At 42.6% G+C, this 1,153,433-nt stretch overlaps 1 protein-coding gene, 1 long non-coding RNA gene and 1 other non-coding gene across 3 annotated transcripts; 2 read left to right on the top strand and 1 right to left on the bottom strand.

Annotated features, from left to right (window-relative positions):
• The first annotated feature begins 203,279 nt into the window (after positions 1–203,279).
• LOC126278938 (lachesin-like) lies at positions 203,280–796,364 on the top strand. Its single transcript, XM_049979215.1, has 9 exons — positions 203,280–203,390; positions 559,031–559,164; positions 576,036–576,243; positions 662,576–662,746; positions 673,997–674,125; positions 724,359–724,497; positions 778,904–779,052; positions 785,553–785,615; positions 796,219–796,364. Exons 1-9 carry the CDS (start codon positions 203,318–203,320, stop codon positions 796,362–796,364), a joined length of 1,212 nt encoding a protein of 403 aa, XP_049835172.1. The 5' UTR covers positions 203,280–203,317.
• A 5,738-nt stretch (positions 796,365–802,102) lies between these two features.
• On the top strand, positions 802,103–803,747 carry LOC126278679 (uncharacterized). The gene is made up of 2 exons (XR_007550769.1): positions 802,103–803,055; positions 803,174–803,747. It is a non-coding gene; the product is annotated as an uncharacterized LOC126278679 (long non-coding RNA).
• A 308,640-nt stretch (positions 803,748–1,112,387) lies between these two features.
• On the bottom strand, positions 1,112,388–1,112,460 carry Trnaa-cgc (transfer RNA alanine (anticodon CGC)). The gene has a single exon. It is a non-coding gene; the product is annotated as a tRNA-Ala (tRNA).
• Positions 1,112,461–1,153,433: the final 40,973 nt, after the last annotated feature.

Raw genomic sequence — 1,153,433 nt, 5'->3', positions numbered from 1 at the left:
ATCGGATGGAAGGGTCTAGGTTTGGCGAATGTCAACTGTAAGTAGGCTGTTCAGATTTTTTATTTGTAACACCACCTCTGTACGAAAAATCACTGGCTGTGCTGTGTGCAGTCTGTGGCTCGTTGGCATTGTTGTAATACTCGCCATTGTAGCGTTGGGCAGTTGGCTGTTAGTTAAATCTTTCATTTGCTAACTATGCCTATCAGTAGTTAGTGCCTTCTGTAGTTTGAATCTTTTACTTAGCTGGCAGTAGTGGCGCTCGCTGAATTGCAGTAGTTGCAGTAAAGAAGATTTTTGTGAGGTAAGTGATTTGTGAAACGTATATGTTAATGTTAGTCAGGGCCATTCTCTTGTAGGGATTACTGAAAGTCAGATTGCGTTGCGCTAAAAAAATATTGTGTGTCAGCTTAAGCACAGTTATGTACAATTTTTCTAAGGGGACGTTTCATATGTCGACCCTCAGCCGAGGATACCTCACTGGAATCTTCTGATTTTTTTCTTGTAATTTGTGTAATTAGTGTAGATTTGTTTATTGCTAGCGCATAATTGTAGTGAGAATCTCCTTTCTAGTTGTAGTCTTTCATTGTTGTACAGTAAAACAGTTGTGGCATGCTTGTAGATTTGCACCAAGTATTTCACAGCTGCGCTTGCAGTTAACTAGATATTATTTTCAGTGCTATGTTAATGGGTTCTCTTATTTTTGCTCTACAAATTGTGTTTTTCTGTGGTGTCGTGTGAAATATTGTGACAATAATGGTCTGTGAATAGCGTAATACTAGGCTCCAAAGTAAACTGAGAAATGACAGTGAAGACGAAAGCAGTGTGTTAGCGCCACCATGTAATGAATTAACTAATGTTCAAAGTAGTAATGTGGTAATAGTGCATAGAGAAATGGAGCGGGTTGGAAATAATGGTGTAGGCTGTGAAACAATTAGTGAACAGGGAAGCATTATCGATCGATCAGTCGGCAACAGGTCGCGTCAGGAATCCGAAATGACAGGGGACAATCTAGGAAATACTGTACATTCACGTTTTGCGTCCTCACCGTTTTCTCAAATAAGTCAAGACACATTTTCTGCTTGTCAAAATGTGAATGTTGCCGGTGCAAATGCACTGCCGAAAAGCATAGAGGAACAGATTCCAGACGGTAATACATTATTATTGCAATTAATGATGATTTTGACTATAAGCTGTTCATTACTACACGTAAATTCAAAACATTTAAGAATTCTGGCAACGACATTCATCCACAAGCGTGGCTCCATCAATTCTCTCATTGTTTTCCTCCTAACTGGTCATTAGAGCACAGATTATAATTTATGTGTGGCTTCTTAGAGAATGAACCAGCTGTACGATTGCGATCGGTCATTCACGATTGTCACAGTGAAGGAGAATTTTATCATGTCCTCCTCTCAGTATATTGGTCTCAAGCTACACAAGATCGAGTAAAACATAGCATCATTATGATGAAATATTTCGAATAATCTGAATTTTCCAGTCTTTTGAAATATTTTGAAGACATGTTACATAAGAATCAGTATCTTTCAAACCCATACAGCCTCTCAGAACGCATCCGCATTTGCTTAATCAAATTGCGTGAACATTTACGGCATATTATTTTGGCAGGACGTTGCAAAGATGACATTGAAGCTTTTCAGGGACTCTTACGAGAATTAGAAATTGACGCTGACAATCGCGGGACGCGAAAACAGGAAGACAACAATTACAGGTCACATCCGACGCAATTCCGCGATGAAAGAAATCATAATTGGACACGACAATGCTATTCTCACAACACAAATCGTGACCAAAACAGACACCACCCGTATGACAACCGTTGGAATAGTAACAGTAACAGAGAAAGATTGTTTTTCCAAAGTAATGAATGTAAGAGAGACAACCATAGAAACAGACAATATGGAAACCAATATAATTATTATCAAGGGAGACAGAACAACTTAAGACGCAACGGTCCAGCGCGCAGTTACGATTCAGGGAGAAATTCTCCACCACGTAACCGACAAGAAAGAAACTACAGGAACTACCGACATGACGACAGACGATATAATCATAACGAAAGACCTGAATTTAATCAGAACTGGCGGGTTTCAAACAGGGCAGAGCCCTCTCGGCAAGGTGAATTTGTAGAAGCTAGTTCTCCTAATCCCAATAACGACGCGCGCCAACAAGGAAACAAACAGACTCGCACCGCAGGCAGCCATCTGCGCCAGCTGGGCTTGAGAAAAATAACATAGACGCTAACATTGAGAAAAATTCCAGTATTCCTTACCGACGTATACAACATGATAATTGCTTTGAAGTTTAAACTCTGTCCACTAGGAAGAGTAAAGGATTGCACCACATTTCACATGTAAAACCGGTTATTGAAAGATAATCTGCTTTTTAACTTTGTCTTTGGCATATAACTTCTCACTTTGCATTACTAGTATGCTTTGTCAGACTTAGAATCTGTTAACATGCAAAAATGTTTGAAGTTAAATATCCAGTCTAGAACCTAGGGAACATTTTTAAGCAGAAATTACGAATGCATTGTTATAGTGAACAGACGACACAGTGTTATATTTGTACATTCTTGCTTGTTAGTTGCACGATCACGTAACGACTATCAGGCTTACATACTTAGGACATATACTGGTACTGCTAATGAGATTTTAATGCAACATTTTGGTTTACTTGAAAATACATTCTGCATTTAAAATACTTTCTGTGAGATACCAGATGATACAGTGGTTAGTTTATGTGACAACTACACGATTTTATCACGACGCTACTAATGAGTGACAATTTACAATGTTGCTTTTGCGGTGTATCTGTTTTATATCTCCACAGTTTTTCTGAATTATTCTGTAAAGTAGAACATGTTTTAGTAGCAACTTTTGTGGTATAGCTACAACGAGACAGACTTTTCCGTAGCACAACAATACGTTACAGCACAGCACTTCCTTCATCACGGCAATAAGCGTAATAACTGAGATATCTACACGCAAAGCAATTCACTTCCTTTATTACAAGGGAAGTACATTGACTTCAGCAGAACTTTGCTTACAGAGGACGATAACTACGACACTTCCACAGAGATTATCTTACAACAAGACGCACAGTTTAGCGCTACAGTACACGTTTTTGAGTGATTAATTTTGTACTTAAAACATTTACTTTTAAAGATATTTGAAGTACAATGTTACAAAGGTTCTCCGTGATACATTTCATTCCATTGCTGTAATCTGTAACACCTGAGGGTATAATTACATTAATCGTCAGAGGGGTACAAGCTTACTTTGTGTACCATGTGTTTGGCAAGCACATGGAGCCCTATCTAATATGATATTTGCTTATACAACTTTACACATCGGTACCATACTTCTCTAACACAGAATTACACAGCTATCTGATCATTTAACAGAGAGAGAGAAATATTTATTTTACTACACCAGTGACTGATGTTTACGTATTTACACCGTTGGATAACTTAACACTTATGAAATTTTATTTTGTCTGAACTTTGTGAACAGTTCATATTTTTTCGGAACCATTGTTATACTATGAGAGCTTTGTATGATGTATTTGGTATGGGATCATGATTTTAAAGTACGTTTGAGGTAGCACAGTTATGTACAATTTTTCTAAGGGGACGATTCACAACAAACATTTTTAGTGCAGAGGGGATGGTGTTACAGTATGGGGTGGTTCAGTTATTCCGTTTATGATAATGCTAATTTCGGGAGGAGAGTTGGCAAACAGTCAGAGTTTTCATCAGCATGACAATTAACTCTGTCCCAAAGTAACATTTTTGTGGCAACGGTTTGGGGACAATAACATTTTTGATACGGACTCCACTTCCTTATATTCCCGACCTGAACACAACGTAACACCTGCGGGATGAGTTAAAACGTTCACTTTGTTCCAGAACACCGAGTCCCACACACCTACATTCCTTGGTTTCGGCTCTCGACTAGGAACGGTTTGCCATTCCCCGAGAGATGTTCAGACTGCTCATTGAAAGTGTCTCCAAGCAGAATTCAGCTGTCGTAAAGGATAACAGTGAGCACACCAATAGGTGGTCGGATACTTTTGACCTTCTTGTTGTGGTCTTCAGCCCAGAGATTGGTTTGATGCAGCTCTCTATGCTTCGCTATTGTGTGCAAGTTTCTTCATCTTCTGAATCTGCTTAGTGTATTCATCTCTTGGTCTTCATCTACGACTTTTACCCTCCACGCTCCCCTCCAATAATAAATTGGTGATCCCTTGATGCCTCAGAACATGTCCTACCAACCGATCCCTTCTTCTAGTCAAGTTGTGCCACAAATTTCCCTTCTCCCCAATTCTATCCAATACCTTTTCATTAGTTATGTGATCTACCCTTCTAATCTTCAGCATTCTTCTGTAGCAACACATTTCGAAAGTTTCTATTCTCTTCTTGTCCAAACTATTTATCCTCCATCTTTCACTACCATACCAGGCTACAATTCATAGAAAAACTTTCAGAAATGACTTCCTGGCACTTAATTCTATACTCTACATTAACAAATTTCTCTTCTTCAGAAGCGATTTCCTTGCCATTGCTTGTCTACATTTTATATCCTCTCTACTTCGACCATCATCAGTTAGTTTGCTCCCCAAAACTCCTTTACTAACCTAAGTGTCTCATTTCCTTATCTAATTCCCTCAGCATCGCCCTACTTAATTCGACTACATTCCATTATCCTCGTTTTGCTTTTGTTGATGTTCATCTTATATCCTCTTTTCAAGACACTGTCCATTCCGTTCAACTGCTCTCCCAAGTCCTTTTCTGTCTCTGACAGAATTACAATGTCATCAGCGAACCTCAAAGTTTTTGTTTCTTCTCCATGGATTTTAATACCTACTCCGAATTTTTCTCGTTTCCTTTACTGCTTGTTCAATATACAAATTGAATAACATCGAGGATAAGCTAAAACCCTATTTCACTCCCTTCCCAACCACTGCTACCCTTTCATGTGCCTCGACTTTCTGTCATCTGGTTTCTGCGCAAATTGTAAATAGCCTTTTGCTCCCTGTATTTTACCCCTGCCACCTACAGAATTTGAAAGAGAGTATTCCAGTCAACATTGTCAAAAGCTTTATCTAAGTCTACAAAGGCTAGAAACGTAGGTTTGCCTTTTCTTAATCTTTCTTCTAAGATAAGTCGTAAGGTCAGTATTGCCCCACGCGTTCCAATATTTCTACGGAATCGAAACTGATCTTCCACGAGGGCGCCTTCTACATATGTCTGTAAATAATTCGCGTTAGTATTTTACAGCCGTGACTTATTAAAAACCGGCCGGAGTGGCCGAGCGGTTCTACGCGCTACAGTCTGGAACCGCGCGAGCGGTACGGTCGCGGGTTCGAATCCTTCCTCGGGCGTGGTTGTATGTGATTTCCTTAGGTTAGTTAGGTTTCAGTAGTTCTAAGTTCTAAGGGACTGATGACTTCAGAAGATAAGTCCAACATTGCTCAGAGCCATTTGAACCACTTTTGAACTTATTAAACTGATAGTTCGGTAATTTTCACATCTGTCAACACCTGCTTGCTTTGGGATTGGAATTTTTATATTCTTGAGGTCTGAGGGTATTTCCCCTGTCTTAAACATCTTGCTCACCAGATGGTAGAGTTATGTCAGGACTGGCTCTCCCAAGGCTGTCAGTAGTTCTAATGGAATGTTGTCTACTCCGGAGGCCTTGTTTCGACTTAGGTCTTTCAGTGCTCTTAAAAGCAATATGGAGTATAAGTATCAAAACCATTTATGAATTTAGAACAATCATTAAATGAAAACGGTTCAGGAAACGTGCCGTGTACATGTCATGAAGTGGTCATCGCTTGCTGCAGTACACGAAGCATCTGCGGTCCATTAACAGCAAAGTGAATGGTGGGGGCCGTGGGCGACACACACACATAAACACACACAACACACACACACACACACACACACACACACTCACACATACACACACACACACATACATGCACGCGCACACTCACTAGAGTTTCCTGGGCAAACCACGGTCCTCACTGCTTCACCAGCAATTGAGGCCGTAATGGTCGCATCTATAATTCACGAGCCACGGCGCTTTGAGCGAGTCTGCATGTCTCTCTGTGCGTGTGTGTACTAGCTGCCACCGGGTGGGCTGAATAAGGTGGTGGTGGTGGGGGTGCGGTGTGGTGGCGGTGGCGGGGGCCGCGGGAAGCGGTGGCGTTGTGGTAGCCAGGCAGAGAAGAAGCAATTTTATTCAGGAAATTTCTCGGAGGACTTGTATTGTGCCGAGCCGAGCAGCGCCGTGGCGGCGGGCAGGGGCCGGGAAGGTTTTCTCGCGAAAAGCAGGGGCGGGACCGACAATAAAGTCGAGGTGGGGGTGCGAGCGTGGGGTGGGCCTGGAGGCCGGGGTGAGCCACACCTCCACCCCCGCTGCCGCCGCCGGCGCCACCGGAAAGCCCTGCCCGCCGCAACGCTGACTTCCGTTGCCGAGCGCCGCCGCCGCCGCTCTGCAGACTGGAGCAAACGGAAGCACCATAAAACCCGGGAGCATCCTCGCGCCGGCGGTCCGCCGGGCCGTCACTCGTGACAAGACGGCGAGACGGAATTACCAGCGAGCGAGCGCGGCAGCTGCTGAGACCGTCTGGAGAGGGCACGGCGGCGCGTCCCGTGTAAAGCAAACGGGCCTCTTGAATGGAGTAGACTCCCGACTTCATACGTTGGTACTAAGATCATGCAGTTCGCTTATGTCAAGTAGATCGCTAAATATGGAATGTCTATGAGTGTCGTCCTAATTAAGAAGGTAAAGGTGGAAGGAGTATATAGAGGGTCTATAAAAGGGCGGATGTACTTGAGGACAATGTTATAAAAATGGAAGAGGATGTAGATCAAGATGAAATGTGAGACACGATACTGCGTGAAGAGTTTGACAGAGCACTGAAAGACCTGAGTCGAAACAAGGCCCCAAGAGTAGACAACATTCCATTAGAAGTACTGACGGCCTTGGAAGAGCCAGTCCTAATAAAACTCTACCATCTGGTGAGCAAGATGCATGAAACAGACGAAATACCCCCAGACCTCAAGAAGAATATAATAATTCCAATCCCAAAGAAAGCAATTGTTGACAGATATGAAAATTGTCATCTATTAGTTTAATAAGTCACGGCTTCAAAATACTAACGCAAATTATTTACAGACGAATGGTAAAACTGATAGAAGCATGCCTCGGGGAAGATCAGTTTGGATTCCGTAGAAACATTGGAACACGTGAGGCAATACTGACCCTACGGCTTATCTTAGAAGCTAGATTAAGGAAAGGTAAATCTACGTTTGTAGCATTTGTAGACTTACAGAAAGCTTTTGAATATGTTGACTGGAATATTAGCTTTCAAACTCTGAAGATGGCAGGGGTAAAATATAGGGAGCGAAAGGCTAGTTAAAATTTTTATAGAAACCAAATGGCAGTTATAAGAGTCCAGGAGCATGAAAGGGAGGCAGTGGTTGGGAAGGGAGTGAGACAGGGTTGTAGCCTCTCCCCGATGTTATTCAATCTGTATATTGAGCAAGCAGTGAAGGAAACAAGGGAAAAAATGCGGAGTAGGTATTAAAATCCATGGAGAAGAAATAAAAACTATGAGGTTCGCCGATGACTTTGTAATTCTATCAGAGACAGCAAAGGAATTGGAAGAGCAGTTGAACGTAATGGGCAATGTCGTGAAAGGAGGGTATAAGATGAACATCATCCAATCCAAAGCGAGGATAATGGAATTTAGTCGATTTAAGTCGGGTGATGCTGAGGGAATTAGATTAGAAAATGAGACACCTAACGTAGTAACGGAGTTTTGCTATTTGGGGAGCAAAATAACCGATGATGGTCGAAGTAGAGAGGATATAAAATGTAGACTGGCAACGGCAAGGAAAGCGTTTCTGAAGAAGAGAAATTTGTTAACATCGAGTATAGATTTTAGTGTAAGGAAGTGGTTCCTGAAAGTATTTGTATGGAGTATAGCCGTGTATGGAAGTGAAACATGGATGATAAATAGCTTAGAGAAGAAGAGAACAGAAGCTTTCGAAATGTGGTGCTACAGAAGAATACTGAAGATTAGATGGGTAGATCACATAACTAATGAGGAGGTGTTGCATAGGATTGGGTAGAAGAGAAGCCTGTGGCACAACTTGACTAGAAGAAGGGATATGTTGGTAGGACATGTTCTGAGGCATCAAGGGATCACCAGTTTAGTATAGGAGGGCAGCGTGTAGGGTAAAAATCGTAGAGGGAGACCAAGAGATGAATACACCAAGCAGATTCAGAAGAATGTAGGTTGCAGTAGGTACTAGGAGATGATGAAGCTTGCACAGGATAGAGTAGCATGGAGAGCTGAGTCAAACCAGTCTCAGGACTGAAGACCACAACAACAACAACAACAACAATGTCAAGTAGATCGATAGTAATGGAATGACTATCAGCCTTGTTGTCACAAAAAGCTTATACCATTTAATGTAAGATGCAACTGTGTAGCAGGAGTAACATTTTAAACGTGTTAGTTGGAGTTTACGTGGGATCAAATAGTCGAGAAGCAAATTCTGCATCGCAACTCTCACATACATACACTACTTGCCATTACAATTGCTACACAAAGAAGAATTGCAGATAATGAACGGGTATTCATTGGACAAATATACTATACTAGAACTGAGATATGATTACCTTTTCACGCAATTCGGGTACATATATCCTGAGAAATCAGTACCCAGAACAACCACATCTGGCATTACTAACGGCCTTGGAAGGAGTGTACAGGTACAGCTTCAAAACGATACCACAGTTCATCAAGAGTTGTGACTGACGTATTGTGACGGGCCAGTTGCTCGGCCACCATTGACCAGACGTTTTCGATTGGTGTGAGATCTGGAGAATGCGCTGGCCAGAGTAGCAGTCGAACATTTTCTGTATCCACAAAGGACCGTACAATACCTGCAACATGCGGTAGTGTATTATCCTACTTGAATGTAGCGTTTCGCAGGGACCGAATGAGGGGTAAAGCCACGGGTCGTAACACATCTGAAATGTAACGTCCACTGTTCAACGCAAACCAGAAGTGACCGAGTCGTGTAACCAATGGCACGCCATCCTATTACGCCGGGTGATACGCCAGCGATGACGAATACACGGTTCCAATGTGCGTTCAGCACGATGTCACCAAACACGGAGGGGACCATCATGATGCTATAAACAGAACCTGGAATCATAAAAAAATGACGTATTGCCATTCGTGCACCCGGGATTGTCGTCGACTAAACCATCGCAGGCGCTCCTGTCAATGACACAGCGACAAGGGTAACCGCAGCCATGGTCTGCCAGCTGATAATCCATGTTGCTGCAAACGTCGCCGAACTGTTCGTGCAGATGGTTGCTGCCTTGCAAAAAGTCCTCATGTGTTGACTCAGGGATCGAGACGTGGCTGCACGATCCGTTACAACCATGCGGATAAGATGCCTGACGTCTCGACTGCTAGTGATACGAGGCCGTTGGAATCCATCACGGCGTTCCGTATTATCCTCCTGATCCTACCGATTCCACATTCTGCTAACAGCCATTGGATCTCGACCAACGCGAGCAGCAATGTCGGGATACGATAAACCACAATCGCGATAGGCTACAATCCGACCTTTATCATAGTCGGAAACGTGATGTTACGCATTTCTCCTCCTTACACGAGTCATCACAACAATGTTTCACCAGGTAACGCCAGTCAACTGCTGTTTGTGTATGAGAAATCGGTTGGAAATTTTTCTCGTGTCATCACGTTGTAGGTGTTGCCATCGGCGCCAGCCTCGTGTCAATGCTCTGAAAATCTAACCATTAGCATATCACATCATCTTCTTCCTGTCGGTTAAATTTCGCGTCTGTAGCACTTCATCTTCGTGTTGTATCAATTTCAATGGCCAATAGTGTGTGTCTTTCTCTTCTTCTTTTTAAATCATCAGTATTCTGACTGGTTTTATGCTGCCTACCAGTAATCTCCCACCACCCTTGCCAACCTACTCATTCTCGATCTCAGAGTACCAATTTTAACCTACATCCTCAATTATTTGTTGGGTGTATTCCAATCTCTGTTCTCATCCATAGTTTTAAGGCTCTGCAGCTCCCTCTAGTACCATGGAAGTCACTCCATTCCGACTTAACAGATGTTCTACTATACTGACCCTCCTTCTTGTCAGTGTTTTCCATATATTTCTTTCCTCGCCAATTCTCCGGAGAATCTCTTCATTCCTTACATTCACAGTCCATCTCAAGTCCATCGATTCCCCTCTGTTCCGGTTTTCCTGCAGTCCCTTTTTCACTACCGCACAATGTTCTACCGCAAACGTACATTCTCAGAATTTTCTTCCTCAAATTGAGGGCTACTTTTTTACTAGCAGACTTCTCTTAGCCAGGAATGCCCCTTTTGACAGTCCTAATCTGATTCTGATCGCTTCCTTGCTCAAACGGTCATGGTTTATTTTGCTGCTTAGGTCGCAGAATTCGTTAACTCCACCTACTCCGTTATCACCAAACCTGAGTTAAGCTTCTCTCTTTTCTGATTTCTGCTACTTCTCATTACTTTCGTCTTTCTTCGATTACTCTCAATCAGTATTCTGTACTCATTAGACTACTCGCATCATTCAGATGGTCCTATAATTCTCTTTCACTGAGGTAGCCGCGTCACAACTGACATATTCATTGATATTCTTTTACCTCGAATTTTAAATCCTCTCTTGACCATTTCATTTACATCACCTACTGCTTCTTCGATATACAGATAGAACAGTACTGTCAAGTAACTACGTCCACGTATTACACCCTTTTTAATCCGAGTACTTCGTTCTCGGTCTTCCACTCTTACTGTGCCCTCTCAGCTCTTGTACATATTTTATATTACGTGCCTTTCCCTATAGGTTACCCCTATTTCCCTCAGAAATTTGGACACCTTTCACCACTTTAAACTGTCGAACCCTTTTTCCATGTCGACAAATGCAATGTACGTGTCTCGATTTTTCTTCAGTCTTGCTTCCGTTATCATCCATAACATCAGAACTGCGTCTCTGGTGCCCTTACCTTCCCTGAAGCCAAACCGGCCGTCAGGTAACAGATCCTCAGTTATCTTTTCTTGTACTATAATTCTCGCACTTGTTGGCTTTTGCCACCTTCGTGATTGTATCGATGAAGTTTTTCCGAAGACTGACGGTATGTCACCAGTCTTATACATTCGACACACCAACCTGAATAGCCGTTTTGTTGGTCCTCTCCCAACGATTCTGGAAGTTCTGATGGAATGTTATCTATCCCTTCTGTTTTATTTGATCTTAAGTCTTCCAAAGGTCTTTACATTCTGGTTCTAACACTGGGCCTAATAACTCTTCCCTGTCGACTCTGGTTTCTTCTTCTACCAAGTCATCATACAAGAGGCATTCAATGTTCTCTTTCCCCTACCGCTCTCTCCTATGCGTTTAACACTGGAATTCCCCCTGAATTTCTAATGCTACCAACTTTCCTTTAGTTTCACCTCAAGATTTTTCGACTTCTCTATTTGCTGAGACAGTCCTTCCGACAGCCATTTCATTTCTGATTTCTTCGCTATTTTCATGCAGCCATTTCCCCTTAGCTGCCCTGGACATCTTGTTTATTTCATTCTTAAGTGACTTGTATCTTAGTATACCTTAATTTCACTGAACAATATAGTGCAGGAATGTGTAACATGGATATGGAAAATTTTTGGATATTTGTAGTCCTCTGGGACCAAACTGCTAAGGTCATCGGTCCCTAGGCTTACTCACTACTTAATTTAACTTTAACTTACGATAAGAACAACACACACACCCATGCCCGAGAGAGTACTCGAACATTCGTCTGGGGTAGCCGCAGGAACCGTGGCAAAACGTTCCAGACCGCGCGGCTACCACGCACGGCGTGGATATGTGAGGGAGAGCAGTAAAAAAGCGATAAACGAATGTGCGTAGTAAAATCGATGATGTTCGTGAGACCTACAGATAGTTTTAAAATACTTTTCACACTAATGATGAACTAAATGTCCCCTACAGGAGATGGGACTTCAAACACACGTAGAAAAGAAACTACATTGCAGATTTTTCCTGGAAACAGCAGTTCCTCATCTAATATTAATTTCCTTTATATACTTCTATTTCGTTCTTTGCTGATTTTTACTGGGTCGCGATCACATCCTCAAGTGCTCCTATTGAAACGTCCCCTTAGAAAAATTATACATTACTGTGCTTAAACTGACACACAATATTTTTTAGCGCAACGCAATCTGACTTTCAATAATCCCTACAAAAGAATGGCCCTGATTAACATTAACCTATACCTTTCACAAATCACTTACCTCACAAACATCTTCGTTACTCGAAGTACTGCAATAGAGCGAGAGCCACTACTGCCAGCTAAATAAAAGATTCTAACTGGTTGGTTGGTGGTTAGTGTTTAACGTCCCGTCGACAACGAGGTCATTAGAGACGGAACGCAAGCTCGGCTTAGGGAAGGATTGGGAAGGAAATCGGCCGTGCCGTTTCAAAAGAACCATCCCAGCATTTGCCTGAAACGATTTAGGGAAATCACGGAAAACCTACATCAGGATGGCTGGAGACGGGATTGAACCGTCGTCCTCCCGCATGCGAGTCCAGTGTGCTAACCACTGCGCCACCTCGCTCGGTCAAAATTTCTAACTACTGAAGGCACTAACTACTGAGTGGCATAGCTAGCAAATGAAAGATTTTGATAGAGAACAAACAATGTAGTTAGCTTAACAGTGTTCAAAGGTCATAATTTATATAGCAGTTCATGACATCCATTCTTACAAATGTACTGTTTCTGATGGACACACGTCCAGATCATCCGCTCTCAAAATTCCGCCGTTTCTCTCCCCACATCCACCACTGCTGGCGGCTGACCTCCAACTGTCCAACGCTACGCGCTGTTCACATCAAGCTGCCCAAGACTATAATAGCCAACAACAATGCAAACCAGCCACAGACTGCAGACAGCACAACCAGTGATTTTCGTACAGAGCGTTACGTGGCGTTACAGAAAAAAAACCTAAACAGCCGACTTACAAGATGAAGCAATGTTCGACATTTATGCACATGCGAACCTTTAGGACTGTGAAAACCACCACAACACACGCAAACACAACGTCGATAGCCGGGAGCTTAGTGTATGGTGTGGTCTAATGCACGGTAAGGTTACAGGCTTTTTTATCTTCCCAGAGGAAAAGATAACAGGACATGTTTACCTGGTCGTGCTCGAACATTTCCTACTACCACAGATCTAAGAGGTGCAGTCGTCCATCGTCTTCCAGTATGATGCATCCCAGGTTCCCCCCCCCCCCCCCCAACCTATACCCTCAAACTCGAGTTTTAACTTGCGGGATACGCTGAATGAAAACTTCCCCGAGAGGTGGATGAGCCATGATGATCCCAATTTATCGAATAAGAACTCTTGAAATATCATGCATTAAACATCTTTCTATGGACTGACGTTTATTATCATGTTTACTCCTTACTAATGACACTACTACCTTTTGTGCACGAATCAATGAAGCAATCAGAACTATTGATACAGTAATACTGATACGTACATGGGCAGAACTTCTTGATTTTATATGAGCGATGAGTGTTTAACACAGTGAAATTTTGATACTACAGAATATAAAATGCTCGTGCGCTGTGGAACGTCTTACAACAAACAAACGATGCCCTTTTTAATAGTTCCCATGTTTGATATTTTGAAATGATGGCAGTACTTAAAAATACCCCATATTTACTAGATCAGTAGCTTATACGATATCACTATTATCTGTTTTTGTAAGTGCCTCCTTCTCTTTAATATTTGTCTAATTCCGTATCATATAAACATTTCATTTGCTTATATAGTCCCTAGTGATCCTTCTCGCCTCTTTAGGTTTACTCTTCACTTTACTATACAAACTTTCAGTGTAGCAAAAGGAACAGAGACAAACAGAATGTTGTTTTCGAGTTAGTTAAGTGCACATTTCAGTAAGGACGATGCCGTCAAAATGCGCTCCTTGAGTGCATTTTCTCCTACCGTACACTGCTACTTCCCGCAAAGGAGTCCGAAAGAAGGCGGGATGCGAACCGAGACACTCAGTCTTCATTTCGCCTTACCCACAAGACAAGCGCCTCCCCATCCGATCACACTTCATCCTGTTCGGGTCCGTGATGGAGAGCGCCATAAAACCAAAGATTAGGTACCGCAGCCCTTGATATCCCGATGCGTTTCTCAGTGGCTCGCGTAATCTATTTCTGAGCCGATGCCTGAAAGCTCGCTAAGGAAGGATCGCAGCGCGAATGGGAGGGATCCGGCGAAATGGAGAGGGTGGTTTACGCGGACAGCACGTTATCCTAGTCCATCAACGGTAGAGGTCTCTGATACACGAATATTCTCTGTAGGGTGTTTGAAGGTTTTATACGATAATTTGCAATGTTAGGCCAGTGTACATACTTACAGTCCTTCTCAAACTTTTACACTACAGACATTAAAATTGCTACACCACGAAGATGACGTGCTACAGACGCGAAATTTAACCGACAGGAGGAAGGTGCTGTGATATGCAAATTAGTAGCTTTTCAGAGCATTCACACAAGGTTTGCGAAGGTGGCGACAAGTACAAGGTGCTAACACAATGAAAGTTTCCAACCGATTTCTCATACACAAACAGCAGCCGACCGGCGGTGCCTGGTGAAACGTTGTTGTGACGCCTCGTGAAGCAGGATAAAAGCGTACCATCACGTTTCGGACTTTGATAAAGGTCGGATTGTAGCCTATCGCGATTGTGGTTTATCGTATCGCGACATTGCTGCTTCCGTTGGTCGAGATCCAATGACTGTTAGCAGAATATGGAATCGGTGTGTTCAGCAGGGCAATACGGAATGCCGTGCTGGATACCAACGGTCTCGTATCACTAGCAGTCGAGATGAAAGGCATATTATCCGCATGGCTGTAACGGATCGTGCAGCTACGTCTCGATCCCTGAATTCACAGATAGCGACGTTTGCAAGACAAAAACCATCTGCACGAACAGTTCGACTACGTTTGCAGCAGCACGGACTGCCAGCTCAGAGACCGTGGCTGCGGTTACCCATGACGCCGACAGGAGCGCCTGCGATGGTTTACTCAACGACGAACCTGGGTGCACGAATGGCAAAACGTCATTTTTGTCGGATGAATCCAGGTTATGTTTACAGCATCATGATGGTCGAATCCGCGTTTGGCAACATCAGGGTGAACGCACATTGGCAGCGTGTATTCGTCATATCCATATTGGTGTATCGCCCGGCGTGATGGTATGGGGTGCCATTGGTTACACGTCTCGGTCACCTCTCGTTCGCATTGACGGAACTTTGAACAGTGGACATTACATTTCAGATGTGTTATGACCCGTGGCTCTACACATCATTCGATCCCTGCAAAACACTACATTTCAGCATGATAATGCACAACCGCATGTTGAAGGTACTGTACAGGCCTTTCTGGGTACAGAACATGTTCGACTGCTGCCCTGGTCAGATCTTTGACCAATTGAAAACGTCTGGTCAATGGTGGCCGAGCAACTGGCTCGTCACAATACGCCAGTCAGTACTCTTGTTGAACTGTGGTATCGTGTTGAAGCTGCATGGGCAGCTGTACCTGTACACGCCATCCAAGCTCTGTTTGACCCAACGCCCAGGCGTATCAAGGCCGGTATTACGGCCAGTGGTGGCTGTTGTGGGTACTGATTTCTCAGGATCTATGCACTCACATTGCGTGAAAATATGGTCACATGTCAGTTCTAGTATATTACGTTTGTCCAATGAATACCCATTTATCATCTGCATTTCTTCTTGGTGTAGCAATTTTAATGGCCAGTAGTGTAGTACCGCGCACATCAGTAAGAAAGCTGTTGGCCCAATTGGTTGGCTGATGAAAAAAGTCTCCTCTGATAATGACAGTGTCATATGGGAACTTACGTTCTAGCGAACTGTTCTTTTCTCCAAGTTTTATAGTTTTGTGTCCACCCCTGATAATAAAGAGTTCCGCAAACAATGTAGTTTACTGCTTAAATTTCTATCTCTGTCGATCGGAGTTTGTTGTCTATGGTGATCGAAATTTCTCATTAGCCTAGCCTTTTCAAGATCGCTTAAATATCCCCAAATATTTCACTGCTGTCAGCTTTAGGTTTTAACCAGCTTACTGTACTTAATGTTGTGTGAGGTTCACCACTTTTTCAGAGGGCTTCAAATCCTGGCACTTTGCTCGGCAGTTAACCGCTAGGATTTTAATACTCTCCTCTGTGTGACGCATTTCTTCTCTACCTCCAACTCGTGCAATTAGGGAGAACCTCCAGATTTTAGCTCTGTGGGCCAGGTCCTGGACGTCACAGGCTACGTTCTCAAAGTCTCTGGGTGAAGCTTTCCGCTTGCATCACAACGAGAGAGCCACAATTTGTTCTGCAGACTATGCTGCACGTTGTAAGACTCGTTGAGAGTCAATGAGCAAAGTTGGTATTATCTAACTTTCTTTCCACTCGTTAGAATGTTCAAGTCTTCAGTCCCGGGTTCGATCCCCGCCACTGCCTAAATTTTGATAAATAAACAGCATTGGCGGCCGAAGACTTCCGGCATAAGAAATCAGCCTCATTCTGCCAACGGCCTTGTCAAAGAGAGCGGAGGAGCGAATAGAGGTTCAGAGCACTCTCTTGTCCTAGGGGTGGGAAATTGCCCTTAAAGGCGGAAGAATCAGCAATGATCAACGACATGAGGATGCAGAAGGCAATGGAAACCACTGCATTAAAGACACGTAACGTGTATCCACAGGACATGTGGCCTGTAGTTGAAGAATTGTCATGATGATCTCACCAGTGGCAAAAGATTCCGGAACAGTCCCCCATTGGGATCTCCGGGAGGGGACTGCCAAGGGGAGGTTACCAAGAGAAAAATATTGAATAATCAACGAAAGGATAACGTTCTACGAGTCGGGGCGTGGAATGTCAGAAGCCTGAACGTGGTAGGGACACTAGAAAATCTGAAAATGGAAATGCAAAGGCTCAATTTAGATATAGTAGAGGTCAGTGAAGTGAAGTGGAAGGAAGACAAGGATTTCTGGTCAGATGAGTATCGGGTAATATCAACAGCAGCAGAAAATGGTATAACAGGTGTAGGATTCGTTATGAATAGGAAGGTAGGGCAGAGGGTGTGTTACTGTGAACAGTTCAGTGACCGGGTTGTTCTAATCAGAACCGACAGCAGACCAACACCGACAACGATAGTTCACGTATACATGCCGACGTCGCAAGCTGAAGATGAACAGATAGAGAAAGTGTATGAGGATATTGAAAGGGTAATGCAGTAGGTAAAGGGGGACGAAAATCTAATGCTCATGGGAAGGAGTAGAAGAAAAGTTTGCAGGAGAATATGGGCTTGGTACACAGAATGAAAGAGGAGAAAGACTAATTGAGTTCTGTAACAAGTTTCAGCTAGTAATAGCGAATACCCTGTTCAAGAATCACAAGAGGTGGAGGTATACTTGGAAAAGGCCGGCAGATACGGGAAGATTTCAATTAGATTACATCATGGTCAGACAGAGATTCCGAAATCAGATACAGGATTGTAAGGCGTACCCGGAAGCAGATATAGACTCAGATCACAATATGGTAGTGATGAAAAATAGGCTGAAGTTCAAGACATTAGTCAGGAAGGATCAATACGCTAAGAAGTGGGATACGGAAGTTCTAAAGAATGACGAGATACGTTTGAAGTTCTCTAACGCTATAGATACAGCAACAAGGAATAGCGCAGTAGGCAGCACAGTTGAAGAGGAATGGACATCTCTAAAAAGGGCCATCACAGAAGTTGGGAAGGAAAACATAGGTACAAAGAAGGTAGCTGCGAAGAAACCATGGGTAACAGAAGAAATACTTCAGTTGATTAAAGAAAGGAGGAAGTACAAACATGCTCCGGGAAAATCAGGAATACAGAAATACAAGTCGCTGAGGAATGAAATAAATAGGAAGTGCAGGGAAGCTAAGAGGAAATGGCTGTAGCAAAAATGTGAAGACGTCGAAAAAGATATGATTGTCGGAAGGATTCAGCATACAGGAAAGTCAAAACAACCTTTGGTGACATTAAAAGCAACGGTGGTAACATTAAGAGTGCAACGGGAATTCCACTGTTAAATCCAGAGGAGAGAGCAGATAGGTGGAAAGAATACATTGAAAGCCTCTATGAGGGTGAAGATTTGTCTGATGTGATAGAAGAAGAAACAGAAGTCGATTTAGAAGAGATATGGGATCCAGTATTAGAATCGGAATTTAAAAGAACTTTGGAGGACTTACGGTCAAATAAGGCAGAAGGGATAGGTAACATTCCATCAGAATTTCTAAAATCATTAAGGGAAATGGCAACAAAACGACTATTCACGTTGGTCTGTAGAATATATGAGTCTGGCGACTTACCATCTGACTTTCGGAAAAGCATCATCCACACAATTTCGAAGACGGCAAGAGCGTTGAAGTGCGAGAATTATCGCACAATCAGCTTAACTGCTCATGCATCGAAGCTGCTTACAAGAATAATATACAGAAGAATGAAAAAGAAAATTGAGAATGCGCTAGGTGACGATCAGTTTGGCTTTAGGAAAAGTAAAGGCACGAGAGAGGCAATTCTGACGTTACGGCTAATAATGGAAGCAAGGCTAAAGAAAAATCAAGACACGTTCATAGGATTTGTCGAACTGGAAAAAGCGCTCGACAATATAAAATGGTGCAAGCTGTTCGAGATTCTGAAAAAAGTTGGGGTAAGGTATAGAGAGAGACGGGTCATATACAATATGTACACACCCAAGAGGGAATGATAAGAGTGGACAATCAAGAACGAAGTGCTCGTATAAAGTAGGGTGTAAGACAAGGCTGTAGCCTTTCGCCCCTACTCTTCAATCTGTACATCGAGGAAGCAATGATGGAAATAAAAGAAAGGTTCAGGAGTGGAATTAAAATACAAGGTGAAAGGATATCAGTGATACGATTCGCTGATGACATTGCTATCCTGAGTGAAAGTGAAGAGGAAGTAAATGATCTACTGAAAGGAATGAACAGTCTAATGAGTACACAGTATGGTTTGAGAGTAAATCGGAGAAAGACGAAGGTACTGAGAAGTAGTAGAAATGAGAACAGCGAGAAACTTAACATCAGGATCGATGGTCACGAAGTCAATGAAGTTAAGGAATTCTGCTACCTGGGCAGTAAAATAACCAATGACGGACGGAGCAAGGAAGACATCAAAAGCAGACTCGCTATGGCAAAAAAGGCATTACTGACCAAGAGAAGTCTACTAATATCAAATATCGGCCTTAATTTGAGGAAGAAATTTCTGAGGATGTACGTCTGAAGTAGAGCATTGTTTGGTAGTGAAACATGGACTGTGGGAAAACTGGAACAGAAGAGAATCGAAGCCTTTGAGATGTGGTGCTATAGACGAATGTTGAAAATTAGGTGGACTGATGAGGTAAGGAATGAGGAGGTTCCACGCAGAATCGGAGAGGAAAGGAATATGTGGAAAACACTGATAAGGAGAAGGGACAGGATGATAGGACATCTGCTATGACATGAGGGAACGACTTCCATGGTACTAGAGGGAGGTGTAGAGGGCAAAAGCTGTAGAGGAAGACAGAGATTGGAATACGTCAAGCAAATAATTGAGGACGTAGGTTGCAAGTGCTACTCTGAGATGAAGAGGTTAGCACAGGAAAGGAATTCATGGCGGGCCGCATCAAACCAGTCAGTAGACTGATGACAAAAAAAAGACTGTTCAAAGTATGACGTCAGAGCCCATATGACAAGAATGCAAAATTGGCAGTCGGTTACAGTCCCCTCAGTGGCTGCTGAACCCTCGCTGTCGTTCACCAAGTGCACCATTCTTCAGTGTATACTTGTACTGCCGACGATTAAAGGACCCACACCCATTTCAGTACGCCTTCACTTCACAGAGGAGGCATGAGATTCCGCAAGAGGGTGTAACAACAACGACTCAGTAATATTGTACATATAAGTAATTCTTCCCATATTATTCTTCGATAAACATGTGTAATTGATGTTCTGATTTCATTTTTTTTTCTTTCATGCTATTGTGTTATGAAAACTGTAAACAATTTAAATGTGATTATTAATGTTTATGTCAAATGTCAAGTGATATTGTGATATAACTGAAATGTAACAAATATTGAAACTGTTGTAAGACGTTTAAAATGGTAACTGTACGTCTGGTCCATACGTAGGCAATGTGTTGGGATATGTGGAATGCAAAACATCGGGTGAATACCCGGTCTGTCAGGGAGCGGTAAAAGGTGGATGGCAGGGGTAAGGGGTGGATGGCAGGCGAGCGCTGGAAAACGCACGCGGGCACTGCACGGCACAACGGGACAGCAGTAGTTGGAGTCTGGCACTGGTTTGAATAACACCTTCTGCAGTGAGGAGGCTCTCCTGGAAGACATAGCTTCACTGAACATCGGGTGCGCTGTTCCAACTCGCACGCAGCATGGCAAAATTCCAAAGGCACTAAATGGAAAAGTATTGCGACCCTAAGAAGTATTAAAGTGCCGATACGTCAAGAGCCATAGCTGTGGTTGTATGTGCGCTCTGTGCCTCGCCATCTCGAGGCCCGCCAACCGCCGCATCGATACTAGCAGGTTGAAAGTTCTAGTACTGTATTCGTGTGGATCAGAGAGTGAACTGTGTTTGTTTGGTGCAATAATAATTTAAATTTTCCCAGAACTTTTCCATCATTTAATTATCCTCACAACTAACCTAGACAGGGTCCTTTCCTAACGTTGTGCAATCCGAGTGTCCCGAGATGAAAATTATAAATTGTGCTCATAATAATTATTTGCAGACCTAGCTATATTAGAATGGTGTTTAAAGAAATGTTTTGTTAATGAACCAGTAAACCAATAGCGGAATTCTAACCAAGTCGAAAGATAACTTTAGTAATGATATGGTAGTGAAGTTTATTACTTCGAGACAAATTTAAAGGCATTTAAATTAGCAGTAAATGAGATGCAAAGAGTAGTAACTTATATACTGGATATCTTGAATGAATAATAAATTCAGTAATAATTTTTTTTAATGCAGCGATCATAGCAGTTTTAGGCCCCCCCCCCCCCCCCCTCATTCATTTTAATTCTGAAGTGTTCTAAATTGGTTTGACTAGCAAAAGTTAAAGAAGTCAAAATTTATCAGTGTTTTATCATTATCAAAATTGACATTTGTGTGGCACGAAAGTACAGTTTCTAGGGTAACCTATTCCCGATTTTAATTAGATTAATAGACAAAAGTTTTGTAGTATACATTATAGTGTAGTGTTATGTATTCATGATTTTCCATACCAGTGCAGCATGTGAAACTACCAGTTCAATAGATTTTCTGGCTCTAAAATTCTACTATATTATGCAGTGTTACAACTTGTTGCTTTGCATGAATATATACCAACTTGTACAGGGAAGAAACTCAGTTAATGCCTAATTAGGCTGGCGATCGTATTATTATCACTTTAGTAGCATCTTCTGGGTTGCTTTTGATCCATCCTAACGTGTAATTGCATTTCGAACTTACTAGACGGGTCATTGTTATTAAAGAGTGGAGGTAAGTCTGATTTGCCACCATTCAGGTACACGCGGTCGATAACTACACGAAAATCATTTCTCATAAGGTGAATCCCGCTCACTTACCATAGCACAGGCTTTAACGAGTACTGTGTCAGGGATTACAAGGGGAAGTGAGTCGCACTAGCTTAGTTTCGGTTTCAGTGAAAGAGGCACACCAACTACTATGTTCAGGGGATGGATGTAGCACACAGGTCTCTCTGTACAGAACCCTTAGGCATACCACTGACAGACAATTCAATGTCAAGTGGACGGAGAGCAACAGATGCTTGTGTCCTCTGAAAGAGCTAGTGTCGTCAGTAGTATAGCCCTTACTACACACCGAGCTGCCGTAGCTTTCAATCTATTAACCTCAGTCACGCTGATTTCCAGCTGCTTATGAACATAAACTCAACCCGTGCCTTACAACAGCATACAGAGTGAGATCACACGTAAATTCATCAAAAAATTGCAGAATTTAAATAGTTAAGGTACTACACTTGTAACTTCCCAAGTGATAAAATAATTATATAAATTCATATTTAGCATAACTTCCCAACAGTTTTATTATACCGTAACCTTACAATAATAAGGTGACTAACCTCTCAATAAAATTGAGGCTCTCCTATAGCCTTTCAGTAACTGACCGTGAATTTTAACAGGTAAATTTTCGACGCCAGCAGTGCTGCGTCATGGCCCTGAAATATCATTCTGAATAAATTGAAAATTCCTACCTCAATGAAGTCGTCGGAAAACTCATATACATCTGCTCCTATAAGCTCAGTGCAATGCTGGCCGATAGATTTTTCATGTACAAAAACAAACAACAGATTTTTCTTTACAATAATCTGGATGACCATGGATTGGAGAACTTAGTAAATTCTTTAAATTGAGATGAATGATTGTCAAAAACTTAATTTTCATAAGAAAGATTATAATTAAGAATTTTTTTAAAAGCATTTACATGGGACTTGATATAACAATACTACATATAAATTCTTACTTCAATAAAGTTGCCGGATAACGCATATATATCTGCTCCTATAAGAGATTTTTTGGGCACAGCCCAGTGGAATGCTGGCCGATAGATTTTTCATATATAAAAGGAAACAACTGATTTTTCTTTAGAATAATCGGGATGACCATTGATTAGAGTAATTAGTAAATTCTTTAAATTGAGGTGAATGATTGTAAAAAAATTAATTTTTATAAGAAAGGTTATTATTAAGATTTAAAAAAAACATTTACATGGGACTTGATATAACAATACTACATATGCACGATGCTGCTTTTACACTACATTGCTCAGGCACCGCCATGGTTGCCCGCGACCGGCCGAGCCAACTCGATACACACGACTGTTGCTACAACTTACTCCTACTGCTACACAGTTCCTACTGCTGACAACACTGTCTCTGGTCTGAGATTCTCTTATACCTTACATATCGCAGGCAGCGCGTGACCAATCCATCGAAATTACATCTGCTCGAGTGCGGCAGCAACAAATTAATTAATCATGGACCTCTTACACACTCTAAGAGCAGACAAGTTAACGTGCGACGAAGGTTTTATCCGAATGCGGCGGAAATAGATAGATTTGATGTGCATGTACAGATAAACAAATGATTACACTTTAAGAAAAAATGCATGATTTGTACTTCACAAATTGAGAAACTCAGTAGTACTTTGGTCCACATCTGGCTCGTATGCAACCAGTTGTTTCGCTTGCCACAGAGCTGTAGGATGACCTCCTGAGAGATACCGTGCCAAAATCTATCCAGCTGGCACGCTAGATCGTCAAAATCCGGAGCTTGTTGGAGGTCTCTGTCTATAATGCTGCAAACGTTCTCGATTGAGGAGAGATCCGGCGACGTTGCTGACTAAAGGAGGGCTTGCCGATACGGAGACAAGCAGTAGAAACTCTCGCTCTGTGTGGGCGGGCATTATCTTTCTGAAATGTAAGCCCAGGATTGATGTTCACGAAGGGCAGCAAAACGGGAAGTCGAAAGTTGTCGATGTACCGCTGTGATGTAAGGATGCCACGGAAGGCAACCAAAGGGGTCCTGCTATGAAGAGGTATGGCTCATGGTTGTCGGGCCGCGTGGCTGGCCACTCAGGTTGAAATCCTAGCACTGTCCGAGGCGTCTCCATACTTTTTCTTCGGCCTGGAACCTGTTAAAGGGAGTTGAATTACCTTCAGTGACGAGTTCTTCTTCGAAATGAGCCCCACTGACCAACTAAAATGTCTCTGGGGACGCCGCAGACAGTGGTAGCCAATTCTTTGTCACTAATCTTTGAAAAAACACGCTACATGCAGTTCAGAACTTGTAAGGGGTGTCCCACGCGTACATGTCTAACATACGATGACAAGAAAGTTGAAGAAGTGGACAGTGTTAAATTCTTGGGATTACAGATTGATAATAAATTCAACTGGGAGGAACACACAACTGAACTGCTGAAGCGTCTGAACAAATCTCTGTTTGCAATGCGAATTTTGTCAGACATGGGGGATATAAAAATGAAAAAGCTGGCACACTATGCTTACTTTCATTCCATAATGTCGTATGGGATTATTTTTTGGGGTAATTCATCAAGCCAAGCTAAAGTTTTGCGGTCACAAAAACGTGCAGTAAGAGTTATATGTGGTGTGAACTCAAGAACATCCTGCAGAAGCCTGTTTAGGGAAGTAGGGATACTAACTACTGCTTCCCAATATATTTATTCCTTAATGAAATTTGTCATTAAAAATATATCGCTTTTTCTAACCAACAGCTCAATTCATGGAATCAATACTAGAAATAAGAATAATCTTCACAAGGATTTAAGTCACTTAGTCTTGTACAAAGAGGTGTGCAATATTCATGAACACACATTTTCAGTACCTTGCCAGCAGTCATATAAAGCTTAACAACCAATGAAATTCGGTTTAAGAGAAGCCTACAGTATTTATTGGTGGCCAACTCCTTCTGCACCATTGATGAATTCCTCAGTAAAACCAACTAATTTTTATGTAAGTTCAATCTATCTTCTGCACCATTTCAGTGCAGTAATGTGTTCATTGTAAATAAGTATTGTAGTAGTTGTATTACATGTTTATTACCTTATAAATAAATAAAAAACCTTTTTATTTTAAATTCAGTGCATTAGTATTTGTTAAATGACTCCTTTATATAGCGTTCATTAAAAAATGACGGTCATTCCACTTGGGACCTGTGGAATGGTACATTACCTTATTTGTTTTAGTTGTAAATATTTGTCATGTATTGTTGTTTTTCTGACATGTTCCACATACAGGAGGACCTCCTCACTATGGATCAATAGGAATGAAAGTAAATCTAATCTAAAAATCTAAACCTGAGAGTCGCCTCCATATGGCCCTGCAGCCAGGAGTAATGATCTGGGATGTTATTTCTTCTCATTGTTGGACCCCTTTGGTTATCATCCGCGGTGCACTTACGGCACAGCGGTACGTCGACTTTATTTTACGCCCCTTCATAGCTAACCAACCTGTGCTTAAATTTCGGCAAGATAATGCCTGCCCGCATTAAGTGAGAGTCTCTACTGTTTGCCTTCGTGCTTACCAAAACCTACCTTGGACTGTAAAGTCACCGTATCTATCCCCAACTGAGAACATTCGGAGAATTTAGGGCAGGGCTCTCCAAGCAACTCACTATTTTGGCTATCCAAATGCACCAATTGGACAGCATATGACACGATGTCTCTGAGGAAGGCTTCCAATAACTCTATCAGTCAATCCCAAATCGAATAATTGCTTGCACTAGGGCCAAAGTTGGAGCAGACCTGCTCAGTCTATGGAACTCATTATCTTGAATAAATCGTCAAATTTATCTGAAGTTATGATTATTTTTTTGTCTGTACATATACATAACGTGTAGTGATTTGCTTCGAGGCGCGTCGTTTTCCTTGTTTTAGAATGTCTTTCAGATTTGTTGAAACTTTCATATAAGTTTTATCGTATTACCTTTTACAGAAAGACTGGGTCTATACCATCATACATATTGCAAACCGCACAGAACAGAAAATATGATTTAAAATCATTTGAAATGTAGCGTAGAACGTATCTAAATGCAGCTAATGCAGGTTGTAAATAAGGGTCCAGTCGTGTGCTGACATTACAAATCGTCTGCTGCTGCGTTTACTAGAACTGTGCTTCAATATCTCAAGTACAATGTTCATATTCCTGCGGAAAAAGAGAAAATACCTTAATGTGGAAGGTTTTCTAATTCCTCATAGAGATCTTCAACTACAACTAGAGTAGGTGTAACTTTCAGTTATTAAAACCACAAAGGCCCTATGGAAAAGGCAACCCACAAGACCATAATTGTGGAATCAAAAGGTAACTGAACTGTTATTGGAAAAGATAAGTATGATAATTTGCGGGGTTTCCATAATCTTCTGTTAAGGGGATGAAGTCGAACTGATTCTGCTCACCTGCACGTCTTCAGAAACCTAGCTTGTATTCAACTATCGTTTCTTCTATTTTTCTTCACGTTTTCTGCTCATAATTCTACTCAGACATAAAACGCATCAGTGGTCAAGGTAATTGTCTGATACTTTCGAAACTGGAACTCTAGAAATGATCGTTTTGTCTTAAACAACGTCGGGCTCCTCAAGCTGCTGTACTCCGACCTCCATTACAGTTTCTATTTAAATAAAGCAATAAGAAAGGTAGATAAATGCGGTGTGATGAATGTAGTTTTTTTTCAAATAAGACAAGAAATTACTTTTGTTTAATTTTTAGCATTAAAATTTTTTTAATTGGCTCTCTAAACCGGAAATGTTATTGAACTGAATTTTTTTTTGGCACCATTGACTCTTCTCGCTTGTGCATGGTACGCTACACAAAAAACACATTATTACAGAAACAAAACTTGTAGTGCTCTAACATAGTGATTAGAGGTAAAAAATTTCTCTGATGTTAATTTCTGCTTAGCAGGGAAGGTTAGAAATAACAAGGAACGGCTTATGGAACTTATAGATACGTGGAAATTCAGCACCCTGAAGTAAAATAAAGGATTCCAAATGCAGAGTACTGGAGCTGAAATTCGGAGTAGAATAGGTAATATATAAAAGCTAGAGCTCCATGAGGGAGTAATAAAGATGAGAAGACAAAGAGGATGGACTCGTGTTATAATAGCTTTACGGGAGGGTTTTAATTTATTACCACTGCTAATTAACTTCTATGTAGATCCAGCAAAGAAAAATCCTGCGATGAGAATGAGACAGCAATGAGAAGTAATGTCTGCGTTCAGGTAACAAGGTGGCAGGGTCATGTACGAAAAATACGATCGTCTTGAAGAATCATTAAAAAAAGTCAACAGGCTCCAAGTCAGAGTAAAATAGGAGAAAGATCCGACAAAGATTGCCAGAGATGTGAATAGTTTGACTGAAAGAAATGAAGAATGTGAAGAATGGGTAAGTCTCTCAAAACGTAGTATTCATTGTTCTCCGTGACCAATCAAAATCACAGGCTAACACAGTAGTCCAAACCCGTAAAATTCCTGAAATCATCTAACAATATGGGCATAAAAGCACTTACACGAAGGCATGAAACTCTGTGCCAAGGGCTCAGTATAGCTGTGGGGAATACGCCATTCAACAAATTCAACATGCAAATTACAAAGACTAATATTGAAGTTTCAGACATAAACATAAAATACTTCATCTTGAACTACTACAATAAATTAATCAAATATCGCATAAGGGCTAAGCAAATCATGAATATATTCCGTCCTTGCCAAGCTCAGACACAGGGTATCTCACGTATGCTATGCACTGTTTGGATCTCAACTGTTCTCGAACACCTCACGTTGTTTCGTTGGTCAAAGTGGACTAACAGTACTTACAGAATATAGTATAATTTTGGTGTCTTATTTTCCGGATCGCTTAGATTTAAAGATGGAAATGTCGTTTTAAAGTGGCCTGAACGTTGTTACGTACGGGGGAGCGGTGAAAAATTATGACTCCGAAATTCTTATGCGAAACTCTTAGGGCATTTTAAACAGCTCAAACTTGGTTAACATTTTAAATCGTTGTTCTTCAAGTTTACTTCTCAGCTAAGTCACCCAGGCGACGAACACATTTCTCCTAACTAGGGACCACTTTGTTGATACGGTCTCTGTGCAATGTTTAAATTTGTTGACGAAGCTGCCATCTCTTCTACGCATTCACCGCTTCATCACTATAAAATCTTCGAAGGTGTTCTGTAAGTTTTGGAAACCGATGAAGATTTCATGGCGCCCAGCTGGGACTGTACTCAGGATGATCGATGACAGTGAACCTAAGGCGTCGGACTGATGCAGACGCTGCTGGGCTCGTGTGGGGCCCAACATTTTCATGTTGAAGGAAAGGGTGCTCCATGCGTAGACGAAGTTTCTTGCATTTATTTTTTTTAGCTATCAGTCTTCTGACTGGTTTGATTGAAGCCGCCTCGAATTCCTCTTCTGTGCCAAAATTTCCCATTTCAGAGTAGCACTTGCAACGTATCACCGCAATTATTTGCTGGTTATAATCCAATCTCTATATTCCTCTGCAGTTTATTCCATCTTAGAGTTCTCTCAACTCCCATATAAGTTATTCCCTGATATCTTGACACATGTCCTGTCATTCCGTTCCTTATTCTTGTTAGTGTTTTGCATTTATCCGTTTTCCCGCAGATTCTGCGGAGGGCTCCCTCATTCCCTACCTTATCAGTCCACCGAATTTTTAACGTTATACTGTAAACCATACTTCAAATTCTTTTCTGTTATGGTTTTCCCCTCGTCCGTCCTGCGGGTGCCCTGTTTAGAAGTGCCTGTTTCTCTTCAGCTGAACTGCCTGCTGAGTTATTCATTATCGCAGTACCTATTGCCACAGAGAACATTTCATTCCTTAGTACTTCCGTAATCCACTTCTTTGCTCGTTGAATCTCCCAGACTGGTCTCTTAAATTTCGGCTAATGAGTCTATACCTGCACCTGACTACGCCTTAGAGTGAAATATCTGATTTCGGAATCTCTGCCTGATCATCCGGTTAGAAATTAGATTACAGCACTCTGTTTCTCAAGAACTTTTATAGTTACGTTACACAACAACATGTTATAGGTTATAGGCTAGAATTAAAAGCAATCCACCGGCGGACGGTTTCATCTTGTGGTAGGGAAGCCACATAGTCAAACAAGCAATGTGCATGACATGTAACACATCAACCGACATCGAGTACAGAATAAAACATACGGGGCATTACTTTTCAACACGCTCTGGTAATACTAACTACAAGAGTGGTACATGTACGTCTACGAAATCGAACTTATGTTTTCTGGTAACTTTATTGAAGACGCAGTACGGCCGCTCTGAACTTGCACCAATTCACCATTCAATAATTGTGTCTCATTTAGTGTGTTCTGAAATGCGAGTCCACGTATGCAGGTTCATGGCTACAGCGAAGCCTGACGACCAAAGATAAGTTTTGACCTGAAGTGGAATGACCATCGCAAAGCAGATGCCAGGCTGATATTTGTTGGTAACATAGTAGTGAAGTGCAATTTAGCCCCGAAAGATGTAGGATGAAAAATTATCTGCTTGACCGATTACTGGCTGTCACTCGTCATGCTATGTATACCTTGTAAGGTTAAGGGAGGGAATACAGAAGGTGCAAGTATGAACAATATGCACATACAGGAGCCGGCCGCTGTAGCCGAGCGGTTCTAGGTACTTCAATCAAGAACCGCGTGACAGCTACGGTCGCAGGTTCGAATCGTACCTCGGGCATGGATGTGTGTGATGTCCGGGCATGGATGTGTGTGATGTCCGTATGTTAGATAGGTTTAAGTAGTTGTAGGTTCTAGGGGACTGATGACCTCAGATGTTAAGTCCCATAGTGCTCAAAACCATTTGAACCATTTGTCAAGTAGAGGAATCGTTTGGTATGCAGGAGAGCCTAACGGATGTGTTTATTAGTCTTCAGGGCCAAAGATGTAAGGGAGACGTTGACCACCACAAAGAGAATCACATTTAAAAGTGAGAATTTTCGTTCAAGGAATGAAGGCTACACATTACTTCCTTGCACATAAGGCTCTTGTAATGAAGAGGTGAAGTGGGCGGACTGGTAGCGGTACTACGAATCTATAGGGTATAGGAACTCTCGCTGTGTACTAGCGGGCATCAACTTGTCGCAATGTAAGACCAGGACAACAAAACGGGGTGTAGAAAATCATCGATGTACCACAGCTCATTCTATGAAAAGAGATGTTACCGAGAGCATTACTTCTGGTTTGGGATGCCTTTGACTACAGTAGAATTATCGTACCACTTCGAAATGAGAGCGGATGACTATCTAAGTCGGTCTTGAGAGGGGGATACCAACCTGGCAGTCGGCCCCTATATAGCCTGACAACCGGTATTGAAGGTTTGAGGTGTCACTTCTTTTCATCGCTTGTCATCCGCGGTATCCTTACAGTACAAAGATAGGCCGACATATTCTACGCCCCGTTTTGTTGCCCTTCATGGCAAGCCACCCTGTGCTTCTATTTCAGCTAGGTAATGCCACCCTCCCCCACCGCCAGTCAAGGAGAGTTCTTAATGCTTGCCTTTATGCGTTCCAAACCCCACTATGGCTAGCAAGTTTTCCGAATCTCTCCCCAATTGAGAACGTTTGGAACGTTACGGGCAGTGCCCTGCAACCAGCTCAGGATTTTGACAATATAAGGACCAATTCAGCAGAATTCGGCACGATATGCCTCAGGATGACATCCATCAGCGACGCCAAGTGGAATAATTGCTTGCAGATGGCCCAGAAATGAACCAACGCGTTATTGACTTGCTCAGTTCGAAGCGAAGGTTTCGTCTCTAAGAAAACGTGTTGCCCATGACATTACCAGTCTCCTCCAGACATTTGGTGCAAATACATTGCAGCCGTCTATACAGTGGGCTATATGCACTACATATCGTATGGTGGCTTACGGAGTATATATTTTGGTGCAGATTTAAATGTAAACTATACTGCAAACCGAAAAAAATCAGTCGGAATGCGTGTATAAACTACGAAACATTAACGCATTTTCATTGGCTATACTGTGTTTTCGAACTATTACTGTGATAGTCTTTTGACTAGTTAACTTAGTACAGACAAAAGCTTCGAAAACTTAGGTTCTGCAAATACAACAATAAAATAGCGGCATTAATTTTAAGCTCTGTAGTGGACTTGGACACTGATGAAGCAGCAATTACTCATGTGCTTGAGGAACGCTTCCTTTCAAATGAATACATCATTTCAGTAGAATACAAGGGGTATAGGAGGCGAGTGGATGGGATAGCACTGCCAGAGCACTGTTGAGTCACTTATGGATGACGACATGGTTGTGCCGCGCGGGATTAGCCGAGCGGTCTAAGGCGCTGCAGTCGAGGACTAGGCAGTTGCTCCCGGCGGAGGTTCGAGTCCTCAATCGGGCATGGGTGTGTGTGTTTGTCTTTAGGATAATTTAAGTAGTGTGTAAGCTTAGGGACTTATGTCCTTAGCAGTTAAGTCCCATAAGACTTCACACACGTTTGAACATTTTGAACGAAATGGTTGTCGGTCTGGAGACTGATGAGATGCGTCACCCTTTCACAAATGTCTCTCAAAGTGTAACAAAAATTATTGCTGTAAGTAACAACACTTTGCAGTCGTGACCCTAGCCGTTTGCTAGGCGACGGAAGCACCCAACAACTACTTGGAATGTGAAAACCAAGTGAGATTCAGTTATCATACGAAATATTAAAGATCCAAGCCCAGTTCCCAACCACAATGAACAACCACTTAACTTCCTCAATCAGCTGCTTGGACTAGTTGCAACAGGCCCAGTGTACATACACAGGCGGTCTGGAATGGCTACACACAACTAAGGGTGTCACTCGACATCCAGGTGTCTCCAGGGAATCGCAGATGTGTGGACTGGCTAGCACGATCTATTCAGCCAACCAAGTGTGGAGGAACAAGGCAGCCCCACGCAAGCAACTACATTAACAACTAAGATGGAGATACACCTGGGACACAAAAACTTACTAGTGAAAAGGCAAGAGAGAAAACTCGAGTTAATTGCACAAAGGGGTAGGCAAAATTTGAACTACAGTACCTTAAACCTTCTGTAGCAATATCTTGCGTCAAGCTACTACGCCTGGATTTGACCCAAGTTTAAGCAATTCTCCGAATAACCTAGGCTTTACTACCTTGACACCCCAAAAACAGGAACGAGCTTAAACACACGATAAAATGCAATTAATCTGCTAACTAGGAAGCACAAGAAATTTACCGTAATCTTATACACATAATTTAAAATAAAATTTTTGGTAGGTAAAAAATGTACATCAACAAAAGCTAGAATGCTATGTAACATGCTACAAATAAATTTCCAGATATTAAAACATTGCAAATTAAGCTCCAATATCTTAGAGTTAACTAATGTTACAGCGGTGGGTCTGCGAGGAAATAATAGGTCATATACACCCAGCGGAAAAACGGTTCAGTGACGCAAACCAATATTTCCATAAATTTTCAGTGTAAATGAAGGCATTCATTTAAAACAACTCACCCACATTCAAACTTAAAACAATCTCACATTACACATGGCCGAAGCCAAAGCAAGTGAAGGCATACATTTAAAATAGTCTCAATACCGGTCTCAACCATGCTGTAAATACAAAGGCAGAAAGAAGCAATTGCAATGCTTAGATCCAGAGTTCGGAACACTAATATCTTCGCTTCCAGACAATCTCCTTCGCTCTCCGCTGATTTGGCTTTAATGGGCAAACGGAAAGCGCCAAAGGCGAGCCCTGCCCGCCGGTCAACGCACAACCAAAATACGGCATGACCACCAGGATAGTGACAGTGCTAAATAGTGACAGCTGTCACAGCCAGCGGACTACCGCCGAGGTCGATGCACTCGCCTAACTGTGTCTGCGCCTACTCCGCTTAGCTTACTTCCTGGCCACGACGCGCTACCTACTGTAGCTACACCTAGCGGCAGCGAACAAAAGACATACAGGCAGCGATGGATCTACTGGAAACGAGCCGCTACAGCTCACAAACACAACTTACAATCTCTTTTCCTGTCCCTATGCTACGTATCAAAACGAATGAATCTGTCTCTCTTCATTTCTATACCTTTTTACACGAATATTCACAAAACATCTGGAATTTAAAATAATAGCAACAGTATATTGTAACCATTAGTTTGTGGAAGTAAAGCTGGACTTCTCTCAGATGATGAAATAGATAACGTATTGTTTAACTAAGTGTGGGTCACCTCCGTGAAGCTCCCGCCCCCTTCCTCTCCACCCTGGCCAGGCTGTACAATGTGGTCTTGTCCACCGGCTTCTACCCCGACCTGTGGAAAACCTCCCGGATCCTGATGTTCCTCAAACCCGATAAACCACCTTCCGCTGTCTCCTCCTACCGTCCTATAAGCCTTACCTCTGTCTTCAGCAAGGTCCTGGAATCCATTCTAACCCGCCGCATCCACCAGCATCTCCACCGGCACCGCTTCCTTCCCTCCACCCAATGTGGCTTTCGACCATCCTTCTCTGCCGATGAGCTTCTCCTTCACCTCACTCACCTCCTCTCCGAACAACTCAACTCCCGTCGCTCCGCCATATTCCTCTCCCTTGACCTTGAACGCGCCTATGACCGTGTGTGGCATTCTGGTCTCCTCTTCAAGCTCCAAACCTTTGCTCTTCCTATTAACTACGTCCGTCTGATCGCCTCCTTCATTTCCCACCGCCCTTCCTATGTCACTATCCACAACACTGATTCCTACACCTTCTACACCTCTGCCGGTGTGCCCCAAGGTTCCGTCCTTTCCCCTCTTCTTTACCTTCTTTATACGGCGGACATGCCTCCACCTGCACCCCCCCTTCACCTTCTCCAGTACGCCGATGACACCGCCTTCCTTGCCCTTGCCCCCACCCTGCAACGCTCCCAACACTTTTTCCAATCCCATCTGGACCGGTTCACCTCTTGGTGTAACCAGTGGTTGCTCAAGGTCAATCCTTCCAAGACCCAGGCAATCATCGTAGGCAAAACCACCCCTTCCTTCCGTCTCCTTGATTTCTATCTTACCATTTATGGCCGTCCTATTAACCTCACACCCACCCTCAAGTACCTTGGCGTCACCCTTGACCGTCGCCTCTCCTGGACCCCTCATCTCCGGACAATCCAAGCCAAGGCACGCTCCCGACTCCACCTCCTGAAGCTCCTTTCTGGCCGCCCATGGGGTCTGGACCCCTCCACCGTCCTCCACACCTATAAATCTCTCATCTGCCCTATCCTCTGTTATGCCCATCCCGCCTGGATCTCTGCCCCGCCTACCTTTTACAAATCCCTTCAAATCCTTGAACGGCATGCACTCCGCCTCGCCTATCGCATCCGCCTCCCTTCCCCCACGCGGCTCCTCTATGACCTCATCCCCTTCCCACACCTCCTCCTCTTCCTCCAACGGATATGGATCCTCTACACCTCCCGCAAGCTTGATCCTCCCCACCCGCTTGTCTCTTCCATCCTCTCCCACCCCAACCCACTGCCGCGCCTGTACTCCTGTATCCCACCTGCTCTCCATCTTCACACTCTCCACACCCTCTCCCAAGGTGGCTTCCGCCGACTCCCCCTCCCGGATGATGCCCTCCTCCCCTCCATCTACCCCTCCTACCAACTTTGAGCCTTGCCTTCCCCTCTCCTCTCATTTTCCTGTGGGCACCCTCTCTCCCTTCTCTCCCTCCCTCTCTCCCTCCTTCCATCCTTACCTCCCCTCCCCCTCTCCCTGGGCTTCCACCCCCCTCTTTTCGTTTTCTCCCCTCCTCCTCCCTGGCATCCTATCTCCCCCTCCCTCCTTCCCTCCCCCTGTTTTTTCCCTTGGCAGGCCCCCAGCTTTTCGGTGTGGACAGTGCCCCTGCAAGCGCCGAAGCCCATCTCCGCAGTGTCCGTGTCTTTCGTCCCGTCTGTGCCTCGAGTGTTTCTTCGTTTTCTGCTCCACCGTTCACCTGTGCTAGTGTTCTCTGTTCCGTGCTGTGCTGCCCGTTTTTTTAAAACTGAAACAGTGCTGCGTCGGTGAACGACTTCAATTCTTTTTATTCTCTGTTTGTCTTCTGATTTTTTTGTCCTCCATGTCTGTGTTTTGAGATTATGTCTTCCTGTTTTTTTATCTCTTGTATGTTTCTTGTGGCCGAAGAGTGGCATATTAGGCCGCTGCCGGCCTACCTTTGTAGGTATAAAATGACAATAAAGGAAAAAAAAAAAACTAAGTGTGGCTCCGTTTGGGGCTGCAAGTTCTTGCCAGCCAGTGAGCTTTGAATGTACCTACTAATCTGGTTATTAGGAAACACAGAGTGTACATGGCCTTTGAATTTATTTTATAAAACTAACAAGTCAATGGTTGGGGTGAGAGAACAGAAAGATCCCAGGACTCGGAGGTATACCTGTGGCCTCTGGATTTGTAACACTGTCATATAAATCAAGACAGCAGGTGCAGTTACGTTAATCAATTTACCAGTATTTATACAAGATATGCAGCCTCCCAGACATTTATAGCTGTAAGCAGCTTAAAGATTATTCATAACACGCAGAGAGCAGTAATCAGCCATTACGGTGAAGAATCCATTTATACATAGCGGATGAACAATATATTTGGGATGACAAATTTCACCTCATTCACCTCCCGTGAGGATATTTTGAAATACCCCCGTTTAAATTCCTTCATTGGGTTTTATGTAATTTACCAAAGCCATCAAATAGTTAATTATTATGGTTATATGGGCATGTGCTTAATGGATGAAAGGCTATCGATTTTTCTGCTGTGGCTTCGGGGGTATTTCAACCGAGTGCGGCTATTTTGCAACTGAATAGTGGAATGATTGAAAGTCTGTATATTATTAAGGACCACTAAGGTCGCGATGTACAAACTGATATGTCTTTCCTACTAACACACAAATGCTGAGGCAGTTGCTACCTAAGCCTTACACATCTAATTACGGTTATCTCTTTTTATTGAATGCTGATTTTCAGTGCTTCGTCACACGCAACGCTGATGGGTAACATTCACAACAATCCTCACTGCAATCCATGGTTGTTGCTGGCTGACGCGGTTGATGCAAAACATGTAATTCGGCACTTGTCACTTTTGGTTTCATATCACTCGCAAATCGGTATCGATGAGCGTCCACCCCACGAAGATCAGGGGGAGGCGCTCACTCGTCATACTCCGGTGAATTTATTCAACCACCATACTTTCCCGTATCTCCAACACAACTTCTCACTCGACACTGTCTCGTACTACTCTTCACTCGACACTCGTCTCACTGCCTCCTGCAGCGCTGAACAATCGACCCCTGTCTACTATCGACCTGGGCGTCGGATACTAGCATCTATGTTCGTGGGATCATGGATCCCTTACATCCCTGCCCTACAAACCATCTTTGTAGCCACAGGAGAAAAAGAATAATAGGAAAAAAATATCACCTAGCATATAAATGAAAATGAAGAACATAAGTTCTGGTTCACATACTGCAAAGTTCCATAATATCACAAATAATACCCTACTGGCCCCAGTAGCAAACTGCCGTACAGAAACATATAACATCACCCTATCTTAATTAACATAGCATGGTAGATATTTTTATAAAACTTTATCTTACATTCAATTACCAAAAATCTTCACTTTCAAAGGTTTGTACGAGCCATTAACTATATATTTTTTATAGCTTGCTACAGCAAAGACAAAAAGAAAAAACAAATTTGTTGAATGCCAGCTACCGCTTTGGTATGCCGTCCTTTCAGCAGGGTTACTGCCACCCATACCACTATCACACTAACTATAGCTCACTTGCCCAACACACATCAAACATACGGAAGAAATTCACAACTTATATATTTGAGTCTTTAACAGAAGCAAATATGAATATCAAAACAAAATATAGCATTTACACCTTGACTTATGCAATTATTTACAATACCTCATACCTCTACAGATTCAATAGTATTAAATGCTCCATTATACCACTAAATATGTCTTACATAACTATTTGCATCGCCATAACTAATGTGGTTACCGAATGAAAATTTTAAATTACTGATCATTTCATTTTGTCAAACATTAACTGCCATTCCTAATGCTCAAATGAGAAATATATTATTTTCTATTTTACTGACATTAATCCAGATCTGCTATATGGATATTTATTGTTCATCACACAGTGCCAGAATTCTGCTTCTGAAGCTTGATGTATGTATAACCATACCTGACTGTGATAGCTAATTGAATACATGAATTACTCATTACTCATTAGTTACAACTTTCTGTTTTATTCAGATAAACATGTATACCTATAAATTACTTCCAAACAGATGTTGCTCATTGTGCTAAATGGCATACTTCAATATTTCAAACATCTCATACTCCATACATTTCATTACACATAACTCCCTCAACTTAACAGCAAATTCAACTGCAAATAAATATATATTTTCAACCTACATCAATCCTCCGTATACTTCAATATTTCAAACATCTCATACTTAATACACTTCATTACACATAACTCCCTCAACTTAATAGCAACTTCAACTGCAAATAAATACACTCCTGGAAATTGAAATAAGAACACCGTGAATTCATTGTCCCAGGAAGGGGAAACTTTATTGACACATTCCTGGGGTCAGATACATCACATGATCACATTGACAGAACCACAGGCACATAGATACAGGCAACAGAGCATGCACAATGTCGGCACTAGTACAGTGTATATCCACCTTTCGCAGCAATGCAGGCTGCTATTCTCCCATGGAGACGATCGTAGAGATGCTGGATGTAGTCCTGTGGAATGGCTTGCCTCAGTTGGACCAGCGTTCGTGCTGGACGTGCAGACCGCTTGAAACGACACTTCATCCAGTCCCAAACATGCTCAATGGGGGACAGATCAGGAGATCTTGCTGGCCAGGGTAGTTGACTTACACCTTCTAGAGCATGTTGGGTGGCACGGGATACATGCGGACGTGCATTGTCCTGTTGGAACAGCAAGTTCCCTTGCCGGTCTAGGAATGGTAGAACGATGGGTTCGATGACGGTTTGGATGTACCGTGCACTATTCAGTGTCCCCTCGACGATCACCAGAGGTGTACGGCCAGTGTAGAAGATCGCTCCCCACACCATGATGCCGGGTGTTGGCCCTGTGTGCCTCGGTCGCATGCAGTCCTGAATGTGGTGCTCACCTGCAAGGCGCCAAACAAGCATACTACCATCATTGGCACCAAGGCAGAAGTGACTCTCATCGCTGAAGATGACACGTCTCCATTCGTCCCTCCATTCACACCTGTCGTGACACCACTGGAGGCGGGCTGCACGATGTTGGGGCGTGAGAGGAAGACGGCCTAACGGTGTGCGGGACTGTAGCCCAGCTTCATTCAGACGGTTGTGAATGTTCCTCGCAGATACCCCAGGAGCAACAGTGTCCCTAATTTGCTGGGAAGTGGCGATGCGGTCCCCTACGGCACTGCGTAGGATCCTACGGTCTTGGCGTGCATCCGTGCGTCGCTGCGGTCCAGTCCCAGGTCGACGGGCACGTGCACTTTCCGCCAACCACTGGCAACAACATCGATGTACTGTGGAGACCTCACGCCCCACGTGTTGAGCAATTGCTCAAAGTCCGTCAACTGCGCATACGGTTCACGTCCACGCTGTCGCGGCATGCTACCAGTGTTAAAGACTGCGATGGAGCTCCGTATGCCACGGCAAACTGGCTGACACTGACGGCGGCGGTGCACAAATGCTGCGCAGCTAGCGCCATTCGACGGCCAACACCGAGGTTCCTGGTGTGTCAGCTCTGCCGTGCGTGTGATCATTACTTGTACAGCCCTCTCGCAGTGTCTGGAGCAAGTATGGTGGGTCTCACACACCGGTGTCAATGTGTTCTTTTTTCCATTTCCAGGAGTGTATATGTCTTCAAACTACATCAACCCTCCATAACTGCAATAACTACATACAAATACTACTCCAGACTCCTTAGCCTCTCCGTTCATCATATTTCACATCATTTATTCGAACAAGTACCTCCTCATGCATTTGTTTCTTTATATGTTCACCTACTTACAGGCTGATACAATACCTCAATTTTCTTACAATAGTTGACCTTTCCATGCCGCATAAAACAACTCTATAAGATTACACAAATTCTTTTTTGTCCAATTAGCTTCCCACCACATTTTATATACATTAGCTTTCTGATTTGGTTATCATTTTATTACTTCTGGCACTATTAATTTTGTAATGTACTGACACTAAACTGATTTTTAACTTATTGATTCTTTGACATCTCACACCCACATCAACAGTAACTACTTATCCTTATTTTAAGTCAACTATAAATCTGCTAGATGGTTCCTGACTGAATTACTTGGATGTCCACTACCAATCCTAAGTACTACACTAAATTTCTTAACCTATGGTTGGAGAAAGATGGTAGAGGAGTGAAACTTGAAATGAGAAATAAAGTCTCACCCAGCTGAGAGTGTACCAGTCGCCACTTGGTATACCAGCAAATGAGTTGTTGGCTCCCTACACCTAACTTTCTTCAATTTGTACCTCCTGATCCCTTTGTCTATCATATCTTCTCCCATAATTCCTGTCATCATCATCTTTCCTATGACTGTGGTAAAACTGTCGACCATTACCATAGTTGCTATATCCATTACCCCCACATCTACCTCGGTAATTCGATGGGCCATTAAGTTGACTATGACGGTAATTATTTCCACCCTGGTTTTCACCATGCATCAGATTGTTTTCCTGTGTGTGAACCTTTTCTAATTGATCCAATAATTCCATTAAAGTATCTCTATCTTTAATCAGGCTTCCAGATAAGTTTTCTTGCATCCTACGACTTAACCTCCTTTTAATTGCTGATATCATTATCTCGTCATTCAGTGGCTGCTCCAATGTTTCATTCAACTTCCATAGATGCTCAGCAAATTCTCTCAAGGTACCTCTCCAGATATTAAGGGACTTGCGATGCAGTAAATCTTCAAGTGTTGCACATTGGTGACTTTTGGACCAGTATTTCTTCAAAGATTCTTCCTCAGATTGACTGTAGCTGGTGACTTCTTCTTTCTTCCTAACTCCCCAGGTGAAAGCTTCACCTTCCATTCTGTCTATTGCAAACTGAATTTTATCTGCATCTCGTAAGTGTGCTTGGAAAACTCCTTGTAACCACTTAGTAAATATCATTGGATGTAACGCCCCTTTGGTTTCATATTTTTGTCCGATGTGGGTCTGGGTATACCTATTTTCAGCATTTACTACTGTAATGAACTTGCCCTCCCCTACTGTTAAAGTGGCACTATTTATCTTCCTATCAGTCTCTTCGGTTTTTGATTTCTAGCTGCTGGACTCCCCTCCTGCAACTGTTTGATCTCATTTGTGACTATATGTTCCACAGCCTCCTCCAATTTCACTTGCCTATTTCCCTTTACCAATACTAACCTGGCACCGCTTTTGCATTTGTACCACCTCCTTCATTTGTTGGTTCTGGTGTGCTTCAATTTCTTGCTTCCAGTTCAGTTTTGACACCCTCAACATCTCCGTCATCTTTTCCAATTATCTCTGCCTTCATATCGTTCATCTCTTCTCGGAGTTGATCTACCTTTACCTGAAGCTTATCATCTCTCTCCTCAAGAGTTATTCTTATCTGTTCCTGGAATTCCTGCAGTCCTTTCCTTAAGCTTTCTTGGTTTTCTTGGGACATCTCTGCTATACTTTTTTGATTTCTGGTTTTCTTTCTTGATTCCTTCATTTCCTTTGGAGATTTCTTCTAACTGCTTGTTGATTCCTTGGAGCATCTTAATTGTTACTGACTGCAATTTCCATCCTATAGACTCAGTTCCTTTCTAATTGGTTTTACTGGTGTCTCAGGGTAAACGGTTGAATAACGCAATGAGCTGTCCATTGACATTCCACTACTACCAATTCCTGACTCATCTTGTCTTCCTGCCCTACCCCCATTTTTCTAACTACCTCCTCCACAACCTTTTCTTTCAATTCAGGATCCATTCTCAATTATTCACTATGAACTGACTAGAAAAATAAAGTAATCTCCTAGTAACCCAAGCATTCACCAATTAGCTAATAACGAAATAATCCTTCATTGTATTCAGTTAACACTGACTGGCAAAATACACCTCTCCGTTGAACACCATAGATTACAGAAGCCTATCCACACCAAACATCAATGACTGCATTTATACACAAAATCTTGAAGTAACATCCACACAACTTAGAAGACATATAAACATGTAGTTTACAATAAATAATGCAAATGAGACACTATTCTGTGCTGTACAGCATGAAAACGCATGCATACTAGCATACCATGCTTCAGAGCAAACTTGCAAAGAAATGTTAAAAAATATTGTTATTATAATTTCTGCAATTGTCAAATTTAATTTGAAGTTCATTCTGAGCTCTGAAGATAGTGCAATATCAATTAGTCTCGCGCCAGCAAATCGCCATCACTCACTTGCGATGTTTTGACGTTTGAAGTCGCGCTACTACCCGTGTTGGCGCTGGCTCCTTCTGCGCGGCAGCTGTCAGGCGAAGCGTCGTTGTAGCTGGTGTGGTGCCGTGTTCACTGTTTACGTCCGCGACGAATTGCGCTGACGCAGACTCGTAGTTCGGTGGTTGGCGACGGGATGGAGCTGCTGTCACGTATTTCGTTGATCGGCGGGTAGGTGGCCCAGACGTCGTATACTTTGGGGGTTCGTCACTAGATGTCGAACTCCGCGTCGTCGTTGTTTCTACATCAACCACTTGGCTCCGCTGTAGTCACCGGACGGTGTGGTACATCTCCACTATCCAAATCCTTGCTGTCGCTTCGTGTGGAACTACTTCTTTGCTTCAAATGCAAAGTCTGGATGACATCATCCAAGAATTACGCCAGTCAACTATACACTCGCAAATGCGGAACAGTTTATGAGTTCCCATAAAATTGAGGGGTTTACTCCGTTCAGAAGACAATTTCGGATACAAAGTCACTTTAAAACATGTTCCTTATACCTTCGTAACGGAATTTTGGCTGCTTCACTCGCGATTTTCACAAACGCGCCTTTTCTTATAACGTGAATTCTACAGCAATTCACTCAGGTTCTCGTGTCCATACTTCAATATATTGTTTATTAATACTGATGTTGTTACTTGAACTTATAAAAACAAATTGTTCACTGTTTCTCAGTCACTTTTGCACTTAATTGTCGAAATAATGTGGTTCTTTCCCGCGATTTCTAATTTCACCATACATGTTATATTACACTGTTTCTAGTTGGAATACTGTAATTTTAGTCACGGTAACGACAATGTCGGATTATTCTTGCACTAAAATTTTCCGATAATTGCAAAAGTCATTTCACCGAAACCGAAAATGGTGCTTAATAAATCACTGTTCGCACCTGAAATTTGCAGCTGTCCATTTCACGGGAGCCAAGATGAAACACCCCCGTTTCAATTCCTTCATTGGGTTTTATGTAATTTACCGAAGCCGCCAAACAGTTAATTATATGATTATATGACCGTGTGCTTAATGGATGAAAGGCTATCGGTCTTTCTGCTATGGCTTCGGGGGTATTTCAACCGAGTGCGGCTATTTTGCTACTGAATACTGGAATGATTGAAAGTTTGTCTATTATGAAGGACCACGAAGGTTACGATGTACAAACTGCTATATATTTCCTACTAACACACAAATGCTGAGGCAGTTGCTACCTTCGCCTTACATTTCTAATTACGGTTATCTCTTTTCATTGATTGCTGATTTTCAGTGCTTCGTCACACGCAATGATGGTTACCATTCGCAACAATCCTCACTGCAATCCATGGTCGTTGCTCGCTGACGCGGTTGCCTCGAAACACGTAATTCGGCACTTGTCACTTTTGGTTTCATATCACTCGCAAATCGGTATCGATGAGGGCCCACCCCACGACGATCAGGGGGACGCGCTCACTCGTCATACTCCGGTGAATTTACTCAACCACCATACTTTCCCGTATCTCCAACACTACTTCTCACTCGACACTGTCTCGTACTACTCGTCACTCGACACTCGTCTCACTGCCACCTGCAGCGCTGGACAATCGATTCCCGTCTGCTATCGACCTGGGCGTCGGATACTAGCATCTATGCTCGTGGGACAACAGATCCCTTACAATTTACAAGTTTCATTGTCGTGCGAGAAGATCCCCTACAGTGTTCGATCTCATCCCGTACGAGAGTCAGTTCTATGTGTTTTTGAAGACGAAGCCCAGTTTATATATGAGAGTCCTTTTTGTAATGTTCAGTGCGCCATATCACCTCCTGGTGTGAAGTTCTTATTGTCCCTCAGACGCCATCTCACCTCCTGTTGTCAAGTTCGTATTGTCCCTCAGACTGATGCTAACAACCAGTCACACAGTATCGGATATTATTTTAAACTTTTGCGTAGAAATCGTTAACTTTCTTACTTACTTTGCACTGTTATTGCTGTAAATTTATTATTTGCATATTTTTATATACAATTTTGCGTTTGAGGATTTACGAGTAGCAACACTCGATGACAGCAGAAATGCTACCATACGACACACCGAAAGTGGAAAAAGAAATAACAAGAGTACATCCTTTCCAATTATGGTAGAATTCTTGCAATGAAATGCGACTTACTTGGACTGCGATTTATTTTACTAAAGTTATGCTTCACACAATGTACAGAATCGCAATAAATAATAAAGTGGACCAGTGTTGCCTCACTGTCATTAAGTCTGAAAGAAGTCAGTTCCAAGTCGTTGTACATCTCTAGTTTGGGGATACAGCATACAAGTATCGTTAAAGCTCAGGCTTATTTTAGTCTCATTTTAAGGAAGAGTCGTAGTGCAGAGGCCAGTTCATTACTCAGATACACATCGTTAGTATCAATCATGGAAACAGCTACATGATTATGACCTCCTTTTCTGACGTCACGGGTATGCCTGTTACTTAACTGTGGACACATTTCCGAGCAAGCCAAGCGAGTTGGTTTCAATGTTTTCTGAAATGTCTTACGAAGCATTCTACGCCATCGTACACAACAACAACATCGTTTCATGTTGTAGTCTGCCGCTTAAAAGAAACAAAAAATACCGTTATACATGGCTTGTCGCTTTTTCAAAAACGCGTAATATAATTGCGCATCTTTTGATTTGGCAACGTATTTCGTATTTAAGTTACAGCACACTCATACAGATATGCCACTTACCGCAGGGAGGGAAAGTAATACAGCGCTTACTCTTTAATTTAAGAAGAACATGCAGACAGTGCTGTTGTTAAATCTCGCACGCTCTGAACCTCGTACCACACATACTTTCGTAGATTGTCTGACGTTACTGTGCTTTCTACTTATTTTTCAACATGCATTCATACTGTTTAAATTGCTTCCGTAATTACAACTGTATGTTTTACTGCTGCCATAAAATGAAGCCACCTACACAATGATAAAGGAAAGTAAAAAAAAAACCTAATCTGGAATCTCATCCACCGTGTCGGTGCCAACGAACTTGCCGCTGCCACCCGACTGCGTGGTGAAGAGATGCCGGGGCTGGACTTCTTCTAAGTAGTTGTAATTCGACATGGTACCACGGTACTATAGGTTTTAATTTTAATGTTGACTGTGCCTTACTCTGGCATGTTATAGTAATTTTATGCTTCTGAAGAAGGCTAGATTAATTTGGCCGAAACCTTGTAAAGACCAGAAAATTTGTGCAACTGGGGCTGATGCTTCAAAATAAAGGATATAGGTGTTCGTTTTTCCTGGTTCTATCCGAGGTAAAGCCAATTGCTCATATGCTTAAAGTAAATTCATTTCAGTGTTTCAATAATAAAAGTAAATTGCTTACCTTTTTCTAAATTTTGCGTTATGTTACACTGAGGCTACTGAAAAAGCCTTTTCTTACGTAACAAAGAAAAAAAAGGTTCAAATGGCTCTGAGCACTATGAGACCTAACTGCTGAGGTCATCAGTCTCCTTTAACAGTTTAGAATAGATTTTTCCTTCACAAGAGTCTGTTGTACACTTTCGTTCAAGTAACCGGCGTTATTCTCCTTCGGTAACAATAGCCTTACTCACTGTAAAATTGCATTTGGCATATGCGACCACGGTCGGTTACATCTCAATCCAATAGGCCTTTTAGGAAAGGAGATTACAACCGCATGCTCTAAGACAAACTCACAAAAATCTGCGGCTATCATTCTGCTTGCTCTTCATCAACTGGCTCGTGAAAAGTATAGACCATTCCTAACCTGTATCATTACTGGTGGCTAGAAATGTTGTCTTTATGATAACAAGAGGAGAAGAAAGTAATGGGAGTGCCCAAGCAAAACAGCAAACACAGAGACCTTCGTACAAAACATAATGTTATGCATCTTGTGGAACAGCGACAGTATGATATACTACGAACTGTTTCTCCGAAATGTAACCGTCCCTGACGACATTTGTTATCAACAACTGAGACATTTTGCGAATGCAGGCAAGAACAACCACCAGAAAAACTGCGTGAAGTGGTGCCACTTCACAATAACGGCCGCGTTCATTCTGTTAGACTCACACAAAACACTATACAAGATATGGGTTGGGAAGTCATTTAGACTGAATACACACTCCGAACATGTCTCGACTAACTCGCCTCAGACCCACGTGTTTTCCACAGTCGCGGAATCGGAAGATTACAACTGCGTTGACTGACTGTATTGTTGCTGACTAAAGTCTCTGTTATTTGTATTTGTTGTGTTTATTAAACTTAAGCAAAAACACTGCCATCTTATGAACCAACACATAGTGTCTTGGATGGCAGCCGCTCATACAAAGACATCTCGGCAGCACTTCTTGCGCACTTCTACATAATTTTAAATGCAGTTGAGTAAAGGATGCACAGGATATGTTACAGAATAAATTAATAAACACATTCGGAAAGTAAGCATTAAAGGTCGACTACATCCCTTGTACACCTGACTCACATGAGGATACCCTCGTAGCGTGCTGGAATCACTGCCTGTGTGAAAACCACAATTACACGGTGTTCTGGTGTAGTGAAAAGCGTTTTACTACGTTATTTGTGGAAAGTACTTGTTATAGCTACGTATGTATCACAACACCTCAGCATGATGCAGAGAATGGAGGTGCTTGCCACACGAAAACATGACAAGCTACCTGTAATAATTAAAACAAAACTGGTCCTGAAAATTCATGCTCACCAAATGTACAGAATAAATAAAAACTAAAACCCACTGATGATGGCACAGTGGTAACGAAACATGTTTGGGTACTGACAAAAACGGTGTTTTGCGTAACTGGCGGACCTCAAATCCCAAAAATGTTAGCTGCAAACGCGGCCAATACAAGGAGCTGCATCAAAAGGTGGATAAATGCTTGTGGCAAAGTGCACTGATCAAATACGAAACTACTTGAAAACCAATATCATTTAAATCTTGCAGCACAGTTAGTCACTGCCAGATTATTAACTTTTATTTATTCCCTGATATATCAATGTCTCGGCTATAGTGTTTTTCTCGTGTTTATGACATACCATGTACACACATCTCGCGTAATTTGTTGTGATTCATTTCTGATTGCTTACACTTTTACGACTCGCTTTGTAAATCCGTCCTTTACAGCGTACCTATCAGTAATACCAGTCTTCGACGTTTAAGTGCGACAATTTTTCACAGAGATCTGATAAACGATGCAGCTATTATTGGCGGCTAAGTAAGGTCCTGCGATACACACTTGCCGTGATTAATGGCGGTACTGCGCTACCACAGCCCCGCTTTTCACACTCAGTAACAGGCACGCTGCTTCGCAGGTATGGGCGCATGTTGATGACAGGGAAGAATGGCGCGTGTATATCAGTCCGGTGTTTATATATCACGAGCAAATGACGTCTGATGCGAGGCTAAGCTGACATCTGAATGGCAGGATGCAGTATTACGTGCCTGCAGTCCCCATAAGGAAGAAAACACTAAAAATCTTCTGGTTAAAATGATCTGCAAATGCCTTTCTGTGCGGTGCAACTGTCTTTTATTTCTTCTCCATTCACTTTTCTGGACGTAATCTCCAACTTTTGCTATCTAAATAATTTTCGGACGTCTGCTACCTGATAAAATATTGGATTGTTTAACATTTAATCTCAGTGGTTTTATAGTTCCCTCATGCGAAAGTCTATCACTTAGCAGGGTTACTGTACTTCCGCATTGTATGGAAAAGCGTCATTTACCTAAGTCGATTAGATCTTGTTCCACAAATGATTTGTACAATTACTTGGAACTATGCAGAACGAATCATTTTACATCCATATTACACATTCCTTTGTAAGTATTCTAAATGCTATTTCCTAGATCTCTCTCTCTGTCTCTCTCCGTCTCCGTCTCTCACTCTTTTTCTCCTACCCACCACCTTTTACAGATTACAAAAGCAGAATTTCTTCTACAGAGTAAATGGCATTGTCGAGAGGAAACCGTTTCAGTAGGTTTCCAAAATTAACTTAGCAGTGTGTCAGACATTTTCTGTTAGTGGGTAAGTAATCAAAACTTTTCGTTTCAGCCATGTGCTCTTATCTTTGTGCTAAAGAGAATCTGAACATGGAGTGATGAATGTAATTTTTTAATATAGTATTGAAATTATGTACAACATTGTTCTTTTTTATCTGCATTGGATTATTTATAACAAACTTCGCGAGGGAGTACATATAGTGTGAAGCAGCAGTCAAAATTACTAACACCTTAAACTAAGTGTTCAGTGATGAATAGTTTCTTCTGAAAGGTAGCTTACCGCAGCACATTATTTCATACGATTCTAATGAGTAAAAATATGCCAATAAAACCATCATACTGGCAAGCTTCTCCTGAAGCTTTCCAATTATTTGAAGTGCAAATCTGGTTGATCTACTTTGTTTTAACAGGCTCAGAATGTTTATCCAGTTTAAATTCTCAACAACACGATCACTTTAAGTCCTTGAAGTTTGCAACCTAGTTACTATTTCGTTACCAAGTGTTACACTTATCACTGGTGTAGTACCTCTGTATGTGCAGAAATGTATTGAGAGTAATACGATCCACAGAAAGCCACTCAGTAATTTCGTCTGTAACTGTAGGCTCGCTCTGACTAATTACAAAATTAGTGTCATCCGGAAAAAGAACTAATGTTGCTTGTTGGGTATTAGGCGAAAGGTCGTTTACATATCTGAGAAACAATAGTGGTCCTAAGACAGAGCCTTGTAGAAACCCCTAACTTATTTCTCCCCAGTCCGAAGAATCTGCTTTACCCACGGTGATTGAATTATTACGTACAGCAGTCTGCATTGTTTTGGTTAGACATGACACTATCCATCGGTTAGCTATACCATCAGATCCATAAAATTGCTGGTTGTGTACCAGTATTTCGTGAGTCACACAAATATCTTAGATAGGTTGCAGAAAATACTGACCGGTGTTATTTTGAAATTTAATGCTTGTAAAATTTGGCGTATGAAGCTGTAAATGGCATTCTTAAACGGAAATTCTTCTGAACCCTATTATATTATATGGGAACAAGTCTTACGTGTTCTTTTGGAAACACAATCAAATGTAGATAAGCTTTTATTTTTGAGATCATATATTATTTGAAAAATATAATATTACAGCCTTGAAGTGCTGCTAAAATACACTACAGGTATTTACACAACAGTTCCAGTCGTCTGAGCATTGTTGTTATTGGTGAGGACTTCCTTCCTTCCTCTGCTAGATTCTTCATTTTCGAATAACTAATAGAACACGAATTTCCGTATTGTATTCATCTCTTGCTCTCCCTCTACGACTTTTACCTCCCATGTTTCCCTCCCAAACCAATTGGAGATCCCTTGATGTCTCAGAATGCGTCGTATCAACAGATCCCTTCTTCTAGCCAGGTTGTGCCACATATTTTTTATCTCCACAGTTCTGTTCAGTGCTTTTTCATTAGTTACGTGATCGACCCAATTAATCTTTCGCACTCTTCAGCAGAACCACATTTCAGAATATTTTATTATTTTTTATCTGGCTTGTTTATCGACCATGTGTCACTTCCATACGTGACTACACTCCAGACGTTCAGAGAAGATTTTTTAATACTTAAATCTATATTCGATGTTAACAAATAGCTATTGTTGCCATTGCCACTTTACGTTTTACACTGAAGCGCCAAAGAAGCAGGCATAGGCTTGCTTATTAAAGTACAGAGGTATGTGAACAGACAGAAGAAGGCACTGCGATCGGCAATGCCTACATAAGACAGAAAGTGTCTGGCGCAGTTGTCGGATCGGTTACTGCTGCTAAAATGGCAGGTTTTCAAGATATGAGTTTGAGCGTTCTGCTATAATCGGTGCAGGAGCGATGGGAAACAGCATCTCTGAGGTAGCGATGAAGTGAGAATTTTCCCCTACGACCATTTCACGAGTGTACCGTGAAAATCAGGAATCCGGTAAAATATCGAATCTCCGACATCGCTGGGGCTCGAAAAAGATTCTACAAGAACGGGACGAACGACGACTGAATAGAATCGCTCAACGTGACGGAAGTGCAACCCTTCCGCAAATTGCTGCAGATTTCGATGCTGGCCCATCACCAAATGTCAGCTTGCGGACCATTGAATGAAACATCAACGACTGGCCTTCCGAAGCTGATGGCTCACTGGTGTACCCGTGATGACTTCGCAGCACAAACCTTTACGCCTCATCGGGGCCCATCAACACCAGCATTGGACTAATGATGACACAAAGCATGTGGCCTGGTTGGGCGAGCCTCGTTTCAAATTGTATCGAGCGGATGGACGTGTACGGGTATGGAAGCAACCTCATGAATTCATGGATCCTACAATTCAGCAGGGTCTGGTGGAGGTACTGTAATGGTGTGAACCGTGTCAATTTTGAGTGACATGGGATCCCTGATACGTCTAGATACGACTCTGACAGGTGACACTTACGTAAACATCCTGTCTGATCACCTGCATCCATTCGCGCCCATTGTGATTTCCGACGGACTTCGGAAATTCCAGCAGGAGAATGCGATACCCCACACGTCCAGAAGTGCTACAGAGTGGCTTCATGAACATTCTTTTGAGTTTAAACATCTCTTCTGGCCAGCAAAAGCCGGCCGGGGTGGCCGAGCGGTTCTAGACGCTACAGTCTGGAACCGCGCGACCGCTACGGTTGCAGATTCGAAACCTGCCTCGGGCATGGATGTGTGTGATGTCCTTAGGTTAGTTAGGTTTAAGTAGATCTAAGTTCTAGGGGACTGATGGCCTCAGGAGTTAAGTCCCATAGTGCTCAGAGCCATTTGAACCATTTTTGGCCAGCAAAATCCACAGGAGTGAACATTTTTGAGCATATCTGGGTGCATTACAACGTGTTCAGAAGAGATCCCCACCCGTCGTTCTTTTACACATTTATGGACAGCCCTGGAGGATTCATGCTGTCAGTTCCGTTCAGCACTACTTCTGACGTTAGTCGAGTCCGTTCCACGTCGTGTTGCGGCACTTCTGCGTGCTCGCTTGGGCCCTACACTATATTAGGCAGGTTCCTTTGGCTCTTCAGTATATATCGTATCTACTTTGGCCATTATCAGCTACCATGCTGCACAAATAACAAAAGTCATCTAGACTTTAAGTGCCACGTTTCCTAATATGAGTCCCTGAGAAACACCTGGTGTAATTTGACTACATTCCACTAAGCTAGTTTTGTTTGTTTGTTGATGAGATATCCTGCTTTGAAGACACTATTCCGTTCAACTACTCTTCGTAATCCTTTGCTGTCTCTGATAGCATTACAAGGTCATCGGCAAGCACTGAACTTTTTATTACTTCTCCCTGAACTTTAACCCTTGTTCCAATTTTTTTGGTTCCATTTCTGCTTGTTCAATGTACATACTGAATAAAATCGGTGGTAGGCTACAAACCTATCTCACTTGCTTTTCAACCACTGCCTCCTTTTGATGGACCTCGACTCTTGTAACTGCCGTCTGGTTTCTGTATCTTTCAGAGCCTTGTCAAATTCACTTGCAATATTATAACTCCCATCTCATTTCTATCTACATCCCTTTCTGCAATATTGCTCTCATATTCATTTTCCGTGTAGAGAAACTCTCTATACTTCTTTCACCTTCCAGCTCTACCTCTTTCGCGAACGACTGCTTCACCACCTCAGCCCTTGATAGTCTTTCGGCTGCTTCTCTTTGCCCAAAGAACTTTTTAATTTTCCTGTAGGCCTTACTTATCTCTTGACTTACTTGACTTAGTTCCCGTCGCTCCCTCTGGCACATCGGGCCTATAGCCATTTTTCGTTAGCAATTATGCTCTTCCTGCCATCTACATGTACATCTGCATCTACACGGATACACTGCAAATCACATTTAAGTGCCTGGAAGAGGTTTCATCGAACCACCTTCACAGTTCTCTATTATTCCAATCTCGTATAGTGCGCGGAAAGAATGAACACCTAAATCTTTCCGTACGAGCTTTGATTTTATCGAGGTGATCGTTCCTCCCTACGCAGATTGCTGTCAATAAAATATTTTCGCATTCGGAGGAGAAAGTTGGTTATTGGAATTTCGTGAAAAGATTCCGTCGCAACGAAAAACGCCTTCCTTTTAACGATTTTCAACCCAAATCCTGTATCATTTCTGTGCCACTCTCTCCCATATTTAGCGATAATACAAATTTGTCAAACTTATTTTTTAAATGATTGTGTTCCGTTTCGCCTGCTTCATTTGCTGCGTTTTTCTATGTTCCCTTTCCATCAGCTAAATTCAATGTTTCTTGTGTTATCCAAGGACTTCAATTAGACCTTTGCTTTTTACGTATTTGATCGTCTTCTGCCTTCATTGTTTCATCTCTTAAAGCCACCTGTTCGTCTTCTACTATATCCCTTTCCCCCGTTTTAGTTAATCCCGTTACCTAATTCTCCCTCTCAAACTCTCAACAACCTCTGGTTCTTTCAACTTATCCAGGTCCCACCTCCTTAATTTCCTTCCTTTTTCCAATATTTTCCAATTTTAACCTAGAGTTCGTAACCAATATATCGTGGTCACAGTCCACCTCTACCCAAGGTAATGTCTTACACTTTAAAGTCTGATTTCTAAATCTCTGTGTAACCATTATACAATGTATCTGAAACCTTCCGGTGCCTCCACCTCTCTTCCACGTAAACGTCCTTCTTTTATGTCTTCAGTCAAATGTTGCAATGATTAAAATATGCACTCGGCAAAAGTCTACAAAGCGGCTTCCTCTATCATTACTTCCCCAACTCCATGTTTACTAATATTTTTCATTCTCTTTCTTTTTCTACTATCTAATTGAGGTCCCTCATCACAATAAAATTTTCTCCCACTTTAACTACCTGAATAATTTATTTTATCTCATCATACATTTCATCAATCTCTTCATCGTCTAAGGAGGTAGTTGGCATCTAAACTTGTGCTGCTGTTGTAGGCGTCGGCTTTGTGTCTATCTTGGCTACCTTAACGCGTTCACTGTGCTGTTAATAGTAGTTTCTCCGCATTGCTATTTTCGTATTCATTATTAAACCCACTCCTGCATTACTCCTATCTGACTATGTACTTATAATCCCCATATTCAACTGACCACAAATTCTGTTCCTCCAGCCACCGAACATCACTAATTCTCACTATATCTAAATTGAACCTAACCATTTCCATTTTTAAATTTTCTAACCTATCTGGTCGATTAAAGGATCTAACATTCCACGCTCCGATCCGTAGAATGCTAGTTTTGTTTATCCTGATGACTACATGCTCCTGTGTAGTCCACGCCCGGAAGTCCGAATGGGAGACTATTTCACCTAAGAAATATTTTACCCAAGACGATGCCATCATCATTTAACCATACAGTAGAGCTACATGTCTTAGGAAAAAAATACGACTATAGTTTCCCTTTGCTCTCATCCGTTCGCAGCACGGGCACAGCAAAGCCGTTTTGGTTGATGTTCCTAGACCAGATCAGTCAAACTTTGAGACTGTTGCCCCTGCAGCTACTGAAAATGCTGCTGCCTCTCTTCATGAACCACACATTTGTCCAACCTCTCAACAGATATCCTTCCGTTGCGGTTGCACCTACGGTACTGTTATCTGTATCACAGAAGCACGCTAGCCACCCCACTGACGACAAGATCCATATTTCATGAGGGGGTGGGGTACCTGTAATAAAATAAATAAATACGTTAGTAATATTACAGGCTTAACCCGTCACGAATCTGTTGACTGACGTAAATGTTAACAACACACACGTAATGGAATGTCACGCAGTCTCATAAATGAATTCACAACATCAACTTATGCGAAATACAAAATCGTTATCGAGAAATGATAAAACCATGAATAATGAACTGAAAATGAAAGTCTACCACGTAATAGTGATGTGATTCATTACAAAAACCACGTATAATGAAGACGTAAATGGTTCACATTTATACAGGGTAGCCTGTTATCATATCTTAATATAAATTGTCTCGCCAATCTATAAGACCTGTGCTAGGGAGTGCACTTATTCACGAGAAAACTGTAATCGACGTTGGCACTTTGAAGAGAATCATACAACACAGAAGCGACTGACCAGATGATCACGTTCTCCTGGTATACCCAACCATGATCATAGAGGTCTAAATACACCAACAGTGACACGAATCTTACCATTATTAAGTTGGGAGTGTCTTGTATGGTAACTACATGAGACAATTATAACATTTGTTCTATATAAGGCATCTAACACCATTTTTCGCGTTCGACAGTCCCATTAGCGGTGGCAGACTTCGTTAATTTCAAGGGATGCCGGTCATACAGTCATATAACTGAATTTCATGTGAATTGCTTATTCTAGATAACTCTTTGATTTTTCTCTTCAGTTGTTAGCAACTACATTTTCTATTACGTTTAAGAAATTATTGTTGAACATATCTTTTCTCTGTGAATTATCATTTATAAGCCCTCTATTTAAATCAACAGTTATGTTGTCCTGTCCTATGGCCCGCGGTCCAGTCTTTCGTTTTACTTTATCCCTTACAGACTTAAGACTGTTGTGGGGATTCGTGATCTCAGATATAATGTGCATGTTCCTTGTTTTTTCAGTAACCGTCACTGCCTCTGTTAAACATTAACGGAAAGGTTTTTCAGCAGTCCACCACATGTTCCTGTAATATGCTCCGCTACCCTCACAATAGCAGTTACTTCAAATGTCCTCATTTACTTTTTGAATAAATGCCAACACCTATCTTCTCGTTTACGTTTTAGTGGCTGACTTTCTCTGTGGCAACAGGCTATTTAATCTCTGTGGTTTTAAGATATGTCCTATCATCTTGTCGCTTCTTCTGTTTAGTGTTTCCCCGTATTAATTTCGTCGGAGATTCTGCGGAGAGCATCAACATTTCTTATCTTGTCAGTCTATTTAATATTCAGAGTCCTTCTAATCGTTCTATAACATGCCATCTCAAATGCTTAGATTATTTCTGTTCGTTTCTTCCACATCCATACAATTATTCTGTGCTTCAGGCGTAATTTATTACTAAAATTAAGGCCTATGATTGATACTATTACCCCTTCTTTTGGAGAGGAATGCTCTGTTTTTCTGTGTCGTGCTTGATCCATCCGCCATGGGTTCCTTTGATCCCAAGACAGTTACATTCCTCATTATTGCAATTCGTTCAGGAGCTTAAACGAAGCCTAAACTCTTCGACAGCATTCTGTACCTTTCAGTGACAAATAATCTTCAGCCAACAGCCTACAAATACGTATACAGGAATTAGCGACAACAATGTAAGACTCGCGAGACAGAATAATGTAACATCCTAATACATCAAAAATAAACTAAAAAAAGTATTTATTTATACGAGACAGTATCTATTTCCTCCATATCAACTATGTTAGCGTCAGCTATATTTGGCTGAAATTTAAGTCAATAGTTTTGAAAGAAATTACTAGCTATCGTACCAGTTAATATGAGAAGAAAGAGATATCATGGTACATCAAGTAAGTCAGGGCACGACTCCAGAAGTTACTACAGAAGCATTTCATGTTTAAAAGAAAGTAAAGTCTCGAATATTGGTGGCGGTTTACATACGCTCGAAACATAGCGCGGACATGAATTCGAGATGCCATTAATAATTTTCACAACAAAACTGACCGATAGAAAATTGAAATGAGTTTCTGTAGGTACTGAAATTACGAACAACTTAAATTGGAAGGAACACATAGAAAAAGTTGTGGGGAAGGACAACCAAAGACTACGTTTTATTGGCAGGACATTTAGAAAATGTAACAGATCTTCTAAGGAGACTGCCTACACTAAGCTTGTCCTTCTTCTTTTGGAATACTGCTGCCCGGTGTTTGATCCTTACCAGAAAGGACTGACGGAGTACATCGAAGAAGTTCAAAGAAAAGCAGCATGTTTTGCATTACCGCGAAATATGGGTGTGTGTCACAGATATGATACAGGATTTGCGTTGCAAATCGTTAAAAGAAAGTCGGTTTTCCGAAATTCCAATCACCAACTTTCTCCTTTGAATGCGAAAATATTTTGTTGACACCGACCTACATAGGGAGAAATGATCACCACGATAAAATAAGGGAAATCAGAGCTGGTACGGAAAGATACAGTGTTCTTCTTCCGGCACGCTATACGAGATTGGAATAATAGAGAATTGTGAAGGTGGTTGATGAAACCTGTGCCAGGCACATAAATATTTTTTGCAGAGTATCCATGTAGATGTCGATGTAGATGTAGAGTATGCGTTCCAACAATACGAAACACTTATATGAAATCGATCTAAAGACATATAACTAGCACGTATCAGAAAATATCTTTGCTTCATTTATCATCCGCCGACACTAATGAGTTTTATCGAATTGGAATTCAAGCTGATTCCATGTTTGGCCGCGTGGAGAGGCCGCGTGATTGGAGGCGCCATGTCACGAATCGGGCGGCCACTACCGCCGGAGGTTCGAGTCCTCCCTCGGGCGTGTGTGTGTGTGTGTGTGTGTGTTGTCCTTAGCGTATGTTAGTTTATGTAGTGTGTAAGCATAGGAACCGATGACTTCCGCACTTTGGTCCCATAGGAATTCACACACTTTTGACCATTTTTTGATTTCATGTCTCTAGATTTTCAGAACTCTCTTGACACCGTTCCTAACAAGCGGCTTGTATTGATACGAGGGGGTATTTGCAAAGTAATTTCTCCTAATATTTCATGTAAAAACTCTTAAATTATTTTAACTAAAACAAAAGTTATTAACATTCTACGTATTTAGTCTCCACGTCTACATATCTGCAGCCCATGTGTCGCTAGAAGGCTCCGAATTGTACATAGTGGATTGTAACGTAACTATGTTGGTGGGTGAGAAACAGCATGCTGTAATTGAATTTCGAATTCGAAGAGTTCGTCCACACAATGTTCACCAGTGCCGGCCAGAAATTGTGCACGCGTGCGGTGCTCCTGCACGTGTGCAACTTCCGGGTCACAGTGTGCACGCCTCAGCCGTCAGCGTTCATGTAGTGCATGTTATCTACGCAGAGATGTCGCTTTATCCACTTGCTGGGACACTCTGTAACGGTGCATTCTAGTGCTCTTTCGACAGCTTGCAAGCCAACCATGGAAAGGTATTTCGAGTGCTAAGCATTTAAAATACTGTCACAGTCTACTCATTGAGACGTCTACTTTTATGTAAATAGTTTCACCCAGTAAGACAAGTAATACAGTTAACAACCGTGAGTTTTTATTAAGGCAGATTGACTGATTGCACGTAAATAAGCGTAATGTTTTTGATTTCGTATTTAAGAAAGAGAGCACTTAGCGAATTCCCACGAACTGTATTCATGATTTCGAATAACATTAAACTAATGCAAGGTTTCCTATAACTAATTCTCGGTGCACTCAGCTACACCCACATAATTACTGTCTCACTGACCTCTGACAGAATGATAACCGCAGACCTCTAGATGATCACCTGTTATTTCAGTACCATTATTGCTGTACTTTTCATCAGTTCCGTCGGAAATCTGCATAATAACCGACAATTAGATGAATGTCATGTTTTATCGACTTCAGCTGAGCGTAGCCCTTCAAACATTAAAGAAAAGAAAACCCTAAATGTAAGTATACATTGCAGCAATCGGTTTAATGAGCAATTTTCCTGATAATAGTGCAACACGGAGCAGAACGAGGCAATAATGCACAGTTAGCAAACAATAATTTTAATTATGAAAGGAATATATCCAAACACGTTTATCACTGATCATGAGAAATGACATAGTTTATATCGGGCACGAAAGCACAGCTCATTGATAAACTCAAGCAGTTGCGAAGATTTTCATCACTTATGCTTGATCGAAACCTTGATTTATTCATTTTCATCACCGAGAAAAATCTTTCACAAACGTTTATCGACCCGAACATGGACATAACTCTCGCTGCTTCTCAGTGCAGGGGTGGAAATTCCTTTTGTGAAACTTTTTCGTAGAATTCTTTTGTACTTCGCTCTGCAAAGAAATTGTCCTTCAGTCTTGTATTGCACTCTAGGTCGACCAGTTCCGTCTGTAGATCACCCGCAGCATCTTTAAATAACGACGAGAACGGTCGCGCAAAGAGGCGAATGACAGGAGACAAACTCGTAACATCTGCAAATCGTGTCCGAAATTGTTCCTTAATTTTTACAATTATTTACACGTATTCTTTAAATCTAACACTTTCATGGACCAGTCCTAGAGTCGGGAAATGTGCAGTGTTTTCTGTCAATTGCTGGCTCTCCCAAAGCGCAAGTTTCCTTTCAAAGGCATTTACTTTTTCCAACATGTCAGAAATTAAAATTATTTTCACCTTGCAAACCGACATTCAGGCTATTCATGTGAGACGTAATGTCCACGAGAAATGCAATGTCTGATATCCAACAAGGGTCTTCCAACATAGGTTCACTTTTTCCCTTCTCATGTAAGAATGTTACTATGACCAAACGTAAATCTCAACATATTTTCAGCATTTTACCTCGACTGAGCCAGCGTACTTCGGTATAGTAAGGTATGTCGCCGTACTCCGCTCCTAATTCCTCCAAGAGCCGCCGAAACTGGCGATGCGTAAGCCCACGTGTCTTCAGATATGTTACAGTACGCCCAACAATTTGCATGACGTTTGCTGGTCTTACTGATTTTGCACAAAGCGGCTCTCGATGCAGAATGCAGTGAATTCCATACAACGTTTCGTCTGTGCGCCATAGCTTTTTGCGCATCCGTGCTATGAGTCCTCTCCGATGGCCTTGCATTGATGATGCTCCATCTGTAGTCACTGACAGTAACCGATTTTAGTCCATAGCGACACCATCAATCGTTTGCTCGACAGCTTGACGTAAGTCCACACCTTCAGTAGTCCCTTTCAAAGGTACTAAGTTCAAAACGTCCTCTGTCACACAAAGTGGGTTATCGACACATCGTATGTACACTCCTGGAAATGGAAAAAAGAACACATTGACACCGGTGTGTCAGACCCACCATACTTGCTCCGGACACTGCGAGAGGGCTGTACAAGCAATGATCACATGCACGGCACAGCGGACACACCAGGAACCGCGGTGTTGGCCGTCGAATGGCGCTAGCTGCGCTGCATTTGTGCACCGCCGCCGTCAGTGTCAGCCAGTTTGCCGTGGCATACGGAGCTCCATCGCAGTCTTTAACACTGGTAGCATGCCGCGACAGCGTGGACGTGAACCGTATGTGCAGTTGACGGACTTTGAGCGAGGGCGTATAGTGGGCATGCAGGAGGCCGGGTGGACGTACCGCCGAATTGGGACGTGGGGTCTCCACAGTACATCCATGTTGTCGCCAGTGGTCGGCGGAAGGTGCACGTGCCCGTCGACCTGGGACCGGACCGCAGCGACGCACGGATGCACGCCAAGACCGTAGGATCCTACGCAGTGCCGTAGGGGACCGCACCGCCACTTTCCAGCAAATTAGGGACACTGTTGCTCTTGGTGTATCGGCGAGGACCATTCGCAACCGTCTCCATGAAGCTGGGCTATGGTCCCGCACACCGTTAGGCCGTCTTCCGCTCACGCCCCAACATCGTGCAGCCCGCCTCCAGTGGTATCGCGACAGGCGTCAATGGAGGGACGAATGGAGACGTGTCGTCTTCAGCGATGAGAGTCGCTTCTGCCTTGGTGCCAATGATGGTCGTTCGCGTGTTTGGCGCCGTGCAGGTGAGCGCCACGATCAGGACTGCATACGACTGAGGCACACAGGGCCAACACCCGGCATCATGGTGTGGGGAGCGATCTGCTACACTGGCCGTACACCTCTGGTGATCGTCGAGGGGACACTGAATAGTGCACGGTACATCCAAACCGTCATCGAACCCATCGTTCTACCATTCCTAGACCGGCAAGGGAACCTGCTGCTCCAACAGGACAATGCCCGTCCGCATGTATCCCGTGCCACCCAATGTGCTCTAGAAGGTGTAAGTCAACTACCCTGGCCAGCAAGATCTCCGGATCTGTCCCCCATTGAGAATGTTTGGGACTGGATGAAGCGTCGTCTCACGCGGTCTGCACGTCCAGCACGAACGCTGGTCCTACTGAGGCGCCAGGTGGAAATGGCATGGCAAGCCGTTCCACAGGACTACATCCAGCTTCTCTACGATGGTCTCCACGGGAAAATAGCAGCCTGCATTGCTGCGAAAGGTGGATGTACACTGTACTAGTGCCGACATTGTGCATGATCTGTTGCCTGTGTCTATGTGCCTGTGGTTCTGTGGTTCTCTCAGTGTGATCATGTGATGTATCTGACCTCAGGAATGTGTCAATAAAGTTTCCCCTTCCTGGGACAATGAATTCAAGGTGTTCTTATTTCAATTTATAGGAGTGTACATCACAACCTGGGCTGTATCTGTAAGATCCGTTGCTTCGTCGTGCGCAACAGAGAAAGCAACAAAGTCTTTAGTCTTATTTACTAGCTGCCTGTGCACGTCGCCGGCCACAGCACTGATACGTCTTGTCACTGTTTGTTTGGATAGACTGATTTCTTGAAACCTGCTAACGTTCGTGGGACATACAAGTTCTGCAGCATCAATCAGATAATCAGATACCCTTTCACAAACTCCCCTTCGGAAAAGGGTTTCCCAGATTGTGCAATTCTTAACGCGATTTTAAAACTTGCTCGCAGTGAAGATTTAGTGTGGTTGTCATTCTGGAAAATTGAAAACAGTACATTATACAGCGTACAGTAAAATAGACATCAATGTAACACAAGAAAATAAGATTTCAAGAAGTATCAGTTACTTTGATGTACAGTAAAATGGAGTTGATGCGTCTCATTCATTTTCTTAGGGACATTTAATTTTGCTTGCCGTTCTTCACCGTTGAGTACACTACACTCGTCTTTGGGATATGTATTGTAGCGTCTTTCAATTGAAAACCTACACTGGCCACCAATTATTCGGCGGCACAGCAAACACTGTGAGTTTTCACCAACGGGTATAAAAAAGAATTGCAGTTCCCAGTCATTTTTAAACGACCGAGAACATAGATTTCCCGTCCTTTGCTTTTTCATGGTACTTGCCATTCCTCAGTACTTCTCTGTTAAGGTAAACGAGACTGGGTATATTGCGCTCTTGGTTGTACCACTTAAACAGGAAAGTGGAGCCGCCGCCGTTCATTTAGGACACATGTCGAATAACAGATGTCGCTGTCGTTCGCTGTCGCGCAAGTGCACACATGCGCAGCACTTCCGCACATCTGCACATTGTGCAGCCTTTGGTCGGCCCTGGTGTACACCCTCATCTTCAGCATGACAATGCCAAACGATTGACGATCGCTCCGACACATGCAACAATCCGACACATTGGGTTAACTATCCATCACTCTCCATATAGTCCCGATCTGGCAACATCCAATTTTCATGTGTTTCGAAAACTTAAAGATCTCTTTCGAGCACTTCACTTCTATCGTGATGAAGCGGTGCTACCAGAGGCGTGGTTGTGGCTCCGTCAACAAAATGAAACATACTACAGTGACGGTATCAGCAATTTGGTTTCTCGTTAGGAGAAATGTGTTTGTCGCATTGGTGACTATGTTGAGAAATGAATACATAGACACGAAGAATGTAGATTTAGAATCTCAATGATATTTGTTTTATAGAATGAGAATTAAGAATTTTTACATATAAGGTTCGGAGTCTTTTTCTTCTCCCCGTCCTCGTACATCGTTCCACTGGTTCTGATGAAATGGGTTTGTGATTTCCTATTGGAAAGAAGACAGTTCTAGTAACGGACGTGAAGTCATGTACTCATACCAAAGATACCGGGTGATCAAAGAGTCAGCATACATTTGGAAACTTATGAACCATGGAATAAAATAGATAGAGAGGTAAATATTGACACACATGCTTGGAATGACATGGGGTTTTATTAGAACCAAATTAAAAAAAAAGGGAAAGAAAGTATTGCTAGACGTGTGAAAGATCTCTTGCTCACGTCGTTTGGTGGTAATCGTGTGCTCAGCCGCCACTTTCGTCATGCTTGGCCTCCCAGGTTCCCAGACCTCAGTCCAGGCGTTTATTGGCTGTGGGGTTACCTGAAGTCGCAAGTGTATCGTGATCGACCGACATCTCTAGGGATGCTGAAAGACAACATCCGACGTCAATGTCTCACCATAACTCCGGACATGCTTTACAGTACTGTTCACAACATTATTCCTCGACTACAGCTATTGTTGAGGAATGATGATGGATATATTGAGTATTTCCTGTAAAGAACATAATCTTTGCTTTCTCTTACTTTGTATTGCTAATTATTTCTATTCTGATCAGATGAAGCGCCACCTGTAAAATATTTTTTTAACTTTTATATTTTTTTGGTTCTAATGAAACCCCATGTCATTCCAAGCACGTGTGTAAATTTGTACCTCTCTATCTACATTATTCTGATTTATTTCGTTTTCAAATGTATACTGACTTTTTTAAATCCCGGTATATCCGAGATTTCCCAGGGAACTTCTATTGTGCCTTTGAAATTGTTCAACTATGTAGGTACATTAGAAGACATTAGCTGATCAAAACTAATTAAAAACAGTTCAGTCTAGTTGTCTATATGGAACAGAAAGGAGAGATTGACGCTTAACGACAAAGGTGTGAGGACTTACCTGTGAATAGTGAAGAAACTCCGTTAAATATCAGTTACACGATACATTACAAATATTTGTACGTTTTCGGTCTGTTAAATGTGTAGGGATTGCGATTACAAATTACTTAAATTGGAACCGCCGAGCCAATATATCTGAACACTTCTTAAATAAGGAGATAATTCATAGGCTTCCTTTACCAGGATACAGGTTGGCTGACAGCTTTTCTAGGAGCTCTTTGCGGTGTGGGGGAGTAGCCATGTATGTGAAAAACGGCATCCCATTTGAGTCAATTGATGTTTCAAAGTATTGCACTGAAAAGGTGTTTGAATGTTGTGCAGGTGTGGTTAAATTTAGTGGAGCTAAACTTCTTACTGTTGTTATTTATAGATCCCCAGACTCCGAGTTCACAACATATTTGCTAAAGCTAGAGGAGGTTCTTGGTTCACTTTATAGGAAATACAAAAAGTTAGTTATATGTGGTGACTTCAATATTAACTGTATAAGTGATTGTGCAAGGAAAAGGATGCTGGTAGAACTCCTTAATTCATATAACATTATTGCAAGCCGTATTCTTTCCAACGAGAGTGCAAGGGAACAGTAGAACAACTAGAGACAATATTTTTGTTCATTCCTCATTACTAGAAGGGCATTCTGTTAGCAAAAAGGTGAATGGCCTTTCAGAAAATGATGGACAACTAGAGACAATATTTTTGTTCATTCCTCATTACTAGAAGGGCATTCTGTTAGCAAAAAGGTGAATGGCCTTTCAAAACGTGATGGACAAAATTTGTGCTGCATCAAGTGTTAAATATAGTCATCAGCTGTTTAGGAAAGCAGATTCAGTTGCTGTAGAGACATTTGTAAACCTCATGAAGGAACAAGAGTGGCAAGATGTTAATAGCGCTAATACAGTAGACGATAAATATAATGCTTTTCTCAAGACTTTTCTCATGCTCTTTCAAAGTTGCTTTCCGTTAGATCGTTTACAACAGGGTGCTAGCACAAACAGGCAGCCTGGGTGGCTGACTAGAGGGATAAAAATATCTTGTAGAACAAAGTGGCAATTATATCAAAACGTTAGAAACAGTAACAATCTAAATGCAGCAGCCCATTACAAACAGTATTGTAAGGTGCTTAAAAAAGTTATTAGGAAGGCAAAAAGTATGTGGTATGCAGATAGAATAGCTAAGTCTCAGGATAAAATTAAAACCATATGGTCAGTCGTAAAGGAAGTGGCTGGTCTGCAGAGACAGGTAGAGGATATAGAATCAGTGCATAGTGGGAATGTCCGTGTTACTGATAAGTCGCATATATGTACAGTATTTAATAATCACTTTCTGAATATAGCAGGCGAACTAAATAGAAACCTAGTCACAACAGGCAATCATATAGCGCTCGTAGAAAAAAGTGTTCCAAAACTGTTATCTGAAATGCTCCTCCATGATATTGACAAGAGGGAGATTAAGTTAATAATTAAATCACTAAAGACCAAGAACTCTCAAGGATATTACGGGGTATCTAGCAGAATACTGAAGTATTGTTCCATGTATGTTAGCCCAGTACTTAGCCATATCTGTAACTTTTCCTTTAGGAGTGGTCGGTTTCCTGACCGATTAAAGTACTCGGTAGTGAAGCCACTTTATAAAAAGGGAGACAGGGATAATATTGACAATTATAGACCTATTTCTATGCCATCGGTGCTTGCTAAAGTTATCGAGAAGGTTGTATATACAAGGTTAGTGAAGCATTTAAATTCACATAATTTGCTGTCAAATGTACAGTTTAGTTTTAGAAATGGCTTAACAACTGTAAATCCTATATTCTCTTTTCGCTGTGAGGTTTTGGACGGATTAAATAAAAGGTTGCGAACGTTAGGTGTTTTCTTTGATTTAACGAAGGCTTTTGACTGTGTTGACCACAAAATATTACTGCAGAAGCTGGACCATTATGGAGTAAGGGGAGTAGCTTACAATTGGTTCGCCTCTTACTTTAAGAACAGAAAGTGGAAGGTGATTCTCCGCAATATTGAGAGTGGTAGTGATGTTCAGTCCCAATGGGGCACTGTTAAGTGGGGCGTTCACCAAGGGTCGGTGCTGGGGCCACTGCTGTTTCTTAGTTATATAAATGATATGCCTTCCAGTATTACAGGTGATTCAAAAACATTTCTGTTTGCGGATGACACCAGCTTGGTAGTGAAGGATCTTGTGTGTAATATTGAAACATTATCAAATAATGTAGTTCATAAAATAAGTTCATGGTTTGTGGAAAATAATTTGATGCTAAATCACAGTAAGACTCAGTTTTTACAGTTTCTAACTCACAATTGAACAAGAACTGATATTTTAATCAGACAGAATAGGCTTATTATAAGCGAGACGGAACAGTTCAAGTTCCTAGGCGTTAAGATAGATAGTAAGCTGTTGTGGAAAGCCCATTTGAGGATCTTGTTCAGAAACTAAATGCCGCTTTATTTACCATTAGAACAGTATCTGAAATAAGTGACATTTCAACACGAAAAGTATTCTACTTCGCATATTTTCATACGCTTATGTCGTATGGTATTATTTTTTGGGGTAATTCTTCTAAAATCGTATTTTTGGCCCAAAAACGGGCTGTTCGAGCTATGTGAGGTGTAAGCTCGAAAACCTCTTGTCGACCCCTATTCAATAGTCTGGGAATTTCGACATTGCCCTCACTGTATATATTTTCTTTAATGTCGTTTGTTGTTAGCAATATTAGCTTATTCCCAAGAGTCAGCAACTTTCACTCAGTTAATACTAGGCAGAAATCAAATCTAAGTGTGGAATGCACTTCCTTGACTCTTGTGCAGAAAGGAGTGCAGTATTCTGCTGCATCCATTTTCAATAAGCTACCACAATAACTCAAAACTCTTAGCAGCAGCCCAAACACTTTTAAGTCTAAACTAAAGAGTTTCCGCATGGCTCACTCCTTCTATTCTGTCTAGGAGTTCCTGGAAGAGCTAAAAATATAACCAAATTCCAGTGTTACATTTTTGATTCTCTTTATTTAAATTAACGACTTGTCCCCTGAATATGTTTCTTATATTTTATTTTATCTGTTTGTACAATCGTGTTACAATTTCATGTACTGACTCGTTCCATGACCATGGAGACGGAACAATAAACAAATAAATAAGTAGAATCACATTCGGGAAGTCGACGCTTGAAATACCCTGGTGGTCATCCAAATTTAAGTTTCCTGTAATTTCCCTAAATCGCTCAAGGCAAATGGCAGAATGTTTCCTCTGAAACGATTTCCCTCCCTAACATTCCTTGAACCGTGCATATACTCCCTCTGTAATGACCTCTTTGTCGACGGGACGTTAAACTCTAATAGTCCTCCAGCTATTTCCTTTAAACTGGTCTAATCACGAAGAAAATTTTGTGATAAGGCCAACTAACTGAAATAACATTTAGAGGATGCAGAAAATATCTACTTAAGGGACTGCCTACAGTTCCCTTCTGGACTACAGTTGTGCATTACAGGCACTTTACTACGTGAGATATTAGGTTGGTGCATAAGTCTGTAGAGGCTTTGTTTTCCACGTTGATCTTCCGGTTGCTTTGAGTTTATTTACCAAAGTTAGTTTTTTAATTGTACTAAACAGTTGCTATTTGAGTTTAAATATTGTTATTTGGTCTTTTGGAGATAGTGAATATGGAAGTGGATGCTAGAAAACGGAGGGTCTAGTGGAGAAATATAAACATTTCCGACACATTCTTCTGTTTGAGTACAGTAAGAGGATGACAGCATCAGAGGTAGCCAGAAACATTTGAATCGTGTTTGGGGATAATGCAACTGGACAGAGTACAGTAAACCACGTGATTTCCATAGTCGCGGGGTCGGAAAGTTACCCCGGCATTGGAAGACAGTTGCAGATTGTGAAGGGGACTGTGTTACTGAAGACTAAAGTCACTGTTATGTTCATTAAACTTATGGGAAGACGATGAGAACCAACCCAACAGTTTAAAGAAGGCAACTCGTTTCGTATTATCACGAGGAAGACACTTTCACTGGTATAGTAAGCGATTAATAAGGCCAGTAACGAAAACATAGCTGTTTTTCATTCTTTATACGAAATTACAGTCCCTTTGTTATCTGAATGCTATGGATTTTAATATATCATCTGTCAATGATAATACGAGAGAACGTTATCTTCGGGATTCGTCTAGAAAGCCTGCATTTCCATATATCATCAATCCAGACAAAAGTATCCTCCTTGTAAACGGTGCCCTTTGAAGCCGGAAGAACTCGTTATTGTGAGTACTTATAGTATTATCCTCTTATAAATATGTTGCTGTGACCTCTTCCTAATCTTTTAAGGATACTGAGAGTAAACAAATAGGTCGCTGATACCTTTTTCTTCATTTTGTGACATTTATTTTCAGCAGCATATTTCTACCAAAGTCCGCTCGGAAAACACCGGCAAGAAACGATTCACTACTTACGTAGTTCAGCTTAGTGCCATTTCATTATTTTAACATATTTCCATCATAATTACTTGAACATTGTTCTATCCAATTAAAATAATTTACAGGAAACAAAAAGAATGAGTTCTTATCCTATGTTGGTTTAACACGTCATTTATTTTAGACCTTTACAGAGATTAAGATATAGGAAGGATGGATAGCATACTATACAGTCAGACCTGATGTTTTAGTATAAGTTCTTCCATTTGACATTGTACTAACTCTTGTTAATATAGTTTTAATTTCACTCTACGTTCATCTGAGAACATAGTAAGCAAATCAGACCATTCGTTTTCCTTTCGTTGAGTAAAATTTGTTTACACTCCTGAAGCGTAACGCAGAGGGAATGGGCAATTTAGCTCTGGTACAGATAAATTCTTTCTCACTCTCAGCCAGGGTCTGCAGCCCGAAACGAGAAAACTTTATACGTTCTTGTTAATTCTAAACAAGAGGTAAAGTGTAATTAGGGCAAAGAATTACTGTTTCCCATTACGAAGCCCAGGTACAGGGAGGGAACAGTCTCATTTCACGGGTGGCGAGTTAGCCGCCAAGATTTGCTTCTTCATCAGCACATTTGTCTCACTCTCTCCTTGAAAGACAGCAGAAGAACATGCCATAAAGTTTCTTGAGCCGTGTAAGAAACTATCAGTTTCAATCGTTCATGTAAGTAAACATATATCAGCACTCTTTAGCAGATTCGGAGCACGAGTACGAAAAAATCTAGAAAAGATTATCAAACTATTTTAAGAGTAGAAGAGTCATCAGTAAACTTTCTAGCACTAGCTCGACTACAGTCAACATTTATTGGATCTACATGTGATACATCGAAGAAGGAGTGATAAAAATAAATTAAAGCTTGAGGAAATGCGATTATAATTCACTGTAAAAGGATGTCAATGATTAGATTCGCTGATTACAATGCTGTCCCAATTCAAAGTTAGTAAGCACTGCAGAACGTGCTGAGTGAAATGAACAGTCTATTCTGCAAGAACTATCGATTCAGAGAAAACAAAATAATAATGAAAATAGAGTACAAAGATTAGATTAGCGACAAACCATAACAACAACATTGTGGAACACAAAGACATGAAGCAAATTATGCCACCCTGAGCCGGCTGCTATGGACAGCGGTTCTAAGCGCTTCAGTCCGGAACCGTGCTGCTGCTGCGGTCGCAGGTTCGAATCCTGCTTCGGGCATGGATGTGCGTGATGTCTTTAGGTTAGTTAGGTTTAAGTAGTCCTAAGTCTAGGGGACTGATGACCTCAGACGTTAAGTCGCATGGTCCTTAGAGCCATTAGAGCCGTTTTTTGCTACCCTGAAAGCAAATACCGTACAACGAATCAAGCAAAAAAGGCATGAAAAATGGACTAGCACATGCTAGGGGATAATACGCGCCAAACGAAGTCTTCCACCACCAAAAATTTGTCTTTATTTTGAGTTATACATTTCTGAGAATAAACATCTCGAGCGCATTCTACCACGTTCAAATGGTTCAAATGGCTCTGAGCACTATGGGACTTACCATCTATGGTCATCAGTCCCCTGGAACTTAGAACTACTTAAAACTAACTAACGTAAGGACAGCACACAACACCCAGCCATCACGAAGCAGAGAAAATCCCTGACCCCGCCGGGAATCGAACCCGGGAACCCGGGCGTGGAAAGCGAGAACGCTACCACACGACCACGAGATGCGGGCATTCTACCACATAAACAATGGGCTGTGTGAAACTGGAAAAGAAGAGAGTCAAACCTTTTCAGATGTAGTGCAATAGAAGTATGCTGAAAATTATATGGATTGGCAAGACAAGAAATGAAGCTCTCAGCAGAATCGTCAGAGAGAGGAATAGAACTTTAAGACGTAGAAGGTTAAGGTTGACATGACAAGTGTTAAAACACCAGGGAAATGGTACACTAAAAAGATGTAGAGAATAAAAATGCATCAAAGTAAGGATATTGGAGTATTTCCAATTAGCAATTAAGGACGTTGGATCAGGTGCTGCAGTAAGACGATCAGTTTTATACACTACAGAGAACGATAAATCAAACAGCTATGCTATTCCGTTTCATCAGTCTTGATCAGAAAACATCTTCCTACTGAGGAACATAAACTACTGGTGCGCCACTGGACTCGGTTCTAGGTTCAGTACTTTTCTTGTATCACTTTGTGAACCTATCGTTACGTGCTGACAACGTACAAACAAATCTCTTTGCTCACAGAGCGGGCATTATAATCCATCACACGAGAAAAACACCAAAAAAATGAAAAGTAACTGGAATTTTCTGCAATGAATTCTTAGCCAAGAAGATACACTATACAGCAGACGATAGTATGTATCTACAACAGCAATTACATCTCATGGAACAAATCATTATCTGAATATTTTGAACACCTTGTGTTATAGGTAACTATTACGTAAGTACATTAATTTTCAATTAAATGTTATACAGGTAACTTTCCTTGGAAAACGGTGTTCTTAGATGTAAACCATATTCATAATACAAAGTGATAGAACAAAGGTTGTGTATATTGAGCTTTATATGAACTCCTGTGGTATAGGCTACTGTTTCGCTACAAGGACACACCAAAGACAGTTAGAAAATATTGCTAGTCGCTCCTTAAGTTCACTATTGGTTGCTTCGAAATTTGAAAGTGAGACTAGAAAGAAAAATGATCTAGACCACAGATTCGGACTTCTTCTACTGCATAAAGTGGTAAATTACGCTGCAGCACATTATTCGTGAGTAGCTCTTCAGATTTCCACACTGTAGTTTGAAAACTTGAAGTGCCGTGGCCTATGGGGATAAACAGTCGTCTTTTCTCGATTAGTAGCTTCTGTACCATTTTACTCGGTACTAGTTGAGAACAGGTATTGCATTACTTGAATTTAACATTGAAACTCCACTGTTGTTTCAGTTGCACACGATCTGCCGTATGACGTTTACAAGCCAGTTGTAAGTACATAAGTGACATTAAGTCTCACATTTTTACTGTTATTGGGAGACGGCGAAGGTAGGATGAGGGCAACAATGCCTTTAAATGTCATCCGATAATACCTCTTAATCCTTTTTTTTCAAGCTGTAAACCTTCCTGAGTATTTTGGGGGATAGATGATTTTGTTTTAAGAGTTCCTCTGTTTCAATACAACCTGCGTGAGCGGGGCCAACCTTGCAGTAGTTCGATAGTATTAGGGCTACACGACAACACAGGACGTGTCGGAGCCGCGACGTTGCTTGCAGCCACGCAGCTGTCCCTTGGTAACGGTTCTAAATATCCACGTCCCCCACCCTCCTTTCAGTGAAAACTGGCTCGCCGGAATCTGTAACGTTTCTGGTGTTCCCATTATATGACATAGTATTTAGTTGAGATTCCTATTATAGACTGTAGTTAGGCTCTGAGTCCTTATTTCATCGTGTAGTGCTCCGTCAGTTTCCTCGTAGTGCTACAGCTCAGTAAATATTTTCGTTATTACATTTTGCGTGGGTAGAAGGCAGCTTAGTGAGACAGTCTTCCTCTTTTAGAAAATGCTTCCATGTGCACTTTAACATAAGTTAGTGTTTATGCTTCAGCTTGTTTATAAATTCAAATGGGTGCTTTACAGAAAATTTTTATCAAAATTTGCGTGATTTTAGTGTACGTTCGTGTCTTGGTCTCTCTCCTTTGTTGGTGAGCACACCGTGTGGCGCAGTAGCCGATCAATGCTCATGCTCAATTGTTTACATGAAAGTATCATTGATTTTAAGGACTGCGTGTAGCCATTCCTCCGCTGTCTTCCTGGGAGCAATTCTACCGAATCGAATAAATTTTTGTTCTGTGCTCCTCATACGCAGTGCTATATTCATATTGTCCTACATGAAGTTAGGAGTCGAACGATTGCTGCCATTATCCGTCACTTAGCATTTATAGAACTGAATGTGTTGCTTCATGAGTTCAGTATTTGACGAATGACATGCCTGTAATCGCGCTACTTCCACCATAATAATTTGATTGTAATAATTGAACATTTATGTCTCCATAGTGGTTTCTATTTCTGAGTCCTTTACCGCTATCTCGTAGCAGCCTCCCTATCCACTGTGCACATAAGGCCAACTGAGTTTGCCGTAGCATCCCACTGTTGTCGAAACTGATTGATCAGTTGTGTTCAGAAGACAATGAAGTGATAAAAGTTTCCATTTCGCCATATTTATTTGGCTGAAAACGTTCCTTTTGACATTTTATTGTAAAAATCGATTGTCGTAGTTCGTGTTCCAAAATAAAAAATTCATTTATCTTTATTATTGACCAACTACCGTTTGCTAATGGACTACATACATCCAAACTTGATCCCTCCCCAGCAACTACCACGACGTAACCAAATGCAAGGAAGGAAGATGAAATAGTTATTGAGATGTATATTAAAAACCTCAATAAACAATTTAGTATTCTTGAGATCGTCTCGAAATAAAAGATTCCGTTGCAACTATGTTAGTAATAAAAATAAAAATAAGTTTTAAAGGTTTAGCATATCGGCTTGACGCATGCAAGCCCACAGAAAGGCAGAGACCTACATAATTTTTTTAATCAAAGTTTGATGGATTTTAACTACTGCGTTTAACCATTTAGCAGCCGTGTTTTTATCATTACACTGACCTACATAATTTTCCCTGAGAAATACGACTCAAACTTATTCTATTCGTTTATGACCCACAATATACAAACGCAACGCAGTCTGAGTGCAGATAGTTAACATAAAAGAATGGTCCCATAGAATGCTCTAGAAAGATGCCAGGATGCCGTGAAATTTTAACGGTATACTACTGACGCAGGGGGAAACGTCATGGAAAAACAGATAACAACCATTTTACCAGTAGATGGCACGTAAATGGTGTCGGCTGCACATGAGAGGTAAATAGAAATTGTAAGTAGGCTGTTTAGGTTTCCTTATTGGTAACGCCGCTTAGCGCTCGGTATAAAAAATCACTGGCTGTGCTGTGCGCGGTCTGTGTTTAGTTTGCATTGTTGTCTGCCATTGTAGTGTTGGGCAGCGGCAGCTGGATGCTAACAGCGCGTAGCGTTGCGCAGTTGGAGGTGAGCCACCAGCAGTGGTGGACGTGGGGAGAGAGATGGCGGAGATTTGAAATTTGTAAGAATTGGTGTCATGAACTGATATATATATATATTATGACTATTAAGGTAAATACATTGTTTGTTCTCTATTAAAATCTTTCATTTGCTAACTGTGCCTCTGTAGTTAGTGACTTCCGTAGTTTGAATCTTTTAGTTAGCTGGCGGTAGTGGCGCTCGCTGTATTGCAGTAGTTCGAGTAACGAAGGTTTTTGTGAGGTAAGTGATTTATGAAACATATAGGTTAATGTTAGTCAGGGCCATTCTTTCGTAGGGATTCTTGAAAGTCAGATTGCGTTGCGCTAAAAACTATTGTGTGTCAGTTTAAGCACAGTCTTGTATAATTTTTCAAAGGGGACGTTTCATATAGACCAGTCGTGTATAAATTGTTCTAAGAGGACGTTTCAAAATACGGCGACTATCGTTTCAGTTCCACTTTCCACCATCCGTGCTGTTCCATGTACGTGACCGTGCAAGTTCGGTAGCAACAGTTGCGGAACTATTAGTTACATAAACCTATCCACCATGACAGGGTCATACCACATCAGACGGGAAAGACCGGTTTAGACTGTCCTGAGAACAAAAACCACATAACAAGGAAAATGCCATATGTTTTTAACTTTCCCAGGACCAAAAACCCCATAAAAAGCAAAATGATTTCGTTTTTTATTTGTGTCCTGAGGCCAAAAACAGCATAAAGAGCAAAATTATGTCTCTTTATAATTGTAATGAGACAGGCACAAGACAAATTCAGTTTGCTGACCACGGTTGTTTTCAGCCATAAACCGAAATAGAGAAACGGCATGTTCCGCAACAGATCGGAGTGCCTCGGTAATCACGTTCAGAATGCGTCGTCCAGTCCATGCCCTCAGTTCAAGTACGTTGTAATTGGAGCACTTAACACAACATCTTTCAGGTAAACCAAAAGGCAGAAGTCAACTGGATTAAGATTAGGTCACCTGGGTGGCCAAGCTGTAATAAAGTGATAGCTGACAATTGTAGAGTTTCCAAAATTCCTCAGCAGCAGCTGCTTCACTCGCTGTAAAATCTTGCATAAAAATTATCCTAACCACACATCGACGCTGTTGAAAGGTTGGAATGACGGTGGGCAAAACACACAAAAAAATCATTCAAATGGCTCTAAGCACTATGGGATTTAACATCTGAGGTTGTCAGTCCCCTAGACTTAGAACTACTTAAACCTAACTAACCTAAGGACATCACGCACATCCATGGCCGAGGCAGGATTCATTCCTGCGACCGTAGGAGCAGCGCGGTTCGGAGTGAAGCACCTACAATCGTTCGACCACAGCGGCCGTCCTGCAAAATACAGTGATGACTTATACCAGAGGCGGCATAGATACCAGGACCCGCAGGACTCAACCTTCACCATAGTAACCTTTGCACGGGTACCATTTGACGTACGTGCAGATTTTCCTTTGCCCATATTATGCCATTCTGCACAATGTCCTTGGGAATGGAATTGAGTTTCGTCAGACCACAGAATCCTCCGTGACCACTAATTGGCCACCTCCCATGAGAGCAAGAAATTCCAGTACAAACGCTCGTATTTCTTACAGGTCAGCAGGAAGCAGCTTCTGAACATGAGTATTTTGGATGGATAGCAGTGCAGCACGTGCCGTAGGATTTTATGCACGTGCTCGCGTGCAGTTCTCCGTGGATTGCATGTTTGCACACCAAAACTTGACCATTCCGGCAATGCGGTGGCCACCTATTAGACGGACGTCGGATCAATTGCTTTCCTCCCTCTGTCATACTGCACTTCAAAAGAAACTGTTTTTGCAATTTTGAAATCTTTTCTCCAAACCTTTAGTGGACTTCAGACCAATGCCTTTAATCGTACCCGTGAGTGTCCGGAACTTCTGCTTGACTACTGTTGCACAATCACCGTTCTCGCAAATGAAGTTTCCAGCAGCACGCGTTTCTTCATGGTGTCAGTCTTGTTGGGTGTCTCTGACACAATCTGATCAACGGCCGTGTACTGCGCTTCTGTTTGTATTTGTACGCGTATTCTGATGTTTAAACCTCCATCTGTTGGTAAAATTTCCTTAATTTCCTTATTTTATATGTTTCTTTGTTTCAAGACGTTTACCCTTGCATCAGTAATTATCAACATAAATTTATGTTTTTAGCAGTGGTTCGTTTTCTACAGCATTCTGAAACAGAAACTTTAGTTAAGGGTATCTTGTATATTTACCATCGACCTCACTGAGATCGTACTGTATCTTTGAGCTATCGTATTGATCACACCTATTTAATCCACCTAAACTCTTGTCTTTACTGAATTATGTAACTGAATGCAAATGCACGTAATCAAGTAGACATAAAAATATTGCAAACCAGTTAATTCGGTTCTAAATGGCAACACCGTGTTGCAATAACAATCTGAACGTGAAACGTAAGCTGCATTTTTACTTTCATAACTATCGAGCATCACGAAGGCGCGAATCAACAGTTTCGAGCGACTAAAACGGTACTTTAGGTTTTATGAGTGCTTTATTTATCTAGCCTTTCTTACTGGACAAATAATGTGTCCCATTCCGGTATGTTGTTTCCGATGAGGATTTGCAAAATCTGAGCAATACGCATGCCTCACATTTCGTGCAGAAAATGTCTTTGTTTCATTGGCTTCCGCACTATAGCAGGGTATACGTATATCCGTCGATATGAAGTCGTTGGAAAATGAAGATCCGTAATCCCTCTCCCTTGTAAAGGGGCCTGTCTGAATGGCAGGACGGATCCTAGATTAGTGTCGCAACGGTTCCTATTTGTTCTGCAGGCTGTTGTAGTCCTAGCGGTTCTAGGCGCTTCAGTCCGGAACCCCGCTGCTTCTACAGTCGCAGGTTCGAATCCTGCCTCGGGCATCGATGTGTGTGATGTCCCTAGGTTAGTTAGGTTTAAGTAGTTCAAACTGTAGGGTACTGATGACCTCAGATGTTAGGTCCCATAGTGCACAGAGCCATTTGAAGCATTTGAACTATATGTTCTAGCCTGTGCTAATGCTGTGACCATAAAAGTTCAAATATTTGCAAGTATTTAAACTGGAACTAACAACAATGAGACAAAGCGATGTACCAACGTGTGGAGGTCGTTATTCGGATTTCGAAATTGTTATTGATTTTTGCAACATTGTTCGCTTGAAAGTGTTCAGAGCCATATTCTTTTCTCAAAATTCATTTCGCTTCCCATTGAAGGAGCCTATAAATTACTAATAGTTTGTTGTTGGCGGCTCCTCGTCTTGTCTTCGAGTAAGGTTGATCATGTACTTCCGTGGCTAACTGATTGTCAACCGTATCGCTACGGCTATTTTAAAAGCAGTTATCAGACTGCGACTGGTTTCGTTCCACACGAAAATCCCCAAGTAACAAGCTGGTCAACAAGACACGGAGTAGGCTGAAAGCTCTTAAAACATGCACATCGTAGGCTATATATTATGTAACGGCCGCATCGCATATTCATCGACAGTGTTCGCAAAAAATTGCTCTAAAAGTGGCAGAAATATACCTTTGTCATAATTTAAAATACTTAATCCGCAGACAAAACGTCAAATGTACATGCTGGAATACAGGTAAAACGTTTCACTTCATTGACTGTGCTTGGTATAAGAGCAGCTACACTTTTACATAAATAATGACGCCCGATAAAAGATTAAAGGTACGTTCTGGAACGCAAGTACAACGTTTCACTGCGTTGAACGTCGTTTCTATGTGCGAAGCTCCTGTTTTACATTAGTAATGGCGCAGTGCTGTTCTCCTTTTTTGCAGTGCCAGTTATTGTATCCTCGGCCACGACCACTCTGTGTAGACAATACTTGTTCTACATTTAGCGTGTGTAAAAATGATACGGATTTTTGTATGTACTAGATTTTCTAGATTCTCTTACATTCGACACAACTTTTCTAATGTGATTTTCCTAGATGCAGGTTTTGGAAACTATGCTATACTTGACTGGCAACTCTAGATCACTGGCTTAAACGCATCTTTTACGCATTTATGGCAGTGTATTTAGTATCTTTAAATTCTACTTTTAGGCTGGGGTTATGTGTATATATATTTATTAGGCTAATTTCTAACACCCTTGACCGATGACGAAGTAGCCTGGTCCCTTCTCCCCTTTTAAGCCAACCAACCAATCTGACAACCAATACCTTGATGGATTGAGGGTAAATCGAAGACATACGAAAATAGGGAGAAGCAGTAGGGATGAGAACAGTCGAAAACTTAACCTCAGAATTTGAGATCACGATATAGACTAAGTTAAGGAATTCTGCTACCTAGGCAGCAAAATAAGCGAAGATGGATGGAGTCGAGACGACATAAAAAGCAGACTAGCACAGGCGAAAGCGGCATTCCTGGCCGAAAAGAGTCGATAGTATCAAACACAGGCCTTAATGGTACTAAGACACTACTGCGGAAGTACGTTTAGAGCACGGCAATTTATGGTTCTAATACATGGACTGTGGAAAAAGCGAAAGAGAAGGGAATCGAAGCATTTGAAATGTGGTGCTCCATAAGGACGTTTGAAGTTAGTGACCAGATAAGCTGTTGAAGAATGAGGAGTTTCTCCGCAGAACTGTCGAGGAAAGGAATATAGAAGACGCTGACAAGAAGAAGTGAGGGGTTGATGGGCCGACCGTTAAGACATTAGAGAATAACTTCCACGGTAGTAAAGGGAGCTTTAGAGGGTAATAACCTTGAGCGGTGCGTGACTCACGATTTTGACATGTCCTTCCTGCAATTCTGAAACGGCGAGAATATATATATACATACTTAATTTTCTATTAATGTCTTCCGGCGCCTCTGCCCTTGCTTACATTCCCTGTATGTGACTGGCAGCACCAGCGTTATCGGTAGTAGGTTCATGTTACCATTTGTGGAGCGCCCGCGAGTATTTCTAGTTTCTGCTTTGAGAGGAACGAGGCGGCGGTCGGTGGAGTGAGACGGCAGAGTCACTCGGAAGGCAGACAGTCGCATGTTAGTCAGTCGCTCAAAGTCTCAGTTTCCTTTGGGTTGTGGGCTGAGTCTGGTTCGTCGTTACATCTACATCTACATCTACATCTACATCTATACTCCTCAAGTCACCTGACGGTGTGTGGCGGAGGGTACCTTCAGCACCTCTATCGGCTATCCCTTCTATTCCAGTCTCGTGTTGTTCGTGGAAAGAAGGATCTCTCTCATTTTATGCTAATGGTCTCATCGAGAGATATACGTAGGAGGGAGAAATATACTGCTTGACTGCTCGGTGAAGGTACGTTCCCGAAACTTCAACAAAAGCCCGTACCGAGCTACTGAGCGTCTCTCCTGCAGAGTCTTCCACTGGAGTTTATCTGTCATCTCCGTAACGCTTTCGCGATTACTAAATGATCCTGTAACGAAGCGCGCTGCTCTCCGTTGGATCCTCTCTATCTCTTCTATCAACCCTGTCTGGCACGGATCTCACACTGCTGAGCAGTATTCAAGCAGTGGGCGAACAAGCGTACTGGAACCTACTTCCTTTGTTTTCGGATTGCATTTTCTTAGGATTCTTCCAATGAATCTGAGTCTGGCATCTGCTTTACCAACGATCGACTTTATATGATCATTCCATTTTAAATCACTCCTAATGCGTACTCCCATGTAATTTATGGAATTAACTGCTTCCAGCTGCTAACCTGCTATATTGTAGCTAAATGATAATGGATCTTTCTTTCTATGTAATTCCTGCACATTACACTTGTCTACACTGAGATTCAATTGTCATCCTCTGCACCAAGCCGTGCGACTGCTACGGTCGCAGGTTCGAATCCTGCCTCGGGCATGGATGTGTGTGATGTCCTTAGGTTAGTTAGGTTTAAGTAGTTGTAAGTTCTAGGGGACTGATGACCACAGCAGTTGAATCCCATAGTGCTCAGAGCCATTTGAACCATTTGAACCTGCACCATGCTTCAATTCGCTGCATATCCTCCTGAATTTCTATACAATTTTCCATTGTTACAACCTCTCGGTTTATCACAGCATGATCCGCAAAACGCCTCCATGAACTTCCGATGTCATCCACAAGGTCATTTATGTATATTGTGAATAGCAACGGTCTTACGACACTCCCCTGTGGCACACCTGAAATCACTCTTACTTCGGAAGACTTCTCTCCATTGAGAATGACATGCTGCGTTCTGTTATCTAGGAACTCTTCAATCCGATCACACAATTGGTCTGAAAGTCTACATGCTCTTACTGTGTTCATCAAACGACTGTGGGGAACTGTATCGAACGCCTTGCGGAAGTCAAGAAACACGGCATCTACCTGTGAAATCATGTCTATGGCCCTCTGAGTCTCGTGTACGAATAGCGCGATCTGGGTTTAACACGATCGTCTTTTTCGAAACCCATGCTGATTCCTACAGAGTAGATTTCTAGTTTCCAAAATTCTACAAGTGATCGACGTTAGAGATATAGGTCTATAGTTCTGCACATCTGTTCGACGTCCCTTCTTGAAAACGGGGATGAGCTGTGCCCTTTTCCAATCCTTTGGAACGCTACGCTCTCCTATAGACCTACTCTGCTGTTGGACGAGTTGGCACACAGTAGCAGGCAGGTCCGCGAGTTGGAAGTAAGCGCCGAGGCCGTGGTCGACGCAGACGGAAGGCTGTTGGTCGGTCGGCCAGCTGGCCGTCTGCTGAGCACTGACACCAGCATCAGTCGGGGAAGAGCTGGCAGCCAGCAGCGGTCGGGTCCCTATGGTGTTGGTAGTCACCGGGACCACTGTTGGCTGCCGTTGGTCGTTTGCTCAGCCGGCCGTCTCTCGCGACGACGTCTTGGATCCTCAGGACGAACGCCGAGTCGGGATGTGGCTGGACCTGGTTGGTTCGTTGGATCTGAGCAGCGACGCAGTCTCCACAGCGCAAAGCCAGGCCGGGGTGTTTGGCGGCGGGCACGCGCTGTTGCATTTGGAGGTGCCAGCTATGTGAGCGACTTTCCGCTTTCTTCCCAGGCAGGATCCTCAAATTGAGTGATTACTTGCCTGTTCTTAAAACTTGACTCTTACGATTGCTTCGTTTTGGTGGGTTGTTCTTTCCTCATCCGTTGACGCGTGTGATAATAAGTGGTGTTTGCTGTTGCCTAAAACCCGCAGCCTTCTTCCGTAGTGATTTGACAGTTGTGACTTGTGTTCGCTGTACGCTTTTAAACCAGTCTTGAGTGGTGTTTGACGCCTTGATTTTGGTGAGGCCGTGTCCGAAATTATAGGTGGCTTAGTTTACTCGTAATAGCCCGTTGTTGTGGTCTTCAGTGCTGAGACTGGTTTGATGCAGCTCTCCATGCTACTCTCTGTCCTGTGCAAGCTTCTTCATCTCCCAGTACCTACTACAACCTACATCCTTCTGAATCTGTTTAGTTTATTGAGCTCTTGGCCCCCCTCTACAATTTTACCCTCCACGCTGCCCTCCAACACTAAATTGGTTATCCCTTGATGCCTCAGAATATGCCCCACCAACCTCTCCCTTCTCCTAGTCAAGTTGTGCCACAAAATTTCTCCTCTCTTCAATTCTATGCAATGCCTCCTTGTTATTTATGTTACCAACCCATCTAATCTTCAGTATTCTTCTGTAGAACCACATTTCGAAAGCTTCTATTCTCTTCTTGTATAAACTATTTATCGTCCACCTTTCACTTCCATATATGGCTACACTCCATACAAACACTTTCAGAAACGGTTCCTGACACATAAATCTATAAACGACGTCAACAAATTTCTCTTCTTCAGAAACGCTTTCCTTGCCATTGACAGTCTACATTTTATATCATCTCAACTTCGACCATCATCAGATATTTTGCTCCCCAAATAGCAAAAATCATTTACTAATTCAAGTGCCTCATTTCCTAATCTTCTTCCCGCAGCGTCACCTGGTTTAATTCCACTGCATTCCATTATCATCGTTTTGCTTCTGTTGATGTTCATCTTATCCTCCTTTCAAGAGACTGTCCATTCCGTTCAGCTGCCCTCTCAGGTGTTTTGCCGTGTCTGACAGAATTACAATGTCATCGGCGAACCTCAAAGTTTTTATTTCTTCTCCATGGATTTTAATCCCTACTCCGAATTTTTCCTCTGTTTCCTTTACTGCTTGCGCAATATACAGATTGAATAACAGCGGGGGTAGGCTACAACCCTGTCTCACTCCCTTCCCAACCACTGCTTCCGTTTCATGTCCCTCGACTCTTATATCTGTCATCTGGTATCTGTACAAATAGTAAATAGCCTTTCGCTCCCTGTATTTTACCACTGCCACCTTCAGAAATTGAAAAAGAGTATTCCAATCTACATTGCCAAGGGGTTTCTCTAAGTCTACGAATGCTAGAAACGTAGGTTTGCCTTTCTTTAATCTATTTTCTAAGATATGTCGTAGGGTCAGTATTGCCTCACGTGTTCCAACATTTCTACGGAATCCAAACTGGTCTTCCCCGAGGTCGGCTTCTACCAGTTTTTCCATTCGTCTGTAAAGAACTCGTGTTAGTACTTTGCAGCCCCGGTGTATTAGACTGACAGTTCGGTAATTTTCACATCTGTCCACACCTGTTTTCTTTGCGACTGGAATTATTATCTTCTTCTTGAAATCTGAGGGTATTGCGCCTGTCTCATAGATCTTGCTCACTAGATCGCAGAGTTTTGTTAGGCCTAGCTCTCCCAAGTCTGTCAATAGTTCTAATGGAATATTGTCTACTCCCGGGGCCTTGTTTCGACTTAGGTCTTTCAGTACTCTGTGAAACTCTTCACGCAGTATCATATCTCCTATTCCATCTTCATCTACACTCTCTTCCATTTCTATAATATTGTGCTCTAGAACATCGCCCTTGTATAGAACCTCTACATACTCCTTCCACCTTTCTTCTTTCCTTTCTTTGCTTAGAATTGTGTTTTCATCTGAACTCTTAATATTCATGCAAGTGGTTCTCTTTCCTCCAAAGATTTTCCTGTAGGCAGTATCACTCTTACTCCTAGTGATATGCGCCTCTATTTATTTATGCAGTTGGATCTTACTTTGGAAATCGGGGTGATTGTCGGTCGGTCGTGAACCTTCCCTAGTTTGTGCAGCTTTCTCTTATCTGATCTTAAGCCTTGGCTTCCTGTCCCTCTTCAATACACCCTTAAAGGACCTTCTCTGGCCCATCCTGGAGTACTTTCTGAACACCACTTCTCACAGTTTTGATTTGTGTTTCCCCCTTTTTCAATTTTGTAAGTACTGTGCTTGGCTTTCTCTAGTATATTAATGCTGTTTTAATTGATTGTAATTAGACGTCTAGCCTCGTCTTATTTAAAATTCTTGTTTGCTCTATATTTAGGCCTTCAGCTGCGTTTGTTTTAAACCTTGTTGCTTTCAGCCGTACTGTGTAAATTCCTTTCTGTAACGTTTCTCTTTAATTACCTTGAATTCTTAAAATGGAATTCACCCGTACTGTGTAAATGCTTATCTTAAGGTTTGTCTTTAATTATTTTGAATAATTGCTTGGGCCTTCAGCTGTGAAGACCCGAGAATAGTACAAACAGTTAATTCGCCGGGTTAGCCTAAGATCATTCACAAGACATTTCAAGTTTTCTTAAAATGGTTTTCTGTTCTAGAGTGTAAATGCTTGTCTTTAAAGGTTGCCTTTTATTATGTTGAAATATTATTGGGTTTTCAGCTGAGGAATTAATTTAAATTTTCCTTTTAGCTGAAGTTTGTAAATGCTTGCCTTTTGAAGATTTTCCTTTGGTCATCTAGAATATTTTTTGGGCCTTCAGCGTAGAAAATATATTAATTTTACTTAAGTAAGGCCTTCCGCCGTTTGTGTAAATTTTTTGGCCATAAAAGGAATTACTTAAGGATATTTTAATTTTACTTAAGTAAGTCCGTCAGTCGTTTCTCTATATCCTTCCGTTTTAAAAGGAGCCGTTTAAACTTTATTAGTGATAAGTTACTTGGGCCCTCAGCCGTGAATTGATCCTTGTTGCTTTACAGGGAAAATTATGCATTGGTTTACGAGGAATAAAGTAGTGTCCTCTTGTGTAACTACTAGTAACTGATCTTGGCTCCTTTCCACAACCCGATCCGCTCTGTCCTGCAAAACTGGATTTCAAACCTGTAAAGGAAGACAGATATTGGAATAAGTCCATCAAATAATTGTGGATGTGTGTTGCAGTGGCTGCTCTTGTGCACTGTCCGAATACGAAATATCCGGATTGACTCTGGACCATACACTTGCGTATAAGATGGACTGCCTATACATGAAACTGAAAGTGTCTGTCAGAAACATAGTGCGAAAGTGACGGATACCACGTGGAGAGCTCACCCAAACTGTACGAGAACTAGTGTAATAGTGCTGTGCCACTCCAGTGCTGGATATGCATGCTCAGCATGTCTTCATATGGCGTAAGTCAGCACATCCTCTGCTGCAATTAAGAAAGAGCATCTTGGCAACTACTAAAGCTCTTACAGGAACACCATCACATGCAAGGACCTCAGAGTGATGGGAGAGATTCAACAACTGAAGAAATGGATGATTCCAAAGGAAGAGCGCCCTCCTCGTCGTTCTGAGAAGTGGACTATATGGGAAGACCAAGGGGTGCAATACCAACCTGCAGAATTGAGGTCTTCCTGTGAATTCAGATTTCTTTTCAAATGTGGTTGGTTGATTGATTTGGGAGGAGGGTGGGGAGGGGGTGGGTGGAGGAGACCAAACAGCGAGGTCATCAGTCCTAACGCATTATGGACGGATGGGAAAGGATGTCAGCCGTGCCCTATGAAAGGAACCATCCTACATTTACCTGAAGCGATTCAAGGAAATAAAGGGAACCTAAATCATTATGACCAGACGCGGGTTTGAACCGTCGCCATCAAAACTGGTACAGTGGAGACTAGTGGCCATCTACGACAGAGTTCTTCACCACCAGCCACGCGCATAATGAGAGCCCTGATGAGGGCAACACCGTGGCCATTTTCTGGTCAGTCAACATGAGGGAACATCAGAAAGTAACACACAATAATTTTACTAGCAAGAAGTTCAATAAAAAAAACTTATCCCGGACAATACATGAAGGCCCAATGGTGCTGACCGGCCGCCGTGACATCCTAAGCCCATAGGCGTCACTGGATGCGGCTATGGAGGGGCATGTGTTCAGCACACCGCTCTCCCGGCCGTATATCAGTTTCAGGGACCGGAGCCGCTACTTCTCATCAAGAAGCTCCTCAGTTTGCCTCACAAGGGCTGAGTGCTCCCCGCTTGCCAACAGCGCTCGGCAGACCGGGTTATCACCCATCCAAGTGCTAGCCCAGCCAGACAGCGCTTAACTTCGTTGATCTGACGGGATATGGTGTTACCACTGCTACAAGGCTGTTGGCTAGAAGTTCCATAGGGTACAAAACTAAATGGATCAAAAACGAACTTACTCTTTTACCTGCTTTCCTAGAAAGTCACCTACGTTCACAACACAGTTTGTGTGGGTACTGGTGTGTGGTATCTGTATGTGGTTGTTCTTTGGAGGGCGACAATGCCCAGTGGCGAAAAAGGTCGCAAGCAAGCATTTGAGAGGCTGTGGAAGGTGTAGGCTGCGTGAGCCAAAGGCGGTTGCGTAGCGAAGGATTTATTTCTGTGTTTAATAGTATTGGCACACAGTTTGAATAATAGTGTGTTTATGTTTGTGCAGTGTGATAAAGGAAATAAATTCAGTTTTACCAGTTCTTAATGCGTCTCCATCAGTTAGTACCAAACCATTTCATTTAACAATGAACGAAGTCTCGACATACACGGTGAACTACAACAAGAGGTTTGTAACATCATAATCATTAATTAAACCATATAATCTCCAAGACATAAGGGAGCTTATAAGTTCTCTAATTATGGCACCAGTATCAAAAAGCCCTGTTTATATAATTCTGTTTAGCTGAACTATAGCCCTCTACTGCCTGCTTATTTCAGTTCCGCATCTGTTGCAAAGGGTAGGTTGGCCAGGAATTTCTTCATAGAACCAAACAAAAGAAAGTCCGATGGTGCAAGGTCCTGCCTATATTGTGGATGCTGGATCACCTCCCACCCTAATTTGGCGATTTTCTCACTAGTGTATTGTCAAGATGAAGTCTGTCACCGTCAGCATTAATGTACTGATGTTGGTCACGAAGGGTACGAAGCAACTTAACCAAAGTTTTAATTAGGCCTCAGTACTCAAGATGCCATGTTCAGCAAAGTTTACCAGTAACAGACCCTGCATGTCCCACAACACTGTCGCAAGCACTTTGCTAGCAGACTGAGTCACTTTGAGTTATATTTGTACAGGGGAACCAGCATGTTTCTACTAGATAGAGGCCTGCTTGGTTTTGAGCATGTTGTGGTACGCCCACGACTCAGCACAAGTGACGATTTCTTTCAGAAAGTCATGCCCTTCTGCTGCGTAACGGGTTAAGTGATCCAAGCTTGTGACCATTCACTGGCCCTTGTAGTTGTCTGTCTGCTTCTCTTAATTACCAAGTGGTGAATACTAACCTTACGAAATTTCAACGTGTCGTGTACGATAATGTACCCTGCACCATAGGAAATGTTAAACTGCTGCGATAAGGTTCGCAGTAGCACACTCAGGTCGTCAAAAATCGCTGCCCAATGACCTTGACGTTCTGTAGGGTTGCACCTGTTACCGCCCGCTCGGAGCATGGCGAATCACTAACGTTCACACGGCGCTGCTGGAGGGATTCACACTACCTGGAGAAATTGTCACGGTCCATACAGTGCTCCATATCGTGCCACGCATGACCCCGTGAAGTTCACTTCGTGTATGCCCTTTGGCTCACAAATATGGAACTACACTTCGCTGCTCTTCAGAAGTTGACAGAAGTGATATGCCGGCCATGTTGTTTCGTAGTTCTGGGTTTCATTGCCAGAGCTGCACATGAAAACAAAATACCATCTCTAGAGCAAACGTAAAGCTATATACTCATGAAATTTTATTCCTGCAACAATACCAGCGGAGAAAGAAATTATTGTACGTTACTTTTCGATCCTCCCTCACATACGCTGATGTCAACTATATATTTCCTTTGCTGATTACATACTCTCTCCTTCTGACGCAACAGTAAATAAATGAACTACAATGGATGTCTCATTTAGTGAATCAGTAACCTGTCTGAGAACATACTAGATATCTACAGAGCAATATTCTGCTGGAAACATGCGATCCGCTCACGGCAGCGTTTTCACGTGAGCGCGTCGCCGAGAGTAGATATGCTGACTGCCGACTGCTGACTTCAGACTGCCGCTTTACTGCTGACCCCCTGCAGGTTACGACGTTTGACGCAGCGCCCTCGCGCATATTTACCGCCGTGAGCAATATCTGCAGCCAATGGCCGCCACAGCCCAGGGGACAACGCCTCGACTCCTGCTAATGACGTCGTGCGCGGCGTGCTTGGCACGTAATTCCTGTGCGGTAAAGCGGTTATGTTCACATAAAAGATACGCAAATACTGCCTTCCTTGTACCTCAGTACCGCCTTTCTGCACTTATCTTTGCCTTTACAGCTGAAGAATTGCTTTTCTGGTACACCGACTATATAGCGCTATCTTGTCGAAAGTAGACATCTGAAAATAGTTCATGTCGTATGATTAAAAGATTCATTATTTAAACAGTGACAAGCGAGAAAAATGGCTTTAAAAGTTTGTTTAAATCAAACTATCACATCACAATAGAGTATATAATATGCCGTGCGGCCGAGCGGTTCTAGGCGCTACAGTCTGTAACCGCGCGACCGCTAAGATCGCAGGTTCAAATCCTGCCTCAGGCATCGATGTGTGTGATGTCCTTAGGTTAGTTAGGTTTAAGTAGTTCTAAGTTCTAGGGGACTGATGACGTCAGAAGTTAAGTCCCATAGTGCTCAGAATCATTTGAATTTATAATTATTCTCTTAATGTCTATGGCAGTAAAACCATCAAAGTGCGATGTAGTTTGGTGTAAGCTCTGTCATCTGTTTCCTTGTCATTGTACATTTTGTGCGTCAACTTTTCTTCATTTTAATTCGCAATTGTATCGATGAACTGTTTGCTCTTTAATATCAGTTTTGTACTTCAGATCTTGTCATTGCTTATAACGGTGATGATGATGCATGATTGCACTATCGCACTCAACAGATGCAAAGTAACATGTTTTCATGTTTATTTTTCTGGTGGAGCTGTTCTTTTTGGGCATCCGGTGCCTCCTCACAATACTTCCACCAGGTGTATGCCAGATTGTTACGATCATTGCGTTTGTATTTGATATTCTTTACATAGGACATATAAACCACTTGTGCCTTGACATTTTCACAACTCTGTGAGGATCTGCTGTAAAGCTGTTACCAGTGTGAGTTGCCTATTTTATTACTTAAGATACTGTACATTTGGCCTAATTTCCTGTATTCTATATCTGAAGGTAATCTGATGATGTTCTACGAACGAAACCGATTATGACACAATAAGTATGTAATTATACAGCTGAGAAGATATTTATTAATCATTAACAAACTATCGGCCTTATTACAAATCCATCTTACAAATTTTCTTCCTTCCTTGCTGGGGCCTGGTTTTCTACTCCTTACTTGTTTCGTGCAGAGGTGTATATTTCTGAGTGACGAATTCGTCTTCTATTTGTGTTACGCATTTTAAAGCTAACAAAACCCTTCTCGTCTAATGTGTTACTGCTGTTAAATTATCTGAAAATTGCTTAAACGCACTCCATTCTATTTTTAAGGCCGCTCAAAATTCGCAAAAGGTGAACCACTTTCACATGGTTATTGAACGGTAGATGTGAATCATTGAACAATTGAAACAGGAGACGCTATAAGCGCTACATTGGTGAAATCTTCACAGTGTGATTCCGTTTCAGGCAGTATGTAATACTAATACCGCTTAACAGAGCATGTGTGGTTATAACATAATCAGATGGTTGACCTATTATTTTCACAAAACTACTCTTGGCGTTACACATTAAAGAGATGGGAAGAGAAAACCCTATGATCGACAGTAGTTATTGAGCTGGCTTTCTTGTACGCGGCAACTATAGGGCGTCGCAACAGGGATAAAACGGTTTAGGCAAATTACGGCAGAAGTAAAGCAACACAAATAAGTTACAATCTACAGTAACCTGTCACACAACAATATTCGTTACAATAGTGGAGTATGAGGATGATGCACGGTGCTGTTGTTGAATGATCATATGCACCATTGCTTTTGGCAATCTCTTGTGTTATAATGAACCCAGTGAACGACGCCTAACATACCAAGCAGAATGATGAGTTGAGCTCTCCTAGGCGGCGACGGTCCGAAAATTGTCTTTGGGCATTGTGTTGGCTGTCTTATCCGCGTGGATGATGACTGTGCGCTTGGGAACGATCGTCTGACGTAAGCCGGAATCATAATCTAGTCCATGTGCGCCATCTATGGCGTCTGACTATAACTACGTAGCGCCTTTGTGCCGCCGTTTGGTGCTGTCTCTGTGTGTGGTTATGTCATGCATCTTCTGGCAGAGACAGTACGACCTAAATTGTGATAATTTCCACGTAATCGAATGGTGACCTAATTTCCACGTAATCGAATGGTGACCTACCTCAGTTTAAATTGCATTCAATGAAATATTGTGTTAGTCAAGTGATTCAAATGGTTCAAATGGCTCTGAGCACTATGGGACTTAACTACTCTGGTCATCAGTCCCCTAGAACTTAGAACTACTTAAACCTAACTAACCTAAGGACATCACACACATCCATGCCCAAGGCAAGATTCGAACCTGCGACCGTAGCAGTCGCGCGGTTCCGGACTGAGCGCCTAGAACCGCTAGACCACCGTGGCCGGCTAGTCAAGTGATTACTTCCACATGTGCGATCCTGATTTGCAACGACGGAAATTAAAGTCATTGTCCAAATCATTATCAATGAAGTGATACTCACGCACTCGTCATACACCTTTACTCAAACACTAAAATCAGAACAAAGAAAATTAAGAAAACTTCACTCTCTGACAGTGCATACACTTCGCACAAGACTATACCATCAATGTTACTGAATAACAAATACAAAGACATGCAGTCAGTGCGATGTGACACACGCAAACAAGCTGTCCGCAGACTCGTGTACACATGCCGTCAAGAGATGAACGCAGCATCTGCCGCATTTCTCTAGCAAATCAGAACCAGCTGAAAAATCCTCCTATCGGAGCACGAAAAGGCGAATACGCTCCTCTTTATTGAACCACTACGACTGAAAAGTGGGGCACCAGCTGCTTCGTTCTACTTTTGTCAGCGCTTTTAAAAATTTTCACAGAAATATTGGCATGCGAACATATTCTCGCTCTTTTTAACATGCAACTGCCGTAGCTGTAACACGCTCACACGCACTAATCAATCGGCGTAAGTCTCTCTTGCCGATTCATTCCCAATAACTGCTCATTGTCATTTTTTTCCGTTGCCTCCCTTCTTTTCCCTGCGACAGCAAGGCATGTCACCTCAGACCGGAATTTACGTGTACGACAAATTTTCATGTTTCACTACTACATTCTGATGAAACGTAGACCCTTTACATCATATTTCTTTGTGCTACGTTACTTTCTAAACTACGTTTCCGTGTCACACCGCATTTTACGTGGGTATTGTATGTGCACAACTATGGAAACTTTGAAACTCTGTATCTGGGAAACGAATATAGATGTCTAGAAAATTTTCAAAGTTGTTTGAGATCGGAATGTTAGGAATATACCGTAAAAATGACAGCTTTTTGCTTTGCTTCGTATACGCAACCTGTGTTTGTTCCGCTGCTGGCGGAGAAAAATGAGGAAAACCGCTTTTATGTGGAGTTCCACAGGAACCTACCATGTATTGTGCGCAAATGCATCATTCATTCTTTCACGAGTATACGTCTTAGTTTAATTAGATCAAGGGTTTATCCCCGATATACTTCTCATCAATCAATCGATTTAATTCTTACGTCTATATTTCACGTGTACTAATGGGGTGCATTTTAACCTCTGGATGTGAGAAAGGGATAAACATACTGAGAATAATCTCAAAGTTATCTGAGATTGAAACTTCCTGGCAGATTAAAACTGTGTGCCCCACCGAGACTCGAAATCGGGACCTTTGCCTTCCGCGGGCAAGTGCTCTGCCATCTGAGCTACCGAAGCACGACTCACGCCCGGTCCTCACAGCGGTACTTCTGCCAGTATCTCGTCTCCTACCTTCCAAACTTTACAGACGCTCTCCGGAGAGCAGAGATGGGCACAGTTTGCCGCCGGCAGTGCTGGGAGGCTGTCACGCGCCAGAGTGCTACGGGCGAAGCGCGCAAGGTGTGTTTGTGTTTACTTCGGCTGCTGTAAGTGCCGTTTCCTTTCTAGACCACCATGGCGCACAACTATCGGAGGAAGACATTACGTTTCTACTTTTGTTTAGACTTCGCCCGACCCAAGGCCCTGGAAGTGGAACGATTTATTCGCGATTAAGTTCAAATACCACCAACGGATGTAATTAGTATCCACTTGCCCATAGTTAGCAGTACTGTCTACGTCAAAATGATCATCGATGCGACGTGCGACAAGGTGCTTCAAGAGGCAAAACATGGACTTCGCTTCTGTCATAACGACGGCAGCGTCGGACCCGTTACCGTCGATCACGCAGGTCTGGGCACACGGACGATAAGGATCTTCGAACTGCCGTTCCAACTACCTGCAGACGTCGTCATCGAGGCGCTCCGTCCCTATGGCAACGTTCTGGAACATGTTTCCGAACGATGGGTACAATTTCAAACCTATACAGTCTTAAACGGTGTTAGACAGGTCCGCATCGAGTTGCACAAACACGTGCCTTCCTATCTACGTATCGGAGGCTGCCGTGCCATTATAATGTACGACGGCCAACCTCTGACCTGTTCCGGTTGCGGGAAAGAAGTTCACCTACGGTCTGAATGCATTCAACGACGAGTCGCGCAGCTCCCGTTGTCGGAAGCGTCCGTCACACTCACGGTCACCGCCCTACCGGTCACTTACGCAGCGGCTCTTGCCACGGCTACAGTTTCGTCCACTCCGTCGGCCGGTCCTTCCGTTCGGCACGTCCCACCGTCCCAGTCACCTATGGACGGTGTGGACGTCCCACCTGACAACCTTGCCGCCGAACAGGCTCCCGCACCAGACGCTGAGGAGACCAGTACTTCTTCACAACAACTGTTTGATAACTTCATTCTACCCACCGACGCCTTCGAACCAGGTCGACGCTCTTCCTTGCCGCTGTCCGACACTGAGGAACACGTGCGCAAACAACGCTCGCCACGTAGGTGCAAACGCCGTCGCAGTTCACCCACGGGCTCTCAAAGCGCCGCCACCCGCTTCGACGAAGACGACACACAACCAGTCGACATTTCCACGCAGAGGTCGGCGGACAACTTTCACGATGAACAAGACGTTTCTCAGGACGAGACCACTATGGAGGTCGCCACGCACAATGTAACGATCGGTGTGCCGGTTGAGACACCTGTCTCCCCGCCGACAAATCCAGATCACTCTCACCACGACGCCATTCCCATGGACATTGGACGGACCCACGGCACAGGAGCATGGGCCGACGAGATTGAGTAAGATACGCCCCCTCCTCCGGATGAGTTGCCTCCGCCGGACAAGGCTGCCTGTTAACATCAAAAGCGAGGCACTGCAGCTGATGGGACGGGACTTCCTGTCGGTGCCCTCCTCTAACTTCCCTCGGTGGTGGTAGATGCGCGTCCACCGCCACTGAACCAAACGTACCGGTTTGCCACACTGAACATCAAAATGATCGGCACTGCACCCAAGCTGCAACTCCTGTGTGACATGCTTCGGGCCTCTGACGTCGACGTCGCCGTTCTTCAGGAAGTACGCGTTGCCACACTTCCACCAGTCTACACCTACGATTCACACACGTCCACATGTGATCAATCAGGGCGTGGAGTGGCTTTCTACATACGCGAAGGAATCCCACTCAAGGACACGACAATCCTTCCCTGTGGAAGAGGTATGGCTGTTACCATCTTTGACATGCTCGTCATCCATATCTACGCTCCGTTTGGCTCCACGAACCGTCGGCAGCGGTCCAATTTCTTCGGGCATGACTTGGCGCCCCTGTTTTCTGGACGCTATGATCGCTTTATCATGGGAGGCGATTTCAACTGTGTCCTCCATCCGCAGGACCAAATTCCTGGTTATTCGCCATGCGCGGCGCTGCTTACCTTAATCTAAGATTTTCATCTAGTGGCCGTTTGGGAGATAATTCATGGCAATACCCCCGGTTTTACCCACTATAAAGCACATTCTGCGAGCAGACTGGACCGGATTTATGTCTCTGCCCACCTTGGCAATGAAGTCGCCCAAGCTGAACGATGGCCCCTTGTATTTTCGGACCACTGCGCCGTCATTTGCTCCCTGGCTCTGCCACCTCAGTCAGTGTGGCGCAGCAGAGGTTACTGGAAGCTTAATACCTCCATCCTTAATGATCCACACTGCCGACAATGTATTGCCACTACATGGGTGTCTTGTGAAAGACGCCTTCCGCAGTACACATCCACGTTCCATTGGTGGCTCAAATGTGCCAAACCTGCAATCAGATAGGCCTTCATACAATGTGGCAAGGAAGCAGTAGCATGGCATCGAGACACCACAAATTTTGACTACGCCGTCCTCCGTGAACTCGATGCGCTCCCTCCATCACCTGACACCCATAGGGAACGACAACGTACTAAATCTCGTCTCCTCTCTCTTCAACGTGCACGACTGCATGGTGCCGTGGTGCGTTCCCGACGAAAAGACCTCCTCCACGACGGAACCCCAGCCACAATCCATGCCGCATCCGACCATAGTCGTCGACGTCGACTTTTAGTCCCCAACATCACGATCTCCTATGGTGTTCACCACACAACACAGGTGGCAGTGGTGTCTGCCTTTGCTGAACATTATCGCCAATTTTATGATGATGAACCGATGGCGACACCCATTCCTGATGATCTCCGTCCTTCCCCTGATCGGACCGTGGCGGAGTCAACGTCTATGATGTCTGCAATCACCGCAGAAGAGGTGGTAGATTCGATCAACAAAGGGGCCAAGAACAAATCACCCGGACCAGATGGTCTCCCAGTGGAGTTTTACCGGGTGTTCACCACGTTAATGCTTCGTCGCTGGACGAAAATGATTCAGGAACTCTTTACTCCGTCCTTCCCAATTCCACCTGAAATCATCACTAGCATTCTTCTAACTGTGCCTAAACCTAAGGGAGGGTCTCATGTCTCTGCATATCGCCCCCTTACACTACTGAATGCAGACTATAAAATCTAAGCACGCCTCTTAGCAGCGCGCATACGCACCGTCTTACCTACGGTCCTTTCACCTGAGCAGCACTGGCATCAGTCGATTTCACGAGTGCCTTTGATAACGTTCGACACCCATTCCTTCTCATGATGGCGACACGTATGGGGTTCCCATTACTTGTTGTCGATGCCATTCGCCGGTTACTACTTCCCACGGCCTCGATGGTACAAGTCAATGGGAGGCTTGTAGGACCGATTCCTAAACGTCGCTCTGTGCGTCAAGGATGCCCTATGTCTACTTTACTATATGCCATTGCATTGAGCCCCTCATCACTGGACTTACCTTTCACTGTAGGGCTTATGCGGACGATCTCCTCTTTCTCGCCTGCTCCTCCACGGAATTCAATGACGCCATCCAATGGATCCAGCAGTATGGACATCTTTCTGGTAGCATTCTTAATGTCCGTAAATCGACTATGATGCACATTGGGCGCGGCCTCCCTGCTATGGTGCCGACCCCACTCCCAGTCAGTACCACCCTTCGTTACTTGGGTATCGAATTTACGAGCTCCACACACCGCACAGTGGCCCTGGCTTACCGGCGGCTTTTGCAGTCGATTCGGCACCATGTCCGCGGTCAAGTGCACCGTAACTTAAACCAACTCCAACGTGTGTCCTATGTCAACATGTATGTAGCCCCTAAATTCCCGACTAATAGTCGACTTTATCGAATAGGACTGGCCACCTCCCCACTCAGACCTGACTGTCAGCTCGAAGGCACCGGCGAGCACCGTATTACGTGCCCCCTGAAACAAAACGTATGGCTCCTCATCCAACGAATCGTGGGCTTTTACCTCCGTGCCCCGCCAACAACGGTAACCCCGGATTTCCTGTTGTTGCCCCAGACATTTCACTACCCTCTTGCTAAGCACCATGCCCTAATCTGGTTTCGAGGGCAGGCTTTAGAATACCTCTTTCAGAGTGGTCCGCATATAGTCCTTGATTTCTGGTACAAAGTTGTGACCACACAAAGCACTCTCACCCGAAAACAATCTTACCGACAAACTTTTGCTGGTTATCTCCGCAGCGTCTTCCTTGACCCCCCTCAAAGTTAGGGTGTAGTATGCCTACCTGTCACATGATGCAACACCCTTATCCACGTTCTCATGCATCGACCACAAAAAAAAGGAATTTAAGAAATAGGAAGAAAACAGAATATTTTATATTATGTTGTCATTAATGTTTTTCTTTTTAATATTTTTTGTTTAACTAACAGTCATATATACGTATTGTTAGTTTGTTCAGTACAAAGTATTACAAAAAAAGGGTATGTTAATGTTATTCTAATAATTTGTTTACCTCACGCTCATTTGTATATGTATAAATGGTACCTTGAAGAACTGTTGCTTTGTGTATTTATATGTACTCTCCATTTGTTCAATAAAGATTTTAAAAAATGAAAATAAAAAAAGATGGTAGAGCACTTGCCCGCGAAAGGCAAAGGTCTCGAGTTCGAGTCTCGGTCGGGCAGATAGTTTTAATCTGCCAGGAAGTTTCATATCAGCACACACTCCGCTCCAGAGTGAAAATCTCATTCCCTTATCTGAGATTGTCATCTTGTTGTTGCTGTTGTGGTTTTCAGTCATGAGACTGGTTTGATGCAGCTCTCCATGCAACTCTATCCTGTGCAAGCTTCTTCATCTTCCAGTACTTACTGCAGCTTACATCCTTCTGAAGCTGCTTAGTGTATTAATCTCCTGGTCTCCCTCTACGATTTTTACCCCCCACGCTGCCCTCCAATACTAATTTAGTGATCCCTTGATGCCTCAGAACATGTCCTACCAACCGATCCCTTCTTCTTGTCAAGTTGTGCCACAAACTCCTCTTCTCCCCAACCCTATTCAATACTTCCTCATTAGTTACGTGATGTACCCATCTAATCTTCAGCATTCTTCTGTAGCACCACATTTCAAAGGCTTTTATTCTCTTCTTGTCCAGACTATTGATCGTCCATGTTTCACTTCCATACATGGCTACACTCCAAACAAATAATTTCAGAAACGACTTCCTGACATCTAAATCTATACTCGATGTTAACAAATTTCTCTTCTTCAGAAACGCTTTCCTTGCCATTGCCAGTCTACATTTTATATCCCCTCTACTTCGACCATCATCAGTTACTTTGCTCCCCAAATAGCAAAACTCCTTTACTACTTTAAGTGTCTCATTTCCTAATCTAATTCCCTCAGCATCACCCGACTTAATACGACTACATTCCATTATCATCGTTTTGCTTTTGTGTATGTTCATCTTATATTCTCCCTTCAAGACACAGTCCATTCCGTTCAACTGCTCTTCCAAGTCTTTTGCTGTCTCTGACAGAATTACAATGTCATCGGCGAAACTTAAAGTTTTTATTTTTTCTCCATAGATTTTAATGCCTACTCAGAATTTTCCTTTGTTTCCTTTACTGCTTGCCCAATATACAGATGGAATAACATCGGAGAGATGCTACAACCCTGTCTCACTCCTTTCCCTACCACTGCTTCCCTTTCATGTCCCTCGACTCTTATTACTGCCATCTGGTTTCTGAACAAATTGTAAACTGCCTTTCGCTCCCTGTATTTTACCCCTGCCACCTTCAGAATTTCAACGAGATTATTCCAATCAACATTGTCAAAAGCTTTCTCTAAGTCTACAAATGCTAGAAACGTAGGTTTGCCCTTCCTTAATATAGCTCCTAAGATAAGTCGTAGGCTCAGTATTTCCTCACGTGTTCCGATATTTCTACGGAATCCAAACTGATCTTCCCCGAGGTTAGCTTCTACCAGTTTTTTCATTCATCTGTACAGAGTTCGCGTTATTATTTTGCAACCGTGCCTTCTCAAACTGATAGTTCGGTAATTTTCACATCTGTCAATGGCTGCTTTCTTTGGGATTGGAATTATTATATTCTTCTTTAAGTCTGAGGGTATTTCACCTGTATCATACATTTTGCTCACCAGATGGTAGAGTTTTGTCAGGATTGACTCTCCCAAGGCTATCAGTACTTCTAATGGAATGTTGTCTACTCCTGGGGCCTTGTTTCGACTTAGGTCTTTCAGTGCTCTATCAAATTCTTCAAGCAGTATCATATCTCCCATTTCATCTTCATCTACATCCTCTTCCATTTCCATAATATTGTCCTCAAGAACATCGCCCTTGTATAGTCCCTCTATGTACTCCTTCAACCTTTCTGCTTTCGCTTCTTTGCTTAGAACTGATTGTCCATCTGAGCCCTTGATATTCATACAAGTTGTTCTCTTTTCTCCAAAGTTCTCTTTAATTTTCCTGTAGACAGTATCTATCTTACCCCTAGTGAGATAAGCCTCTACAACCTTACAGTTGTCCTCTAGCTATGCTCGCTTAGCCATTTTGCACTTCCTGTTGATCTCATTTTTGAGACCTTTGTATTCCTTTTTGCCTGCTTAACTTACTGCATTTTTTATATTTTCTCCTTTCATCAATTAAATTCAGTATTTCTTCTGTCACCGAAGTATTTCTACTAGTCCTCGTTTTTTTTCTACTTGAGCCTCTGCTGCCTTCACCACTTCATCCCTCAGTGCTACACGTTCTTCTTCTACTATATTTCTTTCGCCCATTCCTGTCAATTGTTCCTTTACCGTCTTCCTGAAACTCACTACAACCTCTGGTTCTTTCAGTTTATCCAGGTCCCATCTCCTCAAATTCCCACCTTTTTGCAGTTTCTTCAGTTTTAATCTACAGTTCATAACCAATAGATTGTGGTCAGAGTCCACATCTGCCCCTGGAAATGTCCTCCAATTTAAAACCTGATTCCTAAATCTCTGTCTTACCATTATATAATCTATCTGATACTTTTTAGTATCTCCAGGATTCTTCCATGTATACAACATTCTTTTATGATTCTTGAACCAAGTGTTAGCTATGATTAAGTTATGCTCTCTTCCTTTTCCTATTACCGAATTCCAGTCACCCATGACTATTAAATATTCGTCTCCCTTCACTATCTGATTAACTTCTTTTATCTCATCATACAGTTCTTCTATTTCTTCGTCATCTGCAGAGCTAGTTGGCATATAGTCTTGTACTATTGTTGTAGGCGTAGGCTTCTTGTCTATCTTGGCCACAATAATGCGTTCACTACGTTGTTTGTAGTAGCTTACCCGAACTCCTATTTTTTTTCGTTATTGAACCTACTCCTGCATTACCCCTATGTGATTTTGTATTTATAATCCTGTATTCACCTAATCAAAAATCTTGTTCCTCCTGCCACCGAACTTCGCTAATTCCCACTATATCTAACTTTAACCTATCCATTACCCTTTTTAAATTTTTTAATTCATCTGCCCGATTAAGGGATCTGACATCCCACTCTCCGATCCGTAGAACGCCAGTTTTCTTTCTCCTCATAACGATGTCCTCCTGAGTAGTCCTCGCCCGGTGGTCCGAATGGGGGACTATTTTACCTCCGGAATATTTTACCCAAGAGGACGCCATCATCTTTTATCCATACAGTAAAGCTGCATGCCCTCGGGAGAAATTAAGGCCGTAGTTTCCCCTTGCTTTCAGCGGTTCGCAGTACCATCACAGCAAGGCCGTTTTGGTTAATGTTACAAGGCCACATCAGTCAATCATCCAGACTGTTGCCCCTGCAACTACTGAAAAGGCTGCTGCCCCTCTTCAGGAACCATACGTTTTTCTGGCCTCTCAACAGATACCCCTCCGTTGTGGTTGCACCTACGGTACGGCTATCTGTGTCGCTGAGGCACCCAAGCCTCCCCACGAACGGCAAGGTCTATGGTTCATGGGGAGATTGTCATCTTAGAAATATATAATAAAAATTTCAGCCATTTTTTGTGCAAAGAGAAATCGGAATCCTTGGCAGGTTTTGGGTTTGTTGGTGATGGCGAAAATGTAGTAAACAAAAATCATTTTCTGTGGTTTTCCGAAGAACCAGCCATTAACTAGTGCAGTCCATCTGGACAATATTACAAATGGAAAAACATTGTACCTTAAAGAGAAATCACGTAATACACAGCTTCCTCAACTGAAATCCTAATCCCATTTAAGAGTGGGATATATCAGCTTTGGCGGTAGCTCACCCCCAGGCAGAATTTGTGGATAATGGGGTGACAGACGTGGTCTCCGCTGGTATTTGTTGATTCTGTTTTGAACATAACAACAACGTCTCTAAATGCGCTGTTTGTGCCAGCTAATAAGAGCCCTGTACTATAGAAGCTGTCTTTATGAGTTAGATGTCGTGGAACTGCAGAGAGAACATGAGTACAGTTTGAAAAACAACGAACTGAATTATCTGCAGATTATATTTGTTTACATGGTGCAGCAAGAAGCATGTTACAAGGCATGAACATTGGCAGATGGGAACCATGTGGGCGTATTTTCTTAATCAACGTATATTCGGAAATTCTTCGCATGCGCGCTAGTCTCTGAAATGTGGTGAAGAACGTAGGCAGTGAGGTACACACAAGCTAAGCATAGAGTAAAGGTACTCAATATGACCGCCACTAACTTTTACACATTTTGTGGATCACGTGAAGGTCATTGGACCTGTGTGAATCGTGTATTGTGTATTAAATCGGAGACCTAGAAACGACAAACACGCTTCGTCCCGCCGTAGCCCTCAGTGGTTCACAACCCCACAACAGGCCACATAGCAGTCCACCCATCACACCGCCGCCCCACACCGAAAACAGGGTTTTTGTACGTTTTTGGTGGAAAATGTTTGAACAGCCACCATACAGCCCGGACTTCGCTCCCTCCTTTTCCATCTGTGCTCAAATGAACCACTGGCTATGAAGACAACATTTTGGCATAGACAACGAGCTACAGTCCTGCGCAGAAAATGGTCAGAAACGTCGGAAGGCTGCCTTCTATGACGAGGTACTGGAAACTTGGTACAACGCTACGACAGATATTTAAGTCGTCGCAGCGACTATAGAGGAGTAGCTGGGAAGTGCAGCAAACTTTTTTAAATAAAACATTTTTGATTTTCGCTGTGATTTCGCAACGAATCGTTTCCTATTTTGCTAATCGCCCTCGAATGTTTGGAGTTAGAAGCAGCGTGAAGAAGCGAAATATGCTTGATTTGTGAAGCTTGTGCTTGTACAAGTGATAAACGGAACAATAAAACTATTACTACTATACACCGCTACTACTACTACTACTATTAGAGTTTAGACAGGAATAAATCCGAAATTCACACACAGCGAAATGTTTAAAGTTGTCACGCTGTATCCATGGACACACATATTCTTTACCACCGTAGCTCTGAGTATTGAGCCATCAAGCAAGTTATTCACTGCGATTTTTCGTGAGCGACGAATGTATATCACTTTTGAGGAATGTATTATAACTTATCGCTGCCATCTATTGTTGTTTTCTATTGCATTCCATCTACTGAATCCCGGAACGGTACTCTCTAAAACGCGATGACACTGATTTCAGATCTCTTCTACATCATCAGTATTTCAATTTCTCTGCAATTTTCATATCTTTCGAAAGCAAAACTCCGAAAAACTTTCTGCTCCACCGACCTGACCGAAACCCCAAATTTATATTCCTCTTCTAAAATAACTGCGACATGGATGGTATCCTTTTCTACATCTTTGATCACAATTCGGACCAAAATATTCCCACATCTACTTGTCGTTAACCTCTATTCTTATTTGGTCTTTAGCAAAGGAAAAGGGATATCTGAAGAATTATCGCTTTCAGTAGCTTACAAAGACTATAGCCTATCACAATTATTTGTCAAAACAGTACATTTTAGCTTCTCCGTTTTTTAATTTGTATATACTTATTTATTTATTTTTCCGATGGACAGGAAATTGATTTTTATTTAACAGGCTGAGCTACTGTGGACGATCCTTTGGCCGTATTTATTCTAAATATGTTTAATGTGCCACAAAATTATGCCAATGATATATTTATACAATTCTCAGTGCCCTCTACTTTGGATCCTCACAAACATTATGTATCGGACATTCCGGAGTATTAGCTGCAAAGTGAGGTAAGTCCAAAAAATAGGAAAATGGGCTGATACCAGTTATCGTTTCGAGACATGCGGATCTTGATATTCTGAAAATGGCATGGGTCCTAGTTGAGTAGGTCGTTGTGTGCTCTCACAGCCACCGTCTCAAACGACCAGCGCAGGCCGTTCTACTACCATCGCCTGATAATGAGAAATTTTGTGGTTTATGAAATGCAGCCTTCAGATTTTCTGATGAGCACCTGTATGTTGTGCCATGAACAGGAAAAAAAAGTTGCTGTTAATGAAAGGAACTGACTGCAAAGATACCATACCAAGAACGTCAAAGCGCTTTTTATAAATAAACGCTGAATAACATGGTTCAATTCCAGGATCTCGGTTTGAGAAAAGACCGTACATCTGTAGCAAGCCAACAGCACCTGTCATTTACCTTTGCTTGGTATGAGTTACAAACAGCTTCCCCTTAATGAGAATTCGTCAAGTAAGCAAAAGGAAAAAAACTATGGTGGACCATCTCAAATTTATACCTCCTTGCAGCGTTACTTCCTTTTAGGTTAACGATGTGCTCCGGCAGTGTTTCAAACAATGACAAATAATTAGATGAAACCATGAAAATATCAAAATAGTGTTATTGCCTGTTGTTTCATTTTGTGTGTTGCAAATTTCCTTTTCATGTTAAGTCTTGACTGTAAGTAACTGTTCTGTTTTTTTAGCAGACAATAAATTGCCACTGAAGCTCATTCCTCTTCCTAAATCTTTTTTTTTCGGGGGGAGATAGCTATAACGTTTCAACGTTGCTTACATTTATAAGTTAGACATGCCCTGATTCACTCAAGAAATACATAAATATGAGCTGCACATTTTAATTTTTGCTTCTGAGAAATTTATGTTTTGGACACCCACCACTTTGGAGCCAATCATCCCATTTGAGACGGCTGTTGGCAGTCGGCTGTCGATTGAGTATCCACACTAAATTTCTCGTGGCTGTCAGTTCGATCTAAAGCTTGACTTACCGAGATGTGAATACACTGTGTGATCAAAAGTATCCGGACAACCCCAAAGACATTCGTTTTTCATATGAGGTGCATTGTACTGCCACCTACTGCCAGGTACTTCATATCAGCGACCTCAGTAGTCGTTAGACATCGTGAGAGAGCAGAATGGACCGCTACGCGGAGCACACGGACTTAGAACGTGTTCAGGTGATACGGTGTCACTTGTGCCATACATCTGTACGCGATGTTTCCTCACTTCTAAACATCCCTAGGTCCACTAGGTTCACTAGCACAAAAGCGCACAGGCCGACCTCGTCTGTTGACTGAAACACACTGTTGACTGTAGAAGAGGGTTGTAATGTGTAACAGGCGTACATTTATCCAGACTATCCCACAGGAGTTCCAAAGTGCATCAGGGTCAACAGCAAGTACTATGACAGTTATGCAGGAGTTGAGAAAACTTGAATTTCATGGTCGAGCGGCTACTCATAAGCCATACATCACGCATGTAAAAGCCAAACGACGCCTTGCCTGGTGGTAACATTGGAAGATTAAACAGTGGAAAAACGTTGTGTGGAGAGACGAATCACAGTACACAATGTGATGATCCGATGGCGGGGTGTGGGTATGGCGAATGCCTGGTGAATGTCATATGCCAGCGTGTGTAGTGCCAACAGTAAAATTCGGACACGGTAGTGTTATCGTGTGGTCGGGTTTTACATGGAAAGGGCTTGCAACACTTGTTGTTTTGGGTGGCACTATCACAGCACAGGCCTACACTGATGTTTTAAACACCGTCTTGTTTCCCTCTGTTGAAGCGCAATTCTGGGATGGCGACTGTATCTTTCAACACGATCGAGCACCCGTTCATTGTGCTCGGTCGTGCGGTAGCCTTCTTGCTTCCAGCGCCCATGTTCCCAGGTTCGATTCCCGGCGGGGTAAGGGATTTTCTGTGCCTCGTGATGACTGGGTGTTGTGTGATGTCCTTAGGTTAGTTAGGTTTAAGTAGCTCTAAGTTCTAGGGGACTGATGACCGTAGATGTTAAGTCCCATGGGGCTCAGAGCCAGTTGAACCATAGTGCACGGCCTGGGGCGGAGTAGTTACACGACAGTAACAACCGTGTAATGGAATGGCCTGCACAGAACCTGACCTGAATCCTATGGAACACTTTTGGGTTGTTTTGAACTGCCGACTTCATGCTTTGCCTCACCGATCGCCATCTCTACCTCTCCTCATTGAGCACTCCTTCAAGAATGGGCTGCCATTCCTCAAGAAACCCTCCAGCACCTGGTTGAACGTACGGCTGCGAGAGTGGAAGCTGTCATCAAGGCTAATGGTGGGCCGACACCATCTTGAGTTCCAGCATTACCGATCGAAGGCGCCATGAACTTTTAAGTCATTTTAAGACAGATGTTAGGATACTTTTGATAACATAGTGTATACAAGAAGAAGGAAAACATGTGACATTCGTCTAGCGAGAATGGTAAGAGAGATTTAAGCACTGAGCAGGAGGGGTAAACACTAAAATTTCATACAAAATGCACTCCGTCTTCAGCCCATCAGTAGCCTACCGGGACCATCTGACCGCCGTGTCATCCTCAGAAGAGGATGGGGACAGGTGGAGCGTGAGGTCATCACCGGCCGTTATGATGGTATTCTTGACCAAAGCTGCTATTATTCGGTCGGGTAGCTCCTCAATTAACATCACGAGACTGAGTGCACCCAGAAAAATCGCAACAGCGCATGGCGGCTGGATGATCACCCATCCAAGTGCCGGCCACGCCCAACAACGCTTAACTTCGGTGATCTCATGGGAACCGGTGTGTCCACTGCGACAAGGCCGTTGCCTACTAAAATCCATAGGCTACATGTTCTCTTGCGATAGTAACGCCATAGACATGGGTGCAGATCCCACATCGTAATAAATTCATACCATATAGCGCTAACTAGGAGGTAGTATCCTACAGTCTCAGATATTTCAGTTTCATGTGAAAATGGTTACGGTTACACTGAAGTACCTTTAGCTGCAACCTGATACGTCCCTCATGATTTGGTTAATAGCTGGTGCGCATATTTACATTGTTGTGCTTCCGTAATTTTGCGTTTGGATGAATGAGAAGCGTTATTGTATAGTGCTTTGTTTTAAAATTCGGAAAACCGCCCCAGAAACACTTCTTTGGTGTTACAAAATTTCATGATTTCTTGTATGGTCGTCACTTTACCATAATCACAGACCACAAACCATTGACATCGCTTTTTCATCCGACCAAGCCTGTACCTCCACGTAGAGCTCAGAAATTCATTCGCTGGTCTATTTTCCTCTCGTAGTACCGCTACGATATCTTGTATCGGTCCTCTGTTAAGCACTGAAACGCCGATGCGTTGTCCCGATTGAATGTTGCTAAGGATAGGGCATTCGATTCCTCAGAACTTGCATGCATGTTCATTGATGCGAAAACCGATGACGTGGTCGAATCGTTTGCGATTGATTTTCGTCGTGTAGCTACAGCCACAGCTGCCGACCCGGTGCCTGCTCCCATACTGCGTTTTGTTGCTACGCAATGGACCTTGTCAAAGTCACGGATCGGGGACCCGTTGGTTCGCCGATTTTTTGCTCACAAGGAGAGAATTTTTGCGCGACGTGGTGTTTTGCTGTTGCGTTCTGATAATGACCAGTCCAGGGTCGTGGTACCACGTTCGTTACAGACCTCTGTTTTACAGCTTCTCCACCAAGGACATTGGCGTATAGTGAGAACGAAGCAACTTGCTCGTCAGCACTGTACTTGGTTCGGAATCGATGCCGCGATTACGAAAATGTGCTCTTCTTGCATGGTGTGTGCCGAACAACAATCAGCACCACCGCGGAAATTCTTTGCATGGCCAAAGGCCACTTCCCCTTGGCAACGCTCACACATCGATTTTGCAGGTCCATTCTGGAATGCTCGATGGTTGACTGTGGTAGATTCATTCAGCAATTTTCCTTTTGTAGTCCGGATGTCTTCCACGACGTCATCTACCACCATCCAAGCGTTATCCGTTATCTTTTGCATTGAAGGTTTTCCACAGACTATTGTTTCCGACAATGGCCCACAATTCATGTCTGTAGAATTTCAGTCATTCTGCAAGGCTAATGGTATTCAACATCTAACGTCCGCGCCGTTTTCGCCACAGTCAAACGGTGTCGCTGAACGATTGGTCAGTTGCCGGCTGAGTTGCTCCACGGTCGCCCTCATCGAACCTTGATGTCTTTGCTACATCTGCCGCATCAGGTTCCTGTGCAGCGGCAGACACCTGATTTTTCTCCAGGCGACGTTGTCTACTATCGCCACTATCGAGGTTCACGGCGTTGGCTCGAAGGGTGCATTCTTCGCTGCCTCGGACGCGTATGTATCTGGTTTTGGGGGCCTCTGGTGAGGTGCGTTGGCATCTCAATCAGCTGCGCCTCTGTCATCGCACGGGATCTGCCGCTCGCCGTCTGCTTTCAGCGACGGTGCCGTCCGGTCAGAGCCCCGGGGACCTATCTACTGGCTCGCCTCAGCCCCAGGTGTTACCGACGCAGCCTTCCATTATTCCCGCCGCCGCCGCCTGTTCTTCCGCCGGCGACGCCCGCAGTGGACGAGTCGCTGCAACCGCCGGGCGCCTCCCTGGGTCACGCGCCGCCGATCGCTTCCCGTGACCAGTTATCCTCTGATATGGATCTCTTGCCCGCTCCGGACCATATGTCGTCTTTGCCCGTCGGGTGCCCGGGCCCGATGGAGGTCGAACCTTCGGCCCCTCCTCTCTACGGGCGCATACACCGCATGTTGGCGTGCTCCCTGGAGCAGGTTTTCAGGCGTTTCCTAGCTCCCCGCGGTCCGAATGGCAGGGTGCGGGTGGCACAGCCTCGCCTTTTGTTCGGCTCCCCACCTCGTCGCATACGTCAACACGCGGGCGAAATCCTTATGCCACAACCGTACGCCAATTTTCGGGGGAGGAATGTCGTGTCACTGCCAGACACCACACTTGCTAGGTGGTAGGCTTTAAATCGGCCGCGGTCCGGTAGTATACGTCGGACCCGCGTGTCGCTGCACACCGAGCGCCGCCACACGGCAGGTCTAGAGTGACTTTCTAGCACTCGCTCCAGTTGTACAGCCGACTTTGCTAGCGATGGTTCACTTACTTCTATGCTCTCATTTGCCGAGACGATAGTTAGGATAGCCTTCAGCTACGTTATTTGCTACGACCTAGCAAGGCGCCTGTATCCGTACTATTGATATTGTGAATCATGTACCATAAAGAGCGACGTTCTTCATTTATGGATTAAAGTTAAGTATTCCACCAGCTACGTCCGTTTTTCTCAATTCTAATTCCCTTGTCATGTTCCAGACCTCAAGTCAGCTTGCATGAGCTAAAACGCGTGCATTTCGGCCTCCTTTAGTTATACGGGTTGGTTCTCCTGCCAACCACAACAGCACTAAAATTATGAAAGAATGTTTTGGAGACAACACCTTATTTCAAATAGGGATTGAACGGGGAAACATCGATCGATGATTATAAGAGGGCTATTCAACAGAGAATAATAATAATTTTTTTTACAAGATAATTTTGTTAATCCTTTTCAAAACAGTCTCCCATGAATGCGATGCACCTGTCCCAGTGTTTCTGCCAGTCTTTAAATACATGCGGGAAACCATTTTTAAGAGGTCCTTCAAAATCGCCTCTGCAGCCTTCACCACTGCTTCTGATGGTTGATGAGGCTCCTTACGTTAGGGAATAGAAAAACGTCACATGGGGATAAATCCTGACTATAGGGAGGGTGAGGGAGGCACTTGACGTTCATTTTTGTAATATATTGAGCAACAACATTGGCAATATGCGGCCGCATTGTCGTGGTGCATCATGCAGCCTGCTTCACGGAAATGTCGTCTTTTGATCCTGATATGGACTTGCAATGTTTTCAGGACATCCCTGCAGTATTGTGCAGTTACTGACGTGTGTGCAGTTACAACATGCTGATAAACCATTCCATGAATATCAAAGAATGATATGATCAAACTTTCCCAGTAGAAGCAAACACTTTTGCTTTTCTGGGCTTGTTGATGAAGGAGATTCCACACTGAGATTTGCTGCTTGCTCTCAGGATCAAAATGATGTAGCCAAGTTCCATCAGTAGTGATTACTTTTGAAAGAAACTCCGAACCATCCTCTAACGTCAACTGTAACTGCATGCAGACCTGCACGAGAATGTCCTTTTGTCCGGGAATCAACAGTCTTGGAACCCACCGCCCAGAAACACGTGTCATGTGTAATTTTTGTCACCAACGTGTGGGTGGCACCCAGTGAAATGTTCAGTATTTCAAAAAGTGATCTCAAGATAATTCGTCGATACTCTCTCACAGTCCTCAGCTCGTGGTCGTGTGGTAGCGCTTTCGCTTCCCGCGCCCGGGTTCCCGGGCTCGATTCCCGGCGGGGATAGGCATTTTCTCTGCCTCCTGCCTCGTGATGACTGGGTGTTGTGTGATGTCCTTAGGTTAGTAAGGTTTAAGTAGTTCTAAGTTCTAGGGGACTGATGACCATAGATGCTAAGTCCCATAGTGCTGAGAGCCAGTCTCTCTCACAATGGCAGCAGCAGTGTTGATGTTTTCGTCCGTCAGAGAATTAACTGGAGAACATGTTCCAACATACTTTGAAATTGATTGCCTCTCCTCTTTAAACATATTAAGCCACCATCGCTCTGTGCTGTAGGTAAGAACAGCCTCCTGTAACATTATACAGGATTTGAAAGATTGATCATTTGTTGAGACCAAAGCAGAAATTCAAAGCTGCATACTGTTCCTCGCGTGTTACCTCCATTGCAGCGGCAGGAGATACTGAACATGTTTCACCTTGCCTGCCTCTCACAGGGGGCAATCACGAGTCCCAACAATGAAACTACTACGGCTTCTTTGTTGCCCTTTAAGCTAACAGAATACAATTACATTAAATTTGAACGCGACAAAGAATGGCCTTAAAAAATTATGATCGTTGTCACTCTTTACTGAACACCCCTCGTAATAGTAATTGTAATTGCAATCGTTCTACTCGGTCGTGAGCTGACTTCACACTAGAAAATCTGTAGGAAGTGAAGGAGCTCATTCTTAAATATGGTAGACGGATCGTCATAGACCTTTCATTACCTTACTATTACGTTGTCAAACAACAGAATATATTCAGTTAGAAGAACCGAATAAGAGACGATTTGTGGTGAAGTTTGTGCCACATCCGCTTCGAGACGACGTAGAGTGGAAATTTGCAGACAACAAAACAGTTTCGTCAAAACGGTTGCAACTTTCTTCCAAACTTTGCTTCTGGTGAATAATGTAGAATTTATTTGTATGCATACAAAACTAAGCAGTGATCGTCGCTGTGTCCTTTCTCACCTCTGCACGGAAAAGCTCGATGCGCCAGGGGTAACACGAAGTCCTTGTTCATCAAGTGCAGGACATTTTTATTGATTTCGACTGGACAGTACACAAGGAGTACTTCTCCCCCAGTCAAATGGGATTGAGGAGTAAATGTCCAGACAGGTGAAAACTACTGGGTACTTCAGCGTGACAATGCAGGACCGCATGCACCTTATGTCATTCAGAAATACATTAGCAGACAGAACTTAGGAATTCTCTTATACATAAACTGACTTGCATAGTCAGAGAAACCACTTATGACGGGAAAAGGCCTATTAGTGTAGAACAATGGCTTTCATTTGAGGAATAAATGTCCGAGAATATTGATTTGAGTCGTGCTTGGGTAGTTCAGTTGGTAGAGCACTTGCCCGCGAAAGGCAAAAGTTCCGAGTTCGAGTCTCGGTCCGGCACACAGTTTTAATCTGCCAGAAAGTTTTGTATCAGCGCACACTCCACTACAAATTGAAAATCTCATTCTGGAGATGATGGATGTTTAAGATAATGTGCGTTAACGTGAGAAGTCAAGGTGGGGGCACTGCAAACACAGCGGAAAGATGTAAGACCTCCCAAACTTACAGCAACCACACCAGGTGTTTCAGCTGGTGCTGCTCGAGTCCAGAAGTCACAGTACTACCCCCTGCCTATAGACTGATGTTCAGTGTATCGCCTGTGTAAGAGCCAGAAAAAATGGCATTTAACTCTTTTTAAAGAATTTCATAATTCCAACGTACGTGCTAAAAGCCGAAAGTCTGCAGAGCAAGCGAATATCGTTTATTTCTCTAAATAACACAATCTCTAATTGCTGCTGCTGCTGAAGTAGAATAACGAGTAAGTAGTCTCTGATACCCATACATTCACACATGCGTCAGTACGAAGATTAAGTTTCTTAAACTCAACTTCACCAAATCAAAATCAGACTGAATCGAAGCCTGAAGCTCAACATATCATAACATTTTGTGAAACGTTATAACACAATAGGTTGAATAAGGAAGTTTGGATATAAGCCTAAGTTTCGTGGAAATAAATATGTAAAAAGAAACGGCAGAAAATAATATTGAAATTAAAGTCAGTGAGAGTGTCAGTACTTCAAGCAAGAAGCTTCTAGGTGCTGCCGGTTTTCCAAGTGCCTCTCAAATGCGTGACAGTGCAATATGTGGTGTGAACAGTGCTTCTGTTGTTACTGACACAAACATTCTGATCTCCATGAGGTTATTAGGTGAACTTATCGAAAAACACACAAATTGTAATAGCTGTGGTGGAAACGTTACTTTGCACGAAGATGTGGTGAAAACCAAGGGAATTGTTTGTAATATAGTTTTGACATGTTTGGAATGTAGCTGTACCGCCGATACAATGTCATCCCACGTAACAAGAAGCAGATTGTATGAAAACAATGTAAGATTAGTGTATGGACTTACATTTATTGGAAAAGGGCGAAGTGCAGGTGCTGTTATTTGTGCAGTGATGAACATTCGTCCACCGCCAAGATAGTTTGATGTTTACAACAAGACTATTGGTGGAGTTGTAGCTGAGGTAAGTGAATCTACAATGTTGAAAGCAGCCAAAGAAGCAGTTCAGTTGAATGATACGAAATCTGACCCAAGGCAAATTTCTGCTGGTGTTTATGGCAGTTGGCAGAAACGTGGGCATACATCCCTAAATGGCATTGTGTCAGCAACTTCGTTTGATATTGGGAAGGATCTGGATACTGAAATTATTACTAAGTTCTGTGACATCTGTAGCAAAATTCCCACTATACAATATGTGTGCAAAAAGGACTATGATGGTTCTAGTGGAGGCATGGAAGTCGCTGGTGTTGTTAAAATTTTCAAAAGGTCTGTGCAGTCAAGAGGGTCCTCTATACAGACAATCTTGGTGACGGGGACAGTAAGGCTTATCAGAAAGTAGTAGAAGATAAACCTTATGGGTCTAGAGTCAAAACTAATCAACTGGAATGTATAGGACATGTACAGAAAGGAATGGGGTCACGACTTCTAAAGATATGTAAGGAAAAAAAGTTAGGTGGAAAACGGGGCCTGACAAAGGCTGAAATAGACAGAATCCAGACTTATTATGGTATGGCCATTAGAAATAACTGCAACAATGTAGAAGCAATGAGGAGACCCATCTGGGCTATATTCTTTCATAAAATTTGAACAGATGAGGAACTACAACATAACCTTTGCCTACAGGGACCTGACAGCTGGTGCAAATTCAACAACCCAGCTACATCTTTAAGCTATAAGCACAAACATTCAGTTCCAGAAAAAGTCCTGCTAGCCGTGAAACCCATTTTCAGAGACCTTAGCCAACAACAGCTCTTGAAAAAGTGTCTCCATGGAAAAGCACAAAACCCAAATGAAAGTTTGAATTCTGTAATTTGGACAAGGCTACCAAAAACTGTTTTCGTTAGAAAAGAAAAACTAAAATTTGGTGTTCATGATGCAGTGATGTGCTTTAATGCTGGTGTGTCAAAGAAGACTGATGTATTAAGAGTCTTGGGAACAAAGGATGGTTGTTGTTGTTGTTGTTCTGGTCTTCAGTCCTGAGACTGATTTGATGCAGCTCTCCATGCTACTGTATACTGTGCAAGTCTCTGCATCTCCCAGTACGCACTGCAAGCTACATCCATCTGAATCTGCCGAAGTGTAGTCATCTCTTGGTCTCCCTCTACGATTTTTACCCTCCACGCTCCCCTCCAATACTAAATTGGTGATCCGTTGATGCCTCAGAAGATGTCCTAACAAACGATCCCTTCTTCTGGTAAAGTTGTGCCACAAACTTCTCTTCTCCCCAATCCTATTCAACACTTCCTTATTAGTTATGTGATCTACCCATCTAATCTTCAGCATTCTTCTGTAGCACCACATTTCGAAAGCTTCTATTCTCTTCTCCTCCAAACTATTTATCGTCAATGTTTCACTTCCATACATGGCTACTCTCCATAAAAATACTTTCAGATATGTCTTCCTGACACTTAAATCTATACTCGATGTTAACAAATTTCTCTCCTTCAGAAACGCTTTCCTTGCCATTGCCAGTCTACATTTTATATCCTCTCTACTTCGACAATCATCAGTTATTTTGCTCCCCAAATAGCAAGACTCCTTTACTACATTAAGTGTCTCATTTCCTAAACTAATACCCTCAACATCACCCGACTTATTTCGACTACATTCCATTATCCTCGTTTTGCTTTTGTTGGTGTTCATCTTATATCCTCCTTTCAAGACATTATCCATTCCGTTCAACTGCTCTTCCAAGTACTTTGCTGTCTCTGACAGAATTACAATGTCATCGGCGAACCTCAAAGATTTTATTTCTTCTCCATGGAGTGTAATACCTACTCCGAACTTTTCTTTTGTTTCCGACACTGCTTGCTCAACATCGGGGAGAGGCTACAACCCTGTCTCACTCCCTTCCACACCACTGCTCACCCTTCACGTCCCTCGACTCTTATAACTGCCATCTGGTTTCTGTACAAATTGTAAATAGCCTTTCGCTCCCTGTATTTTACTCCTGCCACCTTCAGAATTTGAAAGAGAGTATTCCAGTAAACATTGTCAAAAGCTTTCTCTAAGTCTACAAATGCTATTAACGTAGGTTTGCACTTCCTTAATCTAGCTTCTAAGATAAGTCGTAGGGTCAGTATTGCCTCACGAGTTCCAACATTTCTACGGAATCCAAACTGATCTTCCCCTAGGTCGGCTTCTACTAGTTTTTCCATTCGTCTGTAAAGAACTCGCGTTAGTATTTTGCAGCTGTGACTTATTAAACTGATAGTTATGTAATTTTCACATCTGTCAGCACGTGCTTTCTTTGGGATTGGAATTATTATGTTCTTCTTGAAGTCTGAGGGTATTTCACCTGTCTCATACATCTTGCTCGCCAGATGGTAGAGTTTTGTCAAGACTGGCTCTCCCAAGGCCGTCAGTAGTTCCAATGGAATGTTGTCTACCCCGGGGGCCTTGTTTCGACTCAGGTCTTTCAGTGCTCTGTCAAACTCTTCACGCAGTATCGTACCTCCCATTTCATCTTCATCTACATTCTCTTCCATTTCCATAATATTGTCCTCAAGTACATCGCCCTTGTATAGACCCTCTGTATACTCCTTCCACCTTTCTGCTTTCCCTTCTTTGCTTAGAACTGGGTTTCCATCTGAACTCTTGATGTTCATCCAAGTGGTTCTCTTATCACGAAAGGTGATAAGCCTCTACATCCTTACATTTCTCCTCTAGCCATCCCTGCTAAGCCATTTTACACTTCCTGTCGATCTCATTTTTGAGACCTTTGTATTCCTTTTTGCCTGCTTCATTTACTGCATTTTTATTTTTTCTCCTGTCATCAATTAAATTCAATATTTCTTCTGTTACCCAAGGATTTCTAGCTGCCCTCGACTTTTTACCTACTTGATCCTCTGCTGCCTTCACTACTTGATGCCTCAAAGCTAACCAGTCTTCTTCTACTGTATTTCTTTCCCCCATTCCTGTCAATTGCTCCCTTATGCTCTCCCTGAAACTCCTTACAACCTCTGGTTCTTTCAGTTTAACCAGGTCCCATTTCCTTAAATTTCCACCTTTTTGCAGTTTCTTCAGTTTTAATCTACTGGTCATATCCAATAGATTGTGATCAGAGTCCACATCTGCTCCTGGAAATGTCTTACAATTTAAAACCTGGTTCCTAAATCTCTGTCTTACCATTATATAATCTATCTGATACCTTTTAGTATCTCCAGGGTTCTTCCATGTATACAGTCTTCTTTTATGATTCTTGAACCAAGTGTTACCTATGATTAAGTTGTGCTCTGTGCAAAATTCTATCAGGCGGCTTCCTCTTTCATTTCTTTGCCCCAGTCCATATTCACCTATTATGTTTCCTTATCTCCCTTTTCCTACTACCGAATTCCAGTCACCTAAGACTATTAAATTTTCGTCTGCATTCACTATCTGAATAATTTCTTTGATTTGATCATACATTTCATCAATTTCTGCGGCATCTGCAGAGCTAGTTGGCATATAAACTTGTACTACTATAGTAGGTGTTGGCTTCGTATCTATCTTGGCCACAATAATGCGTTCAGTATGCTGTTTGTAGTAGCTTACCCGCATTCCTATTTTCCTATTCATTATTAAACCTACTCCTGCATTACCCCTATTTGATTTTGTGGCTATATCCCTGTAGTCACCTGACCAGAAGTCTTGTTCCTCCTGCCACCGAACTTCACTAATGCCCATTATATCTAACTTTACCCTATCCATTTCCCTTTTTAAATTTTCTAACGGACCTGCCCGATTAAGGTATCTGACATCCCACGCTCCGATCCGTAGAATGCAAGTTTTCTTTCTCCTGATAACGACATCCTCTTGAGCAGTCCCCGCCGGGAGATCCAATTAGGGGACTATTTTACCTCCGGAATATTTTGCCCAAGAGGACGCCATCATCATTTAATCATACAGTAAAGCTGCATGTCCTCGGGAAGAATTACGGCTGTAGTTTCCCTCTGCTTTCAGCCGTTCGCAGTACCAGCACATCAAGGCCGTTTTGGTTATTGTTACAAGGCCAGATGAGTCAATCATCCAGACTGTTGCCCCTGCAACTACTGAAAAGGCTGCTGCCCCTCTTCAGGAAACACACGTTTGTCTGGCCTCTCAACAGATACCCCTCCGTTGTGGTTGCACCTACGGTACGGCTATCTGTATCGCTGAGGCATAGAAGCCTCCCCACCAACGGCAAGGTCCATGGTTCATGGGGGGAGGTACCACTACTGAAAGGGGACTGAAAAAGATTGACATAGACTGTATCCGTTATGCTGATATTTATGCAAGGAATGCTACCAAGGAGGCCAGGATAGCCAGAAGATCAAAGAAAAGAAGAAAAGAAGATATGAAGATAAAGATCAAGACGATGTGCCACAGTATAGCCCTGGAATGTTTAAAAAGTGTGTCTGTATGACACTGTACATTACTTTCTTGCATGTAAAACTTTAATACCATTTTTCTCAATATTACATTTTCTGGTGCATGTTTCTCAAAAACTATGGCTTCTACAGACTTCAAACTTACAGTATCTCTTGTTAATAAACGATGATTAATTAGATAAAACAATAGACCAGTAGTGATAAAAAGAACAGATTTACAAGCTACAAGGTCTTTAGAAAAGTTTTAATTTTTAGTCTTACAGACCAAAAAAAATTGATTACTCATGAAGTATATAAAATACATTAACCATTTTTATGCGATTAGAGAACGATGTTTTAGCTGCACACTGTAAACGTTTCAGGCCTTTATCCTCATTAGTTACTTCAGAAAGTGTACCTGACGTTTGCTCGTTTTAGCATTGATGCCTTATGAGAGTTCCCTCGCGACTGTGTCCCCTTAAGAACGGTAGTGTGTACGTTACATTCTCCATCCCCAAGGTAGCCTACATACTTCACGTCACGACTGACCTCTGATCTTCTAGAAACGTTTAGAACTCCTTTCGTTTCCATGTCTCCACCGGGCCATCAAAGTTCTTTACACAAATACGGGTGCTAATAAATTTACTTGAACCACCCTGGCACTTATTTGTTATACATTCATAATGTAGTTTCTTACCAGTTTCAATAAATGTGGCAGTTACAGCCCCATTCTGAGAAGTATGACCTCTCTTCTGCAGAGATCCATCAAATGCAGCTCCAACGTATGTATTCCCAGACAAGCCTACTGCCTGTTCTGGTGCTCTTTTGAGTGATCACTTACTCCACATAAAGAATTATGAAATAATTTATTGTATCTGTCAAACCTGACTGGAAGCAGTTAATTCCATAAATTATCGGGGAGTACGCATTAGGAGTGATTTAAAATGGAATGATTATATAAAGTTGATCGTCGGTAAAGCAGATGCCAGACTCAGATTCATTAGAAGAATCCTAAGGAAATGCAATCCGAAAACAAAGGAAGTAGGTTACAGTACGCTTGTTCGCCCACTGCTTGAATACTGCTCAACAGTGTGGGATCCGTACCAGATAGGGTTGATAGAAGAGATAGAGAAGATCCAACGGAGAGCAGCGCGCTTCGTTACAGGATCGTTTAGTAATCGCGAAAGCGTTACGCAGATGATACACTCCAGTTGAAGACTCTGCAGGAGAGACGCATAGTAGCTCGGTTCGGGCTTTTGTTAAAGTTTCGAGAACATACCTTCACCGAAGAGTCTAGCAGTATATTGCTCCCTCCTACGTATATCTCGCAAAGAGACCATGAGGATAAAATCAGAGAGATTAGAGCCCACACAGAAGCATACCGACAATCCTTCTTTCCACGGTCAATACGAGACTGGAATAGAAGGGAGAACCGATAGGTACTCAGGGTACCCTCCGCCACACACCGTCAGCTGGCTTGCGAAGTATGGATGTAGATGTAGATGTAGATGAACCTTAGTGGAGGTGGAGGCAAATCCATCACTGCCACAAAAGTCTGGACAGCTCTCGTTCCCCTTCCAATACATCGCATTGCATAAGCAAGCTGAATATTTACACTGTAATATCGGCTATCAGTTACTGGCGATGTCATAGTATCACTGTGCAGCTTACAAGAGTTACAAGCAATCAGTAACCGACCTGAAATACGCTTCCTAACTAAAATGTCCTCAGAAACGTCACTACTATCTTCACAATTGAAGTACTACATTTAACAGTATTCTTCAAAAGTGTTGACAGAATATTTAGGATCACAATAACATTTCCGTCGTTACTGCTGCTCATAATACTGCTAGGCTTGTTCTTATTACATTCAAAAAGCGGAAGTTTACGTCTAGAAGCACTGCCTGTAGACACAGTTTCCGCGGGTGACTTTTGAAGCAACTGATGTGTATTATTCAGTTGTGTTTGGAACTGGTTGCCGTGAAACTTTCGTCTGGGGCTACATTTCTTCTCTCTCGGAATTTGTAGCACAGGAAACACACACACAGAAACAAAACACCACACAGTAACTACTAAACCACTTGTGTATGAAATTCAAAAATTATATGTTATTAGAACTTCGTTTTCATTTGAGTCATAGCCTTCTAGACATGCCTGAACTTTGGTTCAGGGAGTCAGTGCCTTCTAGAATACACCTGTGTTAACGATCCGTAACAAACGACGGAAAAAAGCTGAAGAGCAAAGTAATGCATCACGCTTTCTGACGCACTTCCAACGGACAGATGGGCTTGGGCACTGTGCAACATTACGTTCAACCTAAATTTTAGAAAGAACGGAAAATGATAATGACCATAAACTATACATTTTTCAAATCAGCATGAAATGGTTTTTTCTATAAACTAAGAATTTGTTTTCAAAATGTTTGATCATTTTCACAGCATGTCCCCTGAAATGCGTCCCCTGTACGGGATATACAGAAGTAAGTACGAGTTGAGGTAGTAGACGCGCTTTTGACTGCATACGGAAGTTTCGGTATGGCGTGAAGCGTGCACGAATGATAAGAAGTCAGCTCGCGATAAGGGTTCGATTCCTGGGTAGCAAAAATTTTCATTGTCAGTAGCCCATTTCACAGCTGATGCTTGCCCAAATTCGCACCTGTGAATGCATTTCATATAAAATTTACAGGGATAGGTTGAACCTATACTACACATTATTGAACACAGATGCAGCCAAGTAAGAGAGTGTGACACCTGGAAACTGTTAAGAATTTACAGGCTGTAAGGACCTGTAACCAAGGAGAGAGCTCTTACAAACACATCAATGAGCAGCGGTACTAACTGGCCAGGATATTCCAAACTTTGCATGAAATAGGTGCACCAACTTTTAGACGAAAATGGAGACAGCGAGTTGTGTGATAGCCAAATACTGATCAAAGACAGGAATACACTGAATCCACAGGAACATACGTAAGTTGCTACAAGTCCTCTCGGTGATACGTTCCTGTCTTTATTAAACCTCAGTATTAGCTGAAATTTCAGGAATTTTCTCGTCGTGGTCATTTCGTGAGTTATATATGAGAGAATACGGTACGTTGTCCCACTCTTCCCGAAAATAGCTCACTCATAATTTCAATAGTGAACATCCTAGTGGGGAGCAACGAGTTTTTTAATCGGCTCTGTAACTCTCTCGAGCCGAATAAACGAACCCACGACGAAACATACCTCTCTTCAATAGATCTTCTCTATCTCCTCTACTAGTCCTACCTGGTAAGGATATCAGAGTGATGAACTTACTGAAGAATCTGTCGGACAAGACTCTTGCAAGCCACTTCCTTTGTCGACGAGTTGCATTACCTTAGGATTCTTTCTATGAATCTCAGTCTTCCACCTGTGTTTCCGACTGTTTTTTTTTATGCCGTCATTTCAATTGAGATCGCTCTAGATATTTTACGATATATAGTGTTTCCAGCAATTTTTCGTCTGCGGTGTAGCTGTAGAGAACTGGATTTCCTGTCCTTCATATGTCCAATATGTTACATTGGCTTACATTCTGGGTCAACTTCCAGAGCCTGAACCTTTCAACAATTCTTTGCAGGTGCTTTGCACATAGTACTGTCTTCTGCCGTTGCTATTTTCTAACAGACTTCTGAATTGCCTGCAAACAGCTTCCATCGCTTTCTACTAGTTCATTTATATACAGTTTAAACAGTAACGGTCCCACCACGCTTCCTTTTGGTATTCCGTGAAGTACCATTACATCTCTCGATTTCGTTGAAATCGACATGTTGAGATCAATTTGTAAGGAATCCGGTCGAAAATCTGATCCGATTCCCTGTTAACTTGTATATACACAGTAGAGACTATTTTCGTTTTCCTAAAACGTCATTACTATTGAGCTTAAAACATTTTTCGGCCAACGGCCTTACCGCAATAGTATCGGCGTACCCGTCAGATCACCAATGTTAAGCGCTGTCCGGCTAGGCTAGCACATGGATGGGTGACCATCCGATCCACCGAGCGCTGTTGGAAAAAGGAGTACACTCAGTCCTTGTGTGGCAAATTGCGAACTACTTGATAAGTAGCGGCTACGGTCTCGTAAACTGACATACGGCCGGGAGAACAGTGTTCTGCACAAATGTTCCTCCATATCCACATCCAATGACACCCAAGGGCTGAGGATGACAAGGCAGCCGGTCGATAGCGTTGGGCCTTCCTGGGCTGTTCGGGTGGAGCTAGTTTAGTTTTAAATTTTTTTCATTATTCTGCAACAGATTTACGTCAACGATATGTGCATCTTTCGTACAACCCTTCTTGAAAACTGGAATGACCAGCGCTTTTTTTCAGTCGCTATGTACTCTTCGTTGCTCCAGTGATCAATGACAAACTGCCACTAGATGGAAAGCAATTTCTTTCATCTAATCTCTGTAGAATCTTACAGGTATCTTATCCGGTTCTGATGCCTTTCCACTACTGAGCGTATTTTCTTTTCTACCACCCGATCGATGATATTAGTAACTGCCATTTCGACGATCGTACGATGACTGAAAGCACGGAATGTGCAACGACCTTCATTGAAGCAATTTCGGAAGACAGAATGCAGCCTTTCGGCCTACCCTCTGTTATTCTCCGTTACGGTACATAATTTGAAAGGAGTAGACACTGGCTTACAGGAAGGTACCAATCAAATATTTATCTGCCTCTTTCATTGCTTTCTTGTGGAAAAATACACACACGTCCATTTTTTATCCTTGGAATAGAACAAACACATAACGTGAAACCCTTCCCCGCATTTGGGATAAATTGAGTTTATTACAATCTGTACAGACGCTTAGCTATTCCAGTTTAAATGTTTGAAAGAAAGAAAATTCTTCTTAAAAAAAAAGAACAATTAAATATGCATTTCTCACGGAGATGTTAGATCTCGTCCAACGATTTCCCAATCTAAGAGATCCGAAAGCCAGCTCAGGCTCCAGAGCTGTCTTGATTATGTCCAAGAAACGTCCATCGCTCCATTTTCTTACAACCGGCCCTATGTAACACTCTACACAAAATGCGCCATTTCGTACACTGCACAGTAATGAAATACTGAACGGCACTATCGTTTAACGATACTCCTCGACCACTTTGACAATAGTTTAACCATAGATCAAACTGTATTAATCGTCATTTAGTATAAATATAAATCTTGCCAATACAATTCAGAAAGCATCATTTTATGTAGCGTGCTGAAATAAGATCAACTCCTTCACACACACGATGACTCGTTTATTCCGCGACCTTTCAAACCAAAGTTTCACAGACAGGAAAATGTTGTATTAAATATTTCCTTTGAGCCTTGAGGTCCAATTCTCGTCCACAAAAGCTGTGAAGGTAGGGATTCCTTTCTATTGCTCTTAACATGGCCAAAATTTCTGCCTAATAACATATATGTTCATATCGTCAATGTGAAACGTATTGTGTGTACCTTTCTTCTAGGTATAAGAATCACATATCGCTCAGTATCGTTCTGTCCAGGTATAATTTAGAAACCATGTGACGTACTCAGCTGTCACTACAGTCACCTATTCGTCTTCAGAGTACCAGCAACTGTACTGACATTTAAAACAATTTTCATTTATTTTTCAATCTCAGTTACACGCTTTTAAGTGACAAGTTTAGGTTCTCTGGATCATCTCCAGGTGTAAGTAGTAGGGTCAGCAGCACGTGTTGTGCATTCAGGAACTTACGAGCACAGTGCTACGATATGAGGTTCTGATTTAACAAGAAACGTTGCTGATGCGACTACGTAGACCTGAAGATGATCCTGAGTAATCTTAAGATGTCATGTAATTAAGAATGTCCAACTAAGACTGAAAGAAGGAATACATTTATTCTTAAATTCTCGTTCTGATCGTCAATAAAATCCGTTAAATCACTGGCAAGAATTTTCCACCGTTAGTTTCCTCGCTTGAACTGCTGGGCAACTACAACCACTACTTTGAACTACAGTGTGACTGTACCTAGTTCTGTGACAGATATTACCGATTCGTCGGCGTTGGCACCTGTTGGGTAATGTGAGACGACCGTTCAGTAAATATGTACCACAACTTTTTCGCTCATAAGTCATTTATTCTTACATGTGTTTGGAAAGATCTAGAGCTCCAACTGGTATAGGAAGCAATCAAGCTTAAATTGTTACAGGTAACAAAAGCTGACTTAAGCCAGAAAAAACTATAGCCGAAATTTTCCAAGGAACCAAACGGTGTTCAGGAAGGATACATGAAATACAGTTAATTGCTGTGTGTTTGATGCTACTAGAAATAATCTTGTACAGGAATTGAAGCAGGTAGTTCCTGTGAGTTAGTATGGGTGTGGTTGTTCTTGAAAACCGGGATAATTTATTGATTGGTTCCTTTTAATCTGCCCCCTCCCCGACTCAGTTGCTTTGTTCTCAACATTTCAAAGAGAACTTGAGTATCATCTCAAATATGTACCCACTTGTACAGTGGTTTCTATAGTCTATCATCGCTTGAAGAAAATATATGTTCAGAGCTGATGGTAGTTATAAACATCGTCAGCAATTTCACTAAATGCTTTCCCAAAATATTACTTTCATCATTTAGTTCAAGAGCTCTCTCGAAGTGTAAATTATTGTGAAAACATACCTGGCTTCGTGGAAACAAATAAACGTTAGCAAACAGTGAGCATCATCATGGATACAGGGATTAGTGACCACAAGGTCGTTGTAGTCAGAGTAACCAGTGCAACATCCAAATCGACCAAACTCTATCTTCTTAGGAAAGCAGAAAATGATTCGGTTCGCTCCTTACTAAGAGACTATCTCCACTCCTATCCCACTATGTAGGTGCAGACTATATGCCACTTAAATTCAAAGTGATATTTACACCGTTAAATAAGTAAAAGATTTTACTGTTTCCCATGGTACACGAAACAGGTCAGAACACTGTTGCAGGAGCAACGCAGAAAGCATACCACATTTGAAAAAAAAACTCGAAATCTGTAAGGCTGGCGAAGTTTTGCAATAGATTGGAACTTAGCGCTTCAATGCGAGTTGCTTTTAATAACTTCCAGAACGAAAATCTATCTCTAATCCGAACAAAAATTCGAAGATACTCTGGTCGTATGTAAAGTACATCAGCGGCAAGCCACGAGCAATACTTTCACAGCAGCATACTATAGGTGATATTACCGTGACCGCATCACTACAGCGGTGTTCTTAAACACAGTTTTCCGAAATTTCTTCATCAAAGAAGGCGAAGTAGATATCCCACAATTCGAGCAAGAACGGCTACCAAAATGAGAAACTAGAAGTAGATATCCTCAGTCTAAGAAGGCAGTATTCAGGTCCAGATTGTATACTGATTAGATTCTTTTCTAAGTATGCTTGTAGAGTAGCCCATACTTATCAGTCATATACAACCATTCGCTAGACCAGAGATCCGTATCCCGAGACTGGGAAGTTGCAGAGTTCACACCAATCCTAAAGAAAGGAAATAGGAGTAAACCAATGAATTGCAGAGTTATATAACTGACTGCGATTTGCAATATGATTTTGGAACATGTGTTGTTTTCGAACATTATGAATTACCTCGAAGGAAATACCGTTCTTGTGGCACACACCGAGCTGCCGGCCGCGGTGGCCGTGCGGTTCTGGCGCTGCAGTCCGGAACCGCGGGGCTGCTACGGTCGCAGGTTTGAATCCTGCCTCGGGCATGGGTGTGTGTGATGTCCTTAGGTTAGTTAGGTTTAAGTAGTTCTAAGTTCTAGGAGACTGATGACCTAAGATGTTGAGTCCCATTGTGCTCAAAGCCATTTGAACCACTGAACCACTCACCTAGCTGTTTACTTCGCGCGAAATAATGGGAACTATTTATATGGGATCTCAAATTGAATTGATATTCCTAGACTTCCTGAATGCTTTTTACACCGTTCCTAAGCAGAGACTTGTAATCAGACTTCTTGCCTATGAAGCGCCATCTCAGTTATGCAATTGGATTCGTGACTTCATGTCAGAAAGGTCACAGTAAGTAGTAATCGACGGAAAATCTTCTAGTATAACAGAAGAGATTACTGTGGCTCCCCAAGGAAGTGTTACAGCACAGCTACTGTTCTGATTTACTAGAAAATCTGAGCAGCTCGTTACTTTCGCGCCAGTCTCTTGGATGTCCATTATCGATCCCTCGATGTTTCTTATCTTTGTTTGCCTAGTTGTTTCCCGCATTCGCGGGGCGAGTGGCAGTTGACATTTGCTTGGGCTACCTGCTGAGACGCCGTGAGTTACGAGATGGGAAGCAACCACGTATATGTGGAGTTGGTTGTACGCGCTCTGCCGGTTCAGGATGGAGGATATGTGTTGGCTGCCTGCCTGTCTGCTCTCCTGATTTTGCTCGCCGTGCCTTGCGACCGCCTAGCTTGGGTTGCTGCCTGGTGTATCCTACACGAGCCATACCGGACGTCCAGCAGAAGTTAAGCTGTTTTGTGTTTCTTTTAAAGAAAAGAAGCAAATGTATAAGACCTTTTGTAACCAATTTTGGTGGCCTCTTAAGTGTGGCCTTAGGGTTTACGCTGCCTTTCGGGAGAGCTAATTCTTTTAAATTTAAATAGTTGGGGTTCCCTGTCCTTTATAATATTTTGGGGGTTTTATTTGAATTTTCTCTTTGGGGTTCCTTCATTGTGCTTGGTTAAATGTTTACTTGTATAGCGGGAAGTGGCTCCTGGTTAAATATCGGAGAAGGTGTTTGATATTACAGCCGCCTCCGGCATTCGTCTTTCCAATTAAGTGTTGTCATCCCTTCGAGGGACCTGGTGTCGCTCGTCGTTAACTAATGCTGGTTTATGTGTAGTTAATTTTGAATTGGCCATTCGAATTAATATTTTGGAGCGCAGTATAGCACTACGGCAACCTCACTGTATACCAACTTGCGCCCCGGTCTAGTACTTTAATTTTCTGTGGCACAAGTCAGCTCCACTACCGGTTTTACTGATGTGCTCCCTTCAAAATCTTGTCTTGTATAAGTTTGCCCCATCTGCGTCTGGGAACACAGAGATGCACTTTAGTGTGACTTCAGTACTAGTCAGTTAATGGAATCTTCATTTTGGCTTGGTTTCCACTGAAGAGTTTGAGTGGACCGTAGTGTGTTTGATTTGTTACTCATTTAATTACTGTAAGTTTGTTTATTTAATGGGAAGCAAGACGTTTAAAGACTGTTGGTATTAACTCCCCTAGTTATTGGGTGTTGCTAATTCGTTACAAATGGCCTACTACTTAATCAATGGCGAAGCAGTTGATTAGTTGGTTACTGTGAGTACAAATTCACGCTATTTATTTGTAGCCGAAATTGTGAAAGTGTCTGTGTCGTGATCCAATCGCTAGCTACGTGTTTGAGCTAAATTGATAGAAACCTTACATTGCCTCCTTAGTTTTTTGCCAGCAGAAACCATTAAGAAAACTAAGTTTGGTCACTGCTTATGTTAACCTTTACTGGGAGCAATATTTCATGCAGTTAAATTTTGTCTTAAAATGTATATTTCTCTGATGTAATAAACGAGTGATAAATGAGAAAAGCAAAGGGGCCTGGTCCTTCCTATTGTGTCCGGTTTGTAACACGTACCACACTACTTTGGGAACAAAGTCTATATTACAGGACACATCACATGTGGGCGATCGTGTAGCTCGGTTTCTGTTCTTCCTTGCAACTGAACTCTCGTCATCTATCCCTGAACAGTACTCCAATCAACTGTATCATTACCATGAGCAGAAACGTGCATGAAAATTCACCGCGATTTTATTTTTCGACAACTAAGTATTGTATTACAGCGCGTTGATTGTAACGAGTGTCTTTCATATAAGCAATGTTGATAGCTCTGTCATCTGTCGGATTCGTTCGAAACTCTGGACGCGTGCATAAGGAACATCAAACTTAAAATTTTCCTTCATATATATTAAGGACTGAAAAAAATTATGCGTTATTTATCAGCGAGCCTCCTATCTTTGAAACAATAAAACTATTTTTGGTTTGTTTAAGTGTCTTCATTATGCGACGATATGATATTTTCTTCCCGCCCTTGCTCCACGGCGGCTTGCTGACGTGCTTCCCTATCACTTAGAGCCTTCTGTATGTCACATTACTGCTCTAAATGTGTGTGATCACCAGCGGCAGGTTGTTCCGTTTCTTGTGAGGAGCGTAAACGACGCTCCTGCAAATGACGTACCGCCGGCGAACATCTGACTGCCGACAGGAAACGGCGTGGAAAATGGCGTCGCGCGTCGCGGAGTAATGGCCGTGTGGGGCGACGAGAAGACGCTGCCTGCTCGGCGCTGATGAGAACAAAACACGAGAGCAGGCCGGCGGAAGACGTGACTGCTGCGAACGCTTCCACTTTTCTAATCCCCCCCCCCCTCCGCCACCACCCCTGTCGCTGCAACCGCGGGCCCTTGCAGAGACGGCTAATTACCGTAGGAGGCTGCGGCCCACAAGAAGCGCCCTGATGAAAGCCCCGGCTTATTCCAGTCACTGGAGGACGACCTGCGCTCTGCTACCGCCACTCTGCTCCTGACAAAGTGTCCCTCGGAAGATAGGGAGCGGTAGGCGGGTGCTCCCACGTCCTTCCCTACCCTTTCCGCACATCTTCGCACAACTTACGTCACTCATATCATACCGAACGCAAACTGTCCTAAGTTATTACTAATTATGTCGTCCGTCTTAGCTTTGAAGTACAGTAGGGCGACGATTATCCGAACGTCGGTCACCCGAACTACAGCTTAACCGAACTGAGTACTCGCTCGCACCTCTTAAACTCCCACCATACGATCCGTCCATCATCCCCCTCACTCCCACACCAAGTTTCCCACAGTAGTCGCCACACTGCGCCACCGCTGGCGGAACATTGCTTCTCATGGGGCCTTCACAAGGCGCTGCTGACAGTACAAGCCGCCAGTCGCTGTGTTTCAACAATCAGCTCGCTTCTGTCGGCTTGGCACTGGCAGTAGAAGTAGTGACAGTATCAAAGCTGCGCCAGCTTATGCCGTTCTACGCAGTTTGAAGGATTGCGCGCCCCCAGGAAGAGCTTCTCACGGTGCAAACAGTCACCTTCTGTTCTCTGTTACGACCACTTGCGTGCAGCTGCGTGAAGAAGTGAACTTGACGATATAAAATCCTTAAACGTAACGTGTTGTCCTTTCTAAGACGGACAAGTACGAGATTATTAAAAGGTTAGAAGAAGGTGAATCTGCAACCACTTTATCCAATGAGTACAAGGAGGGGAAGTCGACAATTGCGGATATAAAAAAACAAAAGACGAGCATAGCAAATTTTTATAGCCATGCTTCATTCTATGGATGGATCAACAAGCCGTAAGACAATGAAGCTCGCCACTACCGCAGATCATCTATAATGCTGTTTACAAGTGGTTTACACAAAAGAGATCGGAAGGATAACCTATCTCGGGTCCCATCCTGTGTGAGAAGGCAATGCAGTTCAACGAAAAACTTGGAGGGCCTTCGAACTTTAAAGCGAGCAAGGGCTGGTTAAAACGCTTCAAATCAAGACATGGCATTCGTGAGCTTACAATACAGGGAGAAAAACTGCCAACTGATTCTTCAGGAACTGATTCTTTCAAAGTCAAACAAAGAGACGTATTAAGGGAAGAAGATTATGCTCTCGAAAATGTTTACAATGGTGACGAAACTGGACTTAATTGGAAAGCGTTACCGAGAAAAACTCTTGTTTCACGTCATGAATTAGCAGCACCTAGTCGTGAAACAAGCAAGGATTGTATTACAGCTTTGCATTTTGCTAATGCTACTGGAAGTAACCGACTGCCTATGTTCGTCATTGGTAAAAGTAAAAAAAAAAAAGCGTTGTTTCAAGCATATTAATATGGCAGCCTTGCCTGTTGTTTAGACCTCACAAAAGGGTGCCTGGATGGATAGTACGGTTTTTATGAAGTGGTTTCTGGACGTTTTCGTACCCTCTGTAAAAGCTCAGCAGACAAAGAATGAGAAGAGGAAGAAAACGCTACTTCTCCATGACAATACACCAACTCATCCGTCATGTGATATTTTAAACGAAAACGAGGAGTTCATGAAGGTAATATTTCTTCCACCTAACGTAACCTCCTTATTACAGCCCATGGATCAAGGCGTTATTGAGACTTTCAAACGATATTACAAGAAGGAATTATTGCGTACATTATTTTTAGAAGGGGAAGAGGATGGAGAAGAAAGTCTCTTAAGAAATCATAAGAATATTGACTTGAAAGACGCGTCCCACATGTTCGGCGCAGCATGGAATAGTGTAAAGGTATAGAATTTGAAGAAAGTCTAGAATACAATTTTGGACACAGAAGAAAATTCATAAGGTATGATTGAAAATGACGAACAGAATGATATTTCCGAAATTCTCGGTATGCTAAAAGAAATAGATTTGCACGAATGTGATGAAGAAGACGTTCATGAATGGATGATTATCGATTACACAGATCCAGGACACCAAATCATGGAGGACAGCGAGATTGTAAACGTCGTCACTGATAAAGACGACGCTGCCAGTATCTCATCAATCAGTGCTCCAGAAAGTGAAGATGAAAGTATACCAACAACCTCTGAGGCGTTAACTTGTTTAGATACTGCATGCGATGGTTTGAAGCCCAAGATGAAAGTGACCAGTTTCAGATATCTATAATGAAAAAAGAACGTGACTTAGCTGCTCGTAAGCGTATAGGCTTGCTTAGACAGACCAAAATAAAGGAAGTTTTTAAATGTTAATTTTGTATGCTGTGTGTATTATTCATGAAAAATGCGTATGTAATGTGTATATATTTTTGTTTAATAAACTGTGGCACGTGCTATATATTCCTACTGAAGTTACCTTTGTATTTTACTTTGTAATACTAAAAGAGATGCCTGCTTTTATGAATAAATTTACTGTTCAGTACTTCTTTTTGGCAAATAAACATGTACAGTTCGATTATCCGAACAAACCAGTTTTCCGAACAGCCATGTCCAGCAATTACTTCAGATAATCGACGCTCTACTGTAGTTGGTATTTACACAGGCGGCAATAAGTATAGGGTGTAGCAAGTGTAAGTCCCAATAATTCTATAGGTGACGGAGGACGATGTACTGACACCCTCACAATTACCGGACTGAACACCGACCACCGACCAGCTATCGATATAATCCTGTCCAGGCGATCGCAGCGCCACCTGGCGAGGAATGACTGCTAGTCACACACACGCAAGATAGATGTAGTATCAGTGAGCCTGCTATCCAAGAGTAGACTGGGGAGGGTTGGACGATCTGTCTTAGTTTGACCGAGGGCAGATTGTTATGGCTGGCAGGTCCGGCACGAGCATTTCGGAAACTGCATGAGTTGCCGGATGTTCCAAGAGTGCTGTGATGAGTGTATTGAAAACGTGGTGCAACCAAGGTGAAACCACATCCACACGTCGTGTGTTTTGGCGGCCACTTCCCATTACAGATGTCGGACGTCGTAAGCTGGGCAGAGCCGTTAATTTGCCTTTTATAGTGCTGACCTTTTTAGTTGCTGTTTTAACATTGTGCCTCGCAGTGCACTTATAATTTAGTCTGGGCGCTAATTACCACTGTAGTTGTGCCTCCTAAACCCCCCCCCTCCGCCCCCCCCACAAAAAAAATGCTGGGCGATACTAAGATCAGACTTTAATGTTAGGCAAAGTATGAACACACAGTGAACCGAAGACTCCTAACGGTGGCCCTGTTCAGCCTACGATCCACGCACGGGACGAGGTTGACACCACCAGGTTGAGAACTAAGACTGAAATGGGCACGTGACCATTGGCAGTGGACTTTGGCGGAGTGGCAGAGTATTGCATGATCTGATTAAGCCTTAGACATTCTTATCACGCCGATGGGAGGGTGCGAATCCGTCGTCTTACAGGGAAAGAGTTCCTTCACCTACTGCAGGATGGAGAAAACCTGGGCAGCGTTTCCGTTATCCTCTGCTAACATTCACATTGATATCCATGGGTCCAGTGGAGATGGTGGAACGCACCGTGATGGTTCAAATGGCTCTAAGCGCTATGGGACTTAACATCTGAGGTCATCAGTCCCCTACACTTAGAACTACTTAAACCTAACTACCCTAAGGGCAGCACACACATCCATGCCCGAGGAACGATTCGAACCAGCAACCGCAGCAGGAGTGGAATGAAGTGCCTAGAACTACTCGGCCACCACTATGATTTCCAACGATATCGTACACTGTTTGCAGTCCGTTTTCACTCCTTCATGACTATGACTTATCCTGATGGCAGTGAAATTTTTCAACAAGATCATGCACCACATCGTAAGGTGAGGAGTGTGATTGAGTGGTTCGAAGAATTCACTGGTGAGTTCCGGTTGATATGTGCTTCCCCTCCCTCCCCCCAGTTCACCACATCTGATCGTGATCGAACACATCTGGGGTGTGATTGAACGTCGCGTCCAAACTCATCGCACGCCTCCCCGGAATTTACGGGAAGGAGGTGCCTTGAGTGTCCAGACGTGGTGCCAGCTCCCTCCAGCGACCTACCGAGGCCTCATTGCTTCCATGACACCATGTGTTGCAGCTTCTACCCGTGCTAAAGGTGCAAATACCGAGTATTAAGAAGATGGTAACAATATTCTGGCTGGTCAGTGTACATCAGTATTTACGTCGTTTGCAGACTGCTAATAATTCTAGGTGTTGCGACGATTTTGTTTCTACGTTAATCAGTACCTCGAAGTGCATTGGCAATAGCTAGTGATTAATGTTTATTTATCCCTAGGCAGCAGGTCAGGTGTTGCAATGTGGATGCGCGGACACAAAACTGTGCAGAAAACGCCAGGTCGTAAATATGTGTCGTGTTTGTGGGAGACTTCTCTACCCAGAGAAAAAACAGATGCGTGTCCATATTGAGGTATCACATATAAATATATCTGCATTTATGTCCATTACACACTGTATACTGTGTAAGATTAACCCAATGCCAACTTTGTTTTGTATACAGCCCGTTATAATAAGCTAACTCTACTGAAGGTAGTATACGTCTAAAAGAAAGGCAACTTCTGATAATAATTAATGTGTCCAAAAACCAGTACCGGTAATTTTTTTTATTTTTATTTTTTTTTTTTTTTTTTTTGTGGACCAATCCGTCTTCTCATAGCCAACAATCTGGTGGGTTGCATACAACATGGGTAGTGATGGATGTTATTACTATACCTTAATATAATTTTCCGCCCTTTCTAGTCATGTTGTGCCACAAATTCCTCTTCTCGCCAATTCCTTTCAATACCTCCTCACTAGTTATGTGATCTATCCATATTCTGAGGCATCAAGGGTTCACCAATTTAGTATTGGAGGGCAGCGTGGAGGGATACCAAGAGACGAATACACTAAACAGATTCAGAAGGATGTAGGTTGCAGCAGGTACTGAGAAATGAACAAGCTTGCGACAGATAGAGTAGCATGGAGAGGTGCATGAAACCAGTCTCTGGACTGAAGACCACAACGATAGTCGGCTGGAGTGGCCGTGCGGTTCTAGGCGCTGCAATGTGGAACCGAGCGACCGCTACGGTCGCAGGTTCGAATCCGGACTCGGGCATGGATGTGTGTGATGTCCTTAGGTTAGTTAGGTATAATTAGTTCTAAGTTCCAGGCGACTGGTGACCTCAGAAGTTAAGTCGCATAGTGCTCAGAGCCATGTGACATATTTGAACCACAACAGCAACAACAACAGTCTCCGTATCAACAGGATGTGCCATTTTGATTTGCCATCTCTCGCGGCATATCGCGAAGCTGTGGCCTGGAGATTTTAATGTGTTTCAAGACTACACATAATATACCTGCGGATAAACAATTAGTGACCTAATTATCCTTTTTCAGATGACTATAAGAACTTCATGATTACCCGACGTAAGCAGGGGAAGTTTCGAATGTTGTGCGGCTGCGGTCTAAGGATGCAACGAGAGCAGCGCTCCGACCACAAAGTGCCGCGCCGTGACCTCAGCACCGCAGGAACGCCAGCCAGCGCTGCCGCAAATCCCTCTTAGGTCCGCAGCTGTTCGCAGCGGAAAGCATCGGATTTGCCCCTGGAAAATCGAAGGCGCAGCCGAAAGCTGAGCGGCGCCAACACGGGGCCGCGTTCGCCGCCGGGGGCACCCTCCCCCCACCTCCACCCCCTGCCCACCCACGCACTTCGCTTCGACCTCCTGTAGCCTGCCATTCCGCGCTGCACAACCATTAGTGGCCCCTCCCTGGGCCGCCGACACGGAGGAAACGCTGTTGCGAACCGGCTGCCAGCTTTTATTTCGATTTACATGCCGAATGCCTCTTTTTCCAACTTCTATGGACTCCGACAAAGCGGCTTCACCTTCCGTTACTTAACCCCTTGAATTCCTGGAGATCAGAAAGTGGTCTGAGTTCGCACACCTAAGTGTCTACGATGACGGTGTACCAGAAAGGCTGATCCTCATTATGTGTGACGGTAGCCTGGTCAACATTGCGGCATCAAATGAAGTGGCTTAAACATATCTCATTGACCATGTACGGGATTTGTATTAAACAGACGAAATTATACAATTTTGAACATGGCTGATAATGCAGCAACCGTAGACGAAATTTATAATATTACTTCAAAATATAGCTCTTCGGTTGCACAGGTAAAAAGTTTTACCTAGCTTTCAACTGCTCTAAGGCCGCCTTCATCAGAAGTAAAAAAAAATTTCATTACATAGAGTAAATAGTTATGAAATGGTTTAGAGCAACAGTGCTCACGTTAAAGATAAAAATATATTTGCAGATTATAAAATGTCCCGCGCACGCGACCCTTAGCGGCGCGTCTTAATCAAGTTATGCATTCCTAGGAAAATTTTTTGATCTTTATGAAGGCTGCGTTAGAGCAGTTGGAACCTAGGTAAAGTTGAAAATTTTTTACCTGTGCAACCGAAGAGCTGTATTTTCAATTAATGTTATAAATAGAAGAAACTATCAAATATCTAAATTAATGTCCTTTGAGTGTATATGAAAATTGCCCACAGGTACCGTACGCGTCACGTCAGTCTCGTTTCAGAATGGAGGATATTAACACAAAAAGTAAAATATAGAGAGAGCCTGGATTCAAAGGATGGTTGTGAGGATTTATTAGAACGCTGGATATCCACCGAGCTCCTTTTGCAGCTTGAGAGAAGAGTGAGGGCGTCATTATTTCTTTGTAGCTGTACTGTGACCTTCTCATTAGGGAACAGCAAACCTTTATTAAATTGTTGAATTACAGATGTTTATGCGATTAATGAATTTGCCAAATAGGATCTACTGAGATAATGGATGCCTCTTTGTTTTATACGTATCTGACTGGTGCAAACATATTTTGTGTGACAACAGCACCATTTACCACTGGTTTTGTTCAGTTTCTCTTCTGGGTAACTGAGAATATGGCATAGTGGAGTATGTTCCTGAAAACAAAAATAAGGCCGTGAAACTCTATCATTAAGCTAGAGCTGTGGTCTAGAGCATTTTACTGGTACGTTACAAACCTATCCATGGTACCTTATTGTGTCCGAGCGTATAAAAACGCTGTTGGTCATTCGTCCGTAACATGGGAACGATAACAGCTACGGTCCCACGTGGCTCTTGTATTAAGATAAATTCCATGGTTTACCCAAGCGGAGTAGATGAGTGCAGTACGTGGTGGGAAGCGTTTGTGACGGTAAAACGTGGAGGTGTTCCCAAAATCGGGGCAAGTAAAAATAGGATCAAATCATCTACGGTTCGTGTTATCGTCAAGACCATATCAGCTAACTAATTTTAGAACCCAACACCAACACTTCTCAAAGAAAGAACCGACGGATAGATCAGGCAGACGAACAGTACTCGATCTCCCAAATCTCTCAGACCTTAGCCATTTGGCAAAGGGAAGTGCATGTGTATAGTATAACTGCACTACGCACTATCCAGTCACATTTATCTGACCATCCGTCAAAAGCCTGAATAACCCCCTTCCGCAGCGCGGATCGCTGGAAGGCGTGCGGGAAGAGGGTCGTGAGGTTCTGGGAAGTACCACGTGCCATGTCGACTCCTGTGCAATAGTCAGATGCATTAGGTTTCTCAGTTAAGGACACGTGCCACGGAGACCCCGAACTAGCAGGCCTTGGGTTCATATCGGGGGAAATCTGGTGGCCAGGGGAGTACAGAAAACTCATCGTGGTGCTCTTACAAATATGCAAGTACACTACGAACTGTGTACCGTCCTGCTGGTAGATCCCTTCTTTCCGAGGATCCAGCACGGTTTTAGGAAACAGCGGTCATGCGAAGCCGGCCGCAGTAGCTGAGCAGTTCCAGGCGCTTCAATCTGAAACCGCGCGACCGCTACGGTCGAAGGCTAAAATCCTGCCTCGGGCATGGATGTGTTGGATGACCTTAGGTTAGTTAGGCTTAAGTAGTTCTAAGTTCTATGGGACTGATGACCTCAGATGTTAAGTCCCATAGTGATCAGAGCCATTGGAACCATTTGATCATGCGAGACACAGCTGGCCCTCTGTATGCATCATACACAACGGACTCTACATACCTGCTGCAAGGTTGATGCCACATTTCTCGACTTTGGAAGGGAGTTCGACTCAGTTCTGCGCTGTCACTTGCTCCAAAAAGCGTGCGCCTACGGTCTATCCGATGACATATGCTGCTGGATAGAACGTTTTCTAACAGACAGAGAGCAGTATGTCGTTCTGAATGGAGTGACTTCAACAGAAAGACAATAACCCTCTGGCTTGGAATCTTCGGATGATTGTCGAAGGAGGTTTGCTGTCACCGATGAATTACTGCTCACCGCGAGATGGAATGTCACATGGCTTCTTTGCGTGCACGTGACGTACACCACTGGCCATTAAAATTGATACACCACGAAGATGACGTGCTTTAGGCGCGAAATTTAACCGACAGGAAGAATATGCTGTGATACGCAAATGATTAGCTTTTCAGAGCATTCACACAAGAATGGCGCCGCTGGTGACGCCTACAACGTGCTGACATGAGGAAACTTTCCAACCGATTTCTCATACACAAACAGCAGTTGACCAGTGTTGCCTGGTGAAACGTTGTTGTGATGCCTCGTGTAAGGAGGAGAAATGCGTACCATCACGTTTCCGACTTTGATAAAGGTCGGATTGTAGCCTATCACGATTGCGGTTTATGATATCGCGACACCGCTGCTCGCGTTGGTCGAGATCCAATGACTGTTAGCAGAATATGGAATCGGTGGGTTCAGGAGGGTAATACGAAACGCCGTGCTGGGTCCCAACGGCCTCGTGTAACTGGCAGTCGAGATGACAGGTATCTTACCCGCATGACTGTAACGGATTGTGCAGCCACGTCTCGATCCCTGAGTCAACAGATGGGGACGTTAGCAAGACGACAACTATCTGCACGAACAGTTCGACGACGTTTGCAGCAGCATGGACAATCATCTCGGAGACCATGGCTGCGGTTACCCTTAACGGTGAGTTACAGCAGGAGCACCTGCGATGGTGTACTTAACCTGGATGCGCGAATGGGAAAACGTAATTTTTTCGGATGAATCCAGGTTCTGTTTCCAGCATCACTATGGTCGCATGCTTGATTTGCGCATTGGAAGCGTGTATTCGTCGTCGCCATACTGGCGTATCACCTGGCGTTATGGTATGGGGTGCCATTGGTTACACGTCTCGGTCACCTCCTGTTCGCATTGACGCCCCTTTGAACAGTGGGCGTTACATTTCAGATGTGTTACGATGCGCGGCTGTACCCTTCATTCGATCCCTGCGAAACCCTACATTTCATCATGTTGCAGGTCCTGTACTGGTCTTTTTGGATACGCAAAATGTTCGACTGCTGCCCTGGCCAGCTCATTCTCCAGATCTCTCACCAACTGGAAACGTCTGGTCAATGGTGGCCGAGCAACTGGCTCGTCACAATACGCCAGTCACTACTCTTGATGAGCTGTGGTATCGTGTTGAAGCTGTATGTGCATCTGTACCTGTACACGCCATCCAAGCTATGTTTGACTCAATGCCCAGGCGTATCAAGGCCGTTATTATGGCCAGAGGTGGTTGGTCTGGGTACTGATTTCTCAAGATCCATGCATCCAAACAGCGTTAAAATGTAATCACATGTCAGTTCTAGTATAATATATTTGTCCAATGAACACCCGTCTATCATCTGCATTTCTTCTTGGTGTAGCAATTTTAATGGTCAGTAGTCTAGTAATTATCGTGTATTTCCTGAGCACTGCGGGATAGTGACTGATTTTAGCTGGCCAGCTGCTCACTTGCTGCTACGCTGAGCTTCTCTGGACAGTGGATAAGGGATTGTGAAACCATCAGTAGCTGACAAGGTATTGCTCGTCCACATCTTATCAATGAAAGTGGAGGTTGGTGGGCTTTCCCCTGAATTTTGGTGGTAATCGAAAGCACCTTGATAGCTGCGAACGAGACGAACATTTCTCCGTACTACATGCGTCTTTTCACACATCTACTCCAATACTCCACAAGCCACCCGCCTAACAGTGTGTGGCGGAGAGTACTTCTGTGCCACTAACTGGTCCCAGATTCCCTCCTCCATTCGAGAATGGCGCATCGAATTAATGATTTTCGATTAGCCTCTCTGTTAGCCGTAATACCTCAGATTTTGTCGTTGTGGTCATTTCGCAAGATGTATGTGGGAGGACTTAATATGGTGGCGGACTTCCCCCAGAGTCTAGGTATTTGAAATGTTAACCGCCTCTCCCTCTCCCCTTATGCTCAACGCCTCTCTTTTAGCGTCACTCACCGGAATTTGTTGAGCATCCCTGTAACGCTCTCGTGCTGACTAAACGACCTCGTGAAGAAAACACGCCGCTGGTCATTGAATCTTCGTTGTCTCTTCTGTCAGTCTCTCCTGGTTAAGATCCCAGACTGATGAACAATACGTAGAATCAGTCGAACAAGCGCCTTGTAAATCACTTCTTTCATGCATGAGTTACATTTCACCAAGAGTCTTTTTAATGAATCTCAGTCTGGCATCTGCTATTCTTTCTGTTTGTTTTACGAGGACGTTACACCTAAGATCGTTCGAGAGAGTTATTCCTAATAATTTTGCGGTATGCATCGTTTACCACTATTTGTAAATAATAGTTTAGCTGAATTTCTTTTCATGTTTACGCGGAATATGTTACATTAATTTATTTTCAGGGCTAACTGCGAGAGCGTGCACCATTAGTCAACACTTTATAGGTCATTTTGCAAGTCGATACTGTCCAATCCCAAAGAAAGTAGGTGTTGGCAGATGTGAAGATTACCGAACTATCACTTTCATAAGTCACGGCTGCAAAATACTACCGCGAATTCTTTACAGACGAATGGAAAAACTGATAGAAGCCGACCTAGGGGAAGATCAGTTTGGATTCCGTAGAAATATTGGACCACGTGAGGCAATACACACCCTACGACTTAAGTTAGAAGCTAGATTAAGGAAAGGGAAACCTACGTTTCTAGCATTTGTAGACTTAGCCAAAGCTTTTGACAATTTTGTCTGGAATAATCTCTTTCAAATTCTGAAGGTGGCAGGGGTAAAATACAGGGAGCGAAAGGCTATTTACAATTTGTAGAGAAACCAAATGGCAGTTATAAGAGTTGAGGGGCATGAAAGGGAAGCAGTGGTTAGGAATGCAGTGAGACAGGGTTGTAGCCTCTCCGCGATGTTATTCAATCTGTATATTGAGCAAGCAGTGAAGGTAACAAAAGTGGTATTAAAATCCATGGAGAAGAAACAAAAACTTTGAGGTTCGCCGATGACATTGTAATTCTGACAGAGACAGCAAGGGACTTGGAAGAGCTGTAGAATGGAATGGAAAGTGTATTGAAAGGAGGGTATAAGATGATCATCAACAAAAGCAAAACGAGGATAATGGAATGTGGTCGAATTAAGTCGGATGATGCTGAGGGTATTAGATTAGGATATGAGACAAAGTAGTAAAGGAGGTTTGCTATTTGGGGAGCAAAATAACTGATGATGGTCGAAGTTGAGAGGATATAAAATGTAGACTGGCCATGGGAACGAAAGCGTTTCTGAAGAAGGGAAATTTGTTAACATCGAGTATAGATTTAAGTGTCAGGAAATCATTTCTGAAAGTATTTGTATGGAGTGTAGACATGTGTGGAAGTGAAACATGGACGATAAATATTTTAGACAAGAAGAGAATAGAAGCTTTCGAGAGGTGGTGCTACAGAAGAATGCTGAAGATTAGATGGGTAGATCATATAACTTATGAGGAAGTATTGAATAGAATTGGGGAGAAGAGGAATTTGTGGCACAACTTGACTAGAAGAAGGAATCGGTTGGTAGGACATGTTCTGAGGCATCAAGGGATCACCAATTTAGTATTGGAGGGCTGCGTGGAGGGTAAAAATCGTAGAGGGAGACCAAGAGATGAATACACTAAGCAGATTCAGAAGGATGTAGGTTGGAGGATGTACTGGGAGATGAAGAAGCATGCACAGGGTAGAGTATCATGGAGGGCTGCATCAAACCAGTCTCATGACTGAAGACCACAACAACAACAACAACAACAACTGTCTCCTGGCGTTGCTACCTTCTTATAGACACTCTCAGAGAGCTTCGACGCTTTCTACTAGACCATGTATAGAGTCTTGTGGCCCTACTGATCTCGTTTTATGCAACCTGCAATGTTATTTGTAGCCTTCATAAAACTAGCGCTAGATTTTGATATCCTGTCGCTAGATATGCTCAAAGCATTAGTCATACAAAAACGTTGCCCATATTTGTGTGGCGGTCCCTGTTTAAACACTTTTTTTGTGAAACCAAAGTCCTATCGAAACTAGTAATTGGAATAAAGATCTTAAAATCAAGCAATCTTAAATTTGATAAAAATACCTAAAAAAAATATGAACAGAACTTTTTGTAGGAAATTTAAAGTGGTTAATCTTTGTACTGGGATACGAATTCGCTAGAGGCGGTAGTTTCCGAATTATTCAATAAAAACGTACAAACTGTTCTTCAGTCTCATCCCCACTCATTCACTCAGCTCTGACCTGTAAGGTTGTCTGAAATTTTGTTCATGGTACTCGCTACTACCATTGTACAAATATTTCCGACTGCACCAATTATTTTCCAAATTCGTCCTGTTTCGGTCTCCACAAACTGGTCTTTTTTCGGCACTAGCTTTATCGAGCATTTGCTGCTGTGGTCTTCAGTCCTGAGACTGGTTTGATGCTTCTCTCCATGCTACTGTATCTTGTGCAAGCTTCTTAATCTACCAGTACTTACTGCAGCCTACATCCTGCTCAATCTGCTTAGTATATTCATCTCTTGGTCTTCCTCTACGATTTTTACCCTCCACGCTGCCCTCCAGTACTAAATTGGTGATCCCTCGATGTCTCAGAACATGTCCTACCAACCGATCCCTTCTTGTAGTCAATTTGGGCCACAAGCTCCTCTTCTCCCCAATTCTATCCAGTACCTCCTCATTAGTTATGTTATCTACCCATCTAATCTTCAGCATTCTTCTGTAGCACCACATTTCGAAAGCTTCTATTCTCTTCTTGTCTAAGCTCTTTATCGTCCACGTTTAACTTCCATACATAGATACACTTCATATAAATACTTTCAGAAACGACTTCCTGACACTTAAATCTATGATAGATGTTAACAAATTTCCCTTCTTCAGAAACTCTTTCCTTGCCATTGCCGGTATACATAGTATCTAGCATTTACGAATTGTAAAACTGACGTCTGCGTAAATCCTACCTCACAATTTTATGAAGCGTATCAGCTTCAAGTAAACAATTACATCTTTCTGACTACGGAACTACTGGGCTTGTAAGGATTAAGCTGTAATGGAATTGCCAAAGTAAATAGCTTGATGATAATGTCTACAAAAGTTCTAAGTAGGCTGTTTAGGTTCTTATATTGGTAAGGCCAGCGCCACGTAGCGCTCTGTACGAAAATCAGTGGCTGTGCTGTATGCAGTCTTTGGCTGGGTGGCATTGTTGGAATTTGCTATTGTAGTATTGGGCAGTTGGCTGTTAACAGAGCGTAGTGTTGCGCAGTTGAGGTGAGCCGCCAGCAGTGGCGGATGTGGGGAGAGAGATAGCGGAGTTTTGAGAGCGGGAAGCAAGAAGGTGCTTAAAACTTCAATATAGGCCTGTGCTGTGATAGTGCCACGCAAAGTAACATGAAGTGCAAGTCCACTCCATGAAAACCAAGACCACACCGCAACACCACCGCCTCTGAATTGTGACACTACATACGCTAGGAGATGACGCTCACCGGGCATTCGCCATACCGATAACCCTGCCATCGGATCACCACATTTGGTACCGTGATTCGTCCTTCTACACAACATTTTTCCATTGTTCAATCGTCCAATTTTTATGTTCCTTACACCAAGGGAGACACTGTATGTCGGTTCCCGGCGTGAGGTGTCGGTTATGAGCAGCCGCTCGACGATCAAATCCAAGTTTTCTCACCTCCTGCCTTTCTGTGACAGTAGTTGCAGTGGATCCTGCAAGTAACTCCCAATCACCTGACCACGTTCGAAGTCACTAAGTTCCGCGAAGCAGCCCATTCTGCTCTCTCACGATGTCTAATGACTACCGAGGTCGCTGATATGGACTACCTGGCAGTAGGTGGCAGCACAATGCTCCTAATATTAAAATCATACGTTTTCGGGGGTGTCCGGATACTTTTCATCATATAGTGTACGAGGAGATACGAGCAGAAATGACTTGTAAGTGACCTAGCAGTTCAATGAAATAAGATGGAACTCGGTCGTCTAAACGAGCAGCTATCATACACTGGCGAAATACAAAATACAACAAGAACTAGAGAACTTTATTGTTAATTCTGAACACAAGTAGTTCAGCATTGCCACTGTATAAGATAACAAATTCGCACCAGTTATCCCAAGCATTTTGTACCTTTTGTTGCATTTGGGCAAGAATTCTCGTAGGCTTTGGAGCACGTGTAATGTTCCGCTTCACATTGGAGACACATCTGGTGACATCGCTGGATATTGCAGTTGTTGTAGACCACGAAGAGCACTTACGCCTCAGCACCTTATGTAAACTGCGCTGTTCTGCTGCAAATGCATATTATCTTCTTGTTGAACGCCGGCTGCGGTGGTCTCGCGGTTGTAGGCGCGCAGTCCGGAACCGTGCGGCTGCTACGGTCGCAGGTTCGAATCCCGCCTCGGGCATGGATGTGTGTGATGTCCTTAGGTTAGTTAGGTTTACGTAGTTCTAAGTTCTAGGGGACTGATGACCACAGCAGTTGAGTCCCATAGTGCTCAGAGCCATTTGAACCATTTTCTTGTTGAACAAATTGCAGTAGCACGGAGAAAACTGTGTGGGCAATGTAAGCGTTACAGAACCACGAAAGCCAGTGCGCGTTGTTGTTGATCGCCCCTCCCCTACATGAAGTATGGGGTATAACCTGTTTGTTCTGGGCAAAGGCACTTCGCAGTATGCCACTTCCCAAGTCTACGCTGTACATGTTTACGTTCATCATCCGCGTACAGGCAGAAGTTACTCTCGTCACTGAAACAAAAGAGCGCCCTTTCACTGTTCAGTTTACTGTTTCACGACGCCGGAATGGACGCTCTTGGCGGTGTCGTAGCGTCAGTGGTAACGGGGACTCAGATAAACATGATTCTAGTCCTGATGTTACCAGACGGTTCCCAACGGTTCATGGTGGCAGAACAGGCTAGAAACGTTCGCCCCTCTGTCCTCCGAGACGGATCTTGGTTCAGACAAAGTACTATGGAACTATACTAAAACACAAACAACATTATAGTTAAATTTAGCAAAAGACGCTTAAAGTTGTACAGACATCTATGAACGATGGATGAACACAGACCTACTAAAAAAATTGTAACACCTCTAATGTAAGTAAATTAAACATTAGGTACTTGAAAGAAACGGAAGAAGACCAGAAGCTATTGAAGATATAAGAAGAAAACAATGAGGACTTAAATAAATTTAGAAACAGGAAAACTGGACAAAAAAACACAAAACAGAATCATAGAGTGAGCTAGTGAACAGTTCTGTGAAGAAAAAGAAAAAGGAACTCTGTGGGAAGCTGTGATTGGAAACATGTTTTAGGCATTACGCCGCGGAGGCCGAACTTTAATTAACCGGAAAACCAAAACAATTTTGTCGGTGAGGAAAGATAAGATGACATTTTTTTGTAAGTCATACATCATCATCACTAGATATCTTTTAAAGTGTTCTTCTTTGATTACGCAATGTTATTGGTCACATTAAATATATCTTGGTTCCTCACCGCAGCTCGTGGTCTAGTGGCTAGCGCATCTACCTCTGGAACACGGGGACCTGGGTTCGATTCCCGGCCGGCTTGGTGATTTTCTCCGCCTGGGGACTTGGCGTTTGAGTTGTCCTCATAATTCCATCTTCGTTCGCGAGCGTGGTTAACTTAGACTGTGTACAGATTGTGAATTCATACGGGCGCTGGTGACGGGGCAGTTGAGCGCCACACAAACCAAATATGATCGTGAACATCATATCTTTGCTACTCAAACGTTAAGATCAACTGTTATTTCTTCTTTTATGAAAGTCCTTTCTGTTGTTAAATAAAAGGCAAAGTTGAAGGAAAATGAAACATTCGTTATTTGTATACAAAGTATATGGTGCCTAAACTTGTTGCATGATTTGGAAAATTACAAATTACATTTACTCCCATGTTCCCTGGGGCCACAAATACTATTTCTTTCTGATTACACGTATTTTTTTTAAAGAAAAGAACATATGAACAACAGAGAAAGTGCTACACTGTGCTTGGAAAGCAGAAATACTGCTTCTTTACGTATCACGTCACCGGATTGACTTAAAGCCCGGCCGCGGTGGCCGTGCGGTTCTAGGCGCGTCAGTCCGAAACCGCGTGACTGCTACCGTCGTAGGTTCGAATCCTGCCTGGGGCATGGGTGTGTGTGATGTCATTAGGTTAGTTAGTTTTAAGTAGTTCTACGTTCTAGGGGACTGATGACCTAACATGTTAAGTCCCATAGTGCTCAGAGCCACATTTTTTTGACTTAAAGGAAGTTCTCCTCCATTTAGCTCTTTGGTCTTAGCGTTGCCGATTATCACTAATTGCCCTAGTGTTATTTTTTATTGCTGTCTCTGTATTAAATTTGGGGCGGTAAACGTTTCTTTGCCTTGAATGTGTGAGTGTTGGGGCGTTGTTTTGGGGGAGGAGACCAAATAGCGAGGTCATAGGTCTCATCGGATTAGAGAAGGACGGGGAAGGCAGCTGCCCGTGCCCTTCCAAAGGAACCATCCCGGCATTTGCCTGGAGGGATTTAGGGAAGTCAAGGGAAACCTAAGTCAGGATGGCCGGACGCGGGATCTAAGCGTCGTCCTTCCGAAGGCAAGTCCAGTATCCTAGCCACTGCGCTGTCTCGCTCAGTGTATGACAGTGTACGTATGTGTATGAGGGTATGCTTGAGTACGTGTACATGCGTATGCGGTCTGGGGACCGGCAAGAAAGTCATCATTTTAAACATTTTAGAAAAGCGTGGCATTTAAAATACTGGGTGGTCCACTGATCGTGACCGAGCGAGATATCTCACGAAATAAGCGTCAAACTAAAAACCTACAAAGAACCAAACTTGTCTAGCTTGAAGGGGGAAACCAGATGGCGCTATGGTTGGCCCGCTAAATGGTGCTGCAATATGTCAAACGGATATCAGCTGCGTTTTTTTTTTTAACAGGAACCCCCATTTTTATTACATATTCGTGTAGTACGTAATGAAATATGAATGTTTTAGCTGGACCACTTTTTTCGCTTTGTGATAGATGGCGCTGTAATAATCACAAACGTATGTATCACAATTTCAGACAAACAGTAGATAACAGGTAGGTTTTTTTAAGTTAAAATACAGAACGTAGGTACGTTTGAACATTTTATTTCGGTTGTTCCAATGTGATACATGTACCTTTGTGAACTTATTTCTGAGAACGCATGCTGTTACAGCGTGAATACCTGTAAAAACTACCAGGAACCCCCATTTTTATTACATATTCGTGTAGTACGTAATGAAATATGAATGTTTTAGCTGGACCACTTTTTTCGCTTTGTGATAGATGGCGCTGTAATAATCACAAACGTATGTATCACAATTTCAGACAAACAGTAGATAACAGGTAGGTTTTTTTAAGTTAAAATACAGAACGTAGGTACGTTTGAACATTTTATTTCGGTTGTTCCAATGTGATACATGTACCTTTGTGAACTTATTTCTGAGAACGCATGCTGTTACAGCGTGAATACCTGTAAAAACTACATTAATGCAATAAATGCTCAAAATTATGTCCGTCAACATCAATGCATTTGTGCAATGCGTGTAACTACATTCCTGTGAACAGCGAGTATTTCTCCTTCCGTAATATTCGCACATGCATTGACAATGCGCTGACACATGTTGTCAGGCGTTATCGGTGGATCACGGTAGCAAATATTCTTCAACTTCCCCCCAGAATAAAATCCGGGAACGTCAGATCCGGTGAACGTACGGACCATGCTATGGCGCTTCGACGACCAATCCATCTGTCATGAAATATGCTATTCAATACCTCTTCAAACGCACGCCAGTTATGTGGCTGACATCTATCATGTCGGAAGTACATCGCCGTTCTGTCATGCAGTGAAACATCTTGTAGCAACATCGGTAGAACATTAGGTAGCAAATCAGTATACATTGCACCATTCAAATTGCCATCTATAAAAGGGGTGTCAACTATCGCTCCTCCTATAATGCCGCACCATACATTAACCCGCCAAGGTCGCTGATGTACCACTTGTCGCAGCCATCGCGGATTTTCCCATGCCCAATAGTGCATATTTTGCCAGTTTATGTTACGGCTGTTGGTGAATGACGCTTCGTCGCTAAATAGAACGCGTGCAATAAATCTGTCTCTTTTGCCCAGTAGCAGAACTGTACACGACGTTCAAATTCGTCGCCATGCAATTCCTGGTGCATAGAAATATGGTACGGGTGCAATCGATGTTGATGTAGCATTTTCAACACCGATGTTTTTGAGATTCTCGATTCTCGCGCAGTTTGTCTGCTACTGATGTGCGGATTAGCCGCTAAAACACCTTCTTGGGCATCATCATTTGTTGCAGGTCGTGGTTGACGTTTCACATGTGGCTGAGCACTTCCGGTTTCCTTAAATAACGTAACTATCCGGCGAACGGTCCCCACACTTGGATGATGTCGTCCTGGACACCGAGCAGCATACACCGCACTCGCCCGTTGGGCATTTTGATAGCGATAGCCATACATCAACACGATATCGACCTTTCGCGCAATTGGTAAACGGTCCATTTTAACACGGGTAATGTATCACGAAGCAAATACCGTCCACACTGGCGGAATGGTACGTGATACCACGTAATTAATACGTCTGCAACTATTAGAGCACCTTTTATCACAAAGCGAAGAAAGTGGTCCAACTAAAACATTCGTTTTTCTGTACGTACTTCATGAAATTGTAATAAAAATGGGGATTTCTATTTAAAACGACGTATTTGATATCCGTTTGAAATATGGGAGCGCCATCTAGCGGGCCAACCACAAGTTAGACGAGTTCCGTTCTTTGTAGTATTTTCGTTTGATGCTTATTTCGTGAGATATTTGGCCCAGTCACTATCAATCGACCACCCTGTATAGGTGTTCTGGTGAGACTCTGCTACGTATCTCAGTTCGTCTTCCTTTCGGTCAATGAAATGATTTGTAAGTCATTTTTACGTTTATATAATTCGTTATTTAGCATACACACGTACAGTGTGGTGCTGTTCAGTAATTAAACGAATATGTCATTTGTAGTTATTCATTCTTCTGCTCTCCATTTTTAATTTCCTCTTTCACTATCAGCTCATTGCAATTGCCTTTTAGGATCTTACACCAGATGAAACGTCTGTTCATGAACTTTGAGGAGTTAACTAAGTTTCCGCTTTAATTAGGCCACGTTTTTGCACAGGGAGACCTAAAATAGATATTTAAAAGTTTTCATTTTCAGATAATTGGCAACGGCTGTGTTACCAAACTATCAAACTATAGATACATCTTCCCTAAACAGCTCTACTCGGTTGAAATAATAACTACTTGCTTTCAAATCGATCATTATTCCATCCATAGACCAATAATAGAATGCGAGCTGGGATGTGAAAAATATCCCCAGAATAAAATTTAAATATTGCTTTTCGTCGTAGGAAAAAAAAAAAAAACTATTCCAGGCGAGAATTTTCACTGCTGAAAATTATATCGCCAATTTCAGTAAGGAACTCGTTAAATTTTGGTTACACGATAAATCAGTCTAATCTAAAAGCTGTAAATGCAGCTAAATGCCTAGGTATTACAATTACGAACAACTTCAGTTGGAAAGAACACATAGAAAATGTTGTGGGGAAGGCTAACCAAAGTCGGCGTTTTATTGGCACGACACTTAGAAAATGTAACAGACCTATTAAGAAGACTGCCTGCACTAGGCTTGTCAGTCCTCTTTTAGAATAATGCTGCGCGGTGTGGGATCCTTACCAGGTAGGACTGACGGAGTACATCGAAAAAGTTCAAAGAAGGGCAGCACGTTTTGTAATATCGCTAAATATGGGAGAGAGTGTCACAGAAATGAAGGAGGATTTGGGCTGGAAATCATTAAAAGAAAGGCGTTTTTCGTTGCGACGGAATTTGCGACTGAATCTTCTCATGAAATTCCAGTCATCAACTTTCTCCTCCGAAGGCGAAAATATTTTTTTAACACCGACCTACAGAGGAAGAAACGATCACCACGATAAAATAAGGGATAGCAGAGCTCATACGGAATAATAAAGGTGTTTATCCTTTCCGCGCGCTATACAAGATAGGAATAACAGAGAATTGTGAAAGTGGTTCGATGAACCCTCTGCCAGGAACTTAAATGTGATTTGCAAAGTTCCATGTAGATGTAAATATAGTTCTTCAGTGATAACTACAAAGTGAGAATAATTAGGAAAATTCCAGTTTATATTCACAGGCAATAAAGAGTTCTCTGCCGCACTGATTTCCCTGGAGAAAAACTTCACACAGAAGAACCGTTCCCGGTCAGGAGATAATTGTTGAATCAACTGATATTCTCAATGCGATCGTTCCTTTTGCAGCATCTAAAATAGCCTTATAACTTTATGGCTCAGAAGCCCTCCGAAGAATTTTAGTAATTAATTTTTAAGCAAGCAAAGAGCGTGGCATTTCGCGGGCATCTTTTTAACGTTGGGAGTAGCGACCAGTATAGGAGCTGCTACTACAGCGCGAGACGAGAATAATGAAAGACGCAGATTAATTAAAACTTTCATTTGTTTCTGTGGCTGCTCTGAACCTCTGCCGAGGAGCAGCTGTCTGGACGACGCTCTGTCTGGAGTGGTAGCGGCTGGAAGGGGGGTGGGGAGTTAGGAGGAGGAGGGAGGGGCACCAATTTAAGTCCAGGCCGACCGGGCGAAAGCTGCAGCTATCGTCGGCGTGCGGGCGTTGGCAGCGGACATATGACTGACGTGCCCACTTTCGCCGAGAGTTTTTTTGTGGTTAGCTTTAGAGGCACTCACCTGACAGAAACCGTATTCCTCCTTACGTCAGTTACTTCAGTGTCATAAATTATGTTATTATTCGATTTCACGGTAATAAATTTAAGTTTTATTTAATTATTTATTCAAAAACAGTCTTAATCGCATTTATTTTTATTATTATACCGCCAACCGGTTTCACCTCGACGTAGGGGTTATCTTCTGGGCGTTTACACTGTGAAATTATAGATATCTGTCAGGCAGATTCCATTATACAACAGCTGAAATTACGTAAATTTAATATATGTTACCCATTGGTCGACTGCTGGTGGTATTACTCCTGCCTACATACCTATGAGTTGGTAACAGGAATACAAAACACTACCATACCGATACCAGCCAGATTTGCCACATTAGACATTAAAACCTTGAATGACAATGTTCCGGTGGCAGAAACAATCGAAATTTTTATAGCAAACCTTATACTCCTTAAGGTCCTTGATTATGATGAAATAACCGAATTAATGAATCTTCTTGAGACTACATTAAGTATTAACTATTTTTCGTTTAATGATCAGATATATCTGCAAAATGACAGCCTAGCTATGGGCAATTCACTGGCAGGAACGATAGCCGAAAGATAATCCGTGCATACACCAGAAAATTATGTACTTTATGCGATATGTTGATGACATTCTAATATTATTTGACGATACAATGGAGGAGATAAATAATTTGACGGAAATGTTGAACAGCATACACCGGAAACATACTTTCACGGTCGAACATGAACAACATAAATATATAAGTTATTTAGACCTAACTATTTTTAACGATGATTGACACCACAACTTTGCCATTTATTGGAAACCTACCACTACAGATACCATTATCCCTGCAAAGTCATGCCACCCAAATAGATATAAAAAAGCTTTCTTCTTCACAAAGATACATAGGTTGAATAGAATATCACTAATACCGGAACAGAGACAGAAGGACATTAACATATTAAAGCAAATTGTGATATCTAATGGATAGTAGAGACGATACAACAGAAAATACACGTCAGACATGCGAAAATACCCGAAAAGAGATCTTTTGCGAAGATGCTGTATATGGGGACTATATGAGATAAGATAAATAAACTGGTCAAGAATTCGGATGTTACGAATGGTTTGTCTACAAATATCATAGCTAATAGTCTTAAGCATAGTATAGGAGATGTTAAAAACAAGATGCTTTCTAAATCAGGCATTTATAAACTGACCTGTAAAGATTGTAGCAAAATTTACACCGGGCGAACAGGGAGAATTTATAATACCAGATTTGAAGGACATACTACTGGAACAGCACGTATTAAATCACGCTTCCTGCAGCATTTAGATATGGAAAAACACGCAGAAATCAATATAAGGGAAAATCTGAAGATACTGCATTTAACCCAAAAAGGACCTATGATGGATATTCTAGAGAGCCTGGAAATTTTTATACATAATAAACGGAATCTGGGAGCGATGATAAATGAACAAATAGTGTCAAGATAAAAAATTTTACGAGCAATTCGAAAGTATTATTTGTAGACAATGATGCTACTTTTCCTTTTATTATTTTAATACTTTAATTTCTTCAATGGGTAATACAAACCTGTCGTAAACTTTTATCCTGTCTTTAGATATTTTAGATTACCCTTGACTGTCGATATTTCCGTAGCCTCAAATAAGTGTGGATGCAGGGCCATGATATACCGCTACCACGGCAACCGACCAACCGACGCCGTGGGCAGGGCAAAGGTAACACCATACGAACACACCAGCTGCTACCATGACGACGGCGTCCTCGCTACACAGGCTACAGGGCGCCTGATATACGCTTCATAATCCATGGCAACGCCTTCCCCACCACAAGGAGTAGGGGGTGTTGTAGTCCTTCCATATTAGCCGTTTGAGTAAATTGACCCAATGTTTTCTACGTAAATGTACGAATAGATATATTATAATACAAGGCGACACCAATTTTTGTGTGTCACAAATTGTTTTACTTTATATTATGGCACATAATGTAATATACTTTTACGAATTTTACGTGTTGACTACGGAACATTTGTTATTATTTTATAATTAACACTATAATTGTGACTTTTTAAAAGGGATGATTCCGTTTTCTGATATTTACTGTCACTTACATTTATGTTAAACCAAGGCGGCTAGTAATTACATATAATAAACTGTATTAAATTCCGTTGATCACCGTTGGTGGTGTTGCCGTCAATTCACGTGATCTCAGCACGCTATTTAAGCCCATACGAAGGGTTAGTCTCGCATAGTTTCCTGCCGTTATGTAGACAGGAGTGACACCACCAGCAGTCGACCAATGGGGGACATATTTTAAATTTACGTAATTTTAGCTCTTCTATAATGGAATCATTCTGACGGATATCTATAATTTCACAGTGTTAACGCCCAAAAGATGACACCTACGTTGGGTTGAAACTGGTTGGCGGTGTAATAATTAAAAATGCAATTAAGACTGTTTTTGAATAATTGATTAATCATACTAATTTCTGCTTCATCTCCACAACCATATTGTCAAAAAAATCTAAGTGTTATTGGTCTGTTGGACTATGCTGTTGGAAGATCCATTCTTTAGCAATGCCTCAGTGCTTGTGATCAAGAATAGGTCGGGTTAAGGGAAGACGTCGAAGCAATTGACTGGCATCCTGCTAGATTTGTTACCGGCATGTTCGATCATCAATCAAGTAAAGAACGTTCTCTGTGAACTCTGTCCTTCTGGAGGAAAAAAAAAATTAAAAGACTGCCAACGGATAACAGAATGTGTTTCCGTAACTTGGGTGATATGTACATGTGGAGACAGAGCTGAGACGAACTTAATTCTTTTTCTGAACAACTCAATAAGATAAATTCGAAGCTTCAGTTCACTAAGGAGAAGGAAGACGGCATATTACATTTCCCTGGTGTGGTAGTCTTCGAGAAAGAGATGGTCCATACGGAATACTGCAAACACATGGAAACGGTCCGGTACCTACACAGGGTTTCAATTCACCACGCATGACATCAGCGAGATGTTATGAAAACACTTTTGTGAATCGAACATTGAACGTGTATTAAACGGAGTTGCTCGGAGCGTGATTGGAATCTTTCACCAATGTATTGCTGAAGAACGAATATTCGGTTGCTTAGATAAAAGCACGCGGAAACGGAACTCTGTTTCAGCCAGTAGCGAACTGGGCTGTGCTTTCGGCCAACGAAAAAGTTACAACCGGTGAAGAAATCCTCTGTAGCCGGGAATGAAATTCAGGGTTTCAGCGAGCCATTCATCCAACCACGGCGTAAATCAGTGGCTCCTACAGAATGTAACAGTAAGTGTGTCATGAGATTAATATGGTTTTCTCTCCTAAGAATAGTCAGAAGCATTTTTTCGAGTTGGCAGATATTTGAAATTAAAGACACGTAACGTGTATCCACAGGACATGTGGCCTGTAATTGAAGAAGTGTCATGAAGATCTCTCTTTTATTACAGCACTACGGAATATTTCCCATCCTGATCTCGGGGAGGGAACTGCCTAGGGGGAAGGTACGATGACAAGAAGAGTAAATAATCAACGAAATAGTAGCATTCTATGAGTCGGGGCATGGAAAGTCAGAAGCTTGAACTAGAAAATCAGAAAAGGGAAATGCAATGGCTCTATATAGATATAGTAGTGGTCGGTGAAGTGAAGTGGAAAGAAGACAAAAATGGTACAACGGGAGTAGGATTCGGATGAATAGGAAGGTAGGGCAGAGAGTGTGATACTGTGAACAGTTCAGTGATAGGGTTATTCTTATCAGAAGCCACAGCAAACCAACACCGGCAACGCTAGTTCAGGTATACATGCCAAGGTCTCAAGCTTAAGATGAAATTGTATGAGGATATTGAAAGGGTAATACAGTATGTAAAGGACATGAAAATCTAATAGTTATGGCGAACTGGAATGTAGTTGTAGGAGAAGGAGTAAAAGAAAAGGTTACAGGAGAATATGGGCTCATGACAAGAAATGAGACAGGAGAAAGATTAATTGAGTTCTATAATAAATGTCAGCTGGTAATAGCTAATAATCTGTTCAGGAATCACAAGAGGAGGGGTTGTACTGGGAAAACGCCGGGTGGTGCAGGAAGATTTCAGTTAGATTCCTTCATGGTCAGATAGAAATTGTGAAATCACATACCGGATTGTAAGGCATACCCAGCAGCAAATATAGGCTCAGATCACAACATAGTAGTGATGGACAGTAGAATAAAGCTTAAGATATTATGCAGGAATAATCAATCCGCAAAGAAGTGGGATACGGAAGTACTAAGGAATGACGAGATATGCTTCTAAAATCATTGGAGGAAGTGGCAACAAAACGACTATTCACGTTGGGGTGTAGAATGTATGAGTCTGGTGACACACCATCTGACTTTCGGAAAAACATCGCTCACACACTTCCGAAGACGGCAAGAGCTGACAAGTGCGGGAATTGCAGCCAATCAGCTTAACAACTCATGCATCCAAGTTTCCGACAAGAGTCATATACAGAAAGACGGAAAAAAATCCAGGATGTGGTAGATGACGATCATTTTGGCTTTAGGAAAGGTAAAGGCACGAGAGAGGCAATTCTGATGTCGAGGTTATTAATAGAAGCAAGACTAAAGAAAAATCAAGACATGTTTATAGGATTTGTCGACCTGGGAAAAGCGTTCGACAATGTAAAATGTCGATGTTCGAAATTCTCAGAAAAATAGGGGTAAGGTATTGGGAGAGACGGGTCGTATACAATATGTACCACAGCCATGAGGGAATAATAAGAGTGGACGGCCAAGAGCGAAGTGTTCGTATTAAGAAGGGAGTAAGACAAGGATTTAGTTTTTCACCAATACTGTTCAATTTGTACGACGAAGAAGGAATGATGGAAATAAAAGAAAGACTCGGGAGTGGAACAAAAATCAAGGTGAAAGGAAATCAATGATAAGATTCGCTGATGACATTGTTATCCTGAGTGAAAGTGAAGATGAATTACATGCTCTTCTGAATGGAATGAACAGTCTAAAGAGTACAGAGTGTGGATTGATTGTAAATCTAAGAAAGACGAAGGTAATGAGAAGGAGCAGAAATGAGAACAGTGCAAACTTAACATCAGGATCGATTTTCACGAAGTAGATCAAGTTAAGGAATTCTGTTACCAATGCAGTAAAATAACGGATGACTGACGGAGCAAGGAGGACATCAGAATCAGAAGCAGACTAGCAATGGCAAAAAGGGCATTCCTGACCAAGAGAAGTCTACTAGCATCAAATATCGGCCTTGATTCGAGATAGAAATTTCTGAGAATGTACGTCTGGAGTACAGCATTGTATAGTAGTGAAACATGAACTATTGGAAAGCGGCACAGAATAGAATCGAAACATTTGATATGTGGTGCTACAGACGAATGTTGAAAATTGGGAACACTGGTAAGGTAAGGAATAAGGAGGTTCTGTGCAGAATCGGAGCGGAAAGGGCTATGTGGAAAACACTGATAAGGAGAAGGGTGGTAGGACACCTGTTAAGACAGGAGGTAATTACTTCCGTAGTTCTAGAGGGAGCTGTAGAAGGCAAAAACCGTAGAGGATGACAGACATTGGAATACATCCAGCAAATAATCAAGGACGTACGTTGCAAGTGCTACTCTGAGGTAAAGAGGTTAGCATAGGAGAGGAATTCGTGGCGAGCCGCATCAAAACAAGTCTGAAGGCTAATGGCCCAAAAAAAGTGATTTATTGAAAAAGTGGTTGAATGTAAATTATTGAGGAGCAAAAACAAGTAAACAAACGCTCTCTAAGAATAAATGAGTGCTGATACATGAGTTCAAAGAAACAATTAAGTCGCTGGGGCGAATGATGTAGCAGAGGTAAGATGATGTTATAGCAGCGGATGGACCTATGTACTACAACGCGTCAGCTACTGCCCTCTGCTGTCTCCTCCTCAAGTGTCACCAAATGAACTGATGATAAAAATGTCTCAGAAGAAGACTCTGTCACAGCCCTGTATAAAACTTGTGCTCACAGTTTCTGCCCTTAAGATTCCATCAAAACTGCATGCGAGCCAACCTCTTGATTTGCCAATGGATATCTGTTCTCAAAAATGGCACACTCATTATAGAAAGTAGCATAATAATTTTCTGGAAGTTACGAGTTAAGACGACCGTTAAGGCACCATACCTATGATTTGCGAGCGGCGACCAATCGTAACTTAGTCTCGCTTTCCCTCCTGATCTCCACTCGGACTGTGTTTTCAATAGCGGCACCAGGGAGGCGTCGGCAAACTATAAAGCTGGTCCTAACGCTGGAGTTTTGTTCTTTCCACGTTTCGAAGGCATTTTATCCTACGGCGCTTCGAGTAGCACGCTTTGAGAGGCTGACTACAGGATGCCCCAATCCTCAGTTGTCATCGCGAGGCTAAGTGCGCCTTGTTCCACTTCTACCACCAAGGGAAAAAATTCCCTGGCAGGATCAGGAACTGAAACAAGCTGCACCACAGTCAGACAAGCTGACCACTGAGCTACTATCACGAGGGAAAGAAATTCCCTGGCAGGATCAGGTACTGAAACCAGCCCCATCCCACAATAGTAAGACACACGAACCACTGAGCTACGAAGAAAGACAGGAACACAAATTTCTGTTTAGAGATATTCACAGAGTACAGACTAGTGAATCGAAATGGAAATTTAAGAGTACTGTTGTTCACATTAGCACATTGTAGGAGAAAAGGAGACTGTATGGAGAGAACTGAGAACAGAAGCGAATAATACCAACATTATGAATTACACCCGCATGTAGAGGTACACATTCGAAAATTTCATTCTCAACCAGATGGAAGAATGAATTGCAGTAAAACATGAATAGTCGAATATTTAAACTTCGAAGTGAAAGAAAATTTTTAATTTACGGGGAGAAAGGTATTGTAGTACTCCTTTGAGGCTTCGTAACACCTAAAAACTTCGTTATTTAAAGTTAGTTTCGAGATGACAACTGACATGGAACTTTTCAATCAACTGTAGAAAGATGGAGAGAACAAATCATGTGTGTCATCAATGACAGTTTCCAGGAATTCTCTATACAGCCCCTTTCCGTGCAGAATTATAATTTTTGTATATGTAAAACATTATAATCACAATCAATTGACGAATTTAACAAAACTCGAGTTAATATACTGTAAATGCTATATCCCCCCACCCAATGAACCATGGACCTTGCCGTTGGTGGGGAGCTTTGCGCGCCTCGGCGATACAGATGACCGTACCGTAGGTGCAACCACCACGGAGGAGTGTCTGTTGAGAGGCCAGACGAACGTGTGGTTCTGAAGAGGGGCAGCAGCCTTTTGAGTACTTGCAGGGGCAACAGTCGGGATGATTGACTGATCTGGCCTTGTAACAATAACCAAAACTGCCTTGCTGTGCTGACACTGCGAAGGGCTGAAAGCAAGGAGAAACTACGGCCGTAATTTTTTCCGAGGGCATTCAGCTTTACTGTACGGTTAAATGATGACTGCCTCCGCTTGGGTTAAATATTCAGGAAGTAAAATAGTCCCCCTTTCGGACCTTCGGGCGGGGACTACTCAGAAGAAAAAAAGAAACGGGTTCTACGGACCGCAGCGTGGAATGTCTGATCCCTTAATCGGGCAGGTAGGTTAGAAAATTTAAAAAAGGAAATTGATACGTTAAAGTCAGATATAGAGGGTCTCAGCGAAGTTCGGTGGCAGGAGGAACTAGACTTCTGGTCCGGTGAATACAGGGTTATCAATATAAAATCAAAGAGGAGTAATGGAAGAATAGATAAAAAAAATTGATAAAAAACTAGGAATGCGGGTAAGCTACTACAAACAGCATAGTGAACGCAATATTTTTGCCAAGATAGATGCGAAGCACATTCCTAACACGGGAACGAGTTTACATGACAACTAGCTCCGCAGATGACGAAGAGATGGATGAAATGTATGATGAGACAAAAGAAATTATTCTGATAGTGAAGGGAGACGAAAATTTAACAGTCATGTGTCACTGGAATTCATCAGTAGGAAAAGGAAGAAAAGGTAACGTAGTAGGTGCATATTGAATGGGGGTAAGGAATGAAGGAGGAAGGCGTCTGCTAGAATTTTGCACAGAGTATAACTTAATCATAGTTAACGCTTGGTTCAAGAAACACGAGACAGGTGAAATACCCACAGATTTCAAGAGGAATATAATAATTCCAATCCAAAAGAAAGCACTTATTGAGATATGTGAAAATTACTCAACTATCAGTTCAATAAGTCACGGCTGCGAAATACTAACACGAATTCTTTACAGACGAATGGAAAAACTGCTAGAAGCTGACCTCAGGGAGATTAGTTTGGTTTCCTTTCAAATGTTGGAACATGTGAGGCAATACTGACCCAACTACTTCTCTTAGAAGACGGATTAAGAAAAGGCAATAATATGTGTCTAGCATTTCTAGACATAGAGAAGGATTCTGACAATATTGACCGGAATACTCTCTTTAAAATTCTGAAGGTGGCAGGGGTAGAGAAACTAGACGGCAGTTATAAGAGGGGAGGGGCATGAAAGGGAAGCAGTGGTTGGGAAGGGAAGTGAGACTCGGTTGTGGCCTATCCCCAATGTTATTCAATCTGTGTATTGAACTAGCAGTAAAGGAAACAAATGGAAAAATTTTGAGTAGGGATTAAAACCCATGGAGAAGAAATAAAAACTTTGAGGTTCACCGATGACGTATTTCTGTCAGATATAGCAAAGGACCGGCAAGACCAGTTGAACGGAATGGACGGTGTCTTGAAAGGAGGATATAAGATGAACACCAACATAAGAAAACCGACGATAATGGAATGTAGTCGAATTAAATCAGGTGATGCTGAAAGAATTACATTAGGAAATGAGTCACTTAAAGTAGTAAAAGAGTTTCGCTATTAACGGGCAAAATAAGTGATGATGGTCGAAGTAGAGAGGATATAGAACGTCGACTGGCAATGGCAAGGAATGCATATGTGAAGTAGAGAAGTTTGTTAACATCGAGTATAGATTTAAATGTCTGGAAGTCGTTTCTGAAAGTATTTGTATGGAGTGTAGCCATGTACGGAAGTGAAACGTGGGCGACAAATAGTTTAGACAAGAAGAGACCACAAGCTTCCAAAAAGTGGTGCTACTGAAGAATACTGAAGATTAAAAGGGTAGATCACATAAGTAATGTGGAGTAATTGAACAGAATTGGAGAGAAGCGAAATTTGTGGCACATCTTGACTAGAAGAAGGAATCGGTTGGTAGGACATGTTCTGAGGCATCAAGAGATCACCAGTTTAGTTTTGGAGGGCAGTGCGTAGGTTAAAAAATTGTAGAGGGAGACCGAGAGATGAATACACTAAGCAGATTCAAAAGCATGTATGTTGAAGAAGGTACTGGAATAGGAAGAAGCTTGCGCAGGGTAGAGTAGCATGGAGAGCTGCATCAAACCAGTCTCTGGACTGAAGACCACAACAACAAACAACAAACGCTATATCAGAAGCTTTTACTTCAGAAGAGAACAAAAGCAGTGTAAATAATCTAAAGACAGAAACTTGGCATTGTACTGAAATTGGAATGGAGCGACTGAGATGCATTTGAAACTTGTAGCTCTTAGACAGTTGTGTAATAAAAGCATTAATAAATTGAATACGTTTGAACATTTTTTGCCAAATATCGACGTTTTCCTGAAAAAGTAGTGAAAATGTAGGGTATAAGATGAACGCCAGTTTGATGTTGCAAGTAGAGGACAGAAAATGATTACAATATGACTGTAGCCTTTGTTGTCTACTGTTTAATCGTGTCATTTGTCTCCAGAATCCATCAATAACCAGATGTGAATCTCAGGTGGTTTTACGTACAAATACGTACAAAAAATGTAATCTGGGAAACATGCATTTAGGGTTGTTTAAAATTTACAGTGGTTGCCACGAAACATACTCGAAACTCAATTAAAAATTGTTAAAGGTGTTTCACAATAGATACTTTTTCCAGGTATACGAAGTTACAATGCGCTGAGCTATCGAGCACAAGCTCCAGTTTGGTGCACGGACTATCGATCACGCTCGCTGTTTGAAGAACGCTAACCGAGGACAATAGCTTGCCGATAACAGTTACATGGACGGAATCCAATAGCACGGAACGAAAACGACGGTTCAGCAAAGAAGCGGCAGAGGTCTGATAGCACAGATCAGAACAAGACGTTGAAAGTGGACACGTAATGGACGTAGCAGGTTTGGTGCAACTGTGAAGGGAGTTCTCTTGACAGAGTAATAGGTACAGTACGAACGGTAACAAAGGCACCATAAGCTACGCAAAAATTATGTACTTAAAGCTTAACGTCGACATATAAATGCATGGGGCGTAATACATAGAAGAAATGAGAGGCGCTATTTTGAAGCAGAAGGAAAGGTTAAACTTTTATTATTTGTCTTAGAGATGGCAGTAATATAGAGAGTGTTGTATTTCTGTTGGTATTATGTATCAGATACGCAATAGTGTCACTCGTCATCATAGTTAATGCTGTTGTACAGTTATTCAGTTATTGCTGGAATTATAATGATGAATTTGTTTTCCTCTAGAAGTGTAATCGAATGTGTAATGGAAACCCCAAAAAGTTTATCACTAAATAAGTGTTCCACGTCTCGTTTGCTAACGAAGAATTGGGAAAAGTACATTGCACGCATTTTCCCATCGAGATCCGTCACCTCGCAATATTGTCCTATTCCCATTGATTCCACAAAAAGGTAAACGTGACTGAGAAATGAACACTGTAGAAAAATGACCAATGGAAAACCTTGTGAGCCACGGATAGCTATTTCAGTTCGTAAAATCTGGTGTCTCACCATTACAGGGCTCAATTATTTTTTTCATGATAGGTTGGCACGAGATGTTTAAGCGTCAGATGCAGTAAATTAGTTTTGATGAAAAAACTACACTTATTTGATAGAAGAAATGTTAGTTTAAATTAAGCATAGTGTTCCCCATCTCGTCCCAGATCTCTGGATACCACTTGCTGAACCTACCAACAGCAATAACATAATGTAGGCTTATATTTTAGTTCTTTAGTTTGTCAACAACTCGGATAGTGTGAATCCTGTGCATCAAACTGTCGAGATCAATCTTAGTTTTAATACTGTTCAGTGTACAACTGGAACTAAACATATTAGCAAGTTCCTAATAAACACAGCACCTTACTTGGAATCATGGCCATGTAGCAAGTTTTTTTTCAGTGAATGTAACTTCCTTATGAATGGCGCAATAATTTTGTGTAACAGATCGCTTTGCAATTTCAAGTCTGGTAAGATGTAGTGATAATTAGCTATGTAGGATTGGTACATTTTGCTACGAGTGTTTACGGAGGACCAGGTTGTCCTATAGGATCGACAGTACGTCCCTCATGGGGTCTCAGATGCAGAGAAAGACCGCCTGCTGGGTGATGGGCATTCTTAATGAGAATGGTTCTGTTATCTGAAATGCTTATTGTGGACGGTTCCTGGCGCTATTCCACCTGCTACAGGCACGATTGTGCTGGGCGCTGCTGCCTTCCCCGAAGGATGCCTGCAGATGAACATGCCCATCTGTCGACACTTCGAAGAGGAAACACACCTATTGCTACTTCCCTGGTGTGAGACTGCTCGTTGCTTCCCTGTTCAGTTCTGTTCCCACCAATAGACGTGGAGTATGGAGTAACGGAGCTGACCAGCGGACACAGACAGTTGGAAGCCAGTACCAAACGCGTGAATCTTATCGATGCTTTTTGCAAGCACTACGGAACATATTGCTGTTTTCTCCTGTATCTACGTTGAAAAAGTAGCGTATTCGTTTATCAGACTGGCGACAGAATTCAACCCCATCTGCCCTCCCTCCCAACCCCCCCCCCCCCTCCATCCTCCACCGAGTGAAGCATGGAAATTGCAGGGAATTCTGAAGAGAACTTAGATTTGGGAGGACTCGTTTCCGGTAAAGGTGAATGCTACCTTGTTGTTGTTCAGCTCGCACTCAACGCACATCGAGACCCATCAAGAATGCTCAATTACCTGTTTCAAATATTTGTCACATTTACCTTTCTTTTGTAAGCTGTCCGTGCGACACACAGAGCTTAAAGATATTTTATTTTAGTCTGCTGGAACTTCAGGAACACTGTTCCAAATCTTCGTTCCCCCTTTTTCACTTGATTATTTTAAACAAAAGCTTTGTATTCACAATATGGCTTACCGTCCTGCAGTTCGACAGTTCACCCATGATTAGACGATCTTTCCGTAATAAATATGACCTGCTACATTCTACGATTTTTGCGACACTGTGACGAGATTCATTTGTGTGCGTTGGCCCGGCACTTTTCTAAGGGTATAAATGTTGTGCCTCTTGCACAACTGTTAATTGTGTCAATTTTCGTGTTAATTGTGTCATGCATTCGATGCAGGAAGAGCTTGCAGATTTGCATAGGCACTAAATTGGCTAATGACAAACCAACATGTACTGAGGTGACAAAAGTCGTCGGGTAGCGAAAATCACATATACAAATGGCGGTAGCATCGCGTACCAACATAAAAAATGGCACTGCATTGTCAGAGCTGCTGTCATTTATATTCATGTGAAAAGGTTTCCGACGTGACTATCGGCGCACGGCGGGAATTAACAGATTTTGAGAGCGAAATGCTACCTGGAGCTAGATGCACGAGACACTCCATTTCGGAAATCGTTAGGTAATTCCATATTCCGAAACCCACAGTGACAAGTGGGTGCCGAGAATACGAAATTTCAAGGTACGCAGTGGCGGACGCCTTCACTTAACGACCGACAGCAGTGGCGTTTGCGTAGATTTGTCAATGCTGACAGACAAGCAACATTGCCTGAACTAACCGCAGAAATCAATGTCGGTCGTACTAGAAACGTATGCGGTAGGACAGCTGACGGAATTTCGCGTTAATGGGTTGTGGCAGCTGATGGCCGACGCGAGTGCCTTTGCTAACAGCGCGACGTTGCTTGCACCGCGTCTCCTGGGCTCATAACGATATCGGTGGGATCTTGGACGACTGTAAAACCGATTCCATATTTCCGTTGATAAGAGCTGATGGTAGGGTTCGAGTGTGGCTCCCGACCCCACGAAGGCACAGGATCAAGCCGTGAAAAAAGCCACTGTCCATGCTCGTGGTGGCTCCATTAATAGTGTAGGCTGTGCTTGCACGGATCACTGACTAGAAACAGGTATGTTCGACTAACGCAGATGATCTGCAACCTTTCATGGACTTCATGTTTCGAAACACGAACGGAATTCTATTAGATGACAGTATTCCATTTGACCAGGGCACAATTCTTCGCGACTGCTTTGCAGACCATTGCGGACAAATCGAGCGAAAGATGTGGCCACCCAGATAATCTCACATGAATCTCATCGACACTGATGGGACATAATCGAGAGGCCGTGTGTGCACAAAATCCTGCACCAGTAAGACTTCCGAATTACATGAAATGTATTTGCAGTTCAGAATATGAGCAACCGTTAGCTGTATAATGGACCGACGACAGTCAAAATTTGTGCCGGAACGGAACTCGAAGTGAGATTTCCTATTTATCGCAAGCGGTCGCCTAACTATTTGGCTATCCGAGGCCGACTCAATGCCAGACCTAAACTTCCATATATCGCTAAAAATGTGTCCACAACCTGTACTGATACATTTCATGACGAACAGTCCCTTACAGGGGAGACGTTTTACTTAAAAGTCGCTTGCCCGGTGTCGGCAGATAAATACGATATTGCAGCTCCTGTGATATTCCAAATTACGACGCAAAGTTTCTTCGAAAAGACATGCATATGTATTGAAGGATGTATCTGGTCGCGATAAACGGGAAATCCGGGTTCGAGTCAGGGTCCCACACAAACTTTCCCTGTCGTCTGTGCACTATACAGCTGATGGTTCTCCATTTTGGCAACTGCGAATACATTTCTTGTATTCCATAACGGCTAAAGTCACCCCAGAGACTAAGCCTTTGGACAATCACGTATGTCCGATGGAACTTCGCATTACAATACGGAATAACACAGGAACTGCAACATTGTACTTCCTCAATTATGGACTGCTGTTCAGGTGGGATGGGTTAGTATTTCTGCCGAGAACTTCCAGCGACTTGAGTCCACGCCACGATGTGTTGCTTCACTACGCCGGTCAAAAGAAGGTCCGATACTAGGAAGTACCCCCTGACTTCTCTCACCTCAGGGTACGTCTTCTGTAAAATATGAGCCGTTTCATTTAAATAAAAAGACGACAGCTTTCACGCCTTGAAGTTAAGGAGATTATGAAATTTCCGTCTATATGCTTCTTATTAGTCAGCCATTCTATCAATATAGAGCTAAATCCAAGTTTTCTGTCGTATGTTCTCATTGGATCTGTATTAGTACCGTGTACAAAAAACCGAGAACGCAAAATCGTGTAGCTGCAGAGCATGAACGTTATGGTCAACTGATTAGTAGCGTACTGGTCAACTTTCTCGTTGTGTCTGGCATGTAGGCTAGTGCCTGGTAAGTTTAGGGAGGAATGTGGCAGGTGGCAGTAGATGCATGGGTGGCGCAATTCCCATAAATTACGGTCCTGACACTAGGCCGGATGGAGGATTTTGGTCGACCATGAAGCACGTGTGAATGGCCGAGACAACTAAGGCAATCACTCGCGCTTCGTGGGAGATCTGGCTTTGACTCGAGGTAAGCTCAAATTTTCAACTTTCACCACCGAATTTACTTCACTGCCAAATGCGGATCATGTCTCCATTTCCCTTATATCCTATATATACGGCCACTGCATCACACAGTGGTGAATATTCTATCGGAAATGCCCGACAGAAACAGAACAGACCCCACACGTATAAACCGATGACTGAAGACATCTACCTCCAGTGGAGATGCACAACATGTCGGAACTCTTGCAGGATTGCAAAAAGTGGTGTGAGCAGTGAGGTTAATGGCTACAGGTACTAGTAGTCTGTGACTAGTGGAAAATTTGGATGAGCCTTGAAGGGTATCCGGATGGTCGTATGTACACAAGACAAGAGAGATTAAGACATCAGCTTCATCAGGCATTAAAATAAATTCAGTGGTGAAAGTCTAAAATTTGTGCCCGGTTGGGACTCGAATCCAGATCATCCATTGGACGCAATTTATTGTCTTTACAGCCTTCGCCATGTGGACACATTTGACGGCCGACCTAGACTGTCAACTTGTCACATGTTAATAGCGTCTGCTTGCAGAAACATCTGTGTACGGGCAGGTGTTTGGACTTGGAACGTATTTAGGAGGAACTGGTGCAGTACAGAACAGAAGATAATTAAAAGAAATATGCATTGAAGAGAGTCAAAAATATCTTTTTTGTTTATTTAAAGACAATAAATGCGATGAAGTCATAAGGTACTCTCCCGTACACTGTAAAAGTTAGAACCTGGTTCAAAATAAAATGTGTGATCACCTTACATGGTCTGTAACGTGCTCCAATGCTGGTCAGAAGGTTGACAAGGAGCTCTTCTTGTAGAGCGTGTCACTCCTCCATAAAGGCTGGATGGTCGTTGGGGCATGCGGACCTGATCAAATACGTCCCCCTAGCGCATTCCATACGTGCTTCATGGGATATGAGCCGGGGTAACAGGCCGTCGAGTGTATCCTCCAAATATCCGCCCTTTTCCTACAAATCTTAATCTTGCGGTGTTCGATACTGTCGCACATTTTCGTCCATAAAAATTACGTCATTGTGGCATGCACCCCAGGAAACACACACTTGTGAAAGAGTACAGTGTAGGAATAACTTCGAGCAGTGCGTTGACCGTCTTCAGAAATTTGGAGCTCAATATGCCCATGCCACATTATGCGTCCCCACACCATCACACCTGGATCACCAAACGATCATGTTCGATAATCGTCCGAGATGAATTACGTTTTCCCAAGTTCCCCTACGTAAGGGTGAAACGTCCCCTTAGAAAAATTATACATGACTGTGCTTAAACTGACACACAAAATTTTTAGCGCAACGCAATCTGACTTTCAAAAATCCCTACAAAACAATGGCCCTGACTAACATTAACCTATACGTTTCACAAATCACTTACCTCACAAAAATCTTGGTTACTCGAATTACTGCAATACAGCATGCGCCACTACTGCCAGCTAAATAAAAGATTCAAACTACAGAAGGCACTAACTACTGATAGGCATAGTTAGCGAATGAAAGATTTTAATAGAGAACAAACAATGTATTTACCTTAATAATCATAATATATATATATATATATATATATATATATGTAGCAGTTCATGACATCCAGTCTTACAAATTTCATAACTCCGCCATCTCTCTCCCCACATCCACCACTGCTGGCGGTTCACCTCCAACTGCGCAACGCTACGCGCTGTTAACGTCCAGCTGTCCAACCCTACAATGACGAGTATTACAACAATGCCAAACAGCCACTGACTGCACACAGCAGAGCCAGTGATTCTCATACGGAGCGCTATGTGGCGTTACCAATAAGAAAACCTAAACTGCCTACTTACAAGGGTACGTCCGAAATTACTACTTAGAATCTGCTTAAGCTGCTCTCATCCGAGACGAGAACGCGCCATCAATCCTCGTTGGTCCAGTCCCTTAGCTTTTAGCACCGTCGAAAACTGTGCTACCAGTGTAAGGGTGTCAATTGAAAACCATGTGCTTGTCTTCACGCTAAGGAAGCACCGTCATGCAGTCACCGTACCACTCTTGAGCGTGAGATTGCGTGTCTGACTTGACCCCGGGTCCAAATCTCGCATGTTTCACAATGCAGCGGCCATCTGCTGCTGTAGTTGATCGTGGTTGACCACCTCCTCTCCTTCATGCAGCAGTGCCTGTGGTTCTGAACGCTCATCACCCTGTGAGTAATATCAAATTCATGGGACAGACTCGTAACACTTTGTCCTTTTTGCAGTTTCCAGACGATTCTGCCTCCTTTCAAGTCATCCAAATGTGGTCTCCGGACCGTGATTTGCTAAAGAACGCTACCACTGTAGAACGTATTAGCTGACTGAACGACACACACTGTCTTTTTCTGTTCCTTCAACTGCCTCGTGTTGCGGAGCGGGGCTCCATTTGGCGCTACAGTGACTCACTCCTGGCGATTTAGAGCTTTCTGTGCATAACTGGGATACCTCTGATAACAAGATTCCGCAGTTTCATTCATTCCCACCGAGATGTTAACATGTTATATAACTTCATACATCTCGAAGTTTTGCATAGCATTGTACATTTGACAAAGAATAATACACAGTAAATTGTAAATGATTTGATATTGACTACCCATCTAATTGAGCTCAAACAACCATAATTTGGGGGATGTGGTTGATGCATGATGGGGCACTGGCCTATTTTTCCTGCTCAGCTAAGACATCTGTCGCGGAAATGACGTCCACATTCGAATACATCGATTATGGCCAGCACCTGTCGATATACGTGACGATCCGGTGCTGTTCGTAATGCTTCGTGTCTTACTGTGCTCAAGAGATGAGGAGGAGATGTGGAGTAAGTTAACGTCTACGAGTGGACAGTAAGTTGTGACATGTGGTTTGTTACAGTAGTTCTGAAATTATTGGTTACGTGGACCTGGGAGGGACCCGTTTAATTCAGACTTACCTGATAACTATGTAAGGTGCCTCTTACATGAGGAAGACATTTCTACCACTTTTAATAAATTATTGCCTCTTATTGATGTATAAACGACAGTTAGGAAGTGCTATAGTCCCTAGCCGGCCATGAGTCGGAGAGCATTACCGACGCAGGCTTGATAGGTGACGAAGCGACCATATGTCGCGCATAGTGGGGTGGGGCTCGGCGCTGGACCGTAGCAACCAGCGTCAGCCTGGGAAATATATATGACGGGAAGTACCGCCATCTTGGCGCCAAAGTCACAGATTATGTTTCTTTATATTTAATAATTAGTCATTTATGACAACATGAATACTAAGAGGAGATTCTGGATGTTTAAAACTACACTCCTGGTAATGGAAAAAAGAACACATTGACACCGGTGTGTCAGACCCACCATACTTGCTCCGGACACTGCGAGAGGGCTGTACAAACCATGATCACACGCACGGCACAGCGGACACACCAGGAACCGCGGTGTTGGCCGTCGAATGGCGCTAGCTGCGCAGCATTTGTGCAGCACCGCCGTCAGTGTGAGCCAGTTTGCCGTGGCATACGGAACTCCATCGCAGTCTTTCACACTGGTAGCATGCCGCGACAGCGTGGACGTGAACCGTATGTGCAGTTGACGGACTTTGAGCGAGGGCGTATAGTGGGCATGCGGGAGGCCGGGTGGACGTACCGCCGAATTGCTCAACACGTGGGGCGTGAGGTCTCCACAGTACATCGATGTTGTCGCCAGTGGTCGGCGGAAGGTGCACGTGCCCTTCGACCTGGGACCGGACCGCAGCGACTCACGGATGCACGCCAAGACTGTAGGATCCTACGCAGTGCCGTAGGAGACCGCACCGCCACTTCCCAGCAAATTAGGGACACTGTTGCTCCTGGGGTATCGGCGAGGACCATTCGCAACCGTCTCCATGAAGCTGGGCTACGGTCCCGCACACAGTTAGGCAGTCTTCCGCTCACGCCCCAACATCGTGCAGCCCGCCTCCAGTGGTGTCGCGACAGGCGTGAATGGAGGGACGAATGGAGACGTGTCGTCTTCAGCGATGAGAGTCGCTTCTGCCTTGGTGCCAATGATGGTCGTATGCGTGTTTGGTGCCGTGCAGGTGAGCGCCACAATCAGGACTGCATACGACCGAGGCACACAGGGCCAACACCCGGCATCATGGTGTGGGGAGCGATCTCCTACACTGGCCTTACACCTCTGGTGATCGTCGAGAGGACACTGAATAGTGCACGGTACATCCAAACCGTCATCGAACCCATCGTTCTACCATTCCTAGACCGGCAAGGGAAGTTGCTGTTCCAACAGGATAATGCACGTCCGCATGTATCCCGTGCCACCCAACGTGCTCTAGAAGGTGTAAGTCAACTACCCTGGCCAGCACGATCTCCGTATCTGTCCCTCATTGAGCATGTTTGGGACTGGATGAAGCGTCGTCTCACGCGGTCTGCACGTCCAGCACGAACGCTGGTCCAACTGAGGCGCCAGGTGGAAATGGCATGGCAAGCCGTTCCACAGGACTACATCCAGCATCTCTACGATCGTCTCCATGGGAGAATAGCAGCCTGCATTGCTGCGAAAGGTGGATATACACTGTACTAGTGCCGACATTGTGCATGCTCTGTTGCCTGTGTCTATGTGCCTGTGGTTCTGTCAGTGTGACCATGTGATGTATCTGACCCCAGGAATGTGTCAATAAAGTTTCCCCTTCCTGGGACAATGAATTCACGGTGTTATTATTTCAATTTCCAGGAGTGTATTTAGCATGATGTTGCCTCGTTAACATTCACACCCATTCATTAACAAATGCATATCTTAGTAAATACGAACTTGATCGGAAATCCACGAACTGTGACGAAACTAGTTAGAGATACGGACTACGCGCCAAAGTCAGCAGTCCGCGTTGAGAGCTATTTCTGTCCCGTTCGATGATAGCCATGCTCTCGGTTACTAGTAGTTTGTGACATGAGTATTTCGTTATTGATCTAATAAAAATAAAAGTGGTATTACGGCATTCTGAATGTTAATTTCGAGTAAATAGGTAGCCCAAAGTTGATCGACAGCAATTTCAGATAATAAGCTTCCACCGACAAAGAAATCGAATGCGCCAATGAACAATCTTCACTGGAAGACATTTACGAGAGCTGCACCGCGCACAGGTAGGAGGAAATCCGACGACACGACCCACCAAGGCGGATCAAGGAAGGTTCGACTTACACATGCAAATTCCGGGTGGTAATACTGACCAGTTATACTGTACTTCACATATAGCACCCTCTACGGACTCGCGGCTAAGCCGAGTAATAACAACATCGGTTTAGAAGCGAGGGGATCTTGCAACTTTTCGTTTAAGTTACATTTGCACCTATTCACTTGGAAAATAGTGGCTGTTCGTAACCACACAATCGCAATTCCTTGGAAACCGGTTAGTTCGCGAGTCCATACCTGCTGGAACTCTACCACTTCTAATATCGTTTTATTTAACCCGTGACAGTTTTCGATATAGCCTGTGATACACTCTCTATGACAAACATCTGAGTATGAGTAATTAAGAGAGAAAATTAGGTTTGTAACTGCTATATTACGTCATAGAAAATCCCTGAGGAATATTTGGTTGCATATTTCATAAAGGCATCAAACACAATCTACTAAAGCTGGACTTCCTAACACTTACATCTACATCTACATCTATACTCCGCAAGCCACCTGACGGTGTGTGGCGGAGGGTACCCTGAGTACCTCTATTGGTTCTCCCTTCTATTCCAGTCTCGTATTGTTCGTGGAGCGAAAGATTGTCGGTATGCTTCTGTGTGGGCTCTAATCTCTCTGATTTTATACTCATGGTCTCTTCGCGAGATATACGTAGGAGGGAGCAATATACTGCTTGACTCTTCGGTGAAGGTATGTTCTAGAAACTTTAACAAAAGCCCGTACCGAGCTACTGAGCGTCTTTCCTGCAGAGTCTTCCACTGGAGTTTATCTATCATCTCCGTAACGCTTTCGCGATTACTAAATGATCCTGTAACGAAGCGCGCTGCTCTCCGTTGGATCTTCTCTATCTCTTCTATCAACCCTATCTGGTGCGGATCCCACTCTGCTGAGCTGTATTCAGGCAGTGGGCGAACAAGCGTACTGTAACCTACTACCTTTGTTTTCGGATTGCATTTCTTTAGGATTCTTCCAATGAATCTCAGTCTGGCATCTGCTTTACCGACGATCAACTTTATATGATCATTCCATTTTAAATCACTCCTAATGCGTACTCCCAGATAATTTATGGAATTAACTGCTTCCAGTTGCTGACCTGCTATTTTGTAGCTAAATGATAAGGGATCTATCTTTCTTTCTATTCGCAGCACATTACACTTGTCTACATTGAGATTCAATTGCCATTCCGTGCACCATGCGTCAATTCGCTGCAGATGCTCCTGCATTTCAGTACAATTTTCCATTGTTGCAACCTCTCGATACACCACAGTATCATCTGCAAAAAGCCTCAGTCATCCATAATTTGGGCTAATCAAGACAGGAAAATTAGTCTCCATGAAAATAATCAGTCTTGTTACCAAAAATACTTTTTAACATATTTTTACAGTAATTTAGTTTAATAACTTTTCTTATGCCTTGACGACGCATTTATTTTTCCAACAATGTTAAGCGTATAGACTTTTCGTCATTTTCAAAGGCAGTGTTATGTCAGTCACATAAACTCGTTCATTAGATACATTGTAGCACGTTAACCTTCTCAGTCACGTGACAAGTCTCGTGATTGACAGTTTTGAAGTGTTACAATGTATCTAATGAACGAATTTATGTGACTGACATAACACTGCCTTTGAAAATGAGGAAATGTCGAAACGCGTAAGGTTGTTGGAAAAATAAATGTGTGTCAAGACATAAGAAAAGTTATTAAAGGTGCATCCAAATGGCAGCTACGCCTCACAGAACTTTTATGCAGTCTGCAGCTAATCTATATTAACTATAACAGGCGTATTGATGATCGTCATCAATCTGTTGCTTGTCTCCTTAGGTGGTGTGCAGAGACACCGATCAGAGCTCAGATACATTTGTGCAATATTTCTAGTGACATTCAGTGTGTTTATGGTACTGATACAGATACACTAATATGTACTCATTTCAGAGTGTTAGTTGTTCTTTCTCTGTCTATACCTGTCCTCCCACGAAACGTCTCTTAATTCCTTACGTGACGTTTCTTTATGGTCGCAACAGGACCGCAAAGTAGACTACGTCTGTCAGTGTAGACTTGCCGTTTTGCGCCCACATGTTCACACCTCAGTAACTGGACTGCTGCCCAGGGGGAAATAAATATTTTAATAAATTATTTCTGCCATGAATACCTGTAGTATTAATTAACCATAAAACGTCCTACTCACAATACCTAAAATTACTGGTCTACAAATGAAGTAAATACTGATGTAATATTGTTCAATGCAATTTCCTTAGTCATAAACAGAACCTTTGCAAAAAAATTTCCTTTTAAAATTCAGTCTTGATCGCACAAGAACATAGGTGACCAGTTTGGGTCATATCACATGACCATCATCAGACCTGTAATTTAATTTGGAAAGTAATAGAAACCTTACTAGATTGACAGTAAAATATGACAAAATGGTATAAGAATAAAATATAATAAGAATTGTTATACCCGTGGGATCCTTCGAAGATGGTAGGTGAGGAACTCTTCGAAGATGGTAGGTGAGGAACACTTCGAAGATGGTAGGTGAGGAACTGTTCCTAGCAGCTGTGATGTCAGCTGGTGCCAGCAATTGACGGGCATACGCTTAAATGCAAGATGCTCCGCCTCCCGATTACTCATTTTGCTTGTGCGGTCATCACATAACTTCCAATAAGCATGGCGAAGAGACGGTAGAACAGAGTTTGCAAGTCCTTCATTACGCTAATAAAGGCTCATTATTAAATATTTTGGAGGAGATCGAGATATTGGCCCATTATAGAGATGAATCGTCAGTACTTCTCAATGAACAATTGGATTTTCGTGAAAAACATTTTTATGATCTCTTTGACGAAATTCTATGAGCATGTATGTACTCTTTTGTTCAGAAGATTATAGGTATCCATGGCAGAAATGTACCCTACAACAGTACACAAATATTTATATCACAGTCTTAAACTTCCAACTATAAATATTACGAAATAAGACTCCATTTTTAATAAATCAGTTTCATGGCATTTTAAATGTATTTAGTGTCGTAGCACTCTGGAGCTGATCATTCCATTATTGCATATATCACCAGTGGCAATAAAGTTAATATAAGACAGACAGACTGAATCTAGCATAGGTGTATACTTGCAGTCGAATCACAACTCACATATTGATATGATGCCGCAATGCCAAAGACCTTCAGAACATCGTTGTCTTTGAAACCATTGTGGCAGTACCATCTTAGCAAATAGAGGGCACACTGAGTATACATCGCCTGTACAGTTACTCTAAAGCTTTTAATTGATATTTTATACAATATTTAAGTAGTTTCGTGGTTGTAAAGAGATAGTTTATACATAATTACTTTTATGTTATTATTGTACTTAGTTTTTTGTGTTTTGACGAATTTGTGAACCAGTTTTACACAGATTGCTTGACGTGATGTAGAGGGAGAAGAGGTAGGCGGAACATCTTCGTGTTTAAGCGTATGCCCGTCACTTTCTGGCATCAGTTGACATCACAACAGCTGAGATGAGTGCTCCACCTACCATCTTCGAAGGATGCCATGGGTATAACAAGTCTTACTGTATTTTATCGTTATAAGCATTTTGTGGTATTTTACTGTCAATGTAGTAATGTTTCTATTACCTCCTAAACTAAATTAGTCTGATGATGGTCATGTGATATGACCGAAACCAGTCGCCTATATTCTTGTATCAAACGTGGTGCGATGAAGACTAAATTTTAAAAAGAAAAATTAAAAAAAAATTTTTGATCGCTGTTCCAAAAATGTTTATGAAAATTGTTCAAAACTGTTTGCATCTGCACCCGTAACACTCTGTACGTTCTAGCTCCGTTTGGTGTCTCTCGGCATCACATAAAGAGACATCCATCAAACGTGTCTCTTGACCATCCTCCGCCCGATGTCTCTCAACACCAGCTAACGAGACGTGTGTTTATATGATAAGAGCCAAGACTAAAACAGGTTACGATTACAATAAATTATTTTGAATGAACAAGAAAAATATTTTTGCTACGAAGGCTCCTTATTTGAGAAGAACGCGAAATCCCAAAGATTGGCTAAACTTAACAGACGCGCGAAATTTGGCACGGACTTCAATGCGAGATGCCTTTTTATAGGTTCCAGAACCATACATTGTCTCGAAATTTGGTACAAAATCCGAAGAAACTCTGGCCGTACGTGAAGTACACAAGCGGCAAGACGCAGTCAATATCTTCGCTGCGCAGTGCCGATGGTACTGTTACCGACGACTATTCCGCTAAAGCGGAGTTGTTGAATGCAGTTTTCCAAAATTCTTTCACCACGGAAGACGAATGAAATATTCAAGAATTTGAAACACGTACAGCTGCTAGCGTGAGATTCATAGAAGTAGATACCTTAGGGGTTGGGAAGCAACTCAAATCGCTTGATATAGGCAAGTCTTCAGGCCCAGATTCTATACCGATTAGGTTCCTTTCAGATTACGCTGATCAATAGCTACCTACTTAGCAATCATATACAACTGCTCGCTCAACGGTAGATCTGTACCTACAGACTGGGAAATTGCGCAGGTCGCACCAGTGTTTAAGAAGGGTAGTAGGAGTAATCCATCGAACTAAACACCTATACCATTGACGTCGGTTTGTAGTAGGGTTTTGGAGCATATATTGTATTCAAACATTATGAATCATCCGGAAGGAAGATCTATTGATACGTAATCAGCATGGTTTAAGAAAACAACGTTCTTGTGCAACGCAGCTAGCTGTTTATTCGCACGAAGTAATGGCCGCTATCGACAGGGGATCTCAAGTTGATTCCGTATTTCTAGATTTTCGGAAAGCTTTTGACACCGTTCCCCACAAGCGACCTCTAATCAAACTGTGGTATCGTCTCAGATGTGCGACTGGATTTGTGATCTACTGTCAGAACGGTCGCAGTTCGTAGTAATAGACGGCAAATGATCGAGTAAAACTGAAGTGATATCAGGTGTTCCCCAGGCAAGCGTCCTGGGACCTCTGCTGTTCCTGATCAATATAAATTACCTGAGTGACTATCTGAGCAGTTCTCTTAGGTTGTTTGCAGATGATGCTGTAGTTTACCGTCTAGTAAGGTCATCCGAAGACCAGTATCAGTTGCAAAGCGATTTTGGAAAGATTGCTGTATGGTGTGGCAGGTGACAGTTGACGCTAAATAAAGAAAATTGTCAGGTGCTCCACATGAGTTCCAAAAGAAATCCGTTGGAATTCGATTACTCGATAAATAGTTCAATTCGGAAGGATGTCAATTCAACTAAGTACCTGGGCGTTAAAACTACGAACAACTTCAGTTGGAAAGACCACATAGATAATATTGAGGGCAAGGTGAGCCAAAGGATGCGTTTCATTGGCAGGACACTTAGAAGATGCCACATGTCCACTAAAGAGACAGCTTAAACTACACTAGTTCGTTCTCTGTTAGAATATTGCTACGCGTGTGGGATCCTTACCAGGTGGGCTTCACGGAGGACATCGAAAGGGTGCAAAAAAGGGCAGCTCGTTTTGTATTACACATAGTAGGGGAGAGAGTGTAGCAGATACGATACGCGAGTTGGGATGGAAGTTATTAAAGCAAAGATGTTTTTCGTCGCGGCGGGCTCTTTATACGAAATTTCAGTCACCAACTTTCTCTTCCGAATTCGAAAATATTTTGTCGAGCCCAACCTACATAGGTAGGAATGATCATCATAGTAAAATAAGAGAAATCAGAGGTCGAACAGATTTCACTTTTCGGGAGTGGAATGGTAGGGAGATAGTATGATTGTCGTTCGATGAACCCTGTGCCAAGCACTTAAATGTGAATTGCAGAGTAATCATGTAGATGTAGATGTAGATGTAAATTTCAATACAGATAGCTGGTTTTCCAATAGTGTTTGGTGAAAATGAGAAATTAGTTTGGTTTCCTGTGATGGCAATCAGAAGAGACCGGGGACGCGCTGAAGGCGTGAAGAAACTGCGGAGCAGAGTAAAGAGCGTTTTACCAGTAATGAAAAGGGGATCCGAGCGGCGTGTCGGCCAAGTTTGGCCGAGTGGCTCGGAGAGCAGCGGCGCGCGCTTCGGGTGTCAAACAGGCGGCCGCGCTCTCCGCGGCGGCTTAGGAGAGGCGAGGCGAAGCGACGGCCAGACGCAGAGGACGCGGACCAACTTGTGCAGAGGGGACCGCCGCCACCGCAGCACTTGGAGACCGCGATCAGGAATCAGTTAGCGCGCCGGGCGCAACTTGGCCCTCCGGCTAATTAGCTGCAAGTTGCCGGCGCTGCGGCCGGCGCCTGCGGTCTGATTGTGACTGCGACTCCGCCGCAGTCGGCACCTGCCGCCCCCCAGCGCAGTTATGAGTGGGCGCCGCAGTCCAGCCCAGCACAGACTGCGCCTCACGCAGTTTACGGCCCTGTGCCGGGACTGCCACACCAGCACCGGTCTACGAGGGAAAACTGAAAATTTCTTCTGCCAATGAAGACAGAGTTTAGAGTTCACGTTTGGTCTTAGCACTGGAGGAAGAGTCGATCAAACGATTACAGAAGCTACAAACAAACTCATCTTATACAGGGTGTAACAAAAAGGTACGGCCAAACTTTCAGGAAACATTCCTCACACACAAAGAAAGAAAATACGTTATGTGGACATGTGTGCAGAAACGCTTACTTTCAATGTTGGAGCTCAATTTATTACCTCTCTTCAAATCACATTAGTCATGGAATGGAAATACACAGCAACAGAACGTACTAGCGTGACTTCAAACACCTTGTTACAGGATATGTTCAAAATGTCCTCCCTTAGCGAGGATACATGCATCCACCCTCGGTCGCATGGAATCCCTGATGCGCTGATGCAGCCATGGAGAATGGCGTATTGTATCACAGCCGTCCACAATACGAACGCGAAGAGTCTCTACATTTGGTACCGGGGTTGCGTAGAAAAGAGCTTTCAAATGCCGCCATAAACGAAAGTCAAGAGGGTTGAGGTCGGGAGAGCGTGGAGGCCATGGAATAGGTCGGCCTCTACCAATCCATCGGTCACCGAATCTGTTGTTGAGAATCGTACGAACACTGCAACTGAAATGTGCAGGACCTCCATCGTGCATGAACCACATGTTCTTGTAGCACAGGTATAGTATCCCGTATGAAATCATGATAACGTGCTCCATTGAGCGTAGGTCGAAGAACATCGGGCCCAATCAAGACAGCACCAACAATGCCTGCCCAAACGTTCACAGAAAATCTGTGTTGATGGCGTGATTGCACAATTGCGTGAGGCTTCCCGTCAGCCCACACATGCTGATTGTGAAAATTTACAATTTGATCATGTTGGAATGAAGCCTCATCCGTAAAGAGAATATTTTGCACTGAAATGAGGGTTGACACATTGTTGAATGAACCATTCGCGGAAGTGTACCCGTGGAGGCCAATGAGCTGCTGATAGTGCCTGCACACGCTGTACATGGTACGGAAACAACTGGTTCTCCCGTAGCACTCTCAATACAGTGACGTGGTCAATGTTACTTTGAACAGCGGCAACTTCTCTGACGGTGACATTAGAGTTATCGTCAAATGCACGAAGAATTACCTCGTCCATTGCACGTCTCCTCGTTGTTCTAGGTCTTCCCCAGTAGCGAGTCATAGGCTGGAATGTTCCGTGCTCCCGAAGACGCCGATCAATTGCTTTGAACGTCTTCCTGTCGGGACACCTTCGTTCCGGAAATCTGTCTCGATACAAACGTACCGCTCCACGGCTATTGCCCTGTGCTAATCCACACATCAAATGGGCATCTGCCAACTCCGCATTTGTAAACATTCCAATTACTGCAAAACCACGTTCGTGATGAACACTAACCTGTTGATGCTACGTACTGATGTGCTTGATGCTAGCACTATACAGCAATGAGTCGCATGTCAACACAAGCACCGAAGTCAACATTTCCTTCCTTCAATTGGACCAACTGGCGGTGAATAGAGGAAGTACAGTACATACTGACGAAACTAAAATGAGCTCTAACATTAAAATTAAGCGTTTCCCGACACATGTCCACATAATATATTTTCTCTATTTGTGTGTGAGGAATGTTTCCTGAACGTTTGCCCGTACATTTTTGTAACACCCTGTAGATCATGATCAGTTTGTGCAACGGCACCAGGGAGGACGTTCTGGGGTTGCGATTAATTAGTAAAAGTCAAGACGCGTTCATAGGACTTGTCGACCATTAAAAAAAATACGGCAGTGTGAAACGGTTCAAGATGTTCGAAATTCCCGAAGAGATGGGTATAAGCAACAGGAAAAAGTAACTGTGAAAGTCGCAACATAGGTTCTCCTGCAGTCTCAAAGCTATTGTACGAATAAAAAGAGAAGATATCAGTTGGAAGCAATAATCACAGTACAGAGCGAGGTAGCGCAGTGGTTAGCACACTGTGCTGTCATTCGAGAGGACGACGGTTGAATCCCACGTCCTGCCAACCTGATTTAGGTTTTCCGTGATTTCCCTAAATGGGTCCAGGCAAATTCCGGGATGGTTTCTTTGAAAGGGCACGGCCGACTTCCTTCCCCATTCCTCCTTAATCCAATGAGACCGATGACCTCGCTGTTTCGTTTCTTCCACCAAATCAACCAACCAACCAATTACCACAGTACATGTTACACCTCACAGAAAATGTTGTATTATTGTGATGTGGGCCTACAAGTTTCGAATAATCTACACTGGTGATGGTCACACAGTGACCGAGGTCGATATGTAAAATAAAGTATTTCAGTCTTTAAGAGCGATACTGCCATTTATCCAAAATATAATGAAAAACAGGTGCATCATGACCGAACCTGGAACTGTTTCGCAGGTGCTAAATATATCTCCTACTACTCCTCTTTCGTCCGTTTACTCCTCCCCCCTCTCTTCATCCATTTCCTCCTCCTTCTTTCTCTCTCCATCTTCTTGTCCCCCCCCCCCTATCTGTCACCTCCTCCTTCACCCCTCAATGTCTCCAGTCCCATTCTCCCTCCCCAACTTCGTTTATACTCTCTGTCTCCCTCTCTATTAACTTGAGCCTTGTTTACTGTCAATGCAAACTAGACCTGAATTGGAAATTGATAACGGTTAAATGCGTGGGTAAATCAGTTTACATCATACGTCTGCGGAACATGAGGGAGACAATTTTCCTCCTATTGGATCTGTGGGGATAATAGTTTGAACAGCCGTATTCCTGTTAGTTTCAGTCTGTGAGCGATTACGACGGCAATGTTTCGGACGATTCGGATTCCGTACGAATGTTGCAATAACAAGCCGATGCAGAGTATAGAACATTGAAGGCTTCTATAAGAGGGGGGGGGGGGGGAGAAGTTGCCTAAAGAAGTGATACAAGAAAAAACAGGGGTCGTTAAAGAAGAGGTAGGGAATCTGGTATTAAAATGTAAAGAGCTTCGGAAGACTTGGGATGAAATAAGGCGGTAGGGACACATAATATTACTTTCTAATTTTTAAAATCTTTTGAGGAAATGCCAACAAACCGATTGTTCAGGTTGCCTTGTAGAATGTGTCAGTCTGGTGATACACCATGCAATCTGACATTCGAAGAAACATTCACACAACTCCGAAGACACCAAGAGGTGACAAGTGCAAGAATTATTTCGCTCTCAGCTCATTAAGTCGCTGACAAGAATAATATTTGGAAAAATGGAAAAGAAAACAGAAAATGTGTTACACGACGATCACTTTGACCTTAAGAAAGGTACAGGATTAGTTTAGATTAAAACTTGTTCCATAGATCATGAATACGACACTTCATAATGATGTGGAATGTGTCAGGTTAATGAAAGATGTCTGTACAAGATATTACATTACACAAAATATTGCATGACACTAATGCTTAAGTTAGTTTGTTTTCCCTCCCTTAATTTACATCTAAAAATTCAGGCAATGAGTAGAAGGAGTTGTCATCTAGAAATTCTTTTAATTTATTTTTAAATGTTGGTTGACTATGTGTCAGGCTTTTGATGCTGTTTGGTAGGTCACCAAAGACCTTTGTGGCAGCATAATTTACCCCCTTCTGTGCCAAAGTCAGAACCCTGCATAGTGAAGATCATCCTTTCTCCTGGTGTTATAGCTATGCACACAGCTATTACTCTTGAACTGGGCTGGATTATTAACAACAAATTTCATAAGTGAATATATATATACTGTGAGGATCCCTAGATCCTTAAACAGATGTCTGCAGGATGACTGTGGGTGGACTCCAGCAATTATTCTGATTACACGTTTTTGAGCAATGAATACTTTTCTACTCAACGATGAATTACCCCAGAATATGATACCATACGAAAGCAGTGAATGAAAGTCGACATAGTAAGCTAATTTACAGAGATTCTTATCACCAAAATTTGCAATAACCCTAATAGTATACGAAGCTGAACTCAGAAGTTTCAGCAGACCATCAATATGTTGCTTCCAGTTTAACCTCTTATCAATGGACACACCTAAAAATTTAGAAAATTCAGCCTTAGCTACAAACTTCTGTTCAAAATTATATTTATTACTGGAGTTGTGCCATTTACTGTACGGAACAATATATACTGTGTTTTATCAAAATTTAAAGAGAGTCCGTTCGCTGAGAACCACTTAATAACTTTGTGAAAAACATCATTTACAATTAGATCACTTAGTTCTTTTTTTTTTAGATGTTATTACTATACTTGTATCATCAGAAAAAAGAACTAACTTTTCATCTTCATCAATATGGAATGGTAATTCATTAATGTATATCAAGAACAGTAAAGGACCTAAGACCGAACCCTGTGGGACCCCGTACTTGATAGGCCCCCAGTTTGAGGAATCGGCTGCTGCATTAACATTACATGAACCACTTATTTCAACTTTCTGCATTCTTCCAGTTAAGTATGAATTAAACCATTTGTGCACTGCCCCCCTCAAACCATAATGATTTAGCTTATCTAAAAGAATTCCATGACATACACAGTCAAAGGCCTTTGAGAGATCACAAAAAATACCAATGGGTGATGTCCAGTTATTCAGAGCATTTAATATTTGGTCAGTGAAAGCGCATATAGCATTTTCTGTTGAAAAGCCTTTCTGAAAACCAGACTAACATTTTGTTAGTACTTTATTTTTACAAATATTGGAGGCTACTCCTGAATACATTACTTTCTCAAAAAATTTTTGAAAGCGCTGTCAGAAGAGAGATTGGGCGATAGTTGTTGACATCCGACGTATCCCCCTTTTGTATGCAACGGTTATACAATGGAATATTTCAGTCTATAACCAGAGAGGTGGTTGCTAATTTGCTGTTGATAATGGAAGCGAGACTAAAGAACAATCAGGACCCGTTTATAAGATCTATCAACCTGTAAAAAGCGTTCGACAATACAGAATGATGCTACATCATTCTGAGAAGAAGGTGGGTAAGCTACAGCGAATCGTGGGTGCAATGACGAAGATGGAACATTTCGAATGCAAAGATTAAAAAGGGTGTAAGAGAGGGATGTAGTCTTAAAATTCAAGTTGAAAATATATCAGTGAGAAGTTCGCTGATGCATTTATATCCTCGGTGAAAGTGAAGAAAATTACATGATCTGCCCAATGGAATGAACAGTCTATTGAGTACAGAATACTGATTCCGTGTAAATGAAATGAAGACGGAAGTAATGAGTAGCAGGAGAAATGGGAACAGCGTGGGGCCCAGCATCAGGATTCGTGATCATGACGTAGATGAAGTTAAAGAATTTTGCTACCGAGGCAGAAAAATAATGACCGGAAGGACAGTAACACTGGCAACGAGATTATTCTTGGCCAAGAGAATCTGCTAGTGTCAAATACTGGTCTCAGTCTGAGGAAGAAATTTCAGAGAATGCACGTTTGGAGAACAGTGTTGTATGGTTGTGCAATGTTGACCGTGCGAGAACAGGAACAGAAGAGACTTGAAGTATTGGACATGCGACGCTAAAAAAAGAACGCTGAAAATTAAGAAAGGAAAATATAGAAATCACCGAAAAGAAGGAAGAACAGAAAGGTAAGACATCTGTCGAGCCGGCCACTGTGGCCGAGCGCTTCTAGGCGCTTCAGTCCATAATCGGGCTGCTGCTACGGATGCAGGTTCGAATCCTGCCTCGGGCATGGATGTGTGTGATGTCCTTAGGTTAGTTACGTTTAAGTAGTTCTAAGTCTAGGGGATTGATGACCTCAGATGTTAAGTCCCATAGTACTTAAAGCCAGTTGAACAGGTTGAACATCTGTCAAGACATCATGACATAAATTTCACAGTGCTAGATGGAACAGTAGACAGTCAAAAAATGTAGAGAAAAACGGACACTGGAACGCATCCAGAAAATAATTTAGACAATAGGTTGTATCAGAACATGAAGAGGTTGGCACAGGAGTGGAAGTCGTTGAGGGCCACATGAAAATAGTCAGCAGACTGATGGCACACAAAGAAAAGCCGATACTGCGTAAATATAACTTTCATATATTCAGCTACAACCAAATATGAGGAAGAAAGCAAACCAGCACATTTTATGTACACACATCAAAAAAATTTTTGCATCACCTCGGTTACGAGAGTTGCAGAACTTCTACAGAAAATTGGAATAGAGATCAACATAAACATCATTTCCACCCTTTTCATTCCTCATGAAACCCACACATAGCATGTTGTACCACCATCCAGAAAGACCTTTAGAGGTGGTGGTCACGATTGCTGTAGACAGCGGTACCTCTAATACCCATTACCACGTCCTCATGCTTTGATGCATGGTATTCGTCATGGTATACCATCGAAAACTTCATCAAGGAAGTATTGGTCTAGATTGTCCCACTTCTCAACGGCAATTCGTCGAAGATTCCTCAGACCAGTTGGTGGGTCACATAGTCCATAAACAGGCCTTTTCAACCTATCCCAGGCATATTCGATAAGATTCATGTCTGGAGAACATGTGGACCACTCCAGTCGAGCGATGTCGTCATCCTGAAGCAAGTCATTCACAGGATGTGCACGATGGGGGTGCGAATTGTTATCTATGAAGAGGAATGCCTCGCTTATATGCCACCGATATGGTTGCATATCGGTCGGAGGATGGCATTCACATATCGTACAGCAGTTACGGCGTCTTCCATGACCACAAGAGGCGTAAGCCAGTCCCACATAAAGCCACCCCACAACAGAAGTAACCTCCACCTTTCTGGACTCGCTGGCAGTGTGTCTCAGGTGTTTACTCCAAATACGTCTCCAACAATTGTCTGGCTGAAGGCATACATGACAGTCATCGGTGAAGAGAACATGGTGCCAATCCTGATTGGGTAATTCGGCATGTTGCTGGGCCCATCTGTACCACGCTTGTCATGGTTGCAAAGATGGACCTCGCCATGGACGTCGAGAGTGGAGTTGCGCATCATGCAGCCTATTGCGAACAGTTTCAGCTTTAACACGACGTACTGGGTCTGCACGAAGAGCATTACTGAACATGGTGGTGTTGCTCTCAGGGCTCCTCCGAGCCATAATCCTTAGACAGTGGTCATCCACTGCAGTAGTAGCCATTGGGCTGACAGAGTGAGTCATGTCATCGACAGTTCCTGTCTCTCTGTATCTCCTCCATGTAGAACAACATCGTTTTGATTCACTCCGAGACGCCTGGACCTTTCCCTTGTTGAGAGCCCTTCCTGCCACAAAGTAACAATGTGGGCGCCATCAAACCGCAGTTTTGACCATCTAGGCATGGTTGAACTACAGACAACACGAGCCGTGTACGTGCTTCTTGGTGGAATGACTGGAACTAATCGGCTGTCAGAGCCCCTGGGTCTCATTGGCACTGCTCATGCATGGTTGTTTACATCTTTTTGCAGCTTTGGAGAGACCTCTGAACAGTCAAAGGGATTGTGTCAGTGATATAATATCCAAGGTCAACATCTGTCTTCAGGCGTTCTGGAAACCGGGGTTTTTGATGTGTGTATATAATTTCTAAATTACAGGTTTTGTAGATGGCATAAGTCAGAAGATAATATTTCGATTTAAAACCCAAGTACCCTTTACATGCTATAACCATTTGAAACCATGCAGATAACGTGACGACTTTTACGAGTAACTGATTAGGTGTGACACAGTGCATCACTTTTCTTACATTTCCATTCATTAATAACCAAAGCAATTGCTAATGTATTCGTTGACAGATTCTCTTAAACGCACAGTCCTGCTAGCACCGAAAAATGGCGGGCTACAAAGATAATTTTATATGTTACTGAAGTGAGACACTTCGTGGGTACTTTATGATAACCGCTACAATTCCCGATTTTAAACATTTTGTTGTGGACATTACTTGTACAGGGTGACATATATATGTTATTCAAGTCGTTTGCGATGCCCAGTTTGAGCTATTCTGGGATAGGATATGCTGACCCTGTTAGTCCCATCTTTTCAGTAATAGATATGAACTGCATGTTAAAAAGTTTGACACTACTGCACACATGTTTTACCAATTATCTTTCACCCTTAATGCTATCTGCTCCTCTTCATATTTGGTTCTGCCAATATCCTACTTTGCTATAGCCCATACTGTCTTTATTTTGTTATCTGATGTATCTTCTTCTTGTAATGCATTTGCTTTTATATCTATATTACAAACCCTAATATTTTGTAGCATGTGTTGTAGTAAGTTACCTCAACATAAACTGACAGGTACAGTTTCCTTTTTGTTCTGTATGACACCTTTATTCCTTGAGGTTCGTTTGTAGATTTTGGCCTAATCTGGGTTAATTTTGGGGGTGTATTCATGTTCTGAACATCAATATTATGGCGGTAAGCCGTACCGAGCTGCTTCTGCCTATTGTCACTTAAATCGTCACTCCACATGGCTCACGATTATTCTTTTATGATTGTTGATTCCTAAATTTCTTATCTCATGTTTTGATTATCACTCTCTGTAGCGTCTGCAGTAGTTATCTTTGTTTCTTGGTTGAGTCTCATTGCTTTTGTGTATATCATTTTGCCCTGTAGGAAGTCGTGGACTCGAAATATAGCCACCTAATCTGGGTTACACTGCAATTCACAAAATACTTGTGCGCCTTCCCACTCTCGAACGGTACGCGGAAAAAACGAGCACTTACACCTTTCTGTGCAAGATCAGATTTTGGTTATTTTATAATTACAATCGTTTCTTCTTGTATAGATGGGCACCAATAGGATATTTCCGCAGTCGGAAGAGAAAGTTGATGCTAAGAACTTCCTGAGGAGATTGTGTCGCCACCAAACACGCCTTTGTTTTAATTATTGTAATCCCAATTCACGAACGTTTCATTCTTTGTGCGAAGACTGTAGAAAGTGTCCGGTTGGAAGGTAACGTTCGAATACTTATAATGAACCTCTGCCCCCGGATAGACAATGGCACACAACCACTCTGAAGCTGCACCACTGTAAAACTAAACCGAATGAAAGATTTGTATGCAAATAACTGTTTCGTGGGGCAAGCAGTGAAACTGAAGTTGGTACACTGTATTACATTCCAAATTGACGCCCGTTACCTCCCACATAAACAAAATTAAAAAATTTTCATGGAATGGTACATTCTGGAATAGGAGATAACATTCAAAGTAACAACAGATTTACCTCACAAAGATCAAGAGTGACATCAGACACAGACAGATATTTAATTGAAGCACCTGTTTAATGAAACACAGCATGTGCTGATGTACGGCAGACTAAGTTGTGGAGTGGGTGAAGTAATTTACTACGTCTTCTACTTTAAATATTGATCCAGCTGTCTGACTTTGTCAGTGATTGTGAATAACAACGCTGCGAGCTAGCGCGATAAGCAAACATTGAACAGCCACTGTTGCTGTTTGAAAGAGCACAATGCGGTCAGTGAGGATTCACCCTGCAGGTTCTCCATCAGTCAGAGCTACCAAAAGCTCCACATTCAGCTGGAAGTGTCTACAGTGCTGCCACCAGTTCGCCTCCGTGCCCACCCGAACAGTGGACCTCGGTCTTCTTTTCCCTTCCCAGGATCTTGGAGCGCATGTGCAGATCAAACCCGAAGACACGATCTACTGCCCAAGTATGTAAACTCCCCCTCTACCTTAATGACAGTGAAAAATTAAACCGCGTGTACGTAATGGAAATTTGGGAAAGCAATCGTCACCGAAGTTAATCCGTCGGTAAAGAGGGAGGAAAGGGTTACATCCAAATGAAAGGAAAAATGCAAATGAAACTGGTGGAAATTAATTTTGGAAAGGGGTAAAGTTAATAAAGACAGTAAATGTGCGGCCGTTAGGTTAACAATTAACTAGCGGTAATTAGATATTTGAGATTTGGGGGAAATTACGGTCGCCAGTCCTATGGACAGTTACTATAGCAACTGAAAAAGAAAGGTTATTACACGTATAATTAGCACTAGAAGAGTGGCAACTGATGGTTGACACATTGTAGTGTGAAAACCGAAAGTTTGTCAGAAGTAATAAATTTCGCTACACTCTGACAATTTAGCAAAAGAGTTAATAAAACCGGAAAATTGAAAGTTAATTTAGTGACTGAAATTAATAGAGAGCTTTGCTTCTGAAGCACTACGAAATTCAATAAAATAAAGTTAGTCTTGGGCTACCTCAACAATCATTTCAAAAGCAACTTGAAACTACGCAATTTATAAATAAGAGATTTAGCTTTTGAACTTGAATTTAATGATTCTGAACAATTAACAATAGTAAAATTTAGTACGTACCAAGCTGAGCTGTAGTCACAGGTAAGCTAAAATATGGTAACAAAACTCGCACTCTTAATTTGTGCTTGTGTAATCTAAATATTGTAGCCCCCTATGAATACTTTGACTGAACTTTGAAATTAACACAGTTAAATGGAATGATATTACTTTAACGCTGGCGTTTGAATTTCAACGACACTCGGGTTCATTTCGGAAAAGGAAGGGACCCTGCTTGGTAATGGAATTGGGACAATGAGCAACAAATGTTCATGTCAAGTTGCTGTAATTATAGTTACGAAAATGGAACAGTTTGAAAAGCTGAGATCTTCCATACAGTTCTAAAACTTTACGTGCTTCCAGTCTTCCTTGTTGGTTGATTGAAGGTTTGAAGCCGTCGATCGAGGAGGTGGCGACAGTCACTCATTGTCGGCCATCGCTGTTGCAGAAGCTGGATGTTGGCACGCCTTCTTCTCGATCCTGTCACCAGGCGTAACGGGCTCTTGATGTGCGCCAGCTAGTGCTTCCTGTCCTCGGCACCGTGTCAGACACTATGATAGCAAGTCTAGCCGAATTACATGCTGTAAAACCCCGAAAGCGCGGCAACTCGCCGGAGCGTCACACAACACAGCTGCTCCATTGCACTAGTCCAGCGAGACCCCCTCTGCTCTGCCCGCGCTCCACGCGGCAGAGTTAACACTACCAAAGATCCTAAAAACTTTCGCTCTCCACACGACCTATCGATGTATTCGTGCGATAGCATAGTTTTCCCTAGGCCAGACCCAGCGTATAAATACAAATTATATTAAGAGAACAAACCAATTATACATCGACACAAATGCATGTATATATAAATAGTAAAACAATTACAATATACAAAGACACATGAACGTCATATCTTCTGCTAACAAAATAAGGAAAAGAAATTGGAGTGCAATAGATGGAAATAGGAGGATATGCATTTCCGGCATTACAAGTACGTGATCCGATTAGCCTCGTGGCCAAAACCCAAATCCTTTTCTCCGTCAGTTTACTATCATTTCTCAGAACACTCCACATCTCGCAAAACTAAAACCACCAATTTAAGGGTAGTTGCCAATTGCATAATTGTCTTCTATCAGCATAGACTCCTCCAAGAAAGAGGCAACCTTTTAAGCCCTCCAGTCCCATCACTTTCTGCGACAGATGCCCTCCCTCACACATTCTGACATCACCATCGGATTCTCAATCAAGTCACTGTTCCTCTAATCGCGTGGGAGACCATTTGGCGCGAGTGTTTATGCAGAGTCTAAAAAGCGCAACTCCTATCCATCTGACAGTGTATCAGGTATTCAGCCTCACATCGAAGCGAAATATTTTCATGATGCTTGATACTTCCTGGCAGATTAAAACTGCGTGCCCGACCGAAACTCGTACTCGGGACATTTACCTTTCGCGCGCAAGTCCTCTACCATCTGAGCTACCGAAGCACGACTTACGCCCGGTCTTGTCGTGAGTCGTGCTTCGGTAGCTCAGATGGTAGAGCATTTGCCCGCGAAACGCAGAGGTCCCGAGTTCGAGTCTCGGTCGAGCACACAGTTTTCATCTGCCAGGAAGTTTCACATCAGCGCACACTCCGCTGCAGAGTGAAAATCTCATGCTATTTTCATGATGCTTATAGATTTACATCTCGCAGGAAGACCTACGGAAAAACACTTGTTGGATACCAGTGGGATCTGATGAATACACTATCCTCAAATGGACCTATTATTAGGTCGCCGGTTCGTCATGACTCGTCTAAAGAAGTTGTCAAATAATCTGCAGCTAGCCAAGGGGATAATGCAAGCGTCCCTATGCCCAGTGCAGGAGGCAGACGCGGTCCTCCCCTTGCTCTTAGGGAACGGATATGGTAGTTTGGTGTTCGTGTTTCAAGAAAATGTAGCTACCTTTTTACATCTTCTTACAAGCCGCCGTAAGTCTTCCAGAATATGAAAGTACTCCATAGCAGCAGGTAGGCCCCCCTTCACACTATTGTGTTGGTGCCCCTGGGAAAATGTACTATGGCCCACTAAGGGCATTTCTCTATACATCGCTGGGTGACCCTCTGCTGTTCTGACCATTTTCTGTGGTTCGCCACGCTCTGCGTGAAAGCAGCAACAACGTCTTCCAAGCACGCTCAGTACACCTGCACCTGCTCCCCTTCTTTGTTATGTGAACTGATACCAATAAAGTGAACTTTCCAATGAAGGCGACATTTCTGTTTTCTATGGCCGGCAAGCTTCCCTTCGCCCAGCTGCTGTTGTGACTGCCCGAGAAAAACGTACTACCAAACACGAACTCTGCCCTGTCACCTCAAATTACTCATTGCTATTAGATACCAATGAACTCAGCACCCAACCACTGTCAACAATCTTTAATTAGCAACTTACAAGTCAGTGTGCCTTCGTAACTGGTTATAAGTGTACTAACTGCATGATCTGAATAATTAAAGTGAACGAAAGTTGAGTCCAAGCGACTTCCTGTCTTTCAGCAATGTCGCCTTTATACCTTTTGCTCAGTGAAAACTAGGTCACCTCACCTTTGAAGACGGCAGCAAAATTTCAACTTCTGGAATAGAGCTACCGCTGCAACAATGGACAGTTCAATGCAATAATCGCTTGTTAGCACTCTTCTGTCAGCATTCACTTTATTTCCTCAGTTAGACACTTCTCTTTGCGGCCTGAAAATGACTTTCTCGATAGAAGAAAAATTTAAATTGTGTGAGCACATATGACGACAAGTTCGATTAAAAGAACTCGGAAAATTTTCGGTGTCATGTACCCAGACAGAGAACTATAAGCAAAGAGGGACTGTATAAAATACGGCGCATCTACGGATCTACGGAAAGAATTGCTTCAGTTCACATACCAGAAGTAATTGTAGAAATTCGTCGAAGAATTATTCTGAGCTGTAAGAAGTCGACACGCAAATTGCTCCAACAAGCGCATGTAATTGGGAGTGGCCGGCGGATATTGAAAGCTCATAATCAGAAGCCATATTGTGCGACGGTTGTCCACCAATTATCGTAGGATAACAGGCATAAACGTATAGCTTATTGTGCGTGGCTTTTGAATAACATCAACGACGATTTGATACGCCCTTTCCATCACAATAAGAGTTATGAAGCGTGAGTTCTTCTTTCCGGTGATGTAATTTCGCAGAACACTAGGTATTGGGCAACGGACAATCCTATCACTGCGTGTCAGCAACCACTCCATGATGAAAAATTCGGCCTTTGGGGTGGTGTAATAGGAACGATCATCACTGGACCGATATTTTGACACCCCCCTTAACATGGATTCATATGTGGAAATTTTTTATACATTTTGAGCTCGAATCACAGACAATAGCCTTGTCCCACCAAGCCGGGGCAACATGCCTCACTTCTAAGATATCCTGGGGACGAGTCCGTGACGTCTTCACTGAGGAACGAACTGCCAGCAAATATTTATGGCCACCGCGTACGCCGGATCTTACAAAGTCTGACTATTTCTTGAAGCGACACTTGAAGGGAAAGGTGTATGATGTAAACGAAACCGATACATGGAATGGAAGATATCAAAGCCGAACGCTCAGTCTGAGTGGCCCTAGGCGCTTCAGTCTGGAAACGCGCAACCGCTGCGGTCGCAGGTTCGAATCCTGCCTCGGCCATGGATGTGTGTGATTTATTTAGGTTAGTTGGGTTTAAGTAGTTCTAAGTTCTGGAGGACTGATGACCACAGCAGTTGCGTTCCATAGTGCTCAGAGCCATTTGAACCATTTTTGAAAGATATCAGCAGTGAAGGTCACCCATCGATACCCAAACTTTACAGTGATTGTACCTGAAAATGCTTTGAGGCCCACAGCTGTGTGTTGATGTTGCAGGGTTCACTTTCACAATCTTCTATAAATGCATTTTTCCTAGTAAAGAAATGGCAAGGCTATTTGAGTTCTTCGTTTCTGTAATTTCGCTGCATTTTCTTTATACTCACACGGGCTATTTTTCTGTGTGCTGCCCTGTATCTAATTTAATTGCATCTGTCTGCTACTGGCCTGTATTTTTCCCCCACTCCCGTCATTAATAAAGTCATTTGTTCAGGCAGTGTAATTTCCTACTGTAGTTGATGAACACTGATGTCCCCACATTTCAGTTGATAGATTAGCAGATTATGTCATTGCTATCTGCTGATACGGAAATGGTGAAAGGCAACATGTCACTTGTACTCCGCGAACAAACAAATAAGAGCGTCTACATACTCAATATAATATACAGAGCGCTTCCATAGCCACTCAAATATAAATGCTTGTTTTGAAATGGAGCTTTGGAAGATTTCTAAAGTTGTTCCAACAGAAAGTCGGTTTACCGTCACGGTATCAGGTGTGCAGGGCATCGATTTCAATGCATTTGTGACATCGAGGGTAAAAGAGAAGTCGGGTTCAAGTTTTATGACCTTTATATGCAAACACTGTGGTCGAACTGGTTGCAATTATTCCAGGCGGGACCACACTACGGGTTTTCTGCCCCTTACTGGGACGTGAAGGTGTTGCCTGAAGGATATGTGTCGGATAGAGCGCAGTACCTGTGCACACTCCGGAGTCTGGTTCGCCCTGAGTTAGTCTGTCTTCAAACGGAGCGCTCTTGTGCTTGTTACTGTCTGGAGCGGACAGGAAAAGGGGCGCTGTTGTCGGGAGACAAAACGCAGATATACAGTGCTCTTACGGGGCGGTGGATGGAAAAGCTCACGCTACCCACCGTTTGTACAAGTGAGGGTTTCCGAATCACTGAGTGCCGGTTTCACTTACATTTACTGCCACTCGCAAGTTCCTTCAAGAGCCAGGTTCACGTGAGATGCGTTTTCCACTGGCACGTTCTTGTAATGGCACATGTGCCAATTAGGGCTTCTTTGTAACCCGGTGTATTCTCTTTGTGTTACAGGTGCGAAGGCCTGGAGACGCGGCCGTTAATTAACAGTGCATACACCAGGGTTTGAAGAGGAGGCATTAGCACTGCTGGGAAATACACCCTCAAAGAGTCGTGTCACTGCATAGGAAATGGTATAAGGCATTCCTCAATTTGGTGTGTGTGGAATTAAGGTGATTTGTACCGCTACCGCCTTAACCCAACGATCTTATCATTGAATTCAATTGTGCCAGTGTGCCATTCAACCTTATTATCCTAACCGTGTACTTTTTAGGTGGATGAGGCATCTTTCATAGGATAAAGTATGTTCAACAAACGCAATCCACACTTGTTGGAGCGAGAAAATCCCCACCCGCCTTTCTTCATGGTTACCAATGTCACTTCGTTGTGAACATTTGGGCCGACTTGGTAGGCAATAATCTGGTCGGTCCATACATGGTCCACCAGGGACTGATCGCAAACAGGTACTCAACTTTTTTACGAGAAGCTCTGCCTGAGTTGCCGGACCACATACGACTCAGTGTGCGACAGAAAATGTGATACGAAGGACATGCTGCACCTCTGGTCTTCGCACATGCAGTGCGAATTCGTGTGGATGGAACCTTTTGTGAGAAATGTACAGGGAGCAGCGGGCCGGTGGCATGGCTGCACGTTTCCCTGACTTGAAGCCTTCTGACTCTCTCTTCTCCGACCAAGTGAAATATATTATCTATGGGTTGGGTTGTTTGGGGCAGACCATAGAGGGAAGTCATCATCGGTCCCATCGACGGGGAAGGAAGTGGGCTGTGCCCTTTCAAAGGAAGCATCCCAGCATTTACCTGGAGCGATTGAGGGAAATCACGGAAAACCTAAATTAGGACAGCTGGACGCGGGATTCAACCGTCGTCCACCCGAATGCGAGTACAGTGTACTAACCACAGCGTGTTATCTATGGAATATCCATTGAGACTGATGATGAACTGATAGCGCCCATTATGGCAGCCTCCGATGGATGCCTCTACTATGCCAGGAGTGTGGTAAGAGTGCAACATTCACTCCTGCGTTGTGCCACGGCGTGCATTCAAGTAGGAGAGCGGAATTCCTAGCATAACTTTTCTCTTCAAATAAAGGCCGTGAAACTTCACACCGACTCCTCATTTATGTTGACGATACAAATACATTGCAAACATTGTCCTCCAGACCTGCTATCACGACAGCTCATATGGCATGTTGTGTACCTACGCTCTTGGCGGCCCGCGACGCTGTTCAACAACGCCCAGCGCCGTACACGGATATGGGATATGGGTGTGATTTGCTACGTGAAATAGGTCTGGTATGACCCACTATACCAGCCCTCATATTTTATACATTCATTACGTACACTATCTGATAATGTACATCCGCCCATAATTGTACAGTCTACGCTGAGAACCTAGACAGTTCATTTCGCCTTCTAATGGCTGGCTCGTTGACCACATAACGTTGTAAATCTGGCACTAAGAACACTTGTCACCACATCAAGTAAAAAATGCAACAGACACATGATTTGATATTTCAGACACTTTGGGTTTCTCTGAAGTTTTCAGGATTTGGTAATCTTCGGATAGGTGATGGAATCTGTTTCTCTCTCTATGGCGTGAGTACTGAGTGAATGATGGGGGTCAGAAAGATAATAAAAAGAATTATCATAGGATGCCCACAAGGATCGATCTGAGGAACAATATTCTTATATCTTAGGATTCCACTCAACCTACGTCTGTCAGAAAACGAAAGCTTCACAGGAGTGCACAGGTGGTGCAGTAATAACAAACTCCCTGTTACTGTCATGGTACAGACATATACACAGTTAAAGGTGGTTCCTTTTTAAAAATGGATCATATCCTGTAATACTGCGGAATAAAACTTAGACTAGATAGGCAATTTGGACAGGAACAATGAACATATGATTATTTTATAATTCTTGAGCCTGTAAATGGGTGTTTAACTGAATCAGATATGCATACATTATTACCAGCACGATCCGCTGCCAAGTATTCTTCGAGGCTTTACTAGGGGCAGAGGACATTAATTTGGCACATTTCCGTGGCTGGAACTTTGGTTAACACCATCATGTATAATTGCTTGCCTACTCCTCAAAATATCCTGTCATCTAGAAAGGCCACATAAGTGGCACGCATAGTTACATATCGTCACTGCACAAACACACTTGAGCTGGCGTTTGGTGGATGTTACTGTATAATGTGCTGTTGGCGTGGAGAGCAGAGAGGAGCCCTCTCACGTCCCCATCACTCACCCTGTTGTGTAGCGAGCAAACAAGTGTTCGAACGGGATCCAGCCGGCCGAGCACCGGGCGAACACGTTTCTGCGCGAGTGGACATTAACAAGGCAAGTTGGTGCCAGACAACACATGCCCAGCATGAACGTGTGAGATATGTTAGCTTACTTACTAACGGCTGTGTTCAATACATTTGGAAATTGATATACTGTATCTTATGATTACCTGGTAGGATACATAAAAATTAATGTATATGTAGCCACTAACACCTTTCGTACCACTGTCGTTACTGAAACATGATTGTGTGTTACCGCTATTGATACCTGGCAATCGATAATGTGATTTTAATGTAAAGAGTCAAATATTTCCGGATTGCTTAATCGGGAATGAAATAAACCTTCTGGGAATTACACCAGGAAGAACAGAAACAAACCAATGTGCCAGGAAACAAAATGTACTTCAAGGCGTGAGTATGAATGCAGTAGATCCGAAAATGAAGCCATGTAAATGAATGATATGAGAAGACTCCAGTAAATCAGTCATACGTTAGTTTGGCAAGACAAATAACTTCTATTTGATGATGCGCTGTACTCAAAAATGACTAAAATACATGACATTACTTTTTGACATAGTCATGTAAACTCTGTACAGAACGGTACTAACGCTCCACCAGTCGGTCACTCGACGCTCCTTGGTCACGGGGTCATCCAAGAGCCGTTATGTGTATGTCTTCATTAATGGGAATATCTGTTACCCTCCAGATGTTTTTCAGCTTGCAAAAATTTGGAAATCGCAGGATCCAAAATTGGATTTACCGATCAGCGACACTCATCTCTGTGCGACCTTGGTCTAATTGACACAATTTTCTTTCTGCTGCGTTATCAGTGCATGGAATACTTTCTACAAGTAATTAGAAATTTCAAGTCCTGAGACCATTACTGGCTATCAAATCTACTCACACAGTGGTAGTCTCATTAGGAAAACACGAAGTGAATTAAAAGATGAATATTTTCTGCAAACGATGGTGCACAGCTTCATTGTATTTAGAGAGGAGTATGATGGAGTCGCCAAAATCTGTCGGTTTCGATAAGGCGCCCATCTTCATGTCGCAATTAAATCTACATCAGAATAAAGGAAGACATCTTAGAATCAAATAAGTAGTTGTTACGTATTGCAGCATCTGCCACATACAGATGGAGTTACTATACATTTTAATTGCCTTCGTTGCAGTATAATGTGATAACAAGTAGATGACAGTCAGTTTTTGCTGACTAACAACTACACCCAGACCGAATAAAGAAATTTCATTATCATTGTAGCCAACTGAAACCGATTACCATTTTGAACCAGAATGAGATATTCACTCTGCAGTGGAGTGTGCGCTGATTTGAAACTTCCTGGCAGATTGAACCTGTTTGTCCGAGCGAGATTCGAACTCTGGACCTTCGCCTTTCGAGGGCAAGTGCTCTACCATCTGAGCTAGCCAAGCATGACTCATGAACCTCCTCCCCCCACCCCCCCTCCACCCTCACAGCTTCAATTCTGATAATCTCGTTGTTCTTAAATTATATTGCGATCAAGATTATTAAAGCTTATAATAGACAATACAAATCGGTATGTCTCCATCCATATCAGGTCTTACATATTATCTGATCATAATGACTAGTGAAGAATGTGTAACATAACAAATGAGAGTATTTCTGTCAATTGCTGTGAATGGAAACAATTACGTATTTGACACAAACGAATATTTCTTAAATTTTGAATGATGCGTTAATATCAACTGAGCGAGACGGCGCAGTGATTAGCGCACTGGACTCGAATTCAGGAGAACAACGGTTCAAACCCACGTCCAGCCATCCTGATTTAGGTTTCTCTTGACATCCCTAAATCGCTCCAGGCCAATACCGGAATGGTTCCCTTGAAAGGGCACTGCTGACTTCCTTCCCCATCCTTCCGTAATCCGATGGGATCGATTACGTCAGTGTTTGTCCCCTCCCCCAAATCAGCCAACAAACCAACAGTGAATGTGTGACTTCATCATGGTCACTTGACAGAAACCGTATATAGGGTGAGTCACCTAACATTACCGCTGGATATATTTTGTAAATCTTATCAAATACTGACGAATCGATTCCACTGATCGAAAGTGAGAAGAGGGGCTAGTGTAATTGGTTAACACAAACCCTAAAAAAATGTACGGAAGTAAGATTTTTAACACAAAACCTACGTTTTTTTTTAAATAGAGCCCCGTTAGTTTTGTTAGCAGATCTGAACATATAAACAAATACGCAATCAGTGCCGTTTGTTGCATTGTAAAATATTAATTACATCCGGAGATATTGTAATATAAAGTTTACGCTTGAGTACCACTCCTCCGCTGTTCGATCGTGTGTATCGGAGAGCACCGAATTACGTAGGGATCCAAACTGAACGGTGATGGACCTTAGCTACAGAAGAGACTGGAATAGCACATTACGTTTACATACTAACACCTTTTTATTGGTCTTTTTCACTGACACACATTTAGATTACCATGAGGGGTGAGGTACACGTACACAAGTGGTTTCCGTTTTCAATTACGGAGTGGGATAGAGTGTGTTCCGACATGTCAGGCCAATAGATGTTCAAAGTGGTGGCCATGATTTGCTGCACACAATTGCAATCTATGGCGTAATAAATGTCGTACACGCCGCAGTACATCTGGTGTAATGTCACCGCAGGCTGCCACAATACGTTGTTTCATATCCTCTGGGGTTGTAGGCACATCACGGTACACATTCTCCTCCAACGTACCCCACAGAAAGAAGTCCAGAGGTGTATGATCAGGAGAACGGGTTGGCCAATTTATGCATCCTCCACGTCCTATTAAACGCCCGTGGCCGGTGTTTGTTACAACACGCAACTGAACGTCGGAGGTTCCAAGCGTCAACTTTAGGTTACAATATCTGCGGATGTAATTAACATTTTACAATGCAACAAACGGGACTGATTACGTATTTGTTTATATGTTCAGATGTGCTAACAAAACTAACTGGTTCCTTTTAAAAAAACGTAGGTTTGTTTTAAAAAACGTAATTCCGTGCATTTTTGTATGGCTTGTATTAAACAGTTACACTGGTCCCTCTCCTCACGTTCGGTCTGTGGAATCGGTTCGTAATACACACACACACACACACACACACACACACACACACACATATATATATATATATATATATATATATATATATATATATATATATATATATATATATATATATATTGATTGTTATACAACACCTTTTTAACAAAAGCGTCATTTCGTCATTTTCTGTAAAAATAACAGTAAGATAGGTAAACCATCAGATGATGAGTCTCAGTATGGGCCACCTTTAGGATTATATAATAATAATGCCTGATATAAACTCGTATATCTCATACAGATACTTTACCGGTATTTCAAAGCCAGTTTCTGATTCATTTCAGAAGAACAATATATCTCACTTGCTATGCAAAGGTTAACTCTTTCAGACAACATCCTATCGGTACCTCAGACATTTCTTGTAGTTTGATCTGCAGCTTACTGTTATAAAAATTAAGCATCCTACCGTCAAACTGGTTAGTGAAAACATAAAAATGTACAGCTGAATAGATTGTTTCATAGAAGTACTACTATATAGGGGGAGATGTTACGGTACCTAAAGAAACTCAAAGTTTAAAATTGGCACACCTTAAACATGACATGGCTAGACTGTAGTGTTCTCCTCTGTATAATCACATTGGTACCTTTAAGTACAGATAAGCTACTAACAAATTGTTCCACTTTTTACTCAGCATCGTTTCTCATCTTTCATTCTGAAAAGAATTTACTTTTTAAAATACGACAAGTATAAGAGATTTCAATAAAATCACATGTTGCATAAAAGTACTGCTAACACTTTTAGTGTGTGCAGTACAATGCATCGGCCTTGTTCGAGAATCCACGACCAGACTGGGAAAACGTTATCGCCTTATTTGGCACACCAGTGAAAACCCTACTAAAATGTTTTACGGTATTATAGTTATCACTGTTTCTGCACTTTCGTTATTGGAAAAGACCACAAAAAAGGCAAGAAAGGAAGGAAAAAAATGGAGATGTAGTGACTAGATTCTCGCTTTTGTAGACATGTGAATGGAACTACGTACTTTTCAGATCTAAATAACTCTTTTAATGACGCTCGTTAATGTATGTAAAATCATACTTTAATTTGATAATAGTCTACCAATGTTTAGACACCAACCATTATCTACACAATGTGTGCCGGGTGTAGAAGTATTATTCTGAGTGTCATCTCCTTTTTAATTTGATATCAAATGGCCAGCTACTAAGAGATATTCATTATTGATTAAACTGCTTTCAAAGATTCATGTAGATGAAAGACACCAAGCACCACTTATGGCTGTGTATAGTAATTACCCCATTCGTAAACTAAGCCATCTAAAATTTCTTGAAATATTTAGCTTTTAAAGATGTAAATAAGATTATATAGAAATCATTTGGCTTTTCAGCTTTTATATAAAATTTGCAATCGCATCTTGATTGAATTACAGCATTTAATACAGGTATATGAAGTATGTAATGACTTCGATTTAACTGTGTGCAATTGTGATGGCGACCGAGCTATTGTTACGTGGTCGAATGTACTGATTTTTATATACCACAACACCAATCGATGGCAACACATCTGCTTCAAAGCGTTTGGTGATGTCGTGGTCTATAGTAACTTTACTATTAATAGACATCCAAAATGGCTTTCTAAGTGTTATGTGTAAGCCGAATACTGCAGAGTCGTCTGTTTCTCTGTAAAGCTTAAATTGATTCACTAATAAAGGAAGTGATAACAATGGGATGCCGATACCTGAGTGGTCATTTCGTTTATCTATTGAAAATGGACCATAACCGATGAACACAGGGGGGACGGAAGAATGGTAACAATACATTCATATGTTCTGTAATTGGTACAAGATTCTACCAGTACCTTCGCAGTGGTGAAGAATCTGAGGTGACTCCTACAGAAGGAGACCATGTACTCAGGACCGAGTTCATTGACACGGAAACAAAATTTGAGAACAATAAAGCGCCTGTGATAATGTAGCATCACCTTAGAGATAGCTCCAGAAAAAAATTAAACACTTTGTATACTGTTCCAATTAGTGGAAGGTTGATGTAGCTGGTGTTATTTAATGAAGCTATCACATGTGTATAAAGATACAAATATAAAATAAGGCATTAGTATGCAGATATGAACGAACTGGGTGTTGTGAAATGTCTTATAAGTATTTAAGAATGACCAACATTATGTTAGATCCTAAAAGAATTTTGGTAGCAGGTCTACAGAATAAAACCATTGATGCAAACTCTTGTGGGTTGGATGGTCGTGGTCCATTAACCTTTTACATTCCTGACTAGTATATAAAAGACTTGTTTCATTTCGTAGAGTAACTTGAAGGACTACCGGTGGCTCATGGGAAAATTCTTGCATGCTTCAGCATAATGTTTTGAAAAAAACATATTTGGGTGCTGTACCTCTTCATTATAAACTACTTAAGCGTCTAAATTGCTGATGGATTTTGTTCAAAACCACACTAGACATTGAAGCCTAAGACCTTATGTTCGTCATAGTGTATTTATTCACTACGATTCCAGTTAGTGAAGGGATGGTTTGTATATTCAAGATTAGATGTTTTGTGTATGACAAATATGAGCTGTTCCTCTTTACTGTATTGTATTTACCTACTTTGACAATCTCCTGACAAATGATCATAGTAGTAAGTACTATATTCAAATCATTAAAATTTTGGTATCTTATAATTTCTGAGATGTTCCACACCCATGACAATCATTTCTTTTGTAGGGCCTATGACATGAAAAGTAAATGTAATCTACCCAATGCTGTCCCAGGGGATTTGACTGCTCTTTTCCGATATAGTGTTTCATCCTGCAAGTTCTAAATTCTATAAGCAATTTGTCTTTGTCGAAATGGGCCCATTGGTTGCTACAATCCCTAATTAATATAAGGAAAAATTGCAACGATCAGCACCGCAAAGAAAACCTACAACAAACCATCTCGAGTACACGTTTGCGGCTACTACCGTCGTCTTTCGTCAAACAACGAATCAGATGTAGAGGAACTTAATAAATAATATAATCCCAAAATCCCTTTACCATTCAAATGGATATTTCCTTCTTAGACGTTTTCGTCTGAGAGAGACCCTGGAAGTCTGGATCATAAATTTTCCTGAAATTCACCCATACGAACTGATATCTGCAGAAGTATTCGATCCTTCATTCACAGCAAAAAGAGGCATGATTGAAAGTTGTGTCGACATAGCCTGATACATTAGCACCCGTGCATACATGTACACTGAATTAAAACGTCTGAATCAATATTTCGAGAAAACTGATTATTCAGGAAAAGACGTAAATAGAGTCTTGCAACAAAATAACGGCCGGTCGAAGGACCACGATAAATCGCATCTATGGAAGAAAGTTTCTCTACCCTTTATTAAAAACGTTGATGATCAGATTGGACAGATTTCATAGAAATATAGCTTCAGACAGACTTGTAGACCAACAAAAGGTCTATCATCACTACCACCAGTAAGTGATAAATGTCCTCTTCTGTGGGCATGTTTGGTACATAAAATTCGGTGTAGGTGTGGTAGGGTATACATAGTAACTACAAATTGAAGTGTCACTACAGAGCTGCAGGAACGAAAGTTTTTACCGATTAAGAAAAACAGAAAAATCACCAGCAGCAAATCATGTTCTTGAGTTACGAAACAATGAAGTGAAGTTTCCGGAAACCATTTTTTTTAACTATTACGCATTACTATCTACGGATTTATAGAAAAGTCATAGCATTCTGGGAAAATTTTTGACAGGAAAGGAGAAGCCTGAAACGTTATCGTACTTGGACAGCAACCTTATTGAATCGATAGTTAGATTTTATCATGTACACGGGACACTCGATAGTCTAGATTGATCTCTGGCAACGGTTACTTTTGCCAGTCACGTGTCAACTTCTACCACTCTTTTTCTCAATAGTATTTAGGTCGCTCTCCGTAGTCCGGCATGTCAGTTGGCCAAGGTCAACTGAACCACGAGAATCTCTGAAGAGTTCGAGAGCAACTCTGGGCGAAACGCTAGAAACGGAAAGGTTCCATGACTATACCATATGGAACATTGAAGAATAAGACATATTTAGATGTACTGCATCTCATGTACATACAACAAGCATTAGACGTAGCAAGGAGATACTTCATGGAAGGAATAAATGAGATACGTTGTTAGAGAGCGGACGTTTGAAAGGCACTGTAGACTTAGCATGAAGCGAAGACCAAGCACATTAAAACCTCGCCGATACAGAGTTCACGTTATGGCGTACAACTTAAAACTAAATAAAGCTAACAGTCAGATACTTGCTGTAACAAAAATAGGCGAGAGAACGTTAGGTAATATCAGACAGTGGATATTATCGAAGAAGAGCACCTTCGAAACTCCAGTGCACCTGGGAGTAGCTGACGCGTCATTCTACTGTGATGAATGAACAAAACCGAACACACTATTCTCAATCAAAACAACAGTGATTTTCAGAGTGATGAAGTTGTCAGTTTGTAAGTAACATTAATCTTTTATTGCTTCTTTATATACAGCTGATACGATTCTCTGTTTGGGACATGTGGTCATGTCTATTCCACATATTAACTAACGGAATATTAAACTACCAGAGCGGTATGTTACGGTTCGTTCTATAGGACAAAATAAATTTCTGTTAGCACCGACCATAACAGTACGTAAACGTAACGACAATGACACAGTAATGGGAACAAAATTGGGATGAAAATAAAATGAAGCAAATCTTACAAAAACACAGATATCTTGAAATGACCGACAGGGAAGAGAATGAGAAATATTCATCTTCGAGAAGTATATTTGGTGATAATGGGCTTTAGAAGAAAACAGAGGTGGCAATGAAACATGTTTTAGGAAATAATATTACTTTCGAGAACTTTCAGTGATAAACGGATAAGACTGGCATTTTCACGTTAAAAATAAAGATAGCCACCTATTGCTTCGGAATAAAGATGACTTTTAAATTTAATATACGAACATTCAGAGTAAATGATAATTCAGCTCATTGTTTTCTTTTCGGGTAGCACAGCCATATATTTTTGTTAGAAATAATTTTGAGTTTTTCCACCTTGTTTGTTTTTGGAAAATATTCACGTTGTTACATCTTACAGGATTGGTCTATTTCGGCCTTGCAGACCATTTTTAAGGGCATTATCTGTCAATGTGTTGGGTTTACATGGATATAATGGGTAACCGTATCATACAAGTCACTGCGCTTGAAAACCGCCTGTAAACCAGAAATATGTCAGTCCTACAAGATGTAATAAAGTGACTACTTGGCAAGAACGGTCGAAGTGGAAAACTCTCAAATGTCTTGAAATTAATTCATCGGTTCAAATATAAAACTTCCAGATGTCTCGAAAATAAATCATTGTTTCAAATAGTCATAAATGTAAACGTATAAAGACTTTTACCATGATTTTATGAAAGCAAATGATGATTTAAGGCTGAAGACAGACTAATTAACAAGTCTTCAATGAGAAGCCTACCTGGACCATCCGACCGCCGTGTCACCCTCAGTGGAGGATACGGATAGGAGGGACGCGGGGTCAGCACAACTCTCTCCCAGTCGTAAGATGGTATTCTTGACCGAAGCCGCTACTATTCGGTCCAGTAGCTCCTCAATTAGAATCACGAGGCTGAGTACACCCCGAACAATGGCAACAGCGCATGGCGGCCAGGATGGTCACCCATCCAAGTGCCGACCACGCCCGACAGCGCTTAATTTCGTTGATCTCACGGTAACCGGTGTAGCCACTGCGGCAAGGCCGTTGCCAAAGACGTATAGTACAAAGAGTGAAATTTATTTGAGGACTACATTTCTTAAACTTAATCCGTACAGTTAGATACATTGACAGTAGCTTATTTACTCTATTCCGTAGCTGACCATTGCGAAAGCGTCCGCAATTTGATTGAGCTAAATTCTCTGAGGTCGAACCATCCCAGCGTTGCCATCTACATTCGTTTCACCAGTGTGTCATCGTACTTCGATTTGTAATAACGCGGTTTCTCAAAATTCAGTGAACTCAAATGGTTCAAATGGCTCTGAGCACTTGGGACTTAACATCTTAGGTCATCAGTCCCCTCGAACGTAGAACTACTTAAACCCAACTAACCTAAGGACATCACACACATCCATGCCCAAGGCAGGATTCGTACCTGCCACCATAGCAGTCAAGCGGTCCCGGACGGCAGCGCCTAGAACCGCACGGCCACCGCGGCCGCCTTTCAGTGAACTGAAAGTGACAATTTTAATACACGAGTATCGGCAGTAAGTCTGAGGAGAACACTACTGTTCGAAGGAATTGATAGTGAGGAATAGTGCGCTACGTAAACCACTACGGTGAAAGCATACAAACCACGATGTAATGTTTCTTGTATTTCGTCAAATGAAGAGAGCGCCACTCACATTCCAAATGTGTTGGTTTTCAAAGAATTATATAACTTCATGACTGAGGCTACCTGCGACAGACTCTTGCGAAAATTCCCACTAGAATGACTGGCACCAATGTATTCTTTTCAGGGAGATAACTGGTGTGGAATTCTCCGACTAAAACATCATGTCATCTACAGCATACGAAAGAACTGCCAGAGTGTTTGTTGATCCCAACGCTTGCTTTTTTCTGACCAAACATGTCTCAGTGTTTGCATAGACAGTCTTTACACGGACGAACTTTCGCATATACACTAACTGATGAAATGTACGTAATGTGGAGTTGACCACCAGACTCCACGAGAGGTTGACTCGCAAATATAAAAGGAGGCGTGTAGTATTATTTCTCAGTAGTGAAGCAGTAACACCAAAATGGGATCGATCAGGAGATATCAGTAGCTTCGAGCGTGGGGTGAGTAACAAATCCGCTAGAAACATTTCTACCTTTCTAAAGCTAGCAATGTCGACGGTAAGTGATTTAATTGCGAGGTGGAGACGTGAAACAACAACCAGAATGAAACCTACACCAGCAGGGACAGTCGTGTGAGAAATCTCATTAAATGAGAGGAAGGAATCACTCTTGAGTTCCGAAGTTCTTCCAGCAGTCCAAATATCACGATTCCAATGGGTTGTGTGTTAGAAGGAATGGGGTGAAATTGTCCAGCGATTCCTCATAAGCCACATATTTTTGTAGTAAATGCTAAGAGCCGCTTGAGGTTATGTTAAGTGCGACGTCGCTGGACAGTGGACGACTGGAAACGAATTATATGGAGTGGTTAAGCGCTAGCATGTGACACTGTGGTCGGAGAATTAGAATTTGACAGATATCTTGGGAACGTTATCTGCCATCATGTGTAGTGCCAAAAGAAAAATATGTAGGTGATAGTGTCGTGGTGTGGAGAGGTTTTTAGGGCTACCATGCGGTCTGCTTATTGCGCTTAAGATAATGTGGAAGGATATGAAGACATTTTACGTCCTTGTGTACTGCATACAGAGAAGGAACATTTTGGAGACGATTATTGCTTGTTTCAGGATGACAATGCACCATATCGTGTATCAGCACCTATGATGCAAAGGATTATGGACAATAACATTTCTGAAATGGACTCTCCTGCCGAGAGACCTGAGTGAATCCAGTGGAACTCTTAACGGATGACTTAGGACACCAATTTCCTCGGGTTTTGTCTGATGAGTACTAATGAATTACAATCTCTGCACAGACACTGAGACATTTCATTGAAAGTGTCCACAGCACAGTTGAAGCTGTCATGTAGGCGAAGTGGGATTCACGACATGAGACTTTTTGTTAGATTAAAACAATGTGCTGTACGAGGACTCGAACCTGGAACCTTTGACTATTGCTGACAAGTGTTCTACCGACTAAGTTACCGAAGTACGACCCTGACCTGTCCTCACACCCCCTGTCCCGTCAGCAGCTCGTGTAGCAAACTTCCCCGAATTTATGCAAACCTTGCAGTGGTAGTACATCCGGAAGGAAGTACGTGCCTTGGCTACAAGCTCAGCTGTTATTTCCGGAAAGAATTCTTACTCTGCCACAGAGTGTGCGCTGGTATTAAGCTTCCTGGCCTATCAAAACTTTGTGCCCTATCACGAATCAAAACTGGGAACTTTGCCTTTCGTGGACAAGTGCTCTACCGAAGGGGCTACCTAAGCACGACTCATGTCTCGCCCTCACAGTCCACTTCATCTTAACATTCCAAATTTCACCGAACTTCTCCTGTGTAACTACCACGACATGGCTTAGCCACAACATGTGGGATCGCTTCCACAAGGCATTTTCTGTCCGCAGTGGATTGTGAGCTGATATGAAACAGCCTGACACTGTCTGTACCTCTTCTCCTCCATTCCAAATTTCCCAGACGTTCTCTTGCGTAACATGCTGGACTATCACTCCTGGAAGACAGAATATTGTAGAAATGTGGTTTAGCTACAATGTGGCTGATCGTTTCTGTAGGTAATCTCTGTCTGGAGTGGACTGTACGCTGATATGAAACTTCCCGGCAGATTACGTTTGTGTTCCGTAGAATGAAAATTGACATAGGACACAGAATATTTCTATATGAAATTGTGGGTTTCCATATACTTTTGATGACAAAGTTATGTGCATTGATAGTATACTGCAGCAAGGCGGGGAACGTATGCATACATGCGCAGCGAAAATCGCCTGTTGTAGGCAATTGTATGTAAACGTTATAAACATTTGGGTGGAGAAAGATATGGCCATTTTTAAATAGTTTATCATTTCGTCCTAGATATATGCAGAAGTGCTCTACACGAAAAGCTCCTGAATATTTTGAAGGCTCACACCATTCCACTTTTACATAACGTAAAAAGTAACGGTTCTGTAACACACAACTGGGGCAATATCGACAGTACCTTCAATTACATCGATTTGATTTTGTTGAGAAAAAAAGCTTTATTTTCTACGTACTCACATCTTCGCAAGGCTTGTCTGTTATCCAGTAAGATTATGAAGTGTTCGCTAGGTGGAAATACTCAAATTAAAAAAAAGTTTTGAATCACCCCGGTTCAGAGAACTCCTGAAGATAGACGTTGACTGTGGATATTGTGTCACAGACATAATCCCTTTAGTTGTTCAGAGATGTCACTAAACCCAGCCAAAGATGTAAACAACCGTGCTTGAGCAGCGCCTATTAGACGGATGGTGTCCGACAGCCGATAAGTTCCAGTCATTCCACCAGAAAGGCGGTATACGGCTAGTGCTGTCTGTAGTTGAACCATGTCTAGACGGTCAATACCGCGGTTCTACCGCGTCCGCATTGTTACTTTGTGCCAAGAAGAGCTCTCAACAAGGGAAGTGTCTGGGCGACTCGGAGTCAACCAAAGCGATGTTGTTCGGTTATGGAGGAGATACAGAGAGACAGGAGCTGTCGATGACATGTCTTGCTCAGCTCACCCAAGAGCTACTACTGCAACGGGTGACCCCTACCTACGGATTATGGCTTGGAGGATCCCTGACAGCAACGCCACCATGTTGAATAATACTCTTCGCGCAGCCACAGGACGTTGTGTGACGACTCCAGCTGTGTCCAGTAGGCTGCATGATGCTCTACATCACTCCCGACATGCATGGCGAGGTATCTTTGCAACCACGGCACCATGCTAGTCTTCGTGCAGCCACAGGACGTTGTGTGACGACTTCAGCTGTGTCCAGTAGGCTTTGTGATGCGCTACTTCACTCCCGACATGCATGGCGAGGTATCTTTGCAACCACATCACCATGCTACTCTTCGCGCAGCCACTGGACGTTGTGTGACGACTTCAGCTGTGTCCAGTAGGCTTTGTGATGCGCTACTTCACTCCCGACATGCATGGCGAGGTATCTTTGCAACCACGGCACCATGCTACTCTTCGCGCAGCCACTGGACGTTGTGTGACGACTTCAGCTGTGTCCAGTAGGCTTTGTGATGCGCTACTTCACTCCCGATATGCATGGCGAGGTATCTTTGCAACCACAGCACCATGCTACTCTTCGCGCAGCCACTGGACGTTGTGTGACGACTTCAGCTGTGTCCAGTAGGCTTTGTGATGCGCTACTTCACTCCCGATATGCATGACGAGGTATCTTTGCAACCACAGCACCATGCTACTCTTCGCGCAGCCACTGGACGTTGTGTGACGACTTCAGCTGTGTCCAGTAGGCTGTGTGATGCGCTACTTCACTCCCGACATGCATGGCGAGGTATCTTTGCAACCACGGCACCATGCTACTCGTCGCGCAGCCTCAGGACGTTGTGTGACGACTCCAGCTACTGGTAGGCTGCATGATGCGCTACTTCACTCCCGACATGCATGACGAGGTATCTTTGCAACCACGGCACCATGCTGCACAGTACAAATTCGCCCAACGGCATGCCGAATGCCACGCTCAGGACTCGTATCACGTTCTCTTCATCGATGAGTATCGCATATGCCTTCAATCGGAGACGTCTTTGGAGGAAACCCGGACAGGCAGAACGCTTTAGACACACTGTTCAGTGAGTGCAGTAAGGTGGAGGTTCCCTGCTGTTTCGGGGTGGCATTATGTGGGGCCGACGTGTACCGCTGGTAGTCATGGAAGGAGCCATAACGGCTTTATTATACGTCAATGCCATCCTCCGACCGATGGTGCAAGCATATGGGTAGGATATTGGCGAGACATTCGTCTTCGTGGACGACAACTGCCCCCTCCCCTGCACCTCTATTGTTCACGTCTTGTGAATGACTTTCTTCAGGTTAACAACAACGCTCGACTAGCATGTTCTCCACACTTGACCCCTTTCTAGCATGCCTGGGAGAGGTTGGAAAGGGCTGTTTATGGACGACGTGACGTACCAATCATTCTGTGGCATCTACACCGTATTGCCTTTGAGAAAAGTGACCATCTGGACCAAAAGTGCATTGATGAGGTTTTGGATAGTACGACACGACGAATACAGGCATGCATCAACGCAAGAGGACGTCCTACTGGGTATTAGAGGTACCGTAGTGTACAGCAATCAGGTCCAAGACCTCTGAAGATCTCGCTGGATGGTGGTACAGGATGCAATGTGTGGTTTTCATGAGCGATAAAAAGGGCAGAATTGATGTTTATGTTGATCTCTATTCCAATTCTCTGTACTGTTTCCGTAACTCTCGGATCCGAGGTGATGCAAAACTTTTTCTGATGTGAAAGGATGTTCGACTGTGAAGCATCTTCGGCCTAGGTACCACTGTCTTCCCTGAAAAGTCTCATAGCTGGAACGTACTGAGCCTACCAGTCCACTCTCGTTATTTGCGGCTGACGTTTGTTTAATGACGTTTTACACGAAATAGAGGCTAACAGTATCAGAAATGCACCATCCATTCCCGATAGAATGGGTGGGGGCAAAATGTCAGAAAAATAACGAAACAAATGTCGGTCGCAGATCCCCTGCTTAAAGCCAAGTGGCAACACGTCATGATAGGGCTTAGTTTTCCATTTTCTTTTCTTGGGGCAGCGATTTTGAGCCTTGCAGAACAGTTTTCTTTCCTCAAAAAGACCTTAACACGCTCTCTATAAGTAGTTTATCTGACGACAGACTGACGACAGATTTGGAGAATTTTATGGCTCTCCTTCCCAAGATCTGTGTCGATCTCCAGTGATCGAAAACGATTTGTCTCAACAAACTTAAAGAGATTCTAAGATCTCTGTAACATCTCCTTGTTCCACGATTTATGTAGGTATAAGTCGTTCTAGATGCCAGATGTATACTTTGCACTGCACTGTTGCTGCTGTTGTGGTCTTCAGTCCAAAGACTGGTTTGATGCAGCCCGCCCTGCTACTCTAGCTTTATGCTGTGCAATCGACATCATCTCCATATAGCTTCTGCAACTAACATCCATTTCAATCTGGTTATGTATTCATCTCTTGGTCTTCCTCTACAATTTGTGCCCCAAAATACTGAATTTGGTGCTCCTTTGATATCTCAGAATGTGTCCTGTCAATATATCACTACTTTCAAAGTTACACCCATAATTTCTTGTCTCTCTAATTCTGTTCACTACCTACTCAATAGTTATGTGGTCTACTCATTTAATATTTAGAATTCTTTTGTAGCAGTGGAGGATGCGGATAGGAGGGGCATGGGGTCAGCACACCTCTCTCCCGGCCGTTATGATGGTATTCTTGACCGGAGTCGCTATTATTCGGTCGAGTAGCTCCTCAATTGGCAATAAAAATATCGCTTTCGATATTCTGTATTACATATCGACTGATCGATAGGTTAAAAATCAACTACACATGCCATTATTTTCTAGAAGTACAGTATCTATATTTTTATGTACCGGTATGTTATGCCCGTTCCTAGTATCGGATGCCTAAGACCCACTGCTACCTGAGATACGCGCCAGTCAGTGATGACGTAAGCCGCGGTAGCAGCAGGTGTCTCTGCAGGACGGAGGGCGGCTTTTCTTGCAGCCACGCGCCTGCAGGTGCTCGGTAGGCAGCGCGCCCCTCTCCCCGCCGACCTTAGGCGCTGCTGCGCATGCGCGCCCCGCCTCGCTCCCGGCCCGCGGCTACCTGCTGGACGCTCAGTGTGCCCGCGCTCCCCGCTACCTCGGCTGCCCGCACGGCCGGAAGGCGCCGCTCGCTCCTCCGGGACGTCCCACAGCTGTCATGGACGCGTGCGTCGTCAAGTGAGCACACGCTCCCCGCACCGTCACTGCAGCAGCGCCCCATCCCGTCTGGACTATGGTCTACGCGACCGCCTCCGCCAGTGCGCTAGTCTTCTCTAGTTTCCTTCTCGCCGTCTCCGCCTACCAGAGTGAGTATCTTCTCTACTTAGTTTCCTCGAGCTACGACGCTGTCTCATTCTTTGTCAAAATAAATGATTTCCGTTACTTCCTTACATTTTCTGTTAAGAAATTTAACATCGTACTATTTCTATTCCATTCCGATCACACCAACTGGATGTCTGACCACGTCAATATCTTTTTATTCTAACACTATTGAACTTACATCATTCTAAAAGTCATATACATTCATAAGACAGTGCAGTAGTCACAGAACCGTTTGATCACTTTAAACATTGCACGTTTACACACCTAGAAAGGTTCCTATCTTTTAAATATTTTGATTAACTTACAGTGATTATTTAATGAACACGACTGAGCATATCTCATAATTTTGTAACGCTCGTCAGTGCATCTGGGAGAGGAAAATAAGAGTTTAAGAGCATAAGAACAGTACATTCCTTAAGAAAAACAACGATCAAATATTTTCTCTCTTTCAACACACTCTAACAGCAATAGTAATGGTGCACGTGTTAGTTATTTACAGATTGTAGTTCGTTGGGTTTTATATCCATTTTCCTCTGCAACCTATGTATGTCCAATTATGCCTCGACAAATTTGAGTAGCTTTTGAAGCTCGTGCTGAGAAATGCTGCTCTAAGAATCTTATGTTTACGTTCTTATATACGAAACACGGAGCTTTCCAATAAGGTTAAAAGCATGAAGATTGCAGCGACATTCCGATACGCAGCCTCATCTTTCTGTACCCACTTTCCTCCATAAATGCGAAGGAGAACTTTGTAGCATCAGTTAGTTAATCATCTGTAGTATGATTTCAGAAATATAAACTCTTCAGTGTTATTGCATATATCTCTTTCATAACCAGATAGTGCAAGATATTGATAAAAATGTGTTAAAAATAAATGTTTAGAGGCAATTTCATATAATCAGAATCTTTGTCTACTATAATTATCTAGGTCATAGACGGGATTGTCTTCCCACTACTAGAATGTTTGTATTAAATTGGTAAACTGTGGTACGTTATACCTTGGTCATTAAGGACACTACACTGATTTCCGAGAACACAAGTGGCACCTAATGTAGTGGGCGTTTTATGAAGAGGCGTTTATAAGACGCCATATTGGAAGTCACGTGCTTTATGCAGGAACGAATGCTCAACTGTTGAATTGGACATTCCCGCACTTGTCAAGCAATGTGTTTGGAATTAATTAAATGAGAAGTCATTCATTCGTGACTGTAAGAGGATTACAGTTTGTAATTAGCCTGTTGAATACATATTCAAACTGTTTTAGAAAATGAACCTACAACATTTAATGTCGCAAACTCACTTGGTAGAATGCCAAATCCGCCGAACTCAACATGTGTTATGTATAAAATATCTGCTGACGTTTCGGTCCCAGTAAGATCCGAGGCCCTCTAAATTGCCGGTTCCAAGGCTTACCTGGTCATGAATTAACAGTAATGGAATTACTGAGTAAATACAAGGTGTTCTACATAAAGTGGAGGCGATAATGAAAGAAAACGGTTGGTCTGAGGAGGTAACTATTTGTCATGGTGCCGTACTGTGCAGTTGGGTTCTATATTAAATTGTCTCTTTACACTGTGAAAAGTCAAGATACTGGGCAGGAAGTTTTTTGTAGAGTTTTTTCCCTCCCTACTGCTCCGCTGCAGAATGTCGCGCATGATGACTGTCACAAACGGATCTAGTTTGCTGCTGCGAATTCTGTGCTTACCAAACATGGTAAATTAGTGATCGCCTTCAGTGCAAGACCGAATTAAATTTGGCCCCCTATTCAGAAACAACTCTACGAGTCATTTTCCATGTGAGACCGCAGACGTTTCGTTGCTTCTGGTTTCCAGTGAAGGGGAAGAACACGTCTATAGTTAACTGGTCATTTACTTACAGTGGGCTGACGAGTTTTGATGACTCTTACCACAGCTGGAGTATGTAGTCCTCTATGGAAAAAAACGATCTTCTAACAATACGCCAGCGCAAATAGTTTGGCTCAAATGGTTCAAATGACTCTGAGCACTAAGGGACTTAACATCTTAGGTCATCAGTCCCCTAGAACTTAGAACTAGTTAAACTTAGCTGACCTAAGGACATCGCACACATCCATACCCGAGAGAGGATTCGAACCTGCGACCGTAGCAGTCCCGCTGTTCCGGACTGAAGGGCCTAGAACCGCACAGCCACCGCGGCCGGTGGCAAATAGTTTCTAGTAATCAGAACAGTCTCGATTTTCTTTTCCTTTTCTTTTCGATTTCGTGAATGATGCTGATAAGGAATGAGGAAGTCGCCAAGTGATATTATCCAGAATGGAAAGAAGTTTGCTGACAATTAATACTATATATTACTGTCTTGTCTTGAGTTGGATTATTAAAATATGCAGTGTAAAATGTTTTAGTTCGTGTCCAACGTTTAATTTAGCCAGGTCACGTAAACATCTGAAGCATCGAACGACCTATCGGTACCCTCACCGACGATTGCACACTCCGGTTTGTATGGATGCATGCAGTGACAGCTATACCCACCATGGATAGTCATGAAGTTCCATCATCTCGAAAATAAAACAGGGGTTTTACTTAGTAGCAGCTATGTAACGTCTAAACAGACGTCTAGCGAATTCATCTGGATTGTTGTGATAAAACTGCAATTTTACGAAAAGAATTATCGCACTATTCTTTGCTTTACCGTTGGGATCCCTCATTTTGTTATTGCTCCTTTAACGTTGTGATACAGTATTGTTGTAACATGGGCATCCATTGTGTACTATGACTGCATGAGTGTAACGCCAAATGAAAAAACGTTAATTCTTAATTAAATCCTATGGCTTCCTTATATGTTTCCGGACTCTGAAGAAACTTTCAAGCGTCACGACCGTGAGGGCAAACTCTCGAGTTATCTAACGTTGTGTGTGGGACTGTACTTCTGGTGGCAAAAGTGTTTTTCGTTTTTCTCCGACGGATTTTGCGAGAGATTCCTCTATAAATTATATTAAAAATGGTACAGCATAGATACAGGCTCCCAGGTAAATGCTATTTTCCTTGGCTTCCGGAAGGCGTTCGATACAGTTCCGCAATGTCGCCTGATAAACAAAGTAAGATCCTACAGAATATCAGACGAGCTGTGTGGCTGGATTGAAGAGCTTTTAGCAAACAGAACACAGCATGTTGTTCTCAATGGAGAGACGTCTACAGACGTTAAAGTAGCCTCTGGCGTGCCACATGGGAGTGTTATGGAACCATTGCTTTTCACAATATATATAAATGAACTAGTAGATAATGTTGGAAGTTCCATCCGGCTTTTTACGGATGATGCTTTAGTATACAGAGAAGTTGCAGCATTACAAAATTTCAGCGAAATGCAAGAAGATCTGCAGCGGATCGGCACTTAGTGCAGGCAGTGGCAACTGACCCTTAACGTAGACAAATGTAATGTATTGTGAATACATAGAAAGAAGGATCCTTTATTGTATGATTATATGACAGCAGAACAAACACTGGTAGCAGTTACTTCTGTAGAATATCTGGGAGTATGTGTGCGGAACTATTTGAAGTGGAATGATCATATAAAATTAATTGTTGGTAAGGCAGGTACCACGTTGAGATTCATTGGGAGAGTCCTTAGAAAATGTAGTCCATCAACAAAGGAGTTGGCTTACAAAACACTCTTTCGACCTATACTTGAGTATTGCTCATCAGTGTGGGATCCGTAGCAAATCGGGTTAACGGAAGAGATAGAGAAGATCCAAAGAAGAGCGGCGCGTTTCGTCACAGGGCTGTTTGGTAGGTGTGATAGCGTTACGGAGATGTTTAGCAAATTGAAGTGGCAGACTCTGCAACAGAGGCGCTCTGCGTCGCGGTGTAGCTTGCTGTTGAGGTTTCGAGAGGGTGCCTTTCTGGATGAAGTATCGGATATATTGCTTCCCCCTACTTATACTTCCCGAGGAGATTACGAATGTAAAATTAGAGAGATTCGAATGCGCAGTGAGGCTTTCCGGCTGTCGTTCTTCCAGTGAACCATACTCGACTGGAACAGAAAAGGGAGTTAATGACAGCGGCACGTAAAGTACCCTTCGGCACACACCGTTAGGTGGCTTGCGGAGTATAAATGTAGATGTAGACTATTTCTGGACAACCACTGTAATTTTCCGATTTCCTCAGCCACAATCTCTTCAGGAATTAATTACACGTTTTTCTTCTTTTGGCCTCCAGTGCTTAGCATTCGAAGATTCACCCTGGTGCAGTAACAATATAGTCTGCACGTAGGGTCTTCTCTATACATATGGTGTGTAGATATTTCCGGAAGTTTCCATGGCCAGCAATTACATCTACCTTGTATTACATCTGCCTCACGTTCATGCCGATGTTTACAAAGTAATTGCTACTTATATATGTTTTTGTTTTTCAGTTTTTTTTCCCTATTGCTTATGTGCTGCTTCCTGTTTCAGCTATGTAGTTTAGGGTCGTCAACCCTGTACTGGCTATGCTGTCAGCTTGTTCGTAACCGCTGACATTTGAGTGACTGGGGACACACAGCCAGTTCATCATCCTCATTTCCCCTAGCGTAATTAGGGTTTCATGGTATTCTGCAGCCACCATTGATCACGTCGTAGGGGCTGTTAGAGGTTTCTGGACTGCTTGACTTTCATCCTCGCCTACTCTAATAGCGAATACCTTTACCTCGATTATCGTAGCTTCTCCCGAGAGGCTAGGTTCTCCGATCGAGGTTGCGCGCCATATACCCCTGCTCCAGCATAATCATCGTCGTTTTCGATCCATCAGTGGACCAGACCGTATCACCTGAACTGCATCGTGTTTCTCTTCCATTGCACCCTACTTCCGATGACAGAAAAGGTCACTGAAGACAGCCGTCGTATCCCCGACTCTACCTATATTTAGTACATTTTTTTATATTAGGGTCGGATTCTGAAATTCCTAATTTAGCCGCGTGGAGTGGCCGCGCAGTTTGAGGCGCCATGTCACGGACTGCTCGGCCCCTCCCGCCGGAGGTTCAAATCCTCCGTCAGGCATGAGTGTGTGTTGGTCTCAGCATAAGTTAGTTTAAGTACTGTGGAAGTCTAGGGACCGAAGACCTAAGCAGTTTGGTCCTTTAGGAATTCACACACATTTGAACATTTGAAAACATTTCCACTTATTTTCAGTTTTGAATCTGTACGCTTCTGCTGCGAACTCCATTGTAGCCCATACATGTATAACTGAGGCAAGCAAAGGAGTGAGCAAATTCCACCCGCTGTGGCTAGGCAGGCACTGTCTACAACACCTTAGCAGCCACCTCCCGTTCTGCTTTATTGCACCATACTCTACGCCCATAAGTTGTCATAGACATTATCCCAAAGGTGTAACCACGGTATACGCTATCGTGACTAAGGCCGCCGTTTTACCACAGACTCTCCCAGTGCATAACCTGGTAAATAATGTATGCACACTTAATCCAAGCCGCCCCGAGTGGTCGAGCGGTTCTAGGCTCTACAGTCTGGAACCACGAGACGGCTACGGTCTCATTTTCGAATGTTGCTTCGGGCATGGATGTGTGTGATGTTCTTAGGTTGGTTAGGTTTAGTTCTAAATTCTAGGGGACTGATGACCTCATCAGTTGTCCCATAGTGCTCAGAGCCATTTAAACTTAATTCAAAGAGGAAAACGATATTTCCTTGCTCTTTATTTAAGGCAGCAACTGAAAATGTATTTGTGTTTTGTTCATAGGAGATAATTTGAAGGTACTCAGTTACACTTCACATTTTTCCTGCTGTGGCGTCGAGGTGATCTTCTCCAACACTTTTCGTCATCGCCGACTGATGTAAACTCGTACCGGATGAACGCCCTGTCAGTTCCATTACAACAACCGAAAAAAAAAATTGTGGTTGGATTAGCAGCTCGTGCAAGGATAGAGATTAGCGGCTGTGTGCCGCAGAGATCTGCAGAGATCGTAGAGGAGGTTGCAGGCAGACACTTGTTTGGGGAAGCAGCCGTAACTCAGGGATGCCTACCGCATAGGCGCTGTTGTCCGCGCGGTGATGTAGCGCCGGAAGCCCGCAATGGCGGCCACTGTTTATGAGAGAATTATGCGGGCACGCTGCTGTCGAATTCTGCCCTCCCTGTCGATTTTTGAGTCGCTCTTATTTATACCGGACGACGTTCAAATATGCACGTACGTCTTCCAAACAAGTTTTATTGCTGTTTCTGTCGATGTGCTGCCGTTAAAATTTTTCATACTCGGCGGAAGGCATTAATCATAAAGCCTGTGCCATTCAGAACGCTCACAATAGTCTTTCCTTTTGAAGCACAAAGGAAGGAAATAATTTCTTACCATGTACGTCATCGCCTTTCATCCATAACCTTCTTCGCCTCCATAGCAGTCTTCTTTTTTTACTTCAGTGTACCCTTCTCTTTAGAAAATTCGTTTAGCGCTTTGTTTGTATCATTCTACCATTTCTACATGTGTGAAAATTGGTCATAAACAGAGAAATTTTAAAAATCGTTACCTTTGCTCCCCAAATAGGTGTGCCAAATACTTTCATTTCAAAACATACTTTAATTCCTCTCGTGGTCTATGGTATATGTTTGTTCAATGTCCTTTCTGCTTGGCTTACACGAAGAGCTGTTTTCAAATACTGATATGAATTTTTATGGAATAGGTCAAAATTTATGTCAGTACATATTTGACGCACCTATGCGTGACGACTGTACAAATGGCCTGACGACGGTAATGTGTACCGAAACCGGTAGCGTTAGTGTTGTATGTTCGGATTCTGCTTCAAAAATATGTACGGTTTCCTAGGAACATGGTTTCCTTCGTGTTGATTGATGCCATAATCTACATATATCAATTGTGCTTAACGCTGCAATGAAGAACAGACATTAGTGTTGTGTGATGTCCTTAGGTTAGTTACATTTAAGTAGTTATACGTTCAATGGGAATGATGACCATAGATGTTAAGTCTCATTGTGCTCAGAGCCATTTGAAGAATAGAGACGTCTAATTCTACAATTCCTTTACAATGTAAATGTAAACCTCTGTGTACCTAACGACAGATACAGCTGTCCGAATGTTACTTCAGTGTTGCAGAAGTGATGGTACAATACAAATAATATTATGTACTGAACAGAGAACAACGTTACCATACAAGAAACTTATTTGCATGAAATGTTAATAATTTAGGGCAAATAAGTTTCGTGTATGGTAACGTAGTTTGCTGTTCAGCACAGGGTTGACTGTGGCGAGTCCCCCAAACCATCAGAATGCTTGAATTCGGTGATCACCCTCGAACCCTGATATGAGAGTGATTTACATCGATGTGTGTTTGTATCCATCTGCCGTGAGTCTTGTGCTACCACTACACGTCTACTTGCAGAACACAAACCACAACTCTTGTAATAAAGTAAAATTTCCAGGAAGCGATAGCCACAGGCGCACGTTCCGTGGATACTTACCGAAATCAAGCACCCCAGAGCAGAGAGGCAAGGAAGCTCACTGGTATCAAGCATCCCGATGAGAACAGATAACTATTAGGTCTACATTCACATCGTTGTTCCTGGATCACTCTAAATATTGTTTCTAATCAGACATTTTAATAGGTAACTATATTGGACTGTGCAGCACTAACCGTTAAGACACAGAGGGTTACATTTCATTCGTAAATGGTTTATCGAATCTAATGCGTCGGCTCTTACTTGCAAAAACAGGCACACTTGATATTTGTCTATTACAGGGCGGTCTAACATGAATGAATGACGATAGTTCGAGTAACCACACGTATTTTTTGGCCTGGAGTCCGAATATAGAATAGAACTGGGGGTTTCCCATTTGAAAATAGAAAGTTCATCCCGCCCACATTGGAGAGGTGCCTAGGAGGTAGCCATTCGTAGCACAGACAGACGTGAACTTCACTACCGGTTATTGACATAGATTTTTTTTGTACGATGCGTCTTTCGAGATATATCCTTGTTTCGACGAATAACAGGCAGCTTGAGTTTAAACTAAAGACCAATGACTGTTTTTAATTTGACGACCTTACGTAACAATTTGATGCCCTTGCGTGAGATTTTTCTGCTGTTACGTAGCAAACTATGACCTAAACTTAATGACAAGAAGTGCAGCGAGGTTTTTGATGACATCTATTGTAAGTGGATGTACAATGTCTGCTCGCTGTGGACTTTTTGCTGCGGTGATTTTACCGCTTCTGTCATATGGTTCTGAATGTTCCATGGATGGTTGTGAGTCTGAAATGTATGACGTGAACTGTTTGCTGTAGACACACGATATCCCCAAGTTGCAGGTACTCCTCCACCAAGCCAGCCAGGTATCGTAAGCCATTGGTATACATCAGATGGGAAATGTCTTGATATACAGTTATTGCCATCGAGATTCTATCCTGCTTACCCACGTCTCGAATACTCAGTACCGAATAGTAACCATAAGCAGTTACAAGCACTGTATTCAACTCCCCCCATACAAAGCGAGTGTCGATCGGCGATTGGTGCATATTTCAATGTTACTACGACTAGCATATGCCAGAAAGAATGGAAAGCCCGCGGCACTGACCGAGCGGTTCTAGGGACTACAGTCTGGAACCGCGCGACCGCTACGGTCGCAGGTTCGAATCCTGCGTCGGGCATGGATGTGTGTGATGTCCTTAGTTAGTTTTAAGTAGTTCTAAGTTCTAGGGGACTGATGACCTAAGAAGTTAAGTCCCATAGTGCTCAGAGCCATTTGAACCAAAGAATGGAAGAGATGCAAGTATCCGACCTCATAAAGGATCAGTCTGAATTCTGGAGAAATGTAGGAATGCGCGAGGCAATACTGCCTCTACAAATTGTATTAGAACATGGGTTAAGGAAAAGAAAACCTACGTGTATAGTATTTGTAAACTTAGAGAAAGCCTTTGATAATGTTGAATGGAATGGTCTATTTAATATTCTGAAGATAGCAGGAGTAAAACGTAAGGAATGAAGGGCTATTTACAAAACATACAGAAACTGGACGATAGTTACAAGAGTTGAGCGGCATCAAAGGGAAGCAGCGGTTGAGAAGGGTATGAGAGAGGGTTATAGTCTGTTTCCGATGTTATTCAATCTGTCTGTTGAGGTAGTATTAAAGGAAAGGAAAGAAAAGTTTTGAATAGGAATTAAGATTCGGGAGAAGAGATGAAAACTTTGACGTTTGCCAATGACATTGTAATTCTGTTAAAGATAGCAAAGGACTTGCAGAGTAGTTGAAGGGAACAGACAGTCTCTTGAATGGACGATATAAGATGAATATAAAGGAAAACTAAACAATGATAATGCAATACAGTCAAAGTAAATCGGGAGATGCTGAGAAAACTAGATTAGGAAAGCAGACACTTAAAGTAATAGATGAGTTTTTTTATTCGGGTAGCAAAACAACTGATGATGATGATGATGATGATGATGATGATGAAAGAGAGGACATACAATATAACTGGCAAAGGCAAGACAATCATTCCTAAAGAAAAAAACCTGTAAACATCCAAGAAATTTAATAAACGTAAACATGATCTGTAGTAGCCTGTAATGTGCCTTTTATTTAATTTTGTGACTAGCTAGTTTCGACTACTTGTCATTGTCAAGTACTAGTGATAAGTAGTCGAAATTAGCTAACTGTACGATTAAATAAAAACCATATTCTATCCTACTGTGGACGATGTTTATATAATTATGTGGAGGCTGTGGCTCCCCACAAACACAAAATTTGAAGAATAAATATAAGTGTTACAAAGTCAATTCTGAAAGTAATTTTTCAGAAGTGCATCCCTATATGGAAGTGAAATCTGGACCCTAAACAGTTTACGCAAAAAGATAATAGAAACTTTTGAAATGTGTTGATAGAGAAAATGCTGAAGATTAGGTGGGTTGATCATATAACTAATGAGAAGATTCTGGATAGAGTTAGGGAGAAAAGAAATTTGTGGGACAACGTGACTAGAAGAAGGGATTGGTTGATAGGACACGTTCTGAGACATGAAGGGATCACCAGCTTGCTATCGGAGAGGAAAAAAAAAAGAATGTGTGGGGAATGGTCGAGCGGACAAAGAGATGAATACAGTAAGGAGATTCCGAAGAATTTAAGTTGCAGTAGGTCTACAGAGATAAAGTGGCTTACAAAGCATACAGATAGAGCAGCATCGAGAGCAACAACTACAACGAAAACAACAATACCAACAGTACCGCAACACAGTACTTCTTCGTAGTTCTAGCAGATACTTTAACATAATGGCAGCAATTCAACATCTTACCACACTTCCAAGAATTTTTACTATAATGGCCTGGTAAACAATTACATTACTGCTGAAGCATTTTTTGCTGTTAATATTAACGTTAATGTTCAGCAGTTCAGAATGAAAGAGTGAGAGAGTATGATTAAGCCATGTAGCGTCGATATTTGTTATTCGAAAGGCTTCCAAGAATGGTTCAGATGGCTCTGAGCACTATGGGAATTAACATCTGTGGTCATCAGTCCCCAAGAACTTAGAACTACTTAAACCTATGTAACCTAAGGACATCACACACATCCGTGCCCGAATCAGGATTCGAACGTGTGAACGTAGTAGTTGCGCGGTTCATGGCTTAGGGCCTAGAACCGCTCGGCCACCGCGGCCGTCCGAAGGGCTTCTTACTTTGCTTACTGTACAGAAATATCTGAAAACTAATTTTTATACATTAGATACTATGCCTGACAAGAAAATAGTAAAGCACCAACCTTACGGTTGGTATAGGTATGTGGTAATATTCCAGTAGTTCCAAAATCGTGTCACATTTACAAGGAAGTTTGGGGTACAAGTCCACTTTTCGGTACGACGTTGTAGTTCCCTATGATTAGGATACATGCACTGATTCGCCTGGGAATGCTGTTGTGCTCTCTCCTGATGCAAACTGACCCTCGGCTTGAAACTGGCCCTTGGCACCCTACATACTGTCGTCAGTACAGAGCAGACGTCCCACATGGTCACACTAATTATCTATCAGGGATAGATCTCTGGATCGTGCTGGCGATGGTAGTGTCTCAACATCACGCAGAGAGTGGATCGAGACACATACCGTGTATCAACGTTTTCCTTGTAAAAATGGCTCCATGATAATGTGCAATAAGAGGTAACACACGATACTGCAAGATGTCCAAGAGGTACCGATGTGCCATTAGAGTTCTCTCAGACACTAACACACGTAACTGAAGTCATACCCAACGTCTCCTCCTTACCACAACATTGAAATATACGGGTGCCCGTGCTCTAGGGGGTGGCGTCTTTGATTCATAATCAAAACGCCTTCGGTCCCGGGTTAAATCCCCACCACTGCCTAAATTTTGATAAGTAATCAGCATTGGCGGCCGAATACTTCCCGCATAAGAAGTCAGCCTCATTCTGCCAACGGCCTTGTCAAAGAGGGCGGAGGAGCGGATAGAGGTTCAGGGCACTCTCTTCTCCTAGGGGTGGGAAATTGCCCCTAAAGGCGGAAGAATCAGCAATGATCAACGACATGAGGATGCAGAAGGCAATGGAAACCACTGCATTAAAGACACGTAACGTGTTTCCTCAGGACATGTGGCCTGTAGTTGAAGAAGTGTCATGATGATCTCTCCATTGGCAAAAGATTCCGGAATAATCCCCCATTCGCATTTCCATGAGGGGACTGCCAAGAGGGACGCTACCATGAGAAAAATGATTGAATAATCAACGAAAGGATAATGTTCTACGAGTCGGGGCGTGGAATGTCAGAAAACTGAACGTGGTAGGGAAACTAGAAAGTCTGAAAATGGAAATGCAAAAGCTCAATCTAGATATAGTAGGGGTTAGTGAAGTGAAGTGGAAGGAAGACAAGGATTTCTGTTCAGATGAGTATCAGGTAATATCAACAGCAGCAGAAAATGGTATAACAGGTGTAGGATTCGTTATGAATAGGAAGGTAGGGCAGAGGGTGTGTTACTGTGAACAGTTCAGTGACCGGGTTGTTCTAATCAGAATCGACAGCAGCCCAACACCGACAACATTAGTTCAGGTATATATGCTGACGTCGCAAGCTGAAGATGAACAGATGGAGAAAGTGTATGAGGATATTGAAAGGGTAATGCAGTATGTAAAGGGGGACGAATATCTAATAGTCATGGGCGACTGGAATGCAGTTGTAGGGGAAGGAGTAGAAGAAAAGGTTACAGGAGAATATGGGCTTGGGACAAGGAATGAAAGAGGAGAAAGACTAATTGAGTTCTGTAACAAGTTTCAGCTAGTAATAGCGAATACCCTGTTCAAGAATCATAAGAGGAGGTATACTTGGAACAGGCCGGGAGATACTGGAAGATTTCAATTAGATTACATCATGGTCAGACAGAGCTTCCGAAATCAGATACTGGATTGTAAGGCGTACCGAGGAGCAGATATACACTGAGATCACAATATAGTAGTGATGAAGAGTAGGCTGAAGTTAAAGACATTAGTCAGGAAGAATCAGTACGCTAAAAAGTGGGATACGGAAGTTCTAAGGAATGACGAGATAGGTTTGAAGTTCTCTAACATTATAGATACAGCAATAAGGAATAGCGCAGTAGGCAGCACAATTGAAGAGGAATGGACATCTCTAAAAAAGGCCATCACAGAAGTTGGGAAGGACAACATTGGTACAAAGAAGGTAGCTGCGAAGAAACCATGGGTAACAGAAGAAATACTTCAGTTGATTGATGAAAGGAGGAAGTACAAACATGTTCCGGGAAAATCAGGAATGCAGAAATACAAGTCGCTGAGGAATGAAATAAATAGGAAGTGCAGGGAACCTAAGACGAAATGGCTGCAGGAAAAATGTGAAGACATCGAAAAAGGTATGATTGTCGGAAGGACAGACTCAGCATACAGGAAAGTCAAAACAACCTTTGGTGACATTAAAAGCAACGGTGGTAACATTAAGAGTGCAACGGGAATTCCACTGTTAAATGCAGCGGAGAGATCAGATAGGTGGAAAGAATACATTGAAAGCCTCTATGAGGGGGATCCAGTATTAGAATCGGAATTTAAAAGAGCTTTGGAGGACTTACGGTCAAATAAGGCAGAAGGGATAAATAACATTTCATCAGAATTTCTAAAATCATTAGAGGAAGTGGCAACAAAACGACTATTCACATTGGTGTGTAGAATATGAGTCTGGCGACATGCCATCTGACTTTCGGAAAAGCATCATCCACACAATTCCGAAGACGGCAAGAGCTGACAAGTGCGAGAATTATCGCACAATCAGCTTAACAGCTTATGCATCGAAGCTGCTTACAAGAATAATATACAGAAGAATGGAAATGAAAATTGAGAATGCGCTAGGTGACGATCAGTTTGGCTTTAGGAAAAGGCACGAGAGAGGCAGTTATGAAGTTACGGCTAATAATGGATGCAAGGCTAAAGAAAATTCAAGACACGTTCATAGGATTTGTCGACCTAGAAAAGCGTTCGACAATATAAAATGGTGCAAGCTCTTCGACATTCTGAAAAAAGTAGGGGTAAGCTATAGGGAGAGACGGGTCATATACAATATGTACAACAAACAAGAGGGAATAATAAGAGTGGACGATCAAGAACGAAGTGCTCGTATTAAGAAGGGTGTAAGACAAGGCTGTAGCCTTTCGCACCTACTCTTCAATCTGTACATCGAGGAACCAATGATGGAAATAAAAGAAAGGTTCAGGAGTGGAATTAAAATACAAGGTGAAAGGATATCAATGATACGATTCGCTGATGACATTGCTATTCTGAGTGAAAGTGAAGAAGAATTAAATGATCTGCTGAACGGAATGAACAGTCTAATGAGTACACAGTACGGTTTGAGAGTAAATCGGAGAAAGACGAAGGTAATGAGAAGTAGTAGAAATGAGAACAGCGAGAAACTTAACATCAGGATTGATGGTCACGAAGTCAATGAAGTTAAGGAATTCTGCTACCTAGGCAGTAAAATAACCAATGACGGACGGAGCAAGGAGGACATCAAAAGCAGACTCGCTATGGCAAAAGAGGCATTTCTGGCCAAGAGAAGTCTACTAATAACAAATACCGGCCTTAATTTGAGGAAGAAATTTCTGAGGATGTACGTCTGGAGTACACCATTCTATGGTAGTGAAACATGGACTGTGGGAAAACCGGAGCAGAAGAGAATCGAAGCATTCGAGATGTGGTGCTATAGACGATTGTTGAAAATTAGGTGGACTGATAAGGTAAGAAATGAAGAGGTTCTACGCAGAATCGGAGAGGAAAGGAATATGTGGAAAACACTGATAAGGAGAAGGGACAGGATGATAGGACATCTGCTAAGACATGAGGGAATGACTTCCATAGTACTAGAGGGAGTTGTAGAGAGCAAAAACTGTAGAGGAAGACAGAGATTGGAATACGTCAAGCAAATAATTGAGGACGTAGGTTGCAAGTGCTACTCTGAGATGAAGAGGTTAGCACAGGAAAGGAATTCGTGGCGTGCCGCATCAAACCAGTCAGTAGTCTGATGAAAAAAAAAGTGGTTGGCGTACTGTGACGAGACGTTTCCAATTGGTGAGATATCTGGAGAATGTGCTGGCTGGGCAGCAGTCGACCAATCTCTGTATCCAGAAAGGCCCGCACAGGACCTGCAACATGCTGTCGTGCATTATCCTGCTGAAATGTAGGGTTCGTGTTGTGGTGTGAGCGGCAGACTACGCATGGACAGTGATTCATCCGACTGCTGCTAGTCTTCGATCAATGGGTGGGGATGGCTCAGAATGAAGTAAGTGGTTAGGGAGTTCTTTCTTTGTGGCTAAGCAGATGTAGATGTGTCGCGTCTATGATGTGTGCGGTGCACGATATGGACGTCTTCCTCCCGTTGGCCAGACGTGGTTTACCGGTACATTGACGAATATTCGTGGTCACATATTCCCAGACAATCCAACATTGGCCCAATGCAACAACCAAATTTCCTACAAATCTGAACACAGCGTGATTCGACCAGCTGGCCAAAAGATCTTCAGTGAGGCCTCTTTCAAATTTTGTGAGCTGCTGATAACCTTGTCTTACAGGAGCATGGGGCTTCTGAGCGTTCTTCACAGTGATCACTGAACAACTGACGCACTTCACCCACCTTACATTTGCTACCAGATCTGGTAAATATACTGAACACAAACGACGGTAATCCAATATAAGAACGCAGGTTTCCGCGGCCGGTGTCATAGTGATTAAAATTCTTCTGGGTATTATGCCGCATCATTGCTAAAAACTAACAATAATAATAAAGTAGAATCGACGTTTCGGCCGAATTGAAATGGCCTTCCTCAGGGCGAATTCGGCCGAAACGTCGGTTTTAGTTTATTATTATTGTTAATTTTTAGCAATGGCGCGGCATAATATCCAGAAGAATTTTAATCACTACAACGCTAATACTCTCTAATTGGTGTTGTACCTGTAATAGAGAATATCTACACATTTATATGTCCACTAATGGTGTGCGTCGATAAGAAGTTGCACTGACATCCGGCTACATGTTTTGGCTGTTAAAGACTTTTTTGTCTAGTTATGTGTTTAGTGACGTTGTGTCGAAATAGAAAGCACTAGTAACAGAAACATATTACTGCTAAGTTGGGACGGATAAATAATATGAAGACATGACAGCTATACGTCACGTAGCAGTACCTCACTTAGAAACTGCAGTGCCGATAAATAGCTCGTACTACTGCAGGGTGTTGGTGCCCCAGTTTGCTACTAGCCATATTGAGTCAGGGTTCACTGGCTTTCCTCACTTCTCCTCAACGTTCAGAACGACTACCTGTTACTTCCATCATACTTCCACAGGTGGGTTGGTGTTCAGTTTGTGTCGCTACACGAGTTATAACTCCACTCTTTAATCGAGTAACATTATTTAAAAAGTACGTACACAGTGAGAAATACGATGTAAGTTTCGAGACATAAATGGAAAAATTGTAGAATTTACTACAGATTTCTTCATTAAACTACTCAAATATTTATATACTATGAGAAATGTTTATGTGCCTGCATGGGTGATAGTATGTAGAAGTGCAGGAAGTCTTATCAGTATAGTTATGTAGCACAAAGTTATAAATTACGTGAAGACATAAATGGCCTAACTATAACTGATATAGCAAGGAACAGATGACTCTGGAGGCATAAGGTAAAAATTATTGCTTGTAACAGGTATATGCTAATGAACAAATAATCACATTGCAGGAAGACACAGAGGAAAGCACGAAACTAGTCAAAAGTCTGTAGATTTCGAAAAATTAGTCTAGCACCTTATATTCACAAACACCTGTTGTTACAGGGTATCGAGACAACAGATTTCAGATGTAAAGTGAAGTTTTCTAATAAAACACAGTATCTAATAGCAGGATAAGTTACACCTTACAATCATGCAGTCTTCTGGTTCTTGTATTTTTAAAACGATCACTTATTAGGAGGCCAATTTAGTTTGGACAAGCACATTAGAGACTGAACATTTTTTACGGCACTTTCGGAACAGAATTTCTTTGATTCACCCATGCTTCCATCTTCTTCTCAAATAAAACGAACTGTAGTGGGTCCAACCCTTACGACAAATGCTCATCACGTGATCGAATGCCAAGTGTTGTCGTTCCTGTTACGTGAGGCAAAAGGAAACTTATATAAACGGAGTGAAAACGAATGGGGAATGATGCAGGCGTTGATACGCGACGGAAATTGGGAAATCCAATACCGTAACTGACTTTCGGAAATTGTTGTCACTCGCTTCTTGAGAATGGGCATCTCTGAAATGGCGAACCTGGTGATCTCTTCGCATCCTAGTGGCATAAGCGTCTGTGGAAAGTGGTTGAAGGACGGTAAAATCATGCGTAGCTATCTTCAAGCTTGGACACTGGATCAGTGGAAAAGTTTCCCCCTACTGCATGAATCATATTTCTTTTTTCCACCATGTCGATGTTCGTGGCGGCATAAGGTGTCATTCAGGTGAACGGTTGCTAGAAACATATACGGAGCGATGGACACAAAGGTGGGGGCAAAATCATGCTACGGTGGATATTCACGTGTCCTCCCCCAGGCCCTGGGGTAGTAATCGAAGGAACCAAGGCATTTGTGAAATATTATTGCGAACCACGTGCATCGTGTCATCCACGATGGCGATGGTATCTTCCCAGGAGATAGATTTCTGTGTGTCACAAGCCCATGATTGTGATACGGTGGTTTGAGAAGCGTGATAGTGAACTCATGTTCATGTCTTTTCCACTAAATACACATGAACCGAACCCAATGGAACACATCTGGGACGCTACTGTGCGCCATGTCACGTGCCAAGATTGCCGATCTCGCAATTACGCTATTGGTAAATATGTTTTGCTTCATCAGGCTTATCATTCTCACTCTTCTACTATTTTCACCACATACCACTTCGTCTCCTGAAGTTCTATATTGTAACGCTCCTAAATAGAAAACACATTGGAGTTTATATTGTCCATGTTAATGTTCTTTTAGAGGAACATCGTGTAGCAAGTCGTGTCACAGAGGTAGATAGGTGTACCTATCGCCAAAAGCCATGGCCAACTTCCTCTAGTAATCGTTCACCTGGGGCAGAATATCGATGCCCCTCACACATGACCCTTAGAATTTTGCCGACAGAGAGGCGCTAAAACTTATAAGAGCTGTTCTCGCAGCTGAACCATCTCAGATATGCATGTATCTCAATGCATAGTATCAGACCGTGGGATGACTGCTTGTCGCCCGTCACTTCATGAATCCACTCAATATTAGTCCACAGGGTACCAAAGTTTGAGACACTGCTAGTTATTGTACAGTCCATCGATATTTACACCATAAAAGTGTTCCATTAAGATTTATACTGTATGGGCACTAAGTGGTGGATAATGTAGTAGTTTATATGAGTCTTTGTGAGCTGATCTATCTGGTTACTTTAGTCTTCAACAAAAATGGACATTCCATCCCGTTCTTAGACGAGACGTTTTTTCCTTTAGGAACCACACATTTCAAGAAATACGTTAAGTTTCCGTTTGAAATTACGGAATAATTGGAGAGCCGTGACGTAGGCTTTAAAAGATCAATAAAAATACGGGAATTCGGCCGTGCCGGCCAGGGTGGCCGAGCAGTTCTAGGCACTACAGTCTGGAACCGCGCGACCACTACGGCCGCAGGTTCGAATCCTGCCTCGGGTATGGATGTGTGTGATGTCATTAGGTTAGTTTTGTTTAAGTAGTTCAACGTTCTAGGGGACTGATGACCTTAGAAGTTAAGTCCCATAGTGCTCAGAGCCATTTGATCCATTTTTTTAAACCAATTCGGCCTTAGCCATACCTTGCCTCCAACTAATATTAAGACAGAAAACCTTTCAGCTAGCTTCGGAGCAAGCCGGAAAGATTAATGGCAAACAGTTCCCTACCGCGTTATAAGCGGGTAAGGTGAGCCATTTGTACGTGCGTACTATAGGAGTTTTGAATATAAGTCTTTGAACTATGCAGTATTGATCTCTGTCAAGTTTTGGAAGCATCGGTATGACATATCTGCAGTATGGTCCCACGGCAACGAAAACCGTAGTAAATTGTTAGACCAGTCATGAGAATATCATGGTTGCTATTGAACTCGAAAAGTACGAATGCCTTCCTTTTTTGAACGTCTTGGTTCGCCGTAAAACTGATGGCACCCTGGGGCATGGTATCCCTCTCAAGTCCAATCATACTGAATTTTACTTATGGGTGGACAAACTTTCATCATATTCGACAGACTGTGGTGTTCCGGATACACTTGTACACAGGTATTTGGATTCTATGTAGATTTCTATATTGACAATGCTACTTATACATTCACTCATCACATAATTGAAGCCTTGAATGGAAGTATATAGCCAATTGGTATCTTTTGTGATCTTTTCAAGGCGTTTAATTATGTATATCATGATACTTTCTTAGAAAAACTCAATTTTTATGGGACTGATGGCATTACAGACATACTTGAAACACAGAATACAAAAGCCTGAGATGAATAATACGGACAATGGTTGAGAGTTGGCTAATTTCAGTGACAGGGGGAAAAAAATCACGAAGGCAGTCACACGGGCTAAGTTTTGGGTCCACTCCCATTATATAAGAATATATAAGAAACTATCAGCCTCGATTGCGGTGATGAAACCAACCTTTACCTAGGTCTCAGCCCAAGTAACTGAGCCTTCTTCAGAAGATAAATCTAATTCTATAATGTGTCTACGAGGACATGGTCAGGAAATAAAACTAAAACAGTCTGAATAGGCCAAGTCACATTTTAAAAATACAGTACATAGGTACTAAGTCATCACCAAGGCTTAAGCTCCGGCGAGCGCCTCGTCTTCATGGACGCCATGCGGTGGTCCTCGGGAGCTCACGTGAAACTCTATCCGATTCCTCATATACGTGAATGAGTATCCACTTAACATTCAACTGGGAAAATTGGTACTTTTTGCAGACGATACTAGTGTTGGAATAAATCTCATTAGGGCGAAAGGAACAGAGGAGTTGGTAATGATAGTTTCCAAGTCATTATTAAAGTGGTTCTCTTAAAATGGACTCTCCCAAAATTTTTAGAAAGCACACTACATTCGATTCTTTACAACAAATAGGATCATACCAACAACTGATTTAGCACATGAGCGGGAGTCAGTAAGGAGGGTAGAAAGATCCTAAGTTTTGGGCGTACATATTGATGGCAAATTGAACTGGAAGAAGAACATCACTGAGCTTCCCAAACAATTGACTTCAAGTACTTTGGCTTATCGTATAAGTGGTAATCGTAGAAGCAAACGTATCACACTGCTGACACAGTTTGCATGTTTCCACTCAACAATGTCGTACGAAATACTGTTTTGGGGTAACTCATCACTTAGAAAAACAGTGTTAATTGCACAAAATCGGGCAGTAAGAGTAATGTGTGGCATCGCCCACGGAGAACTTGTAAGTACCTCTACAAGTAGCTAGCCATTTTAACTGCGCCGTCATAATACATCTATTCTCTGACGAAATTCGTCATAAAGAATCCATTACAATTTGATAAAAACAATTATGTCCGTACCTACAACACTGGAGAGAAAACTATCTTTATTACCCATTTTTTAAAGCTGCCAGTGGCTGAGAGAGGAATTCAACATAAGCCAACAAAAAGCTTTGATCATTTGCCCAAAAACTTAAAATGCCTGATAGGTAGCGAAGCTCATTTTAAACGTAATTGAAGATCATTGCTCCTGGACAACCCCTTCTATCCAACTTACGAATTTGTACTTAAAACTGATAACCGTTAAAAAATAAAGTAATCTGAAGTAAAATAAACAAAATTAAGTGTAGTTGCATCAGTAGAACTGCAAATAATAAAGTGTTTATCAGTTTTGAAACTAATTTTGTGTACGTATCCTGTAAGCTGACTCGTTCCATGTCTTTTCTATAAGAGAATCGTTCAAGTGATGTATGGAACATGTAACTAACTAATTAACTAACCAGCTAAATAACGTATAATTGTTGATTAGTTATATCTACAGAAAGTTCTCGAACACCTCATAGTAATGTTTTGACGATAATGGAAGGTTGTCACAGCTCTGCAATTGGAACTGAATATTACGTATCGCGCCTCAGGTAGCTGAAGGGGAATGGATCAAGCCCATTGCCACACTACCGTTCATACGTAATCGGTCTTCTAAAATATGTCACATCATGTCTAAACGTAAAGACAATATTATTATTCTGGCTACATCAGGGATAGTCAAGCTCTCTGACTCTGTGAAAGACTACATAAATCAGCAGGAGGCTGTCTTACGTAAGATTACGTATCAGTGAGGACTGTGTATCTGATGTGCCTTAGGTACAGTTCAGGAATATTGCATCGAACATCAGCACTCTACCTGCCTGCTACAACATCTTGCTGCAGTTTGATAAATCCACAGTGCCAGAGCACCGTACTGAAGCAGGTCACTCTATGTATGAGGAGATCTCGATTTTTATATTGTTTCTTCCTTCTGTGGTTTAATATTCAGAGAAGGCAGTGAACAATGTTTGACGAATGGTTTACCTAATCCTGGTGATATTTTTAACTGGCAACATTTGGAATGTAGCACTGGCAATAGTTAACTTTCACAGACAATGGTACTGTTGACTTGTCGGTCATAATTTGGGATACAACATTCTTCACAGAAGGCTCACAGCAGTATAACCTCTGCCACCCGTACGGTAATTCACCCAGTATGATTTACCGTGTAATTGTGTTCAGCACTCGCCCTACCGGTACATAATATGGACAGGAGTGTCAGTCTTCCCAGTTCGCCTGTAATGTGGCTCAGTGGTTTGCAACCTAAATATTAGCGGAAGACATAGTTTGCTTATAGATGAATTCCCACGATTTTATGAATTGTATCGAAGATGAGCATCTTAGTTGGTGGGAAAGGCTGAACAAAGAATAATATTGCGACACAACTAATTTGAGGTAGAAGTTAAACAAAATAAATGGAAACTCTCTGCAACTTTCTCTGCAATATTCCTAAGGACGCTATGGATACCGTCATTAGCATGCAACTACTGGGGAAATCTGTGAGATCTCATTCTGGAAGGCAACACACTACTTCTTATTCTTCTACTTATATTTTCGAAAACACTGAATTAAGGCATTTAGTCTGAAATTTTTTGAGGTGCTTTTCAATAACACACATACCCCTTAAAGCTTCCCGTTGCAGTTCAAGAGCACACTTATTTTCGCTACTGGAGCTGCAGGCTGCTGAGACTTCTTCGGAACAGACACAGAAAGAAATTAAAATAGAATTTTAAGACTACGAAGCAAGAGACATAAAGGTAATTCTGCCTCTTTCTGTGTTGATTGTGTCGATACGCTAAAAATTTCGAGGCAGAATTTTCCTTACTTTCTAATAAAACCATATGTGTCGTACCCAATGGAATGCTACAGATGTGGACGATATGACCTTACAATAGCGTTGAAATGGAAAGCGACTTGTGAGCAACGTGGAAATGACCAAGAAGCGACGGACTGTTAGCCTGCGACATAATGCTTAAGTTCCTGACGCTCGTATCCTGTTTAGAACAAGAAATGTCTGGTGTACAATCCAAAATAGAGGTGGAAAAATATAGCAGTAGCAGTGTGAATTCCGCACTACTTTCACGACGATATTTGCGCCAACTTTCTGAAAGGCAACAACGAAAGCCAAAGGTATAACGAAAAACGTAGATAGGAAGTCCCCACAGGTCCGGTTCTAACACATATTTCTTCAGGAGTGATTCTCACTGCCCTCCATCCACTCCCCAGAATTATTCCTCGTACTCTTTCACTAGCGACAGTTTTCGCTACTAACTACGATATGGAATGTATACAGATATGGCACATAGTCGCCTTTGGCGTTACTTTTAACTTGGCACCCCTAGAGGCCACTGTTTATTTTGGCACGTCCTGTAGAGAAACCTTCCAGAAGTGGCCCCTATGAGACTGCTGTCAGCTTCGCACTCCGAGTCAGGACTTGCGTCGCTTGAGCCCTGAACCGGTACTGTGTTACAAAGACAAATGCAGGTGCAACCAAAGCAGGATAACTTACGGACAGCTCCATCAATACCAAGACTACTAGCACACAGAAGGTTTTAGCATAAATAATGATGGATTAAATAGTATGATACTTCCTTCGCATCTCGTGTCTACACAATAAATGCTGAGAAAATCAAGCAGCATCAAGCTATAAGAAATCAGGAGCCCCAAACAGTGATAGATCCGGCAATACGACCCAATGGCAATCGTATTAGTGCTACAACGTCAATAACTTGTGGGGATTTGGGGATAATTAAAACCTCTCCTTTATAGATGTCATGCTTATTTAACTTTCACGTTCTTAATTATAAACAAAGAAAATTTTATCAACAAGGTGAGTACCAATCTTTCTTTTTTGAAAAATCTGACACAACTAAATTAATGTAATTTTGTACGAAGCTCCATGTACCATTATTATAAATATCTGTCCAACACAATACCGGTATCTTATTTTGCTACATTTTTACAGCTCACCAAATGACTGTGAAAAATACACCAAATCATAGTGCTTCTCTCTTACATAAATGCCTTACTATTATGGTAAATGCAAATTCCCTCAACAGAATGTTTCACTATAGCACTGACTAATTGCATGGCCAATTTAAGTAATATTATGAAAGCGGTTTCCGAGGAAATGATACATAAAATTGTCAAAATGTAAGTTACGGGAATCTGACTCAAAGATTTGGCAGTATTTGTATTACGCCTTACGTTATCTGGGTGAACTAGTGCAAACTATATGCATTCTCCTCTTCAACCTCAAGCAGTCTCTTCTTTAATGTTTAATCCATCTTCAGCAACTGTAGTCGTATATAATGAAATAATAAGCAACCAGTTACACAAAAGAAATTTAATTTCTTTACAGGTTCCGGGCATTTAGTACCTTTCTCCGAAAAGTTATGCCCATCGCTATCACTTAGGCAACCGGTTTTAACTGTTTCAACTTTCAGAGGAAGAATAATCTGCAGTAAGACAGCGACTGATCGCCATAAGCAATGGATTCCAAAATTTACACGCTCTGCAAATGTACTGTTCCTTCCGTGTATCGTAAATAGAAAACTTTATGACTGTTGCATCTCATGAAAACTACCTCACAATCCTATTTCCGCTCTTTGTAGATTTTGAAATGCGCTATCGGTATCAGCACTTACCGTCCAGTAATAGAGAGCACAAGTTTTCCCCTACAACAGCTGAATCAGCCACACTGATGAATATATTGTGTAACTCTTAGGTATGACCCTGTTCACTGCAGTGGCGTGTGGCTGAGAGCTGCATTCAAGTAATCATATGCGTATCGGGACGGACCAAACAGCCACAACATTAGTCAAAATGAGGCCATTGTGATGAATTTTTAGTCCCCTCACCACACTGAATTAACTATCCCTTCAACTGGGCACTATACAGCCGAACTGATGTACACACAGTTGACACAAAGTTATGGACATGGACACTGTTGATACGTAGCTTGTGTCAAGTTGGTGAAGCGCTGCATCACAAAGTCATGAGGTTATCTGTACATTCAAAGAAACGCCTGATGATATAGTCTGAATATATCTCCGATAAGGCGTAAACAGGCTGCTCTAAGCAGATTACGGTATACGTGAGCCGACTACCATGCCGGCACTGGAGCTCAGCCTGTTCGGTCAGCCGATTGGAACCCTCTGTAGTAAAGATAAATACATAAATAAATCGAAATACTGAGTATAGTTTTCACCTAAAACCACTGATGAAGGAACATGCAGGAGAAAAAAGAAGACATAAACTGTTTCCTTGCAGGATAGTGGTTCCCAACCTGGGGATTCTACCCTCAGAAAATTGCAATTTACCACTGACAGGTAAAATGGAATTTTCTGAGGGTAAAATGTAAGCGATTTGATTCTGTTTTTCATGAAACTAAATTATTTTAAAATCATCATTACCATTAACTAAATTTTATAAGACTCTAATACTGATTATATAAGATACCATTAATTACTTTTTCACAATTAGTAACAGTAAGGCGATGAACGTCACAGATTCCTCGATTATTCCACCCACTTGACACGTATGTTTTTGTATATCCATCCTTTTGACAGGAGGTCTTGGGGATGAAGGCGTTTATCATTGTGAACAAAATAAAACGCTCACAGCCTGGTTTATGATTTTATGTATTTCGTAGCTACCAGTTTCGGCACTTCAGGGCTCCATCTTCAGGCTGTAATGGCTCTGAGCACTATGGGACGTAACATCTGAGTCCCCTAGAACTCAGAACTACTTAAACCTAACTAACCGAAGGATATCACACGCATCCATGCCCGAGGCACGATTCGAACCTGCGGTCGTAACGGTCGTGCGGTTTCAGACTGAAACGCCTAGAATCGCTCGGCTTCTTAAGGCTGTAGTTGATGTTAAAGCGGTTGATAGGATCCCTATATATACCGCATCCATGTCCAACACTAATGGTTACGCACATTATCTGAAAACTTTGGTTTCAGCACTCCAACCAACTCAGTTGGCAGTTGATAGTTAGATTGCTGACACCAAAGTTTTTAGATAGTCTGCGCAACCAGTTACGTTGTTCACTGATGAGATATATATAGGGATCGTGTCAACCCCTTCAGCATCAACAACTTGCTGAAGATGGCGTACTGAAGTGCCGAAACTGGTAGCTACAAAACAAATAAAATCATAGGGATGGCTGTAGGCGTTTCATTTTCTCAGAAGGTACATAACACTACTGGCCATTAAAGTTGCTACACCAAGAAGAAATGCAGAAGATAAACAGGTATTCATTGGACAAATATATTACACTAGAACTGACATTTGATTACATTTTCACACAATTTGGGTCCATAGATCCTGAGAAATCAGTACCCAGAACTACCACCTCTGGCCGTAATAACAGCATTGATACGCCTGGGCATTGAGTCAAAGAAAGCTTGGATGGTGTGTACAGGTACAGCTGCCCATGCAGCTTCAACACAATACCACAGTTCATCAAGAGTAGTGACTGGCGTATTGTGACGAGCCATTTGCTCGGCCACCATTGACCAGACGTTTCCAGTTTGTCAGAGATCTAGAAAATGTGCTGGCCAGGGCAGCAGTCGAACATATTCTGTATCCGGAAAGGCCCGTATAGGACCTGCAACATGCGGTCGCGCATTAGCCTGCTGAAATGTAGGGTTTCGAGGGACGGATGAAGGACAGAGCCACCGGTCGTAACACATCAGAAATTTAACGTCCACTGTTCAGAGTGCCGTCAATGCGAACAAGAGGTGACAGAGAGGTGTTACCAATTGCACCCAATACCATCACGCCGGGAAATACGCCAGTATGGCGATGACGAATACACGCTCCCAATGTGTGTTCACCTCGATGTCGCCAAACACTGATGCGACCATCATGATGCTGTAAACAGAACCTGGATTCATCCGAAAAAATTAAGTTTGCCATTCGTGCACACAGGTTCGTCGTTGAGTACACCATCGTAGGCGCTCCTGTCTGTGATGCAACGTCAAGAGCTCATAGTCCATGCTACTGCAAACGTCGTCGAACTGTTCGTACTGATCGTGGTTGTTCCTGCAAACGTCCCCATCTGTTGACTCAGGGCTCGGGACATGGCTGCACGATCCGTTACAGTCATGCGGATAAGATGCCTGTCATCTCGACTGCTAGTGATACGAGGCCGCTGTGATCCAGCACGGCGTTCCGCTCCTGAATCCACCGATTCCATATTCTGCTAACAGTCATTTGATCTCGACCAACGCGAGGAGCAATGTCGCGATACATTAAAACCGCAATCGCGATAGGCTACAATCCGACATTTATCAAAGTCAGCAAAGTGATGGTACGAATGTCTCCTCCTTACACGAGGCATCACAGCAACGTTTCACCAGGCAACGCCGGTCAACTGCTGTTTGTGTATGAGAAATCGGTTGGAAACTTTCCTCATTTCAGCACGTTGTAGGTGTCGCCACCGGTACCAGTGCTTTGAAAGGCTAATCATATGTGTATGCCCGCATCTCGTGGTCGTGCGGTAGCGTTCTCGCTTCCCAAGCCCCGGGTTCCCGGGTTCGATTCCCGGAGGGGTCAAGGATTTTCTCTGCCTCGTGATGGCTGAGTGTTGTATGATGTCCTTAGGTTAGTTAGGTTTAAGTAGTTCTAAGTTCTAGGGGACTGATGACCATAGATGGTAAGTCCCATAGTGCTCAGAGCCATTTGAACCATATGCGTATCACAGCATCTTCTTCATGTCGGTTAAATTTCGCGTCTGTAGCACGTCATGTTCGTTGTGTAGCAATTGTAATGGCCAGTAGTGTATGTTATGCTTCGTCGGGTACACCGCTGATGATAAAAGATAGATATATACATAATAGATGCTGAACATCTCTAGACAATGTCTTCAAGTTGTAGGTAGAATCTGCAGCAGTTCCGAAACTGCTACATCATTCGCTTCGGATTAGATTAATGAATTAATTGACAGAACGAGACAGCAGTAGCTACATAAGCGCTACTATTGTGTTTAGACATTATTATTATTATTGCTATTAGACTGGTTAGACACAAAGCCTTAACAGCCAGAAGTCGTCCAGTTCACGCCAGTCTGGAAGTAAGGACAGCAGTAATCAAGTGATTTACGAAGAGTCAGTATAGTCTACTAATTTTTAATTGATTTTTTTCAATGTGGTTGCAGCGTGTAGCTCAAGCAAGGGCCGCAATGGAGAAGAGTAATGCAGGGAAGTATGGTTTGTACAAGTAGATTGTCAGCATTCTTATCTGAGATGCAGTTGTGAGAGGCACCCGTTATTCCTTCGTCATTCAGTCTCTCTCTCTCTCTCTCTCTCTCTCTCTCTCTCTCTCTCTCTCTGTCTGTCTACTAGGTAACGTCTACTTGTAATCAGGGGTAATGATCTAAGAAACATTGCGAACCAGTGCTGTTGTACAACATGGGTTCTATTCGGAGTACCTGCTGATATTTTTCCTGATTTAGCGAGGTCTTGAATGGGATCCATTCAGGCCCCTGAGGGCAAAAGAGGAATTGCCTGAAAAAAGCAGCAACGGAATCATCAGAATTCACCTACGGGCAATAACTGCTGGAGAGATTGGCGGCACAGTAATCACATGTCCCACGACCACCGAACGGTCCTCATACCTCTCTTGGAGGTACCAGTCGGCCAAGTAGAGTAGCCCTAGGGCCTGATCCTTAAAACCTGTTTAAGTCAATAGACCTCGCAGCATTTTGTATACGAAGAACTAAACAACTGTAACGTCTCTATAGGAAAATTATGTATTACTGTGCTGGTAAACCTCTTAAGTCATTTGGTTTTCAAACAGCTGAGCAAAACTGAACGTACTCAGACATTTCTTTCTTTACTTATTGTGATCATCAATAATCTGACACACAATACTTTTAGCGCAACGCAGTCTGACTTTCAATAATCCCCACAAAAGAATGGCCCTGACTAACAATAGCCTATACGTGTCATGCCTCACTTACCTCACAAAAATCTTCGGTACTCGAACTACTGCGATACAGCGAGCGCCAATACAGCCAGCTAAATAAAAGTAGTGAAAGCACTAACTACTGATAGGCGTAGTGAGCAAATGAAAGATTTTGATAAAGAACAAACCATGTATTTACCTTAATGGTGTTCAAAAGTCATTATATTAATTCATGACATACAACTTTACAGATTTCCTTTTTATGGTGGACACACGTCCAGATCGTTCGTTCTCAAAACTCTGGCATCACTCTGTCTTCACATCGACCACTGCTGGCGGCTCACCTCCAACTACACAACGCCACGCTCTGTTCATATCCCGCTGCCCAACACTACAATAGCGAATATTCCAACAACACCAACCAACCAACCACAGACTGCACACAGCATAGTCAGCGATTTTCATACAGAGCGCAACGTGGCATTACCAACATAAAAATGTAAACAGTCTACTTACACAACAACTATAATAAACGAGGCTATAAGGTTATGACAAGATTTCTTAAAATAGATCAACAACAGTATTGACTCAGTGAGACATAGTAAAAGCAAAGAAAGGATATCTTCGACGACGATCTTGCTTGAAAATTAATGTTCAGCTAAGCTCACCAAACACGTTGGCGCCACTGGTGGCCAATCACGTCAGTCGGTCCGGTACTATACAGACGAGGTTTTAATACTGAGCAATGCCTGATGCTATGAGGACACATTCAGAGGATTAATACGATCAGTTTTCTATGATGGTGTAGAAATTCGCTACTCTGATTACCAGAACAAGAGCTAGACGAATGATTACAACACGCAACTCTAAGGTACCAGAACGTTACATCCAAAGCGTATCTAAACATTCTTATTTTTTGTCGCATTTGGTCCGACGCCAAGTACCTCCAACTCTTGGAGGAAGGAAATCTCCTGCTGTCAGTAGGTTGGTTTGAATTATCCATAGCATGTTTTCGGGTATGGAGCATAGGAAGGTATTCCGCCCAGATAACATACCATTTAGAGCATTGTAATCTGAGAAATATGATTCCAAGGTGGAAAACTGCCTGCAGATAGCCATCTCAGATGAATTCTTAAAATGGCCTATTAAACCTGGCTTTAATTTCCTAGTTCCCTGCAATGGGAAAATACTCGTAAATAAGGATTGTATCTTGATAAACTGTTGAGGCTCTATTGGCGACTTGCTGACATCTCTCTTCGGCCTAGGGGTCTTCCTTCCGCATTCTATTTACATCATTTTTTGTTCCTATACTTAAAACTTCAGTGTGGACTTTCCTTTACGTGGGTCTCAGATTTAATATTTATCCTTACATCCACTATCGAGAGACGAAGAAGTTCACTCATAGCAGAATGAGTCAATGCGCTGTATTCTGAGTGGTGTATAATAGCTGTTGCCTTAGACGAGGAGAATCTCAGTCCTTATAACAGATAAACTTCCACAAATGACACTTTGTTTCCTGCTCTACAGCCAAGTCTAAGAATCTATAGCGGCTCCGGAAATGGAGGACTCAACTGGAGGAATTAAAAAAAAAGAAAGAAGAAACGTATTCTAGTGATAGCATCTTTGACTAGTAACGAAAACATCCTGGTCAACGAGTCCGACCTCAGAGACTGCTTAGATTTTGAACAAAAATAGTTATCAAAGTTAGTCAGAGAGCTGCGAAGTCACAGTCGCTTTGCCAGAGACCCTTTGTCAAAAATGGTGGGAAACAGGACAGAAATTCGCAACAGCATTTCGAATTTTGGGGTGGGATATTTTCCATAAAAGGCGGAAAAACCTACAGTCACAAGTGACTTCAGGATGAAGGAGGAAATCGAAACCGCAGCATTAAAGATATAATGCGTATATGTAGGACATATTGTCCGTAATAGAAAACATTTCACTATCTTTCGACTGGAGAAGAATTCTGGATTAGCCCAACATTCGCATCTCTGGGAAGGCTTAACCAAAGGAGAGGTTACCATAATAAAAAGATTAACCTATTAAAGGGTAGTTTTCTCTGAGTATGAGCGATGGATGTCCAAAATATAATTGTGGTACGAAAGCCAGGAAACATGAACAAGGAAAGGCAAACGTATAATACGGGAGCCACTCAACTGAAATAATAAGACAATAAGGTTATCTGGTTATATGAACATAGGGTGTAGGGTAATATCAACAACAGAGATCAGGTATATTTGCCGTCCCCACAAAAGGAAGATGAAAAGATATACCGTTATATGAGGATATTCAATGTGTGGTTCAGTTTGTGCGGTGAAACGAAAATCTAACAATCTTTGGCTAATAGGACACAGCAAGGGCGCGAAAACAGAGAATTTATCGTTGCTGGACAACAATGCTGACAGAGTTCCGCAGTACGTTTCAGAAGACAATACGCTGTTCAAATATCACAAGAGGAGGAGATTTGCTTGGAGATGGACGGGAGACAATTGAAGATTCCTGCAGGAATACATTATCAGAATGGTTCAAATGGCTCTGAGCACTATAGGACAACATCTCAGGTTATAAGTCCCCTAGAACTTAGAACTACTTAAACCTAACTACCTAAGGACATCACACGCGTCCATACCTGAGGCAGGATTAGAACCTGCGACCGTAGCGGTCGCGCTGTTCCAGACTGAAGCGCCTAGAACCGCTCTGCCACCAGAGATTCCTATATCAGATTCTAGATTTTAAGGCTTATTCGGGATTAGATACAGACTCAATTCACAATTTAGTAATGATGAATTGTGTGCTGAACTGTAGGACAATCGCCCGAAAAAGGCAAAGCGGAATACTGAACTACTATGGAAAAATTAAGTGCATTACAAGTTCTCCACCACCATAGTTTCTTAAAAAGTAAGTCCGACAAGAAGCATTTCAATTGAACAGGAGTGTACCTCGTTACAAAAGGGCATTAGCCTGAGATGGGCAGACCAATATGGACGCAAAGAAAGTTGCAAAGAAACTGAGTTAAGAGAGAAAATACTACAACAGATCGACTAAGGAAATAAATGCAAATACTTTCGATAACATACAACAAAACAGCCTCATAAGTAACTTAGCAACGGAAAAAACTGAAAGTTTAGGGAAACCAAATGCTGCAGAAAAAATGGGAAGAACACTAAGAAGTAAGCCATTATAAAATTCTTTTTAAGACCTGCGGCTTCCAAAAATCCTCGGAAGATAGATGATATAAAGTGACGTCTGCCTTAATAGCGCAGGGTCCACGTGGAACATGCAAACCCGCCAATTTTTACTGTACACAAAGATGTTTTATGACGCTTCGAAATGCCTTGGCCGGCCGGCCTACATTTCTCTTGCGTCCCTACCCCTGCCGTGGCTACAGGCACCTAACAGGTAAAGATCCAGGCAGGCAGCCTCTCGTCTCTCCGTTCGAAAGCATTGTCTGCACATCTGTGCGAGAAATTCTTGGGACAGGCATTCTGTTCCCAATAAGTGCTTCTAAACGTTCCTTTCCCTAATAGCTGATTGCCTCTTCCAAGCCAAAAATGCCTACTCCAAGATACACTGTTAAATGGCCAAACGGCCTTCTTTTCCTCAACTCCAGAAAATCTGTTCAAAGGAGAGCCACTATAAGGGTTCAACGATCCTGCATGCGCTAACAATGTACGTACTCCCCTCAGTGCCTGATGATGTTGATAGTTCCTAACGTTCCAAAAAATAATCTATTGGGTGTGAAATCAACATTAAATAGTTGCCTTGAATATGAAAAATTGTGTGAGAGAGAATCATCCTGCATTTACACATGCGCAATGTCTCCCTTCATAATGTCATAATGTGATACGAAACTGAGGAAATCATAAAATAATACTGAGGTCTCACAATGATAACAGGTGTTGGAGCGACTTGTCCAACCAATACCATACATGAAAGAAAATCTTCCTAATTTGATCTCATTCAGTACAATGGTCATTTACAGATAGATGCATGCCTGCGAGAAGTACAGATGAGCATTGCTGAGTGTTGTATGATTCTTGTTGAACCTAGGGTCATTGCTACACCACAGCCTTGAGATACGAAATTACTAAGGGGTTAAAAAGTTCTTGCAGCAGTATTTTTGTTCTTTCACACAGTTTCTGAAATCAGAGATGACTGACGTCCTTAACCATATTACATTTCCGTAGATTTTGAATCGTTCTCTGCCTCACTGATTTACCGCTGCTCAGTCATTCACCATGTTTCAGTCATCCATAATACATAAATGGGCGATAATTATAATTTAAGAAACATACTCACTATCAAAATCTAAGAAAACAAGTAACGTGTCGTCTGTTGCTCCTAGGTCAGTGTAATATTCTTACCACTACCTACAAGACATCTGAAATCCTCCATTTCAAATAGAATTTATACAAATGCTTAACAAATTACCTTCATTAGTGCAGTTGTTTCAAGAACATCAGTTTCACAAGAAAATAAACAGAATTATATTAAACTCAGGGTCATGAAAGAACCCCTCACTCCCTCCACAAGGATCCCTGGAGACACTTAACATTTGCTGAGTGAAACAGATAGAACGTAGTTCTCAACACACATACGAATGGTCTCTGGACTGGTTGGAGCATCAAGATGTAGCTCGGTTAAGCCAGAGTGAGGGTGCCCTTCACTCAGCGCTTGATGAAGGAGTAACAACGGAATTCTCTGGTCCCCCATCTAGTTCACGGCAGTACCAGTAAGGCACTTGTCCATTTGGCAGCATCTGGAACTAGCAGCAACTAGCAGTCTGGCACACTGTTGCTTGTGCCGGACATGACATCTGGTGGAAGAGAATGAGACACAGGGTGGACACGAAGCGCCTAACATCCCCAATTCGGGTAGTAATGTCTACTCGTCTGTTGCCTATCTCCTAACTGAAACAGTGCCATCTTCCTTTGGTGTGGTAAAAGAGCGATGATTTATTGCCTCTCAGTGAGCCAGTGCGTAGCTTGTGATGCCTTCACAGTCGCCAATATCTGCATCATAGAGCACAACTGCAGGAGCAAGTCGTCGGTATCGTAGCCACCTGATTCTTATCTCCATCTGTAGAAGATTGCGTCCACCTGGAGGATCCCTCCCAGCCTTATTGTGACACCAGCTCACTTGCAGGTGCTTTGAGGTTGTGGCATGACGTCAGGGACGAGCCTCCAGCATAACGGTTCCATTAACAAGCGCTTGGTGGGTTGATGCTGTTAGCTGTCATTTACTCGGCATCTCGCCGTTTGCCAGGTCCTCTACGTTTCAAAGGCAGGCCGCCCTTGTCTGGTGCAGATGTTCTCCTTTAAACTACTACGAGGTCGTTTCGCTGGCCGCACGTTGTTGCTTCGTGAAGGACTGATAGCACGTCTGTTAGAGTTTCTCATGAACAGAAGAACACTCCAAAAACAACCTCTTCGAATAAAAACAGTAGGAACGCTAAAACACACATAAAAAAGTTATGAATCACCTCGGTTCTGAGAGATCCGGAACCTGTACAGAACATTAGAATAGAGATCAACATAAACACCATTTCCGCTCTTTTTATTGCTCCTGAAAGCCACACATTACATGAAACTTCCTGGCAGACTAAAACTGTGTGCCCGACCGAGACTCGAACTCGGGACCTTTGCCTTTCGCGGGCAAGTGCTCTACCAACTGAGCTACCGAAGCACGACTCACGTCCGGTTTAATCTGCCAGGAAGTTTCATATCAGCGCACACTCCGCTGCAGAGTGAAAATCTCATTCTGCACACATTACATGTTGTACTGTCATACAGCGAGACCTTCAGAGATGGTGGTTCAGTACCTCTAACACCAGGTGCACGTCCTCTTGCATTGATGCATGCCAGTATTCGTCTTGGCATACTATTCACAACTTCATCAAGGCGCTGTTGGTCCAGATTGTCCCACTCCTCAACGATGATTCGGCGTAGGTCCCTCAGAGGTGTAGGTGGGTCAAGTCGACCATAAACAGTGCTTTTAAATCTATCCCAGGCCTGTTCGATAGGGTTCATGACTGGAGAACATGCTGGCCACTCTAGGCGAGCGATGTCGTTATCCTGAAGAACACATTGACAAGACGTGCATGATGGGGGCGAGAACTGTCGTCCCTAAAGACGAATGCCTAGTCAATATGCGGCCGATATGGTTGCACTATCAGTGGGAGGATGGCGTTCACGTGTCGTACAGCCATGACCACCAGCGGCGTACGTCGGCCTTACCCTAAACCAGCAGGGAACTTCCACCCTGGTGCACTCGCCGGATAGTGTGTCTAAGGTGTTCAGCCTAACCGGCTTGCCTTCAAACATGTCTCTGACGATATTCTGGTTGAAGGAACATGACACTCATCGGTGAAGAGAACGTGATGCCAATCCTGAGCAGTCCATTCGGCATGTTGTTGGGCCCATCTGTACCGCGCTGCATGATGTCATGGTTGCAAAGATGGCTCTCACAATGGACGTCCTGAGTGAAATTACGCATCATGCAGCCTGCAGCGCACAGTTTGAGTCGTAATACGATATCCTGTAGCTGCACGAAAAGGATTATTGAACACGCAAGCGATGAGGTCAGGGTTCTTCAGAGCCATAATCCGTAGGTGGCGGTCACCCACTGCAATAGTAGCCCCTGGGCGGCCTGAGTGAGGCATGTCATAAGCTGTTCCTGTCTCTCCGTGTCTCCTCCATGTCCGAGAAACCTTGCTTTGGTTCACTCCTAGACGCCTGGACACTTCCTTTGTTAAGAGGCCTTTCTCTCTCAAAGTAACAATGCGGACGCGATCGAACCGCGTTACTGACCGTCTAGATAAGGTTGAACTCCTGAAAAACACGAGCCGTATACGTTCTTCCTGGTGGAGTGCCTGGAACTCAGCGGCTGTCGGACCCCCTCCGCCTTCAAAAATGGCTCTGAGCACTATGGGACTTAAGGTATGTGGTCATCAGTCCCCTAGAACTTACAACAACTTAAACCTAACTAACCTAAGGGCATCACAGACATCCATGCCCGAGGCAGGATTCGAACCTGCGACAGTTGCGGTCACGCGGCTCCGGACTGAAGCGCTTAGAGCCGCACGTCCACACCGGCCGGCCCCCTCCGTCTAGTAGGTGCTGCTGATGCATGATTGTTTACATCTTTGGGCGGGTTTAGCGACATCTCTGAACAGTCAAAGGGACTGCGTCTGTGATACAGCATCCACAGCCAACGTGTATCGTCAAGACTTCTGGGAACCGGGCTGGTGCAAAACTTTTATGATGTGTGCATTATTATCTGCGTACTTGTTTCCTTACATGTTACGAAAAGGACCAATTCCCTTGTGTCGGATTGCTGCTGTCATAAAATACAAAATGATAAATTAATTCTTTGATGTAGCTTGATCCTCATCCACACCAATGGTTCCTTTCGTACTGCTGACGTCATTTTCCTGAGCCTTATAAAATGACTTTTGATCTTAATAATATGAATATTTATATATGTGTTGTGTGTGTGTGTGTGTGAGAGAGAGACTGATTTTTAATTGTGATTTTTACTTTAAGTCGTAACTGGTAACTGAATTTGGGTTGCTGTCTCCTTGAATGATCAGCTTCTGCATCATTTGGTGACGTATTATAATTTGGTGGGAGTTATTTTTCTTTAAGATTTAAAATACGACTCTGTTATCTGCTTCGCCGTATTGTGGATAGCTTTGAGTCTTCGTAGCTTTTCATATCTAAGGGACCACTGTTGTAAGTAAATAAGATCAAACAGCAATCTGCTTTTCGTGAGAAATGGAGATTGCTTAGCCACGCGGGATTAGCCGAGCGGTCTCAGGCGCTGCAGTCATGGACTGTGCGGCTGGTCCCGGCGGAGGTTTGAGTCCACCCTCGGGCATGGGTGTGTGTGTTTGTCCTTAGGATAGTTTAGGTTACGTAGTGTGTAAGCTTAGGGACCGATGACTTTAGCAGTTAAGTCCCATAAGATTTGACACATATCTGAACATTTTCGAGAATGCTTAGCACACAAACATCCTTCAAACTACACGTCCTGCTGCATCAAAATTCGTCAGTGGAGTTCAGCACCGTAATATTATACAAGAACATAACCCAGTTACTCCAATTAAGAAATTATGAGAGGTTGTTATGTATTGAATGAAAACTATAGAGAGTGCATTTCCTTTTCTCTATTTTAGTGAACTTTGTACACTTACAATTCTGTCGATTGATAGCCGGCGACGACAATGAAGTACACCACCTTTTCCAAGAAACAAGATATTTCGACTCTTCACTTCCAGAAATTTTGTATACATAAATGTTTAGCAACTATTACACACAATTGACTCCGTTTTATGACTGAAACAGCAATTTTCATTAAATGTAAGAAAATTTTCTGAGCGACGCTCTGGCAACACGTCCTCTTTCCGCAAGATACAGATTAGAAGTCCTCTTTTTCTAATAAGTCAATTGTCTTTTTTTAGCGTCCATACTCAAAGATTCACAACTACAATCTTTGCGGGGATCGGGCACTAAAGCGTGTTTTGCTTTCCAGCTGCGCTTCACTTCACTTCAAGTATTTTTTTAGTCAAACTTACATTTTCGGTATTTACGTACATTACTGAACTTCTCAGAATAAAATCAGGCAGAAATTAGTTTTAAAAAAAGGGGCAGTGAGGCTCACATAACATTACAAGCTTCAAAACGCTACAACACTTTGACTGCCACAATATGTGCTCATGACTCATAATCCACTTTGTCTATGACACTTTCATGGTGCCAGAAAAATACAAAGATCTGGAGAGAGGCCTCATCGCAACACTGTAAATGGCCAGAATCCCAATAGACTTACCATCTTCACGCACCTAATGTGTTGGCAGCTAATAGCACTCATAACGCACCCGAAAAGCTAGTGCAGTGGCTTGGGTGCAATCTCGACATCGCTAAACAACGCAAAGCAACGTACACTCATCTCTTGAGCAGTACACAGCGGGGAAGGACACAAATACTCTCACAGGCCTTAGTGATATTATGGAGAATACTACTGCGTGAATTGTACAGCTGAATTAGACGTTCATAAAGCGAATCTCTTTACTAACATTCTTATATTAATGTGTCACACATGGCCATGATGGCAAATGATGGTTGGACCCTGCGCCTGATTCACTCAACCTGCAGCGGTTATCATGTCACAAAAAGGTGTCAGTTCATACTAGGAGTTATCACTTACGGTAAATTTCTATTGAATCCTCACATTAATTTTCTAGTAGACGTTGAACGCATTGGTACATTACGTTAAAGTTACAAATTGATCTGTTACAGAGTTTCAGTATACGGATAATCTAGATTACGTTACACAATAGCACCTAGAATTTTCTTACCCATTGAAGTTCTACACTCCTGGAAATTGAAATAAGAACACCGTTAATTCATTGTCCCAGGAAGGGGAAACTTTATTGACACATTCCTGGGGTCAGATACATCACATGATCACACTGACAGAACCACAGGCACATAGACACAGGCAACAGAGCATGCACAATGTCGGCACTAGTACAGTGTATACCCACCTTTCTCAGCAATGCAGGCTGCTATTCTCCCATGGAGACGATCGTAGAGATGCTGGATGTAGTCCTGTGGAACGGCTTGCCATGCCATTTCCACCTGGCGCCTCAGTTGGACCAGCGTTCCTGCTGGACGTGCAGACCGCGTGAGACGACGCTTCATCCAGTCCCAAACATACTCAATGGGGGACAGATCCGGAGATCTTGCTGGCCAGGGTAGTTGACTTACACCTTCTAGAGCACGTTGGGTGGCATGGGATACATGCGGACGTGCATTGTCCTGTTGGAACAGCAAGTTCCCTTGCTGGTCTAGGAATGGTAGAACGATGGGTTCGATGACGGTTTGGATGTACCGTGCACTATTCAGTGTCCCCTCGACGATCACCAGAGGTGTACGGCCAGTGCAGGAGATTGCTCCCCACACCATGATGCCGGATGTTGGCCCTGTGTGCCTCGGTCGTATGCAGTCCTGATTGTGGCGCTCACCTGCACGGCGCCAAACACGCATACGACCATCATTGGCACCAAGGCAGCAGCGACTCTCATCGCTGAAGACGACACGTCTCCATTCGTCCCTCCATTCACGCCTGTCGCGACACCACTGGAGGCGGGCTGCACGATGTTGGGGCGTGAGCGGAAGACGGCCTAACGTGTGCGGGACCGTAGCCCAGCTTCATGGAGACGGTTGCGAATGGTCCTCGCCGATACCCCAGGAGCAACAGTGTCCCTAATTTGCTGGGAAGTGGCGGTGCGGTCCCCTACGGCACTGCGTAGGATCCTACGGTCTTGGCGTGCATCCATGCGTCGCTGCGGTTCGGTCCCAGGTCGACGGGCACGTGCACCTTCCGCCGACCACTGGCGACAACATCGATGTACTGTGGAGACCTGACGCCCCACGTGTTGAGCAATTCGGCGGTACGTCCACCTGGCCTCCCGCATGCCCACTATACGCCCTCGCTCAAAGTCCGTCAACTGCACATACGATTCACGTCCACGCTGTCGCGGCATGCTACCAGTGTTCAAGACTGCGATGGAGGTCCGTATGCCACGCAAACTGGCTGACACTGACGGCGGCGGTGCACAAATGCTGCGCAGCTAGCGCCATTCGACGGCCAACACCGCGGTTCCTGGTGTGTCCGCTGTGCCGTGCGTGTGATCATTGCTTGTACAGCCCTCTCGCAATGTCCGGAGCAAGTATGGTGGGTCTGACACACCGGTGTCAATGTGTTCTTTTTTCCATTGCCAGGTGTGTATTAGTTTTATCCCTGCGTGTAATGCATTTCATTTACAGGAACAGTAAATACGAACCACCGCATGCAGCCAACATTACTGACGGTTTTCAAAGACGTTAAACGACCTAGATATTTTAATTTAAAATGGAAAACCTACATTAGAACGTATACCGGAACAATATCGATGAGTTCAGCTGCAGCTCTTATTGCATGAAGCAGTAATGAAGACTGTGTCATCTGGCTGTGGAGATGGAGGAGAATTATAATTCGTTGTTAGTTCTCTGCTTCTTGGCCCAGAACGCCAGTGAGATTTGTTAAAATAATTAATGGTATAAAACAGATAATGATCAGTTGATTGGACTAGATTATGGAAGCAAGATTTAAAAAAAAAAATCAAGAGAGCTTTATATGATTTGTCGGCTTTTAAAAAGCGTTCGAAAATGGAAAGTGGTGCACCTTGGTGAAAATTATGAGAAAAATAGGGGTAATCCGTAGAGAAGGACGAGTAACTTATAATATGTATAAGATTCAAGAAGGGAAATAAATATGCAAGACCAACAACACCCTTCCTCGGTGTAGGAAGAGTGTGAGAAGGAATCTTCTAGCCTATCGCTTCTACTGTTTACCTATAAGCAGTAATCAACTCTAACCCAGAAGGTGGAAAGAAAACTAAGTAAGCTGGTCATAATTTCAACCTGGTTTCGCCATAACGGTTAATATAACCGGTTAATATATTTACTCCACTGTGAGACAAGGTCGTCAGTGTCTTCATGGAAAAGTAATAAACACCTTTTTTTCCATCTATCTCGTTTTCATTTAAGTGCCCCTTATACAACTAAACGAGAAAATGGCTGAAATGAATGATCAGAAGTGGGTTTAAAACTTGAAGACTGATTGATATCAGTGGTATGATTCACTTATGACTCTACCACATTAGTGACAGTCAGGATGAATTGTAAGACATGTTGAACTGAATTACCACTAATTAGCAAATACTGTTGAGTGAGAGTGAACGTAAGGCAGACGAATATAATGAGGAGTAGGAGAACTGAGATCAGCGAGTAACGTCATACCAAAACTGAGAAATTCGTAGTAGAAAGAATGAAGAAGCTCTGCTACTTGGAAGTAAAACAAAAAAATAGGGTCTCAGCAAGGTGGACACAAAACGTAGGCTACCCGAGGCAAAAACGGCATTTCTGGATAGAAAACGTCTACTATCAACACATATAAGCCTTACTTTGAGGAAGAAGTTTCTGAGAAGTATATCTGGAGAATATCAGTGTGTATATGTGTATAATAGTCTGTCGGAAAACGAAAAAGGAAGAAAATCGAAGCTTTTGAGAAGTGTTGCTAAAGAAATAGGCTATGTGGAAAAAGAGGTACACCATAAAATAAGGACTAAGTAGGTTCTACAAAGAATCGTCAGAAAGAGGACCATATGAAAACACTAACAAGAAGGGGGGACAGTACGACCGAATATGTGTTAGGACTAATTTCCTGGTCTCCATGGTTGTAGAGTGCATTGTACCGACTAAAATCTCTATACGAAGGCAGAAACTGTATTACATTCGGGAGGTAAAGGAAGACAAATGGAGAGGTATACGTACTGGGTTCCGTCAAACTAGTCAGATGGCTGATGGGAAAATGTGGTCTGTCATCTTCTCCATTATGTCCTCTTTAGTTTTAAAAGGCGTTTCTTACTTAGTATTAACCAGAAACTAATGGACACTGTGATGCTAGGCGGAGAAATACAATTTTTGACAGGAAAGTTTGGAAGACCTACGACTGATGAGCTGGGGAATTGCCCTCATCGGACTGCGATTTGTCCACCTTACGGAGCTGTTGTCTTTTGCGTTGAACTGCATCCCGGAGACGGCGGAGAACTTCATTGTGGACTTTCGTCACCGCCTGAGCATAATGAGCCGTTTACGAATGCACAACAGCAAGGCCATTAAAGCGAACAAACAGAATTACCTTTCCATTGCATCGCAACGTTCGCTTTTGTTTCCACCTGTAATGGAATCAGGGGTATCCGTGAGTTACGTTTTGTTGTTTTGACGCAAATTGTCCAGTCTTAAGTTTTCGAGAGGCATGCTATATGGTTGTTAATTTCCATATTTTGAGTGTCAAGATATCGAATTCTTCATCTATGAGTGTGATTATATCAGGCAAAAAATTTTCAAACAATATAGATTTCAATCCAAGTGCACGTTTTCATATTTTTACTCAAAACTTCATAAACTGAATGAACTAATTTGTTTTGCTATATTAAATATTTGTTTAGAGCTACCGCAGCAAGCTGAAAAAACATTCCAAGAAAAAAAAAATGCGCAGCACCAAGTGCGGAGGCGTGGTTCGTTTCTGGAATTAAACCAGGACCTGCCTGTGAACTCGTCTCAGCAGATTGCCGGTGGGAAAGCCGAGTAGAAACCTACAGTACTGCGACTCCCAACAGGCTGCATACAACGTAACTATTCTAAAAATTGGGAAAAGTCCTTAATTTTGATTAAAAGGTAGAAATACTGGCAAAACTTCGCTATGTTCTGAAGTTTAGAGTTACAATTTCACTGCTCACTCCGTGCTAATTCTATCAGTCATGCACAAACCCTTTCATTCACGTTAGCATGCAAATGGTAAAGTATTTCCCGAAATCTGAACAGCTACTGATCTCGGATTGTTTTTAAATGAAAATACTCGTCAGACTATTAAGTTTCTCGGTGTGTAAAGCAATCCAGTTTTTAGTCACCAATATGCTCAACAGGCCACGCGGAATTACTGTCTTTTGCCATACACACAATTACTTTTAAAAAAACGTACTTCCTAAAAAACTCACCGGAATAAATACGCCTCCACTTTAAAACACTGTTGAGGCATGTAGCACAAGTAAAACCGGCGAACTACAACTTCTTTCTGAGTTCATAGTACACACGACCTTACCATTCCAAGGTTGGGCTCCTACTCTTTCGACTGCTGTAAGCATTCCCTGTCTCCAACAGAAAAGACGCGCGAAGAATACTCCATTCTGATTGATCAGTTTCCTTGAAGACCGATAGAAAAACAATATTCTCCTGCATTAGTCGGCACTTTTCATGACTAACCAATCAACAAATAGCACACTTTTGGATTGTACTTCTTCCCGAATTAAATATATATCATTCAGATATTTTACTTATACTTTACGTTATTAAATACACTCCTTTAAATGGAAAAAAGAACACATTGACACCGGTGTGTCAGACCCACCATACTTGCTCCGAACACTGCGAGAGGGCTGTACAATCAATGATCACACGCACGGCACAGCGGACACACCAGGAACCGCAGTGTTGGCCGTCGAATGGCGCTAGCTGCTCAGCGTTTGTGCACCGCCGCCGTCAGTGTCAGCCAGTTTGCCGTGGCATACGGACCTCCATCGCAGTCTTTAACACTGGTAGCATGCCGCGACAGCGTGGACGTGAACCGTATGTGCAGTTGACGGACTTTGAGCGAGGGCGTATAGTGGGCATGCGGGAGGCCGGGTGGACGTACCGCCGAATTGCTCAACACGTGGGGCGTGAGGTCTCCACAGTACATCGATGTTGTCGCCAGTGGTCGGCGGAAGGTGCACGTGCCCGTCGACCTGGGACCGAACCGCAGCGACGCACGGATGCACGCCAAGACCGTAGGATCCTACGCAGTGCCGTAGGGGACCGCACCGCCACTTCCCAGCAAATTAGGGACACTGTTGCTCCTGGGGTATCGGCGAGGACCATTCGCAACCGTCTCCATGAAGCTGGGCTACGGTCCCGCACACCGTTAGGCCGTCTTCCGCTCACGCCCCAACATCGTGCAGCCCGCCTCCAGTGGTGTCGCGACAGGCGTGAATGGAGGGACGAATGGAGACGTGTCGTCTTCAGCGATGAGAGTCGCTTCTGCCTTGGTGCCAATGATGGTCGTATGCGTGTTTGGCGCCGTGCAGGTGACCGCCACAATCAGGAGTGCATACGACCTAGGCACACAGGGCCAACACCTGGCATCATGGTGTGGGGAGCGATCTCCTGCACTGGCCGTACACCTCTGGTGATCGTCGAGGGGAAACTGAATAGTGCACGGTACATCCAAACTGTCATCGAACCCATCGTTCTACCATTCCTATACCGGCAAGGGAACTTGCTGTTCCAACAGGACAATGCACGTCCGCATGTATCCCGTGCCACCCAACGTGCTCTAGAAGGTGTAAGTCAACTACCCTGGCTAGCAAGATCTCCGGATCTGTCCGCCATTGAGCATGTTTGGGACTGGATGAAGCGTCGTCTCACGCGGTCTGCACGTCCAGCAGGAACGCTGGTCCAACTGAGGCGCCAGGTGGAAATGGCATGGCAAGCCGTTCCACATGACTACATCCAGCACCTCTACGATCGTCTCCATGGGAGAATAGCAGCCTGCATTGCTGCGAAAGGTGGACATACACTGTACTAGTGCCGACATTGTGCATGCTCTGTTGCCTGTGTCTATGTGCCTGTAGTTCTGTCAGTGTGATCATGTGATGTATCTGACCCCAGGAATGTGTCAATAAAGTTTCCTCTTCCTGGGACAATGAATTAACGGTGTTCTTCTTTCAATTTCCAGGAGTGTATTTTCATTTGCATTCAAAACATCTTTCCATTTATCATAAACTTACTTAACATGTTATGAAACAAAATTCCCCGTCGTCTGTGTTCGCACTGTCTTAAAAATCTCTCACGCTTATTCGTACAGCGTTTGTGGATATAACAATGATCTACATATTTACTATAAACCACATTCACGCACCATTCCCACTGTTAAAAACATTTACCAAACTGTACAAACAAATAAGCAAAAAATGCTTCAAGAAATAAAAAGGACAGTTCACAAAAACATTCTCTTGACCTGTTCCTTGAATGTTGCTGTCCGCTACTGTACTCTGGTGGATGAAAATTAGAATTACATGCTCCATTCAACCTGCTTCAGACCATCTCACCGTGCAAGCATTAGTCATTCTCCTAATACAGGCTCCAGACAGGAGCGATATAAAGGCACCACGCCTCACAAGGAATAAATGAACGAAATAACCAAATGGCATTGAAATCGGTAAATGAGATGTACACGTCTTTGTAAATGTTAACAGGTTTAGAAACACTGGATGATTTATTCAAGAATTCAACACAAAGGTCTCCACAAACTGAGAAAGTCAATAACACGTTGGTCCTTCTCTGACCAAGCTGAACAACTGATTCATAAAGCCCAGACGTGGACCAATGCCTTATTGAGTTTCTCAAACAGGGTTGTTGGATATCCTTGAGGGATGTAGCGCGATATTCTGCCCAATTGGCGCTTAAAACGTCAAAATGCCGAGGCTGTTGGAGGGTCTTGGTCATAACGCTCCAGACGTTCTCAATTGGGGAGATATTTGGCGACTCTGCTGGTGGAGGTAGGGTTTGGCAAGCACGAACACAACAAGCAGTAGAGACTCTCACTATGTGCGGGTCGGTATTGCCTTGCTCAAATGTAAGCCCAGGGTGGCTTGCCATGAAGGAAGACGTAACAAGGCGTAGAATATCGTCAACGTACCATTGTGCTGTAAGGGGGCCGCGGATGGCAGCGAAAGGAGTACTGACATGAAAGGAAATAACAACCCAGGACCATCAGTCCCGGCTTTCTGGTTGTATGCTGGGAGACGGTGAGGTTGGTATTCCACGTCTGCATGGGGAGTTTTAAGACATGTCTTTGGCCCGGAATTTCATTGGCTAGAATAGAATTGTCTACAGTGGTGAGTATCACTTCCAATTGTGCCCCGAGGAGAGGCTAAGACGTGTCTTGAGGCTCCCCAGGCAGCATTATCAGCAGGGCCTTCCAACTAACTTCGTATGTTGATGGTCTAACGCTCCAATTGGACAGAATCTGAAACGATATCTCTCAGGATGGCGTCCATCAGATCTGTCAGCGCCAAGCCGAATAAGTGTTTGCATAACGACTAAACATGTACCAATGCGGTACTGACTTTCTCTGGATAAATGATCCAATATTCCTGAAACTGTAATCACTTGCTTGTCCATAACCACTAAAATCGAAAAATGGCTGCATTCCAGTGTAAGACGTTGATAGACTCTCGTTGACCATTTTCACTTTTTTGCCGACTCGGCTCGACTGTGATACACCGAACTTCAGGCTCAAGGGCCACACTTTTTCTGGCGATTCCCAGTTCTGCCAACAGACATGGTCTGCCACGTCGCTCTTCGTCATTCACCTTCATCACCGCGCTGGAAGCCTCAGCGCTACCTAACCACTGTGTCATACGATGCTGCATTGTCGCCGTACACTTCAGCAACTCGGTATGAAGTTTGGCAACGTCGCTCGTCTTAGCATGAAGAAATAAAATTACCAAGCTCTATTCCATTTCATGCAAGGGCTGCGACAGTCTGTTTCGCTTTCCCTGGTGACATACCATACTATTAACGCGAGTATAGTTCATTATGGACCATGACTGCAGACACTTATCTACAACAAGTCACGAAAGGAATTTATTTATTATTTATTTATTTATTTATGCATTTATTTTACCTGGCAAGATTAGGGCCTTCAGGCCCTCTCTTACACCTAACCAGGCATACTCAGATTGAACGAGTTACAGTTTCTACTTAACATTAAGGACATATAGCCTATTATGCAGTATTGATGTTAAAGAGAAAAATAGATATTATAACAGTAGTACAATGATAATTATAACAATAAAAAATAATTATAACAATCAATAATAATAATAATAATAATAATAATAGTAATAATAATAGTAATAATAATAATAATAATAATAGTAATAGTAATAGTAATAGTAATAATAATAATAATAATAATGACTATGTATATGAAAGTAAACATACTTTTCTTTTCTGAATGTCAGTCCCATTGTTAGTTGGGAATTTTCTCGTTATGTTCTTGCAGCTTGTGAGTTATTCTCATCGAGCAGAGACATAAGACGATAGAATGGGGTGAAAGAGAGATATAAGAGGTAGATAGGTTAGAGGAAGAGAAATAGAACGGTAAAATTCGAAGCTGTGATGGAGAGGAGAAAGGAAGAGATGGGAGGGGCACAAGAATGGTGGCTATACCGTCCCTAATATGTAAGTTTTGAGTTCCCTCTTGAATGTTGAGTAGTTCTGGATAAGACGCAGATCACAGGGGAGCGCGTTCCATAGTCGTATGGCTGAGATGGAGAATGACACGGAGAAAGATTTTGTGTTATGTAAAGGTACAGCCAAGATGTTAGACTTATCCGATCTGGTGTTGCGATTGTGGAATGATCATAGGCGTTTAATGTGAGAAGATAAGTATTGGGGGCACCAGTGGCTAAGAAATCGATGAAGTAAGCACATCGTGTGGAGATCGCGTGCCATATGTGGGCTTATCCAACCTAGCTGGGAGTATGAAGGACTGATATGATCATACAACCGAATATTGCACACGTATCTAACGCAAGCATTCATCACTAGCTCGAGGCATCTAGAATTTTCACTATTTGAGCCGTGTTGAACTACATCGCAGTAGTAAAGATTAGGCAAGACTAGTGTTTGCACTAAATTTTGTTTAACATGGGTTGCAAATATTTTTCTAAATTTTTGAAATGCATGTAGGGAGGAGAGCGATTTCCGGCAAGCTGTGACTGTTTGTTCTTCCCAGTTTAGGTGTTCATCCAAGATTATTCCTAGGTCTTTTCCTGTTTTTTGGTATGGTAGTTGGGTACCATTGAGGAGTATTTTAGGGACTGTTTCGCGAAAGTACCGGCTGATTAACTTTGTATGAGATATAAGTATGACCTGGGATTTCTTGGGGTTTTTTCAAAGTGGAATTTGAAACTTTGCGACTTAACGTTGCGACTTAACCTCGTAGACATGATAGTAACTTTATACCAATGAAACTTGTAGTTTTACTTATAAACTCGTACTCACGTACGAGGCCTTCAATATCTTTCTGTCAATGAATTCTTATGGGTGGTAATTTCCAGTCTCGTCACATAATCACAACAATAGCAATATATTGCTTGAATAATATGAAAACTAGTAAGCATCATAACGCTTACCTGCAACGATGATTGATCGAACATCGAGAACCATTCACTTCAAGGTGGTAACATTTCTACTGGACTGAGATGTTGGTTAAGAGCGGTTGCGTTTGAACATGAGCTCAAGTCTTCATTCTTTGTTGGGACCGGCAGATAGCAATTACATGACTTTTGCATTCTGTCGTGGCATCAAATGCCATGTGTCCAATCACGGTCTACAGATAGGTCTATAACTGAAACATTCTCATACCGGCTCACACGAACGGGGTAGCCGCGCCGTCTAGGGCGTCTTGCCACGGTCCGGGCGGCTGCCCCCGTCAGAGGATCGAGTCCTCCCTCGAGCATGGGGGTGTGTGTTCTCAAACTCAAGCACTATAGGACTCAACATCTGAGGTCATCAGTACCGTAGAACTTAGAACTACTTAATCCTAACTAACCTAAGGACATCACATCCATGCTCGAGGCAGGATTCCAACCTGCGAGCGTAGCGGTCGCGCGGTTCCAGACTGAAGCGCCTTGATCCGCTCGGCCACCTCGGCCGGCTGTGTGTGTTCTCCATAGCGTAAGTTAGGTTAAGTAGTGTGTAGGCTTAGGGACCGATGACCTCAGCAGTTTGGTCTCTTAAGAATTCACACACATTTGACCATTTGAACATACTGGCTTAGATCCCAGTCAAAGCAAAAATTCTGAATAGAAATACACTCCTGGAAATGGAAAAAAGAACACATTGACACCGGTGTGTCAGACCCACCATACTGGCTCCGGACACAGCGAGAGGGCTGTACAAGCAATGATCACACGCACGGCACAGCGGACACACCAGGAACCGCGGTGTTGGCCGTCGAATGGCGCTAGCTGCGCAGCATTTGTGCACCGCCGCCGTCAGTGTCAGCCAGTTTGCCGTGGCATACGGAGCTCCATCGCAGTCTTTAACACTGGTAGCATGCCGCGACAGCGTGGACGTGAACCGTATATGCAGTTGACGGACTTTGAGCGAGGGCGTATAGTGGGCATGCGGGAGGCCGGGTGGACGTACCGCCGAATTGCTCAACACGTGGGGCGTGAGGTCTCCACAGTACATCGATGTTGTCGCCAGTGGTCGGCGGGAGGTGCACGTGCCTGTCGACCCGGGACCGGACCGTAGCGACGCACGGATGCACGCCAAGACCGTAGGATCCTACGCAGTGCCGTAGGGGACTGCACCGCCACTTCCCAGCAAATTAGGGACACTGTTGCTCCTGGGGTATCGGCGAGGACCATTTGCAACCGTCTCCATGAAGCTGGGCTACGGTCCCGCACACCGTTAGGCTGTCTTCCGCTCACGACCCAACATCGTGCAGCCCGACTCCAGTGGTGTCGCGACAGGCGTGAATGGAGGGACGAATGGAGACGTGTCGTCTTCAGCGATGAGAGTCGCTTCTGCCTTGGTGCCAATGATGGTCTTATGCGTGTTTGGCGCCGTGCAGGTGAGCGCCACAATCAGGACTGCATACGACCGAGGCACACAGGGCCAACACCCGGCATCATGGTGTAGGGAGCGATCTCCTACACTGGCCGTACACCTCTGGTGATCGTCGAGGGGAAACTGAATAGTGCACGGTACATCCAAACCGTCATCGAACCCACCGTTCTACCATTCCTAGAACGGCAAGGGAACTTGCTGTTCCAATGCGACAATGCACGTCCGCATGTATCCCGTGCCACCCAACGTGCTCTACAAGGTGTAAGTCAACTACCCTGGCCAGCAAGATCTCCGGATCTGTCTCCCATTGAGCATGTTTGGGACTGGATGAAGCGTCGTCTCACGCGGTCTGCACGTCCAACACGAACGCTGGCCCAACTGAGGCGCCAGGTGGAAATGGCATGGCAAGCCGTTCCACAGGACTACATCCAGCATCTCTACGATCGTCTCCATGGGAGAATAGCAGCCTGCATTGCTGCGAAATGTGTATATACACTGTACTAGTGCCGATATTGTGCATGCTCTGTTGCCTGTGTCTATGTGCCTGTGGTTCTGTCAGTTTGATCATGTGATGTATCTGATCCCAGGAATGAGTCAATAAAGTTTCCCCTTCCTGGGACAATGAATTCACGGTGTTCTTATTTCAATTTCCTGGAGTGTAGTTAGTAATAATGGTCGAATACTTCCTGTTTAAGGATCCACCCCATTTTGCCAACGACGTTGCCGTGAGCTCCATAGAAGCAGGTAGTGGTAATGGTAGTGTTAGGGAGCACACTCTTGGCCTTCGTGTGGGGGTGGGGGGGGGGGGCGTCTCTCAGATTTGGATAAAAGGCATAAGGACGCAGAACGAAATTAGAGCCATAAGCCCTGTATCGACATGTAGTACTCCCTGTCGTTGAAAGCATTACGATGAACATCTCTCGATTGGGAAAAGTTTCCCGATTAGCACCACATTCCGGTTTCTGGGTTTCTGAAAGAGAATGGGCAAGGCGGACGAAGATGGTCACGAGAAAAAAGACTGAATAACAGACTAAGGGGTAATATTATACGAGTCTCGCGTTGGAATGTCAGAAGTAAATGTCAAAAGTACGAACGTGGCAGGGAAGCGAGATGAAAGTGGGAAAAGACTCAGTCAGGGTGAAGCGGATGTAGGTATGCCTGGTCAGACCCTGGTCGTCCCGAGAGCGGAAGAGAATGAAGAACAAAAGAAGGAAGACAGGGCTGAGTGAAAAACGGTGGACATTCTAGTAATGCGAATACTGTCGTCGGACCAGACAGCGAAATAGCGGCAGCTACAATGCGAGTATTTCGGATAAACGTGTGGGCGTCGCAAGCAGAACATGAACGTATATGGGGACATGGAAGACTTGATTCCGAATACAAAAGTAGATATTTAATAATTATGGCTGCAGGAACGCTATGGTAGCGGATGGGACAGAAGCTACAGTTCTAGAGAATATGCACTCGTTAGTGGGAATGAGGGAATAAAAAGACAACTGCATTCCACAACAAATTCCACCTATTTGTAGGGAATACCGTGTTCAAAAATCACAACAGGAGGAGCTGATTTGGTAAATACATGGAGACACTGGATGGTTCCAGATGAATTCCATAATGGTCAGAGCTCTATAAATCAGATACTGTCTTTTAAGGCAGATCGAGCAGCAGGTATAGACTTCAATCACAATTCAGTCATGATAAACAGTAGAATGAAGTTGCACAGAATCACATCGAATGATCAGTTTGGAAATAATCTGAAATACTGAGTTACATCTACATCTACATTCATACTCCGCAAGCCACCCAATGGTGTGTGGCGGAGGGCACTTTACGTGCCACTGTCATTACCTCCCTTTTCTGTTCCAGTCGTGTATGGTTCGCGGGAAGAACGACTGTCTGAAAGCCTTCTTGCGCTCTAGAACCTATCTAAATTTACATTCGTGATCTCCACGGGAGGTATAAATAGGGGGAAGCAGTATATTCGATACCTCATCCAGAAACGCACCCTCTCGAAACCTGGCGAGCAAGCTACACCGCGATGCAGAGCGCCTCTCGTGCAGAGTCTGCCACTTCAGTTTGCTAAACATCTCCGTAACGCTATCACGGTTATCAAATAACCCTGTGACGAAACGCGCCGCTCTTCTTTGGATCTTCTCTATCTCTTCCGTCAACGCGATCTTGTACGGATCCCACTCTGATGAGTAATACTCAAGTATAGGTCGAACGAGTGTTTTGTAAGCCACCTCCTTTGTTGATGGACTACATTTTCAAGGACTCTCCCCATGAATCTCAACGTGGTACCTACCTTATTAACAATTAATTTTATATGATCATTCCACTTCAAATAGTTCCACACACATACTCCCACATATTCTACAGAAGTAACTGCTACCAGTGTTTGTTCTGCTGTCATATAATCATACAATAAAGGATCCTTCTTTCTATGTATTCGCAATACATTACATTTGTCTATGTTAAGGATCAGTTGCCACTCCCTACCCCAAGTGCCTATTCGCTGCAGATCTTCCTGCATTTCGCTACAATTTTCTAAAGTTGCAACTTTTTATATATATATTTATATATATTTATATAAATTGTGAAAAGCAATGGTCCCATAACACCCCCCTGTGGCACGCCAGAGGTTACTTTAACTTCTGTAGACGTCTCTCCATTGATATCAACATGCTGTGTTCTGTTTGCTAAAAACTCTTGAATCCAGCCACACAGCTGGTCTGATATTCCGTAGGCTCTTACTTTGTTTATCAGGCGACAGTGCGGAACTGTATCGAACGCCTTCCGGAAGTCTAGGAAACTAGCATCTACCTGGGAGCCTGTATCTAATATTTTCTGGGTCTCATGAACAAATAAAGCGAGTAGGGTCTCACACGATCGCGGTTTCAGGAATCCATGTTGATTCCTACAGAGTAGATTCTGGGTTTCGAAAAACGACATGATAATCGAGCAAAAAACATATTCTAAAATTATACAACAGATCGACGTCAGAGATATAGGTCTATAGTTTTGCACATCTGCTCGACGACCCTTTTTGAAGACTGGGACTACCTGTGCTCTTTTCGAATCATTTGGAACCTTCCGTTCCTCTAGAGACTTGCGGTACACGGCTGTTAGAAGGGGGTCAAGTTCATTCGCGTACTCTGTGTACAATCGAATTGGTATTTCGTCAGGTCCAGTGGACTTTCCTCTGTACAGTGATTTCAGTTGCTTTTCTATTCCTTGGACACTTATTTCGGTGTCAGCCATTTTTTCGTTTGAGCGAGGATTTAGAGAAGGAACTACAGTGCGGTCTTCCTTTGTGAAACAGCTTTGGAAAAAGGTGTTTAGTATTTCAGCTTTAGGCGTGTCATCCTCTGTTTCAAAGCCATCATCCCGGAGTGTCTGGATATGCTGTTTCGAGCCACTTACTGATTTAACGTAAGACCAGAACTTCCTAGGTTTTTCTGTCCAGTCGGTACATAGAATTTTACTTTCGAATTCACTGAAAGCTTCACGCATAGCCCTCCTTAAGCTAACTTTGACATCGTTTAGGTTCTGTTTGTCTGAGAGGTTTTGGCTGCGTTTAAACTTGGAGTGAAGCCCTCATTACTTCCGCAGTAGTTTCCTAAACATGTTGTTGAACCACGGTGATTTTTTCCCGTCCCTCACACTTTTACTCGGCACGTACCTGTCTAAAACGCAATTTACAATAGCCTTAAACTTTTTCCATAAACACTCAACATTGTCAATGTCGGAACAGAAATTTTCGTTTTGGTCTGTTAGGTAGTCTGAAATCTGCCTTCTATTACTCTTGCTAAACAGATAAACCTTCCTCCCTTTTTTTTATATTCCTCTTAACTTCCATATTCATTGGTGCTGCAATGGCCTTATGATCACTGATTCCCTGTTCTGCAATTACAGAGTCGAAAAGTTCTGGTCTGTTTGTTATCAGTAGGTCCAAGATGTTATCTCCACGAGTCGGTTCTCTGTTTCATTGCTCGAGGTAATTTTCTGATAGTACACTCAGTATAATGTCACTCGATGCTCTGTCCCTACCACCCGTCCTAAACATCTGAGTATCCCAGTCTATATCTGGTAAATTGAAATCTCCACCTAAGACTATAATATGCCGAGAAAATTTATGTGAAATGTATTCCAAATTTTCTCGCAGCTGTTCTGCCACTAATGCTGCTGAGTTGGGAGGTCGGTAAAAGGAGCCAATTATTAACCTAGCTCGGTTATTGAGTGTAACCTCCACCCATAATATTTCACAGGAACTATCCACTTCTACTTCACTACAGGATAATCTACTACTAACAGCGACAAACAAGCCACCACCGCTTCCATGCTATCTGTCCTTTCTATACACAGTCTGTGCCTATGTGAAAATTTCAGCTGAATTTATCTCTGGCTTCAACCAGCGTTCTGTACCTATAACGATTTCAGCTTCGGTGCTTTCTATCAGCGCTTGAAGTTCCGGTACTTTACCAATGCAGCTTCGACAGTTTACAATTACAATACCGATTGCTGCTTGGTCCCCGCATGTCCTGACTTTGCCCCACACCCTTTGAGGCTGTTGCCCTTTCTGTACTTGCCAGAGGCCATCTAACCTAAAAAACCGCCCAGTCCATGCCACACAGCCCCTGCTACCCGTGTAGCCGCTTTCTGCGTGTAGTGGACACCTGACCTATCCAGCGGAAACCGAAACCCCACCACCCTATGGCGCAAGTCCAGGAATCTGCAGCCCACACGGTCGCAGAACCGTCTCAGCCTCTGATTCAGACCCTCCACTCGGCTCTGTACCAAAGGTCCGCAGTCAGTCCTGTCGACGATGCTGCAGATGGTGAGCTTTGCTTTCATCCCGCTAGCGAGACTGGCAGTCTTCACCAAATCAGATAGCCGCCGGAAGCCAGAGAGGATTTCCTCCGATCCATAGCGACACGTATCATTGGTGCGAACATGAGCGACCACCTGCACATGGGTGCACCCTGTACCCTTCATGGCAACAGGAAGAACCCTTTCCACATCTGGAATGACTCCCCCCGGTATGCCAATGGAGTGCACATTGGTTTTCTTCCCCTCTCTTGCTGCCATATCCCTAAGGGTCCCCATTATGTGCCTGACATTGGAGCTCCCAACTACCAGTAAGACCACCCTCTGCGACCGCCCGGATCTTGCAGACTGAGGGGCAACCTCTGGAACAGGACAAGCAGCCAGCCATCTCCGGCCGAACATAAGTATCAGCCGGAGACAGAGTCTGAAACCGGTTCGTCAGACAAACTGCAGAGGCCTTCCGTTCAGCTCTCAGGAATGTCTTTCGCCCCCTGCCACACCTCGAGACGACCTCCCACTCTACCACAGGTGAGGGATCAGCCTCAATAGGGGCAGTATCCAGGGCAGCCACAGTCGTAGTCCGATCGGCGGATGCGTGGGACGAGCTGGCTGTGCGCGACAAACCCCCATCCAGACCCCACAGTGATGCCCATTGGCAACAGTCTCAAGCTGCGTGACCGAAGCCAACACTGCCTGAAGCTGGGAACAAAGGGAGAGATGTTAAATTAGGTGTTACGATAACAAATACGACAACAGGCAGTTCAGTTGAAGAGGAATGAGCGTTTCTAAAATTGTCAGTCGAAGTAGTTGGACGAACAAGTACAGAGATTCCTCACTCGATTCTTCACTCGACTTATGACAGAAGGAAATACAAAAATCTTCAGACACCTATACAGATATACGAGTCGCCTAGGACTAAAATAAACGGAGAGTGTAGTGCAGCCAGTCAGCAATAGCTGATAGAAATACGAAAAAATCGGAAAAGAAGTAGTCGTTACAAGGACCGATTCAATGTATAGAAACGTGAAACTCGTCTTTGATGAAATCAAAAACAAAGGCAAACAAGAGAAATCGCCCAGTGGAAAAAGTACATCGAACACCTCTACTATGGTACTTGTCTGATGACATGATTTAGGAAGTTAAGTGACCCATTATTGAGGAAAAGGGAGTTGCATTGTTAGACTCACTGTTTTACAATGCTTTGAATGACATCAGCTTAAGTATGGTGGAAGGCACTGCTTTCATTCATTCAGTATATCAAAATTGTTGGGTGGAGTGACAGTGAAAAGACTACTGAAGTTAGTTTGTAGAATCTATGTACCTGGAGAGACACCATCAGATTTCCCGAAAAGATATTATCTGCACAATCCCGAAGAACGCAAGATCAGGTAAGTGCAAGAACTGTTCTACAATCTATGTGTCATGCATCAATGAGGCTGACAGGGATAATACACCTAACACTATAAAGGAAACTGCGGATATTTTACGCGACCATGGCGGTGGCTTTAGAACAGGTGAAGACCAAAGACTGCAGCCAAGAACAAATAGCTGCTAGAAATGTAGTTTTGGACAATGGAGGCAATAGTTAAAACAAGTGAAGGCTGTCGGAAAAAAATTTGTGACCAAGAAAGGCTGTAAGTTGTAAACCGAGGTAAGAATTTTGAATCAGACAAGTACGTATACAACAGTCCAGAGACAAAAATCAAGACTGGAAAAACAATAAAGAAATGCTGGGATCAAGAAGAGTGGAACAGAAATATGCAGCTTTTCGGCTCGGTTATTCAATCTACTCATCGAGAAAGCAATGACGGTAAGGAAAAGCTCACTATGGGATTAAAATTCTAAGTGTAAAGATGTCAGTAATAAGATTGAGCCGGCCGCGGTGGACATGCGGTTCTAGGCGCTGCAGTCAGGAACCGCGGCACTGCTACTGTCGCAGTTTCAAATCCTGCGTCGGTCATGGATGTGTGTGATGTCCTTAGGTTAGTTAGGTTTAAGTAGGTCTAAGTTGTAGGGTACTGATGACCTAAGATGTTGAGTCCCATAGTGCTCAGAGCCATTTGTACCATTTTTGAGATTAAGTGATGATATTTGAGTCTGCAGTAGGACGGGGGAAGCTGTGAACTGAATTAAAAGAAGAGAGAAAACAGTGCTGAGGAGTAGCATAAATGAGATTAGAGAGATATTTAACAACAAAATTTGGGACAGGAAAGTAAAAGAACTGAAGGAAATCTGCTATCTTGGAAACAAAGTACAAGTGGCGGACGAGGCAAGGAGGAGATAAAAATCATACCAGCACAGGAAAGAATGGCATTCCTGGCTAGAAAGTATTTACTAGTATCAAAAATCTTTGTTAATGTGAGGGAGACATTTCACAGAATTTTTATTTTCAGAACAGCATTGTAAGGAAGAGAAAACCAGAGAAGAAGAGAATTGAAGCGTTTTATGTTTGGTGCAAAAGAAGAACGTTGGAAAGTTGTTGTCTAGAGAGGTACGGAATAGGTAGGTTCCTCCAGAATCGGCGAGGAGTGAAACATCTGCAAAACGATGACATCTAATTGATAAATTCAAAAGACTTGTTGGTTTAGGTCAAGGTGTGCATTACATTTTGCTCTACCGAATAATAGCTTTCCGATTATGAAACCTGAAATTTTATATCGTAAAACAAACGATAGTCTCTATACCGATGCACTTCTATTATTGCACAGATATTTCCATCACATCAACGAACCGAAAAACGAACTGAATAGCATAGATGTCTCTCAGGCCTTTATCAATAAAGGCAAAATGAAATGAAAGTAGTTGACTTTAACAGCCAGTTTTATGTTCAAATGTTTGGTTGTTAAAGCGTGGTCCAAAAAGGTGTGTGTACCACACGGCGGTAGTGGTGATAAATTTCCACGAGTGCATAAAACCTCCCACAGTACAAAACAGCTTTATAGCGCTGTGGCTGACATACATGCTCCCCCACTGGGAGTTGCACTCGTTGAGCGCGGCCAGTTCGTCAGTTAGGCCCACCCACTACCTTCGCACTCTCATATGTGATCACTGCAATGGAATCTTGAATCTCATGCATACGCATTACAAGTCGTTTCCTATGCCGATCCTCAACAAAACACTTAAAAAAACTGACAACGAAATAAAATACTGTTAATAAAGGCCACGGGAAGGCAGAAACAGAACAATAAAAGACGAGATATCTCCCTCCTAGAAAATAAACAAAGAAAATCAAGGGTATTTTGCCTTCAGTAACTCCAGTCGACTTAGCACCTGAATCACGTCCTCACAGAGTTAAAGCAGTCAGCTAATGATGTGGGAACTATAAATTTTTAACAGCCAAAGGAGGCAAGGGGCTACAATGTATAACGTATCAGATGCAGTTCTTTGCAAAGCTATTCTTGAAAAGTAATACGAACTAATGCTAAGGCGATACATACCACTTGAAAAATTTTGGGGAAGAAGTCAGATGTAAGTTCAAACCTCACTCGCGTGGATAAAATCTGCACATTCTTCGAAATCATTCGCAGAAAATGAAATTTCTGTGTACTTAAACTGAGAAAATACTTAGTCTACCAGTCCTAAGCTGCAAAAACTTATCCAGCAGTTAAACATAGTTATAAAAGCTATGACGCCAGTCATACAGTCCACAGTGAATGATCAAATTAAAGTATCGCCATGAAGTATGATGACGAGAAGCACAAAGAAAGTTTTTTCTTGTATTCGACATTATTATTTACTGTATTCGACACAAAATAATGGGAATTGATGTCCTAGAATGGCAAAATACATGCGATATACAGATGATCATTACCCACATAAAACACAAAGGTTTAACTTATAATGAGATCAATAATGTTAGCGAAAACATTTACCTTTCTGGTGCATTATGCTCATTTTCGGCAAGAGTATTCAAACTCAACTACATCAACATGTTGTCGCCATATGGTCATTGTCTGGTGAAGACAGTTTGGTGCTGTTCCGTGAACTGTAGAAACGAGTTCGAATGAAATTTAATTTAACTGCTCTGTGAAACGTGAACGTCTCACCTCCACGCCGCTTCAATCCTAAATAACAGCGTCGGAGAAGCATAATTGTAATTGGCAGTATCACTGTATTTACACATGTCGACTAGCATATCAGTATGTGTTAGACATCTAGTCGATGGTGAAGATCCTCTTCTGCTGGATGGCACATATCGCTATGACCACGGCATCTCCATAGGAACAATTAGCGTCGCCTAATCGCCATCTCTGCTGCCGTATAATTTACGGAATCGCGGTAAATCCCCACAGAAGGCTAAAGGCGTTTTCGCAATGAATTATGATTGGTTCTCTATCTCACAGATTGATTTATTTCTAACAGTTACTTTGTATAATATAAGGTACAAGTTTCTTCATCTGTTATTAGTTTCCTGGTAACCATTATGGATATACTTTGTTATAAGAACCATTTTACATCATGTAGGCCTGATTACATATCGATGATTTAATTCGGTGTGCAGTGGGCAGAGCATCGCGTGTCTGAGCAACAGCTGCATCACTCTTCTTAGCAGTTTGCGTTTGTAGCACCTGCTCCGTTCACCATCACCGTCTACTATCATAAGTGTAATTTTTTCTTTTATTATTCGTTACTTAAGACGTATTTTATTTATTACTACATCTTTATAAGTATATTGTCTGTAGATATTTCAGTGGTAGGTCTGAAGATAATCTAAAATAAAGTGAAACCGGTAACCTCACAAAAAATAAGTTTCTTGCGGTTGTGACCGTTGATGTTTATTTTTAAAGACTACTTGTGGTAATCATCTTGGTATTGAAGCTCTTTTTTCCGTGTTTGCTTTAACAATAAATATGTTTTTGGATAGGGTCCACCTTTAGAAAACACAGTTTTGTTTTATAACCCAAACATGTTTCACTGCAGTTGCAGCATCCTCAGTGGGTTTTTATTTTCCATCTGTTAAAGATAAAGAACGTTCTTTGTTGTTTTGTGTACATGTAGCTATTAGTTTTTCAAAAATGTTATTACAGATATTTGAAAAAACACATAAATTATGAAAATTCATACCTTTTTACCAAAAAAAACCACACCATGTGTATTTTCAAATATCTGTAATTACATTTTTAAAACTAATTGCTACATGTATACAAAACAACAAAGAACGTTCTTTATCTTTAACAGATGGAAAATAAAAACCCACTGAGGATGTTGCAACTTCAGTGGAACATGTTTAGCAAAACATAGTTTTGTTTTATAACCCAAAGGCGGACCCCATCCAAAAACATATGTATAGTACTTGTGGTTTTCGACTGCCTGTTTCACGCTCCCCTGTGGGAAGATGACAGAGAAGTGCTACTTTAGCATGTGCCTGAATAAAACAATCCCCCACCCCCAACCCCAGTTCGTCAGCACCCTCAATGCCACCCACCCACTTTAGCTGAGCAAGTTAGTAATTTACCTTTACAAATTTCGACATCATATCAGCCGGGAGGGGCCTCTAGCGCCTGAGGGTTAGGCAACCCCTTCGACACCTCTTGAGTTGTGTCTGCCTACCTATAGGCGCTAAAGCAGCTGCCAGGCTTAATTCATGTAGCATTTTCTGACCCCCCTTTTAATGTCCTTAACAAAGTTGCATGAGTGGCACCGAGTGTGTAGCTAAACGGGGGAGTCTTACTCACATGCTAATGTTACATTCCCCCTTCATCACGTCACAGGAGGGCGGAAAACTGGGAGGCTTAAAATGCCTTTTCTGCTTAATATCACATTCAAATATTATAGAACGCTTCCTAACGATCGCTAGCGGTTCCAAACTGTACACGAGTGCAAAAATTGCAATCTCCCTCCACTCAAGAGGACTGAGATCACGTTCAGTATGAATGCAGCCCCACAACGTTCTTAGAGAAGTTTTGAGACGTCAGAGGGTTTCAGAAGAGCAAAGGTTTATCAGAGAACATTGTCTTGTTGCTCATCACATTGCTAACTGTTGATTTCAACCGCGAAATGTGTGAAAATCAAGTCAGCAGTGAAGAGGGTGAGTTCATTGACATCCTTTATGCCACCGCTTAATGGATTTTCGTGTAGATTCTGAGAGGTGGTACGTCTGAAGTGTTTTCATTTGCCACCTATAAGAAAACCACATGGTTTCAACTCTGGGTGTCACGGTTGTGACCTCCATCGCAGAGACGTCAAAAGAAGGGATACATTTGGGTAAGAGTGGCTATGACGATCTTCTCGTCTTGTCACCCGTATGCGATACAGTTGGGCAGAATTTTAACTAAATTTGTTGCCCGTGTGACATCATTAGCCCGCTTGACAACTTCTGAGCTGGTGCCTTCTTTTTCACACATGCGACACTTTGCTGTTTGAAGCGTCGAAGAGCCGGAGGGTGACTTAGCCGGGCGTCTCGTTTTTGCGCATTGCAGAGGAGGCTTCTAGGCAGCTATGGGTCAAATTTCAAAATTAGGCGTCACAACTAGACACAACTTCAGGTTTTCGAAGACATGATACTCGAAGACATGCACGGCTCCGTAGAGAGTCCTACACGCTGACCTAATTGAAACACTGAGATCTCTATCTGATCTACAGATTTTCAATGTGGACTGCTGAATGTGACAGTTTATAAGAGTGATACTGACTTGAATGTCACAAGGACATATAGAATTTATTGCCCGAAGATCACTCGTTGAAGGCAACTGACCATAAGTGGTGGCAGGTGATATCCTGCTCGGCTGCGTATAAAGTAGACTGTACATGTCGAGTGTCGAGAGTGTGTCGCCATTGATCCACAACCGGAGGCATAATGTCCATCTGCACTCTATTTGGTAGAATAGAAAAGTAGTTCCAGATGTTTGTATGAAATGTCGTCGCTAATATTACCATAGGAAAATGGGGCTCTCTATTTGAAGATCTCTTTGGGGAACAATAAACAGGTTACAGTTTGTTGTCATCTGTGTGGCGACAGGAAGAGACCTTGAGGAACCCGCACGGTGGTGCCTTCTGGCGACAGTGATAGGTACCAGACAACTACGTATACTGCAGTATTAATAATCACTGTAAACTTAAAGCCAACCGGAAGGTGAACACTGCCGTTACGAACAGCTCTGCATCAAAATCTGGTATTGGAGTTACCTCCATGAACTCAGATAACGAGTGCTGCACTGAAAAAAAATGAACGAGATTCGCACAGTCAGTTCTCTTTTTAGTCAAAATCTTCAAGAATGTCCTAGGCTCAGACATTGTACAGAACTACAGACCAGTCAGTAGCACTTTAGTTAAAATCTTAAGGAATGTCTTAAGCTCAGACATTGACTTGTCTGGGCAATAAGAAACTTTTATCATATAATCAACACATGTTTACTCCGAAAAGTTGATGAGCGGGAAATTTCCGAAAGGAATGCGATATTCGACCACGTGGCCACCTGACAACCAAGGGCCAAGAGTTAGCTACACTTTACAGATACTTCTCTACACAGTCGCCGCTCAGACTTAGACATTTGTCGCAGAGTTATACCAAATTTTCAACACCATTCTCATAGACGACAGCCGCCAGTGCTTTTTGATAATTCTCTACGCTGGTCTATAACGCGTAGCCTGCGCCCAAGTGTTGTATCCAGCATTTCATGTGAACAGAGATGATATTCAGGATGAGCCAGTTAGGGCTGTGTTGTGGGTGATCAAACACTTCCCATGGAAAAGGCTGCACGAGCATCTTCACTGCCCCTGCAGAGTGCGGCTGAGAATTGCCTTGACGAAGGAGGTGCGTAACAGTTGTGTTAGGTGGGCTGCATTCATTAAGGCGAAGCCTCCCAGCGGGCCCTCGGCGGGAGGCGTCGTTGTTCTACGCACCTTTTCTCATTCAGAGTGCGCTCACAACTGAAAAGAGCTTCTTGATGCGATCAATGGTCGTACCAGAGAAGCTGCCCAAAACCTCTGGAAAAACCTCGTCGGGTTTTCACTGTGGTGTCCATTTCGCAACCGACTGAAACTTACTTTCTGGGCAACCCTAGTATGTATCGGATTATAATTGTTAACAAATTAATATTACAACGGGTGTGTAACATGGAATGCGTGAGACAAATCTTGTGCTTGATACAAAAATATGATCACTCAGCGGCACAACTAGATGATGTTATCCATTCTGGTTGATGGTAAGAAATAACAGAGCATAATATTGATCATAACAGCTAAAATGATATGAATTTTAATGTTTAAAGAAAACCACACGAGCTGTTTTGTTATAACTTGCTTTGTTTCAATGGTAGTGAGTCTTCAGGTTACTGCGTTGTGGTAAAGTCATGATATCATTTGGTCTGATTGTCGTATGAAATGTCCAAATTCAGAAACAACGATAACACATTCAGCCTCACTGGCGGCATACGAAGTACGACTGTTTCAACAAATTAAGTCATGACTTCAGCAGAACCCAACAGCCTGAAGATGTTGTAAGAACGGAATTAGTCGTAACACTATAAATGTGCAATAACAAGGGTGAGGTCGGCTTCATTAATCATTGTCATTAGAATTACAGAAAGTCTCAGGCAGTATTTCTACGAGACGTAAGGCAGCGGTCTCTAAATGTAGATAAACGCCAGATGATGCTAATAACAGAGACGGTGCGCAATTTAACTCTCTTACTTTATTAAGGATAAGCTCTTGGAACGTGGCAGCCCGTTTAAGTGACAGATCCAAGTAAATCTGATGCAACACGTCGTGAAATGAGTAATCGGTATGAAATATGGAACATTTAGACCTGCTGTAAGGATTCCAGGTGAGTACGGTGAATTTATGAAGGAGAGTGCATAACAAAGTTTGGCGTAAGTGGATTTGGGGACTTTATCAAGTAGTTGACCTGTTTTTCCGTAAAAGGACCCACAGAAATAGGCAGGAAATGTACACTGGTTAATCAATTCGTTTGGGTGAAATATCCTCCCCCCATGAACCATGCACCTTGCCGTTGGTGGGGAGGCTTGCGTGCCTCAGCCATACAGATAACCGTACCGTAGGTGCAACCACAACGGAGGGATATCTGTTGAGAGGCCAGACACACGTGTGGTTCCTGAAGACGGATAGCAGCCTTTTCAGTAGTTGCAGGGGCAACAGTCTGGATGATTGACTGATCTGGCCTTGTAACACTAACCAAAACGGCCTTGCTGTGCTGGTACTGCGAACGGCTGAAAACAAGGGGAAACTACTGCCGTAATCTTTCCCGAGGGCATGCAGCTTTACTGTATGATTAAATGATGATGGCGTCCTCTTGAGCAAAATGTTCCGGAGGTAAAATAGTCCCCCATTCGGATCTCCGGGCGGGGACTACTCAAGAGGATGTCGTTATCAGGAGAAAGAAAACTAGCGTTCTACGGATCGGAGCGTGGAATGTCAGATCCCTTAATCGGGCACGTAGGTTAGAAAATTTAAAAAGGGAAATTTATAGGTTAAAGTTAGATATTGTGGGAATTAGTGAAGTTCGGTCGCAGGAGGAACAAGACTTCTGATCAGGTGACTACAGGGTTATAAACACAAAATCAAATAGGGGTAATGCAGGAGTAGCTTTAATAATGAATAGGAAAATAGGAATGCGGGTAAGCTACTACAAACAGCATAGTGAACGCATTATTGTGGCAAAGATAGATACGAAGCCCACACCTACTACAGTAGTACAAGTTTATATGCCAACTAGCTCTGAAGATGATGAAGAAATTGAAGAAATGTATGATCAAATAAAAGAAATTATTCAGATTGTGAAGGGAGATGAAAATTTAATAGCCATGGGTGACTGGAATTCGGTAGTATGGAAAGGGAGAGAAAGAAACGTAGTAGGTGAATATGGACTGGGGCAAAGAAATGAAAGAGGAAGCCGCCTGGTAGAATTTTGCACAGAGCACAACTTAATCATAGGTAACACTTGGTTCAAGAATCATAAAAGAAGTCTGTATACATGGAAGAACCCTGGAGATACTAAAACGTATCGGATAGATTATATAATGGTAAGACAGATTTAGGAACCAGGTTTTAAATTGTAAGACATTTCCAGGGGCAGCTGTGGACTCTGACCTGTAGATTAAAACTGAAGAAACTGCAAAAAGGTGGGAATTTAAGGAGATGGGACCTGGATAAACTGAAAGAATCAGAGGTTGTACAGAGTTTCAGGGAGAACATAAGGGAGCAATTGACAGGAATGGGGGAAAGAAATACAGTAGAAGAAGAATGGGTAGCTTTGAGGGATGAAGTAGTGAAGGCAGCAGAGGATCAAGTAGGTAAAAAGACGAGGGCTAGTAGAAATCCTTGGGTGACAGAAGAAATATTGAATTTAATTGATGAAAGGAGAAAATATAAAAATGCAGTAAATGAAGCAGGCAAAAAGGAATACAGACGTCTCAAAAATGAGATCGACAGGAATTGCAAAATGGCTAAGCAGGGATGGCTAGAGGACAAATGTAAGGATGTAGATGATTATCTCACTAGGGGTAGGATAGATACTGCCTACAGGAAAATTAGAGAGACCTTTGAAGATAGGAGAACCTCTTGTATGAACATCAAGAGCTCGGATGGAAACCCAGTTCTAAGCAAAGAAGATAAAGCAGAAAGGTGGAAGGAGTATATAGAGGGTCTATACAAGGGCGATATACTTGAGGACAATATTATGGAATTGGAAGAGGATGTAGATGAAGATGAAATGGGCGATACGATACTGTGTGTAGAGTTTGACAGAGCACTGAAAGACCTGAGTCGAAACAAGGCCCCCGGAGTAGACAACATTCCATTGGAACTACTGACGGCCTCGGGAGAGCCAGTCCTTACGAAACTCTACAATCTCGTGAGCAAGATGTATGAGACAGGCGAAATACCCTCAGACTTCAAGAAGAATTAATAATTCCAATCCCAAAGAAAGCAGGCGTTGACAGATGTGAAAATTACCGAACTATCAGTTTAATAAGTCACAGCTGCAAAATACTAACACGAATTATTTACAGACGAATGGAAAAACTAGTAGAAGCTGACCTCGGGGAAGATCAGTTTGGCTTCCGTAGAAATGTTGGAACACGTGAGGCAATACTGACCCTACGACTTATCTTAGAAGAAAGATTAAGGAAAGGCAAACCTACGTTTCTAGCATTTGTAGACTTAGAGAAAGCTTTTGACAATGATGAGTGGAACACTCTCCTTCAAATTCTGAAGGTGGCAGGGGTAAAATACAGGGAGCGAAAGGCTATTTACAATTTGTACAGAAACCAGATGGCAGTTATAAGAGTCGAGGGGCATGAAAAGGAAGCTGTGGTTGGGAAGAGAGTGAGACAGGGTTGATGTCTCTCCCCTATGTTATTCAATCTGTATATTGCGCAAGCAGTAAAGGAAACAAAAGAAAAATTTGGAGTAGGTATTAAAATCCATGGAGAAGAATTAAAAAGTTTGAGGTTCGCCGATGACATTGTATTTTGTCAGAGACAGCAAAGGACTTGGAAGAGCAGTTGAATGGAATGGATAGTGTCTTGAAAGGAGGATATAAAATGAACATCAACAAAAGCAAAATTAAGTAGGGCAAAATTAAGTCGGGTGATGTTGAGGGTATTAGATTAGGAAATGAGACAATTAAAGTAGTAAAGGAGTTTTGCTATTCGGGGAGCAAAATAACTGATGATGGTCGAAGTAGAGAGGATATAAAATGTAGACTGGCAATCGCAAGGAAAGCGTTTCTGAAAAAGAGAAATTTGTTAATATCGAGTATAGATTTAAGTGTCAGGAAGCCATTTCTGAAAGTATTTGTATGGAGTGTAGCCATGTATGGAAGTGAAACATGGACGATAAATAGTTTAGACAAGAAGAGAATAGAAGCTTTCGAAATGTGGTGCTACAGAAGAATGCTGAAGATTAAATGGGTAGATCACATAACTAATGAGGAAGTATTGAATAGGATTGGGGAGAAGAGAAGTTTGTGGCACAACTTGACCAGAAGAAGGGATCGGTTGGTAGGACATGTTCTGAGACAACAAGGGATCACCAATTTAGTATTGGAGGGCAGCGTGGAGGGTAAAAATCGTAGAGGGAGACCAAGAGATGAATACAGTAAGCAGATTCAGAAGGACGTAGGTTGCAGTAGATACTGGGAGATGAAGAAGCTTGCACAGGATAGAGTAGCATGGAGAGCTGCATCAAACCAGTCTCAGGACTGAAAACCACAACAACAACAACGAAATATCTTTTGAATTATTATAATTATGCTGTTATACTATTTTCATTGCACTACTAATTTCTCATAAATTGGTGGGGTGAGTCATAGAAATCTCAGTTTCTAGACCGCGAGATTCATTGTGATACTCTAAAAACGCGGAAGATGCGAGACAGACATTGTATAATTACCAGTGATACATCAGCATGGATTGGGAGTCGTCAGAAGAAAGATTTATGTTTTGATCAATAAAAACTTTGTTTTCTAAAATAGAATTATTCATAAATTCCGCTATACTCTTGATGTATCTCATTTAAGAACTACGAGAACAACGTAAGAAAGAGTAGAGCGCTCAACGAGACCTACAAACTGCTGCTTCTACCTCATTCCATGTGTGTCTACATCGTAACTCTGCACTCTACAGTAACTGGCGCAGGATACGAACTTCACTGAGAGAGAATGTATTCACTCTCGTACACCATAACCCTCAAGTGTCTCATCGGCTTCATCTCGATCAGTTTACCTGAGCGCAATGAATAGCACGTCACGTTCAGTCCCTCCAAGACACAGACAATACTCATAAGCATTCCTCACCTATTAATATCTGAACCCTGTAGCGCTTTAACACCAAATCCCAATCCTACAAACACTCAGCATTCTGTCCGCTAGAAACTCGTCCCCTACCTGCCCTTCGTACTGATCTTTCCACTTATCACGAAATCTCCTTCCCATCATCATTGAAGTGATGTTCACTTTTCTCCATTTCCTTCTGATAGATTAATGCGTCGTTATCCCTACAGTTTTCATCATCTATCTCATGCAAACTTACTTCCCACTGAAATCTGTATCTGAAACCACTCAATTCTTTCCTATCAAATCACATTTACTCCATCCGTCACTCACAAGTCAACCAAGACCAGCACCACTGATACAAACTGAAGTAGGAATTACGTCTTTATTTCTTTTTTAGTTTTTTTTTTTTTTTTGAGTCATTAACCTCTTGTCTGGTTTGATGTGGCGCGATACGAATTCCTCTCCTGTGCCACCCCTTTTCGTCGGCAGTACTTGCACCCTAAGTCCACAATTGTTTGCTGTATGTATTTCAATCTGTGTTATTCTACCTCTTTTAACCTCAACAGTTCCCTCTAGTACCAGGGAAGTTAATCCTTGATGACATCATCTAGTCCTTTTTCTTGCCAGTGTTTTTCATACGTTTCTTTCCTCGCCGATTCTGGGGAGAATATCCCCATTCTTTACCTCAGCAGTCCACCTAATTTTGAATATTCTTCTACATCTACATCTATATTTATACTCCACAAGCCACCCAACGGTGTGTGGCGGAGGGAACTCTACGTGCCACTGTCATTACCTCCCATTTCTGTTACAGTCGCGTATGGTTCGCGGGAAGAACGACTGTCTGAAAGCCTCCGTGCGCTCTCGAATCTCCCTAATTTTACATTCGTGACCTCCTCGGGAGGTATAAGTAGGAGTTAGCAATATATTCGATACCTCATCAAGAAACGCACTCTCTCGAAACCTGGCGAGCAAGCTACACCGCGTTGCAGAACGCCTCTCTTGCAGACTCTGCCACTTGAGTTTGCTAAACACCTCCGTAACGCTATCACGGTTAACAAATAACCCTGTGACGAAACGCGCCGCTCTTCTTTGGATCTTCTCTATTACTCCGTCAACGCGATCTGGTACGAATCACACAGTGATGAGCAGTACTCAAGTATAGGTCGAACGGGTGTTTTGGAAGCCACTTCCTTTGTTGATGGACTACATTTTCTAAGGACTCTCCCAATGAATCTCAACCTGGTACCCGCCTTACCAACAATTTTTTTTTTTTATCATTCCACTTCAAATCGTTTCGCTCGCATAATCCCAGCTATTTTACACAAGTAACTGCTACCAGTGTTTGTTCGGCTATCATATGATCATACAATACAGGATACTTCTTTCTATGTATTCGCAATACATTACATTTATCTATGTTAAGCGTCAGTTGCCACTCCCTGCACCAAGTGCCAATCCGCTGCAGATCTTCCTGTATTTCGCTACAATTTTCTAATGCTGCAACTTCTGTGTATACTACAGCATCATCCGTGAAAAGCCGCATGGATCTTCCGACACTATCTACTAGGTCATTTGTATATATTGTGAAAAGCAATGGTCACATAACACTCCCCTGTAGGACCACATCGCAAATGTTTCGATTCTCTTCCGGTTTTTCTGGAGTCCGTGTCTCAATACTATGCAATGGTGTGCTCGAGGCGTGCTTTCTCAGAAATTTCTTCCTCAAATCCAGACTCATGCTTCATACTGGCCGATATAACTTGGCCAGATGTGCTCTACTTGCCTACGCTACTCTGCGTTTCATGTCGTCCTCTGTCCGTCCTACATGGATTATTTTGCTGCCTAGATAGTACAATTTCTTAACTTCATCTGCGTCGTGACCACCAGTCCTGATTTTAAGTTTCCGCTGTTCTCATTTCTGCTACTTCTCATTACTTCCGTCTTTCTTCGACTTACTCTCAGTCCGTATTTTGTACTCATTAGTCTACTCATCCCATTCTGCAGATCATGCAATTCTTCTTCACTTTCACTGAAGGTTGCAATGCCATCAGTGAATCTCATCATTGGTATGCCTTCATTTTGAATTTCAATTCCACTCTTGAACCTTTTTTTATTTTCTTCATACCTTCTTCAATGCATAGGCTGAACAGTACGGGCTAAAGACTACATCCCTACCGGCCGGAGTGGCCGTGGCTTTCTAGGCGCTACAGTCTGGAACCGCGAGACCACTACGGTCGCAGGTTCGAATCCTGCCTCGGGCATGTGTGTGTGTGATGTCCTTGCGTTAGTTACTTTTAAGTAGTTATAAGTTCTAGGGGACTGATGGCCTCAGAAGTCGAGTCCCATAGTGCTCAGAGCCATTTGAATATTTGAACTACATCCCCGTCTTCCACCGTTTTGAATCCGAGCACTCCGTTCTTGGTCTCCCACTCTTATCATTTCTTCTTGTCTCTTGTAGGTATTGCATATTATCCGTCTATCTCTACACCTTACCGCTATTCTTCGCAGAACATTTTGAACAATTTGATACTGTCGAAGGTTTCTCCATATCGACAGATCATACGAACGTATGCTTTTTTCTTTAGTCTTGCTTCCATTACCAGTCGCAACGTCCGAATTGCCTCTCTGGTGCTTTTACCTGCCCTAAGCCAAACTGATCGTCGTCTACCGCATTGACAATTATCATTCCCATTCTTCTTTCTTTTATTCTTGACAGCATCTTCGTTGAATGTGCTGTTATGCTGATTTTCACACTTGTCGGCACTTGCTATCTTCGAAAGTCTCTAGATGTTACTTTTTTCCCGAAAGTATGATTGCATTTCTCAAGATTCATACATTCTACACACCAACATGAGTAATGCACGTGTTATCACTTCCCCCAGTGATTCCATAAATTCTGATGGAATGTTATGTATCCCTTTCACATTTTTCGATCTTAAGTCTTCCAAGGCTCTTTTAAATTCTGGTGTAACACTGGATCCCATATTTATAATATATCGACTTCTGTTTCTTCTTCTATCAAGTAATTAGACAAACCTCCTGCCTTAATGATTCCTCCTGTGGTGTCACCGCCAGGCACCACACTTGCTAGGTGGTAGCCTTTAAATCGGCCGCGGTCCGGTAGTATACGTCGGACCCCCGTGTCGCCACTATCAATGATTGCAGACCGAGCGCCGCCACACGGCAGGTCTAGAGAGACTTCCTAGCACTCGCCCACTTGTACAGCCGACTTTGTTGAAGGCGATGGTTCACTGACTTCTACGCTCTCAATTGCCGAGACGATAGTTAGCATAGCCTTCAGCTACGTTATTAGTTACGACCCCGCAAGGCGCCATTATCAGTACTATTTATATTGTGAAACATGTACCATAAAGAGCGATGTTCATCATTAATAGATTAAAGTTAAGTATTCCACCAGCTACGTCCGTTTTTCTCAATTGTAATTCCCTTGTCATGTTCCAGATCTCACCAGCCTGCGTGAGCTAAAACGCGTGCATTTCGGCCTCCTTTAGTTATACGGGTTGGCTCTCCTGCCAACCACACCACCTCCTATGTGCTCTTCCCATTCATCCACGTTCTCTTCTACATTCAATTCATATGGTCATGAAAAATGTGGTCTTACCTTAGCTCAAAATGTGTCAAAAGTATTAAAATTCATATAGTGTAACTAATCAAACCCGTATTTAATGTTTTATCACTTTTGTAAGCTTTACACTGTAGTTGGGGAGGAAAAGCGAGCGTTATATATGACGTTCCATGCCTCCCCAATCCACCAACCACCATATGTGTGAATAGGGGTAAGGAAAAAATAATTAAATGATGAGGAGTACTTCAGACTCTATTCAGTTAGCGTTGTATTTTGATTTATGAAATGAAAACCGAGCAACCCATTTGTCCCCTGGCAGAGCGAATGAGAGACGTGCTGCGTTGGTGCGGCTGCAGGACCCCCATTTGGCTGTGGTTCATGCCGTATGTATCGCCCCGGCGGATAGAATTATCCGCATCACTACCAGCGTCAAACAACAGGCTGAATAAATCGAAGATACTAATGAAAACACGTTGGCAATTCAGATGAACTAAACGATGCAAACGATACACAGGGCGGCTAGAATGTTATTAAGGGCTTTCAATACTGACAGCGACACATAAATTCACGCACGCGTGCTGGGAGAGAGCTGAGTGGCCGTAAAAACGGTCAAATTGCTCCCGCAGGGGAGAGTCACTTACGCAGCTTGAAATGTTCTCTGTTGCGTTAGATAAATCCACAATGAAAATTATGGTAAAATTACGTATAGTATGCATTTGTTTGAGAATGGCAAATAGTGTTTCATAGCTCAGATTCGTTACATATAACCGACAGACAAGTTATACAGACCTTTTAGTTCTCCTATAGAATATCTGCTAGACATAGTATCGAACAGCCTGATAATCAATGAAAGAAATGTTAAAAAGCCTAAAATCGTTTAATATTGAAAGTACTGTTTTCCTATCATACTAGATTTGAGCAGTCTCTAACAACTTAGAGTTTCCTATCTTGATCGAAGAAAGTACACAAAAAAGGCAATGCAAAACTAACATTACCTCACCGAACACAATACAAAAGTTCTGCGCAGTGCCACATATTGTTCTGTACCCTTAAATCGACATGAACATCAAACACGCCTTACCTTGGAAACAGTAAAGTCAGGTGAACAGTCGTCCTGACTTTATCTTGCTTCTAGACCATTCTTTTGCAACATTCATTGCTTCTTAGATATACAGGCTGTACAGTAGAGAAGAACGACAAACTCATTATTTTACGCCTTCTTCAGTCGGAGCAATTGTTTCTTGGTTTTCCATTCCCATTGTACACTCGTGGGTCTTTACATACCATGTATTATACTTCTTTCCCCACGTTGTTGTTGTAGTCTTCAGTCCTGAGACTGGTTTGACTCAGCTCTCCATGCTACTCTATCCTGTGCAAGCTTTTTCAACTCCCAGTACTTACCGCAACCTACATCCTTCTGAATCTGCTTAGTGTATTCATCTCTTGGTCCCCCTCTACGATTTTTACCCTCCACGCTGCCCTCCAATGCTAAATTGGTGATCCCTTGATGCCTCAGAACATGTCCTACCAACCGATCCCTTCTACTAATCAAGTTGTGCCACAAACTTCTCTTCTCCCCAGTCCTATTCAATACTTCCTCATTAGTTATTGGGATCTACCCATCTAATCTTCAGCATTCTTCTGTAGCACCACATTTCGAAAGCTTCTATTCTCTTCTTGTCCAAACTATTTATCGTCCATGTTTCACTTCAATTCATGGCTACACTCCATACAAATACTTTCAAAAACGACTTCCTGACACTTAAATCTATACTCGAAGTTAACAAATTTCTCTTCTTCAGAAACGCTTTCCTTGCGATTGCCAGTCTACATTTTATATCCTCTCTACTTCAACCACCATCACTTATTTTGCTCCCCTCTTTCCCCACAGCATATATTTATTTTTCTGAGGTTTCACTACATCTTAACTATCGTTCAAGGGAATATCCACCTCAAAAATTTACTCCACTTACCGACAATCTATCACACTATATCTCACGCGCTACAGTCGCCAAACTACGATATATTTGGTCTCACCATTTGTTGCATTTCGCTACTCCTGCAGCAACTATCACGGCCACTACTATTACTGCTGTAAACGATATTAAACTTTGAATGAATCTCCAGAGAGGGAACATAGACCTACTGTTTTAGCAACTGCAGCAGCTAGTGTAAGTTTTCGACCTCCTACAGACCTCATTGTAAGTAGGATCACTGTAGAAAGGATGCACCCACGTGCAGGGCATGATTGTATGATACGTTTTCGTCTGGACCAAGCTCAAACAGTAAAAAAAAAATAACTGTGTCGATCACTACACAGTTCACTTATCTGGCTTCAATCAGACAAGCAGAGATTTACGAACTACATTATACTGTAAGGCATTTTGAATGTCAGATGTACACTAAATCTGAAGAAATTGCAAAAAGTTAGGAAATTAAGGAGATCGGACATGGGAAACTTGAAAAAATCGGAGATTGTTCAGAGTTTCAGAGGGACCATGAGGCAACAGCTGACTAGAAAAGGGGAAGGAATACAGCAGAAGACGAATGAAGGTATGAAAAGATTTGAAAAAGTGAAGGCAGCACACTATTAAATAGGTAAAAGGAAAGGTGTAGTAGAAGTCATTGGATAACACAACAGATATAAAATTTAACTGATGAAAGACGAAATTTTAAAAATGTAGCAAATGGAACAGACAAAGGAACCACAATAGTTTAAGAAAGAAGATTGACAGGAAGTGCTAAATGGCTAAGCGGGACTGGCTGGAGGACAAATGAAAAGATTTGTGGAAGTATTTCAGTAGGAGAAAAATAGGTACAACCAACAGGACTCATGCCTTTGGAGCAAACAGGAGCAGCTCTATAAATATCAAGATCTCAGATGGGAAACCAGTCCTAAACAAAGAAGGGAAAGCTGAATGTAGGAATAACAAGTATATATAGGGTCTATACAAGGGGGAGGGGGAACTGGAAGATAATATATAGAAAGGGAGCGACTCGTAGATGAAGATGAGATAGGAGATATGATTCTGAAAGAAGAATGTGACAAAACTCAGTAAGATCTCATTCGAAACTAGGACCCGGGGAAGGCGATATTTCGTCAACACTACCGATAGCCCTGACAGAACTAGCTATGACAAAGCTCTTCCATCTAGTGTGCAGAACAGACGAAATGCTCTCAGACTTCTAGAAGAGTGTAATAAATTCAGTTCCAAAGACAGCAGATACTGATAGGCGTGAAAATTACCAAACTATCAGTTTAACTTGTCATGGTTGCAAAATACTAACAGGAATTCTTCACAGTGGAATGGGAAAAATGGTATGAGCTGATCTCGTGGAACATTAGGTTGGATTCCGGAGAAATGTAGCAACACGCAAGGCAAAGCGGAGCCACCGGCTTATTTTGGGAGATAGGTTAAGGAAAGAGATACCTACTTTTACAGCATCTGTAGAGTTAGAGAACTCTTTTGACAATGTTGACGGCAGTACTCTCTTTGAAATTCTGAACGTAGCAGGGGTAAAAGACTGGGAGGGACAGGCTATTTGCCACTTGCACATTAACCAGACAGCACTTATAAGAGTCAGTGGTTATGACAGGGAAGCATTGGTTGAGAATGGATGGAGAAAGGGTTGTAGCCTATCCCCGATGTTATGTCTACATTGAAGAAGCATTAAAGGAAAAACTATAAATTTTATATCGAAGTTCACGGAGAAGAAATAAAAAACATTAAGGTAATTCTGAGAGAGAAATGGTTTACATGGCTCTGAGCACTATGGGACTCAACATCTGAGGTCATCAGTCCTCCAGAACTTGGAACTACTTAAACCTAACTAACGTATGGACAGCACACACATCCAGGCCCGAGGCAGGATTCGAACCTGCGACCGTAGCGGTCGCGCGGTTCCAGACTGAAGCGCCTAGAACCGCTCAGCAACAGTGGCCGGCCATGAGAGACAGCAAAGGACTTTGAGCACCCGTTGAAAGGAATGGACAGTGTCTTGAAACGGTGATGAAAGATAAACATCAACGAAAGCAAAACAACTATAAAGGGATTTCGCCGAATTTAATCAGGTGATTCTGAGGGAATTAGACTAGGAAATGGGATATTTAAAGTAGTAGATGAGTTTTTCTATTTTTACAGCAAAATAAGGGAAGTAGAGAGGATATAAACTGTAGACTGACAATGGCAAGAATAGGATTTCTGAAGAAGTGGAGCCGCGCGGGATCAGCATAGTGGTTTAAGGAGCTGCAGTAATGGACTGTGCGGCTGGTCCCGGAGGAGGTTCGAGTCCTCCCTCGGGTATGGATGTGTGTGTTTGTCTTTAGAATAATTTAGGTTAAGTAGTGTGTAAGCTTAGGGACTGATGACCTTAGTACTTAAGTCCCATAAGATTTCACACACATTTGAACATTTGAAGAAGTGGAATAGACGTAAGTGTCAGGAACGCCTTTCTGATGGTATTTGTCTGGTGTGTAGCAATGTATGGAAATGAAACGAGGTAGATAAACAGTTTAGACAAAAAGAGAATAGAAGTTTTCGAAACGTGGTGCTACAGAGGAATATTGAATATTAAGTGGCCGATCACGTAACTTACGAGGAGATACTTAATAGATTTGAAGATAAAAGAAATTTGTTGTACACCTAGGTCAAAAGAAGTGATCTGTTGACAGGACACATTCTGAGACATAAAGGGATCACCAATTTCGTATTGGATGGAAGTGTGGGATGGTAAAAATCGCACATGGACACCAAGAAAATTATGCAGTAGGCGGATTGTAAAGTATGTAGGCTGCAGTAGTTACTTGGAGATGAAAAGGCTTGCACAGAATAGAGAAGCATGGAGAGCTGCATCAAAGCAGTCTTCGGAATGGCTGCCGGAGTGGCCGTACGGTTCTATGCGCTGCAATCTGGAACCGAGCGACCGCTAAGGTCGCAGGTTCGCATCCTGCCTCTGGCATGGTTGTGTGTGATGTCTTTAATTAGTTATGTTTAATTAGTTCTAAGTTCTAGGCGACTGATGGCCTCAGAAGTTAAGTCGCAAAGTGCTCAGAGCCATTTGAACCACTTTTTTCTTCGGAATGAAGACCACGAAAACCACAACTGCTTATTTTGTTAATAATAGATGGGAGGAAAACTATGTACAACAATAATTGTCTATAAGTTACCTGGCCCTTTAGATACTGTCATTCAGTTTCTAGTTCATCGCTTCCGGCTTTTAGCAGAATTTGGTAAGATACCGATCGCAAAAACAAAGAAATCAGTCATTAAGACTACTACCACTCCGTCCGAACAGGCCTTGTAAGGGCCAAGGTTACCGACCGGCCGCCAAGTCATCCTCAGCCCACAGGCGTATCCGGAGGCGGATATGGAGGGGCATGTGATCAGCAGACCGCTCTCCCGGCCGTATGTCAGTCTGCGAGACCAAGCCGCCACTTCTCAATCAAGTAGCTCATCAGTTTGACTCATCCCGCTTTGCCAATAGCGCTCGGCAGACCGGACGGTCACCCATCCATGTGCTTGCGCATCCCGACAGCGCTTAACTTCGGTGATCTCACGGGAACCGGTGTTACCACTGAGGCAAGGCCTTTGGCAGTCGTTAGTACGTGACGGTCAATTGGTACGCAACATACCTAATGTACAGGTAACACGAGTACGACTTTAACTGACGAAAGCTACTAGGAAAACTACCGTAGACTACACTCACGGTAGTGTACGGTAGCGTACGGTACTTTTACAACTCCTGTCGTAATAATAAAGGAGGAAAAAATGTTACCGCAACATTGGTTGTGGTGAGGTGAAGTCTAATTCACGGATAAACATGCGTTGTAGCCAAAATTACAGTCCCTACGGATCAGGAGAGCCCTTTAAGAGGCAGAGCACTGGTAAGATGGCCGCAGAGGGCTGAATAGCCGGCTGGCCTCGCCTCGTTACTAAAATATCGTGTTCTTCCGCTGGTATCGGATTTACTGTCTGGGGCTTTCCTCTTCGCTCCGGAAGCTCCGTACAGCGAAACGCAGCCACCGCTATTCATCCGAGCAGGAAGGCAGGTAGAAGAGAGAGAGGCAGGTCCCCTTACGTGCTGGAGTCCCGCTGGCGTATCCGCATTCGGCGTTAATTAAGCACTGAATGGTACTTCACGATCCGTTAATGAATGGAGAGCGAGAGAGTCAGTGAGAAACGGAAAAGAAGCTTATGTAACGACGTAATTTACCGAAATGGAGAGTCATTGCCACCTGAGAACTTATTACTCTAGTAAGGCGGAGGCGGCGTAATACGAATATTGAAGTGTTGTGGCTCGGCACGTTCTCATGTTGTTGATGAACACTGAATAAACCCACAAATGGACAATGTTCCCTGCGCGGCACATTAACACGAGGCTTATCTAACTGTGTTGTCTCCTTGTCGATAGCGAACATCAAGCTGCTATTGAAATATGATGCACGAATCATTACCAGTAGGGCCTACAAGTTAATTTTGTAATTTTCAGTATATTCCAGTCTGTGCAGCCGCATCCGTGATTGTTAATTAGAAGGTCACAAGCCATTTTGAGGGGGAGCTTCGCTACCAGGCCGCATACACATGTTAAGAAAACAGATGAAACAGTTACGCGGAACTGCATCTACAATGTACTCTATTACGCTTCGAACTTAACAGAGTACAACTGATGATCAATGTCGTGAAGATAATAGTCTATCTTACGGAAACAGCTGTTACATTTCTGTCGTATACTTTTAGTTCATGCAGTAACAGCTCTTATTTCAAATTTTTCGTGCTAATTACAACTGCTGCTCAGTCGCTTTTCCAAATGTGTATTTACGTATTGCCATAAGGTGCAGAGCTGAATAACTGCAAGTTCAGCAATTCTTGTACTCTTGACGAACCTTCAGTTACTATGTCATAAGACTTTTCCACTCTATCCATCTCCACGTAAGAGTGTCATCCAGCACCCTTTACAATGTGTTTTGCATACTGTAATCTCCCTCCACTACACGTATACAGGGTGGTCCATTGATCGTGACCGGACCAAATATATCACGAAATAAACGTCAAACGAAAAAAAAAAAAAACTACAAAGAACGAAACTTGTGTAGCTTGAAGAAGGAAACCAGATGGCGCTATGGTTGGCCAGCTACATAGCGCTGCCAAAGGTCAAAAGGATATCAACTGCTTTTTTCTTAATAGGAATACCCATTTTTTTATTACATATTCGTGTAGTATGTAAAGAAATATGAATGTTTTAGTTGGTCCACTTTTTTCGCTTTGTGATAGATGGCGCTGTAATCGTCACAAACATATGGCTCACATAATTTTAGACGAAATAGTTGGTAACAGGTAGCTTTTTTAAAATAATATACAGAACGTAGGTACGTTTGAACATTTTATTTCTGTTGTTCCAATGTGATACACGTACCTTTGTGAACTTATCATTTCTGAGAACGCATGCTGTTACATCGTGATTACCTGTCAATACCACATTAATGCAATAAATGCTCGAAATGGCGTCCGTGAACCTCAATGCATTTCACAATGCGTGTAACGACATTCCTCTCAACAGCGAGCAGTTCGTCTTCCGTAATGTCCGCACATGCATTGACAATGCGCTGACGCATGTTGCCATGCGTTGTCGGTGGATATCCAACAACTTTCCCCACAGAAATTAATCAGGGGATGTCAGACCCGGTGAACGTGCGTGCCATGGTATGGTGCTCCGACGACCAATCCACCTGTCATGAAACATGCTATTCAGTACTGCTCCAACCGCACGCGAGCTATGTGCCGGACGTCCATCATGTTGGAAGTACATCGCCATTCTGTCATGCAGTGAAACATCTTGTAGTAACATCCGTAGAACATTTCGTAGGGAATCAGCATTTAGAGTGCCATCGATAAAACTGAGGCCAATTATCCTTACTCCCATAATGCCGCATCATACATCAACCAGCCAAGGTCGCTGATGTTCCACTGGTCGCATCCATCATGGATTTTCCGTTACCCAATAGTGCATATTATGCCGGTTTGCGTTACCGCTGTTGGTGAATGACGCTTCGTCGCTAAATAGAACGAGTGCAAAAGATCTGTCATCGTCCGTAGTTTCTCTTGTGCCCAGTGGCAGAACTGTACACGACGTTCAGAATCGTCGCCATGAAATTCCTGGTGCATAGAACTATGGTACGGGTGCTATCGATGATTAATATATCACTCTCAACACCGACGTTTTTGAGATTCACGATTCTCGCGCAATGTATCTGCTACTGATGTGCGGATTAGCCGCGACAGCAGCTTAAACACCTACTTGGGCATCATCATTTGTTGCAGGTCGTGGTGGACGTTTCACATGTGACTGAGCACTTCCTGTTTCCTTAAATAACGTAACCATCCGGCGAACGGTCCGGACACTTGGATCATGTCGTCCAGGATACCGTTGGACATTTTCATCACAATAGCCATACACCAACATGATATCGACCCTTTACGCAATTGGAAGACGGTCCATTTTAACACGTGTAATGTATAAGGCAGCACTGGCGGAATGTTACGCGATATCACGTATTTAAACGTTTGTGACTATTACAGCGCCATCTATCACAAAGCGAAAAAAGAGGTCCAACTAAAACATTCATATTTCTTTACGTACTAAACGAGTATGTAATAAAAATTAGGGTTACTATTTTTAAAAAACGCAGTTGATATGCGTTTTACCTATGGCAGCGTCATCTAGCCGGCCAACAATGGTGCCATCTGGTATCCCCCTTCAAGCTAGACGAGTTTCTTTCTTTGTAGTTTTTTCGTTTGATGCTTATTTCTTGAAATATTTGGCGGTCACTATCAATGGACCAGTCTTATAGAGAAGACTAACATAGGATCACAATTTCAGAAAAAAAGGATGATTTCTTCAAGAGAAATTCTTCAAAAATTGTGGACGTGAGCAACGAGTTAGTTCTCCAGAGGCCCTTGTACAAGCTGTGTATCGGCTTGGCAGTGTTTGACTGAGTTATTGATCGTCTTCATGTGGCATACCGTGCCCTATTCTGCCCAACTGCAGCTTTACACCAACAAATCCAAGAGCTGAGTGGAGAGAGATGATTGAACATGCTGACCAATGTAGGGTTTGGCAATCGCGAAGACATGCATTAGAAACTCTCGCTGTGTGCAGACGGGCATTATCATGAAGAAATGTTCACCCAAGATAGCTTGCCATCAAGAGAAAAAAAAATTTGGCGTAGAATATCGTCGCAGCGGGACTCACTGCTGAAGACCCACTCCCGTCAATGCGATTACAGGCAGATGGCGATGAGATACCAACTTGCAAATTGACTGTCGCCTGCCAATAAGGCCTGACGATCAGGAGTGATGAGACTTCCTGGCAAACTAAAACTGTGTACCGGACCGAGACTCTAATTCTGGATCATTGCCTTTCATGGGCACGTGCTCTAGCAACTGAGCTTCTGTGAAGTTTGGAAAGTAGGAGACGAGGTACTGTCGGATGTAAGGCTGTCAGGATGTGGGGTGAGTCGTACTTGGGCAGCTCAGTTGGTAGAGCACTTGCCCGCCAAAGGCAAAGTTCCCGAATTCGAGTCTCGGTCCGGCACACAGTTTTAATCTGCTAGGAAGTTTTATATATCAGCGCACATTCAGCGGCAGAGTGAAAATCTCATTCTGGAATCAGAAGTGATGGTATGGGGTGCCATTTCTCCTCACAGCCTCATCCTTACAGCACAGTGGTACGTAGACGACAGTCTTCCTGCTTTACAAATCCAACCTTGGCCCGAAAGGTCTCCGGATCTGTCCCGAGCTGAGAACGTTTTGAGTATTACGCGTAGGTCCCTCCAACCATGGCAGCATTTTGACCATCTAACGCTCCTGTTGGACTGAAATTCGTCCGATATCCCAGAGAAGGACATCCAACAACTCTATCAGGGCCAAGCAGGATAGCTGCTCGAATAGGGGTCAGAGGTGGACGAACGCGTCATTGATTTGATCAATTACTCAAGACCTTTCCCTTCATCAAATCATCTAGTTTTTCTCAAATAGTAATCATTTCGTTGCCTGTATGTGTAATCACACCTGCCAATTTCTGTCCCACTCAGATAATTCCTTAGCAACGCGTAGTTCTTTTGTGTCTACAGTGCATTCAGTACTGCATGTATTTGTCATTCGTGAAAGAACTACACATTGTAGTAAAAGATAAGCACCAGTGTGATATTGTCCTACAGTATTACTTTTTCTTTTCGTTAGCCGGATTTCGGCTTACAAGGCTATCTTCAGATATTTACTGAGTAGTGTTACCAAAGAAATTAAAATGTATGCAAACAACATTGGAAGAGGAGTTATACGTCTAGACTGAAGCAGAAACATGCAGTAAGTGATATCTTTGACAATGTGGTGGTAACGCAATGAGAAAGTAAAAAATTGAACAGAAAATAAATAAAAATGAAGTAGACAGGAAAAAACTTTATCACAAAATAGTAACAGCATGCCTACATAACAGGTTCTGTTAATAGTCAAAACTAATAAAATAAAATAATATTAATAGTTTACAAGGCTACAACACGAGGTATGAAACATGGAGAGGGATACACAAACCAATTGAAAGTAGAAACACTTATCAATGTAACTACAGAATACATAGGTAACTTACGCCACAGAAATAAATAAATGCACGACACTGGAGGTGTTTGACGGAACATATAGTAAACGAAATCTCAGAGAGTGTGGTGGTACTGCATCTTAACGTTAACATATATTCGAACAAGTGGCTATGTAACAGCTGCATTAAATAAGTGAACAAAGTATAGGTGCTAAACGTAGACAGTAGTAAAAGTACCAGATAAAAGAAAGCCTTAACTACTGAAACTACAGCCTATATGGAATACAGAGAGAGCTTCGATAAAAAAAAGAGCTTAATGAATATAGGAAAATGGGAATATGTAGGAACTGACAGTGCAGTGAGTAATGACCAACAGAGATGATTCTACAAAGTTTAGCAGAGGGTAAGTGTAGAGCTGTGTCTGATCATTAAGGATTAGATCTGAACTGTGAGCAAGATGTTTGTTAATTTCCAGTGCTCCCAGCAGGTTGCGTTTATGGACTTCGTTAGCTAAGTGAAATACTTGGTGCCCTGGCTGGTAATTATGACACTCACTCAGTATATGCTCAGCCAATGCAGAGTCAGAATTCGGCAACCTCCAGCTGCGTTCATGTTTAGCAAGCCTGGTTGCTATGTCACTGCCTGACTGACTGATATAAAATTTGTCACAATCAAAACAGGTGATTTTGTATAGCCCACTGTTGGGTAACTGCTGGATCTTTTCTTTGCTGTTAACAAGAGTCTGGGCTGTGGTGTCCTTAACATAGTACGAAAGCTTATATCTGCAGACTTTCAGTGCTTTGGCAACATTCTGTGATACCTCATCTACAAATAGTAGTGTACACCATTTCTTGCCGACAATGGATGGGGAAGCAGGTGGGGCATAGGGGTGGGGTATAGTTTTCCGTTTATGTTTCCTGTCCAACTTGAACTTGAATGTAGCCATTGTCTGTGGCAAAAATTTTATTGTATCTAACTGTGCTTTAAAATAATCTCTAGACATGGGGATGGATATGAGATAGTGTACCATTGAGTGAAGGTCTGCCTGTTTGTGAGCTGTATGGTGTTGTGAGCATGAAAGTATTACTGTGTCTGTAGCTGTAGTTTTTCTATAAATTTTGGAATAATATGTGCGTGTACTGTTGTCAAGGGTGAGATCTAAGAATTTAGTGGATTTGTTGACAGTCTCCATTGTGAACTGGATATTTTTATGTTGACTGTTCAGGTTTTTCAGAAATGTGTTGAGTTGCCTTGTAGTAGCAGTTCACATAGACAGTACATCTTCTACATATGTAAACCAGTATTTGATATTTGCACTAAAAGGTTCTGTTTTTAGAAAATTTTGTTCAAATTGGTCCATAAATATTTTACCCAGCAGTTGACTTATAGGGCAACCTATAGATAAGTATCTAATTGCTTATAAAGAGTCCCTGGGAACTGGAAGTAGTTCTTTGTCAAGCATGACTGTGTGGCCAGTCTAAAGTCATTTATTTCCACAGGGTTGACATTACACTTGTCTCTGCTTTGTGAGCACATCAACACATCCTACCACTGGTATGTTGGAAACCAGACTGCAGACATCAAAGGATATTAATTTGTGACTCTGTGATACAGCTATACCGTTTAACTTATTTTCTAGGTCCAAAGAGTTCGAATTACTGTGCTTTGGTTTGAATTTAGCCTTGCTCTTGATTAGGACATACAATTTACTAGCTAGTTTGTAAGATGGAGCAGTGAATGATAATACAACGGACGAATAGGAACAACTTGTATATGCAGTTCAGGCATCACATACATTCTACGAGGCACTGGGTTCATATCAGCTAACAGTTAGGATTCAAAGTCAGAGAATATGCTTTTTCATGAATTGATTGCATATTTCACATTCTCTTTGAAAAATTTAGTACAGTCTTTAGGAATGGCTTGGAAGCCTGTGGTATTAAGGAAATCATTATCCACATAATCACATTTTTTAAAAAGTACTATACTATTGCCTTTGTCAGATTTTGTGGCAATAATATCTGGGTGTTGTAATTTCTGTTTCAAGGATTTGAGTCCACTGTTAGTCCGCTGTTGGCAGAAACATATATGGCCCATTTTGAACAAAATTATCTAGAAAAAGAACCTTTGAGTGCAAATATCATATACTGGTTTAGATATCTAGATGATGTCCTGTGTATGTGGACTGGTACTACAAGGCAACTCAACACAATTTGGAAAAACCTAAACAGTCAACATAAAAATATCTAGTTTACAATGGATATTAGCTACAAATTCATAAACTTGTTAGATCCCACCACTGACATCAGTACACACACACATTATTTCGAAATTCCTAGGAAAACTCCAACTACATACACAGTAATACCTTCTTGCTAACAACACGCAATAGCTCACAAACAGACAGCTTTTCATTCAATGGTACACTATCTCATATCCATCCCCTTGTCCAGAGATGATTTTAAAGCAGAGTTACGTACAATAAATGTATTGCCACAGCCAATGTCTACAGTCCAGTTCTTATTGACCACACCTTGCACAGGAAGCAGAAATGGAAAATTATACCTCTCCTCTATGCCCCACCTGCTTCTCCACCCATTGCCTGCAAGAAATGGTGTACACTAACATTTGTAGGTAAGGTATCACAGAATGTTGTTAAAGCACTGAAAGCCTGCAAGTAGAGGTTTTCTTACTGTGTTAAGCACATGACAGCCCAGTATATTTTTAACAGCAAAAATTAGATCCAGTAGTTAGCCAACAGTGGGGTATATAAAATCACTTGTTCTGACTGTGACAAATTTTATATCGGTCAGTCAGGCACAGATATAGCAACTAGACTGGCTGAACATGAACTCACCTGGAGGTTGAAAGCTTCTGAGCCTGCATCTGCTGAGCATGTACTGAGTGGGGGTCATAACTACCAGCCAGTGCCCCACGTACTCCACGTAGCTAACAAAGGCCATAAACTCAACCTGCTGGAAGCCCAGTCAATTAACAAACATATTCCTCACAGTTCAGATCTAATCCTTAATGACCAGACACATCCCAACACTTACCCTCTTCTAAACTTAGTATAATTATCTCAGTTCGCCACTGCTTTCCGCAGTGTCCGGTCGTACATATTCACATTTTTCTGTATTCTTTAAGTTCTTTTGTTTCTTGAAGTTGTCTATGCATTCCATATAGACTGTAGTTTCAATAGTTAAGGCTTTCTTTTAACTGGTGCTTGTATTACTGTCCATGTTTAACCCTCTTGTAGGTGTCTCATCAAATATTTTTCATACTTTATTTTTTACATTTATTTAATGCAAACTGTTACATAGCCACTGTTTTGAATATGTTAACGTTGAAATGCAGTACCACAACACTCTTAAAGATTGCATTTACTGTAAGTTCCCGTCAAACATCTCCATTTTGCTGCACTTATTTATTTCTGTTTAGCTTATTGATATTCCTGAAGTTCCTTATTTATTCTGTAGTTGCATTGATAATTGTCTCTGCTTTTAATTGGTTTGTGTATCACTCTCCATGTTTGATACCTCCAGACGTAGCCTTGTCAAGTACTAATTTTATTTTATTTCATTAGTTTTGTTTGTTAACAGAACCTGTTATGTAGGCCTGCTGTTCCTATATTGTGTTAAATTTTTTCCGGTCTACTTCATTTATATTTATTTTGTGTTCAATTTTTCACTTTTTCATTGCATTATCATCTCACTCTCAAAAATGTTACTTACTGTATATTTGTGCTTCAGTCTAGACGTGTTACTTCCCTTCCAGTGTTGTTTGCAAAGATTGAAATTTCTTTGGTAACAATACCCAGTAAATGTCTGAAGATGGCCTTGTAAGACGGAAACCGGTTAACAGAATGATTCAAGTTCCTCTGAGCACTATGGGACTCAACATCTGAGGTCATCAGTCCCCTACGGTTATCAAATAAATGTAATATTGTAGAACAAAAGCAAACTGGTTCTAGTCATATATTACAGTATTGTTCTACCAAGAAGCGACTGAAGATTCTGTTGACATAATTAATCATCGGTCCTTACGATATACTCGTGGCATTTCACAGAATGGAAGTGAGACCATTTTTGAATTTGTGGTCGGCATTATTGTTATATTGTTTCAGTAAATTACGTTATAGTTTTATCAGGGTACTAAATGAAATTTGGAGTCACATCATTAATTATACCTGCCGTAGTAATGGAAGAAAGTAATGATTTCTGTGTACATCTGTGAAAGAAGTGATGGTTGTATTAGTATTAAAAAGGGATTAGCGGTCTGCTTCTCGGTGTTGGCTGTGTTATGGTGAAGTGCGTGGCTGGAAATCGAAAGGTCGCAGGATCGAATCCCGATGCGGCCACGGATATTACTCTCTTTTTTACCTAGCCTTCACCTTTCAGTGATGTGAAGATTCGCCAGAAGCGACACGTTAAGCTGTAGGTCACTTTTCCACGGCTGGATTACTGGAGTAAGTTTGGAACACGTAATTCACCTTTGTAGCTCCCAATTGAAAGTCTGGGACCAGCCTGTTGACCCATAAGAAATTGTTTTTAGCAGCTCAAAATCTTTTAGATAGAGGAATGTAAGAGACGTTACTATGGATAACAAGGGACTATGTGGAAAATAGGAATGACTTGTTGCTTTTATGTGGCAATAAAAAACACTCTACTATGGCTGTAAAATAGTTGATGGAAAAAATATCTGATTCTATAACGTTGGTTGCTGATACATCAGCGTAATAATAAGCGGAGTTGAAAAAGAGCAACTTAAAAACTGAAAATGTTTGTATTTGGTGAACAAAACTAAGCTGTAGCTATATGTAGTTTGTTATATTTAATCTAGCACTTGTAAAAAATAATTAAAACTAGATTGAAAGTAAGTAAATATGAAAGAAATATTCTTCAGCGAATGGAGTAGGACTCAAAATCCATGTTTTACTGTCCTGCTAACTGCAGATCAACGACCGGAGAAAAATGCTTGTAACAAGACAACGTAGCCCATTTCTACTGTGGTGTGTGTGGACAAACGTTTGACCTAGCTGTATTAATCAGTAAATACGTTTTACGAACTTCCAGCATACTGGAGTAACTGCACCACAGGAATGTGTTGTAATGAATAAAATGAAGAAGCAGTAAAAGTTGCAAATTTCACTTTTACTTACTTAATCATTAGTTTAGGATCGGTACACATTTTCTAATCATCCAGATAGCCAAAATGGTTCACCACAAATATAAGAACCATTCATAAATAACGAACATATACGTGTAGCACTTTGTTATATGTTATCTTGATATAGTATTTACACTGAGTGAAATACCATTTTACAATAAAAATAACACCTTTATCTGCTTACAGGCTTTAACGTAAGTCAACGGGGACAGATGAAAATACGTGCCCCGACCGGGACCCGAACCCGGGATCTCCTGCTTACATGGCAGACGCTCTATCCATTTTTTTTTTTTTTTTTTTTGTTCGCATGTGTTCGTTGTATCCGCTCGGGGCGGACGTCGTAAGACATCCGATTTAGTTCGATGATGATCGATTAATTCAGTTTTTTTTATTACAGAGGGTACGTAACCCTCTGACCGAACACGCTGAGCTACCGTGCCGGCTATTAAAAGCCTAATGCTCTACCGACTGAGCTATCCGCGCTCACACGTCATCCATCTGAGCCACCGAGGACACAGAGGATAGCGCGACTGGAAGGGATTGATCTCTGGCACGTCTCCCGCGAATCCCACATTCTCAACGTACGGTCTCACACTACATTCGTAGTGCCCCCGCCCATTACACTCATTACTCGCGGCGCGTTGCCGATTCTCGTAAGAGTTCGGGCACTGTTTGTGCATTCCCACAGAAGACGAAGATGGTCAGTGGCCGGTGAGCCTTAGCTATATATACTAATATGGTATCAGTTCTTTCGTACATGTCCGAAAGAACAGATAGCATCTTGAGCATTTTGACTATCGGGATGATCTGAAATGGGTCTCATCCCGAAACTAGTCATCAAGTATTTAAAAGTGAACTTTACAACTTTTGTGTTTTTCCATTGTATAAAATGCATTTTGTCTCGTAACAGAAGAATTCTAGCCGTTTTGCTAACAGGTACATGAAATCGGAAGAAAACACGGACTTTATTACTGTGAAAAATTTGAATTTTTTTATTTTTTATTTATTTATTTATTTATTTATTTATTTTTTACGCAAGCAGCTCTCGATCTGTTTAGTTCACAGTTCATTGGATCGGTAGAGATTCAAACAGTGTCACAACAATATTGGGACGTCAATTAGAAAGGGTGCCTGAAACTAAATATGAGTGAACGATGGAGACATTACGGATTTTAGCGCATCGATTTCTATGTTTGCCTACGTGGGACCAGGTAGATCCCATTCCAACCCTTTCTTCGCCGATTCGTGGGCGTAATTTCACATTGCACTGCGAAATTTGCTGCCCACAAGAGATTCGCGGGAGCACAAGTAATCTCGAAATAACATCTGCGCGCGTGCGGAACTTTGCCGGTTACATGGACTGCAAAACGACCAGAGGAGCTGCGAACAGAACAAGGGAGGGGGGGGGGGGGAGGGGGCGCAGATGTAGCGCATTCGGCAGCGCTCGGCGTTCGCGAGAATATCGGCCCTGGATCTTTCCAGCCCCCCCTCGCCCCCCCCCCCCCCATGACACCCCTCTCCAACCCCCTTAAAGAGCTTCGAGTCCTCCAGGAACCTCCTGCAGGCTCCCGGGGGATGGAAGAACGATGGGAATGGGTCGGTGTGCGAGGAGACGAAGTGTAGCCTTCTTTCTTCTCTTCTCCTTGCTCCTCCCTCCAGTGTCCTACACCGGCTGAGGTCTCCAGACTTCCTAATGTGAACAAATTTAAGCCGGCGCGGCCCTGTTAACCGAATTTAGTGTCAGCATTTCATTTACTCGCTCTTTCCACGTTACTTGCTCTGCCTTCATTTAATTGGCACAAGTATTTGACAGTGTAGAGCACCGATGTAATTATCTCACAGGGCAATATCGCCTACGCCACCATAAGAAAGTAGGGTAGATAACGTCAACAACTGACTACGAACAAATATTAAAGCGATTACAAAGGAAGCGTTGCGGAAAGGACTATTTCTCAAATGTTCAAATGTGTGTCAAGTCTTATGGGACTTAACTACGATGGTCATCAGTCCCTAAGCTTACACACTACTGAACCAAAATTATCGTAAGAACAAACACATACACGCATGCCCGAGGGAGGACTCGAACCTCCGCCGAGAGCAGCCGTAAAGTCCATGACTGCAGCACCCCAGACCGCTCGGCTAATCCCGCGCGGCACTGTTTCTCATTTACCGAGTGTATGATCAGTGGCTGCCGTAGATATGATGCGAATCAAGGCCATCAGCAGTGGGAAAACGCATTTCTCGTACGAAACGAAATGAATCAGCCTAGAAATCGATTCAGTCTCCTTCAGTGTACTAAAATTCCTCACTGGGTCAACGCATGGCCGAATTAATTTTCATTTCATTTCGAAAAACTGATGTAAAACTTGTCGTATCTTGCCTACTCGTTAAATATGGGATGCTATAAAACCTTATAATAAATGAAAAGCACCCGTTTGGTTTTGTTCTACAATATTACTTCTATAGTTAACTGGTTTTCGGCTTACAACGCCATCTTCAGACATTTACTGAGTATCATCGCTAAAGAAGTTAAATGTTAGTAGACAACATTGGAATACAAGTAACACATCTAGACTTAAGTACAAACATACAGTAAGTAACATCTTTGCAATTTAAAATTAAAAACTGAACAGTACATAAATAACAATGGAGTAGACAGGAAAACCTTTAGCACAAAATAGGAATAGCATGCCTACAAAACAGTTTCTACTAATAAACAAAAGTAATAAAATAAAATAAAATTAGAACTAGACAAGGCTGCATCAGGAGGTATGAGACATGGAGAGTGATACACAACCAATTAAAAGAAGAGACAGTTTTCAGTGTAAATACAGAATACATAAGGATCTTAAGCAATGTGTTACTTCTCTTCCAATGATGTCTGCTACCATTTAACTACTTTTGTGATAATACTCAGTAAATGTCTGAAGGTGGCCTTGTAAGCCGAAAACCGGTTAACAATAAAAGTAATAATGTAGAACAAAAACAAACTGGTGCTTTTCATTTATTATAATGTTGTTCTACCAAGAGCCGACGGAAGATTCTGTTAATATTATAAAACCTTATTTTCGGATCACTAGAAAACCATTCAAGCAAATCGTATTAATGAGGTTTCATTACAATGAGATAAATGACAACACTTAATTTTGAGAAATACACATGTCTCGCTTGCAGTTAATTCCTTAAATTATCTGGGAGTAGGCATTAGGAGTGATTTAAAATGGAGTGAATATGAAATTAATCGTCGGTAAAGCAAATGCCACACTGGGATTTATTGGAAGAATCCTTAGGAAATTCAGTCCGGAAACAAAGGAAGTAGGTTACAGTAAACTTGTTCGCCCACTGCTTGAATACTGCTCACCGGTGTGGGATCCGTACCAGATAGGGTTGATAGAAGAGAGAGAGAATATCCAACGGAGAGCAACGCGCATCGTTACAGGATCATTAAGTAATCGCGAAAGCGTTATGGGGATGGTAGATAAACTCCAGTGGAAGACTCTGCAAAAGAGACGCTCAGTAGCTCGGTACGGGATTTTGTTGAAGTTTCGAGAACATACCTTTACCGAGGAATCAAGCTGTATATTGCTCCCTCCTAAGTTTATCTCGCGAAGAGACCATGAAGATATAATCAAAGAGATTAGAGCCCACACAGAGACATACCGACAATCTTTCTCTCCACGAACAATACGAAACGGGAATGGAAGGGAGAACCGATAGAGGTACGCAAGGTACCCTCCGCCACACACCGTCAGGTGGCTTGCGGTGTATGGATGTAGATGTAGATGTAGATGTACAAGGAAAGGGCGGCAGGCAAAGTAAGAAATCTCTTCAGTATAGACAATGCCACATAGTTGGAGCGAATTGGGTAGTCTTGATGCTATTCTTGAGCGCTCTGCTCTAGAACTCGTAGAACGGGCCGCTGCCAGTAGGGTGCAGCGTTTGTGTTATCATTTCATAGAGGGCGCTGCTGTCGCGTTGTCGTCCTAGAGACGGGTCAGTCCGCGTGCAATTGGCTGATGTCTACTTCACAGCCATATTTGCTCTAACGTTCCTGATCGGCTTGCCGGCGCTTGACTTTAAGCCAGAACAAAACTTTCAAGATCTTGTGCAGTTGGGAAATTCAAAGCCATGTATGATTTTGGGCAGGTGAATTTTTTGATAATCATATTAGAGTCTGCTACCGACCATCTTGCGTCATTTGCTGTCTCTTTGTTTTACTGAGATAGATGTGATATCTTCAGGTACGAGGCTGTCTTTATTATTCAGGCACTCTTTGTAAAAAAGTCCTACGTCAGTGGAAGTTTTGGGCTGTATCAATTCAGGAACAAAAGGCCCATTGTTTTCCCTTATGTAAACACATCGGACACTTGGCTTTGCGTCGTTGTATAAACAAGTACTTTAGCCAGCCACACCAGTGTTTTTGGTAACTGTAATGGAAACTGACTTGGTACATATATTCTGAAATATGTTTACATAAGTCCAATTTAAGACCAAATGCTTTTACCATAACCTTAATTACCATCATTTATTAAACAAAATATCTGCCCTTCCCCGACTTGTCTGAGTAGTCGTATTGAACTTTTATCTAAATGCCACTTGTTATGTTTATGGAAGTAGATATATAAGTTCAACATGTACAACTTGCAGTGCCCGAATAGATTAACGGTCACGAGCTCGTACTGGACACGTCGTAATAATACTTACAAGCAAAACACCCCCCACCCCCCCCCCCCAGATTTAGTGATAACATAACCTAGTGGACAGGCCGTCAAAAATTTTAGTCCGATTACGCATGAAGGTAGGAAGAAGGCATACTGAACTGTGAAAAAGAAGCAGAATAGGAACAGTGAAGGTCGCAAGCTAACATATGCAACACTGACCTAACCGCAGGAATCACGGCGTCATGGCTATGTAGTCACGGCGATGGACTGAAAAGTGCAGAGATCCGTGATCAGATCCCTCGTGCTACAGGTTTTTTTCCCACAAAATTATTAACTTTCTATCCCGGTCATTGACGTGTATGTTCTCCTCATGTAGTCATGACAACTGTCATATTATACATTGGTTACAAAATAGGAATCATCCGGTAAGAATATATTACCATCGCAAGTAAATGTAATGAATAGTGGGAGCAGGAGAGATGCCGTATAGACCTCACACAGAGGCTGCTTTCTTACACCTCGCTGTTTACAAACGCTTGCTAAACTACGACACAGACACAAATTTGATTACACCGAAGAGACACGTCAGTGATCGGAACGACAGTCCACAACTTTGTGAAAAAAATTTAGAGCAAGAGGAAGAGTTGTGTGGATCTCCGCCTTCGCATTCCAAAACTGTGGCCACATAATCACAACGCCATGGCTATTGATATGGACAGGAGGTTTTACATCTTGAGCTTCGAACATTCACAGTTTCTATTTTAATTCTTTTTCTTCACAGTTTAGTAAACATTCTTCCAGTCTTAATGCTTGATCAGGGTTCAGTTTGTAACGGGCTATGCACTGAGTCATCTTGCCACTGAATGTGAAGACGTGCGATGGGCAAAAATTCACTTTTTTATGTGGATCAGTGCCGGAAGCTAGCATGTGGATGAACTTCAACACCAGGAATAACGAAGGCTTCAACCTCTTCTGTCGTCATTTGTTTCTTCTGTTACCTTGTCTAGGTGTTACACTATCACCTCCACGGAAGTGGTTGAAGAGGTTAATAAAAGGGTTAGCTGCATAAATAGTTGACGTCCACTGGTATAACTTGTTGCATACGCCGTAGAAGAACGAACTGGATTCTTCCTACACTCTCCATCCACCATGAGCATGTCGTCGTTTTCCACTTTGGTGAATCCAATCGTCCACTCACGACCTACTGCTTGGACAATCACACATTATCTGACTACAAATAGGAATGCACTCTAGGAACCCACAAGCAAAGTGGAAGCAAACATAACAACGTCGTATTTAGCAACTACGCAGGCTTAAAGGAATGAAAGAGCATAAACAAGTGTCACTGTAGAAACTTTTCAAAATATGATACCTTGTAAATTACTCACACTCTCTTCGTCATTCTGTCCCTACTCACCCTAACTACATGTCCCGCAAACGTTGCTCATTTGAGTCTGATTTCCTCAGGTATTGTTCCGGTACAACTCTGAGAGGATGAAGCTAGGAAGAAATGGGGCAGAACAACTAGAGAAAGAAGAGAGAATAGCACAATGTCTTTTATATACCGTCTGAGCAAAAATTCAGTATAAATTTGAAAATTGAATAAATCACGGAATAATGTAGATAGATACGTACAAATTGACACACATGCTCGGAATGAGATGGGGTTTTATTAGAACAAAAAAAAAATCTAAAAGTTCAAAAAATGTCCGACAGATGGCGCTTCATCTGATGAGAATAGCAATGATCAGCATAACAATGTGTGAAATCTTATAGCACTTAACTGCTAAGGTCATAAGTCCCTAAGCTTACACACTACTTAACCTAAATTATTGTAAAGACAAACACACACACCCATGCCCGGGGCAGGAGTCTAGCCACGGCCGGGACCAGATCAGCACAACTAAGTAAGATGATGTTCTTTAAAGTAAATGCTTAATGTGTCCACCAGCATACCTCAACAATAGCTGTAGTCGAGGAATAATGTTGTGAACAGCACTGTAGAGCATGTCCGGACTTATGGTGAGGCATTGGCGTCGAAAAATGTCTTTCAGCATCCCTAGACAAGTCGGTCGATCACGATACACCTGCGACTTCAGGTAACCCCAAAGCCCATTTTCGCACGGACTGACGTCTGGGGACCTGGGAGGCATGACGAAAGTGGCGGCTGAGCAAACGATCATCACCAAACGACGAGTCTGGCAATATGGGGTGGAGCGCCATCCTGCATAAATATCGTACGTTCCAGCAGGTTTTTGTAAGCAAGGCTGGGGATGATGCGATTCAGTAACATTTCGGCGTACCTCTCACCCGTCACCGTAGTAGTTACAAAACCAGGATCACACATTTCCTCGAAGAAAAAAGGCCCCATAACAGTAGATGCGGTAAATCCAACACATACCGTGACTTTCTCGTCGTGCGATGGAGTTTCCACGACAGTTCTAGGATTTTCGGTAGCCCAAATTCTGCAGTTGCGGGCATTGACAGACCCTTGGAGCGTGAAATGAGCTTCGTCGGTCTACAACACATTATTCAACAAACCGTCATCTTCCGCCATCTTTTGAAACGCCCACACCGCAAATGGCCTCCGCGTCACTAAATCGCCAGGTAACAGTTCATGATGCCGATGGATTTTGTATGGATAGCATCGGAGAGTACGGCTAAGTGCCAGCCAAACAGTAGTGTATGGAATACCGGTGCGACGTGAGACTGCACGAGCGCTGACTTCCCGTACATAGACGAGCCCGCTACACCCTCCATTTCTTCTGGAACTGTCTCAGCAGCATTACGTCTTGTGCTCGTTCGGACACTGCGGGGTCTATCGTCTAAACAACCCGTGCCTTCGAACTTCGAAATGATTCTCGGCACAGATGCAGTTGTCAACGGACCTTAACCCGTTCGAATCCCCTTCCCACGGCGATAGGACCGTAACGCTTGAAACGTCCCCTTAAAAAAAATTATCAATTACTGCGTTGGTAAACCCCTTACGTTATTTGATGTTCAGACAGCTGAGCAGAACCGAACGTACTCAGACAATTCTCTCTTTACTTATTCTGATCATCACTAAACTGACACACAATATTTTTAGTGCAACGCAATCTGACTTTCAATAATCCCTACAAAAGACTGGCCCTGATTAACAATAACCTATAACTTTCATAAATCACTTACCTCATAAAAATCTTTCTTACTCGAACTACTGCAATACAGCGAGCGCCACTACTGCCAGCTGAATAAAAGATTCTAACTACTGAAGGCCCTAACTACTGATAGGCATACTTAGCAAATGAAAGATTTTGATAAAGAACAAACAATGTACTTACCTTAACAGTGTTCAAAAGTCATAACATATATAGCACGGCATGACATCCAGTCTTACAAATGTACGGTCTCTGATGGACCCACGTCCAGATTATCCGCTATCAAAACTCCGCCATCTCACTCCCCACATCCACCACTGCTGGCGGCTCACCTCCAACTGCGCAACGCTACGCGCTGTCACATCCAACTGCCCAACAGTAGAATATTCCAACAATGCAAACCAGCCACAGACTGCACTCAGCGCAGTCAGTGATTTTCATGCACAGCGCTACGTGGCGTTACCAACATAAAAACCTAAACAGCCTACTTACACGCTGAACTAGCACATTCCCTATTCTGATAATACAGCTTCACTAAAAGCGCCTTTTCGGGTAACGTCAACATGCTGCGACTGCTGGCGCATCTGATTCTCTCTTTTTTTTTCTTTCTTGTATTTCAATTCCCCATCGGGGCGGGCTCGCAGCAGCATATGCGGTGCTCTTCAGCCCAAAGACATAGAACAAACAATAGAAGACATTTAAAAATAACAAAGGAGAGAATATGGTGAATATAGATACAAAAAAAGGTGAACATCATGGAAGGCAATATACAAAAAACGGGGTGAATGTAAAATGGAGATAAAAAACTGTTTAAAAGTAGCACACACAAAAAGCCACACACTGCGACAATTAAAAGAACACAAGGCACAGTATGACTGGAGCATAAAAGGTATCGACGGATGGCGTAGCACATAACAAACACTGATGGCGAACCTCAAGGCAATTAAAATCACACCTCATGACGCACAGGAGAAACAGTACTAAACACAACACTGATGTGGCACACTGACGATGATCAAAACGGTGGATCTGCCAGGCGCAAGGAGATGAGGGAGACCGGAAGAAGGGTGGGAGGTGAAGAGAGGAGGGTGATTCTCTCATTACAGATCCTTTTATACACGATTATCATGCTCAGTCACTGACGTTTTGCTGTCCAGCGCCATTTGTCGGACATTTTGTGAAGTTTTTTTCGGTTCTAATAAAACCCCATGTTATTCCAAGCATGTTTGTCAATTTGTACCTCTCTATCTACATTATTCTGTGGTTTATTAAGTTTTCTAATTGATACTGACTTCCTTATCACCTGGTAATACAACCGTTTCAGGTCATTTTCCACGAATTATATTACAAAATAGGGCTCCACGTGCAAGTGGAGACCCATCACAATGTAAAACTTAGTAACAATGGTTCTTTTATTAAGTATCGGTCATTCCCAGTTTCGATGTTTGTGGCTGGACAGACCGCCAGCTGGCACCATGCCCTCCTGCCCCGTCATGCAACACTCCAGCCAGCGCAAACCCTCGCGTTGCAGCATTTCTGTCCTTAACAAGCCGATCGTATGCCTAAGCCGTCGGCACACAGACCGTGCATCCGAACGTTGAGCGTTGAGAGTGCCGAGTTTGTGGCGTCATAGCGTGGATTAACACGTTCGGGAGTCTTTCCGAACGGGCAGAGCAATATCTGGCATGTCAGATATTCTGCGCGTGCGTCTGAGTGTTGACCAATGAGATGGCACACAGCCACCTACGTCACACAAACGCCGTCTCCCTTCAGTACACAGTTGTGAAACGCCATATTGCAATTCGTTTTAAGCCTATATTTATATACGCCGATTCTGAGCACTAGCAGATCACTGCAAAACCCGTTGTTAACTGTGTGATTCGTTCCAATAAAATAATGAGAAACATCATATTAGTGGTAGAAGAATTATTGCAACTTGCATATTATGAGAGTAGGCTATTTGAAGGCAGTGACAGTCTGAAGATCCACCCAACACGCATTGTTCTTGGTACAAATGGTTCTAATTATATTGCAATTAGTAACATATCTACGATTAAAGTTTTCAGCAAGAGGTAAAATACTATGATTAGATGCAGGTAATGTGTTGTAGATTCAGTGCAATCGCCGGCACGGTAGCTCAGGGTGATGGGTCGGAGAGCTAGCTGCTCTCCGCAATAAAAAAATTGAATTAATGGATCAACAACAAACTGAAACGGGTCTCTTTTGACGTCCACCCAGAGCAGATACAACGAACGAAAGCGAACAAAATAAGACTAAAAAAAAGCGTAACGTGTAGCGTCGGTGACCTGTGTGGAGTTGTTCCTTGGGGAGGTGGTTCGAGTCTTGACATTTCTGAACGTTTCTTTCCTGGCAGTCGCGTTTTTATTAGGTTCTGATACTTTATTATTAGTTTAATGTAAATATAGACTATAATATTTAATGTTATGTAAATAAAAGTTCGCCGGCCGTGGTGGCCGTCCGGTTCTAGGCACTTCAGTCCGAAACCGCGTTACTGCTACGGTCGCAGGTTCGAATCCTGCCTCGTGTAGGGATGTGTGTGATGTCCTTAGGTTAGTTAGGTTTAAGTAGTTCTTAGTTCTAGGGGACTGATGACCCCAGATATTGAGTCCCATAGTGCTCAGAGCCGTTTGAACCTTTTGAAATATAAGTTCACCTGTTTTTTGAGAGGTGACTTTGTTCGATTGGCTTAATCTACTGGACAGCTTGCGCTACTTGTATAAAGATATTTTGCTCCTTTTTGTTTTACGCTTGCAAAGATTCTTCTGCTGGGTAGGAACACTGATAAACCTTGGGGTTTTACTAAAGTATAGGAATGATGAGATAATATTTACCTTAGGCGGAGAAGTATTCCAAATTTGTACAGCACTATTTGTAATAGCACTTTTATAAGCCTCTATCCTTATTGATTGGACATGGTACTTTCCTTTTCGTGGACGATGGAAGAATTGTGCGTTTTAATATAGTTGACGTGGGAATTTTACTAGCGCCCGTTGAGTAAACAGTGTGATTTACGTACTAGGAACATCCCTCAACTGCCGCTGGAGTGCGTTGCGATCGCGTATACCACGTTGGGGCCCACGTACCGTGTGCACAAGTAGCATCGTTCCTGAGCGTTCAGCTGCACGTTGATCTCGGCACGCTCAACGTTACCGTTCGACAGCACGGCCCGTGTGCCGACGGCTTCAGGTGTAACACGCGGCCGGACGGCAAGGTAAACTCAGGCGCACGGGCGGCTGACTGCTGACGCGCCGCTCCGCTGACAGCACTCGAGAGTCTGTGTCGCTGTGGAATTTCACCGGGCGAACAGCCCTCCACTTGCCGTACGTCAGCGCTTTCTAGTTTTTGTTTCGTTTTTTTTTTCCCGCCAGTCCTGTCTATCTGCCAGGATTATGGCGCGTGTGCGCATTACCGCATGCCAGTTAACACAATGTCCCTGTGAGCGGCAGCATGATGCACGGCTAGCCGGCTGACGCAAACACATTTATACGCGTGTGAGCGCGCGTACGTGCGTGTATGTGTGTGTAATTGTGTGTGTATGTGTATCATGTACTTGTGTGTGTATGTGTGTCCACGGCGCTAGCGCCACTGTCGGGCAAACGGTGAGCTTTTACAGACGCACAGTGTATCGCCGCGCTGTACCTAGACTGTGTGCACGGCCCTCATAACGCAGGCCTCAGCTATTTTTAACACGACTTTCCTTTACAAGCCACAAGCCCTTATTTATCGTTCAATCGCTGTTTCGACCATTCATCAGTCATATTCATTTGCAAGTACTTATTACGTAGGCTATAACTGATTTCCTATCTACTACGTACCATTCCGCTATAGTCCAGCTTTGTACTAGATTGTTAAGTGACTTCTGCTGTTCAGTATGAAATTTAAAATTGAAAGCACCTTCAGCCACCCACATGTTGAATGTAATTTGTTTATGCCACCAGTTTCGGTATTTCACTACGCCACCTTTACTCCCCTCGTTATACACTCCACCAATAATGACTGTGCCAACTAGGTAACGAAAGGGATAGTTTAAAATTTAAGAATCCAATTATATACTGCGGTGATATGCCGTAATCATTTAACGAGGATCAAACTGCACAAGTTCTGACATCAAAGTGAATCGTAAATTATGGAATTAAACTAGATAACAGTTGCACGCAGTATGAATAGAAACTAGGGAACAAAATTTATAAGCCACATAGTAGTAAAGTTAACGTACTAATCGGAGACCATAATTAAATGTCATTTATAGATAACTATGATACCACATATTGACAGACAACTAGGATGTAAAGCCGTTGTCAATGCCTGTGAATCAACCGAATACAGACAACCACAGTTTTTTACTGATGAGTAAAATCTAAAGGTAAAATATTTACTTATATTAGTCATTTAATAGTGAAACCTAATATTATTTATCGGAGGTCAATCCCACATTACTTACCTGTATTACCGTATACCATACATGAAAAGAACAACAATACCACGTCAACAAAACATACCAATCAGAAAATCTTGTAGTGCCACCTACTGAATAAAGTTATTTTAATGAAAGAAACAGTAAAGGTAATGTAGTGCACTATAAGGAATTCCCACTATGCAGGAAGCGTTAAAATGTCACGTGCAAGAGGTCATATCCCAAAATAATCAAGACGCCGAAGTTCGCTGATAGGCAGACGTGTGGCTAGATGGTATAGCGACCTGTAAACAGTGAACTACGTACTGGTATATGTACACAGTATATGAGATAAACATTCAATTCAGTCAGAAACCAAACACACATACTTCTGTCTGATATGTAAAACTTCGTGCATTATAAGGCAGAGGACAGTGTTGCCTACGACAAGAAAAACAAACATGACACATTGACCAAAAATAAATAAAATAAATAGCGACTCTACCGACGCGTAGTAAATACCAGATTATGGTGGTGGAGGTGACGATAGGGGGGGGGGGGGGGGGGAGATGGAGGGCTTATCTAGACGTGTATGTGGGTCAACATTATGATGTGAGTATCCGTATATGTGCTACCACAACGAGATATTTGTAATTATCTACGTCATAATTAACCCAAAATACGTAAGCAACACTTTAAAAGGCAATGCCAGTGATGGTGGTGAAACGAAGTTATCTAACAGTCGTATAAATACGTACGCTTTAAAATTCTGCCATCTGACCCTTAAGTGAGATTATACATGCTGTGTACGAAATCCGAAGTTCTCTTGCTAATGGGCGTATCCGTAATATTATGATCTGAGGTGGTAACTATAAAATAACTAAAACACAACACCTTGAGTTTACCGCACTCTCTAAAACATCATACGTTTACTGTAGTCTCTAAATCATTGTACATGAGAATAAACGTCACGAATGCACGAAATGTAAAATTAAAATAATCAACCGTTAAATAAACTTGAGTGACAATACACCCAGTAATACAACAGTTTCTGCCTCAGTCACTTGTTTATTTTAACGCTACCCGATTCAAAGGTTCACACCATCTTTTCAATGGTTCACACCATCTTCTTCGAGTGGAGAATGGATTATTTAAATGTCTGGTTTTGGGGAAGAGAACAAACTTCTTTTCACAGTGGCAGACGAAAGGTAGTGTAAGTTACTTTGCGTCTTTCGCTAATGATAACAATTATTCATTTAAAGAAAGCACTTTAGAGGTTAAAAAACATCAACTTCTGACTGAATCTACTTACAGGAACGTAGTGTTGTAAAAGATCTGCATATTGTTTCTTGATATATGTCCGCTCCTCTGCACATTACAGTTAAACTATTACTTCAAAGATATTGTACATGTTACAGATATGTTTGGTTACAATGCATACTGAGATAAAAGACTAAATGGTTACTAAGTAAACATGTTTATCATTTTTCAAAATATGAAGAGTCTTCAGAAGAATATTTACATGTGCACAGAACATTTATTGTATTAAATAGGTATACATACGTTTCCTTTCTTTGGGGGGGAGGTGGGGGGTAAGGGGGTAAATATGAACGTGCTGCAGCGTTGGATACATAATATTGATTAAATTGTTATGTACGTAAATATGTTTTCCTTCTATCTTAAAATATGTGAACAGACTGCACTAGAATATAAATATGTGCACGCTTCAATATGAACACTAATTTCTTACATATAAAAAGATTACAAAAGATCTTGCGTTTGTATTGTTAGTGGAACTTAACTGACAGATAAATGACAGTGATTACATTAATTTCTGTGTACTGAAACTGTAGAATGTAGAAGAACGGTTTAAGTACTTGGTCAAGCCTTTTGAAAAAGTTGGTTGAGTCTGTTTCATTATTGTCGCTGAGTAGTTGTTCCCCATATTTCTTTCTGTGTATGTAGATTTTCACCTAGAGACATTCTGTATTCTTTGTTCAGTGTATGTTTTACTTCAAGGTCGCTTTCGACATTGTTAAAAGGATGTCCTGTATCTTTCACATTGCACGGTACTGCAGATTTGTGTGAAGTGTTGTAAAGAAAGGCGTTGATGTGTTCTCTGAATCTGTTGTGCAAGCTACGGCCTGTTTGTCATATATACTGAGACTGAGCTAGGCATCTAGTATGTACGATTTTATAGGTGCCACAGAGTGAAAATTTATCTTGATCGCTTTTTAATTTATTAAGAAATCTTTGGCCATTTTATTATTTGTTTAGAGTGCAATTTTTATTTTGTGTCACTTAAAGATATTAGCAACTTTCGTGAGACGTTACCGAGTAAGGTGATGAATGTTCTTAGTCTATGTACTTGGTTCTCGGTGGTTATTTTGTTCATTTTATTTTTTAACTAAATTTTCAATTAGTGTGGGTCTCTGCTCATTAGCTGTTGCTATTTGTTTTATGATTATTTTTATTTCGTTCTCAAAGCTCTGATCACTCCCTGGGATTTTTAGAGCGGTGAGCACCTAGGTTGTGCAGGGTGGCATAGCAGGAGGAAGCATGTTTGTGTATGTCTGTAGTGGTTAGTTTCCTCTAAATTTCGGAGGTATACGTGTTGTCATGTTAACAAATTACAAACTGAACTTAATATCTTCCTCAAAAATACTAAATTCCTGTTTGCTTAAAGGGAAAAGCATCAATGTATATGCGTGAATCCAACAGCACGATGCCCTTGATCTCAATTAAAGACTCACAAGAAATATGGCTCGCTGTCATTTCACTGATTTCTAAACCAAGATACTGAACATAGTCTAAACCTGATGGGATTTAGTGGTCAAGAAAATTGTGGAAGTAGGTTGTAGCACAGACCCTCCTCAAACTAGATGAGTGTTTTCATCTCTACAAATCAAAAAAACCGTGCGTTCCACAACGGAGGATCTACTGTTCAGAGTCTTCGCTATCTCGTAGTTTAACATATGTTTCCGTTTTAGTAAATAACCACATCATTAGTAATCACTGATGATTTTATGATTCGGCAATTGCCATATTTTATTCTTAGACCCATAAAGCTTCATCTACGACAGATGATCTTTTGCCGACTCTCATTTGCATGTGCATTTACTCGACAATATATCGTTATGTTAAACGGTTCAGATTAAGTAACTGACTTACCTTGAAGGTGACTATGCAGTTAACAGCTGAAATACCGGCAGAACTACCATTATTGTTCCGTAAGAACGCCTGAAAGACGAAGTAATGTTCTATCCGCCGGGAAAAATATAGCGTAAACTTTGGTGGGGGAAGGTAACATCAGAGTAGAACCTGGTAGTAAAAGTTCCACATTCAAAACGCATTAGAAACAGAACCACTGCAGAGAATGACGCCAAATTTGAAGAGCATGCGGTTGAAAAGTCACTTAAAAAAGGAAAATGATACTTTTGCTACTAGGTGCCGCTGTAAGCGTCTTAAGACAGATGAGAATCGTAATTTCGTATTCATGGATGGGAGTTTGCTACAAGCTGCACAAGTAGCGATCGGTTTCTTTTGTTTAGAGCTGGAGATCTTCCAGACTTTTTTTATCGCTACTTATTTGCTGCAGGAAAATTTATTTTCTCCGTCTAGGTATTACAACAATTTTTCTGATAACAAACTCTAACCCCCAAAGAAAACACCACTGCCGTACAACCAACAATTAGTGTCCAGTGCTACTGTTCACAACAAACACAAAAAAAATTTTAATTTTGTAATGATGGGTAATCTAAATAACTGTAATTCTTGTCATACATGGTACTGACAAACCATAAAATGTGATTTATTATGTTAAAGAACAGTTTTACAGAAGAAAAAGTAAAAAAACCAGTTTGACAATTCCTAAGACAATAACAGAACTAGAGATCGTATACAAGTGCGTTCTATCTTAGTCCAGAATGTTTGATTCGTAAGAACACAAGCTCCTTGTAAACAACAGCCAGTAGGTATCTGAAGATGGCCTAATAAGCCGAAAACTAATTCATACAAATAAAAAGCAGTAGAACAAAAACCGCCTATTTGTTATTCAACCCTCAATATGGAAATGTTCTATCAAGAGGCGACGGAAGAATCCATAAATAAGATTCATCTAAAATTTTAATATACGAAGAAAATTGAAGGCATTTATGTAAAAGTAAGAGAACTAAAGTAGAAAATGGGAAGAGTGTGACATGACTGTCACATGTATTTGTGGGATTTTGTTTCAGATCTCTCACAACTATGCTACAGCTAATTGTGTGATATTAGCTCATTTTACTGGGATTGGAAAATATTCGATTTCTCGGCAGAGGTTAGTTATCTAGAAAGCAGAAAGAAAAGCAGTTGAGGGATCTGTGCCAAATAAGTTAACAAACAACGGAGCTGATGCTCCTTGTTACACAAAACGGGTCAGAACACTCTTGAAAAAACAACGGAAAAAGCATGCAGAATTTAAACGAAAGCTAAATCTCCGAGATTGGCGATCTTTTACACAGGCTTAAAATTTAGCTCGGTCTTCAGTGCGAGATGCTTATACTAATTTCCAAAACATAACTTTGTCTTGAAATCTGGAAGGAAATCCAAAGAGATTCTGGTAGTATGTAAAGCACGTTGGCGGCAAGACACAATCAATGCCCTGTCTGTGAGATAGCAATGGAAGTACTACGGGCGACAATGCTGCCGAAGCAGAACCACCAAACATTCCGAAATTCCTTCACCACAGAGGATGAAATAAATATTCCAGAATTCGAATCAAGAGCAGTTGCCAACATGAGTGAAGTAGAAGTATATATCCTCGGCATAGTGAAGCACCTTAAAATACTTAACAAAAGCAGGTCTTCCGGTTCAGAATGTTTGCCAATTAGGTTCCTTTGAAAGTTTACTGATTCAATAGTTCCACACTCAACATATACAACCTCTCGCGTGACTGGAAAATTGCCCATGTTACACCAATATTCAATACAGAAGAATGCTTAAGTTTATATGGGTAGCTCACATAACTAATGAGGAGGTATTGAATAGAATTGGAGAGAAGAGAAATTTATGGCACAACTTGACCAGAAAAAGGGATCGGCTGGTAGCGCACCTTCTGAGGTAACAAGGGACCACCAATTCAGTACTGGAGGGCAGCGTAGAGGGTAAAAATCGTAGAGGGAGATCAAGAGACGAATACACTAAACAGATTCAGAAGGATGTAGGTTGCAGTAGGTACTGGAAGATAAAGCTAGCACTAGATGGAGTAGCATGGAGAGCTTCATCAAACCAGTCTCTGGACTGAAGACCACATCAACAACAGTTGGAGTAGTCCACTAAATTACAGTAATGCCGATGTGCAGCAGGATTTTGGTACATATATTGCATTCGAACATGATTACCTCGCACAAAACGGTATATTGACACACAGTCAACACGGATTTAGAAAACATCGTTCTTGTGAAACACAGCTACCTCTTTACACTTACGAAGTGTTGAGTGCTATTAACAATGGATTTCAAATAGATTCTGCATTTGTAGATTTCCAGAAGGCTTCTGACACTGTACCACATAAGCGGCTTGTAATTAAATTGTATGCTTATGGAATATCGTCGCAGTTACGACCCTAGATTCGTCATTTCCTGTCAGAGAGGTGGCTGTTCCTAGTAACTGACGCAAAGTAAACAGAAGTGATTTGTGGCGTTCCTCAAGGTGGAGTTATAGGCCTTCTGCTGTTCGTTATTTATATAAACGATTTAGGAAGCAATCTGAGCACCGGTGTTAGGCTGATTGCAGATGATGCTAAGGTTTGTCGTCTAGTAAAGGCATCAGATGACCAGGAACAAATTGCAAAATGATTTAGAAAAGGTATCAGTATGGACCAAAAATTACCAATTGACCCAAAATAATGAAAAATGTGTGCTTATCCGCATCAGTACTACAAGGAACCCGTTAAACTTCGGTCACACGATATACCAGTCAAACTCAAAGGCCGTACGTTCAGCTAAATACCTAGAAATTACAATCGCGAACGACTTAAATTGGAAAGAACTAATACAAAATGTTGTGTGGAAGGTAAAACAAAGATCGTGCTTTACTGGCAGGACACTTAGAAAATGTAACAGATTCACTAAATAGGCTTCCTGCGCTAGGCTTGTCCATCCTCTTTTGGAGTACTGCGGCGCGGTGTCCTATCCTTACCAGATAGGATTAAAGAACTACATCGAGAAAGTTCAGAGAAGGGCAGCTCGTTTTGTATTATCGCGAAATAGGGGATTGTGTGTCACTGACATGACACAGGCAGACTTTAGGCTGGATAGCATTAAAACAAAGACTTTTTCGTTGCTGCGGAATCTTCCCATGAAATTTCAATCACTAACATTCTCCTCCCAATGCGAAAATATTTTGCCGACGTCGACCTACATAGCGTGAAATGATCATCACAACAAGATAAGGGGAATCATAGCTCGCACGGAACGATGTAGCTGTTCATTTCTTTCAGGCGTTGTTCGAGATTGGAATAACAGAATTATTTTGCAGGTGGCTAGATGAATCCTCAGCGAGGCACTAAAGTGTGGTTTGTAGAGGACCCATGTAGATGCACATGTAGATGAAATGGTCCTGTTTGCGTAAATGCTTATTGTAGACGGTTGATGGTGCTAATCCGTCTGACACAATTACGGCTGATTTATTTATTTATTTAATCGTATGGCTAGGGCTCTCCTGTCGGACAAACCGTTCGCCAGATGCCGGTCTGTCAATATGAAGCCACTTCGGCGACCTGCGGTCGATGCGTATGATAGGATGATGATGACGATAGCACAACACCCAGTCCCTGGGCGGAGAAACGTCCCCGACCCAGCCGGGAATCGAACCGGGACCCAGAGGACTGACAATTCGCCACGCTGACCTATTCAGGTACCGGGGCACGGCTGTCGCCGAACGCCACAGATTTCCTGCGAGATTTCTTGAGCGTGAAATTGGCTTTTCTATCTACTCATCAAAGAGGAGGCTACCTCCCAGCGTTTCCCTGGTGTGATAAAGTCCGTTACCTCCCTCCAATAATTGCAAATTGTCCCAGAGTTGACGAAGGAGATAGATAAGATCAAAAGAAGAGATGCGCGTTTCGTCACAGGGTTATTTGGTAACCGTGATAGCGTTACGGAGGTGTTTAGCAAACTCAAGTGGCAGACTCTGCAAGAGAGGCTCTGTGCATCACGGTTTAGCTTGGTCGCCAGGTTTCGAGTGGGTGCGTTTCTGGATGAGGTATCGAATATATTGCTTCCCTCTACTTATACCTCCCGAGGAGATCACGAATGTAAAATTAGAGAGATTTGAGCGCTCACGGAGGCTTTCAGACAGTCGTTCTTCCCGCGAACCATACGCGACTGGAACAGAAAAGGGAGGTAATGACAGTGGCACGAAAGTGCTCTCCGCCACACACCTTTGGGTGGCTTGCGGAGTATAAATGTAGATGTAGATGTAGATCCAGACTGACACATCCACCACCAAACGTTGTGCAGTCGAAGCGGTCCTCTGGAGAGAGGCTGGTCTGAGTCGTAATAATGCTCTTTGTAAGCTCTGAGTGGAATGTTTCTCTTGATTTTCCATATTCTTGCTTACAAACTTGGACATTTTCGGCAGATTAAAACTGTGTGCCCGACCGAGTCTGAGTCGGGCACACAGTTTTAATCTGCCAGGAAGTTTCATATCAGCGCACTCTCCGCTAGAGAGTGAAAATCTCATTCTTGGACATTTTCGTTTGTCAGATTGGCAGCACCATTCACTCTCCTCTCCAGGTGAGGCTTGGGAATAGTAAAGATTCTGGAGAGGACAGTTTGATTTCTGAAGAATCAGTTCCTCACTCTCATCTGTGTTGTAATTTCAGAATGGAGCTTTCGCCCAGGTGATTACATCTGCTGTTCAGCTCAGATTTAACCTCCTATATGTTGCACATTTTTCTTATTTATTTCGATTCTGCCAGTTCCCAAGATGTGAAAGGGTTAGACATTTCGCTTCCTACAGTCTTCAAATTGAACGTGAGTCCCATGGATTTAAGTCATTTTACTTTAGTTTGCAGCAGGTTCCAGATCGTTGCTCTTTACTATTCATTGATAACTGATTGGATTAATTCTGAAGCTTTATCCTCAGTCTGCTGGATGGCTTATAACTATCCTATGGTTAGGTAACCCTTGATTATAAATGTAAGTAGCTGCATTTATAAGATGGTTCAGCAATATGACGAGTTTCCGTTGTGGTTGTGGGCATTGTGGTGTTGTTTCCTGTTTTCCTCATCCAGGACATGTGTCGTGCAGGGGAAGTTTCTCAAAGCTAAGGCTTGTGTGTCTTGTAGTTTGTGTGGCTGAGTTAATGCTTTAAGAATATTTTACACTTTCTTTGGACTACCCCATCTTGCGTTTCAGCATCACTATCAAAATGACGATGCATTGTACTTTGAAAAGTCTGTGGCCTTGGAATATACATGTCGTATACATAGCACAGATAGATGCCTGCAACATATATTTCCCCATACACTTATCAATCAGAACAATGAGGCTTAAGTATGTCACTGGAGGGATCTGACACCACATATGCTCACACAAATCACGTAATTCCCCTAAATTCCAGAAAGGAGGGCGGTGAGCCCTGACGTCATATCAAAGAGTCGATCGTGTGCAGATCTGGCGAGTTGTGGGTCCAGAACATAGGTTGGAGCTCGCCTCTATGTTCTTCGAACCACTACATCACAATCCTTGCCTTGATGAACAATAACAACGTTATTGAAAACAAGGGGTGTACATGGTTCGCAACCAGTACACGATACGGCTCCACTGGACCCACTAATGTGCACATAAAAGTTCCCCAAAGCATAATAGAGCCGCTGCCTTGTTGTCTCCAGCCCGCAGTACAGGGGTCAAGGAGTTGTTCCCCTGGAACACGACGAATTCGCGCCCTCCCTTCGACATAATGAAAAAAAGATATGTGGGATTCATCAGACACTGCAACGCTCTGCCATTGAGCCAACGTCCAGTATCGGTGGGCACCTGCCCAATTCAGTCGTATTTGATGATGTCGTGGTGTTAACATTGACACAAGCTTATGTTGTCTGCTGCGGAGGCTTATCATTAGTAGAGTTCGGTGCACTGTGAGATCAGACATATTTGTACTCTGCCCAGCACTGAAGTCTGATGTCAGTTCCACCACAGTTAGCTGCTTTGTATTACCAGTCAGCGAAGCGTACGAGGTCCGACATCTGTAATGAGGTGTGGTCGCCCAACCCCACGACATCTGGACGTGGTTTCAACGTGGTTTCGCAATGTTTTGAAGACAGTCATCGCTGCACCTTTCGAACCTTCAACAAGTCGCGGTGTTACCGATATACTCGTGCCGAGCCTCCAGCACATCACAATCTGCCCTCGGTTGAACTTAGAGAGATCGTGCGGCTTCCCCCTTCTACACGCGGTGAACACGCTCACTCGTGTTATATGCACCGTGCGTGTGACTGATTAGCAGTCTTACTCACCAGGTGCCACTGCTATCGCCTCGAAGGGTTTAAATTGATTACAGAACTGTGATACTGGCTGATCAGTGCATATGCTGTCTTGTAAGTGTCGCTCAGAGTCAAAACGTTATAGAGGATTTGGCTGCAGTTAAAGGATCATTAGGTAATTTGATACAGTAGAGTTGCACTTTGTACCGAGTACATCGTATAGCTGCTGTAGGTAAGAGGGTCACTCCAAAAGAAATGCACACTATTTTTTTAAAACCCATCTTTTATTCTACATGTTTGAAAGTTTTACAGTGTTTAGATACATCCTTTAGGAGCAATATTTTCATTTCTCCACATAATTTCCATCCCTCTCAACTGCCTTGCGCCATCTTCGAACCAGCCACTGTGTACCCGCATGGTAAAATTCTGGACCAACCTGTTCGAGTCACTGTTAGGCAGCGTGCACAAGGGGGGCGTCATCTTTAAACCTTGTTCCACAAAGAGAGTCTTTCAGTTTCTCAAAGACACGATAGTCACATCTACATCTACATCTACATGACTACTCTGTAATTCATATTTAAGTGCTTGGCAGAGGGTTCATCGAACTACAATCATACTATCTCTCTACTATTCCACTCCCGAACAGCGAGCGGGAAAAACGAACACCTAAACCTTTCTGTTCGAGCTCTGATTTCTCTTATTTTATTTTGATGATCATTCCTACCTATGTAGATTGGGCTCAACAAAATATTTTCGCATTCGGAAGAGAAAGTTGGCGACTGAAATTTCGTAAAAAGGTCTCACCGCGACGAAAAACGTCTATGCTTTAATGACTTCCATCCCAACTCGTGTATCATATCTGCCACACTCTCTCCCCTATAACGTGATAATACAAAACGAGCTGCCCTTTTTTGCACCCTTTCGATGTCCTCCTTCAATCCCACCTGGTAAAGATCCCACACTGCGCAGCAATATTCTAACAGAGGACGAACGAGTGTAGTGTAAGCTGTCTCTTTAGTGGACTTGTTGCATCTTCTAAGTGTCCTGCCAATGAAACGCAACCTTTGGCTCGCCTTCCGACAATATTATCTATGTGGTCCTTCCAACTGAAGTTGTTCGTAATTTTAACACCCAGGTACTTAGTTGAATTGACAGCCTTGAGAATTGTACTATTTATCGAGTAACCGAATTCCAATGGATTTCTTTTGGAACTCATGTGGATCATCTCACACTTTTCGTTATTTAGCGTCAACTGCCACCTGACACACCATACAGCAATCTTTTCTAAATCGCTTTGCAACTGATACTGGTCTTCGGATGACCTTACTAGACGGTAAATTACAGCATCATCTGCGAACAGTCTAAGAGAGCCAGGTCAGGACTGTATGGCGGGTCTTTCAGTGTTGTCCATCCGAGTTTTGTGATCGCTTCCGTGGTTTTTTTACTGACATGTGGCCGTGCACTGTCGTGCAATAGCAAAACATCCTGCTTTTGCCGATGTGGACAAACACGACTCAGTCGAGCTTGAAGTTTATTCATTGTCGTCACATATGCATCAGAAATTGTGGTGGTTCCACTTGGCATAATGTCCACAAGCAAGAGTCCTTCGGAATCGAAAAACACCGTAGCCATAACTTTTTCCAGGAGAAGATGTGGTCTTGAATTTTTTTTTCTCGGGTGAATTTGCATGATGCCACTCCATTGATTGCCTTTTCGTCTCTGATGAAGAATGATGGAGCCATGTTTCATCACCTGTCACAGTTCGTCCAAGAAATTCATCCCCATCATTCTAGTACTTTTCCAAAAGTTCGCTGCATACCGTTTTTATTGTTTCTTTGTGAGCAACGGTCAACATCCTGGGAACCCACCTGGCAAAAATCTTTTTTAACGCCAACACTTTTAGTATTCTGCAAACACTTTCTTCCCCTGGCCCAACGTAGCGTGACAATTCGTTCACTGTGATGCGTCTGTCAGCAGTGACCAATTCGTTAACTCTCTGCACATTGTCTGGAAGTGTGTGCAGTGCGAGGCCTGCCGCTGCGAGGACAATCCTCAATATTGCCATGACCGCTTACATTAAAAAAAAAAAAAAAAAAAAAAAAAAAAAATGGTTCAAATGGCTCTGAGCACTATGGGACTTAACATCGGAGGTCATCAGTCCCGTAGAACATAGTACTTAAACCTAACCAACCTAAGGACATGACACATAACGATGCGCGAGGCAGGATTCGAACCTGCGACCGTAGCGGTTACGCGGTTACAGTCTGAAGCGACTAGAACGGCTTGGCCACACTGGCCTTGCCCACCGATTAACTGCACTGCGATCGACAGCAGAATCTCCGTACACCTTTTTCAGCCACTTTTGGATGTTTCCCACTGTCTCGTTTTCACAGCACAGGAATTCAATGACAGCACGTTGCTTCTGACGAAAGTCAAGTGTAGCAGCCACCTTGAAGAAGACATGCTCTGACGGGGCCACTCACGGGAACAGGTTGAACTAAGTTTGAAAACACACGGGAAGGATGTGTCTACACACTGTAAAACTTTCACACATGCAGAATGAAAACTTTATTTGTACAAAAATAGTGTCCCTACCTTTGGAGTGACCCTCGTACAACAGAAATCAAGTCCTAATAACAGGTGCGCTTACACTATCACGATAAACATATCGTAGATTGCAGCTTAAGGTAGTTCCTAAATACAGCCATGAGGAAGGAGAGGCGAAGAACCGCTGCTTTCGAAGATCAGTTATCTTGCCATAGTAGCTACTACGAGTATAAGTGAGAAGCTTCTTGTACCTTTTCTAGTTTGTTGGCAAAACTAGAAACTGCAGGCACAGTTGGGTGTTCCCGAGCGGTATTACACTGAATGCGGATATTACTGAGCACAATGCAGCCGGTCTGCTGCTAAGAGAGTGGAGTAAAGCGCTCTCTTTACGACAGACCGGCGCGCATGCGATATTCGAGTCTCTTTATGTGCGCCCCTTCCTTCTGCCCCGCGGGTTCTTTTTACTCCAGGGAAGACCAGACGCAAGGGAGCGCCCACCGTTCTGCCAGACTGCCGATGTCCTCTCCTGTTTTACGGTATAACCCCTGACGTCTACCCCTTCCCTGCCTTAGTGCACCCAGCATAGCCTTGTTGTCCCGCGCAGATGACGCCGTCCTGTTTTAAATCCGAGAAATCTCGTTATGCAGATTGTTCTGGTACTGTTAGCTGTCCCCTTCGCGCAGGCAGTCTTCTGGACGGAGAATAAAGTTGCGCTCCTCCTCTGCTTCCCCTCCACCACACTTCCGTCAGATTCCTCTGCTCTCCGTTAATACTTGCCTTCTCCTTTCACTCCTGTCGACTGCTCATTCAGCAGCGCCTGTCAATGCAGTAAATTCAAGTTTTCTGCGCCAGACGATAGACTGTTGCTAACAACGATGGAGCAGTCTTGTCGTGCAGAAATATACGACATTTTATCCGTTATGCTTGTGCTACACTGTAGTCTGAGTATCAAGTCATCTGGCATAGATTTACATTAACTATTTTCTCCTTACATAGAATACCAAATACTGTTTTTTCATAATATCTATGAAATCAAAATCCACATCAGTTTTCATTCAAGTCTCAAATGTGCTTTCCACAAACTACTTAGTTTTCCATCATTCTCTTTCGGATTTCTCAGTTGTTTGTACGGTGTACTGAAGTCGAACCAATATACCAGGTGATCAAATAGTCAGTATAAATTTGAAAACTGAATAAATCAGGGAATAATGTAGACAGAGAGGTATAAATTTACACACATCCTTGGAATGACATGGGGTTTTATTATAACCAAAAAAAAATTACAAACGTTCAAAAAATGTCCGACAGATGGTGCTTCATCTGATCTGAATAGCAATAATTAGCATAACAAAGTAAGACAAAGCAAAGATGATGTTCTTTACAGGAAATGCTCGATATGTCCACTATCTTTCCTCAACAATAGCTGTAGTCGAAGAATAATGTTGTGAACAGCAGTGTAAAGCATGCCCGGAGTTCTGGTGAGGCATTTGCGTCTGATGTTGCTTTTCAGCATTCCTAGAGATGTCGGTCGATTACTATAAACTTGCGACTTCAGGTAACCCCAAAGCCAAAAGTCGCACAGACTGAGGTCTGGGGACCTGGGAGGCCAAGCATGATGGAAGTGGCGGCTGAGCGCACGATCATCACGAAACCACGCGCGTTAGAGATCTTTCACGCGCCATCCGTCGGACATTTTGCGAAATTTGTTTTTTTAGGTTCTAATAAAACCCCATGTCATTCCAAGCATGTGTGTAAATTTTTATCTCTTTATCTACATTATTCTGTCGTCTATTAAGTTTTCAAATTTATGCTGACTTTTTGATCGCCCTGTATTTAAAAATCGAGTATAGAATTTGGTAGAGAAATTCTTCCAATCTATATGTTGCTTACTGCAAACCAGTGCTGAACAGTATTGGTCAAAAACAGTTTTAGTTGAAATTTTATTTTTTTATTTTTTAACGACTCGTTTCGCCTTATTTAAGTATCTTCAGGTTATCTTTTCAAGATGGACGCGAGAGACACCAAGATTTGCATTACGCGTTCGCGTTCACAGGACCGAGTGACAGAATACCTGAGCCACCATTTTATTTTGTTACTCGCTCCTGTGAATGCGAACGCATTATGCAAATCTTGGTGTCTCTCGCGTTCATCTTGAAAAGATAACCTGAAGATGCCTAACTAAGGCGAAACGCGTCGTTGAAAAATAAAAATCTAAAATTGCAACCAAGACTGTTTTTAACGAATACTATTTGGTAGAGCTTTTGGCTCACAGAGAACTACATGCATCCGACGGAAAACATTAAGGCTACAAGGTGCGTTCAATGAATGGTACAATACATTAATTTTTTTGGACCAGTTTTGGTTAAAAAATGTGGAATTTGTAGAGGGATGTCGTGCAATATTCCCGTCTCAGCCCCTAGACTGTCATTAAGTTCCGACAGGTTGTGGCGCTATAAGTGGCCTTCAAAGTGTCGTCTGTAGCGGAGGTGCATTCGAAGCAGACACTTGCCATTGAGCTTCTGTTGGTGGAAAACCAGATCAACAAAGGCAGTCATAGGCGCTTGCAGAATGTCTACAGAGACTTGCAATTGAACAAAGTCACGGTGATTTTTTCGGCGACGTGTCTGTCTTTATCGCAACAAGGTCACACAAACGTGGCGGCAGGCGGGGCACAGCTGTGGCTCCTGCAGTGTTGGAACGTGTGGACACTCTCATTCGAGGTGACCGACAAAGGAGAATCAAACCTCGCTGTCCAACTGGGGCGTCTGTTGGTAGTGATGCCACACTCGTCCACCTGTTTTGGTAATTCAAATGGCTCCAAGCACTGTGGGACTTAACATCTGAGGTCGTCCCATAGAACTACTTAAGCCTAACTAAACTAAGGACATCACACACATCCACGCCCGAGGCAGGATTCGACCCTGTGACCGTCGAAGCAGCGCGGATCCGGACTGAAGCGCCCAGAACCGCTCGCCCACGGCGGCTTTTGGTAATCAATGCTGTATTCCCGCGAGGTTCTTCGCCGCTTAAGAGAAGACCAAGAAGAGCAACGAACGGGCATCTGTGAGGAACTGCTTTCGTGTTACGAGACTGACAGTGACAATGTTTTGTCGAACATCGTCATTGGCAATGAAACATGGGTTCATCACTTCGGACCGGAAACAAAACGGCAATGTATGGAGTGGCGCCATGCCACTTCGCCTCCGAAGAAAAAATTGAATACAGCACCCTCGGCCGATAGCCGTGGCGACGGTCTTCTGGGACGAGAAATGAAACTCAAAAATTAGCGCCGAAATTCCCAAAGATTTCCCAAAACAAGTTTCAAATTCCATGAAAAATGAACAAGCAAACAAATTTCCAGTTAACACCATTGTTTGGATATTAACCAGTAATTGAATAAAAAATCTAATAGTTAGTAATTTATAACTTACGAAAGAAAGATAGGATTCCAGTAAAATCAAACTCAAAATTCAAAATCATAGTAAATCGCAAAACCATTATAATTAAAATTCGCAAAGTAGAACCAACGTTCCCAAAGAATACTCCATGTGACTACTCTTTGAGATTCGTGAGTAATGGCTAAGAATAATTCAATCTATTGTCACTACGTTCCAAGAGTTAGCCGAAGCAGGTCATATATGTAGGCGAAATTAGATTGTTTTTTCAGAATTGATTATTGGATCTACTCTGGCGCAGTGAAACGATACGTTGACTTCAGATATTACGTTATTTAAAATTCAGATAGAAGACTTGCATATATTAGACAGAAGTGACTTTTAATTAGAGAACCTGAAGTTAACACTCGTTAGGAAGTGAACACGTATAGACAAGAAACTTCCTGGCAGATTAAAACTGTGTGCCCGACCGAGACTCGAACTCGGGACCTTTGCCTTTCGCGGGCAAGTGCTCTACCAACTGAGCTACCGAAGCAGTTTTAATCTGCCAGGAAGTTTCATATCAGCGCACACTCCGCTGCAGAGTGAAAATCTCATTCTGGACGTATAGACAATTTCATTCGTAATAACTAATGGACTATGGAACTTGGCGATAGTTACGAAGCATATAATTTATAGTTCCCCCCAACACCTGGGAAAGCTTCTTCCTCACGGCTCTGTTAGGAAGTGACTAATATTATGTAATAAACCAGCATATCGTGTCATTTCATGCATTTAACATTCAAGTTTTACAATATTATTTGTAGAGATAACGTGATGCAGTATTATTTGACTGAAGCGCTCGGCGCTTATATAGAAACTCCTTGACGTTAGGAATAAATAACACTGTTACGACTGATTATAGAATTGATTTTTCAAGCAGTCTATAGTGAATTTGGTGTCCCTGGAACTTATTTGAACTTATCATTAATATTTAAATAGCAACTGGTAAACCATCGATTATAAACGATTTAATTACGACATTTGGTGAAGTAAATACCTGGCACAAGTCGCGAGTTCACTTCATCAAAGTTCTGTTTCTAACTTTGATACCGATACATAAGAAAGAACAATCTCATTGCTCTACCGCCGAGTGTTAGCCAAGATCGAAGATCCGAAGGACATTACAGACTCTGAAGGGGTTACATTTGCTACCCTACTTCATGATACAACAATAAACTCACAAGCGTATTGTGTTACCGTCGGGAAATTAAACGTACTATTTCAGTGAGTTTGTCGTTACTAAAAATGCAAAAGAACTTGCTGTCAATTACAACGCAATTTCTCCCCTAAATCCGTGCACCCAAAAGGAAATCAAAAAACTTCATTAGTCTGTTATTTCTTATCCTCTCTGCAGCTTGGATCTCGTACCTTTCGACAACCATCTGTCTTGCTCAATGATGGATTCAAGCTGCTTGAAGCAGTACGTGGTTGATGGGGAGGCTATGTATGCAGCAAGAGGTTGCATCCAATGTGGAACTTTAGGCACATTCTTATTTTATCTGCAAACAAGAGTAATACTACCTTAAAATGATGCAGCGTTTACTGTCTCTTTCAGCGTATCACAGGGTCGGTGCTGCCCCCAGAAAGAGAAAGACTAACAGCCTCCTGAAGAATCGACCATCATGAGTATCAGTTCTTATAGTGCTGTCTCCCCCAGGTTATAAGGTCTTTCTAATATCCACAAGAAAGTAGTTTCTCTTCGTCCGCTGATGAGCAACATTGACTCTCCGACAAACCGTGTAGCAAAACACCTTTCTAACCTGTTCAGCCCTACAATAGGTCGGTGTGGACGCTACATTAAGGATTCGGGGGATGTCGTATGTTAAAAAGAGGGAATGATATTCTAATACTGATATGGTCTGTCTCTTCACTACTGTTCCTCTGTCTGATTTGCTACGATTGACTGCGGTTAGGTTTGGCACTGAACTAACGATCCTTTTTCGACATGTGTTGGCTTCAACTCACTTTTTGTTCAATGATCATTACTACCAGTAGACAGACAGAGTTGCGATGGGAAGCCTGTTGTTACCTATTATTGAGAATTTGTTTATGGAAGATTTCGATGGAGTTGGGGGCTTTGAAAACTACATTCTTTCAGAGATGTAGACGATACTCTAGTTGTCTGATCTCATGCCACTGAGAATTTGAACGACTTTTCAATACACCCGAATACTCGTTTCACGATAGAGACTAAAAGGGACGGCTGTCTTCCTTTCCCTCATGTTTTGGTCTGCAGGAAGGTGGATGGTACTTCGGGACATGCTCTTTATAGTAGGCCTGGCCACACCAACTTGTATCTGCAGGGTAACGGTTGTCACCATCCGGATATGAAGGCGTACTTCGTATCTTGGTCCACAGGGGACATGTTATCGCGGACCCAGAGAGATTGTCAGCTGAATTAGCCTTCTCTAAGTCATCTGTCGTGTGAACTGTTTCAGTGGACAGATTAGAGGTGCTTTGCGCTATCGACCAATTTTGCACGGCTTGGGTAATGATAATACCGATGTGACGTCGAACTATACGGCTTTCCGCCTCACGCAGGGAGCATTTCGAACAGAACTGGTTGTATTTTGCAGAAATGTGACCATCGCCTAAGATGAGGGTTCTTAATAGGTTCCGCAAAGGATGATCTCGGTTTGCGTGAGGTGGGTGTCTACCGTAAGCCTTGCAGTTGTGGCATGTCATATACTGGCCAGACTTTCAGGATTGTAGAGGAACGGTGTACTGAGCATAAGTGGCACACACGCCTACAACTGCCGTGCCAATCCGCCGGTTATCATACGGAATTTAACAACGCGGATGTTTTGCCATGCACTTCCAGCTATTGGGGTAGTGTCATAAAGGAAGCTGTTGAAATTAGATTAACAAATAACCAAAGGTAAGCTGTACAAATTAGATTAACAAATAACCAAAGGTGGTGGTTTTTGTTTAAATTCTACATGGAACTCTGTTCTCTCACTTGTCAGCGCTAGTGTTGTGTGAGTGTGTGTCTGTGTGTGTGTATTTTTGTGTGTGTGTGTTATCTTTACGGTGTTTCAGTGAAAACGGGGATATTACATTCGCTTGCATAGCCCTTACTTCTGTAGTTTTGTCCTGACAATGGCAGGATATGCTTCTGTCGGAATAATCGGCGATAGTCGTTGACGTCACCCGGCCGCGTTCACATAAGTTGTATGTACATTGTATACGCCAGTTGAAACTAAGATCAACAACTGTTCTATACCTTGCAACAGTATTTCACCTGACATCGTATTTTCAAACAACTGAAATAGACAAGTGCGTGAATCGTAAAAGCTGCAAATAAGAAACAAAAACACCTAAATTAGTAGCTTCCTTGCTCTGGTCTTGTTACGTGATGACGGCAAACACAGAAATCAAGAATGTTCTCTCAGAACTTACTCCGCTCACATGCAGTAGTCGCTTCTTTTAGGGAGTCCTTAGACTAGCAACGGCTAATACCGAAATTCTTCCTGCAGATACAGAGGCGCTGTATTAAGTTTTCTTGACCTTTACACACATAATTATACAAAGTGCAAAGTGCAAGTGCCCCATAGAATTTAATTAAAAGCTTCCGGTTATATTCTGTGATTAAAAAGCCGTTGCCGTCAGAAGCAAAGACGTTTTACGCCTCTTTTATATCAGCGGTAGCCTTGCTCTAAACCCGATAATTTTTATCCTACTTAGCGCTGGCTTGTAAGCTTTTCTTTGTCAGTGCTTGAGTTAAAATTGCACATCCATTTTCTGACTAGCAACACAACTTCCACCGCCCTCATTTCCATTAAATGTATCTTTATTGTAGCTAGTTTTATAACATGCCTCTTATAAGCAATACGAGATAGAAGGGAATGGAAGTGTTGCAACGTCACAGAAAGTGAACTAACTGCTTAACCTAATTACAGTATTCGCCGAGTTTATCACATGTACAAAAGGTGCTATTTGCACAAAAAAATATGTTCGTCAGAGCTGTTGTAACCGGGAAAAATTCTTCTAGACATTTAGTAGTGCTCTTGTAGATATTGGCTGTTGACTCACTACGAATGTGTGATTAATATAGATTTTATTCCCTCTCACTCACATGTACCACACGTGCATAATGTTTCACACTATTGCGTAATAATCTGGTAAGAGTTAACATTGTACATATTTTTGCTACGATGGAATTCCTTTCACCATTCACCAAGCCTGTGGAGAAATGCAGAAGTCATTTGTATAATGCGTCATAAAGGTATGTGAGCTACAATTTGGAAGTTAATACTACAAAGGCGGAAATAAATATAAACACTAATAAGAAGTTGTGCGACATAAAATGAAGTTGCTCGGCATGTTTATACAACTGAACTATGGTGCTTATTTAAGTTTCGCGCCAGTCGCTATTGGTATATCTCTTATCCTACTCACACGAAATTTGAATAGATATTATCTTTCAGATTAAGAGGTCGTGTAATAGGGCTACGAGATGCTAGATACTCTTTCTGCGATAGTGCTGAAAGACTTGGCAGGCGTGTCGTCGCAGTACATGTACAGACAGCTTCTCAACCATCTGGCCACAAATAACATATTATCAAGAACACTGTTTGGATTTCTGAAGGGTTCTGATATCGAGAAGGCTATTTACGCCTACAGTGAAAATGTACTTAATTCATTAAATAACAAATTACAAGCAGCGGGTATTTTCTGTGATTTGTCAAAGGTATTTGATTGTGTGAACCACAACATCCTTTTAAATAAATTAGAATTCTATGCTGTGACGGGCAGTGATGTAAATTGGTTCAAGTCATACCCCGCAAACAAGAACAAAGGGAGTCAGTGCAAGGGACTAGTGAATTAAATCATCAGTCATCATCAGAATGGGAAGAAATTACATGTGGTGTCCCATAAGGAGACATCTTATGGTCATTGCTTTTTCTTGTGTAAATTAATGATCTCTCATCAGTTACACTGCCAGAAGCAAGTTCGTTTTGTTTGCGGATGACACAAGTATTGCAATAAATAGTATGTTGAGCATAATTATAGAAAGATCTGCTATTGATATTTTCATGGATATTAATAAACGGTTTAAAGCTAACTCACTGACATTAAATTTCGAAAAGACTCACTATATGCAATTCAGAACCTGTAAGAAGTTTCCACACAGCATATGCATAAAGTATGAGGAAGAGAAGATAGAAGAGGTTCACTGGGATTACAACTTGATGATAAATTCATTTGGGGGCGCACACCATAGAACTGCAGAAACGCCTTAACAAATCTGTATTTGCAATTCGAGTGTTAGCAGACAGAGGCGACATAAAAATGAAAAAGCTTGCATACTTTATCTACTTTCATTCCAGAACGTCATGTGGTATAATATTTTAGGGTAACTCTTAAAGTCAAACAAAAGTTTCCAGAGTCCAAAAGCGTGTAATACATATATTTGTGGAGTAAATTCACGGACGACCTGTAGAAAAGTCTTCAAAGAATTGGGTATACTAACTACTGCCTCTCAGTCTATTTACTCCTTAATGAATTTTGTCCGAAATAATATATCTCTTTTTTTCAACACAGCTCAGTTCATACATAGAATACCAGGAACAAAAATGATCTGCACAAGGACTTAAAAGCTCTTACTTTAGGTCAAAATGGGGTCCACTACTCAGGAACACACATCTTCAATAACTTGCCAGAAAACTTAAAAAATTTAATTACAAATAAAGATCAGTATAAAAGGAGCCTGAAAGACTTACTAGTGGCCAACTCCTTCTACTCCATTGACGATTTTTTTAATAGAAACAAATGATGAATTGTATATATTCATATCATTAGTATTGTTATTTTACCTTTAAAAAATATTGACATGTTCTACATCCACGAGGATCTCCTCAGCACAGATCTATGGGACGAAAAACTAATCTAATCTAATCTGCTGGCAGCGGTGGTCTTGAGAATGTATGGTCCCAAGAAGACCAGGCTCCGGATGGCCAAGTGGCGATACTATATGGCTCTTGCGCACCGTACTGAATCTGCAGCAGCAGTTTGAGCAGCAGTTGGCACTACAACAACACAACGAACTATTGCAAATCGGTTACTTCAAGGACAGCTCCGAGTCAAACGCCCTCTAGCGTGGATTTCGCTGACCCCAAACCACTGCCATTTGTGGCTTCTCTTGTGTCAAGCTAGAGTTCATTCTACGGCATGATAGAATTTTGTGTTGTTTTCTGACGTAAGCCCGTTCTGCCTCTGTGACAGTGATGGCGGCGTTTCCGTTAGAACGAGGCCAGTTGAGAGCCTGCAACCAAATTGTCTTGGGTTCGGTTTCGTATGAGAGCAGGAGCACTCTTGTGGTCAACCCAAATACTCTAATGTAAGTTTGTACGTCATTACTGTGATTAGTTTTGTTGTGCTGCCATTCATGAACATCATTCCACCGGTGTTTTCCAACAGGATAATCCTCGACCACATACCGTTGTGTAACCAAACACAATACACCGGGTCTAGGGGTAGCGTCTTTAATTCATAATCAAAACGTCTTCGGTCCCGGGTTCGATCCCTGCCACTGCATGAATTTTGATAAATAATCAGCATTGGCGGCCGCAGACATCCGGCATAAGAAGTCAGCCTCATTCTGCCAACGGCCTTGTCAAATAGGGCGGAGGAGCGGATAGAGGTTCAAGGCGCTCTCTTGTCCTAGGGGTGGGAAATTGCCCCTAAAGGCGGAAGAATCAGCAATGATCAACGACATGAGGATGCAGAAGGCAATGGAAACCACTGCATTAAAGACACGTAACGTGTATCCGCAGGACATGTGGCCTGTAGTTGAAGAAGTGTCATGATAATCTCTCTATTGGCAAAGATTCCGGAATAGTCACCCATTCGGATCTCCGGGAGGGGACTGCCAAGTGGGAGGTTACCATGAGAAAAAGATTGAATAATCAACGAAAGGATAATGTTCTACGAGTCGGGACGTGGAATGTCAGAAGCTTGAACGTGGTAGGGAAACTAGAAAATCTGAAAAGAGAAATGCAAAGGCTCAATCTAGATATAGTAGGGGTCAGTGAAGTGAAGTGGAAGGAACACAAGGATTTCTGGTCAGATGAGTATCGGGTAATATCAACAGCAGCAGAAAATGGTATAACAGGTGTAGGATTCGTTATGAATAGGAAGGCAGGGCAGAGGGTGTGTTACTGTGAACAGTTCAATGACCGGGTTGTTCTAATCAAAATTGACAGCAGACCAACACCGACAATGATAGTTCAGGTATACATGCCGACGTCGCAAGCTGAAGATGAACAGATAGAGAAAATGTATGAGGATATTGAAAGGGTAATGCAGTATGTAAAGGGGGACGAAAATCTAATAGTCATGGGCGACTGGAATGCAGTTGTAGGGGAAGGAGTAGAAGAAAAGGTTACAGGAGAGTATGGGCTTGGGACAAGGAATGAAAGAGGAGAGAGACTAATTGAGTTCTGTAACAAGTTTCAGCTAGTAATAGCGATTACCCTGTTCAAGAATCACAAGTGGAGGAGGTATACTTGGAAAAGGCCGGAAGATACGGGAAGATTTCAGTTAGATTACATCATGGACACACAGAGATTCCGGAATCAGATACTGGATTGTAAGGTGTACCCAGGACCAGATATAGACTCAGATCACAATATAGTAGTGATGAAGAGTAGGTTGAAGTTCAAGACATTAGTCAGGAAGAATCAATACGCTAAGAAGTGGGATACGGAAGTTCTAAGGAATGACGAGATACGTTTGAAGTTCTCTAACGCTATAGATACAGCAGTAAGGAATAGCGCAATAGGCAGCACAGTTGAAGAGGAATGGACATCTCTAAAATGGGCCATCATAGAAGTTGGGAAGGTAAACATAGGTACAGAGAAGGTAGCTGCGAAGAAACCATGGGTAACAGAAGAAATACTTCAGTTGATTGATGAAAGGAGGAAGTACAAACATGTTCCGGGAAAATCAGGAATACAGAAACACAAGTCGCTGAGGAATGAAATAAATAGGAAATGCAGGGAAGCTAAGACGAAATGGCTGCAGCAAAAATGTGAAGACATCGATAAAGATATGATTGTTGGAAGGACAGACTCAGCATACAGGAAAGTCAAAACAACTTTTGGTGACATAAAAAGCAACGGTGGTAACATTAAGAGTGCAACGCGAATTCCACTGTTAAATGCAGAGGAGAGAGCAGATAGGTGTAAAGAATACATTGAAAACCTCTATGAGGGTGAAGATTTGTCTGATGTGATAGAAGAATAAACATGTCGATTTAGAAGAGATAGGGGATCCAGTATTAGAATCGGAATTTAAAAGAGCTTTGGAGGACTTACAGTCAAATAAGGCAGAAGGGATAGATAACATTCCATCGGAATTTCGAAAATCATTAGGGGAAGTGGCAACAAAACGACTATTCACATTGGTGTGTAGAATATATGAGTCTGGCGACATACCATCTGACTTTCGGAAAAAGCATCATCCACACAATTCCGAAGACGGCAAGAGCTGACAAGTGCGAGAATTATCGCACAATCAGCTTGACAGCTCATGCATCGAAGCTGCTTACAAAAATAATATACAGAAGAATGGAAAAGAAAATTGAGAATGCGCTAGGTGACGATCAGTTTGGCTTTAGGAAAAGTAAAGGCACGAGAGAGGCAATTCTGACGTTACGGCTAATAATGGAAGCAAGGCTAAAGAAAAATCAAGACACGTTCATAGGATTTGTCGACCTGGAAAAAACGTTAGACAATATATGTTGGTGCAAGCTGTTCAAGATTCTGAAAAAAGTAGGGGTAAGCTATAGTGAGAGACGGGTCATATACAATATGTATAACAACCAAGAGGGAATAATAAGAGTGGACGATTAAGAACAAAGTGCTCGTACTAAGAAGGGAGTAAGACAAGGCTGTAGCCTTTCGCCCCTACTCTTCAATCTGTACATCGAGGAAGCAATGATGGAAATAAAAGAAAGGTTGAGGAGTGGAACTAAAATACAAGGTGAAAGGATACCAATGATACGATTCGCTGATGACATTGCTATCCTGAGCGAAAGTGAAGTAGAATTAAATTATCTGTTGAACGGAATGTACAGTCTAATGAGTACACAGTATGGTTTGAGAGTAAATCGGAGAAAGACGAAGGTAATGAGAAGTAGTAGAAATGAGAAAAGCGAGAAACTTAACATCAGGATTGATGGTCACGAAGTCAATGAAGTTAAGGAATTCTGCTACCTAGGCAGTAAAATAACCAATGACGGACGGAGCAAGGAGGACATCAAAAGCGGACTCGCTATGGCAAAAAGGTATTTCTGGCCAAGAGAAGTCTACTAATATCAAATACCGGCCTCAATTTGAGGAAGAAGTTTCTGAGGATGTACGTCTGGAGTACAGCATCCTATGGTAGTGAAACATGGACTGTGGGAAAACCGGAACAGAAGAGAATCGAAGCATTTGAGATGTGGTGCTATAGACGAATGTTGAAAATTAGGTGGACTGATAAGGTAAAGAATGAGGAGATTCTATGCAGAATCGGGGAGGAAAGGAATATTTGGGAAACACTGATAAGGAGAAGGGACAGGATGATAGGACATCTGCTAAGACATGAGGGAATGACTTTCATGGTACTAGAGGGAGCTGTAGAGGGCAAAAACTGTAGAGGAAGAGAGAGATTGGAATACGTCAAGCGAATAACTGAGGACGTAGGTTGCAAGTGCTACTCTGAGATGATGAGGTTAGCACAGGAAATGAAGTCGTAGCGGGCCGCATCAAAACAAAAAATAAAACCAACGTGGTGCACAGAGCGTTAACATGCTACCTTAAAATACCCCGTAAACAGATCTGTCTACAATCTGGCAAGTGTGGGACATCATCAGACGACAATTCAGAATCATCCATAAACGCTATTAATCGTCCTGTATTGACCGACCAAGTGCAACAGGAATGAAAGTCCATCCCACAAACTGACATCCACCACCTGTACAACACAATGCATCCACGTTTGCATTCTCCCATTCAACATTTTGCCGCGCACAACGGTTATTAATGTACCACCATTTACCATTTGCAGTGCCGTATCTCGCGCTTACATTAACCTGTGATCTTGTACTGTTAACCACTTAAGTACACACTGGACTCGCTTTCGGGAGGACGACGGTTCAATCCCGCGTCCGGCCATCCTGATTTAGGTTTTCCGTGATTTCCCTAAATCGCTTAAGGCAAATGCTGGGATGGTTTCTTAGAAAGGGCACGGCAGATTTCCTTCCCTATCCTTCCCCAATCCAAGCTTGTGATCTGTCTATAATGACCTCGTTGTCGACGGGACCTTAAACAGTAATCTCCTCCTCCCCCTCCTCCACTTAAATATGTTACTTAGAAAAATCAATTCCTGAAATGTTATTCTTTACGTTATTAATTTTTGGTGCAGTATTTACTACCTCTATTGGCACATGGCTCGCGTTTTTGAGGAAACGTTTTTTAACAGTGTCTCTTAGTCGCCGATTTTCTTGAGTATTAACCAGTTCACTTATCTCCACTATCACCGAAGCATGGTTACCATGTGCGCCACAGTCCGTTTGACTGTTCAGAGATGACACTAATCCCGGCCAAAGATCTAAACAACCATGCATGAGCAGCACCTATTAGAAGGACGGGTCCCACAGCCGATCAGTTCCAGTCATTCCACCCGGAAGAAGGTACACGGTTCGTGTTGTCTGTAGTTCAACCACACCTAGGCGGTCAATACCGCGGTTCGATCACGCCCGCATTGTTACTTTATGGCAGGAAGGGCTCTCAACAAGGGAAGTGTCCAGTCGTCGGAGTGAACCAAAACTATGTTGTTCTGACATTGAGGAGATAAAGAGAGACTGGAATTGTCGATGACATGCCTCGCTCAGGCCGCCCAAGGTTTACCTACGGATAATGGCTCGGATGAACCCTGACAGCAACGCCACCATGTTGAATAATGCTTTTCGTGCTGCCATACGACGTCGTGTTACGACTCAAACAGTGCGCAATAGGCTCCATTACGCGCAACATCACTCCCGACGTTCATGGCAAGGTCCATTTTTTCAACCACGACACCATGCAGAGCTGTAGAGATGGGCCCAACAACATACCGAATTGATCGCACAGGACTGGTATCACGTTCTCTGCACCGATGAGTGTCGCATATGCTTTCAACCAGACAGTCGTCGGAGACGTGTCAATCTGGTCAGGCTGAACGTCTTAGATACACTGTCCAGCGAATGCAGCAAGGTGGAGTTTACCTACTGCTTTGGGATGGCTTTATGTGGGGCCGACGTTCGCCACTGGTGATCATTGAAGGCGCCGTAACGGCTATACGATACGTGAAAGCCATCCTCCGACCAATAGTGCAACCATATCGGCGAGGCAGTCATCTTCATGGAAGACAATTCTCGCCCCCATCATGCACATCTTGTGAATGACTTCCTTCAGGATAACGACACCGCTCGACTAGAGTGGCCAGCATGTTCTCCAGAAATGAACCCCATTGAACACGCGTGGGATAGATTGAAAGGAACTGTCTATGGAAGACGCGACCCACCAACCACTGTGAGGGACCTACGCGGAATCACCGTTGAGGAGTGGAACAATCTAAAACAACAGCGCCTTGATGAACTTGTGGATAGTATGCCACGACTAATACAGGCAAGCATCAATGCTAGAGGACGTGATACTGGGTATTTGAGGTACCGATGTCTACAGCTATCTGGACCACCACCTCTCAAGGTCTCACTGTGTGGTATACAAAATGCACTGTGTGGTTTTCATGAGTAATAAAAAGTGAGGAAATGATGTTTATGTTGACCTCTATTCAATTTTCTGTACAGGTATCGGAACTCTCGAAACCAAGGTGATGCAAAATTTCTTTTAATGTGTGTACTTCTGTAACTGACGACATCAGTTCATTTCTCGTTTGAACACTGAAAACGCATTACTGTTATACTGTGTTTCATGGTATTTTTGTGGAAACCTACGACAGTTCGTGTTGATAGGCTAATAAAGCGTGTAACTTCATGAACTCTGCCTTTATGGAGAAATACAAACACAACAAAATTGTTAAAATGGCTCTGAGCACTCTGGGGCTTAACAGCTGTGGTCATTAGTCCCCTAGAACTTAGAACTACTTAAACCTAACTAACCTAAGGACATCACACACATCCATGCCCGAGGCAGGATTAGAACCTGCGACCGTAGCAGTCGCACGGTTCCGGGCTGCGCGCCTAGAACCGCGAGACCACCGTGGCCGGCTACAAACACAAAAACAGTGCCGTGCCCTTCTATCATTCTGTCACGTTTCCATGTCCCCCGCCGCACGGGATAGCCACGCGGTCTGAGGCGCCGTGTCACGGTCCGCGCGGCTCCGTCCGTCGCAGGTCCGAGTCCTCCCTCGGGCATGGGTGAGTGTGTGATGTCCTTAGCGTAAGGTAGTTTAAGTTAGACTAAGTAGTGCGTAAGCTTAGGGACCGATGACCTCAGCGGTTTGTTCCCATAAGACCTTAACACAGGTTTGCAAAAATTTTTCCAGTCCCCTCGCCACCCCTACTGCTATGATTTCATACAGCCGGGTGTCACATACAAATCACGTATACGCACGACGTCATTGATATGTCTTACGTCATTGACATGTCTTACGTCATTGACATGTCTTACGTCATTGACATGTCTTACGTCATTGACATGTCTTACGTCATTGACATGTCTTACGTCATTGACATGTCTTACGTCATTGACACGTCTTACGTCATTGACACGTCTTACGTCATTGACATGTCTTACGTCACTGGTGGAGGCTCACATCACCGCCTGATTCACCTGGTACATGTTCTCACCATCTACTTCCACACCATCTAGGGCGCTCCAAAACAACCAAAGCGTTCTTTTTAATTTAGCATCTAATAGTTTGTCTGGTGGGCATACGAACAGTAACGAACCTGTAACAGTATTTTCCGCTAAGCCAGTCGTGCTGATTACCTGTTCGCTTCTCCTCTACCCCACAGTCCAAAACAACAAAGAATAAAATTTCAGTGTACCACCTTTCACGACGTTATAGAAGTTACATTGTAATACGCAGTTGCTGAGTACTACAGTGTACTCGCCTTGGCAGATGTCACAAGGGAAAGGTGATCGCCTGTACCTCTCTGTTTATAACGTCCTCCTTATGAAGTATATTTGTGTAAACCAGGAAATTACTGATCATACATTTGATTGCCTAAAAGGCAACCGCACCAAATTGGTAAAAAAAAATTGTTTTTTATGCCTGGAACTACTTTTGACACTGATACGGTAGAGCCTTTGAAATTAAACATTAAAATATCCAAATGGGAAAAAATTATAGTTGTTAAAACTGTTACATTGTTGCGAGGCGGCATATTACTCTTAGAATGTCTTCTTTACAGCCTCTTTCGGCTTCTTTCCTGCGATCATCGTTAAAATCATCTGATGTCACAGATGTCCACCGAGCGTTCAGGTTGGGAAGGACGAAAGCAGATGTTGTAAAAGGTCCCAATAGAGGGGCGAAGTCTCGATTATGAATAATATATTTGCAGAGGAATGTGGCGCGGCCTGACAGAAGATTCTTACATTTCGCAACAACAACCACGAAAAGGTGCAGGCTTACGAATTTAACACCGTAGTTTTTCGAAAGTTGCTGTGACACTCTCACGTTCAATATTTTATCACAGAGTTCGTATTTGAAACCTATTAAACTTATTGAGCCTATATTCTTCAGTTAGTCGTTTTACAGTTGCTTAAACGTATCGGTGTTGTCACAGTTACGCATGTTGCATATGTTCAGTCTAGATTATTGTAAATCTATGTAACTGTTCTGAATGAGGTTTTTTTATCTGCGTTGCAAAGGCGTAGAATGAATAGAAAATGCGACGGCAAAATATTTCATTTTAGTGTTACCTGGTCAAAATTGTTATAAAATTTACAGTAAAGAGGAGTCCATGCAGTAGCGGGAAATTCCTCACTTGCATCATATTCTGGGTCCATCTCGTGACGTTAGCCTAGGGAATAATAACTATCGAAATAGGGAGGACAAAATATGTGTAAAGTATGAGCCAAGAGCATCAACGCTTCAGTGATGCTCAAGTGACCCAAGCCGTTTGTGACGTAGAGCTACTAAGGTCCAGACAAACAATGGCATATAAGTTTACTAAAATGAAAATATACTTCAGTCCTCCTACTGTAGAGCGTATTCACTCAACACATACAGCAATCCCTGTCTTTTAAGTGAAAAGACTCCAACGTCTGGTGGACTGTAATTCACGGAAACCTAAATCCCAATTTCTGGAGCCAATGTACTGGTCCAGGATGTATGGAGCGTCACGTTTCACAAAATGCAGTGTGCGCCAGAAATATGCAGTCCTGACGGCCCACACTGTAGAGGCCATGACTCGACGTAGCTCGAAGACAACGAGCTGCCCCTCGTCGCAGTGAAGAATAAGATTCGAGCCAGGTTGGCTGACACAAGGCGACAGGTCACGGGATGACTCCAGGAGAGCTTCTGATTGCAGTCGGCGCAATAGCTCAAAGAGTTCGTCCTTAAGGAGATGGCCTGCTGTACAAGTGCGCCGGCCTAAATACTGTTAAGCCGCCATGATATAGTGATACATATTCTCGATCAGGTGACACTGTGGAAGCGAGTAGACGTGTGCTGACTGCGACCGCTTGTAGCAATACCACTGCCACCCGCAGGCGAGGCCTGCGCCCTGAATTGCAGTAGTGTTCTCCGATGTAGCCCCTGCGGTTTATGGCATAGGCCACCCGCGATGCAATGCTGTTACAGTTTCGATGGTTGTGAGCGCCGACATTACGTAGACAACGTCAGCGAATTAGCTCGTAGAACAGCCATGTGTACGCCTTAGCAAATATACTTAGCCTCGCAGAACGCCTTTCCTTTCACTGGTACGTCACGGTTACATGAAAATCGTACGCATTACGGATCATGTTAACTTGACATGGGATATTACTTGGCAAATGTCCAAAGTGAAATCACACCAGAGTTAGGGAATCTCTCACACAGAAAAAATCAGTGCAGGAAACATGACTTGCTTTCAGAGAAATCATGCAGGAAGTATTAACTTTGAATGAAAAACTATACACTTCATAAAACGCCATACCGTTTCGTAGAAATCACACTGGTGAATGGGTTAAGATGCTGTCACAATTCTTATTTATCTGATTGTTTTGTACTGACTAGCATTTCAATAATGCAAATAACGGCATGTATATGCTACATATTAGTGTTAGTCTTCACTTTTATTTTAGTACATTCGTCTGTGTATTATGTCCTACTATTGTTTTCGTTGCTAGGACATTGATTAATCAGAGAACATAGCTCGAGTAATTCAGTACACTTCTAGGCTGATAGAGAAATTACTGTTGAACGTTAATCAGTCATACATTGCTGCCCGCATATTGTTTCTTCTCTTCTAATTTAAACATATATCACTCATCGTTACTCACTAACGGTCCCAATCGTACAATCCTAGATGGCTGTGTATGAGAAGTTGTGATAAGTTGTTACACATTACGTTAAACATTCACTCACACAATCTCACTTAGATTTTTGTTTGCCATAGCATTCCAAAACTATTTCAGGATAGTAACGAGATATCTTCATACGAAAGGGTCGATACTGAGATTAAACCTATTCCCTGTCCTGTGTAAGTTTAAAATCATCTAAGTTCCTAATGCTGAATTTTTATTATAGTTACTGACATTTTTTTCTTTAAGTTTTGCCATTCGCGATTCCCATCCTCAAAATACTAGATTTTGATCATTGTAGGTTTTGGATACATAACAGGATGCTCGCTGATCGTGGTTCATAAACACAGAAATTCAGTGATACTAATGCAGAACTGAAATAAAATAATGATAGCTAGAAAAACAGAGAATGTGAGGTAGCTGCTGGTATAACAGGACGAGTTACACTAAAAATGATATGGAGTATGGGGAAAGGAGAGAGAGAGACAGAGAGAGAGAGAGAGAGAGAGAGAGAGAGAGAGAGAGAGAGAGAGAGAGAGAGAGGGAGGGAGGGAGGGAGTGTGGATGGGGGTTCAGTAGGCTAAGAAGTACGTGTTACCTGAAACGAGAGATTTCCAATTAGAAAGTCAGTGTTTACAATAGAGGCGTTGTACCAATGTGATAAGTTGTTTGACCTAGTCATTGGAAAACAATAGACTGATTATTCAATTAAATGAAAGAAATTTTAGTTTGTAAACATTGCAAGAGATTCAGAAGACGTCCGACAACCGAAACTCGAAATGACCGGCGTGAAAGAAAGGCGCCAGTGCACCCTCTAAAAAGGAAGAGCATGGAAGGAGAATTAGAAATTAATTTTTAAAAGAAAGTTCTTTTGTACAAAATGTGTATCAAAACTGAGAATGTGTGGTGCCGTGAAGCATATTGATTTGCATTCTAGAGAAAATAAGTTGAGTTACTATATGACTATCCGAATTTGACTGTTCCAGGGCTTCGCTGTTCTGCTGCAGATGAAAGTTGCAGTTCTTCCGTACACAAGGAAAGAATGCGCCACACTCTCTGTCGACTTATGCCCAGACAGTATTCACAGTATAAGAGAAGCATCTTTTACTCTCTTAAAACTCGAAACTCTGTATCGTCGAAACTCAGCCAAATGAAAGCTAAATAAATTAGGAAATAATTTTATAGTCATCGACTTTACACACGCAACTTCATTCTTTACCGGTTTCGGTTTTCATAAAAATCGTCGCTGGAAGAAAACCAGTACATCAAATGGATCAAACATGCCTGCAAAGGTTACAGATGTATGGTTAAAGCTGATGGTTATAAAAATACTTTTTTTCAAGTTTTCACTACTCTAATTAATAGACATCTTGTATGTAAATGAATGTCTGCTGGCCAGCACAGTGCAAAAATCGGAGTGCAGCTGAGTTCCTCAGTGTTATTTACTGAAAAGAAAAGAGATTCCCTACAATCGAACAAGGTTTGTTATTGGCTACGCGGCGGCGTGATTCTTTCCGTCCCATTACGACGAACCTGCTCTTACCTGTGAACATTGTCTCAGCAGATCATCAGTAGGAAAGCCGAGCGAAACCTATTGTACTACGACGTGAACCAGGCTGCAATTAAAGTCACTAATCTACGTTCCGGGACAAAGTTTTCACAGGAAATGAAAGATTTGAAATTTTGTCCTTAATTAATATATTCTGAAACTTGGGTGAACAAGTATCACTGCCAAGCCCGTGCTAGTCTCAACATAGTCACTCACAATCCCTTTCACTCAAGTTAGCAAGTTTATGGTATTGCATTTCCCGAAAACGTAATAGCTACAAAAATACGGATTATTTTTGATAGAGAATGCTCGCCAAATATTACGTCTGTCGGTACCAAATCAGTCACTGTTTTTAGCCACCGACCTGCTCAATACGCCATGCGGAATTTATGTCATTTATCGTCTCAAAATTCTCTTAAAAATTCCGATATTTTTACACACCCATCGCAATAGTTACGCCGTCACTTAACAACACTTATGATCTATGAAACACTGCTAGGTCCGGCAATTTATCATTTCCATCGGAACTACTACTACACACGTCGGAACTGTTTCATGGCTGGGCTCACACTCTTCTCTAGAAACTCTAAGTCTTCTCTACCAGCAGAGAAACGGGCGCGAAGAATATTGCTTTACCATTGGTCAGTTTACTCAACAGGCAATAGCAAAACAACATTCTCCAGCGTAAATCCGCACTTTTCCTCCTTAACCAACCACAAAAGTAAACATAACGACTGCACTTTTTAGCGACGTAATTATCTAATATGCTGAAGTTTTGCATATGCATAAAGTTATTTACTATTGCTATTTATACCTGAATTAACTTTCCCTTTACCATAAACTTACTTTACAAATCTATTCTACCAAAATCCACTTTGTCCTTATCCATACTTCTTCGAAATATTCCCACACTAAATCCTACTACATAACTCGTTAAACAATTATCTTCATATTAACCTTAAACCACACTCACGCATCATTCATACTGCTGAAACACATTTATAAAATTTTACATACGCGAAAAGACATAATTACACTTAATGAAAATTCTAGAACAGTTTATGAAAAACATTCTATTACTTTAGTGCACTCTAGCGGACACAATCGAAACTAAATCAGTCCCCTATCCAATATTGTCCTCTATCGGCTGATACATAAACTACGTTCGTGTCCAGTGTCCCGTCACCATCTGTCACCATCCAGCTCTGAGACACCTCTCCCACTTGACCGCATCCAAGGCAGGATCGTTATATGGTGCTACGCCTCAGCTAGAGGACATATCTGAAAGACAGAAATCAGCACGTCGTTCTTGAGAAATTAAATCGACCGATGAAAATGTAATGTAACACACTGAGGTGACAAAAGTCATGCAATGGTGGTATGCATGTTTAGAGATGGCGGTAGTATCGCCTAAACAAGGTATAAAAGGGCAGAGCATTGACGGAGCTCTCATTTGTATTGAGGTGACTCAGGTGAAAAGATTTCCAATGTGATTATGGCCGCATGATGCAAGTTAGCACACTTAACACAGAGTGGTAGATGGAGCTAGATGCATGGGACATGCCGTTTCGGAAATCGTTAGGGACTTTAGTAGGCCGAGATCCACTATGTCAAGAGTGTCCCGACAATACCAAATTTCAGACGTACCTCTTATCACGGAAAAGGTAGTGGCCGGCGGCTTTCACTTGACGACCGACAGCAGTAGCTTTTGTGTAGTGTTATCAGTACAAACAGGTAACATACACTGCGTGAAATACCGGAGGAGACCTAAGACGATCGCATCCGATAGGACACTTTGGCGAAATTTGGCGTTAAAGACCTATGGGAGGAGACGACCTGAACGAGAGCCCTGCTAACAGCACGACATCACCTGCAGCGTCTTTCCTGGGCTAATGACATATCGGTTGTACGTTAGTGAACTGGAAAACCGTCGCCTGGTGAGATGAATACTGATTACTGCTGGTAAGAGCTGATGGTAGGATTCGAGTGTGGCACAGATCCCACGAAACTATGGACCCAAGCAGTCGAGAACGCACTGTGCAAGTTGGTGATTGCTCCTTAAGGCCTTAGGCTGTGTTTACATGGAAGTGGATCGATCACTGCCTGGAAACGGTTACGTTCGGCTTTCTGGAAAATATTTACAGCCACTCATGGGCTCCATGTTTCCAAACAATGATGGAATGCTTATCGATCTCTACGTCACCAGGCCGCAATTGTTCGCTATTGTTACGAAGAACTTCCTGACAATTCCAGCGAATTATTTGGCATCTCAGATAGCCCGACTTGAGCCCCATACAAGATTTGGGGCATCATCTAGAGATTAGTTCCTATGTACCCTCCAGCACTGGCAACACTGTCGCAATTACAGACGCCTATAGAGGCAGTGTGACTCACCGCTTCTACCGGCTACTTCCAGAGATTTTAGAGTCGAGACCAGGTCCAGCTGCTGCACTACGCCGAGAAAAAGAAGGTCTGACATGATAGTATGAGGTATCCAGTGTAATTTTGTCACTTCCATGTGTGGATGCTACTATTTACACATATGTGTTCTCTTGGATAACGTAAGTAGCTCCGTATTGATTTTAATGAACTATCCTGTTGTAGAACGCATTTTTCCACACCCTTCTAACATTGTAACCGTCCTATCGACATCTAATTCTACATTTATACTCCGCAAGCCACCCAACGGTGTGTGGCGGAGGGCACTTTACGTGCCACTGTCGTTACCTCCCTTTCCTGTTCCAGTCGCGTATGGTTCGCGGGAAGAACGACTGCCGGAAAGCCTCCGTGAGCGCTCGAATCTCTCTAATTTTACATTCGTGACCTCCACGGGAGGTGTAAGTAGGGGGAAGCAATATATTCGATACCTCATCCAGAAACGCACCCGGTCGAAACGTGGACAAGAAGCTTACACCGCGCTGCAGAGCGCCTCTCTTGCGGAGTCTGCCACTCGAGTTTGATAAACAGAGAGGCAGAGTGGGGACTGAGCTGTGAGTGGCTAGTGTTCCCGCCATTATGTATTTTACACCCTGTTTTTAACGTACTTACACCTAACTACGTTAATTTAAATTACTACTGTCAGTGAGTTGCTGCTGTTCTTGACTGTGAGCGGTGTAACCAGCGCGTATCGGGTTTTCTCTCCGTATTTTTTTCTGTTGAATACATGTTCTCACTTGGCAGATGGTATCGTAATGAGTCAGGAGTCGGACCCCTTGCAACATACCAGCTTGCTTACTTCACCTGCCTCTGTCTCTGGCATGATTTGATTTTATATGTAGCAATGTTAGTGACTCTTATTAAAACTTCCCAATTTTGAACCCTTTACTATTCTGCGCAAAAGCTGATGTTATGGGGTAACGGGGAGTTGAACCTCGCAGTAAATAAACATAACAGAATACACTTGAATCAGTGAAGGGTTCCACTACTGGTGTAGACTATTGGCAGTAAATAACTAGAAACAGTAACTAACGTAAAAATATATATGAGTAATCATTCAGAGTAGCTTAAATTCAAATCACAAATAAAATTACGAAGAACACGTGCTAAGCTGGAACTGAGTGGGTGACTTTAAAGGAAACATTAAACAACCACAAAAGAAGTAATCTGTAAAAACTAAGACTGAGTTTTAAGCGTTACTTATTTATCTGTCACCTGTGACTGATTGGAATAATAAAGGATACAACGAAGAGCAATGTATTTCCTCGACAGAACATTTTCTTGGCGCAAGAGCACTGCCGAAGTTTTCCTAAAATGCAGTGCAGATGCTACAGAGAGATACTTTGGCTCAAAGAAAGATTTGCTGCTGGAGCTCCAAAAGCATATCTTGCAAGAGGCAACGAGTTTGTTTTTCCCATTCACGCCTTCCGAACTGATCTCGATAATCAGGGATATTGAAGCTCGTACATACATTTACCGATAGATTCGGACATGTCCGAAAGAACAGACACCATCTTAGGAAATATATAGTTAAGGCTCACAGGCCACTCGACCATCTTCTTCTTCTGTGCGAATGCGCAAACAGTGCCCGAACTCTTACGGGAATCGGCAACGCGCCGCGAGTAATAAGCATAATGGGCGGAAGCACTAGGAATGTAGTGCGGGACACTACGTTGAGAATGTAGGTTTCGCGGAAGGCGTGCCAGAGATAAATCCCTGCAGTCGTGCTATCCTCTGTGTCCTCGGTGGCTCAGATGGATATAGCGTCTGCCATATAAGCAGGAGATCCCGGGTTCGAGTCCCGGTCGGGGCACACATTTTCATCTGTCCCCGTTGACGTATTTCAACGCCTGTAAGCAGCTAAGGGTGTTCATATCATTGCAGTTTAGTTTGCCTTTCGATGCACTATCCGTGATTGGAATAGGGAACAGCGCAGAAGATAGTGGTACCGTATAGGGTCTGTTCCACACGTCCTAAGACGACTTGCTGAGTGGAGGTGTAGCTGCCAATGAATATCATATTCTGAAGACAGTGTAACCTAAGAGACCCTCAAGCCAAAGTTCACGGAACGCGATGGTTCCTGGTTGTGAGTTTCGAATTACTTAGACACCAGTGCGTACTGTAGCGCACTTCAATAAATTCGCGCCGTGGTGGAGTCCACGGCGTGGCCGGTGGGCAGAATTCGATTTGGGGAGGCGGCCATGAATTGGCGATGCCGGCTGCGCCGCGCAGCTCCAGGCTCCACGGTGCAGCCCTGCGTTGGGGGAATCCCCCACCAGTCAGACCCCGCTGCCAGTTTTATTGCTCCTGCAAGTCCGCTGGCCGTGCCCCGTTTATCTCGCCCGCAAATGTATTTGGACAGCTGCGCATTCTGCGCCTCCTGCGAACCACCGCAGAGTCCCTGGTTCTGTATCGCTATCATCCTTTATGGGAGGAAACTAGTCTGAATGTTTCCTTTTTCACCATTACCTACTACTGGTAGCCCTTGCCAGTCCAGGTAAATAAGGCCATATTTGATACATCTAAAATGTTCCAGATTAGTCATAAATGTATAGTTTTCCAAAATTCCACATTAATAGAAATATTTTATTGTTGTTATATATTTATGTTGTGTACATAGTTCCACGTAGTCAGCACATACACAACTTTCCCACTAGAGCGCGCCCTGCTAACCACAACAGCGCAGGCGCTGCGCTCGCCCGTCTCCGCACTACGAGATGGCGCTGTCTTAAGAGACGGACCAAATTCTGCTTCCACCGATCCGTGTGTTAATATGTAACGCAGCAAATGAGATTGCTGCTAACGGAGAACCTTTTCTCCTCGCAGATCACACTCGCGCAGTGATACATGAATGTGCAAGGTATTATAGCGAGTGTACAGACCTCCGATTAGTCAGTCTGCATCCGTCTCTACCAGTCTATAGTCAAGTTTCAGTCTGTACCGAATAAGATTACCAAATGTCTGTACATAGCCATGAAGATAAATATATAGACACGTTTGTCTAGTATCAGAAATATATATTAGAATAAGATTAACGCACCAATGCCAAAGGAACTTCAGATTCTCAACTGAAAATAGCATCCAGAACCATGTCAAGTAAATTTTATGCTTGTTATTATTTTAATAAATGTGTGTGAAAATTAATCAAGTTGGTCACCATCAATCTGCTACTCTAAGAATGCAAGTAGCATTTCTATCGTCTGACCTAACGGCAGACGATAAGACCACGAGACATATTGCTGACGCTCGCCTACATCGATAGAGCAACAAGTCAAATAATCTGATGGTGTATGTACCGAAGGTCTTACAGCATGCACATCACAATTTATTTTAGTTTTTCTCTTCCTTGTACGGATACTGAGTGGACTAGTTGAGAAATTAATACGAATTAGGTGAGTAACTTTCTGATTAAATTCTTATCTAAGTGGATCGAAATTTCTCCAATGCCCTATCAAAACAGAAATATAGTTCTACTAAAGTGCACTACATGTCAAAAGTTATTATACACTAATAATTGTTAAAGTTGATCTGTGTCAGCCTGACATTCGAAGGCAACACAACGCTTGTCTTTGTAGTGAATAACACGACGATAATCTTGTAAAACTTGACAATCCTGTTCATTTATCTTCTTTACTTCTTAAATCGTGCTGCAGATTTCAGACCAGAAAAATCGAGTAATCTTGAAGGACATGATACATTCTTGCTCGACCTTCCCATCTTGGACCACAGTGAGAGATCACCGTTTTACATTAGCAGCATAATGTATCAGCGCTAGATCATGGACGTATGACATTCCATGGTAATGACATTTGCGCCCACTAAGGTGGATATTTAATCGGCAGGAATAGATTTATAGTTTGTTTATACCAAAATGGTTCAAATGGCTCTGAGCACTATGGGACAGCTGAGGTCATCAGTCCCCTAGAACTTAGAACTACTTAAACCTAACTAACCTAAGGACGTCACACACGTCCATGACCGAGGCAGGATTCGAAACTGCGACAGTAGCGGTAGCGCGGTTACAGGCTGTAGCGCCTAGAACCGCTCAGGCACTCTGGCCGGCCTTCTTTATACCATCTTGGACTATACACTATGCCGAAAATCTTAACAACGAGCTAGAAAATGTAACATAATACATTAACTACCCGATCATGCTACCAGAAGTCTCCCAGTCTTACGCAGGAGGTTGGACATCACATGACGTGAGGTCGGCGTGACTATAGCACCAAATGGAGCTACCCCCCCCTCCCCCTCTTCCCAACACTCCCGTCCCAAAACGAGGCACTTGAACGAACCGAACGTGAATGTATGTCAATCAGAGAGCACTGTGCACTGTGGAGGTGCTCTTCATTACAACATGGCCGGAAAGCAACATTTAATGACTCCTCACGAGGAAGAACGATCAGGAAACTGGAAGGAGGACGAAACGTAGCACAGGAGTCTGGTGTTGCTCGCAATATTGTTTCACGGTTTTGTGTAGCTTTCAGAGCCACACGTACTGCCTACCGATGGAAAGGAAGGTGTCCGCGACGGTAACTACAGCAGCAGATGGCCACTACATTCCACAACAGGTAGGAAGAGACTTATACAGTGGGTGGAACTGCATCCCCAATTAAGAATAGCACAGAGAAACAAAATCTGCTGCCCCACAGCGGCCAGGCGATTGTATGAGGCTGCCATCTTTGCCCAAAAAACGGTGCGCTGTGTTTTGTTGACACTCGCACATCGGTGAAACCGTCTGCGATAGTTCCAAGAGACTAGGGATTGTACCAGCGAGGAGTGTGGTCAGGTGCTCTCCTCGGGCGAGAACAGGGTCAGTATGAATAGTGATTCTGGACCTACCATTATATGGCGAGAGATGCGAACATGTAATGAACCCAGAAAAATTCTCGAACATGACAGTTTGGTGCTCCAGATATTATGATGTGGTGCCTCATAACGTTGCATGGCAATAGTCACCCCCAAACCTTTGAACACGGTACAGTAACTAGTTGTAACGTATTTTTCGTCACTGGCAGAGTAAACTTTGGTAAAATATTTAATTGTTACGAAAAAGTGTACGATGTGGTTAAGAAGAGACATATCACAGATGCGATAGTACAATGCTGTTATTAGTTTAATATACATCATGAAATTTAGTATTATTAGTTCAACCTTCGCCAACTTTAGTGTCGTACTTCCGTCATTGCGATTTTGATGGCCTCTCGATGGGCCGAGCGGTTCTAGGCGCTTCAGTCCGGAACCGCGCTGCTGTTGTGGTTGCAGGTTCGAATCCTGCCTCGGGCATGGATGTGTGTGATGTCCTTAGGTTAGTTAGGTTTAAGTAGTTCTAAGTCTAGTGGACTGATGACCTCAGATGTTAAGTCCCATAGTGCTTAGAGCCATTTGAACCATTTTTTGCCCTCTCGATGTATTAGGTCCCGTTGGCAATTGTACATAGTTATTGTTTGAAAGCATTGACCCTTAAAATACGCTAACCTGCATGCACGAAGTGCAAAAATTGTGAAATCTGACTTTACAGAAAACTAATGAAAAGTTTTACTTCCTATATACGGAGTGGTAAAACGACATAACGCAATAAGCAGTGGCCGCTTTGCTTCCAAGCAGAGTGTACACAGTCCTCATACTCAGACCCGACATATTAAAACTCATAACCCTGAATGACTGCATTTATAAGACAATTAACGTCTTATTCAGTAATAATGATAAATTACGAAGGGCAGTAACATACAACTCTGTGCACTAAGATGCGCAAGAATCAGTCAAGAGAACGTCAGAAGAGAAAGAACGTGCTTCCCTAATTTTATTTTAACAAGTGAATTACATTTGCACATTATGTTTGCTTATTTTCGCTGCACACAATCAGTGAATTAAATTTACACTCCCCTATATCACATTAAATTTTTTTACGTCATTGTTGTTGTTGTGGTCTTCAGTCCTGAGACTAGTTTGATGCAGCTCTCCGTGGTACCCTATCCTGTGCAAGCTTCTTCATCTCCCAGTACCTACTGCAGCCTACATCCTTCTGAATCTGTTTAGGGTATTCATTTCTTGGTCTCCCTCTACGAATTTTACCCTCCACGATGCCCTCCAACACTAAATTGGTGATCCCCCGATGTCTCAGAAAATGTCCTACCAACCGATCCCCTCTTCTAGTCAAGTTGTGCCACAAGCTCCTCTTCTCGCCAATCCGGTTCAATACCTCCTCATTAGTTATGTGATCTACCCATCTAATCTTCAGCATTTTTCTGTAGCACCATATTGCAATAGCTTCTATTCTCTTCTTCTCCAAACTATTTATCGTCCACGTTTTACTTCCATACATGGCTACACTCCATACAAATACTTTCAGAAACGACTTCCTGACACTTAAATCTATACTCGATGTTATCAAATTTCTCTTCTTCAGAAACCATTTCCTTGCAATTGCCAGTCTACATTTTATATCCTTTCTACTGCGACCATCTTCAGTTATTTTGCTCCCCAAATAGCAAAAGTCCTTTACTACTTTAAGTATGATTCCCTGAGCATCACCCGACTTAATTCAACTAAATCCCATTATCCTCGTTTTGCTTTTGTTGATGTTCATCTTATACCCTCTTTCAAGACACTGTCCATTCCGTTCAACTTCTCTACCAGGTCCTTTGCTGTCTCTGACAGAAGTGCAATGTCATCGGCAAACCTCAACGTTTTTATTTCTTCTCCATGGATTTTAATTACTACTCCAAATTTTTCATTTGTTTCCTTTACAGCTTTACGGCGTAGCTCCCATACAAAATGGTCATTTCGTCACAACGTTTGTGTATTTACAAGATTCGTTTCACTGTCAACGCTATCTGGGAACTATAGTTTCTTCCCAAATGCGTCTTTTCGGTGGTCCATTAGCCCTGACTTCATTTTTAAGGATGTTAGTGCGCGCCTCATCGAACAGCATGGGTAGAGTGGTTCTTGGAACGAGAGCATATTCAGTGAACTGACAGGTCTTCCCGTTCCCGTTACTTAATACCCATAGAGCACATGTCGGATGCTGTGGGAAGAAGTACTGTAGCACGCCCACGAGCACCACCGACCTCACAGCAGTTGTCACCGCCCTGGTGGAGGAATGAAATGCACTACCACGAAAAGTTTTTCGAACCTTGTGGTTAACACGGAAGCACGTCTCAGAGAATGCATTGTCTTGTGTGGCGATCTTACCCTCGATTAAGAACCATGTCCGGCAACTTGTAATGTGCAGAGGGCCATCATAAATACCGGCAGTTTGAATGCAATTATTGTCTTTATATAAAAGTGTTACTTATGTGTGTGTGATTACGTATTTCATTCATCTACCTTCTGTACTATACTGTAGCCGTTCTGTGTATGGTCCAAGCTTCATCGAGCTACTGCGTCAGTTGGCAATGACACATCTTGTGAAAGCTATTTCGGTCCAAGGTTTCGCCTCACTACCACACATTCGCAGTTACCTCGGAAACGGACCACGATGGGACCAATGTTTACTGCCTGGTTTGATGCTCCTCACCACGAATTCCTCTCCTATGCCAACATCTTCATCTCAATGCAGCACTTTCAACCTATGTCCTCAATTATTTCCTGGATGTATTCCAACCTCTGTCTTTCTCTACAGTTTTTACCCACCGCAGCACCCTCCAGCAAAATGGAAGTTAGTCTCTGACGACTTAACAGATATCCTATTAACCTGTTCTTCCTCTTGTCAGTAATTTCAATATAATCCTTTCCTCTCTGATACTGTACAGATTCTCCTCCTTGCTTATTTTATCAATCCAGCTAATTTTAAACGTTCGTCTGTCGCGCCATTTCAGTTGCTCCATTTCTCTTCTGTTATGGTTTTCGAGCAGTCCATGTTTTACTACCATACTATGCTGTGCTCCAAATATACTTTCTCAAAGTCGATTCCTCAGAATAAGGCTTATGTTTGATGCTAGTAGACTTCACTTGGCCAGGAATTGCTTTTTTGTCACTGCTTTTGATGTCCTCCTTTCTTCGTCCGTCATGATTTTTTCACTGCCTAGGTACCATCATTTACTTCGAGACTATCAATGCAAATGTTAAGTTTCTTTCTATTCTCGTAAGTTCTCATTACGTCTTCCGTCGATTTACTCTCACTCCATATTCTGTACTCACCAGACTGTTCATTCCATGCAGCAGATTCTGAATGCTACTTCACTTTCATTGGGTACAGCATGTAAACAGTGAATGTTATGATTGCTATCCTTTCACCCTGAATTTTAATTCCAGACTTGAAACTTTTTTTACTTCTATCATTACTTCTTCGATGAACACATTAACAGTAGGAGTGAAATAGTACATCACTATCTTACGCCCTTTTTAATCTGAGCAGTTCGTTCATGGTCTACTATTCCTTTAATTCTCTTTTGACTCTTGTAGATTTTATATATTACCCGTCTCTCCCTTTATCTTTTCCTCAGAATTTCGAACATCTTGCACCTTGTGACATTGTCGAACACTTTATCCAAGTCGACAAATCCTATGCAGGTGTCATGATTTTTGTTTAGCATTTCTCCAATTATAACATGGGAACCGCCTCTATTGTGCCTATACCTTTACTGAAACAAAATTAATCCTTACCTAACACATCCTCAATTTTCTCTCTCACTCTTCCGCGTATGATTCCTGTTAGCAGCTTGGTTGCATGAGCTGCTAAGCTGAATGTGCTGTAATTCTCGTACTTGTCAACCCTTGCAGTCTTCGTATTAGTGTGGATGATATTTGTTCGTAAGTGAGACGGTATGTCTCAAACTCATTCATTCTGCACACCAACGTGAATAGCAGTTTTGTATTATGTGATCTGTCCCTTCTGCCTAATTTCATCTAAAGTGTTCCAAAGCTGTTCTACATTCTGAATGTAATACTGATTCCCCTACTTTATGTACATCGATTCCCGTTTATCCTTCTGACAGGTCGTCCCCCTCGTAGAGCTATTCAATGCCTTTCGGCCTATCGACTCTCTCCTGTGCATTTAACATTGAAACTCGCATTGCGCACTTAATATTACCATACCTACTTTTTCTTCACCGAAGGTTTTTTTAACTTCTCTAAATGATAAGTCAGTCCTTCCGACAATCTCTTTTTTAAAGTTCCTCACATTTTTCGTGTAGCCTTCGCTTCCCTATACTTCCTGTTTATTTACTCGCTAAGCGCCTTGTATTACTCAATTTCCCTGAACGTTTTTATACCTCCTTCTTTCATAGATCAAATTAAGTATTTCTTCTGCTACCCATGGGTTCTTCACTTCTGCTAATGTATAGTGTAGTTAATTTTATTTGTCCATCCATTTATCATCAGTGACCGATCCTCAAGGAAAAAGAATGTTAATCTCGTATCAGAAAGCTTTCACAACGAAGAGACGAGAAACAGGAATAAGATGTAACTACTAAGCACTGAGGAGGCAAGGCATTCATTTGTTGTAGGGGATGGACATTTGTACGTCGCTCGACAGACATTGTACATTTGACATCTTCCTAACTCAAACTGCACGATACTATGTTTGAGTACGATTTGTTAGAGACGTTCTTACTACTTGTTTAAGTTCCGTCGTACATCATATACAGATGAGTCAAAATATTTTTGATAACTGCACATTACGGTGCTGGTTCACGTTTGGCGCCACATACAACAGTGACTGCGCGTGTCATGGATTCGGCAAAGTTGAGCAGTTTGCTGCCTCTTCTACGTCCTTGGTGGGTTCGTTTGATCTTTCGAAACTTCTCTTCAGAGTGTTTGTGGCGGTTCCACACGATGTGCCGCGAATTAAATTACACTTGTTCCATAGATCATGAATGGGACACTTCGTAATGATATGGAAAGTGTCAGTTTATAATTACACAATATAATTTCCTCTTTTTTTCAATGATTACATCATATTAAAAATTCATGTTTCTAGTAGAAGAAGGTGTCATTCGGAATATCTTTTAGTTTTTTTGGAAATGTTGGATGGCTGTCGGAATTTGAATGCTGTTTGGCAAATGGCCAAAGATTTTGTGGCACCATAATTCACCCTTTTCTATGACGTCGAGAGTTGTGACAACGACGAGAGCAGTTGGCTGTCTTGTGTTGAGTAATATCGCGGGTGGCTTTGCGACTGTTAGAGACCTGTGTGTTTCGAAGTTAGGCCGGTGAGTAATGTTTGTACATGGCGCTCTGGATTCATGCGGGCCAAGGTTTGAGGAACCCGCAATGAGTTGGTGACATTGTGGTGCCAAATATTTGTCAGTTTCTTTGTCTTTTTACTCTCGTAGCATGTGACAACGAGTTTATGTCTGGATAGTCTCTAGAGCTAAGCTATGGTACTGTAGCTCTTTTCTTCCGGGATCTCCAGAAACCGGTTAGAACTATTGTGGTTATTATATCATGGTTACATTATGAATACGAGTAACGTATTATTCTCCTGTCAAGTTTTGAACAGAGTCGTAACTTCAAGTTGGTCGTGTTTTGTTAGAATTTAAATTAGTAGCTACTACGTGCGTCAGATGCTAGCAATTTGGTCTTCGTTTAATCTATAAGTACTTCCCACCTGTGGAGGAAACGGTCTCAGGGGAGTGTTTCGAAGGATTGTAGACCGCGTATGTATACAGGATTTTGTCAGAAATAGTCTAACTTAGTTGATGTCTGATAACTTCGGCACAGAAGAACTCTTTTTACTTCGCAATTACGTGGATGAGGAAAACGTGATTCCACATTTTTTTTGGGTCTATAGCGTTAGAGAACTTCAAACGTACCTCGTAATTCCTTAGAACTTCCGTATCCCACTTCTTAGCGTATTGATTCTTCCTGACTAATGTTTTGAACTTCAACCTTCTCTTCATCACTACTATATTGTGATCTGAGTCTATATCAGCTCCTGGGTACGCCTTACAATCCACTATCTGATTTCGGAATCTCTGTGTGGCCATGATGTAATCTAATTGAAATCTACCCGTATCTCCCGGCCTTTTCCAAGTATACTTCCTCCTCTTGTGATTCTTGAACATGGTATTCGCTATTACTAGCTGAAACTTGTTATAGAACTCAATTAGTCTTTCTCCTCTTTCATTCCTTGTCGCAAGCTCATATTCTCCTGTAACCTTTTCTTCTACTCCTTCCCCTACAACTGCATTCCAGTCGCCCATGACTATTAGATTTTCGTCACCCTTTACATACTGCACTACCCTTTCAATATCCTCATATTCTTTCTCTATCGGTTCATCTTCAGCTTGCGACATCGGCATGTATACCTGAACTATCGTTGTCGGTGTTGGTCTGCTGTCAGTTCTGATTAGAACAACCCGGTCACTGAACTGCTCACAGTACAACACCCTCTGCCCTACATTCCTATTCATAACGAATCCTACACCTGTTATACCATTTTCTGCTGCTGTTGATATTACCCGATACTCATCTGACCAGAAATCCTCGTCTTCCTTCCACTTCACTTCACTGACCCCTACAATATATAGATTGAACCTTTGCATTTCCCTTTTCAGATTTTCTAGTTTCCCTACCACGTTCAAGCTTCTGACATTCCACGCCCCGACTCGTAGAACATTATCCTTTAGTTGATTATTCAATCTTTTTCTCATGGTAACCTCCCCCTTAGCAGTCCCCTCCCGGAGATCTGAATGGGGGACTATTCCGGAATCTTTCGCCAATGGAGAGATCATCATGACACTTCAACTACAGGCTACATGTGCTGCGGATACACGTTAGGTGTCTTTAATGCAGTGGTTTCCATTGCCTTCTGCGTCCTCATGTCGTTGATCATTGCTGATTCTTCTGCCTTTAGGTGCAATTTCCCACCCCCAGGAAAAGAGAGTGCCCTGAAGCTCTATCCGCTCCTCCGCCCTCTTTGACAAGGCCGTTGGCAGAATGAGGCTGACTTCTTATGCCGGAAGTCTTCGGCCGCCAATGCTGAATATTTATCAAAATTTAGGCAGTGGCGGGGATCGAACCCGGGACCGAAGACGTTTTGATTATGAATCAAAGACGCTACCCCCATTTTTCCCTTTTTCTGAATTTTATTTTTATTGTTATGTTATTATTATTTTTTGATTTTGTTTAGTTTTGTTGCGTAATTAATGAGAGGCCTTCTGTGACACGCTGGTAATATGTTGAGTCACGTCTTCTCGAAAGTGATGTTTTCTGTTCAATTGTTCAGAAATGTTCATTGGCTCAAACAGGAAACATTCTTCTCTCTTGGCTTAACACATTCCAGCTGCCAGGCGTGTCGTGGAAAGCACTCCCAAGGAAGTTTGAGAAAAATTGTCTGTATTTTGGGCGACGGACAACGACATAATGACTGTCATTGAGGTATGTCTAAAAATCTGGTACTGAGCCTACAGTTTGTCCAAATAGGGAGTGAATGGTATGTCCGCGAATCCAATTCACAGCATTGGTCTTTGTCCGAGGAAAATATTCACGATACGTAAATAATAATGAAAAGTGAGTAATCCGATCCGGAATGTCCCGCGTTAGAAAAGCGACAATAAGACGAATCAAGTGCCAAACCTCCGCCGCCGGTCCGCAAACAAACCGATGTTCATCATTGTCTGGCACTCCACACGTGGAACAGAGAGGTGATTGGGCGAGGTGGATACGATGAAGGCGAGATTGATTGATTTGCTTACCATTGACAGTTAGGTACCAGACAGATTGTTCATTCGTGTCAAGATAACTGGCGAAACCCGCGCGCCATACATGACGCTAGTCAACCTGGGGGAACTTTAGTTCAATCGTGTTAGGTGGACGACCTAATTGGAGGACATTGTATACTGCCTTTGTCTTGAGTAAAAGCTGTCTTGGTAAGGTGAGGCGTAAATAACTGAGTTCCAGAAAGAAGTATATAATGGAACTAGGTCGGAACGTCCGAGATCATCAGTGGGGCTGACAGTGAGACCGGCGTATATGCTGACAGGAGAAGACCAGTGAGGCTCGTTGAGCATAGTGTCCATACCGTCATCTGGGAGCTGACAAATCGCGAGCGAGCTCTATCCGGCACGTGAAACAGACCTATCCCACTTCGTTCACGGGGAAGTGTAAGAGTTGCATAGTTAACTTTGAACAACAGCCCAGAGCTGACGAAAGATGCCATCGCTGCCAGCATGCGACGTGCCACAGTAAGCGGGAAAGGTAGAACTTCGGTTACATGGGGAACTCGGGATGCGATATATATATTGACATATCGAGCTCGTTGGAGAATATCTAGGGATCGAAGGCGATGGTCCATAAGGCCTCCTCTGATCATTAAAAGGAGGCGTCGGCAGTTGATGGCGGCTGAACGCCGGAGATCAGATGAAAAGTCTATTCCCAAACAGCTAATGGTATCAACGGTGGTGAGAGGTGTAACATACTCCACAGGGAGTCCCGTGCCAGTGAACATAACTTGTGACTTACGTACGTTTAAAGAGATACCCGAGGCGTCACCATAAGTCGCTACCCACGTCAAAACAGATCGAACCTCGTCGGCATTACGTAAACAGATGACTACATCGTCAGCATAGGCCGTGCAACAGAATCGGTATCGATCTATGGACAACCCTACCAAACGTTGTCTGAGTCCACATAGCAAGGAATTCAAGGAAAAGGCGTACAAAATCGCTGATAGAGGGCAACCTTGACGTACGGATCGACCTATTTTTATCGGAGGAGTGAGTCTGCCATTGTACATAATCCTAGAAGAGGCACCCCGCAGAAGGCGCATCACTGCCGTGATAACGGCGACTGGGAAACCCATATGGTGGAGAACGGCCGTAAGGAACGAATGGTCAACCCTATCAAAAGCTTGACTAAAGTCCAAAGACGCAAGTGCCCCAGAGAGGCGTTGTGCCTGGGTAACGGCGATCATATCCCTGTAGCGGCATAAAGCCGTGCGGATATTATTATCCCCTCCCAAAGATGCTTGGTCTGGCGACACAACATATCGGGCAACGTTTTTAAGTCGTGCCGCCAAAAGGCGAGTGAAGATTCTCATATCACTGTTAAGGAGGGTGAGGGACCGATAATCACTGATATTGTGGCCACCATGCGGTTTATGTACAGGAATAATAATTCCTTCCATGAAAGCGTCCGGCACAGGTACTTCCGGAGACAACAGTTCCTGACAGATGGAGGTGAAGGTGGACTCTAACAAATCACGGAAGATGCGATAAAATTCGAGGGGAAGACCGTAATAAGGCCTCTCTTGGGGAGCGATTGATGGTTCCTGCTCGGATCGCATCGCGGACTTCATCATCAGTCACCTCTGACACCAAGTCAATCGCCGCATCTCCTGGGAGACCACCGAAGTTGATCTTTGAGACTTCCTCGATCAACTCTTGGGAATGTGGATTTGCGGCGTAGAGCTGCTGGTAGTGGGCGTGAAGCACATTCCCTATTGCAGATTGGATTACGTAGCGACGCCCTTCTAGGTCTGTTAGGACGGGAATAAATTTTCGGTGTCTATGATGGCGTTCTTGGATGATATGGTACATAGATAGATGTTCATGAGGCATGCGATCAGCAGTACGAGATCGTACTATCGCTCCTTCCAAATGCTTTCGCATGTGATTGGAGATTTGGGCCTTAGTATGGTTCATCCTTGTATGGCGCTCAGGGGAGGCTGGTATCGTGGAGCATTCTCGTAGGATCCTGTAGTAAAAGTCCATAGTGCTCTTCCTCCAGGCGACAACATCTTTGCCATACCGGATCAAAGTTTTTCGAAGAGCAGATTTTGCACAGTGGATCCACCAGGATATGGTAGACGGATAAGTGGGACGGCGTCTATTACATGTGATCCAAGTGTCTTCTATTAGAAGTCGACAGTCAGGTGAATTAAGAAATGCCGTGTTCAGTTTCCATAAACCACGTCCTTGCCATACTGCCTGTCCTGTGAGAACAACGTCACACAAGTAAGCCTCACGATCAGAGAAAGCAACAGGCCAGATTTGTCGTGTGTTGAATTAGGGATCGCGAGATGTAGATGCGATCCAGTCGGCTAGAGGAGTGCGCAGTGTAGTACGTAAAGCCCAAACTATCACCGTGAACATGTCTCCACGTGTCGACAAATTGTAGCTGCGTCACGACTGTTTCCAGAGCTGAGCATGGTGAGTGACGCGGCAATTGATCCTGAGGTCGCTGGGTGCAGTTGAAGTCTCCACTCATGACCCAGTCATCGTGTGGTCCCATAAAAAGGGCTGTAACATCATCTGCGAAGAAGGCATTGCGTTCATGACGGTAGCGGCAGCCCGACGGCGCATAAATGTTGACGATGCTTACACCAAAGAAAGGACCATACCTCTGCCGTTGGGGAGGTATAGGACATCTTCGGCAGGAAGACCTTCTCGTAAGATAATGGCAACACCACTACCGGTGTCCGAAGCGGGGGAAAGATGCGCCGTGCAGCCATGTGGTGGTGAAAAATCGGCGACATGCACTTCCTGAAAAAGCGCAATATCAATGTCCGCATCATAAATCATATCGCGGAGCAGCGCTAGTTTGTGGGGCGCACGAATGGTCGCGAGGTTGATCGTTGCGACACGATAATGCTGGTTTTGGAGTCCCACAGGCACAGGTGGGGCTGCTTCTTCAGGAGAGAGAGGTCGTCGATCTTGCCGGCCCGCTGAAGAGGTTGCTATTGTGGAGAGTTTGCGGGCGCGGGCGCAACCGATGGGGGCGCCCCATCATCAGCTCCGTCCACCCCAGTCCCTTCGATCTCCACGTCGTCTGCCCAGGAGACTGATACTGCAGTAGGGTACCGACTGTGTACATCATCTATGTGGAGAGGAGACGTAGCATATAGACTTTCTTCAACGTCGACTTGTGGGGGCGACGGCGCCAGTAAGGAGGGGTGATTGTTGCCAGTGGTCGCCTGTGGCGGTCGTTCGCATCAGACTTTTGGACATCATAGAGCGGTTTATCGTCCATCTTCGCTTCTGCATCTCTGGCATCCATCCATAGAATGGATTCATCAGGGGTGTACGGCTACGTTTCTTTCTCTTTCGTGTCGACCCTTGTTTTCGAACAGGTCGTTCCGAGTCTGAATGCGAGTGGCTTTCGTCTGACTCCGGACCAGTCTGAAGGAAAGCAGAAGTAGGTACCACTCCCGGATCAACGTCCATCTCAGTAGCATTTTCAGTCACAGTGCTGCGATGATGTGGCAGGTCAGAATCAGGCGTCCTTGGCACCTCAGAAGGAATCTCAGTAGCGGTTGCATCTACCTGATCAGACGACGTCAACAAAGCAGGAAGACCCTGTGTAGAGGTGCTACCTTCCTGGGCAACCTTGGCATATCTGACAGGGATCTGAGTGATCACCGCTGGGGACGCTTTCTCGCCGACCGGCGTCTGGATCAGGCTGCGTCGCATGCAGGCGGATCTGACGTGGCCTTCTTGTCCACAACCCGCACATGTTCGGGGTTGGCCGTCATACATTACAATGGCTCGCACACCGCCAATTGTCAGGTATGATGGTATATGTTTTTTCAGTTCAATTTTGTCCTGACGCACACCATTAAGGACGTGGTAGGTCGTGAAGGTTGGCCATTTTTCCTCTTCGTAACCGATGACGTTACCGTATGGTTGTAACACAGAGACAACTACGTCCTTCGGCACTTCAAATGGTAGTTCAAACACCGTAATCGTTCGTTGACCGTACTCTGCGAGTTCAAGTGTTACTGCTCCGACGTGACCATCAGAGTATTTGAACCTAAGTCCAGTGGTATGGCGGCGAATAACATCTTCACAAAACCTCGGTGTTTTTCATTTTAATATGAACGACACTACTCGTGATCGAAAAATGGATTCCGATAACGTGGTTAGGATCTAAACGAACTTCTTCACGTAGGAACGTTTCAACTTCATGTGCACGAGGTCGCGCATGTTCAGCTGGGAAGGAAACTTTAAGGGTCGCACGGCGGTATGCGCTCGACATGTTGTTCATGGCGGACGGACACAAGCCGTAAAGCTACGACGCGGAAGTAAACAAACCTGCAGCGGAGCACGGGGTCGGCGCCCGGGGCCGTCCGCACGCTGCCACGGCCGAAAGCCGACTTCCCCCTAGACCACGGGTTACCACCTATTCAGTAGATTATGTAAAGCACACACATTACCGTTACTAGCCAGGTAAACACCTCACCATAAGACTATTATCTGTTCACTTATCCCTGTAATCTTCAACAACCTGGTTAATAATCGTGGAAGTGTTGTAACATGACTAAATACGATGTAAAGATTGTCTGCGTATTTTCATAGTTGTTGCATTTGGTTTTGTCCTCACCGTGAGGCTTAGACCAATAGCAAACAAGCTGATTTAATTCCATTTGTCGGTGCCCAAGTACTAACGGTGGACGCCGTGATTTACGGGCGCAACCGTATCACACATTAAAATACGTGAACTTATTTTGATAATTACAATGCATACAAGTTTGAAACACGTTCCTTCAAGAGGAACCATGCAACTGCAACAACGTTAATTTAATAGAAAGAGATAATTCAAATAAAGGAGAAATACTTATTGCTAATGGTGGGCCAACAAAGCTACACGCTCTTCAGTTTTTAGAGGCCTTATTACGATCTTCAGTTGTAGGCAACTGCTGTCCAACTGTGTAGTAGTGCATTGTCTCTTTTTACTAAAGGAGCGATACAGTTTGAGTTAGTACACTGATATGGTTGGTACATACTACGTAGGACACCACAACGGACGAGCTGCTTAGCGGGTTTACCAACAACAATATCCTAATCGCCATATCCCGCATCATACGACATTTGATGCTGTGCACCAACGTCTGCGTGAGACCGGGTCATTTAGCAGATTACCTGGACAGGGACGCCGTCCTACGGTAAGAACGCTGCAATTTGAGGAAGCTGTCTCGCAGCATATGGAGCGGGATCCTTCAAGCAGAATTCGTGCAATTGCATGTAACATGAGGACGAATCAGACGAATGGAAGAACAGTCCTTCGAGAGCAATTGTTACATCCATTTCACTTACAGCGTGACTACAACCTGGAACCAGTTGATTATCCATTCAAAGCACAGTTTTCGCAGTGGTACCTGGAACAGTGTGAAATGCATCCTACATTTCCATCCTCTTTGTTGTTTACCGATGAACCAAAGTTCGGGCGTGATGGTGTCTTCAACATGCACAACTCGCATGTTTGGAGTGAGTATAACCCACATGCTACAGTTACTACCGCTCGTCACGTTAATGTGTGGGGACTGTTTAATTGGGCCGTAACTCCTACCTAGGCCGTTAAATGGCAGCCACTATTACAATTTTCTCACCAGAGCATTGCCAGAATTGCTGGAAGACGTCCCGCTCCCCACAAGACAACGCATGTGGTTCCAAAATGAAGGGGTTCCGGCACATTTCAGTCGTCGTGTGCGTCGATTCCTGGACCGACGGTTCCCAGAATCGAGGCTTGGCCGAGGTGGTCCTGTACCATGGCCTGCTCGATCCCCAGATATGTCCCCTCTTGATTTTTTGTGTGGGGATAGATGCGTAACCTTGTTTACGCAACTCCTGTTGCATCAGAACAGGATCTGGTTGCCCGGATAGTAGTATCAGCAGGAACAATTCAGGATTCTCCTGGGGTTTTTGCCCTTGTCAGACAGAACATGATCCGATAGTGTAACCTTTGTTTACGAGTCAATGAGGCAGTTTTGAAAATCTACTGTAATTGAAATTGGGTTGCTATAATGTGTTGTCTCTTGGTCATAAAGAAATGGACAAGTGTTTGTTCGTTTAATTAATTTGCAGCCAGAGAAATCTTTCTCTACCGGTATAAAAACTCCTCATAGGAAAAATGACATTACAGAAAAATATTGGTTTTGATGTCCCCTACAACCTCCCAGAGTTCGTCCGTTGAAATACGTTTCACCCTGTCGTTCTCGTTTCAGTATTTTAAACGCTATTCATGATAATTATCCACTGCGATCCAACTGTTTGTCACGTCTGTGTAAGATTATCTCAATCGCAAGTTCTTGTGCTTGAGAAATTGCAGGGTACTCTCACTTCTGATTTGATTCACTGTTACGTCGCTTCATGGTCTTAGGGAAGATGATCTTTAGTAAGATTTGACTTCATACATCATTATGAAATGGTGGGCAGCACTTAATGCTTGCATGCTCTATGGGAGGAATAACAGTAAGCTTTACCTACGTTCAAAGGAATAGAGTGCCGATTTAAACGACTGCAGTAAAAGTGTACGGCGTCTGTGGGCCGAGGGAAGCGTGTTTTTTCTGTGGAACCTGGGTGGTAACATTTCCGGACGGCCACGTTCTGTGGTCTCACTGTGTAGACACGTTGGTTGGCGCCGGTCGGTTGGCATTTGCATCCAGGTAGACTGACCAGCATCTACAAGTCGCCTCTGCAATGGCCAGTGTATTGTAGGATGGCAATAAAGACGAAGAGTCAACTGGGAATTTCCATGGGACAGGTCACTCGTGTCCACATGGTTGAAATGGCTCTGAGCAATATGGGACTTAACATCTGAGGTCATCAGTCCGCTAGAACTTAGAACTACTTAAACCTAACTAACCTAAGGACATCACACACATCCGTGCCTGAGCAGGATCAAACCTGCGACCGTAGCAGTTGCGCGGTTCCAGACTGCAGCGCCTAGAACCGCTTGGCCACCGCGGCCGGCTGGTGTCCAGACGTCCAGACTCTGTTACAAAACATATTTGTGAAAGCACGAAGCTTTTAGCGAGTTTATGGCCGTTCTCTGAAAACTTGGAAATGTACGCAACAGGGGAGATAACAAGCTTTTTACGGAGGGGTGTGGTTCCATCCTGGTCATGCTGTTACCAAAAGACACGCCGTAAATGCGCGGGAAAGAGGCGGCAAAGTTCAATCATTTTTCCTTTTCTCCCAGTTAATGTTAAAGTCTCTGATTGGTGAAATCGGTGTATGCAGAGCAAGGGGCGCCCTCCGAGCTTCAAATGCCACGCTCCAGCTCGCGATTGGCTTGTGCTAAAGTGCGGGAAGTCTAAGATATAAATGGGTTTTTGCTACCGAGCTGAGGAGGAAAGCTGAGAGAAAGAGATCACCTTTTTACTGGAGCTTCGCTAGTAGTGAACTGCAGGTCTCTACGTAAACGGTGAGACTCTTGTCCGTTGCTAGTGTGCCACTTAGTGCCTGTGCTGTTCACCTCCTGAAGTGTCACAGGTACTACTCCTTGCATCACGCACACAATGAGTGATGCGTAGGCGTACCTATTTGTCTTGAGTCTGCCGTCTAAACATTTGATATATTCCGTCACGCATAGTCGTGGCGTGGAGAAAAATTCGTTTGCCAGACCAGCAAATGGGTCCACCTGCACACTGGAATCCACTGGGGTTTCAGAGGCCCATAGGGAAGTGCCTGGGTCCCAAATTAACCTAACACGAAACCGCACCATTAATAACAGTTTGCGCCCATCCACCACTTCAGTCACCGAATGCATCGTGGTGCCGTCCTAGCCAGCAGGTGGGTAAGGTATTTGCTGCTACAGCATAGGACTCCAATATATGTTTCTTTTTTTTTCTTCTTTTTTTTCTTGGAATAGTAGAGTAGAGATGCGTGATGGTGGCGTAGTTTTTGTGCCATAACCAGGATTCACTTGTATGGTATCAGATAGAGTGATTAGTGTTCCGGTTAGTGTTGTGTGTCAATCCCCAGTTGTTCACTTTGTCCACCATGGACCTCACGTTAGTGAAAGGGTTTGTCAAATAAAAATGTTTGTGTGGCGATTTTTTAAGTCAGTTTTGCTGTCTTGTGATGTTAAGGATGAATAAATGTATTGTCATTTAGATCACAACATATCCTTGTGTTCTGATTAACAGTACCTTGCCATTTTTATTCTAGTCCGGATTTTAAAAGAGAGTAGCAAGCTTGCACGCTTCATTCACAATACAGATTATGTTTAGCGTGACAGTTACGGCTTTAAAATGTCTGTTACTCATAAGAAGACAAATATGTTACACAATAATTTTATGGAGCTTTAGTGGTGGTGGGTAGTGTTTAACGTCCCGTCGACAACGAGGTCATTAGAGACGGAGCGCAAGCTCGGGTTAGGGAAGGATTGGGAAGGAAATCGGCCGTGCCCTTTCAAAGGAACCATCCCGGCATTTGCCTGAAACGATTTAGGGAAATCACGGAAAACCTAAATTAGGATGGCCGGAGACGGGATTGAACCGTCGTCCTCCCGAATGCGAGTCCAGTGTGCTAACCACTGCGCCACATGGAGCTTTAGCTCTCTTGATAGGGTTACATATAAAAGCAGGTACACCCACGTGGCGGCATTACTTATAATATCTACTTGCAAATGGAATGTTAGTACCAGTTGAGACAGAGTTCATAATGATTACTTCAACTTTTATTACGTACTGTACGGTAATCTCAGTCGTCAGTCGTTAAGTTCCACGATTCACTGCCTCGTAAGTTTTATATCTCAGATCAATTACGTGCGACTCGCCATTCTGGCGTGAGCACACTCGCCGATGCTCCTGCACTTTACATCACTGCTCCTCTGTGCCTTCGATATTGCTCTCTGTGCTTTCATGTCTACGTTTTACATCGTAGTTCTTCACATCTTAGTTAACATTACAATCGCAGATAAAATAAACAAAAAGATTTAAAGCTTTCCCATATTCAGTCTATAATAAGGAAACATATTTATCCATTAAAGAACAAGAAATAAATGGAATGAAATTTTCACTCTACAGCGGAGTGTGCGCTGATATTAAACTTCTTGGCAGATTAAAACTGTGTGCCTGACTGAGACTCGAAATCGGGACTTTTGCCTTTCGCGGGCAAGTCCTCTATCAACATTCTAGAAACATCCCGCAGGCTGTGGCTAAGCCAAGTCTCCGCAATATCCTGTCTTCCAGGGGTGCTGGTTCTGCAAGGTTCGCAGGACAATTTCTGTGAAGTTTGGAAGGTAGGAGACGAGGTACTGGCGGATTTAAAGCTGTGAGGACGGGGCGTGAGTCGTGCTTGGGTAGCTTAGTTGGCGCCGGCACGGTAGCTCAGCGTGTTCGGTCAGAGGGTTAGCTGCCCTCTGAAACAAGAAAAACTGAGTTCACCGATCAATAACGAACTAAAACGGGTGTCTACCGACGTCCACTCCGAGCTGATGTAACGAACGAAATCGAACAAGATGAGACTAAAAAAAGAAAAAAGTTGGTAGAGCACTCGACCGCGAAAGGCAAGGGCCCCGAGTTCGAGTCTCAGTCAGGAACACAGTTTTAATCTGCCAGGAAGTTTCAAGAAATAAATGGCAGCTACGTTTTAACATTACCACAAAACACAGCTACTGTACACCATCAAAAATATCAATGCCTCGTCTAGGAAAGCAAAAGAAGTGTCAGAAGAAGAAAGTAAATTTGCTTATCACTAATGGCTATATCTTTACACTTTAGGCTTTTTTTATGTGTGGGTCGCTTGTACTAAGAATTTTACGTTTCACATGTTTCTGTCCAAGTATTCTGCCCTGTTTAATACAATGGAGGGCTACACTGATCACTGATATTTTAAAAACATGCATGGAGCAGCCATTTCAAAATGGAGCCTCTATCTGTGAGTTATTATTTGGAGCCTGGCTCTTAAATTAAGCGCTCTGGTTCTTCAGGCTCTAATCCTGTTGTAAGTTGGTAAATTGTAATTATTATTTCGCTATTCAAATTCTGTATCCTGTGGGAACTGTTAGTCACAGTAGTTTAATATTTAGCTACAAGCTGTCATTACTCTTCTTTAGTCTGACTGAATTGAATTCACAATATATATAAATGACCTTGTGGACAACATCGGAGGCTTTTTGTGGATGATGCTATTGTATATCGAGAGGTTGCAAAAATGTAAATCTGTACAGAAATTCAGGGGTATCTGCAACGAATTGACGCATGGTGCAGGGAATGACAATTGAATCTCAATGCAGACAAGTGTAATGTGCTGTGAATACACAGAAACAAAGAGCCTTCATCATTTAGCTACAGCATAGCAAGTCAGCTACTGTAAGCAGTTAATTCCATAAATTATCTGGGAATAGGCATTAGGAGTGATTTAAAATTGAATGATCATATAAAGCTGATTGAGATTCATTGGAAGAATCCCAAGGCAAGGCAATCCGAAAACAAATGAAATAGGTTACAGTACACTCGTTCGCCCACTTCTTGAATACTGCTCACCAGTGTGGGATCCGTACCAGATAAGGTTGATAGAAAAGATAGAGAAGATAAGAAGGAGAGCAGCGCTCTTCGTTACAGGATCATTTAGTAATCGCGAAAGCGTTACAGAGATGATAGATAAACTACGCTGGAAGTCTCTGCAGCAGAGACGCTCAGTAGCTCGGTATGGGCTTTTGTTGAATTTTCGAGAACATACCTTCACCGAGGAGTCAACCAGTATATTGCTCCCTCCTACGTATATCTCACGAAGAGAGCATGAGGATAAAATCAGAGAGATTAGAGCCCAAACAGAGGCGTACCGACAATCTTTCTTTCCACGAACAATACGAGACTGGAATAGAAGGGAGAAACGATAGAGGTACTGAAAGTGCACTCCGCCACACACCGTCAGGTGGCTTGCGGAGTATCGATGTAGATGTAGATGTATTTCCATGACGTTTAATGTTAATAGAAATTATTACTCATTTTCTACATGGAAAGACACATTTCACAAATGAGTGGATTAAGATAAGAGAATATGACTACACATTTGTATGAATTAATTGATTGAATTATGCACAGTGTCTAGGAGGAACTGTGAACATTCAGTATATGTCAGGAACGATAGTTGAAAGCAAAAAGGTTTAATAAACATGGGCTCTAATATGCGTACATTAAGTGATACGATCACCTGTTAATCTTCGCTACTCTGAAGCACATCTCTTCTGCTAATCAAGAGCTGTCCGCCACCGGTAGCTGAATGGTCAGCGTGACGGATTGTCAGTCCTCTGGTCTCGGGTTCGATTATCGGCCTGGTAGGGGAATTCCCTCCGCCCAGGTACTGGGTGTTGTGCTGTCCTCGTCACCATCCTATCACCCTCACCGACTGCAGGTCACCGAAGTGGCGTCAACTTGAAAGATCGGTACCCGGCGAACGGTGTGCCCGACGGAGGGCCCTAGCTATACGATTAAAAGAAATCATGTGCTCAAAGCTCTAAGGATATGTACTTTCGAGAACATGTTTACAGATATTTTTGTTTCGAATGATCATCCCGTCGTCCGTCAGTATTGACCTTTACTCCTGGGACAACCTTTATTTGGGAACAACCTGGATATTATCCAGCAGAGCACACAGGAGTCATGAGCAACAGCGGTCCCGACACACGCCACTGACATACTCCAGAAGCTACCTTCTGGTTCCAAAATTCAAGTTTCGTGTTAAGCCTTCGAGAATACGGGGAGAGCAAGGCAGATTAATTCAGGATACGAGGCGCAGGCCTGTGGCGCCGTTGTGCCCGCCACACTCGACCGGCGTCGGTTCTTGTCGCCGGTGCGTGTCGCCGTGTCAGGGAATCCGTGTGTGATTGATGAGTGTCCCTGCGGCCGCCGGCTTTCCCCGCCGCAAGGCGCCACCGTCACCTGCCACGGCCGGCACTCCGGCCGCGATTAATGGCCGTGTCGCGCCAACCAGCTGGTTGTCTATGGACGAGGCGCAGTTGATCTATCACGTCTTGACGCGCACGCCTCCCAACAGCCATAAACTTAATGGCCTCCGCCGCTCGGTTATTCGAGGAAACTGGAACACAATGTAGTGCAATGTACCCGCACCGTTTCCGCCATACCTGTTCTCGAGCCCGGACCATCAAATCATGACTGAGGCTCGTGATATGGCGCACGACGCTACTCTGTGATCTTGTTCAGAGCGCGCACTGTAATCAATTATAGTTCGCTGTCCTGGTGCGGGTGGCGCTCCGGTGGCGATTTGCTATGACGTCGCTGGCGTGTGTTTGCAGTGGCCGGCGGAGAGCGAGAGGGTAGGTGTTTTTCCGGGTATTGCCCGGAACTTGAAGTTCGCTCTGCCTGACCTGCTGGTGACTAGAGGAGGAGGAGGAGGAGATTAGTGTTTAACGTCCCGTCGACAACGGGGTCATTAGAGACGGAGCGCAAGCTCAGGTTAGGGAAGGAAATCGGCCGTGCCCTTTGTAAGGAACCATGCCGGCATTTGCCTGAAAGGATTTAGGGAAATCACGGAAAACCTAAATCAGGATGGCATGAGACGGGATTGAACCGTCGTCCTCCCGAATGCGAGTCCAGTGTGCTAACCACTGCGCCACCTCGCTCGGTGGGTGACTAGCGCTAAGGTTGTTGTTCCTCGCAATATGAGCAGAGTGGTCTGGGGCGGCGGCGACCCGCCGCTTTGCTCGTCATTAATTGGAGTCGGCGTACTTGTTCTTCCTACCTGTCTGATGTGGAGGTCCGGTGGGGTCCTGTGATACTCTGACCCGGAGACAACTAGTTGCTGAATTTTGGAGTCGCCTGCCAGGTTAGGGTGTGGGCGCGGTTGGCTCTTCAGATTTTTCCCCTGGAAGTTCCAGCAGCGGTTTCTGAACTTTTCTGGTGCGAGACGGTGTTGTACGAACTTTTTTCTGTGTATGTGGCTCAACTGGATTCCTGCCTATGGTTGCGTTGATGTATGGTACATTTGGCTGTCCATGTGTTAGGTAAAGTCTGCCTAAGAAGGGCGGTTCTGTACAGTATATACATAATGAATTACTGCTGGTTGGTATATATGGTCTTCTGGGACCTGAACAATACGATCTAGTCAATTTGGTTGTGTAACAGCATTTAGTGATATGTTCTGTATTTTTTTTTCTGTGTTATTATTAACTTGGTGCAATAGTCGCGTTTTGTGTCGTTAAGGCACTTCTAAGACTGTGGTTTGACTGTTCACGTGCTCTTGGCTTTTATTTTTTCGTTTTAGGAAGCGAGAATTGTTTGGTTCAAATAGTTCAAAAAATGGTTAAAATGGCTCTGAGCACTACGGGAATTAACTTATCAGGTCATCAGTCGCCTAGAACTTAGAACAACTTAAATTTAAGTAACCTAATGACGTCACAAACATCCATGCCCAAGAAAGGATTCAAACCTGCGACCGTAGCGGTAGCGCGATTCCAGACTGTAGTGCCTAGAACCGCCCGGCCACTCCGGCTGGCAATTGTTTGAAATTTGTGTTGGTTTCCGGCACTTATTAAGAGCGCCCGAGTTAATGGCGCTATGGTTATCATGTGCTATCGGGATGTTACACTGTATTTTTGAATTTTATCTTGTGTTCATATTATCTGTCGTGTGTTACAGAACATAACCAAGGTGCGTAAGTGATGGGCAGTTGTGGGAGGCATGTCGGGGAGCTCTGAGCGGTTTATTTCTGGCACCGTTTCTAGTGGGAAGGCTCCGAAGTGTTGAGAGCTCGCTCGTCTGTGATTGCGGTTGGAGTTGCCCTCGCCCTTTGGTTGTATCAAATTATTATTTTGTTATTATATTAATAGGTTATGTGTTGCGTTTCTTTCATTTTATGGTGCTAGGCGCCATTATCTTTCTCAAAGTTTTTTATATAAATCATTTTAAATTGTAATGCCAATTAACTTACTATTGGATTTTGTCTGTTGGTAAACTCTAAAAGCACTATTGTAAAAGGTTCTTGATTTTATGGTGGCAAGCCGCTGTTATTGTTTTTAAAGCTCACTCTATAACCATTTGTTAAGGTTTGTAAGTTATATGAATTTCTTGTTATTTAAAAGTGTTTAGTATTGGAAATTTAATAAATTGTGTACAGAGTCTGCTGTTTGGATATTATTGGGTGGAACTCATTGGATAGCCGTCCTATAAGAATACACACTTCAGCTGGTAGAGGATTAAACCACACAAAAAAAACTTTGTTCCTTCAGGCTCCAGCACCTAATAAGGTCCTTACTTGAGTTAGCGGTGGAAATGACCAACCATAACACAGCGTGGAGATGAGGTTTGTTTCCAGACGACAGAGACAGAGAAGAGTGAACACCAACAAGGAGTCACGCAAGCTTACAGTGACAGAGGTGATACCATTAAGCCGTTCCCATCTCCCGCACCACTGCAAGGCCGCTCTTAATAACCGGCAGTCTCAACAAACATATGGTCATATGAAACACAGGGATTAAATTACACAGAACGGGTCTTAGACGTAAAAACACAGGGGATACGTTTCAGTAGACTCTCTCTAAGAAGTAATGCATGGTTCGTGTTTATGAGGATGATATCCACACCCTTCATTTTGTCTCACAATATTTCTTCACACTCAGAGATTTTGTGGTGCTGACAGGATAACTTGCACCCAAGGCAAACTTCCACCTACTCAACGCCTACCCACCACTTTGTTTCTGTAATCCTCGTCACGGCTAACACATAGCCTGAAACGGAAAGCTTGTAACAATAGACTTATGCCTTTTTCTTTCTTTGATTATCACTGAAAATCTGTTACAAACAAAACAATATGTTCAGTTGCGTTCGCTCACTTATCAATGTGAGTGCTCCATTTAGCAGCTGGGAGCAAGAAAAAGTGCTTCCCTATCAGAAGGGGGTGTGCCTCAGGGAACTGTTTCTCAACGAAATCGTCGAAACATGTTCGTTATTGCCGGCCGAAGTGGCCGTGCGGTTCTAGGCACTGCAGTCTGGAACCGCGAGACCGCTATGGTCGCAGGTTCGAATCCTGCCTCGGGCATGGATGTGTGTGATGTCCTTAGGTTAGTTAGGTTTAACTCGTTCTAAGTTCTAGGGAACTAATGACCTCAGAAGTTGAGTCCCATAGTGCTCAGAGCCATATGAACCATTTTGAACCATGTTCGTTATTCCTTACATACATCTCCACCTCTATTCCAGTTTCAAAGTACTCCGTTTTATTCTATTCTTCCGCCTATTCTTCCTATTTCCCACCTTCACTCGTAATACAACCTCTCCACAGTTTTCACCCATCACAAAACAGGACGCCCATGAATATGGCGTGTAGGCCACTCGACATGGCTATCTTGCGCTAATTATGCCAATATTGAGATTGTCAACAATTAACATCTAAAATACTGAAGGGGTAATGGGAACAGTTATCAATCTTCACCGGACTCTTCTCTGGTTTTCAACATCCAGGCAGATTAAAATAGATCGCCTGACTTGGACTCGAAATTTCAGCATTTGCATTGCTCTTCCTATCCTTCATGACTCAAGACCCCTCTCCCATAACTCTACGTCTGCTAGTATATATCCAGTAGAACCTATGTCAAGTGCTACTGCCATGAAGCGGAACTTCTGTAAAGCCAGGGAAGATGTAGCAACGGAAATGTAGCTGTAGCTGCATTTAATGTGTGGTTCCTGCATATCTCATTCAGTAGACCAACAGGAAAGTTTCTGGGTGTGAGATCCAATCCAGCACACTGCCTTAATCTGCCACAAGGTGTCATAATGAAATACGAAAGTACGCAAATCTGATATCCTCTCTCTTCCTCACCCTGTACTGTAATCATCAATCTTCTGCAGTACTTTTCCAGTGCCTCTAATCATTTTTTTTTTTTTGCATCCACCCCCTCCTGTTTCATTGTACCTAGACGTGCCACATCATTAACTGAATGTGTATTTTATTAAGTTCAAAATGATCCAGGGAATGACAAGTAAGAGACCCCCTACCGGATGCAAAAATGAATCAAACTCACGGAATTCGTATGGAGTGAAGCAAACTAGTTAACCAGTTAAAATATGGAGCATGTACCCTTTTTTATTCTGTTATTGACACAAAATAGTTTCCTGGGACGTTTGACTGGACAGAGATATAACTGAATAACTGGGCAAGTCAGAGGGCCATGGGCTGTGCCATCACTTGATAGAAACAGTTTTGTGTGAAGGCGAGTGCAAGGTGTGAGTGCAGTGTTCTGATTCATTCGAAGTGGTAGGTTGCCACCTGTACTCATTCGACACATCTGGATATGCAGCCAAATTCTTATAGTAAAAAGCCAACTATCAAATGGGTTATCAGTCTAACGAGAGGGTCTAACGAGAGGTGAGGTAAATGGGTCACAGAGCGTGGTGTTTGTTGTCTTAGATAGAAAATGTATGAGTATACGTACTGTAGAATCCGACCCCTCGTCTAGTTCCATATCTCCCTGAAACACATCGTCGAATGGCGGGTTGCCTAACTCCTAGGCGTCCCATGCCGAGGACTTGAACATACGGAATCTGGTCGTACAAACAGCACTGTGTAGACGGCAGACCACAACAGCAACATTTCCCGCTGAGCGCTCGCAGGGCAACAGAAACAAAAACATACCTCTGTGTACTGGGGAGACTCCAGTAGGCCCCGCGAGAGGCGCGATCATCGTCTGCCAGCAGCGCACAGCCGACTGCAGCACTGCAACTAACTGCACTACCTTTCGTCCTCATGTCACGTGACCTGCACGTAAATACATCCGTCGGATTAAATAAGGCACAGCGTGGTCACAGTTAGCCACGCTCCCGCCCCTGGCTCGAAGCCAGCTGCTGCCTTGCTTGCAGCCCAACAATCGGTAGCGATCTTCGATTGGACGTCGACGCAGTGGAGACCAGTACTCTGGCCGCATCAACAGTAAAGATACTGGCCGCATCACAGACCAGCTCACCAACAGTTTGGATGACGTAGTAACGATTAGACACCTATATAGACTACTGTGAGAACCTTTGTTTCTGGCAGAAGTGGCTTCACTTGTCAACCATCATATCAGAATGGAAAACTGTTTATTTTTCATATTAGCAATAAAATTGTTCATATCTTGTAATCAGTGCACCGACTTGTTTATGACCACTCAAGCCACCTCATGCGACCAAGTCACAAAAGGCATTACACAGAAATATGCTACCCAAAGGCGAGAAAGGTGTTTGGATCGTACAGCCTCAATGGCTCTCAAGGCTGAGCATTAACGCAGTGCACACAGTATCAAAAATGACAGTCTGCCCATCATGTCATGATCACTAATGGTTCATTTGTGAGGACAGTTTCGAGAGGTTTCATTCTCACACTGTAGACAGTGCCTGTAATTACAGTGTATGTATTGTTGAGTGCACACCAGGTATAAATTGCATATATTGTAGTGTGAAAAAGAAATTTGCAATGTGTACATGGCTCAAGGCATTTCTGTTTGTGTGTGAGATACGTAGTCTGGTGTTTGTTCAAGAGTGGGACTCGTGGTCTCGGGGAAGAGTCTTTGAGAGTCTTTGATTATTAATGAAGTCTTGTTCCATTCTCGGTTCGAATCCAGCTACGTCTTAAATTTTTATTTATAATGAGCATTGCTTGCCGAATACTTCCAGCATAAGAAGTCACCTTTATTCTGCCAACAGCCTTGTCAAAGAGGGCGAAGCAGTCGACAGAGGATTAAGGGTGCTCACTTGTGCTTGGGGTGGGAAACTGCCCCTAAAGGCGGAAGAATCAGGAATAATCAAAGTCATGAGGATGCAGAAGGCAATAAAAACCATTGCATTAAAGACACACAACGTGTATCCACAGGATATGTGGCCTGTAATTGAAAAAGTGTTGTGATGATCTCTCCATTGGAAAAAGATTGCGGAATAGACCGCTATTCGGATCTCCGACAGGGTTACCATGAGAAAAAGATTGAATAATCAACGAAAGGATAACGTTCTACAAGTCGGGACGTGGAATATCAGATGCTTGAATGTCTTAGGGAATCTAGAAAATCAGAAATCAGAAAACGGAAAAGGCTCAATCTAGATGTAGAAGGTGTCAGTCTTACGAAATGGAAAGAAGACAAGCATTTCTGGTCATATGAGTATATGTAATATCAACAGCAGCAAAAATGATTAAACGCGAGAAGGATCCGTTAATAATAGGAAGTTAGGGCAGAGAGTGTGTTACTGTGAGAAGTTTAGTGATACGGTTATTCAGAGTCGACAGCAATTGAATCAAATGGCTCTAAGCACTGTTGGACTTAACATCTGATATCATCAGTCCCCTAGACTTAGAACTACGTAAACCTAACTAACCTAAGGACATCACACACATCGATGCCCGAGGCAGAATTCGAAACTGGGACCGAGGCAGCAACGTGGTGCCGGACTGAAGCACCTAGAACCGTTCGGTAACAACGGCCGGCAGTCGAAAGGAAACCACGACTGACAACGATAGTTCAGTTCTACATGCCGACGTCACAAGCTGAATATGAAGAGATAAAGTATATGATGATACTTAAAAGATAATACTATACGCAAAGGGGGATGAAAATCTAATAGTCATGGGGGCTGGGAATGCAGTTGTAGGGGAAGGAGTAGAAGAAAAGGTTACAGGAGACTATGAGCTAGGGAGAAGGAACGAGAGAGGTGAAAGACTGAGTTCTGCAATAAATTTCAGCTAGTAATATCGAATACTCTCTTCAATAACCACAAGAGGAGGAGGTATACTTGGGAAAGATTTCAGTTAGTGTACATCATGGTCGGAGCCATGCCCAGGAGCAGATACTAGTGATGAGGCGTAGGCTGAAGTCTAAGAGATTAGTCAGGAAGAATCAATACGCAGACAAGTGGGATACAGAAGTACTAAGGATTGACAAGAAGACTTCTAAGGCTGTAGATACAGCAATAAAGACTAGTCTAGTAGGCAGTACAGTTGAAGAGGAATGGACATTTCAAAACAGGGTGATCACAGAGGCTATACTGGCCGCTGTTACTGAGCGGTTGTACGCTCTTCAGTACTTAACCGCGCGACCGCTACGGTCGCAGGTTCGAATCCTGCCTCTGGCATGGATGTTTGTGTGATGTCCTTAGGTTAGTTAGGTTTAAGTAGTTCTAATTCTAGGTGACTGATGACTTCAGATGTTAAGTCCCATGGTGCTCAGAGCCATTTTAACCATTTGAACAGAAGCTAGAAAGGAAAACGTAGGTACACAGAGCGTAACTGCAAAGAAACGATGGGTAACAGCCTTCATCTGATCGATGAAGAAAGGAATTACAAAAATGTTCACAGAAATTCAAGAATACAGGAATGCAAGTAGCCGGGGAATGAATTAAATAGAAAGTAGAGGGAAGCTAAGATGAAATCTCTGCGTGAAAACTTGAAGAAGTGATAGTCAGAAGCAATGACTCAGCGTATTGGAAAGTCAAGACAACCTCATTTAAATTAGAAGCAAAGGTGGTAACATTAAGAGTGCAACAGGAATTCCACTGTTAAATGCATACATGCAGAGGAAAGAGCAGATAGGTGGAAAGAGTACATTAAAGGCCTCTATGTGACGGTAGACTATTCTGATGTTAAAGAAGAACAAACAGGAGTCGATTTGGAACACATAGGGGATTCAGTATTGGAATCAGAATTTAAGAGAGCTATGGAGGATTGGAGATCAAGTAAGGAAGAAGGGATCGATAACATACCATTAGGACTTCTAAAATCATTAGGGGAAGTGGCAACAAAACTACTATTCACGTTGGTGTGTAGAATGGCAGTATACCGTCTGACTTTCGGAAAAGTATCATCCATACGATTCCAAAGACTGTAAGAACTGACAATTGCGAGAATTATCGTACAATCTGCTTAATAGCTCATGCTTCCTAGTTGCTGACAAGAAGAATGGAGCAGAAAATTGAGATTGTGTTAGATGAGGAACAGTTAGGCTTTAGGAAAGGTAAAGGCACCAGAGAAGCAATTCTGACGTAGCGGATGATAATGGAAGCAAAACTAAAGAAACATAAAGGCACGTTCATAGGATGTGTCGACCTAGAAGAAGTGTTTTACAATGTAAAAATCGTGCAACTTGTCCGAAATAATGAGAAAAATAAGGGTAAGCTATAAGGAGAGACGGGTAGGTAATACACAATATGTACAAAAGCCGAGATGGAATAATGAGAATGGATGACCAATAACAAAGAGATCGGGTTACAAAGGGTGTAAGACGGGGATGTAGTCTTTCGCTCCTACTGTTCAGTTTGTACATCGTAGAAGCAATGATGGAAATAGAAGGAATATGCAGGAGTGGAATTAAAAATCAATGTGAAAGCGTATGAATGATAAGATTTGTTGATGACATTTCTATCCTGAGTGAAAGTGAAGAAGAAATACATGAGCTGATGAATGGAATAGACAGTCTAATGAGTACGGGACACGGACTGAGCGCAAATCGAAGAAAGTCGAAAGTAATGAGAAGTAATAGAAATGAGAACAGCAAGAAGCTTCAAATCAGGATTGATGGTCACGAAGTAGTAGAAGGAATATGCTACTTAGGCAGCAGAATAACCAATGACCGACGGGGTAAGGGGGGCGCCAAAAGCAGACTAGCACTGGCAAAAAGGGAATTCCTGGCCGAGAGAAATCTCCTGGTATCAAACATAGACTTCAAATTGAGGAAGAAATTTCGAAAATAGACGTTTGGAATTCAGAATTGTATAGCAGTGAAACATGGACTGTGGAAAAACCGGGTCAAAATAAATCGAAGCATTAGAGATGTGGTGCTACAGCCGAAAGTGGAAAACTAGGTGGACTAATAAGGTGAGGAATAAGGAGTTTCTGCGTATGATCGGAAAGGAATATGTGGGAAACACTGACAGGGAGATGGTACAGGATGACAGGACAACTGTTAAGAAATCAGGGACTGGCTTCTATGGTACTAGAGGGAGCTGTTGAGTGCAAAATCTGTAGAGGAAGACAGTGATTGGATTACGTCCAGCAGACAAATGAGGACGTAGGTCTCAAGTGCTACCTTGAGATGAAGAGGTTGGCACAGGAGAGGGATTTGTGGCACGCAGCAGACGATTGAAGACTAAGAACGGAAAGTGTGTGTCTGTGTGTGTGTGTGTGTGTGTGTGTGTGTGTGTGTGTGTGTATGTCATGTGTATTTTATATTCTTTTCTTCACCTATTACCTGTCGTAACAGTACAATTAGTGTTATGTATTTTTTCACACGTCTCCCGTGTGGAGAACTAATATTCTTAAGGAGTGATAACTGTATCTCTACTATTGTATGAACTGTATTAAATTATGTAAAAATGTCTCTACTGAAAAAGAGATACAGGAAATCGTAACAGTAAGAAAAGAGCCTATGAAACCGATAAAAGAAGACAACATTAACATTTTTATAATGATTCACTATATAGATCCTTCTCATGTAACCGTGCTGGGTAGCCGAGCGCTGGTTCCGCTTCGAAAGCCGACCCGGAAGGTTCTTGTTTATTTCACTTGCCGCAGCGTCGCTTAGCTGAAGTTTCCCTCGTTAGTATTGTTCTGTCAGCCGAGTGAGTCGTGTCGCCTCCGCTCCACCTTGCCGTCTGTTTGTGTTCGTTTCCTTGCAGCAGCGTCGGCCCCTCCGCGGTACCAGCCATGGTTCCCAGGTGTATTCCACGAAAAGATAATGTGAGCTTCACTTTCGATAAAACAACGCCACATGTGCAGCCCGGGTCTCTAGAAATAGACGATTGGCATGTCGATACCATTCATGTGAACTCTGTTCAGGTGCACATCGCATATTTTGACGCAGAGGAGTACACGTTTTCCGTGTTTTGTATGGAGCCCCTTCACGTTGAAAGATTTATGTTGCGACATGGTTATCAAGTCCCGTTCAAACACCGCGATGACTCTGGTAGTATGGTGTCACTCGCAGATGCTGAAATTGACTATACCAACGTTCGAATGTTCAACCTCCCGCCTGAGGTTGTTGACAACTTTTTAAAGGACACATTGATCCCTTACGGAAACGTGAAAAACGTCCGTCGTGAACGTTGGTCTACTCAACACAGATTACACTGTTACAATGGAATTCGTTCTTTGGAAATGTGTGTTAAACGCAATATTTCATAACACATACTAGTGTGTGGTTATCGAGATCGTGTCGTTATGTACTGGTCTAGAAGGAACCTACTTCTTATGTAATGAAAGTGGACAAGTTCGTATTAATTGTCAGCGGAGGGTTTTTGTATTAAATCCGTCATCTATTCAGCGTCGCAAATTGACTGTTGCTGATCTTATTCCTTCCACTCCCGACGTCGAACCTCATTCTGCTTCTGGTCATAAGGAACAAAAAGTCAGTTCTGATAATCGTGTAACTGAATTTCCGCCTTTACCTTCGTGACCGGTTCAGAATCCTATTGCCCCCAAGGAAGAACCCGCAACAGTGGCGAACAAACAAAGTCGCACTAAAGATAGTTATGGTGAGGATTTGGCTTTGCCTTCTGCCCCAACCTCCTCCGCATCCATTGTGTCCCATACTCCTCTCGATGCTATCCATCCGTGATACTCTGAGTGGCGCAGACGTTGTCACCAGTACCCCTCCTGCACGCGAAGTAGCTCCTTCTGAGCTGACTATGTGTGGAGAGGGCGCGAAATCCTCCGTCTTTGTGTCCTCTGTTACAGTCTGAGATAACGCAATGTCCTCCTGCCCCTTCGTCATCAGACGCCGACGGCTTCCCGAATTTGCCGCCTACAACAACCCCCGAGGAGAACAAAATTAGCGACCAGGTGTCTCTTGTTCTATTGGTAGTTCTACAGAATGCTTCCGTCTTAGTGACTGGACCGGCAGTACCTGACCCTTGTACTGAGTGGCAGGAGGCTGTGCCTATAACCCCTCCCCTCCGTCTGCAGTGGCCGCCATGCCACGTACCCGACACAAACAGCGTATACAACCTGACCGTGCGGTGGCACGTAAGCAATCTAAGATAAAAAATGGCTCTGAGCACCATGAGACTTAACTTCTGAGGTTATCAGTCTCCTAGAACTTAGAACTACTTAAACCTAACTAAACTAAGGACACCACACACAGCCCGAGGCAGGATTCGAACTTGCGACCGTAGCGGTCGTACGGTTCCAGACTGTAGCGCCTAGAACCGCTCGGTCACTCCAGCCGGCAATCTAAGATAAAAGGTTCTGATGACGGGGAGTCTGGTTCCCCGAAGTGTGACTCATTCGTCGACTCCCCAATCCACCTTGACGCTCAGCTGTGTACCTAATTCTGCTCATTACCATCCGTACATCCCTGAATAGCTGTGACCAATGACTTAAGCCTATACTTTCCTTTCCTTAAATATTAATTAGAATTTCGATTGGCTTCGCTGCGTAAGCTCATTTCTGATTCATGTGCGGACACAATTTTCTTACAGGAGGTCTCATTTAGTAATTTCGCCTTATCTGGTTTTCGTATGATCTTTAATGTAACACCCAAATATTCTACGGGAGCCGCCTAATTCTTTTGTGAAGGCGTCCCTATTTCTGAGGTAGAAATGATAAGATTCTGGCAGGGGCACATGTTGTCAACTTTTTAATCATACCTTGCTTCTATTATATGCGCGTTTTGGCACTGGTCGCGTAGTGGATCGTTCTCGTTTTTATAGGGAGGATATTGTTTATCTGTTGCGTAAGAGTCCTGCAGGTATACTGTTGGTGGTGGTTTTAATTATGTATTGCGTGCTGCCGATCAATCTGCCAATTTTAAATTCTCGTGAATTACATGAATTTACGCCAAAAAGACGTCTAGATATCTAAATACCTGACGTTAGTTAAATTCATCCACTTTACTGCGACTTATAATAGCAGATTAGATAGGTTTTACTTATAAAACTGCCTGAGCGATAGTATTCTTAATGTTGAAGCCGTCCTAGCTTCCTTTAAGGATCATTGTTCTGTGACCACAACTCTCAATCTTGAATGGCAACTAGTCAAACTGTTTCCCCTTTCGTGGATGTTAAACGCCGCTCACCTAGCTGATTCCTCTCTCAATGACGTGATGTGAGTCGTGTGGAAGCATACTCTACGGTACCTTGGGAAATACTCTTCCACCGTTGACTGATGGTCACAGCTAGCGAAACCGAGGCTCAGGCAAACTTTTATACTTTTCTGTGCTGTCAAGGCGCGAGACTTCCGGAGCACTTAAGAAAATTACTATTCCATCCTGCGGGAACTTTAAGCTGCTGCCGATCTCTCCTCTCTGCGAATTGCGGATATGAGGCGTCTAAAGACAAAATTGTTGATCTTGAAGAGATACAAATGGAAAGTTTGAAAATCCGATCGAATCAGTGTTCATTGGTGGCGGAAGAACTGACATCGTTATATCATTAGCATCGGCATCAGACGCGTCGTTATTCATTCTCTCACGACAAATGATGGACGTATCGTAATGGCCCAAGCTGATATAGCGCTTACCTTACACAAGTACTATGTAGACATCTACGACCTCCATGAGTCCACTGAAACCTTTGGCGACCCATTTGTCAGCATCTTGTATACGACAATTACACCTGAACATAATGCAGCGGCCTGCCGCGGTGGTCTAGCGGTTCTAGGCGCTCAGTCCGGAACCGTGCGATTGCTACGGTCGCAGGTACGAATCCTGCCTCGGGCATGGATGTGTGTGATATCCTTAGGTTAGTTAGGTTTAAGTAGTTCTACGTTCTAAGGGACTGATGACCACAGTTGTTAAGTCCCATTAGCACCTTTCAGCTTGAAGAAGTTTACAGACTTATTGTGGGATCGCCTTCTCAAGAGTCCCCGGGTGTAAATGGCCGTCCCAAGGAATATTACCGCGCTTTTGGCCGTTGTTGGTCGATGCCTTTACCTCTCTTTCGATTGAAGTGTTACTGGGTAGAGTAGTGCTGGTTTCGTTCAAAGTGGGAAAAAAATTTTAAATCCCGAAACGCCCAGGACTTTCTGCCCCTGATAGCATTCGCCCACTTACTTTGTTAAGCTTTAATTATAGGACTGTAGCAAGGGCAGTTAATAGTGGGATGTCGGCTCTAATGGAGACGATTGTTGCAAAACATCAAAGCTCCGTACCTGGCCGTACCATTCTTACCCCTATAATCGAGAGTCGTGACACTGATTCGGTTGTTGCTGTAAGGTCCGACCCTTGTGCCCTTCTTTTTCTAAGCTTCGATGCATTACATCGTGTTAATCACGTCTTTCTATTTCAAATTCTGGAGGCAGCTGGTTTCACTATGGCGAGTGTTCTAAAATCTGTTTCGGCTTCGATGGTTGTTAATCGCATACTGACACCCCAAATAAATATCCGTAGGGGAGAGTCTCAAGGAAGTCCGCTGCCAATGACTTCGTTCGTGTGGTCTCTGGAGGCCCTGCTTCGGATGGTACCATCCCAGCTGACAGGTTGGCCTCTTTCTGTTGGGACTGTAACTGTTCGTGCATACGCGGATGACTTGGCAATCCCGCTGAGATACCTTGACTGAAGTTCAGGCGCAAAACTTAATGAAGGTAAATGCAAGGTTCTTCCCTTGCGCGGTTTTGAGGACGCGGTAGTTCCATGGGCTACTCCTTTGGATCAGCATACGTTTCTGGGTGTAGTCATCGATCATTGTCCACTCAGAAAGGCGGCGCTCAATTGGAAGTCTGTTACGGAAAAACTTCAGGAAGCTATACTAGAGTATAAAAGGTGTTCTCTTACTGTGCTCCAGAAAGTCCGAATACTGGATACATATATCTTATCGAAAGCTTACTACCTGGCCCAAGTTATCCACTTCTCTCAATGATGGCATAGAAACTACAACAAATGTCTGGTCGTTTCTTATGGAAAAGAAATATATTTCGCTTACGCTATGAGGTGATCACGAAGCTTCGTACCTTTGTGGGGCTGGACCTGAGTGACATACGAAGGAAGTCGCCATTGCTATATGTGCGTTGTACTGTTCTGATGATGACTCAGGAAACTCACACATTCACGTCTCATTTATTTCTCTGTATTCGTCCTGCTAGTCTTAAAAGCCCTGTTGACGTTGGTAGCATAAATTGTAAGTTGAAACACATTCGTGACTTCTATCTTGCGGTGAGCTAGTTAGGGGCTGGCATCTTATGGAGCCGTGTCCTCACCATGAAAGTTCTGAAGACTTTATGGGAAGCAGCTCTTGCCCCAACCTCGCTGAAAGAAAATCGCCGCCAACAACCTGGACAACCGTTTGGCTCAATATCAGTCTTCCGATTTTGCCGATGCACGTAGCGTCCTCATGATTTCAAGTAGTAAATAACTTGATTCCAACGAACGAGCGACTTTTCCGTATTGGGCTTAGTGACACAGATTTATGTAGTTGTACGTCGCCAGATACGATGCGCATCGCGTTACTTGTGGAGATCATATGGCAAAACTGGACTTGGATCAGGACACAGTTGGTGTTCCTTACTCGATCTTCTGAGAGTGCATACACTACGGACATCATACTGCACCCATATTCTTCTTTCCTTCCGCGGTCGAAAACCCATACCGTTATGTGGTTGCTGGGACACTTAATTATGTTGTAGAAGGCGAAGGGGAAGATAGCATGAACTTCATGCAGTACATGCTTGGGAATGCCTCGATATCGAGACTTCTTCGCCAACATGTTTAATCTTGTCTCCGTCGGCACGGTTTTCGTTAATTAAATTTTTCTGAGCCTAGGTGTTTTTCTTTGTTATCTATTTTCCCATCTGATTGCTTCAGCTTGTCCTCTCCTGGTTTCCTGGTTCGTTCTGATGTGGGTTTTGACTCAGCATCACTCCACTTCTATTTTAAAATGTTTGTAGATGAATTACTGATAAACATGAGGGAGCACAATACTTGCAATCAAACTGGTATTTTTACCGGTTTGTTATTTCGAATGTAATCTGGTTTCGTTTTTCCTCTTACTTTTAGATTCTATTTGAAACTATAAAAAATATATAAAAACCACAAAATAATAGAAAAATTAAAAAAAATTAGTCAAAAACTATGTAAAATATTTGTTGATACGTATCATGTGAGCGTGGTGGTGGTTTGTCAGCTACGATCTCGGTATTTTTTTTTTCCTATCTCCTTTTATTTATTATTCTCTTATCATAATCAATTTTTCTCCCATTTGCAGCTTATATTACATGATGGTTACACTATGGTCTGCTGAAGTGTCATGATTGTACCAACTCATTCCGATAATAAAAGAAAGAACAGCGGCTTGAGCCACCTCGTCACGGTTCGATCGGCTTTCCCATGGGAGGTTCGAGTCCTCCCTCAGGCGTTGGTGTGTGTTTGTTGTCCTTAGCGTAGGGTAGTTTAAGTTTGGTTGAGTAGTGTGTTAGCTTAGGGACCGATGACCTCAGCAGTTTTGCCCCATAAGACCTGACCACAAATTTCCAAAGTTTTCCCTTTCCTGGTAGCTAGTACCAACGTTAACAAGTTTATAGTCATTATTATTAAATAGTATTAGTGTAAAAAGTATGTAGTCATAGTAATAATAACAATTATTATAATAATAATAATTACACTCCTGGAAATGGAAAAAAGAACACATTGACACCGGTGTGTCAGACCCACCATACTTGCTCCTGACACTGCGAGAGGGCTGTACAAGCAATGATCACACGCACGGCACAGCGGACACACCAGGTACCGCGGTGTTGGCCGTCGAATGGCGCTAGCTGCGCAGCATTTGTGCACCACCGCCGTCAGTGTCAGCCAGTTTGCCGTGGCATACGGAGCTCCATCGCAGTCTTTAACACTGGTAGCATGCCGCGACAGCGTGGACGTGAACCGTATGTGCAGTTGACGGACTTTGAGCGAGGGCGTATAGTGGGCATGCGGGAGGCCGGGTGGATGTACCGCCGAATTGCTCAACACGTGGGGCGTGAGGTCCCCACAGTACATCGATGTTGTCGCCAGTGGTCGGCGGAAGGTGCACGTGCCCCTCGACCTGGGACCGGACCGCAGCGACGCAAGTATACACGCCAAGACCGTAGGATCCTACGCAGTGCCGTAGGGGACCGCACCGCCACTTCCCAGCAAATTAGGGACACTGTTGCTCCTGGGGTATCGGCGAGGACAATTCGCAACCGTCTCCATGAAGCTGGGCTACGGTCCCACACACCGTTAGGCCGTCTTCCGCTCACGCCTCAACATCGTGCAGCCCGCCTCCAGTGGTGTCGCGACAGGCGTGAATGGAGGGACGAATGGAGACGTGTCGTCTTCAGCGATGAGAGTCGCTTCTGCCTTGGTGCCAATGATGGTCGTATGCGTGTTTGGCGCCGTGCAGGTGAGCGCCACAATCAGGACTGCATACGACCGAGGCACACAGGGCCAACACCCGGCATCATGGTGTGGGGAGCGATCTCCTACACTGGCCGTACACCTCTGGTGATCGTCGAGGGGACACTGAATAGTGCACGGTACATCCAAACCGTCATCAAACCCATCGTTCTACCATTCCTAGACCGGCAAGGGAACTTGCTGTTCCAACAGGACAATGCACGTCCGCATGTATCCCGTGCCACCCAACGTGCTCTAGAAGGTGTAAGTCAACTACCCTGGCAGCAAGATCTCCGGATCTGTCCCCTATTGAGCATGTTTGGGACTGGATGAAGCGTCGTCTCACGCGGTCTGCACGTCCAGCACGAACGCTGGTCCAACTGAGGCGCCAGGTGGAAATGGCATGGCAAGCCGTTCCACAGGACTACATCCAGCATCTCTACGATCGTCTCCATGGGAGAATAGCAGCCTGCATTGCTGCGAAAGGTGGATATACACTGTACTAGTGCCGACATTGTGCATGCTCTGTTGCCTGTGTCTATGTGCCTGTGGTTCTGTGAGTGTGATCATGTGATGTATCTGACCCCAGGAATGTGTCAATAAAGTTTCCCCTTCCTGGGACAATGGATTCACGGTGTTCTTATTTCAATTTCCAGGAGTGTATTATTATTATTTTATTATTATTATTGCTAAGGTATACTGCACAGATAGTTCCACCTCTGTAAATCTTACTAAACTATCTAGCGAAGATGATTGTATCTCTGTATTTTTAAGTCAGTGTTATGCAGTCTCTGTACATAGTTAAATGTATTGTGTAACTAGTGACTAAAACAGAAAATATATGTTGCTTTGTTGATATGCTTATTTACAAAAACCAAATCACACATTGGCAGTTCCATTTCACATAAAAATTCAGACATCATAGTTTAGCCAGTTGGTTGTAGAAACGTATTTTTTTTATGTTCAAGTGTCCCACCGAATGTTCCTTAACGATTGTGGATCTTACTTAGTTGTGCATCTTTACCTACTTGAAATGTGGAAAGAAAGATTAAGAGGAGAAAACAAGCACTTATTTCCTTTTCTTTAATTTCAGATAACATTCTAGGATATATGAATATGTACAAGTGTGCATGAATGTCTTTAGTGATTTGGGTGGCGATATAGCTTCATACATACTGCATACAGAATCACAGCAGATATCAAATTTAATAGTGAGAACTTCCGCTGAAGAATGTTAAAGAGTGACCTTTGCGACAACATCTAATACATTCAACATGCCTCTGCCCAAGATGTTTACTTGCAACACATTGGTTGACAGAAATAGCACACAAAATGTTTCCGAACACTGGTTCTTAACAATCAGTGCTCTCTATGCTATTTCTGTCATACTAAATTTTAACTGATTTTTTATAGTTGCCAACTCGTATTTTACGAGAAAGTAGTAACACTGATCACCTTTGAAAAAATATGACAAAACTGCCACAGTTCATGGGATGATAGCACAACGTTCACATCTCTGAATTTGGGTCTTGCAAACACTTCAACTATGCTGAACTCTTCACTAATGGGAATGCCCACAACCACACACTTACTCTCGCACTTGCTGTCACTCACACTTTCATTGTACACTACTGATGATGATGATAATGTTTGGTTTGTCAGGCGCTCAACTTTGCAGTCATCAGCAGTTCTGAGAATAATGTCAGTATAATAGGTGGTGTACGCTACTGTAATCTCCCAATGCTGATGACAGTGGCCACTTACAGCCCTGGAAGAAGAGTTTTTTTTTTGTGTTCCGCTGCTGCTGCGACAAATCGCTGGTGCATTGATGCTTCTTTGATGGAGATTGAATGTGGGACAAGGAATCAGGTTGTGGATACTGAAGTCTCACAAATCATATAAGTGCTGTGGAAACTCAATTTTCTCCCATACATATGGTAAGTTGATTGCATCAAAGGGGACTACTGCACTATAAAATGTTCAAATGTGTGTGAAATCTTACGGGATTTAACTGCTAAGGTCATCAGTACCCAAGGTTGAACTCTACTTAACCTAAATTATCCTAAGGACAAACACACACACCCATGCCCGAGGGAGGACTCGAACCTCCGTCGGGACCAGCCGCACAGTCCGTGACTGCAGCGCCTACAACCGCTCGGCTAATCCCGCGCGGCCACTGCACTATAGAAGAAACTGTAATAATAAATGAAAAGCACATGTAATTATAATGACAATGAGCAGTGAGAGGCATAGATGGCTAGATTACTACATCCGAAGGTGACAGTTTCTTTCTTTTTATTCCCCCAGGGGGCAGAGGCTGTTCTCTTACTACTTCTGACGCTTCATGGTGTTGACTGACCAACGTGCACAGCACGAATGCTAAGTCCACCTCACGAAGCTGGGTACTCCAAAGAGAGGTAATAGGAAGGGACTGTTGGTGGGGGTCACACTATACGAGTGGGGAAGGGCGTAATTTGGTATCATAAAAAAGTGGTAAATGAATTCAGACTTCCATAAACATAACTTGGAATATGCTGGATATTTTGGGCATAAATAATAAATTATGGTAATTGAAAAGACAGTTGTGGAGATGAAGGTAAAAGCATTTGACTATCGTGTTACCTTACTGTAAGTAAAGTAAATATTGTCATTAGGGTCACAAATTTCATTAATTTTTTTGTTACTTAAGGGTGTCCAAAAATGATTCAAATGGCTCTGAACACTAATGGACATTACATCTAAGGTCATCAGTCCCCTAGAACGTAGAACTACTTAAACCTAACTAACCTAAGGAAATCACAGACATTCATGACAGAGGCAGGATTCGAACGTGCGACCGTAGCGGTCGCGCGGTTCCAGACTGAAGCGCCTAGAACCGCTCGGCCACTACGGCCGGCTTACTTAAAGGGAACTAGGTCAAAAGACAGGTTTGTTTACGTAAGGAGAAAATAGGCCCTTTACTCCAGTATTATCAAATGTCTCCTAATTTCGTTAGTTTCTCGAAATTACCTTTCTGATTCGTTGTATTTAAATCTGATAATCTTACTGCATGATTAAACATTCTTCAGGTGAGAGATTTATCTGCAGTGAAAAATTTTAAGTAATTGAAACAAAGCTAACATAATTTAAGTCTCTGCATATTTTCTGTATTATTTAATGAAGAAGTGCTTCACTAGCACTTTTCTAGATATCCATGATTTGCATTGTCTGCATACGGTGACTAATTGTGATTAAATTGGGGATTGTGTCATTATACCAGAGGAGAAAAGACAGATCACGAAGTGATTTACCTCTTCCACTCTGCAGGTTCTCCACCGTTCTAATGGTGATACAACTATTTTGGCCAAACATGAGTTCTATGTAAGTGGCTGCTGTCATTTAAGGTCAAATCTTGTAGGTCGTTAGGCCGCTTCACTGACAACGGTGAAGACAATGCGAAGGCCTAGATAGTACAGTACAGTTTCCGTTATCAAGTACAGCATTTCTTGACAGGCATAAATCAGAATGCATCTGTTTAGTTAAAAGAGCTGCGGTTTGCAACTTGAGAAAATCATGTTGTGGTATAATTACTACCAAATTGGGTTATTGATATACTAGATATGCTCAATCATTAAAATATATCATAGGCAGGTGTTTTCAAAGCAAACTACGTCGAAAGAATAAATTTGTTCTCTTAACTGAATCTCAGATAAAATAAAAGCAAAGATAAAACAGCGAATTTATAAATAGTAGAATTTATAAACTGTTGAAAATGACTGTCTAGTCAAGATATCAGGAAGACGTTCGCCGTAAACCTCGCATTTGATCGCTGAGACGAGTCATCGTAGACCGTGTTTGCTTTTAAAAGCTCTATGAAAACCCCAAAGTTTATAAATTACATCCAGCGTGTACGTGCACCAGCTCCGGCGGAACCGAAGCGCTATTAATGTATGACCCAGGAGAGCGCGCCGGAAGATTAAAGAAGCGGCTATTAGGCGGAGCTCGGCTCAACTATTATCCCGCAGGCCCGGCCATTACGGAGAGCATTGCAGGCGGTAACTCTTGCTTGGGCAACGTCGCGTGACGTCTGCAAAGGCAGCAGCGTTTGCCGAAGATACCGCACAGCACGAAACGAAAGACTTGTTAATTGTGTTGCTGGTGCTTTTCCCCGCCGCCGAGGTAGCTCGATTCGTGTCGGCAAATTCCTTTGCCGTCCGCCTTCAGTGTTCTTCTGTGGTGCACTCCTTCCAGTTCCGAGTTCTTATGAAGTTTAACGTCGATAAATGTCCTCTTCTTTATCATGATATATACTCGTGCTAGCTTCTGCTACGTCTTTTGCAGCAACAGAGGCCGTTGAAACTGAAGCAAGAGATTTCGTGCAAGGGCTGACCACGCTAAGCGCCTGTAAACTGACAATTAAAATACGGTAATCCTCAAAGAGACTATGGAGGCCGTCATTGAAATGGATACCTCAAGGACATCTCACCCTGCGCTTTAACAACTCTTCTGATGTCTTGACAATATTTTATATTATTTCCAAAGTCACATTAAGGGTTTAGACATTCCGTCGCTTTCACAGGATGTAAAATTCTCAATGACTTTAACAACGTTGTCAGTAGGATCAATATTCATATTTTAGGTCATGATCTCGGGGTTCTTCTGTAATATATTTGTTACGTTTGATATATATCTTTTTTACATGAGGAAGTTGTAGGCACTATGTTCAAAACTAGCCTCAAAAGATATGAAAGTAGGTTATCTTGCAACATTGATTAAAGCGGTAGTGTAATGAGTACAACATAGTTTTCTAGCTTACCAGTGCTGTGTCAAACATATGGAATTTTTCTTAAAAACATCAAAGTTGCCGTTGACTGTATGAAATATTTATTATTACGATTTCAATTTCGGCCATAGGGTCATTTTCAAGTAAGAATATAAGACTATCTGACATGAGTACATGTCGTCAAAATGTAGCCTTTTGACTGCGAGAGTCCCACGACATCCGATCACTCTCGCAGTCACTCTGACGACGACACGTGCTCATGTCAGATAGTCTTATATTCTGACAGAATGTAACTTTTGCAGTGTTACTTGAAAATGACCCTAAGGCTGAAACTGCAGTAGTAATAATAAATATTTCTATATAGTCAACGGCGACTATGATGTCTTTTAAGAAATATTATATGACTATGAATCCCAACCATGAGAAGTTAAAAACATGCAAATGTTCCTTAGATACATTCTGCTGTGTCAAACACATGGAACTGTTCGTTAGATACATCCTGTCTCGTCCAAAGTCTCAATCACGAGATAAATGAAAACTACTACCGAAGCACAAACTGGAAGCCAAGTGGACTAAACCACCAGGTGGCGCTAGATAAGCGGTACACGCTACATTTCGTTGTTTACAGCTGCGTCTTCAGTTTTACATTGTATAAAACAATTATATCTGTAAAATACATTGCTTTTCACACCAAAGCAAACTAAGGAATGGGTCTGCGTATTCGTGCTGTTCTTATCTTTACTACAGTATTAAAATGGACATATCCTTAGTAAAAAACCGTCTGTTACTGACCAGGGTAAATGCGATTAATGTCTAAGGATCAAAGAAAGGGGCGGGGCAATGGGTTGCAAGCAACTCTCTCGCTTTAACCGCACTGTAAGTCAGATTAATAATCATATTGTTGGTCGTCATCTCCGTGTTCTCCAGTATTAAACTTAGTATGTGGGGTTTATAACTATTTTACATGAGGAAATTGTGGGCAGTGCGTTCAAATAATTGTATGTGTAGCCCGCAGAGAACTTGTACCCGAGGGGTTGTAATGGAGGCGATGGAGGGCAGGGAGTAAGATGGATCGCGGGACATAAATGCTGATTTCAGCAGCCTGGATGTGTGAGTGATTCTGGGAAGCAGCGCTCTAGGGATCTCACCTGCACGGAGACTACAGACCGTGGCACTCCCCTCTTTCTTCTTAGGGTCAGAACAGGAGGGCGCCGGTTAAGAAAACATTTCACCTGTGGCAGGCGACAGTGTTCAATCTGGCGAGTTGGCGGAAAAGGGGTGGAGGGAGCAATTTAGAGAGGCTGATGTGATTTGAGCTTTGGTACAAACCGTAGGCAGGACATAAGACGTCGAGAATTCTGAGGTTAGAAGCTGGAAAGATCCAGACAGAGCGGTTGGTGCACCAGATTAACGGGGGCAATGCTGTAACTCACTTGACGCCAGGAAGTCCCCTGGTTCTATTAGCATGTCATAAAACATAAACTACTGGCCAATAAAATTGCTACACCACGAAGATAACGTGCTACACACGCGAAATTTAACCGAAAGGAAGAGGATGCTGTGATATACAAATGATTAGCTTTTCAGAGCATTCACACAAGGTTGGCGCTGGTGGTGGCACCTACAACGTGCTGACATGTGGAAAATTTCCAACCGGTTTCTCATTCACAAACAGAAGTTGACCGGCGTTGCCTGGTGAAACGTTGTTGTGATGCCTCGTGTAAGGAGGAGAAATGCGTACCATCACGTTTCCGACTTTGATAAAGGTCAGATTGTAGCCTATCGCGATTGCGGTTTATCGTATCGCGACATTGCTGCTCGCGTTAGTCGAGATCTAATGACTGTTAGCAGAATATGGAATCGGTGGGTTGAGAAGGGTAATACGGAACGCCGTGCTGAATCCCAAATTCATCGTATAACTAGCCGTCGAGATAACAGGCATCTTATCCGCGTGGCTATAGCGGATCGTGCAGGCACGTCTCGATCCCTGAGTCAACAGATGGGGGCGTTTGCAAGACAACAGCCATCTGCACGAACAGTTCGACGACGCTTGCAGCAACATGGACTATCAGCTCGGAGACCGTGGATGCGGTTACCCTTGACGCTGCATCACAGACAGGAGAGCCTGTGATGGTGTACTCAACGACGAACCTGGGTGCACGAATGGCAAAACGTCATTTTTTCGGATGAATCAAAGTTCTGTTTACAGCATCACGATGGTCGCATCCGTGTTTGGCGACATCGCGAGGATCGCACATTGGAATCTTGTATTCGTCATCGCCATACTGGCGTATCACTGGACTTAATGGTATGGGGTACCATTGGTTAGACGTCTCGGTCACCTCTTGTTCGCACTGACGGCACTTTGAACAGTGGACATTACATTTCAGATGTGTTACGGCCAGTGGCTCTACCCTTCATTCGATCCCTGCGAAACCCTACATTTCAACAGGAAAATGCACGACTGCATGTTGCAGGTCCTGTACGGGCCTTTCTGGATACAGAAAATTTTCGACTGCTGCCCTGGCCAGCACATTCTCCAGATCTCTCACCAACTGAAGACGTCTGCTCAATGGTGGCCGAGCAAATGGCTCGTCACAATACGCCAGTCACTACTCTTGATTAACTGTGGTATCGTGTTGAAGCTGCATGGGCAGCTGTACCTGTACACGCAATCCAAGCTCTGTTTGACTCAATGCCCAGGCGTATCAAGGCCGTTATTACGGCCAGAGGTGGTTTTTCTGGGTACTGATTTCTCAGTATCTGTTGTTGTTGTTGTCTTCAGTCCTGAGACTGGTTTGATGCAGCTCTCCATGCTACTCTATCCTGTGCAAGCTGCTTCATCTCCCAGTACCTACTGCAACCTACATCCTTCTGAATCTGCTTAGTGTACTCATCTCTCGGTCTCCCTCTACGATTTTTACCCTCCACGCTGCCCTCCAATGCTAAATTTGTGATCCCTTGATCTCAGTATCTATGCACCGAAATGGCGTGAAAATGTAATCACATGTCAGTTCTAGTATAATATATTTGTCCAATGAATACCCGTTTATCATCTGCATTTCTTCTTGGTGTAGCAATTTTAATGGCCAGTTGTGTATATTTAACGGTCACAACTATCTGGAAAGCTTAGTGGCTTGCTTTCAGAAATTGTAAATAGTCAGTCTACAAAGAATAGACCTCTCCGTAAATAAAGGACAGTAGTCCCACCTACGTATGCTTCATTTGCTGAAACATGGCCATACTTATCGTGGGAACGATGCCTCCCTAGTCCTTTTTTCAGACAAGAGAGAATTTGAATCGATGATTGGATCCTCTCAGGATATGCAACGCAGAGGCTTGCTGCCCCAGGGTTAGAACCGCGATTCTGCTGTGTCTGGAACTACTACCAGACCAACAGAACAGTCGAGAGGGCAGAGTCAATGAATGTAGTTCAGTTGGATTCTTCAGTATAGAGGCGGTATCATATTTGCTAATTCATCTCCTGTACCGAGACTTGGTGGAAAGTGGTTGTAATTTTTTGCCTTCTTAGTCTTCTAGTCCTCCCCAGATGGAGAACTTCAATCTTTCCCTAGTGGGTGAGACTTGTGACCTGCAATTTTTGGTGAGCTAAGAGCGAGTGGTGTTTCCCAATTCTACCGGCAGTGAAACTGCATACCGTCTCCGACGAACTGTGTATCACGAGGGTAAACTTATTTGACCTGTGTCGGCCGTCTGACGTTTGACAATCCCAGCAAGCACCGCGGTTGCGCCTGTGAGTCAAATTGCTTTGGCCAGACCAGCGAGTGTGTGCACCTCACACTGAAATCCGGCGGGATTTCAGTGCTCTGATAAGTAAATTTCTCATATTTTAATAATCAGAATGCCACTCCGGGCAGTTGGCAGATTTCCGTGTTCGCGACAGAATATTACGGCTGCCACAGCGCACCGTTACTAGCTCACAGCGTGACGCTTTCTGCTGCCGCCTGAATCAAAGTGAGAGGGTAAAATACTGCTGCACTGGCATGGGGCTGTTGAATGATATTTACAGCTCCCTGTTATAAGTGAAACATAGTTGGTGGTGCACTTGATAGCAGTTGGTTCCATTTGAAAAGAACTGGGCATCACAGTGGATTTATGTTGACAAAGTCAGATTTATTTGTAAAAGGGATTAAGAAGATGAGGCTTTGTATAGTTTCCAACACATTGAATGCTTTGCCAACAAAGCATAATCCATTTTCTGATTTGTGTTTGTCATTTTTTTGTAAGATTTATCAGCTTCTTTTAGTTATAAAAGAATTAATAAAAACCTGTCATTATTTTTGTAAACTTTAAACTCTACTGTTTTCATTCATATTCCCTCTACTAATCACTGTTTTTATTTTATTCTTTTGATACATGGGCACACCAGTAATTAAATCTTCAATATTATCACATTAGCTAATGTGACTATTAATTTCAGTTCTGAAAGTGAGAGCAAACATAGGCAAGAAAAGTTCCACGAGTAAATCCACTGATTTCATATATAAACATTAAGGGTGTAACTCACGATTTGAAGTTTATTGAGAAGCTAATGCTTAACTTTATGTAAAGGTAAAAACATTTACATCACTCGGACAAAAGAAAAAGAAGTGTTTTATTTTTTTATTTATTGAAAAATGTCGGAAAAGTGAATATTTTGGCGGGCCACTTGGCATCAGAAACAAAGATTGATTACACTGTTATAATAACTTACGTTGAACATTAAATACCTAGTTGGATTATTTTGAACAAGACCAGCAGAGTGATTTATTTGAGATCGTTCGGGAGAAACATTATCATTTCTGTGCATTTTTATAGTCGCAACTCAGTAAGCGCGCAGTTTGGATAGAAGACGCTTGTGAGGAACGGTGTCGAAAGCCTTCTAGAAATCTAAAAAATGGAATCAATTTGACATCCCCTGTCGATAGCACTCATTACTTCATGAGTATAAAGAGCTAGTTGTGTTTCACAAGAAAGATATTTTCTGAATCCGTGCTGACTGTCAATAAATAATTTTCTTCGAGGTGCTTCATAATGTTCGAATACAGTACATGTTCCCAAACCTTACTGCAAATCGACAACAGTGATATGGGCCTGTCATACAGCGGTTTACCCTTTCTGTGTATTGGCTGACTTCAGGAATTTTCCAGTCCTTAGGTACGGATCTTTCTGTGAGCAAGTTGTTGTATATAATTGCTAATTGTGTACCTATTGTATCAGCATACTCTGAGAGGAACCTGAATGGTATGCACTCTAGACCGGAGGCCTAGACTATATTGATTTAAGCAGCTTTGCTACACCGAGAATTTCTAATTCTACGTTTCTCACCTTCGCAGTCGTTCTTGACTGGAATTAACAAATATTTACTTCGTCTTCTTTGGTGAAGGAGTTTCGGAAAACCGTGTTCAATAACTTGGCTTTAGTGCCACTCCCATCAGTGACTTCACCGTTGTTATCGCATAGTGAAGGTATTGATTGCGTCTTACCACTGGTGTGCTTTATATATCACCAGGATATCTTTGGGGTTTCTGCCAGATTTCTAGACAGAATTTCGTTGTGGAAATTATTGAAACCATCTGCAATTGAAGTCCGCACATCTGAAAAACTATGAAAAATCTAGGGGGTTTTGCGTTCTTTTAATTTTGGCATGCTTTTGTCGTTGCTTGTGCAACAGCGATCTGACCCGTTTTGTGTATCGTGGGGGATCTGTACCATCACTTACTAATTTATGTGGTATGTATCTCACAATTGCTGTACATACTATCTCTTTGAAAAAATCCACAACTTTTCATCGCTTCCATGACTAGATCGGAAAGAGCGAAGACTGTCAGATTGTCTCTTAAAAAGGCGTTAAGAGCATTATTACCAGATTTTTAAATAGTTTGCGTTTGTTTTTGATGGTTGTAGGTGTTGCGGTAATCCGCCTAGCAACAACTGCCCAGTGGTCGCTAATTCCAGTATTCGTCACACTACTCACTATTTGTAAAGGATTATGTGTTGCTAAAAGGTCAAGTATGCTTTCGGAATCATTTACGCTTCTAGTCGAATCATGAAGTAATTGTTCATAACAATTCTCTGAGAAAGCATTCAGTATAGTTTCGGATGAAGTTTTATGCCTACTAACGGCTTTAAACGAACAATTTTTCCAGCATGTCGAGGGTAGAATGAAGTCACCATCGACTATAATTGTATGAGCGGGGTACCTGTTTGAAATGAGACTCAAGTTTTCTTTGAACTGTTCAACAAATATATCTTCTGTGTGGGGGCTGGGTAAAACGATCCAATTAATAGTTTACTCCGACTGTCATGTGTAGCAACTACCCATACCATTTCGCCTAAACTGCTAATTCAATTTCAGTGAAAGGCAAACTACCTCCGCCACCAATAAATACTCCACCAGCAACTGTATTTAATATATCCATCTGAACACTGTTAGATCGTTTGATAAAAAAAAATCGGCTGAATATATTTCTGGATTTAGCCAGGTTTCTGTACCTATAATTATTTGATCTTCAGTGCTGTTTATTAGGGCTTGCAGCACTGGTTCTTTCGCAACACAGCTACAGCAATTTGCAATACCGATCATTTCCACAACTCGCGTACTATGTATAACCTGCCCAGTTTTAGACGGACGTCAGTTCTGTGGTTCTCTGAGATCCTCTAACACTCGTCACACCAAGGCAGGCGCCTATACTTTTTGCCCGTTCCTTACGCTGACCTGCAGTTCGTTGTCTGCGCCAAAATGGTGACTTCATAGCCAGGTATTCATGTCAGCAGAGATGAAAAGCAGAGGGACCAAAGTCCAGGTTATATGAGGGCGAGCAACACTTCCAACCTAAAACGCTGCAGGGGCGTCCTCATTGCCCCTACAGCTTGCGACCGAGAGGTGTCATAAAGTAGGAAATGCATGAGAGTTGTGTTGTGGGGGCTGCATGAATTCAGGCGAAATCTCTCACAGGCAGTCACACTTGGTGGGGGACACTGTTTTGTAGGCATCTTTACGTGCTCACTGTGCGCTCACAACTGAAAAGGCAGACGTCACGTGATCAGTGAGCATACTAGAGACATTGTCGAACAGACCTATGCCACGATTTATCGGATTTTCAGTGTGGTTTCTATTTCACTACCGATCAAACCTTACTTTCGGAATACGCCTCGTAGAAAATCCGCAGAAATGATTTACATCCAATGAAGAGTACTCTAATTTTTAACAAGGGCTTTATTGAAGTGTTATCACTATAACAACTCTTTATTACAGTAGGATAATGTGTATAATGGCTCTTATTTGCTGTTTCTATTCTCCATAGGGCATTCGATATAGCTGTTGTGGCATTACATATCGATACCAACCCACACGTCTTGCGGGTATGGTAACAAACAAAAGTTTCCATTAGATGCCGATAGCAGTGTTTGTCGGAACCAATAAAGCAGGGGAGATGCCTGTTGAGCGAGGCCTGCGGCCGTTGTGTACCACAAGCCCTGCCTGCTGCTGCAGTGTAGGATGTCCAGTAGCAGCTGCTCAGCCCTCTTGCGCTTGGAGCCACTATACTATGACACCTTCGTTTGAGCTTCATCTTTGTTGACATTAAGATAGATGGAGCATGCTTCTTGATGAAGCATCGTAAACTTTGAGAAATACAAGTTCAGTAAATCTTCTGTTTGTTGTGTTATTTGATCACTACTTAATCCTACTCCTATCCAGCTGCCGGCAACTGTGACCGAGCGGTTCTGTTACGCGCTGCTGTTACTGTCGCAGATTCGAATCGTGTCTCGGTCATGGTTGTGTGTGATATCCTTATGTTAGATTTAAGTAGTTCTAAGTCCAGGAGACTGTTGACCTCAGATGTTAAGTCCGATAGTGCTTGAAGCGATTTGAACTATTTGAACCCTCCTGTCCATATTTCTTAAGACGATGGTTACCTCATCATTCTGCTGCCCGCATCTCCTTATCACTGTGTATGAAGTCATACAGAACAGCTTTAATCCCATGAACTACCTGGCGTGCATTCGATGAAGTGGACGACAGTGTGATTTCCCACAGTATTGCGAGTCAAGCGATCGTGGAAACACGTTACTGTTATTCTGATGTCTTGGTGCAAGCACATATTGTTCCTTTTAGGATCATCAAGCTCATTCGATATACTCAAGAAGAGTTTCCTAAAAGTGAAACTTAGGCTTCACCACATACTATAATTCGTGAAATGTTAAAGAATGGCGACTACATGAATAGAACAGTCTTCTATGTTGCGAAGAAGTTACGTCAAAAATTCCTTGAAGTTTTTTCACTGTTGGTGTGTGTCAATTAAATATTCCAGTTAAAAAATTCACAGTAAGGTAAAGTTAATGAGTATGGAATGTTAGAATGTAGCAGGCTCATCGAGACATTAACAAACACGTTCTCTATTCTTAGGAGGTGCTAATTTTGAACAGCAAGGTGCAAAGTGGTAACATCCAGAATGAGAATTTTAACTATCGTGGAAAATACTATGGCCAAATTCAGAATCTCATCACTTCCATCTGTGGAGGAGCCATAGAACTAAATGCAACACATACATTTAAAAAGGTATTACACATATTCTCTTTGCTGCGTGGGGTAGCCGCGTGGTCTTAGGCGCCTTTAACGGTTCGTACGGCTCCACCCGTCGGAGGTTCGAGTCCTCCCTCGGGCATGGGTGTGTGTGTTTTCCATAGCGTAAGTTAGTTTAAGTTCGATTAAGTAGTGTCTAGGATTAGGGACCGATGACCTCAGCAGTTTGGTCCCATAAGACCTTACCACAAATTTCCAAATATGTTCATTAAAATTTCATAGGGTCGTATTTAGAGAATTACGTGAGATCGATTGAGTTCACAAGCTATTGAATGACACGAAGGGAAGGGAAGAAAGACGACGAAGAGAATTAACGCGTTTAAAAATTAGGAATATCGACAGAGAGGTATGTAACAACTGGAGGGTTTCAATGCAACATCAACAACAAGAAGTTGAAAACGATGCAAAATCGAAGGAAAAGTACTGGACGAGAGTCTATAAAATCAATCAGAAGAGACCTTCTGATATTCTGAATAGTTCATAACAAGATAATAAGCAACTGAAGGAACAGTCCTGGTACTGTAATATTTCTTTCGATGTTTATTGAACTACGTCGACTTTGCTCCAGTTTCGAGCATCCAACATCACTATCTCCTCCAGCTTTTTATCTTGAGAAAGAATGGGCAGGTTTATAACGTACTGATCACGCAAACGTCTACACTTCACTATTACCGGTTTCTGCTGCTGCCGTCTTCATACCTGTTACTGTCGTGTCGTGTGACTAGAGCCTCCCGTCGGGTTGACCGTTCGCCGGGTGCAAGTCTTTCGATTTGATGCCACGTCAGCCACTTGGGCGTCGATGAGGATGAAATGATGATGGTTGGGACAACACAAGACCCAGTCCCTGAGCGGAGGAAATCTCCGACCCAGCCTGGAATTGAACCAGAATTGGTCATTCTTTCGCGCTGACAGCTCAGCTACCGGGGGCGGAAGTCTGTTCCTAACAAAAACTGTGTGCAACCAAGTTAAATTTGATGACATCAAATCTATAAAAGTCCTGGTGCTACTGTAGAAAGATAAAAAATGTTTGCGTGACTAACAGCCATGTGTACCTGCCGCACACACCACAAAATATTCTGTTATCGTGGCAACGTCAAACTAAACATGTAGGTACAGAGTAAGTGCTCGTGATGATCAGAACGCATTTGGTCTTTATACGAGGAAACTGAGAACAGCAAAGGGCACTATAGCTAGGGTACGTGATTAACCAGCATCGAAATGTAATGGTTAAAATGCGGTATGCGTACTCATCCATTAAATTACTTCACATGGCAAAACGAGCGTCTGAAAATCATACATGTACCGACAAACTATACATGGAATTCCATCCATACTAAAAACCACATAAAAATTGCAAATGCTAATAATGTGTAGCTCCTAGCCTGGCTAGCTAAAACATACTATCGTATTACATTAAAAACAATTATAAAATTAAATCTTCCAGCCTGACGGATCAATTACCGTAAACGTAATTGTAAGGCAATTAACTAGGCAGTGACTATTTATAAGAAGTTAAAAAAATCGATAGTCGGTGAAACATCTGGAGTGTGGTCTCAATTACGACACGTCGTGTCTTCTCTGTATGACGTCCTTGTTTTCCTGCGGCGTAACTTGCGGAGGAAGGCCCATTCTCCTCGTCGCCAACGGCCGGCGTACACGACCGTACACTAAGCCGCTGTGGCGGTCGACGCTGCTCAAACTACTAAGTTTCAGAAGATTTAAAAAAAAGTAGTAATTCCGCTTGCTGTTTTCTGTGCACATAAATCATTTCCTCGAGTAGGCTCAGTAGCCGTCCCTTTGGCACCCTGAAGCCGTTGGCACTCGGACCGCGTTGTCGAACGTTAACGTTGAGCGGGCCAAGTTCAACATGCTGCTGAACACTCAGGAACGATGCGATTTCTGCATACGGTACGTGGGCCCCAACGTGGTATACGCGATCGCAACGCACTTGAACCACAATACTTTTTTTCACTGACTGCATAGACTAATTTTTTGTGTTTTCCACATGACTAAATTTTCATACAGTTTTTTCCGGGAAAATCAGGAATACAGTGATACAAGTCGCTGAGGAATGAAATAAATAGGAAGTGCAGGGAAGCTAAGACGAAATGGATGCAGGAAAATTGTGAAGACATCGAAAAAGATATGATTGCCGGAAGGACAGACTCAGCATACAGGAAAGTCAAAACAACGTTTGGTGACATTAAAAGCAACAGTGTTAACATTAAGAGTGCAACGCGAATTCCACTATTAAATGCTGAGGAGAGAGCAGATAGGTGTAAAGAATACATTGAAAGCCTCTATGAGGGTGAAGATTCGTCTGATGTGATAGAAGAAGAAACAGGAGTCGATTTAGAAAAGATAGGGGATCCAGTATTAGAATCGGAAATTAACAGAGCATTGGACGACTTACGGTCAAATAAGGCAGAAGGGATAGATAACAATCCACCAGAATTTCTAAACTCATTAGGGGAAGTGGCAACAAAACGACTATACACGATGCTGTGTAGAACATATGAGTCTGGCGACATACCATATGACTTTCGGAAAAGCATCATCCACACAATTCCGAAGACGGCAAGAGCTGACAAGTGCGAGAATTATCGCACAATCAGCTTAACAGCTCATGCATCGAAGATGCTTACAAGTATAATATACAGAAGAATGGAAAAGCAATTTGAGAATGCGCTAGGTGACGATCAGTTTGGCTTTAGGAAAAGTAAAGGCACGAGAGAGGCAATTCTGACGTTACGGCCAATAATGGAAGCAAGGCTAAGGAAAAATCAAGACACGTTCATAGGATTTGTCGACCTGGAAAAAACGTTCGTCAATATAAAATGATGCAAGCTGTTCGAGGTTCTGAAAAAAGTAGGGATAAGCTATAGGGAGAGATGGGTCATATGCAATATATAAAACAACCAAGAGGGAATAATAAGAGTGGACGATCAAGAACGAAGTGCTTGTATTAAGAAGGGAGTAAGACAAGGCTGTAGCCTTTCGCCCCTACTCTTCAATCTGTACATCGAGGAAGCAATGATGGAAATAAAAGAAAGGTTCAGGAGTGGAATTAAAATACAAGGTGAAAGGATATCAATGATACGATTCGCTGATGACATTGCTATCCTGAGTGAAAGTGAAGAAGAATTAAATGCTCTGCTGAACGGAATGAACAGTCTAATGAGTACACAGTTTGGTTTGAAGGTAATGAGAACCAGTAGAAATGAGAACAGCGAGAAACTTAACATCAGGATTGATGGTCACGAAGTCAATGAAGTTAAGGAATTCTGCTACCTAGGCAGTAAAATAACCAATGACGGACGGAGCAAGGAGGACATCAAAAGCAGACTCGCTATGGCAAAAAGGGATTTTCTGGCCAAGAGAAGTCTACTAATATCAAATACCGGCCATAATTTGAGGAAGAAATTTCTGAGGATGTACGACTGGAGTTCAGCATTGTATGGTAGTGAAACATGGACTGTGGGAATACCGGAACAGAAGAGAATCGAAGCATTTGAGATGTGGTGCTATAGACGAATGTTGAAAATTAGGTGGACTGGTAAGGTAAGGAATCAGGAGGTTCTATGCAGAATCGGAGAGGAAAGGAATATGTGGAAAACACTGATGAGGAGAAGGGATAGGATGATAGGACATCTGCTAAGACATGAGGGAATGACTTCCATGGTACTAGAGGGAGCTGTAGAGGGCAAAAACTGTAGAGGAAGACATAGATTGGAATACGTCAAGCAAATAATTGAGGACGTAGGTTGCAAGTGCTACTCTGAGATGAAGAGGTTAGCACAGGAAAGGAATTCGTGGCGGGCCGCATCAAACTAGTCAACAGACTGATGACCAAAAAGAAATTAAAAAAATGGTGCTACACTTCCTGTCCGGAGTCCTCTCCCGATGTTCATCGCTCCCGACTTTGCCGTGCTCAGGCGACTTCCCGTAGCCATACGATACAAATTAATCCAATGCAAGGGCGCTCTTGCCTCGCCGCCGGACCGTGCTAAAAACACTAGCTCATCTGCGTATGTTCGGCATTTAAACTTGTTGTGCCTTATCGTCATTCCTTGGAGTCGATTCCGGAGACCGCAGAGCAGCGGCTCAACAGCGATGGCATACAATATCGTTGACAGCGGGCACCCTTGTCTGACCGATCGTGAGATGGCGATGGGCCCCACCATGTTTCCATTGATGAGCACTTTGGATGCGGCTCTGTGGAGTAGTCTCATAACGACGGTGACAAAACTTTCCGGATAATTCATTTTCGTCTTTACGTCCGTGAGATAAGCGTGACTCAGCCTGTCAAATGCGCGATCGAAGTCTATCGATACCAGTACACCCCGGAGACGACATGTTGATACCAGTGCGATAACATCGCGGTATTCGCTGAGTGCTGCTTGTATATTGCTATCTCCTCCTAGCTGGGTTTGGTCGAGTGAAATCACTTGGCGTATTACGCGTTTAAAGCGTGCTGCACGTATCCTGACGTAGATCTTGTAGTCGCATTTAAGAAGGGTCAGTGGCCGGTAGACCTGTATCCCCGTGCCGCCAGATCTACATCTACATTCATACTCCGCAAGCCACTCAACGGTGTGTGGCGGAGGACACTTTACGTACCACTGTCATTACCTCCCTTTTATGTTCCAGTCGCGTATGGTTCGCGGGAAGAACGACTGTCTGAAAGCCTCCATGCGCGCTCGAATCTCTCTAATTTTACATTCGTGATCTCCACGGGAGGTATAAGTAGGGGGAAGAAATATATTTGATACCTCATCCAGAAACGCACCCACTCGAAACCTGACGAGTAAGCTACACCACGATGCAGAGGGCCTCTCTTGCAGAGTCTGCCAGTTGAGTTTGCTAAACATCTCCGTAACGGTATCACGACTACCAAATAACCCTGTGACGAAACGCGCCGCTCCTCTTTGGATCTTCTCTATCTGCTTCGTCAACCCGATCTGATACGGATCCCACACTGATGAGCAATACTCAAATATAGGTCGAACGAGTGTTTTGTAAGCCACCTCCTTTGTTGATGGACTACATTTTCTAAGGACTCTCCCAACGAATCTCAACCTGGTACCCGCCTTACCAACAATTAATTTTATATGATCATTCCATTTCAAGTCATTCCGCACGCATACTCCCAGATATTTAACAGAAGTAACTGCTACCAGTGTTTGCTTCGCTATCATATAATCATACAATAAAGGATCCTTCTTTTCATATATTCGCAATACATTACATTTGTCTATGTTAAGGGTCAGTTGCCACTCCCAACAGCAAGTGCCTATCCGCTGCAGATCTTCCTGTATTTCGCTACAATTTTCTAATGCTGCAACTTCTCTGTATACTACAGCATCATCCGCGAAAAGCTGCATGGAACTTCCGACACTATCTACTAGGTCATTTATATATATTGTGAAAAGCAATGGTCCCATACCACTCCCCTCTGGCCCGTCAGAGGTTACATTAACGTCTGTAGACGTCTCTCCATTGAAAACAACATGCTGTGTTCTGTTTGCTAAAAACTCTTCAATCCAGCCACACAGCTGGTCTGATATTCCGTAGGCTCTTACTTTATCAGGCGACAGTGCGGAACTGTATCGAACGCCTTTCGGAAGTCTAGGAAAATAGCATCTACCTGTGAGCTTGTATCTAATAATTTCTGGGTCTCATGAACAAATAAAGCGAGTTTGGTCTCACACGATCGCTGTTTCCGGAACCCATGTCGATTCCTACAGAGTAGATACTGGGTTTCCAAAAACGACATGATACTCGAGCAAAAAACTTGTTCTAAAATTCTACCACAGATCGACGTTACAGATATAGGTCTATAGTTTTGTGCATCTGCTCGACGACCCTTTTTGAAGACTGGGACTACCTGTGTTCTTTTCCAATCATTTGGAACCTTCCGTTCCCCTAGAGACTTGCGGTACACGGCTGTTAGAAGGGGGGCAAGTTCTATCGCGTACTCTGTATAGCATCGAATTGGTATTCCGTCAGGTCCAGTGGACTTTCCTCCGTTGAGTGATTTCACTTGCTTTTCTATTCCTTGGACACTTATTTCGATGTCGGCCATTTTTTCATTTGTGCGAGGATTTAGAGAAGGAACTGCAGTGCGGTCTTCCTCTGTGAAACAGCTTTGGAAAAAGGTGTTTAGTATTTCAGCTTTACGCGTGTCATCCTCTGTTTCAAAGCCATCATCATCCCGGAGTGTCTGGATATGCTGTTTCGAGCCACTTACTGATTTAACGTAAGACCAGAACTTCCTAGGATTTTCTGTCAAGGCGCTACATAGAATTTTACTTTCGAATTCACTGAACGCTTCACGCATAGCCCTCATTACGCTAACTTTGACTTCGTTTAGGTTCTGTTTGTCTGAGAGGTTTTGGCTGCGTTTAAACTTGGAGTGAAGCTCTCTTTGCTTCTGCAGTAGTTTCCTAACTTTGTTGTTGAACCACGGTGGGTGGATGGCGATGGGGATGGGGATGATCATTCCTTCCACGAAGGAGGGTGGAAGAGGGACTTTGGGAGACATCAATTGCAGTACATGGCAGTCCATCGTGGAATCATGAGATCTTTAAATGTACGATAGAACTCTAACGGAAACCCGTCGGCCCCCGGCGATATGTTCGACGCTCCCTTATCAATTGCTTCCATTACGTCGTCAACTGTGATTACACCTGTTAAGACAAGGTTGGCCGACTCGTCGAGACACTTGGAGAGCGTTCGTCGGACCTCATGAAAGGCTGCCTAATCGTGTTCCGCTTCTTCATAGAGATGACCGTAGTGTTCCACGAAAGCGTTGGCAATATATTTTGCGTTTTCATGCGGCGACCATCTGGCAGTAGGACCGTCTGTATTAAGGTTTCTCTGATAACGTGATACATCGACGGTGATTCTCCGCGGACTCGCTCAAAGGCCCTTGCACGGATTGCGACTCCCTCCAGACGGCGGCGCGTTATGAAAATTATTTGGGCCTGTGCTCGTTTTATACTGGCACAACGCTCCTGTGAAGGTGGTTGTACAGAAAGTTCGCGGAGCATCGTGAAATAAAATTCCCTCGTGTGTCGCCTCCACATCATGTGCTCTCTTCCGTATGCAATTAACGCTCTGCGCAATGCAGACTTAACGCATTCCAGCCACCACTGCAACGTCGTCGGATATGTTGGGAGGCGTCGTTCACGCACGTGCCAAGTGTCTTCGACTATGCATCTGCACTCAGGTTCCCTGAGGTGTGCTGTATTCAGTTTCCAAACACTGCGACTCCTCCACACTTGTTGGCGACTCAAGGAGACCGTGCATATATATGCTATGTGATCTGAAAAGGCGGCAGGCCACAATTCCTCATCGAGGATCGCAGGTCCGAGACGACTTGCAGAGTGACTCGTGACGTAGGTGTATCCACGTCTGTCGTATATATCTTCTCCCATGTATCAATGAAATTCATGTCCCGTATGAGTTGCCGCATCTCCGGGCATGAAGTATAACGTGGGTGTTGATCTCTTGGTGCGAGCACGCAGTTGAAGTCGCCTCCAAGTAAGACATGTTCATACCGACCTAAGAATAGTGTTGCAATCTCCTCTGCGTAAAATCGGGATCGGTCGCGCCTTCTGTCGGACCCCGACGCTCGGACAGCAATGATAGTCATGACGCTATACCAACAACACGCCGGTGGCTACTTAACATTGTATTTTACCCGTTGCTGAAAAGCTTAATGGTAAATATGTTACTAATCGAAATTTAATTACAACAAGTTGTACCAAGAACAATGCGTTTTGGGTGGATCTTCAATGTATCGCAGCCTTCTAATACTTTACTCTCATAGGCAAGTTAAAATAATTTTTTTGCCACTAATATGATGTTTCTCATTATTTTATGGGAACGAATCACACAGTTAACAACGGGTTTTCCAGTGATTCTCAGTTTTCTGGTGCTCAGAAACGGCATATATGCGTATGGGCTTGAAATGAATGCCAATATGGCGTCTCACAGCTCTGTACTGAAGGGACACGTCGTGTGTGTGCCGTAGGTGGCGTTCCGCCATCTCATTGGTCACGCTCAGAAAATCCGAAATGCCAGATATTGCTCTGCACGTTCGGAAAGACTCCCGATTTTGCAACTCCATACTATCACGTCAGAACCTCTGCACGCTCAACGCTCAACGTTTGGATGCACGGTCCTTATACCGACGGCTTAAGCGACACTCACATTATTCTCTGTGTTTCCTACCGAATGTTTTTCTCTGTTTTAATATGTACGAAAGTGCTCTTATTTTGGTTATACGTATGCCGTCTAAAACGAGACTTGAAATTCCTTCCTGTCAGACCGCCGGCCACTGTGGTCTCGCGGTTCTAGGCGCGCCGTTTGGAAGCGCGCGACTGCTACGGTCGCAGGTTCGAATCCTGCCTCGGGCATGGGTGTGTATGATGTCCTTAGGTTAGTTAGTTTTAAGTAGTTCTAGGGGACTGATGACCTCAGTAGTCCCATATTGCAGAGAGCCGTTTCAACCATTTTGATGGAGGGAATGAATAGGGCAGTTAAAGATATAGTAAAAGAAAAAGACAAAAAGATTATTTTTAAAGATGATATGGTAAGAGGTAGATATACAGTAACAACTTCATGCGTGGAAGGAAATAATGAAAAGGTATGGATTAAAAATAAATAAAAGGTAAGCGTGAAGTAATAGAATTTGGAAGAGTTAAGAGTTCAACGGAAATATTACTCTGAATGGAGAACCCCTCAAAGAGGTAGACAGTTTCACTTAGTTACGGAGTGAAATATCTAGTGTTGGAAGAATGACCAACGAAATTAATAGGAGGTTACAGAAGAGAGGCGATTTATACCAAACAATAAAACACCTGATTTGGAATAAGGAAATTTCTTTATGTATATGAGTTATTACTTCCCTATTATCAGCTATGGTGGAGAAACATGGACAATGACAGAAAGGGACTGCAGCAGACTGCAAGCAGTGGAAATGAAATTTCTCAAAGCTGTTAAGGGAAGAACAAGAATGAACGAAATAAGGTTCAAAACTGGAACAAATGGCTCTGAGCACTATGGGACTTAACATCGGAGGTCATCAGTCCCCTAGAACGTAGAACTACTTAAACCTAACTAACCTAAGGACATCACACACATCTATGCACGAGCCAGGATTCGAACCTGCCACCGTAGCAGCAAAATAAGGAATGTACGTATTAGTAAAGACCTTAAACAATAAAATATGAGAGAAGAAATGGAAAAAAAGAGATTGAGATGATATGGGCATGTTTAAGAGAAAGCGTGGGCCGAGATCCCCCAATATCATGGAAGAACTAAAGATGTGTGTAAAAAGACCTAGACGGCTCCCAATAACACGGTGGAAAACCGGAGTGACAATGTCTTTGCATAGAAGAGGTGTGACCTGGCAGCAAATGGAGGAGGAAAAGTGGTGGGAGTACCGAGACAAATTAAGAGGACTCGTCACGACCCGGACCTGGCAGTAGCTGGAGCGGGATCCGGATATAGATAGAAGCCACCGAAGAAGAACTTGCATGGCAGTGGAGGTGATTATAGAGGGTAAAAATAGTGGAGAGTGGTCTGAGCGTGGAATACATCCAACATCTGAAGACGTTGTGTTCAAGTGCCCAGCCTGAAATGAAAGAAAAAAATTTAATACATCACGTATGACAACGTTAGATGCTATCGATCCATATTCTTTCCCACCAGCTAGCAACGACTGTGTGAGGAAAAGTTAATGAAATCTCCGAGTAACAACAGTCACATTTGAACCTTCAGTATAATTTTTTTGGCAACAAACGTAGCCCTGACGCCACGTACCTCCGCTTTCAGCACGTGCCTGCATCAGGAATCAGCATAATACTGAATCCGCTACATGCGTTGAAAAGTCCCTCCATTTTTCCATTTAACGTAATTTCCCGCGGGACCGCGAAACGCCCAGCGGCCTAGGGGGAGGGAATTCCCAGAGAAGTCTGTGGCCGGGGGAGCGGCTGCCGGCGCGACGCGACGCGAGCGGTGCACACGTCCCAGTGCTGCCGGCTGCAACCCCCCTTCCCCCCAAACCAACCCTGCCTGCTCCGTCTCTCCTCTTTCTGCTTCCGCGGTTCCATTTCTCTTCATAAAAAAGCCGGATTTAATTAAACGAGACAGCGTCGCCGACGTTTTGTTGACTGCACGCTTAACGTTAAATCTGAGTAACTGGCGAGTGACCAGCTTCCGCTGCTGCTGGGTCGGCAGAAACTTGGTTCTCTGGAAGACAAAGTGGCTACTGAATCAACTGCCGCACCCGACCGGCTCGCCAGATTTATGACGAGTTTCGTGTAGTTGGCTGGTCTATCAGGATGCAGGCCGGTGAACTTTGTACACACGCAGATAGGCCAGTCGTTCTGGATCTCGTTATGGATCAAACTTATTCGTGTTGTGACGCCACCGCCACCAGGATTCGCAAGTTATTACCAAGCCTTTAGTGCTGATACTACGACGTGAATTAATTTGGACCACATATAAAACTGAATGTAATGATGCCTCATGTATTGTCCACAATTTTTGCCGCTCATAATTCTATTTAATTCAAAAGTTCGTAATTTTTGTCAAGGTTGCGCTATCCTTTGCAATGGAACCTTGTGTGCTATGTTCGAAAGATTCTTTGGGAATGAGTACACGAGAGGGGTCCAAGGGAAGCGATTCAGGCTCGCAGAAGAAGTAACTGTCTTGTTAGCTAAGACAACTAAGCAGACAGCCCTTATCCGTGCATGTAAGAACAGGGTGGCTACGAAACATAGAACCGTCGTCAGTTTTCTTCGAAACAATAGGTTATTTATAATCCATATGGCAAGAGATCTTCCTCACTAGAATCTGAGTTCTTCTGCCGTCAAAACGTGTTTGTGGTACAGTTTCCAAATAAATGGCTCTGAGCACTATGGGACTTAACATCTGAGGTCATCCGTCCCCTAGACTTAGAAGTACTTATACCTAACAAACCTAAGGACATCACACACATCCATGCCCGAGGCATGATTCGAACCTACGACCGTAGCGGTCGCGCGGTTCCAGACTGAAGCGCCTAGAATCGCTCGGCCACTCTGGCCGGCGTATCAATGCACGCAGGGGACGTATTGAACATCTTTTCTGAGGGAGACTTGCATGTGGTATGCTCGTGCGTTCTGTTAGTGTTTGACACGAGTCGGAGAAAATGAGCTGCAGCATAGAATCAAATCGCTTCATGTAATATAATTTCTACGTCTACGTGTGAGGAATATGTACTGAAATCTGCTGCGCACGTTTTTGATACACTCTGTATCAGTTTTCATACAATGGCTTGCGGGTAACGCTCAAATCGACACTTCACCATACCATCTGTTTCCAACGTTATTTAGAAGATGAAACATTAAAAACAACTTTACATGCTCTTTGTAAAAGCATAGTTGCTACATTTACGATAAACAGCAAATTTACTACGACCAAATAAAATGTTCTTACAATCTGCAAGATGACAGAAGACAGATAAAAGCATGGAGACGATAGGCCCATCAGCTTTTTTTTTTAATTTGATGACGGAAAATGTATTACGAATGTTACATGTTTACGTTGATATCTTCATCGAGGTAATATAAAGGAATCTCTCATTACATCACAAATCTAAAGCCCACAACGTTAGGTTCTCCGCGTTTATACCTCCATGGTTCACCGCGGTTATACTTCATCGTGATGTCACTCTGATGTACTTGAGCCCCGTTTAGAACGTTGTGAATATCCATCGACTTTTGTGGTCGTATCCCAAATAGCATGTGGCGCATTGATTGTGTGGAGACGTAGTTGTTTCATCAAAAATGCCAGGCTGCGTCGTTTATGGGTGTACTAATCGATTCGATCGTAATCTGAATTTTGAAGGTGTCACATTTCATCCGTAAGCGGATTTGGCCGAAAGCTTATGTGGAAACTCTCTATTGCCCTGACTGTCTGCTAGTCGGCGTGGGGTAGTAGTCTACCTGCTTCACACTATAGTTTTTCGCTCATGAAATTTGTTAAAAGTAAGCCACTGCACCTCAACAAGAACAATGTACATAATTACAGTACCAGAAGATAAATACGACATTCATTACACCACGTTACTGTAATCTGCACAACTGTGATTCTCAAAGCTGCAACAAAAAGCTTTAACTTCTTAGCCAGTTATATAAAGAACCTAACGTACAGAAAATTAAAACTTGAAACTAAATTGAAAACATTTCTTTTTGACATCTCTTCCAATTCCACTGAAGGCTATCTGTTATTGAAATGTGATGAATGGTGATGGGTAGGAATTACTCACATCTGTCTTTTCTTAATTAAAAACCTAAAAAAAGCTAATAAATGATCTGTATGGAGGCATGTTTACAAGCAAATTGTGGTTAGTATAGAATGACTCGTTCCACGTCATTACGATTTATCATGCAAAGGATACATGGAACATAATAGTAATTAACTAAATAACTATTGGTATGTCACGAAGTATGCTACAGACTTATATACTTTCAATACCTCGAAATGAAATTCAAAAGTACATTGAAGTAGATGATCAAAGTAGACGTGCATTCCAGTTGCGGTATGTTTAGTTATTCCTGAAAAACTGACAGTAACTCGTGAGAAATATTTCGGGAAAAGCAGCAAATAGACTGCTGGGGGATATGCAGATGTATATTTCACACATACTAGGCTGTCATTATTAAAATATAACTTAAATACATATTAAGGTGTACATAGTCTAAGTGCTTGAGACGACTACCTTAATTACATTTACAGTAATGGACAATGCTGGAACATGTTTAAAAGGATGATATCGGATTTTTCACCCTTTATATTGCTATTATTGGTCACGCACGAAGTGACGCATTATAGGTAGTATTTCGAAGTGAGAAGATGTGAATTACGTGACGCTAATGGACTGTCAATCTAATAAAACTGCAACTCCATTCGGCATGGAGGGTACCTCTATGCTGTTCTGTTTCTTTGATATTTCAATATTCGTTTTCTTCATTAACATGCACAAGATACTATAGCATGCTATGTTCCATTCCTTATTGGACACGTTTATGGCCTAGCAAAGAACTCGAAGGTAAGGTTTTTGTTAACGTGAACATTGAAAATGTTGTGCGCACCAGTTGAAAGAGAGGAGCATTGGTTTCGGAGTTCCAGATTCATTTGTTATCGATACCAATTCAGTAAATTTGGAATTAAATGGATTACGAAAGCATGATTTCTACATTATTTCCTTCATTTCTTGGTTATTCGAAATATACAAATAAAAAAAATGACATTAACGAGTTCAAATGGGCCGTACTACTGGAGAAAATGCACATTCAAGAACGGAAAGAGTTCGAAATTGCGTTGCTAACACTATGTTAATCATATGAACATTGTAATTTTTTGTATTTAAAACAGTTGTGGAGTGCACACCACTGAAATAACAAGCAACAGCAATTGTAAACTGTAGTCTGCTAATGTTTTGGGATTTCTAATGTGACGTCAGACCTCACCAGCTCTGCCTTCAAAACAACGTGGAGCGTAAGTCTATAACACCATCTCTCTCTCTCTCTCTCTCTCTCTCTCTCTCTCTCTCTCTCTCTCTCTGTCTCTCTCTTTTTTTTCAGCTAAGTATACCTCATACATTTATAATGCCAGCTTAAAAGGCTGAGACCTTATTGTTAATAACATTCAGGCTAAACTACAATGGGGTTTCCTTGACACATCATGGGTACATGGTAGAGGTTACATCGTTACATTGCATGAGGTGTGAAATTACATTCTTCGCGTGAGTTGGTGGTGTCATCGTGAGTAGTGCAGGACAATTAGTTAAAAAACCTGATTTCCTTAACATAAAGCTTGTTTGATGAGAGAATTATTACGTACTGTTTAGTATATTGTAAGAAAACCGTCGGGTTTCATGAAATGTGTGTATGGTATAATTGGCCTTGAGTCCCCTTTCCGGTAGTTCGTCGGCCTGATGCGAGTCCTTCTATTTTACGCCACTGAGGCAACGTTCAGGTCGATGACGATGAAATAATGATGTGGACAACACAACACCCAGTCCCCGAACGGAGAAAGACCTCCGACCCAGGCCAAAATCGAAGCCGGGACGTTCGCATGTCACTATGCTCCGCTGACCTCTTAGTTACGGATGTGGACGTCAAGCCCTATCAATTTGTTTGATTATGTGGAATTCTGTGCTCTGGACGATTTAAATAGGCAATTACCCCCATGATCGGACCTCTCCATTTTTCATTTATAAAACGTTACTCTATAATGTACAGTGTCAAATCTAATAAGTTTCGTGGTGGGCGAGTTCTTGTGGTTAAAGTCATTTCCGAAATTAATGTCCATCATGCACAATGTAGTGTCTTTGTGGTGCTAGTCCTTTGAGGTGTTTTGAAATAAATGTTTCAGTGCAGTAGCAGTACCCAAGACTGGCGCCCCACATACAGACAATCGCAACTGTGCGTTCTCCTTATGTGACTGCAAAGTGTGTGAACACACGTCGCATCCCACATTTGGATAACATCGTCATCAACCTGCAATACAACAGCAGTTGACAGTCATTTGCTGAATTCATGCCCCGTAGGTGAAAATATTCGTCTCACATCGTGTGCTGGTAGCTTAGTTTTGTACTTTACGTTAATTCGCCCTGACGTACATCTTTTCTTGCATACCACTCTGTTCTGACGTCAAGGACTCAGGCATAGTGTAAAGACCACGTTTCGTATGGATTAGAAAAACAGTGTCTATTTATAGGATAGAAGTCTAACCATTGCATGGAATCCTCCATCAAAACAACACGCGGGGCTTATAAAAATAAAGAGACCCTACAGGAAAACTAAAGCTCAAAGCTAAGCAATATACATACATAAGAATTGCGAGAAACTACGAATCTACACTCATAAATTACCAGCTTACATTACTAAAAATAATATTTATATGATTTTGAAGAGTGCGAAAACTAGATTATCTTCAAGCTATCTTATCGTAACATGACATACATAAATATGTACAAAAGTCTGCATATAATGCACTGTCGTCTTGTGGCTAGTATTTCTTTTATTAATTTAGAAATACTGGTAGAAAACGTTCAGTTTTAGCCCATGCAGCTTTGCTACTGCACATACCACTATAATTTGCTCATGTTGTGCAAATTCAACTTAGGCGAATATACTAGCGTCTTTGTTTTCTTTCCTTAAACATAATATTCTGATAGTCGAAGAGAGTAGCACAGAGAGTCATGGTTCAGATCGACGATCACAAAAACCAACCAAGTATTTAAAACTTTCGCTGCAGTGCGGAGAAATCGCATGTTTAGGAGATGAAATACAGAAGGCAAACTCCCTCACATGTTAGCATGAATAAATGCATTCGAAGTTCGTGTAAATACATAGACAAGAATTGTTAAACAGTACAGGTAATCCGCATTTGACTCTGAACAAATACTATTCAGTTACCGTTGCCGTTGCGGTTAATTGCAACGGCGTTAATTAATGTCAAACTGTTTGATATGTGGCACAACGACTCAAAACGAAATTCAGTGACCTTTCCTTCTGAGCTACTAGTGTGTGTTTTAACGTGCAAATCGAAATGCATCACCACCAGAGGGTGTTCTTTTAAAATACGTGATTCTTCGCAGATTATGTAAGCAAAAATGTTGCAAAACCATGAACTCCTAACACATCTGGATCTGTTAAAATATCAGTATTTGAGTTTAAATAAGCTGTTCAGAGTTATACAATCCCGCCACGGTCCTCACCGCAGAAACAACGATGTTTCATCAGCAGTTATATTTCGTAGCGATGTTCATCGCCAATGACTCTCGTCCATGTGAAACGAATTTAGCCACTCATCCAGCTGATAGGAGATTCTTTCGTATAGAACTATTCCATAATAAGAGAATAAATGAGTTCACCAGTTACGTTCATCAAAACTTAACTTTATCTTTACTGACAGATCTGTACTTGATGGCTATTGCTGGAGGAACCTATCGTGTTACATTCCACAATACGGATGAAAAATAATTATACTTACGTGATCAAAAGTATCGGGATACCAATTAGTGTGACCGGGCGGTGTGGCCGAGCGGTTCTAGGTGCGTCAGTCTACAGCCGCGCGACCGCTACGGTCGCAGGTTCGATGCCTGCCTCGGGCATGGATGTGTGTGATGTTCTTAGGTTAGTTAGGTTTAAGTAGTTCTATGTTCTGGGGGACTGATGACCTCAAATATCAAGTCCCATAGTGCTCAGAGCCAGCAAGTTAGTGACATTAAAATGGGGTTTGCTGAGCTTTTCGCTTTGTGGTGACTGCAACTAAGCCATGGGCTCTTTCAGACCGCTGTCTGAATGTCCACAGAGGGATCGCAGCCCATTATTCGTGAAGAGCAGACACCAGACAAGGTAAAGACGTCGGGGGCAGGGGTAGGAGCGAAGACGATTTTGTGACTCATCCCAGAGGTTCAGGTCGAGACTCTGGGAACACCATTCCATATCTGGAATGTTGTTGATGACAAACCATTGCCCCATAGATGTTGCGTTATGAAGAGGTGCATGCGATGCTGATACAACCATCGTATTCGAACTGCCCCTCCTACGTTCCACAGTTACCGGTTTCTGAAGCCTGTTAATAGTACCATTCCCTACCCACGAAGAACACCCCAACACTGTGACACCATTTCGTCCATCTTCAGTGCTGATACTACAAAATGGTTGCAGATATTGCATGCATTCGCCAAACCAAAACCTTCTACCAGTTTGCCACTTGGTCAGCGTGCCCCTTAACTCCAAATCACTCAGTTACAGTCATCCACTGTTCATTGGCTTCACTCTTCACTCAAACTCAACAGTCGCTTAACAACTGTTGGTCCACTGTACCCCATCCTTTTTAACTCCCAACGCACATCATTTGATAGCTGGACAACTGGTAATATTTTTCGGGGGCTCACACACGAGTGCTTCCTTCTCTTGATTTCATAATTTTCATAATTTTTTTTTTTGGGGGGGGGGAGGGGGGACGTGGTGACAACACCACAGTCACGTCACCAACAGTGGTTTTGGGCAGCTTGAGAAGGGCTGAAGAGTTCCTGATGGATGTTTTACGCAGGTGGCGTCCACTGACTAGTCTACATTCGAACTTACTGAGCTGTCCTGACCAATTGTTTCTCTATTACTGCTTCTCTACCGCGAGTACTCGCCGCCTCTTTTTATACTGCCATGTCCAACTCTCCTGGTATCTGGTGATCAGTTCCACATTACTTAGGATCACCTGATACATTCGACCTGGTAGAGTACAAGGTGAACTCGAACTTGACTCTTAAAATTTCTAAGTTTATCCCATGATATGTCCTGTTATAAGGGAACTCGTGGTCTCAGGTGGTTGGTCACTTGAGCAACAAGGCTAATTTGGTTGATTTGTTTTCTTAACCCATTTGCCTTTGCTCCTGTAAAATACCTTCCCAGCAGCGGAAAAGCCTATAATGTGTGTGCAACACCAAACACCGTGTAACGCAACGTCTCTCAAACTCAAGAGTACTCTAATGTGATTGCTGTAGCGTTGCGGGAATAAATCAGCATTAACGACGATACTGTATTGCATGCACTGAGCGCGAACAGGAGGTATATATCGGCCAGTTGATCTGCAGTGAAACTACCTACAGTCTGGAGTACAGCTGTTGTACGACGAACACTGCTGGATGAAAGGAACCCGAGAGAGAGAGCCAAGCAGTACTGTATAGTAATTGGTAGTCCAAGAGTGAAGTGGCGTTACTGGTGTTGGCAGCAAGTACTGTAAGTGAAGGAGCAAGTTTGTCTCCAAACACCTGTATCCGCCTCATACTACTCGCTAATGGTACGCGTGGAGAAAGATCGTCGGTAAGCCTTTCAATTAACCCTACTTTCTCGAATTTTCTCGACGTGGTCATTTTGCGAGATGTATGTGGCAAAAATTAATATATTTTCCGAGTCTTCCCGGAGGGTGCTCTCTCGAAATTTCGGTAGTAAATCTCTCCGTGGCACACAACGCTTCTCTTACAGCGTCCGCCTCTGAAGTTTGTTGAACATGTGCGTAGCGCTCTGGCATCGCATAATTCCCGGTGACTAAACGCGCTGGTGTTCGCTGGGATTTCTCTGTTTCTTTTGTCAGTATTAACTAGTAAGGATTCCAGACTGACGAGCAAATCTCACGAACCGGCAGGAAAAGCGCCTTGTAAGCAGCTTGCTTCGTGACGAAATGCATATCCTTAATACATTTGCCCTGTTGAACAATATTCGTAGGATGATAAATGTAAATAATTTATCGAAGTCTAGTTACTGTATGGAGCCTCGCTGGAAATCGACATGCCGGCCGTTGTGGCCGAGCGGTTCTAGGCGCTTCAGAATCCTGCCTTGAGCATGGGTGTGTGTGATGTCCTTAGGTTAGTTAGATTAAAGTAGTTCTAAGTTCTAGGGGACTGATGACCTCAGATGTTGTCCCATAGTGCTCAGACCCATTTGAAGGAGCTATTTTTGAAATCTATATATACAAATATACACAGTTAACGTCGTTGAACAACCTCCAAAATTTTGTCGGTGGATCACAGTTTCAGCCTGTGTAATTTGCTAGTAAAAGCAAGCAATTACTCTTAAAATGGCTTCACGTACCAATGGCTGCGATGTACAGGTTAACAGCAGTGATCAGCTTCCACTTGGTACATGACCGGCAAATGACAGTGAAGGAAAATTAGTTGCAACAGTAATCATTGTACTGCGATCATATAAATTTCAAAAGTTGTCAACGTATAATATCACATCGCTAGTGGGCTGTAATATTTCTGGATTTGCAGCCATCATATTCTGGTACAAGAAGCTGCTCTTAGAGCATTTGAGAACGCAGCAGCTGCCAGAAGACCGCCTGAATCGTGGTCCTTTTCTGCGATTTGCTGCTGCGTTCGGAAGTTGAACGCCAAAATGGTAATCTTCTATTATTAATATTTGAAAAATTAAACACCGTATTTAATGAATTTCAATTAATGCATATCTCAATATCGTGCTATCACTCCATTATTTCACAAGTATTAAGATCCAGCAGAATAATAAACAACTGCGAAACGAAAATATAGACGAAGCACTTCGGTGATCTTTGGATCGCGCCTAGCTTGGATGGCGGGTGAAGTGGTTGGGCTGTAAGATGAGAGCTGGTTCGGCAGTTGGAGAGGACTGACATGTTGTCCACAGCGGTATCAGTTAACACTTAGTTAGCAACGTGTAGTTTGTAAATGTACGACCTGGTTCGGCAGCGTCGGAAGATAGAGATGTTGTCTGCGCGGTCGCTGTTAGTTAAGACCTTATTACCAACGTATGGTTATTTCGACATGTAGTTGAGAACAGCGTGATATGAATTACGAAAATATGCAGTTTATTAATTTGTTGAAAACTAGGAACGCTTTGTGACTCTAAAGTGGTATGTAATTGTGCAGTATCTCGTATTCTGCTAATAAAATACGAGTGGCCTCCCGTATAAACAAACTGATTGGTAAAATAGTGAGTTCTGAAACAGCATTTCTTCGATAAGAGTTTCTTACAGACTCAAGATTAAGGATTCACAACCCACGTACTGTTCCTTGCCCATGTGCCAACAACTATAGAAGACAGCAGGTTGGTGAACACTTATTAGAACTTACGAGTTCCAACCAGGGTGGTGTAAGCAAATGGGCACCTCGTGTGTACTGTAATCTTAGTGCAAATGGAATTAGTGACACGTCATCTATGGTAATACAAGGAAGTATGAAGAAGAGAAATAATTTTGAGGGAAGGAATGTATCGTACGTGCTGATATATTGCTTCTCTCTAACTTCTCTTTTTCCGCTTGCCGTGTGGCTCCTATGCCATTTCAACAACAACAACAACAAAAATAAAAAAATAAGAAACATGGTTGTCGTAAAAACCAATATAAAAGTTATTCGTTCTTTCGTCTAGTTGAGTATGAAATTTTGTATTATATGCCATTTCTTTTCACTGTTATGTCAGCACATTTAAATGCATTTTTTGATTCCAGCTGGTGCGTATCATTTATTTGAACAGACAGTAGCTTCGATCTAACTAAGCACACGTCTTATCAGTGAACATCTGGCATCCGGGATTACCTTATGCATCCCAGTAATTAACATTTAGAACGTTATGCAGCCTTCTGATCAATGGATTTCTTTTTTGGGAATTTCATAAAGAACAATCAGTTTTACCAACATGTTTAATCCCTTAAACTTCATACTTGGCTCATGTCTGAGTGTTCTTACGGCAGCTAAGGTTATTAATTATTGACCATTCACTTCAAAACTTCTTTCATTTACTAGAGATCTTTTTTTCTCTCCATCAATTCTTAAAGTTTATACCTGTAAAGCTTACAACATAATGCTTAAAACAGTCTTTGGTCTCATCAAAAAATGAGCAGCCTATCCTGTTTTGAATATATGTCATTCACATTAGCTGCTATCTGACGGTTCGGTGTTTTTGCGTTTTTCCACGGACATACATTATCCCTTCGCTTGTGTTTCTGCTTGATAAGCATTGGCATTCACACCTCTTACTTTTCGCACTAAAAGTGAAGCGTTGTACCCCCAAATAAAGTGTCTCCCCGTTGAGTATAGATGTTACAAACAGTGTGGGGGATGAAAGTTCCTGGTAGATTAAAACTGTGTGCCGGACCGAGACCCGATCTTGGGACCTTTGCCTTTCGCGGAAAAGTGCTCTACCATATGAGCTACCCAAGCAAGACTGACGCCCCGTTCTCAGTGCTTTCCTTCCACCAGTATCTTGTCTCCTACTTTCCAAACTTCACAGAAGCTCTCCTGCGAACCTTGCAGAATTAGCACTCCTGAAAGAAAAGATATTGCGGAGATATGTCTTAGCCACAGCCGGGGGAATGTTTCCAGAAAGAGATTTTCACTCTGCAGCGGAGCGGGCGCTGATATGAAACTTCCTGCCAGATTAAAACTGTGCCGCACCGAGCCTCAAACTCGGGACCTTTGCCTTTAGCGGGCAAGTGATCTACCATCTGAGCTACCCAAGCACGACTCACACCGCGTTCTCAGAGCTTTCCTTCCGCCAGTACCTCGTCTCCTACCTTCCAAACTTTACAGAAGCTCTCTTGCGAACCTTCAAGAGTGTGAGAATGGGGTGTGAGTCGTGCTTGGGTAGCTCAGACGGTAGAGCACTTGCCCACCAAAGGCAAAGGTCCCGAGATCGAGTCTCGGTCCGGCATACAGTTTTAATCTGACAGGAAGTTTCATATCAGCACACACTCCACATCACAGTGAAAATCTCATTCTAGTGTGAGGGATGATAGCGGTCAGAAGCAATGACTGCTGTTGTTCGCGGAAACCAGAGAGAATTTTACAGTAGCAGACACGTGAGCGTTGCAGTCAGAGAGTGACATCAACATTAGCGCGGAATACCCATGTGCCTGTTCCATTCAGGAAACGAAGCTGGCGAGTCAGTCTCCAGCTGAAAGCGATACGAGTTCTTTTATTTCGCTTCGGCAGTACCTGACGGGTGAAGAGGCGCCGGCCTATTAAGCGGGACTGCCCCAGAGGAGAGAGAGACAGAGAGAGAGAGAGAGAGAGAGAGAGAGATAGAGAGAGAAAGAGAGAGGGAGAGAGAGTTTTCAATTAAGGGCGCGACGGCGTGCGTCGAGCCGCCACAGGCTCCCAGAACGCCGCGCGTCGCATGATTAACGACGTCACCGGAGCGCCGGCGTCGCCCGCCAAGCCCTGCCCCGCACTCGCTACGCCCAAGCCGCTTGACATGCCAGCCGCCGCCGAGAAGTCGCTGTTCTCATGATCCTTAAACTCGCAGGTTGCACCCACCAAGTACAACGTCTTGAAACTTGTAGTTGGCCCATCCTACCTTTCACCCGATTCATTTCATTTTTACAGTATCGTCACAATGCTATGCCAATAGCAGCGTGTAACAATAACTGGCGCTTCACTATTGGTGATTTGGTGCAACATTTTAGGCTGCCATAAGAGTCAAAGAACTGATCGTCTTCTCGTCGTCTGTCTTACAACGAAACCGAGTTAGGTATTGAGGGTACTGACCCAGCAGTGACCACATTGTTTCGGCGTAATGACGAGCGCCAGCACGAGGAGTTGAGTTGTTTTGGGGAAAGAGACCAAACTGCGAGGTCATCGGTCTCATCGGTTTAGGGAAGGACGGGCAAGGAAGTCGGAACCATCCCGGCATTTACCTGGAACGATTTAGGGAAATCACGGAAAACCTAAATCAGGATGGCCGGACGCGGGATCGAACCGTCGTCCTCCCGAATGCGAGTCCAGTGTCTAACCACTGCGCCACCTCGCTCGGTGCCGGCACGAAGAACAAGTACGTAACGGCAGAGAAGGCTGTGAGACGACGTCCGCCAATAGTACTCTGACTAACGTCACACCACGACAGAGAGTATAAGCGCCGCTTCTGCCAACCTCGGCCGGACATTAGTAGTCCCAGACTGGAAGAGAGCAGAGCAAGAGCCGTGACTTGTGATCGATATTAAAGTGTGTGTTGCGGCCACATGTGGTAAGCGTTGCTTCACGCATTGCAGCAACGCGCGCAGCTGATCGCTCTCGAGAGCTTCAGGCCACCATTGCCCCGCTTAAGCCAGGATGCGATGCGGTTGAGATGACCTCGTCACCGCTCGACACCTCAGTACCGGCACGCCCACGGAACCGCGCCGGCGTGAGGTCAGCTGCCGACGCCTGCTGCACCGGCGGCTGGGAAGCCGTCAGTCGCGATGTCCGCGGGGTCCTGTCATGGGCGGAACACGCGCTGTGGGGCCGGATTGCTGTGAAGTCCGGACGTCAGATCCCGGCGGCGCCTGTGACCGAGACCGCGCTGCGACCCGTCCTGCTGGAAGTTCTCGCTGTACTTAGTCAGTGATGGTGCCCACCGACCTCGGGCCGACCTGCACAGCTGAGGTTGACATCTGGTGGCCAACGGATGACTCCTGCGAGCTGGAACAGACTTCCCGAATTGTCACCTACAAAGATTGAACATTCGGGCATGCACCACGTCCGTACTCAGATCCAAACTGCTCCCTAATGGCTTTGGTCTGTTGCTGCCAGCGCTCCACTACTTATATCCGGCAGGAGGACGTTTTTTACCCTCGGTGGCAGCTTTTTGTTATTACTCACTCAGTATATTGCAGCGTAACTTAGTGTGCTGGCCTCACTTCCCCTTACTCAGCACTCGGCGCTCGGTCTATGTGTGCCCTTGCGTCAGCCTGTTGGTAGACTGCTGCTGTCAGCAAGGCTATCTGTGCCTGCCTACCTCGCAACGCCTCGGTCCCGGCGTGCCTCTGTTTTGCCATTCTCCCCTGAGTGAAGCAACGCTTACTACATGTGGCCGCAACATGTGTGATCAAATTGCATGTACATTGTATAAAGCGGGGAACATTGATTATTTGCATGTCGCCAATTGCTTGAAGAAAGACATTGTAAATACAAAGTTAACCGTTGTCCATTCAATTAGTGTAATAAACTCCATTAATATGATCAACTCATATGTTGTCTAGCTATCCGAAAAAACAGCTTCCTAGGTGCCCTATATGAGACGAGTGGACAGGTCACCACACACATCATGCTCAGAAGTAAGAGGCACCGCTTTTCATTAGTTTGTATCGTGGGATTTATTTGGAGTGGAGTTTGGGCAATTTGCTTCGCAGGGGTGAGGCTCAATTTAACTTAATAATTCATCCAGCATCAAAAATTTCAGTTATCAGAACAATAATCATTTACAGTAAAATAACTATAATTTTCTGTAGCCCAGAAATCAGCCTAAAATTAACAAGAACGAAATATCGTTCTGAAAACATCCAAACAATTAGGAAACAGCATATAACTAGGGCATTCAACAGTTAATGCAACACTCTTTTTCTCGGCCAATTTCGGTTGAAAAAATGCATAATTTGTTGTGCGGCATCGTGGAATATTTCCGCCTCAGCTGCTGTAGTTTCATGAAGTACCGACAGAATTCGGCACTCTACGTAGCCGTGAAAATGGCCTTGTAACAGAGCTGTGTCCCACGCAGAGGGCTGACAGTTTTTCTGCGGAAGACCTGACAGTGGACAAAAGTACGTTGAGTCGTTGGGAGAGGCGTCCATAATTATCACAACGAGGCCATGTTAACCTGGCTGATCTCCTGACTGACGGCCGGCTGCACACAGCTATGACTCATGCAATGTTGGAACGTGCGGACACACTCACTGGAGATGAATCGTGGATCACAAGCACACACCTCGTTTCATAGCCGGATTCTTTGTCTGTAGTGCTGACACACTCGTCCATAAGCTAGAGCACTGACAGATGTGAGCCAGATGCGTTCCTCGCAGCCTAACAGAAGACCATAAACAGCAATGGAGAAACATTTGTGCGGCTCTGCTTGCGCGTCAAGAGGCTCATCGTGACGATTTTTGTCAAACATCCTTAAAGCTCATGAAACATTGGTTCATCGCTTCGAACCGGAAACAAAACGGCAATCCACGGAGCGGCGCCACACCACAGCCCCTCCGAAGAGAAACGTCAAAGCCACGTCTTACTCCAGAAGTCTTGGTGGTTGTCTTCTGAAACTCTGAAGGGTTATTCTGTTTGACGTCATTCCTCATTGTGCAACGATCAACTGAAGTGTACTGATATATGCTCAGGAAACTGAAGAGAGTACTCCAGAGTATAGTCACCACAAAAGTACAAACTTCTCCTCCTACATCACAACGTCCATCCGACAGGTGCATATAAAATGTTGGTGGGCTGTTCTCCCTCGTCCAACTCAGGAAGCACTACGTGGATGGTGGGGACGTTATTAATGAAGCCATCTTTGGCACCCACGTCAACCAGTAGAGTGGTACCATGAGGGCATTCATGTCCTCCTAATAAAGTGCAGTAAGGCCGTCGCATTGAAGAGATATATTACTGAAAATTAAGGTTTTGTAGCCAAACGATTGGGGAATAATAGTGTCCATTCGAATACTGAATTAAATTTTCAGAAAGAATAGCTTGCATTACTTATTGAGCACATCTCGTACTTCGAGAGTTTTGGCTCTCTCCAGCAATCAGAAATAACAGCAAAAAACAAAAAATCCCAAAGAATACGTAAGTTCTTCATGATTATTGATATAATATCTAACTACACCTTGCTCTACTACTTGTACTTCCTATATCCAAGAACCAAGACACCCGATGCCAACGGCACTACCAAGTTGCCCAATTACGTCTGAATAACTTCTTATACACCCCATATATGCAAATTATTACGTATGTGGCAGTTGATTCACTACAGCCGGTCGTGGTGGCCGAGTGGTTCTAGGCGCTTCAGTCATGAACCGCATGACTGCTTGGGCATGGATGTGTGTGATGTCCTTAGGTCAGTTAGTTCTAAGTTATAGGGGACTGATGACGTCAGATGTTAAGTCCGATAGTGCTCAGAGACATTTGAACCAGTTCATTCACGTAAGGCAGTAACAAACCAAAATCTTTACAGACAGGGGTGTTGTTGTTGTGGTCTTCAGTCCTAACATTGGTTTGATGCAGCTCTCCGTGTTACTCTACCCTGTGCAAGCTTCTTCATCTCCCAGTACCCACTGCAACCCACATCCTTCTGAATCTGCTTAGTGTAGTCATCTCTTGGTCTCCCTCTACGATTTTTAACCTCTACGCTGCCCTCCAATACTAAATTGGTGATCCCTTGATGCCTCAAAACATGTCCTACCAACCGATCGCTTCTTCTGGTCAAGTTGTGCCACAAACATCTCTTCTTCCCAATCCTATTCAATACTTCCTCATTAGTTATGTGATCTACCCATCTAATCTTCAGCATTATTCTGTAGCACCACATTTCGAAAGCTTCTTTTCTCTTCTTGTCCAAACTATTTATCGTCCATGTTTCACTTTCATACATGGCTACACTCCACACAAATACTTTCAGAAATGACTTCCTGACACTTAAATCTATACTCGATGTTAACAAATTTCTCTTCTTCAGAAACGCTTTCCTTGCCATTGCCAGTCTACATTTTATATCCTCTCTACTTCGACCATCATCAGTTATTTTACTTCCTAAATAGCAAAACTCCTTTACTACTTTAAGTGTCTCATTTCCTAATCTAATTCCATCGGCATCACCCGGCTTCATTAGACTACATTCCATTACCCTCGTTTTGCTTTTGTTGATGTTCGTCTTATATCCTCCTTTCAAGACACTATCCATTCCGTTCAACTGCTCTTCCAAGTCCTTTGCTGTCTCTGAGAGAATTACAATGTCATCGGCGAACCTCAAAGTTTTTATTTCTGCTCCATGGATTTTAATACCTACTCCAAATATTTCTTTTGTTTCCTTTATTGCTTGCTCAATATACAGATTCAATAACATCGGGGAGAGACCAACCCCGTCTCACTCCCTTCGCAACCACTGCTTCCCTTTCATGCCCCTCGACTCTTATAACTGTTATCTGGTTTCTGTACAAATTGTAAATAGCCTTTCGCTCCCTCTATTTTACCCCTACCACCTTCAGGGGTAAGTTCAAATACACTCGTGGTGAACGCAGTAATCTTCGGTTTAATTTACCTAACCACGCGACGCGTGTACTGATACAATTATGTCTGCCCTGTATTCAGTCTCACCCTGCCGTAAATCCCGCATGATTCGAGATTAACAAGCCTTTCCTCAGCACTAGCGAACTTCCATTCAGGGAGTTATTTTACCTGCAGCTACACAGAAAGCAAATTCGCACGCAACACGCTGCACCGCTTCAATGACAAAGCCACCACGCTAACAGCTTCAATTGAGGAACCACTTAGGTAGTGTTATAAATGAGCAGCAGAAAGTGTTCCTTTGCCTCCTCTGGAATTGCTTTGCGTCCGGCCGGATAAGACAGCAACTCGCCCACGTGTTATTGTAAACACGCTGCCCGTGCTTTCGTCAGAACCCCCCCCCCCCTCCCTCCCCCTCCCTTTACCCTGCCAGCACCAGTTCTTAAGGCCTCTCGCAAACGTCACCAAGTCGACGTCATATTTTATGGAGCAAAATGCACACTTCGCACTTACTAGAAACCAGCCCCAGCCTTCAATCCTGCCCGAAAACATCGTCCATAATTCTGATAGCACGCCGGTATGACCTTCTACAAATACAGCTTTCAACCTTAAGCACGCACAGATTGTTTGTCACTATCTGTGGTCCACTGTATTCACCTATTGTCCGAGCGGGAAGTACTATACAGTTGATTAAGAGATTTGTGAAAAACTATTTTTGGCATTGGTAACATGCTCTGTACACGGCTTCTAACCTGTAACTAGTGCCTGAGATCTATTGTTTTGAACATTTCTTATGTTGCGATCCACATATGCAGTGTAAATAAATGAAAGAAATTAGTGAATCATTAAACAAATGGCGTAGCGGTACTCTATTATTAACATCCCTGTGGGGCGTTATTTCCTTTGCGTATTAAAGTTGAAGTGTATTTGGAGGAGATGCGCTACTTAGTTATAATTATTAAAAAGATTAGAATACGCTTTTAATGCCCAGATCCCACATACATAAGACAATTAAAAGATAACGTCATCATACAGAGAACAAAGTATATAATTACTTTACCAGTTACTGACTGAAGATCTCTCTACCAAAAGGCAGTCTGCGGTACTAGTATAATCAAAATTGTGCGCTATTACCATGATGGCTTGTGACCCTCCATGAAGGGAAAGAAGGAATTATGCTTCACAGAGATCGATCATCGAGTAGGTGTGGCCACCTCCAGGGCCAGAAAAAATTCTTCGGGCGATAGTATTTGGTATATAATAGCTGAGGCATTTATTATATTCTTGCGAGCGTGAGACACGAAAAAGATCGATTTAGTTTATAGATCATTACGATTAGCCATGACCAGAGAATTGATGGAATTTGGTGTAGAACGGCCTGGGCCGAGCCATCGATGATGACGATGATGATGGTTGAATGGCGCGGCGCTCAACTGCGCGGTTATCAGCGCCCGTACAAATTCCCAACCTTTGCTCAGCCTAATCGCGCCACTTTCATGGATGAGGATGAAATGATAAGATCGAAACAAATACCCAGTCGTCTCGAGGCAGGTGATAATTTCTGGCCCCGCCGGCAACCGAATCCGGGACCTCGTGCTCGGGAAGCGAGAACTGGACTTCTAGACCACGAGCTGAGGACACGAGCCATCGAGTTAGTTCAGTGTGGACTCCCTGATGGCATACAATGAAAGAGGAGCACATGCTAACCATGGAGTGACGCCGGCACGAAGAATGATATCCCCTTTACAAAACAGGCAGAAGGGGGACTGTTATAAAAGTTGCTGACTTGTTGACACCATATGAACACGGTCTATAGACTAGAAATGGAATTTTTACGTAACTCGTAAAGTGCATCCGTATCACTGAACGACACAAACCAAAGACGGCGCAGGAGGGGTGAATAGGTCAATTACATATAGCCCTTTTTAGAAAATTGCTGTAGCGTCAATATCCAATTGAGAGTGTACCCACTGGTTGGCGATGTAGATGTGTACCAGCAGGCGCCTGTTATGGAACCCGACTTGCATCGCGTGATCTTGAACTCAGATGATGACCACGCTGTCAGTCGTCTGGGGTGTGACAGATGGCAGCGATGTGACCTGTCAGACCGCACACTGTTGGTCGGATGTGGCAGCTAAGGTGTCGGAAACCATTTTGGTCATGAAGGTATTGGCCTTCACCCTAAAGAGGCTGACTTGCCATGGGGTTGACGACGAGTATAGCGGTTGGCTGAGGCTGTGCGGATGAAGTCTGTGAGGTATGACTCCAAACACTGGCTAGAGTGGTACGTGTAAAATGACTCTACGATGGCAAGGTAGCATTTGTGTGGCAGATAATAACGGAGTGTGAGACAAGCGGAAAAAAAGATAACCGAGGCTTTTTATACGTGGTGCTATAGAAGGTCGCATCGCATCACCGAAGAAATCTACTTTTGGAAAATACTGACAGGAAGAGGGGACAGGATGATAGGGCATGTGTTAACACATCAGTGAATAACTTCTATGGTGCTAGAGGGAGTTGATGAGGCAAAACCTATAGGAGAATACAGAGATAGGAGTACGTCCAAAAAATAACTGAAGTGGTAAGATGCAAGTTGTACTCTTACATTAAGAGGCTGGCACAAAGGAGGAATTCGTAGCAACAAACCAGCCATTCTCATATCTCTCAAACGTGTTCCAAGTGAGCCAATCCATCCTCATCTTGTGCTGTTTTATCATAAGTCCGAAATTATTTTCCAAAAATATGGTGTAAGGCTGATTACCTTTTGTTGTGTTTTATCTTATGTCATTCTGTGCTACATTGTTTAAGAGAGACTCTGCCCTTAGAGTTTCTTTTTTTAAAAATTATAGAACATAATTTAAAATTGAAACGATTCTTAGAATATTCTAATGAAAAGGTTAAGCCCAATTTTCATTCAAGAAACTCCAGTAAAATAGTTGTGAGAGATATGTAAACTTGAGATTCAGATTTGTAGCACCAGAGTCAGTTTGAAGTATACAATGAATCGTATCACATAATTATTTAACAATTTTCAAATGTCGAATCAGAATAACGACCAAAGTAGACGTATGTCTCCGGATTTTTTTCGTTTCCTACGAGTCTTAAACGTTCACTTCCGATCCGACGTGATTACAAAGCGTAATATTCTGACGAAATAATGTAGGCTCATGGTTGTGATATAAAATGACATGACGAAGGTAAAAACATCTAACAACGATCGTAACACGTCCGTTGGAAGGAACGTCTTCAAAAAATACATTTTTTGAAGGAGTCATGCAGTGTCCGCCATTCTGCCTTTTGTTCTTAGCGTAAAACTACGGATCAGTAAAGAAACACCGATATTATCGGCATTATAAGTTCGTTAAATATGTTGTTCTTATTGATCGATTCTTTCGTCAAATAACGGTGGAACAAAAACATGGCTCTGAATACTACGGGACTTAACTTCTGAGGTCATCAGTCCCCTAGAACTTAGAACTACTTAAACCTAACTAACCTAAGGACATTACACACATCCATGTCAGAGGCAAGATTCAAACCTGCGATAGTTGCGGTCTCACGGTTCCAGACTGTAGCGCCTAGAACCGGTCGGCCATTTCAGCTGGCCCTGATGGAACAGTGCCATATTTGTTGTTGAATAACAAGTAAACCGTTTTTCTTCTACTTATTTTTATTTATCTCTAACTAGTTTCGGCTACAACTGAGTAGCGTCCCAAAGGGATAACAATTCTTAACAATCACTGTATGCAAAGATACAATCCATTTGCAGTTCATAACGTTAAAAAACAAGTAGTTTGTGCAAGCTGCTTACATCTTCCGTTATAATGTTGGGTTACCTGATGACTAGTGTTCCATGCGGACGCTATACAGTTGTTTCCTGAAGATTGCCAAAGAAGCAGGTTTGAAATAAAGAAAAATCAGTAGAACAAAATAATATAATTTCTTATTCTACTTTAAATAAATAATTATTCTTGTATTCCAGACAGCCCTATTGGATGAATTCCGTAGGAAGCATGATGTAATACATACAATACTTTTCGCTTTCTGTAATACCCTCGTACGATCATATAAAGAAAATTAAACTGCTTGTACGGTCATTAGTTATCCTGTCCACGGCTCGCATTTTCAATCGCAAGTATACTTACCAGGGGACCAACTTGCGAAACGTTTATTCTAATTGTACGCTTAGCCGAAACAATTTGTGGCACAATGGAAGGAGTGAAATGTTCATTTTACTCTTTGTTGAACACCCTTAATGTGTATACGTGGAAATTCTTCATTATCCTCTCCTTTCGTTGATGCAGCAAAATTACACGTTTTGGATGTGTGGAAAAGACTTTCACGGTACTGTCAATTAAGAACAAACTTTTCATCTCTGAGCAAACTTTGTGCCCGCGGCATTGATATTTTGACTCTGTATAGATTCACATGAATATGGCACGAGCTGCTTTGTAATCAACATCAGATGACGAGGAGTGATTAATTAGCTGATGAAAATGACACGCATGGAAGGCTAATAATACGCTACAAGGGAACCATCGGATTAATTGCGCCGTACTCGGCCAAACAATAAAGCTACTGTAGTTAGCTTCTACAAATAGACTAATGGCCGCTTATTGGGCTTTCATGCGCAAAATGCTCAAGTCTGGCTTTACAAACACAGCAGTTATTTGCTACAGATTGAATGAGCTGCCCGGGGTCATGCAGCAATTAAGTAACACGATGCATTTCGGAAGGGTTCATTCACCTGTGCGGTAATAATAGAATGGTATTAACCCAGAAGTTAAAAAAAAGAATAGCGTTAAAGGTAGGTAAAGTGGGAGTGAGTCATGGAGGAAATTACTGGACACAGCATAGAGTTCGAATTACCACTGCGTTTAGGATTTCACTGGTTTTGAGAAAACAGTATGCTAAATATCAGCTAAAAGCCCTACGGGAGAGTATTTATTGAAGCTAGGGCAATAAAAAGAAAACTGTACACGTTATTGGCTTGTCCAAATAACCTTATTGAGAGAGCGGTCAACTTAAAACTGAAAGAGTGGGCAGGCAAATGTTCTTCACATCACCAGAAGTATTTTCACCAACCGTGGAGGAAGGTACTCAGAACTAAATAAATATGCGGTATCTGTTAGAGAAAGATGCTAGAACAACTTTCGAATTTAGGACACACTTTTTTCTGGATGTCAAATAAACCTCTTTCCCTTCCCTTTATTATTATTTCAAGGGCAGCAAGAAGAAAGACGCTCATCAGCCAAAGGTAACAGCTACATAAAAGGTGACTGAAATAGATGCAAAATATGACAATACATTATGAATTTTTTTGAAGTACGTTGGTGGACAATGTCTATAATTTTTTCACAAAAAAACAATGACAATAGATGAATTCCCTTAGAGAACTAAGTCGCTGAATGACGTTCATAATTCTTAAAGCTGCGGTGCAGTTTTCCACAGCAATGAGAAGCTATTAATGTCGCTTCTTTGGCGTTTACAATGAGTACTGAGCCTGCAAATTCGCGCATTCCACTCCCTTGGACACTATCCGTGGTGCTCTTGCCCTGTGTACAATTGCAACCTCAGGGCTGACATAAAACGCCAAATAAGTGCCCACAAACAGCTGTTCACTGCAGTAGACAGGTTAAGGTTTCATTGGCGACTTTACGTTACAGTTAAAAGTCCGCCTGCTTAGCTGGGTGGTAACATGCTTGCCTTGCGTGCAGCGAGCCCGCGTTCGATTGCCGGCAGGATTACAGATTATTTTCCGCTCGTAGATCCGGTGTTGTGTTGTCCTCGTCATCATTTCAGCCTCATCACCGATTCTCAAGACGCCCAATGTGGCAACGACTGAAATAACACTTACACTTGGCGGCTGAAGTTTCCCGGACGGAGCCTCCCGGCCAACAATAATATACAATCATTTAATTTCTTCATTATAGTTAAAATATTGTCGGTTGTGATAATGTAAACCATGCCTTGGTGGAACGGGGATACTGACCATTCAGGAAACTGATAATGGTCATGATGAAGGTGGATTGACGAGTATGAGCATTAGGAGCTATAAAACTGCAGGTAGCGACTAAAAGTCAGCAAGGATGGAGGAAATCGAATGTTGGTGTAAGGTGGAGAGACGGAAAGGAGGGGTGCTCTTGAGACGGTTTTCATCCCTGGGGAGTGGGAGCTGGTTCAGGCTCAGGTGGGAAGGTGTGGATAGGGTGTTTAGGAGCATGTAATGTGGATTATGGATTTAGTGGCACAGGGGGGTGCCAGGAATGGTCATTAGAGTGTGGGATGTCGGGTATCGGAATTGGGAATGGAATGGGTGCATTGCACCTGAAGGATTTCTAGGAAGAGAAGGTGTAGGAAGTGGATGAGCTGGTAGAAGATGCGAGTCGGGGATAACCTAAGTCATGACTGGAATACCAATTTCATTTTATTTTCGCTGCTGCCGGTTGGAACCGTGAGAGATCGCTGATCCAATGCCGTCGTCGTTTAATTCCCTAGTTCATTATTTTGAAATATATGTTACTTGCAATGTAATGACAATTTTTGTAAATATGCTGCTGGCATGTCGTACGATAAATAAAAAAAAAATAAGTGGAATACCATAACGGAGAAGTTTCATAATGGTACTGATGTTAATTGTAATGAGACTAAAATAGTGTAGATCAAAAAACAAATGGTTCATGTTAACAATGAGGTGGTATAACCGAGGAATTTGCTTTCATACGAGGATTTACGGTATTTAAAGATTGGATGAATGGCGAAAGAAACCGATGCGTGAAGACGCCCTGGAGTGTGTTGTAAGCCATAACTGAGTATCAAAGAGAAGCTTTCCGTGCGTCGCAGGCGGAAATCTGGCAATCGTTGTACATTAATTACGTCAAAGTGAGCCATTGTCTTGAATGCAAACTTAAGAAAAAGTGATTGGGACGTTCCCTACCCACAATGAAAAGATGGATAGTGGGAATCACTACGAGAAAAAGGAAAACTAGAAAATGGGGCAGACGTGTAGTAGATGTAATAAATAAGACTAACGGGAAACGGTAGTAGGAGCAACAGGCGAAAGAGCTGACGTTTTGTTGGAGTGAGAAGCAACTGAAACCGGCCAACGTGATAAGGCGTCAAGCACCTCTGCAATCATAGTGAATTTCATTGCGCAGGTTGGCATTTTTGTAACACTTGTCTATCGAGAACCTGCCACAAAGCAAATAGTTTCGTGACAGCGAAACAAAAGAGAATAAGGTTTCTGTTTACAGGAAATGTAAAAGTACGGCTGTTATGTGCTGACTGTTAATGAGCAATATCATTAAAATCTGTTTTTTTTTGGGTCATCAGTCTACTGACTGGTTTGATGCCGCCCGCCACTAATTCCTCCCCAGTGCTAACCTCTTCATCTCATAGTAGCACTTGCAACCTACGTCATCAATTATTTGCTTGACGTATTCCAACCTCTGTCTTCCTCAACAGTTTTTGCCCTCTACAGCTCCCTCTAGTACCATGGAAGTTATTCCCTCTTGTTTCAGCAGATGTCCTATCATCCTGTCCCTTCTCCTTATCAGTGTTTTCCACATATTCCTTTCCTCTCCGATTCTGCGTAGAACCACCTCATTCCTTACCTTATCAGTCTACCAAATTTTCAACATTCGTCTATAGCACCACATCTCAAATGCTTCGATTCTCTTCTGTTCCGGTTTTCCCACAGTCCATGTTTCACTACCATACAATGCTGTACACCAGACGTATATTCTCTGAAATTTCTTCCTCAAATTGAGCCCGGTATTTGATATTAGTAGACTTTTCTGGGCCAGAAATGCCTTTTTTGCCATAGCGAGTCTGCTTTTGATGTCCTCCTTGCTCCGTCCGCCATTGGTTATTTTACTGCCTAGGTAGCAGAATTCCTTAACTTCACTGCCTTCGTGACCATCAATCCTGATGTTAAGTCCTCGCCGTTCTCATTTTTACTACTTCTCATTACCTTCGTCTTTCTCCGATTTACTCTCAAACAATACTGTGTAGTCATTAGACTGTTCATTCCGTTAAGAAGATCATTTAATTCTTCTTCACTTTCACTCAGGATAGCAATGTCATCAGCGAATCCTATCATTGATATCCTTTCACGTTGTATTTTAATTCCACTCCTAAACCTTTCTTTTATTTTCATCATTGCTTCCTCGGTGTACAGATTGGCAGCCTTGTCTTACACCCTTCTTAATACGTGCACTTCGTTCTTGATCGTCCACTCTTATTATTCCCTCTTGGTTGTTGCTCATATTGTATATGACCCGTCTCTCCCTATAGCTTACCCCTACTATTTTCAGAATCTTGAGCAGCTTGCACCATTTTATATTGTCGAACGCTTTTTCCAGATCGACAAATCCTATGAACGTGTCTTGATTTTTCTTTAACCTTGCTTCCATTATTAGCCATAACGTTATAAATGCCTCTCTCGTGCCTTTACTTTTCCTAAAGCCAAACTGATCGTCACGTGGCGCATTCTCAATTTTCTTTTCCATTCTTCTGTATATTATTCTTGTAAGCAGCTTCGATGCATGAGCTGTCAAGCTGATTGTGCGATAATTCTCGCAGTTTTCAGCTCTTGCCGTCTTCGGAATTGTGTGGATGACGCTTTTCCGAAAGTCAGATGGTATGTCGCCAGACTCATATATTCTACACACCAATGTGAATAGTCGTTTTGTTGCCACTTCCCCTAATGATTTTCGAAATTCTGATGGAATGTTGTCTATCCCTTCTGCCTTATTTGACCGTAAGTCCTCCAAAGCTCTTTTAAATTCCGATTCTAATACTGGATCCCCTATCTCTTCTAAATCGACTCATGTTTCCTCTTCTATCACATCAGACAAATCTTCACCCTCATAGAGGCTTTCAACGCATCCTTCCCACCTATCTGCTCTCTCCTCTGCATTTAATAGTGGAATTGCGTTGCACTCTTTATGTTACCACCGTTGCTTTTAATGTCATCAAAGGTTGTTTTGACTTTCTTGTATGCTGCGTCTGTCCTTCCGACAATCATATCTTTTTCGATGTCTTCACATTTTTCCTGCAGCCATTACGTCTTAGCTTCCCTGCATTTACTATTTATTTCATTCCTTAGCGACTTGTATTTCTGTATTTCTGATTTTCCCGGAACATGTTTGTACTTCCTCCTTTCATCAATCAACTGAAGTATTTCTTCTGTTGCCCATGGTTTCTTCGCAGCTACCTTCCTTGTACCTATGTTTTCCTTCCTAACTTCTGTGATGGCCCTTTTTAGAGATATCCATTCCTCTTCAACTGTGCTGCCTACTACGCTATTCCTTATTGCTGTATCTATAGCGCTAGAGAAAATTCAAACGTATCTCGTCATTCCTTAGAACTTCATATCCCACTTCTTTGCGTATTGATTCTTCCTGACTAATGTCTTGAACTTCAGCCTACTCTTCATCACTACTATATTGAGATCTGAGTCTATATCTGCTCCTGGGTACGCCTTACAATCCAATATCTGTTTTCGGAATCTCTGTCTGACCATGATGTAATCTAATTGAATTCTTCCCGTATCTCCCGGCCTTCTCCAAGTATACCTCCTCCTCTTGTAATTCTTGAACAGGGTATTCGCTTTTACTAGCTGAAACTTGTTACAGAATTCAATTAGTCTTTCTCCTCTTTCATTCCTTGTCCCAAGCCCATACTCTCCTGTAACCATTTCTTCTGTTCCTTCCCCTAGAACTGCATTCCAGTTGCCCATGATTATTAGATTTTCGTCCCCCTTTACATACTGCATTACCCATTCAGTATCCTCATACGCTTTCTCTATCTGTTCATCTTCAGCTTGCGACGTCGGCATGTATACGTGAACTATCGTTGTCGGTGTTGGTCTGCTGTCGATTCTCATGAGAACAACCCGGTCACTGAACTGTTCACAGTAACATACCCTCTGCGCTACCTTCCTATTCATAACGAATCCTACACCTGTTATACCATTTTCTGCTGCTGTTGATATTACCCGATACTCATCTGACCAGAAATCCCTGTCTTCTTTCCACTTCACTTCACTGACCCCTACTATATCTAGATTGAGCCTTTCCATTTCCATTTTCAGATTTTCTAGTTTCCCTACCACGTTCAAGCTTCTGACATTCCACACCCCGACTCGTAGAACATTATCCTTTCGTTGATTATTCAATCTTTTCTCATTGTAACCTCCCCCTTGGCAGTCCCCTCCCAGAGATCCGAATGGGGGACTATTCCGGAATCTTTTGCCAATGGAGAGATCATCATGACACTTCTTCAACTACAGGCCACATGTACTGCGGATACACGTTACGTGTAAATCTGTTTATTGTAGGGAATCATATTTTAAACTGGATCACCGTGCGAATACTTCCTGTATCAGGGTTGTGTCAGAAAATACCACGTATGAAACTTACTTCACTTTTCTCACCAACAGATTGCTAATATTATGACCCAGTCTGCACTCATGTTATGATATCTGTTTCACTGTAAATATTTTTAAACTTGAGAATGGCTTTCAATATTAGCAATTGGTGAACTGAGTTCTGTTAAGCAAGAGACACCGTTTGCTGCCAAGTTTGTTGCGAGAATTCTCTTTTTTTCCGACGAGGAAATGCTGAAAAGTAATGCCTTTCAATTTTTATGTTAAAATTCTTACAGCTTTTTAAATAAAAGTTATTAGCATTCTACATATTTAATCGTTATATCTACATACGAGGGCTTCCAGAAAGTAAGTTCCGATTGGGCGCTAAATGGAAACCACAGTGAAAGAAACATTTTATTTGCAAGAGTTAGCTACACTTTCCAGGCACTTCTCTACATCGTCTCGGCTCAGACTTAGAATTTTGTCTGAGCGTTATACCAAATTTCTAACACCATCGTCATAGAAGGCAGCCGCCTGTGCTTTCCGATAATTCTCTGCGCTGGTCTACAGCGCGTAGCCTGCGCCAAAGTGTTGTCTTCGTATCCAGCGTTTCATGTGAACAGAGATGATACTCAGGACGAGCCAATAAGGGCTGTGTTGTGGATGTTCGAACACTTCCCATCGCAACGGCTGCAGGAGCGTCTTCACTGCCCCTGCAGCGTGCGGCTATGCACTGCCATGAAGAAGGAAGTGTGTGGCAGTTGTGTTACGTGGGCTGCATTCATTAAGGCGAAGTCTCTCAGTGGGCCCTCCTACTTGGCGGGAGACATCGTTGTTCTAGGCACCTTTACTCGCTCACAGCGCATTCACAACTGAAAACAGCATCTTGATGCGATCGATGGGCATACTACAGAAACTGCCCAAAACGTCTGTTCAAAGCTTTATCGGGTTTCACTGTGTTTTCCATTTAGCCACCGAGCGGACTTACTTTCATGGACAACTCGTATTTGCTCCCTCTATCGCTGGTGGGTTCCCAATGGTAATGTGTAACATGGCGATGTGTAAGTAAACTATGTCAGTGCGTGAGAAGCAGCGGGCTGAAATCGAGTTTAGAAATCGTAGACTTCATCTGCGCATGGAGCACCCTCTCTATCAGCATCGCAATGCCAGTCCACGCACGAGCTTTGCGATACCCCTGTCAGTACGACGCAGTGGTTTCTCTGTCCTCGATCGTCATCCATATAGCCCTCTCCCGACCCCATCCGACTATCGTTTCTTTCGAAGCCATAACGAATACATGAAGGATTTCACCTTGAGAGTGATGAAACGGTGCAAGAAGAGATGAGGTCGTGACTCCATCAACAGACTTTCCGAAGTGATCGTATAAACGAACTTGTCTCTCGTTGTGAGATATATTTTCCTTTCTAGAGTATCTATGATGACGAAAAAAATTAGACGTGAAGAATAAAGATGTAGCATGTTAATAAGATTGTTTTACTTAAAAATGACATTTTATTAACATAAAAAGTTCGGAAGCATTACTTTTCAGTATGTCCTCGTGAATTTCCTGGTTGGTGCTGTGTGTAACAATATAATTACAAATGAAATATCATTTTAGAAAAAGGAAACTATAATCGACACCTAAACGGAGATCATGGTGAGTAGCTTGTAACGTCACAATACTAGTTACTTTAGGTGCCTAACATCGCAACAATCAATTTAGAGTCCCACATCACACACTGCAATTTTTTCTTCTTTCTGAAAAAAGTCCTTTATTTATTTTATTTTTTAAATTGCTCCTTGTACTGATAACGACTGTCCGCAGCAGTCTGTCATGGTTAAACAGCGTATTCTCTTAACCTTTATAATGAAGGTGATTATCTTAGCACATTACTGCAGACTTATCGGTTTTGGCGACGAATCTGTAATCACAGGTTTCTCTTTCGTCTTCACGTTATTTCAAGTTTCAGTGGGGTAATGATTGATTACGTTAAATATGGAGGTAGCTCTGTCGGTATTTCACCAGGTGCAAGCTCTTAGTTTTATGACGTTCCGGATTTTAAAGCCAAGTAATTAGTTTGATTATTACTGAGTTTTCTAGTCCAGGAACTGAAAATTCGTTAGTCTAACCTTTTTCCCTTGCATAGATTAAAAATAGTAATCACTTCGTGAGCAGCACTGTTCTCTGCTGTCTTTCCAAGAGTGAACTCTTTGGCTAAGTTCATAATATCCAACTATTTCCTCGTCTATGTTTGCGCATTCATTTAAACTGCCGATATTCGTGACATTATTACTGAGTTGATTCATGAGGGGATTAATATTTTTGTACGTTGCTGATGAGTGGCTTATCGTTGAGATGAAAACAACGTATGATATATAAACTATCAGCTATGACTCGTACACTGTCCTATACATGTCATACCTTCATCCTCCTCTTCAGTACAGTTGATCCTGCGGGGCGGTGTTATATCCGACAGCTAAAAGATGTGATCGTTCTTCAAGGAGAAAAACATTCACTATGCGTAGCCACATATCATCCAGCCAATAAACCAACATCTTTATTTTACACATCCTGGCAATTGTTATCTGTTATGTTGTAATCGTCTTTATTTGTCACTGTTGAAATGATGCCAATCATTCTTTCTTCGACTTCCATTATTATTTGTTTATTTCAGAGATTTTTACGACATGTGCTGCTCCAAAGTGCGTGATACGTGAGCTGCAGTCTTCTAGCAGTATATTTTCATCATTTCGTTACAATCCGATCCTTCATCTGAATGACTTGGAGGCAGTTCTAGTTCGTGTGCCCATTCTTTCACTTCACAATCGCCATCATCAGTCAAGAAGCTGACATTACTGGTAATGCTTCCAGTTTCACGAATAGATGAAACACTAAGGCAGCTCCTAATAATCTGAAATGGAACTGAGAGGGAAGAACGTTTTCATAACGACTTTGTCCTGATCCTCAGCCGGAAGTAATGTGAGAGTCACCTTCGCAACAAACTTGAAACACAAACTTTTTTTAATGCAGTCTGAAACACAATTTAAATGAAAAAAGTATTTTCGAAACGAGTCTGCTATAATTTATAATCATGACTCAAGGCTATAGACACCTTCACGGCAAAATCTAAATATTTTGTTATATAGAAGTAAAAGTACGCTCTGTGGCGGAAGCCCGTGCCCTGGCTATAGGGAGAGTACAGCCTTTGTCTACCACTAGAAAGACAAGTGTGGCACCGAAACCGCTTCTATGCCCAGAATAGGACCCCGGTACTCATTTGATAGGAAGCTGAGTGGATCTGCGGCCGTACTACAGGGTTACAATGAGAAAAAATCCCGGCCTTTTCCAAGATTGAACCCCGGACCTCCAGGAATGAAGTCAGAGAGCAACCCGCTTTACCATCACAATCACTTTCGAAAAAAAAATGATATAAATTAACAACTGTGGGAGAGATCTTTCGATGTACATGCTTTTTTCTTTAACTGTACTGACTACGAAGTATTTTTAACAACATCGGTTCCGTTTATACAACCGCTATCATGAGATTCTACAGCAGAGACAAAATAAAAAAGTAATACAGTAGTATCTACTACAATAGTAGTAGACTGCAACGTTTTACTTTTGTTTGCAATATTATTAGACAGTCGTAGATAGTAAATTTGTTATTTGCAAGAGTATTTTTTTAACTTCATTTTTATTTTAGATTATGAAAAAAAAAACGTTGTACAGTTGAAACCGGACTCTCTTGTGTCTTTGATTTCCCAATCTTTGCTATAAAGACGATTATGTAAAAAATTATGTACTGCAACTATTTGTAAATTAGACATGATGGAATAATCTCCAACAAGTTTATAAAATCAAATAATTCTTAAATCTCTCATACCCTCACCTAAGTAATGACTTTAGAAAATCAAGTAACGTTGTTAACTTAAGACCATAGGCGTTTAGAATCAAATTAGTCATAACATGTCTCATGTCTAGCGGCAAATTGTAACGAACCTCGATAATAGCCCATGGCAAGTCTTGACAGCCATGTAAACAGGTTACAATTGACGCCAATCCGTAGACGGTAGAACAGTTACTGCAAGCCAAAAAATTCCCCAATTATCTATTGTGGAAGTTAATGGAATAATGCGGTACAAAGAGTTCTCAGTAAGCTTTCACTATCAGCAACAAAGTTCTGGGGAACCTAGAAATATTATACACGATTACAGAACATCATACAGATCTACTGCCCCACGATTGTGACTTACTTCCTGTTTATAATTTAAATTTAATTTCAAACAATCGACAACGTAAGCGCCTTTTTATTTACCACCAAGCAAGTCAGAGAGAGAAACGGAGAAGTAATTTCTTTGAATAGTACTGTTTCAGTTGTTTCACATTTAAGTCGTCTAAAACTTGTCATAGTGACTCAGTAGGAGTTATAGTATGTTGTAAATTTAGGAAAAGGGTGGGAGGTTCTTCCAGAGGATTGATGTAATTTCTCCATGTACTAAATACACTCCTGGAAATGGAAATAAGAACACCGTGAATTCATTGTCCCAGGAAGGGGAAACTTTATTGACACATTCCTGGGGTCAGATACATCACATGATTACACTGAGAGAACCACAGGCACATAGACACAGGCAACAAAGCATGCACAATGTCGTCACTAGTACAGTGTATATTCACCTTTCGCAGCAATGCAGGCTGCTATTCTCCCATGGAGACGATCGTAGAGATGCTGGATGTAGTCCTGTGGAACGGCTTGCCATGCCATTTCCACCTGGCGCCTCCCTTGGACCAGCGTTCGTGCTGGACGTGCAGACCGCGTGAGACGACGCTTCATCCAGTCCCAAACATGCTCAATGGGGGACAGATCCGGAGACGTTGCTGGCCAGGGTAGTTGACTTACACCTTCTAGAGCACGTTGGGTGGCACGGGATACATGCGGACGTGCATTGTCCTGTTGGAACAGCAAGTTCCCTTGCCCGTCTAGGAATGGTAGAACGATGGGTTCGATGACGGTTTGGATGTACCGTGCACTATTCAGTGTCCCCTCGACGATCACCAGAGGTGTACGGCCAGTGTAGGAGATCGCTCCCCACACCATGATGCCGGGTGTTGGCCCTGTGTGCCTCGGTCGTATGCAGTCCTGATTGTGGCGCTCACCTGCATGGCGCCAAACACGCATACGACCATCATTGGCACAAAGGCAGAAGCGACTCTCATCGCTGAAGACGACACGTCTCCATTCGTCCCTCCATTCACGCCTGTCGCGACACCACTGGAGGCGGGCTGCACGATGTTGGGTCGTGAGCGGAAGACGGATTAACGGTGTGCGGGACCGTAGCCCAGCTTCATGGAGACGGTTGCGAATGGTCCTCGCCGATACCCCAGGAGCAACAGTGTCCCTAATTTGCTGGGAAGTGGCGGTGCGGTCCCCTACGGCACTGCGTAGGATCCTACGGTCTTGGCGTGCATCCGTGCGTCGCTGCGGTCCGGTCCCAGGTCGACGGGCACGTGCACCTTCCGCCGACCACTGGCGACAACATCGATGTACTGTGGAGACCTCACGCCCCACGTGTTGAGCAATTCGGCGGTACGTCCACCCGGCCTCCCGCATGCCCACTATACGCCCTCGCTCAAAGTCCGTCAACTGCACATACGGTTCACGTCCACGCTGTCGCAGCATGCTACCAGTGTTAAAGACTGCGATGGAGCTCCGTACGCCACGGCAAACTGGCTGACACTGACGGCGGTGATGCACAAATGCTGCGCAGCTAGCGCCATTCGACGACCAACACCGCGGTTCCTGGTATGTCCGCTGTGCCGTGCGTGTGATCATTGCTTGTACAGCGCTCTCGCAGTGTCCGGAGGAAGTATGGTGGGTCTGACACACCGATGTCAATGTGTTCTTTTTTCCATTTCCAGGAGTGTATTGAAGTCCTTTCTGTCTCCATTTTTCGCTCGGGGAAATAAATTCCACTATAGAAACAAAATGCCTAATTCTACGAGCCTTTTCATTATGTATTGTACATTCAAACGTCAACTGCATTATCTTAGCTTCAACTGACTAGAGAATCTTATAACGACGTCAACACAGTGGAAATATGCTTTTAAAGAATGGAGTGATAGATGCTTCTGCACAAAATTGCGCTCCACTTACTTCGTCATTGTGTGTTACTTTCATACGTTACTGACACCACAGGTATCACAAAAACTCGAACCATCTTTCTTTACCTAGTTCTGATATTAGGCCGCTATCTGATCTGTTACTGTGACGTCATTTATACTATTCGCACCGTCCTATTGTTCAGCAAAGAAGGGGGAGTTGTACAGGATAACGTCAGTCTCCGAGTATTCGGATGGATCAATACGTACCGTATTTGAAAAGAGGAACTCCTTGCATATGAAAGAGGAACATGGCGGCCGCATATTTTACATACATTAACTTCGTGTCTCTCTTCTGCCTTGGATCTCAATCTTTCCACGGATCCAAAATAAAATATATATCAGCATAGACCTTTAGAATCGACAGAGAAATCCTTAGTCACATTGCAACTCATTAACATTACTATTTATTAGCTGTTTGTTACGTCGCAATGAATAACGAATAACGGAAACCACGGGAACCGTTGTGAAGCTTTCACACTTTTATAGTTTTAAGTAATGAAAGAATCTGGAGTACGTGTAGTCGTTGAGTTAAGGGTAGCCGTCGGAATGCGGACGAAACATTTTTTAAAATGAACCGATGTGAAATTGATTCAATAATTTATTACTTATGCTCATATACAAATTTTCATGCACATATACCTTAACAAAAATTTTAACAGAAAATTCCAGATCTTCGAGGTAAACGTTATTTGACGTAAGAATGGAATCTTCGTGTGCTTTATTATTTTTCATTTTCTACAAGGGATACAGAAATTTTAGTTGATGTAATTACACTTCAAAAAGCTACATACAGCTGTCAGTGAGTGAAGAGGAATTTGGTAAATATAATTGTACTCTCTGAAACGTTTGGCCTTGCGAAACGTTTGGTTAAAGCGCATTGTTCGCTTATTACCTGATTTATCACTATGCACACAATAACTTCTAACGATATCTTGAGATTTTAACTGCACTTCGTACATTCTGCTACAGTAGCAGTACATAAGTGCACTATGAACGTAGAAATTTATGAATATATGTTTGTGTAAAGAAATGTACCCAAAAATGTATTTTGTTTTCTGGATGTTTGTCCCGGCTTGCACGACGGACAGAGGCCGTCACATAACCTACAATTTTAGATCGACAAACATTTTCGGTTACAGTGAGCACGTTACACTATAGTAGAAATAGGTAAATCACAATTCAAGACGACAATGTCAAATATGTTTGGCGTTTCGTAAAGTACAAGGTGTTTAAAAAATGACTGGTATATTTGAAACGGCAATACAAACTAAACGAGTAGCGATAGAAATGCACCGTTTGTTGCAATATGCTTGGGACAACAGTACATTTTCAGGCCGACAAACTTTCGAAATTACAGTAGTTACAATTGTCAACAACAGATGGCGCTGCGGTCTGGGAGACTCTATAGTACGATATTTTCCACATATCCACCATGCGTAGCAATAATATGGCGTAGTGTCTGAATGAAATTACCCGAAACCTTTGACAACGTGTCTGGCGGAATGGCTTCACATGCAGATGAGATGTACTGCTTCAGCTGTTCAATGGTTTCTGGAGTCTGGCGGTACACCTGGTCTTTCAAGTGTCCCCACAGAAAGAAGTCACAGGGGTTCATGTCTGGCGAATAGGGATGCCAATCCACGCCTCCTCCTGTATGTTTCGGATAGCCCAAAGCAATCACACGATCATCGAAATATTCATTCAGGAAATTAAAGACGTCGCCCGTGCGATGTGGCCGGGCACCATCTTGCATAAACCACGAGGTGTTCGCAGTGTCGTCTAAGGCAACTTGTACCGCCACAAATTCACGAAGAATGTCCAGATAGCGTGATGCAGTAATCGTTTCGGATCTGAAAAATGGGCCGATGATTCCTTTGGAAGAAATGGCGGCCCAGACCAGAACTTTTTGAGGATGCAGGGACGATGGGACTGCAACATGGGGCTTTTCGGTTCCCCATATGCGCCAGTTCTGATTATTGACGAAGCTGTCCAGGTAAAAATAAGCTTCGTCAGTAAACCAAATGCTGCCCACATGCATATCGCCGTCATCAATCCTGTGCACTATATCGTTAGCGAATGTCTCTCGTGCTGCAATGGTAGCGGCGCTGAGGGGTTGCCGCGTTTGAATTTTGTATGGATAGAGGTGTAAACTCTGGAGCAGGAGACGATACGTGGACGTTGGCGTCATTTGGACAGCAGCTGCAACACGGCGAACGGAAACCGGAGGCCGCTGTTGGATCACCTGCTGCACTAGCTGCGCGTTGTCCTCTGTGGTTGCCGTACGCGGTCGCCCTACCTTTCCAGCACGTTCATGCGTCACGTTCCCAGTCCGTTGAAATTTTTCAGACAGATCCTTTATTGTATCGCTATTCAGTCCTTTGGTTACATTAAACCTCCATTGAAAACTTCGTCTTGTTGCAACAACACTGTGTTCTAGGCGGTGGAATTCCAACACCAGAAAAATCCTCTGTTCTAAGGAATAAACCATGTTGTCCACAGCACACTTGCACGTTGTCAATAGCACACGCTTACAGCAGAAAGACGTCGTACAGAATGGCGCACCCACAGACTGCTTCTATATCTTTCACATCACTTGCAGCGCCATCTGTTGTTGAAAATTGTAACTACTGTAATTTCGAAAGTTTGTCGGCCTGAAAATGTACTGTTGTCCCAAGTATATTGCAACAAACGGTGTATTTCTATCGCCGCTCGTTTAGCTTTTATTGCCGTTTCAAATATACCGGTCATTTTTGAAACACCCTGTATATTTATTTAGAAAAGTCATTTTGCGCAAGGGGCAGGTAAACGGAGCATTACGGTGGTCATGGTTCTTACTACGACAATGCTGTACACTACCTATGCAGTTAATAAGTGCTTTAAAACCCCATATAACAATATTTGTAATAAGATAATATGGGAATGTAGTACCTTATTCGTGATTTATATGTTAGCTTCATAGGTTGTTGGTATGAAGCTGGGAATCCATGATACCCTTTTGCCTACGACAGAAAGTCTCTTTTACGTTAAGATTTTCACAAACAAAACTTTAGCACAAAAACGGTTTGCAGTGTTAGAAGCTGGTTAAAATGCCTTTCTGAAGACACCTCATTCAGCCCGGTACGATCAATAAGCATTGAGAAAAAGGAATGTTCAATTGAGAATTAGTACATATATGATAACCACAGGCTCTTGTATATAGTTTATTAAATCTTGATTGTGTATTCATTTACCCTGGTAACGCTAACTTCATTGCATTTACAACGTCTAATAACATCGCATATGACTCTATACAGTCATAAACGGAGCAGTGAGTACGAAATGCAGAGATAAGGCTGTGGTTATTAAACAGCTGCTACAGTTGCCTAATGTTTCGGTGTCAATGAGCGACAGAGGTTCAAGAAATGTTCTGACTGCAATGGAAACGGAAGAATAATTTACAATGATAGTTGAAGCCATTTATAAGACAGTCCATTACAGTAACTAGGTACACATTGTATTTCACTTTTCACTGTGATACTGTGACGTAGAGGGAACTGTGTAAAGCTGAAAAGCAAGTGCGAGTTGACGTTCTGATTCCCGTTTTTACCGTAGCAGTGACAAGTCACTACCGTTGGTTGTGAACCAATATGTCAATGCCTCTACCCATTTCGTGTATTGGAATCCCTATTTTCCGAGATTTTGATCACAATGAAAACGAAAAAAAAAAGTTATTAGTACTTGCTTCCCTTAAACGATCAAATTAATTTCTAACTAGATCACGTTGCGCATTGAATTTTAAAGTCTGGCTGAGATAGATCGATGACCTTATGGTAATGTACATATTCTTTGTCCATGGATATTGTTCATCTGTTTTATTGGTTCTTAAATGGCAATACGTTATTACACGCTTTAGAAACCACCATTCTGGATTCAATCCGTTACCAGTCTATAAAGCATAATTATTACTGTTTTTAACTGCAGCGTGCACTCTTCGAGAATGGATTTCCATCCTGCAGTGGGGTGTGCCCTGATTTAATACTTTCTCGCAGATTAAAACTATGCCGAAGTGGAGCTGTAATCTGAGACCTTTGCCATCCAGCAGTGACTGCTCTACTGACTGAGCTACCCAAGCACGACTCACGATATGCCATCACAGCTTTGCTTCCACTAACACATCGTCTCCTACCTTCCAAAGTTCATAAAGTTGTGTAACAGAAATTGGGGGACTGGCACTCTCGAAAGAAAGGAGATTGTGGAAATGTGGCTTAACGACCGCCGGGGAGAATGTTCCCATTCCTCAGTTTTGCTTTTACTTCACCATCTGTTGTCCACACGCCTACCCCTATGGTATTTCAGTGATTCTTACCACCACAGCTTTCATTTCCAGATGTTAAGTAATTTTTGTATCAAGGGTAGTGGAAATCTATCCAGTGGTTTGGAGAAAGATCTGTAACGCACAAACATAGAAATATACATGCTTACATACATAAATCAGTTTTCATAATACACATCGAGTAAATTAAACGGTAGTAATATTTCACTTCAATTAACGTCCTGACAGCAATATATAACTAAATTCTATTAACTACAAGATCGTTGTAATCGAAAGATGTTTTCAGTACCATTCATGCAGAGGATTCGTGCAGTTCACTATCGTTTGTAAGGGGTATCCACTTGTCGCTAAGCAACAGTCAGATTTTTTTGTATGGAGCGGGAATATCTAACGCTGACTGCGACAATATAATTATTGTAGATTTGGATATTTTTGGTCTGATGGAATGGGCATGGGGAAGATAGAAGAAATGGGAGACAGCAATAATGATGGATGAAAACTACTGAAGTTCGAAGAATAGTATTTAGGGGAAAATTCCGCGCAGATCAGAACTGTGTGTCCGACGGAGACTCGAACGGGGGACCTTTGCCTTTCTTGGACAAGTGCTCTGTCAACTGAGGTACGCACGCAAACTACACCACTAAAGACACGTTCACCTCACCTCAAACACACACACACACACACACACACACACACACACACACACACACACAGAGTTTTAAATAGCAAGGAAATTTCATATAAGCGCAAACTCCGCTCCAGAGTGGCCTGGAAACAACACCTTGACGGTAACTAAGCCTTGTCTCTGCAATATCCTTTCTTACAGAAGTGCTAGTACCAGTAGTTCCACAGAAGAACCTCTGTGAAGCTTGTAAGGTAGGACATGATGATCTGGCGGAAATATGTGTAGGTGCGAAGGGGGAAGGGGGTCGTGAGTCGCGCTTCGATAGCTCGGTCGGTACAGCACTCGCCCACAAAATGTGCGTTCAAGTCTCGTTATGGCACACAGTGTCAGTCTACCAGGATGTTTTGTATCAGCGCACACTCAGCAGCAGGATTAGAATTCGTTCTGGTAGTGTTTAGAAGAAACAAGTGGAGCAAATAAGAATTTTAAAGATAATGGGCTGCGTGGGATTAGCCGAGAGGTCTAGGGCGCTTCTGTCATGGACACCGCGGCTGGCCCCGGCGGAGGTTCGAGTCTTCCCTCGGGCATGGGTGTGTGTGTTTTTCTTTAGGATAATTTCGGTTTAGTAATGTTAAGCTTAGGGACTGATGACCTTAGCAGTGAAGTTCCATAAGATTTCACAGACATCTGAACAAAGATAATGGTTCGAACCTCATGAAACAGAGTTTTCCATTGATGACTGTAGATTCAGTGATAGTAGCACAAGTGTCCTATTTAGTATTTAGTTAATTTTACAACAAAGCTACGTTTAGCTCTTAATGCAGATCAAGCTACAAACCGATCGTGTTCATTACAGGTTTGCAGTATTGAATATCAGGGAAGGAAATGTATACCAGCAGCCGAAATTCTACTTTGAGTGCTCTGATGAACTGGAGAGAACATGCGTACTTTTCGTATTACATTTATACGGCTAACAGAAGCTTACAACTGGAAACTATAAGTGGTAGTGCAGCAAGAGTTCGCACCCCTTCGACGTGGGGGGAGGGGGGGGGGGGAGATGGGTTGCAGGTAGGTGAGCCACCAACGAAATCCTGTCGCTCGGAGCCGGAATAATGCACTCAGCAGTACAGTAGACTGACATAGTGGCAGAACATAAGCCACAGTACCTCAAGACAACATTATGGTGGAAGACGTGACGTTCCTGGCTAATAGTGATGTCCGCATTGTCGATACAATACCACTGGAATGGAGCGAGGTATACATGTTGCCGTTTTCCATGGTCTGTACTGTACTAGCCTCTTCATCTCTACATAACTACTCCGACCTCCATCTATTTGAACCTGTTTGGTGTAGTGAAAGCTTAAGCTTGCTGTAGCATTTTTAACCAGTACATTTCCCTCTATTACTATACTGTAGATTATAGCACTTAATTCTGCCGCTCTTGCAGTTGCCGTGTTTGCAGGAAAAATTACTGCATATAAAGTTGCCTTTTTTTATAAACTAATGTTATTTCATACCAACCAAAAATGTTCCAGCACCTTTTACCAACGTCAGTGAGCACTCCTTATTCGAGTTAGCCGAGAAGTTTTCTGGTGTTGTCATTACCTTAACTTTCCTACGTAGTGCTTAGAGCCATTTGAACCATTTTGAAACCACTCCTGTAAAACTGAGTGCCCTGCGATGCAAGGCACTATCGCACAGCCTGTCTGCTAAGCCCACTTTGAAGTCTCAGCCTCCTCACACATTGCCTTCCTTCTCCAAACACGCAACACCAGCTACCAACCGTTTGATGAGGCATAACCTCTTCGGCACACACGTTCCTTAGGCGTGCTCCGTGCTGGGTAGCAGCAGGAGTTTCCATTGGCGACCACGTTGTCAGCACGCGATCGTCTGCCATCGTGATATGTACTCGAAGAAGCTCGTCATCTGTAACTAAGTGAAATTAATCTGAGTTTGGCTGGCAGGTGGATACCTAAAGTAATATCTAAAAGTAATTTAGTTTTGCGAAAATATTCGCAACTGTATTTGCAACTATTTAACCAGGCGATGCTTCCCAATTGCTAAATGAGTATGGAAATTGGAAATACCTCGTAATCACCTTCACCTCTCTCTCTGTCTACCTCGTATTTACCACCCCACCATTTTTCCATCTCCTTCACCAGCCCCTCTCTCTGTCAACCACCTCACGCCCTGTCTCCCTCTGTATCCCCCAACCCGTGTATTCGCCATCTCTTCCTCACTACAACGCCCATTTACCTCTTCCCCCACTCTGTGTGCATTTCCTTCGAACCCTCTCTGACCTAGAACTTTATTCGACAGGAATTACTTTCCTGTGCCAACCTCTTCATCTCAGAGTAGCACTTGCGACGTATGTTCTCAGGTATTTGCTGGATGTATTTTAATCTGTTCTCCTCCACCGATTTTAACCTCTGCAGCTCCCTCTGGTACAATGGTAGCTATTTCGTGATGTTTTAAGGGATGCCCTACCGCCCAGTCTTCCTTGTTAGGGTTTGCATATATTCTGCTCCTCACGGACTATCAGAATAACCTCCTGCTTCCTTAAGTTGTCGATCTCTCTACCTTTCAACATTCCTCTGAAGCACCATATCTCAAATGCTTTGATCCTTTTATGTTCTGGATTTCCCACTCTGTGTTTCATTACCATAGAATGCCGAGCTACAAAGGTACATTATGAGAAATCTGTTTCTCAATTGAGGCCTTTGTTTGATACTAGCATATTTCGCTAGGGCAGGAATGCCATTTTTGCCAGGGGTAGTTTGCTATTTATTGTCACCCTTTCTCCTGCCCAATCCTCCGTCAGGCTTCTGACCGTCTGATAGTTCTCGTTACTTGCGTCTTTCTTCGATTTACTCTCAATGCATATTCTGTACTGTTTAGATTGTTCATTCTCCTTAGTAGATTCCGCAATACCTATTCATTTTCTCTGACGATAGAATTGTTATAATCGTACCCTATCGTTCATATCTTTTCAATTACAATTCCATTCTTGAACTTTTATTTTATTTCCCTCATTGGTTTCTCGATGAACAGATTGAACAGTAGGGGGAAAGATTAATCGCTGTCTTACAATTCTTTTAATCCGACCACTTCGTTCTTAGTCTTCCACATTTATTGTTACCTCTTGGCACATGTACATATTGTAAATCAAACGTACTTTCCTATATAGCTAACCCCTATTTTCTAAAAATTTGGACAATATGCACCGTTTGATATTCTCGACCCTTTTCTTAGGTCGAAAAATCCTATGAACAGATTTTTCCCTACTTCTGCTTCCATTATCAGCCGCAGACTCAGAAATGCCACTAGGGTGCTTTTACCTTCCTTAAGCCAGACTAATCGTCATCTAACAAATCCTCGTTTTCCTTTTGCATTCCTCTGTATGTTATGCTTGTCTGAAATCTTGATTCATAATGTGTTACGCTGACTGTGTGATTATTTTCAGATTTGTCGTCTGTAGTTGTTTTCGGAATTGTATGGATGATGGTTTCCACAAATTCAGATCGTCGCAGGACTCATATATTCTGCACACCAATGTGAATAGTTGTTTCTTTGCCACTTCCACTAACGAGATGAGAAAATATTCCTTATTTCATCGATCACCTGAACCGTATGTTCTATTACCCATGGTTTCTTCGCAGTTACCTTCCCAGCACCATTTGTTTTTCTTTCCAACTTCTCTGATTACTCTTTTCGGAAATTTCCGTTCTCGTTCAACTAACTTCCCTTCTGAACTAATATCTATTGCAGTATTTTAGCATCAGAAAACTTTAAGGGTATTCCTCCATTGCTTGGTAATTCTGTATTCCATTCCTTTGCGTATTATTTCTTCCTGATTAGTCTCTTAAATTTAAGACTATTTTTTTTTCACTACTAAATTTTCACCTGAGTGTTTATCTGCCAATGTATACCGCTAGCAATAGAGCATCTGCTTGACCATGATGTAGTCTTCCCATATCTCCCGGAGTATTGCGGATATTCATTCTCTTCTTATGATTCTTCAACAAACTGTTCTTCGCTGTTACTGGCTGAAATTTGTTGCAGTTATTCTTCTCATCATTCTAGTACCAAGTATATGTTCTTTCTTCTAATCTTTCCAGTTCCATTGACAATTACATTTTCAATATTTCAGAAAGCATTCTTTAAAGGGGCTCAGCGATAGTTATATAAAGGTAAGATCAATATAAAAGTTTTGATCCCTTCTTTACATTTTTTTATGTGTTAGGAACCGGTTTCGGCCCTTCCCTCAGACCTTCTTAAGGCTTATCACCGCCATTAGGGCTGCTGGTGGGGTTAGACGGAGCTAGATCTGTAGAAGTACAGTTTTTCTGTAATGTGACTAGTGTTGAAAGAAATATAAATTTTAGAAAAAGACATGAGGAAGATTCGATCTAGTGAAGTAACGATTCACTGATTACGGAGTGTTTTCTGCTCAAAGGAAGAATCCTGGTGCTGAAAGGGAGATAAAGAATAATGGGACAGGGGTCGTAACCCTAGACCTGACCACCATATTCCTTCCCCCCTCCCGCCCCATCCCCACCTTGGAACCAAGGGAAATGTAGGGAACGTGGGGTAAAGGTACGAAGAACATCAGTCATTTATTTACTTATGTTTCTGTTTTTTAATTGTTATTAACACCACCGAGCATAGCCGAAAACTTACCTGACTAGGAGCAGATCATCGGGCCATCGACGCACAGATTTTCGGACAAGAACATTCCGATGACCAGACAATAGTCGGTGCTAAGAGGAGTGATGGCGCGGTTCGTTGCAGTGACGTGTATGAGCTAAGAAAGACTCTACAAACGATACTAAAGAAAGATTGTCTGTATTTGTATTTATGGACAACTGAACAAAGGCGGTCATTAAGGAAGTGCTGAAAATCAAAGACATTTATCTCCCCGTCAGCTAACAAGTAGTGAATGGCGTTCGAAAAAACCCACTTCGCGGATTTCGTTTGCGGGAAGTATCGCGAGGCGGGAAAAAGGAACAGATGGCGAGGTATCTGGTACGGGAAGTTAAGACCAGTACCTGTCGCACCAAGTACCAGACAGATACGCACCCTAGGTGATGCTCGTCCGTGTCCAGAACATCGTAGGCGAAATACAACGGGGTGTTTCAAAGGTTGAACACCGTGCAGGCGTGACCGGCATACTTGCTTCTCACTGACAGTAATGTACCATGTAGACTGGACGTTAGTGTCAAAACAAGGAGCGCACACCGATCGACAGACGGCAGGCCAGGAAGCTTGAAGACACTTGTCCTCAGCCACATTCGGTAACCTGCGCTGCTGGCATTCGAGGACAATCGTGCTCCTAGGCATCGGGTAGTGGCAGCTACACGCAGTGGGGCAGTGCTGTCCGAAGGAAGCCCCGCACATACAGTCATTGCGTTCGCTTTACGGACGCTACGGTAGCTGCCAGAAGCTTCGCCGTCGGTGGCAGGTAATCCATGCCAGTGACCCCCTGGTATACAACTGCCGAAAATGGGCAGCCTTGATACACTGAACGACGGATCAAAAGTGAAGGAGTGAGTCGGCCATTGTAACCCGGAACGTAACTCTACGAAGGAGACACATTACGGCATCGATAGTAGTATCAGTTGTACCAGCATATCCCCTATTCTGAAGCACCCGTTCAAGGTGTCTGTCGACGCAGTCGAGTGCCTGGCTAATTCAAGAGCTGCCGAAGGTCCAGGCACATGAAGAGGTGACCAAGAGCAATTATGTTTCGATAGGGACAGAGGCGGTGTATATATTATTGGCACCCCCAAAGACGTCTGATCAGGGGAAACCACATACCGGGCCGTCCCTTTAAGCTGTGCTACCAACAGCTGTTAAAGATCTTCGTGTAGCTGTTAAGCAGGTTCAAGGGCCGGTAAGCGCATATCCACTATGTACCCTGGGGGTTGTGGATAACAATGAGGAGACCCTCCGTCTGGAATCTGCACGAGAGGAGCCATAAAGTGGTGATAAACTTTCGTCCACAATCTTGCCGTTAGGGGACGAAATGTGCGATGGAGCTCTGTTTGGAAGCCGTCAGGGCCAGGCGACGTGTTCGTAGAACCCGCGTGGATAGCGTAGTGTACTTCATCCTCCCTGACATCGTCAACCAGTTCCATCTCTGCATTCCCAGGACCCGAGCCAAGGACGAGTGAGGAAACCACCGTAATGATGGCAGGGTGTTGGCGTTCTGCATGGTACAGCATAACACAATATGTATAGAGGGTGGAGTCTATATCGCCTCGGGCATCTAAGAGCCGCCCATAATCAGTCGTAAGAACATTAATTAAAGTTCTCCGTTGGTGGCGCTATTCCATTATCACATGGTACAAAGATGGACGCTCCAGCACCAACCTGTCATGTGGTCACCCCTTAAAAGTGGCTGCTTACAAGTGACGCCGAGAGTGGCGTATGAGCACGATTCACCATTGTCAAACGCTCTTAGCACATTGCCGGAATATAGTGGAGTAGAAATCCTGGGTTTGTCACCACCACACCATGATCTAGCTTCCGTAACCAATAAAAGCTTTGCGGAGAGCAGGCTTTACGCATGGCAGACTGATATGCTTCAGGTGTCAACGACAAACTGTCGGTGTGGTCTCGATGAGCTGCTGCGGGTCGGGTGAAGTAAGAAGTTTCGTATTCAGTTTCCATGTTGCCCAGCTGCCTCTGGCGGCACATATTAATGATCAGAGAATGCAACAGGCCGGACGTCAGCAGTATGCACCCCACCGACAACATGCTGGGAGATATAACCACAATCTAGGTGTGCGGAAGAATGACTAGGGAAATGCGTAAATCCTTGACGATCGTCAAGAGTCCACACGATTGGCGTACTGGAAAATTGTTCAAATGGCTCTGATCACTATGAGACTTAACAGCTGAGATCATCAGTCCCCTAGAACTTAGAACTACTTAAACCTAACTAACCTAAGGACATCACGCGCATCCATGCCCGAGGCAGGATTCGAAACTGCGATCGCAGCGGTCGCGCGGTTCCAGACTGAAGCGCCTAGAACCGCTCGGCCATCACGGCCGGCTGGAAAAATGTCACAAGCACTGAACACAGGGAGTGATGCGGCAGTTCGTCTTCGGGCTCCTGCATGCAGAGGAAATCATCTTCCATGAATAATGCGTTCTATGAACCGACCCAGGAAGAGAGGGCCTCGGAGAAGGAAGTGGAGCGTAGATGTTGGTAACCCTGACGCCGCTAAAGGTGAGAGCTATACCTGTGGCATCAGGCAGATTCGCACTGTACCAGCGTGGATGCGGTCACACAGGAGTATCGCCAGTCCCTGCTGGGAAAGAGTGGGAGACGTGAGCCATAAATCGATAAAATTTATGATGAAGCATTCAGCTATCATTTATTTTGTACCATTCGCTATTAGTTTCGGCCAATGATCATTATGTAGCTTAGCTGGCCCCAATGGTAAGAACATTACACTATAATTTGGACAAAAGTAATTTGTTCTTTTACGCCCACCACATTACGTACAAAATTCCTCACGGTAATAACTGTGTACGATAATTTTCGTCAAGAAACTAGTCCACATCGACAACTGGTAACATACAGTCTGCTATAAAGCCATGAGGAGCACAAAAGGTTAAAACATCCTCCTCCTGAAGGAAGGTAACAGGAACATCCTCAGCATATAGCATTTCATGGAATACAGACCGTTTGTGGCGTGGCTATGAGACAAATCTGAAAAGCTGCCATCGCAAGGAAGACAAGCGATGGAAACTTTGGAGAAGCGCGGGTCGCTGCCTGTTTGGCTGCCGTGGGACGCCACATCACTGCCCCCATCATGGGTGTGCCGTCGCTGTGTCAGAACGCCCATCCTCTGCGTCAACGTCGTCCGCTCGGGAGGGAGATGTCTCCCTGAGCAAGTTCCGTGGATCACTAAAATAGGTGGGTCCACAGGCAGCGTCGCATACAGAAAATCAGGCAGCCGTTTCAGACAGACGTGGGGGAAGGTCGCCTTCGGTGCCCGTAGGTCGATACTGACTGGAGACTGAGACCGGGAGAGAGTCATGTCGTGCAGTGCTAGTGTGTCAGAGGACAACGCAACATCAGCAGGAGAACAGCCATCCTGTGCAAACATCCGATGGAGGTCGTCATCAGAAGTGGTATGGCGTTATCTCTTCCATTTCCTCGGCAACCGTTGCTTCATAGTACTTAGTACCACTTCGGATGGCGGGCGGCTATTGTCCGACATGCTGCATCTTTGTGTCTTGGCAGCGCTATAGGCTGTATTAATATCGCTGACGCCGCTCTGCGCCCTCGGCAAGAGATTCTGTGGTTGGATGGACTAGCAGTTAGCGAGCGTAGAGAGAATGGTTTGGACATTATTTTCTTTGTGGCGACTCAGTGATGGTAGGACATACATGTAAAATGAGGATGAATGCAGTTGGTAATGTCTGGGTAGTGGAAGTATTGACAACTATATAATTTTTCGAACCGGATGTCACGTGGATATTATTATTGTTGTTGTTGTTGTTGTGGTCTTCAGTCCTGAGACTGCTTTGATGCAGCTCTCCATGCTACTCTATCCTGTGCAAGCGGCTTCATCTCCCAGTACGTACTGCAAATTACATCCTTCTATATCTGTTTAGCGTATTCATCTCTTGATCTCCCTCTACGATTTTTACCCTCCACGCTGCCCTCCAATACTAAATTGGTGATCCATTGCTGGCTCAGAACATGTCCTACCAACCGATCCCTTCTTATAGTCAAGTTGTGCAACAAACTTCTCTTCTCCCCGATCCTATTCAATACCTCCTCATTAGTTATATGATCTACCCATCTAAACTTCAGCATTCCTCTGTAGCACCCCATTTCGGAAGCTTCTATTCTCTTCTGGTCCAAACTAGTTATCGTCCATGTTTCACTTCCATGCATGGCTACAATCTATATAAATACTTTCAGAAACGACTTCCTGACACTTAAATCTATACTCGATGTTAACAAATTTCCCTTCTTCAGTGACGACTTCCTAGCCATTGTCAGTCTACATTTTACATCCTCTCTACTTCGACCAACATCAGTTATTTTGCTCCCCAATTAGCAAAACTCCTTTACTACTTTAAGTGTCTCATTTCCTAATCTAATTCCATCAGATAATGTAAAGTGTTGTAAATACATTGTTGGCTCTTCAACAAAATATTACTTTTGCTAACGATATGCCTCCTAGTAGTTTGAGTCTATAGTAGTTTGGATCTTTCTATTTAGCTGGCAGTAGTTGCTGCTTGCTGTAATTTCGGTAGTTCGAGTTATGAAGATTTTCTGTGATGTAGGTCACTTACGAATAGTATAGGTTATTGTCGGTTTTTCTTGCAATTCAGGTCAATTCTTTGTGATGATTATCTGAAGCCATGTTGTCACTGTATAACAGTCAGATTGCGTTGGCTTGTATATTGTGGGTAACAAATGAATAGGATAAGTTGGAGTTGTCTTTGTCAGGGAAAATACTGTAGGTCAGTGTTTTAAATGATAAAAATAAGTAAAGACTCAGTAGTTTCTCTCACTAGTTTCAATGTGACCAGACGACTGAAAAGCGGAGGTCGGTACAGCTCAGTGAACAATAACCATGGGATGTAGACACAATGGCTTGCGTATGCTGACTGCTATAGGCCGTTGATATTGCCTTAGTCCGTTGGTGCTGCCTTCGGCGGCAATTTAGGCGCCTCGTAGAGAGGAGTCGACGCCGGTGCTGACTGATTCAAAGTAGCCGCAGGCCGTGTATGATAGGGGTAACACAATAGGCGCCGAAGGAAGAGTCCTTGCTATGAATTTTTTCGCTTACTTAACACATGCAAACTGTATGCGATGTATTGTCTAGTGTAAATATGTATTGTAAATACTATGTTTAAATTATGTAATATTTAACACTGGCAAGTCAGGGCATATTTAGTAAACGCGAAAGTCAGAGAGATTGTTTGTTCGTGCTGCTGGGCGCGGGAGCGCGCCAGCGGGCAGTCTAGCAGTGACGCCGTCCTCGTAGTAAGAAGTACAGTCGAGTGCTGCTAGTCCTAGCTGTATTACATTTAACGGCTACTGTATGGATCTAAGTACGACGGGAAAGTAATGGTCGGCATATCTGGAAGCATGGTTATTATGGATTAATGGGCATTGTGCTGAAGAAACGAGGACTTAATTGTGAAGTGCACTATGGGCCCAAGTCGCAACAGTAAGAGCCCGCTGCCTCATTCTGTCGGTGCCGTGGACTTCCGTCGATCCATCGAAAATGAGGGAAGTGAGATCTACGTAATTTTCGTAGGTTAAATTTGTAGAAGGATTTCCAGTGACTGTGCTTTTCTCTGAAGTTGATCAATTAATAACAAACACTTTATAATCGAAGTGTTACAGTTGCATTCCACCCGACAGTAACACTAAGTAGTTTCCTTCCGACCCTTACCTTATGGAACCGAGTGTGTCACGCCATTATCAAGAGAAAATATGTTAATTATCAAATTATTTGCATAGACGGTGAAGAGTAAATTTGAGATTGGTTATCGTAGTTAACTGTTGCACTTAATAAGCTTACGCCAGCCGTAGTAAGTTAATAATAGACTGAAGTAATAAATTTGATTACTAAGATTTATCTCAATGCATATTCAGCTGAAGTTAGTACAAGGATATTTCATGGAACTATAAAGCTTATTCCACCTGACAATCCTCCTATTAATGAATTATTATCATTCAAAACATAGTTAATCAATTATTGGCAATATATTTCATTATCAGTAGATTAAACTGTGCAGAGTACCTAATCTTAAAGACACAATGACATTCCATTACTCAAAATGTCGATAGATAATTATCTGTGATGTCAGCATTGCACTTAGCTGACAAATTATGACCAAATAATTATCAAAATACTTATTGAAAGTCAACCATTACTGTTTAAGTGTAGTTAGATTGTTACATTGTTTTATATGACTACTGCGCCTGATACAGCACTTACGAAGAAGTTCTCGTTCCACCTGCTGCACTACAAATAGGTATACTTTATTTTTGACACAATTATTCACGTACTTAACAGTACTGTCGCTCATCAGTTGAGCTGGCGACAGGTTTTTTAATTGCTTTTACAACTTAATCACTTCTTCCGGCAAAATTTCCGCTGGCAAAATTGATTTCCAAATTATTTACATCACTTCATTTACCGATCGTTATTAAACGAAATTAATCATTCAATAACAATCAAGTTATAACATCTCCTATTTCCCGCGGAATAATCATTATTTACTTGGGATACGGATGCCTTATCCCGACGCGGGTCTAAATTCGTAATTCACGGTCATTGTCAACTGTAATTTCGAAAATCTCGGGAAGCAGGGGGGAGTTATAGCCCCACATCTTAACTGCTTGGGTTTGTTCTGTTCTGGTTTCCCCACAGTCCATGTCTATCATACAATGCTGTGACCCAAGAGTACACTCTGAGAAATTTCTTCCTCAAATTAAGACCAATGTTTGACACAAATAGACCTCAGTTGGCGAGGAATGCCCTTTTGCGAAAGCTAGTCTTTCTTTTTAATTCTCATAGCATCGTGCGTCATTGGTTATTTTGATATCTAAGTAGCAGAATTCCTTAACGTCATCTAATTCGTAACCATCAGTCCTGATAAGTTTCTCGGGGTTTTCATTTCTGCTACTTTGCATTGCTTTCTTTACCCTTCGATTTACTCTGTCCATATTCAGTGCTCATTAGCCTGCTCATTCCATTCAGCAGATCTCGTAACCTTACTTAACTTTCACTTAGGATAACAATGTCATCAGCGAATCTTGTCACTTAAATCCTTTTCATTCTCCTTTTGAACCTTTATCTTGTCTCCACCATTGCCTCTTCGATGTACAGTCTAATAGCAGCACCGAAAGACTAAATCCCTACCTTATACCCCTTCTACACCGAGCACTTCGTTCTTGGTCTCTCATTCTTAGTGTTTCCTCTTCGCCATTCTATATACTGTATATTAGCCTCTCGCCTTAAAGGTTACCCCTATTTTTCTAAGAATGTAGGGCATCTTGCGATATTTTGCATTGCAAGCCCTTTTTCCAGGTCGACAAATCCTATCATGTCATGATTTACTATTTAAAAAAACACTCGTAGGGGCACAATACTCTTTATTAACTTAATAACGAATCTTTTTGTCCGGATACGGCAACAACAGGTTACGTTAGAAAAGGTTGACTGAATTTTAGACGAGCTATCTAGTCGCAAAACCAGAGGTACTAGTTGTTTCTTGGTGAATTTGTTCCAAATGAAACGTTTTGGGCTCTTCCCATCATTAGATTTCCATTTCTTAGCAAAAAAGTTGACAGCTTGTTCCTCACTCTTACATTCACAAATCGAACCTGTCTGGGACTACTGTGTTTTTTTAAGACCCAGTCAGTTATATTAATAATAATGGTCGCATACCTCTACCGGCAGTTAGTTTCATGCTTACATACGTTTAAAAAAGTAAAATAAAATAAAACACTTTTTGCCAAAAAGCATCCGTCAAGAAGGGTTGTTACTGAATAGACCGTACTAAAGGCCACTGTATCACGTTTGCGGCGACAGGCATAGCAGCTCAGAACAGAACCACGCGCGGAAAAAGTTGACACATCCCTACTCTGCACCGGCGCGAAAGACCCATCCGTATTCACGTCGTAGACACGTGTCCTATCGGGGTGAAACGCATTGGTGTCATATTATTAAACGATATTGTTCAACTCATGGCTGTTTGTAAACTGTAGGAATAGAAGGTTGCTGTACCAGTACGGCAAAACTGAATGGAATTATTTTTTGTGTCTCAATTTTTTAGTCTTATTCCAACTGTCAACCGCAACGTCATATTCGTCTCATAACACAGCCTCAACTTTCTTTTCCACTTTTCTGCATATTATTCATGTCACCTACTTGGATGCATGAGCTGTTAAGCAAACTGTGCTATAATTCTTGCACATATCAGCATCTGTAGCCTTCGGAACACTGTGGATGATACTTTTCCGAAAATCAAATGGTATATCGCCAGAATCATGCATTCTATACATCAACGTGAGCAGTCTTTTTATTACCACTTCCCCTGACGGTGCCCGCATCTCGTAGTCGTGCGGTAGCGTTCTCGCTTCCCACGCCCGGGTTCCCGGATTCGATTCCCAGCGGGGTCTGGGATTTTCTCTGCCTCGTGATGGCTGGGTGTTGTGTGATGTCCTTAGGTTAGTTAGGTTTAAGTAGTTCTAAGTTCTAGGCGACTGATGACTATAGATGTTAAGTCCCATAGTGCTCAGAGCCATTTGAACCATATTTTTTCTCTTGACGGTTTTAGAAATTCTGATGGAGTGTTATCTATTTCTTCTGCCTTATTTGATCTTCAGCCCTCCAAAGCTATCTTAAATTCTGATCCTAATACAGGATCCCCCAGCTATTCTAAATCGACTCTTGTTTCTTCTACTATCACATCAGACAAGCCCTCCTGCTCATAGAGGCCTTCAATGTACTTTTTCGACGTATCGGCTCCTGCATTTAACTGTATAGTTCTTAATGTTACTACCCTTACTTTTAATTTCACTTTCTATGCTTTGACTTTCTATATGTTGAGTGATTCCTTACGACAATCATTCCCCATTTCTAATTATTTTTTTTTCATGTAGCCGTTTCGTCTTAGCTTCCTTGAACTTTGTTTCAAAAATGGTTCAAATGGCTCTGAGCACTGTGGGACTCAACTGCTTAGGTCATCTGTCCACTAGAACGTAGAACTACTTAAACCTAATTAACCTAAGGACATCACACACATCCATGCCCGAGGCAGGATTCGAACCTGCGACCGTAGTGGTCTCGCGGTTCCAGACTGTAGCGCCTAGAACCCCACGGCCACTCCGGCCGGTAGGGATGTAGTGTTTAGCCCGTACAGCCTATGCATTGAAGAAGGTATGAAGAAAATAAAAGAAAGGTTCAAGAGTGGAATTGAAATTCAAAATGAAAGCATAGCAATGATAAGATTCACTGATGACATAGCAACCTTCAGTGATAGTGATCTGCAGAATGGGATGAGTAGTCTAATGAATACAAAATACGGACTGAGAGTAAGTCGAAGAAAGACGGAAGTAATGAGAAGTAGCATAAATGAAAACTTTCTGTTTATTTCATTCCTCGGTGACTTGTGTTTCTTTATTCCTGAATTTTCCTGAACATGTTTGTACTTCCTTCTTTCATCGATCGACTGAAGTATTTCTTCTGTTACCCTTGGTTTCTTCGCAGTTACCGTCTTTGTACCAATGTCTTTCTTTCCATGTTCTGTGATTGCTCTTTTTAGAGATATCCATTCCTCTTCAACTGTGCTGCCTACTGAGCTTTTCCCTATTGATGTATTTACAACGCCGTATGCAGACTCAGATTCTGTCTGAGTGAATTTGAGTTTCTTCTTTACTATGACGAACGCACCACCTTAGTATCCCATTAACATTTGCTCGTGAACTATTATCATCCCATCATTGCTCTTGTACATATTGTGTATTACCCGTCCCTCCCTATACCTTACCCCTATTTTTCCACCAATTTACATTATCGAACGCTTTTTCCTGGTAGACAAATCCTATAAACGAGTCCTGATTTTACTTTTAGTCTGGCTTTCATTGTCGAGCGCAACGTCATAATTGCCTCTCTCGTTGCATACAATACAGATGGTATGTCACCAGACTTGTACATTCCTATCGAATCCTGTTTCTCCTTGTATCACGTCAGACAAGTCTTACCCCTGGAGTGCTCAGTGTACTCTTTCCACCTATCCGCTCCCTCCTCTGCGTTTAACAGTGGAATTTCTATTACACACTCAGCTTTACTGCTCTTTCTTTTAATTTCACCAAATGCTGTTTTGACTTCCCTATATGCCGATTGAGCACTTAACGGCAGTCATTCCTCTTTCGATTACTTCACATTTTTTGTGCAGCCTTTCCGCCTTAGCTTCCCTACATTTCCAGTTTATTTCATTCTTAAGTTTCTTGTATTTCTTTATTCCTGAATTTATCTGCTTTCAAGAGCTGCAACCAGAGGCTTAATCTTTCGTCGGTCAGCTGAAGTATGTCCTCTGTACCCACGATTTCTTCGCAGCTACCCTCTTTACACCTACGGTTTGTTTCCCAGCTTCTGTGATTTCAGAAATGTCCGTTGCTCTTCAACTGAACTGCCTACTGAGCTATTCCTTATCGCTATATAAGTGGCCTTAGGTTACTGCAAGCATATCTCTTCATTACTTAGTACTCACTTCTATGTGGATTATTCCTTATTGATCCTTCCTGACTACCATCTTAAATTTCAGTCCACCTTTCATCACTACTAAATTATAATTAGTTCTACAATTGCTCCTGATTGCGCATTACAATCCAGTATCTGATTTTGAACTCTCTACCTAACCACGACTTAATCTGATATATTTCCCTATCTCCCGGCATTCAGAAAACGTACCTCTGCGTCTTGTGATTCTTAAACAGTGTATTCGCTTTCACTAACTGAAATTTATTGTAGGAAATATTTTTCCCTTTCTCATTCCTAATGACAATCTTACGGCTCCCTTAAACCCTTCTTCTGCTCCTTCCCCTACAACCACGTTTCAGTTCCCCATGACTATTAGATATTCATCTCCTTCGATGCACTGAATTACCAGTTGAATATCCGCAGCTTACGACGTCGAAACTCTAATTGTCTGTGTTGGTTTGCTGTCGATTCTGACGAGAATTGTACCCTCACAGTAAAATACTCCCTGCCATGCCTTCGTATTGATAACGAAACCTAATCCCGCTACACAAATTTCTGCTTCTATTGATATCACCCTATTCTTATCTGACCAGAAACCCTTGTCTTCTTTCCTTACCAATTCAGTGACCCCTATTATATCTAGATTGAACCTTGGCATTTCCCTTTTCATATTTTCAGGTTACCCTACCAGTTCAAACTTATTCCACGCCCCCACTCCATTCGCTGGTTATTCAATCTTTTTCTAATTATCACCTCCTCCTTAGCCGTCGTCTCCCGGGGATCCGAATGGGAGACTATTCTGGAACCCGTTGCCACTGGAGAGATCATCGCCAGTTTTACAATTATAGGCTACCTGCCTTTGGATACACGTAAAGTGTCTTTATTGCAGTGGTTTCCATTGCTTTCTGCATCCTCTCGCCGTAGATCATTTCTGAATCTTCTGCCTTTCCCAACAGAAAGAGAGTGGCTTGATCGTCTTCTGCTCCTGCGCCCTCTTTGACAAGGCCTTTGGCAGAATGGGTGCGACTTTTTCTGCAGGAAGTCCTCGTCTGCTGGTGCTGATGATCTTTACTCAAAATTTAAGGGGTGGCGCGGCCCGAACACGTTATGATTATTAATCAAGGACGGTAACCCTGGACCACCAGCGCAGTTACGTGAGTGTAGTAGGTTCGATGACATTATTTCACTTGGTTTTAATCTGCAACTTGTAGGATTCAAATTCTGTAATAGTATTCTAACCATAGGGCAACAAGCCGTAAATACAACATTAATTTATTCTGTAAAAAGTAGAGCGAGGAATACAAGGAAATACCATATTGTGCCGTGTACACTTTTTGTTTAGTAACTTGAGAGAAGAAAGAATGTGTATGGAAGAAACAACTTGTCTCGTATTTGAATTTCCCTAGTATCTTAATTAAAACTAAGTGGCAGAAAGAAAACTAAATCACACATTTTCAGTGTACAGTACAGCATTTTCTTTCTTGTAGTATGCTTAACAGAAGAATTCTACATTATTTAAAAGTTATTTATCTTGGGTGAGTTTGAATTCTTATATGATACCGCGAAAAAAATTCGAAGTATGTTGGTCAAGAAATTTTCAAGATATTAACTGCCAACGTTCACGGTTTACATTCACGCATGTCTAGAGATGTAAGCGTGAACGCCACATTGCTCAAAGTGGCGATGTGACAGACGTACGTAATCTTAGTTTCACTGTTGTCAAGATGGCCGAAAATAATAATGGGGTTTTCTGCCACAAACATTGACATGTGGTGATTACGCTTACCTCTCGGGATGTACCATAGCGGCACGTTTTGTTTATTTCAAGTGTCAACATCGCTTTGCAGTCTCTCAATATGTAACAGACGTATTGCGACGCATCCAACGCCATCCTTTTTGTGATTTTTCATGTTATTGATTGAATAAGAAATACTATGGAGTTTCCATTTAAGAAAACCCAAGATGGCTTTGAAAATAATATTTGCTTACATTTTAGTATTTCTCATACTATTTAATTACTTTTATGAGCCCTTGATTTACACTCATACGCGTAACAGTCTAACAGCATTCCCGTTAGAATCCGCACAGGTTGCCCAAACTGTTACTGGAATCGCCAAAGAGTGCGCGAGTAATGAGTGAATGGGCAACTGTTATACACTCCTGGAAATGGAAAAAAGAACACATTGACACCGGTGTGTCAGACCCACCATACTTGCTCCGGACACTGCGAGAGGGCTGTACAGGCAATGATCACACGCACGGCACAGCGGACACACCAGGAACCGCGGTGTTGACCGTCGAATGGCGCTAGCTGCGCAGCATTTGTGCACCGCCGCCGTCAGTGTCAGCCAGTTTGCCGTGGCATACGGAGCTCCATCGCAGTCTTTAACACTGGTAGCATGCCGCAACAGCGTGGACGTGAACCGTATGTGCAGTTGACGGACTTTGAGCGAGGGCGTATAGTGGGCAAGCGGGAGGCCGGGTGGACGTACCGCCGAATTGCCCAACACGTGGGGCGTGAGGTCTTCACAGTACATCGATGTTGTCGCCAGTGGTCGGCGGAAGGTGCACGTGCCCGTCGACCTGGGATCGGACCGCAGCGACGCACGGATGCACGCCAAGACCGTAGGATCCTACGCAGTGCCGTAGGGGACTGCACTGCCACTTCTCAGCAAAGTAGGGACACTGTTGCTCCTGTGGTATCGGCGAGGACCATTCGCAACCGTCTCCATGGAGCTGGGCTACGGTCCCGCACACCGTAAGGCCGTCTTCCGCTCACGCCCCAACGTCGTGCAGCCCGCCTCCAGTGGTGTCGCGACAGGCGTGAATGGAGAGACGAATGGAGACGTGTCGTCTTCAGCGATGAGAGTCGCTTCTTCCTTGGTTCCAATGATGGTCGTATGCGTGTTTGGCGCCGTGCAGGTGAGCGCCACAATCAGGACTGCATACGACCGAGGCACACAGGGCCAACACCCGGCATCATGGTGTGGGGAGCGATCTCCTACACTGGCCGTACACCTCTGGTGATCGTCGAGGGGACACTGAATAGTGCACGGTACATCCAAACCGTCATCGAACCCATCGTTCTACCATTCCTAGACCGGCAAGGGAACTTGCTGTTCCAACAGGACAATGCACGTCCGCATGTATCCCGTGCCACCCAACGTGCTCTAGAAAGTGTAAGTCAACTACGCTGGCCAGCAAGATCTCCGGATCTGTCCCCCAATGAGCATGTTTGGGACTGGATGAAGCGTCGTCTCACGCGGTCTGCACGTCCAGCACGAACGCTGGTCCAACTGAGGCGCCAGGTGGAAATGGCATGGCAAGCCGTTCCACAGGACTACATCCAGCATCTCTACGATCGTCTCCATGGGAGAATAGCAGCCTGCATTGCTGCGAAAGGTGGATATACACTGTACTAGTGCCGACATTGTGCATGCTCTGTTGCCTGTGTCTATGTGCCTGTGGTTCTGTCAGTGTGATCATGTGATGTATCTGACCCCAGGAATGTGTCAATAAAGTTTCCCCATCCTGGGACAATGAATTCACGGTGTTCTTATTTCAATTTCCAGGAGTGTATAAGGTACACTACATTTGTAGAATTGTGGACAGTTGGGAATGTGAGTCTCACGGGAAGCGTGAAAGGGATAAGTCCCTGCAGTCATCTGTGTCCTCGGTGGCTCAGATGGATAGAGCGTCTGCCATGTAAGCAGGAGATCCCGGGTTCGAGGCCCGGTTGGGGCACACATTTTCAGCTGCCCACATCGAGGTATATCAACAACACCTGTCGGCATTTGAGGGTTTCAGTTAGTTAGTTATCCCTGCACGGTCATCAACGCATTTCTGTTCTTTCGAGAATAGTTACTGTCTTCATGAATCAAAGTTGACGCGACGAGGCGGGGGGGGGGGGGGGGGGGGTACATGACGTTGGGGAATACATCGAGCAACAAGTGATGTACGTGGTCCGGAATAATGTTCTTGTTGGTCAAAGGTAGATGAAGTTGAAGAATTCTGTTACCTAGGCAGTGACGTTACCAATGACGGACGGAACAAGGGGGACATCAAAATCAGACTATCTGTGGCAAAAAGTCATTCGTGGTCAAGACAAGTCTACTTCTGGAGTACAGAATTGTACAGTAGTGAAACATGAAACGTGAGAAAACCGGGAAAGAAGAGAATCGAAGCGTTTGAGATGTGGTGCCACAGACGAATGTTGAAAATTAGGTGGAGTGATAAGGTAACGAATGAGTAGGTTCTACGCAAAATCGGAGAGGAAAGGAATATGAGGAAACCACTGATAAGGAGAAGGGACAGAATGATAGGACATCCGTTAAGACATGAGGGAATGGCTTCCATGGTACTACAGGGAGCTGTAGAGGGAAAAATCTGTGGAGGAAGACAGAGATTGGAATACATCCGGCAAATAATTGAGGACGTGGGTTGCAAGTGCTACTCTGAGATGAATAGGTTGGCAGAGGAGAGGAATTCGTGGCAGGCTGCATGAAACCAGTCAGAAGACCGGTGGAAAAAAAAGTCAAATGCTGTCATAGCGCCTCAGATTGCTACCAAATGTCCCATCGAAGAGCAGGTGAAAGTTCCCTGTAGCATAAGTCTTTCCTCACCACCCTGAGTCCGTGGCTCCTTTAGCCTCGATGATTGGCTCTTCGTACACAACACTCTGTCTGAGATATTAAGGCGATACGGTTACATTATTCTACGTTCAATCTCGATGTATTCTGTTCACAATGCAGTCGTAATTGATCGTGTAGTTGCCTCAATATGTGGTCATGTAGGGGTCGACTGCAGGTTCACGTTAACCAATGTGAGCTGAACGGTACGACTATAATATCCATTGAGTAAGAATTGGAGTCAGCCCTTTCACACTCCAGTGTAAAAATTTGCAGAGGCATGAGATTGAATGGTAATCTGAATTCAGAGCATTTCTCCATTTGCAGCCTACATTGTCGCTAGAATAATCCCATCCGTCTGTGTCCTATTTTAATACTTTCCTAATGGTGAAACACAGTCGCACAGCTACAGGCGCGTATTAAAATTCAATTTTTTTGTTTTCTCACTCAGTTCCAATGTTCTGAAGTTCTCCGTTTGTCCGTTAAATCCCCCGATATATAAATAATAAAACACGTCTCATACTAAATATGCATAATTTGCAACCTGTCTTTAATTTCCATATGGGGTAACAGTATGGTTCTTGTAAAAGTTCGCAATGGCATTTTCTCTACTTTGGCAGCACTAATCGAGAACAAAAAACTCCACGCAGTTGTTGGTTCTATAGCGCCATCACGATCACTCTTGAAGAACTCCACCAGATATGTTGACTGTAGCAGATAAATATAATTTTTTGTTTCGAATTATGTAATCTTTAAGTTGTATATCGTAAGCAGTGAGCATCATATAGGTGTGGATTAGAAGACAAAATTATTTGCCGTAAAAGTCACGGTTCTATGAGGAACAAACCGCGGCACAGCACGGCAAACAGCGGAACAAAGCAGTCAGTGTCATTTGAGATATATATTTTTTTAACTGTGTGGCGCATCAGTTAAGAGCACGCTGTAAGATAACGGTAATGACTACGTGCGAGCTCTCAGATCCCCCCCCCCCATCCCACCCCATCATTTATTATTGTTTCTAACAGTTACTAATTCAAGAAGGCCAATTAGGCAGACAGATGTGTGAGTGCTTTATCACGAGTTGCATATTATGGGGTAGCCGTAATCGCAACAGCTGAGGAATCCTTCTACCAAACGGGAATTTAATTTTAATTTAATTTTAATTTTATATTCCTACTCAGTCCTGTTGACTTCACATCAGAAATTAGTGTGACAACCGAATTTACAACTACATGTGAAGGCAAAGTTGTATAACAGGCGACCGCGTACAAATGCAGCTACTCAGTGAGAGATGATTTGTCTGTGCAGTCCCCACGAAAAAAAAAGTGACACAAATGAAGTTCACAGAGTTGATGTACGAACAGGTTTGGACTCATCCAGAATTTCTCCATTGCCAAAATCTGATCTGTCTACAACAAATAAGAAAATGTTAAGAGTATCCGAGATTTGGTCTGAGTGTCCGTTCAAAAATCCGTTCTTAGACAAACAAGCTAAACCATACAAAACCAGGAAGAGACCAAATACCAGTACCAACACCGTAGATTCCTTAGAGCTAATATGGACGTCGCCGCACCTGATCTTCAGGAACAACTAGGTCAAAATCCAAGTAGAAATCTGATGTTTTGAGTTGCCCAGGGTGCAGTGAAGTCTTCAAAAAGCATACTAGGTAAGACTGGATTAGGTGTGATAATTGTGATAAGTGGCGTGAAAAAAGTACAGCTTATGAAGGACAATGTGTATTTTCTTGTGATTTATGTTACTATGTATTCTCCCACTACATGTCGCGTAATCTTACCAGACGATACGGCTAAGAGTAAGAACGAACAGTGTCTTACATATGATGACATTTAAGATTTGTGTAAAATGTTAGGCAGATATGGCTGATATATGTTGTTCCAAAATAAACCAAAATAATTTCTTATAAAAAAAGGTTCTTTTAACTTTCTCATCTACTTCATATGAGGGGTTAAATAATAAGCGCATACTCCTTGCCGACTTTCCGCCAAACTCCTTGTGACAGAAAGAACACAAGAATTATAAGAGATTTGCATGGTTTCGATCCGCATAGATCACCGTGATATCATGAAACGCCTGCTGTGGTTCAACTGTACTACCCGCGAAACCCGCTTGTGAACTTTTACAGCTGGACTGTAACGTTGTTCTTTCCTAAAGCACGCGATATTGTTGTCTGTTTTTCCTGCGAGGCCGTAGGTGTCTCTAGCATCACTAAGCAAACTCCTTTTCAATCAGTGGCGAAATAATACACAATGCAAAGGACTGCCATAGGTTAATAGCAGTGCGCTAGATCTCATACTTTCCACAACGGACGCAGGCCTGGAGAAGGGGGGGGGGAGGGGTGGAGAGGAAGAATTATGGTAAAGATAACATTCACACTGTAGTGAAATTTTCGACTAAATCAACGTGTGAGTGAGTGATGGCGTACGATGGCTGTTAATTTGAAAACAGGTCAAATGGTTCAAAGGGCTCTGAGCACTATGGGACTTAACATCTGAGGTCATCAGTCCCCTAGAACTTAGAACTATTTAAACCCAACGAATCTAACGACAACATATGCATCCATGCCCGGTAAACAGGTCAACTTGACTTTTACATTAAGGCAAATAATCCCTCTTGCATACAAGTATCACAATAACCAAATAGCAGAAGGTACAGGATCTATTATGAACATTGCGTGAGATAAAGCGTAGAAGCACTGAGAACAGGACGACGAAACGAAATGAAACTTCACAGGTTGAGAGGGTCATTGTCGTTACTGCAATAACGAGTCACGAAGAACTAGGCAGGGTGAATCCACGTAACAGCAGGACGTGGAGCCTTCTCTGGCCTGTATGCCGTCACTGATTCGTGTCGTAAAGCCTTTCTTTCCTCTGGCAAGCTAGTCCAAACATGGTGCCTATGCTCCTTGACAACCTTGATGCAATGAGGCGAGGTTGATGTCTGAGATGGTCCCACACATGACTGGAAGCAGATCTCGGTAAATCGCTGGCCACAGTAGCACCCCATCGTCGGGCAGACATTGCACAGACATTAATGTCAAGTGGGGACGCGAAAGATGCTAACGAAAAATCGCGCCACGGTACTGTCACGTGAGGGGTAACACAGGAGGTCGCAGGACATTCCTGATGCCCCTTGGGCCTTCAGAGTTACTCGCTACCAGCCTTGACCTGGTGTCATGCTCGAAGGGTTCCTGCACTATGACTCCAGAGGTAGCACCACAAATTCTCTTTAAAGCGTTTGGAAGAAAGGAAACTTTTCCAGGGTTGTTGCCATACGAACCGATAATAGTCATCCGGGGAAATGGGGAAGTGTGACTAATCGCTGGATATCTTGCGAATCCTCTCATCAGCAGTCTGTGCTTCCCGGGGACGGCACTACTCAAAATTCACCTGCTCGTGTTCTTGTGTTAACGGCAGCACAAACATGCCACGGTAATTGCTTACAAGAAAACATTTGTAGGTGCCAGTAAACGATTCTGATGGATGTTGACGGACGTAGAGGGGATAGATTGTGCAATATATTTTTATCTGCCTATTTCCCTTTTAAGGGGTAAAGCACATGCCGAAAGACTACTTAACATTTTGGGTCTAGATGTAATGCCTCCGAAACGATGAATACAAAAAATATTTTTCCTGTAAAAGTTGATATGTAATTTCTGTTCTTCAAAACGGTATAAATATTTTTTGCTATAATTTGAAATTTTTGCAAAATACCCCGAAGCCTTTAATTAATTTTGAAAACTGAAACGTAATTGCTTTCAGAATTTTTCCAACATTTCGGCTTACAATATCAACACATTCATTACTATTACAATTATTTATTTTACTTATATTTGTTTTATGTTTTAAATTTCTTATTTTACATTTATGGTTTCTATTTATTTATAGCTTACTGTTTCCCATGCATAGTGTGCATTGTTAATTGAAAATAATAAGTAACTCTTTACTATGGTAGAAAATAATTACGATAACGATAATCTATAAGGAAGTTCTTACAATATAACTTTTTTGTACACCATACACATAAAATGAACGAAATCTGTTCGAATAGCATGCACAACGGAGAAGACAATGTAAAGCAAATTTCAACAGTATTTCTGATTGTCACCGCTGATGCTCTAATTATCCTGGTTTTTATTAGGCATATTTCAGCACAGAAGTAAGTCTTGGCGAATAGAATTGATTAAGTACTAACGATAGAGCTTTATTCTGTTGCTTCTAAAGTGGAGATTGATATCATAATCACTCAGCAGAATTAGATCTGAGAACTTTTCACAAAGTTCTACCAATATTGAAACTTGTATACGTACCACATCTGTACCTATGTTGTCGAGCCTTTTGGCAGCACTAGATAAGAAAGAGTTCCTTGATCTCAGGTACTATGCTGTAAAAGATTCTTTCACACTGACCACCAAAAGAGTCTAACAATAATACAGATACTTCTCCCTCACAAGGAAGGAAAACGTATTTTAAATATTGTTTGACCTTGTCAGGATTTTTTTCAATAGATTTCGTTGCTGTCGTAAGAATATCTGTGGCTTCAAAGAGAGACCCTCGAATTCTCGGTCCCAAAGGACGATTTGTTTCTTTTAAAACTACGAGAAAGGTGGGTGACTAGTTCGAAAAAAAAAATTCTAAGCGTCGTACCCGAGGATAAGGGTACAGCCGTGCAACGTATACGGCTTTCTATGTTGGGAGAACTTTATGAACATTTTTCGGATTAGTTAAGTTGAATGATTATGGCATCAGTGTCCACTTGAGAAACAATAAATCAAGCCGCCCTCACTAGTTCATAACGAGTCATTTTGCCAAAGCTTATACTTCAGGATCAACCGTGGCACTTTTAAATCCAAGTGAATTCTTTTTATGCTGTCCTGTAAATTAAATGAAGAAACTTCATTCATTTTATGTGCGTGGTGTAAAATGATGTTATGTCTTCAGGATTTCCTCACAGATTATCATTATTGTAATTATATCATAGTAATAAGTTAATTCCTATTTTCAGTTATCAAAGTACACGTACGTGGAACTGTAACCTAAAAATTAAGAAAAGCGTGAAAGTAAAACGTAAAACTAACTTACTAAAAGTTAAATTCAATGTGAGTAAAATAAATAATGGGAATGAATATTAAGGTATTAGAAAAAAGTATGGTGAGAAAGTTCTGACAGCACCACGTCTGTTTCCAAAAAATGGTATTTCAGAAATCAGTTTCATTAACCAGGGATGTACTTGGCTTGAGAGCTTCTTTAATTTACCTTGTAACAAAAATTTTCATTATTCAGAATTAGTTAATTGTGATGAGTGATTTTCAAAAAATGTGTAATTATTACAAGAATTGATTATACCGTTACAAGAACATTAATTAGATGTCAGCTTTCACAAGATGAGCAATTTTAAATATTATCGTTTCGAAGTCATTCCCTCTGAACTTTCTAACAACCCTACCACAACAAAGGTCAAAATTTAATAATCATTGTGGTGTTTCTCACGCTGCTAAATACTGCATTTTCGGGCAACAACAAAGTTATTGTGTGGCAGGCGTCATGACAGTTAATAAAGTAATTTCATGTAATAATGAACAAACTAGGCACTCATCTTTTCGAGCTTCCCACGCTGGTCTCGTTGTGAAATCATGGCTCAGTCGTCTAAAATGTAGGTGATGATTCCAAGCTCGGATGAAAAGAGGCCTAGGTTTTATTCTGCGATATTCAGAAGTTTTATAGATGTGTTTCACAAACCATTCTTGAAGATTGCAGTTTTGTAGAACAATGGTGATGTAAAAAAGTTATCAGCAATCCGTATTTAAGTTACACTTATTTTGTATTACTTTTGTTGCAATAGCACGTAACACTCAAAACATCACTTCACAATACAAAACATACTTGAAAACATTTTCCTCACTGTTAAAGTTCACGTTTTATAAGCTGACTACAACATGCGTCATTCCCACATGACGTCCAAGACATGACTTTTTCGAGGTCCGACTCTGTAACTCTCTAACTAACTGCTAATCGCTTACGCGCCCAAAAATCTGAGTTACAAGTACGTCCAAATCATAGTGACAAAAGAAAGAATACACATAAGAATAATATCATTGCAATATAAACATATCGATGTATCAAAGTATCTCTACATTAATGAGATCAAATCTGAATGTTGTCTCAGAAATATGCCAACTACTTTACAGAAACACAGTAGAATATTGCTGGTATCGAGAGGTTCAGATGAGCTGCCGTAATGGTTACGTAATTCAAGTACGATTACAACCTGAAAGGCCAAATTACTTTTCGATGTCTGTTTCCCCGCTTAAAAGGGAAATTCATCAGAAACAAAACGGTCGCTGTTGCACTATTCGCCCTCACTACACTCCCGGCAAGTTCAATCAACACTGTTATTTTGACAGCTGGGAATGTTCCCTTGTTAGCCTGACTGTTGTCAGTAGCCAAATATTGTTGCAGGATGGCACAGAAGGTAGCACCGACACCAGTACTTTTATGGTATATGAATGAAAATCGTATATAAATAAATATTTGGGGCGAATTTACAAGAAAATTTGTTTGTGTTGTTACTAGTGTGCAGAGGCATTTTATTCGTACAAAGAGAAACGTTACAAACACTACTGATACTATGTTAAACTACAGTAAAAAGTAGCGGTCTTCCTCACTTCTATACCCTGTAGTATTGCAATACTGATTTCGGTATTACCCTGAGCTGTTTGATGGTGGTTTACGTAGAAACAGCTGCTGATGAATGAGCAGTCCTACTGGTTAACCTGAGAAATTCTCTATGTATAAACACTTCAGCAAATTTAAATGAAAAGGTTAATTTTGGAAACTTTGCAGTTAGCATCGATTTAGCGTATTTGGAAGTGCAACAATAAGCCGCCGTTAGACTACGCGCGCGATCTTGTTTCATCCAAATAACGGGCTGTCAACAATAATCAGTAATTTCAACTGCACTCATTACAGATTGTTACTGAAAAAGAGTTTTGAGATCTCACTTCCAAGTACTGTTTATCTTCAAACAAAGACTTTCACCTGGTCTCTTTCATATTGTAATTGGAAAGGAATATATCATTGAAGATATATTGTTACAATTACAGCCATTCTATGTTTGTAGCTTTCCAAAATCTATTTTTAGAAAGGTGGTAATTATTATTTTACCGTATAAAATGTTTTGTAGGCTTATAGCTGTCTCGTTCTAAGTATTACATTTATATAAAATACAGAATTATTCAGGTTACGTAACAAGAGATGCTATACATGCCAAATGGAGACCCACAATAAAACCCTTTTCGCACTGTCAATTGTTGATAAACCTATCTAATACGGGTACGTGGTATAACCATGTCCTTCACATTGATCAGTCAACATCTCATAGTGTTCATGTCTCTTATGTGCTCCACCACGGCTGGTAAAAATAATAAACACAGAGAACACTGGTGCACTCTGGTAGTCGATGTTGTCACATTGAATTTCCGCACTAATCATTTACTTACCTGCTGGTTGTATGTGTACTTCCACTGACATCCGGCCCCATTTTTTGTCATGCATTGAATGTGAAGATTAAAAGTTTGCAGAAACATACAGGGAGAGTAAAGACGACAGAATGCTGTGCCGAAGGTAAGGAATACACAATCACGTGTCGGTAAGAATGCTCACGTCATTGAGAGACATTATTTACGAGTAACAAGTTGCAGCTGTGCAGCCGCCGGGGTGCCATCTCTGTGAGTCATTGGGAAGCTGTCGTCACTTGTGGCGTGGAAATCGCGAGCGACAGAGAGGTGGGGGCGGCTGAGGAGAGCCGGCAATTGCACGTTTGATTTGAGCCCCGGGCGCCGGCGCCGGCCCATACATCATGGGCGGCGCGCTGGGCGGCAATATTTCACGGGGGCGGACCGCGGCTGACAGCCTCCGGGGGCCGCGCCGCCCGCCTCCCGGGAGCCCTCCGCCGCTCCTCAGCGCTCCGCAACGTCGGAGGCGGCCCGAATGCCCTACGGGGGCCCGGCTACAGTGTTCGCTCATCAGGAACCCGAACAGAAAGCATTTCCTTTCTTCAACGAAAACTTTTCATCAAGATACACTGCTGGTCATTAAAATTGCCACACCACGAAGATGACGTACTACTGACGCGACATTTGACCGACAGGATGAAGATGCTGTGATATGCAAATGATTAGCTTTTTAGAGCAGTCACACGAGGCTGGCGACGGTGGCGACACCTACAACGTGCTGAAGTGAGGAACGTTTCCAACCGATTTCTCATACAGAAACAGCAGTTGACCGGCGTTTCCCGGTGAAATGTTGTTGTCATACCTCGTGAAATGAGGAGAAATTCGTACCATCACGTTTCAGACTTTCATAACGGTCGGATGACAGCCTATCACGATTGCAGCTTATCGTATCGTAACATTTCTGCTCGCGTTGGTCGAGATCCAATGACGGTTAGCACAATATGCAATCGGTGGGTTCAGGAGGGTAATACGCAACGCCGTGCTGGATCCCAACGGCCTCGTATCACTAGCAGTCGAGATGACAAGCATCTTTTCCCCATGGCTGCAACGGATCGTGCAGCCACGTCTCTATCCCTGAGTCAACGCATGTGGACGTTTGCAAGACAAAGACCATCTGCACGAACAGTTCGACGACGTTTGCAGCAGCACGGACTCCCAGCTCGGAGACCAAGGCTGCGGTTAACCTTGACGCTGCATCACAGACAGGAGCGCCTGCGATGGTGTACTCGACGACGAACCCGGCTGCACGAATGGCAAAACGTCATTTTTTCGGATGAATCCAGGTTCTGTTTACAGCATGATGATGGTCGCATCCGTGTTTGGCGACATCGCGGTGAACGCACATTGGAAGCGTGTATTCGTCATCGCCATACTGACGTATCACCCGGCGTGATGGTATGGGGTACCATTGGTTACACGTCTCGGTCACCTCTTTTTCGCATTGACGGCACTTTGAACATTGGACGTTACATTTGTGTTACGACCCGTGGCTCTACCCTTCATTCGAACCCTGCGGAACCCTATATTTCAGCAGGATAATGCACGGTCACATGTTTATGGTCCGGTACGGGTCTTTCTGGATACAGAAAATATTCGACTGCTGCTCTAGCCAGCACATTCTTCAGATATCTCACCAACTTCTGGTCAGTGGTGGCCGACCAACTGGCTTGTCACAATACGCCAGTCACTACTCTTGATGAACTGTGGTATCACGTTGAAGCTGCATGGGCAGATGTACCTGTACACGCCATTCAAGCTCTGTTTGACTCAATGCCCAGGCGTATCAAGGCCGTTATTAAGGCCAGAGGTGGTTGCTCTGGGTACTGATTTCTCAGGATCTGTGCACCCAACTTGCGTGAGCATATAATCAGATGTCATTTCTAGTATTGAATAATTGTTCAATGAATACCCGTTTATCATCTGCATTTCTTCTTGGTGTAGCGATTATAATGAACAGTAGTGTAGATGCCAAATAAGAGAAAAATATACAACGTTGTTTGGATTTGAAGATCCTGTAGCATGTATTAGAGTGGTGGATGAGTTATTAGCTTCCGCGTTCTGCGTATTGGTATACAGGTTGCTATTGGTTTATTCATCGAATGTAATTTTTTATTAATAGGGTGTGTCCGGGAAGTAGGGACGAATATTAAAGTGCTATATAAAATACAAAACTTATTTTCTTACAGACACATTAACTGCTGCCATTTATGTATGAAAACTTGTATCCTCCATATGAATATCCAAGTCTGCCTTGCAACGACCAAAGTGTTTACTGACGTTCTCGACGACACGTTCACAAACTTCTGGTGGAATTCCGTTAACAACCCTTTCAATTTCATTCATCAATTGCTGTATGGTTTGTGGGTTGCTTACATACAGTTTTTATTTCAAAAACTCCCCCTCCCCTACCCACCTCCAGCCAGAAAAAATGTCAGCGTGGTTTAAGATCGCATAATCTGGCAGGCCATTCCTGGTCGACAAAAAAAACAAAAAAACAAAAAAATATGGTTCAAATGGCTCTCAGCACTATGGGACTTAACATCTATGGTCATCAGTCCGATGGAACTTTGCGGTCTGAGTGCCCGAGTGGTTCTAGGCGCTACAGTCTGGAACCGCGCGACCGCTACGGTCGCAGGTTCGAATCCTGCCTAAGGCATATATGTGTGTGATGTCCTTAGGTTAGTTAGGTTTAAGTAGTTCTAAGTTCTAGGGGTCTGATGATCTCAGGTGTTACGTCCCATAGTGCTCAGAGCCGTTTCCTTTCACTTTTTACAGCTGTCTGCCAACACTGACTGTAGAAATCACGTGTTTTTGAAGAAAAGAACTCGTCGTTCAGATTTAATGCTGGTCCAGCGGATTCAAGTTGATTCGGAAGTTTGAGACCGCGGGTTTTGTTCAAACGTTAAGAAAACATGACGACCGCGTTTTGTTCGAACACTTGAAAGCATTGGTGTGTTGCCTGACAATCTGACAGTAAGAAAATCGGTTTGCCGACGAGCTCAACATCTGAATTTATCGTTACGTGGAGATGTTACGAACTGATGATGTTACGAACTTTCGTTCACCTACATTGAGCAACTGTCCAAACATTCAAGAAGCCTGGTTTCAACTGGACGGAGCGACATCACACACTGTACGGCAATCAATGCCATATTTGCGACAATTATTTGGCAAGCGTGTGATCTCACGATTCGGTAACATTCGCTGGCCCCCTAGATCGCCAGATTTATCCTTTTTTTTCTTTTTTTTTGGGCTACCTCAAGACCGAAGTCTACACTACTCGGCCAAGAAATGGAGAAGTTGTGAGGTTTCAGTTACTATGAATGCAATTTTTTCGTTCATCACTTCTAATTTTTTAGGATTGTGGAAATGTTCCCTTTCATCTGTGTCACTTTGGAGTGCGTACTGTAAGACCTTCGGTACACAAACCATCAGATTATTTGACTTGTCGCTCTAACGAAGTAGGCCAGTGTCAGCAATATGTCTCGTTGTCTTATCGTGGCGTGTTTATCTTCTGCCATTAGGTCAGACGATAGAAATGCCACTTGCACGCTTAGAGTAGCAGACTGACGGTGACCGACTTTAAACAGAACTTGATTAATTTTCATAAATATTTATTAAAATAATAACAAGCATAAAAATTACTTGACTGGGTTCTGGATGCTATTTACAATTGACAATCTGAAGTTCCTTTGGTCTTGGTACGTTAATCTTATTCTCACATGTCTCTGATACTTGACAGTGTCTAGTCATTTATATGCATGGCTATGTACAGGAATATGGCAATATTTTATGAGGCGCAGACTGAAACTTGACTATAAATTGGTGCAGACTGACTAATCGGAGGTCTGTACACTCATTAGAATACGTCGCGCGTGCTTTCTATCACTGCTCGAGTGTCATCCACGAGGAGATAAGGTTCTACGTTAGCAGCAATGTCATTGGCTGCGTTTCATAATAATACACGGATCGGCGGAAGCAGAATTTGGTCCGTCTCTAAGACAGCGCTATCTCGTTGTGCGGAGACGGACGAGCGCTGCGCCTTCGCCGTTGTGCTTAGAGGGGTGCGCTCTAGTGGGAAAGTTGTGTACGCGCTGACTACGCGGAACTATGTACACAACAGTCACAGAAAATTGGGGGCCACATAATATTGGAAGTGAATATGCCAAAATAGAGTATTTCAGACGGAACACGGACGCTATTATCACAGGCAACGTGATAATTCCTCGCCTAATCTAGTATTCATTTGTCACAGATATATCAAAAAATCATATTTGAGGCTCAGCTTTGTATCAATGGATATGATGGAGAGTGGGAAAGCCTGAAAAGAAAAGAATCAAAGACTTTGAAAAGAGTTGTTGCCAAAATGCGCAATAATTGAGTTGACGAGAACGAAAATGATAATGTTCGAAATTGGTGAGACAAGGTGCCTGTGAAAAGCACTACCTATGTGCGTCGAACAATTACACATGTGCTAAGGCAGTAAGAGCAACTTACGTAACACTGGAGAAAGTGAAAAAGTTCAGCTAATGCGGGGATCCGAATATCAACAGGATATAACTGAAGAAGCTGGGTATAGATGATTCTCTGAGGTATAGAGTTTGGCTCAAAAACGTGAAAGCATACCATGCAGTATTAACCAGTTAAGGCTTGGAACCTCAAAACCCAGCCTTAGACGAATGTATATAGGGAAGTAAAAAGAAAACGAGGCACATGGAAAGAAAGTAAGTAGGTAACCTGATTATTATTTCTCCCAGGACGATCAATTCCTTCATAGAAAAGTATTTACGTTTGCCAACAAAACCGTGATTGTATCAAGACGTGCCTCTCTACGTCTAAAGCAAATCGATAGCCATGAATGTCTTTTATCAATGGTCCAAAACTATGGAAATAGTGTGAGTGCAAATCGGGATTTTATGGACAGTGCACCCACATAAATGGCGAATCGTGTCACGGGTACGAAGCAGACATTTAGCTGGGAAGCCCTTACACCTTCTCGATCTCTCCCCATCCGATTTCTGCATTTGTGGGGACCTGAAGATTGACATACTTGGTCACTGATTTGCTTCGAGCAAAGAGATGGACGCCTAGGTGCAATCCAGATTCCGTAGGCAACTGCAACCATTTTCCCATGAGGGCATTGAGCCTCCTGTCACAGAGTGGCAATCACTTTTAAAATAACAAAGAATTTACTTACTTTTTTCTTTGTGTGTCGTTTTCATTTGACAGCCACCTTTTTCATGCGACGATGATCTAAGGAAGTCCTCATTGGATATTATTCCTTTAACTATGCCCAAAAGTGTTTCGCAACAACTAGGTGTTTTTTTTTCCAAATATTCCCACATAAGTTCCCCGGAGTTAACTCATAAGATTTAATTGACCTTTTACAATTCTTAACGCTATGTTTCTTAACGCATTCGACATCATATATAATGCCTTCCTCATAGGGTATCTAAAATTGAAAGAACAGTGTTGGTCACACTAGCATTTTGTTTTACATTTACAGTTTCTCATTCCTTGCAACAAAACTAAATCTTTCATTTCATTAGCAAAATACTGTTTTCTTTTTGTGTTCCAATTTGAATCGTTTCTTGATAATACCTCTATACACATAGCTGGAAAATAATGCAACACCCTCAAGGACTACCTTCAGTTGGCCCTGGCTACACATACTTAATTTGAAGGGTTTTTTGGACACTTGGATACAATAATGGGAATACTGAGGGATTTTAGTGATTCGTTTGGCAGTCAGATGGCGTTCACGAGATCCGTCTGTGCACCCTTTGTTTTGATTCTGCAGACAGTCACTGCGCCAAGTTTAGAGCTGAACATAGTTTGCAACATACAGTGTAGGGTGCATCCGAGGAGTAAATACAACTGTTGAACAATTTCTGCTACTTGAACGGCGTGACACTGGCCATCAGAAATTGGATGGACGTATTGACGGATTGCTGTACATGTTGGAGTGGTGATTTCAGCCATGTTACAGGGTACATCACCACAACAGTAGACGAAGTTCAGGACGTCAGCGTAATACACAGACACGTCAAGAAGGATGCATTATTCCTGCAGCGGTAGCCAACCGGACATCATCCACAGAAAAAATACGGGCCATTGGCAACCATCTGCTTGCAGCAGGACTAAGATCACGTACGGCTGGCCAGGCTACCATTGACAACAGAGCACTAAGTGTGGCTACTCTGGCATAGTTAATGAATCAACCGGAGAGTGGTACGGCGCTCTGTTGACATCAGCGATGAAAGTAGGTTCTACCTGCATGCGTGTAATGGACGTCCACATCTATGACGCAGACCCGACAAGGTGCCCACTACGGAGTGCAGTCGCGCATTATACACACATCGCTGATGTGGGGAACAATAAGTTTCAGTTCACTGTCACATTTGGCATTTCTGCAGCGTGAAGTACCTAGCGTCCGATACATTTCCTTCAGGAAAGCGGTGTACATTTTCAGCATGACATTGTACGTCCACATATGGCTGATACGATTACTCGTGCCCTTCATGGAGAAAAGCAATTGCCCTGCCCAGCAAGATATCCAGAGGTTGACCGTGTAAGAGACACGATGAAACGACAATTTAATCGTTCTCCAGTGCTTGCAAAAGCCATTACCCAATTGCAACAAAGGGCACAATATGTTCCAGACAATCAGTCGCGGAATGGCATTCGGCAACTTTATGATCATTTGCATGCGAGAATACAGGCCTGCATTGCTGCCAGACGAAAGTAGAGTATGTAGTGACGTAAGTGTTTGGACACCGTTTACTCTGACATATGTGTTTCAATTGGTATGTTTGTTATAATATACTGCTACAGTTATGTACCACCTGTCACATCATGTATCAGTAAAGTGATCTTGTCCATGAGAGTGCCGCATTTTTATTTTCTGAAAATGTATTTAAAAGAGGTGTTGTGCTCCGCATGGCCACCATTATTGTTAAATATTGAATGTTGTTACCTTATTGTGGGAAGACATTATCTTGCATATCTCCACACTTGAAGAGGGCCACTATTCTTTACGCCAAAGGCAACTTTCATCCAAGTCTTATTGCATTTATTTCCATGATAAAAAAGGTTAAAATGGCTCTGAGCACTATGGGACTTAACTTCTAAAGTCATCAGTCCCCTAGAACTTAGAACTACTTAAACCTAACCAATCTAAGGACTTCACACACATCCATGCCGGAAACAGGATTCGAACCTGCAACCGTAGCGGCCGCGCGGCTCCTCACTGTAGCGCCTAGAACCACTCGGCCACTCCTATCCTACGAAAACGCACCGCCAGCGAATAATTTGACGCTGTTGCTGTCTCTGTGTGGTAAATGCTTTACGCATATTGAGATCAACAGAGGCTTCGAGATCATTTCTTGGAACACACCTGATGCCAATTTAGTTTCTGTTCAACATTCAGTGTGCAGCAAACGTACTGCGCTCTGTTACATATTAATCGAGCTACTCGCATACTTGCGTCGATTCTCTTTATTATCGAATCTTGGTTAATGTCGACGATGTGACGTGGTACGGAACGGCTTTCGAAAATATAGAAAGACGGAATCTAACCGTTCATCACCACCCAGTTACCTTGTTTGCATATAGCAATTTGTGTTTCACCCTACTGGCGTTGATTCTTTGAGAGAAGCTTCTTTCCGCAGAGGAATGTGCAACGAAACGGGTAGTCTCTGATACATCTGATATAGAGTGCACTCGCTATTTCAATGTCACTTTACAAGTATCCACTGTGCGAGGAACCGAAAACGACAGCAAGCGAAGAGCTGGAAGTAAGAAGTTGTCAAGCCACGAAACCACAGAATACATCGCCCAGAAAAGATAAACCGACTTTCATTTAGCGAATTGCGTAAACTGTTATAATGAATTTTCTTTTAACACGTGAAATTTCATATGAATGTAATTATTTATCATTATCTGAGAAGAGTTACACTTAATCTTAAACGTAGTATTCATATATTACTAACAGCGCTCCAATACGATGGACAGGAAATAGCCAACTCCGCGGCATTGACAATTTTAGCTATGTCGTGTGACTAGGGCATGGGATAGAAGCAATGGGACCCAAGTAGAACGCTGGAGGGAGTTGGCACCACATCTGCACACACGAGTCAACATATTGCGGGCAGGGGGCGATGAGAAATGACGCCACGTTCAGTGACATCCCAGATGCGTTCGACTGGGTTCAGATTAGGTGAGCTGGGATGCCAGCACATCAGTGAAACTCCCCACTGTGTTCCTCGAACCACTACATCACACTCCTGGCCTTATGAGATAGCTCATTATCTTGCTCAAAAATGCCACTGCAGTCGGGAATGTGTACCTGGTCTGCAAGCACTGTACATTACCCTTTGTTCGTCATGGTGCCTTGGACGAGCTCCACTGGACATGTGGATGCCACGTGAATGTTCTGCCGAGCATACTGGGGCCGCTGCCAGCTTGACTCCGGTCTGTATCACAGGTGTCAAGGAGCTGTTCCCTGGAAGACGACAGATTCGCGCCATCCCTTCGGCATTATGAGGAAGGTATAATGATTCGTCAGACCATGGAACACTCTGCTACTGCTTCAACGTCCCGTACCGATGCTCACGTGCCCATGTCAGTCACAGTTGCCGATGTTGTGGTGTTAACATTGACATACGCATGGGTTGTTGGCTGCGGAGGCCCATCGTTAGGAATGTCCGGTGCACAATCTCTTCAGACGCACTTGTACTCTGCCCAGAGTTACAGTCTGATCTTATCTCCACCACAGTTCGCCGCCTGTTCTGTTTTACCAACCTTCCCACTCTACGATGTCCTTCATATGTAATGAGGGGTGGCCCGCCATTCAGAACAGCACTCCTCGAACACCCGACAAGTGCAGTTTCCGGTACACTCGTGCCGAGTCTGCCGGCCTTCATAATCTGCCTACCGTCAGACCCAGGCAGATCACGAGGCTTCACCGTTATACACAAGAACAGCACGCTCACCGATGCTACATTCAGCGTGCGTGTGTCTGACCAGCACTCATTCCTCGCTAGGTGGCGCGCCTATCGCTTGGTCTGGTTTGCGTCAATAGTAGGTCGGTGGTCATTACGTTCTGGCTGATCAGTGAATAGCCCTGTGTAATAAAGCTGTCTTGTGAAATACCGTTTTCGGAAAATTATCTGTTCACATTGAGTCGGTGTATTTTCAACATATTTAATTAAAATATTTGGACATGCGTTAGGTTTATAATTATTAGTTTTTTTACATTTGTTTAACATTTTAAACTTGTATTTTACGTTTAACGTTCATAGGTCTTTTCTTACTATATTACGTAAGTACACTATGTTAATTGAAAATAATAAGCAATTCATTATTATCAACTACAATAATGATAATCTGTAAGGGAATGCTTGAACCATGACGTGTTGTCGACCAATCACATAAAATCGTAATTTCTTCAAATAACATACACAATGGAAAAGCCAAAGGAAAACAAATTCATTAAGATAACAACCTTTCACTGGTGATCCTCTAAATATCTTGGTCTGTTTTAGACGTATTTCAGAATATTGATAAGACTTGTCGAAGAGAACTGATAATGTACTTGTAACTGTTGCTTGCTTGTATTGTTTCTTAAGGACAGACATAGCGCAAAGTGCATTCTTGTACTAAAACATATAATATCTCAAAAAATATAAGAGCTAAAATAATAAAACTTGATATTATTATGTACATTATAAAGCATAAAAATCTATGCTATTGTTGTTTGTAAATGCGCATCGACATACATTTTATACGGATTTGAATTTTCAATTACAGTTGTTTCTATAATGTACCTTTTCTCGTTAACTAATCAAGCAATAAAACTAGAATTTCGCAGATTACTTCTGCGTAAGAGACTAATAAAACGTGTGGAACTGATTTTTGTTTACGGCCATAGTCGCTTTGAAATCAATTTTTAAGTTGTAATAACCAGGAGGAGAAGAATATAATAATTCCAATCCCAAAGAAAACAGGTGTTGACTGATGTGACAATTACCGAACAATCAGTTTAATAAGCTACAGCTGCAAAATAATAACACGAATTCTTTACAGACGAATGGAAAAACTAATAGAAGCCGACCTCGGGGAAGATCAGTTTCGATTTCGCAGAAATACGGGAACACGTGAGGCAAGACTGACCTTACGACATATCTTAGGAGAAAGATTAAGGAAAGGCAAACCTACGTTTCTAGCATTTGTAGACCTAGAGAAAGCTTTTGACAATGTTTACTGGAATACTCTCTTTCAAATTCTAAAGGTGGCAGGGGTAAAATACAGGGAGCGAAAGGCTATTTACAATTTGTACAGAAACCAGACGGCAGTTATAAGAATCGAGGGACATGAAAGGGAAGCAGTGGTTGAGAAGGGAGTGAGAAAGGGTTGTAGCCTCTCCCCGATGTTACTCAATCTGTATATTGAGCATGCAGTAAAGGTAACAAAAGAAAAATTCGAAGTAGGTATGAAAATCCATGGAGAAGAAATAAAAACTTCGAGGTTCGCCGATGACATTGTAATTCTGTCAGAGACAGCAAAGGACTTAGAAGAACAGTTGAACGGAATGGATAGTGTCTTGAAAGGGGTATGTAAGATGAAGGTCAACAAAAGCAAAACGAGGATAATGGAATATAGTGGAATTAAGTCGGGTGATGCTAAGGGAATTAGATTAGGAAATGAGACACTTAAAGTAGTAAAGGAGTTTTTCTATTTGGGGAGGAAAATAACTGATGATGGTCGAAGTAGAGAGGATATAAAATGTAGACCGGCAATGGCAAGGAAAGCGTTTCTGAAGAAGAGAAATTTGTTATCGTCGACTATAGATTTAAGTGTCAGGTAGTCATTTCTGAAAGTATTTGTATGGAGCGTAGCCATGTATGGGAGTAAAACATGGACGATAAATAGTTTGGACAAGAAGTGAATAGAAGCTTTCGATATGTGGTGCTACAGGAGAATGCTGAAGATTATATGGGTAGATCACATAATTAATGAGGAAGTATTGAATAGGATTGGGGAGAAGAGAATTTTGTGGCACAACTTGACCAGAAGAACGGGTCGGTTGATAGGATATGTTCTGAGGCATCAAGGGATTACCAATTTAGCATTGGAGGGCAGCGTGGAGAGTAAGAATCGTAGAGGGAGACCAAGAGATGAATACACTAAACAGATTCAGAAGGATGTAGGCTGCAGTACGTACTGGGAGATGAAGAAACTTGCACAGGATAGAGTAGCATGGAGAGCTGCATCAAACCAGTCTCAGGACTGAAGACCACACCATCAACAACAATATCCAGGAGTGCTCTGTTTTTCTCAGATTTATAGAAGAACTTTTCTCAGAGAAATAATAACGCCAAAGGGCTCCACACAATTATTTAGTAAGTAATTCTTAAGAACCATTACAAACATTATTATGTCAGCTTTTATAGTTCCTGAGAAAAGGTACATGTAGCTAAAAGAAGGTCAGTTTACAGCAATTCGCATTTACATTTTTTATTTTAATTTTTGACAATTATGCTAACCTCTGATGACTAATGCCAACCATATCCATAACCTATATTCTCTTTCTCGTCTTCATGGAGCAATTTCTTTCCCAGCTTCCCTTGAATAGCCAACATTTTCGTTATTCGTCTGTTGCCTGAGGTTTCTGCACTTGCGCTCCATCAATGCTTCTGAGTGTCTTCAGTGTGACAGCACCTGGGTGGAAGCCTAGTCTCTGCAGGTATTTAATCCAACCTACATTTCGTCTACTGAACACTAGACAGGCATCACTTGCAGCTATCTTCACAACAACCGAAGAGACAAATACAGTTTATGGACAACACATCCATATAAGGTGACTGTAGCTCACATTTGCACCCCGTGATCTTCACGTACACACTTTTTGAGCAGTTCAGGATTGGCTGGGTACTTGAAAGTTGGTGAGCCGTGGCTGTCTCTGCGTGAGATTAAACCTTGGTTGCTATTCTGTGTTTAGTCTCCCTCGGTTATCGCGATTATGCTGTTACCGTCTCTCTCTCCTCGAATGGCAGCAGGAGTGTGTATCGATATTCGCACCGTGTACTATCTTTGGCCTGGCGCTTATAGCTTCCGGCTGTGCTGTGTGCGACCAGATGGTCGGATGGCGTGGAGTAGCGAGGAAATCTCCGCGGCGCGTTGTTTGGTCGAGGCCGCTGGCAGCGTCTACGCACGGCCGGAGTGTGTGGAGCTGTTCCCATTGCTATGAGCTCCGTGGCTCACCAATCCTGGACACGAAAGTTGAGTTTGGACTTAATCGACCAGAAAGGCACGACTGTTCACATTGTGTCGTTTGGATTTCGTTGTCGGCTGTTGGAATATTCCCGGGTGCAACAACGTGTGTTTTGAAGTTGGCAAATTTTAGCCACCCTCCAGTGGAGTTTAACTGTACTTGGTTATTTTGAAGTGAAGTGCACCAACGGTTTTTTTTTTTTTTTTTTTTTTTTTTTTTTTTTTTTTTTTTTTGCCGTGTGGCTGTTAATGTTCCGGTTACCTGCCCTGGCCGTTGATGTAAATTCAGGCAGGGTATTTTCCTCATCGTGTTGTTGTTGTCCAGCACTGTGTGTAGTTTGACATCTCAATGTATAGTTGGTTGTGGGCGCCAATACCTTCTACGTTGTTCCATTGAACTCCCTATTGTATGGTGGTCGGGTGCAGTGGAAGTTATCTTGTCGGTGGGTCCGTTGACAGTCGGTTGGGTGTTCGTCGGTCCGATAATGGTTGTGCCGACTGCCTGTCTCTCTCCTAAGCGAACGTTAGTGTTTGAATTCCAGGCTGATCATTGGAAACTTCTGAGCGCCGTTCTTATTTGTTCTTGTTGTTTGTATGGCTTCTCGCAGATTTTTAAATTAAGGTTGTTTTGCCATTAAGGTGTCAGATTGTTTGGGTCTTCAGCCTAATTAAAGAACTGTTTTAACATAAGGCCTTTGACCTTTTAAAAATTTATTTTGGCTTCAGTCTTAAGTGATGGGCCTCCAGCCGATGTTGAATTAAAGTTCTTTTGCTCTTAAGGTGTCAGATTGTTTGGGCCGTCAGCGTAATTTAAAGAACCGTTTTCAGTAAGACCTTTGGCCTTTTGAAAATTTTAATTTTGTTGAGTGTCAAGTGAGGGGCCTTCAGGCGATATTGAATTACACTTGGTTTGCTCTTAAGGTGTCACATTGTTTGGGGCTTCAGCCTAATTAAAAGAACTGATTTAAGATAAGTCATCCGGCCTTTTAAATTTCTGATTTTGGTTTGAGTTTTAAGTTACTAGCTTTCAGTCGATTTTAAAGGACAGTGGTCTTGCCCTTAAGGCATGAGATTGTATCGCGTATTCAGCCAGTTATTAAGTTCCGAAAATTAATACTGTGTTGTTATTTTTTTTTAATTTTCTTGGCTCTTGTAATGTTTGGTCAAATAAATAAAGTTGTATGTTGAGTGTAACTGACAGCCGCTTATTTTCGCCCCTTTCCACAATTTAAATAACCTGCCCTGTCCTGCAGGTTTAGCGGAGGGGTCTCCGTTGGCTTTATAACATCTAAAACAGCAAGTGACAAAACATATTTGTGGGTTTCTGGCTTTCCACTGCTTTCTGCCTAAAGGTATTAGCGCCGCGACGGGTATTTGTGCCACGATATATCACAAAGAGAATGTTGGGGATTATTTTCTGTTGACTGTTTGGCAAAGATTATTTCCTACACAGTTTGCTGCTTTGTTTTCACACTATGCGAGTAATATCTGATAGATTTTTCATAATATAATTCTAATGTGTGAATTTCATTGTCTTTCAGTCTGTTAACACCTCCCAGTGGGTTTCCATCTAACGTCTGGTCTTTCATTTCTTTCGTCAATCTGAGAAGTCCATTCTCTTTTGAACATGCTCTCACACATTCCACCTTACAATTTCGTTAGTTTGTGAACATTACGGACTGTTCTCGAAATGAGTCTTAAAACCACTGTAATATCCATACCTAGATACTTCACACACCTTTGGATTATAAGTTTCATACTAACTGCTTCCATCCCACCACCTGAACCCTGGTAATTCTTGCTGCACACATTCTTGTGTTCCTACTTCCACCTTCTTTCTTCACTGTCATCATTGTTCTCACTTGTGTCACATTGGGAGCAACATTTGCTCATAACTTTGAGGTCTAAGATTTTTCCTCTATCCACCCAAAAGACAGATGATACACAACGACGTGATGTGTGGCTCGTCTTCATCGAGGTTCCATTGCAAGAGACACACAGACCTGTCTTCCCAACACAGTATCCTTCTTCCCCTTCATTGTTAGTGTCTACCGCTTCCTCAACAGCTTCCTGTCCTCCTTGCACTCCACTTCAAGAGCACTGAGGAGTGTTGTAATCACTGACTCCAGCCACTGGAGCACGCACCTTCGTCAAGCCACAAAACAAATTTTTGCCTCCTCTGTCTACACCTAAGCATTTCAGGGCGTAACACAATATCGTATTGGCCTCATAGAGAGTAGAGGTCTTGAACTGAACATCAAATTTACTAAATTTACACAGAATTACTGACAGTGCCAATCCTGTCACTGTCATCATACAGGCTAACTCACTTTATCCCACAAATTTCACATGCACACGAAACAGTAATCATAAAGGCAAGTATTTCTATGTCTATTAACCTAAATCCGCTGGAAATCTCGCCTTTGTCACTGTACAGAGAATCATCAAGTTATTCACCAACTTTCTTCGTCTGAAACTCTGTGACTTTGTCGAAAATCGTTTTTCATTCTTAGGAGCTGCACCTGTAACAGTTTTATTCAAATTTATTGTACAGTTTACATGTGAAATTCGACATTTCCTCATTTTATTCGGATATACGTCCACTGCTACGACAAATTTCGAACAAAACAGGTTAATATATGCAAAAATAAAAACCGAAATAAATTTGTAGCACGTACTACTAAAAAAATCTATATTGTAAATAAAGGCACAGGCAAAGATAACCTTTCTCAAATCCTGCTAGACTCGTCTGCAGTTAGTTTCGATTGTGTGAAAGAAAAATTAACGCTCTATATATCTCTAGAGTAGAAAAGGTGTGGATCACGGCATAGAAAGAGGGGGTGTGGCAAGACCAGACACCTAAACAAACCTTATTTAATATATATTTCTAGCCAGAAATCTATTATGAAACCTTGCGATATATCCTTAAGCAATGAATCTAATTAATTACGAAATAAGAAAAAAATGGAATTTTCCTGCAATTTTCCCTTCATTTGATCTTAAGTGGAGACTGATGACATTATCATTCAACGGAACAATGTATGAAATTCTTTTCACAAATTTCTTCCAACATCCAAAGTTGTGTACATTCAGTGGCGTGCATGCGGCATTGAGCCCTTTGGGTTCACCAGACGTTTCTTGCACTTGGCTGCGACGCTCCAAATGATTTTCTCACACTTTCAATCATCCTTTTCATAGTTTAAAAGAGACCAATGGCGAGTCTGACAGGAGAAATCTAGAATTTCTTTTTGGATCCCGTCCTTGTGACAACATCGAAATCCGGTAAATAAAGTCTGACCAGGTCAAAAGGTATTTGAAACGTATTTTCCTTTTTTTCGTAGTATGGGTGAAATACGTGTGTTACTGTTAGATTCTTGTGGTGGTCAATGTGAAAGAACAATTTAGAGGTCTTATCTGAGAACAAGAAGCTTGTTATCTGGTAATCGAAAAGGACTCGACGCACAGCTTTCGATGTTAGAAGAACTTTGTGAAAACATTTTCAGATCAGTTTCTGTTGAATGATTATGATCTCAGTTGAGCAACAGTACAATGCAGCTGCAGTCACTGGTACAAAATCAATTCTTCTCTCCTATGTTTACCAATGTACTGGTATACATCTAATACAGATCGGTGTAGAGGATCACCGGTGACAGTTTCAAATCCTGCTGAAATAGAAAATTCGTTCACTTTATGTCTATAGTATAAGAAATCGTTATCTTTTAAGCATTTTCTTAGAGATTATAATTATTGTAAATATTTTCTATTATAATAATGAGATAGTTAATATTTTCAATTTAAAAAATGGACGTATGTGAAACGGTAAACTAAAAATAAAAAGAAATGAATGTAAAATTGTTTAAAACATAAAATATATGTAAATAAAACAATAGAATACACGTAGTAATGAATTTTTACGTTTTTCAATTAGGTATGTTGAAAATACTTCAGCAGCACAGCAACATATTTGTTAGAAGTATGGGACTAACTATCCAGCAGCTACAAGGGCACAACCTTCCCCCCCCCCCCCCCCCCTACAGCTCCAGATCTACACTCTACAAGCCAGACACCGTCGGATGACCACATGGTTCCAGAGCAAGAGAGCAAGGTTTTCTTTGGGTACATTCAGCAACACCGCCGTAGCTGGACAACTCTGCAGCGCCTTCGTTACATGGAATGGCCCGAACCCTCCGTTACTTGCCCGACTGGCGGCATCCATTAAGCCCTTCGATGATAGACGACACACCTTCCCCATCACTCACCAGATTTTTCATAGCAATTTTGTGTCGGCCGCAGGTCCTAGCTCCAACAAACTTAAAAAGAAGTGGAGCAAATTAGTCAGAAATAAGATAGTACTTACGTGAGCACTAACCCGAGGATAACGCGTACAATTTATGCTCCGGGCGCTGTCTCTCTCTGTTACCTAAGGATGATATCAGAAATTTATGTTATTCACAGACATAGATTCTTTGGTACTTATCTGCAAAAACAGCACTTAAAGAAAGAGAAGGAAAAGCCTAGTTCACATACTTCAGCTTTCCCTGCGGCAGTGTGTCCCTGACGCCTAGCACATGTTGCTAATGTTTGATAATCCAAAGTATTGCTAAGTGTTTCGTGACGTCAACTAGACCGAATAAAAGAAAAGAAGTATTCACACTGAAGACTTTTTAAAAGATTTACAGGATGTTGCAGGAGCTAAACTGACCACAAATGGGGAAGAAATATTTAACTGTTCGTAATCCAAGGATCTAACATAGTACATTTAGAGTGTCCACCTCTCAGGAAATGTGTCATTCGGCGCAATGTTTGGGTGAAGACGATATAACGGTGCAGTTCTTCGATGTGTTGTAGCAGGAACTGCTCTAGAACGTCAAGGGAAAAAAAATTGTTACAGCTCTCTCTGGCAAGAATAATGTTCCTATCACTATGTCGTGCGTTAGGCCACGCAAAACATTACGCTTCGGTCTTTTACGGATGTATTCACATACGCTGTGTGTGTTTTCTGAGCCCCAAATACTAATGTTGCGGTGAATCACATTTCTACAAGTGTGGAACTTTGCTTCATCTGAAAAACAGACACATTTTCGGGTAACTAGTGCCAGCGTCCTTGAAAATAAGCATGGAACACGAGAACACATACTGCAGAGGACGAACGTCTGGCTGCGACGCTTGGACCATTTCCACTTTGTACGCAAAAAGCAGTAACCGCTTATGTACCATTTTGTGGGCGGGTTTCATCTTGCTTACTACAGTTCGCGCGATGCATGACGAGTTCTTCTGTGGGCTGCTTTGAAATGCATCTTGAACTCCTAACAACGATATTATCATTAAGTTACAGGTGGACGTTCAGTCCGAGGAAGGGCCTCAACACTGCCTGCCTTCTTTACATTTCTGATCCACTCCATATATTTTGTTATGCCGGTTATGCAGTCCTCAACTGGTGTCTGCAATTTTGTGACTTCGTGCTACGATTCTCACAGATTTGGGTTCTCCATACAAGATGACACGCTGACACACAAAAAAAGTTTCTGTGCATTATGGCTCAACAGTCCCCTAGAGCTTAGAACTACTTAAACCTAACTAACCTAAGGACATCACACACATCCATGCTCGAGGCAGGATTGGAACCTGCCACCGTAGCGGTCGCACGGTTGCAGACTGAAGCGCCAGAACCGCTGGGCCACAACGGCCGGCAACGTTGCCACATTTCCAAGTCTATCGCCATTCTGATGCTCTGCAAGTCAAATTTGAAACGAAGGGGAAGAGGTTAACGAAAAGAAATTTTCAGAACCTTTAAACGTTTCGCAATAAACCGCGAGTCTATACCTCTAATATTTTCAAAATTATGGTTTATTCAGACGATAGCATTTCTTTTGATTTCTTGCGTTTGGTTAACGAACACATTTACTTATTTTTACATAAACGTAATTCGCAAATTTTTGTTATTTAATTTAAAAAATAATATCTCTTTTGATAAATGGTTGTAGACATCTTAATAATCTCCGTTATTGTATTTTCTTGATCTCGTCAATTTGTTATATAACAATTTGTACAGAAAATTTTTACCAAATTATAAATCATAATCGCTGCGATATACACTATTAATTCGAAAATTGCTGTGAACTATTTATCAAAATCATATCCCTGTTCAGTCCCTAGGGATATATAGATCTTAAATATAGCCACGGATCGTTAGTCCTCACACAGAACTCTAAAGATAAAGGAGAACCAGCTTCAGGTCCTAGCTCGAATTTCACAACCGCCAGGGCCCGTTGGAGGATTCACGTACGCGACGTTGAAATACGGTCGCAGCGCGTGAGATTCCTTTGCCCCCTCTGCAATTGCATTGAGGAGAACAGATCGAGCAACGTGAAATATGCCGCTCAGACGTGCTCCAGTGAGTCTGCGCGCCGCGAGGTGAATGTGAGGAACTGATTAGCGCTATTCATCTGGTTTAATGGAATGGAAAGCTTCCCTTTACAGCTCGAGAGGCGATCGGTCGCCCGGAAGTAAATAAAAGCTAAATTTTTTACAGTTTGCTGAAAGTTACTTTATCAAAGTTACAGAAAGCTGTACTGCCGACAGTAACATTTTTCTCTGTATGGATGTTAAAAGTAAAATCATTCAAAATTCACCTCATTTCAGAAACGTATACTGGAATCTTGATTGTGGAGATCATTACGTGCCACATAAAGTTTAACGCTGTTTCTGTTTCGGTGTAGCTAAAGGTAGATAGTGTCGGAAGTTCCATGCGGATTTTCGCGGATGATGCTGTAGTATACAGGGAAGTTGCAGCATTAGAATATTGTAGCGAAATGGAGGAAGATCTGCAGTGGATAAGAACTTGGTGCAGGGAGTGACAACTGACCCTTAACATAGATAAATGTAATGTATTGCGAATACATAGAAAGAAGGATCCTTTATTGTATGATTATATGATAGCGGAACAAACACTGGTAGCAGTTACTTCTGTAAAATATCTGGGAGTATGCGTGCGGGACGATTTGAAGTGGAATGATCATATAAAATTAATTGTTGGTAAGGCGGGTACCAGGATGAGATTCATTGGGAGAATGGTTCAAATGGCTCTGAGCACTATGGGACTCAACTGCTGTGGTCATTAGTCCCCTAGAACTTAGAACTACTTAAACCTAACTAACCTAAGGACATCACACACATCCATGCCCAAGGCAGGATTCGAACCTGCGACCGTAGCAGTCCCACGGTTCCGGACTGCGCGCCTAGAACCGCGAGACCACCGTAGCCGGCTCATTGGGAGAGTCCTTAGAAAATGTAGTCCATCAACAAAGGAGGTGGCTTACAAAACACTCATTCGACCTATACTTGAGTATTGATCATCATTGTGGGATCCGTACCAGATCGGGTTGACGCAGGAGATAGAGAAGATCCAAAGAAGAGCGGCGCGTTTCGTCACAGGGCTGTTTGGTAGGTGTGATAGCGTTACGGAGATGTTGAGCAAACTGAAGTGGCAGACTCTGCAAGAGAGGCGCTCTGCATCGTGGTGTAGCTTGCTCGCCAGGTTTCGATAGGGTGTGTTCCTGGATGAGGTATTGAATATAGTCTTTCCCCCTACTTATACCTCCCGAGGAGATCACGAATGTAAAATTAGAGAAATCCGAGCGCGCACGGAGTGTTTCAGACAGCCGTTTTTCCCGAGAACCATACGCGACTGAAATAGAAAAGGGATGTAATGACAGTGGCACGTAAAGTGCCCTCCGCAACACTCCGTTGGGTGGCTTGCAGAGTATAAATGGAGATGTAAGTAATGGCTGTGGAGTTTTCATACAGAATTTTTTGTTCTCTTCGTTTATACTAAGAAGCAACATACTATTGAGCAAATATGATTCAAACCTTTATATGTGGGACCAATAGTTTTGACTGAAATTGATGGAAACCGTAAAATTTCAACTCTGTCTTAGAATTTTAAGTTTTGGGCCCGATAAAATGAAATAGCCCTTAAGGGTGCTAAATAGTCCGATCATATCACCTCTAAGATTTTTAGAAACTGAATTAAATGGAAGAAGAAAGGTGGCAAAGTTTTAGTTAGGGTTTAGGCACAAAATCCATACAATAATATTACTATGGGCAGCACATTATACGAGGTGTCCCATGAGGAATGGTCTGGCAAACTTGGGCTCTAAACTCCATACCTCAGGAGCTGTAATCTTCGATAATGTGAAACAGAACTGTTCTACTGGAAGATTCTCCATGTTCTGGGAAGAGATAGTATAGACCAAAAGCAGAAAAAAGAATAGTAAACACAGATTCCTAAATGCATACCTTAAGAGCTATCGACACTTGATCAATCGCAGAGATGCTTTTGACAGTAGCGAATATGGACGAGTGCTCATAGCTCTTAAGGAATGCAGTTTCGAGATCATGTTTACAAGACCTTTCTGCTTCGAATGATCGTTTCTTTTACATCCCTGGTTTTCGACTATTCCTCCTACGACACGCTAAAAGTACCGAGGACGAAAAACGACACTACATTTAAAACCATTCAAAAACATGGTACTGAACCCAGCGATGTAGCTCAGTAACTCATCCACGAATGTGTGGAAAGAACATGCAATAACTGTAGGAGCGCTTTTGGTTTAAAAACACTTATTTTTCATTGTTTTAACGTTTCTGAATATGTAGCCGGAAAAGATTGCAAAATCGACTACAAATAAACAGCAAACACTGCTTGGTGAGCAGTTATGCAATTGGTCTTTGTGCTCCATAAAAAAAAAATTGCTCTTGGGTTCCAGAAAGTACAGAATCGGAGCTATTCGAAAACTTCAGGCTTTTGTGTTTAGTACGTGCTACGAAGAAACAGTGCATCAGAGGAGTTTCTTATAAAACACATGGCCTAATTTCATCCTAATTTTCTAGTTAGGTATGTTTTTCATTTACTTTATTAGCATCCGATTCCAATGTCTTCTAATGCTTCATCTTCAGGGTAGACTGTTAGTGTCAGCTTTCATTTTTTTAACTTGACCTTTTGTTTGTATTTACCACGTCAGAGGATTCTTCGATACTAACAACAGGATAAACTTGTGGGTCTACACCATCTCGTTAACTGTTTCTAAGTGGTTGAATGTGAAACCCAGAAAGACTGCGAAATCCACTGCGAATAAAGTGAAAAGCAAACCCAACTGTGTGGAAAGCTATGTAAATAACGTTTGTGCTCCATAATAAAATAATTCACAATTGAATTTCCCAACATCCGGCGTCGTAGAAGCAGCAAGAACCGAACTCTGATTTTCGTCAGGAAGAATGAGTTACTCTCCTCGTTCACTTTCTCCAGTTGTGCGAAACATTAAAGTCACTCTTCAGCTTCTCGGATATCACACCTAACATTGGGAAGGCTGTGATCTACTCGCTCTTTGGTCCTTGAATTTCCACTTAACTCTCTGTAGAGAAAGCCGTTGATGTCTCACTGTAGACTATGAAGATGAAGACCTATTGCCTTTGAAGCTGCATCCAGCTGTCGGTGTAATCCATCCCTTCCTTGACGCGGAATCCATGTTCAAACATAGCCGGATTACTGCACAGAGAACAGTTTCATTCGATGAAGATACTCCTGGTTCAGGGCTCAAAGAAAGTGTAAATCGGACTGAAAGAGATCAGGACGGTTTGGGGGATGTCTAACGGCTTACCAGCAAAACTCCTGCACCGTAGTGGAAACAATGCTGGAAACATGTGGGCGGATATTATACTGTAACAGAAGGACGGAGTCCGTCAACGTTACTAGGTGTTTTGACTTGGTGCACTTCAGTGTTTTCAAAGTATCCACGAACTGGTGTGCATTAATAGCGGCGCCGTGATCCAGTGAGTCAGTGATCACAGGGCGTTTGTAATTTGAGAAAAATTATCATTATGACTTTTTCAGTGCTGGCGTGCACGTCTTTAAGTGGGGATCAGTCCATATGATTCGTGTGTTAGTTCTGACGCTTGCTCTTCCGCTCAAAATAATGACACCATGTTTCATTACCCACGCAAATAGAGAACAGTAAACGACATTCTCCGTCGCGTTACCATTCCAAGTGCGGCTGCGCTGTCGACATTCTGTTAATTTCTGTCCTCCGACAGGCTGTATGGATCCCAACCACTACGCACAGATTTTCCGGAAGTGCAGAAGCTCTCTCTCAAGATGGTGTGAGCGGTACCGTGGCAGATGACAAACATCAGCCGAATGTCTTCCACAGCCCGCCGTCGGTCATTTCTGACGGCACCGTCAACTGCAGGAAGAACAGAAGCTGTAATGACACGATGAGCACATCCTGGTCGACTGCTGTCCTTCAATGACACCTGACCTTCTAGAAATACTTTATTCCACTCAAACACACGCCAATGTGACTTAAACAGCATACATTCGGCCGTGAATATAACTCCTAGCAACCATTACGCAATCTGAAATGGTACCGTTCCTCTTTCCCGGTCTCTAGTGAAGTCTGACGCACATGCAACTCGCTGAACGCACGAGCATGTACAACAGACAAATGACACAGGGATGAACGTTTGCGCTGTCCCTCTGTGATTCGCAGTAGAGGACACGTCTATACACTCACCTAAATGCGTTACCAACGTCCGGTCCGTGCTCAGTATACAGGGCGTAATGCATATAGGTGCATATATTTCCATTTATCAGTGAGGACGGTATACCGAACAACATTACGTTAGTATTTACTTCATCTGCACACTGATAACTATAGCTATTAAGAAGACTGTGTTTTTAGTCTGTATTTGTAGTTTGGTTATTATCTCCAAGCATATGTGCCAAGTGCAGACCATTAAAGTATATTTTCCTCTGGGCAGCAGATCAGATGTTGAAGTACGGAGACGTGGGCTTACAGCGTGTAGTCTACACTGGCAAGTGTATTCCGGTTAGTGGTGTACGACTGTGCAGAAACATCAGGTCCTGAAGTTTGTGATACGTTTGTGGGAAGACTTCGATGCACAGGAAAAACAACCAACGCACTCACGTGTGTATAAATTCAGGTAACACACGCAAAACTATATGCACTTACACCCATCACCAGATAAGTGTCACGAAGTCGTTTCTGAAAGTATTTGTATGGAGTGTAGCGATGTATGGAAGTGAAACGTGGACGATAAATAGTTTAGACAAGAAGAGAATAGAAGCTTTCGAAATGTGGTGCTACAAAGGCATGCTGAAGATTATATGGGTAGATTACATAACTAATGAAGGGGGTATTGAATTGAATTGGGGAGAAGAGGAGTTTGTGGCACAACTTGACTACAAGAAGTGATCGGTTGGTAGGACATGTTCTGAGGCATCAAGGGATCACCCATTTAGTAATGGAGGGCAGCGTGGAGGTTGAAACTCGTAGAGGGAGACCAAGAGATGAGTACACTAAACAGATTCAGAAGGATGTAGGTAGCAGTAGCTATGAGGAGATGAAGAACCTTGCACAGGATAGAGTAGCATGGAGAGCTGCATCAGACCAGTCTCTGGGCTCAAGTCCACAACAACAACACCCATTGTATCCTATATAGTCTGTCATGCTTTCATTTGACTGCCCCTTATACAATTTTTTTTCTAATAGATTTATGTATGAGATATGTGGTAAAATTATTCTGAAACAGTTGAACTAACAGATTTTAGCTTTCTTTAGGTTGGTTGATTGTTTGATGTGGGGGAAGGGAGCAAACTGCGAGGTCATCGGTACGATAGGATTACGGAAGGTTGAGGAAGGAAGTCGTCCATGCCGTTTCAGAGGAACCATCCAGGCGCTGAACTAAGGCGATTTAGGAACATCATTGAAGACCTAAATCAGGATGGGTGGAAGCGGGTTTGAACCGTCATCCTTCCGAATGCATGTCCAGTGTGCCAACCACTGCGCCAACACGCTCTGTCTTTTATTAGGTATAAAAGAATTGAGCAAGCAGTAAAGGAAACAAAAGAAAAATTTGGAGTAGGTATTAAAATTCATGGAGACGAAGTAAAAACTTTGAGGTTCGCCGATGACATTGTAATTCTGTCAGAGACGGCAAAGGACTTGGAAGAGCAGTTGAACGGAATGGACAGTGTCTTGAAAGGAGGATATAAGATCAACATTAACAAAAGCAAAACGAGGATAATGGAATGTAGTCAAATTGAATCGGGTGATGCTGAGGGAATTAGATTAGGAAATGAGACACTTAAAGTAGTAAAGGAGTTTTGCTATTTAGGAAGTAAAATAACTGATGATGGTCGAAGTAGAGAGGATATAAAATGTAGACTGGCAATGGCAAGGAAAGCGTTTCTGAAGAAGAGAAATTTGTTAACATCGAATATAGATTTATGTATCAGGAAGTCGTTTCTGAAAGTATTTGTTTGGAGTGTAGCCATGTATGGAAGTGAAACATGGACGATAACTAGTTTGGACAAGAAGAGAATAGAAGCTTTCGAAATGTGGTGCTACAGAAGAATACTGAAGATAAGGTGGATAGATCACGTAACTAATGAGGAGGTATTGAATAGGATTGGGGAGAAGAGAAGTTTGTGGCACAACTTGACTAGAAGAAGGGATCGGTTGGTAGGACATGTTTTGAGGCATCAAGGGATCACAAATTTAGCATTGGAGGGCAGCGTGGAGGGTAAAAATCGTAGAGGGAGACCGAGAGATGAGTACACTAAGCAGATTCAGAAGGATGTAGGTTGCAGTAGGTACTGGGAGATGAAGCAGCTTGCACAGGATAGAGTAGCATGGAGAGCTGCATCAAACCAGTCTCAGGACTGAAGACAACAACAACAACAAAAGAAATTCTCTGTTTACAAATCAGAGTCTTTGACGGTTATTAGCATTTGGGTGGTACTTCTCACTGTAGTTCTCTGGCACAGACTGATTAATCCTAGGCAGCGTAAATGACTGTTACTTGTGTCAGGTTTGGGTTAGATATGTATAAACAGACCATAGGAATTTTAAGGTGATTTCCTAACCAGCATCCGACCGTCAGCCCCGCTTGCAGGGGCTTCCTGACTGATTGTGGCCCTGGAGAAAGGTGACACGAATTCTCAGCACTAATGAGGAAAAGATTTAGAAGCGATAAGGGCAGTGATATATTCTGAAATAAGGATGGAAATGGTTGCTAACAAGACGAGGACTGCTTCCGCTGACGTTACACAATTACAAAACAACATATAAGGCTTAACAACGTTTTACCCACAGCTACATACCCACAATATAGAACGCACTGGAGAGAGAATGACCAACCGTAAAAAGTAGATCAAGGTGACAAGGGGTCAGAGGGAGAGGTAGTGGGTTGAGGAGATTCGGTAAATCTTATCACTTGGCTGTATGGTGCCATTGGTCTGCAATCGAAATGATCGAAAGGCGACACTGCCATGCTCTGTTCAAGGGAATGAACAGTTAACTGTTACTTCTGCAATGCCTGCCGAAGTGGCCGAGCGGTTCTAGGCGGTTCAGTCTTGAACCGCGCGAACACTATGGTCGCAGGTTCGAATCCTGCCTCGGGTATGGATGTGCGTGATGTCCTTCTGTTAGTTATGTTTAAGTAGTTCTGAGTTCTAGGGGACTGATGACCTAAGACGTTAAGGCCCTTAGTGCTCAGAGCCATTTGAACTTTTGCAAGAGGTAAATGGCTCTGGCAAGACGTTTTTGTGAACGGTAACGAGGCTACGTCTACCGTACTGTTTGTCTTAGCCCTTACATGGGCTGTGCGTGGTGGCGGGTAGACCGATCGTAGGATGGCCAATATCCGGTAAGCTGTTACCAATCTCATGAAAGAGCGAGCTGTACGATCTTGCCTTGCTTTTCAGCCCAGTGATACTTACAGTCGTAAATCGCTGCACGATGAGTTTTTCTGTTTCTATACACAGTTTCACAGGATATAAGAAGCTCGTTAAGAACTTGAACGATGGTTAATGGTTACCGAGATCTTGAGTAAATTGTGATCTCCACCGAAACGATAGCAGCTGAAATCTGGGAACAAAATTCAGCAATAAGTTGACGTCAGTATGTTGTAGAAGTACGGAAATTGTCAAGAACTATGATGTTTTCGGAGGACGAAAACCTCCGCTGTGTAAAACAGCATGGATTCTTCAGACAAAGATTGTGCGAAATCCAGCTCGCTCTCTTCCTTCAAGATATTCATAGCGCTGTAGAGAAAGGCACTCAGATTGACACCATGTTCTTTGACTTGCGGAAGGCGTTTTCCACCATCACAAATTGCCGTTTAGTGAAAAATATTAGCTTATCGAAAGCGGACCAGATTTGTGACCAGATTCAAAACTTTGTGGTAGAGAGAACTCAATACTTCGCTCTCAGCAGAATCGACAAATGTAAATGTACTTCGTGGAGTACCTCAGGGAAGGGTAACAGGACCGTCACTGCTTATAATGTGTGTCCGATATCCAGTAGAAGGTGTCGAAAGCTCTTTAATACAGTACGCAGATCACGAAGTTCTCTACAACAAAGTAGCAATGCCGGAAGACGTTATCAACTTGTTAGAATGACCAGCAGAGGACTGATGAAAGGTGCAGGCTCCGAAAATTGGTCCTGGCCGGCCGGAGTGGCCAAGCGGTTCTAGGCGCTACAGTCCGGAACCGCGCGAGCGCTAATGTCGCAGGTTCGAATCCTGCCTCGGGCATGGATGTGTGTGATGTCCTTATGTTGGTTAGGTTTAAGTAGTTCTAAGTTCTAGTGGCTGATGACCACAGCAGTTGAGTCCCATAGTGCTCAGAGCCATTTGAACAATTTTTTGATCCTGAATGTAAATAACTGAAACATATTGCTCATACATAGGTAAAGAAATTCGCTACTGTAGAACTACACATATTGCTGGAAGCAGAATCTACCATAAAATATCTAGGAGTAACTATCCAGAGCGACCTTAAGTGGACTGAGAAAGTAATATAAATAGTCGGAAAAGGAGAAGCCTGACTGAGACCCATAGGAACAGTCTTAGGGAAAGGCAATTCATCATCGAAGCAAGTGGCTTACAAGGTGCTTGTTCGACCGGTTGTTAAGTGTCATTCATAAATCTGAGATTCTTACCATGTAGAACAGACATGAAAGATAGAGAAGATCCAATATAGAACGGTCCGTTTCGTCAGTTGGTGCGAGGGCGTAAGAGATGCTCAACAAATTCCATTGGCAGACGTCACAAGAGAGGTGTTGTACCTCACACAGAGCTTACTACCGAAATTTTGAGTGAACAATTTACGGAAAGACTCGGAGAACGTATCACTTTCTCCCACATACATCTCACGAAAAGGCCACGGCAAGAAATTTCTAGGAATTTGAGCTAATACAGAGACTTCTCGATAATCATTCTTCCCACTCACCATTCCTGAGTGGAACAAGGGAGGCAGTAATAGTGCATTTGCAGTTTTCAGTAATAGTGCGTTGTCGATGATAGTAAGGCCTGTAATTAACTTTGAAGTATGTAAGCACGACATGTTTGAACATAATGCAAGAGCTAGCAAACTCAGTAAGTAGCGTGGTATTTCACCAGAAACGGTACCTGTGCAACATTTGGTTCCTACTTTTCAATCTGTAGATCGAGGATGCAATGATGGAAATAAAAGAAAGGTTCTGGAGTAGGATTAAAGTTCAAGCCGAAAGGATATCTATTATATGTGTCAGTGATGACATTGCTGTCTTGCGTGAAAGTGAAGAAGAATTACATGAACTGCTGAATGGAATGAACACTCTATTAGTACAGAATATTGATTGAGAGTAAATTGAAAAAAGATGGAACTAAAGAGAAGTAGCAGCTATGAGAATAGCGTGGAACTTAATTTCAGGATTGATGGACACGAAGTATATGAAGTTAGCGAATTCTGCCACATAGGCAACAAACTAAGCAATGGCGGACGGAGCGAGGGGGACATCAAAAGCAGACCAAAACTTTCAAAAAGGGCATTCCTGGCCAAGGGAAGTCTACTAGTATCAAGCACAGATCTTAATTCGATGAAGAAATTTCTAAGAATGGTAGTGAAACAAGGGCGTTGGGAATCCCGAGACACAACAGATTCGAAGCATTCGAGATATGGTGCTACAGACGAATGTTGAAAATTATGTGAATTGGTAAGGTTATAAATGAGGACGTTCTGTGCAGAATCCGAGAGGAAAGTAATTTGTGGAAAATACTGCAAGGAGAGGGGACAGAATGATAGGACATCCATTAAGACATCAGGGAGCGACTTCTATGGAACAAGAGAGAGCTGCAGAGGGCAAAAACCATAGATAAAGACAGATCTTGGAATACATCCAACAAATAATTGAGGTTGTAGATAGGAAGTGCTACTTTGAGCGGAAGAAGTTGGCAACGGAGAGGGATTTAAGGCGCGGTGCAGCAAACAGGTCAAAAGAATGATGACTGAAAAAAGCAAAAAAAGGAAGAAAATGGAAAAAATGGAGCAAATTTGCGTGATAGGTATCCATCTTTATCATCTTTTTGTGAACGTTCCACTACTTTCCAGAGAGAGAGGTATTTACATTACATTGAAACCACACAGCACCTATATTTATCCATTCAGAGATGATTGGAAGCTGTTATGGATCCCAGTGGATTTCCTACATCGTATTAGCGCTATAATTTGTTGTGAATTTGGTGTTTCCATATTTTGGTCCACCCTCAGCAGCTTTAAAAATATCGCTTCCTCCGGCTGGAATACATATAATTCAGCAAAAACATACAGGTTTCGTTTGTCATTGAATATTTACAGATCGTATGAAGGAGACCATGTTTCACTTCCTTCTAGATCTGCACTCGAACTATAGTTTGGTCGTTTTGGTGCAACACATAAACGAAGTAATAAATGGCAGGATTACCGATAGTACTGTAGCAATGCTGGGGAAAGAAATAGAAATGAATGTATCTAGAATGAAATTTTCACTCTACAGCGGAGTGTGTGCTGATATGAAACGTCCTGGCAGATTAAAACTGTGTGCCGGACCGACACTCGAAATCGGGACCTTTGCATTTTTTTCTTTTTTAATTTTTTTTAAATTTTTTTTGGTTTTTGTTTTGTGTAGTTTTGTTGTGTATTTGATCAGAGGCCTTCTGTTGCCTTTCGCGGGCAAGTGGTGTACCAACTGAGCTACCCACGCATGAATCACGCCCCGTTCTGACAGCTTTAATTCCGCTACTACCTCGTTTCCTACCTTCCAAACTTCATAGAAGCTCTCCTGCGAACCTTGCAGAACTTGCACTCCTGGAAGAAAGGATACTGCGGAGACATGGCTTAGCCACAGCCTGGGGGTTGTTTCTAGAATATATTCAGAAACTTTCAGAAATGAATGTGTTGCAGGTAAGTTGTGAGCCGACGAATTCTGTTTCTTCTTTATTTGGTTTGTGCATAATTGTCACTGCACAATACTCACTGTTAGTCCACTCCCTATTCTATATTCTTCGGAAATGTAAATATCACATTATATCTAGTAAAAATTGGCTTATTGCGTAATGTCCGCGCATTTATGTAACCAAGCAAGAACAGTTTACATGCACAACATTAAAAAAATGAATATTATTGTTGTGCCTTGTGCTCAATAGAACGTTCTTTATCACGATCAAAGAAAGAGCTTTCTGTTTTATTGGTAACTGTGAAAGGTTTTTATGAATAAATTATTTTTTATGTAAGCTCGATGAAATATTAAAAAAATTTTGGTACGTTTTTGTTTTGCGTTTCTTTTTGTTTTACGTGTCTCTGAGGAAATAGCGTCTTCTATCGCTATGTAATAAATCTGTATTTTTTTTTACAACAGTTCCCCTCTGTTTCACGTTTGGAATCAACAATTTTCAAATAAAATGTGAATTAAACATTTACAGTTCCTATTTTGCTGTAAATACTGTTTACTTTTAAGTAACAGACAGAAAGATTATCGTGCATAACAAGTACACTGATCATCCAGAGCATTATGACCACCGGCGTAGTACCGATGTAAACCCGTCCAGGCGATGACAGCGGTACCTGGCGATGAATAACGTCTAGTCAGACACACTCACCGTGCATGTTGTATCATAGAGCGTGCTACCCGTGTGAAGAATGGGGACAGTGCAAGATCAATCTGAGCTAGACCGAGGGCAGACTGTGATGGTCCAGAGGCTCCGGACGACCATTTCAGAGATTGTAAAACTTGTCAAGTGTTCGTGGAGTGCCTTGGTGAACGTCCTCAAGACGTGGCGAAACCAAAGTGAAACCGCATCCAGATTTCATGAGGATGGGTGGCCAAACCCCTTTACGGATATCTGATATCGTGGGCTGGGCAGACTGGTAAATAAGGACAGGCGGCAAACTGCGGCGGAACTAACATTACACGTGACGGATTTCGTGGGCTGGGCGGACTGTTAAAAAAAGGACAGGTGGCGAACTGCCGTGGAACTAACATCAAACTTAAATGCTGGGCAGAAGGTAAGTGTGTCTGAACACACTGTGCATCGAACACTCCTAACAATGGGCCTCTGCAGCTGACGACCCATGCACGAGCCAATGTTAACACCACAACATCGGCAACTATGGCTGAAATGGGTACGTGACCATCGGCACGTTAGTGCAGTGGCAGAGTGTTGCATGGCCATATGAATCCCGATACTATCTTCGTCACCCGGATCGGTTAGCGCGAATCAGTCGTCTTCCCGGAGAACAGCTCTTTGACACCTGTACTGTTGGACAGAGGGCGGCGGCTCCATTGTGCTCTCGCAGGCATCCATAGATCCAGTGGAGCTCGTGCAAGGCACCATGACGGCCAAGGACTATCGTGCACTGGTTGCAAACCAAGCTCACCCCTTCATAACTATCATGTTTCCCAAAAACATTCGAATTTTTTAACAAGGCCAGGAGTGTGGTGGAGTGGTGAGTTCCAAATGATTTGCTGGGCCCCCAGTTTGCTAGTTCTGAACCCCATCGAACACATCTACGATGTGATCGAACGTGGCTCTTCACCCCTTCTCCTGAATTTACAAGATTTAAGTGATTTGTGTGCAGATGTGCTGCCAACTCCCTGCACTGACCCACCAAGGCCTCATTGCTTCCGTGTCACGACACGTCACTGCAGTTATTCGTGCCAATGGTGGACATACCATCTATTGTATAGGTTGTCATAATGTTTTGGCTGATGAGCGTATGTTCTGTAGGTAATGTGGCCCTTTACGTACGCACACTCAGATTGGTCACCGCTTCCATGTTCCAGGGAAATCTAATAAGGCATTGATCTCAAAATGCAAACAAAGCGATCGAAATGAGGTAACGCCAGACATGTGTGCAAAAGGCTTAATGACCATGTAACGTGGTTGTGATCTCAATTGGCCAAAGGTACTGGGAAAAGTTACCGTAGTCTACGCCTAATTGTGATAGTCTGCGACAGCCTACGGTAGTCTTACGACTATACTCCCTTCTGATAGCTTCCCAGTATGGTCATATGTTTGTTTATGTTAGAGCGCAATAGTTCAAATGGCTCTGAGCACTATGGGACTCAACTGCTGTGGTCATCAGTCCCCTAGAACTTAGAACTACTTAAACCTAACTCACCTAAGGACAGCACACACATTCATGCCCGAGGCAGGATTCGAACCTGCGACCGTGGCAGTCGCACGGTTCTGGACTGCGCACCTAGAACCGCGAGACCACCGCGGCCGGCGAGCACAATAGGTGTAGGTACATTTACGGTTCTATAACTCCCCGTGTATACTAGGCACATACGGCTGTAGCACGAAGGGAAAGAATGGAACGAGGTGAGGTCATGCACGTATCTAATTTGTGCACACAGATCATCTTTCATAGACATCATTTACTCCACATTACAGTCGGGGCGATATGTGCAACAATGAACTGCTTCTCAGAAATTCTATGGGTTTTTTCATAATTTTTTCACTGCCCCTGCCTGTACAAAAATTGATTTTACGCACGCGTTCACATTCCTTTGTGTTAGCGCTTTGGCTGAGAGGCCTAACAAGAATAACGTATTATTTTGTTAACGGAAATCGAGGAGATTGATTTCGGCGACTACAAATACAGAGTTAAACGAAGTGTTTGTCTACAGTTGCTCACTAGTGAGTACAACCTGAAAATGTCAAAATGAACCATGAGGAAATAACAGGTTCCATTTGTACTTTCGATGACTACAAAACAAATACACGGCGACGAAGAGGGTTTCTTAAGGACACCTCGTTGCGAAGACGTTGTATTACTTTCTCGGCGAGGCGTTTTTCGTCAATCTGATTGGCCATTTTTCCAGAGAATGAAACGTCAATCGATTGTCAACTTACCATAATTCGTCTTCCTGCAAATTTATAGGATGCTGAAATATATCGATGTGGTAGATACCTTTTATTGGAACGTGACACACTATTTAAAAAGACACGCATACCAGGATGGACAATAGTGCTGGCTAGGTTTCAGCCAATTGTAATGATGTTATACAGGCTATGGAGGTCTGATTTGACTAGATTGCTCAGTCCTCGTTATAAAAATGGAACCTCTTACTTTGTATTTCACGTGAAATGAGTTTTCAAAAAGTTAACAGATGCACGAAAAAGACGAATCGAAAGAGAAAGCAGCTTTCTTAAGTAATTCACCATGGAGGAAAAGTGATGAAAGCCGCGGTTAAGGAAAAAGAGGAAAGAAATTTACCAAAGAAGAAAGAACAAGGATAAGACTATTTAAGATGGAGGATAAAATTAAGAGTGGAGAAAGCAAAGGAAACTACATTAAGTTAAATGAAAGGGAGAAGAAAAAGTACCCAAACCTAATGAGGGTGATTTTGTGGAATGTCCTGACTGTTAATGTTTATATAGCATAGTCCTAAATTCCCGTTACATACTCTTAGGAATTGTAGATGGGAGTGAGTACATAATATTCTGAAAAGGAACCCACGTCCAGAAATGTACCGTTTCAGTGCTAAAGCTGTTTGAAATCGTAATTGCTAGGTAGATCTGCAAGAGTGTAGTCATGGTGGGATGCGCTTATGTCGGATTGGCTCATGTCATTTGACGTCCATCCTAGTTCTCTTATGTGGTTCGAGTCTCATTCACGTGTCTGCGAAGGTCAGAGCAACACGGTTGAGCAAACGTATTTAGAATATACCGTGATTACACTTTTGTATGGTAAAGCTCACGATATTGCAAGACTTGCTCGTCGCCTGTGTCAAGATCATTTTCACCACAGTTACGCAACGGCTTCGAGAAAAGGGTACCTTCATCGTCAGCAGACGTGACTGGGGTGCCCCAAGGAGACGGTGCACATCCGAATTGGAAGATCCCGTACTGCACCACGTTGAACAGTGTTTGTAAATACTGTATAAGTTTCCTCTTTGTTTCTGTGTTTATTAATGTGTGAAATTGTAAAGGAAGTGACGTTCTGGATCGCGTGAAAGTGATCGCGTTACCGATACTTTTCAAATGTTGTAGCATGGAATGGGCACATTTCTGGAAGTAAGGTCCTATTGAGGTTACTATGTATTCACTTTGATCTTCAAATCCTACATGTTCGTAATGAGAATTTCCGAACATCAGGTATTGTGCTTAATTGTACACAAACTGAGTTGAAATTTTGATCGCTTGTTCGATGTGTAACAAATAGGACCAAAATTCGTGTGCGGGAATAGATGGCGAAGCTCATGAGGCCATCCTGGTGTGTGTATTTTGCGAACAGACTTAAGAAAAAAACACAATCAATGACAACTGTATGAGCCGTGGCATGCTGGCAACAGTGTTATTTTGTTCATGCATATTTTGAGATCTATTGTGATTGAGCTTAGTTATCTTCGCTTTCGAGTGTACTATGTTCCGGGTGGGCGGTCAAAACGAAGTGATTAGTTGTTACCCTTCGACGGATAAGCCTCGAAATCTGGTGACATTCGCTGGGAAACGAATGTCAACCGCTGCCGAACGAATGTGATGACCGTTACAAGTTGTGGTGTGAGATCGGTTGGGCGTATTTCGGACATGGGCAGCTTGGAGATACACGTTTTGTGTCTTCGCTGGGAACAAAATCTGAAGCGAAGCGGCGAAGCTGTGAACCCAGCTCCCTCGTACTGTGTACCTGGTATGGAGTAGATCGTCGTGATGGTGTGTGTTCACCGACGCCCTCAGGGATTTTAAACTTTAGTATTTTTATGGTCAGACTTTCATAGTCGAACCTTAAGACGGTGTGTAAGAGTTCAGTTGGCCTAGTTAAATGGTGGCCGTTATTTAAAAATTTTCTTATAAGTTTAGCTGCCGTTTTTAAAGCCTGCACTCATTAATACAGTTGTCCGTGTGTAAGTGAATCAAAGGTTATGCCGAGTGTTTTTATGTTTCAGAGTTATTGGAATGTCCTTGTGATTCGCACAGAAACTTTTGATTGTGCCAGTGCCTTGGCGGGGAGTGAAATGGCAGGCGAGGTCTAGGCTAGGCAGTGTTTAAGAACCGGGCCACTACCGGAGTTGTTCACATATCGCCTTCAGTATTAATCTTTCTTCCGTCAAGGCGGGTTAAGCTGGGAGATGTATAATGTTTATTGATTGTAAGCTGTTTGGATATGAACTTGTTTTCTTAAATATTAGAGGCTGGCAACTGGCTAAACCTTAATCTGCATATCATCTGCTCAGTTCCTTGTGCAGCTTTTTCTAGTAATTTTGTTATTTACAGGTCTCAGCACGTGAACTATTTACTTTTTAAAGATCAGTGTTTCTGTTGTAGTTTTTTTTTATTTAAGTGGTTATGTAAGTAGTTTTACTTAATTGGTCAGGTAATTCCATCTTAGCTTGGCACTAGTGTTCAATTGTTATTAAGTCTCCATTTAACTGTAATTGTTATCATTATATCTATTTTCAGGGAAGTCGTATATGGGAGTTTCCAGTTGTCAAGTTTCTCTGTAGCCCTGCTCATTTAATTTGGAATTGTTTGTTAGTAACTGAGTACGTTGGGTTTCTACCAGTATTTGCAAAGTTTTGTCTAGTGGCTTGTCTACAATTTGTAATGGTCAATTCTTCCAAAAGAGGTAATGTCAATACACTGACTTAATTATAAATTCACGCATCACTGTACTTTAGTTTTTACAGACTCTATGCATTTATCCCCATGAGTGGACAATAAGATAAACTATATTTTCGAAAACATTTGCTGATATACGAACAATGCTTTTAAACAGCGCATAACCTGCAATCATTATTCCTCACGCGACACCCAAAACTGTACCATTACCCAACAGAATGTCATTTCATTTACCCAGCACACGCGCTTCTTTCTCCTGGTTCGTCTCTGTCGCTGCGACGACGTCTTAAACACGAAGATAGCAGGCGAGGTTCTGAGTGTGAATGGAATCACGGATGAGATCGTGTTGGGAACGAGTCAAGCATCTACATTAGCAAAGCTGCCCCAAAACACCCCCCTCCCCCTTTCCAATCTTCGAAATAATTAGGTATCTGTAGTGAGGGCACAATAGGAAACCAGATAGGAGTAGCGCAAAAGCTACATTTGAAAGATGAAATTGCAGGGACATCTATTCCTTAAAAAGAGATACTTTGCAGAAGCAGCAATTTTATCTGTAACTATTACACAAACAAAACAATTTAAAAAAATTGTATTGACTCTAATAATACAAAACATAACGCTATATACTGTACAACACTTCTGAGGCAAAAATAATACTAAAATCGTATTGCTTTTAAAGCATACATACTCTCCAGAATGATATTTTCACACTGTAGCAGAGTGAGCGCTGATATGAAACTTCCTGGCAGATCAAAACTGTATGCCGGACTAAGACTCGAACTCGGGACCTTTGTTTTTCGCGGGCAAGTGCTCTACCAAGCACTTCCCTCGAAAGGCAAAGTTCCAGAGTTCGAGTCTCGGTCCGACACACAGTTTTGATCTCCCAGGAAGTTTCAATACATACTCTGTTATACACATTGAGAAACAGCTGAAATGGTTAAAATTGGACAGATGGGATCTTTGTGATATTTGATACTGAGTTTCAGTCTCACTTAGCCCCTGTTTGAACTATAGTCTATCGCAGATCCCCCAAACAGAAAACCGTGCCCAGATCTTAGAAGAAGGTACAGGTAACGTGCGTCTACAAGAGGAATAGCGGAAGTGACCCAAAGAACTACCGTCCAGTATCTCTGACATCCATAAGTTGTAGAATCTTAGAACCTATTGTGATCTCATAATGAGGTATCTTGTACAGAATGACCTCCCCCGTGCTAACCAACATGGATTCCGGAAAAAAAGGATGATGTAACATACAACTAGCACTTTTTTCACGTGACTTCCTGAATGCCTCGGATCAAGGCAGGTAGATATAAGTAGCGTATCTCTTTTCCCGAAGGAATTTGCCTCAGTACGACATCCACGCTTATTATGACTGTGTGAAGTATTAAGCGAAATTTGAAACTGGACTTAGGATTTTTTGTAGGGAGATCGCAACGGGTCACCTTGTATGGATGGTCACCGACAGCCGTCCAGGTAACATAGGGTGTGCCCCACACAAGTGTTTCTGGGTCCTTGTATGTTGATGTCCTTGCTTACCATGCCTCAGTACGACATCCACGCTTATTATGACTGTGTGAAGTATTAAGCGAAATTTGAAACTGGACTTAGGATTTTTTGTAGGGAGATCGCAACGGGTCACCTTGTATGGATGGTCACCGACAGCCGTCCAGGTAACATAGGGTGTGCCCCACACAAGTGTTTCTGGGTCCTTGTATGTTGATGGCCTTGCTTACCATATTAACAGTAACGTCAGACTTTTGGCAGACGATGCAGCTATCTGTAATGAAATTCTGTCTCAAACAAGATGCATAAATATTGTCCTTGGTAAGATTTCATAGTGGTGCTAAGATTTTCACCTTGCCTTAAATGTTCAGAAGTGTAAAACTGTGTACTTCAGAAAACGAAATAATATAGTGTCCTACGACTATAATATCAAAGTCAAAGGAGAAATTATCTACTCATACATATAGCTGGGTATAACGTTTTATAGATATGATAGAAATGCTCAGAAAGAGTGAGTCGTGGGTGAGGCAGGTGATAGGGTTCGTTATCTTAACAGAATAGTGGGGAAATTCAATCCGTTTAAAAGCAGATTCGTTACAGATCACTCGTTCCACCTATCTCAGAATACGAAATACTGGGGAAATGCACTCAGTGTACAAAGAAGCTTGCTTACACTCGCTCGGTCCGTCTTATAATACTGCTTAAATGTGGAGGACCCGTACAAAATAAGACTAACTGAATATATTGGAAGGACGCAGAGAATGGCACCACGAAAAGTCGCAGATTTGTCTGACACGTGGGAGAATATCACAGACACGCTGAAGAAGCTGAAATGGCATGTTCTTGAAAATTGACGAAAACAAATCCGAGAAAGAATCCTTACTAAGTTTCATGAGAGACTTCAAATGATTACTACTGAAAGATATTAAAACTAAGTACATGCTAATAGTTGGGTAAGAAGGTAAAATTGGCTTGTTTTAATAGATACAAACTGTTAGTGATCATCTTTGGTATTTTATCGGTTTCTAATTGAACGCTCTCCCTGAGACTTGACTTTGGGCGCCTTGATACTAGTCTGATCATAAATCAGCTGTCGCCGAAAATTGCTAGCAAACTCGCAGTTTCGGTGTCAGCGTAATTAAGGAAGACGCACATAGCTTTTAAATTAAACAATCCTTTGGGGCTGACCGTCAATTTATTAAGACTCCACCGGTCATCATGAGTACCACAGCCTTGAAATGCCAGGAGAATGTACGTTCCACGGAATGTGAACGTGGGCTGTGAGAAACAAATGAGCGTCAAGGGATGTAAAGGACGTCTGGCGTCGAATACACGGGTAGCTGTAAATACAACGACAGTTCAACAAATAACTGGAAATGTTGTATGAAAGATTCAAAACTTGTGTTTTTTTTCTGTGGGTGTCCAGAACTGTTGTCATATGGGGTTGGCAGTCCGCTTCACGAACGGGGTCCGCGATGTGAGTGTAAGAAGATCGTGGTGCCCTTGCAAGTTTTCACCATCGTGCTGCAGCAAGTATCGTCATATTTCTCTTATCTATAGGACTGAAATCAATCGAAATCAGCCATCGGATGGCAATGCACTGTAGTGAAAACTTTTTGATTCAAACACAACTGTACAAGGCGGCAGATAAATTCAAACACATTGTAGCAAGTGTTCAAGATTCATCATGCCCAGAACACGTGTGATCTCGGATAACAGCGCTGTGAGAGTTAATTAATTGATAAATAAATGTTAATGCCGTATAACTAGGGCCTCCCGTGGGGTAGGCCGATCGCCGGGTACTAGTCTTACGATTTGATTGCACTTCGGCGACCTTCACGTCTATGGGGATGAAATTATGATTATTAGGACAACACAACACAACACCCAAATTGTACTGAAATGCAGGAGGATCTGCAGCGAATTGATGAGTGGTGTAGGGAATGGCAATTAAATCTCAATGTAGACAAGTATAATGTGCTGCGAATACATAGAAAGATAGATCCATTATCATTTAGCTACAAAATAGCAGATCAGCAACTGGAAGCAGTTAATTCCGTAAATTATCTGGCAGTACGCCTTAGGAGTCATTTAAAATGGAACGATCATATACAGTTGATTGTCGGTAAAGCAGATGCCAGACTGAGATTGATTGGAAGAATCCTAAGGAAATGCAATCCGAAAACAAAGGAAGTAGGTTACAGTACGCTTGTTCGCCCACTGCTTGAATACTGCTCAGCAGTGTGGGATCCGTACCAGATAGCGTTGATAGAAGAGATAGAGAAGATCCATCATTTAGTAATCGCGAAAGCGTTACGGAGATGATAGATAAACTCCAGTGGAAGACTCTGCAGGAGAGACGCTCAGTAGCTCGGTACAGGCTTTTGTCAAACTTTCGAAAACATACCTTCACCGAAAGTCTAACAGTATATTGCTCCCTCCTACGTATATCTCGTGAAAAGACCATGAGGATAAAATCAGAGAGATTAGAGCCCACACAGAAGCATACCGACAGTCCTTCTTTCCACGAACAATACGAGACTGGAATAGAAGGGAGAAACGATAGAGGTACTCAGGGTACCCGCCGCCACACGCCGTCAGGTGGCTTGCGGAGTGTGGTTATAGATGGAGATGTAGATGAATCCCCGAGTGGAGAAAATCTCTAACTCAGCCTCGAATCGAACCCGGGCCCTTAGGACTCACATCCTGTCGCGCTGACCACTCAGCTTCCGAACAATAAAATTGATAAGGATAACTCTGCGTATACGGTGACTGCTATTGCAACAGCCATGAACTCCGGCAGGAGTGGCCGAGCGGTTCTAGGCGCTACAGTCTGGAGCCTCACGACCGCTACGGTCGTAGGTTCGAATCTTGCCTCGGCGTGGACGTGTGTGATGTCCTTAGGTTAGTTAGATTTAAGTAGTTCTACGTTCTAGGGGACTGTTGACCTCAAACGTTAAGTCCCATAGTGCTCAAAGCCATTTGAATCATTTTGAACAACGATGAACATTAACGTCGGATCAGCCCACCACACTGTTCACGAAACATTGATGTTCAATAAAGATTGTGCCGGGTGCGTTCCAAAACATTGGACATTAGAAATGGAAGGAACATGCTTGGATGTGTGCAGGGGCACCGGAGGTTAGTCTTCTTATCTGTCGCCTGTAAGCCCCGAAAGCTTCACCAGTGTGGCTCGGTACTCGGTACTCACCTGGTACTGAGATGTCTGGCCAGCCCTGGTGTAAATGCGTAGAACTGTAGAGGGATTACTTTGAAAAATAGATGTGTGTTGTATTCCATTCTCGCAACAAATGCTTTTAAAAAATTTCTGACTTTTTTTGAAAGACTCTTCCAGTTCACAGTCTAATTGGAGATCAGCAAGCGAATAAACATATCAGCACGGCCAAGAGAACGTGAAGAAGACGTCTGGGTCTCTGTGTAAAATATCTTGCGTAAAACTGAAGCCACAACGCGCCTCAACATGCGGGAATACACCATTAACAGCATTCATTAAAACTAACAATCTTTTTGTTCGAATTGTTATTCTCCGATAGCTCGAGATGGTGTTAACGCAAACGCAGACTCGTCCCAAATGGAATGTTGACATTTCTTTCGTGTTTTAAAGTCACTTTCATCGTTCTTTCTATAGCCCTAGGAAGATACATAAAAGTGTTTGAAATGTCACTTAGCGGCGAACAGAAATTACAGCCGTCCCCTTCCTGGTACCTTGCGTTTTTTTGCTGTGTAATTTACATTATTTCCATGGCAACATCGATACTAAAGGATTAAAGAACAAACCCTGGTTTTCTGGCCATAAAGTGTTAATAGCCTGCGTGTCGTATGTTACGTAAAATAAAAGCTCTTGGGCACTTTATGGCTCTCTGTGGGAGCAATTATGGTTATTAGGGGCATATAATTAGCACGCGAAGTGGCCCGTCGGGTATATCGATTACCTACACGATCCCGAATACATACCGCGAGCGGAATTTCAATTTAAACGGCGTCGCTCCTCAATGTAGAATGAGTTTCGTGGTGCGACGGCCGAATTTGGGCACAAAAGGTCGTAAATGGCGAACGAGAATTGAAGTTAGGAACCTGAGGTTTGATGCAGTGTGCTGTGTGGCACTGTTCATACAAGCAAAACAAAGGAATGCGGTATTATATGTCTTAGAAACTTGAAAGACATTACCTGCGTTCATTTGAATAAGCCGTGACAAAATATTGCGATAAGCCCTTCCGAAATGCGAGTGATAGAAGTATTCCTGTTGGAATGAGAAAAGAGAGAAGGACTTTTGTCATATCACACCTCTCTAGAAGAGCATCGAACGGAATGGAGAGAGATTGTACGGCATCAGCTCTGTCGACAGTGTTGCGTGCGTTAAATACTCGGGATAACAACAAATTCTGTTGGGGAAACATAGAATAAAACAGTGATACGCCTAAATAAACCTTTACTTCCAAAGCGGATGTTATGTGACATGGTTGATGCAAGAATAGGAAAGCTAGCGTACTATGCTTCCTGTCAGTCAGAAATGCCATATTTGATAATTTGTAGGCATATATTTGTAGTATGGAATATTTGTTGTGTAAACACGAGAACATCCTGTAGAGGTCTGTCAAGAGACTGCTTCCGAATGTATTTATTCCTGAATGAAATACAAGAATGATATGTCTTTTTCAAACCAACAAGTCAGTGCATGGAATCAACACTACAAATAAGAACAATCTTCACAATTATTTTCAGTAAATTACTTTGGTGCTTGCCGCTTTGGCGGAGCGGTTCTAGGCGCTTCAGTCCGGAACCACACTGCTGCTATGGTTGCAGGTTCGAATCCTGCCTCGCGCATACATGTGTGTGATGTCCTTATGTTAGTTAGGTTTAAGTAGTTCTAAGTCTAGGGGTGTGATGACCTTAGATGTTAAGTCTCATAGTGCTTAGAGCCATTTGTGCCATTTTTTACTTTCGTCTCGAAATGTGTCCATTATTGAGGAACGCGTAATATCAGTAACTTGCCAGAATCCTCAAAATGTTAACAGAATAAATTAAAGCTTCTAGGAATGTTAAACATTACATTTGTCTTGTTCAACACGAGCCTAACGGTTTTATTGGTGATACACTCCTTCTATTCCTCCGACAAATTTTTGGTGCAAGCGATTGCTTTACACATTATTAATAGAATCAGTACATTAGAGCGTTACGTAAAATTTTAAGTTTGCACATTTTTCAGAACTGTACTGTGATCTATCTCAACAGGTGTCACAAACTGATTTCCTTTTTAGATTACACATGACTCTAAAAATCAAAGGATTATTACATTAACTGAAATGTACTATAACTTTATATGTTTTGTCACAAGTTTTCACCGAAAATTTTCAGTATCTTTTCAACAAGCTTTTAGCCGTGAATGATGTGAAGAATTTCTAGGAATGACATCTCATTCTGAATCCACGGCTAACTGGAAGCCCCTTTTCACTGCTACGATTACTTGGGAAAGTTACGGACAAACATGTCACTGAAAATTGCGTCCATTGTGTTACCAGTTACGTCCTACCGTCTCGTAAGTATTGCGCAGATGCTCCTGACACTGAAATGGGAAATCCTGAAGGGAAGGCGACGTTCGTGTCGAGGAAAGCTTTTGAGAAAGTATAGAGAACTGGCATTTGAAGCTGACTCCTATAACATTACAGTAACATCGATGTATGTGGCAGACGACATTCTAGCGACTCTGAAAATAACGCAGTATGTGCGTAAATTAAAGTAACGATATTTCCTTAGGAACAACGAAATTTCGTGTTAAACAATAATCTAAGAATGCCAGAATGTGTGGAAGTTGCTGAAATTGTTGTTATTTTGGAGAGACTACTTTGTATGATGACAATATTGCGGAAGCAGTGCAAGTGTTTAGGGGCCACACACTTGTTGCTCGGCGTCTTCTTCGTTGAACAGTGCTACAGTGTGGACGTAAACTATAACTGGGCTACAGTCATATGTCTCGTAAATTGTGAATATATTTGGATCAAATGGTTCAAATGGCTCTGAGCACTGGGACTTAACATCTGTGGTCATCAGTCCCCTAGAACGTAGAACTACTGAAACGTAACTAACCTATGGACATCACGCATATCCATGCACGAGGCAGGATTCGAACCTGCGGCCGTAGCAGTCGCGCGGTTCCGGACTAAAGCGCCTAGAACCGCTACATTTAGTAAGGAACGGGTTAAATAATGCTAATACTGTGCAAGGAACTAAGTGATATGACCCCCTTCACTACCAAAAAGTTAGCTGAAAAAGTTGACAAGATGTGAAACTTCTTGGCAGATTAAAACTGTGTGCCCGACCGAGACTCGAACTCGGGACCTTTGCCTTTCGCGGGCAGGTAGAGCACTTGCCCGCGAAAGGCAAAGGTCCCGAGTTCGAGTCTCGATCGGGCACAAAGTTTTATTCTGCCAGGAAGTTTCATATCAGCGCACACTCCGCTGCAGAGTGAAAATCTCATTCTGTTGACAAGATGTTCTCGCAGTGACCAGGGGCGATCAGCGTTGCAAAATGGGAGCTTCGATCCTGGATGTCCATATAACGGTAGATGATCCGGTGGAAGTGTTGGTTGTGGCCAGAAGAAGTGAAACAGGATTTGACGACGATTTGGTGCTTCAATAGAAGATCCGCAGCGGACAAAGCAATGAGAATCTCATGTGTCGCAGGCAAAGCAGCGGGAAACGCGTTGGCAGAAGCAGTGCAACATGAAACTTCGACAGATTCGACACAGACGCATCTTCTGGCACTATGAGGAACAGTAGCGGAGACGCATACTTCAGAAATTAACTAAATCTGCAAGTCCGTGCTAGGTTAGCTTTGATTGTCATGTGTTGCAAACGTTCTACTCATTTCTTTATTAGCTGTTGTGGGAGAAACAACGTCTGCAAATAATGTTTCAAGCGATTTGGACCCGACGGACAAAATATTATTGCAGCGATAGGCATTATTGGAGTAGAGCATTCTAAGAAATTTTGAACACAATAGCAGAAATGAAACTAGAAACTGGTAATACAGAAGGAAAAAGTGAGAGACAAAGGAAGGAGCTTCTTGATGTGCTACGTAGATATAATGATCTAATACCTGTAGCATAAACGAAGACAATTGAAACAGAACTTGAAAGAACGCTGCCAACAGGGATAATAGAAAGAAGTTGCAGTCAATAGAACAATCCCCTAGCTGTTCTTAAGAAAAGGGAGAAATCAATGAGACCAGCATAGGATCCTAGAAAGCTGAATACCGTAATCTGTATGAAAACTGACTATCCAGTAAATATGGATAATCTGCTGAAATAACGTCGAGTGTTGATCTGATATCTGATTTCTGGAAATTCCCTTAGCCAAGAAGAGCAGAGAGTATACTGATTGCCTATACGAACGCAGATACTATCAATTAAGGTAGTTCCATTTGATCTGAACATTTCTGTGGCATTTTTATAAGAACAATACATTAAGTTTTATCTACGAAACTTGTGAACAAACTGGCAGTCTATGTTGATGATGTATTGATGACATCTATTGACTGGGCAAGTCACTGCCATTTACTGACGGAAGTGTTAACGCCTCTACAAAGGGTGGTGTGAAGCTAAAACTAAGAATTTTGAGTTTGCAAGCAAACAGATAAGAGTTGTTTCGACGTCTCATCACAGCCACTGGAAAGATGCCAGTAAAGGCAGGAAAAAGGCTTTAGTCAAATGCAATATCCTAATAACCAGAAGGAATTAAAGTCTTTTTCAGGAATGTGTATTTCCTACCGAAAGTTTATCGGAAATCAAAGTCTGAACACGCAAAATCTGACAAATGACTAAAGAAACATAGTGATTAATTTGTGATATCTCAATTTATATTGAAATTCTTCCAATGGTCCATGATTGCCTTAAGACAACAATATGGGATTGTGATTCAGCGTTAATGCAAAACAGGAACCTGAGCACATGAGAAACTACGTAGCAACCTAGAACACACCAAAACTGTATCGACAATACAATCTCAATAGTGTAACGGTGACCTACGCAAGTCTGTTTTCGTGTTTCTTTACTAACAGCTACTCATAGAGCTACACATGACATGCTGTATGCTGAATAAATGACAACCAAAATCACAGGAAATATGACAGAAACGTTAAGGAAATAAGGTATTATGAAACGATTCACAGTACCTAATACAGGCTGTATCAAAAAGAATGGTCCGATTTAAGAAATGTTAAGAATTGTGTTATTTGAGACATGTGCGTGAACAACGTAATGTTGCAAAGAGCAAACTCTTGACTTTTATATCGTTCCCGCTGGGTAGCAGCAGTCTGTGCCCTCTTCAGTTCTAGTAAAAATGGTGTCGTGATAACAGAAAGCGTTTTCTATTCTACGTTTTGTGTTCTACGTTTTGCGCAGTACGGGTCGGTAATAAGAGTTCAGCGTGACTTTCGTACTAGGTATGTTGTGGATTGTCCACCAGCACAGAGCATTGGACGATGACATGAACAATTCCGAGAATTAGGTTGTCTCTGGAAAGGCAAAACGTCGGGCCGCCCCCTCCATATAGACATCGAACGCATCCGCCATAGTTTCACAAGGAGTCCACAGAAATCGGTTCCCTTTGCAGCTCGATAGCTCAACATGTTCCCGATGTAAGTATGGCGTTGTTGCGTCGAGTTTACACATGAAAACATAAAAAATTCAGCTACTGTAATCTCACTGTGAAGGTGACAAAGAAACCTGAGGAGTTCAGTAACTTTGTTGCTGGTAAGGTGGAGGATAAAAGTTTCCATCAACTCTTAGAGCTTGGGCGTCATTCCATTTAAAAGGAAAGGTGAACCATTATAAAATGAAAATATGGGTTACGGAACAACTACATGAAGTTACACAACATGCGATGGACTCTACTAAATTTATGGGTTTTATGCAGTTTCAAGTGAAACGGCGTATAGTCAATTTTTCTTTGCCAAGAACACTGTTACAGGGCGCACATATTTCTATATGCTTGAGAACTTTCTTTTCACACAGTTCGAGACTGATTCGAATGGCGACTTTTACCAAAAGTATGGGGCACTGCCACACTGGCTTCTGGAAGTGCGGTCATTTGTATATCAAAGAAGTACTGAATGACGGATCAATCGCTCTGGACCAAATGGTTGACCCTTACGCTACTGGCCTCCGAGGTCACCGGACCTAACGGTAAGTGGTTTTCCTTGATGAGGTTTTATAAAAAATACTCTGCTTATGTGCCTCCGTTACCAACAATGGTGAATGAAATGAGATATCGCATAACATTAGCTATGAAAGCTGTAACTCTAGATACCCTCGCTGCAATGTGGGAAGAATTTGAATGCCACATTGACATACGCCATGCATCTCAATCAGAGCTTATTGAACATCTATGGAAAGGTATGAGAAAAAATACAACAAAATTTAGTGTATATATTTATTAGTTTCAGAAATGTAGACATCCCAAATCGGGTGATTCTTCTTGATACACCCTGTATTTTAGAACCAAAAAGTACACATGTAACGGTGTGTTTGTAAGTATGCTGCTTTCTGCATGTTTTAGAATCGAAGAATCCACTGATGCTGGTGATTCTCTAGTTGAAACTAGTTTGGGAATAAGTAAATAAAAAACAAAAGCGTATTGCATCAAACCGGATCCACAATCCCATAGCGTTGTGCTTTCACGTTGTTTGAAAATAAAGTACTTAACTACTTTCAACATAGTAGCTAATATATTAAAAATGTAGCCTACGTCTTTTGCATGTGGCCGGCGCCCCACAGCGAGACACAGGAAATGTAGTGTAGGTAGATAAACAAATCTCGATTACGCGCGTGCCTAACAGTGACAAGCACAATTCTCTGCGCAGGAGTGGAGCTGTTAATGAGGAGAGGAGGAGGATACCCTCACTGTAATGATATGAACCTATCTGTTATGACATAACGCATAATATGACCATCAGTGTCATTATAATAATAACAATGTAATCAAGGACAAACTTTGTGAGGCAATCATGTTGTATGGAGGGTACAATATTTCCTGGGGTAGCTTCTACACTTTTCTGATACCCCATAATTGCGTCCAATTCGGAAGTGTAGAAATTACGCACAAAGGTGACTTAAAACTTTATTCTGCAACGATGCAAGTGAATGATGCCCTGTAACGTCACCCTCCGACACTGCAGCCCTTCAAACAGCAATGTGTCCACACATCTGAAGGAACGGTCGCAGCTCAGAAGTTCGTGTGAGCTGCAAAGTGAGTTAAAGATGTCACACTGCCATCAAATTTCACGAAAACTCTGCCTAACGCTACCCTAGATGTGTCACACGATGGGAAAGCCACGACAGCTCCTTTGCTCACTTTTCACTACTCCTTTTGACGTCTCTGCACCCAACTTTGAAATCACACGCTTTTCTTAAATGGTCAATAAAACTATCCCTCTCCATGGGGGCGCTGACTCTCGCACATTTCGCTATCGAAAACAAGAGTTCGCATAACGATGAGGCATAGGAAGATGCTGTTGACATCCTTTAACACTGTTGATACCTCGGCCGTTTGAACTCAAAGATCATCATGGGGCTTCGTGCCCATTGAACATGCTCACACTCCCATTGGAGTGCAGCGCGACCGTAATTTTTTTTTCTCACTCGTGTACGTGGTAGTGTCAATAGCGAACTTTAAAACCCATTCGACAGAATTCGAACGTGATTCGAAGCAGTAAATGGTACTTAAGCTTTTCCAACCATCCTATTTTGTGCTCACCTGTGGCGTGATCACGTAGGAGTGTTACTTGAGCACTTGCGCTAATAAGCCAGAGAAGTGTACCTCGCCAACCGCTGGTGGCCGAGCGGTTCTAGGCACTTCAGTCTGGAACCGCGCGATCGCTACGATCGCAGGTTCGAATCCTGCCTCTGGCATGGATGTGTGTGATGTCCTTAGGTTGGCTAGGTTGAAGTAGTTCTAAGTTATAGGGGACTGATGACCTGAGATGAAGTCCAATAGTGCTCAGAACCATCTGAACCATTTAAAGTGTACCTCAACGACCGTTCCAGATCGGCAACACCCTAGGTGCTACGCACGCAACTTTATTGAGGCCGGTGCAAATGTACTTATCAGGAACTCTGACGCCAATGAAGCATGGCTGCTGCGCTGGTGCCTAAGATATGCAAACAGCACTCAAGAATGTCCAACGGTTGCCTAAGCATCAGGCGTCAGAGAAGTCGCTAGGTTTATTAGGTGTCGACATTTGTGGCGCGGTCAACAATATTGTGTGGGAGACACGTATGGTCATACCATTCTGAGCCGTTATATTCACACGCATACTGCACAGTAAATAGGAACGTTGCAAAAGCGTAAGCACCTTTCACTGGTTTGGACCATGCTCAAATTTCGTCGAATTTCAATCTGTACATATGAGAAAAAATTTCTTTTACAGAAAAGCAATCGGTACATAAGTACTACAGCTACATTTGTGAATGAACAGGAAGAAGATTTAACATACAATGCACTAAAAATGCTCTTGCAAAACCCTCTGTACGTCTGAGTGTGAAGTTAACTGAATCGGAAAATAATCATGATGCTGACTCACTCTTAAAACCTAATGCTAGAATACATGTTCGCAACGTAATTGCGAAATTGTGACGCTAGATTCACCATCCAGGTGCTTGCAAGTGAATATATTGGTCTAACGTGGGCTTTAACATTACTCGAAACATTAAAAAGTTTCAAAACAACATTTATTAACATGTAATGGCATTTAATGTAACAGAAATCAAGGTAAGGAAGTTGAATAGCGCAACTGAAATTTTGCCATCATAAAACATGAAAGTAGTATACCTAAAGTGTTCATCCAAAATGGAACATTTAATTTACTTGTTAAAACATGAATTTGGTTTGATAAGCATATCAAGATCTGACATTCAATATGCCAGAAACATCACTTACAATGGCCTAGCAGTTAACAAAATGAGAATAAACTTCAGCAATCCCGGTTTGCAACACGATACAAGGTATTCGATACCCTGTGCCCGTGGCTACTGGCCCAAGCTGAGGACGATTAAGAAGTTGAACATCAGAAAATTCTAGCTTTCGCACTCTACGACACACACAGGAGAGACATGTTACTACATAATACAGTTAACATATTACATTAATACTTGTTTTATATATATATATATATATATATATATATATATATATATATATATATATATATATATATATATATATATATATAGACTCCTGGAAATTGAAATAAGAACACCGTGAATTCATTGTCCCAGGAAGGGGATACTTTATTGACACATTCCTGGGGTCAGATACATCACATGATCACACTGACAGAACCACAGGCACATAGACACAGGCAACAGAGCATGCACAATGTCGGCACTAGTACAGTGTATATCCACATTTCGCAGCAATGCAGGCTGCTATTCTCCCATGGAGACGACCGTAGAGATGCTGGATGTAGTCCTGTGGAACGGCTTGCCATGCCATTTCCAACTGGCGCCTCAGTTGGACCAGCGGTCGTGCTGGACGTGCAGACCGCGTGAGACGACGCTTTATCCAGTCCCAAACATGCTCAATGGGGGACAGATCCGGAGATCTTGCTGGCCAGGGTAGTTGACTTACACCTTCTAGAGCACGTTGGGTGGCACGGGATACATGCGGACGTGCATTGTCCTGTTGGAAGAGCAAGTTCCCTTGCTGGTCTAGGAATGGTAGAACGATGGGTTCGGTGACGGTTTTGATGTACCGTGCACTATTCAGTGCCCCCTCGACGATCACCAGAGGTGTACGGCCAGTGTAGGAGATCGCTCCCCACACCATGATGCCGGGTGTTGGCCCTGTGTGCCTCGGTCGTATGCAGTCCTGATTGTGGCGCTCACCTGCACGGCACCAAACACGCATACGACCATCATTGGCACCAAGGCAGAAGCGACTCTCATCGCTGAAGACGACACGTCTCCATTCGCCCCTCCATTCACGCCTGTCGCGACACTACTGGAGGCGGGCTGCACGATGTTGGGGAGTGAGCGGAAGACGGCCTAACGGTGTGCGGGACCGTAGCCCAGCTTCATGGAGACGGTTGCGAATTGTCCTCGCCGATACCCCAGCAGCAACAGTGTCCCTAATTTGCTGGGAAGTGGCGATGCGGTCCTCTACGGCACTGCGTAGGATCCTACGGTCTTGGCGTGCAACCGTGCGTCGCTGCGGTCCGGTCCCAGGTCGACGAGCACGTGCACCTTCCGCCGACCATTGGCGACAACATGGATGTACTGTGGAGACCTCACGCCCCACGTGTTGAGTAATTCGGCGGTACGTCCACCCGGCCTCCCGCATGCCCACTATACGCCCTCGCTCAAAGTCCGTCAACTGCACATACGGTTCACGTCCAGGCTGTCGCGGCATGCTATCAGTGTTAAAGACTGCGATGGAGCTCCGTATGCCACGGCAAACTGGCTGACACTGACGGCGGCGGCGCACAAATGCTGCGCAGCTAGCGCCATTCGACGGCCAACACCGCGGTTCCTGGTGTGTCCGCTGTGCCGTGCGTGTGATCATTGCTTGTACAGCCCTCTCGCAGTGTCCGGAGCAAGTATGGTGGTTCTGACACACAGCTGTCAATGTGTTCTTTTTTCCATTTCCAGGAGTGTATATATATTTCATAATGATGTGGAACGTGTCAGTACAACATATGTTTTCATTACACAATACAATCTTTTTTTTTTTTTCAGTCATCAGTCTTCTGACTGGTTTGATGTGACCCGGCAAGAATTGCTGTCCTGTGCCAACCTCCTCATCTCACAGTAGCACTTGCAACCTACGTCCTCAATTATTTGCTGGATGTAAAACTATATCTTTACAGTTTTTGCCCTCTGCGGATCCATCTAGTAACATGGAAATCATTCCCTGGTTCTTAACAGATGTCCTATCATCCTGTCCCTTCTTATTGTGCCTTCCACATATTCCTTTCCACTCCGATTGTGCGCAAAACATCCTCAGCCCTTACCTTATCAGTCCACCTGATTTTCAACTTTCATCTGTTGCATCATATCTCAAATGCTTCGATTCTCTTTTGTTCCGCTTTTCCCACAATTCATGTTTCACTACAATACAATGCTCTGCTACAAACGTAAATTCTCAGCAGTTTGTTCCTCAAATTAAGACCTATGTTTGGTACTAGTGGACTTCTCTTGGCCAGGAATGCGCTTTGTGCTAGAGCTAGCCTGCTTTTAATGTCCTCCTTCCTCTGTCCGTCATTGGTTATTTTGTTGCCAAGACAATAGAATTCCTTAATTTTATCTACTTTGTCACCATCAATCCTGATGGTTAGTTCCTCTCGGCTCTCATTCCGCTACTACTCATTACTTTCGCCTTTCTTCTATTTCTTCTCATTCGGTATTCTGTATTCATTGGGCTCTTCATAACATTCATAAGGTCATGCAATACTTCTTCACATTCACTTAGGGAATCGTACCACAGACGTTACTTCATTTGTATTTTAATTCTACCCCAGTACCTGTATTATATTTCCATCACTGAACACTAGGGGCAAAAGACTACACCCCTGTCTTACGCCCTTTTTGAAACGTCCCCTTAGAAAACTTATACATGATTATGCTTAAACTGACAAACAATATTTTTTGCGCAACGCAATCTGACTTTCAATAATCCGTACAAAAGAATGGCCCTGACTAACATTAACCTATACCTTTCACAAATCACTTACCTCACAAAAACCTTCGTTACTCGAACTACTGCAATACAGCGAGCGCCACTAGTGCCAGCTAAATAAAAGATTAAAGCTACTGAATGCACTAACTACTGAGGCACAGTTAGCAAAATGAAAGATTTTAATAGAGAACAATCAATGTATTTACCTTAATATCATCAAAAGTCATAATATTTATAGCCGTTCATGACATCCAGTCTTACAAATTTCAAAACTCCGCCATTTCTCTCTCCACATCCACCACTGTAGGCGGCTCACCTCCAACTGCGCAACGCCACGCGCTGTTAACATCCAGCTGCCGCTGCCCAACACTGCAAAGGCAGACCAATGCAAACCAGCCACAGGCTGCACATACCACAGCCAGTGATTTTCAGAGCGCCACATAGCATTACCAATATAAAAAACCTAAACAGTCTACTTAGATTTTTAATCTGAGCACTTCGTTCTTGGTCATCCACTCTTATTAATCCCTTCTGGCTTATGTATGTATCGCATATTACCAGTCTCTCTTTGTACGTTTCTCAGAATTTTTTGCACCATTTTACATTGCCGAACGCTTTTCCAGGTCGACAAATTCTATGAACGTGTCTTGGTTTTTCTTTAGAGTTGCCTGTATACCTCTATCATTAATCGCAATGTCAGAATTGCTTCTCTGCCGCCTTTACCTTTCCAAAGCCCAAACTGATTGGCACCTAACACATCCTCAATTATCTTTTTCGTTCTTCTATATATTATTCTTGTCAACAACGTGGATTCGTGACCATACGATATTCTGCTTCTGTTGAAATTATCTTATTCTCATCTGACCTGAAATCCTTGTCTTTTTCCATTTAACTTCACTGATCTCTACTAAATCTAGACTGAGCCTTTGCATTTCGCTTTTCAGATTGTCTTGCTTCTCTCTCACGTTCAACCTTCTGACATTCCACTTCCCGGCTCGTAGAACTTTACCCTTTCGTTTGTTCAATGTTTTTCTCATGGTCTCCTGCCCCCGGCAGTGCTCCCCCAGACATCCGAATGGGGGACTTCTTCGGAATCTTTTTCCACATCATGAGACTTTTCCTGTTATTGGCCACATGTCCTGTGGATACACGTTATCTGTATTTAATGTAGTGGTTTCCATTGCCTGATGGATCCTCATGCCATTGATCACTGCTGATTCTCCCGTCTTTATGGGCAGTTTCTCACCCCAACGACATATGACTGCCTGAACGTCTGCGCTGTTTTACAAGGCCATTGACAGAATGAGGATCACTACTTATACCGAAGTCATCGGTATCCAATGCTGATTATTAATCCAAATTTACGTTGTGGCAGATTTCGAACCTGGGACCTCGTACTTTCGATTACTGATCAATGACATTACTCCTAGATCATGGGCCCTTGTTGGTTTCACTCTTACTACTTCTTATCTAAAAATTCTGCCATTGAGAAGAAAGAGTTGGCATTCAGTAATACTTTTAATTTCTTTTTAAATTCTGATTGGCTATCTGTCAGATTTTTACTGTTGTTTGGAAAATTACCAAAGATTTATGTGTCAGCATAATTCACCCCTTTCTGTATCATAGTCAGAGTTAACCGAGAACATTGAAAATTATCCTTCTTCTGGTGTTGTAGCTATGCACTTTGCTATTATTTTTCTATTGAAAGGAATTACTAATAACAAATTTCATAAGTGAATTTAAGTATTACGAAGGTACTATGAATATCCCTTTAAAAATCTGCAAGGTGATCTTGGGTGGGCTCCAGCTATTACTCTGATTATACGATTTTGTGCAGTGAATACTTTTGCTGTTAATGATGAATTACTACAAAATATGATGCCTCATGATAGCTATGCATGAAAATAGGCATAGCAAACTAATTTATTGTTACGTTCATTACCAAAATTTGAATAACTTTACTAGCATAAGTAACTGAAACTAACTGTTTCAGCAGACCATCAGTGTGTTTCTCTTCCAGTTCAACTTCTCATCAATGGACACACACAGAAATTTTGAAGATTCTACCTCAGCAACAGATTTCTGTTGATACTCTATGTTCATAAATTATGTCGTGCCATTTACTGTACAGAAGTGTACATATTATGTTTTCTAAAATTTAGTGAGAGTCTATTCGCACAGAACCACTTAGTAATTTTCTGAAAGACATTGCTTACAAATTCCTCAGATAATTGGTGTTCGCTGGAAGTGATTAATATACTTGTATCATCAGCGAAATATCTAGCTTTGCATCTCCATGAATATATAGTGGGAAGTCATTAATGTATATTAAAAAATCTCCATGAATATATAGTGGGAAGTCATTAATGTATATTAAAAACAATACGGGACCCAATACTAAACCCTGTGGCTGCCTATCTTGATACGTCCACGCTTCTAGGAATCTGATGATTTTTGTAGACTATCTCTACTGCTAATTTCAACATTCTGCATTCTTCCAGTTAAATATGATTTAAACTGTTTGTGCACTGTCACACTTACACAAAAATACTTAAGCTAGAAGAATTTCATTATTCACACACTCAAAAGCCGTTGAGAGAACACAAAATATCACAATAGATGATGTTTGGTTATTCACAGCATTTAATATCTGATCAGTGAAAGCAAGTACAGCATTTTCTGTTCAAAAGCATATCCAAAAACCAAATTTACATTTTTAGTACTTCACTTTTACCAATATATTGCTCTTTAACGCATGGCTTTTTCTAGAATTTTGGATAAAGCTAGCAGAAGAGGGATTTGGCGATAGTTGTATGCATCAGACCCATCCCATCTTTTATGCAATTGTTTAAAAATAGCATACTACAATCTATTTGGAAAGATGCCCTGTTTCAGTGAGATACTACATATGTGGCTGAGAATCCTGCTTATCTGTTTGGGACATTCTTATCATATTGCATCGATATTGCCTCTTAATTATTTAGCCTTGTATTTTGCAATGAATGGCTGCATTCTATTTTATCTTCAAAACATATAACATGATTACTAAAAGTATTTTCCACTTCCTATGCTCTTGGTTGTCTTGCTTCCTTTTTAGCAATATACCTAATTGCTTTAGTTTTATTGTCAGAGGTGCTAATGTCATACATAATGCACTTATTTCTGGACTTTTTAATAATTTATGTTAGTACAGTGAAGTCGTTTTTATAATGTTTCTCTGTTTCTGGATCATTAGTCCTTCCAGCTATAAGATACATTTCCCTTTTCTGTTTGGAAGATATTTTTATCGCTTTAGTGAGCTATGGCTTTTTAGATGGTTCCAAACAATTATGTTTCACTGTTTTCTTATGGAAACTGTTTTCAAATACACTCACAAAGGTGTCATGAAATAGCTTAAATTTGAGTTTAGCATCAGGTTCCCTGTACACCTTATCCCTTTCTAAGAGTTGCAAGTTTTCGCTAAAATTTGGAACTGTTAAGTCGTTAACTGAAGGCACTACTTTGTAGGACTATTTTGCATTACTGTATGGAGCTTTGCCTTATACTGTAACTGCCTGTGAATCATGGTCAGACAGATCATTCTTATCAGGGAAAGTTTTTACTTGATTAAATTTGTCTAGGTCTGTAAAACATTATCTGTTAGTGTGATGCTCTCCTGACGACCCAAGCAGGAAAATCAATAACTGTCGTCCAATTGAAAGAACTAAGTTGTATTCGAAGGTCAAGCTTTCTGTCGGACTCTTTCAGAAAATGTACCTCGATATCCCGACAAACAATAATTTCTTCCCTCTGTCAGACATATAGCACACCAAAGAACCCAAGTTTTCCAAAAATAGATAAAATCTCCCTATGGCAACCTATGCACAGCTATAATTATAACAAAACTATAATTTAGTTTAAGCTCACATGCACCGATATCAATATGTTAAACTACATAAAACTTTTTTTTTAATTTTTCGTTTGCCGGTGTGGCCATGCGGTTCTAGGCGCTTCAGTCTGGAACCGCGTGACAGCTACAGTCGCAGGTTCGAATCGTGCCTCGGGCATGGATGTGTGTGATGTCCTTAGGCTAGTTACGTTTCAGTAGTTCTACGTTGTAGGGGACTGATGACCACATATGTTAAGTCCCATAGTGCTCAGAGCCATTTTTTTTAAAAAAAAATCACATTATGATAAATGTTAACATATATGGCAAATCCTCGTATCTACATAGTGTCGCTACTTACATGTACTGAATGCTTATATCTATATCTGTGACAATTTGATGTTTAGACAGGCATAGTACATCTATTGCACCCTCAGTTTCTAAATCTCCTAAACAAACAGTAAGCGGATCTAGTTTGTTATTTAACCCCTTGCATTCTGATTCCATATACGAACATAATATTACATTTTGCTTTTATGAGCATATTGTGATGTACTAACATTATTTTTCGCCATACTTGTGATATTTTCACATATCCATAACCTTCTTGTCTGAGCTTCTCGTTAACATTAATTTAATTGAATTTTAAATCGTTGGACACTGATCATATCCTAAAAAAAGACGTACTACCATGAATTTCAGCGCCCCCCCCCCCCCCCCTTAAAGATTTTGCTATCATCCCCTTCCTACTGGGATGCAGGCAATGCCTTGTGAGGTCCAACCTAGCAATAGCATCAGCAGGAAAACCTACCCTGTGCCTAACAAAGTAGCCGCCTGAACCAGCTGATCTAGAACCACATTGACCCTTCTGTTCAATTTGATCCTATCCTACAGCACGAAAGCAGGAGCCAAACAATCATATTCATGGTTCGCTGCATATGTTATTTTTATCAAGTCACACTTAATATTGCAGCCCAGATTCATATCAATATGCATTGTTTCCCACTGAACCCGCAATCACAATTTGATCTTGCTTTGTAGAAATTGTTGCACAATGATTCTACATCGTCTCTCACTTGGCCAAAACATGCACTGGGCAAAGAAAATCTTGTGACCTGGTACCTGTCACCTAGTTTTTCCTCCAAGATCGGGCCCACATATCTTCAAAAAATTTTCAAATGTGTGTGAAATCTCATGGGACTTAACTGCTAAGGTTATCAGTCCCTAAGCTTACACACTACTTAACTTAAATTATCCTTAGGACACACCTATGCCAGCGGGAGGACTCGAACCTCCGCCGGGACCAGCCGCACACTCGGTCACTGCAGCGCCCAAGACCGCTCGGCTAATCCCGCGCCGCCCATATCTGTTCCTTGGCTACTCTACCTGACAGCAGAACTTTATTATTACTTTTTTCTAACAGTCGGTTTCCTGATGAAAGTCTGTTGAGTATTAACTAGCCGTCCGTAGTGGCCAAGCGGTTAAAAGTGCTACAGTCTGGAACCGCGCGACCGCAGGAATCGCAGGTTCGAATCCTGCCTCGGGCATGAATGTGTGTGATGTCCTTAGGTTAGTTAGATTTAAGTAGTTATAAGTTCTAGGGGACTGATGACCTCAGAAGTTAAGTCCCATAGTGCTCAGAGCCATTTGAACCATTTGAACCAGTATTAACTACACTGACGTCTAGATGAGCCTTTTCCTTGGTTAATAGAGATAATAAGGCAAATACATTGTTTGTGCCAATGATGAGTCTGAAATACACTGTTCTTATTTCTGTGGCCTCTGTTCCTTGCCACCACTTTCCACCTGTCTTCGCCCTTCTCTCCCCTTAACCTCATCAGTTCCTCCATATTACTATCCAGTTAACCATTAAGGGCTCTAATCTTAACCTCCCTGTTCAGTTATTTTCCTGTCCCTTGATCGTACTCTGCAATACCACGGAAAAGATTCATTTACTTCATCAGTTCCTGTACCACTATATTCGCCTAATGGAACCTTTTGTCACAACCGCTGCATAGAACCCCAGAACTAACTTACCTACAGCAGCTCAAACACTTCTTGCTCATGGTTGTTTACAATATTTTTACAAAATTTATCTAGATAATAACACGAATATTCCATTAACTATAGATCACAAGAGTTATGTTATGTCAAATACTGAAATATTTATACCATTAATACAGTAACGTAATTCACTTAAAATAGCATTGAAGCTCAAAACTTATACATCCGAAAAATTAGGCCTTAGATCGCGTATGTGTGATGCGGACTTTACGCGCTTTGAAGAGACATAACAGACAGAGGTTAAAACCTTTAATACACAGAGTGGATAAGACATTACTAAATAATGTGTAACGAAAACAACCTAAATTCTTCACTTAATACTTACGCAAACGTTTTAAATTTCTATGCAAACCTACTCTGTAGTTCGCAGAAACATGCCCTTGGGTTATGTATTTTTTTTTTTTTAGATTCGAAAAGTGTTTTGAAGTGAGTGAAACTAGGGCACTTACTTAGTATTGTACCAGAAAGTTTTTGCTGTAATAAAATTTATCAAATTTCACCATAATGAGTTGTTAGACTTCAAGGTAACATCCTCAATTACAGATATACTAGACGATCTGATTATAGTATGAAAGGTAAAATAATCACATTTCAATTGTGGGTGGGCTCGTCGAAGCTATATTTTCTTTTACATACAAGATTTTTAGTTGCGATTATTACTATTGCAATAGTGATTTTATTTCTGTCATTTAACTTTAGATTCCGTGTCAGTCCAACTCGAAGTTCTCTCTTGTGAACGCCATGCGAAGGAAAGTTTGGAAAGCTACCAAATATATCAAACTACACTCCTGGAAATTGAAATAAGAACACCGTGAATTCATTGTCCCAGGAAGGGGAAACTTTATTGACACATTCCTGGGGTCAGATACATCACATGATCACACTGACAGAACCACAGGCACATAGGCACAGGCAACAGAGCATGCACAATGTCGACACTAGTACAGTGTATATCCAAATTTCGCAGCAATGCAGGCTGCTATTCTCCCATGGAGACGATCGTAGAGATGCTGGATGTAGTCCTGTGGAACGGCTTGCCATGCCATTTCATGATGGCGCCTCAGTTGGACCAGCGTTCGTGCTGGACGTGCAGACCGTGTGAGACGGCGCTTCATCCAGTCCCAAACATGCTCAATGGGGGACAGATCCGGAGATCTTGCTGGCCAGGGTACTTGACTTACACTTTCTAGAGCACGTTGGGTGGCACGGTATACATGCGGACGTGCATTGTCCTATTGGAACAGCAAGGTCCCTTGCCGGTCTAGGAATGGTAGAACGATGGGTTCGATGACGGTTTTGATGTACCGTGCACTATTCAGTGTCCTCTCGACGATCACCAGAGGTGTACTGCCAGTGTAGGAGATCGCTCCCCACACCATGATGCCGGGTGTTGGCCCTGTGTGCCTCGGTCGAATGCAGTCCTGATTGTGGCGCTCAGCTGGACGGCGCCAAACACGCATACGACCATCATTGGCACCAAGGCAGAAGCGACTCTCATCGCTGAAGACGACACGTCTCCATTCGTCCCTCCATTCACGCCTGTCGCGACACCACTGGAGGAGGGCTGCACGATGTTGGGGCGTGAGCGGAAGACGGCCTTGGCGTGCATCCGTGCGTCGCTGCGGTCCGGTCCCAGGGCGACTAGCACGTGCACCTTCCGCCGACCACTGGCGACAACATCGATGTACTGTGGAGACCTCACGCCTCACGTGTTGAGCAATTCGGCGGTACGTCCACCCTACCTCCCGCATGACCACTATACGCCCTCGCTCAAATTCCGTCAACTGCACATACGATTCACGTCCACGCTGTCGCGGTATGCTACCAGTGTTAAAGACTGCGATGGAGCTCCGTATGCCACGGCAAACTGGCTGACACTGACGGCGGCGGTGCACAAATGCTGCGCAGCTAGCGCCATTCGACGGCCAACACCGCGGTTCCTGGTGTGTCCGCTGTGCCGTGCGTGTAATCATTGCTTGTACAACCCTCTCGCAGTGTCCGGAGCAAGTATGGTGGGTCTGACACACCGGTGTCAATGTGTTCTTTTTTCCGTTTCCAGGAGTGTATATTTTCAGCATTTTTGGGAAGAGGACACTCACCATACACAGGTCTTAGTCACTCCGTTTTTAGGCAAAACGCTGTATTGTGATAGCAGTCTTTTCATACCACAGTCTCCTCTTATTGGTTATTTGAAACGCATAACAAATTAAAGTTACATTCAAGATGAGAAGATGCATCGTTTAACAGGAACAAACAGGCATATAAAATAATAAAAAAATCGTTGGAAAATGTCTTCCCGATGCCGTATTACTCAACAAAGCACAGTAATGGTCATTAAAAGACAATAGTTGCTTGCACAAGAGAGTTAAAGAACAAGGAGCAATCGTGTGGTAATGTTTTTGACATACTAATATGGCGGTGCCCAATTCAAACCAACATACAGTGTAAGGCTGTAGCCGCGTCCCCCCTTATTATACCTCCATGGCCGCGGCTTTTCGAATAGCCACGAATAATAAACGCTATGAAATAGCGTGGCACTGGTAGTGAAACTTAAGTTAGGGAATACATATACACTGAAGAGCCGAAGAAACTGGTGCACCTACCGAATATCGTGTAGGACCTCTGCGAGCAGGCAGAATTGCCAAACGAAATGTTTAAACTCAGAAGTGTGTCCCCGGAGCCACTCCGTAGCAATTATGGTCGGGTGGTGTGTAACAATGTCCTGCTGGAAATGCCCAAGTCCGTCGGAATGAACAATGGGCATGAATCTGTGCAGGTGATCAGACGGGATACGTACGTACGTGTCACCTGTCAGAGTCGTATCTGGACATATCAGGGGTCCCATATCACTTCAACTGCACCACTACAGAGCCTCCACCGACCTGAACGCTCCCCTGCTGACATGCAGGGTCCATGGATTCATGAGGTAGTCTCCGTACCCATACACGTCCATCCGCTCGATACAATTTTAAGCGAGACTCTTCCGACCGGGCAACATGCTTCCCGTCATCAACAGTCCAATGTCGGTGTTGACGGGTACAGGCGATGCGTAAAGCTTGGTATCGTGCAGTCGTCAAGGGTACATGATTGGGCCTTCGCCTCCTAAGGCCCATATCGATGATGTTGCTTGAGTGGTACGCACGTTGACACTTGTGATGGGCCAGCATTCAAATCTGCAACAATTTGCGGAAGGGTTGCACTTCTATTAGGTTGAACTATTACGTTGGTCCCGTTCTTGCAGGTTCTTTTTCCGACAAATGTCTGAGATTTGCTGTCTCGGAGATGCTGTGCCCCATCACTCGTGCGCCGACTATAACACTAAGTTTAAACTCACTTAAATCTTGATAACCTGCCATTTAGGAGCAGTAACCAGCCTAACAACTGCGCCAGACACTTGTTGTCTTATATAGTGGTTGCCAACCACAGAGCCGTATTCTGCCCGTTTATATAAACTGCAGTAGCGTCTATAGAAAGGTCTCAGAACTGCTCTCATTAATAAACGGTCACAAAGCCCACATAGTGCTAGGGATAGATATCTGGCTGAAACCAGTAATAAAATTCTAAACTCAGATTGGAATGTATACCGCAGAGACAGTGAAGGGAGAGGAGTGTTTATAGCGATAAGAAGTGCAATAGTATCGAAGGAAATTGACGGAGAACCTAAATGTGAAATAATTTGGGCGAAAATCACGGTTAAAGTAGGCTCAGACATGGTAATTGGATGTCTCTATAGGCCCCCTGGCACAGAAGCTGTTGTGGCAGAGCACCTGAACGATAATTTGGAAAATATTTCGAGTAGGTTTCCCCACCTTGTTACAGTTCTGGGTGGAGGTTTTAATTTGCCGGATATAGACTGGGAGACTCCAATGTTCATAACGGGTGGCAGAGGCAAAGAATCCAGTGAAAAATTTTTAATTGCCTTATCTGATAACTACCTTGAACAGTTAAACTGAGAACTGACTCGTGGAGATAACATATTAGCCCTTCTGGTGACAAAAAGACCCGAACTATTTGAAACAGTTAGCGCAGAGCAGGGAATCAGCGAGCATAAAGCGGTTACTGCACCGATGATTTCAGTCGTAAATAGAAATATTAAAAAAAGGTAGGAGGATTTCTCTGTTTAGCAAAAGTGACAAAAAGCAGATTACAGAGTACCTGACGGATCAACACAAAAGTTTTGTTTCAAGTACAGATAGTGTTGAGGATCAGTGGACAAAGTTCAAAACCATCGTGCAATATACGTTAGATGAGTATGTGCCAAGCAAGATCGTAAGAAATGGAAAAGAGCCACCGTGGTACAACAACCGAGCTAGAAAACTGCTGCGGAAGCAAAGGGAACTTCACAACAAACATAAACATAGCCAAAGCGTTGCAGACAAACAAAAACTACGCGAAGCGAATTGTTGTGTGAAGAGGGCTATGTGAGAGCGTTCAATGAATTCGAAAGTAAAGTTCTATGTACTGACTTGAAAGAAAATCATAATAAATTCTGGTCTTATCTCAAAGCAGTAGGTGGATTAAAACAAAATGTCCAGACACTCTGTGACCAAAATGGTAGTGAAACAGAAGATGACAGACTAAAGTGAAATACAAAAAGTCTTTTCCTAAAGCTGTTTCACAGAGGGAAACTGCACTGTAGTTTCTTCTCTAGACTTTCGCACAGATGACAAAATGGTAGATATCGAAATAGACGACGGAGGGATACAGAAACAATTAAAATCGCTCAAAAGAGGGAAGACCGCTGGACCTGATGGGATGCCAGTTCGATTTTACACATAGTACGCGAAGAACTTGCCCACCTTCTTGCAGCGGTGTACCGTAGGTCTTTAGAAGAACGTAGCGTTCCAAAGGATTGGGAAAGGACACAGATCATCCACGTTTTCAAGAAGGGACGTCGATCAGATGTGCAGAACTACAGACCTGTGTCTCTAACGTCGATCAGTTGTAGAATTTTAGAACACGTATTATGTTCGAGTTTAATGACTTTTCTGGAGACTAGAAATTTACTTTGTAGGAATCAGCATGGGATTCGAAAAATACGATGGTGAGAAACCCGGCTCGCACTACTCGTCTACGAGACTCAGAGGGCCTTAGACACGGGTTCCCAGGTAATGCCATGTTTCTTGACTTCCGCAAGGCGTTCGATAGTGTTCACCATAGACGTTTAATGAACAAAGTAAGAGCATATCGACGATAAGACCAATTGTGTGATTGGATTGAAAAGTTCCTAGATAACGAAACGCAGAATGTCATTCTCAATGGAGAGACATCTTCCGAAGTAAGGGTGATTTCAGGTGTGCCGCAGGGGAGTGTCGTAGGACCATTGCTATTCACAATATACAAAAATGACCTTGTGGATGACATCGGAAGTTCACTGAGGCTTTTTGAGGATGATGCTGTGGTAAATCGAGGGGTTGTAACAATGGACAATTGTACTAAACTGCAGGAGGATCTGCAGCGAATTGACGCATGGTGCTGGGAATGGCAATTGAATCTCAATGTAGACAAGTGTAACGAGCTGCGAATACATAGAAAGAAAGGTCCCTTATCATTTAGCTACAATATAGCAGGTCAGCAACTGGAGGGAGTTAATTCCATAAATTATCTGCAAGTAAGCATTAGAAGTGACTTAAAATGGAATGGTCATATAAAGTTGATCGTCGGTAAAGCGGATGCCAGACTGAGATACATTGGAAGAATCCTAAGGAAATGCAATCCGAAAACAAAGGTAGTAGTTTAAAGTACGCTTGTTCGCCCACTGCTTGAATACTGCTCAGCAGTGTGGGATCCATTCCGGATAGGGTTGACAGAAGAGATAGAGAAGATCCAACGGAGAGCAGCGCGCTTCGTTAAATGATCATTTAGTAATCGCGAAAGCGTCACGGAGATGATAGATAAACTCCAGTGGAAGACTCTGCAGGAGAAACGCTCAGTAGCTTGGTACAGGCTTTTGTTGAAGTTTCGAGAACATAACTTCACCGAGGAGTCAAGCAGTATATTGCTCCCTCCTACGTATATCTCGCGATGAGACCATGAGGAAAAAATCAGAGAGATTAGAGCTCACACAGAGGCATACCGACAATCCTTCTTGCCACGAACAATACGACACTGGAATAAAAGGGAGAACCGATAGAGATACTCAAGATACCCTCCGCCACACACCGTCAGGTGGCTTGCGGAGTATGGATGTAGATGTAGATGTAAATGTGAATACGTGTCTCTATATGAGTTTCTTTTGGCGCTTCAGTGTATTTTATCACTGATAAAAATGTGACAAGAGATGCAACATCTGCTGGAATGAAAGACATTTAGTGTATTACAGAATGCTAGAGAATGAAGTTGACCTTAATATTACAGGTCCGTCTTGATCACATACTTTTTTTTAAAATATCACTATGATTAGTTTCGGCTACTGCCATCTTCAGATCATAACATATTTTGATGTGTCAACTTCAAAAGAAACATGTAGGTAAATAGTAAGTGATTACTATGTACATACATGCTCAGTTTGAGGGTGATACTACATCACAATATTTTATGATCTAAAGATGGCAGTACCCGAAACCAGTCATAGTGAAATGTAAAAAAAATTATGTGGTCAAGACGGACTTGTAAAATAAAGTCCCAAGAAATATGATCACAGACACATTTTGAGACTTTATGTCTTGAATTAAGAAAGAAGAGGCAACTAAATAGATCATCAAATCATGAGAGTTACAAACAAAGAACAGTAACTACCAGACGTAGGTAAGTGAAATATCAGTTTAAAACATTACTCGATGGGGGTCAGTATTTGGTGAATATCTTATACGTGAGTCTGTGAAATTCACCTCGGCCAGGCTACATATCACATTCAGTGACTGCTTGTCAGGTCAAAGAAACAAAGAATCCTATGTAAATGGGAATGCACTGACGAATGTCTGAACTGCAAGCTGCAAGTTAACCTGGCCATTATCGGTTGTGTGATATGAGCAGAATTTTGACACAATGTCTGATTGGCATCAAGGACAACACGATCCGCTATGCAGAGGAGTCCAACATCGGACCCTGTCTGCTGCTCTAATTCAGAGTGAAGCAGGTTGTATACCGATGCGTTTAATGTCAAGTTTGGAGATGGAGTCTTAATTTCTAGTCAGTAAAGAACCGACTTTCCTCTTATTTCCGCCAAGAATCTCAACGATCAGTTCTCCTAAAATAATGTTGGTCCGCCATTGACGTAACTGTTTCCTGGTATAAACATAGCCATCCATCTAGATTTACTCCCAACTGCTCTAAGGTATCTCACGTAGTTTCTACGACCTTCTGACGTTACATCAAGTTCAACAATCGTTGCACTCTGAAGCACCATTTAGCCTCACATCACAGACTGTGGGAAGAGGTAAAGAAACAGTACTAGAGACGATCTGACAGCTCTTTAGTCTCTTATGAGCTGCTTTTCTGTGTTTCTTTGGACAGCAGGAAGACGTTTATAGGCTTAAGGCGCTTTTCTCTACATCCTCCTGCCGAAAGAGCTCCTTCGTAAGCATCGAATGGCTGCAGCTCAGCCGTTCTAAGCGGGTAAGTGCAATAACCTGCACAATAGGCCAGGCGTTAGTAAGACGCTAGCCGGAGCGACTTCGCCACGAAACACGAGAGCAGCTGACGCTTGTCCATTATCCGCTGCCATTTCTACGTAGGCCATGTTCCCTCACTCAATAGAGGTCGGATTAGGCGTGCCACATTGTTGAGTATCTTGTGGTGTATCTTCAGTGCTTCCCAATTCTAAACCTCACCTTCAACATAAGTGAAACAGCTAGCAACAGTTTAAATTAAGGAATTCATTTTAAAAATACAAGACCACTTCATCTGTAAGTCCTTCAATATTGGCACGATCTTTTTCGTGTGGAAGTGGTCGCGAAACATAAAACACCTATAAAATACCGAAAAACACTCCCGTAATACACTCCCATGGAAGCATGAGTAAAATGATGTGGAGGCCTAACGGCTCCCAGACACACCATATAAGACGATATATGGCATTATGTAAAATAAAGCAGCTCATGCTCCGTCATATACCGACTGCAAGCGCGCGCATTGGATTGTGTAGTAACAGTTGACATGTAACTCAACTGCCACAGTTACACCAACATTTTTTTTTTGCTGACCACATTTTTTTCAATTTAACGCTCTATCCATTTGAGCCACTTTTTTAATACAAAAGTAGAAAAAAGTAATAAGAATTTTGGAAGATTTGTTGTTCTGTATTTTATCTTTATTTTGTTTTATTTTTGTGCAGATGGATAAAGGAAAGCCGTTCCTCTTCGGCTACATATAAATAATAATAGGAAGTCGTCGCGTTACGACATAAGGATGCTCCATACTGTAGCCTGCTGCGAATTCTTCGATGACTGTCGTCTCGATGCTGTGTTCTTTCCGTTTTTCTTCAATCTAATAAAAAAAATGGAACTGGACAGGGGTGCTATGGTTATCTTCTCATGTCATCGATAGTCCAGCTGCGGTTTGGATTACGGAACGCCCTCCAAAGAAAATTAGAAAAATATTGCCTGTATTTAGGGTTCTTGACCATCGCACAATGTCGTTCGTTGAGGTAATACCAAAAATTGGGTACTGTATTTTTACCATAACCAAATAGGTAGTGAACAGCGTGGCCGCTAATCCACGTCACAGAGTTCGTTTTTACATGTGCTCGCGCTTGCTGCCGGTAAATGAGGGACTCTGATCAGCTGTATTTCACATAGTCCCATACAAGATCACATCAAAAGTTATCGAAATTTTTACAAAGCTCCATTACAAAATATAGACCATCTTGGCCTTAATCAATGGAGAATGTCATGTAACACTTTTATATTAACTACGAGGGTTGTCCAGGAAGTAATGCACGCATTCTTTTTCTCAGCGAGTAACAATGCTGCGAATGCGAAACGCTACGTTTGTTTTACTTGAAGTCTCCTGAGTGAGTGCGCCAAGTTTATGTTACTTCCGACAGACAGCGTAGCGGCAGGACAGTTTGAAAATGCTGTCAGTAGGTGATGCATGTTCCAAGCAACGTGCCGTCATTGAATTTCTCACTGCGGGGAAAGAAACTGACAGGAATATTCACAATTGCTTATGCAAAGTCTATGGAGCATCTGCTGTTGACAGAAGTACACTTAGTTGCTGGGTACAGAGGGTGAGGTCATCAGAAGGCGGTTCGGCGGATCACCAAGATTTGCAGCGGTCTTAGAGACCATCCATGGCTGTCGCACCTGACATGTTGCAGCGAGCTGATGCTGTCATTCGCGAGGAAATAGGCATTACTACTCGGCAGTTGGCACTGCATCTGTCAATAAGCGAAGGAAGTGTGGATGCAGTTACCCGAACTGTTGGATATTCAAAAGTGTGTGCAAGGTGGACCTCGCAGTGTCTAACGGTGTATGGCAAATAGCACAGAAAAAAAAACCTTTGTCTTGATTTGTTGCAACGTTTTGAAGCGGAGGGAGAGGCCTTGGCCCGGATTGTGACAAGTGACGAAACCTGGGTTCACCATTTTGTGCCCGAAGCAAAACGACAGTCAACGGAATGGCTCCATTCTCACTTACCACAGAAGAAAAAATTCAGAGCAGCTGCTTCCGCCCGTAACGTCACGCTCACGGTGTTCCGTGACTATGAAGCTGTGATTATCATTGATGAGATGGCAAGAGGCGGGACCATTAATTCGGAAGCATACGTCAACAAATTAACAAAACTCAAGACGCAAAGCAGGCAACTTCGGTGCTACAGCAACCCAGGAGATGTTTTGGGAGCTACACGACAACGCTAGGCCCCAGCCGCGCTGGATTAGCCGAGCGGTCTTAGACGCTGCAGTCATGGACTATGCGGCTGGTCCCGGTGGAGGTTCGAGTCCTCCCTGGGCCATTGTCCTTAGGATAATTTGGGTTAAGTAGTGTGTAAGCTTCGGGACTGATCACCTTAGCAGTTAAGTCCCATAAGATTTCATACACATTTGAACATTTTTTTTTTCTAGGCCTCACACAAGTCTGAGGACTGCTCAACACATCGCAAGACGAAACTTCCTGGCAGATAAAAACTGCGTGTCAGACCCAGACTCGAACTCGGTACCTTTGCCTTTCGCGGGAAAGGGCTCTACCATCTGAGCTAGCCAAGCACGATTCACGTCCCATCCTCATAGCTTTACTTCCGCTAGTACCTCGTGTTCTAGTTTCCAAACTTGACAGAAGCTCTCCTGCAGAGCGAAAATCTCATTCTGGAAACATCGCAAGACGTTGGCCAGTGTTACACCATTCACCCTAAAACCCTGACCTAGCCCCCTCGGACATCGACTTGCTTGGGCCACTAAGGGGTGCCATTCGTGGAAGACATTTGGAGGATGATGAGGAGGTGAGCCGCGCAATGAAGCACTGGCTCCGCCTTCAGGACAAGGATTGGTACCGACAGGGCGTACACGCCCTCATATCACGCTGGAAAAAGACCACAAAACGAGATGGAGATAACGTGGAAAAATAGTGTGTTTAGATATAACAGCATTCTTTCGTGTGTGTGTATTTCTCATTATGTTCAATAAAGAATTTGTTGAAGAAAACAATGCGGTGCAATACTTTCCGGGCCACCCTCGTAAGTAACAAAATAAGAAATGATTACCAGTACCGGTGCCATCGAGATATCTTGAAATAACGATGGTGGCACTTCTTTCAGTTCCAATGGTGTATGCTAAAATTCTTGTTTTCGTCACGCATGAACTCTACTGTCAGTAACAATGTACTGATGTTATTTAAAAAAAAACCGTCTTGATTGCAAATTTTTTATTCATATGACCGGTTTCGGTTCATTCAGAACCATCTTCAGATCTCATGTTTCAGTTACAGGAGTAACCCGTCCAAATCCAGCAATTTTCACATGTGACGCAGCATGTGAAAATTGCTGGATTTGGACGGGTTACTCCTGTAACTGAAATATCGGATCTGAAGATGGTTCTGAATGAACCGAAACCGGTCATATGAATAAAAAATTTGCAATCTAGACAGTTTTTAAGTAACATTATAAAATCACTGATTGCTGTTATCCCATAAGACATTACGTCTGTTTTTGCAAAACAATGTACTGAAGTGATATCAGGTGTTAACCAGTGAAGCGTCCTGGGACCTCTGCTGTTACTGATCTATATAAATGACCTGGGTGACAATCTGAGCAGTTATCTTAGGTTGTTCGCAGATAATGCTGTAATTTACCGTCTAGTAAGGTCATCCGAAGACCAGTATCGGTTGCAAAGCGATTTAGAAAATATTTCTGTATGGTGAGGCAGGTGGCAGTTGACGCTAAATAACGAGAAGGGTGAGGTGATCCACATGAGTTCCAAAAGAAATCCGTTGGAATTTGATTATTCCATGAATAGTACAATTCTCAACGCAGTCAATTCTACTAAGTACCTGGGTGTAAAAATTACGAACAATTCAGTTGAAAAGACCACATAGATAATATTGTGGGGAAGGCGAGGCAAAGGTTGCGTTTCATTGGCAGCAAGTCCACTAAACAGAGAGCTTACACTACACTCGTTCGTCCTGTCTTAGACTATTGCTGCGCGGTGTGTGATCCTTACCAGGTGGGATTGACGGAGGACATCAAAAGGTGCAAAAAAGGGCAACTCGTTTTGTATTATCACGTAATAGGGGAGAGAGTGTGGCAGATATGATACTCGAGTTGGGATGGAAGTCATTAAAGCAAAGACGTTTTTGTCGCGGCGGGATCTATTTACGAAATTTTAGTCACCAACTTTCTCTTACGCAGGTAGGAATAACCATCAAAATAAAAGAAGAGAAATCAGAGATCGAAGAGATAGGTTCAGGTGTTCGTTTTTCCCGCGCGCTCTTCGGGAGTGGAATGGTAGGGAGATAGTATGATTGTGGTTCGATGAACCCTCTGCCAAGCATTTAAATGCGAATTGCAGAGTAATCATGTAGAAGTAGATGTCCTCCGGCACCAGAACCTACCTGTACAAAACCTCATCGGATTTTCACTGACGTTTCCACTTCGCGACCGATCGTTCCTTACTTTCCGAAGTGGTAATGGGAACAGTCGTTGCCGTGGCAGCGGTGGTGGTTGGCCAGGAGATAAGCTTATCAGCGAGGGCAGACCGCTGACGTCCGCTGTGTGCGTCGAGCACAGAAGCTGGTGTGGCGTGCCGTGGCGTGAGTGTTAATCAGGCCACGCCCTGTGGCTTCCAGCGCAGCAAATCTGCGCTTCGCGTGGTGCAGGCCGGACAAACCGATACACCGGCTCTCCACTTAAACACAATTATGTTTCATTTACATACCAAGCGTGCGAGCCCCCACAAAACGTTCACTACCTTCCAGAAGGCTCGCTCTCAAGCACACGGTGTTGGGCGAATTTATACCTGCAGTACTGAGCTCTTTCTGGGCAACACTCCTCAACTCTCAGCTTAGTCAGCTCGAAGGCGCATGCCCCATTCTTGAAAATATATACATTCTTGGAATAGAAATAAATAGAAAAATCAATGTATGCTTCTCACAATGTGCACAAAGGAAGTAAGTGCGAGGGCTATTCGGAAAGTAAGGCACGATAGGTCGCGAAATGGAAACCACAGTAAAAATCCAAACTTTTTTTTATTTGCAACAGTTAGCTTCAACTTCAAGCTACTTATCTCCATAGTCGCCGATCCGATTTAGACAGTTTGTCGTGCGTTGTACCAACTTTCCTATACCGTTACAGATGGCAGCCGCAAGTGCATTCCGCCACTGCTCTACGCCGGCTGTCTTCACAGCCAACAGTTCATGTGAGCATAGATGAAACACAGAGAGAGGCAATTACGGCCAGTATTGTGGGTAATCAATTTCCAATTGAAAACGATGCAGGAGCATCTTCATTGCCCCTGCAGACTACGGCTCAGAATTGTCTTGAAGAATAAAAAGCACTTCAGTTATGTAATGTTGGCTGCATAGCTCCAGGCGAAATTTCTCACCAGGCACTCGTACTTGGCGGGAGACACTTTTGTTCTACGTATCTTTATGTGCTCCCTGTGTGCTCAGATCTAAAAACAGCGACGTAACGCGATCGACGGGCATACTAAAGACACTGCCCAACACACTTGTGCAAAACCTCATCCGATATTCACTGTCGTTTCCATTTCGCTATCGATCGTTCGTTACTTTCCGAATAACCCTCGTATTTCCATCATTCGTGAGAGGATAAGGTTCTAATACATCGAAGTTTTGAAACAATCACTAACAAAGAGATAAAGGGGCTGGCCAGTACTTACCTCAGCTCAGTACAGCCGATAGAAACACAAAAAAACCGAAAATTTAAGTTCCTAGCTTTCGGAATAAATGTTCCTTCATCAGGGAGGAGAGAGGGGAAAGAAAGGGAAGAAGGGAAAGTGGATTTAGTTACTCACAACCTAGGTTATGAAGCAACAGGGAAAGGAAAACAGGGAAGGTAGCAAGGATGGAGGCTTGGTTGTCAGAGGGAAGCCAAAGATATTCTACTGTAGGTACTGTGCCAGCTTCAAACCAAAGAGGATGCATACAGAAGAGGTGTATAGTATAAAGATGTAGAATGAAAAGATGCATGAATGGCTAAAGAGGAAAGGGAAAGAGGAGAAGACTGAAAAGTAAATGGGAGTGAGGTTGTTTACCGTAGGTTCAGTCCAGGGAGATGGCGGGATGAAAGGATGTGCTGGAGTGCATCTCCGCAGTTCAGAGGGACTGGTGTTGGGTGGGAGAAGCCAAATGGCACATACGGTGTAGCAGGTTCCTAGGTCCCTAGAATTATGCTGGAGGGCATGCTCTGCTACTGGGTATTGGACATCTGCTAGGCGGACAGTTCGTCTGTGTCCGTTCATGCACTCAGCCAGTTTAGTTGTCATACCAATGTAAAAGACTGTGCAGTGCAGGCATGTCAGCTGATAAATGACATGTGTAGTTTCACACGTGGCCCTGCCTTGAATTGTGTATGTTTTACCAGTAGCTGGGCTGGAGTAGGTGGTTGTGTGGGGATGCATGGGACAGGTTTTGCAGCGGGGTCGGTTACAGGGGTAGGAACCGCTGGGTAGAGAAGGTAGTCTGAGAATATTATAGGGTTTAACAAGGATGTTACGGAGGTTAGGGGGACGACGAAAGGCAACTCTGGGTGGTGTGGGGAGAATTTTGTCAAGGGATGATCTCATTTCAGGGGTTGACTTGAGAAAGTCATATCCCTGGCGGAGTAATTTATTGATGTATTCGAGGCCAGGATAATATTGGGTGACAAGGGGGATGCTTCTGTGTGGTCTGAGGGTAGGAATATTGTTGTTGGACGGGGAGGAATGTATTGCTCGGGAGATCTGTTTGTGGACAAGGTCTGCAGGATAGTTGCGGGAGAGGAAAGCACTGGTCAGATTATTGGTGTAATTGTTGAGGGATTCTTCACTGGAGCAGATACGTTTGCCACGAATACCTAGGCTGTGGGGAAGGGAGCGTTTGATGTGGAATGGATGGCAGCTATCAAAGTGAAGGTACTGTTGTTTGTTGGTGGGTTTGATATGGACAGAGGTGTGGATGTGAGCTTCAACTAGATGAAGGTCAACATCCAGGAAGGTGGCTTGGGTTTTGGAGAAGCCAGGAACTTAAATTTTCGTTTTTTTTTTGTGTTGCTATCGGCTGTACTGAGCTGAGGTAAGTACTGGCCAGCCCCTCTATCTCTTTGTTAGTAATTGTTTCAAATCTTTATATGAGATTTTCCATTAATTAGGTACATCGAAGTTTTTCATACATCGACAGCCTGTTACAAAGGTGAAACCTAGAGAATAGGGTTATTTACGCATAAGGATTTTTTTAAATTCTAGTTTTCGCAACGTAATGAACAAGCCATTACATTTCGGACATTCAGGAAACCTAATTCCTCCTGCACTGACATTTCGGCCGTGTATGTTCCAACCGTCTTTAGTTTGAAAAAGAACTGACGCCACGGTTTACAGATTTGTATTAAAAAACCAAATAGATATGACTACCACCAATAGAGATATTCAATCCGGCATTTTTCCTTTCTGTTTTACTTTCTTTTCAGTTATCAATGTTCTGACTGGGAGCAGAGACAAACACCAAATAATTCATGGAAAGATACGGGCAGAAATGTCAATTCCATTCACATAAGCGATTTAGATGCAGGACGGTTTGTTATGGCTCGACACCTGAGACATGCACTTCCTAATCAGCACAGCTGATCGGCTTTTCTCGTGGTATTGTCGTCCTGAAAGATGAAGACTACGTCAGAGAGGCAAAACCGCGACCAGACTGACGCCAATTGAACAAACGTCCGCTGTGTTCTCAGAAGTCGAAACAAAGGGGGATGGTACATAGCAGTTCATAAGGAAATTACGAAACCTACATAGTTTAATAAATTCTCATGTTCACGTGAACTTAAACACGTAGAAGTTCTCCGCCCTCCTGTAAAATATGTGCAGAATATTCAAAGTTACTAGCAGATAATGGGTTCAACGTACTCACAAATGAAATGTATTCGTAGCTTTATTGCATTTCTTTGCGTGCAGTTACACACAGCGAATACGTTTGGCGTGATTTGTACAAGAAATGTGGCAACTGCATATCTCACAAGTACGCAGCGGCATTATCTCGCTTTCAAAACAACGACAGAATAACATGTGAGTAAAATGAGGAAACTGCAACTGCTTTCGGCTTGTAACGTCCCTTATTCGCTACTTATGAGAGAATTCATCGTCTTTCGTTTTCCTCCGTAATCTTTGCGCTTTACGAGAGGATACCGTTCCAATGCAACGGCGAGTTGGAGAATTATCAGAAACACGAAACTGTAGGTACGGTTTTGTATAGCTAAATGTTAGTTAAATACACATCAGCCGTAAAAGTGCTCAGGAGATTCCAATCTAAGCGACAATAATGTTCGACATTGTTCTTGATCGCTGTGGTCATTTGCTAGGAGACGTGCAGTTACGGAATCGAAAAAAGTACGTACGTTCATGTTCTGGTACATGTTTTTTCCTTCTCCACATTTGCATTTATAACTCATTCTGGAACTTCATTACTCGTGAGAGAAAAAGTATTTTCTACAGTCTTCGATGTTATTTACAAAGTAGGGCACGGTGTGGAATGAGTTTATTCGATTTCGTGACTTCAATCTCAAAAAATGGAAGAGGAAATTTCTGCAAAGACAATGACATTTAAATTCCTTCTTGTCACAATTATTTGGGTGTTTTCAGATGAGTATGGTTCGCCAGGAACCTCAGAGTACAGTTTAAATGGCGGCAAACGAAACAAGAATAAGTCATAGCTACAGTTTGGCTTGTCACAAATATTTAGCTGCAATCGAATCCTCAACAACGCTGTCGCACCACACAGCGAACGTTCGAAGTCAAGCGACCGATTACTGATTTCAATGGAACGCCAGTTGCGCGCCGTGGTAGTTCCTCAGTTTAGTCATTCGAATGGAATGACTTCCTGAAATATGGAGATTACTGTGGCACCGCAGTGAGCTCTAGATAACGTTCCACAGCCTCTGCATGTACACACACTCTTTGTTTGAGAAGTTCTATGCTTGAGGAGCAGTCAGTCCAAGAGTAGGCGACAGAATATTTGAAATCTTCGCCTACCACCTCTCTGATAAGTAGTATAGGAGGCGATTTGTGTAAGATCAGAAACCACAGTGCTTGGAGCATGCCATACAGCGCGCTTTTTTGAACGTGGGTCTCCAAAAGAGAAGACCCCTATTTGTTTCCCTGTCGAACCAACGATATTGACAATTGTGATAGCAGTGGGAACAGAATCTTCAAGGTAAGGCCGTAGTGTATTGGAAAACTATAGCTTGATCAGATGAATCACGTTTCTTGTTACAGCAGGTCCATCTTCATATCCAGATACGCCGTCATCCATGAAAACGGGTGCTTGAAAAATGCACCATGCCACTGGGCTATCATGTTCTCATTTTACTCTACAACATGTCGTTGCTGTAGTCTTCACTCTGAAGGATAGTTTGATTTTATTCTCCTCACAGATGTGTCCACTGCAGGCCTCTTCGCATCTGCATAACTACTGCAACTTACATCCACATAAATCTAATTACTACACGTTAATCCTGATCTCTTTCTATATTTTGTATTTATATAGTGTTAGTCTTTCTGTATTATTGTACATCCATGTTAAAAAAAGAAACACAGAATGCTTTGAACGACTAGAGGTAGGTCGTTCATATTCACAGGACATGTACATTAGTATGTCCTGGATTAATGATTATAATTTGAACCACGTCCACCAGCGGGTTCAAGGACAGTATCGATAGCGCGGGGCATGAAACCGTATGCTAAAATGGCTGCAGCTCTCGTTGTCGCTATAAACCGAAACTTATGTATCACCTTTGGACATGGCTGACGTTTGCAGCAACCGTATACACAAAATTGAAAAATATGTAAATATCTGCCAACCGGTTGCATAGATTTTCTATATACCTTGACCAGGTTGCATCACTTCTAAGGGTGACTTCATCAGAAGATAAGGTAATTACCTAGAATGAATATGTCTTCTGTTCTTCTTTATTGTGATTTCATTCCCCAGCCCCATATGGGCAGGGGAGGGCTGTCAGCGGCATTATCCACCGCTCTTCAGCCGAGTGACATGATAACTAAAACAAGAATAAAATGATACATAAATAAGGAGATAAAAAAGGGGAACATAAGATAGAGTAAGGGGAGAAAATGGAGGTAAAAATACACTGACAAGAAGACATTCATGGGGGACCATTAAAAAAGTCACCAGAAAGTTAAAAAACGAAGTTGGTGAATCTTAAAACACCGAGAAGGCACTGAATGCACATGGACAGGTTAAAAGTCGGCCACAGTATTAAAAACACTCTGGAACAACACAATTAAAACCCACTTGGAGCACACATGACGAAGAATAAAACTGCCCCGTGGGACCTGCCAAGGGAAAGGTCAGGGAGGAGGGAAAAGGAGGGGAGAGCAAGGGGCAGCTGGGAAAGTGGCGGGATGAAGAGAGGAGGGGCATCAGTGGGTTCACGAAGAGGCAGGAGACACGTGGGGCGGGAGAGGAAGACGGAAGGCAGGGCAGGAGGGAGCGCAGAGACACTGAAAGGAGGCACAAGAGATGGAGGGGGTAGGAGGGGGAAGTCACTAAGGAGGAGGGAGGGGAGGAGAGGGAGACCTGAGGAGGAGACATGAAGATGGGGTTAGATTTTGTAGGAAGGGTAGATGTCAGAGCGAAGCTCATCATCCGGAAGGGGTAGACGGTGGAAATTGTGTTGGGAAAGGAGATGGAGGGTGTGGAGATGGAGAGAGGGTGGAACACAACGGTAAAGGTGCGGCAACTAGTTGGGGGTGGAGAGGAAGGGAGACACTAGGGGGTGAGTGGGATCAAGGTGGCGGATAATATATAGTGTGTGCATGTGTGCAAGGAAAAGGAGATAGTGGGGGAAGAGGATGAGGTCGTAGAGGATGCACATGGGGGACTGAAGGCAGGTGCAGAAGGCAAGGCGGAGCGCATGGCGTTCGAGGATTTGGAGGGCTTTATAGAACCGGGGAGGGGTGGAAATCCAAGCGATGCTGGCATAACAGAGGATGGGGCAGATGAAGGATTTGTATGTGTGAAGGATGGTGGAAGGGTGCAGACCCCACGTCTGGCCGGACAGGAGTTGCAGAGGCGGTTTTGAGCTTTGTTTTGGATGGTAAGAAGGTGAGGAGTCCAGGTGAGGTGGGGGTCGAGTGTGAAGCCAAGGTATATGAGGGTAGGAGTGAGGTTGATAGGATGGCCATAAATGGTGAGGTAGAAATTGTGGAGGCGGAACGAGCGGGTGGTGCAGCCTATGATGATCGCATGGGTCTTGGAGGGATTAACACGGAGGAACAACTGGTTGCACCAAGAGGTTAATTGGTCAAGGTGGGTTTGAAGGGTACGTTGGAACCGTTGAAGGGTAGGATAAAGGGCTAGGAAAGCTGTGTCATTAGCGAACTGTAGAAGATGAAGAGGAGGGGGAGGTTTGGACATACCAGCACTGTACAGCAGATAGAGGAGGGGGGAAAGGACAGAACCTTGGGGCAAGCCGGCAGAGGGGTAGAAAGTACAGGACTGGGAATTATGGATAGTCACATAGGAGGGACGATGGGAGAGGAAGGAAGCAACGAGACGGACGAAGTTGATGTAGAGAGCATAGGTCTGGAGTTTGAAGAGGAGCCCATGATGCCAGACACGGTCATTGGAGTTCTGGAGATCAAGGGAAACAAAGATAGCGGAGTGACGGGTGTTAAGTTGGAGGGAAAGAAGATTGGTAAGGTTAAGGAGCTGGTCGTCGGCGGAGAAGGAAGGCTGGAAGCCACATTGGGTAAGAGGAAGGAGGCGGTGTTGGTTAAGGTGGCGGTGAATACGGCGAGAGAGGATGTCCTCGAAGACCTCACTGAACCCGGAGGTGAGGCAGATTGGACGATAAGAACAGGTATCAGAGGGAGGTTTGTTAGGTTTAGGGAACAGCAGGACACGGGAAGTCTTCCACAGGTAGGGGTAAAGTCCAGTGGAGAGGAGGACATAGTACAGGGTAGCAAGGACAGACAGGAAGGATAGGGGGGATTCCTTGAGGTGACGGTAGGTGATGCCAACATGACCAGGGGCGGTGTTGCGTTTGGAGAGTAGGGCGAGTGTGATGTCTTATGTGGTGATTGGAGTGTTTATGTCTGAGGGGGGTAACCGATCCAAGTACTGGAAGCTAGGGGCAAGCGGGGGAGACAGTGTGGTCAAGGACGGTGGGGAAGAGGGAGTAATCAAAATGGTGATCGTCAGTAATGGAGTACTTACATGAAGAACATATCGTCATAGATGTACAGTGGTTTAAGTGCTGAGTTGCTCAAGTCATACATTAAAATATAAGGCATAATGTTCTTCAAAAAGTCAAACATTGAAACATAAGTAACGCCGGTGTGTTGTGAGGAGACTGACCTGCGTGGCTACTAGTCACGCTACCAAATAAACGTAGTGTAGGGCGCGCCACAAGCGGGCCACTAGTCACTTGAGTAAAACAATTTTGTGTATTACACATTTTTTGAGGTAAATCATACGTATAGCCAATATGGCTTTCACCAAAAATTAATTTTACAAATTATTGAGTAACATTTATAAATGAGCTTCAATCAGGATAAAATAGTGCAGAGTTCGCTACGTTTTGCGTAGCACAGGCAGAACCAGAGTTAAATACGACTGGAATTACATACGTAATAAAGAACATCAGTTCGTTGTATGACATAAAATTTGAAAAGGAAGCTTGCATAACTAGGGCACAGAGGTCATCTGGTGTGTTATCAATGGGCGTAACTTAACAGCGGTAAAATAATATGTCTGAGAGCACTGGTTTAAAATCATTAAGGAAATTCTTATTTTTAAACTGCACTTGTTCATTCAACATGTCCTCTTTATTTTGTGTGTGCCTGAAAATTTAAAGTTCTTCCAAGACATCAAGTTTTCTCTCTTTCTTTTCTCTATGCCGAATTGTCATTTCGTTTAATTCTTTGGGGTTATGCCCTCTTATGAAAAGATGTTTTGCAAATGTTAAATTGTGCACATTAGGGCCTTTTATGCCTCAAGGTGTTCTTTGTATCTTACGTTGAAAGCTCTGCCTGTCTGTCCAATATAAAATGATGGACATGTATTACAGGAAATTTTATATACCCGTAAAGGTTCGTTTGAAGCTTTTAGACTACGAATTACATTTTTTATTGTAAGTTATTATGTGTGGAAAAGCAACCTTGCAGCCGTATATTTTAGTTAACATACCCTGAATCCTATACGATATGTTACCTAAAAAGGGAATTGAGATGTACGTTTGATCTATATTATTAGTTTGACGAGTACCTAAAGTGGCGACTCTTTCTTTAGTTTTTTCTTTAAGGATGTTTTCCACTAGTGACGGTTCATAGCCGTTATTAAATGCTATTCTCGTAATTTCATCAATTTCTTTCTGCAGTTTTTCTGGTGGTAAGGGAGTAAACACGGCACGGTGAATTTCTGAATGAAAGAAAGTTTTATATGAGGTTTAGGGGTGTCTAGTCTTATATTTCAATGTATGACTTGAGCAACTCGGCCCTTAAATCACTGTATATCTTTGACGATACGTTCTTCATGTAAGTACTATATGTTTTACACTCGTTTACATTAGTGTAAACTTTTATTAGATAAGATATTTAATCTGACATATTTATTTTAGGTATATATCTTAACTTCTGATGAAGTCACCCTTAGAGGTGACGAAACCTGGTCAAGGTATATAGAAAATCTATGCAACCGGTTGGCAGATTTTTACATATTTTTCAAAAAACAAATGGATCAGTGTGACTTAAGCAGACGTTCAGGATGCCTCGCAGACGTACGCGCAAATCGTACCATCAGGTCAGTGGGTTTGGGAGAGTACGCATTATTGACATGAGAGAATGTGATGCATCCCTCCAGGAGACTGCTGTTTTTGTGGGACGAAGTGTTTCAGGAGCGGCTGTGTGCAATATGGTTCACCGAAGGCCGCAGAACACGACGAGATGCGTCAGGTCGTACAACCTACACCAACCCTCGAGAAGATCGATACCTCATCTGGACGGCATTTCAGGATAGATCTGCGTCCTTCTCGGCTCTGGGACACAAGTGGAACGGTGTAACAAATCGTCCAATATTAGGGAAGACAGTCAGTCGCCGTTTATTATGGAATGGATTACGTGCGTGTCCTCCACTTCTACGCCTACCTTTGGCGTATAGCAGAAGCATACTACACGCAGTGACTGCATTCGCACAAATCGTACAGCACCAACCATTTCTCATGATGTGGGGTGATATTCGGTTCAAACAAAAATCACAGCTTGTGTGTGTCCAGGGAACTGTGACCCCTGTGACTACGTGAGTGACTTCCTGCGAATCGTAGCCATACACTTTCTCTATAACACGCCAGACGCCATTTTTCAGCAAGACAATTCACGACCAAATTTTGCTGCACGAATACGTGCCTTCTTGGTGTAACACAATTTCACCATTTTTCCGTAGCCCACCACATCACCAGACTCGCCGCCAATCGAAAACGTGTGGGATATGGTGCATCGATGGGTGCAGCTATGTGATCCAGTGCTAACCAACACAGATGAACTTTTGAACCACGTGAATACAGCGTGGATTGTTATACCCCAGGACGCCGTTCGCGCCTTGCATGTGTTGATACCATCACTCATGGAACAAGCTATCAAGGCTCAGACTACCTAACAGACCAAAACAATAATTTCTATCCCGACACTGACAATGATGAGTGTTTATGGAAAAGTTCAAAGCAATCGTAAAAATGCGTTTTAGACAGGTATGTGCCGAATCAAAGTGTGAGGGACGGGAAAAACCACCGTGGTTCAACAACAAAGTTAGTAAACTACTGCGAAAGCAAAGAGACCTTCACTGCAAATTTAAACGCAGTCAAAACCTCTCAGACAAGCAGAAGCTAAATGACGACAAAGTTAGCCTAAGGAGCGCCATGCGTGAAGCATTTAGTGAATTCGAAAGTAAAATTCTATGTAACGACTTGACAGAAAATCCTAGGAACTTCTGGTCTTACGATAAATCAGTGTGTGAATCGAAACAGCACATCCTGACACTCTGAGATGATAAGGGCATTGAAACAGAGGATGGCACACGTAAAGCTGAAATACTAAACACCTTTTTCCAAAGCTGTTTCACAGTTCCTTCTCTAAATCCTCGCAAGAACGAAAAAATAGCTGACATCGAAATAAGTGTCCAAGGAATAGAAAAGCAACTGAAATCACTCAACAGAGAAAAGTCCCTGGATCTCTCTGGATACCAATTCGATTCTACACAGAGTACACGAAAGAGCTTGCCCCCCTTCTAACAGCCGTGTACCGCAAGTCTCTAGAGGAACGGAAGGTTCCAAATGATTGGAAAAAAGCACAGGTAGTCCCAGTCTTCAAGAAGGGTCGTCGAGCAGATGCAAATCTATAGGCCTATATATCTGACATCGATCTGTTCTAGAATTTTAGAACATTTTTTTTTACTCGCTTATAATGTCATTTTTAGAAACACAGAATCTACTCTGTAGGAATCAACATGGATTCCACAAACAGCGATCGTGTGAGACCCAACTCGCTTTATTTGTTCATGTTACCCAGAAAATATTAGTTATAGGCTCCCAGGTAGATGCCATTTTCCTTGACTTCCGGAAGGCTCCGTACTGTCGCCTGATAAACAAAGTACGAGCCTACGGAATATCAGACCGGCTGTGGCGCTGGATTGAAGAGTATTTAGCAAACAGAACACAGCATGTTGTTCTCAATGGAGAGACGTCTACAGACGTTAAAGTAACCTCTGGCGTGCCACAGGGGAGTGTTATGGGACCATTGATTTTCACAATATATTTAAATGACCTAGTAGATAGTTTCGTAAGTTCCACGCGGCTTTTCGCGAATGCTGTTGTAGTATACAGAGAAGCTGCAGCATTAGAAAATTGCAGCGAAATGCAGGAACATCTGCAGTGGACAGGCACTAGGTGCAAAGAGTGGCAACTGACCCTTAACGCAGCCAGATGCAATGTTTTGCGAATACAAAGAAATAAGGATCCTTTATTGAATGGTTATATGATAGCCGAACAAACACTGGTAGCAGCTACTTCTGTAAAATATCTGCGAGTATGCGTACCGAACGATTTGGAGTGATCATATAAAATTAATTGTTGGTAAGGTGGGTGGCAGGTTGAGATTCATTGGGAGAGTCCTTAGAAAATGTAGCCCATCAACAAAGGAGGTGGCTTACAAAACACTCGTTAGACCTATACTTGAGTATTGCTCATCAGTGTGGGATCCGTACCAGACCGGGTTGACGGAGGAGATAGAGAAGATCCAAAGAAGAGCGGCGCGTTTCGTCACAGGGTTATTTGGTAACCATGACAGCGTTACGGAGATGTTTAGCAAACTCAAGTGGCAGACTCTGCAACAGAGGCACATTGCATCGCGGTGTAACTTGCTCTCCAGGTTTAGAGAGGGTGCGTTTCTGGATGAGGTATCGAATACATTGCTTCCCCCTACTTATATCTCCCGAGGAGATCACGAATGTAAAATTAGAGAGATTCGAGCGCGCATGGAGGCTTTCAGACAGTCGTTCTTCCCGCGAACCATACGCGACTGGAACAGAAAAAGGCAGGTAATGACAGTGGCACCTAAAGTGCCCTCCACCACACACCATTGGGTGGCTTGCGGAGTATAAATGTAGATGTAGATGGCGGACCCTGGGCGTACTACACAACTTGACACATGCTGAACCGTCATGACTGAAATGCTAATCAGAACGTACTAAAGCACATGTCTTGTTAATATGATCGTCCTATACCTAGTCGTTCAAAGCGTTCCGTTTTTTTCTGAACATGAGTATATAACCATATATAGAATAGCGTGAAACGAACGTATATCGCGCTTGTTGGTACATTTGACTTCAAGAAAGACGTCAAGGGTGAAAGAATTCAAGTTTCCTCAGTATTTTTCAAGCGTTCCACAATCGTATTATTTGGATTGCTGATGAGTCATTTATACTTGTATGAACTTTTTTTCGAACTTATATACTGCTTTTCTTCCATCGGTGTTGGCTAAAGAAACCGAAACATTAAAGGAATAAAGCTGAATGTGTGTAGCTGATGGCTTTACAAACAGTTTCCGTCACATTTTTAGCGGCTGTCGCAAGTTAACTACCTGGACGTCCTGGGAAGCAATACCTCCGAATGTTTCACGTGGAAACTCATGAAGCAAAATAAAAAAAATGTTATTAACATTCTACATCTTTATTCTTCATGTCTACACATTTATTTCTCAACATTGGAAACCTGATGACGGACTCATTTCTTCCAACGAGTGATCGGTTTGTTAACATCGCCACGTTAGAATGTTTGATTCTCTGGACGGAGAAGAATATTACCTAAACTTGCATCGCTTCATCACTAAGAAACTGGAGTCCTCCAAGGCGTTGTTTAAGTTCTGGAAATAGATGTAAACCGGATGCGGGCAAGTCGGGACTGTATGGAGGATTATCGATGACAGTGATCCCAGGGCATTGAATCGTTGCGGATGTCGTAGTGTCCCTATACAGTCTGTCATTATGTTTCTGAAGGGGATGGTGCTCCATGAGTGGATGAACTCTTCGAATTCGAAACTCGATTACAGCGCACTTATCTCACACACCGACATACTTACTTTATGGCCGGAAATATTCAGACACGAAGAACAAAGACGCAGAATTTCCATGACGAAAAGGTTTAAGAGATTTCACGTAAAATATGTAGAGTACGCCTTCGTATGAAAGCTAATGATTTTGAAATACTTAACGAAGTGTCGATGAGACCTTAACAGCACACATTTGTCTGTACTGAAAGATCTTCACCTTCTGTAAAAATAATTATCAGTATGTACCAAAAACTAATTAAAAGAAGGTAAGAAGTATTAGCAGTACAGAAAACGAAAAGGGACTACATGCACAAGAGAAAATAAAATATGAACGCTTTTAGTTATAGAATTGCACCAAACATTTGTTAGCAAACATTTGTCGTGCGTTCCGGTCCATTCGGCAGCGTGTTTGTAATGTTACACTGATATTGACGTCCTGTCACGGGGAGCGCATTGTGAGGCTTCTACAGCATTGTTCCGTTTTTACTGGCAACAAAAACCAAAATTTCCATATATTTAGGCGTTGAATTGTGGTGTTCGGTACATGAGGCATTATTAAACTGGAAATTCGATGTACTTTTGTCTTTTTCTTTTATTATTTACAAGCAATGGTGACGTGTGTCATAAGTAAAATTTAATACGAGAGTAACACTGAATGCAACTAATTTAGACGAAGCCTAAACTTGATTCCTACAGTTATCAGTTTACATAGGAAGCTACCTGCAGCTAGTTCATTATTTAAGTTTCAAGAAGCGGTTAGAGGCATTTAAACTTTTATATGTACTGAAATATCTGTATACCGATTGTTCGCTACCTTATGTAAGCTGAATGCATGTAAATAAAACCGATAGATGAATAGATGCAATTCAAATTGCTACGCTTGACATTTATTCTCATAGAATTACATAATTTTCACTTTCCATCCTCGCACACTGACAGAGCAGAGAAATGTTTCTGACGAGTAGTAATTACAACGATGTTTGGCACCACCTGCAGATATAAATATAATAGCATAAGAAGCAGTTATTTGCGGCTATTACGTGGTTTATTCGACAAATATCGCGTTTTGTATAAAAACTCAAGAAGTTAACCAAATTAATGTGGTGTGCAAAACGATACATGAACTGGTGATACACTTAACTTCGAAGTTAACGTGTTCATTAAAAAAATTATGACTTTTCGATAGTTCATATCTTACTGAAAAGTTTAATCAACAGTTTGAACGAAATTAATTTTACATTATGCCGAAACTGTTGATCGGCGATAAAATTCAACATTGGAAATATTTTAGGACATGCACAATTCAAATATGGTTACTAAAAGCACTTTTGGGATGCAACGACACTAAAGAAGCATTCAGAACTGAAAAGAGTATGTCGATAAAAATGACCACATTATATTGTAATGTTGTCTTTATCAGAGCCAACTGAAATTAATCATACCATTCTACTTTGTATATTCTTGATCAGAGTACTAGGTTGTATTTGTTTAGAATGTGAATATACATCAGTGCAGATGTTGATTCAATAGTACCAACACCTGTTTAATATTTAGTCTGCAGTCTACAGTAATTATCAGAGACCTTCATAGATAAATCCATAAATATAAATACGATACCAAAAAGCAAGAAAGGGCGTTCCTTCCTTGACATGCAGTGGAGAAAGACTTGTGTGTGTGTGTGTGTGTGTGTGTGTGTGTGTGTGTGTGTGTGTGTGTGTTTCAAAGCGCTGCGCAGCGTTAACGCCCACCAGTGGGCTGTAATATATGTGAAACATAGGTGAAGCAAGAAGCAACAATAAACAGGGAAGACATATTTCATTTTTAACTGGCAGCGTTCAATGATTTACTTCGCATCACTTCACAAGGCACAGTGTTTAACGTTTCTGCAGAGCTGCTAAAGCTGACCTGGAGATACCAACCACACATTTTCAACTTCAGCGAGATCACCAAGAAAAAGTATAAGTACATCGTGCATCCGTATATTTTTGGCCATTAAAGAATCTGTAGTTCTGAATTTAAGTCATCCATGACGGCGCAGGCTAATTCTTCAGATATTTCCTGTGGAGGTCAGAGTTATTGGATTCGTGTATTGAGAAAGTGAATTAACAACGATCTTGGTTCTGTATTCGTTATTTTCAGGAAATCCTTTTCACTGTCTCGTATGAATATCACCTCGTTACTTTTCTGAGTCGATTCCTAATTACATTTTCATTTGTTTCCATTGGCGTCCCATACAGAAAATAAAGGTGTTATCCTCTACGGTTGTAAGTTACAGCCCATTTACATGTCTCAAGTAAACTGAAATGTCGAACTTCCTGGCAGATTAAAACTGTGTGCCGGACCGAGACTCGAGCTAGGGACCTTTGTCTTTCGCAGGAAAGTGATCTACCAACTGAGCTACCCAAGCACGAGTCACGCCCCATCCTCACAGCTTTAATTCGAGTCTCGGTCCGGCACACAGTTTTAATCTGCCAGGGAGTTTCATATCAATGCACACTCCGCTGTAGAGTGAAAATTTCATTCTACAAACGTAAATGTCGTTTGCGTAGCGGAGTCCATGAGCCAATGGTATTCACTTTATTTTATGTCAGTGTGCAGTTTACAATGTTCGTCATTCTCTGATCTGATGCAGTCGCATACATCTGCCGTTTGTATTATTCTTTACGTTACATTTAAGTGTCGTATTGTACAAATCGGTTTCGGTACTTGCTAAGTAAAAGAACGCAAGATGCACAGGAGAGAGTGCAATTTTGTTGCGATTGTTGCGATGACAATAGCGAACGGGTCTCCGACGTTTCGGAAGGCTTACGTTGTTGTATCATATTCTGATAAGGCGACTTCGTTGTAAGATGGGAGGAAAGAATAATCCGAACGAAACATCACGGACATATTCCGAACGCAATTTTATTGCTTTCCTAGGCACCGAAAGCATTCATCATTATATGTGAAGAAATTTTTGTTTGTGTATTTACTATAAATATATTATTGTTTTAAACTACAGAACAACACAACAGTACCGCGTCACTATTGGAACTTCAATAGTGGCAACTATTTATTTACAGCTCGTACAAGATAGATACTTGTTTCAAAGTTTAACTGACCTTCAAAGTAGTCACCAGCATTGTGTATAACCAGTGGCCAGCGATGTGGAAGTCGTAGGATACTCTTAGCAGTGCCAGCTGTGTTGACAATTAGAGCGGCGCGGTCTATTGCCCGACGAATTTGTAGCAGTTCTGAAACGAATGCCGTGAACTGTTTCCTTCAGTTTATATATCAATTTGAACTCACGAGGGCATAAGTCAGAGGAGTGCAGTAGGTGGTACAGGACTTGGCAGCCTCATCAGTCAAACATATCAGTAATAGCTTGCACTGTACATGCTTGAGCATTGTCCTGCAAAATGATGGTCAGGTCTTGCAGAAAGTGTTGTCACTTCTGTCTCTATGCTCTCCATTTTTGGAACACCATCTACGGCCAGCTTGCTGTAGTAGTTCCTACCCATCACGTACGCTTTTAACAACAAAAAGTTGGTAGTCTTCTTCCAACAACTTCAGTTGTGCCCAATAAACTTTCGAGAACTAAATCACCTTCGTTCCAAGGATTTGTATTTAATTACACTGCGTGTTTATGCTATTCTTTTGTCTGGGTCCTAGGGACCAGCAGAGCTTCAAATTCCCTGCAATCGAATTCCACGATTTGGTATTTATGCACAAGGGAGCTGCAATTCAGACCACAAGCTATGAACTCTTTTGAAGGTGCTCTATATTTCTTGAAGGTCTTTCGGTGACGGTACTTCCCTAACGGGAAAATCATTGTCTGTGAACAATATGAAAGCTCTGTTGGCCCTATTGTATAAATTCTTTCGTATACTTGTAATGTTTCGAAGAATATGTTCAAATCACTTAATAAAGACAAGTCTTCCGGTCCTGACTGTACACCAGTTAGGTTGCCTTCAGAGCACGCTGATGTAATAGCTCCTTACTTTGCAGTCACATACAACCGCTCGCTCTACAAAAGTGCAATACCTAAAGACCGGAAAATTTCATAAGGTACACCATTACTTATGAAAGGAAATACGAGTACTACAGTGAAATGGAGACCCATATCACCGATGTTGATTTGTGTTAGCTTCTTGGACCGCACATAGTGATCGAACATTATGAATGACCTCGTTGAAAACAATTTGTTTGCAAAGAGTATTCACGAATTTAGGAAAAATCATTATTGTCAAACACAACGAGCGCTTTATTCACAGGACGTAATGAGTGGTATCGACAGGGGACCGCAAACTGATTCCACATTTCTAGTTTTTCGAAAAGCTTGCAACAACCGTCCTCACAAACAGCTTCTAAACAATCTGCTTGTGCTTATGGAGTATCGTCTCAGCTGTGCGAACTGTATTCGTGATATCCTGTCAAAAGATCACAGTTAGTAGTAATCGACAAAAGCCAGTTGAAAAATTATCTAGATAAGATATCGGTAGTGCAAACCTGGCATTCAACTCTGGCAATGAAAAGTGTGAAGTCATCCACGTGAGAGTACTAAATGGACTCCGTTAAAGCCGGCAGCTTTGGGCCGAGCGGTTTTAGCCGCTTCAGTCTCGAACTGAACCGCTACTTTCCCAGGTTCGAATCCTGCATTGGGGATGCGATGTCATTAGGTTAGTTAGGTTTAGGTAGTTCTACGTTCTAGGGGACCGATGACCTCAGATGTTAAGTCCCATAGTACTCACAGCCATTTGAACCATTTGAACTCCGTTAAATTTCAGTTACGCGATAACTCAGAAAGAACTGTGGACCGCTTATTCAATGTCATACCTAGGTATTAGAATTACGAACAACTTAAATAGCAACGATCACATCGAATGTTGAATGCGTACCGAAGGCTCTGTTTTATTGTCGGAACGCTTAGGTGAAAGATTAACCTTGCCGCATGGGATCCACAAATGACGTAGGACATGGAACGGTCCAAAGAAGGGGAGCGCGTTTCGTATTATAGCGAAACAGGGGAGAGAGTGCCACAGATATCGTACTCGTGTTAGAGTGCTATTAAAAAAAAAACGCAATTTTCGTTGCGGCGACAACATTTTCCAAAATTTACGTCACCGTCTTTCTCCTCTGGATGTGAAAATCTTTCGTTAGTGACGACCTATGTCGGGAGAAATAATCATCGTAGTAAAATAGGAGAAACTAGAGCTTGCTAGCTTCGCTGCTTTTCCTCTGGTCTTTTCCGGAATGAAACAGTAGCGAAATAGTCTGAATGTGGTTCGATTAACCATCTGCCAGGCGCTTGAATTTGATTTGTATAGTACATATGTACATATAGGTCGAGATGATGTACGAGGTTGTGAGGGTATTAGTCCATCAGCTTTTATGTAATGAGAAATATCCTAAATGATTTCCAGCCACGCGAAAATACTAGTTTTGCGACTGTTTATTAATAAATATGAGTTCGTAAAATAGTTAAACGAGCACCTTATTCAATTTAAAAACATAAGGGCATTTCGTTCGCCTGCAACAATTGTTTCTTTTCATTACTGAGGTTTTATTTATTCCTCTCTTGCGTAAAAGTCGAGTGAACACTGTGTCTGAGATGCGTACCTTAAGAGATGTGAATTTTTTCGTTATTATGAAACATATCTTTGCTACCGAACAACTGTTTTGTAGCTCTATGCCATTTGGAACCCGTGTCAGATCTATTGTGTTTCTTGTTTTGGACGTACTACCACCTCTCAACATATCCAATATTGTTTTAACACTCTGTAGTTATATTTTAAAATGTGTACTTTAAAATTTAAAGAATTACTGTTTTCCTTTCAGCCTGTATGAAAATTCGGTTGCGTAGATGAGGGATATGTAGCAATATCGGTTGGCAAACTGCTTTGCTTCGCCCAGAGTCGCACTGGACTATAAACGTCAAACACAGGAGACACTCTATCGTGTCTCTTCTTGTATGAAACCGGTGGCTTTACATCTATTTCTGCTCGTTCTACAGCTCACATAACTTCCCAGTTTTCATTTCTCTTTTAGACTTTTCTTCACTCCAGCCCCAGTGTCATACCTGCAGTTCGATTTCCGAACGGAGATCAACATCGTTCGTGACTTGGAGCATCCTCTCACCATAAAATGGCCGCAGTACGCTCATATCTATGCGAACGGTTCTAAGTCTGAGGCGAGTGCTGATGCTCCTTCTGTATCCCTCTGCTGGCACCTACCAAATGCCTTCCACCTGAATCTTCTATCTACACGGCGTAGTAACTTATCTTCTGGGAAGTCATTTTTTATAGTACCCGCACATCCAAGTTGATCGTGATATTCCTACACTCTCCAAGTGTGCTGCATAGACTGTAGCATCCCACGTTTGACAAACAGAGCAACAGGTATGTTCTACATACTTGGCGGCCATAAGAGACGCGCAAACCTTGGGCATTGGTGTCCATTTACTCTCGATTAACAGACTGATGTCGTCATAATGAAAATATTGACCACATTGCCCAGAGGAGCTTTACAGAAAAGCAGTTACACACTACACCAAACCCTTACGGAAGCCTGTTTATCACGCTCGGAACTGTGAATGGCACGTCTTTGGCGACTCTAAGAACGGCCTTACAACCGAACGTCTCGACCACGATTCGCCTCAGGTGTTACCCCACGCACCTATATTGGTTGTGGGTAGCCACTTCCCACCAGTGTGCCTGTTTTACTCCACCATTTTGCTCTCAGACTGTTTGAAAGCCACAAGCGCCCTACGGAGAGCAGCGTGGTTTGAGACCTCATGCCACGGATTGCGCGTACCCTCCCACCGGAGGTTCGAGTACCCCCTCGGATGTGGGTGTGGGTGTTATTCTTAGCATAGGTTAGTTTAAGTAGTGTGTAAGTTTAGGGACCGATGACCTCAGCAGTTTGGTCCCTTATGAAGTCTCACACATATTTTAATAAAGCCACAAGCATCTACACTTTCCTTAAGGGTTTGCGAGGCCTCCATAACCATTGGCATCAGCCCGGTTGCAACTGGCTGCGTAATTTTGTGTTTTAATTTGCGTACAGACCTCTACTTGGACATTAAATTTTCGCTACTGCTCTCTCGTGCATTTTATATCATTGTTCTACTGATGCTAATGTACTTACCGCTGGTTGTATTGTGTGTTGGATTTTTATTTTAAGCACGTCTGTCTACATGCTACATTTCTTATGTTGTTATACACTGAAGCGCCAAAGAAACTGGTATAGAGATGCGCATTCAAAAACAGAGATATTTAACGAGGAAGAATAGGGCGCTGTGGTCGGCAACGCCTATACAAGGCAACAAGTGTATGGCGCAGTTGTTAGACCGGCTACCGCTGCTAAAATGGTAGGTTATCATGATTTATGTGCGTTTTCACGTGGTGTTATAGCCGCCGCACAAGCGATGGGACATGGCACCTCCGAGGTGATCATGAAGTGGGGATTTTCCCGTACGACCATTTTAAGAGTGTAGCGTCAAAATCAGGAATCCGGTAAAACATCAAACCTCCGACATCGCCGGAAAAACATAATGCAAGAACGGGACAAACGACGACTGAAGACAGTTGTTCAGAGTGACAGAAGTGCAATACTTCCGCAAATTGCAACAGATTTTAATGCTGGGTCATCAGCCAGTGTCAGAGTGCAAACCTTTCAACGAAACACCATCGACATGGGCTTTTGGCCACTCGCGTACCCTTGACGACTGCACGACAGCCGACCGAGTGGTTCTAAGCGCTACAGTCTGGAACCTCGTGACCGCTACGGTCGCAGGTTCGAATCCTCCCTCGGGCATGGATGTGTGTGATGTCCTTAGTTTTGTTAGGTTTAAGTAGTTCTAAGTTCTAGGAGACTGATTACTTCAGAAGTTAAGTCCCATAGTGATCAGAGCCATTTGAACCATTTTGAACTGCACGACACAAAGCTTAACGCCTCGCTAGGGCCCGTCAGCACCGACAATGGAGTGTTGACAACTGGAAGCATGTTGCCTGGTTGGACGAGTCTCGTTTAAAATTGTATCGACCGGATGAACGTGTACGGGTATGGAGACAGCTTCATGAGTCCATGGACCCTGCATGTCAGCAGGGGACTGTTCAAGCCGGTGAAGGCTCTGTATTGGTTTGAAGTGTGTGCAGGTCGAGTGATGTGGGACCCTGAATCTTCTAGTTACGACTATGACGGGTAACACGTAAGCATTCGTGTCCAGTATGCATTCAGACATACTTGGGACTATGTCAGCAATTCGACACCCCATGCGTCCAGCATTGCTACAGAGTGGCTCCAGGAACGATCTTCGGAGTTTGAGCACTTCCGCTTTCCACCAAACTCCTCAGACATGATCATTATTTAACTTATCTGGGATGTCGTGCAGTGTGCTGTTCAGAAAAGATATTGACCCCCCCCCCCCTCTCTCCCCGGACTCTTACGGATTTATGGACAGCTCTGCCCGATTCATGATGTCAGTATCTGTTGGTGAACGATATTTTCTTGAACGCTATTCATAGCCAAAATGAACTTCAAAATGTGGTCAGACTGCTTTTTGTAAAGTTTGAAAACATTTGTTTTTGTTATTTAGTCGAGTTTTAAGCCTACAGCCTGCGTTATTCACAAAATTCTTCTTATGTGATTTATGAAAGTGATTACTGATACTTAGCCTTTCGTGCAGAATGAGTGTAGAAACTGTGTAATAGCGTAACTCCACAATATCTTATCAGGAGTAGCTAGACATAAGTGAACGTTAATACAGGGTGTGTGCATCCTTAGCCTTTGCGACGGCTTGAACACTGCTGATGAAACTTTTGATGAGGGTTCTGAATACCTCTGAAGGAGTGGACGTCCATTCTTCCTCAAGAGCAGAAAGCAGAGGAAGTAGTGATATTGGACACTAGTGTCTCGGCGAAGTCGACTTTCCAACGCATCCCGAAGATGTTACAGTGGGTTCAGGTCCCTCAGACATTGCCTCAAAGACGTAAGTTTCACTGTCATATCAATACTGTCCAGAGACTCGCTATTTACGGCACCTCAAACGTCGCTTAGCAATGACAATAGAAATTTGTTGTTTATGAGGAAGTTTGAATCCCATTCTTCGAAACTTCCTTCCTATGTACAATCATTGTGGTTGCTGGAATACTGGTAGCCCTTTGGAACTCACAACTGACCCTTTCCGCTGATAACATGGGATTCATGCAACAACCATCCACAATGCTCCACGGACCCAATTTGGTTGCATTGATTTATCTGCTATTATACGTGGCATTTGCATTTTTATCACATCACCAACAGTTTAATTGCGCAGTTTTAGAAGGATTGAAATTCACTGAGTAATAGGTCGTTCAGGGGATATCGAATGACGGCTACATTCGAAGTCTCTTAGCTCCCCTGACACATTCAACTCTTATCGTCCTCTGCTGGAAACGCGATACCCCTTGCGCACTTTCATACTGATGGGTCCGCCTCTCGTGGTGCCAAATACACACATCAAAAAAGGTTTGCATCATATCGGTTCCGAGAGTTCCGAAACCTGTACAGAAAATTGGATTAGAGATGTCCATAAACAGCACTTTCACCCTCCCTATTGCTCATGTAAACCACACATTACATGTTGTAACACCATACTTTAAGAAGTGGTGGTCCAGATTGTTGTACATGCCGATACCTGTAACACGTCCTCTTGCATTGATGCATTCCTGTATTCGTCGAGGCATACTATCCACGAGTTCATCAAGGCACAGTTGGTCCAGATTGTTCAGTTACTCAACGGCGATTCGGTGTATATCCCTCAGAGTGATTGTACGGTCGCGTCATCCATACACAGTCCTTTTCAATCTATCCCAGGCACGTTCGATAGGTTCATGTCTGGGCTGGCGCCTAAGGTCGATGTCATTATCCTGAAGGAAGTCATTCACAAGATATGCACGATGGGGACGCGAATTATCGTCCAGTAACACAAATGCCTCGCCAATATGCTACCGGTATGGTTGCACTATCGCTCGGAGGATGGCATTCCCGTATCGTACTGCAGTTACGGTGCCTTCCATGACCACCAGCTACGTACGTCACCCCCACGTAATGCCACCCCAAAACTTCAGGGCACCTCCACCTTGCTGCACTCGCTGGCAGGGTGCCTAAGGCGTTCAGCCTGACCAGGTTGTGTCCAAACACATTTCCGACGGTTGTTTGATTGAAGGCATATGCGACACTCTTCGGTGAAGAGAACTTGATGCCAATCCTAAGCGGTCCATTTGTTGTTCTGCCCATCTGCACCGGGCTGCATGGCGTCGTGGTTGCAAAGATGAACCTCACTGTGGACGTCGGGCGTGAATTGGACCATCCTGGAGCCTATTGCGCACAGTTTGAGTCGTAACACGACGTCGTATGGCTGCACGAAAAGCATTACTCATCATGGTGACGTTGCTGTCAGGGTTCCTCCGAGCCATAATCCGTCGGTGGCGGTCATCCATCCATTGCGGTTGTAGCCCTTTGGTGGCTTGAGGGCGGCATGTCATCGACAGTTCCTTTCTCTCTGTATCTCCTCCAAATTCGAACAACATCCCTTTCGTTCAGTCCGAGACTCCTGGACACTGCCCTTGTTGAAAGCCTTCCTGGTACAAATTAACAATGCGAACCGCGTTATTGACCGTCTAGGCATGGTTGAACTACAGACTACAGGAGCCTTCCTGGTGGAATTACGTACCGATCGGGTGTCGGACCCTCTCCGTCTAATAGGCGCTGCTCATGCATGATTGGTTACATCTTTGGGCGAGTTTAGCGACATTACTGGACAGCCTGAGGCACTGTGTCTATGCCACACTATCCACGGTCAACGCCAGCCTCCAGGAGTCCTGGGGAACGGTGTGATGTAAAACATTTTTGTATGTGTAGTTAACTCCACTTTAAATTTTTGTCATATTCCGTGTAAGGAATTTCTGTACACCAGGAACACAGTCTCTTTCCTTTATATCCGGCTCACATGCACAGTGGACCTCGGGTCGCACACTGGCTGTCACCTGTCTTCCTCTCTCACCTGTTTCAGTGCCCGACACGTGGTCCCCGCCCCGGCTGGTGCCACCAGAGCCAGAGTTTGTGGAGCCCGTTGGTAACCTGACCGCACCTGTTGGCAAGGAGGTCATCCTCAGCTGCGTCGTGGACCACCTGGGGAAGTACAAGGTGAGTCCGCGTCGCGTCCTCTGCCTTACATACACTACTGGCCATTAAAATTGCTACACCACGAAGATGACGTGCTACAGACGCGAAATTTAACCGACAGGAAGACAATGCTGTGATATGCAAATGATTAGCTTTTCAGAGCATTCACACTAGGCTGGCGCCGGTGGCGACACCCACAACGTGCTGACATGAGGAAAGTTTCCAACCCATTTCTCATACACAAGCAGCAGTTGACAACCGTTGCCTGGTGAAACGTTGTTGTGATGCATCGTGTAAGGAGGGGAAATGCGTACCATCACGTTTCTGACTTTGATAAAGGTCGGACTGTAGCCTATCGCGATTGCGGTTTACCGTATCGCGACATAGCTGCTTGCGTTGGTCGAGATCCAATAACTGTTAGCAGAATACGGAGTAGGTGTGTCCAGGAGGGTACTGCGGAACGCCGTGTTGGATCCCAACGGCCTCGTATCACTAGCAGTCGAGATGACAGGCTTCTTATCCGCATGGCTGTAACGGATCGTGCAGCCACGTCTCGATCCCTTAGCCAGGAGATGGGGGCGTTTGCAAGACATCAACCATCTGCACGAACGGTTCTGCAACGTTTGCAGCAGCATGGACTATCAGCTCATAGACCGTGGGTGCGGTTACCCTTGACACTGCACCACAAATAGGAGCGCCTGCGATGGTGTACTAAACGACGAAGCTGGGTGCACGAATGGTAAAACGTCATTTTTCGGATAAATCCAGGTTCTTTTTACAGCATCATGATGTTCACATCCGTGTTTGGCGACATCGTGGTGAACGCACTTTGGAAGCTTGTATTCGTCATCGCCATACTAGCGTATCACCCTTCATGATGATATGAGGTGCAATTGGTAACACGTCTCGGTCACCTCTTGTTCGCATTGACGGCACTTTGAACATTGGACGTTACATTTGTGTTACGACCCGTGGATCTACCGTTCATTCGATTCCTGCGAAACCCTACATTTCAGCAGTATAATGCACGACCGCATGTTGCAGGTCCTGTGCGATCTACCGTTCATTCGATTCCTGCGAAACCCTACATTTTAGCAGGATAATGCACGACAGCATGTTGCAGGTCCTGTGCGGGCCTTTCTGGATACAGAGATTGGTCGACTGCTGCACAGCCAGCACATTCTCCAGATATCTCACCAATTGGAAACGTCTGGTCAATGGTGGTCGAGCAACTGGCTCGTCACAGTACGCCAACCACCCTTTTTTTTTCATCAGTCTACTGACTGGTTTGATGCGGCACGCCAAGAATTCCTTTCCTGTGCTAACCTCTTCATCTCAGAGTAGCACTTGCAACCTACGTCCTCAATTATTTGCTTGACGTATTCCAATCTCTGTCTTCCTCTACAGTTTTTGCCCTCTACAGCTCCCTCTAGTACCATGAAAGTCATTCCCTCATGTCTTAGCAAATGTCCTATCATCCTGTCCCTTCTCCATATCAGTGTTTTCCACATATTCCTTTCCTCTCCGATTCCCCGTAGAATCTCTTCATTCCTTACCTTATCAGTCCACCTAATTTTCAACATTCGTCTATAGCACCACATCTCAAATGCTTAGATTCTCTTCTGTTCCGGTTTTCCCACAGTCCATGTTTCAATACTATACAATGCTGTTCTCCAGACGTACATCGTCAGAAATTTCTTCCTCAAATTAAGGCCGGTATTTGATATTAGTAGACTTCTCTTGGCCAGAAATGCCTTTTTTGCCATAGCGAGTCTGCTTTTGATGTCCTCCTTGCTCCGTCCGTCATTGGTTATTTTACTGCCTAGGTAGAAGAATTCCTTAACTCCATTGACTTCGTGACCATCAATCTTGATGTTAAGTTTCTCGCTGTTCTCATGTCTACTACTTCTCATTACCTTCGTCTTTTTCCGATTTACTCTCAAACCATACTGTGTACTCATTAGACTGTTCATTCCGTTCAGCAGATCATTTAATTCTTCTTCACTTTCACTCACATTAGCAATGTCATCAGCGAATCGTATCATTGACATCCTTTCACCTTGCATTTTAATTCCACTCCTGAACCTCTCTTTTATTTCCATCATTGCTTCCTCGATGTACAGATTGAAGAGTAGAGGCGAAAGGCTGCCGGCCGCGGTGGTCTCGCGGTTCTAGGCGCGCAGTCCGGAACCGTGCGACTGCTACGGTCGCAGGTTCCAATCCTGCCTCGGGCATGGATGTGTGTGATGTCCTTAGGTTAGTTAGGTTTAATTAGTTCTAAGTTCTAGGCGACTGTTGACCTCAGTAGTTAAGTCGCATAGTGCTCAGAGCCATTTGAACCATTTTTGAGCGAAACGCTACAGCCTTGTCTTACACCCTTCTTAATACGAGCACATCGCTCTTGTTCGTCCACTCTTATTATTCCCTCTTGGTTGTTGGACATATACATATGACACGTCTCTCTCTATGGCTTACCCCTACTTTTTTCGGAATCGCGAACAGCTTGCATCATTTTATATTGTCGAACGCTTTTTCCAGGTCGACAAATCCTATGAACGTGTCTTGATTTTTCTTTACCCTTGCATCCATTATCAGCCGTAACGTCAGAATTGCCTCTCTCGTGCCTTTACTTTTCCTAAAGCCAAACTTATCGTCACCCAGCGCATTCTCAGTTTGCTTTTCCATTCTTCTGTATATTATTCTTGCAAGCAGCTTCGATGCATCAGCTGTTAAGCTGATTGTGCGATAATTCTCGCACATGTCAGCTCTTGCCGTCTTCGGAATTGTGTGGACGATGTTTTCGGAAAGTCAGATGGTACGTCGCCAAACTCATATATTCTACACACCAACGTGAATAGTCGTTTTGTTGCCACTTTCCCTAATGATTTTAGAAATTCTGATGGAATGTTATCTATTCCTTCTGCCTTATTTGACCGTAAGTCCTCCAAATTTCTTTTAAATTCCGATTCTAATACTGGATCCCCTATCTCTTCTAAATCGACTCCTGTTTCTTCTTCTATCACATCAGACAAATCTTCACCCTCATAGAGGCTTTCAATGTATTCTTTCCACCTATCTGCTCTCTCCTCTGCATTTAACAGTGGAATTCCCGTTGCACTCTTAATGTTACCACCATTGCTCTTAATGTCACCAAAGGTTGTTTTGACTTTCCTGTATGCTGAGTCTGTCCTTCCGACAATTATATCTTTTTCGATGTCTTCACATTTCCCCTGCAGCCATTTCGTCTTAGCTTCCCTGCACTTCCTATTTATTTCATTCCCCAGTGATTTGTAATTCTGTATTCCTGATTTTCCCGGAACATGTTTGTACTTCCTCCTTTCATCAATCAACTGAAGTATTTCTTCTGTTACCCATCGTTTCTTTGCAGCTACCTTCTTTGTACCTACGTTCCTTCCCAACGTTTGTGATGGCCCTTTTTAGAGATGTCCATTCCTCTTCAACTGTGCTGCCTACTGCGCTATTCCTTATTGCTGTGTCTATAGCGTTAGAGAACTTCAAACGTATCTCGTCATTCCTTAGAACTTCCGTATCCCACTTCTTTGCGTATTGATTCATCCTGACTAATGTCTTGAGCTTCAACCTACTCTTCATCACTACTATATTTTGATCTGAGTCTATATCTGCTCCTGGGTACGCCTTACAATCCAGTATCTGTTTTCGGAATCTCTGTCTGACCATAATGTAATCTAATTGAAATCTTCCCGTATCTCCCGGACTTTTCCAAGTATACCTCCTCCTCTTGTGATTCTTGAACAGGGTATTCGCTATTACTAGCTGAAACTTGTTACAGAGCTCAATTAGTGTTTCTCCTCTTTCATTCCTTGTCCCAAGCCCATATTCTCCTGTAACCTTTTCTTCTACTCCTTTCCCTACAACTGCATTCCTGTCGCCCATGACTATTAGATTTTCGTCTCCCTTTACATACCGCATTACCGTTTCAATATCCTCATACACTTTCTCTATCTGTTCATCTTCAGCTTGCGACGTCGGCATGTATACCTGAACTATCGTTGTCGGTGTTGGGCTGCTGCCGATTCTGATTAGAATAACTCGGTCACTGAACTGAACTGTTCACAGTAACAGACCCTCTGCCCTACCTTCCTATTCATAAAGAATCCTACACCTGTTATACCATTTTCTGCTGCTGTTGATATTACCCGATACTCATCTGACCATAAATCCTTCTATTCCTTCCACTTCACTTCATTGACCCCTACTATATCTAGATTGAGCCTTTGCATTTCCCTTTTCAGATTTTCTAGTATCCCTACCACGTTCAAGCTTCTGACATTCCACGCCCCGATTCGTAGAACATTATCCTTTCGTTGATTAATCAATATTTATCTCATGGTAACCTCCCCCTTGACAGTCCCCTTCCGGGGATCCGAATGGGGAACTATTACGGAATCTTTTGCCAATGGAGAGATCATCATTATTACGGCCAGAGGTGGTTCTTGTGGGTACAGATTTCTCAGGATCTATGCACCCAAATTGCGTGAAAATGAAATCACATATCAGCTCTAGTATAATAGTTTAGTCCTATGAATACCCGTTTATCAACTGCATTTTTTCTTCGTGTAGCGATTTTAATGGCCAATACTGTAATGTACAAGAGGTTTCTGGTAATGACAATGTTTTTCACCTTGGCTGCTATCAGACTTATGCTTTCGTCACGGTCGCTATTTCCGGCTATTAAGCTATTTCCAGGTGTTATCTCAGTTGCGTCACTGCATATACTTTTTTTTCAGAGTATACCTTCGTGGTATCAATCATGTTTAAAGTGAATCTTCCCAGTTACCTGCAAATAGTTTAATTATATTTCGTACATCAGCCGTATTTTAGCTGTGTTTCCTACACCTGCGAATATTACACCCGCTAAATTTAATTTACTTCAGCTGTATTTGGATACAGGGCTATTTGTTCATGTATACTTACGTCTATCTAGGCAAGACGTACGTATTACATTATTGATGAATCCTGATGTCAACTGTCGCTGTTCTTCATGATGGCAAAATAAAGTCACGTGATAATTTGACAACTGACAGCTCATGACGATTCTGTGTGTTTAAAAAGTGATTACAGCTGTTCAGCTTTATTGTTTCAGATAGAGGTAATTTTGTTGTCTGTGGAATCAGTGCTTTCTTTTTATCGTTTGCCATGTTGAAGAATGTCAATCAAATTTTGTAAGTATTATTTAAGTTTGATATCGCTCTCTTCGTTTAATGTGTCGTGCGGATAATTTGTCATGTGTATATGTGTATGTCAGTTTCCAGTTTTTCCAGTATGTTCACGAAAAGTCATTTGGTATTATATGCAAGGTGTCAAATGTAGCTTCGATTTTGTTGATTATATGGTTCTGACTGTTTAAATGTTTGAAGAGACTTCATTGTTGCTATCATCATCATCATCATCGTTTTACAACTACAATTTCCCGAATGTGGTGTATAAGCGTTCGCCATCTACTTCTGTCTTCATACAACTTCTGTTCCAGGACAATTTTCCGTTTTTGCCCTTTCTCCTCCACGCCTGTTCTCTATCCAGCGTTTTCTTGGTCTTCCCCGTTGTTTTCATTCTAAGAATTTCACGCTGGAATGCCTTTTGGCAGTTCTTTTACTGTTCATTCTCATTATGTGCCCATAGTACTGAAGACTGCGTTTCTTTATGACAGTGGCAACAGGAACCTCTATACCAGTTACTTTTCAATTCACCTCATTTCTAAACTCATCCTTTCTAGTTGTTTGGTTCATAGGTCTAACGAATATTATTTCTATTGCATGAATTCCGCTGAGGTCTTGATTTAATAGGGTAGATGTTGCTAAACCGTATGTTAGGAGTGGTACGGAAGAGATGAGATTTATAGTTGCATTTGGGCTTCGTGGCATTTTACCGTCCCAGGGAATATGTATGATAAGACAGTAAAAATTGGATTCTTTGTGTGTCCTGCTCAATATTTACCGCTTAATTGTGTTGCATTTCGAGATCACGCTTAGACTTAGCAAGTCAACAGCTGAGCAAATATATTCTGCTTTCAACATTAAACCAAGCCTCGAATGGAAGAACTTTGCCATCAACAATAATCTCTCTTATGTTCTCAAAATTTGACATTAACATTAGGTCCAGTTTTCCAACGGAAAATTTGCTGCAATTCTCCCATGTAATTTCTGGTAGTTTGCTTCCTCTAAGGTGAAGTTCCGTGTTTAGTGGTAGTTCTCAAAGGGTGAATCTTCTAGTATATAGTTCATCTTGTTTGACAGTTTCCCCTCATCGGCAGAGGGTGTGTATGTGGTTTGTCCTTTGGCCTATGTGGGAAACCTGTCAAATAAGATGAACAATATATTAAGAAACGCACCCTTAAAACTGGTATTAAGAACTACCAACTACCTAAACATGAAACTCCACCCTGGAAGAACGAAATCATCAGAATACGATAATCCAGGGACATACCAGATTATATGTGAAAATTGTAATAAGATTTTCATTGGACCAATATGACGAAATTTTAGCATCAGATTTAGAGAACGTACTGAAGATAGTGACAGAAATCAGTCGAGTCTCTTCAAGCATAAAAGAAAGCGAAACCATAAAATGAAAGAAAGCGAAACTGCAAATCTTACACTTAATACCAAAAGGACTCCCTATAAACGTAGTGGAAGAAACGGAGGTTTATATACCAACAAAAAATTAAACAAACCGATCAGCTTACAACGTAAATATTATAAAAAATAAACAACCAACTATTACATAAAGAACAAAATCATATGTAACACAAACAGTACTGCTGGCGTCCTATAACCACTGTGTTAACATATAGTACTACTGAGAAATGTCGGTCAGCTGTGAAATCATTAAAAATGTTCAAATGTGTGTGAAGTCTTATGGGAGTTAACTGCAAAGGTCGTCAGTCCCTAAGCTTACACACTACTTAACCTAAATTATCCTAAGGGCAAACACACACACCCATGCCCGAGGGAGGACTCGAACCTCCGCCGGGACCAGCCGCACAGTCCACGACTGCAGCTCCTTAGACCGCACGGCTAACCATGCGCGGTGTCAAATTATTACGCGACTTTATTTTACCGTCATAAAACACCAACAATTGACCAATGTCTTCATCAGTGATGCAAGCTGTACGCCTCGCTCAGCTACAGGTACACTAAGTATGAACGTACAGTGCACTGCATGCACAAAATTAATATCGTGAAAGCAAATGAAGGTTCTAAAGTGTGATATTTAGAGGTGTATTGACAATGCACAACTGACGAAATAGGCCTATTGCACAAATTATACTAAAACTATTAGTAGTTAACTTGAGATTCAGTTTAAAGTATGGTATTACATCGTGTTCCAAGCTGCAGTAAAAATATATAAAACAGTGTGTTTACATATTTCATGTCATTCATAGTGCAAGAGTTTCCATAAACTGTATAAAACAAACAGAACTTTATGTGAATGACAGACACTCATGACTTACACACAAGATGCCTCAGGAGGAAAGAACAATATTCGGTGATATGAGGAGAAGATCGTTCAAAACAAAAAATGTTTGGGAAGCATGGGCTCTAAAATGCATACCTTAATAGCTATGGACAGCTCATCATTTTCGAAATTGTGGAACTTTTCCTCACGGTGACAATCTTCCAACACATACAATTTCACAACATAACCTTTCACTAATATTAATAAAAGAGAGTCTACTGCTGTGTGTGTGTAAGAATTCGGTCGGAAACTTTCCTCATGTCCACACGTTATAGGCGTCTCCACCGGCGCCAACCTTGTGTGAATGCTCTGAAAAGGTAATCATTTGCATATTACAGTATCTTTATCGTGTCGGTTAAATTTCGCGTCTGTATCACGTCATCTTCGTGGTGTAGTAATTTTAATGGCCATTAGTGTGTTACTCGAGAAATGCCCATTATCCGTAACGAGATCCGTTGTGTGACTATCAGCGTATTAAATCGTAATTGGTAAAAGACAGATGGAACTGGCAAATGGACTTTGAAGAGGGATCTGGAGTGCAATTACCGGGCGTTGCGCGGGCTGCAGGAGGCGAAATTGTAGGGCGCTGGAATCGGCTAGTGACATGCCGGCAGCGGCGTGGAGACAGCGGGCAGGCGCGTAGGTGGTTGCTTGTCTCATCTCCCGTGATCCGGAAGCGTGGAGTTGTTAGCCGGCGGCGCTCGGTCCTGTGGCAGGTGCCAGCGCTGTTTGTTCGGCGGCGTATTGATAGCTGACACTCAGATCGCGCGTCCTGCGTGAGCTGCCGCAGGCAGCCGTATCGGCCGAAAGGCTCGTGCGTGCTGTGCAAGCGACTAAGTCCCGCTGCAACAGCCGTGTAGCTGTTTCTAAAAGTGGCGCCCATAAGCGGCACAATGTTTTTGCTCGGGATTATGGCAGCAAAATTAGTTTCACCTAGAAAATAAGGCGAACAAGCACCGTTATGCATGAACTATGCCGAGGGATCTTCATTAAGAATTTAAACATCTATATCGTCAACTGATATGAGACGACGCACATAAATATGAGTGACTATCTTACCAATGGATTAGGATGGAGCCGTTCTTATGTTACCACGAACTTTCAGAAGGAGATCTACATCTACATTTATACCCCGCAAGCCACTCAACGGTGTGTAGCGGAGGGCACTTTACGTGCCACTGTCATTACCTTCCTTTCCTGTTCCAGTCGCGTATGGTTCGCGAGAAGAACCACTGCTGGAAAGCCTCCGTGCGCCCTCGAATCTCTCTAATTTTACATTCGTGATCTCCTCGGGAGGTATAAGTAGGGGGAAGCAATATATCCGATACCTCATCCAGAAACGCACCCTCTCGAAACCTGGACAGCAAGCTACACCGCGATGCAGAGCGCCTCTCTTGCAGAGTCTGCCACTTGAGTTTGCTAAACATCTCCGTAAGCCTATCACGCTTACCAAATAACCCTGTGACGAAACGCGTCGCTCTCGTTAGGATCTTCTCTCTCTCTTCGTACGGAGGAAAACTGAATGAAGGTGCCCTTGGTCCCAGGATAGCGTCCTTTGCTATGCGATAAGTACGGAAATAAACTAAATGCTGCATTAAAATCCATGTGGTCTAGGGGTAACGTCATTAGCTATTAATCTACAATGCAACTGGTTCTGGCTTTACAGCCCAGCAAATGCTGCTTAAATTGTAGGTGAGATAGCACAGTAACTTAACTACAATCCCATCACATCCTGTGTGTACCAAGTCTGATCTATACTCTTTACGTTCCATCTCGGAGTACGTTTTTAAGATCTTACCAAGGTACATTAGATGTTTGGAGACGTATCTCAACATATGAGCTACACCAAATTCCTCATAAAACACATGCAACTACCAAGAAATTTTGCCGATATTTGATTATTGATTCATGAGCAACCATTGCTGATTCCAAGTAAAATGTCTCAAATAATCTGAATAGCCTGCATAAATTCTGCATAAATCTTCTTTTCTCAAGAAAATTTGTCAAAAGTATATTGAAACGATTTGGGTAGAAGAGAAAAATGTGGTAGGTTAGCAAAAGATTTTATACACTTCGTTAGCTATACAATATTTTGAGCATATTTATGTCAAGTGTTTCTTTAAACGACCTCATATGTCGCTTTTAGACAGAAATCTTCACAAAAAATTTTACCAAATTTTTAATTTATTTCACTTGTTTAATTCAGTTCATAAAGTATGATATTTGACACCTCATCTTCCTTCCTAGCGCCTTCTGTTATCGAAATATCCTAATTCACTACTAGATTCGAAGGAAGCCTTTTTTTACAGTTACGTATCACATAAATGAAATTTTTTATGGGTGAAATAGCTAGGATTTTAATAGATGAAATATTTGATACCTCATTTGCACAATCAGGAGGAACTGCTCGTGAAATACTTCAGTTTTTCCACACATCAAGAACAATTTTGTCTGAATTTCCCGGATTATTTTCAAGCAATTTTTTTTTCAAAACTAGAACTCATGCTGGTCATTTGGGTACCCCATTTGCCCAACTTCGGTTTTGGCTATGAAAATTCAAAAAAGATAGCACTGAATTTTGTAAGGAGCCGTATTTCAGGTCTGTTTATACATTTGACCACAATTTTATGTGCCTCTTTACATGGTATCGCTAACAAAACTCGCTTAGATATCTGTAGCCGTTCATGAAATCTGATGAATATGCTGCTTCTTATTGTCATAACTACGTTAATCCCAAAGCACGTAGCTTTGGGCACACCAAGCGTGCATTATACGCCAGACATAAAACCCAATACCTCGAGAACGGAAGTAGATAGTCTTCTGATCACAACTTCAAATAGAATTTCAATATATTGACTAAATTTCATATGCTGCAGTACGTGACCTAAAATGAACCAAATACAAACGCTACTCAATGTGTGTTCATCCCTGCAAAGTTTAGAAATTTCATCTAATATTTTACTTAGTCTTAGTTATCAGAATAACTATAATTAACATGGAAAATAAGCTCAGGGTTTATCCAGCTGTAGATACGAAATAACATACTTTGCTACTGAACAATAGTCCTAAAATCAAAGGATAAGTATTTCATAGGAGCCGGCATTTAAACTCGAGCACTTTGCCGAGAGGTATCATAGCTTCTCTGATATGCATGCCGCAACAATAAGATTGAAACATGTCTGAATTCAAACATCACCAGTTACAGAGAACGACAAATAGCAAGCAACACAGACAACGCTATCCTAGTATGCTTCTGCAGCTATGCTTACGATCGCAATTTTAGGCCTGAAGGTGTCCTGTACCGTCAGCTGCTTCTGTTGCTCACATACAGTGCAACCTCAGACGCCAGTCAGAAGTTTCGCCTCCGCTGTTGCAACGACAGATGACCTCGAGGTTGATCTCTTTGGACTGGTCACAGCTACCTCCCTCGACGTGGCCACATACCCGTCAGTTATGTTTTACTTCTGAGCAGTTAAATTGTTGTTCCAGATAGTCATTAAATATTTTCAACCGCCCTCAAATATCATGCAGGAAGACTACAAGCAAGTAACTGCAGCACAGCTCGCATATGAAACTGCATGTTGTCAGTTAACAGTTGGCGCCCTGGGCGGTGTGAGTGCGTCCATTGCATACCACCTGCAGGCCCTGAAAAGGATAGTTTCTAGGTAGCGCCCCGTAGCTTTTTATTTTTATTTTATCAATTTTTTGCATAGGCCACCCTTTCACACACCTCGGCTACAAGATCGCTCGCTGTCTCATGGCTTACAATAGCCGCTGGGTGAGAAACCTGGATCTTCTCGTCACATAAGGCCCACGCCTGTCACACGGCGTGGCGAGGTCCTTTCTCAGAGTACGAGTAAATGTTACATCTCAAGCGCTTGTTATCCCTGGGACGTGATGGAAATGTCAGTGATAGTTCAAATATTTATCCAAAATACACTCCTGGAAATAGAAAAAAGAACACATTGACACCGGTGTGTCAGACCCACCATACTTGCTCCGGACACTGCGAGAGGGCTGTACAATCAATGATCACACGCACGGCACAGCGGACACACCTGGAACCGCGGTGTTGGCCGTCGAATGGCGCTAGCTGCGCAGCATTTGTGCAGCGCCGCCCTCAGTGTCAGCCAGTTTGCCGTGGCATACGGAGCTCCATCGCAGTCTTTAACACTGGTAGCATGCCGCGACAGCGTGGACGTGAACCGTATGTGCAGTTGACGGACTTTGAGCGAGGGCGTATAGTGGGCGTGCGGGAGGCCGGGTGGACGTACCGCCGAATTGCTCAACACGTGGGGCGTGAGGTCTCCACAGTACATCGATGTTGTCGCCCGTGGTCGGCGGAAGGTGCACGTGCCCGTCGACCTGGAACCGGACCGCAGCGACGCACGGATGCACGCCAAGACCGTAGGATCCTACGCAGTGCCGTAGGGGACCGCACTGCCACTTCCCAGCAAATTAGGGACACTGTTGCTTCTGGTGTATCGGCGAGGACCATTCGCAACCGTCTCCATGAAGCTGGGCTACGGTCCCGCACACCGTTAGGCCGTCTTCCGCTCACGCCCCAACATCGTGCAGCCCGCCTCCAGTGGTGTCGCGACAGGCGTGAATGGAGGGACGAATGGAGACGTGTCGTCTTCAGCGATGAGAGTCGCTTCTGCCTTGGTGCCAATGATGGCCGTATGCGTGTTTGACGCCGTGCAGGTGAGCGCCACAATCAGGACTGCATACGACCAAGGCACACAGGGCCAACACCCGGCATCATGGTGTGGGGAGCGATCTCCTACACTGGCCGTACACCTCTGGTGATCGTCGAGGGGACACTGAATAGTGCACGGTACATCCAAACCGTCATCGAAGCCATCGTTCTACCATTCCTAGACCGGCAAGGGAAGTTGCTGTTCCAACAGGACAATGCACGTCCGCATGTATCCCGTGCCACCCAACGTGCTCTAGAAGGTGTAAGTCAACTACCCTGGCCAGCAAGATCTCCGGATCTGTCCCCCATTGAGCATGTTTGGGACTGGATGAAGCGTCGTCTCACGCGGTCTGCACGTCCAGCACGAACGCTGGTCCAACTGAGGCGCCAGGTGGAAATGGCATGGCAAGCCGTTCCACAGGACTACATCCAGCATCTCTACGATCGTCTCCATGGGAGAATAGCAGCCAGCATTGCTGCGAAAGGTGGATATACACTGTACTAGTGCCGACATTGTGCATGCTCTGTTGCCTGTGTCTATGTGCCTGTGGTTCTGTCAGTGTGATCATGTGATGTATCTGACCCCAAGAATGTGTCAATAAAGTTTCCCTTCCTGGGACAATGAATTCACGATGTTCTTATTTCAATTTCCAGGAGTGTAGTTTATTGTCCCACAAAATGATATCGAAAACGTAGTATTTGTTTCGGGCATCATCGGTTATCTTTAGATCATATGAGGAAGGAGTTGACACCTAATAATTTTGAGAAAGAACATTGGGTAAGATTTGATTTCTTCTTCTTTCTTATGATCTGTAGGTGACCATTAATGGCTAAAGCCGGTAAAATCTTGCTAAAATGATTGTACCAGAGAATAAAGTATTTCATAAACCAACAACGATAGCCAGTAAAATCTTGCTAAAATGATTGTACCAGAGAATAAAGTATTTCATAAACCAACAACGATAGCCAGTAAAACTACATATCACCTCTTAAATTACTGATTATTTTGCCTGTTCTTTGTTGTAAGGAGTGAAATGTTACATGATTCTCCTTACAATAACAGAGCTGAACCTCCCGTTAGCAAACATATGTTCGAGCCATTAAACAATTGAGCTACCGATTGAAGATATTTTGGTATTAATTCTGGCGATGACTTCTCTCATCAAAGTCCAATTATACAACCAACAAAGTTGTGCTTGATAATGAAATAAGGTCGAAATCATGGTAGCAACATAAAATGAAGAAGTTTTATAGTTAAATGGTGAAAATATCACACATTTTATATATGTGTCCAGTTCTCTCTGGAAAACAGGAAAGCAAATACTTCCGCGTTTCCCAGTTACACTTTCCCTTATCGTTTCCCATCTATTTCGCTACCTATACCACTTTCTCTCCGCCCATTCTTTTTCCCTCCTTCATTGTTGCCGGTGAGCATATTATATATATATATATACAGGCACGTAATTATTCTTAGCTGATCTATTTTTCACGAACGAATATAAACTATCTTACTCTAATGTAGGAACTGTTCTTCTTAATGGTTCTGTCAATTTGTTCTGAGTTTTTTATTGCTTGTTGGATGTAAGCTCGCTTGCATTTTTTCGTTGTAGTGTATATTCTTCTTCTTCTTCTTCTTCTCCTCGTCCTTTGTCCCACATCAGCGCAGAGTCGGCATGGTTACTAAGGGATTTTGGCATGGTTAGTTTAATGGGTAGCCGGATGACCGTCGTCTCGCCACTACGTCACACTCTCAAACGGAATATGTACACCCCAACTGTCTGCGTGGAGTGTTATTCACGTGGAAGTGCACAAAAGATTTCTAACTGTTTGCCAATCGTGTAGCTCAGGCGATACTTAAGCATCAGACCGGTATTCACCTACTAACATTTGAGAAACTGCCTAAATCCAACATTCTGCGTTATGGTCATATTTCATTGATTTTATACTTATCTGCATGGCACTCCCAGTTCAACAGATATTGACGATGACTGCACTCAACAAACTCTCATTGTACACCGAACACAGTTGTACTTGATAATGGGTTAAGGCCGATATCATGATAATAACATAACGAACAATGAAGTTTTACAACCTATGGCGGAAATATCCTTCAAATCTAAATACATGACTGTAGCCAAAAGTATGCAGAGATTATCTGTACGTAAAAGTTTTGGGAAAAACTAATGAGATTTTCGAATGGAGTGCTTCCATGCTGGTAAAAGTGAATTGAGCTCAGAGTGCAGGGTAGTTATCTACAGTAGTTGTCAGCAGAGTCACAGAAGATCTTGGAGAATGATCATGTTTCACGGATGGGCACAGCTAGGGCCTGAGGTAAATGAGGCCTTGTTATTATGGGGAGAGATGAGAGATACTGAATCACTGATGTGAGATACTGTGATCCACGTGCACACACGAGCCACTGAAGTACACATTGAGTATCTTGCTCACGAAATCTATCTGGTCTCAAATCTAATTAAAATATGTCTCAAAGCTTAAGGAAGCCACAGAAAGAAGCTGAAGTCTTCCTGCACATGATGATGGTATTCTCTGCACATTTGAGACGCTGATCCAAATTTGCATACGTCTTTCTCAGCTTTTCTGATACATCATCGCCTAACTAAACAGCAGGCAGTTGCTGGCAGAATTCAGTCTTCATCAGTGTCCGATGTGTTAGTCCAATTCTTATTGCTAGAGTGTCATGGCTCAAATTTTTAATGCTCTTACAAACCATACAACATAGTTTAAGACAAGGAGTAGTTAGTGTGTCTGTGAGGAATACACCATGATAATTATCACTGCCAAGAGCTGCAAGGCCTGCATTCCTGTATCACCTCCTCTGTCAGTATTTTTTGTTGACATTACATCTGGAAGAACGTAGCAGTGCTTCGTGTATTGTACGGACTGTAATGAGACAAAGCTCAAATTTCTGGAACTAAATGAACATTTTATTGTAGAAGGAGTGTTTTTCAACAAGTCGATGTTCATATCTTTGACTACCATGAGATGAAGTCGCAGTAGGGGAACGCGCTACCGGTATACCATCCACAATGAGGATGATGAGGTCCCACACTCCGAGGAACGTAGGAGACGATGTGGGAAACCTCCACCGCCGCACACATATGTTACATTGATTTACATTGTGGATGAAGTTCCGGGACTACAAAATCCGTCAGTACTTTGCAAGGGTTTCAACACTTCGCTACAGTTTTCTGCCGTTAAAACTTCTGTTCCTCTTTAAAATGAGAAACCCAGTTTCCTACACTGTTTCGTCATAAACCGATCTTTCTGTAGAATACTTCAGTCATAGTGGCATTTCAGATGAATCTCATGAAGTAAAATGCTTACTTACTTTACACATCACAGTGCATAGTCTTAGTATTATTATCGTTATTGTTGTTACTTCCTTCATGCATCAGCTGAATTCAATTGTTGAAGCCAACAAGGCAAAAATTTCCAGCCATCTCCTCGGTGGTCTTCCCCTCTGTCCTTTCCCTATATGTCTGTAGTCGAAAATTTGCTATTGAAGCCTATTTTCAGCCGTTTTATCTACATGTTCCCATCATCTCTTTCTGTTTAGACATGTCTTGTGCAGTGAATCTACTTGTAATCCATTCTCCGTATTTTCATTCTGTAGTAATTTTCTGTGGAGCACTTCTAATACTATGAAAAAATTGCACTGGCGCAGCCTGAACCCTGTTCATACCCTTTCGAGTGGGAACCCAAATTTCAGATCCATATAGCGTAGTGGGTACTGCCATGAATTTGAAAATTCGATGACCTTGACCTGGAAAACCGAGCAATCTGTTCTAAGATCGGAGAAATAGTGCTTTGAGTAAAGCCGCTCGAAATCAGAAAACTCGCAGCACATGAATAAAGTAGTGGTTGAGATACCGAATGAAAATTACTACGACAAATGTATTTGTCAACACAATAATAGACCCAGCTGAAACATTACAGATATATCTGTCGACACCAATTAAGACTGCGTTTTGGGGAACAGGTCTAACTGCTTTATGTGGTCAAACTGGATGTAATGTTTTGGTCAGAAAACGCTCGTCCTTTTACATGTGGTTTAAAATATTGGTACATTATAGTCAGTTATCAGAGCTGATAATAGTCTCTAATATTATTTATTTACAAACTAAACTGAACGGAATTCGAATTCAGGAGCCGTAAATATGTATGTACTTTAATGGAGAAATAATGCAGCCAACCCGTTGCAAAAAACTGTTTAGTGTACTGACATAGTTTTCTACACCTCTAAGGATGTCGTTATCACAATGAAATTTTAAAATTTCATTCTAATGAAGACTCGTTAGAGGTTTTTGATGGCTGTATTATTTCTCCGTGGAAACGTATGTGCGGTTGCTCAAACACAGCCATGCTGAGAACTATATTACGTGTTTACTTAAAATCTTTAACTTTCATTAATGTTAGGACATTCAGAATTCATTTGCATTGTGATTTCCACACCTGTTTCTCGTAATATGAAATCAACTATACAATGGAGGGTGGAGGAATTCTTTCCTCATGATATGTTGCTCTAAGCTGTTTCTCGTTTGGAAACATATTGAGAAAACAAGGGATATTTTAATGTTTCGATTGACTTTCTCAATCTATTGACTTACGTCACTGAATTCCAGTAAAGCTATTTTTTCAGTGAGGTAGGGTGCAATTCATCCTTTTCCCTTTTAAGGTGGGCTGGCTGCGTTCTGAAGACCAGACCGTGCTGACGATGCACGACAAGGTGGTGACGCACAACTCGCGGGTCGGAGTCTCGCACGACCAGCTGCGGACGTGGCGTCTGCACGTGCGCCAGCTGAAGGAGTCGGACCGCGGCTGCTACACCTGCCAGATCAACACGAGCGTCATGAAGCAGCAGACCGGCTGCATCGACGTGCACGGTAAGGCAACCTCACAGCACTGCCGCTTTTTTTCTGAAGTAGTATGCATAGCGCACTAAACAACCCATCTATGACTTGTTTTGTCTCACTATGCAAATTAAATTATATGCATGTCAAAAAACGTTTTGCAGCTCCTCGGTTCCGAGAGTTCCGGAACTAATACAGATAATTGGGATAGAGATCAACATAAACAGCATTTCTGCCCTTATTATTGCCCGTGAAAACCACATATTGCAGGTTGTACCACCATGAAGCGAGACCTACAGAAGTGGTGGTCCATATTGGTGTACACACCGGTACCTCAAATACCTAGCAGCACGTCATCTTGCATTGACGCATGCCTTTATGCGTCGTGATATACTATACACAAGTTCATGAAGGCACAACTGGTCAAAATTGTCCCCTCCTCAACGTCGATTCGGCGTAGGTCCCTCAGAGTGTATGGTGGGTCACGCCGTCCATAAACAGCCCTTTTCAATCTATCCCAAGATGTTTGATACGGTTCTTGGCTGGAGACCATGCTGGACACACTAGTCGAGCGATGTCGTTATCCTGAAGGAAGTCATTCACAAGATGTGCACGATGGGTGCGCGAATCGTCGTCCATGAAGACGAATGACTCCCCAGTATGCTGCCGATATGGTTGCACTATCGGTCGGAGGAGGGCATCCACGTATCGTACAGCCGTTACGGCGCCTTCCATGACCACCAGCTGCATACGACGGCCCGACATAACGTCACCGCAAAACACCAGGGAACCTCCACCTTGCTGCACTCACTGGCAGCTCGTCTCCGACGATTGGTTGAACTCATGTGCGCACTCACCGGTGAAGTGAACGTGATGCCAATCCTGAGCGGTCCATTCGGCATGTTGTTGGGCCCCTTTGTACCGCACAGCATGGTCTCGTTGTGGCAAAGACTGACCTCGTCATGGACGTCGGGAGTGAAGCTGCGCGTTATTCAGCCTATTGCGCACAATTCGAGCAGTAGCACGACGTCCTGTGGCTGCACGAAAAACATTATTCAGTATGGTGGCGTTGCTGTCAGGATTCCTCCGCGCCGTAATCCGTAGGTAACGGTCATGCACATAAGCAGTAGCCCTTGGGCGACCTGAGCGATGCATGTCATCCATGTTTCCTGTCTCTTTGTATCTCGTGCATGTCCGAACAACACCGCTTTCGTTCACTCCGAGACGCCTGGACACTTCCCTTGTTCAGAGCGCTTCTGGCTCGGAGTATCAATAGGGACGCCATCGATCCACGGTATTGAGCGTCTAGGGGTGGTTGAACTACAGACAACACCAGGCGTGTACCTCCTTCCTGGTGGAATGACTGGCTGTCGCACCCCCTGCGTCTAATAGGTGCTGCTCGTTCATGGTTGTTTACATCTTTAGGCGGGTTTAGTGACATCTCTGAACAGTCAGAGACTGTGTCTGTGATACACTATACACAGTCAACGTCTATCTTCAGAAATTCTGGGCAACGGAGTGATGGAAAACTTTTTTTTGGGTGTGTCGGTTTGTGAATGAATTGATAACGCCACACGTTGACTAACACTAGGCAGATTACCTAAAGTTGTGGTGGCACAAAGTAACGTCACCCGTATTTGATGTCTTGGCGCCTGTCACTTCTGCCTAGCGTGTAATGTCACCATTTCTTTTAACAGTCTCCATTTGACATACAATGTTCTTCATTGTACGATTCGTATCTTCCCTTCCTCTCAGACTTCTAAGCATTCTTGTCATGCTGTTTTGATTTTGAGGACCAAAGCTAACAGTACGACCACCGCGTGATAAAGTCATGTCTTACAAGAAGACGAGTTTCTGCCTGGGCTGCACTCTGTTCCTCTTCAACACTAACTTGAGGCTTGTAAGAAAGAGCAAAAAAATAAAAAAATAAAAATAAATAAATAAATAAAAATAAAAAATAAAAAATAAAAAATAAATAAATAAATAAATAAATAAATAAAAAATTACGAAAATGGGAATGAAGAATAACTTTGGCCCAAGTAGACGGATGAAGTGTCAGAGGCTGAATCATAATCAGATTCGTCTGCACAAACGTGAAACAAACCACCATTAACATTTTACCGGTACGAGGTTGAGTGGCTTTACTTTTGATTTCGAGCATAGCAGATCGCAGCGACGAGGTGGATCCTCGTAAGATTGACAAGGACTGAGAACTGACTAGAAAGGCAGGATAATGCAAGTAATGGGAGAAATTCTCTGATTGGGTTCTGCTCCTAAGCTAAAAGGATCCATGGCCGATTCCCAACAATGCCACTTTACAGCCACGGAGAACTCTTCCCTAATATCAGGAAAATACTAAAATGAATTAGTGGAAGAAATGAGGATATCGAAGTGTGCATCTCGGCTTTGCGATTTCAATGCACCACGATGCTGGATGAACTCTTGTATTTGATAGTCATCTAATTTTATAAGCAGCGATTGCAGAAATATTTCAAATTATACTATTGGTAAATCAATACGGCCACATTGATTAACAGTACGTCGAATTGTAGCTGTGCTCTACAGTGAACAGGTAGTAATGTAATTTACCTGAAATTTAACTAGATCCACAGCAGTGACGATATTCATTAAAACGTCTCAGTGCAGTGGATTAGAACTAAATGTACTCCACAGTCAAACATATAGTGAGGTCGCATATGTTACACTATGGCTTTATCCTTTACCTAAACGCCTTTGTGTTAGATATGTAAGATATTTCTTCGACAGAAAAATAATTACGGTGTCTGATGGAGTGTAACCAGCAATTAAATCGTCCGTACCTCAGATCCGGGGCGTCCCACACAAAAACCAAGAGCACAGTCATAAAGAGCAGGACATTTCGCTCTTTTGTAATTTCATACACTTTTCCACGTGAAACATTTTTTTTATTTGGAAGGTGTGCATAATGCCACTGTGTATTATTTACATTAATAGTTAATGAAATATGTAATTTAGAATTTTTCGTAAGGTAAGAAAGTCAATAACGCTGGTAGGTGCTCATTTCAATACTGTTAGTTTTAACCAAAACTGTGTATGTTCAAAATGAGTAATAGACTAATTAAAAAAATAAATGCAGAACATACTCTGAACGTGCTAAGTGTCAAATAGTTGGTGCTTCAGTGTATTGTCGTCTTTGGTGGCCTACCTGTCAGGGGATCCAGTCGTTTCACATGGACAGTTCTTGTTGAGTCCGAGTACCTTTGAGCGGGAGTTCAGCTTAATAACTGGGTGGTGGGCGTGCAGCCTCAACGTGTCAACACTAAAATTTTATGCGCGATAGAATCTTGAGCAGGAATCTAGCGCAAGAACTAATAAGCTTTCACGGGCTTTCGAGTGAAGTGTGTTTTCGCGACTGGAGGTCTCTTAAATGGCAAGAACATTCATGACGATCCTTAACAGAGAGTGAAACATTGTCACTGATGACTTTTATGTTAACGCATATTCGGAACATGGACTTTAGTTTTATTTTCGGAGTAGATGACTGATGTAGGGAAACAATTCAAACTTATTCGCTATTCACACAATCTTAACTGATCTTAGTTATGTAGTTTTTTCCTTAATTAATGTGGAAAACAACATGATTTTCCTGATTTTGTGCAAGATTATCATAGTTCTATTTGTGAACTGCAGCAACGATACACAATATTCACATTAACTAAGCCATTGTGTTGACTTAACTTTCGGGGTGGGCGTGCGGTTCTAGGCGCTTCAGTCTGGAACCGCGGGCATGGTTTTGTGTGATGTCCTTAGGTTAGTTAGGTTTAAGTAGTTCTAAGTTCTAGGGGACTGATGACCGCAGATGTTAAGTCCCATAGTGCTCAGAGCCATTTGAACCATTTGACTTAACTTTTTATTACTTTGATGCAACTAAATTTTCATGTGATTTATTTAACTCGTATTATGATTCATTAATTATTTTTATGCGTCTTATTGGTGCTTCCGTAATGATAATCATAGTAAATAGCTGGTGCTGCCATTAGTCCAGATGCATAGCGGTGGATGACGCATCCCGACGATTGTTGAGGCACACTTAACTGCTAACTCTGTCTAACGGGAGATGCGAACTGCGTTGTCGCAAAGGAACGTTGGAGTGTTGTCGAGACATTGAAGTAAATCGTATATGGAGGAAGAGGATTTCGTCGCCGTCTGACATCAATCAATTTATTAATATCTACTTCGACCTTTGCTTGTGGTCACAGTCAGGTAGTGCAACACATAATATCCTGAACTCAGAAGAATGCGCGATGATCGACAGACAATCTTCAAAACAGCGTGTGGGAGTTGATGAATTAGTAAAATTAGGTTTCGTTTTTACGTTGTACACTGCTCCACAAAACAATGAAACTGTTTCTTGACGTCAGACATGTTATCTTTTGTAATTACTTTGAGTTTCTCAGCCGTGACCTTATGAATTTTTCTCTAACTTGTCGTTTCTTGAGCCCTTATATGGAGTTTTCAGTTTCGAGAAGAGGAAATGCTCCAGATGTTACTAATCGAGCGAATAAAGCACATACAAAAAATTTAAATATGTTTTCAGTGTTAAAGGGCAACAGATTAAAACTGCAAAAGGTTGTACAAATCTTATGGAATTCCTTGGATGCAGCCTTAACATTATTTACATATTTTGTAATTTATTACCTCAATGAAAGACTTTTGTGTGAACCACTTTAAGGTAGTTAGGAAATATGGTTATCGTAATATTCACTTTCCACTTTCATAACCCATGTTTTTCGGGCTTGGAGAATCAACGCCTCTTTTTCTCAGAGAAACGCTTGCATCATACGACATCAAGTAACTGTTACATGCATTCTAGTCTTTGGCGTCTGCCGATGGCATAGTAATTCTATAAAAGACAGCAAAGCATTTTGAAGCTAAGCGAAATCGAGAGCGACTTGAATCAAAGATATAGAATGAAAATCAACAAACGCAATACAAGAATCCTCTAATGCGAGAGAATTATATTGGAAATGAGACACTGAAGATAGCTAACGAGCTCTGAAATTTGGGCGGTAAAGTAACTGATGATGGTCGAAGTAGAAAGGATATAATATAGAGACTAGCAATAAAAAATAAAATGTGTCTCAACAACAAAAAAAATTTACTTTGAATATAAATTTCAGTGTTATAAAATATTTTCTGAAGGTATTTGAAGTCTAGCCTTGTGCGGAAGTGAAATGAGACGACAGCCAGTTTAGACTAAAAAAGAATAGAAGCGTTTTGTATCCGGTGCTCCAGCAGATACCAGAAGCTTAGATGAATGGATCCAATGAGGAGGTAATAAGTGGAATAGGGAAGGAAAGAAATTTGTGGCAGAACTTGAATAAAACAAGGGATGATTTAATAGGACACTACCAGAGACTTCAAGGAATCATAAAACTTTTATTGGAGACAAGTGTGAAGGTAAAAACTATAAAGGAAGGTCGGGAGATGAATGTAGTTTGCGTGTTCAAATGGATGTAGGTTGAGAAAGTTATTCAGGGATAAAGAGACTTGCATAGGTTAGAGGAGCATGGAAAGTAGCGTCCGCTAGAACAGACACTTTTGGTAAATCACCATTTAGTTTAAATACTCTGCTTCTGCAAATGTCAGAGTGGATCTGAATGTACCTGTTGTTCAGAATGTTGTTAAGTAGGTACGCAAGTTAACGATACGGGATAACACTATTGAATTTCAAAAATAGGATTTCTCAACAAAGCGTCATTAGGACATCCTAAAACGACGCTACACTTACTGATTTATTCTCATAGTCACTTATAAACTGTGAAAGAGTAAGTATCTGATCGTTACTAGTCCAACCCTGATCTGCTCCAACAATTTCTATAGAGATCTGTCTGTCGATTACTTCAAAAATTTTGGTGTGGTTAACGCCTGAGGAGCTCGTATTAGATACGTAGAAGAATTAGTGGACGATGGTTTCCTAGTTTCGTATGGTCTTGGTTTCACTATGGCATACATCATCATAGGTGGAAAGTTTCACTTTTATAGAATACTGGAAAGCCATTTCACTATAGCTGATCATCAATTAGCTAGATATCAGGGTGTATTGGGTTAAACCCAGCTACATTTCCAAGTTTCATTATTTTGATTGCATATTTTGTTTCCACATCTTGAACTGGAATCAAGAATCCAGAAGTACATGCGACAGGTCTTCTTTTGGTATTCAATTATAATTTTTTATTCCTTTTAGTCCGTCATTTATTTTCTTGGAGATTAATACCAGGTGTTTAGCAAATTCGACCAAATTGCTGAGGATTTTAGAGATTGGTTACAGGATTTGATGAATGTTGTTTCCTACTTATGGACTAAGCTTCCCTGCTGAAGTGGGTATTATCTAAGGATTCTACTACTTCATTCCATATTTCTTTTGTAGCCTCATCCAAGTACTCGGGGCACTTGTTACATTGTTAGACGGTGTTTGTCGTATTCTCTTAGTAATTTCTCTCTCCACCCAAGGATATATTCTTTACCGTATCCTCTACAAATGCGTTTTCTAGAAGCCCCTTCGAAAATGTCAACAATTATTCTAGAGTCTTTGCATGTTTCATATCCAGTTGCCTTTCTATACGTTCCTTGTCGGATTGGGATGTGATCTTACAACATGTATTGACATCCCCAACTGTATATAAAAAATGTCTGTGTTGGCTATAGAGGAAATCATTAACACTGTATGTCACACACTACTGAGTGAATAATGAGACTGAGTTGCTAAAAATAGATGAGGGGTGCATCCTCCAGTCCAGCGGACTAAATCACTAAAAGTTTGGTCTTAAGCATCATCAATTAATTTCAGATTTTCAGTTTCCACCTAGCCATCAAAAACTTCACTATTAAAGTCACTCTTGTTGAAAGTCCAGAGATGATGGTGTCTGTTTAAATCTCAAAGGAATAAAGCTGAGCGTTGCAGAAGTATTATGAGAGGGGTGTTACGGCAATTAGTCTCTGGGTCATATATATGTTAACTATGATCAAATTTCCAGTTTTTACCGTACTAATAGAAGTGTCATTTTCAGGGTGTCTTAAACAGTATTTGGTTGACGTAATCATACATTTGAAGGCTATGCTTTCAGTGGAAGTTAGTGGCTTTTAATTTAAAGCCTAGTTTTGTTTCCCTGCTCCATAACTGTTCTTTGTCTCCTGTCTGCTTTCAGATACTTCCGTGAAAACATGGAGAGATATTCACATTTCATTCGAGTTATCCCTTGGATATCAAGTTGACTAATGAGCAATATAATCAAATTTGACGAAGTTATGTGTCCTGAAAAGGACCTTCTGTCGTTTGTTATGTCCTTTGACTAATATCTCCTTCCAGACAGTTCAGTTGCATCGTATAACTATTCGTTTCCTAGCTCCACATCCTGGTCGCATTAAGAGTCATTCAAGGTAATACCAAAGGATCTAAAGCAATCCCGACCCCATTCCAAAGCATGAAAGTCGGCTTCATTACCTGCCTAAAATAAGCCTACCTGATCATTTCATTTCTTATCCTTACTATTACACTCAGGTACTTGCATGGGTTGACTGATTCCGATAACTGTGAATCGATGATACTCTAGTCATAAGGCGCTGTGTATTTTTCATTTCACGAAGTTCGCCTTTCTACATTTCTGAACATGTAATACAAATTTCCAATCTTTGCGCCATTTTGAAATTTTATCAAGTTGTGAGGGAACATTTGAGCATACTTTTACAGACAGTACTTCACTACAGATGGCAGTATCATCTTCGCAACACGTGAGATTAGTGTTAACATTGTCACCTAGTTCATTAATATCCAACATGTCCGCGTGCTCAGCTGTCCAGCCTCCCATGCAAGCGAGCCCGGGTTCGATTCCCGGCAAGGTTGGAGATTTTCTCATTCGGGGACTGGCTATTGCCTTGACCTCAACATCATTTCATCCTCATCACGGGCTGCAAGTCGCCCAATGTGGCGTCCACTGAAATAAGACTTGCACTTGCCAGCCGAACTTCTCCAATGGGACCTCACGGCCAACGATGCCATACGCTCATTTAATTTCCAATATTCAATGTGAACAGCAAGTGTCAGAATACACTTTACAGGGGCGTGGCTGAAGTTAACGCCACGCCTGTTGATGATTCTTCCCTATTACTACTGTGCCGCCATCAGCATTTTTCTTTCCAGCTTGCAAAATGGAGCACTTTGTAAAGCGCACAGGCGTTATGGAGGTGTGAGGCCCACAGGCAGGCCGTCTCCCCCCCTCCCCCCCCCCCACCCTCTACTTCCGCCCCTCCACCTCTCTCCGCCTGAAGAGCCGCCTCCTGGCGGCAGCCCTACAACCTCCCACTCCCCTTGCTAATGGGGCCCGCGTGTTAAATCAGCTGCGGCAAGTCCGCAGTTCAATAGGCAATTACCAGCCCTAATAAGGCGGCGAGCGGCGCGATCGTCGGGCCAGGTGGAGGCTTTCATTTGTCACCGTCAGGAACCGTCCTACGCCTGTAACAACTGCCACACTTCCGCGGGTCCCTCACGCGCCCTATTTATTACGCCAACTTCCACTGTCACTCCTCCATGTCATTACGCAACATAAACGCAACATTACATTAGACACTCGGCATTGACGACCATACTGAATAGCCCAAAGCTTGATGTACAGGACAAATAAGGCGCATACGACCTCTAGAACTAAAATAATTGCAGAACGATTTAGGCAGGCTATCTGCATCTGTACGTAGAAGGGATGACACGTTGAGAAGGATAAGCAGAAATAATTTTACTGAAATCGATTTTAGTATTACATTGCACCATCTTCAGGCCAGATTAGATCGTGGATGCCGGGCAATCATCATTATACACTCCTGGAAATGGAAAAAATAACACGTTGACACCGGTGTGTCAGACCCACCATACTTGCTCCGGACACTGCGAGAGGGCTGTACAAGCAATGGTCACACGCATGGCACAGCGGACACACCAGGAACCGCGGCGTTGGCCGTCGAATGGCGCTTGCTGCGCAGCATTTGTGCACCGCCGCCGTCCGTGTCAGCTACTTTGCCGTGGCATACGGAACTCCATCGCAGTCCTTAACACTGGTAGCATGCCGCGACAGCGTGGACGTGAACCGTATGTGCAGTTGACGGACTTTGAGCGAGGGCGTATAGTGGGCATGCGGGAGGCCGGGTGGACGTACCGCCGAATTGCTCAACACGTGGGGCGTGAGGTCTCCACAGTACATCGATGTTGTCGCCAGTGGTCGGCGGAAGGTGCACGTGCCCGTCGACCTGGGACCGGACCGCAGCGACGCACGGATGCACGCCAAGACCATAGGATCCTACGCAGTGCCGTAGGGGACCGCACCGCCACTTCCCAGCAAATTAGGGACACTGTTGCTCCTGGGGTATCGGCGAGGACCATTCGCAACCGTCTCCATGAAGCTGCGCTACGGTCCCGCACACCGTTAGGCCGTCTTCCGCTCACGCCCCAACATCGTGCAGCCCGCCTCCAGTAGTGTCGCGACAGGCGTGAATGGAGGGACGAATGGAGACGTGTCGTCTTCAGCGATGAGAGTCGCTTCTGCCTTGGTGCCAATGATGGTCGTATGCGTGTTTGACGCCGTGCAGGTGAGCGCCACAATCAGGACTGCATACGACCGAGGCACAAAGGGCCAACACCCGGCATCATGGTGTGGGGAGCGATCTCCTACACTGACCGTCCACCTCTGGTGATCGTCGAGGGGACACTGAATAGTGCACGGTACATCCAAACCGTCATCGAACACATCGTTCTACCATTCCTAGACCGGCAAGGGAACTTGCTGTTCCAACAGGACAATGCACGTCCGCATGTATCCCGTGCCACCCAACGTGCTGTAGAAGGTGTAAGTCAACTAACCTGGCGAGCAAGATCTCCGGATGTGTCCCCCATAGAGCATGTTTGGGACTGGATGAAGCGTCGTCTCACGCTGTCTGCACGTCCAGCACGAACGCTGGTCCAACTGAGGCGCCAGGTGGAAATGGCATGGCAAGCCGTTCCACAGGACTACATCCAGCATCTCTACGATCGTCTCCATGGGAGAATAGCAGCCTGCATTGCTGCGAAAGGTGGATATACACTGTACTAGTGCCGACATTGTGCATGCTCTGTTGCCTGTGTCTATGTGCCTGTGGTTCTGTCAGTGTGATCATGTGATGTATCTGACCCCAGGAATGTGTCAATAAAGTTTCCCCTTCCTGGGACAATGAATTCACGGTGTTCTTATTTCAATATCCAGGAGTGTAGTTCTCATGGTATGAACAATTCTATGTCTGCTTTAGTGAATCAGTTTTTTTGTACTCTTTATGAGATATGTGACTATGGTTGTGTGGTATCCACATGATCACCTGAAGATGAGATAAAGTAACACCAGAATTTGTTGCAAACACAGTGACACCTACAAATATAGCTAAAGACTCCAGAATGAATTATTCACTGCAGCGGAGTATTTCCAGGTATGAAACTCCGTGGAGGATTATAACTGTGTGCCAGACCGAGACTCGAACTCTGAATCTTTTCCTTTCGTGAGCAAGTGCTCTACCGAATAAGCTACCCACGTGTGACTCACGACCAGTCCTCACAGCTTCACTACCGCCAGCATCTCAGTCTCTACCTTCCTAACTTCGCAGAAGTTCTCCTGCGAAACTCTGCGAAGGAAGAATATTCCAAAGATATGGCTCATCCACAGCATGGAGGACATTTTCCTAGGAAAAATTTTATTCTTTGATCATCAACCAAGCTGTCATTAAGCTATGTCTCCGCAGTATCTTTTCTTCCAGGAATGCTAGTCCTGTATGTAATCCTGTGAATTTTCGAAAGTACTGGCGGAAGTAAAGCTGTGAGGACAGTTTGCGAGTCATGATTAGGTAGCTCAATCAGCAGAACACTTGCACATGAAAGGCAAGGTTTCCAAGTTAGAGTCTTGGCCCTAATATGCCCGTGACCGTCTGCTAAACCCGCTGGGCGGTACAGGTAATAGGATTGTGGAAAGGGCCAAGGGTTGAGGTCAGTTTCTGCATCTAATTGTCATTTATTGTACTTTAATAACCTTTACAACAAAAGCGGCACAAAGCCGAATCTTTACCGAGTGCAACTGTTTCACGGCTGAAGGCCTCCAACAAGAAATCTTAACAAGATAAAAATCCAATTAAGATAGCAATAAAATAATTCCAAACAAGCCGGTGGGGAGGCCGTGCGGTTCTGGGCGCTACAGCCTGGAGCCGAGCGACCGTTACGGTCGCAGGTTCGAATCCTGCCTCGGGCATGGATGTGTGTGATGTCCTTAGGTTAGTTAGGTTTAATTAGTTCTAAGTTCTAGGCGACAAATGCCCTCAGAAGTTAAGTCGCATAGCGCTCAGAGCCATTTGAACCATTTGAACGATTCCAAAAAACCTACACAAAGTGCAATACAAATGGCTGACGGCCACATTTAAGTTTCAAAACTTCAGAATATATTACCAGAGCACTACTATACCATAGCATGTTTAACAACAAGATACCTTAAAAACAAACAAGATAAAAAAGCCAATTAAGATAGCAATAAAATAATTTAAAGAAGCAACATATACATGGTGCAATACCAATGGCGGAGGTTCACAATTAATCTTCAGTTTTTTTTAAATTTTACCATAATCTTTAAAGGCAGAAGGCCCAAATGTTTAAGCTTGAAAAAACTAATTTAAAATTTAATTTTGCAAAATTTTAAGAAACAAAACCAATAACCTTAAGCCTAAAAATTAAAATAGTTGACACCAGATAATAAAACACCGGTGGCACTCAGAAAGCCTCCAGGGAGGTCTCACGTACGTGAGACAGGTGGTGAGGTTAAGTATACTTGATCCGTCGGAACTTAACCAGGGGACAGCCACGGACCGACCGACTCAACGAGTTGCTTGCACCAATCGGTAGATGAGAACTCAAATCGAAAAGGTTACAAACGTGATGATCGACAATGCAGTATCTATTAGCTGTCAAAATTACGCATCATGTTGGACGTGGTGGTATGGACGCTGCCTGCAATTACGTTAGGGGCCAGGGCATGTAACCGGAACACTAACGGCCACAAGGCAGGAAATTCTACTGGTGCACGCGAATTGTAGTCAACCAAAATAGTTAATTGCACCGCATGGCGGCTTAATATCAGCAGTAGAAATAATCGGTGTTGCTCGGAGGAAAACTTCCCCAACAGCAAACCACCGAAATTAACCACCACAACATGAAAGGACGTTGCTTGGGTAGTTGAAACCACTATCTAGCTTCGACATCCTGGGTCGCTGAGCCACGAAGCTCGTAGTGGTTTGACAGCTCAACATACGCTCCGACACTGCCCAGGGACCCGCAGCGGACCCAGACGACTGCACCGCGCGGAGATATCTTCCCTGGTCCGCAACAACCGACCGATTCCACTCAGAATGCCGACAACATCTAAAATAGTCGTCAGTAGACATAACGCCAACTACACACACAACCTGACAAGCACTTGCACGAAGACCTGAACGATACGCAACAGTAACTAAGCGTGCACGAAGACAAATCGGAAGTCCGTGCACACACACACACACACACACACACAGCCGACTCATAAACGATCGGCGAGGCAAAACGCGTCGTCCAGTAGGACGACCGACCGACGATCCTCCAAGACCGTGGAACGGCTCAAGTGATGCGTGGCGGCAATGGTCGGACGAGCCATGTCGACGCAGACCTCACTGCCGCCCCAACCCGACCGCACAGGTGCCGCATTGCAACTCCCCAACTGACAGGTCCGGACTGCGCTCCCGACGCGTCCCCAACCGACTGGCAGCCCGAACTTGCAACCCCAACTCGCGACGTGAACTTCCTCATGATTTTTTTCCCTTTATTGTTATTTTAAACCTGTTTACAGGCAGGCCTGCAGCAGCATACTACGCCGCTCTTCGGCAGCAGAGAAACAGACAAGACAGAAATGATGACAATGTGAGATGAATAGATGGTGGACATGCAAACGGAGACAAACACTTTTTAAAATACATGGAGCTGTTCCCAGGTGTAGAGTCCAAGATAAAAGTTGTTCAGGCACCGGGACACATACATAGACGAGAGTTGTCACACGTGAACATAGGTGCACAAAATGAATAACACTGAACCACGTAAGCACAAACAACGGCACACACAGAAACACGAGGCGTTGATCTCCGGCGCGCGAATGTTCACTAACCGTGTACGAGTCCAGGGACCTGCCAAGAGAGGAGGAGGGGGGTGGGTTCGGAGAGGGAGAGGGAGAGGGAGAGGGAGAAGGAGAGAAACGATGCCATGGGCAGTGGAGACAGGGGGAGGGGAGAAGGGGAGAGCCCGGGGTAAAAAGGGAGGAGGAAAGGGATGGGGGAAAAGGAAAGAGAAGGGAGGGAGGGAGGGTGCCAAGATAAGAGGCCACAGGAAGTGGGGGCAGGGAGGATCAAAGTTGATAGGAGGGGTAGATGGAGGGGAGGAGGACAACATCAGGGAGGGGGAGCTGCCGGAAGCCGCCTTGGGAGAGGGTAAGGAGGGTGGAAAGATGGAGACCGGGTGGGACGTGGGAATACAGTCGCGGCAGCGGGCGGGGGTGGGAGAGGATGGGCGAGACAAGCGGGTGAGGAGGGTCGAGTTTGCGGGAGGTGTGCAAAATCCGTATCCTTTCAAGGAAAAGGAGGAGGTGGGGCAAAGGAATGAGATCGTACAGGATCCGTGTGGGGGAGGGGAGACGGATGCGATAGGCTAGGCGGAGAGCATGGCGTTCAAGGATTTGAAGGGATTTATAAAAGGTAGGGGTGGGGGGCGGAGATCCAGGCCAGATGGGCGTAGCAGAGGATAGCACGGATGAGGGATTTATAGGTGTGGAGGTTCCTTACGACCGACAGCGACTGGTAAGTAACAGCAGTCGAACAAAGTTATTACGTGAGGGGATATATCGATACCTGCTGCTAGCACCAGTCATGGTGAGGCACATCAGCAACTCAGTGACAGTAGTAATTTAAATTATCGTAGTTGGGAGGAAGTACGATAAAAACAGGATGTAAAATAGATGATGGCGGGAACTCGAGCCATGCACGGCTCACCCCGCAAGTTTCATAGCTGAAAGTGTCACCCTGCTACATAAATACACTCCTGGAAATTGAAATAAGATCACCGTGAATTCATTGTCCCAGGAAGGGGAAACTTTATTGACACATTCCTGGGATCAGATACATCACATGATCACACTGACAGAACCACAGGCACATAGACACAGGCAACACAGCATGCACAATGTTGGCACTAGTACAGTGTATATCCACCTTTCGCAGCAATGCAGGCTGCTATTCTCCCATGGAGACGATCGTAGAGATGCTGGATGTAGTCCTGTGGAACGGCTTGCCATGCCATTTCCACCTGGCGCCTCAGTTGGACCAGCGTTCGTGCTCGCCGTGCAGACCGTGTGAGACGACGCTTCATCCATTCCCAAACATGCTCAATGGGGGAAAGATCCGGAGATCTTGCTGGCCAGGGTAGTTGACTTACACCTTCTACAGCACGTTGGGTGGCACGGGATACATGCGGACGTGAATTGTCCTGTTGGAACAGCAACTTCCCTTGCCGGTCTAGCAATGGTAGAACGATGGGTTCGATGACGGTTTGGATGTACCGTGCACTTTTCAGTGTCCCCTCGACGATCACCAGAGGTGGACGGTCAGTGTAGGAGATCGCTCCCCACACCATGATGCTGGGTGTTGGCCCTGTGTGCCTCGGTCGTATGCAGGCCTGATTGTGGCGCCAAACACGCATACGACCATCATTGGCACCAAGGCAGAAGCCACTCTCATCGCTGAAGACGACACGTCTCCATTCGTCCCTCCATTCACGCCTGTCGCGACACCACTGGAGGCGGGCTGCACGATGTTGGGGCGTGAGCGGAAGACGGCCTAACGGTGTGCGGGACCGTAGCCCAGCTTCATGGAGACGGTTGCGAATAGTCCTCGCCGATACCACAGGAGCAACAGTGTCCCTAATTTGCTGGGAAGTGGCGGTGCGGTCCCCTACAGCACTGCGTAGGATCCTACGGTATTGGCGTGCATCCGTGCGTCGCTGCGGTCCGGTCCCAGGTCGACGGGCACGTGCACCTTCCGCCGACCACTGGCGACAACATCGATGTACTGTGGAGACCTCACGCCCCACGTGTTGAGCAATTCGGCGGTACGTCCACCCGGCCTCCCGCATGCCCACTATACGCCCTCGCTCAAAGTCCGTCAACTGCACATACGGTTCACGTCCACGCTGTCGCGTCATGCTACCAGTGTTAAAGACTGCGATGGAGCTCCGTATGCCACGGCAAACTGGCTGACACTGACGGCGGCGGTGCACAAATGCTGCGCAGCTAGCGCCATTCGACGGCCAACACCGCGGTTCCTGGTGTGTCCGCTGTGCCGTGCGTGTGATCATTGCTTGTACAGCCCTCTCGCAGTGACCGGAGGAAGTATGGTGGGTCTGACACACCGGTGTCAATGTGTTCTTTTTTCCATTTCCAGGAGTGTAGATGGTTCAAAAATGGTACAAATGGCTCTGATCACTATGGGACTTAATATCTATGGTCATCAGTCCCCTAGAACTTAGAACTTCTTAAACCTAAGTAACCTAAGGACATCACACAACACTCAGTCATCACGAGGCAGAGAAACATAATGACAGCTATCGGCTAAGGATCTGCTGGAAGTTGGCTGTCTTAAGATATGCTTAGTGTACAAATGGCAACCGTCTGTAAATAATAACAATTGTGACGTTATCTATGAAGCACAATATAAGCCACAAATTTAAAAGTTGTAGATTCGTCTAAATACCTAGATATTACAGTCACAAAAATTAAATCTGATGCATCACATACAAAATGTTCTCGCACAACAGAAAGATACTATTTGCAAAATTCAAAATTTTCTTAATATTTTCTCCAGCCAGCTCTAATCCAAATGAAAGTGGGCCATGTACTGTGTAGCAATCAGAATGGCGAACAGGAAGCGAGCTGATACTGCAAATAATATTACACAACTTGGAAATTACTGCTTCTCCTGAGAGATGTCTGAATCGTTAATTTTATTCAGCAATTTTTTCTCACTGGGGAGTGACGTAATATCATTCTGACAACACAGCACAATGCCACAAGAATAAGGACCCCCAACAGTATGGAAAAGCGCTAAGATGAAGCACTGAAATCGGTTATTGTGGCACTAAGATGTGATGAAGAACGCTGATGAACCTATAAAACGAAGACACAAACCAATTACATGGACAAGACATCACTGCATTGCCTCAGATGATTGGAATAAAAACATAGGCTTCCAAGCCCATACGCGATTCAGTACACTGAGCCAGTTACAAAGCAGGCTTTGATTCAGCAAATGACACCTACGTTCGAAATTTGGTGACTGCCTTGTCTATCAAACTTGGTTGCTGTCAGCTACAAATCTCTCATCCCCTTTTTCTGGGGCTTATGACTCCGGCTTGCATAGAACTTGACTGATGGTGTCTGTCACATCATCATCCTGTTACTGTAGCCAGGAAGTGCTCTAAATGCTGCTGCCCTTAACGTGCAGACACCAGTGTCCACAGTCCACCACTTATGGAGAGGCATGCTGTAACTCTGTTGTGACACATACATCCCGTGCTGTGCTACTGAAGTTTACTGGGGAACACCCATTCTTTGTTACGATATGGTGGCTGACGCTACTCTACGGCCTACACTAGATGCCCTGAAGGTGCCGCGATATTCTATGAGCATCCATGATGGACACGATGCCTGAAGAATCTGCTGGACGATTCCAACACCTTCCAAAGCAGTATGGTGCATCCGCTGCCATCTTCAAGGACATGGGGACCATAATTAAATTATAACCCCTGAAATGAATAACTGTATGTCTTACCAATGCTACTTCGTTAGCACACAGAGTGCCATCTAGACTTCATCACCATATCTGACACTTCGCCATCCTGCAACCCTAAGGGTCTCAGGCCAGGTAATTATGAAGTTACGGAGAAATTGTTTTACTGGCAGAGTGCTTAGAAGCTGAAATGTTTGTTCATACTCATCTGGAACCATTACTGAGCAGTGTGGGTACTTGTCATATAGTAATGACAGAGGCCACAGGAAAAGTTATAAGAAGGACAGCTGATATTTTTTACTCTACGTATATATGGAGAAATGACCACTGAACTGCAGTAAAAGAAATCAAATTCCCTACAAGAACATTTAGGCTCTTTCCCATGTGCTCTTCAAGACTGGAACGGTCCACAAAAAGTCTTGAAGTTATTCTGTAATCCCTATTCCCAAGATTTAAGAGGGAATTTAGATGTAGATGTGATATTAATTGAACTTAAAGCGCTTGCAAATTTAATCATGTGACACTTAAATGCCTTTCCACAGAGTATTGTCACAGTTTTTCGGCAATAGTAACGGGTTCCTGAGAGATCATCTGAGGGTCAATGGTAGCTGGAGATCGATTAGTCAGTTTCAGATCACTGACCCTCTGGAATTTATTAGTTGTTCTGAAACTACAGTCTCCTTAAACAAGTTTTCCAAACGAACGAAAGTTTAACATCGAGCATAAAATTACAAAAATTTAAATTTAAATTTAAATATTCTGGAAAATGGGTTATCCTCGGTTCCTCCACCAAACAGCATGCTTTCATAAACAATTTGCATTTAGAATACAGTTTGACACCTGCGTGGGTACTTCCTGAGGCACTCTCTTGTCGCCGGCCGTAGTGACCGAGCGGTTCTAGGCGCTACAGTCTGGAACTACGAGACCGCTACGGTCACAGGTTCGAATTCTACCTCGGGCAAGGATGTGTGTGATGTCCTTAGTTTAGTTAGGTTTAAGTAGTTCTAAGTTCTAGAGGACTGATGACCTCAGACGTTACGTCCCATAGTGCTCACAGCCATTAGAACCAACTCTCTTGTTTGGTATTTCAGTAGCGACGCTACGAATTCCTGGAGAAATACAGTCGAGACCCGACTTTTACGAACGTCAACATCGTGGGTAAAATACATTGTACTGTAGTTTTAAAAACTGAGTTTTTCCGCGTTCCTCAGCTTAGCAGTGTCCCTTCGTAAATGTTTTGCACGATCTCCTACCTTTCTTTTCCTCCATGTCCATCTACAATACAGTTTGATGCCTGCATGGGCAGCTCCTGAGACACTTCCTTGCCCAATATTTCATTGGTGACGGTACTATTAACACCAAAAATTTAATGGAGGTATGACTTTCACGTAAATCTCTTACACAATTACGTGCATTGAGTAGTACATTCAACGCCATACCTGTTTGTATACATTCTTTGTTCAGTTATTAAAATATCTGCACTGGCCTGTAAATGACGAAACTAGTCTTGATTATATAATGATTCTCATAGCTCTGCCTTACATAAATAACAAAAATTATTAAAAGTTGGTGTTTCTGTCGAATTCATTATGTCTGATCATATAATACTTGTTTGGTTACTAAAGATAGTACAATTTCAATTTTAATAGTATTGCATCGAGTTCTCTGCTTTGAGATTTTCAGATTTTTACATTATTTTTCGGTGCTTTACAGATGAAGACTTTTTCTGTGACAGAACAATTATTTTATACATGTTCCACTTTTTAACGTAAGGAAATAACGAAGGAAGACAACTAGATCGACACAATACAGTGATATACACATCAAATATTCACAAGTCATTCAAACATGTCAAGGCATTCAAAAAGGTACATTACGCTTCGGGAGAGCTACTTCCTGTATTTTTTAAATGTCTCTATGTCTTTTGTTAATGGTTTTTCATATATGTGTTAACAAAGTAGCCACTAACTTTAGTCATATAACACGTTACTTAAATCACTGCGTATTTTACTGGCCCAAAGATTTATTTCCATTCATTGTATAATTAATGAATAATTATATGTTTGTGGTATTACTGGGGAAACTGTACACAGGTAAACGAAGTAATAAGAACTACTTTTGAAGAGTCTGCTAATCAGATACACATTTGATACCGTCTACCTCATAATCACTGAAATCCTACCTTCATTAACTTCTTTTGTCCGCTTCTGCCATTTGCTCCTGGCTTCGTTTTTATTTTGGTCTTACATCTTACGCCGTTAACCCAGAGATATAGAGAGAACAAGTTTTGGCTAGCTATCATTCCCTAGTGATTTTTCGTTCGCCGTACATTGCGATTTTCTAGATTTTAGAATTCGCTATGACCAATATCCTCTCAAATTCCATATCAACATTGGATACGTGACAAGCTTTTTTCTCTGAGGGCCGCTGTCCTTTATTTCCCCACAGTGCTTCTGAAACATTCGCTGCTGCCATAAATCTGTGCGATCTCTCTCCACAAAAAGATTTTTTCTACCTGCTCTACCACAGCGTCCAATCCCCCGTTTCCGTGTTTACAAAGCTGCAGATACATCTACACCTTCTTGATCACTCTGCAGTTTACAATTAAGTGCCTGGTAGCGCTTTTATCGAACAACTTTAAGCTACTGTTTCACTCTCAAAAAGCACGAGGGAAAAACGAACCATTAAATCATTCCGTGCGAGCTCTTTATGATTATTTCTCCCTATGTAGGTGAGAGGCAATAAAATATTTTCACGCTCTGAGGTGAAAGTTCGTGATTGAGATTTTATGAGAAGCTCCTGCCGCAGCAAAGATCGCCTTTGTTTCAATGACTGCCACCCAAATTCTAGTATTATTTCCGTGGCTATCTCTCCCCTGTTTCTAGATAGTAAAATACGGGCTTTGCTTGTTTCAATTTCCTCCATGTCCTCCGTCAATCTTATCAGTTACGTATCGGAAACCACACAGCAATACTCCAGAATATGGCGGACAAGCGTACTGTAAGTAGTAAACCTATTACATTTCCTAAGTGTGTCTGTAAAACGTAGTCTTCGGATGGCTTTCTCTATAACGTTACGTATGTGATCAATCCAATTTTAGACATTTCTTCAATTTCACTTTATCTTTGCAAGCTATATCTTATGGGATTCAAGTCTCTAGAGGAACGGTAGGTTCCAAATGATTGGAAAACAGCACAGGTAGTTCCAGTTTTCTAGAAGAGTCATCCAGCAGATGCTCAAAACTATAGGACTATATCTTTGACATCGATCTGTCGTAGAATTTTAGAACATGTTTTTTGCTCGCGTATCATGTAATTTCTGGAAACCCAGAATCTACCCTGTAGGAGTCAACATGTATTCCGGAAACAGCGATCGTGTGAGACCTAACTCGCTTTGTTTGTTCATGAGACCCAGAAAATATTAGATACATGCTCGCAGGTAGATGGCGTTTTCTTTGTCTTCCGGAAGGCGTTCGATACAGTTCCGCACTGTCGCCTGATAAAAAAAGAGCCTACGGAATATCAGACCAGCTGTGTGGCTGGATTGAAGAATTTTTAGCAAACAGAACACAGCATGTTGTTCTCAATGGAGAGACGCCTGAAGACGTTAGAGTCACCTGTGGCGTGCCACAGGGGAGTGTTATGGGACCATTGCTTTTCACAATATATATAAATGACCAAGTAGATGGTGTCGGAAGTTCCATGCAGCTTTTCGCGGATGATGCTGTAATATACAGAGAAGTTGCTGCATTAGAAAATTGCAGCGAAATGCAGGTAGATCTGCAGCGGATAGGCACTTGGTGCAGGGAGTGGCAACTGACCCCTACCACGTCGGGTTGAAAGAGGAGATAGAGAAGATCCAAAGAAGAGCGGCGCGTTTTGTCATAAATGTAATGTATTGCGAATACATGGAAAGAAGGATCCTTTATTGTATGATTATATGATAGCGGAACAAACACTGGTACCAGTTACTTCTGTAAAATATCTGGGAGTATGCGTGCGGAACCATTTGAAGTGGAATGATCATATAAAAATAACTGTTGGTAAGGCAGGTGCCAGGTTGAGATTCATTGGGAGAGTCCTTAGGAAATGTAGTCCATCAACAAGGTAGGTGGCTTACAAAACACTCGTTTGACCTATACTTGAATATTGCTCATCAATGTGGGATCCATACCAGATCGGGTTGACAGAGGAGATAGAGAAGATCCAAAGAGGAGTGGCGCGATTTGTCACAGGGTTATTTGGTAAGCGTGATAATTTTACGAAGATGTTAGCAAACTCAAGTGGCATACTCTGCAAGTGAGGAGTTCTGAATCGCGGTTTAGCGCGGAGGCTTTCCGGCAGTCGTTCTCCCCACAAACCATACGCGGTTGGAACAGAAAAGGGAGGTAACGACAGTGGCACGTAAAGTGCCCTCCGCCACACACCGTTGGGTGGCTTGTGGAGCACACATTTAGATGTAGATGTAGAACGATTAGGTCTTCTTACTTTCGTGCCACACCTTTGGTTTCTCTTCACTGTACAAACTTTGTTGAACAGAATTTCATACTTTAACCAACTCAGTAGACAAAATGGAGAGGGCACTGTTAAAACTAAGAACAAATACACGTAAGTGCATCGGAAATCAGTGAGCATAAAATCCTAGGCAAGAGAGTCCTTATGGAAAACGGCTACGAGCGGGTGTGCGAACGCCAAAGCTTTAAAAGAAGGAAGGGACACTGTAGACTCATACAGATGTCAAAATTGATGAAAACTCGCAGTTTAAAATAGCACAGTGTAACGATGACAAAAAGGCAACCAACTGTACGGAAAAGTAAATTTCTTGTGTTTTTAAGCCCGAATTTATATTTGTTTGCCGAGGTAATATGCAATAATACTCTCCGTTATTTGTTACGAGCAATAGGTTTTATTCACGTCCTTCATTTCTGTCAGATAACATTTTTTAACTCAAAACCAGCTGATGACTGTACACTAATTAAAGTATCAATGCACAAAGGTTTATCAAAAAGTTCTTCTGCAGTTTTATAACTCGTCTCGGGGAAGATGTACATCTTTTGCTATGGGCAATTAAAAAAACTATGAATATAAATTGGTCGATTTATATGCAGACAGGGAAAACATTTTTCTTTCAAGAGTTTGATACCTCACTAAATATTCTGCCGTGATTGCCTTCTGTATTTTCTTTACGTTTGTTTTCATTTGCACATCTTCTTGCTACCCCCCTACACGTAGAAAACGCAAACAGTTTTAAAATTGCTCAAGTGCACTCACCTCCGACGTTCATCCACCATCTTCATGTCTTTTCCTGGAGGCAGAATAACATTCGGTTGTTATTAAGACATTGGAACCATTTTTTTTAGTAAAATTGGCAATATAGTGCCACAATGACGCCATCTGGACCCTGTTTTGCAGGGTAGTATTGCTGTTCACAATATATATAAATGACCTTGTGGATAACATCGGAAGTTCACTAAGGCATTTTGCAGATGATGATGTAATATATCGAGAGGTTGTAGCGATGGAAAATTGTACTGTAATGCAGGAGGATCTGCAACAAATTAAAGCATGGTGCAAGCAATGGGAATTGAATCTGAATGTATACAAGTGCAATGTGCTGCGAATACATAAAAGGAAAGATCCTTCAGTGTTTAGCTGCAATATAGCAGGTCAGCAAGTGGAAACAGTTAATTCGATAAATTGTCTGGGAGTAGGGATGAGGAGTGATCATATAAAGTTGATCGTCGGTAAAGCAGATGCCAGACCGAGATTCATTGGAAGAATCCTACGGAAATGCAGTCGGAAAACAATGGAAGTAGGTTACAGAACACTTGTTCGCCCACTGCTTGAATGCTGCTCAACGGTGTGGGATCGGTACCAGATAGGTTTGATACAGAAGATAGAGAAGATCCAACGGAGAGCACCGAGCTTCGTTACAGGATCATTTAGTAATCGCGAAAGCGTTACGGAGATGATAGATAGACTCCAGTGGAAAACTCTGCAAGAGAGACGCTCAGTAGCCCAGTACGGGCTTTTGTTGAAGTTTCGAGAACATACCTTCACCGAGGAGTCAAGCAGTATATTGCTCCCTCCGATGTATATCTCGCGAAGAGACCATGAGGATAAAATCAGAGAGATTAGAGCCCACACAGTGGCATACCGACAATCTTTCTTTCCACGAATAATACGAGACTGGAGTAGAAGCGAGAACCGATAGAAGTACTCAAGGTACCCTCCACCACACACCATCAGGTGGCTTGCGCAGTATAGATGTAGATGTAGATGTAATATATTGGGGTGCCTGGTTGCTGGCTCGATACAGTCCGAATCTCAGTATTCTTGAATGTGTCACAAAGTATAATTTCGTTGCTTTTGTAAGGGTGTTGAGACACAGGAGATGTTCGTTGTAGGCAATACAAGTTCGTCGAAGAATAATACCCATTAGCAGGACCGATATCTGACCATAACTACCCGTTGTAAACGGGGTAATCCCGGGCTCGATTCCCGGCGGGGTCAGGGATTTTCTCTGCCTCGTGATGACTGGGTGTTGTGTGATGTCCTTAGGTTAGGTAGGTTTAAGTAGTTCTAAGTTCTAGGGGACTGATGACCATAGCTGTTAAATCCCATAGTGCTCAAAGCCATTTGAACCATTCTTTGTAAACGGGGTACACCTGCAAGAACAATGTCTGAAAAGCTTTCAGCTGCCTCAGATATTGCAATTTCTGGGCAAACTGTGTATAGGAGACTTACATACACCACCTCGTTGGGTAACATCGTGGAGGGAGGTCGGTTTGGTGTTGATGGCGTCATGCTGAATAGCCGTACGGACCTGCACATCGTCGTTGATGGTCGGAGTGAACTGTACAGTTACAGTGCTACATGTTAGCACATGTTCGCTTTTTAAGTAGTATTGTAAATCTAGATCCCCTTTTATAGGACGATAACGCCCGTCCGCCTCGAGTTTCTCTGGTGGATGAATTTCTTGAAGATATCCATCAAGTGGACTGAACCGAAAGGTCGTAGGATCTGAATCTCCACTAATGATACGATCTGTATCACGCCAGCTTCCACTAACTACATTGCGAGTCCTCCACACTGTACTTGCTGTGAAATGGGGACAGAGCTGTTAAACCAACTCCTAGAGTGCATGATACATCACCGTGCAGCATGCGTTGATGCTAGGGGTAACCATATCCTCCATAAAGAGCTTCTTTTATTATGGAAGAGATTTCCCAGTTTATTAGCTTCTTACAAATGTGCATCATAACTATCAGAACTTTTCGGACATTATGTTTCGGATGCTTTCTATGCAAACCTTCCGGTAAAGGTGTAGCTTCTTCTATAATCCTGCCAATAACGTGATGAGGTAGTACGTCCTTTTTTCCTGATTTTTATTAACCTTTGGACACCAGTGCCCTTAGAAAGTAATGTATCATCTACGTCATGTATTCAGATTGTTTACAGATTAAACGATCAGAAAAACTTTACTCAATTTTTAATATTCGCAGCATAACGCTACAAAGGATTACACATTACATCATACTCCGCAAGCCACCTAATGGTGTGTAGCGGAGGGTACTTTCGGTAACACTATCTGATTCCTCCAACCCTGCTCCACTCGCAAATACTGCGTAGGAAGAATTATTGACGGTAGGCCTCTGTATTGGCTCTGATTTCTGGAATTTTTTCCTCGTATTCAATACGCGAGATGTATGTGGGGGGAAGTAATATGTTGTTTGACTCCTCCTGAAAAGTGTTGTCCCGAAATTTCAATAGTAAATCTCTCCATGATGCACAACGTCTCTCTCCGTACGTCTGCCAATGGAGTTTGTTTATTATCTCCGTAGCGCTCTCTCTCTTCAGCTAAACGACCCCGTGACGAAATGCGCCGCTCTTCGTTGAATTTTCTCTATTTCCTCCATGAGCCCTGTTTGATAGGGATCCCAGATAGGGGCACAATACTCAAGAATCCGGAGAACAATCGCCTTATACGCCGCTTCTTTTGTGAAAGAGTTACAGTTCCTTAAGATTCATCAAATGAATCTGAATCCTGTGTCTGCTTTTAGCACTATCTGCTTTATATGGTCATTCCACCTAACGTATTTTTCGGCAGACGCTGTCTCCAGCTGTGTGTCATCAATAGTGTAGCTGTATAGTAGGGGATTTCTTTTCCCATGTATGCGCAATATGTTAAATTTATTTACGTTCAGGATCAACTACCAGAGTCTGCACCATTCATCAATTCTCTGCAGGTCATTCTGCAAATTCTTACTATCAGCTCGCGTTGCTACTTTGGTATAAACAACTGCATCATCTGGGAATAGCCTTAAAGAGCTTCGGACACTATCTACTAGATCATTTATATATATTGTGCACAGAAACGGTCCTATCACACTTCCCTGTGGTACTCCGGATATTATCTTTACATCTGACGATTTAGTTCCGTTAAGGCAAATCATGTAAGTTAGAAATTTCACGTCCTAGCATATTGATCAAACAATAATGCTGGAGAGAAAACACATTTTCTCTATTCGAATGTCTGTGGAAACCGAAACTGAGAGATTACAAGTTACTCTCTCACCTATTTTCATGTTGAAGGCTGTTATTTAATGTCGTTATTACACAATACACTTCATTATTGTGACACAACAAGAAATCATCAACATGAACAGGTATTGATGGGAGCATGTTCATTATTATCGCAGGCAGAACGTGTATGGGAGCTCTCCTCCGAATTGTATTTTCTGTGATTGAGAATAACCAGGCAGTTTGGTTATTTAACATTAATTCTTGCAGTGGACAATTGGAGCTTGAGAGCCAGTGGAATTGTTGGGGAGGGGAACATCTCAAGGCAGTTACTGGGGATAGGACACTGGGCAGAGAACTTCTCACACTGGTGTGTAGGCATTGCTTTTGGCCAAAGAGGCAGAAAACTTCCTACCCAGAACTCTGGGTTAGAGGTCTCTGGCCATGGCAGGGACAGGGGTGCAAGAGAAAAGTGGGTCATCCAGTCAAGTCCTTTTCAAAATGTCGTTAACGCCCACACTGTAATTAGCTGGTGTCCATAAAATCCGCAATTTTCCACGTTCACCTTGAACTAGAAGCTACTGTTGGAGCCATCAGCTGGTATCATCCCTCTCCCTGCCAAGTTTTTCGGAAACCTCAGGTCTTTGCAAGAATTTTAGGATGGAATGTAGCATTTATGGCAGCATTGAAATGACGTATGGTGGGACACAAAAGCACTTTTCTTAGTTTAGCTGAGACATATGCCACAACGTTTGTCCCAAGAAGAAAATGTTCTCTGTGATAAATGTGTTTTTCACTTGAGGCGTAAACGAAAATTCCGAACACACGGCATAAAGTGGCTGCGGGAAAAACATTTTGTAAGTGCAACATACTCTCCTGCCTGCGCAGAAATGTACTAGTCAGAGATTGGAAGCTTCTTTAGTAGGGAAAAGAATATTATTAACATTAGCTGGGAATGGCTGCAGATAAAGTTGGTGAGCTATAGGATATACACTCCTGGAAACGGAAAAAAGAACACATTGACACCGGTGTGTCACACCCACCATACTTGCTCCGGACACTGCGAGAGGGCTGTACAAGCAATGATCACACGCACGGCACAGCGGACACACCAGGAACCGCGGTGTTGGCCGTCGAATGGCGCTAGCTGCGCAGCATTTGTGCACCGCCGCCGTCAGTGTCAGCCAGTTTGCCGTGGCATACGGAGCTCCATCGCAGTCTTCAACACTGGTAGCATGCCGCGACAGCGTGGACGTGAACCGTATGTGCAGTTGACGGACTTTGAGCGAGGGCGTATAGTGGGCACGCGGGAGGCCGGGTGGACGTACCGCCGAATTGCTCAACACGTGGGGCGTGAGGTCTCCACAGTACATCGATGTTGTCGCCAGTGGTCGGCGGAAGGTGCACGTGCCCTTCGACCTGGGACTGGACCGCAGTGACGCACGGATGCACGCCAAGACCGTAGGATCCTACGCAGTGCCGTAGGGGACCGAACCGCCACTTCCCAGCAAATTAGGGACACTGTTGCTCCTGGGGTATCGGCGAGGACCATTCGCAACCGTCTCCATGAAGCTGGGCTACGGTCCCGCACACCGTTAGGCCGTCGTCCGCTCACGCCCCAACATCGTGCTGCCCGCCTCCAGTGGTGTCGCGACAGGCGTGAATGGAGGGACGAATGGAGACGTGTCGTCTTCAGCAATGAGAGTTGCTTCTGCCTTGGTGCCAATGATGGTCGTATGCGTGTTTGGCGCCGTTGCAGGTGAGCGCCACAATCAGGACTGCATACGACCGAGGCACACAGGGCCAACACCCGGCATCATGGTGTGGGGAGCGATCTCCTACACTGGCCGTACACCTCTGGTGATCGTCGAGGCGACACTGAATAGTGCACGGTACATCCAAACCGTCATCGAACACATCGTTCTACCATTCCTAGACCGGCAAGGGAACTTGCTGTTCCAACAGGACAATTCACGTCCGCATGTATCCCGTGCCACCCAATGTGCTCTAGAAGGTGTAAGTCAACTACCTTGGCCAGCAATATCTCCGGATGTGTCCCCCATAGAGCATGTTTGAGACTGGATGAAGCGTCGTCTCACGCGGTCTGCACGTCCAGCACGAACGCTGGTCCAACTGAGGCGCCTGGTGGAAATGGCATGGCAAGCCGTTCCACAGGACTACATCTAGCATCTCTACGATCGTCTCCATGGGAGAATAGCAGCCGGCATTGCTGCGAAAGGTGGATATACACTGTACTAGTGCCGACATTGTGCATGCTGTGTTGCCTGTGTCTATGTGCCTGTGGTTCTGTCAGTGTGATCATGTGATGTATCTGACCCCAGGAATGTGTCAATAAAGTTTCCCTTCCTGGGACAATGAATTCACGGTGTTCTTATTTCAATTTCCAGGAGTGTGTATGGGGCTCGTGGATTCTTGTGATTTGCACAAAACACTTACAGGTGTGGTTGCATGGGCGCGCTTTTCGAGATTTGGGGGAAACGGCTGAGCGAAGAAATATGGCTTCTGATTCAGCGTCCATTCTGGAGAGGAGATTCAGGTCTTGACTGTTGAGTAGGTCGCACTGGGGACACTCAACCTGAGGGTAGCAGTGCACTGGCGCTGGTCTGGACTGGGAAACCTGTGGTCAAGTCTGAGTTGTATTGAAAGTTTAGAACACAGTCGCCTCAGACAACTCACTGTGCCGAGGGTTGTCTTATTCATTTCCGGTTAGCCAACTTTCAACTTTGATCTCCTTGTGCACGGTGCCTTAAAAGTGAGTCAAACTGTTTTATGGTACCACTGGTGAACGAGAATGTCACATTGCGGAATCTACCAAGATTTCATCGCTCAATCAGAGAGTAATTGCGATCTCTGTAACAGATCGCCTGCCAATCACAGTTTCAGATTTGGTTATCGATGTTTTGAGCCAGGGTAAATAGATTCAGTCGGTACACCATAGTTTTTGCCAACCAAATGCCATTCAGTGGAGTTCTAACAATTTGTTGGTTCTACTTGTGTTAGCAACAGTTCTTGGTTTATTTGTTATGTAGCGTAACTTGCGTTCTTTGTCCTGTTATCGGCTCACCCCTGTCGGAGGTCGGAGGTTCGAGTCCTCCCTCGAGCGTGTGTGTGTGTGTGTGTGTGTGTGTGTGTGTGTGTGTGATTGTGTGTGTGTGTGTGTGTGTGTGTGTCCTCCTTAGGGTAAGTTTAGTTTAAGTTTGATTAAATAGTGTGTTAGCAGTTTGGTCCCGTAAGACAAATTTTCAAATTTTGTCCAGTTTTACGATCAATAACTGACTACAATAGTGACATGGCCACCATTTCATTAAATTATTTCAGCATTAAAGTTTTATTTAAGATTCTGATGAAAGTGATAACTTTAAAGGCAGGGGCAACAACAACCATCACTTTCAGAAGCAGAATCAATGTAGCAGGTGAATGGCCAGGTAGACACATGGAAGGTCTACAAGTTTAAGTTAATGCCATCATGGTGTAAACTTACAGTCACCTATAGCCTCTTAAAACCAACCCTGAGTCTAGTGTAGTCTTGCAAACTAGTTTCTTAAATATCAGACCGTCGTAGTAGCACAGACCATTGCTTGCACACTAATGAACAAGGTTGTATTACTTTTTCTGAGAGAATGAGGCAAGCTCACTATTTCTGCAAAAACCGTTTTAGAGATCTGAACAGCCTAAAAAGGTAGTTGCGCTCTTTCAGCAAATTCATAATCATACACGGCGCAAAGCACCCTGTGTGCAATTAAATGTAAATGAAAGAGAATAAATTATCAAACATGCACACCCTTGAAATGCAGTGCTGAATTAGATGAAAACAACGGATCTACTGACGCTATAAATTATTTATGCCCTAGCAGCAAAAATTAAGGTAGGGGTCGACTTAATACTTATTATTGAAAAGATTTGAAAGTGTCAATAAACTCAAGATTTAAATGCAGTCTATTGTTTATTATAAAAAAATAATAAAACATTTGGAATCACAAAGCATTAAAGAAATTATGAAATTATTAGTGTTACTAAGACATGCTTTGTGACGAGAATTGCAAAATTGCTTAATTATCTCGCATCTGACTCTGTGAAATGCATGGTCGACTGACTATATGACGATTACAATGACTGTCATAATCATGAACCAAGGAATACAGATGATCTGAAGGTGGACTGACGAACACTTGATAGTGAAACCTATCTTGATTTTAAACTACAAACTGTTACTTGTCCTAATTTTCTGGAGCTGTAAGCGGTGCTCACCGTAATCTTCGGTACAATAAGAGCAGAATGGAGGTAGCGCGCCTCACTACCATGAAATTCGTTGCTATGATCGGTGGGCTGAGGATTCTAAAACTGGACCCCAGATGTCTCCTCCAATTGAGAGCACAGCCTGCAGAGTGCAAATCTCTTCACCTCCAAGCCCCGCACCAAAATCTCTACTTTTCAAGTCCATAAAAAGCTGCTTGCTCTCTTCTGCGTGCAAACTAAACACGGCGACGAATTCTCTCAAAAGCTACTACAGACGCTCATTGACATAACTGTTTCTTTAATACAATATTGTGGCAAGAAAAGACGAACGTCGACAAGCCAATGAAACAAATTTATTCCCCTCTTCTCTTTTTTTTTAAAAAAAGTGATACGTCCTCTTGACGTAACTTCCATCACACCAATATGTGGTCTCACAATACCAGCTAGCCTTGCTTGACAGGTTCAGAGAAATGATAAAGAAGTGCCCATGAGGCCAGTTGTTGACTCTGCAGCAACCTCTGAACCTTGTGTTGGTCACAGCTGTTGTGACATATTGTTTGGGAAGCCTTAGTCTTTGATTGCCGTTGCTGACTATATTTGTTCTAAGTTCACACATTGGCTGCATTCGAATCCGGGAGCAAGGTTGATTTAATAAATAGTCAATTAGACCATTCATAGGCTAAGCGACCATTTCAATTACGCAAGTGTTTTTTTTTTTGTTCTTTTTTTTCAAACTGAAGCTTGTTGCTACAGATATTCCTTTTGAGAGGTTAAAAATGGTACTAAATTTTTTAACCATGTTTAAGCATGTCTCCGTTAATTCCTTTGGCTCTTTGGCCATAGAGCGTATCCAGGACAACTCATCCTCCGATTTTGGCCAATTTCTTCAAATCCATCCAGGTCTTCCCAGCTTCCCTTACTCCTCCTTCCACTATCTTCCTCCTTGTACTCTTGGCCGGCCTTCCTTACCTACTCGATGGCGATTCCACTCCAGTGCTTTCCTTTTGGTTGCTCCACTTGAATATCTCAGTGTGTGCCCCTTGTATCTCCACTCCACTTTTCTCTCACGTATCTGGGATTCTATTACTTCTCTGGTTAATTTTGCTCCAGATCTCCTCATTACTTTTCTTCCAGGCCATCAGACGTTCATGCAGACTTCTATTTATGAAGCTCGTAACTGTGATCCTCCCGTCACTCATGCATTAACTTTCCGATACCTTTTCTTCTTCCTGCTGTGACTCTCATTATAGAGTCAAGGGCAAAAATAAAATGAGTTGACGAGAAAATACGTCCCTACTGGAGTTGAGTGCTACATCTATTGTCTCCATGAGATTTTCCTTGAGAAGTACACAAAATCCGAAGCCATCATTACAGATTTGTGTGGCATAACATAAATTGCTGTAGTATGGTTGCCTGAAATTCATTACTTTGCCCTAAGATGATTGTGAGAGTGTTAATAATGTCGACATAACTGCGTTGTACCCGAAAACCAGCATGTTATTTATGTGATCGATTTTGAAGTGAATGTTTAATCCTATTTAACAATATTCTGGTGAATACCACACTAGGCACTGACAGCATTTTAATAGTATGCCACTTGTTATAATCTGGCAGATTAACGAGAAATCCGTTTTTTCACTCCTTCACACATTCCTGTTAGAGCCAAATTTGCTTCAGTAAGAGGTGTAGCGATTTAATAGCAATTTCAGTTTTTACCAGCTCCACTGTGATTTCTAGGCCTGATATATAATGATTTCTTAGGCTTCTCAGAGTGTTTCTGCCTTTTGCAACTGTACGTTTCCACATCTGAGATACACTTTGAGTTCTTCTGAAACATCTCCCAGTTATTTCTCTTGGTTGCTCCACGTTTCAATAGCTCCTTGAAATGCTCATCTTTAGCTGCTCCTCTTGTGTTATAATCATCACCCCATCCTTGCCAGTATCTCGTTCTTCACGTCAAAAATTCTTCGCTGGCAACTGTTTGGTGGTACTGTTCAGCTCATTTATATTCCCCTATCTGGCTGCCGCTGTTCGTAATTGTTCATGATCATCGGTCCATTTCCTTTTTAACTCTCCATGTTCTGATTTTCGCTGTTTGTTACCACAATTGTGACGAAAGAAGATTGTATGGTTGTAAGAGATACAGAGGCGTTCGATAGTGCCAGAGCCGGCCCCGGTAGCCGTGCGGTTCTGGCGCTGCAGTCCGGAACCGCGGGACTGCTACGGTTTCAGGTTCGAATCCTGCCTCGAGCATGGGTGTGTGTGACGTCCTTAGGTTGGTTAGGTTTAAGTAGTTCTGTGTTCTAGGGGACTGATGACCACATATGTTGTGTCCCATAGTGCTCATGAAGTAAAAAATTAAAGCAACTTCCCAAACTTGTTTCGTTGCATCCCTCAGTATATTGATGTTAATATGTTAACATTTTGAGGTCTCAGAATGATCTAATGCAAATGTTTCAGTAAATACATTATTCTAAGAAAAAAATAAGTGGCGCAAAATAATAAAGCTAGAAAAGAAATTGGTCAAAATACGCAAATATACTTTACAATTAAAAGTTACAAGTCTCAGCTTTATCGGAGCAATATTTTGGTCAAAATCGGTTTTTTTACCAAAAATTGAAGGCGCTAAATATAAGAGTCAGGATGATGAAAATTCGTATGTAGTCTCTGTTTAACATACAAAAAAACAGCTTTGCGAATCCATTACGCTACATCTATTAGTTTTCCAGCTATTCACTAAACACTAAATTTGAAATGAAAGTCCCTGTTCATGACAGATTAAGTATAATTTGTAATAGTTATAGAAAGTTCTAATTAGAGCACTCGATTACATTCAGGCTACAATACTTCACAGGAAATTTTGAGACTTCACTGGCAATAATAATCATTACAAGGAATGTTAAAGAGCCAGTCCAGTGGTCATGTTGTACTGTCAGTTCCACTTTATAACTTCTAGCCGGCAAAGTTTAATTGCAGTTCAGTTAAAGCGTTTTCAGTAACTAAAGCAAACTTAGCTGTAATGATATAAAACTTATGAGCATTGTAAATTATTAAACGAGAGAGATATTAATTATTATATTTCCAAGAAAGGGATTATTCAGATGCCGCTACCTGTGCTTTTAGTAGCTGCTAACAGTTATTGCTCAGTGTTCTGCTGAGCCCATATATGAATGCAGTCAGTGAGGCAGTATGAAGAGACACTTCACACTGAGCTATCAATCTGTCGGCATCAGTCAAATGGCAGCGTACGTTGGGACTCCGATGACATCAGAGCTAGGCACGTAGCAAAAGTGTTTTAAGTAAAGGAACTGAACTCACGAGGCCCGTACTCCATCCTGGATTGCAATAGTTTTCACGGAAGTAATTGTTTGTATTCCCTACCAATGGTCTAGGGGTGGCATGTTTTCTTACTGATCAAAATGTCCTCGGTCCCGGCTTCGAGACAGTTGGTGCAGCTAAGACTTCACCAGAGGTTACCCATTCAGTACCGGTGCCAGTGCAGTGTCACGCTCAGGATGAGTGTCGCAAGTGCAACCCACCCATCGCAAGAGTCTAGACCGGAATCTGAATCAGAAGCCCCATTTCTTTGTTCATCCCTTTTCACTATATGTCAGTAAAATCGAAAAACGAATCCACACCCCCCCCCCCTTCCCGCACAAGGGTTTTGTGCCAATCACAAGACTTCACGAGCCCCATGACTGCCCTCCAGCCCAGCCAATGCTAACCTAACAATATTTGTTTCCCTGCTTAGAGAGGCAGGCAATCCCTGGCTAATGCATTTCTGTACAGGGAGGAGAATGCGTTACACTCCTGAATTGTTTTTCCCACAGTCACTTTAAGCAGTGTGTTTTGTGAATGACACATTTATCATAGAGATCATTACCTTAATAGGCTGAAGGTTATAACTTGTACGAACTGGTGTCTAGGCTATAGTAACAGGAGCGCTTTTATACCCCACCATAAGCCATTGTAGAGCCTCCAAAAATTTTGCATTCTTCTGAAGGTCTGTGGCTTCCCAAAATCTCCGCAGCCAGAGGGATAATCCCACCTCATGGCTCCATCGATAGCGTCCAGTCCCAGGTCAAAATGGCACTCGAAAAGTCTTGGCAACACACTTCGCCCCCCCCCCCCCCCGTGCCACTGTCTTTGTCACAGCCAAAAACGCCTAATGTTTATAACTTGTTGACATATATTTGCCGCTTTGACGAAAAGCATTGTCTTCACACCGTTGCGAGAAATTCTAGGGAACAGCGTTCCGTCCCAACAATTACTTTGAGACGTTTCTCTCCCTAGTAGGTGCAAATGGCTTCCAGGCTCCAAATGTACACTGCAAGAATTATTGTTAAATAATCTGACAACGTCCTTTTTCTCAGCTACAGAAAATAGAGCTACAATAAAGGTCGTACATGCAGTAACAATGGACGCACTTCCATCAACGCCTGTTCATGTTCATAACTTTCTATCTTGTCACAAAAATGAAGTACAAAGTGTAGTAACAACATTAATGAATAACCTTGAATGCGTTAACAGGTGAGACAGTGATTTGTCTCTCTCTCGATTTCGGTTTCCACTGACATCCAAATGCTGAAAATAAGTTTTCTTTATAACACCGTTATTTGAACAGCTATGATAGGGACGTGGAATTTATTACCTACACAATTTCTCTATGTGAGAATGTTAATAGTTACGTTACGTTTCTCCAGTCTTTTAATCTGTAAACAATCTGAACACTAGACATATATGATACATTATTACCAAAGTGCGCTAATATAAAAACGTTAGGCATAATCATGAAAAGAGGACATACTGCCTCGTGAAGTTGTTTGGAACATAACAGAACAAGCTACAGCTGAATCACAAGAAAGTTTCGCGTACAAAGTACCCAAAACATAATGTCAGAAAAGCTCTGGTAGCTATGACACCCATTTGTGAGAAACTAACAAAATTAGGAATTCACTTACGTAACAAAAGTAGCTGTTAATAGGGGATATAGTTACAACTAACAGCCGCACATGCTGCTGAGTGATGTGTAGTGTTCTCTAACAGATGGTTTGAGAGCTCTGTTTGCAGTCATTCCCTATTTCTCGCAAAACGATGCAGAGGTCTGTCAGTGTCCTTGGCGGAATCTGGTACGATAATGTTCTGGGGGGTAGTATTTTCGATTAGTAATTAAAACATCTTCAGAACCTGTTGGAAAACCGCTACCGCTTAAATTTTGATTAATAAACTGCAGTGGTAACCGAATACTTCCGGCATAAGATGTCACTATCATCCTGCCAACAGGCTTGTCAAAGAGGATGGAGGAGCGAACAGAGGTTCAGGGCACACTCTCGTCCTTGGGGTGGGAAACTAGCCCAAAAGGCAGAACAATCAGCAATGATAAAAGACACGAGGAGGCAGAGGGCAATGGAAACACTGCATTAAAGACACATAACGTGTCTGTAAACCAAAAAATGTCATGTCGATCTCTCCATTGGCTAAAGATTCTAAATAGTCCCCCATGCGGAACTCTGTGGAGGGACTGCAGACGGTGAGGTGATCGTGGTAAAGAGATTGAATAACCAAGGAAGGATAATGCTCTTCGAGTCGGGGCGTGGAATGTCTGAATCTTCACCATGGTAGGGAAGCTAGAAAATCTGAGAAGGGAAGTGCAGAGGCTCAATCTAGATACAATTGGGATTTGTAAAGTGGACAGGAAAGAAGACAAGGACTTTTAGTCGGATAAGTGCAGGATAATATTGACAGCAGTAGAAAATGGTAGAACGGGAATAAGATTCCTTGAGTGAATTAAAAAAGTTGAGGTGATCCAGATAAAAACATTGAATAACCAACGAAAAGATTACGTTCTACGAGTCGGGGCGTGAGTTGTCAGAAGTCTGAACGTAGTAGGAAAGCTAGAAAATCTGAAAAGGGAAATGCAAAGAGTCAATCTAGATATAGTAGGGGTCAGTGAAGTCAAATGGAAAGAAGACAAGGATTCCTGGACAGATGAGTATAGGATAATAACAACAGTGGCAGAAAATGGTATATCGGGAGTAGGATTCCTTATGAACATGAAGTTAGGACAGAGAGTGAGTTACTGTGAACAGTTCTGTGAGAGGGTAGTTCTAATCAGAATCGACAGCAAACCAACTCAAAGAACGACAGTTAAGCTATACATGCCCACGTCCCAAGCCGTACATGAAGAAATAGAGAAAGCATATAAGAATATTATAAGGTTAATACAGTATGTAAAGGGATATGGATATCTAATAGTTATGGGGGACTGGAATACCGTTGTAGGGGATAGAGTCGAAGAAATGGTTACAAGAGAATATGTCCTTGGGGCAAAGAATGAGAGAGGGAAAAAGCTAACTTAATTTTGAAGAAAATTTAAACTGGCAATAGCGAATAGTCTATTCAAGAATCACAAGAGGATAAAGTACGCTTATTTCAGATAGATTACAGCCGCGTCGGACAGAGATTCCGAAATCAAAAACTGGATTGTAAGGAATACGAAGGAGCATACACTGACTCAGATCACAATGAAGCAGTGATGAAGAATGGGCTGAAGTTTAAGAAATGAGTCAGGAAGAATAAATATGCGAAGAATTGGGATACGTAAGTACTAAGGAATGAAGTTCTCCAAGGCTATAGATACAGAATATGAAATATCTCATTACAGTTGAAGAGTAATGAACATCTCTAAAATAGGCAGTCACAGGAATATGAAAGAAAAACATAGGTACAAGTAAGATACCTGCGAAGAAACCGTGAGGAACAGAAGAAATACTTAAGTTGATCGATGAAAGGAAGAAGTACAAATTGTTCGGCGAAGTTCTGAAACACAGATATAGAAGTTGCTGAGCAGTGAAAGCAGAGGGAAGCTAAGACGAAATGGCTGCATGAAAATTGTGAAGAAATCGAAAAGGAAGTGATTGTTGGAAGGACTCACTCGGCATACAGGAAAATCAAACCAATCTTCGGTGAGACTGAAATCAACGGCAATAACAATATTGACTGCAACGGTGAGTTCACTATTAAATAAAGAGGAGAAAGTGAATACGTGGAAAGAGTACACTGAAAGCCCGAAGATTTGTCTGATGGGTAGAAGAAGGAAAAGGAGTCGAATTAGGAGAGATAGGTCATCCAGTTTTAAATCACAATTTAAAACAGCTTTGGAGGACTTAAGGTCAATCGAGGCAGAAGGGATAGATAACATTCCATCAGAATTTCTAAAATTATTGGGGGAAGTGACGACAAAACGACTATTGACGTTGGTGTCCAGAATGTATGAGACTGCCGACATACCCTCCGAGTTTCGAAAGGATGTAATCCACACAAATCCAAAGACGGCAAGAGCTGACAGTTGCGAGAATTATCGCACAATCAGTTTAATAGCTCATGCGTCTCAAGTTGCTGACAAGAATGATATACAAATTCAGTGTTAAAGGATCAATAATAAGTCTCACTGCTGACATTGCTATCGTGAGTGAAAGTGAAGAAAAATTACAGGATATGCTGAATGAACAATCTGATGAATAAAGAATCTGGATTTAGAGAAAAAAGGCAAAACTAATGAGATGTATCAGAAATTAGGACATCGAAAATTTAATGTAAGGATTGATGGTCATGAAGCAGATGAAGTTAAGGAATCCTACGAATAGGCAGCAAACTAACCAATGACCGACGGAGCAAAGAGGACATCAAAAGCAGACCAGCACTAGCAAAACCGGCATTCCTGGGCTAGAAAAGTCTATTATCACCAAACATAGGCCTTAATTTGAGGAAGAAATTTCCACGAATTTACGTTTCGGGGCACAGCATTGTACGCTATCGAACCACGAACTGTGGGAAACGCGGAACAGAAGAGAATCAAAGCTTTTGAGATGTGGGGCTACAGTATAACGTTGATAATTAGATTTACTGACATGGTAAAGCATGAGTCTGCTCAGAATCGGAGAGGAAAGGAATATGTCGAGAACACTGGCAAGGAGCGTGGACAGGATGAGAGGACATCTGTTAAGACATGAGGAAATGACTTCCATGGCACTAGAGGGAGCTGTAGAGGGAAAAAAACTGTAGTGGAATACAGAGTTTGGAATACATGCAGAAAATAATTGAGGATGTCAGTTGCAAGGGCTACCCTTAGATAAAGATGTTGACACGGGATATGAATTCACGAGAGGCCACATGAAACCAGTCAGAAGACTGATGGGTGAGACGAAAAAATAACCGTCTTTGTGTGCCCCTTAATATCGAATAAACCGCGAGGCAAGTGGCGAGATTATTTTCCACCCTTAAGATGAGCAATTAACTTTGATGATTAGAACTCAGGCAGGGCGATATACCATTTTATTTAGAACTTACCACTGTAGAGGTCGCCTCTGGACACCTAATAGTGCTGCCTCCGATACGGACATTATTATTATTAGCAGGAATATTATTAAGTCTGTGCGTGTGAGCTTTAACTGATTATGTCTGTCAGTTTGAACGCAAAACTTGTGTTTATAGACATCATTTCCTGATTCCGCTGTGTAAAAAGCACGTAGTAACTTTTTCTTTCAAAGAGCACAAGAATAATGTCGACTTACAGAGTGGAAATTACGGTCAGTATGTTCTCCATCGCTTTCTGGTTGACTGCAAAAATAATTTTCAGGCTCTTGTAAAAACGCCGCCCACATAGATTATTCTTTATGTACTTCGATCTCAAGTCGGCGAATAAGAGAGTCCACATGTTCCTTCAGGGGTGCTAAAGCCTGTTGAAACTAATTATAGAGCTAGAATATCGCGGAGGTGTTGAGTACTGAGTTTCACCCAGCGTTTCAGACATTCCAGATATTTTCATGGGGTTAATATCGGATGCTATTGGACGCCAGATTGTTCGTCAAACCGGGAACATTTTCGTGACTACTAATACAAGACGCTAATCAGTTATTGACTAACAAAACGTTGATTCTTTGGTAGCACGTTTTTTCACCATGTTGTTGTTGTTGTCTTCAGTCCTGAGACTGGTTTGATGCAGCTCTCCATGCTACTCTATCCTGTGCAAGCTGCTTCATCTCCCAGTACCTACTGCAACCTACATCCTTCTGAATCTGCTTAGTGTACTCATCTCTCGGTCTCCCTCTACGATTTTTACCCTCCACGCTGCCCTCCAATGCTAAATTTGTGATCCCTTGATGCCTCAAAACATGTCCTACCAACCGATCCCTTCTTCTAGTCAAGTTGTGCCACAAACTTCTCTTCTCCCCAATCCTATTCAATACCTCCTCATTAGTTACGTGATCTATCCACCTTATCTTCAGTATTCTTCTGTAGCACCACATTTCGAAAGCTTCTATTCTCTTCTTGTCCAAACTAGTTATCGTCCATGTTTCACTTCCATACATGGCTACAATCCAAACAAATACTTTCAGAAACGACTTCCTGATACATAAATCTATATTCGATGTTAACAAATTTCTCTTCTTCAGAAACGCTTTCCTTGCCATTGCCAGTCTACATTTTATATCCTCTCTACTTCGACCATCATCAGTTATTTTACTTCCTAAATAGCAAAACTCCTTTACTACTTTAAGTGTCTCATTTCCTAATCTAATTCCCTCAGCATCACCCGATTTAATTGGACTACATTCCATTATCCTCGTTTTGCTTTTGTTAATGTTCATTTTATATCCTCCTTTCAAGACACTGTCCATTCCGTTCAACTGCTCTTCCAAGTCCTTTGCCGTCTCTGACAGAATTACAATGTCATCGGCGAACCTCAAAGTTTTTACTTCATTTCCATGAATTTTAATACCTACTCCAAATTTTTCTTTTGTTTCCTTTACTGCTTGCTCAATATACAGATTGAATAACATCGGGGAGAGGCTACAACCCTGTCTCACTCCTTTCCCAACCACTGCTTCCCTTTCATGCCCCTCGACTCTTATTACTGCCATCTGGTTTCTGTACAAATTATAAATAGCCTTTCGCTCCCTGTATTTCCCCCTGCCACTTTTAGAATTTGAAAAAGAGTATTCCAGTCAACATTGTCAAAAGCTTTCTCTAAGTCTACAAATGCTAGAAACGTAGGTTTGCCTTTTCTTAATCTTTCTTCTAAGATAAGTCGTAAGGTCAGTATTGCCTCACGTGTTCCAACATTTCGACGGAATCCAAACTGATCTTCCCCGAGGTCTGCATCTACCAGTTTTTCCATTCGTCTGTAAAGAATTCGCGTTAGTATTTTGCAGCCGTGGCTCATTAAACTGATAGTTCGGTAATTTTCACATCTGTCAGCGCCTGCTATCTTTGGGATTGGAATTATTATATTCTTCTTGAAGTCTGAGGGTATTTCGCCTGTCTCATACATCTTGCTCACCAGCTGGTAGAGTTTTGTCATGACTGGCTCTCCCAAGGCCGTCAGTAGTTCTAATGGAATGTTGTCTACTCCGGGGGCCTTGTTTCGACTCAGGTCTTTTAGTGCTCTGTCAAACTCTTCACGCAGTATCGTATCTCCCATTTCGTCTTCATCTACATCCTCTTCTATTTCCATAATGTTGTCCTAAAGTATATCGCCCTTGTATAAACCTTCTATATACTCCTTCCACCTTTCTGCCTTCCCTTCTTTGCTTAGAACTGGGCTGCCATCTGAGCTCTTGATATTCATACACGTGCTTCCCTTCTCTCCAAAGGTCTCTTTGATTTTCCTGTAGGCAGTATCTATCTTACCCCTAGTGAGATAAGCTTCTACATCCTTACATTTGTCCTCTAACCATCCCTGTTTAGCCATTTTGCACTTCCTGTCGATCTCATTTTTGAGACGTTTGTATTCCTTTTTGCCTGCTTCATTTACTGCATTTTTATATTTTCTCCTTTCATCAATTAAATTCAATATTTCTTCTGTTACCCAAGGATTTCTAGCAGCCCTCGTCTTTGTACCTACTTTATCCTCTGCTGCCTTCACTACTACATCCCTCAGAGCTACCCATTCTTCTTCTACTGTATTTCTTTCCCCTATTCCTGTCAATTGTTCCCTTATGCTCTCTCTGAAACTCTGTACAACCTCTGGTTCTTTCAGTTTATCCAGGTCCCATCTCCTTAATTTCCCACATTTTTGCAGTTTCTTCAGTTTTAATCTACAGGTCATAACCTACCTGCCCGATTAAGCGATCTGACATTCCACGCTCCGATCCGTAGAACGCCAGTTTTCTTTCTCCTGATAACGACATCCTCCTGAGTAGTCCCCGCCCGGAGATCCGAATGGGGGACTATTTTATCTCCGGAATATTTTACCCAAGAGGATGCCATCATCATTTAATCAAACAGTAAAGCTGCATGTCCTCGGGAAAAATTACGGCTGTAGTTTCCCCTTGCTTTCAGCCGTTCGCAGTACCAGCACAGCAAGGCCGTTTTGGTTAATGTTGCAAGGCCAGATCAGTCAATCATCCAGACTGTTGCCCCTGCTACTACTGAAAAGGCTGCTGCCCCTCTTCAGGAACCACACGTTTGTCTGGCCTCTCAACAGATACCCCTCCGTTGTGGTTGCACCTACGGTACGGCCATCTGTATCGCTGAGGCACGCAAGCCTCCCCACCAACGGCAAGGTCCATGGTTCATGGGGGGAGGTTTTTTCACCATATAACATGAAATTTTCACTGTTGCGTGCACTCTATTGAACAAAACAGTACTTGACATCCTCTTGCTTCCCCTGAATGGCAAAGTCATCTGATGTCTCAGAAATGTTAGTCGCATTTAGCTCTAGGTTCTGTCACAAAGGAAATGCACAACGGAGATATAATTACAATGCCGATCGACATGTCAGGGATAGAATTTTAGAAAATTTTGCATATAAGTTTCTCTTTCGGTCTACACGAGATTAGTGACCATTGGAGAAGGGAAGGCGTGCTGATACGCACATCAGGGAACTACATCAATGCTTAAAGGGTATCTGTTCACAGAGTGGAGCTTACTACAGAACTTCTATAAACTGAGAAAATTTATAAAATCTTAAAACTATGACGACATACGATGAACTGTATTAAACGTCATTATTTAGCGAGGAGTAGTTTGCGTCAGTGTAGCAACATCTGCTCAAACGCAAAGACTCGAACATTCACAGAATAACCAAAGATTATATTCAATATTATCTAGCAGAGCCGTAAAAATTGACTTGTGACTCTCAGAGGAAAGAAATACGAAAATAAATTGGCATCACGATATACGAAGTGAATTCTGACAGGATGAGGAAGAAGTTAGGCAGACCTCACTTGAATCCAGTTAAATTCTAGTGAAATTATCACTCGTGAGAAGCTTGTTGTGCATCTTACAGATGAATTTAAAAGTACAGGATGTTTCTAATTAGGGAAATCTGAACTCGCTACCATCAAAAATCGCCATCTAAGTCCGCACAGACGCGTCACATTGTACTCAACACACAGCAGCTTAGTGACTGCTGCAACATTTCTGCGTTTCTTCTGTGACTGACCCTGTACGAAATACAGTCTGGCTTGCCTCCGTACGCCGACTCAGAAAAAATTTGGACAGGCTGAGCGGCGGAACCAATGAGACAAATTTTAAAGTTGTACCAGACGCATTCTCCAATCAGAAGACAGGAGGCATAACGGCTGTTCCCTCTTGCTCTCAGTTTCTCATGATTTCTACGTCTAAAATGTAAACAAACGCATTATTTCCCATGGGTCTGAAGCAACCATTCGCAAGTTTGCCCGTTACGAGAGCCTGCTGAGGCAACGTCTCCCTCTATTGACACCTCAAGTCATCTTTGAAACTTAATCCTAACTGCACTTCTACAGCCTCTGCTGCAGGATGAACCACGAAAATCCACCTGAGTGCACCAACTTGCATGCGTCTGTAAGTACACCCATTTTCAACCAGTTGTGCCATCATCATGTTGGATAAAGGTACAGCGTTTGGTGAATATCACAAGCAATGGAAACGAAAATAAAAAGAACACTCAATTTCGGTTCCGTGCGTGATCGTCCTCCCCGGCACAAAAAAATATGTGAATAAACGGGCACCGAAAAATTTGATAAAACAACAGACCTGCACAGAATTGGTATTGAATGCCACCTTTCACTATGAAAAAGGCTGTTAGTACCTTTACGGCGGCGGTGGCCACGGCAAACTACATCGTGAAAATACAGAAGGAAGAGCAACTAACACGAGAATCCATATAAATAATAAAAAGGGATCTACATGTACGAGAACGTATCTATACATTTAAGTATGTCCCACATCTGCTCCTAAGCTACTGGATCGATTTCAACCAAAGTTGGTTCACATATCAATGTCTGGATCGCTTTGGATGTAAGACCCAAATACTTGTCAAAGTGGTGGGGAGCTGAAAAGTAGTGTAGCGCACAACTCGCCACTACTTTTTGTTTGTTCAACCTGTATTTAAGAGTAAGAGTACTCAGTGACTTGCAGCAAGCCTTAGCACGTGATTTCAAACGGTTAGGACACGTTCTCTCGCTGGCAACTGCCTCAAGATGAAGGAAGGAAAACATTTCATCGCTTACTATATTTCTACTGTTCGCGCAGTAAAATTACGGCATGAAACATGACATTTCCATCTATTACATCCTCATTTTTAGTACTGACACATTTTGTACACAATTTGCACATGTACCAGTGAGGTACCAGCAAAATTATATCAGCTTACGTCATATAGATCAGCATATATAGTTATAAACGCAGAAAAACTGGTGCATTACCCATGCTGCCAACATTTATAGCTTCTTTACTGACAACACCATTCGCGACATATATTTCAGACAATATCCACATTCACTGGCTCAATGACCATAAAAAATACACCGTTCTGCGACATATAGATCACGACACACGACGTCGATTACTGAGGTGCAAGAAAAGTCATTTCTTGCATGACGGTTCAAATTATTACTCGTTTTCTGCTAACTCTATTCGCAGCGCATTTCTTCGACGGTATCCACACATGTCTCAGGATATACATGCAAAAATATATCACTGCATGACACTGCCCAAGAAACACGTCGTCATAAACACTGAGCTGCGGGAAAAAAAAACCTTAGGGCGAAATATGATAGAGATACAGGTGAAATATGTGTACAAACACATATGAAAGATAGTGAATATGTATGTAAAATATATTTGATACCACCGTACGAGTAAAAAGCCGTGGGTAAATGTTTGGTACACATATTAGTTACGATTTGGAAAGAAGTACTGTTGCGGTAAGATCCACAAGCCTCCTATTGAGATGGGTTGAGAGCGTTTTCAGAGATATGCGGGGAAAGGAGGGGGAGGAGGAAGAGATGGAGAGATGGAGAGATGGACAGGCAGAGAGGGGGAAGGAGGATATAGACAAAGGTAGAGGGCAAAGAGATGAACAGACAGAAGGGTACGAGAAATGGACAGAGAGAGAAAGGAAAGAGGATGGAATGGACGTAAAGAGGTGAGGGGAGTTGCTGAGAGTACTGAAGGGCGATCTGCTGTGTTAAAAACCATTCAATATTTATATGGACTTGGCACTTTGTACCAGGTGCTATATGATTTTACATGTCTGAGCAATGCCAAACGTTTATAAAATGCTGAGTTTTAGCCACGTATCATCCTGCACATGAGGTTCAGCGTAAAGTGAACATGTTATACGTAAAAAAATTTTAAGACCGGAAGATGACAGGTAAGACAGTTGCAACCGGTTATCTTGAGTAAATTTTTTTGTGCGATCTTGGGTTTTGAGTGGCTTTAAACTGGAACATATAATAGAGTTGTTCGAAAAGTAAAATCCGATCGGGCGAGGAATGAAAGCCAGAACGAAAATCAAAATTACTTTATTCGAAACGTTTAGCCACACCTTCCAGCTACCTCTCTAAATAGCCGCCTCTCCGACTTAGACATTTGTCTTGGCATTGAACAAACTTTCCAGAACGCTAGTCACAGAAAGCAGCCGCCGTTTCTTTGCGTCAATTCTCTACACTGGTCTGCCTTTCGTTGTTTGTGCCAAAATGTTGTCCTCGTTGCCAGCAGTTCATGTACGCAGAGATGAACAACAGAGGAAACAGATTAAGGGCTGTATTGTGGGTGACCAAACACTTCCCTTTGAAAAGTCTGCAAAAGTGTCGTCAATGCGACTGAAAATTGTCTTGAAGAAAGAAACGCATGACATACACGTTATGTGGGCTGCATAGCTTCAAGCAAAATCTCTCATCAGATCCCCATATTATGTGGGAGACGTTATTGTTTTAGGCATTTCTACGTGATCACTTTGCACACTGAACTGAAAAGAGCGACGTGAAGAGATCGAGAGATACACTACAGACACTGTCCAACATATCTGTGCAAAGTTGCATTGGATTTTCACAGTTGTTTCCATTTCACGCCACTTTCCGAATACGCCTCGTACGTAGGTTGACAATGCCGGGTCCTCATCTAGTCCTGAAATAACAATGTTTATACTCTAGGTAACACGAATGAGTGGTTAAAGTCATGGTACAGCAAACACCCACAAAACATCTCAGAACCATCTCCGGCGCCTACTACGCCCTCCCTAATGGCATTCATCTATGCTGTCTGCTTCTGTATCGTGATCGTTATGTGAGATTTACGTTGGTAAAACAAACATTAAAACATAATTTTAAAAGGAACATCGCACCTTTTAATTTATCCATCAACATTTCCAGTGAACAAAGTCGACTTTCTTACAAAGACCTCCAATTAAGTTTCCATAGTGTCGCTGTTGTACATCCTCATAGGCTCTGTCATCCTGACGTGATGCGTTATTACCGACGCGCCTGCAGTAATGCCTACTTGATATTTCCAGGTGTACATGTTCGTTCGCTCCTCCACCCTTACCCCCTCCCCCCACGCCCCGAGATAGCTTCTTAGCTTACCGCCCATGAATATTTTACGGACGTGATGCGACGCAGACTTACGCCACAAATACCATGTGCGGAAGTTATCAGATTTTGTTTTACGTTTTATTTGTCATGGAAACCATATTGCATTTTTCCCTTTTCGTAAAAACTACCACTCATCAATACCAAATGTAAATTGCGCACAAACATTTTTGCATTTTCTTAGTACTGCCAAACGACGATACCACCTTGTAGGCAACAATCTCATTAGCGAACAATCTGACCGTGCTACTGGATTCTATTGGACATATATATCTTCAAAATTTGCCGTTTTGCGGTCGACAAAAGCAACTTGAACGCAAGAGAATTAGTTGATTTTCCCGACATTCACCGAGAACCAGTAGTCAACTTCTCCTCTACGGTTTGGAAGCGCTTTAAAGGACAACTGCCTCCACTCCACGCATGCGGCTCGCGGTAATGTGTGCTCGTCGCCAGGTCGTCAGCTTCGAGGTTTTTGTCCATTGTGTTCGCCGCTGAAAAACCCTTTCAGTTGCAGCGTTTTACGTGTTAGCTGTCGGATCGCGCTGTGGCAGCTCCATGTTCCATTTGGTCCCTCCACTGTATCAGAAGAGGCTTCTTGCTGGATTGTAGCTTTAAGAGCAAAAGTTTGTACCTCACTTGAGATAGGTACTGACACCACGTGCGTTACTTATTTAGATCTACGCGTCTCTGAAAATTATCCTGCCAAATATTGATCTCTCAAATGGACGTAAGAACTGATAGAACCGGACCATGGTTTCTGTTGTTGCTTAGAGGTGTAATACACACACACATTACTTCAAATACGTTGAGAACTCTTAATAAATGCAAGATTTTCTTTAACATGCAGTTGTGTTTCAGTATTTTGGTATTTTGTGCCATACTCTGAGAATACTTTTGTTTAATTTCAGTGCTACAAATTTCACTGTCTCAAAACACAAACATTGTCTTTTACCTGTGTTACTAAATTCATTTCTGTGTATACCATAAGAATAAACAGGGCAAGTCCGGGTAGGATTCTGTGCGAACTTAGTGAGGCACTTAGGTGATAGTAACAGTTTTGTTTAGCTTAAATAGTGTACTGCAAGTCTTTATTGTGGACATCATTCAATCAACAGCTGAAAGGTGGGGATACAGTTTATCGTGGAATCTGAATCATCTGTTGTTTTTAGCGATTCCGCACGTCATTGAAACGTGAAGATTACGGTGAAACGAAGATTAAATATACGTGATCCGAGCAATAGACGGTCCCGAGACATGTAGTTTTCTAGGCACACTCTCAACCACTAGACCAACAGACCCGACATATCCATATACAGATAGCTTATCTACGGACTTTGATGAGTGAGTTTAAGAATACCAAAATATGTGTTATACGTGGCCGTATCATTTGACGGCATAGACTTAGGAGTATTCGAACGAAAGTGCATTCTGATACCTCTGCTCGTCCCTGTGAAAAAGTGACGGAGCAACGAAAGACAAATATGTATATATTTTGTTACCGTTTCGGGTTTCTTCCTTTACTTGCCCCGTAAACCCTTTCTTCTTACCAAATTGAATGATTTTAGGTCAATGACAAGTTCAAAAGGATCAAATGGCTCTGAGCACTATGCGATATAACTTCTGAGGTCATAAGTCGCCTAGACCTTTGAACTAATTAAACCTAACTAACCTAAAGACATCACACACATCCATGCCCGAGGCAGGACTCGAACCTGTGACCTTAGCGGTCATTCGGTTCCAGACTGTAGCGCCAAGAACAGCACGGCCAATTCCGGCCGGTTCAATGAGAAGTGCTCTATAGTATCTGAAGAGTGAGTCGGAAAGATTCCAAAGATCTGACGTAAACGGACGTATCATTTGAGTGAACTAAGGAGCTTAAAGTTTTCACACCAAGTGATTCCGTGCCTGAACACATACAGTTTCAATCACTGCGACGCAGAGAATAGAAGATTAGTTGTCAAAATAAGTAGGAAGATAAATGAGGCCAAAGAGCTGCTGTAGTAGTAGAAACATGTGAACGAAGACACCTTGAAAAAATTGTTTTCCGAAAACAGGCGGTAATCTTACAACACACAAAGGTGTCGACGCTTCAGAAAACTTACTAAAAATTTGTTTTTCAGCTTTCAGCTTACGACGTAACAGCGATCAGAGAGGCAGGTAGTACAATCTTTGGCACGTCTTTACGTTCTTACGGCTATGTGTCTGATCAGTCGTTGTTAAAGTGCGTTGGGCATATGTAGAAACTACTTTAATACGTTTTGTTAATAACTTTTTTTTTAATTTTTGCGTGATTATTACATAAAACACGTTTTAAACCGTTTGCTTGATTCTGTAATATGAAATGAACAACTTTCCGATTTAATATGCGAGTTATGTTATCAGCATCATCATTATATATAACGAATCTTTTTTACGGATTTGTTATTACGTCGCCATGTTCTTTAGACCAGTTTTTTGCCAATAGCTGTCATTGAGGACGTGGTCACACACCGACAAACGTTTGGATAAGTCGAGACGTTTCAAAAAATACAACGCAAGCCGCATGATTTTAATTCAGGCAATCTGTAGCTGTATGCTAGAAACAAAGGTACTGAAAAATAACAGAAGCCCATTTCTATCGTCTGTAACGTTTATCTAGCTAACCATCCATCCACTGTCGGAATAGTTGCACTAGAGTTATACGTTGTTAATTTGTTCAAAAAATAATAGGACATACTATGCCCGAAGGCAGTTTTAGACGCACGCTGTTGGCTACACTACTTCTCTCACTACCTCCGGAGCACCCACTCCGTTCAATTCCTTTAGTTTCCAAGCATTTTTTTTATTTATACGGAAGGTGGTACAATGTCTGTGAAGACTTTTGAAATCTATGATTTATTGCAACAACGATTTAAGGTGAAATGTTGAATGAAACTGGGGAAAACTTTGAGAAATTGTCAGGTTTGTGAAACGATTTGCCCAAAAGTAGGAAATACACTCCTGGAAATGGAAAAAAGAACACATTGACACCGGTGTGTCAGACCCACCATACTTGCTCCGCACACTGCGAGGAGGCTGTACAAGCAATGATCACACGCACGGCACAGCGGACACACCAGGAACCGCGGTGTTGGCCGTCGAATGGCGCTAGCTGCGCAGCATTTGTGCACCGCCGCCGTCAGTGTCAGCCAGTTTGCCGTGGCATACGGAGCTCCATCGCAGTCTTTAATACTGGTAGCATGCCGCGACAGCGTGGACGTGAACCGTATGTGCAGTTGACGGACTTTGAGCGAGGGCGTATAGTGGGCATGAGGGAGGCCGGGTGGACGTACCGCCGAATTGCTCAACACGTGGGGCGTGAGGTCTCCACAGTACATCGATGTTGTTGCCGGTGGTCGGCGGAAGGTGCATGTGCCCTTCGACCTGGGACCGGACCGCAGCGACGCACGGATGCACGCCAAGACAGTAGGATCCTACGCAGTGCCGTAGGGGACCGCACCGCCACTTCCCAGCAAATTAGGGACACTGTTGCTCCTGGGGTATCGGCAAGGACCATTCGCAACCGTCTCCATGAAGCTGGGCTATGGTCCCGCACACTTTTAGGCCGTCTTCCGCTCACGCCCCAACATCGTGCAGCCCGCCTCCAGTGGTGTCGCGACAGGCGTGAATGGAGGGACGAATGGAGACGTGTCGTCTTCAGCGACGAGAGTCGCTTCTGCCTTGGTGCCAATGATGGTCGTATGCATGTTTGGCGCCGAACAGCTGAGCGCCACAATCAGGACTGCATACGACCAAGGCACACAGGGCCAACACCCGGCATCATGGTGTGGGGAGCGATCTCTTACACTGACCGTACACCTCTGGTGATCGTCGAGGGGACACTGAATAGTGCACGGTACATCCAAACCGTCATCGAACCCATCGTTCTACCATCCCTAGACCGGCAAGGGAACTTGCTGTTCCAACAGGACAATGCACGTCCGCATGTATCCCGTGCCACCCAACGTGCTCTAGAAGGTGTAAGTCAACTACCCTGGCCAGCAAGATCTCCGGATCTGTCCCCCATTGAGCATGTTTGGGACTGGATGAAGTGTCGTCTCACGCGGTCTGCACGTCCAGCACGAACGCTGGTCCAACGGAGGCGCTAGGTGGAAATGGCATGGCAAGCCGTTCCACAGGACTACATCCAGCATCTCTACGATCGTTTCCATGGGAGAATAGCAGCCTGCATTGCTGCGAAAGGTGGATATACACTGTACTAGTGCCGACATTGTGCATGCTCTGTTGCTTGTGTCTATGTGCCTGTGGTTCTGTCAGTGAGATCATGTGATGTATCTGACCCCAGGAATGTGTCAATAAAGTTTCCCCTTCCTGGGACAATGAATTCACGGTGTTCTTTTTTCAATTTCCAGGAGTGTATAATACACTAGAGAAACAGCTCAAGCGCTTTTGAACCGTATGAGCTGCAGCTTAGATACTGATACATTAGCGACGTTAAGATTGTCGTGAATCAAGCTCCATCAGATTAATATCAGCTAGTATTATTTAAAATTCTAAAATCCTAAGTTAAAATGTTATATTCCAATTCTCAATACACGCCACATCTAATGCACCTGATTTAGAGCGTAATTTAATGTATTTTAATTCTTACTTCTTGGTTTATTATTTCACGAAGTAATTGCCCTTTGACATATTTTAAATGTTCAAGTATTTTTCAAAATGCATGAAATATAATATACTTCAGTTTCGATCAGTATTGCATTATTATTAAGAGCATACAGATCAAGAGAATGCAAAGAAGTTTGTTACTTTTATACACTTCATTTAGATAGCTAACAGCAGCTGTTCTTGAAACATTTCAATTATTCTGAAATCTTGAATTAAGTTTTCGACCATATAAACATGAATTTGCAAATCTACATAACACCCTGGTGAATGTGATATACAATTTGGCCAAGTACCCTGGGAAAATAGTTTCCTGAAACCACTAATTAAATTCTGTTCTGATACTTTCAAATTACTAAAACTCTTATTGCTAAACTATACCTCTACATCTGCATCTACATATGACTCTGCGAAATACTGTGAAGGTCACGGCAGAGGTGCATCCCATTGTATCAGTTGTCAGGGCTTTTTTCTGTTACGTTCAGGTACGGAGCACAGGAATTATGATTGTTAAAATGCCTCTTCCCGTGCTGTGATGAACATAATCTTGTCCTCACCCCTTGAAACTTCTGTAGATAGTTCCCGTCTGTCTTCAAAAGTCTACCAGTTCAGTTCTTTCAGCATCCCTGTGACCCTTTCCCAAGTGTCAAACGAATCTGTGACCATTTGTGAAGACCTTCATTGTTTATGTTCAGTATCCCCTGGTGGTCCTGTTTGGTACGAGAATTACACACTTGTACAAATTCTAGGATGGGTTGCACGAGTGTCATGTAAGGAGTCTCTCTTGAGAGACTGAGGGCATTTTCCTAGTATTCCAGAAAGAAACAGAAATCTGCAACATTCTCTACCCACGACTGAGCCTCTGTGATCGTTCTACTTCATGTCCCTAAAGGAGTTATACACGGTGTTTTTACGGGTTTATCGATTCCAGTTGTGATTCATTGATATGTTCTGAAAATCCTATGACTTTATTTCTTTTTTTAGTGCACGGTTTTACATTCCTCGGCATTTAAAGCAAGTTGCAAGCCTCTGCGCACATTGAAAAGTTGAAGTGTTATCGAAGTCTCGCTTGTGCAGCTTCGTTGCGTCTGTAGGTAACGGCATCCACTCTGAGGCTGCTATTAAGATTGTCCGTGAGGTACACATTTTCAACCCAGACACAGATATCGCTTTATAACGCATAAAACCCTTAACGTTATAAATTTCTTGGATACGGTACTGAGCCCAATGAATCTCTGAAGTTGAGAAACCCTGCATCTACATGACTGCCTTGTTCTATGACTTTCAGGATGTCACGAGAGAGAAGTGTGAGTTGGTTATAATATGATCCACGTTTTCGAAATCGATGTTGTTCAGCATGGAGGGGGCCGTTTTATTAGAGATACCTCATTACTTTGGAGCTCAGAGTATGTTCTGCGAAACGACAACAAATAGCTGTGAAGGATACTGGACGGTAGTTTTGCTGATCGCCTCTGCCACCCTTCTTGTAGGCAGTTATGACCTACGATTTCTCCCAACCACTGGGCACTGTGCTTTCCTTCGAGGGATCTAGGATGGATGATAGTCAGCAGAGGAGCTAACTAAACAACAAGAAATAGAATGTAATAAAGATTACATCTGGCCCCGGGGTTTTGTTGAGATTTAACACAGTTGAAATAAATACCTCAGTCGTCCATTTCCCACAGTGTGTTTGGTTATGAAAATTCGGAAAACAATTCGTTGTATTATTTATAGAGAGTCTTATTAATACTCCTCTCAATCATTTTACTAAAAACATTCGACTTAAAACTAAAAACTTACTATGATATTTGACCAGGAGGAGGCTTAACTGCAGATGGTAGATATCGCATTTAGAAAAACAGGGAAACGTTTAGAAAGCATAGGAAAGTCAATTCAATCTTTCTTAACGTTTTAACCGAAAACTTACGGTTTATAATTTCCTTTGTCTCCGTGATACAAGTGAATCCAGTGAACGCCTGATGAAAACGCTTTAAGCAGTCAGGTGATGATAAATTCTTCACGTTAATGATCATCACGGGAGACATATATCGACGCCATTGTGACGGAGCTCCTGTTGTCGCTTTTTTCGCAAACATCTTATTTTCTTTTTATTTTACAGTCCACTTCTGTAGGGTCACGTTGAGGAGCAAATATTGCAAGGTGATGGAACGTGCCAGTACATGAAATTACAATATACAAATGATAACAATAAAATAAAATGTACACGAACCCAAAAAAACGATACATAAGTTTATGTAGTCGCAATCAACAATATAGCACTGGAAGTAGCCTAATTTTTCAAGGAACTCCTCGACAGAACAGGAGTGGCCCACGAAGAAACTCTTCAGTTTCGATTCGAAAGCGCGTGGATTACTGCAAATAATTTTTTAATTCTCCTCCCAGCTGATTGAAATGGATGCAGCAGTATTATTCACACTTTTCTGCACAGGAGTCGAGGAAATGCTATCCATATGCAGATTATATATATATATATATATATATATATATATATATATATATATAGAGAGAGAGAGAGAGAGAGAGAGAGAGAGAGAGAGAGAGAGGGAGAGGGAGAGAGAGAGAGAGGCCACTGTCAGAATACCCAGACTCGTGAAAAGAGGTCGACAAGAGGTTCACGAACTTACACTACTTACTGGCCGAGCCACCCATTTCTGAGCAAAAACTATCCTTTGACAATGGGAATAGGTACCTCAAAATATAATACCATACTTAATAAGCAAATGAAAATAAACAAAGTAGACTACTTTGCGTATAGAACTGTCACTTACGTCAGATAACGTTCGAATAGTAAATATGGCAGTATTAATTCTTCGGACAAGATCCTGAACGTGGGCTTCCCACGCTTCGAACATTCAGGTGACAATAGTTTATTCATGCTGAGGATCATCGCAGGTGACTAATGTTGATGTCATTGTGACATAGCTCCTATTGTCCCTTTATTTGGCAAAGATCTTGTTTTTATTTTATTTTCCACGCATCTGCCCTAATGACGTCTATATTCGTCTCCTGTGATGATCCTTAGGGGAATACGTTCTCATCACCTGATTATTCAAAGCGTTCGCTGGATTTACTTCTCCCTTGGAAACAAAGAAAACATTAAAACGATAGTTTCTCTGTTAAATGTTACAAAATTAGAAATGTTTCACTAATCAAATGCCCATTCTGCGAAATTAAATCATCGGGTTTTGTTGAGTCATGGTTAGAAACTGCAAAAAATAAGTCATACTGTGATTTAGCGTTAGTTTATTTTCTACAAGCCATGAACATATGCCTTGAAATGCCCTTATTGACACAATGCTAACATTTTGCATGCAAAGTCCTTTACTACCAAGCTAGTGTCATCAGGAAACAGAAATATTTTTGAGTTACCTGTAATACTAGGCCTGATATCCTTTTTATAAATAAAGAAGAGCAGTGGCCCAGCACTGATCCCTGAGGCAATCCCTACTTAACGGTACTACACTCAGACCTCACTTAATAACCATTCTCAACATTGTGAAGAATGATATTTTGTTGCCTATTACTAAAGTAAGAGATGAACCAATTGGGAGCTACTCGCTGTATTCATAATGGTCCAACTTCTCGAACAATATTTTGTGATTAACACAATCAAACACCTTAGTTAAATCAGATAAGATGTGTAGAGTTGGAAACCTTTTGTTTAATCCATTCAATTCCTCAAAGAGAAAGAAGAATACAATATTTTCAGTTGTTAAACTACTTCTAAAGCCGAACTCTACCTTTGTAGTAAAGTATGTGAAATAAAATGATTATTTATCTTTAAATATTCAGACATTTCAACAACTTTAGCAAACACGGATGACATAGAAATAGTTCTGAAATCGTCTATATTGTTCCTTTATCCCTGTTTAGAAACCGGCTTTACTCAAAAATGTCTCTGAGCACTATGGGACTTAACATCTATGGTCATCAGTCCCCTAAAACGTAGAACTACTTAAACCTAACTAACCTAAGGACAGCACACAACACCCAGTCATCACGAGGCAGAAAAAAATCTCTGACCCCGGCTTTACTACTGAGTGCTTTAATTATTCAGGAAACTGGCCACTCTTAAAGGAAAAATTAAAAGTACAGGGCTCGTTTTGAAATACGCGAAATGTCGATTAGATGTCAAAAAGATGTTGACTGTTTCTTTTATCCGAGGGGGCTATGTATTTCTAAATTTTCCCTTAGAGTAAAACACTCAGCTCTCATAACAGTGAAGGTGTTTAGGAAATATTACAAGGGAACATACATTAGTTATTGCTTCATTCTTTTAGTAGGAAGGTAAGGAGCTTGGCTAAAAATTAGAAACTGCAACGCAGGCGACATTCATGTGGAACATATATATATGACAGAAAAGAATATCAGGTGCTACTCATGGTACTAACGTCAAACACTATACTTAAAGACATTAGTTTGCTGACTAGTCACCACCAACGTGACATTGGAGACCCAATTCACAGTCTTACACTAGACGAAAAATTGTTATAAAGTTGACAGCTGAACTGTTGGTGTTTTGGCTAAAATAATTTATTCCTTCTTGTTATTGCCATTTCTGTTTTAGTTAGGCGGACGATTTTGTGAATCTTAGAAACATTCTATAGGTTGTAAAAGAACTTAATGAATACAGTGCAATACATATTAGTTTGAACTGGTATAAAAGGATTCTGAAATATTTCGAGAATCACTATTGCGAAATTGTGACTGATGTACTCAAAAAGGATACTATTGAAAATTAGTGGAAGGATATTAGTGCAGTGTTATGACGGTAGTGCGAAATGCATAAGGAGCCTGTCGAATACATGTAACACATCCTGTTAATAGATGACTCTGTATATAACAGGTAATTATATCAAGGACACAGAATATTACATTTCAAACTTTTGTGAATAGCTGTAAATGTATAGATGTTACTAACAATTTCAGAAACACCCAGCTACCACTGTAATGATGCACTGTGGTTTGAACATAGTGTTTATCTAGTTTTACTGTGGTATGTTACGTTTTGACCAACGATGGCTATTTTCGACGGCTCTGTAAAACAGTTTGTATATTTCAATACGTGGACTTCACATCTTGAGTAATAGTATGCTCTTAATCCACGTAATGGATCGATAACGAATAGAGACATTAGAAACCGCATTATGCGGCATTTATTTTCTTTTTTTTTTACCTACTTTGAAGCTGCTTTACGATTACTACGGCCTGCTGCCTTATTTATTTAAGAATATCCAGTTTTTACACGTATAGCTGAAATCTACATCTGAATCGTTTATTTCTCCCTCCAGCCAGTAACTTGACACATACAAAGAAGACAAGTTTTCGAATTCCAATACGTATCTATTTATTTCCTTGTACACTATCTCTTTTATGGCTATAACAAACAGTCCAACTGACATTCGCTTTTAAAGGTTTGTAGTGGCTTTAACAGCAATAGGAAACACGAACATCCTGTGGCTGTACCATATAAAGTGCAATTAGCCAATGTTTAAATTGGATTTCGTAATGCAGAAGCAGCCTAGAATATTGCAGCAGCTACCTTTTGGATTTCGCCGAAATATATAGCAAAGATATATAATACATTTATACACTCCAGGAAATGGAAAAAAGAATACATTGACACCGGTGTGTCAGACCCACCATACTTGCTCCGGACACTGCGAGAGAGCTGTACAAGCAACGATCACACGCACGGCACAGCGGACACACCAGGAACCGCGGTGTTGGCCGTCGAATGGCGCTAGCTGCGCAGCATTCGTGCACCGCCGCCGTCAGTGTCAGCCAGTTTGCCGTGGCATAAGGAGCTCCATCGCAGTCTTTAACACTGGTAGCATGCCGCACAGCGTGGACGTGAACCGTATGTGCAGTTGACGGACTTTGAGCGAGGGCGTATAGTGGGCATGCGGGAGGCCGGGTGGACGTACCGCCGAATTGCTCAACACGTGGGGCGTGAGGTCTCCACAGTACATCGATGTTGTCGCCAGTGGTCGGCGGAAGGTGCACGTGCCCGTCGACCTGGGACCGGACCGCAGCGACGCACGGATGCACGCCAAGACCGTAGGATCCTACGCAGTGCCGTAGGGGACCGCACCGCCACTTCCCAGCAAATTAGGGACATTGTTGCTCCTGGGGAATCGGCGAGGACCATTCGCAACCGTCTCCATGAAGCTGGGCTATGGTCCCGCACACTTTTAGGCCGTCTTCCGCTCACGCCCCAACATCGTGCAGCCCGCCTGCAGTGGTGTCGCGACAGGCGTGAATGGAGGGACGAATGGAGACGTGTCGTCTTCAGCGATGAGAGTCGCTTCTGCCTTGGTGCCAATGATGGTCGTATGCGTGTTTGGCGCCGTGCAGGTGAGCGCCACAATCAGGACTGCATACGTCCGAGGCACACAGGGCCAACTCCCGGCATCATGGTGTGGGGAGCGATCTCCTACACTGGCCGTACACCTCTGGTGATCGTCGAGGGGACACTGAATAGTGCACGGTACATCCAAACCGCCATCGAAGCCATCGTTCTACCATTCCTAGACCAGCAAGGGAACTTGTTGTTCCAACAGGACAATGCACGTCCGCATGTATCCCGTGCCACCCAACGTGCTCTAGAAGGTGTAAGTCAACTACCCTGGCCAGCAAGATCTCCGGATCTGTCCCCCATTGAGCATGTTTGGGACTGGATGAAGCGTCGGCTCACGCGGTCTGCACGTCCAGCACGAACGCTGGTCCAATTGAGTCGCCAGGTGGAAATGGCATGGCAAGCCGTTCAACAGGACTACATCCAGCATCTCTACGATCGTCTCAATGGGAGAATAGCAGCCTGCATTGCTGAGAAAGGTGGATATACACTGTATTAGTGCCGACATTGTGCATGCTCTGTTGCCTGTGTCTAAGTGCCTGTGGTTCTGTCAGTGTGATCATGTGATGTATCTGACCCCAGGAATGTTTCAATAAAGTTTCCCCTTCCTGGGACAATGAATTCACAGTGTTCTTATTTCAATTTCCAGGAGTTTATGTCAAATCACAAGTCCAAGGTTAAACAGTTATCGGTGCCCACCGTATAGATCGTATAAAGAGTTCGGGCGTGTAACGAGGAGAAACTTTCAGGTCTTCCATGGCTAAGGAACATGACATTATCAGGCTGGTGGCTACAATATACAGTTACAGAATGGATCGTGTGTTCGACCTATTGCAAGAGTGTATAAGTGTATAGACTGAACTCTGTGCGAATCACATCCACGTGCTGTCAGCTAACTAATAACTAACAGAACAACTACTGTGTGGTGTTTAACATTGTTCCGCAGTTTGTCTACTGGGGTAATAAGAATGTCCATAAGCTGACCGGTGAACAAGTAACTCTGCCAGACTCAAGAGTGGAAATAGCTTGTAAATTATGTTCTGTCTGCATGCAGACCTGTCAACTATGTGGAGATTCTTAATAACGACTTCGAAAAAGATGACATAAGTGCTATACAGATTCGTTATATTAAAGCACTTGAAACATAGTTTTTCAAAATCTACGATATTGTGCTGCACAATGCCGTCAAATATGGACACTGGGATTGGTTCCCATAAACAACGTTATTAAATAAATATTAAGGAAATGAACTAATGTGTCGAACGGACTGAGAGCATTGCCCCACACATAGCCACGGCATGACCGTTTACAGAGCTTAAAATCAATAAAACACCTACGTTTAACGGCCACTCATTTCTAAAAGTTGTAAACATAAAGTGCTATACGGGAATTCCACAAAAACGTGTTGCAGAACAACTAACAGCATTGGCAGAAAGATGAGGAGTGTTTTAATAACTTGTGTCATGCAGGAAAATCTGTGTGTCATGAAGAAATATGAGACGAAAATAAAATTCCAGAATTCTAAAAGCAGGAAGAATTGCAGGAAGGAACAGAGCTAGTTGTTAAACCCATAAAATACGTAGTTTACGACAGTCAAATACATATGTGTTTGAATTGGAAGACATACCGTCTTTGTGTTTGTCAAGTTACTGGCTGGAGAGAGAAATAAACGATTCAGATATAGATTTCAACTATAACTCTTAAAACTATTCCTAACATAAAAACGAAAGAGCAGTTTTCAGTGTGTAAATGCGTATACAAAAATAATAAAACTTTATGTACAAGAATATTTCTATTCTGACTTTCTTTATATGGGGAGTGGTGATGTGGGTTGGTCCCACAGTGATAGCTCTCTACCTAGTCACCGAAAAGCGGAGAATAGGCATCCTTCTCCTACAGCCTCACACATACGTCTTGAAAAGTTATTGAAATGAGAAAATGAGATGCTTAAACAAAGGGTTTTACTGAGAGACGGGAGCAGAAGTTCCGTCATTTGTTTTCTAGATAAACAAAAGACATTATTCTTCCATGAGTTTTGTATCCTTATAAATGGATGGCATGACATCTTAAAAGGTAGACTAAATTTATATCTACATGTATACGTCACAAGCCATCGTACGGTGTATGCCAGAGTGAATCCCATGGCACAATGAGGCATTTCATTTCCTATTACGCTCACAAATAGATAAATGGAAAGAAAGCCTATCTATATCCCCTGTATGAGCTCTAATTTCTCGTATTTTATATTCGTGGTTCTTATGCGAAATGTATGTTGGCTATTCTAGAATCCTTCTGCAATCAGTTCCAAATACGAGTTCTCTAAATTATCTCTGTAATGTTCATCGAATGCACATCGTCTTCCCTCCAGGGATTTCCATTTGCGTTACCCGGCGAGTGTAACCCGACAACTGGAAAAAATTACTCACCGTGTAATGGGTCTCTCATGACTAATTTAATTATCAGTCAGTTGTTATGATAGTAATGACGTAACGTCAGGTGGCTGCAAGTGAAAGTGCGAGAACCACGGATAACATTTGTGAGTTGTAGTAGAAATCAGGTTTTTTTTTGCGTTCCAGTGAGATCTTTAAACGAAATTTGAGTCTCTCGTGTAAAAAGGGAGAGATAGCCATCGCACTAAAATCAGCTGTATTACAGAACTGGTAATGTGAACGTGGTATTAATCTGCTATTTACAACTCCTGTCTGCTTCTATTTGGATACCTTAACAAACACAGTATTGTAACGAATCATTCGACGACCTTAAGAGAGCTCGAAAGTGGGGAAGTACCCCGTGACAGAGGTAAGGCATACTCTTAGCGCTCAGTCATGAGCCAAAAATGTGTTTAGTATTCTAGCCCCGTGGTGCATGATATACCAGCTATTATGCTGATTTTTTTACCGTATGAGGGAGTACCTAGGGGCAATATAAGCCGTGCCGTACTGTTGTACAGGGGTTTCACACTAAGAAGGAAAGACCGCCGACGTCGCCTCATTATTCATGAAAAAAGCCCACAAGGCAGGTATCGGCCTCAGCAATTTATCCTGCACGAAAATTTGTCCATAATTCTGGTATCACGCAGCACTGACCTTTGGAGCCACGGATTTTAAACTTTCACCAACACATGTGGTTGGTCACTCACTCGATCACATGACAGCTAACTAATGCCTGAGCGTGGAAGTTCTGTGCAGCTGAGTCACAACCAAAGCCCTCCGCAGAGTGTTGAAGACGAGGCAAGAGGGAGACGGTGGTGGAAACATCGGCCCTACGTATTATGAAATCTTGTTCGATATCATATGTCACTCTACGTGAAAAATAGCGAACAACATATGTAACATGTCAGTTCTCCATGTTTATGTTGGCTAGGGTGTGACTTGCGACTCGTAAATAGGTACAAGTGCATTGCATTCCCCAATGCAATAGTTACATGACTCCAAGATATAGGGGTAGGGATTCGTAGCAGAATAGGCCTACTGCAGATTGTAACATCTCACCTAAAATGCCATAAATTTTCTTAACCAGAGCCCTGACCTAGCATCGCTTCCTACCTGCAACGACTCCCACCCAACTTACTCTTCAAAATGCAAAGCTAAGCTGCAACCTGTCTAACATGAGCTCATTGTCCCAATCCTTACCATCGATAGCCCTGCACATCACAGCAATTCCTTCCACCCAACTCCTACTGTTGAATCTACTATAAAACCGTCCTCCAAAATATCCATTTATTCCAATGTACACATATCCTCCACAAATCTGTCTTGTTGGCTGCTCCATCTTCTATCTCAACATTCAAACTACCTACACCCACAACCAGGTATACTTCATTTTCAGCCACATTGAAACCCTTGTCTAAAGCTCCTCATACCTCATACAAACAAACCACTCTTATGATGGCCCTTTGACACCAAAAGATCCTTTACTACAATATCCGCTACCCCCCCCCCCCCCCACCAACAAAAACATTTAATGTGTACTATATGCCAACACAATATCCACACATTTATGCTTAAGGAAACGCTTCTTTTCCTTATCACACCATATGCACATATAGCTATATCTTCCACCACACAGATGATCCCCTACTTCTGGCCAGAGGCAGAGCAACAGTTGGCCGCAATGCAAATGTACCTGTAGCTTCTTTTCCACACCATAACCGAAACTGGCACCACAATCTTCATCTGTCCTAATTACCCCTTACTGTATGACTCAATCAGCCATGAATATTGTACATCTTTCTATGTAAACTATTGTTGCAGACCTTGAAACACATGGTAGATCCCATGAAAACTCCAGTGGTGGCATCAGCTTCGTGATTCCATGAAAGTTGATATTTTTCCCATCCTACAACACGCCCATACCAGCATCTCCCAATATTCTTGGATGCCTCACTGCAAGTGACCACCTACCTCTCTATACTCATCATCTCCTTCAAACAACCGCATCCCCATGCACGAGATTCGAGTCTACATCCAGGAGTTATCCAAGACTACACTCATACCAACTGGAGCGCCTACCAGGAATCCATACATACATAGGTTGGAAGCCACCTGCTGTCCTTCCAGCAACCTGACAACTTCCCTCATGCTGTGTTCTTCCTGCAGCACACCTCTTGAGACAGTACATCAGCGGACATTACAACCAAGACAATATATTCCTAACACCCTTCCCTCCCCCTACAAGACATACTGCTCCTATGAGAATTCTTAATATGTACCACTCCTTTTCCTGGACTGACAACTGTGATTCACTCACGTAACTGGCAAATACAGACACCTACCAGGAATGTACGAAATGCAAGAAAACCGTGCGACTGGTGCCAGACATGCACGTGTCTCAATGCTGTACTCTTCTGTTTAACTCTTACAAGTACTGGAAAGCATTCTATCGATTCACTGTCTATAAGCCAATAACAGTCCGCCCCAGTAGGTGAGTGGTCAGCGTGACTGGTTGCCGTCCTACCGGCATGGGTTCCATTCCCGGCAGGGTCAGGGATTTTCTCAGCTCAGGGACTGGGCGTTGTGCTGTCGTCATCATCATTGGCGGCCGGACCTGCCCTGCAAGGGGCCTCCCGGTCAATGGCGCCAAACGCTCATTTTCATTTTCCCCCATACCTTACTAACCAAAGCCCACCACTTTGTATCCTATGTGTCTGGCATCTGCTCCATCTCTGATGACTCACATTTTGATTTCTTTTTTTTCTCTACCATCCATGAACATACAAATATCACTGTCCCAGGCATACGAGCACAACATAGCACACAGAGAATCAAATACACCAATTACAGCAGCCAACATAAAACATGTACTCCACAAAAAATGCCTCATTCATTACTGTGTTACCTATTGACACAACAATGATGCCTTTCCTTCTCATCGCTCTTGATCTCTTGCAACCCATGGTTAATATCCTCAACCATGGAAAACGCCAAAAATCCTACTGTCCTTCGAACGCTAAAATTCTCATAATGATATCTCCTCCTATTGCCCTGTCAGAGAAAAAATGTTCAAATGTGTGTGAAATCTTATGGGACTTGACTGCTAAGGTCATCAGTCCTACGCTTACACACTACTTAACCTAAATTATCCTAAGGAAAACAAACACACACACCCATGCCCAACAGAGGACTCGAACCTCCGCCGGAACCAGCCACACAGTCCATTACTGCAGTGCCCTCGACCGTTCGGCTAATCCCGCGCGGCGTGCCCTGTCAGCCTCAGTGTTTGGTAAGGTATCTGAATCCCTATTCTACCACTGCATCGATCAACACTTGAAACAACACCATCTTCTTCCCATTACTGAGAATGGCTTCCATCCCAATTTCTCCTCTGATGACCAGCTCCTACATCTCAGCCATCCCTCACTCACCAACTCAACCCCCGTAAGTCCCCTTTGATCTAGAAAAAGCCTATGACTGTGCATGTTATTCCAGTCTGCTTTTCGAACTCAAGATGTGTGCACTTCCAATTAATGGCATCCTTTCTGTCTAACTAACCACTGGCTGGCCGCGGTGGTCTCACAGTTCTAGGCGCGCAGTCCAGAACCTTGCGACTGCTACTGTCGCAGGTTCGAATCCTGCCTCGGGCATGGATGTGTGTGATGTCCTTAGGTTAGTTAGGTTTAAGTAGTTCTAAGTTCTAGGGGACTAATGGCCACAGCAGTTGAGTCCCATACTGCTCAGAGCCATTTCAACCATTTTTGAACCTAACTAACCACCATTTGTCATCAGCCTTCTACACCACTGGCATGCCCTAACCGCCCCCAATAGTCCATCTCCTTCGGTTTGCTGATGTCACTGCTTTTCTTACCCTCTACCCAGCCCTCTGTTCATTCCAATGATCCTTTCAAATTACCTCACTCATTTACCTCACTCATTTAATCTCCTGGTGTAGCCAATCGCTCCTCATTATCATCCTCTCCAAAACCCTGGCAATAATTATAAGACTTGCACCCTCCACTTCCATTACTTCTATCTTACTATTTACAACCACCGTATCCAACTAACTAACACATTGTGATATCTTAGAGTAACCCTAGATCAGCATATAATATGGAACCCACACCTACTAACCATCCAACAGAAAGCCCACAGTAAACTACTAAGAAGCTGAACTTGGGGATTACAGTACTCCACAATCCTCAATGCCTACAAAACTCTGGTCTAACCTATCGCTTGTTATGCAAATATTGTGTCGATCTCTGCCAAACCAGAATTGTATGAGTACCCCAAATAATTCAATTCCATGCTTTTCGTCTCACTTTCTACATTCGTTTACCTTCTCCCACCTGGATTCTGTACCATCTCATCAAATTCCCACCCCTCATCACCCACACCAAACACCTATACTTCTTTCATACTGTCCTTCCCAATGTCTGTATTTCCACTATCTGCTTCAGCTCCTACCTATCATCTCCATATTTTCCCCACTTAACAGACCCCCATCTGCTTATTCCCCTCCCCCCTCTTCTCCTAACCTCTGTGGAACATATTCTCTCCTCAGAGAATACTTATTCACCCTGTACAGATCCTTCAGATGTTTAGTAAAAGTGCAGTGGTCTAGTGTTTGTTTCATTGAAGACTTTCACCTCATTGGAACTCTGTTTCTTAATTATATATATTCTTCATCCTTTCAACTGTCTGTCATTAACCTTTTTAACTTGCAATTCAATAAATCCTCGCATATTTATTTCTCTATCGTGTTTGTTCTCTTTTTATGAGCTCTCTTTGCTGACGATCGGAGTATTGTGGTACTCACAGCCAACCCCGCACTCATATTGGATGTGGTGGGGGGGGGGGGGGCGGATGAAATAGCACTGACATAATTGGTCGTTATCCTAATATTATTACCCCTCCTTCTATCTATGCCAGCAGCTGCTCAATTGTAGATCAGCAGGTGGCTACTCGCCAGTACTCCAGTGATAGTTTGCTGTCCTGTAATTACCAATCCTTACCACACAGGATTATTGCCTAGACTGGCTAAAACTGCTGCTACACTAATATCAAAATTATCGTCTCTGCATCCAGCAGTTGCACTCACACACAAAAATTTGCATTTTACCGCGGATTTTGTAATTCTCCGCCAGTTTTTGATTTGTCCCAGAAGTTTTTGACTTTCTCGCCATTAGGAGGAGTGAGCGAGACAGGACCAGTATTCAGGGTAAGCCATTATGGACTATAATGTCACAGGTAGACTGCATGAGTAACCGAAAGATAATGAAATGAACAGAGTACCCTACATCCTTCTACATCTGCAATATACAAATTGATTTTTTAGAAATTGTAAATTTATTATTGTTATTATTAACATTATGTCCTCTGAAATGGACGTATTTATCATTAGAATTTACAGTGAAAATTCAAATTTACCACGAAAATTTAAATGCCTCATTGACTTTGAATTTCCTGACAGGTTTCCTGGTGGAGAACAGTGGGAAGGGTTTATTAATTAATGATTTTCATTAGTTACTTATTTAATGTGTTGCCAAAACTCTGGCAGGACTTCTTCATGTACCTTCTGAACGTCAAAGGCAAAAGTCCAAAGTCCAAGCCCTGGTCCAGCACACAGGTGTGATCTCCCACAGGGGGAGATGGGGATTTTCCTGAGGACGAGGCTGGACTGGGGATTTAGCAGAGGGGGAATGGGTAATTTATTGATCCACTTAAGAAGTGGTCCAGATTCGGTAGGGGGAAGAGAGGGGTAGGTGGGGAGTGTCGATTTCCCAAGTGGGAGGGGGAAGAGGATTTCCTAGGAAGGCTGGGGCAGGGGGTCTGATGTGGGTCGACCATCTTCAGTGAATGAGAACTGCATCAAAAACCCCTTGCGCTATCATTAGTACATGGCACACTTAACAGATTTCTGCTCTCATGCACAGCACCACGTCTGCACCAAAAATATTATATCATATTCACTATAGATTACACTAAAAGAAATTTTCTCGAAAGAGTTATATTGTATCTATAGTGAAATTAATTTTGAAGGAAAAGTGTCTGAGCTAACAGTGGAACTAAAATAGAAATTAATTCTCGATAATTATTCGACCGACAACATTTGGAACAATACATATCATAAATTCCTCACCAGTGATGGGAAGACACCCCGTTAATGATAAAAAAGGAAAAGCTACATAAAATACTTTATCAAGAAAAGCAGTCCATCTCGTACTAAATTGTTTAATATTAGTTCGGTTTACTAGTTTTTTGATCGTGGTAATATCTTCAAACCAGAGGTTCTAGATGACATGAGGCACGCATTCACGGAGCTGCTGTGAGTAACAACTGGTGCCCATATTCTGCCAGTGAACAGGATCGTCACGTCACTTGGATGTTCTGGTCTGAAGATTTGACTGTCGTCCGAAACCGATGACCAGAATCGAAAATAAATAATGTTGTGGGATGTGGACTGATTTTATGATACTATGATAAATGCGATCGCTGAGAATTGTCAACGACCTTAAAAGGTAAAAATAAAATATGTTTGCCGGCGAGCAATGAAGCTCAAACTCCTAACGTAGTGCACAGCCTGGCACACAAGTCCATATGTGTCAAAAACCTAACGTGGTTATGAAGTCAAAGTAAGTTAACGGTTATGCAAGGCCGGCCGGAGTGACCGAGCAGTTCTAGGGGCTACAAACTGGAACCTCGTGACCACTACGGTCGCAGGTTCGAATCCTGCCTCTGGCATGGATGTGTGTGATGTCCTTAGGTTAGTTACGTTTTAGTAGTTCTAAGATCTAGGGGACTGTTGACCTCAGAAGTTAAGTCCCATAGTGCTCAGAGCCATTTTTTGATAATGCAAAGGATAAATCTAATATTACGTTGCAGATGGTTTCGAAACCAGAAAAATACTTTTACCCCAGCTCCGAAAACAAGGAAATAAATTGGCAAAAGCAGGTATAACACATTTGAAGATACGAAAAATTAAAGGAATAAACTTTTCTAACGTGCAGGTACAAAGGAACTCAAAAGATTGCGACTATGCACAAGAAGTGCAATGACATTCAACAACTATTTCCGCTTTATTTCTTCTGAAGCCTGAAAGAAAGTAGAGAGCTAAAATCTCATCCAGAAATGCATAGACCTGGTTTCGTACACAAGTTCGTTCGTTCGTTTGTTAGTTAGTAGCATCTTCCACAGATCATTTGAACGATTCTTTTATCGAAGTGATGTTGAAGAAGAAAGTTTAAACCATATTCGTACACAATTAGTGTTGACATAAATAAACACATAATATTAGTGCTACTCAAGAAACTACATTTACAAATTAGGGCTACTTTTTTCATTTCATTTTTTTAAACTGTCTATCGGCTACCAATTTTTAAGTGGAAACTCGACCCCCGAATGAAATAAATCTTCAGGAGAAATGATTTTAGGTTAACTTTAAACTTTCTATGCTTTATGATACGGGGAAAAGATGCAACGTTTTGTTGCTGCACAACACCGATCTCAATCACTGACAGCTTTACTGCTGGGTATTAGAAAAGAGTTTTTCCTCTGGTGTTTGAGGGTTATTGACGAATTTAATTAGCGAACATACGCCTTCTAACGGTGCAGTTAAAACCCCTAACCCCTACAAAAGATACCGACATGACTGCAGCAGGGGAGCGCTGTATGTTATAACTTGAGCTCCCTGTTGAAAAGCTCTTTGTTTGTGATATTATACGCCCTGTTTCTCACAAGAGTTCACTTGATGTTCTTCAGCGCTGACGTGTTGCGTAGAAGGTGTCTAACAAGACGGCGGAACAGTGAAAACTAGTCATCTCTTACCCAATGAATGCTCCATAAGATGCATACACGCTGACAAGTACGGTTATGGAAATATATGCTGACATGAAGACAGTGCAAAGAAATTCGGTCACCAAAAAGGTGCATAGAGCATTGTTGAATGAAAGAGACCGGATATTTTAATTATTGGAGAGAGAAATCATAATCCGCGTTTAAGTACGCATAAAACTTTAATGTGGCTGCTGAAATAATGTGGTTCAACCGTCAGGAGCATTATCAAAGAAAATCAGACTATCGGAAGAGCGGACAAGGAGAAGATCTGAATCAGGGAAGAGGCTTCTGTTACAAATTCAGAGTAGTGGCATACTCCGGAAATGACCAGAGAGAAGCATAAGCAGTAGTTTTGCACCTCTGCTGTAGGCAAGGCAAGGTCTTAATGAGGGCTCTTTACCATTGACTTTCTCCAACTGTCATGAAGTATTCACTTTGTATCTATATTGTGTGGATGGCTTTGATAAGTGCTTGCATATTGTTGTGTTTGGTTTGTGTTGTAATGGATCAAGGGGCGCCGGCTCATAGCGTACCCATCTTGGATCGTACCAACTCGGTCTCCGAGCTTAACGCCCCTATCTGATGGATAGATCACCAAGAACTGTGTCACATGCCCTCACTTCATGAGACACTGCGGAGAGCTTTTGAATATAAACCAATACATTGGCGCAAGGAATTGATTAACAGGAACTTTCCTCCAACACCTCTCCTCCCGTTGCTGTCCACAATGTTGGTAGTGAAAGTTCTTCAGCATCAGGATTCGAACTGCTTCACCTCCGAGTTAATGCCATCGTACAGGTGTGCGTTAGAGACATCCACTACGGAGGCGTGTTAAGTTTTCAACGAGCCACGTAAACAAAGACTCAGCGTGGTAAAATGATTTTTGCACCACTGAAAGTAAAGTAAACGTCTCTGCAATAAATAGACGTACTACACTGTAGGGGAAAGCCAAATGACGACCTCGGCTGTAAACACTGGTGACGACAGTGTATCAGGAACGAGAGTTATTGCATTTAAAATATGGTATATGGTGTGCTTTATTCACATTAGTTGATAATTCCACTATAAAATGTGATGTGGCAGTTCCAATTTCAGATAGTCACTTCGTCAACTTGGTCCAGATATGGGCTTGTAAACATTGGTAAGTGTCAAAATCCTGCAGGCCTAAAGTGGTAATGCGTACAGTGTTCTTGCCAGGATAATGCTGTTTAGGAACAGTTTGTGCAAATCCGAGTATGATGTGGATAACCACGACCCAGATAAATGTCCTGAATAAGTTACTGAACGCAAAAGCACTGCAGAAGTTGTTGTTAATCAGACAAATGTGAATAATGATTTCAGCAAGTAAACGATGAAAAGTTGTATCCCTTATCATAGTTTACGTGAATTTCAGTAATCATATTTTGGAAGATATGTTAACGGTCTTCATTAGCATTGTTTATGTGAAGTAGTATGATGACAAAACTAGTATTACGTTTTACTGAATAATAAACTACTTTTTGACGTTTTTATGCTTTACAATCGAAAAAACTTTTACTTCAAGTCTTAACTCTATAAAGAGAAATAATTCTGTAGTTTTAAGTTTGAAGTTTTGTGAAATTTGCTTGGAGTTTGTAATTGAACAGTGTGACCTATTTTCTAGAATATTTGAACACTATAGCAACTATTTTTCATAAATTTGACCTATCTCAGTATATTTATATTGAAATTGATTGAAATTTCTTAAAACAACAAACATGTGTCTTACAGTAAATGGCCTCAAAGGAAGAAGAGGGGACAGAACTTTTGCAACCTACTGCAAATGTGGCAGTGGGGAATGTTTTTATGAGGGGCTGTATATTGTCATCTGGAGAGGGTAAGATTAATTTCAGTGATGGACCTCGTGGTCAGAATTAAAGTAGAATTACTCACGGAGGCTCCGCGTGGGCGGTAATTATCATAAGGCAGCGAAAGTGGGTTGACATCCTACTGAGTTAATGAGAAACAAATTTACACTTAAAAACGAATAATGAAGAGTTTAAGAAGAGGCTGAAGGAATAATGATAACCAATTTGGCCTGAGTGCGTTGTAGTAATCCTTGATAAAGAGCAAGGACATTTGAAAACAGTAATAAGTCTGAGGAGGTGCCTCATATAGTAGTGAGTTGTATTGAGTTTCAATATTATTCCTGTATTCAAGAAAAGTTAAATTGTTGACAGTTGGAAAGTACAACATAGTGTTAAGGCGTGGGACATTGTGGGTGAAAACATATTGTTATTATGTTACTTAAGAAATTGTATGCCATAGTTTACATTTAGTAAGAGAACGCACTGCTGATTCAGAAAACTTTCACATGTATTTGTAGATCGATTCACATTACAAAAATGGGTGTATAAATGTACATATAATTCTCTGTATGTGTGTGTGTGTGTGTGTGTGTCTTCCACATCTCCTCTTATACCACTGGACTGACAACAACCAAATGTGGTACACAATTCCCTTGCCTCAGGCAGTAATTGCTTTTGGGGTAAGAACCACATTCCCTTCATTGTTTAGGAGATATGACGTCATAACACTGACATGCGCGAAAAATTACTGCACTGTGAACGATGTTTAAATTTATTACTACTTTTCTACTACTGTATTCACAATACCTTTTGCTGATAGTACCCACATATGCCGCTCAAAGTAACTAAGATATTGTGTTATTGTATGACATGTAAATCAATTGGCATGATATCATAAACACTGAGACAGGCGTGGGGGGGGGGGGGGGGGGGGAGGCAGCAGCTGCTGCACTGTCCATGGCGTTTAAATTTATTGTTTGTCTTCTAATAACTGTATTCGCAACACATTTTGCATGTAGCATCCACATAAGCCGCTGAATGTCACTACAACATTATATCATTAAATGACAGTTTGTCCAGGACTGTTGAGCTCCGTGGCTATGGATAATGATGTTTTACTATAAAAATCCAGCGACCAGCCACTTTTTTAAACGCGTTTTATTTATGCCAGTATGCATTTCAGGTTTGTAACCATCTTCAGCTGGCAAATTAAATGTATCTTCCGTTTCTACAGCGGTAAAATATCGACAGCAGTTTGGATGCTACAGCTGGCTTGTGCAAAAGCAACGATTCCAATCATTTACTTCAATTTAGCGAGTTTAAAGTCACGCATTATCAGTTGTTCATTTCACTTACATTCTCCTCTCCGTTTTTCTTGGCCTTTCTTCTTTTTTGTAACAGCACAAACACTTTTTGTCACGTATTTTACACAGGCGCACTGCGTCATCCGCATGTTGTCGACTGACGGTTTTGTTTGGATACAAGCAGTTTATCTATGGACACAGTTATATTTTATGAATGTTTTGAGGTTCTAGCTAAGCTTCTGTTTACCAAATATTGACTGGGGTGATAGAAGTATTGTAAATACGATGTATACTAAGTTTTTTTTTGGTAACTTAGTCAGTATTGAAGATAATAGACTAACATAACTCATTTATTCAAAGCAGTAATTCATACATTTACAAATAATAAAGATAGATTTAAGATTTTTATGTTGTATATTATTACATGCATTTGATGGGTTTATATTAGATTATTTTATTTCTTGATTGTGCTTAGTAAGTGGTTTGATAAGTAGAGTGTGAAACGTTTTCAGAAATATTCGGTTTGGTAACTCTGTTTGGTCGTTAAGTATGTCAGAAGGGGATGCATGTTTATGTGAATGAATGTCGATTTCTTCTAAGACGTTTATTATTTTTCCTTTGTTGGCTAGGTGGAGAACTTGTAGGTCATGGGATATGTCTGTTACTTGATGTTCTTCTTCTGCTACATGTTGGGCAAATGTGGATTTATTTAATTTTTTCAACGAAGAGCATCCATGTGACTTCAAAAACGTATGTTGAAGTTTCTACCTGTTTGGCCTATGTATGTTTTGGACAGTTAAGTTTGTATATTCCTGATTGATTGAACGGATTGGTATTATTTTTAATGTTATGGATAGCTTTGTCCTTATTTTGTTATTTGTATTGTGATATCTGTTCCTCTAAAAAGTTTTGCTATTTTAGTTGAAAGTTTTCCTACAAATGGTAAGCTTACATTTTTTCCTTTTGGCTTTATTGTGGTACTCTTTTATGTTGATACATGTAATTTGCCAGTAAAGAACATTTACTGAAGATGGATGCTAACTCGAAATGCATATTGGCATGAATAAAACACATTAAAAAAAGTGGCTGGACGTTGTAGTTTTATAGTAAAATATCATTATATGACACGCAGATCTCGAGAAATAACGTCATAGGCACTGAGACGCGTGAAAATCTGCCGCCTGATTCATGTGGTTTAGATTCATTACTCCTTTCCTACCCACTCTACTCACAAAATATTTCGCTGACGGTATCCACATATGCTGCAGAACGTACTTACACAAATATATCATTTTATGACACATGATTTACAAGATGTAAAGCCACAAACACTGAGATATACGAAAAACTGCTAAATCATGAGTGAAGATTTTATTTGTTTATTCTTTACTGCTAAGACACACCTACAGTAGAGTCTGCTTAACGGAATCCCTGAAATCTGGCAGTGCTTTTGATAGTTTTTAACTGAGAAGTGCGAACAGCAGTAAGCGAAAGCGATAGCTGTTTATAGAATTATGAAGAAGTGTTGCCTTAGAGACGTCAACAAAATCGCGTTGTAGAAACGCGAATTAGTTGCGATTAGTGAGCAGAAACTGTCCGGCATCATTTTTCCTAATTTGGTTATTGTACTTATTAATTTTTACACTATGCATATTACTTTGTACGACTGTGTCTTAAATTCAAAGGTGCCCTTACGAGTTCATGCAAATTACTTTTTCGACACTTCACTACAAATGTAGTTCCCTTTTTGTTTTCTTTTGCGAGAGAAAACTGGCCTATGTTTGGTAGTATGTAATTAAAGTACTTACTATTGGAAATGTAAGGCCGCGGAATCTTGGAGGCTGCCTGTGTGATTTACGGTTGCGTGAGTTAGGTAAGGCGCTGCACCGTACAGGCTGAACAGGCGCTTTGCACGCGTCCTCTCCAGCAACGCTGCGGGCGGCAGGGAGCGCTAAACACGCAAACGTGGACTCCCCACAGTCGGACACAACAGGAGCGAGACCCCCGCGGCTCCTCGCACAGTTGGGGGCCTGGTTCGCATGCGTACGTGCGTTCTGCGCGCAGGACAAGCAACGCCTGCTCCACACTGGAGGATGAGGCGATGGTGGGGGGGGGGGGGAGGGGGAGGGGTACTTGACAAACCACGGGCTGGCTGGCTGCCTGTCCTGGAGCATAAGGCTCGCGGCACGCCGCCGCTAAGACCGCTGCAGCGCGGCGCAGTACACCTGTACAGACCACTGATTCCAGCTGTCAAGTGCGCGTCCAACTGCACCTAGGCCACAAGTTCAGTGTAGAACTCACGAGTAGAATATAAATACGCCGATGACATTGTAATTCTGTCAGAGTCAGCAAAGGACTTGCGAGAGCAGTTGAACGGAATGGACAGTGTCCTGAAAGGAGCGTATAAGATGAACAAGGATAATGGAATGCAGTCGAACTAATTGGGAGATGCTGAGGGAATTAGATTAGGAAATTAGACACTTTAAGTAGTAAAGGAGTTTTGCTATTTGGGGAGCAAAATAACTGATGATGGTTGAAGTACAGAGGATATAAAATGTAGACTGGCAATGGCAAGGAAAGCGTATCTGAAGAAGAGAAATTTGTTAACATCGAGTGTCAGGAAGTCGTTTCGTAAAGTATTTGTATGGAGTGTAGCCATGTATGGAAGTGAAACATGGACGATAAATAGTTTAGACAAAAAGAGGATAGAAGCTTTAGAAACGTGGTGCTACAGAAGAATGCTGAAGATTAGATGGGAACCTAATTGGTATACAGTCTGGACGAGAAGACTTGCTTTTATTCAGTGATTTCAGTTGCTTCACTACTCCGAGGATATTTACTTCTACGTTACTCATGTTGGCAGCTGCTCTTGATTCGAATTCTGGAATATTTACTTCGCCTTCTGAACATGTAACACCAAGAAACATTCAAACACAATTTAACGGTAATGTAAGACTACATCCAAATGAGCTACACTAAACGTCCGAAAAGGCCTTGATGGTCCAATGGTACTGACCGACGCTGTGCCACCCTCATCCTGTAGGCGTCACTGAATGCGAGTTGGAGGGTGTAAGTTGCCGTGACCAGAACTGCTACATCTCAGTTAAGTACGATCTCAATTATCCTACAAGGTTTGAGTGCAGTCCACTTTCCAACAGCGCACTGCAGACCAGGACAGCCACGTATCTCAATGATACCCAAGCTCGACGCAACTTAACTTTATTGATCTGATGGGAACTGCCGTGACCACATGGTAATGCCGTTGGTGTCAAATTAAAATTAATCTTCAAAACATATACTGAAGTGAAACACGTTTAGGCTTTACAGTCGCCCCAACATTCCGACAATGGTAAACAGGAAAATCCTGAACCCTTCGACTGCGGCTACAGTTCGAATGTGAAGCGCAACCAGAATGCACAAGCGTTGCTTTCGTAGAACCCCAACGGCACGATGCTCGTGCTGTGAACCACTGATAGGTAGCACTCCTACGGAAGTGTTCACTTGTCTATTCTCAGCACGGCCTGCCCTGGAATACTGTCCGCCCAACCGAAAAAGAAACCATCACCCGTCAGTCTGTTAGCTGCAATCTGAGGTCTGAACTCTACCAGGATAACTCACTTTTGACCACATGAATTTCAACTTTGTCCATACTATTTACACTCTTCTATGCTGCTGCTTTGTTGTCCTACCTCTGCAGCTCTCCAGCAGACGACTACATGTTGACTTCAGCTTCCGGGCCTGCACCAACAGTGGCCACCCTGTCCTCCACATATATGGGGCTGCTGTACTGGATCCCCCCATGAACCATGGACCTTGCCGTTGGAGGGGAGGCTTGCGTGCCTCAGCGATGCAGATAGCCGTACCGTATGTGCAACCACAACGGAGGGGTATCTGTTGGGAGGCCAGACAAACGTGTGGTTCCTGAAGAGGGGCAGCAGCCTTTTCAGTAGTAGCAGTGGCAACAGACTGGATGATTGACTGATCTGACCTTGTAACACTAACCAAAACGGCCTTGCTGTGCTGGTACTGCGAACGGTTGAAAGCAGGGGGAAACTACAGCCATCATTTTTCCCAAATGCATGCAGCTTTACTGTATGATTAATGATGATGGCGTCCTCTCGGGTAAAATATTCCGGAAGTAAAATAGTCCCCCATTCGGATCTCCAGGCGGGGACTACTCAAGAGGACGTCGTTATCAGGAGAAAGAAAACTGGCGTTCTACGGCTCGGAGCGTGGAGTGCCAAGTCCCTTAATCGGGCAGATAGGTTAGAAAATTTAAAAAGGGAAATGGATAGGTTATAGTTAGATATAGTGGGAATTAGTGAAGTTCGGTGGCAGGAGGAACAAGACTTTTGGTCAGGCGAATGCAGAATTATAAATAGTAGGTTTAATAATGAATAAAAAATAGGAATGCGGGTAATCTACTACAAACAGCATAGTGAACGCATTATTGTGGCCAAGATAGACACGAAGCCCAAGCCTACTACAATAGTACAAGTTTATATGCCAACTAGCTCTGCATATGACGAAGAAATTGAAGAAATGTATGATTAAATAAAAGAAATTATTCAGATAGTAAAGGGAGACGAATATTTAATAGTCATGGGTGACTGGAATTCGGCAGTAGGAAAAGGGAGAGGAGGAAACGTAGTAGGTGAATATGGACTGGGGCAAAGAAATGAAAGAGGAAGCTGCCTGGTAGAATTTTGTGCAGAGCATAACTTAATCATGAAAGAAAGTTGTATACATGGAAGAACCCTGCAGATACTAAAAGGTATCAGATAGATTGTATAATGGTAAGACAGAGATTTAGGAACGAGGTTTTAAATTGAAAGACATTTCTAGGGGCAGAAGTGGACGCTGACCACAATCTATTGGTTACGAACTGTAAATTAAAACTGAAGAAACTGCAAAAGGTGAGAATTTAAGGAGATGGGACCTGGATAAAATAACTAAATCAGAGGTTGTACAGAGTTACTACCTACAGGAAAATGAAGGAGACCTCTGGAGAAAAGAGAACCACTTGTATGAATATCAGGAGCTAAGATGGAAACCCAGTTCTAAGCAAAGAAGGGAAAGCTGAAAGGTGGAAGGAGTATATAGAGGGTCTATACAAGGGCGAAGTACTTAAGGACAATATTATGGAAATTAAAAAGGATGTAGATGAAGATGAATTGGGAGGTATGATAGTGCGTGAAGAGTTCGACAGAGCACTGTCGAGCAGAGTCGAAACAAGGCCCTGGGAGTTGACAACATTCCATTAGAACTACTGATGGCCTTGGGAGAGCCAGTCCTGACAAAACTCTACCATCAGGTGAGCAAGTTGTATGAGACAGGCGAAATACCCTCAGACTTCAAGAAGAATGCCGGCCGCAGTGGTCTCGCGGTTCTAGGCGGGCAGTCCGGAACCGTGCGACTGCTACGGTCGCAGGTTCGAATCCTGCCTCGGGCATGGATGTGTGTGATATCCTAAGGTTAGTTAGGTTTAAGCAGTTCTAAGTTCTAGGGGATAATGACCACAGCAGTTGAGTCCCATAGTGCTCAGAGCCGTTTGAACCATTTTTCAAGAAGAATATAATAATTCCAATCCCAAAGAAATCTGGTGTTGTTAGATGAGAAAATTACCGAACTATCAGTTCAATAAGTCACGGCTGCAAAATACTAATGCGAATTCTTAACAGACGAATGGAAAAACTAGTAGAAGCCGACCTTGGGGAAGATGAGTTTGGATTCCGTAGAAGTATTGGAACACGTGAGGTAATACTGACCCTACGGCTTATCTTAGAAGCTAGATTAAGTAGAGGCAAACCTACGTTTCTAGCATTTGTAGACTTAGAGAAAGCTTTTGACAATGTTGACTGGAATACTCTCTTTGAAATTCTGAAGATGGCAGGGGTAAAATATAGGGAGCGAAAGGCCATTTACAATTTGTACAGAAACCAAATTGCAGTTATAAGAGTTGAGGGGCATGAAAGGTAAGCAGTGGTTGGGAAGGGAGTGAGACATGGTGTAGCCTCTCCCCGATGTTATTCAATCTGTATACTGAGCAAGCTGTAAAGGAAACAAAAGAAAAATTCGATATAGGTATTAAAAGGCATGGAGAAGAAATAAAAGCTTTAAGGATCGCGGATGACATTGTAATTCTGTCAGAGACAGCAAAAGACTTGGAAGAGCAGTCAAACAGAATGGATGGTGTCTTGAAGGGAGGATATAAGATGAACATCAACAAAAGTAAAACGAGGATAATGGAATGTAGTTGAATTAAGTCGGGTGATGTTGAGGCTATTAGATTAGGAAATGAGAAAATTAAAGTAGTAAAGGAATTTTGCTATTTGGGGAGCAAAATAACTGATGGTGGTCGAAGTAGAGAGGATGTAAAATGCAGACTTGCAATGGGAAGGAAAGCGTTTCTGAAGAAGCGAAATTTGTTAACATCGAATATAGATTTAAGTGTTAGGAAGTCGTTTCTGAAAGTATTTGTATGGAGTGTAGCCATGTATGGAAGTGAAACATGGATGATTAATAGTTTAGACAAGAAGACGATAGAAGCTTTCGAAATGTGGTGCTACAGGAGAATGCTGAAGATTAGATGGGTAGATCACATAACTAATGAGGAGGTGTTGAATAGGATTGGGGAGACGAGAAGTTTGTGGCACACCTTGACTAGAAGAAGGGATCGGTTGGTAGGAGATGTTCTGAGGCATCAACGGATCACCAATTTAGTATTGAATGGCAGCGTGGAGGTTAAAAATCGTACAGGGAGACCACGAAATGAATACACTAAGCAGATTCAGAAGGATGTAGGTGGCAGTAGGTACTAGGAGATGGAGAAGCTTGCACAGGATAGAGTAGCATAGGGAGCTGCATCAAACCAGTCTCAGGACTGAAGACCACAACAACAACTGTATTGGAGTCCTGTAGCCAGTTCCCACTTGTCTTCCCTCGCGCCTCTTATCAGACTTCTCTGCTCGCCTGCTGCCCTACCAACTATTCGATTACCAAACAACGAGGCAGCTCTCCTGTGTCGTCAACCTGCTGTTGTGGGGTCTCCCCAGGCATCTGCTCAGCGAGCTGTCATTGTTGCTGTTCGTCAGCCAGCTTCAGGAACCAACAACTCAACCACTCAAAGTAAAGTTGACTGTGCGCCCTTTTAGGGCTAGTGCAAGACTCGAAGAGTTATCCTGAAGCTGCTGTACAAGGCAACCTGAAATGGCTCTTCATTTTATTTTTTAATTCGAGGTTTTCCAATACTCAGAGAATAAGTTTTCCCGCTGAGCTGAAAGCTGTTCTGGAAGCAGTTAATTAGATAATTTATCTGCGAGTAGGCATTAGGAGTGATTAAAAATGGAATGACCATATAAAATTGATCGTCGGTAAGGCAGATGCCAGACTGAAATTCATTGGAAGAATCCTAAGGAAATGCAGTCCAAAAACAAAGGAAATAGGATACAGTACAGTTGTTCGCCGCTGCTTGAATATTGCTCACCAGTGTGGGATGCGTACCAGATGGAGTTCATAGAAGAGATAGAGAATACCTGACGGAGAGCAGCGCGCTTTGTTACAGGATCATTTAGTAATCGTGAAAGCGTCACGGAGATGCTAGATAAACTCCAGTGGAAGACTGTGCAGGAGAGACGCTCAGTAGCTCGGTACGGGCTTTTGTTGAAGTTTCGAGAACATAACTTCACCGAAGAGTCAAGCAGTATATTCCTCCCTCCTACGTATATCTCGCGAAGAGACCATGAGGTAAAATCAGAGATATTAGAGCCCACACAGAGGTATACCGACGATCTTTCTTTTCACGAACAATACGAGACTGGAATAAAAGGAAGAACCGACAGTGGTACTCAAGGTACCCTCCGCCACACACCGTCAGGTGGCTTGCGGAGTATGGATGTAAATGTAGATGTAGACACTTATACACCGATTCCCGCCCGTTTAAAACAAATTAAACAAATGGAGATCCAAAGAAGAGGCACCGGTACTGAATGCAAGGAGTTCCAGCACCTTGAAATGCGTGCTTCGGTCAGTTTAACGGTGTTTGTGGCGAAATGTTGGAGCGTGTTGTCGTGCAGATACATCGTTATAGACCTCCGCTTTTCTTTCGACTTGCAGGCTTCAATTTTTTGATAGGCACATCACTGTTAACGTAACTGTTTACTTTTACCTTCTTCCGCAGGGAATATTCCAAAATTGGCTCTTGTACATCCCAAGATATGGAGTTTCACTATACCAGCAGAAGGATGATCCGCTAATTTCTCTTTGACTGAAGATCCAAGGCGCTTTCACCCATGCTCTGAAGTTCGCTCTCTAGTTCAATGTAATGAACTTATGGTTCACCTTCAGCTTCACCTTCATTAGTGTGAAACTGCAGTAGCTGATGAAAGGTTCTTAAATGAATACACATGTACTTTGTATCGGCTTCTTTGGATGTTCATATTACAATGCTTTTGCGTAGGTTGAGCCAGTTATGGAAGACGCCATATGGTGAAGGATGACCAGTGCGCGCTTGGTTTCCCACCTCATCAACATTAACTTGTCAGTCACTCAAAATCAGGTCACCCACATGTGCCGTACTATTATCAGTACTGAATGTGACTGGGCGTCAAGCCCTTTCCTTTTCCTTGACACATTTTGGCCGTTTTTAATTGTTCAGTCAACTAATAAACTCTTTAGTGAAGTAAACTATTATCCCCATCTTGGGTTGAAAGTATCCTGTAGTTTTAGCTTCTGGAGCGTCATAAGACAAGAGAAAAGGGAATAGAAAATGTTACTCTACGTCGGTGCAAACGTAGAGTAGGACAGTCGCGTGTCCTTCGCAAGGAATCACTATTGAAACGAGTGAATTCATGACATCAAGAGATTTATGGCTCTATATGGCATTTTAGTTTGTTTGGAGAGAGGCATGTGGGTCCTGAAGGTGGTATGGTGAAATGCTGAAACTGGTAGCCCACAAACTACAATAACATCTTGAGATATAATGCTGTTAGTGAATTACATTGACATTGACAAAAGTCCTGGATGGTCGGACAGTGTGACGGTGAGATGGCAGTCCACGATGGTGTCACATGAGACGGTACTCTTGGACAGTCAGATGGGGCCACTAGCGAGACCGCAGTCCTGGATGTTCATAGGTCACAATCTAGCAAAATCTTGGGTGGTCCGTATGCAGTGAGATGGTAGTCATAGAACTGTCTCCATTGAGACAGTGGTCGTGGATGGTCGGAAATGGCGTCTAGCAAGACGTAGTCCTGAATGGGTAGCAGCGAGCAGGAGGACGGGCCGGAGACCAAGTCCGCCAAAGCAGCACCCAGGAGACATTCAGCTGGTGAGAGAAGACAAGTGTCCATGCAGCAGGGGCATGAGGTCGGTAGGTGGGAGAGGTGGCCGTGATTGCAGCCCTGTGTACTGCGGCATTCACTCTGTCAGCAACGTAACTGGCACCATCCGAAACCGTGTCCGTACCAGGATGATCTGCCCACAACAACCTCGGCTGTTTATATTACTGTCTGACTGCTTCTATGCGATCTCCCGTAGTATTGTTGGCTGCGGATTTCAGTGGCGACAACCTGCATTGCACGTTTGTGTGACTAGTTGTTGCACAGGCGAATGCTGGGGGATGAACATTTAGAGATAGAGAGTGTTTTCATTTCCACATTGTGTCGTAGGCCAAACGACTTATTTACCCTGCCTTTGTCACAACAGGAACCATGTGATATTGTCATTATGAAAACATTTTTTTGATATTAAACTGAAACAGAAGTAACGTACGAAAGGTCAATGCTGTCGCTGAAAATGTTATTCCGAAACTCGTTGCAGTGAAGCATACCAATACATCCATATCAATGTACATATTCCACAAGCTGCCACACTGTGCGTTGCGGAGGGTACCCTGTACCACAACTAAACATTTCCTTTCCTGTGCCACTCACAGATAGTGAGGAAAAACGGCTATCTCTATGCCGCCGCATGACCACTAATGTCTCGTATCTTACCTCCAAGGGCCATACGCGAAATATATGTTAGCAGCAGTAAGATCGTTCTGCAGTCAGCTTCAGATGCCGGTTCTCTAAAGTTTCTCAGTACTGTTCTTTGAAATGAATGTCTCCTCTCGTCCAGGGATTCCCACTTGAGCTTCCGAAGCATATCTATAATACATGCATCCTTATCTAACCCACCGGTAACCTAGGAACTCGCCTCTGAATTGCTTCGATGCCTTCTTTCAATCCGACATGGTGCGGATCTCAAACACTGGAACAGAACTCAAGAATCGGCCACGCTGGCGTCCTATATGCGGTCTACCTTGCTGACGAACTAAGCTTTCCTAAAATATTCCTTATGAACCGAAGTCCACTACTCGCCTTTCCTACCATGATGACAAATATCTCGACAGAAAATAGCATATTTCTAACAGAATATTTTTAACATAATAGCTACAGATACAGACAAAGCTTGCCGGTATACCAGTCAATGTGCCTTTTAAACTAGTTTTGGTGTGTGAGTGTGTGTGTGTGTGTGTGTGTGTGTGTGTGTGTGTGTGTGTGTGTGTGTGTCTTTCGTTCTAATCAATGAACTGGTATCCCGTGCCATCAAAAAGTCCTTTCATTTGGACTGCTAATTGCCAGCGATAACTCATTGCGCGTTGTGGATGTTAGTAACGAGACTGCAACTTCAGTTTTCACAAAATTTGCTACCATGTAAGTGAGCCATTGAATCTAGGGAAATTAGAAGTAAAGACAATCGATGCAGTTGAGACACGGTACTGCAGAAGAACGTTGAAAATTAAGTAAATTGATAACCAATAAAGTTATGACGACAAATTCTAAAGGATAATATCTATAAGAAAGAGATCGGTTGATAGGACATCAAAAAAGCCACTCAGACAAAAAAATTGTATTTCACTAAGACTGAAATAAAGACAGTAATTAACTAAGCTGATGGTTGTAGGTAACGTTCTGAGATGAAGATATTAGCACACGAGAGGAATTCGTTGCGGACCGCATTAAACTAGTCTGATTTACGAAAAGAGAGAAAAAAAGTCACATTTAGTGCACGCAACCAAGAATTTAATTTCCCATGGATAACTATCAAGCTGAAACAGGAGACGCTATATGTACTTCAGAAAAGAAAGTGACATCTGACATAAATTACCTGTATTAAAAGTTTATGCAATTTTGGGGTCGTATGTATTGTGTGTGTGAAATATTATGGGACTTAACTGCTAAGGTCGACAGTCCCTAAGCTTACACACTACTTAATCTAAATTATCCTATGGACAAACACACACACCCATACGCGAGGGAGGACTCGATCCTCCGCCGGGATCAGCCGCACGGTCCGTGACTGCAGCGCTCCTGACTGCTCTGCTAATCCTGCGCGGCTCGTATCTATTGAGAGCAGGTCAAAAGAAAGTACTAATATCACTTTCCCCGGAAAGTTGCCGCAGTTTAAAGAGAAAAAAAATCTAAATGGTTTTATGCGTCGCTACGTCATCCCAACGTAGACGCAGCATCGCAACTCACAAATGAAGCTACCGTAAAAACCGTGGGTGTTAGGCTGGTGCCCAGAACCAGAAAATTACGTGGAGATTTTTTAACGATAACGACATCCCTCGTTTCCTTCAGGAATTCAAAATTGCTTTCTGTTAATGATTACCTTCCAGAAGAAAACCAATAACACAGGTGCGTACTACACAACCTACTAACCACCTAGATGAAGAAATGAGAATATAATTAGACTTCAAAATTAATCATCTGTTATCGGGACAGTTTGGAGTTTTATGGAAACTGTATAAATGATTAGAAGTACAGATTCCAGCCCAACTGACATACTTATCTCCAGTTGCGCCTGTTACACTCCGAAAGAAATTCGGGATAGGGAGGTATTGTGTCAGGCGGAGACATGTATTTCGCAGATCTCTCAAAATCAACAATTAGAGAAAGAGATCTCATTACGAGTATAAAAACTTTATAACGTGCATTTGCTAAAAGCGGCGCTATATCGAAAATCATTTTTCTTCAGTTTAAAGGTCGTAGTTCGTTAGAAACATGCTGGGGACTTTTAAATTCGCTCTCGGCTAGGGTCAATATTGACACTGGTTCTTCACCATGAATGTCAGGTTTAGAATTTTCGAACATGTTGTGTGTTAGCGTGTTATGAGATGTAAGGAGGCCTATAGTCTTTCCTCTACGAATGGCTTCCGTCACCAACGATCGAGTGAGCCCCAGCTAGTTTAGTCCACGAGACCCAGAAAGCAGTAGATACCAGCGCCCAAGTTCATACAGTGTTCCTTTACTATCGGACAGAGTTCTGTACAGTTACGTATTGTTGTCTCATGGGAAAAACAATACGAGTGTACGGAACATGAGACCAGGACATAAGACCAGCTGTGTGACAGAATTAAAGAGTTTTTAGCATATTGAACACAACATGTCATTCCCAACGGAGAGAACACTTCACTTGTAAAGGTAACTAGGGCATATCTCATGGAAGTGTCGCACAACTATTATTTTTCATAATATATACGAGGGGTCTTCAGTAATTATTGCAACAGTTTTTTTTAATAAAAGCAGTTAGGTTTCATTCATGACCCAATACATCGTATTATTCCCCACCCTATGACTACTATACCCTATTTTTCTACATATTTCTGTTGAATGCCATGGCCTTTGGTCTCATTACTCGTAGGACCTGCATTCCTGCGTGGTACCAGTCTCCTCGTCGATGTCGTTGTCATCGTCGTGCTCCATCAATAACCTACCTCTCATCCACGTACTACTTCCCGCACAGTGCATCCTTCATTGGGCCCGACAGATGGAAGTGGGTAGGCGCGGGATCCGGCAATAGGATAGATGATGAAGGTCCAATGGAGGTTTCTTGCGATGTTGGCACATGCCTCGCCATGCGACTCACCGTGCTTTTATTCACTGCCAGGTCACGGTAGACATTCATCGAGGACCATTAAATATCAGCAAACTTCTGCTTTTCCACCAACAGAAACTCAAAGACAGCTGTCTGCTTGGAACGCAGCACCGTTATAGACCTCATGACACTAAAGGATATGAAACGGCAACTTTTCACAATGTCGCGTAGCAAATTCCGCTCTTTAAACGAATAAATGTATAATGGTTAACGCCGAAAATTGCATATGGCTTTTTACTGATGATGTTGTTATAAACAGTGAAGTCACGACACCAGAAATTTTGCGTATGCTGACTGTTCCTTAGGACAACTCCGAACGTTCAGTCATCATTTCGATCCAGCAGCCCTTATAAATCAATCATTAAACAGAGGAATTAACGGCATTAGCTACCAGTGGGTTCTGATTGGTATCATTGTGGAAACATGAAGATTTGTTTCTGACCATGATTCGAAACCCGGGTCTCCTGCTTATTAGGCAGATGCACTCAAAACTGCGCCTTCCGGAAACAGTGGTCAGCTTAACTGCACGAACTACGCTAGCACGCCTTCTGTCAGACCCGAATTCTCACCTTTTCCACACACTATTAAAGTAGTGCCCTCGCTCATCATCCTCAATTCTCGCAGCATTTCGTTGATTCCCTTGAGAGTCCGAAAGAACAGAGACCACATAAGTTACTAGGGACGACCAACTGATCATTTCACTGCAGATGCACAACACGTTCGAACTGTTCCAGGTATCTGTTTAATGCCACGAGTAATGGGGAAAGGCACCACATCCGTAGTGTGTGACTAACATGTTTCTAGGTGAATCAGCCAATATGCTGCTTCCAATTACGTAAATTTTGCAGCAAGATCATGGAGGAAAAGTTAGAGAGATAAGAGCTCACATGGAGTCTTAAAGAATCGTTGCTAGAGCGAATCATTCGCTGCTTGATTTGGAAATGGGGGAAGGGCAAAGCGGTACACGACATACAGTCCGCCACATCTCGTAATGTAACTTGCGAAGTATAAATACAGATTACCATGTTCTCACACCCCACCAGAAAGCAAAAGCGCTTGTAATCCAGCGCACCCTCACGGAAATCAACTCGTATAAATGCTTTCAGCACTTGAAGCAACGAATGGATTCTAAGTTAGCCGCTCGTTTAAGAACACTACCACTAACTGATGTGATTACATCGAGTGTTTTGTCTAACTCTTTGAATACCAAATGTCTCTGAGAAGAGCAAGATCATCTCTTTATTGAGTACATCAGGCTTATCGAGTCCGTTGAACAAGGACGCAGTTCAACGCCAATAACTAAAATTGACGTTCCATGACAAATGTTTAGTTATTCTGAAAATCTCGATCATATCGTGTCCAGGTGATATAGAGATATGAAGAGGCTGGATATGCATAACCTTGCATGCAGGCACTCCTTGAGCTGCTGAAGTAATTTCTTCTTTAAGATGCTGTATTTAGTAATTTCCTGTAGTGCAGTAGTTTACCTGCCACATTTATTAATGACCTAAGCAAACAGTGTATCTTTGCTATAGGTTATTTGGTTCTCAGTTGATTTCCATAAGGTGTAACTTAATTCGAAACGACCTTAGGGTAACCCTTCTGTGAGTAATTACTTAGCATTACGACCATTTATAGTTTAATTAACAAGAATTTATTTTATGTCAATAAAAGCTGAAAATAACAATCCCATAATCACTCGAGATTAATAGGGGGAGCCTTCCTTCAAATATCACTATAATTAATTCCAATCTTTGTTTAATGTGGGAGTGCGTGCGGCAAGCCGACCGTCCTAGTTAAGACAATAATCACGTTTTACTTCCGTGTTCTAACTGGTGCTGGGACTTTTACGAGTATGGGCCAGTGAATTATCCTGACAACAATGTGTGGCTGTACAATGACAAGGGTGGGTCATCCACCTCTGTGCTTCTTACAACATACCGCGACTCTCTATAATTGGCTTTGTAATGTAACTAGAAACTAAACAAATGATGTGTAGCATATATTGCAATAATCGATAAACACCAAAATTAGTTACATAAAAGAGGACATTCTGTCGAAACACATTAGTGAGGTATGTAGACACCTCAGTGGGGAAGTCAAGTTGATTACTGTGTACAATATTATCAATGGCATCACGAAAGGGAATATAATCACTTAAAATGAAATCATTAAATTTGAGTCAGTTTCCACCATAAATTAAAGAAATATAATCGTAGCTAAGTATCGGTAAGGATGCGTGAAATATCGAATAAAATCTTGTAGGTTCAGCGTTTAAGTAAGCTATCCTGAGAACACACCAATGTCGCAGCTAAAGATTACTGTAGAAGTTCATCAATTTGCTTCACCGCCCGCTAAAGTTAATCATGAAATAAACTAACACTTTTTCCAGTTACAAAAGTGTACTTGACTTGACACTAGAGTAAAACCGTCTATGTTCCATATTGTGCTCAAACACTATCACATGTAACAGTTTCAATGTGTTTAAACAGTGTGGCTGCATTGGCGCCAAGAAACTACTGAATATTGCCCATACATGTCACCCCATTATCCTCACGAACAGGCTCTCTGCCCACAAAAGAGAAGAAGAGAACGAAGGGCAGTAGCGCCTCGGGAACCAGACGACCTTAGTTATGCTCTTCACTTCTCGCAAAATTATATTAAAACTGTTATGCTCATCACTTCTTACAACAGTATATTAAAAACGACCGTAACTGAAAATTCATTATTTTTGTTACAAACAAAGCTACTTACATTAGTGCTTCCTCACACTGCCCACATTCGCATCTTACAAAACATTGTAACATACACACTACCGTAATAATACATTAATAAAACATGAAACTCAAATATCATTTACACATTTGAAAACAAGAGAATAGAAGAAAATATGCCGGCCGCTGTGGCCGAGCGGTTCAAGTGCTTCAGTCTGGAACCGCGCGACCGCTTCGGTCGCAGGTTCGAATCCTGCCTCAGGTTAGTTAGGTTTAAGTAGTTCTAAGTTGTAGGGGACTGATGACCTTAGATGTTGAGTCATATAGTGCTCAGAGCCATTTGATCAATTTTGAAGCAAATATATATTAATGCAACATGTGTCTTATCAATAAAGATCACAACTTCATGCATGATTACATGGTACTAATTTAAGAACTAGAGCGCACACAATGTTGTGCAATGCTGTATTCAATTCGAAGAGTCAAGAAGCACAACTTGCCCTCTAAACTCACTATGTGAATGATCTCAGCATGGACGGGATGTTAAATTCGACATTTCCTTCCTTCGTTTATTTCTTAGTAATTTCAGGATAATCGATACAGTAGATAATTCTGCCGCAGCAAATTTTAATGATAATTCTTCAAGAAACGCATTTACAGTACAGTATTCGCTGTGCGGAGAGAATGGTAGCTCAAACTGTTTGGCTGAGCAGCAATTCACAACGATCTACGGGTAGAGGCGCATTTGAGCTAATTCCTATATGTTCCTCCTGTCCGCAGTGCCACCGGACATCTTGATTGAAGAGACGAGCGGCGACATGGCGGTCACCGAGGGTGAAAACGCCACCTTGCGCTGCAGGGCCTCAGGGCGGCCAACCCCTCGGATATCGTGGCGACGGGAGGACGGCGAGCACATAACGCTACGGCTGGGCGCCCGCAACCTCACGCAAGGTTGGTATGATCCGGGCTTTACGGCCCCCTTACTTAACGTCTAGCCAGAACTACAACGATCTACTCTGTGTTCAAAGTATAGTGCCAACAAAAGGCGCTCTCGTGTCGAAAATTCTGTTGATGTGGAGTACTTTCTCCACATCACAGACCAAGAATCACAGGTCGTGATCAAAAATCTCTTACACGCTACTAATACCATGACAATGAAACTATTTTACCTGCATGAAATGTCATGTGCTGTTAGTTACATTGATTTTGATTGTCCATTCCCGCTCGGTGTTCCAAAGTTTCACGATCAAAATTATACAGATGGTAGAGCACTGTAAGATCTGAACTATGAGATAAGCAATTATTTTTTGGAAATTTATTTTTTATTTTCTGTTGTATTAAACCGCTTACCCTTTATGTCGACAAAATATGCCCATATCAGTTTTTTAAAGTGACGATCACATTTCCGAATCTTATTCAACTAAATACACTCCTGGAAATTGAAATAAGAACACCGTGAATTCATTGTCCCAGGAAGGGGAAACTTTATTGACACATTCCTGGGGTCAGATACATCACATGAGCACACTGACAGAACCACAGGCACATAGACACAGGCAACAGAGCATGCACAATGTCGGCACTGGTACAGTGTATATCCACCTTTCGCAGCAATGCAGGCTGCTATTCTCCCATGGAGACGATCGTAGAGATGCTGGATGTAGTCCTGTGGAACGACTTGCCATGCCATTTCCACCTGGCACCTCAGTTGGACCAGCGTTCGTGCTGGACGTGCAGACCGCGTGAGACGACTCTTCATCCAGTCCCAAACATTCTCAATGGGGGAGAGATCCGGAGATCTTGCTGGCCAGGGTAGTTGACTTACACGTTCTAGAGCACGTTCGGCGGCACGGGATACATGCAGACGTGCATTGTCCTGTTGGAACAGCAAGTTGCCTTGCCGGTCTACGAATGGTAGAACGATGGGTTCGATGACGGTTTGGATGTACCGTGCACTATTCAGTGTCCCCTCGACGATCACCAGAGGTGTACGGCCAGTGTAGGAGATCGCTCCCCACACCATGATGCCGGGTGTTGGCCCTGTGTGCCTCGGTCGTATGCAGTCCTGATTGTGACGCTCACCTGCACGGCGCCAAACACAGATACGACCATCATTGGCACCAAGACAGAAGCGACTCTCATCGCTGAAGACGACACGTCTCCATTCGTCCCTCCATTCACGCCTGTCGCGACACCACTAGAGGCGGGCTGCACGATGTTGGGGCGTGAGCGGAAGACGGCCTAACGGTGTGCGGGACCGTAGCCCAGCTTCATGGAGACGGTTGCGAATGGTCCTCGCCGATACCCCAGGAGCAACAGTGTCCCTAATTTGCTGGGAAGTGGCGGTGCGGTCCCCTACGGCACTGCGTAGGATCCTACGGTCTTGGCGTGCATCCGTGCGTCGCTGCGGTCAGGTCCCAGGTCGACGGGCACGTGTACCTTCCGCCGACCACTGGCGACAACATCGATGTACTGTGGAGACCTCACGCCCCAAGTGTTGAGCAATTCGGCGGTACGTCCACCCGGCCTCCCGCATGCCCACTATACGCCCTCGCTCAAAGTCCGTCAACTGCACATACGGTTCACGTTCACGCTGTCGCGGCATGCTACCAGTGTTAAAGACTGCGATGGAGCTCCGTATGCCACGGCAAACTGGCTGACACTGACGGCGGCGGTGCACAAATGCTGCGCAGCTAGCGCCATTCGACGGCCAACACCGCGGTTCCTGGTGTGTCCACTGTGCCGTGCGTGTGATCATTGCTTGTACAGCCCTCTCGCAGTGTCCGGAGCAAGTATGGTGGGTCTGACACACCGGTGTCAATGTGTTCTTTTTTCCATTTCCAGGAGTGTAGCTGCCACCTTATAGCAACAGAGTCGCCTCATTGCAATTTTTCAAAGAGACCACCGTCACTGATGCAGGCATAGTAATACATTCAGAGGACTGTATTCTAAATTGATACTTATTTTACCCCATTTCTTGCACATTTTCTCTTGGCTGTTGTTATGTTACTGCTGTACTGTCTACTCTTCCCGCTGTACTCTTCGGAGTAAAATTTCAAAAACGTGCTGAGAGGTGCCCATTGTGTGTTGAATTTCAAAGTGGTAGCGCGCCGTCCTTTCAGCCCCACCCAGCCAACCATGACTGTGCTGCCACAGGACAGAGAGTATATAAAAGGGATCACAGAGATCGGCTTCTTTCCGTCATATGAAGCCAAGTGTTGCGCTCAAAGCCATACTGAAACCTCGAAAATTCGTAAACGTGAATCGACAGGTGCTTATTACTAATACATGAAAACTTTTACGGAAGGAAAAGCTAATCGAACAAATCGTAATAAATTTTTAGATAAAAACTTATCACATTAACTTTTAATTTCATTAGTGTTCACATACGCAAGCTGTGAACTGAAACAGCTCTCAGCTTCAGATGCCTCTGAAGCTACTTTGTTTTGTAAATGTCGGGTTTATCCTAACAGCAATCTTATTTTGTTTCCAACAGAAACAGCTATACTTTCGATTCATTACGTCGGGAAAAGATCAAGAATCATTAACAGCTGTTTTCGGAAAATCTGCGCGAGTTTCAGCGATTGTACCAGTGTTGGAATATTGATTGAGGTTTTCAACCTGAAAGTAACGCATTGGTATTACTTTAAATGAAGACTAAATTTTAATGTATAGAAAAAATATCAGTTCTTGTCTCTGTAACATATTATATAATATGAATTGTATTGGTTTAATAAATGACTATTGATAAGTGTTGCAGAGAAACTATTGTCAAGCTTCTTTTCAAGTATTATACAGGGTATATATCAGCCTTACCGCTATGGAACTATTGGCGTCCAATGTCTTCCCGCAGTTTGCGATACTAATCAGAGAAACGTGCGTCTACATCTACAAAGTGTTCTCGACTGAGCTGCAAGTTACTTGCATTTTGCCAGCGACCACGTATAAAATACTTTTTCTGTTTTTTCCATACTAAAATGATATGTGACTTTCCTTCCAACTCCATGTTGTTGTAGTGGTCTTCAGTCCTGAGACTGGTTTGATGCAGCTCTCCATGCTACTCTATCCTGTGCAAGGTTCTTCATCTCCCAGTATCTACTGCAGCCTACATCCTTCTGAATCTGCTTATTGTATTCATGTTTTGGTCTCCCTCTACGATTTTTACCCTCCACGCTGCCAGCCAGTACTAAATTGATGGTCCCTCGGTGTCTGGGAACATGTCCTACCAACCGATCCCTTCTTCTAGTCAAGTTGTGCCAACTCCATAAGCAATTTAAAGTGTTAAGTACGTTTAGTGAATAACAATATGCCATCGAAAATAAACCATATGTAAAGTAGCTAGAGACCCCTTTCTCACGGAAAAGTCTTAAAAGTTTATGCTGAAAGATATTTAAAAATTAAGTTTCACAGTAAGTGTAACCAATATGGAAAAAATGGACATTTCGTCATCGTGCTGTGATATGTATCCATCAGATAAGAATAAAATATATTTTATGTGCCAATAACCTTCCACAGAATTGTGTGAGACATATTAAACACAGTAGTGAAAAAATGCCCTAATGTAAATTAAATTGTTATAAATTTTTTACAGGAATTGGAGAACGGCTGCCGGCCATCTAATTTCAGGATCTAGGCTTGTTTCAATTACATACGGTGATTTTTCTCTGTTTGATGATATTTTATAAGGAACTCAGAAACTTATTTCCCCCATGTACTGCTATCAGCTGCTTCATGGCTACCGCTCTTTATTTTCCTGTGTGGTTTTTCCTCTTACTACTCTTCATTGTGCAAGGTGACTCAGAATTTCTACTAACACTTATAGGTGTTGCAGAGGGGACAGAGGAGACCAATATTTGGTAATATGCTCATGTCCATAAGTGTGCCGTTTTGTGGACAAACGACTTTGAAAGAACGTCAAAAGATATACTGCCAATGCTTCAACCAACTCGCACCTGATTAACTACAACATACGCTGAAAGTGAGCACTACTAATTTCAGAGCGCAAAGTATACCTGCGAGCAATGTTCACATGCAGACGGCTCGGAAGTCCTGGAGTGTCCAGAATGACATGTGCTGCAGCCATTACAGGGGCAAGATGTCTCGTAAACAATATCCATCACGTATTTCCACCGGAAAAGTACATATGTGTCTGTTTGGGTCATCGTGGAGGCCAACGAATCGGTCCACCGTCATATACCGACTTTTCCCCGAATGTATGGTGAACGTGTAGCAGAATGTCGCGTGTACGATTGGCAAGCGCGCCGTCATGCTGTAACCACATAGTCCGATGGATATGCAATGGAAAAGCCTCCATATGTTGCACCGGTACGCCTTACAGGAACGCCAAGTAGCTATCACCCGTTAGGTGGGACGTCAGAAAACGTGGGACATTCAGACGACTATGGATAATACGGCCCACTCGTTAATATGGAAACGATATTGAAATCCATGGTGAAGTATGGCATGAGGGATTTCCTCATCCTAAACGTGTTAGTGGTATTTACACCGGTTGGGCAGACGTTCGTTTGTGAAATGCGCTTCATTTGTGGAAAAAATGATCCACCGAACTATGGACGGTAGTCGACAAGTGGTGCAAAATCAACTGGACCGACCCAGTGCTTTCATCCTCTGGAGGCGATTTTGATGAAGTTGCTGTTCATGGAGAACTCGCCAGACACTGTTCTGGGATACGAGCGGTCTCAGGCGCTGCAGTCATGGACTGTGCTGCTGTTCCCGGCGGAGGTTCGAGTCCTGCCTCGGGCATGGGTCTGTGTGTTTGTCCTAAGGATAATTTAGGTTAAGTAGTGTGTAAGCTTAGGGACTGATGACCTTAGCAGTTAAGTCCCATAAGACTGCACACACATTTGAACATTTTGTTCTGGGATACATCCACGGAACCTGTGATGTTGCGGGTATTCATCCACAGTTCTGATCGGCCATTTGCAAGACTTCCTTTCCCATCCGACAAAGTGGCGCGTACGGTCACGTCCATAATCGGATCTATTGGCTTTCAACGTGCCCGTTTCGCGAAACCATTGTTACAGCCTTGCAAAAATGAATGTGCTTGTGGTGGAGGGGCACGAAACGGAAATCGTTCGTGATACAGGCGTTGTGCTAGCTGACCATTCCCGTCCACTGTCATGGTGGATGAGTAACATGTTGGTGTTCATGGGGAACGTGTACTCCGCCATTCTGTAGTGTATCGCCGTTTCTGACCACTCAGTGCAACTGATGTACATTCGCTTCCCTTCATTGTGTTATTCTCTGGTGGTATGTGCCTTGAATTCACAAAAGACGTCATGGCAGACCAGACACCGACCTACGTCGATGTGTATTGCCTTCGACACTTATTTATATTTATATTTATGGATGGGTTTGTTCCAAATATTGCTGTCCTGAGTCCAGATGTTTAATAATCTGCATTTTGTGGGGGACATCTAGCGTGAGTGTTTGGTTTAGATAGAACGGTGCCAGTCTGAGCTGACCTCGCCAAGTACCCTCTCAAAGGGAATCACATCCAGGAATCTATTGCTTTGACCCCACTTGAGCGGTCGGGAAGCCTCTAGCGTCACCGGCGATCAATGTCGGGCTTGACCGCGGTCGTAGCGGCGGCCGTAGTTGATGAAACGCAGGCAGCGGGGTAGGAGATGCGGCGTCACAAAGAATAGCCTCCGTCGGAAGCCGTGGTGTAAGCGGCTGGAGATTTGTGGGGTGGTGCCGGGCCTCTATGGGTGCTTGGAACCGACTATTCCGAAGGGTATAGCAGGACAGAGGCGTCGAATTCGTGGCAGTCAGAGGTGCGAGAGAGTGAGCACAATTGGTGGACAGCCAACTGGAGCTCCATTAACAGTCAATGTGAAGCGTTGCTAAAGAGCGTTTACACGAACGTGGTAGGAGAGTAAATGGTATGTTACTCTGGAGAGAGGACTGTGACTCCGAAGGATTTGCAGAGACGGGTTTCTGTATTACAAGAGGAGCACTAACGTAGTGCTTTAGTGACAGACATCACAGTATTGGTCGAATATTTGATTCAAACAATTTCCGGTGTGCTGTGATGGGCACAAGCAGTGTACTCTGAGTGTAATGATTTGTCAGTCATATTCCATACTAAAGGACCATGTGCCCAGTGCTGTGTGTTGAGGCTACTGTGCCTGCTTGCATGTTGGGCGTGCGATTGCTTTCTCTAAAGGAAAGCTGCGTCAATCTTACCTGCTACTGTTACGATTTGAGCGTAACGAGAACTGCGTACGCCGTTCTACAGAGATCTGTAGCCGGCCGGTGTGGCCGAGCGGTTCTAGGCGCTACGGTCGCAGGTTCGAATCCTGTGTGTGATGTCCTCACGTTAGTTCGGTTTAAGTAGTTCTAAGTTCTAGGGGACTAATGAACACTGCAGTTAAGTCCCATAGTGCACAGAGCCACTTGAATCAAAGATCTATAATTCCTAATTTTTTGTAGCTAATATTTTAGTTCGTTGGTGGTTGCGTTTGTAATAGCTAGTAGTTGGTGAAGCAAGTGGTTGTCGTCTTACAAGGGAACTGTCCAACCTGAAATGTCGAAGACTATCCTGACATTTATTTCCTCGGAAGAAAAACAATTTCAAATTTTAGGTGCGAAGAACTACTGCCAATACTTGAAAAAAAAACTGACTATTACCATGATCGTTGCTCGGCAGGTGATTGGAAGAATGCTCACCTCCATCGTAGCTGCGACAGACAGCACCTGTGCAACGCGCTGTGTGTATAGCTTTGACTCACGGCAGATCGGTAAACAGATAACACGTCACAACGCAATCGTAATCTGTAAAGCGCATTTCCGTTCCGGTTTATCGGGCACAACTTTCTACAGTTACTATTCATTTGAATCTCGTTTACTACACATAATCATTAAGAGTTGTCTTTGCGGCATCGCTAAGTGTTAACAAATGAGACAAAGCTGAATACGTTGTCTCTGTGTTTTCTTCATGTATGCCAGCATTCGTTCTTGTCCAGCTTACAATGTTCCACAGTACTGTGGAATCTAATTAATATGAAGAACGTGGTATTCAATCGATATCGTCTGCATCTCCTGAAGATCTATGTATGCGTTATTTAATAGTTAATTTCTCGGACATTCATTCGAGATGTGTCGACATTGAAGATTTTGCTTTGACGTGAATAACACGATTTCGTGAATTGCGGTCCGAACGATGATTTTTGTACAAATTGAAGACCAGAACAAAAACACAGTACCTTGCTAGCCCAAAGAATAAGTCACGGTGAAAGCTTTCAGTGTCAGAGAAAGGCTGTAAATCTTTTGGTTAAACGAGGGAGGGAGAAAATGTTTACAGATAGAGAATGTGCAAATAGGCTTTCGTTTCGTAAAATCTGAACGTCAGTTTTATAAATCTATCAGTGCTTTTGCTAGGCTCTTGACATGCATATAACATCTTATCTGCCTTTAGAAGGACGACAAAAAGATTCAGTCTTTCCGTATAGAAATTTTCGACACTGTAAAGCATTTTTCAGAATGTTGTGAGACAATGTAATTTCTGATATATCTTTTTCGTTCCTGCTTTATCAGCGGAATAGCGTTGATACACTTTAGTCACCTGTGCAATGTTAGTTTGCATAACAAAATTTCACGAATTTGTTCAAGTACGACTGGTACGCAGTACAATATGCAGAAGAATGCCCACAACCATTTCTTACTGCCGGCCGCGGTGGCCGTGCGGTTCTGGCGCTGCAGTCCGGAACCGAGCGACCGCTACGGTCGCAGGTTCGAATCCTGTCTCGGGCATGGATGTGTGTGATGTCCTTACGTTAGTTAGGTTTAATTAGTTCTACGTTCTAGGGGACTGTTGACTTAAAAAGTTAAGAACCATAGCGCTCAGAGCCATTTGAACAATTTTTTTGGTTACGTTGAAAGGGCACGGCATTTTTCTTTCCCCATCCTCAACATAGTCATGTTCATATTCCGTCTTTAATGACGTCGATGCCGAAAGGACGTTAAACTTCAGTCCTCTTTCTTTCCGTTTGTCATTGGTCACGGAGATCAAATTTCTTCGAATTTGATACTACACTTGCTACAGTACTTCCTTCGTGCACTGATTTAGATTCAGAGGGCTACTTTCTGATCGACCATCAATAAATGCACCACGGAAAGTATCTGTAACGTCTGTGAACAACGTTGATCTCCAATGTGAAAAACGAACGTATACTGAGAGTAAAAAAGGCACGAAGTACCACCTAAAATCGTTTCTGACCTGCTCTTTCCGACATAGTGCAACAACTCGATGTTTCATGGACTCAGCAAATTGTCGAAAGTCTCTTGCATAAATATTTAGCCAGGCTGCCTCTAGAGCCATCTATTATTGCGAAAAAGTTGCAGGTGCTGGATTTTGTGCACGAACTCACATCTCGATTACGTCCCATAAATGTCCCATGGTTTGGCAAATCTCTCGAGTTGTCACTCAGCTTCCTTCAACTGAAACCAAGACTCATCTGACCAGACCTCAGTTTCCCAATCCTCTGGGATCCAAACGACATGGTGAAGAGCCCTGAAGAGGCTGGCTGTTAGCAAAGGCACTCACGTCGGTTATCCTCTTCCATAGCCCATTAATGCCAGATTTCGTCGCACTCTCCTAAAGGATACGTCCGTCGTACGTCCCACATTGATTTCTGTCGTTCTTTCATGAAGCTTCCTGGCCTCTTAGGGCTGACAACTGTACGCAAACGCTTCTCCTCTAGGTCGTTAAGATCAGGTCGTCGGCCACTGCGTTATTTGTAGTGGTAGGTAATGCCATAAATATAGTATTCTTGACACAGCACCTCTCAGAATACTGAATTAGCAAAGATTTCTGAAATGGAATGTCTCGTACTTCTAGCTCCATCGTGCGACCATAATCACACTGGAAAACTTTTCACATGATTCACCTGAGTACAAATGTTAGCCTCGAGAATGCACTACCCTTTTATATGTCCTGTACGCGATACTACCGCCATCTCTTTATATGTGCATATCGGTACCCAACGAATTCTATTACCTCAGAGATTACAATTTAAATTTGGGGCTCCAACGTCCATGCAGCAGAGAATAGTTTATACTGATACACAGCGAGTTTAGAACCACCGCTTGAGAATCTTTTCTATCGAAGACCCAGGATAATGTGGTATATTCATTTCCAACAATTGGTTCCCCATCTCAGAACACCGAGTTCCAGATTATAGATCAGCAGTTAAATTCTGAGTACGGTTTTTGGAGGCAAAATACATAGGGCGAGAGGCAATTCTACCGGCAAAATTATTGAGTTTGTTCAGATTTTCTGAGTACTTTGGTAATAGGGTTCGTAACAGAGTAAACGCCTCCTTGAATATTTAAAATAGCCCGTGTGTCGAAGGTATGTGCTACGTGTCTTGTTCCACTCATACAAGGTACTTGCAGTTGGCAACAGTGATAACCATTTTGCTCTTCGCCGTCTTACTTGCATTAACTGCTGGTAACTCTATCGAGTTCGTTTTTCCAGCAGTGCTACTTGTACCTTAACAACGATACGTAACTGATCAGTTTAGAGATAAAGAGTTTGCCAATATGCACCTCATGCGCAGACTCAATGAATTCACACAGGAGAAACAAAGGAAAAAAAAAAAAAAAAGCTGCGCTTGACACTTGACTGCTGCCGCAGCGATCGCAACCCGATTACAGTACAGGGTCGATATAATCAAACTTTCGCCACTTGAGTCAGTGTACACTGTAAACTACTTAGCTTACGGATACCCAAAGTTATAAGAAAATTGTCCAGACTGCGCAGCAGAATTTGCGTCGTTAGTAGTGTTATTGTCATCTTTTGCCGTTAGGCGAGGATATTTGTACCGCGACGTAGGGTTGGAACAGAAGCATCTGTATGCATTACAGCTGCAGACACTGGACATCGGTCTGGAGAACTTGAGCAGGACTTTACTCGTACGGGTATTTCATGTAAAAAACATCAACTGCATTGTTGGTCTTCGCAAGTATAGGAGCACTGAAGGAATATGGACAGGTCCTCCTTACACACCGGAGCTGAAGAACAGGATTCGAAAGTTCGAATTAACTTGCGATTTTGGGATTGCTCCAGGGAGAGGCCGACGGCCAGTTGCGCCGCAAATTGTTGGAGAGGTTATGGCTGAGATTGCTGATCCCAATGCTGAAGATTCTGTGTTCCACCGTTCGGAATGTGATGTGAACAGTCGTGGAACGGTATCTCTAGCGCGGTTCCTGGATGTATGTGGTAGTCACACGGAGCTACTTTTGTAAACTGGAACAAACATATGGTAAACAATTAACAAATGTTACCCTCCCATGTGGCTTTGCATGGTTCAGTCGTTATTTCTCTTCCTCATGTCCTTACAAATATTTCCTCAAAGTTTCATTTCCAAAGATCACTCGTTTTTCGTCATCCTCTCATGTGGAGAAAGTTTGATTGTAAATACCCTGCCCATTAGTTTCTGTCTGAGGGCTGTTGCGTCAGCCTATGCTTTCTGTTCTACACCTTGTTGATTTAATATTACAGATTTTTTCGCTGTTGTGAAGGTATTACCACTCAAATTGAAGTAATTGGGGTAACAAACCGAATAAATCATTATTATTTTATTGTGACGACGCACCGGAGACCACTGATCACGTAAGCTAAACTCCTCAAAAAACAAACCTGAACAACCTCGGAAGTTTTGTTGGAAAAGTTTGGGTATACTCTGGAATGAGATTTTCACTCTGCTGGGGTGGGGGGGGGGGGGGGGGGCGCTGATATGAAACTTCATGGCAAAATAAAACTGTGTGCCGGACTAAGTCGCGAACTCGAGACTTTTGCCTTTCGCGGGAAAGTGCTCTACCATCTGAGCTACCCAAGCATATCATTTTGGAAACATTCCACAAGCTGTGGCTAAGCCATGTCTCCGCAATATCCTTTCTTTCAGGAGTGCTAGTTCAGCAAGGTTCGCAGAAGAACTTCATTAAAGTTAGGAAGGTAGGAGACGAGGTACTTAGAGATGTGAAGCTGTGAGGACGGGGCGTGAGTCGCGCTTGGGTAACTCAGATGGTAGAGCACTGGCCAGCGAAAGGTAACGGTTCAGAGTTCGAGTCTCGGTCCGGCTCACACTTTTAATATGCCAGAAAGTTTCGGGTATACTCTGTGTATGATCTGACGACCATGTTTTCTCATCTGACTCGTTTTTCTGGCCCTTCCAGTGGAGACGTACGTGGGCAACGACCTGCATCTATGGCGGCTGGACCGTCGCCAAATGGCGGCATACCTGTGCATCGCCTCCAACGACGTGCCACCCAGCGTCAGCAGGAGAATCGTGCTCAGCGTCAACTGTGAGTATGGGAAGCGCTGCGTGTCCAAAGCAAGCAGCGCAACACCCCTCTGTTGGTGCCTATGACACGATCACCACTTATTGTTATTTATTTCTTATTTTCGTTTTGCGGTAGGACTTTCTCGGTCTGTGGCAGCTAAATGTGGTGGCTCAGTTTTTTGCTGGCCTTCCAAATCAGTTTTGCGTGACTTCGGTTCTGCAAGTTCCGGAAGCCGTACAGAAAATTGAATTAGAGATCAACATAAGCATCATTTCCGCCCTCTTTATTGCTCATGAATTCACCCATTGTATGTTGTACCACCATGCAGCGAGACCTTCAGAGGTGGTGGTTCCGATTGCTGTACACATCGGTACCTCTAATACCTACAAGCACGTCCTCTTGCATTGATTCATGCTTACATTCTTCGTGGAATGCTATCCACAAGTTCATCGCGGCACTGTTGGTCCACATTGTACAACTTCACAACGGCGATTCTTCTTACATCTCTCAGAGTGAAACTTCCTGGCAGATTAAAACTCTGTGCCCGACCGAGACTCGAACTCAGGACTTTTGCCTTTCGCGGGAAAGTGTTCTACCGTCTGAGCTACCGAAGCACGACTCCCGCCCGGTACTCACAGCTTTACTTCTGCCAGTATCTCGTCTCCTACCTTCCTAACTTGACAGAAGCTCTCCTGCGAATGGCAAAGGTCCCGAGTTCGACTGCCAGTATCTCGTCTCCTACCTTCCAAACTTTACAGAAGCTGTCCTCCTAAAGGCAAAGGTCCCGAGTTCGAGTCTCGGTCGGGCCAGTTTTAATCTGCCAGGAAGTTTCATATCAGAGCACACTCCGCTGCAGAGTGAAAATCTCATTCTGGATCCCTCAGAGTGTTTGGCGGTCAGGTCGTTCGTAAACAGCACTTTTCAATCTATTCGAGGCATGTTCGATAGGGTTAACGTCTGGAGAACATGTAGAATGAATTTCGACGAATTCGGCGATGACGAGTAGGCATCCCCTCCTTGTTAGCCCTAAAACGTATTATACAAAACAGATTAACGAAGAGAAAAATAAACGGTAACAATGAATGAATAGGTAGACGATTCCTTGTAAAAATAAAGGAAAAATTGGATGAGTCAGTCAGCCTGATGATAAATTAAAGTATTACCGACAGCAAAACAATAAATACATCAAAAAATATGCATAGAAATAAAATAACAAACATTAACATAAAGGGCTCATCATCTGCTAAAATTGTGGACTGAGAAGCTGGTAAACTAACCGCTGCCCACTTTTTATAATGTACAATTAACTACACTAGAATGCAGGAAACATAAACATTTACGCCATAAGCACGGAATATCGTTACGTTCTCACGCCAGAGATGTAGCCAGCAATGAAGATTTTGTTACGCCTCTGGGCGGAAGGGGGAAGCTCATGGCTTGATTGTTTTCTTGAGAGGTCGGCTTGTATCTTCATTGCAATTACTCAGTCTTAGATTTGATGTTTCTGTACAAAAATGTTGCACATATGTTGGTAGATTTTCACTTTTAACACCGTAGCCATGGATAATACCTCATTGGCGGCTGTATCTTCATATTTTTCCCCCTGAAAAGCACACTTTCTCTGTTAGGCAGAAAAACATAACGTGCTTCGCGAGATGAAGTTGAAACAAGGCATCGAGGATAAAATGGCTGACATTGTAGGTGCAGAAAGACAATGAACAGCTTTGAGTACCATCAGTAATCTCTGCAGACGAGGACGTTTGCGTCTGAGAGCCGATCGTTCAGTGCCCCGAAGATCGTAAATAAAGGTGTATCATACATGGTGAACCACTTGAACCTGCTTTTTCTAGCGAGAGTACACAGGAAAATAGTTTCAATACTGACCTGAAATGTAAAATACTAATGTAATCTGCCTTGTACACGGTTGAATCCAATATGTCTTTGGTGATAATTATAAACTGAACAAGCAAAACTCAATTCTGAAAACAAATAAATTTTTCCTCAAATTTTTATAAATTTTTCAGTTACCAGCTCTCAAGAGCCGTACCATTCCACTGTACTTGCAATTTATTATTGCTTTCCAAAACAAGAATTTACTTTATACCTTTTCATTCTCTAAATATTAATTAACTTTTATAACCACAGAATTATTTATTTTGTGATTAGAAAAAAACTGATTCTTACCCTCAATAAATTTGTGTGTAACCTTTATGTCCCAAAATAATTAATATTTAGTAGCATTTTCTATGGTAACTATATTATTCTTTTAATACTTAAGATCTTCAAAGTAGTATTATTCTGCATCTTTTGTTATTAGTAGTCATTTGATGACTCACAATGTATCATTTCTGCTAGAATACTCTATAGCAGTCTACTATCTCATAGCCAAGTATCAATCACCAAATTTTGTACTGCTGTTAAACTACTATCAGAAGAATGCCGTCCATTTAATTCAACAAAGTATTTCTCATAAAAAGTTTAGTTGTAATACCATTACTATCGTCGCATTCCCGTCCTTTCAATTCGATGAAACCTTTTCTACACTATTTCTCACTATTATGTCGGCACCATGACATTCAGTACTTATTTACATTTGAATGCGTCACAAAGACGTCCACTACACATGGATAGAAATAAAACAAACAGAACACCTATACAATTTGTAAATACATGGAGACGGAATTATATTAATCTCACACCTTTCACCTGAACATACGGAAGCAGTCCATAACAGCAACCCATACTCATGATTTTGTTGTCCATAATGTGGTCTTGCGTTGTAAAACTGCAGACGTTCCAAAGCGGTGGCGAATTTAACAACTGTCATTTCATTCTCCAATCTCCAGCCACAGCAAATATCTCCAGTATAACTCGATGAAACAATACAAAATGCTTTAAATTAGATTCCCAGTAATTTTAAACAAATTAAAGAAAGATGTTTTCATACACTAGTACAATGTAAATACGTAATACCTTATGTTTTGTTTTGAATTTGAGCCTTCATAAACATAGTAACCGCTCACATCGTTATATAGTTCTACGATAGTGTTTCATCAATGTTTTTGTTTCGGTCACAGGTGCAGCTCCGTACAGCTGGCCATCGCACTACACACTATTTAAGAGCGCTGCGCTTTCTCGTACCACCTGTTAGTACTGCTGTGCTTCGTTAATGACCTACACCGCTAGCCGGAGTCATCCGCTATGCTCTTTGAATCTTACCAACGTAGGCTTACAATTGCCATTAACAGATACATCGAGACATCCTTTTAGAATTTAGTTTCGATCATAATACACAAACACTCAATTATCAAATCGTTGCTTCATTCCACAGTATGAGGTATCATTCCTTCTACATTTGAGTGATACTTATACTACAAAAAGTACAAGTGGAACTCTACTCATGTAATGACAGTGTATTTTCCACTGACTTTCATGTACGAGAATTAGCTGACTTTGTAATACGTAGGGGTTAACGACCTCATTCTTAGCTAGACCCCTTCCTACCTTCCATTCATATTTATAAACCATTATATATTTTTACTCTTTGCACTTCATGTTAAGTGGCGTTCTATTTAAAACTTAAACACTATATCTATCTCTTTAATGAGATTTCCACACCACTATTGTGTCCTATGTCAACAACGATTGAACTTCAGTAATGGAGCTCCTAGTCCCTCACTCTTGTCTATTTGTGGCATAATGACTTTTTCACTATCAAACCTTTTGCCTACAAACACTTCACCTCACGCTGTGTTTTGTGTCCTGCAAGACCAGTCTTGATTCAAGGATGGTGGAACAAATTCTTTATATGTTTTACGAATGTTACTAACCCGAGTTCTCATGATTTTTCTTCTCCTTCTAACCTACTGGACATGAATTACAGTTTTTGTTGTTCAGTCGCGCTTTCAGGAGCGATGCTCTCCATCGGACTAATGAAGGGTACTGGATGTATAGTTCCCTTCATAGAGAACCGATGGAATTTATTCACATTAGCGTGATTTGCTGCGTCACTTCCATGAACAGTACCTTTCCTTCTTTCTTGTTTACACAAAATTTCTACTTCATTTTCTATTTTGTGTTGCATATCAGGAAGTCCGTTCTTCGCTAGTTCTCTCAATTTGCGCTGAATCGTATTTGTTGCCTTTACAAGAGGTCTCTGCATGTGAAGTATCACGAGTAAGTATTTCATGGTCGTTTTTGTATACACTGTAAATTACTCGTGATAAATTTGCTTTACTCTTGTCTTACATTACTAATTTCATTAATTGTTGATTATATTATCCCATTTTGACCCTACAAATTTTTATCAAACTTTTTTGATTTCATGATCAACTTTTACGTTTATTTCTGAGTAACAGACTTCTAATTTTTACTCCATTCCTTTTTTCATTATATATGTCCTTATTTCGTCCCTCAGTTTTAACTTCAAGATTTTTAGCCTTATGTCCCAAAGCATCAAATATACCGTTAATATGAGTTATTCTTATATAAACTACTGTCAAGCACTTATCTGTTTTCTTTTGTGTTTTACTTAATTCCTCCTCATATTCTTCTTGTGCTTTTCTTAATTTTTCCTTACATTCTTTTACTGCCTCCTTATATTCTTTCTTTCTATTCTTTGTTAATTCAAAATTAATTTTAGCGTAGACCTTACATACTGGTCTTCCTGAGATGTTAAAGTGCCAGCTGATGCCGTACCACGACTCAGTTACTTTTCTCCAGACATTTTACTCATACTAATGTTCCAATCACAAATCTTAGAATGCCATATGTAAGCGCAACACATTCACTACATTTCTTCCTCGACGTACTGTCCCAGATTCTCGTAGCTGTGGGCTGCACCGCCGGCTGCAACTCCGCTGTTGTGGTGTGCTGAAGGTGTCACTTCCAACGCGCCGTGTGGTGTCAACAGCGCCGGCGCCTGCCTGCTGCCGCCGTACCAGTTGTCCATTGTTGTCTCGTGTTGGACTGTACACGGCTTGAAGAGTCTTGGAGCGACGATTTATATCGTAATCCCATGGACCGCGCACACGAAGTGAACTCTTATTGTAATAGCACTTCAGCCCTTCCTGTTCCACAATTCCCGGTGCTACATTCATTATACTTCAACTAAACTTAAAAAACAGTTCAAACATATGTCAGAACCTATTTATCACAGTTCTCATGCAGTACTCTTGTCTTTCAAAGTTCTACCGAACCAGAGCTTCACACAGTTTGCTGGTTGGTTACAGTTAACGTTTTTCGCTAATAAAATCCTGCCTCATAATTCCAAAGCATTTCGACTTCAAAGATTATTCCCGCCAGGGATGCCACGTACAGGCAAGTTGAAATAGAGAGAGAAGGAGACAGCGGGAGATATGATAAACCCATTTCCTCGAAAATTTCTCTCTTTCATGCCTCCTCTGTGTTACCACAGACGACGTGTGACTGATGTCATTATTACTTAGACTGCAGTTACACGAGTTGCCTGTTTACTTCTACAGCCCGGAGTTGAATGCGTAAGTTCTAAAAAATGTTCACCAACCTGCAGTCTTCAATGGCTGTTGTCTCCTGCGCATAAAACAGCACGTTGTTCTAGCATCCGTTATCTAGAAGCTGTAATAAACTCTTGGCGAGGAAGAAATATTTGAGAAGTAATGAATTTTCCAAGTTTGTTTATACGGGATGCCAGTCTCCTTGTATTAGCAGAACAGGAGAAACTGCACAATTAAATTCCACTTCAGAGTCTTAAATAGTTTCCATTTTTCAAGAAAATAATGAACTAATTTATATCAAACATTTCTCAACTATGTGTTAAAATAACCAGCAATTGCTAAAACAGTCTTAACTGACACAGACCGCAGAATACAATATGACTGTCCTCCGACACTGCCGAACCAGCTCTCATCTCACTGCCCAACAACTTCGCCCGCCATCCATTTTAGGTGCGATCCGAAGACCACCGAAGTTCTTCGTCTGCTTTTCCGTTTAGCAGCTGTTAATTTTCTGCTGGTTATTAATACTTGTCAAAGAATGGAATGATAGCGCGCTACTGAAAAATACTTTAATTTGAGATTTAAATAAATACGCTGTTTAGTTTGTTTAATATTAATAACAGAAGATTATCATTTTGGCGCTCAAGTTCCGAACTCAGCAGCCTATCGCGGAGGAGCACCACAATTTGTGTGGTCTTTCTCATGGTACCCGTATCGGACAAACAATCTGTCAGAGGTACCTCGCATCACATTACGTCATCTTGCCATCGCAGCCTTCCCAGATGCTCTGAGAACAGCTTCTTGTACCTGAATATGATGGCTGCAAAGCCAGAAATATTAGGCGCCGTGCTCACCAAATCTGGTACCAGCAGGGTCACCGGAGCTCTTCACAACTGAGTACGTTTAGAGCATTATGGACACGCCCCTGCAACCAACTCTGACTTGTGGTGATCTAAAGTGCCACTTGGACATAATTTGACACAATATGCCTCAGGAGAACAACCAGTAACTCTATATCAATGTCAAGCCGAATAACCACTTGCATAATGGCCAGAGGCGGACTAACGCTTGACTGACTTGTGGGGCTCTAAATCTTCAATAAATCATCCATAGCCATCCTCTGTGGCCGAGCATTTTGAGGAGTTTCAGTCTGGAACTGCGCTGCTGCAACGGTCGCAAGTGCGAATCCTGCCTCGGGCGTGGTTGTGTGTGATGTGCTTACGTTAGTTAGGTTTACGTAGGTCTAAGTCACCGATAGGTCTGTACCTACAGATTGGAAAATTGCGCAGGTCGCGCAAGTGTTTAAGAAGGGTAGTAGGAGTAATCCATCGAACTACAGACCTAAATCATTGACGTCGGTTTGCAGTAGGGTTTTGGAGCATTTATTGTATTCAAACATTATGAATCATCTCGAACAGAGCGATCTATTGATACGTAATCTGCATGGTTTCAGGAAACATCGTTCTTACGCAACGCAGCTAGCTCTTTATTCGCACGAAGTAATGGCCGCTATCGACAGAGGATCTCAAGTTGATTCTGTATTTCTAGTTTTCTTGAAAGCTTTTGACACCGTTCCTCACAAGCGACTTCTAATCAAGTTGTGCGACTGGATTCGTGATTTCTTGTCAGGAAGGTCGCAGTTCGTAGTAATAGACGGCAAATCATCGAGAAAAACTGAAGTGATATCGGGTGCTCCCCAGGGAGGCGTCCTGGGACCTCTGCTGTTCCTGATCTATATAAATGACCTGGGTGACAATCTCAGCAATTCTCTTAGGTCGTTCGCAGATGATGCTGTAATTTACCGTCTAGTAAGGTCATCTGAAGACCAGTATCAGTTGCAAAGCGATTTAGAAAAGATTGCTGTATGGTGTGACAGGTGGCAGTTTACGCTAAATAACGAAAAGTGTGAGCTGATCCACATGAGTTGCAAAAGAAATCCGTTGGAATTCGATTACTCGATAAATAGTACAATTATCAAGGCTGTTAATTCAACTAGGTAGGAAATTACGAACAACTTCAGTTGGAAAGACCACATAGATAATATTGTGCGGAAGGCGAGCCAAGGGCTGCGTGGCATTGGCAGGACACTTAGAAGATGCAACAAGTCTACTAAAGAGACATCTTACACTACACTCGTTCGTTCTCTGTTAGAATATCGCTGCGCGGTGTGGGATCCGTACCAGGTGGGATTGACGGAGGATATCGAAAGGGTGCAAAAAGGGGAGCTCGTTTTGTATTATCCCGTAATAGGGGGCAGAGTGTGGCAGATATGATACGCGAGTTGGGATGGAAGTCATTAAAGCAAAGACGTTTTTCGTCGCGGCGAGATCTATTTACGAAATTTCAGTCACCAACTTGCTCTCCCGAATGCGAAAATATTTTGTTGAGCTCAACCTACATAGGTGGGAATGATCATCAAAATAAAATAGGACAAATAAGAGCTCGAACAGAAAGGTTTAGGTGTTCGGTTTTCCCGCGTGCTGTTCGGGAGTGGAATGGTAGAGAGATAGTATGATTGTGGATCAATGAACCCTGTGCCAAGCACTTAAATGTGAATTGCAGAGTAATCATGTAGATCTAGATGAAGTCTGGGGAACTTATGACGTCAGATGTTAAGTCCCATAGTGCTCAGAGCAATTTGAACCATTTTGAAATCATCCAAAATTTCCGAACTCTAATAAATCCTTCGTGGTGCGTCGTGTATTTTCCTGTTGTCTTAGAGTGTATATATGTCATCATACCTGAGGCTGAAGTATATTAATTATCCAAATAAATTCCGGGTACCCGGCACGAATCCTCCCGACGGATTAGTGTCAAGGCCCGGTATGCTGAACAGTACGTGGATGGTTTTTAAGAAGGTTTTCCATCTGCCTCGGCGAATGAGAGGTGCTTCCTCTTACCCCGGCTCAGTTACCATATGTCCGCGATTGCTGCGCGAACACTATCTCCACGCACGCGTACAACATAATTACTCTACCATGCAAACATTGGTTTTACTCTCGTCTGGGGTGAGACGTTCCCGTGGTGGTGGGGAGGAGTTTGGGGGGGGGGGGGGGGCTCACAATAACCCTGAATTCGGTGTGGGGCGATGGTGGGGCGAGTGTGGACTGCTGTAGCCTGTAGAGGGGTTGTGTGCCACTGCGGGCTACGGCGGGGTTGAAGCTTCTCCGTCGTTTCAAGGTCCCCGATTCCATACAGTGCAATACAATCCTAATAAAACTATACGACCATGAAACTGACTGAGACAGGTAGGGAATAACAAAGGAATTCTAAATATAAAATGGAATATTAATCGTAAGGATAGGTTAGTTGTTGACGGTGGCGTCGTATTTAGAGCAGTTAAGAATTACATAATATCTAGAGAGATTGTCACAGATTCCGAATGTGAATTAATCTGGGTGAAGTTATGCGTGAAAGATGATCCAAAAATTGTAATCGGATGCTTCTCTAAACTACCTGAGTCAGCAGCAGCAGTGGTACAGCGCTTCAGAGAGAACTTGCTGAATGTCATGAATAAGTTTCATGATCATGTTATTGTAATAGAGGGTGACTTCAGTTTTCCAGTTATAGAACGATGGAGTCAGCTATCAAAACTGGTGGCGTAAACAGGGATTCGTGTGACATCATTCTGAATGTCTTGTCGGAAAACTGCTTCGGGTAGATAGAATACCAACCTGTCAAGGTAAAGTCTTAGAGTAAATTTTAGACCTGAACCAGTCTACGTAGAGGAGAATATCATTGATCATGATATTATTGTAGAATCCATGAGAAGCGGTGTGATAAGTAATGTGAAGAAAGACGGAAAAATGGGAAAACTGAAAAGCATCGTCCAGTATGCCCTGTTGTTAGACAAGTACGAGGGATATTTGGAAAGTAAGGTCCGTTCGGTTACGAAATGGAAACCACAGTGAAAACCTGAATGAACTTTGCATAAATGTGTTGCTCAGTGTCTCTAGTATGTCTGTTGATAGTGACATGACTCTCTTTCAAGTTCTGAGCAAGTAGAAGTGCCTAGAGTAATAGTGCATCCTGCCAAGTATGAGTGCTTGCTGAGAACGTTCGCCTGATTTCATGTGATGCATTCCCTTCTTCATGACAATTCTCGGCCGCACACTGCAGGGACAATGATGACCCCCTTGCTGGGTTTTCGATGTGAAGTGATCATCATCATACAGACCGGATTTGGCTTCTCCTGACATTCGTCTCAGCTCACACGAACCGATAGTCAAGAATGAAACACTCTGACACTGGCAACGAACTGCATATCAGCATGGGGAACAGGCGGAAAGCACAGGCGGCTGCCTCCTGCAACGAGGGCATTGGAAAGTTGGTACCACGCTACGACAGGTGTCTGGGCCGGAGAGGCGACTATGGAGGTAGGTAGCTGGAAGGTGTAGCAAAGTGCTGTGAGTAAAACGTTTTTGAGTTTGACTGTGGTTTCTATTTCGCTTACGATCGGACCGCATTTTCCAAACGGCTTTCATATGTTCCGAGGAAGACCTTAAGAAATGGGAAAGACCCACCGTGCTTTAATAGCCGCGTTAGAAAATTGCTACGTAACCAAAGAGAGCTTCGTCACAGATTAAAGAGATCTCAAGACTCAATTGTCAAATAAAATACTGCATAAAGCGAAAATTTGCGTAAGTAGAGCAATTACTGTAGTGTTAACTGTTTTTGAAAGTAAAAGTTAGTCACCCAGTCTGACTGGAAACCTTACGTAAGGGCAGTGAGCGGTTCGGAATCATCGATTCAATTGCTCAGTAACATTTATGGCAGCGAAACGGAAAATGACAGTGACACGCCCGCTCAACCCGCAGGGCAGAACAGGAGATTAGAATTATGGAAAGGGCCAAATAAGGTGGCGGTCAGTTTCACTCGAACACTGTAATGTATTGTAATTTAATAACACATTTAAACTAAAACGGCACATAGCCGAACCTTTACAATTACAAGTTTTAAAATTCAATCCCTTTACGGCTGATGGCCTCCAAACAACAAATCTTAAAATATCAACAAGATAAATTACAAGTGACTGAAGGCATGCAGTCAAAATTGCAAATATATATATATATATATATATATATATATATATATATATATATATATATATATATATAAAAGGGCGATGTACTTGAGGACAATATTATGGAAATGGAAGAGGATGTACATGATGATGAAATGGGAGACACGATACTGCGTGAAGAGTTTGACAGAGCACTGAAAGACCTGAGTCGAAAAAAGGCCCCCGGAGTAGACAACATTCCATTAGAACTACTGACAGCCTTGGGAGAGCCAGTCCTGACAAAACTCTACCATCTGGTGAGCAAGATGTATGAGACAGGCGAAATAGCCTCAGACTTCAAGAAAAATATAATAAATCCAATCCCAAAGAAAGCTGGTGTTGACAGATGTCAAAATTACCGTACAGTCAGTTTAATAAGCCACAGCTGCAAAATGCTAACGCGGATTCTTTACAGACGAATGGAAAAACTGATAGAAGCCGACCTCGGGGAAGATCAATTTGGATTCCGTAGAAATGTTGGAGCACGTGAGGCAATACTGACCCTACGACATATCTTAGAAAATAGATTAACGAAAGGCAAACCTACGTTTCTAGCATTCGTAGACTTAGAGAAACCCCTTGACAATGCTGACTGAAATACTCTCTGTCAATTTCTGGAGGAGGCAGGGTCAAAATACAGGGAGTGAAAGGCTATTTACAATTTGTACAGAAACCAGATGGCAGTTATAAGAGTCGAGGGGCATGAAACGGAAGCAGTGGTTGGGAAGGGAGTGAGACAGGGTTGTAGCCTATCCGCACTGTTATTCAATCTGTATACAGAGCAAGCAGTAAAGGTAACAAAGGAAAAATTTGAAGTAGGAATTTAAATCCATGGAGAAGAAATAAAAGCTTTGAGGTTCACCGATGACATTGTAATTCTGTCAGAGACGGCAAAGCACCTGGAAGAGCAGCCGAACGGAATTGACAGTCTCTTGAAAGGATGATAAGATGAACAGCAACAAAAGCAAAACGAGGATAATGGAATGTAGTCGAATTAAGTCGGGTCATGCTGAGGGAATTAGATTAGTAAATGAGACACTTAAAGTAGTAAAGGAGTTTTGCTATTAGGGGAGCAAAATAACTGATGATGGTCGAAGTAGAGAGGATATAAAATGTAGACTGGCAATGGCCAGGAAAGAGTTTCTGAATAAGAATAATTTTTTAACATCGAGTGTAGATTTAAGTGTCAGGAAGTCGTTTCTGAAAGTTTTTGTATGGAGTGCAGCCATGTATGGAAGTGAAACGTGGACGATAAATAGTTTGGACAAGAAGAGAATAGAAGCTGGTGTGGTGCTACAGAAGAGTGCTGAAGATTAGATGGGTAGATCACATAACTAATGAGGAGGTATTGAATAGAATTGGGGTGAAGAGGACCTTGTGGCACAACGTGACTAGAAGAAGGGATCGGTTGGTAGGACATGTTCTGAGACATCGTGGGATCACCAATTTAGTAGTGGAGGGCAGAGTGGAGCGTAAAAATCGTAGAGGGAGACGAAGAGATCAAATACACTAAGCAGATTCAGAAGGATGTAGGCTGCAGTAGGTACTCGAAGATGAAGAAGCTTGCACAGGATAGAGTAGCATGGAGAGCTGCATCAAACCAGTCTCAGGACTGAAGACCATAACAACAATATATATATAGGCTGAAAGGCAAATGTGGATAGAAAAAACATGAGCAAGGTGCAAACAAAAAGACTAACGGCTACAATAAAATTTCAAAATTTTACAATACACACCAGGAAATGGAAAAAAGAACACATTGACACCGGTGTGTCAGACCCACCATACTTGCTCCGGACACTGCGAGAGGGCTGTACAAGCAATGATCACACGCACGGCACAGCGGACACACCAGGAACCGCGGTGTTGGCCGTCGAATGGCGCTAGCTGCGCAGCATTTGTGCACCGCCGCCGTCAGTGTCAGCCAGTTTGCCGTGGCATACGGAGCTCCATCGCAGTCTTTAACACCGGTAGCATGCCGCGACAGCGTGGACGTGAACCGTATGTGCAGTTGACGGACTTTGAGCGAGGGCGTATAGTGGGCATGCGGGAGGCCGGGTGGACGTACCGCCGAATTGCTCAACACGTGGGGCGTGAGGTCTCCACAGTACATCGATGTTGTCGCCAGTGGCCGGCGGAAGGTGGACGTGCCCGTCGACCTGGGACCGGACCGCAGCGGCTCACGGATGCATGCCAAGACCGTAGGATCCTACGCAGTGCCGTAGGGGACCGTACCGCCACTTCCCAGAATATTAGGGACACTGTTGCTCCTGGGGTATCGGCGAGGACCATTCGCAACCGTCTCCATGAAGCTGGGCTACGGTCCCACACACCGTTAGGCCGTCTTCCGCTCACGCCCCAACATCGTGCAGCCCGCCTCCAGAGGTGTCGCGACAGGCGTGAATGGAGGGACGAATGGAGACGTGTCGTCTTCAGCGATGAGAGTCGCTTCTGCCTTGGTGCCAATGATGGTCGTATGCGTGTTTGGCGCCGTGCAGGTGAGCGCCACAATCAGGACTGCATACGACCGAGGCACACAGGGCCAACACCCGGCATCATGGTGTGGGGAGCGATCTCCTACACTGGCCGTACACCTCTGGTGATCGTCGAGAGGACACTGAATAGTGCACGGTACATCCAAACCGTCATCGAATCTATCGTTCTACCATTCCTAGACCGGCAAGGGAACTTGCTGTTCCAACAGGACAATACACGTCCGCATGTTTCCCGTGACACCCAACGTGCTCTAGAAGGTGTAAGTCAACTACCCTGGCCAGCAAGATCTCCGGATCTGTCCCCCATTGAGCATGTTTGGGACTGGATGAAGCGACGTCTCACGCGGTCGGCACGTCCAGCACGAACGCTGGCCCAACTGAGGCGCCAGGTGGAAATGGCATGGCAAGCCGTTCCACAGGACTACATTCAGCATCTCTACGATCGTCTCCATGGGAGAATAGCAGCCTGCATTGCTGCGAAAGGTGGATATACACTGTACTAGTGCCGACATTGTGCATGCTCTGTTGCCTGTGTCTATGTGCCTGTGGTTCTGTCAGTGTGATCATGTGATGTATATGACCCCAGGAATGTGTCAATAAAGTTTCCCATTCCTGGGACAATGAATTCACGGCGTTCTTATTTCAATTTCCAGGAGTGTATATTACGATATTCTTTCAAGGCAGAAGGCCGCAATGTTTTCTCTTAAGGGGAAATTTTATGAATAAGGCTCTCAGTGGCTGAAGGCCTTCAGTCTGGAACCGCGCGACCACTACGGTCGCTAGTTCGAAACCTGTCTCGGGCATGGATGTTTGTGATATCCATAATTTAGTTATGTTTAAGCACTTCTAAGTTCCAGGGGACTGATGACCTTAGAAGTTAAGTCCCATAGTGCTCTGAGCCATTTGAACCTTTTTTTTTTTTTTTTTGGCTGAAGGCTTAAGGCCCACAGTTGATTTTCCAGAAATTCAAACTACCCTAAACCTTTAAGTTTAAAGTGGCTGACCACACAGTAAATGAAAATATAATACAACAACAGTAACTTTGAGTAAAATATCCACTTGCCACAATTCAAACTTACTTATACAGGCTAAAGGCAACTGATTTACATACAACACAATAATTTCTTTAAAAAAATCATTAGGTAAAGTAGATTACCAACAGACTATTAAACACCCATGAAAAGGACAGTGTAGACAATGGCACTCTAGGGGGTATGGGGAAACGGGGGGGGGGGGGGTGTCCTCGTAACATTAACGATCACTTAGGTGAGACAGGAGGTGGAGCAAATTACACTTGATCCGTCAGTAATCTAAACAAGATAGTCACAGACCGATCGACAAAACGACTTCCTAGCCACCAATCGTTACATCAAAACTCAAGGACCGAACTGTTACAGACGTCATTATCCACAATGAAATATGTATGAAGCTGTCAAAACTGCACACCATGGTGGACAGCAACAACAGGTGAGGAAAGGACACCGCCTTAAATTACGTTAGTGGTCAGGGAAGGTAACCGAAACACTAACGGCCACAAGGCAGAGAATACCGCTGGTACACTTGAATTTGAAATAAGGTAATGTAGATAACTCCCCCAAAATGAACACTGCCTGAATTTACGGCAGTGGCCAGGGCAGGTAACCAGATCACTACGGGCCACAAGGCAGAAAATTCCGTTTATGCACTTCAATTGTAACGAACCAATATAGTTAATTCCACAGCATGGCGTCTTGATTTCCCCACTACAACCACTCGGTGTTGCTCAGAGGATAAGCTCCCCAACAGCGAACCACTGAAACGAACGACATAAACTGAACGGACGGGGCATGGGTACTTAAGACGTAGCGATCGGACAGCTCCACACACCCTCCGACACTGTGCAGGGACCACCAGCGGACCCAGCCGACTGCGCCACATGGAGATATCCTTCCTCGTCCGCGCCAAACGTCCGACTGCCCGCACACACCCTAGCCGGAGAGTATATGCACAAGACCAAATATGGTACACGGTGCAAATATCGTTACACATCGCTGTTGCCACACGTAGAAGGACGAAGAAACACGGCGTAACCGCAACAACGGGGGGAAACAAATGCAGATGCACAGCCAAGTTCAAGGAAGCGCATAGTTCAGAGTGAGCTCGGCTCAGACAGAGAGTTTTCCGAGGATCATAGCACGGTCCCTCATTTCTATCGTTGTATGAACATCGAAGTGGGAGATATGGAGATAACATACCGCACAATATAAACAGAGCAGCAATCGCTTTTTATTTTAAAGACATCAGTTCCAGATAAAATACCTGAAAAATTCTACAAAAGCTATGCGAAAGATCATCCCACCAGCAATTTGTTGTAGGCCATCGGAGCAACGAAGTGCAATTAGGAGCTCAAAAATGCGAGGGAAATCTCCGTTTCAAGAATTATCGTATGACAGATGCACATAATCATAGGCCTATATCGTTGACGCCAGTCTGATTCAAAATAATACAACATGTTTTATGCTAATGTATTATGACGTCTTTGGAGAACTAAGGTCTCCTCTACTAAAAAAAAAATTCTATCCCATAAATCGATAGCTTTCGAAACTCGATCTGTTCCTGCATTTTATCCACGTCGTTGTGGATATCGGCGCTCAGGTTACTGTCGCGTATATCGACTCCATGAAGGCTTCTGGCACTTTCCCGCACTGCCGTTTAGTGAGAAAAATGTGTTTACCGACTATCGGACCAGATTTGCGACTGGATTCGACACTTCCCTGCATCAGGATTCAACAGGTCGTTCTTAACGGAACAAAATCGACAGGTGTAAAGGTAAGTTCGGGATACTCCAAGGAAGTGTGACAGGACCGTTACTGTTTACAATGTCTATAAATGAACTATTACGATGCGTCAGAACCTCATAAGGCCGTTATCAGATGATGCGGTTGTCCATGAGAAGGTAACAATACCACAAGACGGAAACGACGTGTAGAAGAATCTACTGAGGATTTTTGAATGGTACACTGGCTGGCAGTTGACCCTGAAATGTAAAATACTGTGCATACGTAGGGATTCATACATACAAACAGAAATACATTAGATATAGAAATACCTTACTGTACAAGAGGACTTCTGATAGGAAACTGCTGGAAATAGTAACTACTGTAAAGTATCTTGGGGTAAATATCCAGCTTCATATTACGTGAAGTGACCGCATAACACAGTAGGAAAAGCAGGTGCATGACTGAGGATCTTAATAGATATATTCCTAAGGAAATGTAATTCGACCTTTAAAGGGGTTGCCTGACGAAGCACTTGTTTAACAGATTCTTGAATATTATTCATCAGTTTGGGACCCCTAGCAGGTACGACGGAAAGGAGGGATAGAAAAGATCTAAAGCGTAGCGGCACGTTTCTTCTTGGGCCGTGTAGTCGGTGCGGGAGCGTCACAGTAATGTTCAACAATCTCCAGCGGCAGATGTTACAAGACAGACGTTGTGCATAACGGAGAGACCTACTACTGAAATGCCGAGAGAGTGCTTACCGAGAAGAGGCAGACAACATTTTATCCCCTCCCACATACGTCTCCGGAGATGACCTCTTCGAGATAATTTGAGAAATTTGACCTAATACAGACGCTTACCGACCGTTACGCTTCCCACAAGCCATTCGCGAAAGGAAAAAGGAAGGATTTTCAATTAATGGTACCTCCGCACACCGTTAAGTGGCTTGCGGGGTGCTGAGGTAGATATACGAGGGTCACTCCGATAGAAATGAACACTATTTTTTTTTTAATCCATCTTTTATTCTACATCTTTAAAAGTTTTACAGTGTGTATATACATCCTTTAGGAACAATATTTTCGTTTCTCCACATAATTTTCATCCCTCTCAACTGCCTTACGCCACCTTGGAACCAGCGCCTGTATACCCGCACGGTAAAATTCTGGACCAACCTGTTGGAGCCACTCTTTGGCAGCGTACACAAGGGAGTCATTATCTTCAAACCTTGTTCCACGAAAAAAGTCTTTCAGTTTTCCATAGAGATGATAGTCACATGAAGCCAGGTCAAGACTGGAGGATGGGTGTTTCAGTGTTACACATCCGAGTTTCTTGTTTCTTTGTGAGCCACTGTCAACGTTCTGTGTACCGACCTGGCACAAACCTTTTTTAACGCCATCACTTCCAGTATTCTGCAAACACTTCCTTCCCCTGTCCCAACGTAGCGTGACAATTCGTTCACTGTGATGCGTCTGTCAGCAGACACCAATTCGTTAACTCTCTGCACATTGTCTGGAGTGTGTTCAGTACGAGGCCTGCCACTGCGAGGAGAATCCTCAATATTGCCGTGCCCGCTTTCGTCACGTAACCGGCTCGCTCCCCGACTAACTGTACTGCGATCGACAGCAGCATCGCCATACACCTTTATCAGCCTCTTGTGGATGTTTCCCCCTGTCTCGTTTCAACAGCACAGGAATTCTACGACAGCACGTTGCTTCTGACGAATATCAAGTGTGGCAGCCACCTTGAAGACATGCTGTGACGGCGCCACTCACGGGAACAGGTTGAAATAAGTTTGAAAACAAGCAGGAAGGATGTATCTACACACTGTAAAACTTTCACACATGCAGAACGAAAACTGTATTTTTACAAAAATAATGTGCATTTCTTTTGGAGTGACCCTTGTACTAAGGGATCCAGACGGTCTCGTTCTCAATCTCAACACAGTGATGGAAACACTAAATTCGACTAGGTCAACGGTTAGTTGTATAGTACGAACTAAAATCTCTTCTGACGCTCTCTTTGTCAGAGTTCTTCTGTTTAAATTCTATTGCAAATTTCTTTACAAGAACGAAAATAAATATGTACTATACTGACAAGCTGCAGCAAGTATAATAAGATGTAACTGAATTTATTCCAATGATAATTCTGTAATTATGTCAGCCTGAAGGGGCCCAGGAACACGTCCAAGATACTTCTGCAAAACGGCTGGTCCCGGCGGAGATTCGAATCCTCCCTCGGGCTTGGGTGTGTGTGTTTCTTCTCAGGATAATCTAGGTTATGTAATGTGTAAACTTAGGGACTAATCACCTTAGCAGTTAAGTCCCATAAGATTTCACTCACATTTGAACATTTTTGAACTTGTGCAAAATCAATCACGATGTAGAGACACAGCGGTAACTGCTAAAGAGCAATCAAGTGGCTAACAAGAATTCTCACACGTTCTGCTGTTCGTGCTGCGCTCCGTCTCTTTACGGATTACCTAAGACCAGTGGAGAGGACCACATGAATGCAATGTCCGCCCCGCTCTTGTCTTCCGATGCGTGCGATTTCGGTGGTGGCCGTTTACCATCGCCTCTTTGTGTGAATCGATATGCGGAGGTCACATCTCTTGCGCCGTGGCCGGCCAGTGTGGCCGTGCGGTTCTAGGCGCTACAGTCTGGAGCCGAGCGACCACTACGGTCGCAGGTTCGAATCCCGCCTCGGGCATGGATGTGTGTGATGTCCTTAGATTAGTTAGGTTTAATTAGTTCTACGTTCTAGGCGACTGATGACCTCAGAAGTTAAGTCGCATAGTGCTCAGAGGCATTTGAACCAATCTTCCGCCGGCAGTGTGTGTACTGTATCGTGGAGAAAAGAATACTGGAGCCGATGCCTTGGTTAAGTGCTTGTCTTTGGAATTTTGGGTGTGTAACTATTCGCTGTCTCGTGGTGGTGGTGGTGATGGTGGTGGTGTCACTCACTCGTGTTGTGTGGAACGTTGACGCTACGTCACGACAAGACTGTCGGAGATATGTGGCAGGTGACTCGGGCAGAACCTGGACTGTTAGCTGGCGGGTATCTTCTGATGGTGGTGCCCCCTGCCTGCACTGGATGGCTGCAAAGAAACAGCCTCGTGGTTATGACAGCAATGGAGGAGGTTGAAGGGGCCGCGTTCGGCAGAACAGGCTTGATAGCATATCCCAGTGGGATACCAGGTGTTGCCGCTTTATGGCCGAGACTGTGCTGTGTGTCCAATCAGGGGTCGCAGTAGCGTCGTGGATGAGATGGCGATACGGACGGGGAGGCAGGAGATTAACTAGTGGTTTAGCTTGGTAGATTACAGCAAGGGAGCGTGTTCAGGATGTCTGCCGTTCAGCAATCACACAGATCCTATCCCCAACATCAATATAGAGATAAAAGCACTATGACCAAGTATCACGTCTGTTTATGAAGAGGTACCGTCGGACAGCTTTCTTATGTTCATTTGTGAAGAGTTTTACTTCCCCATAACTTCGTAGCTGGAATATTCAGGAACCATCATGCTGCAGCTCATTCTTTAGGACGATAAACTGAGAGATCTGGCTTATAAACTCAGGTCTGTTAAGTAATTTGATTGACGTTTGCCTAACCTCATTGACTACCATATTCGTGCATTTACATTCATATGTGGCCACACGGAAGATTTTTCAGCTTCGACCAGGGCACAAACACCGTGAACCGTAATGCATGAGACGCGATGCGTTCTTTGTATTTGTCTACAGTTCCTTGTCCATGTTTTGCTCTGATAATATCTCCTTGCCTTCAGGTAAACATTGTAGAGGTTGTAATGGCCTGGGTCTACAAAGACTATCGAATGGTAGCTCAGGTTTTGATTTTCTTAAACTCTTGCTTTGCGCAAGTAATAGAACATGGCCCGGCAGAGGAAAAAATACAATATCGCTTTCATGTGACTTTTTTTTCTCGTCAGCCCCAGCAAAGCAGGTCATAAAACCTGTCAAAGTTGAGTATTGCTTAGTAGTTTTCTTTAGCACCTGTGATGGAAATTCAGAGCACAACGAATGAGGCAAAGATGACGTGCTACACAACAATACTGAAGAAATACGTGGACTACAAGAAAGTCTGTAAGGAACGACAACGTCCTCAGAATGGGCGATCAAAGGAGTATATGGAGAGCACTTAGTAGAAGATGGAAGAAGCCGTTATGAGGTGTAAAAGAGTTAATCTCACATTACTAGGAAACGTTGTAGGGTGCAAACATTGTAGAGATGATAAATAATGGAGTATATTCAAAAGATAATTATGGAAGTGGGAACTTAAGTGCTACGCTGAGAGGTAAAGAGTAGCAAGGGGGAGCAAATAGATACGGGTCGCATAAAACAAGTCAGAAAAAAAGGTGTATGGTGTTGGGACGAGTCCAAGGCAACTTTTCAAAATCTGCATCCGTAGCTACACTTCTGAGGACATATTGCGGTGTGTGGCAGAGGCGGAATGTTTGTCTTGCAGCGTCTGCCACTCAGCTCATCGGTCATCTCAGTGACGCTTTCCTGTTTACCAAATTAACCTGTAACGGAAGACTTTACTCTTATTGGTGTTTTCTCTCTCTATAAGTAATTTGGGAGAGGTCCCACGCTGACGAGCAGTATTTAAAGTACTGCTAGAATGTATGTTTTGCAAGCTACTTCCTTTGTTAATGGTCTACATTTCCTGGAGACTCTCATAATGGATCTGTCTCTCTTCTGATTTAGTCGCGATTAATTTCAGCCGGCCGGGGTGGTCTCGCGGTTCTATGCGCGCAGTCCGGAACCGTGCGACTGCTACGGTCGCAGGTTCGAATCCTGCCTCGGGCATGGATGTGTGTGATGTCCTTAGGTTAGTTAGATTTAAGTAGTTCTAAGTTCTAGGGGACTAATGACCACAGTAGTTGAGTCCCATAGTGCTCAGAGCCATTTGAACCATTTTTGATTAATTTCATGCTGTCGTGCCCCTTCAATACACTCCGCACACACACTCCTAGTTATTTAATAGAAGCAGCTTTTTTAGTCATTGTTCTACAAATGTGTACTCATACAGTAGGGTCTTTCTCTTTAATTATTCACATTGTGTAATATCTGTTCATGTTGAGTAATTAGCATTCACTGCACCAAACATTAACAGCGAAATGCTTCACGGAGATTCCGGCGTTATAAAATAGGCCGTTTATATATAGGTAGGTCAGAAATACACTGAAAATTCTGTGAGTGTTTTGCTGGATAGGTTGTGCTGAGAAATAATTGGTAAGAAGAAAATTCGATGCGTTGCGTCTTTTCCTAGCTAATTAGCACTAAAATTAACCAATAAGGCCTTTACGTGTGAGGACTCAAGTCGCCCACCAGATACAGTTAGTGTCAATTGTCATCGCACCGTAAGGGACTGCTTAGCCTTTGGCTAGTGTTCGATCCTTACTACCGTCCCATGGACAATTTTTGTTTCGCTCTCTCCTTCGGTTTTTGGGAAATCAAACGAAGAACACGTTTGGTGACACCGTCTCTTGCAGGCGTCTTGATTTTGCACCTGAAACATCCTTATTGACTAATTTCAATGCTAATCAGCTCGAAAAGGCCCAGAATTTAGAATTTTTTCCTAACAATTATTTCTCAGCACAACCTATGCATCATCATGGTTACAAGCTTTTAAGACTGTTTACCCTATATATTGTGAAAAGTAATATTCCTCCAATACTCCCCTTTGGCGTACTCCAAGAGCCATTTTTGCGTCTGAACAGTTTTGTACCTTCAGAATGACATCCGTTCAGAATTAGACGCTGTATTCTTTTCGCTAGAAACTCTTCAGTCTAATCAGACATTTGTCGTGTTATTTCTTATGCTCGTATTTTGATTATTAGGCGGCATTGAGGAACTGTATGGAATAACCTCCGGAAGTCAAGGAGGACGGTACCAACTTGGGCGCCGGTATTTCCCGCCTTCTGGGTCTCATGGACTGACGGAGCAAGCCCAGGTTTCAATCTACCCCTGTTTTCAGAATCCTTTCGGTCCCTGCAGAGGAGGTTTTCGGCCTCCAGAAAATACGCGAGCGAATATAGTGCTAAAGATTCGTGTTGTAGAGACGGAGATGGAAGTCAATGCAGATCTCTGCCTTTTCTGCGTTTCAAAGTTTCCAGTAGCCCGAAAAAGACAGATTTGCTTAAGAGAAAATTTTCTGACTATTTAAATGACAAGCCGATTGAAGGCAACACTAAACTGACAGAAACATTAATTAGAATTTCGGGAAATCGAATTAATAATTCGTAAGATACAAGGAAATAAAAAGTTTGTTCATGATAGTCTTGTTGCTGCTGCTTTTTTTGGTTGGATGCTTTAGACATAAAACACTATTTAATTTGGAGAACAGGCGACGTACAAAGTGAAGAACTTTTAAATATCAAACAATGACGAATGTCAGTTGGGGCGCTCCAGCGAGAACAAACTAAAATAATGGCGACAGGACACGTCGAGTACAGTCTGTAGTAGCTTGCGGAGTCCTCACTAGACCTCGAAAGTGAAACACTATCTGGCGAGAAAGCAAAAATCGACTAAAAAGGTCGAACTTGTACTTCGTCTTGCTGATTATCGGACTATAGCAAGGAGCAGGACCCTAAAACTCATCTGATTCATAAAATAATTCCCCATTAGTCGTTTCAATAATAAACAATAACATACACACAAATAAATATACACGAAAATAATTCTTACAAACTTGTTTTAGCAATATTACTGTTGTACTCCCTGAAAATATGGTGACCAATATTTAGTTTCTGTAATCACTCGTCTGTAGTAAACGTTCTATTCAGATAATAATAATTATCTTTATAAGTTTCAATTGATAATGAAATTGTAATTGAACATGTTTATACTTCGGACACAACTTCTTAAATTTAACTTTTACCAGGAGTAATTCACTCGAAAGACTGTTTATTAGTCTAATGTCGTTGTTCCAAAAAGTTATCAGCTGTTTTAATTATTGTAATCATTCGAGCACTTTCACTCTTTCATAAAAGTAAAACTCGGAACTTCCTCGTAACAGGTATCGGACACTGACAAGGAGAGTGACTTAGGATGAAACAAAGTGGGAAGTATAACATGAACTGAACAAAAATGAAAATAGGACGAAATACAAAGACTGTTACAAGATAACGAAAATTCTGAGTGTCAGTGTGCTAGTACATCCTGTAATTGAATATAAAACGGAGGTTAAGTCCTTCCCAACGGTCCATGTCAAAGCTTCAGCCGGCGGCACTCTTCGTCATTCAGCAGATCATGTGTATATATGTGCGCCTCCGTATTGAAGCGTGAGGTGTCTGACCACGATGTGAAGGACCTCGCTGCAGTCCCATTACTGTATGGAACATTCCCTTGGTTTGAGAACAGGAACGGGATGCTCTCAGCCTCATAATGCCAAGTGAGGAGCTACTTGAGTGAGATACAGCGGCTCCAAGGCTTACTACGGCCAAGAGAGCAGTACATTGACAGAATGTCCACCCACACCGTATCATAATGACTCCATGCGGCAGAGAATGAAACGGCGCCCGGCTGCTACTGAATAGTGGGACGGGAACAGTAGTCGGAGCATTAGCTTCTTGGGATTTCATTTGCTATCTCTTAGTTCACATTCACAGTTCTTAATCTTCCTGTCCTATTGTGTATATTTCTGCAGTTAATATGCAACAAAAGGTAAATTTAATGTTATCGTGATACCTACTCAATCAAAGGCTTGGGAAAGACTGATACAGACATAATCGGTCGCCGGTCAGAGTGGCCGAGCGGTTCTAGGCGCTCCAGTCTGGAACCGCGCTACCGCTACGGTCGCAGGTTCGAATGCTGCCTTGGGCATCGATGTGTGTGATATCATTAGGTTAGTTAGGTTTAAGTAGTTCTGAGTTCAAGCGAACTGATGACCTCAGATGTTAAGTCCCATAGTGCTCAGAGCCATTTTTTTAATCTCAAAAAACACAGGTTAGCAGTTGTCAAGAATGCAGTAAAGAAAATTATCGTTCAGTGCAGTAGTGTAATGTTATACTCGTGTAATTATGGCATTAATGTGAACAGCGTCTTCGACGAACATACGTCGCATCGCAACCTCAAATGTTCAAATGTGTGTGAAACCTTATGGGACTTAACTGCTAAGGTCATCAGTCGCTAAGCTTACACACTACGTAAGCTAAATTATCCTAAGGACAGACACACACACCCATTCCCGAGGAGGGACTCGAACCTCCGCCGGGACGAGCTGCACAGTCCATGACTGCAGCGCCCCAGACCGCTCGGCTAATACTGCGCGACATCACAATCTCGAGTAGTTTCGCATTTCAATTACGTTGGCAGAAGATCTGACGTATTAGAATACTACTACCAACGATACGGTCTGAGAATGTCGTGTGGAAAGTAACAGTGTAGAAATTAACATCAGGGATCAGTAAGCAGTACAGTAACTAATTACGCACACAAAAACAAAGTGCAACAATAAACCTCTGATTAATAACACTCATCCAATAGTTTTCCAAACTAGAAGCGGGTCTGCGCGACAGCTGGGCAGAAATTTAGTTCCGCCTTTGTCTCATTTACTGCACTGACTGCATTGCTGCACGCTTGTTGTTGGCAATCTGGAACTGATTGCCGCGTGCACATTAAATGAACGATCTGCGTCGAAGAAAGGTTGGCCGGTCACACCGTTTCCATGGTCTAGGGTGTGCAGCTGTCTGGCATTATATACTTCCGTTACTAACAATAGTTTCATTGGTTTTGGTTTGACAGTAATCGTTTGTTAGCGGAAAGAAATCGAAGTGTAATTTGTCACCTGAAGAGTTACGTATTGAAAGGATGCGTCAGTTACTTCAGTGGGAATCGAAACAACTGCTGCGGTCGAGGAAATAAATGCGGTCGCCAGCAAGAACACAAAAGTAATTCCGAGTAAATTATAGACCACAAAGTTAACTATTGCCGCGCGGAGACGCATCGCAGTTAGATGCGCCATGTTACGGATTGCGCTGCCTCCCACCGGAGGTTCGAGTTCTCCCTCGGGCATAGTTGTGTATGTGTTGTCCTTAGCTTAAGCTATTTTAAGTATTGTGTGAGTCTAGGGACCGATGTCCTCAGCAGTTTCGTCTCTTAGGAATTCACATACATCTGAACATTTGAAATTAACTATTGATCTGTACTTCAATTAGTAATCTGTTTGGTAAATGGACAGTAAACACTAGCATGAGTTAGCAACATAAATAGTCATGAGCACAGCTACTATCCAAGATGGGGGAACAAACTAATTCACACCAAACTGCGCTGTCTGATTTATAGTGTGAAGGATAATATTAATTTCAAAGTACCACTCAACAGAGGAAAAGTACTGATAAACTGAAAAGGAGGTGGCATTAACACTTCCCTGATGAAGGATAGTAATTCTGAAACAGTTACCAAGGTGAGATTTTCACTCTGCAGCGGAGTGTGCGCTGATATGAAACTTCCTGGCAGATTAAAACTGTGTGCCCGACCGAGACTCGAACTCGGGACCTTTGCCTTTCGCGGGCAGGTGCTCTACCAACTGAGCTACCGCAGCACGACTCAGGGCCGGTACTCACAGCTTTACTTCTGCTAGTATCCGTCTCCTACCTTCCAAACTTTACAGAAGCTCTCCTGCGAACCTAGCAAAACTAGCACTCCTGAAAGAAAGGATACCGCGGAGACATGGCTTAGCCACAGCCTGGGGGATGTTTCCAGAAGAGCTTCTGTAAAGTTTGGAAGGTAGGAGACGGATACTGGCAGAAGTAAAGCTGTGAGTACCGGCCTTGAGTCGTGCTTCGGTAGCTCAGTTGGTAGAGCACCTGCCCGCGAAAGGCAAAGGTCGCGAGGTCGAGTCTCGGTCGGGCACACAGTTTTAATCTGCCAGGAAGTTTCATATCAGCGCACACTCCGCTGCAGAGTGAAAATCTCATTCTGAAAACATCTCCCAGGCTGTGGCTAAGCCATGTCTCCGCAGTATCCTTTCTTTCAGTTGTGCTAGTTCTGCAAGGTTCGCAGGAGAGCTTCTGTAAAGTTTGGAAGGTAGGAGACGGATACTGGCAGAAGTGAAGCTGTGAGTACCGGCCGTGAGTCGTGCTTCGGTAGCTCAGTTGGTAGAGCACCTGCACGCGAAAGGCAAAGGTCCCGAGTTCGAGTCTCGGTCGGGCACACAGTTTAAATCTGCCAGGAAGTTCCAGTTACCAAGGTGTCGCTTTGACTAATATGAACAATAACACCATTCTTACAAGCTGCGACAGTGTTGCGAATAAAACAGACCCGAATATGGAATAAATTTCCTTTACTTTATGTTTATGGTCACAAACGTTTGTCATCAGGCTACAAGTTTCGGTCTATGCAGCACATTAGGAGATCTTTTTTATAAAACAGATCCTAAAATTGTTCAAATGTGTGTGAATTCCTAAGGGAACAAACTGCTGAGGTCATCGGTCCCAAGACCTACTCGCTACTTAAGGTAACTTAAAATAACTTACGTTAAGAACCACACATACCCATGCCGGACGAAGAACTCGAACCTCCGGCGGGAGGGGTCGCGCAGTCCGTACCATGGCGCCTCAAACCGCGCGGCCAATTCGCGCGGCTCTGAAGATTGTCATTATGCAGCAAATTAGGACTTTTTTTTATAAAACAGATCTGAAGATTGTCGTTATAAACCAAAACCGGTAGTCGGATGACAAAAATTTCTGACCATAGACGTATAGTAAAGGAAATTTAACAGCTTTCTTACTTTGGATGTAAACTTCAGCATATCACAGTACATGAGTTGTACATGAGGATCCCGGATATGCTATAGTTTAAGATACTGCAGCTCAATACTTTAACAGCATTAATAGTCCAATAATAATTAAGAAAGTTTTTCATGAACTTGCACTGTGACTTACTGACTGACGGACTATAACATGGAGGCGTCTGGCTTATAATTCCCCATTAACTCTTTCAATAATAAAGAATAACAATTACACAGTGATATACACATAAAATAACAAACATGTTATCTCAATATCACCGTTCTAGTCTCTGAAACTGTTGTGGCTAAGGTTTTGTTTCTATAACCACAGCTCTTCTGTAAATTTTCTGTTCAGAGAAATGACAAATATCTTTAGAAGTTTCATTTGATAATGAAATTGTAATTGAACAAGATTGTACATCGTACTGAATTTCTTAACTTTAACTATTGCCGGAAGTAATTCAGTCGAAAGGCTGTTTGAAAAATCTCGTTACTCCAAAAAGTTACCAATTCTTTTAATTATTGTAACTGATCATTTTAGCGCTTTCACTTTCTCATATAAGGAAAGCTCGAACCTTTTTCGTAATAGGTGTCGGGCTCTATCAAGGTGGGCGACTTAGAACAAAACGAAGTGCATGAGACAAAGTTAGTCTTAATCACTTATTAATTCAGCACAGTAAACAGTGGTCCGTGCATCCATTTACAAATTTATTACTTTTCGTTGAGATGAATTCAGTTGCTATCTTCTTCAGGGATTTAACAAAGCCGTATGTTGCATTCATGATTCGTGAGGCAATGTTCTCAGTAAACTATATTCTTGGTGTCGTATATAGATTTCAGAGCTACCAATAAATCCCATGAGACATCCGCTAATAACAATTCAGAGCCGAGGCATAATTACACCGCCTTCCTAGAAACCTTCCCTTGGTAATGATGTGGGATGTTGAATCGTCGAGAACTAGTCATTTCAGTCACTAAGACTTCTCACGAAAATAGCAGTCTTCCACTGTTTACAATCCCGTCTAAGCCTTTTTGTTGCGATGGGACTTCTAATGAGATTTTCTATGGTAGACAATCCTACATCCCTTAAGTATGTACCACTTAGGTATCTCACATCTGTACATAAAACGGCATAGTTTAAGGAAAAAAGCCACTTAAAAATGTTTCCAGATTACATCAAACTGGAGAATATTTACATGTATTGCTAGTCAAATAACTTCCTGTTTCTTACCCAGACTGCACAACCATTTCACGCAACAGGTATTGACTATCTAGATACAAGCAAACGTCAAACACGTTAGTCTGAAAACAGTTTCTGAACAATGGTGCCTGCTGTGACTACTTACAGACAACGCTATAATTTTATACGCACTGATCTTCAGCGTTATAAAGGTAAGTACGCTTCGTAGGAGGTTTGCCAAAATCGTGCAGATCAGGCACGGGCAACTTTGGCTAGCGCGCAGGCCTAATTTGCATACTGAGCTCGCCGGATGCCCTGTGCCGGCCGCGGTGGTCTCGCGGTTCTAGGCGCTCAGTCCAGAACCCTGCGACTGCTACGGTCGCAGGTTCGAATCCTGCCTCGGGCATGGATGTGTGTGATGTCCTTAGGTTAGTTAGGCTTAAGTAGTTCTAAGTTCTAGGGGACTAATGACCACAGCAGTTGAGTCCCATAGTGCTCAGAGCCATTCGAACCATTTTTTTGGATGCCCTGTCAAGTGACGCGACGCGACAGCAGTGCTCCTAGTGCATAAAATGAAAAGTATAGCGTCTGTGACGTTAATGTGTGTGGGGTGGGGTCATGGGAACAGAAGCACCGATGGGAAGGGCAGCCCCCTCCTGACACTTTACGCCAAGAAAATGCCTAAAACCACTCATTTCCGATAGTTCATTAATTTTTTGTGCACCCCATCTTCAGATGTTTTCATTTACGCGTCGTAAACATCGTATGTTTACTTACGACGTTTTAAAATAGCTACCTCAAAAACTTCAGTTACCAAATTCTGAAATGCCTTTGGTAATAAATAAATAAATAAAAGAAAAAGGTGTCCCTGACACGTAAATAGATCAAAAACCAACTGGCTGCAGCCAATTCATTATAAATTACCTTAAATTTCAACAGCTGTAGTGTCCTAATACGTCCATAACTGATAAGAATTATTTATTAATGTTCATACATGAAAGACAAGGGGAACAATATACGGTAATGAGACAGGAATTCATGCTCAAGAAACAATTAGGAGTAATGTTGCAAATTTTTTCCGCAGACGGGATTTAAGCCTGTCGCGGGCCACTAATTGCCCAGCTGTGATCTAAATATAAATTATTCTGTTTATTTACATCTACCTTATTAAATGCCTAAGCACACACAAACAACTGGAAAACCAATACAAACAGAAGAAATACCACTTAACCGACAGGGAAATAGATTGACATTGGTAGCTCTAAAGGGAATACTTGTATAGAGGACAAGTACGAAAAGACGGGAGATTTTCGATTACTAATAGACATTTCACGGCACGAAAGACACATAATATTTACGAAGATGACAGAAGACCAAGCAGACAGAAGTGAAAAAGAGCGTCCGTTATAAATTCACGGGGGATGATACACAGAGTAGTAGTTGGAAAGACGCCTAGCATCAAAGCATAGAAACGAAAAGGGAGTGGAAACCTCGAGGACAGGTTGAAAACGTGGAAACGATTCTATTTCAACAAGAGAACGCAGCCAGAAAGTCGTGTTATTACAGCATTTCCGTAGCTGGGAGCGGATAGTGAAAAGCCCACTCGTCCACAATAAATCTAAGACATATTATGCAGGTGAAGGAGAACGGAATATAAGGAATCGCACAAGGTTGCACTAGCGTTCTGTAGATGTCAAAAGGAAGTGGAAGGGAAAGCCTTCGTAGAAGTTTATCACAACCATTCTGGAAAAAGAGATACGACGCTTACATCGAATGGATGTTCTGCCATTGATTTCAAGAAAATATTGGCTCTGCATAAATTGAAGCCGCTGTGCTCGCCTACGAAGAAGACCCAAGACCGGGCCAGCCTTTTCGTAAGGAGAGAATATGCGTTCCGATATGGCGACGCCTTCCGTCGGCAGAGCGCAGGGAACGTGCCCCGGCTGCGTAGCCTCCTCGTCGGAAAAACGACGAAGCGCAGAGGAAATGGAGGGGGGTGAGAGAAATTCAGACTGCTGTGAAAGGTGGAACAGCGGAAGGGCATTAAGGAGCTGACGTGAAGTGCGACAGAAAGAGCTCACAGATTATGGAGCCGAGACTCGTTCCAGAACAGTGTGGGTGGCGTCGCAGGAGGTTCTATTGAAAGTGGAGAGAGGGGAGGTTGTCTGGAGAGAGGGGAGGTTGTCGTAAGGGCGGAGAGCGACCTGCCGGCGACATGTTGATCCACCCTCCCAGAAACCGTATGTTTCTCATCTCGATCCCGCTCGCGTCCCTCCTTTTCTATCTCCCTGCCCCTCTCCTTCGAGTAACTGCACAACTGTTTCCCCAACGCCGGCCGCAGTGGTCTCGCGGTTCTAGGCGCGCAGTCCGGAACCGTGAGACTGCTACGGTCGCAGGTTCGAATCCTGCCTCGGGCATGGATGTGTGTGATGTCCTTAGGTTAGTTAGGTTTAAGTAGTTCTAAGTTCTAGGGGACTGATGACCACAGCTGTTAAGTCCCATAGTGCTCAGAGCCATTTGAACCATTTTTTTGTTTCCCCAACTCTTCATTCAGCTGTGAGCGCATCTGTGTGCCTCTGTCCGTTCCTACACTAATTCTGTCTATCTCTCCCATCTCTCTTTCCCTCTGTGGCATTATGCAAGCAATACAGCTACAAGGTCCTCATCTCTATGAGTACTTTCTACATTAATAAACACTCTAAGTCAAAAAGACACACCACGAAGGAAGCAACCGAATGCGATGGAAATTGGAGAAGTGGATGAACATGTACAGACAAACTAATCTCCGGCCGCGGTGGCCGAGCGGTTCTAGGCGCTTCAGTCCGGAACCGCGCGACTGCTACGGTCGCAGGTTCGAATCCTGATCGTGCATTGATATATGTGATGTCCATAGGTTAGTTAGGTTTAAGTAGTTCTAAGTTCTAGGGAACTTCAGATGTTAAGTCCCATAGTCCTCAGAGCCATTTGAACCATTTTGAACAAACAAATTGCTAGATCTACAGAGCAAGAACCATCTCGTTTTGCCAACATTAATATCAAGGAAACTGCTATAAACCAAAAACAGTAACACACTCTTCAAAACCAAAAAGGATCCCTTCTGCGGATCAAGCAAATAACACGTAATTCCTATAATCAGAGTTTTCTTCGAGTCTACAGGGTGAAATGTTTTTAAACCTACAAACTCTGAGAGGTTGTAGGGGACATCAAAGTACTTATTATCCCATAATGTCACTTTTTCCTATGAGGAATATTTAAACAGGCAGAGGGAGATTAAGCCAACAAACACTGTGCCTCTACAAATCCACGTTTCTGGGACCCCGTCGGTCCAGCAATCGACGCACACGATGATTGAAATGTGCCGGCGCCCCGTGATGTTAGAACCACGTGAGTTGTCTTGTAGGGAGCGGCACGTTTTCCAGCAATTTTGGCAATGCTCTGGCGAGAAAATTCCAATAGTGCCTGCCATTTAGTGGCCTACGTAGCAGGTACAGCCCAATTAAACAGTCCCCAACAACACCGGCTCACACATTAACGAATAACCACACTTGATGAGCGTTAGTAACTGTGCCATGTAGGTTACCCTCACTCCAAACAAGCAAATTGTGCATTTTGAATACTCCATCACGCCCGAAGGTTGCTTCCTCGGTAAACAACACAGAGGATGGAAATGTAGGATGCATTTCACACTGTTCCAGGTACCACAGTGAAAACTGTGCTGTGGGTGTTTAATCAACTGGCTACAGGTTGTGGACACTCTGTAAGTGAAATGGACGTAACAACTGCTCTCGAAGGACTGTTCTTACATTCGTCCCCATGTTACGTGCAATTGCACGAGTGCTGATTGAAGGATGTCACTTCACATGCTCCAAGACAGCTTCCGCAAATTGCAGCGTTCTTACCGTGCGACGGCGTCCCTGTCCAGGTGATCTGATAAATAACCCGGTCTCAAGCAGACGCTGCTACACAGAAGCAAAGGTCGTATGATGCGGGATACGACGATCAGGATATTATTGTTGATAAACCCGCTGTGCAGCTCTTCCGTTGCGGTGCGCTACGTAGTACGCACCAACCGTATCAGGGTACTCACTCCAGGTGTATCGCTCCATTAGTAAACAGAGACAATGCACTACTACACTGGTGGAGAGCAGTTTCCTACAACTGAAGAGCGTAATATGGCCTCCACTGGTTTAAATAAACCTCATAGGAAAAAATGACATTAGGGAAAAATATTTCTTTTGATATCCCCTACAACCTCCCATAGTTTCTCGATTTAAATACTTTTCACCCTGTATACCCGTACAACTTTTCCATGTGGAAGTCGGCTGTTAGAACCTGGTAGAAAGTCTATCTTAACCGTTGCAGTATAGAGGGTGGTCGAGATGGCACATCACTGGAAGGACCGATCTTCTCCGCACTCATTGAGTCGAGAACTGCCTACTGACCTGGATGTCGCCGGCTTGTCTAGCCGTGGGCGGAAGGTTATTTCCGGGACTGTTTGTCCAGTCTGTTCGCCAGGATATAGTTCGTTGATCGTCGCGTCCCCTTCTTCTGCTGCTGGTTGATACCGTCCGATGGACGTTGTCCGTACCTACGTGTTTGTTGTCAACTGTTGTACTTGCTTGTAAGCACTCTAGCTTCGGAAAGACTTAGCAGCGTGTTTCGGCAAAGCGCATCGCTGGTCTGTCTGCGGTGTTGCCGCTGCAGTAGGGGTCTCTGGTGACTGCAGCACAAATGATCACAATTTAGGAACAGCTGGTTCATTTATTCAAGAGAAAGTCCTTGTTGGTCCACCTCTGGCCCTTATGCAAGCAGCTGCAATTGATTCATGGAGTATTTTGATTGCCTCGTGATGGAAGTCGTGCCAAAGTATGTCTTATTGGCGCGGTAGATCTCCAAGATCTCGAGCTGGTTGGTTGGCTCCTTCGTCAGGGTTCAGTTCCAGTTAATTTAAATAATCTACAGCCTCAGTTCCATTACAGCATTCGTGGCTGCCGCATCACGGTCGCGAAGTGGGGCCTAGGCAGTTCCAGATAGGTTTTACAGTCTGACGATAATTTATGGATTTGTAGTTTTAGCTTGACGATGTCCACTATGGACAAACGGTAGATACTGTTATTCTGGAGATGGTTGGGTTATCCCAACTGAAACCTAGGTAAATTCCAGACAAACGGTGCAACTGAAGCTGTTGATTATCAAAATTCAAATAAATATTTATACAGTTGCTGACAGGGTGAAGCAAAGCAAGCGCTGTATCATGTATAAGATACAGAGGCGAGCGAGTGCACGGGACTTACCCTAGTTCACTGCTAGTAGCGTCACGTCATTGTAACGCGCCTGCATATAGTATTGCACCACATTTAACATAAAAGTAAAAATTAAGATTTGTGTGTAAAACTTTGTTAAAGTATAGTTCTATGTAATAATGTTTCAGGTAACAAATCTTAATGTTATAAAATTAGTAGTTTACGTAAAATTCACGTTTTGAAAGAAAAATAGGAGGCGTTAAATAATGGCGCTAGGAAGCCAAAATTTGGTGAGAAGGTGCAGTAAGAAGTCATTAATGAGTGGTGCTGGTTTCCAAAACCATAAAACTAAAATTGACTCCAGAATCCGCGTTTTTCGGAAAAATCAGAGGCGCGAAATAATAGAGCTACAATATTGAAAATTGGTAGGATGCTTCAGTTCACCCTAATAATAATAATGGAAATACCACAATCAGTTACCTCTTCTAGTTTTTTAGTAATTTAGTAAAAACTACTTTTGTGAGTAAAATGTACATAAGCATTATAGATTAAGTACTTTAAATTTTAATGATAAAACAAATTCTTTAAGACCAATGATCAGATAGGATAATTAACAAAGCTACACCAAGTTTTAGTCTTGTAGCATAATTAACAGCTGATACAAGTCTTGATAAAGCTATGGTTCAGAGGTAACAATCTACCGTTAGTTCCATTGTAAAAATTCTAGAGAGTAAAGTTTTAATTTTAGCGGGCTGAGATTTTCTACGTGCTTCTGTACTGCTCATATGTATGTATACAAAAATTGAGAAGTTTGTAAAGCTATTATTAAATGTGATATTTAAGATTATGTGCCTGAGATAGCGATCATTTGGAGGCTGCGGGCATATGCATAGGAACGGAAAGAACAGATGCTCTCTTGGCGGTACGCGCCGGAGCTATATAAAAAGAGCGGCAGAGGCAGTAGTAAGCTCACTCCACATTAGACCAACGCCTAGTCCACGCGAGCTTAACGTCCGATCGCGCCTCGCCTCGGGTGACGTCATAGCGGGCTGTGACATGCGCGTACTTAGCAATGTAAACGGACATTGAAAGTCGCGAGGACTGTACACCGTCCTGGATCGTTTAGACTTCGGTAACAAACTGTTATTGTGCCGTCCGTGTGAAGTATAATTCCGCGTGGCAAGTGGTGACTAACTCCACTTTTAAGGCGAGCACTAATCTTTTTTTTAACATTATTGCGAACTATTAATAGAGCACCGTTAGTTAGAGTAATGAACTATTCGGGAGGAACTTGCTGTAGAAGTCGCCTCTGAACTATTAAACGATTGGCTGAATTAACAATATTTAATGTCTTTAATGTCTTTAGCATTTTCAGAAGTTTCGAGTAATTTGTGTGAGCCTTTAAGATAATAAAATCTTGTTTGGAACTTTAAATTTTATTGAAGCAGCCCTAATCCCGTGAAGAACTATGGATATTTTTCGTTTAGCTGGGCTGTACAGGAATGTGGCCGTGCAGACTGGGAACTAAGGTCAGTAAGTTTCCCTTCGCTTTCTGACTGGCCACCAAATTAGTTGCCAGGCTCGCGTGATTTAAGGTGGCAATGTTCAACTTTCATTCAACATTAAACAACGACTTCTTCGCCGTCCCACATATGTTGCATCGGCAATAGTCTGTTACGTGAAATGAACATTCAAACAACTCATTCGACAACTTCTTCGCCGCCCCACAAGGGCCGCGAAATGTTGAAGATGTTCAATTCGAGTTGTCTGAGGTACCATTTCTTTTCATAGCAGGAGTCCTTGGGTTGTCATCTTTTGTACCCTTACTGTACAGTGTACGTCGACGCCGACGACATACCGCACCCCGTTTTGTTGTCCTTCATGGCAAGCCCTCCTGGGCTTCCATTTCAGCAACACAATTCCCCTCCGTACACGTCATGATATTGAGCAATTCAGTAACTGGTTGGTCCACATCTAGGCGTACGCATGGAATTTTTCGGCTTGTCGTAGCTTGACAGAGCTGTTGGAGGTTCTCCTGAGGGATATCGTGCTAAATTCTGACCAAATATCGCTGTAGATTGTCACTGGTTAGGTAGCACTTCCTCTCCTAGTCTCAGTCTCCTCACACCACACCAGTGTTCTTATGTTTTGAAGCCGGCCGCTGTGGTCTCGCGGTTCTAGGCGCGCAGTCCGGAATCGTGCGACTGTTACGGTCGCAGGTTCGAATCCTGCCTCGGGCATGGATGTGTGTGATGTCCTTAGGTTAGTTAGGTTTAAGTAGTTCTAAGTTCTAGGGGACTGATGACCACAGCAGTTGAGTCCCATAGTGCTCAGAGCCATTTGAACCATTTTTTTTTATGTTTTGATGTTTGACCTTTTGAAGAACATTATGTTTTATATTTTAATGTATGACCTGAGAAACTCGGCTCTTAAATCACTGTACACATTTGATGATATGTTCATCATGTAATTACCTTACCTTCTGATGAAGTCACCGTTAGAGGTGACGAAACCTGGTCAAAGTATATAGAAAACCAATGCAATCGGTTGGCTGATTTTTACATATTTTGCAAAACAGATCAATGACCTTAACTAATGAATAACACACACTCCATAATCGTAGATAGTTACCTAATATAAACCTGTCACCAATCGATATAATTGTTACAAGTACATAAACTACTTCATGAAAAGTACATCAAAAAGTCATCCAGTCTCTTATCTCTCTCTAATACAGATGTTGGCTACTGGTGGACATTAAAAGTTTCAATTTCTAAAGCATTAGTAAAATATTGTTAAAAGAGACTGACGAGTGATCGTTTCTCCTCATCTCGCATTCAATTATTAATGATAAATTCGTATCCGCCAGCGATATGAACACCAATTGCTTCCGCCTGTAGCAAATTAGCAATATTGGAAAGGGGAGCAGCAAAACACATGTAATACGTGAGAAATTTGCGGCTCATCTCATTAACACTTACTCAAAAGCAATTAAATTATCCCTCCAAATGTAATGCGGCAGCTTTGATATTCACATACGTTATTCTGAATCCGATTACGAACTGTAAGAACTCGTTCGACATCAACTATATAAAGCAGCTTCGGTCATCCATTCACTTCACCTAATTTTACAAGCGCACACGGACACACATATGCGCGAGCGCTCACACACGCACAAACACACACACACACACACACACACACACACACACACACACACACACATGGAGGAACCAATGTACACAAACATTTTACTGAAAAATGCAGATGCAGCGCTGAAGGCAGCACGGTAGATTGGACAACCAATGAGCATGACAGTACGCTCCATCCAGTGTGGTAATGTAATCAAATTACCTTCCAATAGGAAAGTTGAATGCGCTTAACGACTGTGATATGACTTTCAAATTGACAGAGAGCGACAAACAGTTGTCGTTTCCTTTCTAGCTTTACTAAAGGAGATCTAGATTTCCGATACTAACTATCCACTAATAATGCTAAAAACATAAGAAGTACGTAGTCAAGGAATAGCACAAAAAATTGCAAGTCATGACAGAAACTATACCGCTTGTACATTAAATTACATACCAATAATTCAAAGCTTTTATACGTGCACTAGTGCGTCCACACTTGGTGCTCGTGGTTTTGTCAGGTAGGCTTTCCAGAGAACTTACCGGTTCTCTATATGGCGAGCCCTATATTAACTTCGTAAGTAAAGAATACTACAACAATTATGGTCTCTATTAGAATTTGAAATTTGCATAGGAATAAAATAGAATATGAGTAAAAACACAGATTCTGCTACACTCATTTGCTGACACAATTAACAATTAATATTAGAACACGTAATAATTGACCGATTCAATCATTGTGGGTCAACAGTTTTGCTCGTTTTGAAAAAGCATAGGTAACGCCAGTTCAGAAAATATTTGTACATAAAACATTTAGAATCCAGTAGGAGACAAAGGTGTCTGCTGTTATAGTACGAGGTTTTATTACGGAAATAACTGTCTCATGTACTGTGCTGTGTGTAGGGACCAAAGGCGTTCCTCTTTGCATAAGAAAAGAGAACATTATCATTGAAATATCTCTGATTTTTATTATGTTGAATGTAACGTTAATGACATCGATTTTCCTCTTGTCCTGATAGAGAGGAAGGGAGCCTATAATTGTGAATATTAAGTATTACAACTCAATAGTAAGGGTAAAAGTTGTGTTAATGGAAGAAATAAAGGAGTGCTCATTTCGGAGTAAATAATTATGTGAGAACTGAACGTAAATGTTATTCTTTCTAGACATTCAGGTTACTAGGGAACGTTTCAGCTGCGCTACGTATCCAAGAACTCTGTCATAGCACTTAACCAGCATATTACCACTCGGCAAAACTAGGAGTGTTCAGTAGCAATGAACATTTCAGTACACTACTTGAAAACGAAGAATATATGCCAATCTTGTCTACAAAACCATAAAATAATAAGAATATAATTTTGCAATTGGAATTGAATTGGTCTGAATATTTTTTTCTTTTTTACTTTTGTTTAATCTTCGGACAAGGTATGTGGCTCCTCTTTTTTACTGAAAATTCATAGATGGCACCAAACATCAGTAAGATAGATGGTTGGTGTAATTTGACAATCCGTAAGAGATGGAGAGAGAACTGATCTCTCTGCTGCTTTAAATAGATTTTTAATTACAACTACAATAAAAGGAAAATACTGATTTTCTGTTATTCTTTTATTTTATTCCGATGCAAATTTTAGGTTTCATTAGAGACCATAATTGCTCTACTATGAAGTTTACGTATTACGTAGTTAGGTTTGAGGACGCCATACAGAAAACCCATGTGTTCTCTGCAGAACTTACCTTCATTACACAGTAGTCTTGAATGAACTGTGACAGGAGCCCGAACTAAAAGTGTTGACGTACTAGGGCATGTACAAAAACTCCGCAAACTGGCATGTAATTTAATGCACAATCGATATAGTTTATGTCATGTGTTGTGATTTTATACTATGCCCTGACAACGTACTTCTCATATTTTTATCATTGGTAACGACTATTTACTAGCCGAAACCTAGATCTGCTTTAATATGGCTAGAAAGGAACGACAAGTGATTGCCGCTATCTATCATGTTGATACTAATAGCTTGTCATAGTTTTTTACTGTTCATTGAGTCACGGACTGTAGAAGTAATTGCCACGCTGCAAGCTCTAAGGGCACCAGATATATACAACCAACCCCACACAATGCCCGTGCGCTGCTAGAACTTACCGATTCGTGTCTCCGTTTTGTATTTTGTGATATATCTTCATAAATTGAAATGAAATATTGACAATTATCAGAATTTCTTTCACAGAAAGAAGTACGCCATCAATGACGTTTATATTTATTATGCCCATTGATATTAAATGGATGTAATGAGCACTGGTAGTCAAGTGTGATTAGTGTCGCATTCCAAGTCCTGTCACCTGTATTCCACTTTTGTAGGGAGATTCTCTTGGCTGCATCTCTTTTGAGCACACAATCAGCTTGATGCGGCAATTGTATATAAACGCGAACTTCTGCACCAGAAAGCTGTCCATTCCCGTCGTCGAGATTTCGGATACTAGCAGCAGAAATTAATGTAGTTCGACTTTAAAATGTGAAGTTAATGAAATATCTGTAATCAATATATCAAAGAAAGATACTATACATCGTTTAGTGAGGACTTCCTAACAGTTCATCTGAGTGAAAACATGATTATGATATCCTAACCTATTTCAGAAGTATTTAAGATGAACACCTTAGCTGAATCACTGTTTTCTTCGCGTGTCACTCTTGAGAGTCATCGGGAACGTATTCTCTGACGGTTTTTTTTTTTGCATTGTGTAGCTGAAGTAAAAAAACTACTGCTCATTGTGTATTTCACGCAACGCCCACTGCCGACAGAATGCGTCAGGTTACTCCCCTTACCAATTAAATCTTTTTTAAAGCCGAATTTTACGCGCCTATCTGACAGAGCTATCCCAAATTGGTCTAGTTACAGATATGTGTTAGCAGGGGCAGTGAAACACGAATAATGACCAGTACTGCAGCAGCGAGAGAGCAGCACCGATGCATGGCAGTAGCCGGCAGCCCAGGTTAGGGAGGCAGGCGGTTTGTTTCTGGGGAACAAGTTATTCATCGTACTTTATTGTCCCTATCACTTATTTATTTATCATATGACACATATATAACGATTTTCTGAGTCACAAGGATAGATATACACGTACAAACATTACTCAGCGACTACATCTCAATATTTCAACATCGGTTTCCACCATAGTGTCACACAAATGGCCACAGCACCATAGGACCTCCAAGATCTTTTATGTAGTTCATCACACCAATTGTCGCTATTAAGAAGTCTCCAGTACGGCTCTTGTAGGCACGTGCAGGGCATATTGATACAACATGAGCGACTATCTGGTGTTCCCGCGCCGCTGTGAATAGATGGAGAGGAAGATTAGCCCATGGGTGGAGAGAGTGAGAGCACATCTTCCTTGGTGCATTCAGCGGCGATACAAAGCAGTCCCGACATCCAGAGGTTCGTTAAGGGAACATTGTATGTCCTATCCCACCAAAGTTACGAATTTTGGGACCCATTATCTTGAAAACTCTATAAGATACCAACTTACAGCCGGCTGGTGTGGCCGATCGGTTCTATGCGCTTCAGTCTGGAACCGCGCGACCACTACGGTCGCAGATTTGAATCCTGCCTCGGGCAAAGATTTGTGTGATCTCCTTATGTTAGTTAGGTTTAAGTAGTTCTAAGTTCTATGGGACTGAGGACCTCAGATGTTAAGTCCCATAGTGCTCAGAGCCATTTGAACCAAATTACAGTTTTCCATAATTATTGAACGCACCTTTCTACATACACTGAACTAGAATAATTACTGAAATTGTTTTGTGGGGAATGTTACTTTTTTTTCAAACACTCAAATTATTGAAAGAATTTTGTAAATAAATGAACATACGAACAAAACAACTCAGGATATTTTAATTATTCTAGTTCGATATGTGTTGAATCTCACACTTGGCATGCTGTGAAGATTTCATATCTCTGCCATCAGCACGTTTTTAGAAAACGAGTAATCTATTGCATAAAATGTAGTTTAGATATATTGAGGATTGAAACGCTCTTTATTACAAATTCCTTATGCACTAGAATTGCCCTGGCCCACAGTCTGTGTCTTCTTCAGTGTCAGAACTGCCCAGTGCTTGCCTCCTCTTTCTCTTTCTTGCTTCTTTTGACATTTGCTGAGCAGCTAACTGTGCTTCAGTACACGAAGCTCATTCAGTTCCCGCAGTCGTTTAGCTATGTTCAGTCTAAATCTCACACCTAACTTCTCCAGAACATTACGTCTTCCATAGTTTCCTCCATTAAAAGTTATTACAGCAATAGACACTGCTAATTTTTGAGAGATGGGGCAAGCTAATACACTTTTAGGCACACGTCACAACACAACATTATTACAGGACTCATTCACATTCTGGGTCTTCTCTTGTAAACACGTCTTAAGTAGCTTAGGATTTGCCAGTTCTCTGTAAATAGATTGATTGCGTCCATTACTGGCAAAGGAACAGAATGGTTATGTGTAAATTAATGCGACGTGCCAGGAAATTTAGATTGCATATACACTCCTGGAAATGGAATAAAGAACACATTGACACCGGTGTGTCAGAACCACCATACTTGCTCCGGACACTGCGAGAGGGCTGTACAAGCAATGATCACACGCACGGCACAGCGGACACACCAGGAACCGCGGTGTTGGCCGTCGAATGGCGCTAGCTGCGCAGCATTTGTGCACCGCCGCCGTCAGTGTCAGCCAGTTTGCCGTGGCATACGGAGCTCCATCGCAGTCTTTAACACTGGTAGCATGCCGCGACAGCGTGGACGTGAACCGTATGTGCAGTTGACGGACTTTGAGCGAGGGCGTATAGTGGGCATGCGGGGGCTGTGTGGACGTACCGCCGAATTGCTCAACACGTGGGGCGTGAGGTCTCCACAGTACATCGATGTTGTGGCCAGTGGTCGGCGGAAGGTGCACGTGCCCGACGACCTGGGACAGGACCGCAGCGACGCACGGATGCACGCCAAGACCGTAGGATCCTACGCAGTGCCGTAGGGGACCGCACCGCCACTTCCCGGCAAATTAGGGACACTGTTGCTCCTGGGGTATCGGCGAGGACCATTCGCAACCGTGTCCATGAAGCTGGGCTACGGTCACGCACACCGTTAGGCCGTCTTCCGCTCACGCCCCAACATCGTGCAGCCCGCCTCCAGTGGTGTCGCGACAGGCGTGAATGGAGGGACAAATGGAGACGTGTCGTCTTCAGCGATGAGAGTCGCTTCTGCCTTGGTGCCAATGATGGTCGTATGCGTGTTTGGCGCCGTGCAGCTGAGCGCCACAATCAGGACTGCATACGACCGAGTCACACAGGGCCAACACCCGCCATCATGGTGTGGGGAGCTATCTCCTACACTGGCCGTACACCTCTGGTGATTGTCGAGGGGCACTGAATAGTGCACACTAGATCCAAACCGTCATCGAACCCATCGTTCTACCATTCCTAGACCGGCAAGGGAACTTGCAGTTCCAACAGGACAATGCACGTCCGCATGTATCCCGTGCCACCCAACGTGCTCTAGAAGGTGTAAGTCAACTACCATGGCCAGCAAGGTCTCCGGATCTGTCCCTCATTGAGCATGTTTGCGACTGGATGAAGCGTCGTCTCACGCGGTCTGCACGTCCAGCACGAACGCTGGTCCAACTGAGGCGCCAGGTGGAAATGGCATGCCAAGCCGTTCCACAGGACTACATCCAGCATCTCTACGATCGTCTCCATGGGAGAATAGCAGCCTGCATTGCTGCGAAAGGTGGATATACACTGTACTAGTGCCGACATTGAGCATGCTCTGTTGCCTGTGTCTATGTGCCTGTGGTTCTGTCAGTGTGATCATGTGATGTATCTGACCCCAGGAATGAGTCAATAAAGTTTCCCCTTGCTGGGACAATGAATTCACGGTGTTGTTATTTAAATTTCCAGGAATGTATTTACACCAATGTTTGGTGAAGATGGACACAATGCATGACATGGCTTTTCATCGGTTGATATTCGATATAAGAAAATGCTCCAAAAGCTCTTTTCGTTTTCTCTAAATTGTCACAGTTATCTGTAATGGCCTTCCCATACATATAAAAAGCAGTAGAAGTTAGGTTACTACAAAAATAGCCGATAATCACACTACTTTCAACGAAACTCAGTAGCAGAAAAAAAGACTTATTTATTTATTCGTAATGCCAACTTCTGAGACCTAGCAGAGGTCACAAAAGAAAGCAATTGACAGCCTTCTAAAGTCCGAAGTACATTATGGAGTAGAAAACAGAAAATGCGAAACTTCAACGAATTTCACGTACAATGTCTCCTTAGACCCAGGTGATTTCTCCTGGATGCAGAGCACTTTCTGGCATTGTGAATGCCAATTTTGATGCCAACAGCGGTTTCATTCATTGATGGCCATGAATTCAGTTTTCGTAAGAATCCTGGCTGTGATAATAGTGGGATGTCTTGATTCTAATGCTCCTCGCTGCACAGAGAATACATTGTTCAAAATTGCGTTTATCATCAATCTTCTGATATTCATATAGTGGCTCGCATTTTTGCATTAAGTTGTACGTCTATCTTTTTTCCATGTGGTCTCTTAAGTCAGACTGTGCGACCACTATTCACGTCCGTGACATCTATTAAGTCACATGTCATCTGGATGGCCCTAAAGAACAATCACGTCAAAGCAAATGTCTACAGGCGAGAAGCAAAGGCAGCCAGATACCCTCAATGATCTACTGGCTGAAACGCACTTGTTACAAAACTGTCCCTGTTAACACACATCGATGTAACAAATATCGCACAGCACTAGTGTAGGATACCTCTATCGAATGGGCACGTAAATCTCCGCTGTAAATAATCCTTTTGTTTGTAAGGAGAAGAAAACTGAAACTTTCTGATGACACTGGGTGTCGAAAGATACACGTGGTGAGCAGTATTTCTCCCAGCCCACTCAGCTACATGATGCAAAAAGTAAATTCCAAATATCTGCCGAATCATTTTCTTACTTCACACAGCTAGCGGAAATCGGTAGACATGTATAATAAAGAGTTGTTAGCACGTAACCATTTGTAGATGATATGATGACTACTTGTTTATTCTAAATATAAAATTTATTTTCATTTCGGGAAATAAGAGTGGTGATATTCTCGTTATGTCACTGTTGGTTATGTTCTATTTTTTAGAGCAATTACTTTATAACCTACATCTGTACATACTATAAAATTGACATTTATATATGTGTGCGTGTGAGTGTTCCACATGTCCTCCTGAACCACTTCATCAACTTCAACCAAACTTGATACACATATCCCTTACTCGCAGATAACAATTGCTGTGGGGATAAGAACCACATACCTGTCATTAGGAGGTATAACTGGCACATCGTGCGTGACGTTTAACTGTATTATTTCTGTGCTACTGATTCTATTCGCAATACGTTTCTGAGACAGTATCTACATATGTCGTTAAATGCACCTACAAAGTTATATCATGGGACCACACACTCAGTAAATACTACCCCATAAAAATGGAGACGCGTGAAAAACTGTCGCTCATGCTTGACGTATAAACTTATTACTACTTTGGCACTAATTGTATTCGCAGTTTATTTCTCAGTTAGAAACCACATATGTCGCTTACTGTACCTACTCTAATATATAATTGTACGACATATAGTTCAATTGATACGTTTTTACTCTCTTTTCACGCAGCTAGCAGAAATCACTAAACATTCCACATTTATTATGAATGCGAAAGTTTGTAAGTTTTTTATTCTTTCACACTGAAACTGCTTCACGGATTTGTAAGATATTTGGAAGCGAATACCTATACCCCGAATAAACACAAAGACTACCTTTAGAAGCGTGTGGCACAAGATATTTACTGATTTGAAGAATATAACGTGATATGTTGAACAATAATTACTCTTAGAAAATGCCATTTACTCTTATCTACTGAACTGTATCGTACTTAAGGCAAATAATTTTATTGTGTACTATTTCCTACATAATACGATTCAACGTAATGAATACGATGCTTATAGAATCCTCAGTGTGTTTAATCCGTACTTCGAAATAAGCCCATTGCGTTTTAGCCTCTGAGCGTCAGGCGCAGCTAGTAGCTTGTGAGACGCTGGAAGACTCACAACATCGGTGTCATTGAAATGCTGTACGAGAGAGGGACATAGTGCCTTTGGATGTATAACGTGGTAGACTTTCAGTGAGGATGGATTTGATTATATGATTTGGTGTGACGTCGCGTGTGCTGGACAGCTGTTGAAATAGCTCGTTAATATTTTATAAATTTTAGACTTCATTTACTTATTTTAAAGTTTGTTTTAATATTTGCCGTTAAAGTAACTTATTAGTGGATTTTCATTAACCTCAGTCTTTCTTCCTGTGTTACTGACTGGGGTAGTCTGTTATTTGTGAGTCTGCTTTCGTCGTTCGTCTAAGCCTCGCGCCTCTGTAGTGTGTTTACATTTTGCGGCGTGCACAGCAGCTGTAGCGGTTATAATCTAAGTACTGAGAAACTTATTTGTACTCTGTAACACAGTTATTAAATTTAATAGTTTCCAGCGGTGTTGTGTGCCGTTTGTAGCGAAATAACGACTTAATAAACTCTTGTAATCGTTAGCTCGCTGTGTTTTAGAGAGTTTTCAGCGTGTTGAAGTCGTTAGTATTTTTCGTACTTTAGTTTTCAACTGATATTTATTATTCTTTCTAGTGAAATATTTCAGTAAAATTTTCATATAGTGCTTTATCTTCGCTTAGTGTTACAGTGGTAGTTTTAATTTTTTGGTTGTAGCTAATAATTTTGTGAAGTTTTGCTATTATTGGTATCGGCTGTGTTGTAGTAGTATTAATACAAGTAGCTGCTTTCTTAGTAGGCAGAGAATTTCGAGACCATTATTGTTAGTTCTTAAATAGTTCTACTGGTGTAACTGAACTTTGATAACATAGACATATAGTTTTCTTTCAGTAACTGTAACATTCATCATGAGTGAAAAGTGTGGGCTCTGTCGTAGGTTTATAAGTAGTGGATTACGGTGTGGGATTTGTTCAAAGTTTTTTCATTGGGGGAATACAGTGGGGAAGTAAGTGGTCATTTTAGGAAGATCCTCTTCTGGGAATGTAGAATCTGTAATAGAAACAAGTTAATAGAGGAGCAGGAGCATAAGATCTGTGCCCTTCAGGTGCAGTTACAGTGCGCAAAGGAGGAACTAGATAGGTTGAGGAGGGTGAAGGGTGGTGGGGAATGGCAACTGGCAGTTGGCAAGAAGGTAGCTAGGAAGAGGAGGTACTCAGACAGTTTTACTTTGCATACATGCAATGGATACGACCAACTGTCAGAGTTGAGTGGAGAGGAGCCTCGTGCAGCCGTAAATGTATGTAACTTCCAGCAGTCCTCAGTAATTAGGAGGCCTAGGTTAGTTGCAAAGTCTAGCAGAAAGAAGGTTCTGCTGCTAGGTATTTCCCATGGTAGAGGTGTAGGCCAGCAGTTGCAGGAAGTGTTGGGGAGTGAGTACCAGGTCACCAGCATTGTGAAGCCTAGTGCAGGGTTGGCTGAGGTGAGTGAAAGCATAGGAGAGTTATGTAAGAATTTTACGAAAGAGGATCAGGTAGTGATAGTGGGTGGAGCAGGGAATAGACTAGATAGGGACGGGGAATTTGATGTCAGTGGTGACTTGGTTATGACAGCTACTCAAACTGGTGGCACTAATGTGCATTTCGTGCAACTGTTCCAGCGTCATGATCGGCCTCACCTTAATGCGGCTGTTAGGCGCGTTAATGTGGGGCTGGGGAGGGCACTGATGGCGGAGGGCATGGATCACATCTCAGTGGTGCCAGTTGAGTCTATCGGTAGATGGGGTTTCACTAGGCATCGCCTGCACCTCAATAGATATGGGAAGGGGAGGCTGGCTAAGCTTATAGGTGACAGTGTAGTGGGTGGTGGTTGTGGTAGTGGTATCACTCATCGAAAAATTCCTATACTAGTTTGTGTTAGAGCTGCACCTTTTTTAGACTGAAGGTATACCTGCTTAAAGGAAGTGCCTCTAACTAAGGGCTCACCTCCAGAGGATGTAATGTTTCCAAGTAGAGAAGGAATTAGCATATTTCATCAAAATATATGAAGTATTGGAGATAAAGTTAGTGAACTGCTAATAGATGTTAGCTCTGAAATTATTGGTATATCAGAGCACCACTTAAATAAATTCAGAGGCTTCCTATACCAGGCTACAGATTAGCTGGCTGTTTCTCAAGGAGTTCCTTGCGGGGTGGGGGAGTGGCTCTGTACGTAAAAAACAGTATTTCATTTGAGCCCATAGACGTATTACGACACTGCACTGAACAGATATTTGAAAGTTGCGCAGCATTAGTTGAATTTAGTTAAACTAAGCGTCTAATTGCTGTTGTTTATAGGTCCCCTAACTCTGACTTCAGAGCATTTTTGCTTAAGTTACAGAGGGTTCTTGAGTCACTTTGTAGGAAGTACCAGAAAGTAGTTCTATGTGGTGACTTCAATATTAATTTTGTACACGATTGTGCAAGAAAAAGGATGTTGGTAGATCTCCTAAATTCATATGATATGATGCAAACTGTGTTTTTTTTCAACTAGGGTGGAGGGCAACAGTACTCAAACCAATGTCGTATTTAATTACAAACTATGTAGGAAAGTTAATCCAACAGCAATAGAGTTTTTGAACTCTTGTCATGGAACAAGAGTGGCAAGATGTTTATAGTGCCGATAATATAGATGATAAATACAATGCTTTCCATAATACATTTCTCTTGCTCTTTGAGAGTTGTTTTCCATTAGAACATTTTAAACGGGGTACTAGCAGTAATGGACAGCCCAGTTGGCTGACTAGTGGGATAAGGATATCATGTAGAACAAAGCGGGAATTATATAAAAATGCTAGAAGTAGTCACAGTCAAGCTACAGTAGCCCATTAGAAACAGTATTGTAGGGTGCTTAAAAATGTTATTAGCAAGGCAAAAAATATGTGGTATGCAAATAGAATAGCTAATTCACAGGATAAAATTAAAGCCATATGGTCAGTATTGAAGGAAGTGTTTGGTCAGCAGCACAAGGTTGACAATATAAGGTCAGTTTGCAGTAATAATATTTCTGTTACTGATAAACCAGATATATGTATTGTATTTAGCAAACATTTTCTGAGCATTGCTGGTGAATTTAGTTTCTACAAGAAATCATATAAATTTCTTAGCAAATGCCTTTCCGAGATGGACGTCTGAAATACTCCTCTGTGATACAGACAAGAGGGAGATTGAGACAATAATCAAATCACTGAAGACTAAGGACTCTCATTGTTATGATGGAGTTTCTAGTAGAATATTAAAGCACTGTGATGCACATATTAGCCCTGTTTTTATCCATATTTGTAATTTTTCCTTTAGAAATGGTCAGTTTCCTGAACGGTTAGTGTACTCAGTAGTAAAGCCGCTTTATAAAAAGGGAGAAAGGGATAATGTAGATAATTTTAGACCTATTTCTATGCCATCAGTGTTTGCAAAATTTATCGAAAAGGCTGCGTATATAAGGTTAATTGATCATTTTTATCACACGATTTGCTATCAAATGTACAGTTCGGCTTTAGAAGTCGTTTGACAACTGATACCGCTATATTCTCTTTTGTCTGTGAGGTACTGGATGGGCTAAACAAAAAGTTTCGAACGCTTGGAGTATTTTTTGATTTAACAAAGGCATTTGACTGCGTTGATCACACAATATGCTCCAGAAGTTGGACCATTACGGAATAAGGGGAGTAGCACACAAATGGTTTACATCTTATATTAGCAACAGGCAACAATAGGTTATTATTCACCATGTTGATAATGGCTGTGATGTGGGATCTGAGTGGGGTACTATCAAGTGGGGGGTGCCCTAGGGATCAGTGTTGGGGCCACTTCTGTTCCTTATTTATATAAATGATATGATCTCTGGTATTATGGGTAACTCAAAAATATTTCTGTTTGCTGATGACATTAGCTTGGTAGTACAGGATGGTTGTGTGCAACATTGACTCCGTTTCAAGTAGAGCAGTACATGACCTTAGTTCATGGCTTGTAGAAAATAAACTAAAGTTAAATCACAGTAAGACTGTTTTTACAGTTCCTAACACACAATTCAACAAAACCTGAGTTTTAATCTCACACAACGGGCATATGATTAGTGAAACTGAACAGTTCAAATTCCTTGGTGTTCAGATAGATGGTAAGCTGTCGTGGAAAGCCCACGTTCAGAATCTTGTTCAAAGACTTAATACTGCCATTTTCACTATTCGAACGGTATCGAAAGTGAGTGATATTTCGACACGTAAATTAGTCTACTTTGCTTATTTTCATTCACTTATGTCGTATGGTGTTATTTTTTTGGGTAACTCTTCCCGTTCTAGGATATTTTTGGATCAGAAACGGGCGGTTCGGGCAATAAGTGGTGTGAGTTCACGAACCTCTTGTCGACCTCTTTTCATGAGTCCGGGTATTTTGACATTGGCCTCTCAATATGTATATTCCTTAATGTCGTTTCTTGTTACCAATATTAGTTTATTTCCAACAATAAGCAGCTTTCACTCGGCAGAAATCAAACCTCCATTTCGAACGGATTCCTTAACTCTTGTGCAAAAAGGTGTGCTGTATACTGCTGCATCCATTTTCAATAAGCTGCCACTCGAATTCAACAATCTTCGCAGTAATCCACGTGCTTTCAAATTGAAACTGAAGAGTTTCCTCATGGGTCACTCCTTCAATTGTGTCGCGGAGTTCCTTGACAAATTAAGATGATTCTCATTGTATTGCTGATAGCGTTTGCTTAAACTTATGGACTGATTTTCTTTCAGGTTCATGAACATTTATTTTTATCTGTTATTACTTTTTATGTTGTAATTTCATGTACTGACATGTTCCATGACCTTGGATGTTTGCTCCTCAATTTGGTCCTACGGAACTTGACATTTAAATAAATAAATAAAGATAAAAGATATATTCGCTGGTAACAGAGACACGCTTGAGGGCAGATGACTTTGTTGCAAGCAGAAATATTATGAAATTGGCACTGCACCGAATTATACACTGGTTATTTCCCTTCTTCATCAACTTAATATGGTTTTTACTCCTTCAAGCTGAAGGGGCTGGACAAATGTGGATGGCCCTTGGAACGGAGGTAGCCTATACAATGAATTGACACAAAGGTTACCCTCGTGACGAAAACGTTTATCACGACAGTTAACTAACAAATGAATGCTTTATATTGTGCGTAGATTCTTTCTATTTTGACAAAGGAAAATATTGATACCACAAATTCCTGTTAATCCCAACAAATTTGCCTTCACAATTCAAACGCTTGCAGTTCACTTTGAAAGTGACTTACTCGACCACTAAGAATAAGAGTCAGCTGTAGACGTCAAGAGGGACAGACGTTAATCGAGGCACACAATGTTTTTTTTTTAATTATTTTCTTCACAAACAGCTCTACGATTGCTATCCCGTGTATCCAGAGTTACAAATCTCTACATGTACGCAGAGAACAAGAAGTCTCGGAACCTTCTTTACAGAGTTGTATTACAGTAAGTTCCGGGTCTACAGATGCACAAAGCTAATTACGACCTTTCCATGGTAGGCATACCGCAAACAGTCAACTTATTTGTTAACTTTCCAGCAACATTTTGTAATTCACTACTCGGTCACAAAAGACTTTCTCTTTAATCAAACGCGTGCGTTGTGTCAGAGTTTCCAATCGTCTCAAAAATTGGTATTTTTTTTTCGTGTCTTACGGTATTCTTGGCCGCAAATCGCTCGCGGCTCAGTACCTCCAAGAGCTTGTTTTTGCATTGGTGCATACTCGTGGATTTCCTTACAAGCAACTGCTTAACCACAGCTAGTGTATTCATAAGGCCCATATGTAGCACGTTACTAAGTACAGACGTTGGCATGTTTCTTGTTTACTCACCTTTTAGGACATAACATTGGTGATCTCCTAGTTATTTCACTGTTGGTACTTTCGTATTTTAAAGAGCAATTACTTTATCAACAACATTTGAGCTATAAAATATTGATTACGGGGTCAGAGCAGCATCTACTGCGGTACTTGTGTACCATTGTCTTCCTGAACGAAATTTGCTGTTTTTGTTCCAGTTGCTCCCTCGGTGAAGGTCCCCAACCAGCTGCTTGGAGCGCCCCTGGGCACCGACGTGCAGATGGAATGTTACGTGGAGGCCTTCCCCAACACCATCAACTACTGGGTCAAGAACAGGGGAGAGATGCTGCTCGACGGGTAAGCATTTGTGTGCTTCTGAATTAAGAAAGCCTGCTGTTCGGATTTCCAGTGTAAATTTATATTTAGGAATTTGAAATTAAATGTAGTAAATCGTTTACGTAAAAATGGAATCCTCGAGCAACTAGGTATTCTGTATCCACTTTGTGTTGTAATCTGCGTTTGAACTGTTAAACTGAGAAAACTCTGCTTGCGGCAGAGTCGACCTATTCTGTATCACCACTTCAGAATTTTTCTCGGTAATATGTTACTTAGTCACATATTAAATGACATCTTTATAGCGTTTTTAGGTGTTTAATTGTCTTGTTTGAAAATTTTCTAACCAGACGTGGTAAACGATGTACTTATAAACTATGTTCTAACGCGTTCCATAACTATTTACCTTTTAATCGCTTTGTTCCACAGTACATGGTAAAAAAACATATGACGTGTTCTCTCTTACACTCTGAAAACTAGGATACATGTTGCCAAACTTTATCACAAATCATTAGGATGTAGCCTGTCTGTAGGCTGGCGCATAGTAAAATGGTTCAAAGGGCTCTGAGCACTATGGGACTCGACTGCTGTGGTCATTAGTCCCCTAGAACTTAGAACTACTTAAACCTAACTAACCTAAGGACATCACACATATCCATGCCCGAGGCAAGATTCGAACCTGCGACTGTAGCAGTCGCACGGTTCCGGACTGCGCGCCTAGAACCTCGAGACCACCGCGGCCGGCGGCGCATAGAAACACATTTGCACATGATTGGGGAAATTGAACTAACAGAATTGGGGAATTAACTGGCACTTAACATTGCGTCATGCTCCTCAGGTGCCGGCCAGGGTGGCCAAGCGGTTCTAGGCGCTACAGTCTGGAACCGATCGACCGTATGGTCGCCGGTTCGGATCCCACTTCGGGCATGGATGTGTGTTGTGTCCTTACGTTAGTTAGGTTTAGGTAGTTCTCCGTTCTAGGGGACTGATGACCTCAGAAGTTAGGTCCCATAGTGCTCAGTGCCATTTGAACCATTTGCTCCTCAGGTGCTCTTGCAAAAGGGCCGGTTAACATTTTCTCTGCATTTTGAAGTCACTCGCGTGCTTGTCTTCCAGAAACAATGAGATGCTCGTCTACCTCTTTCGTCAGATACCTAGACTTTCCAGATCTGAGTCTGAAATGCATTGCGGAGTTCGTGTTGCGTTATAACAGTCGCATTGTTTTGAGCACCCTCACTTAAGACCAGTAAATTTTTAACACACACCTCTTTTAAGTCTGTTACGTGTGGAGTTCACTCTGCAGTAACGACTCTGAACTGGAAGTTTCAGCAAGGCCCTAGGTTGGTAACCACTTTCTCAACAAAAAGTTTCCCATTGTCTCTCAATTTGTGAAAGTAAAATGTGGGCCTCATTTTCATTAAGGACTAGGTGGCTGGGACTGTAGTTACAGGAATAGTACTGCCTGAAGCATTGCTAGTGTCCAGTTCGATTCTTCTTAACTGTATAAGCGCCCCATTCGACTTTAAACGTTATGTGCTGACAAAGTATACCATTTCAAAGCCTCTCGTTTATCCACTTTGAAGCACAACTCAGACTTTGTAATTTTAATGGGAACATCTGGACTTACTATTCAAATAAGCACCAAAGACAACAACGTTACTTAATATTTTATAAGACTATTTAGGAAAACGCAAAGACTAAAGAAACTTTCGCGTGCTATGTCACTGCCAGTAAAATGGGTGGATGAAACTGAACGATACATAGAAACAATTGCTGGAGTATAGTATAGGAGGTCACTGAATGAATCAAGCGATGAGAAATCACACTTTTGGCTGGCTATGAGCACTATGGGACTTAACATCTGAGGTCATCAGTCCCCTAAAACTTAGAACTACTTGAACCTAACTAACTTAAGGACATCACACACATCCATGCCCGAGGCAGGATTTTAACCCGCGACCGCACCGGTCGCTCGGTTCCAGACCGAAGCGCCTACAACCGCTTGGCCACTCCGGCCGGTAATCACACTTTGAATTCAAAGACAGTAATTACACTGTAGTCACTGCGGTTCATGATGTTCCCACTTGCAGCAACACCGAAGAGTACCGAGGAGTTTATTTCCCCAGCCTCTCCCTCTCTTAGATGTAAACGTCAGGGTGCTGCCTCCCCCCCCCCCCCCCCCCCCACGCCCTCTTAGCCCACAGTCCTGTTTCCGGCCCTTCGATGCACGCAGTCGCTGTGACGCCATTACCAGCCACCGCCTACCGATTCACAATAAAGGTCCCCGGCCCACAAGTTTGCCTAGGCACTTGCTGCGCCTAATATCCATCGTAAACAGAAACTAATATCGGAAGTTTGCGCCGGGCTGGCCCTTGATGGTCGCCGGCGCAGGCCACGACGGCATTGAAGGCTACCTTAAGCGATGCCTCTGAGGAGCCTAGCCGGCAGCCTTCATACGTCTTTATGCATACTGCATAACACTGGCAACGCATCCGCTAAAGGCACGAGCTGTGCCAAACAAAGGAACACGTTAATGGCGAGCACAAAATTAACGTCGCGCTACATCTACAAAAACTTGTGGGTCACCTGTGTTTACCATAGAATTCAAGTATCCTAGGAAGTTCATGCTTTTACAGCAGTCGTTTCAGCACTTTATGAAACTTAACTTATGCCGTACAATTATCAAAGTCAGAACTGACAACACTCAGCTTTCGATCTCCTCATAAATTATTCAAGAAACCTTCGAATGTACATGTTTGAGCAAAGCTAAATCAGCTAAGCCCGACCAAGATATACGAGACATTTTCCTGGGCTTGTCAGTAAAGTTACATAGTAATAATTTAAAACGGGCCCATTAGCGTGTAGCACAAGTAGTTACTGAAGTTGCGGAAACAAATACGAGCATCTGAGAACAAAATGTACACTAGTAGCCATTAAAATTGCTAAACCAAGAAGAACTGCAGATGATAAACGGGTATTCTTTGGACAAAATATATTATACTAGAACTGACATGTGATTACATTTTCACGCAATTTGGGGGCATAGATCCTGAGAAATCAGTACCCAGAACAACCACATCGGGCCGTAATAACGGCCTTGATACGCCTGGGCATTGAGTCAAACAGAGCTTCGATGGTGTGTACAGGTGCAGCTGACCATGCAGCTTCAACACGATACCACAGTTCATCAAGAGTAGTGACTGGCGTATTGTGATGATCCAGTTGCTCGCCAGCATTGACCAGACGTTTTCAATTCGTGAGAAATCTGTAGAATGTGCTGGCCAGGGCAGCAGTTGAACATTTTGTGTATCCAGAAAGGCCCGTACAGGACCTGAAACTTTTGGTCGTTTATTATTCTGCTGAAATGTAGGGTCCTGCAGGGATCGAATGAAGGATACAGCCACGGGTTGTAGCACATCTGAAATGTAACATCCACTGTCCAAACTGCCGTCAGCTCGAAGAGGTGACGGAGACGTGTAACCAATGGCACCCCAGGATCGTCGTTGATTACACCAACGCAGGCGCTCCTGTCTGTGATGCAGCGTCAAGGGTAACCGCAGCCATGGTCTCCGAGCTGATAGTCTATACTGCTGCAAACGTTGTCGAACTGTTCGTGCAGATGGTTGTTGTCTTGCAAACGTCCCCATCTGTTGACTCAGGGATCGATACGTGTCTGCACGAACCTTTACAGCCATGCGGGTAAGATGCGTGTCATCTCGACTGCTAGTGATACGAGGCCGTTCGGATCCAGCACGGCATTCCGTATTACCCTCCTGAACCCAGGAATTCCATATTTTGCTAACAGTGATTGGATCACGACCAACGCGAGCACCAATGTCACGATACGATAAACCGCAATCGCGCTAGGCTACAATCCGGCCTTTATCAAAGTCGGAAACGTGATGGTACGCATTTCTCCTCCTTATACGAGGCATCCCAACACTGTTTCACTAGCCAACGCCGATCAACTCTTGTTTGTGTATGAGAAATCGGTTGGAAACTTTCCTCATGTCAGCATGTTGTAGGTGTCGCCACCGGCGCCAACTTTGTGTGAATGCTCTGAAAAGCTAATCATTTGCGTATCACAGTGTAAGAGGTCCATAATTAGAGAACTTGTTGCCAGCGCACTCGAGCTGATGTAATTTCGATGTATTGCTCACGCGCTGCCTGCGATATGTAAGCTAGAAGAGAATCTGAGAACAAAGAGCATTATTAACTGCAGTAGGAACTGTGTAGCAGTAGCAGTAAGTTGTTGCTAGCGAGCAGTCGTGTCTGGTGTATCGTGTTGGCTGGGACGGTCGTGTGCATCGATGGCAGAGCCTGAGCGTTATAGGATAAGGTAAAAGCAGTCTCGCGCATGTGTAGTATCATTACATCAAGTCCCATGTAAATGTTTTAAAAAAAATCTGTTAATAATAATCTTTCTCATAAAAAGTAACTTTTGACATTTATCTCAATTTAAAGAATTCACTAATTTCTCCAATCCTTGGCAATCCCGATTATTGAAAAGAAAAATCAGTTCTTTCCTTTTCTTATAAGACAAATCTATCGGGCAGCATTGCACTTAGCTGCGCCAGGAAAATTTCTTATAGGAGCAGATATATACGCGTTATCCGGCGACCTAATTAAGGTAAGATTTCTCAGCTTACTCAGAATGATGTATCAGGGCCGTGGCGCAGCATTGCTGACGTCCAAAATTTACCAGGCTAACTTGACTGTCAATTATTGAAAGGTTATAGGTTTGTCACATTGTATTATATTTTCACTGTTGGCGAGGTTACACTTGGCGACAACCGGCCAGGATCGTATTTTTGTGAATTTCTGAGAAGTGGTCAGCTATATATCTGCTCTTATTTACTTAATATTAAAAGTAGTTTGCATCTGGCGCAACGCATTTACTAATTTGTCACTTTTTCTTTCACAGATCATCGGCAATTTATTGCTCTTTGTTGTAACTGTATTTGTTCCATTTTTGCTTTGCCTTTGTTTGATTTTGTGCTTAACTTTGAGTTGTGAAAATGCCGCGCAAAACTGCTAACAGTGCATCGCGATGTGCAAGGAGTGAAAAAGCTGACTCTAACAATTTGACTGATAATACTAGCAACACTCAGTGTAATAGTGATAATCCTCTAATTACAGATAATCAGTGTGTGTCGATCACTAGTAATGATTTTGATGCTAATGATGAGCAAACAAATTCAGTTGTGTCCTCTGTTAATTTAACGACAATTGATGATGCGGCACGTTCCGTTACAATGAACGCTGTCCAGTTTGAAACACCTGATTTGCAAAATTTACGTACCGAACAGATAATTGTTTTTAACGAAGGTGACCAATATACACAAAGCACGTCAGATTTATTTGTTCCGCTGTAGTGACCAACACAGCACCTCTGATTAGCAAACCTTTTTGTGAATCAGACAATGATCAAATGGTTATACAAAACGTGACACATGCAGATACACCATCACACAGCACAGAGAATACAGGAGCTAATTTTGGCATGGATCGAGTTATGGCATTATTGCTACAACTTAATGAAAATCTCAAACAACAAATTAATGAATCGAACAAACAAGTTAATGAAAATCTCAAACAGTCGAAGAAAGAACAAGACGACAATTTCAAACAACTTAATGAAAGTTTGAAACAGTCGAATGAAAAACACGACGAGAACTTTAAACAGATTAATGAACAGATTGCAGCCGTTGCCGTGCAATGTCGTGATACTAAAGAACAATTACGTGAGGAAATTAAGGCTTGTGCTAGGAATAGTAGTGAAGAAATTAGATCCGTTGCACAAGAATTAAGTAATACACATGCAGCCACAACTAAATTACTTAGAGATGAAATTAGTGCAGTCGCTAAACAATGTTCTGAGAACGCAACACAGTTACCGACGAGTTTAAATTAATGTCATCAGAACTTTCACGAACACTGGATGCGAAAGTAGACACGAAACTCGAACAACAGAACAGCCTAATAGACGAACGTTTTAATCACCACCTACAAAACAGTGAAATGCGTTACCGTAAATTCATACAGGAGCAGAACAAAGTAAAGAAACAAGTCATGGAAACAATTACTGCTCAGAGACAGGAAGATAAGCGTAAATTATTTACGAAGGCGAAAACATACGTAGACAACAATATTCCAACAGTATCAGACGAAATCAAACAGTTGAACACCGAATTGCATGATGAAATCTCCGATCTTAAAACAAAAACAGACACACACACACACAGTAGACTTTCAGACAATGACCAACAGACTTGAACAATTAGAATTAATACAGGATCCCGATGCCATTAAAGCACACGTTAAGAAATTGAACAAAACTACTCGTAAAATCCAAAAACAAATTAATGCTTGTGACACTAAAAATGATGATCAGGTTAAAGCATTGACTGAAAAATTTGATGAATTGGCCAGTCGTATTGACGTTATCGAAAATAACAATGACACCAAATCAGACGATACGTCACCAGTTTCGTTTAATCAAACACCCGAATTCCAAAATTTACAGCAAACGATTAGTGAGATAGATTCGTCCAATAATACATTACGTAGAAAATTGTCATCTTTACAGCACGAATTGACGGAGATGAAAAATATTTCAGCCTTTAACACATCACAGCATACGCCACTTTCCAAACATTTCTCACACTCACACAGCCAGTGCAATTTAGGTAATTTACAGAGAGTACGTGACTTAGATTCCGAACAGTCACAGGCAAACAGATTATCATACAGTCCTGAACCAGTTCGCACATTCAGAGACGGTAACGTTGATTATAAGCAATTTTTATCCGTAAAAAAGGCTAAGGTATTAAAAATGACAGAACACAAATACATCCTTTGGACTGGATATGACAATTTGCTTTTGTATTTTCATCAGCTTGGCCTGTAATGCAGAAACTACAATTGACCTGGATACAACAATTTGCGTTTGAATTCTTACCGACATTGCCTGTAATGCAGAAACTAAAATTTATTTGCAGCGCGTGAGAGACCTCAGGGGATTCATTACACTTCGATGAATATGTACCGTAGCGTGCACAGGGCCCCGAGCCGTAGTAGTGCTATTTCATCTTTAGTTTTCTGCACTGCTGCCTTCTCTTTTACTATCCTTTATATGTATCAAAACAGCTCTTCAACTATCGATCTACCTAGGATTAAGAAAGAGTAAAGAAAACATGATATGACAAATTTTACCGAAAGTGACAATTTTCATTAGACACTCCAGAACTACCAGCGTAATTTTAATGAAAAACAGAAGTGTAATCATCAGTATGTATAAAATTTTCAGCTATCGCAAACACATTTTGACATCAATACAGGGTTTTCACTGCAACAGCATCAAAAGCAGCCGGTTAGCATACCTAACCAACAATGTAGTCTGCAAGGTCAACCAAGCTTTAATGTTTCGCCGCCTACACGTATAGCGTCGGCTCCACCAAATAGTAACGCACAGCAACAAGGAAATCACTTCGTACAGAGAACACACCATTTAAATTCCCACCGCAACGCGCCGTATAGCAACGATTATTATGACAGACGTAAAAGTAATGAGCACAGTTTTCAGCATAACAGTCGGTCTTACCAGCAGCAGAATCATCCGGGACAACAGATTATCATGAATGAACCAGACAGTAGATATCATCCCGAACGTAATACGTCAGGGAGAAATAACAGAACAGTACAAATAGTGGAAATACCACAGCATCCTGCCGCAAATAACAGCACGTCAGATATAATTTGACTAGATACAGTACACGTTGCATCTCCCAGCAACGTAAGCACTATTTTTGACACGCAGAATGTTATTCACGAGAATGTTATTACTTTTGACGACATCCGAGACACTCTTTTGCATGAAAAACCAGTTATTCAAAAAACCATTTCCCACCCTGTCATTGTAGTAAAGATTGGATCAGCCACATTTTCGGCAGTAATCGACTCTGGATCACATATGTCAGTTATAAATGAGGAAACTGTCAACGCTTGTAACAAAGAGAATACTTATCCTACATTACCATTAGGCAAAACTAAAGTAAAAGGAGCAGTATCTGGTAAAGGAGTAGATGTAAAATTAGAGACAAACTTATCATTTTGTATTGCAGGTCATACCTTCCACTAAAATTTTTGGATTGTTCCCTTGTTGACAACAGACGTACTCAGTGCGTGTGCATCCTATTTTGTTAATATATTTTGTTCTGATTGCGTATATACTTTGTCATTTCTAAATATGTTTTGTACTCATTGCATGTGCTCTTTATTTAATATGTTCTGTACTTATCAATCTACATCTACATCTACATGACTACTCTGCAATTCACATTTAAGTGCTTGGCAGAGGGTTCATCGAACCACAATCATACTATCTCTCTACTATTCCACTCCCGAACAGCGAGCGGGAAAAACGAACACCTAAACCTTTCTGTTCGAGCTCTGATTTCTCTTATTTTATTTTGATGATCATTCCTACCTATGTAGGTTGGGCTCAACAAAATATTTTCGCATTCGGAAGAGAAAGTTGGTGACTGAAATTTCGTAAAAAGGTCTCGCCGCGACGAAAAACGTCTATGCTGTAATGACTTCCATCCCAACTCGTGTATCATATCTGCCACACTCTCTCCCCTATAACGCGATAATACAAAACGAGCTGCCCTTCTTTGCACCCTCTCGATGTCCTCCGTCAATCCCACCTGGTAAGGATCCCACACCGCGCAGCAATATTCTAACAGAGGACGAACGAGTGTAGTGTAAGCTGTCTCTTTAGTGGACTTGTTGCATCTTCTAAGTGTCCTGCCAATGAAACGCAACCTTTGGCTCGCCTTCCCGACAATATTATCTATGTGGTCCTTCCAACTGAAGTTGTTTGTAATTTTAACACCCAGGTACTTAGTTGAATTGACAGCCTTGAGAATTGTACTATTTATCGAGTAATCGAATTCCAACGGATTTCTTTTGGAACTCATGTGGATCATCTCACACTTTTCGTTATTTAGCGTCAACTGCCACCTGACACACCATACAGCAATCTTTTCTAAATCGCTTTGCAGCTGATACTGGTCTTCGGATGACCTTACTAGACGGTAAATTACAGCATCATCTGCGAACAACCTAAGAGAACTGCTCAGATTGTCACCCAGGTCATTTATATAGATCAGGAACAGTAGAGGTCCCAGGACGCTTCCCTGGGGAACACCTGATATCACTTCAGTTTTACTCGATGATTTGCCGTCTATTACTACGAACTGCGACCTTCCTGACAGGAAATCACGAATCCAGTCGCACAACTGAGACGATACCCCATAGCTCCGCAGCTTGATTAGAAGTCGCTTGTGAGGAACGGTGTCAAAAGCTTTCCGGAAATCTAGAAATACGGAATCAACTTGAGATCCCCTGTCGATAGCGGCCATTACTTCGTGCGAATAAAGAACTAGCTGCGTTGCACAAGAGCGATGTTTTCTGAAGCCATGCTGATTACGTGTCAATAGATCGTTCCCTTCGAGGTGATTCATAATGTTTGAATACAGTATATGCTCCAAAACCCTACTGCAAACCGACGTCAATGATATAGGTCTGTAGTTAAATGGATTACTCCTACTACCCTTCTTGAACACTGGTGCGACCTGCGCAATTTTCCAATCTGTAGGTACAGATCTATCGGTGAGCGAGCGGTTGTATATGAGTGCTAAGTAGGGAGCTATAGTATCAGCGTAATCTGAAAGGAACCTAATCGGTATACAATCTGGACCTGAAGACTTGCCCGTATCAAGCGATTTGAGTTGCTTCGCAACCCCTAAGGTATCTACTTCTAAGAAACTCATGCTAGCAGATGTTCGTGTTTCAAACTCTGGAATATTCCATTCGTCTTCCCTGGTGAAGGAATTTCGGAAAACTGCGTTCAATAACTCCGCTTTAGCGGCACAGTCGTCGATAACAGTACCATCGGCACTGCGCAGCGAAGGTATTGACTGCGTCTTGCCGCTTGTGTACTTTACATACGACCAGAATTTCTTTGGATTTTCTACCAAATTTCGAGACAATGTTTCGTTGTGGAACCTATTAAAGGCATCTCGCATCGAAGTACGTGCCAAATTTCGCGCGTCTGTTAATTTTAGCCCATCTTCAGGATTTCGCGTTCTTCTGAACTTCGCATGCTTTTTCCGTTGCCTCTGCAACAGCGTTCGGACCTTTTTTTGTGTACCACGGGGGATCCGTTCCATCTCTTACCAATTTATGAGGTACGAATATCTCAATTGCTGTTGCTACTATATCTTTGAATTTGAGCCACATCTCGTCTACATTCGCATAGTCAGTTCGGAAGGAATGGAAATTGTCATTTAGGAAGGCTTCTAGTGGTACTTTATCCGCTTTTTTAAATAAAATTATTTTGCGTTTGTTTCTGATGGATTTGGAAGAAATGGTATTGAGCCTAGCTACAATGACCTTGTGATCACTAATCCCTGTATCAGTCATGATGCTCTCTATCAGCTCTGGATTGTTTGTGGCCAAGAGGTCAAGTGTGTTTTCGCAACCATTTACAATTCGCGTGGGTTCGTGGACTAACTGTTCTAAATAATTTTCGGAGAATGCATTTAGGACAATCTCGGAAGACGTTTTGTGCCTACCACCGGTTTTGAACAAGTATTTTTGCCAACATACCGAGGGTAGGTTGAAGTCCCCACCAACTATAACCGTATGAGTGGGGTATTTATTTGTTACGAGACTCAAACTTTCTCTGAACTGTTCCGCAACTGTATCATCGGAGTCTGGGGGTCGGTAGAAGGAGCCAATTATTAACTTAATTCGGCTGTTAAGTATAACCTCCACCCACACCAATTCGCACAGAGTATCTACTTCGACTTCACTACAAGATAAACCACTACTGACAGACACCAACACTCCACCACCAATTCTGCCTAATCTATCTTTCCTGAACACCGTCTGAGACTTCGTAAAAATTTCTGCAGAACTTATTTCAGGCTTTAGCCAGCTTTCTGTACCTATAACGATATCAGCTTCTGTGCTTTCTATTAGCGCTTGAAGCTCAGGGACTTTTCCAGCGCAACTACAACAGTTTACAACTATAATTCCGACTGTTCCTCGATCCAAGCACGTCCTGTAATTGCCAAGCACCCTTTGACATTGCAGCCCATCCCGCACTTTCCCGAGGCCTTCTAACCTAAAAAACCGCCCAGTCCACGCCACACAGCCTCCGCTACCCGTGTAGCCGCCAGCTGAGTGTAGTGAACTCCTGACCTATTCAGCGGAACCCGAAACCCCACCACCCTATGGCGCAAGTCAAGGAATCTGCAGCCAATACGGTCGCAAAACCGTCTGAGCCTCTGATTCAGACCCTCCACCCGGCTCTGCACCAAAGGTCCGCAGTCGGTTCTGTCAACGATGCTGCAGATGGTGAGCTCTGCCTTCATCTCGTAAGCAAGACCGGCAGCCTTCACCAAATCAGATAGCCGCTGGAATCCAGAGAGAATTTCCTCAGATCCAAAGCGACACACGTCATTAGTGCCGACATGTGCCACCACCTGCAGCTGGCTGCACCCTGTGCTCTTCATGGCATCCGGAAGGACCCTTTCCACATCAGGAATGACTCCTCCCGGAATGCACACGGAGTGCACACTGGATTTCTTCCCCTCCTTAGCCGCCATATCCCTAAGGGGCCCCATTACGCGCCTAACATTGGAGCTCCCAACTACCAGTAAGCCCAACCTCTGCGATTGCCCGGACCTTGAAGGCTGAGAATGGTCCTCTGAAACAGGGCAGGCAGCTGCATCTGGCTCAGCCAGAGACAGTGCCTGAAACCGGTTTGTCAGACGCACCGGGGAGGCTTTCTGGTCAGCTTCCGGGGACGCCTTTCGCTGCCTGCCACGCCTTGGAACGACCTCCCAATCAACCACAGGCGAGGGCTCAGCCCCACTGCGGGCAGCAACCGGGGCAACCACAGCGGCAGACCGATCTGGGGACAGACGGGATGAGGTTGACATCCCCGTCATACCCGAGTCCGGCTCCCCACAGTGGTGCCCATTGGCAACAGCCTCAAGCTGCGCGACCGAAGTCAGCGCCGATTGCAGCTGTGAGTCAATGATGTATATACTCTGTGATTGTAGCCTTAGTAAACTAAATAGATTATAGAAAAATTTGTTGCTCAAGGCAAGTCCAATTGACTCACCATCGCTGCCAAATTTTTGCCCCCCAGTGGAGGGTTATGTAAGAGGTCCATAATTACAGAACTTTTTGCCAGCGCACTCGAGCTGATGTAATTTCGATGTATTGCTCACGCGCTGCCTGCGATATGTAAGCTAGAAGAGAATCTGAGACCAAAGAGCATTATTAACTGCAGTTGGAACTGTGTAACAGTAGCAGTAAGTTGTTGCTAGCGAGCCGTCGTGTCTGGTGTATCGTGTTGGCTGGGCCGGTCGTGTGCATCGATGGCAGAGCCTGAGCGTTATAGGATAAGGTAAAAGCAGTCTCGCGCATATGTAGTATTATTACATCAAGTCCCATGTAAATGTTTTTAAAAACATCTGTTAATAATAATCTTTCTCATAAAAAGTAACTTTCCACATTTATCTCAATTTAAAGCATTCTCTAATTTCTCCAATCCTTGGCAATCCCGATTATTGAAAAGAAAAATCAGTTCTTTCCTTTTCTTATAAGACAAATCTATCGGGCAGCATTGCACTTAGCTGCGCCAGGAAAGTTTCTTATAGGAGCAGATATATACGCGTTATCCGGCGACCTAATTAAGGTAAGATTTCTCAGCTTATTCAGAATGATGTATCAGGGCCATGACGCAGCAATGCTGACGTCAAAATTTACCAGGTTAACTTGACTGTCCATTATTGAAAGGTTATAGGTTTGTCACATTGTATTATATTTTCACTCTTGGGTAGTTACGCTAAATGAGAGTATTATTCATATTATATTTTATTCTTGTGGGGAGGTTACAACAGCATCTTCTTCCTCTCGATTAAATCTCGTGTCTGTAGCACGTCATCTTCGTGGTGTAGCAATTTTAATGGTTCAAATGACTCTGAGTACTTTGGGACTCAACATCTTAGGTCATAAGTCCCCTAGAACTTATAACTACTTAAACCTAACTAACCTAAGGACATCACACACACCCATACCCGAGGCAGGATTCGAACCTGCGACCGTAGCTGCCTCGCGGTTCCGGACTACAGCGTCTGAACCGCACGGCCACCGCGGCCGGCAGCAATTTTAATTGCCAGTAGTGTAGCAAAATAAGAAAACATCCTACATAACAAAGTAAACGAGCAAATGGTTACACCTGGCGTGACGACAGCTTTGCATTGAGAGTTATCATTACCTGCAGAACAAACACGGTATTATAAATCACTGAAGCGATTTCACAGATTTGCTGTATCTATATTATTTGACATGTTGGTGCAGGACTCACGAATACACAGAAAAACTGGAAAAGGTTTCTTTTATTTGTTACAAGTGTTCCATACGTGCACCCATACTCATTCTGCAGATATCAAATCGATAATCAAGTTCTTCCCATGCTCGGCACAGCACGACCACATCAGTCTGTTCAAAGGGTGTGTTGATGTACTCTCGCAGTTCCAGTAGATTCGTTGGTAGAGGAGGCGAAAGACTGAATTTTTCATGCAACCCCAGACAAAGAAATTGCAAGGGATAACGTAAGTAGAGCGTGGAAGCTATGACGTGTAATGCTGATCATCCCCAGCACGGCCTATCTTTCGGTTTCTGAGTTTCCTGTTTAAGAATTCATGAACATCATAATGGGTTGCCGCATCATCCTCTTGATAGCTAAACACTGTCGGTCTCCAGTTATTGCATGTCCAATTTTCCAGCGTTTATAGATACATATGTCCTGTGAACGGCATTCTCGCAGAAGAAAAATGTTTTATTAATCTCTAATATGCTGCCCGATAGATCTGCAATTAACTAGCTCCCAGATTTGCACACTGTTACAACAGACTGATGTGAGTACAATTCAAACAAAACATAGGCTCCTTCTGCGACTGTTGCTGACTGCCTAACTTCTCACTGCTGCGAACTCGTTACCAAATTCGACGCGTTCCTGCGTCATTAAAAAACTTTTTAAGATTATCTGTACGAGTATTTTCTGACTACGTGAAATAATGTAGCTGCAGCGAATTTACTAAATCTATTGCATCGTATTAACTTTGCATTTTACATGTAGCCTACAGTTAGAGATAAACAACTAACCTGATGTGACATAACATGATTTGCACTGTCTTCGTTTTACCTGTTTTAAACAGTTAGTAATAAAAATACACTATGTGATCAATAGTATCCTCCGGTCACATGTCTGAAAATGACTTTCAAGGACGTGGCTCACTCCATCGGCAATGCTGATATTCAGTGTGGTGTTGGCCCATCCATAGCCTTGATGACAGCTTCCACTCTCGCAGGCATACGTTCAATCAGGTGCTGGAAGGTTTCTTGGGAATGACAGCCCATTCTCCACGGACTTCTCCACTGAGGAGAGGTATCGATGTCAGTCTGTGAGGCCTAGGACGAAGTCGGCGTTCCAAAACATCACAAAGGTGTTCTGTAGGATTCGGGTGAGGACTCTTTGTAGGCCAATCCTTTACAGGAATGTTATTTTTGTGTAACTATTCCGCCTTAGGCAATGCATTATGAACAGGTGCTCGATCGTGTTGAAAGATCCAGTCGCCATCCCCGAACTGCTCTTCAACATTAGGAAGCAAGAAGGTGCTTAAAACAACAATGTAGGATGTGCTGTGATAGTGCCTCGCGAAAGAATAAGGGGTGCAAGGTCCTTTCATGAAAAACACGACCACACCGTAACACCATCGCCTCCGAATTTTACTGTTGCCTCTAGAAATGCTAGCAGATGGCGTTCACCGGGCATTCGCCATACCCGCACTCTGCCATCGGATAGTCACATTATGTACCGTGATTCGTCACTCCATACAATTTTTTTCCACTGTTCAATTTTCCGATGTTTACGTTCCTTACACCAAGCGAGGCGTCGTTTGGCATTTACCGGCATGACGTGTGGCTTACGAGCAGCCGCTCGACCATGAAATCCAAATTTTCTCACTACCGCCTAACTGTCATAGTACGTGGAGTGGATGCTGATGAATTATGGAAATCCTGTGTGATAGTCGTTACAGATGTCTGCCTATTACACATTACGACCGTCTTCAACCGTCGGGGGTCTCTGTCAGTCAACAGACGTGTCCCTTGACATTTCCACTTCACTATCACATCGGTAACAGTGGATCAACTGATGTTTATGAGTGTGTAAATCTCGCGTACAGACATATGACAAAAGTGACACACAATCACCTGTCCACTCTCGAAGTCCGTGATTTCCGCGGAGGCCCCCATTCTGCTTTCTCACGATGTCTAATGACTAATATGGTCGCTGATAAGGAGTACCTGGAAGTACGTGGCAGCGCAATGCACCTAATATGAGAAACGTATATTTTTGGGGGTGTCGGAATATTTTTGATTACATATTGTACGTATTCCCCTACTTATTCATACATTCATCGGTAATAGACTATGTATGAAGTGCTACTTACGTGATTCAATAGTAAATATTTGTAATCAAGGTAACATTTGAAGAGGTTAGCGGAAGAAAGTGCTAATCCTCAATTTAGTGGGAATTAATGTCGTCATGCTACGTTTTGTGGTTTCAGCTGTAGTTCATGCTGACACATGTAGCTCCATTGCGCTTCTAGAAAGAATTTGTCGGCTATATACCTGCACATTGTTTTCTCTTACCTTTTGTGTTATTCCCTTTGAAAGAACACAGTGCTATGCCACAGTGTCGCCATGGCGGTAGAAAGCTTGTAATCGAGTGAAGAGATGTACCCTTACCGAAGCTGTTAACAGTAAAGGTGATCCTTTTTTTGATAACGGTGATGCATATCCTGAATATTCATCAAGTGCTGAAACTATAGTCTTTGTGGCTTAGCGATATATTGCCACCAATAAAACGTCGAAAGGTGTAGACAAACCATCAGCTAAATTTCTTGGAAATGCTTCAATGTTAGCTGTACATACATGTAATGAATGATGTATCAGCAAACGTCTTTAAGTTTGTAACAGTTACTAGTATGTTTTACCTTGTAACAATAGAAAAATCTACAATGAACACTCGTGAAAGTCAAGAACATATACCTGCGAATATTTAAAAAAAAACTGAAAGAGCAGTTAGAAACTTAGAAAACAATAAACTAATGGAGAAGTCTCTCTTACTGTGGTACTTTCCAAATGGCATCTACCAAAAATACAAAACCAGTTAACAGTAATTTCCGAGGACAGCTGGACAACAGAAAAAAGTCCCACGAGAGTGGAACGTATTCTTGATGCGTCCAGTACATAATAATGGCAATAGTAAAAACGTTAACAACTACAGAGGAATTACTATGCCATCAATCTCATATAAAATATGACAGACAGGATAAAAATTACACTGGACTGTCACTGAGGTAAACATCAAAATGTTTTTTGGCTAGGGAGATCAGTAACGAAGACATATGCAAAGCAAAGACGATTATTCGTCACAGAACACTGAACTCATGAAATAACGTAGTAACGTTTCTGGTTTCGAAAAGGCCTTTGATTCCGTTGGCACACAGGCTATAGACAACAAACAAAAAAAAAATGGGTAAAATCTAAATTAGTAAATCTAATTCGTGGAAAATTTGCAGGCAGTAACAATAAAATCTCTTAATTTATCCATTATTATTGAGTTATACTCGGTTGTCACATTGAATGGACACCCGAAGGCAACGCCAGAGGGTGCCTGGCGTTACCATTAGCTTAATAACCTGCATGAGCTGCGATCATTCATGTGAATGCACTACGTGAAAGCGGATCGGGCTCTGGGGTCGTCGTAGTGCACGGCTGTGTTTACGATTTGCGCGCGATGTCGTGTTCTGTGCTGCTGCTGCTGCCGTCGCCCCCATGAGGTAATAAACATTTCTCGGTTTCTCCTTCGTTCCCTGCTCATGTCTGATTCAGATGCTTTATTTCATTAATTTTTAATGTTTTTTTCGGAATGGGTTACCTTTTACTACGTTTTATTCGATGTCATACCTTCTTTGATGGGTGCTACTTGGCAGAAAAATTCCCGTTTTTTAAAAGTGAGTTACATTACGTTTTTCTATGTAAATTTAATCTGACGGTGTTTGAAGCTTGTTCTGCTTTTATAGTAATCCGGGACAGGAACACACCAGATGTAATGTCGTCGTCCCCTTATGTTTTGAGATAACCTGATGATTCACTATCCGAGCGAAACGTCTCGTTCTTCAAACAATAAAGTAAATTGTGCATCCTGCGAATGTTTTTTAAGTAGCGGCAGCACAAAGTTGCTGTACAACCCCGCCAAGATGGAATGGATAATTTTTAGATAAAATTTATGGGACAAATATCTCTGCCGTTTGGAAGAAACACAGGTGTACGGCAAGTTGATGGCCTATCATCAGTTCTGTTTAACTGTGTTGTAGAAAAAATACTGAGAATTAGTGAGGAAAAACTGAGTGAATATAAGAGTTCAACAGTAACGCCATTTTTACATTTGCGGACTTGTAGTGATTTTGCTATACGTTCTGAAAATGTGTGGTTCATGGTGTAGAGAAAATTAGGATTGTCAGTATATTCGCATTGTCAAGGGACAGATCAAGATAAGATGGATAGTTTTTATGAGTCGCTCAGTGATGTAGTTGTTAGAGTAAAGGACAAGGACAGTGTTCTGCTCATGGGTGATTTTAACGCTAGGATTGGAAATCGAACAGAAAGGTATGAAAAGGTTATGGGTAATTTGGAGAGGATATGGAGGCCAAGAGGAACAGGAAACAACTCTTGGATTTCGGTGCCAGTATGGGCTTAGTAATCACAAACTCCTTTCTTAAACATAAGAACATTCACCGGTATACTTGGGAAGGCTTGGGAACCAGATCTGTTATTGTCTATATAATAACAGATCAGGAATTCAGGAAGGCTGTGAGAGACACACGTGTATTCAGGGGATTTTTTGATGACACTGATCATTATTTAATCTGCAGTGAAATGGGGATAGTGAGGCCGAAAGTGCAGGAGGTCAGGTCCATATGTAGGAGGATAAGAGTGGAGAAACTTCAGGATAAGGAAATCAGGCACAAGTACATAACAGCGATCTCAGGAAGGTACGAGTTAGTTGAATGTAATCAATTACAGTCATTGGAAAAGGAATGGACAAGGTACAGGGACACAGAACTAGAAGTTGCTAAAGAATGTCTTGGAACAATAGTGTGTAAAAGTAGGATGAAGCAAACAGCTTGGTGTAATGACACAGTGAAGGCACCTGTAAAAGGAAAAAGAAGGCGTATCAAAAATGGCTACATACTAGAACTCAGGTAGACAGAGAAAGTTATGTTGAAGAAAAAAAAAACAAAGCCAAACAGATAGTTGCTGCATCCATGAAGAAGTCTTGGGAAGACTTTGGAAAGAGGTTGGAGACTATGGGTCAAGCTGCTGGAAAACCATTCAGGAGTGTAATTAGCAGTCTTAGAAAGGGAGGTAAGAAGGAAATGACAAGTCTTCACTTTAAACTTCCGGGCTGATAGGCCGTGGTCGAAGTATAAAACTCTCTCCTGACGTCTCGTCTCCGACTGCGGGAGACATCCTCGGAGGTAAAGTGGCGCACTGCGGAGAGAACTCGAGGAAGCGCTGACTATATAGGCAGTACATTGGGCGCCACTGTTGATCACGTGGCGTCGGCTATGAGATTGTCTTTGGTGACGCCAACATTCTCGATTAAGAGTAATCGATCTTCATTCTTGCGGTGCAACGCTGACATCCAAATTTTATCCAGTTTAACACCTTCGTCTTTCCTGTTAAAATTATTACGATGTTTATCAATCTCGATAGCCCCTCTATACAAGCGTGCATAATAATGCGAGGTTTTTGATATGACGCTCGTCTCGCTGAATTTTATTTCATGATTACCTTCCTGGTAAACATGTTCCGCTACGGCCGATTTATCCGTGTGACCCAGGCAGCAATTCCTCTTATGTTCAAGAAGACGGGTGTTCACACTTCTCTTTGTGGTACCGATGTAAACCTGTCCACAACTACAAAGAATTTTATATACCCCGGTGTAGCCAAAGGGTGTCGTGCATCTTTTGCTGACCTTAAAAATTCTTTTATTTTCCTCGTGGTTCAGAAAATAGTTTCCACCCCAATCTTGCCTAAAACTTTCCCAACGCGGTCTGTGACCTTACTAATGAACGGAAGAAAAAGTTTGCCCTTGGACCACTGTTGTTCGTCGTTACTCCTTATTCTCTGCCTAGAGCGCAGTGCTCTATCTATATCCTTGTTAGAATAGCCACTCGTCACGAAAGTTGAGCGTAGATGTTCAATCTCATCTTTAAAATAAACAGGTTCACAAAGTTTGTACGCCCTGTCGACCAAAGTTTTCATTACACCTCTTTTTTGTCTAGGGTGGTGGTTTGATTCTTTGTGTAGATAACGATCAGTATGTGTGGACTTTCTATGCACCTTACGGCCCAACGTTCCGTCCGTCGTTTAACCACAGACACATCCAGGAACTTCAATTGCTCATTCATTTCCGTCTCCATGGTGAATTGGATTTTCGGATTAATGCTGTTTAAATGTGTCAGGAAGGCATCCAACTCCTCTGCTTCGTGTGTCTATACTACGAACGTATCATCGACATAGCGATACCATCTGGCTGGTCTCTTACTGGCAGTTTGCAACGCCCGTTGTTCAAACGTCTCCATAAATAAGTTAGCCACAGCAGGACTGAGAGGACTGCCCATAGCCACCTCGTCAATCAAATATGTAATCAAACTAACGAGGGGCGTACAATAGGTAATGCTACACGTTCATTTTCTCGGCCAGTTTCGGTTGAAAACAAGAAAAATTCTTAGAACGACGTAGTGGATTATTCCCGTGTCAGGCACTTTAGTGTCTTGTTCTGATAGGTGGCAGCACTATACGTAGCATTCAAAATGCTGTCCGCAACGAACCTTGCTCCATGCAGAGGGAAACGTGGTAGTGAACAAAAGCACTCAGTCATTGGGCGAGGCGTGTATCATCATCGTAACGAAGTCGTGTACACCTGTCCTATTTCCCGCTTGCTGGCCAGCTACAAACAGCTGTGACCCCTGCTATATTGGAACGGGTGGACACACTTATTCGATGTGATGTACGGATCACAATCAGACACCTTGCTGCTCAAATGGACGTTTCTCTTGGTACAGCTTACACAGTCGTTTACCAGCTGCAGAACTCAAAGGTGTATAGCCGCTGAATTTCTCGCCATTAAAGGCAACGGAGGAACATCTGTGTGGAATTGAATGCACATTACGAGACTGCTCGTGACAGCTCTGTGTCGGACATCTCTTCGAACAGGAAACAAAACGGCGATCCATGGAGTCGCGCTATAGCATCTCATCCGGTAAAGCCGTGACGACAGTCTTCTGGAACTCCGAAGGGGATATTCCGTTTTATGTCCTCCCTCCTGGTACAACAATCGACTGTGAAGTGTTTCGTGCTGAAGAAACAATTTCGGCGTTTTCGTTGACACAGAAATGCCAACGGACTTCTTTTCCATGACTATGCAAGGCTTCACACAAGCTTTCGCACCGGGGAGGAGTTTAGAAAACTTAATTGGACTGTTGTTCGCATCCATCCTTCAGCCTGAATTTCGCACCACCCGACGTCCACCTGTTTGGCCGAATAAGGATGCACCCCGCGGGAATCAGTACGTGAATGATGGGGAGGTTATTGATGTGGTACCATCGAGGCATAATGGCCCTACCATTAGGGTGGCATAAGGTCATCGCATTTAACGGAGATAACATTGAAAAACAGAATTTTGAAGCCAAAAGAGTGGGGAATAGTATGGTGTATTGCAATCTTGAATAAAGCCAAACTGCGTTAAGAAAGACGAACCTGTTCAATCGCTTACAGAACGCACCTCGTAATTGCAAATTATGGCAAGCGCTATTTTTTATCTTCTTCTTCTTCGTCTGCTTTATTGATAATTTGAATTTTTATAGCTTGGTCTGACAGCTTCTTCTCTGCTCAAAATCTCTTCATGCATTCGTTGTGTTGCTTCTGGCGTTCTCTGGCAACTGTTTTCCATGTGTATTCGAACGCGTGATTTGCTGTTATGATTCCAAAGACTTTGCTTTCTATGGTGATATTCAGATGACACTAATATTAGTGGGACAATAAGTTGTTCTTAGAATATTTCCCTCTATCTTTCGGATTGAATTAATCTCTGAATAGCCTCTGAAGGATGTAGTTTCTGAGGCTAGATAATTGTTATTCGGTATGCGTTATGGAGTTTGGTGACTTTTTCTTAACTGCCTCCATTAACTTTTCCAGATAGTACTATGATTTCTGCGAGATATTTAAAAGATGATGCGTGTAAAACAATCCTATGGTTCGTTAGCAGTCGGGATCTTCTGATACATGTACGTAGATTTTCCATTAATTGAATCCTCTCATATGATCCTAGTATTTGAAAGTCTTTCTTTGATGCTGCCTCTCTATGGCGAACATAATTTCCTCAGTAGTCTTAGTGAAGACAGCTAGATCGCCAGAAAAGGATGGGCACTTCATTTTTGATTTTCTGTCCCGACGACCCCCATGTTCATAACCTCCATTTCTTTCCCCATTCTGCCGGCCGGGGTGCCCGAGCGGTTCTAGGCGCTATAGTCTGGAACCGCGCAACCACTACTGTCGCAGGTTCGAATACTGCCTCGAGCATGGATGTGTGTGACGTCCTTAGGTTAGTTAGGTTTAAGTAGTTATAATTTGTAGCGGACTGATGACCTCAAATGTTTAGTCCCATAGTGCTCACAGCCATTTGAACCATTTTTCCCCATTCTGTGGTGACAGTTTAACTGAATGTTAAACAGAAGCGGAAAGAGGCCATCTCCTTTTCGAATTCGTGTATTTACTTCAGAACAATTTCACCCAGAGACCTCCCCTTGGATGCTGTGTCTGATAGGGTCCGACTTATTAATTTTCCTAGTCTTCTCTACTACTGTGAGTTGCTCTAAAGCGTTCCATACGGTTTGTCTGTCTACAGAGTAATATTCCTTCTTGAAGTACACATAGGTGACATGTGTATTGCTACTTCGACGTATCCTTAATATTGTGTTGAAACACCAAACCTGATCAACACACGATCTACCTTTCCTAAAGGCTGCTTGATATTCACAATTCAAATGACCTGTTTATTGTGCAACTAAGTTAATGGGAACTTTGAATAGAAGCTTTTACATCACTGGTAGAAGAGATAGCCCGTCCATTCACAGTAATCTTATCAAGTATTCTTTCCTTTAATTAATGGTTCCAGGCCAATCCCATTTGGGGAGACACAATTATGCCACAGAATAGTACAAACAGAACATTTGTCTGACTTTATTGCAAGAAATGCAACACAATGCATTATTTAAACAAGTTGTATAAAAAGAAGTGAAAAATTTTGTCTGACAGTCAGTCTACAAAGTACATTAGTCGGGCTGCACAGTTTCAATAACAATATATATGTACTGCGAAAATCTACACATGAAATGTTTAGAGGCGGTAGGGTGGAACCACTTTGGCCGAGGCAAGTTGTTCACTGAATGATTCCGGCGACACTAGGGAAGGTATTGATTATGCCCCTGAGAGGAAGCACTCTGCGTTGCCTACAGTCCAGTAACCTTCTGAGAATGAGAGGTGGGGGTCCCTGAAAAATGAACATTCCTTATTTGCTTCTAAAATTTCTTTCTCCGCTCAGAGACAGTCATTCTAAAGTTTTCTTGTCGTAATCAGTTTCAGTTTACTGGTTTAGGTAGAACTTGATTAGCTGGTTCTGCTAATTCAGCGAAATCCTGTCATCACAAGGCCACAAAATATCAACTGACGCCTAGCATCGTTGGGAAGCGTCATCAGGTTTTGTCTATCACAAAAGCTGTTCCCCACGAGCAGTTTGCCATCCCTAGTTGATACAAAGACATTGTAACATATTAGAAAATCTTATCTTCTCTATGAGAAAAGTAATCCTTAACAGGATAAGCCTATTTATCATGCTCTACTAGAACGAGTACCATTTGGAAAGTGAGGTCCGATGCGATGCGAAATGGAAAACCACAGTGAAATTCGATGAAGCTTTGCTCAGATGCGTTGGGCAGCGGCTCTTGCACGCCCGTAGACAGCATTACGTCGCTCTTTTCAGTTCAGAGCTCACAGTGAGCAGGTAAAGATGCTCAGAACAATAGTGTCTCCCGACAAGTAGAATGGCCTGGTGTGAGATTTCGCCTGATATGATGCAGCCCATATAACATAGCTGTCATGCGTTTACTTCTGCATGACAAATCTCGGCTGCACTCTGAAGGGCCAATGAAGACGTCTCTGAAGCGTTTTCGACGTGGAAGTGTTTCATCACCCGCAATACAGCCCGTAATTTTCTCTCCCTGAGTTTAATCTCTGCTCTAATGAACTGCTGGCTGTGATCATAATGTTCTGGCACAGACAACGAACTGTAGACCAGCGTAGAGAATTGGCAGGAAGTATATGCGGTTGCCTCCCATGACGAAGGTACTGGAAAGTTGGTACAACGCTACGACAAATGTCTAAATCGGAGCGGCGACTATCTAGAGAAGTAGCTAGAAGACATAGCTAACTGTTGCAAATAGAACAGTTTTGATTTTCACAGGTTTCTATTTTGCAATCGATCGGACCTTACTTTTTGATATAGGCCTCGTGCATCTACAATTTCGTCTTCTGTTCTTTCCTCTCAGTATTTTTCTGCATGGTTCAACTGTACCACTGGCACCCTAACTTTCTGAGACCATCAACCTCGAGTGCAATCAAATATTAGCTATTACCACTGCCAGCCGTGCACACCAATCTATCACTAGCAATAACGCATAAGTGAACTTTAAAATGGATACGAATTTTCTTCGAACGCTTTTATTCTTAAGACTACGAAACCCAAATAGTGTTTTTTCTTTGCCGGTATATTATCAAACCAAGATATATTGATTCCATGAGGCAATTAGTTACTTCTTATTTGTTACAACCGCTTCTACATATGGTGTCATTTGGTGTGTGTGTGTGTGTGTGTGTGTGTGTGTGTGTGTGTGTGTGTGTGTTAGAATTCCCGTTACATTGTAAGCACTGCCGGCAAATTACTTTCAGAAAAGAAAGCTAAGCATCCACAGAGAGGGCAACCACTCTTTGCAAATTATGCTGTCTCTTTACAACTCCTTTACCTTACAACAGCTGCCTCACCCACACTCTGCACCCCCACTTACAATCAACAAGCTAAAATGGAATCAATATTTATTGTTTATATATTGCTTGATTGCTCGACTGCTTACCTCTGAACTGTCATAAATTGAAAGACTTGAGGATGTTACTGCTTTGTTTTGTACCTGGCTACTGCCCACTAATAATAGTATATAATAAGGACAATAATAATAATAATAATAGTAATAGTAAAACTGTGTACAGTACTACGGCAGACATTTTGTCCTTTGTTTCGTTACGCTGTCAGTCAGTTCGTTTACCTGTATCGGAATACGTAACACTGCAAATTCTCGTCCATTTCAGTACTACCAAAACCTTAGAAAGGAAATTTCCATGAAACATCTAACATTTACTAAGTGTCTAATTCTTACTGTAATACATGCACTATACAAAGCACAGAATAAGTGTTCACAGGAGAGATATGTGAACAACATAACCCATGCTGCAGTGGTGTAGCTGATCTGTGTAGTGTAAAACTCAATGAAATATATATCGGTCAGCTTTAAGGGGTGTCCTGTGACGTCCGTCCATACCAAATGACGAGAATGAAGACCAATGAAAGAAGAGAGGGAAACGACTTTGATTGGAAGTCAAAACGTCCTCGGTTCCGGGTTAGAAAACCGCCACTGCTTAAATTGTGAAAAAGCATCATCGATGGCGGCCGAAGACTTCTGGCTTAAGACGTCAACCTCATTCCGTCAACGGCCTTGTCAAAGAGCCCGGAGGTACCCTCCTGCCATTGGTGATGGAAAATATCGATAACAGGCGAAAGAATCAGTAAGGCCTGAGGATGCGTATGGCAAAGGAACCACTGGATTAGAGCCATATAATGTGCATCCATTTGTCTTGTGACCTGTAACTGAAAAAGTGTCATGATGATCTCTCCATTGGTACAGAATTCCGGAATAGTTCCGCATCTGGATATCCGAAACGGGACTGCTAAATGGGCGAAAAAGTCTAAATAACCAACGAAAGTATAACGTTTTACGAGTCGATGAGCGGAATGTCAGAAGTTTGAACGTGGTAAAAAAGCTAGAAAATCAAAATAAGGAGCCATTAAAGCTAAATCTACATATAGAAGGAATAAAAACGTGGAATGGAAGGAATAAACGTATTTATGGTCAACTGCGTGTAGAGTAATATCAACAGCAGCAGAAAATGGAATAATGGGAGTATGATTCGTTATGAATCGTCAAGTAGGCTGAGAGTGAGTTCCAATAAATGTTTCAGAGGTTGGGTTGTTCTCACCAGAATCTACAGCAAACCAACACCTACACCGATAGTTCAGGTATACATGCCGACGTCGCAAGCAAAATACGAAGGGGTAGAGAGTATATTAGGTTACTGAAATGGTGATGCAGTGCGTAAAGGGAGATGAAGCTACAGTAGTCAAGGGGGATCGGAATGCAGTCGTATGGGAATTAGTAGATGAAAGGGTTACGGGTGAATAGATAGTTGGTACTACCAGTGAGGGAAGGGAATGACTGAGTTCCATAATATATTTGTTAGTAATAGCAAATACTTTGTTCAAGAATCTCAAGAGGTGGAGGGAAAGGGTGGGAGACGCGGTAATATTTCAGCTAGCTTACATCATGGTCAGGCAGATTCTACTCAGGAGATGGTACAGACTCAGATCACAATGAAGAGTAAACTAAATTTTTAGTGATTAGTCAGGAAGAAACAATGCCCAAAGAAATGAGAAACGGAAGTACTAAGGAATGAAGACATATGCTTGAAGTTCTCTGAGGCCACAGATACTGCGATAATTAATAGTTCAGTATGCAGTTCAGCTGAAGAGAAATAGAAATCTCAAAAAGGATAAACACAAAAGTTGAAAAGAAAAACATAGGTTCAAAGGAGATAAAAGCAAAGAAACCATGGATACAGAATGAATACTTCATGTGAGCGATGAAAGGAGGAAGCGCAGAAATGTTCAGCGAAACTCAGAAATACAGAGATACACGTCACTTAGGAATGAAGTAAATAGGAATTGCAGCGAAGTTAAGGCGAAATGGCTCCAATGATAATTTTAAGAAATCTAAAAAGGAATGATCGTTGGAAGAAATGACTCATCGTATGGAAAAGTCATAACAGCCTTCGGTGAAACTAAAAGCAAGGAAGGAAACATTAAGATTCCATTTGGCATTCCACTGTTAAATTCAAAAGAGAGAGCAGATAGGTGGAAAGGGAACATTGAAGGCCTCTATGATGGGGGGGGGGGGGGGTGTAGAGTTATCTGATGACGTTATAGATCAGGAAACAGCCGTAGGTGGTCCAGTACGGCAATCAGAATTTAAAAGACGTTTGGAAGAATTCAGAACAAATAAAGAGGAAGGGATATACACTCCTGGAAATGGAAAAAAGAACACATTGACACCGGTGTGTCAGACCCACCATACTTGCTCCGGACACTGCGAGAGGGCTGTAGAAGCAATGAACACACGCACGGCACAGCGGACACACCAGGAACCGCGGTGTTGGCCGTCGAATGGCGCTAGCTGCGCAGCATTTGTGCACCGCCGCCGTCAGTTTCAGCCAATTTTCCGTGGCATACGGAGCTCCATCGCAGTCTTTAACACTGGTAGCATGCCGCGACAGCGTGGACGTGAACCATATGTGCAGTTGACGGACTTTGAGCGAGGGCGTATAGTGGGCATGCGGGAGGCCGGGTGGACGTACCGCCGAATTGCTCAACACGTGGGGCGTGAGGTCTCCACAGTACATCGATGTTGTCGCCAGTGGTCGGCGGAAGGTGCACGTGCCCGTCGACCTGGGCCCGGACCGCAGCGACGCACGGATGCACGCCAAGACCGTAGGATCCTTCGCAGTGCCGTAGGGGACAGCACCGCCACTTCCCAGCAAATTAGGGACACTGTTGCTCCTGGGGTATCGGCTAGGACCATTCGCAACAGTCTCCATGAAGCTGGGCTATGGTCCCGCACACCGTTAGGCCGTCTTCCGCTCACGCCCCAACATCGTGCAGCCCGCCTCCAGTAGTGTCGCAGCAGACGTGAATGGAGGGTCGAATGGATACGTGTCGTCTTAAGCGATTAGAGTCGCTTCTGCCTTGGTGCCAATGATGGTCGTATGCGTGTTTGGCGCCGTGCAGGTGAGCGCCACAATCAGGACTGCATACGACTGAGGCACACAGGGCCAACAGCCGACATCTCCTACACTGGCCGTACACCTCTGGTGATCGTCGAGGGGACACTGAATAGTGTGCTGTTCCAACAGGACAATGCACGTCCGCATGTATCCCGTGCCACCCAACGTGCTCCAGAAGGTGTAAGTCAACTACCCTGGCCAGCAAGACCTCCGGATCTGTCCCTCATTGAGCATGTTTGGGACTGGATGAAGCGTCGTCTCACGCGGTCTGCACGTCCAGCACGAACGCTGGTCCAACTGAGGCGCCAGGTGGAAATGGCATGGCAAGCCGTTCCACAGGACTACACCTAGCATCTCTACGATCGTCTCCATTGGAGAATAGCAGCCTGCATTGCTGCGAAAGGTGGATACACACTGTACTAGTGCCGACATTGTGCATTCTCTGTTGCCTGTGCCTATGTGCCTGTGGTTCTGTCAGTGTGATCATATGATGTATCTGTCCCCAGGAATGTGTCAATAAAGTTTCCCCATCCTGGGACAATGAATTCACGGTGTTCTTATTTCAATTTCCAGGAGTGTATAACATCTCATCAGAAGCCACTGGTGGAAGGAGCAACAAAACCGACTATTGAGGTTGGTGTGTAGAATATGTGAGATAGACGAAATACCGTCGGATTGCAGAAACGCATCATCCATACAATTCCCAAGATTGCAAGAGACCACAATTAAGAGTTCCCGCAAAGTCAGGTATCTCAGGCATCCAAGATGCTGACAAGAGTAATGTATAGGGGAATGGAAAACAAGTTTAGGGATTTGTTAGAGGACGATACGTTTAGCTTTACTATAGGTAAAGGCACCATAAGGACAGTTGTGACGTTGTCGTTCATAATGGAAGCAAAACTAACTGAAATTAAAGACACGTTCATGGGATTTGTCGACCTGCAGAAAACGTTCGACAATGTCAGATGTTCTAAAATCTAGGAAAAGTGGGTGTGCGCAGTGGAAATGACTGTTTAAAGACAGTATGTACAAGAATCAAGAGGGAACAATAAGACTGGAACACAAAGAACGAAGTGCTCGTATTAAGAAGGTGTACGAGTAAGATAGGGATGTTAGCTTCTGCCCTTCTGTTCAATCCAACGTCGAAGAAGTAATGACGGAAGTAAAAGAAAAGTTCAGAAGTGGGATTAAAATTGAAGGTGGAAATATGTGAATGACAAGATTCGCTGATAACATTGCTATCCTCAATGAAAGTGAATGGAACAAACAGTGTTACGAATATTATATATGAACACAGTGTAAATCGAAGGCAAACGAATGTGATGAGAAGACGAGAAACTTACCATCAAGACTGGTAGTCACGAAGCAGATAAAGTGAAGGGAATCTGATATCTAAGCAGCAAAATAGCCGGTGAGGGGCGGAGGAAGGACGACATAAAACCTACGTTAGCCAGGGAAAAAAAGAACATTCCTGACCAAGAGATCTCTACTAGCATCAAACATAGGCTTCAATTTGAGGAACAAATCTCTGAGAATGCAAGTTTGAAACATAGTATTCCATAAACGTGGAACATGCACTCCGTCTTCAGGCTACGAGTGGCCTACCGGGACCATCCGACCGCCGTGTCATCCTCAGTGGAGGATGCAGATGGGAGGGGCGTGGGGTGAGCACACCGCTCTCTCGGCCGTTATGATGGTATTCTTGATCGAAGCCGCTACTATTCGGTCGAGTAGCTCTTTAAATGGCATGACGAGGCTGATTGCACTCCGAAAAATGGCAACAGCACATGGCGGCATGGATGGTGACCCATCCAAGTGCCGACAGCGACGCACAGCGCTTAACTCCGGTGATCTCACGGGAACCGGTGTACGCAATGCGGCAAGGCCTTTGCCAAAAGTACAACATTGGCAGTGGAAAAACCGTAACAAAAGGGAACTGAGGCAATTGATGTATGGTACTACAGAAGAATGTTGAAAATTCGGTGGACTGATGAGGTAAGGACTGAGGAGGCTCTGCGCAGAATCGGCGAGGATAGTGATGCATGGAAAACACTGACAAGAAGAAGGGATAGGATGGTAGAGCATCTGTTAAGAGAAGTGGAAATAATTTCAGTGGCAGTAGAACGAGTTTTGGATAGTAAAAACTGAAGAGGAAGACAGATATAGGAGTACGTACACGAAATAATCGAGGACTAAGCTGCAAGTTCTACTTTGAGAGAGGAATTCGCGGCACTATCCATCAAAGTATTCAGTAGACTGATGATTCAGGAAACGGGTGAAAATGTATTCTTCAAATATTTCTTTTAATAGCTGTAAACTCATTTACTCAACAGGGTCCTAATTGTTACTTGTAATACAAACTATCTTATAATATAAATATAATGGAACATTTTTGCTTCCAACCTCGCAGAAAATTTCTTGTTGCTTCTCAAGGGGAAAGTGCCTCGAGATTGGGAGCCACACAACTATACGATTTCATTGGCAGAAACAGTACGATCGCATAAAAACTAATGGAGCACTGAACACTGGTAGGAAGTATAGAAGCGAAAGGCTTACGTGTTGTTGTTACCACTGGATACCGATGATGTATGGCGTCGTAAGTGAGGAACGCAGGCAGAGTGGCTAATTGCGCCATTGGCGGCGCCGACGTTATACGCGTGAGAGAGAGAGAGACAGAGGGAGGTGGAGCGAGTATAACAGACGAGGGAGGGCGCAGCCAGAGAGGGACCTGTTACGTCCGCTAATTATGGCCATAATTCAGGACCCAGCGAGGAGACTTCACGTGAGCAGAGCGCGCCGGCGCCGCCGCGCTCTAGGCCCAAATCAATTTCCCGGCAGTAATAGCTTGTCGCCAGTTACGCGACCGCCAGCTCATTAGGCAGCTGTCATATTTAACGCGCACAAATGACTAACGCGGTGCCGTGATGGACGCGTCGCCGCGCTGCCGGCTCTATTGACGGATCGGCATCGCCTCTACTGTGTATCCGCGGCCTACGTCTGTCGGCCGTTCGCCTCCTCACATTGGTACCGAAAATGCGCAGTCCTCTTCCTACCTCTGTCCACCTGTCCTCTGTGTGCGATTCGCACGCTCCACCGACGAGACTGAGGTGGCGAACGCACGCCTCGGTCAACACGGCTGTCGGCAGCCGTCCCGTTTCCGACTCGCCCCCGCCGTGGTATGTGGACAAACACCTAGCCGCGTGGCTCGGAATACTGACAACGCCCATGGTGTCGGCATCACACGACCACAGGCGGCTCCCTCTAGTGCTGTGTCTGACACCTACACACGCGAGTACCCTAGAGAATGTTTGGAGAATGTTTATCTGATCGTCACGAGAGGGGAGTGGGGAGGGGGAACTGCTGCAATCATTCCTGCAAATACGAATATAGAAAAGAGAAGTTAGTTTCCCCACAGAACACATTTTTACAAAGAAACGGAAAAGAACGTACACTACTGGCCATTAAAATTGCTACAGCACGAAGATGTCGTGCAACAGACGCGAAATCTAACCGACAGGAAGAAGATGCTGTGATATGCAAACGATTCACACAAGGTTGACATCACGAAACGTTCCAACCGATTTCTCATACACAAACAGCAGTTGACAGGTGATGCCTGGTGAAACGTTGTTGTGATGCCTCGTGTAAGGAGGAGAAATGCATACCATCACTTGTCCGATTTAGATAATGGTCGGATTGTAGCCTATCGCGATCGCAGTTTATCGTATCGCGACATTGATGCTCGCGTTGGTCGAGATCCAATGACTATTAACAGAATATTGAATCGGTGGGTTCAGGAGGGTAATACTGAACGTCGTATTGGATCCCAACGGCCTTATATCACTAGCAGTCGAGATGGCTGGCATCTTATTCGCGTGGCTGTAAGGGAGGGTGCAGCCACGTCTCGATACCTGAGTCAACAGATGAGGAAGTTTGCAGCAAACTACACGAACAGTTCGATGACGTTTGCAGCAGCATGGACTATCAGCTCGGAGACCAAGGCTGCGGTTGTCCTTGACGCTACATCACAGACAGGGGCGACGGCGATGGTGTATTAAACGATGAACCTGGGTGCTCGAATGGCAAAACGTCATTTTTTCGGATGAATCCTGGTTCTCTTTACAACATCATGATGGTCTCATCCGTCTTTGGCGACATCGTGGTGAACGCACATTGAAAGCGTGTATTCGTCAGCGCCATACTGGCGTATCACCCTGCATGATTTTACGGGGTGCCATTGGTTACACGTCTCGGTCACCTCTTGTTCGCATTGACGGCACTTTGAACAGTGGACGTAAAATTTCAGATGTGTTACGACCCGTGGCTCTACCCTTCACTTGACCCCTGTGAAACCCTACATTTCAGCAGGATAATGCAATACTGCATGTAGCAGGTTCTGTACAGGCCTTTATGGATACAGAAATTATTAGACTGCTGCCCTGGCCAGCACATTCTAGAGATCTCTCACCAATTGAAAATGTGTGACAATGGTGGCCGAGCAACTGGCTCGTCACAATACGCCAGTTACTACTCATTGTGAACTGTGGTATCGTGTTGAAGCTGCATGGGCAGCTGTACCTGTACGTGCCATCCAAGCTCTGTTTGACTGAATGCCCAGGCCGTTATCACGGCCAGAGGTGGTTGTTCTGGGTACTGATTTCTCAGGATCTAAGCACCCAAAGTCCGTGAAAATGTAATCACATGTCAGTTCTACTATATTATATATGTCCAATGAATACCCGTTTATCATCCGCATTTCTTCTTGGTGTATCAATGGTCAGTAGTGTGTGTATACAAACTGTATATGAACTCTGTCCTAATTAATGGCGAAAACTCACCCGGAGAAAGTATTCGGTAATACACTCCCGGAAAAAATATTAGTACACCTAAGAAGGCGGCGTCGATTTTGTGCCGATGATGGCAATTGCCACCTGGGAGATAGTAGATATACTGATAATAGATTCAACATTGTCCGTCAGTAAATAGTGTAGTGGCATAGCTACCTAGTCGCCATCTGTGTCTATCCCTTAATATGGAGTGCTTACACACAGAAGACTCACTGTATTGCAAACCTGTGAAGCAAGCACGAAACCATGCCACAGAGGCGCACTTGTGCCTACTACATTTAAGTGAGTGTGTTTGAAATGGTCACATTGTGGAATTATCAGTTTCGGGATAGTTCTTTCGTAGGGTCATGAAAGGAAAGCAGTCGTTGGGGAGTTAAGACAGGCTTGTAGCCTATCCCCGATGTTATTCAATCTGTATATTGAGCAAACAGTAAAGTAAACGAATGAAAAATTCAGAGTAGGAATTAAAATCCACGGAGAAAAAGCAAAAACTTTGAGGTTCGCCGATGATATTGTAATTCTGTCAGAGACAGCAAAGGACCTGAAAGAGCAGTTCGACGGAATGAAAAGTGTCTTGAAAGGAGGGTATAAGATGAACATCAACAAAAGCAAAACCAGGATAATGGCATGTATTAGAACTAAATCTGGTGATGCTGAGGGAATTAGATTAGGAAATGAGACACTTAAAGTAGTAAAGGAGTTTTGCTATTTGGGGAGCAAAATAGCTGATGATGGCCGAAGTAGAGAGGATATAAAATGTAGACTGGCAAAGGCAAGGAAAGTGTTTCTGAAGGAGAGAAATTTGTTAACATCGAGTATAGATTTGTCAGGAACTCTTTTCTAAAAGTATTTGTATGGAGTGTAGCCATATATGGAAGTGAAACGTGGACGATTAATAGTTTAGATAAGAAGAGAACAGAAGCTTTCGAAATGTGGTACTACAGAACAATGCTTAAGATTAGATCACGTATCTAATGAATAGGTATAGAATAGATTTGGGGAGAAGAGAAATCAGTCGCACAACTTGAAACATAAATGGATCGGATGGTAGGACATGTTCTAAGGCACCAAGGGATCACCAGTTTAGTATTGGAGGGCAGCGTGGAGGGAAAAGTAGTAGAGGGAGACCAAGAGATGAATACGCTAAGCAAATTCAGAAGGATGTACGTTAAAGTAGGTACTGGGAGATGGAGAAGCTTGCACAGAATAGAGTAGCTTGGACAGCTGCATCACACCAGTCTGTGGACTGAGGACCACAACAACAACAACAACAACAACAACAACAACAACAGTATTACCACATATATTCGACGGGATGCGTCAGTTGTGCAACGTAACATACTCATATGAGCAGACGACGTTCTGTATGGGTAGTAGAGGCAGATTGTGAAGCTACCGCAGGACAAACAACAGGTGTTGAGAGCCCAGACACGTCAACACAAACTGTTACGAAGTGGTTGTTTCCTGTGGTATTACGTGCAAGCACGCCTCTAGTCAGTCATGTGCTCACACCACAGCACTGGCGAGCACTACTCGACTGCTGCCGTCAGAGTATCAGTTGGAAAAAATAATGGTTGTTCGTAGTCTTCGTCTATAAAAGCAGTTTATACCTGTACGCAAGTAATGATCGTTCGTGTACGTGTGGAAGACCTGGTGCGACCTGTTTCGTAGAGTGCATCTTTCCAAAGCACGCTGACCCTTCTCCAGTTGGTGTTTCTGGAGGGGACGCTAAACAGCGCCTGTACGTTCAGAATGTTTGGTGCAACAGGAAGGTGGTGAGTTGTTCCAGCAGAATAATGTTCGCTCACATACTGCCTGTGTAATGCAACGTGCTCTCCAAAACATGCAGGAACTTCCCTGGCGCCGGCGGTGGTGGTCGTGCGGTTCTAGGTGCTGCAGTCCGGAACCGCGGGACTGCTACGGTCGCAGGTTCAAATCCTGCCTCAGGCATGGATGTCTGTGATGTCCTTAGGTTAGTTAGGTTTAAGTAGTTCTAAGTTCTAGGGGACTGATGATCACGGATGCCAAGTCCCAAAGTGCTCAGAGCCATTTGAACCATTTCAACTTCTCTGGCCAACACGATCTCCAGTCGAGCACGTGTGGGATATGATAGAATAAGTGACTTTTCCGACTCGTCAACGAACAGCTCTTACAGAACTACGTGAACAGGTTGTGTAGGCGTGGGATAACGTATCCCGTGACAGTATTGCCCATCCATATGATAGTTCGGATACAATAATTGGCGTCCCCATTGCTGCCCTTGGAGGCTACACCACAAACTAATATATCTCTTTCAGCATGGGTGATACCTGTTACCTCAGAACCGATTGTGCTGTTGTTCTGTAAATGTAATCATTTTATGTACCCCGTATGCACTGTTGCATCAATGAATCTTTTTGAACTGAAACTTCTAAACGGGTGCGTAAATATTCCAGTAAATATCCCTCCGCTAACAAGCCACTTGCGAGGTAGTTGGGAATATTTATAGGATCAGTCGCTGGTTTCAGAGAGAAATATATTCCCAGTTCTTACTAATGTTTTCGGAATGCAACCTATTCGATTAACTACACTGCTAACTGGGCTCTAGTTTCACACATCGTCATGGTGCAGGAGAGTAGCGTAAACTGTCTTTTACTGGCCACATGTCTGTGCTAGTAGTGTGGTCGCCTCAGCTAGTTTCCTGCTGCAGGGAAGAGGGTTCTCCCCAATTAAACTAGATAGGTCGGCCAGATACTACTCGGCGATCTTCCTAGGAGAGAAATTTCCTAATGATAGGCGCTTTAATATCCCGAGAAGGAGCGGCACTGTTCAGGCGTGTTGTAAGCAGTAACACCGTAGTGGCCAATGACAGTGCCTGTTTTTGCTCCTCTTTTCTGACTTACTGGAACACCAGTTTAATAAACGATTTTATAGAGCGGTGGAGTTCTCACTAATTCAAGATGTTTCTCCGTCAGCAATTGTGAGGCTGAGATGGAAAATCGTGGGCTACTTGGAGCAGAGTTCGTATTTTAACGCAATAGTAGTCATTTTGGAGTCCTTGCGTGGGTGTTCTCCAGTGATCTATCAAGTTGCTTAGTATTGTTATCCATACGAGGGGTGGCAGATTACAGAGCGTGTACCAGTTGGGTGTGAAAGAGTACTCAGAACTGACGGAACGTCGAGACTTCAGCTAGCTGGAAGGTAAAAGGTGACGGAAATCGCTAGGGTTATGCGCTACTAATGAATACCATCTGATCAGTGCAAATTGTGGAGCATAAGAGTCCACGATAACACATCGGTTCACTCTGTGCTCAATGCCGAGTTTAGCTTCAGAGCAACGCTCTCTGCTTTTTTCTCCAGTCCTCTACAAGGCTACCTTGGATAGCAGGCTTTACACAGGCGAATAAAGCTGTCCCCACTGTTGTTAAAGTACATCATGCCTTGGTATATTTCGATTCTTTATCCTGTTTGTGTCTGCGTAAAGTAATTTTTATACAGACCACTTTCACTGTTTGCGGTTCTCGCCAGGCCACCGGAGTTAAACGCTGTTGGGCAGGGCAAGCAATCGGATGGGTTGACTATCCGGTTTGCCGAGCGCTGTTGGCAAGCGGGGTCCACTCAGCCCTTGTGAGGCAAACTGAGGAGCTACTTGACTGAGAAGTAGCAGCTCCGCTCTCGTAAACTGACATGCAGCCGGGAGACCAGTATGCTAACCACATTCCCGTCGATATACACATCCAGTAACACCTGTGGGTCTGAGAATGACAAGGTGGTCGGTGGTACCGTTGGGTCTTAATGGGCTGTTTTGGTAGAGTTTAGTTTACTTTTACTGTTCAGTTTCCCGAACCGATTGGGATCATATATGGGGTGGCAGGTAAATATTATTATGGTTTTAGGACTTATATCTTGTTTGTTACTTTTCCACTCAACATCCTTTTACAAAGGCCAAAAAACTAATAGTGTCAACTGCCAGAAAGGAATGGGAGACGAGTTGTTCAGTCTTCAGTTCACAGGTCTACTTCTCAGCTCGTAGAATCTATAATAAATGTTCTAACTTTGTAATAATTATGCAAAGGAGACGGGAGTGAAGACGATAAATGAAGGTATACTGCCCTTTAACTTAGTAGTATATTGCGACTAAATTTCACATGCATGTGTTAGTATTGAAAATCATTAACGCTTGTGTTATCGTACACACCACTCGACACAGATCAAAGACAATTTCTACTCTTCTTTCCTAGTTCAGTAACGTTTACTGCTCTCATTAAAAGTTGAGGACATTCTCGAACGCTTTTCACGTTGTTTTCCTTAATGTAGCGATCGGCACGCAAAGCAGGGCCGCAAGAACGTAAGACGGCATTTCCAGACCAATTCTCAATCTAAGCAAGCCCACTTTTAGATAGTTTCACGGGATATACGCGATGTATCATTCAACCAAAACACAACAATGTCAGTCCTCTTCAAAGCCATCCGAGGCTTAAGCAGACACTGTCGCGGACAAAATCACAGTACATTCTGCAGCGGTGCATACACCTTCTGTATGACTGACAATGATGGGATAATTTCCAGATACTCATACCTCGTTCGTTCTTTATGCAGGATGAACAGACAAACTACAGGGACGGATTCTTGACTGGAAATGAAAAAAAAGATCCTAGGAACGTGCATATGGAAATGCGTCGTTGCCACGATATCGTTGACTAATGACAGTTCTTCTGACCATGTGCTCTATGTTTCTTGTATGTTGCAGGTGATAGGGGTAACAGTGGTTGCCATGCAAGACACACATAAGCGTACTTTGGTTTACACCATGTTGGTGGTCCTCTTGAATGGAGCTCGTTGCACTTCGTCTCAGTATCCTGTAGTACCTGGTCCACAACATATGCCGTACGCTCCGTCCGCAGCCTTTCTGCACCCCCCCCCCCTCCCCCTCTCCGTCTGAATGGACCCGTGATCACACTAACGCCCAAAAGGGCTGGAAATGTTCTGTGACATGGTTGGTGTCTGTGAAGGCACTTAGTTTAGTATAGGCATGTTGCTTGTCGAACGCTTCCATCTGCTTGGCCGTACATGGACACCATCTCGGCTTCTTTCAGACATGAATACCAGACCATTCGACTGCTGTTAACAATACGCTGCTTCAGTCACACAGCCTGCAACACAAGAAACACACGACGCGTGGTTCAGATGAACTGTTATTCGTCAGCGACATGTATTGTGGCAACGATGCATTTAGGGAGGCATTTTCACAGGACCTTTTTTCTTTCATTCCAGTCAGGAATCCGTCACTGAACTTTGGTTTTATTAATGTTCACTCTGTATATGCTCGTTAGGACGGCGAAGGAAGTAATCGCTCGAAAATCGCTTCCTGTGTTGACAGCAGTGCTCCGTTGTCACTGTTTCTAAGTACATAACTGTTTATATCGTTATTAACCAAAAGCCTAACACCAGTCCCAGTTTTTAATCAGTAAATTGGTACCTCTATGTGGTACACAATTCTCAGCACGGTAACTTTTAAACTTTAATCTTCAGTACTTTCCAAACTGAATTGATGCCAGGTTGAGGCTTTTGAAATATATCTTTACTTATTTATGTTCCTTTCTGGGATTATTTCACAGTAAAAGTTAGTACAGTTACATTATTACTTCTATCAAATATAGTGCTTTCATTTTAGCTTCAAAAGTTATATGTAGGTCAAATTAGTTTTTACAAATTTTATGAACAGAAATTGGTTTTTACTTAATAATTCAGAAAGTAGGCGAGGTATTTTTATTTAAATTTCTATCATATATGTTTTATGATACACTAACTACGAATCTAGATGCACACGTTTCTAAGTTCTCTCTGCCCTAGAATGCTATCACTTTCGTTTTATCTACTGATAATGTCAGATTCCTCCCACCATGAACCATGGACCTTGCCGTTAGTGGGGAGGCTTGCGTGCATCAGCGATACAGATAGCCGTACCGTAGGTGCCACCACAACGGAGGGGTATGTGTTGAGAGGCCAGACAAACGTGTGGTTCCTGAAGAGGGGCAGCAGCCTTTTCAGTAGTTGCAGGGGCAACAGTCTGGATGATTGACTGATCTGGCCTTGTAACAATAACCAAACAGCCTTACTGTGCTGGTACTGCGAACGGCTGAAAGCAAGGGGAAACTACGGCCGTAATCTTTCCCGAGGGCATGAAGCTTTACTGTATGATTAAATGATGTAGGAGTCCTCTTGGGTAAAATATTCCGGAGGTAAAATGGTCCCCCATTCGGATCTCCGGGCAGGGACTACTCAAAAGGATGTCGTTATCAGGAGAAAGAAAACTGGCGTTCTACTGATCGCAGCGTGGAATGTCAGATCCCTTAATCGGGCAGGTAAGTTAGGAAATTTAAAAAGGGAAATTGATAGGTTAATATTGGATATAGTGGGAATTCGTGAAGTTCGGTGGCAGGAGGAACAAGACTTTTGGTCAGGTGACTACAGGGTTATAAACATAAAATCAAATAGGGGTAATGCAGGAGTAGGTTTAATAATGAATAGGAACATAGGAATGCGGGTAAGCTACTACAAACAGCATAGTGAACGCATTATTGCGGCCAAGATAGATACGAAGCCCACACCTACTACAGTAGTACAAGTTCATATGCCAACTAGCTCTGTAGATGACGAAGAAATTGAAGAAGTGTATGATCAAATAAAAGAAATTATTCTGATAGTGAAGGGTGACGAAAATTTAATAGTAATGGGTGACTGGAATTCGATAGTAGGAAAAGGGAGAGAAGGAAACGTAGTAGGTGAATATGGACTGGGGCATAGAAATGAAAGAGGAAGCCGCCTGGTAGAATTTTGCACCGAGCACAACTTAATGATAGCTAACACATGGTTCAAGAACCATAAAAGAAGGCTGTATACATGGAAGAAGCCTGGAGATATTGACAGGTTTCAGATAGATTATATAATGATAAGACAGAGATTTAGGAACCAGGTTTTAAATTGTAAGACATTTCTAGGGGCAGATGTGGACTCTGACCACAATCTATTGGTTATGACCTGTAGATTAAAACTAAAGAAACTACAAAAAGGTGGGAATTTAAGGAGATGGGACCTGGATCAACTAAAAGAACGAGAGGTTCTACAGAGTTTCAGGGAAAGCATAAGGGAGCTATTGACAGAAATTGGGGAAAGAAATACGGTAGAAGAAGAACGGGTAGCTTTGAGGGATGAAGCAGTGAAGGCAGCAGAGGATAAAGTAGGTACAAAGACGAGGGCTGCTAGAAATCCTTGGGTAACAGAAGAAATATTGAATTTAATTGATGAAAGGAGAAAATATAAAAATGCAGTAAATGAAGCAGGCAAAAAGGAATACAAACGTCTCAAAAATGAGATCGATAGGAAGTGCAAAATGGCTAAGCAGGGATGGCTAGAGGACAAATGTAAGGATGTAGAAGCTTATCTCACTAGGGGTAAGATAGATACTGCCTACAGGAAAATTAGAGATCTTTGGAGATCACAGAACCACTTGTATGAACATCAAGAGCTCAGCTGGAAACACAGTTCTAAGCAAAGAAGGGAAAGCAGAAAGGTGGAAGGAGTATATAGAGGGTCTATATAAGGGCGATGTACCTGAGGACAATATTATGGAAATGGAAGAGGATGTAGATGAAATGGGAGATATGATACTGCGTGAAGAGTTTGACACAGCACTGAAAGACCTGAGTCGAAACAAGGCCCCCCGAAGTAGACAACATTCCATTGGAACTACTGACGGCCTTGGGAGAGCCAGTCATGACAAAACTCTACCAGCTGGTGAGTAAGATGTATGAGACAGGCGAAATACCCTCAGACCTCAAGAAAAATATAATAATTCCAATCCCAAAGAAAGCAGGTGCTGACAGATGTGAAAATTACCGAACTATCAGTTTAATAAGTCAGAGCGGCAAAATACTAACGCGAATTCTTTACAGGCGAATGGAAAATCTAGTAGAAGCCGACCTCGGAGAAGATGAGTTTGGATTCCGTAGAAATGTTGGAACACGTGAGGCAATACTGTCCCTACGACATATCTTAGAAGCTAGATTAAGGAAGGGCAAACCTACGTTTCTAGCATTTGTAGACTTACAGAAAGCTTTTGACAATGTTGACTTGAATACTCTCTTGCATATTCTAAAGTTGGCAGGGGTAAAATACAGGGAACGAAAGACTATTTACAGTTTGTACAGAAATTAGATGGCATTTATAAGAGTCGAGAGACATGAAAGGGAAGCAGTAGTTGGGAAGGGAGTCAGAAATCGTTGTAGTCTCTCCTCGATGTTATTCAATCTGTACATTGAGCAAGCAGTAATGCAAACAAAATAAAAATTCGGAGTAGGTATTAAAATCCATGGAGAAAATAAAAATGTAGAGGTTCGCCGATGACATCGTAATTCTGTCAGAGACAGCAAAGGACTTGGAAGAGCAGTTGAATGGGATGGACAGTGTCTTGAAAGGAGGATATAAGATGAACATTAACAAATGCAAAACGAGGATAATGGAATGAAGTCGAATAAAGTCGGGTGATGCTGAGGGAATTAGATTAGGAAATGAGACACTTAAAATAGTAAAGGAGTTTTGCTATTTGGGGAGCAAAGTAACTGATGACGGTCGAAGTAGGGAGGATATGAAATGTAGACTGGCAATGGCAAGAAAAGCATTTCTGAAGAAGAGAAATTTGTTAACATCGAGTATAGATTTAAGTGTCTGGAAGTCGTTTCTGAAAGTATTTGTATGGCGTGTAGCAATGTATGGAAGTGATACATGGGCGATAACTAGTTTGGACAAGAAGAGAATAGAAGCTTTCGAAATGTGGTGCTACAGAAGAATGCTGAAGATTAGGTGGGTAGATCACATAACTAATGAGGAAGTATTGAATAGGATTTGGGAGAAGTGAAGATTGTGGTACAATTTGACCAGAAGAAGGGATCGGTTGGTGGGACATGTTCTGAGGCATCAAGGGATCACCAATTTAGTATTAGAGGGCGGCGTGGAGGGTAAAAGTCGTAGAGGGAGACCAACAGATGACTACACTAAGCAGGTTCAGAAGGATGTAGGTTGCAGTAGGTACTAGGACATGAAGAAGCTTGCACAAGATAGAGTAGCATGGAGAGCTGCATCAAACCAGTCCCAGAACTGAAGACCACAAGACCCCCTTATGCACATTAAAAACATTGTCAGTCAGATTAATGATCTCTGTGTTCCCCAGTACTACATTTGCTATATGTATTTAATAAATTTTTACATGAGGAATCTGTGGACTGAATTTTCTTTTAACTGCCTATGTACCCTGAAGAGAACTTGGACCTGAGGGGCTGTAGTGGAGGTCATGTAGAAGAGAGAGAGACAGAGAGAGAGAGAGAGAGAGAGAGAGACGGAGAAAGGGAGAGTGGGAGAGAGAGATAGAGGAAGGGAGAGAGTGGGAGAGAGGAAGGGAGAGAGGGAGAGAGGAAGGGAGAGAGAGAGAGAGAGAGAGAGAGAGAGAGAGAGAGAGGAAGGGAGAGAGAGAGAGAGAGGAAGGGAGAGAGAGAGAGAGAGGAAGGGAGAGAGAGAGAGAGAGGAAGGGAGAGGGAGGGAGGAAGGGAGAGGGAGAGAGAGAGGAAGGGAGAGGGAGGGAGAGAGAGAGGAAGGGAGATGGAGGTAGAGAGAGAGGAAGGGGAGAGGGAGGGAGAGAGAGAGGAAGGGAGAGGGAGAGAGAAAGGAAGGGAGAGGGGGAGAGAGAGGAAGGGAGAGGGGGAGAGAGAGGAAGGGAGAGGGGGAGAGAGAGGAAGGGTGAGGGAGAGAGAGAGAGAGAGAGAGAGAGAAAGGATGGATTGGGGGCCATAAATGCTGAGTGAAGTGACCAGGCTCTGTGAGTGTTTATGGGGAGCAGCGCTCAGTGGATTGTTTTTGCAAAGAGACTTCTGGCCCAAGCTCTAAACTACTTCCACTGAGGAGAAGATCGCCAATTCGAAGAATATTTTACCTGTGCCAAGTGGCAGTCCGTAGTGAAAGTGACCAATTTGAGGAAAGTGGGTGGACGAAACCATTTAAGAGATATGGTCTTAAACTGAGCCTTTGTGAAAACGGTGAGAAGTTCATAAAACTATGTGCATTCTTCTGTTAGAAGCTGTGACAATATGGACAGAACAGATGGTGCACATGTTTCACGCAGGCAAGGCTGTAGCCCCCCCCCCCCCCCCCCCCGCCCTCTTCCCAACCGACTACAGGAAATCACCATGTTGTGTTAGCGAGCAGCAAAAACATATATTTTATGGGCACAACCGTCTGGTAAGCTTAATAGTCTACCTTCATAAACTGGAAATGGTTGGCCAAGGAACATTAGATCTCTCTGTAAATAAGGGACTGTGGTTCCGTCTAGGTAGACGATTTTTGCCAAAATATGGTCATGCATACCATGAGAATGATGGCACCCCAGTGTAAAATCTATCTTCAGACAAGAGAGATTAGGACTCGCTTATTGGCTCCTCTCAGGACATGCAAAGTGTAGGCTTGCTGCCCCCAAGCTTGAGAAACAGATGCCATGCCTGGATTGGATACCAGGCCTAAAGAACAATCAAAAGAGGAGATCCAATGAATGCAGGATAGTTCTACTAGTTTGTGCAACGTGGGGGCGCCTTCGTTCTCCCTAATTCGGCTCCCCTACCGAGGCCTGGTGGAATGTGGTTGTAATACTTTGCTTTCTTCATCTTCTGGTCCTGCCCTGGTGAAGAACTTCACATCTTTCCCGAGTGGGTGAGGCTTGTGGTATGTATCTTGTAGTGGACTAGGAGCCAGTGGCACTTTTCTACTGTACCGACAATGAAACAGCACATCATATCATGTGTCATGAGGGTCAACGTGTTTGACCTGAGTCGGCTGCCCCGGGCACGGATGTGTGTGATGTCCTTACGTTAGTTGCGTTTAAGTAGTTCCAAGTCTAGGTCACTGATGACCTCAGATGTTAAGTCTTATAGTGCTCAGAGCCATTTCAACCATCTGAGTCAGCTGTATGACGTTTGACAATTCCAGCAACCACCGTCATGCTTGTGAGTGTAATTGACTTGGCCAGACCAGCGAATGGGTACACCTCACACTGATATCTGCCGAGATTTCAGGGCTGTGATGAAATCTCCCGCGTTATGATAATCAGAACGACAGGCCGTATAGTTCACAAATTTTCGTGGATGTGTCAGAACATTACGGCTGCTGCAGCATGACATATCTCACCCAAAGAGCAATGGTTGCTGCTGCAGCCTGAATCAAGGTGAAAGGACAAAATACGGCTGATCCGATGTAGAGCTGTTCCTTGTTTTCATGTGAGCCATAGTTTTTGGTATACGTGGCCATAGATGTTCCCATTAGAAGAGTGTTGTGCCTCACAGTGAATTCATGTAAACAAAGTTAGATTACGTCGAAAAGCGGAATAACTTACACAAGAATTTGTATAGCTTCCAGCCCAATGAATGCTTTTCCTATCAAATACCATTCCTTTTCAGATTTGTATTTATCATTTGGTATCATTTATAAGCTGGTTGTAGCTACGAAAGGATTAATAATAGTTGTTATTATTTTGTAATATACTTCTGTTCTCATTCATACTCCCTCAACTATTCATTTTTCTTTTTTATTTAATGTAGTGCAACATCAGTAATATGAGTGAGGAGAGAGAGAGAGAGAGAGAGAGAGAGAGAGAGAGAGAGAGAGAGAGAGGAAGTGAGGGGGAGAGAGAGAGAGAGAGAGAGAGAGAGAGAGAGAGAGAGAGAGAGAGAGAGAGAGAGAGTCTTGGAGAAATAAAGCATCCTTGTGGTACATCATCTTTGTGTTCATTGGATTTGCTATATTTCCCATATCTATAACAATTACGGTAGCTTTGTATAGACTCTTAATAGCATTTCTGAGGAGAAATAGTTAATCTCCTTCAGCCATGATATTTCACATCACATCTCTTTGCACATTATCGAATGCTTTCTCAAAGTTCTCATGTTTTTCTATAACTTTCTGAAATGTAAAAACATGGTCAACAGTTGATCATACTCTTCAAAGCCTGATTGTTGTTCAGGCATTTGTATTTCCATGACATTTTTAGATCGAGCATTCAGGATTTCGGCACACAATTTATAGGCTGGATCCAGAAGGCTTTCCTTCTTATTTATACAACATTGATTAAATATACGAAGGTGTGTTCGGTGCTGGAATAAGTCTTCATTTTTCCACAGTTCTATATTAATGCGATCTAAACGAATGGCTTTCCTATTTTTTCAGCTTTTAGAGCTTCCGCCCGTTGTCTCACATCAGTATCGTCCATGCTCTTTGTGACCTCTGAACTAAAGGATCATTAAACCACAATTTTTTATAATTACTTATCCATTCGTTTTCTCCTACATTATTAACCGTACGTGATCATTTTCTTATCTGTTCAAGGATTTCATCACTTTATAAGCAATAGTTTGTCACCTATGTAACTCATGCTCTGTATTGTTAATAAAGTGTTCCTAAGATTCTGCGTGCGCTTTCGGAGTTATTTATATCGCATTATTTCTCTTCTGTTTGAATTCTTCATCATTCTCAGCAAAGGAATCTCTTCATCTAGTTCTTACAACCTCGTTGTTTTTCTTTAATTGCTGTTTCAGTCCCCTAGCACCCAAATCCTTACTCTTCTAGTTTTCTTGTACTACCTTCCTCAAAACCTCATTTGCTATGTTCGATACGGTTGCCTTTAAGTTTTACCTTCCTCTTAAGAGTCTTCTACCGTTTATAAATTCAAATATTTAATTATATATATATGTATATCGTGAAATACCTATAGACGATAGACTGTAAGTTTTTCTATTCTTCTTCAAGGTCTTCTAGAGTTTCAAACTTTAAATATTTAATGTTATTTCAGTAAATGGAGAAATCTCTTTGTTAGTGAATCACAGCATATGACAGACTCCGTCCTCTCGAACTTAGCTGTGTGAAGACGTAAAACCAATAGTCCATGCGCTCCTCAGCACTTGTTTCCCTACTTCATCTGGGATTGGTTTCTGATGTGACCTCGTCCCTTGTGGCACTGAAGTGTTTTCTCTTTTAGTTGTTATAATAATTATCAACAAGATTTGCTGGTACCTAGTTGATGATGATTTATGGGACTTTTAAAGGTCAATCTTTCTAATTCAGCGGTCATTGCTAAGAATCTTACCTGAAAGTATTCTGTGGCCACAATGCTTTTAATTATTGGTTTTTGACTTGTGAAGTTTAATCCTGTCTCGAGTGTTAAAGATAGGCTGCAAGCCCCTTACGTATGACCTATACTGATTCAGTAATTTAAGAGTGCAGACAACTAATCCGGGTCCGTCCATATATGCTTTCGATGATATTCGTGTTGCATTAAGTCCTGTAGCGTATATCACGCCCGGCACATTGCCAAAAAGCCGCGACCACAGATGTGATTTCGCGTTACCCCACGAAAGCTGCTACGACGGTCAAGAGGAATGTTTGATAGTTCGTGGATGACATAGCGCCAGCATATTTTACTTCTGACGTGAAGCGGCACATTAGGCGCCAAGATGGTCCAAGACAGACAATCGGGCAGGTCTTTGCCTTCATCTCCAAAATCATGAACTCAATCCTCTGCTTGTGTCAATCTTAAAAGCGAAGTGCGGCACTTTCGTTAAGAAGCTTGGAGAAACGGTGCGGTGAATTCCACAGTTTTGTCAAGACTTACGGAATGATCCAGAAGCTTTTAAAAGAAGTCGTAACTCACGGCAGAGGCCAGTATAGCATCACATTCGAATATGAGGATGTCACGTTGATCATCTTCTTTAACAGGGGCGATACTTTAGTAAATTTTAACCTGTAACGTACTGGAGTAGTGCTGTGTTCCACTTTAAAGTAATCTCCGGAAGAAATTGTGCCCAGCTATATTTTTACCGAAAATATAGCATCTCAGATATATTTCTAACAAATAGGTCAGTGTTTCCTACTGAATTCAAAGTCGGCTCGTAACCACATATTGGCAGACACCTGATGTATAATTTCAACTGCGTCACCTTTCACTGTACGGGATGACTTTCCGATATGTAAGGGAACGTCCCCAGTAGAAGAAACAAATAATATGCACAGGACAATTCCTTTAATTTTTTTTTATTTGGCCCATAATTTAATCATGATCATTAAAGTTGTCTCCATTTTTGGAATGACCTTCGGTAAGCGCCTTTTATCTGAAAAGACAAACGCGAACAATTTTGTTGAAAAGAAAACTGGTTGAGAAACTCCCTGGTCCATATTGATAGTAAACAAACAAAGCGAAAAGTTCCGTAGCCCCTCGGCGACATCCGCCATTTAGCTCTACTTCTCAATCAATCCAAAGCTGCGGCACTCTTTAGCTTCGTTGAGCACTGACGAATTTCGAGCATTTGTGAACCAACAGACGAAGCAGTCCCACGAGATCTTCGTAACGTAATCATTACGAATGTCAGTTGGTCTGTGTTATGTTATTAGTCTATTTATATATAAGCTGTATTAAAGTAGCCACAGCAGTGTAAATATTGATCGACGAGAAAATGTCTACGTGTCTCTTCGATTCCTTGCAGAACTGTTTCTGTGTCGTTTGAATTTCGGTACGTATTTAAAAGCCGCCCTACACATTCCCCGAAATTTTCTCCTATTTTTGTTCATCCATTTCTTCTGTTTATGTTCTTTTGTTATTATGTAGATTCCTGTTTGTCAAATACCAGTTTGGGGCCTATTTCTCATTCTAATAATACCAGAGTGCAAAAGAAACGATACTTGTTGTATTAGGCTGATCGTCAGCGAACTAGAACTCTATCCTTACGCTTTCTCATCGAAACCGATCGACAGAGGGGCAGTGGTTGAGGAATTTCGTATTATTAACTCTCCTTCGTAAGTCAGAGCGTATCAATTCAGGCAGAAAAGAATCAAGACCCATACATCAAATATATCTACACACCAAATATCACCTATTAACGTAGATCTCCAATAGTTCATCCCACACCTCAAACACTTTTGCATGTCGTTTCTCCATGAGTATGTAGATGGTCTCGGCAATCTTTAAATTGCTGCAGAGTAACAAGAACACGTATGTAGTAAATTGTTCGTCCACAGCTACTGATCTGATTGACTTTCATGAGATGAGTCACAGCATAAAGACTGCACTCAAAGATCTATAAAGATCAGTGCACAAACACGATTCGAGAAAGACGCATTGCGAGCTCCTTCGGTTCTTGTATGAGATGTACAGCAAATGTAGAACATAGGCAGTCGAGTTCAGACTAATTAAATCAGTTGATGCTGACGGAAGTACATTACTAAATGTGGTAGATTAGTTTAGGTACTTAGTGATCAAGATAAATAACTACAGCAGAATTGAAAAGGTTATAAAATTCTGTTCGTTATTTGCACATGTCGTGCAAATGAAGACGAAACACTGCAGTAAAGGAAAAATAAGTGGAAGAGTAAAAATGCCCCAGTGAACTAAGCAGGATGTACAAAAGAAAACATTCCATGGTATTATAATTAAAGCTTACTGTGTACGTGTATTACTAGTTTACACTTACTACATCCTTATAATGTGGTAGAACGATCAAATAATTAGGGTTGTTCACCAACAAATAGAGAAACACAAGAGTGGAAATCGTGAAAATGGATCAGGCGAAAGTCGTAATTTTGGGTATATTGTAAATGAAACCCAGGTAGCAGGAAGTTCAGCTAGGTAGATAGATGTTACTTTGACCGAGGAAGATACACTCCTGGAAATGGAAAAAAGAACACATTGACACCGGTGTGTCAGACCCACCATACTTGCTCCGGACACTGCAAGAGGGCTGTACAAGCAATGATCACACGCACGGCACAGCGGACACACCAGGAACCGCGGTGTTGGCCTTCGAATGGCGCTAGCTGCGCAGCATTTGTGCACCGCCGCCGTCAGTGCCAGCCAGTTTGCCGTGGCATACGGAGCTCCATCACAGTCTTTAACTCTGGTAGCATGCCGCGGCAGCGTGGACGTGAACCGTAAGTGCAGTTAACGGACTTTGAGCGAGGGTGTATAGGGGGCATGCGGGTGGACGTACCGCCGAATTGCTCAACACGTGGGGCGTGAGGTCTCCACAGTACATCGATGTTGTCGCCAGTGGTCGGCGAAAGGTGCACGTGCCCGTCGACCTGGGACCGGACCGCAGCGATGCACGGATGCACGCCAAGACCGTAGGATCCTACGCAGTACCGTAGAGGACCGCACCGCCACTTCCCAGCAAATTAGGGACACTGTTGCTCCTGGGGTATAGGCGAGTACCATTCGCAACCGTCTCCATGAAGCTGGGCTACGGTCCCGCACACCGTTAGGCCGTCTTCCGCTCACGCCCCAACATCGTGCAGCCCGCCTCCAGTGGTGTCGCGACAGGCGTGAATGGAGGGACGAATGGAGACGTGTCGTCTTCAGCGATGAGAATCGCTTCTGCCTTGCTGCCAATGATGGTCGTATGCGTGTTTGGCGCCGTGCAGGTGAGCGCCACAATCAGGACTGCATACGACCGAGGCACACAGGGCCAACACCCGGCATCATGGTGTGGGGAGCGATCTCCTACACTGGCCGTACACCTCTGGTGATCGTCGAGGGGACACTGAACAGTGCACGGTACATCCAAACCGTCATCTAACCCATCGTTCTACTATTCCTAGACCGGCAAGGGAAGTTGCTGTTCCAACAGGACAATGCACGTCCGCATGTATCCCGTGCCACCCAACGTGCTCTAGAAGGTGTAAGTCAACTACCCTGGCCAGCAAGATCTCCGGATCTGTCCCCCATTGAGCATGTTTGTGACTGGATGAAGCGTCGTCTCACGCGGTCTGCACGTCCAGCACGAACGCTGGTCCAACTGAGGCGCCAGGTGGAAATGGCATGGCAAGCCGTTCCACAGGACTACATCCAGCATCTCTACGATCGTCTCCATGGGAGAATAGCAGCCTGCATTGCTGCCAAAGGTGGATATACACTGTACTAGTGCCGACATTGTGCATGCTCTGTTGCATGTGTCTATGTGCTTGTAGTTCTGTCAGTGTGATCATGTGATGTATCTGACCCCAGGAATGTGTCAATAAAGTTTCCCCTTCCTGGGACAATGAATTCACGGTGTTCTTATTTCATTTTCCAGGAGTGTATTTGCTAGATATTTGCATCAATGATGTCATTTTTTGAGAAAAACTTTGAATGTTTGATTATGTGTGTTTATGTACAGGGGTTGAGCAAAAATAAGGAAACACCGCGAAAAATAGATGCTTGAAATAAATGGTGACGATAGCCAGCCCTGCAGGTTGCCCTGTTATACGAGGGTAGTCCAGAAAGTAAGTACCGATCGGTCGCAAAATGGAAACCACAGTGAAAAGCAGAAACATTATATTTGGAACAGTTAGGTACACCTTGCACCTACTTCTCTACATAGTCGCCGCTCCTACTTCCAGTTCTGTCGTAGTGTTGTATCAATTTTCCAATATCCTCGTCATGGAAAGCAGCCGCCTGTGCTTTCGGTCAGTTGTTTGCACTGTTCTGCAGCTCGTTGTCTGTGGTAAAATTTTGTCTTCGTAGTGGGAGGTTGTAGTGAGCAGGGATGAGACTCATTATGGACTTGTAATGTGGGTGATCAAACATTTCTCATCGGAAACGCTGCAGGAGCGATTTCATTGACGCTGCAGGAACGATTTCATTGCCCTTTCAGTGTGCGGCCGAGAATTGGCATGAAGAAGAAATTGCTCGACAGTGGTGTTATGTGGGCTGCATGACACAGGCGATATCTCTAACCACGCCCTCATACCTGGTTGGAGACGCTATTCCCTACGCATCTTTACGTGCTCACTGTTGACTCAAAACTGAAAAGAGCGACGCGACACGGTCGACGGGTGTACTAGAGACACTGCCCGACACATCTGCGCAAAGCTTTACCGGATTTTCCCAGTGGTTTCCATTTCGCGAGCGATCGGAACTTACTTTCTGGACAACCCTCGTATTTGGACAAGAGCGGCACCTGTGTAATGTCCTCAATGCAAATCTCAATCGTAGACAGAGTAGTGTTGTGTGTATCAGTCAGTGCATTAGGTCGAAACTAAGGGAATTCCAACATGGGAAAATCCTTGGTGGCCTTATGGTGCGTACTTCTGGAACCAAGATAGGCGAATTGTTTGGTATTTCGAGAGGAATCGTATCGTAGATTTATACTGCATACAAAGAAGTCGGGAGAACATTATAGGCTAAGTCACGTCGTGGACGGAAGTGTGTGTTGAGTATCGTAACAGCAAGCCATTTGCGAACATTCTCACGAATGTCGCAGTCTCAAACCCTGTCAGCACCACAACACGAATGGGCCTCCATAAACAAGGAATTGCAGGGCGAACTTTTGTCCTAAACGGCTCACCGGTGGTGCAAATTCTCAACAGCAAATGTCAGTGCCGAAGCCATAACACCTGCATTATGGCGCCATGGACGAATTCCATTTGGTCGGATGAGACTTGTTTCACAACGTGTTCAACATGTGGCTGAGTTTACGACCTAAAAGTGAAACTTTGCTGGGAGTTCTGTGATGATATTAATAGCTACGTTGTGGTGTTGCATGGAAAAATATTTGTTCCCCAATGCTGATGCCGTATTATAAGACGATAGGACCTCTTCTAAGACAAGACTGATTATGTGAGGACGACGATGAATTGACGCATCTCCCCCGGTTGTCCCAGTCTCGAATCTCAATATTGTCGAGCCAGTGTGGCACCTCAACCATCATTATCTGAACTTGCCTTTACTTTGCGGTAAGAATGGTACAACAGTTCCTTGAAAACTACACATTACCTGTATTGATTCATTCCAAGACTACTAGAAGCTGTTTTGAATGCCAAAGGTTTTATTATATCTTTGTCTGTAATCCGTAACTCTCCTTATGATGTGGGGTGGAGGGTACTTGGTGTACGAGTTTCACTTTCCCTCTTGTCTGTTACAGTCACGTATGGTTCGCTGGAACAACAATTGCTAGTAAGATTCCGTGTGCTGTCGAATCTCTCTCATTTTATATTGTTGACCTATTCGCGAGGTACACGATTTCTTGCAGGAAGCAATAAATCAGTCGAGTCTTCTAGAAGCACAGTGGACAATATTGGATCCAGAACGCCTCTTGCAGCGTCTGCCACAGGAGATGGCTGAGCCTTTCCGTCAAGCTTTCTCGCTTACTAAACGAACCGCTAACTGAACGTAGTGTAAATGGATATAGTGTCTGTTCTTTCGGACATGTCCGAAAGAACATACAGCATATCAAGTATATAGTTCTAGCAATACCGGCCATGACCTTCTTCTTCTACGCGGATGCACACAGGTTACCCGAACTGTTACGGGATTTGGTAAGAATGTATTCCACGAGTAATGAGTGTGTTGGGTAGGGACACTACGAATGTAGTATGTGGGACATATACGGTGAGAATGTGGGTCTCGCGAGGGCGTGCTCGAGATAGTCGCTGCAGTCCCACTATCCTCTGTGCCCTCAGTGGCTCAGATGGATAGAGCGTCTGCCATGTAAGCAGGAGATCTCGGGTGCGAGTCGGGACACACATTTTCATCTGTCCCCGTTGATATATATCAACGCCCGTCTTTGGATATTCTTCACTTCCTCTTTCTGTCCTATCTACTATGGGTGACACACTAGCGAGCAGTATTCAAGTGCTGGTCGAAGGAGTATTTTGTAGTCTACTTCCTATGTTTAAGGTGAACGTTTCCTCAGATTGTTACAATGAATGTCTGGCAACTGCCTTAAAATGGCTCTGAGCACTATGGGACTTACCTTCTGTGGTCATGAGTCCCCTACAACTTCGAACTTCTTAAACCTATCTAACCTAAGGACTTCACACATCCATGCCCAAGGCAGGATTCGAACCTGCGACCACAGCGGTTGCGCGGTTCCGGACTGTAGCGCCTAGAACTACAAGGCCACTCTGGCCGGCCAACTGCCTTCCTTGCGTTTAATTTTATGTAGTCACTCCAATTCCGATCGCTCTTTAAACATACCCCCTAGCTGTTTTATGAAAGTAACTGTTCCCACAAATTTTTCTGAAATTTTTTATCTTTAAGCAAAGGGACTTCCTGTGTACTTTCTCTTAATGCGTTAATTTATGTTGAGTGTCAGTTGAAACTTCCTACACTTCACCGGAATTTTCTAGCGTCGCGACTTCTCTTTACCGATAAAGGTGCCACACTGGTTAGCACACTCCAGTCGCATTCTGGAGAGCGTCGGCTCAAATCCGCACCCAGCTACGCAGGCTTTGGTTTTCCGTGATTTACCTAAAACGCTTCAGGCGAATGCCGGGATGCTTCGTATGAAAGAGAACGTCCGATTTCCTTCCCCTTCTTTGACACAATCCGAGCTTGTGCGCCGTCTGTAATGACGTCGACGTCCAAGTGACGTTAAACCCAATCATCCTTCCTTCTTCATTTGCGACTTCTTTGCATGTAACAGCATTATCCGCGAAAAGCCTCATGAAACTTCCAACGTTACCTACTGGAACTTTATTTTTGTATATTCTGAAAATTGATGGTCCAGTAACACTCCTCTGGAGCACTCCCGAAATTGCATTTACATCCGAAGACGCTTGTCGGTTCAGAATGTCATTTTGTGTTCTATTTACTAAAAGCGCTCCAATCTAGTCACACAGATGGCCTGACATTCCATGCGCACGTAATTTGGGCATCAGGCGTATCGAATGCCTTCCGGAAGTGAAGGAACGTCTGTATCTACTGATTTCTGTGTCTCGCGGACGAGCAGAGGGAGATGGATTACACGCGATCATTGACTACGGTACCCATGTTGGTGCCTTCAAATTAGACATTCCAATGTGTTGGGTCTTTGTTGTTTCCATATCTTTGTCCATTCCTTGTAAGTATGAATGTACCTGTTGATCAAAAAGCCAGTATCGATTTGAAAGCTGAATAAATCACGGAATAATATAGATAGAGAGGTACAAATTAACACACATGCTTGGAATGGCATGGAGTTTTAGTAAAAACAAAAAAATTCAAAGTTAAAATAATGTCCGACAGATGGCGCTTCATCTGATCAGAATAGCAGTAATTAGCAAAACAAAGTAAGGCAAAGCAAAGATGGTTCTTTACAGGAGATACTCAATATGTCCACCATCATTTCTGAACAATAGCTGTAGTCGGGGAACAATGTTGTGAACAGCACTGGAAAAAAATGTCTGGAGTTATGGTGAGGCATTGGCGTCGGATGTTGTCTTTCAGCATCTCTAGAGATGTTGGTTGATCACGATACACTTGCGACTTCAGGCAACCCCAAGGCCAAAAATGACACGGACTGAGGTCTGGAGACCTGGGTGTCCAAGTATGACGAAAGTGGCGGCTAAGCACACGATCATCACCAAACGACGCGCGCAAGAGATCTTTCACGCGTCTAGCAAGACTTTTTTTTTCAAATAAAACCCTGTTATTCCAAGCACGTTTGTCAATTTTTACTTCTCTATCTATATTATTCCGTGGTTCATAAAGTTTTCAAATTTATACTGACTTTTCGATCACTCGGTACGTAACCTTTGTGTGTGTGTGTGTGTGTGTGTGTGTGTGTGTGTGTGTGTGTGTGTGTGTGTGTGTGTGTTTGTGTGTGTTAGTGTGTGTGTGTGTTTGTGTGTGTGTTTGTGTGTGTGTGTTTGTGTGTGTGTGTTTGTGTGTGTGTTTGTGTGTGTGTGTGTGTTTGTGTGTGTGTGTGTGTGTGTGTTTGTGTGTGTTCGTGCGTTTTATGTATCTCTGTTACAGTGTCACTATGTAAATATAAAAACTGTTCAGGTAATTTCTCTTGTACATGTCGCCAGTAGATGGAAAAGCTGCCAGGATCGACATAGCCTTCGTCAAGCTGGATATCGGAAACAAACTGTTGTGTGTTGCCAGTACATGTTGAAACGCTGGCACAGACTCGTTGCGCTTCGTAAGGGATACTCAGTATCTCGCGTGATACAGACACTTCACGTCACGCAACACTTCAGAATGTAGCTCAGTAACATGGCTTTGGACGAGATGTGTCCATAGATCCCAGGAAGAAGCTCTTGCCACTTTCTTTACCAATCTGTAGCTACTCGTCATGGACCAGAGCGTCTCCTGAGGCCCATCCACTCTGCTGCAGGCCCAAATACGTGGTGCGCGAGAGCCGGGTCTCCTACAAGGTGTACATGTGGCTCGTGGTGAGGCGCTTCAGTCGCAGTGACGTGGGCACCTACAACTGCGTCGCCACCAACTCGCTGGGCCGCGGGGAGGGCACTCTGAGGCTCTACGGTGAGTACTGTCACAGGCTAAAGCACCGTCAGGCGTCATAAGTAATTTAATAAAATATTATATAGAACAGGTTTCATCAAAGAAAAACATATTAACTCATAAATGGTGGCCGACTTTGACTCGATGTGGATCACCTCTGCACCACACTCCAGTGACGACCTGTGGAGACGACGGCTCGGAGCAGGAACTGTGGATACCTTCCACTGACGTCACTAAATTCAGCGGGTATGCACAGATCTTGCTGCGTGCCATTGTCTCCACACATCGTCGTAGGACTATGATATGAAGGTGATCCTCATCGGGTCGAAACCAGTCACCGCTTCTGAATGTGTTTTCACGCCACCAAGACTGTTCTGTACAGTATTTTATTATTGTTCATTGCCATCGCTGCTATGCCTCAGTGATTGCAAAGATTAACATAAGTACTTAGGTTTAACTGGTCGCTTCAGCACTGTTAGGAGCATATTTGCATTTTCGTCATTGGATGATTTCGAAATCCGAAAAATCTACATAGCAGCTCTCGTTTTTTATTCACATTCTTCGTTGATCTCAGCCTTTGCCACTGCTTCGTCTTGAATTCATTTTCATTTGTTTCACACCACAAGATGAACATTATGTAGCGGATTCAATAAATGTTCAGAATTTTTCTTAAAATTTTAAAGGAATAATGATTTTTAATTTCAATATCGTATTTACATGAGGGAATTAAAATATGACTGGAAATTTTAGGTTACAAGTAATACCGATCTTGAGACCATTAAATGTGGTTTGAACACACTGTAGTTGCACCAGACCTGATCGTCATGCGGTGACACTTATTGGTGTGGAAAGCTACATGAATAAGTAATATGGTGGTATCAGAAACAACAAAACACAACCACATTGTACACTATATTCCTGCAAGACGCAGTTTGAACGATCGGTTGTCTCAGTAAAAACCATAAGTCGTGTTACGTTCTGACATTAAAGGGAGCACACCCTGTTATTCCACTCATGTTAATTTATGCAAGAATTTGACTCATTTCTGAAAAAGCTATTTGATGCAGGACACTATTATTTTTACTGTTGTAACATGATGCTAATAGAGTCAACTGTACTAAAATCTACTTTGTCCATTTTATAGTTTTTAAGAAATACTTTTTTAATTTGTTAACAAAAAATATTAAGGGTTTCTGCTGAAATTTTTCTTGTGAACTTCCTACTGGGGGAATATTAGTGACTGTAATACCAGATATGGATTTTTATATTATGCAGAGTCTCTGAAAATTTCATTCACGTATCTATCATAGTTTCTTTTATAATGGGGCATGTGTACCGAAAATTTTAGTTTGCGGGAAATGGACTTTAAAGAAAAAACTTTTGAAATTTATTACTTACAGTTAATTAAAACTGTTCTGCGGCATATGATGGCCCTTTTTGGCCTCTGGCAGGTCTTCCAGCTTGTTTTTCACCTTCCTGGATGTTTGTCTTGCTTTCTTTGCCATATTAGATGCTGACCTGTCTGCATCAGCTATCCTCATTTTATCGCAATCTTGCTGCGCAGTGATCATATTTTCACCAGGATTAATTCCCAGCTTTTTCAGTACCCAACATTTTCCATTATTACCACAATTGAATGTAATAACATAATGAACTCCTAGTTTCATTGTATGGATGCCTACAAATACAGTTTTAGGAAGGTGTTTCCAAATTATGCTGTTGAAACATTCATTTGGCTTCTGTGTCTGCCCATGCAGACATTTCCTTGAAAGGTCAGGATGAGCCAAGTCTCTGAAAATAGGTTTAATTGCTGTAATAACAGCAGCAGGAAGAGAATGCTGGTGAGAATAAGATTCTCCAGTTGCCTGAGCCCTATTGCATTTGCACCACGAATTTTCTCCTGATGGACACAATCCATGACATGGCTTATCATCACTAGGGTTCAAAAATGGCTCTGAGCACTATGGGACGTAAAATCTTAGGTCATCAGTCACCATCACTAGGGGACTTATGGAAGAATATGGGCCAAGTATCTGTCTTCATTGCCTCCAGATTTTCTTTATTTCTCCTAACTGCCTGCCCATGCTACACCTGCAAATTTTATATTTCAATTTTCGTTAGCCAATGCTGTCCGGTCAACAATTTTCCATCTTCCAATTTTTTTTCCTCTCATATCAACAGTTTTCTCATCCTTGTTCCCAAACGTTTTTGACCATGGCATACACATTCTATTTTGCTAATAATGGCATCTCCATGTGGCTTAGTGTTGACAGTGGGTGGGTTGAAGTGGGTGACAGAAAAGTGGGTGTGGTACATTAACACACGTGGTAGGAAAATGCCTTTCAAATGCTCGAAAACACATTTTTTCAGCAAAATCTTTTACAGAGTACTTAAATAAAACCTTAATCTATCGAAATATAATGAAAACATAAAAGCCGAAAAATCTTCATAGGATCCCTCGTTTCTGATTAACATACTTGGCTGCTCTCAGCCTTTTCACCTGTTTCAGCTTGAAGACATTATCATTTGACACACCACGAGATGGACACCATGTTTCGGATTCGATTTACGGCTGCCCAGACCGTTAGCTGAACTTCAGTGACTTCGTAACGGGTGGTGGTTTAGGAAGAATGGGAGCGACAGCTTCCAAAAGGATTACAACAGGAGAATAGTCAAATGACATACACAAACTAGTGGGCGGATGACATCAACAGATACCACGTCAGAGGCAGATAGTCAACATAAACCGTCCGAAGGAGATTGCTGGAAGCTGAGTCGATATCCAGAGATGTCATGAGTCATTTACCGTTGTCACTTTACCTCAGATCGCCGAATTTTAATGGTGTCTGCGCGGAAGTAACTTGAACTTTGAGTGGAATAATATGGTAGTAATTGATGAGTCTGATTTCTGATTGTGTCAGTCACATTGAAGCCGACGTGTCTATACACCACACAGATCAAATATCTCAGAAAGCAACCACTCCGAGACACAAATGTCTCCAGTTCATGTTGTCCTAACTTCTGGATCTGGTAACTGCTGAAAGGATGAAGTGTATGTTCGATAGTATCTGTAAAGAACGGTTCACTCTGTTGTCAAACCAAGTGCCATATTCCAGCAGTAAGATGCATTACCTACACTAAGCTTCACACGGCGCACGCCTTGAGAAACCTACAGAAACCCGACTGGCCTACCTGGCGAGCAGATTCGTCATACGTAGCACATGTCTAGGTGAGCATAGGAAGACGTACACTTTCATAAGAGTCTATAACCAGCAGACTTAAGGAGCTGGCATAGAATGAAATTCAGTCATGAAAATAAATATAAAAATAATTAATGTGAAAGTAATATAAATGATAATTGGAAGCTGTTTACTTCAGTGCCGCAACGAATACACTGACTTTGTCCGTGCCCTAGAACTTCACAGCATTTATTAATGACGATGCTGGACATCAATTTCGAATGGAATGAATGTTTGGTCATTTAATACTCGTTATGTGACGAATATCTTCACAAAGTTTGGTAACCAACTATCGGACCAGTACCTCATGATGCAATACCTTCCGCTTGCGTCAGTTTATGACGACAAGGCACTGCACAAATTGCTACAACACTCACATACTACTTACACTGAAGCGCCAAAGAAATTTGTGTAGGCATGCGTATTGGAATACAGAAACATGTAAACAGGCAGATTCCGGCGCTGTGGTCGCCAAGTGTCAGGCTCAGTTATTAGGTCGGTTACTGCTGCTACAATGGCAGGTTACCAAGATTAAGTGATTTTGAAAGTGGTGTTACAGTCGGCGCATGAGCGGTGGGACACAGCATCCCCTCGGTAGCGACGGAGTGGGGATTCTCCCGTACGACCATTTCAAGACTGTACCGTGAATACCAGCAAAACGTAAAACATCAAATCTTCGATATCACTGCGGCAGGAAAAAGATCCTGCAAGAACGAGACTAACGACGACTGAAGAGATTCGTTCAACGTGACAGAAGTGCAACCGTTCCGCAGACTACTGCAGATTTCAATTCTGGGATATCAAGTGTCAGCGTGCGAACCAGTCAACGAAACATAGATATGGACTTTCAGAGCCGAAGGCCTACTCGTGTACCCTTGATGAGAGTGTGACAGAAAGCTCTACGCGTCACCTCGGCCCGTCAACACCGACTTTCGACTATTGATGACAGGCATATTTCTTGGTCGGACTAGTCTCATTTCAGATCGTATCCAATGGATGGACGTGTACGGGTATGCAGAAAACCACATGAACCCACGGACCCTTCGTGCAGGTGACTGTTCAATGTGGTAGAGGCTCTGTAATGGTTGAGGGCATGTGCAGTTGGACTGATACGGGACCCCTGATACGCCTAGATACGACTCTGACAGGTGACACGTATATTAGCGTGATGTCTGATCACCTGCATCTAGAACATGTCCATCGTGCATTCCGACCGACTGGGGGAATTCCAGCAGAAATATGCGACACCCCACACGTCCAGAGTGGCTCTATAAACACTTAAACTGGCCGAAAAACTCTCCAGACATGCAAATTATTGAGGAAAGTGCTGTTCAGAAGAGATCTCCACCCCAACGTACTCTTATAAATTTATGGACAACCCTGTAGGACTGATGGTGTCAGTTCCCTGTAGGACTACTTCAGACATTAATCGGGTCTTTGCCACGTTGTGTTGCGGCACTGGTGTGTGCTCGCGCGGGCCCTACACAACTATGCAATATTAGTTGGTAGGTGTCCATTGTCTCTTGTGTATAAATGGAAAGCGTTGGTCGTTTAGGAGAACTGCGACGATCTAGTCTTCTGTACTACTGATTGTCTTTCAGACTGGGAGGGGAATACTTTGTACATTTTGAAACTTAAAAAAAATGTTTGTTGTTAATAACAATTTTTTTATTAAGTCCATAAAAACTTAAGTCTTAACAATAGATGTAACTTTCTCCAACGAACGTCATATTCAATATTTTCAGTTTGGTACTTGCACATCGATATCTCTTTACAAAGTATGTTGTAAGTAAAACTCAACAACAATTAATGAATTTTTAAGGTGAGCATAAGCGAACTTCCTGTTGGTAGTACATGTTATTGAAAGTTATTGATATTGCTAAGAGTGCTAAAAATTCTGGGATTTGCGTTTACTGCAGTATTACTCTGGAAAGTATTATTTTAAGACAAGACAGTGAAAATTTATAAATTCCTTTTTTTTTCAATTTTTTCATGGGTGGGACCAAGCACCCCACACACACCCTCACCCCCACCCCACACCACCCCCGACCCCCCCCCCCCACCATCTCCACCCCCACCCCAAACCCCACCCACACCCCTTGGCAATCCGCGTTATGGAAAACACACACACACACACACACACACACACACACACACACACACACACAGGGGGAGAGGGGGAGAGGGGGGCATTGTACAGCGGTGTTTTTATACAATATGAAATGTTTGATCTGTAGAAGTCTGTTAAACAATCTTTTGTTATGGAAAACAGTTTTGCACAATTAGTGTATCAGTAAAGAGGCTTCTTTTCTGGACTGCGTCATATGAATAAGCGATACGAATCTGAAACCTGTTTTTGTTTTATCTCTTTACAAAATGCAAAAAGCTATTTTTAGTATCAGTTTGCACAGTAAGCACTGACTGCTCAAGTGATGTGTTCGACGTCCTTAGCATCTCCTACGCTTCGTAATAATCTGTAGGTTATTTCTGTGAAGATTGTCAAATACTCTATATGCTTGCTGCTGTTATATGCAGACAGTTGTGGATGCTTCGCCATCTGGTAAGAAGTTAGAACCCAGGCAGTGAGGAAATGTTCATTTCTAACTAATAAGTGGAGCAGACATGATACCATAATTTGTGAATTGCAAGACGATGTGTCAGCAGTCATGTGTATTTCGGGAGTTCCACTGTTGATGGCAGTATACGAGTACTTTCGTGAGCACTGAAACATCCGTATTACTATCTGAGTTTTAAGATAGGGGCTGGATTCCTCCCACTTCCTGGTTTCAGTTTCATACTTCTTTATAGCAAAATGAACATATCACTATCGTCATGGGTCAAAATAAACATTGGGAACTCTGACTTGGTGAGAAATGCGGAATCCTACCTACGTATCGGACATTGGAATTGAAGTTGTGCGTCGAAGGTGCTTGGTCAGATCGATCACAAACCGAGAGACAGCTGTTCGTGAAGGTCTAAGATTAAAGAAATTCCCCATTCCATGTGCCACAATGTAAATTAAAAGGTGTAAAATGGGTACGTGACCATCATACGAAGGACATTGTTGTTCTTGTTATTTGGACCAGGTCTACGAGTAAATTAAGCCTTCATATATTTTTGTTGATGACACTTTAAATTTTAAAGTTATCACTCTTTCTTCTCAGATTCACATATGTATATCGCTGCTCCACGTATGTGACGTGTAGACGCTTTGTCCTGCTCTTTTCTTAAATTTGTTTCTTAAGTATCTTGTGCTAAACTATGCGTTTGTAATAATTTCAGAGATAAAACTGCACTCTGGTACGGTACGTGATTCGACGGACAGCCAACTAGCCGTTGTTGGAGGTAAGTCTATACTTATACTTTATTCATCTACTTGTGAAAAGACAAAAAGACTTTCCGTAGATAACATTTTGGGTTTATCTAGAGCACATTAAAAAGTTTTTGTACTGCTATGTATCACAACGCACCAATTTATGGTATTTCATCTATACAATAAGTAGTTATTAAAATACTTTCTTGCATTTGTCCACCTACTCACATCCGTGAAAATATCTTTCTCTTTCGACCGACTATCAGACGTCGCCGTGCGAACTTCCTGCTGCTCTCGTTTTGGTACTTAATACATATGTGGTTCTAATAGGGCCCCAGAGAGGAGTGGTGCACTTTCACTCACACTCCGTAAGCCACGATATGCTGCATGGCGTTGGGTACCCTGTCTTAACCTAGTCATTTCCTTCTCTGTTCCACTAGCCACCACAGCGAGGAAAAAACTGCTATACGGCTCCGTACGGACATAGTCCTCTTGGCCCTTTCCCAAAATGTACGTTGGTGGCAGCAGAAGCGCTCTGAAGTCGGCTTCAGATGACGGTTCACTACATTTTCCCACTAGTGTTCCTCGTAAAGAACGTCGCCTTTCCACCAGGGTTACCGATCTGAGTTCCCGAATCACGGTCCATAATACTTGCGTGTTGACTGAACCTCACCAGTAATAAAACTGGCAGCCCTCCTCTGACGTCATTCGATGTCTGCCTTTAACTCGACTTGGATCACCTGAGCAGTAAGCAAGAATGGGTCGCAGTAGTATCCTAGCATGCTTGTCAATTTCATATCGCTTTGTAAACGACACGTCTAGCTATCTAACTGACGTGACTGTCTCAAGCAGCACGCTATTATTGCTGTATTCTGTCATTACGGCATAATTTATCGTATTAATCTGCATTAATCTGCATTTTTCTACAACTAGAGCTAGCTGGAATTCATTACACCAACTAAAAATTATATCTAAGTCGTCTTCTATCCATGTACAATCTCTCAACCACCAAATATTTCTGTATACCAAAGCGTCTTCAGCAAACTGAAGCAGATAGCTGCTCAGCTCTTTGTCAGATCATTTGTGTATGGAGAGGAGCACAGAGAAAACTCAGACATCATTTATCGGAACAGGGATGGCTTTCTTAATAAAATGTTGTAGCAGCAGGCTTAATGTTGTTGTTGTTGTTCTTGTTGTCTTCAGTCCTGAGACTGGTTTGATGCAACTCTCCATGCTACTCCATCCTGTGCAAGCTTCTTCATCTCCCAGTACCTAATGCAACCTGCATCCTTCTGAATCTGCTTAGTGTATTCATCTCTTGGTCTCCCTCTACGATTTTTACCCTCCACACTGCCCTCCAATGCTAAACTGGTGATCTCTTGATGCCTCAAAACACGTCCTACCAACCGATCCCTTCTTCCGGTCAAGTTGTGCCACAAACTTCACTTCTCCCCAATGCTATTCAGTACTATGTGATCTACCCATCTAATTTTCAGCATTCTTCTATAGCACCACATTCCGAAAGCTTCTATTCTCTTCTTGTCCAAACTATTTATCGTCCATGGTTCACTTCCATACATGGCTACACGCCATACAAATGCTTTCATAAATTACTTCCTGAAAATTAAATCTATACTCGCTGTTAACAAATTTGTCTTCTTCAGAAACGCCTTCCTTGCCATTGCCAGTCTACATTTGATATCCTCTCTACTTCGACCATCATCAGTTATTTTGCTCCCCAAATAGCAAAACTCCTTTACTACTTTAAGTGTCTCATTTCCTAACCTAATTCCCTCAGCATCACCCGACTTAATTCGAATCCTCGTTTTGCTTTTGTTGATGTTCATCTTATATCCTCCCTTCAAGACACAGTCCGTTCCGTTCAACTGCTCTTCCAAGTCTTTTGCTGTCTCTGACAGAATTACAATGTCATCGGTGAAACTTAAAGTTTCTATTTCTTCTCCACGGATTTTAATAACTACTCGTAATTTTTCTTTTGTTTCCTTTACTGCTTGCTCAATATACAGATTGAATAACATCGGGGAGAGGCTACAGCCCTGTCTTACTCCCTTCCCAACCACTGCTTCCCTTTCCTGTCCCTCGACTCTTATAACTGCCATCTGATTTCTGTACAAATTGTAAATAGCCTTCGCTCCCTGTATTTTACCCCTGCCACCTTTAGAATTTGAGACAGTAATTTAAAACATCATTTACTGGTTGCGAATAACAATAACTTAATGCGAACATTTGTACTTTCAATGGCCACTAATCAACGCTGTATTTGCTGCCGTACGACCAACTAAAATGTAAATATTCAATGTAGAACTTAGTATGAAATGTTTGAAAGATCAGATAAGATAAAATGGAAATGTAAGAAAAGTGCTGTGATAGTCGACAATATGTCAAAGGTCAGCAACACTCGTCTTATTTGGAAGTGTCATACTGTAGTAACAGTAGTACTGTTAAGTCCAATACCATTCGGGTGGAAGTTCCATTATGTTTCCTCTCGAACTGTCACCTAGTAATTGTACTGCACTACAGCTAATTCAGTTCCTGATACAGAAGTCGATGAGTTTGTCTGAATTGGAAACCTTCTTAGAAAGGAAACGGTACGTTTCCGGACATGGGTTCGTGTTCAAAATATTATGTACTCACTCACCTCCAAGTTTATAATGGATATTTCCGAACACCCTGTTTATGTAGTACATCAATTTACGTGTCTTTCTCTTGAGCACCTCGTGATGTGTTCACAAATCTTGCGTGATTAATATTCTTAGTGTAATCCGAACAAAATTCGGTTAGTGTCGCTTAATACCGGTAAAGGACCATTATTCTGTGATGTGTTGAGGAAGGGAAATATTACCAGCTATATGGTTTCAGGTGCCTCATTACGTCTACTTCACCAGCTGCATCGGTTTCCTTATTTCAAATTAAAACATATAATGTTAATTGTATTACAAATTACTCAACGTAGATGGCAACAAGCTCATCCTTAAGTGTGTCTCCTGTCGACAAAATATATATGTGATGCACATAAAACTATCACTTGTATTGGAGCAGTCCACAAGTTATAATTGCTATCCCAACTGTGTAAATGCAGAGCGGAGATATTTCTTGGAACCGATGATTTTTGACCCAACACTGAAATCAATCGTATTACATAAAAAAAACTGATCCACCAGTGTATTTCATAATTCAGCCTTTAACATTCATTAAAACTGTACATCACCAAGTAAAAACAAAAAAAGAACAAATAATATTTTCACTGAAATTATAAACATAATGCGGAAAATTACTAAGTACGCTAACATTTGATACTTAATATGTATTTTTATTTACATTACGCTTCTTCTGAGCTACCTCACCGCTCTGCACCTATAATTGTGTATATGATTAATTTTCTTAAATTATAGTAATACATTCGCGTTTATTGGTCTTTAACTCTTAAACTAATTGTACTACAAAGATCATTGTAAACTTATGTGTTTCGTCCCATCGAGACCTTTAATTTCGCATGCTCGTCTTTCTTTTATGTCTTAAAATGGTTCAACGTAGCGGTGGTGCGGTTCCGGACTGAAGTGCCTAGAACCGCTCGGCCACCCCGGCCGTCTTTCTTTATATCTATCGTGCTTTATGCACTTCCCATTGAAACAGTGATTCGGAATCGTCTCTTAGTCGGATGCATGCTTTCGCAGTTGACACAAAGGACCACGCACCGCCCTCTTGTTCCCGATCAAACTAGGCCACTTGCTGCCCTCCTACCTCCACAGACATAACTGTCAGGAATACGCTTTGGACAGGGCATGAGGAATAGTGTCGTCTCCAAGCTCACCTCTCTCCTGACTCCTGACGTCTGATGGCTTCGCTGTGCTCGGTTCGCGTTGACGTCCACGCGCCATCAGTGGTCAAAACTCGCGAGTGCTTTTGAGTTCGTGATATTGCTCGGTGCCCATTGGAACGTACCATTACAGCCAGCTGACTGAATGCCAAAAGAGCAAGTCGTTGCATCTAAGGAAGAAGTACTCTGGCACGCATCTGCAACAGAAGCTTAGAAAATTGAGAAGGAAACTGTCTGAACATTGCTACGTGCCAAGCTACAGAAGTAAAACCTTAGTATGACGAATGGGCAGCTATCTAAAGAACTAAGGAAGATCAAGAAAATTGTGATATTTCAGCAGGTACGATGATGCTATTGTCACCTTCGAAACCTTGCAGTATCACTCATGCACTGAACAAATAATACTAAGATAGGCAAGAGCCTTATTTCCAGTATTCAATTTCGTTATAGAATTTATAGAGTGCTAAAAGTACATAAAGAAGGCGATCCTTTGAAGCCAGTAGGGGATTGAATAAACTTCAGTAGTAGAACTGGTGCCAGGAGAAACAATTATAGCCACAGAAATCATGGTGAGTTTCGACACAAAGCCAATATTCACAACCTGGTCAGTATTTGAAAACTTTTGTGTCCTACAAGTGCATTTCCTGCTAAACATAGACGATTTGGCTGTTTGTCATCTACATACTTCAAGGCACAAGGAAGATAGTGCAAGCATACAGACGGTGTAGCAGTCGGTTCCTACCCTACTCCCATTATCAGGTGACACATTCATGTAGCAGTTAGTTTTTCTCCTTTGCGCCAATAATTTTTACCACAAAGCGTCCCACGCAGCAGTAGGAACTAAGAAAGCGAGATAGGCAGGAAGCTGATAATGTACATACACCAGTGCCCTTAGCCATTGTGGAGAATGTCACTAACCGAGTTGGTAAACACCTTCATCAGGTTGGTGTCGAACCGAAAGCAGCCACAAGATCATGGATCTGCTACGCTCCACGAACGACAAGGTAGATGCTATAGACAAACGTCGCCCAATGTGACGATCTTCTGGGTCCACGACACACTAGAGCTGCACTGGAGAATGCTATACTGCTGCACGAAAAATTTCAGGTGTCACAGTAGCTACCTTCTTCGCAATTCTCATTTTCAACCTCCAGTGTCTGATACCGTCCCACTGCTAAAGACTGTTTTTAAGGTAACCATACAGCGAGCAATTATAACAGTTCAAATCTGGTGATCGTCACTATGCAGTTCGTATTGTTTGGGCAATGATCTGATTTTCGTCATACGTTCTACGGAGTGACGAAACGAGCAATGTGAGGTGGAGCTCCATCTTCCATCAGAACTCTTGAGTCCAAAGCATCTCTCTCCTATAGAGTAGGGAACAAACGTTAGTGAACCACATCACAGTGACTTGTGCTGTTCACGTTCTTGATCTTTGGAAACCGGGTTCCTCCTACTTCGCCATACCTAACGGCAAGCGATGACACTAGTGTTATTGTCAAAGCAAGTCCTGCTACGCACAATCTGAACATAATTCCTATAAATTCTGAAACATGCACTTGCAAAAATTATTAAATGACTGTGATGGTAAACCTCCTACGTTATTTGATTTTCAAACGGCTGAGCAAAACTGAACGTACTCAGACCTTTCTCCCTTTACTTATTCTGATCAACACAAAACTGACCAACAATATTTATTTTAGCGCAACGCAATCTGACTTTCAATAATCCCTACAAAAGAATGGCCCTGACCAACAATAACCTATACCTTTCATGAATCACTTACCTCACAAAAATCTTTGTTACTCCAACTACTGCAATACAGCGAGCGCCAATACTGCCAGCTAAATAAAAGATCCTAACTAACTATTGAAGGTACTAACTACTGATATGCATAGACAGCAAATGAAAGATTTTAATGGAGAACAAACAATGTATTTACCTTAATAGTGTTCAAAAGTCATAATATATATATTAGTTCACGACATGCGGTCTAACGAATTTACTCTTTCTGATGGACACACGTCCAGATCGTCCGCTCTCAAAGCCCCGACCGGGCGACCGCTCCCTGAGTTCTCTTACTGGCGGACTGGAAAGTCTCTCACTTTGCTGGCCTCAAAGGTTGATCCGAACAACAGACACACTAGTACTCCGAACGACATACACACCAACTGCCCAAAAAATGCGGCCGAGAGACAGACTAGGAAGTTGGGGACGAGAGGCTGACCCAGACTGACCCCCTGGCGAGCTCATAGCGCCCCTTAAGTGCACGAGAACAGCCAACCTTTCCCCTTTCCCACCAGAGGGAGACACCAAAGCAGCGATTACCACAGCGACGCCACCACCAGAAACGGAGGGCTACTGCTTCACACTGCGCGCTGCGGCACGCTCTTCAAAACAGCAATTTTTACCACGGATCAGCAACGTACGTACGAAAGCGCGGGTGGTACGTTCAAATTGGGTGGGGAAGCAAATCTACACCGGTCGAACACGAGAACGACCGCGACAAGAAAATGAAAGTTAATGAAACCTGCTTACTTTTCAAGCAACTGGAAATTGTGAAATGCAAGATCAGAGAAGCCATCGAAATAGTAAAACATCCTAGCTATACGAATCGAAAAAGTGGACTCCACTTTTTCCTATCCTGGCTGCCAGCCGTCACACGCCAGAGGCCTCACTGACAACAGGAGACGCGAGCGCTACCGGCGAGTAACTGGAGACGCTCAGCATACGTTTAGTAGGAGTCCACACATCAATTGCTGTTGATATTCTATTATGGGACACAATTCGGAAGGCAGTTATCAACAGCAAATCCCCTCTTCCTTCGTCGCAGTAACCTATTGCAATAAATTTCCCACTCGTTCCACATTACGTGACGAATTATGTCAAAGGATTTTTAAAGCAGTGATGTAAGGTCAGGCTCATTCTGCTATAGGTATTCACTGGATGTAATCCTATACGAAGGTTCAGAGAGGTGAAGTACAGAGTCAGTGATGACAACCTGTCAATGTTTGGGCGTCAATGAGGCAGAACTAAATTAACGTTCAATTTGTTGGTGAGAGTTTTACAGTGAGTCTGTTTGTTCCTCGGTGCGGCCTCGTAGCAATTGTGCTGTGTCCGCATCGCAGGAACGTATAGAGGGGTGCGTCAGCACCCATCGTGGAATCTAGAGGCATAGCGATTCGCTTGCAGTGGGACATTTTAATTCTTCATCCAAGGAAGGCCTGCCCGGTCCTCATGTGCCGTCAGTCAACGTTGTGACCAGCAGGAGTGGATGTACGCGAAGTCGAAGTTTATCCCCCCTCCCCTCATCTCCCAGGCAGACGTTAACAGCCCATCATACAACTAACGGACCTGGCTTTCTGTCGGTATCAGTGAGGTGCAGACACAATAACTACAGTTCGAGCTGCGGATGGAAGGAATGGAAGCATTATCGAGTGGTCGATGACCTCATTCCGTCGTATGAGTAACCAAATGTGTTCCAGTGTTTCGAGCCTGTCACCGCTCTCTGCTGGACTAATAGTTTTGGAGGTTCAGAGTGTTTTTTATACAATATTTGCAGACTGAAAGTAATTCTTGAGTAGTTTTTTGGTTTCTTTGATTCTTTCCTAGGGTCCAAAATGATGAGGTCTACGGTCCCTAGGCTTACACACTACTGAATGTAAAACTAACTTACGATATGGACAACACAAACACACAGCCCGAGGGAGGACTCGTACCTCCGACTGGGGAAGCCGCGCGAACATTCGCAAGCCGCCGGAGACCGTGCGGCTGCCCCGCGCCCCTCTCGAGTAGTGTCTAAGTGTTCTTACACAACAATGTTACAAGACAACGTGCAGTAACCACTCACGGATGGCAGGCACCATCACTAGCAGTGAAGGGCATATAGAGCATATCAAGGTGTCACTGGAAGCTGTCGGGCCGTTCTGGTAATGTGGAAACGGAGCTATTTGTGTGACATCCAAAAGTGCATAGTCATTGGCGGAGCAGAGGTGGAAGAATTTCGGAAAAGCCCAAGTTCGTAAACTGTTGGCATGCCACAGTAGTTTACGTATATCGTGCGTGGCAAAATGGTGCTGTCCAAAACTGGTACGATGAACGATGGACGACAGGACTGAAGGATGCCTGTACAGATGTGTATGGGTAAATGAGAATTGCAGCTGTTGAGCAACTGGTCGCCGACTGAAACTAAGGGGCTACCAACAGACTCTCCTCAACGACCGATCAGCGAACGATGGTGCTCATGGGTCTCCACAGCAGGCGCCTCATTGATGCATCCATGCTGACAGCAGTTCATAGGCTAAGAAGGGTGCAATGTGCACGCCAATACCGCTAATGGACATTCTCGGGCTTTTCCGTCCATGGATCGTCATGCGAGGAAACTCGCGCAGATGTACACGGCTTTCATCTACATGTACATCCATACTCCGCAAGCCACCTGACGACTTGTGGCGGAGGGTACTTCGAGTACCTCTATCGGTTCTCCCTTCTATTTCAATCTTGTGTTGTTCGTGGAAAGAAAGATTGTCGGTATGCCTCTGTGTGAGTTCTAATATTTCCAATTTTATTCTTATGGTCTCTTCGCGAGATATACGTCGGAGGGAGCAATATACTGATTGAGTCCTCGGTGAAGGTATGATCTCAAAACTCCAAAACAAAAGACCGTACCGCGGTACTGAGCGTCTCTCCTGCAGAGTCTTCCACTGGAGTTTATTTATCATCTCCGTAACCCTTTCGCGATTACTAAATGATCCTGTAACGAAGAGCGCTGCTCTTCTTTAGATCTTCTCCACCTCTTCTATCAACCCTATCAGGTATGGATCCGACACTGGTGAGCAATACTCAAGCAGTGGGCGAACAAGTGTACTGTGATCTACTTCCTTTGTTTTTGGATTGCATTTCGTTAAAATTCTTCCAATGAATCTGTCTAACATCTACTTTTCCGACAATCAACTTTATATGATAATTCCAATTTAAATCACTCCTAATGCCTAATCCCAGATAATTTATGGAATTGACTGCTTCCAGTTGCCGACCTACTATGTTGTTGTTATGGTCCTCAGTCCTGAGACTGGTTTGATGCTGCTCTCCATGCTACTCTATCCTATGCAAGGTTCATCTCCCAGTACCTACTGCAACCTACATCCTTCTGAATCTGCTTATTGAATTCATCTCTTGGTCTCCCTCTACGATTTTTACCCTCCACGCTGCCCTCTAATACTAAATTGGTGATCCCTTGATGCATCAGAATATGTCCTACCAACCGATCCCTTCTTCTGTTCAAGTTGTGCAACAAACTGCTATGTTGTAGCTAAATGATAAAAGATCTCTCTTTCTGTCTATTGGCAGCACATTACACTTGTCTACATTGAGATTCAGTTGCGTCAATTCGCCGCATATCCTCCTGCATTTCAGTACATTTTTCCATTGTTACACCCTCTCGATGTACCACAGCATCATCCGCAAAAAGCCTCAGTGAACTCCCGATGTCATTCACAAGGTCATTTATGTATATTGTGAATAGCAACGGTCCTATTACACTCCCCTGCGGCACACCTGAAATCCTTTTACAACGGAAGACTTTTCTCCATTGTGAATGACAAGCTGCGTTCTGTTATCTAGGAACTCTTAAATCCAATCACACAATTGGGCTCACAGTCCACATGCTCTTACTTCGTTCATTAAACGACTGTGGGGAACAGTATAGAACGCCTCGCGGAAGTCTAGGAACACGGCATCTGCCTGGGAATCCGTGCCAATGACCCTCTGAGTCTCGTGGACGAATGGCGCGAGCTGGGTTTCACACGATCGTCTTTTTCGAAACCGATGCTGATTCCTAAAGAGTATATTTATAGTCTCCAGAAAAGTCATTATACTCGAACATAATATGTGTTAAAAAATTCTACAACTGATCGACGTTAGAGATGTAGGTCTATAGTTCTGCACATCGCGTGCGTTCATTACCTTGTCGTTGGTTAGTTAGCGTCAGGGGGTGGCGGTGGGCACAGCTCCATACAGCTCGCCGTCTTAGAAGCAATTCTCTCCTGACTTCTCCTTACTAAAAATTTACCGAAGTTGGTTTAAAAAAAAACTGTCTGGCTGTGTTTTCATCTGAGAAATCAGTGTCTCAATGTTAACCTTAAGCTGTGCCTACAAAAATTCTGTCTATCCAATGAGAAACGTTATACGTTTCGTGGTGGGGCAATGTTTTTAACGTTTGCAACGTAACAGAGACGCGAAGAAGCCTCACGCTAAAACTTGCCGGTGGTGTGGCCCTTTTAGTGTTATCTTCAGATCATACTGTTCTTCTGGATGCGTCTATCTTTTAACATGGACTGGGGGGTGGTCCTGGCGGTTGGTTGACGACGTGGGTGTCCGTCCCTTATCGTAGGGCCTTATAGCTTAACACGGTTCTGTTCTCGGCTTCTGTTCTCGTTTCTCCGCTTCACTGTAGGAAGGTATGACATGAATTTAGGCATTCTTGTGTTAGTATGTGGTAATCCATTTGCTCACTCGTTAATCGTGTTACTTTGGTTAATTTAATGTCACGATTTATTCGGAGCTATGTGACATTCTGCTGGATTTGCTTATCATGTCAGAGTTTTCATGGAAGTTGTTGGATTTGCCTGACACATTACACTGTAAGAGGTGCTTGTTCAGAATTTGTCAATGTGGTCGCATTAAAGCGAGTGGGTGGTATAATATGACGCAATACCACAGCCGGACTGTGGCCGCGGAAACCTGTACGGTTATGTTAGTATCATTGTTTGCTAACTGTAGCCGTGGCCGTCCTACAGGGTTGAAGGAGGCTGCGCTGCGGCCTGTGGGAGCGGCGCCATCGTCGGGGGCGGCGCTGCGGGCCCCCTCGGCCCCCCGCTGGCTCCTCCCGCTGGCGCTTGCCCTGGCTGCCGCCGCCGCCACCGCCACCGCCTCCTGCAGGTGACGGACGCTCCCGCAGCCTCCCTCGCCGCCTCCGCCTCCGCTTCCACCGCCGACGCCAGAGAAGCCGCCGACTCCGCCGGCCTGCTTCTACTCCTCCGGCAGCGCACTCTGCAGACTCCAGACTGGAGGCGCACGTCGAGTCTGTGCAGGCCTTCCAGTGGCTACAGCGGCCGTGTTTTGTGCTCGGGAATCGGAGTAACAAACCTGCTGGCTCTTGCTGGATTAGCGAATGAAACTAGTGAGACTGAGATACACTGGCTGCCGGTGTCATGAAAGAATTAACTTTTTGTCAATTAAAATGCGACCTGCACCAGACACTCATCCAAAGCAGCTCGCGTTCTCTACAGTGTGCTTTCTTCAGTTACCGGTGTCAGAAACCATCTTCATTCCATCAGTGGCCGTGGAAAACCGTGTAGTGGAAACGCTCTATACGACAGCAGGGGATGCGTGAACTGAAATTCTCAGTGCATCACTTACCCACTTCTTTTCTCTAACATCCAATTTTTGCGAACTGGCATGGAACAGTATTTAGTTTCCTATGACCTATTTGGTGCTGTCATGTACTGGGTGATCAAAAAGTCAGTATAAATTTGAAAACTGAATAAATCACGGAATAATGTAGATACAGAGGTACAAATTGATACCACAAAAAAAAGTTCAAAAAATGTCCGACAGATGGCGCTTCATCTGATCAGAATAGCAATAATTAGCATAACAAAGTAAGGAAAAGAAGAAAAGATCATGGCTCTGAGCACTATGGGACTTAACATCTGAGATCATCAGTCACAAAGATGACGTTCTTTACAGGAAACGCTCAATATGTCCCCCATCATTCCTCAACAATAGTTGTAGTCGGGGAATAATGTTGTGAACAGCACTGTTAAGCATGTCCGGAGTTATGGTGAGGCGTTGGCGTCGGCTGTTGTCTTTCAGCATCCCTAGAGATGTCGGTCGATCACGATACACTTGCGACTTCAGGCAACCCCAAAGCCAATAATCGCACAGACTGAGGTCTGGAGACCTGGGAGGGCCAAACATGACAAAAGAGGCGGCTGAGCACACGATCATCACCACATGACGTGCGCAAGAGATCTTTCACGCCTGTAGCAATAAGGTGTGTTTTTTTAGTTCTAATAAAACCCCATGTAATTCCAGGCATTTGTGTCAATTTTCACTTCTGTCTACATTATTCCGTGGCTTATTAATTTTTCAAATTTATATTGACTTTTTGATCACCCGGTATTATGGTTCTTATGCTGTCGACATTTGTACAAATTGTTGAAAACACACACACACACACACACACACACACACACACACACACACGCACACACACCATCACCATCATTCTCAGCTGTTCTCGACCCTTCCATTGTCGCAAGCTGTTGCTCAAAATTCACGTAACATGATTATCACTACACAATCGAGAAACTTATTGCAGAGAACACTGACTGTGGGAAATGTAAAAGTATGAAATTTTGCAGTGTGTATACATGTGTATGAAAAGGTACATGTTGTGTTGGCAGAAGAGCCTACACTGAGTTACTACTGGAGGCCGAAATGCACGCGTTTTATCTCACGCAGGCTGGCGTGAGGAAGGAAGGACTATACTGACGTGAGTGCTGGAACATGACAAGGAATTATAATTCAGAAAGCGGACGTAATTAGTTTGATACATAACTTCAATCTATTAATGAAGAACGTTGCTCTTGACGGTACATGATTCACAATATTATCTGTTCAGAAGACATATAATAACTCAATATGGTGCCTTGCTAAGTCGTAGCAAATGACGTAGTTGAAGGCTATGCTAAACTGTCGTCTCTCCAAATGAGAGCTTATGTAGACAGTGAACCATAGCTAGCAAATTCGGCTGTACAACTGGGGCGACTGCTAGTGAGTCTCTCTAGACTAGACCTGTCGTGTGGCGGCGCTCGGTCTGCAATCACTGTTAGTGGCGACACTCGGGTCCGAGGTATACTAACGCAGCGCGGCCGATTTAAAGGCTACCACCTAGCGAGTGTGGTGTCTGGCGGTGACATCCCAGTACAATTTATGGTGTTAGGAAACAGAGTATCTGCATACAGATACAATTTTGCTTCTTCTGTTATAAACGCAGTGTTATAAAAGCCGGTCTAATGAAGAAGATAGACACTGGAAAAAAGTAATGAAACTGTTTATTGTTTAAAAAGCAATGGCAATAGCAGTTAATACATTTATCCCACTGTGAGACAAAAGTGTCAATGCCTTCAAAGAAAAATGTGTGCCGTTGCCTACAGAATCGTGACTCTATCCATGTGTTCACCTCTGCCTGACAATCGTCGGCCAACAATGTATTTCTTCAGGGCTCCAAAAAAAGGAAATCGCATAGAAAGATATCCGGACAGAGTGGTGCATGTTTGAGGAATCTCCAGAAAGACTTCTGCAGCGTAGTTGAAGCAACCTGATGACAAAATCCTTGCCCACATGTTGTCAAGTTGGTTTCTGTTACATTGCAGAGGTTGCGCTGGAAAGCCATCAAACATCCTTCTTAAGTCCCGATTTTTCCCGGAGGGATTTCCTTATTTTTGCTGTCCTGAAGAAAAAAATTAGAGGACGTCGGTTTTCATGCAGGGGTGGAGAAATGGGTACATTCATGGTTCTAGAGCCAATGACGGTTGTGTAAGCAAGCGGAAACATTTTTGCACGAAGGAACTGACAGTCGTGATTCACAATGGGATAAATGTTTTAAAATATTGAAATAATAAATAGTTTGTTTACTTTTTTCCATGTGTCTCGTTTTTTCATGAGACTGCCCCAGGTTATGAAAAAAGAGTTGTGGTACTGAAGGATTGAAAAGGCTGTCCACAAATTGAAAGAGCTACTGGAGGAGTGAAGTACAGCTATGCAATACTAACTTTCTGTCTTACAAGTAATCTTGACCGGTGGCGGTTATGATTGGCAGAAACAACAAGAAAAGGCAATGCACATGCACCCTAAGTTCAGCAAAGATCGTATTGTTCACTCAACAATGCTGTACATTACAGAAGGCGTTTCAAATGGCGACCACCGCATTCAATACAGCCACGACATATCCGTAGAAAGTTGTGCGGTGCTGTATTAAGTACACGAGGCATTGCATAAATCGCAACAGAGCTTACAGTTTTCCTGGTGACACGTACACGACTTCTTTTCTTTTTAGTATTAGATCACAAAATAAAATAAAGGAAGCAGTCAAGCTGCAACAGACCAATGGCGTGTGGGAACCATGAAATTAGAACTCCAGATCCAATCTTTGTATAGGCAGGAGCTCCTACTGGTTCCTTCCAATCATACGTATACAGATGTCTGTGCAATGATTATCCTTGTTACTCCTCACATTCCCAAGTTTTCATTGGGTCAGCATTACTTTCAAGACCGTACTTTCCTGTTTAAAGTTTTTGTATTGAGACTCTTCTGTCAGCTTCTTCAGCTCATGCGCAACTTCATGAATCGTCCTATGAATGAGTTCGTACTGCAAACGATGTCCAATTCAGAAATTATACGTATGAAAACTCACCAATATCCACGAATCAAATATTCTTTTTAAATATGTAAGTATTAGTAAATGCATTCACTAGGTGATATAGTCTGTCGTTACTTGCATAGCTTTTTTCGGACCAGTAATGATTCTTTGCCACATAATGGGTGCTGCCACTAAGAGACGAGAGGCACTTTTCTCCGGTGCTTTGGTAGATATTAGAAGTTTCGTTATTTCATTGTGTAGCTAGAGTCAGCCCCAAAAAAATACTGCTCACCATGTCTTCCATGCGACTCCCATTGTCGACGATCGGCGAACGTTTGTTTCCACTTTGAAACAAAATTACTTTTAAAGCGGAATTTTTTATTTCTCCTGTCAACTAAGTGTGGTAAGTGTTTCACTAGTACGTATTAATAAGGAGCGTAGAAAACGAATAGTAACCAGTACTCCAACTGTGACTGACCAGCCCTGCTGCATGGTGACGTGGACCATGGGAGGCACATGGACCGCTGCTGCATCTCGCGTTACTCTTTCGTGTTCTACTGTCACTAAATTTACGTATCGATAAAACGAATATCGCACTGGACTTATTTGGGATGTCCTCTGATGGAATGGACACTCAAAATTCCGCTTTAACAACCATTATGTTTGCAACGGGATATCGACTGACGCTTTCCGTCGACACAGCGGGACATACGAAAGACGTAAGGAGCCATATTTGTTTTGGCTGACTCCAGTTACTAACAGCAAAAACTAAACTGAATATATCAACCGAAATGCCAGAGACGACACGTCTGAAAATGCTTAGCTTGGAGACTCCGTATTTAGTGAAACTCTAAAGACTTTATTTCCAATGAATGTTTCATTAATACGATACCATGATTACAACGAACTATCATTCGCTGAGATTTTTGTGGCTCTATGACTCCATTGCCTCAATAATGAAGCTGTGAAAATGTTTTCTGAAACATACAAATACCGATAAATTTAGATCGAAGCAACTGAAACACGTACTCACTTCCTATTTCGCTATAATCTGCAGTGATATTGACACAGACAGTGTCAGGTAGTACGTGCCATAATTTATTTCTTATTCTGTTCCTAAGAATCGATTTTCAGTCAATTACATTTAAAGTATATCAAAAATGCCCACAAAGCGTGTTAATTACATTCAATGCATACCATAATCGTTCACAAAGAGTGTACTAAAAACAGCCAAACTTAAGACAAATCGATACCTGTGATAAATGGAAATGGTTCTTCTCATACTAAAACTTGTTCAATGAATTATTTAGCGTCCTTACAAGAAATGGCAACAGACAAAATTCAGAAAATTCTGCTAAAATCAGTGAGATTGGGTTATTACGTTCAACAAACACTGAAGTCATAACATAATACCGAGGGTAAATATAGTAAAAATGATTTGTGACGTAAGTATTTGGCGTTTCGAAATTTATGTTTTGGTGCCTGTATGCCACATCAAATTTTGCGACGAACCTCTTTCTACGTTTCTATAGCTAGCCTAGTTCTAACTTGCGAAAAACACAAGCATTCAACCCAGATAAAAACTATTTCACCTACAAGTTTCAGTACTTCCTTTGTTAAAATATATTTGTCCGCCGACAGATGCTTCGGTAGTTCCCGAGTGACACTCTCAATTGTGCTAGAACCCTAAGTCACAAAGCATCACCTTATCATTACCAAGCGTAACCAGTTATCATTTTGATAATTAAATATTTGAATTTCAAACATTTGAAGTTAGATCTTCCAATGTTCTGTCGTTTTTTATGTTAAATATCAGCAAAGTTACAGGGCGACCAACATAATACAAGGTACCTCCTTTTTTTTCAGACAATCAAAAGTATTTACACTCTAAAGCTGTTTTCTGCGAGACAGAAAATACTGTTGGGCCTCAATACTACAATCTTACTTATCAGAGTGTGTTTTCAATAGATAAAAAGGAACGACAAAGTTAGATTCAACAACCAGTTATCATTTTGATAATTAAATATTTGAATTTCAAACATTTGAAGTTAGATCTTCCAATGTTCTGTCGTTTTTTATGTTAAATATCAGCAAAGTTACAGGGCGACCAACATAATACAAGGTACCTCCTTTTTTTTCAGACAATCAAAAGTATTTACACTCTAAAGCTGTTTTCTGCGAGACAGAAAATACTGTTGGGCCTCAATACTGCAATCTTACTTATCAGAGTGTGTTTTCAATAGATAAAAAGGAACGACAAAGTTAGATTCAACAACCAGTTATCATTTTGATAATTAAATATTTGAATTTCAAACATTTGAAGTTAGATCTTCCAATGTTCTGTCGTTTTTTATGTTAAATATCAGCAAAGTTACAGGGCGACCAACATAATACAAGGTACCTCCTTTTTTTTCAGACAATCAAAAGTATTTACACTCTAAAGCTGTTTTCTGCGAGACAGAAAATACTGTTGGGCCTCAATACTACAATCTTACTTATCAGAGTGTGTTTTCAATAGATAAAAAGGAACGACAAAGTTAGATTCAACAACCAGTTATCATTTTGATAATTAAATATTTGAATTTCAAACATTTGAAGTTAGATCTTCCAATGTTCTGTCGTTTTTTATGTTAAATATCAGCAAAGTTACAGGGCGACCAACATAATACAAGGTACCTCCTTTTTTTTCAGACAATCAAAAGTATTTACACTCTAAAGCTGTTTTCTGCGAGACAGAAAATACTGTTGGGCCTCAATACTACAATCTTACTTATCAGAGTGTGTTTTCAATAGATAAAAAGGAACGACAAAGTTAGATTCAACAACCAGTTATCATTTTGATAATTAAATATTTGAATTTCAAACATTTGAAGTTAGATCTTCCAATGTTCTGTCGTTTTTTATGTTAAATATCAGCAAAGTTACAGGGCGACCAACATAATACAAGGTACCTCCTTTTTTTTCAGACAATCAAAAGTATTTACACTCTAAAGCTGTTTTCTGCGAGACAGAAAATACTGTTGGGCCTCAATACTACAATCTTACTTATCAGAGTGTGTTTTCAATAGATAAAAAGGAACGACAAAGTTAGATTCAACAACTTTAAGAAAACCTGAATCGTTATATTCTGTTATCAGCACTGCACTAAAAACTGTTACCTGTGTCACTCCTTCCAGCGTCCGTGAATGTCTGACCCACGAAAAGCCAGGTAATGTTCACTATAGCTTCTGTTTACTCAGTTCTTTGCGGGTATGATTATCTGAACATTACAAGCAGTGAAAATATGGACCCTTTATTGCTAATGTATTTTTATTTTTATTTCCCAGAGGCGTAATCTTGTGTGACGTTGAAGCAACCCTGTTAAATGTATTACTGCTTACTGATGATGGTGTTTGGATGCTGTTACTATTGTTCACAGGACATATATTTTCAATCCTGATGGAACTTTTCAAAATATGGAGACATGTTATTGGCAAAGACTAAAGATTTTGAAGGACTTAAAGTCACTATAGATTTTGCCACTGCTGCTCAAATATTACGTCCACGCAAACGAAAAATAGCTTACGTTTAAAAGGAAGTATTCTGTTGGAGAGAAACTATTGTACAAAGACTTCATTAACTGTGCCAAAGATAATTAGGAAATTTTGTCATATCTTCCATAAGTTTAAAACAGATCTTTATTTCATAATTTTCATTTTTTTCTCCAATATTACGCTTTGCTCTCCAGTATTTTACTCATTAAATAAGCCTGCTGTAGATAATAACAGTACCATATCAGTACGAAAGTGATTTAAGACAGTGTATTTTGTAAATGAAAATTACTTTATGTTTTATGAGGATAGAATTCTTGACTTCCTAATGTATGAACACTATGTCAATAATAAAGATAAATAAAATATTGTTGTCCATTTCCCTGATAACAGTAATTCCATTTCTATCTTGAACCCGATCTTGAATACAGGTTTAAATGCAAATATTCATGTCTTGTGAAGGCAGCTTTCATTCTTAGAGTATTCACAATTATTCTGGGAACGTAGTGTTACAAGATACGTTAAGTTTTATCGACACTGATTTGTATCAGAAGCAATGTATAGAACAAAAGTATTACATGGAATTAAAGATTTGCCTTATAGTAAACACGGAAATTTAATAAATAGGAACGCTATGAAATTAGTGAGGGCAGAAATTATGAATTTGAGCTTTAATAATGGTGAAAAACAAAATATTTCTTCGATATAATATTCTGTTGCATTAGGGTCATATTGAACACCCCTTTTCCTAAAGAATCAATATTTTATTGAATCGTTGCTGCAGAACAGCGGAATAAAACTGATTGGGCTTTGTTTCGCCAGCCGAAAACTTGAAGTTCGTATCAAGCAATATGGCTATGATATGTACAGAAACCAAATGGCAGTTATAAGAGTCGAGGGACATGAAAGGGAAGCAGTGGTTGGGAAGGGAGTGAGACTGGATTGTAGCCTCTCCCCGATGTTATTCAGTCTGTATATTGAGCAAGCAGTAAAGGAAACAAAGAAAAATATGGAGTAGGTATTAAAATCCAGGGAGAAGAAATAAAAACTTTGAGGTTCGCCGATGACATTGTAATTCTGTCAGAGACAGCAAAGGACTTGGAAGAGCAGTTGAACGGAATGGACAGTGTCTTGAAAGGAGGGTATAAGATGAACATCAACAAAAGTAAAACGAGGATAATTGAATGTAGTCGAATTAAGTCGGCTGATGCTGAGGGAGTGAGATTAGGAAATGAGACACTTAAAATAGTAAAGGAGTATTGCTATTTGGGGAGCAAATTAACTGATGATGATCGAAGTAGGGAGGATATAAAATGTAGACTGGCAATGGCAAGAAAAGCGTTTCTGAAGAAGAGAAATTTGTTAACATCGAGTATAGATTTAAGTGTCAGGAAGTCGTTTCTGCAAGTATTAGCATGAAGTGTAGCCATGTATGGAAGTGAAATATGGACAATAAATAGTTTGGAAAAGAGAATAGAAGCTTTCTACAGAAGAATGTTGAAGATTAGGTGGTTAAATCACTTAACTAATGATGAGGTATTGAATAGGATTCGGGAGAAGAGAAGTTTGTAGCACAACTTGACTAGGAGAAGGATCGGTCGGTAGGAAATGTCCTGAGGCATCACGGGATCATAAATTTAGCATTGGGGGGGGGGGGGGGGGGTGGCAGGTTGTAGTAGGTACTGGGAGATGAAGGAGCTTGCACGGGATAGATTAGGATGGAGAGCTGCATCAATCTAGTCTCAGGACTGAAGTCCACAACAACAACAACAACAACAACAACAATTAGAGATAAACATTGTAGGAATGTAAAGCAGGAATTGTGTGGAAGTGGTGTTCGACTGTATTGTGCAAACATGAGCTTAGCATTAATCGATGCTATTATGAAATGATAAATTACACCAACAGAGCACACACAAATAGGAGAGCCTTTGCACTTAATCACTTGATTAGTCATTTCGGTAATCTGATAACTTAAAAATTCGACAGTAATACTATAATCTCTTCTCAAACTGGAGCAACAATAACATACCTGAGAAGGTATTCTGAAATACATGTGTACATCACGCAGATAAAAATAAAAGTAATATTGCTTATGATCACAGAAACTTCACAAGAAACAGCAAAATAAAAGATAATTTGCTTCTGCCCATAAGTCATTTTATAACCTGGCTCCAAAATCATATAACAGCTTTCTTCCCCCACAAATAACTTCACAAGGTGACACTAAAATACTGACATCAAAAAAATTTTTGCATCACCTCAGTCCGAAACTTCCGTAACCTGTACAGAAAATTGGAATAGATATCAACATAGACATCATTTCCGCCCTGATTATTGCTCATGAAAACCACACATTGCAAGTTTTACCACCATACAGCTATACCCTCAGAGATGGCAGTCCAGATGGTTGTACACACCAGTACTTCCGATATCCAGTAAAACGTCCTCTTGCATTGATGCATGCTAGTATTCGTCGTGGCATACTACCACAAGTTCATTAAAACACTGTTGGTCCAGAATGTCCCGTTCCTCAAGGGCGATTCGGCGTAGATCCTGAGGCAAGGCGGGGTTTGCGTATTCCGTGTGTAGGCTGCAAATTACTATTCGCTTACCTAAGAACGGTGTCTACTCGATGTCCATCAACTCGGCAATGTAGATACTTACAACAGGATGTAAATGCAGTGTTAATAAAAAACGCCATATAATATCTACAATTACTGAGGCCATGCAACTCTGGTAATGAAATAGAATTCTGTATAAACAGTGTCATTAAAAAACTTATCGAGTGGTAAGAAAATGGATTGGTGTCTGGAAAATAATGTCCGAACTTGCCAAACAAAATGTTTTATTTTGTCCATCCAGCCAAAGAAACGGTACTATTCAGTCCACATTTAAACTATTGGCTTTTTTCTACACGTTCACAATTCGTACACTCATTTCACACACACAGCAGTCAGATATCTGTCCAAACCCAAACCGAATTTAACAACGTTTTGTCAATCACTTATTTCACCACTAACGTGAGTTAGTACATTCGGCCCTTCTTTAGTCCAGTGAAACTGTCAGAAAAAAAGGCCTATACCTTGCAAAAGGTTGGGCTGAAGATTTTATTTTTTTAACTCGTTCATATTGTTGGAAAGGTTAGAAAACTGAGCTTTGCCAATAAAATTTCTGTTGGGAAAACTTCCTGCAGTCAAAAAACTTCGAGAATTTCGGACTTTTTCAGTTTTTTTTTTCAAAATATATGTTTCATTTGCTCCTATCGCTTTGACGTCTATTTTCTTTTTTAAAGAGCAAAAAATTATCTTCAAATTTGATTCTTACCATATTTTTCTACTAGCAGTATCTAAGGCGCTACAGCGAGTAAAAAAAAAAGTTTCAAATTTCGAGCAAAGAATAGTTCGTGACAATTTCCACGATGTTAAGTTCGGTAGAAAAGATAAAGTTGTGACTCTCCTTTCTGCATTCTATTCTGTAAAAGCTGAGAGTACTAAAATTACTCCTGTTGATCCTTTAACTCCTTTCGAACGGATTTGTTTAATGAAACAAAGTGAAGAAGAGTTAAAAGCCTTTCTGAAATATGAACTTGCTCCTTACCCAACGTCCCTATTCTCAGAAAAAGGCATGCGAAAAGGAACAAAATCTTCATTCTACAATGCGCTCGTTCCAGTGGAAGATGTGAAGTCAGGTGGACCGAGTAAATTCTTTGTCATTGATGCAGGGTACCTTATCCATAAAATGACTTGGACTCGAAATGTTTACTTCAAGTCAATAGTTTGGAAGGTAGGAGACGGATACTGGCAGAAGTAAAGCTGTGAGTACCGGACGTGAGTCGTGCTTCGGTAGCTCAGTTGGTAGAGCACTTGCCCGCGAAAGGCAAAGGTCCCGAGTTCGAGTCTCGGTCGGGCACACAGTTTTAATCTGCCAGGAAGTTTCAATAGCCCAAAGCTATATTTCTTACCTGCAACGTCATTTTGGGTCTGTTTGCTATTGTAATTGATGGGTATCCATGTGAGGGAGACAAATGTATCACAAAGAGTGCTGAGAGGATTCGTAGGTCCAAACAGCATTCTTCGGTTGACGTTGTGGTTGAATCAGAAATGGTGAACCAAGTCCCTCAGGACAAATTCTTGTACAACGAAAGAAACGAGATGAGTTTGATTACACTTCTTAAAATGGAATTTCTGGAGTGCAGCATTGAAGTGCACCAGGCACAAGAAGATGCTGACGTTATAATTGTAACATCTGCCATTTCAAGAACCAAAGATTTTGGAAGTGTTCTCATTGTAGGAGAAGATGTGGACCTGCTTGTGCTCATGACCGGTTTGGGGCAAGGCATTGAAATCTTATTTTTCTTAAACCCAGGAAGAGCAAATGCAACATACAAGTAGTTTTCCACTGCATCTTACAAGTTTGACAGTGAATATATTCTGTTCAGTCACGCCTTTAGCGGATGTGATACAACATCTGCTTTTTTTGGTCAAGGAAAACTTAAGAGTTGCAATATTGTTGCGAAACACGAACGCCTAACCTCAGCGCTTTGCACGTTCAATAAACCACATGCTACCCGTGAAGAAATAATAACTGCAGGAGAACAGGTTACGATCGCATTTATAGTGGAGGTGTCAGCAGTTCCCACACACTAGACCATTTACGGTACCAGCTATTCGCCAAGTCTGCCGCAAAAAGCAAACTGAATCTTGCACGGTTGCCACCTACATAATATGCTGCACAACATCATTCGTTGCGGACTTCCCAACGAGTCCAAAGTTGGATGGGAAACTGGGAACCTCCCGAGAAATGGGGCTGGAATCACAGTGACCACGGTCCAATACCCGTTATAATGATGCAAAATCCAGCACCTGAAACACTTCTTCACATTGTTTCATCCTCATGCAAGCTGAACTGTGGCGGAGCGTGCTCCTGCAGAAAAGAGGGTTTGAAATGTTCTTCAATTTGCAAGAGATGTATTGGGGTCAACTGTGAAACCGTGCCAAAATTTTTATATGTAGACAGTGAAGAAGATGTTATGGAGGATGTTGTGGGAACCGCTGACGAATCCAACGAAATTGCTGAGGGTGACTCGATGTTTAAGGAAGAGGCTAATGGGGGATCAACTCGATGTACAGACTCTGAATCCGTAACTCAAGGTATTTCTGGTGACACTGAGGAACCTGGCCGATCAAAACGTTAGAAGTGATGCTCATATCTGTCTCAAGAGCGCTTAAGTGCAATATTAAATTATTACACACCCACAACTGTCAACATTTTTTAGTAACTGACAATGCATTTTAATTATAACAAAGCTAGTTATTTTTAATGTGAACTGTGTGGCTTTTAATTACCTACCTAATTAGGTTGCCTATTGCAGCTAATAATAGTTCAGTTTCCTGAGACAATTTATTTTGTGTGCGTGTGTATTGTTGTGTGTCTGAGTGTGTGTGTGTGTGTTTATGTCTCTTAATGATGTATTTTTATATTTATAGTTTTACAAATACCAGAGCTGAGGTGGCCCATGGTGAACGTCAGTTAGTGATGTAAGAATCACAACAGTTGGGTGCCCAGCAATCCTCATGTTACGTACAGAGAAATTGAATACCTGAAAGTGAGATGGTAAATTCCAACTTAAAACATGATGTATAATGTATTTATACTACACAAACAGAAACTGAAAAAATAGTGTTCAAAAATAAGGTGTCTTGCCACTATACTCAAAATTTGAATAATGGGTATTTTTTGAGGCGCTGTAGCGATTTAGGTATTGGGAGTAGAGAAAAAAGGCAAGAATAAAATTTGTAGAGAATTTTTGTGGTGTTTAAAACAGAAAATAGACGTTAAAGCTATAGGAGCAAATGAATGTGAGATATTTTGAAAAAACTGAAAAAAGTCCGAAATTTTGGAAGTTTTTTGACTGCAGAAAGTTTTCCCAAACGAAATTTTGTTGGCAAAACTCGGTTTTCTAATCTTTCCAACCATATGAACGAGATGAAAAAATAAACTCTTCTACCCTACCTTTTGCAAGGTATATCTACTATTTAACTGGACTACCTGCTCTCACTTCTCAAAAAAAAAAAAAAAATAGTCGCCAAAAAATGCTCAGTGGGTGAATACTGCAACATTGCCACATGGATACCATGAAGGCCAAACTTCACACGCAAATACCTGTACAACTAAACAGATCTAGAACTTCCAAACTTCACAAAACTATCCGTAAATACATCAGTGTTAGTCACGCCACGTATCAAACGCGAGGACTCAATAGTCCTTCATTGTATACGTATATTTTGACGGGAACTAGTAACAACACCGTCCGCGTTCAAAGCCAGCGAGAGAAAAACCTCACGCAGCCTCACTTCCAATGAAACTGTCTGGTAACGGACGGGAACTGCCTCAGTTCTGAAATCTTGATTGGCTAACCATACTGGCTTCCAATAAAGATCATACTCGCGCCAAAACTGGCCTGCACCAGTCCTTACATACAACTCATCTACGTCATTCTGATATACAAATATTAAACTAATGTTCAATAAAGGAAAACGAAAAGGCAATAAATCTGGAAATATCCTTTAGATACAGGTAATACTCCAGCTGACTTTCTGACTGGTCTGTTGTAATATCAATCACATCTAGACATACGTCATCTGCAAAGTGGGTAAATTCCCTCTGAACATTTTCCCACGACAGGCTCTTGCAGGTTACTAGACAATATATAATGCAACCTTAAAATCTGACGAATGTACCACTTACAAACTCTCATTCACTCACACATATTCCCACAAAAATCTCAGAAAGAATACTATATTTGTCTGATTTTTATGTTACGAAAATGAAAAACCAATAAATTTTTAATATGATAATCTCAGTTAGATAATTCTGCACCCTGAGAGTTCTGTTTATGTTGCAGATAATACCTAAGAATAAACTATTATCATTCCAAACTGAATTTTGTTTCCTGAGTGTCGGTTTTTGAATTTTTCAGCAATATTTTCTATCTATGAAGCTATAAAGCCGAAATCTGGATACAATCTTCTCCTGAACCGATTTTAAAATGATTGAATAATATTTAATATCATTTATTTAGGTTCTTACAGGTGGTGAGTATACGCTTCCAGTAAGAGAGCTTGTATAGCTTTCACACACCAGGTAATGAGTGACAGGTGCGCGTGTCTCCCGGTTATTCCGGCGTTTGTCAGCCCCGCAAGTTACATTCAGCTAGCGATCCTAAAACAAGCGATTGTTTGGAACAAACTTGTCTTGTGGCGCTACGCACTTCCTAAGATCCTAAAGTTTCTCCCGAGCATATTTTATGGCTCTTATTGAGGACAAGTCTTGTCTTGGTTTTTTTTGTAAATTTTCGTTAACTACACCGACACTTTTAATCAAAATTTGATTTCCACATTTAAAGAATTATCTAAGCTACATGACATTATTAAACAAAGTTACATCGAATATCAAGGGCTAGGATTGATCAGCATACAATCAAATTAATTTACAGAAAATTTCTATCTTTTTCTCATATCACATTTTTATTCTTGAATTCCGTTTTTGCATACCTAAATTAACAAAATATTTATATGGGACAAATTTTACATTTGCTCTTGAAACTACAAATTGTTTTTCTTCAAACATATGGTCCTTACTCTTTCATAATGAGTTTAAGCAGAAACAACGAATTAACACTCCTCTCTAAAAGCGTCCAAGAAATCGACTACAAATATTCTTTTCGGCACCGTGGAGGGTGTCCTTTCCTATCGCAGAATATATTCACTTCGATATGGTGGTAGTCTCTTTAACTAACATTTCTCCGACAACACTTGGGCGTTCTGATAACTGTCTCCGATGAATGAAATGGGTGTGGATCACTTCTATTCAGCAATTACATATGGGTCACATCACGGGCTCGTCACTGGGATAGAGTGCCCAGATCTGTCTCAAACCGGGTTCTCTCTCAATCTCGTATTGTGTTCTGTCGTATTTTCGTACCTGCAATATACAGTATGTTTAAGGGTTCATTCTTAATGTATACATCCTACCCTAACGCACATACAGTGTATACTGTATTCAGAAAGCTCTCAAATCCCGCAGCAAAGAACTCCATGAAAAAATTTTGGAAAACTGTACAGTCCTACATAATTTACTCTTTTTTTACACACAGCTTCTTTTCTCAAACAAATTGATAGTCCCCCAAATCTCAACATATTATATACAGTAGTAAAATTCAATACTAATCATTTCAGTAAAAAGTTAATTAACTGTCCCTCAAAAAAACTATAGTACCCAAAATTTTCACCACCACTGAATTTTTTTTTTTCAAAATCTGTTTTAATCATTAAGCAAGCTACGGCTACGGATTCTCCTGACTTCTTTCTTAACTCTCTTTCAGAAAATCAAATGTCCTACTTGCTCTGACACAAATAAGCTATTGTAAACGAAGTACAAAAGGCAACATCATTAAAAGGACTGAAAAACTATCTCCACCACCATCTGCAGCTCTGAAAAACATCATTACACATTATGTAAAGAAATACAAAATCATTAAGCACTGAAAATCATTCAGTCCTCCTCCTGCAGACCTGCAGCTTCTTCTATGTACATCTTACAAAAGGAGAAAAACAATGTTATAAAAATCACTCAAATATTACTCACATCTTACATAATACTATTTACGATAAACGTCTATTCTGTAGGAAAGTCGTTAGCAAAATCCCTGAAAAATATCTTCGCCAGCTTTTGTGGTTCTAATAAAGTCGGCACATTTTACACGTATTACACAAGGAATACAATAGTACTGGCAAAGAATACCGAAAGTTCATGTACAAAATTAGAACATAACTCATACCACCTAAGTGGCTCTGCCCTTCTAATGCACAATATTCAAGAAAATTAAAAAAGAAATCGTTATAGAACAGTAAAACATCCCCGCTTCGTTTATATCTCTTTTGCTTGTTACGCAACCTTCCCTTTTACACTAAGCTATGAAACCTTCCCTTAGGATTTCTATCTCTTTCTTAATAATAACAAACGAAATCTTCCCTTTGAAATTAATTCTCTTTCTCAATCTTCGCATACAAATTTAATTGTTGCTTATTAAAAGTGGTTTTCTGATTATTTCGACGAAACATAGAATGTGTCATCGTCGTGGCCCTCAGTCGTTATCTGCAATAACCCAAAACTGCTCCTTACCTTTTTTTACTGTTACTGGACCGCCATCTGACTGCTACATCGAACTGCGACGTGAATATAGTTACTCTGGTTTACTATACTCTATTAGCTGCTGGTGGGCTGTCATAATAAGTGGCTGTATTTATTATCAAAACTGACGTTATTCTTTAATAGCAAAGCTGACGTTGTTCTTTAATTTGACTGAAGTTACGTAATTCAGTAGATAAACTTTTTTTTGACAACAACAAAATTTTGCAAATTTTGTACGTTGATGGTTTTTGGGATGGATTATAATCAGTAATGCCATATTGCTGGCAAAAATTAATTATATTCTGAATGAAATGACTTAAGAAACGTTCAAATGGGATCACTTTTTACAATAATCTTACAAATAGCATTGGGCTGACATACCTTCAGTAGCCCTGAGTTTCACAAAGAAATAATTCAATAATATTACTTCCTCTCATGATAATAGTTAGCTGATGTATCTGTACATCCGTTTATAATCGCTTGTAAATAATAGCTGGTGGCTGGCAGGCATACCGCTCCTCTCAACCTCTGCTTCAGATGTGATACCGACTCGCTTCACTTCTCGGATACTACTGACTTCCTACGAACGCTAAAGTGCGGTCTCTCCTGCCAGCAATGCTTTCTTGTGCAGACAATCCCTGCTTCCATTACAAAATGTGTCAATGCGTGGTCTTTCCCGTTCTTTTCTTAAAATGTATCCATACGCGGTCTCCCGCCCTTTTATAAAATTATATCAATGTGCGGTCTCTCGTGCCAAGAAACGATGGTGCAGACATTCCCTGCTACCACAATTATTTGCAATATGACGAATATTAGTTATTCCTGCTTAATCTTATTAATAAAATATAAAAATCTTTCATAAATTGTGTTTTGACAATAGACAGTATAAATATACACGTCTTACAATACTACTGAATCTCCTAGCCAATTACTGTGGCTCTTCATCATCTCATGATCAAATTACAGTATATATGTACAGTACATACAAAACAGGTCCTTATAGAAAAACATTAAGCTCGACTCATGCTAACTTACGTGGCTCTCCAAATTCTCCCATTCACTATATTCAAGAAAACATACATTACAAACAATGTTAAATACACGTCACCTCTCTGTGGTTTTTAAGTCATCCCATACACAAAACTTCCTTTTAACCTTTAGACCGGCAATCCTCTTTAGTTTCTGAACACATTACCTACATTGCAACGTCTTTACAGGTTATAAAAACTTTTCTATTACTTTTCATATTACTGTCTAGGCTCCTTAAAGTGATCTTTTCTGTCATTAATAGGCAATTCTCTCTCATCTGATTGCTCACTTCGTAGTTTCCACTGCGACGCTAGCTCTCTGTATACATTGTACTATTCCACAAACATTATTCCAACACTATTTACAATGATAGGGAAAGACAAAAGATAACAGACGTCACTTCTGAATGATGAAGAGGAAGATTGACAATACAAAAGAAATGTAAATGGTGTTGTCAATAACTCGAGCATTTAGTGTTCGTCAAACACTTAGAATTGCATAGAGTTCAACGCCCTCTGAGGCTCTGAAAACACTTCACAATGATTGTTAAAAATTTGCCTTAAATCATCATTTTGTATGTTCGTCAAATCTATTAATTCTTCCACTGTTTCGTCAATCCTAATCCTGACATTTTCTATCTCAGAAGAATCGATTACCTCTGTGGTCCTACAGTATTTTATTGGAATACCGCTTTGTTCATTATTTACACATTGTCTTTATCTATAAAGGACATAATTCAGGTTTTCCACTTATTCTTATAATTACATCATTCGACCATAAATTTACCCATACTTCATATTTATGCAAGAAGTCGGCACCTAGCAATATTTCCACACTGAGTCCATTTATAACTAGAAAATTTTGTTTTATGGCTACCCCACATACAGCTGTGGGTAACTGGACCTTTTGTTTAACCACTTTCTTAGTTTTTCCAGTAGCTACAATAATTTTCAGACAACTCACTGGCATTACAACTATTAATTTATTCTTTGGGAGAGCATTTACAAAATTCTGTGATACAGCACGCACCTCCGAACCAGTATCAATTACACAAGGAATCTTTTTTCCAAACACTATAACCTCAGTTACAGGTTGTCCAATATATTTTATTCTGGCTACAGAGTCTGGTTCATCTAGTAAATCCTGCACTACTTCACACCTATCAAAACCTATCCCTTCTGTGGAAAGTATACGTAACTTCATTGGGTCCTCTTTCACTTTGTTAGTAGTGGCAGCTTTAGCTATCCTATCCACTACTGATAAATTAAAATATTTCTCTAGCTTCTCGCATTCTTTAATAACCTCTAATTCCGTAACTCTCTCCCAGGTGTTACCAGAATTTTCAAAAGCATTTACTCCTTCCTCTTCTTCTGATCCTCTTCCTCACTATTGGAAATTCTTCCTTCAACCTATATACAGTTTCCACTACTCTCTTATATTCGTCCTTGGGTACTTCCACAACTATTTCCCGGATAATAACGCAACTTCCAACGTCTCTGGTAGGCCCCTCATCTGTTTTGCAGTTCTGATTCACATCACATTCTGATCCGAGTGTTCACATTCTGTATTTAGTTCCTTCTTAATATGGTTCCTGCGATCTTTATTTGAGCTTCCCCTTCTACAAAAAGGTACTGCATTCACTGAATAACCAAACTGTTTTGCAATTGCATTCTCCTCTACCCTTCTATTTTCTATTATCCTACCAGCATGCTGTTTAGCACGTGCCTTCTTAATAAAGGGCGTCGACAGCGGTTTTAACTTACTTGATTTCAGTCAGCAAACGCTAGTGTCAATACAGACTGCTAACAGTTTTCCTCCTGTGTGAAGTCATTGCCTCTGACATTTCTGTCACCTGCCAGGCCGCGCCTACCTGTTACATCATCAGACTGCCGCTGACAGCAATCAAAGTATTGTACTCGGTCACTGAACCTATTTCCATCATAGGCTCCTCTCCTCTGGTATCTGCCTCTATAACTGTTGCCTCTTCGTACGCTATTCTGTTTACATTGACCTCAGCTCTATTGTCATTTGACGTAGCATGAGGCCTATACTCTCTTCTGTTACTTTCCTCTTCTTTTAAGAGTTTTTCTACTCGCCCAAGATAATGAATAAACCGGTCAATGTCATCCCTAGGTGCCGAAATGACCTTATTTCACCAGCGCAATGGCAATTAGTTTTCAATGCCCATGATTATCTGTTCTGCCTCTACATTTGTATTTCAATAAGATAAGGTAGTTACCCAATTTTGTACGAATCTTTTAATGTTATCCCTCTTGGAATCATATTTTTTCCGGGACCAAAATTCATTCAAAACCTCCATATAATTCCTTTTCCCCCAATATTCTTCAAAAAAGTCCTGTTTCAAGTCCGACAACTTATCATACTTATCAGAGCCTAAATAACCCCGAATTCTAGCTTCTCCCATTAACGTAGATTAACAAAACCTATTTTTTGCTGGTCATGCCATACATTAGGTAACACATCATCAAAGTCGCTCCAGAATTATTTCTGGTGCAAATTCTTGTTTGGATCAGATTTCAAAAACTCTTGATGAGTTGCATATGTAATTTCAGATGAAACTACTACATCATTAGTTCTTACATGGCCACTATGGTTGTTAACATTTTGCTGTACTTGGGTTAGTCTACTTTCATGGTCACACAATCACTCATTCACATTGGTACTGAACTGCTGGATATTAGTTTCTATGTTAGTAATTTCTCTAGCGATTTGCATACCAATCTTTGCACACACTTCCTTTCTTCTTTGATTTTCTTGCTAATGCAGTGTGACTTTCCTCACAGTACTTTTCTACGTTGTGAACCTGTTTATTAACTTTGTCTAATTCTAAATGTAACTATTGATTTGACTGTTGGTTGTCCACAGCAACTTGCTCACTCTGTTTAGTTAGTTCACTTTTCAATTGTTACGATAGCAGTGTTACATTCTTGTCATTCTTGTCTAACCAGATTAACCTCACTTTTCATACTATTACAAAACAAAGCCATACCATTTTTGCAAGTATCCTTCAAATCCGAAATTTTATCTTCCAATTTGGATTCAATCTCAGCTGACAAATTGTTGAAACCTTAGTTAACCTCCGACATTAACCCCTCTACTTCAATGTGTAACTCAAATACTTCCGAACCTAAGGACGTTTTTGTATCTGAGCCCATTTATTAGTTTTGGAATCCATATGACTCATTTTAGCATCAATATTTAATTCCATTTTACTTACTTTTTCGTCAATATCAGAAATAAATGAAGTTTTAATTTCGAAACCCAACCAATTCATCGTGGTCAAAATGTTCATTAACATCGCTGACACACTGTCTTTTGCTTCACAGTTAACTGACATTCGTTTCTGTTTTATGTACACTCCTGGAAATGGAAGAAAGAAAACATTGACACCGGTGTGTCAGATCCACCATACTTGCTCCGGACACTGCGAGAGGGCTGTACAAGCAATGATCACACGCACGGCACAGCGGACACATTAAGAACCGCGGTGTTGGCCGTCGAATGGCGCTAGCTGAGCAGCATTTGTGCACCGCCGCCCTCAGTGTCAGTCAGTTTGCCGTGGCATACGGAGCTCCATCGCAGTCTTTAACACTGGTAGCATGTTGCGACAGCGTGGACGTGAACCGTATGTGCAGTTGACGGACTTTGAGCGAGGGCGTATAGTGGGCATGAGGGAGGCCTGGTGGACGTACCGCCGAATTGCTCAACACGTGGGGCGTGAGGTCTCCACAGTACATCGATGTTGTCGCCAGTGGTCGGCGGAAGGTGCACGTGCCCGTCGACCTGGGACCGGACAGCAGCGACGCACGGATGCACTAAAAGACCGTAGGATCCTACGCAGTGCCGTAGGGGACCGCACCGCCACTTCCCAGCAAATTAGGGACACTGTTGCTCCTGGGGTATCGGCTAGGACCATTCGCAACCGTCTCCATGGAGCTGGGCTACGGTCCCGCACACCGTTAGGCCGTCTTCCGCTCACGCCCCAACATCGTGCAGCCCGCCTCCAGTGGTGTCGCGACAGGCGTGAATGGAGGGACGAATGGAGACGTGTCGTCTTTAGCGATGAGATTCGCTTCTGCCTTGGTGCCAATGATGGTCGTATGCGTGTTTGGCGCCGTGCAGGTGAGTGCCACAATCAGGACTGCATACGACCGAGGCACACAGGGCCAACACCCGGCATCATGGTGTGGGGAGCGATCTCCTACACTGGCCGTACACCTCTGGTGATCGTCGAGGGGACACTGAATAGTGCACGGTACATCCAAACCGTCATCGAACCCATCGTTCCAGCATTCCTAGACCGGCAAGGGAACTTGCTGTTACAACAGGACAATGCACTGCCGCATGTATCCCTTGCCACCCAACATGCTCTAGAAGGTGTAACTCAACTACCCTGGCAAGCAAGATCTCCGGATCTGTCCCCCATTGAGCATGTTTGGGACTGGATGAAGCGTCGTCTCACGCGGTCTGCACGTCCAGCACGAACGCTGGTCCAACTGAGGCGCAAGGTGGAAATGGCATGGCAAGCCGTTCCACAGGACTACATCCAGCATCTCTACGATCGTCTCCATGGGAGAATAGCAGCCTGCATTGCTGCGAAAGGTGGATATACACTGTACTAGTGCCGACATTGTGCATGCTCTGCTGCCTGTGTCTATGTGCCTGTGGTTCTGTCAGTGTGATCATGTGATGTATCTGACCCCAGGAATGTGTCAATAAAGTTTCCCCTTCCTGGGACAATGAATTCACGGTGTTCTTATTTCAATTTCCAGGAGTGTATTTAACGGTAACCGGTATACATTTAGCATCGGCTTAAGCATGCTCAGTTCATTAGTTACACCATAGTTAGATGACATTGACTCAGGTAATCCACTGTCATTATATTGTGATACATCAAAACTAAATTACCTGTCACTGAATCATCTTCGTAATTTACATTACCTAACCCAACCTTTAGTTTATCATCTAGAATTCCTTATTCTTTTCAGCCACTCTGCAAAAGTAGAACGCTACTTATAATTTACCTCATCTGGATAACTGCACGGCGAGGTGATACTGCGGATCCATTCTCCAGGTCCTGCTTCCACCGATCGAGTTGATGGGTCAGACCTCCATTCACTACTGCCAACTGCTCCGTCTACCAGTTTGCTGCTATAGCATGGCGCCTGTCGATATACGGCTGTCAGCCCGTAGTCTGCTACTGCGAACCGTCAGTTGTTCTCACTGCATTGTACACTTCACGTCCACCCGGCCTCCCGCATGCCCACTATACGCCCTCGCTCAAAGACCGTCAACTGCACATACGGTTCACGTCCACGATGCTACCAGTGTTAAAGACTGCGATGGAGCTCCGTATGCCACGGCAAACTGGCTGACACTGACGGCGGCGGTGCACAAATGCTGCGTAGCTAGCGCCATTCGACGGCCAACACCGCGGTTCCTGGTGTGTCCGCTGTGCCGTGCGTGTGATCATTGCTTGTACAGCCTCTCGCAGTGTCCGGAGCAAGTATGGTGGGTCTGACACACCGGTGTCAATGTGTTATTTTTTCCATTTCCAGGAGTGTAATTAAAGTTTTAATATGAAAATCTCAATTAATTAATTCTGCACCTTGCGAGTTCTGTTTATGATTTTAGATAATACCAAAGAATATACTTTTATCTTTCCAAACTGAATTTAGATCCCTGAGTGTCGGTTTTTCAATTTTTTAGCAATATTTTTATCTCTGGAACTACGATAGTTATAAAATCAGTCTGGAACCGCGTGACCGCTACGGTAGCAGGTTTGAATCCTGCCTCGTGCATGGATGTGTGTGATGTCCTTAAGTTAGTTAGGTTTAAGTAGTTCTAAGTTCTAGGGGACTGATTACTTTAGAAGTTAAGTCCCATAGTACTCAGAGTCACTTCAACCATAAAGCTGAAATTTGTATACAATCACCTCCTGAATGTCAAAAGGTAGCGTACCAATTTTGAAAATGATTGACTAATATTTAATATCATTTCTTTAGATTCTTATAGGTGGTGAATGTACGCGTCCGGTAAGAGACCTTGGATAGTTTTCCGACAGCAGGCAGTGACAGGAGCGCGTGTGTCTCCTGGTTAGACCGGTAGATGTTAGTCCCCGATGATACGTGCAGCTACCTATTCTAAAACAAAAGTTCGTTCGGAACGCACTTGCGACGCTACAATTCCTCAGAGTGGTTGGTGGGTCACGTCAGCCACACACAGCCCTTTTCAGTGCATTCCAGGCATGTTCGATAGGACTCATGTCTGGAGAACATGCTGGCCACTCTAGTCGGGCGATGTCGTTTTCCTGAAGGACGTCATTCACAAGATGTGAACGATTGGGGCGTAATTTCTTGTCCATGAAGAGGAATGCCTCGCCAATATGCTGCCAATATGGTTGCACTATCGGTCGGCGGATGGGATTCACGTATTGTACATCTGTTACGGCGCCTTCCATGACTACCAGCGACGTACATCCACTCCACATAACCCCCCCCCCCCCCCACAAAAAAAAAACAGCAGGGAACCCCCAATTTGCTGCACTCGCTGGACAGTGTGTCTAAGGCGTTCAGCCTGACTGGGTTACCTCCAAACGCGACTCCGACGATTGTCTGGTTGAAGGCATGTGCGACACTCATCGGTGAAGAGAACATAATGCCAATCCTGAGCGGTCCGTTCGGCATGTATCTGGGCTCATCTGTACCGTGCTACATGGTATCGTGGTTGGAAAGATGGACCTTGCAACGGACGTCGGGAGCGAAAGTGCGCATCATGCAGCCTATTGCGCACAGTTTGAGTCGTAACACGACGTCCTGTTGTTGCACGAATAGCGTTATTCAACGTGGTGGCGTTTCTGTCAGGGTTCCTCCGAGCCATAATCCGTAGGCAGCGGTCATCCACTGCAGTAGTAGCCCTTGGGCGGCCTGAGCGAGGCATGTCATTGACAGCTTCTGTATCTTCTTCATGTCCGAACAACATCGCTTTGGTTCACTCCGAGACGCCTGGACGCTTCCCTTGTTGAGAGGCCTTCCTAGCACGAAGTAAGAATGCGGACGCGATCGAACAGCCGTATTGACCGTCGACCGTCTAGGTGTGGTTGAACTACAGACAACACGAGCCGTGTACCTCCTTCCTGGTGGATTGCCTGGAACTGATCGGCTGTCGGACCCCCTCAGTCTAATAGGTGATACTCAGTTTACACCTCTAAACAGTCAGTGGCACTATGTCTTTGATACATTATCCACAGTGAACGTCTTTAGGAGTTCTGGGAGCCGAAATGGTGCTAAACGTATTTTGATGTTTTTATAATACGACTGGCAGAATGACTCACTATAATTATTACTATATATTCCTACGAACTTTGGCAGTATACTAGACAAACATCGACAACCAAGACCGTGTTCCAGTTACACTGGTGTGAGGATTGCGTCTGTTTGACGTCAACGTGCAGTAACAACTCATAGACAGAAAGTCGGAGCCCTAGCAGTGGAAGCTATATGAACACAGCAAGCATTGCAGTCTATGTCATAACGTGGAAACGTAGCAAATTACATGACGTCCTAAATGGTATGATCATTGACAGTCGAGCTAAGGGTGGAAACACTTGCGAGGAAGTTAAATTTGCAAAATGTTCGAATGCTGCCGTGGTTAATGTACACTGTGCTTTCGGAAACGGCGGTATCCAAAACTGGGAAGGAGGCAGCAATGGTGCACGTTATACCACAGATGACAGGATGAACGACGACTGTGGAGATGTGTACGAGCGAATCGTGCAACTGTTGACCAACTGACCATCCAGATCAATCTAGAGGCTACAGACAGTGTCTCCCCAAAGAACGTACAGTGGAAGTTTCTACATACGAGCCTCCACAGCAAGCGCCTGGTCCGTGCACCCATGTTGCAGTAAGTGGAATTTGCACGCTAGTATCGCAACTGAATGTCCACAGGACGGCGACAGGTGGCTTTTTCAGTGAATCACGTTTGGTGCTACATCGGCGTGAAACGTCTGAAATCAAACACCTTGCAACAGTCATTTTAGGAGAGAGCGATATGGTCTGGGGAATGATTTCTTGGTACTCCCTGGGCGATTCCGTCATTATGGGAAGCATCATGGACCAGAAAAGGTATGCATCTACTCTTTCAGACGTAAATGGAGTTTATTTTTCCTGGTAATAATGGCGTTTACCAGCAGGACAACAAAATTTGCCACACAGATCGATGTGTGAGCGGGTGCAGGATGAGTTTACCGTACTCCTCCTTGGATTAAAACCTAGTAGAGAATCAGTCGGAGCACCTCGAATGGGCGGTTAGTGCCCTCCTCAATCTAGAAACCCAGCACAGCAGGTCACGGGACAGGAGTCATCATGGTTCCACATTCCTCTCGCTATCTTCCATCACCTCATTGACTTTACGCCAGCACATCACGCAGTGGACCGCAGCGTGGAAAGGGCTTCTTGAGGATTTTAACAAAGGGTCACATCAATGTGATTACACAGTGTAGAATTACGCTACTATCCACATCAAAAGACAAATGCAAACAAGCAAAAATACGAAAACGTATCACAAATTCATAATCAAAATAATAAACAGTATTACACTGCGTCCACGTCATGCGAATGCTCGTAACAGCAGTTTTGACTTAATCAAATTCCTCACAGTGCACCATTACACACTACCACCCTCCCCCACACACCGTCAGGTGGCTTTCGGAGTCTGGGTGTAGATGTAGATGTAGCAGACACAAGCCGATCTCAGCTATCCTAAACCAACCAAACCAACCTAAAATAATCAGGCCAAACACAACCAATTCAGGCGTTGATTGCGCCACCCACTAGTACTGAAAACTCAAAACACAGCAGCCGATGATCACTTTCAGGCAGAATTGCCGTGTCTAGTAATAAATGTTTCTTTGTTTGTCGTTTAGAGACCAGGGGAAAAGGCATTAAATTCTCAATAAACTTCCGACTGTTTCTCCGTAAATAACTACTACGTAGGAGGACCGTACTATTTAAAGTAGACTACATATTCAGTGCATTCAACTAGATTTCCAGAATTTACTATATTACGACGCTCACGCTGAAACCTCCCAATAAATCCCAACGATATATCACTAAACTACTATTCCCCATCTTGCGTACACCTATACAACCTCAATAATGAAACAACGATACTGTCCCTTTGCGCATGCTTTACTCGTGATCCACAAAATAACTAAAGGACTTCGCGTTTTCCAACGGCAAATCTCACTAAACTATTCAAACACGGTTCGCCTACCAAGGCATAGCTATCAAGCAGCAGAAAGCACCATTAATCAAAAGTAGGAGAACCAAATCCCACACTTCAATAAATCGGAGTATTCCTATACTTGACGAGTCTACACTCCATCAAAATCAGTGAAATAATCACGTTTTCCAAAGGCCGATAATCATAGAAATATATCTTTCCAAACGACTTAGAACTGCTTTGAACACACTTGAGTTCTATTCCCATTGCAGACTAATTTACGTATCGTACTTGTGATTTGATCTCATCATACCTTCGAGAAAATCTCTCTCTAGTGTCACTACGCGAACAATACTAGACTACAACAGAAATTCTAGAAGAACAAGCCAAGAACCATCTGCTGCGAACAAACATATCGCGCTAATTCTCTATTTAACAGTAAGTGTTCCTTCTAAGCAGTCGCCGACAAACGTTGGTAGCGGCCAGCTGATTCGTCGTTGTTATCTTTTGCCGCACGCCGCCCTACAACACTACGCTGGGCGTTGCAGACTCGCTGACTTGGCAGGACACAGTTTTTCTGGACCATCAGGAGTCACATATTTACAACATTTTATCACGAAAATATAAAAAGACTATATAAGCAATTCATCAACTCTTCATTCTCCTAGTACATACAAATCGATGATAAATTGAGGTGGTACAAACAAGTGAAAAAGGTTAAATAATCAACGAAAGGATAATGTTCTACGAGTCGGGGCGTGGAATGTCAGAAGCTTCAACGTGGTAGGGAAACTAGAAAATCTGAAAAGGGAAAGGCAAAGGCTCAATCTAGATATAGTAGGGGTCAGTGAAGTGAAGAGGAAGGAAGACAAGGATTTCTGGTCAGATGAGTATCGGATAATATCAACAGCAGCAGAAAATGGTATAACAGGTGTAGGATTCGTTATGAATTGGAAGGTAGGGAGAGGGTGTGTTACTGTGAACAGTTCAGTGATCGGGTTGTTCTAATCAGAATCGACAGCAGACCAACACCGACAACTATAGTTCAGGTATACATGCCGACGTCGCAAGCTGAAGATGAACAGATAGAGAAAGGGTGTGAGCACATAGAAAGGGTAATGCAGTATGTAATGGGGGACGAAAATCTAATAGTCATGGGCGACTGGAATGCAGATGTAGGGGAAGGAGTAGAAGAAAAGGTTACAGGAGAATATGGGCTTGGGACAAGGAATGAAAGAGGAGAAAGACTAATTAAGATCTGTAACAAGTTTCAGCTAGTAATAGCGAATACATTGTTCAAGAATCACAAGAGGAGGAGGTATACTTGGAAAAGGCCGGGAGATACGGGAAGATTTCCATTAGATTACATCATGGTCAGACAGAGATTCCGAAATCAGATACTGCATTGTAAGGCGTACCCAGAAACAGATATAGACTCAGATCACAATATAGTAGTGATGAAGAGTAGGCTGAAGTTCAAGACATTAGTCAGGAAGAATCAATACGCTATGAAGTGGGATAAGGAAGTTCTAAGGAACGACGAGATACATTTGAAGTTCTCGAACGCTATAGATATAGCAATAAGGAATAGCGCAGTAGGCAACACAGTTGAAGAGGAATGGACGTCTCTAAAAAGGCCGACACAGAAGTTGGGAAGGAAAACATAGGTACAAAGAAGGTAGCTGCGAAGAAACCATGGGTAACAAAAGAAATACTTGAATTGATTGATGAAAGGAGGAAATACAAACATGTTCCGGGAAAATCAGGAATACAGAAATACAAGTCGCTGAGGAATGAAATAAATAGTAAGTGCAGGGAAGCTAAGACGAAATGGCTGCAGCAAAAATGTGAAGACATCGAAAAAGATATGATTGTTGGAAGGACAGACTCAGCATACAGGAATGTCAAAACAACCTTTGGTGACATTAAAAGCAACGGTGGTAAAATTAAGAGTGCAACGGGAATTCCACTGTTAAATGCAGGGGAGAGTGCAGGTAGGAGGAAAGAATACACTGAAAGCCTCTATGAGGGTGAAGATTTGTCTGATGTGATAGAAGAAGAAACATGAGTCGATTTAGAAGAGATAGGGGATCCAGTATTAGAATCGGAATTTAAACGAGCTTTAGAGGACTTACGGTCAAAGAAGGCAGAAGGGATCGATAACATTGCATCAGAATTTCTAAAATCATTAGGGTAAGTGGCAACAAAACGACTATTCACGTTGGTGTTTAGAATGAAATACCATCTGACTTTCGGAAAACCATCATCCACACAATTCCGAAGACGGCAAGAGCTGGCAAGTCCGAGTATTATCGCACAATCAGCGTAACAGCTCATGCATCGAAGCTGCTTACAAGAATAATATACAGAAGAATGGAAAAGAAAATTGAGAATGCGCAAGGTGACGATCTGTTTGGCTTTAGGAAAAGTAAAGGCACGAGAGAGGCAATTCTGACGTTACGGCTAATAATGGAAGCAAGGCTGAAGAAAAATCAAGACACGTTCATAGGATTTGTCGACCTGGAAAAGCGTTCGACAATATAAAATAGTGCAAGGTGTTCGAGATACTGAAAAAATAAAGGTAAGCTATAGGGAGAGACGGGTCATATACAATATGTACAACAACCAAGAGGGAATAATAAGAGCGGACGATCAAGAACGAAGTGCTCGTATTAAGAAGGGTGTAAGACAAGGCTGTAGCCTTTCGCCCCTACTCTTCAATCTGTACATCGAGGAAGCAATGATGGAAATAAAAGAAAGCTTCAGGAGTGGAATTAAAATACAAGGTGAAAGGAAATCAATGATACGATTCGCTGATGACATTGCTGTCCTGAGTGAAAGTGAATAAGAATTAAATGATATGCTGAACGGAATGAACAGTCTAAAGAGTACACAGTATGGTTTGAGACTAAATCGGAGAAAGACGAAGGTGATGAGAAGCAGTAGAAATGAGAACAACGAGAAACTTAACATCAGGATTGATGATCACGAAGTCAATGAAGTTAAGGAATTCTGCTACCTAGGCAGTAAAATAACCAATGACGGACGGAGCAAGGAGGAGATCAAAAGCTGACTCGCTATGGCAAAAAAGGCATTTCTGGCAGAGAGAAGTCTATTAATATCAAATACCGGCTTTAATTTAAGGAAGAAATTTCTGAGGATATACTTCTGGAGTACAGCATTGTATGGTAATGAAACATGGACTATGGGAAAACCGGAACAGATGAGAATCGAAGCATTTGAGATGTGGTGCTATAGACGGTTGTTGAAAATTAGGTGGACTGATAAGGTAAGGAATGAGGAGGTTCTACGCAGAATTGGAGAGGAAAGGAATATGTGGAAAGCACTGATAAAGAGAAGGGACAGGATGATAGGACAAAAAAATGGTTCAAATGGCTCTGAGCACTATGGGACTCAACTGCTGTGGTCATCAGTCCCCTAGAACTTAGAACTACTTAAACCTAACTAACCTAAGGACACCACACACATCCATGCCCGACGCAGGATTCGAACCTGCGACCGTAGCAGACGCACGGTTCCGGATTGCGCGCCTAGAACCGCGAGACTACCGCGGCCGGCGATGATAGGACATCTGCTAAGACATGAGGGTATGACTTCCATGGTACTAGAGGGAGCTGTAGAGGGCAAAAACTGTAGAGGAAGACAGAGATTAGAATACGTCAAGCAAATAATTGAGGACGTAGGTTGCAAGTGCTACTCTGAGATGAAGAGGTTAGCACAGGAAAGGAATTCTTGGCGGGCCGCATCAAACCAGTCAGTAGACTGATGACAAAAAAAAAAAAAAGTGATGCGCTTTCAGCGGGCTGAAGACGGTTTGGCGCAACACATGATTCGTCACTTCACGAGGAACATAATTCTTCAACCAAGAAAGGCAAATTTTGTTTCAAAAGAGCTCTACAAATGGTTACAAGGTATTTCTTTAAAAAGTAGTAATGAGTTCAAACAAATCAGGAATGCAGATTCCCATAATATAACATCAATAAACTTGAGTTTTCAATTCAAAACAGACAATGACCCAGCACAAAAAAAAGTTCAAGTAAATGGACAACGCAAGGAACGTGCTCAGATACATACAAGTATTTACCAATAAATGTTTAATATAGTAGTTTTTTCCCTCCATGAACCATGGACCTTGCCGTTGGTGGGGAGGCTTGCGTGCCTCAGCGATACAGATAGCCGTACCGTAGGTGCAATCACAACGGAGGGGTATCAGTTGAGAGGCCAGACAAACATGTGGTTCCTGAAGAGGGGCAGCAGCCTTTTCAGTAGTTGCAGGGGCAACAGTCTGGATGATTGACTGATCTGGCCTTGCAACATTAACCAAAACGGAATGGTTTGTGCTGGTACCGCGAACGGCTGAAAGCAAGAGGAAACTACAGCCGTCATTTTTCCCAAGGACATGCAGCTTTACTGTATGATTAAATGATGATGGCGTCCTCTTGGGTAAAATATTCCGGAGGTAAAATAGTCCCCCATTCGGATCTCCGGGCGGGAAATACTCAGGAGGACGTCGTTATCAGGAGAAAGTAAACTGGCGTTCTACTGATCGGAGCGTGGAATGTCAGATCCCTTAATCGGGCAGGTAGGTTAGAAAATTTAAAAAGGGAAATGGATAGGTTAAATTTAGATATACTGGGAATTAGTGAAGTTCGGTGGCAGGAGGAACAAGACTTCTGGTCAGGTGACTACAGGGTTATAAACACAAAATCAAATAGGGGTAATGCAGGAGCAGGTTTAATAATGAAAAAAAAAAAATTGGAGTTAGGGTAAGCTACTACAAACAGCATAGTGAACGCATTAATGTGGCCAAGATAGACACAAAGCCCATGCCTACTACAGTAGTACAAGTTTATATGCCAACTAGCTCTGCAGATGATGAAGAAATTGATGAAATGTATGATGAGATAAAAGAAATTATTCAGGTAGTGAAGGGAGACGAAAATTTAATAGTCATGGGTGACTGGAATTCGTCAGTAGGAAAAGGGAGATAAGGAAACATAGTAGGTGATTATGGATTGGGGCTAAGAAATGAAAGAGGAAGCCGCCTGGTAGAATTTTGCACAGAGCATAACTTAATCATAGCTAACACTTGGTTCAAGAATCATAAAAGAAGGTTGTATACATGGAAGAAACCTGGAGATACTAAAAGGTATCAGATAGATTATATAATGGTAAGACAGAGATTTAGGAATCAGGTTTTAAATTGTAGGACATTTCCAGGGGCAGATGTGGACTCTGACCACAATCTATTGGTTATGACCTGTAGGTTAAAACTGAAGAAACTACAAAAAGGTGAGAATTTAAGGACATGGGACCTGGATAAGCTGAAAGAACCAGAGGTTGTACAGAGTTTCAAGGAGAGAATAAGGGAACAATTGACAGTAATGGGGGAAAGAAACACAGTAGAAGAAAAATGGGTAGCTCTGAGGGATGAACTAGTTAAGGCAGCAGAGGATAAAGTAGGTAAGAAGACGAGGGCTGGTAGAAATCCTTGGGTAACAGAAGAAATATTGAATTTAATTGATAAAAGGAGAAAATATAAAAATGCAGTAAATGAAGCAGGCAAAAAGGAATACAAACGTCTCAAAAATGAGATCGACAGGAAGAGCAAAATGGCTAAGCAGAGATGGCTAGAGGAGAATTGTAAGGATGTAGAAGCTTATCTCACTAGGGGTAAGATAGATACTGCTTACAGGAAAATGAAATAGACCTTTGGAGAGAAGAGAACCACGTGTATGAATATCAAGAGCTCAGATGGCAACCCAGTTCTAAGCAGAGAAGGGAAGGCAGAAAGGTGGCAGGAGTATATAAAAGTTTTATACAAGGGCGATGTACTTGAGGACAATATTATGGAAATGGAAGAGGATGTTGATGAAGACGAAATGGGAGATAAGATACTGCGTGAAGAGTTTGACAGAGCACTGAAAGACCTGAGTCGAAACAAGGCGCCCGGAGTAGACAACATTCCATTAGAACTACTGATGGCCTTGGGAGAGCCAGTCCTCACAAAACTCTACCAGCTGGTAAGCAAGATGTATGAGACAGGCGAAATACCCTCAGACTTCAAGATCAATATAATAATTCCATTCCCAAAGAAAGCTGGTGTTGACAGATGTGAAAATTACCGAACTATCATTTTAATAAGTCACAGCTGCAAAATACTAACGCGAATTCTTTACAGACGAATAGAAAAACTGGTAGATGCGGACCTCGGGCAGGATCAGTTTGGATTCCATAGAAATGTTGGAACACGCGAGGCAATACTGACCTTACGACTTATCTTAGAAGAAAGATTAAGAAAAGGCAAACCTACGTTTCTAGCATTTGTAGACTTAGAGAAAGCTTTTGACAATGTTGACTGGAATACTCTCTTTCAAATTCTGAAAGTGGCAGGGGTAAAATACAGGGAGCGAAAGGCTATTTACAATTTGTAGAGAAACCAGATGGCAGTTATTAGAGTCGAGGGTCATGAAAGGGAAGCAGTGGTTGGGAAAGGAGTGAGACTGGGTTGTAGCCTCTCCCCGATGTTATTCAACCTGTATATTGAGCAAGCAGTAAAGGTAACAAATGAAAAATTTGGAGTAGGTATTAAAATTCATGGAGAAGAAGTAAAAACTTTGAGGTTCGTCGATGACATTGTAATTCTGTCAGAGACGGCAAAGGACTTGGAAGAGCAGTGAACGGAATGGACAGTGTCTTGAAAGGAGGATATAAGATGAACATCAACAAAAGCAAAACGAGAATAATGGAATGTAGTCAAATCAAATCCGGTGATGCTGAGGGAATTAGATTAGGAAATGAGACACTTAAAATAGTAAAGGAGTTTTGCTATTTAGGAAGTAAAATAACTGATGATGGTCGAAGCAGAGAGGATATAAAATGTAGACTGGCAATGGCAAGGAAAGCGTTTCTGAAGAAGAGAAATTTGTCAACATCGAATATAGATTTAGGTATCAGGAAGTCGTTTTTGAAAGTATTTGTTTGGAGTGTAGCCATTAATGGAAGAGAAACATGGACGATAACTAGTTTGGACAAGAAGAGAATGGAAGCTTTCGAAATGTGGTGCTACAAAAGAATGCTGAAGGTAGGGTGGACAGATCACGTAACTAATGAGGAGGTATTGAATAGGATTGGGGAGAAGAGACGTTTGTGGCACAACTTGACTAGAAGAAGGGATCGGTTATTAGGACATGTTTTGAGGCATCAAGGGATCACAAATTTAGCATTAGAGGGCAGCGTGGAGGTTAATAATCGTAGAGGGAGACCAAGAGATGAATACACTAAACAGATTCAGAAGGATGTAGGTTGCAGTAGGTACTGGGAGATGAAGAAGCTTGCACAGGATAGAGTAGCATGGAGAGCTGCATCAAACCAGTCTCAGGACTGAAGGCAACAACAACAACATAGTAGTTTTAAGTTAAAAGAAACTTTTACCCAGTCTAGTGTACACTGGTACTCATGAAATATTGTGCGTTACTCAGGCAAGGAGGTAGATAGCAATGTACGTAGATACCACATACATTGGTGGTAAATCTTACATGGAGACCAGATGGAATGGCTTGCATAAGATAAAGAAGTATGGCGGGCCCTATCAAACCAGACTTCGGAGTGAAGACAACAACAGCAAGAATTAAGTATGCACCCGTATTGAGCTTTACAGAGCTGCAGGCATAATGTTATGTGTGCTAATTTGATAAACGTGATTTGTAATCAAAATATATAGTTTACATGGAAATAATTGTAGGACAAAGAGTCCTCTCTCTTATCATAATAAGAAACAATGTAGATGCTACATACGACGTACAATATGTTGGACATGACAAGTACATCGACATAAAACTGAACTACTTAAGTACAGAGAAACATACATGTGTGAAGTCGTGTTTGAGTAGTTTCTTCAAGCTACAGGCCACTGAACCACACATTGGTTCATTCTATCCTGCAATGAAATTTTGCTGGAAACCTAAGATGTAAAAGACAGTGAAAGTAATCCCAGTTTTGAAATAAAGTAAATCAAGAACCAATGTGGCTTATTACCTACCTAAGCTCTACCGAGCAGAACGTGTGAATTACTGGAGATGCCAGTTTCCATTCCAATCCAAAAAGTAACTGCTAAAGAGACATTGCGGACATGTACACTACTGGCCATTAAAATTGCTACACCATGAAATGATTAGCTTTTCGCAGCACTCACACAAGGTTGACGCCCGTAGCGACATCTACAACGCGCTGACATGAGGAAAGTTTCCAAGCGATTTCTCAAACTCAATCAGCAGTTGACCGGCGTTGCTGGTCAAACGTTGTTGTGATGCTTCGTGTAAGGAGGAGAAATGCGTACCATCACGTTTCCGACTTTGATGAATGTCGCATTGTAGCCTATCGTGATCCCTGAGTAAACAGGTGCCGACGTTTGCATGACAACAACCATCTGCACGAACAATTCGACGACGTTTCCAGCAGCATGGACTATCAGCGCGGAAACCATGGCTGCGGCTACCCTTGACGTCCATCACACACAGGAGCGCCTGCGATGGTGTACCCGAAGACGAATCTGGGTGCATGAATGACTAAACGTCATTCTTTCGGATGAACCCAGGTTCTGTTTAAAGCATCATGATGGTCGCATCCGTGTTTGGCGTCATCGCGGTGAACGCACATTGGAAGCGTGTATTCGTCATGGCCATACTGGCGTTTCACCCGGCTTGATGGCATGGGGTGCCATTCGTTACACGTCTCGGTCACCTCTTGTTCGCACTGACGGCACTCTGAACAGTGGACGTTACATTTCAGATGTGTTACGACCCGTGGCTCTATCCTTCATTCGATCCCTGCGATACCTTACATTTCAGCAGGATAATACACGACCGCATGTTTCAGGTGCTGTACGTGCCTTCCTGGATACAGAAAATGTTCGACTGCTGCCCTGGTTAGCACATTATCCAGATCTCTCAGCAACTGAAAACGTCTGGTCAATGTTGGCCGAGAAACTGGCTCGTCACAATACGCCAGTCACCACTCTTGATGAATTGTGGTATCGTGTTGAAGCTGCATGGGCAGCTGGACCTGTACACTCCATCGAAGCTCTGTTTGAGTCAATGCCCAGGCGTATCAAGTCCTTGTTCTGGGTACTGATTTCTCAGAATCTATGCACCCAAATGGCGTGAAAATGTAATCACATGTCAGTTCTAGTATAATATATTTGTCCAATGAATACCCATTTATCATCTGCATTTTTTTCTTGCTGTATCAATTTTAATGGCCAGTGGTGTAACACTTACGACATTGGCGAAATCTAGATTTCAAAGAAGCTTCAAATATCCTGCAACTAACAGTGCAGTATGAGGAGAACGCATAAATCTCTAGTTTGTTGATGTAATTATTTGTTAGAAGCTAATTGATCCAAGGAGGTTTTTGAGTACCTCAAAAAGTTAACAGATATTGAATCCCAAACAACTGTACAAGGGGCGATCAAAAAACTTCGTCTGAGGGTGTTGCTGCAACGTATATGGAACCTAGCGCGACTAAGATGCAGGTATACAGGAACATATATGTATTCAAGGGATTAGTGTGGCGATCGTGTCTTTCCGTGACCAGTGTGGTAAATGCGGAAACCTCAACTACGGCGGCATTATTACTTAATACTTCCTGTTCTTTGCTACCGAAGAACAACACCGATAGGGGTTCGTCGTATAATGAAGAAAGCGAATTAGGCAGCATGTCTATCAGAAACCACCGTTGTGGAATGGTACGTGACAAGCGGTGCTGCTGCTTTACTTCCCCGTATCTCAAATGTCGTAAAGCGGAAGTTAGAATAACTCATGTGGGAAACACTTGAGGACTCGCCGAACAGTCCTGACCTCTTCCCGTGCGTTTACCACGTCTTCGGTCCCTTACAAAAGTCGGACGAGGCTGTGCCGCAGTCAGGGTCTTCATCACAGATACGCCACGGTGTGTATCTTCAACTCTGTGCGTCTTCGGGGTGATTGTTTCAGCAGGCATGGTGATTTTTCCTGATTGGCATACCGATTCTGAATTGTACTGCCTTCGAACGCAAAATTCTCGACCGTCCTTTATACAGGGTGAAAAGTATTTGAACCGACAAACTCTGGGAGGTTTTAGGGGACATCAAAACAAATAGTTTTCCCTAATTTCATTTTTCCCTATGAGGACTACTTAAACCGGTAGAGGAAGATTTCGTTGGCGGCAAATTAATTAAACTAACAAACATTTTTCCATTTTTTATGACGAATTGACACCACATTAACACAACCCAATTGCAACTACAGTAGATTTTCAAAATTGCCTCCATTGACACGTAAACAAAGGTTACACCGTAGGATGTTCTGTCTGACACGGGCAAAATCCCCAGCAGTACCCTGAATTGTTCCTGCAGCTGCTGCTACTATCCATGCAACCAAATCCTCTTCTGATGCAACAGGAGTTGCGTAAACAAGGTTGCGCGTCTCTCCCCATACTAAAAGTCCAAAGGGCACATGTCTGGGGATCGAACAGGCCACGGTACAGGACCACCTCTGCCAATCCACGTTTCTGATAACTGTCGGTCCAGGAATCGACGCACACGACGACTGAAATGTGCCGGCGCCCCTTCGTGTTGAAACCACATGCGTTGTCCTGTAGGGAGCGGCACGTCTTCCGGAAATTCTGGCAATGCTCTGGTGAGAAAATTGTAATAGTGCCTGCCATTTAATGGCCTAGGTAGCAAATACGGCCCAATTAAACAGTCCCCAACAACACCGACCCACACATTAACGAAGACCGCACTTGATGAATGCTAGTAACTGTGGCATGTGGGTAATCCACAACCCAAATATCCGAATTGTGCATGTTGAAGACTCCATCGAGCCCGAAGGTTGCTTCATCGGTAAACAACACAGAGGATGGAAATGTAGCATGCATTTCACACTGTGCCATGTACCACTGCGAAAACTGTGATCTGAATGGATAATCAACTGGTTCCAGGTTGTGGACAATCTGTAATTGAAATAGAAATAACAATTGCTGTCTAAGGACTGTTCTTACATTCGTCTGATCCGTTGCCATGTTACGTGCAGTTGCACGAGTACTGATTGAAGGATCCCGCTTCACATGCTGCAAGACAGCTTCCTCAATTTCTTACCGTGTGACGTCGTCCCTGTCCAGGTAATTTGCAAAATGACCCGGTCTCACGCCGAGGTTGGTACACAGCAGCAAAGGTCGTATGATGAGGGATTTGGTGATTAGGATATTGTTGTTGTTAAACCCGCTGTGCAGCTCGTCCGTTGTATTAGTGTACTCATCCAAGTGTATCACTCCATTAGTAAATAGAGCCAATGCGCTACTACACTGGTGGACAGCAGTTGCCTACAACTGAAGAGTGTAATAAGCCCTCTAACAACCGAAGATCGTAATACGGCCTCTAACAACGGAAGAGCGTAATACAGCCTAGCTCCAGTTTTTCACGACATTTCAGCTACTAATTCCACATATTGTCTATCAAAACAAAATATGAATCCAAGTGACATTGACATACTGAATGAGTACTTTGCAAAATCGAGATTTCGGTGGAACCCCACATCAGAAAGGTCGCAGCTGTGTGTCTCCATAAGATAGACGCACACAAAAGGCTGTTAATGGATTCTGTAAACAATGCGTATCATCTTCGATTAGACTGGTGGTTTCAGCATCACGGAACGAACCTGTCGAAGGTGATGGGCCTAACAGTAAATAAGCTACACGAAACAGCCTTTAAAATATCTGTGAGGAGAATCAGAAATACTAAGTAATGTTATCATTCCGCTTATGTATTAACTGGTGAATGTTGTGGCGCTCTAATAAAAAATTAACTTCTGCAAATAAAGTAGCTGTAAGTGTGTTAGAGACTATGTGGACGATTATTGGCACTGACAGATCAACTTCCATTCACTGGGTACCTATTATAAACAATTTTGGACTTTCGGCTCCACAGCCAACAAGAAGAGCCGTAAAGGAGCAAAATCCTAAGAATATCTAATAACTCAGTTATAAATAGCACTTTCCAATTCATCAACTGTCGCCTGAAATAATAAAAATACCACGTGTCTATCATTTGGGTGACACACGCTTCCGATGTCATTGATAACTGAATCAATGCAAATGTTAAAAAATTTTAGCTTATCCTTTTTTTAATGTTAACAAAGCACTGTTGTGCGATTCAAATTTTAGCACAGGAAGGATAGCAGGTAATGAAATTTAAGTTACCACACATATGTGCAAATATAGTAGGAAGAAAACTTTAATAATTTTGTAAACATTTGGGGATACAGGATGTGCAATTTGGTAAACAGAGCCTTATAAGGCATATACCCTAATCACAAAATCCAAAATAATATTGGAGAGGAATAGCAAAAAGATGATTAAGAGCAAAACCATGAGTAATTGGGGTCTTATAGTACACAATATCTTCTTCCTTTCTGCAGCAACACACAGGCATCCCTTCACTTAGCACCATAATTAATTCCCCTGATACTGGAATTGATCCTACCACTTCCTTCTAGTCTACTTATATTGTTACCAGATCTATAGTAAAACCTACCTTATATTTATTTTTATTCAAAAGGTCAACTACGTTCGGATAATACACTCCTCGAAATAGAAATAAGAACACCGTGAATTCATTGTCCCAGGAAGGGGAAACTTTATTGATACATTCCTGGGGTCAGATACATCACATGATCACACTGACAGAACCACAGGCACATAGACACAGGCAACAGAGCATGCACAATATCGGCACTAGTACAGCGTATATCCACCTTTCGCAGCAATGCAGGCTGCTATTCTCCCATGGAGACGATCGTAGAGATGCTGGATGTAGTCCTGTGGAACGGCTTGCCATGCCATTTCCACCTGGCGCCTCAGTTGGACCAGCGTTCGTGCTGGACGTGCAGACCGCGTGAGACGACGCTTCATCCAGTCACAAACATGCTCAATGGGGGACAGATCCGGAGATCTTGCTGGCCAGGGTAGTTGACTTACACCTTCTAGAGCACGTTGGGTGGCACGGGATACATGCGGACGTGCATTGTCCTGTAGGAACAGCAAGTTCCCTTGCCGGTCTAGGAATGGTAGAACGATGGGTTCGATGACGGTTTGGATGTACCGTGCACTATTCAGTGTCCCCTCGACGATCACCAGAGGTGTACGGCCAGTGTAGGAGATCGCTCCCCACACCATGATGCCGGGTGTTGGCCCTGTGTGCCTCCGTCGTATGCAGTCCTGATTGTGGCGCTCACCTGCACGGCGCCAAACACGCATACGACCATCATTGGCACCAAGGCAGATGCGACTCTCATCCCTTAAGACGACACGTCTCCATTCGTCCCTCCATTCACGTTTGCTGCGACACTACTGGAGGCGGGCTGCACGATGTTGGGGCATGAGCGGAAGACGGCCTAACGGTGTGCGGGACCGTAGCCCAGCTTCATGGAGACGGTTGCGAATGGTCCTCGCCGATACCTCAGGAGCAACAGTGTCAGTAATTTGCTGGGAAGTGGCGGTGCGGTCCCCTACGGCACTGCGTAGGATCCGTGCGTCGCTGCGGTCCGGTCCCAGGTCGACGGGCACGTGCACCTTCCGCCGACCACTGGCGACAACATCGATGTACTGTGGAGACCTCACGCCCCACGTGTTGAGCAATTCGGTGGTACGTCCACCCGGCCTCCCGCATGCCCACTATACGCCCTCGCTCAAAGTCCGTCAACTGCACATACGGTTCACGTACACGCTGTCGCGGCATGCTCCCAGTGTTAAAGACTGCGATGGAGCTCCGTATGCCACGGCAAACTGGCTGACACTGACGGCGGCGGTGCACAAATGCTGCGCAGCTAGCGCCATTCGACGGCCAACACTGCGGTTCCTGGTGTGTCCGCTGTTCTATGCGTGTGATCATTGCTTGTACAGCCCTCTCGCAGTGTCCGGAGCAAGTATGGTGGGTCTGACACACCGGTGTCAATGTGTTCTTTTTTCCATTTCCAGGAGTGTATATGATCAAAAAGTTACAGTGCAGTAAAACTTTTTACAAGTCTTTATGGACAACATATTCACTTCCTTTAATTTTTTTTTTCCCAGAAACATTCATCACCTTCCCAAAGGCTCACTCTTAACTCCGCTATTGTACCTAATATATGTAAACCATGATTTTCAGTGTTCTATACAAAATCATAATTTATTCTTTATACACACTGTGAGTAAATAACGAATGAGAAGGAAACAAAAAAAGTTTCAACATTAATGAAAATTTAAACTTGAAGTAATACATTTTGGAACTCTCAAAACTACGTAATTCATCAACATTTGCACTAAAAATCACCGAAAATCTTGGCGAGAGACATATCAGTAAGTTGACATATTTTGCACATTTTCATGGAATAATGTTCTGGAGTAATTCAACTTTAGGTAAGAAAGTATTCATTGCTCAAAAGATTGCTGTAAGAATAATACGCCGTGCACAGCCATGAACCTCTTGTAGTCCACTGTTTAAGTAGTTAGGCATTTTGACTACTGCTTTACAGTATAGTTATTTAATCTACTTCCACATCATAATCCGCAAGCCACCTCAACGATGTTCCGTAATGTTTATTGCAAATAATCTACCACAGTCTTAAAGCAACAATGATGTACATAATTGCCAAACTAGAAGAAATAATTGACATCCTATTTCCTCATTAAGGTTCCCTTCAGTACAAAAAGGAGTGCACAAACCAGCATCCAAAATGTTTGTCACTTATTCAGTGATATAAAAGTCTGACTGACAAAAAAGTAGAATCTGCAAGAGTAAAACTGAAAATATTTCTCCTTGAAAAATCTTCCTCCTCTGTAGAGGACTTTATATTATTGTAATGTCTGAGAGTATGGGTAGAAATTAGTAAGTCGCTTGTGTCTAAAGGAAATGGTCGGTATGTAGAATATTTACTAATATACTTGTTTTCTGATGTCAAAATTATTATGATTTGTCTGGCAAATGATCCATGAAACTAACTAAGTGTACCAGAAATACTGTCACAGTCTAGAAAATTATGCATCACCTCATCTTGCACTAACATACTTACTACAGGTTCAGATTTTTCAGCTTTACATGAAAATTTAGACTCTACCTTAAAACTTTTTTATCATTAGGGACTACAAGAATATTAGCGAGACTTTCTCCATACCTTTGAACATCTGGCTTAGTTAATCTGAGGAGTAGGGTTAAATCCAAACATTTCACTACGTCTGATTTCTCGCTTTCCATTTCACCATTATCATATTATTTCTCCAACTCGATTTCTAGATAATCATTATTCTCTATCCTCATGCCATACAATAAATGACTCGCTAATTCTTCCTCTCTCTGTATCTTTTACACTAAACGCTAATAACCTCTTGTCAACTTCTTTTGGTTCTTCTAGGCTTCCTTCCTAATGTTCCTGCAATCTTCGAATACTCATGCTTCCTCCAGCTTCCTGACAAAGTTCCTCATCCATTTCGTCGAACGCCTTATTCTTTCGATGAGACAAGTTACCATCGTGATAAACCCACATTTTTTTTGAGTTGAAATTACTGTTTTCAGTCAGCACCTTTCCATCATAGATCTACTAAATCTACTACACCACCATGCATTGCACATATTCGCATTTAAAGATCTTTCTCCTCACCCAAGGTACGAAACAATCAAATTACGTAAAATTCCGTTACCGGTCTATTTTATTTTCTGTCATACGGTTTAGCTAACAGATTGGCAGTTGTTGTCCTGGATTCTTTTCCGGATTAGCCCCAGGTGCTGCCGAAATTATACTGTATATCTGGATTTTCATCTATTGAATGATTTATAAATAATTCCTTGTTCTCTTTTTTACGTCTATGTGGTGGACTGGTAGACAGTAGCCTCCACGTGTGGCTCGTCTGTCGCAGTTATTTGGTCTTCTCGTTCCAATTCTGCTAACATTAACGCTTGGCCAATTTTCAAAATTCAGATCTATATCTTTGTTGGCCTGCTTATCTTCCTGATTATGATTTTCATATATTCCTAAATAACTAATGAAGCTTCCTACATCGCATCTAGAATCAGTATTTACGTGATCGTGCTGAAAAGGAAAGTTCCCGAATGTCTTATGTGAAAACTCTTAAGTAAACTAACCGTTATTAACATTCTAGATCTTTATTCTTGATGTCTGAACATTTATTTCAACATAGTAATCCTCACTACGCGCTCATTTCTCACTACAAGACCCCAGTTTGTTGAGACCGTCACTGCAGAATGTTTCACGTTGTGTGGAACCACAACTTTGCTTGCGACCGCTTCGTCACTATTGAAGTGAAATCCTCGAAGCTGGTCTTCATGTTTTGGATACAGATGACAATCAGATGGGTCCATGTCTGGACTATAAGGAGAATGATCGGTAGCAGTGATCCCTAGGTGTCGAGTTGTGGCATTTGCCACAGTGCTCGTGTGTTTGCTGCCATTGTCATGCTGAAGGAGTGGGGACACCATGTGTGGACGACCTCTTCGTATTCGGAAATAGCTTACAGAACGCTTTTTCTAATGCATTGACGGTGTTACGGTACACCGCCATGCTACAATCGGAGCCCTCCAGCTACAGACGCCGCAAATATGTAGGCATTAAGAATAAAGACGTAAAAACCTTAATAGAGTTTGTTTTATTTGAAAAATCTGCAAGACTTTTCACATAAAAATTCGGATGCGTTAATTTCGTCCGTCATATTAGATGTTTCGGTAAACAATGTAAGTGTGTTATTCTTTATTTCAATCATGAAAAATGTGACAGTTACATTTTTTTCCTGTTTAGCACAATGTGTTTCGAAAATTTATTCTCATTTTTAAGTCCATTTGTGCATTTCTTTACATGAATGTATTTGGTGACACAGTATTTGCAAGTATGCTTTTCTGAATCTCTTGCGACGTTTCGAAGTCAGAGGTATTGTGCTTCCTCCATCATACAGAATATCGCACTCAGCAAATCACCATCTACACTGTTTGTTTACTGCACACAGATTCTGCCTCCCTCTATCCCTTTTTCACTAAACGCTAATAACCTCTTTCCAAGTAATTTTTTTTCCTTCTTCTAGGCTTGCTTTCTAATGTTCCTGCAATCTTCGTGTACTCATGATTTCTCCAGCTTTATGACAAATACGTCATCCACTTGCCACAAGCAAACAGTGTAAGTGAAGATGTGGTTGTATGTGAGTAAAGAGAAGAATATGTTTTCTAAATCCGTTTGGGCCGTGTCAACAGACCGCTCTCATCGAGGTATTTCATAATGTTGGAACACGAAACGTCTTCCCAAATCCTGGTGCATATCGATGTAAATGATATGGGTCTGCAATTTAGTGGGTCTGTAATTTAGTGGGTTATTCCTATAGCCTTTCTTGAATACTGGTGTGGCAAGTGCTACATTCCGGTCTTTGCGTACAGATCTTACGACTGGCGAGCAGTTGTAAATGGTTCTTAGGTATGGAGCTATTGCATCAGCGAACTGTGAAAGGAACCTAATTGGTATACAATCTTGACCGGAAGATTCACTTTTGTTAAAAGGTTTCATTTGTTTCACTATCTCGAGGATACCTACTTCTAATCCATTCTTGTTGACAGCTGTTCTTGATTCAAATTCGGGAGTATTACTTTGTCCTCTTTGGTGAAGGAATTTCGGAAGGTTGTGTACAGTAACTCTGCCTTAGCAGCACTGTCATCGATAGTATTTCAATTGCTATAGCGCAGACAAGGCATTGAATCTATCTTGTCGGTAGCGTACTTTACAAATGACCAGACTCTCTCTCGATTTTCTGCCAGGTTTGGAAATAAACTGTCGTTATGGAATCAGTTATAAGCAACTCGCTTTGAGTTCACGCCAGCTATCGATTTTCTGTAAAAAATCGCCAACCTTGGGGGTTTTTCGTTCGTTTAAATTTGGCATGCCTTCTTCGTTGTTGTTGCAACAGTGTTCTCATCTGTTTTGACAAAAAAAGGGGACCAACTCTGCCATTTGTTAAATTATTTGGTATAAAACTCTGAAGAGCTAGCCATGCTATATCTTTGAGGTCAAACGACATCAGGTCTACATTTTCATCGCTATTTAGGAAGGAGCGGAGATTGTCTCTCAGGAAGGCGTGAAGCGTGTTTTTATTTGATGAAGAGATATATTTTTCGTTTATTTTTGGTGGATTTGCGAGTTACGGTATTCAGTCTAGGTACGTCAACCCTGTGTTCACCAATCCCTGTATACCTTTTCATGCATGTTATTAGCTCAGGATTATTTGTTGCTAAGAGATCAACTGTGTTTTCACAACAGTTTATTATTCGACTAGGTTAATGAATTAATTCCTCCAAATAATTTTCTGAGAATGTGTTTAGCACAATTTCGAATGATGGTTTATGCTACCTCTAGTTTGACACATGTGTTTTTGCCAACATATCGCGGATTAAGTTGTAGTCACCGCCTACTGTAATTGTATGAGTTGGGTATGTGTTTGAAAATAGACTCAACTTTTCTTTGACCTTTTCAACAATTGTATCACCTGAGTTGAGATATTGGTAAGATGATCCAGTTATTACTGTATTCCGGTTGCCAAGAACGTCCTCTACCCATAATGACTGAGATGTATTATCTGTTTCAATTCGCTACATGATAAACAACTCCTAACAATAACAAACACACCACCACCTAATGTATTTAACTTGTCATTTCCCCTTGATTATTTCGCTTTTTACACCCTTTGATCACCTTCTACACTCTTCCTACCATGAAAGGTCTGGTTTTAGTTTTCATAACCACACAAATGCGAAATATGTTCCCATACATGTTTCAAATGAGAAGCCTCACGTTCTATATTTTCATTAAAATATGTGAGAAATTATGCAAACCTTTAGTCCAGCTATTTGTAGCATCAGAAACAGTACTTCCTGTTTAATGTTTTCGTTCATGTCTTCGAATTCCATGTACCAGCCATGAAGCGTTTGGTTCCCATAATTAAAATATCCACGCAGGCAGTGCGATGTCGGAAGCACGAGAGACCTTCATCAAGACAACTGCTGTTGCGGCTATCCTTGATGCAGTAGCAGAGAGAGGTTCGCCAATAGTTGAGCAGCTAATAGCAATATGGGACACACTATTGGAACAATGTCGTCTTTCCACGCTAGTTCTGGTTCTCGGTAGAGTATCACGAAGGACGCACACGTGTGCGATTTTGTTGTATTCTTAACTTCTACGAGAAGGTAAGCGCGGGAATGAAGTTTATTTACCAACGGCAACAGTCAAAAACATTACACTTTATTTAGTAGAAAATGAAACTTATCTTTATGGCATTCACATGGTTGTGACTGACGTAAGCACACATGGAACAGTGTATACATAAACAACTCTTGGCAGACAAGAAGCAGCTGTAGGCACAGAGTTGCATAGAGAAACCAGTTTGTACGTTGAAGTCTGAATGTTTGAATTCTGAATACAGATACAACGCTACTTGTCTTTAGGGCACCAGTTAATGCATCCCTTAACATATGGTTCAAATGGCTCAGAGCACTATGGGACTTTACATCTGAGGTCATCAGTCCTCTAGAACTTAGAATACTTAAACCTAACTAACCTAAGGACATCACACACATTCATGCCCGAGGTAGGATTGGAGCCTGCTACTCTGGCAGTCGCGCGGTTCCAGACTGAAGCGCCTAGAACCGCTCGTCCACCGCGGCGGCCGGTAACTCGGAAGAGTAACGGGACGTCAACTCTGTACTCTGGATCCCGGGCTTTGCCTGTAGAGATTTAAGGAAATTAGGAAAAACCTATTTCCGGATGGCCGGACGCGGATTCGAACCGTCGTCCTCCCGAATGACAGTCCAGTGTGTTAGCCGCTGAGCAACCTCGCTCTGTGTGCGAAGTTGCACGGAATGCCTGTGTCTGTCACCCGAGCACAATGATGAACAGACAAGTCAGAGTGAATGATAACAGAAACGCGATTGTTCTCAATTTAGTTAACTATATGCCCGAAAATATTACAGATTTAATCGTGTATTATACCAACTCACCTGTAAAAGAACGAAAAGTAAAATTTCATTAGTTTTTATGCTTTCGTAGACAGAAATTTTAGTGGAAAGTAGCGTCTTTCGGAAGCTGTTCTTAACACTCAAGAATTAGGTAATCTCAAGTTCTTTTTTTGTTAATTTTTCCCGTAGTTACCCGTTTCTACGTAATGATTATTACTTTGCTATTATCGTTTGTCATAGCGGATCATACACATATTGCATTACGACTTCCAATAAATACATGAAAGTGTTAAGAAGGACGTAAAACGACGGTGCGCAACACATCCGTTTCATGCGGAATTGAATACTTCCATTGCTCTATGCGTATCATACTCGTCACTCAACATGCTCCAAACTCTCCTTTGTAGTCGACTCCAAATTAATGGGATGGGCTCTGTGACACTGCTGCAATCTCGTAAAATAATGCAACACATTTAAAGAACAGAACAAACACAATGAAGCGAGAAAATAAAGCTTTGCATATTAACCAAGCGCATATTCCACCTATCACACCCACTGAAAGCAACTGGTCATATATTGGCAAGAGCCTGACATGCCATCAGTCACCAGTTACTATGATTAATGAACAGCGCCGCAGAGCTGAAACAGCGAGGAAAGACGTACCCTTTGCAGTAAATATTTTCAAAGATCCCCAGCACCGAATTTAAGCCATCCACCTCTAATCATGGACTGTACAATCTGCAGAGGTGTCATTAAGATGTACAGGTGGCAAAGCTGTCTTCTTTGTACGGAATGATACATTGCGACAGGCAAAGGCGCACTAGAATAGTTACAGGTGTCCGACGGAGTAATTCACACAAAACTGAAAGACCGGACAGTTTATTGAGAAAATGCTACAGGCCACTGTAAGTGGGAAAGGTGACAGGTAACTCATCGTATTGTCACACATCTTATTTAATCTTTTAAATGTAAATACGGCACTAGCAGTAAAGCTATTGTTAGAAGCTTGTGACTTCGTTGACCGTAACTGCTAACAACCTTAAACAAATTAGTGGAGCACGGAAGAAAAAACAGAGGGGCAATATCGACCGTACAACTCTTTTACGAAACTACTTTGCTTCGGATATCTACAACGCTGTTTCTTACGCAAAAAAGTATATATTCGATCGGAAAAAAGTGTCATAAATCTGATCTATATTAACGACGTAGAACACAAGCTGAGTAGTCGTATTCAATAGTCGGCAGATGATGCTATCATTTATCGTCTTGTTAAGTCATCAGATGACCAAAAAGAACTGCAGAATGATTTAGATATCTTTATGGTGCGAAAAGTGGCAGTTGACACTGAATAAAGCAAAGTGTGAAGATATTCACATGAATACTAAAAGAAATCCGCTAAATTTCGATTATGTGATAAGTCACACAATTCTGAAGACTGTAAATTCAACTAATTACCTACGGCTTGTAATTACAAATAACCTAAACAGGAATGATCACATAGAAGATGTTGTGGGTAGATCAAACCAAAGACTGTGATTCATTAGCAGAACACTTAGAAAAATGGCTGTGAGCACTATGGGACTTAACATCTATGGTCATCAGTCCCCTAGAACTTAGAACTACTTAAATCTAACTAACCTAAGGACAGCACACAACACCCAGTCATCACGAGGCAGAGAAAATCCCTGACCACGCGGGGAATCGAAACCGGAAACTCTTAGAAAATGCGACTGTCCTACTAAAGGGACCGCTTACACTGCGCTACTCGACCCCATTCTGGAGTATTGCTATGCTTTGTGAGATCTGCATCAGGTGGGACTGACGGATAACGTAGAAAAAGTTCGCTCGTTTTGTATTATCGCGAAATAGGGGAGATAGTACCACAGACATGAAACGTGAATTGGAGCGGCAGTGATGAAAACAAAGGCGTTTTTAGTTACGATGAGATCTTCTCATGAAATTTCAAATACCAGTTTTCTCCTCCGGTTACGAAAACATTCTGTTGGCACCACCATACATATGGAGAAATGATCATCACGATAAAATAAGAGAAATCAGGGCTCGTACAGAAAAACTTAAGTGCTCGTTTTTCCCACATGCCGTTCGACAGTGGAACAACAGAGAGACAGCTTGGAAGTGGTTTACTACACTCTCTGCCTGGAACGTTATTGTAAATAGCACAGTAGTTACGTAGATGAAGATGCAGATGTCGATGTTGGTATAAATTTGCCACATTGTCAGCTGGAAGAGAGCGGAAATCGCAGCTCAATATATTAACTTATTGTGGATGTTCACTGATGATCCAGATGAGATGATCACCTGCGTAGGAGAGTTTCGGTTCAGTATGGAACGCAATACCACTGTTACCTTCGTTGACATGGACTGGAAAATTCCTTGACAGGTTCTCCTAGGTATTTGGTAATTGATATCTACACAAACGTCCCGCAGTTCCAACTGGCCGATGGTTTGTAGAAGCAGAACAGATGTTGCAAGCACCAGAGATGTGCTCCATCGTGTTCATTCTAGGCGAATTTTCTGGCAAAGACATCACCGTCGGTTCATTGTTATGCTCCTCATGCCGCTGTAACATGAATTTAGTGTTTTGACTCCTTAGGGAGGACGCCATGGCTGTCAGGGAAAGTGTAATGCATGTGTGTGGACAATATTGCCTTGTTTCCCGTGACTACTACCACAGGTCCCGTGGAAGACTAGGAGAACGTCCTCAGAGGCCTGAGCTCATAGCGCGTAATTCGTGTATGGAGCAGCAGTTCACCTGGCTGACGGCTTATCAGTATACGACCATCGAACTCGCGTCACAAGAACTGTGGTTCATTCGACCAGGGGACAAGTTTCCATTGACGTACGGTCGAGTATCGGTTATCTTGTACCGCTGCAATAGTAATTGACACTATGTCGTTGTGTCAGTATAGAAACAGGTAGGGATCGCCTGCTGTAGAGTCCCATCTTTAATACTGTGAACTAAACGTTGTGCTACTAAACAATTGCACTGGCACAACCAATTTAGTCGTCATATCTGCCACACGTCACCATCTACTTTACAGGACTGGCTTGCTTCCGATCTCCACGTGGTGTGATGCGTGGTCGTTCGACACGTTTCCGGCTACTTGTTGTATCGCCTCCAACCATTTTGCATACATATCCACGACAATAACACGCAAACAGGCGATCAACTTCACCGTTTGACACTGTGGTCGTTCCCATATGAATCATCCCTTGGTGAGAGTCTCTAAAATATCGGTTTATATCCCCACTTTCGTTGGATACCTTTACTAGTTTCTCATTGCTGCTATATACTTTCCTTATCGCATCACATTCCCACAGCTTTACCACGGGTGTCCTATTTCGTAGTGCGTGTATTTTCGTAGTGTGTTCTAGCCATTCACTCTTGGCAAATGAGTGTCCAACGTTGGATTACAAGGTAAAACTTGGACTTTAGATCGCAGTTCAGAGGCCTAATGTTACCTAGCAAAAAAAAAGTATTTATGTGTGTGTGTGTGTGTGTGTGTGTGTGTGTGTGTGTGTGTGTGTGTGTGTGTGTGTGTGTGTGTGTTGTGGCATGGAACATGCTTCGTTTTTAAGAATGTCTTCTGGTGAAGAGCAATGTGTGTGTAGTAACATTTCAGTCCAATCCCATATGTGAGGCGGTGCTGAAATAGCAGACTTTCGGGATGTTATAATACAGGTAATTATCATGTGTTCCATTCTTTGGTCTATGGACCTTGCGAACGTGCGGACGAAGATGGATCCACAACGTATGTGCTTAGGTCTGCGTTGATTCGAACAGATGAGGCTTAGGGCCTCCTGGAACGCTATCAAACACGAGCAAATTAATACTGTTCTGCAAAACGTAAGGGAGAGCTTGATAATATAAGTTATTAACTACTCGATGCAAAGCCTGAGAGGGACAGAGATCGCCCACCTGTGCTCAAAAAGTTGGATGGCAGCGTCAGGCTAGCGCGACTATGGTACCAAATGGGGCCGCCCCGCAAGGAGAGGTAGTAGAAAGGATGGTTAAAATGGCTCTGAGCACTATGGGACTTAACTAGCGGTCACGCGGTTCGAGATTGTAGCGCCTAGAACCGCTCGGCCACTCCGGCCGGCTGAAAGGATGGGTAAACACGGTGTTAGTCACTCGAGAAGAGTTACGATGTACCATGATGGTGTTCTTCACGGCCCGGAAACTGCGTGTGGACTACTTCACGTGGGAAAGATGGAAGAATTGTGACGAGAGTAGCCCAGAAATTTGGTACTGAATTCTGGACATACCCTCATTTGGCGAGAGATGGGAAGAGATGGGAAGAGATGATGCTTCTAGATACTGTCGTATGTGGTGGCTCTAGTGGTCTACGATTGTGGTGTTGGGAGGAAGAATGGACGAGCGTACTGAACGCTTGTGAACGTTATTGTGATAATATACCTCATCCCAAAGTGTGTCTTTTCACGGCAGTATTCGGCCCTAACTTCATTTTTATGTATCAAAATGCGAGACCGCATCGAACAGTGTCAGTGGAGGAACTTCTGGAACGAGAGGATTAAGGGAAAATGGACTGGACTGCCAGTTCCCCTGACATGAATCCTGTCGATGACTTGTGAGATGCTGTGGGGAGACGTACTGCAGCGCGTTCTCAAGCCTCAGTGACAACCCAGCAGTTGTCAATAGCACTGGCGGAGCAATAGAATTCCGTATCGCCACAACTCCTTAACAACCAGCATGGGAGAACGTCTTCCGTGGCAATCATATAGGTTATTTCGAACATTGCTTGCCTTTTGTAACATCAGGCGAAGCACCATTAATATCGGTGACTTCAGTGTAATTTTTGTCTTTGAATAAAAGTATCATTTCTTTTCCTTTCATTACCTCTTTCTTTCTGTCTCCTGAATTATATTACAACAGTTGATTGTATATATGGTCCAGGTTTCATCGAGATTTGTTACTTGGTTGTGCTACATCATGGTAATGTTATTTTCGTCCTCAAGTTTTGGTCAACAGTGTATATTTCGTTATGTTGCTCCATCATTTAAACGTTCCTCATAAACAGTGTCAGTGGAGGAACTTCTGGAACGAGAGGATTAAGGGAAAATGGACTAAATCCCCAACTAGAGTTAGTTCAACTGAAATTTTCTGTCGGGTTTGTAGGCAGGAGTAAGCTAAATGCAACAAGGAATAACAATATTAATGTGCTTATAGTAAACTGCAGGAGCGTCTATAGAAAGGTCCCAGAACTGCTCTCATTAATAAACGGTCACAACGCCCACATAGTACTACGAACAGAAAGTTGGCTGAAACCAGACGTAAACAGTAATGAAATCCTAAACTCGGATTGGAATGTATATCGCAGAGATAGGCTGGACAGTGAAGGGGGAGGCGTGTTTATATCGATAAGAAATGCAATAGTATCGAAGGAAATTGACGGAGATTCGAATTGTGAAATGATTTGGGTGAAGGTCACGGTTAAAGCAGGCTCAGACATGGTAATTGGATGTCTCTATAGGCCTCCGGGCTCAGCAGCTGTTGTGGCCCAGCACCTGAAGAATAATTTGGAAAATATTTCGAGTAGATTTCCCCACCATGTTATAGTTCTTGGTGGAGATTTTAATTTGCCGGATATAGACTGGGAGACTGAAACGTTCATAACGGGTGGCAGGGACAAAGAATCCAGTGAAATATTTTTAAGTGCTTTATCTGAAAACTACCTTGAGCAGTTAAACAGAAAACCGACTCGTGGCGATAACATATTAGACCTTCTGGTGACAAACAGACCCGAATTATTTGAATCAGTTAATGCAGAACAGGGAATCAGCGATCATAAAGCGTTTACTGCATCGATGATTTCAGCCGTAAATAGAAATATTAAAAAAGGTAGGAAGATTTTTCTGTTTAGCAAAAGTGACAAAAAGCAGATTTCAGAGTACTTGGTGGCTCAACACAAAAGTTTTGTCTCAAGTACAGACAGTGTTGAGGATCAGTGGACAAAGTTCAAAACCATGGTACAATATACGTTAGATGAGTATGTGCCAAGCAAGATCGTAAGAGATGGGAAAGAGCCACCGTGGTACAACAACCGAGTTAGAAAACTGCTGCGGAAGCAATGGGAACTTCACAGCAAACATAAACATAGCCAAAGCCTTGCAGACAAACAAAAATTAATTGAAGCGAAATGCAGTGTGAGGAGGGCTATGCGAGAGGCTTTCAATGAATTCGAAAGTAAAGTTCTATGTACTGACTTGGCAGAAAATCCTAAGAAATTTTGGTCCTATGTCAAAGCGGTAGCTGGATCAAAACAAAATGTCCAGACACTCTGTGACCAAAATGGTACTGAAACAGAGGATGACAGACTAAAGGCCGAATTACTAAATGTGTTCTTCCAAAGCTGTTTCACAGAGGAAGACTGCACTGTGCTTCCTTCTCTAGATTGTCGCACAGTTGACAAAATGGTAGATATCGAAGTAGACGACAGAGGGATAGAGAAACAATTAAAATCGCTCAAAAGAGGAAAGGCCGCTGGTCCTGATGGAATACCAGTTCGATTTTACACAGAGTACGCCAAGGAACTTGCCCCCCTTCTTGCAGCGGTGTACCGTAGGTCTCTAGAAGAGCGAATCGTTCCAAAGGATTGGAAAAGGGCACAGGTCATCCCCGTTTTCAAGAAGGGACGTCGAACAGATGTGCAGAACTATAGACCTATATCTCTAACGTCGATCAGTTGTAGAATTTTGGAACACGTATTATGTTCGAATATAATGTCTTTTCTGGAGACTAGAAATCTACTCTGTAGGAATCAGCATGGGTTTCGAAAAAGACGGTCGTGTGAAACCCAGCACGCGCTATTCGTCCACGAGACTCAGAGGGCCTTAGACACGGGATCACAGGTAGATGCCGTGTTTCTTGACTTCCGCAAGGCGTTTGACACAGTTCCCCACAGTCGTTTAATGAACAAAGTAAGAGCATACGGACTATCAGATCAATTGTGTTATTCGATTGAGGAGTTCCTAGATAACAGAACGCAGCATGTCATTCTCAATGGAGAGAAGTCTACCGAAGTAAGAGTGATTTCAGGTGTGCCGCAGGGGAGTGTCATAGGACCGTTGTTATTCACAATATACATAAATGACCTGGTGGATGACATCGGAAGTTCACTGAGGCTTTTTGCAGATGATGCTGTGGTGTATCGAGAGGTTGCAACAATGGAAAATTGTACTGAAATGCAGGAGGATCTGCAACGAATTGACGCATGGTGCACGGAATGGCAATTGAATCTCAATGTAGACAAGTGTAATGTGATGCGAATACATACAAAGATAGGTCCCTTATCATTTAGCTACAAAATAGCAGGTCAGCAACTGGAAGAAGTTAATTCCATAAATTATCTGGGAGTACTCATTAAGAGTGATTTAAAATGGAATGATCATATAAAGTTGATCGTCGGTAAAGCAGATGCCAGACTGAGATTCATTGGAAGAATCCTAAGGAAATGCAATCCGACAACAAAGGAAGTAGGTTACAGTACGCTTTTTCGCCCAATGCTTGAATACTGCTCAGCAGTGTGGGATCAGTATCAGATAGGGTTGGTAGAAGAGATAGAGAAGATCCAACGGAGAGCAGTGCGATTCGTTACAGGATCATTTAGTAATTGCGAAAGCGTTACGGAAATGATAGATAAACTCCAGTGGAAGACTCTGCAGGAGAGACGCTCAGTAGCTCGGTACGGGCTTTTGTTAAGGTTTCGAGAACATACCTTCACCGAAGAGTCAAGCAGTATATTGCTCCCTCCTACGTATATCTCGCGAAGAGACCATGAGGATAAAATCAGAGAGATTAGAGCCCACACAGAAGCATACCGACAATCCTTCTTTCCACGTACAATACGAGACTGGAATAGAAGGGAGAACCGATAGAGGTACTCAGGGTACCCTCCGCCACACACCGTCAGGTGGCTTGCGGAGTATGGATGTAGATGTAGATGTAGATGTACTGGGTGACGGAGCGGGACTAGAACACTGAATTTTTCATTAGACTATTAACGTGACAACCGACTATACAAGTATGCATATATCAGCAAAATCCTCTTCCAAGCTTCGGTTCTGGCTGAATGCACTCAGTCACATAGTCTTCTGTACAGGCGCTGGCGCTGGGAAGTTGCAACATGACTAGGGTTGGTAAATTTCCAGAATGAATCTCTCACTTTCGAGCGAAGCTCTAAGACTTTATTTTGCTGGAAGTAGTTTACAATATTCCGTCTTTGTTTGGTAGATTTTCAAGTTTAACAAGACTAGAAAATAATTCGTGTAGCGTGTAGTTTTGGAGCAGGTTTTTGGAGAAATTAAAAAGAAATTCCTTCACCAAAGGTGTGGAAGGAATTTAAAGAAATAGGATATTTTTGAAGCTTCCTGTGTGATTATCGTCTACTGGACCAAATTCGAAACTAGAACCTCACCTTACAAGTTCGAGATCTGATCAATCAGAAGCTTTTGGTGCATCAGGAAGACTCACAAGCAGTGCACCCTCTACTGCTGTGTGAAACACCCCGCGAGTACAAAAAGTTTCCAGAATCGTTCGGTAAACTGTTGATGAAGTTTGAGATGGTGGTTTTCATGGTTCATGTGATCTACACATCGCCGTGTTTGGAACACGTATTGTGTTTGAGTATAATGACTTTTCTGGAGACTGGAAATCTACTCTGTATAAATCAGCATGGGTTTCGGAAAAGGCGGTCGTGTGAAACCCAGCTCGCGCTATTTGTCAACGAGACTAAGAGGGCATAGACACGGGTTCACAGGTAGATGCCGTGTTTCTTGACTTCCGCAAGGCGTTCGATACAGTTCCCCATAGACGTTTAATGAACAAAGTAAGAGCATATGGGCTATCAGACCATTGTGTGATTGGATTGAGGAGTTCCTAGACAACAGAACGCAGCATGTCATTATCAATGGAGATACGTCTTTCGTAGTAAGAGCGATTTCAGATGTGCCGCAGGGGAATGTCATAGGACCGTTGCTATTCACAATATACATTAATGGACTGGTGGATGACATCGGAAGTTCACTGAGGCTTTTTGCAGATGATGTTGTTGTGTATCGACAGGTTGTAACAATGGAAAATTGTACTGAAATGCAGGAGGATCTGCAGCGAACTGACGCATGGTGCAGGGAATGGCAATTGAATTTCAATGTAGATAAGTGTAATGTGCTGCGAATACATAGAAAGATAGATCCCTCATTATTTAGCTACAATACAGCAGGTCAGGAACTGGAAGCAATTAATTCCATACATATTTGGGAGTACGCATTAGGAGTGATTTAAAATGGAATGATCATATAAAGTTGATCGTCGGTAAAGCAGATGCCTAACTGAGATTCATTGGAAGAATCCTGAGGAAATGCAATCCCAAAACAAATGAAGTTGGTTACAGTATGCTTGTTCGCCCACTACTCGAATACTGCTCAGCAGTGTGGGATCAGTATCAGATAGGGTTGATAGAAGAGATAGAGAAGATCCAACGGAGAGCAGTGCGATTCGTTGCAGGATCATTTAGTAATTGCGAAAGCGTTACGGAGATGATAGACAAACTCCAGTGGAAGACTCTGCAGGAGAGACGCTCAGTAGCTCGGTACGGGCTTTTGTTAAGGTTTCGAGAACATACCTTCACCGAAGAGTCAAGCAGTATATTGCTCCCTCCTACGTATATCTCGCTAAGAGACCATGAGGATAAAATCAGAGAGATTAGAGCCCACACAGAAGCATACCGACAATCTTTGTTTCCACGAACAATACGAGACTGGAATAGAAGGGAGAACCGATAGGGGTACTTAGGGTACCCTCCGCCACACACCGTCAGGTGGCTTGCGGAGTATGGATGTAGATGTAGATGTAGATAAAAGCAGGCATGCATTTGTTTTGAAAGCATGCAACTTTTATTCAGTGTTCCAGTACACCACATTATACCGAATTCTTTTGGCCACAGAACCCTACATAATGTCCGTTCATCGCTACAGTCTTATGCCACACCTTACTGGGAGGGCCTGCATGTCACCAGGGAAACGCCCTACTGGTCGACGTCGAAGCTAACGTCTGGCTCCATCAATAACCTCCCCATCATCCACGTACTGCTCCCCTCTGAGTACATCCTTCAATGGGCCAGTCGAATGGAAGACGGAGGGTGCGAGCTACAGGCTACAGAGCAAGTGAAGAAGAAGAATCTAATGAAGTTATTTGCGTTCCTTGCCTTGTCATGAAGAAGAAGTTCGTCTACATTTCTGTGGCGACAAATAGGCTGAAGTTTCTTCAGTTTCCTGTGGGTATCACAGGGCACTTCCGACGTGACCGCTGCACCAAGAGGGAGGAGATCAAACAGTATAGCTCCTTCACAGATCCAGAAGAACATGGCCATTGCGGCTTTGAAGTTTTTGTTTGGAGCAGGTTGTGTGGGGCTACTCCGTGGGTTCGTTGCCTATGACGATGCTTGATAGAACGTTTTCGCAATCAGCCTAGTAAAGCGCAAACAATTCCCACGACTGCTCCTCCGCTGCTCTTTACGGTCTCCTGTTATACGGCGAGCAATCCAGCGGTCGCACACGTTCGAGTCCCCCGACTAGTGTACGTGTGTTGCTAGCGCTACCAACAGAAACGTCCAGTTGTACAGCGAGGTGTGCAGCTGCGATCCGTCAGACCTCTCGAGTAAGAGTGTCCGCAGGAGAGCCAGCTGTGTGACGCCGGTTGCCCGCAGCAGCTCGGAGAGATTTCTGTGGTCTTGTTGCGATGTTGACGGACGCCTCTCCAAACGATTCACCGTGCTTTTGCTCGCTGCTCTGTAGACATTCTCAAAGCGCATATAGTATTTGCGATACCCCGCTTTTCCACCAAGGGAAACTTAATGACAGATCTCTGATAGGGACGATCCTCCGATATCGACGCCATTTTGAAGATCACACGCAGCGCCGCCACCTATCGAAACTTCATGAAGCTACAGGGGCCGAAGCGGGAATGTTCCACAGTGCCCGGCAACAAATTCCTCGTTTGATGAACCTAAACTGGCCAAGAAAAGAAAAGTTTGTTCATTATTTACCGAATGCTCCTCGTATTTTACTGATAGCGACCATGTCTAAGACAAGGTAATTTCTCCCAACTACCGTTACTCAACACTTAAAATAGGGTAAATTTTTCGTTGAAAACAAATAGCAGACGTTTTTTACGGTTTAGCAAAGAGTACGTCGTTCCCCCACACTCACATAGCTTGGCCTCACCATTGATTGTCACCTCACCTCAATCCCTCATCTCCACTGAATCCAATCCAAAGCCCACAACTGCCTCCGACTCCTCAAACTCCTCTCTGGCCGGAGATGGGGGTTGCACCCCTCTACCATCCTCCTTAATCCGTCCCATCCTCTGCTATGCCAGTCCCGCCTGGATATCTGCCACCTCCCCCCCCCCCCCCAAATTCTAAAAGTCCCTCCAGACCCTTCGCCTTGCCTTCCGTATACACCTCCAGTCCCCCACGCAGACCCTCTATGACCTCATTCCTCTCCCCCCATCTCCTATTTCTCGAACAAATCCGCGTACTCTACACCTCCCGTCACCTTGATCCCCCTCACCCCCTGGTCGCTCCTCTCCTCTCCTGTCCCTGCCCCCTGCCACACCTTCACTGTTGTGTACCGTCCACTCCCCATCTCTGCACCCTTCAGTTCCTTTCCCAACATAGCTTTCATCAATTCACCCTCCTGGGTGATGCCGTCTCTCCATCTATCCCTCCTATCAACTCTGATCCTATATTGTGTCTTTCCCTGGGCTCCCTCTTCCCCCCCCCCCCCCTTCCATCCTGTTTCCTCCCCACCTAACCTCTCCCTACCTCCCTACTCCCCCCAGTCCTTTTGTATTCCCCTTCTCTACCTTCCCCACTCTCTGTCGTGTCTGCCCCATATCCCCCACCCCTCTTATGGGTCCTCATCCTCAATCTGCACCTTTCCCCCTCTTTCCCCTTCGCTTTTCCGCTCCTTCCCCCCTTTTTATTTTTCCAGTTTTCCCCCACCAGCTCTTGGCTGTGGTGTGTCATATTTACCAACTTTTTAGTGCAGTGTTCCAGTGAATACTCAGTGTTGTTTCATCTTTACAAAGTGTTGCGAACAGAAACCATGCTCTCGCTGGGTGTGAATTTTATGTCTTTTGCGAACAGAAACCAGACTGTCGCCGTGTTTTTTAATTGTCTATCTGTTATTTTACCCGTCTGCTTCGTATGTATATTATTCGCATCATCATCCCTTTATTCTATGTTCTAAGTTCCACGATTTTTCCGCCATGTTACCATTTAAGTCTCCGATTTTATCGCCTGTTTTTCATAACTATTCTCTTCATCTTTTTAAAACAAATTCTGTAGGTTGAAGAGCGACGTACTAAGCTGCTGCCAGCGCGTCCCTTCACGGGGAAACGAAATTCAATAATGAAAAAGAAAAAAAGTAAAGTACTTGTTTGACTACCAGAACCAAGCTAAGTATTTTAAGTTAGTGCCTTGCTGTGGGCAAATGGAGTCCTGAAGTTGAACTAACCAAAACAAAGGAGCACGCACACCCATTATGAAGGAAAGATACAACACATTGCTCTGTTTCAGCTAGTCACTCTAGCAATCACTATAAAAAGGCCAAGCCGAGTTGAAATGCTGGAAGATGTAGCCAGGGAGGGTAAAGTTGGGACGGCTCACCTCTCACAATTAGCTCACATGTCGATTCGCTATCTGCTGTAGACACGGACCGCTAGGGACCAAGCAACTAATCTAACTACTGCGAAAAACTAACAGAACAACGTGATGTTGGCGGATTTACAGATTCACTTTTAAAATTTTGCGATAGAATAAGCCTTTCCACACCCGCCCCCTCCCCCCCCCCCCCCCCCCCCCCGGCTCCACATCAAGCCAACGCAAGCGGGAGTGACAGGAATGAACCGCCTCTGTCTCTTCCGTAGTATGAGCCGAAGCCCTGTAAAAGGAGAAACGTGGCCAAATACTGCTGTAGTACACTCCTGGAAATGGAAAAAAGAACACATTGACACCGGTGTGTCAGACCCACCATACTTGCTCCGGACACTGCGAGAGGGCTGTACAAGCAATGATCACACGCACGGCACAGCGGACACACCAGGAACCGCGGTGTTGGCCGTCGAATGGCGCTAGCTGCGCAGCATTTGTGCACCGCCGCCGTCTGTGTCAGCCAGTTTGCCGTGGCATACGGAGCTCCATCGCAGTCTTTAACACTGGTAGCATGTTGCGACAGCGTGGACGTGAACCGTATGTGCAGTTGACGGACTTTGAGCGAGGGCGTATAGTGGGCATGCGGGAGGCCTGGTGGACGTACCGCCGAATTGCTCAACACGTGGGGCGTGAGGTCTCCACAGTACATCGATGTTGTCGCCAGTGGTCGGCGGAAGGTGCACGTGCCCGTCGACCTGGGACCGGACAGCAGCGACGCACGGATGCACGAAAAGACCGTAGGATCCTACGCAGTGCCGTAGTTGACCGCACCGCCACTTCCCAGCAAATTAGGGACACTGTTGCTCCTGGGGTATCGGCTAGGACCATTCGCAACCGTCTCCATGAAGCTGGGCTACGGTCCCGCACACCGTTAGGCCGTCTTCCGCTCACGTCCCAACATCGTGCAGCCCGCCTCCAGTGGTGTCGCGACAGGCGTGAATGGAGGGACGAATGGAGACGTGTCGTCTTCAGCGATGTGAGTCGCTTCTGCCTTGGTGCCAATGATGGTCGTGTACGTGTTTGGCGCCGTGCAGGTGAGCGCCACAATCAGGACTGCATACGACCGAGGCACACAGGGCCAACACCCGGCATCATGGTGTGGGGAGCGATCTCCTACACTGGCCGTACACCTCTGGTGATCGTCGAGGGGACACTGAATAGTGCACGGTACATCCAAACCGTCATTGAACCCATCGTTCTACCATTCCTAGACTGGCAAGGGAACTTGCTGTTCCAACAGGACAATGCAAGTCCGCATGTATCCCGTGCCACCCAAAATGCTCTAGAAGATGTAAGTCAACTACCCTGGCCAGAAAGATCTCCGGATCTGTCCCCCATTGAGCATGTTTGGGACTGGATGAAGCGTCGTCTCACGCGGTCTGCACGTCCAGCACGAACACTGGTCCAACTGAGGCGCCAGGTGGAAATGGCATGGCAAACCGTTCCACAGGACTACATCCAGCATCTCTACGATCGTCTCCATGGGAAAATAGCAGCCTGCATTGCTGCGAAAGGTGGACATACACTGTACTAGTGCCGACATTGTGCATGCTCTGTTGCCTGTGTCTATGTGCCTGTGGTTCTGTCAGTGTGATCATGTGACGTATCTAACCCCACGAATGTGTCAATAAAGTTTCCCCTTCCTGGGACAATGAATTCACGGTGTTCTTATTTCAATTTCCAGGAGTGTATATCGGGACTCCTCAGTATACCTTCGGCAAAAATTTGCGCCCTTTTGACTGGCCTATGTCTTTTTGATCAGCCTTAATCGTCCTTATTTGTAACAATAGAGTTTACTCAAGTAACTGCGCTATCGATGTCTCACCTCATACGATGATACTAGCACTGCGGTACATTTTAATTAGGTGCCTTGCTGCTCTGGCAAGTTACAATCAATATATTGAATCGGTCAGTTAAATTCCATATTTAAGCCGCAATTTTTCAAAGGGAGGGCAGGAGTTGCTCATTCACATCCGTATTAGAGACGAAGTTCTACAACACGTTCGATGTACGTCTGTCGCTTACAGATATTACGTTAAGCTATCGCCGTAGTTATTGTGCTGACGTCATTTGTACTTCAGGAAAAAGATCAAATTTTTTGTAGGGTTGGTGTCTTTTGTCACCCCAGTTACTGCTTATCATTTTTGATGATGAAAACCTCTACTGCGGCGTCAAACTAATATATTAATATCAGAAACTGAGTCCGCCTTGGTGAAAAACACCTTGTTATTCGTTTATTTCTTTATTAGCCCAAACTAATTTCGGCAACAAATATCACCATCATCAGTTTTTTTTAATCTAAAATATGCGTAAAATGGCATGGTTGTACAAACACAGAAAAACAATATTACACTTTTACAATTCGTCTTTTGAAATATAGTTTTCTATTGACACTTTCTTACTACCTTATTTATTGTATGTTACAGCATGTTTTTAAGCAACTATTAGCGCTGTTTGCGACAAATTTCCTGAGGAAGCAAGAGCACAGGAAATATGTCGCTAACAGCGCCAATAATTGCTTAGGAATGCTATAACATACAATAAAAAATGTTGTATGAAAGTAAAAGTATCAATAGCAAACTATAATTGAAAATACTAATTGTAGAAATGGAATAATGTTTTACTGTGTTTGTACAACCATGCCATTTCCTGCATGTTATAAAAAAAACAAAAAAACACTGATGATGATGATATTTGTCGCCGAAACTTGTTTGGGACAATAAAGAAATAAACGAATAACAAGGTGTTTTTCACCAAGGCGGACTCAGTTTCTGATATTGCTGTGTTTTTATGCAAACACGGACCACAGAGTTCCAAGATAATATTATTGATTTAGTTATCACGACTGGTTTATGATATCGTAACATATCCAAATATTGTAGGTAGTTGTAAAACAAGCTAGAAACAGAAAATATAGCTCCGATTGACGTGCGAGGTATACGGACTTTCCAGTACATAAAGTTTTTAAAAATTCCGTTAGGGCAGATATTAGATGTCTCATATCCTCGAGCACAAGATTAGCCTCACATCGTAGGCTATCATCCTGAATGAAATAACCAGTGAAACTAGAGAAACACGTTAACACTGGAAGTATGAATAGTTGATTAAGAAGCTGTATCAAAAGCGTGAAAGTGAATTCCAAAGCTAAACAAGCTTACCGGACACACGTGGCACGTCTTCTAGGGCGGATCGGTCAGTAACACCAGCGCAGTGTAGACAGAATAACCAACCCTCATCCTAGGAACGCCACACAGCAGAGCATGTGCAGTACCAGGGGGGGGGGGGGGGGGCAGAGACCACAAAAAAAACGCAAGACGCAACGATAATTTGTATAACAGAGAATAAGCTCTGAAAGGTGGGGAAACCATTGTACAAACAGAAAACTGAGATGGCAGATCTTAACAGCATTACAAGGAGATATTCAAATAACGTAACACAGTGTCGCAATAACATGTAATAAGTTAAGCCACAGAATGAGAAAACAACGATGCTGCGAAAGCCATAGAAAGAGAGTAACATACTTAATTTGTGTCACAGTCGCCAAACACCCCCCTCCCCCCCCCCCCCCCACCGAATTCGGCCCCCCACGTGTGTGTTGTTTTGTGCAGCCAATCAACTTTGTCCAAAATGGAATGGTGTCATAATGTTTACACCTTCCCATTAAGAGTAAACTCAGGAATAATTTTAAGGCATCCCATTGTTTCCACCACTTCTAACCGAGCTACCCCTTACATTCGTTACGTAAAATTTTTAGAAATATTAGGAACGAAGTGACCCTCACTGTGCATGCGTCTGCTGAGTGCTGTTATAGCATTCCTTAAGAGGTCAGATTTCCAAAATTTCCAAAAAATTATTTTCTTGGCTTTAAAAGTTCTGTGGTATGTCTACTTCATTGCAATATTAATCCAAAGATGGGCAATAACTCCGTTAACGAGTTGTAAGGTGAACTGTGAGAAAAGGACGTCTGAAAACCATTTACAGGTAGAGAAAAGTAGTCAACATCGTGGCCATTGTGGTAGCATGTAATTTCAACGACGGCCTAACAGGCATTAAACCAATCATAAATGCCCTCGAACTTAAGATCGAACCAGCCTGTTACATCTGTACCACGCTGGTACAATAAGTGCTGCGCGGATGAACTGCAGAGTAACACTTTAATACGTTTTGTAAAATCAACATATTCGTAATGCACGTTACCATAGGAACCATAGTTATCACTACATTCTCCATTTCTTGATGAAAGCTTGTTAATTTACAAAAGCAACTCTTAAAAACGATTTAAACCATTTATCATAAAATCTCAAAACATCACCATAAATAACTGATTTAAATAGAGGGGCAGTGCAGTTCCAGGTTTTACTGAATTTTCAGGAAAGGTAAAAACACAAAAGTATTTACAATAGATGAACAATGACAGTCCATAAACGATATTAATTAAAGTTTTAGCCATTTAACAACCATTCAATTTAAAGTAGCCGTAGATTAGCTGGTACTTCACTGACCTATACTTGAGTATTGCTCATCAGTGTGGGATCCATACCAGGTCGGGGTTGACAGAGGAGATAGAGAAGATCCAAAGAAGAGCGGCGCGTTTCGTCACAGGGTTATTTGGTAAGCGTGATAGCGTTTCCGTGATGTTTAGCAAACTCAAGTGGCAGACTCTGCAAGAGAGGCGCTCTGCATCGCGGTGTAGCTTGCTGTCGAGGTTTCGCGAGGGTTCGTTTCTGGATGAGGTATCGAATATATTGCTTCCCCCTACTCATACCTCCCGAGGAGATCACGAATGTAAAAGTAGAGATTCGAGCGCGCACGGAGGCTTTGCGGCAGTCGGTCTTCCCGCGAACAATACGCGACTGGAAGAGGAAATGGAGGTAATGACAGTGGCGTGTAAAGTGCCCTCCGCCACGCACCGTTGGGTGGCTTGCGGAGAATATATGTAGATGTAGATGTAGAATACCCAAAACAGATAGTTGAAACCAACTCAAAACAAGCAATGGAATATAAGGGAATCAGCGGCCACCCGCACCAGTAACATTTACCTGTGACCGTGTAGAAATTAATTTCGCAGCGTAATCGATATTGGACATGTTTAGTTTAACGAAACAACAACCCCAGAATCATTATATGGAGGACTACACACCCAGAAAAGAACCCGTGGTCTAGGGGAACCGAGCGAGGTGGCGCAGTGTTTAGACACTGGACTCGCATTCGGGAGGACGACGGTTCAATCCCGCGTCGGGCCATCCTGAAGCCGGCACGGTAGCTCAGCGTGTTTGGTCAGAGGGTTAGCTGCTCTCTGAGTTAAACTGAGTTAATCGAGCAACAACGAACATAAAACGGATGTCTCGCGACGTCCGCACCGAGCAAATACAACGAACGAAAACGATCAAACTGAGATTAAAAAAAAAAAAAGGGGTAGAGTCTTCGATTCATAATTAAAACGTCTTCGGTTCCGGGTTCGATCCCCGCCACTGCCTAAATTTTTATAAATAATCACCATTGGCGGTTCTCATGGAGTGGAGTGATATGAATTACTCCTAACTCTGTTTTATGAAAACAGTAGGAATAGGTCTGCTGCTCTTTGGGAAACAGAAGCATTAAAGGAATACGGAGAAGTCCTCTTTCTTTACCATGCTTGAAAAACTTTTGGAGAAAACCGAATCACTGGCCGCTTACTCTAAACTGTGTGGGCACTAATATCACCACATATAAACCTGTATGTTTTCTGACTGTAGGGTTTCATTAAGGACAGGGTTTGTCAACAGGAGACACTGCTTACCAACAAGACACTAACAGTCTCTATGTTTGCAGGTTGTCGTAGATGCAATTGAACGTCATACTGAGAGAAGTCTGTGACCTGGAATGTAAGCATGGTACGCAATTAACAAATGTTAATATCACATGTGGAAATTAAAATGTGTTTCTTTCAGTCGTTTATTCGTTACTTCTTTCCCGCATGTCGTTACAAATGTTTGCACAAAATTTCATGGTCCTATGATCACTCGTTTTTTGTAGGGGCACTCTCGAGTGGAGAAAGTTTAATTGTGGCATCCTGTAGATAGAATGACTGAAAGTAACTTCCAAAACTAATTGTGGAGTACAGCCACGTGGGACAAGACAAAGGGGAAGAACATGGAGTAGATGGCTGGACCTCGTTGACCGGAACAGGTGAAATTACCTAATACTTGGAGCGAAACGAAGAAGAAGAAAATAATTACGAAAAAACCTATATTTCATGCGTTCAAAGAGATATACCACCTTAAAGGATACCCCCATAAATGTTACATTAACACTGTTCCCCGTTTGACCGACATATTTCACCCAGCATCAGTCGCAAGAAATATTATGAACACCAGTAACATTGAAGATGTCGTTGTCACGTTGCCGTCAGAGTGATTGCTCCTTAGTGGAGTGCACTACGTGTGGGAGGATATCGCTTACAGGTAAATAGAGGGCGCTCAGCTGATGGCGCGGCTGGCTTTCGCCTGGAAAGTTATTTGGGTAATTGCTCCTGCAAGTATTCGCACGCAGGCCCGCCGCCTGGCTGCTGCCCTCACCGCGACTTTATTGTCGCGCTCGCCGCCTGCCCTTTCGGCGAGAAACCCTTTCGAGGCTCGCCCTTCATGTCCCCCTCCCACCTCACTTTACCCCGCCTACGCTCTGCGTACAATACAGTTCCTCGGAGAATTTCCTCAATAAAATTGCCTCTCCCCGTCGGGACGCCGGCGTCGCGCGGGCGCCGAGGTTCCGCCCCCGCGCTCTATTCCGTGCCCCGTCACCCTCCGCCCCCTCCGCCTCCCCCACCTCCAGCTCTCACGATGCAGAAGGCAACTGCACATGCACAGACGCACACACATGTACCGAGACTGGAACGGAGCACTCACATCTTTCCTCGGCGGCGCGGCGCGTGCATTGTAGATTCGCGGCTTACGGCCCGCTCCGCACTACATTACCGGATTTCTCACCGGGCATGACACGGTCTCCCTCTGCCCCCCCCCCCCCCCCCCCGGGTCCGTGCCATTTTCTCACCGGCGTAGCCACCGTGCCCTTCCACCAATCCCCGACCTCGGCTCGTTGGGTGCGCTGTAATCGCCGCGGTCTGCCGCACACAGCCGCAATGGGCTTACGCGGACCACTTGTTCTGAATCAGGGCGGCGGCGGCAGCGGCAGGGCTCAGCCCTTCTGTTCTCTACGCGCGACGCCCTCCGGATTGTCTTTCCCTTCGCTCGCAATTGCATTGTGCTCCAAAACGAGAAATGAAATCTCCATCGTAAGGATGATAGCCTTCTCCCGTCTCTTTCTTACGCCACTGCCGAGTGCGAGCAGCAGGTATCACTGCGGTGGATCTCAAGGAACGATAGCGAATATTCCTGGCGTATTTTGGGCACGTCAGTTATTCGTGGAGTCTTCCCGTGCCGGTGCACAAGCAACCACTTCGATTTGTTAACACATATCGACAGTTTAAGCATTCATAGCTTTCTAGCACAATTTCGCAACAACACTCAGTTAGCAGTATAGGAAACGAAACAAAAATTCGGAGTAGGTATTACTATCCATGGAGAAGAAATAAAAACTTTGAAGTTCGCCGATGAATTTTTAATTCTGTCAGAAACAGCAAAGGACTTGGAAGCGCAGTCGAACGGAATGGACATGGTCTTGAGAGTAGGGTATAAGATGTAGACTGGCAATGTCAAAGAAAACGTTTCTGAAGAAGAGAAATTTGTTAATATCGTGTATAGATTTAAGTGTCAGGAAGTCGTTTCTGAAAGTATTTGTATGGACTGTAGCCATGTATGGAACTGAAACGTGGACGATAAACAGTTTAGATAAAAAGGGAATAGATGCTTTTGAGACGTGGTGTTGCAGTAGAATGCTGTAGGTTAGCTGGGTAGACCATGTAACTAATGACGAGGTACTGAATGGAATTGGAGAGAAGAGAAATTTTTGGCACAACTTGACTAGAAGAAGGGATTAGTTGGTAGGACATTTTCTGAGGCATTAGGGGATCACCAATTTAGTATTGGAGGGCAGCGTGGAGGGTAAAACTCTTAGAGGGAGACCAAGAGATGAATACACTAAGCAGATTAAGAAGAACGTAGGTTGCAGTACGTTCTGGGAGATGAAGCAGCTTGCACAGGATAGAGTAGCATGGAGAGCTGCAACAAACCAGTATCAGGACTTATAACACTAATGTCTCTCTGCTACTGCTGAACCGTAACCTTAAAGTTGGAAGCAGTTCGTGAAATAAAACTATCTTGTTAAAGCAGTTATGGTATAAAGCAACAGAGCAGTGTTACCCTCCGAGAGGAATTTTGTTATGTTGACCGTTTTATACCTAACGGAGGTGGCTTATCGGAAATGAAACTCAGAGTTACGTAAATATTTGAACAGTGACAAACAAAATTGTGCCTATCTGCACTGTTGAACGGATAAAGAAAACGGTCGCCAGCCTAACTAGGCAAGAGAATGATTAACATTCTCGTTTAAAAAAATTGTTATTAATAATTTTAATGGATAAACACAACCTATACTTTGTCACACGCGAGTGCAGTGAACTCTTGACACATACATATGTTTACGGTAAGATTGAAACTAACAGTTAGAGCAGCACAAACTATCTGCAAAATTATGCAAATACACACTATAACATTCAGGGCTTACACCAAATGACTGGTCTTTATAACATTATTATTACTATTCACTGCAGAATCATTATTGGATATAGGTTAATCTATCTCTCAGTTAAATACTTTACTATTTTAAATGAAAGTTAATTGGAATCCACTAACAGGTTGCTTCTCAGTATCATTTGAATAAAGGAATAATGTTTTTCATAATTAGTGGTTTTCCCATTACTTGTTACCTAGCATTAACACAATAGAAAGACTGTATATCCTGTTATATTATTAATATGCACTTCCAGTACACAAGAGAGACAAACACTTTGCAAACATTAGTATATAACGTTTCACACTGCAGTTTTCCACTTTTAGGTTTCTGCTATATTTTCCTGTTCAAATCCTACACCACGTTCTGTTTTTGGTGATGCAAACATATCCATCGATTCATTAGCATAGCCACTGTCTTCCACAACATCGCTCATATTGTCTTGCTCAGTACACGCGACATGCATAGCTTCTGTCTGCTTATTGACATCGGCATGGTATTGTATGTAATTTAACTCGCGCGTAATCCGATCTGTTGGTGTGCTGCCTCAACTGCTCTCGATTGAATTCTGTTCTCTCGTGTCTAGATTTATTTTTAATTTCCTGTCAATTTTAGTTGCTATTAAGTATTGATATCATTAATTTTCAATTTAAGTTGAACATTCACTGCCAGTTCCTTCAAATAAGTTACAGGATCGTGCCGCTGGACGTTTTAAGTTCACACTATGTTTGTAAAATGCTAACTACTTATAATTTTTCCGTGTGTAGTTGCGAAAATGTTGTCTTGTCCACCGGTTACTACCCCGACCTGTAGAAAACCTCCTGTATCCCCATGTTCCTTAAGCCTGGCAAACCGCCGTCCGCCGTCTCTTCCTACCATCCCATCAGCTTTACCTCGGTCCAAGATCCTGGAATTTATCCTCACCCGACGCATCCAACAACATCACCGCCAGCACCGCCTTCTTCCCTTTACCCAGGGTGGCTTTTGGCCGTCCTTTTCTTCCGACGACCTTCTCCTTCACCTCACTCATCTCCTTTCCGACCAACTTAATTCCTGTCACTCCGCTATCTTCCTATCCCTTGACCTCGAGCGAGCTTATGACCGCTTATGGCATTCCAGTCTCCTTTTCAAGCTCCAAACCTTCGCCCTACCCATTAACTACGCCTGTCTGATCGGCTCCTTTCTCTCCCACCGTCCTTCCTACGTCACCATCCATAACACGGATTCCTACACTTTTTCCCTCCACCGGTGTGCCCCAAGGTTCTGTCCTCTCCCCCCTTCTGTACCTTTTGTATACGGCGGACATGCCGCCCCTGTCATCCCCCATCCACCTTCTCCAGTTTGCCGATGACACCGCCTTCCTTGCCCTTGCCCCCACCCTGCATCGTCCCCCCCCCCCCCCCCCCGTTTTCCAGTCCCATCTTCACCAGTTCACCGCTTGGTGCAAGCAGTGGTTGCTCAAGGTCAATCTCTCCAAAACCCAGGCGATCATTGTAGGCAAAACCACCCGTTCCTTCCGCCTCCTTGATTTCTGTCTCACCATCTATGGCTGTCCTATCGCCCTCATTCCCACCCACAAGTAGCTTGTCATCACCCTGAACCGTAGCCTCTCCTGGACCCCACGTCTCCGAACAATCCAAGCCAAGGCACACTCCTGACTCTGTCTCCTCAAGGTCCTTTTGGGCCGTACGTGGGGTCTGGACCCCTCCACCATCCTCTACACCTATAACTCCCTCATCCGCCCCATCCTTTGCTACGCCCATCTGGCCTGGATCTCCGCCCCCCTACCGTTTATAAATCCCTTCAAATCCTTGAATGCCATGCTCTCTGCCTTGCCTATTTCTTCTGTCTCCCCTCCCCCACACCGATCCTGTACGATCTCATTCCTTTCCCCCACCTCCTCCTTTTCCTTCAAAGGATACAGATGCTGTACACCTCCTGCAAACTCGACCCTCCTCACCTGCTTGTCTCGCCCATCCTCTCCCACCCCCGCCCGCTGACGCGCCTGTATTCCCATGTCCAACCCAGTCTCCATCTCTCCACCCTCCTTACCCTCTCGCAAGGTGGATTCCGCCAGCTTCCCTTCCCTGATGATGTCTGCCTCCCTTCCATCTACCACTCCTGTCAACTTTGATCCTCCCTGCCCCCACTTCCTGTGTCCTTTTCTTTTGGCACCCTCCCTCCCTTCACCTTCCTTTTCCCCCCCCATCCCCTTCATCCACCCCTCTGCCCCCAGGCTCCCCCCTTCCACCTTTCACCTATCTCCCCTGCCCACGGCATCTGCCGCCCTCTCCCTCTCCCATTCCCCTTCCTCCTCCTCCTCTCTTGGCAGGTCCCTGGACTCGCACACGCTCAGTGAACATTCGTGGGCTGGAGATCATCGCCATCAGTGTCTCGTGTTTGTACCTTCGTTTGTGTCTTGTGTTCTTTCGCCGTCACGCCGCCACTGTTCACTTGTGCCGTCGCCGTGATCCATGTTATGTGCGCCGTGTCAACTAGTGTTAGTGATATTTCTCGTCCAGGGTGAACGGCTCTATGTTTTTTGTCTTTTAGTGTTTACTTTTTTTGTCCGCCGTTTTGATTGCTTTCTCTGTGCCTCCTATCTGTAATACGTGTTGTCCAACTCAAGGCTAAAGAGCGGCGTACTCTGCTGCTGACAGCCCTCCTTTGTATAAGGTGATATAAATAACAATAAAGAAAAAAAATTATAGGTGCAAATTGAACAACGTCCTGTCACGCGGCGCCACGTATAACACTACTGTCTGCTACTTCCGCTGCTGTACCATAACCTCGAAGCTGGAAGCAGGTTGTGAAATAGAACTATCCTGTTAAAGCAATTATGGTATAAAGCAACAGAGCAGTGTTACCCTCGGAGAGGAATTTTGCTAGGTTGACCATGTTGTACCTAACGGAAATGGCTTATCGGACATGAAAGTCAGAATTACGTAAATATTCGAACAGTAACAAACAATATTTTTGCCAAGCTATACTGTTTAAAGAATAAGGGAAACGGTCGCCAGCCTAATTAGGCAAGAGAAAGATTAACATTCTCGTTTAAGAAAGTAGGTTTGAGTAACTTTAACGGATAAACACAGCCTATACTAGACCACACGCGAGTGCAATGAACTCTGACACATACATATGTTTACGTTAAGATTGAAGCTAGCAGCTAGAGCAGCACAAACATTCGCAAAATTATAACAGATTCCAAAACACTCCATTACTTTCAGGAATTGCTCAAACAGAATGGCCTTTATAACATTACCATTAACATTCACTGCAGGATCATAAATTGGACATAGGTTAAGTCTCTCTCAGTTAAAAACTTTATATTGGAAATGGAAGATAATTGGAATCCACTAACAGGTTGCTTCTCACTATCATTTGAATACAGAAATTATGGTTTTCATAATTAGTGGTCTTTCCGCTACTTGTCACCGAGCATTAACACAATAGACAAACTAAGGATCCTGTTATGCTATTGATATGCACTTCTAGTACACAAGGGAGACAAATAGTTAGCAAACATGAGTATATAACGTTTCACAACTGCAGTTTTCCACTCTTACTACAGTGAGACACAAAATTAACACATATGTAAGATACTGACTTCACTTTCTGCGGTTTACAACAGGAAGTAATGTGATCATTTACTAAGAAAAACTTAATAAGCCTCAGTCTTAAGAACTTTTAATTTGAATTTTGCAACAACACATTAATAAGCAGTTTTACTAGGAAAATTATTTTCAGCAAGCATCGTTAACTTTAACTCACTCTCTGGCTACTTTAACTTTAACTTTCTTTTTACTATGTTCAAGAAGCATCAATTAGCGAAACACAGGGCCTTAATGTTCTTTCAGTAGGGACACTCGGTAATCACTTTATTTCAAACGGAGAGGAACCTCAGAGGTGTTAAGATAAGGAAAAAATCAAGGTAGATACATAAATTAAGTTATAAGTTACCTTATATCTGTGCACACTAAAACATCCGATCAGCTGATTCTTCACTGTACATTATTATAGCATTCCGATACAGTGATTGCGCATTGTGGTGGCAACTGCATGTTGGTAGGTGGATTTGCAGGTAGAATTGCTGGACTCTGTCATTTCTTGGTGGAGATAATAGATTCAAATTCCAGAATAGTTCCAGCTATTTATCCATCCTCCCGAGGCATTGGAAAGCAGCAGAAAAAACCTCTCTCGCAACCAGCACAATATGCATCATTTACAGGGCAGTGCACAGTGCCGTAGCTCGTCCCCGACTCGTAGCTCGTCCCAGACTGGTGGCTCGTCCCCGACTCGCTCTCAGTTCCACCTGTTCTACTTACGCCAACCACAATTTGCGCGCGCTACACAGTTCCGTTCCCGAGGGGAATCACAACAACTTTTACATACAGAATGACTAAGAACCCTAAGTGAGGATCAGCAGTTTACATAACAGTAACCAAATACTATAAATAAAACAGAACATTTGCACATATTGACATTTCTAGCAAAAATTATTCACACAGAAATTCAATTATATACAGTTAGTTTTGTTCCCTCCAAATGGGATAGAGAATTTAATTAACAAGTACACTACTTTGCATAGAATCAAGCCACAACATCAAAGTTTAAACAAAGAAAAGAGTATACAATTTTGTGTTATCGATTCAATCAAACACATTTACAGAAGCTTAACGATGTAATATTAAATAAAACAAAAGCAAAATAGATCAGTAAAGCACTAGAGTTATGGTGTTACAGACTGAAGACTACAACGACAACAACATTCAGTTAGCAAAAGAAGAATAGGCAGTCATGCCATTTAGTAACGAAATGTCTACCATTGAAATCCAGAATTTGAGATGCCACAGTCTCTGAAACGTATTCTATTTCTCAAGGCATAAAGGAATTAGTGATATTTACTGGCATTGGGCATTAACTGAAATCAATGGAGAGAGCATTTGTGTGGTGTCTGACTGGAAAAAGGCATTTAACTTAGTATCACACCTGCGCTTATTGTCGAAAGTACGATTTCTTGGGATACCAGTTGAAATTTTTGACTGAACTTAGGACTTTTTGGTAGGGAGGACGCACCGTGTTATATTGGATGCAGAGTGATGGTCATAAATTGCTCATCAGTATTTTATAAGGTATGAGTCTTCAGATTTTTTTAAGTTTTTATGTGTTAATAAAAATGTTGGAACACGTGAGGCAATATTGACCATACAACGTGTCTTAGAAGAAACATCAAGGAAAGGCAAACCTAACTTTCTAGCATTTGTAGACTTACAGAAAGCTTTTGGCAATGGTGACTGGAATACTCCATTTCAAATTCTGAATGTGGCAGGGGTGAAATACCGGGAGCGAAAGACTATTTACAATTTGTACAGAAACCAGATAGCAGTTATAAGAATCGAGGGACATGAAAGGGAAGCAGTGGTTAGGAAGGGAGTGAGACAGGGTTGTAGCCTCTCCCCGGTTCTATTCAACCTCTATGTTGAGCAAGCAGTAAAGGAAACAAAAGAAAAATTCGGAATAGGTATAAAAATCCATGGAGAAGAAATAAAAACTTTGAGGTTCGCCGATGACATTGTAATTCCGTCCGAGACAGCAAAGGACTTGGAAGAGCAGTTGAACGGAATTTACATGGTCTTGAAAGGAGGGTATAAGATAAACATCAAAGAAAGCAAAACGAGCATAATGGGATGTAGTCGAATTAAGTCGGGTGATGCAGAGGGAATTAGAGTAGGAAATGAGACGCTTAAAGTAGTAAATGAGTTTTGCTGTTTGAGGAGCAAAATAGCTCATGATGGTCGAAGTAGAAAGGATATAAAATGCAATGGCAAGGAAAGTGTTTCTGAAGAAGAGAAATTTGTTAACATCGAGTATAGATTTAAAAGTCAGGAAGTGTGAGGCAGTCGTTTCTGAAAGTATTTGTATGGAGTGTAGGCATGTGTGGAAGTGAAACATGGACGATAAATAGTTTGGACAAGAAGAGAATAGAAGCTTTCGAAATGTGGTGCTACAGAAGAATGCTGAAAATTAATGAGGAGGTAGTGAATAGATTTGGAAAGAAGAGGAGTTTGTTGTACAACTTGACTAGATGAAGGGATCGGTTGGTGGGACATGTTCTGAGGCATCAAGGGATCACCAATTTAGTACTGGAGGGCAGCGTGGAGGGTAAAAATCGTAGAGGGAGACCGAGAGATGAATACACTAAGCAGATTCAGAAGGATGTAGGTTGCAGTACGTACTCGGAGATGAAGCCACTTGCGCAGGATAGAGTATCATGGAGAGCTGCATCAAACCAGTCTCAGGACTGAAGACTACTTCAACAACAACATTCAGTTAGCTAAAGAAGAATCGGTAGCCATATCATTTAGTAACGAAATGCCTACCATTGAAATCCAGAATTTGAGATCATCAAGAAACAGTCTCTACAACTTATTCTATCTCTCAAGGTAGAAAAGAATTTGTGATATTAACTGTCATTGGGCATTAACTGAAATCAATACAGAGGGCATTTGTGTGGTGTCTGACCGGAGAAACAACTTACTTTGTACCACACCTGCGCGTATTGTCGAAAGTACGATTTCTTGGGATACCAGGTGAAATTTGTGATTGAACTCAGGACTTTTTGGTAGGGACGACGCACCGTGTTATCTTGGATGGAGAGTCGTCGTCAGAAATTGCTCGTTAATATTTTATAAAGTGTTTTTCTTCAGGTATTTTAATGTTTATTTGTGTTAATATTTGCTGTAAAAGTAACTTATTACTGTATTATCATTAATCTCAGTCTTTCATCCTGTGTTATTGGCTCGAGCGGTCTTATTCGTGAGTGTGCTTACATCGTTCGTCCTAACCTAACAGCTGTGTAGTATGTTTAAATTTTGCGGCGAGCAGTTGCACCTGTAGAAGTTATAAAAGTAAATTATTTGTGCACTTTTATACAGTTATTAAATTTAATAGTTTTCAGAGGTATTTCGAGCTGTTTGTGGCGAAATAACGATTTAATAAACTTTTGGAAACGTCCGCTAGCAGTGTTTATTAGAGTTTTCTGTGTGTAGAAGACGTTTATGAAATTTCATGCTTTAATTTTCAGCTGAAGTTTCTTATTATGTCTAGTGAAATAATTCAGTAAAATTATCATTACGTGTTTTATCTTCGTTGAGTGATCCAGTGGCCGTTAGAATTTTTGGTTTTAACGATAAATTTTTGTGAATTTTTGTTGGTTTTGGTGTTAGCTCTGGTGCACTAGTATGAATGAAAGTAATTGCTTTCTTAGTAGACACAGAATTTCGAGACCGCTGTGTTAGTTCTGTAAATAGTTCTACTGGGGTAACTGAACTTAGGTAACATAGACGTATAGCTTTTTTTCAATAAATGTAAAATTTATCATGAGTGGGATATGTGGGCTCTGTGTCGTAGGTTTGTGAGTAGTCGGTTCCTCTGTGGGATTTGTTCAAAGTATTTTCATTGGAGTGAACGCACTGGGAAAGCCAGTGGGCACTCTAGAGCGACTCTCTCCTGGGAATGCAGATTCTGTAGTAGAAGTACGCTGATAGATGAGCAAGAGCGTAAGATATGTGCCCTGCAGGTGCAGTTACATCGTGCAAAGGAGGAACTAGGTAGGTTGAGGAGGGTGAATGGTGGTGGGGAATGGTAACTGGCAGTTGGCAAGAAGGCAGCTAGGAAGAGTTGGTAGTGATCCGACAGTTATACTTTGCATATACGCAGTGGATTTGACCAACTGTCATAGCTGAATGGAGAGGAGCCCCTTGCAGCCGTAGATATAGGGAACAAGCAGCAGTCCTCAACAGTTAGGAGGCCTTGGTTAGTTGCTAAGTCTAACAGAAAGAAGGAGGTTCTGCTGCTAGGTAGTTCGCACAGTAGACGTGTGGGTAGCAGTTGTAGCAAGTGTAAGTGAGTGTCTACCAAGTCACCAGCACTGTGTAGCATAGTGCAGGGTTGGCTCAGGTGACTGACAGCATAGCGGAGTTATGGGGGAATTTTACGAAGGGGGATAAGGTAGCGATAGTGGGTGGAGCAGGGAATAGTCTTGAAAGGACCGGGTAATATGATGTAGCAGGTGACCTGGTAAAGGTAGCTAATCAAGCCGATGGCACTAATGTGCATCTCGTGCAACTGTTTCAGTGGCATGATCGGCCTGATCGTAATGCGGCTGTTAGGCCCGTTAACATTAGGATGGGGATGGGGATGGTGCTGATGGCAGAGGGCATGGATCACATTTCGTGGTGCCAGTTGGGACTATCGGTAGATCGGGTTTCACTAGGCATGGCCTACACCTCAATAGGTATGGGAAGAGCAGGCTGGCAAATTGGTGACAGTGTAGTGGATGGAGGGTGGGAGTGGGATCACTCATGGAAAAATTGCTGTAGTAGTTGATGTTAGAGCTGCAACTGATAGGTATACCCGCTTAAAGGAAGATCCTCTAACTAAGGGCTCATCTTCAGAGGACCTCACGTTTCCAAGCAGAGAAGGAATTAGCATGTTTTATCAAAATATATGAGGTATTGGAGACAAATTTAGTGAATTGCTTATAGACGTTAACTCTGAAATTATTCGTATGTCAGAGCACCACTTAAAATAATTTGGCAATTCAGAGCCTTCCTTTACCAGGATACAGATAAGCTGGCTGTTTTTCAATGAGTTCCTTGCAAGGTGGGGGAGTGGTTCAAAAATGTTTCAAATGGCTCTGAGGTCATCAGTCCCCTAGAACTCAGAACTACGTAAACCTAACTAACCTAAGGACATCACACACATCCATGCCCGAGGCAGGATTCGAACCTGCGACCATGGCTAGGGGAGTGGCTGTGTACATAATAAGCAGTAATCCATTTGAGTCTGTAAAAGTATCACGGCACTGCACTGAACAGATATTTGCATGTACTGCAGGGCCTGTTGAATTTAGTGAAACTAAATTTGTAATTCCTGTTGTTTATAGGTCTCCTAACTGTGACTTCAGAGCATTTCTGCTCGAGCTAGAAAGGGTTCTTGATTCATTTTTTAGGAAGTATCAGAAATTAGTTATACGAGGTGATCTCAACATAAATTTTGCGTATGACGGTGCAAGTAAATGGATGTTGGCAGATCTCCCAAATTCATATGACCTTATGCAGGCCGTGTTTTTTCCAACTAGGGTGCAGGGGAACAGCAGCGCTACCATAGCCAATATTTTTATCCATTCTTCATTACTAGATGGGCAGTTCTGTTAGTAAAAGGGTGAGTGGCCTTTTAGACCATGACGGACAAATATTAACACTAAAAGGCTTTCGTAGTCAAACAAATGACACATTTAATTACAAACTATGTAGTAAAGTTAATCCAGCGGCAATAGAGAGTTTTTTAAACCTTTTCAAGAAACAAGAGTGTCAGGGTGTTCATAGCGCTGATAATATAGATGATACATACACTAATGGTCATTAAAATTTCTAAACAACGAAGAAATGCAGATGATAAACGGGTATTCATTCGACAAATATATTATACTAGAACTGACATGTGATTACATTTTCACGCAATTTGGGTGCATAGATCCCAAGAAATCAATACCCAGAAGAACCACCTCAGGCTGTAATAACGGCCTGGGCATTGAGTCAGACAGATGGCGTGTACAGGTACAGTTGCCCATGCAGCTTCAACACTATACCACAGTTCATCAAGAGAAGTGACTGGCGTATTGTGACGAGTCAGTTGCTCAGCCACCATTGACCAGACGTTTTCAAACGGGGAGAGATCTGGAGAATGTGCTGGCCAGGGCAGCAGAGGAACATTTTCTGTATCCAGAAAGGCCCGAACAGGACCTGCAACATGCGGTCGTGCATTATACTGTTGAAATTTAGGTTTTCGCAGGGATCGATTGAAGGGTAGACGTACGGATCGTAACACATCTGAAATATAACGTCCACTGTTCAAAGTGCCGTCAATGCGAACAAGAGGTGACGGAGACGTGTAACCAATGGCAGGCCACACCATCACGTCTGGTGATACGCCAGTATGGCGATGACGAGTACACGCTTCAAATGTGCGTTCACCGCGATGTCACCAAACACGGATGTGGCCATCATGATGCTGTACACAGAACCTGGATTCATCCTCAAAAATTACGTTTTGCCAGTCGTGAACCCAGGTTCGTCGTTGAGTACACCATCGCAAGCGCTCCTGTCTGTAATGTAGCGTCAAGGGTGACCGCAGTAATGGCCTCCGAGCTGATAGTCCATACTGCTGCAATCGTCGTCGAACTGTTCGTGCAGAAGGTTGTTGTCTTGCAAAAGTTCCCATCTGCTGACTCAGGGATCGAGACATGGCTGCACGATCCGTTACAGCCATGCGAATAAAATCCCTGTCATCTAGACTGCTAGTGATAAGAGGCCGCTGGAATCCAGCATGGCGTCTCGTATTATCCTTCTGAACCAACCGATTTTATATTCTGCTAAAAGTCATTGGATCTCGACCAACGCGAGCAGCAATGTCACGATTCGATAAACCGCAATCGCGGTAAGCTACAATCCGACCTTTATCAAAGTTGGAAACGTGATGGTACGCATTTCCCCCCTTACACGAGGATCAAAACAACGTTTCACCAGGCAACGCCGGTCAACTGCTGTTTGTGTATGAGAAATCGGTTGGGAACTTTCCTCATGTCAGCACGTTGTAGGTGTCGCCACCGGCGCCAACCTAGTGTGAATGCTCCGAGAAGCTAATCATTTGCATATCACAGCATCTTCTTCTGTCGTTTAAATTTCGCGTTTGTAGCACGTCATCTTCGTTGTGTAGCAATTTTAATGGCCAGTAGTGTATAATGCTTTCCTTAACACAGTTATCATGCTATTTGAGGGTTGCTTTCCATTAGATCGTTCTAAACGGGGTACTAACAGTAATATATAGCTTGGGTGGCTGACTTGTGGTACAATAAACGGGGATTGTATCACAATGCTAGAAGTAGTCACAATTTAGCTTCAATAGCGCATTACAAACAGCATTAGGAAGGCAAAGAAGTTGTGTTATGCAAATAGAATAGCTAATTCACAAGATAAAATTAGAACCATATGGTTGGTTGTGAAAATGTGTCTGGTCTGCAGCAGAATGTCGACGTTATAAAGTAAATTCGTAATAAAAATATTTCTGTTACTGATAAATCAAATATATGTACAGTATTTAACAACCATTTTCTTATCACTGCTGCTGAGTTCAGCAAAATTTAGTTTGCTACAAGGAATCATATAACTTTCCTGGCAAATGCATTACAGAGATTGATGTCTGAAATGTTGTGGTTGGCAGGAGAGCCAACCGTGTTCCTAAAGGAGACCGAAATGCACGCGTTTTAGCTGACGCTGGCTGGCGTGAGGTCTGCAACATGACAAGTGAATTAGAATGGAGAAAAACGGACGTAGCTGGTGGAATACTTTACTTTAATCCATTAATGACGAACGTCGCTCTTTATGGTACATGATTCACAACATCAATAGTACGGATACTGGCGCCTTGCTAGGTCGTAGCAAATAACGTAGCTGAAGGCTATGCTAACTATCGTCTCGACAAATGAGAGGGTAGAAGTCTGTGAACCATCGCTAGCAAAGTCGGCTGTACAACTGGGGCGAGTGCTAGGAAGTCTCTCTAGACCTGCCGTGTGGCGGCGCTCGGTCTGCAATCACTGATAGTGGCGACACGCGGGTCCGACGTATACTACCGGACCGCGGCCAATTTAAAGGCTACCACCTAGCAAGTGTGGTGTCTGGAGGTGACATCACATGAAATACTCCTTTGTAATACAGAAAAGGGGCGACTGAGTCAGTAACTAAATCACTGAAGTCTAAGGACTCTCGTGGTTATGATGGGGTGCTGCACCTGTTAGCCCTATATTTAGCCACATTTGTAATTTTTCCTTTAGGAATGGCCAGTTTCTTGAACAGTTACAGAACTCAGTAGTAAAACAGCTTGATAAAAACAGAGAAAGTGATAATGTAGATAATTTTAGATTTATTTCTATGTCATCAGTGTTTGATTATTCAAAAGCTATGTATATAAGAAAAATTTATCATTTATACCACGCGATTTGCTAGCAAATATACAGTTCGGCTTTAGAAGTCGTTTAACAACTGAAAATGCTAAATTCTCTTTCCTCTATGAGGTACTGGATGGGTTAAACAGCCCGCATCTCGTGGTCGTACGGTAGCGTTCTCGCTTCCCACGAACGGGTTCCCGGGTACGATTCCTGTCCGGGTCAGGGATTTTCTCTGCTTCGTGATGGCTGGTTGTTGTGTGATGTCCTTAGGTTAGTTAGGTTTAAGTAGTTCTAAGTTCTAGAGGACTGATGACCATAGATGTGTTCAGAGACATTTCTTGATGGGTTAAACAAAAGGTGTCGATCGCTAGGCACATTTTTTTATTTAACTAAGGCGTTTGACTGTGTTGGTCACAAAATATGGCTCCATAAGTTGGACCATTACAGAATACAGGGAGTAGCTCACAATTAGTTCTTCTCTTACTTTAGCAACAGACAGCGATAGGTCATTATTCACAATGTTGAGATTGGCTGTGACATGGGGACTGAGTAGAGTACAGTCGAGTAAGGGAGGGGGGGGGGGGGGGAGTGCCCTAGGGATTAGAGTTGGGGCCACTCCTGTTCCTTACTTATATAAATAATATGACCTCTAGTATAACAGGTAATTCGAAAATATTTTTGTTTGCTGATGCACTATCTTGGTACTAAAGGTTGATGTGTGCAACATTAACTCGGTTTCAAATAGTCCAGTTCATGGCTTAAGTTCAAGGCTTGTAGAAAATAAAATAACGCTTTATCACATTAACACTCACTGTTTACAGTTTTTAACACACAATTCTACAGAACCTGACTTTTAATTTCACAGAATGGGTATATTATTTAAGGTGTTCAGATAGTAAACTGACGTGAAAATCCCACGTTCAGGATCTTGTTCAAAGACTTCATGCTGCCATTTTTACTATTGGAACATTATAAGAAGCGACTGATCGTTTGACACGAAAATTAGTCTACTTCGCTTATTGTGATTCGATTATGTCATATGGTATTACATTTTTGGGTAACATTTCCCATTCTAAAAGGATATTTTTGGCTGAGAAACGGGCGGTTCGGGCAATAAATGGTGTAAGTTCACGAAACTTTTGTCGACTCCTTTTCATGAACCTGGATATTTTGACATTGGCCTCTCAGTGTATATATTCTTTGCATTCATTTCTTGTTAACAATATTAGCTTATTCCCAAGAATAAGCACCTTTCTCTCAGTTAATACTCGGCAGAAATCAAACCTTCACTTGGATCGAACTTCCTTAAATCTTGTGCAGAAAGGTGTGCAAAATACTGCTCCATCCATTTCTAGTAAGCTATCACTCGAATTCAAATATCTTAGCAGTAACCACGTGCTTTAAAATCGAAACGCAAGAGATTCTTCATTGGTAATTCTTATTCTGCGGAGGAGTTCCTTAAAAATTAAGCTGATTCTTGTTGTATTGTTGATTGCTTTTACTTAAACTTATGAATTGACTTCTTTAGGTTTCGTAAATATTTTATTTTTCCTGTTTTTACTTTTATGTTATAATTTCATCTACTGACACGTTCGATAACCTTCAAGATTTGCTCCACAGTTTGGTCCTAAAGAACTTGATGTGTCAATAAACAAATAAAATAAAAAGTACTTCAAATGTGCCCCAGGGAAGTGTGTTAGGACCCTTATCGACCATGTTGTATATCAGTAACCTTGCAGACATTATTAATAGCAACCCCGGACTTTCTGTAGATGTTACAGTTGTCTATGATGATGTACTGTCTGAAAGAGGCTGCAAAGCTATTCTGTCATATCTTGACACGGTTTAAAGCGGTGCAAAGATGACAACTTTATTGAAATATTCAGAAATGTGAAATTGTGCACTAGACAAATTGAAAAAAAAAAGAAACAAAGTGTCCAGTGACTACAATATCAACGAGGAACAGTTGAAATCGGTCAAGTTATACACGTATCTGGACGTAGAATTTTGTAAGGATATAAAATGGAAAAGTCACATAAGTTCCGTTGTTAGTGAAGCAAGTGGTAGACTTCGGTTTATTGATAGACTACTGGAGAAGTGCAACCAGTCTACATTGCTCAAGTGGATAGAGAACGGCAGCACGAATAGTCACTGGTTTCTTTGATCCGTGGGAGAGTGTTACAGACATATTGAAGGAACTGAACTGCAAAATTCTTGAAGATGGACGTAAACTGTTCCGAGAAAGTCTATTAAACTTTCAAATAGCAGCTTTAAATGTGGCTATAGACACGTACAACGGCCTACGTATCGTGAGGATAACATTAGAATAATAGCTACACTCACGCGTATTTAGCCAACCATTCTTCCTACCCTCCGTACCTGAGTAGAGCGGAAAGGAAGCCTAATAATTGGTACAGTAGGACGTTCCCTCTGCCATGCGCCTCACGTTGGTTTCCAGAGTATAGGTGTAGATGTAGAGGTTGAAAATCTGTAGCGGACCGCAATCCGCACTCAGGTCTCCTGCTTACAACGGAGATTCGCTGAACTTTGCTTCATCTGGAAACAGTGGTCATGGCAGCTGCACGGAGAACCCTAGATACGTCTCCTGATAAAGTCATACTCTCAACTTATCCACGCACTACCGATGTAGTTCCCCTTCATTATTATCCTCCTTAATGGCGGATTTTCATCGATTCATTTAAGTGGTCAATATCGTTCCAAAAGAACAGACACCTCACAGATACACACACTATGTATATCCTATCTTAAGAAGAGATGTTGAATAAGGCTGAAAACACGATTCTCAGTTTCACATAGGTTCAACATTTCTCAGTACGATTCAGAACTCAATAAAGTTTTTGAGCGCTGCTTGCATAATAACATTTCACTCGTACAATGATACGGGAAAATATTTAAACCAACCATAACGTAAATCTGTAGCTTACGCGTGAAATATGTCAGTTTCATCAAACGCAGGAAGTGGTACAACTCACTTGTAACATGTAAGCGCTACTTATTTGAAAAAATTTTCAGTTTGAGATTACATGCAGTACATGTGGGTAATAATCCTCTAAGGTTTCCAAGTGAAGTAGTACCTCAAAGATTTGTCCTTCAAAATCTGTTTCTTGTCTTTGTATCCAGTACAACACATTTTTTGTTATTGTAGAATTATAATAATTTCCCAAGTGGTTTGCAAATGAGAGTCCTGAGACTTGAAAATTCATTCAGAATTAAACTCATCACAAATAAACAAATTATATCAAAGTTACTGGGCTTACGGTCGTGAGAATAATTTACAACTCTCAGACGACACATCGTGATGATTTCTACATGCCAGTAGGAGTGAGAGCACGATAGATAGACGGAACAGAGAATTTGAGCTTTATGTATCTGCTGCCACTTTTTACAGATTACTTCAACCATAAAAGAAATTAAGGTATATGCGTGTTTTCATAGTTGTTTTTATTATTCAAATCCACAGTGCATTAAAGGTAAGATAGGTCGATGAAGTGGTACGAGCATACGACGCACGAACGAAAAACTCGATCATTTGCGAGCTGTCTTGTAAACTGCTCGATCCCCGTTCAAGCGAAGCATTAGTAAACAAACGTCGAGTTGGAAGATTCTAAGGCGCAACTAACTATGCAAACATTAACATGAGCCGTAATCAACACAATGTATGTGAATCACATACTATCGCAAATACTAATAATCGCAAATGAAAGGAGAAATTATTAGTCACGTAGAAGACCCGGGAATTGTACATGTCTTTCGCTATATGAATGATTTCTCTTCGTTAGTATGTTTACAGAAAATCGTTCGATAGCCTTGTCTTATAGTAGTAAAAGTTCATCCATCCACCATCACAAGGTTGTATAAGTGGGGTACTTTCTTTCAGTTTTGTTACTGCCATCATCTAAGTGTATGCAAAGATTAATTTTGGGTAACTATTGGGTGACTATTTACGTATCACGTAACTGATCCGCACCGTTTTTGTATGCAAAGTTCTTTGTTTTCAATACTTCAATGACTTTTGGTTAAAGAACACCATAACACAATCATCAAGGTCCTGATTATTCGTGTGTGAACAATAATGTCCTCGATTCTTTTCGCTTCATACGGGCCCACCACATATTTAACTTAATGGTCATGCAGGAGTATTCGAGGAAAATAGGAGTATTCGAGAGAAAAGTTCTTCAACTTGGGCAAAAAAAAAATGGTCCTTTTGTAATCTATGAGTCTGTTTCTTCCACACACGGTAATGAACTGCACTGAAGGATGTGCTCGTAACATGAAGAATTTACCTTTCCCTGGCAATCACTAAATGCATGATTATACTGTGATATGAATTTACTATTAAGGAAGACCAACGTCCGTCTACATTTCACTGATCGGTTTACTAGCGACACACCACAGCATGTGTAGCAAACCGAGAATTTTACAGAATAGAGAAATAACTTTAGCACTCAATCATTCAGGTTACTTTTAACACCGGTTTAATGTACTGTGTATTTTCAAAAAGACATTAAGCTCGTTTCTTGATATTTTGTTTTTAAAATTAATTGTATTTTTTTCTATTATTTCCGTTATATGTTTCAAATTGGCACATGTTACTGTCCGCGCCTGATAGGTGTCGCAGCTGGTTTTGTTTGCGTGGCAGCAACTTGGCCGATTAGTCTCATGTTCCCAGCTGGGAACACGTAGCAAAGGCTACAACTTTTTACTTTAATTTTGACTACAGCATAACTGCTCCAAATTCTGGCTGTTGCTTTCTAGCAAATTAATTTTACGTAAGTAACCTTTGTGCGTCTTTAAAATTTTCATCTTGATTAGTGTGTATTTTTTTGTCATACCTGACTGTCTACGTTTGTTTTACAGGATTTAGCAACATACAATTGTGATGAAGACATCTCTAGTAGGTGTCCAAACCTAGGTCATTGTACCTACCATTAATGTGCAACCGATTGGCTGTATAATCCCAAGTTGAAGCTAATATACGGTTGCTGAGTAACAGCCATGTTCAAAACTGTAGTTATTCAGGTTACTTTTAGTTTTTAAGGGAGTCCCCACACTTCAGCAGACTTGATCATCGCAGTATCTCTTCCCCGTCGTTCCAGTTACTTCCACTCTCCTTGCTACTCTCTGCTGACAGCACTTTCTCCGAGCCAGAGGCGACCATTGTTGCTTTTGGACATCGATCACGCTCCATTCGCCGTAAATGTCACATGTAAAACACTTTACATCAATTCTGTTCACGACTGGTTGTTCCGTATTCAATTTTTTTCTCTCTGATCTGGATATCCTGGCTCCCCTCCTTATTCCATCCATCTCTGCTTGTTTCACAGGTTCCCGAGGTATTAATAATCTATAATAAGTATTTAAACTGCTTTGCTGCTTTTAACAGTTCCTTAGGGTACTGCTATATTCCTCCAATCTGCTCTTCAACTAGATGTTCTGTGTTGCTTGTATTTATTCTTATCCCCTGCGTGCACAAATGCTTCCATTAATTTCATCATAAACTGTACTCCTCCTTAGCTTGTACTATCAGTACTTGATCGTAATAATAAACAAATAATTCCATGCCGAAATGAAATTCCCACACATTTCCACAGTTAAATCACTGTACTGAAAAGCAATTCCCATACATTTGCACAATTGCTTCGCCGTATCAACATTGAGAATGGACGCGTAATTATTCAGGTACGATTAAAAAACCACTATATTTTAGCAAAACTACAAAATGGTTTTCCCATTTTCCATGCTGTGTTCATATTTGACGGCCAATTAATTGTTTTCCACCTTTTCCGTGGTCCCGCCATCATCTGTGTGAGTAGCACAAAATCTGAGGGATATCTTGCTGAAAAAAAAAAAAAAAAAACAGATAAAAAACATAACAGACGACCACAATATTTTACCTAAAGCCAATAGTACGTTTGTTAGAAGGCCGGCGAGAGCATTTAGAGGAACTTGGGAAACACCTGCAAGAAACGCGTGAGAATCCAAATATCTACAACGTTGGGATTCCTGCAATAAGTACTGCAATAAACACGGTAGGTTATTTGTAGAAGACAGAGACCGCTTCTTATAGTAAACAAAGGATAAAAACTGGAGAGAATGAAGAAACTCACCAATAACTCGTGATCAAGAACGTAAGAACGTGAAATATCTGAGGAACATACTGTGTGGCAAGATAATACCTCCAGCAATACTGCACGCTACCTTGGTGAAAGTATACACATAATACTTAAGTGGAGACAGAATCCCTAAACAATGGCGGGAAGCTATAGTGTTGTGCGATAATGTCGTGTTTGCAAAATAACAGTAACAGACTGGACTTCAATAACCACTGAGGATTTAGTGCCGACCACAGTACTATGGTATAACATGTCGATACCAGCCAACCTGCAGCACAATTGGCAGCAGAATTTCATATTTTCGTCCGACGCCGATACTGGTCGTGAAGGACAGATTTGACCCAGTGGAGCGCGCCCGCTGAGTCACATCGACAGCAGCTCGGGACCAGGAGTGCCTCTGCAGCCACAAGATATGAAGACCAGCGACAACGGCTCTGCCGACTCGCTCTTGGAGGCAATACACTGTGACACCAGATTTTTTGTTCCATCGTTGTTATGAGTCTTCAAACATTTGTAAAAATGTAACTTAGGTAAATCTGCTGTTTGCTGTGTTTCTTGTTCACTGGTCTTTCCTGCTCCTGTCCAGCTTCTCTTCGACGACAGTTGACACAGCAATCTGTAGCGCCACCTCTCCTTACCTTTGTGTATGAAGCTGTACACGACAGGCACGATTATATATACGAATACCAAGAATAAGAGCAGTGACAGGACAGGAAGCAGGAGAGAACTTCGGAAGTAAAATGGTCTGTTCATGCTTAATTGGGATATTTGCTTTGCAGAATGCCATGGAGAACTAAACAACTAAGGAGCATGTTAGTATTCAACCGTATGCCCGTCACTTGCTGGCACCAGTTGACATCACAGCAGCTGATAAGAGTGCTCCACCTACCATCTTCGAAGGATGCCACGGGTATAACAAGTCTTATTGTAATTTATCCTTGTAAGCATTTTGTCATATTTTATTGTCAATCTAGTAAGGTTTCTAATACTTTCTAAGTTAAATTACAGGTCTGATGATGGTCATGTCACCTATGTTCTTGTATCATACAAGGTGCGATCAAAACTGAATTTAAAAAAAATATCTCTGTTACAAAAATGTTTATTAAAGCAGCTAAGGGTTTAGCGACTAATTTAGTCGTTTTAAACTGCAAAACGCCAAACACAGAGTTCCACTAAATACATTATTCACCAACATTACAAGTTCAGATGCGTCATTCACAAATGTTAGACCTACATAGCATCTCTGTCTAGATTAACCTAGAAGGGTTAAAGCAGGAAATGTAGTTTCCCAAACGTTCTCTTTTCAGTCTCTAAAAAGCCGTGGCAAGAATAGCGTCGATTTTTTAAACTTCTTGCCGAAGTCCTTAAAACGTGGAAATAAAAGTGCTCTGAAATGTCAATGTTCAGGGAAGAGAAAACTTTGTACACTGTTCTCTTCGCTGACGACCAGATTACCTTAACTGCAGATAAGGAACAAGCAAACCAGAAGCTATGAAATACTGAAAAGTGAGCGCTGTTTCACCGTGGTTCTTTTTCAAAACCCCATGGATGTTCACTGCGGACGCCGAATCCAGCATACGAAACTAAAGCGATCCCGTGACTCTTTGACTCACTGGTAACCGTACTATTACCTTCCCGCTACCAAGGAGGTAGGCGACGAGTTTGTCTTTGCAGCAGTTTTTTTCTCCTTCGTCTCGTCATCTGTGTTCGGTATCTTACACCATTTTACCCATATGAAGGCTAAATAACTGACGTGAAGTACAGAACATAAATAAATAACAAAATTTAAAAAGATCCAGGTGCACCAAAGGACTTTTTAAGCTTATTAATATTTGCCATTTATGTAAAACGTTGAATAATAGCTGTGATTCGTTCAAAGAAGAAGAAAATATAGGAACAATATAGGAACATAGCAACAATGCCGTTCTGAACAAATATAAACGTACACGTCTAACAAATCGACTTTGACATGCTGTGCAAAATTTTACCTGGTAATTTGTCTAACATATTTGTTCTACCTACATAATTTCATAATAAAAGAAATAGCGACACAAATACTTCGACAGTTATGTTGAATAACTGTACATACTTAATATGTATTTACACGGAAAGGCTGTTGACATGGCTTCAACTGATACGTTACTGCTGCAAAGATATCTTAACAACTTGTAGAAATTTAAAACTTACTCTACTAAAAGTAGAGTAGCTCTTAGAAAAAAGAACCGTGGCCCTCATGCGAGTCTCTACTGCCTGCCTTTTTCCAGAACATGCGATTGTCTTTCCCTTTCCCACTTTGCACATACAAAGGAGATGTGACTGATGTGAGTTTCCATAGCGTTTGTGCAGTCACAGAGCGCAGTTGGATTATCATGTAAATAACACATTGCAGTGCGTGATACTGCCGCGTAATTTAATTTTAATGGAACAATCGGTTTCAGTTAGTGACCATTTTCCAGCGCAAATAATTGTCAATAGTTGTACTTGTGTTCTTTTCATGCCCCTGTAATTAGGAACACTAAATGGGCCACAAATTAAGTCCCGGTATATCACTAATTATTGAACGTTTCTAAATTTAAGGCTCCACCTGCAGAATCGTTACCCTAAACCCCACCCCTTGACAATCCTACGGTACAACGTCGCAGACAAGAGCAACAACTTTTATTATTTTATTAATCACTTTTGCTGAAAATGGTGAGAAACATATAATAATATGAGAAGATAGTCAGAATACTGTGTCATAATAACAAATGTAATGATGAAGGAGGAGACGAACATCGAAGCTTTTGGATCTATGATAATGGGTGTCTTGATGATGATCATATTAAAATGGCTGTGGAAAAGGGTGAAGAGATTACATGTGGGGGAAAGAATCACAATCTACAAACCTACAGCTCATACCAAAAGAGGTTTTTGCCCCAGAAGGACGCTGTTCTGTTTGTACGAAGAAGGATGACAGAGAGACAACTGTTAACTCTGAAAAATGTAACATATTTCTTTGCAACTCACGCGAACTCCATTCATTTCCTTATTGTAGGTAATGTATCAAATTAATTCTCTTTGAAATATTGTTACTCAGAATTTAGTGTAAAAGAATTTCTCTCATTAGGACAGTGATTATAATTATTTTGCAGGTTGGGTATGCAGTCCGTCAGTATAGTGTTCGTGGGCGGTGAGGATAGGTAGTGTTTCAAGGTTAACGGAAAGAAGTCATCTACAGCCTTTATAACACGGTTTGGAAAGGAAATGCTACAACGTGATCTAGGAGATTATACAGTTTCCTGAGAAATTGATTAATTAATTAGCTACGTATCCGGTCTGACGAGATTAAGGCTTCAAAGATCTCGCTTGCATCGGACCACGAACAAGATAGCAAACAAAAAAATTAGAAAATATACAACTGCTTAGTATGCGTGCTGTCTCGATATACAATAACTGTTTATTCCGTATGGTCGCCAAAGTGCTATAAGCATGCCATAAGCCTGTTGTCAAATTTTAATACAGAATACATATGCCTGTCTCTGTTGTTGAATCTGACTGCATTCTGAATGGAATCGGAGTGCCAGGAAGGTATCTTAGAGATTTTGCGACATCCCAACAACATTGACTATCTATTTCATCTGAAAAGTTATGCTGCAAGTTCTTTGTTACCTTAGGGCGAGTTTAGTTGCGCTGGGGTGCCTCGATACTTCCTGGAAATACATTTGCACGGAAATGATTTATTAAACTAAAAAAGACTTACAGTGATTTCCATTCCGTTAAGACTTATTATTTCGACTGTTATGTTAGGACACCGTTGCTGCATACTGTTACTACCTATTATTAGACATATTTTCAAACATTACATTTTGTCAAAATAAAATTTTTTCAGTGCTGCTCTCAGTACCCTGTCCATAAAATATTAATTGCTTGACGTCATCTTAGTATATTTTAACCTCACTCTTCAGTACACATCACAGCGTCCTTCCTCAACCTGCCCGTTACTCAGGTTCGCCCTCAACTGCCCCCCTAGGGCGAACTGTATGGGTTGTATCTTCTCGCCTGACACCATGTTGTACAATCTATAATTCATGTGTAATGGTTTCTGCTTATTAAAGCACGCGAATTCAATTGATTTGACGATGAATGCAAAATGAATTTATAACGTTTTCTGTGTGGTGCTTACATCTAATCAAACCGCTCCATAGTCTGTGGTTAATTTCGCTCTTCCTTTAATAAAGCTTTAACTGAATGTCGATGTATGAAATGGAAGGTCACAGCGGACGTTTCTGTAGATCTGGTCACCTTACAATTGGTTTTAATAACAATAATAATAATAATTTGCGCTAATAGTAAAAAAGTGGCAACCCACTCTGGTTTTGCGTATGCAGCACTCAGTATCTACGGCTGGACGATTTGTCTGGCGTAGCGGTGATTTGTTTACAGGCCACTGCATAGAGTTCCTCCGGCTTCACTCTGGAACAGCGCGACCGCTACGGTCGCTAGTTCGAATCCTGCCTCGAGCATGGATGTGTGTGATGTCCTTAGGTTAGTTAGGTTTTAGTAGTTCTAATGTTTAGGGGACTGATGATCTCAGCTGTTAAGTCCCATAGTGCTCAGAGCCATTTTCGCATAGAGTTCCGATACAAAATCAGAGAAGAACATCAGATAACTGACTAACTCATGACTTTTATTATTATTCTGTTCTGCTTCTAAATACGAAATGCATACTCTACAAATTGTGGGACGAGGACAGCAAAAAACTATCTGCCTATCAAAAAGTGTGCCCCAGAGTAAAACTATATCAGATTAGTCACCAGAATAAACTGAAGTTACCGAGGTAAAAATTTATATGTTTGGAGCTTTCTAGTCCTGGTTCACTAAAATAACACTATGTACTGACATTAGACTGCACTGATCGCTAATATTTCGGATTTTCTACGCTGCAGTGTTTGATATCATGCTACACAGTGATTTCTGCTCGCGGCATTGACGCCACTCAATAACTCGCTTTCACTAGTGAACAGAGACAGTTATCAGTGTCACTATTATTTCGAAGACTCTTTTTGTCCCTTTAGCTGCTTTCCATTCTGAGTGATGTACGAGTATGGGCTAAAACATATGAGATAGGAGGCAACCCATTAGCAGTCTTTCACTAACAGGTTAGTAAATCAAGTTGGCTTTGCTGGCAAATAGCGTCATTCCACAACGATCATTTGGAATTATGAGAAGTTAAAGGTTTATTAAGAGGTTAAGATTCCAAATTACGATTCTACAATAATCAGATTTCTTTAGACATCTATATTTTGAATACCAAGTTATAAACGTTATGGAACTAAAATATCATTGGGAACGGAAGGTGGGCGGCTTTTTTCTTACAAGGAAAATAAAGATCTTAAGGAAACGCTAAAAAATAGCTTAACGACAAGTGTTTTTACAGCGTAAAGACCGGAGAAGGGGATTTTTCCCGTTTCTCCGTCCTGACTCACAGCACAGTAAAAATGGTTCAAATCGCTCTAAGCAGTATATAGGACTTAACGTCTAAGGTCATCAGTGCCCTAGACTTGAACTACTTAAACGTAACTAATCTAAGGACATCGCACACATCCTTGCCCGAGGCAGGATTCGAACCTGCGACCGTAGCAGCAGCGCAGTTCCGGACTGAAGCGCCTAGAACCGCTCGGCCACAGCGGCCAGCCACTGCGCAGCGAGGGAGCAACGGAACGCAACAAGGCACACGCAAGCAGCTCGATGTGATTTTCCAGCCGCCAGCATCGTGGGGCCGGCAGTGCGGCTGCATTGTAAACGTACCCTCTGGGTGCGTTCATATTACACCTCATCGCTCGCTGCTAGCCGGTGTGGCCCGACGATTATGATTCACACCCACTGCGTCTTGCCGGCCCATTTAACCTGCGCCATAGCCGCTCACCCAAATCCCCGGTACGATCCTTGACAGGCGATGATATCAAGCTGCGGCCATCGCCGTACGCACTGAAACTTGAGCCGAAATTGGCTGCTTCAACGCCACCCCAGCAGTGCCGCGTTAAATGCTGTTATCACTCTGGGCAGTATGTGAACTCCTGCAGGTGCGTGTCTTACGGCGAGGCTGCGATACAGGTGCATCAATTCTACCGGCTAGCAGCAAGGTGCGATGGGCGAGCAGCGAGGTGTCAGTAGCGAGAATACAACATAAAAGTATCCTAAGGCTACAGTTGGACTGCCCGACCCCTACCTGCTAGTAATGCGTGCTCTGCGGTCGCCTCATGTCCGATGCTGTTTGTAAGAGCCGGCCATTAACTAGCAGTCATAAAGGGCCAGTTACGTCCCGCACAGGGGGACATTGCCAAGAGATGTCACCCAACAGCCAACTAAATATGGAACAGATAACATTCGTGCCTCCTGAGAGCTTTCCGACTCGAACAATAATCAGTCACTACTATCAAAATCCTTATACTACTTGGAGACAGTAGCTTTCACATACGGAGAGAGAAATAAGGAGGTAACTGTAGTTCATGATAGTTAAGCCGCTTTTAGTCAAGTACTTATAAATTATAAACATGAACACACAATATATTAACATTGATATACGGGGTGACCAGTATTTACACCGACAAATTCTGGGAGGTTGTAGGGGACATCAAAACAAATATTTTTCCCTAAGGTCGTTTTTTCCTATCAGGATTATTTAAACCGGTGGAGGCCGTATTACGCTCTACACTTTTTAGAGGTGGTATTACGATCTTCAGTTGTTAGAGGGCGTATTACGATCTTCAGTTGTTATAGGGCGTATTTCGCTCTTCAGTTGTTACAGGGCGTATTGCGCTCTTCAGTTGTTAGAGGGCGTATTGCGCTCTTCAGTTGCTAGAGGGCGTATTACGATCTTCAGTTGTAGACAACTGCTGTTCACCAGTGTAGTAGTACATTGGCTCTGTTTACTAATGGAGCGATACACCTGGAGTGAATACACTAGTATGATTGGTGCGTACTACGTAGCGCACCACAACGAACGAGCGGCACAGCGGGTTTATCAACAACAATATCCTAATCGCCGTTTCCCGCATCATACGACCTTTGCTGCTGTGTAATAACTTCTGCGTGAGACCGAGTCATTTAGCAGATTACCTCGACAGGGTCGCTGCCGCACGGTAAGAACGCTCCAGTTTGAGGAAGCTGTCTTGAAGCATGTGGAGCGGGATCCTTCAATCAGCGCTCGTGTAATTGCACGTAACATTGGGACGAATCAGACGAATGTAAGAACAGTCCTCCGAGATCAATTGTTACTTCCATTTCAATTACAGCGTGTCCACAACCTGGAACCAGTTGATTATCCATTCAGAGCACAGTTTTCGCAGTGGCACCTGGAGCAGTGTGAAATACATCCTACATTTCCATCCTCTGTGTTGTTTACCGATAAAGCAACGTGATGGAGTCTTCAACATGCACAATTCGCGTGTTTGGAGTGAGGATGAGCCACATGCAACAGTTACTAGCACTCGTCAAGTGCGGTTCTTCGTTAATGTGTGGGTCGGTGTAGTTGGGCACTGTTTAATTGGGCCGTATCTGCTACCTAGGCTATTAAATGGCAGGCACTATTACAATTTTCTCGCCAGAGCAATGCCAGAATTGCTGGAAGACGTCCCTCTCCCTATAAGACAACGCATGTGGTTCCAACATGACGGGGTGCCGGCACATTTCAGTCGTCGTGGGCGTCGATTCCTGGACCGACAGTTCTCAGAAACGTGGATTGGCAGAGATGGCCCTGTACCATGGCCTGCTCGACCCTCAGATATGTCCCCTGTGGTGAGAGTTGTGGTGAGAGTTGCGCAACCTTGTTTACGCAACTCCTGTTGCATGAGAAGAGGATCTGGGTGCCCGGACATTAGCAGGACTAGGAACAATTCAGGATACTCCTGGGGTGTTTGCCCGTGTAAGACAGAACATAATCCGACGTTGTAACCTTTGTTTACGTGTCAATGGAAGCATTTTCGAAAATCTATTGTTATTAAAATTGCGTGGTGTAAATGGATTGTCTCTCGGTCATAAAAAAGTGGAAAAGGCTTTGTTGGTTTAATTAATTTGCCGCCAGAGAAATCTTCCTCTACCAGTTTAAATACCCCTCATAGGAAAAAATGACATTAGGGAAAAGGATTTGTTTTGATGTCCCCTACAAGCTCCCAGAATTTGGCGGTTAAAATACTTTTCACCCTGTATAAGGGCGGAAATGTGCTTGGGGACTAGGAGGATATATATATTATTTCGCGTGGCTGAAGACCTGGTGCATGCCTTTCAATAAGACATCACTTCGGCTAACTGCGTCCCCTTGCCATTTATCCAAACGGAAAAAAGGCGATCTAGAGTTTAACACGAAATCCGAAACATATTTCGTTTCTGTCCAATCTCCGCGTCATTGAGACGTGATGGCTTGCTTAAAAACCAATGCTAAAATTCTGTGATCCAACTGGCATTTGATGACGCCACCTTTCAGTCGAACGTACAAATTAATACCAGGCATATTCCGAAAGCAAGGTCCGATCGGTCGCAAAATGGAAACCACTGTGGAAATCAAAAGTTTTTTATTTGCAACAGTTACCCACATCTTCCAGCAACCTCTGTGCACAGTCGCTGCTCCGTCTGAGACATTTATAGCAGCGTTGTACCAACTTTCCAATACCCTTGTCATAGAACGCCGCCGCCTGCACTTTTCGCCGATTCTCTACGCCCACTTGCAGTTCGTTGTCTGTGACGAAACGTTGATTTCATAGCCAGCGATTCATGTCAGATGCGACGTAGCAAGGGAGCGAGGGAGCAAATTCCGGGCTGTATGGAAGGCGATCAAACATTTCCCATCGGAAACGCTGCGGTGGCGTCCTCATTCTCCCTGCAGAGATTTTTTTTTTTGTGGTTTTAGGGCTCACAACTACAGTGGTCATTAGTGACCGGACTAAGTTATGATTGCACTGCGAGGCACATGGTTAAAACAGCAATTAAAAATGACAACATTATAAAAGACACATTAAGCGGCAAGGCCTTAAAAGAAAACAGCATAATCAAATGCCCTTAGACAGGTTTGTCAAGTGGATAAAACGAAGAACGCAAGCAGCTGCTCCTGGGTCATCCGCTAAAATTTCATCCAGAGTACATGGCAGGCCAAGATCAATGCGCAGTGTATTAAAATTCTGACAGGACGTTAAAATGTGGCGTACTGTCAGCAATTACCCACATGGGCAGAACGGCGCTGGCGGAGCCGTCAGCAGATGGCGATGGCTGAACCGGTTGTGTCCTATTCGTACCCGCGCCTAAACGACCTCCTCCTGCCGAGAAGGGCGTGAAGAGGTAGTCCAAGCCGTGGGGAGAGGTTTCAAGGCCCGAAGCTTGTTTTCAGTAAGTGTAGCCCAATCGGCATGCCACAGCGATAAAATCCGCTGACAAATGACCCTGCTAAAATCAGATGGAGGCACACAACAAAAAGCTGTCCGAGGCTGGAGGACTGCAGCCTTGCAGAGTGCTGCCGAGAAGGGTGATGAAGTAGGAAATGCATGACACTCACGTTGTGTGGGCTGCATCCAACCAGGCGAAATCTCTCATAGGCACTCATACTTGGCGGGCGAGATTTCTGGGAATCTTGATGTGCTCACCGTGTGCTCAGAATACAAACGACACATGTGACGCGATCAACGGGCCTACTAGAGACATGTGTCCGACACACTTATGCAAACCATTTACGGATTTTCACTGCAGTTTCCATTTCGCGACCTATCGGACCTTACTTTCGGAATACGCGTTGTGATTTAGCACATCTAAAGCCTTGTGTGATATCAATAGACGCTAATCGGTTCATGAAAGACGAGTAGATTGAAATGACAAACGATAAAACAGAATTTCACTAGAGGACAGTAGTCAGGGGGAATGCAAAAGTGGAGAAGGAGGGAGCATTCAGAAGAGCTAACTGCACACAAGTAGACGGACAAGATAGCAATTGTGATACAAAGAGCTGTGTTCGTAATTTACGATTACTTTTGGTTACTTTCTTAAAATCTGCTTTCAAATTTTCTGGGTTTTGATTAATTTCTGTGTGTTCTATTTTGTCAGTTAGTGTCTGGAATTCTTCTGTTAATTTATCCCTAATATTGTCGATTTGAGTGTCTGTAGAAATTTTCACCTCAAATCATTTTATGCATTTATTTTTTCCTTGATATCATTATTTTCATTGGAACAAAAAAACGACCAGTTTCCATTTTCAATGATTTTTCTCTTCCATAACGTTTATCACTTGACATTCAAATAAATAGGTGACTAAAAACATCTCCTTTTTGCAGAATGGTAAATTAGCATCTTAATAAACGATTTAACTTCTCATAATTCCTAACAATCGTTGTGAAATGACCCCATTTCTCAGCCAAGATTTACAAATGTGATAATGAATGATTGATAATGGGTATCTTACTATCATATGTGTTGTAGACCGTCCTTTACTGAGAGTGAATTACAGTTACAAGTACGAAAGCACAGTTTGATAACGTTTATCACTTGATATTCAATAAAATAGGTGGCCAAAAAGTTAGATTCTTGTAGAATGGGATTTTAGCATTTTAATTTCTTATAAAAACCATTTAACTTCCTTTAATTCCATACAGGGAGCGAAAGGCTATTTACATTTTGTACAGAGACCAGATAGCAGTTGTAACAGTCGAGGGGCATGAAAGGGAAGCATTGGTTGGGAAGGGAGTGAGACAGGGTTGTAGCCTATCCCCAATGTTGTTCAATCTGTATACTGTGCAAGCAGTAAAGGAGACAAAAGAAAAATTCGGAGTAGGAATTAAAATCCATGGAGACGATATAAAAACTTTGAGGTTCATCGATGACATTGTAATTCTGTGAGAGACAGCAAAAGACCTGGAAGAGCAGTTGAATGGAATGGACATCATCTTCAAAGGATGATATAAGATGAACATCAACAAAAACTAAACGAGGATAATAGAATGTAGTCCAACTTAAGTCGGGTGATGTTGAGGGAAGTAGAGCAGGAAATGATCAACTGTGTGATTTTCAGCTGTCCCAGATATTTTGAGGAACAAATGTCGGATTCCGTACACACAAAACGATGTTGAGGAAATGGCCGCGTTTCATAGTGGTGTAGTTAAGGGAAAGGATAAGCCGCGGAACGAAACACAAGGTGGGGCGCGTCCCAGAGGGGCCGAGTTTGGATAAATGAGGGAGAGATTCGCCCACTGGTGGACAATGCTAGCGGCTAAATACAGAGGTCCCGACACCGCCCGCTAACGCGCTGATTGGCGGGAGCCTTTATCTGCCGTGCCGTGGGAGGACGAGGTGGGTCCGGCCGGCTTTGTCCCAGCGCAGCCGGACAATGGGGATGGCCGTCCGCTATCGCTGCTGGGAGGTCCGCCAGCAAGAAACACTGTGTCCCGAGCGAGACACGTCTGCCGCAGCTATCAGCGGGGAAAGAAGTCGGGTCGCGGGCGGCAAAAAGAAAAGTGTCGCTGCCGTCCGGTATTGTTGCGCCGGGTTACGTTATCTCTCACGCATTTCCTGAAGGGGCACGGTAGTTCGAAATAAATCTATTATCTAACCACTGTAGTGTTCTTTCCAGACTGAAAATTTTGCCCCATCCTTCCGATCTTGGTTTCACTCTAATCGCTTTCTCTCCCTCTTGTATGTCTCTCTCAAAAATATTCACACACACAGACACACAAGACGTTGATTGCATCTGCAGCTGCGTCAATATTTCGCTAGTCACCTTAGGTGAATAGCGGGAAGTACTTTGTACTTCACTCTCCCTTCTCCCTCTTCTGCTCCAGCTGCGAATGGTCAGCGGAAAGAATGATTGTTGGTAGGTATCTCTGTGACCTCGTATCGCTCTGAGTGGTCATAAGTTTGGGCAGAGTGGAACAAGTCTTTCTGAAAATTACGCAATGAATTTTCGTTAGAACTTTCATATCCAAACTAATAGTGGGAAATCTGCAAATGGGGTATAAAATTGACTACCGTGAGTTATGGCCTTTGAAAAAAACAAAAAAAAATTACTGGAAAGAAATCACCGTGATTAAGAGAACCTTAATTAATGATTTGAGGTAAAACAAATATTTAACGAACAACTAGTGCTAGCTATCTAAATGAAGTACCAAGAAGAACTTCCGTTCACATCCTAGCTATATTGCGCATGAAAAGTTGCATGCCTATAGAAATTCTTGAACTTTCTCTATGTCTGCTCCTGGGTACGATTTACAATCCAGTATCTGATTTCGGAATCTCTGCCTTACCCTGATGTAATCTAAGTGAAATCATCCCTTATCACCAGGCATTTTACAAGTGTACCTCCTCTTCTTGGGTTTCTTGAACAGAGTATTCACTATTACTAGGTGAAACTTGTTACAGAACTCAATTAGTTCAAGTACGGTTGAAATGGCTTTGAGCACTATGGGACTTAACATCTGAGGTCATCAGTCCCCTAGAACTTAGAACTACTTAAACCTAACTAACCTAAGGACATCACACACATCCATGCCCAAGGCAGGATTCGAAGCTGCGACCGTAGCGGTTACGCGGTTCCAGACTGAAGCGTCTAGAACCGATCGGCCACAACTGCCGGCTGAACTCAATTAGTCTCTCTCCTCTCTCATTCCTTTTCCAAAGTCCACATTCTCCTGTAACATTTTCCTTTACAATTTTTTTTTTTAAATTCAGTGTTGATCACACCACGTATGTCACAAGAACATAGGTGACCGGTTTCGGTCATATCACATGACCATCATCAGACCCATAATTTCATTTAGAAATTAATAGAAACCTTACTACATTGACAATAAAATATGGCAGAATGGTTATAAGGACAAAATACAATAAGACGTGCTATACCCATGGTATCCTTCGAAGATGGTAGGCGGAGCACTCTTCTCAGCTGCTGTGGTGTCAACTGGTGGCAGAAAGTGGCGAGCGTACCCTTAAGTACGAAGATGCTCCGCCTACCTCTTCTTCCTCTACCTCACGTCAACCAATCACTATAAAATAGTTTCACATCATCGTCAAAACGTACAACAACAAAGTACAATAATAACATAAAATAGTGATGTATAAAATATCTCTTTACAACCATAGAATTACTTAAATATTGTATAAAATATCAATTAAAAGCTTTAAAATAACTGTACGGACGATCTATACTCAGTGTGCACTCTATGGGCTAAGGTGGTACTACCACAATGGTTTCAAAGTCAACGATGTTGTGGAGGTCTTTGGCATTGCGGCATCATATCGATATGTGAGTTGTGACTCGACTGCAAGAATGTACAGTCATACACAAAAAAACTGACAGCCGGCCGGCCGCCACAGAGACTAAGTCCTAGTCGTTCACTTAAGGTGGCCAATAAAACTGACCTCCCCTGACAAGTCCAGCCATCTGCACAATCTGGCAACACTGTAAGATGGGGGCAGTGTTAGGAGGAAGTGCTGTCTAGTTCCGAGGCGATATGGACGGAATGAGCCCGTGGTCTTTTGGTAATTGTCGTGCGTTCTAAACTTAGAGGCGCATGTTCGCGTCCAACTGATATTTTTTAACCACATTTCGGTCTAAACTTAAGAGTCTGATTGAATATCGAACACAATTCGCTTAACCTTCTACCCACCCGCAATAAAAAGTATTCTAGAAACAATTCCGCAGGACAGCTCGTGGCTGCGTCGCGATCGTAACAGCTTACGCTCGGGCGTTTCCTCGCGCTGCAGCGGCTACCGGCCACCGGCCATACCCCACCCGCCGCCAAAAATCCGGCGCCGCCCATGTGAAAACGGCGCCACGCTGGCACTGTATGTATCAATGCCATTTACGAATTTGAAGTTCTAGTTAATACCTTGCAGTTAAGCATTGGATTTTGTGTACCCGAAAATCATGAACTATGGTTAAACATTGTAAAATTGAGTCGCAAATCGATAAAGGTGTAACATCTGCAACACAATATTTACTTTGGTATAACAGGGGTGTGATTGTAGAGGAGGCAGCTAGAAGGATTTGAACTGTGTTTGGAGCGAGTGCTTTTGGGGAAAATACGCCAGAAAAAGATATTCTTCTTTCAACAAAGATCGTTCTGGCATGAATGATTTTCCACATAAAGGAAGTCTCAACTACTGATATATGTGACAGATTACCATTTTACCATCATGCGACATTTGAATTCAACAGGCAAAGTCCAGAAGTCTGGTGTAGGAGTACTGCATGCTGTAAGTCAAAACAACAAAAATCAACGGAGTGACTATTATTGAATGTCATCAGGTCGCTCATTGAGCATTCCTTTGCAGTACTGTTAGTGGTGACGTCTTATGATGCCCTTATCGTTAACTTCCTAAGAAGAAATGAAAGTCTGAGCCCCACCAAAAGACGTAGACTAGAGCAAAGAGTAGTGTCAACATAATATTTTACATTTGATAGCTCCAAAACTGTGTTTTGGACTACAAATTCTGCCCCAAGGGGGGTGTGCAACACAGCTGGAATTTGTTGTCAATAACTGAGACACCTTTCGGTCGCAGTGTAAGAAAGTGGAGCAACTGCTACTGCATGATACCTCACTCTGTTGATTTGAGAAACAAAACTATCCAAGATATTGATAGGAAAGTCGTCCCTCAGACACTTGTATTGTTAGGAAAGTCTCTCTCAAGCACTTGTCCCTCTCGTCATATAATCGTAGAATATTACCTTTCCCGCTCTTGATCGATCTACCGTCAAGGCAATTCATTTCTAGACGAAAATACTCTTAAAACTACTATGGTTTAATGACCTCGTTAAAACAAGTGGGTTTTACGGGCGCAGAATTTGTAAACAACTGAAGCATTGTCAAATTGTTTTAGATATCGTGAAAGAAAATTCAGCTGCTGATTAATTTCTCTTTGATGATTACTGTTTAGTAAACTAATGGAAAATGCAAATAAAATATTCACTCTACTAACTCAAATTAAATTCAGCTTACTACGGAAACATCACGACGGCAGTCTATTTTAATAAAGCATTAGGTTCAAAAATGGTTCAAAGGGATCTGAGCACTATGGGACTCAGCTTCTGAGGTCATCAGTCCCCTAGAACTCAGAACTAGTTAAACCTAACTAACCTAAAGACATCACACACATCCATGCTCGAGACAGGATTCGAACCTGCGACCATAGCGGTCACGCGTTTCGGGACTGAAGCGCCTAGAACCGCACAATACAGTCTCAGCGTGCCGTCTTACATGACCCACTTACGGGGAACTACTTTACACGTTTAGTACAAGACAAGTGACTGTAAGACGATTGATACAATTTTAACACGAATTAGTAGGATATTACCGACTTTTGCCTTCCTGTATTATTCGCAAGTCTTATGAAAATGTGGCATTTCATAGATAAAATTATGTAGTCACAACAACAAAAGGTATGTCGGCAGAAAACAAAAGTGGCATTATGAAATTGACAACACCGTAAGGTATTCGCTCTGACACTAAGGATTACTATAAGTAGCAAGACGAATTTTGCTCGAGCGTTATCTTACGATTGCCTTATTGAGTTTGAATCTGCTTGCTTGCAGCTCTACTGCAAAAGGATTAAATATCTGGCTTTCAGCGAGTCTAGAAAGGTGAACAACAACAGCTTGCACCTGGTAGCCCAGCATGTTACCTGAGTAATTGTATTCTCCTAAAGTGGGAAGACATCCTTTTCTGGTTGAAATGTTGGCAAATGTCAGCCAGACGTGTGCCGTTGGTCTAAGCGTTTCGGTGTGTTGAATTTGTACCAATGATTTTTCTACAGGTTTTTTCTGTCCCAAATAGAGAGTTGAAGTCTCCCATTAGTGTTTTCACGTCATATTGGTGAATTTTGCTTGTAGTATTTTCGAGTGTGTTCCAGAATTTTCCGACATTTTTTGTGTTTTTCTTATTTTCGATGTTGGTGGGGGCATGTGCATTGATGAGTGTACATTTTTAACTGGGGCTCTGAATGAGCAGAGTCATAAGTCGATTGTTGATGGCTGTGACTTCTTTGACAGACTTGATGACAGATCTGTGTTCGAGAAAAGCAATGCCGAAGATTGGTACGCCTTCGCTACCTTTTGTTGTGTTCTGTTCTTGAAGAAGAAATGGTTTCCGTAATGCAAGGTTTCATTGTCAGATAGTTGTTGTTCTTGAAGAGCAATGATGAGAATTTTTTGTCGGTCGATTTATTATGTGAGATTATTTAGTTTTCGTATTTCGATCAATGTATCGATGTTTAGTTATAGAAAAAAAAGTTCTTATGTGTGTGAAATGTTATGGGTCTTAACTCCAAAGGTCATCAGTCCCTAAGCTTACACAGTAGTTAATCTAAATTATCCTAAGGACAAACACACACACACCCATGCCCGAGGGAGGACTCGAACCTCCGCCGGGACCAGCCGAACAGTCCACGACTGCAGCGCGCAGACCGCTCGGCTAATCCCGCGCGGCGTGTAGTTTTCAATTGCATGTGTTCTGCTTGTAGGGAAATTTACAGGAGATCTTCAATATTCTCTGCTGTGCTAACCTGGACTCCCCAGAATCCGAAATTCCAACTGCCGCCTGTCGAGAGCCGGGTTGTGTACCACCTGGGGTAAAGTTGACTTTGCTTGCACAGATCATGTTTCCCTGTGTTTCATTGATTTCGCCTGGGTGATTCCAGGACCGGACAGGACCAGAGGGTGTTGAAGCTTTTGGAAGAAAATATTTTCAGCCGAGCTCATTGAGCTAACACACGGTGACCAGAGTAGCGGTGGTTTTCACTCAGACGTGTCTGGATTTTGAGTTCAACGGATCGAGTAGCCGTTCAGGATTGTGTTAGTATTTGGTTCACCCCAAGCATTTGATTTCCTCGGTACCTCCCAAAAGGGGGAGAGTTTCCCCTATCGGCCCCACGGGAATATTATTATTATTATTATTATTATTATTATTATTATTATGTCATCAGCTAATCCGGTATGGTGCATCTTTCCACCACTGAAATAGATGCGCATTGTTCGAATCAGTATTTCCGTCACATAAATATGGGTTATAATTACGTTACACTGCTGCTAGTAGACTTATTTCTCACTTTTTCTTAGGCAGTTTCTACCTGTTACTCCATCATAGGAAATTATGTGCGCAGCATTGTTGCAGTACAGACGTTCAAATTATACGATTTTTGTAATTTCATTTCGATACCAATCGTTCTAATAGGATGCAGTCAGGCTTAATGTAGATATCATTTGATACACTGGATAAACTACATTCTTAATCGGACGGTTGAATCTAGATCACTTATTTATAACAGGGCCTGAATTTTTAAACACTGTGGAAAATAATAATCCAATGTGCTTATTACTAATATGTTATTTAAATATAAATATATGAACGAACGGGATAACAGTTAATATCAAAAAGACCTAGCTTTCCTACTGGTGTTGCAGGTGCTATTTTATACAGAACTTCGTCCACTGAATAATAAATGCAATCATCTCGGTCTGGCTACTTCCAGTATATTCTTGACCTTTCCATGACGCTTACCATGTAACCTCCTGGTTAGATATCAGTCATTCTTCCGGGCATCATTTCCCCTTCGAAGTTCACTACCACAAAGTCATCAAGTTTGAATGTGCATTCAGGGGTCTTCTTATTGGCACTTTTCAAGTGGTGGACGTGTCTTGTGTCTCGATGTAACTTACCAGTAGTTGAAGGTGCATCTCTGTCTGATGGCTCAAAAAAATGGTTCAAATGGCTCTGAGCACTATGGGACTCAAACTGCTGTGGTCATTAGTCCCCTAGAACTTAGAACTACTTAAACCTAACTAACCTAAGGATATCACACACATCCATGCCCGAGGCAGGATTCGAACGTGTGACCGTAGCAGTCGCACGGTTCCGGACTGCGCGCCTAGAACCGCGAGACGACCGCGGCCGGCCAGGAGCAGAGCCCCACCCTCATAGCAGGGCAGTGCGAGATTGGTTTCAGGGCCAAGAGGGGATGAAGCTGTTGCCGTTTGTTCCACGATCACCGAACATCAACCAGATAGAAAATATGTGGGCAGAGGTAACAAGGTCATTGACATGCGGACCTACAAATGCAAGCGATCTTTGGACGAATATAGAAAACGTATGGTGGGAAGTAAACCATCACGCTACACTGTCGACGTCTTGATGAAATCAATGCCCCTACACCTTCGAGAAATCCTACGTAATGATCGTGGGTGGGTTGGTTACTACAAGTATACTCGTCCACAAAACCCATGTGGACAATTATCTGATAGTAAAATGTAAACTTTCACGGCCGGAACTGTCATGATTAATAAAATTCTTTTCCGGGCTAATATGCCGTGGTCTGATGGATTTCGCATTGTAACCCAACGTTTCGTCCCCATCTGCGGAGGACATCTTCAAGGGGGTTCGTGGCTTCTGTTAACTTCCGAAACACACACTGTCTCACTACTGACTGCAGCAAATTTTTGTTTCCGCGTGCTCCCGCGCATAGGCGTGACGTCACATGTTTTGAATACGCGAGCGCAATTGGCCGTTGTCGGTTGCCGCCGTCCGCTGTTGCTATCATCCCATGGCGGAAGACTGGTACACATCTTCTTCATCAGCACCGGCATCCAGATGTCATTCAATTTCACGCCCTCCTCCATCCTATTAAAATTCCTGGGGTGTTTCATAATCTCTATAGCCTCTCTGTAAAGCCTTTCATGATATCCGCTTGTGGCTGCCAGTACTTACGCGGCTAATTAAGAAGTCCTCTATCGAACAGAACGTTCAGAAAAGTCTGTTCAATTCAGTTGCGCTGCCACCAAGACCCTATGGCTTGCCGCAGGTTCATAAACAACTTGTTCCTCTGAGACCTATAGTGAGTGCCATTGGTTCGCCCACCTATTCTATTGCCAAGTTTTTGACAACGCTATTACGGCCGCATGTGGGACGATCGGACTCCTATATCAAGAATTCTGCACATTTCATCAGTAAATTAAGCGGCATAGTGGTCCAGCCGGAGGACATGTTAGTCAGTTTCGATGTGGCATCGCTATTTACTATGGTTCCTCTCAATGAGATGTTGCAACAGCTGAATAGAATTTTTCCTCCCGACATTGCAGAACTATTTAAATATTACCTTACGACCACATATTTCAAATGGAACGATGAGTTCTACGAACAGACTGATGGCGTGGCAATGGGGAGCCCCTTAAGCCCGGTTATAGCTAACTTTTTCATGGAAAAATTCGAGGCGCAAGCTCTAGAAACTGCCAACAAAAAACCGAATATCTGGTTCCGCTACGTAGATGATACGTTTGTGTTGTGGAGGCATGGCAGAGAGGAACTAGGCCGTTTTCACAAACATCTAAACGGTATTAATCCGAAGATTCAGTTTACCACGGAGGAGGACGCAGAAGGGAGACTAAATTTTCTGGATGTGCTAGTTTACAAGAAACAGGATGGTGGCTTAGGCCATACAGTTTACCGGAAACCCACGCACACGGATCGTTATCTACACCGGGATTCGAACCACCACCCACTACAAAAGCGAGGCATAATAAAAACGTTGGCGGATAGAGCGAGGAACATCTGTGAACCTGGGCTACTGGATACGGAACTGGAACACCTCACTGATGCATTACTCAGGAATGGTTACTCGGCTGCTGAGATAAAAAGAGCGTTAAGACCGCCGCGTGAAAATCATAGCAATGCACAAGCGCTTGCAAAATCGAAAGTTTTCCTGCCTTTTATTAAGGACGTCACTGACCGCATAGGGAAAATATTGAAAAAACGGAATATCGCGGTGATTTACAAACCTACCCGGAAGATACAAGAACACCTGAGATTGGCTAAGGATGCTCGTAAACCTCTGGAAAAAGCAGGAATTTACAGGATCCCGTGTAGTTGTGGGGAGGTATATGTGGGTACCACGAAAAGAACGGTCAAAAAACGACTAGAAGAGCACAAGGGCAATTGTAGAAGGGGAGAGATTGATAGATCAGCTATTGAGGAACACGCTTTGCAGTCAGGAGACCACCACATTTATTTTGATAGAACTCAAGTACTGGCAGCCACAAGCGGATATCATGAAAGGCTCTACAGAGAGGCTATAGAGATTATGAAACACCCCAGGAATTTTAATAGGAAGGAGGAGGGCGTGAAATTGAATGACATCTGGATGCCGGTGCTGATGAAGAAGATGTGTACCAGTCTTCCGCCATGGGATGATAGCAACAGCGGACGGCGGCAACCGACAACGGCCAATTGCGCTCGCGTATTCAAAACATGTGACGTCACGCCTATGCGCGGGAGCACGCGGAAACAAAAATTTGCTGCAGTCAGTAGTGAGACAGTGTGTGTTTCGGAAGTTAACAGAAGCCACGAACCCCCTTGAAGATGTCCTCCGCAGATGGGGACGAAACGTTGGGTTACAATGCGAAATCCATCAGACCACGGCATAATAGCCCGGAAAAGAATTTTATTAAATTATCTGATAGTCGGTCAAGCTCCGCTTTGTCGCAGCCCTTTAGCATACAAGTCCATTTACTTTCAGACTCCTCCTTACAATTCTTGCAATGCAAGGTAATTGAAAAATCTCACCCACTCGACGCCAACAGAGGAACTGACTGGTGCATGTGTCGTTCAACACACAGTAGTTGTCACCCTCACTGGAATCAATGACTGTGTGTGTGTGTGTGTGTGTGTGTGTGTGTGTGTGTGTGTGTTCACGCAGAATCTGAATCAATACTATTAACATTAGAGAGAGAATGTGTGTATGTGTGTGTTCACGCAGAATCTGAATCAATACTATTAACATTAGAGAGACAACCATCAATATATGTTGCATCAAATATGACTGTAAAGTATTTTAATGCGATGGGAAGTGACAAACTGAATTTTAAACCTAACCCACGACCTGAATATTACGTTAAGTAAGATGTATTAACTCCATAGTCTCGTTAGCAGAGACAGTGAGCTCGTCTTTCGAGGCTCGCGACAAGTGCAGCGATTAGCAGTGCTCATTGCCGCCGCGATTTGTTTATGTTGGCTGAGCGTGGACACTGCAGCAGACGCTTCGCCATAAACAGAATGAAATCACCTTGGCTCTGACTGCAGTGAGCGGATATCACTGCCTGCGTGTTCTTACAGTAACCAACGTGAGACTCTACACACAGGTGCCATGGAGCAATTGCAACGGGTATCATGTCATTAGTCATCAGAATATTAACCAGTGACGAAATGTCCACTATATTTGAATCCCGAAAAAATAGGAGCCTTCTCACAAAGGAATGTGAGGTGTTATCAAAATTTATCCAACGTACAAAAAATAACTGCAGGGCTTTCATGTATGCAGTAGTAGCACACAAGGAAATATTATGTCTCGGAAGGGTGTATTTCATTTGCTCTTCTGATATTAACGCCCTTGTTTTACTGTGAAGTGAGAAAATAAACACGAAAAACTGAAGTTCCTGAGAAACATATCAGTCATTTTCTAGTCTCATATCATAACTTTTATTTTAGTATGAAGTAAAAAAATAAACAGTTTAAGGTTGTGAAGCATAATATGACACCAGATACTTATCGTAGGCGCTATCGGAAGCGCAAAAAGCAGGGAGCGGTCCATTCTTTTGTCCACAGTCTGTCTCCTTTCATGCATTACTCCCGCTAGGAGGTTCTTATTTAAGGACTTGTGGGCATCAAGTTCTTCAGTAGAACCAGCCTTATGTTATTGTGCTAATTACGGTATGGAAAAAATGCAACAAAGACGATTTCCCCTAAAGCAGTGGGGATATTTGCAAATGTCTGTATTCAGCAATGACTGCCAGCTGCCACAACACTTCACAGAATCCATGCGGCAGGCAACACAACTATGCGTGCACTTCAGACTTCATTCAGTAAAATGTCAGGAGATGGGTGGAAACGTCAAATTAACGTCGCTTTCCGAGTCGTATTCAATCCAGAATAGGTGTTATTAAGATAGTTGAGCGCTCTAGCCATTACAGTTTTGAAATTCAAATATGAGTATTCCGATAGCCAAAAGAACCCGTTAGTGTGAAACCATCGGGAACTGCATTAATGTCAAACTGCAAGAACCTGAGACAATACGTTTACTCTTCTCTTCGCTGGGTGACCTAATACTGTTATTTAGGATTCTCTCCGTCCTAGACGTAATACAAATGGAACTTCAGAGGCGCTTTCCGCTATTCTTGACAAACATCAGCAACTTGTAATCACTGCGAGTTACAACTGCGTGATGATATGGCTCAGGTTGTCAGTAGTCGTGGTGGTGTTATGCTGTCAAACTGCTTACAGTAACGTTAATGGTGGCCCACATAATTTAGCGCTGACTACCTACTTAGATAAAGATAGCGTTGTGGCGTCGTCGCTTGTCTTTATTTGGCGTCAGCTTGAGTACTCCGATTTAACGAACATAGTACTCCATTCGCGGGCTGCTAATGATGCAGTATGACCACAGAGATCATCGTGCGGGTATTACATTAATTCTGCAATTAATTGCTTAACAAATATTACCCTCAGCTATGCAGCTGGAATGACTCACTACACATGTGTTCTGTGTTTCAGTTTGGTGCTATCCTGCTTCTACTGTTCGTAAAGACTTGTATACTTCATAAATGGCTCAAATGGCTCAGAGCACTGTGGGACGTAACTTCTGAGGTCATCAGTCCACTAGAACTTAGAACTACGTAAACAAAGCTAACCTAATGACATCAGGCACATCCATGGTCGAGACAGGATTCGAACCTGTGACCGTAGCGGTCGTGCGGTTCCAGACTGTAGCGCCTAGCACCGCTCGGCCACCCCGGCCGGCATACTTGTATACTGACAATTCGTTATTTGACTAAATATGAACTACAATTTGATTCACATATATATGACATGGGTTAGCACCTCCACAAATCAATGACTAAGGGTGGGATGCCGTTGCAGTCCCGTTACACTGATGGCAAGACAAATGTTCGCAAAAAACAATTGCATCGTAAATATCGAATGACCGACGTCCACATTGTCATAGCGCGTTGAAATACAGCTAAGACGACAGATGAATATTTGTGACCGACTGGGCGTCGAACCTGGACTTCCTGCCTACTAGACAGACGTGCTGATCACTGAATATTATTTTTTTTAAGTTTGAGGAGAATTTCGGCACCATGTAGGCGGAGGCAAAGAGGGTAGGGGTCGAATATCCGAGGCCTGACCTTAATTCCTCCCCCATACCTGTCACTGAGCAGCTGCATTAGTCCCATGTATTCCATGTTTGCACCCATATATGTACCTTTAAACTGAGGAACAAAATTGAATTAGTAATTAAGGTAAAATAAATTACAGATTGCCGCCTCCAATGGCGTGCGTTCCTTGTAGGTAATAACTTATAATAGTGGAAAGGGTGACGAAAAAATGGATACCAAACATTCATTCAGAAATATATTCATAATTTAAGTTATTATGCCCTTAACGACAATCCGAGTTGGAGTCTCTCTTCAGTTGCAGCTAACCAGTGCGCACCTATTGCACTATTGTAAGAACCGAGATGCGGAATTTGTTTGATTTAAAATATTGTAAATTCGTTGCAAGAACTTATGAGATCAAGCTGCTTAGGTCATCGGTCCCTAAGCTTACACACTACTTAACCTAACTTAAACTAACTTACGCTATGTACAACTCACACGCCCATGCGTGGACTCGAACCTCCGCCGTTGGGCACTGTCGGGATATAGCAGCCAACCTCTCTTCAGCACCTGTCTACACACGCTCCTCGTTAGACGCGAATTCTCATCTTTGCCGCATACCACATGCGCGGTACCCCCTCCCCCCCCCCCCCCCGGCCGTTATTCCACTCGGTCGCTGCCACACTGTATTCCCGCTAGGGTTCGGACGATGTTGTGCGTATTGCACTGAAAACTTTCGATGACCCGTCGAAACCCAAATAATTATACAGTATGTTTGAGGACGAGTAGTAGATACTGTAGGAGGTGGTGGTATAGACAAATTGCAGAAAAAATGCCGTAAACCCCCTGTATATAGATATATGTGTGGTATCTGTTCTTTCGGGAATGTCCGAAAGAAAAGAAACTACGAATCCGGGTTCGAACCTGGTCAGGCACAAATTTTCATGTAACGCTGTTGTTCTATTTTAATGCTCATTACAGCCTGGACATCTGTCCTTCAATCTTTAATTGATTAACAAGGCTGTCTATTTCGATTCGTAGTGTCTGTTCTTTCGGAAATGTCCGAAAGAACACACACACACACACACACACACACACACACACACACACACACACACGTTTATCTTAAGTGCTATTCGGAAAACGTTTGGCAACTCATTGATAGTGCCGGACTGGAGCTGCATCAACCTACTCATTTCACAAGATGTAGTTGTAATTTTCTGAACAATTCCTGTTTAATAAGTGACCGCTACCGTGTCTCTCATCGTTTATTTTGTCGGAAACCTGCTTCTCTCTGCCCGAGCCTATACTATATCAATGGGTGATTGCTCATATTCTTGATACCTCACTGGACGTGCTACTGCAACTGTAGCCAAAGATTCAAATCCCGCTGGAAAAGTATGTTTCAAGTCAGATGGTTTTGCTCCTCCCGTACTGTCATTGAAAACGGTCACAACGAAATTAAGTATAGGTATCCTATGAAAACCTTGAGTTCATACTGTGGTGCCGTGAAGATGAAAAAAGTAGTTTTTCACAATTATCAGATGACAGATGGAATTAGTAAGATTCCACTAATTATGATTGAATTATTAACTGTTGATTCACAGGCGCTTTTCTACCGCTTATTGTAACTGTTATTTCAATGTTAGAGCTGGAAGAATAGAAACATCAAATTTTCGCCATATGGAATATTCGAACTCACTCTAAGTCTTCACGTTTCGAACAAAGGCAGAATATCCGTAAGGAAAGCTGACAACAATAAGCCAGGCCATGCCTGTCTTCTGGTGGATATGCCAATGACATTGATCTCAATAACAATATTGTACAGCAAATATACATTGCCAACTCAACCACTGGAGAAACTCCAAAACTGTGAATCGCGTCTGGTGAATACGCTTTCAAGGTTTCAGTGTGATTAAGTCAGTACACCACAAAACATTGCCGCTGTTATTAATTTATGACATTTAGTTTGCATTCAGTGCATCGATGTATTACAGGTAATTGCACTCTAGCCCCTAAACCTAATTACAGAAATGCGAATAAGACTCATTGACATATAATGAGGATGTTGCGGCCCTAGCCACCCGCAACTTTGGAACGGAGCTATAGTCACTTCCGAGGTCACTCACAGAACACATCAGCTGGTATCCTTCCTGGCGGTATAACTGAAACTTGGCAACAGCGCAGAATATGTTTGGGAACTCTGTAGCAAGTTACTTCCTTGATGGCTCAGAACTATCCTGCTAAATTCACTTGATATTATCGGGTCATTTCAATTTAATACTGAGTGACTTTCGCTTCAGATGTGACATAAGCGTAACAGTTAATCCTTTTGAGTCCATGAAAGTCGTTCCAAATGGGAAATACAACTACTGTCGCCTCTTATGTTGCGGTTTATCAGCCATAGCGCTGACTGGGTCAATAAGTAAGTGAAAGACACCGTGACTATTCGTTAGCTCTTCGGTAACGTGCTAGCTTGTCAGATGCATGCTGCCTCTGTTCGCCTTTCGAGACTCTCCGAAATCCAGATTTTTGTTTTGCAGCAGAGCTACAAGCAGGCAGATACAAATTCAATGAGGGAATCGTAAGACAACGCTTTAGCAAATTTCTTCTTGCTTCTTTTAGTAACCCTTAGTGTCAAAGCGATAATCTTGAAGTACTGTCAAATTCATAATGCCACATTTTGTTTTCTGCCGACATATTTGTTGTTGTTGTGAATACATAATTTTATCTTTGAACTGCAACATTTTCATAATACTTGCGAAGCAAATCATTTGAAGTAACACTTCACCAACTTGTTGGGAAGGTGGAAAAACCACTACCATTTCTGGATGCTCTTTGTATCTTCCTGGATGTCGAGTAATACGACCTTCGAGTATGGTTAGAAATGAAGAATCTAGTGGTGAATGAACTCATAGATGAGCTCAAAGCGGGAGACTACTCTGGAAAAGAATAAGTAGACGATCTATTCACAGTAAGACTTAGAAAATTTGCTAGTACTGTTAAATCTATGTGCACTGAACATTGTGAAAAACTATTTAAAGACTAGACACACGAAAATTGGTGTAGTATTATATATGGGGAAGCATGTCCAGCACACATACTGAAAAATTACGTTTCTCGATGAAACTTTAGAGAGGGTTGTAGTGTATCTAGAGGTAGCCCTGGATGGAAAACTATTATGAACAACTCACATAAAGAATATTTTCCACTGCGAAAGATAATCTTATAAGCACTAGAAGCTGCTGTAGGGTAAACTGGGGTCTACACCGAGTACGTACAGGATATACATCCCTGCAAAAAGACCAATGATAATTTATTGGCCTATAATATAAACAAAGTCGAAAAGAAGGTGGCCGCTAGGGAGTATGGCAAAGTGCAGAGCCTGGCCTGCTTTCACAAACAGATGGAATTAGCAGGAAATCCACTCTCGGAACGGATATGATGCTAGACATGCCTGCCTTATACCTGTGGCTTAAAATGGAGGCTAAAAATAGGAAATAACGGGATATAGTTAGAATATACGGAATCCCAAATCAGTAAGACGATGTCTGGGGAAATGCCGACTAACTACACATTAACTTCTAGCTGTTTCAATAAACTTTGCCACGTAACAGTTGGAAACTGGGAGCAGTGGAAAAACGAACCACAACACCGTGCAGGAGACATAATATAGTGGTTTACTGACAGGTCGAAAAGAGATGAAAGTACCAGGCCTGGTGTACTTCCTAGAATCTCTTTAGGAATGATGGCCACAGTATTACACGTTTTTTTTCTGTCAGCATGTGGACGGAGGAAGATTAGAGTAGACGCTACAAAAATCGTAGATTCTACTTTTATTCAGACAGCCAAGCAGCTCTGAAATCTCTATCACCCCCTGCAACTAGATCGAAGGTCGATGCAGAATGCCATGAAGCATTTTCTTTCGGACATGTCCGAAAGAACAGACACCACACATATATCCATATACAGGGTGTTTAGGGGGGAATAGTAGATATTATAGCAGGTGGTAGTAGAGACGAAAAAAATTCCATATAAATGCAGCCGGCCGGCAGTCAGTTTTTTGTCTAAGACTGTACCTATGCCAGATTCAGTCTGTCTTATATTTGGCAATGGAGATATATGTAATTATAGAATGATCAGCTACTGAGTGGTGTGATTTTACATAGATATTTTATAATGTAATAAAACTGATTTATTAAAAATGGATACAACTGGGTCCTATGATTTTTTGAACAAAAGAGTACATAGCCTACGTGTTCATAGAATTTCGTCAAAGACATCATAAAAATGTTTTTCACGAAAACCCAACTGTTCATTGAGAAGCACTGATGATTCATCTCTATAATGGGCATATATCTCGATTTCCTCCAAAATATTTAATAATAAGCTTTTATTAGCGTAATGAAGGACTTGCAATTTCTGTTGTTCCGTCCCTTCGGTATGCTTATTAAAAGTTATGTGATGGCGAAAGACTGATTTTGCTCTTGCAGTACCTTTTACTCATTCCCACACAACTACATTCCAGTCACCCATGACTGTCAGTTTTTCGTCTCCCTTTACTTACTCTATTACCCTTTCAATATTGACATAGAGTTTCTCTATCTCTTCGTCTTCAGCTTGCGACATTGGTGTGTCTAACTGAACTATTTGCTGTCGGTATTGGTCTGATATCGATTCTCATAAGAAAAGCACCATCACTCTACTTCACATTAGCACTCCCTGCTCTACCTTGCTGTTCATAACGAATTCTCTACAGTTATACAATTTTCTGCTGCTGCTGTATTACCCCATACTAATCTGATCACAAATAATTGTTTTCTTCCCATTTCACTTCACTGACCCGTACTACATCTAGATTGCTCCTTTGCATTCCCCTTTTCAGATTTTCTAGTTTCCCTACCACATTGAAGCTTCTGACATTCCACATTATCCTTTCGTTGCCTATTCAGTCTTTTTCTTATGGTAGCTTCCCCCTTGGCAGTCCCCTCCCAGAGATCCGAATGGGGAACAATTTTCCAGTGGAGACATGATCATGACACTTCCTCCAATTACAGGCCACATGTCCTGTGGATACACGTTACGTGTCTTTTATGCAGTGGTTTCCATTACCTTCTGCATCCTCATGGCGTTGATCATTGATGAGTCTTCCGTCTTTAGGGGCAGTTTCTCCACCCTAGGACAAGAGAGTGCCCTGAACCTTTGTCCGCTCCTCCGCCCTCTTTGACAAGGCCGTTGGCAGAATGAGGGTGACTTCTTATGCCCGAAGTCTTCGGCCGCCAATGCTGATTATTAAGGCGGTCACATGTTTTGTGAAATGAATGCTCTAGAAGTAATAAATAAAATACTTTTGACACACTGCTGAATGTTTAGTGAAATGTTAAGTCCAAAATAAGAAAAAGTAGGTTAGAGGACCATTTGACATGCCTGTGAATGATGCTCGAAATGATTTACGGTGTTTTATTTCTCGCTTTTAGGCAAATCGTTTGGCAAAACGTTTGATCGTTTCTTTCAAAAACATATTTTGATGGTTTTCTAGCGAGTTTTTCGTAAGATAAAGTGTCATGTTGGGTGACAATTCTCGGAATGTGCACTCTCAGAAACGTAATATTAAACTACACCATGATGCAGGTCGCGTCAAACGTAACATCTACCACCGGAGTTGCTTGTCGTCTCCGTGAGATTTTCGCGTTTACTAAACATAGCTGTTACGAAACGTGCTTCTCTTCTTGGGATCTTCTCCATTTCCACTCTTTATAATATCTGGTACTGATCCTAAACTGATGGCTAAGAGGCAAGTACTGGTCCACTGAGTGTTTCGCGAGCTACATCCTTTGCAGGTGGATTACACTTCCTGAGAATTGTTACATAGAAAACCTCAGTCTAGCATCTCTTTAACTGCTTTTACTTTTAATTTTTTGTTCCACTTTAACTCACTCCGTACGCATACTCACGGATATTCAATGGATGTGACAACTTCCACTGATCGCTCAGCAATTGTGTCATCACTTCGTGGCATTTCCGCCGATATACGTACAATACATTAGGTTTGTTTTTATTGAGGCTCAACTGTTAATACTTCCATCATCCGCTAGCAACTCCTCTGTCTACACACACAGCTGATCTGCTCTTCCATATGCTCGTATTTTGTTAACTCGGTTGTAACGCCAGAAATGCATATCCTCCTATTTCGATCTATTACACTATAAATTTTACCCTTATTTTGTTACCTGAAGATATGACATTTCTGTGTCTTTATATATTGTAATTGTTTTACCATATATATTCATGCAATTATGTCGATGTATAATTGTTTTTTTGTTGTTGTAAATACTATTTGTATTTTTACGCTGGGTCTACTTCTACATCTACATCCATACTCCGCAAGCCACCTGACTGTGTGTGTCGGAGGGTCCCCTGAGTACCTCTATCGGTTCTCCCTTCTATTCCAGTCTCTTATTGTTCGCGGAAAGAAGGATTGTCGGTATGCTTCTGTGTGGGCTCTAATCTCTCTGATTTTGTCCTCATGGTCTCTTAGCGACATATTCGTAGGAGGGAGCAATATACTCCTTGACTCTTCGGTGAAGGTATGTTCTCGAAACTTTAAGAATACCCCTTCCAAGCTACTGAGCGTCTCTCCTGCAGAGTCTTCCACTGGAGTTTATCTATCATCTCCGTAACGCTTTCGCGATTACTAAGTGATCCTGTAACGAAGCGCGCTGCTCTCCGTTGGCTCTTCTCTATCTCTTCTATCAACCCTATCTGGTACGGATCCCTCACTGCAGAGCAGTATTCAAGCAGTGGGCGAACAAGCGTACTGTAACCAACTTCTATTGTTTTCAGATTGCATTTACTTAGGATTCTTCCAATGAATCTCAGTCTGGCATCTGCTTTACCGACGATTAACTTTATATGATCATTCCATTTAAAATCACTCCGAATGCGCACTCCCAGATAATTTATGGAATTAACTGCTTCCAGTTGCTGACCTGCTATATTGTAGCTAAATGATAAGGGATCTATCTTTCTATGTATTCGCAGCACATTACACTTGTCAACATTGAGATTCAATTGCCATTCCCTGGACCATGCGTCAATTCTTTGCAGATCCTCCTGCATTTCAGTACAATTTTCCATTGTTAGAACCTCTCAATACACCGTATTGCCTAGGGAAAACTATGCTATCGAACGATTACATCGATAGGTCGTGTGGAGAACTAAACTGTTTAGGATCTTTGATAGTGTTAACTCTGCCGCTTGGAGCGCGGGCAGAGAGAGTCTGGCTGGAGTAGGGCTGTGGAGCAGGTGTGTTGTGTGACGCTCCCACGAGTTGCTGAGCATTGGGGTTTTGGCAGCATGTAATTGCGCTCGACTTGGTATGATAGTTTGCGAAAAGGTGTCGCAGACGGGAAGCATTAGCTGGCGCACATCAAGAGCCCGTTTCGCCTGGTGACCGTGTCGATAAGAAGGCGCGAGAATGAGTGACTGTCGCCACCTCCTCGAACGACAGCTTCTAATCATCAATCCAGGAAGACTGGAAGCACGTAAAGATTTAGAGCTGTATGGCAGACCTCAGCTTTTCATACTGTTCCATTTTCATAACTAAAATTACAGCAACTTGGCATGAACATTTGTGGCTCATTGTCCCAACTGCATTACCAAGAAAGGTCCCTTCCTTTTCCGGGATGAAACCGAGTGTCGTTGAAATTCAAACGCCAGCATTAAAGTACTATCATTCCATTCCACAGTCTTAACTTCGAAGTTCAGTTAAAGTATTCATAGCTGGCTACAATATTAAGATTACACAAGCACAAGTTAAGAGTGCGAGTTTTGTTACCATATTTTAGCTTACCTGTGACTACAGCTCAGCTTGGTATGTACTAAATTTTATACATACTAAATTTTACTATTCTTAATTGTTCAGAATCATTTAATTCAGGTTCAAAGTTAATTCTGTTATTTCTAAATTGCATAGATTCAAGTAGTTTTTAAATGATTGTTAAGGTAGCCCAAGACTAACCTTATTTTACGAATTTCGTAAAGTTTCAGAAACAAAGCTCTCTATTAATTTCAGTCACTAAGTTAACTTTCAATTTTCCGGTTTTATTAATTCTTTTGCTACATTATGTCAGAGTGTAGCGAAATTTATTACTTCTGACAAACATTTAATTTTCACACAGTACGTGTCAACCTTCAGTTACCATGCTTTTAGTGCTAATTATATGTACAATAACCTTTCTTTTTCAGTTATTACAGTACTTATCCATAGGACTGGCGACCGTAATTTTCCCCAAATCTGAAATATCTAATTAGTGCCTGTTAATTGTTAACGTAACGACCACTTGTATACTTTCTTTATTAACTTTACCTCTTTTCAAGCTTAATTTCCACCAGTCTCATGTGCATTTTTCCTTTCAATTTAGATGTAACGCTTTCCTCCCACTTTACCGACAGATTAACTTCGGTTACGATTGCTTTTACCAAATTTCCATTAGGTACAAGCGGTTTAATTTTTCACTGTCATAAAGGTCGATAAGTGAGGTGGAGGTTACAAGGTGGCAGTGTCTTATAGTATCCAGAATTCAAGGAACAGGGCATCGACCTAGCTCTCGTGGATGTTTTAAGAAATCCACGGTGATTCTTCCGAGGAAAATTTCGGCCATAATATGAGAGTATAGACAGTATTACAAAAATCGTTAACATACTGACGAAGCCAGCTGCAACATACGACCATACAAATTATTTTAGCAAATATCTGATATACTGATGGAATATCTAGGTGACAGATCACACTACGCTATAGCCTAACGAAAACTTTCGCAGAAGTGTAAGCGATATCGGGTGTGCCTCAAGGAACTACCACAGGACCCCTGTTACTCTTTATATACACCAGCGGTGGGTAAAATAATATCAGCAACACTATTCACTGACGACCTGGAAATAATTCCCCTTGGTGTACTGAATAAAATTTCTGATTAAATATGGATAAATGTACGTTAAAGTTGAGAAGCATATGTTATTTGATTACAATAGTGGTGGTGAACATCCTGAGCCTGACAAATCGTGTGGTTAGGGGCGATACTAAGGAGCCATGGGAAACGGAACTTAATTTTACTGTCCTTATGGCGTGTCTTGAAGGGGTTGGCATGTTATTGTGAATTTGATAATGTTAGTAGTAGATTGTGGCCGGATGCGTTACTAACGCTTCCCCCCTGAGAAGGAATTTGTGTAACTTATTTGTGTCTAATGTGAGAACTTTATAGAAATGTTTGTGTTTTGTGGAGCTTAGGCGCGACATTTGAAACACTTCGGTATTTCCCCATCGGGTGTGGAAACAGCCCTAAAACCACATTCAGACTGACCGGCACACCGCTACTCGATGTTAACTAGCGGACCGATTCTATCTGAATCCCAGAAATGGCGTGCCAAAGGCAGTGACCGTCCGGACTGGCTTCCTATGAAAAGGGACCTTCACGTAAAATCAGTATTTGGGAAGGTCAATGGAAAATTAGATTTATTGGATGAGTTGAGGGAAAATTCATGGATCTGGAAAGGAAAGACTCTAGTGCTACCAGCTCCAGAGTATTGTTCCATTATTTGGAATTCTTAATAGGTAGACGTGACAGTAGACAACGAATGATATAAGAGACGATTTGATAAGATCGTAATAGAAAGATGCAGCCCAAAAGGAAATGCCGTAGAAAGACCCCTAGAATTTAAATAGCAGTCTGTGGAAGAACGGCTACGTAATTCTACTGAAACACAATTGGGTACATTCAGGGAACCTTTATTCGAACAACACTCTGCGACCATTATGCTGCATCAATGCATATCTCACGTAAGGTGGTCGGAAGAGAGATTACCTACAAAGCCATGCAGACAGTGAATTTCTCCATCGCTCAATACACGAATTACGTAGGAAAGAATATCGATACTTTTGATACCATAACTCGCGGAGTATGATTGCCTGCAATATTTCATCAACTGCAATAAATGCGCTGACATTATAGCCAGCAGTACAATTGTTTATACATTTTGGGTCAAACTCACGAATAGGTGTCAATATCCAAGTCGATCTTCGTTCTATTCTTGTTATTATATTGTCAAACGTGACAGCTGTAAAAAGAAAACGGAAACGTTTGTAACTGAAAAGTGATCGTAAGGTAGTCATACGAGTGCCTTTGGCCACAGTACACTGCAATTTGCATGATTTTCTTTCTTTTTTATACTTAAAAATAATGGCACCAAATGGCATCAATTTCGTTTTCTGTAGGGTCTTTAGAATCTCGAGCTCGAGAGTCCATCTGTTGGAATGAGCTTCAAGGTTTCCTGCTATGTTTTCAGCAACAAACAGATAAACTACTTGTGTAAGTCCATTCTTGGCAGTTCCTTTTGACCCAGGTGAAATGCTGATGATGTTTTCAGCACTCTTCCTGCAGTAATGGGCTGACAAACATCATGTGTTGGAGTTTCATGTCATCTCCCACCAACGACTGTTCAGATTCGCTGTTGTGGTCGTCAGTTTCACTAACTCCTTATTCTATATAAAAATCGGCATCAGATTCATCACACATCAGCTCATTTTCCGAAATTCCACCTAGTACTCATAGGATCTCTTCAGTATCCATTTCAGTATCACTTTCCAGGCAATAAGTAGACGCATAGAACTACCAACTAAAACTGGAAATAATATGTGTAAAACCTTGTAATCTGAAAAATATACTTATATTATAAGGTGCATGGTGTCAATCACACCGAATAGTCTGAACTAAAGTTAACAACGGTGTTGCAGCGAAGCAACGGCGTGATCTGGTTTTAAACGAGATCATACACACTCCATCTATGATGAAGGTTGACTACTAGATTACTTGAAAGTCGACTGTGCAGTGAGTGCCCACTGGAGTGTTAAATGTCAGAGTTTAAGTGGCGGTGAGCTTTATTGGTCTATATATATATATATATATATATATATATATATATATATATATATATATATATATATAATATTCAGTCCGCTCAGTAGGGAGTTAGTGGTCTAGTGGTCTACCCTCGTAACGTAACGACGAGTAACTGTGCTATAAAATAATGTATTTTTTAGTTCAAAGTGGAAAAGGATGTGTCCCGACTTGTCAATAAATATAGTCCCGCCACTGATTGCAAAAAGGAAGAAAGGAAGGAACAGAAATATGTAAATAAAAAACCATTTAAGTGAGGGAATTATGCAAAGCAATCCAAGGAGGCCGGCCGCCGTGGTCTAGCGGTTCTAGGCGCGCAGTCCGGAACAGCGCGACTGCTACGGTCGCAGGTTCGAATCCTGCCTCAGGCATGGTTGTGTGTGATGCCCCTAGGTTAGTTAGGTTTAAGTAGTTCTTAGTTCTAGGGGACTAATGACCACAACAGTTGAGTTCCATAGTGCTCAGAGCCATTTGAACAATTTTTTTTAATCCAAGGAGATTTACTACGTATTTATAATCGTCAACATTTCGGTAATAAACAGAGATATTTAAATTTTATCATTGATTCAAAAAAGCGCTTAAACTGTACTTGATAATTTAAAAGGACATATTAAACATTTTGCAAAGAAAATTTTTTGCAATATTTTGAGTTACACGAATCGATAAAACAATCTCTTCGGAAGATTTTCTTATTAAAACGACCAACTATTAAGTACAAAACTCAAGAATGCCCCAAAAATAGTGGATTATAACAAGTGTATGATAGAAAACTGTCTTCCAAACAGGCAAGCAATAAACATTTTTGGTATCTGTTTGAAATAACGAAATGTATTTCAAGGTTACCTAAAAGGAGCTCACTAAAGGAAACAAAGACAAGTAAGTCACCCTGAAATGAAACCACCACGCATCGGGTAATGTGGTCCAGCCGGCCGGAGTGGCCGTGCGGTTCTAGGCGCTACAGTCTGGGACCGAGCGACGCGTACGGTAGCAGGTTCGAATCCTGCGTCGGGCATGGATGTGTGTGATGTCCTTAGGTTAGGTAGGATTAATTAGTTCTAAGTTCTAGGCGACTGATGACCTCAGAAGTTAAGTCGCATAGTGCTCAGAGCCATATTTTAATGTGGTCCAGACGAACGAACGGCCCCTGTGTTACTTGGGGCAGGCCCGATACGCTGTTCACTATACCGCTCCTTTCCTAAGAAATCCGTAGTTATACACCCCCAAAGGCACAAGCATACAATGATAGCCTGATGAATAGAGAAAACCTTGAAGTAAAATGAGTGAAAATTAAGTCATTAAATTACACTCTGGTGGCGTAGACAAACAATTGTGATAACACGCTAAATGATAAGGTGGCTGGCTAAGGGACCCATCCCTTACCGATACCTGATTGCAAAGAAGTTCAGCGGCAAACTGATATTTAGCTTCAAATGACGCCAAGAAGCGGAAACGGTAAATACTACTTAATCGTCGGGCGGGAGGGTAAACATAGCTGGAAGGGAGACGCGAACGATTGCCTGAAGAATCTCATCTACGCTGAAAAAGCTTAGCCTGGAAGTGTATCCCACCAAAATACATGGAAAAAATTTACCCTGCACAAGCTTTCGGGCACAAGTCACTAAAGAAAGCGACTTGGCGATTTAGTACAGATTGTACCAGGCAAAAAAAGTCCTTAACGTCACGAATAACGACACTTCGACCGCCCAAAAAATTTAAATAAGACCAATCAGTCCAAAACCAACATAATTTAAAACACACAAGTAAATCAGAACTCTATGGCAATTGTCAACGTTTCTACACTAGCGATACGCTCCTAAAGCCGCAAGAACAGGCAACAACTACAAGAGTGCAGGAATTCACAATTATCACGCACACCAAGGCTGAGCTTTTGCAAATGACGTATGTTTCGGCACAGAAGGGACCAATTGTAAGTTGCCCGTATAGCATCCCAAGCCACTGTGCGGTGTCATACTGTAGAAAAGCCGCCAGTAGACGCATGGGTGAGAACGACCCACCGCCCTCCATACAAACATTCTGTTCCGAAGTAGTATTCTAGTTGGACTCTAAACTTTTGCAGTAAAGTTTATCATTATCTCTGTATCGTGTCATCAGCGACCTGATCACTTTTTCGCTGCTCCTGACAGTAACGTGACTCACAAACTCTAGTCCTGAATTTTCAGAGGGATAGTTAACTGACACTACCGTATGTTTGAAAATTCAGCTAGGACTGGTGAGTTTTCTAGCTAAGACAATTCGGTAGCCTGCAACGGGAAAATTCCATGTGAATGGAATTCCAAACGATGCACACTACTGCTTGCCAAGTACTATAATTCAGAAACAACACATCTAATCGTGAGATCTCAATAGTTTTCTTGTGATCATTAATTTTGAACATTAGCACTGGAACTGCATGAATTGTGAAATTCTACTTTGAGTGTCACGTCACTAAACACTCAAGAAAAACTTTTTGCCGTAGTTGGATACTTTAAATGGCAAGATTCAAAACAGTCTACAGAGATGCCCCAAACGTTATAAAATAATAGCTCCTAAAGCGTGTTTACTATGTTGTTAGACACGTCAACCTGTTATAAAGACAAAGTAATAATTAAAAATTCACACGTGCGGGTAAATTATCAGGTACAGGTATAGTTTGAGAAGTGTGTGTCAGTTACGTATATCGACCTCTTTTGTACGCAACTTACAACAAACATGTTAGGTCATAATGTAAACCACTAATGTAACAATTCATAACAAATTGTCAATAAATGGTTACAATTCACGTTTTACAGGAAATCAAAATAAACTTAAAGAAGGTCGTATCAAAAACGAACTATTTTTAAGCCACGGAAGTCAGCTGATGTGACGTACATGTACAAAGAAACAAATAATTACCATTACAGATAAATTGGTTCATTTATTCAAAAGGAAGAGCTTTACAAATTAAGCAAGTCAGTAACGCGTTGACTGACCTCTGGGTCTTATGCAAGCACTTACTGGACTTGGCAGTGACAGGTAGAGTTGTTGGATGTAGTGCTGAGGGACCTCGTGCCAAATCCTGTCCAGCTGGAACGTCAGAACGTCAAAATCCTGAGCTGGTCGTGACGCTAACGAGCAGCAGATAGGAAATTGTTCTTATTGAAGATTTTTATGAGGCAAATTATGTTAATAAAATAACTGCTTTTTACGTATTTTCTTCTCAAATAAATAATTAAAATAATGAAAAGCTGTTTTATTTCAGTTGTTACTCTCTGGTCTGCTAAAATGGTGATGTGAAGAAGAAATTGCTGTGTAAATGCCGCGGCGAGCTCGATCACGTGAAATAAGTTGGCGCATCATCCGAGTGGATACTCAAAGTAAGCTAGAGATTCTTCAGCCGTTGGACCCACATACCGCGTGAGCTAAAGACGTTGTACACGCCACTCGTAACTGTTATTTTCCGGTAGGTAAGACCACTTTATCTGCTTAGTCAAATGACTTCTTGTTTAAATACACTCCTGGAAATTCAAATAAGATCACCGTGAATTCATTGTCCCAGGAAGGGGAAACTTTATTGACACATTCCTGGGGTCAGATACATCACATGATCACACTGACAGAACCACAGGCACATAGACACAGGCAACAGAGCATGCACAATGTCGGCACTAGTACAGTGTATATCCATCTTTCGCAGCAATTCAGGCTGCTGTTCTCCCATGGAGACGATCGTAGAGATGCTGGATGTAGTCCTGTGGAAAGGCTTGCCATGCCATTTCCACCTGGCGCCTCAGTTGGACCAGCGTTCGTGCTGGACGTGCAGACCACGTGAGACGACGCTTCATCCAGTCCCAAACATGCTCAATGGGGAACAGATCAGGAGATCTTGCTGGCCAGGGTAGTTGACTTATACCTTCTAGAGCACGTTGGGTGGCACGGGATACATGCGTACGTGCATTGTCCTGCTGGAACAGCAAGTTCCCTTGCCGGTCTAGGATTGGTAGAACGATGGGTTCGATGACGGTTTGGATGTACCGTGCGCTATTCAGTGTCCCCTCGACGATTACCAGAGGTGTACGGCCAGTGTAGGAGATCGCTCCCCACACCATGATGCCGGGTGTTGTCCCTGTGTGCCTCGGTCGTATGCAGTCCTGATTGTGGCGCTCACCGGCACGGCGCCAAACACGCATACGACCATCATTGGCACCAAGGCAGAAGCGGCTCTCATCGCTGAAGACGACACGTCTCCATTCGTCCCTCCATTCATGCCTGTCGCGACACCACTGGAGGCGGGCTGCACGATGTTGGGGCGTGAGCGGAAGACGGCCTAACGGTGTGCGGGACCGTAGCCCAGCTTCATGGAGACGGTTGCGAATGGTCCTCGCCGATACCCCAGGAGCAACAGTGTCAGTATTTTTGCTGGGAAGTGGCGGTGCGGTCCCCTACGGCACTGCGTAGGATCCTACGGTATTGGCGGGCATCCGTGCGTCGCTGCGGTCCGGTCCCAGGTCGACGGGCACGTGCACCTTCCGCCGACCACTGGCGACAACATCGATGTACTGTGGAGACCTCACGCTCCACGTGTTGAGCAAGTTGGCGGTACGTCCACCCGGCCTCCCGCATGCCCACTATACGCCCTCGCTCAAAGTTCGTCAACTGCACATACGGTTCACGTCCACACTGTCGCGGCATGCTACCAGTGTTAAAGACTGCGATGGAGTTCCGGATGCCACGGCAAACTGGCTGACACTGACGGCGGCGGTGCACAAATGTTGCGCAGTTAGTGCCATTCGACGGCCAACACCGCGGTTCCTGGTGTGTCCGCTGTGCCGTGCGTGTGATCATTGCTTGTACAGCCCTCTCGCAATGTCCGGAGCAAGTATGGTGGGTCTGACACACCGGTGTCAATGTGTTCTTTTTTCCTTTTCCAGGAGTGTAGTTCATTCCAGTGAGGACCAATATTAAACTTGGCGAACTGAATCGTAAAATCAAATCAATTGTTTACTGCTCCTACCATATAATAGTCCACCCGCAGATATGATGTACCTGCCTAAAAGAACTTAACCACACAGTGGAGCTATTTTCTCGCACATTGTCCAAAAATCCAGATTTGATTTGTAAAAACACTACGAATCATCAAGCCTTGAACGAGCACGACAGACACACTAGTTTAGTAAACGGTAAAACAATCGAATCTCTCATACGAACCAAATATCACCAAACAACGTTAATAAACTTCTTCTGAGCAAACATCTGTATCGTGACGTAAAAAGAATTACCATCAAATTAACCTTCAATATGTTTAGAGCCCCCGTCACTCGTTCCGACACACACTCACACAAACAGTCTAACCGAACAAACTTTCGTACCACTCTTCAATGACAGGCTGTAACTGGCAGAATATCGCTGGCATGCTAGCGCAAATCTGCCGGACAACACTCTTCTGCCCAATACCACCGTATGCTCTTTGATCGAGTCAAGACTTAACTGATTTCAGCTCGAGTGCAAAACGTACTGCTCTCCAATGTATTAGAAACAGTACTATCTGCCTCTTGTAAATTTGACTGAAACCATTTTTCCGAGAAGATGAACGGCGCTCCTGTCCACCGTTAATGGTTCAAAATGGCTCTGAGCACTATGGGACCTAGCATCTGAAGTCATCAGTCCCCTAGAACTCAGAACTACTTAAACCTAACTAACCTAAGGACATCACACACATCCATGCCCGAGTCAGGATTCTAACCTGCGACCGTAGCGGTCGCACGGTTCCAGACTGAAGCGCGTAGAACCTCTCGGCCACAGCGGCCGGCTCCCACCGTTAATAATCAAACTATTACTCTTTGGCGTTGCCAGCTGGTGCTAATGTCGAAAGCTGCCCGATCTTTTACTCCGTCTGGTCGTGTGTTCTGCTTTGCCGCCAACCATCTCCTCACTTCTATAGTGTTCCAATACGTCTGTCCCAACTAACACAACATTACAAGGGAAAAAATATAAGGAACGCACAAAATTCCTCGTTGTATATAACACATTCATTAGACTTTACCTTACCTACAGTTTATTATCACTACGATAAAATTTAATCTAAAATATAGTCCACAACATTGGGTGTCTTACAGTATACAACGGCAACGAATTTGTATAGGGGCAATGGTAATCATTAATGTTGCTTAGCAGATATTTCACTAACTGTCTTTTGATGCCGGAGATGTTATCCTGTTCTTTAATGTAATGGGGGTGATTATTCGTGAGTCGGGATGCTGCTACTAATAAGGACTTCGAGAAACTGGCTGATGACGGAGTGGGACAGAAAGCATTTTGTTGCGGTGGGAACAGGTGATTCTGCCATGTTGCTAAGACAAGAGCTGTGAGGCGAGGAGATGTGGAGAACAGTAGACAAGACAGAGAGTGTGTAAGTGTTTACGTTTGTGTGTACGCAGCCAGGATACCTGTGCAGATGACGGTGAAATGTTACCAAGGAATCCAGCATCATAGATGCAAGGGACGAAGACATTTAAAACCAGTCTGAGGCACCTTGATATTTCCTAAGAAACGCGTTGCAGGACAAGATCACTAAAATCGCTAATTGGAAATATAAATGTCCAGTTTAGATTTTCATCTGTTATTGCTAGATTAATATTTGTTCTGTGCTTCACATTCTATAAATGTACAAAAAATCTCATGTTATGTGGTTTCATCGTAGGTAGAACTGGATCCATTAGCCAAAACATTTATGTGCTTAGACTAAATCCTAGAAACTGAGCAGAGAAGTATATCAGGGATTAACTTCTCGTCTATGAGAAGGCTATTAAAGGCAGAAAACAAGATGGACCCGGCCGCGAATTCTTTTCCTCTTTTTATGCAAAGGAATTATCCTTTGATAATACTCCAGCTGCAGAACCTCATTGGACAACCTCAGCAGGGTCGTAAACAACAGACTATTACGGCGCGTGACAAACAACCTCAAACAAGTAAGCGAATTGCCTATTCGTAGCTGAGAAGTCGTATTTAATGAACCGGCCATGGCAATCTCCACAGAACTTATTTGCCGAAACTGACGCACCCAACTAGGGCGACACAGCTGCTACTCTGTTCTTCGCAAAGTTTGTGCCCGTTCCCTGCCGGTGAACCGAGAACCGTCATTGTTGATATGAAACTAACATATCTTGTAAAGCCAAGGTAATGTTTCAGATCCATATCCGAAAGCATACAAACAACCCCGAAAATGGTTCTAAATCTGAAGCGAGCTGTTCATTGCAACCCCAGATTTCAAATAACGTTAACTGAGCTGCACTCCGCCGAAATAAACTGAATTTATCTGAGGCACTGCTTGTTGACTTTTGTCCCGGGATCTTCGGCCGACCCGCTTATCATCTTGTGTCTCAGACGGGCAAACCACTTAAAGGAAACGTACGCAGGGTCGGACATACTCCCCATGTCGTCTATATTGGGATGACCGAAATATCCATCCATATTGGGATCTTCAACATAATCGCCACCGCAGGCTGTGACAGGCAGAGAGATAGGCCGTTGTAATATTTGTACTGACACTGGCTGTTACCGCTTTGATTGTTTGCAGTGACCTTATATTGTTTATGTAGTGGTATATATTATCTACACCAATAAAAATAAATATTTATTTAGAAACATTAGTTCATTATCTCAGACAACTTAGAACAGGATTACCTACGGGCTTAAATAATATGGAACACATTAATTCAAGGGTTAAAGCCTTAGTGGGAAATGATAATTTGTTTCCGCCTTAATAATACATTAAATTAAACTTTGTAACCACCTTTAAAAGCAATACAGTGGCGATTCTACGTTACTTAGGTTCCATAAGTTCTTGGTATATTTCCAAAGATAATATGTTGTACCGTATGTCAACTCAAAGGTCAGGGAAGTTTCGTTAACTAACGGGTCACTGGTTTGGAGACGTGGAGCTGGTAACCGATTGCCTTCACGACGTCTTCCCAGGGGTAAAAACAAACTTTTGATGTTACGACCATCGGGAAAGACATCAAGTATGAAGGGATCGAGGTGGTCCTCAACAATGTTCACTTTGTCCACGGATGTTATGGTTCCTTCGATTACTATTAGAGGACCAACAGAAGCCCAAATGAATGTCCCTCGCAGCATAAAACCGCTCCCACAAACCTCCCATCCTGAAGCGCTATAAGTCTAGTGATCATTATTTATTAATACTTTTATTTACATTTTTATCTTTTCCTTTTGTAAAAATTATGTCGAATAGTTGTGGTGATGAAAACTACGTCCTTTGAAAAAAGTTAATTTCAGTGCTTTTCCATTATGAAACGTGTATGATATCAGAGAATAATATTTCCATAGCAATGGTCTGGGTTTAGTAGGCAGTTGCGGTAAGATGCGCTCGTGCGCAAATTGTCATTGCGGCCGCTATTCTTTTGTTGTGCAGCTCTTTTTTATACATCATGGGACTTCTCGTTGGTCAGATGCGACCCATCGCGACTTCTACTCCTGTTCCAGACTTTCCAATAAGATTAACAACCTACGTCCTCAACTATTTGATGCATGTATTCCAAGCTATGACTTCCTCTGCAATTTTTACCACTTTCAGGTCCCTCTAGTATCGTGTAATAACCATGGAGATATAATAACTGTAATTAGCACTATGTCACAAATTTGAAGGCTACTTATGCAAAGTTAGTAGACCCAAACATGAGCTTCCAGTGGACGTGTGTTTCTAAAATATGTCAGCTAGCGACATCTGTGGACGTATTAGTCGTTCGGATTATGGTCTAAAGTGTAAAATAATTACATTTCATTTGTAAGTAGGCTAGTTCAAGCGATGTTTCTTTTATATACATGAACTTTAGCTGCAGTGCTTACTTTTACGTTAGTGGTTTTATTTCTGTAATTTGACTTTAGTTTTCCTGTCATTGAAAGTCGAAGAATGCTCTGGCTGAATGATCTGAGGACATACTGCCAACCGTCCAGATAGTAAAATATGTTCTCACCTTTTCCGGGTAGAGAACAGAGTAGAAACAACAGTTTCCTCATTCTGTACTAAGGGAAATGCTCGATTGCGATAGCACCCTCACCACATCAAATACTTCGCTTTTTCGTTATTTCGAACGTGTAACAAAAAGGAAGGTACATCAACGAGACCAAATGTGCAGTATTAATATGCCTTTAAGAGCAGAAAAATGTCTGAAAGTGCGTTCCTGACACTTTGTTAGTCCAGGGAGCACTGTAGTATTTACTGTTTAACCTGCTGTGCCGTGGACAGGACAGGAACTAAAAACAAGAAGCTCATGTTTAGGGTACATTAACATGGCGGCGCCGACTTCGAAGTAATTTACCGTCTGACTCCGAAGTGCCACCTCCACTTACTATATTTCCAGGGTATGAATGAATAATACCATTTCTGCCATTGTCTGTTAAATAAAAAGGCATGCCGAGCTATAGTAGCTGAATATTGGCTTATTGTACGTTAAAATACTGAATGGAATTCCACGAATATGTTAAAGTGCTCTATGGATTGTTGTTATATCGTAAATCTGTAGAAAATATAACTTTTTAATCTTGACTCTTTCGTTCCAAATAATTATGACACGTCGAATAGTACGAAACTGCTGCCGATCATGGTGAAGGGACGAAAGCCCGCGTACTTCAAAACTGATTCAATTGTCCACTTATTTCACAGAATTAAATAAGGCGCTAACCATTGACATAGCAACCTTATCAGGCTCTGCAAAGCCGGGTGATATTTAACCTCAAACGACGACAAAGAGGAGTTTAAAGGTAACCTGAAACATACGTAAGCAAAAGCGAAGAAAATTACCTTTCAGCCTTACGAATAATAAGTTGACTGAGCCTACATTTAACTATGACCTCATATTCATAACAGGTAAAATTCAAAGCAGGAAACGTATTGCACCCCCACATTCGAGACCTCTCTATTTATTCACGGCGCAGTCTCGATATTTCAATGCCCACTGCAATAGTAATTGACAGTGTCATTAGCTACACATGATAATACGTAGAGGCCGTTTGGTACTTGTCCCCATGTTCCACAATATGCGCAGAACGGTGCGCTCCGAAATTCTTATGCAGCTTTCTGTAAACGGAGTTGCACAGTTCAACGTATTAAAAAATCGGCAACACGAAACGTAAAAAAGCTGGTGATGAGTGCGTATACGTAATGACAACAAGTTTCGGTGAAGCCATCATCAGACTTTCAGTGACGGATACCATTAGATCAGATTATAGGTACGTTTCTTGGCGTTAAATACACTGAAATGATAAAAGCCTTGGGATAGTAATATGCACATATACAGTAGGCGGTAGTATGATACACAAGGTATAAAAGTACAGCGCATCACTCAAGCGATTATGGCAACATGATGGGAATTAACAGACTTTAAATGAGGAATAGTCGTTGCCTCCGTAAAGAATTTCTGTCATCTCACTGCAAAATCTGTGATGTTGTTTTTGTAGTCTTCAGTCCTGAGACTGGTTTGATACAGCTCTCCATGCTACTCTATCCTGTGCAAGTTTCTTCATCTCCCAGTACCTACTGCAACCTACATCCTTTTGAATCTGCTTAGTGTATCCATCTCTTGGTCTCCCTCTACGATTTTTACCCTCCACGCTGCCCTCCAATACTAAATTGGTGATCCCTTGATGCCTCATAACATGTCCTACCAACCGAACCCTTCTTCTGGTCAAGTTGTGCCACAAACTTCTCTTCTCCCCAATCCTATTCAATACTTCCTCATTGGTTATGTGATCTACCCATCTAATCTTCAGCATTCTTCTGTAGCACCACATTTCGAAAGCTTCTATTCTCTTCTTCTCCTAACTATTTATCGACCATGTTTCGCTTCCATACATGGCTACACTCCATACAAATACTTTGAGAAATGACTTCCTGACAATTAAACCTATACTGGATGTTAACAAATTTCTCTTCTTCAGAAACGCTTTCCTTGCCATTGCCAGTCTACATTTTATATCTTCTCTTCTTCGACCATCATCAGTTATTTTGCTCCCCAAATAGCAGAACTCCTTTACTACTTTAAGAGTCTCATTTCCTAATCTAATTCCCTCAGCATCACCCGACTTAATTCGACTTCATTCCATTATTTTCGTTTTGCTTTTGTTGATGTTCATCTTATATCCTCCTTTCAAGACACTGTCCATTCCGGTCAACTGCTGTTCCAAGTCCTTTGCTGTCTCTGACAGAATTACAATGTCATCGGCGAACCTCAAAGTTTTTATTTCTTCTCCATGAATTTTAGTACCTACTCCAAATTTTTCTTTTGTTTCCTTTACTGCTTCCACTACTTTTTCCATTCGTCTGTAAAGAATTCGAGTTAGTATTTTGCAGCTGTGGCTTATTAAACTGATTGTTCGGTAATTTTCACATCTGTCAACACCTGCTTCCTTGGGAATTGGAATTACTATATTCTTCTTGAAGTCTGAGGATATTTCGCCTGCTTCATACATCTTGCTCACCAGAAGGTACAGTTTTGTCAGGAATGGCTCTCCCAAGGCATTCAGTAGTTCCAATGGAATGCTGTCTACTTCCAGGGACTTGTTTCGACTCAGGTCATTCAGTGCTCTGTCAAACTCTTCACGCAGTATCGTATCTCCCATTTCACCTTCATCTACATCCTCTTCCATTTCCATAATATTGTCCACAAGTACATCGCCCTTGTATAGACCCTCTATATACTTCTTCCACCATTCTGCTTTCCCTTCTTTGCTTAGAATTGGGTTTCCATCTGAACTCTTGATATTCATACAGATGGTTCTCTTTTCTCCAAAGGTATCTTTAATTTTCCTGTAGGCTGTATCTATCTTACCCCTAGTGAGATAAGCCTCTACATTCTTACATTTGTCCTCTAGCCATCCCTGCTTAGCCATTTTGCACTTCCTGTTGATCTCATTTTTGAGACGTTTGTATTCCTTTTTGCCTGCTTCATTTACTGCATTTTTATATTTTCTCCTTCCATCAGTTAAATTCAATATTTCTTCTGTTACCCAAGGATTTCTACAAGCCCTCGTCTTTTTACCTACTTGTTCCTTTGCTGCCTTCACTACTTCATCCCTCAAAGCTACCCATTCTTTTTCTACTGTATTTCTTTCCCCTGTTTCTGTCAATTGTTCCCTTATGCTCTCCCTGAAACTCTGTACAACTTCTGGTTCTTTCAGTTTATCCAGGTCCCATCTCCTTAAATCCCCACCTTTTGGCAGTTTCTTCAGTTTTAGTCTACAGTTCATAACAAATAGATTGTGGTCAGAGTCCACATCTGCCCCTGGAAATGTCTTACAATTTAAAATCTGGTTCCTAAATCTCTGTCTTAGCATTATATAATCTATCTGATACCTTTTACTATCTCCAGGGTTCTTCTACGTATACAACCTCCTTTCATGATTCTGAAACCAAGTGTTAGCTATGATTAAGTTGTGCTCTGTGCAAAATTCTACCAGGCGGCTTCCTCTTTCATTTCTTAGCCCCAATCCATATTCACCTACTACGTTTCCTTCTCTCCCTTTTCCTACACTTCAATTCCAATCACCCATGACTATGAAATTTTCGTCTTCCTTCACTGTCTGAATAATTTCTTTTATTTCATCATACATTTCTTCAATTTCTTCGTCATCTACAGAGCTAGTTGGCATATGAACTTGTACTACTGTAGTAGGTGTGGGCTTCGTACCAATCTCGGCCACAATAATGCGTTCACTATGCTGTTTGTAGTAGCTTAGCCGCACTCCTATTCATTATTAAACCTACTCCTGCATTACCCCTATTCGATTTTGTGTTTATAACCCTGTAGTCACCTGACCAGAAGTCTTGTTCCTCCTGCCACCGAACTTCACTAATTCCCACTATATCTAACTTAAACCTATCCATTTCCCTTTTTAAATTTTCTAACCTACCTGTCCGATTAAGGGATCTGACATTCCACGCTCCGATCCGTAGAACGCCAGTTTTCTTTCTCCTGATAACGGCATCCTCTTCAGTAGTCCCCGTCCGGAGATACGAATGGGGGACTATTTTACCTCCGGAATAATTTACTCAAGAGGACGCCATCATAATTTAATCATATAGTAAACCTGCATGCCATCGGGCAAATTATGGCCGTAGTTTCCCCTTGCTTTCAGCCGTTCGCAGTACCTGCACCACAAGGCCGTTTTGGTTATTGTTACAAGGCCAGATCAGTCAATCATCCAGACTGTTGCCCTTGCAACTACTGAAAAGTCTGCTGCCCCTCTTCAGGAACCACACGTTTGTCTGGCCTCTCAACAGATACCCCTCCATTGTGGTTGTACCTACGGTACGGCTATCTGTATCGCTGAGGCAAGCAATCCTCCCCACCAACGGCAAGGTCCATGGTTCATTGGGGGGTAGCTGTGATAAGGTAGCCTTATCAATTTCCATTCTGATAATCGCCTTCTGGACGATATTCACCGATCCGGAATTCTGACTATAGCTCCACAAGTTTTAATAGATGAACTTTCAGAAATTGTCTGTGTTTGAGATAACAAAGGAGATGGGAATATCTGATGGAAGAACTGCAGGTGATGCATTCCAGAATCCTAAGTTCTAGGAAGACGTCGTTGAGGGCAAATCTGACTCTTAGAGGTGGTAGTAGTGTTTCACCATTTTACTAGAAAACATCATTTAACTGGTGAATATTTAGCTAAAATGTCTATTAAAGCTACGACTTTTCAATCTGATGATTTCCATTAACTTTACTATCTCCAAAACTTGGTACGTCCATCAATGATGACAGTCACGGTGCTTCACAACTAAACATTAACATTTACTGTACCACACAATCAACATGTCGGTTTCTCGTTCTTGAGGGTGTGGAGTTCGCTGTTTTATTCAGTGGTCTGCTGTATAATTTGTAAATGAAAATGATAATCTTATTTCACTACTTTGAGTAATTAGTAAATAATGTTTTCTCCCGGCTAAGGATTTGGTCAAGTTGCTAAAGAAATCCAAGTTAATGTTGTGTTAAAGTGTTTTCTGTAGGCTGTGTAAGTGTCACTAAACACACAGATCATACAACAGATTCTATACAACAATTGATTATTATGGAAACAGTTATCTTCAGGAAAATGATCATTAAAACCTCCGAATGTCAGCCTCCCACAACACTGACGTATGTTAGCTGAAACAGCATTCTTCGTAACTCGTGCGTAATTAATTTCGGCTCCATACATCAGCAAGAAAAAGTTTGTTATATGGACCGTGCTATGAGCACCGTTTTTAAAGAACCAATATGATTCGAACTATTTTCATTAAAATGAGTTCGGGACTACCGGTGCACATTTATTTTTACACAGTTTTACTACGTTCGGCATTTATATCTGCAGAGATGCGTAATTTGAATTTGCCGCTAAAATAATTGTTAAGATGGCGGCAGGCAATTGATAGAAATATTCTATTGTTAGATCTACTTTGCTTTTACCAGGATAAGTATTTGAAATGCATTTTAAACTTTACTTTCATATTGTGCACTATTTAGACTAATTTTCATCAAGCAAACGTTTCATTTTTTCCTAAGAAACAGAAAAAAACGCGATACAAATCGCTATCATCAGTGGCTGCGCTCCTTGTAGCGGAAAGAAATAATTAACACAGATAATGCTTATTGAGAGAGGAATGAAAGTTGGAAATAATTATTCACTCATATTTATAATAATAATGAACTCTATTCTCAAGTAATAATAAACAAATAATTACAATTTCTCGACAGACCTCAGTTTGATATGAGTGTTGCGTCCGCAACCTACAAAAGCCAACCAGAAAAAAAGGTAAGAAAAGGAAGACAAACGCAGATCATAAAAGTAATTTACAATTTTCATTGTCTTTGTATGATACACATCGATATGTCCAATTCAAATGGTTCAAATGGCTCTGAGCACTATGGTACTTTACATCTGTGGTCATCAGTTCCCTAGAACTTAGAACTACTTAAACCTATGTAACCTAAGGACATCACACACATCCAAGCTCGAGGCAGGATTCGAACCTGCGGCCGTAGCAGTCATGCGGTTCCGGACTGAGCGCCTAGAACCGCTAGACCACCGCGGACGGCGGATATGTGCAACTAAATCATAAAATATTATACAAATAATTAATATTTATTATCGTTTTCACTGTTTTTTCATATGTCGGATAGACAACGTTTATAACTCTTAGAGGCATAATTTCCTCTCGTCGCACTGTACCTAAAATTTATCTCGTGGATATTACAAGAGCTTTGTTGACTATTTAAAAGGCAGTAAACAATAAACTTCATTAGCAAATTACGTCTTCCTTAGTGAATGTTTATCTTCTTTTAAATGTGGATGATACACTCCCAAAAGTCACGTATTTTGGTCTGTCATATGAGTAAACCTGTCTTAGCCAATAACTAAATTTCCAGATGAAAGATTTGTGTAACGCGAAAGAAGTTCTAGGTTTTTTTTTGGACCACCCCTTATGCTTCTTTTAGGAGCACAGGCAATTCACGAAATTCTGAACGCTATCATCTTCACTTTTACTGGGCCTGTCGTTACCATGCTTCGCATCACCCTGGCCACGTTACAGTTTTGTCGTTGAGGGCCGTGACTCGGGTGCTTTGCTTTACTGTGATTAGAATTTCCCCTACATCCGCTTTATGTTATTACTCGTGTTCATACAGTTTCTTTGTTGGACAGGATATCAAAACTAAAATCGAAACTTCGTCTGAACAGCTCTCGGAAGACTCAACGGTACTGACCTACCACCGTGTCATCCTCATGCTTCACGAGTCACTGGATGCGGATGTGGAGTGCCTCGACTTCAGCAGACGGCTCTAGCTGGCGTTGTCAGTTTTTGTGGCTGGAGCAGCGGCTTTGCAGTCAAGAAGAGCCTCAATTGAATCCCCAGGACTGAGTGCAGTCCGCTTACCAACAGCTCTCGGCAGAGCCGACGGTCATCCATCCGAGTGATAGCCAAGACCGGTAGCGCTTAACTTGTGTGATCTCACGGGATCCGATGTTACTACTGTGTCAAGGCCGTTGGCTGCACAGAATACTACAAACTCCGTTACTGCAGAGAACTCTGAAGTGTAACGACTAAATGACAAATGGAAAGCCCCTTCCATCTTCCACTCTGCTGCTGAATTTCATCAGGTCCTACTGCGTTTTCTAATTTATATAATACTACCTTCTAGCTAGCTTTTACATAAGGTCAGCCAGGTTAGTAGCTGGAGTATTATTGTACGAAAGCCCTGAGCGGAGAGGGAGGAAACAATAATCACAAAAATAAGAAAAATAATGCCGCCAAATGTGAATTTCGTTTCGTAATGCGGTCTGTAGAGGTAAAAAAAAATTCCTTTTTGAAGTCCGTACAATGCACGTGCAGAACACGAGCAGTGCGTTTACGAGTAAGTGGTTTAGTTCTTGTAAGAGAGAATTGACGAATGTTTATAATGTCAGGAGCGGCCGTATGTCTGGAGTTAGCAACTAACTGGCACAGTAATATGTCAAATATTTTCTTGAATATCAGTATCACGGTATCGCAACTGTCGAATATCTTTCCAGGTACATCTCGGGGGTTTGCGAGAGGACCGGCCGGAACAAATAGGGTACCACAAGTACTGAACTGTTTCGACTCGAAAAGTCTCCGGCGGTAAAATGTTGCTCATACAAAAAGACGTTGACAAATCGTTTAGATAAAAAGTGAATGTTATCTGAGCAGAAAATAAATCCAGTGTTATAATTGCAACCCAATGGAGGTTATTTTCCGTCACATTTAAAGCACAACAGGCCGCCATTAGTATATTTGGCTTACTTTTGACACAACGCTGGTACACAGTGTATACAGTAGGCTGCTCTCTAAAACGACATGCTCCAAATGTAACGACGTTGTACACTAACGATGTACGTGCTCAGTTGAACAGGAATACCTGTGTCATAGCAACTACGTCGTAATTTTTAACGAGCTGTTTTCCGCGTTGCAAACACAGTTACTTCCTCTGTAATGGCTGTGTATCGACAATACGCTACATCCCACGCCGAAACGACATGGGATCTTTAGCCAAAAAATGACTAATTTATGGTAAATTGTGGTATTGTGGTACACAAAGGATAGCACGCGCGCGTCGCTGGAAACATTTCATATTCAGCTCTGGGCTGCAAAAGAATGAATGAAAAGTTTCAGAGAAAACTTGGATGACTTTAAATAACGGACAGTCACAAATAAACAACAGCTAATTGCTGTTTGCGGCTATGATGAAATCCTACTAAAATCTTTTTCACGTTGTTCCAAAAAGTTGTTTGATAAGATTAGATTAGATTAGACTTACTTTCATTCCAAATAATCCGTAGTGAGACGGTCCTCCAGGATGCAGAACATGTCATAAAAACAACAATACATGACAAATATTTACAACTCAAACAAATACGCTAATGTACCAATCCACAGCTCCCAAGTGGAACGATGGTCATTTTTTAGTGAACAATTTATGAAATAACCATTTTACAAATACTAATGCACTGAATTTAAAATAAAAACAGTTTTTTAAATTTATTTATAAGGTAATGAACGTGTAATACAACTACTATAATATTTACAATGAACACATTACTGCACTGAAATGGTGCAGAAGTTAGATTGTACTTATATATATACACACACACAAATCAGTTGGTACTACTGAGAAATTCTCACTGGAATAGAATGAGTTGGCCACCAATAAATCCTTTAGGCATCTCTTAACTGAATTTCATTGGTTGTTAAGCATTTTACGGCTGCTGGAAAGTTCTTGAAAATGTGTGTTCCTGAGTAATGCACACCTTTTTGTACAAGACTAAGTGACTTTAAATCCTTGTGAAGATTATTCTTATATGTAGTATTCATTCCATGAATTGAACTGTTGGTTTGAAAAAGTGATATTTTTTTAATGACACATTCCATTAATGAATAAATATATTGGGAAGCTCGAGCTACGAGTAATCTTTATTTACCACTCTGCAGCAATCATGGTTTGTAAATTTTTGCGAACAACGGCCTACATGGATCTCACCTATTTGACATCTGTAGCTACATTGAGATTTCTCAACTGCTCGTATGGTCTACGGCGAAGGGCACCATTCTTATTCCTTACATATTCCACACGCAAATGGTGCGAAGAAAATACGGCTCTCCAGATGCCTCTATACGACCCTAATTTCCTTGTCTTCATGTTCGTTGCGCGAAATGTACATTGGCAGCAATGGAATGGCACTGCAGTCAGCTACAAATACTTGCTCTCTAAACTTTTTCAAGAGCGTTTCGCGAGAAGAACATCGGCTTTCCTCCAGGGATTCACACCTGAGATGAGGAAGCGACTCCGTAATACAGGGTGATCAAAAAGTCATTATAAATTTGAAAACTGAATAAATCATGGAATAATGTAGATACAGAGGTACAAATTGACACACATGATAGGAATGACATGGGGTTTTATTAGAACAAAAAAATTCAAAAGTTCAAAAAATGTCCGACAGATGGCGTTTCATCTGATCAGAATAACAATAATTAACAAAGTAAGACAAAGAAAATATGATGTTCTTTACAGGAAATGCTCTATATGTAACCGTCATTCCTCAACAATAGCTATAGTCAAGGAATAATGTTGTGAATAGCACTGTAAAGCATGTCCGGACTTATGGTGAGGCATCGGCGTCGGATGTTGTCTTTCAGCATCCCTACGTCGGTCGATCACGATACACTTGCGTCTTCAGGTAGCCCCAAAGCCAATAATCGCACGGACTGAGGTCTGGGTACCTGGGAGGCCAAGCATGACGAAAGTGGCTGCTTATCACACGATCATCACCAAACGACGCGCGCAAGAGATCTTTTACGCGTCTAGCAATATGTGGTGGAGCGCCATCTTGCATAAACATCGTACGTTCCAGCAGCTGTTTATCAGACAGGCTGGGGATAATGCGACTCTGTAACATATCGGCGTACCTCTCACCCATCACGGTAGCAGTTTTTCAGTCCAGCACCATCTGTCGGACATTTTGTGACCATTGTTTTTATTGGTTCTAATAAAACCCCATGTCATTCCAAGCATGTGTGTTAATTTTTCCTCTCTATCTACATTATTCCGTGATTTATTACGTTTTAAAATTTATACTGACTTTTTGATCACCCGGTACTTTCTGGTTGTTCGAAACCACCAATGACAAATCTAGCAGCACACTTCTAAATTTCTTCAATGTCTTCTTTTATTCCGATCTTGTGCGGATCCAGAGCACTTGAGTAGTACTAAAGAATGGGTTATCTGCTTTGTAGATTGGCTACATTTTCCTAAAACTGACGTAATATACCAAACACTATTATTCGCCTTCCCTGCTATAGTCCTCCCATGCTCATTCCGCTTCACATCACTTTGCAGCGTTACGCCTAGATATTTAATTGACTTGACAATGTGAAGCAGTTCACTACTAATGCTGTAATCGAATACTATTAGGTAGTCATTCCTACCCACCTACATTAACTTGCATTTTTCAACATTTAGAGTAAACTGCAATTAATCACATCACATATATATTCTGTCTAAGCCATCCTGTATCCTTCTATAGTCACTCAACAGTGATACTGTCTATTACACTAAAGCGTCATCGGCAAAGAGACACAGCTTGCTGCTCATCCTTCCACTCAGATCGTTTATGTATACAGAGAATATGAGCAGTGGTATCACATTACCCTGGAACGGTCCTGACACAACCCATTGTCCCTGGTGAACATTGGCCGTCCAATATAATATGTTGAGTCATATTTCTTAAGAAGTTTTCGATCCACTGACATATCTGGGAATCTATTCCGTATGCTTGGACCAGTGGAGTGGCAGTGAATCACCTAGTCAAAGGCTTCCCGGATATCTAGGAATATGGAATCTGCCTGTTGTCCTCGATCCATGGTTCAAGGGGGATCGTGCGAGAAAGGTGCAAGCTTAGTTTGGCGCGAGCGATGCTTTATAAATCCGGACTGATTGTGGACTGCAGCCTTTCCGCCTCTAGGAAAATCCATTATATTCACACTTAGAAAATGTTCAGGAATTCTGCAGCATACCGATATTAAGGATATGAGTCTGTAATTACCCTCCTATTTACTGAATCACCTGCACTTTTTCTTTCACTCCCTTGTGAATTTCCTCTACAACTACAATCTGAGTAACAGGTTACTGCCATGGATTCTCTGTAAAACATAACTGAGATTACCTCCGGACTTGGCGATTTATTTGGTTTCAACTCTTTCAGTTGTTTCTGAGAGCCGGGAATGCTAATTTCTTAATCTTCGTTTCCAGCGATGTGCCTGAACGACGGTCAAACTGTCGAAAATCTACGTTAATAGTTTTTTAGCACTCAAAATTTAAAACTTCTGCTTTCCGTGTCAAAGGTGGACATACCGGCTTTTAGGTTGTTGGTCATAGGGTTCTGGCTGATCAGTGTATAGGTTATTGCACGTCCCTGTATTAGTAAGACCTATGGTACAATACAGTTATTGCTATGGATGTAAAGAGAAGAATGAAAAGACAGGCCCAGTTACTTTTCATAGATGAGTAAAACATATGTATAACTGTTAATGTCATATTTATATGAGGTACCTTATATGTTGGAGAAACACCGAAACGTGATATTATAAAATCATGTACTGGAGGGCAAATTTCAGCGATTTTTTGGCCAAGTGCTACATAAATCTGCAAGTGTCTCCAAGTAAACTGCCAGTCATTGTATACATATTCGTGCTACGTTCATATGCTGATAAAATTTACACATGGCCGTATAATTTATATTCTCCAAATGATGCAGGTTCTCAGACAGTTGTGGCTATCTAAGTATTTGCGCATGAGGCATTTTCTCACATTTATGTGGTTCTTGTATTCCAGTTTACCGAAAAATTTAAAAGAGTCAAAATACGGTTACACAGAAAATCAAGAAAATTGCGTGATTCGCTTATTTGCTGCAATAGTCTCGTAGTTCCAAATGCGATAGTTTTTTTTCGTGACATTTCGGCGTTCGTGTAGTTTTAGTTTTCCAATTTACCGAAAAGTTAAAAAGAGTCAAAATATTAAACCAGTTTCGACAATATGAATAATTGCAGTAAAAGACATAAAAAGTATTGTCTCCTTTTATTTATATTATTCCTTCAACATTCGAGCTTTGAGCTCCCTTTTTGTTGTGCATAGTGTATGATATTGCTTTTCTGATGCGATAGTGAAATTTTTACATATTTTACTTATTTGTAAAGAAAAGAGAAAGAAAACAGGAAACTAAGTAAAGAAGAATTGAAAGTAATGGTCTAAATGGTGGTTTAAATTGTTTATTTTTTGTAAAAGCTTCAAAGTTATAAATGTGTTGTTTTTTCATGACACTTTGATGCCCTGCACAGTGTCATTGTAACATGATTCATTAAATCAGAGAATCGGCATTATTAATTAGTGCAACAGAATACGTAAAAACATACGGATGTCACACCTTCCCGTACCGAAAAAAAACATAATCAAAGTGGAATCTAAGCTATCGCACTATGGCGACAAAGCACAATAGCTTGCTCCTCACATCTTTAAGCTGACTTGATTTCCAGGTATCAGATTGATAATTTGTCTATAAAAAAACATACACAAGGTCTTACGGTACTTCTAAAGGTGATCTGTCGTCGTCAGCGAAGTAATAACACTCCAATTACGCTAAGCGCTATGTGGGCTAAATTCCACCGTACCAAAACCACGTGAGTTGAACTGCAGGAGATTTTACGGTCAGAATACTCGTTCTGCACATCCGAACGCTTACTCTATAAATATTAATATCATATGGTCCCACCCGACCGCAATGTCTGCTTCTACTGTAGGATTCTTGCAGTTTTAGGAGAAATTCGTTCCAGTTTGGATAAGAAGAGACGCTGACTTTCAGGCGCCAGCCCCTTTCGAGGTTAAAGATCTCGCGTCTCTAAAAGCACTTCAAATGGATATAATTAGCCGTTACTAAGAAGTGGGAATGGGAATCTGGACGACAGCTCACGAGTATTATTGATGACGGAAGACAGGCGACTGAACAGCCTATAAAAATTGCTCTTACGAGGGGAACTGAACTGTTTGTAACAAGTAATTTCATTGGAGAACATTTTACAAAATGCTTCGATTGGCTGAGGAGACTTCCGCTTGGAGTCCGAGGGTACGGATTTGGAGTTTGGAAGGTATGCGGTCTTGGAGCTTTGGATAGAGGGCTTGCGGTGTTCGAGATTTGGAGAGAACGTTTCATTCAACAGGACACACTAATTTGCTTCGCCCTGGTACAGTGACCACATCACCCGCAGCTGATTTCCTAATGTGACCCGGAAGGATTCCGCAGCACGGGTGAAGCATGGGAACTGACACGCTCTTCCTAGGTGTTGACTGTCTGACTGAGGGCTTACTAAAGATTTTGCAAATTGGATTATTTCACATAGTAATCGTATGCCTCTCTGGCCACACACGAATAATCTTTGTGCGATCATGGTAGCCTGTTTTCTTCATCCTTGATTCGTGAAACGGTAGTATTTTTCCTTTCACGTAAACCTCCCTTACATTAGTATGTTCAACGACCTTGGATTTTCATTGGTCGCAGTGTAATTCTGTTTTTCAATTACTGTTCCTGTTGTTTCTCATGGATATTATAAAGGTACGTGCACATAAAATTCAAAGTAAAGCAGTTCACTGTTCTTTCCACCCCCCGCTCTTTCACTTCACCATTTTTTCACATCCAGTGTTAATTTAGCGGCTGTGAAGACTCCTATCTGAAAAATATATAGATAAGTGCACACTTCATATGCACAGGTTATTTAAATGAGATTTATACAGTAAATTCCGTTGCACTTCGAGATGAACTGGAGTAGTCCATACATTCTCGGAAGATTTGTCTCGGAAGATTTCGCGTAGCAACGCATGCCAGTGTTGTTGGTGTACGGAGGGTACCTGCTTACTACCCATAAGCAGAGTTGTAGCTGCAAACAAGTCCATGTCATGGGAGAAAAGAGTAGGTCCGATAAATGACACAGGGTTAAAGTGCATATATGACGGGAGCGGTCATCTCTTACGTGGCCTCCCTGGGTAAAATCACTAACTCCCTCATAACGGACTCCTTTCAAACTGTCAATCGCTGTATTTTTAAGACTGTTCTGCAACAATTTCTGGCTTTGTCTTTGGTCTTTGTAACAGAAAGCCTTCTCCCGACACTTCATACTTTAGACTGATACTGAGAGGAACAATTTTAAAGATCAGCTGCGTAGTTCAGTCTTGAGATTGACCACTTTTAAGTATTCTTATGCAGTGTATCGAAGTTTTCTCTTAATTTCTTTATGGCAAAAACTGGTGTTTCCTCAAGTCATTATCCATTTAGAAACAAAAACAACACTCTGTCACAGCGGATTTTTATTAAATTCCAGAATTAGCTGATATAATGAACAAAATTTTTTAAATTCCTTTTTCCAGTTCTAAAACAACAAATTATAATTTGTTACATGTTGCTTCAGGGATGACGAATTCATGATTAGTATTGATGTACACAAAGCAATCTATAAACAGAGGTAGAAAGAAAAAACACCGTGAAGAATGTCATTTGCAACAGGGACCAAAACGTTGGTAGTTTTATACATTGACAATGCGGTCACAAACCCAGAGAAACGTTATGCAATACAAAGCACTCTGTTTTGAACGTACATGCTTTGCCGGCCAGTTTAAACATGAACAATATAATTGTTAGTAATATTAATCGTTGGTCTCGTCGTTGAAAAACACTTAAACAAAAAACAAAAGGACCGATGAATCAAAAATCTTTGCAGTGATTCTCTCAAGGACAAATAAGTTGAGCAGTCCTGTAGAGGATCACACTAAGATGGTTGAAAGGCAGTTTTAGAGTTATATTTTTAGGTTTCTATAATGACGCGGACTAGTAATCAAAAAGATTTTGATGAACATATTTCTGGGTACAAATCTCCGGTTGCGTCAGCATCTGTTTTGTTAAATATGAATGAATTCGTTTCAAGAGCCACGGACGGGGAAGCAGGCGTCCGTAGTGCTGCCTTGATAGGTAAAACAATTCCGTCCCCAAGTAATTTTACAATATAATGAATCGAGAAACTTGCATCGAGGAACTCCTACGGCACCCCTAAAGATATTCATGATTCACGTATTAGTCACGATGGGAGGCAGCACGTAGAGCGAGATACGTTGCGATATAAAATCACTGACAGCTAAAATATACTGAAGGGCAAATTTTGCGGGTAGACATATCAACGCCTTTGAATATATTGTGCAGGATTAATCTATTTCCCGTTACAACTGGTAACCAGACGCCAACATTACTCGAAATCATAGTCAACAAATTTTAGGAGAATGTGGAGTCTTATAATGTGACAAACATGTTTAGATCATGAGTCTAGAAATTTAGAATGAAAACCTGTACTTTGTGCATAACAGTGTTGAATTCTAAGATACTAGAAACAAAATTTTAGGAGAAAATAAATATATAGTTTAGCGCTGGACCTGAAAATGCATCTAAGAAAAACTAAGGGAAACGTGTAAGGTATGTCTTTTTATCACTGATGATACCAGTGGTCCTTTTGCTTTAGTGAACGCTTTCCGTTCGAGCAGGAAAACAGTATCATTTGGCATGAAAGACTTACATGTTTAGCAGATAGGGTAATATCTGTCCATGTCGTCTGCGTAATCGTCTGTCGCAACATATCCTTGTACTATGTTCCATTATTTTAAGGACTATAAGCGATTCTTTTCGCAACGAAAAGTTCCCTCCATCGCTGTGGAGCAAACGCGAACGCATGAGAATCCATAAGTACATGTGCACATAATTCGTGCATTCGATGCAATGAAAAGTACTCATGTTACTATCATCATAATTTTTTGTAGATTATGCGTTACACCACTTAACACAAACCGTAATTTGCCGTTATGAAAATTACTTGCTTAAACTTAGTAATTGAAAATTGTTTTGGACGAAACGCCTCGTAAGTAATGTTGAAAAAAGTTCCTTTTAAGATTCCAGTTAGAGACTCTGGTATGAAATGGTTGTGGATACCATTGTTTTGAATATGAAAACAGCTGTATAAATGACTTTCGGTGTCTGTGATAAAAGTTAATCCTAAATTCATCTAAGTGTTTGTAAATGAGAATTTTGTCTCATGAAACAATCATATATAGGTTGTGATCAAAAACTAACTACAGTTATTTTAATGTCGAGGCCTTTACACATTCGATTTAAAAAAAATTTATATTGTTGGTACACATCTATGTTTGTATTGTCAGCTGTTTTGAACATTTAGTTTATTATTGAGAGTAGGAAAATTTACACGTGTTACCCAGAGCTTGGCGAATTTTTACTTTCGAAAATGGTGGATCAAAGAATGTCCATACTTTTTTCTTGAAAAACGTAATAAATACCACCATCGCATTCGACATGTCGACTGTGACTTTTGCCAAAACTACACTCCTGGAAATGGAAAAAAGAACACATTGACACCGGTGTGTCAGACCCACCATACTTGCTCCGGACACTGCAAGAGGGCTGTACAAGCAATGATCACTCGCACGGCACAGCGGACACTCCAGGAACGGCGGTGTTGGCCGTCGAATGGCGCTAGCTGCGCAGCATTTGTGCACCGCCGCCGTCAGTGTCAGCCAGTTTGCCGTGGCATACGGAGCTCCATCGCAGTCTTTAACACTGGTAGCATGCCGCGACAGTGTGGACGTGAACCGTATGTGCAGTTGACGGACTTTGAGCGAGGGCGTATAGTGGGCATGAGGGAGGCCGGATGGACGTACCGCCGAATTGCTCAACACGTGGGGCGTAAGGTCTCCACGGTACATCGATGTTGTCGCCAGTGGTCGGCGGAAGGTGCACGTGCCCGTCGACCTGAGTCCGGACCGCAGCGACGCACGGATGCACGCCAAGACCGTAGAATCCTACGCAGTGCCGTAGGGGACCGCACCGCCACTTCCCAGCAAATTAGGGACACTGTTGCTCCTGGGGTATCGGCGAGGACCATTCGCAACCGTCTCCATGAAGCTGGGCTACGGTCCCGCACACCGTTAGGCCGTCTTCCGCTCACGCCCCAACATCGTGCAGCCCGCCTCCAGTAGTGTCGCGACAGGCGTGAATGGAGGGACGAATGGAGACGTGTCGTCTTCAGCGATGAGAGTCGCTTCTGCCTTGGTGCCAATGATGGTCGTATGCGTGTTTGGCGCCGTGCAGGTGAGCGCCACACTCAGGACTGCATACGACCGAGGCACACAGGGCCAACACCCGGCATCATGGTGTGGGGAGCGATCTCCTACACTGGCCGTACACCTCTGGTGATCGTCGAGGGGAACTGAATAGTGCACTGTACATCCAAACCGTCATCGAACCCATCGTTCTACCATTCCTAGACCGGCAAGGGAACTTGCTGTTCCAACAGGACAATGCATGTCCGCATGTATCCCGTGCCACCCAACGTGCTCTAGAAGGTGTAAGTCAACTACCCTGGCCAGCAATATCTCCGGATGTGTCCTCCATTGAGCATGTTTGGGACTGGATGAAGCGTCGTCTCACGCGGTCTGCACGTCCAGCATGAACGCTGGTCCAACCGAGGCACCAGGTGGAAATGGCATGGCAAGCCGTTCCACAGGACTACATCCAGCATCTCTACGATCGTCTCCATGGGAGAATAGCAGCCTGCATTGCTGCGAAAGGTGGATGTACACTGTACTAGTGCCGACATTATGCATGCTCTGTTGCCTGTGTCTATGTGCCTGTGGTTCTGTCAGTGTGATCATGTGATGTATCTGACCCCAGGAATGTGTCAATAAAGTTTCCCCTTCCTGGGACAATGAATTCACGGTGTTCTTATATCAATTTCCAGGAGTGTATTATGTGTAAGACAGGAGTGTACGAGCAGTATAAAAGTATGAATGACTGGAAAGATTTCGCAAAGTCGTTCGCATTTGGAGGTTCTTCTCACTATTTTCTTCGATTACAAAGAGACAATGCAATCAGAAGTCCTGGTTTATGGCAAATTATTATTCAATCACTACAACAAAAGCTATTAATCCAATAAAAATTACCAAAATCCCTTTATTTTACAAGTAGTTCCTTTATCTTCATAATGATGCCACTAATCTAGCCCCATCTAAATGATCATTTATTATGTCAATTATTATATGTCGACTATACTAATGCGACTACATATTGTGGGACTTACGTTACATTTTGTTTAGTGATGGCTGCAAACTTATTCTTTCCCTATTTGTATTTTATTTCTGATCTCTATCGTTTTTATGTTTATATTTTACAACACCAGTTATTGATTGCAATTGTGGTTTCCGTGTTCATTGACTGACGATCATCTCTGTTACGTTGTTCACGACGCTACCTAACGACATACATTTCATGCTGTCAGTATATGAGAATCTCCTCCATAAAAATAGCATAAATGTGTCTTTATCCAGTTATTCACGACGTTCTGACGTTTAGTTAATCGCAATGCATAGTTGCCTGTAAAATTACTCTTCATTTCCATGACAACTTAAGGGCCACCTAGCAGCCTTCGCTTACTTCTTTGATATCATAATCGTCACAGTCAGTGAGGTGCCGATTCTCTTCGAATAGACAAGGACATTGTCAAATTGGCAATCTGAAATGAGATATCTATTATATTTAGTCTATGTGTTCATTTTCGTGAGTTTTTTTTTACTAAAGTTCGATTTACCTGTAAGTAGGCTACAGACTAAAATATCTCTATCTGGAATACTAAGATGCATACTTACGTTCCTACGTACATATCTGCTATTGTTAATGTTCTTGTACTCTTCATTTCATAGCTCCAATCTGATGACGAAATCTTTAAACGCATAACACTACATAACGGAAATCTACGATTGTGACCTTCCTATATTTCAGGGTTGAGCGAAATCCGAACTGTCACCTGCTTCTGCCATTGACGTATTTCGTTACCAAGTGATAATACTACATTGTGCCATGCGCCCGCGTTTAATTTCGCGTAATTCCCGCGGATTTGGAATCCCTCTAGCTGCAACAGACCGTAGAGCGTCACTGTTGCCGGTAGAGGGAAGGTCGGAGGGGAAGGTGGTAGAGCGTTGCGACGAACTAGAGGAAAGAGAGAATATGACACGGTGGTGAAGAGCATGTAAGGCGGCCTATTGTTGAGGCAGAGCGTCTGCAGTGGCCCGTTGGCAAGAGTGCTGCCTTTGTTGATTGCGCTTTTGGCGCAGCCGAGTGTTGGTCGCAGCTGTGAACATCGGTCGGTAGAAGCTCCTACGGCGGAACGCACAGTATTCGGCGTGTCCTCTGTTACTGAAGTTGCAAACAGTTTGTGTCCATTCTGCAGCCGAGCTGGAGTCGGGTCTGGCCTTTACGAGTACTGGACGCGATGGCGTCTGCTGGATAGTATCCGTGGGTTTTCGACTATGAGTAACCATCGTTACATCCTTCTCTCGGCGCTCTCTAAGCAAGCGTTTGTCAATGGGTGCTGTATTTTACGAGAAATCACGGTGAGCATCCGACTAAGTGAGCACGTCACTTGGTGTCGTCTGGTGACAATTTTGACTCTGTATCCTGGTTGCCCATTGTTTTATATATATTTGTACTACTAGAGTCCAGTTGAAACGTCCCCTTGGAAAAATTATACGTGACTGTGCTTAAACTGACACACAATATTTTTACCGCAACGCAATCTGACTTTCAAAAATCCCTACAAAAGAATGGCCCTGACTAACATTAACCGATACGTTTCACAAATCACATACCTCACAAAAATCTTCGTTACTCGAACTACTGCAATACAGCGAGCGCCACTACTGCCATCTAAATAAAAGATTCAAACTACAGAAGGCACTAACTACTGATAGGCATAGTTAGCAAATGAAAGATTTTGATAGGGAACAAACAATGTATTTACCTCAATAGTGTTCAAAAGTCATAATGTGTATACCAGTTAATGATATCCAGTCTTACAAATTTCAAAACTCCGCCATTTCTCTCCCCACATCCACCAGTGCTGGCGGCTCACCTCCAACTGTGCAACGCTACGCGCTGTTCACATCCAGCTGCCGCTGCCCAACACTACAATGGCAGACAACAATGCAAACCAGCCACAGACTGCACACAGTACAGCCAGTGATTTTCATACAGAGCGCTACGTGGCGATACCAATAAGAAAACCTAAACAGCCTACTTACATAGCCCCCATCCTCCCCACAAAAAATTTTACACATTGTTTTGGGCAGTGGCCAATACAGATTTGAAAACATTTTTCATAATTACAATAACAAAGAAATCAAATGAACTCACTTATTGATACAATGTTGGTCAAAAGCTAAAATTTTCTCACAGTCCATAAAGAAAATCCTGATCGTTCATCACAGTAAAATTGCAGTGTTTTTCTCAAAGTCTGAGCAGTAAAAGAGAATGCACACAGAAGTAGTGGATTTCCATGCAGTCTAGAAGAAGTAGTGTTGTCCTTCCAACGGAAAGACAGTGCCGACTCTTGACATGCAGACAGGTAATGGGCCACAACAGAGCAAACCCACAGCAGAGTCAGTCGAAGTTTTGAAGAATATTAGTAGGTAGGACATCACAGAGCAGACCCACTGCAGTCCTTGTAGAGATAATGGTATTGGTGGGCCATCAAAGATTATGACCCACTTTAGTCCTTGTAGAGACGGCTGGCAGCCATCTGGTGCGACTGTGCAGGTGCACAATCACCATCGAAGAGTCTTGCGGACAATACAGCAAGTCCATAAACCACCACTTGTGTACTCACAAAACTTTGGGAATGTCCTTAGAACCAGTAATGCTGATATCCAGTCCCTTGCTGAATTATCAACACACGTGCAAACACTAACAGTCCCTACTTCTCACATATTGTCCATATCTATGCCCAACAGAAACGTGTGCTGTGAAATGTAACTTACAAGTTACATAATTTGATGAACTGGTCTCAATTACAATTTTATAACATAAGAATATAATAACAAAGGTGCAAAATACATAATTCAAGAACATAACAATACAGATAATATTTGTGGTAAAACAAGCTTTACGAAAGAATAGAAATAAACATATTGATCAGTGTTACAGAAATTATGACATAAGTAAATACATAAAAGATTAGAATAACTTTTGAAACATCAACTTCACACATGAGCATTAAAACGAAACAGAATAAATAGTGTCTAAACATCTTCACAAAGTAAATAACACATTATTAGAAAAATTCTACAACATAAATCTTATTAGCTACACACATACAGATAGGAAAAACACAAAATCACATAGTGTAATAACACAAAAATCTTCTTTACTCGAACTGCTGCAATACAGCGAGCGCCACTACTGCCATCTAAATAAAAGATTCAAACTACGTAACACACTAACTACTGATAGGCATAGTTAGCAGATGAAAGATTTTAATAGAGAACAATCAATGTATTTACCTCAATAGTGTTCAAAAGTCATAATGTATTTAGCAGTTCATGTCATCCAGTCTCACAAATTTCAAAACTCCGCCATATCTCTCCCCACATCCACCACTGCTGGTGGCACACCTCCAACTGCGCAACGCTACACGCTTTCACATCCAGCTGCCGCTGCCCAACACTACAATGGCAGACAACAATGCAAACCAGCCACAGACTACACACAGTACAGCCAGTGATTTTCATACAGAGCGCTACGTGGCGTTACCAATAAGAAAACTTAAACAGCCTTCTTACATAGTTCTGTCTGGGCTTGTGACTGTCACTGTTCCAAACATTTTAGTATCTAAGGGTATAGAATGCACATGTAATTATTCTGATTTACGAATTGGAAATTATAGTGAGTGAAAATTGTTGAATCTAGCTACCTGGTCTCTGGGTTTGGTCAATAGTTACCTGTTGGCAGGTATCACGAGCTAGAGCTGTTCACGAAATTGTTTGCGTAGGTTTCGGCGCAAATAACCACGCCCTCTTCGAAACACGATAAAGTAAGAGAAATCAGGGCTCGCACAGAAAAATTTAAGTGCTCGGTTTTCCCGCGTGCCGTTCGAGACTGGAACGATAGAGAGACAGCATGAAGGTGGTTCATTGAACCCTCTGCGAAGCCCTTATTTTGAATAGCAGAGTAATCACGAAGATTTTAGATGTAGAATACTAAAATTACAAACTACCTAAAGAGGCTTTCTGTATTAATGTTGGAGCAAGCCTCTTTGGGCAGTTTGTAGTTTTAGTGTGTTCCGAAAAATGCATGGTCAACATCCTGTTTCTATTTCAAATCGAGGCGGATTCTTTATAACCATTAAATTATTCGCGATTGCTGACTTGCTGCAATGCTAAAAGTTCCTAAATTGTTTCCATCTACAAACAGAACTAAAGAAGAATTTCTTCATTTGTCGTATATTTCTTACAAAATAATTAGCGAGTGGTCTCTGTGTTACAGGATAGGTGATTGTATCTCTTGTTAACTGTGATCTTGTTAAAGATTCCAGAGTACCATGACTGAAATTCTTAATGAAGGTTTCTAATTATGTGGTAGCGGCAACCGCCGTCATATGTTAGTAGGGAAGGAGGAAGTATTGCTACTGCCGTCGCCTCTGCCACCGCCTCTACCATTATAAATTTGAACCAACTGTGTCAGTCATTTTGGCTATTCCGATGGCAATAGCTGAGGGTTGGTATTTGAGACATAATCATTCGATGATATGTTTTGCTCTTTGTAGTATAAACGTACTTTTTTTTACTTAATTTTATATTCTTTACTGAAAGGAAGTGATTGTATACTATGGCAGTATTAAGATGTTTGCCTTCAGTTGGTAATTGAAATTTAGTCTTTTCAGTGGATGTTTGCCTTTGAAAACAAACGCATTATCGTTTTTAAAAGCGTTAATGAATTCAATACGGCTCAATAGCTTTCCATTCAACACCAGCTCCCTACCGCATTTCATACATATCGGCATATATAATTATGTGTAAAAATAATTGTGCTCATCTATTAATCTCCACTCCACAATTTTCCGTTCTTTTGAGTCACCCTGTAAAATAAGTGCTCCATTCCTTTGCTTACACTTTTACTAACAAGCATCTCGGACGGAAAAGGTAAATTCCATGAAAGGAGGCTAAAAAAAAAATTCCCTGTAAAAGAAAGAGCTGTAAGAATAGCATTACGTGCATTATCGAAAGGTGTCCTTTTTCAGGGGCGGAAAGCTACTAAACAAGCTGTACCGTTAACAAAGGAGGCCTTCCAAGGCCAGCTCATTATTTGCCCTGCAGACGTCCTTACACAGATTTAGGTGCGTCTCTTTTGGTGACACGTCCCGTAACTAGGATCGCCGCTTATGTCACCAGAAATAGAATTGTATCTTGCCACTTGAGGAGGTGGGCGATTGTCACAGTTTATTTAGATAACGGGCGTGTCACACCACGGTACGCAGCGTCGTGGTGTACGCGTGTGATGAATGGTGGTTCGAAACACTTCCAACAGAGGGCAGTTATCTCTGTCTTAATTTTAGTAACAATTTCAGTGTTTAACGTAGCATAAAGATTTACGGAAAACTAAATGTCAGTTTCAGTCTTTAACGTACCATAAAGATTTAATAATAACTAAATATGGAAGTGTACCATATTTCTCAGAGCATACTTTATACCTTACGAACCATGGAGCTATCCTCACGACCTCAAGTGCCTGACAAAAGGTGTTCATTGTGATTTCAACATCGTAAGTAAGGGTAAGACCCGTTTAACACGAGCGGGTCAAATTCGACTCTTCAGATTGCGTGCACCCTTTGTGCCTGCGTGTGAGTTAGGGACCACTCACGATGCGAGTGTTTCCATGATGTCTGCTATCTATGGACTGTGCCTTTTGGGGAGCTCTAAATTTCCTAGTCTGCTGCACACCATGCATGCGCAGAAACGGGGGCCTATGGCGGCTCTGCGAACATAGAGAGTTCATCTACTCCAGCCAAACTCGTTCCTGTTGTAGTAGTTTATATTGTGCTTTGTTTTCATGATACACTGAAAAATCGCACAATTTCCTGGTATTTTTTCATACTAATGTTCTCCTACCAGAGTGGAGAAATCAGAAGCGTATTTACGGTTTACAGAGAAAAATCGTGTGTTAATGGAAATTATTGCAATAACGAAAACGTCAGCATTATTTTACGACAAATAAATTACTGTCGTTTGATACTTAAGAAGAAATCAAGATAAAAAAGATAAAGAACAATACGCTATTTACTGTGTTCCCAATATTGCTTTACGAGTTCGAAAATATATATTTCATACGACAAATAATTGTATACATTCTGAAATTCAGTTCTCCTAGTTGTCAGTAGTGTAAAAAATTTACCACGCGACGTTTGTAGAGAGCTTCCACTGGAATTCGGCTTTGATCATTAATAAACTCTATTATTGTTGGACGATCCTATATTACGTTACTATATTTCGATTTTCTCATAAAAAGTCTAGCCCCTCATAACCTCCGTTTCACCGTTCAGGTGCCAAACCGTGCAGTAGACAATTCGCACCACACACTCAGTTTTCTCACTGGCGTGTAATCGAATATGACCACTCGAAACAGACGAGGCTTAGTACAGGAATAAGACATGAGAGGCGCTGAAGTATCAAATAGTCAGATAAGACTAGAAAGTTGGTCGTTTAAAAGGAGCTTTACTGTGGGAGTTCAACTGAATTCTCAGTGTCAATGTCCGATACAGAAATATTAAAAAACAAGCAGATTCTTTAAAATTATGAAATATCTAAGAATTTAGATGGTGAATTAATGGATACTGCTGCAAAATAAGGCTGTAATTAAACACTTTACACTTGGTATAGCCCATTAAACATCAGTACATCATAGGTGTCCCGATTCTTGCGTCTGGAAAAATTAACTCTATAATAAACAGAAGGCAGTTCCAAAAGTTAGGCGTGTACTGATGCAATCTCTTACACTTAACAGTGACATGAGCTAGTTCATTGTGTTCCCGACTGAGTAAGCCATGGCAGCACAGGTTTGCAGACGAGTCTCACGCCTGTGTTGGAGCATTGCTAAGAAAGTCCTGCAGCGTACTGAGACAAAGTCCACTGCAGCGGAGCGCTGGCGTAATCAGAGTGCAGCATCAGTGGCGGTGACAAGACGGTGGCTTAACATATGTCGTGATTGTCTGCACGAGGTGAAAGCCTGAAGATAACTGACTTGTACGTGCTCTGCGGCCAGTTTCATCGTTACCTGCATAGTTCCCCAGACGCCGGACTTTCGTAACCAGCAATCACATGGCGTAGTTACCGTCACTTGTGACGCGGCTGCGAAACTTATGATGCCCAGTGTCTCTAATAGTCGCCACATTCGTCCATCAGTGAAAATCTATATTTTAAGACATTTTAATTACAAAAGAATAGAAAGAAGAGAAATATCGTATAATTATCTTAGCAGTTAGATAGTTTCGTGATCCATTGATATTATCAGTCTTAGAATACTTCTTAAGCATAAATATGAGTGTCAATATATGAAGAAGATTTTATTGTGTCACGTGCATGAAACAAGAAGGCAAATTCACAGCTCCTTTATACGTCTTTATGAAAAGTGTGCATATATTCTACGATGTCAGTGAACTATGTAACACAATATTGAAAATTTCAATAAATAATGCGCTTTAGGCTTGCATAGCTCCGGGTTACTGTTAATCTGATGCACAATGAACAGCTTTCGATAGTCTACTGATGTCCTAAACAGGATGCTCTACTTCGAAAAGTACTTTCACGAATGGAATACGCTATTGAAAAGCCTGTAGGAATCCGTTTACTATCTCAGTGACTGCTTTGAAATTAACAAGTAGTCTTGGTGACCACTATGAAATTAAGAATCTTCTAGCACAACGCAGCAATGATAGCTTAGGCTGGGGAGTAGGTTGGAAGCAGACATGGTTATGTACCGAGGTAAGGAATATGTTTTACAGATTCGAACCACCATATTCATAAACTGAAGAATCTATTGCTCACTTCTCTAAGAACAGAGTTCACATGCGGATAGCAATGAGTAGTTCAGAGCATACGGGGGCATCAAACTTAGTTCTTGGTTGGTATTACAGCATCGTTTTTCGTTATCAATGGCAAGAGTCAAAAACAAGAAGTACAGTGGTAACTTCAGACTGTCGTTAAAGACCAGGAAAATAAGCTACGTAGAATGTATATTTGACATACCTACGTTTGAATAGGCCCAGTTACAATGAAACAACGTTTGCGTAGGTATTGACAAAATGTGGTCCTAAACGAATTTACCTTTTGCTTCTCCTTCTCAGCATCATTAACGATAAATCATTTTTTTTTTTGGGGGGGGGAGGTAAAATAGTGGGCAGACAAGACGTGAGGTTCAGCTCCAACGCCCTTACATCAAAAAGCATCTGATACACAAACCATTCATAATTTGAAACGACCCGTGTCCGCTTCCTTGTACCCTCTCTAGAGCTTCATCTGCACAGTAGTATCTACACGGTTCATATTTCTACTACTTGTCCTCCGCGCTTACTCAGATGCCTGCCTCTACTTTTAAATTTACTCATTCCATAACTTTATTTCATTTCTTTTATTGTTACTGTTATGCTATCGGTATTATAAATTTGGCCATACAGCTTCAATACCTAAAATACTTCCTTAGATACTCCCAAGTTTAGTACCGTCATTTAGGATGCCTGATAAGAGAAAAATTATTCACTGAAAAAATAAATGTTGTAAACATTCAACAGATCGTGCTTCCATTGGTAAGAAGGAGGTATTTTTTCTAAGCGGCGACAGAGGAATCAATGATCATCACAGAGTGTAGTTCCTTCGTTCTCATAAACGTTGATGAGTAGAAGACACAAACAGGAGTTACAAGACGAGGATGAACACAGCACGCAGTTGAGGTTTGTATCACAGGAAGACGCTGATGTTACCATAATCAATATTTAGCAGGTATTGCTGTCATTATAGTTGCGATCAATTCAAGGACTGATTGAGAGCTGCTCCACACACTAGTGTATCGTATGCTTTGACTGTTAGTACTGTTGTCCGGTTGTTCATGTTCTACGCAATAGGGCACTCTCTTTATTGTTTTCCTGATAAAGCAGAATTTCAACACGTATACCGCCAACTTGGTCAAAGGCATTTTCTAAAATAATAAGTGCCGTAATGTTGATTATCATTTCGTAAGCCTACTTATTGTCTTGGATTCCGTTAGGTCAATTTGTGCCAGACGTTTCATTAGTCTGTAGGTTAATCGTATTAGTGTTTTATATCCTTGACATGTTAAACGGATCTTTCGGTAATACTGATATTTCAAACAGTCTTCTTTGACTGTGGGATTTTTATGATGTAGATTTCCACCTGTGGCGTAAAAAGTCATACAAGATGGGAGAGTATAATCATCGTTGATTAACCCAAAAATGTTGATAATTATTTTTCATTTTGGTCTTTCAGCTTTCAAACTTTTCTCGCTGAATCACATCACCATCTCGTTTTCCCGTACTCCATCTTTAAATTCCATTCTGGTCACAATCACAGTTGAATTTCAATATAGACGTGTTAGTTCTGGACATCTTCAACTTTTGTAGTCCTGTCTTACGGCATATTGATAATATTTACATCTTGCACCGTCTGACTACAATTCAATGAACCACAATTTTCGTGTCATTTGCATTTCGCCTTTGTTCTTTGGAAGGCATCTTCAGTGGCCTGGAATATGTGCATATTTTACTATTTAGTTTACATTTTGTGGCAATGTACCTATAGGTTATAAACAGATTTATTGGTTCGTTTTTGCTTTTGTTACATTTTTGGTGCTGTTCCTCTTTTATAACTGCTGAAACGAGGGAATTAGGGAAAGCAAGAAAAGGTGTGAACGGGTCCTAACTCAGTTACCGTTGGTTGCACAGCCAACAAGTATAGTTCAGTTCAGAAAATAATTTTTTTAAAACAATCACTTTAAAAAAATTGACTGAAAGACAAGTTACCGTGACGGGTGAAGGCCCTATTAAGAACGAATTACAATTATTTGTAGACTGAAGTCCATGAGCAATACTTCAGAACACTTAACAACTGAAGGCCTGATTTTCAAATGAGGAAGACAATTACAAGTTAAAAATTCCGAAGAACTGAAATTTGTTGTCGGCTGAGGGCCACAAGCAGTAGGAATAGTGTAAAGAAAGTATTATTTTTAAACGATTGACACAATCAGACCAAATATACAAGGGAATCATCCACGGACAGTGCTCCAAGGATCGGCCTGAGAAAAGTCCCTACCGCTGCGTAAGCGGTGAGACAGGCAGCCGAGAGTTATGCTCACTTACCAGGATGGCAACTGAAACTAGGGGCAGCTTAAACGCCGACCAGCACACTCGCAAAATCCCCAAAGATGCGATAACCAATACCACGCTAGAATAACAGCATCGTCAAATGAAGAGCATTTAATTATACAAGATGGCTCCACCAAACCTAGCACGAAGACAGTGTTAAGACCAAACATCCTATGCAAAATCTGACTACATGTACATAGAACCGCAAAAGACAATTCGAGAAACAGACAAAGCTAAAACAGTCACTGTACAGCAACAAGACGAATTGCTCGTAGACTCGAACGCTAAGGACACAGAAACGGTCGAAAGACCAGATACACGCGGCCGGCCGCTGGCGTCATACATGCACTGCCCGAAGGAAGGATGCGGTCGTGAGTGTGCACAACCACCTCAAGGACCGGATTCAGCGAGTTTAAGTTGAATGGAGCGTTATATTCAGTGGTGCAATCTTTGCTTGTGTGTGTGTCTCCGTTCGTCGAAGTGACCTCATGGCAATCAGTTGTCAGTCGACGATTCATACTGGGACCTTCGGTGCCTGACTTGAATGGGAACGACGGTTGGTTGGACGTAAGGTCGGTCCTCTCAGCGGACGACATGTATATGGCTTTCCGACAGCTTCTGGCTCCTCTCTGTTAGTGTCGACTTTTAATTCGTCCTGTTGATCCACAGTGACTGGTTTTATTATTGTTTGAGTTGTTTGTGGAATTTTTTTCGGGCATCCGTGTGTATCTTGTGTGGGCTGAATGAGCTGTGTTGTTGCTGGATTAAGCAGTTGGTTGGGACGGGCAGCAATGGGGTCCACTCAGCGCCGGTAATCGGCGCCACCGCTGCCGACACAACACCACTGCTCGATGGAAGGATGTGGTCGCCACGGTGAACGACCACGTCGGAGGCACCATTCACCTCGATCAAGTTGAATCGATCGTTAAATCCGAGTAGCGAAACCTCCACCATTGTGCGTCTGTCCCTCTGCCAAAGTGAACTCATGCCATCAAGCTGTCAGATGGCGGTATTTTACGCCGATGTTAGCTTTCCCTGAATAGATTGACAACGACCGATGGTTGGTCGTTCGGTCGGTCGTCTCAGTGGACGACGCGTATCTGGTCTTTCGACCGTTTCTGTGTTCTTAGCGTTCGAGTCTACTAGCAATTTGTCTTGTTGTTGTACAGTGACTGTTTTAGCATTGTTTTAGTTGTTTGTCGAACTGTCTTTTGCGGTTACATGTGCATCTAATCAGATTTTGAGTAAGAAGTTTGGTCTTAACCCTGTCTGCGTACTATGATTGGGTGGAGCCAACTTGTGTAATCAAATGCTTCTCATTTGATGATGCTGTTATTCTAGTGTGTTATTGGTTATCGCAACTTAGGAGGATATTGCGAGTGTGTTGGTCGGCGTTAAGCTGTCCCTAGTTTGAGTTGCCATCCTGGTAAGTGAGCATAACTCTCGGCTGCCTGTCTCACCGCTTACGCAGCTGTAGGGACTTTTCTCAGGTCGATCCTTGGAGCACTGTCCGTAGATCGCCCCCTTCTTTACTTGGTCTGATTGTGTCAATCGTTTAAAAATAATATTTTGTTTAAATTATTCCTATTGCTTGTGGCCTTCAGTCGACAGTAATATGATTTTTTTTTTTTTAAGGCCTTTATCCTCGAGGGTAGCTTGTGCTATGGTCAATTTTTTAATGATTGTTTTAAAAATGTTTTAGTATTTTCAACGTGTATTTGTAATTCAGCCCTTCAGCCGTTAAGTGGTTTGGAGTATCGCTCGTGGCCTTAAGCCGACAAATATTTTCAATTCTTTCTTAATAAGTCCCCACTTCCGATCTCCGGGCAGGGACTACTCAGGAGGATGTCGTTATCAGGAGAAAGAAAACTGGCGTTCTACGGATCGGAGCGTGGAATGTCAGATCCCTTAATCGGTCAGGTAGGTTAGAAAATTTAAAAAGGGAATTGGATAGGTTAAAGTTAGATATAGTGGGAATTAGTGAAGTTCGGTGGCATGAGGAACAAGACTTCTGGTCAGGTGACTACAGGGTTATAAACACAAAATCAAATAGGGGTAATGCAGGAGTAGGTTTAATAATGAATAGGAAAATAGGAATGCGGATAAGCTACTACAAACAGCATAGTGACGCATTATTGTGGCCAAGATAGATACGAAGCCCACACCTACTACAGTAGTACAAGTTTATATGCCAACTAGCTCTGCAGATGATGAAGAAATTGAAGAAATGTACGATGAAATAAAAGAAATTATTCAGATAGTGAAGGGAGACGAAAATTTAATAGTAATGGGTGACTGAAATTCGAGTGTAGGAAAAGGGAGAGAAGGAAACATAGTACGTGAATATGGATTGGGGCTAAGAAATGAAAGAGGAAGCCGCCTAGTAGAATTTTGCACAGAGCACAACTTAATCATAGCTAACGGTTTAAGAATCATGAAAGAAGGTTGTATACGTGGAAGAACCCTGGAGATGCTAAAAGGTATCAGATAGATTATATAATGGTAAGACAGAGATTTAGGAACTAGGTTTTAAGTTTTAAGACATTTCCAGGGGCAGATGTGGACTCTGACCACAATCTATTGGTTATGACCTGTAGATTAAAACTGAAGAAACTGCAAAAATGTGGGAAATTAAGGAGATGGGACCTGGATAAACCGAAAGAACCAGAGGTTGTACAGAGTTTCAGGGAGAGCATAAGGGAACAATTGACAGGAATAGGGGAAAGAAATACAGTAGAAGAAGAATGGGTAGCTCTGAGGGATGAAGTAGTGAAGGCAGCAGAGGATAAAGTAGGTACAAAGACGAGTTCTGCTAGAAATCCTTGGGTAATAGAAGAAATAATGAATTTAACTGATGAAAGGAGAAAATATAAAAATGCAGTAAATGAAGCAGGCAAAAAGGAATACAAACGTCTCAAAAATGATATCGACAGGAAGTGCAAAATGGCTAAACAGGGATGGCTAGAGGACAAATGTAAGGATGTAGAAGCTTATCTCACTAGGGGTAAGATAGATACTGCCTACAGGAAAATTAAAGAGACCTTTGGAGAGAAGAGAACCACGTGTATGAATATCAAGAGCTCAGATGGCAGTCCAGTTCTAAGCAAAGAAGGGAAGGCAGAAAGGTGGAAGGAGTACATAGAAGGTTTATACAAGGGCGATGTACTTGAAGACAATATTATGGAAATGGAAGAGGATGTAGATGAAGACGAAATGGGAGATACGATACTGCGTGAAGAGTTTGACAGAGCACTGAAAGACCTGAGTCGAAACAAGGCCCCCGGAGTAGACAACATTCCATTAGAACTACTGAGGGCCTTGGGACAACCTTGGGTCAACCAGTCCTGACAAAACTCTACCAGCTGGTGAGCTAGATGTGTGAGACAGGCGAAATACCCTCAGACTTCAAGAAGAATATAATAATTCCAATCCCAAAGAAAGCAGGTGCTGACAGATGTGAAAATTACTGAACTATCAGTTTAATAAGCCACGGCTGCAAAATACTAACGCGAATTCTTTACAGACGAATGGAAAAACTGGTAGATGCAGACCTCGGGGAGGATCAGTTTGGATTCCGTCGAAATGTTGGAACACGTGAGGCAATACTGACCTTACGACTTATCTTAGAAGAAAGATTAAGAAAAGGCAAACCTACGTTTCTAGCATTTGTAGACTTAGAGAAAGCTTTTGACAATGTTGACTGGAATACTCTTTTTCAAATTCTAAAGGTGGCAGGGGTAAAATACAGGGAGCGAAAGGCTATTTATAATTTGTACAGGAACCAGATGGCAGTCAGACAAGGTTGTAGCCTCTCCTCGATGTTATTCAATCTGTATATTGAGCAAGCAGTAAAGGAAACAAAAGAAAAATTTGGAGTAGGTATTAAAATTCATGGAGACGAAGTAAAAACTTTGAGGTTCGCCGATGACATTGTAATTCTGTCAGAGACGGCAAAGGACTTGGAAGAGCATTTGAACGGAATGGACAGTGTCTTGAAAGGAGGATATAAGATGAACATTAACAAAAGCAAAACGAGGATAATGGAATGTAGTCAAATTAAATCGGGTGATGCTGAAGGAATTAGATTAGGAAATGAGACACTTAAAGTAGTAAAGGAGTTTTGCTATTTAGGAAGTAAAATAACTAATGATGGTCGAAGTAGAGAGGATATAAAATGTAGACTGGCAATGGCAAGGAAAGCATTTCTGTAGAAGAGAAATTTGTTAACATCGAATATAGATTTATGTATCAGGAAGTCGTTTCTGAAAGTATTTGTTTGGAGTGTAGCCATGTATGGAAGTGAAACATAGACGATAACTAGTTTGGACAAGAAGAGGATAGAAGCTTTCGAATTGTGGTTATTTGTCGGCTTAAGGGGATGAGCAATAGGAATAATTCAAACTAAATATTAATTTTAAACAATTGACACAATCACACCAAATGAAGAAGGGAGTAATCCACCGACAATGCTGCAAGGATCGACCTGAGAAAGTCCTTACAGCTGCGTAAGTGGTGAGACAGCACTTTGGGTTTTTTCCACATTCCACTGCATTAGGAACTGAACACTTGTTTTAATGTCGTGTTTAGGTTTGTAACTGCCAAAAATCGAATGTTATTGACAACTTTCGAGTGTAATTTTTGAATTATCTGTGATGTGTTTGTCTATGCGCGAACGCGAGGACGGGTGCGCGCGCGCGAGTGTGTGTATGTGTGTGTGTGCATTTGTTTCACATAATATTTATTTTAGCGATAATTTTTTCCCTGAAAACAAATATGTGGTAAATGATCAAACACACATCAATACACTCTCCCTACAACACTTAATAAGAGAAACTATAAAATAGAAATCGTCTCTATCTTACAAGCAGCCACAAAAAAGCTTGCCAAAATAAGTATTGTTTCACTCTAAAATTTTCTTTCATTCAGTTGAAGTCAGACAGCCTAAAAAGTAAAAAGGTATCAATATACCGTAATAGTGTTAGTGCTTAGCCGGCCGGGGTGGCCGAGCGGTTCTAGGCGCTACAGTCTGGAACCGGGCCACCGCTACGGTCGTAGGTTCGAATCCTGCCGCGGGCATGGGTGTGTGTGATGTCCTTAGGTTAGTTAGGTTTAAGTAGTTCTAAGTTCTAGGGGACTGATGACCCCAGACTTTAAGTCCCATAGTGCTCAGAGCCATTTGAACCATATTTGTTAGTTCTTATTTAATCAGAAAACCAAGAAAGCTGCCAAATGAACACTTTTTTCAAGTGACAGTTAACACTATCTATACACCCTGATTCTATTATGATGGTACTAGGTTTCAGGAGTAACAGCTATCGGAAAATGTATAAGTTACGGATCGGACCCTGGTCCTCAAACGACTGAGCCGAATGTCTTAAGTGAAAACATGTGGAATACATGTACCGGTAGTGTTGTAGCCAAGACTCTACGGTAGGGATCTTACACAGATGGTAGAAAGGATCAAAACAAGAGAAAAAAACACATCTCATCCACTACAAGCTCTTTGATTCCTACATTTTTGGAGAAAGTAATAAGAATTAAACAAGAAAAATTATCTACTAAATGTGGGCTCTAAACTGCATACCCTAACAGCTACTGGTAAATGTTCAGTAGAAGACATGTGTAGATCAGCAACAGAAAGGAGCAAGTACTTATAGCTCAGCCCCTGTTTACTGGACGTCTTTCGTTGCTTTCTTCCATACTACCAGGTAAGAAATTCGCCTAACCTTAAAGTGCTCAATTTCCATGATCCCTGAAAGTTTGTAAAATCGTCACGGAATCATGTTGTATGCTCGGGAAAATTGATGAAACAAGGCTCTCTTGTCATATCTGTTTATTACGACCAGTTTCTGTCATTGATGATCCTTTCTGTAGAAGAAATTAAAATGTTCATATGATTAGCTACTGCAATTTTTCCTACCGTGAGGGTAATCAATTACAGAAACCGTTTGTAATACGTAGGTACTATAAGACAGCAATGCCTCATACGTCTTTCCAAGCCAAACTAGTAACTGTTGACCTTGACAAATGCCAAAAGGAAAATTTTAATTGGCACACGCCACTTGGTGACACGTACATATCCAGTAAAGAAATCCAAGGTACACTTCAATCGCCAGCCGGAATGGCCGAGCAGTTCTAGGCGCTACATTCCGGAACCACGCGACCGCTATGGTCGGAGGTTCGAATGCTGCCTCGGGCATGGATGTATGTGATTTCCTTAGGTTAGTTAGGTTTAAGTAGTTCCACGTTCTAGGGAACTGATGACCTCAGATGTTAAGTCTCGTAGTGCTCGGAGCCATTTGACCATTTTTACACTTCAGTCAAGTAATAACCTATATGGTAGACGCCAGCACTGCCGAAATGTTCATGCATACAGTAGTCACATAATTCTCTGAATGTAGATAAAACTAAAACTATCTTAAATCAGAAATGCACTTCATCAGAAATGAAATAAATTTCAAGTATTTTTAAGGGTGTGCCCGAAGCGAGAGCGACCTATGTAATAGCCACTTTACGCCACAACCGTTTGTTTAGTCGACGACTGATGTATAGCTCTCGGTACTTCAAGTTTCATAATACGTACGGTAATGGGAAGTCTACGACGATTTGGTCGCGGGCGCGGATTCTCTACCGAAGACAGATGTGGGAGCAACAGAAGAGGCCAGTTCATAGATAGAAAAAGCCTTAAATTGCTGGTTATTTACTTCAACCTTCGCTACTATTAGTGTTGATCACCGGCAGATGCGTCAAATAAACCTACATGCCATCTTCCCTTATGTTGGCCTCCCACTTCAGCCTGGTCGGTAGTGTCATAGACCGCGAACCACCCCTCACGCTTCTGCTGCGTGTTGGGGTGTCTCTCATTGCTGCCCACAGCCAGCCAGCTGGTTCTATCTTCTAAGAAGGAACTTCGGCACGTGAGATCAAGCCTCGATTCCAGCTTGATGTGCGTGACAGGCAACCTCGTGCAACATGTTCGTGCAAGTTCATTAGTGTCCACCCAGTTATTAATATCTTCCGTAGCTTTGCCTGTCTCGTTCTAATGTTTTTCAGAGCAGTGTACATTACCTTTATATGTTAGGACTTCTGCCTCTGTTGGCTACGGGGGCGGAAGGAGTAAAATGGCGATGAGCTAGCGTTGTGCTCGTTACTCCTGTGGACGCCTGCCTACCTGATAGCAGCGCTGTGGCTAGAGCAGGACACGCCTTCATACGTGGCTGTGGGCGCACACATTAGCCGGCCTGCTTGCCGCCCGGACACATAACGTGGAGGAGCGTCTCAGATACACGGCGCAGATAGCCGTGGCCGCCTATCAGATCCAGTTGTACATGCTCCATTAGTTCGGACGTAATGGCCTGGAACAGATAGCCGGACAGCGACAAAGATGCCCTCCCTTCGCTCAATGCACACATTTCCGAGCTGCGGCTTCGGACTGGTTCGTGTGTGCGTGCGTGTGTGTGTGTGTGTGTGTGTGTGTGTGTGTGTGTGTGTGTGTGTGCGCGTGCGTGCGTGTGCGTGGGTGTGTGTGCGGATCCTAGAGCGTGCAGCCACTCACGAAACATACACACATACACACACACACACACACAATGACATCTCCACTGTTGATTCACGTACACAAGTGCAGCGTACATGTTGGAGATAGTATTCGGAGAAACATCGAATGTCTGAAATGTAAAATGTGCCTAGCTATAGCAGGAGCAAATTCATGTTATCCAGTTCGCGTTTTATCATGACACAGCAGATAAACAACGTACAGGCAAAATCCCTCGCGGGAGCAACTGACGATCTAAAGATGAAACAACTGTTAAATAGATTTCTGACTCTTCTGTTGATACAAGTAAAAATTTCTGTACCCCTATCTGTCCCTGCCAGTGGCTAGTAAAATAAATTATCTCATGACAATTTATTCCAAAGTGGCTCACTTCAGTGAAAACGTATTTGACGAAATAATTTTCGACTAGAGTGAGCCACTTTGTAATAAATAGTCATGCACTAAGCTGGTCATAATTTGAAACACAAGATATAATTGTATGCTGTTCCTAGCTGTTCTAGGCGCTTAAGTTTTGAACCGCGCGACCGCGGTCGAAGTTTCGAATCCTACCTCGGGCATGGATGTGTGTGATGTCCTTAGGTTAGTTAGGTTTAAGTAGTTCTAAGTTCTATGAGAGCTGCATCAAACCAGTCTCAGGAATGAAGACCAAAACAAGTTCTCGGGGACTGATGATCTCTGATGTAAAGTCCCATAGTGCTCAGAGTCATTTGAACCATTTTTTTTTGTATGCTGTTATCTCATGATGTCTCACACATAACATCAGTTTCCGTAACAGTGCACCAATGAATACGTCTGCCGACTGAGGGAACACGAATTCTTACCATCCCCCAACAGTCCTGGTCAGTTTATTTCAGAGACATTTGTGACCGATGGCAATTATTGGTGGAATCGGTATGCAAGCTACAGCATATCGCTTACAAAAACGAGATTTTCCGTTGTTCATACCACGAATTCTCTTAATGGCAACCAGGTAGGGTCAATAGATCTGACTAGCCCTTTGACTAGGGACTATCTGCACATCCAACCGAAGAATCGTGTTTTTGTCACTATTCTACAGTACAGGGTTAAAGTATGAATATTAAAAACTTACTCCCGCTTAGGGAACTGGAGCAAATCAGTTGGTTCTTTTTGCATTTTATGTTGTCTACGGTGGGCTTGAAGGGATTTGAGGGGTTTTTAGAGGCACCTTAGTTCATGGGCCTTTCCTCGGGTAACTCCTAAAAAGTGTTTTTTTTGCTATATTTCCGCCGTAGCCAGAGGACTAAAATACATCCAAGCATTCCGAGACAGTTAATCACAGCAGATGGCTGAAATTCCTAAGATCTCAATCTCGAACAACTAGGAAAATGTTTCTGTTGTTTTTATCCATTACCTAGATACAGAGGTTCAGATTACCCTACTTCTGCAAGTAAAATCTGGTATAAGGCGAAATCAAAGAGTAAATAAATTTTAACTCACTATTCTCTTGGCATTTATCTAGAAGATTCATTACTCCGTTTTCATAAATCTTTATCCGTTAACCAAAAACACTCCAAAAACACCAGTATATAAATTAATTAGGATAATTAATGTCTTAGGACCAAAGCTTCTGTTCATTAGCCAATTTCTTCTTGCATACTGAATAAGTATTCACGGTTATAAGGATTTTACGTCCATCAGCCATGAAAAATTTTTTGTATGTCCATTCTTGTGACTGGAATTCACTAAAGCCTGAAGATGGTACAACGAAGCACCGAAACTCGCAGCCACGCACCAAATGACATTATAAGGAGGGCTGTAGGTGTTTCATTTTCTTGTATACGAAATATTTTTAAATGTAGTAGACTTCTTACTGATCGGACTGACTCGTACCTTACTCACCTCGAGATTGACTGGTATCTTCTTTTCATTGAGACTGAATCGCATCGTATTTTAACTAGGTGTATACCTGGCATACAAATTAATGTTTACACGCTTCTGATAGTGTATCTGAAGATGATGGATTTCTGTGTCACCTACCCAACCATTCTCGAACGAAGTCTCAGCAGTCTTTTGCTAAATCAGCTTTCCTGCCTCTGCCTTTCGTTACAGTGTTTATATTCTAGGTCATTCTTTGGTAGCGTATTTTACGAGGGCGTGCTCACCAAAAGTAATGCCTCCGATTTCTTGCATGGAAACTCAGAAAGATTTTTAAATAAAACAAACTTTATTAACATTCGCTATATTTTTTCTCCAAGTCTACATCTTTATTTCTCAACATAGTTCTACACACAACTGGGTTAGGAAAAGGCCAGTTTATTGATACTGTCACTGTCGACCGTTTGACTCTATTGACGGAGCTGCAGTCTCACCTCCGCTTGCACCGGTTCATCACTATTAAAGTGAGGTCGGAAACAGTTGAAAATAGTACAACGCCAAGTCGGGACTCTAAGGAGGATGAGCGTGATACCAGCGATCGTGTGTAGTCTGGCAGGTGTCATGCAGGAGGAGAGAGTGGTCCGTGTGTGGACGACCTTACTGAACTGTGCTTTCAGTTTTCTGAGTGTCTCGCAGTACGCCGACGTAATTACTTTTCACACCGACATGTTACACGCTACAAAGCAAAGCGCCTTTGCCGTGCAGTCACAATCGAGCACTCAGTTTTAATCCTTCAAAAATTAGTAAAAAAAAAAAAGCACACACACACACACACACACACACACGCACTCAGAGAGAGAATAAAAATAACAACCAGAGAGGGAATAAAAAACAGATTTGCAGACTCATTCTATAGATCTCCTACCGTGCTGCAATCTCTGCCCACTCCATTTCATCGTTTGTTGTTGACTGCAATTCGATCGCTAGTATGTATAACTTCTCTCTGCTTAGGATTAGCGTTTCAGTTCGACTTATGAATGTGTTTCCGTTAATTGAGCATGCCAATCTTGGCCCATAATATGAGTCCACACAAGTTGCACAGCAATATTGGCTGGTCTCTGTCGCTCTGCTTCAAACAAGTTGACAGCAGTGAATGTGGTGTTCCTCCATAAAGCGATCCACAGCACATTCCTCCCATGTTGTCTTCGTGATTTGTTTTAACTTGTCCTTAAAGCGCTTCAGAGGTGCTTCTCGAGGTCCACTGCCGAAGCAGAGTTCCCCATAGAGGATTTGACGGGGAAGCCGATATCACTCATGGGATGCTCCTGGCCTAACCATCTCACTCAATGAACGATGATGGCTGTTCATATATGCTTTCTCGACAACCACTGTGTTGGTCAGAGGGTGCTTGCACTCAATGTTAAAGATCCCTTTTTGTTGGTGGAAGTGCTGAAGTGTTTCGATATCACGGCAGTAGTCTGTCCAAGTTTTACAGCCATACTGTAGCGAGGAAATGACAACAGCTCTGTACGCCGTGAATTTCATATGCAGCCTTACCTCTGTTTGCATGAAGCTTCTGTGTTCTAAATTCCCGACTGCTGCATGAGGACCCCCAGTTGATAACATTGTATTTCAAACATATGAAAAGTGATCAGTTTCCTACATTATTGTGACCAAAATGGAGATAATGAACTCTGGGAGAGTTAATCCTGGGTTGTAGCTGTTCCTTCGGTGTTTCATTATTGATGGTAAGACCAAAGCGATGACATACAGGCTTAGTTGACCGACACTTATATCTCTGCTGGTGTTGTACTAGGAGATGCAGTGTCATGGGCACAGTGTAGTTCTGTGACTCGAGTAACTTGGGTATGTCTTTGTGAACGAAGTCTCGCCAGGTTGAAGAGAGCTCTATCAAAACGAAACTTAATCTCCGTGCCTTGGTTGTTTTCTGATGATTCATACTGCAAAGTCACCGTGTGAAGTGCATAGAGTGTTAGAGCAAGTACACAGCCTTGCTGCAAATGTGTAATACATATGAGAATTTTTTCTACTATACAAAACGTTACATACAATAAAGTCACCACCCACTGCAGTAAGATACTTCACACAAAATTAATTTTTAATTTTCCTTTGTGTACAAACAGATGTTAAAATGTAAATTTTGTGTACAAAATGTAAAAATTTGTATTAAGAATTGTTTTGAGTCGACTGTGGTAGTACCAAATAATTTGTCAAACATATTTCATACATTTGAAGAATGTTTATGACGTTTATTATTTTTATTTCTGCATTTATTAAGTCCAATTGGAGGACTTCGGTCAATTATAGTAATCAGATCAAAATTAAAAATTACACGTAAAACTGTCTTTGTATATATAGATTTTATTATAAAACAACGCCTTCTTATAGTTAAATATATCTCTGACCACTCTGCTTTTGGCGCTTTTCAGTTGTTAAGAGTAGAGTGTGGTTTCAAGGTGGAAATTTTTGTAAGAAATTTTTGTGTTAGAAGTTTAGGCATTTCGTGAGCTGTTGTTGAAAACAGGTCATTAAAATAGAAAAGACAAAGACATGAACGTCTTGCAATGTTCTTTATAATAGAGGAGAATATTTGAACAATATCCTGCAGTGTTTCTTTTCCACTGTTAGTACATGCCAACAATCACGATTTTGGATATCGTCATTCTTAAAGCGAGAATTTTCATGCCTAGATATACGTGCCATTAAGTAAATTATAAATAATACGGTACGATGAACAACAGGCACTCTATAATAATTTTGAGAATCGTTATATTAGAAAACCTTTAAAAGTTACTCTCTTGTATTCTATAGGTACAGTCATTTATTCGTGTAGACCACACCACGGTTCTTGTAAGGTTTCCTTAACGTTATCAGATCTTATTAAACAATGGAAAATCCAGTATGGGATTATGACAATACTATTCTACTCAGCATATAAAGGAGGTAGTGAGTCGCAGATAGGCCCAAAAGAGGACTGTTATCAAGTAAAATATCAGATAAAAGGCCTTCTTGAGAATCAGACAACATAGGCGGACGCACACACACACACACACTCACACACACTTGGACATGTTTATGTGAGTTGCGTTTGCTTGGATGTGTGTGTGTGTGTGTGTGTTGTATAACTCGGAAAAAGACCTTTTGGCTGAGTGTTTAGTTGTTAACAGTCTTTTTGTTGTTCCTATCTGTGATACAACATCTCCGCTGTATGGTAAGCTGTAACTATCGTTTTGATAACACTGTTACCAAATACTATGTATGTTAGACCGACCACATCAATAATCCTTTGGCGGCACACGGAAATTAGAGACAGTGATAAAAGCTGGTATGCAATATGCTTTTACACTCACAGGGGCCTACTGCCCATGTGTGTACGAAAGAAATGCACTGAGAAAAAGAAACGAAAGATAAAAGTCGGAGAATTTAGTATGCACCTACCTTCCCCTGTAGTACATAGCAGTGAGTCTTGGTTGGCGCCACGCCTCCGTGATACGCGCACCAGATGCGCCTGCTTGCTATGCAGCTCGGTGCGGCGCTGGATGCTGGAGGAGTGTGACAACGCGGTCTCCAGGCGTCGCGGCAGCTGGAAGCTCCAGGGACGCAGCTGGAGGCTGGCGCTGTGGCCGTCGCGAGCAGACCGCGGCCTCACCGCAGATTCCCCCGGGGCTCAGCCCCCCACGAGTCCCGAACGCGAGGGTGAGCTGGCCCGGCGTTCCAGCACCCTGCACAGTGGGGAGGTCTAACACTCACTAGCTAATGTGTCCAGTCACCTAATGTACAACAACAAAGAGCCCAACATGTCAGAGACCCCGTGATAATGTCAGTAGAGGAGAAATAAATACTTGTGTATGTACACCTGGAGACTTTACATACGTACATACGGACAGTGGCAGTAGCGGTGAGAATAGAATGAAAGCGTTGGGACTGCAGAAAATTAAGCAGACTGATAGTGCAAGAACTGAAGCAGTTCCACACAAATAAGCACGGATGAGCCAAAACATTATGACGTTGGCTGACGCCTGGTGGCGTTGCGAGCACATGGAACAGTATCAAAACTATATATCTAAGAAGTCTTCGTTTCACTGCGCACGGCCTTTATATCGAGTTATCTTCGGCTTTTAGTGGTTTATATAGTGTCTAAATAAGCCACAAATTCGTTATAGAATCTTATAGATATTCGAGTTGGTCTTGGAGCTTTGTTAATTGCAACAATTTAAGGAGTTCCTCGACGCCACCGATAGTTCACTTATTTTGGCAGAGGTATGAAATTAAAATGGTGGATTACTCCTGGTTTTTATTTTGTAAAGGAATATTACGAATGACGCTAATTTCCGATTTTGCCTTGCACCTGAATTTCGCTTCTAGTCTCTCCCAAAGCTGTATACAAACGACAAAATTTTTTAAGGTCTTGTGAGAGGTGTTCCTATGATATTCTGTTACTATAGTAGTAGACTGCTTCATACATTGGCCTTTGTGATAGGTAGCTCCCATCATTAAGCATGGCTCGATCTCTAGTCCAATACTTTGTTTTATGCTTGTTATGCAACGACAGTAACGCCGGAAATGCATATCCTCCTATTTCCATCTGTTGTGCTATTACTTTTTTCTTTATTTTGATACCTGAAGATATAACATTTGTGTCTTTATATATTGTAATTTTTCTACTATATATATATATATATATATATATATATATATATATATATATATATATATATATATATATATGTGTGTGTGTGTGTGTGTGTGTGTGTGTGTGTGTGCATTTATGTCGATGTATAATTCGTTTGTTTTGTAAATATTAGATGTACTTTTACGCTGAGTTTGGCCTACGGAAGACTATGCTATCGAACGATTACATCGATAGGTCGTGTGGAGAACCAAAGTGTTTAGGATTTTTGGTAGTATTGGCTCTGCCGCATGGAGCGCGGGCAAAGGGAGTCTGGCTGGATTAGGGCGGTGGAGTAGGTGTGTTGTGTGACCCTCCCGCGAGTTGCCGTGCTTTCCGGGTTTAGCAGCATGTAATTGCGCTCGGCTTGCTATGATAGTTTCTGACACTGTGTCGCGGACGGGAAGCATTAGCTGGCGCATATAAAGAGCCCGTTTCGCCTGGTGACAGTGTCGGGAAGAAGGCGCGACAACATCCAGCTTCTGCAACAGCGACGGCCAACAATGAGTGACTGTCGCCACCTCCTCGATCGACACATTCAAACCTTCAATCAACCAACAATGAAGACTGGAAGCACGTAAAGTTTTAGAACTGTATGGCAGACCTCAGCCTTTCAAACTGTTGCATCATAAAAATACGGCAACTTAGCTTGAACCTTTGTTGCTTATTGTTCCAATTGCATTACCAAGCAGGATCCCTTGCTTTTCTGAATAGAATCCGATTCTCGATGAAATTCATATGCCCGCATTAAAGTAATATCAGTCCATTTCACTGCTTTAATTTCAAAGTTCACTTAAAGTATTCATAGCTGGCTACAATATTTAGATTACACAAGCAGAAATTAAGAGTGCGAGTTTTGTTACCATATTTTAGCTTACCTGTGACTGCAGCTCAGCTTGGTACATAACAAATTTTACTATTGTTAATAATTCAGAATCATTTAATTCAAGTTCAAAGTTAAATCTCTTACTTCTAAATTGCGTAGATTCCATTAGTTTTTGAAATTATAGTAGAGGAAAGCGTTTCTGAAGAAGAGAAATTTGTTAACATCGAATATAGATTTATGTATCAGGAAGTCGTTTCTGAAAGTATTTGTTTGGAGTGTAGCCATGTATGGAAGTGAAACATAGACGATAACTAGTTTGGACAAGAAGAGAATAGAAGCTTTCGAAATGTGGTGCTACAGAAGAATATTGAAGATAAGGTGGATAGATCACGTAACTAATGAGGAGGTATTGAATAGGATTGGGGAGAAGAGAAGTTTGTGGCACAACTTGACTAGAAGAAGGGATCAGTTGGTAGGACATGTTTTGAGGCATCAAGGGATGACAAATTTAGCATTGGAGGGCAGCGTGGAGGGTAAAAATCGTAGAGGGAGACCGAGAGATGAGTACACTAAGCAGATTCAGAAGGATGTAGGTTGCAGTAGGTACTGGGAGATGAAGCAGCTTGCACAGGATAGAGTAGCATGGAGAGCTGCATCAAACCAGTCTCAGGACTGAAGACAACAACAACAACAGTAGAGGTAGCCCAAGTCTAACCTTATTTTATTGAATTTGGTAGTGCTTCAGAAACGAAGCAATTCTGTTAATTTCAGTCAATAATTTAACTTTCAATTTTGCGGTATTATTAATACTTTTGCTAAATTAAGTCAGAGTGTAGCGAAATTTATTACTTCTGATAAACATTCAGTATTCACACAACATGTGTCAACCTTCAGTTACCACACATTTAGTGCTAATTATATGTGCATTAATCTTTCATTTTCAGTTATTATAGTAGTTGTCCATTGGACTGGGGATCGTAATTTTCCCCAAATCTCAAACACCTAATTAACGCCAATTAATTTGTTAAAGTAACGATCGCACATTTATTTTCTCTATTAATTTTACCCTTTTCTCAAAATTAATTTCCACCAATTTCATTTGCATTTCTCCTTTCATTTTGATGTAACCATTTCCTCCCTCTTTACCGACAAATTAACTTCGGTGACGATTGCTTTTCCCAAATTTCCATTAGGTGCACGCGGTTTAGTTTTTCACTGACATTAAGGTCGATAGGTGAGGGGGAGGTTATACGTGGCGACCTGGTGACAGGACAATCTTCGGATTAGAGGTTGTTCTGCACACGAATTTTGCATATGTGCAAATCTCGTAGCAAAGTACTGGTTACGAACAGGAAGTGACGTCAGCGAGAATAAGTAGTGGGACGAGTCCAAATTATATTTGAGATTTGGCATTTATATTGAAAATTACTAAAATGATTGAAGCCAACAATTACCAAAATTTGGTAGACTTGGATACGGAACAATCGGTCGAACAATGGGAAACGCGCACCGCGCACCGCGGAACCCATTATTCATGGGCAGGCGGCTAGAATGAAAGACGCTACCGCCGAAACGCAACAAAGAGCACAAATGGAACTGCAAATATTAGAAAATGTTTCGGAATCGAAAGTGAAAATCAAATCTGAACCCCTTGATAACGAATACGGGGGAAAATTAAAGAGGCACCCGCTATGGAAGTAAAACCGCTGGATTCCGGGCTTTAACTGATTTATTGAATGTTTTGATTAACGAAATCAAAGCTCAATCTAGCAAGATAGAAACTCAATCGGCAGAAATTAAAGCTCAGTCTGCCAAACAAGAAGCTGAGTCTGTCGAGCAAGAAGCTCAGTCTGAAAAAAATTGACAGGAAGCTATACAATCAGAACAAAGCTATTAACGTTGTTAACAACAATGTTGGAGTGGTCAACACAAAAGTTGATAAAATCAAAGAAGATATTGTTGTAATTAATACCGAAATCGGTATATTTAAACAGGAAATGATAGGCGTTCAGGCGGAAATTACAAGCATAAATACTCGTTTTGATTCTGAAATTAGCTGAATCGAGAGAAGTGTAGGAGAAGCAGTAGCTCCAGTCATCGAGAATAAGGTGACGGAAGAAATTCAATTAGTGAAGAAAGAGGATCAACAGAAGGTGGAAACTTTAAACGCTTAAGTATCCGAAGTAGATACCAAAGTGAGGAAGCAAGCTAATACCTGTGAAGAGGAAAAGAGGGAAGTGGAAACGCTTGCGACAAACACATGCTAAGTAATTACGAGAGTGTCGAAATTAGAACAGAAACTTGACGAAAAACAGAGCTATGTGCCAATCTGTGCACATAGTTCGGAATTGTTAACGAAAGAGTAGCGGTTCGGCCACTTGAAAAAAAGGCGGTATACACGCGACGGATTTCATTAAAAATTGTAAAAGAGTTTTACCCAGATCATGGACTGTAAGTAGGCTGTTTAGGTTTTTTTATTGGTAACGCCGCCGGCACGTAGCGCTCTGTATGAAAAATCACTGGCTGTGCCGCTTGCAGTCTGTGGCTGGTTGGCATTGTTGTAATACTCGCATTGTAGTGTTGGGCAGCGGCAGCTGGATGCTAACAGCGCGTAGCGTTGTGCAGTTGGAGGTGAGCCGCCAACAGTGGTGGACGTGGGGAGAGAGATGGCGGAGTTTTGAAATTTGTAAGAATTGGTGTCATGAACTGATATATATATTATGACTATAAAGGTAAACACATTGTTTGGTCTCTATTAAAATCTTTCATTTGCTAACTGTGCCTATCAGTAGTTAGTGACTTCCGTAGTTTGAATCTTTTACTTAGCTGGCAGTAGTGGCGCTCGCTGTATTGCAGTAGTTCGAGTAACGAAGATTTTTGTGAGGTAAGTGATTTGTGAAACATATAGCTTAATGTTAGTCAGGGCCATTCTTTCGTAGGGATTTTTGAAAGTCAGTTTGCGTTGCACTATAAACTATTCTGTGTCAGTTTAAGCACAGTCGTGTACAATTTTTCTAAGGGCACGTTTCAGGACTAACGAGAGAAAAATTAATGCAGTTATTGACGTGTTGGCTGGTGGTGCCAAGCGTTGGGGCTGAAACCTCAACGTTACGAAAGTGACTTTTGAAGAGTTGAAAAATTTTTTTCTGGCGGATTACGGGTCAGAGCAAAAACAGCAAAGTGTCTGGCTCGAATTTGTCGTATCGAGGCCTTTAAATGCGAATTTGCGTGGCTCGACGAAGGAGTTTTGTGAGGGCTGGATCCGCAAGTTGGAATATTTGCGTGATCGCCGCACGGAATCTGAAATAGTCTGCGAAGTCTACAAGAAGCTTCCAAATGATACAAAACGCTACGTAGGAAGCAATTACAGGACAATCAATGATTTCCTGGAAAGAGTTGAGGACGAGGACAACTGGCGCAATAATCGCGACAGTCGTAGAGGCCGTGGTAACAACAACGGGTACCACAACAACGATAACCATGGGAATAATGCATACCGCAACCATGGCAGCAATAACAATAATGGTTCGGACCGTAATAACAATCGGTACAATGCAAATAATAACAGGAATGACGAAAACCAGTATCATACTAACGTGATGCGGGCTTCACAATATAGTAATAACGCCAGAGGGTGTGATAAGCCGCCTCAGCTGCATCCGGAGAGCAGATCTGCTGGGAGGAAACAGGGAAACCATTAGCCGCGCCGGTGAGGGGCCGACCAGGCGAGGATAAATTTTGGTGGCCCAATAACAGGAGAAACCTCAGGTGTCGTCGTTATGAAAACACCGTATGGAATAATCAACGGCGGGAGAGTGTGCCAGTGTTAAAAGAAAGAAGTGCGCCCACAAGTAGTAGATCAGCTGTAGACACGGCAGCAGAAAATACATTCACTGTCAGTGAGAACAATTTAAGTAGTGTTCCGGAAACCGATTGTAAAGTGGCAGCTGTAACACCCACAACGGAACTGGAGATGGAGTTTAAGAATGATTCTCAATCGTTGAGAGAAGGTCAGATGTCAGATAACACGTCCGTCATCAAGTGAGGGGATGCAGAGAGGGATGAGATCTGGTTAAGGCAGTTCGGTCGCTTATACGACGAACTAAGAGATTATACGGGCCTGTACGGGAGAAGTGTTTATAGGGAGCGCTGGCAGGATTTGCCGCGTCTCGTCCCGCAGGAAGATAGTGTTTGTGAAGTGACAGAAAGTTCTGGCCCTAACCGGGAGACGTTAATAGAAATAGTTGATGTTAATGGGGAGCACGGGAAAGATTCGTCGTGTTTCGTCTCGCAGGAGTTGGATGTTGAAGTGGTAACGGAAAGTTCTGTCTCTAACCGGCAGACCTTACCGAAAGTTATAGTGGTAGAAGTAACCGGCCCATCCGACGCAAAACTGCAGTTTAAACATTGCGAGAGTATTAAGGAGAAAGATAACGAAAACTTTACTGAAGGCCTGACACGATTGGCAGAAAAGCACGTAGATTACAGCGTGTATGAGGTTAGAGCTGACGTTATACGGTCGTACGGTAGCAGTGTGGGTTGCGCAGATCCAGAGGAAGTAATTGCAGATACTACTGGGCACATTCCTCCAGGTAGATTGGCGGATGAGATCAATCTGGCCAAAGAGGAATCAACGAAGGTGACAATTAGTGAAGTGATAGTAAAGCAACACTCACTAGTTGATGAGTTACGGGATAAAGGTTTCGGTATTGGAGGCGAAGCTACAGACTAAGCCTCAGGACAAACGTGTTGAAATTAAAACTGTATGTGAACAGAGACTGAAAAAGCCGCCAGATCAGCCGGATTTAGGATCAAAGCGGGATGTTTTTTTTTTCTGGGTCGACTTGGATATAGAGGAGGATTTACTGTGGGAAAATAAAGAAACATCGAGGACAAGTGTAGATAGATAGTAGTGTCTGTTAATATGCACGGCCTACAACGAAACGTGTTGATTGACACCGATGCAGAACTGAGTGCTGTATCTGGGAAAATATTTCAGTTACTGAAAGACGGACCTGGTATCGTAGTTATGGAAGCAACAGGAGTGAAAATTATGCTTGCTACTGGAGAGGCCAGTAAACCGGTCACAAAACAGATTCATGTCAACTTCGAGATATTTGGGGCACGATTTTAACAGGAGTTTGTCGTCGTGCCAGACTTAACTACGGAAGTAATTATCGGTTTAGATTGGCTATTAAAGTACCGTGCAGTGATTAACTGCGAAAGCAAAACTTTGATATATACGTCGCAAGATGAAACAACAGTAGTTTGTTTTGACGAGGCAGGAGAGGGTGTGCATAGCAGTACCAGCCTATACACATTGTTAACTGGCCGCATGCCACTGACGTAGGTATGAATTTGAACTACTGTAACGGCATTGACAATAGTGTAGAAAGTGAACTGGAAAGTATTGCAGACGGTGTGTCAAACGTAACACACGATCAAAGACGAGGCCTGTATGAAGTACTAATGAGGAATAAGAGTGTGTTTTCAGACAAACTGGGGCTAGTGGAAGAGATAATCAAATTCCCTTCACGGATTGACATTGGTATTGGTGTGAAAAAGATCGTTTGCGAGAAATAATCAAGCTGAAAGCCGATGCTCGCATACGTCGTCGTGACGCTAAAGCGCGTTTTGCTAAGTTCGCAATCGGAGACTTAGTACTTGTAAAAGCTCATGAGAAATCGAGCGAGATAGACAATGAAATTTCTAAATTTAAGTTTGTTTATAATGGGCCATATAAAGTCATAGGTATACATCTACATCTACATGAATACTCTGCAGTTCACATTTAAGTGCTTGGCAGAGGGTTCATCGAACCACAATCATACTACCTCTCTACTATTCCACTCCCGAACAGCGAGCGGGAAAAACGAACACCTAAACCTTTCTGTTCGAGCTCTGATTTCTCTTATTTTATTTTGATGATCATTCCTACCTATGTAGGTTGGGCTCAACAAAATATTTTCGCATTCGGAAGAGAAAGTTGGTGACTGAAATTTCGTAAAAAGGTCTCGCCGCGACGAAAAACGTCTATGCTGTAATGACTTCCATCCCAACTCGTGTATCATATCTGCCACACTCTCTCCCCTATAAACTGATAATACAAAACGAGCTGCCCTTTTTTGCACCCTTTCGATGTCCTCCGTCAATCCCACCTGGTAAGGATCCCACACCGCGCAGCAATATTCTAACAGAGGACGAACGAGTGTAGTGTAAGCTGTCACTTTAGTGGACTTGTTGCATCTTCTAAGTGTCCTGCCAATGAAACGCAACCTTTGGCTCGCCTTCCCAACAATATTATCTATGTGGTCCTTCCAACTGAAGTTGTTCGTAATTTTAACACCCAGGTACTTAGCAGAATTGACAGCCTTGAGAATTGTACTATTTATCGAGTAATCGAATTCCAATGGATTTCTTTTGGAACTCATGTGGATCATCTCACACTTTTCGTTATTTAGCGTCAACTGCCACCTGACACACCATACAGCAATCTTTTCTAAATCGCTTTGCAACTGATACTGGTCTTCGGATGACCTTACTAGACGGTAAATCACAGCATCATCTGCGAACAGTCTAAGAGAACTGCTCAGATTGTCACCCAGGTCATTTATATAGATCAGGAACAGTAGAGGTCCCAGGACGCTTCCCTGGGGAACACCTGATAACACTTCAGTTTTACTCGATGATTTTCCGTCTATTACTACGAACTGCGACCTTCCTGATAGGAAATCACGAATCCAGTCGCACAACTGAGACGATACCCCATAGCTCCGCAGCTTGATTAGAAATCACTTATGAGGAACGGTGTCAAAAGCTTTCCGGAAATCTAGAAATACGGAATCAACTTGAGATCCCCTGTCGATAGCGGCCATTACTTCGTGCGAATAAAGAGCTAGCTGCGTTGCACAAGAGCGATGTTTTCTGAAGCCATGTTGATTACGTGTCAATAGATCGTTCCCTTCGAGGTGATTCATAATGTTTGAATACAGTATATGCTCCAAAACCCTACTGTAAACCGACGTCAATGATATAGGTCTGTAGTTAAATGGATTACTCCTACTACCCTTCTTGAACACTGGTGCGACCTGCGCAATATTCCAATCTGTAGGTACAGATCTATCGGTGAGCGAGCGGTTGTATCTGAGTGCTAAGTAGGGAGCTATAGTATCAGCGTAATCTGAAAGGAACCTAATCGGTATACAATCTGGACCTGAAGACTTACCCGTATCAAGCGATTTGAGTTGCTTCGCAACCCCTAAGCTATCTACTTCTAAGAAACTCATGCTAGCAGATGTTCGTGTTTCAAATTCTGGAATATTCCATTCGTCTTCCCTGGTGAAGGAATTTCGGAAAACTGCGTTCAATAACTCCGCTTTAGCGGCACAGTCGTCGATAACAGTACCATCGGCACTGCGCAGCGAAGGTATTGACTGCGTCTTGCCGCTTGTGTACTTTACATACGACCAGAATTTCTTCGGATTTTCTACAAAATTTCGAGACAATGTTTCGTTGTGGAACCTATTAAAGGCATCTCGCATCGAAGTACGTGCCAAATTTCGCGCGTCTGTAAATTTTAGACCATCTTCGGGATTTCGCGTTCTTCTGAACTTCGCATGCTTTTTGCGTTGCCTCTTCAACAGCGTTCGGATCTTTTTTGTGTACCACGGGGGATCCGTTCCATCTCTTACCAATTTATGAGGTATGAATATCTCAATTGCTGTTGCTACTATATCTTTGAATTTGAGCCACATCTCGTCTACATTCGCATAGTCAGTTTGGAAGGAATGGAAATTGTGTTTTAGGAAGGCTTCTAGTGGCACTTTATCAGCTTTTTTAAATAAAATTATTTTGCGTTTGTTTCTGATGGATTTGGAAGAAATGGTATTGAGCCTAGCTACAATGACCTTGTGATCACTAATCCCTGTATCAGTCATGATGCTCTCTATCAGCTCTGGACTGTTTGTGGCTAAGAGGTCAAGTGCGTTTTCGCAACCATTTACAATTCGCGTGGGTTCGTGGACTAACTGCTCGAAATAATTTTCGGAGAATGCATTTAGGACAATCTCGGAAGACGTTTTCTGCCTACCACCGGTTTTGAACAAGTATTTTTGCCAACATACCGAGGGTAGGTTGAAGTCCCCACCAACTATAACCGTATGAGTGGGGTGTTTATTTGTTACGAGACTCAAACTTTCTCTGAACTGCTCCGCAACTGTTATCATCGGAGTCTGGGGGTCGGTAGAAGGAGCCAATTATTAACTTAATTCGGCTGTTAAGTATACCTCACACAAATGCTTATTGCTTAGAGTATCCAAGCTCTGGAAAACTATTGGTATACGGAACATTGTAGACATGAAACTGTATCAACCTAGGGTTGATTAATATCACAGAATGAGCAATTTGTACAGTATGTAAATATAGAGCGTAAGATTTAACGATCTGCTAGATTGAAATGCTTTTGCCTGACCAAGAGGACATTAAAGAAGTTGTAATTAATAAGTAACTAATTTTGACTAAATGATTTAAGGGTAACTGATTATTAATCAATTGAAAAATCCATGCTCCTAGTTTAAGTCACTGTAGATTAAGGAATGTTAATATGATTTTGTAACTAGCTGTCACATTTCATAAATAGGTGGTTAACTAGTCATTGCCAATGTTCTTAGACGCTGTTTTAAGTTTCAGGCTAGTACATGCGTGTGATGATGGACAATGTTGTGTTATCCACTGCGATAGTGTTAATGGACTCCTTGAGATATTTCAGGAGTGAGATTTTCCGTAAAAATTCAGTGCAACGGACGTTCTGGAAATGCCGTTACACAGGCGAGTGAGATCAAGCGTGCCGCACAGGCGAGCGCAACAATACTGTCTACTTGCGGGTACGGAAGGCGGAGATGCATTTCTTCTCGGACAGCTGATATGAAAGATTCTGCTGTAAATATTTATGTTTTTTCGATCTGCTGTATATTATTTTCTTGTTTAGCGTTAAGTGGACTCTCATGACAAGAATATTAATTATGGAAAGGTTATGTAAAAATGTGTGTTCTATGTAATTAATTATTAATTTGTGTGATATACCTGTTTTTTATGACCATGTACTTTGATTAATTTTATAAATAGTATTCAATTTCTTGATACTCTTAGGAATTTTGCTGGTTTAGAATAGCTCAACCATTTTCTATGTTTTCTATGAATTTTAATATGTTGTCAACGTATTTTCTTTTGTGTAAGATGACAGTCTGGAGTAAGGTTAGGAGTGTCTTCACTCAATTATTATGGACTAAAAATTGGTTTATGGTTAATTAGCCTAATGCTAAATTTTCATGATATGCATTTCCTTTTTGGGACTTTTCTGAGTCTGTTTAGGTTACACAAACATCCTCAGACAATGTGGGGCACGTGTACCGCCAAAAAAGCATATCCCCCTGTTTCCATCTATTGTACTATAAACTTTTTCCTTATTTTGTTACCTGAAGATATGACATTTCCGTATATATATATATATATATATATATATATATATATATATATATATATATATATATATATATATATATTGTTTTGTAAATATTTTTTGTAATTTTACGCTGAGTCTGGCCTAGGGAAAACTCTGATATCGAGCGATTACATCGATAAATCGTGTGGAGAACCAAAGTGTTTACGATCTTTCGTAGTGTTAACTCTGCCGCATGGATCGCGGGCAGAGGGAGTCTGGCTGGAATAGGACGATGGAGTAGGTGTGTTGTGTGATGCTCCCGCGAGTTGCCGCGCGTTCGGGGTTTGGCAGCATGTAATTGCGCTCGGCTTGCTATGATAGTTTCTGACACTGTGTTGCGGACGGGAATCATTAGCTGGCGCCCATTAAGAGCCCGTTTCGCCCGGTGACGGTGTCGAGAAGAAGGCGCGCCAACATCCAGCTTCTGCAACAGCGACGGCCGACAATAAGTAACTGTCACCATCTCCCTGATCGATGACTGCAAACCTTCAATCAACCAACAAAGAAGACTAAAAGCACGTAATGTTTTAGAACTGTATGGCAGACCTCAGCTTTTCAAAGTGTTGCATCACAAAAATGCAGCAACTTACCATAAATCTTTGTTGCTCATTGTCCCAAATGCATTACCAAGCAGGATCCCTTCCTTTTCTAAAATGAACCCGATTGACTTTGAAATTCATACGCCAGCATTAAAGTAATATCATTCCATTTCACTGCTTTAATTTCAAAGTTCACTTTAAGTATTCATAGGTGGCTACAATATCTAGATTGCACTAGCAGAAATTAAGAGTGCGAATTTGTTACCAAATTTTAGCTTACCTGTGACTGCAGCTCAGCTTGGTACATACTAAAATTTACTATTGTTAATTGTTCAGAATCATTTAATGTAAGTTCAAAGTTAAATCTCTTATTTATAAATTGCGTAGATTCAAGTAGCTTTTGAAATGATTTTTGAGGTAGCCCAAGACTAACCTTATTTTATTGAATTTAGAAATTCTGACAAACATTCAGTTTTCAAACAACACGTGTCAACCTTCAGTTGCCATGGTTTAGTGCTAATTATATGTGCATTAATCTTTCATTTTCAGTTACTGTAGTAGTTGTCCATAGGATTGGGGATCGTAATTTTCCCCAAATCTCAAACACCTAATTAACGCCAATTAATCTGTTAACGTAACGATCACACATTTATTTTCTTTATTAATTTTACCCTTTTCTCAAAATTAATTTCCACCAATTTCATTTGCATTTTTCCTTTGATTTAGATGTTACCCTTTCCTCCCACTTTACCAACAAATTAACTTCGGCGACGATTGCTTTTCCCAAATTTCCATTAGATGCACGCTGTTTAGTTTTTCACTGTCATTAAGGGAGATAAGTGACGAGGAGGTTACATGGTCTCCGGTTCTTTGCGAAGTCCTGAATTATAGATTAGTTACATTTACCCAGACAATCAATCGCCGTTGAAGTTTGCTTGAATCGTTGCTTTCATTTTATTTCGTGAGTCAATTTAACCCATAACGTAATGGAAGGAAAACTAATCTTCAGTTGTCTGAGAAAACGATCCTTGTCAGAAGATTGATTTATCGAAAAAAATTATGCTTTAGTTATTAATGTGCAATCCTAAAGCATCGAGTGTACAGCGACATCAAGAAGGCGCCAACGCGCACTCTAATGGAAAGTCTGATCAGCCCCACACTCTCAGGAAGACATACAGATGATTTTGTTTTGTGGGGCGCTCAGTATCGCGGATATCAGGTCAAAGTTCCAAATGTTTCTAGTCTCGGCGATTCTCGAGTGATGATGAGATGATGAGGACAAGAAAAGAACTCATTCCCCAGGCGGAAGACCTAGAGATCAGCGCACCCTGTCAACGCTCATTTAACCAACTGCCCATCGCTAGTCGCTTCAGTTCTGTGGCAGACTTCGAGAACATCAGTATTAAGTAATAGAAACTCTTTACTTAGCCTGCTTTCTGAGAATAGTAAGAGGCAGGGAATATAAACGCATGTAGGGGATGCAGGAAGCCCACATTGTCTCTTTCCCTAAGAGAAATATTTTTTCTATTAATTTGATAGTGTTCTGCACAGTTTTGGATTCCTGCCACCAGCCATCGCAACTTCTCCCCATTCCTGCTCGTGTCTGTGCTGACTCGTACAGTAGCAGACACAACACTTACCTCACTACAATTGTGAATCTCTTTCTGATCACTTCCTTACCGTGCTTTACGACGCTGATTTTCATTACTGCATACTATTTGGCTCACTTGAGGATTAGAGTCAGTGGCTGTTGGTACGCCACTCGATTTGTTCGATATTCTAATTGAAATAAAGAACTCCGAACTTAACGAAATGTTTCAGATTAGTGTGAAACTACATAATAGAGTTGTATAGGAAGATCGACTGTGAGTCATGCCAATCGGTTTTGGGCGTTAAGACCTGGAAAACGTAATTTGTTTTGTGTTTAGTCTCCCAGTAAGTTGTTGTTGTGGTGGTCTTCAGTCTTGAGACTGGTTTGATGCAGCTCTCCATCACACTCTATCCTGTCCAAGCTTCTTCATCTCCCACTGCAACCTACATCCTTCTGCATCTGCTTAGCGTATTCATATCTTGGTCTCCCTCTACAATTTTTACGCTCCACGCTGCCCTCCAATGCTAAATTTGTGATCCCTTGATGCCTCAAAACATGTCCTACCAACCGATTCCTTCTTTTAGTCAAGTTGTGCCACAAACTCCTCTTCTCCCCAATTCTATTCAATACCTCCTCATTATTTATGTGATCCACCCGTCTAATCTTCAGCATTCTTCTGTAGCACCACATTTCGAAATCTTCTGTTCTCTTCTTGTCCAAACTATTTATCATCCATGTTTCACTTCCAAACATGGCTACACTCCATACAAATACTTTCAGAAACAACTTCCTGACACTTAAATCTATACTCGATGTTAACAAATTTCTCTTCTTCAGAAACGCTTTCCTTGTCATTGCCAGTCTAAATTTTATATCCTCTCTACTTCGACCATCATCAGTTATTTTACTCAATAAATACCAAAACTTCTTTACTACTTTAAGTGTCTTTTTTACTACTTTAATTCCCTCAGCATCACCCGATTTAATTTGACATTCCATTATCCTCGTTATGCTTTTGTTGATCTTCACCTTATATCCTCCTTTCAAGACACTGTCCATTCCGTTCAACTGCTCTTCCAAGTCCTTTGCTGTCTCTGACAGAATTACAACGTCATCGGCGAACCTCAAAGTTTTTATTTCTTCTCCATGAATTTTAATACCTACTCCGAATTTTTCTTTTGTTTCCTTCACTGCTTGCTCAATACACAGATTGAATAACATCGGGGAGAGACTACAACCCTGTCTCACTCCCTTCCCAACCACTGCTTCCCTTTCATGCCCCCCGACTCTTATAACTGCCATCTGGTTTCTGTACAAATTGTAAATAGCCTCACGCTCCCTGCATTTTACCACCTTCAGAATTTGAAAGAGAATATTCCAGTTAACATTGTCAAAAGTGTTGTGGTTGGCAGGAGAGCCAACCGTGTTACTAAATGAGGCAGAAATGCACGCGTTTTAGCTCACGCAGGCTGGCGTGAGGTCTGGAACATGACAAGGGAATTAGGATTGAGAAAAACGGACGTAGCTGGTGGAATACTTAACTTTAAGCCATTAATGACCAACGTCGCTCTTGACGGTACATGATTTACAACCGCAATAGAAAATGATCATGGCGCCTTGCTAGGTTGTAGCAGATAACGTAGCTGAAAGCTATGCTAACTATCGTCTCGGCAAATGAGAGAGTATTTAGTCAGTGAACCATCGTTAGCAAAGTCGGCTGTAACACTGGGGCGAGTGCTAGGAAGTGTCTCTAGACCTGCCGTGTGGCGGCGCTCGGTCTGTAATCACTTATAGTGGCGACACGCGGGTCCGACGTATACTACCGGACCGCGGACGATTTAAAGGCTACCACCTAGCAAGTGTGGTGTCGTCCACATAATTTGCTGCAGTAGGGACCGACGCACAAACAGTTTGTAGATATTGCTGAAACAATGCAGGGGTGGATGCACACCCGAATAGCAGTCGTTTGAATTGATAGAACCCAAGACGCGTGTTAACCACCAAAACGCGCTGGTATTCTTCGTCCACCGGTATTTGCAAGTACGCATCTGCTAGGTCCAACTTCGAAAAATATTTACCCGGGCACAGTTTTTCAAAAAGATCTCCCGGGCAGGGTAAAGGAAAAGTTGCAATCACCAGTTGTGGATTCACTGTTGCCTTGAAGTCCACACAAAGTCTCAATTTTCCGGAAGGTTTTGGCAAAATTACTAAGGGTTATGCCCAGAGAGAAGCCTGCACACGATAAAAATAACACCTTGCGATTCCAAATCGTGTAGTGTTTTCACGACCTCATCACGCAATGCATGGGGAACATTGCGCGCTCTGAAAAATTGCGGTTGCGCGTTTACTTTCAGTTCCAGATGTGCTTTATAATTTTTAGCGCAACCAGGGCCCGGTGCAAAAATGTCTGCAAATTCTTCACATAGACGAGAAACACTGTCTGAGGGCACCGTCTGTTTCACTGAGAGGACCTGATTTACTATAGACAAGTTAAACAATTGAAATAAATCGAAACCAAACAAGTTCACTGCAGAAGACGAACGGAGGACATAAAATGACACAAGTTTTGTTTGTCCTCTGTATGTTGCAAGAAGGCTGCACTGTCCTAACACAGGGATACCTTGACCTGAATAACTACTTAATTTAACATTTGCGGCACGCAACGGCGGTGTTCCCAGCGGTTTGTAAGTGTCTTGATTGATCAGTGAAACTGCAGCTCCGGTATCGAGCTGGAATGGCATTACTATGCCGTTAATGCCCAAGTCTACAAAAGGTTTTTTGTCCTGTTGACGACAAGAGCGACTGTCTCGTGCAACGTGAACTGACACTGGTACATAATCACTTGCGACTTGACGGTAGTTCCGGCGATGTCGACGCACACTATTTTTGGGACGAACACAGTCACTGTTAGAGAGAGTGGCATTGGGCGGAGTGGAATGAACTACACGAATTTCCAAGGGAGAAGTTTCGTGAGCCTGACTATCCTTGGTTCGATTCCGATTCCGGGCCGGGAACGGTTTTGAGCTTCCGATCTGAGTTTTTTCTGACAAACACTCTGAACATGCCCTTTTTTAGTACAATAAAAGCAAATAGCTTGGCGTGATGGGTAATTCTCACACTTATGTTTAGTAGCACAACGCGGGCATGATTTGATCACTGCATTTGCTTGCCGGAGCGACACACGTGGCTGAGAGCCTGGCGGCAGCGGCGCGGCCGGGCGCGGGGGCTGTTTACTGCTCTGTATAGCTCGCCCGGCGGGACGGTTAAACTGACTCACTGCTGGCGAAATTTCAAATGATTTCTGAGCGGGTCAGACGTATACTACCGGATCGCGGCCGATTTAAAGACTACCACTTAGCAAGTGTGGTGTCTGGTGGTGACACCACAAAAAGCTTTCTCTAAGTCTACAAATGCTAGAAACGTAGGTTTGCCTTTTCTTAATCTTTCTTCTAAGATAAGTCGTAAGGTTAGTTTTGCCTCACGTGTTCCAATATTTCTGCGGAATCCAAACTGATCTTCCCCAAAGTCCGCTTCTACCACTTTTTCCATTCGTCTGTAAAGAATTCGCGTTAGTATTTTGCACCTGTGACACACGTGGCTGAGAGCCTGGCGACAGCGATAGTTCGGTAATTTTCACATCTGTCAACACCTGCTTTCTTTGGGATTGGAATTATTATATTCTTCTTGAAGTCTGAGGGTATTTCGCCTGTCTCATACATCTTGCTCACCAGATGGTAGAGTTTGTCATGACCGTCAGTAGTTTTAATGGAATGTTGTCTACTCCTGGGGCCTTGTTTCGACTCAGGTCTTTCAGTGCTCTGTCATACTCTTCACGCAGTATCTTATCTCCCATTTCGTCTTCATCTACATACTCTTCCATTTCCATAATATTGTCTTCAAGTACATCGCCCTTGTATAAACCCTCAATATACTCCTTCCATCTTTCCGCCTTCCCTTCTTTGCTTAGAACTGGAATTCCATCTGAGCTCTTGATATTCATACAAGTGGCTCTCTTTTCTCCAAAGGTCTCTTTAATTTTCCTGTAGGCAGTATCTATCTTACCCCTAGGGAGATAAGCCTCTACATCCTTACATTTGTCCTCTAGCCATCCCTGCTTAGCCATTTTGCACTTCCTGTCGATCTCATTTTTGAGACGTTTGTATTCCTTTTTGCCTGCTTCATTTACTGCATTTTAATATTTTCTCCTTTCATCATTTAAATTCAATATTTCTTCTGTTACCCAAGGATTTCTATTAGCCCTCGTCTTTTTACCTACTTGATCTTCTGCTGCCTTCACTACTTCATCCCTCAAGGCCACCAATTCTTCTTCTACTGTATTTCTTTCCCCCATTCCTATCAATTGTTCCCTTATGCTCTCCCTGATACTATTTACAACCTCTTGTTCTTTAAGTTTATCCAGGTTCCATCTATTTAAATTAACACCTTTTGGTAGTTTCTTCAGTTTTAATCTACAGTTCATAACCAATAGATTGTGGTCAGAGTCCACATCTGCCCCTGGAAATGTGTTACAATTTAAAACCTGGTTCCTAAATCTCTGTATTACCATTATATAATCTATCTGATACCTTTTAGTATCTCCAGCATTCTTCCATGTGTACAATCTTTCCCAGTAAGTATTAGAAGCAAATGCCCTTTTACAATTGTAATTTCAATTGTAATGTGGAAGCGAGTACCCACGAATATAATTTTATTTTCATACAACATGTTTATTTAACAGCACATAATCGAAGCATTTAACCATAAAATTTTCTTTAACAAAATGAACAAATCTGCAAACTTCTTTTGATCTTAAGCCTTAATTTCAATGAGCTTTTAACCTTGGAAAAGAAATCTGAAGCGGCGTATTGCAAAAGAGCAAACAATAAGTCAATGAGTACAAGACGGCCGGACCTGCAACCCACCCGTTAACACGTGAAACAGTGGTGTTTCCCCCCGCGCCGGGCAGAGTATGTTTTATTAAATGCCCTTCTGCAACACATGAAAACTATGATACCCCATTGATAACAAGAGTGATTCAGTTACTCACATCAGATGACTTAACTTTTTAATTTGAAAGCAGTCTGTTGAAAAGTTCGGGGCCAAGATGCGCACCTGTGCTGTAACAGATTAACAAACAATATGACAATAATAAGGCTTACTTCAAAGCAACCAAACTCTAAATTTCAATCAGCAACCAAGGTGCGACTGGATCCCTCCCTTCCCTTCTGATAATTTTATTTTTAGTGAAGCTCTGGTGAAGATGGCCGTTAACATTTTCAAAGTTATAATGACTGTCAGTTATTAAGACCGACCTGAAGGAACGTCTTAAAACATTACTTTCTGAACACTTTTTGCAAGAGAACTCCATGAGCCGTGAGTGGCTCATATTCGCTCCATCACGTATTTTACACCCCCTTTTCAACGAACATCCGCCTCACTACGTTAATTTAAATTACTGGTGTCACTGAGTTGCTGCTTTGTCTGCCCGTGAGCGGCGCTAGCACCGCGTATCAATATATCGCCTCTCGTAGTATCTTTGCTCGAGTGCTATTACTTTCTGATTATTTTCTGTCGTAAGGCAGTTCAGGTCGGGAGTTCGGGTTGCCAGTCGGTTGGAACGCGTCTGGACTGCTCCACAGGAGCAGTGACTTCTGCGTCGACGTGGCTCATCCGACCATGGCCTCCACCTATCACCTTAGCCGGGCCACGGTCTTCGTGGATCGTCAGTCGGTCGTCCTACCGGCCGACGCGGTTTGGCTCGCCGATCGTCCATGAGTCGGCTGTGTGTGTGAGCATCGACTCCCGATTTCTCTTCGTGAGTGTTTAGTTAGTTGAGTATCATTCAGGTCTTCTTGCAGGTGTTTGTCAGGTTGTGTGTGTAGTTGGCGGTATTTCCACTGACGACTATTTTAGATGTTGTCGGCATTCTGAGGATAGTCGGTCGATTGGTGCGGACTAGGGAGGATATCTCCGTGCGGCGCAGTCGGCTGGGTCCATTGGTGGTCCCTGCGCAGTTTCGGAGCTGAACGGCTGTGAGCACTGTGGGCCTTAACATCTGAGCTCATCAGTCCCCTATAACTTAGAACTATTTAAACCTAAACTAACCTAAGGACATCACACACATCCATGCCCGAGGCAGGATTCGAACCTGCGACCGTAGCGGCCGCGCGGTTCCAGACTGAAGCGCCTAGAACCGCTCGGCCACAATGGACGGCAGTGTCGGAGCGTATGTGGAGCTGTCCGATCGCTACGAGCTTCGTGGCTCACCGACCTAGGACGTCGAAGTTTAGTCGTGTCGTATAAGTGCCCACGCCAGGTCCGTTCAGGTTGCGTGGTTCGTTTCGGTGGTTCGGTGCTGGGAAGCTTTGCCTGTGAGCAACACCGAGTGTTTTTGCAGTGGTGAAATCTAGCCGCCGTGCGGGGGAATTAACTATATTGGTTCACTACAATTCAAGTGCACCATCAGAATTATCTGTCTTGTGGCCGTTAGTGTTCTGGTTACCTGACCTGGCCACTGACGTAAATTCAGGCAGTTTCTATTTATTTATTTATTTTTGGTGGAGTCAGCTATATTACATTATTTCAAATTTAAGGGCACCAACGGACGTAATTTTCGGCTGTGTCCTTTCCTCACCTGTTGTCACTGTGCAATACGCTGTGTAGTTTTGACAGCTTAAGACATATTTCATTGTGAATAATCACGTCCGCAACAGTTTTTGCTTTGTGTTTTCGTGTACCGATTGGTGGCTAGCAAGTAGTTTGGTCGGTCGGTCAGTGACTTTCTGTTGTTTGCGGTACCGACGGATCAAGTGTAGTTGGGCCCACCACCTGCCTCACCTAAGTGGACGTTAATGTTTCCAGGGCAGCCCCCCCCCCCCCCCCCCCCCCTAACACCTGGAGCCCTGGAGGCGTCTGAGTACCGTTGTCTTTACTGCCCTTTTCATGGGTGTTTAATGGTTTGTTGGTAATCTGTTATAGACAATGCTTTAAAGGAAATTTTTTTATTGTGTTTTATGTAAATAAAGGGCCTTCAGCCCGTATAAGTAAGTCTGAATTCCTGCAAGTGGGTATTTAGCTGAAAGTTACTGTTGTTGTGCTGTCTTTTCATTTAGTGCGCTGTTAACAACTTAAAACGTAGAGGCTTAAGGTATTTTGAATTTTTGGAAAATCAATTGTGGGTCTTAAGCAGTTTAAAACCTTATTGTTAAATTTAGTTACTGTCGTTGCGTTGCTTTTTCACTTAGCGTGCTTTCGGCCATTTAAAACTTCAAGGTTTAAACTATTTTTTGAAGTTTTGGAAAATCAGCTGTGGGCCTTCAGCCGCTTAAGGCCTTTTTCTTAAAATTTCCCCTTAAGCGAAAACGTTGCGGCGTTCTGCCTTATAGGATTATGGTAATATAATTTAAAATTTTGAAATTTAATTTTGCCCTTCAGTCGTTGGTATTGCACCGTGTTTATGTTTGTTGTATCCACTTTTGCCTTGAGGCTTTCAGCCTAGCTGTGATATATACATATATATTTTAATTATTTTATTTGCAATTTTAACTGCGTGTCTTCAGACACTTGAAATATATCTTGTAGATCTTCAAGATTTTTTGTCTGAAGGCCTTCAGCGGTGAAAGAATTGGATTTAGAAATTCGTAGTTGTAAAGGTTCGGCTATGTGACGTTTTGGTTTAAATATTTTATTAAATTACAATAAATTACAGTTTTGAATTGAAACTGACTGCCACCTTACTTGGCCCTTTCCACAGTCCTAATCACCTGTTCTGGCCCGCGGGTTTAGCGGACGTATCACTCCACTCGACGGAACCACAAGATTCAGATAAAATACAGTAATAATGACCCGGTCTTTCAAACACGGAAACGGAAAGCTTAGTACAACAGATTGTTTAGATTATAACTAATGACTGATAAATGCAATTACAATCAAAGAATTCAACCGGTTTACAGCTCAATCTAACCACGTGGTCGCTCTCTTGTTTAACGGCAACCTGTGCCTTACTACAATTGTTGAGGCTGTACTTACGACCAAGAGCTGATTAATTAGAACATTAATGATCGGGTAGAAACCAGAAGGAAAGGCGGTATAACAGCGGGGCAAATTTTCAAACGACATCTAGTGTCTCAGCACAATACTACTGCCAATATTTACGACCAAAGACCCCTTAATCAGTAAGCAGTTCCATGGATTCACGGTGCGTCCCAGCGGTTACTGAGCGGTGCCGATGAAAGTCAGGTAGAGGAGGGCAGCCAGGCCACGAGCTGCCGTCCGACACGAATGTTGCCAACCACCCGGCGGGATGTCGGCCTGCTGTTTGTAGTCGACGCTGACCCCGTGAAGTACTTCAGTATCTTCCCTCTGCGCAGGCCCTCCTTGCATAGCTCGTGGCTTCGGCCGTTCGGACCTCGTGACCACCTCTATCGCCAATTCCTAAACGTCGTGCCTCCCTCTCGGGCCTTTTTTTTTCTTTATTGTGATTTCATTCCCCTGCTCCATATGGGAAGGGGAAGACTTGTAGGACACAGTCCACCGCTCATCAGCCAAATGGCTTTAACAAAAATACATGAAAGGGGAACTGTCACGTAAAATGAGGGGGGATAAAAGGGTGACAAAAAACACAGTAAATGGATATGATGTGAGTTAAAATATACCATGAATTGGAGGACAGTTAAGAGGGCCGACGTAAAATTAAAAGAACACGGCTGGCAATTCGTTGCGCACTTAGAATCACTGGAGTCAAACACAGCATAATAATCAGACAGAGCGAGACACTTAGAAAAAATAAAAACACTGGAATCGAAAAAACACTCACAAGGAATTAAAACTCCTGGGAGGGACCCTTCGAGGGACGGGAGGCGGGGAAGGAGGGAAAAAGAGGGGAGGAAGATGATGTGGGGGTCCGTCTCCCGAGCCCGCGACCTTCTATATTGGCGATGGGGCCGCAAAAGGTATAGTCGATACTACCTTGAGGCAGTGGCGCCAGACAGAACACTCTACTATCTTAATGACACCACGGCTCGCTTAGTAAAATTGTTTGGAGAAATCAGCCAAAGAGAGTTGAAAATTAACGCATAAATTAAGCACTTTTGAAATGATTGCCTATCTGGTAAATAGGATGCAACTAGTCAATACCGAGTAGGAGGAAGATTTATTTGAAGAAGGTATCTGTTCTTTCGGACATGTCCGAAGCAGGAGATCCCGTGTTCGAGTCCCGGTCGGGGCACACATTTTCGACTGTCCCCGTTGACTTATATCAACGCCTGTATGCAGCTAAGCGTAATGATTTCCTTGTAATTTCATTGTAAAAACAAGCTGCGTGGTCACCTATAATATCTGCTCTTTCGGACATGTCTGAATGAACAGATACCATCTTCATATATATATTTAGGGCTCACCTGCCATTTGACCATCTGCTTCTGTGCGGGTGCACAAACAGTGCCCGAACTCTTGCGGAAATCGGCAAAAAGCCGCCAGTAATGTGTATAATGGGCAGGGTAACCACGAATGTAGTGTGGGACAGTAAGCTGCGAATGTGCATCTCACGGGAGGCGTGCTCGAGATAGTCGCTGCAGTCGCACTACCCTCTGTGCCCTCGGTGGCTCAGATGGATAGAGCGTCTGCCATGTAAGCAGGAGATCCTTGGTTAGTGTTCCGATCGGGGCACACATTTTCGACTGTCCCCGTTGACGTATATAAACGCCTATATACAGCTAAGCGTAGTCATTTCATTGTAATTTCGTAGGAAGAAGATTGTTATTGTAGTGCAGCTATTTCAGTCTTTGGAGGACGCTCCCATACAGAGCGTGATAAAACTAACTGGGGGTGCAAGCTTATTGTAAAAGAAGGCATGAATCAAAAAATGATTAATTTATTGAAAGGGATGCCAAAGTAAAATACATACTGATATAAGAAAAACTTAAAACTCACAATTAAAATTTCATAATGCACTTATAAATGAAACTGTAGTATTATTGAACAATGCATTTAATAATAAATTTTTCAACACTACATATAAAACAGGTTTGGGTTTTGTTACGACACCCTTGCCCTTGCAGAGCAAAGTTGCATGAAGGAAAGTTGAAGGTTCTAAACAGACGGTAATAGGTCTTTTTCTATGTTTTCCTGAGGTCTACATTTTATTCCAAATTAACCAAAACAAAAAATCTGATTTCGCAAAGGCAGCATATTGAAAATGATAATAGTGTACGACATGCTCTCCTTTTCAGTGCTGAACATCATCCACCCTCGGCCAAATTCAAAGCGTGATTTTTTGCCAAATTATCTTTTGATTTCTGCACTTGCCATGACCTCTATTCAGAGTTCTTCTTAGGCAGTTAAGGGACTTCGCAGAGCATTTTAATATGGATCCCTAACCCACTTGTAACGTTCCCTGGCAGCACACACACTATTAATAAAATGAAATGACATTTAATTGTACTATGTACGCCGCTATGAAGCAATTCGTATGTTCTGTAAATGTTTAACAAAAATGTTGTTTAATTTTGTGTAAAGTACGTTGGTTATTATTGTAATATTTTGTGTAATAATATTCTCAATGTATTTATGATTGTAATATTTCTATACTCATAATGTAATTACGAAATATGTTAATATCTGCGATGAAAAATGTAAAATACGGCCACAGAGGAAAATAATGTTGTAAGATTACAAAGAGACATTCACAATCAGCAGCAATATAAATAGCGCTACATAATGTGTATTCTTTGTCGTCTTCCTCGAGAGCTGAGAGAGAGAGGAACCTGTGACGTAGCATTATATGAATGAGTAGACTTCGTTTGTCTGTATCTATCTTTAGCCGCCATTAGAGGAGAAATTATAAAGGTGTGTAATTCTAATTATTGTTATGTCTAAATACATTATAATTTATCAAAATTGTGTATTACTAATGTAAAGTAGCTTGCCCATGTCATCTATAATATTTCTTTAAAGAATTTTCAGCACTTTTAGCGATTATCGTTGGTGTTGCTGGGCTGTGCCAAGGCCGATCGATTTGCAGCGGCGGCACATTTAAAAAATTGTTCCGCTATAAAATTAACCAAACCCTTAAATCGGGAGCAGGTAAAATTACCAGTGAATTACGAAATATTTTTATTTACAGCGATCCTGAGGCTGACTGAATTTATTACTGGTTTTACATTTGTGCATTCATAGGCGGATAATTAACGTTGAAGTTGTTAATCTGTTGGTTCTTTCCATTTCTAAAGCAAATAACGTAAACGTATAGTGAAGAGTGTTTTGTCAATGATAATTAAACGTTCAGGTCGGCTTTGCAATATTTAACCATTTTATGCTAACAGAGACACTCTTGTGTTCCATAGCTAACGCTGGGGCAAGAATTCACTAAATATTTAAAAACCCACTGCATCTAGAAAATGTGTGCCAAGGCCGAAATACGTAAAAGAAATATAATTTAACTAAGTTTCAAATAAATGTTATTAATCAGTTAGTTTGAATTTATCAGCGTGAGAGGGTTGCCAAGGTACACGTAATTTTAAATATGCTTAATTCTGTCTAAATGAACTTTTATTAACACACGTAAATAAGGGGGTCTACAACAAAGTTCGTACGGAAAGAGTAAATAACATAAATATTTAAAACCATTTATTGCCCATTTTCATCCAGTCGTTTTAACATAATAAATATCTTTTTTTATCTCGTCATACTGGCGCCCAACTTGGGGCGCGAATAAGCAGTGGCCACAAAATACCCATGAGATAATTTGGGAATTATTGTAGTCCAACTTTGTTGGAGAACAATTAATAATTTTTTCATGTATTGTATGTATTGCTTAACCAATATAGTGTGGTAATACCTGTATATGATTTTTTGCATGAGAACACTATATACCCAGAGGCAAGCTGAAGAAAAGAGCTCATTATATCGAAAAATTAATTCCCTACCACAATACCAGGGGCAGCTGCACCCAAGATAGATCACCAAAATGTAAAGCTACAGTTTAGTTGTCCTGTGGGTAGTAAAGTAGCCTCAGTGCGCTGTTCTCGGATCATTAGTGGTGTGCTTGTTGTTAGTGTTTTTTTTATTTAAATAACAGGACATTTGAGTAGTTAGTTATCGTAGTATATAACAAGTGTGTTTCAACAAATGACCATTTCTTGTGCGATTATGTCAGCGAAACCTGAGTGTTAGGATATTTAGTTCAGATTTTGTTTCTTTTGTTGACTATGGTTAGATTGCGTAGTCAGAAAAATATAAACATGGATAATGAACAACAGTTAGCAAGCAGTGATCCCGAGTTAGAAAGTGGGGGACAAGGTAATGTTAGTGGTGTAGTTCAGGAAGTACAATGCGAGAATCTGGGGGCACAAGGGCAAGAAATGTTGCCACTGCCAGCCAGTGATTCAGCTGAAAGTAAAAACACTGTGTCACCCACACGCACTAGGCACGGACAGAGAGTGGTGAGGTGTCAGAAGTGCAATCATTAAGAGTTATGTTTGAACGCATGCTCAGTTTCCAAGCTACGTTTATGCATGAACAAGCAGAGCGTGATCGATGCCAGCATGACAGAGACTTGCCGTTAATGCAATATTTGGAAGCTATGCAAAGTGAGTTTGTTAATTTGAGAGAAAACTATGGAACAGTACCCAAAGCGGTGCAAGAACTGAGCGAAAGAGTAGATAATATCCAGGTGGCTAACGCCTGAATCGTAGATGAAATCAGTGTACTGGCTAACAGGATGGCAAAATTAGAAATTGACACAAGTCAAGCAATAGAGCAGAAAATATCCGAACAGGCGAACAAAATTTAAAAGGAATTTACGAACTGGTTAAAGGCAAAAGACACAGACCTTAATCAAGCAGTAGACGAGAAGGTGCACGCCGCAAATGAGGCCAAAGACTTCAGCTCGAGAGAGGAAGTGCAGGACCAAAAGGGGGCGGTGCACTCTGAAGCCGTCTTCTTGCACAGCTGGAAAACAGTTTGTTGCAAGGCGACGCACAGGCGTGTGTGGCGCCAGCCAGGTCCAACAATGATAGGCATACAAATACAGCAGTAAAAAATTCCGACTGCGAGACAAAACAGACAACCAATGTTAGCGAAACAAACAAATGTCACTCCAAAATAGTGATTGAAAAAAGCCTGATTAACAACCGACAGTTTCAGATCTTTACAACGGAGAAGAAATCAGTTCACCCTTAGTATTAATCAAGGGACTCAGAAGTATTTTGCCTAGTGTTTGGAGTCATACACAGAAAATATAGTTCGTTATGTCCTACATACAAGGAGATACTGCATTATGGGCAGCCGAAACAGCTGACAGTTGCGACACATATGAACAATTTGAAAAGGCATTCTTGGCCAAATATTGGTAAACAAGTATTTAGGAGACATTACGGAAAGAGGTATATAATCCAGAGCCGTATTCTCCACAATTAGGCAAATTGCGAAAATATTTTGAGAAATACATTAATAAGACCCGTTACTGGGACGAGCAGATTTCATCCCGGGATTTGATCAGACTTTTGAAATCACACTTGTCGATACACGTAAAGGAAAAACTTATACACGTACCGGAGAACGACATGGAACATTTCTTGTCTGTTCTGGACTCAATTGGCCTGATTCAGTAGGATGTTAAGGCAGCCTCTGAACAGGCTAGAAGTAACGGAAACGATTACAGAAATGGTCGAAATAACACGCCTCCACCAAATAATCGTAACGGCGGAGGTAACAATAGGAGACACGATTATGTACAAAACTGGAATAGAGGTAGAGACCGGAACGGCAATATTCCGCCGGTGAACAATGACCGGAAAAGGAGGTTCGATGACCGATATGAATCAGGCCCACCAAGCAATAGTAGATGGAAAAATGCCAGGGGCCCTGGAACACCAATACCTATAACGATGCAAACCGAACTTGGCCACAGCACCAAGGGCCCACTCTGGACCAGCAAAACAGTGAAAGATATGACAATAACCGACCGCCACCACAAAATCAGCCAATTGCGCAACCGTGGTGGCCGATGCAACACAACTTACACATAGTGGAGGTCAGCGACACAGAGCAGCCACACCCATCCATCACTAATAATCCAACAAACTAGATTCAGCCGAGATATGCACTCCATCGTCGGCTGAGGTTTGGAGCGAGAGCAGCCCGCCACAGAACAAAACATCGGAAATCTGTATCCTCAGGTACAATGACGGGGTACAGATGGGACATGAATTAATAACTGAACCACCCACGTACATATAGGAGCACAAAGTACAGGCGATAATAGAGATCACAATTAACAATATTGATGTGCTAGCAATCGTAGATACAGGTGCTACTGTCAGTGTCATGAGTATGGACTTATTCAGAGTACTGGATAAAGAAAAGCGTATGCTGATTTTCCCTGTGAACAATTGCAAAGTCACTGGAGCCATCAGTGCACAGCGACAAATAATTAAACTCCAAGTGCGGGTTGAGATGTATATAGGGGACGAAGCTATAGCGTGCTCGTTTCTGGTAGTAAAGGATTTAAAGGTAGCCTGCATTTTGGGGGTAGATTTTTTGAGAGAAAGGGACGCAGTAATCGACCTTTCTCGGGGAAAATTAAGTTTGATGAACACGGGTAGGAGAATAGAATTGTCCATGCTCAGATGTGGAGAGGTACCTGTGCTTAATTTTAATGCTATTAACATAAAATGTAGGAATCAGTGGTGTACTGCTATTAACATTGTTGTGGTTGGCAAGAGAGCCAACACCGTGTTACTAAAGAAGGCCGAAATGAACGCGTCTCAGCTCACGCAGGCTGGCATGAGGTCTGGAACATGACAAGGGAATTAGAATTGAGAAAAACGGACGTAGCTGGGAATAATTAACTTTAATCCATTAATGACGAACGTCGCTCTTGACGTTACGTGATTTAATCAATAAAAACTGATAGTGGAGCCATGCTAGGTCGTAGCAAATAACGTAGCTTAAGGCTATGCTAACTATCGTCTCGGCAAATAAGAGCGTAGAAGACAGTGAACAATCGCTAACAAAGTCGGCTGTACAACTGGGGCGAGTGCTAGGAAGTCTCTCTAGACCTGCCGTGTGGCGGCGCTTGGTCTGCAATCACTGATACTGGCGACACGCAGTTACGACGTATACTATCGGACCGCGGCCGATTTAAAGGCTACCACCTAGCAAGTTTGGTGTCTCTCGGTGACACTACATTCCTCCCCCGCAAATGGGCGTACGGTTGTGGCATAAGGCTTCCGCCCGCCGTGGCGAGGACCCCATGTTGATGTATGCGATGAGGTGGGGAGCCTAACAACAGACGAGGCTGTGCCACCCGCACCCTGCCATTCGGACCGCGGGGAGCTAGGAAAGGCCTGAAAACCTGCTCCAGGGTGCACGACAACATGCGGTGTATGCGCTCGTAGAGAGACAGGAGGGGCCGAAGGGTCGACCTCCATCGGGCCGGGGCACCCGACGGGCGAAGACGACATATGGTCCGGAGCGGGCAAGAGTTCCATGTCGGAGGACAACTGGTAACGGAAAGCGATCGGCGGCGCGTGACCCAGGGTGGCGCCCGGCGGTTGTAGCGTCCACTGCGGGCGTCGCCGGCGGGAGAACAGGCGGCGGCGGCAGCGGCGCGTCGCCATAGGGCAAAATGGGAGGCAGCGTCGGTAACACCTGGGGCTGAGGCGAGCCAGTAGATGGGTCCCCGGGGCGCTGACCGGACGGCTGAAAGCAGACGGCGGGCGGAAGATCCCGTGCGACGACAGAGGCACAGCTGATTGAGATGCCGACGCACCTCACCAGAGGCCCCCAAAACCAGACACATAGCGCGTCCGAGGCAGCGAAGAATGCGCCCTTCGAGCCAACGACGTGAACCTCGGTAGTGGCGGTAGTAGACAACGTCGCCTGGAGCTAAAGCAGGTGTTTGCCACTGCACAGGAACCTGATGTAGCGGATGTAACAAAGACATCAAGGTTCGATGACGGCGACCGTGGAGCAACTCAGCCGGCGAGCGACCATCTCGGGGTTGAGAACGATACGAGGACAAAAAGAGCAATAACGCGTCCTCCCGAGAATGACACTCTTTCAACTTCAACATCTGTGACCTGAAAGTCCTGAGCAATCGTTCAGCGGCACCGTTTGACTGTGGCGAAAACGGCGCGCAAGTCGAATGTTGAATACCATTGGCCTTGTAGAATGACTGAAATTCTGCGGACATGAATTGTGGGCCATTGTCGGAAACAATAGTCTGTGGAATACCTTCAATGCAAAAGATAGCTGATAACGCTTGGATGGTGGCAGATGACGTCGTGGAAGATATCCGGATTACAAAAGGAAAATTACTGAATGAATCTACCACAACCAACCATCGAGCGTTCGAGAATGGAATAGCAAAATCGATGTTTAAGCGTTGCCAAGGGGAAGTGGCTTTTGGCCATGCAAAGAATTTCCGCGGTGGTGCTGACTGTTGTTCGGCACACACCATGCAAGAAGAGCACATTTTCGTAATCGCGGCATCGATTCCGAACCAAGTACAGTGCTGACGAGCAAGTTGTTTCGTTCTCACTATACCTCAATGTCCTTGGTGGAGAGGCTGTAAGACAGAGGACTGTAACGAACGTGGTACCACGACCCTGGACTGATCATTATCAGAACGCTACAGCAAAACACCACGACGTACGAAAAGTCTATCCTTATGAGCAAAAAATCGGCGAACAAACGGGTCCCCGATCCGTGACTTTGGCAAGGGCCATTGGGTAGCAACAAGACGCAGAACGGGAGTAAGGACAGGGTCGGCAGCTGTGGCTGTAGCTACACGACGAAAATCAATCGGAAACGATTCGACCACGTCATCGGTTTCCGCATCAATGAACATGCAAGCAAGTTCGGAGGAATCGAATGCTCTATCCTCAGCAACAGGCAAGCGGGACAACTCATCGGCGTTTCCGTGCTTAGCAGTGGACCGATACAAGATATCGTAGCGGTACTGCGAGAGGAAAATAGACCAACGAATGAATTCCTGCGCTGTACGTGGAGGTACAGGCTTGGTCGGATGAGAAAGCGGTGTCAAAGGTTTGTGGTCTGTGATTTTGGTAAAGTGACGACCATACAAGAAATCATGAAATCTTGTAACACCAAATACGGGAGCCCATGCTTCTTTCTCGAACTGTGAATAATTGCTTTCCACAGACGAGAGCAATTTGGACGCAAAGGCAATAGCGCGATCGTGCGATCCATCTTTGTGAGCAAGCACAGCTCCGATCCCGAAATCCGATGCATCCACCATCAACAAGAGGGGCTTCTGGGGATCGAATGGCGTAAGGCAAGTACTGGAAAGCAACGCCGATTTAAACTGGCGAAAGGCGCGTTCGCATTCCGTCGTCCAGACGAACGGAACACCTTTACGGCGTAAGCGATGAAGCGGAGCTGAAATGGAACAGGCATGCGGAACATATTAGCTATAGTAATTTATTTTTCCCAGCACACTCTGTAGCTGTTTCAGATTCTGCGGCGAAGGCAAGTCTTGTATGGCACGAAGGTGCATGGGACTGGGATTTATGTCTTGGGCATTGAGTACATGTCCCAAGTATGGCAAGACCCGAGCAAAAAACATACATTTGTCCTTGCGCAAGCGAAGGCCATTTTGTCGCAAGACCAGAAATAATGTTCTCAGATTGGCCAAATGTTCTTCTTCCGTCTTTCCGGAGATCACAATATCGTCCAGATAATTTGCTGCAGTAAGGACCGACGCACAAACATTTTGTAGATATTGCTGAAACAATGCAGGGGCGGATGCACACCCGAATGGCAGTCGTTTGAATTGATACAACCCAAGATGCGTGTTAATCACCAAAACGCGCTGGGATTCTTTGTCCACCGGTATTTGCAAGTACGCATCAGCAAGGTCCAACTTCGAAAAATATGTACCCGGGCACAGTTTGTCAAAAAGATCTTCCGGGCAGGGTAAAGGAAAAGTTGCAATCACTAGTTGTGGATTCACTGTTGCCTTGAAGTCCACACAAAGTCTCAATTTTCCGGAAGGTTTTGGCAAAATTACTAAGGGTGATGCCCAGAGAGAAGCCTGCACACGTTCAATTACACCTTGTGATTCCAAATCGTCTAATGTTTTTGCGACTTCATCACGCAATGCGTGGGGAACATTGCGCGCTCTGAAAAATTGCGGTTGCGCGTTTACTTTCAGTTCCAGATGTGCTTTATACTTCTTAGTGCAATAATGTCTGCAAATTCTTCACATACACGAGAAACACTGATTGAAGGCACAGTCTGTTTCACTGAGAGGACCTGATTTACTACAGACAAGTTAAACAACTGAAATAAATCGAAACCAAACTAGTTCACTGCAGAAGAAGAAAGAAGGACGTAAAATGACACAAGTTTTGTTTGTCCTCTGTATGTTGCAAGAAGGTTGCACTGTCCTAACACGGGGATACGTTGACCTGAATAACTACTTAACTTAACATTTGCGGCACGCAACGGAGGTGTGCCCAGTAGCTTGTAAGTGTCCTGATTGATCAGTGAAACTGCAGCTCCTGTATCGAGCTGGAATGGTATCACATTTTCGTTTATGTCCAAGTCTACAATAAGTTTATTGTCCTGCTGACGACAAGAGCGACTGTCTCGTGCAACGTGAACTGACACTGGCACATAATCACTTGCGATTTGACGGGAGTTCCGGCGATGTCGACGCACACTATTTTTGGGACGAACACAGTCACTGTTAGAGAGAGTGGCACTGGGCGGAGTGGAATGAACTACATGAATTTCCTTGGGCGAAGTTTCGCGAGCCTGAGTATCCATGGTTCGACTCCGATTCCGGTGCGAAGCAAAAGGCCTGGAACGGTTTTGAGCTTCCGATCTAAGCTTTTTCTGGCAAACACTCTGAACATGTCCTTTTTTATTACAACAAAAACAAATAGCTTGGCGTGACGGGCAATTCTCACGCGAATATTTAGTAGCACACTGCGGGCATGATTTGATCACTGAATTTTTTTGTCTGCCCGGCACACGTGTCTGAGAGCCTGGCGGTAGCGGCGCGGCCGGGCGCGAGGGCTGTTTACTGCTCCGTGCAGCTCGCCCGGCGGGCCGGTTAACCTGACACACTGCTGGAGAGGTTTCAAATGATTCCTGAGCAAAGTCAAGTGTGTCCTGCCGATCCAGTATGTCCATCACTTGTTGCAGGGAGGGATTGACTAGTTTCAAAATCTGTTCCCTTACACGAACATCAGAAACGTTCTGTGCAACTGCATCACGTACCATAGTATCTGAATAAGGGAGTCCACATTAACACTCAAAACCACAATCCCTAGTAAGGCCTTGCAAGGTTGCAAACCACTACCGATTAGTATGACCTGCCGTACGTTTTGTACGAAAGAGTTGCTACGTCGCGTCGAGGAAATAATTTGACTATCACACGGTACGTTTGTACCCCGACCGATGAAAGGAGAAAAGGCTGCCGCTCGTTACCTTGAATTCTGTAGGCTGCGAGATGGAATCCAAATTGGCGTGACCACTCCATCCAGATTTTCAGTGCACCATCAAAAGGTCGAAAAGTTGGTGCAATAGCGTGTTGTGGCTGCGTTTGCGGTGAAGCGGCTGCCGCCGCATTGTTTTGCATCGCACGTTGACCCTGGACGAGCTGTTCAAGGGCATCCAGCAAGGCCTGCGTCTGCTGATTCTGTAAGTGATAAAATTCGGACAGTACAGCAAGAGATTGTGGCGAATCCATTACACAAGTATATCAGGGCAATTTAGATAAGAACACCTTTACTCTCGTCGCTAATGTTGTGGTTAGCAGGAGAGCCAACACCGTGTTACTAAAGGAGGCCGAAATGCACGCGTCTCAGAACACGCAGTCTAGCGTGAGGTCTGGAACATGACAAGGGAATTAGAATTGAGAAAAACAGACATAGCTGGTGGAATACTTAACTGTAATCCATTCATGGAGAACGTCGCTCTTGACGGTACTTGATTTACAATATCAATAAAAATGGATAATGGCGCTTTGCTATGTCGTAGCAAATAACGTATCTGAAGGCTATGCTAACTATCGTCTCGGCAAATGAGAGCGTAGAAGACAGTGAACCATCGCTAGCAAAGTCGGCTGTACAACTGGAGCGAGTGCCGGGAAATCTCTCTAGACTTGCCTTGTGGCGGCGCTCAGTCTGCAATCACTGATAGTGGCGACACTCGGGTCTGACGTATACTACCGGACCGCGGCCGATTTAAAGGCTACCACCTGGCAAGTGTGGTGTCTGGCCGGGACTCCACAAATATAAAATGTAGGAATCAGTGGATACTACATTTAGACAATCATTCTCTAGGACAAAATCTCTATTATCCAGACGTACAAGGTGATCAATTAAAAACCAATTTAGACGCTCTTGTGAACAAAGTATCACAGTCCGAAAATTTGAACTCAATGCAACAGCAGGATTTGGTACAGTTATTATCTGACTATGCAGATGTATTTTCAGAACGACTAGGAATTGTTACGGGATATCAATACAATATGGAGGTGAAGCATCACAACACCCACTGTCGAGCTTCATACTCCATTCCTTGGTCCAAGAAGGAAATAGTAGCTATCTCTTAGCATATCCCCAATCAGGGAGAGTACGGGGACTGTATCCGCGTAAGGATGTGAAAACATTCCTAGAGTAAATGACTAATAGTCCTATGTGTTATGTGTAAAAAGATACACCATTATTTTGGAAATAAATGAACATTAATGATGTGATCTGTAGAGATAATGTGCTAGTGTAGAAGTATTTAGTTATAAGAATATAATTGGCTTTCTCTTTTTTATGATTATTTGTGTTATGTCTTCTTTTTAATTAGTGTTACCTTAAACATGCTCTAAATGTCAGCACACATAACCTGATTAGTGCAATTATTTGTAGTGTTAAATTGTGACAGAGATCAGTCAGGAGGAACATTTTAGTAGTGATTAGTTTGCGTACTGCATAATATTCTATATCTGTGTCAAACTTGAAATATTTCTTGGTACAGTCTTTTCTATTACATGTATATATACATATATATGTGTGTAGCTGTCAGATTGACAGGTCCGAACACGGAATAATATTAATAATATGAGACAATGAGAACCTTATTTTCAAACCAGTATTATCAAAGAGAGTAGTGCACACAGTAGTGACCCGAGGGTCCCATGGGAGACAAACTTATGGCAAAATTAAGTAACACAAACTTACGCACAAAGAAGCTTCAATTGAAGCATGTGCAGATCGAATCAGTAAAAAAGAGCTAGCCTGATACAGCCCAAGTCAATTTTAGCCCACAGAGATTACACTGTAGTTACGTAGGACCTTGCAAGTAAAGTGAGACATATTTCAAAGTAGATATTGAACAATATGCCTAAATCCGGCTGGAATGCACAAATAAAATCTACTCGAACATAAATATAGATGAGTTTTGGGCAAACTAATACGAAATTTTAATATTTGTTACCGTGTGCGCAATTATCACACACCTTGGTAAAGAGCGAACAAAGTTACGAATGTGTTGTCACAAAAAATTGCACAATGGACATTGTAACTGAAAAAACTTAAACAAAAGTGCAGTATTGTGTGGCAGAGACAGACAGTGATTGTTAAAACTGCAGCAATATTTCACGAGGTTGTTTCGAACAAGCAATAAGAAACTGTATAATAGCCGTGTGTGCAAGTGGACAAGGAACTAACACGACACGAACAGTGAGCCGATAATAGACGGTGAACCACGCTAGAGTCAAAGTATAACTTGTACTGTGCGTGTGTACAAAAAAACTTATTTGTGTGTCAAGGGACGCCAGGAAAGCGCATTGACTACAAAGATACAATTTGTTCTAAGGTGAAAACTTGCGTGTGACTAATGAAAAGTCATGACATGGTGAAAAAATATTCTGTGTCCATAAAACGCGTTACTGTGACAACGAAACATCGTGCAAACCAGACTAGTGAAGGCCTACTGAATAATAACTGCCAATAACTGCAGGAAAAATACCCATAAGGATAGTACACTGTCTGTGAACTTGTTGCATGTTTGTTGGAGCACTGGAAGAAGATGTCACACGGGCGAGCTGATATGCACTCCTGGAAACTGAAATAAGAACACCGTGAATTCATTGTCCCAGCAAGGGGGAACTTTATTGATACATTCCTGGGGTCAGATACATCACATGATCACACTGACAGAACCACAGGCACATAGACACAGGCAACAGAGCATGCACAATGTCGGCACTAGTAAAGTGTATATCCACATATCGTTGCAATGCAGGCTGCTATTCTCCCATTGAGACGATCGTAGAGATGCTGGATGCAGTCCTGTGGAACGGCTTGCCAAGCCATTTCCACCTGGCGTCTCAGTTGGACCAGCGTTCGCGCTGGACGTGCAGGTCGCGTGAGACGACGCTTCATCCAGTCCCAAACATGCTCAATGGGGGACAGATCCGGAGATCTTGCTGGCCAGGGTAGTTGACTTACACCTTCTAGAGCACGTTGCGTGGCACGGGATACATGCGGACGTGCATTGTCCTGTTGGAACAGCAAGTTCCCTTGCCGGTCTAGGAATGGTAGAACGATGGGTTCGATGACGGTTTGGATGTACCGTGCACTATTCAGAGTCCCCTCGACGATCACCGAAGGTGTACGGCCAGTGTAGGAGATCGCTCCCCAGATCATGATGCCGGGTGTTGGCCCTTTGTGCCTCGGTCGTATGCAGTCCTGATTGTGGCGCTCACCTGCACGGCGCCAAACACGCATACGACCATCATTGGCACCAAGGCAGAAGCGACTCTCATCGCTGAAGACGACACGTCTCCATTCGTCCCTCCATTCTCGCCTGTCGCGACACCACTGGAGACGGGCTGCACGATGTTGGGGCGTGAGCGGAAGACGGCCTAACGGTGTGCGGGACCGTAGCCCAGCTTCATGGAGACGGTTGCGAATGGTCCTCGCCGATACCCCAGGAGCAACAGTGTCCCTAATTTGCTGGGAAGTGGCGGTGCGGTCCCCTACGGCACTGCGTAGGATCCTACGGTCTTGGCGTGCATCCGTGCGTCGCTGCGGTCCGGTCCCAGGTCGACGGGCACGTGCGCCTTCCGCCGACCACTGGCGACAACATCGAGGTACTGTGGAGACCTCACGAACCACGTGTTGAGCAATTCGGCGGTACGTCCACCCGGCCTCCCGCATGCCCAATATACGCCCTCGCTCAAAGTCCGTCAACTGCACATACGGTTCACGTCCACGCTGTCGCGGCATGCTACCAGTGTTAAAGACTGCGATGGAGCTCCATATGCCACGGCAAACTGGCTGACACTGACGGCGGCGGTGCACAAATGCTGCGCAGCTAGCTCCATTCGACTGCCAACACCGCGGTTCCTGGTGTGTCCGCTATGCCGTGCGTGTGATCATTGCTTGTACAGCGCTCTAGCAGTGTCCGGAGCTAGTATGATGGGTCTGACACACCGGTGTCAATGTGTTCTATTTTCCATTTCCAGGAGTGTACAACGCGCATCCGGCTACTTCAGCCATTCAGCGGCCGCAGCAACCCGAAGCAGACCAGACAGCCACACGCCTCTCCGCGCCGTGGCTGTCAACACCGGGGGCGGTGACCTACACGGAGCAGACGCGCCGCGCCGAGCGCCGCTCAACAATCACTCCGCACCGCTCACCAACTACAGCATTATTGACATATTCCAAAATATTTACACAAACTGCATAACATGTCAATGAACTCGACTTTTGACAAACATTGAACACTTATTATGTATACCCGTAAGGTGACGAGAGAAAATGAACACTAACAAGTGTAGGAGATGGAATTGTAACACGTAGGTAGTGAGAACATTATGAAAGTGACGTTGTACTAAATGACTTCAAAAAAAAAAGCTAAGTGATATATCCTAGGACAAGTGACCTTGCAGTATATTGCATGATGATAATTACGAGTTGTTAAACTCACACAACAAACTTTCGTTGAACTGTATGCGACTGTCATATTATGCAACCGTCGATGACAAACTGCTAAATCATTTCAAAACAATTACTATTAAAGGGACAAGATTAATCATAAAACAAATAGGATGGATGGGCTCCTGCACTGGTTTGCCCAGGTTTCCTGTCTGCCTTTGCCCAAATGGGGGAGCCAGGAACATATATAACCCTGGGACTAATTAAAAGAGCCATTCCATAAAAAACAACAGAATTTTAAAGAAAGTTACTGGCACCATATAATATTTTGTGTAATAATATTCTCAATGTATTTATCATTGTAATATTTCTATACTCATAATGTAATTACGAAATATGTTAATATCTGCGATGAAAAATGTAAGATATAGCCACAGAGGAAAATAATGTTGTATGATTACAAAGAGACATTCACAATCAGCAATAATATAAATAGCGCTACATAATGTTTATTCTTTGTCGTCTTCCTCGAGAGTTAAGAGAGAGATGAACCTATGACGTAGCATTATATGAATGAGTAGACTTCGTTTTTCTGTATCTATCTTTAGCCGCCACTACAGGAGAAATTATAAAGGTGTGTAATTTTAATTATTGTTATGGTCTACATACATTATAATTTATCAAAATTGTGTATTACTAATGTAAATTAGCTTGCCCATGTCATCTACAATATTTCTTTAAAGAATTTTCAGCACTTTTAGCGATTATCGTTGGTGTTGCTGGGCTGTGCCGCGACCAAACGATTTGCAACGGCGGCACATTTAAAAAATTGTTCCGCTATAAAATTAACCAATCCCGTAAATCGGGAGCAGGTAAAATTAGCAGTGAATTACGAAATATTTTTCTTTACAGCGATCCTGAGGCTGACTGAATTTATTACTGGTTTTACATTTGTGCATTCGTAGGTAGGCGGATAATTAACGTTGAAGTTGTTAATCTGTTGGTTCTTTCCATTTCTAAGGCTAATAACTTAAACGTATAGTGAAGAGTGTATTGTCAATGATAATTAAACGTTCAGGTCAGCTTGGCAATATTTAACCATTTTGTTCTAACAGAGACACTGTTGTGTTCCATAGCTAACGCCGGGAAAGAATTCACTAAATATTTAAAAACCCACTACATCTAGAAAATGTGTGCCAAGGCAGAAATACGTAAAAAAAAAATTAAATAAGTTTCAAATAAATGTCATTAATCAGTTAGTTTGAATTTATCAGCATGAGAGGGTTGCTAAGGTTCACGTAATTTTTAATGTGCTTAATTCTGTCATAATGAACTTTTATTAGCACACGTAAATAAGGGGTTCTACAACAAAGTTCATACTGAAAGAGTAAATAACAAGTATTTAATGCCATTTCTTCTCCATTTTCATCCATTCATTTTTCCATAATAAAAATCTTTTTTTCTCATCAAACTTACAAGATCTTCTACCAAGTTTTCGCCAGAAAGAAAAGAAAACCTTTTTTAATTTTTCCCCCTGAAGTGCTTGAGTAATTTTCAGTGGATACAAAACCACAATTTGTACAGATTTCCTTCAGCCTTTAGTTTTTAAGACCAGCATTCACAAGTGGGTAAATTTTTAAAATACTATGGTTTATTTTTGCTCCACAGTTCCAGTTTTTCTATAAAACGCGTTACTTTATCACTCGTTGCAGCTGTGGGTATTCAATACGTCTACCAAGAAGCTCAGATTCATAATAAACTAGCTCTAAACGTCTTGGCTCCCAGTCATTGTTCCTCATTTAGAATTCTTCTTCACTCTTCAGACTTTCTTATTGCACTGGTGTACATAGGCGTTTCCCATATACGTCTAACGTCTTCGGTTTTTAGCCACCTGCTACCATCGTGTTCCAGCCACCAGTTCCACGTCATCTAACCGTCTCTGTTGTGGTCTTCCTATGCTTGTCTCCTGACAACATGTGTAAGTAGGCTGTTTAGGTTTTCTTATTGGTATCGCCGCTTAGCGCTCGGTATGAAAAATCACTGGCTGTGCTGTGCGCAGTCTGTGTTTAGTTTGCATTGTTGTCTGCCATTGTAGTCTTGAGCAGCGGCAGCTGGATGCTAACAGCGCGTAGCGTTGCGCAGTTGGAGGTGAGCCGCCAGCAGTGGTGGACGTGGAGAGAGAGATGGCGGAGTTTTGAAATTTGTAAGAATTGGTGTCATGAACTGCTATATATATTATGACTAGTGAGGTAAATACATTGTTTGTTCTCTATTAAAATCTTTCATTTGCTAACTATGCCTATCAGTAGTTAGTGCCTTCAGTAGTTTGAATCTTTTAATTAGCTGGCAGTAGTGGCGCTCGCTGTATTGCAGTAGCTTGAGTAATGAAGATTTTTGTGAGGTAAGTGATTTGTGAAACGTATAGGTTAATGTTAGTCAGGGCCATTCTTTCGTAGGGATTTTTGGAAGTCAGATTGCGTTGCGCCAAAAATATTGTGTTTCAGCTTAAGCACAGTCGTGTATGAATTGTTCAAAGGGGACGTTTCACATTGTCTCCACAGAATAATTCTGTGATCTTGTAATCCTTTTGAGCTGCATGTCTGGTTCATTGGCACTACAGACATGTGATTCTCTCTATAAGTCGAATGTTGCTGTTATCTTTCTTCCCATGTCTTGTGAAAGAATTCCATTCCTGAGGGTGATACCTAGCATCTGCCGCTCCAGGGCTCTTGGCTTCTTTAATATACTGACTTGTCTTTAGCAGACTCATAGCCCCAGGCCGTAGGTTGTAACTGGTAATATGCACACATTACAGCTTAGCATTCACGTTATTTGTGACGTCTTTGTTGGTCAGATAAATCATAGTTTCTCGAATGCTGCCCAGCACATTCGTATTCTGGGAGGAAGTTTTGCATTTTAATTTTTTTTTCCGTAATCAAGTAGATGTTTTCATCAACAGCCGCTATAGATTGTCTTCCTACTGCAACTGGTTGCGCTCAGAAAAAAATCTCTGCAGAAATAAACAAGTCTTTGTTCTTGCATCATAGTCTTCCAAAAGTTCACTCATGAGCACAGCTACAACCGCAAACACAGATGCCATTGAATTTTTTATCCTATGTTGGCCCAGCTTACAACCTAAATGCATCTTCCAAGGCAAGGGAATATAGTTTCGGAGACACGGTGTCACTTTGTCGAACTTCTTTGCTGACTGAGATCTCACTGGTGATGAAGTATTCATCAACCACAACTATCATTGTTGTCTTCCACAGATGTATTTCAGGGGCTTTATGCAAAGCGAATTCATTTTCAAAACATGGTTCAAATTGCTCTGAGCAGTATGGGACTCAACATCTCATGTCAGTAGTCCCCTAGAACTTAGAAATAATTTAACCTAACTAACCTAAGGAAATCTCACACACATCCATGCCCGAGGCAGGATTCGAAACTGCGACCGTAGCGGTCGCGCAGTTGCAGACGGAAGCGGAATTCCTTTTGAAGGGCCTTCATGATTGGTCATGTCTTCATTACGTCGAGAGGTTTTCGATGCTCTATAAATCCTTGTAGTCAGTTCTTTTGTCAAGCAGAGAAAAAAAAGAACTCTAGGAAAACCAGCTTGCTGGTTAGGTTGATATAAATCCTCTTGTCATGCGCTTTTTTTATAATTTAAGTTACTAACAGTAGTACAGTTCTCCAAGTTTGTCTTCTCGCCAGTTCAGTATTTTGCCATTTTTTGTGCTGTTCCAGAGTTGATGCTCTTGTTGACTAGTACTCTCAGAGCTTCCAGAAGGTTTCTTCCACGTAGTTATGCGTATCTTTACTATTCCATCCTCTCCAAGGGCGTATTTGCTTGTAGCTGTTTAAGCGCTTCATCCTGTGTATCACTCGGAGCTTCTTGTTCTCCCTCAGGCTGTAGTTATTGGTAGAAGTATCTAACAATTTCAGTAATATTATGTCTGAATAAAATGTCTATCGCCACTTTTCTGTTCTTGAATTTTATAATTTTAGATCTATCTGTGGACATAGTGCTCTCTAAATAATTCATGTGTATGATATTTCACTCGTCTACATGACAAAATTATTATTAAATTTCATCAGATCATTTAATATTTCTTCTCAGGCACTGTCTGTTAACAGTTGTTTATTCTGCTTCAATCCTGTCCCTCTTCCTGTCCTTGGACGACCTGAATGACACTACATGAAAGTTGGTCCTTATACTTGGATTTCTAGAGTGGGATTCCACTTGTTGCAATTTGCATATTTGATATAGTTTTCTCAGTGAGTTCGTTCATTTTTAAAGAATTTAGAGCTTTTGTTTGCGCAAGTTTCTCATATATTTACTGAAATGGTGCTTTCCCTTTCCCTACGTTCTTCTTCTAGAATAATGTTGCGGATTTGCAACAAATTTCCTTATTCTTGGTATTTTGTAATGTTGCAACTTTGTAGCTTTAGCGTTAAGATACTCAAAACACACTGAAAATCCAAAAAATTATGATCACTATCCACCGTGACGTTGGACGCCCACTGGTGGCGTTGTGGGCAAAAGTATACAAGCAGAGCAGACTCGGACGGAGAATAACCCTTGCAAAATGGGGAAATCCATTGACATACTTGATTTTGATAAAGGGAAAATTATTATTATGGATGGCCAAATTTTCACGTGGTGCTGCCGTGAGCAGTTACGGAAAGATGTAGGAATGTGAAACAACCACTATGCGCTAAAGGCTAGGACGTCTACGACAATTCTCAGTACGTGGTGTTCGGAGGCTTGTCTGATCTGTAAAGCAGGAGAGAGGGCCATCTCAGGCATCTCTGTCGAAAGAGCGCAATGCTGGTTCACGCACATATGTTTCGGAGCACGCCGATCATCGTACATTGTTGAACATCGTGCTCTGGAGCCGACCTCTCCCGTTTGTTCAGAAGTTGATCCTCTGACATCGTACACTGTTAAACATCGTCCTCTGGAGCCGACCTCTCCCGTTTTTTCAGAAGTTGATCCTCCGACATCGTACACTGTTAAACATAGTGCTCTGGAGCCGACCTCTCCCGTTTGTTCAGAAGTTGATCCTCTGACATCGCACACTGTTAAACATAGTGCTCTGGAGCCGACCTCTCCCGTTTGTTCAGAAGTTGATCCTCTGACATCGTACACTGTTAAACATAGTGCTCTGGAGCCGACCTCTCCCGTTTGTTCAGAAGTTGATCCACTGACATCGTACACTGTTAAACATAGTGCTCTGGAGCCGACCTCTCCCGTTTGTTCTGAAGTTGATCCTCTGACATCGTGCACTGTTAAACATAGTGCTCTGGAGCCATCCTCTCCCGTTTGTTCAGAAGCTGATCCTCTGACATTGTACGCTGTTAAACATCGTGCTCTGGAGCCGACCTCACCCGTTTGTTCAGAAGTTGATCCTCTGACATCGTACACTGTTAAACATAGTGCTCTGGAGCCGAACTCTCCCGTTTGTTCAGAAGCTGATCCTCTGACATCTTACACTGTTAAACATAGTGCTCTGGAGCCGACCTCTCCCGTTTGTTTAGAAGTTGATCCTCTGACATCGTCAATTACGACTGCATTGGGCATGGAACAATAGGGATTCGACCCTAGATCTGTGGCTCTTTGGGTGTATCGTATTTTTGCTACACGAGGTCGAATGTCGTCTCCATAAATTCCGTCATCGAGGTGAACGGAGTCCACGGACCCAGGCTGTTGGGACCGGTATTGTGCTGCTCGCGACTAATGTAACCTAACGAGGCAGTGACATGGTTTTCAGATGCAACTCCCTTGATGGACATGATACTTAAGTAATTTTCTCACAAATCACTTTCCTCAGTTTGTTTTAGCTATACTGGAACACGCGAGAGGGAGTCTCCAATCACACTATTTCCTGCCAGAACCTATACAACAGTGAACCGATACTGTTGCAGCAATAAGGTCCACCTCCCTAGACTTCCCTGTCCAGTTTTTGCTCTCATTAAAAATTCTAAGGCCCGGTGATCAGTGAACACTCACGATTCGACCGAGCAGGTGATACCGGAACATTTTGAAAGTCCACTCGACTGCCAGCGCCAGGAGTTCCGTTACTGAATAATTTCACTCACGGTGAATGAGGAGCCAGCTGCCGAACGTAACGACTTTCCATTCCGTGGTGTCGTCTGCTCCACCTGCTTGAAACAAACTACTTATCGAACAGTCCGCCGTTAAGCAAAAATCTAGATTCAAGTCGGGATGTGAAAATAGGAGTACGTTATTTAACACTCTTAAAGTCGTTAAATTCGTCATCTGCCTTTTGGTTCCATATCCAGGAAGCATTTTTGCCCGTCAGGGAACACAGGCGTGGAGTGGAAGACACACTGCCGCTGATAAATTACGGAGCCCTACGCATCCCCTCAGTTGTATTTTTGTTGTGGCAGTTGGTCATTCGGCAATAGCAACAATTTTCCTGGATCGTGCCGGATCCCATTCGCAGACACAACATGTCCTAAGATTGTAATGTCTTTGCGTCCGAACTGCGACTTTTCGAGGTTAACGTTTACCCCAGCTTACGCAAAGACATCCAAAAGTCTGTTCGGAACCCAGCTATGTTCCTCCCAGGACTTTCCACCTATTAAAATGTCATCAACAAGATTGTTACTTGTCCTTTCAAACTGCCGAGTAGGCCAGCCCCTGTGGCCAATCGGTTGTAGGCGCTTCAGTCCGTAACAGCGGGGCTGCTACGATCGCAAGTTGGTACCCTGCCTCGGGAATGGATGTGTGTGATGTCCTTAGGACTGCAGTCTAGGGGACTGACGACCTCAGATGTTAAGTCCCATTGTACTTGGAGCTATTTGAATATGAAATTGCCGGGTAGTGTGTTGTTTAATCCTCTAATGAATATTGTGTGGAAGATAATTTTAGTGTGAACGGAAATCGGTGGAACTGCAAACAACTTTTATAATAAAAAATTCACTATAATGCCTGTAGAACTGATCGATGGCATTTAAATGCGAACATTTTTAGGTTAGGCTTTACCGTGACTGCTATTGACATTAAATGAAACAATAAGTTTACTGTTACCAGTCACTGTTTATTTGTTTCCACAACGCGTTTCAAAGGTTTAAACCTCCATCATCAGTATGTTTACTGCTAGATACAAGTTCAATTTTTGTCAAAACAGACCAAGTTCTGAAATACTGTTTTGTTTTCTCCACTAGACAGTGTCACAACTTCCTCCAAAGAAATCGTAACACAACACAAACACACAAATACCATATTAACTGATGTATATCCACCTGATGATGGAGGTTTAAACCTTTGAAACGCGTTGTGGAAACAAATAAACAGTGACTGGTAACAGTAAACTTATTGTTTCATTTAATGATCGATGGCAATCCGCCGAAAGTTTGATCGGAGATCGATCGACTACAACACCATGGAAACGCTTTGGTAGCTCGTCCAGGCTCTCTAGCCAGTCTGTTTCGAGCATTATTACGGTATTTATTTGACAGAAGTCCAATACTAAACGGACAGAATTATTACGCTTTGGCATCATCGATAAGGGAGAATTGTATGACCATCTTGCCCACTCAATAATTCCCTGCCTCAGCACCTTTTGTAATTGTTTTATGGCTTTCATTCTGGAACCAGGTGGCTGACATGGTCGCAGGTTCGAATGCTGCCTCGTGCATGGATATGTGTGGTGTCCTTAGGTTAGTTACGTTTAAGTAGCTCTAGGTCTAGGGCACTGATGACGTTAGATATTAAGTCCCATAGTGCTTAGGGCCATTTTTAATTCCTGTCCTACAGTCTCCTGATAGTTAAGTGGAATAGCATATGGCTTCACGCCAAAAAAGTTTGTGTTCACGTACCATGACCGTGTAATTGAAACCGTTTACTGTCCCTGGTGCTTCTACAAACAAGCTTGCGTGTTTTATAATATTCTGACACACAGCCTCGCAGATCGCGTCCGTATTTCCGGAACAGGAAATCCTCTCATTCAGAATACTGGCAAACACACTATTCTCACGCTGTTCGGTAGACGCGGAAACTGACGCATCCACCTGTTTAACGTTGAGCTCAACTTCGGGCTGCGATTGTGTACGAGCGGGAAATTTCACGCAACTCACTTCACAATCGTTGTGCAGCACATGCTCTGAAAACTTAAGCTGACGGGGTTACCTCGAACCTCCACCGTCACCAAACATTCACAGCAGTCTATTATTGCACCATGCTCATACATAAAATCCGCCCCAAGAATGTTCGCCACCCTCATCAGCAGTACAATACAAAATTCAAACTCAGATTCATAGCCGTGACATTTGAAGTTAATCCAAGTTTGCCATTTGACCTCCACCCTATTCCCGTAAATCTCTCTCTTTAGTTTCATCCCTTGCACCGGATGAACAGGCCAATCTCGAGTCTTGTCAAATTCCCAGAATGTGCCCTCACCAATAATTGACTGCCTGTGTATAAAATGCAGTTTGCTTGCAACTCTCTAGTAGAGATAGTGAGATCGGGCGTAATGGCTGGCACTTCCCTGTCCAGAGCCCCTCGTAATAAATCATCCCGTACATCGTCGCTTTCCATGTGCATGATACTCATATTAGTCCCGCTAGCAATCTCGTTCCGTTCCGCGCCGTCCTGATTTCGTATTTCTTGCCACTCATTCGAGGATTGTGTCGGTGACTTACAGACCTAATTTCCAACCCAGATCGTGCTGCCGCTCCCACATTTCTACCCTCGTTACGTTCTCTTCGTAACTGGTCTCTGTCTTGATTTCTGTTTACACGGTTTCCAGCGTTTGCAAGACAATTTGCCAGCGCGCTCTCATTTCCAAAATGACGGTTGCCATTCCACTCATTTACCCGGGTAATACCACGGGATGACCACTCCTTATTACTATTTCCGTCTTGGTGGTTCCTCTGAATGTTTCTTGTCCGCATATTCTGCAAAGTTCCTGATTAATGTCTCGCATCTCCACAAGGAGTTCATCAGCGTTAGCAGACACATATGTCTCTTATTCATATTCTAATTCCTGCAGTTTTCCTTTAAACGCTTCCATCTTTTCACCGTGCGGCAAGGATTATGTGGCGCATATGTGCTGCCAACTTCGATAGACAAATCCGGATCAGCTCAGCTGGTCCTAACGAGCCATACGAGTATTGATTCACTTGCACCATGTGATCAAATTGATGAGCCGCAATGGTAAAACCTGAGTTTCTCAACGAGGGTATCACAAATAGTTATGCTTTGACATGTACTGTGCCGCTTCTAACCAGTGGATCGAAATGAAAGCTTTTCTAAAATAACAGCTCGCCCGCTACGAAACCACACAAGAACTCAGTTTTATGGGTGCCGCACCACGTTAGAGGTAGCGGGAACGCAAACAGTTCTGTCTAGTCGACGTGGTGGATTCCGTCACTTTCTCTTGGCGGAGATGGTTCGCATGAATCTCTTGTCCGCCCCCATATGTTTCAAGCGACATCGTTGCCGTTGGGGTTCCGTCCCTACTTATGCCCAAGGCTCTCTCAGCGCTTCCATTTCGACGTGCTTTGTTTCGTGCGGCCGCCCATCGGCCAAGTTCCGCATATGTTTCGACAGCTGCAATATTTTCATTCAACTCATGGGTCACTATTTATTAGGTACTGTACATGCCGAAACTTCAGCAAAGCCTGCACTTCAGTGCTGCTCACCGCAGCCGCCAGAGCACTCTCGACATTCTCACTAACTCCTGCACCCGAATTTCTGCCTATCATTTTGACGACCTTCGTGAGCTCATTTCGCAGGTCTTGCATTTCAGAAGTATTTTCATGCTTGCTTCGCTCCAGCTCCTGTTGGAGCGAGCTAATTGCACCTTGTATGCTGATAGTCTCCGGACACTGCGCTCTTGCTACCTGCATTGGGGATTACACCTCTTCTCTGTCCCATTATGACTGAGTTTCCAAACCCTGGAATTCTCTGTCATTATGCATGCCTGTTCTTAACTGTTAATTTTTAGAGTGTCCGAGTCGCTGTTCAACAGCGCTTACAATTTTGCCTATTTCAACCGCTATTTCATTTCTCATCGTGGTCAGAGACTCGACCACGGCATCCAAACGCTTTTTATCACCTTCGTGAAATTATGTACCTCGTCGATTTTACTTAAATGCACCATCATACTTTGCAAGGGTGGGAACATCTCTACCATCTCACTGTTAAACTGGCTGTTGGTGGGTTCATTACCCCTATCATGTGTCCTTGATTTAATACCATGCCTACTAAAATCCTCCATTTCCTGTAATTGCTGACTACCTAGATCTGCACGATTTTCCAATTATTTAGTTTTATCAAGTAAGTACGACACCGCCCTTTCTATGTGTTCTAACAGTTCATTTTCTACATTCAGACTGATATTATTGCCTTTCTGATCCCGCGACTGGTATTTTTCGCAAGTGTTTCCGTACCCATATTACAGAGATAAAAATACCACACAAAAAAGTTACATGACCACTGACTCGGACCACGATAACACGCGATAATTTTACAGTGTGGAAACATTCCTCAAACAAAAGTGCTACCTGTAACTAAGTTTATGAAATGAAAAACACAATACACAATATAAAATGTCACACAAAAATTTAAAAAAATCACGGTTCAAAATATGTAAACAACAAAAAACGCCGTCCACAACGACGAGAACAACTTTGTTGTCTCAAGCAACACGGAAAATGTTTGAGCGCTGTGAGAAGAGAAATTCACACGTGTACTAAATATAAAAACTAATTCTAGCTATCCGAAGATTTCAGATCTGGCTCATCCTAGTTATGGTCGACAGTGTGTAAGATGTCCTAACTGAGAGCTGGAGAGCATGTAGAGCCAATAGTACTATTACCTTCATAGTCGCTACCAGAACAAGCTCTTCATAAGGTTCAAGAAAATTGAACTGGAAAAATTTTAATACTTATGTTTTGCATTAAGAACTATGCAGTTTAACTAGAATAATTATTTAGGAAAGCATAAATTAGCCACTTTACTGCTCTTAAAGACATTCTTAGATCCAATTAACTTTTTAGTAGGTCAGGGAGATATTAATTTTCAGACAAATTTAAAAAGCAAAGGTATTAATTTCGCGCGCAATAAATAACATGCAAGAGACACAATGTTATCATTTATGAAACTACCTTTATTCACCGAACAACATTATTTCGGCTACCTGGTGGCTAATCAACAAATTAAATTACTGTCTTCCATCAGTGAGATCTCGTAGGACTACTTAATATGGCATGAACGAAAAAAACGCAAAGGAACAGGGAAAGCAAACTCTCTATTATGCACACTGTATTCATAAAACAGAAAAATAGAAATTGAGAAGAACAAAACATGCACAACTGTGCAGAAACATTTATGCCGTTTGTGGAATCCAAAGCAGAAAATAAGAGCAATGGTCAACAGAGCACACAACGTGCAAAAACGGAATCACCACGTGGTGAAATCGATCACACACTAATCCAATAAGGGAATAGAAAGATTTGTCTATCCACAAAGTGGGCGGAGTTGCTAGTCAACATCACTATAGCAAATGAAACTGAATAATTAGAATTAAATCTCCAAGGCTGAGGGCCTCCGATCATCCAAAGTCCACGTGGCACTCACAGAGTCGGCCGCTGTGGCCGAGCGGTTCTAGGCCCCTCAGTCCGGAACCAAGCGACTGCTACGGTCGCAGGTTCCAATCCTGCCTCGGGCACGGATGTGTGTGATGTCCTTAGTTTAGTTAGGTTTACGTGGTTCGAAGCTCTTGAGCACTCACAGAATTAACCGTTACAAAAGGTACCATTTAAATCACACACTTCAGATAATTCTAAAAATACAACATGCTCAAAACAAATTAAATTAGCGAGAGGTAAGACGTGTGACAGTGTAGTAGTAAAATGGGAGGCTCTAGAATCTACGTACATCCAACCTCCACCTTAATTTGGGAGCTTCATCCGAACTTAACAAGACGTAGATGAAAATCTGCCAAGAATTCTTCCGGCTTGTGAGGCCGTGGTCCACGGAAATCTTATATCCCTGACGTTTCGTCCAAACCTACGATGGACATCTTCGGAGGCTCTCCTGGTTGTGCAGAGTATTGCCGACTGACGAATCGAATGTCGAAGAACGGCCTAAATACTGTGGAGAGTGGGATTGGTCTGGATTTCACGTGATAGCAGAGATAAACGTTGTCAAGAATAAAGTATTACTATCAATCCTAGTGCGTAAAAGATAGAAACTTCTCATCGATTCTGTAGCGCCACTGTCCACATATCGCTAAGTTTCATGGCTTCTTATTTCATGGTAAAATTATCCCCATGTTTACGTATTTCGATGGCTTCGTCATAGAACATAAAACTTCTGATTCCGAAACTTTCACTATGTGATCACACGATTGAAGAGCATGTACCGCCAAGGCTGTCTAGTCTGTTTTCCTTAGTCGGCGAAGAATTTTATGTTCCTTCAACCATGTACTCACACTTCTGTTTGAAGTTCTAATGTAGACCCTACCAATGTACATGGAATCTTGTATACACCACTTGCAGACAGATGCGGACGTTTATTCTTAACGGAACGAAGTGCTTAGCCTATTTTCTTAGTTGCTCCGAAAATCGATCGAACGTCATGTATCCTTAAAATCTTGCCGATTTGATACGTTATTTTTTTGATGAAGGGTTGACATACCGTGTTCTTCCGTCGCTTAGTCCTATCGTTCTCCCTAGGCCTCTTGTTATTCGGTCGCAAAACTCTACTTATTTCCGCACTAGGGCACCCATTCTTCTCAAAAACCTGCTTTACATGCTTTAACTCGGTGTCCAGGTGTTCCGGCGGAAAAATGCTTTTACTTCGGTCCACTAAACTTTTAATTACACCTCTTTTATGTTGTGGATGATGATTGTAATCCTTACGCAAATCTGTCAATATGTTTAACCTTCCGAAATACTTATGTTTCAAGCTGCCATCAGTCTGTCTCATAACGAAGACATACCAGAACGATATCGCGCTATCTTTCTCCATTTCCACGGTAAACTGGATTCAATGATTTATACTGTTTAAATAATATAAGACTCGTCAGTCGGCAATACTTAGCACAACCAGGAGCACATCCGAAGATGTCTAACGTAGCTTTCGACGAAACGTCTGTGACAGAAGAGTTCCATGGACCACGGCCACACAACCCGGAAGAACATCCAGTCGTGAGAGCCTTCACTGTATGGTTCGACGAAGAGAGCCCGTTCTCCATCAAGCTTCTCGCTACCGCTGGTCCAATGGAAGCTGCCCGAGGGTTTCGTTTCACTTACCAACCTGTCAAGCAAAAAAAAACCTCTGACCAAAAGGGATAAACCATTCTGCCCAGATACAGGGATCCTAAGTTGCTAATCCTGTGCTTCCCTCCTAATGAGAAGCAAACATCTCCTGCTCCCAGCAGTCGACAACCAACGTAATATATTAAAATATTAATGCAATGTCGAAAAACCTATGCGTTTAACGTCGCATAGGCCTAGAATTAGTTCCGTTGTTTACTCCTCCTCAGAAGATAAACAAGCACAACCGCAATTACACGGTGAACCACCTGAGCCGCAATTCAATAAAATGAAGGACCAGTCTTATGAAGAAACTCTACAGAGCCGATTCCTCATTTATTCTGCTAATATCATACTTCCAGACGAAGCTAGTTAAACAGATGACAACGAATCTTACTGACACTTGCGAGAACTATTCAGGATTCTTCAGTCCATCTTTATGTAGCTGGTTTCAGGACCTCGTATGTTCAATACCGAATTTCGAATCAAACTACCTACAGCCGTCTAAATTTCTAATTGTCACTTCATTTGAGCAACCAGTTTCGGCGGTACATTATGCCAACTTCAGGCCCTCGACTGACACTTAAGAATATTGACACGTCTGCTCCGTTCAAAGTTCGGACCAACAGTGTCTCATACCTGTAGATTTCTTTTAGACATATCGATCACTTTGATCATGACTTGCTGACTTTAGTCAGATTCGTGAGTCACTTTTAAGTTACATGCGAGAGGCCTGGTGTGAACAGATCCTTAATATTAAAGGAGAATCAAAACACTTTCAGCTATCTACATTTCCAATTATTATTTTATTTGAGCAGCCAGTTTCGGTGCTACATTACGCCATTCTCAGACCCTCTGACCAACGCTTAGGAAGATTCTCACTTCTGGTCCCGTCAGAATTGGGACCAGTATTCAGTGACTGGTATCTGTAGATTTTTGACGAAGCAATCTCTTTGATCATCACTCATCGACTCGAGTCGGGACGCGATGATTGAAAGCATTGCTATGTCAAGAGGAAAGCTACAAATATTAGTCGCTGATTTCTGGTCCCTCCTTTGACGTTTAAAAATTGTAAGTTTAGACAGCTGAAAGGTGTTTTGATTGGAAATTCTGTATGAAGTATCTAATCACACTACATCTCATGCGTGGTAGTCAAAAGTGACACTGCGAGGTGTCGGGGCTAGCAGTGTACTTAACACTACATTCTTCTAGAACCTTCATATGGAAATTATGCTCTAATCCCCCCCCCCTTTTCTAACTCCGACTTTTGCTGTTGCACATGGACTAAGAAGAAACGCGAAACTGACAGTAATCGACGCTGCAAGTGGAATAGAAAAGAGTTTGGCACCTGCCATAATTTAATTTGATAGAAATTAATTTGATAAAGGAAAGTTTCATTAAGGTCGTGAGAAATGAAGCGGTTGCTCTACCGATCTACACAATGAAAGTTCTGTCCAAAATAACAATTTGATTTATTATGACTAAACTCAAAATAATAAACAGAACACACGAAATATTTACAATACGTCAGATTGGATACTCAAATAAATGCTGTGAAAGTGAAGTTGTCCATAAACTAGCTCTTGACATTTATTACCAAGTGGTATGTGGAGTCAATTCCTTGCAACTCGTATCTTAAGAGAAATACCCAGGCAACCCAACATTAATTGGTGCTACAGTAGGGGGTACTCAGACAATGAACACCGAAGACAGAAGAAAGTTAGAAAAGGCGAACAGGCACGATCTGCTGAGCTCTGATTATCACCAAGCCAAATTCCTTGTTTTGCCGGTGCTGCGGACATACACTACCAAGCTGTGTTCTTAACTGCAAGGACACGATCTGACATACCGGAGACGATGGCTGGTTGCTTCGATGTCTTGTCGTGGTGATGATAATGTCGCGAGTATAGCCCAAAAAAATTATCCTGGTCTGGATGTTCCAGGCTCAAGACTTCCTAGCAACACAATTGCGCCTCTGAGGGAGACGAAGAAGGCAAGCTACACAATCAATTACGGTACAGTGAGTGATTTTAACAAGCCATGTCACAAAGTAACTGCGATACAGCCAACTTTAGCCAAAACTGCTCAAGACGGACAACATAGGCCGCTTGTACGCAGAACGCTCAATTGCCTACTGTACTCGGAAAGTAACGATGAAGTCGAAACTTCAGCAACTTGGTCAAACAGTTACAATTAAATGAAAGTATATTAGACAGCCAAAGAAAGGCAGGGTGTCCAGAGCAGCGAGAGCCCAGTGTTGTAAACTACCAAAAGGCAAGAGCCGACTCTCTCAAGAGTCTAACACAGAATTTTCCTGCCCCCACGACAGTGGTAGTGGTTAAACGTTCCAAGTAGCAACTCGAAAACCGGCGGAAAGTCCCACTCTATTCCCGACGCACTGCTATTCCACCAATGGAGATAATTGGGGCCGATTTCTGCGCCGAAGTTATCCCCTGAGCATGCCAATCACAGATATGATTTTGCAGAAAATGTTGGAATTTGCCCGCCAAGACTGCCTGGGAACACAAGTCATTCCCACGCCTCCCTGGTAGCCCGCCAGGAAGTGTTTTCACTAAGTTTTTGAAGTAACGGAATCTATAGCCCCAGCCGCTCCATCAGGCCCCTGTGGGCGTGTCGCCCCAGTTCTTATGACAATGTCGGCGTCTGGAAAGCATCCATTCGACTCCCTCACACCTGTCGGCTTAACCCTTTTAGGATTAGCAGAACCCGCCTGCCACTGGACCATCTGGGTGACAAGAGACACTGTATGGGAGGTCTGTGTGTGAAGGAATAGCAACTTTTCACTGCAAATTTAAGAGAGGAAAATCGATTTACTGAGAGTAAGATAGAAATGTGAGAGGGGGCTCGTGCACCTCTCAACACATGAAACTGAAGGACATTTGAATTTGAGTCAGTACAAACTACCTAGAATTTCCGCTTGAGTCGAAGAGCCCGAGAAGACTGCACCAGCAGATACAGCAGCAGCAGCAGCAGCCCAGCAAGCCTGAAGGGTGGGGCGGGGGCCGCAAATGAGCGCCAGGCCGCAGGATTAGTGGCCAGCCCTGGCCAGGACGGCGGCGCCTGACTGCCATTCAGAGCAGCAGCAGCCAGAGGAACAGGGACCGGGCAGTGTTAGCAGCTCCGGCAACGACGGGAGAAGAAGAAAAGGCGGGCCAGGCGCCGAGTCAGCAGCACCGCGGATAGGGGTTTGGCGGAAGAGGGGGTAGCGGTCTGGACTCCCCACACGCTCCTCCTGGCCGGTGGGGCCGTCGCTAACGATTACTCCTCTACTGCAGTGGCGATCCTCTTTAGTCTATTCATCTCTTTGGTAGCTACAAACAAGTTGTTTTTCACCAAACAACGTTCGTGCAATGTCCCTTCATACATTGGCTTCGTGCATAAGTATATAGCATTTTTCATGACATATACATATACATATACCAGGGGGGACCCAAAAGGAACTGGACTCCGAGGGTTCTGCCACGCGTAGACGTAGTGCAGGGTTCCCACGCTAGATGGTGTTAGTAGAGGCCTTCATAAAACAGTTGTGCAGACAGCGCCAGTGTAGAGCTGAACATGCAAGTGGGGTATTGTGTTTCTCTGACTGTTGGCGGGTTACATCAGCAACTTTAAAAGAACAAAGATTGTGTGTTGAATTTTGTTTCCTGCTTAAAACAACTGCACCGGAGACACACCTAACGCTTCAGAAAGCTTCCCAGGAGGACGCTATGAGCTGCATACAGGTTTTCGAGTCGTTTGAGCGGTTTAAATGTGGTGTGATGTGTGTTTGAGATCAAGCTCGTTCTGGACGCCCTTCAACATCGCGAAGTGAGGAGAAAATTGATAAGGTCCGAAAAACGATCTACGAGGATGGTCGCCAAACGATCGACCAAATTTTAGCAGAGACAGGAAACAGTTGGAGCTCGTGCCAGCTGATTTTGAGTGAGGATTTGCACATGAGAAGTGTTGCACCTAAATTTGTTCCGCACCTTCTCACACAGCAGCAAAAAACCATCCTCATGAATGTGCATCAGGTGCTGAAAACAGAGATTGCACGTGATCCAAACTTCTAGAAGAAATTCATTACAGGGGATGAGAGTTATTGTTATGAGTATGACCCTGCAACCAAGCATGCATGAAGCCAGTGGAGGACTCCCAACTCGCCCAGACCAAAAGAAGTAAGGCAAGTGAGGTCAAATGTGAAGACGATGATCATTGTCTTTTTTGATGTTCGTGGAATTGTGAATAGGGAATTCCTTCCCCCCTGGCCAGACTGTTATCAAGCACTTTTACTTGCATGTTTTCTCGCTCCCGCGCCCGGGTTCCCGGGTTCGCCTCCCGGCGGGGTCAGGGATTTTCTCTGCCTCGTGATGACTGGGTGTTGTGTGATGTCCTTAGGTTAGTTAGGTTTAAGTAGTTCTAAGTTCTAGGGGACTGATGACCATGGATGTTAAGTCCCATGGTGCTCAGAGCCATTTGACCCATTTGGATGTTTTGAGGCGTCTGCGAGAGGATGTGAGGAGGAAACGCCCCGAACTTTGGAGATCAGGTGACTTGTTTCTGCCTCACGACAACGCTCCAGCACACACGGCCTTACGACTGACCCACGCTCCGTATTCATTGGACCTAACCCCGTGCGACTTTTTCCTATTTCCACGAATGAAGAAAAAGCTAAAAGGGGATCGTTATGACGATGTTGAGGCAGTAAAAAGAGCTTCGCAAAGGGCACTGGACAATATCAAACTTGAAGAGTTCCAAACATGCTTCCAACAGTGGGAAAAGAGACTTGAAAAGTGCATCGCGTGTAACGGAGAGTATTTTGAAGGTGACTGAAGTAATTTTGTACGAAGGTTCATCAATAAATTTTTTATGACAAAAATCGGGTTTCTTTTGCGTCCCCCCTCGTACATAAGTACCGGGTGATCAAAACGTAATTATAAATTTTAAAACTGAATAAATCACGGTATAATGTAGATACAGAGGTACAAATTGACACACATGCTAGGAATGACATGGGGTTTTATTAGAACAAAAAAAAAAATACAGAAGTTCAAAAAATGTCCGACAGATGGCGCAAAGTCTCATAATAGCAGTAATTAGCATAACAAAGTAAGACAAAGCAAAGATGATGTTCTTTAAAGAAAATGCTCAATATGTCGATCATAATTCCTCAACAATAGCTGTAGTCGAGGAATAACGTTGTGAACAGCACTGTAAAGCATGTCCGGAGTTATGGTGAGGCATTGGCGTCGGGTGTTGTCTTTCAGCATCCCTAGAGATGTCGGTCGATCACGATACAGTCGCGACTTCAGGTAACACCAAACCCAATAATAGTACGGACTGAGCTCTGGGGATCTGGGAGGCCAAGAATGACGAAAGTGGCGGCTGAGCACACGATCATCACCAAACGACGCGCGCAAGAGGTCTTTCATACGTCTAGCAATGTGGGGCGGAGCGCCTGGTTCTAATAAAACCCCATGTCATTCCCAGCATGTGTGTCAATTTTTACCTCTCTATCTACACTGTTCCGTGGTTTATTAAGTTTTCAGATTCATACTGACTTTTTGATGACCTAGTATCTATCTATCTTCTCTATTTACAACAGTATGCCAGCGCAGGAGTACCTTTTTGATTCCGCGACTGTAGAAATCACGTTGTTTTGATGCGAAGAACTCGTCAAGCCACGTTCGGAGAAAATTTTTCATCCGGAATGGAAGTTTGTTGAAGGTTGTTGGCTAGAGAGCGGAATGGTGAAAATCTGAGGGCGCACGACAGGCGAATAACGTGGGTGCAGAACAACTTCACAATCCAAATCCTGTACAGGTTTTTCGTCTGCTTAGCAAGATGCAGGCGAGCGTTATCGTGTGGTAGTATTACTTCACGCAGTATTCTTGCTCGTTCTCCGATTGCGTGTGCAGCACATCTCAGTCGTTTACAAAAATGTGAACAATGTTAGTTTCCCCTTGCGGAGGGCATTCAGAGTACACCACATTGCCGTAGTTTAGTGAGATGCAGAACATCATCCTTTGTGGATCCATGCATGTCTTTGTACGAAGAGTTTCTGCTCTGTTAGTGCTCAAAAATTCCTTTCTTTTTCTCGTCGTAGCGTCAAAACTCCATTTCTCATCACCGGTAACGATAAAGCATGGGAATTATCAGTGTTGTTTAGGAGTCAACTGATTACAAATAATCAGAAATGCACATGTGTTCACCAGTCAACTTTCGTGATTTTGGATTAGAGCAAGCGCTACTCATATGCTCCACTTTTGAATCTTCACCATTGCATGCAAATGTTGTTCGAATGGTGGTATAATCGCGGTTCATCACATTTGTCCGTTGCAGCGTACAGTGGAGTGGTTCATAGTAGTTTAATTGGCTTAAACGATCTTCATCAAAACCTGAAGATTTCCCTGAACGTGGAAAGTTGTTCTTTGAAAAAGGAAACCATTTCCTTGCTCTGCACTATCCAGTGGCATTTTCCCCAACCACGGCAGAAATATTACTGGCTGCCTTCGCTGCTGCCGCCCCTCTAATAATCTCAAACAGAAGACCCGGTCGGAAGTGTTTCGATTTCTCCTCTTGGCAGTCCATTTTCTAATGTCTACAGCTCCACTCACTATCTCCAAGTCACAAAATTGCAATATATGGACTCAAATAGCCACAGTGAAGTTTTTCTTTTTTTGGGTAATCAGTCTTCTCACTGGTTCGATGCAGTCCGCCAAGAATTCCTCTCCTTTGCCAACCAACGCCCTCAGTTATTTGCTGGATGTACTCCAGTCTCTGTCTTCCCCTACAGTTTTTGCCCTCATCCGCTCCGGGTAGTACCGTGAAAGTCATTCCCTCATGTCTTAACAATTGTCCTATCATCCTTTCCCTTCTCCTTGTCAGTGTTTCCTACAGATGTCTTTCTTCTCCGATTCTGAGCAGAACCTCCTCATTCATTACGTCATCAGTCCACCTAATTTTCAACATTCGCCTGCAGCACCATCTCTCAGATGCTTATATTCTCTTCTATTCAGGTTTTGCCACAGTCCATGTTTCACTACCATACAATACTGTACTCCAGAAGTACATTCTCCGAAATTTCTTCCTGAAATTAAGACCTCTGTTTGATACTAGTAGACTTCTCTTGTCCAGGAATGCCCATTTTACCAGGTCAGTCTGGTTTTGATGTCCTCCTTGTTCCGTCCATCATTGGTTAATTTGCTGCCTAGGTCGTAGAATTCATTAACTTCATTATCTTCCTGACCATCAGTTCTGATGTTAAGTTTCTCGCTGTTCTCATTTCTGCTACTTCTCATTACTTTCGTCTTTATTCGATTTACTCTTGACCCATATCCTATACTCATTAGATTGTTCATTCCATTCAGCATATCATGTAATTCTTCCTCGCTTTCACTCAGGATAGCAATGTCATCAGCGAATCATATCACAGAAATCCTTTCATCTTACATTTTAATTCCATTCGTTATCTCTTCTTTTATTTCCATCATTGCTTCTTCGATGTACAGACTGAACAGTAGGGGGAAAAGACATTTATACACTCTTTTTACTCCTAAAGCTTCTTTCTTGGTCGTCCACTCTTATTACTCCCACTTGGCCCTTGTACATATTGAATATTATCCGTCTTTATCTATAGCTTAATTTATTTTTCTCAGAATTTCGAACATCTTGCACTATTTTATATTGTGCTAGCTTTTTTCAGGTTGACAAATCCAATGAACGTGTCTTGATTTTTCTTTAATCCTGCTTGCATTATCAATCGCAACGACAGGATTTCCTCTCTCGTGCCGTTATCTTTTGTAAAACCAAACTGATCGTCATTTAGCACATCCTCAATTTTCTTTTCCATTCTCCTGTATATTATCCTCGTTAGCAACTTGGATGCCTGAGATGTTAAGGTGACTGTGCGGTGTTAAGGTGACAGTGCGATAATTCTTGCACATATAAGCCCCTGCCGTTTCGGAATTGTGGGTCTGACATTTAACAGAAAAACAAATGTTATGTCACTAGAGTCATACATTCTGAACACCAACGTGAAGAGTCGTTTCGTTGACACTTCCCCTAATGATTTTAGAAATTCTGATGGAACGTTGTACATCCCTTTTGTCTTATCTGGTCTTAAGTCCTCCAAAGTGCTCCTAAATTTTGATTGTAATAATTGATCCCTTATCTCTTCCAAATCGACTCCTGTTTTTTTTTTATACCACATCACACAAATCTTCCTCTCATAGATGACTTCAGTGTACTCTTTCCACCTACCCGCTCTCTTCTCTGTATTCAACAGTGGAATTCCCGTCACAATTTTTTATGCAACCACACTTTCTTTTAATGTCACCGAATGTTGTATTGACATTCCTATAAGCTGAGTCAGTCCTTCCGACAATCGTTTCCTTTTCCGTTTGTTCACTTTTCATGGAGCCATTTCGTTCTAGCTTCCCTGAACTTAATATTTATTTCATTCCTAAGTGACCTGTGTTTCTGTACACCTGAATTTCCCGGAACGTTATTGTACTTGCTTATTTCCTCGATCAACTGAATTATTTCCTCTGTTATTCATTGTTTTTCCGCAATTACCTTCTTTGTGCCTATGGTTTTCTTTCCAACATTTGTGATTGCCCTTTTTAGAGATGTCCACTACTCTTCAACTCTATTGCCTACTGATTCTGCTATCGATTTTGATAAGAACAACCCTCTCACTGAACTGCATCTAGAGACTTAGAGAACTTCGCGTGTGTCTCGTCGTTCCTTAGTGCATCCGTATCCTACTTATTTGCGTTTTGATTCTTCCATAATAATCTCTCGAACTTCAGTTTACTCTTGATCACTACTATATCGTGATCTGAGTCCATGTCTGCTTCTGTGTACGCCTTACAATTCAGTATCACATTTCGGAGTCTCTAACTGACCATGATGTAATCTAGATGTAATATTCTTTTGTCACTTTGCCTTTTCGAATAATACCGTCACCTCCTGTGAATCTTGGAGAGAGTATTCGCTATTACTAATTGAAATTTATTACAGAACTCAATTAGTCTTTCCCCTCTCTCCTTCCGTGTCCCAAGCCCATACTATCCTGTAACCTTTTCTTCTACTTCTTCCCCTACAACTGCATTTCACTCCCAATGACTATTAGATTTTTTTTCTCCTTTTATGTAATTTATTACCCCCTCAATATCCTCATATACCTTCTCTATCTCTTGATCTTCAGTTGCGATGTGGGCATATATACCTCAAATATCGTTGTCGGTGTTGGTTTGCTATCGATTCTGATAAGAACAACCCTTTCACTGAACTGTTCATACTCTCTGTCCCACCTTTCTATTAATAAAGAATCCTTCTCCAGTTGTACCAGTTTCTGCTGCTGTTGATATTACTCTATACTCATCTGACCAGATATCCTTTTATTCTTTCCATTTAACTTCACTGATCCCTACTATATCTAGATTGAGCCTTTGAATTTCCCTTTCCAGATTTTCTAACTTCGCTACCACATTGAAGCTTACCATATCCCAAGCACTTACTGGTAGAACCCTATCCTTTCGTCGATTATTCAGTCTTTTTCTCATTGTCACTTCCTCTTGGCAGTCCCTTCCCGGAGATCCGAATTGGGGACTATTCCGGAATCTTTTGCCAGTGGAGAGCATCGGACACTGCTTCAATTATAGGCCACATTTCCTGCGGATACACGTTACTTGTCTTTAATACACCGGTTTCTATTGCCTTCTGCATGCTCATGTCGTTGATTATTGACGATTATTCCGCCTGTAGGGGCAGTTTCACACCCCAAGAAGAAGACAGTGCCCTGAAACTCTGTCCGCTCCTCAGTTCTCTTTGAGAAGGCCGTTGGCAGAACGGTGTTGACCTCTTACGTCGGAATTCTTCGGCCACCAATGCCAATAGTGCACTGCATATAAAAATGTTAATCGGCAAATAAACCCATTGCAACGGAAACACTAATATGGAAAAGAATAACTATAGGAATATGGTTATAATTAATGTTCAGCCACTAATGTAAGTGCAGTGTCGGCTGTAATTATCTTTTAGCAGTGAAAATTGGTAGTTACCCTAATTCGTTAATACCGAACTGATTTATGCTGGAAAAAGTAGTTCCAATTTCGGTCACCAGGTGCAAACCTGGTGCTGTACGTTGTTTGTAAGCCAGCTTGGCGTCCATGCTGTCATCTGACTAGCCATAACGTCAGTGAAGGGTATGGACACTCACTAGAGAGACCGTGCGCTGTTAGTGAAACAGTTTCGTGTGGGGGGCAGCAATTACAGTGTTTCAATGAGAGAGTATCGCCGACCGAAAAGTATGAGGAGAGGTCCCATCACAGCAAATAGTTTAAAGAAGATTATAATGAAATTCTAAATCACTGTAGACCTTGGTATGGCTTTTGGAAGAAGAAGGCGCTCCATCTTAATGGATGTTGTCGAACAGGATCCTGTTGCTGTAACTACCATGCAACACGTGCTATCGCTCGTGCTGTGTCATGAGAATTGTCCATGCAGTGATCAACAATACGGGAAGTTTTGCGGTCTATTTTACTCTGGTACCAGTACAAGATCTAGACGGTACAGCAACTGAAAACTCATGATCGGTAGTAACGTCCTGAATTTGCTCTTCGGTCTCTGGCGCGAATCGAAGTTGATGACATGGGTCACGGTGTATTCCATGGACTTATAAGGCACATTTTAAACTACAGGATGTAGTATATGCATAGAACTGCCGAATTTGTGCCTACTGATAGACAGTGGGTTTTTGCCGAGTAGCCAAAGCACTCGTTATATGTTTTTGCGCCGTGTGTATTCACAAGCATATGGAATCCCCGCTCGTTTACCTTCAAAGAGAATACACTAAGAGGGCCTAGCAGGTGCATGTTATCCATACCTCCTATCGCAGCACCTGAATCTTTGTTTGTAAGAGTGCAACTGCGTATAAACCACTGTTTATACGCAACATTGGGCAACAACTATTGTCGCTCACCTATTCAACGATCTGCTTAATGCAACCTTCTATTAGCGTGCCATCCCCAGGTGTTTCCATATGTAATGCTTGCAAGATCTCCTGATCTGAATCCACGTGACTTTTGGCTCTGGGGATATCTAAAAGAACGGGTCTACCAGGAACACGTTCGGGCTCCACCTGATCTAAACTATTTACTCAAACACGTCACTCCTGATTCCACTGGAACTGTTGCAAGCAACCGTTGATCACTTCGTTATACGAATGAAGCATTTCACTGATGTCTCCCGTGCTCATATTGAACAAATTATGTATGCGGCAGTTAATAATAAAATCAAAATTATACCTTTCTAGGAATGGTTGTTGACACACGAGCACACTTTACATCAGCAACAATAATTATTGCCGTACCTACAGGACTAAAGGTATTCAGATGCTTGTTTGACGTTTTATGCTAACATCTCGCTCGTAATACTTTACATATGCAAACATTTCTGTACATCTTCCTTGCAATCACAGCGCTACATTTTCACCAGATTCCTTTTACAGCTGAAGTAATTTCCTCAGTAATGCATTAGAATATCTACGAAGTTTCGTTGCCATACGGCAATTATAGACCCTAACTGATGTATGTGAGTTGCAGCGCAGCAGTTTTAAGTACCCGGTATATAAAAGAAAATTAACCCTTACTATCGATCACGATAAACATTTTGTGTCTGCTGACTGGCGTGGACCAACGGAGCTGCGGATGTAATAAACAGGATCGGTAAAGTGTTGGTAGCACAAGACACGGGAACTGGAGATCGAGTAAGCAGAGTGCCGATGAGCCCCGACTGACGAAAACAGTGAAGCATCCAGAAGACGTGCTCGGTGGGTATTCATATGATCAGAGTTGCAGTTGTCTGTGACAGGTTGACTGCCGGCCGCTCGTGTTTAGTGTTGTTACAAGTCCTGAAAAGCAGTGTAAAAGGCTTTAACGACGTCAGATGTTGAGTGATGGCTGTGAAGGACCCGAAGATACCACAGACTTGTGTGAATTTGGAAGGGACCCTTATTTTGGCTGGCTGGTCGAATTGCACAACATGCGGAGTTGTGGGCCATTCGTATACGATAGTCGCACGACTTTGGACTGTATGGAAACGAGTAGGCTGGCATATTCGCTGTCACCTCTGTCTCCTCTCCCATCGACCGAGTCTGGCTACCACCGCAATTTATTGTCCTTAAATTACATCATAACAGCTTCTCTGTGCATGCCATCTGAAAATAAGTGGTGGACTGCGTACGATTTTCTTGGTTATCCCTCACCATTGGGGCAGTCTGCTTTCAGCTCGACGAGGGGTGCGCGAGCTGCCATTAACATCACAACAGAAACGGCTGCTTGTGCACTGGTTACGTGATCGATGAGCGTCGCCTGCTGATGAATTGTGTTTTATTGGGTTCACCAATAGATCTCAGTTTTTCACCCATTCTTCCTGTGTCTTAGAGTGCAGAGCGGTTTTAATCCTGGCACCATGGGTGCTTATCCATTGGGTAGACTTCAGGTCACGGCTGATGGTGGTTGTGGGTCCTCTGTCAGCAAAATCGAACACCGTACGTGTACATGTCATTTCTTTCCGTGTTGCTGTGATATTTTCCTGCAGTTCAATGCTCGCCCAAAAACGATGACTTGTCTGTATGGTGTTATGACCACACAAGTGGCTAGGGTGGGAGACGGACAACCTCGTGAGAGACTTCATAGTAGACGCTATTTCAGTGACTTGGATGTAGATGACGATGAAATTGTGATGACAACACCCAGTCCCCGAGTGAAGAGACTCTCCGACCCAGGAATGAAATCCGAGCACATCGCACGGTAATTCGCCGCGCTGACCGCTCCATAAGACGGAATGTATGATGTACTCCCATGTTGAGGAAGGTACAAAGACCTGTCTGTCACACGTCAAGTTCGTTCTAGTCCCAACATCCAGGACATCAGTGAGCAGTTGCAACAGTTGTGGGCTCGCTTGCATCAGGCGAGGATACAAGAATTTCACAACCCCTTCCCAAACGAGCAAATGAGTGCATCCAGGAGAGAGGAGGGGCAAGCTCATATAGGTAAATAGTGTCACACTGCCAAATTGTTTGACACTTCGACTTTGTTTTGTAGAATCTGAAATAACATAGCCCTTTATCCTGTGCAGTTTTATAGCTCTCCTCGTCCTTTACTGGACGCTTAGATGTTTTTGTCGGGCTGTGTAAATCGACAGGATAACAGAAATCATAAAAGAAGAGAAAGAAAGCAAAGTCGTCGCAATCGAAATGTGAAGTACCGTGAGAGATATCCGTGGGCGTAATCCCACATGAGAATAACTCTTTTTCTAACAGTATAGTAAAGGCACGTGATCGAAGGCTTCATTTGCACACAACAAGTGACGCCTTCTGTAGCGTGGGGCTTCAAAGCTTCTAGCCTGGGGCTACGCAGGGTTACCTCCTGTTCGTTAGAGAGCGCGCCGAGTTCACCCTCCAGTCACGCCTCGTGTGGGCGTCTTCCGAAGGCGCTCATTCGGATACCGCTAAGATTCCTGCCTCCGAATCGAATTCGGCACCCTAGAATGTCAATGAAACCTCTTCCACAACATATTTTTGGCCACAAGACTTTTCCCTGTACAGCCAGATTTGTTTCTCTCACCGGCTCCTTGGTAGTATTTTATTTAATGTCTTACTAAAAATCTGTTGCCAGAAGCCCTACCTGTTACCACAGTCATGCGATACCAAAAATATGGACGGATCAACGGGGATCCGAACTTCTCCTGAATTTGTGTTCATATTCGCTTTCTACACGCAGATAATTAATGTTAAAGAAAAAAAATTAACTGAGCCTCTTTGTAGGAGATGTATGTATTTAAATTTTGTACTTGGATACGATTGTTCTAAACGCCTTATTTGTCAAATTATTCAAGAGAGACGTAGAACTGTAACCTTCAGAAGCGTGTTTCTCCAACAACTCCAAAATCGTGACCTCCATCGAACATTTATCCCACTACAAAACTGGACTATGCTAAATTTCTTCCAAAACCGCCTTGCTCATTTTTATCAGCACATAGCAAAAGAGAGACTATGAAAACCTCACGTGTGGTTTTTCAAGGCATTGTAAGTTGCACAAAACCTATCGATAGTGGCAGCTTAATCATCTCGCATAAAACTGCTACTTACAGACACAGTTTGTGCAATGTAAATATTTTTGCCATTTGCACATTATATCATCTAAAGATGAGTAGTTCCGTAGCAGAAATTATCTCGATTTTTCGGTCTCTACTTGTGTCTCAACATTGACACAAGCTTTACTGCAGCTCTGTAATCTTTATTCAATAAACACGCCGTCTCTGCTTAAGTCAACTTAATTCATCACGGCTTTGAATGGTCCGCTTGCATTTTCACAGCATTGCTCTTGAGGGAACACATTTTGAGCTGTGGGACACATGAGTTTAACCTAAAAAACTGGAGAAAGACACGCAAAATGCAATGTAGCAGCATATTATATCTACTACGTAATAAATTGATTGCATGTATAAAAGGAAACATGTATTACAGGCCACTAGTTCCTAAATAAATGAAACGACAAGCGTATGGCCATAAACAAACTGTCTTCAATTAGTTGCATAGACGGTACATACCTCCAGGAATGTAAAGTAACTAAGGGAAAAAACGGAAAACAGAAGAAATGGCAATCATACAGCCATGTCAGGCATTTCCCGTCAAGTTATACAACAGCTTCAAGAATATCCATCTCAGACTCTACAAGAGCGTCCAACACATTAAATTCAATCAAACCGACAAAACAAGTAATATAATTCCGAGTTATGTTGATGTAATGGTCGGAAACAACTAATCGGTAGCACAAAAATGATATCATTTGCAGAAAAGACTTGGCAAAAAAATTAAAACATATCGCTTTATACTAAGCAATTCATACTTAATAGAAAGTTATATCTTGAGTTATCAGCATTTATTAACACCCCAACATTGATTGTCAACGTAATACAAAAAATTGAATACATCACAGCAAGAACGCAGCAAAATACAGAGAAGAAACACAGACGAAAAATGGGAACACTCTCTAACAAAAATTACAAGAAAGGAAAGCATGACAAAGCGCAAAACAACAACCACAACAAATTTTACCCAAAATTAATAAATCTCACACATACAGAATTAACAAGGAAAGAAACACAGCTATTGGAGAAAGGGCCAAACACAACTGCAGTACAAAAATAGATAACCATTACATAGAAGACCTGATTGTAGGAAAAGAAAACATCCTACAGAGGAAGAGCAAAAAAGAGAATAATACTATAAATATTGGGCTAACACGAGAACTGGTGAAGAAAGAAATAAGTAACATAATCACCATGTCAAAGAAAGAACAAACCAGTAAACTTCAAACAGAAGCAGCACTACAAACAAATTAAAAGAAAAACTACAAGCTAACAACATCATAGTCACAAAGCTTATAAAGGGAACAGCACAGTACTGATCGAGAAAGAACAATATATAGAAAAATCTCCTGTAACAATACCATAACACTGAAATCCGATCCAACAGCACGCTTCAAGACATACTTAAAAAACAACCTCAAAGGCATCAGACACATACACACAGAAGAACCCAAAAGCACCAACACTCAAAAGCCATCCCAAGGTCCACAAACCTCACATTCCATTGAGTCCTGTTATTTATTTCATAAATGCACCACCATAACATGTGCAAAATACATGAACAAAATCATAACGTAACGTTATAAAATGGAAAACAGCAGAACAGTGAAAAACACAAACCAACTCATAACACCAGTAAAAGACTTAAGCATCCCAAAAAGAACATAGAGAACATGTACACCTCAATACCCACTGCAGACACAATGAAACTAATTGAAGGAAACTCTCTAACATACAAAAAACTACCTACAGACAATATTAATGAAATAACTGGAACCTTCAAAGCGATCACAACCCAGAATTACTTCCAGTTTGAAAAGAAATTTCACTTACAAGAAGACAGGCTTCCAATGCAATCCCCAATTTCAGAAACACTGGCATACATTTTCATAAACAACGTGGAAAACACGATCTTTGATACAGTCATCACAAAGAAAAGTTAAAAAATTGTTTACTGGTACAGATGTGTGGGCGACTCGTTCTCTATGGTAGATGAACCAACAGAGAAAACTGGTAAACTTCATACATATATAAACAACATATATAAAAATATTCAGTTCGCAATGGGAAACACAAATGCTATATGTTTCTTGGATATAAATTTAAAGAGAGACAACAGTTACCACACATTTGACTCTTCAGGAAGCCAACAGCCACAGACATAACTGTACATGCTTCATACAACCTCTCACAAAATCAAAAATTAGCGGCCCTATGACACGTGTTACACAGGCTAAGTAACATGCCACTCAGCAAAGAAAACTATGAAAGGGAATTACAATCAGTACGACTCATAGCCACAAGCAACGGTTACAGCATCCATTAAGTGCAAAAACTCATCCAAAAAATTATGGCTTGAGGACGACGAGGGTACTAAAACTTCAGGTTTTTTCCGGGATCCAGCTGATCAGTACCACATTGTGAATAATGTCAAGCCTGCACGTGAGGTCTGCGGCTTTACAAAACGCATTGTACTGGCTGTCACGTCATCCGTTTTTGATCCTCTAGGATTAATCAGTGCCATTGATATCACATTCAAAATCTTTCTGCAACGGCTGTGGCAGCTTCAGTTAACAGAGGACGAGCCCTTGCCTCAAGAGCTAAACTGCTTATGGCAGACACTATACAGAGAGATTCGTATGACAGATAATATTCGTGTTGATGGTAGAGTCATTATAGAAGGAAAACTTCTCAACATTCAACTACACGCATTCGGGAATGCTTCCAACTAATCGTCATGGAATCACAAGTGTCAAACTATTAAGCTGCAAAGCACGTTTATCTGTATTGAAAAAGGTGTCCTTGCTCTCCTAGAATTCTGTGGTGCTCTCTTGCTGTCGTGACTACTACAGCATGATTTTCGCTCCTCAGATATAGACATAGAATCAATTTACTTGTCGACTGACTCATCCATCGCACTGGCATGGTTCGTGTCTCCACCGGTGCAGTGGAAGCGTGTCGCTGAGATACAGGAAAACACAGCAGCTGCAGTTTTGAACCATGTACCTACAATGGAAAATCCAGCTGATTTTACTTCGCGAGAGTCTCCTGCAGATGTGCAAGAACACAGATTTGGGTGGGAAGGACCAGCTTAGCTTAAGAAAGACATCACTTCATGGCCCGTAGCAGACACGTTTAGTGATTCTGCAGCCCTGGAGCTGCCAGAAGAAAGAGGTAAAGTCCTCTGTCACAAAAGGAGGGCAATTAAAGACGGTACCGTCTCTCGATTCTCAAAGTTGTCACGATTCCTGCGGATAATGGTATACTTAGATTCATTAATAAGTTCAAGACTGCAAAGGAAATGAGTGTAACTGCTGAACTGCCTTGCAATGACTACAGGACGCTTTGCTACAGATGTCAGATGTCTACCAGTTGAAGACCACAAAGTTACTGGATAAAAATAGCAAGATCAAATCACTGCATCCTCTCCTTGACTGCTAAGGGTTGGAGTCAGGCTACAAAATGCTCATATGCTATATGAAGAGAAGCATCAACACCTACAGCCACATATCCATTATCTCACGTCGTCGTTTTCCCACGCTGTATGTCAACTGTTGCTAGCGTCTCTCGGAGAGCTGTACTGGATACCTAACGGACGACATTCAGTCCGGCGTGTTCTGCATCAGTCCTTGACTTGACAGCGATTAAAGGCGAATCCAGCACAACAGCTCATGGCAGACCTGCCACGCCCACGTTAAGTAGCTGCGAGGCATTTATTCAGTTGTGGGATTGATTACACAGGACTGTTCGATGTGAAAACAGGCTGACGGGGATCCAAATGAAAGGAAAAGTGCTACGTTGACCTGTCCGTGTGCTTGGATACAGTGCATTTAGAGGTAGTTGGCAAGATGACGACTGGAGCATTCCTCTCGGCCCTCAGGAGATTTGTTTCACGGCGGGGAGATGCCAAAACCTGTACAGCGAATAACGGTAAAAAACTTCGTTGGAGGTAGTCGGGATCTTCGCGAGCTACAAGCTGCTGTCAGCAGTCATTATCGGCAGACACAGGTGAAAAGCTGTCATCGAATGGCACTCCATTCTTTTTGGAGGAATGTGGGAAGTAGGTGTGAAGTCCTTCACGCACCACCTGCAACGAACGAAGGGAACGATATGTCCAACTCGGAGAGCTGACAACCCTGATTCGCTTAAACTCTCGTCCTCTCACTCCACTGTCTTGCGATCCTACTGAACCCCAAGCACCCCAGGTCACTTGCTGATTGGAACCTCAATCACAAGCATCCGTAAGCCATATCTAGGTACAGCCAACCTGAGCTTGCTCACAAGGTGGCGACTAATGCAGCAAGGCTTCCAGATCTTTTGGCGGCGCTTGTCATCTGACTACCTACATCATCTGCAGCAGCGGGCCAAGTGGATGCTCCCTAGTTATAATGTGCAATCTGGTGCATTGGTCATGGTAGGAGAAGATAACCTGCCACCCTTATGTTGGACGTTGGCCGTCATTGAAGGAGTACCCTCAGAGCAATGGAATGGTGCGAGTGGCCATTATTCGCACACCGCAAGTAGTTTTCAAAATACCAATCTGCAAGCTATGTCCTTTACCGAGTGATGTGATACAAAAGTGAACAGTGTATTCGTGTCTTTTATTTGTGTGTTTTTCTCCTTTTGTCTTGTGTGTACCTTGCAGCAGACTCAGTGTATTTCGTCATTTGTTATGTTTAAATGTATATCTGTACTTTTGATTGTGATTTCCAGATACCAGTTGCAAACTCTACGGACAGAAAACCTGATTGAAGGACGCAATGTTGTGTGTATTTACTTCTGTTTATTTTCTATGGTTTAGCAGGAATTGTGTTACTTGCATTACTCTGGAAAGAAATTAATGCTTCTTTGGCGGCCGGTATATTCGGTTGTTACATTTAAGTGAGTCTTTGGACAGTGCTGCCCTCTCTGGAGATAATTGTGTCAGAGGGACAGTGGCAGTGGCCCACTCCTCACTAACCGCATCGAGGGAGAGATATGGCAGTGGTGGATGGACTATGGGTCCGGCTGTTGTCCTTAGCCCGTGGCCGTGAGCGCCATGTAAACGGATGTATATTTTGGTTATTAACTTGGCTATGAATAATAAGTGACTATCTCAACTCTCGTGTTTCATTACTATCTGAATGGATTCGAATCATTATACAGTCCTCTTCAATTCCTGGTCCTCCCGTACACTCATGTCTGCGGGCGCTAACAGGGCCTATGTTTGAGACCAGTAGGCTTGTCTTCGAGAGGAATGCCCTTTTACTGCTTTCGTATGTTCTCCTTGCTCCAAATCACATTTGTTATTTTACAGCCAAGGTAGAAGAATTAACTTCGTGATCATCAGTCTTGATATTAAGTTTCTCGCTTTCTCATTTCTTCTACTTTTACTTGCATTCTTCAATTTACTCTCAATCCACGTTCTGTACTCATTAGACCCTCCATACCATTCAGCAAATCCTGTAATTCTTCTGAGTACTATGGGACTCAACATCTGAGGTCAGCAGTCCCCTAGACTTAAAAACTATTTAAACCTAACTAACCTAAGGACAGCATACACACCATGCCTGAGGCAGGATTCGAACCTGCGACGGTAGCTACAGTGCGGTTACGGACTGAAGAGCCTAGAACCGCTCGGCCACAACGTCCGGCTGTGATTCTTCTTCTTTATGTTCAGTGAGGATAGCAACGCTATCAGCGAATCTTATCATTGATATCCTTTCACCCTGAATTTTTTTTGCCACTCTTGAACCTTTCATTTATTTACATCAGTGCTTCTTCGGTGTATAGATTGAACACTAGGAGCGAAAGACTACGTCCTTGTATTACACTGCTGGCCGCTTCGGTCGCAGGTTCCAATCCTACCTCGGGCTTGGATGTGTGTGATGTCCTTAGGTTAGTTAGGTTTAAGTAGTTCTAAGTTCTAGGGGACTGAAGACCACAGCAGGTAAGTCCCATAGTGCTCAGAGTCATTTGAACGATTTTTTGTATTACACCTTTTTTTAAACGGAGCGCCTCGTTCTTCGTCTACCGCTCATAAAGTTCCCACTTGGTTCTTGTAGGTACTTTATATCACCCGCCTTTCCCTATAGCTTGCGCCAAATAAGTAATTATTGTTTGGTGCACCATTTGACACTGTCGTACGCATTTTTCAGGCTGACAAATCCTATGAAGGTCTTGATTTTTCTTCAGTCTTGCTTCCATTATTAGTGACAACGAATTCGTGTCTTTACCTTCTCCAAATGCAAACTAATCACCGTCCAACAGATCTTCAATTTTCTTTTCCATTCTCCTGTATATTATTCTTGTGAACAACTTGAATGCATGAGCTGTTAGACGATAATTCTCGCAATTACAGTCTATTTTAATTTTCGAAATTGTTTGGATGCTAAAATCAGATGGTATGCCACCAAACTCATACATTCTACACACCAACGTGAATATTCGTTTTGTTGCCATCTCCCCCCGTGATTTCAGAATTTCTGACGGTATGTTATCTATACCTTCTGCTTTATTCGAACTTAAGTCTTCCAAAGCTCTTTAGGATTCTGATTCTAACACTGGATCCCCCTCCCCCTCTTTCTTCTCCTATCACGTCATCAAACCACTCTTCCCCCTCATAGAGGGCCTCAGTGTACTGTTTCCATCCGTCTGCTCTCTCCTCTGAATTTAACAGTGATATTCCCATTGCACTGTTAATATTACCATCCTAGTTTTTAATAACACCGAAGGTTGCTTTCACGTTCCTACAAATGTTTCAGTCCTTCCGACAATCATTTATTTTTCGATTTCTTTGATCTTTTCCTGTTGCCATATATCCATAGTTTCCCTATACTTCCTATTTATTTAATTCCTCAGCGACTTACACATATGTATTCCTGAATTTCCCTCAACTTTTGCACTTCCTCCTTTCCTCGATCAGTTGAAGTACTTCTTGTCTTACTCATGGTTTCTTCAATGTTACCTGCTTTCTACCTCTTTTCTTTGCAGCTTCTGTGATTGGCCTTTTTAGAGATGCCAATACCTCTTCAACTGAACCGCCTCTTAAGCTATTCACTATCGCAGTATCTATTGCCTCACATATCTTCAATCCTATCTCCTCATTTCTTTGTTCTTCTATGCCCCCCTTCTTTGTGTACTGATTTTTGATGACTGGTATCATAAACTTCAGCCCACTCTTCATCACTTCTAAATCGTGATGTGAGTTTATATCTGTTCCTGGATACACCTTATGATCCAACATATGATTACGGAATCTCTGCCTGCCCGTGACATAATCTAACTGAATTCTTCCCGTGTGTACCGTATGTCTTGTATTCGCTATTACTAGTTGAAATATATTGCAACACTCAATTAGTATATCTCCTCTCACATTCCAAGCCCATATTCTTATATTACAATTCCTTCTACTCCTTCCCCTACAAACGCATTCCAATCCACCATAGCTATACATTTTCATCTCCCCTTACGTACTGAGTTGCCCGTTCAGTACGCTTATGTATTCTTTCTATCTCTTCATCCTCGGCTTGCGACCTCATGATATGTATCTGAACTACTGTCGTAGGGGTTGGTTTGCTGTCGATGCTGTGAGAACAACCATATCACTGGACTATTCACCGTAACTCACTCTCTGTCCTACCTTCCTATTCATAAAGAATCCTAATCCCGTGATACTATTTTCTGCTGCCGTTTGCATTACCCGTGTTTATGTGAACAGAAATCCATATCTTCTTTCCATTTCACTTCACTGACCACAACTATATCTAGTCTGAGTCTTAACGTATCCCTTTGCAGATTTTCTAGCTTCCCTATCACGTTTGACCTATTGACATTCCACACCCCGACTCGTAGAACGTTATCTTGTCGTTAGTTATTCAGTCTAGTTCTCAAGGCTACCTACCCCTTGGCAGATACTCCATACCACATCCCGTGCAGCAAATGACGAAGGTTGACACGACGGTCTGTCGGTGCCGATGAGCCGGAAAGGGCCTGTGTACATAGTTTTCTTTCTCTCTCTCTCGCTCTCTTTTTGAGACTCTGCACACTGCGGGTTAAACGACTCACGATGCTTTCGAAGATTCGCATCATTTCAAAAGAGATAAAACTCCTACTCGTCTGACTACTTTACTTATTTCCTGTCAGCCATTGCTCAAGTACTGTGTTCTTTGGTCCACTGAAAAAGTGAAACTTTGTGAGGCACCATGAGCAACGGCATTTGGCGAAATATGAGACTTCAAATACCCATTGCATGCAGCTCGCTTCGCGTCATTCCCTCGGAAACTAGTTGAATATGAGATATGTTTACTGACAGTATTCATGTCTTTCGCGAAGGAGCTTCGCACTCATGTACAGTCCCAGTCGGTTACGCTCTTTTTATGACCAGCGTTGTTATCTCTGTTACAGGGGTGGTGGGAGGGCACTGGTACACCATTCTTTGCGGATAATTTAAGCAGTCTGCGTTGATGCACCAGCAAATCAGGCAACTTCAGTCACAGTGTGGTCGTGGTGACGTCAAATTTCGATAGGTACTATTTGCCGTTCGGTTCACCTAAGTGTAATCAGTTTCACTACACTGATTCTATATGACCCATTAGCACACCATCTGAAAGAATTGCGTCAGTGGTGGACACGTGACCGACCCTTAAAAATTCAATACCATCTACAGCGCTCCATAGCGATGAGTATCCTCTTTTAAAGGAATGAATGGGCTTACAACTAAATATATTAGAAAGCATATGTGTTTTCAACAATGTTTCACATACCATTCGCAAAATGACTCCTACGTCTGTAAACACTCTAATCAGCTACTTGCGACAGATTCAAGGAAAGCAAGTATGCCCGTAAGAACTACGCGGCCCTGCGAGCGCATGCTGTAAAGTAATGCATCCGGCTTTCTATGAGAAAACGCTTAGGATTGTTTTAAATAAAATTAACGTTCTTAATATTCCAAGTTTAATTAGAAAGACCTGGCTGGAGTGTATCCGCTGTACATGATTGTCGGCAGCAGTGGTCACGAGAATGTACAGTCACAAAAGGCAGACTCCGGACGGCCTCAATGCACTACCGAGAGGCAAGACCACCAGGTTCGACTTATTACTCTGGTGCACTGAATTGCATCTTCATGTGACGGCCATGTGCTGGTCAGAAGGAGGGCATTTGAGGGCCTGCAACCAACCTGTCTTCGTGTTAGACACACTGGAATTACACCTGGGGTTATGGTCCAGAGTGCGATTTCGTATGATACCAGGAATACTCTCGTGTGTACCACACGCATCATGACTGATAATCTGTCCTCGTATGCTTCCATTCTTGAGTATAATTTCAAGTAGTATTTACCAACATGATAACGCTCGCTCACGTACCGCTGTAGTAATCCACCATCTTCGGCAGATTCTCGACATGTTTCCTTGGCGTGCTCGATCAACACATCTGTCTCCATTCGTGCACATATGAGACATCATCTGACAACTCCAGAGTCATCCGAATACGGCATTAAGCGTCCCTGGGTTGACTAGGCATGCAAGACAACCACACAGATTGACGTTCGGCACTTGATACTACACAATGCACACTTGAATTCAAAATATTGGTTGTTGCCCCGGTTATTACGAGAGTCATTAGGAAAGAAAGGAACTATCGGTCGTGAAATGGAAACCACAGTGAAATTTAAACATGTTTTTTTTTCTGTTTTTTTTTTCGGCACATTTAGCTACACCTTCCAGATACTGCCGCTCCGACTTAGACATTTGTCGGAGCGTTATACCAAAAGTCGAACACCATAGAAGGTAGACGCCTGTGCTTTCCGATAATTCTCTATGCTGGTCTGCGGCGCGTAGCCTGCGCCCAAGTGTCTTCGTATCCAGCGTTTCATGTGAACAGAGATGATACTCACAAGAGCAAATTATGGCTGTGTTGTGGGCGATCGAACAATTCGAATCGAAAAGTCTGCCCGAGCGTCTTCACTGTCCTTGCAGAGTGCGGTTGAGAATTGCCATGAAGAAAGAAGTGCGTGGCAGTTGTGTTAGGTGGGCTGCATTCATTAAGATGAAGCCTGTCAGCAGGCCCTCCGACTTGGCGGGAGACATTGTTGCTCTAGGCACCTTTACTCGCTCACAACTGAAAAGAGAGTCTTGATGCGATCGACGGGCGTATTAGAGACACTGCCCAAAAGGTCTGTGAAAAGCCTTGGCGGATTTTCACAGTAGTTTCTATTTCAAGACCGTTCGTTCCTCACTTTCCGAATAGACCTCGTGATGTACCAGTATTTCACATTTGCAATGGCTACTCATACTTACTTAAACCTGTAATCTAGAAGTGTCAATCAATTAAATATGTTATCTAGACGAATGTATTCCCGAATTTTTATTACTCTACATTAAACATTTTTAGGTGTTCTGATTTTTTTCCGTCAGTGTATGTCGGTGCCTGAGAACTGCGTGATCCCCAAAACAATGAAAGCACGAATTCTAAGAGTCCGCCATACACATGGTAAACCCTCTTCTTCAGTTTGACAGTGCCAGACAACACCCGAGCGCTGCGAGATCTGCATCAATCGGACGCCTTGAGTTAACTGTCATCGATTATCCTCGGTGTAATCCAGATTTTGCCCCATCCGATTTTCATCTGTTTCCTGAGCTTTAAGAGAAGCTTCGAATACTTCCCTTTGATAGCGATGTAGCGGTTCATGTAGAGATGAAGTTGTGGTCCTGTCAACGAAGTTGGACACTATACTTCGAAGGTGTCAACAAGCTGCTATCTACTTGTGAGACATGCGTTCCTTGACATGGACATTGTTGAGAAACAAATGTGTCAACAAGAAGACTACAGATTTAAAATATTAATAACTTTAGTTTTACGATTCCCGGTCGGGAATCGAACCCCAACCCGCTGCATGGTAGGCAACACGTTAGCACTCAGCGAAGCAAGTGGACGTTTACTGAACATAACTAGAGAGAACAGATTTTTACCGCAAAGCTTAACTAAAACAAAGGACAGATTGCTAATGGAGAGGAATGTGCAAATGATATAAGTATTAGACAGACAACAAATCTTGACTAACGATTGCAGTGGATTACACCGACATGATAAAGCTTTCACAGGATAAACTAGCTTGGGAGGCTGCATCAGACAATTCTCAACGACAACAGTACTAATTCATGAATCATTTGGACTAGGATTATGTAAGCTGCTGATTTCCTGATTGAATAGTATTTCCTTAGGATTCACGTACATCAAACGCTCCAGCAGATAAGAGCAGACAGTTTCAGGTTGTAAGGTTGTGAATATTCCATCAATTTGATTTGCACTACATCTACACTCCTGGAAATTGAAATAAGAACACCGTGAATTCATTGTCCCAGGAAGGGGAAACTGTATTGACACATTCCTGGGGTCCGATACATCACATGATCACACTGACAGAACCACAGGCACATAGACACAGGCAACAGAGCATGCACAATGTCGGCACTAGTACAGTGTATATCCACCTTTCGCAGCAATGCAGGCTGATATTCTCCCATGGAGACGAACGTAGAGATGCTGGATGTAGTCCTGTGGAACGGCTTGCCATGCCATTTCCACCTGGCGCCTCAGTTGGACCAGCGTTCGTGCTGGACATGCAGACCGCGTGAGACGACGCTTCATCCAGTCCCAAACATGCTCAATGGGGGACAGATCCGGAGATCTTGCTGGCCAGGGTAGTTGACTTACACCTTCTAGAGCACGTTGGGTGGCACGGGATACATGAGGACGTGCATTGTCCTGTTGGAACAGCAAGTTCCCTTGCCGGTCTAGGAATGGTAGAACGATGGGTTCGATGACGGTTTGGATGTATCGTGCACTATTCACCGTCCCCTCGACGATCACCAGAGGTGTACGGCCAGTGTAGGAGATCGCTCCCCACGCCATGATGCCGGGTGTTGGCCCTGTGTGCCTCGGTCGTATGCAGTCCTGATTGTGGCGCTCACCTGCACGGCGCCAAACACGCATACGACCATCATTGGCACCAAGGCAGAAGCGACTCTCATCGCTGAAGACGACACGTCTCCATTCGTCCCTCCATTCACGCCTGTCGCGACACCACTGCAGGTGGGCAGCACGATGTTTGGGGCGTGAGCGGAAGACGGCCTAACGGTGTGCGGGACCGTAGCCCAGCTTCATGGAGACGGTTGCGAATGGTCCTCGCCGATATCCCAGGAGCAACAGTGTCCCTAATTTGCTGGGAAGTGGCGGTGCGCTCCCCTACGACACTCCGTAGGATCCTACGGTCTTGGAGTGCATCCGTGCGTCGCTGCGGTCCGGTCCCAGGTCGACGGGCACCTGCAACTTGCGCCGACCACTGGCGACAACACCGATGTACTGTGGACACCTCACGCCCCACGTGTTGAGCAATTCGGCGGTACGTCCACCCGGCCTCCCGCATGCCCGCTATACGCCCTCGCTCAAAGTCCGTCAACTGCACATACGGTTCACGTCCACGCTGTCGCGGCATGCTACCAGTGTTAAAGACTGCGATGGAGCTCCGTATGCCACGGCAAACTGGCTGACACTAACGGCGGCGGTGCACAAATGCTGCGCAGCTAGCCCCATTCGACGGCGAACACCGCGGTTCCTGGTGTGTCCGCTGTGCCGTGCGTGTGATCATTGCTTGTACAGCCCTCTCGTAGTGTCCGGAGAAAGTATGGTGGGTCTGACACACCGGTGTCAATGTGTTCTTTTTTCCATTTCCAGGAGTGTATGTGATATGAGTGTAAATTGCCAATCAAGGAACAATGACTTGCACGTCTTTCTTCGTATGGCACTGGCAAATCACTACCGTTGGGTGTAAAACATTTTGTGAGAATTCTACGGAATTGACGGCATCTATATATCCGATAGCCATCACGGATAGCATAAATGACCTGCTCTATAATTCGATAGGTTCAGAAACATCATTGTTTCAGCAGTCAATGATAAGCTGCCTCTGCAAAGACGGCAATGTCTGAAAGTCTGCTGCTGGTTACATTTCATGCAGCTTATTCATACTCAGTTCGATAAGCACTTACTTATCACGAAGATCTGTAGATTTTGAGGAGACGAAGACTTCGAGTTAAACTTCTGCTATCACACTATCTCAGATGTTCTCAGGTTATTAGGTAGTTCAGGCTACAGAGCGAAAAATAATTTGCATCGCAGGAATTAGGTCTGTAATTAATGCACATTTGAGTAACTGTATGAGGTCCATTGTAAGGATTATTGTTTTAATTTCGTAGACGTTTAGCTCTTGTTTAACTCCCTTGTAAATTAATCCATAGTGCTATCCAAAAGTTCTTGCCATTACGAAACTTAAAAAGCTTGACAGTATATTTGGTTTATACAGCTGTGTCTCCCACGGAAAGATTTTTTATAAGAAATAGTAATAAAACACTAGTAGATATGAATACGGGTGTGCTACGACCAGAATAGAGAAACTGAATAAGAATGGAGAATCCCTTTCAAAAAAAAAAATACAACTTCCCAGACACTATCAGGCATGCACCTGGAACACTCACTGAATAAACGTAGTGCCACATGAAGTCTTGGTCATCGATAATCCCTAAAGAGGGAGGAATAGGTTAGGCATAGTTGGCTGACAGGTACGTCCCGGGTTCTCAGCGGAAAGTCGCAGAGCCCGCTGCTGTGGCTTCCGTTCGGGCTCGGACTGATTGGCTGTTAAGGGCCGGCGCATGCATTGGCCCAGGGCATCGGTGGAGCGGACTGCCGAGGTGTTGGGTCGCGCCGGCTTATATGGCCTGGCCGGCACGCGGAGGAAATCGTGCCGATAGAGTTCGGGACACGCGACACGGCGGAGAAAATAGGCCCGTGGCACGGAGGACCTCTGGCAGCGCTTGTCCTGCCGTCCGTCCTTGTTGTCATCCAGAAAGTCCGGGTAGGCTACGCTTTGTGCATGTGCAGCCCCGTAAAGCTTCAGCGTCTGAGGGATTTCCGAATCCTGTAGACGAACGGCATTTACGTGGCATATACCGGTACGTATAGATGCGGGTCATAATTTACATAAAGGGATAATGTTTCGGAACATTAAAAACCGGCGTCGTATTTCGTTAAGAATTCGCAGGTAAGAGTGAAAGTTTAAAAGTTCAAACTCTTTTTCATAATCAGTATATGATCGTGCAGATCCACGTAAACCACCAAGGCCAGATTGCTTCCTTATGTTGCACGATTTTACCTGATTCTCTGTTTCGCTGTCTCTCAATGTTCATCATGTCAGCGTTCGTGGGACAGTTGGAAAGATCCGTAGGCTGATTTCCTTCCGTGAAGTGGAAAGAATATCTGGGAACGTATGTTTTTGAGCACAGTCTTACATGGTGCAGAAGGTAATCAACGCATTTACGATGCGGTGCCACAGAAGAATGTAGCAAAATTAATGGAATATATGGAAAACAATGAGAATGAAACATACAACCAATAAGTTAATTAATAAAAAACGAAACCTGGTCGTATCTGTACTCACGTATTCATCTACCAGCACTCATTTGATTTGTGTTGGACACAAATATTGATGCCTGCAGCCTCCGATGCTTTAGAAGCGATTGTAATAACATGTATTGGATTCTTTTTCATTTCATATGTGAATTAGGATAAAGTAACGTATGCGAAATGCAGAATGTTTGAAGCGTTTTTACTCCATAACCGACACAGTCGTGTGTACTTTTCAACTTTTACCTGCAGATACACCCGCCTGAACGCCGATCTTGGAGCTGGTAGGAATTTGTTACGATCCTCTGCACGTAGTAGATCGCTCATTGCTCCTTGCTGACTAATTCTGACAGAGAACACGGGTGAAAAGTGAAGCATCGCACTCACCTACATACCGGTAACCGAATGAATAGAGAAAATCCGTACGAAACTCAGTTGCAGTGGAGATTCTTAGAGACATTTGGCTACGAAGTATACTTTCTACCTAGACATGAGTAACAGCTTGGGACTGTACAGATGAAAACTATACCTGAAAATATTTTCACTGGACACGCGTGTCGTGTAAGCAGATGATGGAACTAGAAAACCGTACTACCAGAAGAAGAAATGAGATATCTCTTATTGGTAGGGATTATGGCTGGGGAAAAAATGCACTTAAATCGAGGTTAAAACTCATCCTCTTGGTATTATGTATTGCTCACATTGAATACATGTTCATATGTTGGTGTAAATTAACGCTACACGAAAACAATTGCAATGTGTCCAGCATTTTGGAGAACTTGAAGGTAAGTAACTGAGAACTGTGGATCTGAGAAAACCTTTCAGCAACTAGTCTCACCTCGTACCACTATTCAGATTCAAATGAACAGAATTAGGACCGTGGGTACTTGGTTAACGTCAAAGATAAAAGGTATAGTACGGTGCTTTGAATTCTGGGAAGCCGAAGGTGCTTTACGCGCCTGTGGATATTCAAGTGTCTCCAACGAGGTCTTTCAAGACAAGAGCAGCTTTCTGATTCATAACAAGGTCTTTTTTCAGTAACTATAGCTAAATCCTCAGTGAACCCACTTCCTTTCGCACGTCAGAGACAGATTAATACTGGTAAATGGAAAATACCAAACTGACAGAAAACGAGAGTATTTTCAGAAAGTTAAACACTAAGGGAATACGTGAATTAGGTTATTTAAGGGCAACATCTGGATTTCTACGTATTTGGAAGATACAGGTATAGCGTGAAACGTTATCCCTCTACACGACAAGGCGAAGTGTTTAGTCTCACGACAGATTACCAGTCTTCACATGTGTCTAGCACCCCATCAGACATTTTTCACACCTAATAAATTACTGTATAAAATTAATAGTTCCATCTATTCGTTGACATTTGCTGTCAGTCTCCCCAGATGCTGCTGCAATGCTGCTTATCCAGTTGTTAACAGCAATTATTACTGTACTTTGTAATGTAAGCATCCGAACTGACAAGACAAAACATTTTAAATATTTATTATTTAGGAATTTTCTTCCGAGAAAAATACGAATCGATCTTTTATCTTTGTTAATGCGGAGTATCTCCTTTACACTAACGAACCTTTTACATCACTTTCCTTTTCTCATCAGTGTTAGGTTGTTTTCTTAAGATCAGCTTGACAGTATTTATATCCATCTCTCCCTCTCGTTAGCGCGACTTAAAGTTGGACTTGACATCGAACTGAATTTCTCTCATCTTGGGAAACTGTTATTGCACTCAACTCAGTTCACGTACGAATAAAAATAAGTCAGTCCTTGATTTTCTGTTCTCATTTGCAGGTATCGAATTACGTATTGATGATAACATTCAAGTGTGCCGTTATTAATGAATGTAATACGAACTCCAACACTAAGAAAAAATTTAACTGAAATGTTAAAAAATCTTTAGCTATTTTATTTATGTTCATTATTTATGGGTTATTAGAGCTTTTCTCGTATAATTTTACGTTTGTTTCAAATCACAGATATTTCACTTAATTGTATTATGCATATTCAGTGATTGTATGTCACCATTGTCTCATATATAATCTTTGGCGCTTTTGTAAACGCTTTTGGACTTAAAGAGCTTTCTTTCTCGTCCTTGCAGGACAGTGTTTCGGTAACTGTGGCTCCCAGTGATACAGAAGCAAACTGAAAGATCTGTCAACGAAGTTTTAATTTGCTCCTTACATCAAACTCCTTTTATACAATATTTCATTTTCTGCACGCCAAATCCGTCACTGGGCCTGCCTAAAGAATCCTCTGTGTTATGTAACAACAACGTCATTGCACTCGACACCAACAATTGTGCTGAACCATTAGAGAGGAGGGCCCTGGACCACGTAACGTAAGCAAGGCATCGTATGAACAAAATCATACGGTGCCTGAAAAGGACCACGTAACTAGCTCTACATCTAGATCAGAACGCTGGAGATTTGTGACATGTCACCGGGTGGGCCATCGTCAATTGATGGCACGCCACTGGTAACCTCCGGAATTTCTTGAGGATAAGTGCGGAGAAACTCACTTATATAAGAGAATGCGACACTTGTCCTTTTCAGTGTTTAGATAATCGTGAACACCATAACTCCCGAACATGACCTCGTCAGAGCTCTTAATTTCTTCTGGCCTGAAAACTCCAACAATATGAGCCACAATGATAAGCTACTGCTAGCGAGATGTTAATCATAGCACTGCTCAGCCCAGACTCCTTGCCCGTCACGAAGGACGAGTAGCCACTTGCGCACTAACCACGTTTTTTCCACTCTGCCAGGCTACTTCCGTAGTTGCGGGGCTTCCCCACATCTTTTACTTTCTATCCCACATCCCCTAACTATGGGCGAAGTCATTTACAGTACATTATAGAACAATCATTCCAGTAGTTATTTACATCCACAAGCACAATTTAAACAACGTTGTTCAAAAATTTTATAGAACTAAAATATGTATGCAAAGTAAAGGAAATTCCATGATTGATACAACACTCTATATAAGCAACACTACAAATTGACATTGAATTATCGATACATATAGAAAATAGGTCGAAAATAGGTGTTACTAGGAAGGTATTAAACGTGTTTCTTTCTTGCTTTAATGCACTTTGAGTAAGTATTCCTTTTGATTTTGTTTGTCAAAGAGCCATTTATTTCAAAATTGTTCAAATGGCTCTGAGCGCTTTGGGATTTAACATCTTAGGTCATGAGTCCCCTAGAACTTAGAACTACTTAAACCTAACTAACCTAAGGACATCACACACATCCATGCCCGAGGCAGGATTCCAACCTGCGACCGTAGCAGTCCGGCGGTTGCGGACTGCAGCGCCTAGAACCGCACGGCCATCGCGGCCGGCAGCCATTTATTTGTATCACTTCACGTTAAATATATTAACAGAAACTGAAACTGACACATACAGTTACGTATATTTCAATAGTGATCTTACGAGACGCTTTATGGTATCACTCCTTTATGAACTTCACTTCTAGGTGAAGAGTTGTCTACTGCTTCAATGATTGATAACATTTTAAGCATTAATAATTGCACTCTTATTGATGGAGAACCATTCAAATCTGAAGAAAGTATTAACTTACCGATTTGAATAGATGCATAGATATGTTTGTGATTTTATGTATACATCTGTTTAATAAAAGTGTGACTGTGTGTATACAAATGTGGAACCAATTCGCCCGTCCCAAAAAAATGTAGACGTGATATATAGCCAAGTGTAGATTTAACGAAGGCAGTTAGTTTATTACTGATTTCCTTAGACGAGATAGCAGCAGGCTTGGGGTTACTTTTTCGACTGTTGTGTATTGACAGTGACGGCAACACTCCCTCATATCAGTGAAGGAGTAACATTCAATCCCGCCTCGGAGGTAATCCGGTGTTTTTTAGTCAGTCATTATTTTTATTGTGCAACAGCTGTAGAATCATAGCTACTCGAATGATAACATCACACTTTCTGATAAATGCCACCCACACAATCCCGAAGATAGAATGGGAAGAAAAGTGCGAGGTCCATCGCACAATCCTATTAACAGTTCATGCACTCAAAAATAAAGTTATCCATTACACAATATCTTCAAGAACAGAAATGGAACCGTAAAAATGGAAGACGAAGAACAAATTGCCCACATCAAAAAGTTTATGATACAGAGATGGAGTGTTTAGAAAAAAAGGGCTTAAATGGCTCTGAGCACTATGGTAATTAACTTCTGAGGTCATCAGTCCACTAGAACGTAGAACTACGTAAACATAACTAACCTAAGGACATCACACATATCCGTGCCCGAGACAGGATTCGAGCCTGCGACCGGAGCGGACGCGCTGTTCCAGACTGTAGCGCCTAGAACCGCTAGCCCACCCGGCTAGCGAGTGTTAAATTTCTGGGGGATCAGGTATCAAATATTAAATTCAGTGACAACATTTATACGCTCAGTGAATGTGTAAAAAAAAGTATTATTGGATCTGTTGAATGGAATTAACAGTCTAATGACTAATCGAATAAAGACGGAACGAATCAGAGGTAGCAGGGGTGAGAGTGCATAAAAATAAGAATAAGATGTTAAGGAATACTGCTGCCATGGAAAGAAAATGACACTTGGCAAACTAAGCAGGAGGGCATATAAAGCAGACCTGCACAGCCAAAGAGTATGTTCCTGGCCAAAATAAGTCTGCTACTATCAAACGCAGGGCCTAAGTTGTAAGAGATTTCTGTCAATGTACGTGTGGAGCACATCACTGTATGGTAGCAAATCACGAACAGTGGGAAAACTGGGACAGAAAGGAATCTAAACGTTTGAGATCTGGTGCTATAGAAAGATGTTGAAAATTATTTGGAATGATTGAGGTAAGAAATATAGAGGTTCTCCACTCAATCGATGAAGAAGTGAACATATAAAAAATATTGACCATAACAAACGACAGGATGATCAGACATGTATTTAGGCATCAGGGAGTAACTTCAGTGGTACTAGATGGAGCAGTAATGGGTAAAGAGTGAGGGCAGTACATAAATTGGTATACATCCCACATATAATCAAGGACGTATTGTGCAATTGATACTCCCAGACTAAGATATTAGTGCAGGACAGGAATATTCGTGATGGGCTGTAGATGACAGCTAGAAAAAAAAAACTAGAGAGAGAGATAGTAATACAACTGGTTGGCAGATGTGAGCTGCAGTAACTTTTACTATCTGCAGGAACGATGTACTCTACGTCGAAGTAAATCGAAGACAACAGTGAAGTCAAAAATGGTGGCCTCTGGCCAAAACTAACAATTTGAAATCATAGCTGTATATCGGTGCGTGGATCTGCTCCTGTGAACTGCTTCTGTAACATAGGTAGAGAGTGAAGGATGCGAGTTGGAGCAGGAGAGACGAAGCACTTCGGTACTGCATGTAACTTTAAAACTTTTAATAGAGTCGGAGAAAACAAGTAAATATCAAATGTGTACATAACTTTGGCTAGGATGAGAACGTAGGTGTGAAGCCATAGACGATGTCCAATCCAGTTAAGTAGGATGACTGTTCTGTATAATGTCAAAGCTAACAAATCCTCCTTGCTGTCCAAACTTTAATTGTACGTAACTAATACAAAGTCTCAATAGCAAGCTAGCCCAGTCGTTAGTAGAAGCGATATTTCCTGGCCGTCTGCTGTTGACAAAATGGGCCGAAATAAAGAGGGCACTCCCTGAGCTCCACAGCGTCGGCCAAAGGGTACTGTGGTCGGCGTAGTTAGTCTTCTCTCGTAGTGCCAACTTACGAGAGCGTACACCTACGTTGTGGCATCGTAACTATCGACGCCACACTTGGTGTCTTCCGTTGATCAATATGTTCAACAAGTAAATGGTCGTAGCGCCTGGATTTTTATCTGAGAACATTTCTTTTCCCAGCCAGTGAGTATTCATTTAACTAAAGTATTTAAACTTCTTATGGAGATGCGGGAGGGTGGAGTCTTCAACAAATGCCATTTTTTCTACACAGACATTATTTGTCTCTTTCTTTATTATTGCGTACAATTTCTACACCCATGACCACGCAAACATACGTACAAATGTAATAAAATATTGTGAGTTAACGAGAATTTCACTCCCATTTAAGTATATGGCCGAAAGAGTCGGCTTTCAGGAATTATGAAACGAACCATATCGTACAGGACCGGATACCACAAAGGGTGCAGATTCACCACGACATGGGAAACTCACAGGCGTCTGTTGCCTGTTGTGGCCTAAGTGCTGCAGTGCGCGAGTGAGACAGACGAGAACCTACGTCATAAGGAAACCCAGAAGCAGCCATGTGTGGCCAAGGAAACGTAGCAGTGTTAAATAGGGGGCGGACCTGAGATCGGCCATAAGGGAAACATTTATGAAAACTATTTAATTCTGTAGTAATGCAGGGAATAAAAAAAAATGGTTGAAATGGCTCTCAGCAGTATGGGACTAAACAGCTGAGGTCAACAGTCCCCTAGAACTTAGAACTACTTAAACCTAAATAACCTAAGGACTTCACTCACATCCATGCCCGACGCAGGATTGGAACCTGCGACCGTAGCGGTCGCGCGGTTCCAGACTGAAGCACCTAGAACTGCTCGGCCACACAGGCCGGCTGCAGGGAATCAAGCCACAGTAACTTTTGTCAGCCATCCTCAATAAATTTTCGTGTTGATCCTAAGAAAACTGGAGTATTGATCATATCTATAATAGTTTATAATTTACTGTTAAAATGAAATTCACAAGTCTTGTTAAATAGACCTGAATGCTAAAATATGAACGCTTTAGTCGATCTTAAAGATTGACATTTCATACAGAAACGCGTCATTAAAATGACAAATGTTGTAAATATGAACTCTGCAACTACATTTATTTAAAATATAAAGTAAACTTAAATTATCAGTACTTTCAGTTAGGCATCAAATCATCATTTCTTCCACACAAAAGACATTGAACGACAACAGCATGACTCCTTGTTGAATTATTGGGTGATAGAATATTTAGTGTATAATAGTTACTTTTAGTATTTATTTATTTCTCGGAAATCAGATTGGTGCAAAGCTACTAGCCGTTACATTAAAAGCTAAGAAGGAAATTGTATTGCTTTACGTAAAAGAATTTAATGTTTATTATGCAATGGGTATTGTTGTTACTTTATTTAGAACGTGAAAGTGATCAAGCTTTGATTATTTAAATACGTTAAAATGTAATGTTGAAAAAGCTGTAACCAATCTGATGGACGGCTTCAGCAAAGGGAACTGCCCTAGTCAGTTGAGTGACGATATTCGGCGCGCAGGAAAACGTGGCTGCAGACGGACAGAGAGGGACAGCGCTGGTCGCTTGACACGAAAGCGGACAGTCAGTCTTTAGGTAGCTAGGAAGTGAATTGACTTAGAAAGTTTCGCGTTGTGTGAGCAGGCGGGCGCCTCGTTTGAACTCTAACATTTCGTGAGGAATTTCGGACTTGTATTTCGCGATGACATTGTGAATGATCGAACTGTGCCAAATGGATGTGAGCTCGAGTATATTAGTAATTCTAAATACGACCACTTTCGCTCTTAGTTCACTTTCTGAATAAACATTATTCTAACCAAATCGCAACTGTGTGACCTACATCATTTATAGGTCGTTAATTTAGTTACCGACATTATAGTTAGGATATGTTAAATTTGTATTTCGAAAACTTGCCATCAGCCAGACTATTTAATGAAACGGTCACAAGTGTCTAATTTAGGGCGTGTAATACGACACGTGTGGTTCAACCCCTAGATGAGTTTTAGCCAAAACATTTCGACGAGGACTGGTCCCTTTAATCCCACAAACCAACCATTTCGACGAGGAGGAACCGCATCACAGCCCGAGTATTCTTTCGGATGTTAGCTTGCAATTGGAGGTTCTTCCGGGATAGGAATTTGGAAAGTGTTAGTTCAGGGATAAGAATCTTGCGGCTAAGCCATGTCTCCGCAGTACCCTTTCCTTCAGGAGTGCTGGCTCTGCAAGGTTCGCAGGAGAGCTTCTGTAAAGTTTGGAAGGTAGGAGGCGAGGTACTGGCGAAAGTAAAGCTGTGAGGGCGTGGCGTGAGTCTTGCTCGGGTAGATCAGATGGTAGAGCACTTGCCAGAAAAAGGCAAAGGTCCTGAGTTCGAATCTCGTTATTGGACACAGTTTTAATCTGCCATGAAGTTTCATCTTGCAAAGTGTTGGAACAGGATTGGATTTAGGAAACTCTGGAAAGTTCATAACTGGATTTGAATTCGGCAAAGTGTTTCGAAAAGTATTACCGGAAACTCGGTAGGCAGAACCTCTTGCGAAATTTAAATGTGAGATCGGTTCAGGACTCAATATTGGGTTTCTTTAATAGTTGTCATATTACAGTTGTAATTCTCACAGTTAACGACATTACGTAATCCAGGTCCCAAGTCTGTGGCAGTTTAGGCAGTTTGTGTGGGGTCTCTGAGCTACGAATTTTGCAACATTTGTGTGGAACGAGTTTTAGCAGTGCTTAGGAGTGATAAAAAAGGAAGACGAAAGATGAGGCGACATCGAAAGCACGTGGTTTTCAGCCACCATCGGCAACTTCAACGGCGATTCATCGCGCAACGACGCCACACCAGAGGTTAAGAGACATACAGCGTCTGCTTCAACTGCAATATTGGCAGGCGGATTCATCTCGACTAAGCTAAGTACCTGCCCTAATAGTCAGATTATGTATTATTTGAAGTTTAATTGCCAATAATAGACGTCGCTAACATTTAAGAAATTGATTAGTTTAGGTGGGACCGAAAATACTAGCGAGTCGCTTAGTCCGAAGTCGGAGAGGAATAGTGTGATCAGCAGTGAATTTAGTACGGAAAATAATCCGAAATCAGGCAGGGGAGATGAATTTGGGGGAGAGACGATGTCGCAATTAATGCAAATGATAAAATTAGTGGGATCCAAAATTAATACTGTTAAAATCCATATTGTTGACTTAAATTTAAGAATTGATTTGCTTCAATCCGAAATAACTTCAGTTGTGAAAGATGAAGTAGGTAAATTTGTTAGTGAAATCGAGGAACTGATAGACGGAAAATTGTGCACCATTCGGGATGAAATGGGCAAAATTTCTTATGAAGCTGGGCTACTTGACTCTAAGGTAAATCAAGGAGAGAAAAATTTCAGTGATAAGGTGGAGAAGTTGTAGGCACATCTAGGAGACAATGTAAGAAATTGTATGAGTAGGCAAGACTTTGAAGGACCGACACCTGGCGAAATGAACAAGCGTAATGGAAGAACTGGAAACTAAGTTTCGCCGGATCTCAGGTCCCGAGATGACAGAATAAACCGTCGACGAATAGGACGCAAGTAAACGGAAATGGGGTAGGTGTTAATAAATTGGCAGAAAGACGTCCGAATTTTGAAATGAACTTAGTAAGAGATGAGAATCAAATAGGTAAATTTGCGAAACAGATCGTAGGTAAAAGGAGTAATCATAAGACAATGAGAGATAACGATAAAGACGATGCCGACGATTTACGGCTAAATGATTAGTTCTATGAATGTGAGACGAGAGTGTGAATATTAATTCAGTGAAAGATTCTAAGAGCCTAAAGGGGACTGAGGTGCAGCTGAATTGGGCAGAGTTAGATGGTATACATAGTTCTAAAGAGATACTAAACAGCGGTAACGATGTTAGTAATGGATCTGTGGATCTTGAAAGTTTATTTGAGAATGAATGTTGATCTCAAATTCATGTGCAATATGAAATTAATATATTGCAGGAGTATGTAGGAGAGGAAAAGGTATTATGCTCAGGTTTAAATCAAAATGCAGCGAAATTTAATGGTACTGTTGATTCTGAAATTGCAAGACGCCGCAGCTATAATTTTTAATGTAACGGCAGAGGATGGTGTAACTGTGAACGGTTCTTATATTGGTTATTTGTCGACGGAGGCAAATGAAGTTTTATGCAGAGAGTTGTATGATGTATCCGCAGCTGTCAAAAGTGCTGTTTGGGAAGGTGTTTGAAATGACGTGGAAGTAAAAAGTAATGCTTTATTTCATGATAAAGGTGTTGAGGATACTAATGTCCGTAATTTTAATGGAGAATATAGTGATTTAGATTCTGATATAGTAACTGATATTTGGACAGTATGGTATCTTAAGTAGGAATGTGATTTTACTGTAACTGATTGACGATGGTACGGTAGACCATTATGATCGTTATTGCCTCATTTGTGGACTCGAAAGAAGTTTAAAATAGCGAGAGCTGTAGAAGGGAGAAAAAATGAAATTGGGGCGAAAGAAGCATTTAATGAATTATTTTGGAACGAGCACAAAATTGTGGGGTGGATCGAACAGGATATGTGTACTCTAGAAAAGAAAGAGAAAATTATTTGGATGTCTAATTTGCAATGTTTTATTTCTGAGTTTATTGTACCTTAATTCGTCACATACGGATATATCCTTTTCTTTTTTTTTTCTTTTTGCACAACGTCTATGCAGTTACAAAGAGATAGTTCAGACGCACATTTGGGTGCGCGGAGGTCGGAGAATTCAATTATTTGGTGAACGGTACCAAGTAAAAAATCAGTTTACATTATGCATATAAATCGGGTTTAGCAGGTGTATGGGGGATTTATTTATGTGTGCATACGCGTTAAGCTTACGTTTCGGATAGTTTTATGTTTGTTGTAATTTCCAAATTAAAAGTAATGGTCTCACCAATTTGGGTGCATGGAGGTCGGAGAATTTTGGAAAATGAGATTTAATAATGCTTACCTAGGAAGACAGATTTATGTTTACTGAGTCTTTCAAGGGCTAATAGACGTAAAAGATCCACCGAGATTCTAACGTTAATTGCACACCAACCTACTAGTGGGCTCAACAGAGTACAATGGTGTTTCCCACAGGGAGAGTCAGAGAACAACTATTGCTGATAACAGATATAAGAGGAATCGTTTTCGTATGCATCTTCGGGAGACAATGTAATTCACTTTATGTTAGTTTCTTGTCAGCGAACATACTAAACTTCAGTGTACAACGATCTCCCGTTGCATTGTGTGTTCTTAAACAGCAGGCATTCACTTGTCAAGCGTCGAGAGTTCTTGAAGACTTCTTTCGGTTAAATCCCCGCAAGTTGTTTGAACATTTTATACGCTGGGAGAAGCTTAAGTTTCAAGAACTTAACATGTACCCTCGTTCTCTTAGACGACCACTGCAAAACTTGCTAGGTACCATTATTATTTTGAATAACCGCTTCAACCATGCCAGAAAAGAAATATATTTCTTATTTACTAATTTTCCGTGCGTGTCTGTACAGCCATCTCTACACTCTAAATAATATTCCACAGTTTGTCTTGACAGTGCAGAGTATGCATTAGGCTAAGTTGTATCTTGCTACGAAGCTACATAGACTTAACAATACCAATAACAACGTCATCATTTATAATAATTTACCACTTGTCAATATTTCACTAGAAATTTGGGAAATATCTCCTTAAATACTGAAGCAATGTGTGGTTGAATCTTTGCTCTATGAATGGTAGCGGATTTTTCATCAAATTAATCTAAAACGATGTCAGATACTGGATACACTTGTTGTGATCTGCTCTTAGATTTTTATTTCTTCTGTACTTAGAGACTCTGTGGATAGTCTCAGTTTCAATAAAATGAAAGGTTTAATCCTTTTTCCTATGTGGTTCTCAAACGCTTTTTTATTAGACAAATATTTTCACCTGACATTAGTTGTACAATTCGAACTTCAGATGTACTGGGTGATTAAAAAGTCAGTATAAATTTGAAAACTGAATAAATCATGGTATAATGTAGATAGAGAGGTAAAAATTTATACATATGCTTGGAATTATATGGGGTTGTATTAGAACTGAAAAAAAGTTCAAAAAATGTCCACAGATAGCACTTCATCTGATCAGAGTAGCAATAATTAGCAATACAAAGTAAGACAAATCAAACATGATGTTCTTTACTAGAAATGCTCAATATGTCCACCATAATTCGTAAACAATGGCTATAGTTGAGGAATAATGTTGTGAACAGCACTGTAAAGGATGGCCGGAGTTATGGTGAGGCATTGGCGTCGGATGTTGTCTTTCAGCATCCCTAGAGACGTCGGTCGATCACGATACACTTGAGACTTCAGGTAACCCCAAAGTCAATAATCGCACAGACTGAGGTCTGGGGACCTGGGAGGACAAGCCTGACGAAAGTGGCGGCTGAGCACACGATTATCAACCAAACGACGAGCGCAAGAGATCTTTCACGCGTCTAGCAATATGGGGTGGTTCTAATAAACCCAATGTCATTCCAAGCATGTCTGTCAATTTTTACTTCTCTATCTACATTATTCCATGGTTTATTACGTTTTCAAATTTATACTGACTTTTTGATCACCGGGTATATTTATTCCAGCCATATTCCGCTGTTTATTCAACAGTGCGTCACCAGTAGTCTGTCATTATACTGCAATTGGCAGCCTTTCTTATTGGGTACATTATGTGTTATCTCTGTATCTAAAGGGCAATACCCCGACAGACTGACTCACTGATACATGATCGCCTAGTCGAAACGAAGGAAACTTAATATTTCGAGTGATTGTTGATCTTATACAGTAGACGTCGTTTGAGGAGAACTTTTAGGAATTCCACCCCTAAGGGCACGAAAAAGGGGACGAAAGATTTTTTGAATAATGCCGCTATTAAGGGTACACCAACGAAAATCGGTATTTGCTTTCTGCGTTAGAAATAAAGGAACATAAGTATTTTAGGAAATTGAGCCTCTATCGGGGTGAAATAGGGGATGAAATGTTTCTTCGAGATAAATCGTTATTAAAAAACTAGTGAAGTCTATTTAAAGCTACATTTACGATAATTGATATATGTCTTCTTCGTTACAAATAAAAATAAAGTGTCCCAGTGTTTTTCAAAATTGATCCCTGAAGAGGGTGTAATAGGATAGGAAACGTTTTATGAAATTATTGCATTGTAAAGTAATTTTTAAAGATAAATCTATGAAAATACCTATTTCGCTCGTCGGTTGGAATTGTTTCATAGCTTTTGAAAAACCTCCTATGGGTGGGGGTAAGAAAAAAAGGGGACGAAAGTTTTTGGTTATACTTCACTGTTTAACCATTTTTGAAGCTAAATTTATGACTACCATATTTGGCTCAATATAAGTTGAATGTGGTATGTCGTATTTGCACATTCCCACTTTTACAAAATGCATTCACCAGATTATTTGTAGCGGCTGTTTAGGGAGTAGAATAAATATAGCCCTTATAAGTGAAAATATATGTGGTTTACGTGCAGACAATAGGAGATGTTTCGTGTTTGCGTCACTAATACAAATGTGCAGATTCCCGCTAGACATAGAGGATGCAGCAGCCAGTGGCGGCCTCGCACGCTCTCCGTGTTGCACGCGTGGCCCTCGGGCAAAGTTGTGCGGGCTGCGGACGCTCCAGGCGCCGCGCCGCCGCCGCCGCCGCCGCCGCCCGCCGAACACAAAGCCCGGCGCACAATTAATGGCCTGCAGGGCGCACAGTAGTCGCCCCCGGCGCCAGAGCCACTTGCGGTCGCGTCCACTGTGCGGCCGCCGCCCCCTCAATAGCGGCGCGCGCTGTGCCACGCCACGCAGGGCCATCCCCCCCACCCCCACACTGTCTGTTACGCTCGCCGTCACTCCACTAACGCCGCACTACAGCCACGCTCGCTGCTACGTCACAATGACGACACTTAAACAGAGTCATAACTCTACCATCGTTCTTGAACTTTCAGGACAAGAAATGTGCCGATACTGAAGAATTGAGGAGAATACTGCTTGTCGTACGTAGCGATTACGGACATTTTTTCATGTTCTTTCCTTTCACTGGTAACCCTCTCCTCAGTAAAGGAACGGGGATGAATACGAATGCACGTCGGTGAACAAAATAATATTCTAAAGTTAGCACTTCTATTTTTTGTGTTAACACAAACTGTGGACTCAGGCAAGGGGACCAAGCCTACTCAACCCCGATTTCGTCCAAATTTATTGTGTGTGCTGGTGCTGGATAGATTTGAAAGTGACTGAAGTGGTGAGCTCCAGATGAATAATCTCTTACAATATGAAAAACATTGGACAGGTGCCTCATGAACGCAAACTGTGAGGGTTCCCAATAATCGTAATTACTTACATAGACAGTTAATACATCCGCGAATAGAAAATCTCAACGATCTTTGCCTAGTATGGACATTGATGTTGGCGAGATATCGATTCCGGGAATTGAAAGATTTTCGAGAATATTTTGATTTTATGTTTAAATATCCATCTTTTCGATTTGCAGCTCCTTGTATTGGTCGTGTTTGCAGTTAAAATTTTTGGATATGATGTCCGCTAGTTATGCAAAACACCGTTTTTCTCAGTACCAAACATGTTTTGGCACCACTGTGCCATCATCAGTGGGTTTTCGTTTTTATTTATTCTTTACATTTGGTGTGCATGAAATTTCTTTTTGTGTTAATGACAAGCTACCTGTTAGTAATTAACGCAAGAATGATCCAGAAAATTCTTGCACACCAAATGAAAAGAATGAATAAAAACGGTAACCCACTGATGATGACACAGTGGTGCCAAAATATGTTTGGGTAGTGAGAAAAACGATGTTTTGCATTACTGCCGGACCTCACATCCAAAAATGTTGTGTTTGAAGTTGGATAAAATTTAAATAACGAAATTTTTTGTTATATCATTAGGAAGTAAAAAGTTTGTGATGTTTTATCTCTTACTTATCTGAATTTTCCAGTCTTGTCAAATATTTTGAAGACATGTTACATAAGAATCAGTATCTTTCAAACCCATACAGCCCCTCAGAACTCATCCCCATTTGCTTAATCAAATTACCTGAACATTTACGACAGATTATTTTAGCAGGACGATGCAAAGACGACATTGAAGCTTTTCAGGGACTGTTACAAGAACTGGAAATTGACACTGACAATCGCGGAACGCGAAAACAGGAACACAACAATTACAGGTCACACCTGTCACAATTCCGCGATGACAGAAATAATACACGACAAGGCTATTCGTACAACGTAAATCGTGACCAAAACGGACACCACCCGTATGACAACCGTTGGCAGAGTAGTAATTATTACAGGGAAAGATCACCTCTCCGCGGCAATGACTATCACAGAGACAATCAGAGAAACAGACAATATGGAAACCAAAATAATTATTATCAAGGGAGACGGAATAACTTAAGACGCAACGGTCCAGCGCGCAGTTACGATTCAGGGAGAAATTCTCCACCACGTGACCGACAAGAAAGAAACTATGGAATCTACCGACATGACGACACACGATATGATCGTAACGACAGACCTGAATTGCAGCAGAACTGGCAAAAAATCTTCGTTACTCGAACTACTGCAATACAGCGAGCACCACTACTGCCAGCTAAATAAAAGATTCTAACTACGGAAGGCACTAACTACTGATAGGTATAGTTAGCAAATGAAAGATTTTAATAGAGAACAAACAGTGTATTTACCTTAATAGTCAAAATATATACGATAGTTCATGACATCCAGTCTTACAAATTACAAAACTCCGCCATCTCTCTCCCCACGTCCATCACTGCTGGCGGCTCACCTCCAACTGCGCAACGCTACGCGCTGTTAGCATCCAGCTGCTGCTGCCCAACACTACAATGGCAGACAACAATGCAAACTAAACACAGACTGCGCACGGCACAGCCAGTGATTTTTATACAGAGCGCTACGTGGCGGCGGCGTTACCAATAAAAAAAACCTAAACAGCTTACTTACAACTCGTACTGTTAAAACTTGCTTCTTGCCGATTTCATTATCCTGGGTCAAAGGGAAGTACCCTACCAGTTTTGATGACTGAGTTTAAGATCATCGAAATATATTAGACAAACAGTCGTTATCTTTTGACTGTATTGACTTCTTACATTTATAACTCCGTCAAGGGGCTATAGGCCCTAAAATATGACGTGCATCCAACTTGATATGTCTGCTCTTTCCTGAGAGAATGGGGTCTTAACGTACGGACGGACAGACAGAGAGCAAGGTAAAAAAAAAATTACGAAAAAATTTATGGTTCGCGTAACATACTTACAAATTCATTTTCTAAATTGTTTCCTTTAGCTCTAATATTGTCCGTGGCTCCTGGTCTCGCGTTCGCGTTCCCAGCACGCGGTCCCGGATTCGATTCCCGGCAAGGTCAGGGATTTTCGCTGGGTGTTGTTGTGTCGTCTTAATCATCATCATCATTCATCCCGGTCGGCGGAAGGCAATGGCAAACCACCTCCGCCAGGACCTTGCCCAATACGGCGGTGCGGGTCTCCCGCATCTTTCCCCTACACTCTGTCAAGTAAGATGGGACTCCGTTTCCATTTTCCAGTTGTAATGTGAAACGTTACATCCTGCAAGCTTTCATGATTGTAAGCCAACTAGAAGTACCCTACAGGTGAGTTAGCGAGTATCGAAAAATGTGACCCTAAATGGCCGCATATTTTGATTGCATTGACTTAGAAGCTTCGAATTTGAACACTGCCAAGGAACCGTAGACTTTATTGTGTGGCATAAACTTCAGCTTGATACGTCTACACGTCCCTGACAGGAGCGGTTGGCAACAGTCGAACAGGCAGACAGAAAGACAGACTTGAGGACAATAAAGAAATCTTCCAAGGGTTCCGATTTTGGCGACTGAAGTACGGAATCCTAAAAATTGCATTTCTTGGGCGTGTCGTGACAGCCAAGAGCTTTTCATATTACCTTAGGTTCTGGCAGAACATGGCACAGGGGAATGAGCACAAAACAGGAATTTTTTTTAATTTTCAGTTTTAACATTTCACTGTAATTAAACCTAAATAATGCTCAATGTATAGTAATTATTAATATTTTCATAAAAGGCATCAAAATGAAATGAAAATTTTGGATTACAAATGAATTTCCAGGAAGACACTTTAAGGCATACACGAGAACTTCACATACAAAGTTAGATCTTTTTAGTATTTACTGTTTATGAGCTGGTCTGTTGAGCCATATTCATCTTAAAAAGTGAAGATGTGATGATTTTCTCAGTATAATGCACACATAATCAACGCCACATTCTTACAATCAAATCCTTGTTTCTCTTTAGATAAAGAAGCGTAGGTTACTTTTATACAAGATTGTGTTCAATCGTACAATTTGGCAACAAACCATGCATAGCACATCCTTTCGCCACATACTGGAGAAGGTAACGCGGATTACAATGGAATAGATGCAGCCTTCTTGCGATATGATTTCTTTTTCCCTCTCTTTGAGATAAGAGCAGTTTTGAAGCCTTTTGATCAAATTCGTTACCTGATGATAAAAACTGATATCGCAGGTTCTGCATCTACATCTACATGCATATTGCGCAATCTACCGTATTGTGCGTCGCAGAGGGTATTCTGTACAACAACTAGTCATTGTCTTTCCTGTTGCTCTCACAAATGGAGTGAGGGAAAAAATGACTGTCCGTATGCCTTCATATAAGCCCCAATTTCTCGTATCTTATCTCTCTTGCGTTATCTTCAAATGTATGTTGGCTGCATTGGAATCGTTCTCTTGTAAGCTGCAGTTGTCAGTTCTTTAAATCTTCTCAGTTACGTTCGTCGTAAAGTACGTCATCTCCCATTGAGGGATTCCCATTTTGGTTCCCGAAGCATGTCACACAACTTGTGTGTTGATCCAGCTTACCGGTAACCGATCTAGCAGCCCACGTTTGAACTGCTTCGATGTCATACCTTAAATCCGAACTGGTAAGGATTGCAAGCACTTGACCGGAACTCAAAAACAGGTTGCACTAGTATAGTGCTTTTGGGAGTGTTTAGTTTAATACTACACGTTGTCAAACTTTCTTCGTCTTGAAAGATCTTGTCGTATAATTGAGCATCTCTTTGTTCTTTCCACGAGTCAGTTAACAGAAAGATTTTCTGTATTACACGTACGGCTTCTTCATATCAGTCCACTTTTTGGATAAGTCTGTTGCAAGTATCCCAGATATTGATAAAGTAATTGAGACGTGATATTTACTGCTATTAAGGAAAATGTGGAAGGGTGAACCCACGAATGTAACTTTCTTTTCACACAACCTGTTTATATAACAATATATAATTCTATAATTCTTTTCTTTACAAATTAACAAATTTGTGAAATGAGTTGACTTTTACAAGAGAAATCAAAACAAGATCAACATGACCGTAATTACAAGACCCTGGACCTGTAGCCCGCCCGTTACCAACTGGAAAAGCGGTGTTTACTAGGGCGCTAAAAACAGTTTCTCTTATTAAATGAACTCTTACAACACATGAAAGCATACAAGTAATACTGATGACAAGAGTGATTCCATTAGTCAAACAGATGACGTAAAATCTATTTCTTTGGTAATTTGGAAACTGTGTGTCGAAAGTTAGTGGGTTAAGATGTGCACCTATGCTTAGATGTTATACAAATTAGGAAACAATTGTGACAATGATAAGGCTTGTTTCAAAGCGAGCAACCTCTTAATTTCAATCAGCAACCAAGGTGCACCTGGATCCCAATCAGTCCCTTTTGACAATCTTATTCTGACTACAGCCCTGGTGACAGTTGCCTGTTGATATTTGCAAGGTTAAACTGATTGTCAGTTATTAAAACCGCTCTGAAGGATCGTCTTAAAACATTACTTGTGAACACTTATTACGAGAGAAGTCACTTGACAGAACCAAAAGATCCAGCTAAAACACACCAATAAAGACCCGGTCGTCCAAAGACTGGAACGCACAGCTTAGTACAACAGATCGTTCCAATTGTCTCAAATGCAATATACAATTACAATCAAGGAATTGAACCGGTTAATACCTAACTCTAACCACAAGAGCCCTGTTTGTTTAAGGACAACCTGTGTCTTGGTACAATTGTTCTGACTGTATTTCCGACCAGGAGCTGATTTATTAAAACATTAATAATCGTGTATAAACTAGAAAAGAAGGCCAATATTTTATCAGTACTAATTTTCAAACGGCATCTACAGTCTAGTACAATACTACGGTCTATACTTACGACCAAAGATCCGAAAGAGTGAAACTCTGAGGGTCGGGTACAAACCAGAAAATAATTAGTAAGTCAGGTAGACAATGACACCAATCACCACGAGGATTACAGAATGTTACTCCTCGTTATCATCAAGCAGCTACATGGATCCATGGTACGTCACTGCCGTTAATGAGTGAAGAGGGTAGCCAGGCCACGGGCCGTCGTCCGACACAGATGGTGCCAACCAACCGATGCGATGTTGGCCTGCTGACCCTGGTGAAGTACTCTCGTTATTGTTACTCTGCCCAGGCCCAACTGGCGTAGCTCGTGGTTTCGGCCGCTCGGACCTCGTGACCACCTCTTGTAGCGACGCTACCGCCAATCCCCAAACTTCGTATCTCCTCTCTCGGACTAGCGAACCCGTACATATACCAGCAAGCAAAGAGCCTTTGAGGACACAGCCCACATACACCAACTCTTCTCCACAGATACTGTCATGAGGGATAGTCTACACTACCATATAGCTACTGGCGTTAGACAGAACAGTCTACTAACTTAATGGTGCCACTGGTGATTCCTGTATTTTACCTTGTGCTTATCGACAGAGCACTAAAAGATGTAAGCAGGTGGTAGAAAATATTCCGTTACAGCTACTGATAGCCTTGGGAGATCCAGCCATGACAAAACTCTTCGATCTGAGGTGCTGGATTTATGAAACAGGCGAAATACCCTCAGATTTCAAGAAGAATAGAGTAATTCCATTTATAAAGAAAACAGTTGCTCACACGTGTGCAGATTACCGAACTATTAGTTTAATAAGTCATGGTTGGAAAATAATAACACGAATTCGTTATAGAAGAACGGAGAAACAGGCAGAAGCCGACTTCAGGGAAGATTATTTTGGATTACGGAGAAATGCAGGGACACGCTAGGGAGTACTGACCCTACGACTTAACTTAAAAGATTCGATACCGATAGAAAAGCTTATTTTCACAGCATTCGTACACTTCAAGAAATATTTTGACAATGTTCACTGGAAATCGCTCTTTGAAGTACCAAGGATATCAGTAGTAAAATACGGGGAAGCTGAATGAGATTTTCAATCTGCAGAGGAGTGTGCGCTGATATGAAGCTTCCTGGCAGATTAAAACTGTGTGCCGGACCGAGACTCGAAATCTGGACCTTGTCTATCGCGGGCAAGTGCTCTACCAATTTACTTTTTTATTTTTTTAGTGATGGGAATTATGTTACAAATTCCATTAGATTGATAACTTCAGCAAATAGCAGAATTGCGTTTTAAAAAATATTGCAGTGAATGTACTCGAACTGGTGACATCTTATATCCGGTGCGCGATACTTATCGTTACGCTACTTATTTTGTTTATTTTGTTTTTTATACGGGCCTCCTTCCTCCCCTTTAACCCGTCCTTCAAGCTCGACAATTTTTGCCTTCTCGGCCCGGCGTCTTCGCCTTTAAATAGAGAATGATGATGTGGAAACTCGCTTGTTCTGTACAACTAAGTATGCCCCGTGTGCTCCCTTTGTTTGCAACATGGCTTAAAGGAAGATAAATATAAATTCCATTGAGAAGGCATTCACATAATTGTGAACCTGCCAGGAAGTTTCATATCAGAGAACACTATGCTGCAGAGTGAAAATCTCAGTCTGGAAACATCCCCCAGTCTGAGCCATGTCTCCCCAATACCCTTTCTTTTAGGAGTGCTAGTTCTGCAAGGTTTGCAGGAGAGCTTCTGTAAAGTTTGTAAGGCAGGAGGCGGCGTCCTGGCAGAAGTAAGGGTGTGACAACGGGCCGTGAGCCGTGCTTGTGTAGCTCAGATTGTAGAGCACTCGCCTGCGAAAGGCAAGGTCCCGAGTTCGAGTGACGGTCCGGCACACACTTTTAATCTGCCAGGAAGTTTCATACGGAGAAGCTATTTACGACATGATAGGAAAGCAGTGGTTCAGAAGAAAGTGGGACAGGCTGTAGCCTATCCCCAATGTTATTCAATCTGTACAATGAACAAACAGTAAAACAAACCAAAGAAAAGTTTTAAGTATTAACTTAAATTGAAACAGAATAAATAAAAAAAATTTAACGCTTGCCAATGACGCTCTAATTTTCTAGTGGTAAGGTCTTATGGCACCAAAGTGCTGAGGTCATCGGTCCCTAAGCTTACACACTATTATTCTAACTTAAACTGACTTACGCTGAGGACGACACACACACCCACGCTCGAGTGAGGAAGCGAGAGTCCGACGGCGGAAGTCCGCGCGGGTCGTGACAAGACGCCCTAGACCGCGCGGCTACACCGCGCGGCTTGTAATTCTGTCAGAGACAGCGAAACGGTTTCGAAGAGCAGTTGAGCGCAATGGGGAAGGTCTTTAAACGAGATTACAAGGTGAACATCGACAAAAACAAAACAATGATGTTGGAATGTAGTCAAATTCAGCCAGATCATGCATTGTAAATTTGATTAGGAAAGGAGACACTTAACGTGGTAGATGTGTTTTGCTACTTGTGGAGCCAACTAACATGATGGTCTAAGTAAATAGGATATAAAATGTTGACTGGAACTTTCAAGAGAAGCTTTTCTGAAGAACAGATGTTAACATCGAGTATACACACATCAAAGAAAGTTTTGCATCACCCTGGTTCCCAGAACTTCTGAAGATAGACGTTGACTGTGGATATTGTATCATAGGCACAGTCCCTTTGACTGTACAGAGAGGTCACTAAGCCCTCCCAAAGGATTAAACAACGATGCATGAGCAGCGCCTATTTTACGGAGGGGTCACACAGCCGATCAGTTACAGTCATTCCACCAGGTGGGACGTACACGGTTCGTGTTGTTTGTAGTTCAACGAGGCCTAGACGGGCAATACCGCAAGTTCGATCGCGTCCGCATTACTATTTTGTGCCAGGAAGTGCTTCCAAAAAGGGAAGTATCCAGGCATCTCAGAGTGAACCATAGCGGTGTTGTTCGGACATGGAGGAGATACAGAGAGAAAGGAGCTGTCGATGATATGCATCGCTCAGGTCACCTACGGGCTACTACTGCAGTGGATGACCGCTACCTACGGATTATGGTTCGGAGGAATCCGAACAGCAACGCCACCACATTAAATAATGCTTTTCGTGTTCGTCGTGTTACTACTCAAACTGTGATCAATAGGTTGCATGATGCGCAACTCCACTCCCGACGTCCATGGCGAGATCCATTTTCGCAATCACGTCACCTTGAAATGCCGTACACATGGGCCCAACAACATGCCGAATGGACCGCTCAGGATTGTCATCTAGTTCTCTTCACGAATGAATGTCGCATATGCCTTCAACCATACAATTGTAGTAGACGCGTTTTTAGGCAACCCGGTCAGGCTGAACGCCTTAGGCACACTGTCCAGCGAGTGCAGCAAGGTGGAGGTTCCCTGCTGTTTTGGGGTGACATCATGTGGGGCCGACGTACGCTGCTGGTGATCATGAAAGGCGCCGTAACGGCTGTACGATACGTGAATGCCATCCTCCGACTGATAGTGCAACCATATCGGCAGCATACTGGCGAGGCATTCGTCTTCACGGATGAAAATTCGTACGCGCATCGTGCACATCCTGTGAATGACTTCCTTCATGACGACATCGCTCGACTGGAATGGCCAGCATGTTGTCCATATACAGGGTGTTTCAAAAATGACCGGTATATTTGAAACGGCAATACCAACTAAACGAGCAGCGATAGAAATACACCGTTTATTGCAATATGCTTGGGACAACAATACTTTTTCAGGCAGACAAACTTTCGAAATTACAGTAGTTACAATTGTCAACAACAGGTGGCGCTGCGGTCTGGGAAACTCAATAGTACGATATTTTCCACATATCCACCATACGTAGCAATAATATTGCGTAGTCTCTGAATGAAATTACCCGAAACCTTTGACAACGTGTCTGGCGGAATGGCTTCACATGCAGATGAGATGTACTGCTTCAGCTGTTCAATTTTTTCTGGATTCTGGCGGTACACCTGGTCTTTCAAGTGTTCCCACAGAAAGAAGTCACAGGGGTTCATGTCTGGCGAATAGGGAGGCCAATCCACGCCACCTCCTGTATGTTTCGGATAGCCCAAAGCAATCATACGATCATCGAAATATTCATTCAGGAAATTAAAGACGCCGGCCGTGCGATGTGGCCGGGCACCATCTTGCATAAACCACGAGGTGTTCGCAGTGTCGTCTAAGGCAGTTTGTACCGCCACAAATTCACGAAGAATGTCCAGATAGCGTGATGCAGTAATCGTTTCGGATCTGAAAAATGGGCCAGACCAGTACTTTTTGAGGATGCAGGAATGATGGGACTGCAACATGGGGCTTTTCGGTTCCCCATATGCGCCAGTTCTGTTTATTGACGAAGCCCTCCAGGTAAAAATTATCTTCGTCAGTAAACCAAATGCTGCCCACATGCATATCGCCATCATCAATCCTGTGCACTATATCGTTAGCGAATGTCTCTCGTGCAGCAATGGTAGCGGCGCTGAGGGGTTGCCACGTTTGAATTTTGTATGGATAGAGGTGTAAACTCTGGCGCATGAGACGATACGTGGACATTGGCGTCATTTGGACCGCAGCTGCAACACTGCGAACGGAAACCCGAGGCCGCTGTTGGATCACCTGCTGCACTAGCTGCGCGTTGCCCTCTGTGGTTGCCGTACGCGGTCGCCCTACCTTTCCAGCACGTTCATCCGTCACGTTCCCAGTCTGTTGAAATTTTTCAAACAGATCCTTTATTGTATCGCTTTTCAGTCCTTTGGTTACATTAAACCTCGGTTGAAAACTTCGTCTTGTTGCTACAACACTGTATTCTAGGCGGTGGAATTCCAACACCAGAAAAATCCTCAGTTCTAAGGAATAAACCATGTTGTCCACAGCACACTTGCACGTTGTGAACAGCACACGCTTACAGCAGAAAGACGACGTACAGAATGGCGCACCCACACACTGCGTTGTCTTCTATATTTTTCACATCACTTGCAGCGCCATCCGTTGTTGAAAATGGTAACTACTGTAATTTCGAAAGTTTGTCCGCCTGAAAATTTACTGCAGTCCCTAGCATATTGCAACAAACGGTGTATTTCTATCGCTGCTCGTTTAGTTTTTATTGCCGTTTCAAATCTACTGGTCATTTTTGAAACACCCTGTATGAACCCTATCGAACAACCCTGGAATAGATTGAAAAGGGCTGTTTATGGACGACGTGACCCACCAGCCTCTCTGAGGGATTTACGCCGAATCGCCATTGAGGAGTGGGAAACTATGGACCAATAGTGCCTTGATGAACTTTCGGATAATACAGGCAGGGATCAAGGCAAGAGAACATACTACTGGGTATTAGAGGTACCGCTGTGTACAGCAATCTGGACAACCACCTCTGAAGGTCTCACTGTAAGGTAGTACAACATGCAATGTGTGGTTTTTACGGGGAATAAAAAGGGCGGAAATGACGTTCATGTTAATCTCGACTCCAATTTTCTGCACAGATTCCGGAACTCACAGAACCGGGGTGATGCAAAACTTTTTTGATTCGTGTAGATTTAAGTGATAGGAAGTCTTCCATGAACATATTTGTCTGGAATGTAGCCATGTACGGAAGTGAAATATGGACGATAAGCAGTTTTTAACATGAGCTGCTACAGAAGAATGTTGAAGATTAGATGGTTACATCGCGTAACTAATCAAGAGGTACTGAACAGAATTTGGGAGACAAGAATTCAGTGATGTAATTTGAGCAAAATAATGGATTTGCTTATAGGACCCATTCTGATACAGTAAGGGATCATCTGTTTAGTAATGGAGGTACAGTGCGGAGTAAATTCCGTAGAGGGAGACCAAGTGATGAATACAGTCAGGAGGTTCAGAAGCATCTAAGTTACAATAGTTATTCAGAGCTGAGGATGCTCGCAAAAGCTAAAGTATCATGGAGAACTGCATTAAACCAGTCTTCGTACTGAAGACCACCAACAACAGCACATCGACCGTCCCTTGAATACCCGGTCCCAAACTTTTCTTTGCCTTTTATGAAAACATTAATAAACGCAGTAATCTGCATTATTTCGGTTTATTTGAATTGGGAGTCATGGATAAAATTGAAAATCAGTGCAAAGGTTCCAGCGAAAGGACTGCACCCGGTGACAAACTGATTATTGGTTTTTACTCCTTTCGTTGAGGCAACCGCTGCCTTGAAGCTACACTATCGAAAATGGTGCATACCTAGAACGACCACCCCTAAATATGCCAATTTTTCTAAATGTTTGGCCATCTGAAGTTCCCAATCTGTTTCTCTAATTTCTGGCCAACTCCTGCGCCCACCATACTTCATGAGGAAACGGATGATGACGATTAGGCACGGTCGTCCTGTGATTTGACGGAGGTCGCATGACACAGTTACAATATTTTCCTCCCCGGAAAGGGAGACAATACAAGCTGCAAGAGGGCTCTTGGCGTTGCCAGAGGTGAAGGAAATCTATTTGTGTTTGCTAATAATGGTCGCCAGAAGTGAGAATCTAATTCAGATCTTAGGTACACCAAGACAGCCCATCCAACAAACCAAGAACTCCACATATAGCTCGGTCATGGATTTGTCAAAATATGGAAGATGGTCCCCCCCAATGAACCATGGACCTTGCTGTTGATGGGGAGGCTTGCGTGCCTTAACGATACAGATAGCCGTACCGTAGGTGCAACCACAATGGAGGGACATCTCTTGAGAGGCCAGACAAAAGTGTGGTTCCTGAGAGGGGGCAGCAGCCTTTTCAGTAGTTGCAGGGGCAACAGTCTGGATGATTGACTGATCTGGCCTTGTAACACTAACGTAAGCGTCCTTGCTGTACTGGTACCGCGAAAGGCTGAAAGCAAGGGGAAACTACAGCCGTAATTTTTCGCGAGGGCATGCAGCTTTACTGAATGATTAAATGATGATGGAATCCTTTAAGGGAAAATATTCCGGAGGTAAAATATTCCCCCATTCGGACCTCCGGTAGGGGACTACTCAAGAGGACGTCGTTATTAGGAGAAAGAAAATTTAAAAAGGGAAATGGATAGATAAAAATTAGATATAGTGGGGATTAGTGAAGTTCATTGGCAGGAGGAATAAGACCTTTGGTCAGGTGAATACAGGGTTATAAATACAAAATCAAATAGGGGTAATGGAGGAGTAGGTTTAATAATGAATAAAAATAATAGTAGTGAGGGTAAGCTGGTACAAACAGCATAGTGAACGCATTATAGTGGCCAAGATAGGCATGATGCCCACGCCTACTACAGTAGTAGAAGTTTATATGCCAACTAGCTCTGCAGATGATGATGAAATTGGTGAAATGTATGATGAGCTAAAATAAGTTATTCAGGTAGTGAAGGGAGACGAAAATTTAATAGTCGTGGGCGACTGGAATTCAACAGTAGGAAGAGGAAGAGAAGGGAACGTAGTAGGTGAATATGGATTACGGCTAAGAAATGAAAGAGGAAGCCGCCTGGTAGAATTTTGCACAGAGCGTAACTTAATCATAGCTAACACTTGGTCCATGAATCATGAAAGAAGGTTCTATACATGCAAGAATCCTGGAGAAGGTTTCAGATAGATTATACAGTGTGTTAGAAAAAGGTGTAGCCAAACTTTCAGGAAACATTCCTTATACACAAAGAAAGAAAATATGTTATGTGGACATGTGTCCGGAAACGCTTACTTTCCATGTTAGAACTCATTTTATTACTTCTCTTCAAATCACATTAATCATGGAATGGAAACACCCAGCAACAAAACGTACCAGCGTGACTTCAAACACTTTGTAACAGGAAATGTTCAAAATGTTCTCCGTTAGCGAGGATACCTCCATCCACGCTTCGCCGCATGGAATCCCTGATGCGCTGATGCAGCCCTGGAGAATGGCGTATTGTATCACAGCCGTCCACAATACGAGCACAACGAGTCTCTACATTTGGTACCGGGGTTGCGTAGACAAGAGCTTTCAAATGCCCCCATAAATGAAAGTCAAGAGGGTTGTGGTCAGGAGAGCGCGAAGGCCATGGAATTGGTCCGCCTCTACCAATCTATCGGTCACTGAATCTGTTGTTGAGAAGCGTACGAACACTTCGACTGAAATGTACAGAAGCTCAATCCCGCATGAACCACATGTTGTGTCGTACTTGTAAAGGCACAGGTTCTAGCAGCACAGGTAGAGTATCCCGTATGAAATCATGATAACGTGCTCCATTGAGCCAAGGTGGACGAAACTAAAATGAGCTCTAACATGGAAATTAAGCGTTTCAGGACACATGTCCACATAACATCTTTTCTCTATTTGTGTGTGAGGAATGTTTCCTGAAAGTTTGGCCCTACCTTTTTGTAACACCCTCCATAATGGTAAGGCAGCGATTTAGGTACCATGTTTTAAATTGTAAGACATTTCCAGCGGCAGATGTGGACTCTGACCACAATCTATCGGTTATGAATAATAGATTAAAACTTAAGAAACTGCAAAAAGGTGGGAATTTAAGGAGATGCGACCTCGATAAGCTGACTAAAACAGAGGTTGTCCAGCGTTCCAGGGAGAGCATAAGGGGACAATTGACAGGAATGGGGGAAAGAAATACAGTAGATAAAGAATGGGTAGCTGTTCGGGGTGAAGTAGTGAAGGCAGCAGAAGATGGTAAAAAGACGAGGGGTGCAAGAAGTCCTTGGGTAACAGAGGAAATATTGAATTAATTTGATGAAAGAAGAAAATATAAAAACGCAGTAAATGAAGCAGGCAAAAGGGAATACATACTTCTCAAAAATGAGATCGACAGGAAATGCGAAATGGCTAAGCAGAGATGGCTAGAAGACAAATCTAAGGAAGTAGAAGCTTATCTCACTAGGGGTAAGATAGATATTGCCTACAGGAAAATTAAAGTGACCTTTGGAGATAAGAGAACCAGTTGTATGAACATCAAGAGGCTCAGATGGAAACCCAGTTCTAAGCAAAGAAGGGAAAGCAGAAAGGTGGAAGGAGTATATAGAGGCTCTACAAAAGGGCGATGTATTTGAGGACAATATTATGGATAGGGAAGAGGATGTAGATGTAGATGAAGTGGGAGATACGATACTGCGTCTAGAGTTTGACAGAGCACTGAAAGACCTGAATCGAAACAAGAACCCGGGAGTAGACAACATACCATTAGAACAACTGACAGCCTTGGGATAGCCAGTCATGACAAAACACTACCATCTGGTGAGCAAGATGTATGAGACTGTCGAAATTCCCTCAGACTTCAAGATGTATATAATAATTCCAATCCCAAAGAAAGCAGGTGTTGACAGATGTGAAAATTACCGAACTATCAGTTTAATGAGTCACAGCTGCAAAATACCAACGCGAATTCTTTACAGACGAATGGAAAAAGTGGTAGAAGCCGACCTCGGGGAAGATCAGTTAGGATTCCATAGAAATGTTGGAACATGTGAGGCAATACTGGCTCTACGCCTTATCTTAGGAAAAAGAATAAGTAATCGCACACCTACGTTTCTAGCATTTGTAGACTTAAAGATACCTTTTAACAATTTTGACTGGCATACTCTGTTTCAAATTCTGAAGGTGGCAGGGGTCAGATACAGGGAGCGAAAGGCTATTTGCAATTTGTACAGAAACCAGATGGCAGTTATAAGAGTCGAGGGGCATGAAAGGGAAGCAGTGGTTGGGAAGTGAGTGAGACAGGGTTGTAGGCTCTCACCGAAGTTATTCAATCTGTATATTGAGCAGGCAGTAAAGGAAACAAAGAAAAATATGGAGTGGGTATTAAAATCCAGGGAGAAGAAATAAAAACTTTGAGGTTCGCCGATGACATTGTAATTTTGTCAGAGAGAGCAATGGACTTGGAAGAGCAGTTGAACGGAATGGACAATGTCTTGAAAGGAGGGTATAAGATGAACATCAACAAAAGCAAAACGACAATAATGGAATGTAGTCGAATGAAGTCGGGTAATGCTGAGGGAATTAGCTTAGGAAATGAGACACTTAAAGTAGTAAAGGGACTTTGCTATTTGGGGAGCAAAATAACTGATGTTGGTCGAAGTAGAGAGGGTATAAAATGTAGACTGGCAGTGGCAAGGAAAGCGTTTCTGAAGCAGAGAAATTTGTTAACATCGAGTATAAATTTAAGCGTCAGGAAGTCATTTCTGAAAGTATTTGTATGGAGTGTGGCAATGTATGGAAGTGAAGCACGAACGATAAATAGTTTGCTAAAGAAGAGAATAGAAGCTTTCAAAATGTGGTGCTACAGAAGAATGCAGAAGATTAGATTGGTAGATCACATAACTAATGAGGAGGTATTGAATAGAAATGGGGAGAAGAGGACTTTGTGGGACAACTTGAGTAGATGTGGGGATCGGTTGGTAGGGCACATTCTGAGGCATCAAGAGATCACCAATTTAGCATTGGAGGGCAACGTGGAATGTAAAAATCGTAGAGGGAGGCCAAGAGACGAATAATTTAAGCAGATTCAGAAGGATGTAGGCTGCAGTAGGTGCTTGGAGATGAAGAACCTTGCACAGGATAGAGTAGAATGGAGAGCTGTATCCAACCAGTCCCAGGACTGAAGACCACAACAACAACATGGAAGTTGCTATAATGCATGGGAATTCTAACTTTCTGGAGGAGTATTTCAGTCCGTTCAGTACAGTCATTTTCTTCTTCAACGGCATCGTCTTGCAGCAGCTTCCTCAGTTATTCAATGCGTACTTCCGAACTGGTTTGTAAGAACTGAAATAAAATCATACAACCACCGTCTGCACGAACTGAGAACACTATAGAATACTGATGTTTCTGCAAGAACATTTGAGCTGTTCTGGTGCATTTGTAGTACGCAACCGATAGGAAAAATTTTTGCAATGCGAATGCAAAACTGAAATCGTGGATCCAACCCTTCTTTCAATTTTTAAAACATATTTTCTCTGTCTAAAGACATTGTTATTCTGATGCAAGCTCAGATGACAAATACCATGAGGCAGCGATATTCACATATACAGATGGCGGTAGTATGGTTTACACAAGATATAAAAGGGCAGTGCATTGGCGGAGCAATCATTTGTACCAAACGTAAGTTTCATATCTTGTGCCATACGTGAGATTAAAATACCAGAGTTCATTGTTGTAGTAAGTAAGTTAAATCAGTTCATATTTTCAAAATTAAATCTATCTTCTGCTATTAACTGAAATGAGTCACCACTCAGTTCTGTAGCTTACGATAAATTAAATAACCAGGCAATTACAGTGTTTCGTTCGATGTTTAGAATTTTGATGAGTAGTAATTATTTAAATGAACTGGCGTTTCATTCTGATTCATGTGCATTTTACGTGGACAAACGTCGATAGAAAACAATAATTGAGGAGAGATCCTATCACACAGATGTAGAAACCAGTTACGAGAAATCATTTCTCTTGTTGTCTTTAACGACTATATTGCCTCTTTAAACAAATAAACTGTGCCTTCTGGTTGACTACAATTCCGCTCACTAGAATGAGATATCTTTCATCTGCTGTAATAACATGGCAGTGGATGTGACTCAACAATTATTCTTGAGTACCATTGACTCTAAAACAACTGCAATGTTAGTATTTATATTATACTGTTAACTGAAACTCCATAAACTTTCAGGTAGTATAATGTAATTTCTCAGTTTCCTTTTCGTCTGAAACGTACTGGCAAAGCACTGACTCTAACCCACATGATGCGCCTTTTAGGAAAATACTGTCGAAACTTAAATGCTGGCTGCCATCCAAGGTTTACCATCCTACAGAAATGACTAAAATTTTTTTAGCACAGGAATGTTTCCCTCCAAAAAATTTGCTTAAGAGATTCCGGCTTCGAGAATCTTCATGACACAGCTATACCTTCATTACATAATTATGCACATAAATATATAACAATAGTAATACATAAATCACAGAATATTCCAGTTACGTCTCAGATTTACAACAGTCTACAGTATTACATGCACACACACCTGAGCACCCCCTGCCCTCCCCCCACTCCCATATTATACATGTATATGATAACCACTTTACTTGTAAATTACAATAGTTTCTCTCATATTTCACTTTGTGAGCAATGTTCCATAGTTTCTGCCTTATTTGTTACTACATCGTTGCCTTAATGTACCCGGTATCAGTGGATCACTAGCTCTATGGTATCACACGTGTTTACAGATGCGAAATCAACTGTTGTCATAGGGAATAATACCGGTGGAGACGTGTTACATGTAAACTCGCTGGTTTTCCCTCGTCCCTATCACTGCTGAAAAGAAGTAGAACTAAATTCTGCAAACGAAATCTTTAAAGAAACCACTGAGTTCGCATTGCACTTGCATGAATTTTATCTGCTTTGGGACGATAGTGGTAAACCATAAGAACGTAGTTCATCAGAGCTTGTTCATCTTCCTGAATGTGGCGAGTAATTCATTTCTAGTAACCTGTTCCCGTGTATGTGCAAAATCGTGGTATTACTTTACATTTGGATGTACCGATATACAGGACAATGTTCTCTAATTGTCACTTGTGGTAAACATCCTCTACAGTCAGACGACTGTACCGAAACGACATTAGGGGCCCTACAAAAGTGTTACTTCAGGGTGGGTGCATACGTGTCAGACGAGTCACAATTCAAGTCTTTCACAACCTTTTGTTCATTTTAACACATTTGGAGCACAGTGCTGTTTGAAACGGATTGTATGAAAACTAAAACTAACAGAATAAAACCACTTTAGAAATGATATCAAATAATTTTGCAGATCATTAAAGACAGTAAATTAGGAGTTAATGACGAGGAAAGTAACAAGTGGAAAATACTGTCTAGAGTAATGAATAGAGTGATAACACCAGAGTTAAGACGTCAGGCAGTGATTTTCAGAGTCCATAGACAGGAAGCCCCATAGAGTATGTGACACATGGCTACATATCCACCAGATAATTTAGGACATTGGTTGTATATTCTATTGCTAATTGGGGTATTTCGCAAATAAGTGGAAGCTGCGGTAGGTTTGTGTGCCACTTACATTACTCAGAATCAGAGAAGGGAAATATGCGGATTCATGAACTCATTAACAATAAAAATATTTTTTTAGAGACCTGAACGCCTTAGGACACTATTTACTGTAGAAAATAAATACACTGCGTGATCTAATATGCAATACTTACTCTTCAGCGTGAGATGATTTCTGCAGGAAGCTCACTTTCTGCGCCTGCTGGAATAAAAATTTATTTTCCGTAATCCATGTCTAGCAAGAGAAGAAATTGATGTGACAGAATTTGTTGTCTGCTGAAAGAAGAATTCTCAAAATATGTTTATCATACACATGTTTTATGGCAGAGCAAGTCCACGTAGATAACCGAGGAATTCCTAGCATGGCATAACTATAGAGCTCAAACTATTTCTGCAATGACTTGGTGGAATTTTGTAGAAATCAACAAAAAATGTCCACCTGCAAAACGGACCTCATGCTTACACCAGTCCTAAGATTTCATTTTCAGCTACAGCAGAGTGCATGCATTGTAGCTCAGTGCCTTATCATCTGCCTACAGAAAACAGATCCAAGGTTCGTAGTTTAGAGTGTTCCGTACAGTCTTGTTATTTATCAGCGAACTTTGACATGTCACGGTATACTGCGCTGTGCAGATCTGTTTAATTCTGCAGAACAGTTTCTACCTTACCGGCTTCTGACCGTACCCAAAATTCAGTGGAAATTAGCGGGAGGTTTTTGTACTCACGACTGAAGCATTCATTTATATTCCGTGGTAACTGAAGTACACTTTTTCACGAATGCACTTCAGCTGCTTAAATTTTCACTTAACTTGATCCTTTTTATGGGACTTTGCGAGTTTGACTGTGCATGTTTTAACTATGCAAAACAGTCAAGTGGATTTGTACGCTTCATTTGTAGAGAAAAACAGGTAATATACAATATGTACAAGAACAGAGAGGGAACAGTACGGCTGCAATACCAAGAACAAGGGGTACGGATTAAGAAGCGTAGAAGAAGGGATCTAATCTTTTGCCACTACTGTTCAATCTATACATCGTTGAATCAACGGCGGAAATTAAAGGAACGTTGAAGAGAGGGATGCAAATTCAAGGTGAAAGAATATCAGTGACAAGATTTGCTAATGGCATTGTTATCCTCAGTAAGAGTGAATAAGAATTACCGGATCTGCGGAGTTCAATGAACAGTCTAATGAGTACAGAAAATGGATTGAAAGTACATTGAAAAAAGGCCGTAATAATAAAGACTGAACAACAGAATTGATGATCACGAAGTAGATGAAGCTTAGGTAATGTGCTACCTAGTGAACAAAATAAGCCGTGACGGACGGCGCAAGGAGGATATGAAAACCTAGCTAGCATGGGCAAAAAGAGCAATCCTGTATAAAAGAATTCTATTAGTGTTGTGACTAACAGTTCGCAATTTTTCACAAACACAACTTTTATTGACTTTCATTCACAAGGTCGGTAACTGAAAATTCAAACGAAAGGTAACAATAACGAAAAAAGTCTCCTAGTTGAGGCAAACAAAAGTTCACTTCTAATCTTCCAGAAAGGCTCGTGGTAACACACTCACGCACTAGAAACAGTCCAATTTCGAGACGAAGACGTTATTTTCAATGGTCGGCATCCAGCGTGAACTGAACTTCAGGTTTTTTTTTGCTTTATTGTTTTTCAATTCCCCATCGGGGCGGGCTGGCAGCAGCATATGCGCTGCTCTTCAGCCGAAAGACAGAGAACAAACAATAGAAGACATTTAAAAATATACAAAGGAGAAAATACTGTGAACATAGATATAAGAAAGGGGAAACATCATGGAAGGCAATAGACAAAAAAAGGGGCGATTTTAAAATGGAGATAAAAACTGTATAAAATTAGCGCCCACAGAAAACCACACACTGGGACAATTAACACAAGGGACAGTATGACGGGAGCATAAAAGTATCGACGGATGGCATAGCACAGAACAAACACTGACAGTGAACCTCTAGGCAGCACACAATTAAAATCACACCTCTTGACCCACAGGAGAATCAGCACTAAACACAACACTGACGTGGCACACTGATGATGATCAAAGCGGTGGATCTGCCCGGCGCAAGGAGATGAGGGAGACCGGAAGAAGGGAGTGGGAGAAGGAGGGGGAGAGAGGGGGAGATGGGCGGGGTCTTGGGCGCGCTGAAGAGGAACAGCCAGCCGGAGTGGTCATGCGGTTCCAGGAGCTACAGTCTGGAGCCGAGCGAGCGCTACGGTCGCAGGTTCGAAACCTGCCTTGGGCATGGATGTGTGTGCTGTCCTTAGGTTAGTTAGGTTTAATTAGTTCTAACTTCTAGGCGACTGATGACCTCAGAAGTTAAGTCGCATAGTGCTCAGAGCCATTTGAATTTCAAGAGGAACTTCAGGGCTGGTTCTAGCCCCTATATAGCTGTTTCCAGCCAGTCAGGGTTTGGCGTAGTGATACTTCCTGCAGGCCGTGGATCGAGCTCCCCCTTCAGGAAGTATTGCTCAGAATGTCTGTTTCCTTTATTTTGTATGTAAATAGCCGGTGTTTACCATGGTGCTTTTGGTACGCCTTAGGTATAGACAATCTCGTCCTCTGTGGTGTAATATAGGTTGCCGGCCCTCAGGGGCTACCATGGCTCCGGTATAACAATTAGCATCAGACATAGGCCTAATTTCAGGAAGAAAGTTCTGAGAATGTACATTTGGACATAACACTCTATGGATATGAGCAATGAACAGGAGGAAAAACAGTTACAGAAAAGAATCGAAGCATTTGAGACGTCTTGCTACAGAACAAAGCTGAAAATTAGCTCCTTCTCAGAATTGTAGGGGAAGAATATATGGAAAACACTGACAAGAAGACGCGACAGAATAATAGCACATCTGTTTAAGACATCAGGGAATAACTTCCAGGGAATTAGAGGGAGCTGTAACGGGTGAAAACTCTGGAGGAATACAGAGCCCCTAATACATCCAGCAAGGATGTAGACTATAGGTCTCACTTTCCGGTTAAGACTTTGTCAGAGGAGAGGATTCCATGGCGGGCCGCATGAAACCATTCAGATGACTCAAAAGAAAAAGGATCGGATGTCGACGCTACCAGAGAAGTGGTTCAGTGATGACTTAACATTTAACTTACTGTAGTTAGTTTTCCAGCGTATTCGATTCCTCGTTGCTTCAGTATCTGAAACTCCTCGTTTCTTATCTTATCAGTCCCTATCTTCAGCATATTCCAGTAGCAACTCATCTCAGACACACCAGTTTTGTTCGTTTCCAGTTTTCCGCCTACCCGCCTATTATATTGAGTGTGTAGATCACAGACGCCGTTAACAGGTGGAGAGTCAAAGCTTTCATTTATTAACTTATAGCCGTTGCTCCACGATATTTGGAACGAGACTTTTGTTAAAAGTAAGCTATAGTGCATGCATTTAAGAAATATAATCCAACTGCATTGCTTTTATTAAGTGCATCAATCCATTTTCTCCGTGTCAAATCGTATAACAGTTCTCTGAATTACCTACGGATCAGTAACATTTGTGTAACTTACTTCCAAGTACTCCGCTTTGCCCAGCAGTGGCCGCTAGCGTGATTTCGTTCATAACAAGGGTGCAACAACGAAAGTCTGTTGCCGCAGCTTCTGGGAAGGCATAAATATCCACGTAATCTCCACTGACTCGCGTAGCCAGCGTCCTGCAATTAGTATCGCGTAATCAAAAACAAACAGCAGCAGTTATCCAGTTATAGAATGATGCATCACCTGAAACTAGTACTAAAGCCCGAGCGTGACTAAATGGAGTTTACCTTTAAATGGCTCTGCGAGTGTATAAATTGTATTTTATGTTGCTGCTATTTTTTGTGGCTCAGAATTCTGACTGCGGTACAGGTGCACCGCTACTGCGAAGTTGTTAAAATGAAATAAATGGATCGAGAATACTCCAACTTCGTTCAAACGTAATATATAAATACGGGAATTAGGAAACGTCTGAGATATTAAACATGAGAAATTATCATCAATCTAACAAGTTGCATTTGTAGTTAAAAGAAAACATTTCTTAGTTTCATCGTACATAGTGAAGTGTTTGCATATTCAGTGTGTTGTTTTTGCGACAACTAGATGTGACGTGGAGGGTATCAACAGGTATATTTATTCTCTTGAATATAAAGGAAGTTAAAGGCAAAGAGCAATAAAAAAAACCTTTTATTTAATGCAAGAGTCGGACGAAATGTGGTGGGAAGCTAGAAATAGCGAAGGTAGCTTCCAAAGAAAGACAGAAGACGTAAGGGCGCTGGAAAATGTAAACCAGGTAGATAGAAAACAAGTTAGTAAGCTGTTTACTATTTCAAAGTTAATCGCCATGATTGCATGGAGCCCCGATGTTCGGGCAAGCGATTTCCATGTTTTTGGAGCCCTTTAGAAAGACATACGTGGTACGTTTGTATTTATGACGAAGACGTGCTTGGATGGGTACAATCATGGTTCCATAGAGAACTTGCAGCCATTGGCCGTTCTGCCTGATAGTGACATAAATGTGTTGACAGTCATAGCGATTACTTTTGACACAATAAAGAGTTTACTTACTTTTTTCCACGTGTGTAGTTTTTATCTGACTTTCCCTTACACATAAGATGATGATAAATAACTTCAATTGGTTTCCGAGACGTTACGTCGATATCAGGATAATTAATATGCAAGGCAGATTTCCAATATTTACAGTTTCCTTCTTTTAGTGTAAGAGCAAGGCTTATTTGTGGATACTAGAATCTTATTTCGTCCTTTTTAGTTGTGAATATCGTTATAATTTCTTAAGTGTACGTAGTCCTTCACAATAAAAGGCAACGATAATTATACTGTTGAATCAACGTATTATGATCACCTGCTGAACAGCTTGTGTATCCGTCTTTGGAACGAAATAAATAACAGATTTTGGGTGTCAGGGATCCGACAGTTAGTTAGTAGGTTTGTGCGGGTATGTGCGTCAGAGGTCTACGGAAAGATGATGTAATTCGGGTAAAAAAACTGCCGCTGATTTCCATACGCGGTGACGAGATAGCTTCCGTGCTATCAGCATGACTCCATTGTAGTGCTCCTCAAAGGTTGTCGTTCCGAGATACGGACAATTATACTGCCGAAAGATGACGTGGCAGTCGGGGAAGACATCGAGCATGAAGGGATACCGACGTTTCGCAGCTGTCAACGCTCCAGGAGAATGTCTCCTGCAGCATTATACCGCTCCCACCAGCCTGCGACCGTGGAACGCTGCTCGATTGAAGCCGCCGTTCACCACGATGACGGCGGTTGTGCAGATGACCACCGACCTAGTGTAGAAAAAATGTGACTCGGCCGAAGAGCCGACACGTTTTCATTGATCGATGGTCGAATCATGAAAGTCCCACGCCCGCTGCAATCGTAACTGACGATTTCGCTGCGTCAATATTTGAATATGCGGGGTTGCTCTGCTGTGGAACTCCATGTTCAACAATGTACGCAGAACCGTGTGTTCTGAAACACTTTTGCACGCACCCACACCGAGCGAGGTGGCGCAGTGGTTAGCACACTGGACTCGCATTCGGCAGGACGAATTCTGCGTCCGAACGTCCTGATGTGGGTTTCCTGTGATTTCCCTAAATCGCTTCAGGCAAATGACAGGATGGTTGTTTTGAAACGGCACGTCCGCCTTACTGCCCATTCCCTCCTTACACCGATGGAAAAGATGAATTCGCTGTTTGGTCACCCCCCTCCACCCCCCCCCCCCCCCCCCACCCTATGAATTCGCCATTAGCTGTTTGGTCCCCTTACCAGACAACCAATCAACCATGCACCCACATTGTGCTTTTTCCGCAGAGATGCCACAGAAAACCACTTTACAGGCCACACAAGCCTCCGAACCCCACGTTCTGCGAAGAGTCGTGGACATCTGAACATCGAGTGCCTTACTGATAGTTTCACTGTCCTTCTACCTCTACTGTAGCAGGTGATCATTCGATCAGGTTCGCCGATTTCGAGATACTCCTTCACAGGCTCTGTGTAATTTACCTTTGTCAAAGTCACTTACCTCAATTTATTTCCCCATCTTATATCTTCGCTAGGGCCATCCCCGGTCTGTGTCAGCTCCTCTTACATACTTTGTTTACGACGTCACGTGCTCGCAGTGTTAGCAGGCCAACTGGTAAATAATCATGACGTTTCGGCTGATCAGCGTATATAGTGAAGCTGTTGTTAGTACGTCCAGGTTTCTGAATAGATGATTAAATCAGGTTCGAAAACGAGCACACACACAAGATACGATTCTGAGGTACGAATACTTTATATCTATATGTACAGATGAAGAGAAATTCTGCTAAATTCTTAAGAAGAAGAAACTAGTTGTTACTTTGATGGGATTTTGTGCTGGATCAGATGTTATCGCATTAGTCTATAAATATTCAGTGAACACAGGCAAACCGAAAGATCATAAACCTACAAAGGTAAGTCTAGGACCTGTATTGTTCAAATGTTCCTAAATAGTTCTTATGGTCTCGGTCTCTCCTGTACGTTATCAGCGCTCTTGATACAGTCCTACGTAATCAACGCTTAAAATGTAAATAATTAGTGGACAATATCATTATTAACGGGTGACGTTATTACCCCAGAACGTATACAGATCTACTGAAGGTATAATAAGAACGTTTAGTATTTAAAATAATTTCCACATCTGTCTCTTCGTCAGATAAAACACAGAAAAGTCATGTGACGACGCTAGTTACTGCCTTGATATAAAAATGTTGTACACTATCAACAAACGTGTAATGTGTGCAATAAAAGTAGAAATACGTCTGGCCTCTTCAGCCATACATCATAGGACGGTACCGCCTTTGCAGTACGATTTAGACATATCTCACGGGGCAGTAGAGTGTTAGTCAAAACGTTGCTTTGTCGTACTTATTAAAACTGAAACAATGTTGCAATCGAGACTGAGGGGAACAGTATTAAAAAGTCAACGATCACAGCTGAAAATTAGAGTACACTCCGCTGTAGAGAGAAAATTTCTTTCTGGAAACATCCCTCAGGCTGTCGCTAAGCCATGTCTCAGAAATATTCTTTCTTCCAGAAGTGCTAGTCCTGCAAGTTTCGCAGCAGAACTTCTGTGAAGTTTGGAAGGTAGGAGACGAGGTACTGTCGGAAGTTAAATTGTGAGGACGGGTCGTGAGTCGGGCTTGGGAAGCTCAGTATATAGAGCACTTGCTCGCGAAAGGCAAATGTCCCGAGTTCGAATCTCGGTCCAGCACACAGTTTTAATCTGCCAGGAAGTATCATCCCAGCTGAAGTTCACCCGCGTAGGGAAAACGTTAAAATAAGCTTCACATGCCCATTCTTCCATTACTGAGAATTGGATCTACAACTTTAGAGATATAGTACTAAAATCGGAAAAACAATAAGGATCTTAGGAAACGCCACAAATAAATTGATGTGTTGATAATAAGCTAATTTTTTCTCTTAGGAAAAAGGTTGGGGTACATTTTTAATCAAAAGCATAACGCTGTCTTCCAGGGACGAATTGCAAGAGAGATGACCACTGGAACCCCGTTCATGAATCAAACAATATTTGAATAGAATCGGAAACTTTCGAATTTTGGAAAAAGAACGTTTAAGTTTCTGCTTACGTAGGAAGCTCCAGTAGTAGGAAGCACGAGCAGTTTTACGTTATCTTGAATGGAATGGACGTTTCTATCAGCGATAAGAGACAAGCACAAGTGGTTTCAGGCGTAATACTAAATATTTTACGAGGTGGTAGTGTATGGTAGTTCGAACAAAACATTCCACCTAACATGTGATTAATAAGATATAGCTGCTGGAATGTAAGCCAAACCAAAACTCACAGAACGTTATGAGAAAGGACAAATGTTCACAGTCATACTTAATTTTCACAAATCTCAACTCAGACGGATGCACATTGAAATTCTCTGTAGAACGACGAGTGTCGCTGTTCTGAAGACTTCTTGAAGTTCTTTTATTAGGGATGAAATATTCGTAATCCGATCAATGAATTCGTCCCTGTATTTATTTTTCTTTTTACACTTAGCCTTTGCACCATTCCCAAAGGCAAAAATCGGACGGGGTTAAGTTCCGGGGAACGTCGTGGTTGCGAAGTGTGACCACATCGGTGATTCCATCTTCGGGTAAATGAAATTAGTTCATGAGTACATGAAATTAGTTGATGAGTCACGCCATGGCATATGCAAGCCTCCACCATTGTGGAGTAACATACCAATCGTTGAAGCCAAAGGAACTTCTTCCAACAATGCTGGAACCTGGATTTCGAGAAATTTTGGCTAACGGTATCCGATGAAATAAGAGGCAGAACCCACTGATTGTCCACAGCGGCGCACCACCCACGCACAGAATGGCACTGCTGAAAATGTGTCTCCACAAAGCCATCTGGGTTTTGGTCATTTCACTGTGAGTGTTATCAATAAATTCAAGAATGGATGGGGCTTTATTACTAAAAAATATTGGCAGGATTATTCGGAGATTTGCAATTAGCCAACGACCCAATTCCAGCTGTCTACCTTTCTTTCCTTCTCGAAAGCGCTAAATTCGCTTTAAGTGATAAGCGTAGAGGCCGTGCATATCTCCACATGTAACTAATATAACGATCAGCCGGTGTTCTAAGTGGCATTTTGTCACAAAACACGTTTTCAGTGCAATTGTGTTCTCGCTTAGACCTAATTACGGTGAAAAACTATGGAGAAAGCCTTTCAAAAATGCGTTTGAAGTAGGTGCATGGTCTTTGTGCGAGGCTGTGTTCGTTCTAGAGTTTTGTTGAATACAATTCTATTACTTATAAACCTAATGGTTTTCTGTAATTGTATTATCACGAATAAAACAGTGGCTCAGTATTAATGACATTTGTATCAAGAGCATTTTTCCTGTTAATTTGTTGAAAGCTGTAATTTTTTATCCTGTGGCTGTGGACAAATTTCAAGTAGAATTTTGAAAAGGAAAACGGTATTAACGTCACTACTTATTTACACAAATAGCGTTGTCTTAGAACATACAGACACCTCTGCAGACAGCCTTTCACAGTTAAGAGTACACTCTCCAAGGAATGGTCTACAACTCGTGTAAGAATATTGGCCGAACAAATATCCTCACGGTCATGGACCTGAGGCGATTGTCCCACACTTCCAATGGCAATTGATTTCTAACGCGACAGAAATTACCACTGTATGCGAATGAAGGGCCATCTCAACACTTTCCCAACCAAATATTGCGAAGCTAATTACATGCAATAGATAGTTGGAGTCATGTATCTCACGAAAAGCTATTGCTCACAGCTGCACATGAAACTGCGCGCGCTAAAAGGCGTTCATTGCTCCAACAACCCAATGAGTCGCTTAAGTCCCCGTGCCATGGTTTGGGGCCACTCATTCAGGTTACTGGGATGAACCAGGATTGTCATTCCAACAATGTCGGTGACCTAGAGTTACCCACATTTCTGTATCTACATCTACATATCTACATCTACATATATGCTCCGCTAGCCACCAAGCGGTGTGTGGCAGATGGCACTGTTTGCGCCAAATTTATCGCCCTCTCTAACACTAGCGGATCGCACGAGGGAAAAAGCAACGGTCTGAACGCGTCACTACGAGTTTGTAACTCTCTCGCGATGGGTTAATGCATCAGTTACAAATCTTGCCACTCTTCTTTGGACCTTCTCAATCTCTTGAGTCAGACCCAAGTGGTAAGGGTCTCACACAGATGAACATTACTCTAAGACTGGACGATCTAAAGTATTGTAAGCAGTTTCTTTTGTTGAAGGACTGCATCGCTTCAGGATTCTACCAATAAAGTGCAATCTAGAATTCGCCTTATCCGTTACTTAAGTGATCTGACCGTTACATTTGAGATCATTTCGAATAGTGACACCCAAATACTTGACGGATGTTATAGCTGCTAAAGACTGGGCATTTAGTTTGTACTCTTACAGTAATGGGGATTTTCGGTTTCTTATACGCAGTATGTTACACTTGCAAATATTGAGTGATAACTGTCCGTCATTACACCACACGTTTATTTCCTATAAATCCCCATTGACTGGTTCACAACTTTCGTGTGATACTACTTTCCTGTAGACAACAGCATCGCCGGCAAACAGTTTAATGCCGCTGTCAATATCATCAACCAGATCGTTTATGTAAGTCGTAAAAAGCAACGGACCTCCTACGCAGTCCTGGGGCACACCTGATGTTACGCTTGTTTCTGTTGAAGTCAGCCCATTCAGGACGACATGCTGCTCTCTGTCTGTTAGAAAACTATCTGTCCGACCGCATATGTCATCGGATAGACCGTAAGAGCGCACTCTTTAGAGCAAGCGACAGTGTGGAAATGAATCGAACACCTCTCGAAACTCGAGGAATATGGCATAAACCTTGGAGTTGGTATCCAGAGCCTATTGTATAGCATGCACAAAAAGGGCCAGCTGTGTCTCGCACGACCGCTGTTTCTTAAAACGGTGCTGGTTTATGCAGATGAGCTTCTCAGGGTCTAGAAAGGTCATTATGTCTTAACACTATATATGTTCCGGATTCTACAGCAAATTCATGTCAGTGAAACTGTCCGGTAATTGTGTTCAACCAATTTTCTACCAGTTTTATAGATTGCTACGACCTGGGACTTCTTCCAGTCCCGGGAACGTTCCGCTGTTCAAATGATCTCTGATAGATGATGGATAAAAATGGTGCTATATTTGTAGCAAAGTCAACTTATAATATTACTGGGATACCGTCTGGGACAGATGCCTTCCTGGCGTCTAAGAATATTAGCTGTTTTACAATCCCAGATACACTAAACACTACCCAGATACACTAAATACTGTATCTTCTTATGAGTCTGCAGTTGCCACTACCATCATCCAAAATGACAACTTCGCGGTGATTCATTGTCCCGCTGGAACTGCCCAAGTTCGTTGGGATTCAGGTGATCAGACAGAATGCGTACGTACGTGACACCCTTCAGAACCGTATTACCTTACATTACAGAACCTCCACCAGCTTGAACAATCCCCTGGTTACATTCAGGGTCAATGGATTCCATACCCGTACACGTCCGTCCGCTCGATGCAATATGAAACGAGACTCGTCCGACCAGCCAACATGTTTCCAATCGTCAACAGTCCAATTTCCGGAGGGGTTGCACTTCTGTCACACTGAAAGATTCTCTTCAGTCGTCGTTGGTTAGTTTATTGCAGGGTGTTTTTCCTGCAGCAGAGATGTCGGCGATTTGATGTTTTAACGGATTCCTGATATTCACAGCGCATTCTTGAAATGGTCTTACGAGAAAATCCCCACTTAATCGCTACCTCGGTGATGCTGTGCCTCATCGCTCGTGTGTGGACTATGTCACTACCTTCAAACTCACTTTAATATTGATAACCTGCCATTGCAGCAGCAGTAATCGATCTAACAATTGCGCCAGACACTTCTCGTACTATATAGGCGTTGCCGGCCGCAGCACCGTATTCTGCCTGTATAGGTATGTCTGGATTTGAATACGAATGCCTTTACCAGTTACTTTGGCGTATCAGTGTGTGTGTGTGTGTGTGTGTGTGTGTGTGTGTGTGTGTGTGTGTGTGTGTGTGTGCGTGTGCGTGTGCGTGTGCGTGTGCGTCTGTGTGTGTGTGTGTGTGTGTGTGTGTGTGTGTGTGGCTTGAGCTGTATATGATATGCCTGAAGAAGATAGTGGACTCCTTCTCGACGAATTGAGACCATTATAAAGACTGGAGACAGTGATACACGGTTAAACTGTAACTTCTGCAGGTGAGTAATTTTTCGACAAACAATAATGTTTGGAGGTTCATATTCGTTGTAATTATCAGTCTTATCCGTCACCTCCAGATCGATTATGTGTTATCGTCGGTGATGACCACGCAGCATCAATTCCGAAATAACTGACAATGATACCTCCTGGAAGATTAAAACTGTATGCCGGACCGAGACTCGAACTCGGGACCTTTGCCTTTCGCGGGCAAGAGCTCTACCATTGTAAAATTGTGAGGACCACTCGTGAGTCGTACTTGTGTAGCTCAGTTGGTGCAGCACTTGCGCGCGAAAGGCAAAAGTCTCGAGTTCGATTATCGGTCAGACACACAGATTTAATCTGCCAGGAAGTTCCCGATCAGCGCACACTTCGCTGCAGAGTGAAACTTTCATTTTAAAATCTGACAGAAAAACTTCAATGCAGCATGTAGATTTGAATGTTACATCTAGCATATCTGAAATCCGTCAGTGCGAATATTAGTGTGATTGTTCAAAAATGTTCAAATGTGAGTAAATTCCTAAGGAACCAAACTGCTGAGGTCATCGGTCCCTAGACGTAAAAACTACATAAACCAACCTATGCTAAGAACAACACACACACACACACACACACACACACACACACACACACACACACACACCCATGCCCGAGGGGGGCAAGAAGGTCCGGTGGGAGTGGCCGTGCAATCCATGACATGGCGCCTCAAACCACGCGGCCTATCCACGTGGCTAGTGTGATTGTGTACCGGAGTAATGTTTTAAAATTTACCCTTGAAATTAACTACTCTGTAGCTGACAAGAAATCTCTTTTTGCCGGCTTCCTGTTATTGCGACTTTGTGACGAAGAGATTGGCACAGGAGGGGTAAGCCGCACCAAACCAAATGATTAAACCAACACAAAAAAAATCACAACTGGCTATCAGTGATCCCGAATGGTTATGAATAATGACAAAAATACATGTGCGAAATGCTGTGGAATGGATTCTGCAGTGTCGCAGTCAGCAAGCAGTCTAGAAAGTTTCCTTAAGAGACGGTTTCTTTATTGTTATTTGTCTCACATGCAGCTCTGAGAAGATAGCGCCCCAGGGACTGCTACGAGCCTCCATACCCTTGTTGGCTGTAGAATTTTCACATTGTGCTACAAAATAAAAAATTGTAATGTTAAAATGTCAACGTAGTCCATCACTGACGTCCACACCCCCGCTACCTCCCACACACACACACACACACACACACACACATACACACACAAAAATTACCTGTGCTGTGTCACAATGTCACAAACCAGTTTAAGAGTCTCCTCGTATCTCTTCCGTAGACGAAAGCTTTCTTTTCCTGCTTTAAGCCATTGTGTGTAACTCCCCACTGAGTCAGGCTTCCTGCATCCTGAATTCAACTGTTCGACGTCATTGTGGCTGCTTGTAACTGTTGGGAAGTAACAACCATCTGTGTCCGCAATGCTGCGGTCTGTTACGGAGGCCCCGTTTGACAGCTGTGGATGCGCAATCGAGCTGCTTATATATATACCTAACAGACCTAAGGACATCACACACATCCATGCCCGAGGCAGGATTCGAACCTGCGACCGTAGCAGTCACGCGGTTCCAGACTGTAGCGCCTAGCACCTTACAGAGAGCAATCATTTGTAAAGTTTCATCGTTAGGGTGACTCGCAAACAGTGGGTTGTGACACTGAAAAACTGTTGGTCCTTTCACCATTTACATTCTTCCTCGTGAATCTAGCACAGCGTGCCTGTTGGAATTTCCTCACATACCACCGTAAGTTTCCTTAGAACCACGGCCAGCCTGGAAGCTGAGAATAACGTGGTTTATCCACTGCAGTGTTCTCCTCGACTGCACGGACGGACCTGCTCCATGCAAGCGATTCCTAATGTCAATAAGGAATGTATATCTGATGATGAACTCTTAGAAGATCGAAACCGGTCACCTAAAAAATCTAAATTAACAACTTAAATGCGATCAAGATTCCGGATATTAAATAAGTTGAGAAATTTCGTTAATCACCAGGACCATGCCACGATAATTAAAATAAGGTACAGAATTACTATGTTACTTGGAAAATTGTGATTTACATATATTTAATGGACGATGAAATATTTATTGAGACAGAGCGATTAATGCACTTGGCTGAAGGATTCTGTGAACAGAAGCTCACACATTTGGATAAAGGCAATGCGGAATGTAAAATGCAACAAGCCTTTGCACAAAGGCAGAATGCGCAGTGAGCACGACCAAAATTGAGATGGAGACAGGGTATAGGTAAATGTCTCGCGCTATTTGACACATTTAAAACCAAAATAGACCAAGTAAACGAAATACAGAAAACGGGTAAAACAGGTGACAGTAGTTACGGTGACATTAACAAGGTATAATCACATACTAGTCTGGCATGAAATGAGGAAGTAATCTCAGCTGGAATGTAAAAGCCAGACATATATATCCGCGAATACACAAACAGTACACACCGAAGGATAGAGCTACTAACTGTAGAGACAGTAATAAACGAAAAGCTGGTTCAATTAACTGCGATAATTAGCGAAATTCAGTGCGAGTGTGATCTAGCAATATCAGTGCCAGTAAAGGAACAAAAAGGAACATTGGAACCACACATAATTAATCCAGCGCCAGTCATGCACTATATAAAGTTGATAAGACACTTCATAATTGTCGGTAAAGATGTGTTCTTGTCAGGACATACAATAAGTTATGTCCAGAAAGTAGCGTTCGAGGCAAATCAATAGACTACTACCACTAAAGGAGAAATCGATTCCTCAACACATTTATACATGTGTATAGCCCCAGAAACAGACTCCCTTATCACAGACTAACAAAACGACAGTATGCGTAGTTAGGGAGAGAACGACTACATTGCAAGGAATGGAACCAATATGATGAAATACATCAACAAATTTGTGTGTTCCGATCGGCATTCGACCACGATACCACTTAAATAACCCATACGAGGTATTCCAACAGACTGTTTACAGAAATTTTTCTCATTAAATGAGTGTATTTGGCTGGTTATACGAAATAAATGAATTGTTATTTGCTCAATAAAATTTTCTGGTTATTTAGAGTGCCTAGAATCGGAAGTCGTAGAGATTTATAGACTGACAAAAACCAGAAGATATATTAATCCAAGATACATGCGAAACAAGGCCCCCGGAGTAGACAACATTCCATTAGAACTACTGACAGCCTTGGGACAACCAGTCCTGACAAAACTCTACCAGCTGGTGAGCAAGATGTATGAGACAGGCGAAATACCCTCAGACTTCAAGAAGAATATAATAATTCCAATCCCAAAGAAAGCAGGTGCTGACAGATGTGAAAATTACCGAACTATCAGTTTAATAAGCCACGGCTGCAAAATACTAACGCGAATTCTTTACAGACGAATGGAAAAACTGGTAGATGCAGACCTCGGGGAGGATCAGTTTGGATTCCGTCGAAATGTTGGGACACGTGAGGCAATACTGACCTTAGACTTATCTTAGAAGAAAGATTAAGAAAAGCAAACCTACGTTTCTAGCATTTGTAGACTTAGAGAAAGCTTTTGACAATGTTGACTGGAATACTCTTTTTCAAATTCTAAAGGTGGCAGGGGTAAGATACAGGGAGCGAAAGGCTATTTATAATTTGTACAGAAACCAGATGGCAGTCATAAGAGTCGAGGGGCATGAAAGGGAAGCAGTGGTTGGGAAAGGAGTGAGACAGGGTTGTAGCCTCTCCCCGATGTTATTCAATCTGTATATTGAGCAAGCAGTAAAGGAAACAAAAGAAAATTTGGAGTAGGTATTAAAATTCATGGAGACGAAGTAAAAACTTTGAGGTTCGCCGATGACATTGTAATTCTGTCAGAGACGGCAAAGGACTTGGAAGTGCAGTTGAACGGAATGGACAGTGTCTTGAAAGGAGGATATAAGATGAACATTAACAAAAGCAAAACGAGGATAATGGAATGTAGTCAAATTAAATCGGGTGATGCTGAGGGAATTAGATTAGGAAATGAGACACTTAAAGTAGTAAAGGAGTTTTGCTATTTAGGAAGTAAAATAACTGATGATGGTCGAAGTAGAGAGGATATAAAATGTAGACTGGCAATGGCAAGGAAAGCGTTTCTGAAGAAGAGAAATTTGTTAACATCGAATATAGATTTATGTATCAGGAAGTTGTTTCTGAAAGTATTTGTTTGGAGTGTAGCCATGTATGGAAGTGAAACATGGACGATAACTAGTTTGGACAAGAAGAGAATAGAAGCTTTCGAAATGTGGTGCTACAGAAGAATACTGAAGATAAGGTGGATAGAGCACGTATCTAATGAGGAGGTATTGATTAGGATTGGGGAGAAGAGAAATTTGTGGCACAACTTGATTAGAAGAAGGGATCGGTTGGTAGGACATGTTTTGAGGCATCAAGGGATCACAAATTTAGCATTGGAGGGCAGCGTGGAGGGTAAAAATCGTAGAGGGAGACCGAGAGATGAGTACACTAAGCAGATTCAGAAGGATGTAGGTTGCAGTAGGTACTGGGAGATGAAGCAGCTTGCACAGGATAGAGTAGCATGGAGAGCTGCATCAAACCAGTCTCAGGACTGAAGACAACAACAACAACAACAACACATGCGAATTGAAATTTTTAAGAATAATGCAATGGCTGTGGAACGCCTGCGTTCATTCGGTCAGAATGGATAATTAAGCTGAATATAACGGGCGAAGATATCGTGTCTGAATTGGATACTACACGAGTAAAGGAATGTATGTTATTTTAATTTTCCCAGTGGTAGGTGTCATAGTCTACGACAAGAGCAACCAGTCAAATGTAAGTTTCGCAGCCGTTGTCACTGACCTTCTTCTGGGTTGGTGACCGCATTGTCAATACATAAAATTGTCCAACGTTTCGGTACACTCAGCACAAAATCCTGAGGAAGGCAACTTGCAATAGAGGCCGAAACGTTGGATAATTTTATATACTGACAGTGCGGTGAACAGACCGGAAGATAATTTTATTGACCAGAGCAGCCAGTGTTAATGTAGGACAAACCGAGAGATGAAGCCAAATGCACTAACTGACGCAGTCGACAAACGGTCTGAACACAAATGCTACTTGTCTGAGTCCCACAAGGTACAGTTCCCTCCGTAAAAGCGATTGTGTCGTTCGCCCAGCCGGTACCGATTAAGGCAGCGGTTACCGTAAGCCACGCGACTCTTAACGTCACTTCAAGGTTACCAGTGACACATTTGTATCAGGCCTACTGTAAACACGTGATAGCTATACCCCACTCTTGCGAATTCATAACTCAGCACTTACCTGTCGTTGGAGAAACCTTCGCGAGTACACCTTTGTTGCTATTAATACCACCAAAACCAAAGTACTCTCCCTCGAGGCCACAAAAAATGGTTCAAATGGCTCTGAGCACTATTTGACTTAACATCTAAGGTCATCAGTCCCATAGACGTAGAACTACTTAAACCTAACTACCCTAAGGACATCACTCACATCCATGCCCGAGGCAGGATTCGAACCTGCGACATTAGCGCTCTGGCGGTTCCAGACTGAAGCACCTAGAACCGCTCGGCCACACCGGCGGCTCGAGCGCACATATGGAGAAGAGCACACTAAAGATGCTTCCGCTATACTGTCGGAAACCTGTCTCGCGGAACTGACCAGCTGGACCACCGCCCTCATGACAGACGGGGAACACACACCTGTCTCGCGGAACTGGCCAGCTGGACCACCGCCCTCATGACAGACGGGGAACACACGTCCTGGCCTATAAACAATATGTTAATAAAGAAAGAGTTCCCTCGGCGACTGTCACATGGACGGCGAAAACCTGTGACTGCCGATCTCCTGTGTGTAATGCAGACCTTCGTATCTTCGTTTCTCGCCTCAATGAAGAGTGGTAGACCTATATTGCACGTAGGACTTGAATCCTTTGCGCAGTCTCTTTGGACTACCTGTGTTGTTCTTGCACAAATGTTCAAAGGCAGAAAATACACAACTCCTGAATGTCACTGTTGGTTTCTTGGTAATTACTTTCTCCTGGCGCTTTCTTCATAGCGTAATCCAGTACGGTGTCCCTACCACAGGGCACGTAGGATCCTCATTCTTGGCATTCAACCTTACCGTAGCTGGGTCTCCTCCGTTAGGAACACCAAAAGGTGACCCACAGCATCAATTATGCTACTCTACACACAAGAGGTACATGAGAGTTCTTTCAGTATTTTCACGAAGTTGGCATGTAATTCTGGGTTTCCCTATGTTAGTGGTAGAGAGCTGTCGGATGCCTTTCTTAATACCGCTATAACATACAATATACACTGTCTGAACAGAAGTATCTCTGCAATTACTCGTGGGATTTGCTTAACCTACTCCATTATAACGGCTTAAATGGTACTTTGATTAGTGTGGTGTCTGAAAGTCTTTGGAGGAATGGTCATTGTATTCACGTCGGAATTTCGCGCAGGCCAGTATCTATGAAGAATGTTGTCGTCCACGACCTCTTGCCTCACACTCGCTACTTCTGACAGTGTGTGTATTGTCATGCTGATAAAAATCATCGTTTCCGAGATGCACCTTTGCTTTACAGTGTACACAATGCTGTAAAATATTTTCATATCCTTCCGAAATTGGCTATTTCTTAAACGCAATAAGGGGACCATACCCGCACCACTCAAAACACACACGTACCGTAACACCAGCTTCTCCCTACTTCACTGTTGGCACCATAAATGATGGCAGGTAACGTTTTACGGGCATTCGCCATACCCAAGCCGTTCCACTGGACTGTCGCAGCGTATTGCGTGATTTACCATTGCACTTGTTTTCAGCGATCGACCGTCCATTGGCTTTGCTCTTTACATCACATCAAGCTGCGCCTGCCCGTTCTCGTTTCCACCTCACTATTATATCACCGATAGCCGAACTGGCCAGCTTTAGAGAATTAAATCGTCCATGTTGCACTTATTATTCAGGGGACACCCGATGACTACAAGTCGTTCGATGTCACTGAACTCTGCTGCCGGCCGCGGTGGTCTTGCGGTTCTAGGCGCTGCAGTCCGGAACCTCGGGACTGCTACGGTCGCAGGTTCGAATCCTGCCTCGGGCACGGATATGTGTGATGTCATTAGGTTAGTTATGTTTAAGTCGTTCTACGTTCTAGAGGACTGATGACCTAAGATGTTAAGTCCCATAGTGCTCAGTGCCATCTGAACCATTTTTTTTTAATTCTGCTGACCGACCTGTTCTGCTGTTCTCTTGTCCACTGATAACACAATAATCTCCGTCTCATCTTATATAGGCGGATCAGCCTCTCGTGACATCTAGTGGTCACTTTCGCAATTAATTGGGGGTCCAAATACTTATCATCAGACAGCATGTGTGGCTTCGTCACAGTCCACTATACAATGATACACTGTCCATTTCGTTCTTGACTTTCGTTATGCCATTGAATCCCACGAATTAACATATGCTAATCCTGAACCACTTCAAAATGATTGTTGTGCTGTCGTCTTCAGACCGAAGACGGATTTCATGCAGTTCTCCATGTCACTCTATCCCGCAGAAGCCTCTTCATGTCCGAATAACTTCAGCAATCTGTATCTTTCTGAATCTGCTTACTGTATTCATCTCTTGGTCTCGCTCTACTATTTTTACCCCTCACACTTTCCTCCAGTGCTCAACCGATCTCCCCTTGATGTCACTGATCGTGTCCTATCAAACGATCCCTTCTATTATTCAATTTGTGCCAAAAATCAGATGTCACCTCGGTACTATTCAGTACCTCCCCATTAATTACGTGATCTACCTACCTAATCTTTAGCACTTTTCTGTAGCACCACGTCTCAATAGTTTTATTCTGTTCTTTTGTAGATTATTTATCATCCACATTTCACTAAGAAACATGGCTAACTCCATACAAGTGATTTCATGAAAGACTTCCTAACACTTAGATCTACTCTCGTGGTTAACAAATGCCCCTTCTTCAGAAACACTCTTCTTGCCATTGCTAGTATACATTCTATTATCCTCTCTTCTTCGGCCATCATCAGTTACTTTGATGCCTTAAATGGCAAAACTCGTATATTACCTCAAGTGCCTTGTTTCCTAATCTAATTCCTCAGGCATCGCCGTGTTTTAATTCGACAACATTCCATTAGCCTTGTCCTGATTTTATTGAATTTCACTGATATCCTCCTTTCAAGACCCTATTAATTACGTTCAACTGCTCTTCCTAGGCCTTTGCTGTCTCTGGCGGCATTACAGGGTCATCAGCAAACCTCAAAGTGATTATTGCTTCTCACTGAATTTTTGATTCCCTTGTTTACCTTAATGCTTCCTCAGTGTACAGACTGAACAACATTGGGGATAGGCTACAAACCTGTCTCACTCCGTTCTCAGCAACTCCTTCCCTGTCTTGCCACTCCACTCTTATAACTGCCATGTGGTTTCTGTGCAAGTTGTAAATACCTTTCGGCTCCCTGTATTTTACCCCTGCTACCTTCAGAATTTCAATGACAGTGTTCCAGTCAACACTATCAGAAACTTTGTCGGAGTCTACAAATGGTATAAAAGTAGGATTGCGTATCTACATCTACATTTATACTCCGCAAGCCACCCAACGGTGTGTGGTGGAGGGCACTTCACTTGCCACCGTCGTTACCTCCTTTTGTGTTCCAGTCGCGTATGGTTCGCGGGAAGAACGACTGTCTGAAAACCTCAGTGCGCGCTCTAATATCTCTAATTTTACATTCGTGATCTCCTCGGGAGGTATAAGTAGGGGGAAGCAGTATATTCGACACTTCATCCAGAAACGCACCCTCTCGAAACCTGACGATCAAGCTACACCGCGATGCACAGCGCCTCTCACTTGAGTTTGGTAAACATCTCCGTAACGCTATCACGGTTACCAAATAACCCTGTGATGAAACGCGCCGCTCTTCTTTGGATCTCTCTATCTCCTCCGTCAACCCGATCTGGTACGGATCCCACACTGATGAGCAATACTCAAGTATATGTCGAACGAGTGTTTTGTAAGCCACCTACTTTGATGATGGACTACTTTTTCTAAGGACTTTCCCAATGAAACTCAACCTGGCACCCGCCTTACCAACAATTAATTTTATTTAATCATTCAACTTCAAATCGTTTAGTACTCACAGTCCCAGATATTTTACAGAAGTAACTGGTACCACTGTTTGTTCCGTTATCATATAATCATACAATAAAGGATCCTTCTTTCTATGTATTCGCAATACATTACATTCGTCTATGTTAAGGGTCAATTGTAAGATAAATCATAGAGACAATATTGTCTCGTGTGTGCCTATATTTCTCCGAAATCCAAACACATCTTCCCAGAAGTCGGCTTCTACCTTGGCTATACAAACCGAACTGCAACATTATACAAAAGGAAACGAATGAGCAGTCAAATTGAGAAAGTCTTATCTCCACAGCTGTGATTGTCAAAAGTCTGAAAATTATAAGAGACGAAAAAAATATAAAATATTACTGAATGTTCGTTTCTCATCTGATTTCAATTCACGATTGGACTGCACTCGCAGAAAAAAATAACATTTTTGCTTTGGTTTATCGCGCATCTGGAAACGGGATCTAGGACCCTGCGTACGCGGCGCAGTAAACGCTTTTGCAGCCGGTGCTTATTTATGGGGAAGATGGACGAACGTGACCTCTGACAGCGCACGATAATGGCCCGTTTATTCGCCGTGAAGCACACAGGTCGTTCTTGTCACGCTGGGAGGGGCGCCTCGCCCCGGGCCGCTTTCATTTAACGGTCCGGGCTAAATCACGCGCGGCTGTCCTCGGCCGAGCCCGCTCCCTGCATGATTAATGCGAGGCGCCCGTCTCCCCGTTTTATCGTAGCAGCCGCCGGCTACCGCTGGTGCTAGCTGCGCCTCTAGAGGCGGAGACGCTGCGATGTCCCTTGATACGGATGGGCCACTGCCGCCGTCACAGAGTCACGTACTTCCGCAGTAAAATCTCCGCACTACGCGAGAAAAAAAAGAAAAAAATACTTTTCTGAGCAACAGTCAGTCGGTTCTTCAGAGTAGATGCCAGTTTCAGTCGGTGACATTACACTGACGGGAAAGATATCGCAACACTAATTGACGCAGAGTAATGATATTTTGGGAATACATGTGTGAAGGTAACATATTAGTGCTCTACCATTTGAGCACTTCCGCCGCGACAGGCAAAGGTCACGATTTCGAGTCTTGTCCAGCACACAGTTTTAATCTGCCAGGAAGTTTCATATCAGCTCACACTCCGCTGCAGAGCGAAAATCTCATTCTGGAATCATCCCCCAGGCTGTGGCTAAGCCATGTCTCCGCAATGTCCTTTCTTTCAGGAGTGCTAGTTCTCCAAGTTTCGCAGCAGAGCTTCTGTGATGTTTGGAAGGTAGGAGACGAGGTACTGGCAGAAGTAAAGCTGTGAGGGTGGGGTGTGAGTCGTGCTTGGGTAGCTCAGTTGATAGAGCACTTGCCCGCGAAAGGCAAAGGTCCCGAGTTCGAGTCACGGCCCGGCACACAGTTTTAATCTGTCAGGAAGTTTCGGTACCATATCCAAGTGGTTAACATTGCAAGATCACAGCTGAATTTAACTTTGAGGAAACCCTTTGCAAGTGTCACAAGCTGGTACGTTACCAACTGGTGTAACTTCTGCCAGAATGCAAGCAAGCAAACATAACACAAATTGTGTCTTATAGGGGACCTATGTCAGTTCTTAGGGTGGAGTTCCATGTCTGTTGCACTTGGTCGGTAAATGCAGTTTGTGTTCATGCTGGAGTTGTCGTCCGATGGTGTCCCTAATGTGGTAGACTGGACACAGATCTAGTGATCGGGGGAGGCCGTACTCTGTAGTTCATGCCGGGTTACAACAGCGGTATGTGGGCGAGGGTTGTCCTGTTGCAAAGCACATCCTCGAATGGTGATCATGAATGGTAGCACGACAGGTTGAATCACGAGACTGACGTACAAATTTGTAGTCAGTATGCGTGGGATAACCATTAGACTGCTGCTCCCGTCGTACAATATCGAGCCCCAGGTGTACATTTACGTCTGCACCTACATTTATACTCCGCAAGCAACCCAACGGTGTGTGGCGGAAGGTACATTACGTGCCACTGTCATTACATCCCTTTCCTGTTTCAGTCGCGTATGGTTCGCGGGAAGAGCAACTGCCGGAACGCCTCCGTGCGTGCTCAGATCTCTCTAATTTCCCATACGTGATCTCCTCGGGAGGTATAAGTAAGGGGAAGGAATATATTCGATACCTCATCCAGAAACGCACCCTCTCGAAACCTGGCGAGCAAGCTACATCGCGATTCAGTGCGCCTCTCTTGCAGAGTCTGCCACTTCAGTTTGCTAAACATCTCCGTAACGCTATCACGATTATCAAATAACCCTGTGACGAAACGCGCCGCTCTTCTTTGGATCTTCTCTATCTGCTCCGTCAGCCAGATCTCGTACGGATCCCACACTGATGAGCAATACTCAAGTATAGGTCGAACGAGTGTTTTGTAAGCCACCTCCTTTGTTGATGGACTACATTTTCTAAGGACTCTCCCAATGAATCTCAACCTGGCACCCGCCTTACCAACAATTAATTTTATATGATCATTCCACATCAAATCGTTCCGCACGTATACTCCCAGATATTTTACAGAAGTAACTGCTACCAGTTTATGTTCTGCTATCACATAATCATACAATAAAGAATCCTTATTTATGTATACTCGCAATACATTACAATTGTCTACGTTAACGGTCAGTTGTCATTCCCTGCATCAAGTGCCTATCCTCTGCAGATCTTCCTGTATTTCGCTGCAATTTTCTAATGCTACAACTTCTCTGTATACTACAGCATCATTCGCAAACTGCCACATGGAACTCCGACACTATCTACTATCTATTCAGTGTGTCTAGCACACAGACAGATTGGTGGCATGCCGTCAACTGGGCTCCTTCTAACCAACACACGGCCACCAACACACGGCCATAACTCGCACGCATCCAGAGCCAGCTTCCATCGGCAAACACAACAGACTTCCACCATTCCCTCCAACGAGCTCTCGCTTGACACAACTGAAGTCATCGCAAATGGCGGTGGCTTGGGTACAGTGTAATGCACGCTACAGGTCATCTGACTCAGAAATGTCCTTCAAGTGAACGATTTCTCACTGTTAGATGTGTCACTATGATGTCAACTGCTTCTCAGATGCAATGCAATGCTCCAGTGCCCCCACGCAAATCACTATGGTCTTGCCGGCCGGAGTGGCCCAGCGGTACTAGGCGCTACAGTCTGGAACCGCGAGCCCGCTACGTTCGCAGGTTAGAATCCTGCCTCGGGCATGAATGTGTGTAATGTCCTTAAGTTAGTTAAGTTTAAGTAGCTGTAGGTTCTAGGGGACTGATGACCTCAGAAGTTGAGTCCCATAGTGCTCAGAGCCATTAGAACCATTTCACTATGGTCTTCTGTTTCGGTAGCGCCTCATGAAAGCCCGGAGCCCTGTATTCTTGTGGCCCCAGATTCCCGTGTACGTGACTGCCAGCAATGATGTACAGTGGCTACTTTCCTACCAGCTCTTTTTGCAGTATCGCAGATGGAACATCCTGCTCCTCGTAGCCCTGTTAAATGACCTCGTTCAAAGTCAGTGAGGTGTTTATAATGGTGCCATTCCTCATTGCTTCTTATGTTCTTAGCGAGCACAGTAGTTGCGAAAATCTAGCATCGTTGTCTTAAAAGCAATTAACGGGGACTACTCGCCTTTTTTTTCTGACCAACAGCAACTCACCTAGTCCATTCTTAAAGGTAACTAGCGCCCACTACCTTCACTGTGTGTATTTGAAGCAAACCTGATCTACATCCTCATAGTAATGTTACAAGCGCCACTTATGTGACTGGCACGGAGTTTGAGTAGACATTATTCTTCAGATGTAGAAAAACGCCTGTCAACTGTCGTTTATGTTTCACAATTCCTTGGTATTGCGATGATTTTGCCGTCACTGTGTTTCCTTCTGGAAGGGAGATGTTTCTGAACAAGTGTCTACCACAATACACAGGAACAAGTAATAAAGATTTGGGTGGTAGAACACAGTCTTTATTATCACTCTAAATTAGGTACGGGCATCCCATGTCGCATTCCATATTTATTCATTTTGTTGAAGGAAGGTGGACACCATTTTGTTAACTCTTACTTGGTTATTCGTTTCCAATCTATTAAACTTATTTAGAGGTATCGGACTAGGGCCATCTCTCACGTTTCACACATGTAGTATTTTGTACATTACAGTTACATAAGAAATAACAAATAGAAATTAAATGATTTGGGTGTGCGTATAGGCAATGTGAAAAAATAGTACTAGCTAAGAATTAATAAAGTTAATACTGACAGTAATTCTCCTGACGCTGCTAACACTTATAATTATAATGATAACAGTAATAATATTAATAATAACAAGAATAATAATAATTTTAATGAAAAGTATAGATGCACGAAACACATACATTGTGATATATTTAGTTCTGGGGAAGGGAAATTTCAGTATATAGCAGCATCTAAGAACACTAGGGTATGAGGAAGACCTAAAGCGAAAATAAGATGCTATGGGGTAATCACTGCGTATGTTGATTATGGTAGTTGTAATTATTGCACCAGTAGGTATGTCATTAACTTTACTTTGAAAGTGGAGATGTTATTTACTTTTCTAATACAGTGAGGCTGATTATTCGAGATTCGGGTTTCTGCTACTGAGAAGGACTTAGAGACATAGCTTTAATGTCATTTTCTTTTCGAAAGTAAAGGCTGTTGTATTATATTGCACCCAACATCCTACTATTAGCCATGTGTCGCAAAATATGCAGCATGCGGTTGCTCACGTTGTTGTTCAGTCCAAACGGGAAAATTTCAGGTCCTTTTCAACCCTCTACCGGAGTTGGGCAGGGGTGCCTTTTATCACCAGTTCTAGTTAACATTTGTGAGGAGCACCACTTTAAAAAACAAAGGAGAGAGAGAGAGAGAGAGAGAGAGAGAGAGAGAGAGAGAGAGAGAGAGAGAGAGAGAGAGAGAGAGAGAGAGAAAGAGAGGGAGAAAGAGAGAGAAAAGACGCACCACATATGAACTAACGGAATGGGACGGAAACTTGAACATTTGATGTACATGTACAGACAAATAAATGATTACAATTTCAGAAGTATTTGATTATTACTCAAGGGAGATAGTTTCACAAACCTAACAAGTCAATAACGCCTTGCTCCATTTCTGGCCCTAACGCAATGACTAGCCACGGTGGCAGTGCGGTTCTTGGAATCCTGCCTCGAGCCTGGATGTGTGTGATGTCCTTATGTTAATAAGGTTTAAGTAGTTCTAAATTATAGGGACTGATGACCTCACCGAAATGGAAAGATGGAGCCTTAACCAGACTTCGAAACTGAGACTGCTATAATGTCTGGTGTTTCCAATTTCACTTTATGGGTCTGAAAGCACATAAACTGAAGGAGACCGCATAATAATCGATACTGGTGGATGTGAACGATAGGAGAACAACCGGGAAAATATGATTATCAAGGTAAAGTTGAAGGGACGATATTGACTGAAAGACTACAGAGACTGTAGATGAACCAGATACAGGACAACAGAAATCGGACGCTAGGTCAGCTGACGAGCTGCAGGAGACCATGAAGTTTTAAGAAAGACCGTTAAGAGGATCCTGTAGCTGTTGTAATGGGAGATCCTCACCTAGCATTACTTTTCCTCAAGAGCAGTTGTCGAGACCAGTATTACAGTATTATTTTTCGACAGGTCAGTATTACCTCAGTTGCTCTTCTGAAAACTTTCATATAATTTATACACAGAATGTTATATTTCCTGCTAAAATTTATGTAAAGGAATTACTTTATAAAATGTTTTAGTCTTGATGTTATAATCGAAAAGTACTAGTTTTGACTGCACTGATAAATTTTTTTTGAATAACATTTGAAACTACGAATTACTAGCAAACTTAAAATTTCTATTATTATTTACGCAATCCTGTTCTCTTTATTATGTTTATTTCTGGATTCGTTTATGAAATAGTAATCGAAAGTAATAATGTAACTGTAACTGTAACTAGTATAAACTCATTTGTTTAGGAAACTTGTAAACACTTTGGAATATTGTTATTTCCGCATAGCAGGAGAGTCGTAAGCTTGCGTCTGATGCGAAAGGACGTATTTCTGTATTTTTGTGCGAACAATATCATTTCGGGTTTGTTAATGTGTTAAATCAGAATGCTGTTTCATATACTAAAATGTGAGAAATCATATTCAGGTAAAAGAAAATGGTGGAACAACAGTCTTCGAATTTATTTAGTTCAAACCAACCATGAGGACATGATGTGAAATTTTCAGGTTCAAGATTCAGACCCTAGGCAAGAAGAACTGGAGTCATCTCAACATTACAAGTTAAGTAAACTAGAAAGTTTAATGTAATCTTCGCTCTTCTCAAACCTTCATAAAAGAATTTGCTTAATAAATATTTGGACTGGACATTGTTTAATGTGGATAATAGATGGAATCAGGAGGGTGGTGGGAGGGGGGGCGGGGCGAGTACAGGGTTCACAAGCTTTCAAACGTGAGAGAGGGAGTATTAGTATTGATAATGATAAATACCTCGCTGCCTGAATATAACAAGCTATCAGCAATACAGTCCTACTTTTTTATTTTCTACGATGATGCTCCAGATTAGTTAGCTTACTGTTATGTACATAGTTCCGCGTAGTCAGAGTGTACACAACCTTTCCACTAGAGCGCGCCACGCTAAGCACAACAGCGCAGGCGCAGCTCGTCCGTCTCCACACTGCAAGATGGCGCTGCCATAGAGATGGACCAAATTCTGCTTCCGCCGATCCGTGTATTAATATGTAATGCAGCCAATGAGGTTGCTGCTAACGTAGAACCTTTTCTCCTCTCGGATCACACTCGTGCAGTGATACATGAACACCGAACGTATGATAACGATTGTACAGGCCTCCGATTAGTGAATCTGCATTTGTCTGCACTAGTCTGTACCAGTCTGCACCAGTCTCTACGAGTTCATACATTTGTGTGTACCAGTCTATAGTCAAGTTTCACTCTGTGCCTAATAAGATTACCATACTCCTGGACATAGCCAAGAAGATACATGTATAGACACTTTCGTCAAATATCAGAGATATATGTGAGAATAAGATTAACGTACCAATATCAAAGGAACTACAGATTGTCAATTGTAAATATCATCCAGTACCAAGTTAAGTAATTTTATGCTTTTTTTTTTTCATCAGTCTACTGAATGGTTTGATGTGGATCGCCACGAATTCCTTTCCTGTGCTAACCTCTTCATCTCAGAGTAGCACTTGCAACCTACATCCTCAATTATTTGCTTGACGTATTCCAATCTCTGTCTTCCTCTACAGTTTTTGCCCTCTACAGCTCCCTCTAGTACCATGGAAGTCATTCCCTCAAGTCTTAGCAGATGTCCTATCATCCTGTCCCTTCTCCTTATCAGTGTATTCCACTTATTCTTTCCTCTCCGATCCTGCGTGCAACCTCCTCATTCCTTACCTTATCAGTCCACCAAATTTTCAACATACGTCTATAGCACCACATCTCAAATGCTTCGATTCTCTTCTGTTCCCGTTTTCCCACAGTCCATGTTTCACTACCATACAACGCTGTATTCCAGACGTACATCCTCAGAAATTTCTTCTTCAAATTAAGGCCGGTATTTGATATTAGTAGACTTCTCTTGGCCAGCAATGCCTTTTTTGCCATAGCGAGTCTGCTTTAGATGTCCTCCGTGCTCCGTCCGTCATTGGTTATTTTACTGCCTAGGTAGCAGAATTCCTTAACTCCATTGACTTTGTGACCATCGATCCTGATGTTAAGTTTCTCGCTGTTCTCATTTCTACTACTTCTCATTACCTTCGTCTTTCTCCGATTTACTCTCAAACCATACTGTGTACTCATTAGGCTGTTCATTCCGTTCAGCAGATCATTTAATTCTTCTTCACTTTCACTCAGGATAGCAATGCCATCAGCGAATCGTATCATTGATATCCTTTCACCTTGTATTTTAATTCCACTCCTGAACCTTTCTTTTATTTCCATCATTGCTTCCTCGATGTACAGATTGAAGAGTAGAGGCGAAAGGCTACAGCCTTGTCTTACACCCTTCTTAATACGAGCACTTCGTTCTTGATCGTTCACTCTTATTATTCCCTCTTGGTTGTTGTACATATTGTATATGACCCGTCTCTCCCTATAGCTTACCCCTACTTTTTTCAGAATCTTGAACAGCTTGCACCATTTTATATTGTCGAACGCTTTTTCCAGGTAGACAAATGCTATGAATGTGTCTTGATTTTTCTTTAGCCTTGCTTCCATTATTAGCCGTAAAGTCAGAATTGCCTCTCTCGTGCCTTTACTTTTCCTAAAGCCAAACTGATCGTCACCTAGCGCATTCTCAATTTTCTTTTCCATTCTTCTGTATATTATTCTTGTAAGCAGCTTCGATGCATGAGCTGTTACCCTGATTGTGCGATAATTCTCGCACTTGCCAGCTCTTGCCGTCTTCTGAATTGTGTGGATGATGCTTTTCCTAAAGTCAGATGGTATGTCGCCAGAGTCATATATTCTACACAGCATCGTGTATAGTCGTTTTGTTGCCACTTTCCCTAATGAGTTTAGAAATTCTGATGGAATGTTATCTATCCCTTCTGCCTTATTTGACCTTAAGTCCTCCAAAGCTCTTTTAAATTCCGATTCTAATACTGGATCCCCTATCTCTCCTAAATCGACTCCTGTTTCTTCTTCTATCACATCAGACGAATCTTAACCCTCATACGAGCTTTCAATGTATTCTTTCCACCAATTTCCTCTCTCCTCTGCATTTAACAGTGGAATTCCCGTTGCACTCTTACTGTTACCATCGTTGCTTTTAATGTCACCAAAGGTTGTTTTGACTTTCCTGTATGCTGAGCCTGTCCTTCCGACAATCATATCTTTTTCGATGTTTTCAGATTTTTCCTGCAGATATTTCGTCTTAGCTTCCCTGCACTTCGTATTTATTTCATTGTTCAGCGACTTCTATTTCTGTATTCCTGATTTTCTCGGAACATGTTTGTACTTCCTCCTTTCATCAATCAACTGAAGTATATCTTCTGTTACCCATGGTTTCTTTGCAGCTACGTTCTTTGTACCTATATTTTTCTTCCAAACTTCTGGGATGGCCCTTTTTAGAGACGTCCATTCCTCTTCAACTGTGTTGCCTACTGCGCTATTCCTTATTGCTGTATCTATAGCGTTAGAGAACTTCAAAAGTATCTCGTCATTCCTTAGGACTTTCGTATCCCACTTCTTTGCGAATTGATTCTTCCTGACTAATGTCTTGAGTTTCAACCTACTCTTCATCACTACTATATTGTGATCTGAGTCTATATCTGCTCCTGGGTACGCCTTACAATCCAGTATCTGATTTCGGAATCTCTGTCTGACCATGATGTAATCTAATTGAAATCTTGCCGTATCTCCCGGCCTTTTCCATGTATACCTCCTGCTCTTGTGATTCTTGAACAGGGTATTCGCTATTACTAGCTGAAACTTGTTACAGAACTCAATTAGTCTTTCTCCTCTTTCATTCCTTGTCCCAAGCCCATATTCTCCTGTAACCTTTTCTTCTACTCCTTCCCCTACAACTGCAATCCAGTCGCCCATGACTATTAGATTTTCGTCCCCCTTTACATACTGCATTACCCTTTCAATATCCTCATACACTTTCTCTATCTGTTCATCTTCAGCTTGCGACGTCGGCTTGTATACCTGAACTATCGTTGTCGGTGTTGGGCTGCTGCCGATTCTGATTAGAATAACTCGGTCACTGAACTGAACTGTTCACAGTAACAGACCCTCTGCCCTACCTTCCTATTCATAACGAATCCTACACCTGTTATACCATTTTCTGCTGCTGTTGACATTATCCGATACTCATCTGACCAGAAATCCTTGTCTTCCTTCCACTTCACTTCACTCACCCCTACCATATGTAGATTGAGCCTTTGAATTTCCCTTTTCAGATTTTCTAGTATCCCTACCACGTTCAAGCTTCTGACATTCCACGCCCCGACTCGTAGAACATTATCCTTTCGTTGATTATTCAATATTTTTCTCATGGTAACCTCCCGCTGGTCAGTCCCCTCCCGGAGATCCGAATGGGTGACTATTCCGGAATCTTTTGCCAATGGAAAGATCATCATGACACTTCTTCAACTACAGGCCACATGTCCTGTGGATACACGTTACGTGTCTTTAATGCAGTGGTTTCCATTGCCTTCTGCATCCTCATGTCGCTGATCATTGTTGATTCTTCCGCCTTTAGGGGTAATTTCCCACCCGTAGGACAAGAGAGTGCCCTGAATCTCTATCCGCTCCTCTGCCCTCTTTGACAAGGCATTTGGCAGAATGAGGCTGACTTCTTATGCCGGAAGTCTTTGGCCGCCAATGCTGATTATTTATCAAAATTTAGGCAGTGGAGGGCATCGAACCCGGGACCGAAGACGTTTCGATTATGAATCAAAGACAATACCCCTAGACCACGGGTTATTATTTTAAAAAGTGTGTGTGTAAATTAATCAAGTTCTGTTTAAAGTTGATCACAGTCAAGCTGCTACTCTAAGCGTGCAAGTGGCATTTCTATCGTCTTACCTAAAGGCAGAAAATAAACACGCCACGATAAGACTACGAGACATATTCCTGACACTCGCCTACTTCGTTAGAGTGACAAGTCAAATAATCTGATGGTGTTTGTCTCAAGGTCATACAGTACGCACACCGCACTTACATTGTCTAGGGAAAGCATACTCCTCGAAAAACAAGTAACGAGTTGCCAAGACCACCTTACCTCAAGGTAGGAGCTGGCCTCCGGGTATTAGTAATCCGGAATGGGAGAGTATCTGTTTGTGTCTGCCATACAACTTTGTACACCAGAGCCGAACTGCGCTTCTGGCTCCTGTATGCATCGCAAAGTCTGCGTGCTGAACTACGGACAAAGCTGCCGCGAAGGCCTGGCGGAGCACAATACAAGCCTCCAACATTAATTAAGGACGCCGCTTGTGGCGGGGAAGTCGGTGGTTTCTGGCGCCCCCACCAGAGGCCCCGCTGACGCAGACGCCGACGCCGACGTCGCGCTCTGCTCTTCAGATTACATTACGTATTTACGCCCCGAGGCGCTGTGTCATCGCAGCTTCGCCACACAGAATCGCTGAGTAATTACTGGTGGCATCAGATGCACCTTAGCTACCGGACCATTCCCAAAGTGTCTGATGTTTGCTGCCCTTCTGACAAAACAATAACGTTAAGGTAGCTTACAGTTTCATAGTAGCATCTAATGTCTGCGGGGCCTCAAGATCGTTTGTCTTCTTTTATTCATCAGTCGTTTGATGCGGCCCGTCACGAATTCTTCTCTTGTCGCAATCTCTTCATCTCTAGGTAGCATTAGCACACCTATGTCCGCAATTATTTGTTGGTCGTATTCCAATATCTCTCTTCCCTGGATAGCTTTTACCCGCTACAGCTCTCTCAGGTACCGCTGACGTTACTTACTAGCCTCCTAACACACTCCGTATCACCTGACCTTTTCGTCAGTGTTTTCTATATATACTCATCTTCGTCATTTATGCGGAGAACGTCCTCATTCTACATCAGTCCTGATTTTCAGCATTCTGCTATAGTACCACATCCCAAACACTTCGACTCTTTTCTGTTCCGCCAATCCAGTACGCCGTTATTCGTCCCCATACAATCCTAGCCCCCAAATTCACCTTCTCAGAAACTTCTTCCTCAAGTTAAAGCCTGTATTTGATGATAGTACATTTCGCTGGGAATGCTCTTTTTGCCTATTTTAGTCCGATTTTCATGTCCTCCTTGCCTCGTCCGGCATGTATTATTTGTCTTCTATTGTAGTCCATTGACTTTTCCGTTGTCACCAATTTTAATAATGGGTTATCGCTATCCTCATTTCTGCTACTTCTTCTCAAATTTCTTTTTCTTGGGTTTGCTCTGAATCCATACATAATGTGTCACCAATAGATTGTTCATTCCATTTAGAAAGTCCGGCATTTCTTCGTAACATTCACTGAGGATAGCAATGTCATAACAGAATGTTATCACTGATATCTTTTCATCCTAATTTGTGATCCCATTCTTTAATTTTCTTTTCATTCCTCATTGCTTCTTAAGTGCTTAGCGAGCACAGTAGTTGCGAAAGTCTAGCATCGTTGTCTTAAAAGCAATTAATCAGGACTACTTGTCTTTTTTCTTCCATTTTTCTCTCCCTGTAGCTTCTTGTACAGTATAATATACTACCCGTCTTTCCTTGTAACTTGCTCAGAATTTCGAACATTTTGCAGCATTTCACTTTCTCGAACACAATGTTTTGTCCACTGATGCTATGAATGAGCCGTGATATTTCTTTAAATCTTGGTACTATAAACTAACGTACCGTTGGAACAGCCCGTCTGGTGGCTTTGCCTTTCAAGGTCGTTATACTGGGAAAAAATCAAACACAATTGAAGAATATGTTCGTTTATCCTTCCTCCCGAATGTCTTAGAAGAAATGTTTCTCTGTACCTGGTATGGAACTGTTCTTAAGTCGAAATAGAGTAGAATGTCGTGTAGGCGTTATTTATCCGGAAGTATCGAGAATGAGATTTTCACTCTGCAGCGGTGTGTGCGCTGATATGAAACTTCCTGGCCGATTAAAACTGAGTGTCCGATCGAGACTCGAATTCCGGACCTTTGCCTTTCGCGGGCAAAAGCTCTACCATCTGAGCTACCGAAGCACGACTCACGCCCGGTCCTCACAGCTTTACTTCTGCCAGGATCTCGTCTCCTACCTTCAAAACTTTACAGAAGCTCTCCTGAGAAACTTTCAGAAATAGCACTCCTGAAAGAAAGGATACTGCGGAGACTTGGCTGAGCCACAGCCTGGGGGATGTTTCCAGAAATAGATTTTCATTCTGCAGCGGTGGTGGTGGTGGTGGTGGTGGTTAGTGTTTAACGTCCCGTCGACAACGAGGTCATCAGAGACGGAGCGCAAGCTCGGGTTAGGGAAGGATGGGGAAGGAAATCGGCCGTGCCCTCTCAAAGGAACCATCCCGGCATTTGCCTGAAACGATTTAGGGAAATCACGGAAAACCTAAATCAGGATGGCTGGAGACGGGATTGAACCGTCGTCCTCCCGAATGCGAGTCCAGTGCGCTAACCACTGCGCCACCTCGCTCGGTTCTGCAGCGGAGTCTGCGCTGATATGAGACTTCCTGGAAGATTAAAACTGAAGCAGGAGAGCTTCTGTATAGTTTGGAAGGTAGGAGACGAGATACTGGCAGCAGTAGAGCTGTGAGTATCATGCGTGAGACGTGCTTCGGTGGCTCAGATGGTAGAGCACTTACCCATCAAAGGCAAAGGTCCCGAGTTCGAGTCTCGGTCGGGCACACAGTTTTAATCTGCCAGGAAGTTTCATATCCAGAAGTATTTTCCAGAAAAATAAATATCTGATTTGGGACACTAATTTCTTGTCTAACTTTTTCACTCCTGATATTTTATAATTAACATCCGTTTCAGTAGAGATTTGGATTTTATGTAACACGAAAGTATGATGCCACATGAGAATTCGGTATCACCAACGCTGTTTTTATCATGCACTTGCACACCTACTTGTTGTTTGTTTCAGAACGTTATTTTTCTTACTCCTGCATTATGACATCCAATTATCCGTGAAGCTTTCCCTCCTGGCTGTAGGGACTATGTACCTGGCTGAAAAGCAATGTGAGATGTGTCTTTAATACTTTCGTAACATGAAAGTAATACCTGAAAAATTATTTTTAAAAGAAATACTTGAGTAATTGAAATAAAAATTATATTACAGCTACAGAGATACAACCATTAACTTCCCCATGTTTTATTAAAAAAACACAGATATCATTTTATCGTATTTACGCCGAGGCTAGAGTGTTGTGTACGTCTCTGGAACATGCAAGGTGCCGTCAGACTCCATCAGATAAATTTCTTCTGAGCACGTTTATTGTTGATGTGGTCTTCTGTTTGTTTAGTTTTACACGTAGCTCTAAAATGATACGTTTCTCAGTACCACTGACGGATCTAGGACTAGAAGGCCTTAGACCCTGGTTACAGGAAATCTGTATTCCAATGCCTTCAAAGAATATCGCCTGCGGGCTGGTGACCTTCCTTCCCTAGACGTCGAGATCTGTTCCATCCTTCCACGGTCAGCGTCTTGCTATTGCGACCGGATCATGCGAGATGATTACCCTGTTTTCGGCGTTCTTTTCTACAACTCTCCTCTGCCTCTCGTACATTACTAATTACTTGAAATTAACTTCATGTATAATCCGTTAAGTTTACACCACAACCGTTCTGCTATCAAAATTGAAGATAGTGATTAACTGAAAAGTCGCCTCACCTGTCACAACTGAGTGTAGTATTACAAGATCCAGATATCCTTCGCAGCAACACTCTCATGTACTGCTCGGACCTTTCAGATAGTTGCGTGTAAGGACCCTTATGCAGAAGGAAGTGAACCATTTCCGTGGACATTTACACATATTTTAAACAAAGGGTTTTTATGACACTGCAATGACATCTTCCTGCTCTTGCTGTGTTCCATGAACACTGGAGTTCTGCGAGGAGCCGTGCTTTAATTTATTTCTCAGTCTCGCAGGTCTGTGATTTCCGTCGCACTTTGTGCATCTCTCTTCCGACGAGTGTCCTGCAAGCATCCCCCGAAATTGCTGCCTTATGCGTGGTTGTCAGAATAACTAGGAGGTGTCCAGCCGTTTTGGACTTGTACGCACAGGTAAAACCCACGACCACACACCTTTGGTTGCATAAGTAACCACACTTATTGTGGCCGTCGACCAACCACCACCACCACCCCTCCGCCCTCGACCTCAGATTGATTGCAGTCCCCTTACAAATCATCTGTGTGAAATTGGGGCTCAGTTGGATAAGGGAAAAAGGTAGTCGTAGGCTATGCGGCCCTAGACGATCAGAATCATATCTATATAGAAGAAAGAATTCCGTTAACTACTTCATTGTGATAAGTTAATTCGTCATCTAATGTACACAGACGGTGTACTGACGTGTGTTGTGTGACACGACAGTCATTTGTTATCATAAGGAGAGAGGAGTTTGATCACGGGTCGCTTTCAATCGTTCCACAAGGACCTGTCGCGCTTAATCGTTCCAAATGGACCTGTCAGTTTCAAGCGACTGGCGGTTACGTTTACCCATTTCCAGCACACGGCTTTAAGACAATGCCTTATCCGCTTGTACGTTGATTACATGCAGACGCAAATTAATACAGCAAAGTAAGATGCGGCAAACGAAAGAGGAGTTGGGGACGAGTCAACCGAGATGCTTATACGATTTACACAAATTTTGCATTAAAAGTTAATAAATAAATAAATCTGCAATATGTGCAATTTACTGGATAATTTATACCTTTTGAACCAGTGCAAGTTAAGAGTTGAATGAGTGCTCATTTTTTAAGGTCTCGTCGAAACGCACCGATTCTCATAACAGTATAATTTGCAGCATCAGTATATCACTGACTAATGACCAAATTTGTTAATATGTTGCTATTAATTAATTAAAAGGAATAATAGAAGACTGATACACAAACAGCAAAACAGTGCATGATAGCGGGTGTCGTTATACACATTCAGCAACATTAGGTTGTGAAATATCTAATTATTACGATATATTGTCTTTGTTTATTAATAATTTTTACATAAATTTGCCCATATCTGTTTAGCATTTGTTCTGATCGGCGCATCGATTCCCTATGGAAGGTGGTGGCTTACAAAAAGAACTGTAATGTTACTGGCACAACTGGACAAAAACTATTTTCGCCCTCTGTAAAGATAATTGCAAATCATTAAAACATTGACTCTGGAAAACTATTGCAGCTACAAATTTGTGTAACATGTTTCTTGATGAGAATTTGAGCGCGTATATAATGGTGCAAACTGAATTAAGATTGCTCTTATATGCAAACGTTACCCAAAGAAGTGGTTATCAAGGGAAAGCCGTTACATGACGTAGCTTGGGGAATTTCGGATATAGGGTATTTCATCTACATCTACATCCGTACTCCGCAAGCCACCTGACGGTGTGTGGCGGAGGGTACCCTGAGTACCTCTATCGGTTCTCCCTTCTATTCCAGTCTCGTATTGTACGTGGAAAGAAGGATTGTCGGTATGCTTCTGTGTGGGCTCTAATCTCTCTGATTTTATCCTCATGGTCTCTTCGCGAGATATACGTAGGAGGGAGCAATATACTGCTTGACTCTTCGGTGAAGGTATGTTCTCGAAACTTTAACAAAAGCCCGTACCGAGCTACTGAGCGTCTCTCCTGCAGTCTTCCACTGGAGTTTATCATCTCCGTAACGCTTTCGCGATTACTAAATGATCCTGTAACGAAGCGCGCTGCTCTCCGTTGGATCTTCTCTATCTCTTCTATCAACCCTACCTGGTGCGGATCCCACACTGCTGAGCAGTATTCAAGCATTGGGCGAACAAGCGTACTGTAACCTACTTCCTTTGTTGTCGGATTGCATTTCCTTAGGTTTCTTCCAATGAATCTCAGTCTGGCATCTGCTTTACCGACGATCAACTTTATATGATCATTCCATTTTAAATCACTCCTAATGCGTACTCCCAGATAATTTATGGAATTAACTGCTTCCAGTTGCTGACCTGCTATTTTGTAGCTAAATGATAAGGGACCAATCTTTCTATGTATTCGCATCACATTACACTTCGCTACATTGAGGTTCAATTGCCATTCCGTGCACCATGCGTCAATTCGCTGCAGATCATCCTGCATTTCAGTACAATTTTCCATTGTTGGAACCTCTCGATACACCACAGCATCATCATATTTAAGCGGAGCCGACAGAAAACTCCAGCACAAAGTTCTTCTCGCCGCGTCGTCGCCGACGCCAGAACAGTATTGCTCGACATGACACTTCGGTGATAATTTTTGCGGTTCCACAAGTGTTGGACTTAGCCGCGTTTTGTCTTTTGCTGATTGTTCTTGTACGAAAACGGGACTTTGCTGCAAATTAGTAGCTGTGGGACTGTTTCCATTCGACTGCCGTCACATTAGCCTCTAAAGCGCTACTGTGGGACTCCGTTTATTTTTGACCATTCCGAACTGTTTTATAGGATACCAACGGGAGTTTGTTTCTGATACGGTCAGGCTGTACTCCAATTACTTTCACCACGTTTAAGTGATTTATTCTGAAACAGTGCCACTGGACTTCAACTGTGTTTAAATCAGTCGGGACTTTGAATATTTTGTGGCATCCAACACGTAGGAATTCGTGCTAGTGTCGAGTAAAGATCATTGGGTTTACGCCGCGTCTTAGCAAACTGAACGATTTGCTAAATTCAATCGATGTTCTTCATCATTTCATTAAACTATTTGGTATGTTCACTATCGCTGTTGAGGGCACGAGCAATAATTAAAACGGCGTAACTCTTTGGGAGATACCGCCACTGAACTGTATTCACTTACGAATAAATAGTTGTGAATTTTAAGGAAATTACCACACGCATTCGAGTCGTTATTTGACTTCAGCGTCCTAGACTGTACCCTGGTTAACATTTCTACTTGTCGGCTGGCAGCATCGAGAGTATTTGGTTTATGCACTTTACCAAGTGTCAGGCTGTGGAAAGGGTAGGAGAACATGCCCGATTTAGACGACGAGAGTCAACTGTAAGAAGGGCGACGTTCGGGACAACCTTTCACACTTCTGTCACTCCCGCACACTATTCTACCATTCGTCAGGCTGCAACAGCATTGATTGTGATATCACCCCTTTGGAGTGTAGTGTGAGTGCAATTCTCTCACCGCTTTGAAGGGTGGAACCACTAAACCCCTAAGGACCATTCAAAGTCCTTATTAAAATATCAACGTGATCTGAAACACGAAACGTTTTTTATGCTTCATCGTCCCTGTCTTTTCAGGTGATGCTGGTGCTTCATCGTCCCTGTCTTTTCAGGTGATGCTGGTGAGTGTGCGTGAATAAAAAAGCGAAGGGTCCATTGTTTACCGCCAAAAGGTTTTGTTTTACGAAAGTGGTTTACTGGTTTCCTCCACATTTTCCAAAGTCACATGAAGAAACGTAATACTAAAGGAGCACATGTAAAATATTTTGTTAGTGGCCGTTAAGTATTCGTGTGTAACTTTTTTGCAGAAAACCAGAACGAGGATGGCTGCACGCCAGCAGCTATCCAGGAAAGCAGAGAGAGAGAGAGAGAGAGAGAGAGAGAGAGAGAGAGAGAGAGAGAGAGAGAGAGAGAGAGAAGTGGCAGCTACAATTGATTCCAAAGATCGCTCGCCAGCATTGCGATCTGGACAGGACGACAGTAGATAAGCTGCGACAGCCATTCCTTGGAAAGATTTAATTATTGTAATATTAAAAAGTCGTTTCATGTTCACCTTGAAGTCTGCCTCACACTATGGTTATCGCAGAGAGACAAGCAGCCGCCTATTCGCCACGGTACAAGGTGGATATTCTGCAGCAACCGCTCGCCCCGGTGCGGTAAGTCTAACAGCGTACTGAGATTTCGGTTAGCATGTTGTGCGTGAGCATGCTATCTCGGAATTTTGGTGTACTGGAAGAGAATGTGTCGCGAGATTTTGTTAACAGGAAAGTTATTTCTTGAGTGCTTTAGCACTCACTAGGGACATCAATGGAAGTGACGATGCTAATAATTAAACTAGAAACGGTTTGCTTTTGCGGTGCCTATTGAATTTAATTTTCTGAGGTATGGGAACAAATTTCTGACTTGGTCGGATGGAGATTCCGATCGTTTTTCTAAGGCAGGCTAGGTCCACTCTAAGCTACTTGGGCGTGAGTTTTGTTTTTGTTTCGGGACTGAAGGAGATTTGGTATACCCGAGCTTGGTGTCATCTTGAAATGAATAGATGTTACAAAAGTCTCTAGCGAGAAATAATCCAGAAACGTTATTATATAGTACTGCAAAGTGCTTGCTATTTTTATAGTTTAAATGGTCTTCCCCGATAGCTGAGTGGTCAGCATGACAGATTGCCGTGCTACGGCAAATCCTTGCTATCTTTTGGCGTTGGTACTTTGGTGTAGCCGGCCGCGGTGACCGAGCGGTTCTAGGCACTTCAGTCCAGAACCGCGGGACTGCTACGGTCGCAGGTTCGAGTCCTGCCTCGGGCAGTGATGTATGTGATCTACTTAGGTTAGCTATGCTTAAGAAGTTCTAGGGGACTGATGACCTTAGATGTTAAGTCCCATTGTGCTCAGAGCCATTTGAACCATTTTTGAACTTTGGTATAAACAACTGCGTCATCTACGAATAGCCTTCAAGACCATCCGACGCTTTCTACTAGATCATTTATATATATATTGTGAACAGCAACGGTCCTTTCACACTTCCCTGTATCTGTCGATTTAGTTCCCTTAAGAGCGACGTGTTGACTTGTACCTGCAATAAAGTCTTGAATCCAATCGTAGAGTCAGCTCCGATACACCGCAATCATTTTTTTCCAATGCGGTACAGTATCAAATGCCTTACTGAAATCAAGGAACACGGCTTCAACCTGAGCGCTGTTGCCCACTGCACTGTGGATCTCATGCAGGAACAGAGCGAGATGAGTTTCGCAGGATCTCTGTTTGCGGAATCCATGTTGATTTTTGTAAAGGAGATGATATTTTCCAGGGAGCGTCGTAATTGTTGAGCATAAAGCATGTTCCATAATTCTACAACAGATTGACGTCAAAGACAGAGGTCTACAATTGTGTGGATCTGTCTTTCGGCCTTTCTTAAAAAGGGGAACGGCCAGCGCTTTTTCCCAGTCGTTAGGTACCTTTCGTTCCTCTAGCGACCTACCATAAAAGTTATAGAATGTTATAGGTATCTCGTCTGGTCCTGAAGCCTTTCCACTACTAAGCAAATGTAGCTGCTTTTCAGTTCCGCGATACGTTATCTCAGTATCTGCCATTTCGACGCTCCCACGACGATTGAAAGGATGGACAGTATTGCGATCTTCCCCGGTGAAACAGCTTCAGAAGACTAAATTTAGTATTTCGTCCTTCTCTCTGTTATCTTCCGTTTCGGTGCCGGTGTGGTCGCTGATGGACTGAATAGATGCTTTTGGCCCACTTACTGATTATACATACGACCAAAATGTCTTAGGAGTTTTACTCAGATCGGTTGACAACGTCCTACTTTCAAAATCATTGAACGCTTCTCTCATTGCTCTCCTTACGCTCATTTTCGCTTTTGTTTGTCCTATAGGTTTTTACTTCTCTTGAATCTGAGGTGATGTGCTCTTTGTTTACGTAGCGCTTTTGTAACACGGCTATTAAACTATGGTGGATCTTCCCCATCCCTTAAAACCTTACTCGTAATATCGTTGTCTAGGGCATATTGAACGATGCCTTTGAATTTTCCCATTTTTTCTCCACATCTTCGTCCTCATCAGCGAAAATGTGATGTTGACTGCTGATACATCCTGAAATTTGTATCTTGTCACCCTTGCTGAGCAAATGCATCTCTCTATCCTTCTTAACGTTCCTTGTAGGACCTGTCGCCATAGCTGCTGTCACGGCCTTATGATCACTGATACCTTCCTCTACTTTCACTGATTCTATAAGTTGATTGCTCAAGCGATATAGTCCTTCTGGGTGTTGATCTGGGTATATTTTCAAGTTGCAATTATGTGGGTATTAAGCATCGACAAGAGCAAATACCTTCACTCGGTATTCTGCGGGGCTGCTGGGAACACACTGTCCAAATGGAAATCGTCCCCTGAACTTCAAAAACTGTTAATCCAAAGTCATTTTAGCACGTGAAACAAAATAATATTGAAATTTTGTAAGGAACGAATAAAATATTTCTTCTATCGGGACCAGTTTTTAAATTTTTGTGTGAAGTTCTCTCTCTCTCTCTCTCTCTCCCTCCCTCTAGACTGGTTATTTTTGGTATAGTCTATTTTTTATGTTGGTACATTTGGTTATCAAATAAATAATATTATCGTCCAAAAGAAAAACGGACATGCAATCTTCAATAGCACTTTCCTGTCGCGCGGTTCTTTTAGGACCAGGAGGCTCATATACAGGGCTAGGAGTTATTGTTCTTCCTGTATTCAGAGGTGGAATCTTCGATCAAATCTTGGCATCTACGCCAGTGTAGAAACGAACCGACCTGCTTCTCCAGGATGGTCCTTCACACGAAAATTGAAGACTATTTTCAGCTGCCTCTTCCTGGGACTCAGACTGATGGCCCTCCTCTTCCGGAACATCGTCGTCGTCATTAGAAGTTGAGTCACGAATATATTCCTCGTCCTCAGTCTCCTTCAGTCATTTCAAAATTCCAGCTTCTTGTCACTGATCCATAGCGTATTCAAACGTATTCCTATAAACAATATGAAAAAAATCGAAGTAAACTGGGTTTCAAAACATAATAGGTCGCGCCGATTACAACGGCAGACATTTACGAGCTCCTTTGGCACAACCACACATCTCACTGAGAGGGTTCCCCAACAATCCAGACACAAAGCACTTCCGCTACTTGACTTTTACATTATCTTGGTTTTTTTTCGGGTGGCTAAACGAACTGCATGTACGGCTGGACATGCTCAGTAAGGACAGGTGCATACTTGTTTTGATCGACCGCACATTATAGAGTGATGAGATCACTCAGGGAGTGAAACGAAAGCATTCCACAGACCATAAAGCTCCCTCCTCCAGCATGTATCCTGCCGACGATTGTTGTAGCGTTTCATGCCGTACGCTCCAGCGGTCACCTCTCTGATGGAGCATAGAACGTGACTCATGTGGAAATGCCACATTACCGCCACTCAATGGACCCAACGTTGTCGACTGGCGACAACATTCCAGCCTTAGTCGACGGTGAACGGCAGTCACCATGGGTACAAGAACGAGGTCCCTTCTACACGGGCCCGTACGCAGCAATGTTCGCTGAACGATTGTTGAGGAGACAGTGTTGGTAGCCCCTTGGTTCATCTGGGCGGTCGGTTGCTCATCAGTCAGGACTCCATTCACCGTCACCAACCTCCATGGATGTCGTTCACTCTTATCGTCTATGATCCGTGGCACATCACAGTTGCCTCGGCGCCGGGTTCGGATAGCGCCATATTGCCCTTCACGGTACTTTAACCACGACGATACGTGCAGTCTACAAACGTTGCAGTATAAAATATGCTTTCGCCCATGGCCATGAAGCCATTGATCATGACCTTTGGGACATAGATAAATAGCTCCGTTTCCGCTTTACTACCCTTTTTTTACCCTCACCTGCTAGTGCTGGCAGTTGCCGTATGTGAGTGTTAGTTGCACACTGACGTCTAATATACATCTACATCTACATCCATACTACGCAAGACACGTGACGGTGTGTGGCGAAGGGTACTTTGAGTACCTCTATCGGTTCCCCTTCTATTCCAATTTCGTATTGTTCGTGGAAAGAAAGATTGTCGATGTGCCTCTCTGTGGGCTCTAATCTCTCAGATTTTGTCCTCATGGTCTCTTCGTGAGATATACGTACGAGGGAGCAATATACTGCTTGACTCCTCCGTGAAGGCATGTTCTCGAAACATCAACAAATGCTCTTACCGAGCTACTAAGCGTCTCTCTTGCAGACTCTTCCACTGGAGTTTATCATCATTGCTAAATGATCCTGTAACGAAGCGCGCTGCTCTCCGTTGGATATTCTCCATCTCTTCTATCAACCCTATCTGATACGGATCCCACACTGCTGAGCAGTATTCAAGAAGTGGGAGAACATGCGTACTGTAACCTACTTTCTTTGTTTTAGGATTGCATTTCCTTCGGATTCTTCCAATGAGTCTCTGTCAGGCATCTGGTTTACCGACGATCGACTTTATATGATCATTCCATTTTAAATCATTCCTAATGCGTACTCACAGATAACTTATGGAATTAACTGCTTCCAGATGCTGACTTCCTATATTGTAGCTAAATTATAAGGGATCTTTCTTTCTTTATATTCGCAGCACATTACACTTTCCTACATTGTGATTCAATTATCATTCCCTGCACCATGTGTCAATTCGCTGCAGATCCTCCTGCATTTCAGTACAAGTTCCATTGTTACAACCTCTCGATATACCACAGCATCACCCGCAAAAAGCCTCAGTGAACTCCCGATGTCATTCACAAGGTCATTTATGTATATTGTGAATAGCAACGGTCCCACGACACTCCCCTGCAGCCCACCTGAAATCACCCTTACTTCGGAAGACTTCTCTCCATTGAGAATGACATGCTGCGTTCTGTTATCTAGGAACTCTTCAATTCAATCACACAATTCGTCTGACAGTTCATATGCTCTTACATTGTGCATTAAACGACTGTGGGGAACTGTGTCGAACGCCTTGCGGAAGTCAAGAAACACGGCATCTACCTGTGAACCCGTGTCTATGGCCCTCCGACTCTCGTGGACGAATAGTGCAGCTGGTTTCACACTATCGTCTTTTTCGAAACCCATGCTGGTTCATAGGTGGTATTCTAATTAAAGTGACTCGACCATACGCTACAAGGAAACATTCTTGAACTAAGCTCGCTACGCATAACTGACGTTTGTCACATTAAATAGATTCAGTGGTCCCACTCTAATTCGTATGCTGTGTAATGGATGCTCGGCCCAACTTCGGAGCACAGCACACAGTGCCACTTCGGCTTTTCCATATCAAGCTCCAACAACAAGTGATAAAATTAACGGCAAACTCCATTCAAACGAGACGGACCCGATGTTTCAATACTAGCGAAGGAATACTATTGATCGAGAACAAAGCCAAAGAAATGATTTTATCACAGCGATAAGCAGAATGGTTATTATAGAGCTTATATGAGAAGATTGGAACATGTTAGAGCGAATTATCATAGAGTACAGCAAATATAAGACTGATGATTGACAAGACGGCTTAAGGTCCTATGAGGATATGTCACTGGTGGATCAATCGTCACTTACCATGGTATTTTCTTATTATGTTATATATGATACTTTGTATTATATCTTTGTATATGCTTGACAGTAGCATAAAAGCCGAAAGTGTTATATCACAACACTTACTCCAAAAACGAAAATTACTTCATTTAAAAAATGTAATTCTAAGTAAATATTAATTGTTGTTCTTGTTGTGGTCTTCAGTCCTGAGACTGGTTTGATACAGCTCTCTATGCTACTCTATCCTTTGCAAGCTTCTTCATCTCCCAGTACCTATTGCAGCCTACAACCTTCTGAATCTGCTTAGTGTATTCATCTCTTGGTCTCCCTCTACGATTTTCACCCTCCACGCTGCCCTCCAATACTAAACTGGTGATCCCTCGATGTCTCAGAACAAGTCCTACCAACCGATCCGTTCTTCTAGTCAATTTGTGCCACAAGCTCCTCTTCCTCCCAGTTTTATTCAATACCTCCTCATTAGTTATGTGATCTACCCATCTAATGTTCAGCATTCTTCTGTAGCACCACATTTCGAAAGCTTCTATTCTCTTCATGTCTAAGCTATTTATCGTCCACGTTTCATTTCCACATATGGCTACACTCCATACAAAAACTTTCAGAAACGAATTCCTGACATTTAAATCAATATTCGATGTTAACAATTTTCTCTTCTTCAGAAACGCTTTCCTTGCCATTGCCCGTCTACATTTTATATCCTCTCTACTTCGACCATCGTCAGTCCGCAAATAGCAAAACTCCTTTACTACCTTAAGTGTCTCATTTTTTAATCTAACTCCCTCTGCATCTCCCGACTTAATTCGACTACATTCCACTATCATCATTTTGCTTTTGTTGATGTTCATCTTATACCCTCCTTTCAAGACACTGCCCACTCCGTTCAACTGTTCTTCCAAGTCTTTTACTGTCCCTGACAGAATTGCAATGTCATCGGTGAACCTCAAAGTCTTTATTAGTTCTCCATGGACTTAAATACCTACTCCAAACTTTTCTTTTGTTTCCTTTACTGCTTGCTCAATATACAGATTGAATAACACCGGGGATGGGCTACAACCCTGTATCACTGCCTTCCCAACCACTGCTTCCCTTTCATGCCCCTCGACTCTTATAACTGCCATCTGCTTTCTGTACAAATTGTAAATAGCCTTTTGCTCGCTGTATTGTAACCTGGCCACCTTCAGAATTTCAAAGAGAGTATTCCACTCAACATTGTCAAAAGCTTTCCACCTTCAGAATTTGAAAGAGAGTATTCCAGTCACCATTGTCAAAAGCTTTCTCTAAGTCTACAAATTCTAGAAACGTAGGTTTGCGTTTGCTTAATCTTTCTTCTAAGAGAAGTCGAATGGTCAGTGTTGCCTCTCGTGTTCCAACATCTACAGAATCCAAACTGATCTTCGAGGCCGGCTTCTATCAGTTTTTCCATTCGTCTGTAAAGAATTCGCGTTTGTATTTTGTAGCTGTGACTTCTTAAATTGATAGTTCGGTAATTTTCACATCTGTCAACACCTGCTTTCTTTGGGATTGGGATAAATATATTCTTCTTGAAGTCTGAGGGTATTTCACCTGTCTCATACATGTTGCTCTTAGTTAATATTTGAAAATTTTTCTGCAAGATGCAAAATTTCTAAAAATTACTCTGTTTAGCTGTGGAACAGGCGAGGTCAGTAGGTCAGTGGTGCCTTCGCGCTCCCGCGCTATCCGTGTGGGCAAAGTGTCGGCACATGTGCAGCGCTTTTTAACGGGAATGAAGCAGTCCCCAGACGGCTGCTCTGCCTACGGCTTCAGCCACCCCCTACCCGTGTAGGCAGCCTGGCGCACGCGGCCGTCGGCACAAATTGCCCCGGCGTCTTTCACACCCGCGCCACCCCTTCCGTCCCGTTTGCCTTGCCTGACGATTCCGCCGCCACCCCAACCCCTTTAGCCGGAGCCAGCTGACCGCAGCTGCCGTCCCATCGCCCACGAGTCCGTAACGAACTGAAGTGGTCACAGCGAAGGCCGCGATGCATTAGCAAATAGGCCCCCGGAATGGCATCGTGCACGCTCAACTCCGGAATCAGATGGAGCAACAGTGTACTCTCCACCGTATTCCAGAGCGTATAGTTATAAATATCCACAGCCTATAATATTTATCATTTGCTCTGATTTACTTACGACGTGAAAATTCACTTAGAACAAATGAAGCGAATTTGCTTTTTTATTAATCACTAGCTGTTCCCAACTACGTGTTGCTGTGGCTCAGTCCTGCTTATCGCAAATGGTGAAGTAAGAAAAGAGAACGCACATGTTCCTAATACATACGGGAACTATGTCTACATCTCCTCCTGCTTCCTCTCTCTCCCCCTCTCTTCATCACTTCCTCTCCCCTTTCATTATCCATCCATTCCTCATTCCCACATTTTTACAACCATCTTTTCCTCTCCCCTTTCCCCATCTGCTGTTGCTCCCTCTCTTTGACCATCTCCTCCTCTCCGCTGTTTATGTTCACTTCCTGGCACCTGTCTGTACATCTTTCTGACCATAAAGCTTCTTTGTATTTTAATCCTGATTCAGTTGCAGTTTTTCATTGATGATATGATAAACCATACATGCAACCATTTGCTAACATCGTTACACGTGAAACGTCCCCTTAGAAAACTTAGTGAACTACTATGCAGATAAACCTCTTGCATTATTTGATTTTCAATCAGCTGAGCAGAACTGAACGTGCTCAGCATTTCGCTCTTTACCTATTTTGGTCAACACAAAACTGACATACAATATTTTTAGCCCAACGCGATCTGACTTTCAATCACCCCTAAAAAAGAGTGGCCCTGACTAACATTAACCTATACCTTTCATAAATCACTTACCTCATACAAATCTTCGTTACTCCAACTACTGCAATACAGCGACCGCCACTACTGCCAGCTAAATAAAAGAGTCAAACTACTGAAGGCACTAACTACTGATAGGCATAGTTAGCATATTTAAGATTTTGATAGAGAACAAAGAATGTATTTACCTTAATAGTGTTCAAAAGTCATAAAATATATAGCAGTTCATGACATCAAGTCTTACAAATTTGCTGTCTCTGATGGACACACGTCCATATCATCCACTCACAAAACACCGCTATTTCACTCCCCACATCCACCACTGCCGGCGGCCTACCTCCAACTGCGACGCTACGCGCTGATAACATCCAGCTGCTGAACACTACAATAGCAAACAACAATGCAAACCAGCCACAGACTGCACACAGAACAGCCAGTGATTTTCATACAGAGCGCTTCGTGGCGTTACCAAAATAAGGACCTAAACAGCCTACTTACACACGGACACACACACACACACACACACACACACACACACACACACACACACACACACACACACACACACACATTTTCAGATCATATTGGACCAAGCTGCTGAGGTAATCGGTCCCTAGACTTGCACATTACTTAAACTAACTTACGCTACGACAACACACACACACACACATGCCCGATGTATATATATCACGAGCGTATTGGAATGCAATCTTATGTTAAATTTCGAACCATCTGGTGAACAACTTTCGGAGGTTTAAGATTTCGGTCACAGGAAGAATAACGTTCTTACGTAGATTTCCCGTATAACGATTACATATACACACATCAAAGAAAGTGTTGCATCACCTCGGTTCCCAGAACACCTGAAGATAGACATTGACTGTGGATATTACATCACAAACACAGTCCCTTTGTACGTCCAGAGATGTCACTGAATCCGTCCAAAGAGGTAAACAACCATGCATGTGCAGCGCCTGTTAGATGTAGGGGTTGGACAGCCGAGTAATTCCTATCATTCCACAAGTAAGGAAGTACACGGATAACTTTGTCTGTAGTTCAACCATGCCTAGACGGTCAATACTGCGGTTCGATCACGTCCGCATTGTTAGTTTGTGCCAGGAAGGGCTCTGAACAAAGCAAATGTAGAGGCGTCTCAGAGTGAACCAATGCGATATTGTTCGGATATGGAGGGGATACATAGAGACGCGAATTGTCGATGACATACCTCGCTCAGGACACCCAAGGGCTACTACTGCAATGGATGACCGCTATCTACGGATTATTGCTAGGAGGAACCCTGACAGCAACGCCACCATGTTAAATAATGATTTTGGTACAGTCACAGGACGTCGTGTTACGATTCAAACTGTGCGAAATAGTCTGCATGATGCGCAACTTCAGTCCCGACGCTCATGGCGAGGTCCATATTTCCAACCAGGGTACCATGCAGCTCGGTACAGATGGGCTCAACAGCATGCCGAATGGACGACTCACGATTGGCTTCACGTTCTCTTCACCGAGGAGTGTCACATATGCCTTCAACCAGCAACCAGGAAATCGTCAGAGACGTGTCTGGAGGCCACCCGGTCAGGCTGAACGCCTTAGACACACTGTCCAGAGAGTGCAGCATGGTGGAGATTCCCTGCTATTTTGGGGTGGCATTATGTGGGGTCGACGTACGCCACTGGTGGTCATGTAAGGTGCCGTAACGGCTGTACGATACGAGAATACCATCCTCCGATCGATTGTGCAACCATATCAGCAGCATATTGGCGAAAAATTCTTCGTGGACGACAATTCGTCCCCCCCCCCCTCCACCCTTCCCCAAAGTGCACATCTTGTGAATGACTTCTTTCAGAACAAAAACGACATAGCTCGACTTGTGTGGCCAGCATGTTCTCCAAACATGAAGCCTACAGAACATGCCAAGAATAGACTAAAAAGAGCTGTTTATGGACGACGTGACTCACCAACCACTCTGAGGGATCTACGCCAAAACCCCGTTGATGAGGGGGAAAATCTAGACCAACAGCACCTTCATCAACTTGTGGATGGTATACCACAGCGAGTGCAGGCATGCATCAACGCAAGAGGATGTGTTTATAGGTATTAGAGGTACTGTTGTGTACAGAAATCTGGACCAACACCTCTGAAGATCTCGCTGTGTGTTGATACTACATGCAAATGTGTGCTTTTTATCAGCAGTAAAAAGGGTGGAAATTATCAGTACAGGATCGGGAACTCTTGGAACCGAGGTGATGCAAAACTTTTTCTCATTTGTGTATATATTATATGTGGCGCTGCAGCAGGTATATAAATACACTTCCTTATTTGATTTATGTGGCCTGTATTTCAAAATTTTGTCATGATCTGTCCGCTGGCAAAACATTGTTGACTAGTCTCCCATTTGGTTCTCCAGGGCTGTGAAAGCGGAGGTGACACTGAGAAGAAGACTGAACGACCAACGAAAGAGTAACGTTCCATGAATTTGGAGGTGGAATGTCAGATGCAGACATTCCCAGATAAGGGAAATGCTGAGGATCAATGTACATGTAGTGAAATGGAAATATGACCAGGATTCCTGTTCACATGAGTATAAAGTAACATCAACAGCAGCAGAAAATGGATTAACATGAGTAGGTTTCGTTATGAATAGGAACGTAGGACAGAAAGTGAGTTATTGAGAATAGATCAGTGACAGGGCTATTCTCATTAGAATCAAAACCAAGCCAGGACCGAGAAAGGTAAATACATGCCGACGTCGCAAGCAGAAGATTAAGAGATGGAGAAAGTGTATGAGGATAATGAACCGGTAATACAGTATGTAAAGGCATACACAAATGTAACAGTCATGGGGGACCGGAATGCGATGGAAGGGTTCCGGAAGAATGTGCGCTTGGTGTTAGGAATAAGATGGGAGAAAAAGTAACTGAGTTCCGGATTAGATTTCAGCTAGTAATAGCAAATTCTCTGCTCGGGATTCACAAGAGGGTGAGGTACACTTGGAAAAGAACAGAAGATACGCCAAGATTTCAATTAGATTAAATCGTGGTCATGCAGAGATTCAGAAATAAGATACTGAAATTTCCTTGGAGCTTAAAAGTGTATGCCGGACCGAGACTTCGAACTCAGAAGCTATGCCTTTCACGGGCAAGTGCCCTAGCGACTGAGGTACCCAAGCACGACTCAAGACTCCTTCTCACAGCTTCAATTCAACTCGAACCCCGCCTCCTAAGTTGTTGGATTGTAAAGCGTGCCCAAAAGCAGATATAGAATCATATCACAATTTAGTAGAGATGAAGAGGTTGAATTTTAAGATAGTAGTCACGAGAGATCAACATGCAAAGAATTTGGATATGGAAATGCTACACAATAAAGTTCTCTGAGGCCACATATACTGAGATACGGAATAGCTCAGTAGGCAGTTGAGCTGAAGAGCAATGGACATCTCTAAAACGCGAAAACATGAAGCTGGGAACCAAAAATTAGGTACTACGAAGGTAAATGGGAAGCAATTATGTGTAACATTGTAAATACTTCAGATGATCGACGAAGGGAAGAAATAAAAGAAAAACGTTCAGGCAAATTAAGGAACACCAAGTAAAAGTCACCCAGTAGTAAAATAAATGGGAAGTGTAGAGAAACTATGGCGAAATGTCTGTATGAAAAATGTGAAAAAAAATCGGAAAAATATTATCGTCGAATGGACGGACTCAGCATTTGAAAAAGGAAGTGTAGTAAAATTAAGAGAGCAATGGTAATTCTACTGTTAAATGTAGAGCGGAGAGCGGAAAGGTGGAAAGGTCTCTATGTTGGGGAAGACTTGTGTGATGTCTTAGAAGCAGAAACAGGAGTAGATATAGAAGCGACAGGAGATCGAAAATTAGATTCCAGAAGACTTCTGGAAGAGTTAAGATCGTTAAGGCAGAAGGGCGAGATTACATTCCCTCTTAATTTCTGACGTCCTGAGGGAAGTGGCAATGAAACGTCTGTTCACTTTGTTGTGTATAATGTATATGTCTGGTGATACACCATATGACTTCCGGAAGACATCATCCACAAAGTTCTGAACACTGCAGGAACCGATGTGTGCGAGAATTATCTCACTGTCAGCCAAGCAGCTCGTGCACCCAAGTTTATGATAAGAATAATGTTATTCTGTGGTACTAGTGGGAGCTGTAGAAGGTGAAAACTGTAGAGGAAGACAGAGACATTACTATATGCAGTAAGTAATTGAGGACGTAGGTTGAAATTCCTACGCTGTCGTGAAAAGTTTGCCACAGGAGAGGAATTCGTGGCGGGCTGCTACAAACCAGTCAGAAGACTGATGATTTAAAAAAAAATGATGTTTTAATTTCCACTTTTCTCTGCGTGAATACTTTTTTGTTTGAAGGAGAACTTGTTGAGGTTTCCCAAAGGCATCTCGGGAAGTCGGCTGCAAACTACAGAGGGCTGTTGAGTCGTACCTTCTCTCTCTCACTGTTTCTGTAGCCGGAAAGCAAAATCAGTGCCCACCTGCTTGTTATGGGTAATTGGATGCTCTTCAGAAAATCCAGTAATCACGCCAGGGGGTGAGCGAGTGACGTTCGATTTCAACCACTCGCTTACTCCTGCAGCGGTTCTCATCATATGGCGTACTGATCTGAGCTTAATTAAGCGCAAGTCCAATAATTACACTGAATTTATCGGTAGAGGAGGGTTGCCGTCAGAAGTCCAAATAGAAGTAACTGGCAGAAGCATCACATAATTACGTCGAAATCAGTTCACAGTATTTCAGTACCTGATTTCCCCTTCTCTCAATAACTAACTTTCCGTGAAAGAGAATTCGCGCTTTCCCCTTTTCTTAATAACTATCAGTGAATCTGCTCTTCCGTTTAAATTAAAAAAAAAAAAGAAAGATACGGCAACAGAAGGTGCGAAAAGTATCACCCACAGAACACATTGTTGGTGTAAATAACGAAGAATGGCGGTCAACGAAAATATGCCTGAGTAAGTCTCCATATGAGCTCAAAATTTCCCTAACACCAGTTTCGCTCAAGCAACTTCAAAGCACGGAATAAAAATAAAAAATTTTTAAGAATGGAATGTTTTATACGCTGCCTTATTTCATCCTAACTCTTCCAAAACTCTTTTAAAATCTGATTGTAATTGTCGATCCCCATCTCTTCTATATCTACTCCTGTTTCTTCTTCTAACACGTCAGACAAGTTTTCCCCCTCATAGAGTACCTTAGTGTACTTTTTCACCTGTCCGCTCTACCCTTTGCTTTTAACAGTGGAATCCCCTTTCCACTCAACGTCAAAACACAACACTATTCTACGTCTGGTATGAACATCTATATTCTGGGACGATAAGGAATCACAGGTCGCACTCTTTACATTCTATGTCGTAAATGTTTATCCCAATTAACAATCTTGATGGTTATCTGTCCACAATATACTAGACGAGCGTACGCGTAACCGACACGACGCGGGAGATGGTTGATGATGCGGGAGCTGAATGATCGAACGAAAGTTCGTACGCTCGTCACACCTACAGATATCTGGAAATAGTCCCCCTTGACAGTAGTAATGATATAACACTGTTCGTAAAGTTAAGTTTTCAGTTCTCAGTTCTCACTTGCGTAACCGTCGCGGCGCGACTGATTGTTGATAAATGCGAAACGTGATGATCGAACGCACGTCTCACGCTCGCTACAAGACACTGACACTTGACTGCACTCTTTCATGGTAACTAATTTTTGCTGATTCACAGATCATTCTGGGAGACCGAACCCGGCGCGGACGGTCGATGCTGTGCGACACACAACGAGAGGAAACATAAATACGTTATTTACGGCACTGCTCATTTTCTATTACTTCGTGACGCACTTTCCACTGAAACACCTCCATATATCACCACTTTACTAAAATAGCACTTGTATCAACACTTCAACTTCCATACTAACGATGCCTCTCACATGCAGAGCTACACACTACCCAACATATCAGTTCCGTGTGTCGTGCTCGATTCGGCAGACGCGGCTGCTTGCAAAGATACTCCACAACTAAGTCAGCGATATGACAATATACTTACATGCAATTCCTATTTATTTTACTCCTTTTTACTTTCTCCCTTCATCGATCAGTTGAAGCAGTTCTCTTAGGTTGTTCGCAGATGATGCTTCAATTTTCCGTCTAGTAAGGTCATCCGAAGACCAGTATCAGTTGCAAAGCGATTTAGAAAAGATTGTTGTATGGTGTTGCAGGTGGCAGTTGACGCTAAATAACGAAAAGTGTGAGGAGATCCAGATTAATGCCAAAAGAAATCCGTTGGAATTCGATTACTCGATAAATAGTACAATTCTCAAGGTTGTCAATTCAACCTGGGTGTTAAAATTACGAATAACTTCAGTTGGAGAGACGACATAGATAATATTGTGGGGAAGGCGAGCCAAAGGTTGCGTTTCATTGGTAGGACACTTAGAAGATGCAACAAGTCCACTAAAGAGACAGCTTACACTACATTCGTTCGTCCTCTGTTAGAATATTGCTGCGTGGTGCGGGATCCTTACCTGGTGGGATTGACGGAGGACATCGAAAGGGTGCAAAAAATGGCAGCTCGTTTTGTATTATCACGCAATACGGGAGAAAGTGTGGCAGATATGATACGTAAGTTGGGATGGAAGTCATTGAAGCAAAGACGTTTTTCGTCGCAGTGAGATCTTTTTACGAAATTTCAGTCACCATCTTTCTCTTCCGAATGCGAAAATATTTTTTTTGAGCCCAACCTACATAGGTAGGAATGATCATCAAAATAAAATAAGAGAAATCAGAGCTAGAAGAGAAAGGTTTAGGAGTTCGTTTTTCCCGGGCGATGAACCCTCTGCCAAGCACTTAAATGTGAATTGCGGAGTAATAATGTAGATATAGATGTACATGTGGATGCATTGACACTGTTACCCAAGGTTTCTTCACAGTTACCTGTTTTTGGCTTTCCAGCTTCATAATTGAGCGTATTAGAGATGTCCAGTGATCTTCAGCTCAACTGCCTACTGTGCCACTCACATATTATAGAACCTAAACTGTGTTCTATCACCATCGTCAACAGTCTGCAGTGAGGCACCGTTTGGAACGCTTTCCGGAAATCTAGGAAAAAATAATTTGTCTGTTGTTCTCCATTCATGGTTTGTAAGACGTAATGTCAGAAAAGGCAAGCTGAGATTTGCACGACAGATGCTTTTTAAATCACTGCTGATTAGTGGACAGAAGCTCTTCTTTCTTAAGAAAACTTCTTATATCAGAACTCAGAATGTGTTCATGAATTCTGGAGCAACTTCATGTTATAGATATTGGTCTACAATTATGCTGGTCAGTTTTTTTACATGTCTGGTATAAAGGACTACCTGCCCTTTTTCTCCAGTCGCTTGAGTCTCTTGGCTGAGCAAGAGATTCACGATAAATATAGGCGAAGGAAGGTCCCAATGCCGGAGTATTCCCTACGAAACCGAAATGGGATTCCCCCTGAACCATGCAGGGAAGCAGCGTACTCACACCTTATAAAATTCACATCAGACTTTCCATTGTGTGCCAGCCAGTCCACTGTAACTAGCTCTGACGTCATAAATATTGCGCAATACTTTAAAAATCAAGTAAATAACCTGAAACGTTTCTAGCATGTCCGGAGTAATACTAAATCAATATGTGTTGAATATCAGTTCAGAAATTTGGACGTTTTTCTGCAAAAATCATTGGCGCAACAGAAAAGAAATTGAAGCTTAAAAAATTATATTTAGATACCTTATGCATAATAATTTAGTAGAAACAGTATTCTGGATCTCACAAATTAAATTTTAGTTGAAATTCATGATTTTCTGGTTTTTGTCTTAAAAATTAAGGAAGCAAAATAGATTAAGTAGGCGAATAAATAACGCTAGGATGTTTAAATTTAAGTTGAAGGGAGATCCGCTTTATATATAAGAATGCTGCGCGAGAGAGTAAGGCCCCAGTTCTCTCCAGACGCTGATTAGCGCACCACCTGTGCCGGGAGTCGCGTCGCGTCGGTATCGTTGCTATAAAGAGCCTCGGATGCCGTAATAAGTTACTCCGGACATGCGTAACCATGAAATCGTTTTCGAGTGGAGTGTTAATTCTGGGATGACTTTAATGATTTATCTTCAGTTTGCGTATGTCGTATTTTCACGTGCCGCCGTATGACAGACAATCTACCATTATTTAGCGTGGCGTTTGATGAACATTATCATCAAATTATGGCAAGCATTCACTTAAAGCGCTTTACACTCTGAACAACTCTGGTAGGTGGATTGTGTGGATTCTTTTTGGTCTGTTATTTTCAGAATATAGTAAATATTTTAGAGAAAATAGTTTTTAATTATGAATTCCAGATAATCTCCTAATTCCTCAGAGCTATAATCTGTAGCTATAAAAGTATTTCTCAGATGAAGTGGGCACTAGGAATTCTAATTACAGGCTTCACATTTTGCTAATCACTTTCTGCTTGCCAAAATTGTAGTTAGAGAGCCAGTGTTGAGAGTGGCAAACAACAGCATTAACTAAATAAATAATAGGAACATTTATAAATAACAACTCTTCCACGCGCCGCCCCACATATGTTGCTATCGGCCGGGAAAAACAAAAGATACAATTCAACAAAAACTAATTTCCTCCCCGCCGCCCCAAATATGGTGCATCGCTCGGGAAATGCATCTTTTCTACATTACATTCTACATTTTTATAACAACTATTTCCATCCACCGCTCCACAACCTGGCGGCTTATTCGTATTCAACATTTTCAGTTGCTCCTCTATGCCACGAATGCCAGTTCCAAGTCCTCCGTGTTGGAGTCCGTAACAGACAAACAACGTTATGTTATTATGATCTTCATGCATGGATGGTTTCCAAAATGTGAAATTTAAAACATCAGCTTTCCCCTGGCTGTCTGCCACTAGCCCTTTTAATTTTATTTTACATGTTTCTCACAGTCCACGATTTACTACCATTAAATGGTCTGAGTGGAACGAATCAGTTTAAAGTATGTGAACATATGATATTCTTTAATATTAATGAATGCTTTAACTTTTAGTACCACTCGTACAACCACAATTAAAATAAGTTCTTTTTTATTTATGATCATCAATTCTTGAATAGAAATTATTGCATGGAATAAAAGGATTTGGCCAGGAGAAATGATTCGAGGTTAAATATGAAATATGCTTTACTACCAGTTAGACACTTTATGATGAAGGGCAAATGACCAAAAATTTTAGTTCCTGGACATGTATTTCGACAGTGTAGTCAAATTCAGTGAAAAGGTCCCCACTTGACAACCCTGGCGCAACGCGTAATATTCTTACTTCTCGCATTTGTGGAGCCAGTACTTAATTTCTAGGTGCTGAATTTCTCAGAAAATTATTCCATAACATAATATAGAACACAAATACAAACGCTATGTCAGGAGGCTGTTTATTTTGTTTGCAATATTAGCAATGATATGAAGAATGAACGTAGCTGAACTGTTTGAGAAGCTCACAAGGGAACCTCCTTATCGCACCCCCCTTAGATTTAGTTATAAGTTGACACAGTAGATAGGCCTTGAAAAACTGAACACAGATCAATTGAGAAAAGAGGAAGAACTCGAGTGGAACTATGAAAAAAATAAGCAAAGGATACAAACTGAGTAGTCCATGTGCAAGATAGGCAACACCAAGGATAATCTGAGCTCTGGAGCGCCGTGGTCCCGTGGTTAGCGTGAGCACCTGTCTTCCCTCTAGTGAAAATTTTAATTTCTTTATTTTCGCAAAGTTGTGATCGGTCCGTTCGTTTATTGACGTGTTTCTTCACTGTAATAAGTTTAGTGTCTGTGTTTTGCGACCGCAACGCAAAACCGTGCCATTACTAGACGAAAGGCCGTGCCTCTCGAATGGGAACCGAAAACATTTAATCGCAAGGTCATAGGTCAACCGATTCCTCCACAGGAAAACATGTCTAATATCTTCTATACGACACTGGTGACGGCTTGTGCGTCACATGACAGGAATATGTTGTCGACCCACCTAACTTGTACACTTGGCGAATGGGTAAAAATATTCTTCTACCTTGTCCGATTTAGGTTTTCTTGTGGTTGTGATAATCACTCCCAAAAAAGTGATGAAAACACAAGAGTTTGTCATGTAAACTGCAACAAATGAATTCAACAGTTCCACAATAGCACAGTTTTGCCTGTGCTCTGTCGAAACATATGTTTTTAACGTTTTCGAATTTTTCCGTGTGTAGACCGTCAAATCCTGTATATGTCCAAGCGAATCTGATCATGTCCTGGAATTTTGGAGAGCGAAGTTGATTATGTGTGAGTGCCTGAACTTTGATAACTGTCTGAAAACATATGCTACTCTATTTACTGACTCCTTTTCAGTTGCTACATCAACTGTATGAGTCTTTTTGTTGTACAGAATTGAATACGGTGTGCTTTCATAAAATATAGGGAGAGTTCATTTTCGGAGTACCACTTAATAACTCTCTGAAAAACATTATTCACAATCTATTCTCTCGCCTTCTCTCAAATAGTATTTATTATAACGCTATTATCGTCTACAAGAAATACGAATACCGCTTGTTGAATGTTAAATGGGAGGTCATTCACGGATGTTAAAAATAAGAGGTGACACAAAAGGCTCTTCCCATATATCAGGTAACAAATCAAACAATTGCTAACCAGAATCTGAAAAGTGATGTGTGAGACCTCTTCCTTTGGCCTATTACTTGTAATCTTGTCCTAATCTTGTCCCAATTTCTCTTCCCCCTTCCAATCTAACTCATTTAAAAAATGGTTCAGATGGCTCTGAGCACTATGGGACTTCATCAGTCCCCTAGAACTTAGAACTACTTAAACCTAACTAACCTAACGATATCACACACATCCATGCCCGAGGCAGGATTCGAACCAGCGACCGTAGCAGTCTCGCGGTTCCGGACTGAAGCACCTAGAACCGCACGGCCACCGCCGCCGGCTAACTCATTTACAATACTCCATATCTTAAGCAGCCTGAAGGGCAGAAATTTATTTCCCCTGTTCCGGTTTTCAAGTACATAACCTACTTGAACGTGGGAGGGCCTGATCTGACACACTAATGGCTTCCTTCGCTGCTATCATCCCACTGGAACATCAACTCAAAGTCCTGACATTTGTCTCCCACACTAATTAACCTACGTTAACACTCGCTTTTGTCATACCCGACGCAACTTTTTAGATAAACTAAAAAGCATTATCACATATTTACGTAATAGTTAGTTACAATATTTTCATTCGGTGGGTTATGCAATAAACCTCTAGACGATAGGTCGACGTAAAATCACAGGAAAGGAAGACCACACGTATGTTCGCGGAACGTAAGCTTTAAATCACAGAAGACTCACAACGAATACAAAATAAAGAAAAGTAGAATATTTCTAACAGCAGTATTATACACATATTCCAGAAACTGTGAAAATCATTATAATTTATCCGAAACAAGACATAACTTCCCTCAGTTGCTGGTGTTGATGCCAGAGGAACCTCAAATAGTCATTCCACATTATGACAGGTTTGATAGTTATTTTAGCTTGGGGCGCCGTCTTTACCTGCGCTCGTCTCCTTTACGTACTTCTTAGGTGCTTCTTACAGTTCTTGATATTTTTCTTCCTAGGTAGCAAAACTACTTCACTTCGTCTACTTCACGGTCAAAATTTTTGGTGCCATTTTTAGTGTATACTTTAATCCTGTTCTCAGTCTGTATTCTGTCCTCTTTGATCGATCTTCAGTCAATTCAATAAGTTCTGTAATTCTTTTCAAATTCACTGTGAATATTAGAGTCAAAGCAATCTTATCATTGACAGGGTTTCCACTTGAATTTTAGTCTCACTCTGGAACCTTACTTTTATTTCCATAATTATTTATATATTTATTAATTCATCTATTTAACGTGGTCCCTTACATCGAACCAGGGTAAATTTTAATATGACAAACTGAACTAAATAGAAATTTAATGGCTATACTGACGTCAGTGTGGGTAAATAATACTGCTTATGGAGTAATATAGTTAATACTAGCATTACTTCTACTACTACATCTGCTGCCAATAACAATAACGATACTAATAATAACGGCAACAATAATAATAATGATAGCAGCAGATATAAAAAGAATTTTTAGGTTTACAAAGTAGATGTTTTCTTACATGCAGGGTTTTGGGGAAAGGAAGTTAGGAATATTGGGAAGTGAGGAAGATCTGGTTCGAAGAAGGAAGTGCAGGGGTAGCAAGTGGTGCAAGTACAGTGGTAATCCTTATTTTTGCGTTAAGGGATATATTATTAAGTGTCTTCTGAAGCTGTCGATGTTATTCAGTTCTGTAATATAAAGTGAGCGGTTGTTCCAGAATAAGGCTTCTGCTACTGAGAAGGACTTGGGGAAAGTGGCTGAATGATGGTGTGTGTCAGAGAGGAATTTCTTCTAATGGGAAAGTGTCTTTCAGTTATGTTGTTCAGACAAGAGCGCTAAGGTCAACATAGCATGAGGGACACTGTACGTTGACAAAATGTAGAGTAAATCTCCAAGGTGTTGTTTGAGCACAGTGGAGGAAATACTCAATCCCTATGTTACACCTTTTCCAACCGAGCATTTCGTTTTTGATCACCCACAATTACTGTTCCCTTTTAGTTATTGTGCATACTGTATATTGTCAGACTTTCGCTACAGCTTACTCCTATTTCCCTATAACACAATGCACTAATTCTATGTCAAATATCCAGCAAACGTGTCTTCATTTTTGTTAGGTACTATTTCCCTTAACTATCGCAACGTTTTAAGTACCTTTTCTAAAGCTAAACTGATCATCTAATACATCAGCAATTTTCTTTTCCATTGTTCTACACATTATTCGTGTCAGTAGCTGGGGTGCATGAGCTGTTTGACTGTGCGATAGTTCTCAAACCTTCATACACTGGCTATATTCAGGAATGGATAGATGATATTTTTTTCTTCTTCTTTATTTCTCGGTGCGTCTCTTTTCTCATAGATTCTACAAACAAACTTGAATAGTCGTTTAGGTGCCACTTTTCATAAAAACAAAGAGTGTCATCTGTAACACTACAGTACTGTATCACCTATAACATTGCATCAAAAACCTTCGAGACCTTTGTCGATGTCTGACATTAATCCTATATCCGCTGTGTCTTCCATATTGACTTCCATTTTGCTTTCTACCACATCAGACTACTTCTCTCTCTCCTAGACGCCGTCAGCGTACTCTTTCCATCTAATGACGCTCACCTCAGCATTTAACAGCGAAATTGTAATCTTATGATTCACGCCTTTGCTTTTAATTTCAGAAGAATTTTTTTTACCTTTGTATATGCTGAATAAGTCCATCCAAAAACCATTTCAATTTACAATAATTGGCATTTTCAGCAACCATTTTACCTTGGCTCTTCCACTGACACTATTTACTTCATTCTTAAGCGATTTGTATTGCTGTATTTCTATTTTCGCGTCTACTTTTTTGTACGTCGTTTTCGTCCATAACTACAGTGCATACACAGCTGCCTTCCTTGTACATTATGTCTGCCACCTAAAATTCTGTGACTGAATGTTTCAGTGATGCCGATCCCTATTCGACGGAACTGCGTGTTGTGGTACTCCGTATCGCAGTATCTACTACTGCCTTAGAGAAGTTCACATGAATTCCATCACTAGTTGGTAGCTCTCTATCCCTCTTCTTTCCACATCGATTCTTTGGGACTTTTCTTTAAAATTTAGTGTACATTTAATCAATGATAAAAGCTGATCCCAGACTATATCTACAAAACGTTATGTCCCACAATCCAGTACATGTATCGTAATCTGTGTCTAACCTTAATATAATCTATTTGTACTCTTCCCGTGCACCTGAGCTTTTCTCAAATGCGATTCGTGCTTTTGTGACATTTGAACGGTGTGTTCGATATTTCTAACTGAAATTTATTGCAGAAATGAATCAGTCTTTCTCTTTTCTCATTCTTATAACTGAGCCCGTACTCTCCCATAACTCTGTCTTCTATTCCTACCTCTACCACCAAGTTCCAGTCAAGTGTGATTTTTTTAATTACCTTTTCCTTTAAAAAATAACCCGTTTATGACCTCATATACTTTCTCTGTCTCTTGTTATGGTCAGTTGAGGACTTAAAGTATGAAAACGAGTCCGTGATCATATTTTTGGCACTTTATTTTACAGGTCCGCCTTGATCACGTAATTTTTTTTTTTTTTTTTCTACCACAACAGTCTACTTTTCTCCCTCCGAGACGCCCAGCGTCAGCGACCGCCGTCAGTACTTACTATGTACCTACATGTTTAGTTTGACGTTGATACTACATCAGAATATTTTATGATCTGAAGATGGCAGTAACCAAAACTGTCCATAGTAAAATTAAAAAAAATGAGATCTAGACGGACCTGTAAAATAAAATTTTCCTTATGGCATCAGCATGTGTGGCTACACTATTGTTGCTGTCGATTCGGATGACAACACAAATGTTAGTGCACTGCCTAGCTTCCTGTTCACGAGGAATGGTTCAAATGGCTCTGAGCACTATGGGCCTCAACTACTGAGGTCATCAGTCCCCTAGAACTTAGAACTCCTCAAACCTAACTAACGTAAGGACATCACACACATCCATGCTCGAGGCAGGATTCGAACCTGCGGCCGTAACGGTAGCGTGGTTCCAGACTGTAGAGCCTAGAACCGCTCTGCCACACTGCCCGGATTCACGAGGAATTTTACACTCTGTATAGATTTCTTACAGTAGTGGTCCAGAATTGGCCTCTTGGCTTCTAGTCAGAACGTCCAGAGGCCATTATTTAATCGAGCCTCTGTTCCTATTTGAAATTAAATTCATCAGCAACAGCTGCCAAAGACTTCAGGCGTAAGACGTCGCCGTCGTTACGGCAGCGGCGTTTTCTAAGAGGGTGGAGGAGTTAACAGAGGTTCAGGGCACTCTCCTGACCTTGGGGTGGGAAACTGTCCCTGAAAAGCTATGACCAACGGCATAAGGATGCAGAATACAATGGAAATCGCTCGTAGTGTGTATCCACAGTAAATGTGGCCTGTAGCCGAGAAAAAGGTATCATTATCTCTCAATTGGTAGAAGATTCCATATTAATTCGGTATTCCGATCTCCAGGAGCGGACTGCCAAGGGGAAGGTGACATGGGAAAATGGTGGAAGAACTAAATGCAATACTTTAGGATCCGACTATCGTCTGTAAGTTGCAATGTGAAAGGGAAACTAGAAATTACGAAAAGTTAATGCAAAATCTTAGTCTAGGTATAGTGGCAGCTCATTTTTTTGCAACAAATTTCAGTTGGTAAAAACAAAAATACTGTTGAAAGTGACAAGAGGGAGAGGTTTACTTGGAAAAGGCTGCAGCTGGCTTACACAACAGACAGAGATTTTGAAATCAGATACTGGACAGTAAGGAGAACCTAGGAGCGGGTACTGGCCCAGACCGCAGTTTAGTAATATGAAGAGTTGACAGAAGTCTTAGAGAATCGAGTGGAAGATTCAGTGTCGAGGATATTAAAGTACTGAGCAATGACGAGACCCATTTGAAGTTCGCTAAAGACATGGATACCGCCATATAGAACACCACAATAGCCACTTCATTAAAAGTGGAGTGGTATCTCTAAAACGGCAATCACTTATGTTGGAAACACAAACACAGGAAGGTAACAGCGAAGAAGCTTAGGGTAACAGGTGAAATAATTCAAATGTCCGACAAAAGAAGGAAGTACAAAATTTTCATATAAAGAAAGGAACACAGCAATAGACAGTGAGGTAGCAGAAGTCATGTGATTCCATAATATCGTGTCGAACCTTATTTTGCCCGGCGTAGCACATCAAGTATACATGGCTATGCCTCAGTAAGTTGTAGGAAGTCTCCTGCAGAAATACGGAGCGAGGAGGCGCAATGGTTAGCACACTGGTCTCGCATTCAGGAAGACAACGGTTCAATTGTATACTTGCATGGATATAAGGTAGGGACACTACGAATTCAGTATGTGGACATATAAGGTGAGAATATGGGTCGCGCGGAAGGCGTGCGCGAGGCAGTCCCTGCAGTCACACAATCATATGTGCCCTTGGCGTCTCAGATGGGTAGAGCGTCCCGGGTTTGAATCAATGTCAGGGCACACATTTTCACCTGTCCCCGTTGACAATGTTGACTGGAATACTCTCTTTCAATTTCTGAAGGTGGCAGGGGTAAAATACAGGCAGCGAAAGGCTCTTTAAAATTTGTACAGAAAGCAGATGGCAGTAATAAGAGTCGAGGGACATGAAAGGAAAGCTGTGGTTGGGAAGAGACAGGGTTGTAGCCTATCCACGATGTTATTCAATCTGTATATTGAGCATTCAGTAAAGGAAACATAACAAGAATTCGAAGTAGGTATTAAAATCCATGGAGAAGAAATGAAAACTTTGAGGTTCACCGGTGACATTGTAAGAGACAGCAAAGGACTTGGAAGGAACGTAATGGACAGTGTCTTGAAAGCAGTATATCTGATGAACATCAAAAAAAGCAAAATAACGGTAATGGAATATAGTCGAATTAAGTCGGGTGATGCTGAGGGAATTAGATTAGGAAATGAGACACTTAAAGTAATAAAGGATTTTTGGTATTTGGGGAGCGCGATAACTGATGATCGTCGAAGTAGAGAGGATATAAAATGTAGATTGGCAATGGCAAGGAAAGCGTTTCTGAAGAAGAGAAATTTGTTAACATCGAGTATAGATTTAAGTGTCAGGAAGTCATTTCTGAAAGTAATTGTATGGAGTGTAGCCACGTATGGGAGTGAAACATGGACAATAAATAGTTTGGACGAGAAGAGGATAGAAGCTTTCGAAATGTGGTGCTACAGAAGAATGCTGAACATTAGATGGGTAGATCACATTACTAATGTGGAGGTATTGAATAGAATTGGGGAGAAGAGGAGTCTGTGGCACAACTTGACCATAAGAAGGGATCGTTCGGTAGGACATGTTCTGAGGCATCAAGGGAGCACCAATTTAGTATTGGAGGGCAGTGTGGAGGGTAAAAATCGTAGAGGGAGACCAAAAGATGAATACACCAAGCAGATTCACAAGGATGTTGGTAGCAGTAGGTACTGCGAGATGAAGAAACTTGCACAGGATATAGTAGCATGGAGAGCAGCATCAAACCAGTCTCAGGACTGAAGACCACAACAACAACATTGCTAGGAATCTTATCATTGCGTTATGTATATAGTTCCTTATTCGATTTACTGGCTTCATTCTGTTACTGCCTTACCTGCCCATGAGTGGCAGCAGAGCTTATCTATAGCAAGTACTGTGGTACCATCTTATTTCTGGGTCGTCGTGTGTCGAGAGTGGAGTTGGACGGAGCAGCAGTGATGGCCGGACAGCCAGTAGTCGCCCGATCGCTGGCGACACACATTCACTGTCTGACGGAAGGATGTGGTCGCCAGAGTGCACGGCCACCTAAAGGACCGGGTTTATCGAGTTTTAGTTGAATGGACCTTGATATTCGTGTAGTGCAACTTTCCAGAATGAGATTTTCACTCTGCAGCGGAGTGTGCGCTGATATGAAACTTCCTGGTAGATTAAAACTCTGTGTCGGACAGAGACTCGAACTCGGGACCTTTGCCTTTCGCGGGCAAGTGATCTATCAACTGAGCTACCCAAGCACGACTCACGCCCCGTCCTCACAGCTTTATTTATGCCAGTACCTCGTGTCCTACCTTCCAAACTTTACTGAAGCTCTCTTGCACTCGGTGCGGCACACAGTTTTAATCTGCCAGGAAGTTTCATATCAGCGCACAATACGCTGCAGAGGGAAAATCTCATTCTGGAAACATGCCCCAGGCTGTGGCTAAGCCATGTCTCCACAATATCCTTTCTTTCAGGAGTGCTAGTTCTGCAAGTTTCACAGAAGAGCTTCTGTAAAGTTTGGAAGGTAGGAGACGCGATAGTGGCAGTAGTAAAGCTGTGAGGGTGGGGCGTGAGTCTTGCTTGGGTAGCTCAGTTGGTAGAGCACTTTCCTGCGAAAGTCAAAGGTCCCTAGTTCGAGTCTCGGTCCGGCACACAGTTTTAATCTGCCAGGAAGTTTCAATGCAACTTTCACTTGTGTGTGTGTGTGTGTGTGTGTGTGTGTGTGTGTGTGTGTGTGTGTGTGTGTGTGTGTGTCCGCCCGTCGAAGTGACCACATGGCAATAAGTTGTCAGTCGACGACATATACTGCGATCTTTCCCGTGCCGGACTTGAGTGGCGACGGCCGTTCGTTGGTCTTTCAGTCAGTCGTCGCAGCAGATGACGCGCATTTGGTCTTCCCACCGCTTCTGGCTTCTCTGTGTTTGAGCCGACTTATAATTCGTCCGTGTTGTTTCACAGTGACTGGTTTTAGTACTGTGAGTTGTTGGTGGAATTGTGTTCTCGGATCTGTGTGTATCTTGTGGTTTCGAATGAGCAATGCTGTCAGCGTACTGAATTTGGTGAGTGTTGCGAAAGGAGATCAGTTCGGTTTGGGGCGCAGCAGCCAGCAGGTCCGTGCAGTGTGAGGGCAAGCCGGGGCAACTGGCGGCGTGCTGCTACTCCTGGATCGAGGAGGGGTGGCTGTGAGAGCGATGACTTCTTTGCACACCGAACCCTAGGCGTTTGAGTGAAGAGTTAATTGCTAATGCAACCTCGACTATTCCGAGATGTCGCCTTTGATCGGTGGGTTGTTGCTCCCAAGGCCGCTGAGCCTCGCGGCAACGAGTTAACTGTTAGGAGGCAGTGAAGTATTACAGTCATCTGTCTCTGTTTGTTATTCATCATTGAATTTAGTATTATTCTTATTAGCGAAGTGCAACCAGCGGTATTTTCTGCCTGTGGCCGCTAACGCCCCAGTTACCTGCCGTGACGGTTAGCATACTTTTCCGGCAATGTACCTTTTCTCGTCGTGATGATGCTGTCCGACACGGCTTGTAGTTCGACAGCCTCTTGTATTATATCGTGCATATTTTTGGAAGGGGGGTGGGGGGAGGTCCAACTTGGTTCTGCTCTTTCTTTCGTCCTTGGGTGTTTTCTGATTATGTGGTGCCGTCTCTCTCTTTGCCCTTGCCTAAAAATATACCATTATTGTACCTGCGGTCGGACGTTAGGCGGATTGGTTAGTCGGTCGGTCGGCGCTTAAGCTGCCCCCCATTTGAGTTGATATCCTGTTGCGTTAGTACAACTCTTGGCTGCCTGTCTCACCTTACTTTATGTTTGAGTTACCTTTCCTGGCCGACTCCTGGAACACTTGCTGAGGACTACTTGTCCTGATTCCTTAGACTGTGAAGTTTAATTTAAGGATATTTGTAATTTTCTAATTATTTTTCTTGTTGCCCTTAGCCGAGCGATGATTTCACTTCTTTCCTGATAGGGCCTTCGGCTGTGTTACAGGAAGTCTTTTCTAAGCAAACTTGTTTTAAAAGCAAGGTATTTATTTTAAAAGTGCTATTTGGAATTGTTTTCCTGGCTTCTAATTCAGGTCTTCAGCCGAATCTTATCTGAAATTGTCTGTGGCCTTCAGCTGAGTAATAATTTCACTTTTTTCATAATAAGTCCTACAACCGCATTACAGTTTGTTTTAAATCGAAGTATTTATCCGAATATGTGCTATTTGGAATTGTTCTTCTGACCTCTAACTCAGTTCAGACGTTTGTTGTTTGAGGTTATTGGTGGTAGCCTTCGCCCTCAAAATGGTGAAATTTTTCCTGTGATAAGGCCTGCAGCCGTCATACAGTCAATTGTGATTTTTAAGAGATTGTTTTAAAATTTTAATTTCTTTAAGTAAAGTTTACGTGTTTGTTGTGCAACCGAGACCCACTGATTGCGGCACCATCCACAATCGTAACCTTATCCTATCCCCATCCTGAGAAACCAGCTCTCATCTACGTTCCCACGTAAGACGCTGAGTCTGTATTCCTCTGAATATTCTCTAGAGGACGTTAGTTTGAGTAGCAAGTGGTGTCCCTCTGCCTTACAACTGAATGTTTATTTGCTGTTCATCTAAATCTACATTTAAATCTACGTGATTGCTCTGCTGTTCACAATAAAGTGCCTGACATATGGTTCAACGATTCATCTTCAAGTTGTCTCCCTACCGCTCCACTCTCGAACGGCACGCGAGAAAAACGAGCACTTAAATTTTTCTATGCGAGCCCTTATTTCTCTTATTGTATGACGATGATCATTTCTCCCTATGTAGGTGGATGCTATTCCTTACACCGCCTTCCACCGAAAATGAGACCAGAGAACTAGTTCCCGCTGTAAGCGGCTTAGCCACGGTGCGGTGAGCACCGGACATTTCGTGTCTTCCCCAGTGGTCGCCCACTGGAAGGATGCAATGAAGGGCTACTGTGTCAGAAATCAGGAGAACACCAAGCTCGAAACCCCCACAGGTAACTCTCGACACTGTATCCACATTCAGAAATGTTAGATAGAAGAAAGAATGTGGTTAAAAGAGGTTGTAATCAAGGTAAAACTAACTACAGTACATTTCGGCTCTCATAACCACTCATGTCTGATGTCCTCTTTAAATCTGGAATGCAAGGCTGAGTTACTAACTTGTGGAGTGGTTCTAAGTTTATGTAAAAATGAAGCCTCACACAGCAAATAATTTGATTATTTATTCTCTTGGATTGACATTGAATGCATACAGTATGCAACATAGCAGGGTAAAGTCTAACACAATGAAGATACCTCATCTCAGTAGACAAGAAATAATTTACCTGTGTTAATATCATGAATATGCTTGAACTACGCAGGAGTTATGGGAACTATTCCATATTCATTATTGATTAATTTATAACCAACATAGAGCAGCAGATTACTGACACGTATTTTGGCGCTCAGAAGTATTATATGAAGGTGACTTCTGTCTTTAGACATATTCTCCTTCGAAATCGCCATGATGTATTAGTGACTAGGGAATGGGGAAGAATGTGAGTGCATGTATCTAAATGACAGCACATATGACGTTTCAATTGTTCCCTTTGTGTGATACCCAATTTAACAAATGAATGGTGGTCAGTCAACTGTAAATACCTACAACAATGGTTGACAACGTGAAGACACATAAATCATGAAAAATATGGCCGTTTCTTAGGGCGCCTTTAATTATTAGGTATGCTCGTCGGGCAAAGCAAACACAACCGGTCGTTTCTTTCGCCGGAACTCCATACGTCTCGGCGGAGAAGCCAGACGTGCGCTCACGGGCACGTTGGACCCCACAATAGCAGCCCACAAAAGCCGAGAGTCGGAGAAACAAACAAAGTGCAGCGGCAGAATAAAATATGAGTGGTAGGGCGGAGAGCGCTCGGCTGGGTGTTTGGGGGGGGGGGGGGGGGGGGGGAGGGAGGAGGCTGGTTTTTCGCCAGGCACTCACACAAACAGGACGTGACATAAGCCCCGCTCACGTCTTTATGTGCAGTAAAGTCCGCTGCACAGGCACGAGTATGTTTTGTGGCTGTTCCTTCTGAAGGGAAGTTGAGACGGAAGGAGGGCACGGACGTACTGAAGCAGTGAGGCTGATGGAATGCTGCCTGTTGCAAAGGATTAGGAGACAGCATGCAACCTTGACTGATATGAAATCATAGTATAAAGAAAAAGTTTACTTTGTGGGCTGGATTTACTTGCTAATTCGGCTGCCCTACCACTGGATTTCATGCAATCCACAATGCATTTAAAAACTATGAGTAAGATTTTTACATTCTCTTGCTTGCTGTGCTGAACCAAGCAGTCATAAAGAAAAAATGACCAGAATCACAGTTTAGGATTTCAGAAAACGTGGCATCCAACGAAAACGTACGACACTACAAAATCCGTCTACATTAAATTTCCTACTACAAGGTCCTTCTCATTTTCTTGTGCAAGAGTAATAGTTTGCACACAGCGAGCGAGAGAACATTAAAACCTGGCACATAGCTTTTAAGCCATTGTGGGTAGCATAGAAGCGGCAGGAGCAACTGAATCGTCGTGTTTACGTCGAACCTTTACTATAAGAAAATTCGTTTTGCACATATCTGCCTCTAAAGTGCAGTAATGGGTCGACAGGTTATAAGCACGCTTGCACGTATGTGTATGTGTATGTGTGTGTGTGTGTGTGTGTGTGTGTGTGTGTGTAGTTCTCAATAACGTAATTGTTACGGCCCTTCTCAAAATAATACAAAACGAATGAGGTTGAAACGCACAAAAGGTAAGAGAGAGAAGGATAAAATTCACGGAACAGCGCACATATATTCCTGTTTCATGTTCAAGCGCCGTGGCCTTCCACGCAATTTTCATATCGTATTACCCTCAACGACTCCGAATATAGACATGATGACTGTCTCTCTTCTAACATACTGTGTTAAAACACAAATTTTAAGAGCAATTCTGAAACAAGATCTCAAGAAAATGTGGCCGACTGATAATAAATATTCCCTGTTGGCTTTCGTGTCGGCAACTTCGGCCGACCTATGCTTGATTATTTTTCTGCAAGCAGCACGAGAGCTGGCGTGAATTGAATGGGAATGTTTGAGAATGCTAACCACTTGTGTAGGTGAAACGTCCGAAGAACTACTAAACAAAGGTTAGAAGAAGATTTAGAAACGAAAGCAAACGAACAGTGTGTCATCAAAGTAAGACAAATCTAAACAATTGAAAAAGAAGTGAGGCAATTTCATAATACATTCATATAGTTGCAAAGCGATTTAGAAAAGATTGCTGTATGGTGTGTCAGGTGGCAATTGACGCTAAATAACGAAAAGTATGAGATGATCCACATGAGTTCCAAAAGAAATCCATTGGAATTCGATTACTCGATAAATAGTACAATTCTCAAGGCTGTCAATTCAACTAAGTACCTGGGTGTTAAAATTACGAACAACTTCAGTTGGAAGGACCACATAGATAATATTATCGGGAAGGCGAGCCAAAGGATGCGTTTCATTGGCAGGACACTTAGAAGATGCAACAAGTCCACTAAAGAGACAGCTTACACTACACTCGTTCGTCCTCTGTTACAATATTGCTGCGTGGTGTGGGATCCTTACCAGGTGGGATTGACGGAGGACATCGAAAGGGTGCAAAAAAGGGCAGCTCGTTTTGTATTATCACGTTATAGGGGAGAGAGTGTGGCAGCGCAGTTCCGGACTGATGAGCCTAGAACCGCTCGGCCACAATTGTCATATATCATTAATACGTAGAATGGTTGCAGTCGGTACGACTAGTAAAAATTAAGCTCGGAGGAAGATGTGGTACTTTATTATCAATACCCACGAATAAGAAAACGAAGCAATTCTGGATTCATTCGTACGCCCTAAACAATGTTAACTGCTACGTGTATGGAGCAACAAATTAGCTGTAACCGACAGATTCAGATGTCATAGCTTTTTATAGATCGACTAAACAGTGCGGCACTTATTTGGTTCAGTTGACGTTTCCAGCCATAAAACATCGTTTTTTTAATTTTTAAAACCCGATTATCCTGGGATTTATATACACTGAAATATGGTGACGGTGGTTTGTACTCATTAAATTATGTTTACTTTAACACCATTGTAGTTACATGTATCGGAGACTTGTTGTATTTCACTGTTCGTTTCCACATGACAAAGTAATTTTACAGAATTACAAAGGCTGCTAGTCACACCAAAGAATACTATGACACAACTCATTGTTTTTGGTACATTTGCTTCCAATTACTGATAGAGTAATTTCATTTTAAACAATAGTTGTAAAGTACACTACACATGTAATATGAAATTCCTTTCCAACTTCTCACAGCCCTGTGAAATCCCTCCTGCAGCAACCTGGGACCTTGAAGTTGTATAAAATGGGGTGTTTTTGGCATTCCCACACAAACCCAACATTTAAAATATATTCGTACATCATTACATTAAACCAATATAGAGCTGTGTTCGAGGAAACTATGTAAGGGTTTTGTTTTATACAGAAAATTACGGTTTAGGTAATATTTTGAATTTCACGTGGAAACGTAAGGCCTCAATAGCATCCTAGTAATAGCGGGCAACATCTCTGCCAAAGAGGTCGCTCTGCGAGAGATTGTAGACCCTTTGCCTGTGAGTGATGTGCAGTCTGGGAGAAGAAATGAGTCGAGTTGTATCTTGTGAAGGAGTAAGATATTTTTAGGCCGTGCTGTGTGCCGCCAATATCATTCTAATTTTTTTGTTTTTAAGGTTTTGATTTTAATAATTATACTTTATTGTTCTTATATTATTTTTCATTTACGGAGAGATATTTTGCAAACTTATTCGGACAACTTCAAAAGGTACTGTAAAACAGCATTTGCGCAGACTTCCAAGCCTGGTAATTAATTTGGTCAGGGATTTAGAAGTGTACATTTTTAGGATAGATAGCAACGCGTGATTTACTGATTTTATTTCCCTAGATTGATAGCATATGCGTTTGTAGGAGAGTAAAGAGAATTTCTTCAGGTTTTTCCACTATAAATATTTGGCGAATTTTTGACATTTCAAGTGTTACAATATTTTATCTTACTGATATAAATATTTGTTAATACAGTTACTGTGTTGTTTTTCCATCAATCGGCATTCGTCTCTTTGTTTCAAGTTTCACATGTATAATTACTCGGTAACAGAATTTTTATAAACAACGATCATTACAGTAATGAGATTTGTTAGCACAGAAGTTGTGGATGTCTCTATAGCTTGAACCACGGATTGCACATAGTCTTGCTAATGGTTCAGATTTTGTAAATTTTTAACCAGCATATCAGCAGCAGCCTCAGTAGCTTGGAGATAGCGGAGGCACTGAATTTATTATCTCGCAAACACGTAGGCCATTTGTGATGCAGACGTGATGCAATTAACGTTTGAACAGTGACGTACTTCTCAGATACGGCATTTTTTGTAGTTCCTTGTATTCATATTTTTCTCGCAGTCTGATTGCTTATGTTATTGCTAACAAGACAGTTTTCTTAAGTTTTACAGAATAGACAGTACTCTCTCCACGAGCGTTGCAGTACACCGTTTAATGATGCAATAATGATTAACTTTTTCGTTTCTGATCATTTTTGAGAGATTCGGAGATTACTTTCGAACTTAAATACGAGCTTAACAGTTTCTCTAATCACTAGTTCGACATCGCATTGCCACACAGGCGAAATACCAGTAAATACGACTATACGTTACCACGCTTTAAAAACTAATCAACCACTTTGAACGACGCAACTCAGATCGCTTGGCAACGCGGGCACCGAGTAGCACGCAAATGTTTGGCAATGCATTGCAATCGATTGACTAGGGAATCTCCTGCAGATTCACTGTCTGCGGAGCCCTATTTAACTACACAGGAAGTGACTCGATGCCGACCCGTTACCAACTCACGTCGGCAATGCGTTCCTTTTGGCAGCTCCGTGTGCAGAGGGCATTACTTGGTTGCGAGACGTGAGGGTGAGCTCCTACAGGTGCGTATTATAGAAACTCGGGTCTTTGTGAACCTCGATCGTAATTAGCGAAGCACCAAGAGCTTTAGAAAGGCTCCAGATACATCTACATCATGCTCCATTAATGATCACTGCTGATCAAGGTGTGCCTGCAGTATTACATGGAGCTACAGGGGCACTGCGGACGATGGCGTAACATGTGCAACAAACTGTATCCAAAGACACGGCAAAAAGAAGGAGAAATGTTGTTTTAGAATTTGATACAGTAAAGGTTTAACTTAACAAATTTTGACTGTATTCACCATTTGGGTTCACGTATGAAATTTTGTGTTCTATTATCCAGTGGCATAATTTGAGTGAATTTCAATGAATCATAAGTAATATAACTAAACACCGTAGGTACCTAAGCTTGTCATTGTCCTCACTCATTGTGATCTACTTAGCATCCAGTTCCTTTCCAGTGATTGAATACCCGAGTAATGTTGTTTAAAGCTGAAAGGAGATTAATGAAGACACTTATTGACAGATTTGTTTGTTTATTGAAAAGATAACTGAAAGTAATTAATAATGAAGCCTCAATAGGATTATTGTGTTGTTCAATTATATGCATATGCAAAGATATTCTTGTTAATTAAATAGAGATTTATTAATGTAATCCCATTTAAAGTAAAGTAATTCTCGTGATCTCGAATCATAAGAAAAGCCTAACTTATGTTTATATGACTCATATCTGTGTCTGTTGTAATAACGCTGTTGAATGTTATCTTGGTTCGTATTTTTTGAACGCCAACACTTGATTATTCAAGCCAGTAATTTTTCATACTAATTACAGTCCATTCAATGTACGCGGCTTGCAATGTCCAGTAATCTAGTGAATGTAAGTAAACGTTAATCTGAGGTTACGTAAATTATTTTCACAACAAAGTAACTGCCTCCGGTCAGTTCTTTACTTTTCAATAACGAATTTAGATGTCTTTTCCAAATTAACATAGCTAAGTATTGGCAATGTAAGACAATTGCTTTCTTAGTTGGTTATTATTTTAACGTGTTTTGTTGTAAGAAACGTAGGTCAATCTTCTGCTGTCACACACACAATCTAACAGTAAGATACCCATTACTATCCGCATAATCGCTTTTGACTGAAAACCAGAGCGTCGCAGAATGTCTATGGAGTCGTGGCAGCGAACAAAAGGGCGGCAAGTCATTGGGCGAGGAGTCACAATATCGTTATACAGGTCCGGTCTCAAACACGCCGACGCTGCAGAAACGACTTCAGCGTGTTCGTCGCCACAAAAATGCAAACAAACTTCTGTTTGTCCATGAATAGCCAAGACAGCACACAAGTCTATTCACCCGAGAAGAGCTCACAAAACTTCACTTTCCTTCTCATTCACCCTACAGCCCGGAACGCGCACCTTCCGACGTCCATGTGATTGGTCCAATGAAGGACGGGCTCCGCGGGAAGCATCAATGCAGTGATGAGGAGGATAGTGAAGCACCAAAAAGTCGACCAGAAGGACGGTTCCATGTGAATTAACAGTCCGTCGCAGTAGGTTGGCGTAAGACCGTAGCACTGAACGGAAATTATGTTGAACAACATGGTTTTGTACACAGAGGAGTGGAAAATAATCTGATGTACTGGAATTCTGAATAAAACTAACCCACATTCGGGAAAAAGGATTGCATTACTTATTGAACGCCCTTCTAAGTTATCGAAAGAACCAACTGTTACGATGTAACCGTGGGAGATACTACCAGAGATATTGAAATTCACTTCAGCAAATACCTGTTGTTTAAGAAGAAAAAACACATAAGTGAGAAAATATTTTTCAAGTCCTCAACTTTTAAGAGCGTTCCTTATTTATTTACTCGAAGGTATACAAGACATTTACCCA

Source organism: Schistocerca gregaria, chromosome 6 (genome assembly GCF_023897955.1).
Source record: "Schistocerca gregaria isolate iqSchGreg1 chromosome 6, iqSchGreg1.2, whole genome shotgun sequence".
NCBI lineage: Eukaryota > Metazoa > Arthropoda > Insecta > Orthoptera > Acrididae > Schistocerca > Schistocerca gregaria.
Note: the sequence above shows the minus strand (reverse complement) of the source record. Positions and strands in the feature narration are given on the sequence as shown.

Bases quoted from the DNA above. Each gene is read 5' to 3' on its own strand.
- LOC126278938 (XM_049979215.1), top strand. From the start codon at position 203,318: ATGGTCTACGCGACCGCCTCCGCCAGTGCGCTAGTCTTCTCTAGTTTC. The intron at 576,244-662,575 runs GTAAGGCAACCT...TCCTGTCCGCAG, and splicing joins CGGCTGCATCGACGTGCACG to TGCCACCGGACATCTTGATT. The intron at 724,498-778,903 runs GTAAGCATTTGT...ACTCTGCTGCAG, and splicing joins GGAGAGATGCTGCTCGACGG to GCCCAAATACGTGGTGCGCG.